At 41.8% G+C, this 1,153,433-nt stretch overlaps 4 protein-coding genes across 9 annotated transcripts; 2 read left to right on the forward strand and 2 right to left on the reverse strand.

Annotated features, from left to right (window-relative positions):
• The first annotated feature begins 21,684 nt into the window (after positions 1–21,684).
• On the forward strand, positions 21,685–272,649 carry ITGBL1 (integrin subunit beta like 1). 2 transcript variants are annotated; one of them, XM_073349140.1, is made up of 13 exons: positions 21,685–21,814; positions 23,623–23,936; positions 25,417–25,628; positions 140,615–140,761; positions 148,193–148,315; positions 153,785–153,925; positions 155,646–155,786; positions 160,629–160,775; positions 244,872–244,988; positions 263,097–263,243; positions 268,155–268,259; positions 268,490–268,603; positions 270,105–272,649. In XM_073349140.1, exons 2-13 carry the CDS (start codon positions 23,839–23,841, stop codon positions 270,194–270,196), a joined length of 1,584 nt encoding a protein of 527 aa, XP_073205241.1. In that variant the 5' UTR covers positions 21,685–21,814; positions 23,623–23,838; the 3' UTR covers positions 270,197–272,649. The 2 variants fall into 2 exon arrangements, with proteins under 2 accessions (XP_073205241.1, XP_073205258.1); XM_073349157.1 differs by lacking the exon at positions 268,155–268,259.
• FGF14 (fibroblast growth factor 14) lies at positions 271,300–876,817 on the reverse strand. Of its 4 annotated transcripts, XM_073349255.2 has the most exons (6): positions 875,967–876,002; positions 494,542–494,589; positions 412,721–412,831; positions 399,299–399,402; positions 280,924–281,122; positions 271,300–277,981 (listed from the first exon to the last, which is right to left on the reverse strand). In XM_073349255.2, the coding sequence occupies exons 3-6, from the start codon at positions 412,770–412,772 to the stop codon at positions 277,845–277,847; spliced, it is 492 nt and encodes a 163-aa protein (XP_073205356.1). In that variant the 5' UTR covers positions 412,773–412,831; positions 494,542–494,589; positions 875,967–876,002; the 3' UTR covers positions 271,300–277,844. The 4 variants fall into 4 exon arrangements, with proteins under 4 accessions (XP_073205356.1, XP_073205303.1, XP_073205314.1 ...); XM_073349202.1 differs by lacking the exon at positions 494,542–494,589 and having other exon boundaries at positions 875,967–876,817; XM_073349213.2 differs by lacking the exons at positions 494,542–494,589; positions 875,967–876,002 and adding an exon at positions 462,619–463,481.
• Positions 876,818–998,703: 121,886 nt separating this feature from the next.
• Positions 998,704–1,074,232, forward strand: TPP2 (tripeptidyl peptidase 2). Of its 2 annotated transcripts, XM_073348954.2 has the most exons (30): positions 998,704–998,961; positions 1,010,169–1,010,297; positions 1,011,411–1,011,506; positions 1,011,776–1,011,880; positions 1,013,197–1,013,321; positions 1,014,145–1,014,308; positions 1,016,446–1,016,600; positions 1,018,540–1,018,616; positions 1,019,191–1,019,318; positions 1,022,343–1,022,442; positions 1,025,871–1,026,019; positions 1,026,200–1,026,315; positions 1,027,442–1,027,610; positions 1,032,264–1,032,421; positions 1,034,062–1,034,138; positions 1,034,834–1,034,940; positions 1,040,074–1,040,228; positions 1,041,193–1,041,309; positions 1,042,014–1,042,114; positions 1,045,085–1,045,181; positions 1,045,486–1,045,623; positions 1,048,029–1,048,273; positions 1,048,531–1,048,609; positions 1,050,747–1,050,785; positions 1,061,122–1,061,273; positions 1,061,480–1,061,576; positions 1,064,348–1,064,478; positions 1,065,922–1,066,129; positions 1,071,812–1,071,931; positions 1,073,315–1,074,232. In XM_073348954.2, the coding sequence occupies exons 1-30, from the start codon at positions 998,800–998,802 to the stop codon at positions 1,073,402–1,073,404; spliced, it is 3,786 nt and encodes a 1,261-aa protein (XP_073205055.1). In that variant the 5' UTR covers positions 998,704–998,799; the 3' UTR covers positions 1,073,405–1,074,232. The 2 variants fall into 2 exon arrangements, with proteins under 2 accessions (XP_073205055.1, XP_073205066.1); XM_073348965.2 differs by lacking the exon at positions 1,050,747–1,050,785 and having other exon boundaries at positions 998,706–998,961.
• A 399-nt stretch (positions 1,074,233–1,074,631) lies between these two features.
• METTL21C (methyltransferase 21C, AARS1 lysine) lies at positions 1,074,632–1,079,360 on the reverse strand. The gene is made up of 3 exons (XM_073348979.1): positions 1,079,009–1,079,360; positions 1,075,567–1,075,684; positions 1,074,632–1,075,026 (listed from the first exon to the last, which is right to left on the reverse strand). The coding sequence occupies exons 1-3, from the start codon at positions 1,079,201–1,079,203 to the stop codon at positions 1,074,632–1,074,634; spliced, it is 708 nt and encodes a 235-aa protein (XP_073205080.1). The 5' UTR covers positions 1,079,204–1,079,360.
• Positions 1,079,361–1,153,433: the final 74,073 nt, after the last annotated feature.

Consider the following 1,153,433-nt stretch of genomic DNA (forward strand, 5'->3'; position numbering starts at 1 on the left):
ATGAACACAATATTGCCAGTTCGCATGGCTTCCTTGAATCCCCAGCTTGTACAGGAGCATGTGATTAGGTGAAAAACTCCCGGCGGGTCGGGGGGCGGAGGGGTTGTTTAAGTTTCTAACCGTCATGGTTGGGAGAAAAGCTTGAAAATGTGACCCGAATGTTACCTCAAGGTTCAAAAATTGTTTGTTTTTTTAAGTTTTTGTTTTTTAAACACTTGATTTTCTAAGCAAATCTCATGGTTTTGGTGGCCTAAATCATGATTTTCTAATGTGTATGTGGTATTGGTGACCCCAGACAACACATAAACCTACGTGCAGATAAAAATGCTTACATGCACACACCAGTTGTGCAGAGACATATATAATGCAGCCACACGGATAGATACAATACATGCACATATACACACATATGATACAGCAGTAAGGATTTTGCCTGTATAATCACATTCAATACATGAAAAGTATACAGCTGTATATTGTTGGATTACAAGGATTACCTTCAACAGCAGTAACAGTAGTTAGAAGAGAAGGGTGAAGGGCGGCCAGTTGCACCTGAATGATGCTCTTGTGACCCCCAAGAAATACATCAGACACAAGGGTAACAGACTATGGAATTTAAAAAAAATATTCTTTAAAATACACTTTAGTACCCACCCTGGTTATTCACTGGGCCTCAAAATACAATTAAAAATAAAAGCACCCCAAAATCCTTTGTACAGGACAAAATTGAACAGTCGCTGAACAACAACAACAAGCAGAAATTGTTCCAATGGAAAACTAAATCCAAACTCAAACATTCCACAAATTGTTTGTCAAGCACTAGGACAGTTTGGTTATTTTGATTTAAAAAAACCTTGTTTGGGTGCTTCAAAGCCATTATCATCTATATGCTCTTTCCCTGTAGCCATGAAGCTCCATTTTGGAATGGATTTTTTTAATGACATCATCAGCTGTGTGGAATTATTTCATATCACTAAAAAGGGGGGAAACGTCTCTGAGCTAAAGTCCAGAGGGATAAATGCATAGAAATTTATCTAAATGGATAAATGCATAGAAATATTTGATAAAACATTATTGAAAATATATTCTAGAAATGCAAAAATAAAGGGAAAATGTTCACCTGCCTCATGCCTTCACCCTCTTGTATAGAATCATAGAAACATAAGGCAGGAAGGGACCACGAGAAGTCATCAAGTTTAGCTCCCTGTGCTGTGGCAGGACCAAGTAAACCTAGACCATCCCTGATTGATATTTGTCCTACTTGTTCTCAAGAACCTCCAATAATGGGAATTCTACAACCATCCTTGGAAGCCTATTCCAGTGCTTAACTGTCATTACAGCTGGAAAGTTTTGCCTACTATCTAACCTAAATCTCTCTTGCTGCAGGTTAAGTTTATTATTTCTTGTCCCACCTTCAGTGGACAGGAGAATAATTGATCACAGTCCTCTATATAACTGCCCTTAACACATTAGAAGACTTATATCAGGTCCTCCAACAATCTTCTTTTCACAAAACTAAACCTGCCCATTTTTTTAACCTTTACTCATAGGTCAAGTTTTCTAAATCTTTTATCATTTGTGTTTTTGTCCTCCAATTTATTCACATCTTTCTTAAAGTGCAGCGCTCAGAATTGGACCCAGTACTCCAGCTGAAGCTTCCCCAGTGCCAAGTGGAATGCGACAATTATCTCCTGAAGACGACACTGCCGACATCTACAATGATAATGCAGGTGCAGCTTTGACTGATGCCAAGTTTAATGAACTGTTTGGTGAATCAGAGACTGATTCAGACTTTGAAGAATTTTAAGACTTTTTAAAGTCTCATATTGTTCTAAGTTACTTGTTTTAAATATCCATTTACTGATTTTAAATATTAACTGTAATTTTGAAGGTGAATACATATTTGTTCAGTTATTATAACAACAACAGGTTTTTCGTTAGATTACATTAAAATAATTCTAGCAAAACTTTTGAGTGTTTCTTGTGACACCAACTTTTAAAATATAGGAAGTGGTGCCACTTCCTGCGGCTCCCATTGGCTGGGAACGGCAAACCGCGGCCACTGGGAGCAAAGGGGCTCCGTGCCTGTGAACACTCCAGGTAAACAAAACATCCAGGCCTGCTAGCGGCTTACCCTAATCGGCCAGGAGCTAAAGTTTGCCAACCCCTGAAATATAGGGTCTGCTTATGAAAGGGTCACACAGTTTTTGCTATTTTGACCGAGCCATCTTGGGGGGGGGGTCAGCTTATAAACGAACAGGCTAATGAACAAGTACATACGGCAAATATTGTCAACCTGTTCTTTCTCTATTTTGACTCACATTCCTTCCCACTTGTTGTTCATATTAATCATGTTGATTAACTGGTCACCATTACCTTGTAAGTGAAAACTGAAGCCTTTTTAATGTTATCAGATATTACTTCTCCTTTCTTACTAACTAGAGGGCCTACACTTTCCTTTGTCTTTCTCTTGCTCCTAATGTATTTAAAGAACCTCTTATTATTGTCCTTTTTGCCCCTTCTAGGTGAAAATAATTTTATGCCTTAGCCTTTCTGATTTTATCCCTACATGCTTTTGCTATTCTTTTGTACTCCTCCTTAGCAATTCATCCATGTTTACACTTTTTGTAGGATTCCTTTGTGATTTTTCAGGTCATTAAAGAGCGCCCGGTGGAGCTATATTGGCCTCTTTTATAAGTCTTCCTATCTTTCCTTCTCATCAGGATAGTTTACAGTTGTGCCTTTAATATTGTCTCCTTGAGAAACTGCCAGCTCTCCTGAATTCCTTTTTTCCTTATATTCCTTCCCATGGGACCTTACCCCTACCAGTTCTCTAAATTTGTTAAAGTCTGCTTTTTTTTAAAGTCCATTGCCCTTGTTCTACTGTTCTCACAGCTTCCTCTTGTAAGGATCAGGAAATCTATCATGTCATGATCACTTTCACTCAAGTTACCTGTCACCTTCAAATTTGCCACCAATTCCTCCCTGTTGGTCAGAATCAAGTCTAAAATGGTTGTCCCTTTGTTTACTTCCTCCATTTTCTGAAATAAAAAGTTGTCTCCAAAACATTTAAATAGCTTACTGGAAATTTTCTGTTTTGCTGTATTATTTTTCCATTAGATGTCTGGGTAAAATCCCCTATTCTACCAGAGTCCGCCCCATTGCTAACAGTATTTTGTATTTTTAGTTTCTTGGTCAAAAAAGTAAGGTTCTTTAAATTAATACTTTGCCTTTAATTGATAATAGCTGGTGTGAAATAATATAGAATAACAGCTCTGTGGAGCGTGTGAAATCCTTAAGGAGGATTGCTTCTGCATTTACAAAATTATGCCCTAATAAAGAAACAGAATATGGAAGGGAAATGTACGCTTATAATTGAATTACAGTCTTTTATATTTTAGCTATTAGATATTAGAGCAAAAACCAATTAGCCATTAAGGTAGTAGGCCTTAAGAACATAGTCCTGATCCTGCAAACACTAACATTAGTACCCTGAGTAGTCCAAAGAAAGCATGTGGCATAACTGTTTGCAGGATTGGGGCCCTAGATATTAAACAGCCCACCAATGCCCCATGGCAAATATTGAAAAATATTCATATACAGCTAAGTATGCTTAGGTATAAAATAGCTTCTATTTTGTATTTCTCCTCCCCCATTATATTTTCGTACTTTGTTGCTAGGCAGCATTATGATGTTGATGGTACCATCTCTCAGATGAGAAGAGACAGGTGCAAACATTGAAGCTTTACAGCTTAATCTTAGTTTGTGCTAGCAGATGAAATCTTAGTCTGTGTCAGCAGATGTGATCTTGTGCAACAGAACTGCTGCATTTATATTGGTATTGGAAAAATTGTACTTTCCTTATTGATTTAATGGTTCATCATCTGTACATCACCACATCTGCTAACAAATAGCCAGATTCTGCCATGCTTACTCATATTCAAACATACCTTTAATCTTTCCTCAGTGGGGCTATTCGTCAAGTAAGGTGGTAAGAATGGTAGAATATAACCCAAAGAGAGTTGTGTGGGCAAAGAAAATATGCAGTACCCTGTAAAGAAAACGTGTAAAGAAAATAGCATTCTTTCCATTATTCATTTTTCCACAGTTCCTGTTTTCTGTATAGTTATGTTTGTGGCTCAGGAAGCAGTTAAAACTTCAAGAAAGTCATATAGGCATGTGTTCAAGCAAAATTGTTAAATACGAATAACATAGCTAAGTCAATTTTGTAATTTGAAGAGGCTATCAGTCAATGAAAACTAGCTATATGACAATTTAGAATATTTAGGGCCAAAGTCTGGCCTCTGAATCATGCATACAAGTCCCACTGACATGTGGTTAAGGGCAGAATTTGGGCCTTTAACTATTTTTCTTACTGGAATGCAGAAAAGGTTAGAAGGTTGCTTTATACTTGCCCAACTCTAGAACAGATAAATGAATTTGCTCAGTCTTTCCAAAAGAATTTCAGCACTGGGCTGAACCTAACCACGTTGAAGCTTCTGCTCTAAAGGAAAGTTTGTGAAAGCTATAAGAAACTGAAAATAAGAACTTACAGTGGGCTTCTCTTCTCAACCTTAGCCATAGCTTTGGGGCAAGAGGATGCTGTAACATGATCTGCAAGTCACACTGGGGCCTTTCTGGGTGAAAGGTATTTAATAAATCAGTGTTTCCAAGGTTAAACCATGCCCTAGATCTGTCTATCCACCTACACCGGGGAAAAATAGTGGGCTCAAACCACGCACTTGGGGCATGCCTAGTTGCAAGATCTGGATAGCCCTTAAAGGGGCTTAAAGAGGTGGAGGAGTTCTTAGTCTCCCTTATGCTGCTTTAAGGCATGTAGTGTAGTCCAAGGCACAGTTCTGCGCTAAATGATTACATTATCAAAGAGGAATATGATTCCTGGTGGTGAATCACACACTTAAAGTGGCAGGTGCCTCCAGGCTTAGCTACGCCAGGGATCTTCAGGGGCAAGCACATGATGAACACCTCCTGCTCTGTCCCTTCCCAACCAAAGATAACAATAGTTGTATAATGACAGGTTTCAGAGTAGCAGCCGTGTTAGTCTGTATTCACAAAAAGAAAAGGAGTACTTGTGGCACCTGTCTCTACGGTGCCACAAGTACTCCTTTTCTTTTTGCGAATAGTTGTATAGTCCAGTTTGGTCCACTCATATTTTGGATCAAAACCCATCCAGTTTCATAAAAATCCATTGTCACTGTTCCTTTCAATGACATCAGTATAAATATGCATGTTTCCAGAGCAGAATGTATATCTTAATTATCTCATTCTGGTTGAAAATAGGTAAAGCTGGGTCAATACTGCAAAACACTGTGTGTGAATATTTGTTAGTGCCAAATCCTGAGCATAAAGTGGTTTGACGTTGTATGAAATGTCACAATCTCTCCAATATTTGGCCTTCCTTCAGTCATTCATTATATTCAAAAGTAGCATGGCAAGATGGCTGAAGACCATGCAAGGATGGACAAAAATACTCCAGCACACTGTGCTCTCTCTGTCCATCGACACGCAAAGGAGTTCATCCTCTGGCCCTACCTTGCACCGTCCCTAGGGCTGCCCCAGAGATTTGTGGATTTGCAGGAATGAGCCAGATATGGGAACTTCATTACATGGTGCCTGGTTCAATACCATTATCTTAATAGACTGTGTGTGTTTGATTAGATTTATTTATTTAATTCAATTTACCTGTGTTTGTACCTCACTTGTTTTAATTTTTCATTAATATCTGTGTGATGCAGTTTTAATAATACAAATGTTCATTTAATAAAGTATTTGTTGTTAAATGCTTGCTCAGCTCTAAAAATAGATCTTATAAAATGTCATTAAGAAATTTAGAACTAAGTGGCCAGGATGATGCTATTGTAGAACAACAGTATAGGTCAGAGATCTGCTGCTGTTTAATAAATCACAAATAAGAGGAAGGGTAAACCCCTTTGAAATCCCTCCTGGCCAGGGGAAAGCTCCTCTCACCTGTAAAGGGTTAAGAAGCTAAAGGTAACCTCGCTGGCACCTGACCAAAATGACCAATGAGGAGACAAGATACTTTCAAAGCTGGGAGGAGGGAGAGAAACAAAGGGTCTGTGTCTGTCTGTAGTCGTCTTGGCCAGGGACAGAACAGGAATGGAGTCTTAGAACTTTTAGTAAGTAATCTAGCTAGGTACGTGTTAGATTATGATTTCTTTAAATGGCTGAGAAAAGAATTGTGCTGAATAGAATAACTATTTCTGTCTGTGTATCTTTTTTGTAACTTAAGGTTTTGCCTAGAGGGGTTCTCTATGTTTTTGAATCTAATTACCCTGTAAGATATCTACCATCCTGATTTTACAGGGGGGATTTCTTTATTTCTATTTACTTCTATTTTTTATTAAAAGTCTTCTTGTAAAACACTGAATGCTTTTTCATTGTTCTGAGATCCAAGGGTTTGGGTCTGTGGTCACCTATGCAAATTGGTGAGGCTTTTTATCCAACATTTCCCAGGAAAGGGGGGGTGCAAGTGTTGGGAGGATTGTTCATTGTTCTTAAGATCCAAGGGTCTGGATCTGTAGTCACCTAAGCAAATTGGTGAGGCTTTTTACCAAACCTTGTCCAGGAAGTGGGGTGCAAGGTTTTGGGAAGTATTTTGGGGGGAAGGACGCGTCCAAACAGCTCTTCCCCAGTAACCAGTATTAGTTTGGTGGTGGTAGCGGCCAGTCCAAGGATAACGGGGGTAATATTTTGTACCTTGGGGAAGTTTTGACCTAAGCTGGTAAAGATAAGCTTAGGAGGTTTTTCATGCAGGTCCCCACATCTGTACCCTAGAGTTCAGAGTGGGGGAGGAACCTTGACATGGTGGCAGAGGTGGGATTCACCTGAAATCATTTTGAGATCCAGTCGAGATTTTTTGAACTAGAAATACAGATTTTAAAAAGGAATTTTTAGGAAGTCCAGAAAGCAGCTTTGAAACTGAAAGCAGCTTGGTTTCTCTCTGCTTTGTGGCCAAGCAGAGACAAAAGGGGATTATCTTGTGAATTGCAGGTTTTCTTTGCCTGGAGGCAGGGTACTTAACTCCTGCAGGGAAATTCACAGTCTTCCAACCCAGAGGTTTTTTTTTTCTTTTCTTCCTAAAAGTAAATAGGGGGGGTGTGCTCTACCCATTTGCCTGGAGACAAAAGTGGCAGGGTTTTTTTTAGGATTTTGATTTTTTTTTGTTTTACAAGGAGCACAGGTTTGAAAAGAAATTTTTTTTCTTCTTTGGGCTGGGTAAGCAAGTTTCCAAGTAGTTGGAGGTTTTTTGCTTTAATTTGGGCCCAGAGCAGAGACAAGGGAATTGTCTTTTTCTGTAGGCTGACAATCACTATCGGAGAATAGGTATTCTATTCCAGCACAGCAAAATTTTACAGCCAAGTTTTGTTTGTTTATTTCTAAACCTCGGGTGTAAAGTTAGTTAAAAACAGAGAGGTTAGAATGGCCAAATCCTCAGCTCGACTACAGCTGGAATTAGCCAAATTTCAGGCTGAGGAAAAACAAAGGGAACATGAAAGACAGATAGAACTCATGCGGCTGAAGAAGGAGGAGAAGGAAAAAGAGAGGAAGCATGTGGAGGAGGAGAAGGAAAAAGAGAGGAAGCATGTGGAGGAGATGGAGAGGATAAAGGCCCAGCAGAATATACCAACAAACCCTAGCAATCCTTCTCCAGGTACCACTTCCCATCCCAGAAAGTTCCCCACCTACAAGGCAGGTGATGATACTGAGGCCTTCTTAGAAAACTTCGAAAGGGCCTGCCTTGGGTACAACATCTCTACTGACCAATACATGGTAGAGCTGAGGCCGCAGCTCAGTGGACCCTTAGCTGAGGTGGCAGCTGAAATGCCTAAAGAACACATGAACAAGTATGAACTGTTTAAATCCAAGGCGAGAGTCAGAATGGGGATAACACCCGAGCAGTCTCGTCGGAGGTTCAGAGCCCTAAGGTGGAAACCAGACATGTCATTTACCCGACATGCCTACCACATTGTAAAACATTGGGATGCCTGGATATCAGGAGCAAGTGTTGAATCTCCAGTAAATTTGCCCTTCCTAATGCAAATGGAACAATTCTTAGAGGGTGTTCCTGAGGAAATAGAAAGATACATCCTAGATGGGAAACCCAAAACTGTAATTGAGGCAGGAGAGATTGGAGCCAGATGGGTGGAGGTGGCAGAGAAGAAGAAAACTGGTCGCAGTTGGAGCGGAGACCAGAAGGGACCACCCCAGACCACACCCTATTACCGGGGGCCGCCCAAAGCCCCACCTACCTCCCAAAGAACCCTCCAGACCCCTTATCGTCCCACCACCCCGTTCTCCAGCAACCCTCCTCGCCCCAGTGACCCGTCAGCTGGACGATGTTTTAAGTGTAACGAGCTGGGGCATGTAAAGGCCAACTGCCCCAAGAACCCCAACAGATTACAGTTCATTGCACCGGAATCACACCAGAGGTCCACAGGCCCAGATACCTCCCAGATACCCTTGGAGCGGAGGGAAACTGTGAGTGTGGGTGGGAAGAAGGTCAACGCGTGGAGGGACACCGGAGCACAAGTGTCAGCTATCCATGCTTCCTTAGTGGACCCCAATTTAATCAACCCAGAGATCCAAGTGACGATTCAACCCTTCAAGTCCAACTCTTTCAATTTGCCTACAGCCAAGTTGCCTGTCCAGTACAAGGGCTGGTCAGGAATGTGGACTTTTGCAGTCTATGATGATTATCCCATCCCCATGCTGTTGGGGGAAGACTTGGCCAATCATGTGAAGCAGGCCAAGAGGGTGGGAATGGTCACCCGCAGCCAGGCTAAACAAGCCGTGAGGCCTAGCTCTGTTCCGGAAACTTCTATCAGGACCCAGTCAGAGGTGATGGACCTGGACCCCAGGCCAATGTCTGCAACAGCAGTAGTGGATCCAGTCCCAGAGACCCAGACGGAACCAGTCCCAGAACCGGAACCAGCCGAGCAACCAACACCAGACCCCGTGTCAGCACTGAATCCAGTACTTGCAACCTCAACACCAGAGGGCCCCACCGAACCTGAACTGGCAGCAGCCGATAACCCTACACAAGAGGCTCAGCCGGAGCCTGAAGCCCAACATAGTGCACCAGCGGAGAGCGGTTCACAGTCAACAGAAACAGCTCCATCCCCTATATCGCTTCCAGAGGGACCAAGCCTAGGTCCACAATCCCATGAGGAACTGATGTCTCCAGCATCAAGGGAACAGTTCCAGACCGAACAGGAAGCAGATGAAAGCCTCCAGAGAGCTTGGACGGCGGCACGGAGCAACCCACCGCCTCTCAGCTCTTCTAATCGATCCAGGTTTGTTGTAGAAAGAGGACTTTTATACAAGGAAACTCTTTCTGGTGGACACCAGGAAGACTGGCATCCTCAGAGACAGTTGGTAGTTCCAACTAAATACCGGGCCAAGCTCTTGAGCTTAGCCCATGATCACCCTAGTGGCCATGCTGGGGTGAACAGGACCAAAGACCGTTTGGGGGGATCATTCCACTGGGAGGGAATGGGCAAGGATGTTTCTACCTATGTCCAGTCTTGTGAGGTGTGCCAAAGAGTGGGAAAACCCCAAGACCAGGTCAAAGCCCCTCTCCAGCCACTCCCCATCATTGAAGTTCCATTTCAGCGAGTAGCTGTGGATATTCTGGGTCCTTTTCCGAAAAAGACACCCAGAGGAAAGCAGTACATACTGACTTTCATGGATTTTGCCACCCGATGGCCGGAAGCAGTAGCTCTAAGCAACACCAGGGCTAAAAGTGTGTGTCAGGCACTAGCAGACATTTTTGCCAGAGTAGGTTGGCCCTCCGACATCCTCACAGATGCAGGGACTAATTTCCTGGCAGGAACTATGAAAAACCTTTGGGAAGCTCATGGGGTAAATCACTTGGTTGCCACTCCTTACCACCATCAAACAAATGGCATGGTGGAGAAGTTTAATGGAACTTTGGGGGCCATGATACGTAAATTCGTAAATGAGCACTCCAGTGATTGGGACCTAGTATTGCAGCAGTTGCTCTTTGCCTACAGAGCTGTACCACATCCCAGTTTAGGGTTTTCCCCATTTGAACTTGTATATGGCCGTGAGGTTAAGGGGCCATTGCAGTTGGTGAAGCAGCAATGGGAGGGATTTACACCTTCTCCAGGAACTAACATTCTGGACTTTGTAACCAACCTACAAAACACCCTCCGAACCTCTTTAGCCCTTGCTAGAGAAAACTTACAGGATGCTCAAAAAGAGCAAAAAGCCTGGTATGATAAACATGCCAGAGAGCGTTCCTTCAAAGTAGGAGACCAGGTCATGGTCTTAAAGGCGCTCCAGGCCCATAAAATGGAAGCATCGTGGGAAGGGCCATTCACGGTCCAGGAGCGCCTGGGAGCCGTTAATTATCTCATAGCATTCCCCACCTCCAACCGAAAGCCTAAGGTGTACCATATTAATTCTCTAAAGCCCTTTTATTCCAGAGAATTAAAGGTTTGTCAGTTTACAGCCCAGGGAGGAGACGACGCTGAGTGGCCTGAAGGTGTGTACTACGAAGGGAAATGTGCTGGTGGTGTGGAAGAGGTGAACCTCTCCATGACCCTTGGGCGTATGCAGCGACAGCAGATCCAGGAGCTGTGCACTAGCTACGCGCCAACGTTCTCAGCCACCCCAGGACTGACTGAACGGACATACCACTCCATTGACACAGGTAATGCTCACCCAATTAGGGTCCAACCTTACCGGGTGTCTCCTCAAGCTAAAACTGCTATAGAACGGGAGATCCAGGATATGTTACAGATGGGTGTAATCCACCCCTCTGAAAGTGCATGGGCATCTCCAGTGGTTCTAGTCCCCAAACCAGATGGGGAAATACGTTTTTGCGTGGACTACCGTAAGCTAAATGCTGTAACTCGCCCAGACAACTATCCCATGCCACGCACAGATGAACTATTAGAGAAACTGGGACGGGCCCAGTTCATCTCTACCTTGGACTTAACCAAGGGGTACTGGCAGGTACCACTAGATGAATCTGCCAAGGAAAGGTCAGCCTTCATCACACATCTCGGGCTGTATGAATTTAATGTACTCCCTTTCGGGCTGCGAAATGCACCCGCCACTTTCCAAAGACTTGTAGATGGTCTCCTAGCGGGATTAGGAGAATATGCAGTCGCCTACCTTGACGATGTGGCCATATTTTCGGATTCCTGGGCAGACCACCTGGAACATCTACAAAAAGTCCTTGAGCGCATAAGGGAGGCAGGACTAACTGTTAAGGCTAAGAAGTGTCAAATAGGCCTAAACAGAGTGACTTACCTTGGACACCAGGTGGGTCAAGGAACTATCAGCCCCCTACAGGCCAAAGTGGATGCTATCCAAAAGTGGCCTGTCCCAAAGTCAAAGAAACAGGTTCAATCCTTCTTAGGCTTGGCCGGTTATTACAGACGATTTGTACCGCACTACAGCCAAATCGCTGCCCCACTGACAGACCTAACCAAAAAGAAACAGCCAAATGCTGTTCAGTGGACCGGAAAGTGTCAGAAGGCCTTTAACAAGCTTAAAGCGACACTCATGTTTGACCCTGTACTAAGGGCCCCAGACTTTGACAAACCGTTCCTAGTAACCACAGATGCATCCGAGCGTGGTGTGGGAGCAGTTTTAATGCAGAAAGGACCTGATCAAGAATTCCACCCTGTAGTGTTTCTCAGCAAAAAACTGTCTGAGAGGGAAAGCAACTGGTCAGTCACTGAAAAAGAATGTTATGCCATTGTCTACACTCTGGAAAAGCTACGCCCATATGTTTGGGGACGGCGTTTCCACCTGCAAACCGACCATGCTGCACTAAAGTGGCTTCACACCGTCAAAGAAACTAACAAAAAACTTCTTCGGTGGAGTTTAGCTCTCCAAGATTTTGATTTCGACATCCAACACATCTCAGGAGCTTCTAACAAAGTGGCTGATGCACTCTCCCGTGAAAGTTTCCCAGAATCAACTGGTTAAAATCGTCCTTGAGATGTGGAAAATATTGTTAGTCTTTATGTACTTGGTAGTATATTTAGAGATGCATGTGTCTTATTAACTCTGTTTTCCTAGAGCTCCAGGAAGAAATCCCAGCCAGTGTTTCACCCTAGCTGAGATTTGGGGGGCGTGTCATAAATATAAAGGGAAGGGTAAACCCCTTTGAAATCCCTCCTGGCCAGGGGAAAGCTCCTCTCACCTGTAAAGGGTTAAGAAGCTAAAGGTAACCTCGCTGAAACCTGACCAAAATGACCAACGAGGAGACAAGATACTTTCAAAAGCTGGGAGGAGGGAGAGAAACAAAGGGTCTGTGTCTGTCTGTAGTCGTCTTGGCCAGGGACAGAACAGGAATGGAGTCTTAGAACTTTTAGTAAGTAATCTAGCTAGGTACGTGTTAGATTATGATTTCTTTAAATGGCTGAGAAAAGAATTGTGCTGAATAGAATAACTATTTCTGTCTGTGTATCTTTTTTGTAACTTAAGGTTTTGCCTAGAGGGGTTCTCTATGTTTTTGAATCTAATTACCCTGTAAGATATTTACCATCCTGATTTTACAGGGGGGATTTCTTTATTTCTATTTACTTCTATTTTTTATTAAAAGTCTTCTTGTAAAACACTGAATGCTTTTTCATTGTTCTGAGATCCAAGGGTTTGGGTCTGTGGTCACCTATGCAAATTGGTGAGGCTTTTTATCCAACATTTCCCAGGAAAGGGGGGGTGCAAGTGTTGGGAGGATTGTTCATTGTTCTTAAGATCCAAGGGTCTGGATCTGTAGTCACCTAAGCAAATTGGCGAGGCTTTTTACCAAACCTTGTCCAGGAAGTGGGGTGCAAGGTTTTGGGAAGTATTTTGGGGGGAAGGACGCGTCCAAACAGCTCTTCCCCAGTAACCAGTATTAGTTTGGTGGTGGTAGCGGCCAGTCCAAGGATAACGGGGGTAATATTTTGTACCTTGGGGAAGTTTTGACCTAAGCTGGTAAAGATAAGCTTAGGAGGTTTTTCATGCAGGTCCCCACATCTGTACCCTAGAGTTCAGAGTGGGGGAGGAACCTTGACAATGTCATTAAGAAATTTAGAACTAAGTGGCCAGGATGATGCTATTGTAGAACAACAGTATAGGTCAGAGATCTGCTGCTGTTTAATAAATCACAAATAAGATCAATTCACCTTCACAAGTCATTTGGATTGATATACAATTGCCAAACTTGGGTGCCTAAAATGAGGCTCCTAAATCCATATATAAGTACCTAAATAAAAGACCCAAGCTATGATTTTCCAAAATGGATACCTTAAGTCAGGGTTCTAATTCTACATAAACCTACATATGTGGGCTGATTTTAAAAATGCTGAGTACCCAGAAGCAATGTAATAATGGATTCTGGTGGTGGTTGTTGTGTTTGTTCGTTTTTTTAAATCACTAGGCAGGCGAGTAGGTGATGTCGAAGTACTGAAACTGTATGAATGGTGATTGCTCTAGCTTGGTGAATCCAGCATCCATATGTTCAATAGCAGTTTCAAGCATTAGATCTAATTTATTATTATTTTGTCTCTTGAAACCCAGGAATGTTTATTTCTTTAAATATACCATTCCTTTGGATGAATATTCAGAATTAAGGGCTGGAACAATCTTCCATTGCTAGGAGCTCCAGCATGGCATTTGTAGTAAAAAAATTTATATGAATTTTTCATGATTTTTCCTAGTTTTTGGCTAGCTTTTGCATGGCCTCAAGAAAAATTAGATTATCCCTTTAAAAAGCAAGAGACTTCAGTCACAATACTGATTAAGGCCATCCTGAAAAACATGTGCCCCAAAATTTACCTTACTTGTTGTCTTTAAGAATACACCTTACTTAGGGTACACCAGACCCTCACTCACTTTCTGAAATGAAGAGAGAGCACCCTCCGACTTGCCTCAACAGCATGAGCAAGAGTGGTACATCATTACCATTGTATTAAATAGTAAAATATCTTTCCTGTGCCCACTCCCCCATCAAACTCTTAAACATAGGGGTAGTCTTTTCTCTGGCCCAGAATGACAATTTAATAGCTATGGTTGATGCAATACACTACAAAAGAACAACATTTTGACTAAATTTGGCCTGCAAACCATTTGAATATCCTATATTCACTCCTATATTATCGAAATTCAGGCCAACCAGTTTTGATTTGAGCTGTTCTGCCTTGATCTCCATAACTCCTAAAGGTATTTCTATTCCCTATGTCAAACCATCAACTGTTCCAGTTTCCATGTCACGTCAGCAAAGAGAGTATAAGGTGTCCTATTCTGCACACATCTGACATACATCAACTCCTACTCAACTACAGATCTGTCAGCAAGCACAATAATAACTCTAGCATTCTGTATACAGTTTTGAGCCACTTCATTAAGAAGCTTTTTAATTGTTTCTATAAAGTTTTCACTCCATGGGTATTAATATAGTTTATACTAGTTAAGATAATTCATGACCATGTAATTGGGAGACTATTTTGTAATCTCTAAAACCAAAATCATGTTTAGCAACTGCATTGGTGGAGATAAATATGTTGGCAAATTATTGAATCACCTCATTTTGCATTTTATGGAGCAATGTAGTAAGAAACTATATTTGAAGACTGACATGCTTTCTGCTTCCATGCATTTCAGGTTAACAGCAGAGCAGCCACGTACATGTAGGGAATGAGTTCTAAAGGTCTTACATCCACTTACAGTAGGTCTGGCCTTAATATAAAGCTTCTTAGATGCTTTTTGCCAATTACACAAGACATTTTACCTTTCTGACATGAAACCCAAGGGTACTCAGCTTTCCATGAATTCTGGAAAGTGAGTTCATATCTCAGTTTGTAATATTTCTTAGTATACACTTCTTTACCATATCGTCTACCATATGGTGCATTACCCTTACTTGGCTCAGGACAGTCAGTATTATTACTCTGTAAACAAACTGTCTGGCAGCCTGCCAGCAGATTATCCTGATGGGCTGCATGCGGGCCACAGGTTGCCCACCATTGATTTAGGCTAACGGTGCTGGTAGGAGGGTTACCAAAAAGAACCCAAGGGGATTTTTGAAGAGTTCTGATATTTTTCAGCTATTTTTTAAGTTAACCACTTCTCTGTGTGTGTGACTTTTTTACAAATAGTTTGTGATTCAGATATGAGTTTGCAAATTAAGCTACCTGGTCCTGGGGGCAGTAAAGTTAGCTGGCAATTGCAACGCTGTAAAAAAATATTGAAGAGGCCATCTGCCTCCTAAGTTCAAGTCAAGTTCTGTTTTGCTGCACAGAAAGTAATAACACTGTATGTTATTTTAGTACAAAACCTTTTCTGACTTGGATGGCAAGTTAAAACCTTGCTTGCCTTTTTGTCAAAAATAACAGCCTTTAAATTACCTAACCTTGCCCTATTGTTTGCAAATCTTATTCTCCCTCTTAAAATTAAATCAAACAGCCTTACAGCTATTGCTAAATTTTGCTAAGCTCTACAGGTTGCTATAGAGCTTTCACTAGTTTGGTTAGGAAGTTAAACTACTGCTTCCTTTACTAGGAAAGATAAAAGCATTTGAACTACCTGACTGTAGCTGCAAGGCCCAGACCCAGTATGTCTACACTGGCAAGTTTCTTCAATGTAAATTATGCCACTTTTATTAAAACGCTGGAATTAAACCGCTGTTGCGTGTCCACCCTGTGCTCCTTGTGACGCTGGAGCACATCCACATTAGCAGCTCTTGCAACAGCAAAGAGAGCAGTGCATTGTGGTCGCTATCCCACTGTGCAGTTGGCCTCAGAGTGCTGTGGGAAGAGTTTGCTATGCCTCATGGGGCAGGCACAGAGTCACATGATGCAGGTTTTCCAGTCCCATTGTTCCATGGGCATCGTACTACACTGTCAGCTGCTTTTCAACTGGGGCGGGGGGAGGGTGTGTGACAGGGTGTGTGTGACAGGGAGTGTGTGTGTGTATGGAGCAGGGGTGAGAGACAGTGTGTTATGGGGGACAGACAGTGTGTCAGCAAGCAGTCTTGTAAGTTCAGACAGCGGCAGGAAGCAACCAGTCCTGAGGCAGGGGGAGGGGGAAACCCTGGGTTCTCTGCACAACAATCTCTCTCTTTCTCACACACATACACACAGACACCTGCCTCTGTGTTAAACAGCATGAGCATGCCACATTAATGGTTTGCTTTGTGTCCCGGAGCAGATCAGCACAGCACGCACGCAAGGGCTGTCAGAAACAGTGCTTTGAAAGAGGAGGGGCTCATGTCTCCAGGGCAGCCGAGTTCAAAACAATGAGCAGAGCAGTCACTTGAGGCATTATGGGACAGCTCCGGAGGCCAGTTACAGCGCAGAAAGCAATCAAGTGTCTACACTGGCAATAGAACGCAGGAGCCTCTGTGCAAATAGCCTTACGACTCTCGTTGAGGTGGTTTTTTTGCAGCACTGCAACTGAGGAGTTTCTGTGCACTAAGTGGCTTGGCAGTGTGTACATGTCTGCAGTTTGAGCACAAAAAGCTGCTTTACTGCGCAGAAACTTGCCAGTGTAGACAAGCCCCCAATCTCCCACCATCTCCCACCACAGACCTCTAATCAGAGAACTAATAGACAATACTTTCAAGCTAAGGCTCATCCTCATGTTCAGCAGCATGCTTCTTTCTTGTCCCGTATCCTTATCCAAGACATTTCTTGTGTGGCTGACATTGATAGACCCGTTGACCTCCCTTTCAAATGGGTATCAGCTATAACAGTCTGTTCCACCTCCTCCCCTGTGACTGGCAACTGAGTTCTATTGCCTCTTTTTTTCTGTTCCCTCTGACAGCTCAGTCCAACTGCTCTGTTCACCCCTTCTCCTCAAATGGCTCAGTTATGAGTTCTCTGCTCCACTAAGTTCCTCTGATAATCTTCCCCTGAGATATAAACAAAAAATTAGGGACAACTTTAGCCATCTGTAATAAGCAATTTAAGGATTATCTACATGGGAACATCCAAGAAAGTTAATCCAAACTACCTAAAGGTGTGAATTTGAAGTGGATTAATTAAACCACATTAAACCCCTATGTGAACACACTAATTCAGAATCTAAGTAACATTTTTTTGGTTTATTTTAATACACTTCCAGAGTGAATTAAAATAAACTGAATTAAGGCCACTTTAATTCTAAATAACAGCATTCACACAGAGGTTTAATGTGGTTTAATTAAACCACCTCAAATTCACAAATTTAGTTAATTTGGATTAATTTTCCTGGCTGTTCCCATGTAGACAAGCCCTTAACCTCAGCAGTGACCACAAAAATTAAAATGCTTCACTCTTATTTATTCAGTAGCTGTAGCCATAAAGAATTTACAGAAAATACTGTGACAGGGTCAGGCCATATGGCTACAGGAGAGTAATAGAAGGCAGATATATTAGCTCCAGGCTAAGTAGGTGTTGGGAGGTGGCCATGGGGAAGTAGCCCAGGGAGTTGTAGCTGTCACACAGCTGTTCCAGGAGGCACTCTAGACAGCTGCATTCCACAAGGCCCTGGGCTGGAACCCGGAGTAGAGGGCGGGCCCGGGTTTCCCCCAAATCCTCCCAACTCCTGGTCAGACACAGGAGGAGTCGACCTGGACTGTGGGTTCAGAAAAATGGCCAAGCTGAGGGCTGCCGTGAAGCTCCAAGGTGAGCAAATCTGCCAATAAGCGCAAGACCCACCAAGGTAGAGGAGGAACTTTGTCACAATACATACTTTTGTTATTTAATCATGCAATTAAAAAAGTAATTGTGATTAATCACGCAATTATCACACTGTTAAACAATAATAGAATACCGTTTATTTAAATATTTTTGGATATTTTCTACATTTTCAAATGTATGGATTTCAATTACAACACAGAATACAAAACGTACAGTGCTCACTTTATTTATTTTTTTTACAAATATTTGTACTGTAGTGCAATATCTTTATCATGAAAGTTGAACTTACAAATGTAGCATTATGTACAAAAAAAACTGCATTCAAAAATAAAACAATGTAAAATTTTAGAGCCTACAAGTCCACTCAGTCCTACTTCTGGTTCAGCCAATTGCTCAAACAAGTTTTTTTACATTTGCAGGAGATAATGCTGCCTGCTTCTTCTTTACAATGTTACCTGAAAGTAAGAACAGGCATTCACATAGCACTGTTGTAGCCAGCATCCCAAGATATTTACGTGCCACATGCATTAAAGATTCATATGTCTCTTTATGCTTCAGCCACCATTCCAGAGGGCATGCGTCCATGCTGATGATGGGTTCTGCTTGATAATAATCCAAAGCAGTGTGGACGGACGCACGTTCATTTTCATCATCTGTCAGATGCCACCAGCAGAAGGTTGATTTTCTTTTTTGGTAGTTTGGGTTCTGTAGTTTCCACATCGAAATGTTGCTCTTTTAACTCTTCTGAAAGTACCTTCCACACCTCCTCCCTCTCAGGTTTTGGAAGGCACTTCAGATTCTTAAACGTTGGGTCGAGTGCTGTAGCTATCTCTAGAAATCTCACATTGTTACCTTCTTTGTGTTTTGTCAAATCTGCAGTGAAAGTGTTGTTAAAACGTACATGTGCTGGGTCATCATCCAAGACTGCTAAAACATGGCAATATAGTAATGTGGGTAAAACAGCAGGAGATATGCAATTCTCCCCCAAGAAGTTCAGTCACAAATTTAATTAACACATTTTTTTTAATGAGCATCATCAGTACAGAAGCACATCCTCTGGAATGGTGGCCGAAGCATGAATGTTTAGCATATCTGGCATGTAAATACCTTGCAATGCCAGCAACAAAAGTGCAATGGAAGCCTGTTCTCACTTTCAAGTGACATTGTAAATAATAAATGAGCAGCATTATCTCCCATAAATGTAAACAGACTATTTTTTCTGAGTGATTGGCTGAACAAGAAGTAGGACTAAGTGGATTTGTAGGTTCTAAAGTTTTACATTGTTTTGTTTTTGAGTGCAGTTATGTAACAAAAAAAATCTGTTTGTAAATTGCACTTTCATGATAAAGGGATTACACTACAGTACTTGTGTGAGGTGATTTGAAACATACTATTTCTTTTGTTTATCATTTTTAGAGTGCAGATATTTATAATCAAAAATAATTATATAAAGTGAGCACTGTACACTTTGTAGTCTGTGTTGTAATTGAAATCAATATATTTTAAAATGTAGAAAAACATCCAAAACTATTTAATAAATTTCAGTTGGTATTCTATTGTTTAACAGTGTGAGTAAAATGGCAATTAATCACAATTAATGTTTTAATTCGCGATTAATGTTTTTGAGCTAATTGCATGAGTTAACTGTGATTAATCAACAGCCCTAGTTATTAGTATTATTTTTTACATTACCCAGAGGTTCCAACCAGTTTTGGGGCGGTATTGTGGTTGTGCTATTTTTGGGGTTGTATTGTGCTATACGGACAAATAATAACAGACACTCCTTGCCCCCAAAAAGTTTACAAGATTATGTCCTAATTCTCTTCTGCTTTGCAGCTGGCATAGTCACTTAGGCCCAGATCCTCCAAGGTATTTAGGCTCCTAACTTTCATTTATCTTTGAAGAGCTGGACCACAGAGCTAGATTCACACAGGGTCTTAAGTATCTAAGTACCTTTTAAAATATTTCTGGGAGCAGAGACTTCAACCTTATTTTCCCACAGCCCAGCTGAGTGCTATAAGCATTGGGCTATAGAATCAATCTCTCACTGCTTCTTGCTTGCTCGCTCGCTCTAGCATAATGACTACATTATTATTTATACTCAATGGAAGAGCTTCAACAGGGTCAGACAGAGATTTTCCCCAGTCCAGAATACCCAATAGCTTGGTGGTGAGATCATTCACCTCTGAGATAGGAGACCAGCATTAAAGTCTCCGCTCCAAATTAGATAGAGCAGGGATCTGAAAACAGGTCTCCCAGCTCCCAGGTGAATGCCCTGGTCCCTAAGTCTCTTTGTGTTTGTGACCTATAAGCCCTGTCCTTTCTTCTGCATTTCACTCCTGAGTAGCTTAAGCAGCTATTTGCTGGCTTATGAGGATCCCTTTCTTAGTCACCTCTGACTATGCAATACATGGGGTTCCTGGGAACCTAACTCAGGACTGAAAATTTCATAGGGAGGCAGGGCACGTAGGAGTTAGGTGTTAGTGAATCTAGTCCTTAGGCCCTGCTCCTGTGCTTAATTTTCCACACTGCAAGTAATACTGTTGACTTCAGTGGTATTACTCTCAGTGCATAAAATTAAGTATATGTGTAAGTATTCATAGGATTTGGGCCTAGGCCCTGAACCACAAAGGGACTTAATCCGTTAGAAAATCTCTGACTGGTTTTTGAATGTTATAGTTCTGGACGTCTGATTTGTGTCCATTTATTCTTTTACATAGAGAGTGTCCAGTTTGGCCAATGTACATGTCAGAGGGGCAAGAATTATAACATTCAAAAACCAGTCGGAGAACACTTCAATCTCTTTGGTCACTCGATTACAGCCCTAAACGTGGCAATTCTTCAACAAAAAAACTTCAAAAACAGACTCCAACGAGAGACTGCTGAATTGGAATTAATTTGCAAACTGGATATAAGTAACTTAGGCTTGAATAAAGACTGGGAGTGGATGGGTCATTGCACAAAGTAAAACTATTTCCCCATGTTTATTCCTCCCCCCACCCCCCACTGTTCCTCAGACTTTCTTGTCAACTGCTGGAAATGGCCCACCTTGATTATCACTACAAAAGGTTCCCCCTCCCCACCCCGCTGTCCTGCTGGTAATAGCTCATCTTAAGTGATTACTCTCGTTACAGTGTGTATAGTAACACCCATTGTTTCATTTTCTCTATGTATATAAACCTCCCCCTGTATTTTCCACTGAATGCATCCGATGAAGTGAACTGTAGCTCACGAAAGCTTATGCTCAAATAAATTTGTTAGTCTCTAAGGTGCCACAAGTACTCCTTTTCTTTTTGCGAATACAGACTAACATGACTGCTACTCTGAAACCTGTCTTCCCCTTCTTTGTGAATCACTCTGGGTCTTAGGTGGGAGACTGGCATATGGACTCAGAGTGAGGCAGCAGTGGGCGTGCCCAGAGACAGAAACTTAGATACTGAGGGAGGTTTTACCTTGAAAACTTGAGTTCAGGTGCTTATAGCATTCAGCTTTGTAGCTCACAGTGGAGCCTAAAAATGGATCTGAGGCACCTAAACCCAGGACTTAGGAGTTGTCTGCACTTGTAATGCAGAGTAGGCTTTAAGGTAAATGAGAATCTGGCCCAGTTGTTCTACATTCTTTAAGACACCGTGTGCCATTTAACACAGATCTAGTGTATCTGTGTCCACAAACCTCTCAGGCTCAGATCATAGCATTTATATGAAAAGAGCAAAGGCTAAAGAGCAGCAATGAAGCATCACATTTGGAATCAGAGATACGTACATATGAAAACAATTATAAAGCCAGTGCTCTAGGGTGTATGCACATTCTTGATACTCCACCCTCATGCTGTATAACTACAGTGTCTTCTCCAAATTTAAAATGTCCGGAGTCAAAGACTGCACACTAATTTATGTGAGGAGAATGGGGGAAGATTAAAAAAAAAGTGGGAGTGGTATGGTCACTGTATCAGGACAGTATTTTTTCCCAGATATAAGCCATAGATTACAGACTACATGAAGCTCTTGGACACACACATGCACGCACACACTTGGACGCACACACCCACCAAGCCAAAGGTTGCAGACTGCATGAAGCTATTGGACACACACACACACACAAACACACAAAATTTAGTGGGAGAGCTCAAGGTAAGTTAAGTGCCAAACGATGGAATGTCCATCATTTCAAATGTAATGTTTCCTATTCATTTTACCTGAACTCTGAATTTCCTGGGTTTCTAACAGTTGTATTTTGACAACTACAATGTTCTTGTAATTTTTTCCCCTTTCAAACTTGTTGCTTTTGTTTTTCTCCAAAACTACAAATTAACTTTTAAAAACTATTGAAGAAATATAGCACTTAGTTCTGCATTAAGGATGGGATTCAAAATAGAGGTCTCTGTCTATTTTTAAAGGCCCTGATCCTGCAATCAGTACTTAACTTTTTACCCATGAACAGGCTCATCAAGTGAGCAAGGTTAACACAAGTATAACTGCTTGCAGGATTTGGTCATAAAGATCATGTTCTCAGTCTTTCAGTGAGATCTGCACAAACCTGGGATCTCATTGCAGGATCAGGATCCATATTACCATCAGTAGACAGTCAATTTCAACATATAATGCTGTAAAATGAAGTAATAATGTGTTAAAACTTATTCCTTAACATAAGCTAAACATGTACAATTATGTAACGCATTTCTACAAGTGAGTGTCATATCTATATTGTTTCATGTCGATATGTGTCCTTTCGTTTCATAATTATTTTTAAAAAAGGTAACATAAATTACAATAGCAAACCTACAAAATAAGTTTAAGCAGTCAGTCTGGGGTTCCCTGGTAGAAAAATTATTTTGAGGAAGTAGGGGAAACAAGTATTGTTTCCAATAGGTACTGATTCTTTATAATTTTTATGGATATAAGGAGATCAGAGGGTGATTGTTGACTATTATGCAGGAGAGGTTTTCAACACATTGCATAGATTGGTAAAAGTATTCATCAGCATGAATGGCAAAAGTTTGGATTGTTTTTCTTTCATTTTTTAGGAATAATCACACTGTATACTGTCTGTACTGTACAGCTGCAGTTTTCTTTAAAAAAAAATCTTCAGTTAGAAAGAGTTGTTGAAAACCTTGGTCCACAAACTAGGAACTCAAATCAATAAAAGCTTTTAATGTCAATAGCATGACTTCTTGGTTCAAAAAATGGAATTGTATTATTGGGGGAAGAAAGAACATCTACTACAACACCCATATTCTACTAATGAATTTTCTTCTGTGGTGTAAGTTTTAAGTTTTTCTAATACCATTCAGGCTCAGGAATGTGTTGGGCAATTTGTGATTCTCCAGGACAATCAGAGGGATCAAAAACTGTTAAAACTTCTATGAAGTATAAAGAAATGTTATGGCCAGTCCTGCCAAGTCACACTCATTTGGAGGCAGACTCCCTCATTTTGGATTAATTTTATGGTATTTCCAAATATCTAACTCTTGGGGTGAAAGCCTGAGCTGAGTGTTTTAATGAGGCATTTTAAAAGCTAACTGATATTTTTGAAATTGCAGTCACTCAAACTGTCATAGCTTGACAGCCCTGAATGTCACACTGTAAAGTTTATAGCATGTAATGTTTGAGAACCAAGGGGAAAAATGTACCCACATAATTTTAGTTCATGCTAAAAGTGTAAAGCATTTACCTGACTGCTGGCAATACACTCAAATACAGTTGGAAAGTATTGTTAATGTCGTCTGCCAAAACTGACAAATGTACATTTCCCCAATCACATTACTAAGATTATCTCAAACATCTATTAATCAAAGTTAACTCAAATACACTTTCCTCAAATATTTATAGTGCTTGTATTTCAAGACTGAGACAGTTTGTTCAATCTGTGAACAGGACACTTTTTATGTCAAAATAAAACATCTGGCTGTACAACTGTTTCTAATTAATTTCCTGCCTAGACTGTGAGCATTGGGGTTTGGCACCAATCTTCCTCCCAGAGTGCTGCCCAAATCCAGCTTCCAGGCAGCTAATCAAAGGCACTTGCTGCACCGGGGGAAGCAGTGTTGAAGCCGGTTTTGGCCAGCTTGGGGTTTTGCAAGCCCAGTGGGTCTGTCTGTCCATGGGACTCTCGTAGAGAACATCAAACTTCCTCAGTCACTGCCTGCAATCTAAACATGTGTGCACAGGGGTTCCTCAAGTTGGTGCTGCTGCTGGCTGCTTCGCTTCTAACTCTGCTGCCTGCAAGTCTTCAAACTTTCTCCCTGGCCCTGCGGTAAGTTTGTCTTTTAGATTAATGGGTTTATTTAGCAGTTGCTTTATAGGCTGGACTTTAACTGGTAACAAGTTGCAACAAGCAACAAAAATCTAAAATCTTGTGTATACCATACAGGCAAGGATGGAGTATTTTCAACCTGTTGCTATTATCTGTTGAAAATTAGTCACATAATGTATAATACCCACACACATTGCGTATATATCTAATGCAAAGTTATGTGTGCACTATATTGTAGTTAGGATCACAAATGTGTATAGTATAAACTACATTGGATCACATAGTTTATGTAGAAAAGTATCTTTCATTATACATGCAAAACTTAAAACAGGTATCTATGGGGAAAAGCTAAAAGATAGCTTCTGCTGGATCCTGATGATTTTTGTACCCAACTCTCCAAATTCAACAGGCTAAATAGACAGTAAATCCAGCCACTCCTAGTGCACCAAACATCCTGGATCTGGTTACATCCTGGAGCAATGGCACAAATCCCCCCAAAACTGACCCACCAACAGCACACAACCTACCCACCAGATCTAGAACCTAGCTCCTGCTGGATTCAGCAAAATTTTGGCCTCAATGCACATAAATTCTAATGCCTGAGGACAAGTGCAGATGCTATTACTGCACCAATAAATCTGGACCTCCAAATCATCCTGGTCTAATGGTGCTGCCCATGCTTATATCTCACACCTGGGTCTGGATAGGCTTTTATCCCAACCCTCTACCCCAAAATCCTAATGCCACCACAGGCAACATGTTTAGATACCCCGATGCATCTTAAAAATCCAGACCCTGACGCACTCCAGTATGACAGAGCAGCAAAAATTCAGATTTGACATCTGGCTCCTGCTGGATCTTGCCAAATTTGAGCCATTAACCCATAAATTGTACCATTCAATTAAAGAACAACTTTTACTTCAGTTATTTAAATAAATAAATTAAACAAATCTGGACCCAACATATCCTGGTACAAGGAAGCGTCAAAAACCTTAATTTGGCATCTGTATCCTACTATTTTTTGGCTTCATGCCCTCCAGTTTTAATATCTCAAATCCACCAGAATAATCCAAATCCAAATGTAATCCATCATTTAACCGGGTATATCTACCAAATCTATCACAAATGTGTGATCCCAATGTAAGTTTGCAAAGGGGTTCCCAGCCTTTTGCAAAATAATTAAAATTCAATGTAATATGTCCCAGTGGGTGACACACTGGATTAATAATAACCCAGCTGTTGATCCCCAGGCTCTCAAAGGGCAAAAATCATGGTGCTTTGAATTATTAGCCTCTGTGCTGCTATTATATGCTAAATAAATGGCTGTAAAACCGCAGGTAATACAAAAATAAAAGAGTTTTAAAGTAATGGGTAAATCCACTGCAACAGTAAGGATCTCTGTCCCAACTCTGATCTCATCCACTCTATGTAGGAGCACCTGACTTTGTCTGCAGCTCGTTGTCTTTGTTGTCCTCTGCAGGAGTGGCTCCCGCAGTGTCTCCTCATGTAGACTGTCCCGTGCTGAATCGGAACGCAGGTGTCATGTCCCAGGGGGAAAGTTGTGCAGTGGCAGAGGCCACTGTGACTGCGGTGTCTGCATCTGCCAAGTGACTGAGCCAGGCAAATACTACGGTCCACTGTGCGAATGCCACGAGTGGGTGTGTGAGACTTATGATGGCGAGACTTGTGCAGGTAAGGAAGCCACAGTATTCCGGGAGGCTTCCCCAGTGTGATGAGGCTGCTGCCCATTAGCTGGCATGCTCCTGGCATCTCTATGCACATCTTTGCCCGTAGGCAGGCTGATAGCTTCTCATACCAGTGGCAACTCTGTACACTACAACTACTGGTATGTTAGGGGACATAGCACAGTTCCATTTTTAGAGTGTAGACAGGACTGTAAATGTGTTCCTGGCCATGGCTTTTGTCTGTTCGCTGACACATCAAAGCTTTTAGTGGGGCTTGGGAACACAGTTAAGGGATCATGTCTCCCACAAATTATGTATGTTATAACTGGATCCCCTTGACTGGTTGTACCTGTAGCCTAGACAAGCCCATAGGAGGTTCCTCATGGTGGAGGCATTGCAAATCCATTTTGAGTCAGATAAATGAGCAGATCCTGCTTGTGTTACACATGTGAGTAGCTCTGTTACTTTCATTGGAACTACTTATGTGAGGAAGGAGAACACAATTTGAGCCCCCATGGAAACTTTCCCAGGGCCGCACAGAGGTTTTTGGCAGCCCGAGGCAAAATCTGAAACTGTGCCCTCCCTTCACTGTACCAAAAAACCAAGTGTACAGAAACAGGAAGGGGCAGGGTGGTTGGAGAGTGAGCATACCCTGCACTTACTCTACAGCAGCGGGTCCTGTCCTAATGGGCTGAGCCTGGCTCGCCACTCTGGGTGTTTCCACCTGGTGCATAGGATCACAGCACCACTTAGGTTTGCCCCGGCTGCCCCTCCTGACCAAGAGGCAGCCAGGCCACACCTGAGTGGCTCTGTGATCCTGTCACAACCACATTCGGTTTGGGGACCCTCTCAAACAGGGGCCCTGGGCAAACTGCCCCTTTTGTTGCCTCCCTGGGCAGCCCTGCCTTTACCTAGGGCTGTAAATTAGTTATGAGCACTGCTTCACTTGTTAGTTCTGCTTGCTTTCACCCTCCAGTGGATACAGAACAGCAACTTTGTAGTTGGGGAAAGACCACCATAAGAGTTACACCATGGCTGTGTACCCTAAAAATGCACCTGCTTTTATTATTAACCATCTGTATGTCTCTCTAAGTATACAAGTGACTTTACAAAATATGAACTAAGGCAGCATAGGCAAATTCTGCTTTTAGATACATGCACATTAATTCCATTGACTTCAATGGGAGACACATGCATATACATTTCTGACACATAATGTGGGCTCGTGATCATAGGAACATGCTCAAATGGTTTGCATCTAACTTTGTCACTTTTGCATCTTTCCAGCTGTCTTAGTTTAAGTTTCTGAACTGTTTTCATCAGATCGGGGAATTTTTTAGCAGCTGCAGAATAGGATGTGAGAAAAGAAGAGAAGGAATGAATGTTATCTCCTCATATTCCTAAGGGGATGCACCCTGATGATGCACCTTGATGAAAGAGGAGCCACAAGGGAAATACATTTCAAGTGTCCCTGCCTAAACATCTTAAGCAGCTTTGCATAAACGTGTCATCTTTTCAGGCCAAAATCCACAATTAGGTCAGTGGGAATGTTGCAGGAATTCTGTTAGTAACATGATAATACAAATGCATTCCAGCAGTGGGTTTGGCAAATTTTATAGGAAAAAAAAACTTATTTGAGCAACAGCGTAGTTAAGAATAAGAAGTCCAATAATAACATGAAAAGATCAAGAGTGGTGTTATAAGAAAAATATTTGTACTTGGCACCTGAGACACAAGTTTCATGGAGAATGTGCTTAATATGCACCCTGCTCAGCAGTGCAAGATTAGTTATGCAAGTAATTTAGGGGAGCACAGGTACATTTATTACGTGGTTTGTTCTCTCCAATCTAGATCTTCTGATGCATCTTTATGTTTAAAAAGCTGCAGCTTGGTATTGCAACATCACTAAATGTAGAAGTAGGGTGGTCATTTGGAATGAAAGTGAAAGTTACTCATATTTTAAGATTTCATTCCAAATCCAACTGCTCTAAAATTTTATTACTGTTGGCTTCCCCTTTGCCCCCCACCTTCTAATGCCACCATCAAGTAGCTGAGAGCTTCATTAGTGGTTTAGTTGGAAGGGGAGAACTGAGACTGAGATACTTCTAATAATAAAAATAATATTTAGCACTTACGTAGCACTTTACATGTTCAAACTTTAATTCATTAATCATCAGAAGACCTGACAGTGGCCTTTTCTAGTCTGAGCTGTGAGAACTGAGATATGAAACTATTTAATCGCAGTCCTCTGCCTTAATTGCAGTATAGATAGGACAAGAAAGGTGAAGGGCCTCATCTTCAGAGCTGCTGAGCACCTACAGCTCCCGCTGACTTCATCTGGAGTTTAGGGTGCTCAGAACTTCTGAAAAGCATGCATGAAAGATTTGCTCAATGCCAAACAGCAAGTCAATGGCAGAGCCTTGATTATAATTCTGGATCTCTGGGTTTCCAGTAATGTTCTCAGTCCACTCGACTACACTGCATTTTTATCCAGTTAACTTTTTGTGTGGGTTTTAATAAAGATGTGATGCACACATGGTCTTTATTTCCAGTCCAAGTCACATGACATGGGGCAAGGTTGTATAAGTGTATAGCCCTGTCACTTGGCAGGTGTCAGTATATACTCACTCCAAAAGCTACTGTTACATCTTCTTTAAAAATAATCAAATGTAAATGAAACATAGTATGAATCAAAACCAATAACCAGAAACTAATGCATACTAATAGAGGTACTCTTTCCGGCTTAATTCAAATAGATCTATACCAACCTTGAACCAAAGATGATAAATACTCTCAAGTGTACTTCGTCTGTTCTGTCCTCTTCCTATAAAAGTTAAGGTCTCTCTGGATATGTCATAGTTTCTGCATTTGGGCCAAATGATGGAAACACAGTGTTGTGACTCTGACAGACACTCATTTGTTTCTCAGGATCTCATTCGGAGGATAATTTTGTTTTTAAAAATGATTGAAGATTGACTGCCACAGCTTTGAGGAAGCTCTCTTTGAGGAAGTGATGGATTTTTAAAAAGTACCATAATAGAAAGAGGAGGTGCACTGAACTCCTCGGTGCTTCAAAGGAATGGAATATGAATCTTGAAGTGATAGACCAGGGATCGGCAACCTTTGGCATGTGGCCCATCAGGGAAATCTGCTGGCAGGCCGGAATGGCTTGTTTACCTGCAGCGTCCGCAGGTTCGGCCGATCGCAGCTCCCACGGGCTGCGGATCACCATTCCAGGCCAATGGGGGCTGCGGGAAGTGGCAGCCACCACATCCCTTGGCCCTCGCTGCTTCCTGCAGCCTCCATTGGCCTGGAACGGCGAACCGCAGCCAGTGGGAGCTGCAGACTCTGCAGGTAAACAAATCGTCCCAGCCTGCCAGCGGATTTCCCTAACAGGCCGCATGCCAAAGGTTGCCAATCCCTGTGATAGACTAAGGTTTCAAATTAGACACTTGAATACTTTTGGGAAGTTTGTTTTTTCTCAGCTACTTTGAGAAATCTGGCTATATGCGGGTGAACTGACAACAGTCCTCTCCTGTCTGAGAGCAGATGATTGAATTACCACATGTGCCTCCAGGATGTGGTCCATAAAGGCCATAGACAGGCTGCCCTAAAGGAACTGCAGAATGGAAAAGGCGTAGATTGCCTTGTGGTTAGTGCTTCTGTTTGTGCCCAGCCTATGAAATGACTCCATGTAAATGAAATGTTTTGGATATGAGTTGTTTCCTAACTATGAGAAGACTGAAAAAAAGAGCCAGTTCTTCTCAACTGGCTTTGTTCAGCATTCATACTGTGAAGTTTAGGTGTTCAATTTCCTCCCTTGAGTGGACATTGTGTTAGCAGGTCCTTGAAGGGTAGTAGATGAAAGGACTGTCATGAATGATGTACAAGGAGGAGATGAAATTGGAATCAACTGTGTGCTTACTGCACCCCTGTTGGATTTTTTTCCCTTGAGTCCTCAGGAGGGCCGAATGTCCCTTTCAGAGGAATTCTCTGAGGTGAGATACAGAGGAAATAAACTATTGTAGTACCCCTTTTGCATGTCTGTTTCAGGGTTCCTTTGCTTCTTTCACAAAATTATTGCTGGAAGGAGCCTTAGGTGTGACCCTAACCAGATCCAAGCTGCTCTCCTAAGGGAAAGAGAGACTGAGGGGCAGAGGAGATTCCAATTTGCTTGCCTAGGACTCTCCACATCTGTATGATCACCTTGTCATTGTAAACAGAAAAGGGAATTGCCTGAGGAACTGAGCATGGGATGTAGTGCAGACGAGAAGCAGCAAGGGGCTCTGTTCCATTATTCTCTCTTTTATGGCCTTTTTGTGCTTCTTAGAGAGAGTATAGTGATGCCATAGTTGCTCTTGTTCCCTGTACTTCTTGCTGCCAGTGAGGCCTGCCTCTTTTATTGGTCTTGTATTTGACTGTGTGGCAGACCAGCTGCAGTTTCAGAGATGCTTCTCTGTTCTGGGCTACTTGGAAAGCCTGGCCTCTTCAGTTGGCTCCTCTCACACCAGCTACACCAAGGTGGGGCAGAAGAGGTAGGAGTTGTGTTGCAGCATTGAAGTTGCAACTGCGCTTGCAACATTAGTGATGTTCCTGTGTCTTCTGTCTTGTGCACCTGACCTGAGAGGCTCCTTGGCTGAGGGAGTGCGCTTTGCACTGTGGGAAGGGATGGGATAAGAGAATTAAATAGCAAAAGGCTGAATTAAAAAGCAAAGGGTTTGACTGCTAGAAAATAAGGATTTTTGGAGATGTGAGGTAGAGGCCTTCTTAGTTGCCTGCCTGTCTCCTCAGCAAAGGCAGAAACTTCTGTCATGGCAGTTGACAGCTACCAATGAGTGAGGGGACTTGACCTACAATATGTAGAAGAATTGTGCGTGTACCTTTCAAAGGAGAACCACTGTTCAGTGTAAAGGGAAGGGATTTCATGGAAGTAGGAATTTTACATTGGAAACATAGATACTGAAAGGAGTCTCTGCTTCCTAGCAAGAATTTTACAAGTTTAAGATTATTTCCATGTGGTGCTAAAACACTAACTGTGTTTATGACTGTTACCCTAAGATGTAGGTGCCAATTACATTACCTATCAAATTGTCTAATTTAACAAAAAAGGGTAATCAAGGTTGTGGTCCGCCCTAAAGGAATTTGCCAGAGTATCGCCAGGGTGCTTGTCTGTGACCTGCAGAGGGCTCCGCAAAGCAAGCTAGTCTTGCTAACTCCTGAAAGGACACGGATACAGCCTTCCGATCAAGGATAGACACACACGCAGAAATTCTTCAAAAACAGAAATAATATTTATTTAAAAGAGATAAAAAGTTACAGGAGATTTAGTAAAGGAAAAAAGAATGCATGAAACATAAGAAAATACAATAGAACTACATGCAGTAAAACAGCACCGCAAAATAAAAGGCACAGACTACATAGAATAACTTATCACATATAAAAAAATACAATAGTTTCAATGTAACATGCATATAGAGATCCCGCATATACAAAGGCTTTTAGTTCTAGTGATACAATTGATTACAATACGATTGTAATAAGTGAGGCTTCTATATACACATATGAGCACATTCACAATTTAAAACAATTGCTTAACATTAATACTTAACATTTAATATTTAATACGTTAATACCTAACATCAATTACCCACATTAATATTTACACTAACATCCTGTGAGGGCAGAGCTCGGGCAGTCACAAAATGGGCACGGGAGATCTCATTCAAACCACTAACATCTGGCTTTATTTACAAGCAAAACCCATACATTCCTCAATAGTAAATCAAAGACTACACTTACTTCTACCATTCTTAAATCCCTCTGTATCGTTGGTATGGTCCTTCTGTTCTGTCAAGATTTACTGCTGCTTGTTTGGTGTTTGAGAGCAATGACTGCTACTAAGGAGAAAGCTGCCCTCTGGTGACAGAGATGGAAGCCCGTGCTGTCCAAAGGCTGCCGTCTTCTCCATTGCCTGGGTTGCTATGATAGCCATTACCAGGGCAACCTCAGGGTTCTGCTGCTGCTGCTTGGTAGATGCTTCTTAGGCAGCTGTTTAAAGATGTTTGATTCTTCTTCTCAGGTGTCTTGTAGCTCTGTTCTTCTTAGGAACCCCAAACCCACTACAAGTTCAGCCTAATGGGGGCTGCCCTTATATGCTGTGTGCACTCTCGAGGTTCGATCCTTTCAGCCAATCAGCTTTCAACTTTCTAGCTCCTCCTCGAGCCCTTCCCTTGTGAGGTTAGCTTTAAGCCCCTCCTAGTCACATGTACCTACATATGACCTATCATCCTTTTATGATATCATCTTTAAGCTCTGCCCCATGCCATCTTGGATGGTAGGGTTTTTTGCTGAGTCATTCCCCACAGGAAGTGGAAGTTCCTACTATCTCACAGGAAATTGAATTTCCTACTACTTCACACTGTGTCTCTCAGAAATGAAATCTTCCACTATCCTCTACCTATATCCACCATTTTGATTGGCCATGTTGGATTTTCTAAATTTAAACTATCATTAATTTCTACTTAATTAAAGCCTTTATCTTAAAACTAATTACTATTTTATGCAGCCCAAAGGGTCCTGATACTGTTACCACTCTAATTATTTCAATTTGGGGGAAGTGAATTTTATAGCATTTTTAACCCCCTTCCAAGATTTTTCTGCAAGGTGCTGCAAGGTATTTCAAAACAGCTAAAGCAAAATCTCTTCGTACATATCTTGCATCCTGTATTGCAGTTAAACACAAAAGGATTCATGGAACTAGGAAGACACATATACAGATCTAAAGTGGCACTGACCTTCTTATTGCCGCTTCAGAGCCTCATCTAGATTCTTCCTCTACTATCCACTTGTAGTTAACTGTTCACATCATAGTCACTCTCTCTTTGTGGTCAGTCTTTTTACTAGTCTATGTAATAGAATCCAACTTTTCTATACTGAAAGGAAGTTTCTGGTTAGCACAAGCCACTGTCACATGTACAGTACATGCTGTCAAGATATATTAGGCAAAACGTTTGTAGTTATGGTGATACATGCAAATAAATGGCAACAGTTTTGGCTTCATGTATCATATGAGCTCAGTGCTTTCTTACAAGAACACATTAAATCTGTGTTATGTGAAAAGACCAAATGGCATAGCCTTAATTTCTGCAGAGGATCGATTAGATTCCTATTTTTTCAGTAGTATTGTAGCACACAGAAATCTCAAATTGAATGAGATTTTGTTCATAATGAGTGAAGACATTTAGTTAATATGTATGTCTGTGATTAATGAAGATCACAAAGTTTAAATAAGCATGAATTCTTATGGCCAACTACAGTGGAAACACTGTAGATAATGCAATAAAATAGATCACAGAAGTTGTGTCCAGTGAATCATGAGGCAGCAAAATTTCTTATCACATGGAATATTACGCTACCATTACTTAAAATCTATTGTCTGAATTTACATCAGTATAAATAAGAACCAAATTTAGTCATGTGTAAACAGAAAAATGAATGTAATAACTTATTTTTTTCTATACTGGAGTGCTGTTCAGTAGGTGTAAATGAAATTATCATGAGTGCTGCAGGGGTGCCATTTAAGGAGGGCAGGGGGGCACCCGGCCCCCTGAGTTTCATACCACAGCAGAGCAGGGGTGCCATTTCAGATTTTGGTAGGTTTAACACACAACCCCCCACCCTCCTTAAATGACGCCCCTATGGGCTAGCTCCATGGCACAGCATGTCAGGCTCGTGCTGCCAGATCCTGTACCCATTCGCCAGGGAGTGGCACCAGCAGGGGCTGTGCTTTGCAGAGGGAGAGCTGATCACAGTGCTGCAGGTGTGGACGGCGGCTGGTGGGAAAGGCAGAAGGAAAATGGCTGCGTGGCTGGTTCCCAGTAAGCTATGTGCAGCTGCTGGAGGTTGGATACCGGCTGCTCTGAGTGCCTGTGGGGAGGGGGCACAAGGAGGAGGTGCAGGGGGCTAGGGCCATGAGGGAATGTAGGGCTTCGGGGAGAAGGGGCACAGGGCGGGTTGGGGGAGTGCAAGGGTGCAGGAGGGGCATGCAGCAGTTAGGGGAGAAGGGAAACATGAGCATCAGCACAGCTGCTAGGATGGTAAGGGATGCACAAGTTGGGCCAAATGTGCTAGGTGCTATATGGATCTGGCACTCATTGTGCTCAGCTCCATGGAACTGGGGAGTCCCAGGCTAGAATTCCAGCTGAGGGGTCTGGTGAAATAATGGCCCTGTCACTCTCAAATGGATTTCAGATTTCAGATTACAGTGGCCAGCTTTTATTTGACCCTGTTCTATTCTCTAACAACCCTTTCACGGCATTGAACAGCTCACTGGGCCCTGGGATGGTGCAGGAGTAACACAGGGAGGTACTACTCTGTTGTGACAGTCCCACAGCCTGTGGGAACCGCCATGTGTCACTGTGCTGCACACAACCACCTTGGAGAGCTTCACAGCTACGGTGGGTGCCTGTAGCCTGCACCAAAGCACAGGAACCTGATGCCTGAGCTAACAGAGAATCTCTGCTACCTGTTAGGGCCCATGACCGCCAGGGAAACCACAAGAGGTACATGGTGCAAATACACACCAGCCTGTTCATCACACACTTGCCTAGATAGACATAGCTTGCCCTCAGAACCAGCTGTTCAGATGTTACTTCTGACATCAGCGTAAAAAATCTCTGTGCACCAAATGCTTCCACCCCGTACCTTCCACAGTCTTTGCTTGGGCTTGTCTGATATGGGATCTGGGGACCTGTCGTTCCCAAATCCAGAATTCTCCCCCGAGAGTAACAGGCTTTTCAGTGACTGCAGCACCCCTGCCTCATATAGGATTTTATCTTGGCTATGGGGATTGAAATGGACTCCTTCCATTCCCAAAGCACAGGCTCCTCCCCTCCACCAACTGAGCTGAACAAGGGTATTAATAGTTTAATGGCAGGACACAGCCAAACAGTTCTGACTCCACCTCAAGGCTCAGGATTGGGAATATCTTGCTGTATTATCTCCTGGCTTTAATTGGTGTCTGTATATATAGTTTTCTTTCTTTATATAGGAATTAGATACAGTGCTCCTGTCAGCTAATTTCTAAGTTACTATCTGCAAAAAACCTAGAGTTTTCAGGTACCTAAATAGCCCACGGAATCACAGTGAAAGTTGCGCTCCCCTACCAAAATCTGAAATGGCACCTCTGAAGTGTTAAGCCAAATTAGCCACTGGCAAGAGCAGTTGCTGCTTCACTGAAAATCAATGGAGTTAAAATAGACAGGTGCAGATAACTTGCATTCAAGAGTTTAAAAAGATCTGGCTGAGGAGCTCACTCAACCATTAATGTTGCTTTTCAATAAGTCTTGGAGCACTGGGGAAGCTAATATTATGCTAATTTTTAAAAGGGTAAATGGGGATGCCCTGGGTAATTATAGCTCTGTCAGCCTGACATTGATCTGGGGTAAAATAATGGAACAGCTGATATGGGACTTGATTAATAAAGAATTAAAGGAAGGCAAGGTGTTTAAAGAAAATCAACCTGGGTTAATGCAAAATAGATCCTGTAAAATTAACTTGATTTTTTAATAAGATTATAAGTTTGGTTGATAAAGGTAATAGTGTTGATATGATATACTTAAACATCGCGAAGGAGTTTCACTAGGCACCACATGATATTTTTGTTAAAAAACTAGTATGATATAAAATTTAACACATTAAATGGATTAAAAACTGGCTAACTGATAGGTCTCAAAATGTAATTGTAAATGGGGAATCATCACTGAGAAGGTGTGTTTCGAACGGGATCCCACAGTGATTGGTTCTTGGCCCTGTTCTATTTAATGTTTTTATAAGCGACCTGGAAGAAAACATAAAATCATCACTGATAAAGTTTACACATGACACACAAAGTGGGGGAGTGGTAAGTAATGAAGAGGGCAGATCACTGATACAGAGTGATCTGGATTGCTTGCTAAACTGGGTTCAAGCAAACAATATGTGTTTTTTAATACTGCTAAATATAATTCATACATCTAGGAACAAAAAATGTAGGCCATACATACAGGACAAGGATTCTCTCCTGGGTAGCACTGAGTCTGAAAAAGATTTGGTGATTGTAGTGGATAACAACTGGATCGGTGCTTCCAGTGTAATGCTGTGGCCAAAAGAGCTAATCTGATCCTGGGGTGCATAAACGGGGGCATCTCTAGTAGGAGCAGAGAGATTATTTTACCTCTGTATTTGGCACTGTTGTAACTGCTGCTGGAATACTGTGTTCAGTTCTGGAGTCCACAGTTCAAGAAGGATGTTGATAAATAGAGTGCATTCAGAGAAGAGGCACGAGAATGATTAAAGGATTAGAAAACATGTTTTAGAGTGATAGACTCAATGAGTTCAATCTATTTAGCTTAACAAAGAGGAAATTAAGGGGTGATTTGATTACAGTGTATAAGTACTTACATAGAGAACAAATATTTAATAATGGGCTCTTCAATCTAGCAGAGAAAGGTATAACATGATCAATGGCTGGAAGTTGAAGCTAGACAAATTCAGACTGGAAATAAGGTGTAAATGTTTAATGGTGAGAGATGGAGTCACCATCACTGACAATATTTAAATCACAATTGGATTTTTTTAAAAAATATAAGCTTTAGGAATAATTTTGGGGACATTCTATGGCTTGTGTGATGTGGAAGTTCAGACTAGATCATCACAATGATTCCTTCTGACCTTGGAATCTATGAATCTAGTAGTTGCATTGTGCCCATTTATGCCAGCAGTAGATTTGTCTCTTTCTCTATAGTTGTAGTCATTGTGACTAGAGTGAATAAATTCAATACCTTTTCTGAGGATGAATTAGCAAATTAAATTATGTTGCTTATAATAGACTTTAACATCTGCAAGTATTGGTATAGCCACATGCACGAATTAAAATTATAAAATTTATGAAATATGACATGAGAACTCCTCATTGTGAGCAGTTTACAAGAAGAACAAAAATCCATGTACTTATATTCAGAATTTAAGGATTTAGAGGAGCACTTAGAGGAGAGGAAAGTGATCAGGAACAGTCAGCATGGATTCACCAAGGGCAAGTCATGCCTGACTAATCTAATTGCCTTCTATGATGAGATTACTGGTTCTGTGGATGAAGGGAAAGCAGTGAATGTATTGTTTCTTGACTTTAGCAAAGCTTTTGACACGGTCTCCCACAGTATTCTTGCCAGCAAGTTAAAGAAGTATGGGCTGGATGAATGGACTGTAAGGTGGATAGAAAGCTGACTCGATCATCAGGCCCAATGGGTAGTGATCAAGGCTCCATGTCTAAGTGGCAGCCAGTATCAAGCGGAGTGCCCCAAGGGTTGGCCCTGGGGCTGGTTTTGTTCAATATCTTCATTAATGATCTGGAGGATGACGTGGATTGTACCCTCAGCAAGTTTGCAGAAGACACTAAACTGGGAGGAGAGGTATCATAGAATATCGGGGTTGGAAGGGACCTCAGGAGGTCATCTAGTCCAACCCCCTGCTCAAAGCAGGACCAATTCCCAATTTTTGCCCCGGATCCCTAAATGGCCTCACAACTCTGAGTTTAGCAGGCCAATGCTCAAACCACTGAGCTATCCCTCCCCCAGGTAGATACGCTGGAGGGTAGGGATAGGATACAGAGGGACCTAGACAAATTAGAGGATTGGGCCAAAAGAAATCTGATGAGGTTCAAGAAGGACAAGTGCAGAGTCCTGCACTTAGGATGGAAGAATCCAATGCACCACTACAGACTAGGGACCGAATGGCTAGGCAGCAGTTCTGCAGAGAAGGACCTAGGGGTTACAGCGAACGAAAAGCTGGATATGAGTCAACAGTGTGCCCTTGTTGCCAAGAAGGCCAATGGCATTTTGGGAAGTAGGGGCATTGCCAGCAGATCGAGGGACGTGATCGTTCCCCTCTATTCGACATTGGTGAGGCCTCATCTGGAGTATATGTCCAGTTTTGGGCCCCACGCTACAAGAAGGATATGAAAAAATTGGAAAGCATCCAGCGGAGGGCAACAAAAATTATTAGGGGACTGGAGCACATGACTTATAAGGAAAGGCTGAGGGAACTGGGATTGTTTAGTCTGCAGAAGAGAAGAATGAGGGGGGATTTGATAGGTGCTTTCAACTAGCTGAAAGGGGGTTCCAAAGAGGATGGATCTAGACTGTTCTCAGTGGTAGTAGATGACAGAATGAGGAGTAATGGTCTCAAGTTACAGTGGGGGAGGTTTAGGTTGGATATTAGTAAAAACTTTTTCACTAGGAGGGTGGTGAAGCACTGGAATGGGTTACCCAGGGAGGTGGTGGAATCTCCTTCCTTTGAAGTTTTTACAGTCAGGCTTGACAAAGCCCTGGCTGGGATGATTTAGTTGGGGATTGGTCCTGGTTTGAGCAGGGGGTTGGACTAGATGAGCTCCTGAGGTCCCTTCCAACCCTGATATTCTAAGATTCTATGGTTTAGGAATAGTGGAAATTAAACTAAACAAACTAATGAATAATAAGAGATAGACAATGGACTTGATTATAAATATAAAAATAAATCTAGTTTAATTTGTTACTATATGTGTAGTTATGTATCTATACAAATATATATTAAATGGCAAAAAACCCTTTTAATGCAGAGTTAAGTTTGCTGGGTGGTATGTTGTCCCCTTGCAAGAACAGTGAGTTGAGCAAAACTCAAAACGTCTGAAAACCAGGAAATGCAGAGTTAAGGTTGTTGATGCATAATTCATAGGTAAGGCTGTGACTCTGTCACAGAAGTAATTGATTCTGTGGCTTTCCGGGACCTCCATGACTTCTGCAGCTGCAGTGGGCCCGGAGGGCCTCGGAGCAGCGGGCGGCAGTCAGTCCCTACCACAAGAGCAGGGGCCAGCGGTTGGCCCTAGGGGTCCCCCAGAGAAGTGGCGCCCCAGGAGCTGCTAAGTTTTAGTCAGGGGTATTTATAGTAAAAGTTATGGAGAAGTCATGATCCATGGATTTTTGTCCATGACTTTTACTAAAAATACCCATGACTAAATCTTAGCCTTATTCATAGGTGCATTAAAAGACAGTGTGATATTCATAAATGTACTCCAAGCACAACACAATTCCTAATAGCCCCCAAAACTTCAGGCCCAGGTACAGCACAATCCAACACACCATGTTACCATGGCTGATTATTAAAGTGGTCTTTCAAGACCTCCTTAAGCCACATAGCTCTGTCCTGAGCTCTTCTAAAGGCCCTTGTGTCTGGCTGCTTAAACTTGCTAGAGAGCTGCTCCACCTCTGCTCTCTGGCAGCAACTTCCCCCTCTTTGCCTCCTGATATTACGCAGAACACAACAGGCAGTTATAACCACTTGGATATTTTTCACACTGAGACCATCTTGTGAGTAAACATCCCTTCAGTCCAGCAGAAGCACAATCATCTATTATTCTGCACCTGCTGAACTGGTAGTTGAATTTTTCCTTGGGGCTGTCAAGGTGGCCGGTCTATAGCTTCATAAGCCAGGGGATCAAGGATTAGGTTGGGTCCCCAGAATCACTACTGGAATTTCAACATTGCCAATGGTAATCCGCTGGTCAGGAAAGAATGTCCCTGCTTGCAGCTTTGTGAACAATCTTGTGTTCTTAAAGATGTACACATCATCCATCTTCCTTGATCAACTCACACTGATAATGGTGAAGGGTCCCCAGTTATTCACCAACACTTGCATAAGCATAGAAAAATAGCCCTTTTTATTGATGTACTCTGTGGCAAAGTGGGATGGTGCCAAAATAAAGGTGTATATGCTGTCTATTGCCCCACCACAGTTCAGGAACTCCATTGCTGTACATCCATCAATGTCCTTCACATTGCTGAGAGTCACAGTCCTGTATAGATTAAATGATTAATGGCCCTAGACACTTGCATGACAATGTCCTCCACTGTGGATTTTCCAAGTGCAAAATGATTGCCCATTGACTAGTAGCAATCCAGCACTGCAAGTTTCCTCAGAGCAATTGCCACATGTTTCTCAATTGTTGGTGCAGCTTTCATTCTAGTACATATGCATGGGAAGGCTGAAGTGAGCTTGGCACAAAGAATCAGGAATGTGGCCTTTTGTGTCCAAAAGTTCTGCAGCCATTGCTTATTGCCCCAAACTGGCATTAAAATGTGATCCCACCGGTCAGTGCTCATTTCTTGGGCCCAGAAGCAGCACTCCATCATAGAATCATAGAATATCAGGGTTGGAAGGGACCTCAGGAGGTCATCTAGTCCAACCCCTTGCTCAAAAGCAGGACCCATCCCCAATTAAATCATCCCAGCCAAGGCTTTGTCAAGCCTGACCTTAAAAACTTCTAAGGAAGGAGATTCCGCCACCTCCCTAGGCAACGCATTCCAGTGTTTCACCACCCTCCTAGTGAAAAAGTTTTTCCTAATATCCAACCTAAACCTCCCCCACTGCAACTTGAGACCATTACTCCTTGTCCTGTCCTCTTCCACCACTGAGAATAGTCTAGAACTATCCTCTCTGGAACTACCTCTCAGGTAGTTGAAAGCAGCTATCAAATCCCCCCTCATTCATCTCTTCTGCAGACTAAACAATCCCAGTTCCCTCAGCCTCTCCTCATAAGTCATGTGTTCCAGACCCCTAATCATTTTTGTTGCCCTTCGCTGGACTCTTTCCAATTTATCCATATCCTTCTTGTAGTGTGGGGCCCAAAACTGGACACAGTACTCCAGATGAGGCCTCACCAATGTCGAATAGAGGGGGACGATCACATCCCTCGATCTGCTCGCTATGCCCCTACTTATACATCCCAAAATGCCATTGGCCTTCTTGGCAACAAGGGCACACTGCTGACTCATATCCAGCTTCTCGTCCACGTCACCCCTAGGTCCTTTTCCGCAGAACTGCTGCCTAGCCATTCGGTCCCTAGTCTGTAGCTGTGCATTTGGTTCTTCCGTGCTAAGTGCAGGACCCTGCACTTATCCTTATTGAACCTCATCAGATTTCTTTTGGCCCAATCCTCCAAGTTGTCTAGGTCCCTCTGTATCCTATCCCTGCCCTCCAGCGTATCTACCACTCCTCCCAGTTTAGTATCATCCGCAAATTTGCTGAGAGTGCAATCCACACCATCCTCCAGATCATTTATGAAGATATTGAACAAAACCGGCCCCAGGACCGACCCCTGGGGCACTCCACTTGACACCGGCTGCCAACTAGACATGGAGCCATTGATCACTACCCGTTGAGCCCGACAATCTAGCCAACTTTCTACCCACCTTATAGTGCATTCATCCAGCCCATACTTCTTTAACTTGCTGACAAGAATACTGTGGGAGACCGTGTCAAAAGCTTTGCTAAAGTCAAGATACAATACATCCACTGCTTTCCCTTCATCCACAGAACCAGTAATCTCATCATAGAAGGCGATCATCTGCAGCTGCATCTGCAGCTGCTCCATGAATGCCACCAACAACTCTTGAATTGTTTTTCTCTGTATCCCTCAGAAAATTGTCCTTCAAGAAATCCCCGTTCCCCATTGTTGCAGTATTTCCTGTGACTCTGCAAATGCCTGTGTTTGCAACGTTCATGACAATAGTGTAGAGCTCTGCAGGCTCCATACAAAAAAGGTGTGAAAATTATGGGATATGGATGGCATTATGGGATGGAGAAAGTTGCATGATGGGAAATTGAACCCTTGCTCCTTGTCACTCCTGAATGACATCTTTCCTCCCATCATGCACTGCAAATTTTCCCCAAAAGACAGTGTGCTGGCAGAGCCATCCCATCCATAGGATGCCCCGGGCCCCATGCTTTGAGGGGCCCCGCACTTCAGAACATGGGATCCAGGGCAGCCTGGTGGGTTAGCGGGGGGCCTGGTGCCAGTAGCAGCGAGCAACCCGGCCCTGGCTCACTCTGCCCTGCTGGCTCCCAGAATTGCTCGGGGGAGGGGGCGGAAGCCGGAAAGAGGCAGAGTGGGGACTTGGGGGAAGGGGTGGAATGGTGGCAGGGAGGGGTGGACTGGGCAGGAAGAGGGGGCGGGAAGAGGCGGGGTGGGGGCTTGGGGGAAAGGGTGGAGTGGGAGTGGGGTCTGGGCCAGAGGTGGGGGGTTGTCCCAGGCCCCACACCCCCCTAGGGATGGCCCTGTGTGCTGGGCAGTAGCAAACAGCACATTGAGATACCTACCCATGGTTCAACACACTGCATTGACATAAGCAATCCTGGTGAGTACACGTGGCACTGACAGAAGCAACCAAGCAATATATTAACTGTGGCAGCTTTACACCAATGTGACTTAGATTGGCCAAAGTTTGTTATATAGATATGGCCTAAGTGAGTGAGTGTAAACCAGCATCCAGAACCTCCTGAATTTTATAGTGCCAAGGGCCAGTGTGACTATGTCCATATTGAGGCACTGCTCCAAAATGAGCAACTTTTTCCCCCGCTCACATTTTTGTCCTTTAACAGCGTTTGATGGAATCCAGTTGGTGAGAGAGGATGAGTTGTAAAAGGAGGCAAAGACCTTGTACATTTCAAAAATGGTGGGGTGGCAGAATAGAAGTATGTGTATTATTGGGGTACACTGGGGCATTGCTGAAGAGGGTCAAGTTAAGAATGCATGGGGAACCTTAACTCTGCATTTCCTGGTTTTCAGAAGTTTGAGTTTTGCTTGACTCAGCATTCTGCAAGGGGACGATATAACACCAACAACCTTAACTCTGCATTAATGCAGTTTTTTGCCATAGAATTTCCTAGTTTTTTAAAACAGCAAAATATATGTTGTTGATAGGAGTTAGTAGTCATTGAGGTAGTTGTCTATCATGTCCCACAGCCACAGTTAGCATACCAAGCCAATCACCCCTCTCCTCCCCCACATACAGGGTGGTTAGGGTGCACTGGCAGAACTGGGGGTGATATGGATCCCTCATCTGAGCCTCTAACCTCTCTCAGCTCCCCTACCATACATCCCTATAACCCCCCATTCCTCACTTCAGCCTCAACCCCCTCCCTATTCCCTGCACCTCCTAATACCTCTCCCCTCCCAAGAAGCATTCACATATCTTATTTTCACCCTTCAATAAAATTGCTGCGCATGATATGCAAATTGTAGCAACCTCCAGCCACTCAATTCTAAACTCCTTTTGCCTTAGGTGGGGCTTGAAATTAATTTATTCTTAGTTACATTAATGGAAGGGTGAGTTCACAGCAGCCAAGAGGTCTGTGATTCAGCCAGTCGTCTGTACCCCTCTCAGCTTATCAGTAGAAGGCAGCAGAAGGAAACCCTTTTTGGTGGGGCCTGCATCTCAAGAACCCCTTGGTTAAATGACCCCATCTTCTACAGCTACCCCACACCCGAATGAGGCACTCAAAGCAATCTGAGGCTTGATCTACACTAGTGACTAATGTCGGTATAACTATGTTGCTGAGATGGTGTGGAAAATCCATACCCCGGAGTGATGCAGTATGCTGACCTAACCCCCAGTGTAGACAGGAGGGCTTCTCCCTTCAATCGAGCTATGGCCTCTCATTGAAGTGGATTTCCTACGTTGATGGGAGAAGTCCTCTCATTGGCATAGGGAGCATCTCCAATGAAGAGCTACAGCAGTGCAGCTGCACTGATGGAGCATTTTAAGTGTAGACAAGCCTTAAGTACTTTCAGATTTTAAAGGACTTACAAAAGTGAAGTTTAAAGTATATAAAATGGCAGGAATGGAAACCTTCTAGCCATTTTCCTGTATCGGTGCAAGTTCATTATAAAAAATGTACATTTTCTTAAATACTGTTCTTGCTTTGGGTCCCCCAAAGATTTAGTGGGTGTCATGCACTACCTTGGATAAAACTTGACACCAATAGTTTGATTTCTAGCTCTGGACAAAAAAAGCCCCAAACACAGAATTATTTTAAAAATGGCAATTTTTAGGGGCTTATATCTCCAGAACCCCTGGCTCAAATGACTCCAACTATTAATGTTACCCTGCACCTTTCTGAGTTACCCCAAATTTCAAAGAAATCCAACTAAGCATGTCGATTTTAGAGGGCTTAGAATGGACAATCTTTAAACAGATGTTGTGATGCAACTTTAATTGGTGCTCCTGTGCCACTATATTTGCCCTCCCAAACTGGTAGTTGCCCATATGCTGACAACAAAGTCCACAATATCAACTTGTCTAGATAGCATTGTTATAATCCACATTATTCCTGAATGCACACAAATATCCTCAAATGGAAGCCATGCACATGTATTGAAAGGAGAATATACTGTAAGATTAAACTCAATAAATTTATGGAGGAGAGGGTATGATGGGATAACATGGTTTTGGTAATTAATTGATCTTTAAATATTCATGGTACATAGGCCCAATGGCCTGTGATGGGATGTTAGATGGGGTGGGATCTGAGTTATTACAGAGAATTCTTTCCTGGGTATCTGGCTGGTGAATCTTGCCCATATGCTCAGGGTTTAGCTGATTGCCATATTTGGGGTCGGGAAGGAATTTTCCTCCAGGGCAGATTGGAAGAGGCGGAGGTGATACAAGTACTAACTCTCACCAAGCAACACTTAGTAAGTGAAGGATATATTATACTATCTCATCTCCCCTTTTGTTCTATGTGTATGTGTATGCAATGCTGTGGGGAGGGTTATTATGAGTTGCAATGTCTTCAGCATGCCCACGACACCCAATTTATATTCCATATCTTTAATTGCTGTGTCAGTGAAATGACTTACTTGGCATATAATAGAGACTGTGGGGTGTATGGGAATAACTAGCTGAGATTCAGTACAAAATGGGCTAAGGTATGTTTGTAAGGTGGGGAGGAATAAGGTGGAGGAAGCAAATAGACACAGCCTTTGCCACAGTTATGTATGTCGTTGTCACCCTGACTTTGAATTGTTGCAGTGTCATTCTCCATGGGAACACATCTGGAAACTGCAGCTAGTGCCAAATACAACAGGCCGTATAGTGAGCACTGTTTCCGACAAGGAGCACACTGCACCGTTGCTCTGGGAACTTACTGGCTGTCAGTTGATTAGGGACAAAATTCAAGGAATTGGTTTTGACCTAAAAGATTTGGGTTAGGGATGTAAATATTGGTTGAAAAAGCTAACCAGTTAAACGATTAAAATTATATCGTTTAACCGATTAACCGTTAACCGAGGTCACTCTAGCCAGCCGGCGCGGGGCAGCCGGGGCTGGGGTCATGCTGACTCCTAGCATCATCAGCTCATGCACTATGTGGGAAAGAGAGGGGGGGCACTTTCTGACTGAGGGAGACCGGGAGTCTCTGCCTGGGTGGCTAGGATGAGCAGGAAGTGGAATGGGGTCCCTGCCAGGGTCCCTGCCATGCCAGTGGAATGGGGTCCCTGCCTGACTGGAATTGTGCCCCCCCCCCCCCTGAAATGTCTGAATTGGTGTAACTGCTGCAGACCTTTTAAAGCCAAGTGTTCAGAGCACTGTAATCGAGAAGGAGCACCTGCTTGGGCAGGAACAAAGCTTGCTGAGGGAAGCAGCTTATAAAAGCTCCCTGTTCTTAGTATGAGAGTGGAGCTGGTTGCCAGTGGACTCCCACGCATGAGAGGAACCAGGGGAAAGGTCATAGCATTGAGACCAGAACAGATGAGCGTTCCTATGCATCGGGCCTGCGCCTGGAGTCCAGTGCAGAAGCAGGGATTGGGTGCCACTGCACTACAGTTATTTTGCCTGATTGAACCTCTGCTGCATCCTGGGGGATATGGCAGGATTATCAAACCTAGGGGAGGGATAAAGAAATTGTTTGTTTCATTCAGGACTTCTGTTTGTGCCCATAAGGAGAAGACTTTTTTTGACTTTTACTAGAGGGTCCAAAGTACCAGAGCAATCTAATCACTTGCAATACATTGTTGGTGGAAGTTAAACTGAGGCACGGACAACTGGGGCACGGACACTACTGGACACCAGAGGCATATGGCTGCACCCTCACAGTCAGGTACTGACCTTTTGTATTATAGGAAGAAAGAATTGTATTTCTTATAAACAGTACTTCCTTCCAGAATGACTTTGTTCAGAAGCCTCATTTGCAGCAGGGTGTATGTACTAGGCTGCAGGTGGGAGGTGAATTGGCCACAGCACCTTCAGAATTTGAGTTCTCCCAAGAAGAACACAGCTTTAACAGACCTGCAGCTTAGCTGTATTTATTTCCCAGTGCCTCTCTCCCTTCTTGAATCACCACTAATGTCCAGAAAGCTCCTAAAACTGCTTATTTTCTATCTGCTGCTTGGCCATCTGAAGTAGCAGTGAGGCATATCAAAGGGCTTTGCTCCTGTCAGTGGCATCAGCAGAGGCAATCAGAACTTTCTGAGGTGTATCTGGGCCAGTGTATGAGAGAAATAAACAGCACTAGAAACTCTGATTACACTATTAGGGTATGTGGATTTGAAGGGAACTAAATAAATGACCGCAAACATTCTAAGGCTGGGCTAATGCTGCTGCCAAAGCAGCAACAGCAGACTCAGTACTGGGAATGCCACAGAGCTAACAGAGTAGCTGTGGTGGGAGGAAGAGAGCTGATCTGGGGTCCCTCCAGTCCCTGACCCTGCATGTGGCCCAGGGCTTATGGGATTACCACAATTCTGATGATGTAGTGTAGAGAGAAAGGGAAATGGGTCAGGTTCTGCACAACCCACCCTATGGACCTAGCACATGGCTCCAGCAGCTCACCTAGGATTGCCAAGTTTCTACTCACACCAAACCGAACACCTTTGCCCTGCCCCCACCCCACTTCTGATGCCCCACCCACCTCAGAGGCCCTGCCCCCTCTGAGGCCCCACCCCTCGCTCCCTCCATTGCCCCCACTCACTCGCTCATTTTCACCAGGCTGGCTCATGAGGTTGGGGTACAGGAGGGGGTGAAGGCTCCAGCTGGGGGTACAGGCTCCAGGGTGGGGCTAGGGATGACGCGTTTAGGGTGCAGGAGGGACTTTGGGCTGGGGAAGGGGGTTTGGGTGGGGGGGGTGAGGGCTCTGGCTGGGGGCGCAGGCTCTGGGGTGGGGCCAGGGATGAGGGCTGGGGCAGAGGGTTGGGGTGCAGGGGGTGAGGGCTCCGGCTTGGGTGTGGGCTAGAGGGTGGGGCCAGGGATTAGGGACTCAGGGCTGGAGCAGGGGGTTAGGTGCAGGAGATGTAGGGCTCCAGCTGGGGGTTTAAACTGCCGGCTTGTTTCATTTGCACAATGCAAACTGGATATTTGAGAAGACTAGGGTGGGCACTAATAGCTCTGTGGTGGCTGAAGGCACTAGCTTGTAGAAATGGATAGTGAGTGGCATTGGTCTGTTGCCAGAAGGGATATATGTCCACTAAGTTTTAAAGCATTCTGCCAGTGGTGATTATATGAACAAACAAAAAATGTACTTGGTTTTAACCTTTTCCAGTTGTGCACCTCTCAGCTGCTTGACTCATCGTATAAGAGAATAGACATTGCTCTGTGATTTTTAAGTTAATACCAAAGCCCAAACCAAACAAAATACTCTACACGTATAAATAGTTTCTACCACACAAAATCTATTACTGTTTTACGCTCAGTCAAAAAGGGACCCCATTAAAAGTCCAGTTGCCTACCCACAGTAGGGCAGGCAAGCTCCCTACCCGGCTCTGTGTGGCTCCCGGGAAGCTGCCGGCATTTCCCTCTGACTCCTAGGCACAGGGGCGGCCCCTGCCCCAATCGCTGGCTCTGCAGTTCCCATTGGCCAGAAATCGCGGTCAGTAGGAGCTGCAGAGGCGGCACCTGCAGACGGGGCAGTGCGCGGAGGCACCTGGCCCCGCCTGAGCCTAGGAGCCAGAGGGAGATGCTGGCAGCTTCCTGGGAGCTGCCTGAGGTAAGCACCATCTGGAGCCCGCACTCCTCACCCCCTCCCGCACCCCAACCCCCTGCCCCAGCTTGGTGAAAATGAGTGAGTGAGCGAGGGTGGGAGAGAGCAAGTGACGGAGGGAGGGGGGATGGAGTGAGTTGGGGGCGGGGCCTCGGAGAAGGAATGGGGCAAGGGCGTGGCCTTGGGGAAGGGGTGGGCCAGGGAGCATGGCCTCAGGGAAGGAGTGGGCCGGGGGGCGGGGCAAGGTTGTTGGGTTTTCTGCAAATAGAAAGTTGACAAACCTAGCATAATGTGGGGCCAGGCCATGGCACTGTACAATAAGGCACAATAGCAATAAGTACATGTTAACAGTATAAGCTGTAAATTTTGCCCATTCTTTTTTTGTTATATTTGTTAACTTAAAAATGGCCAAAGCCCATTCTAATATAATTTTTTAAATGTTCCTTCAGGCTGGTAGCTTATGTGCCAAATTTCAGCCAGGAATGGAGTTTTTAGGACTGTTTTTAAACCTCAGAAAAAGAAGAAGTCTAGCTGGTGCTATTATAATATCTTGTAAACAGTGATCCAAAAAACACTCCTGCAAATGGTTATGCCACATAATTTAGCTCAGGATTAATGGGGAAAGCCTGCCCCCTCCTGCAGGAGTATGCAAGGCTTGAAAGGCAAGGGCATAACTGTGGTTGTGAGTGTGCTTAGGGAGGGGGCGGGGAAGAGGCATGGCTAGTCAGTCCATGAACTACTGGGATTTTCTGGTCAAGCACTCTGGGTTGGGGGTGTGTAACAGTGTTCATCCATTACAGCAGCCCAACACTTGAAAGAGCAGCTTGTGCCTTTCAACCCCTATGCACATCACCTGTACAAAGCCCACCTACCCTGGCTTTCATGGCTCCTGAGGCTTTCACCCTAAGAATCCATATAGAAGACGTCTGTGTTCAGGTAATTTTTAAAGTGCAGAAAAGACTGGCCATCATGCAAGAGTACAATTGGAGCCTTTTCTTCAGTCATAAGCTTGAAGCTCTTGTGCAAACACATTATAGAAGGAAATCCCTTATGACAATGTTTTATTAGTCAAATAAAGTCAGTTCTAATGCTGGTGCTGGTAAGGAGAATGAATAAAAACATAAAACTGAGTTGAGATGTGAGATTAGGATACTACATTGTGCATTTAAAAACTGGGACCTCTCGCACTTCCTCTTGAGAGAATTGTATTTCATCCTCATTTCAGTTTCAAGTCACAGATAAGCCACATCACAAACACAGCAAGCATAATGAAGCACTGTTTCTAGTTTGTGCTCAGGGAGAGGTTCAGGTGAGAGCTATCATTGAACCAAAATTGATTGTCACCTCCAGAGAGGGCAGTTTCTCTAGGTAGGAATTGAGGATATAGGAGCAATTCCATTTAAAGTTAACAATTCTCCAAATAGGCAGATTCATCCTGAAGTCAGCATTTGGAGAAATTCTCACATCATCCTAGTCAGTTGTTTTTCCATTGCTCATAACAACACAAAACCATCACATTTTCTGAGAAAGGTTGATGCTGCAAATACAATCTATAACTCAAGAGCATGACCTTTCAAACACAACCATCAATCACAGACTACATTGCTATTAATTACAAATGACATGTTGTCTTCTATGTTGTTGGAATCGTGAATTCAGATTCTGCCTGCAATAAAGTATATTAATCACAAAAGCATCCCTTTTTTCTGTTGTACATGTCTTCAGGGTATATGATATAAATAAGTGACTACAATTATTAGACAGACGTATATACATCTCAGTGAAGCTTTGCCTGTTTCCATAGGCTGCCAAGTTGCTATCGAGTCCAGTTTCCTTAAAAGGGATTTAAAAAACAAATTAATCCAATATCAAACTGGATAGACTGTCATACAACTTCTTAACAACTAGAAAAAGAAAAGTCATAATGTGTGACAAAACCAGGCTTTCCGTTACAATGAAAATAAAATACACTTGGCTATAACACATAACTCCTGCTTAAAGTGAAGTAGGTTAAGTAGGTGTTTTTATGTGTGGGAATTGCAATTTGCACAATGCAGTGCATATAAATCATCTCAGAATTTACATTCTATTTCATTGTGAAATTAAATGGAATATTGCCCTATCCAAGTTCTCTAGAAGGTAGTCTCTCACTAGCCTTCCTAAAAGATGCTGGCTACCAGCAGTCTGATGCTTAAAAAATGTTATTAGAATTTTATTTTACCAGTGACCCGCCAGTTTGCCCCTGAAGTTTTGCCCTTTGATATCGTCATTGAATGTATAGTCTTGATTTCATGCCTGCACTGGTGCTGAAACCACTACTGAGACAGAGGGAAAAGAAATGCATCTCTTATCTTGGGCTGATTTAGCCCCCAGAATGCGTCGTTAGGGAAACCCTCAGAGATTCCCTAACAATTATTGTGCCTTGGGTATGATAGACTTTATGGGCATTGTGATTGCAGGGGAATAGCCAAGGGCATAGGAATGTCCTAACCATGACTATTTCCTGCCCTGCCCAACCCACCCTGTAGGGTTCGGGGGGAACAAAACCACTTCTGCACATGCCAGAGAGCCTTTCCACTAGAGGTATTGTCAAGGGTAGGATGGCAGGCAGGAGGGCCTTGGGGCTGTTTTGTGCTGAATTTGTCAGTTCTACTAGTCAAAAGTGTCCATGGGGCTTCCCTGAATCCACCTCACAGCATTGCTAAATCCGTGACACTAACTTTAACCTGTTTTTCTTTCTTTTTTGGGGTGTGTGTGTCTGTCTCGTCCCTAACGTTCTCCTGCCCATCAAAGAATCACATCCCTTTTGTGCATTGGAGTGAGAGTCTACCCCCCTTCCCTGTTTATTTCTTGGGCATGGGGGAGGGTGCTATGTATGCCTGTCCTGGGGAAGGGAGGGCAAATGCTTCTCGGTATCAGGTACAGGGGAGGTAGACTACTTGCCTCCATCATTATGCAGGGGTTGTGGGGGAATGATCTTGTCTCCCCATTCCACCCCCCCCCATCACTCTCAAACTTCCTATCTGCTGTAAAGGAACCTCAAGCTTCAATCTTTAGCTGCTGGGCGGCTGCCTCTTGCTGCTACTTTTGGTAGGGAACTCAGGGGAACTCCCTCTCATATGTCATAGTTGGGGTAGGACTTCTTCTCTGAAACCCTAATTCTGTCCTTCTCTCAGAAATGCATTAAAAATTAAAACACATGTAGCATATCAGGCTAAAATGGACTTTAGTGAGGGTCAGGAAAAAGTGAGGGCAACAGTCTGTCTCTGAGGGATTGCCCCATTGATGTCATCAATGAACTTTTCAGTGAGCATGTTCTACTCCTGAAGGAATTCTGCATCACTGTGCGTGCACAGAATTCATGTCCCTTGCAGGTTTCTTTGCTTCCCTGCAGAACAATGTCTTCTGACGGAGAAGCAAAGGAAAAAGCACAAGAGCAGTCATGCGCTGATCCCTGGCTGCACAGGCAGGTTTGTTTGGGCACCCGGAGCAGCTGGTAGAGAAGTAAATCACCACTGGGAGAGAGTGGGCAGTCATGTGTGTGTGTATTTGTGTGTTTGTGTGTGAGAGAGAGAGATTGTCCCTCTCGCTCACTATTGCAGTACACTTTGCATGGAGGAGAAGGGCTTCGGGGTGTTTCTGAGGTGGTAAGCGTGTGGCAAGCTCTGTTCCCCTCAGAGCAGAATGTAGCAAGGCTTAGTGAATTGTTCCCATTGTCTTTGTGAATTCCCCAGGAGTATAAAACAGGTGTAAAAGTTTACACTTACATTGCCAGAGTGGCGTAAAGGACAGTATGGCCTTATAAATGCTTATGGTGCTTTAGTGATTAGAACTGGTCTAAATTTTTGGACTGAAAAAATTTCCTGTTAAAATGTGCTCCATGAACTGTTTGCTACTGACCTTTCTGGAGATGGTCAGTAGCCAATATAAATTGTGAGTTTGATTCCCCAGCCCTCACTTGCTCTTCAGTTGCCTGTGATGTAACACTGAGCACATGGCTGCATGTATCTGTTGACTAATAACTAGAAATAAAGGGTTAAACCTAGCTACATTACTATTAGACAAGAGAGTTTGGGGATTTCCTCTAATGCTCCCCACTCCTGTTCTCCATCGTACTGTAGTTTAAATAAATTACCCAAAAATTGAAACCAGAGTAATTATATTGCATTATTTTGACAAATAAAATATGCAGAATTTTAAAATATTTCACACATAATTTTTAATTTTTGGCGCAGAATTTCCCTAGGAGTAATGTTCAGATTTGTCACAGTCAGATGTCTGCTGAGAGGGAGGGATGTAGGCCCATGTATTCTGGCAGTCTGTGGAATTTGCTGCAGTGTTCAACTTGTGTTGCACAATTGTGTTCCAGAATCTAAGCTTTTGTTTATGACATCCTTGTTAATGTTAATTAAGGGCTTTCGTGATTGAAAAGAAAGCTTTTAAAATGTTAATGGTTGCAGTGTTGTCTTTCCGCTTCTAAATACCCCTCATGGCATGAACATCTCACTGGATTGTTGACTCTGAAACTTAAGGATGACAATTTAAATGCCAACATCCTTGGCTGTTTTACTGTTTTGAAGATATAAGCAGAAACAGTCAACTAATATACTTATCCTAAACCATCTCAGGTGCTCAAAGGCTCAAGCATCTCTACCCAGCCGCCAAAACCGGCAGTTTTCTTCCCGCTAACTCTTGTCAAGTTGTACAGTGCAGCTATGCATTGTCAATAGTAAATCTGTAAGATATTGAAAGCTGAAAGGGTGAAGACCAGTCAGAATTGAAATTTAAAATAAAAATATGTAACTCCTGGGGCTATTGTACTATGGATTGTATTATTCATGGGAAATAGTGTATTTTTGCATCTCTCCAACGGGGAGAAATCTGTTTCCCTGCTGTTCTACCATATATGAGGCACTGAGGCTTAGGAGTAGTTTCACTGCTGGCATAAACCATTCAATTTGTTAGCAGTGAATTTGTCTCTGTCTCTTTCCCATTCAGTGCCAAGTGCAGTTCTTATGTTCATACTCGCTGTATTTTTAAAACCTTTTGACTGTTCGTGAAAGATATTTGTTTGACAGCCCCAGTGAAGAAATTCCCTAGCACAAACCAGATTGTAGCACAGGAGGTGACAAGGCAAAACTGGGTAGCCTCATGACAGCGTCTTACTTACACACCCTGGAGTTTCTTCTTTATAAAAACCTAACATAATTTTCAGAGAAATTTCCGTTGCTGATTGATCTCTCATAGTACACTGGATATTGTGTGTGTGGGGGGGGGGGGGGGTGTTACTAATTTTATTAGCATTTCTTTACTCTGGCAGTAGGTATAGCAAATGCAAAGATTGAAACATGCATTAGATGTAAAATATTACCCCTCAACCAAAAGAAATTAAACACTAAAATAGATGTGACTTGTATTGTACTCCAAAGATCCCTAATAATAGGAAGACATAATAGTCCATAGGGAATCATATTCATAAGGTCAAACTCTCAGGAGGAAAATGGTAGAACATGGTAGTGGCATGCTGAAACTACTATGTAAATGAGGGAGCAGGAGCAGAAACTACCATGGAGTACAGATGCTAACAAGAAAGGCGTATGCACAACCCCATGGAGCCTATGCATGCCCTTCTTTAGTTCTGTGCCACATTGGGTACATTTGACAGGTGAAATTCAGGAGGAGGAAAATGTGAAAGATACCAGAATCAGTTCAGAAAACACTTCAGTGTTGCACAAAATTATTCATGTTCTTTTCTGCTAAATACAGCACACATCAGAGACTAATAAATATTAAGGTAGAGTATTTGACCCTTTAGATGTCTGACAGTAATTGTAACTAAGCTTAAATATATACTTACTGGGCAAGGGCTGTGTTTATTTTTTATGTACTGTAATAGTATTGAGATCATTGTTGGTATTTGTGATAGGGGACACCCACCTCTCATGAACACCTCCTGTCAGTCAGGTACGAACCTGCACTCTCTCTCTCTCTCTTTCTGCTTGTGATGCCCCCTGTCAGCTGTTGCCCTTGTCAGGTAGCTCTTCAGTGGCTCAGCCATCTGGCTAAGTCACACAAAATCTAAAATGGATGACTATCACTCTGTCCTTGTTGGTGTCTGTGGCCCTGTCTCTGGGCTCGATTCTCAGCCTCTTCTAGGCTAGCTTCAAGTCCACCCTGCCCTGTTATATAGCAGTGTCCCCAGGGCTTCCTCCTGGGAGACTCTGTGTGCTCAGTGGTTCTCACTGACACAAGCTCTCCAATCGGGTCACTTCTCACATTCAGTCCCCTTCCAGGATGAGCAACAAAGTTCAACAAATGCTTGGCCTTCCCTACGGTCTTCAGCCCCATCCTTGAGCCCTTTAAATTCTAGCCCTTTTCTTAGGCTTCTTAACAACACTTGTCCTCTTCTCAGGGCTTTGGCCCCTCAGCCAGTTTCGGGGTAGGGGGGACCCGGGCCCACCTACTACTCCAGGTCCCAACCCAGGGACCCTACAAATAGCAGCCACATGCTGCTTCCTTTAATAATTATTATTGCTATTCCCTGGGCCACTTCTCACATAGCCTCTTCCGCTCAACCCTTACCTCAGGGCTGAAGTTCTTCCTCACGGAATGCCAATGTCACCAGAACCCAACTTCTGGTTCTCCCTTGAACTCCAGCAAGAAGCACCTTCCTTGCTCCTCTGGCCCTCACCAGCAATGGATCTGCTCAGCTCGGTTTAACGGGTACTGATGCGCTCTGATTGGTTACTTCCTTGCAGCCTCTCTGCGCAGGCCTGGAGGACCCACCTTCACTGCTCCTTTTCTGGGCAGGGTGTGATTGACTGCGAGGCCTCTAGGAGAGGCCTCAAAGAGCCTGGTACACCTCATCACAGCATTCAATAAGTAATAACATTAATCTGAGATGTTGTTGTATTAGTCATTCAAATATGGAAAATGCTTCAGGATTTGTGTAGTTCCTTAAAGTATTCTTAACTAACATTAAAAGGCTGAGCAACCAGACCCCTCACCCCCAGACTCTTGGTACCACCCAGGATCACTATAAACAAATTCAGAGGGACATAAGTGGGTTGGTGATACTAGTGGGTTGGTAAAACTTATTTGATTAAGCACTGAGAGATTGTAGCCAAAAAACTAGGCTATTAGTTTAGCCTCATTGTCTCCACCCACCCAATTATGAGTAGTACGGATGGCTGCCATGTTTCCCTGTCACTGGCTTTTTGTATATTGCCTGCATACCTGTAGGTTACACAGTGCTTAGGGTACATTGCTGCTTCTCAAAACAGCAAAATCTCACAGTATGAAGCTTTTCTAAATGTCTATTATACTGTCATGAAAGAGGACCATGCTTGGTAGAATGGCCTCCTCCTCCCCCAGCAGCAGGCTACATTTAGGGTTGTCAGGTGTCCAGTTTTCAACTGGAATGCCCGGTTGAAAAGGGATCCCTGCAGCTGTGGTCAGCACAGCTGGCCAGACTGCTAAAAGTCCAGTTGGCTGCAGCAGGGCTAAGGCAGGCTCTGTCCCTGGCTCCATGTGGCTCCCAGGAGTGTCTGGCATGTCTCTCTGGCTCCTAGGCAGAGGGGCAGCCAGGGGGGCTTTCTGCGCTTCCCCCACCTGCAGGTGCTGATCTGAGTGCTGGCTCTGCAGCTCTCCAGTGGGAATTGCAGGGGCAGTGCCTGCGAGTGGGGGGCACCACATGGAGCCCCATGTCCGCCCCTCTGCCTGGGAGCCAGAGGGATATGCTGCCGCTTCTGGGGAGCTGTGCAGGCTTCCTCTGTCCCCAGGAAATGCCGGGGCTGCCTGAGGTCAGCACTGCCCAGAGCCCACACTCCGAACCCCCTCCAGTGCCCCAAGCGTCTGCCCCAGCTCAGAACCCCCTCCCACGCTCCAAACCCCTCGGCCCCAGCCTGGAGCCCCCTTCTGCACCCAAAATCCCTCATCCCTGGTCCCAACCCAGAGCCCACACCCCCAGCCCTCCCTCCCGTACCCCAAACCCCAGCCCGGAACCCACACCTCAAACCCGTCTCCCCCGCCCCACCCCAGAGCCCGCAGCCCCAGCCAGAGCCCTCACCCCCTTCCGCACCCCAAACTCCTGCCCCAGATTGGTGAAAATGAGGAATTGAGCGAGGGTGGGGGAGAGTGAGCGACAGAGGGAGTGGGATGGAGTGAGCAGATGGCAGGGCTTCAGAGAAGGGGTGGGGCAGGGATGAGGCGTCGGGGAAGAGGCGAGGCAAGTGTATTTGGTTTTCTGCAATTAGAAAGTTGGCAACCCTAGCTACGTTCCCTTTGCTGGTATGTTTTTATCTATGTCAGGGGTGGGGAACCTTTTTTCTGTCAGGGGCTATTGACCCACAGAAAAAATCAGTCACAGGCCACACACAGCCCCACGGGGTGGTAGCTTGGAGCTTCCCTTAGGCTCCGGGGTGGGGCCAGAAATGAGGGGTTCAGGGTGCAGGAGTGGGTGAGGGCTCTGGCTGGGGGTGTGGGCTCCGGGGTGTGGCTGGGGATGAAGGGTTTGGGGTGCAGGAGGGGGCTCTGGGCTGGGGCAGAGGGTTGGGGTGCAGGAGAAGGTTCGGAGTGCAGGAGTTTGGATGCGGGGGGGCGGGGGTCATGGGTGGGGCAAAGAGATGGGGTGTGGGCTTCGGCGGGACAGTGCTTACCTCAGGCTGCTCCCGGTCAGCAGTGCAATGGGGCTAAGGCAGGCTCCCTGCCTACCCTGGCTCTGTGCTGCTCCCTGAAGTGGCCGCCATGTCCGGCCCCTAGGCGGAAGAGCGATACAAGAACCGTATAGAATAGGATAGTATTAATAAGTCCAAGATGTTATAGACCTCAGTTTTTAGCTTGTCTCCTTTCAAATGCTATACATGATGCTCATGCACTCTCAGAGAGGCTGCTAGGATAGGGTAATCAACTCTTCTTGCCATATCTAGACCTTATAGGACCAAGATCCAAGGTCTCCTACATTGTTGTGCATTGAGTTAACATCCCTTGTTTTAAGTGGGCACAAATGTTCACTGGAAGCTTGACAACTTTAAACACTCTATTACTGTAATGTGTTGAAAGAACTCTTAGTAAAATGGAAATGTTTGGCTGTGTTTCTTTCCTAAACATAGGATTAAATTCTGTGCCATTTTAACTCCAATGAAGCCAGTGGAGTTATGCCAGCAAAGCATTGGGCCCACAATCTTTCCTTCCATTATTTGAATTAAATCTACACCTTTACACCTGTCAAAATTAAGACAGCAACATGCAGACCACATCGGTTGCTTGTAAATGATAATCAAAGTTTCACAGTTTAGAAATGCTTTTACTCTTGACTAAATTCTACTTGATTGACTATTCTTTTTTCATTCTACTTTAAACCGTTAAGAATTACTCAGCAGTAGTTTGACAGGACACTTACCAAAATAATTTTTCTTCAAACAGAGTTGAAGTGAAAAAAAAATTAGAGATTTGTGTGAAAGCATTCCAACAATTCAAAAATACAATTCTTTCAAAGCAAGTCATAGGTGCAGTGTTAAGCCAATAAGGGAATTGAATGTGCTGACAGGTAAATCCAAAGTTTTATTAAGTGACCTGTTCTATGGGAAGTCAGGATGATATTGAGAGATCAGAATTGGATGTGCAAGAGATTGTTCACAGCATTTTTCCCCTTCCACTTGAGTTATCTGGAGAACTTCTCATAAATCAGAACCATCCATCTTACATATCCATTAAAGAATTTTGTAACAGCCACATATCTGCTACACTCATACAAGTGCCGTAAGACATTTCATCTTCAGTAAATGCCCAGAGTACAGTGCAATCAGTCTACAGTTAATTCTTTGATACTTTGTCATATTACAGGATTTTTTTAATGGAGGTATTGCAGGGTGCAGTCCCAGATCATGCCTCCCCATGGTGTGATACTGCAGTCACTCCACCTCAGTTCCCCTCTTGGTTCTCTATCAACTTCCACATTGCCAAGAATTTTAAAGTGACATGCTTCCTCCTGGCATCTGATTTATTAAGCCCTTACAAAATAAACACTCAGTTCATTTGGCCCTTCCAGACTCAAACCCTTCCTTCTTCCCTCAGGGCTTTCCATTTCCCCTTGTTTAAGAGCTTCTGTCTCCAGGTCTCTCTTGACTCACTGCCCCCTCTGAGTAGGGGGAACTGTCAGTCCCACTCTGGACCCCTGGCCACTCTGGCCTTTTCCTAGCCATGGTCTTGGGGCTCAAACTCCTCCTGCCCTTTGGGTAGGGTCTCTACATCCCTCCTTCTTGGGACTATTCTGGAATCCTGGCAGGCTTCCTCAGCCCACCTTCATCCTGATTCTACTACAGAAGACAGGTTTCAGAGTAACAGCCATGTTAGTCTGTATTCGCAAAAAGAAAAGGAGTACTTGTGGCACCTTAGAGACTAACCAATTTATTTGAGCATAAGCTTTCGTGAGCTACAGCTCACTTCATCGGATGCATTCATCCGATGAAGTGTGCTGTAGCTCACGAAAGCTATGCTCAAATAAATTGGTTAGTCTCTAAGGTGCCACAAGTACTCCTTTTCTTTTTACTAAAGAAGAGTTTCCCTTGAGGTCTCTCTGAACTCTAGGCTCCAACTGTTGGAATTAAAAGCCCACTTACAACCCTCAGCAAGCATGACTTGTGTACCTGGACCCATTCCCAGCTTGGTCTGGTGAATCTTCCTGGAACTATTTGTTCTTAAAGACGCCTGTTTGTGTTAATTTTGGTGGAATAAATGGGCCCCTAAAGTCAAATGTGTTAACATGACTGTCACTGTACAATATTAACAGTTTTAAATGACGTTCAGGATTCCGAGTACAGACACTTGGTACTGCTCAGCCTGCTTAGTACCCTGGCAAACACATTAGGAAATTTATGCAAAAGGTTAGAAATTTATTGATTGAAACACACAAAAGGAGAAGAATCAAAACAAGGCAAAAAGCGTAGAAAGTGAAATTGAGTGATTATATACAACAAACTTAACCAAGTCCTATCAAAGTCTCTTTTTAAAGAGAGAGAATATTGGTTATAGTGTCTTATTCTGTCAAGCAGCCCTTGTTAGTGGGGAAGAAAGGAGTTAGTTCTATAGTTCAGTTTTGAGTCTGGATTGATAATCACTTTCCTGCTTTTTGACAAAACAGACAGCCACAGAAGGGAGAGAAGAGATAGGATAGTAAAATATGAGGGTAATACACCTTTTGTTGATGTTCTTAGGATATAGGCATAAGCTTTCGTGGGTAAAAAACTCACTTCTTCAGATGCACGCATGAAGAAGTGGGTTTTTTACCCACGAAAGCTTATGCCCAAGTAAATCTATTAGTCTTTAAGGTGCCACCGGACTCCTTGTTGTTTTTGTGGATACAGACTAACATGGCTACCCCCTGATACTTAGGATATAGGGTGGCTGGTCAGTCATGGACAGACACTTTGGGCTGGCAGGTCGGCCACAACTGCTGTTGCCCTGACGCCCAGCTTTCCACTCCAGTCAGGGCCATTATCTGGTTGGTCTGATCAGGACCCTCTCCTTCAGGACAAGCAGAGCTGGATGAGCCATCTCGTCTCACTGTGCTGGTGCCATGCCATGCAGTTAATTTCAAGATCAGATGAAAAGACAAGAAAGAGAGAGAGGACAGGAGAAAGATAATGGAGGATGGAGAGGGACACATGAGAGAGGGAAAAAGAGAACTAGATCTCACGTGTATAAGGCTGGGGGTCCTCACTGGTGTGGCAAAGGTGGTCAAGCATCCCCACTGGTGTGTCAATGTTTGGATGTCACAATAAAAATTCTTCTTCCATGGTAACAATAGTGGTGGTAACAGTTCATTTTCTTCTCCAAGTTCCTTTTGCAGGCCCCCCAAAGCAGGGCAATGGGCAGAATAGCCCAGCCTCTCATTATCGTGTTCACCAATTAAGTCTAATTTCTGAAGCACCAATTTTGGTCCATTGATTACTGGTCTTGTACTCCTCTTGTTTACCAGTCATAATCTTAACCCAGGCCTTGGGTGGTATCAGTAGATCCTCTCTGTTTAAATTAGTTCATGAATCTAGTGACAGTTCATGAATCTTTACCCATTTCCACCAGTTAGGCTCACAGTTAAAGCAGGCCTGCTAGGCCACAATTATTACAAGAGGCCTTAGAATAGGGTTGGATGGCCCCATGTCCCACTACCCTTAAAGGGGACAGACTGCCTTGTTACAAGATGCAAACACAATATATCTGTTGTGTGTCAATGACATTAATTATGGAGGTCTTGGTAGTGATTCCATGGTTAGGGTTGCAACCTAAAAAGCACTTGAAATGGGGCATAAATTCCTGTTTTTTCTCCCCAAAATTATGTGGCTAATCAGTGAAATTTCATACTGAGTTACTTTTATGCTCTTTGATTTTTCTGTGTAGCTCTTTTACTGTAGACTGGTATCCAGAGATGGACAGGAGTGGGAAATCCTGACAACTGTGCAACCAGCTCTCTGGACCGGTATTCTGGTTTAGTAAAGAAGATCCATTGTAATTCCATGGATTAGAGTGCTACTAGGATTGCCCACAGGCACTGCTTGAAAGTCACTGCTTTTACACTATTAAAATAATGTACATTCAACTCTTGCACTTATTTATGAAACCTGAGAAGCATAGTTAGCTACTCAAGAATTCATTTTTACCGTGTGGACCACATTTTCCAAAGGGCCTCAACCCAGTCTTTTAAGCAAAAGATGAAAAATAAGTGAGAGGCTCTCGGGACTTAGTTATCTATTTAAATAAAAATAAGTACATTTTCCTTATAGTTAGAAGAACACAGCTCATGCTCATAGATCTAGGTGATGGATTTACATGTGTAAAGAATTAAGAAACATTTTAAATTGCTCTGTGTGCAATGCTTTGCACTCCGTTTCCTACAGCTCCAACTGTTGGGGAGTATAGTTGATTGTGAACATATTTAGGCAACATTTTCACTATTATATTTTAAAATTTGCTTTGCACACTCAGTCAATCATTAACCTAACCGACACCTGTGGCTAAATGCATGAAACAGCAAAATACAAATCAAAAGTAAAAACTAATATAGGACAATGGAAATCATGACTAACGAACTCAAGAATGATAGAAAACCTTTATCCATGTTAGCTTCACTAGCACCTATTTATTCAAATAACAAATAACTTATTTCTGGAGTAAGACACGACTTTGTTCTGACTTTCTCCGTCCAAATGAATATAAAATGAATTGCCAAACCCTGATAATCTTGTGTTTCATCATATATTTGATAAAAGGGAAAAAGATACAGGGAGAAAGTGGTGTTACTTAGCTTGTAAAACATATAGACAGAGGACTGAAAGTGTAAGTGTTATAAACTGTAACTTAAGATCTGTAGGCCATAAAAACAGTTGAGAGGAAAAAATGTTTCTTATTTTATTAAACAACAATTTGGCCATGGCATCATTAAAATAAAAGTTTCAATTAGTGCGACAGTGGACTCCCTTTTTGGTAAAGAACATATTTCTGGAGTGCACTAACAAGCACAAATTGGAGTTTTGTACAAGCAGTTGGGAGAGATGTGTGCTCATCTAGCTGCATAAGATTATGCCCACTGGGGTGGAATTATTCTCAGCTGCACTATGTGCTTCAGTGGCTCTTCTGAAAATAATTCTATTTCTTTGCATACGCAGTTTTGCAAAGCATTGCCTGTAAATGCACGTTTCTGAAGCGTACACTTTGAAAAAAATTACTATTTATTTATATTCGAGACTATCATTGCAACTTTATAGCATACCTTTTATGTATATTCTATGGAGGAATAGCTTCACCATCCCTGTATCCTAGAGTCACTCTGTATAGGATTGCTTTGGTGCACAGAAGACAAGCTACTTAAGAGCCAACAATTCACCTGTTACCTACTCAAAGCCTTTATAATCAAAAGTGGGAACCCTCCTTCTAAAAGTTCTAGGTTTCTTTCTGTAGGCACTATTTTTTCTGGCATTGCAATATATAAAAAATACTCTGTTTAAAGGATAAAACCCCCTAATCTTTTGTTAATGTTCTCAACTGTTTGAATTTTTAAGTCCTCTGTGTGACACATCAGAGCATTCATGGCCTCATGCCTCAGAACACACCCAAAGCATGCACTGATAGCCAAGAATTTCATATCCTGTTGTGGCTTATTGCTTCATTAGAAGCAGAATATAAATGTGTACAGGGAGCTTAATGTGGCTGTGGGAGTGAGATGAAGATGGGGGCCAGAGGGGCAGGAAACAAACCTGAGGAGTTAATACATGAAATTACAGGTGAAATGTATGAGAATGTATAGTGCTGCACAAAATGTTCTTGATCAAAGGAAAATGTACAAATGTTATTATAGCTGCATATGAAAAAAATAAAATAAAAGATAATCCATTTCATGACACTTCTTGCCTGATGATTTGTGCAGTATTTAAGCCAAGGAGGTAAGACCCTTTCCAGTTCTCAAGATCGGGGGTTCCCATACTGTGGAATACATACCACTGATGGTGTTTGAACTTGATGTTCCATTGATAAACTTCATGACAATTTATGAAGAAGGTGGAACATGAAACAATAAAGTTTGGGAACTGCTGCTCTGGACTACACACAAGGCAAGCAGTTGCTCTATGGAAAGGTGATAGGGAAATTTAAAAGACAAATGCCAAGGCTTGGTGGGGAAATACTAATGTCTTTCTAGCAATGCAATGAGGTGGGAAAGTTCTGCTCTGGACAACAGATGATCTAATAGTATTAGCATTTCTAGATAGGCTTTAACATTTTATTGTAATGAGCAGGAGCACGCACAGTAGTTCAACAGCTTTGCTGCTTGTCTGTCAACACCTTCTTCCAGTAGTGTTACAGCGGAATAGCACTTTGATTCACTTTGTGATGACATAGAATGAACTAGAAATGTAACTTTTAATGAAAAGCTTATATTCTGCAAAAAAGAGAAGCAGAAACTAGGACACACAAAATGAACAAAAGTATTCTAGCCTGGGGAGCACTTAATCATTTTCAAGCTGGGGAGGATCTGATCTGTCTCCCAGCTTTTACTTCTGAGGGAATCAGGTTCCTCTTAGTTTCCGGATACCTGGTTACTCAGAGGACCTTCAAAGGCAAAGGGGTGGCTTAGTGGCCTGAGCAGAATGTTTGAAGCAGCTAACCTCATAGGAATCAAGTTATTACAGGGATGACTCAGTCCTTCTGAGATAGGCAAATTGGGTTCTCTGTGTTTCTGAGGGGTTTGTATGATTATAACTTTTAAAAACAATAGTTTCTTTGGCTCTGTGTGGACTTTAAAAATCCCACAATCTTTTTAGGTAGGATAGGGGTTTGTCCTGGTGTCCTTTGAATACAATTTCCCCTCCTTCACGTCTTGTACAGTGTGCTGATTGCTAACTCCCACCCCAATAGTGTCTGCATTTTGCTAAGATCTACGAGAAATTTCTTTGGTGAAACAAGTACTAACAGAGTAAGTCCTGTTGATGATTTGTTTAAGTGTGGTTTATACAAGTGCATACAGCATGAGATTACTTTTTTTCTTTGCTGGAGACTATTGTAGTAAACAGAAACATTTTCACCGTGTTTTCTTATCCACCCTGCCTCTAACGAAATGGGGGTTTAAAATATTCTTTATTTGTTGTTGACACATTACAATGTCTTGTACAGATATTTAACTCCATAGAATGATCTCAGATTTTCAGCAGGTAATTTCTATTAGTTTCCAAACACCTTACAGTAAAGCATGCTGCAGAGGGCGCTCTGTGTATTACAGTGTAAGACAGTGTATTACAACTAATACGTCAATATCAGTCCAAACCCTCAATTCCTTTTTTCTCTCTTAAATATATACCCTCATGTAATTACTGTGCTGGGAAATCTAATAGCTTGTGCTGTTTTGTCATTAATGGTAAATAATATACTTGTTTAAGTTAATAAATATTGGTTTATGAAATGTGATTCAGAGCTTTGCAGTGTACTGAATAAATTTTGGTGTTCTATCCATAAATCTGTTGTGAATTTCTAAGAACATTTGTAAGCATTTGAGTAGTGACATATAGTTCTCAGGGTTCCATAAACAGTGATATAACTTTAGATGAATCTATGAAGAATAATTACTTGACAGTAACATTGGTTTTGGAACAAAGCAGATGTCAGTAATGAAATACTGTTGCAGAAAAAAAAAGCAAATATCATTCTGGGATGTAATAGCAGTTGTGTTAGCTTCTACTCTGCAAGATGTAATTCTTCCATTCTACTCACCCCAGATGAGGGCTCAACTGGAGAAATGTGTCTGGTTCTGGGCGCCACACTTTGGGAAAGATGTGGAGAAATTAAAGAAAGTCCAGAGAAGAGCAACAAGAATGACTAAAGGTCTAGAAAACATGACCTATGAGGAATGATTGAAAACATTGGGTTTATGTAGTCTGGAGAAGAGAAGACTGAAGGGGACATGATAACAATCTTCATGTATGTAAAAGGTTATAAAGAGGAGGGTGATAAATTGTTCTCCTTATCCACTGAGGACAGGACAAGAAGCAATGGGCTTAAATTGCAGCAAAGGAAATTTAGGTTAGATATTAGTAAAAACTTCCTAAATGTAAGGGTAGTTAAGCAGTGGAACAAATTACCTAGGGAGGTTGTGGAATCTCCATTACTGGAGGTTTCTAAGAGCAGGTTAGACAAACACTTGTCAGTGATGGTCTAGATAATACTTAGTCCTGCCTCAGTGCAGGCGACTGGACAAGATGACCTGTGAAGGTCACTTCCAGTCCTCCATGTCTATGATTCTTTGAAATAGTACAAAGGTGTCTTAGGGCAGATTTTAGTATGAAGGGAAGGGGAGATGAGACAAGAAATATAGTAAATAGGCATAGATGAAGCTAGTAATAGCCATTGGAATCAACATTTGTATTGCATCATTACTTTGATTTCCTGCAAAACAATCTATTTAAAAAGCATATAAGTGGAGAAAATGCATTGACTGTAGTGAAATTAACATATATGAAAAGGGCTTAGGAATGTCCATTGGTTCTAGCAACAGAGGATACAAAGCCATTTCAGGCAGCAGAAGTGGCAGCATTCGGAACATTAATATCAGGAATATTAGCACAGGCTGTGGTGGGCAGCTCTTTCAAGCCCCTCATATGCTGATGGCAGCTGTCCATCTGTGGCATAATATCATGTACACTGCACATTAAGGCTTGCACTCTTCCCTTACATGGTCAAAAAAGGGAATCCCCATGCTCATCTTTGAAATCCCCATTCACATACATAATCTGCCAAAATCCAGCAGAGATCAGTTCTTTTACTTTGTGTTTTGCCAGAGTACCATATTGCTAGGGCACCTCTCCTCTTGAGCAGAAGATCCACCAGAGACCAAAAGAATGTGTACACATACATTTTAAAAAAGGCTGAATCAGAGCCTGTTTGCTATATACCTTTTGCTATACACACAGTAATCTATTTTTCTATATGGGTATGCTCCATAAAAATAAAAATTAGCATTCACAATATTGTGCCTAGGCAAGCAAGTTCAATGTGAAAATTGAGATACCCAACTGAGATACCCAACAATAATTTAATCAACATTGGATGACTTGTGAAAACAAATAGAGAGCTGACAAGAACAGATTCCACCCCCTCAATGTATCACAGGCAGTAAGCCAAATGCCGCCTATGTGATGAGGTTGATAGTTTCAAAGGATACTCAAATACAGAAGTAGGCCACTAAAACAGCATTTAGTTCATCTGACTCACTGGAAAAAAGATAGAAAGCTTTAAAAATTGTATTGGACAAGATTGAAATCTTGGTATGGTGATAGGTTATAAAATCAAAAATTTCTTCAGCTGTTTTGCAAGTTGACGTTATTAAGAAGTATAGTAATTGTTATTACTTCACTATGTTAGTTCTTTTATAAAATGTGGTGTAGACACAAGAGCAGTAAAGAAAAATCTTATTTCAAGTTGTCTTTTAGGGAAGGGCTAGATATTAGGCTTCTTTTACCTAGTCTCCACCATGCAAAAGCAATAGCTTTTCCCCAGCCACCTTTCTTCCCTCCCTCTGTGTCTCTCACTCAGACTCTTAAGACTTCATGGCAGGTTCCAGCCCATCTCCCTCTTTCTTATTGGTATGTGCCAGCTAGTCAATTCAACTCTTCCTGTGTTTCCCCAATGAGATGTGGAATGAACTGTGAGGCACATCTGATGGAAAAACCCTAGACAGGTATGCAGTATGGAAAGATTGGTTGGCCCTAGGGCAGCAGGGAAATGGACTTTTGCTTAGTCCTGCAATAACATTTTGTTGAAAATAGAATAGCCTGAAGGACATAGTTTGTGAGTCGAAGCTTACAAAAGGGATACAGAGGAAGGAATGAACAAGAAAATTTCTCTCACTCAGACTTTAAAAGAGATTTCCATCTTGCTTTTTGGTTTGGGTTCATAGGTATATATTTTTTTACTACTATTGGGCCCAATCGTACAAAGTGCTGAAATAGGTAAAAAGGATACTTAGCACCTGACAGGATGTGATCAGCAAATGTAGGACTGTGCCAATAGTCCATAGTCCATGTTATATCTTTTCATTATATCAGGTTGGCTTATCATTAGGCATTGAAGGCCTGTTCTTCAGAGAGGCTCAGAAACCTTGGCTCCCATTGACTTCAGCTGGAGGTGAGTTTTCAGCACTTCTGAAAGTCAGGCTTTGGTCAAACTGTGTGCTGACTTACACCCTGTGCAATCCCAACTGCTTCACTGGAGATTCATGGTGTTTCCTAGTGGTTAGAACATGGGACTAGGAATTAGGAGATCTGGATTCTAGTCAACACTGCCACTGGCTCACTGTGTGACTTTGGACAAATCACTCGTCTTATCCTCTCTGTGCCTCAGCATCCTACCTGTAAAATGGAGATAATACTTATTAACCTTTTGTAAAGTTCTGTGAGATGTTTGATAGAAAAGAACTATAGAAGTGCTCAGTATCATAGGTACTTAATATTTCATTGCAGGATGTCAGAGTAAACTGAAAAGACAGACATCAATAATAATCTACTAGCAAGCAGTCAGAAAATCCCTCATAAATGACCTTTCACTCTGTTCATCTGGTACTGGGGGAGTAAACAGTTTGTCTGTGATTGCCTGTCTCACTTTTCTATTATAGTCTATTTGTTCTAGCTACCCTGTAATTACTACACTGGATCTGCTGAAATCATCCTCTGATTCACATTCTAACTATCTGCAAGAGTACAATTTAATTCTTCCTTGATATTTTATTGTATAGTTTATGTGAAGTGAGGCTCATGGCTCACTGTATAGTGTACTTTTCAATAGCACTGAGAGTTTTTTGTTTTAAAAAGTGTAAATCTGTGAGAGGTTTCACTCTGACAGCCTGGGAGACTGACTTCCTGGAGAGACAGGACCCTACTGGCATAGGCAGCATCAGTAGAAGCCTCCTCATACTGTCCCACCAATTTGCTCCACTCCTGGCCCAAAGGCATCATCTTCAGGGGGTGACAGGGTAATTTGATATCCTTATCCATTGTGACAGTTTAGGAATCCATGTGAACTTATGAATTCCAGCCTGACTTTTTGAACTCTCTATATAATTATACCCTTATGGTCTTTTACTGTATCCTTACATCATACCTCTTGGTTTAAGGAAGGGGAACTGACAGCTAGATGTCTACCCTTGAATGGGATTATACTAAGGACCATCAATAACTGAATAAACTTGCCTTAGCAGGACAATGGAAATTCCCTGGAACAAATATTGATTTGCTAATGAATTTTATTAGCGCCAACCCCCATCCCCCAATTCTGTGAGATAAAAGGGGTTGTGCATGTGAATGCAGCGTTCCTGAGGAATGAGGTACGATACTGGGACTCATGTCCAAACCCGTGCTTATCAGCAGGAGAACTTGTGCGTGGGTTATGCTCGAGCAGAGAGACCAAAATCAGAAAATAAGAGTAGGTAGAAGCAAGGGAGGTGAAGAAGAATCCTGGGCTCCCTGAAAGATATGAAACGTAAAGGCCTCTCAGGAAGGGTGAGGAAACTGAGGCAGGGTATTGCATGCAGGTGTTTGTTGTTTTTCCATAGATCCGTATATCTCTTTTCTCTAAGAGCAAAGCGCATGTGTTCAGAAATTCCTTTTCAAAGTCTGTGTTACTTGCATGGGCACACAGCTCCCAAAGAGGGGAAAAGTAAACCACAGCTCAGTGGAACTCTGGGAGACATGGCAAGCCAGCACTATTTTCAGGGCCTAGGCACTTGGACCATAGGGTCCCCACTGCCAAAAGGGGTGTCAGACACTGCCTGCACCTGGATTGTGTGCCTAGAGGCCCAGAGACAGTGCCGCCTAAATTCTGCCCAGGCCAAAGGAGCCAAGAGTACATGGAGTCCAAAGATTGTGTCTGGTATAGCAGCCTCATAAGTGTTCACTAGTAGGAGCTTATGTAGTTTCTTTGTCTCTGTAAGGCACCTGACAAACAGTTGTGCTGTGGATATCTATCTGTACACCAAGAACTGGACTGAGTCCAGCAACTCCTGTTATCTAGGCCACTGAACAATAATTTGGGTCGCTATCTGCAACAGATTTAAACCAGTGATGTAAACATCAAAGGCTTTAGAGCCCATTTCCACTCTGAGCATTTCAATTCCTTTGGGAGCTGCTTATAGGTTTTTGCTGTATTTCCTCTTTTTTTTCCTCTCCCTAATATTTTGGTACAGAGTACTAACCTCACTTTAGCATTTTTGAAATTATGCTGTAATTTACTGCTAGAACTGACAGGCTGCTCTTTGGGATTTATGTGTACAGGAGTTTGGTCTAAAAATAACATACTAAAAGGTTAGCGGAAAAAATAGAGCAAAACCCTAACCAAAATCATTGCTTTTGCTTAGCTGTGGGGGGACGTAGAACTATCTTTTGTACCCACCGTATAATATTTTCCTAACTAGATAAGAATACTGTTTGAATACGACATTTTGAGTCAGTAGAGTGAGACAGACTGAATAATACATTTTCTGCACCATCCCTAGGGAAACGCACAATTCCCTAGTATTCCCAGAACCTGCTTCAGTCAAAATAAGAGAACATTTATTAGTGTATAAATAAAAATGAACCTCTTTATGTATTCCTGCATATCTGCTTTACAAATTCATTCTTTTGTAAATGTTGAATGAATGGTAGAGCTAATATAGGCTTTTTATAGTGTTTCTGGAAAATATGCATCATGGCTGGAAAGCATGAGTAAACAGCAATGAATTTTTACAGGGCTGAAACGGCATTTAGAGTTGCTAGGGAAACATTTCTCAGAGTAGCAGCCGTGTTAGTCTGTATTCGCAAAAAGAAAAGGAGGACTTGTGGCACCTTTTTGTTAGTCTCTAAGGTGCCACAAGTACTCCTGTTCTTTTAGGGAAACATTGCTTTGCTTTCATTTTAATTATATATTTTTCTTGGCTTTCTCCCTTATAATAATAGGCATTGACATGATGTATACTCTCTTGTCCTCATCATTTTCAGTCTCTTCTCCTGAAGTACATATAAATTGAAATTCCCAGCACTGCTGACTTCTGCCTCGTTAGTTTCCTTTTGGAGACACTTTCTCCTTGCTTTCACAGAGCTGGGTGTCTTCATCAGACAACGGACTCCTCCATCGTGAATCTTGTCTGTGGTGCTAGGGTCCGGGCTACTGCAAGGAGTGGTACCTTATGCCTCTGTGCACGAACTTGTTCAAACAAAGACCATTTTATATATAAAAATGGAAAATGATGTACATTTTTTAGAAACCTGTTACTAAGTAACAAGTCTAATTCTTTTACAAGTTGATAATAAGAGATTAGAAACATTTAATATTTATTATAACCAGATAACTAGTATCCAACAGGATACAAGAAAGGAAATTTTATTAGTCATTTTATAATCTCACTTTAAGTGTAGTTGTGCTCTGAAAAGTAACTCTAAAGATGGCAGTGGGGGTTCTATGTTAATTACATTTCAATTATTTCTAGATCAACAGATAACAAATAGATAAAAGAAGCAACAGAGAGAAATCAATATAAATGATAAGTTATGGAACATAGAGCATTGATAAGTTCACAGAAAAAATCCACAGGTGGCAGGGCTGAGGACAATAAGAGGTTTTATAGTATATAAGAAACAAAAGAAATCCTAATAATACTATAGGCCCAGTATTAGATGGAGATGGTAAAATTGTTAATAACAATGCAGAAAAGGGAGAAGTTTCAATAAATATTTTTATTTAGTATTTGGAAAGAAGCAGGGTGTACTCATATCACATGAAGATGAGAAAGTACTTGCCACTCCATTGGTAACTAAGAAGGATGATAAATAGCATCTGCTAGGGATAAACATTTTTAAATCAACAGGCTCAGGTAACCTGTGTCCAAAAGTCCTGAAAGAGTTAGCTAATGGGGTCTCTGACCTGCTGATGTTAAATCTGAATAAATCTTAGTATAATGGAATAATCCCAGAAGATTAGAAAAAAAGTGTTAATGTCATGCAATATTCAAAAAGGAAATGTGGGATGACTTGGATAACTACAGGCCAGTTAGCCTGACATCAATCCTGGGCCAAATAATGGAAAAGCTCTTACAGGACTCAATCTATAAAGAATTAAAGGATGAGAAGACAATTAAGGCCAGTCAACATGGTGTTATGGAAAAAAGGCCTTGTCAAACAAACCTGATTTCATGTTTTGATAAAGTTTGAGTGATAAAGGTAACTACATATATGTAATCTGCATAGACTATTGTAATGTTGCTGTAGCCATGTTAGTCCCAGGATATTAGAGAGAGACAGTGAAAGAACTCTCTGTAACTTGAAAGTTTGTCTCTTTCACCAACAGAACATGGTCCAGTAAAAGATATTACCTCACCCACCTTATGTCTCTAGACTATTGTAAGATGTTTAACTTAGTACTGCATGACTTTCAGATTTTAAAATTTGCACAATACTATGTCAGTAAAGCACATGTTGAATGGATTAAGAATTGGAAAAGTGGCAGATCTCAAAGAATAGTTGTCAATGGGGAATCATTATTGAATGTGGGTATTTCTGGAAAGATTGGTACTAAGCCCCACTGCTCGTCAATGTTTTAATCAATGATATGGAAGTAAATATAAAATCTCTGCTGACTAAAATTTGCAAATGACACAAAGATTGGCAGACTGGAAAATAATGATGAGAACAGGGCAGTCAAGCAAAGCAGTCTGGATAGCTTGGCAAGCTAGGCCTTGTTTTTTTTTTTTTTTTAAATTAATATAGCCAAATGCAAAGTTATACATGTAGGAACAGGGAATGCAGGCTAGACCTACAGAATGGTGTACTGTATCCTGGAAAGCAGTGACTCTGAAGAGGACTTAGGGTTATAGAGGACAAGCAAGTCACCATGAACTTCCAATGTGATGTGAGGCGAAAAGGGATAATGCAATTCTTGGATGTATAAACAGGGGAGTAATTAGTAGTAGGGAAGTGATTTTACCTCTGTGTATGGCATTGGTCAGACAGATACTGAAATACTGTATCCAGTTCTGGTGCCCACATTTTACAATGGATGTTGAAAAAAATGGTGAATGTGCAGAGAACAGCCACAAAAATGATTCAAGGGCTGGAGAAAATGCCCTATAATGAGAGACTGAAGGAGCTCATTTTGTTTAGCTGATCTGAAAGATGATCAAGAAGTGACTTGATTACAGTATATAAGTACCATCATGGGGAGAAATGCCAGATACTAAAGGGCTCTTTATTCTAGCAGAGAAAGAACATTACAATGAACATAGTGGATCAGCCAGTGGTCCGTCTAGCCCAGTATCCTGTCTCTGACAGTGGCCAGTGCCAGATGCTTAAGAGGGAATGAACAGAATAAAGCAATTTTGAGTGATCCAACCCCTGTCATCCAGTCCCTGTTTCTGGCAGTTGGACATTTAGGGACACTCGGAGCATGGGGTTGCATCCGTGACCATCCTGGTTAATAGCCACTGATGGACCTATCCTTCAAGAACTTATCTAATTCTTTTTTTGAACCCTGTTATATTTTTGGCCTTCAAAATGTTCTGTGGCAACCGGTTCCACAGATTGATTTTGCGTGTGTGAAGAAGTACTTCCTTGTGTTTGTTTTAAACTTGATGCCTATTAATTTAAATGGGTGATCCCTAGTTCTTGTTATGTGAAGGGCTAAATAGGACTTCACTAGTCACGTTCTCCACACCATTCATGATTTTAAAGACCTCTATCATATCCCACCTTAGTTGTCTGTTTTTTAAGATGAAGAGTCCCAGTCTTTTTAATCTCTCCTTATATGGAAGCTGTTCCATACCTCTAATCATTTTTGTTGCCTTTTTCTGTACCTTTTCCAATTCTAATATATCTTTTTTTGAAGTGGGACAATCAAAACTGCACACGGAATTCCAGGTGTGGGTGTATCATGGACTTATATAGCAGCATTGTGATATTTTCTGGCTTATTATCTATGCCTTTCCTAATGGCTCCTAATGCTCTGCTGGTATTTTTTTTTTTGACTGCCATTGCAATCTGAGTGGATGTTTTCAGAGAACTGTCCATGATGACTCCAAGAGCTCTTTCTTGAATCATAACAGCTAATTTGACTCCATTAAAGGCATAATTGTCAATTTCTGAAAGTTAAAAATAGACAAATTAGAAATAAGACACATTTTTTACAGCAAGGGTGATTAACCATTGGTGCAAAATATCAAAGGACGTAGTGAATTCTCCAACTCTTGATGTCTTTACATCAATTCTGGATGCCTTTCTGGAAGATATAGTTTAGTCAAACACATGTGATTGTACCCAATACAGGGGTAAATGGGTGAAATTCTATGGATTGTGTTATACAGGAGGTCAGATTAGATGGTCCCTTCTGCTCTTAATATCTGTGACTCTATTAAACATACTCAGTTTACAAGTAAAAAGTGTTTGTTTTTACTGTGCATCCTGCAAACTGAGCGTAAAACTGGGTTCTTTCATTTTCATGTGCCATCCTGGGAAATTTAAGTTATACTAGCCAAAATTAGGATCTCAGTGGCATTTGTACAACACCATTGTCTTCTAACTGTGACATCAGTGATATCTATAGAGCCCAATTGCCCTGATGGGTTTGCACAAGTGCATCTAATTTGAACCTTGTAAAGAATTCTGTTGATAGACAAGAGGAAATAGATTCAAGCTCAGTCTGAGCTGTGCTGTCTTTGAAGTATAAAAAGGAGTTAAAAAAAAAAAGAAACCCAGAAAAAAAAAGTACTTTTATTGCTAAGTTTTCATGTAGGTCCCCTCATCTGTACCCTAGAGTTCAGAGTGGGAAAGGAACCTTGACACATGGCCAATGTGTCAAACATCATAGGTAGGCCCTACCAAATTCACAGTCCATTTTGGTCAATTTCATGGCCGGAGGGTTTTTTAATTGGTCAATTTCATGATTTCAGATGTTTACATCTGAAATTTCATGGTGTGTAACCATGGGGGGGCCCAACCCAAAAGGGGATCATGGAGGGGTTGCAGGATTGTCACCCTCACTTCTATGCTGCCTTCAGAGCTGGCCACTGAACTTCTGCAGCGGGAGGAGTCTCCTGTAATTGGAGGTGAGTCTGATCTCCTCATGCTGCTGAGAGTGCCCCATCCATGGGTTCCTAGATGCTAGTCCTGGCTGGCAGGGGAGGGACAGGGCTTGCTCTTCCCCTGCATGGCCCCTCTGCGGGGGGAGATCAGATCCACCATCCAGTATCTCCGCCAACTGCAGGAAGCTCTGCAGCTGGAGGAGATTCCAGGAGGTGGAGGTGGTTCCGATCTTCCCTGTGCTGCTCCTAGCTGCTAGTCCTGGCCAGTGGTGATTAATGCAGGGGCCCACAGGGCCTGTGCCCAGTGGCCCCAGTGCCCCCTGGAAAATGGGTGCCCTGAGCAATTCCAGGGATGATGCAGCAGTGAGGGTGTACCACTGAGTGTGGCCGTGCAGGGAAAGGACAACTCCTCTTCCTCCCCATCCTGTCCCGGACTAGCAGCTAGGAGGTGCTCCCAGCAGCAGGGGGAGATCAGATTTCACAGGGAATGGCTTATTTCATGGTCCATGACTCGTTTTTCATGGTTGTGAAATTGATTGGGCCCCAACCATAGAAAGCAACATTTCCAGGGAGTGGCCTTCTGATATAGCAAAGTCTTAGGGACTATTGTGAGTACCTCAAAAAAGGAACTCTTAAAAAAAGTAACATTTGTAAATAATCAACATAGTAGCAAATGGGTTATTGTGCCTTATTGCTGTGCTTTCTCTGAATTCTTCAAAAATGTTATTGCCATTACAGGCTAAGAGGATGCAACTATATGGAATTTGCCTCTACTTTTAGCTGCAGATTGTCAATAGGTATTTGGTAAAATTTTTGTATTGGAAATCAGTTATGAAGATGCTGAACCACAGAATAGAAGAAAAAAAGTTGCGGGATTGAACATTTCTCTGAAACTGTAGAAAAGAAAAATTAGGCTTAGACTGAAAGCTTCAAAACAGAAAATGAATATGTGATAGAGTACCGTAAATACCATTACTTATTCATTTGCTTTTTAGTTATATATTTTAAGTAGTTTGATAAGGACAGTGAGTAAACTTTCTGATTTGGAGATGTGTTTAAATTAGTAATGAAGAACAATGCCATCTGACAGATTATGGAAGGATTTAGATAAATTAAATGGATGGGTTAATAGATGCTAAATTTCAGAGTAACAGCCGTGTTAGTCTGTATTCACAAAAAGAAAAGGAGTACTTGTGGCACCTTAGAGACTAACCAATTTATTTGAGCATAAGCTTTCGTGAGCTACAGCTCACTTCATCAGATGGTAAATGCTACTGACTCCAGATAAATGTGAAATATGCATAGGAGTAAAGAACAAAACCAAGGAATATCTGTTAACTGGAAGTGTGCTTCAGAATACTGACCAAGATAGAAATAAAGTGATGTATTACAGAAACAAAGCATTAAGCTATCTATTCAGCAACAGCAAAAACAGGAAACACAATCCTGAGATGCTTTTGCTCCTATAACTTAAAATAATCACTTTCTATGGCCCAGTTGCTCCCAAGTACAGGTCAGCCAGAGGGAGACAACTGCATTTTCAGCATTCTATACCAATGGCATCATCTCTTACCCAGGGTTTTCAGAACCCCCAACAGGGACAACTTAATTATTTCACTCCAGGTGGTGTAAAGAATAAATCAACAGGAACACAGCAATTCCATCTGATAAGATTCGTGCAAATAAGCATGCTCTATCTAAAACTGCAGTTTTATTAGATTTAAGCACACACAAACATAAGCAATAGGTTTAGAACATCCCAGATATTTACCTAACGTCTGGAACGGTATTGAGTAATTAACAGAAGGTTTGCAGTGGCCAGTCACTCACCCACCGGGGAGAAAAGGTGTCAGGAAAAACATCTCTCAAGATGGCTTCAGAGAACTAATACAAAATACACTCCGTTAGCTAATCTTTTATAACTAATTTCTACAAAACACATAGGTCAGACTGACCCCTACTCTATCATCACTTTTCTAACTTTCAATAAACTTTTAATATCAGAGGTATCTAGACTCAAGATTTTCCAACCGCCAAGGTTTTTAGTCTCAATTGTTTACATATTTGTCCCCTCCTCCCATTCTGATTCACAGAAACTGTACCTAGTTTTGACCTAGCTTCTGAAAATCTGTCTCCAAATTAACCCTTAACTATGTGGTGTTCTATTTAATTAATTCATGGTGACTGAATGCACATAATATGGTTGCAATTAGCTTGATCACATGCTGGGGTATACACACCTCTCAAATCCAGGGCAACACATCCACCCTTTCACTTTCTCATATTTAAGCTCTGCCTTAGTTGAGTTGTCATGGATATTTTCTTCAACAATGAGGACTACATATATTTAGATATATCTGTAGACATATCTATATATCTATATATCCGCAAAAAGAAAAGGAGTACTTGTGGCACCTTAGAGACTAAATATATATGTCAGTGATACTCAGACCTCAGTGGTCCAGGAGCCAAATTAGTGATTAACATTACCCAAAACAGCCAGAGTAGTGTGAGTTCATTGTTTCATTTACGATAGTACTATATAGTCATATTTAAACAGTATGATAGGGGAAATATTTAGTTTTCATATATGTATATGAAAACTAAATACTTAATATCAGTGATGAGCTGCCAAAATCTTAACAACGGGTTCCCTCCTCACCCCACGAGGGGGTCGTTGCCCACCCCAACCCCCCGGGACTCCTGCCCCATCCAACCCCCCCCATGTTCCTTGACACACACCCCCAGGACCCCTGCCCCATCCCCCCCCCCCCCCGCCCTGTCCCCTGACTGCCCCCAGAACCGGGCAGGAGGGTCTTGTGGGCCAGCATAGTGGGTGCCCACCCCAGCCCTAAGAGCCAGAGGCACCTGCCGGGGGGCGAGGTGGGGAGACCCGGTGGTGCTTACCTGGGGCAGCTCCCAGGAAGCATCCAGCAGGTCCCTCTGGCTCCTAGGGGCAGGGGAGCATAGCTGGGGGGGAGCAGGGGGAGCGGCTGCTTCCCCACTGATCACATCAAAAGTGGCGCCTTAGGTGCTGACTCTCTGGGTGCTCTGGGGCTGGAGCACGCACGGGGAAAATTTGGTGGGTGCAGAGCACCCACCGGCAGCTCCCTGCCCCGCGTCCGGCCCCAGCTCACCTCTGCCTCCTCCTCCTCCCCTGAACGCGCTGCCCCACTCTGCTTCTCTGCCCCCTCCCCTGGCTTCCCGAGAATCAGCTGTTCCGCGGGAAACAGGGGAGGACTGAGAAGCAGGCGGCGGCTTCACACTCAAGCCAAGGGTGGTGGAGATGAGCTGGGGCAGGGAGCGGTTCCCCTGCGCCCCCCCCTCCGGGTTACCTGCTGCGGTGCAGGCGGCCCTCCTCACTCTCCACCCCGCCCGAGCTCACCTCCGCTCTGCCTCCCTGGGCCTGAGTGGGAAGCTGCCGTTTGCTTCTCAGCCCACCCCGGCTTCCCGCGTGAACAGCTGATTCGTGGGAAGCCTGGGGTGGGGGGTGGAGAAGCAGAGCGGGGCAGCGCGTTCAGGGGAGGAGGCGGAGGCGGAGCGGAGGTGAGCTGGGGCCGGGGTTGGGGCAGAGAGCTGCTGGTGTGTGCTCTGCACCCACCAAATTTTCCCCTTGGGTGCTCCAGGGCTGGAGCACCCATGGAGTCAGCGCCTAAGGCGCCACTTTTGGCCGGTTAAATTTAGAAGCCCTTTTAGAACCGGTTGTCCCTCGCGGAACAACCAGTTCTAAAAGGGCTTCTAAATTTAACAACCAGTTCTAGCGAACCGGTGCAAACCGGCTCCAGCTCACCACTGCTTAATTTACATAAAATAAACTATAATTGGTTAATAACATAGAAAAAGCATGTGAATTGGTTAATAACTTAGATTGGTTAATAATTAAATCACACTGTGTATTAACACCATGTGCTGCAAAGAGCTGCAGGAGACACATTAAAGAGCTCCTTGTGGCTCACGAGCCTCAGTCTGAGTGTCACTTGTAATATATGATCATTTAAAAAAAGAAGCATCCATAAGGAGCAAGTGCTCTGCTTCTAGTTCCGTTCTTCAGTCTAGCAGCAATTTTTGGTGTAATTGACACAAAATGGTCTATGAGCTTCCCATTTCAGGCCTTGCTTCTCAATCCATCCCTGACTTCCCCACAAAAACATACTAATCAAACTGAAATTTCACATGCAACATCTCATCCCAGGATAGAATCTTTCTGGTAAGGCAGTTGGTGGATGGGTGGGGATGCGAGGAGGGGAGAAATCATTCAACAAGGTTTAAAGATATGAGGCTAGAATCTTAGCTATGTTCAATGTGGACAAATCTTAGCTGGCCAGATCTGTTGGTTTTAATGCATTTGTCCCCTACGAGGAAGCTGTAGTGAGCCACTGAAGGGTTAATGGACCCAAAAGTTTGGTGTTATTTTTTAAAAAGTCTCTTCTCTAGAGTGCTATGATTTAGAAGCCTGTTTTAACACTAAACACTCCAAGTGCTATTTTGCAAAGTGTTATTACAACACTGATTTGCTTTGGAAAGCACTCCTCATAAGGCTTTCCGCAAGATGCCAACTGCTTGAATAAGATGTGTCAGGGCTCAGGACCTGCACAGTAGTGCCTTTCCCACAACACTGACTACAGAATAAAACTGGCTCATTATAATTTAGCTTGGCAGATTTGATATTTTCTTATAACATCAATGTATATTTATTTTTAAGCATTTTTTATCTTTTAAACTTTCATCATGATAGGAAATTATGGGGTGTGTGTCAGACAATGGGGTTGGGGAGGTTAGACAATAATTATTTATTAACAGTAAATATTGAGATGCAAAAAAACTGTTAAAACACAAATTGTCAACATCACACATCAAAATATACAAAGTAAATCTCCTTAAATAAAACTCTAATACATTCTCAAGCAGCATTTTTCTTACTTTGCCTATCTGTATATTGTCGTGATCATCCATGGAAATGCTTTTGTTCATCAGTTTGTGTATGTACAATGAAATCAATGTTTTCTGACCAATAAAAATCTAGTCCCTTGAAGCCTAATTATAACATTGAACAGAGTCCATTTCATTCTGCGGGTCAGCACTTGAGACCCCAAGCTACTACTGGTGTGATCCTTTTCATTTGCAAAGGCCTTAGTTCTAGGTTTTTTTAATTATTTAGATGTTGCTGTCGATGGGATTTAGGCTCCTAAGTGCCTAAATCACTTTTGAAAATGAATTTTAGTCTCCTAAATTAGTTAGGCATTGCAGTGCTGAGCATAGCAACACCTAAACACCTTTTAAAAATCTGGGCCTCAGAGATCATGATAAAAGGTGGTTGGTGGGGAGGGAAGGACAGAGATTGATTCAGATGAATAAGGAAGCAAGAGACAGAAAAGCGGAGAGAGATGTGACAGTTCAGGAGTTTGGTAACTGATCACAACCCTTTCATTTCGGAGTTACATACAGGTTGGTAGTGACCAACAATTCCTTGGCCAAGGGTGAAACAGGTATGACCTCTCCCCTCTCCTGCCTCATGGGCCCTTATGTCAAGCTGAGGTACAATAGCAGGACGGGGTGTAGATGTGTGTACTCTGTTTTTTATTGGGCTGTTTGGTGGATGAACAGAGGATTTCAGCCTCCAAGGTTGTTTGTACAGAATGTTTCATGGGAACTAAATTCACTTGATTGGTTTTAACAAAAAATATTCTATATAACTTTCATACCAAAGTTAGTAGTGGGCTACTCTCATTTAATAATTACAGTCGGCTACCAAACAGTAAGCTCTAGTAAAGGATTTTCTAAAGGGTTCAATCTGATCCTCAGGGACCTGTTTTCTTTTCTTCCAGTGGGAATATGTTAGGCCCTGATCCTGTATTAAGCTCAACGGGACTACTCACGTGTAAAGTTAAGCCTATATATAAGTGTTTGTCGTATCAAAGGCCTAAGTATTTGCATTAACAGAATATTAAGGAAAGATCCATCTCAATCACTTATTTGTTTCTCATATGTATTGATTAAAAATGAATACATATGTATTCTGAATAAATTGGAAAAATCACATTAGGTGGTTGGAATGTACTCTTGGGGGAGATTTTGAAGATTGCCTCAAAAGCCAAAGTGCTCCTAAATCCCAAAGGTGCTTTTGAATATCTTCCCTTTACATTTTCATTCTGTGAGTTTAAAAGTAAACTGCAAAGCTAAAATGAAAATTGTTACTCGTTATTTATACAGCTCTATCGGTGTGCATGGAAGTAGAGAGACAAATAAAAATGACAGGTTCCTGTCCCGAAGCTCTTAATTTATCTCAGCTTGTAACACAGCAAAGAATGAAAATAAAGTAAGTGTGGGAGGAGGGAGTGTAGAGGAATGAGCATTAGAACTGTGAAGGACTGAGGTGTTTGGTTTTACACACAGGTCTAGATAGTTCCTCTTTTAATCTGCATTTGTTAAAATTTGTAGACAGTGTTTAGACTGAGTGCTGCAGTTTTAGTCAGCAAAGGAAAGCTAAACCTCTGGAACTGAGTTTGAAGAAGGGAAATGAGGTTGAGTAGTGCATGGGATCTGGGAATACACGCCAGAGGCAGAGTGAGGAAAAAGTGCAGTCATTTGAAAATTAATTCCAGATTTATGTTCTTTATGCTCCTATTTACCAGGCTGGGTTATCTTCAGTGAACAAGGGAATGTAAGTGCTTTTCCAACAGTGGGAATAAGAATTTAAAATAACAAGAGTTAATACTTGTTGGTTTGCTGAATGCTTCCTACTGCTTGCCTAGTCAGGACATTCAGCACATAAATCTGGAACTCAGGGCCTGATCCCACAGATTATACTGACACAAATAGTCTTTTCATATGGATAGTGCCGGGGCTTCAATGCAACATTTTGCAGGCTTAGACCTTTAATTTAAATTTAATTTTGTTGTTTACCTTTTAATGCAGATCTTTCCTAAATTTTAAGAAATATATAGAAGCTAGTCATATAATTCCCTTGAACAGCAGTTGAAGTTGAGTGAATTCATCTTCCCACAGTGCTTTCAAAATGAAAGAGTTTATATTTCTTTTAAAATGTCGTCCATTCTGAGTAAATGTCTCCATCTTGGGTCTAATCCAAAGCCAACTGAATGGGCTATGTTCCATTGACTTTAATGGCTTTGGATCAGGAAATATGTAGCCAGCTGGTAGAATCTTGGTATAAGCAAGGAAATGGTCCTGCTATCATGGGGAATTTTCCTGGTTTCCGTATTACCCTGGTGGAATAGGATGGTGAAAGGTGGAAGGATCTGAGTCCCTGCCCGAGTTCCCTTTACTTGGATGCCTGCCTGATCTTGAGCACTCATCTTTCTCTCTCCCATGTGGTGGAGTCCTCATAACCTCAGTAAGGCTGGGTCCAAGATCATTGTGGAGCTTAACTCCCAGTCTTGTTGTGGATCACTCAGGATAGAGGTTAGGACATCCCCGCTCTCCTCAATGGCCATTTCCCTGACCCAGTGATCACTACATTGAGTACAAACCACATGCAATTTATTAAACAGCCACTGTAAACAAATAAGGGAAAAACTGAGAGGATTAAAGGATGAAGAAACCCCACACTATAGGCATGGGGAACACTGTAAACAATAATCTCGGTCACCGAAGGAATTTCACAGCCTATTCCTTACATGTCCTGGATGTTCTGCAATGATACCGCAGGTAAGACATCTGCTTTGGTGGTGGCTACACACCCTCAGGCTCCAGGTGGCAGGAGCCTTCTCCCCAGTATTGATCCTCCTGTCAGGTTCGTGCCTCCCTCCCCCAAGTCCAGTCTTTGTGATGTCTCTCTCCATTGGGCCCTCACTGCCCAGGATTCCCACCTCATTCTCTCTAGCTGCTCACCACGCTTGTCTCCAGTTTGCTTGTTGCATGGTGGCTCATCCGTTATCCTGGCTCTGGTCTTGTGCCTTCCCACTGTAGCTCAGTCCTGGCTTACCACTGGTGCAGTTGGTCTTCGCTGCGCCAGCTCCAGGCTGCTGCTCTGGCTTCTGCAATCTCCCTGGTTCTGCTCTGGGATCTAGTTCCCCAGCTCTGGGTGGCTGCTCGGGCTGCTGCACTCTCTCTGGCTCTGCCTTACTCTGCCCTGGTAGCCCCAGCTCAACTGGAGGACTGATCTTGGGCTCTCAACCCCCTTATTGGCCTGCTTATTGGCCGCTGTCAATCTAACTGACCTCTCCCTGTTGACTCTGGGGACTTGTCAGTCACAGGATCCTGACTCCTCTTTGGTATTGGGGAAGGGCTAATGAAAAAAACAAAAAACAAAAAAAGTTTCAATAAGAAGTCAACAGGCCTCTTACTTTTAAAAATGGATTTGTGTTGTAAGTGTTTGGTACTGAAACAGTACCAATGTATGCAACGAATAAGAAGTTTATGTATTTATTAAACATTAACTGTCAACTCTTTTTTTCCAGTATTTTTCTAAACTTAAAAAAACTTGTAGCATTTTACAAATATCCTTGCCAAAAATTGACAGTAATGTGGGCCCAAGATAACTTTTCCTAAATTAGATTTGAGCCATTAATTTTCTACTATAAATAGTATTGGCAGAAATTCACATGCCAAGCTCTGGGTGCATTCGTGTAGCAGGAGCAGCTGGCTCTTTGGCAGACTCTGCAGACAAATGTGTTGCCAACTTTGGAACGGCCTCTTGGTCTTTCACATAATTTGGTTTCTGCTGGCAGGCAGCTTTGTCTTCCTTAAAGCCATTTCTTGCAATTTTACTTTGACTTTAAAAAACTGACTTATTTTTGTCCATTTTAAATTGTGTTCTGAATAAAACTTTTACTGAGTTCTGTACAATGCCTTATTATAGTCAAAAGCAGGCTCTTTCTTCCACATCCACATTCAATTATTGGGTAATTCTAAGTGCTGATCTTAGAATCAGCCATTTGCTGATGTGTAATCTATGCGTACCGTACACGGGTGACAACATTTAATTTGTAAATTCAAGTAAACCATTAATTTTTGTGCAGGAAGCTGATTGTGAAATTGCGTTCAAAACAATATCCTTTATACTGCAGTTTCTTAAGCAAGAAACAGTGTCTGACTAGATCAACTATGGGCTCATTAAACTATTGTCTTATGCTTCGGCAATTACAAGAAGATTTAATTGCTCAGAGATAGTGTACTTAGTATTTCTAAAGAGGAGTTAGGGCAAATCAGCTGTCTTTGAGTATCATGTATTGTAACAAGTGTCCTCTATTTCACTTTAATTGTTCAGCCTGTTTTTGCCAGTATTATTCTGGATGGAATTTGTTTTGTACTTGCTTTTTAAACAGAGTGCATACTACATTTTGAAACCAGTGCCTGGAGATGTAAGCCCACCTCTTCCTATGATTAATAAATAATAGTTTCCACCTCTGTACAACCTGACTTCAACCTCAAGATGTCAAAACATTGTCATGAATAAATTACAATACCCCTGTCAGGTGGGTAAATATGAATTTAAGTACCTAACTTGAAGTATGAACATTTTGTTCTCAACCTTTCTATATCTCTGCTTCCCAGCCCATAACATTTGTATAATAATAATAATAATAATTAATAATAATTTATTCTTTGTACTACATCAGTGATTAGAGGCTCCAGTCAGGATTAAGGCCACGGTCTGCAAGTGCTGTACAAAAGCATAGTGTAGTCTTTCTCCTTCACAAAGGAATGGGAGAGGGAGAAGGGAAGAAGTGATAACCTCATGTGTTTACATAGACTAATTATGCATATAATTAGATGGTTTTGAGTCAGTTATTAAATATTTATATTCTGTTAGTGCCCAAAGGTCCCAATCAGGATTGGGTTTCCTTTGTGCTGGGTGCTGTACAAACAAGGATAATGAGACAGTCCCTCCCTGGAGGGTTTTACACAGTGGCAATGTTTGCACAGAATATAGCATGTACATTTTGAAATTGCAAGCACCAGGGTCCACCCAAAAAGGCTGCCAGATCTAAAAGTGCCCCTTCTAACAACATCTTTAAAGTACTGTTTGTCAGAACTAAAATGGCTTTGCAGGACAATAAATGACTGTGTGGGAAAGTCCTGAAAATGAAGTTGTGTATGAGGCTGTCCAGGAATAGGCACCCTGGGTAAAATCCTCGCCCCACTGAAGTCAATGGCAGAACTCAATGGACATCACCCTCCACATGTATTCTTAAATAATGAGAGAAAATTAATATACTGTTCATTTTTAGTATACTGTTTTCACTCGTGCGTTGCATATATCTTAACTTCTCTGTTGTTGACCTTATGACTGTGCTTTTATACATTATAGGTGTAGGTGAAGGTGGTAGCACTATGTATTATTAAGGTTTTTGCCATAGAGTGGCAGAAATTTTCCTTTTGGAAATAAAATATTTTAACTAAAAGGAAAGCAATTTACTGTAAATGAAATGTAAAAATTTGTTGTTGCCTGTATGATTGGCAAAACTGGCAAAAGGAAACAATAATATACACGCACACTTCTCAAAAAACTCGCACATCTTGGGAATTGATGATACTTTCCATTATCATCAATGGAAAAGTTATTTTGCCATTATCAAAAATGATTTTGCTTTTTATAGTAAGATGACTGCCATCGACCCGCAGCTCAGAAATGTCAGTTGTATCTGTATTCCTGGTGTGGAAATTCTTACCTTTTAAAACCTTTAATTTGCTGGGCTGCCTATGAGAAAATATATATAATTATCTTTTATAGAGCTAGAAAGTCTCTCTGCATTTAGGGTAATTTTTAACTTCTGTGCCTTCTCTGTCCACCCTGTGATTTCAATCTGGATGACTCACTACCCTGTATCTCTCTTCAAATAATGTCAGATTGTGCCCATTTGCATTGACTCTCATATAAATGCCATAACGCTCAAGTGCTGGAGACAGTGACAGACCGATGTCATTACAGGAATATCAGTCTTGTGGCCCACTGTGATATTTCTTCTGTCTGACATCATGTGTTCGGAGTATCATGTTTTGTCCGGGTTGTTTCTTTTTTTCTTTGCCTGGGGCCTTTTTCTCTGAGGTGTCTTACAACACAGAGCAGTGAATACATGTAAAATGTTATTGAGTGGGATTTTGAAAAGTGGATAAGGGAGGAAGGTGCCCAGTTTACTTTTAGTGAGCTAGGCACTTTTGAAAATGTCATCCGAACACTTACTGAAAGTCAGTGGGAGTTGGGTGCCCTTACTTGTTTTTGAAAATCACACCCCTTGAGTAATGTGATATACCCATGGCTTTATATTTGTACTTACAGTCACATTTTTCTTATATTATTGTGGTTTATATTTTTCCTTCATACAAAACAAAAATAATAAACACCTGAGTAACATAATCTAAAACCTTCCCATTGGGATCAACATTTAAATATCCTTCATATCCTCCATACATGCTATTAAAGAAGGTTATTTGGTCCAAATTAGCTTGCAAGGATAAAACTAGCCCAGCTGAGAGATATTAATCTTATTGGCAAGGCCTTTTGCTTGTGTCAAACTCATATGGCTAGGCTTGGTGTTAGTGGGATTCTATGGAGTTGGGATAGAAACTGCCCCACTTAGGGTTGCATTGGCTTCCGCTGCACTTGTTTCCCCTGCCTATCCCCAACTCTCTGCAATAGCCACTGCATTCATGCAATTATAGATCCAGTGCTGTTTCCACATTCCATCCCACCTGTGTCCTATCTCCACATGCACAGGGTACAGTGATCCTATGTGCGCCTGGGCTACATGGTGCACAGAATCCCAGACCCTTTATGTGAGGGCCCAAGATGATGATTTCACCATCATGAGGGCTGTGGAGGGTGGGATAGAATTTCCCTCTTACCGCAGGTGGCAACGGTGGGATAACTCCTATACTTGTCCCGTGAATGAGCATGGTTCTTTAAATGAATCCCAATTTAGCTTTTTGAAGCCAATCAGCCTGTAAGACAAATCCAAATTAATCATTAAAAGATGACTTGTCTGATTATTTCTTAGTGTTGGCAACACTCCCATCTCTTTATGTGTATACATGAACTATACTGCTGTATTATTGAAATATCAATAGAAAGAAAGGCTATGTTAGAACCGGGACTGACATTTTCAGATCTGTGAAAGATCAAAGTAATCCTACATAGCTGCTTTTGAATGAAAGCCCATTTATTCCTAATACATTAGAGCAATTATTCAAGAACATTTTAACTATGCGAAAATACGTCCCCTGTGGTGCTGTCAAAATCACTGAGACCTTAGCTTAACTGCTTCAAAAAGTGCCTGCCAAACAACTGAGTGCAGCTTTAATTTACTTCTCTCACTTTTCAAAAATTGTAGACAAATACATTCATATTGCCTTAGGCTAATTTGTCTTCTTTTCCTAATGTGTCTGCCCCATTTTGGGCACAGGCACTTCAATATGAATGAATACTCCTGATGAATTAACACAGTTTATGCCAAAGTTGAGTACACTGAAAAGGACAGAACTGTGTAGCTCCAGTTTTTTGCTCAAATCAAATGGTAATTTGAGGCTAGCAGAAGTAGGTAAAAGCAGATTGTGTTCAGCATATCTCCTTCACATGAAGAGCTTGACACTTTAAGTGCAGTTCAGTTCTGGAAAATGACTATAAAATGTGATTTTGGGCTTCTATATTTGTCTGCTAATGATTTTTTTACCACCGTCTGTGAGGAAATAGGGCAATCTCCTGCAATCTCCTGGATAACCTTTATTTAATTAAGTTAAATCTTATTGAATTAAGTTTAATACCTTTGGGGTCCATTGTATTAAAAATACAATTGTTTATTCATTATTGTGGAATTGTATGTAACCCCTCTAGGAGATGTGACTAATGTAAACCTTGAGAAATGTGAAGAACTTCAAAGGACTTTTTGAAACAACACGAACTTCTAAATTTAAGTGAGTTTCCCAGGAAACCTCTAGGAAGAGGGGAATATGCTAATGTAACTCCTTCAGTTAGGCAAGAAATTAGCCGTTTGAAGCTTCGCCCCACAGATGGTATCCATTGTCTGGGTGATTATCCAGTTTGGGGTCTTTGAAGAGACCATGAATAGGTAAAGCACTCACTTACAAATTATATGGGTTCTTGCTCTGAGAAAAGGCTGTTATGAACTTGAACCCACAAGAAAACCCTTGGATGGGGTATGAAAGACTGCTCACCTATCAGAACCCATGTTGGAGTTGGAGTGATGTCTGGTAAGCTTATTAGCATATGTGCAGGTTGTTTTATTGTTTTTAATGTATTTTCTCTGTAATGCTTTTACCCTAAGAATAATATGTGCTTGCTTAGAAAGAGCTGTATGGTCGATTAACTGTGATAATTACCCCGATAACCATTTCTGAAGAGAAGGCAAAAAAAGCCAGCTTAGGCAGCCTTTCTTTTGCTGGGAAAGCACAGTGTAGGCAGGGGCTGTGCAGCTTGGAAATACCCTTGTCAGAAGGGAGAGAGATGCATATTTCTAGCCAGGAGAGGTAATGGCTGGGGACCCGGAAGCCTAAAGTGGGTGCCCTTGCTGGACCATAGAGGGGAATATAGATGCAGTTCCCCTAAACTGTGACACTATCTGCTCTTCATAGTTTGTATAGTTTGCATAGTCACCTCATTCTATAACTGATATATATACTTACAGGTCTTGAGCCTGATTTGCCTTTTTTAAAAAAACTTCATTTGCATGAGAGGGGTCTCTCCTGTGCCTAGTTATTGGATGGAGACCATTGAGATTTTCTGCTTTGAAAATAATGGCAGAACTCCTATTGCCCAAACTGTCCTCTTTCCCTACATGGTCATAATTTTTTTGAGAAATAAATTTTCAGCTTCTTGGGTCCTTTTGTCCTTCCAAGTAGAACTACATAATAAAGCTATTAGCCAGAGAGATGTGATAGCAAGACTATACAATACTATATTTTCTTCTATGACTGCCAAAGAGTCAACCAGAAATAACCTCCTCTGGTGTCAAGCAATTCTGGAACACATTACTCCATGCATCCCCTGACCTCAGTTCCATGAGGTCAATTTGCTATGTGTTGCAATTATTTGGGTGGAGTCTCAGGTCATGGCTATACTGGAAACTTCAAAGCGCTGTCGCGGGAGTGCTCCCACGGCAGCGCTTTGAAGTGTGAGTGTGGGAGAGAGCTCTCCCAGCGCTCCTGGTAATCCACCTTCACGAGGGGATTAGCTCCGAGTGCTGGGAGCATGGCTCCGAGTGCTGGGAGCCTGTTTACACTAGCACTTTAAAGCGCTCTGATTTGCTGCACTCAGGAGGGTGATTTTTCACACCCCGGAGTCAGCAAGTTAGAGCGCTATAAAATGTAAGCGTAGCCAAGCCCTCAGACTACATAATCAGAAATGAAGCAGGTTTTGGTGGCTTTTTAAGAGGCATATGAGGGAATAAGAAATAGGGAGCAAGCACCACAACTGTGGAGCCCATGAAGCTTTCAGAACCAATAGAGGCATAGAACAGGGTGCTCAGAGGACTGGGTGGCCTAATGAAAGTGTGCCTGACTTCCTGCCCTTGCTTCCCTGGCAGAGGTGCTTCAGCTCTTAAGGAGGTAGGGGGACCTAGACCCTCCCTTTCCACTGGGTTGCAGCCCAGAGCCCTGGGTGAAGCAATGCTGCCAGGGTCCCACCAGCACAGAGTATAAATCCACTGCCCTGGGATTTACTTCCTACCTTTGTCTTGCATTTTGGGGCATGGCCCCTATAGACCAAACAGTCTGGTGTGGTTTGACTCAAGTAGCGCCCACTTGTGGACCTTTTGTAGTGTCCTGCCACGGCCTCAGGTCTCTCTGTGTTGGGTGGTGGCTGTAAGACTGGCAGGGCCTAAACCCACAATGTCTCTATAGTTAACTCACACAGTTCACTCAATGTGGCATGGTCCTTGGTCAGGGATGAAATAAATTTTCCCCAGTGGCTGTCTGGCTCCTAGTGATGCTCCACTCACGTAGGGAAGCAGCTGGCCCCTTTGCTAGACAGCCCAGAACTGAGCAATGTTCTCTCCTTTTCTTTTCCCTCCAGGCCTGGCATTGGCTGCAGGGATAGCGGGGCAGGGTTATCTGGGCCCATAGGCCTCTTTAAACCTTTTCATGCTTGTGTGAGGTTTCTCAGCTTCATCCCAAGACATTTTTTGGAGTTGAGAGAGTCCATTTAATGTATTTGTGTATAAGTAAGGGATCACTCTCTCAAGTCCAGTTTTTTTCTATGTGCTTCTGCAGTAAAATTATACTCATGTGCTTATTTATTTTGGGTACCTATCCTTCATCGTACACATCATATTCAAAATTATGTGTCACATCTAACCTTTTATGATGTGAGAAAACCACAGGTATTGGCTCCACAATGGGGAAAGGTCAGCCCCACAGTAGAACAGTCAGGAAAAGAAATTCAACTGAACTCTGGAAAGTTGCAAAGCTGATCAAGAGAATTCATGTAAATTAACTTTTCAGTGCTGCAACTAACAATTCTCCCCTTCAAATGTATGCAGAAGTGCTGCGATTGGTAAGAAAGTTAAAAATGTACCAAGAGCGGAATCTTGAGGAAATAACTTCTTCTTTGGTGATCTGGTCTCTTGCCAGTCCAGACTTAGGGAGAAACTCCTAGAGGATTTCTTTCCTCTCTTGATCACTGGCCATTGTTTAAGGCTTCTGTCCTATCAATAGTAATAATAATTATTAGCATTTAAAAAATTAGCAATACCATTGTTTACTAACATAGGACCTGCTCCTGCTTTCATTGACTTGAATGGGAGCAGGATTCAACCCATAGATAAAATACACCCTCAGCCACGAAGCTGTTTACAGTCTAAGTAAAACAAGGCAAACACAGGGCAAGATAGGTTTCAGAGTAGCAGCTGTGTTAGTCTGTATCTGCAAAAAGAAAAGGAGTACTTGTGGCATCTTAGAGACTAACCAATTTATTTGAGCATAAGCTTTGGTTAGTCTCTAAGGTGCCACAAGTACTCCTTTTCTTCTTACAGGGCAAGATACACATCCTTGTAAAAGTGTTACCTGTTTTCCACCTACTGAAAAGCCACAGAGGCGCAAACCATTAAAGCAAGGAGAGCACATACATACACACTCTCACTCAGTCTCTATTTCCCCACTAATATTTGTAAAATACAGTAGGTAGTACAGGATTTGAGACCATTTGGTAAAATAAAGCAGCATTGCTCTTCATAAATAATTCCTAGAGTCTATTTTAACTTCTCATTTTCCCCATTAGTCAAGACGCAATTAACATTTTTGTCTACGTGCTAATTTCTAGTTTAATAACAGTCTAATATCAGGTGATATTTCTCTGAGATGGGAACATACTGTGATATGATATTATTGTATTAGCATGATTATAAAGATAGTTGGGGGGAAATGCTTTACTATACGTTTCAATTCAGTATAATGATGAAGTAATACAATCTGGATTTCTAGTAGGCATGGAAATTTGTTTTCTATCATGAATGTAACTGAGAACATAGAGGCATATTTAAAACTGAATACTATATTTTATATCTTGGGAATCTATTTAGGAGAACTATTAAGTAGAGCTGGTTTAAAAATAAAAGTTCAAACATTCTACTGTTTTTGAAATTTCAAAAACTGATATTTTTTCAAAAATTAGAAAATATTGCTTAGCTCTACTACGTGGGTTTGGAATGCTTTTCTGGATGCTTACCATCTGCCCCCTCCAGCCATCTCACCTCATTGTCTTCTAATTATCACCTAAGTGACACTCCAGTGCTGTCAGTGGTTTTGCATAGTAAACTGCACACTAGTAAAAACTTTTGATAATGCACAAGAAGGAACAGAAACCTTCCAGTTCACTCTTTATTTTTGTTCACTCAAGTCAGACAATAGAACTCTGAATGCACACAGGGAGTATGGAGCTGCTGGGTAAGAAGGCACTAATTTTACAGTCAATTTTCAGAGCAGAACCACACTTTTTAAGCCTCCTGTGTGGGAATGGCTTAATGTAAATTGTTCTCATGTCATAGGCTGAGTATTTATTACAAACATTTACAGGGGAACTTTTGTACAACAGCAAACTTTTAAATGAGAATACATGTAAAGTCAAAAAAGTACTTGGACATGATTTTTTGGCATTCACTTTGATATTGGGCTCTAGAGTGGCCATGTAAGGCGCCATAAGCTACCCCATCAGACAATTTCACTTATCCTATGACAGCATCTCACATCAGATCAACATAGTTCTTTGTCCACAGAGGGTTACTATTATTTATGATTGTGACAGTGGGCAACTGGCCAGTCTCTACAAGACCCTCCTGAAGAGACCCAAAGAGGCTGTGAAAATAAATGTAATTGTTCTCTGTTTTCCCTTTCTTTCTACACTGTCGCATCCTTTTTTACAGGAGCAAAATATTAGCTGTAGACCAGAAGCATGAGACAGATCTGGATTTTTTGACCCTTTATTAAATAGCATAGTTAGCAAGGTTATATTTCATTAACTACATGAACTAAAGCTCAAGATGGACAGAAGACTGGATGCTGTCAGCTGGGACTTGTATTCTGGACTACCACAACCATTTTTGTTACCATTTGACTAATGTTCAAATAATATGGAATTGCTCATAAAAAAGTGACAGTATGAGAAACTGCCAGATTTGATGTTTGCAGGTGAAAATATTGCCTGTGAGCATTAAGTTCCATTCCTTGCTCGTGAGGAGAGCTTAAAATAACGAGATGGCAAGTGTCTTCTTTTTTAGTATAACTGCCCAATTCTCCACCACCACCTACAATATTCTTTTTTAGAAGAAAAATTATTTGAGAATAAATGACAATCTCAATTGCAAATGCGTGAATTTGACTGCATTACATATTCAAAAAGATGCACCTGTGTTGCAATCTGCAGGCAATTGTCCACCTAAATGGTTTGTAATTGCATGTGCATACACTTTAATATTTCTAGCAGGTTGCTCGTAAGAGCACAGTAGCAGGTTGCGTGGACCCAGACGCTTACCATCTGTTTAAGCATTGAAATACATTTTCAACATAATTGGGCCACCCACGTTTAATCAAAGTACTTACACGTGTAAGTGATGATGGCTTATTTAAAAAGCACCATGTAGTGCTTTGTTTTTCATTTCTTACAAATGAAATTATTATAAAGTCTCCAAAGCAGGGGCTATGGGTGAAATCCTGGCCCCAGTGAAGCTAATGGGACTGTAGGCATTGACTCTAAAGGAATGAGGATTACATGCTAGTTTTTGGGGTGTTTGTACAGTGCCTGTTTCATGGGGGACCTCTTTCCTGACTTGGGCCTTTGGCTGCTACTGCAATAAAAATAATTATTATAAGAATAAAGGCAGGCTAGATCTGAAAAACATTTTCAAAATTTTGTTAATTTCTTTTGAATTAAAGCTTTGTGTTAAAAAGCACTGGACAAAGAACAGGTGAGAAACTGGGACAAAATGCAATACAACCAAATAGGAACAAGGGTTTTTTAAAAAATATAACACAGAATAATATAAAGCATTCAAAGATACTTTACTTCTCTACAGCAATTTCCAATCAATAAAATGTGGATCATAATATATACCTGCTGTTTTCCACAGGGATGTTGTGGGAGATAACTTAATTATCTTATTAAACACTTTGAAGATTAAACATTCTCTAGAATTGCAAAGTGTTGTTATGATGCAAGAAAATCACTTAGAGTGGCCTAGACTCATGCATGCAACTCCCATATCAAGGGAATGAAATGATTTATAGCTACAACAAACAGACCATATCCATGTCTAATCAGTTTAATAAATATTTATGTAAATAAATTTTTCTTAGAAAGAGAACCCCAAATTCAGCTTGTAGATCGAGCAAATGTAAACAGGCTTCTAACTTTTCCTAATGGTGTATAAATCCCAGCGACCTCATGTGTTTTCATTAGAGATAGAAATTCCCTGAAATTAGCAGGAGAAGAAGGCCACAGGGAGAGCAAGTATGCAGAGGACGCTACTCAATCGCTGGTAAAAGCTTCTCCACATTAATGCGAACTAGATGGGATGCTGCAATTATAGCATGCTACAGAGGTAGGGAGACACTACTGTACAGCATCCTCTCCTCTAACACTGGTGGATTTGTGGGTGGAAGTCCATGCCATTATTACTGCTGTTCAAATTGGCATTAATTTCCCATTGCTGCTTCTTTCAGTCCATCCACTTCAGAGAGAACTGAGTAAGTTTTGCAGACACAGGAAAGAAAGGTTTCAGAGTAACAGCCGTGTTAGTCTGTATTCGCAAAAAGAAAAGGAGGACTTGTGGCACCTTAGAGACTAACCAATTTATTAGAGCATAAGCTTTCGTGAGCTACAGCTCACTTCCTCAGATGCATATCGTGGAAACTGCAGCAGGCTTTATATATACACAGAGAATATGAAACAATACCTATTCCCACCCCACTGTCCTGCTGGTAATAGCTTATCTAAAGTGATTTCCAGCACAAATCCAGGTTTTCTCACCCTCCACCCCCCCACACAAATTCACTCTCCTGCTGGTGATAGCCCATCCAAAGTGACAACTCTTTACACAATGTGCATGACAATCAAGCTGGGCTATTTCCTGCACAAATCCAGGTTCTCACATCCCCCCCACCCCCATACACACACAAACTCACTCTCCTGCTGGTAATAGCTCATCCAAACTGACCACTCTTCAAGTTAAAATCCAAGTTAAACCAGAACATCTGGGGGGGGGTAGGAAAAAACAAGAGGAAACAGGCTACCTTGCATAATGACTTAGCCACTCCAAGTCTCTATTTAAGCCTAAATTAATAGTATCCAATTTGCAAATGAATTCCAATTCAGCAGTTTCTCGCTGGAGTCTGGATTTGAAGTTATTTTGTTTTAAGATAGCGACCTTCATGTCTGTGATCGCGTGACCAGAGAGATTGAAGTGTTCTCCGACTGGTTTATGAATGTTATAATTCTTGACATCTGATTTGTGTCCATTTATTCTTTTACGTAGAGACTGTCCAGTTTGACCAATGTACATGGCAGAGGGGCATTGCTGGCACATGATGGCATATATCACATCGGTGGATGTGCAGGTGAACGAGCCTCTGATAGTGTGGCTGATGTTATTAGGCCCTGTGATGGTGTCCCCTGAATAGATATGTGGGCACAGTTGGCAACGGGCTTTGTTGCAAGGATAAGTTCCTGGGTTAGTGGTTCTGTTGTGTGGTATGTGGTTGTTGGTGAGTATTTGCTTCAGGTTGCGGGGCTGTCTGTAGGCAAGGACTGGCCTGTCTCCCAAGATTTGTGAGAGTGTTGGGTCATCCTTTACCCTCTGATCCCACTGAGAGTTACCAAAAGCAACTACAGCATTTGCTCAAGAAACTTCCTGAAAAAGCACAAGATCAAATCCGCACAGACACACCCCTGGAACCCCGACCTGGGATATTCTATCCACTACCCAAGATCCATAAACCTGGAAATCCTGGGCGCCCCATCATCTCAGGCATTGGCACCCTGACAGCAGGATTGTCTGGCTATGTAGACTCCCTCCTCAGGCCCTACGCTACCAGCACTCCCAGCTACCTTCGAGACACCACTGACTTCCTGAGGAAACTACAATCCATCGGTGATCTTCCTGATAACACCATCCTGGCCACTATGGATGTAGAAGCCCTCTACACCAACATTCCACACAAAGATGGACTACAAGCCGTCAAGAACACTATCCCCGATAATGTCACGGCTAACCTGGTGGCTGAACTTTGTGACTTTGTCCTTACCCATAACTACTTCACATTTGGGGACAATGTATACCTTCAGATCAGCGGCACTGCTATGGGTACCTGCATGGCCCCACAGTATGCCAACATTTTTATGGCTGATTTAGAACAACGCTTCCTCAGCTCTCGTCCCCTAAAGCCCCTACTCTACTTGCGCTATATTGATGACATCTTCATCATCTGGACCCATGGAAAAGAAGCCCTTGAGGAATTCCACCATGATTTCAACAATTTCCATCCCACCACCAACCTCAGCCTGGTCCAGTCCACACAAGAGATCCACTTCCTGGACACTACAGTGCTAATAAACAATGGTCACATAAACACCACCCTATACCGGAAACCTACTGACCGCTATTCCTACCTGCATGCCTCCAGCTTTCACCCTGACCACACCACACGATCCATCGTCTACAGCCAAGCTCTGCGATACAACCGCATTTGCTCCAACCCCTCAGACAGAGACAAACACCTACAAGATCTCTGTCAAGCTTTCTTACAACTACAATACCCACCTGCAGAAGTAAAGAAACAGATTGATAGAGCCAGAAGAGTTCCCAGAAGTTACCTACTACAGGACAGGCCTAACAAAGAAAATAACAGAACGCCACTAGCCGTCACCTTCAGCCCCCAACTAAAACCCCTCCAACGCATTATTAAGGATCTACAACCTATCCTAAAGGATGACCCAACACTCTCACAAATCTTGGGAGACAGGCCAGTCCTTGCCTACAGACAGCCCCGCAACCTGAAGCAAATACTCACCAACAACCACATACCACACAACAGAACCACTAACCCAGGAACTTATCCTTGCAACAAAGCCCGTTGCCAACTGTGCCCACATATCTATTCAGGGGACACCATCACAGGGCCTAATAACATCAGCCACACTATCAGAGGCTCGTTCACCTGCACATCCACCGATGTGATATATGCCATCATGTGCCAGCAATGCCCCTCTACCATGTACATTGGTCAAACTGGACAGTCTCTACGTAAAAGAATAAATGGACACAAATCAGATGTCAAGAATTATAACATTCATAAACCAGTCGGAGAACACTTCAATCTCTCTGGTCACGCGATCACAGACATGAAGGTCGCTATCTTAAAACAAAATAACTTCAAATCCAGACTCCAGCGAGAAACTGCTGAATTGGAATTCATTTGCAAATTGGATACTATTAATTTAGGCTTAAATAGAGACTTGGAGTGGCTAAGTCATTATGCAAGGTAGCCTGTTTCCTCTTGTTTTTTCCTACCCCCCCGCCCCCAGATGTTCTGGTTTAACTTGGATTTTAACTTGAAGAGTGGTCAGTTTGGATGAGCTATTACCAGCAGGAGAGTGAGTTTGTGTGTGTATGGGGGTGGGGGGGATGTGAGAACCTGGATTTGTGCAGGAAATAGCCCAGCTTGATTGTCATGCACATTGTGTAAAGAGTTGTCACTTTGGATGGGCTATCACCAGCAGGAGAGTGAATTTGTGTGGGGGGGTGGAGGGTGAGAAAACCTGGATTTGTGCTGGAAATCACTTTAGATAAGCTATTACCAGCAGGACAGTGGGGTGGGAATAGGTATTGTTTCATATTCTCTGTGTATATATAAAGCCTGCTGCAGTTTCCACGATATGCATCTGAGGAAGTGAGCTGTAGCTCACGAAAGCTTATGCTCTTATAAATTGGTTAGTCTCTAAGGTGCCACAAGTCCTCCTTTTCTTTTTACAGGAAAGAAAGTTAGTGACTCTTGACTGGAAGAGGATGGAGTCCAGAGAGCTGCAAGATGGATCAAGGCCCCCTCTTATGGATGAGCCAAGATCTATCTATAGGGCGAAATGCAATGATAGACACCAGAATATGACAGAATTGTATAAATATGCTGAAAATAGCCTCCCCCCAAAACTGGCAGAGTGCCCCCCCCCCACAAACACACACACACCTCTTCAAAAGCATCCACCTGCAAAAACAAAATTCGGCGCCTATGCTCAGAGGTGCCACAATAAAGAAGGAAGGCTCTAGGGCCATATGACCAAATGATACTTCAGGAAAACAAACAAATGGTTAAATTCACATAAAAAAACCAAACCCAATAGATACAGTTTTATATTAATTGATCTTAGTTTGTCAGCTGTACATTCTCTTTATGTATTACATATGAGACCCAAAACCATGAAAATGAAAAAAAAATATATTGAAATATATTTCTAAAGTTATTTGACTTATTTTAATTTCACTGTGTATCCTGTGATTATCATCAGATACTGCAACTGCACTGAAACATACTTTCATGGTAACTACAATTTTATTCTAGATTTTTAATGGCTAAGTATTTGTCAGTGTCTTTGGTTTGTTGTAACCTTGCAATGTTAAGTTCAAAGTAGAATTAAAGGGCAGTCTTGGGAGTTTTGCCATTGATTTAACTGGGATCAGGATTTCACCCAAGGCAAGCTACTCGTGTAATATAAGTGGGTATGATGAAGATATATTATCAGTTGCATTGTACATTTTTCTAAATCTTTCTGGATTATAGGAGAAGATTGACATTGTGTATGAAACTGTAAAGGCAGTGACTCTTACGCTTCAGAGAAGGAAAACCTAGTTTTTTTAGGACTGCCTCAGTCAAGTCTTTTGATAACTTCAGTTTCTTGTTGTTTAGTGGCTAAATGCTGTACTTCAGTGATTATGTGGGAAGTCCATTATCTTCAGTTCACTTCAAGATCATGCAAACATTAACTTTGCCTGGATGTTTTGCCTCTAGAAAGGTTTCTGTGTGTAGTTCTTGTTCAGAGCTCCCTAAATGAGTTGTACACAGTGTAGCAGAAATGTCCTGTCCTGACCCTCTTTGCCAGAAGTAGTGAGAGGAAGATTGAAGATTCTGGCTAAGAAAATAGATTGGGAGAGGGGGTGAGGCAGCTATTATATTCCTACTCATAGTACAGTGAGAAAAACAGCTCCTACATAACTGTGAATAATGTTTCAACAGAAAGTCAGAGGCTACCGCAAAGACAGATGGTACAGTTCAAATGATCGGTTTCAGGAAGTGATTAATTATTGAAGGTTGAATTTGATTCAAAATGGGTTCCAACACAAAATGTGTATCCAGATTTGTACATCTAGCACTCCACAGTTTGGGGGCGTTCAACTGTAGAGGTTTGACTTGGCCCATTATCAAGATATAGACTATAAGATTTTCTTATTGGAGCTCTAGATTTGAGTTCTGATTTCAGATAGACCAAAACATTTGGATCCAGGCTTTGATGTGGCCACTATTTAAGAATTCTAGTGAAGAACAGTAGTGGCTTAAAGTTTTAAAAGTAATATTAGGGCTTTGAGTACAGAATTGATTTCTGTTAAATTGTGGGTCTGTATATGGAACTCACTATGAATCACTTTGAAAATAAGACCTTTTCTGCAATCATTAACAGTTAAAAATTACTAACTCTGTATGAGTGGTCTCCCACCTTTTTATGCCCAAGATCACTTTTTGAATTTAAGGGAAACCCAGGAGGTACCCTGTCCCTTCCCCAAGGTTCCGCCCCTTCCCCGAAGCCTGCCCCGCTGACTCCATCCCCTCTCTCTCCGTCACTCACTTTCCCCCACCCTCACTCACTTTCACTGGGCTGGGGCAGAGTGTTGGGGTTCAGGAGGGCGTGCGGGCTCTGGGCTGGGGCCGAGGGGTTTGTAGTGTGGGAGCGGGCTCCAGGCTGAGCCTGGAGCAGAGGGTTAGGGGTCAGGAGGGGGTGAAGGGTGCAAGCTGTGGGAGGGAGTTTGGGTGCAGGAGGGGGCTCTGGGCTGGGGCAAAGTATTGGGGTGCAAGAGGGGATGTGGGGTGCTGGCTCTGGGATGGGAGTCAGGGCTGAGGCAGGGGGTTGGGGTGCAGGAGGTGGTTTGGGGTGCTGGCTCTGGGAGGGGGCTCAGGGCTGGGGCTTTGGATGCAGGAGAGGGTTCGGGGTGCTGGCTCTGGGAGGGGGCTCAGGGCTGGGGAGTTGGGTGCAGACTCCTGCCAGGCGGCGCTTACAATGGGTGGCTCCCGGTCGGTGGTGCAGAGAGGCTAAGGCAGGCTTCCTGCCTGACCCAGCCCCACACTGCTCCCGGAAGGGGCCAATGTGCCCCTGTGGCCCGTGGGGGGAGGGCATGTGGCTCCATGCACTGTCCTTCTATGCCGGCACTGCCCCCTCAGCTCCCATTGGCCATAGTTCCCCATTCCTGGCTGTGGGGGTGGTGCAATGTCCCGTCGCCCCTCCCCCCCCCACGGGGCCATGCTGTCTGCTTCTGGAGCAGGCAGGCAGCAAGCCTGTCTTAGTAGCAGCCCCGCTGCACCACTGGAGATCGCAATTGACTGGGAGAGTCTCCAGCATTGAGCAGTCGATTGTAATTGACTGGTTGGTGACCACTGCTCTATGTTTCCCTTACTTATTAACTTCCTTAATTTGCCTTATTACACAATTTAAAACGATTTATATTTCATTTTAAAAATTCAGCTTTCATTTTGATTTCAAATGCTCTTCAGATATATATAAAATATTAGAGAAGTTGATTATAAATTAATATAAGTAGTATATGTTCCCTTTCCCTCTTCTCCTTATACCTATTCCAACATGCATCTCACTTAAAGAATCCAGAGCTGCTGTGCTACAAAACTAAAATAGAGGCAGAGTAATTCCAAGTGGAGACAAAGTACATCCCAATCTAACAATCACTCAGGACTTGATTCAACTGGAAAAATCATGGAGCAGGTCCTCAAGGAATCAATTTTGAGGCATTTCAAGGAGAGGAAAGTGATCAGGAACAGTCAGCATGGATTCACCAAGGGCAAGTCATGCCTGACTAACCTAATTACCTTCTATGATGAAATAACTGGCTCTGTGGATGAGGGGAAAGAAGTGGACATGTTATTCCTTGACTTTAGCAAAGCTTTTGATACAGTCTCCCACAGTATTCTTGTCAGCAATTTAAAGAAGTATGGGCTGGATGAATGGACTATAAAGTGGATAGAAAGCTGGCTAGATCGTTGGGCCCAATGGGTAGTGATCAATGGCTCCATGTCTAGTTGGCAGCTGGTATCAAGCGGAGTGCCCCAAAGGTTGGTCCTGGGGCTGGTTTTGTTCAATATCTTCATTAATGATCTGGAGGATGGCGTGGATTGCACCCTCAGCAAGTTTGCAGATGACACTAAACTGGGAGGAGTGGTAAATACACTGGAGGATAGGGATAGGATACAGAGAGACCTAGATAAATTAGAGGATTGGGCCAAAAGAAATCTGATGAGGTTCAAGAAGGACAAGTGCAGAGTTATGCACTTAGGATGGAAGAATCCCATGCACTGCTACAGACTAGGGACCAAGTGGCTAGTTCTGCAGAAAAGGACCTAAGAGTTACAGTGGACAAGAAGCTGGATATGAGTCAACAGTGTGCCCTTGTTGCCAAGAAGGCTAAAGGCATTTTGGGCTGTATAAGTAGGAGCATTGCCAGCAGATCGAGGGATGTGATCATTCTCCTCTATTCGGCCTTGGTGAGGCCTCATCTGAAGTACTGTGTCCAGTTTTGGGCCCCACACTACAAGAAGGATGGAAAAATTGGAAAGAGTCCAGCGGAAGGCAACAAAAATGATTAGGGGACTGGAGCACATGATTTATGAGGAAAGGCTGAGGGAATGGGATTATTTAATCTGCAGAAGAGAAGAGTGAGGGGGGATTTGATAGCCGCTTTCAACTACCTGAAAGGGGGTTCCAAAGAGGATGGAGCTAGACTGTTCTCCGTGGTAGCAGATGACAGAACAAGGAATAATAGTCTCAAGTTGCAGTGGGGTAGGTTTAGGTTGGATATTAGGAAAAACTTTTTCACTAGGTGGGTGACCTAGAATGGGTTACCTAGCACTGGAATGGGTTACCCGGGGAGGTGGTGGACTCTCCTTCCTTAGAGGTTTTTAAGGTCAGGCTTGACAAAGCCCTTGCTGGGATGATTCAGTTGGGGATTGGTCCTGCTTTGAGCAGGGGGTTGGACTAGATGACCTCCTGAGGTCCCTTCCAACCCTGACATTCTATATTCTAACTCCCAATGAAGTAGCTGGAAAGACATCTGGATTGAAATAATTGTGTCTCATTTGGGTATTTGGTAATCTTAATATAACTAAGGGCATTTTACACAAGGATGAAGTTCATAATGTATTTTATATTATGCTCATAAATATAGCACTGCAGACCTGTCAAAAGTACATGTGCTTTTGACAACTTTCCTGTCTTGGTTGTGCTGCTATTTTAACTCCAATAAGGGTATATTTTTCAGAATTTGCATCACATGTCATTACTTGGAATAGTATTGCATCATATAAATCTTTCAAAGTGTGTCAAAATTGTTCTAAAATTAGGTACACTTTGAGGATTTTTCCCAATAAAGGACTGTACCAGTAAAAAAAGATATTTCGAAGAACTGCTCCTAGACCATAACTATACCCAGGACTAGACACATTTTTATTTGTTGTTTTTTGCACTTCAGATATGGCTCATAAACTCGAATATCTGGTATCCTCTTCTGAAGCACCGATTAAAAGCATAGCCATTGGTGTTGCTGCTTCCATACCAGAATTATCCATTTGAAATTTCTAGGGAGGGAGAAAGGGAGCAGTGGTCCAAAGGAAGTCACAAAGAGAACTCAGAGAAGTTGCTGCACAAGACAGTGCAGTTTCACAATAGAAAATAGAGGTTGTAACTTTGTATAATATTGGAACCCTATATTTTATATTTTCCTGGAGACACCTGTATTTTCTAATGGAACTGTTGGGTAGCCTCCGATTTTTGAAGTTGAGAGCGATTAACACGTAGTTGTCGTTCAGTTTGTTAGCACCTGCACACCCGAGTGTGAAAGTGATTCATCTGATGAATGATGGGGGCATCCAAATTATGTTTGAGAGCCCGGATAGAACACCACAGGGGGAAGCTGCAAGAAATGAGAGGAAATTATGTGATTCATGAACAGCCATGGAAGACTGTGTGAAATGATTTGTTCAGTTTTGGTGTAAATCTGTTGTGTAATATTCCTGGGAATCTATATCTGGAGAATTTTTCTCCAGGGGCAAGAGCTTTATGATGAATGATTCTAAAAACTTCACAGCAAAGGGGAATGTTAGAGGGCTATCTGGGGATGATTCCACATATATTTGCTTGAACTGTTCTTTGGGGTGTGCTGAACATTTCTGATAGGATGAGAGTGTTTGTAACTCCAGTAAGACCAGCCAATATGCAGGTAACTTCTAGAAATCAGTACACCTAATTGCAAGACCTACAGCAAGTGAGATCTTGGTTGATTCCTGCTTTGGAGAGAATGTCAGCAGCACGACAAGAGAAAGGAGAAAAGTGTCCAGCTTGCAGAACTCTTCTTCTATGCCTTGCTGTGCATGGACTTCACTGGCTAACAATCATGGGTCCAGGTGAAAGAGGTTAATAATAATAATGAGCACTTATATAGCACAAATTATAGAATACGTGTCCAGCATTATGAAATCATAACTTAATTCCTGATCCTACGTGGCTCTCACTGTAAGCACACCTCCCACTATTGAATTCAGATTCTGTGTGGATACAGGGGTCTGTCCATGAAGATCTCATTGCAAGATTGATGCCTTATTCAGGACTGATCAATGAACTGCTTCATATGCTGAGAAAATCATAGTTACTCTGCATGTAAGACCATGGATGGACAGTACTGTGTAGATATATGTTAAACTTTATATTTTATTATTTATGTGTACAATGGTTGCACTTTCAAAGTATCTTCTAGGTTACATGATAACCATTATATTTCTTAGCATATGCGCAATGTGCCTTAGGTGGCATGTGACCATGATTCATCACCGAATTTGGTCCGCTGGTTGGATCATTAGCTGCCCCAGCATGGCCCGGGTACTGACAGGGAGTGCTCCGTGAACACTGATCCATGTTTCCCACTTCTTCACATGGAGAATACTGATGGAACCAGTAATATTTCAGTGTTGCTAACTCTTGCAATTTTTTGAGAGTCTCACAATATCTGATGTCTTTCTTAATGCCCCAGCTCCTGTAGTCATGTGATTATGTGAGAATAGCAGCTTTCATTTAAAAAAAAGGAAGTTTGTCAAGAAAAGCTGAAAAATGTGGACTCCACAGGCTCAAAAACCAGAAGGCAAATAAAAAGGACCCCAAATGTGGTAATGATTTTCCAGACAATCTCATTATGTTTTTCAGGCCTGACTCATGACTTTTGAATATAAGGGGTGGGGAATACCAATTTCCCCAAATGCAAGACTTTTTCAAGTGATGACAACTATATTCATCTGTTTCGTAAATTTATTATTCTATTGTATTATTGTTGCTGCTTTTTGCAATGCATCTATACTTAGGCAATGATTTTTTTGAAGTAACCTTCCCTTGAAAGTTGAAGCAATCAATAAAATCCCTTCTCCATACTCTAGCTTTAGTGATGGCCTTAAGTCTGCCCCTTCCGCAGCAACCTGCCCAACCTACATTTCTCGATATTCCTGCAAGTACACTTTGTGCTAAATTAAATATTTTAATTTAAAATGATATTTAAACAGTACAAAAGAGGAATTGTCTGAAACGAAGCATCTGAAAAACAAAAAGGAAAAACGTGCAGCTTTCTTGAGTTGTTCAGAGTGAGGTGTAACAGTCAGCTTCTTTTTTTATTAAGTAAAAATTACTTAAGTAAATTATACACTCTTTTCCATCAGACACCCATGGAGAGGATGAGAAGCAGATAACTGTATTAATTAAAGTTCAGTGTGGGAGATTTTACAACTGTGTTCATCATGCTTTTGTTTATTTTAATGTAAATGTCCAGCTGCAGAAGTTCTATAGAAACTTATGTTTTGGACTTCATTGATTAAAATAGAAATCTCATATAATAGATCTTACACATCATCCCCCAGCCCCCCAGCATTTAAATTAATGCAAACAGTGTTGGCAATTTCTAAATTTAGAAAATAAAGCACCTTTTCTGGCAAGATTGAATTCTAAATCCAATAGCTAACCTAGAAATCTCTGGGAGGTAAAATCTTGGCCCCACTGAAGTTAGTGGTATTTCACCTTAAGCATTTTACTGGATGTGTTAAATTTTAATACATTTATTTAAAATCTGTTGGGGTGTATTAATTTGTTAGAATAATGTTCATGAAGAAATTATATCTGGTTGTAAAGGGTAAAAATTTGACCATTCTTTACTCCAATTTGGTTCATAACCCTTTGTGCCTGCATCTTTGGACTAGTCTTCTGTTACGTTCTCTCCCCCAACCCCATTCCCTTAAAGGAGCCATTGACTATTTTCTTCCTTCTGGCAGGACAATGCCTCCCCACTCCTAGAACATTGTAAAGCTCCCTTTATTAAAGCCCTTTGGCTTGTGTTAACTCATTTTGCCTTTTCTGTTGGACTTACGTTTTATCTCTTAGTAGATTCTGAACATTAATGTTTGGTTGCCTCCATCCTTAATTTCCATGACTGGTTTTCTTCTTCAGATTATTAGCAGCATCTTGTGAAGCCACACTGGCCAATTCTTATTTTTCCATTCTTCGTTTCCAGAAGGATTGCACCTTAATTATGGTGTCTCTTAGAATTCCCCAGCTCTTTCCCACACTGATGAATTTTAATATTTTTCCCTTTGCTTTTTATTTATTGCATTTCTTCATTCCCCAAAATCATAGAACAATAGAATCATAGAGCTGGAAGGGACCTAGAGAGATCATCTAGTCCAGTCCCCTGCACTCATGGTAGGAATAAGCAGACAATCCCTGACTGTTTGTCTAACCTGCTCTTAAAAAATCTCCTATGATGGAGATTCCACAGCCTTTCTAGGCAATTTATTCAGTGTTTGACTACCCTGACAGTTAGGAAGTTTTTTCCGATGTCCAGCCTAAACCACCCTTGCTTCAATTTAAGTCCATTGCTTCTTATCTTATCCTCAGAGGTTAATGACAACAATTGTGACAACCTTTTATGTACTTGAAAACTGTTATCATGTCTCCTCTCAGTCTTCTTTTCTCCAGACGAAACAAACCCAGTTTTTAGAATCTTCCCTCAAAGGTCATGTTTTCCAGATCTTTAGTCCTTTCTTGTTGCTCTTTTCTGGACTTTTTCCAATTTGTTCACATCGTTCCTGAAATACAATGCCCAGAACTGGACACAATACTCCAGCGGAGGCCTCTAATCATCATGGAGTAGAGTGAAAGAATTACTTCTCATGTCTTCCTTACAACACTCCTGCTAATACCTCCAGAATGATGTTTGCTTTTTCTGCAACAGAGTTACACTGTTCACTCATATTTAGTTTGTGATCCACTATGACTCAGGCTCAGATTTTGTCATGGATATTTTTAGTAAAAGTCACGGACAGGTCACAGGCAATAAAGAAAAATTCACGGAAGCCTGTGACCTGTCCTTGACTTTTACTAAAAATATCCATGACAAAATGGAGAGCTCAGCTGCAGGGTCCCCACACCACCCCGAGAAGCTAAGCAGTCGTGGGGGCCGCTTGGAGCTCTGGGAATGGCGAACCGTGTCCACTGGGAGATTTGGGCTGCCGTGCAAATGTAAACAAAGTGTCTTGCGGCCCGCCAGCAGATTCCCCAGATGGACCGCGTGTGGCCCATGGGTCGCAGGTTGCCCACCACTGATCTAGACAGTATCTCACTAGTTTGTTTATGAGAAGGTCTTGTGAGACAGTATCAAAAGCCTAATAAAGTCAAGATATACCACATCTACTGCTTTCCCCTCTCCAGAAGGCTTGTTTCTCTGTCAGAGAAAGCTATTAGGTTGGTTTGCCACAATTTGTTCTTGACAAATCTGCTGATTGTTACTTATCTCCTTATTATCTTCTAGATGTTTGCAAATTGATTGCTTAATTATTTTCTCCATTATCTTTTTTGGGTACTGAAGTTAAGTGGACTGGTCTGTAATTCCCAGGGGTGTCCTTATTTTCCTTTTTATAAATGTGCACTATATTTGCCCTTTCCCAGTCCTCTGGAGTCTCTCCTGTCTTCCATGACTTTTCAAAGATAATCTCTAATGGCTTAGATATCTCCTCAGTCAACTCCTTGAGTATTGTAGGATGTATTTCATCAGGCCCTGGTGACCTGAAGACATCTAACTTGTCTAAGTAATTTTTAACTTGTTCTTTCCCTATTTTAGCCTCCGATGCTACCTCATTTTCACTGGCATTTACTATGTTAGACATCCAATCACTACTAATCTTTTTGGTGAAAACTGAAATGAAAAAGTCATTTGGCACTTCTGCCATTTCCACATTTTTCTGTTATTGTTTTCTCCCTGACCCCCCATTGAATAAAAGGCCTATCCTGTCCTGGGTCTTCCTCTTGCTTCTAATGTATTTGTAGAATGTTTTCTTATTACCCTTTCTGTCTCTAGCTAGTTTAATCATGTTTTGTGCCTTGGCCTTTCTAATTTTGTCCCTACATACTTGTGTTATTTGTTTATATTCATCCATTGTAATTTACCTAGTTTCCACTTTTTGTAGGACTCTTTTTTGAGATTCAGATCATTGGAGATTTCCTGGTTAAGCCAAGGTTGTCTCCTGCCATGCTTCCTATCTTTCCTGTACAGTGGGATAGTTTGCTCTTGCTCCATTAATAATGTCTATTTGAAAAACTGCCAACTCTTTTGAACTGTTTTTTTCCCTGAGACTTGCTTTGCCTGGGATCTTATCTACTAACTCACTGAGTTTGCTAAAGTCTGCCTTCTTCCATTATCTTTATTGTGCTGTTTTTCCTCCTACCATTCCTTAGAATTGTGAACTCTATCATTTCGTTATCACCTTCACCCAAGCTGACTTCTACTTTCATATTATTAACCAGTTCCTCCCTATTTGTCAAAATCAAATCTAGAACAGCCTCTCCCCTAGTAGCTTTCTCCACCATCTGAAATAAAAAAAAAATGTCTCCAATACCTTCCAAGGACTTGTTAGATAATCTGTGCCCTGCTGTGTTATTTTCCCAACAGATGTCTGGGTAGTTGAAGTCCCCTGTTACCACAAAGTCCTGTGCTTTGGATGATTTTGTTAGTTATTTTAAAAAGCCTCATCCACCTCTTCTTCCTGGTTACGTGGTCTGTTGTAGACCCCTACCATGTTTTTTACCCCTTTTATCCTTACCCAGAGATTTTCAACAAGTTTGTCTCATATTCCCATCTCAACCTCAGTCCCAGTGTATATGTTTTTAATATATAAGGCAACACCTCTTCTCTTTTTTCCCTGCCTGTCCTTCCTGAGCAAGCTGTACCCTTCTATACCAATGTTCCAGTTATGGGTATTATCACACCAAGTCTCTATGTTGCCAGCTGTGTCATAGTTGTGTTTAGTAATTAGCATTTCAAGTTTTTCCTGCTCACTAGGTTAGCCAGTCCGCATCCAAATATGCTCTTCCCCTTCCTTGATAGGTGAACCCCATCTCTGCTTAGCAATTCTTCTTCCAGGAACAGCATCCTGTGGTCAAGAAAGCCAAAGCCCTCCAACCAAAACTATCCTCACAGCCATAAATTCTAATATTCTAGAATCTAATTTCCTTGTACTTCTTAATTCTCCAATCCCATTCCGTATATTTCAAATTCAGATATCTTGTGGTTCCACATTTCCCTGTTGTCCTAAGATTCTCAGTAATTTTCTTTCCCTATCAGAAGTAGATCCAGGATGAACTCTCTGGTTCTGGATGAAAAATGAAGTTGTCTTCAACACAACTGAGGAACCTCATCTGATGAAACCTATGTTGATGTGTACATTTTAAACAAAAAGTACAAGGATAGATAAAAATCAAGCATGTGTACAAAACCTACAGCTTTGAATACAATGAGAGCTGATGGAGGAATTTTTTACTCCCCTTCTCTTGGGCCAGATAACCTGTATGATAACTTACTGTTTTGCACTTCATTCCTCATACGCTCATCCAAAGAATTTCTCTGCCACTCTCTCAAATTTTTAGATTTGTATCATTGTGAACACTTTTGATAGGCAGTGCCACCCCTCCAACTTTTCTCCCCTTTCTGTCTTGCCTATCAGACTAATCTCTTCTATGTTGACATTCCATACCTGAGGGGAGTCCTACTTTGTTTCCCCACCTCATCATCTGAATATGTTGATAAGTATTTTATTTTTAACTTTTGAGGCTTAATTTTTCATATCAGAAATGGTCTTTTTCCTAAAATGTGGTGATTTGCTGATATTTAATCTACCTGCTTTTTTCTTTGAGTGATGCACTCCTCCCAAATCCACAACCGTTAAAAAAATTAAGGCATCATTCCATCTATACAGATACAGAAAACAATAGATATTATGTATAATGTACACCTAACATTACTTTCATTTAGATTTTTTATGTTCTTGGAAATCTTATTGCAAAACACATTCTGTGCAGCTCTTTCTACATGCTTGAAGGGATTTATGGATTGCTCCTGTGCAAAGTGTGCCAACCAACATAACACTTCAAGGTAATCTACAAATGTCTGGCAACCTAGCTAGTATTAATCCTAAAATGCTTTGAACACAGGTTGTCTCAAACATATTTCTATAATTAATGTAGGCTAAGGCACTCCATCTACCACCTCCCCACCACCTTCTTTTAGAGGTCTGCAAAGCCCCAAACCCCACTGCTTCCATGTGACTGCCAGCTCCGTAGGGCATAGAAAATAAAGTATTAGGGCTTTATCCTGGGAGACACTGAGTGCCCTCAATGCCCCTTCATTTAAGTGGGAGTTGAAGAAGCTCACAGGCATTGCTGAACAATCCATGCAATCTGACATTTCTAAAATAAAACCTTTATTATAAATGTACAACACTGGGGATGAGGTACTTGGAAGTGGGACTTGGCTTTTCTCTAGAGAAAAGGTCCGGTGTTCACTTTTGTTCTACAGTATGTTGAGGCCTCAAAACTGAATGGGAGCTGGATCTAGATTTTGTGTGGACTGGAAAGAGTATTGGAAAAAATAATTTCCTTTAGAAATGCTCCTTAAAATGCTAGCCAACAGGTTAGCATTTAATAATGCTAATATAGTATTTTTAAAAGAAAGATATTAAAAGTACTACTCACTATTATTTGATAGATTGAAATATGTGAATTGACATGTATCGTGGAGAAATAATATACTGTGGTGATGGGAAATCTACAGATAGTTAGAGGCATGCATTACAATGCATATTGTCTCTGCATGTTGGCTTTTAAGTCTTCTTAAGATATAGTATAAAATCAACTCTCTAATCTGGAATAAACCAGTGTCCCTGTTAGCTCATTAAAATTAACATTTTTTTTTATTAAACACACCTCACACAGACAATTTGAATAGTACCTATAACAGACAGCACATTCGATTAATCATATTCAATTAAAGAATAACGGTTGCTGTATTTCACCACGGGCTAAATCAGTTTTCCCTCTTGGATTTTTATGTGGTAGTTATTTTCCAAAGATTCAAGATATGTACATTTTGTAGCTTTGATTGGCAACTGTAATATAAATTAGACCATGCTTGTTCACTAATTGCTCATGCAGGCAGGGAATATGTATTTGAAATAATGGCAAGAAAAGTAAACAGTTCTTCTCCTGAGTTGTTAATTCTAATCATCATAAAGCCCTTTTCCTGCGGGAAATTATATTCTTTCACACTGCATTTGGGAATCTCCTCTGCAGAGCCTACCTCAGCTCTTCCTGTGGCAGGACCTCCTCTCCATGACTGACAGATGCAACTCCTTTTGCCCCAGTGGATTTTCTCCATTTCTTTCAGTTTTCTTCCACAGATTTTTTTCTCATCTCTTTTCATGTTAGGGTGGAGACATTTTTTAATACTATTGACTCTCTTCTCTCTCTTGCTTTGCCCCTTTGTTTCTCCTTTCATTTATGTGCTCTGAATCTCTTCCTGTGGCCCTGTTTCTGCTCTCTTTGCTGTTCACCTTGTACCTTCAATCCATCCACTCCTACCTTTCTTCTCTTCCTACCTTCCCCAGTTTTATCTCTTGGTCTGTATCCTTCAACTTCCTTTCCCCCTTGCTTCTAGGTTTCTCACAAATGCTATATCCTCTCCCTTCTTTTGTCTGGTTCAGTTGGTGTTTCCACTTTGCCCAAAAAAGCTACCTTGAATTATTTGAGTTATTTCCTCTCCTATCCTGTTCCCTGGTCCCAGCCAGAACAAACTGATCACAGATTGTAAATCCTTAAGGAAAAATTATGTTACTTTATTTTTATTTTATGTTTTATCTCAAAGGAACATTTGTACAATAATTAACATCTTGTACAGTCATTTACTTTTATTTTCAGGTCTAAGTCTTCAAAGGCAGACTTATCCATATTTATAAGTTTCACAATGTTGACAGAGACTTGTTGACCTTTTCTAATATTTCTCTCAAATTGATCTGCTTCCTAGAACAAGTAACATATCCATAATAAGCAGCCATTATTAATTTCTTTGGTAATTGATTTTTCACAGAGTGGTAAAGCAGTGTTGTGTTGTAGATTCAAAAGCTTTGTGAAATAGGTCTTTGCCACCAGCAAACAGAATTTTGAATTGCTTCTTGCGTTTGACTCTAAATACAGTTTTAACAGTGAACAATTTTGTTCTTCTCATTCTTGACTAAATGTACAAAATTAACTTTTAGTTACATTTTTGTCTTTTCTTTAAAGCTTTATCAATAAACATTATTCTCTGACTTGCCATGGTCTCTTTAACTAGATGAGCTTGTTCTTATGGCATGCTTGAAAAGGTCTGAACAGCCAGTTGACCTGAAAAAATATGAGTTCAAAACAGATTGTGTCAAAATTCCTGTTAAGTGTCTCACAGAAAGTGAATAGTAATACTGCCTTGCTCTTATTCTTGCTTCCAGAACTTTCTCTATCATTGTCTAGCTAGGGCTTCGACCTAAAGGAATGTTTCAAATGTTTGACAATTAAGAGACAGCTCAGAGGGGAAACTGAAAAAAGGGCTTCTGTTTGTGCCAAGGCCAGGTAACATAGTCTGATTAAATCTCTGCCTTTTTATGTCATATTTCTTATTCATCCCTTCTCAACTATTTTGCATGGTGGGCTCTGAAATAGTCAACATCCTCAGCACAAATTCAAGTGAGCAGGAGCAACCCCAAGCAACCAAAGAGGCTCACATTTAAGTGGGACTCAGGGACACTACATAAATGATTAACCCTGGAGATGTCTCTTGCTCTTTCTTTCTCCTAACTGATTGTCTCTAATAGCTGAAGCTTTTGTGATACTGAGGTAGAGAATCTGTTCTCTTCTCTTCTCTTGGCAAACCTGAGAAAGCACCTCCCCACTCTAAAAGAAATATTGTTGGTAATGGCTCTTCATCCCCACAAATCTAGGCTAAAGCAGCCTTCCCTCTTATTTTTCTGGTTGAGGTTTGCCTTCTATTCTCATTGACTTCTCCATTTGAGGAGTAGTGGAGAGACTTCAATTTCATAGGCTTGGGAACTATCACATTTGGGGTGAAATCCTTCCTACTGAAGTCAACAGAAGTTTTGCCATTAACATCAATGGGGCTGGGATCTCAGCCCTAAATTCTGTTTTCACAGCTCTGCCACATGTTTATTGTATAATCTTGGACAAAACTTCAGTGCCTCAGTTTCCCTCACTGAAGAAAAGGAAATTAGTACTTAGGAATGAAATGCAGGATGCCCCATGTATCCACAATCACTTGAGTTTCTTCTTTACTGTGACTAGACTTGATCTAAAGCTAGTCAAGATGTACTCCTAATGATATTTTCACAATACTCAAAAAGCCTCTGGCTATCACGAACATTATATACTCTTCTAGACAATGAATGTCAGAGAGAGGTGGATAAGTGGATAAGTTCTTCCATACACTGGCTAGCAGAGAGATTGTAGCTGCCTCACAATGCATACAGGGCTGACGTCAGGTCCTTGACACTCTTGAAGTCCATCACTTCATGAAGCAAGCTGAGAGGAAGGCTTGTCCAGTGGTTAGAGCATTAGCTTCAGACATGGGAGAGCTGCGTTCAAGTCCTTGTTCCTCCATAGATTTCCTATCTGACTGTGGGCAAGCCATTTAGCTTCTCTGTCTCTCAGTTTTCCATCTGTAAAATGGAGATAATCTTATTAACCTACTTCATGGGTTTTATGGCTAAATATACTGTGAGGTGCTCAGATACTGTGGTAATGGGGGCCATATAAATAGCTAAAATAGAAAGACCTAGAGACACAAGCCAGTTCAAAACTTTGTGATGTACTTTGTACACTGCCAGTCATTAAAAATGTTGTTCAGTTGCTCAACCTTTTGAATTAAATTTTTCTATAATTCATTACTTATTAGCTCTGCACTTAAATGTACATCAAGGAGAATAACAACACAAAGGGACTGATTAGCTCAATTACACCGCCCACACCTAGATAGCGTCGTTTTAGACTGCAATTCTGAAACATGATGTTTTAGGAGACAATAAAACAATCTGTCCCCTTTCATCTATTATGGTCTCCTCGTTTAAGAGGCTTTTGTGCTTTTTTTTTTCAATCCAAGGAATAAAAATAGAGTTAATGTTGGTTTGCCATGCACTGCAACCTCTGATATCTTAAAACTGTATAATACATGTGCTGATTACTCTTTGTTTTAAAGCCTGGTAATCTTTGCATACCGTCACAGTTTGAGACTTGCTCCCACCTGCTAGCTATTTTCTCCCCATCTCTCTGGCGGAGTTGGGGTTTTTTTCCTGCTCTTCTCTAAGCTGTATTATTTATTTTGTGTCTCTGACATCAGTACATACTCTGTAAAGATGACAGATTTGTCTATCTGTTTCTATCTCTATGTCCTGTAATCTAATATTTTTATACCATGCTCCTCAGAGTGATGTGTGAATGCCTTCCATAAATTATCAATGTACAGTGTAAAGAATCTCCTGAGATCTAATGTGGTTTATTTCTTCTTTCCCAGTAAACATCTGGAGAGTTTTTTCGCCTTCTGTGTCCCCGCGTCTCCTTTTTTCATCTAGTTTCTTTTCCTTCCTTTGTTCATATTTTTTATTTTTATTGTGGGAAATAAGTACTTTACGTTTTTTCTGAAAGCAGTCAGATTTAGTGGTCATTCTCACCTCCTCTGTAAGAGTTACGTGGCTTTAGTTGAACTGCCAGTAAAACTTTGTTTGCCACTCTCATTAGTTTGACAGTTTCCTAGATCCTGGGAAAGTAGCTGTCCAGAGGAAAAAATGATGTTTTCTTAGTGTCTGGTCTAATGACATTGAAAGGACTTAAAGATGAGAACTGAGACCTTGAATTTGACTCTGGATTCTGTGAGGTGCCAAGGTAGCGAGCAGAATATTGGGATTCTGTGAATTGATGAGTATTCCTTCTGGGACTATGGGTTACTGTGTTCTGACCTGTGTTCTGTGGCAGCCTTTTTAAGGATGGTGTACTCATTTTTAAATATAGTGAGTTGCAGTTGTCCAGCCTACAGGTCACAAAGACGTAGATTACACTGTAGGTAAACACATGCAATTAAATAGTCAGTATCAACAATTAAAATATGTCCCAATGTGCAAAGTGAATAATTTAATTAATGGAAAAATTGGACCTTCCTTAGAATAGGCTAAATTGGAGGTCTGTATCATGAAGTGGCAATGTTTGGATGTCTGTGAAACATGTTGTCATAAATATAAAGGGAAGGGTAACAACCTTCCTGTATACAGTACTATAAAATCCCTACTGGCCAGAGGCACAATATCCTTTTACATGTAAAGGGTTAAGAAGCTCAGGTAACCTAGCTGGCACCTGCCCAAAAAGACCAATAAGGGGACAATATACTTTCAAATCTGGGGGGGGGGGGGAAAGGCTTTTGTTTGTCTGTTCTGTGTGCTTGCCAGAGAGAAATCAAGTAAGCAAGCAATCCAACTCCATTAGAATTAGTAAGTACTAGCAAGGAAATGCGTTAGTTTACTTTTGTTTTGGCTTGTGATGTTCTCTGTGGTGAGAGGAAGGTGTATTCCTGGTTTTGTTTTTGTAACTTTAAAGTTTTTGCCAAGAGGGATATCCTCTGTGTTTTAAATCTGATTGCCCTATGAGATTAGCTTCCCTTCCAATTTTACAGAGGTGCTTCTTTTACCTTTTTTCTTTCTAATAAAGTTCTGTTTCTTTTAAGAGCCTGGCTGATTTCTCTATTGTCCTAAGACCCAGGGGTTTGGGTCTGTGATCACTTTGTAACCAATTGGTTAGGATATTATTCTCAAGCCTCCCCAGAAAAGGGGGTGTAAGGGCTTTAGTGGATATTTTGGAGGAATAGGAACTCCAAGTGGTTCTTTCCCTGATTCTTTGTAAAATCACTTGGTAGTGGCAGCGTACCCTCCAAGGGCAAAAAGTTTGAGCCTTGAGGAAATTTTACCCTAATCTGGTAAAAATAAGTTTAGGGGGTCTTTCATGCGGGTCCCCACATCTGTACCCTAGAGTTCAGAGTGGGAAGGGAACCCATATTCTGAAAAAGAATATGCCCTATTTCATATTGTCTCCATAAACCTTTCAGTTGCACCATTTATTCTTTAAATAATACATCCTAAGTTATCCTGAGGTAGCGTCACACTGGTGATTTTCTACATATTCCAGGTACATCTCTTGCTTTTGAAATTAAAGAGAAGCTGATCCAAATCACTGGATTTTGAACATCCCCAGTCTTCAGTTATGTTCAAAATCTAGATCTGAATTTTGCAGCTTGAGACCATCTTTACTTGAAATAAATTTTCATTTTCTATATTTGACATTTGTGTCAAAAAATTAAATTGTATCCAAAAAATTAAAACAATAGACTTTTGGAGTTCACATCATTTTAGCCACATCTCAAAGGCACCACCCCATTCGAAAAAAACTGGCAGCCTCTTTTGAGAACATTTCCAGAATAAGAGGAGTGTTGCAGATGGCTTGGCAGTACTGTATGTATAAAGAAATGTACATCCTGGGCCATTCTTACACGCTATTTGCTTCTAGACAGAAATACCAGTCTTCTGTTGCTGAACTCTAAAATTCTCCAGAAGCTAAAACAAACTAACAAACAAATGTATGGTGTCATTTAAAAGAATCTTAGAGAAGTTTAAAAGTACACAAAGATTTATCGTTTCTGAAAACACAGAGAAAATATTAGACTGAAAGCAAACAGAAGGGTAAATTTAAATGTTCGAAGTGGCTTATAAGGACAGACTAAACATAATATCTAGCCACACAGTTGGGTAAAAAGAATAGCAAAAGTAAATGTTGGGAAACATATTTTTCTAAACTCTAGGCACTGCCAAACAGAGTGGGTAGTTTTGGACATGTTATTGCCTTACCCCTTTGGAATTATGTTTCTGGTTTAATCCAAGATCTCCCTTGGAATGTTTGGGTACACCACTATTGATGTGGCCTGGTCTGATTTTTCACACTAAGGCCTTATCTAACAACCTTTGTACCCATTTTTCAGCAGTAGGGCTATTGCTACTCTATACAGACCTCAAGTGTCTTTATACTGACCTAAAGTGTCACAAAAAACTACGGATACTAAAAACACCTGAGCACTTTGTAGGAAAGATAATGTATAAAACAAAACTGAATTGAGCAACTGCTTAGTTGATTACCCATACTACCTTTTTTGGGGTTCTTTTAATTTTGATTGCTTAACTAAAGACAAGGACTCAAGAGTTGAGCTTAGTTTTGTAAAGTTTTATTGACTACTGTATCTTTAACAACAGCACAAATAGTATAGGATATAAGAAGGCAAAAATGGTATTGGACTATGATTTGGCTAACACAAACTAGAAATGTGGCCGATATAACCATTCACATTTTCAAAATCAAATCACACAACCAGGGTGGGCAGGAATGGTGTCCCTAGCCTCTATTTGCCAGAAGCTGGGAAAGGGTAACAGAGGGATGGATCACTTCATGATTACCTGTTCTGTTCATTCCCTCTGGGGCACCTGGCATTGGCCACTGTCAGAAGACAGGATATTGGGCTAGATGGACCTTTGGTCTGACCCAGTAGGGCCATTATTATATTCTTGTATTCTAATAGGAAATAACACTTATACTCAATTACGATCTTGTGGAGGTGACTTTGTTTAGTTTTGATTGAGTCCCTCAGAATAGGGCCTCACTTGTGCCAATTGGTTATCAACTCTGCTGTTGCTAATGCAACAGAGGAAAAACAATCCCAAACTGGATCACAGTAATTACATGCCGATTCATCAAGGTCTCCTTCCCAATGGAGCTACAGTAGTCATCCCTTGTAACCTATTTCCCAGTGAATGATACTAGCCCCAGGACCTAACAGTCCGAACTACCTACAATAAACTCATACCTTTATGACAGACAGTATAGACTGAGTAAAGTTCAAAAAACTTGCACACTTGGTCTCATTATTATATCTGTATATACCTAGAACTTAAAAGGCAGTATGAAATCATTAATGACAGCAGACACTTGTACCATTTTCCACAGTCTTGTTTAACAAGCGTGACTTGTTCAGTCTTAAAGCTACGTTAGAACCTGTTACAAAACAAGCACACACACAGGAACTCTGTGACAATCTTTAGAACACATACCTCAGCATGTACGTTTCCTTTATAATTTGGTTCCAGTTTCAGGAAATGGTCAATTGACTGATTTGGGTTGTCATCCAAGAGGAAGTCTGTGGATTACTTATCACCAGATCTTTGCTCAGGTGTCAGCTTTCAGCTCAGTTGTCATTCACAGCAGGCTTGACACAGCACCACAGTTGGAGTAGTCTTTTCTAAGTGTGCTAGCGGGTAACCCGAATTGCTGGAAAATAGAAAGAGACAGTTAAAGGTACCTATCTGAGACAGGTACTTGGTGTCACCAGAAGGACTCCCAGGTGGCTGACCCAGGACCTCAGTCTTCTCCCTTCCAGGAGTCTTTGGGTTTCAGGAAGTGATGTGCTGAAGGGAACAGGGTGTTTTACCTATTTCTTCTGGGTGGTCCAACTTGGTTCCTCTTCTTGGAAGTGCTGGGGCAGACCAATCAGATGGTGACCCATACTTCTGCTGAAGATCCAAAATGTCCAACCAAAATGAGAGTTGTGCTTTCTCACAAGGCAATGAGCGAATGAGACATCAAATTTTGAGATATTGCAACTGGGACTGGAATTTTCCAGTATCTTTGTGCAGTACATCTTCCGTAAGACAAATTAGGTCATAAGTCTTGATCTTTGATCTTCCTGGCACAGCAACTGGTTTGCTGCGGTCAGTAACTTACCTCTGCAAGTCACTGTCCATGGGCCCCTTTGTAGTGCCTTCTTTCACCAACTTTGCAGTTATGCTTGCTCAAGCTGCAGTTTTCCAATCAAGGCTGTGATAGCTGCTGCAATGACCAGTTTAAAGTTCATATAATTTACACGAAGTATCTCCATATTCTTTGACACTCTTTAAACTTGCTTTAACAGTCTATTATACAGTGCAAAGTCACTGTACTTCTTCCTTTTATAACTTTAATATGAATACAACCCCTTTCTTTCCTAACAGGTTTGCCCACAAAGTAAACCCTGTCATTAAAGATTACAATATTTTGCCCAAAGCTGTATCTCTTATAATTGACTTCCCCTATATACTCATTTTAATTATAATACTAGATTCCATGAAGGTCCCTATTTTACTACTGTATCTGACATATCCTATAATATCAATGCTTGATATACGTTGAATATGATTTTAATTTGTTTACTTATTCACAGATGGAGCGGGGAGGGGAAGTCTCTTTAGATGCACTGGGGATATACTCTTGCGCAACGCTACAGCAACTCTGAGTTTCCTCATGCTATTGAAGAAATCTAGTCATTTGGTCTTGGGTTTTTATTCTCTTAGTCCCCTGTTCTTTTTTTTCCAGAAGGCCTTCTTTCCTGGGCAATTCTTGAATAGTAATAACTAATAACTTTGGAGCTTTTGTTACCACAACCTGAGTATTACCTGCACTACACATATACCATTGGCTGCAAGAGTGCAGCAGTGCTCTTGCTGAAAATCGGGTACCAATTTTGTGTGGACACATCCTAGTGTGGAAAATTCAGAATTTCAACACAGCTAAGATATATGGACCATAAGTAATGTTCTAACTTTGCTGTGAACTAGGAGGTTGAAAAATATTATCACAATTTAAATTTGAGGAAACTTGTAGCATCTTTATGCTTTTTTGTTGAAAAGCTGCTGTGTGAGGCACCCACAGAGTTTATCTTAAATTATGTTCATTAACAAGCAGGAAGGACAATATGCAAGAACATCCTTTAACTTGCTATTTAGATAGTGGAACCATTAAATAAAACTGTTACTCATTCTAATACAATTATTTCCTCCTATAAAATAACTAACTTTACTTGGCACTAAGATTAATAAAGAAATAGTATATAATGCTATAACATTTCTTCACATACTGCATAGCAAATTTAATATTACATCAAATAGATGGTACATGTTGTAGTCTAAAATTATTTAACTAAAAGTAATCTCTACGATAGGTAGGTATGTATGCTTAATTGGATAGTATTTGTTTGAAAAAGTCCCTGGATGGTCTCTTCTTGACCCTTCAGATGTAATTCTTGACCCTGATGAACTGTGGAGTCTGTAGCCATTCTGGAATATCAGTAGTTCATTTTTTCTCCATCTCCCAATCCAAGGGAGAATTAGTATAAATCACTAGGTTTGTGTTGCATCCCAGTTGATGGTGGTGGTCTTGTAATAAAGGAGTCTGTGTGCAACAAGTTGGTTAGAATTAGGCATTGGCTCTGCCACATCTAGCTGATATAAATGTGTGTGCAAGATTTTGTCATCTTTGACCTTTGTTGCATGCAACTCTGGACAAAAGTGTGATATAAATGGTACCTAGGACTCAGTTTTGTTCTCCGTAGTACCGTCATCCCTAAATATATGCAGCAGGAATGTGGTCTACTAGCTTGTTTAACTTGCTTCTTATAAACAGATCCTAGAAGGTTTGGTTTTGGAATACAAGTCAAAAATGAAGGTTATATTGCTCCCTAAAAAATAAATTAAACAGATGCTGTGTGGAGCATTTCTGAATGAAAATAATAAGTAGGTCAATTTCTTTTCAAAGTGTCCTTTTCTGTTTTTTATAGATTGTAATCCTGTTTTTCACATTTGAACAAACTGTTCAGCCAAGTCATTGAAGATGGTTGTGGAAAACTGTGGTTACATGCATGATTCCATTTCACTTAATTAATTCCTGAAAATCTGATTCTGTAATATGTAGACTGTTACTGCTGATCTGCTCTGGGATACCAGTTCTTGCAAATATAATGCAGAGTAATTCAGGGTTATGTGCGGTTACTTGTATGACAGAAGACATACAAAATACCTCCTGCCATTTTGAATAGACATTGATTATAAGGTAATTTTGGACCTGGAAAGGGTCCATGAAATTCATTCTGTATTATGCACTGTCATGGTACATGTGGGCACTCCTATGGGTAGTATGGTACCTTGTCTGGTGTATTCTGCAAAACGTGATACACTACATTCTTTGGCTAACCTTCCAATTTGGCTATCAATGCTTGGCTTCCAAACTTGGATATTTTTTATTGACAAATCTTTCATTTTAGCCACCTATAGATGTCCTAAGTGCTGTCTTTCTGCACTGTTGGTTGTCGCATCCCAGTCATGACTATTTAAATGTGCCACAACCAGGCAACCATCATTAATAGCAAACGTATTGCTCTGACTATTCCCATTCTCTATACTTGTGCTCCCCTTCCATCCCATGTGCCTGTGCTACAAGAAAACTACTCCTAGTTGCCCTTTTCCACATCACACAGCTTACTGGTTACACCGGGAGTGGGAAAATGTCCACTATATTTAGGCTGCCTACCACTTTCTCTGTTATAAAGGCCACTTGAGGAGCTTCTGTCTGAGAAGTTCTTACACCTTCATTGTTTGCAGCAGGTCTTTAATATTCAGCAAGAGAAATGCCCTAAAGCTAACAGAAATATTTTTTTCTTCATCCCATGAAATTCTGTCCAGCGTTGCTTAGATATAAACAGTTAAACTTGTCATTTCCTTTCTCTCATATATATTTCCCAGGACATTTTCTTGGCAGCCTACCAAAATAATAACTAAGAACATGAACATACAAAGTGCTGGGTTCATGCTGCTGCCGAAGCAGCAACAGGCACTGTACTGGGAACACCTGCTAACTACTAAACATGTGGAGGAGAGAGAGGGAGTCAAACTGCTCTCCCCTACTGAACCTTTCACATGGTCCCAGAGGTCTATTTACCCCCCACTCAGTGGGCACCACATGGATCAGGAGCTGCTCCTTCCATGGGGGAAGAAAAGACAGAGGGAGAATCAGATTGGGCTACCCCTATGCCAATCAATGCCATCACCTGACCCCAGTGATCCATCTCCCTTCCCCACCCCCCATGGGATAACATCCTGCTAATAGCTAATATTGCTAGCCCTGTACCTGCACGTGCTCAGGTGCTGAAGGTTCAGGGTTAAAACATTGCTGATGATGGATGAAGGGGGTGCTGTTATGGTTTTTCAACTTAGAAAAACTCTAGGAAATTACTTACGAAGACCTATGTTAAAACAAGGTCCTTTGGGTTGTAAAGGCAAAAACTCACAAGTTAGGAAATGACAGATGTATGGTTTCCTGTGCAACCTGAATTCAGCCACCTTGTACATACGCATTAGGATACAGCCTTAAACTGTATGATCACATAGTATTTTTCCAGGACCTTCCCTGCCTCATTCACTGCAAAGATTTGACACAGAGTGGAGCAGCATTTAGGTTGTATGGACCATTCTAAATCTGGCATTTGAAAACTTTTGAGTGCTTTGTTTTGCCATCTAAATAACATTTTTCTAACACAGGTTTTTTGTATGTAATATTAAATAAATCCACAAGTCTACACTGGAAGTTAATAGTCCACTATTTAGAGGCGCTCATAAAAGTCCATCTATATTTGAATGCCTTGCTGTTTTCAAATCAATTTTATATTAGTAAAATGACAGCTAGGGACACAAGGAGAAATTCATGGCCGGCTGAGTTAAAGACAATGAGAAGCGGTTTTTAAAGTATATTAGGACCAAAAAGAATCCTAACAATGGTACTGGTCAATTATTAGATGGAAATGGTGGAATTTTCAATGATAATGCAGAAAAGGCAGAAGTGTTAAATAAATATTTCTGTTCTGTATTTGGGAAACAACAGATGATGTAGTCATACCATATGATAACAATTTTCCACTTCCCCTAGTATCTCATGAGGCTGTTAAAGAACAGCTACTAAAGTTGGACATTTTAAAATCAGCAGGTCCAGATAACTTGCATCCAAGAGTTTTAAGAGCTGGCTGAATGGCTGATATGGGACTCGATTAATAAAGAATTAAAGGAGGGTAATATAATTAATTCCAATTAGCATGGGGTTTTGAAAAATAGATCCTTTCAAACTAACTGGATATTTTTTATGGGATTACTAGTTTGGTTGATAAAGTTGATAAACACTTGAAAGATATAAAATTTGGCACACTTTAAATAGATTAACAGCTGGCTTACTGATAAGACTTAAAATTTAATTGTAGATAGGGAATCATCATCAAACGAGTGTGTTTCTAGTGTGATCCTGCAGGGATTAGTTCTTGGCCCTACGCTAATTAACATGTTTATCAATGATCTGGAAGAAAACATAAAACCACCACTAATAAAATTTGCAGATGACACAAAAATTGGGGGAGTGGTAAATAATAAAGAGAACAAGTCACTGATACAGAAGGATCTGGGTTGCTCGGTAAACTGAGTGCAAGCAAACAATATGCATTTTAATATGGCTAAATGTAAATGAACACAACTAGGAACAAATGATGTAGGCAATACTTATAGGATGGGGGACTCTATCCTGGGAAGCAGTGACTCTGAAAAAGATTTGGTCAGGTGGATATTCAGCTAAACATGAACTCTCTGAGCCAAAAAAATCGAATGCAATTCTTGGATGCATATACAGGGAATCTCGAGTAGGGGTAGAGAAGTTATTTTACCTCTGTTTTTGGAACTGGTTTAACCACTTCTGGAATAGTGTGTCCAGTTCTGGTGTCCACAATTCAAAAAAGATACTGATAAATTGGAGAGGGTTCAGAGAAGAGCCAGGAGAATGCTTAATGATTAGAAAACATGCCCTATAGTGATAGGCTGAAGGAGCTCAATCTGTTTAATTTAACAAAGAGAAGTTTAAGGAATGACTTGCTTACAGTCTGTAAGTACCTACACGGGGAACAAATATTTAATAATGGGCTCTTCAATCTAGCAGAGAAAGGTATGACACAATCCAATGGCTGGAAGTTGAAGCTAGACAAATTCAGACTGGAAATAAGGTGTTCATTTTTAACAATGAGAATATTATTAATTTAATAATAAATAATAACAACTTACTAAAGGTTGTGCTGGATTCTCTGTCACTGACAATTTTAAAATCAAGAGTGGATGTTTTTCTAAAAGTTATGCTCTACGAATTATTTTGGGGAAGTTTTGTGGCCTGTGTTATACAGATTAGATGAGATGGTGACAATGGTCATTTCTGGCCTTGGAATCTATGATAATGAGCAGCGGGCAATTCAGGAATTTATTTTCTGGACAGCACTTTGTGTGTTTTTTTTTCTCCCCCATGCACCTTACCCATCTGTTCTAAGGAATGGAGTGGGATAGGGGGAGAATAGAAGGCACACAGCAACTGCTTACTTCAGGATATCCACACTCAGGGTCTGAGTCGCCCATGAAGGGACACAAAGGGGATATTACACCTTTTAATCCCCTGAGTGAGTATATAATCCAAATCACTATGTATCCCCAAATATTCCCGTGGTATAAATGAATCTAAGGAATATCTTATGATTTGGGAGTATAAATTACTGGTATGTATTTTGGGAAAAACAGATAATTTTTAAAATTGATGCCTTTTTAATGCTTAGGGTCCTAATCTCCCCTTTAACCCATGGTATCAAGAGAATCAAAGTGCAGTAAGAATACTGAAGGGGGTAAAAAAACCACAGAAGCAGGAAAGCAGAGCAGCCACAGAATTCTTCCCTAAGCCTTAAAAAGAAAAGGAGTACTTGTGGCACCTTAGAGACTCCTTTTCTTTTTGAGAATACAGACTAACACGGCTGTTACTCTGAAACCTTCCCTAAGCCTTGTAAGTCCTCAACAACACATCTTTATAAATAGGTACCTTAGAGCTCCAAGTGATACTGGAGTGTAGGGAATGTGTGTTGTGGCTGGCTAGATGGTGGGATGGAGTCAGGGAGTAGTTTAGGCAGGATGATCCAGTTACAGACATGCAGAATATTGAGCAACACCACCTGGAAATTAATGCCACGCTGAGTTGTATAAATTTTTGATCTGCAGCTTTTATCCTGCACTCATGAAGAAAGAGGTGATGCACAGCATCCAGACTGGAGAGCCAACCAGCTCCTTTCATTTGAGGCTCCACCCCTACACCCGCTGGAGCCCTGAGACACACCAGCCTTCACTCCGCAGCTGGAGAAGCCCCATCCCGCCTGCCTGAGACACCCTGGCCTCCCCGCAGCAGTGCTGGTCTGCCCACTCCAGCCATGCTGGCTGGTACTCACAGTGCTGGCCCCAGAACCAGGCCAAGTCACCAGCTGGCCCCAGCATCAGGCTGGCACCAGAGCTGCTCCAGGCCGCTACTGACCGTCGGTGGGCCCAGGCCGGCTGGAGTTGAGTGAGCCCCCACCAGCTTCAGGGTAGAGGGGGAGAAAGGGCTGGGCCTCGGGACAGAACATGGACGAGTCTGGGTTAGGGGAAGCCTAGCCCTCTGAGGCCATTCATCTCTTTGCCTCATAAGGCAGCAGTCTTAGGTTCTCTACACAGTGACAGATGTAAAGTTGTCCCCTTCCTTTCCCCCTTCTACAGGTTGCTTGATGAAAAGGGATTATTTGGGCCTAAGGGTGTAATTTATTTTTACTGTGTGGGAATATGTGTACACAATTGTCTGTGCAGCAAGAAAAGGTATACTAAAAAGTGATCTCCTCTGCCAAAAAAAAAAAACATTTTAAAAGTAGCCTTGTCTGCTAAAAGAATTTCCTACTTCAAGCTGTTTAAAAATAACCTTTAAAAATTAGAAATCATTCATTAATAAGGTAAAAAAGATCTTTTACAGAACCATTGAATTGTTAACTCAAGCTTTGACTCTAAACTGTTTTGATGGATAAAGCTAATTTATCTCTGTCTTCCTGAGATATTTATGTCATCTGTCTAAACAGCATGAATCACATTTAAAATTGTATCAACTTGTGCCACCTCCAGTGTAAGAAACTGGAATTGAATCAATTTAGTGTAGCTTTCTGGATTCCTAGTCATTCGGAATATCCAATTGATTTTTATTACAGTTTAGTAACTTCACTTTAGAGAAGATTTGTATTCAAGTCCAGAGACAAAAAACAGAAATGTAACTTATTGACAGTATTTTCCAACTTGATTACATTTTATATCTTTTGAAATACAGGTACTGGAGGAAAAAAATAAGTGCTTTTGTATAAGTATAAAAAGCGTGTGTGTGTATGTGTGTGTGTGTGAGAGAGAGAGAGAGAGAGATATTTTTCCTTCAATTTCAGTTAGTTTTCAAATCCTATATTTGGTATTTCTTATTATGGGGATGCCAGAGTGGCTGCATAGTTATTGAGATTTGTAATTAAACCTCTTTGGGTTGTTTTAATGAAGAATTCAATGTATCTTCCCCAAATTTACAGAACATAGTAATTGGTGAGTAAAGATTTTCTGAGGATTTACAAATAAATCTGCTTAAATAGTTTGTGGGATAAAATCTAAAAGTACTTTAATAAGATTTTTGGGATTACTATTTCCTTTGTAGATTGTCTATCTGAACAACCACAGTTCCCAGAAAACCAAAAATTCTCATTCTCTCTGTTGAATAGGCTACATTTGAAGAAACTAAGATGTAACTAAGAAAAATTATTAGCAATATTGTCTCTAATTATTTTGATTATACTTAGGGCCAGGGTATTCTGAAGTAATGTTATTGTGACATCAGAAGTAATTCAACCAGTCATTGGCATTCTTCTCTAGTTCATTTGAATGTTGCAGTTGTATTGTTTATGCAGCTGCAGCAGGAGAAAGGGCAATACTGTGTGGAAATGGGCTCGAATTTCTAAAAGGCCAGTAGGCCTCAGATCATTTACAGTGCTATGTCTAATCCACATATATTTGTGTCTTCCATCTGTCATAACTAGAACTGGTCAAAATTTGGAATTTCTGTTCCATGGGAAATTCAGAAAATTTCAAAATTTGTTTTTATTCAGAATCTGAACAAAAAGGGGAAAAATTAAATTTCTTGTTAAATTAATTTTTGATTCAGTATTTTATTTCTGATCAATCAAAACATTTGTTTAGATTTTGAATGCATTTTAATTTCTTTATTTTAAATTATATTAAATTCGAATTTGTATCAGTTTTATTTGTTTTTCATTTTTATATCATATTTTATAAAATACAAAATAAAGTAAATTAGAAAACAAAACATTGTTTCAAAATCAAAATGTTACATTCCAGTAAGGATGAAACAGAATGTTTCAACCTTAATGACATGCTTCATCTTGATTTCTTTCAAAAAGAAATTTCAACGAAATCAGCACATTATCATGAATATTTCAGTTCTGACAGATTAGAATTTTGTGATGGTGGACAAATGTTGTGTCAGAAAACATTCAACCAGCTCTAGTCATAACATAATTTTCTACATAACTTTTCCCCCCCAAAAAACCTGGGAAATCCATAAACTAAAACTCCCTTGTGAGACAAGTTTGCTATCCTATATGTTAACATTACTACCAAAAACACTTCAAACTCCCCCTCCCCAGGAAGTGAACGATTAGATCATCATTTAATCAATATCCAAGCAGAAATGTCAAATGTAATGCATGTTCACCCACAGAACAAATTCACTATACAACAAACAAAGCCCCAAAATCCAAACAAAAACAGAAAGTACAACCATATCTCTAACCACAGTGGTGATAGGTATAAGACTCCAGTGGGGAATGTGTGTGTCTTTCTGTTGTATGTATGTGTCATGAATATTGACTGGAGTCAAGGCTGCAGGTTCTTTATGTAGTTACATTGTTAGGACAATAGGAGATGAACTGAGAATCACTGGACATTCTTCCAATAAAAGGAACTGTCAGGTGTCATGTGTCAGAGTAACAGCCGTGTTAGTCTGTATTCGCAAAAAGAAAAGGAGTACTTGTGGCACCTTAGAGACTAACCAATTTATTTGAGCATGAGCTTTCGTGAGCTACAGCTCACTTCATCGGATGCATGCCGTGGAAACTGTAGCAGACTTTATATATACAGAGAGAATTTGTGTGGAATCTGTGACTGCATTCTAAGGAGAAGTTAGCTTTTGGCAGCAATGGGATTCAGCATTACAAGATTAGTGTAGCAAGAATACGTAGCAACCCCAAAGACTTCATAGCCTAGGAGGCCCATGGATCAGCTAACTGTGTACGCAAATCTGAGCTGCACTGAGCCCAGAACTTTGTTTGTCACATATGAGTAGTCACAACAGAGAAAATAAGGAAATTCTTGATACAATCACATTTGAAAAGTCAAAAAGGAACCATACCTTACCTATATCTAACATAATCCATTTTCCTTTTAACAAGAGACTTACTGCGGACAACTGCAACTTAAATACTTTCTTGAAACCTAGGGGACAAATTCTGCCTTTACAGACCCCCACTACTTTTTCTCTGTAGTAGTTTTTCAATTTGAGGTCTTCTATATTAGTAATATCTCTACTACATAGAGTTGACAACATTAGCAAAGCTTAATAAAATGTATTTCTGCTGTATACCCCAAAATAAAGAAACACAAGGCCATATTGTGTCCTGATGGGCACCTATTATGGTCAGTGGAGTTAAATAGGGGTCTAGTAGGACAGAATTTGTCCCATAGTTTTTAAGAAAGCATTTAAATTGCAGTGGTCTTCAATAAGTCTCTCGTTAAAAGGAAAATGGACAATGTCTGTTATAGGCAAGGTCTGGTGCCTTTTTGACTTTTCAGATGTGATTGTATCAAAAAATGGTGTAGTCTGTAACAATTTTATCTACATGTATTCCTTACTGAAGTCCAAAATGAATTATAACTATCAGTTTCCTCCCTTTGGATCATTCTCAATGTCCTCCTTCTAATTCAAATTCCACATGTTTTTTCTCACTCGAAAAATAGTCATGTATCAATACTCTCACACTTCAATCCTGGTTATTTATTTTTTCTAGATGTTTTTTAAAGTGGCTCTGTTGATCATGTCAATCCAGATTGACAGCCCTGGATAGTCAAGGTCTACTGAAAATGCTCAGCTTTGGCAGCCTCTGTGTATGCTTCAGCACTCTGTCCCACCAGAATATCTCAACCCCACTTTAAAATCTCCACTCCTAGGTGAGAGGGTAGTCCAGTCTCCATGCTCATCCAATCCTTGGTGCATCTGCTGTCGAAGTGCCAGCTGTGATGGGGGTTTTGAGTTGTGGACACCTGTCTGAAAAGGACTGGAATGCAATTACTAAATTTGGTATTTTGATATAGCCAAATGCAAGGTAATACACCTAGGAATAAGAATGCAGGCGATACCTACAGGATGGGAGACTGTGTCTTGGAAAGCAGTGACTCAGAGAAGGATTTGGGGATCTTCATTAGGACTACATTTATGTCACGGAGGTCATGGAAGTCATGGAATCCGTGACTTCCAGAGACCTCCTTGACATTCTCTGCTTCAGCCCCAGGGGCTGCGGGACTCTGGAGCAGGCAGCCAGTGGGGCCCTGGCAGGGTTCCTGTGACAGGTGACAGACTCCTGAGGGAGCCCTCCTCAGGGTTCCAGCAACGGGTGACAGCCTCGCGCAAGGGGGGGAGGGAGATGCCTTGGGAAAGCAGCTGGGGGTGTCCCATTTTCTCTTTGGGAAATATGGTCACCCTGCAGCTCTCAGGCACTGTGGGCAGGCAGGGGTGGGTGGGGAGGAGAGAAGGGGGACTGCAGTTTCCAGGGGAAACTATGGAGCTGCAGCAGCAACAGTCACAGACAGGTCCTGGCTTCCATGAATTTTTGTTTATTGCCCGTGACTGTCCATGACTTTTACTAAAAATAACCATGACAAAACCTTAGCCTTAATCATCGTAGATAACTCAACATGAGTTCTCAGTGAATATTGTGGCAAAAAGGGCTAACTTGATCCTTGGATGTATAAAATGGAGATGTACAACATGGGGATGATCAAGTAGAAGTACGGATGTGATCTTATTTCTGTACACAACATTGGTAGGACTGCTACAAGAATACTGTGTCCAGTTCTGGCGTCCACACTTCAAGAAGGATGTGGAAATACTGGTGGAAATTTAAAGCTTATCAAAAAGGTGTGAGAGGTGAATTGATCACATCAGTCTTAGTTTTACTCAAGTTATTGGGCTCAGTGTAGGGGTAACTGGGTGAAATGTAATGGCCTTTGATATACAGGAGATCAAACTAGATCACATTATATCACATTGATAACCGTGAGCATAATTAACCATTGGAACAATTTGCCAAATGTTGTGGTGGAGTCTCCATTACTTGCAGTTTTTTAATCAAGATAGGATGTTTTTCTAAAAGATGTGCTCTGGGAATTATTTTGGAAAAGTTCTATGGCCTGTGTTATACAGGAGATCAGACTAGATGATCACGATAGTCCCTCCTGGCCTTGGAATCTATGAATCTATGATCTACTGGTTGCTTCTGGCCTTAACCTCTATGAAACTATAAAATCCATCAGGAGGTGGTAGCAGATATCCATCAAGAGGTGGCAAGCATCAGTTGTCAAAACTGGTTACTGGGAGATGAAAGTTTCATTACCAATTTCCATTCTGGAGCCTATGTAAAGTTCTGTGCATAAAGTTCTGCATGCAAGGGTCTGCACATGCATACACACATTGAGTTTCTCATGTTTTACACTTATGGCAGTAGTAAGGAAAGTTGGCAAAGTATAGTGCTTGGTGTTTGGAAGCCAGATTTTGGATGCTCTTGCATGGTGTGCAGGTAAAAAGAGTGTGAAAGTGCAGGGAAACCTTTCTCTGCCTTTGGGCAACTGTATGGTGACAGCCAGAATCCTGGTGCTTGTGCTGCTTGAACCCCAGGTGCAGAGAGTTAGTGCACTCAGTGACATCACATGTCCCAGTAGGGCAAGACTGCATGGAGTGAAGGTGGTGCCATGGACCAATTCCTCTATTCACAGATTGAAATTTGTGGCTGGCACTTGGCAGTGCATCTTGTTCCTCCAAATAGGCAGTGGAAGAGCTGTTCCTGAGCATGCTTGGCCAAAGCACTGCAGGCAGAATATGTTCGGCCACTGCTGCCAGTGTGGTGCACTTCTGCAACCCTCTGTCAGGGAAGTGGCCATGTCAAGCCATAGCAGAACTCAAGCTGTGTATGCTTAAGCATATGAAAACTCTGTTCTGATATCTCAAGGTATGTCTATTCTGAAGGGAAAAAATGTGGCAGAGAGTCTCAGAGCTCAGGTCAAACAAGGAACTGATGAGAAAGTTGCTTCCCTTTCACTCCTGCCTCCAGCAAGCCATTGCTGTTGGTCCTGATTCCCCACCAGCCCCCAGCAGAGCTGGAGCAGTCTGGTTATCAGGCTACCAATCCCATCTCCAGAGCCTTGGAGATGCCAAAGAGAGGAAGGAAGGTACTTCAGTCAAAGCCAAAAGAAATGTGGAATGCATCCGATGAAGTGAGCTGTAGCTCACAAAAGCTTATCCTCAAATAAATTTGTTAGTCTCTAAGGTGCCACAAGTCCTCCTTTTCTTTATGCTGGGAACAGGAACTCTGCTCTGTACTCTCGACTCGTTCTTTGCTGCAATCTGACTCCACACTTTGGTTAGAGAAGAAACATATATGAACCAGACCGGAAATGTGACAATTAGATGGCTCCTCACAGACACACACCCTTCTTATGCCTGAGGGCATGAATGTAAAATTGGACAGCCCTATTAACTCACTCCCCACTTACCAATATGTAGACCCTGGTGGCCCTCCCTTCCGAGAGCCACGTATCTGAGTCCCTTGTCTGCCAAGGTCTGAGAGGAGGGGTGAAGATCCTTGTGGCCCTGCCCAGCTTCCTTTCCCCAACAGGCCTGGGAAGGGTGGGGAAGTACCTGCTCCCCTTTCAGGTCTGAAGGAGAGGGGAAGTTTCTCATGGTCGTTCTCTCCACCACTCCTGCAAGCCTGAGGGGAGAGTGACGGACCCCAAAGCCCTCCCACACTTACAGGCCTGAGAAGGGCTATGAGGATCCCAGTTGCCCTGCCTGTGTTGAAGGGGGAGTGGGTATGTTCCCAGCAGCCCTGCCCCTGCAGCCTGGAGCAGAAGCTGAAGAGTAGCCCTGCAAAAAGGTCCCTGATTTTTGGGAAGAACTTCTTAGAGCAGGGGTAACATGAATTGATTTGGGAGGACATGTAGGTTGGTTGGAAATATGTTTCAATCTCATACTTCCCAATTTATTTTTATTGGTTTTATATTTATTGGTTTTAAAAATATTTTAAAAATACATTTATTTATCTATGTGTTTTAAAAAAATATATACATTTGCTGTAATTTAAAAAATACAGTCTGTGCAGTTGAAATAAAACCTTCAGTTCATGGTAACTATATTTTTAATACTCCCAAGCTAAATGTAAAATTATGCATTATTTGCTATTCTATCTCTACATACAGATGTAGCTGAGTCTTTTGGGATAAAAAGAGGATAATTAAAATCTCAATAGTGAAAACCATTCCTCCTTTATTTGCACTCATTTAAGGAAAATAAGTAAGACAATATATTATGCAAATTCTGATAGTTTTATCCTACAATGATGAAGTTTTGTTTCTACCAAATCTTGTACAATATTTTTAATGTCAGAAATATCCTCCAGAGGGCAACATTTTGACTTTTTTTATCAGTAATTTGACTTTTTAGTGTGTTACTGTTTCTAAAGCTACTGATTTATAATATATTATGTGATCCAGATCTTCCCTCTGCTATTACTATAATAAAACAGCAAATACTGGATGTTTTCCCCTAAAACAAGCACTAAATGTTACCTACAATGTACAGCATTGATGTTAGCCTTAAGCAGTTTCTTAAAATAATATTATTTGGTAACAGCTAATATGGAACAAGGGCTGCCTCTTCTAGAACAATGATCTTTTCAAGTGAAATAATTTTGTATAGCGGTATGTGATTAGGTGATTTTGAAATTGCTGCTATCAATCACACTGACCATAATTTATATAGAAATTAGCAAAGTATTTACTCCTTACAGCAATATGATGAATAAAAGGGATATCACTTGTAAGAAATACTAAATGATATAGTATATTGTGTGTATGCTTATATATGTGCATATGTATGTGCATATATGTGTGCATATGAATGAATGTGTGTATAGAAATATATATAAAAACTATCATCATTTAACTTTTCTGTCATTTATCATAACAGTTTAAAATCTGATAACAAAATAACATTGGCAGTACTGATTTTTTAATTTGTTTTCTGAGGGCATATCTTAATATTTTTAGATTTGTTCTGACTGATTCTCCATTTGGAGCTTTATTGAATGGTATAGCACAGGGATGGGGAACCTTTTTTCTATCAGGGGCCACTGACCCACAGACAAAATCAGTCGCAGGCCACACACAGCCCCATGGGGGGACACGGAGGCTCGGGGCTTCCCCTAGGTTCCAGGGTGGGGCCAGAAATGAGGGGTTCAGGGTGCGGGAGGGGGCTCCACGGTGGGGCAGGAGCATGGGAGGAGATGAGGGCTCCGGCTGGGGGTGCGGGCTCTCAGGTGGGGCTGGGGATGAGGGGTTTGGGGTTCAGGAGGGGGCTCTGGCCTGGGGCCAAGGCGTTTGGAGTACAGGGCAGGCGGTTGGGGTGCAAAAGGAGGTTTGGGGTGTGGGCTCCAGGAGGGAGTTTGGGTGTGGGAGGGGGTTCCAACCTGGGGCTGGGAGTTTGGGGCGTCACTTAACTCAGGCGGCTCCCAGTCGGCAAAGCAGCAGGGCTCAGGCAGGCTCCCTGCCTGCCCTGGCTCCCTGCTGCTCCCAGAAGTGGCTGCCATGTTTGGCCCCGAAGTGGAGGGGCCAGGAACCTCTGAAAGGTGCGCATTGGCTGCACCTGCAGGCACCGCCCCTGCAACTCCTATTGGCCATGGTTCCCAGCCAATGGGAGCTGTGGAGCCGGTGCTTGGAGCGGGGGCAGCGCTTGGAACTTCCCTGATCACCCCTGCTCCTAGGGGCCGCAGGGACATGCCGGTCACTTCCAGGAGCAGCATGGAGCTGACTGGAGTTTTAATGACCTGGCAACCCCAGCTTCCCCCTGCAGTGGGGCGAGATGGTGCTCGCGGCTCCAGCCTTGGGGGCGGCGCCGAGGTCCAGGGTGACTTGCCATGGGCTGGATGAAATGAAACGGGTTGTAGGTTTCCCCACCCCTGGTATAGCGGAAAGAAGGTAATTCAGCTTCCATCCTGTTTAATCCTCAATGCCTCTGTTAATACTGCTAATAGAGTCAACAATTAATGCTATTTATAATGGTGGTTATTTATTGTTGTTGTTATTGCCCATCTGTTAGACACTGGGACTACTGTGTCGCTTGATATATACCACTGAGCTGTTTGAAGATATGAATTTCTAGTCCCTATCACTCTGTGCTGGCTTCAAGTGTCTGAATTCCCCTAATTTTAGGTGTCTTAAAATTAAAGGACTCCATATTTCAGGAACAAACCATCCTGGATTAATAATAATAATTAATAATATTAATTATTTATTGTAATAAAAAGACAGCCTTTTTTAACCAATCAATTTAATAATGTCACTTTCCTTTAGTGTTTTAGCCTGTTAAAATACATTTTGTATAGCTTTAGAGGAGAAAATTAAACTAACTAAATAAAATAAACTAAATAAATAAAACTAAAACATGGCTGAAAAGAAAAGGCAAAAGCTGCATTTCACCTGGCACAGCATAGGCCCACCCTGGAACAGCAAGAGATTGTGAGTCTTAGGCCTGGACTACACTACAGAGTAAGGTCGATGGAAGCCACCTTAAGTTGACCTGTTAATGTATTCGTCTACACTACTGGTCCTTTACGCTGACCCAAGTCACCTCTAATGTTGACTTCTGTATTCCATCTCCGCTAGAGGTGTAGCACTTAATTCGATTTTCATGGGTCGACAGCGAGGTAGTGCAGATGCAGCGTTGTGTAATTTGACTTAATTGGCCTCCCGTTGGTGTCCCACAATGTTCATCTGTGATCACTCTGGAGAATCGTTCTCAATTCTGCTGCACTGCAGCCAGGTATGTAGGAAACAGCACTTCCCCTGCTAAAGCCCCTGGAACTTTTGAATTCCCATTTCCTGTTTGATTAGCATTGGGAGCATGCCAGCACAGCTGATCATGGAGATTCCATGCCCCAAACGTGCTCCAGCCTGGTCTGCACAGGAGGTGGTGGATCTTATTGTTGTGTGGGAAGAAGATTCTATGCAGGCAGAGCTCTGATCCAGCAGAAGAAACGCTGACATCTATGCCAAGATTGCATTGGGTCATGGGGGAGAAGGGCTACACGAGGGACACAGAGCAGTACCATGTGAAAATAGAAGAACTTTGCCAAGTGTACCAGAAGGCAAGGGAGGCAAACAGTCATTCTGGTTCTGACCCCCACAAGTGCCAGTTCTACAAAGATTCTCGGGGGTGACCCTACCAGTACTACCAAAAGCAACGTGGACACCTCTCAGATATGTGAGTCTAGGGACAACAAGGAGGACAATATGGTGGATGAGGAAAAGGAGGAGGAGAATGGGAGGCAGGCAAGCGGTGGATCCGTTCTCCCTGAGAGCCAGGAAATATTTTTAACCTTGGAGCCCTGTGGGTCGCAGGATATCATGGTGGCTGACTGTGATGCCGGGGAAGACACCTCTGGTGAGTATAAAGTTCCAATCAAATTCCAGTTAAACTTTAGCGGGCACACACATTCAGTTTTATTGCAAGTTTACTATGAAGAAAAAGCGAGGTGCAGTAGGTCTCTACTTCCAAGAGGCCACTCCAGCTACTCAGAGGGTGGCCTGTGGAAAAGACTGTTTATGTAGACTGGGATAGCCCAGGAATCCTCCAGGGAGATCTCTAGAAAACTTTAATGGAGGTACTCTGCAATCCTTTGCAGAAGGTTTCTGGGGTGGAGAGCCTTATTTCTTCCACCATGGTAGGACACTTTCCCATGCAATTCCTGGATTCATTCTGCTGGCATCATTGCAGTACACAGCATAGCAGCATAAGGACCAAGTCTATACACAGACCTTGCAACATCTCATTCCTTTCCGCCTCTGTTATCCTCAGGAGACTGATATCATATAGGGCTGCCTAGAGGAAACAGTGGAAGTTTTCATTAAAAGTACTCGTACAACAAACAATAGAGCATGTAGACCCCCCCGCTCCCTCACCACCAAATTCTGGATTGCCAAACCACACTGCCACTAATGTGTCTTTAATGTGCTCAGCATGTAGTTCAGGTGGCTGATACAGGACTGAGGTGGGCTTCCTGTGTTTTTCTCCCACCCTTTTGGAGGCCCCCCATGTGAAATTCCAGAATTTGGGAGCGAAAAACGCTCCCCCCCAATTCTTAAACAACAGCACAGCATTATTGCCTCATATTTGGCTGCTCAAAGAGAGCTACCTATCTATCTACCTCCATGCCTCACCCCAGCAGAAACTATTCCGACATTATGGAGCTCACAGCAGGCAGCTATAACCATGGGGATGTTTTCTTCACTAAGGTCCAACCTTGTTAGTAAACTTCTCCAGTGCCCGTTTAAATGGCCAAAGGCACATTCAACCATCATTCTGCACTTTCTCAGTCTGTAGTTGAACCGTTCCTTACTGCTGTCCAGATGGCTGGAGTACAGCTTCATGAGCCATGGGAGCAAGGGGTAGGCTGGGTCCCCCAGGATTACGATTGGCATCTCAACATCATCAGTGTTCATTTTGCAGTCTGGAAAGAAAGTTCCTGCTTGCAGCTTTCTGGAGTTCCTAAAGACTGGAGTTCCTAAAGATGCGTGGGTCATGCACCTTTTCCGACCATCCCATATTGATGTCGGTGAAAGCTCCCCTGTGACCTACCAGCGCTTGCAACACCATTGAAAAGTATCACTTTCAGTTTATGTACTCTTTGGCAGGGTGGTCTGGTGTCAAGATGGGGATATGCGTTCCCCAGTGCAGTAAGGGAACCCCATCGTGGTAAAACCATCCACTATGTCCTGCACATTTCCCAGACTCACTACCTTTCATAGCAGAAGTTGATTAATGGCCCTGCACACTTGGAGCACAGCAGCTCCCACTGTTGATCTACCTCAGTGATGGGCAACCTGCGGCCTGCAGGCTGCATGCGGCCCGTCAGGGTAATCCGCTGGCAGGCTGCAAGACACTGTTCTTCCAGTGGCCGCGGTTCGCTGTTCCAGGCCAATGGGTTCTCCCTGCAGCCCGCGCTGCTTCCCACAGCTCCCATTGCCTGGGAATGGCGGCCATGTCTGTGGACGGTCAATTTAAACACTGTCTCACAGCCTGCCAGCAGATTACCCTGACGGGATGAATGTAGCCCGCGGGCTGCAGGTTGCCCACCACTGATTTACGTACTGCAAATTGATTCCCCACTGACCAGTAACTGTCATAATAATCAAAAAGTGACATCATAATCAAAAAGGCTGAGAAAGGAGGTGCTGTCGTCATCATGAATAGGTCGGAATATGAACAAGAGGCTGCTAGGCAGCTCTCCAACACCATTTTCTACAAGCCATTACCTTCTGATCCTACTGAGGGTTACCAAAAGAAACTACAGCATTTGCTCAAGAAACTCCCTGAAAAAGCACAAGAACAAATCCGCACAGACACACCCCTAGAACCCCGACCAGGGGCATTCTATCTGCTACCCAAGATCCATAAACCTGGAAATCCTAGATGCCCCATCATCTCAGGCATTGGCACCCTGACAGCAGGATTGTCTGGCTATGTAGACTCCCTCCTCAGGCCCTACGCTACCAGCACTCCTAGCTACCTTCGAGACACCACTGACTTCCTGAAGAAACTACAGTCCATCGGTGATCTTCCTGAAAACACCATCCTGGCCACTATGGATGTAGAAGCCCTCTACACCAACATTCCACACACAGACGGACTACAAGCCATCAGGAACAGTATCCCCGATAATGTCACAGCAAGCCTGGTGGCTGAACTTTGTGACTTTGTCCTCACCCATAACTATTTCGCATTTGGGGACAATGTATACCTTCAAATCAGCGGCACTGCTATGGGTACCCGCATGGCCCCACAGTATGCCAACATTTTTATGGCTGACTTAGAACAACGCTTCCTCAGCTCTTGTCCCTTAATGCCCCTACTCTACTTGTGCTATATTGATGACATCTTCATCATCTGGACCCATGGAAAAGAAGCCCTTGAGGAATTCCACCATGATTTCAACCATCCCACCATCAACCTCAGCCTGGACCAGTCCACACAAGAGATCCACTTCCTGGACACTACGGTGCTAATAAGCGATGGTCACATAAACACCACCCTATACCAGAAACCTACTGACCGCTATTCCTACCTACATGCCTCCAGCTTTCACCCAGACCACACCACACGATCCATCGTCTACAGCCAAGCTCTACGATACAACTGCATTTGCTCCAACCCCTCAGACAGAGACAAACACCTACAAGATCTCTATCAAGCATTCTTACAACTACAGTACCCACCTGCTGAAGTGAAGAAACAGATTGACAGAGCCAGAAGAGTACCCAGAAGTCACCTACTACAGGACAGGCCCAACAAAGAAAATAGCAGAATGCCACTAGCCATCACCTTCAGCCCCCAACTAAAACTTCTCCAACGCATCATCAAGGATCTACAACCTATCCTGAAGGACGACCCATCACTCTCACAAATCTTGGGAGAAAGGCCAGTCCTTGCCTATAGACAGCCCCCCAACCTGAAGCAAATACTCACCAGCAACCACACACCACACAACAGAACCACTAACCCAGGAACCTATCCTTGCAATAAAGCCCATTGCCAACTGTGTCCACATATCTATTCAGGGAACACTATCATAGGGCCTAATCACATCAGCCACACTATCAGAGGCTCATTCACCTGCACATCTATCAATGTGATATATTCCATCATGTGCCAGCAATGCCCCTATGCCATGTACATTGGTCAAACCGGACAGTCTCTACGTAAAAGAATAAATGGACACAAATCAGATGCCAAGAATTATAACATTCATAAACCAGTCGGAGAACACTTCAATCTCTCTGGTCACTCGATTACAGACCTAAAAGTCGCAATATTACAACAAAAAGACTTCAAAAACAGACTCCAACGAGAGACTGCTGAATTGGAATAATTTTCAAACTGGATACAATTAACTTAGGCTTGAATAGAGACTGGGAGTGGATGTGTCATTACACAAAGTAAAACTATTTCCCCATGTTTATTTCCCCCCCCCCCCCCACACACACACACTGTTTCTCAGACGTTCTTGTTAACTGCTGGAAATGGCCCACCTTGATTATCACTACAAAAGGTTTCCCCCCCACACTCTCCTGCTGGTAATAGCTCATCTTAAGTGATCACTCTCCTTACAGTGTGTATGATAACACCTATTTTTCATGTTCTGTGTGTATATAAATGTCCTCACTGTATTTTCCACTGAATGCACCCGATGAAGTGAGCTGTAGCTCATGAAAGCTTATGCTCAAATAAATTGGTTAGTCGCTAAGGTGCCACAAGTACTCCTTTTCTTTTTGCGAATACAACAGCTGCTACTCTGACACCTGTCTGGTGTTACAAGCTTCCATACAGCGATCGCCACTTGCTTCTCCACTGTCAGAGCAGCTCTCATTTTTGTGTTGCTGAACTGCAGGGCAGGGGAAAATTCTGCACAAAGTTCCTGGAAAGTGGCCGTAGGCATTCGAAAGTTGTGCAGCCACTGCTCGTCATCCCATACCTGCAAAATGATGCAGTCCCACCAGTCAGAGCTTGTTTCATGGGACCAGAAATGGCGCTCAACCATGTGCAGCTGCTCTGAGACTGCCAGCAGCGATTGTGAATTGTTTTTTTCAATGGTTTGCAGCAGGGCTGCTTGCAGGACATTGCGCAGCGGCCCCTATCTTGGCTCTGGAAATACTGCAGGAGAAGGTGCGAGGTGTTTGAGATGCTCCCAGCAAGAGTGCACAACTGAGCAGGCTCCATGCTTCTTCAGCTATGGCGTACACGTGGTGGTTTCAAAATAAGGCATGAAAACCACTGGGATGTTTGCCATTGATCTGAGGGAGGGAGGGCAGTGCATCATGGGAGGCCAATGCAATGTTCCCATTCTCCCCTGCGACAATGTTTTGGTCCCACGAAGCGTTGAACAAACTTCCCAAAACACACTGCGGCAAGTTGCACTTTGGGATAGCTACCCATGATGCACTGCTTTGTGCATCAGTGCCGGCACTGCTAGGGAGGACACACTCCACTGACACAACGAGCATGGTGTAGTCACGCACAATCGACTTAATTAATTCGGAGGCTTGAGGTCAAATTACATAAAGTCGACTTTATTTTGTAGTGTAGACATGCCCTCAGTCTCCCTCTCTGGCTGCTGCCAGGCGCATCACCAAATGTCTGACTCCTCTTACTCTGGTCTAGTTCACAGACTGGCGAACTGGCCCATAATAAACAGAAAAAGAGAGAGGCTAACTTAAGGACTTCACACTCAGATTTTTTTCACTTTTAAGAGCCATTATAAAAATATTTTCAAATGTTTGTTTTTCTAAAATTTCTGCATTCATTTCTGTTCTTTGGAAAGTTCCGGGTGAGCTATGTGGATAATGGATCTCCTGTTTGCTAACAATTCTGAAAAAGTAGGAAGAATAATTGCTTTTAGGTCAAACAAAATGGTTTGTTTAGATTTTGACCGTTTTAAAATGCTCATGATTGCTTTTTAATAAAATTTTAAGAAATTGGGAAAAGTCATTTTGAATTGAAAAATTTAAATGATTCATTTTGAACATGTGGCAGCAAAAAGGTTTGGTTTTTTTAATTGTCTTTGTTTTTTTAACTGCACCAATGTGGCAAAACCAACACAAATTAGTTACTGAATCTGAATTTTTTTGCTGGAAAAAAATTACAGACAATTTTGTTTTGCCCACCTCTTATCCTTATTGAACTCAGTGGGAGTTTTGTCATTGACTTCATTGGGGCCAGTATTTCACACCTGGTATGTAACAGCAAAAATTTCAGAACATCTCTGTGCTATATTTGTGGCATCAACATTTAGAGCAGATTCTTCCCCTTGTTTTTAATTTGGTTTGGTGGGGGGTTAGATTTTTCTTTAGTCCAAAAATGGTTTGTTTTTTATCAAAAAGAACCAAAACTATTTTGTGAAAAATTGAGTCTTTTAAAATATCTTTTAAAAGATATTTATGGACATGGTCACTGAATTCTTTCATTTACTGAAAACCCAGTAAACTTTAAAATTTGATAATATTTTCAATACATTTTTGAAAAAGATATAGAAAAAATTAGAAATTTCAAAAAAGAACCACAAAAAATGGGTGAGTTTCAAAGACTGAGAAACTAAAACAACCTGTGAACTGGTGTGGATATTAGAACATCTCCTTTTGAAGTAACATGGAACAATGTTTTCTGAGGTACACTTGGGTCATTCTTGCATATTCTGATTTGCAAATGGATGAACCTGAGGACACTGCAGGTAAACAAACTGTCCCAGCCCGCCAGCAGATTTCCTTGATGGGCCACGTGCCAAAGGTTGCCAATCTCTGTTTTAGACTGTAAACTCTTGGGAATGAGGACTATATTTTTGTGTCCTGTTAGTGCTCAACAAATACAATAAATACAATAAATGAGACATGAATATACAAATACACTGTTCCAGTCTTACCCCTCTTACTCTGGTTTAGATCACAGACTGGCGAACTGGCCCATCATAAACAGAAAAAGAGAGAGGCTAACTTAAGGACTTCACACTCAGATTTTTTCACGTTTAAGTGTGATTATCAAAATATTTTCAATTGTTTGTTTTTCTAAAAGAGACATGCATATACATGTACAGTCACACTCTTAGGTTTTCTCCTTTGTGCACTAATGTATGTTGATTAGTGCCTATCTCTGATGACTGAGAGAGATCAGTGCTGCCAAACCAAGTAAGGGAGAGTATGCAGCAGTTGCCACTGAGTTGCTGTATTTTTTAGTTAAAGGAACAACAGCAAAAAAAAAGTATTTCTCCTTTTTATTGGAGCTTCTTTTCTTTACTAGCAGAGATTGAGCCAGTAAATCAGCAGGGAAGCTGGGATGGAAGAAGCCTTAGCTGCTGTCCAGAGTATTCTTTAAAACGGGGAAGAAAATGGCTTTTAGTTGTTTGTTTTATTTTGTTTTGGTTTAGCTGCACTAGGGCTTATCTTCCTTTACCAGTGCGGGTTATGCCATTAACCATCACTGAAGCAGGAAAATGTTATATAAATATTGCGTCCCCCACTCTCTTTCTTCTGGCATTCACATTTTTCATGTGCAAACAGAGATCATATGAACAAGTCATGAGACAAGTCTTTAGCAAAGTTTTTTTATTTATTTACTTGATTTATTTTTTTAGAAAGAACTGAATAATGATCTTCTTTAACATGTCCTTTAATTATTGAGCAGTGTCTCTGGACCACCGGAGACAGCAAATACAAAATGTATTTAATTAGCAAACAAACTGGTTTTACATCATGAAAGCAATTTATTTACAATAGCTTATTTAAATTCCACTATATCAGCAGAAGGTGTGTTGTACTTTAATGTTGTTTCTGACCGCAGACAAACTGGCATATTTAAAATCAACTGTGGTAAGATTTTATTGATGAGAAATTAAGTGACCCATTTAGAATGCTCACCTGCCAATTAGATAGATGCCCTTTGTGTACAACTGTTTGAAGCCATATGTTGTTCTTGATAGAATGGTTTACGAAAGATCATACATAGTCTAAAAGTGTAAAGAGGAAACTCGAAATTAACTGACTGTAATTTATGCTTAATGATTAATTTGGAATACAATGATTCAACTACATCATAAATGAACAGTGCAGTCAGTGATATAGTCAGAAATCTTTTAAGACATTTAAAGGATTTGTAAAAACCTATTGGACCTTGTGTAAAGAGAAAGTAGTCGAAATGACACACTTTGCTCATGGTTCATATGGATATTTTTGCCCTGAGAGACATTGCAAAAGACATGTAGTGTAAAGATCTCCGCTGATATACACCATGCCATCTATTGATGGAAGAAGCAGTTGGATTGGTCCTTGAAGCTCTTGCAGTGCTAATCTACCAAGCAATGATATTCATGCTACTCATGAATATGCATCCCATTGTCTTTAAACATTATCACAAGCTCTCGCTATCATTTTATTGAGATAATAATGGTTAGCAATTAAAATACTAAAAAAAAAAGATTTTCAAGCTATAAATATTGTTTATGTACTAGTAGACTAATTCTGTAATCCCTTTTAAAAATAGCCATTCAGGACTATCAAAATAATGTACTCTGAAACTAAAGTTACATACATTTAAAATCTCTCTTCAAAATTAATTTAAACTTTTTCTAGCTTTTAGAAAGAAGTCATGTTTATAATTGTGCAAAAGTGTCTTAAAGAGAATCTGTTAAGGATGTCCACTTTAAACTTTTTTGATGCAACTGTAGCTTTTTAAAAAAGGATATTAGAAAAGATGAGTTTGAATGATAACTGATTTTGACACTGTTTCCTTAAATTCCTAGGCCATGGAAAGTGTGACTGTGGGAAATGCAAATGTGATGAAGGCTGGTATGGTGATGCTTGTCAGTACCCAACTACTTGCAACCTTTCACGGAAGAAGAGCAATGAAATGTGTAAGAATTCTCAAGATATTATCTGTTCTAATGCAGGTAAGAGATTTTCCTTAATGGTTAAAATTCTTCCTGCGTTACCTTGTATATCACGATGACATGTGACATGGTTTAATTAAAACTTCACAGAATATGGTTTTAAAGATTGATTAGTATACTTAAAAAGACATGCTAAACTTCTGTGAAATTCTATTCGTCAGCATATGTGTGTGTAATGGGAGTCAGATAATACAATGTAAATAAGTCAGCAGGCTGAGTCTTTCCTTTGAAATTGACATGGACTCCAGCTGTTCTGAATGACTTCTTCATCCAGAAAAATCAATGGAAAAAATGTAACCTAAACTGTAGTATGCAGATTGCTAGACACGATATGCAACGCTCGTTTAAACTTTTTAGCAGGATTTATGTGAAAATATTTTTATGACTTTTAAATTACCTGTAAAGTGTACTCAAAATGCTTTCTTTAGAATTCTGGCTCATCCATAGCTATATGAAACTGATGAAGACTCCAGCTGTGCCAGATGTTTTACTCATCAAAAGGATGTGATAACAACATTAACACTGAGAGAGGGCTTAGATTTTTTTGTTTTGGTCGGATGCAAAGGAGGCATTTACAGACATCCTTTCTGGAAATTTATACAGAAGCTTTGACATTGATTATTAAATCTTACTATCCCAAAACATTTGCCAGCCAAAACCCTGGTACGAGCTGTTGTAACTCTTTTTATCCTTTGTTTAAGTTTTATGATTCGTGCTAACCTCAGTGGGAATTACCAAGTAAATAAACAGGGGAAGATACAACTGTCTTGAAGGTCCAGCTGCACAGCCTTAAAATTTTGGTGGACATTTGCAGGCAATCTGAACTGAAATCAGATTCTGCTGATTAACATTCACAAATCTCTATGTGAATCTGGCAGTGGGAGGAGTTACCAAGTTCACACTTTTGCCCAACATTGCCAGTATTTTAATTTACATTGAAGCCCATACACGTATGTAGCTTTATACTTACAGGATAGGTTTCAGAGGAACAGCCGTGTTAGTCTGTATTCGCAAAAAGAAAAGGAGTACTTGTGGCACCTTAGAGACTAACCAATTTATTTGAGCATGAGCTTTCGTGAGCTACAGCTCACTTCATCAGATGTTTACCGTGGAAACTGCAGCAGACTTTATATACACACAGAAATCATGAAACCATCATGAAATCATGAAAGGTATTGTTTCATGATTTCTGTGTGTATATAAAGTCTGCTGCAGTTTCCACGGTAAACATCTGATGAAGTGAGCTGTAGCTCACGAAAGCTCATGCTCAAATAAATTGGTTAGTCTCTAAGGTGCCACAAGTACTCCTTTTCTACTTACAGGATAGTTCTCTTACTCATTGTGTCATCTTGGCACTAAACTAATGACTAATGACTAAGCACTGTCATTCCTTTGCTGGAGATAACGTAGACTGCAAAAAGAACAGGAGTACTTGTGGCATCTTAGAGACTAACAAATTTATTAGAGCATAAGCTTTCGTGGGCTACAGCCCACTTCATCGGATGCATAGAATGGAACATATATTAAGAAGATATATATATATATTTATATATATACAGATAAATTGGAAGTTGCCATACAAACTGTGAGAGGCTAATTAGTTTAGATGAGCTATTATCAGCAGGAGAAAAAGACTTTTGTAGTGATAATCAAGATGGCCCATTTAGACAGTTGACAAGAAGGTGTGAGGATACTTAACTTAGGGAAATAGATTCAGTACCTGTAATGACCCAGCCACTCCCAGTCTCTATTCAAACCCAAGTTTATGGTATCTTGTTTGCATATTAATTCAAGCCCAGCAGTTTCTCATTGGAGTCTGTTTTTGAAGATTTTCTGTTGCAAAATTGCCACCCTTAAATCTTTTACTGAGTGGCCAGAGAGGTTGAAGTGTTCTCCAACCGGTTTTTGAATGTTATGATTCCTGATGTCAGATTTGTGTCCATTTATTCTTTTGCATCGAGACTGTCCGGTTTGGCCAATGTACATGGCAGAGGGGCATTGCTGACACATGATGGCATATATCACATTGGTAGATGTGCAGGTGAACGAGCCCCTGATGGCGTGGCTGATGTGATTAAGTCCTATGATGGTGTCACTTGAATAAATATGTGGACAGGGTTGGCAACGGGCTTTGTTGCAAGGATATGTTCCTGGATTAGTGTTTTTGTTGTGTGGTGTGTGGTTGCTGGAGACTGCAAAAAAAAAAAAATAGACCACAAAAGTACCAGGAATTATCTGAGTTGAATTTAATCCATTTTTGATATGATACTTGTTACTTGACTATAGGCAGGAGAGGAATTAAGGCAGGGCTGGTTGGTGAAGACTCAATCAGCTGCTTTAGGTTAAGACTGAGAGCTCAACTATAAAAAGGGAGGCAGTTTGTGTGGAGGCAAAGTTCTCATTAAAGACTAGGTTTTCTTGTAACCAGAGCTGGACTCTCTTTCCTTGTGCTTTTCTGTTTATACAAAAAACTTTAGTTTCCTCCACCTCCTTCAAGTGGTGCACCTTAAAACATGACAGTAAAACCCTGATTTGTGGAATTCTCTTTGGGAAAGATATCTGGTTACTGGACTTAGGTTTGTTCTATAGAGTCAGTTTATATTTTGTCATGTTTTGGTATTCTCTTCAATGCAGTAGTGAAACACTCTCTGACAGCTTGTCAGATATTGAACTACTGATGGGCAAAGGGAAGTGTTGAACAATAGAGGGTCATTATCAAGTCTTACACCAGAAATGAGCCATGATCTAATGTGTCACAGAGAGAGAGAGAGAGAAAGAGAGAGAGAGAGAGAGAGAAACTACATAAACAAAGTAACTGAGTTACCACTTTGGACAAGAGAAGGACCACATCTTGGCTATAAAGCTACATCCACACAGCTCCCTCTATGCTAAACATCATATAGACCCAGATTAGGGAACTGGAACACATGAGTTATGAGGAGAGGCTGAGGGAACTGGGGATGTTTAGTCTACGGAAGAGAAGAATGAGGGGGGGATTTGATAGCTGCTTTCAACTACCTGAAAGGGGGTTCCAAAGAGGATGGCTCTAGACTGTTCTCAGTGGTAGCAGATGACAGAACAAGGAGTAATAGTCTCAAGTTGCAGTGGGGGAGGTTTAGGTTGGATATTAGGAAAAAACTTTTTCACTAGGAGGGTGGTGAAACACTGGAATGGGTTACCTAGAGAGGTGGTGGAATCTCCTTCCTTAGATATTTTTAAGGTCAGGCTTGGCAAAGCCCTGGCTGGGATGATTTAGTTGGGGATCGGTCCTGCTTTGAGCAGGGGGTTGGACTAGATGACCTCCTGAGGTCCCTTCCAACCCTGATATTCTATGATTCTATGATTCTATGATTACCAGAGGTGGCTCGAGCAATTGTGGAAACATAAAACATACACGCGTGTTTAAATTAGACACACAAATAACTCACGTATATGTGTAAATGTTAAGCAGAGCATTCTTCTGTGAGGTGTTCCAAGATCTGCACTGCCTACCTGTTTCTTTCTGGGTGGAGTTTAAAATACTGTTTTTGATAAAGATCTAAATGAGGGTCTGGCTCTCACCATAAGACTGTGATCAGCGGAAATGCATGAGCTGGAGCCCCTGCAGGGTAAAAGAGAGGATGCTGCTAGTAACATTTTCTCCATGAGGGCCTCTTTCCTTTTGAATTCACTCTCCCGCATCTCTTGGCTGGAGATGGCCTGAGTCTGTTCATTTCTGGGATTCACTGAAAAGCCCAACTAGTTGAGCAGCCATTTGAGGTGGCTGAGATTGGAATGGTTTGGAATAGGTTGTGGGATTTGAAGCAGGAATGTTTTTGTTTTGTAACGTCTTTTGTTTACCGGCGACGATTGGTGTTGTGTGGGTTTGGCCACTGGGCTGCTACTATCATTTTGTTTAGTTAAGGACTATGTTTTTAAATTATTGTCAGATTGCCTAGCACCTGGAACGGGTATCTGATATATGTGTGACACTGAAGTAACAAGTAAATCATCATGTATTTATTGCAAGTACTTGCCCAGTTAGGCACCAGGTCTTTCAAACAGGGAGTTGGCCTTCATTGCTTTATTCTTAGATTCTAGGGTTCAGATCTGAAGCAGAAAGAAATATATATATATATTTTCAAAAACACAAGCCTAGCATGATGATAGGAGCCCAACTGCCCAATGTATTTTCTATTAATGCATGCACACAATTGTACATAAAGCTGGTTGAATAACTTTTAATGAATTCATTTTCTATCCTTTTCTGTTTGTGAATCATCTACTGAGAAATTGGAGTTTTCTTGAAGTTTTTCATTACCTAACAATGCTTGCTAAGTAACTTCAGCAAATAATTTTAGATCTGTAGTTTATTTGTAATCAAGTTCTTGTCATTGTTTTTAAATTTAAGTTGTTTAGCTTGGACATGTAGGTTGCATGGCAGGTTTCTATTCCCGATCTGAATGAGTGTGACAGTCAGTCTAGTTTCCATTGTAAATACAAATCTGAATTTAAAAATTGATATCTGCAATAGTATTAGGTATTATTAGCTTACATGTGCTGCTTTGGATACCAGGTTTTTATTCCAGTAATCTCATCTACTGAATTTTTGTGGAAAGCAACTACACAAGAGGCATGAACACAGCTGAAGCGAACTCCTAGATGACTTAGGAATGCAAATTGCTGATTTTCTTATGTTCATTCTGGTAGTGCCTAGGGCAGTGGTTCCCAAACTTGTTCCGCCGCTTGTGCAGGGAAAGCCCCTGGCGGGCCGGGCTGGTTTGTTTACCTACTGCGTCCGTAGGTTCGGCCGTTTGCGGCTCCCAGTGGCCGCGGTTTGCTGCTCCAGGCCAATGGGAGCTGCTGGAAGCGGCGCGGGCCGAGGGACGTACTGGCCGCCACTTTCAGCAGCTCCCATTGGCCTGAAGCAGCGAACCGCGGCCACTGGGAGCTGCGATCGGCCGAACCTGGGGACGCAGCCGGTAAACAAACCGGCCCAGCCCGCCAGGGGCTTTCCCTGCACAAGTGGCAGAACAAGTTTGGGAACCGCTGGCTTAGGGGCTAACCAAGAACAGGGTCCTACCGGGACAGGGAACGTACAAACATAGAATAAGATAAAGTCACTGTCCAAAAAAGCTTATAGTCTAAATACACAAATATGATTATTATTTTTATTATCATAGCACTTAGGAGCCTAGTCATAAACTAGGGTCCCATTATGCTAGGAATTGTACAAACACAGAACAAAAAGACAGTGTCTGCCCCAGCGAGCTTACAATTTAAGACAAGAGACAACAGATGGATGTATACAGACAGATAGGGGAGTACAAGGAGGCAATAAGACAGTATTGTCCAGCATGATGAGCTGTGGTCTCAATGCACCAGGAGGGAAAAGGCAAAGGATATAACATATGAGCAGAGTCCTCAGCATGATGATCAGCAGATGTTATGTTAGTTCCACAGGTTTTTGTTTTGTTTTGTTATTTAAGCCCTTTCAGACAATTTTTGCACTATTTGTCAAGCTGTATTGCTGTGTCAGCTTACAAATAACATGCATGTTAATAAATCTGTTCACTTTCAATGGAACTATGTCCTACTTTATGAGATCCATCACAAACAGGGGAAATGTGTCTCTAGAAGTCTATGCTGTATGGAGGAAGACATAGTCTGGGTATATGAAGATATTATCATGGATGTAACCAGCAGTCCTTCAAATGCATTAACTAATCCAGAGTTTGAAGGTCCCCAGTCAATATCTGAAGGGGAAAAATGAGCCCTTTGTATACAGGTTGCAATGAAATAGTGAAAAATAGTGTTGGGCATTTGACCAGTTCAGAAATAATTGGCCAGCTGACCAGTCATATATAGGTCAAATGTTGTCAGAAAATGCAAAAAACAGTAAAATATTTTGAAGCACTAATTTATTAGAACAATAACATCAGTTAAAAAAAGACTTTATGGTCTCCACTATGCTTAGGCTTAGATACTTATGCCTAATTACAAAAACTAAGTTGCTTAAGTAAGTTATTTTAACTCAGAAAAATGCAAAACAATGAAATTAAGATCTAAAAAAATGAAAGAATGGCACCATGATGCCATCAAAAGATAGATTGCCATCTACATCAGGGTATTCTTGCTGCAATATTTTACAATATTTGACCATGACCAAATAATAGGCAATCAATTGACTGGTCATTTGACATTATTTGAACTGTCAATTGACCGGTTTGCCAAGCCTAGTGAAAACTACATTAATGGGTCAAGGAACCTTCCCTCGTAACCAAGGAATGTCGCAGAAAAGTTTAAGATCAGTGAGTGAGGGATCAATCCTTCAGTCTTATATCACATATCCCTGGAATGTACATCCTTGCAGAAAAAGCTCACAGTTCTATTAGACATTTCTAATTACATATTGGTAAAGTACTTACTGTTTGTTTCACATTTTCACTGCAATTAGCTAGTCAGTTGGCAAATTCAAGGTATTGCTGTGATAATTACTATCTAAAGTTGAGTCCTCTTCCCTGACATCTGAGCATGAGTTCTTACTGCAGGTGGTGCTCCCCCAAAATTAGTTCAGACTGATTTCTTGGGGTTTTCTCCATCTCACTACACTGGGACCACATTCTCTAAATTATGATTATGTAGGAGATTCATAGATACTAAGGTCAGAAGGGACCATTATGATCATCTAGTCCGACCTCCTGCACAACGCAGGCCACAGAATCTCACCCACCCACTTCTGCGAAAAACCTCTTACCTATGTCTGAGCTATTGAAGTCCTCAAATCATGGTTTAAAGACTTGAAGGAGCAGAGAATCCTCCAGCAAGCGACCCATGCCCCATGTTACAGAGGAAGGTGAAAAACCTCCAGGGCCTCTTCCAATCTGCCCTGGAGGAAAATTCCTTCCTGACCCCAAATATGGTGATCAGCTAAACTCTGAGCATATGGGCAATTAGGATGTTGTGGGACTCTCTAAATATACTGAGGGAATTCTTCCAATATTATTTCTAGGATCTCAATTATCATGTCATGCTTGTCTGTTGCCATATGGCCACTGAGCTGGACAAAGTCAGGTTCCATGAGAAACTGGCAGTATAGAATTCAGCGTTCTTCCTTCATGAGAGAAAGAGAATGTCTTCCACTGTTGCATTCATGTTGGTGGATTTCATGATATCTTTGGGGTAGCTGTTGACAGACAACCCTGGAGGTGAATTTTACAGGGCTCTAGAGAAGTATGATACTTCTTGTTATGGTTCTTTATTCTTTGTAGAGTTAGACCAAAAAACATCTATTTACACTTCAGATGGTCTCCCCTGACCCCCGGGTTATCTTAAGTTTTGAGTGAGCTCAGCAATAAGGTATATAAAACCACTGTTGGATTAATTAAAACAGCAACAAATACTCTTTCTATGAACTATAATCACGAGAGTGGTTTTTTTTAATGTTTACAGGCATATGTCAATGTGGCAGATGCAAGTGTGAGAATTCGGACGGGAATGGACTGATCTATGGTAAATTTTGTGAGTGTGATGACCGAGAATGCATAGATGATGAAACAGGAGAGATCTGCACAGGTAAGTGCATTATAAATAAGTACAATAAGAAGATCAGTCAAAGCTGGTTGAGACATGCAATAGAGTAATACAGTATTTCAGATTTTTACTTATTGTAATTATAAAATGACTTTATTGCATGCATGTATTGAGAGACAAAGAGATAAATAGCATGAATACCACTGTGAATGGTGAGTAAAAATTTCAAATGAGCAAGTGGCCTGAACAATAAGCTGTGGAACGTAGCAGCCCTGAGCCACTGTCTCCTTTTGTGAAGAGAAGCAGGAGCCATGGTGCATAGCACCACAAAGCTGCTAATTTTCTAACAAGTGAGGTACATGGAAGTGGATCTGTACGAGGGAAAGAGGGAGACACTGAGCTGATACACTAAAAATAGAGAAGTACAGTATTGAGACAAGTGGGATTAGAAATGAGTAACACACACCCACATACACAATCCCGATTCATCCCCATAATACTGCAATTTTACGTTGGTGAGTGTGTGTAAAATATGTATTACTATCTGTATTTAATCATGTGTGTATAAAGACCAAAATAATTTCTATTTGTTTAACTCTCCATGCTGCTCTTGGGAGAGAAAAGAACTTTAGCTGTACAGAATAAGTTGTTTTTTAAAATGATAGTAATATGACCCTCTAAAGAAACCATATCCTGGGAATGCTGGCCAAATTTATCAAATAATTGATCAAAGTAAAAGCTGGGGAGGGATATATGTCAGTGATTCAATATATATTTTATTTTACCAAGTGTGAAGAGAAAATGCCACACTTTATTACATTTGATAACATTTGACATTTTACAAAACCCCATTAAACTCTCCTGTTGCATTTTTCTGTGTATCCTTTCTCATCAGTGCAGTGTCTCATGATAAAGCTTTTTCCTATTCCCTACCCTTGTTTCATTCAGTGATGCCATAATCCAACTGGGGACTAGATTTATCTCTGTAAAACTCCAATTTTATGTTGATGTGCCTGTTGAATACTAGAAAAGATAGGATGCTACACTTAGTAGCAAGATATCCCTGTAGTTGTTGCAGTCACCCTTTTCACCTTTATTTTTATACAAAGTGGTGACGTTTGCATCACAAATCTCTTGTGGTACCTGACTCTCTTTCTAGCATTTAAGTAGCAGCTGATGACGATATAGTAATAGGCTGTCTTTCCTGCACTTGAGGATTTCCTCTGGGATGCCGTCTTTTCCAGGAGCCTTGTCACTGGATAGCAAATCAATGGCCTTGCTTAGCTCTTCTACAGTGGGCTCCAGATCTAGCTCTGGCATGACCTGTAGAATTGGCATTTGGTCCAGTGATTCACTGGTGATGTTTCTTTTTTGTGTGTATAGCTCTGAACAGTGTTCAACCCAATGGGACAACTGCTTGCTTTTAGCTGTAATGATTTCACCACTGTGCGATTTGAGAGGGGCAACTTTGTTGACAGTGGTATCTAGAGCTTTCTTCAGGCCATCATACATGACTTTGAGATTTCCTGTATCTGAGGCTGTCTGTGTATCTCTTCACAGAGCTTGATCCAGTAATGATTTGCACAGCATCTGCTTGCTCACTGCATCTTGGTTTTTGTATGTTGACGTCTCACTTTTTGGTGCTCTCTGTTGGCTTCTTCTTGTGTTCCAGATAGACTGTGTTCTTAATATTGATGTGAGGTAATAGTTCCACTTCATTTTCTTCAAACCAGTCCTTTTTTGATTGTCTCTTTCACCAAATGTAGCGAAAGCTGTTTCATGGATTGTTGTTCTTAAATCCTCCCAAAATTCCTCTGCCTTCTCTGGTAATGACTTCCCATGCATGCTAAGTTCAAAAGCCTGCACAAACTCCTGGCATTTCCTCTGTTTTTTTGGTATTAACAGCATTGATTTTGGGCTTGCTCCTAGGTTTTGCTCTATATAGTTTCTTGGCTGTAATCTTGACTTTGCTAATAATCAAGAAGTGTTCAGTGTCACAATCAGCGCTGTGAACGTGCAAGTGTTCTGTACTAAGTACTAGGTCTTTCCTCCTGACGATAACAAGGTCTAATTGGTGCCAGTGGCGTGATTGTGGATGTTGCCAGGACACTTTGTGGTGATCTTTTCCTGTAAAATATGAATTGGTAATGCACATTTGGTTTTGGGTGCAGAATTCAAGAAGTCATTGGCCGTTCTCATTCATCTTGCCAATGCCAAAATGTCCTAGGCAATCTGGCTATGAGTTGTTGTCTGCACCAACTCTTGCATTAAAGTCACCAAGAAAGAAAAGTTGCTCAGTTGATGGTATTCTTCTGATGACTTGATGCAAAGAGTTGTAAAATGTATCCTTCTCCTCAGGGCTAGATTTGAGTGTTGGTGCATAGGCACTAATGATGCTCACAGAGCCGATGGTTGTCTGAAGTCTAAGTGAAATGATACGCTCTGACTTATCAATTGGAGTTTCTAGGAGCTTTACTCACTTGTTTCTCAAAGCCAAACTGACACCGTGCAGAGGATTTTCTTTGCTGGTTTTACCTTGACAAAAGAAGGTGTAATTGGCCTCTTGGACAGAACCAGCATCTGCAAGTCTTGTTTCCTGGAGTGCTGCAATGTCAACATTGAGTTTGTTCAGCTCACAGTCTACCAAAGCTGACTTCCTTATGCTGCTTGTGAATTGTAGGTTGTCATTGTCTGTCAATTTTGGACACATGGTACTGACATTCCAGCTGCCAAGCCAGAAAGTTCTTGGTTTCTTATTTTTGTCAGGTGCAAGGTTTCTATCTGCCATTCAACTTTTGGTCTAGCCTCACACACCCCATGGGGAAGGCAGACTGTCGTGGGTCAGCATGTAACTGTCCGTGGGCAGCCCAGCTTTGTGGTGGGTGGTGGCTGACTAATGGAATGGAGTGATTGCTCCCACCATTGTCACTTCTGCTCCAAGATGCATGTTGTCCCAAAGATACAGCATCCTCTTCAGGACACAGCCCTCCGGCTATGTCACACTCTGTTCTCTCCCCTTTCCGGGGAAATGGCAGTCCACTGTTCAGCCACTTCCTCGATGGTGAGTGGCGGGGGGGGACCCAGGCCCACCCACTACTCTGGGTCCCGGCCCAGGAACCGTGTAGATGTCAGCCACATGCTGCATCCCCTACAACCCCACAGTCTACTTCCCTGGACCACTTCCCCGCAGCCCCAGCACCTTCTCCATCCTTGTCTCAGGGCCCTAGCATGTCAGCAATCAGCCAGGAGCTCACTCTCACTCCCCTGATCCTGCCCAGCACTGCTCTGTCCAAGATGCTAGCTGCCCTCTGCCTGCAAGTCCTCCTCCCTCCCTGAGCTCCAGGGAGTGACTGTCCTGCTCTGCCCTGCAGCTCTTCTTATATGGGCCTGCCTGGCCCTGATTGGCTGCTCCTCATAGCCCTCTCCAATTGGCTTTCTCCCTAGGGTCCTCTCCCATTGGCTGTCTGTTGTACAGCCTCCCTAGGGTTCTATTAACCCTTTATGGACTAGTGTGGGGCAGAGGCCCCATCACAGGGGCATTAGCCATAGGGATTTCATATTCAGTTTCAACAAAGATACGGCCTGATTTTTAACATGGACCATATGATAGCTAACTAAATTCTGATCCTGCAATTTGTTGTTGTGTCCTCATAGAACAGCATTGTCTTCAGTCAGAAACCATAGATCCACTCCAAGATAATTGTAGATTAAATTATGTAGTTCATACTAGTTCTGGGTATCTATGAGTATGAGGGAGAAAAGAAGAGGTCAAAGGTGGTTGTTATCCTTCGTGGCCAAACATGATGCTGACAATGGTTTTACGTCTTGTGAGCATAGTTGTGGCTAAAAAGCCCACAACTATGAAAAAGAGTCTTTCCAAATAAAATGCTTAGGTAGTTTGATGCCAAGGAAGGGATTACAAATTATGCCTGCCAAGACTGCTGCTGTTTATGTCTCAGCCTCTGTGCCTCAACAGCCATAAGACAGTTAATAAAACTTTGCCCTGTCATCAGGACACACGCGTGACTTGTTTTCAATGGTGATGGTTTGTGTTGCGCCATCCACACTCGCTCGCCTATTCATCTGTGCTGTAGTGGCACACAGTCACAAGATGATTGGCAGGGGTGCAGTCTGTAGCCAATGATGTGGAATCGTTCCATGAGCCCTCTTTAGTCAAAGATAGAGATGGTCAAAAAATGTATAACAATTTAGTTCACAAATTTAGCTTCCTTTCTACCAGTGTGAAGAGTCTGCAAAAAATTGCCTAGTTCTCAAATGTATTTAGTTTTAGAAATTATTCACAGATTTGTTCGGAAATAATTCTTGATTGCTTTCATGAACAATTCATTGTGAATATTTGAAATGCAAAATTTGCTCTGGCTTGGTTAGTTACATAAGTCACACAGAACTGTTTCTTTTCCCTTATTGGTTGACAGCTGTGGAAATGTCATGTTTGACTGTAAAATTTACATTTCACAATTCAAAATGTGCACTGTTGATAGTAAATGAACATGAGATATTTGAGGACAGCAGCTGATCCAGTTCTTGCAGAGACTTCTGGGGCTGTTGAGTCTGACACTCAGGGTAAAGTGAGAAAGGACTTGATCCTGCAAGGTCCTGGCTCTGCTCACCAAAGCACTTAACTAAGTACTTAACTTTAAGTCCATGAAGAGTCCCACATGCTTAATGTTAACCACTTGGGTAGTCCCACTGAAGTCACTGCACTAGTCACCTGCTGAAAGTTAGGTGCTTTGGTGGATTAGGTCAGAGGGCTTAAGTAGAGTTAGTAGGATTAAGCCCCAAATGACCAAAGGCAGGACCTGTTCAGGATTTTGAAGGTGGGGGAGGGATATTAGGTAAATTTGTTAAAGGTTTGTTTTGATTCATGGAAGGGATTGATCTTCCAGCTAGCTCTTAATTTTTAAGAGCTGATTTGTCTCTGTCCATAATTTCCCTGTTTAAAACAGATGCAAACAAAAGCCATAGTCCTGCACGCTGCTCAGCACAGGTGGAGCCCTCCACTGGCACAGAACCCCATGGAGTGAATCTTGCAAGGGGCCGAGCTCCCTCAGCTCCTGTTGTTTAGAAGTTGCAAGCGCACAGTACCCTGCAGTTCATGACAGAGATTGAGCCACAGTAGTGTATTTAAAGTTGCTCTTAACTTTTTCTGTTACATTCACGATCTACTAAATTTACCCATCCATACTCAAGAAGTAAGTTTAATGACTGTTTAAAGAATAAGTTTAAATTTAATTTTATTATTATTGATTGATTTATGTATTGCAAATGAAGAACATTTGTAAAATAGGTTTATGGAGGTATATCAATATAACATAATTAATTGCTTTTGTAGAAATCTGATTTTATTCAGAAATAAAATCTGTCAGCTGCTTTGGTTGTGATCATAACACTGCAAGGATGAAGAGGAAAATTAGTAAAACTGGTTAGATTGTTAATGCTCTTTTAAAAACTTGTCTTTTTCTCACTGTATAAAATTTGCTTTGGGTTAAGGTCATGGAAAGTGTTACTGTGGAAACTGTTACTGTGAGGCTGGTTGGCATGGAGATAAATGTGAATTCCAGTGTGACATCACCCCATGGGAGATCAAGAAAAGATGCACATCTCCAGATGGCAAAATCTGCAGCAATAGAGGTGTGTCATTCACATATTTTATATGTGCATTTATTCTGCACTAGGACAAAGGTCATAATTTTTGGAAATAGTTTTTGGTTTTGCTCTCCTTTCACTTCTGGACATGAATCTTTAAAATTTAGCATCTGTGCGTATATGTGTATACATAACCATACACTTATGTGTGCATGTATGAATATGTTTGTGTATATGCATACACATATTTCCTATTATATACATATATGTGTGAATATGTCTATGTAAAATATGTGTTTATAAGATGAAATTGACCCAAGAATGGGAAGCCCTTTTCACCTCTTGCTCCTACAATGAGGTTGCACTGGACGGGTAATGGGCAGATAACTCATCCTGAGTTCCCAAAACCCCTGAATATGGGCTATGAAAGAACAGTGGTCATTATTTCATCTCATAACCTGGAACAGCAGCCAAAGAGGGCCTGCTCATGGCCTTGGAAGATCAATTTTTTTAACTACATATAGTTCTTTGCACAAAGTCCAATCACGTGAATTTCATCCATAATTTCCATTTAATTTTGCCAATTTGGGAAGAAATAATGAAAAAAATGAGATTTGTATTCACCAGCTGCTATACTTGGCTTCAGTGAACAAATAGTTCAAAGTGAGAATGTTATTCCTTTGGCTGCAGTCCAGAACTATTACAGAAGAGCAAAAGTGCAAGTCTCAAAGATACCTTTCTTAAATATATCTCTACTGACAAAACCTGCTATAGTATGAGCACCTAATTAGCCTGAGAGCATTTAGAAAACTCTCTCATCTTAATTATGGGGAAATTGAAAGCTTGGCTCAAATACAGAAGTAATGTAGGCTCATTTAATGTTTGGGCTTTAACTATAAAAAAAACTTGTGTAATACAGGAAACAATAAATGTAGAAACATTATGTGTCAAATTAGATGTTTTATTTGCACTGTAATAGTGATATCTTACCAAAGGGAATTTTAAGATGTCTTATCTAGCAAGCATTTCTTTATCCTTATACTGGAGCAGTGCAAATGAGTGTAACTGGTACCCTTAATAGCTGCAAACTTCTGCAGGATGCACAAGCAAACTACCTGCCCAATACTATTTCCAGAATTCGTTTTAACTTTCACGTATTTATGATTTTGTCCACATGAAACTTCAGGATACCTTGACTTTATAAAGCTATTTCCACTCATTTTATTAATGGGTTTTTGATCAATGTTCCCAATTTACATATTTTGATATATACTAAATATCTAGGGCAGCTGATGAAAAGTCACTCTAAAAATTTACTGTTTGGGGATTACACCATCATTAAATAATTTATCCACTCTAAGAGTTTAACATTCTCTTCACTGAATGAACAGTAAAAGTGTCCATAATATTGATTCATCCAGCCCAGTTCTCTTCAAATACATCATATTATTGTAGTGGAGAGTGCTGGTGGCTGCCAGCAAACTTGACTTTGAACTGTGGGCAATCACAGACCTCGCTGAAACTGATGGATGTACTAGATGACCTTCATTCAGACTAAATGGAAGAAGCAATTAAGCTCCTTTATGAAGTAAGATAGCTGGAGACAATGGAAGCCACTGCATACATTTTTAACTAATGAACATTGGAAATGGTGACCCTGTGCTCACAAAGCTTTTGTGAAGGCAAAATAGCAAGTTTCAGTTCCCACACTGATTCTTATTCATGCCCATTGGTAGGCCCATTTCTGCTCTGTTTTTTTTCTTAGGCACGTGTATATGTGGTGAATGCACATGCCATGACATGGACCCAACTGGTGACTGGGGAGATATTCATGGAGATACCTGTGAGTGCGATGAAAGAAACTGCAAGGCAGTGTATGACAGATATTCTGATGACTTCTGTTCAGGTAAGGGGCATATGTAAATGTAAACAAGATGTCTGAATTTAATTTTGGAAGAAGGAATGTCCAGTTGGCTTGCTCTTACTCCTCATTCTGTTTCTTTAGTGTAATTTTTGCTCAGCTGACACTAGGGCTCAGACTCTAATTATTTTATCGGAAGTAGATAATTTTTTTCTAAATAAAAAACCATGCTATTTTGTGAAACATTTAAATGAAATGAAAAATCTTTCATCTTTATTTTTTCCACAAAACATACTTTTTGACCAGTTTTTCTAAATATGAACTAAGGAGCCCAACTGTAAGCACCCATTTGCGTTATGCTAAGTACATCGTGTTCAACATAGCACAAACTGAACAATTTGAAGAATGACTGAAGCTGTTAATTTTGGATATACTCTACCACACAGATTGAAACTTGCAAATGAAGACAGAGGGGGGAAAATAAAGGAAAAACTAAAAGAATCCACATTTGTTATAAATGCAAGGTGGCTGGTAGAACATAAAAAAGTGGTATGGTAGTGACTATAGCATCAGTACAGGAAATATGTGTTCTTATTAAATGCTGTTGATTCTACCCCTGAACTGTACCTTGCTGCCCCTCAGAATATTGGATCCAAGATACTCAAGATGCCATTCAAGAATGCAGGGTATAACAAGAAGGTCTTTTCTATTTGCTAAGATAAGAAAATAAAATGGGAAAAGATGAGAGCATTTCTGCAGAGCAGTCATCTAGAACTTTAGCTGTATGGGTGCTCAGCACATTATTTTAATTGTTGTTGAGAAAGATTAACATCTAACACAATCCTAGTTCATTTCTGGAGGTTCAAAAATTCTTCCTCAGCTACCAACATCCTCATGGTATGTTGAGTGAAAAAGAACTGATGCCCCAGCTTCCCAGTGACACTCGGTGGAACACTGGGGAAGATGATGTCTCTTCATTTTTATCCAACTACCATAAATACGATGAAATTAGCACTAAGCATGAGAAGGACTTTGACTAAAACATTGCATGCGTTTTGTGCACCAAGGCACTCTACAGAAGCACACATCTTGCAAAAGCAACTGAATGCATCTTCAAAGGGACTTGACAGATTAAAGTCTGACACTAATATTGCAGTGTTCTCTGGAAATCTGACTTGACCTAATTAAGAAAAAAAATTGGAACCACACAAGAACAAAATAATTTTTAAAAATAGCTTCTGAAAAGTTTATAGTCCCACTTCCCAGCATGATTGATCCCAAATCAAAAGATCATAGAAGGAGCCTAAAACAGTAAGAGGAGGCTGAAACTGAGATGATGAAATTAACCCTCAGGTCCTTTCTTCTCTACTAATGATAAATATGAAGATCCAGGTTTTTTAACCACAACTATGTTTGAAAAAGAATGTTGGGACTAGAACTGGTCAGGAAAGGAGAAAAAAAGATCTGTATTTCTGAAAATGTTTTATGACTTTTTTTCTTCCCACTTTTTTGGTTGAAATTTTGCTCAGCTCTAAGTGTTTAACACATAAACAGAAAACAGGACAATTGAATTCAGGATATTGTCCATTTTTAAGACTTACTACTATCAGCATCAATTGAGTTTTACCACAGTGGGATTGATTTGATTGAACCTTTGTTATATTCCACTTGGAGAAAAAAGCAAATGATTTGTAAAAGTGTATCAGTAGCTAAGGTAAATACAAAAGAGGGTTATGCCTAACTAGATTACGGGTTTGCATTTGTGTTCTTATATTCAAGGCCTTGTTTACACAAATTGTGCAAACCCCTAGCTTAGACACAGTGCACCAATGTAAACTGACTTTCAGTAGTGTGACTTACCCCAGTTCAAACGAGGGTACTTTGCATCTGTGTAAGTCATTGCCAAAACCCATAATGTGGGAAAGCACTTAAAACATTCAAGCTGTAAATTCTGGACAATATATTTACTGTTTTATGTCTGCAGAAAAACAGCGCTTACAAAGTGAATCACAAAGCATATGTCCTATGTTTCATTTCAAAATGTTACTTTTTTAGGTTTTAACAAGTTTTTTTTCAGTGTTTTAGTACAAAATCTACGGGGGTTTATTTAGATTGGGGAAAATCCAGGCAAAATGTCAAACCTGATAGACAATAAAGGGAGCTGAGCTGGTTCAAAAGTTTCTCATGTTGTTCTGCTGCCTAATTGATAGAGGCAGGAAACCTTTCCTGTCCAGATTACTGGACTGGAATCATAGAAACACTGTTGCAGATAAGAATTTTACTCTGACTGAATGAAATGCCAACAGTCATTTCAAAGACTTTATACCATTGGAATTGGGAGCCCTGCTGCTAAGGCTTAACATCACAGAAGGGTAGCTCCCTTCAGAGATTTCACATTGCCTGGGGGTGATTGGCAATTTACAGTACTTCAAGTTGCCAACTGGATGTCCTCTTTTAAAGAGTTTAATGCTGTTTGGTATCTAACTGCATGATCTTCACTTAGAGGTATTCACATTGTCAAGGGACTGTCCTCCTTTAAAGATAATCATGTTAACATCCTGATATAGAAAGCAAAAACAAACAACAAAATGAGCCTTCCCATAGGAAAACATCCATATTCACGTATAGACTATGTGCTGCTGTCTTGTTCGCGCATACACTGCTGTTTTATCAGGAGAGAGTCAATAAAGTGAATTAGCCTTTCAGAGATGCACATCTGGGTCACAGGGGCATATGGCCAATGCTCAGCCTGCCAGCAGGTGCACAAAAACAACAAGGGACCGAAGAGCGGCCTTTGGCATTTTTAAATGAAAAACAATTAACAAACATAAAGAAAAATCACCTCCTGTGCACCTGCAGAACAGCAGCTGGTCTGCTGGCCTTCCTGGAAGCTTAGGGAGCTCCGTGCCCCCCGCCTCCTCTAGTTTTCTGCATATGAACTAGTAAGTGCATAAATTTTAGACTTATAGTATTTGCAATTGTGAATATTTCAATGTAGTCAGACAGGATCTATAAAACATACGTGCTTATAGTTTGCAAGAAGAAAACCAGGATGGGACAGTGGACAAAAGAAGAGTGGGTTGGACTTAAAGCAGTGGGTGGTGACGGACTGAGGTTCTTGGGAGCAGAGCTGGCTAGGGAGCTGGTCTAATGAAACAAGCATTTATGCCCTCTTTCAAACTTTACTCTGCTACTGAAGAAAGATTTTGCTGATTGTCACGGGGCTGCAGTGTGTAATGAGGGGCTTGCCCCCTTTTCAAATCATGACATCATATCAGACACAGGCCCACTGAGTCTCCTCTTCTTGCCAGAACATCAGGTCTCATGGCAAATAATCCTCTGTGCTGTACTACTTCTGGCTTCACTCCTGGGGGTGCGGGGGCAGCAGAACAGACAAACAGTCTGGAGCTCTTAGCCTCCTGGCTGGGGCTGACAATAAGAAGTCTGAGGCTTTGGTCCTTGGGGTGGGGCAGAGCAAATCAACAGTCTGTATCAATGATCCCCAGCGGTAACACCTAGTGGCAAGTGCAGGATGGGGGTAAGGGAACCTGGGCCTATCCTACTCCTCTGGGTTCTGACCCAGGGCCCTATGAAGCCAGTGATATCCTTATTGAGGATTCAAGTGTCAGCTCCCAGGTCACTTCCTACCTTTGAGTCTCCTGAGGGCTTGTCCTCCACGGGCAGCAGCTTGGTGTCTCTGTTGGCCTCCGTAGCTGGGGGCAGAGGTCCCCTGTACTACTATCATCTGCAGTCTGAGGAGCTGATGGTTCTTCAGCAGGAGACCGCTGCTCCCATCCATCCTCCTCTTCAGCCAGCCCCAACTGAACTGACCAGTTGCTATTTATCTGTTCCTTTTATCGGCAGCATGTGCAGCAGAGGCGAGAGGGCGTGACTCTGATGCTCAAGCTTTCTTCACCCAATGCTTAGAATATTTTGTTCTGTCAGGCATCTGCCCCTTTAAGTGATTGATGGAAGAACCTAGAGATCAAGTTAGAACTTTCTCTGCTGGATGTGCAGAGGAGATTTAATTGGATCTTCAGTCTTGGTCCCTTCCCTCCAGGCTTTCAGATAGCCCATGATGCTGACCAAAAATGAGTGGTTGATGTAGACCAGGGCAAATTGTATTCAGCATTACATAATTTGCATGTCAGTTTTTTAAAGCAGAATATATCATAAAGTAGATCTACTTTTTGAAAATAATTATTTAAATATACTGTAGAAATGTGTGGTTTTGATAAGGGATGAAATGTTGAGTATGCCATGAACTTCATATTCTTTTTCTGTGTGACATGGTATATAATATTGCAATTGTCAGTAAATTGGAAGTTCAGAGTAAGGGTCTTGCACTGCAGTGTGATTTACAATGTGTTTGTATGTGCATTGTGGGTCATGATAGTGTTGAACTGAAAGTGAGTGCAGAACAGAAGGTGTGTGCTGGCAAGACAGAATTCTGACAGTAGTGAGATAAAGCATGGAGAGTGGTGTTGTGTTGAGTGTGAAAGTTGTCTTATGGTTGCCTTGTTGCTAAGGGTTTGTGTTGTTGTGAGAACATACATTTGAGTGTCTTTACCTCTTTGGTTAACAGTCTTGTGTATGAAGATTTATACTATAGATCAGATGCTACAGTATTTTCTAAGAAAGGAAAAATGATTCAATGGTCTAGAAACTATATAACACAAACAGCGTGGCATCCATTATTATTATCTACAGGAAATATTGATTTTTAGGTGCAATGACTTGATTACATTGAACCTCCTTCCATGGTAATTATTTAATAAAAATTGAGTTTTAGAAATTAGAGACTGTGCTTATTATCATTAGACTTTAATGTATCTATTGCCTTGATTGTGACTGACTTAGAAGACTTTAATTCTATTCACTGTAAAGGTCATGGACAGTGTAATTGTGGAAGATGTGATTGTAAAAAAGGATGGACCGGAAAGAAGTGTGAACATCCACGTTCTTGTCCATTGTCAGCTGCGGACAGCTCTAAGAAATGCCAAGGAAGCTCTAATTTACCTTGCTCCGGAAGAGGTAGGTGAAGTTTGTTAGGATCTTTGTCGTGCCCTCATAATCTACTTTTGATTAAAATTTTTCTATTAATATATTTCTTGTTTTAAAGAGCTTGAACTTTCCTCGTTGTGCATGAGTCATGTCTGCATGATTTATATGGTAGGGTGAAGGGAGAATAGGAGAAAGAGTACCTGTTTTTTCTGGCATCTGCTGCATTATACTATATTTCATTTACTTCAGTGTGTTCAGTTTTTGTAGAGGAGATTTCAAGATCCCTGCTATTAGTTCTTTGGTGAGGATATATTTGGAGTATGGGCCTATTCTTGCACCCTCTGCTTGGAGAAAACTCCCACTGAATGAAAGTGCCATGTCCTCAGCTTGTGTAAATTGGTATAACTCTATTGACTTTGATAGACATACTCAGATATGCACCGGCAGAGGATCTGTCCCAGGGACTGCAGGATTGAGCCCTATATAACAGTTGTTCTTGATAGCCATTTTCTAATTGCCTGCTCACTTTTCAGTTGCCTTTTCAAAAGCTTTGACTAAAACCATTATTTATTAACAGACTTTTATAAAATTAAGTATGGAGTTTCAGGTATGCAGTTGGGACAATATAAACATAAATAACATGCAAGAGGGAAAAATCATCTGAAACAGAATGGATTCCATTCATTTTGACTTATCAGAATATGAAATACGATTCTGCTCTTGAGACTAGAATGGCAAATATGATATAGACTTTTTTTAGAATTGGTAATTGAAGTTGTTATGAAGTCTGCCCTCTATAGCATTTGCTGGAAAAGGACTAATGCTGTTTTTGAATTATTGCTCAAACCTTAAATGTCATTTAATTTATGATTGCTTCTTTCCCTAATACTGTCTGCAATAACCAGGGTCAAACAAAGGTCATAAGCTATTCACCCAAGTTAGCAGTGCCACATTGACATTTGCCTACGTTTTTCTTTCACAAATGTATAGCTGTTAATAACAGTTCTTGTGCACAACTAGTTATCTTCTACAAGAACTAGGAATTATCAGCTGCTTTTTATCAGGCTAGGATGGCAGAATGTTGACCTTTTAGCAGAGAAATAGCTGTCACAAGAGGAAGTGCCTTTAGTCGTGCTGGAAAAAAATGTTTTCATTTGGCTGGGTGAGGAGCAGGGCCGGGTCCAGGCATCAGCATTCCAAGCAGGTGCTTGGGGTGGCAGTCAGAAAGGAGCGGCAGAGTTTCTGCGGCGGCGGCAATTCGGCGGCAGCTTCTCCATTCCACCGGCCGCTGTGGTAATTCGGCGGCAGCTTCTCTCTCCCCTGCCGTCTGTGGCGGCAATTTGGCGGTGACAGGTTTTTTCCACTGCTTGCGGTGGCAAAAACGGTAGAGCCGGCCCTGGTTAGGAGTTTTGAATATTACTAATATATTACACATGTGCAGTCAGTTAACAGAAGGAATGTCTATACTGCAATTAAAAACCCACAGCAGGCCCATGCCAGCTGACTTGAGGTCATAGGGCTGTTTAACTGTCGTGTAGACATTTGGGCTTGGGCTGAAGCTCAGGCTTTAGGACCCTATGTGATGGGAGGGTCCCAGAACTTGGGCCTATCATGACCTCAGTTTCCAGTCTGTAAACTGGGGATAATAATACTCCCCTATCTCACAGGGGTGTTGTGAGCATAAAAATCCATTAATGATTGATTGTGAGGTGCTCAGATACTGCACTGAAGAGGGGCATATAAGCATATAGATAGAATAGAATAGCAAGAAAGAACTAGATGCTAGAAGGTGCACGGGAATATGGAGCCTGTAAGGAGGTTTTATGGATGTAACCATGGGATTGCCCATATCATGTGGTAAACTATTCCTGAAATTTAAACGTTATTTTGCTAGAGGACCTGCTCAAACATCTTTAATGTAGCAGGGCTGCTTTCCCAACCCCTTATTGGTATCAGTATGTGATTTAAAGGACACGGTTTTCTTGGAATGTGATACCTTACAAACAATTTAGTTTTTTGAGTAAATTTCTTCTTGAAACCGGGTTGAGTTTTAAGAATATTCAATTTTAATTTTTTGTTGATTTCTCAATCTGTCCCTTTTCAAACTGGATTTTTTTCTCTTGCTCCTGATATCATAGATATCCTGACTGGGATTTTCAATGGAATCAAAAAGAGTTAGGCACCCATTTCCCATTGAATTTCAATTGGACTGGGGCACCTAAATCCCTTAGGCACCTTTAAAAATCCTTGTCTTTGTTCATGGTGTCTGTACATTACTATTTTGGTCACTTCCTTGTAATGTTTCTCTCTTAGCTCGGATACAAGGAAAAAAGAATAAATGTGCACTGCAGTATGTAGGAAATTATGCATACAATATTATAATTTAATGAGAATTTTGTTTAGTAAAACAGTTTATCGCTGGGTTAGAAGAGGGGGCTGGGATTCAGGAGATGTAGCTGCTGTTTGTTACAGTGCCACTCACTGCGTGTCCTTGGAGAACCCACTCTCTGTGCCCCCGTTTCTCTGTTAGTCAGTGGGGATCATGATACTAAACCACTTGTTATAAAACACTTTCATATTTTTGGTAAGAGGTGCTAAATGAGGACAAAATATTATGGTTATTCTTAATACCACTTGTACTACATAGATAATTTACTCCTTAGCCATAACATGTAGAAAACAGGAAGCAGAAAATTGTAATTCATACCCCTTTCATCTTTTATATCAAATACTGATGTGTACTGAGAGTTTCAGGTGGAGAATGTTTAAACATGAGACATTTTGTCATGATGTTGGATTCCTAAGATTGTCCAACTACTTTCTAAGTGGTATTCTCATGATAAATATGAAATGTAAGTTAGAAATGTTTTATAATTCTTCACTTCAGTAATTGCCAAAGTAAACTCAGTTACTGGCTGAGGAGGCATTGAAGAAACATTCCATAAAAGCTTTGGCTGGCCACCTTGAGGTTTTAGCTTATTTTGCAAAACTTTCTGATTTGAAAATAAAAATCAGAAATCTTCCAGAAATTCAACTTTGAATTTTTAAAATCTTGTGTAAAGGACACACAAAGTATGGGCCAGCCCAAGAAAAAAAAGAAAGAAAGGGAAGGGAAGGAAATAAGCCTCTCATAACCCCATATAAAGAGAAAGTACATTGGCTTTACGTTACTTTGTCCGAGACTAATATTCTGCAGGTTTTTAAAAAAATATGTGTATTGTGTATCATCTGTATCATATCATTTTATTTATAGTAGCTGGAAAAAATGGGCAAAAATCATCCCTTCCACAAGAATTACCTATGTAAGGGAATATAAATGTTCCTTAGTGGGAGTGAGGCCACAGTCTCTTGTCATTGAGGGAAGATGCTTGTTTTCTCTTCTCGGTTTCCCTTCCTATAAAATTGGGATATTATATCTCACAGGGATTAAACCAATAACGTTTGTTGAAGTGTTTTGCAATCTTTGAATGAAAAGCAAATTCAAAGTCTTATGTTTTATTTATTATAGACAATTGTGATATGACTATGCCTATTACGACATGCTTTGGACCAGAGTTGTAGCCTAGGGGTGATTATCTGGGCTGCCATGTAGCTGCCCTGAATGTGATTCCTGTTGGTTGTCTCTCAGCTGTCAGTTTTTCAGTTAAGTGAGAAGGCTCCTCAGCTGGGGAAGGATGATTATCTGTTTGTCTTGGGAACAGCCCACACTGCTACAGCTTATATTGCAACACTCATTCATTTCAGGGAGATTTTTCCCTGGGAAATGGTAACTTGCAATGAGGGGTGGTGATCTTGGGCTCATGTGGATTTATTTGTAATCAATTAAACATAGACCATAAAACTCATCCAAGATTACTTTTATAACTCATTGCTAGTTGGATGATTCAGTGGGCCTATATATTTAGTATGTATATTAAAAAAACATGTTTACATACAGTGTAGGCGGCTTTATCAAAGGAGCTTTGATTTTGTTTTTTTAAATTCCAACAGGTCTACGTTTTGGGCTAAGCGCGCACACACAAAAACACACACACACACACACAGACACCTTAGTTATAGCAAACTGCCATTTTTATTATTCAAACATAGTGCAAGTTATTTTCTTGAGTGAGCAGTAATAGAGAGGGCATCAACTGTACAAGATAAGAGAACTCAGCAGCGCTGAGGCATCTCATATGCCTGACACATTCAGAATTTTCAGAATTTAAGCTTTTATTTAATTATAAGGATTCCTATCATCACAATAAGAGAATGAAAGAAAGAGAAAAAGAAGCACAATAAAAGAAAAACTTTTAAACATCTGGAGTAAATAAATCAGGATCTCCCTCTTTTTCCCTAAAGACACCAAGGAAGGAAAAAGGAGTTAAGAAGGAAAATTAATAAACCACAGTTTGATAATTAGACTCAGTAACACTGATGTACAATTAGATTGTAACATTTCAATCTGCCATGCTCTGTCCCAGGAGCAGACCAGGGAAAGAACTATGACTCTGAGTCACAGCTCCCTTCCAGGCTTCCCACTAACTCTAGGGGGAAGCAAACTGCTACTGGAGAACTGACTGGCATGTTGGGAGAGCAGACCAAAGACCACAATTATTCCTCACCCGTGTCAGTCCACTTCTTGCCTACTTCTGTAGATATGTGGGGGAGCAGCAACTCCATGATTCTCTCCCATCTGTGCTCTGACTTGTGATACAGATAACTTTTACTAAGGAGTAAAGGGACATTTCACACCCTCTACATCCTTGCATGCTACTGTAAGGGCAGGTCAAAATTTTGCCCTGGTAATTAGATATCCTCTCAGTTACATCAACCTGATTGTTTTCAACTCCAATAGTTCCTCTCAGATATAAAAGAAGAAAAAAAGCAAATGATAGTATTGGAATTTAGACTCACTAGCACTAACTTCTAAAACTCAGGTTTCAGAGTAGCAGCCGTGTTAGTCTGTATTCACAAAAAGGAAAGGAGTACTTGTGGCACCTTAGAGACTAACCAATTTATTTGAGCATAAGCTTTCGTGAGCTACAGCTCACTTCATCGGATGCATAATTAAAGTGGAAAATGCAGTGAGGATGTTTTTATACACACAGACCATGAAAAAAATGGGTGTTTATCACATCCTCACTGCATTTTCCACTTTAATTATGCAACCGATGAAGTGAGCTGTAGCTCACGAAAGCTTATGCTCAAATAAATTGGTTAGTCTCCAAGGTGCCACAAGTACTCCTTTTCTTTTTTCTAAAACTCAGTCTCTCAAATACCTCCCTTGCAGAGTTATGTCACAGAGGATTTAGTCTCTAGCTGGCCTTATTCACACAGACTCAGTAACACCTCTAATGTTTTATTCACAGTAGCATTTTTTTTATTTTTGGCAAAGTTTCTCAGTGCCAGGGTAATGCTTTTCATAATAAGAGGTTGCACTTTTAAAGAACATTATTGTACAAGGCAATCAGTGTCTGAGTTAAAGGAGAACACACTAAAAAATGAAACTCCACGTCGTAAGGAATGTCAGCACTAAAGGAGGCAGCTTATCCCTATCAGCTTTCTAGAACAAGACTAATGACTTTCATAACTTTATATTGGGGAGCACTCTGAGCTTCTCTCTAAGGTTAAAAACAAGTGTCAAAAATAATTTTAAAAACCTCACAGAAGAGAACTGAAAGCAATAAGGGAATTAGCTTATTTCTGAGGAAAGCAGAGGAGAGCTTCTTTATAATCTGTTTTCTCTAGTCAGTCATCGTGCATGAGGGCAACCATCCTGGTAGTCACCCAAAGACAAACACCTAAGCTTCCTCTTGATATTATCTTTTACTATTTTAATCCCTGTTCTGTAATTATGTTTATTTACTTTAAATGCGTGGTGAAAGAGGCTGTTTGTCTTTATAATTGCAAAAGTCTCCCTCTTGCCTTAATACTGAATTGGATGCCTGAAAAATTAGTTTTCTTATCCAGGAGTACAAAATAAAATAAAAAATAATTATATCAGTTACATTTTCAAAACCCATTTTCAAAAGTTGAAAATCAACGGAGATCAGGCACTCAGGTCACCTAGGAGCTCTTGGAAATTTTACCTGTGGATATTGTATAGAAAACAGTACAAATGCATTTTAATCTCTTATTTAAAAATTACCAGTTGACTGATTCAGTGGAAGAACAACAGTGCTCAGTGCAATATTAAAGATTACTCACAGTGAATTGAGGCAATGAATCAATCACAAGTGTAGCACTCAGCTTCCATAATGCATGGCATTAGCAGAATACAAACCCGCATATTCTGAAATCAAAGTTTAGGGTTAATGGTCAGTGAGTCATATAGTTTAAAGCTATGATGATATACTGTAGCAACTTTCCAGGGTAGGAACAACACCTACCACAATGAAGATCTGATCCTGATTGGGGCTTCTCAGTAGTAACATTGCATAAATATTAAATGCTAGTACCGCAAATAACAATAACAGTCTTTCACAACTCTGACACATGTATCACCAAAGGTTCAATTCATTTAAAATGTTCTGCAACTTCCAATGAGTTTTACAGGGCATATCATTTTCTGAATCATCTCCATACACAAAATGATATGAACAGATTTATACTACACTGGAAGCAGATGCAGTTATGGAATTGACTCTTTTGAGCTTTGAATAGGTGATCTGCATTGATGCTTGCAAGTATTGTTGCAAATGAGGCAAAGTGATTGCCACATGAAAATATAGGCTACATCCTCAGTTGGTGAAAGTCGAGAGTTGTAACACCATTGCAATCAGTGGAATTATGCTGATTTACACCAGTTGAGGATCTGGCTCAATGTATTTACAATTTTTTCCACAATTTGATCCATGCCGACAGTGATACAGAAATAGAAACTTATCACAGTATCACAGTAACGTAGTCAATTTAATATATTCAGCTTGATGGGATACAAATGTTTTTTATAACATCATAACATGTTTAACATTAAAAAACAAATTTATACATTTGGTGAAATTGTGGAGCTCTGCATAATATAGTTAATTTATGGGCATTTCTATGGCACTCATTCTTGTAGTGTCTGAACATGAATTAAATCTGACCATGCCTCTGTGAGGTAGGAAAGTACCATTATCCGGATTTTACAGACAGGAATAGAAAGAATAAATATCTTGCAAAAGTTCACAAAGAATAACTGTGGTAAGACCAGCGAGTTGAACCTCAATCACTTTGAACTCCCGTTCTGTGCCTGAACCATGGGATTTATTCTATTCTAAACCTACTTCTGCATTCAGATCCTTATTAAAGAATAAATAAAGGTAATGTTTGTACTTTTGCCCTCTTTGCTTGGGTATTACCAGATAAAACAAACAAAAATCCCAGACTAATAAAGTCTCAGGCTGTCAGTCCCGCAAGGTGGGGCTCAGGCTGTCAGCCCCAGGCAGAAGGGCTTGGGCGAAAAGCAACACCAAGCAGCTTGGGCCAGCCCTGTGTGCGGCTGGCCCAAGATGACTGGTGTTGCTGATTACCCGGTGTCCCATTTTCAGTTTAGGTGAAATATGGTCACCCTAATATTACTGTGACATTCTATACCTTTGGGGAGCATCCTGGAACTCCCATATTCCTCATTTTTATATAATCATGATCTTGCATATAAAGCATGCCTTGTAAGATATTGGAGAAAGGTTCTGATCTGCTGAAAGTCATTTCTCTATCCATATATGTGTATCATTAACGCATATGAAGTTATGAGAATTGTGTTGTATAGTGGTCACGAAAACATGTTGTAAGTTGGGGAATGAGACAGATATTAGCTCCCCAGAGGCAACAGCAAGGAAAGTAGCCAACACCCGGATGGGGTGTTAAACAACCCATCAACAGCCATTGTCCAGCAAGGGAGCAACAATTCAATGACTCACGGGCACGAGGTCACACCAGCGGAATTGCTCAACCTTGCCTGCCTGGAGACTCAGCAATTCCCCCAGACATGCCTGGACTTGTGCTCCCCAAGCACATGGGACTGAGGTTATAAAACAGTCACAGTGGCCACATGCAGGTGCCTTTCTCCTTCACCCACCTATGCTGCAAGAAACAAAGACACTGACAAGAAGACTGAAGACTCCAACAGACGATACTGGCCCAGATTTAAGGGACAAATCTGTATATTAAGGACTGCAATATCCAGTGGGGGTGAGAAAAACTGCTTACTCTAGATGCTGCCCAGTCTAATAGGGTTGAGAGTTTAGACTGCGTGTCTATATTTTATTTCTTTTGGTAACTAACTCTGACTTTTTGCCTATAACTTAATATCCCTTAAAATCTATTTTTATAGTCAATAAATTTGTTTAACTGTTTATCTTTACCAGTGAGTTTGCATGAAGTGTCTGGCAAATCTGCTCAGGTTTTGCAAAGGCTGGTGTATTTCCACTTTCCATTGATGACGTGGTGAACCAATTAATAAATGTGCACTACTCATCTTGAGCAGTGCAAGACGGTATATTCCTGAGGTACAGTGCTAGGAGTTGGGGGGATTTGGCTCTGATGCCTTTCTCTGTGTGATTCATGAGTGGCTCTGGGAGCATTCATTCAATCTTGCTGGCTGTGGGGCTCCACGCGCTGTTGTGCTGAGTGATAACAGCACCTGGAGGGGTTTGCTGCTGGGAAATAGCAAGGCATTGTGAAAGACAGCCCAGGCTGGAGAGAGTTAAGGGAGCACAGCGGACCCACAGTCCCAGGCTGCATCCCAGGGATCCTGTCACAATTACCTCACCTAACTTGTCCCTCTAATATCTTGGGACTGACATGCTTACAGCTACACTCTTCTTTCAACAGCTGGCTTCTGAACACAGTCTATTCTGTAATCTAGCCCTGATAAACTATTCTTAACTCATATCAGGCAGTTAAAATCAGTAGGAGACTCCACAATTGTTGTTTCCTAAATGTTGATTGTTCCATGATTACCAGTAGGTCTTGTGCCATGATTGGCTTTCTCATTTGCGCACACTGCTCAACAGTTAGCTGAACCATGGCGTCCTGTCAAAACCAGGCAGAGAGCTGCAGAGCACAATACAAAACATATGACAAAAACCAATATGTATTGTATTTGACACAGCTTTGATGTAAAAGAAAGTGTCAACACTTATTTGACATATGGCACAGATGTACAGTCTAAGTTTGGCATGGTACTGTGCACTTGTACACTATGGGTAACATTTTCAAAAGTGCCTAAACACAATTTGACTTAGGGGCTTTTGAAAAATCAGTACTGTATTAATACAGTATAATAGCCCACAGTCTTATGCTGGCATTATAGCCTCTGTAATCTGTGCTGTTTACATTTGAAAGAACATAGTTGGTACTCAAAAACTCAAGGCAAAGATTCGCATAAGTGGATGCTGCAAGTGCTATACTTGGAAGCAGACTTGCAATTTTGGAACATTTCCCTGTAGTGACTTGTTATAAATATCATAATTGCCATTACCTAATCAAAGAGTGGACTGACACTAATTTCTGTTAGACTGCCTTCTGAATCCTTGACTATTCTGTCTCTTCCATTTGATTTGATAGTGAGCTGAATATAGCTGTGGAATACTTCAACATCTTTGATGGATGGCGGGTGCTTGCAGTCTAGAAGAGGAGTATATTGTTGAGAATGCTTAATTAAAAACTGTATTTCATTGCAAGCCTCCCACAAGCTAAAAACATTGTTACACCAATGTTTTTAGCTCGTGGGAGGCTTGCAATGGAGTTTCTTTCCTTTCGCACAGAATGTGCTATAATGATTTAGGAGTACTTATGGCACCTTAGAGACTAACAAATGTATTTGAGCATAAGCTTTCAGCTTTCAGCTTAGGCTGAAATTGTGGAAAAGCAGCACCACTTGCCCCATAACCTCAGCCATGCAGAACACAATGCCATCCACAGCCTCAGAAACAACTCTGACATCATAATCAAAAAGGCTGAGAAAGGAGGTGCTGTCGTCATCATGAATAGGTCAGAATATGAATGAGAGGCTGCTAGGCAGCTCGCTAACACCACATTCTACAGGCCATTACCCTCTGATCCCACTGAGGGTTACCAAAACAAACTACACCATCTGCTCAAGAAACTCCCTGAAAAAGCACAAGAACAAATCCGCACAGTCACACCCCTAGAATCCCGAGAAGGGGTATTCTATCTGCTACCCAAGATCCGTAAACCTGGAAGTCCTGGACGCCTCATCATCTCAGGCATTGGCACCCTGACAGCAGGATTGTTTGGCTATGTAGACTCCCTCCTCAGGCCCTACGCTACCAGCACTCACAGCTGTCTTCGAGACACCACTGACTTCCTGAGGAAACTACAATCAATCCGGTGATCTTCCAGAAAACACCATCCTAGCCACTATGGATGTAGAAGCCCTCTACACCAACATTGCACACACAGATGGACTACAAGCTGTCAGGAACAGTATCCCCTATAATGTCACGGCAAACCTGGTGACTGAACTTTGTGACTTTGTCCTCACCCACAACTATTTCACATTTGGGGACAATGTATACCTTCAAATCAGCGGCACTGCTATGGGTACCCGCATAGCCCCACAGTATGCCAACATTTTTATGGCGGACTTAGAACAACGTTTACTCAGCTCTTCTCCCCTAATGCCCCTACTCTAATTGCGCTACATTGATGACATCTTCATCATCTGGACCCATGGAAAAGAAGCTCTTGAGGAATTCCACCATGATTTCAACAATTTCCATTCCACCATCAACCTCAGCCTGGACCAGTCCACACAAGAGATCCACTTCCTGGACACTACAGTGCTAATAAGCGATGGTCACATAAACACCACCCTATATCAGAAACCTACTGACCGCTATACTTACCTACATGCCTCCAGCTTTCATCCAGACCATACCACACGATCCATTGTCTACAGCCAAGCTCTACAATACAACCCGTCAGACAGAGACAAACACCTACAAGAAGTCTATCAAGCATTCTTACAACTACAATACCCACCTGCTGAAGTGAAGAAACAGATTGACAGAGCCAGAAGAGTACCCAGAAGTCACCTACTACAGGACAGGCCCAACAAAGAAAGTAACAGAATGCCACTAGCCGTCACCTTCATCCCCAACTAAAACCTCTCCAGCGCATCATCAAGGATCTACAACCTGTCCTGAAGGACGATCCCTCACTCTCACAGATCTTGGGAGACAGGCCAGTCCTCGCTTACAGACAGCCCCCCAACCTGAAGCAAATACTCACCAGCAACCACACACCATACAACAAAAACACTAACCCAGGAACCTATCCTTGCAACAAAGCCTGTTGCCAATTCTGTCCACATATCTATTCAAGGGACGTCATCACAGGACCTAATCACATCAGCCACACTATCAGAGGCTCATTCACTTGCACATCTACCAATGTGATATATGCCATCATGTGCCAGCAATGCCCCTCTGTCATGTACATTGGCCAAACCAGACAGTCTCTATGCAAAAGAATAAATGGACACAAATCAGACATCAAGAATTATAACATTCAAAAACCAGTCAGAGAACACCTCAACCTCCCAGGACACTCAATTACAGACCTAAAAGTCGCAATTATTCAACAAAAAAAACTTCAAAAACAGACTCCAATGAGAAACTGCAGAACTGGAATTAATTTGCAAACTGGATACCATTAAATTAGGCTTGAATAAAGACTGGGAGTGGATGAGTCATTACACAAACTAAAAACTATTTCCCCATGCTAATTTCCCCCCTACTGTTACTCACATTTTCTTGTCAATTGTTTGAAATCGGCCATCCTGATTATCACTACAAACGTTTTTTTTCTCCTGCTGATAATAGGCCACCTTAATCGATTAGTCTCATTAGAGTTGGTATGGCAACCCTCATTTTTTCCATGTTCTCTGTATATATATATATATCTTCCTACTGTATTTTCCATTGCATGCATCCGATGAAGTGGGCTTTAGCCCACAAAAGCTTATGCTCAAATAAATTTGTTAGGCTCTAAGGTGCCACAAGTCCTCCTCGTACTTTTTGCTGATACAGACTTACACAGCTACCACTCTGAAAGCTATACTGATTTGTGAATGAGACTCTTACAAGTAGGACACTAACATGAGTGCTTCCTGTTGGAGAAGATCTCCCTAAGCTTAATTTAAAAAATAATAGTGCATTAAGTTTATATAAATGCTTGATCCTGCTTCGGCTCACTTAAGAAGCTCTACCTGGCTTGACGTCAGGATTTATAAACATAGAATCATAGAATCATAGAATCATAGAATATCAGGGTTGGAAGGGACCCCAGAAGGTCATCTAGTCCAACCCCCTGCTCGAAGCAGGACCAATTCCCAGTTAAATCATCCCAGCCAGGGCTTTGTCAAGCCTGACCTTAAAAACCTCTAAGGAAGGAGATTCTACCACCTCCCTAGGTAACGCATTCCAGTGTTTCACCATCCTCTTAGTGAAAAAGTTTTTCCTAATATCCAATCTAAACCTCCCCCACTGCAACTTGAGACCATTACTCCTCGTTCTGTCATCTGCTACCATTGAGAACAGTCTAGAGCCATCCTCTTTGGAACCCCCTTTCAGGTAGTTGAAAGCAGCTATCAAATCCCCCCTCATTCTTCTCTTCTGCAGGCTAAACAATCCCAGCTCCCTCAGCCTCTCCTCATAACTCATGTGTTCCAGTCCCCTAATCATTTTTGTTGCCCTTCGCTGGACTCTCTCCAATTTATCCACATCCTTCTTGAAGTGTGGGGCCCAAAACTGGACACAGTACTCCAGATGAGGCCTCACCAATGTCGAATAGAGGGGAACGATCACGTCCCTTGATCTGCTCGCTATGCCCCTACGTATACATCCCAAAATGCCATTGGCCTTCTTGGCAACAAGGGCACACTGCTGACTCATATCCAGCTTCTCGTCCACTGTCACCCCTAGGTCCTTTTCCACAGAACTGCTGCCTAGCCATTCGGTCCCTAGTCTGTAGTTGTGCATTGGGTTCTTCCGTCCTAAGTGCAGGACCCTGCACTTATCCTTATTGAACCTCATCAGATTTCTTTTGGCCCAATCCTCCAATTTGTCTAGGTCCTTCTGTATCCTATCCCTCCCCTCCAGCGTATCTACCACTCCTCCCAGTTTAGTATCATCCACAAATTTGCTGAGAGTGCAATCCACACCATCCTCCAGATCATTTATGAAGATATTGAACAAAACCGGCCCCAGGACCGACCCTTGGGGCACTCCACTTGATACCGGCTGCCAACTAGACATGGAGCCATTGATCACTACCCGTTGAGCCCGACAATCTAGCCAGCTTTCTACCCACCTTATAGTGCATTCATCCAGCCCATACTTCCTTAACTTGCTGACAAGAATACTGTGGGAGACCGTGTCAAAAGCTTTGCTAAAGTCAAGAAACAATACATCCTGAATAGTTTCAAAGATACAAGAGTGAAATAACCCTAAGACTGAAATATCCCTTAGGATAACAGGAAAAATTGCTCAAAGGTAGGTTTATGTGTAACCCTTGTGCCATTCCAGGTATTCAAATTAAAAGAGGCTTTACAGTAGTTTTAAGTGCTGCCCATCTGGTGGGTGGCTCACCTGATGAAGAAATGCCTGAGGTATTTTTGGTTGGCTCACATAGTACAAGGCATTCCAAAAGGAATGAAAAGCAAAAGGCAAAAAAACAAACAAAAAAAGAGCGAGTGAGTGTGTGCACAAACACATTGGCTAGATTCCAATTAATTACTGCAGCTTATGGAAAATAATAAATGTATTCAACATGATATAAAACTGTTTGGTTCTATTTTACATCTAAACAGGGGAAATAAAGGACCATTTTTTCAAAATTTGTTTCCACATGCACTTGTCTATTTTGTGGAATCAATTTGGTTAACAATTATATGAGGAAACTTGCATGTGCAAAAGCAAAGTTGGCAATTGGATGTGCACAGCTTAGTATTTTTAAGTGCAAGTATGATTTTGTACATGAAATTACCAGCACTGGAAAAATGAAGTCAGATCAGTCTGTTAAATCTACGTGCAAGGCAGTGCATATCTATGCAGTTGTCATCAAAAGGGGATGTAATGGATATACTACATATTATAACATTTTACCACATTATGAATAAAATGAATAGAGAATATTTGTGACCTGGAATGCCTGCTGGTGTTGTCCAAATATAAGTCCTTGTACTGAAGATCTTCTTACTTTATAGAACTAACCATCAGGTTTTCTAGAGCTATATTGGCCATATCCTGCCCTGTAGTGTGTTGATGTGGCATTAAGAGAAGAAGTTATAGGAAGAACCTCTTCACTCCTTCCTCTTGTACAGCAGCAAGCAGGATACCTAACTTGCCCTGAAGGGGAGAGGTGTGGCCACACCAATCTCAGTGTCCCCTAGCCAGTTAGCACATATGCTGTGGCCTTTTCAGTGGAGCAGCCATGGGTGAATCACACCATGCATCCCTCCAGCATTCTAGGCCAGCAAGATTCTAGATGCAGCAGACACGCAGGGTAGTGACTCTTCTCCCATTCATAGCACTACCCAGAGCAGGATTTTACTCTATATCTTCATCTTCCTCCTGCTTAATCATTGCTTTGAAAAGGCATACTAATTTTCCTGCTTTCACTACCCCCAAACCATTTCTTATAATAACTTAATAGTTTCTTCTTAAGAGAGTCTGAGGTTTACCACTTCAACAAATTCTACGTCTAACTAACAAGCCAGAGAATTCCATCATGTAAATACAAAAAGAAAAGGAGTACTAGTGGCACCTTAGAGACTAACAAATTTATTTGAGCATGAGCTTTCATGAGCTACAGCGCGCTTCACCGGAGCTGTAGCTCATGAAAGCTTATGCTCAAATAAATTTGTTAGTCTCTAAGGTGCCACTAGCTAGTACTCCTTTTCCTTTTGCGAATACAGACTAACATGGCTGCTACTCTGAAACCCATCATGTAAATGGTTCACCTTCCTTTATAACAATGGCAGCAAACATTCAGGAAAAGGTTCAGCTCCATCCCCGAATCTGATTTCGGTTAGCATGACTGAAGAACAATTAATAGATTCCTAAACTACAGCAATAACAGGAGCAGAGGTGTTAATCCTGAAGTCCTCACTAGAACAGGTGTTAAAATCAGGGCCGGATTAACCTTTCGTGAACTTGGTGCCAAACATATTTTTGGGGCCCCATTTAGTTGTTATGGGTTCCTTCTGAGTGTGAGGCTGGTGCGGTGATGCCATTGACACCATAGTTTACCTGGTACTAAATCTCAGAGACATTTTTCATTTTGATCACACACCTCTGCAAGACTATCTGTATTGCCATACACAGCTTCCTCAGCCCCCAGGTTTTCTCAGTGAGCTGTACCCATGTGGGTTTACCAGTGTCCACAGTGAGCAGAACTTTCAAAGGGATCAGGGGAAACGCCCCACAGATTTATCTTCTTCCTCATTCGGACATTCTACAGCCATGTCTCCAGTATCACCCTATGTCCCCAGTCACTGTACGTGGTCCTGGCCTCAGCTCAATAAAGTTCCACAGCCAGCAGATATCTGATCAGTTCTGAGAAATCCCTCCCCAACCCCCATCCTGCCATTTGAGCAAACCACTTGCAAACACCATTTCCCAACCCTGGCTCAGTGAGCACTTAGTCCCCTGGGAGCCTGAAGTTACCAGCCTTTCTCCCTGTGCTCCCATCTACATGCTATTCCACTACCTGGTTACCAACACCTCTCCCCATGCTTGTTTCCCTTATACCTTGGACATGCTCCCCAGCCAACTGGTCCTATTCTCCCCCTGCAAGCCTGACCTGCTTCCTCTTTCTCAGCTCCCCTTGACATTCATTTCCTATTGATGACCTCTGTTCCTTGAGGTTAACTCCATAGAATCATAGAATATCAGGGTTGGAAGGGACCTCAGGAGGTCATCTAGTCCAAACCCCTGTTCAAAGCAGGACCAATCCCCAATTTTTGCCCCAGATCCCAAATGGCCCCCTCAAGGATTGAACTCACAACCCTGGGTTTAGCAGGCCAATGCTCAAACCACTGAGCTATCCCTCCCCCCTCCAGTTTCTTTATCTGTAACTTCTCTGGCTACAGCCATGGGGCCAATTGCCAGAGGCCAGCCTTAGACAGCTGCAGCTACAAGCTGCGGGAGGGGTGGCAATTCCAAGACTGAGCATGCTTGAACCTTGCAACAGCACTAGGAACTCTCATTCCTCAGCACTGGCCCTAGGAAGCTCTGCAGTTATGTGCTTCCCTATTCCAGAACATGGCTTTAAATACCTGAGATGCCCATCACCTGCAGCAAGGGCCCCCAATTCCCATGCACCTCTCATAGTCATGCAGAAGGTCCAGCCTGGATGATTTCAGAGTCTGGGGCACCAGGAGGTTCCCCATCCCTGAGCAGCAGCTCTGTAACAAGCTCACACCCCACCCCTCTGCTGTGGGACCAGGACCCTATGAAGACAGTGGAGTTACCCCGTGTATAACTAGTTCCACCCAAAGCCTGTTGAAGTCAGTGGGAGTCTTTTCATTGTCTTTAATGGGCTGTGTATAGAAGCAAAGGACCTCATTCTAGACTCTAGGAGCACAGTGCATCCTAAAACTATGCTGCACTGGTTTACTAGTGTAAACAGGAGGGTCTCACATTACCTAGTGAACAATTAACACCTCCTGCAGCACGTAACTGTTTCTGAGAGGCCTCTCACCCAATTACTAAATGTAAACCTGCTTAGCTTACAAGGTCTGAAAATAGCCAGTGGTATGGTTACAAAAGCAAGGCACGTCTGAATTCAGTAGGAATTTTGGATGTGCACAGAACACAGGACTGGTGCCTGAATGGTTATAGAACTGCAATAAAGTTCAGTTAGTGTGACTGGATGATATCTGGATCCAGATTGTAAGACTGTCTCCCATAATGAGGAAAAGTTGAGGTGTCTTTGCTGTTCTTTTGTTCCACTCTTCGTTTCTGTGAGGAACTTGCCAGTGCAATATTACTGTCATCTTCTTTTTAAACAAACAAAACTAAAAAAAACAAAACAAAATGGTAATGGTTGTTGAAAATAGCAATTCCAGTCCTACTTAGCACTGGGAAGATGCCAGCATTTGTTGCTCAATTTTATCCTACTTTTTCTACAGCAAATTACAGTGGATCAGTATTTGATCTGGGACAAATAAAGTAACAGATAGCAACCCAAATTGAACTTGAGCACTCATGAACTTTGAGGGTGTTCAAATCTGAAGGCAGGTGCTAGATTCCCTTTCTGAGTATTAGATAAATCTGGAAAGGAAAAGGCAATTTCTGCTTCCATGGCTCATAAGTGGAAATTGAGTCACATCCTCCCGTGTGCCTGATACTGTACCTAAAGCTGCCCAGGTCCTCTAGTACAGCCTTCCCTCCCTTCCTTATCATTTTAACTTCTCCTGGTGGGGTCCACATACCTCCCTTGCAAGGCTTCAGATAGAGGTGCATCATCCGTTCATTCCACCCAATTCCTTCTTTGGGAGCTGCCAGCCGAGGCCACCAGCATCCCTAATCCAGTCTGGGGTAGTCTTCTGAGTGTGATATCTGGGCCAAAGCCTTCTACTCCTTGTGCATACATGTTCCCCATTCACAGCACCACCCCCTTCTAGCAGCCAGTTCCCCATTCACAGCAAGCCTGGTGCATCAGGTCTCACCAGCCCTGGCAGCTTCCCCACTCCCTCGCCGTCCCATTCCTGTTGATAGCTGCCAGGGGAATGCTGGGAAATGTTGTTCCTTCCCTGCTCCAGGGCTGGATCTCCAGGCAGAGAGCGGACCAAGGAACTAAAGCTCCCGGGGTCCCTTGGGCTCTTGGCTCCTGGACTGGATTCCTGCAGGCAGAGGATGAGAGCTGGAGAGTCGTTGCCTTTGTCTAGGCACAGCGTGGGGGGTACAATGTATCAGGGCCCTGGTACAGTGTATTATACCCCAGGGAAGTGGGGTGACTGGCGATCTGCCCACCCTGGGGCTGGCTGGGCCTGCAGCGGGGGACGGGGGTAAGTGTTCTCTGGGGCTGGAAGCGGGGGACTGTGGTAACCAGGGTGCTGCTCCTCACTCTCAGGGCCTCTTGTAGCGCTGCAGGTGGGGAGGAAATGGGTGTTATCGGCCCCTTCTGAGTGTGGGCCCGGTGCCACAGAGCCATTGGCGCTGTGGTAAACCGAGGATTGCTGAAAATATTTGTTTAGGTTTTTTCCCTGTGAAAAATTTTGAGTTTTCATCAAACACCTAAAACTTGAAATTCAAAAAACATTAAGGATTCAGTCAGTATTTTTCAGGTTTTTTAGTGTTCTGACTACAAATCAGATTTTTTTTTCAAGGAAAGCAGACGCTTTCTTGAACATGTTAGTTTTAGTCAAAAGCCCAGTTTTCCATCAAAAAAAGGTTTTTTTGATCAGCCCTGGTTGTAGCAAATTTCAACCTGGTTAATTCTACTCTTTTCTAATTGCCTCAGAATTCCAGTTGGAGACGTTAATTACTTTCTCTCCTAAAAATTCTGCTATGTAGTGTTTCTGGTGCAAAATGACTTAGCCCATGTTCACTGCAAGTGTGGTTGCATTTCATTATAGAAAGCCCTAAATGCAAAGCACTTTGAGATCCTTTAGGATGAAAGGTGTTACCAAGTTAAGATAACTTTATTTTTAACTAATAGAAAAAATATTATTGGGTGTTAGTTTTAGTGATTTAGTTTAGTTTAATCCTAACATTGTAATTTGGTGTTACTTTTTACTAAGCGTGAAGGTAAAGAAATGTCAGAGATAGTGATTTAAAAAAGAAAAAATATGGAGAGGAGTGAGGAAAAGGAACAGACCAACATCAGAAAATAAATGGCAGCAAATCATCAAGACCAGTATTTATCTGAGAGCTCTGAAGAAATTAAAGTGTAAAGGAGTTGAGTTGCTTCCAAAAAATAAGTAATTTGTCTTTAAAAATATCCATTATGCAAGAGGATTGAAGTCTGACCAGAATTTTTCCACCTTTTAAAGGCTTGTCTTTCCCACTTTTATGCTGAGTAACATAATTTAACATCAATGTACAAACATTCCCCATTTACAAAGCTCCTGCAAGCACAAATTCTGGCATATGATTCTGACAGCAGAAAGTGACTTCAATCTCCTCTATTCCAGGGAGCCCAGAGGGAGTCATCACAGCCCAAAAATTAGGTGACACTGGCTAGGAAGATGATGTGGTCAGGATAGTTATGGGTTGTACTGACTCAGTACATCCTTCAATAACCTCTACTGGTGAGGCTCATAGAGCTGTAGCCACAAACTAAAATTGTCCCTCCCCTTTTCCTTCATGGAAAGCTAAAATAACATCACATTCAGGCTTCTGCTTTGGAGGATTAGGGTTTACACACCACAAAACTTACTGTAACAGAGAGCTTGCCTGTGGGCTGGAGAGCATAGAGCCAAGCCAGCCCTGATTACAGGATGAGCCACACCTGGGTTGAATCAGGTGATTCCTAAAAAGATCAGGAAATTGCAGTAAAAGGGGAAGTCCAGAAGACTGCAGTGAGCAGGGTCCAAAACCAGCAGGGTAAAAGCTAAAAAGCAGCACAGAGTGGGAGAAAGCTCTCCAGGCAGGGAGCTCTGGGAGAGACCCTGTTGAATCAGGGGACAGACTGTAAAGGCCAGCTAGGCCAAAGAAGGTATGAGTTTGTGCTTTGTATTATTTGGATTAATTGACAGAGATACTGAACGGGCTTTGGGCCTAGAGCACCTGTATGCACTGGTGGATTCAATAAATTGTTACCCTTGAGGGAACTGTTTGAATTATTGTGGAATTGAATCAGTTCTTAAAAGGGCCGTGAAGAGGAGAGTGGAAAATGAAGGCAGGATGCTGCCAGGGCATGCCGGATATGAGGAGGCAGCTGCCCATGCTGAATTCACTAACTTTAAAACAGTTGGGTTTTGGGTGGGGATTTTTTTAACTTGACTTTTGTTGGATACAGAATGGTTGTTTGTTTTATATATTTTTGTTTTGTGTTGTTTTTTTTTAATATATATAATGCGAAACTCAAATGATTGCTTTGGTTCCATATAGAGACCATTGTGGAAGTGCGTCTTCTATTATAAGTGCATACAAGTACTTTTTTTTTATGGTAAGAATGAACTAACTAACACTACTATATATATACACACGCACACATACACACACACATATATATAAGTTCGTATAGTAAGTTTGTATATACCTGCAATTCATGTTTAGGGAAACCTGAAGGATTCCCTTTATCTATCGTTCATACATGCCAATAACATCTTGTCCTGCTCTCTTGCAGCTTCTTTCTCATACTGCAGGCCTTGGTCTCACTCCTGATGATATTATTTTGCAGGTGGTCCAATAAAGTTACCCCTCTCACTGCCCTCAAAAATTTCATTTCAATGGCTTCAGGTCTTCTCAAGTGCTTCTCTTTGGTGACACATATCTCTGCTCCATAGAGATGAGCTGGTCTTATCATAGTTTTTTATAGTTGACCCTTAAGTAGTCTGGGCATCTGTTTTATTAGAAATCGCTCCACTTACCTTGTGCCAGACTTTTCCCGCTCTGAGCAGCCTTGTTTGCAGTTCTCTGTTGATTTCTCCATTTGCTGCTAACCAGCCCCCAATGTACTTAAACACAAAAAGCTGGTTTACGTGCAGGCCCTTAATGTTGATATTCATCTGCCTGGGTTCTGCACTAGTCACTCACATGACTTCAGTCTTTTCTTTACTCAGTTTCAGCCACAGTATGTTAGTTTTCTGTTCCAGTCATCAATTGCCTGAACCAAATCTTCCTCACTAACAGCCATCAGTACAATATCTTCTGCATAGATCAACTTTGCACCACCTTCCATTCAGATTTGCTTACTTAAAGAGTCCATCACAATATGAATAGTAATAGAAAAGGCACTGATCCCTGATGGAGCCCAACCTTCACCTCTAAAGCCTGTCTGCACTTTTGACATAGAACAATCATTCAAATCCATCGCCATCCGGACCAGGTCCTCCAGTTCCCAATAGTATCATAGCAGAGGCACCAACAATCACTAGGTACTTTGTTGAATGCTGTCTAATGATGAACAAACCATCTGTCGTCCCTTTTAGTTTTCTAAAACCAAACTTCTCCTTTCCTAAAGAGGCCTCCACTATTTGATGAATGTCATTATCTATTATTCACCAGGGATCACTCTGGTGAGAGGAATAGATATCTGTTATAATCCCCAACCAGTCCCTCATCGCCGACCCCACAATTTGCTTGCCTGGTTTTGACCTGCCCCGTTGCCAGTAGTCCCTGTGGAACAAATTCCAGACCGGGCAAGGTCTCTGTGCAGCCAACCAGTATTGCTGGGGCCTTCGTGACAGCCCTTTGTGCAGCTGCGGCACAACGCAGGTGATGATGAACAGTGTCGATGAATACCTGCTGACTAGGTTCAGCGGTGGCCTAGAAGAACTGCATCATGCCACTGAAGATGCCATCGCTTGGCTAGACAACTATGCACATGCTAAATAAATAAATGCATCTATTATTCTAACAGCTTTGTGCAGTGGGACAGCACTTAATTCCTTAGTACTTTGTATGTCACCTTTTTGTTTGTTTGTATATCAGTACTAGCATGGGCTTTCTCCATTCTTTTGGGATTTTATTCTCTTTACAAATTGAGCTCAGGACTTGCATGAGCCAAGTTTACACCAACCTCCCTCAAGGTTTTGATAACTTCCTCTATCACTTTGTTCAGGCCTGCTGTGTTTCCAGGTATCATTTTCAGCACTGAACCCTTCATTTCTGCCTCTGACAGATCATCGACATCTATAATTATTGGTTCACACAATGGTAGTGTAGCATCTAAAGAGTTCTCGTAGTTAAGTAGATCCTCATAGTATTCTCGCCATTGGTTATGTACTGCATTTCTATAACAAACAGTTGGCCCCCTGCATCTTTATGATTGATTGTGTTCATTCCATCTTCCTTCCTTTTGTTTATCATCTGTACAAACATATCTTTTTGCCAAGCTGAGGGCAGTTGTTCAACTCCTTATACAGATCATCTAAAGCTAGGTTTCTCACCTTTCTGACTGCTTGCTTGGTGCCTCTGTAAGTGGCAACTGATTCTTCCAAAGGGTTATTTTCCATCACCTTTCTGGGTTCTCTCAGATTTCATACTGCTTTTTGCATTTCCTTGTTCCCACACTATTCTTCATGAGATAGTGGTCTACCCAGCTTAGTGCAGCCACAGCTTCTTGGATCAAGATGTTCTTAAACATACACAGATTGGAATAACGAAAGAGGAGTGTTGTATCTCTTGGTGCAAACCTTGTGACTGTCTACAGTCATGCTGTGCAGAGTCAATATCCTGATGCGGGTGTCACTGGTGAAAAGCTCATGCTCTGTCCATTTGCCAGTCGCGACCATTACCACCAAGAGCTTGTGTTGGGATGCAACCATTTCACTCATAGTAACCTTTCAATCCTTAACCATTTTCCTTTGGTTCATCCTGGTTAGCTACGAATCTATTTGTGTGCTTATGCCATCGCTTTGGTATGTGTAAAGATTACTTTCTCTTGTCTTAAATCAAGTGTTGTCAGTCACTCACTGATTGCCTCAACACATCAAGCAGTATGGCCTTCTCTGGATTCTGTGAGCTTAGTATCCACTCATAGCCTGATCAACTTGATCCTGTATCAGTGCTGAAATCTCCCCAAGTGAGCAGTAATTCCTCTGGTACAGCCATGTCTGCTAGTTTTTTCAGGTTCTGCTTAATCTCTTCATTCTCTTCCTCAGGTGTAGCCTATAGATATAGGTATTTGATAGGTGAGGCACAGGTATAAGTAATGTAGTGAGTCTACAAGCCTCAATGCCTATAATACAATAAGATCCAAACAAATGAAGGCAAAAGGCCCAAAAAGCCTTAGCATAAGTAGCAAACCAAGAGTAACTCTAGAAGATCACAAGATAAAATGCTATAATGATTGAACTGCCAGCAGGTAATCACAAGATGCTAGTTTACACCAGCTTGGGATATTTTTAGTTTAGGACTTCAGCAGATATCTGACCACAAGGATGCCATGGAACCTAATTGACCTAAGGATGCCATGGTAACCAGGGCCAATCAGAGGGGGAGCCAGGAGGGCCATTTGGCCTGGATCTCAAGCTCAAAGAGGGCCTAAAATTTAGACACTCGTGAAACTTATCAAATGCCAAAAAAAATAACAACTTGTTTTTATGCACATCCCTATCAGACCAAAATGTGCAACACACTCTCTCAGCTTAGAGCTGCAAATTTTAAGCAAATAAGAGATGTGATTTGGTAAAAGACATAATTTTTTTGTTAACTGGTGTAGATTTTGTCATATTAAAGAGTTAAAAATATTCTCTGGACCTCTGAGAGGGCCTGATGGTAATTAATTGACTTAAGACTGAGGTAAAAAGATTAATAACTTATGGGAGAAGTAAGGTGAGGAACTACAAATAAGGAAAAAGGACGAAACCTGTACTGAATATCCATTACGCATAGTGGCATCAGTGTAACACATTATAGAAGTTGTATCCCAGCCTGTGTGATTTGAGAGGGAGAAAGGTAGCTCTTGAGAGATGCCAGGGTGAGAACCACTGGTGAGTGGGAAGATAACGCTTCAGATTGTTTTGCAAGGGATGGTGTAAATAGATGCAAAAAGAAAAGGAGTACTTGTGGCACCTTAGAGACTAACCAGTTTATTTGAGCATAAGCTGAAACCTGTAAATAGATGAGTGCTCAGCTCATTCTGTATTATCTCTACTTGCCTTGCTTGGTTAGAGAGTTTTGTGAATTTGCAAACTGTATTCATAAAATTAGTATAAATATTGTGTGATTTCCTAAGTGAGAATGTTACCGTACACACTGGGGCTCCCAACTAAACAGTAATTTTGATAATACAGGGCCTGATATTGGGACAAGACCATACCAAATTTCAGAGTGCTAATTGGGGAAACTAAATCAGTAATATCAATAGATCAGGCAACACAGGATCACCTTATTATGGGGTATATATTGATACCACTAATAATGCACCCTCCTTTGTTTGTATTTGGACAGTCATTCACCCTGCTGATTTCCTGAATAGTTTTACAAAGTTTGTTGCAAACAGCCATTATACACCATTTCTCCTTCCACTATTGCCTTCATGGTGTGTACACAGCCCAGATTCAGTTTTGTGGCTGAATTTCCTAACCATTTCCCTAAACATTTTAAAAGTATTTCTTTTAAAGAAACTGTCCTAATTTTTCTATCCTAATAGGGGTCTGAGTTCACCCATGCTGTGCTTGTTCTGTAAGTCTCCATTTGTCCAACACCTAGAATATTATCAGCCAGACTGTTTTTGCCATTCCTATTCAGAATTATTTTTGTGTGTGTTTAAGTTTAAGCTCTTCTTTATTGTCTGTCTGCAGCCTCTTCTGTCTGTCATCTAAATCAAACCATAGAGTACCAATAAAACAGGACATGATTAGCAAAGCTAATTACCTCTTATTAAATCATAAACTTTGTGAAATTTACCAGATTCCCACTTTTCTAGTTTTAATATTAAAAACTTAATGTGAAAAACCTCTCACAATCCAGAAGCAGTCTGAAAAAAGTAAATACTACATCAAAGAAGCTGCTGTATTAAAAATATTAAGAGGTGCTTAATCTAGCACAGGGATCAGCAACCTTTGGCATGCGGCCAATCAGGGAAATCTGCTGACTGGCCAGGACGGTTTGTTTACCTGCAGCATCCACAGGTTTGGCTGATCGCAGCTCCCACTGGCTGTGGTTCACCGTTCCAAGCCAATGGGAGCTACGGGAAGCAGTGAGGGCCGAGGGATGTGCTGACTGCCGCTTCCTGCAGTCCCCATTGGCCTGGAACGGCGAACTGTGGCCAGTGGGAGCTGCGGTTGGCCGAACCTGCGGAATCTGCAGGTAAACAAACCATCCTGGTCCACCAGCGGATTTCCCTGGCGGGCCACATGCCAGAGGTTGCTTATCCGTGGTCTAGCAGCTGAGATGCAAGGGGCAAGAAGGACAAACAGACAGCAGCATTTATCCTCATTTGTCTTAAATATTATTATTGAATTTTTAAAGGTACAATATCAGACTATTTATTGCCCACATTAATAAAGACAGAAAACATCTAGCTTCAGATAAACTGCTTTGTATACAATCCTTCCCCTGTCATGTTGCATTAAGTTAAAGGAATTCCTTGTCACTTTAATCGCGCTTCATAAATCTGTCCCCGCTTGAGTTTCATAGATGGTTTCAGAATATCATTTTACACCAACTTTATACAGGAGAAAATGGCTATGCAAATAGCAAAGCAGTGGAGACTGAAGCCCTTAGATGTCAGCATCTACATTTAATTTGTTTTCTACATATACAGCTAATGTAATCTGTTTTCTTTCCTGGTCTACTCATATGTCCCACTGAACTGCATCTTTTGCCTCCTTTATGCACTCCAACTTTGTACCACCCGATCTGCATGTAACATCCTTTCAATTAATGTGTACTGCTGTTTGCTTGGCGCATATTACACAATTCAGAATGCTGTTAGGGTTATAATAATGCAAGAAGGACTGTATGAATATATATGGTCATGAGGTATATCCAGATACCAACCAGGTATGTTTTGCTGTAAGCAGACCTGGACCAAGTTGTCTGAGTTCACAAATAATTAACAAATAGAAAAACTGGAGAGGGGCCCAAAATAAATTCCTTGATATAAACAGCATTGACTTTGGGGAAGTCTCTGACACGGCTAGACTTCAAAAGCCATTTGCAGTGCATAAAGTGGTAACTTCACTGACCTACTCGCTTATGAACATTGCTACATATTCTTATGTGCCAGTAGATTTTTTTTTTTTTTTGCTTTTTATATTAACTAAATGTCTAAGAGGGCAGAAGTATTTCCATGGAAAATTCATATAATTTGATTTTTTTTAAGAAAAAATTTTGTTTCAGTTCATCATAAACACAATTATTTCAATTCCAAGCTAGTCAAATTGAAATGACAAATATATTTTGAGGGAAGGGGATTGACACCTTTTGCATGACATTTTCATAAGCAAACTAGGAAAATGCGATCTAAATGTAATTACCAAAAGGTGGATGCAAAACTGGTTGAAAGAAAATACTCAAGGAGTAATCAACGGTTTGCTGTCAGATTGGGGTGGGGGGTGGGGGAACATTTCTAGTGGGGTCCTACAGAGGTCTGTCCTGGGTCTGGTATTAATCAATATTTTCATTAATGACCTGGATAATGGAGTGGAGCATATGTTTGCAAAATTTGCGGATGACATTAAGCTGGGAGGGGTTGCAAGCACTTTGGAGGACAGGATTATAATTCAAAACAACCTTAACAAATTGGAGAATTGGTCTGAAATCAACAAGATGAAATTCAATAAAGACAAGTGTAAAATACGACACTTAAGATGGAAAAATCAAATGCACAACTACAAAATATGGAATAACTGGCAAGGCAGTTGTACTACTGATAAGGATGTGGGAGTTATGATGGAACACAAGTTGAATGAGTCAACCATGTGATCAAACTGCAAAAAAAGCTAGTTCCATTCTTGAGTGGATCAACAGGAGTGTTCAATGTAAGCCACTCTACTTGGCACTGATGAGACCTCAGCTGGAGTACACTGTCCAGTTCCGGGTGCTATACATTCAGAAATATGCAGAGAAATTGTGGAGAATCCAAAGAACAGCAACAAAAATGGTAAAAGCTTTAGAAAACCTGACCTGTGAGGAAAGATTGGGGGGGAAAAAATGGAGAACTCTTAGTTCCAAGAAAAGAGACCTTATAAGTCTTCAAATATGGGTTTCAGAGTAACAGCCGTGTTAGTCTGTATTCGCAAAAAGAAAAGGAGTACTTGTGGCACCTTAGAGACTAACCAATTTATTTGAGCATGAGCTTTCGTGAGCTACAGCTCACTTCATCGGATGCATACTGTGGAAACTGCAGAAGACATTATATACACAGAGACTGTGAAACAATACCTCCTCCCACCCCACTCTCCTGCTGGTAATAGCTTATCTAAAGTGATCATCAAGTTGGGCCATTTCCAGCACAAATCCAGGTTTTATCACCCTCCGCCCCCCCCACACACACACAAACTCACTCTCCTGCTGGTAATAGCTCATCCAAACTGACCACTCTCCTTACAATGTGCATGATAATCAAGGTGGGCCATTTCCAGCATAAATCCAAGTTTAACCAGAACGTCAGGGGGGGGGTGTAGGCTACCTTGTATAATGACTTAGCCACTCCCAGTCTCTATTTAAGCCTAAATTAATAGTATCCAATTTGCAAATGAATTCCAATACAGCAGTTTCTCGCTGGAGTCTGGATTTGAAGTTTTTTTGTTGTAAGATAGCAACCTTCATGTCTGTGATTACGTGACCAGAGAGATTGAAGTGGTCTCTGACTGGTTTATGAATGTTATAATTATTGACATCTGATTTGTGTCCATTTATTCTTTTACGTAGAGATTGTCCAGTTTGACCAATGTACATGGCAGAGGGGCATTGCTGGCATATGATGGCATATATCACATTGGTGAATGTGCAGGTGAACGAGCCTCTGATAGTGTGGCTGATGTTATTAGGCCCTTTGATGCTGTCCCCTGAATAGATATGTGGGCACAGTTGGCAACGGGTTTTGTTGCAAGGATAGGTTCCTGGGTTAGTGGTTCTGTTGTGTGGTATGTGGTTGTTGGTGAGTATTTGCTTCAGGTTGGGGGGCTGTCTGTAGGCAAGGACTGGCCTGTCTCCCAAGATTTGTGAGAGTGTTGGGTCATCCTTCAGGATAGGTTGTAGATCCTTAATAATGCGTTGGAGGGGTTTTAGTTGGGGGCGGAAGGTGACGGCTAGTGGCATTCTGTTATTTTCTTTCTTAGGCCTGTCCTGTAGTAGGTGACTTCTGGGTACTCTTCTGGCTCTATCAATCTGTTTCTTCACTTCCGCAGGTGGGTATTGTAGTTGTAAGAATGCTTGATAGAGATCTTGTAGATGTTTGTCTCTGTCTGAGGGGTTGGAGCAAATGCGGTTGTATCGTAGAGCCTGGCTGTAGACAATGGATCATGTGGTGTGGTCAGGGTGAAAGCTGGAGGCATGTAGGTAGGAACAGCGGTCAGTAGGTTTCCGGTATAGGGTGGTGTTTATGTGACCATTGTTTATTAGCACTGTAGTGTCCAGGAAGTGGATCTCTTGTGTGGACTGGACCAGGCTGAGGTTGATGGTGGGATATATTTTTATTCAATTCAACTTGTTTTTGGTCTGATACTTAAAACTTCTCACAGTAAACAGGAAATAACCTTTTTTTTTTTTTCTTGCATCAATACGTGTGATCCAAGTGAGGCTGTTACTCTGAAGGCAACATTCACCTCAGTGGACAATACACTTTCGTTGGAAAATATTTACTAAATTTAGCATTAGCTTCATTTATTATTTCATATCTTTAGATGTGAAGATATTTGTCCATACCTTTCTGTGACCTCTGCTGCTGACTCACTAGCAACTTTAATATTAGGTGCCATTGATTTCAAACACTTGCATCATGATAATAAATATCAACTGTGGGTCATAATGTTCTCTCATATATGATCGATTGACTCCCATCATTGGCTTACACTCATCAGTGACATCTAACTAATTTTAGAGAGCTCACATTCTGGATCACAATATCACGGTATCTGCTTACCTCTTTGTGAAGATACAGATGAACAGTGATTGGATTATGAACCTCTAGTGACAGTTCTATAACATTTCAAGTGATCTGCTAAACCAAAACAGAAAAAAGGAGGAGATGATGAAGAGATAAATAATAAAAAGTGCAGATGAGGGGTTTTTTTTTGTATTGTAAGTTTTAATAACTCATTGAAGAATGAGAGGTGGTGATGGCAACCAAACAAAAGAAAATAATGGAGCTGAAGAAAGACTACATTATATTTCACATATAAATGGATTCATTAAAATTAATTTTTCTAAGTTCTTAAAATAGATGCTTAACTATGAGCTGTTGCATCAAAGTAAATTTTCAAGAATTGGTGTCTTGTGGACCTACTTAGCATGGGGAAAGATTTAAATATTAATAATTCCTCACTTAGGTTAGCTCAGTGACTCCATGGGTAGCAAATACCAGGTTTGAGATCAAATTTGTGACTCTTGTTCTTTCAGGTAATGGTATTTGGGGCTGTCATGGAGATAATTTCCATTAGTCTTTGAGGTAGGGAGGTTGTGTTGTACTAGCCTTCAGCCATACAACTATGAGTCGGGATACCATCAGATAAATGGGACAAGGCTTTTGTAAAGCCTGGGAGAGTTTAAATAGGCATGTGTTTGGGGGGGAAGGTGAGGGGGAATGCACCATGAGAGCCAATCTGCTAGCCTTGTCCCCCCAGCTAAAAGGAAAATGGGGAGGTACTAGCTGCTGTCATGCCAACCATGTGCTCTCATATCTTCTCTCCCCCTATCAGGCATTCTGTTACATCCCCTCCTGCCCTGTCAACATCCTCCTCCCCTGACCGGTCTGCAAGTGTGTGTGGGGCGGGGGAGATTCTTCAGCTCTTCTTTATTGCATATGTGTACAGCATCTGGTACAAGGGGTTCGGCTCTGGAATCAGAGGAGCATCTAGATGCTCGTGCAATACAAGTAATAATAACCAGTCAAACTAAAGCCCAAATTGTTCCAAATGAGATCTCACAATAAGTGACTTCATGAAAGCAGTGCTCGCTAGTATAGACCTGAATGGTGACTGCCATTTTCACTTGAATTCAAAACTGAATTTAGTTGGGTCTTGCTCTTGCTCTTTTGGAGTTCACTTTCTCTGAACCTCTGAGTGATTGAGTTTTACTTTCACAAAGACGGACAAAGTGAATTTTAAGCTTGCAAGCACAAGTATTTGCACCATAATTGGTGTATTTGGTATAAGCTAGGACATGGCTTGAGGTACTGTGCTGGAAGAGTTCCTCAAAATCCTCCCCAGAGTCCTAGCAATTAAATAAGCCAGACAAGGACCTGAATGCACCCTGTATATGAAATTATGCTGTCAATAACACATGCCACTAAATGCAATACACTTAATTTATTTAATAGGGACACTGCTTTGGGAATAGTGTTCCCAAAACCCAGAGGCAATTTAATGAGCCAGCCATGGATCTGAGCACACACTTCACAGCAAGGACCATGCATGCACAGTTGCTCTGTGTGACTGCCATAAGTGAAAATTAAACCTATTAATGTTAAAATTTATGAATACAACTTTTTAACTTTGCACCTGTCTAATAAATCCTACAGCACTCTAATTTTTCTAGAAATCGTGAACCAGAACAGATACGTTTTGTAAAGTGCCTTAGTCCTGCTCCCCTCTCTCTCTCTAAACTGCTTCCAATTTTTGGGAGATTAAAAATCCCCTGTAGTTTCCAATGAGCTATGCTCATCTAGTCAGGAAACAGAGAACACAATTTCTGACAGAACACAACTGGTCACAACTAAGCAACGGTGTTTTAATTACAAGTATCAGAGAATACCAAAGTGTTTGCACTCAGTCTATAGAGAAAAGAACTCTTCCGAAAAAGGGTCAGGTAAAATAACATAAATTGAAGGAAATCGTGATCTACTCATGAACTTTTGGTGAGCTGTAAACATGGCTAAATTCACTGAATAACCTATTTCTTGTGAAATATTTGCTCAACCCTGCTAGAAATGAAATTCTCCATAACCTATTACTAATTCCCAGAGAGATTCATTCTCTTTTACCTAGTCAGTGTCTGAGAGTTATCTGCAAATTTTCAAATATTTTTGGAAAATTTTCCCCCAAGATTAAATTATAATTGTTGGTATTCATGATCTAAACTAACATTTTTTCCTTCCCTATATCAGAATCTGAATTTTTTATTTTTAAAATGGCTTGGATTTTCTTGGGTTTACTCATTTTTGTCCAGTTCTATCCCACACAAACCCCAATGTAAGTGATTATTTTTTAAAAAAATATTATAAATTGTTTTCCTTCAAATCTCTTAATATTCACCTCTGCCACAATGCCTGAAAAACACTTTGATAGTGGCTAGACTGTGGGCATGCTGTGACTCTTGATTACAGTTCAAAACAGAAGTGTTTCATTATGACTTTGTCCTTCCCTTCTGTCTGTCTTTCTCCCTCGTTGTCTCTATCGTATGTTTTTTGATTATGAATTCTTTGAGGTAATGACTGTCTTCTTTAGTAAACTGCCTAGCACAGTGTCCATGCCCTGATCATGACCCCTAGATGCTAACACAAGATAAATAATTTTATAAACCTCAAATAATATGAAACCCAAGGTTTGACCCATCGTGAGGCTCAATCCAATAGACTTAAATTCAAAGCAGAAATTGAAAAGTATAGCCAATCAGCATATTATAACTATATATAACTAAAGATCTATCTATCTAAATTGTATAACCTTTTATTTCTTTGCTTTTGTGCATTTGAGTCTGTATGTAAATTTTCTATTTTTTTTATGCATAAGTATAGAAAAGGCATTGCGTAGAAGTGGGGGTAAATGCAGTTGCCAACAAAGAAGATTTTATATATCAGCAGCAGCTGAACATGAACCCTTGACTTAAATTTCAGGACAATATATTGCACATGAACCTTCATATGACAGGCTCTGTGCGCAAGATTTATAGGCGACTCCCATTAACTTTCTCTGACAATCATTTTCTGATAAATTTTCTCCTATGATAAATAACTGCCAGATCCCACCTGAAATCCACTTTTTTTTTTTCACCAAAAAGATTTACTCAGTATACGCTTCTTTTCCAGATTTTATAGAGATCTTGATCAACAATGAATGGCTGGCTTGCCCAGAAAAAAATTCAGAAACAAATTATGAATTGAAGCCAAACCAAAACTGCAGAAAATATTCCAAGGCCCTTGTCAAGGCTGATTCCCCAACTCTGGCAGTTTGAGTGCAGAAGCTGGGGGCCCTGCAAGGATTCTAAAAATTAATACTGGCCACTCCAGTCTTATATTAAACTCCCCAGGTTACAGCTTTTCTCTGACCGTGGATGGGTAGATGCTGCCACCACCCAAGTGCAAAACCACTTTGAGAACCCAGGAAGGAGCACTTGGGAATTCCTTCCTGTGGGGTACCCTCAAGCCCCTTCACCCAGCTCCAGGGAAGAGCTGAGAAAGAGAAACAAAGGAAATCAGCTGTTGCCACCAGCTAATTAAACAACATATGCACAAACCTCTTAGGACACAAAAATCCAATTCCGTTCTAAATGGTAAGTTTTACTTAAAAAGCAAAAGGGAGAAAATACATCTGGGAACTTAAGCTATTGCTAGATTTTAAAAGAGCAAATACGAGGATTAAGCATCAAGAATAACTTTCTTGAGGTCCACCTTAAAGGTTACCAAGAAAACAAAAGCTTTTGGGATTAGCACAGGGGAGTCCACAAGCCATAAAGAAATAAAAGGAGATAAACCTGATCACGTCTTCCTAGACCTTCCCTGATCTTCTTACATTTCTGGGGTTTCAAATGAGTAGTTTCTAGGTATGATACTTAAGGTTTTTTTCATAGCAGGCCCCAAGCTTCTTAGAGCATAGTTGCAGCCCTGTCTGCCTTTCTCTGTAGAGCAACAACAGACAGATAAAAGGGGAGTCTTGTTTCAATTTTCAAAAGTTCTAGCCTTCCCATTGTCTCTTTTGGCCAGCTGCCCACTTACTTCCTTTTAGCTATGCATTGCAGTGAGACTTTTAACCCTTTACAGGTAAAGCAAGTAGAGAACAGCTACAAAGAGGGATTTTATGACTGGCTGGGTGCCCATAACAGGGAGCTACCTCCCCCACAACACCCTTCATTTATCACAGCCCTAGAAATGTTCTGAGAAATTTCACACCAAAAGACTTTCAGAGGAAAAACAGGGATTTTGTGCCCCATTTTTAAGCCCATTGTAGAATGCACCCCTAACTAGGCACTTGCATTATATTGTTTATCTATTCTAGTCTTTTATGTTTGTAAATTGCTATGTAACTGTTAAAAGAAAAGGAGGACTTGTGGCACCTTAGAGACAAACACATTTATTTGAGCATAAGCTTTCGTGAGCTACAGCTCACTTCATCGGATGCATTCAGTGGAAAATACAGTGAGGAGATTTATATACACACAGAACATGAAAAAATGGGTGTCATCATACACACTGTAAGGAGAGTGATCACTTAAGATGAGCTATTACCAGCAGGAGAGCGGGGGGCGGGGAAAGAGAACCTTTTGTAGTGATAATCAAGGTGGGCCATTCCAGCAGTTAACAAGAACGTCTGGGGGACAGGGGGACGGGGAGGGGGAGGAGGGAATAAACATGGGGAAATAGTTTTACTTTGTATAATGACACATCCACTCCCAGTCTCTATTCAAGCCTAAGTTAATTGTACCCAGTTGGAAAATTAATTCCAATTCAGCAGTCTCTTGTTGGAGTCTGTTTTTGAAGTCTTTTTGTTGTAATATTGCGACTTTTAGGTCAGATCGAGTGTCCAGAGAGATTGAAGTGTTCTCCAGCTGGTTTATGAATGTTATAATTCTTGACATCTGATTTGTGTCCATTTATTCTTTTATGTAGAGACTGTCCAGTTTGGCCAATGTACATGGCAGAGGGACATTGCTGGCACATGATGGCATATATCACATTGGTAGATGTGCAGGTGAACGAGCCTCTGATAGTGTGGCTGATGTGATTAGGCCCTTTGATGGTGTCCCCTGAATAGATATGTGGACACAGTTGGCAACAGGCTTTGTTGCAAGGACAGGTTCCTGGGTTAGTGGTTCTGTTGTGTGGTGTGTGGTTGCTGGTGAGTATTTGCTTCAGGTTGGAGGGCTGTAACTGTTGATGTTGATGTACAACCCAGGAGAAGAATGACAGACCTTTTGAGTTGAGCTGTATTAGAAACCAATATTTGTCAAACTGAAAGGGCAACATTGTTAGGAATTTATAATATATTGCTCAAGACAGTATTGCAAGTGACAGTCAGACAATCGCAACTATGCCTAACTGCTTGTTAATGTCCCTATATATAAGGAACTGTGACTTGCCTCTCTTTAGTGGTGTTAAATCTAACCTTTGGTACTGTTTGAACACCACTACTTAAGATTTCTAATTTTTATGATGTTACCTATCACTTGAAGTCTTATGTCAAGACTGGATGTCAGTGTTAAATATATGCTTTGGTTCAACCAGGAGATTGGGCTTGATGCAGGAATTAATAGGTGAATTGTATGACCAATGTCATGCAGGAGGTTAGATTAAATTATCATAATAATGGTCCCTTCTGTCCTTAAAATGTATGAATCTGTACTCAGCTAGCAAGTAAATTTTCATTGTCCTCAATATCCAATATTAGTCTTGGCCTTTAAATTTCACCTCAGTTAGAATTATCCTCTTGGTGTTTTAGTTACTTATCTCAACAAATATCTATTGTATTAGTGTTCAGTATGTATTATACTTGGAAGGACACTGTTTTAGTTCTGAAATTTGACTAACCTTTATATAACTTTTTTCTGGGTCCTTCCCAAAAATCTCCCCAAAATAGTAGCCTTGAAAGGTTTTGTCATAGTTTCTATTTATTTCCCTGTTTCACAAATATATTACTGGGTTATAAAATCTCACTCTGGTCTTAAACTGAACTATTAAGCAATAAATAAATGCATTTACTTGTTTAGCTTATTTTCAAATAAATTCATTTCCTTTCTTAAAGTTGCTTTTTGTTTTTAGAAAATTTAAACACTTCCATTTTACAAACTAATTTGGCAAGTTGTTACCCATAACCATCAGATTAAGGGTTATTGGTATTTTTGAATATACTTTGAATATACTTTGAATGCACTGCCAGGGTGTTTCCTTTTGACTAGTTAATATTATTCTTGCAGAGTAAATATATTTTAATATATAGTCAATATATTCACTAGGCATGCTCTAAATGAGTATTTATTCAAAGATCTCTGATTACAATGGAGAAGTAGTGACTGGCTGTTCAGTTACCATACACTTTCCTGGCAGGCTTTGTCCACTTATCCATCTGCCTTTTTTCTTTTTCCTTCATTAGCTGTTGTTAAAATGAGTATATTTGCACTACCGAGACTATGCTGGCATATCCACACAGTATAGATGAAGTCAATACCTAAACAAGGGGTTTTTCTGTCACTGTAGGAACTCCACCTACCCCAAAAAATTAGGGCTGGTCTACACTAGAAAGATAAGTAGACCCAGGTGTGTTACTCAGAGGGTGTGAAAAATTCACACCTCTGAGAGACATAGTTAAGCCGACCTAAGCCCCAGTCTAGACAACGCTAGGTTGATGAACGCTTCCATCGACTTAGCTGCCACCTCTTGAGGAGGTGGATTTACAGCAGTGATGGAAGAACCCCTTCCGTCACCATAGTAAGTCTCTATACTGAAGTGCTGCAGCTGTGCCACTGTAACGGTTCCAGTGTAGACATATGCAGTGTCTACACCAACACTCACTCTGACTACATTGCCTTAAATGATACACCTCTTGTCAACATGGTTTTATGAGGTCTGTGTCGCAGGTGACTTAAGGCGGTGGAAGGAGCATTGCACTGTGTACACCTCCATATTTTGGTTGACGTAAGCTGCCTTATGTCGACTTCACTTTGTAGTGTAGACAAACGTATAGCCTTAGCTATGTTGAAAGAAGCCACCTTCTATCAGTATAGCTGTATTTACCCTGGGGTTTTTGTTTTCCTCCTGCTGCTGGGTCAAGGAAAACAAATGCATGGAAGAAAACCTTTGGGAGACAGGCAACTATATGACATGTATCTTCCTGTCTTGCTGCTGAAGTGCCACTTTCCCCTCTGTAGGAAGCTCACTTGCATAGAAGGAAAAATTGCCTGGCCAAGTAGGAGCCACAGAACAGCCTCTCTGAACAAAATGTTTTCTTTCACTGTGGATGAAAATCCATGCTAACGGGTTAGGTGAATGGATGGAACATTAAGTAGCCCTCCCTGGCCTATGACTACCATCAGAAGAGTCACACAGAACGTCCCATGACCATGTAGTCAGTAGTAGCATGGCCAGAATATTTAGTTGTGTGGTCATTGCTGTGTGTTTTGAGTGAGTCTGGTTATGGAAAGTGTGTGGGACCAGCAGAGCTGGGGACAGGGTTCCTTGTAGCGTTCCAGCCTCTGTTGACCCATTATTGGAGGTTTTTAAGAACAGGTTGGGCAAACACCTGTCAGGAATGGTCTAGGTATAACTGGTCCAGTCTCAGCGCACTGGGTTGAACTAGATGACCTCTCTAGGTCCTTCCAGCCCTACATGATTCTATGATTATTAAAATGTATAATGATAGTTATTAAATTTATTTTCTGTTGCTGAGTTTTATACTAAATGGGTCTTTATTTTCTTCGTAGTGATATCAGTCACTAAGGTTACTTCCACTGTATTGTTCTTAGTCTGTTCAGTAGCTTGCATAAATTTTCTGCTTAACTCTATAATGGCAGTCGTCTAATAACTGATATAAAATGTAAGGAGAACTTCTAGAGCGCACACTTACCAGTTAAAATCAATGTCTTAGTTTCCTTAAGTTACAATTCTGGTATCTGCTGGAATTTTGTGACTACTTCAAACTTATGTAGACTTGCACACTTACTTTGAACATTTTTCATAGACATTGCAAAGTGTCAGTGATGTATTCTTAGGGAGTCAAAGAAAAAAGCCAAACTCTACTGCAGCTACCATACCGTCTGTTTAAACTCTGTATCTAAAATGAAAGAGCAACAGTAATGATGATTTAGATGCATTTGATTCATCTCATTGAATAGACTGGTTTGTCCTGTGGAAGACTAAATTTCCTGTCTACCGAACACTTACCATTTATTCAAGACAAGTTTTACAGTATAAGCAAGGTATTTAGAAGGACAGGTCTTTTTTTATTTTACATACTTATATTTTCTTTAAGTGAATTATGTATTTTCCTTTCTGCCTTTAAAATTAATATTGATCTTTCTGAACAATAAATCCTATTGTTGACCTCAGCAAGTAATCTAACTGTAGCTTGAAGCATTCAAGTATAGGCTGCATACATGCTTTGCTTCCAGCATCATATTTAGTAAGAAACCTTTCCTGAAGTTACATACTGAGGCCGCTAAGAAAACAGAAATTTATTGCAAACTGCATATAATATTCACTCTGTTTTTAAATGAAACTGATGATCAGAAGTGCAAGATTAGCCCTGTGGAAATTGCCAGTTATGATTGAATAGGGATAATCCAGACATGAAGAAGGGGAGGGAAAAGATATCTAACCCTGCAAAAATGTCTTGGTTTTGAAAAGATGGAGATTGCATCTAAGCAGTAAAATCTTTCAACTCTTCCCAAATCTGTTACAGCCTGTACATGAGATCAGCACAAATTTGAGTTCAAGGTGCCCAGCACCCCACATGATAGAATCCAGTATAAGGAGCCAGTCCATTGTTTTATTATGAAGATCTATACAAAATATAGGGCCTGAGTCTTTCTTTTTTTTTTTACTTACACTGGGTTTAAACCAGTGTAACTCTCCACTGATTGCGGATTGACAGCAGCGTAAATGAGAAGAAAACAATATTAATAAATAATATCTAGTTCTTATAGCACTTTTCATCAGTGTTTCCCTTCTTCACCCACATTTGTAAGAACATGATAGGGGAAAAATTCTTCAGTGCCAACAATACACGTGCACATTCATAGGTTCCTGGAGTTTAAGGCCAGAAAGGCTATCAGAGCATCTAGTCTGAACTCCTGCGTATCACTGACCATCACACTTCACCCAGTTCCCCATACTGAACCAGTAACTTGTGTTTGATTAAAGCATATTTTGTTTTTTTGGCAAAAGCGTATCTTCTAGAAAGGCATCCAATCTTGACTTGAAGATATGAATAAATGGAGGATCCACCACTTCCCTTGGCAGTTTGTCCCAATAATGAATCACTCCCTGATTAACCAGTTACGAGGACCCATGGAAATTCTTTCCTCTACTTTCTTCTAGATTTTTTTTTTAAAAATAAAGTATGCATACAGGTGCTATTGTCCTCAAATACTTAACTCCAAGAAGTATTGTGAGCATTAATGTGATCTATCGCACTGTTCATTATATGTGCTAATTATTTTTAATATTAAAGATAGTCTGGGCACCAGATGGATTAATGCTTCAGTTGTTGTGCAGCTTTGGCAGTCTGTATCAACTCAAATACTCTTATGTACTGTGAATTTTGTTTTCTTACTAGAAAAAGTGGGGAAGTGTTTGTTTGCACAATTTCTCATGAGTGATAATTTATTTTACCAGAAGGGAAAATATTTGAATTCAGTGCTACATAGGAGAAAAAAAAGACAAATTCTGCTTGGATGGTGATAGTCTCTTTGTAGAGCATCACAGCTCTCAACATTGCATAACTCAGGTTAAACTAGAGTTTCATTCTATAGTTACTACAGATGTAAAGCTTTATATAATGACTATCCAGGAAATAAGAGCCCCTCTCAAATATCAGACTTTCTTGAGCCCCAGCATTCAGAGAACCATTTCAGCATTATGACTGAATGCAGAAATACGTACCCAGGGAATCTAAACATTTAAACTTACCCAAGCCTGGTCTGTGCTACAAAGTTCGGTCAACATATATTGCCTTGCATCATCTTAGTTTTGCATATGTCAACACTCAAATTTGTCTGCTGCTGTGCTGCATCAGATATGAACAGAGGGCCTGGAGGGTGAACATTGTAGACTGTATGGTGAAGGAAAGAGAAGACAGGAGAAGCCCCAGGGCATAAATGGGGCTCATCTGGCAAAAAGATGCTGCAACCTCTTGTTGACTTACAGGTTCGCTTCTCTTTGCCGTCAATGGAGAACTCCATTTTAGCACCTCTCAACATTTCACATGGCATTGGAAGCTGCATACATACCACTCCAAACCAGGGGACAGTGAGGATAACCACAGCTTCACACACACTGACCGGTGAGAGCTTCAGTTCCTGTATGTGTAGGCAAAATGGACTGAAATGGACATGAATTTTCTTTCCCCTTAAGTTCTGTTCCACTAATTTATTTCAGAAGTTTTTATTGTATCTGTTTTTTAATTGCACATTTGTTTTTTGGCACCAGTTTTGGTACTCAATAAAATTCTATCTTTTTGGAAACTAATGCATCTGTATTACTTCACAGCATATGCTGCAGACTGCCAAGTGTTACTGAAAGCACCCATAACTTGTGATTGTACAGGGCAACGGAACTCATAGGAGCCATGGCAAATGGAACGTAATAATTATCAAGGTACAGCAAGAAATGCAAAATAGGTGCATTAACAGACAGGGTTATATTCATAAATGGACACCCAGTGGCACCCAGTTCCTCACAGCCTTCAAAACTTGAGGCATAGGGAGAGTGCAGTCCACTGCACCACATTACATTTCTGTGGCTGGCTGTTAAAGTGCTCTTCCAATGCCTCCCTCTGCCACATAACTCTGTTTGGAGCTCTTCAAATAGCCTGTACGCCTGGCTGTTTGAACTCAGCAGACAGCTGCTCCACTCCTCCTCATCCCAAATCTGCATTATGATACGATCCCACAAGTCAGGGCTCATTTCTCGGACCCAGAAGCGACTGTCCTGCAGCTGCTTCATGAACACGACCAAAAACCATCAATTGGTTTTTGCTATCTCCCACAGCCATCTTTCCTCCATTAAATAGTCATGTCCCCCTCTCCTGCAGTTGTTCTTGCAGCTCTGCAAATACCCGAGGATTGTTTTGTCCTCTGTTTGCAATGCTCATGACAGTACTGCAGGGCTGTATAGGCTCCATGCTTCAGAGATGGCAGACCATAAGAAATGCCAGGCAGTTGTGTGGGATCTTTTAAAAAGGTACAAATATTATGGGTTATGGATGGCTGTAACGACGCTGGTTCTGGTGGGACCCAACTGAGAGTGCCAATTCAGGACAAATTGCTTAAAGCAGGGCAGTTACAGCCCAAGGCTAGGGTTTTTCTACCTCTAAGGCAAACCAAACCAGCCAGACAGAGAGGACTTTGGTTTTACCCCACTGGCTAACCACAAGTCACATAAGCTATTCCCTTAGACACTCCAGTTTCCCAGTATCACCACCAATGCCACCCGTTATGGGGACAGATGGTTATGAAAACCAATACCCCAGTAAAAGAAAAAAGGTTCTCCTGATCCCCAAAGACTAAGCCCCAGACCCAGGTCAATATACAAATGAGATCTTACCCACAAATCACGCTGTTGTCAATCCTTTAGAATCTAAAACTAAAGGTTTGTTCATAAAAGGAAAAAGATATAGTTGAGAGCTAGAATTGGTTAAATTGAATCAATTACATACAGTAATGGCAAAGTTCTTGGTTCAGGCTTGTAGCAGTGATGAAATAGACTGCAGGTTCAAATCACGTCTCTGGAGTACATCCACAGCTGGGATGGGTCTTTCAGTCCTTGGTTCAAAGCTTCAGTGTAGCAAAGTCCCTCCAGAGGTATGAAGTAGGATTGAAGACAAGATGGAGGAGCTGCAGCAGCTTTTTATATTCTCTTGCCATGTGGTCTCTGCTTTCTTTGTTCCAAAGACAAGCTGTCCCATGACATGGCATGGAAAAACCTCAGAGTTCTGTCCATAGGCATGTCCCTGCATACCTTGCTGAGCCACAAGGCTTGTCTGCCTTCTCTCAGTGGGTCAGTTGTATAGCTGATGGTCCTTAATGGGCCATCAAGCAGGCTAGGTAGAGCTGACACCAACTTGTCTGGGGTGTCACCCAGAAGCATGGCATAAGTTTGAAATACAGACAGTATAGAGCCAATATTCATAACTTCAGCTATCACTATACACACATATAGACAGCATAATCATAACCAGCAAATCATAACCTTGTCTTAGACACCTCATTTGACCCCCTTTATATAAGATTTGCTGCCATTGCAGGACCTTGGTTGCAACAATGATCTATATGGTCCCAGATTATGTCAATAACATCACAATGGCATCATGTAATAAAGTTGAATGATGAGAACTTGACCTCTGGCGCCCAGTCACGCCACGTGACTCATTTCTGCCTCACCGTGCTTTGCCACAATTTCTGAAAAGTGCCAAGTGGTGTAATGGGAAGTTGCACACTGGTCTATCTACCCAGGGTTCACTCCCTGTGTATCGACACAGGCGCTCCTGGTGAGCACTTGCAGCACTGATGCAAAGAGCCAGCTGTGCACATACACACACACACACACACACACACACACACACACACACACACAAGTCATATACTAACTACAGGTTTCAGAGTAGCAGCCGTGTTAGTCTGTAAATAAATTTGTTAGTTTCTAAGGTGCCGCAAGTCCTTCTCTTCTTTATACTAACTACAGTGGCTTCATGCAACCAGAGCTTACATTGACCAAAGTATGTACTATAGACTCTGTAAGCTTTGATTTTTTTTTTATTTTTTTTTTTTTAAACCAATGCCTCTGTTCAAGCAAAGCTCAGATTTAAAGTAATTCTGAGGTGGCAGCTTTTTTTATACTCACCCCAGGTGTAAACGACTACATATGGTGCTTAGAGCTAATAAAATCTATAAAGATGTTACATTAAACTTACGTCTTGTCTTGACTAAAGGGAAAAGTCGATCTAAGCTACGCAATTTGAGTTACGTGAATAGCATAACTCAAATTGGCGTAGCTTAGATCTACTTACTGTGGGGTCCACACTATGCGATGACTCCCTTACTTTTCTCGATCCAGTGGAGTACAGGAGTCGATGGGAGAACGATCAGCAGTCGATTTAGCGGGTCTTCACTAGACCTGCTAAACCGACCACCGATGCATCGATCGCTGCAGCGTTAATCCTCCGGTAAGTGTAGACAAGCCCTAAGTATAAATGTGTTAACTTCTCTGGGCCTATATATTCTCTGAGGGAAGTAAATTGAATTTTATTTCCTTTTTCTCCTTTTCTATTTCATAGCCCAGGGATCAGCAACCTGTGGCAAACAGCCCGCCTGAGTAAGCCACCTCACAGACCGGGCCAGTTTTGTTTACCTGCCGTGTCCGCAAGTTCAGCCGATCACAGCTCCCACTGGCAATGGTTTGCCATTCCAGGCCAATGGGGTCTGCGGGAAGCGGCGGCCTGCACATCCCTCAACTTGCACAGCTTCCCACAGCCCCCATTGGCCTGGAGCAGTGAACTGCGGCCAGCAGGGGCTGCGATCAGCCAAACCTGCAGAATCAGCAGGTAAACAAACTGGCCTGGCCTGCCAGGGGGCTTACCCTGGTGCGCTGTGTGCCAAAAATTGCCGATCCCTCTCATAGCCCTTTAAAAATATTACTTTATTTTTAGAAAGCCTCCTGTGTTCCATGTCTTCTTCTATTCTGATAGATTTGCTCAGTGTTCCCTCAAACAATGTCTCCTGGTGTTGAGTCAGGCAGCATGAAAAAGAGATTGGAGGGGTCAGTTATACTGCTGTTGAACATATTGGGAAAACTCTCATGACACAAGTAATGGTCAATAGCAGAGGTATAATGGAACAACTGAAACTTATAAAAACTATTCTTACTCTTTTTGGCAGCAATATCTTTGTAACTAAAAACAAAATGGTGAGCAGATATTCAGACTGGTAGTGATTCAGGGAGTAGCACCTGTTCTCCTTTCCAAAAGGCTGAAGATTTTTGACTCGATATAAAACCAGGTATATCAGTCAAATGCTACATTTTGTTATTGGCAAGCAAGGCAGTGAATTTGGTGGAGAAATATATCACTGGATAATTTAGCAACTAATAGCTTTAAAATCATATTTACCTCCACTTACCTCAGTCTGTAATAAATGATTATGTTTAGAGTTTAATCAAATCATTCTAGTGCTTGTTTTCAGAGACATCAGATAGTAGGGGTAGGTTAGCTGAAAATTTATGACCATGGTATGGTGAACCATTTTAAATTCTCTTAATGTGTGAGAAGGGAGGCGTGGAGTGGGATGATAATGTTTGTAACAGTCTAAATGTGTAATATACTAGGAAATAAGGATGTTTTTATGTACTATATTTAACAACTGATTATGGTTTTTTTTCCAATTACTAATATTATGCTATTGCAGGGATGCCTACAGGCCCAAATCAAGGATCAGGACTGTGTTTTGCTAGCCACTGTGCACATATATAACAAAAGATGGTTCTTGCCCCTCCAAAAGACTTACATTCTAAGTAATGAGAGAGATGTCTATTGACAATGAATATTAGAAAAGGGGAGCAAATGTATTTCCTTGTTGCCCAGAATGTGTATTCTGCTGTTTTAATCAGTCTCATCTTCCATAATCTCTGTTGTTTTTTTACCCTCTACATGGGGTTTAACAAGCTGTACATTTTACAATTAAAGCCTGACATACCCCAGTCAGGGTAAATAATTAGGTAATAAGCATCTTCAAGGTGGGTGCTGGAAAAAAAAAAGAATGTACTTGAGGAATTATTCAAAGCAGTCAGAGCCTAATCCAGGAGATGCTGAACACCATCTGCGTTAGGGAAGGGCTTACTCCTCTCTAAAGTGCTTAGCACCTCACTGGATCAAAGATGGGTGTTGACAAAATTATAAAATGTTTTAAAACCACAAAGGTACACTAGATTGCTTTATATATTTTTATTTGTATATTTGAGTTTTTAAAGCTGCTAATATGAGCTATCAAGGGAGCTAGGACAAAAGTTGATAAAGTTCTGACTGTATTGACATTTCTATCAGGATGTCTTTTTGACCGCTTTTAAGACAACATCATTTAATCCTTAATTGGTGTCGTGGAAATATCCAAGAAGGTCAGAGCTGGGCAACCAAGCGCCTGTGTTGACTTAAGATTCCATCATGCTCATGTGGATGACTTTTATTCACAATTTGAAAGTTTCTGTTGGCTGCTTCAAGGAGGGGCATTGGGGATGGTGATGCAGGGTGAAAAAGAAGAGAATTCTCAAAAGATGTTATGTGTATTTCTTTAATCTAAAATATGTTTGTCAAATACTGATTATTTTAATCACAACTGAATTTCAGACCAGACCAGTTTTACTAGATCAAAATGGAGCACTGAGATTTAGTTAATAGATTTCAGTAAAGAAATTATACAGCATCGTTAATTCAAAACCTTTTAGAAGAGTGAACCTCTCATTCAAGTTCATAGCAATATCTGTCATTGTGGTTGCATGAGCATTTGCATTCTAGGGAGTCACTTAAAGCTGCTTACAACTTTTTTTTCAACTTACCTTAGGTCTGAAAATTGGAAAACTCATTTTCAACTCAAGCTTTTTTTTCTTTGTTACAGTAAAAATGTTTCAACCACTTTTGGGAATGAAATGGGTGGACAAGGAAATATACTTCTTCCATTATAGAAAGATATGGTGTCTTCCCCCCACATCTGTAACTCTTTGGTGGTAAAAATTTGAAATTTGCAGAGATTCCCTATATCACAGAGGTGAATTTCTGTGGTCTGGTGAAAAGTGGTTGTAACCTAAAGTGATAAACATTTTCTAAAAGGATTGTATGCATGGGTACTGAATTTTTAAATGTGGTCACTTACTTAAAATTCTGACATTTTACTGGGTTTGTGCATGTATGTATAACTTAGGAAAACTAGTAGGGAGCTCTGCCCTCCCATGAGTGAAAGGTACATATGGAGGAGGGCCTGGTTTTGTAAGAAAGCTTTGGACACTTTCCTTTGAAGCATCTGGTGCTGACCACTATCAGAGATGAGATATTGGACTAGATGTACTACTACTTTGACCAATATGGCAATTCCTATATCATTCTGTTCTCTCTGTGTGTTGTGGAGAATGTAATGCTGTTTGTTAGAATCTGTGATGGATTTATTTGAACTAAAATCTGTAATATGAATATGACATGACAGATTGTACATCTTGATTTTTTGATTTCCAATTCATGTACAGTGTAGCAGCAAACTGTTTTCATTGTCATCTGTAGAAAAATGACACCTTGCACTGTTCTGTGTCATGAGAATGTACTCAAACTGTCTCATATGCTACTGTTCAAATAGCATCCAAATTCCTTCTCAGTATCTGTCTTCAATTTTTAAAATAACAAGATAAACAGGAAGCAAAAGATGCACATACATTCACCAGTCAGGCTGCTGGGCAAAGCAAATACACTCAGTCACAATAGAAAAGCTGAAGTTATGTCTACACTTCAGTTAGACACCTGCAGCTGGCCCATGCCAGCTGACTTAGGCTCACAGGGCAAGGGCTGGAGCTTTTTAATTGTGGTGCAGGTGCTCGGTATCCAGCCCAAGCTCTGGGTCCCTCCAAACTTGCAGGATCCTAAAGCCTAAGCTCCAGCCTGAGCCCAAATGTCTACACCACAATTAAACAGTCTGTTATCCCAGGCTCCACAAGCCCAAATCAGCTGGCGCAGGCCAGCCATGGGTTTTTAATTGCAGTGTAGACATACCCTTAGTGTTTACAAAAAAGCAAACTGTACTTTCCATGTGAAGTCCATGGTTACCCTCCCAGCTATTTCACATTCACCCTTCATATATTGTGACACTCGACACCTCGGGGGAGCACCCTGTAACCCCCATAGTCCTCATCTATATATAATTGTGATATTGCATATAAAGCATGCCATGTGCAGTATCAGGAGAAAGGTTATGGTCTGCTGAAACCTATTGTTCCATCTAAATATGTGTATCTTTAATGCATATAAAACTATAAGAATTGTGTTGTATGGCTTTCACTAAAATATGCTGGGGGTTTGGGAAGTGCCCAGGTACTAGATCTTCAGAGACAATGAAAAGGGAGGTAACCAACGCCTGGGTGGGTGCTGAACAGACATCACCAGCCATTGTCCTGCAAGAGAGCTACAATGCAATGACACATTTGCACAAGGCCACACCAGGGAAATTGCTCAACCTTGCCTGGTGACTCAGCAATGCCCACCAGACATGTCTGGATTTGTGTTCTCCAAGTACATGGACTAAGGTATAAAACAGAACACAGTGGCCCCAAGCTTGGCCTTTTCTCCTCCCCGCACCTACACTGCAACTAGCAACAAGGACACTCAAAAGACTGTAGACTCCAAGAGAGGAGACTGGCCCAAGTTTCAAGGGTGAAACCTATGTACTATGAACTGCAATATCCAGTGGGGTAAGAAAAACTGCTTAATCTAGATGCTGCCCAGTCTAATAGGGTTGAGAGTTTAGACTGCATGCTTATATTTTATTTTGGTAACTACTCTGACATTTTGCTTATTGTGATGGGTTGGGTCACAGAAACCCCTTTGGGACTGCCACCTGATGTGCTGAGACTATCTCTAAGCCCATTTTCCCTGGCAGCTTAGGACTTCAGTGCCCTGCCTGGTTGTGACAGACACACTAGCCTACTACAAACAGACCTAGGTCTGAACCATGTCCCCCGAAAGCTGCAGGTTTAATTGAAAACAGCTTAAGAAGTGCTCCTGTCTCCAACATCCAGATACCCAGTTCCCAATGGGATCTAAACCCCAAATCAGTTTTACTCTCTATAAAGTTTCTACAGGGTGAACTCATAAATTGTTCGCCCTCTATAACACTGATAGGGAAATAGGCACAGCTGTTTGCTCCCCTAGGTATTAATACTTGCTCTGGGTTAATTAATAAGTAAAAAGTGATTTTATTAAATATAAAAAGCAAGATTTAAGTGGTTCCAAGTAATAACAGACAGAACAAAGTAAATTACCAAGCAAAATAAAACAAAAACACACAAGTCTAAGCCTAATACAGTAAAAAACTAAATGCAGGTCAATCTCACCCTCAGAGATGTTCCAATAAGCTTCTTTTACAGATTGGACTTCCTCCTAGTCTGGGTCCAGCAATCACTCACACCCCTGTAGTTACTGTCCTTTGTTCCAGTTTCTTTCAGGCATTCTTTGGGGTGGAGGGGCTATCTCTTTAGCCAGTTGAAGACAAATTGGAGGGGTTTCCAGAGGCTTATATAGTCTTTCTCTTGTAGGTGGAAACCCCTCTCTCCACCTGTATAAAATCCCATCATAAGATGGAGGTTTGCGGTCACCTGGGCAAGTCACATGTCTATAAATGATTCAACTTTTTGCAGGCCGACACCATTCTTTTAAAATACAAGCATAGAGCCAACACTCATAACTTCAGATATAAAAATGATACATGCATACAAATAGGATGAATACATTCAGTAGAACATAACCTTTGCAAAGATGTTACATGTCATATCTATCATAAAACATATTTTAGTTATGTCATATTTACATTCATAAGCATATTTCTATAAAGCATTATGGGGTGCAATGTCACACCTATCACTTATAATCACTTAAAATCTATCTTTTGTAGTCAATAAACTTGTTTTACTGTTTATCTTTACCAGTGAGTTGGTCTGAAGTGTTTGGTAAATCTACTCAGGTTACAAAGGCTTGCTCCTCTTGAGCAGTGCAAGGCAATATATTCCTGAGGTACAAGGCTGGGAGCTGGGCAGGGCACGGTTGGCTGGTACCTTTTTCTGTGTGATTCATGAGTGGCTGTGGGAACATTCATGCAATCTAGCTGGGTGTGGGGCTCCACATGCAGTTGTGATAACAGCACCTGGAGGGGTTTGCTGCTTGTCAGTAGCAAAGTATTGTGAGAGACATCCCAGGTTGGAGAGTTAAGGGGGCACAGCAGTCCCACAGTTCCAGGCAGCATCCCAGGGATCCCGTCACATATATATTAGTAATTAGGAGCCCAATGTCAATTTAATTCCCTTATTTCTCTCCAGTATTTTTTTTTGTTTGTGAAGTATTTTGTTTTTCATTTCTATAATACATTAGTGCAGTTTTATTTAGTTGTTAGATCATCCAGTTTTTGGAAAGTCAGTGTACACAACATGAAAAGAAATGAGTCATTCACCCATTTCCAGTCCTTTGTTTCTTTTGCTGATTGAAGGGTTCAATAAATTACTGTGGTTCGTAATGACTATAAAAGTTAAACACTATTTTTATCTATTCAGCTGTGTTTTAAATACAGCATTGGGATCTATCATTCTGTCATGGGCAGAGGCTTTGGAAACACTTGACAACTTATAATTTTTCCTCCTTCACATATTCATGAGAGGGAAAGATTATGCATGCATGCAAGCAATAACTTTACACATTAATTATTGAGTCAGATATCAGGAAGACTACAGCTCCATGAAAGACAGTTCATAGAAATACTTTGGAGAAGAAGAAAAGAGACGGAGAGCTCCAGGGCAAAAACCAGAGGGTTTAAGTAACAACAGATTATGTCATTGAGGGCTGTTTCCCCTTAATGCTAGATTAGGCATTGTGGAGTCTAGATTAGGCATTTTGCATAAACTCCTGACAACTGTCAGGGTTGGTGTATGGCTGCAGCTCCCCTGAGGGACCACAGAGGAAGTAAGTGTCAAAGGCATAATTTCTTGTTGGGCTATCAGTGTACATGGGTGGTGTATGCTTTATATCCATTAAGGTGGCACACCTCACTTCCCGCAGTGCATCAGCTTTGGCCCGGCCATTTCTCTACCCCTTCCTGGGCAGATGGGGCAAGGAGACAGCAGACTGCCATTTTGACTGGCTTTTGCACATGCCACACATGGTGGACAATGAGGTTCTTGCACTTTTTCCTCTCTCCTGTATGTCCGTCTTGCCTGCTTTACTTCTGCAATACTCTCATCCTTGTGCATGATAGGATGGGTTCAGGGCTGGCTAGGGGAACACATACTATATCAGTGGTTCTCAAACTTTTGTACTGGTGACCCTTTTCACATAGGAAGCTTCTGAGTGCGACCTCCCACACATAAATTAAAACCACTTTTTAATATATTTAACACCATTATAAATGCTGGAGGCAAAGCAGGGTTTGGGGTGGAGGCTGACAGCTCGCAACCTCCACTGTAATAACCTCACGACCCCTTGAGTGGTCCTGACCCGCAGTTTGAGAACCCCTGTACTATACAATGTATGCCCTCTGCTGGCTCATGCTGTTGACTGCAGCAAGTATGATGGCTATCTTTGGCCCCTGGCCATATTCCCTACTTGGAAAATCATACCCTCCTCCTCTCCCCTTACTTCAGATCATGGTGCTCTGGTGGCCCCTTCCAAGTGTTGTACAGAAATCATGCCCTCCTGCTGAGTGGATATGCTTGGAGAAGGAGGGGGAAGAAGCCTTCTAATAGCCCTTCATCTACATACTAGTGCGCCAAAGCAATACAATGCAGGATTTAGCCCATGATCTTGAGTTATCTATCTTAAACATAAGAGAGTCATCTTAAACACAAAACTCTATATTAATATAAACTTAGGGTAGATGCATCCCCATTAACCCTGTGGCTGAAAATTTTGACTGACTTTGAAGTGAGTCCAGAATGATGGTGGCCATAACCCTTAGTCCAGAATGATGGTGGCCATAATGGAGTCTTAAACATGGGGTGTCTCAAAGTAAAATCTCCAAAATAAAAATGTAAAGGCTTAAACATAACCCCATGAAAGCATAAATATTCCATGCCGAGGCCTTTGAGATTTAACTCCTTTTACATTTGATGAATGAAAGTTATACTTCTTCATACACAGTATGATGATACTCATTCATACACACATACTGAAACACAATAGCAATGAAATATTTTTTCAATGGTGTGGAATGATGCCCAACAGTGTTGGGACCACAGTATGCCTTGGCACAAAGATGATTGGCTGGATAAAGGCCTATGCATAAGGGACTATATTGAGAGTGCTGTGGAAGCTTTAACTAAGAATTCTCTTGCTTTTGTAGATTTATTTCCCAATGGTATTATAATAAATATTTTGACAAAACTTTTAGGTAAATTTATTTTTTCTAGTAATAGACTTTTTTGTTTTTAGTTTGTCAGTGCAGCTTAGTCGCAATAGCCTTCCGATATTGCTTCATTTCTTTTTGACATCTACTATCTCTGCAGACTAGATATACATTGGCATCATTTTAACATTGTTTTGGTGTGATGACTCATCCCTGAAGAGTTGCATTGATGCTGGTTTGTTTCATCATAACATAATCTACAGACTTTAAATTACATCGCTGTATAACAAAGTTCTCAAGATGAAGTTCCTGTCAAGTAAGCACAGAAGAGTGTACTCTTTAAAAGATTTATAGCAGGTTCTTAACATTTAATAAACTCCAAAAATATTAGTTGACTTGCATAGCAATTGTATTCATCCATCTGTGCATCCATCCAGTCCATTCAATTTGCCCTGCCAGCTGTTGTGTACATGTAACACGTCTACTAGAGTTCCACCACTGGTTTCCTGTCTTTTAGCATTGATTTCTAGTTTTTAATCTGTGCTTTTCAAGCTCTCTGCTTTGTTGTGGTAGAGATCATAATCAGGCCACCTGTCGTCTTGTATTTTTTGTAGAGTATTTTAACGATGAGCCAAATCCTAAGTTACTTTCTCAGTCCAAAATTAAACAAACTCCACTGCATTCCTTAACACTATTGTGGTGTTTAGATGCTGCTTGTAATTATTAGAACTGGGAGCACTGGCTGTTGGGAGTCTGAAAGGACAGGAAGCGGGGGGGAGTTGAGGAGGTGGAGTGAGAGCTACTGAGGGTGCAGCAGCAGCTTGGTAAAGAGGTTTCCACTTTAAAAAAAACAAAGTTGAAGTTTGTTAGTACCTTGCCTGGTTGCTACAATATTTTGGCGATGAGGATGGATCTTCTGCCTCTGAACCCACCTGCACCCTTTCTGCAAAGCCCAGGTGAGCCTCCAGTTGCTTTTACTGCCTGGATCCATGTGTTTGAGACTTATCTGCTTGCAATCACTGCTACAGAGATTTCTGAAGTAAGAAAGCATGCTCTGCTAATCCACTGCCTTGGACCAGAAGGGCAGCATATATTTTACACTTTTCCCCTTGTAGATGATAATTATGAGACTATATTCACTACATTAAAGAACTATTTTGTGCAAAAAGTGAATGTAGTAGCTAATCGCTACAGATTTCGCCAGCGTGAGCAGAAAACAGGGGAGACTATAATGCACTATGTTGCTTCCCTGAGGCGTCTGATTGTAACTTGTGACTTTGGGAATATGGAAGATGAGATGATTAGAGACCAGCTCATTGAGAAAACAACCATGCTTCATGTAAGAGAACACTTACTTCTAGAACCACAACTTACATTAGAAAAAGCAATAACCATTGCTACTCAGATTGAGTCAGCTACAGCTGAAGCCAAAATAATGAGCATGGATACAGGAGGCACAGTCCAGGCTGTGACTCCTTTGCAGAAAAGTTCACTATCGCTGCAGACAAACAATTACAATAGGAAAACTAATGGAAAACCACCAAATCAGCAAATTCAAAATACAGTAAAAGCATGCTTTTGTTGTGGATCTCCACAACACCTTGCAAGCTACACAGGATGTCCGGCAAAAGTAGCTCAGTACAATCATTGCAAAACGATTAGGCATTTTGCTAAAGTATGTTGCAACAGCCAGTTCAATCAACAGGTGCATGCAGTTACAATACCAGATGTTACTGTGCTGAGCGTGGACAGAACAAATAAAGTGCACTGTAAACATTTCTGCTATACCCTCAGGCGAATCACACTCTATTCAGCTAATGTTGGACACTGGCTCAGCAGTATCTACACTACCTGATTCCATCTATTTGCATTACTTTAAAGATGTGCCTCTTACTGAACCCAAACTTCACTTGGTGTGCTATTTGAAAACCATATTCCAATACATGGCTGCCTGCCAGGAATAGTTACTTTTGGTGATTGCTGTGAAATTGCAGAGTTCTACATTGTCCACAAAGGCACTCCTGTCCTTGGCAGAGATTTATTGGCTGCTTTTAAATCTCAGGGTAGTTAATGGACGAATTGATCTTCCTCAGCAAAGCACTCTTGCGGTATACACACCAGTTTCAGCTGGGACCCAACCCCAGGTTGAGGAGAAACTTGGCTGTGCTTATGGGTTTCTGCATAAAGTTAAAATGCAGAATAATGTGATGCCTGTACGACAGAAGTTACGGTGCTTACCATTTTCAGTCAGGGAAGCTGTTTCAGAGGAACTTAGAAAACTTGTTCAAAAGGACATTACTGAAGAGATCGACACCTCGGAATGGGTTTCACCTATAGTAGTGATGCAGAAGAAGGGTGGTGGCATTTGCCTTGTGTGGACTTAAGGGAGCCAAATAAAGCGATTGTGATTGACAGCCATCCTCTTCCTCACATAGAAGAAGTATTTGCAGAACTCCGTGGAGCAAAGATGTTTTCTACTCTTGATTTGTAGGGCGCACATGTTATGCGCATGACCAGGTTATGTTATGACCAGGACATGTTATGCGCATGTCCAGGTTATGTTGCATGAAGATAGCAGAGACCTCATAGCATTTATTACACATGAGGGACTATTTCGTTTTAAACGTGTTCCATACGGTCTCGCATCTGCCCCAAGTGCCTTCCAAAAAATGGTGTAATTGATTCTGAAGAATCAACATGAAGTTCAGTGCTATCTGGATGATATTATCATGTTTGGAAATACTTCTGAGGAGTATGACAATAACCTGCAGTCTGTACTAAACTGCATCAACAAAGCAGGTCTCAAGCTCAGTAGGTCCAAATGCAAATTTAGACAAACTGAACTCTCCTTTCCGGGGCATACAATTTCACAGACTGGACTAAAACCTGATCCAGATCATATCCTGGCAATTTCAAATGCTCCTCCTCCAACAGATTTGGAAACCTTATGTTCCTTCTTGGGTCTTACCTCCTGGTATGCAAAATTCATTCCCAATTATGTTTCTGTCATTGAACCATTACGAGAATTACTATGGAGAAGTTCAACCTTAGTGTGGACAATGGATGCACAAGCTAGTTTCGAAAAGGTGAAAGACTTGATTGTACATAGTCCTGTACTTGCACTATTCACTCCTGCATTGCCCACAATTGTATCCACTGATACTTCTGATTATGGACTTGGGGCTGTTCTCACACAACTTCATGAGGACAACATAGAGAGGACTGTTGCATTTGCTTCAAGGTCACTAAGTAATGCTGAGAGGAAATATTCTACAGTCAAAAAAGAAGCAGTTGCTTGTGTCTGGGCTACTGAAAAATGGAGAATTTATCTGTGGGGCCTCACGTTCAAGTTGTGCACAGACCACAGCCCTTTGATGACGTTGCTCACCACGAAAGGACTGGGAAGAGCAGGATATCTTATTGCTAGATGGTCTGCAAGACTACTCTCTTTCAATTATGAGCAGGAATATAAGCCTGGAAACCAAAATGTGGTGGCTGATTGCCTTTCTCGCCTGCCTTTGCCTTTGCCTTTGCCTTTGCCCAGATGGATGAGGAAGTAGTAGTTGCACTTATTACAAGCACTCTTACTGCAATTACAAAAGAACAATTTCAAGCTGCTTGTTCAGCGTGTCTAATTCAACAAAAACTACGGGAATTTCTGACAAAGAGATGGCCCAGTAACCCTAAAAACCTTGACCCAGTTTTGCTGCCTTATTTTAGAGTTTGAGATGAACTTTCTTTGCTTGATGGCTGTGTGTTACAAGGTACACACCAGCTACTTGTGCCAGAAGAATTACAGTCAAAACTCATACACCCGGCACATGATACTCATCAAGGAATTGTCAGAACCAAAGAACGACTACAGGATCTATATTGGTGGCCAGGGATGGACTCTCAAACTGAACCTGTGTCACTTGCCAAATGCATGATAAGACAGCAGTGACATGTACCTCTCCATTACAGCCTGTTCCTCTTCCTGAATCTGCATGGGAAAAAGTGGTGATTGACATTGTAGGACCCTTTGATATTGCTCCAAGTGACTGCCATTATGCCATCACCTTAATAGACTATTTCAGTAAATGGCCTGAGGTAACGTTTACATCGCAAATCTCTTCTGCTACAGTAATTAAGTTCCTCTCTTCAGGTTTTTAGAAGGGAAGGTGTAACCCCAAAGAACTGGTTTCAGATAATGGAAGTCAATTTACTTCCCTGGAGTTTGAAACTTTTCTAGCAGAGAGGAACATTTTACACAGAAGGTCATCCCTATATTACCCTCGAGCCAATGGGGAAATCAAACGGTTTAACAGAAGTTTGAAAGAGTTTGCAAATGGCTAAACTGGAAGGGCGATTGTGGATAACCTTCACTACTGATTTCTTGCAAGCATACCGGACTACACGACATGCCACAACACAAAGATCACCCGCAGAGTTACTGCATGGGAAACAGATGAATACTAAACTGAACATTGCTGGATTGTTAAAGGCACGACCTGATGCCCCAACCGAGGATGATGTGAGAAAAACAGTTGAACAGAACCAAGCAAAGTCTAAAGCTTTCATAGACAAGTGGCGGGGTGCTAAGGAACCAAAGTTTCAGTGTGGTTCCTTCGTTAGAATACAAAAACCTGGAATTTTACACAAAGGGGACCATAAATTCACAGCTCCTCTTAAAATCATAGAGAAGAAGGGCCCTTACACCTATCGACTTTCTGATGGGTGGGTATGGAATGCTTCTTATCTTGCACCTGCCTATTCACCAAGAGGAGATTATGCCAACACCTAGTTTGCATTGGATGACTTCACCGTAGTATCAACACAACAAGACATTGCACTGGAACCGGGGCTTGAGAGACGGCCTGTCAGACCCAGATGACCACTTGTCTGGACTAGAGACTGTTATGTAGTATCTACAGTGTTTTCAGTGTAATATTTCTGCCAACAGTATAGTGTCTTTTTTCATATTTGTTCCTGTGGTTAGAACAACAATGTTTGTTTTTAACTGGGAGAGTTTCTTAAGAGAGGAGGGAATGTGGTGTTTAGATGCTGCTTGTAATTATTAGAACTGGGAGCACTGGCTGTTGGGAGTCTGAAAGGACAGGAAACAAGAAGGTGGGGGGGAAGTTGAGGAGGTGGAGTGAGAGCTACTGAGGGTGCAGCAGCAGCTTGGTAAAGAGGGTTCCACTTTAAAAATAAAGTTGAAGTTTGTTAGTACCTTGCCTGGTTGCTACAACAACTATAATCATTAGAAGCAACAGAAAACCACTAGCTAAGCCACATTTTGCATCCACAACAACCTCAACTTGCAAGCCTGACTTCTTGCTGATGCCTGACACTTGCTGATTCCTGAGCTCCACAGCAAATCCTCCTGCACTTTCAACATATAACAAGCCATAAAGCACACCTCCAATTCCTCACAAACTGACCTCTGACCTCAGATCAATGAAGCTAAATCACCACGACACATCTGTTTGTAGGTAAAGGCTATACACATAGTGGAAAAGTCCATCTTTTGGAGGTTAACTCTGAGCTCATACTTATTTTTAAGGTTAAGTGATTCTTAACCTTGTGGGTTTCAGTGTACTCACAGGGTGGGTACCCCAGCTCTTTTTTAATGTACATGCTCTTCTGTGTTTATATTAGAGAAGATGGATCAAAGAATGTGCCTTGCATGTGGAGACAAAGGTGGGAAGGTTTCTGATGGCCCATAGTTCCCGTGGAGGTTCATTCCACAGTCTTGGACTACTAAGAAAGCTCTCTCTCTCTCCTGCACAGATCAGCTTTGTCCTTGTGGTAGGAAGTTCCATAGTTCCTGAGCTGCAGAGCTCTAGGCTCTCTTAGGTATCCTGAGCCCAACCCTTGCGTGCTGTGAAGACAAAGACCTTGACTTTTATGTCATTGTTACTGTGAGCCTTTAGAGAAAGGAGCCAACAGAATTTGAGGCTCTCATGATTAAATAAACATTTTTTTAAAATGTTTTCTCTGAAAAGTTTAGTACATTTCTGAAGGAAAACTATTTTGAAAATTCAGTTGGTCTAGGAAGAGCTGTTATGTTAAATATGAATACTAATTTCAATTTAAGACTGAAAAAGAAGGAATTCAGTCCCATTTTAATGACTAAATCTCAATTCAAACTTAACTATAAAGTTTCTGACACCTTCACAAAAGAGCAACATTTAGTTAAAATTGTTAAGTATATTCTTTTAGATATTTGAAAGCCATTACTATGTTAATGGTGGTTGTCAAAATACACTTACCAGAATTAAACTTTAAAAAGTGCTACTCAGAATCAATAAAACAAAATATATTTTGTCATATTATTTTATATATTGGTAAACTTCATATTCTGTTAGCTAAAGTTCTATTGCATTTGCAGAATGGGCACATAGGATGCTCTCACTGCATATGTAAAAGAGTGCAGGAAGGAGAAGTTTTCAGTTCTATAAAACACTCAATTTCCCAAAGCAACTTCTGCCATAATTTCTTCAAGGGTCAGAAAGTAGAAGATATAATTCCACATTATCATACATTTCTCGATCAGAAATTTTCTGAAAAATGACCCCCCACACACACATTTTTTCTGGTAGAGTAAGGACTAGGATGCTCTAATCAGTCTCTTTAATTTCCAAATTTTATGATTTTCTGGGTAATGAAAATACAGTGATTAGTAAATGCCATAATTTATCTGAAGGGAAAATGAGGAAAGTAATCTATTATTGTTAAGAGGGGGGGAAAAACACAAGCAGTGATTTTCTTACATAAGCACAACTTTAAATTATAGTTGCCACAAATATCAGCACTTCTATTGCTTTTATTCTGCCAGTGGCAGGTACTGGGTTCTCCACAGCAGGCTCCATGAACTGCTGCTCCCTGCCAACAAGGAGAAAAGCCCAGCTTGAAATGGTACTGCTGTGTTGCAACCCCACAGTAATACCCAATGCGTCTAGAACCCAGGCCTACAGAACTGCCAGGTAGTCACATGGCATTTTAGGAAGAGTAACAATGAGCCAAATCCTAAGTTACTTTCGTTTCTCAGTCCAAACTTAAACAAAACTCCACTACAGTCCTTAACACCATAATCACTAACCAGCTTGCGCTTCACTTCCCTTAACCCACTGTGGACACAACCCATGGGAAGTCTCTCCTCAAGGATTGGACAGGCAGCAGCTTCTTGGCTCCTGATTGGCTCCCCACCCTATATAAACCCAAGGGGCGGTACAGGAAATGTTCAGGCAACAGGCCTGATCTCCTGTAGCTGCCACTACTATTCCTATGTTTGAATTCCTGGCTTTGGCCTTGGCTTGATTTGGATTTTGCCTCCTGCCTTGGACTCTGACCCTTGGTATGGACCCTGGCCTGGAACCTGACTTTGAATTCCTCTGCTACTCCCAGACTTAGGTTCGCCCCTGCTCTGAGCCTTGGCCCAGACTGCCCTTATTGGGATCCTGACACCCGTGCACCAGGTCGCAACCCCACTCACTCAGTTGCCTAACTGCCCAACCGGCACACAGGGTCACAATGCAGGGGCACCATTTCAAGCCAGGCTGTTCTCATTGTTGGTTGGAAGCAGAGGCACATGGAGCCACCTGCAGAAAGGTCAGTCCCTGCCACCGACAGCAGCATCCAATGGTGGATGATGCTGAAATGAGCCCCCCCGCAGCCCAGCATGGCATGGAGCTGCAGTGCAAGGAAGGGGTGTAGAGAGGGGCAGCCTGTGACACTACTGGGGCAGGGGTGCCCAGTCTGTGTGCTCCAAGCTGTGATGGCAACTCCCTCCCAGGGTCAGGGGAGCAGGGCTGGATGTAGGGCAGAGGTGTGGTTTTCATGTGAGCATACCCAAACCACAACTTTTAATAAAGTGTGCCTGTACCTTTTGAACAAAAAATATTGCAGCTTTCTTCCAGCCTTAACTATAGCAGTGATTGCAAAACAATACCCTGCTTTCACACCTCCATCTAAATAAAACATTACAATGATGTATATTACATTGAGAAAATTGAATCATTTCCAGTGTTTGATAGTTTAAATGATTTTCTTTGATTGTGGGTGTTCATAATGAATAGTACAGTCTCAAATCCAAATGATGTCCCTGGGTACGAGGCTTAATATTTGATTTATCCGACTGATATTTAAAAGTCAAGCAGTCACTTAGCTTCCCATTGGCTAGGTCTACACAAGCTCATGTAGACAGGTAATTCCAATTGTCAATAGTAACATACTTACTAATTTGCCTACCTTTTAAAATGTGTACTACATGAATAACTTTTGTCTTGGTCTAAAACCACACATTTGGTTGGGGACAATCTGCCATAACGAATGGCTACAGATTCACACATTTTGAAGTATGGTTAGCAGGTCGCAGGTGCTCACTTGCTGCAGTGGTGAGCATACTAAAAAAAGCACCTCTAGATTAGAATAGAATATTTGTCTGTCAAACACAACACTTACTACTTTTTTTTCCCATCCATATTCATGGAGTATATGGATCTGAGGCCAGAATTTGGGAGGAGTTGCATGAGTTAGTGGTGAACAGCATCTTCACTAAGTGCGGAACCCCTACCTGCAACATGTCTACCTGCCAGTGCACCATTTACTGTTCCCGGGGAACTCAAGGCCAGTACTCTAGAGGTGATGATCTTCTACTCCCTTGAATTTGAACTATGTCTTTTCTCCTATCCTGCTGCTACCCCCAGTTCTTTGAAAAATTTGATTGGACAGAGCACTCAAATGGCCTGGACAGTTCTCCTTCTCAGATCTCCTATGTGTGTCAACCTGTGTGACCAGCATTCAGATTTCTTAACTGAAGAGAATGGCAGAGTCAGCTGTATGTTTGATGCGTCACCTGTCAATGAAGGTTGCCTTCCTCGTTGTCATCACCTCAGCCAGAAGGCTAGGTGAAGTTGGGGCCCTAATGGCAGACCACCATTCCCAGTAGTCTATAAAGACAAAGTCTTGCTACGACTACACCTGAAATTCATTGCTCAGGTAGTTTAATAGTTTCACGCAAATTAGATTATCCGCTTACCTGCATTCTTTCCAAAGCCCCATGCTCCCAGCCTAAAGAAGAGACTTCATTCCCTTGATGAAAGACAAACATTGACATTTTGCCTGCAGAGAACAAAACAGATCAAAAAGTCACCTAGACTGTTCTTTGCCATGGCTGAATGACTGACAGGACAAGCCATTTCCCCCCAAGGGAATCTCCAAATGGATCTCTGGTTGTATCCTACCTTATCAGTGGGCACAACTTCCTCCCCAACATGGGGTAAGGGCTCGCTCTATGAAAATCACAAGCAGCCTCAGTAGCATCACTTCAGGAGGTATCCCTGTTTGATTCTTGCAAGGCTTCAGCATGGAGTTCCAACATTAGTTCACAAGACATTATGCCTTGATCCAAGCCTCATATGCTGATTCTACCTTTGGGACAGCAGTTCTGCAAGCAGCCATATTGTCTGCATCCTCAGTCTCCTCCTTTCTGAGTGTTGCTTGTCAGTCACCCACAGTGGAATACACTCAAAGAAAGAGAAGTTACTTACCCCTTTGTAACTGGAGTTCTTTGAGTTGTGTGGTCCCTACCTGTATTCCACTGTCTATCCTCCTTCTCTGCTTTGAATCACACAGAGAAGGAACTGGAGAGGTGGTCAGTATGGACTGTTCCTTATGTCCTTGGCATGGAGCACGAGGAGAGCATGGGCTCAGGCATAGACTAACAGACACTACTTACAAGAACTCTCCAGTCTCAGGTACTTGGAGCACATGCATATCCACAATGGAATACAGAGAGAGAGACACATCTTGAAGAACTCCAGTTACAAAAGGGTAAGGAAATTCCCTTTTTGTGTGTGTGTGTGGAGAGAGGGTGCATGTGTATGCGTGCGTCTGACCTTAGGAAAAATACATGTTTCTTTTTGTTAATTGCAACTATAAAAAAGGCATTGAGAATAGCAGTTAGAAATTGGTGATGTGGTTATTGTTGGGATCTTGTGAGGCAGGACAGATGAATGAATCCTTTATTTCAGTACCAGAGCTGCTAATAAAGGTTTCACTGTGATCTGTCTGCCCTCAGACTTCTCATTCCTGAGGGGGAAGTCTCAATCTATCTCTTTTTGCTGTAAAGCGCTCTGCTCTGTCAGTCACCCGCAGCTGTTGCAGTTGCTGATCTCTTTCCTCTTCATAGCTTCTGAAATCCAAACTGTTCCTGTGCTAGGTGAATAGAACTGACCTCCCTGGCTTTCCCAGTGTGATGGATATACTGTAATTGCTAGAGCAGATGTGTCTTTTGCTGGGGAAGGAGCTATGGATTGATTTCTTTCTTAAATAAGTGTAAATACACTTTCTAATGTGTGCCCTTGTATGTATTTCGAGCCATGCATTTTCATGTTACTGATGAGATGATAAACATGTTTGCTGTTTATTTCGTAGGTAATGCTCCACTACTCCTTTCTCCTAACATCTGAATACAATATCCTGCCCTTTGCTGAGTTCTACAATTACCTCCCCCATCACTTATGCCCACCCCCCACCATTTTACATATTAAAAAAAGGAATTCTTGGTCATTAGTCTGTTGAATTATCTTCATCCTTCCTACTCCCTCAGTCACACAATCCTTATGTGCCAGCCCAAGCACTCCTATAGCTGCGGTTCACAGGGCACAATAAAGTAGTGTGTGACTTTACACAGATTAGAGTAGAAGTAAAGAAACTTTACTTTGCATAGCCATAATTCAAATCTTTTAAAATTATTTGTTGCATGAAGATTCTGCTCCTAGCAGTGCCCTGGCCATATTTTCTCCCACTTCATCTGCACAAAGTCATTTATGAACTACAGTGGCCTGTGACAGTGGTACTGAGAGATGGCACACTTGGGAGGCCACAGTATCAATAGCCAGGGAGAAAAGATCAACCTCTGGGAAAGCACAGCATTCTAGCTAGGTGACTCAATTATGCCAGAGTATTCTCAGCGTGGACACAGGTATTCCCACCTGCTCATTTTCTATCGTCAGAAAGGACATCTTAGCAGGAGATGGAATTCATTTTGAAATGGAAAACCCAGGGTATGATAATGGGCAATTATTTATCCATCTCGAGTGCTCTCATGTGCTGGGCACCATAGGGTTCTGCTCTGTCCCTCTCCCCTTTGTTCAATGAGTATACGATGTTTCGAGGAGGGCTAATAGGGACAAAATGTGTGCAGTAGATGGATGATATTCAGATGCAGATGTCCATTACCACCAACCTGGCTGCTGAAGTGGAATGGATGACCTAGGGCCTGATTCTCATTTGCACTGATGCCATTTTACATCAATCTGGCAGTGTAATGTGACATTAGTGTCAATGGGAATCAGCACCTAGTGTCCAGAGATAATTCTGTTCTGGATGAGAGCTAGCTAGCTGAGGCTCAGTTTGAAAAAGACAGAGATTATGTAGTTTGCTTTGGGCAAGTAGCCAGTAAAATTGGTTAGAATAACAGCGCCACTAATTGGCGATGTGGAGGGATTATTTGTGAAGGGGGTCAGCAATTTAGGAGGTTTATAAGAGCCATGAGTGCTAGCTGATGCTTGAGTAGCAGTCATGTCAGAGAGCATGCTTATCCATCTGTGCTTAGTAAACTTGAGGTTTTGAGGCAGACTTCATTGTGCTTATCTAGCCCTTTGTCATCTTGAGATTAGACTACTTTAATGCAGTCTATTCTGAGCTACAATTCAGTAGCTCATATATTAGGCTGAGCTTTACATCAGGAGCACAAAATATATTGCTTCAATCGCTGCATTCCTTTTTGTCGGTGGCTTCTGGTTGGAAATTCAAGGTATTATTGACCTTTAAAGTGTTAAATGGTTTGAGCCTGGGTTATCAAAGAGGCTGCCTCTCTCCTTGTTCCACATTGCCACATTTGTGGTCAGTGGTGATACTTGTGCTGTAGAGATGCTTTTCTAGAGAAGAGGATGGAGCTGCCTTCAGGACACATTCCAGTAGGGCACCTGGAGCATGGACCATGCTTGGCTTTTCCTGGTTTACCAGAGTCTGGATTTGTTAAAATTCCAGACATATTTCAAAGCTAGTCTCTCTGTCAGCCATTTGAGGAGGGGAGGGATGGGACAAAGGAGTTGGTCAAGGTTATTTCTCTGTAAGGGATAGCTCTGGTTCTGATTGTGGGCACTGACAGGATTTAAGATGTTTAGTTTTATTCCTTGAGTCCCAGCTCCGCTGGTGAAGAGCAGATGGCTAGTTCTTCCTCATCAACAGATTAGACAAATTCACAGCAATGAGGGGGTTTCACTTTGGTGTGCTCCACCTGGCCAGTCTTTGTCCCCTTCCACAGCTCTCTGCAGTCTTTCTCTTACCTTACTGGTTAAACGTGTTGTACTGTAGCCTACTGTCTTTGGGGCAGTAAAGTTTGCCTTTTACTTGCAGGGATGATTTTTTTTTTGTCCTGCAGTTCCATTTTTTCATAATAACATGTAACTCAATATATAATTAGGAGTTTGTTCTATAGATGGTACTGTTTGTACTGTCTTTGTCCTTCATTGAGATCACTGAGATGGTGGCTATCCTCCAATGTATTGGGCAAGGTAATAACTTCAGATGTACTTGCTTCCAAAATCAGAGGGGCAGAGATATTTTTCAAACTTTTTATAAAATTCTCCACTATACCCATCAGGTATTTTTAACAATTCAACAGTATCCTCTATTGTATATTTTGCTGATTTTTTCATAAATTGTATAGTATCTTTTACTTCTGAAATTTCTATAGAGGATTGAAACTTTTCTGTTTCTGCTTCATTTGACTTTGGAATGCTTCTGATTTATTCACAGATTTTGAAATTGTATTACTCTTACCTGACTCTTCCACTTCTTCTTTGAATAAGGTTTGGTAAAACATAGCCCTTGCTTCCAAAAATTTCTTTGTGACTGTGTATTTTAAAGTGTGCGTGTGTGTGTGTCCTTTAAACAGTGGTTCTCAACAGGGGTATGGGTATTGAATATTGTACACTGAAATGTAAATACAATATTTATATTACAATTGAATTATAATTATATGGTAAAAATGGGAAAGTAATGGTGTGCTGTGATATTTTTGTCTGATTTTGTAAGCAAGCAGTTTATAAGTGAGGTGAAACTTGGGGGTACACAAGACAAATCAGACTCCTGAAAGGGGTACAGTAGTCTGGAAAGGTTGAGAGCCACTGCCTTAAAACAACAGAACTGCAATTCAATTTGAATGGATTGGATTTATAATACATTTTATTTATACTTAATTTTGATCATTCCTTCTCAAAGACACAATGTCCCAGGTGGGTTTTCAAGTGGCTGAAGACTTTTTGGTGCCTGAATCCTCCATCTGCTGAAGGATTTTGTGCACATACGGGTGAATTTAAGGGTATGTTCCTGGAAAGATTGAAAGAGAAAAGACATTATATATCCCTAGATCTTTCTAGAATGCTTACACTGCACTTGCAGCATAGGAGGTTTTAGCAGGACCCAGATGAATGAGGAAAAAATGTAATTCAGCTTTGTCAATCCTTTGCTTCTGGTCATCATTTCTAGGCATCTCTTTCTCTCCCCACTCATAGATTTCCCTTTGGCCCTTTCCCCTTCTCATGCCCCTTGCGTGGGACTGACTTCCTTTTGACCTACAAAGGGTGTAGCTTCCCCAGCCATAGTTACTGACTCTCCTCTGTTTTTGAATGGGACTCTCTCCCAGGGAACAGTCAGGTGTGACTGTCAGAGGCATGGGGCCCAAACTGCATTTTAGATGGAGGCAGCTGGGTGGGGTACTTGTGTGCTGCTGCTGCTTTTTGTGGACCTATCCCTGGGACACAGATAGAGAAGCAAGTTCCCCAGGGGACTGATTTGCAAAATTCAGGGCAGTCCCAACCGAGGCAGGACTTTTGGAAGCGATGTATGATTTGTGTCTGGTGGAGTTCCTTCTCCCAGAGCAGTTGGGCCTCTGCAGGATGTCAGACTGCTGTTTTCAAAGCTGCTGTCAACTTTCATGCTGCCAGCAACCAGTTCAGAGCTAGTCTAAGGAGTTCAAGCTCCTTCTCATAACAATGGCTCTGCTTTTAAAAAAACAAAGCACAAAGCCCCACAGACACTGGTGTTCCAGATGATGTTTGTCATATCTGTAACAAAGATTTCCATTTCCTTCTGGGTTACTAGATACCTTGTTCAGGTGTTTTTTGAGGAGAAGCTTGACCCTATAGAATGATCAATAGAGTTCTTAGCAGGTTTTCTTTAACTCTCAACTGACAGTCTGATTAAAATTATTGCTCTCCAGTCCTCTTGTGTTCTGTACATCCAAGGAGACCTGCAACAAAGATTCGAGTAATGAGATTTGAAATCAAAAGAGGAAAAAACAAAACAAAGGAATGTAATTTTCAGATGATGTTTGCTTTCCAAAAGCAGGCTGATTGTGCCCTTTAATTCCTTCATTACACATTCCGTTCTCTTGAGAACACTACCTTTCAGAGTCAACCTTCTCAGCTACCAAAAAGAAGTGTTATCTCAAGAATGATTGTAGTTGGTGTAAAGCAATTGGGAGCTGTGGCTGGCAGTCCCCTTGTATTAGACAGGTTTCAGAGTAGCAGCCGTGGTCGTCTGTATCTGCAAAAAGAAAAGGAGTACTTGTGGCACCTTAGAGACTAACACATTTATTTGAGCATAAGCTTCTGTGAGCTACAGCTCACTTCATTGGATTAATGCAGTGGAAAATACAGTGGGGAAATTTTATATACACAGAGAACATGAAACAATGTGTGTTACCATACACACTGTAACGAGAATGATCAGGTAAGGTGAGGTATTACCAGCAGGAGAGGGGAGAAACCCTCCCCCCACCCTTTTTTTGTAGTGATAATCAAGCTGGGCCATTTCCAGCAGTTGACAAGAACGTCTGAGGAACAGTGGGGGTGGGGGGAATAAACATGGGGAAATAGTTTTACTTTGTGTAATGATACATCCACTCCCAGTCTTTATTCAAGCCTAATGTAATGGTGTCCAGTTTGCAAATTAATTCCAATTCAGCAGTCTCTCGTTGGAGTCTGTTTTTGAAGTTTTTTTGTTGAAGTATTGCCACTTTTAGGTCTGTAATCGAGTGACCAGAGAGGTTGAAGTGTTCTCTGACTGGTTTTTGAATGTTATAATTCCTGACGTCTGATTTGTGTCCATTTATTCTTTTACATAGAGACTGTCCGGTTTGACCAATGTACATGGCAAAGGGGCATTGCTGGCACATGATGGCATATGTCACATTGGTAGATGTGCAGGTGAACGAGCCTCTGATGGTGTGGCTGATGTGATTAGGCCCTATGATGGTGTCCCCTGAATAGATATGTGGACACAGTTGGCAACGGGCTTTGTTGCAAGGATAGGTTCCTGGGTTAGTGTTTTTGTTGCGTGGTGTGTGGTTGCTGGTGAGTATTTGCTTCAGGTTGGGGGGCTGTCTGTAAGCAAGGACTGGCTGTCTCCCAAGATCTGTGAGAGTGATGGGTCGTCCTTCAGGATAAGTTGTAGATCTTTGATGATGCGCTGGAGAGGTTCTAGTTGGGGGCTGAAGGTGAAGGCTAGTGGCGGTGTGTTATTTTCTTTGTTGGGCCTGTCCTGTAGTAGGTGACTTCTAGGTACTCTTCTGGCTCTATCGATCTGTTTCTTCACTTCCGCAGGTGGGTATTGTAGTTGTAAGAATGCTTGATAGAGATCTTGTAGGTGTTTGTCTCTGTCTGAGGGGTTGGAGCAAATGCGGTTGTATCGTAGAGCTTGGCTGTAGATGATGGATCATGTGGTGTGGTCTGGGTGTAGATGATGGATCTGTGGTGTGGTCTACATGGAGGCATGTAGGTAGGAATAGCGGTCAGTAGGTTTCCGGTATAGGGTGGTGTTTATGTGACCATCGCTTATTAGCACTGTAGTGTCCAGGAAGTGGATCTCTTGTGTGGACTGGACCAGGCTGAGGTTGATGGTGGGATGGAAATTGTTGAAATCATGGTGGAATTCCTCAAGGGCTTCTTTGCCATGGGTCCAGATGATGAAGATGTCATCCATGTAGCACAAGTAGAGTAGGGGCATTAGGGGACGAAAGCTGAGGAAGTGTTGTTCTAAGTCCTCCATAAAAATGTTGGCATACTGTGAGGCCATGAGGGTACCCATAGCAGTGCCGCTGATTTGAAGGTATACATTGTCCCCAAATGTGAAACAGTTATGGGTGAGGACAAAGTCACAAAGTTCAGCCACCAGGTTTGCCGTGACATTATCAGGGATACTGTTCCTGATGGCTTGTAGTCCATCTTTGTGTGGAATGTTGGTGTAGAGGGCTTCTACATCCATAGTGGCCAGGATGGTGTTATCAGGAAGATCACTGATCGATTGTAGTTTCCTCAGGAAGTCAGTGGTGTCCGAAGATAGCTGGTAGCTGGAGTGCTGGTAGCATAGGGCCTGAGGAGGGAGTCTACATTGCCAGACAATCCTGCTGTCAGGGTGCCAATGCCTGAGATGATGGGGCATCCAGGATTTCCAGGTTTATGGATCTTGGGTAGCAGATAGAATACCCCTTCTCGGGGTTCTAGGGGTATGTCTGTTCGGATTTGTTGTTGTGCTTTTTCAGGGAGTTTCTTGAGCAGATGGTGTAGTTTCTTTTGGTAACCCTCAGTGGGATCAGAGGGTAAAGGCTTGTAGAAAGTAGTGTTGGAGAGCTGCCTAGCAGCCTCTTGTTCATATTCTGAACTATTCATGATGACGACAGCACCTCCTTTGTCAGCCTTTTTGATTATGATGTCAGAGTTGTTTCTGAGGCTGTGGATGGCGTTGTGTTCTGCATGGCTGAGGTTATGGGGCAAGTGATGTGCTTTTCCACAATTTCAGCCTGTGCACGTCGGCGGAAGCACTCTATGTAGAAGTCCAGTCTGTTTCGACCTTCAGGAGGAGTCCACCCAGAATCTTTCTTTTTGTAGTGTTGGTAGGAAGGTCTCTGTGGGTTAGTATGCTGTTCTGAGGTGTGTTGGAAATATTCCTTGAGTCGGAGATGTCAAAAATAGGATTCTAGGTCACCACAGAACTGTATCATGTTCATGGGGAATGGAGGGGCAGAAGGAGAGGCCCCGAGACAGCCCGGCAGAAGAATCTGTCCTAAGAGTATAGCTGGATAGATTAACAATATTGCTGGGTGGGTTAAGGGAACCACTGTTGTGGCCCCTTGTGGCATGTAGTAGTTTAGATAGTTTAGTGTCCTTTTTCTTTTGTACAGAAGCAAAGTGTGTGTTGTAAATGACTTGTCTAGTTTTTGTAAAGTCCAGCCACAAGGAAGTTTGTGTGGAGGGTTGGTTTTTTATGAGAGTATCCAGTTTTGAGAGCTCATTCTTAATCTTTCCCTTTTGCTGTATAGAATGTTGATCAGGTGGTTCTGCAATTTCTTTGAGAGTGTGTGGCACAATCTGTCAGCATAGTCTGTGTGGTATGTAGATTTTAATGGATTTTTTACCTTCAGTCCTTTTGGTATGATGTCCATCTGTTTGCATTTGGAAAGGAAGATGATGTCTGTCTGTATCTGTAAGAGATTTTCATTAAATTGATGGATTTCCACTCCATACGGCTAAATTCAGTGCCTTGCATAATGACAGGTTTCAGAATAGTAGCTGTGTTAGTCTGTATCCGCAAAAAGAAAAGGAGTACTTGTGGCATCTTAGAGACTAACAAATTTATTTGAGGATAAGCTTTCGTGAGCTACGGCTCACTTCATTGGATGCATGCATACACACTGTAACGAGAGTGATCAGGTAAGCTGGTAATAGTTCACCTTTCCTGATCACTCTCATTACAGTGTGTATGGTAACACCCATTGTTTCATGTTCTTGGTGTATATAAAATTTCCCCACTGTATTTTCCATTCTATGCATCCAATGAAGTGAGCTGTAGCTCATGAAAGCTTATGCTCAAATAAATTTGTTAGTCTCTAAGGTGCCACAAGTCCTCCTTATATTAGACAGTGGTGTTACAGAAAGCCTGATAATGAGAGGTTAGTGCCTAATCTGGTGGGTTGGCTAAAAAAAAAATTGCTTAGAAATGGTGGTTAAAGGCATTTTAACTTGGAGCAAGTCAATAGAAATGATGTAGTTGCTAAGTAATGTCTTTCATTTCTGGAAAAAATCTTGTTGAGGTGAAAGTTAATCAATAAGGTAGATACACAGTGTGACATCATCTGTTGCCATGGTTTCTGAACTCAGCCATCTGTTATCAGCAACTAATATTGATGGTTGCTATGCAGTCAAATCATTGCATATTATTGTTTTGCCATTACACAGCTGTTTTAATCTTGGCTGTTACTTCAAAGATCAAACTGTCTAGTGGTTTAAACATTTTAATAGAAATCCTTGTATTACAACCCTAAAAAATCTTTAAAATCTACTGCCTAATGAACAACAAGCTTCAGCAGGAAATGAACAAGGTTAACATATTGGTGATTAAACTTCCACAAAGCAATTGACATTTTCTAGTAAATTAATCTGCAAATTAAATATCTCTGTGGAATTAGTGCTGTGACTCATTACATGGCACCGCGTGTAAGAAAAAGTGGGTAAGCAGTCAGTCCTCTGGGTGATAAAGGTAATCAAATGAATTAAACTTTAGGATGACTCGAGCAATCACAGTTTCTCCAACAATGTCCTGGTGTGTCATATATCTTCTTCTTGTTTTAAGCATCTAATAGCTTCCCCTGTGTTGTGCCGTTTTGTTATGTTTTCTCCTTTTCTTGAAAATATTTTTATGGAAGCTTATGTTAAATATCAGACATTTGGAATGACTGAAAAGGCAATGAGACGAATTTGTCTTGGTAGTTGTCAGCGTGAAGCAACAGTGTTTCAAATCATGTCCTTTAAATCAAATATAATGTTTAATTTTTCATATTTCTACTGAACAGACATTAATTTTAGTGGACGGCAGTGTGCTCTTTACTTGATTTATTGGCGTTACCTCATGGTGGCTTTTTCTTGTTACTTTCTGTTGTTGAAAGCATCTCAGAGGAAATGGTTATAGAAAGGAGACGCTCAGCAAGAGATGGTGGAGGTACTCTAGGGCACTGGTTTTCAAACTTTTTTCCCCTTGACCCAGCTGAAGAAAATTGTTGATGTCCGTGACCCAACATAATTATATCTTTTGACTAGTGTTTTCATAAAATCATAATATTGCAATACATTCCAGCTTAATCCACTTTACATAACTAACACTAGACACTAGCCTTAGTAAGCCTATGGTAAGGCGTGTGGGAGGTGGCCCAGTGTAGGGCAGAAGGTGGAGTGTGGGGGTGAGGGCTCTGTCTTGGGGTGAGGGCTCTAGGGTGGACCTGGGGGTGAGGGGTTCAGGGTGCAAGAGGGGGCTCAGGGCTGGGGCAGAGGGTTGGGATGCAGGGGTGAGGGCCGCGGGGTGGTGCTAGGGATGAGGGGTTCAGGATGCAGGAGGGGGCTCAGGGTTGGGGCAGAGGGTTGGGATGCAGGGGAGGGGGTGAGGGCTTTGGCTGGGGCTGCGGGCTCTCGGTGGGGTCAGAGATGAGGAGTTTGGGGTGCAGACAGGCTGCCGCAGGGATGGGGCCAGAGGACTCCCCCCAGGCCTTGCCCCGCTGGCAGCAGCTAGCTCCGGGGGAGGACCCCTCTCTCCCCACCAGCAGGCTGCACAGGAGCTCCGGAGCTGGGGGAGAAGCCCACAGCAGCCCTGCAAGCCCCAACTTGCTCCCTTCCCCAGTTCCCACCACCCCCTACCTCTCTCCTTTCCAGGTCTGCTGCCCTAGTGTGATGTCGGGGGGGAGGGAGCGGGGAAACAGAAAGTACCCATATGAGGAGGCATTCCTGGATAAGAAAAAGACTTCCCTGATAGAGAAGGCAGCTTGGTGTGGGGGAGAGAGAAAGAGAAGGAAGGCTTAATGGAAGAAATTCTCTATTACACCCTGGGGATTTGGCTCGATACCTGTCCTCCCTTTTTCTGCTTCTCAACCCACTCTCCTAATACCTCCCTTCTTCGCTGTCTCCACAGCTGTTTTCCCTATAACAGTGCCTTCTGTCTTTTTCTTCACAAATGTTTCCTTTGTGGGGTGGCTTCTACTAACACCTTCTCTCCTTGTTAGAGAAAAGTAATTGTCCCAGTGATGGTAACTGGCCGCAAATCTATAGTCATTGTGTTTGAAAGGGTATGTCCCAGAGCAGAAATTATAGAAGGGTTTAACTAGGAAAAGTAAAATGCATGACTAAAGGTCTGGGTTTTTTTAAGAACTATAGCTTGATTAATTCTTAAGTGTAGCTCAGTAGAAATTCGCTCTACTTGCTATATAACAACACAATTACAGCCTGTAAGAAGTCTTGCCTCAAAGCCCTGCTACTGAGAGCAGACAGATGGCGGAGGCGTGCAGTCTTGATGGTGATAGCAGATGTCAACAAGTTAACAATCTGAAAAGCAAAGTAACAGCACAGCAGTGGTTCTTCCACAAACTTTTTTTAAACATGGGAAAGATACAAATCAGCACCATTAATCAGCAAGAGCTGCAAAAGACTATCTGACGCTGAATCTGTTGAGTAGCAGTGAGTGGATTTGTGGCGAGAAGAAAAAGTTGTACTTCACTATTAGTCTGTCACAAAGGAAAAGAGTTTCTTTCCAGATGCTGTATGTCAACTGTGCAATTAAGCTTCCAGACACAGTCCCTGTATAAACTATTGCAGGGTGCTAGTCTCAAACCACTACTGTTAAGGTTGCATAACACTTTCTATCATAACTCCTAATTTTCACTAGCTTATAACTTTTTGAAAATCTCACCAGTTAGGCTCAAACATTCCTTTTGAGGTTCTTACCAACAGTAATTGTTTAGAATTCTGAGTAAAAGTGTAAGAGGTTTTTTGAGAGAGGCAGATTTAAAAAAAAAATCCATTCTTCTTGTTATGAAATAAAGCAGATAAAAAAAAGGACACAAAAATTCCGTTCAGAAAAAAAGTCAGAGTCAAAGCCACCGAGGTTTAAACGTTTAAGTTTAGCATGGAAAATAGTTCTTGCTGAACTGAGCAGTGCACGGCTGCTGGGCCAGATTAGCTTTCCTGTGATCCCAGGGCTATTAGATTTTGTGGGGCCCCTGTATACAAGTCTTTTTCTTGGGAGGGAGTTTGGTGCAGGAGGGGGTTGGGGCAGGGGATTGGGGTGCAGGAGGGGGTGCGAAGAGGGGGATTCTGATCTGGGGCAGGGAGTTGGGGTGGAGGAGGGGTTGTGAGGTTCAGGCTCCAGCTGGGAGGCAGATACCACATGTGGCTCCTGGCCGGTGGCACAGCAGGGCTCAGGCACGGTGCCTGCATGCCATGACCCCACGCCGCTCCAGGAAGCGGCCGGTTGCTGGCATGTCTCTGCGCCCCCCTGTGGGGGAGGGGGACAGTGTGTCTCTGTGCGCTGCCCGCAGCCACAAGGGCCACCCCCGCAGCTCCCTTTGGCCAGTTCCTGGCCAACGGCAGGAATGGTGCTGGCCAGCTGCAGGAATGGTGCTGGGTGAGGGGGTAGCGTGCGGAGCCACCTTCCCCACCTCCGCCAAGGTCTGCAGACACATGTTAACATCCAGCCGCTTCCGGAAGCAGCGTGGGGCCATGGCATCCGGGCAGCCTGCCTGAGCGCCCTGCTGCGACAAGGGACTTTTAGGAGCCCAGAGTTGGAGATCGCTACCTGTGATTTATTTTTGTGGAGGCCCCTGCTTGAGCCGGGGCCCTGGGCTGCAGCCCCTAAAGCCCCTGCCTTAATCCGGTCCTGTGAGCCTAAGTCATTTGACCCAGGGTCTGAGACTTAGTGCTGCAAGTTTTTCTTTGGAATGAAGACATACCTTAAGAGACACTCATATAAATGTGGCTACTTTCCTAAATATAGAAGCATCTACTCCACTGTTTATCATTGTCATGATGGCAGATCTTTGAGTACTTCCCAGATCAATCTCTGTCTAGATCTTTAAGGTGGTCAACTTAAGGGCTGTCCATCATTGACTATCTTTGGCACCCATGTGATCACCAGCTGCGTAGCAGCATTCCTTGGTACACATGCTGCAGAATTTGTTGGTGTTCCATTCTAATAATGTGTCTATACCAAGAAAGCTGCAAAAACTGAACCAGTGCTGGTGGGGGTGGTTGCTGGGTTTGACTTGGTACTATAGAAATAACATACTTTCTCTAGGCTTGTCATTGAATGTTCGGCTTGGATGACAACAGAAAGTGCTTCCATTAGAGTGGGTAACAAAAACATTTTGTACTCTTGAAATGCAAAGCAGGAAGAATGAGTGCTGTATTAAAAATCTGCGGCCAAAAAGTTACTCAGAATGTTGTGGAGTCTGGAAAGAATGCTTTAGATTTATTAAAGCAATTTTCATTTCATCTGAGGCTGTGTGATCCAAACAAGGTCTTATCAGGGGCATTTATATTCCTAGCTGGGCACTTCAGCTTTGGTATTCTTGAGGTAGTCATACTGCCAGTAACTTTTTATGAGTTGTTTTCAGGCATGTTTTCATTTTTCTGATTGATTTTAAAAAACAAGTGACTTCCTAATCAAAACTATAGTATGTAGTTATACCTCCTTCCCTACTACTCCAGGGGTCTTTGTTAGGGGATCTACATCCACTGAACTGTGCGAGAGGGTGTGTCTCTCTCTTCCATCCAAAAGGCGTCTTGTTGAAATGTACTGACTCGATTTACTCACTCATTGGAACTCTACATCATCTGCTGCTTTGATACGTCAGCCTTTGGGTAGTGCTTGGCTGAGGAGGGTTCTCAAATGACTTCCCTGGTTAGGGAGGTGAAGGAATTCCAAAAGTGTTGGAGGAGAATAGGGAAAACTCACAAAAGGAGAGGGTGCACAGAGGAGTGAGTTAAAGGACAGTAGAAAAGGGTAAATCCTTTACTTTTTTTAAGTCTTCTAAATATAATATTCATTTAACTAAGTAAAGAGCCACATTCCACAGTTGGACAAAAACTTAATAATTAGACTCCTGTCAGTGAATTTTTTATTCATAGTCCCCAGACTCTGACTCATAGGGTAATTTGGCCCTCCCCACAGAATAAGTTTGATACCCTGAGTCTATTTCTTACGTAGCCCTTCAGTATTTCTTTTTCCGAACATAATTTTCACTTTCTGTTTATGATGATAAAACGTCAATGCAGGATTTGACGCTCACATCTTTACTTTCTAATTTTGCACACTCATTTAAGAGGAGCTGGGTGTAGAGTTTGGTGTTTCCAAGTGTGCTACAGAAAAAAAAAATGTGCTCAGTGAATGAATTTTAAAAGGAGAGCAATCTTCTCTCCACCACCTCTTAAAAAATTAACCAACCTAATTTGCAATGCTGTGCACACGAGAGAATCCTTCTTGACCCTTGTAGCTATTGATCTGAGCCCTGAAACATCTTCTGTTTCCAGCTGAAAGGTGCTTGCTATAGGGGATAGGAAGGACCTTCTTCCCATGTGAAGCACTACATCGTTGATTAGGTGCATTATGGGGAGATTTCACTTTCCTTTGAGGCATGCTGTATGGGCCGCTGCCAGAGTCAGGATACCAGGCCATTTATATGGTTTCATATAAGCATATGTGCCCATCATTGTAGCATCGAGCATAGCATAGATATCAGTGACAATCTGATATATTGTGATGAATATTATGTGCCTCATTCACACTGGAGGTGCAAGCAAGGACCTGCAAACCAGATTTGGAGATCTAATGTTCTTTACTGCAGGAGGGATTGTTCACACCCAAGAGCTGAATCACATTTTGCATGCAGCAGTTGAACTCCCCAGACTGAGCAGCTGGCACTGGTTGTGTGATCTGTTTTACCTTACCGACATAACGCAACTCACTGAATCTCAAACTACAGGGTGAAAATCCCTTAGTGTCACAAATCTTCAGGCACAGCAAAGCATTTGAAACAAACTGAACTCTGCTGAAGCATGTTCATGAAATATTTGCAAAATGGGAAAACTATGCCTTGTTCCAACATGCCAGGAGAGAGTACAGATGACATTGTTTACAAGATGCCGGCAGAAAGCTACCTCCCAGTTGTCCAGAATCTGCATAAAGAAATAAGTCCCAGTTTTTCATCTCTCAGATGAGATGAGCCAGACATTCAGCTGTTTAAAGAACCATTTTTGCTCAGTGTGGGGAAAATGTTGCTATGTTTTAAGCATCCTGAAGAGATAGAATTGAAAAGCAGGATTCAGTGAACACATTTAGCATGTTTTGCGCTTCTTTTTCCAGAAGTTCAGCAGCTGAACTTGTTATCTTTCACAAAGAAAAATAACAGTTCACGTCCATTTTGTGATTTATGCTGAATAAGTAAAAGCAGCAGGGCAAGATTTCTTCCTAGTATGTGGAAGAATGGTAGGAGGGAGCCATAATGTCTGCCTAGACCTAAGGGGTAGGAGGTTGTGACCTCCCAGGTAAAGGGACAATGACTTTAGTTTTTTTCCTTTGTTTGCAAGTGTAACCTACGCAGCGGAGAGGTAAGCTGTGTTACTTTACTTACCAGTTCTGCACTACAGAACTCTTCTATCTGACTTAAAAGTATTTGCACAGACCACTAATTCATATCCTTCTTGGGAGACTACAGCTGGATTTTCTATAGAAATCCTCCAAATACTAAAGTGAAAATTATAATAGGATTCACTTTCTTTTCTTCTTAGGAATCCAGTACTAGGCTTTACCATAAGCCAGTTACATGCACCCACAGTTACCAGTTTCCAGTTCCTCTTTACTGAATAACACTCCAAAGATAAACTGCTACAGCACAGCAGTTACAATGCTCCCTTGCTAGAGTAGCATCACTAACTAAAGATTTGTGTAATGCAGCCAATGAAGTGAGCTGTAGCTCACGAAAGCTTATGTTCAAATAAATGTGTTAGTCTCTAAGGTGCCACAAGTCCTCCTTTTCTTTTTAGAGATTTGTTGTCTTCCTTAAAATGAAATGAAGAATATAACATTATAGCAGCTCATCTTACTGGTTCATGGAAATAGCAAATTTTAATGCATTTTAGAAAATATTCATGTAAAGCAAATAATGAAGTTATAAATATGAGAGCTTGCAACCAGAAATTTGATTCTAAGCGTTATGGTCATCCAACCAGGAAACATGAACAGTAACATGCTCATATGAAAACTAACAATTAAAGCTTGAATATTGAATACTCATTATAATCTTTTTTGAACAATGTAGGGACCAAAACTTAATTTCTATGAATATCTATTAAATAATTGCAAAGAGTGAACAAACAGAGGCTTTTTTTTCATACATTCATTTGGGATGTACTATTAACTTGGCTTTAAATATTAATATATACTACTTTCTATACTTAGAGCTTTGGTATTTCAAAACAAACACACAATTTTTCTGTAAATAAGGAGAATGTAATCATGGTACTTTACAGTCCTCTGGGTTCTATTTATATTTGCAGCCAGATTCTGAGCAATTTACTGAGAACTCTAGAGTTTTCCTTGCCAATGGGAGGAGATAGACTTCTAGGAGGTGAGGCTTCATTTCAGTGCGACGTTCCAAATGTATACACTGCATTTTTTCTCTTTTCTGCGGGCCAAATTCTGAAGTAGTTCTTCAGCGTTCTACCCTTCTGCAAACTAAACTCCCATTCGCACAATAGAAGTACATCAGCAGTATTGACGACTCTAAATGTTCAAAAATCATGTCAGAATCAGGCCCCTCCAAGATCATGAGCATTAAAAAAGGTGCTTTTCTTCCTCCCCGTTACTTTGCTTTCAAGATTTCAGGGTGGACTCACATCACTTTAAAACTTTTCTCTAAGGGCCTGGCTACACTTGCAGGTGTAGAGCGCTTTGAGTTAAACCTGCCTTTGGAGAGCGCAGTAGGGAAAGCGCCGCAGTCTGTCCACACAGACGGCTGCAAGTGCACTGGCACCTGCAGCGGCATTGAGAGAGGTACATTATGGGCAGCTATCCCACAGAGCACCTCTTCCCATTCTGTGGCGCTGTGGCTTCTGGGATGGGTGTGGGGCATTCTGGGCCCTGTCCCAATGCCCTGTGATGCATCGGTTCGCATCCCAGCAATCCTTGTGCTTCCATCCACATTTGGTGCCATCTTTCAACGTTTTTTGTATTGCGTGCTCGGTCTTCCCTTTCAGTCTGCGGGGATGGAGCCTGAATTGCTGAGGAGTATGCTGATGGGTTTCTCCAGCACATCACGTTTGGCAGTCGAGTTACTCCTCATGACTCCAAAGTGACAGTAAGGGCTCCGACAATTATATCGACTCTAGTAACGCATATGACATGAGTTTGCTTCTGGCATTCACAGACATGCTCACCACCGTGGAACGCCACTTTTGGGCTTGGGAAACAAGCACTGAGTGGTGGGATCACATTGTCATGGAAGTCTGGGATGATGAGCAGTGGCTGCAGAACTTTCGAATGAGGAAAGCCACTTTCATGGGACTGTGTGCTGAGCTTGCCCCCACCTTGCGGCGCAAGGACACGAGATTAATAGCTGCTCTGCCGGTGGAAAAGCGGGTGGCTATTGCAATCTGGAAGCTGGCAACTCCAGACAGCTACCGATTGGTCGCTAACCAGTTTGGTGTGTGAAAGTCGACTGTTGAAATCATGTTGATGCAAGTGTGTAGGGTCATTAATCGCATCCCGCTCAGAAGAACCATGACTCTGGGTAACGTGCATGACATTGTGGATAGCTTTGCACAAATGGGTTTCCCTAACTGCGGAGAGGTGATAGATGGCACACCGATTCCAATTCTGGCACCAGCCCACCTAGCCTCCGAGTACATTAATCGGAAGGGCTATTTCTCTATGGTTCTCCAGGCGATTGTGGATCACCGTGGGCATTTCATTGACATTAATGCAGACTGGCCTGGAAAGGTGAATCTTTCAGAACACTGGCCTGTTCAGGAAGCTGCAAGCTTGGACTTTTCCCCAGACCAGAAGATCACTGTAGGGGAAGTTGAAATGCCCATTGTGATCCTTGGAGACCCCGCTTACCCTTTAATGCCGTGGCTCATGAAACCCTACACAGGGAGTGTCAAGGTTCCTTCCTGACTCTGAACTCTAGGGTACATATGTGGGGACCTGCATGAAAGACCCCCTAAGCTTATTCTTACCAGCTTAGGTTAAAAACTTCCCCAAGGTACAAGCTTTGCCTTGTCCTTGAACAGTATGTTGCCGCCACCACCAAGCATTTTAAACAAAGAACAGGGAAAGAGACTACTTGGAGATGTCTTCCCCCAAAATATCCCCCCTCAAGCCCTACACCCCCTTTCCTGGGGAAGGCTTGATAATAAGTCTCACCAATTGGTACAGGTGAACACAGACCCAGACCCTTGGATCTTAAGAACAATGAAAAATCAATAAGCTTCTTAAAAGAAGAATTTTAATTAAAGAAAAGATAAAAGAAGCACCTTTGTAAAATCAGGATGGTAAATACCTTACAGGGTAATCAGATTCAAAACACAGAGAATCCCTCTAGGCAAAACATTAAATTACAAAAAGACACAAAAACAGGAACATACATTCCCTCTAGCACAACTTATTTTACAAGCCACTAAACAAAAGAAAATATAACACATTTTCTAGCTAGATTACTTACTAACTTTCCAGGAGTTGTAAGGCTGCATTCCTGATCTGTTCCCAGCAAAAGCATCACACAGACAGCCCAAACCCTTTGTCCGTCCCATTCCCCCCCCCCTCCAGATCTGAAAGAATCTTGTCCCCTCATTGGCCATTTTGGGTCAGGTGTCAGCGGAGTTACCTTAGCTTCTTAACCATTTACAGGTGAAAGGATTTTGCCTCTGGCCAGGAGGGATTTTATAGCACTGTATACAGAAAGGGTGGTTACCCTTCCGTTTATTTTTATGACAGGGAGCCTTGAAAGCAGCAAGGAGCGGTTCAACAACAGGTTGAGCCGATGCAGAATAACTGTGGAGTGTACTTTTGGCCATTTAAAGGGCTGCTGGTGCTCTCTGTATAGGAAGCTGGACCTGGCTGATGGCAACATCCCCGCGGCTATATCTGCGTGCTGTACCCTCCATAACATTTGTGAAGGGAAGGGTGAACGATTCAATCAGGCATGGAACTCGGAGGTTCGACACCTGGAAAGATGTGCTGAGAGCACTCCACGCCTTGCTGAGAAAACAGGAAGGGGATTTTCGAAACTCCCAGAGATTTAAAGGGAGGATCTGATGGTTGGTCACCTGAGGGCAGGGCAGTAGAGTTCAAAATGATGACCAGAGTGGCTAGCACAGGCATTGTGGGACACTTCTAGAGGCCAATTGGAGCGTACTAACAGACCAGGGCGTCCATACTGGCGCCGCGGTGCTCCAGCGGGGGTGCACCAAAAGTTACTCCACTCGCCGAGGTGGAGTACCAAGAGCACTCTAGCTGTGGAGTCAGAGCACTCTATATGCCTTGCCAGTGTGGACAGGTAGGGTAGTGAGCTAGTGCGTCTGGGGTCCTTTAATGCGTTCTAATGCAGAAGTGTAGCCAAGCCCTAAAACCATAAAAGCTAGAAATTTACTTGTTATCTGGGAGTTAGGACCACCTGCTAGCACTGCAATGGCTTTAAAATCATGAAAGTGGATAAAACAGTGGAGTAAAAGCTGATAAGGAACCTCAGGACTTGTCTATGTGGAAGCAATCTTTAGCCCTGCTGAGAGCAAATGCTAGGGGCTAAATTGAGACAGGCTTTATCTTGCAGATCTGTTCAGGGAGGGAGTATGGAAGGAGCCTAGCCACTGGCAATACCTTCACAACGTCCTGTCATGATTGCTGTCCCAGCACTTGCAGGGTCTTCTCCTTTGGTAAACCCTGGGGTGAACAGTGCTCCAGTGATGGCAAGGAGCTGGGGCCGTGGTCCTACTCACACACTAGCCGGTAGAGTGAGCTGGCCGTACCAAGAGGTAGACTGCTGCTTTATCTTAAAGATATGACCCCTCTTCAAGGGACCATCTCCTATTTTACACCATCCTTAACGTACTATTCCTCCCCATAGCATGGTATGGTTCCACCGCAAGCGTGGCTTGGGCCAGAAGCTAATTCTGCCGTTTGGCTTCAAATGCTTTAGATAAAGCCAAATTAATCATTTTGTTTCTTGTTCTTTTATAAAATGCCTGAATTCACAATAAAATGCACAGAAAAAATGTGTGCTCCCTATGGAAAGGGAAAGGAGATATTTCTGAAGGAAGACAAATTTCTTTTATTTACTGTTCACTTTTACCTTGTTGCTCTATGTTCTGAACCTTTCTGGTGTTTTTGCAGGCAATAAAAGGACAGAAATCTGTTTTTCTACAAATTACGTAGTTCTAGCACACTGTTTTGAAATCAAAATTGCCTGTACGAAAAGAAGGTTCAATTACCTTCTGCAGGCAGCTAAAAATTGCTTCAAATTCATGATGCTAATGGTCACAGCGAATTGCGTGAGGGGGCAGATTTAATATCACACTGGGCACTACTCACTTTAGTTATTCTTTTTACAAGCACTGGCTGGACAATAGGAAATGAAAAAGTGTGTATAGTAAGTGGTGAGTAAAATTAAAAGGGCTAAATATTGGAAGTCCTTATTCAGTTTTCAGCTAGTACTTCCTCAGGTAAAACTCGTATTGATTACAGTGGGAGTTTTGTCTGAGTGAGGAAAGCAGGATTGTATAGAAATAACAAAAAGAATGACTGACTGTCAGTGCTTGGAAATATTAGGTTCCTAAGCTGGTAAATATGCCTGTGTAATTATCCTGGTATTCCTGGATCTCACATCATAATCAAAAACGCTGACAAAGGAGGTGCTGTTGTCATCATGAATAGGTCAGATTATGAACAAGAGGCTACTCGGCAGCTCTCCAACACCACTTTCTACAAGCCATTACCCTCTGATCCCACTGAGAGTTACCAAAAGAAACTACAGCATTTGCTCAAGAAACTCCCTGAAAAAGCACAAGATCAAATCCACACAGACACACCCCTGGAACCCCGACCTGGGATATTCTATCTACTACCCAAGATCCATAAACCTGGAAATCCTGGGCGCCCCATCATCTCAGGCATTGGCACCCTGACAGCAGGATTGCCTGGCTATGTAGACTCCCTCCTCAGGCCCTACGCTACCAGCACTTCCAGCTACCTTCGAGAAACCACTGACTTCCTGAGGAAACTACAATCCATCGGTGATCTTCCTGATAACACCATCCTAGCCACTATGGATGTAGAAGCCCTCTACACCAACATTCCACACAAAGATGGACTACAAGCCGTCAAGAACACTATCCCCGACAATGTCATGGCTAACCTGGTGGCTGGACTTTGTCCTCACCCATAACTATTTCACATTTGGGGACAATGTATACCTTCAAATCAGCGGCACTGCTATGGGTACCCTCATGGCCCCACAGTATGCCAACATTTTTATGGCTGACTTAGAACAACGCTTCCTCAGCTCTTGTCCCCAACGCCCCTACTCTACTTGCGCTATATTGATGACATCTTCATCATCTGGACCCATGGAAAAGAAGCCCTTGAGGAATTCCACCATGATTTCAACAATTTCCATCCCACCATCAACCTCAGCCTGGTCCAGTCCACACAAGAGATCCACTTCCTGGACACTACAGTGCTAATAAGCGATGGTCACATAAACATCACCCTATACCGGAAACCTACTGACCGCTGTTCCTACCTACATGCCTCCAGCTTTCACCCTGACCACACCACACGATCCATTGTCTACAGCCAAGCTCTGCGGTACAACCGCATTTGCTCCAACCCCTCAGACAGAGACAAACACCTACAAGATCTCTATCAAGCATTCTTACAACTACAATACCCACCTGCGGAAGTGAAGAAACAGACTGATAGAGCCAGAAGAATTCCCAGAAGTCACCTACTACAGGACAGGCCTAACAAAGAAAATAACAGAACGCCACTAGCCGTCACCTTCAGCCCCCAACTAAAACCCCTCCAACGCATTATTAAGGATCAACAACCTATCCTGAAGGATGACCCAACACTCTCACAAATCTTGGGAGACAGGCCAGTCCTTGCCTACAGACAGCCCCACAACCTGAAGCGAATACTCACCAGCAACCACATACCACACAACAGAACCACTAACCCAGGAACCTATCCTTGCAACAAAGCCCGTTGCCAACTGTGCCCACATATCTATTCAGGGGACACCATCACAGGGCCTAATAACATCAGCCACACCATTAGAGGCTCGTTCACCTGCACATCCACCAATGTGATATATGCCATCATGTGCCAGCAATGCCCCTCTGCCATGTACATTGGTCAAACTGGACAGTCTCTACTAAAAGAATAAATGGACACAAATCAGATGTCAAGAATTATAACATTCATAAACCACTCGGAGAACACTTCAACCTCTCTGGTCACGCGATTACAGACATGAAAGTTGCGATATTACAACAAAAAAACTTCAAATCCAGACTCCAGCGAGAGACTGTTGAATTGGAATTCATTTGCAAATTGGATACAATTAACTTAGGCTTGAATAAAGACTGGGAGTGGCTAAGTCATTATGCAAGGTAACCTATTTCCCCTTGTTTTTTCCTACCCGCCCCCCCAATCATTCTTGTTAAACCCTGGATTTGTGCTGGAAATGGCCCACCTTGATTATCATACACATTGTAAGAAGAGTGGTCACTTTAGATAAGCTATTACCAGCAGGAGATTGAGGTGGGGGGAGGTATTTTTTCATGCTTTGTGTGTATAAAAGGATCTTCTACACTTTCCACAGTATGCATCCGATGAAGTGAGCTGTAGCTCACGAAAGCTTATGCTGAAATAAATTGGTTAGTCTCTAAGGTGCCACAAGTACTCCTTTTCTTTGTACAGCTCAAAAAACATTGGCCACCCCTGTATAACAAGAGGCAAGGGAAGCCACTTGATATTAAACGTTTGGAGTCAAGTTGTTTCTCTTCAGCCTCACAAGGTGTAGTGCGTGCATTCCTGGGTGAAAAGGTGCAGACTATTATAGTCCTCAAGTGTTTAATTGTTTCTATATGCCCTGGAATTTTAAAGAGAGTTTAGGATGTATTTGGTAGTAGCTTTTCCTCCATAATCAGGTTGCTATGGTAAACCTAGTATTCAAGTCAAAGAAAGAGTATGTAAGTAAAGTGCTGATCTCTTTTTGGTTTCATGTGAGCCTCTAATTACTCTCAAACGATTGAATTTGTACTGCATGTATGGTTATCACAATAAGAAGTAAGAGAATAAGGTCATAGAGAGTGTGCCTGCTGTTATTTCTGTGCAGGTGCGTTTGATAAATTAGTACTCTGGCTCGGATTATCTCACTCTGGGTTCTGAAAATGCTCTCTGCTGATTTTTCTGGGGAGGCATCTTTTATGTGGTGACCTGAAATTTAGTCCTCCTCAGCATGCTAGTCATCTGTCTTTCCTTTGGTCTGTCTATCTGAGGAATTGGCTGTCTTGAGGATTATTTATGTATTTGTTTGTTTATAAATGTGAAAATTGCTGGAGGTCACTTGAGTACACCCCGGTTGAGCAGAAAAAGAAAACATTCAAAACCTCAGGTCCAACGATCATTCCGGTTCTTTGAAATGTAAACTAAAAATTAAAATCAAGTCACTGCTCTAGCAACACAGCGCCATTTTTACTAATGTAGTCAAAAAGGTAGAAAGGAGTTACATTATATGACAAGATTCTGGAACTATTTGTAAAAGGAAAAAAAATGCATGAGTTAATTTGTGTAAGATTCTTATTTGTCACCACAATAAAAAGATTTTTTTTAAAATGTACCTTTTAAAACATTTCAAAATCACAGCCATACATATTTGAATCAACTCTTAACCTTGAAGAGTTCAAAATAGCTTTTGGTAAAATTTCCGTAAGGTACTTTTATTATGTCTACACAGCATTTTGGAGACAGCAGGTGTGACCCTCCCAGCCCAAGCTGAGAGAGTGAGCTAGCAGAGCTCATGCTCGTACTTTAAAAACAGCTCTATAGACAGTGCTTGGAAGTGGTGGCTCAGGCTCTGAAGCCTGGGGGTAGGGGAGTGGGAGGGTCTGTCTTCAACTTCAAGGTGCTGTCTATACAGCTATTTGTAGAGCACTAGTGTGAGCCCTGCTAGCTCAAGTCTGTCAACTTGAGCTGGGTTACTCACTCCTCCTGGCTCCATAATGCTATATAGACATAGCCTGAGTGATTTAGGAGACTGTGTCCCAAATTCAACAATGGTTTTTCAAGGAGACTTAGTCTAAGTGCCTAAGTCACTTTTGAAAATGGGATTAGCTTTGATTCAGGCTAGTGCTTTCTCTGGTTAAATTCTAAATGTCTTGCACATCCTAATAATTTTTGTCATTAGCACCCTTTTCCTGACATTTAATGTAACTTCTCAATTGCATTACATTATTCCTAGATATATACATTTGTAGCACCCTACAGTGTTATTGCATACAAAATACTACATTAGATGAACATTAAGGTTGCAAAGTCAAGCACTGAAAAATTAGGAAATGCCAGGATTAAGGTTGCCTTGCAATTATGTTTTATGAGTTTGTTTTTTTAAGAGCGGAAAAACTGGTCAAGTCGAGATTTCCAAATCAAATCCATTAGGAGATCCCATCCATTATGATAGTCTTTTCTTACATGGTCACATACTATATTTCCAGAGGCCCCTGCCTCAGTCAGTGCTCATGAGGTTATTGGGGAAGAGCATCTGTTGGAGCATGGCTGGCTCCATTATCCCTTCTAACTTTATGGAGTCCCAGTATAGAGAGGACTGGTGAGGCTGGAAGAATATTGCAGAGGTTGCATTTCACATTGCTGTGTCCTTCAAATCCAGATCCGCAGGTGCAGACTCACCTCCATTTAAGAAAGAGGATAGGTCATAGGAGCATTAATTCTTTACTTTCCTATTATTTGGAATTTGTACCAAAGTGTTCGAGTTATGCTACTAGTATCCCATGCTAGAAAGCTTTCCTGGGCCACTCTGTAAATTACTTTTCTAGATGATTTCATTTTAATCGCATCCACATTTGGTGTTCATACCACACATACCAAATGTTTTGAATTAGTTTGGAGAGTTAATTACATAAGGAAACATATACCATAGTTCAGCTATGTAAAGGTAGGGGCTATCATGTGATAAAATTCCCATGAATACTGACCAGAATAAAATAATAAAGAAAATTAATGCCATTCCCACCAGCAACATGACATTATTTTGTTTTCAATAGTTTTCTTTCTTACAAGTGTTTACACTTCAGCTAACATAGACTGACTTGGGCTTTATGTTTTTGTAGGAGCAGAACATTCTGTTAAATCTGTTAAATCTTGATGATGCTGTGACCCTAACAACTGTGTTTTCTTACAGGGAATTGTGAATGTGGCCAGTGCACTTGTTTCCCTCCAGGAGATAACAGAGTTCATGGTAAAACCTGTGAATGTGATGATCGACAGTGTGAAGATATGGATGGCAATGTCTGTGGGGGTATGTATTCATTTCAATAAGCAATAATTCTGTATGAATTTGTGGCTTTCCCTGTTTCCCCGGATTTTGTTACAAAAGAGCATTAATGGAAACTATCCGCAGCAGTAGATTGTAGTACATCTATATCTTAAAAAGAAGAAACAACAACAATCCCACAAGCCTCTGAACTGAATATTTTAATTAAATATATCAAAATGTCTGTCTTTAACAGTGAGGCAGATCACATGTGCCCAATAATATTTTACACAGTGCTGAAGTTCTTACATAGATATCATCAAAATGTATCAGAAATCTGTGCAGATATTTAAAGGAAAACTATGGAGGAAATTATCTTATTTTCACTTTTTGACTTTGATTGAAGATTTACCAATGGTATCACATTTTTCTTTTTTGTATTTTTAAGTTAGCAATGCTCAGCAATGTGTGAAATGGCTTTAACAGCTGATATTCAATGACCATTGTGTTTTAGTATCATCTGGTACACCTACAGCAATCCCACCATATTCAATGGCCCCACGAGCTCTCACAAAGTAACCAGCATTAGATTGGGCTGATATTTAGACCAGGGACCTGATTCAAGAAGCAGTGCTCTTCTCCCAATCAATATTGACCCAATGGCCCAGCACAGCATTAAGAGCCATTTTCCCGAAGAAGGCATCTTTTAAATTAGACATGAAAAATAGTGTCTCTACTGATCACTTTTGGTCATTTCATAAATAAATTAAAGATCCAATAGCATTCTTCATAAGAGTGGAAGTGTTAAATGCAGCTGATGGCCAGTACATTCTACCACCTGCCTACTTCACAATCCCTGCATAAGCTGAACTCGTCATGTGTACCCCTAAATAGTTTTGTAATGTGTAGTGTTGTTGTGCATCATTAACAGTTCACACACATGCCCACCAAAGTTCCTTCAGTGGTGTATAAAGTGATCATTGGTGTACCGGAAGGGACTTCGGGATTTTTGGGGATGAAAGGTACTATAGATCATTATCATTAATAGAAAAGGCTCAAATTATCAGCAACAGCAAGGAATCGGAATTTATTTCCTAAATCTTACAGAATCTAAGCACACTGCAGATTTCGTGCTATATCATAGCTACAAATAAATTATTTATTCTTATGTCATTGATAAGACAATGGAAACTCTGTCATTGATTTATTTTTCTGTCATGGAGAATAGTAGTATGCAGTACTTCAAATTCATTTGAGAGAGAGAGACAATATTTTAAAAGAAATTGTGATAATGTTGCTCTAAAGGTTGCTATTCTATTTGACTGATTTTTCTGAAATGACTCTGGTTTTAATAGTGATTAGTATGAACACAGACACATTTTAGGACATAGCTTTCTTATTTTCATGCATGAAAATTATATACAAAAATGTATGGAGGTTGGGGGTGATAGAAAATATTGGTGTGAAGGTGCTGATCTACAGAAAGTAGTTATTTGACAAAATTGTAGTGAAAATCTGGTTGTCAGTAAAAATAAATAAATAAATCAATTAAATAAAATAGCCTAAACAGGAGTTATTTAAATTAAGTAGCCACTCAATACAATATGCATCAAAAAGAAGTAATTTGAATGTCACCTGTTTGTGAAAGAAACGAGAAAGCAGCAGTTAAGAGAACGGAAAAGGTCAGTCTTATTGAATTCAATATATATATATATATATCAAAAACAAAACTAAGCATCTTCTGATAATTAGAATACCCTGTCTATTCTTCATAATCAGCCAGTGTCTTGGTGATAATACTAAGTAAATTGAATGCCCTCAGAATTCATAGACAAACATTATCAATACTCCTCCTTACAGCTAACACAGCTACCATATTAACTTTTATCTTTGACTGGACAACTCTCTCATTAATTAATGGAGAACTCTCTCATTAATACTCATATGATGAAAGAAGAATAGTAATTGGACAGAGTCACCTGACCATTCTCGTGCAAGGGATTACATTAAATCTGTACTATTATCCAAACAAATCCTCATTTTCCCTTTTGGTCTAAATAGTTCTATGTAATGGGAGTGCCAAAGATTAATCCATTCATTAAATAATCCATGTTTTGACTTATTTTGACTGAAAGAAAAACAGGTAAGAATACAAAAGCTTATGAAAGTACAAACCCAATGTAAAGTTGAATCCAAATCTTAGCTCAACTTTTCTGGTTTTATTTGAACTGGTAACTTAGTCATTAACATTTTGTCCCCAAATGAATAAGATTTACTGTTACGAGTCACTGGGAGTGTACTGAGAAATGATACAACTACATTCGCACCCTCCAATACATTGTTTTGTAATTACAGAAATTTCTCTTCTCCTGATATGGGTGGCCAGACCAAGATCTAAAGAATAACAAAATGTTATTTTCTGTCTAAAATAAGCTTTTTCTAGTTTCTGCTGCTCTTAATATAATTTTTATATCAGTGAAACAATCCAAGTGCCAAAAGCCTTCTCTGAATCTTTCTCTGAACTGCCCTTAGTTGGGATTCTGTAGCAGCATTCAGTGCGTAGAATATTGTCCTATAAGTTTATCTGAAAGTACTTGGTTAGAACCTTACCAACAAAATCAAGTGTAATGCATTTGTACTCTCCTTGAGCCTGGTTTCCTAGTCTGCAATAGTTCTGTTTTCCTTGTTAGCCACTATGTGAGTTCAAGTTTCCTTTTTTAGACTTCACCAGCCACATTTAGCTCTTTCTGCTTATACTTCTTTATTTTTCTTTTATCTTATTCCTTCTCTGAGAATGAAAAGTCTCTTGGTCAACTTTGATCATTTCTGGAATGAGAGACCTGACATGTCCTAGCCCTGGTCTACACTAGGACTTTAGGTCGAATTTAGCAGCATTAAATCGATGTAAACCTGCACCCGTCCACACGATGAAGCCCTTTATTTCGACTTAAAGGGCTCTTAAAATCGATTTCCTTACTCCACCTCTGACAAGTGGATTAGCACTTAAATTGGCCTTGCTGGCTCGAATTTGGGGTACTGTGGACACAATTCGATGGTATTGGCCTCCGGGAGCTATCCCAGAGTGCTCCATTGTGACCGCTCTGGACAGCACTCTCAACTCAGATGCACTGGCCAGGTAGACAGGAAAAGAACCACGAACTTTTGAATCTCATTTCCTGTTTGGCCAGCGTGGCAAGCTGCAGGTGATCATGCAGGCTCATCAGCAGAGGTGACCATGATGGAGTCCCAGAATCGCAAAAGATCTCCAGCGCATGGACCAAACGGGAGGTACGGGATCTGATCGCTGTTTGGGGAGAGGAATCCGTGCTATCAGAACTCCGTTCCAGTTTTCGAAATGCCAAAACCTTTGTCAAAATCTCCCAGGGCATGAAGGACAGAGGCCATAACAGGGACCCGAAGCAGTGCTGCGTGAAACTGAAGGAGCTGAGGCAAGCCTACCAGAAAACCAGAGAGGCGAACGGCCGCTCCGGGTCAGAGCCCCAAACATGCCGCTTCTATGATGAGCTGCATGCCATTTTAGGGGGTTCAGCCACCACTACCCCAGCCGTGCTGTTTGACTCCTTCAATGGAGATGGAGGCAATACGGAAGCAGGTTTTGGGGACGAAGATGATGATGATGATGAGGTTGTAGATAGCTCACAGCAAGCAAGCGGAGAAACCGGTTTTCCCGACAGCCAGGAACTGTTTCTCACCCTGGACCTGGAGCCAGTACCCCCCGAACCCACCCAAGGCTGCCTCCTGGACCCAGCAGGCGGAGAAGGGACCTCCGGTGAGTATACCTTTTAAAATACTATACATGGTTTAAAAGCAAGCATGTGAAAGGATTACTTTGCCCTGGCATTCGCGGTTCTCCTGGATGTACTCCCAAAGCCTTTGCAAAAGGTTTCTGGGGAGGGCAGCCTTATTGCGTCCTTCATGGTAGGACACTTTACCACTCCAGGCCAGTAACACGTACTGGGGAATCATTGTACAACAAAGCATTGCAGTGTATGTTTTCTGGCGTTCAAACAACATCCATTCTTTATCTGTCTGTGTTATCCTCAGGAGAGTGAGATATAATTCATGGTCACCTGGTTGAAATAGAGTGCTTTTCTTCAGGGGACACTCAGAGGAGCCTATTCCTGCTGGGCTGTTTGCCTGTGGCTAAACAGAAATGTTCCCCGCTGTTAGCCACAGGGAGGGGGGAAGGTTGAGGGGGTAGCCACGCGGTGGGGGGAGGCAAAATGTGACCTTGTAACAAAAGCACATGTGCTATGTATGTAATGTTAACAGCAAGGTTTACCCTGAAAGAGTGTAGCCACTGTTTTATAAAATGTGTCTTTTTAAATACCGCTGTCCCTTTTTTTTCTCCACCAGCTGCATGTGTTTCAATGATCACAGGATCTTCTCCTTCCCAGAAGCTAGTGAAGCTTAGAAAGAAAAAAAAAATGCACTCGCGATGAAATGTTCTCCGAGCTCATGCTGTCCTCCCACACTGACAGAGCACAGACGAATGCGTGGAGGCAAATAATGTCAGAGTGCACGAAAGCACAAAATGACCGGGAGGAGAGGTGACGGGCTGAAGAGAGTAAGTGGCGGGCTGAAGACAGGGCTGAAGCTCAAATGTGGTGGCAGTGTGATGAGAGGAGGCAGGATTCAATGCTGAGGCTGCTGGAGGACCAAACCAGTATGCTCCAGTGTATAGTTGAGCTGCAGCAAAGGCAGCTGGAGCACAGACTGCCACTACAGCCCCTGTGTAACCAACTGCCCTCCTCCCCAAGTTCCATAGCCTCCACACCCAGACACCCAAGAACGCGGTGGGGGGCCCTCCGGCCAACCAGCCACTCCACCACAGAGGATTGCCCAAAAAAAAGAAGGCTGGCATTCAATAAATTTTAAAGTTGTAAACTTTTAAAGTGCTGTGTGGCATTTTCCTTCCCTCCTCCACCACCCCTCCTGGGCTACCTTGGTAGTCATCCCCCTATTTGTGTGATGAATGAATAAAGAATGCATGAATGTGAAGCAACAATGACTTTATTGCCTCTGCAAGCGGTGATCGAAGGGAGGAGGGGAGGGTGGTTAGCTTACAGGGAAGTAGAGTGAACCAAGGGCGGGGGGTTTCATCAAGGAGAAACAAACAGAACTTTTACACCGTAGCCTGGCCAGTCATGAAACTGGTTTTCAAAGCTTCTCTGATGCGTACTGCGCCCTCCTGTGCTCTTCTAACAGCCCTGATATCTGGCTGCGCATAACCAGCAACCAGGCGATTTGCCTCAACCTCCCACCCTGCCATAAACGTCTCCCCCTTACTCTCACAGATATTGTGGAGCACACAGCAAGCAGTAATAACAATGGGAATATTGGTTTCGCTGAGGTCTAAGCGAGCCAGTAAACTGCGCCAGCGCGCCTTTAAACGTCCAAATGCACATTCTACCACCATTCTGCACTTGCTCAGCCTGTAGTTGAACAGCTCCTGACTACTGTCCAGGCTGCCTGTGTACGGCTTCATGAGCCATGGCATTAAGGGGTAGGCTGGGTCCCCAAGGATACATATAGGCATTTCAACATCCCCAACGGGTCTGTTCCTGGTCTGGGAATAAAGTCCCTTCCTGCAGCTTTTGAAACAGACCAGAGTTCCTGAAGATGCGAGCGTGATGTACCTTTCCCGGCCATCCCACGTTGATGTTGGTGAAACGTCCCTTGTGATCCACCAGAGCTTGCAGCACTATCGAAAAGTACCCCTTGCGGTTTATGTACTCGGCGGCTTGGTGGTCCGGTGCCAAGATAGGGATATGGGTTCCGTCTATGGCCCCACCACAGTTAGGGAATCCCATTGCAGCAAAGCCATCCACTATGACCTGCACATTTCCCAGGGTCACTACCCTTGATATCAGCAGATCTTTGATTGTGTGGGCTACTTGCATCACAGCAGCCCCCACAGTAGATTTGCCCACTCCAAATTGATTCCCAACTGACCGGTAGCTGTCTGGCGTTGCAAGCTTCCACAGGGCTATCACCACTCGCTTCTCAACTGTGAGGGCTGTTCTCATCTTGGTATTCATGCGCCTCAGGGCAGGGGAAAGCAAGTCACAAAGTTCCATGAAAGTGCCCTTACGCATGAGAAAGTTTCGCAGCCACTGGGAATTGTCCCAGACCTGCAACACTATGCGGTCCCACCAGTCTGTGCTTGTTTCCCGAGCCCAGAATCGGCGTTCCACAGCATGAACCTGCCCCATTAGCACCATGATGCATGCATTGGCAGGGCCCATGCTTTCAGAGAAATCTGTGTCCATGTCCTGATCACTCACGTGACCACGCTGACGTCGCCTTCTCGCCCGGTATCGCTCTGCCAGGTTCTGGTGCTGCATATACTGCTGGATAATGCGTGTGGTGTTTAATGTGCTCCTAATTGCCAAAGTGAGCTGAGCGGCCTCCATGCTTGCCTTGGTATGGCGTCCGCACAGAAAAAAGGCACGGAACGATTGTCTGCCTTTGCTCTGACGGAGGGAGGGGCGATTGACGACACAGCTTACAGGGTTGGCTTCAGGGAGCTAAAATCAACAAAGGGGGTGGCTTTACATCAAGGAGTATTTCAGTCAGGACTTCACGGAGGGTTCCAATAAGAAATGGTGCACCTAAGTTATTGTTCTTATTGGAACAAGGAGGTTAGCCTGGCCTCTGATTGATACATGGCTAGATTTACCTCGCTGCACCTTCTCTGTGAGTGACTGCAGTGTGACCTAGAGGAATGAGTCCCCTAGACAGGGGAGGAGGCAAATGAGTACAAAATAAATCTGGTCTATTTCTTGTTTTGATCCACTCCATCTATCTTTTACATCTTTGGCTGGCAGCAGACGGTGCAGAAGGACTGCATGCCATCCACATCTCATGGCTGCTCGGCAGAAGATGGTACAGTACGACAGCTAGCCATCCTCATCTCTTGCCTGCCTGGCAGAAGATGGTACAGTACGACTGCTAGCAATCCGTATTGCCTGCCTGCTCACCATAAGACGGTTCAATAGGACTGACTGCAGGACTAAAGAGAATGACCTGGTCAAGTCACTCCAAATTTAGTCCCTGCGCCCATGTCTGCCCAGGCGCTCCCAGCCGACGTGGCCAGGAGCACCTCGGACACGACGAGGACGGCTACCAGTCGTATTGTACTGTCTGCTGCCAGAAGGCAATGAGTTGCTGCTACTGTGTAGCAATGGCGTACCGCGTCTGCCAGCACCCAGGAGACATAGGGTGACGGTTACCTGAGCGGGCTCCATGCTTGCCGTGGTATGGCGTCTGCACAGGTAACTCAGGAATAAAGGCGCAAAACGATTGTCTGCCCTTGCTTTCACGGAGGGAGGGAGGGAACGGGTGCCTGACAATATGTACCCAGAACCACCCGCGACAATGTTTAACCCCATCAGAGTGCTCCATTGTGACTGCTCTGGACAGCACTCTCAGATGCATGATTGTTTGCCGTTGCTCTGATGCAGGGAGGGGCGACTGAGGACACGGCTTACAGGGTTGGCTTCAGGGAGCTAAAATCAACAAAGGGGATGGCTTTACATCAAGGAGTATTTCAGTCAGGACTTCACAGAGGGTTCCAATAAGAAATGGTGCACCTAAGTTATTGTTCTTATTGGAACAAGGAGGTTAGCTTGGCCTCTGATTGATACATGGCTAGATTTACCTCGCTGCACCTTCTCTGTGAGTGACTGCAGTGTGACCTAGAGGAATGAGTCCCCTAGACGGGGGAGGGGGGGAAGCAAATGAATACAAAACAAATCTGGTCTATTTCTTGTTTTGATCCACTCCATCTATCTTTTACATCTTTGGCTGGCAGCAGACGGTGCAGAAGGACTGCATGCCATCCACATCTCATGGCTGCTCGGCTACAGTACGACTGCTAGCCATCCTCATCTCTTGCCTGCCTGGCGGAAGATGGTACAGTACGACTGCTAGCAATCCGTATCGCCTGCCTGCTCACCATAAGACGGTTCAATAGGACTGACTGCAGGACTAAAGAGAATGACCTGGTCAAGTCACTCCAAATTTAGTCCCTGCGCCCATGTCTGCCCAGGCGCTCCCAGCCGACATGGCTAGGAGCACCTCAGACATGACGATGACGGCTACCAGTCGTATTGTACTGTCTGCTGCCACAAGGCAAGGGGTTGCTGCTACTGTGTAGCAATGGCGTACCATGTCTGTCAGCACCCAGGAGACATAGGGTGACAGTTACCTGAGCGGGCTCCATGCTTGCCGTGGTATGGCGTCTGCACAGGTAACTCAGGAATAAAGGCGCGAAACGATTATCTGCCCTTGCTTTCACGGAGGGAGGGAGGGAAGGAGGGCCTGACAATATGTACCCAGAACCACCCGCGACAATGTTTTAGCCCCATCAGGCATTGGGATCTCAACCCAGAATTCCAATGGGCAGCGGAGACTGCGGGAACTGTGGGATAGCTATCCACAGTGCAATGCTCCGGAAGTTGACTCTAGCCTCGGTACTGTGGAAGCACTCCGCCAAGTTAATGCACTTAATGCACTTAGAGCATTTTCTGTGGGGACACACACACTCGAATATATAAAACCGATTTCTAAAAAACCTACTTCTATAAATTTGACCTTATTCCGTAGTGTAGACATACCCCTAGAAGGGGCAGGATAGCACTTAATTTCAGCAGAGGGATCAGTGGGATTCTGGGAACCAGCAATACACCAGTGAAAGGCTGGAAGGAGATGGCAAAGTGGGGGTCTGCCACAGCTGTCTTATTGGCCATGACTTAATAGTAGGATTCAGAGTAACAGCCGTGTTAGTCTGTATCCGCAAAAAGAAAAGGAGGATTTGTGGCACCTTAGAGACTAACCAATTTATTAGAGCATAAGCTTTCATGTGGTAAGTTACTATTGAAATCAAGGCCGTCCCTACCCATATGCAAAGCACACAGCTCCGTAGGGCACCAGGAAATGTGGGGCACCACATTTCCCGGTGCCTTGTGCAGCTGCTCCAGCCCCTGCTTCGGCTCTTCCCCAGGCCCCTCGATCCTTCCCCGCCCCCACTCCCCTGAAGATTGCAGCCAGGCCCGACCCTGCACTCACCATGTGGTAAGTGGAGTGACCCGGCCCCAGCTTGCTCCACTCCCCTGGCTCCCAGCTGCGCAGCCGGCAAGTGCTGAGGGGCGCTTTCCCCCCAAGCCTGGGAGCCAGGGGAGCAGAGCAGCCTGGGGCTCCAGGCCCCGCCCCAGGCCACTGTGGGGGATGGGGGCTGGCCACTTTGTGCGGGAAGTGGAGTGACCCGGTCCCAGCCTGCTCCGCTCCCAGGCTTGGGGAGAGGGGGGAACCACGCCCCAGCACGCGGCTGGGAGCCAGGGGGGGTTAGCAGGTTGGGGCCGCATCACTCCACTTCCCACAGGAAGTGGCCATCCCCCCGCGGAGGCTTGGGGCCCCACACAGCCCCCCGCAGGAGGGCTGCGTAGGGCACCAAAATAGCTAGGGACGGCCTTGATTGAAATTCAACATTTCCCTTGGTTTTGTCCTTCCCTCTTGCAGTGTGCTGGCTAATGGTTTACATGCAGTTCCTTCTGCTGGTTGGATTGTCAGACATGCTCAAGTGTCTGCTATCAGGGGTTCAAATGGTTGGGGGCTGTATTTCTGGAGCAGATGGACACGAGCTCTGTCACTACTTCCTGCTTTAAGGGCTTGTCTAAACATAAAACACTTTAACTATACTGGAACAGTTAGAGCAGAACAACACCCCTAGGCCAGATGCAGTTACGCTGGTGTGAGTTTATGTCAGTATAGCTTAGTCCTGTGTGGGAAGAGATTAAACTGTCCTAGCATAAGGCACCAATATAACTACATCCACACTAGGGGGCTGTACAGCTGTAACTATTGTGATTAAATAACAAACAAAATACCCTGTCTGAAATAATTATACCGGCACAACAACTGTGTGTAGACCAGACCTAAGTTTGTATGGTGACAACTGAATTCCTGGGTAGCCCTGGATTCATTAATCTTTTCCTTGTTCCCCTTGTATTTTCTTTACAGGCCCTCAGCCTGAGTGTTAATGAACCAGTAAAATAGACCATATTATTTATATCCTAATTATAATCTAACTTTGACTGAAGAATTTATATTAATTTTTAAATAATATAAATTGGATATTAATGTATATTAATATTAGAATAATACATATTCATGGCATATTTTTAATAAGACATACAAATGTGTGTTTACCAGAATGGGCACTGTTTGAGTTCACCTACTCTGGTTTGATTTTATAGAAGAAATTCTCTGCAGAAACTCTATGCGCAGCCCCACGGCCCATTAGCTGATGAGCTCTGCTATTGCCCTCCCCCTTCAAAAGTTCAACCTTGTCTAGCATTTTTTTGGCCACATCATGACCTGGAGAGCCAAATATAAAGTAGTGCAGACACAGCTTGAGCTAGTGGAAAATGACCCTTTCCGGGAAACCAAATGCTTGCCAGGAGGAGGTGGCTTCTGGTGCTAATGAAGCCATAGGAGAACTTGTTTGGATAACTGTGAATGCGAGTGAACTCTTGGACAAGCTGGCTGTGAAAAATAAACAGTAGCCAAAATTAATTGATTTATTACTGTCTCCTTTATGAGATGTGGCAGAGAGGTGTCCATTACAGGTCCACCTATCTCTTTTTGTGAGCTGAGTTAATAGAATATTTAAAAGGGGGATTTAGAGGACCATGCTGTCTCTCTCCTCAGAGGCTGTAGTCACCCATTGCCTCAAAGGCAGAGATTCTTTAGCAATACAATAACTTATGCGGGGAATTCTCTTGTGTTGCAAATGGTTTCCTTTTGTGCAAGTCACTTGTACAGACACAGCAGCTGCAATCCAGGATTGTTTTTGGTTGACATCTAGATCAGGTGGCTGGAGAGGTGATTTTGAGTGACAACCATATGTCTTCACGGCAGAGTTAACTGGCATTATCTACACGTGAGTTACACCTCAACCACACGATGAAATAATAATATTCAAGCTGTTGTGTCCATACTAGCACTGTACTCACTTGTATATGGGTATGTCTTTCCTGCAGAGTTAGCCTGGATGAGTGGTACCCTGGTCTGAATACCCAGTGAGCCTAATGTGGGTGTGAACAGCCACACTGAAATGCACTATCCAAATTACTGCATCCTCACTGCTGCTGCACTCCCTCATTGGTGTCGCTATGGTGTCTGGGGGCATATCCCAGGGGGTTTTGTGCTGCAGTAAGCAGAGACACTCTGATTCCTTTCCAGTGAATTGTGGGAAAACTTGTCAGTCCTTCTTGGCATATGGGAGGAATTGTGGGAAGACACTGGAGGACTAGCAGTGTTGTAGAGTGGGCATGTTACCAGTGAACACATTTTAGCCAACTTGAGTTTAAAGCATCAAAATGCTCTAGTTGAGGGACTGGACTGGAATCGAGTCAGAGTCAACACTTAAATTATGACTCAAGTTAACTTTGCAGTGAAGACAAGCCCATAGTCATGGTAAATAATGCAGTGTGTTTGCAAAGGAGTTACAGATCAGCTGGGACAGTGTTTTGAGACAAAGCATTTGGCTAAGAATTTGAGTCTGGCTGTTCTACTGGAGTCCTGGAAATTCTGTACTGCAGCTGTTCTGCTCTTGACCTCTAATATCACTGTTCAGTAATTTACATCCTTGTAAATAAAAGAGTGGAACTTAGTCTATCTTGTGTCTGTGCCAACCCATATCTCTGCCAGTCAGAGTCTCACCCGTCCTGACCATCAGTCACGGCAATATTGGTGCATTCTGAAGGAGGTGTTTAGAGTTGTGTAGCCAATCTATGGAGAAGGCTACAGAGCTCTCTGAGGAAAATAGTTGGAGTCTCATACCAACTCCCAAACATAATTTCTAGGAGTGATAGTGTGCTGACACCCTGAATCCCAATGGTGTTGCTGGACAGGACAACCTCAACTTCATACCATAATTTATCAGTGGCAGGTGTATGCTAATATTGTTATATTATGTTTGTTCCTTAGGCAACACATGTTGCAGATGTTTGTCTTCATTTAAAGTCATGGGTTCACTCCCGCTCCCTCCTCTCCACTCACTTCCAACATTGGCTTCCTCCATTTCTGGTCCCGTGCCACTGATCACCTCTGAGGACTCCACAGATTTCTTTCACTACAAATGTTTCTTTACATTCACTGCTCCACTGCCTCCCATGTGAAGTACACTGAGACCAGGCTAACAAAGCAAATTGCTTATTTGTGATTTTAATTCCCTTCTTCAAACCTTTCCCCTTCCTGTGGTCTCCTCCCTCCCTTTTCAGGATCTCTCCAAATTCTTCAAGATCATCCCAGGCCACTGTGGCCTCCCTCTTCCCCGTTCTCAGCACCTTTTTCTTTATTCACCTGTCACTTAGAGAGAGAAAATGAGAACTCAGAGTAATCTCTCCATCTGTGCCTTTGTCCCCATCTCCTCCCACCTGCCAACCTTTTTGGTCCCTTCATCACTCACTCCCCCTCCTCTTTAATCTCCCCTATTCTAAGTACAAGAATGCTTTCATTTTCCTCATCCTCAAAAAGCCAACCCTTGACCCCAGCTGTCTCTCCACTAGGTCCCTCTTCCCCTTCCCCTTTAAACTCATATAATGAGCCATTTACAACTGATGCCCCTCCTCCTCCTTCATCCTCCAGACTGGCTTTCACCTCCTCCACTCCACTGAAACTGCTGCCCACAAAGTTTCAAGTAACTTCTTCCAGGTCACACCTCAGGGAACTTATTCCATTCATATCCTTCTTGCCCTCTCCACTGCCATTTATCACTTCACCCTCCTTGACATCATATCCTCCCTTGACACTTCGTTGGACTATTTTTTGGCTTGATTCTCTTACTATTTTTCTGATCTCTTTTGATGAATTCTATTCCCCAACAGTCCCACTCTAGGGGATCATATAGGGCCGTACCTTCAATCTCATTCTCTTCACCTGCATCATGTCCCTAAGTGCCCTTATGCACTCACAAAATGTCAACCATCATCTTTGTGCTGGCAACTCACAAGCCAGTCTCTTTTCTCTTCGTTTGTTCCTCCTCTGTTTAATCTTGCATCTCCGTCAGTTTCACTGACAGTTGTTGCTGGGATGTCTTGCTGAGCTCCTTATCCCCTGGCTTTTCTTCTTCTCTCCATTGCTCTGTTGACCTAGGCAATACCATAACCTAGGCAATCACTCTCAGGGGACATGTGATAATGTGGAAAGAATAATCATAGCGCTCCAGCTGCAGAGAATGGAAAGCTAAACCCTGTGACTGAACAGAATCTGTTAAAGTGAGAGCTGAGTGCTTCTGAGCATGAGGAAGGGAGACTCAGATTGTCATTCACATTTCTCATTTCAGCAAGCATCTAATCCTGAAATATCAAAGTGATTTGAATAAACATTGTCACTAGCATTCTCTGACCAGCACAGATTGATTAATAGCTTGCTTTCCAGACCAGCTGCCCATGTGTCGGTAGGTAGACATAAGGGGAAGGATGTGATAAATGAGGGTATACATAACTGAGACCCTATTACCATGTTTCTGCATGATTAAAATGAGACACTTAAAATTCAGCAGTCCATCATCACAGTACCAGGAATAGAGCCATGATGCGTTCATTCAGACAGAAGTTGTAATAGGACCTGTCATGGATTCCGCAGCGCTCTTTTAATAGATACAGACTCCCATTCTAGGCTCTATGCCCTGGCACAAAGGCGCAACATGCTGGTCCCAGAAGAGGATGGCTAATGACAACTTTCCTGATATATGTAAGCTGCATTCTAGGAGCAGTTCTCTAATGTTCAGGTCCTGTCTGAGGATGGAGGTATCCTGGATCATGACTGGCTCTCCAGTTGCAGCAGAACACTAGTGCTCTTCTGCCCCTATTACTTATTATATTTTTTTTCAGCTCACGGATGCAGCATGATCAGCATTGGCTGGCCCACCTGGGTAGATTGATGATTATCCTGTACTTTATGCTGTCTTTCAGGGTTGGGGGCAAGCAGTGTTTATTAATAATAACAACAGTAAAGCAGTATATGATGAGACAGTAGTCCTAACTCCAGTATTGCCTCCTGTTCTTCATAAGGGACCAGGACTGGCTCCACTCGGAGCTTTGCTTACAGATGTCTCAGCAAATCAATTTCTGGAGGAAGCATCTAAAAGCCCTCCTGGCTTCTCTTTGTACTACCAATTGGTACAACTTGAGCTGTCTTGGACATCCTCACAAACTGGTCTAGGAAAAAACATGGTTGAGATCCCACTTCATCTGTGCCATTGGTGATGGCATGGGTCAGATGGAATAGACAAGTCAAAGCAGTGCCTCTACACCTGAGAATTGAGCTGGACGCAATATTTTGGCACTGTATTGCCAGCCCTCACCAAGGCTGTGTAGCCCCATAATGCTATTTGAGTGATGCTCAGCGGTCTGTACTTCAAACAGTGCATTGCCTATGGTAATGTGGTATTTAGCTTTGAGTCAAGTGAGACCACTGGCCTCCCATTTTGGAGTCAACCTTACCCTCAACTCCCAACCTCATTCTTTGGTTACCCCAGCACTGGTAGCATCAACAGCAATGGACCAACTCTTGGACTATCTAAAACAGCAGAATACATTGATAGGCCTGATCTTTTCAACCAACCAAATTGCTTTGATGGAGTCTCAGCTGTTTGCAGTGATCATGGCACATCAAAGTAGTGTTTTGACATGGAAGTTGGTAAGCACCAGCAGTGAAACAGATGCCGTGGGCAAGTCATATCCTTTACTCTTATCTCATACTTTAGTCGGTTTCTCTGATGCAGCTAGAATTGGTCTCAGGGCTTATGTTTTGGTGTAGCCTGCGCTGGAGGAGGCAGTGCAGCCAGTGTCAAGAGATGGTCCAGCAATGCAGACTGTGCCTTGAAACTCTAGGAGGCTCCTGGGCACAAGGTTGACCACTCTGCAGTGCTAGTAAATCACACCGGGAACTCCTTGTATTTCATGAATAAATATGAGTTTAAACTGTGGATCCTCTCCCCCAAATAGTAACAAGAGATTTAAAAAAACCCCAAAACTTAACAGTGGGTGTATGGAGACCTCCAGAACTCAAGTGTAACTATCCTGTGATGTCAAAGCTGCAGCATGAAGACAGCTCGCTCCTTCACTGATATTTGAAGGCTTGCATGGCTGCATGAATCTGAAGTTAATGTAGAAGTTTGAGGAGCTGCTGTATGCCAAAGGATACCTTTTGGGGAAAAAGACAGAGGCTAGTATCATGAAAGCCAATGTGATGAGTAGTACCCCTTGTGTTCTCACTGCTCCACCAAGATAGCATTGTCCTTTCTCCCACCGCTAATGATTAACATGTGGCAATCTGAAAGCAGCTATACATGGTGAAGTAAACTTCTTAAGAAAGAGAGCTTTCCACTTCAGGATTCTGTCGGGTATGTAGAAGGCAGAGAATGGCCCCATCAGCAAAATTATTGCACAAGTCCCATTAAAAAACAACAAAAAATCTTTCTAAACCAAACCAAAAGTTACGATACTTTTAACTGGATTTGTGCAGTAATTTTGCAGATGTGGTCATTCTCTGCTTTCTTTAAACCACAGAGAGGGCATTGAGATCAGTGTGAATCACACATTCACTCACTTGTGCTTGCAGGAGTACAAGTATTTGCACCTCTAAAAATAATTTTCCAGTATGCGAGTCCTATTCAATGTATTGAATAGTCAGTTCTTCAATATATGAAATATTTTAAAGATTTAATCCATATTTTACAAAAGAAAACAAAGTGAAAGAGGCAAAATACCCTTGGAGAAACTTGGCCATGATGAGAAAATATAGAAAATCATATGTTTTTACCCATATCCTTATGCAATCTAAACTATAGCAGTATATGGGAAAGTACAGATGGCTGCCATCCTTAGCCTTCTATGGTATGTAACACAAATCTCATTGTTACCCAACTTAAAATGGAAGCTAAAATGTTACAGGACTGCTTATTATTTATGGTTTACCAATATGTAGTGTTTTATATACATGTTAAATGTATAGAGACAACCGATATTTGTGAAGGCGAGTGCAGAGATAGACAGGCATACCCACCATACCATGAAGCATGTAGGTATTGAGCATTTAATGTTTTACTCTTATTAGGATCCAAAATGAAGAAATAATCAATGAATGGTCTAGCAATTGTTACATCACTAGACTTCAAATATAGATCTGAATATCTCCATGTCTGTGAATAAGAACAGCTCAAAAACATCAATTAATACAGTAGTTGGATATCACTGAAGTGCTGAGGAATTCCATTTTACCTGGTTTGTATCTCCTTTGTGTCTGCCTCCCATGCTACTTCAAGATTTATTATGTTAAGCTGCATCGTTGCCTTGGGAGCTGTGCCCGAATTAGCAGCATAAATGTGTTGGTATGTCCCTCCTTTTCCCACAGCCCCACACTCTGCCAGAATGATCCTCATTCTAGTTCCCCTCTGCCCAGCCCACCAACACAATCAGCCCTAACCCCCTTCCTTTTCATTGCCTCTGCCCTTATAATAGTTATGTTATAATCCTTGCTTACAATGTACAGAGTCCATCTTCAAAACACTGAAAATGTATTCCCTGCTATGCAAAGGCAGGGAAGTCTCGAAATGTGAATATATTCAGTATAATGTACTAAGCTTTCAGCTTTGTGTCATTTCTTGCTTCTTTGCATATTTTCCATTTCTTTTGTCCTTTGTCATCATCTATCTGCTTTCAGGTTTTCCCATTTGTTGCTTCCTTTCCCTTTCTGGCTTGTGCTCTCAGTTTTCTATTCAACTGTCTGTCTCTCTCTGTTCCCCCTCCGCCCTGAACAAATCAAGCTTCCCAGTCTTGCGTCTCCCTTGTTTTCACACATATTCTGGTGTATTTCCCTCACTCGCCTGTCCTCTTTTATTGACCGGCCCTCATTTTCCATCCGTTCATTGTCCCCGTTTCCTCCCTATTTTGTTTCCCTGTTCCCTATTCTCCAGCCTTTTATCCTTTCTTCTGTCCCTCTCTTTTTCTTCCCCAGTATCCTTTGTACTGCTGTTTAATCAGCCACCTCCAATATATATATATATATATATATATATATATATCCCGAGGGATCGCTAGTGGATTCCTGTTCTCCCTCGCACCCTCTTCCGCATGCCATCTGCCCTTAGGACGCCTTGCCTTAACTCCTGCAGTCAGGCCTAGCCACGCCTGTGAAAGGAATCCATTGTGACACCTCGCCATTTGCTCCTCATCTTTGTTATAAGAAGACAGCGTGAGGTGTCATGCAGTAGCACAAGCAGCAGCTGTCAGACTTCGCACTTGGATGCCTGTCACTGGTACTGATGGGGCTAGTGTGAGTTAACAGCTGGGGCTAGGACTGAGGACAAGACTATGCCCATTGCTCTCCTCAGGGGAGGGATTTTCAAAAGTTTGGAAAGAGACCAAAAATATTCCCAAGGCCTGTCCCCAAACTCCAGATTTCTGGCCTCCCTCACCTACCTCCTCTCCCTGACCAGCTACCATCCTACTCACTCGCTCCTAAGCAGGCAATCACGTAGTTATCTGCCTCACCACCTTCTCAGTTCCTACTCTTCCCTTTAAGAACTGTGGAACATAGGTGCAGCTGCCTGTGATGGGCCCTGCACGTTCCCTGCCAGCCTTATCTGTTGATTCAGATGACTCTGCCAAATGTCCACCCCTTTCTGCCAGCCACTTATTTTGTTAATGCTGTACTGTGCTGTGGCATATGGATCATCCCATCCTAGAGAGAGAGAGAGAGAGCTCTGTGGTATGCCCAATGTGCTAGCTGGTATGGTGGGACAGGAGCCACAGGAAGCGGAGGAGGGCAAGGGCTCTTGCAAGGGAGAAGAGTTGGGGATAGGGAATTGAGAGGCCAGAGCCCAGCCATTCTTTACATTACCGGGTCACCTTGCTTAGCACAAGGCCAGGATAGCTGAAGACGATAATACTTCCTGTCTCGTAGGCCTGCTGTACCAGTACATTCTGACCCAGAATGAGCCCTGCCTCGGGGTTCAATTAGGCAATTCCATGCCGAGCTGCCTCAGTGTTTTCCTCAGCTAGAAATGTAGGTAATTTCTCCTGTCTGTGTAACATGCTTGCTCCCCTGCTGTCATTACAGGCCACGGCCTCTGTTCTTGCGGTCGATGCGTTTGCGAGGATGGATGGTTTGGACAGTTGTGTCAACACCCAAGAAAGTGCAACATGACAGAAGATGAGAGCAAAAGCTTTTGTGAATCAGCCAATGGCATATTGTGCTCGGGAAAGGGTAAGCAATGCATTGGTAGCTGAGCTACCTTACATCACTCTTCTGGAAGATTAAAATGTATGGACGTGGGTTACTGTTGTTTAATAACACTTTCTTCCAAAGTCACCCATTGTTAGAGGGCTGGTATAACTGGCTTTATAATGCATCTAACCTCGTTATCACACCCACTGTGTCAAACGCTCCCTACGTGCACATGCATTCAGCTGTTTTGCTCTCCAGTGCCATTTGCCAACAGCATGGGATTTCACAGAGCTGTTTTTGTCTGCATCTGTCTTGGGCAGTTGTATCCTATGAACTAAATTATGCTAGTTGATTGAGTGCTGCTGAGTGGCAGGGGCTGCCCGCGGCACGGCGGTGCTAATAAAGGAAAGCAGAGTGCCTCAAGTAGCACTGTGGGGTCCATGTTGAGCAGCAGCACTTGCTATGCCTGTCCAAAAGCCATGCGAGGGGAAAGCAAGGCCTTGGCAATACCCACAATCTCCCTAAGGCTTCTCCCCCCCCCCTTTAAAAACATTTTAAAACATATTATCTGCACTGTTGTGTTTTTTCATATGAGTCCAGCTGTATAGATTTGGCCTAAAGAGAGAAATAATTATTAGATGCTTCTGAAATATAACTAAACTAAGCTCTTTCGGGGTATTCTCTCCCAGGCTTGGAACAATTTATTTCACTGGAAAGAGGATTTCTGGCTCGCTATGGTGTAAACCACCCACATAAAAATATCTCACACTCACACCTCCTCCCCGCCCCCCCAGCAGACCAATGTGGGAGACGAAACATGGGTCCAAGCCTACATCCTGCCTTCTTTGATGCTGGGGCTAGCAAAGGGGGGGGGCGGTAGGAGGCTGAACCAACCTCTGGCACAAGTTCCAGCAGCCACCACCAATTTATGCCAACTGGAATGGTCTCCTGGGGACGATGCTGCTGGCTCTGGAGTGCCGTACTTTCTGACCCCACATGCTCCAGCCATGCCCCTGCTTCTTCCATAGCCTCCCCAGTGTGGACAAGGAGCAGCGGCAGCTGGTGTAAAGCTGGCTGCAGGGTTCCTCTGCATCAGGCAACTCCCTCGTTGCCTCTTTGTGGGAGTTTTAACTTGGTGCAAAAGGAATGTAACCAGGGCTAAAGAGCTGGCCCTCTCTCTTTAGGTAACGTAATGGGTCAGAATTCTGTTCTTGATTATTGTACCAGGCTCCCTTCACTGCTAGGGTGCCTCCTCCTGGCTGCTCTGAGGATTAGCTCCTCCCTTTTCTGTTGCTTGTTGGTGTACCCTGCTGCCCCATCTCTCTCTCTCTGCAACTCAGGGTGCACTCTCTTTGTGGCATGGCCCTCTGGCCAGCTCGCTGTGTGTTTTCCCCTTCCGGGAGTTATCAAAGTCTCTCCATCCAAAATGACAGTCTTCTCCCCCACTCTCCTGATGGTGCCACTTCCCCAGTGGCTGGTAGGGGAACCGGGGCCCACCTTCTACTCTGGGTTCCACCTCAGGGACTGTCCAATCATCAGCCAATGTCTGCAGCGTCTCAATTTGCTGCTCTTTCTTGGAGACCTTTCCTAGGCTTTCGCTCCACCACCTTCTGGGTAAACCCTGCCTTTAGGGCTAGATCCCTGGAGGTATCTACTCTCCCCTGGGTTTCCTTTCTTCCCACTCTACACCCAGAGAGTGGCTGCAGACTCCCTCACGGCAGTCCTGCTTTGTTACTGACTTCCTGGCTTTATACTAGCTGTGCCTGTTTCTTCTCAGAGGGGCTCCATCATCCCTCTGGGGTTACTTAGGCCACCTAATTCCCTTCAGTTGAGGCCTATTCATGTAATTGGCCCATTCCTAAGCTAGTGTGGGATAAACACCCCATCACAGTTATACTGTTTATTTTCCCATCAACAGGCCCAATACGACAGAAAATGAGGAAATTCCACCCACAGGCAAAATGTTGAAGAAGGAAATGACACAATTTCACCATTGTTTCGATCAAACAATGCTGTCTTTACCTTGAAACGTGTACAGGAGAGCAATGATCTTTGGGATTTACTCCATTTTAACCAAAGACTAAAATTCTTCTCTGCACAGATGTGGTCTCAGGGTAATTGTTATTATAAATAGTTAGAGGTGAACTGAAATGATTAAAACAAGCCAGCGAGCAATTTACGATCCTAAATAAGTATAAACAATTTTTTTGTAACTTTAAAGGCAAAATAATTGAACAGCTATTCATCATTGTAAAGATGGCAGAAAGCTGTCATTCCCAAGCCCCATCTCCTGCTCTGAGAACTCCTTAGCCAGACCCCACAATCTGACCCTGCAGCTTGAACTTTTTAGTTTGAGGCCAGATCTTCACATCTGGCCAAGCTGCATTTGGCACAGAACCAGGGGGTGGAAAGTCAAGATGGTATAAAGCCACCTTTGACCACCCTGATGCTGGGGCTGGTCAGGTATCTGTCTGGTCTCCCATGTAAGTTGGAGCAGCCTGAAGGTAAGTTATACGCAGTGGTCTATGACTAAAATTTTCAAATCCGATTGCCTAAACTAAGGCTACTAAATTGCTATTTAGGAAACAAGGGTGAAATATCTTTTCAAAAGCGTTTTTGATTTAAGAGCACAACTCCCACTGACAACTTGAAGTATGTCTACACATAAAATTTATACCACTTTAGCTATACTGGCATAGTTAAAACAGGACAATCCTGCTAATGTGGATGTAGTCATATCTGTATAAATATGCTTATACTGGTGCAGCTTATTCTTTTATGGGATGGGGAATAACTAAACTGGTATTGCCAGTAAAACTGTGTCCACATTAGGGCTTTTGCTGGTATAACTATATCAGTAAAAATACAATCAAAATAAAGTCACCCCTCCCCCCATGGAAACAATTCTACTAGTAGGTAAGGCTTGTGAGTGTAGACCAGGCGGTAGGCACTTCTGAAAATCTCCCCCTGCATGCCTAAACATGAATTTGGGACCTTAACTTTAGGCATGCAGGTTTGTAAATATTGTCTGTAGCTAGAGTGAATGGCAGGGTCCAGAAGTCCTAATGTAAGGCCAAATGTTGAGCCAGTTCTCTGCATACCAGTGCTGCTGTTTGTGAAATAACTGGCTTGTCAATAGCCTATGCACTAGTGAGTACCTAGCTTCACAGCTACTAAATCTTCGCAGGAATTCTGGCCAACATTTTTCCAAAGTGACAACTGGTTAGGGGAAGCCTCAGTGTTTGGATGTCAACTTGCGATACTAGTTTTCACAGGGTGACTGCTCAGTACTTTTTGAAAATGAGGCCCCTTTAACATACATCAAGCGTTACTAGTCACTTTTCAAAATCTTGGCTCGCCGCCTATAGTAAATATTCTTAACAGTGAAAACAGAAACACCCACCATGCTGCTGCTGCTTCAGAAATAGCTGGAGGGCAGCAGATGGTTGCTGTGACTATGCTGGACTCAGGTTAGTCAGTGAGACAAAAAGGATCTGGCCAGAATTACAGGAAAACTACCCTAACTAATTAGACTATTTTTAATTAAAGTGAGGAGGCTCCCAAGGCAGGAAAGAGATTTTGTAACATACTGATGCATTATGGAACCTGATTTATTTAAGGTTTCAGAGTAACAGCCGTGTTAGTCTGTATTCGCAGAAAGAAAAGGAGGACTAGTGGCACTTTAGAGACTAACCAATTTATTTGAGCATAAGCATGAGCATCCGATGAAGTGAGCTGTAGCTCACGAAAGCTCATGCTCAAATAAATTGGTTAGTCTCTAAGGTGCCACTAGTCCTCCTTTTCTTTCTGATTTATTTAAGTTCCTTTTACATGTTACATGTATTGTATTGTCTACAAAATACCTTTAATAAGTCTTGGTTAGCTGTGAGTTACAATACTCTGCTTTCTTCTTAATGTTTCTTGCTAAAATTCACATCCTGTTTGGCTCTTCTTGGCATCAACAGGTGTAGCTGTTGGTGCTTTCTAGTTGATTTGGAAATAGAAACACCTGGCTTAAATCAATCTCAAATACATAATGAAATATAAGCTTGGCCAGTACAGTAATCTTTAAATTATCTTACTGTATGTGCTTTCCTCCATTGCCTCTTTGTGCACTGAAATATTTTACCCTCGGTTAAAAGTTAATGTTTCCCTATTTGCATAGTTTAATAGGCAGCATGTTAATAAACCATAGAGAAATTCATGCTAAAGTCTCTGTTCCCAAGTATAAGTCCTTTATTTGTATATTACAGTATGTTATAGTTTAAGACAACTTATCGCTACGCTAACGCAGTAAATTAACTCTGATCAACCTACAGTAATTCAGTGAATGTTACGTTTTTAAAGAGGGTCAGTACCTGTGCTACTTTGAAGTTTTTAATTAATAGGAATAGATTCAATTGATAAATAGTACAGGATTTGTTGTGGAGATTTTTCTGGGGAATGTTCAATTGATTTACGCAGCTCAAAATTTAAAGGAAAGTTTCCACTTCGAGTTTTGACTGTGGGCCTGAGCAAAAGCCCTCTGAACTTAACGGAAAGATGCAAATTTGACTGCAATGCGCTTTAGATCAGGCCCTGTATAGATTTCTGTGAATTAAATATCTTTGTCTAAGGTACATTGCACATTCTCTGGGGCTGGATCATCATGTGTTTCTCTGGTTTGTACAGCACTGAGCACGTTGATGGCTCCCTACTGTAATAAAGGAAAGCCTCTTGAAATGTGGGAAAGAGTGGGATTTTTAAAGTGTCCACATGACTTAGGAGCATATCCTATTGAAAGTCAATGTACCATGTACTCCTAAGGCACTTAGTCTTTTTGAAAATCCAACCCGTAGTGATCCAGAACAAATGGAAAGAAAAGGTCAGAGAGCAGCAAGGTGCTATTTGTGTGCCTTAAACAGTATGGGCCATTTTTCATCTCAATGCAATTTTATTGACTTCAATAAGGTTGGACCAGACATGATTTTGATTCATCTAGCCACAAAGCAGAACAGCTCCTGGGAAGAGTAGCCTTGATTGTGATGCTCTGGAACAAAAGCAAAACTTCTAAATGTGAGTCCTGAATAAATAAAAGAAGCAAAATCAAGGCATTACATAGAACACCACTTCATACTCAGGCTGACCTGTAAAGGATCATTTTATTCAATAAGCTTTTAGCTTGATGATCTTCTTTTAGACAGTAGCTTGTCAGATGGCAATTTTGCATGGGTCTGAGATGTTATATCCCAGCCTGAAAAGTGCTGGTGCCCTATGATTGCAAGTAATAATCTTTGTGATTTCAGGTTCCTGTCACTGTGGAAAGTGCATCTGTTCATCCCAGGAATGGTACATTTCAGGGGAATTTTGTGAATGTGACGACAGAGACTGTGACAAACATGATGGTCTCATTTGCACAGGTGCAGTACTGTCTAATCCTTAATTGCTCTGAGAAGCAGACTGTGCATAAAGGCAAATTGAAGTTAGACAAAACCCAGCAAGTTCTCTTTGTTCATTGATGGAAAGGAGGAGCACTTTCCTATTAATAAAATCACTTTAGCTGTTAAGAGAGTGTTGCTTTGTGTTGTGATGAATAATCAATTTCACACTTTGCAAGGAAAATTGAAATCCAAAGCATGAATACCAATAATTAAATCACTTGTGAAATTCATCCAAAAAGTAAAATGCTTTTGTCTATCACCTGTTCCTGTACGGAAATGAACATGTATGAGAAGGTTGCGATTCAGTGGTTTCTGTTGCTATCACCATCTTTACTTCACTTTTTATGATGAATGTATGTAATGCATTTAGAAACCATTTAGTTTTAGAATCCTTGGTAATGCAGCAGGAGCAGTTGCTTATATTATGATGAGGGGAAGAGTCATGTTTTTTTCATAGACTTCCTTGGCATCAAGACAACTCTCACTGGGATGCTGAGATGCCTGACAGTCTTTTTTATGACATGTTGGATGCTGACTAAAGTCTTTTGCACCTATCTCAGGGTTTAGATGACAGATGCAAAGGGAAATGGGTAGACTGCCAACACTTGCTTTTAACAGAGAAGGGAGAAAAATCTAGTGACAAGCAGGAACGTGTGATCTGTTTGATTAACTTGCTATGTGTTCCATGATGACAATCGTAGAGGACAATCTCTGCATCTTTCCATCTAGAAAAATCTTTGCTTAGCAATGTTCTTCTATTAGCCGGTGGATACAGAGATGGCAAAAGACAGAACTATGTGTCTGCTTAAACAAAGAATAGGAGGAAGGGTATCAGAGCATGAAAGATGGAGTCGGGAGTTTCAGGTTCTATTCACAAATCTGCAACTAATTACTTGGCTGACTAAATTTCCAAAAGCATTCACTGTGTTTGAGTGGCCAACTTGAGATGCCTGGGGCCTGATTTTCCACCACTCCACTTGAGTTTGTCACCCACAAGTGATGGAGGGGTTTGAAAATATTGGTCTTAACCTCTCTGTGCCTCAGTTTTTCAATCTGAGACTATTTTTTGTCAAACACTCAGCTCCTCAGCTGAAAAAGGTGCTTTTCAATTTCAAAGATTTATTCCTAATACTATTCTCTTTGCAACAGTTTAACTTCAGCTAAATAGTTCTAGTTTTTCCTTACATCTTGAAGTATAGTGGGAACACTAAGACAACATAGAAACAGCTTGGGTCCAAACCATGATGGCATAATTACAATAATTATTATTCTGCTGATGGCATTGCTGTAAAGATGCCATTAATTATTTGAAAATGTAGGGTTTTGGTGGCTGCTTAATCAAATGTAAAGTCCTCTCAACAAAAAAATATGTAAAGGGACAGTAAAAATGTTTTATTATGGCTCGTTTCTTCCTATAACAACACAGTTTAATGCAGTACATTTCAATTATGGTAATTATCTCCTGTTTGTTTTGTTCTAGGCAATGGTGTATGTAGCTGTGGAAACTGTGAATGCTGGGAAGGATGGAATGGGAATGCTTGTGAAATCTGGCTTGGCACAGAATACCCTTAATCATAACATGGAGCATCAAGGACTGAGGGGTTTGGTTTGGTTTTTTTAGGCTGCTAGAACAATTAAATGCAAGGCAAACCACATAGAACCACCACCAGAAATATTCAAATAGACCAATGTAAGTTTCTGTGTTTCATAACAACCAACTGCAGGTCTACTCCTGCTCCTATTAAATTAATTTGCCACACTCACATTGACTTCAGTGGGAGTGAGACTGGCCTTAGAAGTCTTAAGGTTGAATTCCTGGCTCCACTGAAGTGACACAAGAAAGCTTTATTGCATAGTTTAGCTTGTTGTCAAATCTCGACACCATTACATAACGAAATGGCATTCATATAAAAGAGTAGAGCTGGCTGGATATTTGTCAAAAAAGGTATCTGATGCCATTTCTGGTATCTGTCAAATACATTATTAGTTGGCTGGGTTTTTTTCCTTCCAATTCTGATTATTTCCCTGCTCCACTAACAAGAGAAGCTGTAAATTGCTCCTCAAAACTAATTATTTTAACTTTTGTCAGAGATCTGCAGTTGTATAACTGAGATCCAAATACCTAAACAACCCCAGAGAGTAGGCCAATGACCCAAATTATAAAACCAGACCCCATTGCTAGAACAGAACAATTAAAAAAAATAAATAAATCTTGATTTCTGTGGTTACAATATCATTAAGCTGGTTATCTAGTCTTCATACTACACTCTCAAATACATAACTTGTAGGATAAGATTTTTTTAAAAAAATCCAGATAAATGAGTTGCTATATTTAATAAATATCTTATAACTTGTATGTACTTTTACCATAGTGTTATGTATGTACACTTACCTAGTCGTCTTAAAAAGAAAAGCACATGAAAATGTATTAGGTAACTTTTAGGAGGCCAATTCTGTATGCTATTAGGACTCACTATTTCGGAACAGATTACACTGTCACACACGATATTCGCTGTGTCTTATTACTTTTATAGAGGCTGGGAGTCCGACCGTCAACTGAATTAGAAAATCAGGGACATTGTACTGCACACTGCTGTCAATGAAAGATGTTCCAATGGTGGAAACAAAATAATTGAATTGCAGTTTTCAAACAGTAAATACAAACAGTGCAGGGGTATGAACAAAATTTTTATTTCTTATCAATGGTGAAATGCTGCTCAGTGGGAAATTCACATTGAATTATGAAAGATGCACAACTATCTTGGGACTTCCCTAAGTTATTTACATTTGAATCTTTTTTCCCTCCTACGTGTAGGTTTGGCAGCCCTTTAATTCTTCAGAGCGAAAAAAGACGTACATTTTCTTTTCAAAAGTGATTGACATTTTGATTAAATCACAAAACAAATCAAACTTTGATATTGTTATGTTGTGATGTAGGTGTCAAGTTTCAGGCTTTTAGTTTGATACAAGACTAAGAAATAAGGAACCTGTGTATCAACTAAAAAATGGGATTTCCATTATTACGCTAGAAATTTGTTTTCTTATAGAAAGGACATTGATTATTTAAATTGGAAAATACACCAGTACAGAACATGTAACAGTTATAGTGTGAAAACTTCAGGTGCGTGATGGAAAGGTTTTCAACAATCATTTCCCCCTCCCATTTAGCTTGCTCCTGCTCTGACCTCATTTTCTTTTTAAACATAAATGTGCAGCTTTTCAAAGCCCATGTTCTCAGGGAGGCGTAATCCAGTCACCTCTAAATGTCTGTGCATAACTTATTCATGGGAGTTCTGCACATTCACAGAGACAACTATACCCAAAAGCTGCTACTGCCTCTCCTTCGATAACCAAAATATCAGGCAGAGTTCTCAAATGTATTGATGTAGCATAAACAAACTTTGAAGTAAAACAAGTTTTGAAATCACATTTTATATTTTATGGTTGTAACCGTTAAACTGTACAGAGATTAGGTATTTCACTGTGTCACTTGAACATTTGCCAACACTGGTCTTTGACTGGTGAACATAAGCTTGTTTGTTTTATTTATATATAAATTAACACAGACCGGAAGTCTCTTATCGTAATAAATGTCTTACAGATGTGGGGTACTTCTGAGTCAAAGAAAGAGTAAAGGAAATCAAGCTTCATTATGTCTGCCATGTATGTACAGTACTTTGTACAGCTAACAAAGAAGAAAATCAATGTTGTTTAGATTGAATAGATACTTGGTATCATTTAAACAAACTAGCAAACAAAGATAAAAATACTGTATCTTAGCTATGATATTCAGGCAGCCATATTCCTAGACTGGAAAATGATTCTCTCTAAGGCCATAAATTGCTGGATATCTGTGTGTCATGTAATATTTGATGTATTTTATTTTACTGTGTGATTTTGACTGTTTTCCTTTTAAGTTTGTAAACTAAAAACATAGACGTGATTCTAATTTCTAGTAAGACAAACTTTTAAACACTTCCATAATAGGTTTGTTTTTTAATTTTCAGCTATTGGGGTGGATTAATATCGCCTTATTTAAAAAAAAATGTTTTAAAATTCTCTTTGACAAAGCTAGTGCCTGGAATTAAGTAAAATATAAAGTATCAAAGCAAAACTGTGCTATAAGTCATATAGTATTTACTAAGACTGCTCAAAATGTAATGGATATCTATTTTCTTTTCTATTTTTTGTTCTTTTTTTTGTGTGTGTGGCTTGAACAGCTTTTTTTCCCACACCGAGGAAACTGGTGATATGAGTCCCAGTATATCTTCTACGCAACTTATTCCCTTGCTTTAAAAATAAGACTTGAAGATAAATATTATTGTTCCATGTATGTGAAAATACTGTCTGCCTAAATTGTAAAAGTAAAAAGAGGTGCAAGGGAGTGAAAAATATTTCCCATCTAATTAACATACACTAATTATGTCACTGCTTCCAGGTCTTGGGCAAACAGTAATTACAGAAAGAGAAAGCTGGTTAGATAAGTGGGGAGTTTGATACTGAACACATATACAGTTCTCCATTCTTGTGATAAAAAGGGCACCATCTGAAAAGTGCTGAATACTACTTCTGAGCACTCTCAGCACTTTGCAGGATTGTGGCCACTCTATATAACTTCTTTTTGGGTTTCAGACATAAACTTGTTGTTCACTGTTTTGCTTGTATCCATGATTTAGCAAAGGGAAAGGATTACTGGGAGGGTAAATGGTCAAGCTCTCTTTCAGAGGCGTGTAGCTGAAGATTTGATCATGTACCCCTGGCTTGGTGTTTTTGATGCACTGTCCTCCTTCTTCCTGGAATGGTGACTCACTTTACTTCTAAATTATATTTCGTACTGTAGTCCAGGGACAAATAAAACTAAGTTGAATATTTTTACGACTGGGCTCTAGAACAAAGATTTTATTACATTAAAAAAAATAAATCATAGGACTTGCATTAGACATCCTGAAAAAATCTTGAAATGTATTGCACAGATCACAAATTTATCCAAAGGAGCATTTAAACAAAACTATACTATGTCTAATTTTCCTACGTTTTCTAACCTGAATGGAGTTGAAAATTTCTACTTTGTACCACAGAACAGATGGATCAACAAGACACACCTTTAATACATGGGTCAATCTCTCTGTCTACTCGACTGATTGCTATAACATTACAGCAGCAGAGAATTTGTCCCTCTGTGTGTAAACAATTATGAGCTTTACAAGATTCTTTCAAGTAAATACACTGTGAAAGAAGGTCCTTTTATTCTTTTGTGGGTTAATTTTGTTATACAAATCATATGGATGAAAAAATGACAATACATAAACATGTTGATTTGAGCGTTTCTTAAAGAATAGGAGAAGAAGCAAAAGAGGTGTTAAGTGAGCTACCAACCACTTGTGATATTTCTGGAGAAGCTACTGTAGTTTTTCATAAACATGACCAAGCTGGTAAGGGTTCATGTGAATCTATAAAACGCTTTTTAAGCCCAACTAAAATAGTGCTTTATTCAATTTGTACATAGCTACCAAGAACTGTGTGTGTATGCGTGACTGATATTTTGCCAAAATTGTTGCTGAAATAAAAATGAACTTTTTGTTTCGGAGGGAAAATGAAGAGATAGTGCCCATCTGCATTATTAACGTACCTGTGCATTAGTGAGATAGATAGTGAAGAGATTGGACCACTGAGCAAACCGCGCTCTCTGGGATTAAATAAAAAGAAAGGAAGGAGCACTACAAAACACAGCATGCAAATGTCTGGCATACTGTAGAGTTACATACATTGCTGTACATGGAAATACAAAACACAAAATCTGTAAATATAAATTAATTCATCAGGTTTACTATACAGTACTTTAGTAGTAACAGACAGTTGAAAATAGTTTTCACTTAACAGCAAAATTAATTGTAGAGGGAACAAAATGGTGAAGTCTTATCCTGGAGCAAGAGAGGTAATATATCAAGGAGCTAAAATTTTCTTTGGCATGGTAAAGGGGGAGAATTGAGTTTGCCAACCTAGCTACATGGTTTCACTATATTGTGGCCAGTGCAATGTTATTTTGCACATTCTGCTTGTTAGATAAAGTTGTTTTGTTTTCCAATATGCCTTCATATAAACATTTTATTCAATATGTTGCCTCTGTGTATACAACAAATGATAATAAACACAAACTGTACAATGCAAACCAACTCTTTGCATATATGTATGTAAATTTAGTAATACATACCAACAGTTCTTGATACGCATAGCCTACTACATGCAGTTCATCATTGTCATCCTCTTCCCATGCAACAGATGAGACAAGAGAAAAAATTAAAGGAGTGACCAAAGCACAAATAACAAAGACCTCTGTGCTCTATGTTTAAACAGACTTTAGAAGAAATTGTTTTAAGACATCCATTCACAGGATTAAACACCCTTACAGGCAACCCCTGTAAACAAAAATAAAACTGGTGATACATTTACAGTACATACTAGTCATGTACAAAAATAAATTCAGCCTTAATTGTAACTAGTCAACAGGTTGGCAGAGATAATAGCTGCCTGAGATGTCGGGTTTAAGGGTGACAATGGTGATGTATATGGCCTTGGGACACGGGTTCCAGAGAGCTGAAAGTCAAAGGCCCAGCTTGTGCTCTCTACATCCTCAGGGCACACCTCAGGCAGTTCTATGGCACTTTCTCACACTCTGGACCCTGCAGAGCCACCTCTGTGCAGTCCAGGGTCCAAACTGGGCAGGCTGGAGACTGAGTGGGACAGGGCAAGAATGCACATAGGCTCCCTCACCAGCCCTGTGAACATTAGACACAAAAGATAATGCAGCTTTTCCGCATAACCCCCTTCCCAATCCCAAGAGGCGCTACAGCAGAGGTGAGGGGGGCGGGGAGGTCATTGAGGCTCCAATGCCAGGACGCCATCAGAGAGCCGGGGCAGAGCTCTACTCTGGTAGTCCTGGTCTCCTACTGATCCACCAGGGGAGGCTTCATAGCCTTTTTTTTTGGCGGGGGGTGCACACAAGTCCCACCCCTCCTGGTGGGATGAGATGGGAGGTTCACCACAAGGGGTGTCTCATGGAAATTTTCTCCTTTAAAGCCACCAGAGGAGGGGATGAGCTGGGCCAAAAGTTACTTTATGCACATTTTGTCACAGCATTAACGTAGCTTTGTCTTTGTTTAAATACTTACAAAACAAACTTCACTTGATATGTTTCACTCGGCTCTTTAAAAAGACCCAAACTTTGTCTGTTTTACACGGTATCTAAACAAAGAACCTAAAACTGTCAAAAGACTCATAGCAGCATTACAATAACCTATTTGAATAATATGTTGGGTTACTTATTAAAATGGAACCCCTCCCGTATGACAAAGCATGAAGAGTTAATGTAGACTGAATCAGTATGCAGCTAAACAGGCCAGCAATTTGAAACAACTGGTGGCCTGTCACAGAGCTCTGTGTAATACCATGAGAAAATTATTTTTTTCAGTAAATACAATTGCTCAAAAGGGAAGGATGAAGTTTGTCTCCCTTAAACATGATAACAGCAAGAGGCCAATAGAAGGTTGTCACACACAGTTTGCCAAAACTCAGGTACTTGTTGCCCTTTCTGAGAAGCAAATGCCTATTAAGCACACACAGAATAGCCTTATTTCAGTCTTTTGAAAGTATGCGACTAAATATTTGAAACTCATTACCTACAGTATTTAACACTACAATGGCATCTTTGTTGTACTGTCTAAAGCTTATTACCCATTTTATTTTTTTCTCAATTGGTTTCATGACAGTTAACTGACACCAGTGAAATGTCACCAATATTTTTCATGAAGCAATTGAACATGATCCAAGGACTCAATCTCATAATGGGTTTGATTTCCACTAGTTAGAATGTATAATATACAGAAAGCAAGGCAAGGCACCGTTTATCTAGCAACTCGGTGGGAACATCCTAAAAAGCTGGGTTAGAGGTATGGGTTACAGGGTGAAATACATAGGACTGGACTCTGCATGCTGAGCTAAACATTTTTTGTTAATGTTTTCTAATAGACCCAGTTTAAAAAAAAATTAAAAGTATAATTTTAAATATATTTAAAGTATAATTTGTAACTACCCTTTGCATTGGTGCTGCTAAAAAGAACACAACATCATCCTTGCCCGTGCTTTGCTGAGGAAGAGTGGGAAACAGCCAAAATAATGATGGCATTAAATTCAGTTAATTAAAAACAGGAAAGGATTAGATCTGAACTGGATTTAGGTAGCGCAATTCTTGTTAGTCTTAATTATTGTTTTTCAAACAATGACGATTAGTAGGTGAAAAATGAGCCTTAATTCAGGCCTACAAGGCCTACAGAGTTCTTTGGACCCACTTTCCCAAAAATGAGTGGGTCTTGCTCGCTGGGCAAGGCAAATGTTACCATTACCAGTAAGCCTGTGATATGTATAAAACACACACACAAAAAGAAACTATAGGGAGATGTCAAACACTAGTCTCAAAAATTTTTCTACTGGTCGTGTTTGACACTTTTCCCACCACAATAATGCCAACCTCAGGAGCATGGTACCTGTTACTAAAGTGTATTCACATTTATCAATATTCTACGTCGGAGACAATGATCCTAGTCTTCATAGATATAATTCATAATAATAGGTTTTTGAAGGCTTCCTGATTCCCTGATTGCTTTCAGAACTAAGCCACCTGCAACATTTAAGTTTTAGAGAACCACAATCCCTGCAAAAGGTCACAGACAGTGGAGCAAGCAGCCTTGTAAAAAAAAGGGAAGAAGAGAAATCCATAACAGCACAGGTTTACAGCGTCTAACTAGAAATTACTTGATATTATCTGTGTGCTACAAAATAGAACTTAAACACATGGATTTCGCTGAAACTGGACTCAAAAAGGGATTATGGGTAACTGTCAGCAGGCAAGGTATCAAGTGTACTTGTGAAGTATGTCATTCACATGAAGTGTCACAGTCACAGAAAAGATATTAAAAAGGCATTCCATATCTGGTAGGGCATTCCATGGTCTGAGTTTAGCTGGTTATCCAGGTGTCTTCTTGTTGTGGGAGGAGCTACATGTTGAGATTTATCCACTTGCAACAATTTAGTTCAGAAACAGCAAAGAGCAAGTATTCACTTGCCTCAAGCTGATCCACAGACACTGAAGTCGGAGAGTCCGGCAAGGATAAATTGCTCAACTGTACTCAGGGCTCAATAAGTCACAACACCTGTGAGGATCTGGCTATGTCGTCTTACTCTTGTTCACTGGTTTGCCTCCATTCATTATTGCAGATGCACTTGTGCTTTTACTTGGAGTTACCCCAGCCTTTGGCACTGTTTCTCCAACATCATGCAAGGACGGTTCTCGATACATGGCAACTAAAGGAAGAAGGGAAAAAAAAACTTCAGAAGGATTCATTTTCATAGATTCCAAGGCCAGAAGGGCCCTCTGTGACCTACTGTATAATACAGGCCATAGAACTTATAAAAATATGTTCTACAAATTATTTTGTGTATCATCCTTACGAGAACAAGTGTTTTAATCATCTCTCTGTTCCTTTTTGTGTGAAGGAGATTAGCTACTTTGAAAGGGACTATTTTAAGACACTAATATATTTTCCACACAATCCAAGTATCTCTATTCCTCCGTCACCCCTGATTTACATGCACAATAGGAAATTGTCCCTTTGTTTTTAAATGGATAATGTGACTTGTTTATAGAAGCTTCAGAAATGAAAAGCAATCGTTCTATCTCAATTTGTACAATATGGAAGAATGAGCTGTACAGCAAAACCCCTCGGGCTTTGTACAGTCTTATTACAAAATAGGTCAATAGTCAAAACTGAATTTTCCGATTACATTTTAAGGATTCTTGATATTTACTGGTGTTCCTCATTAAGTTATTTCTTTATCAAATGCCACGAGGATCTTATTTTCAGCGTCAAAAACTAGAACGACGATATTAGAATCAAGAACTTTTAACTTTCATGAAGGAAAATCATTTAGTCAATCATTATTTAAATTTTCAAATTCCTCTTACAGCCTGGTTAATAGGCGGCATTTATTTCCCCCCATAAATGGCTCACTGATGTATTCGCAAAAACTAAATCGTATAGAGCATTTATATAAAATTAAAACATGATGAGATTAGAGAAGACTTGGTGTTTATTTATCTATACTGGTGAAGTGTTTGGGATGGTTCCAGACAGCACACAGAACAGCCACTGTTCAGCTAGTATTCATTTCTTTCTTTTTTCCCTAAGATGTCTTGTAATACATGGCCAAGAAACATTCCATAGTCACTGATCTTTGCTGGAATTTTGAAATGCAGAAAACTCAAAACTAAATTATTAACTGAATTTATGGAAGAATTAAGAAGAGCACACTGGGATTCACTAGGGTCGTAACCATTTTAAATCACTTGAGGAAAATACACTTGTTCAGTTACAAAGTCCCTGCATTGAGCTGCCTTAATGATGAATACTGTTCGATAATTCAATTTCATTTTCCACATCGCTGAATCAGGTAATATTTTACTTACACATAACTTGGGGGTAGCATTTATTTATATCACACTGGTGTTAAAAAAGAGAAGTCAAGCAGTCAAAAGAATGAATCATCACACACAAAATCTTGAAAAAACCATGTGAGAGAACAATCCCTTCTTCCCTGGACTAATTAAAATAGGAGGCAGTAGCATCAAAGCACTGACCTTGATCTTCAATGTACAGAAGTTTCATAATAGATATGAAAGGCCCATAACATCATTAACTAATCAAGTCCTTAACTTGTTCTAACATTTGCAATGACATAATCTAAATCTTTTTATGGCTTTTGAAAGTTTGAAATTAAATTTCTTCTCGAGAGTACATAATGCTGGGGATGATCTATGTCTTTAGAGTGCACACCCATAATTGTTTTTAGGACACTTCTGTTTGCTGATTAATTAGGAACAGGATGAAATACCAATGTGACCTACAAAAATATGAAGGTAAGCACCATGAGATAGCAATATAAAATGAAAGAATTACATTGTATAGCTGTAGTCTTTGACGACGCTTCTGGGCAACATAAAATAAGCCTTACCTAAACCCTTTTGATAAAGAGTCTGACCGTACAAATATTAATTACTCTAATGGAAAAATCACATCTTCCCTAAGCTGTGTGTACTGCGACTGCTTTTTAAAAATATTCTGGCATTTTTCCCAATAAAAGTCTTAAAATACATAACTTTTAAGTTCATATATAGGGGTTAACACATATAGTGCAAGTCTTGTTGAAACACCGGGAAAGTTTTAAAGACCACTTGAACTGTGGAGCATAGGAAAAAAACAAATCAGTGTAAACTAAGATGTGATATTAAAGCCAGTCACCTAGGGCTGGTAAGACTCTCTTCCTTTATGTAATGAAAATCTAACACATTTAACACATGATTTAGATTTGAAATTCCTCAAAACCTTTCACACCTTGTAATTCTCGGATAACTGTAATGTTAAAAAACATGACACTGCTGACAAAATCATTACTCAGAAAGGTGTGGGGTTTCTTTTAAGACGTTAACTAATGAGACACTTTTCAGCATTACTCAGGTGATGAGCAACAATCTGGATCAAAGTGAATGAGATCTGGAGTGTAAATAGGACTGAACAACAAAAAAAGCCCGGGTGAAAAAGTCTTGTAGAATGAGTAGGACAAACAGACAATGGCACATTCAAGACAAAAAATTTAACACATTTTGCCAGATTATGCAGGATCATTTTAGTATATAAGGTTAGCATGACTTAAGGTATTATTTGTTGTTCCCCTTTCCTAACCTAGCAGAATAGCTGACATATACAAAGGTGCACCATACATCAGCTGACTCAATAGTGCAGTTTGATTTAGTCTATAATAAGGCCTTTGAGTTTTGTGTTGGAATGCTCTTAAATTGGAATGCTGACATTTCATCTCTTCCATTCAGAACTCCAATTTCCTTAAGTATACATTATTGTTCAGAGCCACTCATGCTGGTTCATGAAAGGAAGATTTTCTCACTGCACAGCACAATGCATTTTAACAATAGGTTTTCTTCTAATAAAATGACCTCTTAATCCCATGAAAGAGCATTTTACATATGCCCTTTCTAGGACACACTGTGGTGAAGCACAAAACACTCATGAATCCTAGCAATTTTCATATGGAATGGCCAGTGGGTGTGTGCCAAGTGCATTCTGAAATGATACCATAGGACCCATTCCCCCCTCCTTTTGTGGTATTACCATCTCAAAGAAAGAGATGTTTTAAAATTTCAGCATATCTGGCTGTGATGGCCCAAAGCTCACCTTCCAATGGCTTGGGTAGAAAATGAGCTGCTGGTTTTGTTTTCTTCACTCTGTTTCCTTTCATGACCTGCCCTTCCTTATTAAGCCCCAGGAACCAGGCCCTACCCGACTCTTGTTGTCTGTAGAGCATGGATGAGTAGATTACATAATAATTTTCATAAACCGACTCCTTAAACTTGCACTCCGGCGTAAAAAGTTCCTGTGGGAGAAAGCGTAAAAATTAGAGCATACCCTAAAGGAGCCATGGCTGGTGGTGAGAGTTTTTCCTTATTTTTCCCTCCAATAACGCACTGGGGTTAGTATGGGAGATGGTTGTGCAACTGAGCCCTTTAATTCTAATAGTTGTGGTGTCCATAGTCAATAAATAATGGTTTACAGGCTATGAAAAGTCTTATCTGTTAGGCATACAAGTAACATCCTTCTATCACTAACATTACTTTCCCAGCCATTTACAGAGTAGTACATTTGTACCAGCATGCAGAAACTATAAACGCATTTTCTATAAGAATCACAAACAAGATATAGGAAATCCCTTGGCTGCTGCTTCTCTTTTGCCACAGGACTCCAGGCTTCAATCAAGCCGTTCCAAGAATTTAAGAGGTAGCTGTCTGTGATGCCCTCCCTTCTTCTTTCAGCGATTCCAAGTCACAGACAAGGAGAAGCAAAGACAAAACAAAAGACAGGTTGAAGTGCTGGAGGAAATGACTATTAAACACTTGTGCCATTCAACATACTATTTGTATCATACTAGTCATTTTTCTAGGCTGCTGGAACAACAAAGGAAGATAATCAGGAAAGCCCAATGGAAGTTAGGAGCCAAAATACTGTACCTTTGAGGATCTGGGATGAAATGCCTACATAATACTGCCAATCACTTTCTTGAATATGCATGTCATTTCCTTTATTTAAATAAATAACACAACCCCACACACTGCCTCCCTCCCCAATATCCTGCTTCCCTATAAACCTAAACCACCAGAAAACACTACCATTTGTTTCTGTATTACAAACCAATACATTTAATCTTTGTCACCTGTTGCTCCCCTTCACCGAGGAAGAAAAAAGGATCTGAACCAGGCTTGGCTGAAAAATGCCGCTGAAGAGAACTTTGGGTGAGAGTTTTTTTTCTTTTTCTCCCCCCCCCCTCCTTTTTTTTGTTCTTTTGTTTTTAGGCATGAGGTTAACCTTTTAAGCTTAGGCTTTAGAAAGCATGTTATGATTTTGTTCTACACGTAACCTTTTGTTTCCAGTATTATTACTCACTATTACTTGAATAGCTATTCCTTGATAATAAATGTAGTCTTGTTTTCACTATCAATATATCTCAGTATGTTAGTGTTAAGCAAAGTCCTGGTCTCAAGTTGAATCTTGCACGCTGGTGTATACCCTTCCTTTGTGGATAGTAGCCTGGTACTTCTGTGAGTGGATAAGGGGCTGGACACTGCACTGTACTGGATACCTGTACAGACAGAGAGAGGCCTGTGGGGGGCTGGAAGGCAGTGCTTGTGCCAGATGTTGGTGGTTTCAGGCATGCTAAGGACTAGTAGTATTGAGGTGCCTCACAAATCTGGGCACCCCTAGAGAGTGTCACACATTCCTAACTAGGCTTTCAGGTATTCAGGTGATTGACAACTTTGTAACTAAATAGAAACTGCAAACTGCTTGGATTCCGGAGACCTGCATTCTATTCTCGACACTGACGCTCACTTGCTGTGTGGCCTTAGGCAAATCAGTGCCTTTTTAAAGCTCTTTGAGATCTTCAGAGGAATGCAAATGCAAAGTACAAATTGTTATTAATTTGTAGTATAGTGGCACATAGATGCCCTGGCCCCACGGTGCTAGGCACTGTACGCTCATGCATAACAAAGATACAGGCCCTGCCTTGAAGAGCTTGCCTGCATTCTACATGTAAGTCTATAGCCAACAGACAGTTTAAAGAAATGGTGGGGGTGGGGGAGGAGCACAAAGAAACAATCAGAAGATGCTGGTCAGCATGAAAAGTAGCAGTCATGGAAAAATCACCCGCCCAACCATTGCTGAGTTTTTTGTAGGCACCATGGTAGAAACGAGTTTTAGGAGGGATGTGAAGGAGGGCAATGGGCCAGTAGTGCAGCCCTTCCCAAGCATAGGTCTGGCACAGGAGAAAAGGTTAATGTCTTTATTGAATTTTTTTTTAAATGGGCAATCAAGTCAGGCATCTTTTGTGGAGTGAAGATGGGTTTCACATCTTGATACCATATGAGAGATTAAAAGGATAATGGGGAATAGACTGAGAAGGCCCTTAACAATGAAGACAAGTAGTTTGTATCTGATGCAGTCGAGTCAGTGGAGAGACACAAAGGAGCGTGTGACATGGTCAAAGTGGTGAGCCAGGAAAAGATCTTTCCACCAGCACATAAATGGACCAGGATAGGATTTAGCAAGGCCAGAGAAGAGGATGTTGCAATAGTCTTTATTATAAAGGATTGGTCAACCTCCTGAACAACACCACCCTCACTAGCATCACCTACATCTGGTCTGGACAAAGCTTCAGTCTTTTTGCTCTCACCCAAGTTCAGACCTTGGTTATTCAGGGGGAAAGTAAAAACCACCTGGGCTGATATGAAAGAGAAATCTAGAGCTACATGCTAAGGGCATCATTGCTCAAATTGTCTCACTATCTCCCCTAGTGGCATCCTGCACATTAAACCAGAGGTGAGAGAATACACAGGACTCCATAGGAGAAAATGCTTGGTACAGTGAAGTAATGTGGTACATCTGTAGAAGAAAAGGGATGAATCATTCAGTAGCATTCTTATCTATCTTAGTGAGGTTCACTGACACCTCAACTGCTGGAAGGGTCATAGGACTAATTCAATAGTCCATCCCTAATCAGGAAAGCACTTAAGTACTTTGCTGAGCTGGTGCCTAAAAGAATCAGCATGGAGACACAACTTCTGAACAAGAAATCATGAACAAGTGAGAGAGGCAGAACTTCCATTCTGTGTCCAAAGCTGTCAGCCGGACTGTAAGATATTGAGGCAATAGGAAGATTCCCATAGATTCAGAACTGCCTTGGTGCTTCTCAATGACTTAATGACTTCACCCAAAAAGAGAGGGGTAGAGACAAAGCACTAACTGGTGAAACTGCCAACATTCAAAGCTTACGTCTTCAAGCAAGAGCCTAACTACCACTCCCTTGAGAGAAGCTGGCATCCTAGACTCCCATAGGGAATTGACCAGTCATCAGCAATGGACCCAGTACTTCCCTACTGGATTTTATTAGTCAGAGAACATTACAGATAATCCAACGTTTTTTTCTGCTGGTCAGGAGATCCTGGGTTAAACTACATAAGTAATCTGCCACATGGATATTGAAATTGCTTAGGATAACAAGCATTGGTGTCTATTTGGACAAATAATAATAAAACTTATTTCTTATATATTGTTTTTCATCAGTAGATTTCAAAAAGCTTCACAATCATTAACACATTTATCCTCACAACAGCCCTGTGAGGAAGGGAAGCATTATCCTCAGTGTACAGATGGGCGACTAAAGCACAGACTGGTTAAATGACCTGCCCAAAGTCACACACAGGAAGTCCATGGCAGAGCAGGGAATTGAAACCAGGCCTCTGATATCCTAGACCAGTGCCTTAACCACTGGACAATCCTCCCCTTTCCTGGGACAAAAGCCCAGGAAACTAAGACAGGAAATGCCAGGTCTAGAAGGGGTGTCAGGATACATTTAAACCACTGTCTTTTGTTAATTTTTACTCTTTTAAAAAGACCTGATGACATAAATACTTAAAGTACATAAAAGCTGCGACACTGGGTTAGCCCATAGTCCATGTTGCCCAGTCTCCAACAGTGGCCCATACCAGAGCTTCAGGAGAAGTGTACATAACAAGGCAATTATGGACTCATCCACCCGTCTTCCACTCCCAGCTTCTGGTAGTCAGAGATGTAGCATTGCCCCAAGCATGGGGTTGCATTTCTGATCATCCTTGCTAATAGCCATTGATGGACCTGTCCGCCATTAACTTCTCCAGTTCCTTTTTGACCCAGTTGTACATTGGTCAAGGCAATGAGTTCCACTGGTTAGTTCTGTGTTGTGTGGAAAAAGTACGTCTTCTTGTTTGTATTAAACCTGCTGCCTATTAATTTCATTGGGTGACCCTTGGGGTTTTTTATATTGTATCCCCTTTTTCCACACCATTCATGATTTTATAGAGCTCTGTGATAGCCCTCGCTTAGTCACCTCTTTTCTAAAATGCACAGTCCTAATATTTTAGTCTCTCCTCATATAGAAGCCCTTCCACACTCTTGGTAATCTTGGTTGCCCTTCTCTGAACCTTTCCCAGTGTCGCTATATCCTTTCTGACATTGGGAGAACAGAAGTGCATGTAGTATTCAAGGTGTGGGCACACCACGGATTTACATAGGGGCATTATGAAATTTTCTGTCTTATTTTCTATCCCTTTCCTAATAGTTCCTAACGTACTGTTAGCCTTTTTGACTGTTGCTATGCACTGACTGGATGTTTTCAGAGAACTATCCACAGTGACTCCAAGATCTCTTTCTTCAGCGGGAACAGCTAATTTGGAACCCATTATTGTATATGTATAGTTGGGATTATTTTTTCCAAGCCTTTTGCAAAGTGAGCTGCTTCCTGGTAACATGCAGGGCGAGCAGTAAAGTTTCCCACAGTGCTAGGGCTAGAGTGGGACTCTGGGATGTGGTTACTTTGACTCGGATCTCTGCACTGCAGTGTGGATGCCAGAGCCCTAGGTTTGAGCAAGAGTCAGAAAATTTTTAACATAGGGTTAGAATGCAGTGTAGAGGTTCAAGCCTAGGATTCCCTAACATGGGTCAGCTGACTCAAGTCCCAATAACCCTGGGCTTACATTGCAGTGCAGACATACCATAAGACAACAATAACAGGACTTATATGCATTATAGGCAATGTTTGCTTGTGCTACAGGGAAGAGATTTTTCACAGAAAACAGTAAGCAATCTGGACTGTCTCACTCAGCCACTTCTACTCAGGCAACCATGCTTCATCAGCTTGTAGATAACACCATGTTCTATGCTTGCAAAGGTCAGTACCAAGGAAAAATAGGTCAGCACTAAGTTCACAGGCCAAAAGGAAAGACAAAGGAAATATCTTCAGGAAAAAGCCACTAAGAGGAGGAGAAGAAAATCTCAATTAGGGTACATCTACCCTGCAAACCCAAAACAAAAAAAGACGCAGCAGGGAGTCCGAGTCCTGGTGTCAGACTCATAGACTTTAAGGCGAAATGGCTCACACTACAGGGCTAAAAATATCAGCGCAGACATTCAGGCCTGGGCTGGAGCCCAGGCGCCGAGATCACCCTACTCGCCAGATGTCAGAGTCCTGGTGGGAATGTCTACCCTACTAGTTTTTGCTCCGTAGCGTGAGTCTGGCAAGCCGAAGTCCATTGACACAGGCTCTGAGACTTGCTCCTGCAGGTTTTGTTTTTCTGTAGACTTACCATTACCCATCCGTTTAACAGTTCTAACTACAGTTAAGCCAAGTTGTACAAATTTAAATTAAACTCAGGGTTAGCCCTTCCAAGCGACAGCAGAATCTGTTACACAATCTTCTACAGCCATTTGCAGCCATTATTGTATACCTACTCTTCTGACAATGCCTTAAATAACATTAATTGCTGTGAAATGGGGCAAAGCATTACAAAAATGACTATACGAATTGTCAAACATTAAAGGGAGCCATTTCCCAGCTGTTCTGACTCTGCACCGTTAATGGGATTTCGGCGCGTGCTCATCTGTGTCACATTACAATTTCTGTGGGCTGAGGAAAATTGCACCTACATTTTGCAACTGAATTACCTTTACATTAATATTATTAGCCACTGCTGGGTGACATGACATAGTGTAGTGGATTACATGAAGGTATGCATATGGAGCCAAAGCAATGCAGGGACTATGGCACTGGGGGGTGAGGGGGAGTTGAAAAATATGACCAAGCTGGGGCAACCCCCAACCCCCAGCACACTCCTAGAGTGACTATATTCCCCAAAGGGAAAATGGGACAATGCGTGGAGCTGGTCCGAGCCGCTTGCCCAAGCCCTCCATCCTCCCCCGTGCGTGGGGCTGGCCCATTCCCTGCCCCCCTTTTCCACCCCTTGCACATAGGGCTGGCCCATGCCCTGCCTCCCTTCCAACCTGTAGGAGGAGAAGCAGCAGCCAAAGCAGGGACTTTTGCACATTCAGAGGATGCTCTACAGTTCTGACTGGACTTTCTCTTCCTTTTGCTGATTGGCTGTTTGCTCCAGCCAGGCCTGCTGATGGGGGGGAGGTGCAAAGGGGGTAACTACCCAGGGGCCCAGGTGATTTAAAAGGGCCTGGGAGCCCCCAGCCACCACAGTAGCGGTGGCAGGGAGCCCCAGGCCCTTTTAAATCTCCCAGGTGGGCCACAGGGCCCCTAGGCGCGTGAGACTGCTCCGGGGCCCACGCTTTGGGGGCTCCCGCGGGCCAGCATGATTGGCCAGCGCAGGCGGTGCTGGAAGTGATAGATTCGTCACTTCTGCCTCGGGCTCCGCCCCTTCAGGGACGGCCCTGGCCTGGAATTTCCTTTGGCGGGCCTGGCTCCAGCCCTCCCTCTTCCCCAAATTCCTCCATCTCAGCTTCAGTCTCCATCTTTCCCTACCCCACCTTCCTTCATGCTTAGCTGATTCCCTTCTAAGCAATACAATCCCTCCCTACACACACACACACTTTAAAAATATGGAACTAAGACTATGTCTATGCTACAAATTACTTCGAATTTGGAATAATCCACACCCCAGAGCGACGTAAATTACACTGACCTGCGCGCCGGTGTGAACAGCACTATGCCAGCGGGCAGCTTCTGCCGACCTAGCTACCTCCTCTTGCAGAGGTTGGAGTTATTAAGCTGACTGGAGGGCTCTCTCCAGTCGGCTTCGAGCACACCTGCGTCTGTGTGGCTGCAGCGTAGACATAGCCTGCCATGCCATTTGCTGCCATCACATTGCTCACTCTGTTTGTGTTATATCCCTTTCTCCATTGTGTGTCTGTCTTGTCTGTTTAGACTGTAAACTCTTTGGCAGCAGAAATCATCTATTTCTCTGTGTTTCTCCAGTGCCTGGCACGGTGGGGCCCCCGTTCCTGGTTGGCCTGCAGACACAACCGCAATAAACATGATTAGCCTGCAAATAAATATTATTAGTTGCAGTAAGGAGTTTTGCTAATCTAGCAAGCCTTAACCATAAAGAGTAGCCCAACTTCAGGGGCATTTTGCAAGGTGGTATAAATTAGACACTCATAGCCCTACTTATACCCGCTAAGTGATGTGTGAATTTACGTAAGAGTCTAAGTTCATATAATTTACAAGGTGAGGGGCTAAAAGAAGGTGTAAGAATGTGCAAGTTCAAGTAAGGAGTGGCCTACTTTATCTTACATATTCTTACCTTTGTTAGTTGCTTTTCTTGCTACATCCCTCCTTCTGGTCCCTCAGTGCATAAATTACGCTAGTTTAAGAGTTAACACTCACTCAGTAGATATGAATCAAGATGTGTCTAAGTCACTGGCAAAAGAATCCTTCTGCCAATATAGCTTATGTCATTCGGGATCTGCTGGCAAAATAACTCCTTCTGTTGGTATAAGCTTCATCTCTACTAGAGGTTTGCTATCATACCTATACTGGCATAGCTATGCTGGCAAAGGATCTCTAGTGCAAGCCCAAAGATTGGTGTAATGTACCTATTTGGTTGGCTGGGAAAAGGTATACATTATATCAGTGTAGGATCCCTTGTGATTCATCTTAGTTTGACTACCTAATCAGACAAGCTGCTGATGGCCAATAGTCTTCAGTGGCGGGGGCCTTCACTCGCTCCGGGTCCTCGGCGGCATTTCGGCAGCGGGGGCCTTCAGTGCTGCCGAGGAACCGGAGCGCCCGGTGAGTACAAGGGGGTGGCACCTTTTTTTTATGTCCACTGTCCCTGTTCACTCCACCTAGCTATGCCACTGCCAGCAGTTAGTTACACATTTCAGAAGAAATCCAGGCATCCCTTGTGTCTGTTATTGTCTCTCTCTGCCTAACCTTTGGCTGCTGACCGTGAAGAGCTCTTATGGGTATTGGACACATCTCCCCCACTTCCTGTGACACACTGTCCATTTTCAGCTCCAGGGCATTCTTTGGGCTGGGGGCCAAGTCCCTACATTGTCCACCGTGCTTGGGGCCAGCTGAGCTCAGAAAAGCAAGCAATGCACCCTTTCCCCATGAGGCAGCTATATGCTGGATGACTGCTCCCTCCTCCTGAACTGGAGAAAACGTATACCCTTGAGAAGACCAGCTTCTACCCTTTAAAACCTTTAGTACCATGTGAGGTGACTCTTCCTTTGCCTGCTTCCTCACATGAGCACAGACCCCTGTCAGGTGACTTCATTGTCAAGATGTCCCCACTAAACCAGTTCTTCTGGGCAGGGACCAGTTCTGTCTAGAGTGACTAGATGTCCAACAACTGGGTACTTAAGAATCAATTGCCCTATATTGTTATTCTTTTGCCACCAGCTTTGGAATTCTCAATCCAGTATGGAGGTAAAAAGAGCATAGAGAAGGCAGAAGGTTACACATTCAAAATGGAGTTTTCAGCCTGACACAGACACATAGGGTTCATGATCTCACATAGAAATCAATAAATTGTACAGACATATTCCCCATTCATCAAAGATACTCATTAACTGTCCTAGATAGCAGCATATTGATCTTGGAGCAGTTTGATTCTATTTGCTAGCAACCTAAACCGAATGATAAGAGATGCACAATCAGACTTTAATTTTTTAAATTTACATCTGAGAAATGGTGGCTATATAAGAAAAGATGGTGGTTTCTGGGTTTTTTTTTTTTAATCTATAACACTTTAATACCAGGAGTCTAAATAAATCCTATTGCTTTTCAGCACAATTCAATATACAATACTGCATGCAAATACATTTTTGCAAACAGGCTTAGCTGTGGTGAGTGCATTTCACAGAAATCAATGAAGTTTTGTAGGAGATTAGTTCTAGTGTTGCCTGGCAATGAATTTACATCACCTATATTCCTGAGAAATTGACGAGAAAACAAGTTTAATGTATGTCAACCTGATATAAAACAAAACATTAACTGTGGACTTGAGTGGTTGATTTCAAAGATTAATTGAGCCAGAAAATATATCACTATGGAACTGTATGTGTAAAATTCTTGTAGGTATAGAATGAGGGTTAAAGAGAAACCACCGTTTCTAGTTCTGCACAGAGGGGTAAATCCAGACCCCTCTTCTTCAGTGGCAGAGGAAATACAAGCACAAATAGATATGTACTCCATATTCACATGTAGTCAAGGAAAGCTGTGCAAACACTTGGCTGCAAGGAGACAGTTTTTGCCTATGAAAAATTGCCTGATGTTATATAAAATATAAAAATGACGTGAAAATGGCAAATGTTTGGATTGCAAAATCCATTGAAAATACAAATCTTAACCAGATTAGCCAAAGTTTAGAACCATTTTGCACTGCCATGATAAATATATGCACCAAGCACGCTGCCCACAGACAAAGAAATGGAAGGAAGACTGGACGGTTCAGGAGGCAGGTAATAAGATTTAAAGTTTTTCACTCCTAGAACATTGGTATATATTTAACTCAAGTCAGTGACTGAAAGTTGGCACCTTCTGATATCTGCTTATGATCTGTGAAATTACTTTGATGGTCTCAGTCGCCTTTCCAAAGAACAGATACATCACAAAAGCCAGCCCCATAGTTGGGACTAAGTGACAATTCTTTTTTGCAGTGTCAGCCTAGAGACAAAGGACTGAATGGGTATTGAGTATGAAACACTGTGGAAAGCTTCTATTGCCTCTACCTGTAGAGTACTGGTTCTGTGAATAGCAGAATTCACTCCAAACTGGTCAAGACTGCATCTTTCACAAGGAGCAAATTCATGCATAACATTGTTTGCTTGTTTTAAATGACACTGTAATAATGTATAAGAAACTGCTCATGTATGACTGTAACATGTATCTACAGATTAATACATGAATCTTTCCTTCACAAAAGATAAATCAGACACCCTTGAGGTGTGCAGGGCTTTTCCCATAAATGATACTAACCATCTTTTACAAGAGGTATTAAAACCAATTGAATTAGTTTATCAATTTTCTTTATTTAAATAATTCATTACAAATAACTGTTTTTAAACAAAGCCTCAGTGAAAGGAAAATATTTCCCCAAAACAGTCAACAGAATAGGAGAGGGCACAGTCCTTGGTTATGCCTGATCAAAAATTTTCTTCCCAGAGATTTCAAGTTGTGTTTTTGCAGAAGTGATTGAACCCCCGTGGACATGAGGGGTTGTACAGGTCATACAGACCCAGATCATAGTTTTGTCAGGCCACTTATGCCCAGAACATTAGATACACCTGGGCTCCAGTCAGCAGACCTGACAGGGAGACAAATATGGCTTTTCATTGGGGCTCCCAGCCTTATTGGTGCTCAAATTTATGTCGATTTGTAATTACCCCAAACGGGATCGTGAGAGTTTAGCATACTCCAGCCATGCCCTCTCCCACACCGACACATCCCCTACACTAGAGGGTGAACATGTAAAACTGGCTATTCCCATTATATATGTAATTTATACCTGTTATAAGGTCCCTTTATACTACCAGAGAAGAACTCATACTACCATGAGTGTGCTTTGCAGCCATTGATTAATATGTTTCTAATAAAATACATTTAAAGAGCAATTATCAAACTTGTATGTACATCTGACTTAAGGATGCCAAGTGTGAAATCTGGACCATCAAATCTTTAAACAGACAGAAAGATTCCTCCAAAAATAAACAGGAATAATAAAGCTATAGTAGTGCACATATACAAGATGAATAAAACAACAGATTCATGCCATAAAGTTAAACTGACATGTCAACTTTCAGATTCAGTATTTTGCAAAGTATCAAGAGGACAGAGCAGATCATGATATTTGGGAGCTTTCACAGAGCTCTGGTAGACTGTCAATAACAAACTGTCATTCTAGGGGAATGTATGTAATAATCAACATGCTCAGAGATGGAGGAGAATCACAGGTTTTACATTTGCATGATGTTTTGTCAGCGTTCAGAAAATAAATTTTGCTCTTTGGGAAATCGATCAATAAATCAGTCAAAACTCTGTTCTGGGAGAATGTAGCAATTAAAATGATTCCACCAACAAGGATCAAAATCAGAGGCATCAGAGTGATGTTTTTGCTTCAGCCAGTCACAAATCTCAGGGAACAGATTTTTAGTCTCTTAGATATTGTGTGTGATTCACATCAACAGGGAAACTGATACTCAAAAAAAATCTTATTAACATTTTATATAGTGCTTTATGTCTTCAAAGCTCTGTACACAGATTAATTAATGACTCTCCCCGAAACCTCTCTGAAGAAATAAATTTTATCTCAAATTTAGAGATGGAAAGACCTGGGACAAAGAGGTTAAGGCCAACATTTTCAAAAGTGGCCCCTATCTTTTTTGTCACAATTTTATGAGATGACTGGGACCATATTGTTATGCTGAGGGTTACTGGTGACTTCATCAGACGAATGGAGTGAAAAATACAGTAAGCAGGTATAATATACAGCACATGAAAAGATGGGAGTTGCCTTACCAAGTGGGGAGTCAGTGCTAACGAGGCCAATTCAATCAGAGTGGATGTGGCCCATTCCCAACAGTTGACAAGAAGGTGTGAGTATGAACAGAGGGAAAATTACTTTTTGTAGTGACCCAGCTACTCACAGTCTTTATTCAGGCCCAATTCGATGGTATCAAGTTTGCAAATTAATTCCAGTTCTGCAGTTTCTCATTGAAGTCCGTTTTGGAAGTTTTTTTTGTTGAAGAATGGCCACTTTTAAGTCTGTTATTGAGTGTCCAGGGAGACTGAAGTGCTCGCCTACTGGTTTTTTAATGTTACAATTCCTGATGTCTGATTTATGTCCATTTATTCTTTTGCATAGAGAGGTCCGGTTTGGCCAACGTACATGGCTGGGGGCATTGCTGGCACATGATGGGATATATCACATTGGTGGATGTGCAGGTGAACGAGCCTCTGATGGTGTGGCTGATGTGGTTAGGTCCTATGATGGTGTCCCTTGAATAGCTATCGAACAGAGTTGGCAACAGGGTTTGTTGCAGGGATTGGTTCCTGAATTAGTGTTTTTGTTGTGCGGTAAGCATTTGCTTCAGGTTTGGGAGCTGTCTGTAAGGGAGAACTGGCCTGTCTCCCAAGGTCTGTGAGAGTGAGGGATCGTCCTCCAAGATAGGTTGTAGATCTTTGATGATGCGCTGGAGAGGTTTTAGTTGGGGGCCGAAGGTGATGGCTAGTGGCATTCTGTTACCTTCTTTGTTGAGCCTGTCCTGTAGTAGGTGATTTCTGAGTATGCTTCTGGCTCTGATTGCTGGGTGGGTGAAAAGAGCAGAGAGTCTGCAGGCACAGTAACGGATTCAGGAGTGGAAAGGGGAAGACAGAATGGTGGTCAGGGAAGAGGCTGAAGAAGCAGGAAGAAACAAGAGCAGAGAGGTAGATGGGGTGGAGCAACAGTTGCAGGACAAAGTTTCAGTGTGATGCACAGAGCCAAGAGAATTTAACGGCAAGGCAGTGAAAGGATACAAAAGGGAAAGGTAATGTGGTACCAGCAATGGGAAAGAAAGGCAATGGTCCAGATCATGTCCTGTGTGGAAATACCTGTGTAGAGGCCAGCAAACACTTGGATTCTCATTGCAGTTTCTTGTGAGTTTTTCTATCAGGGTGGGGTTTTCCCCCTTGAAGGGAACAGTGTGCTTGTGCCACAAATCCTGCAATCTCAGGGCTATACATGAGGAGGCCCTGCTCCTCTTCATCAGCTTTGATCGCTCCGTGGCTCTGCCCCATCTCCTGGGCAACATGGGTTTCTCTAGCTGCCGATTGGTCCTGCCCTTCCTTCCCCTTTAATATGATTCCCTGATGCAGAAGGGGACTCCACAGGGAAGTTAATACAGCCTCTGATTCCACTGGGTGGAAGAGATGTGGGGACAATGCAAGTCTTCTCATTTCCCAACTCTCCTCCCACCTTGCAGAACTCTGGGCCAAAGGACAATCCTGGGAAAAAAAGTAGTCTGTATGCTTAGCCAATGGTTAAGCTAGCACGGGAGTTTTGCAACTTGTGACTTCATCTTTCAGGGAGAATTCTGTATAAATTACTTTCCCTAATCTTTAAAGTGCATAGCACATTTATTATGATGATATTCAGTGAAACAGCATTCACTCCTACCCTTCATCTGATCAACTCATACTATGACAGCTATTTTAGAATTAGAAATAAGTTTTAAAAAGCATCCATGCTTACTGAGAGGCCGGGGGGTGAGTGGGGGGGAGACCCAGAAACTTATTTGATTTTTCCACCAATCACCGCCTCCTGGTATTGTAAGGATGAATATAGCACCAAGAATCCACTAGTAGGTATTTCATTTTCTGCTCTTATCAACAATAACAAAGAAGTGCAATATTTTAGAAAAAAATATCCTTCCTCTACCCACATAGTGTCTATCTCTTGCCTGACACTTAAAAGGCTCATGACTTTTACAACACCCACAGTCTGCATACCTCTTACTGAAGAGTTCTCTACTGTCTCCGTTTATATCTCTGAGAAACATAAGCTTGACTCAAATTTAATTTACACAGCATTACAAAAAAGGACAGAGATATAATTCTGAACTATTATTCCACTTAGAATATCAAAATAAAGACAAAAAACACTTAGGTTCCTAAATCCCTTACAGAGGGATTATAATTAACATTCTAATTACTCTGTCCTATATTTCAGTTTTACCAGAATTTTAAGGAAATGGATTAGACTGCAAATGTTGCATTGCAGACCTTAATTAGACTGCAAATGTTGCATTGATATGGACCAGTGCAATTCAGGTGAATAATTACTCAGGTATGTGGTTAAAATCTCACCATAAACCTATCAGTGAATACACAGTATGTTCCTCTTGGTATTCAAATCAGCGCAGTTACAAGGCACTAATTACCCAAAAGTGATTGCCTGGGTTTGGATCAAGTACTGCTTCATCAACTTTCAGCATCCTTTAGGGGGAATCGATAACACCAAAAGAGGGGGTAGAAAAGGGAAGCACTAAGGAGGAAACAGGTTTCTTAATTTTATCTGATGGAAGAAAGAGGATTAAAAAAAACAAGCAATGCCGCTACTTACACTTATTGGAAATATACATCCCTCCCAATTCATGTATATTTGTATCCATAAGAACATATGTCCATTGCATAGACTTCTGAGTGTCTGTGCCACAGATCAGTTAAAATAAATCAATTTAAAATCAATTACAAACTCCAACAACTGACCAAACATGCCCCCGAAAAGAACAAAGCTGCCATAATGCCACCACACTATAATAAGGACAACAACCCAACTGCCTAACTTAATTCTTCTCAGCCAGGCACTCCTTCACATCAGGGCTACCTCAGCCAAGAGTCTAAGTAAACAGATGGGCTTCAACCAAGCCCCGAAGAGCCACAAAGTCACTGGTGAAAAAACAAGGGAAGTAAGAGTCACAGACCTTCTACTAAGGGTCCATCTATAGTAGCGACTATACATGGTTACATGTGCGTTGTTGTCCCATAAACTGCCAATTGTTTGTACCTGAAAACCTGAAGCATGTTCCTAAAAGACGGAATAGTGCACAAAAGCTAGCATGCATGAGGGTGTGGATATGGACTCACCCCTGCTGTGGCATGGCCCCGTATCCATTCTACAATGCAGTGTGGACAGGGCTCAGGGCATATATCAGGGGAGGGATCTTAACAGTCCTCCAGAACCATTCCCAAAACGCATTAATCACTTTGCTGCCTGATCCTTACCCAAAGATATAAAGGTCCCTGACCCACACATTGCCAGCGATATTAGCCACTTCTGCTGAGCACTGCAGAACAGTTCTGTGCCAAAATCTGTTGTTCAGTACAGTACATGGTCCAAGAGCAGCCGTCTGGTCTCTGGAGCACTCACAGGTGCTGATCAGTGTGTGGTCAGAGTACACTGTCCTCCATGACTTTGCCCATGTCAGCGGGAACATTTGCCCAAAGAGCAGGAGCAGAACCACATCATCATCACACACTTGTTTCATGTCTCCACTACAATTGGGCAGAAGGGAGAAATGACCGGAAGCTGCCATTGCCAAATGTGTGAAGGCGATGTGCAGTACCAGCATCACACAGCAAGGTGATTCCCAGAGTGTCTCCTGTGATGCACAGGCCTGTGGAATACTGCCCCTGAAATGGTAGTGCTAGGTCATGTACTGAGAGAAGGTAGTGTGGATGCGGGTATAAGCCTGTGTACAGCATATCCCCATACCTACTTCAACATATCTGGGCACTTGGCATGGGTACGGGATACATGTGCTAGCAATACATAGGCAAGTACCCAGGGAAGCATGCAAGGGTAGATGTAGCCTAAGAGTGCCTGCCTATTCAAATCCGTGAATATTCAAATCTATGGACATCTTCACTTCTGTGCAAACCTCCTGCTGATGTCAGTGGGAGATTCACAGTGCATTGTGGGGAGTCTGTAGTCCTGAATTTATACCACAGCCCATGGAACATAGTTAAACATGGACTTTTGTCCTCTTCTCCACACAATTTTGACAGCCCTGGCCTAAAAAGAGGAAGAGGTGACTATATATACTGATATCTAGGGCCTGATCCACAAAAGCACTTAGGCACTTAAACCCTAGATTTAGATGCCTAATTCCCAGGTTTAGGTTTTTACCAGAGTTGCCCATTACTTTGGGGTATGCTCATTTATTAGGGTTATTCTTCTGCGGGGGTAGTTCTGTAATTCTATCAATGTACTGCTTGTGTTTTCATACGGAGCTCTACTTCTCCCTTCTGCAAGTTCCCTCCCAATGGATCTATCCTGCAGGACCTAGGTTCCCCAGGGCTGGGTTCCTTCAGCCCCAGAATCAGATGAACACACACACATATTAACAGAGCGGGTCAATCAGCACTCCCAAGCTGACCCCTTATACATCCCTGGACTTAGCTGGCTGGTTCGAGCAGCACTTCCAAGCTGCCACCCTCCTATGCCACAGGTTCAGTATGTCCCTATGCCCACTTTCACGTTACAATTGTTCTGGTAGTAACCCATTTGATGAGTAAACCCCACAGGATTTTTGGGCACTACAGGGATCTTTAGCTTAGGTAAGAGGAGTGTTGCTGCAGAGTAAATGGGGAAGCGAAAAACACTAGGGGCAGGGGGAGCAACCAGCTTAACCATAGAAGTTATTTATTGTCAGGTAATAACCATACAAGAAGAGCCAAACAAACAAAACAGTTACAGTATTAAATCTAGCTTAAATTTTATTACAAAAGTCAGGTTTAGAAAACTATAACTGATCACACAAGTCAGGGTTAGAAAACTATACCTACAGTAGAGAAAAAAAATCAGAGAGAGAGAGGTGGGTTCTCACCACTCCATGAACCTTAAACTGGTCAGGGTTCCCAGGTGATGGTAGCTGAGGGTTTGGAGTGCTGGAGACAGGCAGAGCCCTGAGCACAATCAGTCAGGAGAAGAAGACCCAATGGAACTGATGCAGATTTTGGATCCAGGCATCAGAACACTTACTTGAGCATGGGTAGGGTTTTTGTAGAGAAACAACAATGGTTCAAGGGAGAACACTAGATTTGTTTATGGGTAAACTGATGGCTCAAGGGAGTATACCAAAGTTGCTTTGTTCCGGCTAGACAATAGGAACTGATCATTTCTGATTATGGGTGGTGTTCCTTCGAGGGAGTTCACAGTGCAATTATGGAGCTTCAGTATTTTGTATACCAATAAAGGATTTATTACTAGAAGTGGTCTGATAACTACTGAGCTGGGTGTGTGCAGGCATGGGTTCATTAACCTCTGGAGCATAGATCTCCCATCATGCAGTGCTCCCCTGCTTTTCTGATCCCAGAGTTCACTGCGGCTCTTGCCTTGGAATCTCTGTTCTCCATTCTGTATGCTAATGGGGATGCCCCCCTGTCCCATTTCCAATGCAAATGAGGTTAGAGGAGTTACCTTAATCCTGTCACCCTTGTCCGGAGGGGTTTAGGTGTGTCTTCCACTGCCTTTTCATTGCTTTTTGTAAGTCTTTCTTCTGATCAGTTTTGGTTCAAGCAGAGGCTGGTGCGGTGGGTCCTTTGTGAGTCAGACAGGCTGGATACTGCACCCTGGTTCCCCAAGAACACAGCTGACAGGTAACAAGGTGCCACTGTGATCCACACAACTCCCATTGGAACCCTGCAGGTACTTAAACTCACTCAGTGCCTAAGTTTTCAGAGTAAAAGTTCCTGCCTCTGGACATGCACATTGCTGCCTCACACTAGGGATCCAGACGCCAATCTCCCACCTAAGCCCTAGAGTGATTCGCAAACTGGTGGAAGAGAGGCATTTCTCTGCCGAAATTGCATGTAGAGCCCAATCAGGTTGGTGTGCTCAGACGCCACCTTTGGGAGTGGGCCCCATTCAAAATCTGGCTGCTGCTGCCCACCTTATAACTTGTAGCCCTGTGGCTAGAGCATTCACCTGGGATATGGCAGAGCCAGGTTCAATTCCCCTTCTGCACGGGACAGGAGGAGAGGTAGGATTTGAACAGGGGTCTCCCATCTCTCAGAAGCATGCTCCGCCCACTGAGCTGTGGGATATTCTGATGGGGAGCTCCCTCAGTCGCTCCTGTTGATGCTGTTCCACTGTAGATAAATAATTAGAGAGTGATTGGAGGAGGGGACTGGACCCTGGTTCTGCACCTCCCAAGTGGGTGCCCTAACCACTGGATTATGTATATACTCAGGCAGCTAGCTTGTCTCATCGTTCGTGCCCCCATGGCCACATTGCTATTTTTAGCACACTAGCTCAATCAGAGCTAACACAGGTATATCTATCAGAGCTGAAAATTGCACTTCCAACTCCAGTGTAGACAAACCCTAAGATGTTGAGATTGGAATCAACAGAACTGTAGACTACCTCAACTCTGCCATGCATGCTTAGGTTGCATAACTTCTCTCTGCCTCAATTTCCCCATTTGTAAAATGTGGATCACCTCATAAACAGCACTGCAGTCCTTTGATGAAATTGCTAAAAATGGATAACTGCTCATATACATGTAGTCTTATTTCTTCAATAAATCTAAAATGTTAAATGAGAGCACAATGTTCAGTTGTAGTTAAATCCTTAGTTTAAACTTATTGTAGTACATTCTGACTTCCACATTGCCCTCCTTCAGATCCTCTCTTACAACTCGCTTATGCCTTGATGCCTACAAAAGTCTTGTTAGTGGTTAGTTAGTTGGTGTGCTGTGACCACTGCTTATCAGGGTCATCAGAATTGTCTCACTGTTACCAGGACCTGTCCATTTGTTGTGTCCATCTGTCATCTCTTGTCTTATACTTAGATCAATAGATTTTAGGGCCAGAACAGACCATAATAATAATCTATTCTGACCTCCTCCGTAACACAGACAATAGAGTTTCACCCAGTAATTCCTGCATCAAACCCACAACTTCTGGTTGAGCTAGACTAGAGCATATCTTTTAGTAAGACAGCCAGCATTGATTTAAAAACTTGAAATCAGAATCCACCACAAATGGTTAATTGCCCTTGCCATTCAAAATGTGTACCTTATTTCTAGGATTAATTTAACCAGCTTCCCCTGCCAGACATTGCTGGGGGTGAACAGAGGACAAAGAAACAGGGAAACAATATTCTATTTTACTTTTTAGTTCTAATAATTGTTTTTGTATGTGGTGCTAAAAGCTGAGCAAGTATAATGAAAGAATTATATGCTAGTATTTAGAATAAAGTCTTCTATATTATAATAGTATTAATATTTTCTTACCTGCTTAGAACCTCTACCATGAGTCTATTCTCAGTTCCTATGAGCAGGATGGCAAATTGATGGTGTATATTTCAAAGCTGACTAAAAGCACACTTGCATAATTTACAATCATGAATGTTTTATTTGTCTAAATAGAATATTTATTACTTTCATTTACAAAAGTACTTAATGAAACATAAAATGTTGTGAACAATTTATTTTATTAAAATGAAAGTCTAGAACATTCAATTACTGTTATGGATAGGCTAATTTGAATTCAATCACTGCTACTGGACATTATCTAATTCTTTCTGAAGCGAAGAAGCTACAAGTACTGAAATTACTTATAGAGCAGTATTGTTTTAGTGAAGATCAGAGAGCACCTACAGTATATTTTCTCATCTTACAATTTTATTTCTCTTTGAAACACAAGTTTTATAAGAAATGTCTGAAATCCAAATACCAAAAGGAGACCAAAATAGACTTGGGGTACAATTTTTTTCCTGCTTGTAAAAGGAATCTGTCAAATGCTCCTTCACACTTGAAATGCTACACACAATGATAACCTCATTTGTATAAGCCTTGCTCTGCATGAATAAGTTACCTATACACAAACCAACCTAATTTCCTTCTTTGAAAGGATTACTGGCTAGTAGATAGGGAAAACAGTAGACATGATATATCTTGATTTTAGTAAGGCTTTTGACACAGTCCCACATGACATGCTTATAAGCAAACTAGGGAAATGTGGTCTAGATGAAATTACTAGAAGGTGGTTGCACAACTGGTTTGAGACCGTATTCTAAGAGTACTAATCAGTGGTACCCTGTCAAACTGGGAGGATGTATCTAGTGCAGCCCTGCAGGGATCAGTCCTGGGTCCAATACTATTCAATATTTTAATTAATGGAGTGGAGAGTATATTTTTAAAATTTGCCGATAACACTAAGATAGGAGGAATTGCACGCACTTTGGATAACAGGATTAGAATTCAGGATGACCTCGACAATTTAGAGAATTGGTCTGAAATCAACAAGATGAAATTCGATAGGGAAAAAAAGCAAAGTACCACACTTAAGAAAAAAAAAATCAAATGCACAACTACAAAATGGGGAATAACTGGTGAGGTGGTATTGCTGCTGAAAACGACTTGGGGGTTATAGTGGATTGCAAATTAAATATGAGCCAAAATGTGATGCAGTTGTGGAAAAGACTAATATTATTCTGGGATATATTAATAGAAGTGTTCTACGTTAGACACCAGTCGTATCTGTCCCACTCTACTTAGCACTGGTGAGGTCTCAGCTGGAGTACCATGTTCAATTCTGGATGCCACACTTTAGGAAAGATTTGGATAAACTGGAAAGGGTCCAGAGGAGGACAACAAAAAGATATTTTAAAAAAAAAAGTCAGACCTATGAGGAAAGGTTACACAAACTGGGTATGTTTAGTCTTAGAAAAGAAGACAAAGGGAGAACCTCATAACAGTCTTCAAATATGTTAAGGGTGTTATAAAGACAACGGTGATCAATTGTTCTCCATATTCACTGCAGGTAGGACAAGCAGTAATTGGTTTATCTGAAGCAAGGAAAATTTGGTTAGATATTAGGAAAAACTTTTTTAACTATAAGGGTAGTTAAGCTCTGGCATAGACTTTGAAGGTCAGTTGTGGAATCCCCACCAAGGGAGGTTTTTAACAACGGGTTGGAGAAAACACCTGTCAGGGATGGTCTAGGTTTACTTAGTCCTGCCTCAACACAGAGGGATGCACTTGATCACTTCTTGAGGTCCGTTCCAGCCCTACATTTCTTTGATTCTATACATAATGTGTGCGACAGAGCATGGAACCAACTCAGCTGTTCCTTAATAAATCAGAGCTATTAAAGTGGTTGCTCCAAGACTAGAATCAAAAAGCACAGTAAAATCCTAAAGCCTCAGGTTTTAAATCTTAAAAGTCCCATTCTATAAGCCCATTCTTATAGTATTCATATTTTTGCTCTGTTCTGGCTTTCTTTATTTCATCAGGCAATGCAATTTTGTTCCTAAGTAAGAGATTTATCCCATTCCCACTGCAGTCAATGGCAAAAATTCAGCAGACTTCAATGGTTCCAGAACTGGGCATTAGCTCACCCAGCAAGTGCATGAATTTAAGCATGTGAATAGCCCCACTGAAATAAATGGGTCTACTTTCATGCATAACTCTATGGACATGCTTAAGTGCTTTGCTTGATCAGGGACTGTGCAGGTAGAGTTAGGGGAAAAGAGGACAAGCAAAAATAGAGATTCTTAAAACTTTCAAGGAATCCTGATACACTTCAGCAGTTTAGTTCCTTTAAATCTTAGAGATAAATTGTTCACATACATATTTAGATTTGAAGCCTTCTCTGATTGATTAGTAGGTATCATTAGACAAATGAATCACTGTGTCTAATCAGACGATACAAAATTAGTCATAAAATGAGTTTATAATTTGAACAAACTCTGAGTGCCATCATAAAAAGTTAATTAAGTTCTAGACTTCCTTCTTGATTTGGCAACAAGGGGCTTTTCCATTCCTTCATTTAGCCGAGAAAGAAAACCCCACAGGCTTCTAATACACATAATTTTATTGTATGTAGACACAATTAATACACCTTCAATTTTTTTCTTTTATTCGTGTCTGAATGCTACATTGCTGATATAAAAACCTTAAAGGGATACTATTAAATTAGCAAGAATATCAATACAGTTTCTTATCTGTATTACTAACACAACCTAAAATTATTGAAACTGATTGTTATTTTCACATGTTCTTAACCTGAATTTCTCTCTTTTAAGCCTATATTTATTTCTCACCACTTATACTGTTTATTTTTTGCACTTGGACAATGAAAATAGACTAGTAGTTTCCCTTTTGCTTATAATCTATTTCTGGCCAGTTCACTTTCAAGTTCTCATGCATAAACAAAATACTGTGATGTTTTGAGTTGCCAATCATGAAGGATAATGTCTTAGTCCAAGCAAACATCTGCTTACTTTGGGGGGTGGGGAGGAAGGAAAGGATGGGAGATTTAAAACAAAACTAGGCTTGTGGATCTAAATTACCTAAAAATTAGGTCAGTTTCTGCCCTCAGATATACATATACTCTTTCTGCTGACTTCACCCCAAGTGGTGTGGGCAGAATTTGGCCCAGCAGTCTTAAAAACATAAACATGGAAAGAAGTGAATTACTTTCCATTTTCTTTCTTTCTCTTTTAGAAAGAAAAAAAATGCAGACCTTATACTGTAAAACTGACTTCAAGATGTTCTAAACTTTCAGGTAAATAAGATATATTTACTGTAGAGATATGTTTGCAGAAGATTATAATTTAGAAGTGCTGCCTCAGAAGGGACAGTGTTGTGAGTGTGCAAATTTGGAGATGTGCCTTGGAGGTGGGGTTTGAGAACACCACATGGCTGTGGGCAGCAGTTTACCAGAGACACTCTCCAGTTTGTTTTATTCCTGTCTCATTCACTGGTTTGTTATTTAATGAACACCAAAGTTGTTACATTTACCTCATTGACCAAAACAGCTATGAGGTTTCTATAGATGCACACTACTCCACAGTATGTGCTTTTAAGAGTCATTTTGCTCTGTTAGGGTATATTTGGATATGTAAAAAATGTGCATAACTGTTATTCTTAGAGATGTGTTGCTCATGTCCATTCCAAGTAGGTGTATGGGCGCCATGTGCATAGTTGTTGGAAGGTTTTTTCCCCTAGCGGTACCAGTCAGGCTGGCTGTGGAGCCCCCTGGAGTCACGCCTTCATGGCGGTGTATATAGGTCCCTGCTGACCGGTGCCTCTTCAGTTCCTTCTTGCCAGATCCTCCGACAGAGGAGAGGCTGGTGGGTATTGGCATGGACATGAGCACCACGTCTTGAAGAACAACAGTTACGAGAGGTAGGTAACCGTTTTTCTTCTTCAAGTGCTTGCTCATGTTCATACCAAGTAGGTGACTCCCAAGCCTTACCTAAGAGGCAGGGTCTGAGTTCATGGAATCGCTGATTGTAGCAACGCTCTGCCAAATGCTGCATCATCTCTGGCCTGCTGTGTAATGGTGTAGTGTGACATAAAGGTGTGGATCGACAACCACGTTGCTGCCCTGCAAATGTCTTGAATAGGAACTTGTGCCAGGAATGCCTGTGCCCTTGTGAAGTGTGCTACCAGGGCAGGAATCTTTACCAAGTCATAACACGCCTGAATACAGGACATGATCCAAGAAGAGATCTTTTTGGGACGAGACTGGAAGCCCCTTTCTCTGCAATTGCAATGAAGAGTTGAGTTGAGTTTTGAAATGTCTTAATTCTTTTAAAGTAGAAGGCTAATGCTCGTTGCTCTTCTGACATCCAGTGAGTGAAGCATTCGTTCCCTGTTGCTAGTGTGCGGCTTATGAAAGAACACTGGGAGAAAAATGTCCTGGTTCGTGTGGAGAAAGGCAGGGTGCAATCATAACTGCACCTTGTCCTTATAGAAGACCGTGTATGGGGGCTCCGAAGTTAAGGCCTTAAGGTCAGACACCCTCCTGGCTGAAGTTATAGCCACCAAGAAAGTTAGTTACTTTCCACGAAAGGTAGAGGAGGGAGCATGTTGCTAAAAGCTGGAAAGGAGGTCCCATCACTCTAGAGAGCACCAGGTTGAGATCCCATGGGGGAATTGGCTGTCTTACTTGAGGGTACAGCCTCTCTAGGCCTTTGAGGAAGCGGCCCACCATTGGGTTCGCTTAAACAGAGTAACCAGCTGCACCAGGGTGGAAAACGGAGATAGCGGCCAGGTGCACCTTTACTGATGATATTGACAGACCTTGCTGTTTTGGACGCAGCCAATAGTCCAGGATAACGAGAATCGATGCCTGTAAGAATTGAGTGTCTTTTTGTAATGCCCAAATAGAGAATCTTTTCCACTTGACCAAATGGTGGATGGCTTTCTGCTACCAAGGAGGACCTCTCTAATAGGGTCTGAGCATATGAGCTCCAAAGGGTGTAGCCATGGAGTTTCCATGCCATGAGATGGAGAGACTGCAGAGTGGGATGCTGGAGTCGGCCGTGGTCCTGCGTGATCAAGTCTGGGACTAGGGGCAGGGTTATTGGCATGTCCAAGACATGTTTTGCAGAGAACATGAAAAAATGGGGGTTGCCATATCAACTCTAACTAGACTAATCGATTAAGGTGGGCTGTTATCAGCAGGAGAAAAAAAAAACTTTTGTAGTGATAATCAGGATGGCCCATTTCAAACAGTTGACAAGGTGTGAGTAACAGTAGGGGAAAATTTAGCATGGGGAAATAGTTTTTAGTTTGTGTAATGACTCATCCACTCCCAGTCTTTATTCAAGCCTAATATAATGGTGTCCAGTTTGCAAATTAATTCCAGTTCTGCAGTTTCTTGTTGGAGTCTGTTTTTGAAGTTTTTTTTGTTGAATAATTGCGACTTTTAGGTCTGTAATTGAGTGTCCAGGGAGGTTGAAGTGTTCTCCGACTGGTTTTTGAATGTTATAATTCTTGACGTCAATTTTGGGTGCATTTATTCTTTTGCGTAGAGACTGTCCGGTTTGGCCAGTGTACATGGTGGAAGGGCATTGCTGGCACATGATGGCATATATCGCATTGGTAGATGTGCAGGTGAACGAGCCTCTGATAGTGTGGCTGATGTGTTTAGATCCTATGGTGGTGTCTCTTGAATAGATATGTGGACAGACCCTTAGTAAGATGTTCCAATGGTTAATTGCCCTCACTGTTAAAAATTTGCATCTTATTTCTAGTCTGAATTTGTCTAGCTTCAGCTTTCAGCCATTGGATCTTGTTATATTTTTGCTGCTACACTGAGGAGCACATTATCAAATTCTCGGTACCTACGAAGATATCTGTCCACTAGGAACTAGAGACAAGCAGCTTGTTTTTGCATAAGCTGTATTGCCAACTCTAGGAATTTTCCTAGAAGTCTCATAATATTAGAAGTTGGTCTTCAAGCCCCAGCTCCTGGAGGCAAGTGGTTACTGGAAAATCTGAGTTTTAATTAAATAATAAGCTTCTGGCCTTCATGGTTATGGAGAAAAGCCTGAAAATGCAACCAAAACACTCAGAAATCACAAAACAAATAAAAAGGACCCAATATTTATTACTTTTGAAAAATCTTATGATTTTTGTGTAATAACTCATGATTTTTAAATGCTTGATCTTGACAATACTGTATACATCACCAAATGGCCACAACCTTCAGCCACCTCCAATTTAGGTTAGATTTGGATTAGTAATTTATAGCTGAAAGTCACTGGAGCCTATTACCAAACTCTCTAGAATGGAAACCCCTACTTCAATCTATGTGAAATTCTCAAGAAAATGATTAGTAAATTTCATCTTGAAGGGTATGCTTGTGTTCATTTTAAACAAAATGTGATTTAGAAGGTACGTATGCATAAAGAAGCGCGCTGTGGCTCACCACCCTAGGAACATTCTAGAAAAGGCCAAGGGAAGGGGGAGTGAGCTCAACATGTGGAGTGGAGAAGTATAAGCATGTGATGAACAAATCCAGGTATGGAAAGGTTAAATTTGATTGGCTAGAGGTTTGTGTTATGTAACTTGTTATGTAACTGCCATGTGGTATAAAATAGCAAAGGGAGGGGCTCCTTGCTGGAGCGATTCTGGCTGATTTTTGTACCGGGGGCGCTCCCTTTGTGCACAGTGAATAAAGTCTTGTTGAATTGAACTGAATAAAGTATCAAAGACCCTTGATTCTGCCCGGCATCTGACTCATTTGGTTATTATTGGGAACCACAAAATCCCAACAATCTCTGATTGATGGGCTAGTGATTCATCAAGAAACAATGCTGCAGCCAGCAAGAAATTTAAGCAAGATCTAACAATAACTGAAATTCAATCAAAAAAAATTCTAGTTGATACTAACTGAACTCATTAATGCAAATCATAACAAAAAAAATACAGAACGTTATAAGCATTTTTGTGGCAACACATATTATCAACATTTCTGCTAATGCTTCTTAGGAGAATCAGCATAAATCTAATTCTTCATCAACAAACAGCACATCACACCTTCTTTTTCATAAAACTTGTTGCCTGAATTCATTTTATAGCAAGAGAGTGAAATTTTTAGTATTTAAATAAGTAGTGACAATAGTAAATAAGTCATTTTCTGCACATCGCGCTTGGCTTTTTTTGGTTTGCATCAGATTCGTATTCAAGTTTTATAACTCCTACTTGCCATATTGTTACTTCCCTTTACAGTATCATCAGAAATACAATTAAGAGAAAATAATCTACTGTTCCATTTTCTAATCAGTTTCCAATTTTAAACAAACAACACATGGATAAAACAGGATAAACTCCAAGAATTATATCTGCTGAGCAAAATGTTACAACAATTTTGTTCTTTTTCTTTTAAATTCTGTATGGGTTACATAAACATTTATTACAATGTAGCACTCTGCTCCATTTCAATAATAAATAATACTTAGTACTAATGCTGTGTTTTTCATTCTTATATCACTAATTGGTAAGCATTACTATCCCCATTTTACTGCTGGGGGGGGGCGCAGAACACAGACAAGGGAAAATGTAATCCTGAGAACCCAGTGTAGAAGTGAAATGGTAAGGACCCCCCCTTTGGATTATGAAATATCTGCTAAGCAAATACTGCACAGGTTCACTCAACATGACGCAGCTAAACCTCCTTTCCTTGCCCACTCTTCTGTTTACATCACATCTTCCTTTCTCAGGACCCTCCCCTACTTTCCTTCTCATTCTGGTCAAACTCTTTAAAATCACGTTTAATGCTCTGCACAGCGTTGGAGACTTGAAGGTATTGCAGCTCCCAAAGTCCTCCAGGTCTGGATGAAACAACTAGCTAGGACTGCAGCTGCAGGGAACCCCATTGTGGGAGTTGAAGGGGATGTTTGACCCAAGTAGAGGATGACATGTTTCATCAGCTATAGACGTGCCCTGGGGCTGTAGACTTGGAAACCAGCCCTATCAACTCTATGGCAGAGATGCTTTCTAAAAACACTATTAAAGCTTTTAAGGATTTTATTTTGCACTGTTATCTGTCTGGTTTACTTTCTAGAATGTAATAATATTTACCAACAGAAAACCCACACCCTGAATTAAAAGCTTACACAGCTAATAATGAATATAGAAGAAAAATACCTCTCTTTTGTGTCAATCACTTCATTCCAGTCTCAGACATGGGGCTAGGTGGGAACAAACTGGAGGCCAATGGGTAGTGGAAAAGGCACCACATACAGGATTACTGAGCACAAAGAATTCTTCAGTCTCCCCAATCCTTCCCACAATCAAATAAGTCACTGCAGATCTCGCTGATTTGCAGATATGGGATGGGGAGCATGATCAGGATTTACCACTATCAGTAACATTTTCACTATACAAAGGAGTAACCTCAATATTTACTCACAGTAGGAGATCTGGTCCATTGTGGACCTTTACAATAATTTTCCAAAGTGGCAAAATGGTCTTGTTCCTAGGGAATTTACTCCACAGAGAGGCGAGCAAACCAGCTTAGCTTTCCTCAAGAGAAAAGGATGTGTGTGTGTGTGCGGGGGGCGTACTAAGAGAAGCAGTTTTCTGAAGGGTTGGGAGGGAGGCAGAGGCTGACATGAACTTCACTGATGTGGGCACATGGATGAAGAGTTCTGAGGTCAATAGTCTGGGTGAAGGGATGTATAGAGTGTATATTTGAATAAATAAAATAACTGTAGTTATTATGCAAATTCGACATTCTCAGCCAAACAGAGTACAGGGATTTGTCTAAAAGAGAAAACACACCATATGCAGTGCATCACTGAGCATTCTCATCCTTTTCCCGCAAAACCCTTACCCACGTACTTAACTTCAAGCACATGGGATCACACATGTGCTTAAGTGTTTTGCTGTATTGGGTCCAGATTGCTCAGCATCCTGTGGGATTGAGTTCCATAAGATTTACCACATGTATCAGTAACTGTAAAACCCTGTATTCTGGATACCATTCCTTTTCAGTGTAAAACATATTAATTCTACATGACTAACATAGTGTGTCATGTAAATTTGATTCCTCACTGGAATGCTTTGTTATTAGACAGCTACACTGTGTAAGTATAAAGATTCTACCTCTAGCTGATGCATTTAGAGATTGCTCAGATATCTAACTGTAGATAGACCAACTTAAAATGAGGATTAGTCAAAAAATGTTATCCAGTTTCTCAGACTTGCGATGAACCATTGCACTATTAGCAGGTTTCCACTGGTTGTAATAAAACTATTTCCCAAATTCAAAATGTGAAAATTAGCAGGATCAACACAGTGGTTAACACTGACTGTAATAAGCTCTTCCTATTATGCAACTTTGGAAATGAAATTTACCAAACACATAATTGGTTAAAATCATCTATTTTGAAAGCCTTTTGATATTTCCCCTCCTATGCAGACAGTTTTAGTTAGGATGTAAAAATGATTACCTGATTGCTCAGTGACTCTCCATACTGAACAATACATTCACGGAATTACTGGAGCAAAACATTTATATGCTGACACATTTTATGAGAAACTCGATACTCAAGTATGCTGAAAAAATAAAAACAAAATATGCCATTGTTGGACTTCTTTTCTTATGCTAATCTATGCCACTTAGATGACAAATGCAAACCTGAAAGACTGACAGTTCTTATAAAAAAAATAAAATCTTGGGGTTCCCAGAAGTGTGGATTCACTCTTGCTGAGCTGCGGTCTGATGAATCATTCTCTAGCTGACTGAAGCTTTCAGCAGCAGAGGTGATAAGAACATGCCACAAATAAAATGTTTTGGCTGTGGGACCTTGCTCTAAATGATATTCTGCTAATCACAACACTTAGGGAATATGCATTAAATTTAATATTTTACTTATATGTTAATATCAGACACCTGTTGGGAGGCCCTGAACGTTGCCAGTTTCATTCAACAACATAATTGCAAATGTCACATTTCCTCAAACCAGATCTGCATCAGACAATTTTTCCTTCTTGTCATTTTTTCCTCACATGCCCCGAGGACTAGTTTCCTCCTAGTCAGTGACCTATATTATGGCAGACTTGCTGCCACAGCTGCAGAGAATACCTTTTGATGTAGTGTCAACCCTCCTCATACTGAGCTCTAGTCTCTGGCTGTTATTTCTCAAGCAACGTTTCTTGGAACTCTCCAGTCTCTCATGAAAGGATCCAAGTCTAAGATTCATATTGCCAGGGACAATTGCTCTTCTTCATTAAGAAAAGAAGTCAGTTGAATTTTATCAGTTTCGTCCGAAAGATGGCTCACTCACTTGTGTGTGTGCATGCACATGTGGAAAGAATTTTTCTTCCAATCCAGGGACTTACAGCAAAGAGGCAGGCATTCGACTGCCACCATTGTAATGTAGTGAGTAGGCCAGTGGATCAATGTAGGGGTCACTGGGAACCCTGCTTCTCCCGGAGAATGCCCACAGACACCCTACTTCATGTTGCCATGGAGACATGCACCTCTGAACTACATCCAGAGTGGCAGGGCATCTCCCTTTCTGACATCTCTGCAGCTTTTCTCCCCTGCAGCAGAAGAATGACTATTGCACTGTGCTCAGAACCTTCTACATATAAAGCATTTGGGCTGTGGGAAGGGCGGCCAGCACAACCCTCGGCCTGCGCCGCTTCTCGCAGCCCCCATTGGCCTGGAGCAGCGAACCGCGGCCAGTGGGAGCCGCGATCGGCTGAACCTGCGGACACGGCAGGTAAACAAACCGGCCCGGCTCGCCAGGAGCTTTCCCTGAACAAGCAGCAGACCGGCTTTGAGAACCACTGTGCTAGAATATTAAGATTAGGTCTCCACTCTCAAGATTATATTGGACCCATAAGTCCAAAAATAGAAAGGGCCGGATTCTCCACAATGTTACTCCAGTTTTACACTACTGTAAATCCACTGATTTCAGTGGATTCACACTGGTGTAAGATGGATTAATACAGCAGAGAATCAAGCCCAAAAAGTTTTACCATCCAGGCAAGGAATATTTCTGTATTTCTAAGGATACAGACCTTCACCTCATTATATATATATTAAAATGTTGCTGTCTGCTGTTTACAAAGTTTGACAATTTCTGTCTGAGAGAGTACTGCAAAATAAAGATTGTTAACACTGCTATATTGTAGATGAGGGTTCTCTGGACATCTTCTAAACTAATTAAAGATGCCAATCATTTTTTGAAAGGATATAAAAGCAGACTCCACAATGAACCACACAGTGATATTATCTTCAGTGTGTAAATTCTACAGTATATACACGTTTTCTGTACACAGTGTGACTGGATATAGGCCAGCAGTAATTGCTGTGACAACTTGCATTTGCCTGCTGAGATGTGACTGTGGTTTTCCCAATAAGACAGGATACAATGCCTATCATCCCTTTCTCCATATAGCCTTTGGAAAATTGGATTTCCAGGGTAAGAGCAGCGAGTGCACTGATATTTAACTGAAAATAAGGAACATGTAGGAGACAGTATTTTTAAACTATTTTTGTCTATAAAAATATGGTTTAAGAGGATCACTTTTTTGTGCTGTACATCCGAGTTTCTGCTTCAAATGGTATTACTATGAATGAAAAAGGACCTCAAGATTTGGCTCAATAACTATAAAGGTTCAAGCTGAACAAGTGATGAGTCTTAAGGTGGCAAGAACAAAGCCCTTTCAGAATGTATTTAAAACAGTAATTCACTTTTCTTAATTTATGTTTGGCACTCAAATATTACAGCAACGGGTATCCCACAAATACTTTACATAGATAGACAGGAAGGTATGACACAGCTGGTGTCAAAAGTCCTGTGAATTAGAAGCATTGCTGATGGTTAATATCCCTCCCCACCACATAAGAGTTGTAATGATAGTATAGAAAAGAATACTGTGTCTGCGTCCACTCATTTCTCACCTAGAAAGAAATTACCCATTCCTAGAATCCAAATCTGTCCTGACCTCTCAGAAGCTGTGACAAAACTAACAATCATGTTTCAGGTTAATCGTTCAAATGTTAGTTAACCTGAGAGGAAAGGTAGTGATGCAGTCTTCAGTCAAACAGGGTAAGTTAACTAAATAAAATGTGCAAGTTCCTGCTTGTTCCAGTTTACCAGTTCCAGATAATGTGTAAATAAATATATCAAACTATTATTCATTTGGCACAAGTCTAGATCGAAGACCTGTTTGGTATTGACTTGAGTTACCAAAACAGTGTCTCTGTGTGTGCGTAACCGGCGGGTTCTCTTATAAATTTAAAGAAACTGATTATCAAGAAGATATATTTTAATGAAACATCATTGACCCTAATTCTGCACTAGATCCTCATGGGCGGACCCCTTTGCTCAGGGGCACCCCATTAACTTCAGTAGGACTCTGCATGGATGCACGGGTCTGCCCATGCAGATCAAACTGCAGGATCAAGGCCAATATGCATTATAAAACCACAAAAAGAAAATAGTATCCTTTGGATTGTGACAGGTGAAATCCAAAAGAGGATTGGCTGATGTTTTAGAAGACAGATGTAACAGTCTTCAGTTAGCTCAGACACTCTGCTGCTATACTGTGCCCATCGCCATAGTAATGGGAGGTAGTTATGAGAGGCTAAGAGCAATTAGGTTTCAAGGAAACATAACATAACACTACTGTTTTTAACATTTTCCCCTAGGTAACCAACTTCATAGAAGAACATACCAGATCATCCCAAACATGGCATGTAATTATTAACATAACTGATTTTGTTTAACTCACTTGATGTTAAAAGTTTTATTTAAGAAACCAAAAAGTGTCTGCAGTAGTTAATTTTTGGCAGGGGTGGGGAATATATTTGACATTTCAGAGAGAACAGAACTCATCAGACATTAGGCAGGTAAAAATGGAGTGAATGACAGTCTGGTTACTGGTTGTGGGTAAGGAGAGAGCCATATGGCATCTACTTCCAAGAGGCACCAGTAGAAACCTGATAGTACATTCAGTGAAATGACCTGAAGCTAACAGGTATCTTCTCAAAATCCCATTGTTCCTGATCCTGCCATGTTAGATGCAGCAAGTCAATAATTAAAATAGCACATTAGCAGAAAGAACAAAAAATTTATTTACAGAATTTCAGGATGTTAGGATCATATTTCTCTGCATTTTACTAATGTTTTTACCTGATTTCTAACACTACTGGAAACCAAAGAGAATCTCTCTGGTTGAGATATGAAATGTTAGTATTCTTATTCTTGAAACTGAACAACATTCTAACCTTTCATCAGCATTAGAAACAATAATAACTAACATGATCACTGTAGAAAGCCTCATTAAAGAAACAACAACCCCTATGAATAATTAAACACTACATTATACAATATTGCAGGAAATTCACATTGACAAATGTCTACTTTTTCAGAGATCCATAAAATTCTGTGACTTTATCATAACCTAAGTTCCTTAGGGGCACAGAATTTGTCTTCTTGTCTATAAAGCACCTAACAATTGATAATGGATACATTATAATTTAAAATACAGTAAATGGCTTCCAGGGATTGAGAACTGTTGACAGATTTGTATTCCTCACCAAAACATTAGGTAAATATTTATGTTTGTTTTTTCTCATCTGGTCTCTGTTCCTCTATTAACCCTTTCTATGCCACTCATTACATGTTCAAGGAATGCACGTTAGAAATGTGGATGCTTTCACCCCGATGTTAATCCAGGCTTATGGTAGTGTAACTCAGTGAACAATTATGTGTACAGAATCTTACATCTAGGCTTGTGTGCATAGTTACTGTGATTGAGCACCCAAATAAATATTTACACATACATTGTTTGCATATTTCTGAAAAACAATCCCACAATGCACAATATTCCACAGGTAGGGTAAAAGTGTCTATCTTCCTGCTTAATCAGAACTCCAAGGTATCTCCCCAGGCACTAAATGGCGTGGGCCTTTCCTTATCAATTAAGCTGTCTTCAATGTCCCACCACCATTGTTTCTCCTAAATTTCTTTTATGATGTTTAATCTAATGCCTGACCTTCTGTAAGGACTGTTATTTCACTTGACCTCGGTTATCATTTGTAATCTCTTTGCAAGCCTTTCATCACGGGGTACTTTTCTCTCCCTCCTACCTTCCAGTTATCACAGCCAGGAACTCAAGTTACCTCCACATTATTTCCCACTCCTTGCCTCCTATTACCACCACTCATAAACATCACACAGTTTTGCCACTGCTAATCCTTTACTTGGTCTTCATTTATCATTTCAATCTTTCCCAGCTTCAGTTACCACCATTAATTTGCTCATCTGTTGTTCTACTGTCTCTGGCCTCATGTTACTGCCGTCAGTGTTTTGACGGTTTTACTATTATCACCATTAAATCTTCCTTTGTAAAACACTGTTATTTATAAATCTGAGAACGTTACAATAATAATACAGAACAAACGTAAGGGTAAAGCTCAGTTGTAGCCAAGAAGGCTCGTTCAGATATTCAGTAGTAATTTAATAGCCTAACAAAAAAATCATCTCAGTCAGTCCGCCCTTCAGGAGGGGTGAGGGGTCAGATGTTCTGGAACAAGAGCCTAAAGAAAGTAATTGACTTCTGGGCTAACTTCACATATTATAGTCCAAAACAGTTCAAATGCTATTTAACTGCTGTCTACCTACATTATTACTAGTTTAAAATAAATCCACCAACTAAATTCCACATGGTTAATTTTAACTGGACTTAGTTGAAAAGCAGAAAAAAAATATCCTTTAATCTGAAAGTAAGAGCAGTGGGGCCACAGTTCATCAATTCCCACTGATTAACATGGGAGCTAAGGGTGCTCACAATCTCACAGGATCAGGTTCAAGCTCTAGGAGAGTAATTAGATAGACACCATATAAATTACATATAACCTGGATATATATGCAGATATAGAATATTATGCATGCGTGCATGTATGTTTTCTCTTATATAATGTACTATATACACTATGTAGGATCAAACAGTGTCTGTGCTCAGCTGATATCAAATCGGTATATGCAGTGATTTAAAGCAGCTATGGATTTGGCACATAGCATCCCTATAATCAAAAACATTGTTGGTTTGCTTAAGAAGCACCTCTAACTAACGCAAACACAACACATAGACCACTCTGCCTTCTCACACTGTTTTAAGTCCAAATGTTAACTTGGAGCTCCGGAATAGGAGAATAGTTCAATGATAGACAGCTGCAGACTGAATAAACATATGAACAATTACGTGCAAAGAGAGGTAGCCGGAGATGGTACTGTCTGAGCGCATGTGGACATTTCTTTATATACTGTTGGTGAATAGCATGTATTTCTGGAGGCAGTCAGGTGAATTATGTTAATAAGATTGTTATTTGTGTGTATAAGAGCCAGTTCTAGGTCCCATTACTGGAGGAATAAGTGGGAATTTTGGGGCCCCCTCAAAGTCACTATTTTAAAAAAAAGAAAACAACTTTGCAGGAGTCCCAGGGTGTAGTAGGTCAGGCCCCCCTCTTGGTCCTCACCAGACCATGAATTGAGCTGCTTACTGAGTCCTTCCTCTGTTTGTGGCACACAAGGGATTATCTGAACAAAAAAACACCCAAACAAGTAGAGAGGGAGAATCAGAATCTGGTAGTTTTATCTCATAGTCCTACCTGCCTAGCAACTTCATATGGACCATGTTCCAAGGCCAGGAATTTTGACGTGGCTGAGGGAAGCAATAAAAGGACCCAGTCACCCAGGTAGAAATCCTGTAGTCTCGCCCCTACATAATAATTTTGTTTCTGTGCATGTTGGGCCTTTCTTAATGTGAAACATGATGAACACAGGTAGGTCCCTCCCGTCGTTCCCTTAATTGTAATACATACTGGGTTGCACTCAAGGCACTTAGATGCTCTTCCTTCCAGTCCTCTTGTAGCCAGTCCAGAATTCCCTGTTGGCAGCCACAAAGTAACTAGAAGGGAGAGAACCCCGTAGAGGCAGGCAGGTCCTCCCTTATGGCAAGCAGAAGCAGCAGGAGTAGTGCTTGGGGTCATCTCTAACAAAAGTGTCTCAGCATTCCCTTCAGAGTCTTATTTAATTCCACCACGAAGGTCATCTGTCTCCAGGTGGTACACCAAGGTTTTCAGGGACTTGACCTTCAGAAGGGAGTATAATTTGCACATCAGCTGGTCCCTTGATCCGTTTGGGATTTCCCCATGAAATACTCTCATGAGAACAGCTTCAGGAGCTCTGGGGCTATCGTCATAGCTTTTGCAGAGTGAAGGGGAACAGACTCCAGATACCTGGTCACATAATCAATGATCCCTGATATGTACTGGTGCCCAGATGCAGAGGAAATAGGGACCAAGGTGCCTTAGGAGTCCATTTGTTGCTGGACAGCTGGCACTTTGGGCAGAAGTAACAGTATTCTCTCATCTCCTGATGCATGAGTGGCCAGCAGAACTGGGTTAGTACCTCTGACATTGCCTTGTCTCTTCCCAAGTGTCCAGCACATTATTCCTGGCGTAATTCTGCACCTCTGTGCAATGCAGAATTTGCAGAAATTAATGTTGGATGATTTAATTGGGGATTGGTCCTGCTTTGAGCAGGGGGTTGGACTAGATGACCTCCTGAGGTCCCTTCCAACCCTGATATTCTATGATTCTATGAATGTGCACACAGAATTTCCTCCCCCCCCCCCGACAGAAATGGGCTGCAGTGCTTCTATCTGCCACTAGGGGCTCCTGGATCTGGCAGAGCCCAGCTTGCACATAGAAGACAACTGCGGGAGGGAGGGAGAGGGAGCTAGAGGGTTCCCGGCAGCCAGAGTTCCCAGCATGCTCTGAGGGAAGGAGAGGGCAGCATGCAGGACACTCTGTGCAAGCCTGGGACTGAGCATCAGACTGTTTGTCCCTCTGGAGCCCTGGGCTCTGGAGGGGATGACGGGTGGGGTGTCTGGGCTGGGGGGCCAGAGAGGGTGTGCGGGTGTCTGGGCTTGGGAGGGGAACAGGTGTGGGTATCTGGGCAATGGGGGGCCCATGGCTGGGCTCTGGGAGGGAAGGGGTGTGGGTATCTTGCTGGAGGGGCCCCGCAGCTGGGCTCTGGGCAGGGGGAAGGGGGCAGAGAAACAGGAACTGGGTTGTCATAGGGGTTTCTTCAACTTTCTACTCCTGGCGGGAATTTTTGTTTGTGATTGTATTGTTGCAGACATATTGCTGACAGGCATTTTGAAATAAATTACCAAAATAATTGAAACTGGTATGATTATGTAGTGCTATTTTGACAAATAAAATTTGCAGAATTTTAAAATATTGTGTGCAGAATTTTTAAATTTTTTGGTGCAGAATGCCTCGAGGAGTAGCACAGGGATATCATGCATCAGCTGCAACGCTTCCCAACAGCACTTGTGTGGCACCAGCAGCTGATCCTGTTTTGTTGATCCCTTTCAATTCGATACAGGTGCTCTCTTTTAAGCACGAAGTGTGGATACGGCTGAACTCATTCTGTTACTTCCTCATTTACAGATGCAGTTGGTCATATGCATGGTTAAGTGTAGAGTCATTTCTCTGTTCCTACACAAAATGCCTGTCCCATAGGAGAGCTTCTAGGTCCAGACGGATTGCCTCTTCTTTCTCTGTGGGGGTCAGTGTCCATGTTGCTCAAGACTTTCCATCCGCAAGATCTTCAGGTTCCCCAAAGTTTACCAAGCTCTGTGGAACCTGCAGCAATGATCAACCTGGGTCCCTGTTTACTGGATGGACCTGTTTGTTAATGACTTGCCCAAAAAATTGCCAGTCCTGGCCTACGATTATTGTAGGCCAATTTTGTCCAGTGCTACTATCATCACCCCACTGTCAGTTATAAATGTTGGCTGGGGTACATTTGCACATCACCGCGTATACACTGCAGGTGGACTGAATTTTAGGGGTGTCATCATCTTCTATTAGGGAGGCCAGGACCACCATCCAAATACTGCCGGACTCAAGAGTCCTTGAACTCTTTCCTTGAACCATCACCAGCACCATCAACTTGGGGGAGTCCTTTCCTATGTGCGGGTTTCTGCAGTCCAGCCCTGGATATATTCACATTCCATAGAAGGGCGTTCTCTCTTTATGTGCCCCGTCTGCCCACAGGACAGCAAATTATCAGGTTGGCACTGCCTGTACCTCTCCTATGTGGGGGTGAACTTGGTCATGAAGCAGAGGCTAGACCTACGTCTACTTCAGTTGTTTGAGGTGCTTGGTGGTCCTACTGGCTGTGTTATGTCCCAGCCCGACCCTCTTTCTCCCCTAGACTACCCATGGTCTAAGGGGCAGTCTGACCATCTGGGAGGACATCTTTGGGGTTGGACCCCTCAGAGTGGATGTTACTCATTTGAGGTCACCCTCCTGGGTCTCTCTCCAGTCTGTCCCACGCACTGCCAAGACTTTGGTGGATTGCATCTCTAGTGACCCTTCGGCTTCTACATAGTCCTCCATTAACTGCACTGCATCTGACAATGTCCCAGGGCAGTGCTGTAATACCCATTCTTTGCCTTGTATTGGTAATATTTTTATAAATTGTTCTGTAACTATTGCCTCAGCCACTTAGACCCCTGACTATTCTTCCAGGTGGAGCCACTTTCAACAGCAGCATCCCCTCTCATGCTGCACCACTGTCCAGGCTCTGGCCCCTTTGAGGTAGATCTTGGATCTAAACCACTGGTGGTGGGTTTCCTCAGAAATGTCCAAATAGTCCAAAATGGCAAACTCTACTTGTTTATAGTCCTTAGCCTATAAGTCCATGTTATGGTAGGTTGCCTGCGCTGGACCTGTCAAATATGGGGCCAAAATCAAACCTCACTGTTCTGAGGGCCACTGAGATGCTAGTGCCACCCTCTCAAATGTCACAAAAAGGCCTCAGGATCATCATCATCAGGCTCCATCTTGGTTATCTTCACAGGCACTTTGGGCCAACCCTTCTGTGTAAATGTGACCCACTTAGACTTCCTGGGGACATAGGGACAGCACTATCTGTTGTATCATTTCCTTGTGAAACTGCTGCTGCTGTGTCATCAGTTCCCTCAGCAGCTGTTGCATGGTTTGAACTTGGTGTTGGGTAGTCCAATGCTGCACCAGCTGCTGCTGGAACTGCTATTGCTGTTCCATCTCTGCTAGCCATTTACACCACCCCTCCGGTTCCAGCTCAGAGCTGCTGAACTCTATCCCCTTCTGTGGTCTTAACAACAAAATAAAACAAAACAAAACAAAAAAACCCCTACACACCCTTGTATCAGGCATGGTTATGCCCACAGACTCCATTACTTGTTGTGGGTGCCTCCACCCCCAAGTCCCAACTAGACCACGATTTGAGAGTCATTCGCTATTTGTGGCACAGAAGGGATTCTCTAAACTAAACAAAGACACAAATGTCCTTTTCCCTCTCCTTCCTTTGAAATAGGGAAAATCCGAGTAAAAGAAAAAAGACAAGGCGGTCAGTCTCTTAGGCAGTCTTTTGGTCACCCCTTTGGAGTTTGGCTTGTCTGCTGATTATAGTGTCCCTGATCAGGGTTAGAGTCTGCCTGCAGCCCCTCCTTTTCATCATTCTGGCTTTATACCGGTGCTATGCAGTCTCAAGTGTGGCAAGGTCTGTGATCGTTGTCGTGGTTGTCTTCTTCTTTGCTGGTATGTCCCTGTAACCAGGAGTCTCGGAGGTACAGCAGTCTTTCCCTAGTCACCATCCCTTCCTGTAGCAGGCTTTCACTTCCTCCCTCCGCGCAGAGGAAGCCTTACAGGTGAGTTTGCTTAGAACTGGCTGAGCCCAGAAGAGCTTGTTACCCTCGTCTCTACTGGAGTGAGGGTGTGCCCCTCACAAGGGACTGGTTAGATCCGTGGAAAATCTTAGATTTTAAGAGTTCTAAAAAGTAAAATGTGGCTATTGTGTCAATCTTTAGCTATTAGTTATATTTCATGTAAAGGATGAAGACTCTGCAATCTGCTGCTGTTCCACTGCTTAACACTGGAGAACTTGGTACATATTTTGGCTTTTTGGACAATAAGTTGAAGTGCTTTGAAGATCATTGGCAGGGGGCAAATTTACATTCTAGATCTTGCCCCTCTGAACACATTAATGTATATTTTTGCATTCATATTGTACATATATAAACATACATATATTCATATTATACATATATAAACATATTATACATACGTATATATGTTATATACATAAAAGTATCAATTTTTTATATATGGCAAATATTTCTAAGGCCTTAGTAAGTATAATTTAGAAACAGATTTGTGAGCTAGAGCACGTTTCAAACATCTTTTCAACAAACTGATCTATAGCTCTAAGGTTGTAATTAAAAGCCATGTTTGACATCTGAATTTAACTGACACCCATATATATATGGCTTGATGCTAGTGTATACTGCCATTCTGGTTTGAATAAAGTTAATTGAAATGATTCCCTCAAAGGGAATTTTTTTGACAGAAGTGAGTAAACAGCTTGGATTCCAATCCCCTTCAGTCACTCTGATTATGTGCTATGGCAGATAGTGATTTTGAATCTAAACTGCCACTAAAGATCAAATCTCAAGGTTAAAAATAAGAGAGAAATGGATATTGGATGCTTCTCCCATGACAAAAAAAAGTGCATGCAGAATATTAATTTAGTTATATCTGAGCCAATCTGCAGAATGAGTAAGCAATGCTGGTGATAGTATTTATCCTCAAAGGTATAAAGGTGGCATGAAAACCTGACTGGTGACTAAACAGATTGCTTTCCTCAGGTGGCAAAACACAAAAAACCCACAAGACAACTAACCAAACATATCAAAAACCCAACACCACCAATGTTGATGGACTAAAGACCTGTGCTGAAGAGGGTTGGTTGAATCCTGATCATACTAGAGAAGGTTCAAACAAGAGTTCTTCATCCTGACATGGGCTGAACAGATTCCCTGCTCTTTCTGACAATGTCAGAACTGTATTGTTGCCCTGGAATCTTGACAGTCCTCATACCTACTAAGGGCTTCTCATTCACAAAAGGGCTTAACAGTGCATTAACACAGCTTTTTTCATTTAATTACCTTCATTTTTTATTAAACCAAAGGTGAAATATTGGTTGTAATGTTTGGGTGTATGAGCTGGGAGGAAGTCTTTACCTCAGCTCCAACTGAACTGGTTCAATATACAATGTTTTCTTTCCACTGTAGACAGGAACTTACCTGCACTGAGCTTGTCCTCCTTGTTCTGCACCAAAATTGAGTGCCTTCTACTCAGAAACTACGCATAAACCGCTATTGGCAGCAGGAACAATGAGTTCAGGGGCTTTGGGGTAATTTCCAAATAGAACTGTAGGACTGGAAGGGACCTCAAGAGATCATCTAGTCCAGTCCCCTGCCCTCATGCCATAGGAAGCACTGTATTTTGGGACAGAATTAGGAAGACATGCTGGATGCTTATGATTCCTATCTCTTATGTCTCAGGTGCCTCAATCATCCCAGAAAGGTGTGACAAAAATTAGAGATGCCCTGAAATAATTTATGAATATTGTATATCTATCTGGTCACTGGGATGTTTACTGTGTGAATATATTAATTTAATTTAATTTAATAGGCGGCTGTTTGAAAAAACAAGCAGGAAGAAAACAGAATAGCTCAAGATAAGCCACTTCCCCAGAAACATTTGAGGGGGTTAAGAGGAAAGACCAGAACTGTTAGCTTTGAAGTTTTTACCTCGTCCCTTGCCAATCTACAAAACCAGTTTTGTCCAGAAGGGCCAAAGGCCTGGAAGCCAGAAGATCAAAAAGACTGTAACAGTTTAAAAAAGGAACACTTTCTCAAGAGGGGGAAGTTGTTCGGGGGAGGACCAGACTAAGATGTCGGCACCTGTTGCGTGGTTAGTCTCTAAGGTGCCACAAGTACTCCTTTTCTTGAGACCTACCTAAGTTACCATCAAGGGATGGGAAGAGAGATGTGCATAGGATGTTTTTTTTAAAAAATCCTTTTTCTTTAAATGTTTTGTTCCTACTGTTAAAATAAACAATACTTTTGTTTGAGGAGGCTGCCTGGTCTCTGTATTCACCAATGGTCACAGACTCCTGAAGGGCAAAACCACAGACTACAAACCCAGTTGGACTTGCTGGGTAACTATAGTTGATTCACAGGGTAATGTAGCCAGAGGCTCAGTTCAGAATCAGGAGAAGCACATGATTCCACCCCAGGGAAGGTAAAATATGAGGCCTGGTGCACTCAGTGAAACCATAAAGGGGGGAGAGGTGCAGCTAGCCTGGTAATGATGACAGTCAGTTGGTACAACAGCAATAGATGATTCCAAAAGGTTTTGTCAAAAACAGCATATGCTGTACTCTTGCAAAGGCAAGCAACGCAATAAACTATTTCATGCAATCAGCACCCTTGTAATGGTTTTCTAAAGCCCTGATCTTGCAAGTTATCTTGCACAGATGCAGGAGTCTGCCTGCATTGAATAATCGGCCTGTGTTCACCTAGGCTACAGTCATACCACAAAAAGAAAAGGAGTACTTGTGGCACCTTGGAGACTAACACATTTATTTGAGCATAAGCTTTCGTGAGCTACAGCTCACTTCACGAAAGCTTATGCTCAAATAAATGTGTTAGTCTCTAAGGTGCCACAAGTACTCCTTTTCTTTTTGCGAATACTGACTAACACGACTACTACTCTGAAACCAGTCATATCACAGTGTCTTGGTTGTTCTAGCCTTTTTGGTTAACAGACATCTCTTAGGATAACCTTGGTTAAGCAGTTATTAAAATGGAACCATCAGAAATGAGAAGATATTAGACAAACTGTCAATTTTCACCCTTTACAAAAGATGTATTAAAATTAATTCAGAATTTGATTTTAAAGTTTGAACAAAGAAAAAAAAATCTATATTATCTCAATTATGATTGGTTCAAGAAACACAGTTATACTGGATTAATGCAGCTGATCTGAAGATCCAAGGAGACAACAAATTAAAAAAAATAAAATAGAATAATAAGGCAGGAATATATCAACTGTGTTTAGCAAGTAGCAGTTATTCACAACACTTCAGCAACTGCAAATCTTGCAGTGGATTTAGCAGTTCTCCCCAGCATACATATCTTAAACACCATATGCTGTGAAGTACTTTTTAAGAAACCTTCATGCAGACTTTATGTTAGAACACTTTTCATTAGACAGATGTCTCCATCTACAGCTGAAGTACTGGAGCAAGTTAGCCAACCTGTATTTTCTACTTTTGTTCTGACAATAAATCAGAAATAAGCTTTAAACTGGGCCTCCACAGAAGTGTATCTACATCACTGACCTTTAATTATCTGTGTCCTGCTTTTGGAATATAGCTATGCACAATGTACACTCTTGTTTTTACTCATCGAACGGAGAGCAGGAGGTAGCTCCAAAATCGCACAGGGTTAAACAACTAGGCATCTGGGGTTTAAAATAATATATTTTTCTCCAAACGCACACTTGCATAATCTCACAAAGGCTATTCTAAGCATGGGATTTGCCCCCAAACTATTTTGACATGTCATCTCAGACACTTTTGATGTTATGCAGTAAATGCTTCACTGCACGTGCAACTAAAACTGCTGTAACCACCATTTTCAGCCTGGGGGGGGGGGAGCAGGGGGTTCAGAGTAAATCTTAGAATTCTTAGCCTTTTACTGAAGTATATTGTTCACATCAACCCTCAGTCAGGGTGGTCACACAGCATTAATTTCTGAAAGGTCAATGGGAGTTACATGTGCTAAAGCTTCTCTCTAGGTCTGACCCGTAATGGGTACCCTTCCCTAGCCTAATAGCACTTGGGATAGAATGAGGAATGGCAGCAAAAAAGTAGGCAGAAAGGTGAGGGAATAGGAACCTACTGTACTCTCACAGGGTAACTGTTAATGTTTCTTATTTCCTTAGTGGAAAAATAATTTGGCATTCCTTGAGTCCCATTTGAAATATCTGTGAACTGCTGGGAACCAATCCACATTTTGGTTCAAAATATGTTTGTTTCACATGGTATGTGATGAAGATGAAATCATCCTAACACATAAAACAACATTTCTTTAGAACTCTACTAGGTATGGTAATCCACCTAGTTTTAAATGTTTTGAATGGCATTTTTTAAAATAACTGGTCCCCTAACTCAACAGTTATGTACCAAATATACTACACATTTGAAACATTACACCCCTTCCCCAAATGCGTCTCCATTCAGTGACTGCATGATCCCCATGATGGAATCTGCAGGTCAAGAGATATATCATTCTTCATCCTCCATCAGGGAGTCAGCAGAGGCCCCATACTTCAGGCTTTTTCCTCTGGACTCCCACTGGCCAAAAAAAAGCATTGATATGGGACGAATATACAGTAGCTATTCTAGAGTCATTAGATAACTCTTGGAGCTGAAAGGAAGTATCATCTTTTACCTGGCAGAACCAGGGCTTTATAACAGAAAACGCTGCCTGGAATACATTTCCTGAAATGTTATTTGATATAGTAACCTCGACCACTGAAATAACCGACCACTGGATGTCACTGTTACTCCACACCAATAAAGCAAATACAACTCTGAGATCACCACTAGCCATGTGATGACTAACTGCCCAGTTCTAACTGCCTTGGCAAACAAGTAAATCTTTAAATATATAATGAATTTAGGCCAGGATCCACAAACAGATGTGATGCTGAGGATTGCAATGCTTAAATTTTAGGGGCTTGAAAAATCACAGAAACAACGACAGGTTTCAGAGTAGCAGCCGTGTTAGTCTACCTAGGTTCCCTGTACAATGAATGGGGAGAGATAGGATTCTTACCAAGCGACCTACAAAAGCCAGCATGCTAGGCAGGCAGTCATTTCTGCCTGCAATCTACAGCCAGGAACCCCTCTCATGGAGTCAGGAGGCTTAAGTGCCAAAGTCATTTCTTGCAAGAATGATTGATGCAAGCACCTAACTCCTCCTTTTGTGTTGAGGAGGTGGCACCCACTTTATAAAAGTTTTAGTTTGGTGGTTAGAGCACTTGCCAGGTTCATTCCTGATGATGGGGAGAAAGGATCTTAACAGGGGTCTCCTATATCTCAGGAGAGTGCTCCAATCACTGAACTATGAGATATTCTGATTTGTGGCTCCCCCAGTCTTTCCTGCTGAAGATGTTGCACTGTGGATAAATACTGAAAGAGTCATTGAGCCAGAAAGAGAGAATAACTTATGGTTAGGACACCCACCCAGGGGTTGGGAGACCCAGGATCCAGTCCCCCATTCCAATCACCCACCTCCTCCAGCCAGATTTTGAATGAGACCCAACCTGCTACACTGCTGTAGCATTTAAAATGTAGACAAACCCTAAGTAACAAACTTGGTCCTGCTCTGGGCAGGGGGTTGGATTAGATGACCTTCAGAGGTCTCTCCCAACTCTGATATTCTATGATTCTATGATTCTATGAAACTAAAGAGGACTGTAGGGCAGATTTAGATCCAATCCCCTTATTTTAAAAACACTATGTTAAAACTCAATGGCTTTTTTGGGGTGGGGCGGGGGGCTGGCAATTTCTCAAAAGTAGAAAAAAATACTTCACACTGCATCACATTAAAAAAACACAACAGTGTTTTTATTGATTTTTATTCAATGGATATCTAGTTCGGAAAAAATGCCATACAACTGGAAAAAAAGCCCAGGTAAAGTGTGAAGGTACACTAGACTGACAAGTTGTCAAAACACATTGAAAGCAGTGGACATAAACAATAACTAGCTATAGTAAAAAGTAGCCTTTTCACCAAACAAAGCCTTTTAACTAAATTTGCTACCGTCAGATGAGAGGAGTCAGAAAAAGAACAGACATTTACTGACTAGTGTTGTAGCCATGTTGGGCCCAGGATATGACAGAGCAAAGATGGGTGAGGTAATATCTTTAATTTATAGGACCAGCTTCTGTTGAAGGGAGATAGAGACAAGCTTTCCAGCTTCACAGAGCTCTTCTTTAGGTTTGGAAAAGGTAGTTAGAGTGTCCCAGCTAAATACTAGATGGGACAGATTGTTAAGCATGAAGGGGTGTTCTAAGAATCCATTCCTTTTCTGTTCCTGGCCAAAAAATAACACACAGATAGATAGAACCTTTGTTTCTCCCCCCCTCTGGCTTTGAAAGTATCTTGTCTCCTCATTGGTCATTTTGGTCAGGTGCCAGCGAGGTTATCCTAGCTTCTTAACCCTTTACAGGTGAAAGGGTTTTTCGTCTGGCCAGGAGGGATTTTAAAGATGTTTACCCTTCCCTTTATATTTATGACACGCCCCCCAAATCACAGCTAGGGTGAAACGCTGGCTGGGATTTCTTCCTGGAGCTCTAGGAGAAAACAGAGTTAATAAGACACATGCACCTCTAAATATACTACCAAGTATATAAAGACTAACAATATTTTCCACATCTCAAGGACAATTTTAACCAGTTGATGCTGGGAAACTTTCACAGGAGAGTGCATCAGCCACTTTGTTAGAAGCTCCTCAGATGTGCTGGATGTCGAAATCAAAATCTTGGAGAGCTACACTCCACCGAATAAGTTTTTTGTTATTTCCCATGGCGGTATGAAGCCACTGTAGCGCAGCATGGTCGGTTTGCAGGTGGAAACGCCATCCCCAAACATATGGGCGTAGCTTTTCCAGAGCGTAGACAATGGCGTAACATTCTTTTTCACTGACTGACCAGTTGCTTTCCCTCTCAGACAGCTTCTTGCTGAGAAACAATACAGGGTGGAATTCTTGATCCAGTCCTTCCTGCATTAAAACTGCTCCCACACCACGCTCGGACGCATCTGTAGTTACTAGGAACGGTTTCTCAAAGTCTGGGGCCCTTAGTACAGGGTCAGACATGAGTGTCGCTTTAAGCTGGTTAAAGGCCTTCTGACACTCTTCGGTCCACTGAACGGCATTTGGCTGTTTCTTTTTGGTTAGGTCTGTCAGTGGGGCAGCGATTTGGCTGTATTGTGGTACAAATCGCCTGTAATATCTGGCCAAGCCTAAGAAGGATTGGACCTGTTTCTTTGACTTTGGGACAGGCCACTTTTGGATAGCATCCACTTTGGCCTGTAGGGGGTTGATAGTTCCTTGACCCACCTGGTGTCCAAGGTAAGTCACTTGGTTTAAGTCTATTTGACACTTCTTAGCTTTAACAGTTAGTCCTGTCGCCCTTATGCGCTCAAAGACTTTTTGTAGATGTTCCAGGTGTTCTGCCCAGGAATCTGAAAATATGGCCACATCGTCAAGGTAGGCGACTGCATATTGTCTTAATCCTGCTAGGAGACCATCTACAAGTCTTTGGAAGGTGGCGGGTGCATTCTGGAACCCGAAAGGGAGTACATTAAATTCATACAGCCCAACATGTGTGGTGAAGGCTGACCTTTCCTTGGCAGATTCATCTAGCGGTACCTGCCAGTACCCCTTGGTTAAGTCCAAGGTAGAGATGAACTGGGCCCATCCCAGTTTCTCTAATAGTTCATCTCTGCGTGGCATTGGATAGTTGTCTGGGCGAGCTACAGCATTTAGCTTACAGTAGTCCACGCAAAAACGTATCTCCCCATCTGGTTTGGGAACTAGAACCACTGGAGATGCCCATGCACTGCCAGAGGGGCGGATTACCCCCATCTGTAGCATATCCTGGATCTCCCTTTCTATAGCAGTTTTAGCTTGAGGAAACACCCGGTAAGGTTGGGCTTTAATTGGGTGAACATTACCTGTGTCAATGGAGTGGTATGCCTGTTCAGTCAGTCCTGGGGTGGCTGAGAACATCGGCGCATAGCTAGTGCACAGCTCCTTGATCCGCTGTCGCTGCATATGACCAAGGGTCATGGAGAGGTTCACCTCTTCCACACTACCAGCACTCAGTGTCATCTCCTCCCTGGGCTGTAAACTGACAAACCTTTAATTCTCTGGATCGATTAGAAGAGCTGAGAGGCGGTGGGTTGCTCCAGGCTGCTGTCCAAGCTCTCTGGAGGCTTTCATCTGCTTCCTGTTCGGTCTGGAACTGTTCTCTTGATGCTGGAGACATCAGTTCCTCATTGGATTGTGGACCCAGGCTTGGTCCCTCTGGAAGCGATGTAGGGGATGGGGCTGTTTCCGTTGACTGTGAACCACTCTCCGCTGGTGCACGATGTTGGGTTCAGGCTCCGGCTGAGCCTCTGGTGTAGGGTTATCGGCTGCTGCTGGTTCAGGTTTGGTGGGGCCCTCTGGTGTTGGGGTTGCAAGTACTGGATTCAGTGCTGGCAGTGGGTCTGGTGCTGGTTGTTCTGCTGGTTCCGGTTCTGGGACTGGCTCTGTCTGGGTCTCTGGGACTGGATCCACTACTGCTGTTGCAGACATTGGCCTGGGGTCTGGGTCCATCACCTCTGACCGGGTTCTGGTAGAAGTTTCTGGAACACAGCTAGGCATGACGGCTTGTTTAGCCTGGCTGCAGGTGACCATTCCCACCCTCTTGGCTAGCTTCACATGATTGGCCAAGTCTTCCCCCACAGCATGGGGATGGGATAATCATCATAGACTGCAAAAGTCCACGTTGCTGACCAGTGCTTGTACTGGACAGGCAACTTGGCTGTAGGCAAATTGAAAGAGTTGGACTTGAAGGGTTGAATTGTCACTTGGATCTCTAAGGTCCACTAAGGAAGCATAGATAGCTGACAATTGCGCTCCGGTGTCCCTCCACGCGGTGACCTTCTTCCCACCCACACTCACAGTTTCCCTCCGCTCCAAGGGTATCTGGGAGGTATCTGGGCCTGAGGACCTCTGGTGTGATTCCGGTGCAATGAACTGTAATCCGTTGGGGTTCTTGGGGCAGTTGGTTTTCACATGCCCCAGCTCGTTACATTTAAAACATCATCCAGCTGACAGATCACTGGGGTGAGGTGGGTTGCTGGAGAATGGTGTGGCAGGACAATAAGGTGTCTGGAGTATTCCTTGGTGTGTAGTTGGGGCCTTGGGCTAACCCCGGTAGTAGGGTGTGGTCTGAGGGTGTCCCTTCTGGTATCCACTCCAACTGCGACCAGGGTTGTTCCTCTCTCCTCCCTCCACCCATTTTGTTCCGGCTTGCTCCACCTCTCCAGCGGTCTGGGACTGCTCGTATTGATCAGCATAAGAAGCAAGACTTTCTGCTGAGTCCATTTCCTTATCCCATAAACACTGTTTTATTTCCTCCTTGGACATATTCAGGAATTGCTCCTGAGCTAACAAATCACACATTCCATTAAAGCTAGTGACACCCCTTCCTTGGACCCATTTATCTAACAGATCCTTCATCTGATTTAAATAAGCCACATTACTTAGTCCAGGCCCTCTCTTAAGGGTTTGAAATTTTACTCTGTATGTTTCAGATGTAATTTGAAATTGCTTTAAAACCAAATCCTTGAACTTATTATAGTCAGAAGCCTCATCAATAGGCATCTTACTGAATATGTCCAGAGCTCTTCCTGTCAATTTTGCGACCAATGTGGTCATCTTGTGAGCTTCAGGAATTTTGTGGAGAGTGCACAGTCTCTCAAAGGTGAGAAAATATTCAGCAATCTCACTGATTCATCACACTGTGGACATAGTCGCTCCCATTTGTGGATTGTTGGGGAAGGATTGTTAGGGTTATCTAGTAGATTCCGCTCAGCCCTTACCTTCTCCATCTCCAGTTCATGCTTCCTCTCTTTTTCCTTTTCATCCATTTCTTTTTCCTTTGCCTCCATAGCTCTCCTGTAAGCAGCCTCTTGGTTCTTTTCTACCTCCATAGCTGTCCTGTGGGCAGCCTCTCGGTTCTTTTCTGCCTCTATAGCTCTCTTGTGGGCAGCCTCTTCGTTTTTTTCTGCCTCTTTCACTGCCTCCATTTCTTTGTCCTTTGCCTCCATTTCTTTGTCCTTTGCCTCCATAGCTCTCCTGTGGGCAGCCTCTAGGGCTTTTTGTGCATCTTTTGCTGCCTCCAGTCTGGTTAACTCCAATTTGTGTTATGCCTTGGTTTCTGTTGTCTTAGCCTCTCTGTTTTTAACTAACTTTACACCCGAGAGTTAAAAAAAACAAAAAACTTGGCTTGTAAAATTTTGCTGTGCTGTAACCAGATACCTATGTTCTCTGATAGTGATTGTCAGCCTACAGAAAAATCCTTTAAAAAAAACTAACACCTTGGTCTCCAGGCAAATAGACAGAAAACCCCTCTAGTTGCTCTGAGGTAAAAAGCAACTTTAGGTCTGTGAAGACTTGTGAATTTCCCTACAGGAGGTTAACTACCCTGCCTTTAGGTAGAGAAAACTCCAGCTCACAAAAGATAATTCCCCTTTGTCTCTGCTCTGGCCCCCAAGCAGAGACAAAAAAAACCTCTAACTGCTTTCAGCTTAACACCTGCTTTTCAGCAGCCCAAAGGAAAACAAATATTTCCTTTTAAAAAATCTGTGCTTCTGGTTCAAAAAATCTCAAATTGATCTCAAAATGATTTCAAGTTAATCCCACCGCTAACACCATGTCAAGGTTCCTTCCCCACTCTGAACTCTGGGGTACAGATGTGGGAACCTGCATGAAAAACCCCCTAAGCTTATTTTTACCAGCTTAGGTTAAAACTTCCCCAAGGTACAAACTATTTTACCTTTTGCCCTTGGACTTTATTGCTGCCACCACCAAGCGTCTAAGAAATATATAACAGGGAAAGAGCCCACATGGAAACGTCTTTCCCCCTAAAATCCTCCCCCAAACCCTACACCCCCTTTCCTGGGGAAGGCTTGATAAAATTCCTCACCAATTTGCATAGGTCAACACAGACCCAAACCCTTGGATCTTAAGAACAATGAAAAAACAATTACTTTCTTAAAAGAAGAATTTTAATTGAAGAAAAAGTAAAAGAATCACCTCTGTAAAATCAGGATGGTAAATACCTTACAGGGTAATCAGATTAAAAACATAGAGAATCCCTCTAGGCAAAACCTTAAGTTACAAAAAGACAGAAAAACAGGAATATAGATTCCATCCAGCACAACTTATCTTATCAGCCATTTAAACAAAACAGGATCTAATGCATATCTAACTAGATTACTTACTAAGTTCTAAGACTCCATTCCTTTTCTGTTCCTGGCCAAAAAAACAACAGACACATCGAGAGAACCTTTGTTTCTCCCCCTCTCCAGCTTTGAAAGTATCTTGTCTCCTCATTGGTCATTTTGGTTAGGTGCCAGCGAGGTTATCCTAGCTTCTTAACCCTTTACAGGTGAAAGGGTTTTTCGTCTGGCCAGGAGGGATTTTAAAGATCTTTACCTTTCCCTTTATATTTATGAGAAGGGGTAACACATGTTAACTGCCCACTTCATTTTAAGTGGTTTCTTGCAACATGTGTGAACTCCCTTATGCTTAACAATCTGTCTCACTTTGTTTTTCGAAGAGACATTCTGGTTACTTTTTCCAGACCCGAAGAAGAGCTTTGTGAAGCTCAAAAGCTTGGATCTTTTCCACCAACAAAATCTGGTCCAATAAAAGATATTATCTCACCTACATTGTCTCTCTGATTTACTGAGTAGTCCATTGAACTTAACTTCTCTTTGAAGCCAGCAGACCCAGTACTTTGCAAAGCATTCACAGCGACTAACAATGGTATTCAGCATGGTCACAAACTACATAAGATTATAGCTGTGATTAATGATGTACTGCACTGCAGTTATTAATGAATTTGTTAAAACATTTGGCTCAATTCAACTCATGTAAGTGCAGTAATATATTTTAAAATATAGACAGTAACATGTGACACTATATAGGTTTGGAATTCGAAGCCGGACCTTGAATCTTTTATATTATGCCTCAATGGCAACAATAACATCTGTGAAGACAAGCTGTAGTTTTACTTGTTTGATTTTTTCACCCATCGTGTGAAATAGTAGTCAGCAATAGTGATGCTGCCATAAATGCCATTTTTAACTTTGACTGAAAGAAGCAGACCAAATATTGGAAGTTTCAAAAAACAGAAACCTCTGAAATGTCTTTCTATTGTCTTTAGACTGGTTTCAGAGTAGCAGCCGTGTTAGTCTGTATTCTCAAAAAGAAAAGGAGTACTTGTGGCACCTTAGAGACTAACAAATTTATTTGAGCATAAGCTTTCGTGAGCAACAGCTCACTTCATTGGATGCATTCAGTGGAAAATACAGTGGGGAGATTTATATTGTATGGTATTTATATTGTATTTATATTGTATATAAATCTCCCCACTGTATTTTCCACTGAATGCATCCGATGAAGTGAGCTGTAGCTCACGAAAGCTTATGCTCAAATAAATTTGTTAGTCTCTAAGGTGCCACAAGTACTCCTATTCTTTTTGTCTTTAGACGGTTATGACAATCCAGCTTATTCTTCAATGACAGAAACAGAAGAAAATAACTGGTTACTCTTAGACTTCATATTATAGATTACCAGGCAATGAAAGATATTGAAAGTCTATGGATGGCAGCTCAAGGCAATTCCCCATCCTTAGATAAGCCCTGGTCTGAAATTTCTTGCCTTTAATCTACTCTCTCTGGCTCTAAAGGATTCCTTCTTTGATGGATGGTTGTTAAGCAGCTCCTTGTACTGCCTGCCACACAGAAATTCTGACATTGAAATGGTATTTTCTCTGATGAACAGTAACAAAACAGGTTTCAGAGTAACAGCCGTGTTAGTCTGTATTTGCAAAAAGAAAAGGAGTACTTGTGGCACCTTAGAGACTAACCAATTTATTTGAGCATAAGCTTTCGTGAGCTACAGCTCACCTCATCGGATGCATACTGTGGTACAAGTTTTTTCACGCAGTTGATAGATTTCCACTCCATACGGCTAAATGCAGTGCCTTGCATAATGACAGGTTTCAGAGTAACAGCCGTGTTAGTCTGTATCTGCAAAAAGAAAAGGAGTACTTGTGGCACCTTAGAGACTAACAAGTCAGAGGCTTGTTCACCTGCTCATCTACCAATGTGATATATGCCATCATGTGCCAGCAATGCCCCTGTGCCGTGTACATTGGCCAAACCGGACAGTCTCTACGTAAAAGAATAAATGGACGCAAATCAGACGTCAGGAATTAAAACATTCAAAAACCAGTCGGAGAACACTTCAATCTCTCTGGTCACTCGATTACAGACCTAAAAGTGGCAATTCTTCAACAAAAAAACTTCAGAAACAGACTCCAAAGAGAGACTGCTGAATTGAAATTAATTTGCAAACTGGACACCATTACATTAGGCTTGAATAAAGACTGGAAGTGAATGTGTCATTACACAAAGTAAAACCATTTCCCCATGTTTATTCCCCGCCCCAAACTGTTCCTCACATGTTCTTGTCAACTGCTGGAAATGGCCCACCTTGATTATAACTACAAAAGGTTTTTTTTTTCCCCCTCTCCTGTGGGTAACACCTCACCTTACCTGATCAACTCATTACAGTGTGTATGGTAACACCCATTGTTTCATGTTCTCTGTGTATATAAAATCTCCCCACTGTATTTTCCACTGAATGCATCTGATGAAGTGAGCTGTAGCTCACAAAAGCTTATGCTCAAATAAATGTGTTAGTCTCTAAGGTGCCATAAGTCCTCCTTTTCTTTTTGTTTAGATGGTGTATTTGCAACTATATCACACACACACACACACACACACACAAATACACACAGAGGGAAACAGTTCCAATTATGAAAGTGGCAGGCTTACAAAACATTTAACTATTACATATAAGGCCTGATCCTGCAAACACTATTGAGCATAGTTGCTTATTACAATTAAGTTATTGGAACTACTCAAGTGAATAAAGATCTTCATGTCTAATTGTTTCTAAGATTGAGTTCCACAGGCTTGCACACGGAGACCATTACACCCACATGATGGAATAGGTGTTAGTGTCCACCCAGGAAGATCCTTTTGCTAGATCAAGGCCATTTTGTGTTACTCTACATTATTATTATTGTGATATTGACCATAGTACTGATTTGTTTGCTGTTTAAACAAATACAGCAAACCTGACAAAGAAATATAATACTAAAATAATAGAATAATAAAAAGAACTTCAGTGGATAAAGATTTAATACAATCCATTTTCAAAAAGATTTTTCTCTACAATAGAAATAACTTTTTATAGAATTATTATAAAAAACCACACATCTCCCGTTTATAGACCACATTTCATTATTTGTTTTAAATGATTGCAGAATGAATCTTTTGAAAAGGGTACTTCTGCCTTTTATTTGTCTGTGTATGGTTGCTCATTCAGAATTCTTGTTGTTCACTCTAATCTGTCTTTTAGACTCTCAGATTCCAGTTTACACAGAGCCTGAAAGACTAAAGGACAGAAAATTCATATCACTGTCTCCATGTTACAATGATGTGATGTTTCCGAAGCCTGCTTTCTCCCCCTGCAGGATTTCCATGAAGCTCATTCAGCAGAGAATGGGGTGCCTTGCAGGAGTTTTAGAGAAGGCAAGTACATGCAACATGAGAGGCATACTTGAGTGCTAGATCTGATCTCACTGTTTTTAAAGTTAATATCTGCAGAAGGAATGCAGGGAGAGATGACGCCAGACAAAATTTGCGCTAATCTGCTCCTCAGATGTAAGAATTAGACCAGCGGTTCTCAAACTTCATTGCACCACGACCTCCTTTTGTCAACAAAATTACTACATGACCCCAGGTTGGGGGGAGGGGAGGGGGGGAGGGGAAGGGGAAGGGGAACTGGGGCTTCAGCTTCAGCCCTGGGTCCCAGCGAGTCTAATATTGGCCCTGTCGACCCCATTAAAATAGTGTTGCGACCCACAGTTTGAGAACTGCTGAACTGGACAATCAATTCCACAGTTAAAAGTAGCTCTGAAACCTGAATCATGTTATATTCCTCTAGTTAGTACCAACAGGCATATGTTGTGACCAATATTTTTGACTAAAACTACCCGGTGCACATTTATTCTGAAAAATTTCCATTTTGCCAATGACAGAATTTAAAGAACATTATTTTAAAATACTATTCCAGACTAGATCTGGCATATTCCTCATCATTTGACAAACTACTTATCATGCTCCTTTAATATTCTGATGCTAAGTCATAAACCAGTTTCACTTTGAGGCTAATCTTGAATTCGCTGTGCATTCAAATCTGCCCTAAAGTCAACAGACAATTTGGGTGTGTGAGGAATGCCAGACAAGTTCCTGTTTGGAACAAATGCGGGGATCTCACTTTGGTACAGTGTAAATGTAAAGCCCACCACAGACTCAACTTTCACAGAAGTCGAACCATACAAATAACTGCAATTTGTCACCAAATTAAACTCATAATAAATTCACAAAAAAATAAACCTGCTTTCAAATTCAAGACATATAAAATGTACAAACTCCTGTGGGGTCTTGTTGGCTGTTTGACAGCTAGGGAGACAATAAATGCTCAAGTGGGTCCCAGGCCCAAAGACACAGAAGCCAGATGACAGCTCTGAAACAAAGCTGCCAGGCAGGCATGACAGTAGTGCTCACTGAGCCAAAGACACCCCATTCTCAAGGGAATAAGGGTAGGCAATAGTGTAGGCTTCCTGAAATCATGCATAGTCACCCCCCACTTACATTGTGGGGGGGTTTCTGACTGAGCTCTCCAATTGATGGACCATTTATATCCGTCCGCAGGTTGCTCTGCAGGGGCTGCAGCAGCTCTATAGTCCCTGCTCAGGAGAGAGAGAGAGAGAAAAAACAGGATCCACCACCCATACATGGGTTCCTTCTCAACAAAAGTATCTTATAACTTGTAGATTTGACATGCAGTATACGTATGTGACTATGTGTGAACTGGTTGCCTGTATCTGATTTAGATTATAAAGTAATTAAGTCAGGAACATTGTCATCCATGCTTTGGACGGTTGTGCAGAGCTCAATATTACTGTTCAACAAGTCATAAATAAGGCTGCGGGTTTGTCATGGAGGTCACAGATTACGTGGCTTTCTGTGACCTCAGTGATTTCTGCGGCAGCCAGAGCGCCTGGCTCAGGCAGCCCCTGCACCAGTCACACTGGCCACTGTTGGGGCAGTCTCGGGCCACCAACTGCGGCCAATGGGAGCTGCAGGGGTGGTGCCTGCAGGCAGAGGCAGCGCGCAGAACTGCCTGGCCATGTCTCCGCCTAGCAGCTGAGCAAGGGGGATGTCGCTGCTTCCAGGGAGCCCCCAGGTAAGCGCTGCCCAGAGCCCGCCTCACCCCATCCCATGTCCCAACCACCTGCCCCCTCCCACATCCAAACTCTGCTGCTGGCGGGGAGGTGAGGAGCCAGGTAGGGAGCCTGCCAGGCCCGCCAACCCCCCCCCCCCGCCCACAGCACCAACAAGGTTCCCGGGCTGCCGCTGCCCTCCCCCACCTCCCCCGCACCAAGTTTTAGTCATGGGTATTTTTAGAAAAAGTCATGGACAAGTCATGGGCAGTAAACAAAAATTCACAGCCTATGACCTGTCCATAACTTTTACTAAAAATACCCGTGACTAAAACGAAGCCTTAGTCATAAATAATCATCACCATAATTTGGGGCCAAACTCGAGTTAACAGCCCACAAGTTTGTAGAACTGTTGAACATCATCCTCACACCAACATTCCAAATCCTATTTTAAACCTGATCTGGATCCAGATGGAAACAATGCCCCTCCTCTGATCCAATTACCCTTCATAAGCTTGTCATCCAGATATATGAGTGCCCGTTGAACTCTCTAGTTTGAAAATGAGAGGCATTCCAGCTAATTAAGTTCTGCAGCCAAAGATCTTCACTGTCATCAGTAAACCTAAGAGGGCTTTTTTTCCGCACTATTGAAAAATGTAATTTTTTCAAAGTGCTTGATCTCTTTGTATTGATGGGATTTGCAGTTTTAAATTTGATAGCTCCTATTATAGCTTAAACTGAACTGAAAAGCAGTTATGCTATATATTTGTTATTAACAGTGTCTTCTCTGGACACACTTGGGTCAGTCTCCTCTCATTCACGTGGGTGCAAATGCACTGAAGAATTGGAGGTTTTCTGGTGGAACCAGAGGTGAAAGTAAGCTGGTACGGTCACACAGCTGACTGTACCCGCAGGGCCGCTGATGGGAGGGGAGGGGGGCAAAAAGAGCAGCTTCCCCAGACCCAGAAATTTAAAAGGGCCTGAGGCCCCTGGGCCCTTTTAAATTGCTGGGCCCAGGGGCTCCCGGCCACTGCTACCAGTACCATGGATTTAAAGGGCCCGGGGCTCTCGGCCACTGCTACTGCTACTGCGCCAGTGGCTGGAGCCCCGGGCTCTTTAAATTGCCACCAGAGCCCCGGGACTCCCAGCTGCTGCTGCTACCCTAGGGCTCTGGAGGCCATTTAAAGGGCCCGGGGCTCCAGTTGCTGCCGCGGTAGTGACAGCGACGGCTGGGAGCCCCAGGGCTCCGACAGCAATTTAAAGGGCCCAGGGCTCTCGGCTGCCGCTACTGCACCAGCAGCCAGTGGCCCAGGCCCTTTAAATCGCTGCCAGAGCCCCGGGCAGCACAGGCTGGGCACCACTGAAGGGCTGGCTGGGGGAGTCTCGCCCCAGCCCCATCCCTCCCACCTAAGGCCCCACCCCTTCTAGGGGCCCAGAGCCACCCCCTACACCTTGCTCAGGACCTCGGCCACCCTGCATACTGGTAAGTTCCTTAAGGTACTTTCACAAATTCAAATTTTGTTAATGTGGATAACATACCAGTTCAATGTCTAGTTAAGACAATTATATGATAAGGTATTTTCTTTACATTATGAAAGCTGTAGATATATATTCATCAATATACTATTTTGGTTTCAATTACTATCGTACCTGAGGTCTGGTCTACACTTTAAAAAGTCAGATTAACCTACTATGTTGCCCAAGGCTGTGAATAATTTCATGCCGAGCCCTGTAGTTAGATCGACCTAAGTCCCAGTGTAGATGCAGCTAGGTTGAGAAAAGGATTCTTCCATCAGTCTAGCTACTGCTTCTCAGAGGGGTGTTGAGGGAATGTAGGAAGCGTCTACACTGTGGCACTACGGTCGCACAGCTGTAGAGTCATAGCTGTGTGGCTGTTATGTAGACATACCCTAAGTGTCTCAGAAACTACTGAATTCATCCTCATCACACCTCCGAGAGATGGGGAGTATTATCATCCTCATTATAAAGATGGGAAACTGAGGCAAGGAGCGATTAAGTGATTTGCTCAACGTCACATATAATGCCTGTGGCAGAGCCAAGAATAGAGCTCAGCTCTTCTGACTCTTACTCCAGGGCCTTAATGACAAGACTATTTAGGAGTTTGTGATTAATTTATTCTAATCTTTTGATTAGCACATCTTAGAAATCTTATTATTCACTTTTCACAGAAGGAAGGTGTGTTACGACAATTTTTGTGTGTGTGTGTCATTGGCCAACTGATGGACACGCTTACCCTAAGAAACAGCTTTCAGGAACAATTAGGAAGATGTATTAGTACCTGTATTTTTTACCAATAATAATGCCATGCCTAATTTCTATTATTGTTCTGTTGCAAAAATTATAAATAAGAAAAATAAATACTTTCCATTGTAGTGTTGCTGCACAGATACAATATTCTGAATGCTACCCTTTGACTCCTACCATGAGAGACTAAAGCTTTTTGACATGCAGAAATCTGTTTCTGGAAGCTATTTCACAAAGCACATCAACAAGACTTATCATCACACATTGTACCATGGAATCAGGAAACCTTTCAACAATTGACACCATACACACTGACAAATGCACTCTGAATAAAACTCCGTTCGAGCAGGCATGCACTATCTGGCCATCCCGGAAACCAGAGCAGCTCAAAGCTTTGCCAGCAACATACTGATGTGATAGTGGATTGATGTTTAAAAAAGAAAAATTCAGCCAAACATACTGTGGCAGATTATGTGAATTATTTTCACTAAGAAGAGAGGAGGTGCGACTACCTGAAACTTGTATTGTTTTTATCTTTTCCCGGTTCCCTGAGTTGATGAGTTTGCTCCCTATGCTTGGGTGGACCACAGAAGATGTTTAGTCGCAGAAGCTGCACTTAGTGCAATACGTTCCCCTCTGGCTCAACCAGGATAGAGGAGCCATTGGAACCTCTCCTGAGGGAAACAGTGCCACCCCACAGAACACTTCTTCCTTCCTGGAGAAGTTCCTCCAACAGAAATCAATGGATTTTGTGTTTTTTAAGGGGAGGAAGCTCTTGTGAGCAGCATACTCCTCTGCTGAGCTCACAGAGAGTTGGTCAGGTGTTAACACAAGTTTCAATCAGCATGAATACCTGTGGACGCTCACTTCCATGCCTGCTGCTGCATAGTGACTGGGGGTAGTAGCAGTGGAGGGAAGTCTATCAACCGGAGCGAAGCCAGCTGAGCAACAGCGGAAGCACTAATCATCTGTAGATTTCCTAAAATGTATTGAATGGAGAGCTCTTCAGCTTTTTTGAAGATCGGTTCATGAACTCTCACCTTAAATTGGGTCTATCAGCCCTTCAACTCCAGGAACTGGAGTCTCTTTCTGTCTCTTTGTTGCTTTCTCAGAGGCAGCCTGGTGCAGGGCAGTGGTTCCTCTGCTATCCCAGGCATTTCTGCCTCCCTCTCCCGTTTATAGCAGGGCTTTTTTTCCTCTATTGGTCACAGCTCTGGGTACCTGTCTCCATGATTGGCAGTTCGGGCAGTGGTGTGGGGGTGTGATCAAACTGATTGGCTATAGGCAAGGAAGACTCTCCTCTCCCTTCTGCCTATGCTCCCTTCTGCCTGGGCTCTGCAAACCCCATTACACAAGGGAATGGGGACAAACCAATGGGCTGAAAGGGGAAGGGGGACTGAAGGGAACTCAACTGCAATGGTGAAACAATAATACATATGGTTGCCAACTTTGGTTGGACATATTCCTCGAGGTTTCCTCAGATAACATAATCTTTAATTAAAGATTAGTCTTTAATTCCTGGAGACTCCAGGACAATCCTGGAGGGTTGGTAACAATCCCTTCCCTGCCTCCAGAGTTGCCCCAAACCTTTACCCTCCACCCAAGGTCTCTAATCCCAGCTTTGATGCACATAGAGCTGAGATGCTAGCCTGGTGGCATGCTGATTGGTGCTGCTCTGTCTGGGCCTCCAACCTGGTAGGGTTGCTGCTCCCCAGCTATTTGGCCTTCACTTGGGATACACACAAGCCTACGTCCAGAGTGCTTACCATCAGCCCCAGTCCAGCAGTGCACATCACAGTCCCACTCCCAGGCTCGCACACACATGCACCCCGGGCAACACAGTCCTTCCTCCTTCCACAGAGGCCCTCCCACACACACGCTATTCATGCCAAAATGGCACTCACCCTCCGCTTCTCCCAGTTGTCCTGGAATCCTCTGGCTTCTTGCCCCTCTAGGCCATTGATCCTCCAGGACTTGGCTGCTCACATTTAGGCTCCATTTGCTGGCTTATTCTAGTATTTAACAAGCAGCTATCCTTACCACTGTAACTTTGGGCTGTGCACAGCAAATGGAGATGCAATGTTTTGACCCTTAATACTAAAAGGTTCACTTCTTAGAGGCTAAAATCAGCAAAAAGGTTTTATTTATGTATTAGCTGCTGTGTTTGAGACCAGATTCTGACCTCCTTGCTCATATGGAATATTATTTCATGCATGATCTCACTGAATACCACAGTATCTATACAACTAGCAGGCTGGTGCTACTCCAGAGTATCTGGACTGGGAAGCAGTGGGAAGAAGCAGATGAAGCATTCCCGTGCTTCTCCCTCACAGGGTGTTTTGGATGCTGTGCAAGACACACTGGCCACACACTTGGCCACTTGCACCACCAGGCAAAGAGCTGCAGGCATAGGGTGCAGTCATAACCAAGAATGGTGGTGTTTTGAGCACCTTGTCCCTATAGCGTTTACACAGACTACTGCGTTGTCCTGGTTTCTTTAAGACTGGCCACCAAAAAGCTTCAGCAGAGCTGTTGGGAAAATGTCAATTTTGGGGTGGAAATTTATTATTAATTATTAATTATTATTATTATTTCTGGTGATTTTTTTTCATTTTTTGAAAAAAAATTGAAAAGAGCACAATTTTTGAAAACTGTTCTCTCTCCCCCACTCCCTCCCCAAGAAAGGAAAATTTTGATCAACATGAATATTTTCATTTTGGTCAATATAACTTTGGTCAATAGAAATTATAATTTTCTATAAAAATATGTGAATGAAAAAAATTCAAGCAGCTCTCTCTACTAGCCAGCTGAACAGGTGAAAATGACAAGCTGGCTGCATGCATGTACACCTCAAGGATCACATCCACCAAGCAACCATACCAACATATCCACCACAACACATACCAACACATACCAACACTCTGCCCTCCTAGAGGGCTTCCCAGTGCCCCCCTTCCTTCCCATCTCCCGCTGTACATTTACTTGAGTCAATCTCCTGATGGCAAGGGGATGAGCTAAATGGGACAGAGTCAAATCCACAGAGTGGTGAAAGGGAGGGAATATGTGATTACTTGCTCGGAGAGAGTGAGGTCCTTTTCTCTCTAACTCTCCTGTGAACAGTGTTGTGATAATTGGACACATAAATTTACTTCAGTTGTGAGCTAAACTCTAAAAAGCACATGAAAATTCATAAAATGTCACAATAACCTCTATTTAAGGTCCTACTTAACTTGCAGTATTTTAGATTCCTCAATATTAGGCTTCTACCACAATTTTGACCACAGGAGCCCTGCCATGCACAGGGCTGACAGTGGGAGCCCTGGCTGCCGACACCAGGAGCCCCCGCTCTCAGACCTGGGTGGCCCACAGCAGGAGGCCCTGCTCTCAGCCCTGCGTTCCCGCTGTCAGCCCTGGACCCCTGCTTTCAGCCCCAGACTGGTGACAACAGGAGTCCCCACTCTCAGCCCCGGGAGGCTGATGGCAGAAAATCGCAGAAAAGTAGTAATGGACTTTACCACCACAAATAATAAGATCCATTACTACTTTTTTGCAATTTTCCATGGCTTGTCCACAACTCAGTGGCCGTTTTTTGACAATCATCCCGCAATTCAAGTAGGGCCTTACCTATAATTACAAATGTTGATGGACAAAGGTATGAAAAGGAGATAGAAAGACTGAATTAGCCTAAACAAAAGGGCCTATTGATATGGCTCAAGGACTGTGCTGAAATCATGCCTGGGAAAACCAGGAGACGTGGAACCAGAAATTAATGAACCAAAATTGGCCTGTTGGATATTAGGCCTATTGGCAGACAAAATAATGAGGAGAACAGACAGAGCTACAGGTGTGAGCTTCACCATCATGGCTGCCCCTGCCGCCGTTTCCTGAGGCCCTGAGCCTTTGTCACGCTGATTATGAGAAATCCTGACCAGATTGGGCAAGAAAAGGATCCAGATGACGTGGCCACCCCTACCTGCTCCAGCTGAATCCTGAACACTCCTGAGATGAAAGGGGATTAGGCTTTAACAGCAGCAGCAGCAAATCCAGCCCATCTCAACCAAGGCTATGTCTACACTGCACTTTTGTCGTTAAAACTTTTCTAGTAAGGGGTGTGAAAAAAACACAGGTGTGGACAGCACTTTGTTGGCGGGAAATGCTCTCCCATTGACAAACCTATCGCCCCTCATTGGGGGTGGTTTTAATTTGTCGGCGGAAGAGCTCTCTTCTGCCAACAAAGAGCAGCTACACTCTGTGCCTTACAACACCAAGGCTTTAGCGGCACAGTGTAGACATAGCCTCTCTTATTCTCCTTTCCCCTAGAGGACAGTTATTACCATCTTTAATATCATCTAAGAGACTGTCAAACAAGGACGTTTTCCTTCTAGAACTCTCTCCAGCTAAAGGGAAAGGAAACAAGGGATATGGGTAAAATGAAAGCCTTACTTAATATTTTACATTTCAAATGCTTTAATTGGTTTTTCTTCTTCTCTGTATCCTTGATAAAAGGTTAAATGGATTTTAAATGGTGTGCTTGCCATGGTGCTAAGTAGGCTCTGTATCTGGTCTCTGTATACCAAGCCCCTGACCTTGTTTAGCATTCTTTAATGTTGGACAGTTAGTGGGTTATGGTAACACCTTTGACCCATATACTCCATCTAAATTTATACAACACCTTCCTGCTAGCTACCTAAATTTCCCCTGGAGGACTCCGACCTGCTGTGACAGATGTCTCAGTTTTAAAAACTTTGTAAACATCGCCATCATCTGCACAGAACAACTGCAGAGAGCAGGAAATCTGCATCAGGCCTCTATTGCTTTTATATCACTGGCTGCAGATATACAGCAAAGTCATTTGGGCCTTAAACGACCTAGTAGATTCACGTTTTTTTCCTATTTCCTATTCATTATTCCAGTTTCCATGTGGAATTAAATAAACTTTAATCTATGATTAGAAAATTACATAAAATATCAACCTTACAACACAACAAAGAAAGTGATTTTTACTTGCTGTAGCATGTGCGCGCACACATTTCAAAAGCCCTGGAGAAACTAGACACACCTGAAAGCTGAAAGAATGAATTCCCTGATTTTATCTGCAGGTTGGCATGGACAGAAACTAGATGGTAGCCATTTTTAGGTAATTCAACAAAAAAATGTTTTTAGACTATTGGCATATATGAGCAATAACACAACAGGTGTTTTCTCACCAGTCCATAAGCACAGACTTTGGTGTGCTGAGTCACAACAAATAGCTGAGGGCCTGAACATATCAGACTCTGAATACTGACTGACAAATGGACTCCCTGTTCTAGTCCTTTTCAGATTAAGCATATTTATTTATTAGGGAAAATCATTTATTAAGATGCAATTCATGGACCTCCCCAACATCTCAAATTCTGTCTCTCTCTCTTTCTCTAGCTTTCAAAAACTTCCTTAGCTGTATACCAAGGGACCAGTGAAAGATACTGCTTCCATCTGATACTGCTCTATTGGGGTGACAGGCCTACCAAAAAATGACAGGGAGAAAAGAGAGGACATTCTTTAATTCTTCAGGCTGCTCTCATCTGCTCTCTGCTGTTCTCTAGCACTTTCAGTGATGCATGAGCCGAGCCCAGTCCTCTAGAGTCTTCTCCTCTTCAAAGAACTCTTGTATTGCCAAGCTAAGTTGGATTAATTTAAAGACGTCCCTCCCTTCACAGCTCTGCTGCAAGATGCGTCACAGTAGTAAGCAATGAAACAACAAAAGCATGACTTCTCAACTGTTTAAATTATGTAGATGCAAACAACATTTTAAACAAATGAAAGCTGTTTTTCAATGCTTATTACTGACTGTGCAGTAGAATCACATCAGTTTCAAAGGCTTCTGTTCCCCACACAGGACTAAACAGCCACCAGAATGCCCTTTGAAGAAGAACTACCACCAACGGAACAGGAAGATAGGCAGCTTGGGGGCCACGCTCAGACAATCCCAGAAGGACAATTGAGAAACAGAGGACATCTAAAAGGAGGAAAATCTAGGCTGACAACTACCTGACGAATTAAATTGTGAGCAGTTTCCCTCCCAGGAAGCTATCAGACTGAGTGACAGTGGTTGGAGTTCACATGGTATTGAGCTCAAACAGGGAACATCAGAGGAGAATTAAAGGAGAAGGCTTAGACTGACAGCAGCAGTAACATTTAGAAATTCTGTAAAAAAACCTTTTTAGCTCTGTGTTTGGCACTGGTGCAACCACTGCTAGAATACTGTGTACAGTTCTGACAATTCAAGACGATGATGAAAATTGCAGAGGGTTCAGAGAAGAGCCACGACAATGATAAAAGGTTTGGAAAATATGCCTGATAGTGATAGATTCAAAGAGCTCAATGTATTTAGCTTAACAAAGAGAAAGATAAGGGATGATCAAATGATCAAATCTGTAAGCATCTACATAGGGAACAAATATTTGATAATGGGCTCTTCAATCTAGCAGACAAAAGTATGAGATCAAATGGCTGGAAGTTGAAGCTGGACAAATTCAAACTGGAAATAAGGTGCAAATTATTTCATAGTGAGGGAAATTAATCGTTGGAATAATTTATCAACTTCTGTGGCAGATTTTTCATCACTGACAATTTTAAAAGTCAAGATTAGAAAAACAACCAAAGGAGATGCTCTAGTTCAAACAGGAATTATTTTGGGGAAGTTCTATGGCCTGTGTTATGCAGGAGGTCAGTGTGTTCCTTTCTGGCCTTAAAATTTATGAAGGCTTCCTTGTGTTACATAAAGTGGTTAAAAAAAACCAGCGCAACAAACAAACATGGCATGAGGTAGCACAAAAGAAAATAGTTAATTGTAAAATACAACACAGAACTCAGCATTTAGGCCCAATCCAACTCTCACTGACATCAAAGGCAAGACGCTATTGACTTCTATAGCTGGATTAAGCCTTTAGTACTCCATAGTAATTTTGATAAGTCATCTGCCATTTTAAATATATTAAGATACCATACAATACCTATACAGGGAAATGCTGAATTTGTAATAGTATCTCTTGTATATGTGTATTTACCCAGTGAAGAGGCTATATAGTCCCAATCTTTATGTTCACCGGGAGATAATTATCTGGATCATAGCTCTCATTCCAGTCATTTTATAATGTGCTATACCGAACTCCCAGATGCTGAAAGTTTTCTGGTAAAAACATGTACAAAATAAACAGCATCAGATTAAGCTACATTACTAATATTCAGCTCATCTCTGCATGATTCCTGGAGAGTTTAATAATGGGAAAATATGCAATTTTTATGTTTCATTAACCTTCTTATTCCCTCAGGCATAAGTGAACTTTACTCCATTGTATATTTAAGGGATAGAAAACTCATGGCTAAAGGGAAGTCTAATCCAGATAGATACATTTTAAAAACATGAATACGTTTAGTATAGAGTGGTGTGGTACAAAGGGTTTAATATGCATGAGTTTGGGATGACTATGTTACTCACAACTGACCAACCCATGGATGAGTTATTTACATCACCTTAAAACAAATACTGCTAAAATGTTTGATATGTGGCACATGAGTTACAGAAAAACATTTTTAGAAATGTTTTAGAAAATTTAAAAATTTATTTTATTGGGACTATGTTTTGTATTTCTCTGCAAAGCCAGGTACCTTAGTTACCCTCTAACTGCACAGTATTCTCTAAATTTGATTTAAAATAGCTTTTCCATATTTAAAAATGTCACAATATTAAAGTCCTTACAGGCTAACAGTGATTGTGGTGACTCGGTGATAATTTGGAACTCCCTTCTTTCCAGCAGTCAGTAGCCCTGCAGGGTTGCAACATAACAGGGTTTCAAAGGCATGGCATTTTAATATTCAGAAAAGTTACTGGTCCAGAAGTCACTCCTGGCTGTCCTAGAGCTGAGGCATGTTTTGAGGACAGCAACCATTTATTTGACACACCAAATCATATCTGTGAATGACTCTCCAAGCATATGTGAATGACTGGAGAAGAGGACCAGTGAAGCTCTAGTTTGCAAAGGGCCCTGCCCACAAAGCCCCTAGCTCGGGGAGACATCCAGCCCCACCCAATTGGCTGGGAAGCTCTGCTTACACTAGACAAAGGCGCAGGAAGTTGTCTGAGCAACTTTGGGAATCCTTGGTTGGCTGGTACTATGGACCCTGCCTACTTGCATGATCCCTGTCTTCCCACCTGTTCTTGCTCTCCTTATCCCAGACCCAATTGTTCTTGCTTTCTTGCCATGCTCCAGGTCCTTGCTTCTATCCCTGATGCCGACTCCAGCTACACCCTACCTCTTGGCTTGACTCCTTACTCTGTCTCCAGCTCTGACCTTTGGCTTGGCACCTGAATCTGACTCCAGCTCAGACCCTTGGCTTAACTCCTGAGATAGAATAGATAGAACTTAACCTGAGATAGAATACCCAAGTATTTTCCCAAAGAATCTCTTCTATGACTCTTTGGAGCATTGCTGTGTCATTATTGTAGGATGATTACTTTGTCTTCACTGACATTAGGTCTTCTCTAGAGCTGACCTTCACAGAAGGGCAATGAGGACTTTCTCAGTTTGGTACAGAGATACACTGCTCTGTGGTTTAAGGTCTTCTCTGATTTATTTGACTGACTCTTTTACAGGGCACATCTGGTTCTGGATAGTGATGTTTATGGTTTATTACAATTATAAATAAAGATACTGCTTGTACTTTAACCTTTCCACTCATTATTTTGCCATCTAAGATCCACTTAAGACCTTTGGCATACCTGCTTTTTCTATGCTGACAGTATGTGAAAGGATTTAAGATGAGAATTAATTGCACTGATATAAAGCTACTAAGAGACATGGCTGTGTGGGTTGCTCATTTGCCCCATGGGATAATATGCCAGAAAAACAGCAGCAGCACCAGCGTATCAATGAATCTAATGTTTCTGAAGCTTGACACATTATACCAGTAAAAGATATGGAACCCTGTAGTTCAGTCACAACACAGCATTGTTTTTAAATCAGATTTACAAGTAAAACAGAGTTGTATTTAGGGATAACTGATAGGGTTGCCAGTTTTTTTTCATCACATGACAATCGTTAATTAAAGATTAAGCTTTAATTCCTGGAGACTCCAGGACAGTCTTGGAAGGTTGGCAACCCTAATAACTGACAATGAAGAGACCACTATTGTAGTTTTGCTTTGAGGTCTGTTAAATAGTAGACAATTTAAAATCAATGCAGAAGAAAAAGAATATGCTTAAATGGCACTGAAAATTGTGACAACCTATGCAAAGCAAGTAAATTGGAGGTAAAGGTGAACGCTGATCTTTAAATTGTTCCTTGTGTCCAGATACTGACATTTCAAATCAATTGACATGAAGCTCCTTCAGTACCTACGGAATATGTGAAAAAGAAATTATTTTAATTTCAGTTTTGATACTTCAAGATTTTACCTGTTTGTCAGTCTTAATAGAGTCTTGGTTTTATGTTAATTTCTTTTGCTTTCTAATGGTAATTTATCAACTCCCTACCTCTCTCCATCCCAGATGTGTGGAAAATTGACTGGGGAGATCATTATAAATGTAAAGGAATTTTCAAACTGCAGATTATGCAACTATACACAGAAGGAGTCTAAGTAAGACAGATTGTTGCCCTGATAGACTGAAGTGGCTCCTTCCTAGTTCAAGGACTCCTGAACTGAGAAGCCATAATATTTTGAATCATTACAGCCAACTGTCAGTGTGGCTTCCCTGTATATGCACATTTACATCTTTAAAAATCCTTGTGAATTGTTGAACAAAACTTTGTTCAGTAGCTACTTTTTCTGAATCAAGTAACTATCATTTTACATTGTTTCTAAAATATTCACTAACCCACATAATTAACTAAAGGTCTACAAAATTGCTGTTTAAAAATATCATGTAGAAGAAATGTATGAAAGCATGAAATTAGATTTTGTTTTTGTATTTTATAAGATCTTATATTGGGGGTTTTGTTTGTTTTCATAAGTGAGTTAAAACTACAGATGGGCTTGAACCAAAATCCCACATCCAAACATCAATGGTGTTTGAAGTGATGATGTGGTGGGCGAGGAATGTAATGTTTAACATATGAACCATGATCTCTATCACAGTAACAACTATGGGGGCTACTCAGCTCTTAAAGTGCATCCAGATTACACATGTCTAGGGAATCTAAACCTAGACAGTAAACAGTTCAAACTGCACCTTGAAGTCTTTAAACCATGATTTGAGGACTTCAGTAGCTCAGATCATTATAAATGTAAAGGAATTTTCAGACATAGGTCAGAGATTTATTGTAGGAGTGGGTGGGTGAGATTCGATGGCCTGCATTGTGCAGGAGGTCAGACTAGATGATCATAATGGTCCCTTCTGACCTTAATACCTATGAGTCTATAAGAGGGTGTCTCCAATGATGGTAAGATTTTTGTCTTGCACTGCAAGAGTGATGTCATCAGCATAAATGAACTTACGCAAAGTTTTGTCAGGTAAATCACTAATGTACATATTGAATGGTAAAGGCACCAACACGAATCCTTGAGGTTGACTTGAATATGTGATTTGCTGACCTGCCTGCTCAATATTATGGACATGAGTTATGCTAGTTAAGAAATCTCAGAATGTAAGAATTCATTGTGGAGTATGGTGAATGAGCCTTTAAAAATGAACACAGCAGTTTTCCACCAATGTATTAGAAATGTCATAACAGAATAGTCTTTTATTTTCAGGTTGGAAGATTGCAACATTTGTACTTTTTGCATGGAATAATGAAAAAAGACAGTATTTACAATGTATATGTTGTATACTGTTACAGCTGAAAAATGTTGCCTTGTACACATTGAGGGATTTTGTAGCAAACCAAAGCTATCTTGAACACATTATGCTCTCATCTGTAGCTGAGGATCCCATGGGAAAATCTCCCTCCTATGGTTGGCACTATATAATATATAGACTAATAAGAGAGACTTCAAATTGCGTTTGACAGCTATACTTTACTCCTTGCTTCTCATAGGCAATTGTCTGTCCTTATCAAAATATCTGATTATTTAAACTGAATTTTGATCTGTCTTTTCTCTCCTGCTTTGTTGATTCAGTATTTGTACAGATTGGCTGGAACACAATGTTTCTGTCTGCTTTGACTTATTGCACTTTTGTTCCTTCAGATGTTTAGCTAGTAAAGTAACACATTATTCCAGTATATCATTAAAAATGTTGGATGAATGTACAGAAGGTCTGGGTGGGGGATGCCTCAAATTATTAAAATTTGTGAATATGTCAAGTCACATTATAGCAGAACACATGAAGAATCAGACTATGGCATCTCAAATAAAAAAAGGTAGCCTGCAGCCAGAGATATGAGCAAGTTATTATCTCTTATTCTTTTCGGCACAGCTGTAATGGGGACTGTGAAATTCTACAGTTATAAATTTTAACATAAATTACTGCATATACAAATGCTACAAGCTATAGCAAATATGCTTAATGAATATTCAAATCTGATGAACAGCCACCCATATAAGGGAAGAAATGGTTCAGTGTTCCATCAACCTGTACCAGTGGCAATTATCTCTCCAGTTTAGCTGAAACATGATTGTCTCTATTTCTTGTGATTAAAGAACAGTTTGCACACACAACCCAATATTATTTGTGCCTGTTATCTTCTATCTTTCTGATGGCAGAACTCACTAGTGGGTCAAACACTGGCAGGGTCAACTCTGTGGTACCTTAAGTGGGAGCAGAGAAATGACCAGGCCATAAACCCAGTATCCCACTCCAACCTTCTCATGATGCAACCCTGAAGGCACAAAGTGATATCGACTTTCCCAATTCATACCAAAGCAGATTATCTGAATATCTGTCAACATATTGATTTATAAACTATCTGAATGACAAGCTAATGAGAAAAAAGGAACTGGGACACAAACAGCTTTGAATGTTTATTTAAACAGAAAAATAAGTGCAAATTATCAAATGGAACCATTAAATATGGATACTAAAAGTAGAGATGGGCCCCAAATCTCAATATTTTACCCAGCCCTCTTCTCCTTGAACTTTGATGGTTTGTTTAAAATGGATCTAAAACCACACCCAGTTTCACTTTTGCCAGAACCAAAACCTGACTGACAACGTTCTGCAAAACCAAAACTAAACACATCAAAAGTTTGTCCCTTAGAAAAATGGAACAAAACCCAGTTTGTGATGTAGATAACATGAATCTGAACTATCCCAGCTTTTCCAAAATCAAAACCCAATAAATGAGGTTTTGCCAAACACAAACACAAATCCAAATACAGGCTCCAGGGCCAACCTCAAGTGGAAAACAAAAATTAGAAGAAATATGGACTTATGAAAGAGGATGTCTGCCTAAGTTCCATGTGAAAGCAGCATATTTTGGACCAAATATGTGGTGACATATGTACCTCGTGAAATATCTGAAAGCATTATTCTCAGATGTAGTATATTACAAAATAACTCACTCCACTGCTTTTAGACGTAGATTTACCTTCATTACTCACGTAGTTAGTGTTTTAATAACACTTTAATATATCATATTATATATTTAGATTTATTAGGAATGGGGGAAACTTTTGGGAAAGGGGGAGCGAATACAGGAAGGATGGGCTTCACCTAAATCAAAATGGAACCAGATTGCTGGCACTTAACATTAAAAAGGTCGTAGAGTAGTTTTTAAACTAAGGGCTGGGGGAAAGTCGACAGGTGCGGAGGAGCACCTGGTTCGGACAGATCCCTTAGGGAAGGATCTATTAATAGAGAATCTCTATATCCTAGTGAGGACAAGAGGATGGAAAATGATAAAATACAGGCAGGGTCTGATCAGAAACAGTCAAATAAAAAAGAGTCCCATTCAATTACATCATGTAATGCCAGACAGCTAAAAGGAGACAAGTTTTTAAAGTGCTTATATATCAATGGTAGAAGTCTAAATAATAAAATGGGTGAACTAGAGTGCCTTGTATTAAATGAGGATATTGATATAATAGGCATCACAGAAACTTGGTGAAGTGAGGCTAATCAATGGGATACAGTAATACCAGCGTACAAAATATATCAGAAGGAGAGAATATATCGTGCTGGTGGGGGAGTGGCATTATGTGTGAAAGAAAGCGTAGAATCAAATGAAGTAAAAATCATAAATGAATCAAACTGTACCATAGTATCTCTATGGATAGAAATTCCATGCTCTAATAATAGGAATATAGCGGTAGGGATATATTACCAACCACCTGACCAAGATGGTGATAGTGACTGTGGAATGCTCAGGGAGATTAGAGAGACTATTAAAATAAAAAAACTCAATAATAATAATGGGGGATTTCAATTATCCCCAGATTGACTGGGTACGTGTCACCACCTCAGGACGGGATGCAGAGATAAAGTTTCTTGACACCTTAAATGACTGCTTTTTGGAGCAGCTCGTCCTGGAATCTACCAGAGGAGTAGCAATTCTTGATCTAGTCCTAAGTGAAGCAAAGGATCTGGTCCAAGAGGTGAATATAGCTGGACCGCTTGGTAATAGTGACCATAATATAATTAAATTTAATATCCCTGTGGCAATAAAAACATCACAGTGGCCCAACACTGTAGCATTTAATTTCAGAAAGGGGAACTACACAAAAATGAGGAGGTTAGTGAAACAGAAATTCAATGGTACAGTGCTAAAAGTGAAATCTTTGCAAGCTGCGTGGAAGCTTTTTAAAGACACCATAATAGAGGCTCAACTTAAATGTATACCCCAAATTAAAAAATATAGTAAGAGAACCAAAAAAGAGCGACCATGGCTAAATAACAAAGTAAAAGAAGCAGTGAGAGGCAAAAAGGCATCCTTTAAAAAGTGGAAAATAGAAAGGAGCATAAACACTGGCAAATTAAGTGTAAAAATACAATTAGGAAGGCCAAAAAAGAATTTGAGGAACAGTTAGCCAAAGACTAAAAAAGCAACAGCAAATTTTTTTTAAGTACATCAGAAGCAGGAAGCCTGCTAAACAACCAATGGCGCGACTGGATGATCGAGGTGCTAAAGGAGCAGTCAAGGACAATAAAGCCATTGCGGAGAAACTAAATGAATTCTTTGTATCGGTCTTCACGGCTGAGGATGTGAGGGAGATTCCCAAACCCGAGCCATTGTTTTTAGGTGACAGATCTGAGGAACTGTCCCAGATTGAGGTGTCATTAGAGGAGGTTTTGGAACAAATTGATAAATTAAACAGCAATAAGTCACCAGTACCAGATGGTATTCACCCAAGAGTACTACTAACTGTAGTCTATAACCAATCATTTAAATCAGCTTCTGTACCAGATGACTGGAGGATAGCTAATGTGATGCCAATTTTTAAAAAGGGCTCCAGAAGTGATCCCGGCACTTACAGGCCTGTAAGCCTGACTTCAGTACCGGTCAAACTGGTTGAAACTATAATAAAGAACAATATTGTCAGACATATAGATGAACATAATTTGTTGAGGAAGAGTCAATATGGTTTTAGTACAGGGAAATCATGCCTCACCAATCTACTAGAATTCTTTGAGGGGTTCAACAAGCATGCGGACCAAGGGGATCCAGTGGACATAGTGTACTTAGATTTTCAAAAAGCCTTTGACAAGGTCTCTCACCAAAGGCTCTTATGCAAAGTAAGCTGCCACGGGATAAGAGGGAAGGTGCTCTCATGGATTGATAACTGGTTAAAAGACAGGAAACAAAGGGTAGGTATAAATGGTCAGTTTTCAGAATGGAGAGAGGTAAATAGTGGGTGTCCCCCAGGGACCTGTTCTGGGACCAATCCTATTCAACATATTCATAAATGATCTGGAAAAAGGGGTAAACAGTGAGGTGGCAAAATCTGCTGATGATACAAGATTACTAAAGATAGTTAAGATCCAGGCAGACTGCAAAGAGCTACAAAAGGATCTCTCAAAACCGGGTGACTGGGCAACAAAATGGCAGATGAAATTTAATGCTGATAAATGCAAAGTAATGCACACTGGAAAGCATAACCCCAACTATACATATAAAATTATGGGGTCTAAACTAGCTGTTACCACTCAAGAAAGATCTTGGAGTCATTGTGGATAATTCCATGGTACGCCCACATCTTGAATACTGTGTGCAGATGTGGTCGTCCCATCTCAAAAAAGATATATTGGAATTGGAAAAGGTTCAGAAAAGGGCAACAAAAATTATTAGGGGTATGGAACGGCTTCCGTATAAGGAGAGATTAATAAGACTGGGTCTTTTCAGCTTGGAAAAGAGACGGTTGGAAAAGAGGGGAGATATGATTGAGGTCTATAAAATCATGACTGGTGTAGAGAAAGTAGATAAGGAAGTGTTATTCTCATAACACAGGAACTAGGGGTCACCAAATTAAATTAACAGGCAGGTTTAAAACAAATAAAAGGAAGTATTTCTTTACACAACGCACAGTCAACCTATGGAACTCCTTGCCAGAGGATGTTGTGAAGGCCAAGACCATAACAGGGTTAAAAAAGAACTAGATAAATTCATGGAGAATTGGTCCATCAGTGGCTATTAGCCAGGATGGGCAGGAATGATGTCCCTTGCCTCTGTTTGCCAGAAGCTCTGTGTACGACAGGGGATGGACCACTTGATAATTACCAGTTCTGTTCATTCCCTCTCGGGCACCTGGCACTGGCCAATGTTGGAAGACAGGATACTGGGATATATGGACCTTTGGTCTGACCCAGTAGGGCCATTCTTATGTTCTTATTAGACTAATACAAATCTGTCATGATTAAAATATTGAATCACTGAACCAAATATCTATGGGAGGGAAATGTCTTCATAATATAAATCCCAGACACATTTTTGCCAGGTGCCAAAGAGAAGAAGCAAACAGAAAATAACTGTTCTTATATGTCCATTTACACATCTCACTGCATCGTGAGATCAGTGAGATCAGCTTTACAAACACGTCAGTGCTTCAAGTCAAACACAACAAATCATTTTTATTACACTGATTTGCAAATTTTGCTCACTGAATTGCATGCTGGATTCAGCCTTTAGCCATTTGAAATGAATGTGATCACTACTAGTAATAATGGTTTCTTTCCACAACACAACACTCTCACTAACCCCTGAGCAACTCCAAGAGCCATTTCAGATACTTGAAGATAAATCTGTCTCCTTCACTGGAAAAATGAGGAGAAAAAGAGTTCAACACAATCCATGTTTGCAAAGACTGCTTAGTAAGTCAACGTTATCATGAAGATCCCAAATTCAGAATCAAAAGGACTTTTCTCTACCCAAAGGGCTCCCTGCAGTACATTGATTTCCATATGTACACAGAGCGAACATTGATTTTTAGATTAGTTTAAAAATAACTGTTCTACTTGTTCTGTAAGCTAGTGATTTTACTTTTGTGGATTAAGTCAATTCCTTACACATCCTATTTTTTATTTCAATTGTCAGCCAGTTTAAGATAAAACATTTCAGACTATATGGAGGGGGATACATTTTTAGGATAGTTTAACTTATTTTATTTTGATGCATTTGCTTCTGTGTGTGTAAAGAAAGAAATAGATGACCGATATGCTAATCAAAGTTCCATCTCAGTTCTTTTATTCCTTCCATTTTATGTTTTCAGCAGAAACTCTTTATTGTGTCAGAATGAGTGATATGAACTACTCACTGAAAACTAAATCAAGGTAATCAAAACTCATTTTATTTGTGGCTCTCATCCTTCAGGGTCAAAGACTTGACTAACAGTTTACTGCACTCAAATATCACACAATAAAAACACTAGTGATGTTACCAATTGGCAGTTTTTAGAAATATTAATACAGCATATGTTGAAACAGAGTCATAATTACTGAGCTGCAGTTGATATACATGCCTGTAAGGACACATGTCTATATATATAAACCGTTTGCACCACACACACACACACACACACAGAGGTCACTCTTAAAAACTTGCCAACTACCTTAAATAACAAAGTAATGTTACATCAAAATTAAACGTATTTCCTATAGTAAATCAGTGAACAAAATCTATGTATCTAATATGCTTTATATATTTATTTAATGTAAAACAGTGACCACTGGCTGTGCATGTGTGGTTCCTCTGTGCTGAAGGAGGCATCATGAGCAAAAACACCTTTTCCATCCAGTTGTTATTGGTCCGAAAATTGTGTCTCATCTGTCTTGTCTACCTGCACTTCCAGGTGCAGATCTGGCCATCGAGACCCACACATTTGTGACTACTAGGTTTGACTTTGCAATTCATATCTAGGAATGAAGCAACATATCCTGAAAAATCCAGTACAAAATACAGCAGCCTGTCTACCTAGCATCACAGGGTTGCCATGAGTATATCACCATGCTGCTCTGTCTCTGTCCTGGCTCTCCTTTGATTAGAGAGTCCTGTTCAAGGTCTTTGTCTTGATAGTCAAAACCCTCCGGGATAGTGGCCTTAGCTACCTGAAAGACTACCTATTCCTTCACAACTGTGACTTCACACAACTGCTTCATTCCACCAGACTATTGACACTCTTGATCAAAAAGGAGCAATCTTTGAGTGTGGGAGGCACTGTACCTAAACTATGGTAGTCACTCTGCAAGAGAATTAGCCACTTTCAGAACTAAGTGCAAAGCACTCCAGCTTGGCTTGTCCCCAGTATCATCTTCACACAGACACTCACAATTTATAAATTAGTATAGCTCTAATTTCACTGTTGTAATATAAATAAACGATAGAAGCAATATTACAATCTGTGAGGGGAGATGGGGAGATTTCTATTTGTTAAATATGTGCGGGAGAGAAGTATGTTTTAAAAGTCATTTAATTAATTGCTCTGTACAGCAATCCACATCTATGGAACACTCAATGTTTCTGTAAAGATCAAGGGAAGCTTTTACGAGAATCGGTACAGTTTAAGATCCAGTCTATTAGATATGATTATAGATTTAGCACCATGTCTCCAGTGAAGTGCTGCTCCTGCTGAGCTTAAAGGGCACAGAAAATTCCTGGCCATAGCAGAAGGAAATAAACGAGCTCTCTAATGAAGAGCACAGATTAAGAGAATAGGTACAGGGACAGCTAAAGTTATGGCAGAATTGGGTAGCATCCACCATTAAACCAAACCCTCTTTCCATTATCTTTCCTCACTCTCCTCTCATATCATTATCACACTTGTCTCTCATCCAAACGTAGGCTCCAATCTCACAATACACAGCATAAATACAGAACCTCCTTGGAGCCCCACTGAATTTAGGGCTCTGCATGGGCTCACAGACTCCATCCTTGCAAAACAGATTGCAGAATCGGAGCCTTATTTTGTAAGCTCTGGGGGCCAGAACCAATGTCTCCCTATGTGTTTGTACAGCATGCACATATGGGTCCCTTAACCTGATTGCAGCTTTCGGGCATGACGACAATACAAAAAATAACTAACAATGACACCAATGTTGGGAAACAACAGGATCAGAGCGCAGGAGCATATTTTGTTTTTCAAATGGCACATCCTGAAAAGTACCATTCTTCTACTAAATTTTGATTCGACAGAGTGTAACTTGGTTCAAAATTAATCAAAATGAGTTTTTCCTACACATACAATTTAATCGTCGGAGAATCTAGATCTAAATGACCATGTGTAAAGCTGGGGATTAGAGGGGTAGGAGAAAGGTGCTCACCACAAATAAAATGAGAATCATAGGGCATGTAACCACACTGTGTTTTCTGAATGTCAGAAAGTTGCTTTCTCTTAGCACTTTTTGTGTGAGAGTCATGACCACCATTTTAACACAACATTAGCAAATACTATTGTAATATTTTTATTTACATTTACCTAATAGAGCCAAGTATTACTATGAAATTAAAACACTGCCAGTAAAGAAAAAAATTCTCTGTGAGAAAAATCATCTTCCTGTGACCTTGCAAACTTCCTCTGCTTACAGGTCTAGCCAGGACATTGTGGATATAGAAGAGGAAGTTACTCACCTTGTGCAGTAACGATAGTTCTTCATGATGCGTCTCCCTATTGGTGTTCCACTGCATTGCTGATGGGAGAACTTCGGTAGCAGCGTCCATTCGGCCTACACATACACTGTCCCCATCTCGTGCTCTGTCACAAGGCTAACCAGCACACACGCGCTAACGCCCCTCAGTTCTTTCTCTACCCCAGAGTCCTTGACAAGAACTCTGATGTAGAGGGGAGAGGGTCATGAAGCCCCCATTGGGACACACATCTCGAAGAGCCATCATTACTGCACAAGCTGAATAACTTTCTCTTCTTTCTATGGGTGCTCCACTGTAGGTGACTCCCGAGTAGTACCCCCAAAGGGAGGCGGGGGCTTTGGTGTTGAGTCTGTTATGGATGACAATGCTGCAGAGCTAAAGATAGCATCACAAGCAAGGTCCCTAGTAATTGCATAGTATTCTGCCTGGATTCTATTGTTCTCCTATTCATCTTGCCGACATGATCACCACCAGGAAGGTTGTCTTCATAGACAGGTATGTGAGTGAACAAGTAGCCATGGGTTCAAAGGGTGGCCAAGTCAGGCTCATTAGTACAGTAATAGGTTTAGGTCTCATGTTGGGGTAGAATGTCTGGGTTGGGGGAAAAGGTTTACTATACCCCTGGAGAATCATTTTGTGGTTGGGTGTGAGAACACTGAGTATCCATTTACTTGTTCTTGGAAGGCTGCTATGGCTGCCTTGTGAGCTTTGAGTGAATTGATAGTTCTGATTTCTTGTCAGTCAGTATATAATCTAGGACCATTTGGAGAATAGCAGATGTCATGGAAATTTGTCTGGAATTACACAAGAGCAGAAACCTGGTTCACTTTTGCAGGTATGATGGGTAGTAACTATGTAGTAACACTTCCTGTACCTCTTCAGAGCAGGATCTTTCTGAACCTTGGAACCATGAAGGAGATAGGCCTTGAGTCAGAGTATCCACAGATTGGGATGCAGAGTGCATCCTTCGTTCTATGACAGGAGGTATGGAATGGATTGGAAAGAGATTGACATCACATCGCCAGTTGTGACAGGTAAGGATACCAGATCTGTCTCTGCCAGGTAGGAGCAATCAGTATGACATTTGCTGTCTCTCTTTTTAGTTTTAACAGGACTTTCAGTAGGGGTGACAGGGGAAAGGCGTAGATAAGGTCCTTGTCCCACAGAAGAAGGAGAGCATCCCCCCAAGGAGTGTTGTCCTATTCCTGCCCTAGAGCAGTAGCGTGGACATTTCTTGTTCAGGTAAGTGGCAAACAGGTCTACAGTTGGTGTCCCACACCACCTGAATAGGCCATGTAGTACTGCTGAGTTTGTCTCCCATTCGTGGTCATGCGGGAACTTGAGACAGACTGTCCGCTATCAAGTTTTGTACTCCGGGAAGGTAGGCAGCTGACAGTGTGATGCGGTGGGAAATCTAGTGCTTCCGCAGAAAGAGAGGGTGATCTGGCACCTCCCTTCCAATTTATGTAGTACATACATGCTATGATGTCTGCCAAGACTCTTGTGTGTGTACCTTGATTAATGGAAGGAAGTGGGCGCAGGCACTCCTGACCGCTCTAAGTTTGAGGAGGTTGATGTGAAGAGACATCTCCGTGGATGACCACTCGCTCTGTGTCAAAAGATTGTTGAGAGGTACACCTCACCCTATGAGGGATGCATTGGTGGTGAGGAGTTTGGGGGAGTTTGTGAGAAAGGGATCCCTGTGCAGATATTTGCTGGATCTTTCCACCAGTCCAGGGAACATTTAACTTTGATGGGCAATGATAAAGGTTTGTCTAGTCTGTCTTTATTGGGCCCGTAGAGCGAGCTGAATCACATCTGGAGGCACCTCGCATGAAGTCTGGCACAGGATATCACAGATGTGCCTGCCAGTAAGTCCCAAATGTCTGGCTGATATTTGAGGGCTGATTTGTACCTGCCTCTCTGAGTGTGGCCAAAGTGTGGAACCTGTGCTGAGGCAGGAGAGTCCTCACCTGTAATGAGTCAAGATTGGCTCCTATGAACTCTGAGCACTGTACAGGGGTGAATGTTGATCTTTGGATGTTGATCTGTAGACCCAGTTCTGTGAACAGGGCTATAGTAGTTTGGTAACCTAGCAGACCTCACTGAAGGAGTGTGCTCTGAAGAGACAATCATCCAGATAGGGATAGATCATAATTCGCTGGGAGCTTAGGTGAGCTGCCACTACGAAGAGGACCTTGGAGAATACTCTCAGAGCTCATGAGAAGCCAAAGGGGAGTACTCTGTATTGGTAATGGTCCTGGCCGAGGGTAAATCTGAGAAATCAACTGTGGGAAGGTAAGATCGATATGTGGGAATATGCATCCTGCAGGTCAAGGGCCAAAAAACCAATCTCCCTGTTCCAATGCTGGAATAATCATTGCTAGAGTGACCATCTTGAATTTTTGAGCTTTAAAAAAACTTGCTGAGTGCTCTGAGGTCTAGTATGGGTCTCCAACCTCCCTTCCTCTCAGGTATTAGGAAATAACGAGAGTAAAAACCTTTGCCTCATAGATGTTGAGGTACAGGCTCTATGGTTCCTAGATGGAGAAGGGGATGTATTTCTTGTTGTAATAAACTCTCGTGAGAAGCGTCGCTGAAGAGGGACGGGGAAGAGCATTGGTGAGGGGAGGGAGGTGAAGAGGATGGAGTACCCATTGTTGATGATTTCCAGAACCCATCGGTCAAATGTTATTCATTCCCAGCTGTTGTGGAACAAAGTAAGGTGATACACAAATGGTTGTGATGGGTTGGTCAGCTGCAGTTGGTGTTGAGGGGAGTGGTCTGTCAGGACCCAGACCAAAATGTCAAAACTAATGTTTTGAAGTGGATGGTTGTGACAAGGAAGACTGGGGAACGATGGTTTATGTCTGGAAAATCCGTATTCTTTCCTTTGAGGCTCATAATAGCTTGGAGTTGGAAAACGTGGAGTGTGAGATTTATACTGAGATTGCAGATTAAATTTTCTTTTTTATTCAGGTGCATAAATTCCTAATGATTAGAGAGTGGCTACATCAGTCTTCTCGGCAAACAATTTGGTGCCTTCAATGGGAAGGTCCTCTACTGTAGTTTACACCTCCTTAGGAACCCAGATAGGTGCAACCAGAATGCTCACCATATAACCACTGCTGTAGAGGTGTACCGGGCCATTGTGTCGGCTGCATCATCCGCTGATCAGAGTGCTGTCTTGGCCACCAGTTGTCATTCATTAACAAAGGTCCAAAACTGTTCTTGGTGTGACTCTGGGAGCTGATCAATAAACGTGTTAAGCTTGGTGTAATTGACATAGTCATATTTTGCTCTCAGAGCTTGATAATTTGCAAATCTGAATTGCAGTGTGGCAGAGGAATAGGCCTTTCTCCCAAATAGGTTGAGGTGCTTTCAACCCCTATAATAGAGGCTGGACTTCATTTGATACTGGCAACCCCGGGAGTTTGCTGCGTCCACAGCAATGGAATTAGGGGGGTATGGGAAAAAGGAAATTCCATATCCTTAGCCATGACATAATATTTCTTATCAGCCCATTTGCAGGTAAACATGACCAATGCTGGGGTTTGCCATATAAGTTGGCTGGGTTCAGAAGGGCCTTGCTGCTGGGGAGATCTATTCTGGAGGAAGAGAAGGAATGCAAGACGTCTAAGAGTTTATGATGGGTGTCTTTCTGCCACCCTTTTAGCTAGATCTTGAAATAGCCTGAAGTTGGCTAGGAATGGCAGGAGAGGGCATCACTGCTTTGTCTGGGGAGGAAGAAGAAACGTTGATCTGTGGTGTAACTTCCTCCTCAACTCCATCCTCCTGTTCTTCTGTGATCTCCTCTGAATGTTTGGAGGATCTGGATGCCGGGCTGAGGGACAGTGCCTCAAGGGCTCACAGTGGGTCACACTGGATGCTCGGGAGGCATCGAGTCTGTATGCCGCTCAGGGATCCCAGTAGGGCCACTGGGGCAGTGGAAGAGGTCATAGTGGTGGTGCCCATGGTTGGCCGTTCCATGGTGTTTGAGGAACAGGCACAGGGTATGACTGAGGGGGCCCAGGTTGACAGTGGGCACTATAAAGAATGTGGGAGGAGTGGTCAGATGACCTCCTCCTGTTCGCTATCTGATTCACCACCGAAGAATGGAGGTGCATGAAACGGTGATGGTGAAGATTCCCATGTCTGAAGTAAACTTGGTACCAGAGCCCCAGTACCGAGCAAGGGAGACTCTTGAAGTAGCAGATGATATGGTAAGTTCTCTAGAGTGTCTGAATTCCTGTGGTGCCAACCTAATTGGTGCAGATGGGGCTTTCTCCAGGCAGCAGGTACAGTGGGAATGCTCATTTGCTACAGGGATTGCCTCCTTGGCTGAGAGGCACCTCTTAAAGCCCCGTGAACCAGGCATACCTGGGAAAGGGGAAAATAAAAAGTTTTTTAAGAAAGAGAAAATAAAGAAAGCTCTACAACTAAAAGAAAAAGGATTAACTATTGATGTGCTAAGGAAAAGATAATGGTCTGAAGAACGGACTGCTAATAGCTCCGTCTTTAGCGTGGGCAGTTGAGAAGAAACTGAGGGGGGTTCACCTGCGCACACTGGTTAACCTTGTGGCAGAGCATGAGGGAAGGACAGTGCATGTGCCGGCCAAATGGACACTGCTACCAAAGTTCTCCAATCAGCAGTGCTGGGATCAAGTGCACCTACAGTGGAGCACCCATAGGGATACTACTCGAAGACGAATGAGCCATTCCCTTAGAAGAGGTTGCAAGCAGCCTATTGTGTGCAGAAATAAAATTTAACTGTTGCTTCACATTGTGCAGCATCATGGTACAGTAAGTACATTGTATCCTCATAAGACAACTGTAGAAAATAATTCCATGTATGTACATTTAACTGGCATGTTGATAGCCAATATTAACTGGAAGCTGTATGTGTGCGTGCGCACATCTTTAAATAACTTCTCCCATCTTGTGCTCCATAAAAGGCATAAAAATACCCGGTGCATGTATTTCAGTTACTGCTGGGGTAAGCTTTCTCAACACATGAGTAGTTTTAACAGTACAGTACCTGTTCCTTGAAGATGCCTTGGATATTTATGGGGCATCATACTTCCATGGTAATTATCCAGCCTGAAAGATTCGTTTTGGATCAGCATTCTATTAACAATCTGATGAGCTAACTTATGTTTTGGACACGCAACTGTTGAGATACAAATGTTTTCAAATATAATTTGCCAAATATGAATGGAGAAAGGGATCAGTGTGCTGAACTGCTCGTAAACAGCTTAAATCTCTTTGTAATCTGACACTAATTACAATACAGACTTCTACCAAAAACCATCAAAACATTTGGCAGATTGTTGTGTTATGCTGCTTAATAGTAGGCTTATGTTAATCATTTAACATACTGAAGGTATGGCCATACACAGAGTGTATAACTATATCCTGCAAACAGAGCCCCATTCTGCTAAATGTACTGTGACAGGGCTGGGCCAGATGGCTACAGGAGAGTAATAGAAGGCAGATATATTAGCCCCAGGTTAAGTAGGTCCCTTTTCCCTGGGTAAGGTAACAGGGAAGGTTCCAGAACAATCAGGAACCTTCTGGAGACAATTAAGACAGACAGGCTGATTAGAACACCTGCAGCAAATCAAGAAGCTGCTAGAATCAATTAAGGCAGGCTAATCAGGGCACCTGGGTTTAAAAAGGAGCTCACTTCAGTTTGTGGTGTGTGTGTAAGGAGCTGTGAGCAAGAGGCGCTAGGAACTGAGAGTGAGAACGCATACTGTTGGAGGACTGAGGAATACAAGCACTATCAGACACCAGGAGGAAGGTCTTATGGTGAGGCTAAAGAAGGTGTTGGGAGGAGGCCATGGGGAAGTAGCCCAGGGAGTTGTAGCTGTCTCACAGCTGTTCCAGGAGGCACTCTAGACAGCTGCATTCCACAGGGCCCTGGGCTGGAACCCGGAGTAGAGGGCGGGCCCAGGTTCCCCCCAAACCTCCCAACTCCTGGTCAGATACAGAAGGAGTTGACCTGGACTGTAGATTCCTGAAAACGGCCAAACTGAGGGCTACTGTGAAGCTTCAAGGCGAGCAAATCTGCCAATAAGTGCAAGACCCACCAAGGTAGAGGAGGAACTTTGTCACAGTACTTTACAGTAACTCCTCGCTTAATGTTGTAGGTATGTTCCTGAAAAATGCGACTTTAAGCAAAACGATGTTAAGCGAATCCAATTTCCCCATAAGAATTAATGTAAATGGGAGGGGGGGGTTAGGTTCCAGGGAAATTTTTTTCACCAGACAAAAACTATATATATATATATATATATATATACACACACACACAGTCTAAGTTTTAAACAAACAATGTAATACTGTACACAGCAATTATGATTGTGAAGGTTGGTTGAGGTGGTGAAGTTAGAGGGTGGAAGAGGGTGGGACATTTCCCAGGGAATGCCTTACTGCTAAATGATGAACTAGCATTCAGCTGAGCCCTCAAGGGTTAACACGTTGTTCGTGTAGCCTCAGACTCTATAAGACAGCACGAATGGAGGGAGGGGAGACAGCATGGCAGACAGACACAGAGAGACACACTCTGTGTGTGGGAGATAGAGAGAGATGCACACTGCCCCTTTAAGTACGCTGACACCACATTCAAAGTACATTGCCTTTAAAAAGATCAGGAAGTTGAGACAGCAGCTGCGGCCAGCTCTCTCCATCCTGAGCCCTGTTGTGTCTCCGCCCTGCTCTATATGGACAAGGGGTAAGCGGGGGGCAGGAGTAGGGGGGAGGGGACACCCTGACATTAGTCACCCTCTTCCCTCCCTCCCCTTCACAGCAAGCAGGAGGCTTCTGGGAGCAGCTCCAAGGCAGAGGGCAGGAGCAGCACATGGCAGTGTGGGGCGGGACAGCTGAACTGCCGGCAATTGGTAGCCTGCTGGGCAGCTGCCGCACAGGGAACTTAGGGGAGCGGGGAGCTGATAGGGGGCTGCCGGTCCACCCTGGTTCCAAGCCCTCACCAGCTAGCTGCAACAGGCTGCTCTTCCTGGACAAAGCAGGCGGCTGCCAAACAACGTTATAAAGGAGCATTGCGCAACTTTAAACGAGCATGTTCCCTAATTGATCAGCAACATAACAATGAAACAATGTTAACCAGGACGACTTTAAGTGAGGAGTTACTGTATTTAGTATGTTCTGACAAAACTTCTATGCATTTAGTAGAATCAATAACCTAAATAGCAGTAAACACTATCACAAAGGCATCTAGCACTGGAATGTTAAATTACGGCATATTTAGAACTATATGCAAGAAGACCGAATTCATACCCACAGTTGTTCAGTGGGAGCAACCATTACAGCTTGATTTTCAGGACTGTGGGCCTGATTCACCTCTTGCTAATGCCATTTATATACTTTAATGGAGTGACTACTGCTTCATACCTGTATAAGAGAAGAATTGGCTCCTGAATACTGCCCATTTTACACATCAGGCCAAGGTACAGTTTTTTGGGGGAGGAGAAGGATGTAAGAGGCTTTTGCGAGAAAAAAAAATGAAACAGCTTTACATTGGCAGCACAGAATACTGGTCTGGTTAACTCTGGCCTTCCAGAAGAAATTTAAGATGTTGTATTGACCTTTAAAGCCCTAAATGGCTTGGATTCTAGTTACCTAAGAGATCCCTGCTCCCCCTGTGCCATACTAAAACTTCTGTGGTAAGCACAGGTGTTTGAAGTTGAATTCCCTCAGTACGGAACAGGGGGATATGCCAGCAAGGTATTCTCCATGTGGGCGTTTTGCCTCTGGAGTATGCTCCCTTGCTCTCTTTGGTTCACCAGAAACAGAGTTAGTAACTTTCACTTGGAAACTGCAAAGTTCATCTTTTTTTTCTTAAGCATATGGTGGGGGACATGACGAGTGGGCAGGGGTCCTTATTGGTATTAGTTAGCTATGGTGTGGGGACAGATCTAATTGTGTCTGAAGTAGCAGTTCAAGAGGGTTTAAGCAGTGCAAGGTGATCTTTTTCTAATTATTATTAATTTTAAGTCTTGTAAGGGCTGCCCAACACCTCTTATTATCTGTGGTTTTTAAAAGAAATAAATAAAAATGTACATATGAATAGGTAAATATGTGTATTTATATACACATGCACACACAAATCTTTGTTAAATAACAGTCAAGACTGAAAGTGTTTCAGTGGAGTTCAGCTAACACCCCAAGCCCAATTCTCGTACAGATTATCTTGAAACTTACTCATTTAGAGATATTCAAAAGAAACATTTAATATATGGCACCATCAACAAATTAGTCACTAAGTCATCTACTTCAGCGATTTCATTTACTTATGAACTGCTCATGTCTTTGAGGTCGGACACTTGGAGAAAGAGACATAATGACCATGAAACTGAAGATGGGAATTTGTGTGGAAGAAAGGGTGGGAGGGGGATGAATTATGGAGGGATGGGACAGAATTATACTGTATTTAACATTTAAAAAAAAAAACAAGCAAATAAATTCGTCATTAGTAAGACATGTGTTTATCACCATCCTGAGCACTTCAATGGGGCTGATTTATTGAGTAACACCTTACTCCAAAGAGTGAAAACAACACAACCTATCCCTTTGCTTGTGTATTACGTCCCCTTGCACCAATCTTCTTCTGTCTTTGTATGCTCATTGGGGTGATGACTGTGTCTTATCTGTGTTTAGAAAGCACACTGGATTACTAAATAAATAGAGCACACTGGTCAAAAATTAAGTTGCTAGGAAACTCCCACACTCATTTAAAAGATAAATGGTATACTCTAGATCAACCACAAATTACTGGGCTTAATCTGTGAAAGTCTGTGGCCTATATTTTGCAGAAAGTCAGGCTAGATTGTTCCCTTCTGTACTCAAAAATCTATTAATTTAAGGCAGATGAAAAGAGTGAGCAAGAAAGAGGGGAAAGAAATACTGCCTCCCTCTAAATAATCAGAACATGATGGGATGACAGGAAATGATCCTGAAGCAGGAGACCTACAGCTTCAGCTAAAAGTGATGGTCCAGATCTTGAGTTGGTATAAATTTGCATAGTTCCATTGACTTCAGTGAAATTACACCAGCTGAAGAGCTGCCTTACCATGTTGTATGAAGGACATGCATAAATACAAAATGGGGAATAACTGGCTAGGTGATAGTACTGTTGAAAAGTATCTGGGGTTTGTAGTGGATCACAAATTCAATCTAAGCCAACAATGTCATGCAGTTGCAAAAAAGACTAATATCATTCTGGGGTGTAGTAACAGGAGTGTCGTACGTTAAGACATGGGAGATAATTTTCCTGCTCTACTCAGAACTGGTAAAGCCTTAGCTGGAGTATTATGTCTAGCATGGCACCCAAAACTATACTTTGAAAAAGATGTGTACAAATAGAAAGAGTCCAGACGAGAGCAACAAAAATTATATGAGGTTTAGAAAACCTGACCTATGAAGAAATGTTATAAAAATTGGGCATGTTTAGTCTTAAGAAAAGAAGACTGAGGGGGGACCTCATAACAGTCTTCAGATATGTTAAGGGCTCCTATAAAGAGGATGGTGCTCAATTGGTCTCCGTTTCCATTGAAAGTAGGACAAGAAGTAATCATCTTAACATTCAGCAAGGGAGATTTTGGTTGACCTGCTTTGGGGACATCTATATCCCCCTGAGAAGTCCACTAAGAGTAGAAACAGTGCACCAATCAGCGTAACAGCTGGTCACTGCACCTTCTTTCCAGAGGAGAAAGGCCCCGGCTCAGCAGGGTAAGCTGCTTATGTACACATTACGTTACTCAAAGGCTAGAACATGCAAAACAAAAACATAACAGAAACCAATTTTGTGGCAACACTAACACGGTGTGTAATACGGTAGTGGATCTCAGTGTGCCAGCTGTTACAGTTCTTTGGCTCTTTAAAACGGAGCTGTAGTGGTGGGTCACATGCTTGCTTCTAGTCAGGTGGCCTAGGTGAAGTAGCCTATATGGTTTTGAGGGTCTTAGACAAAGGGGCAGACAGGAGAGACTCAGGGTTAGGGAGGATCTCGTAGGCTACTCCCCACACCTGTCAGGCAGAAAGCCTGAGTGGGAGACACCTGCAGGAGGCAAGGGGGGAAAACCACTGCTGGGGAGGCTGTGAAGCCCAGGAGACAAGGGCTAAGACATAATCCTGAGAGGTACTGAGAGTGCTTTGGGTTGTTGTTTTTGTATTGAATTTTGGGAATAAAAACAGTCCTCAGAAGAAAACTAGAGCTGTTCCATCATTCAGAACATGAAGTTCACCTTCTCTGCCCAGTGGATCGGCCCACCAAAGCACATATTGCCAATGAAAAAATGTGTACAGTGCTCAAAATCTGCAGCACTATGGCAATATCTGGAACAAGCCAGCAGCATGTAATTAGAGTGCTAATGCCTTGCAAGTAGGGCACAAGTAAATTATTCTGACATGAGAGTCCAAGTTTTTCCTCATAAGTCAGAAGCACTGAATCCTGAATCCTCAGAAATTACCTCACTTCTTAAAGGCCCCTCCACTGTTAAACTTATTGGCATTCTCTGCACCTGATAGAATAAATGCAATATCCATGTGAAATCTTCAAAGAAGGAGGAAACAAGGCACCAGACACTGCACCATACTACTGACACTGTAGTCTTTTCTGTTTATAGAAGGGTATGCAAGCAATTTGAGTGAACAGAGAGAACCAAGTTCCTTGATCCTCTAAGTCTGACTTCAGTAAACCTCCTCATAGCCTTCAGGAAGTTATATAAACCAGGAAAGAAAGAAAGAATTAAAACACTTTGTACAGATGCTTATTCATTTATCTTTCTCAATAGGAAGTATTCAATAGATTCTAAACAGCAATTCAGAAATTATTGCCAGCTTCAAGACATTTATCGAGCTAATAAGATCATTCACATTCGTTGAATAAATCACCATGGGAAAGCACACCTAGCAGTGACTCAGAACCCTTTATCTATTCTAAGTGAGATCAAGCCCAACCATCAGAGTATTATTGTCCTTAATAGAAACCATGGCAACCGTTTACTAATTTTTCCAAACCAGTTCTGGTAAATGTATTTGAAAGCACCACAGTTTTCAAATTTCTGATCAGCTGGCTATACAAGCAGGGACACACTGTCCAATCTCCTACTACCTTTTCTACTCCTCTGGGACTCACCTCATTTACTTTCTCTATAGTTCTCCATTGAGCCAGGAGGACTTACTCAGACAAGTACATTGTTTCTGACAGTCTAATGGATGCAAAAGTCACTGTTTCAGTCCTGATGGCTTGATTTTAAGTACAGCAGCCTGAATGTCAGTAAAAACCACCTATGATAATGAGATAAGGTGTTCCATTACTGTTAATCATTACTTATTGTTTGTATTGTCAAAAGAAAAGGAGTACTTGTGGCACTGTGAGCTACAGCTCACTTCATCCAATGTTAGTCTCTAAGGTGCCACAAGTCCTCCTTTTCTTTTTGCGAATACAGACTAACACAGCTGCTACTCTGAAGCCTGTTGGTATTGTGTTAGTGTCCAAAGGCCCTAATCCAAAACAGAACCTCGTTGTACAAATACATAGAAGATATCCCTGCCTGAAAAAGTTTACAACTCAGCAGCTAGATCCTGCAAATGGATCTCCTGGGTATATGCCTGCACCTACACAGAGCCGGATTCATGCCCACTTCCATGCAGAGCCCAATGGAAGTCAATGGGGCTCCGTGGGGACCCAGGGATGCAGCTGAGATGATCCATTTGCAGAACCTAGTCTTAAAATGACAGAAGACACAAGAGAGCATGACAAAGAAAGAGGGAAATGTGGAGGCAGGATGAAAGTAATAGTGACAGGAACATATGGTTATATGCATTAGCTATGTGATCAATTTGGGGGGCACATGGTATGTCCTGCCACATATATGATACAATGAGCAATGTATAAGAACAATTGTTGAGTTTACAAATACATATGAAAGATTGAAATGTGTGTTGCAAAGGAAACCTCCCCAGGCAATATTTACCTATAGTTTTAATCTAACAATATTCTTTCACAGAATTTTTAATTTGAATCTTGTATATTCAGTGAATTCATTTATCCAGAAACACACATTGTAATGAATGACTATATCTGTGGAAAAAATTGCTGTCAGATAACTGTCATTAAAAAAAATTAAACAAGGAAAATAAAATAACTGACCTTTCAATTTTTGTCTTGTTATAAAGCACAACACAAATGCTCAGATCTCTTAGTTATACTTATCCCTTTATTTATATAATAATAAAATGAAAATAATATAGCCAAAGAAACAAAAACAGAACATTAGTTGAAGAAATGTAATTTTCTCCAGTGACTTTTAAAACTAAAAATACTGTTGCATGTAGTTTTAATGCTCTACAGCAGACTTTTAAATATAATAAATATACAAGAACATTTTCATTTTTCTAAGTTCTATCAAAGGAAATAATTTCTTCTGATTGATTCCACCTTTATATAAATAGATGCTCAAATTAGAAGAACCAAAAAGGAACAAAACATCATATTGAAAAAGAAAACATTCATACTGTCACTTTGAGTGACCAGTTCTCAAAAGTAATATCTCATTTTGTTCAAGCTGCAATCAGTATAGATGATGCATTTAATCAACTATTGAGTGGATTAAAAAAAAATAAAGGGAAGTTAAAGGATGCATAGAATCTTATGGATATATTCTCTCAGTGACATATAGTATGCAGGATTTACACACTTATCTTCAATTAAGACTTGCGGGAATTAAGGTAAATGTAACATAAGCTCAGAGAAGAACAGAATCATGTGAGAGTCATGAAAATTGTAAAAAGAAAAGGAACCTTAGAGACTAACAAATTTATTTGAGCATAAGCTTTCGTGAGCTACAGCTCAAGTTTATGCTCAAATAAATTTGTTAGTCTCTAAGGTGCCACAAGTACTCCTTTTCTTTTTGTGGATACAGACTAACACGGCTGCTACTCTGAAACATGAAAATTGTAAACATTCTTGCAATGTTTTATTTAAATGTTAGAGAGAAAATAATAGGGATCAAGTCTCACATTTGCTGTTACACTCTCTGTATAAAGGACAAGAGATAGAGTCACCATAGGGACTACAAAAAGTACAAATGCACCATTTCAAAAACTCTGCTTCCTGAGAAGAAAAAGCTCTTTAATTTTCTAAACAATCAAAAAGGAAAATTTCTATAAGGTACTGAATTTGCAAATGAGATTTCCTATTGATATTGTAAAATTATATTCTATAGTTCAAATACCAAAATATCCTTACACTCTCTGCAGTGAGAGTACAATATAATTATTAATAGCTTTTGCGTAACATTTATCTCCAACAATGGATTTCATTCAGTATGCTTTACTCATGTACTTTGGGGCTGCTTCTAATTTCACAATAATCTTTCCAGCAATTTGAGTGTGTTGTTTATTTGGGGATGTGAATAGGGATGTTTGCTTTTAACCACTCAGAGAAAATTATCTGAGAGGCCATCAGTGAGGTGCATGCTAAACTCCTCCTTTGAAAACCAACTGGCAGATTTTATTATGCTCAAGGCTTAGGGTAACTCAGTGCATAGTCTCTTGGTCTTCTGCTGGCCAGCAGTAACAGATTGGAATTTGGTAACCTAGAATACAGGCTTTTCAAATAAAAGCTGAATGGATAAATTAACTTTCCCATTTTCTGAACTCCAGTTTATTCAGAGGTTTCGGATGGAAGGAGAGAAGCTATAAATATAGTCATTATGTGTGTGGCCTTGTACAGTGAGCAATAATTGGGAGTGTGAATGTTAGTAAAAATAAAATCAAAATCCAAAAGAAAAGTATTTCCTTCCAGAATAGATCATATCATTTGAAGTATAGGCAGTTTTTGGACCAGTTTCAGTTTGTCGTTCAATAGAACAATACTTATTGGATCGGATTCGTTTTGTTTTACCAGTGTATAACCTGTATAAGAGAAAAGTCAGGCCCAATAACTTTTTCTTCATTCCACTGATGTCTCTTAGACATAGTCTAAGAAACAGAATTTTCATGTTCTGGTTTTACTTCCAAAACAGCTTTGATTGCGAGGGATACAGTGGAAGGTGAGAACAAAAGATAAGAGCACAGGAGGTAGATGATGTGAAAATAAGTTCTTGTTGCAAGTTCTAGTAGTCATGTCCTAGCCTGGAACAAGCCATTACAGCAAGTAAGCACTGGAAATAAAAATATATTTGTATTTAATGTTGCTCTACAACTGCAGAGAGATGACATCAGTTCACCTGTAGGAATCCACACATCCACCCTCATGTATGAAAGTCAACGTTCTCTCTGAACATGATCAGTTTAGTTAATATAATGTCATCAATATGAGCCACTTTCCCTACATGGACCTACAGCAGATGACTGTGCTTGCTCCATTCTAGCCAGAGTGCCTTAGTAAAAGTCCACTTTAAAGATGAATTATGATTTGGCTTGCACTGACTGATTGACATTAAGCATCATGACTAAAATAGAAGATATTGACTTCTGCCTGTGTGGAGACCCTGCTTGATACTATCACCACAGTAAAGTGTGTCCTATTTAAAAATAGATACTATAAAGATACATGATAATCCTTCAATGGTTCAACAGAAAGACAGTGTAGTCTAAATGAACTGAACTGAGAACCGAATGCTAGGACTTCTTAAATGTTAATCCCCATTCTGCAGCTCATTTATAGTATGGACTTGGGCAAATGGCTTATATCAAGATTTTCAAAACTGTTTACTGATTTTGATTGCCCAATGTACAACACTTTGATCCTGGTTCTTGGATGTGCTGAGCACCTGTAACTCCCAATGAAGTTACCCCAGGGATGGAATTGGTCCAACATGTTTTCAGCACAGTTAACAGTGCTGTAGTGAGGCATCAGTACAGCAGGATTGATGGCTGACTCAGTTATCTGATGCACTGAAGTGTGATTATATCTTCAGTTAATTCGATTTGTATAATTTATTAAGAAGGCCGGGGGGGGGGGTAGGGGGAAGCCCATATTCCTGTTGGAAGAAATCATGACCCTTCTATAAATCCTCCGGAGATTAAGGTGTCCTGTAGGTGAAACCACAGGAGCAAAGTCTGTATAATTCTTATCAGAGTCAGGCTAAGTTTGCTGCTAGTCATCTTTCTTCTTATGTTAATGCCAGGGAATAATAAAATGGGTTTCATGAAAGCTCTAAGAGAAAGGTATTTTTACCTGTCAGATTGGAATTTCAGGATTTTCAAATGCAAAGCATTATGAAATCAGGGAAATTACGGAACCATGGTCTATAACTGTAAATAGAAAAAACACAAATTTCATTTAATTAATACAGTTGGTCTTTTTCCTTGGAAGGCCTACGCAGCATTCTGTTACAAAGATTATATGTTTTTTTCTACTTACAGACACAGAAGTCCTCTAAAACACTAATAGCTCTAACAGAAAAGTTCTCTGGGTTACTGAACTATAAAATCAATCAAAGCAAGTGTGAAATATTGCCACTGTAAGCGGCTCTAACCTCACATCATTTTGTCTGATGGACAATTTAAATGGGCCAAGGATACAAAGATTTTGGGACTACTTTTAAACATAAGATTCACAAATATGTTTAAAAGTAACATCTATGTTTTATGGAAGTCATCTTATATGCAGATTTTCAAACAGGAGAAAACGTGTAAGAATTATGTGGGGATGCTTCCAGATAATCAGAATGATTACTATGCTACAGTTTAATAACATTTCACTACTATTGATCACAATACTTTCAAAACAAATAAAAAGCACTATTTTCATGGTAATAAAACTCCCCCATGAATCAAACTTGCATCTTCCAGCAGTACAGACCCAGTGTGTATTAGCCAGCCAATGGCCTGACACAAGTGCCTCGTCTCACTGACAACAATATTCATCCACCAGTTTGGATGGGGATCAAACAATGTAGATCGTCACAAGTTCATTAGTATAACCCTATATTAAGATACAATAAGGACACCTGGAAGCAGGCCTATAATTCATATAGCTTCCTTACACGGAGCTTTAGAGGTTTAGGAAAACAAGGTCTCTATCCCAAGTAATTTAAATACAATGGACTGATCCTGATACATGGCAAGCACCCACAACTTCCATAGAAATCAGTGGAGACTATGGGTGCTCATTACCTTTCAGGTCCTGACCTTGAATTACACAAATTACACAATGAATAACAATACAAAGGAGAGAAAAGGCCAGTGAAGAGACAATAGTAAATAACACGAAGGAACTACAGCTTCTAGGGAATCACCACAATTATTTTCCAAAAGAAGCTTTGTTTTTTCTTGTCAATTTATTTTTTTTGGTTTAGTTTTGTGCAAACAGCGGACAGTAATCTAGACATTCATTTTTTTCAGGGAATGCTAAACTGAAAATGAATCATAGCAAGATCACTAAAACTATGGGAGACAGGTACTGTGATGATGAGCAGCTACTGGTAGCATTCCAGTTTTGGCCAAATATGTTTTGTTTCACATTAATTAATCAAATGGTTAAATAGAGGCAGCTGTTGTGTTATTTTGCTAAATGTTTGGGAGTTCCACCTGGAAAATCTCCAGTAACTATGCATTTGATAGAACCTATGGATAGCACACAGTTGGCTTGGCCATTACAGTCTCCTTTTTTCAAGAAATTGACTCTACAGGAGATATTAGTGCAAATAATTAGAATTAAATGTGCAATTTAAAAGAAAACACCGGAACAACATTCTGAATTTCAAGCAAAGGGTCAGAATTAACTTATATTGGCAATCTGTGTGGAGTTCACATTGAGACAAGGCTGTAGATAGTAGCAGTACCCTGGCAACATGCCTGATGCAGGCCCTCCTGACTCGCATGTGCAGTACTTACACAGCATATGTCATGACTAGAATGTTAGGTGTGTTGTTAGAAGGTGTTAGCTAACTTGTTCCAAACAATCACGGGGAGACTAAGTTTCAAAATAACCAGCTAGCATATGTTAAAGTCTACTCTGCTTTGCCAGACTAGCATTTTAGAATGTGATGATTAGAACAAGATAGCTAACATGTTCTAACACCACACTTTTATGCAAGTCAAGACAAACCCAACAGGACTTCTGCATGGTGCAGAGGAAAGGATTAGCATGCTGTAAATTTTTTCGCTACCTTCTCTGGTCACATCCACTGCCTTTCAATCCCATCTAGTTACAAAGTGAAAGGCTTCAGAGTAGCAGCCATGTTAGTCTGCATTCGCAAAAAGAAAAGGAGGACTTGTGGCACCTTAGAGACTAACAAATTTATTTGAGCACAAGCTTTCGTGAGCTACAGCATCCAATGAAGTGAGCTGTAGCTCACGAAAGCTTATGCTCAAATAAATTTGTTAGTCTCTAAGGTGCCACAAGTACTCCTTTTCTATTAAAGTGAAGGGCAGCACTTACCTGTGAGTCTCTCAATACTAGTATATTTTTTAAATTGCAGACTTTTATTTTAGGCCAAACATTCCTCCTGTCCTTTAAGCCAACCATGAGCAGAGCTCGTAAATGTGTTTGGCACAATAAATACATTCTTAACCAAAACTTTTTGGCATCATCGAAAGATCCACACTGACTTCCTCAAGGGCAGAAGCCCTGACAAGCTAAAGGATTAATCATGTAGACTACTGTGTTAAGAGCTGCTGATAGAGAAATATACAACTAAGTGCCTCAAATAAGGTAATTGATCTAAAAACCAATTAATATTTTTGTTTCACCCTTTAAGAAGAAATTATTTTAATATAAAAAGATACAGGTCATTAATACACTAACTTTAGATTCAGCCTACAATGTGACATTATTATCTCATGCCTTGGGCAACACTTAAAAGTAGGATGACCTTTATTGAATGGAAATAAGGGAAAACCACATGAAAAATAAGGGATAGTGCTTACATTTCCCTTAGCATATCATGTATTTTGCTCTCAAGTGCACATTTCTACACTCTTTGACTATACAATGAATTTATCATAAACTGCAATTCAATGTTTAAAATGGTCAAGAGATATCCCTTAAAATAAGAATTGGGTGGTCACCCTACATAAAAGGAAATGGGACTATTAATTCTTATTCATCAAAATGAAATTTTTTTGTCCAATTTTATTAATGCAATCCTTTCAACCATGAAAATTAATCTCTATGTGCCTTCAAAGACTGTTCTTCACTGTGATTGAGAAGATTGTGGCACAGATTTTTAAGTCTAAAGAAGGAAGAGGATTTAAAAAAAACCCACCTTGTCTTTATGTTGCTTAGTAAACACATGAGAAAATACAGGAAAACAGTGTTTAGTGAATTTGTAGCAACTTTTCAAACCATATATGATAACAATGAAGAGCTCAGGCCCAGATAATGGTGAAACCAATGGCATCATGACCAAAAGCCCTGAGTATCTTTTATTATTTCATTTTGTAGTTTCCCATAAAACCTTAGGTAATATGTTACAATGTTCAGGGACCCTTAAATCTTTATGGCCCCAGTTCAAGTACTCTTAATCTTGCCCATGAAATGATCATTATGATATCTGTAATCTGTTTTGTTACCCTTCTACTACTATTTCTTTACTGTAAAAGTGAAACCCAAACCAGCAATATTTTATATAGTCTCAATATTTTATAGTGTCTTTTTGAGAAATATTGGGAGATATTAGGCCCAATGGCAGCCTTACATGATAAATCAGCAATACAGATGACATCCTATTCTAGCAAAATTGGGGAACTTTTACTACCAGAACTGAGACAGAGAGAGAGAGTGGGTCATGAAAGTCAGATTTTACACATAGCTTCCCTACATCACTGCAAGCATAAAACTCCTCTAGGCCAAATCCTATCTCAGCCCAAGCATTCAGGGGAACGAATTAGTTAACTGAACCAGCTCAAGGTAAGAGAAATAGAAATAGACAGGGAAAAAAAGAGGGATAGAAATGGTCCTTCTTAATTGTGAACCTGAGGTTCTAGCACACAGCAAGCAGTTGTAAGGTGCACTTGTTTTCTCGTTATTCTGTTACTGTTTATATTCTGGGGAAGAAGGGGAAGGAGTTGGGGGGGTTCAGAGAAGTTACACTTGAGACGAAAACAGAGGGAAGATAAGTATCATCTAATGCAGTTTTATAACTAGGTTGATGATGGACGAGTGGCAAAAGTTGGCATGTTTAGCTCTCTAAGTAATACAGTGTACAAACAGATTTTTTACAAAAAGTTTCACAGATTAGTTCTGTACCATATTAATCACAAGGCCTGAGTCTACGATGTCACAATTTTAGAAGAACAGGTTTGCTGAGCAACAGAAGACAGAATTTTACTAATTGTAGTAAGAATTTTCGAAGAGGAAGGAAAGGGATTTACAATATTTTGAGGTGGGGGGAGTGAAGAGTGGGAATCAATGCTGTCTGTGTCACAAATTAGGGATTTTTTGTTTTGTTATTAAATAAATGAGAACCATAATTAGTAGGATCAGAAATGAGAAATTGAATTATTTTTTATTTTCAATCACATATAACTGATTATCCATGGCAGTTTCCACTTTGTGTTTTTAATTTTATCTGATAAAATGTGTGGCTAGGCAAAGCAGGACTTCAGTGGGCTAGAATTTCACCTTTGGGATCTACTTCTGACTCTGCCATAGACTGTGTGTGAGAGCTGGGGTCACTTAACCTCTCCGTTTAACAGGCTCCCCATCCGAAAAATGAAGGTGGCAATACTTGCTAACACCTTCAGGCACCTCACATGAGTTGTGAAGATAACTTAATTAGTTTTTGTAAAGCCCCTGGGGGTCCTCATATGGAAAGTGCTATGAAAGTGTAAATTAAGTCTGTGCCAGCATTTTAAATCAGAAGTTACTATTATGGCTCCTTAGTTGACATTACTTAGGCCCTGGTCCTCCAAACACCTATATGCATGAATAACCTCATTCATGTGAGTATTCCCAGTGGGACTACCCATGACAGTACGGTTATGCACATGGTTGTGAGCTTGGCACCTTTGTTAGTAGAACACAAGGTAAGCATTTTACCTAGCTTTCCCTAGAAATTCTGTTCCTCCTCAATACTTTAATGTTGATATTTAGAAATTACTTTTCAGAGAAAAATAAGTAAATAGATTCACTTATGTTTATCTAATCCTCCTTAAAATGAACAAGCCTTTATATTATATATTGATTTATTATTTATATTTTGACTTGGTATACCGATTTACATTATAAAAACAAGAAAATATGTCACCTTCATAGGGGCCTCTCCAGTGGATTCTGTTTTTCAGGTCATTCCAGTAACACAATGATATCAATTTGGCATTAACAGAAAGACAGTATTCACCATCTTTGGCATAAGATAGAGAAACCCCTGCTGTCTGCCAACGAAGGGAATTGAGTTAGAAACCTTTTTAAAAAACAAAAGCAAAACAACACAGCAGGCAATGAAATGCCAAATAAAATTCCTTTTCTACTGAGACAAAGGGAAAGAGTACTGGAGCACTTTAACAAATAGATTTTGACAAACAATAAAAAAAACCCCAGAGTGGGCATTTTTCAATAGCTTGTTGATCTGCTGAACGGAAGAAAGAAAAGATTATTTTATTTGAGTTTAAAAACCTATCAGAAACACCCCAAAAACAGTTTTAGCAAACATCTGAAGCCAATTCAAATGGAGAAAGTAGTATCCAGTTTGGTTGCATCAAATAACAGTAATATATAGTAGAAAATATAGGTTTCTAATGTTCTGTTTACACATTTGAGGAAGACATCATCATACAACTATTTTTACTCCTGAGGGAATTCTGCACCACTGCACTTGCGCAGAATTCATATGCCATGCAGAACCTTTTCCCCCCACAGAAAATACATTCTGCCGGAAAGGTGCTGCAGTTACTCCTTTTGCCCAGCAGGGGCCACTGTGGCACCAGAACAGAGAGAAGCCACTCCCAGGTGGGAGCAGTCCCAGCTGCAGATAAAGAAGAGAAAGAGGCTGCCTTCCTCACAGCACCCTGCCTGTGTGGCCAGATGAAGAGGCATAGGATATGGGGAGATGGGCAGCGTTGAGCACATGGGCCTTCTGGGGATCACAGACTGGGGTTCAGAAGGGCTAGTGGGGAGACAGACTTGGAGGGGCTGAATGGGAGTGGGGGCATAGGCCACATGCGGGAGGGGATGCTGGGATGGATGGGGCGGTGCAGGGACACATGGGGACAGGGGCAGATGTGCCTGACTGAATGAGAGAGGTTAGGGGTGAGCCAGGGTCTGCATGGTGGAAACTTCCTGACAATTCCTCCCCACCAAACCTCCCCCCTCCAAAAAAACCTGTTCCATATTTCTCCCACTCATACCGATAACCCTCCAAGTTTACACCCAGGCTCCTTCCCAGAAATTACTTCCTTCTCCCTCAGCTCTGCAGTTATCCCGGACTCCTCCAAACCTCTGCACTGCTTCTGAGGGGCGCGGGAAATACCTTGCTGTATTGCAGTTTCAATGAATTATTACTCAGAGTTCTGTATTTATACGCCTAGTAAGGAATCTAATTGTGAAAAAAACAGTTCCTAAATCTTTTTTGTTGTCTGTACTATTACAGACGTAGTTGCTGACAGGAATTTTGAAATAAATTACCAATATAATTGAAACTGGCGTGATTATATTGTGTTATTTTGACAAAAAATATGCACTATTTTAAAATATTGTGCGCAGAATTTTTAATTTTTTGGTGCCAAATTCCCCCAGAAGTATATTATGTAGCATGTTTGTATGCTCTTATGTTCAGAAACACCTCATCTTTGTCAAATAATACTATGGTAATTATTTTTAATGTAATCCAGATTTCTTTTCCAATTCAATTCTTACCGTAGTCTAAATAATTTGGATAGTTTGGGAAGTGTGGCAACATTAGTATCAGTTCATTCGCATAACAGGGAGGGTTTTAAATTTAAAATTGTGTTGTTTTTTTTAAAAAAGTATGGAATAACTTTGTACAAATGTATATTATTCTTGATATTTAAGGTAGTGATGCGTTTCTGTGATTTTTTTTTACTGCTGCTTTCTATAACTGCTACTAGAAAGCCAACATCCATTTTGGGTCGTGCCCCCCCCCCCCCGCAAATTAACACAAATAAGGTAAAACAATGACTAGCTTTGGTAATTTTAGCACCATACCTTCCATTTGTAAGCAGAGCTCCCCACTGGTGTGACTGCGGAGCTCTGCTTAAAAGATGTCATTTTATGGACTTCAAACTACATTTTTCCCAGACAAGGCTAGAGTCCCTGGAATTTGCAACCCTCTGCTCAAATGCTTATGAAAAAAAGTGAGAGAAATTCACCCCAATATTTATTAGTTATTATTTATTAATTTAGATAATACCTTTCAGTTTACCTAGTACAGAGTCCAACTTGAAAGAAAGGGATTAAAAAGTATAGTTTTCTGCTAACAAATGAAGTTGCTGTTTCAAGCACAAAACCAACCAAACCAATCACTCGTTTCTTCTCCTATTAAGACTGATCAGAAACTAGAGTTGCTGTTGAGTAACTGTAATCTTGCACCATTTAGTCATCTTTTGCTTATTGGAAGAAGAAGAATTAAGGACTCTGAGTTGAACTTTTTGATTAAACTGCATACACATATATTTTCTTTCTTTAGGTCTCCTACAGGACAGGTACTTTGGCTACACAAAATTCTGCCAAAGGGACATCTATTAATGTGGGCTCCTGTCCATGCAAAATACCTAATTTAAGTTAATGGGATTTATGAGGGTGCAGGGGTTTGTGCTAATGTATCTATTTACAGGATTAAGACTCCACACATTACTTTCTGGGTCATTTTTGGCATGTCAATAGAGTCAAATATTCCCCTTCATAGTCCCCCAAAACCTGTGATTTGCATGGAATGGCTTTAGGCAACTTTAACACTAACACTATCAATAATAAGTTGTGTTGGACTTCCTGCAAGATATCATATGACTCCACCCTGTCCCTCTCTCTAACTCCCCTGCCCTTCATCTATTCGTCATCTTCCTCCTCCTCCTCCTCCTCTCTTTGATTACTAATCTTGTGAGTGAGGCACAATATCTCAGATGCAACTATTCTGAACTTCCTAGGTGGGAATCTGCCCTCCCCTCCCCCCCATGTAGGTAACTGGGATGATTTGATCCATGGAAATTAGAAATAAATCAGATCTATTTTTTAGTCCACTCTTGATAATGCACAGGAGAGCGGATTTTGAATACCAGGATGGAAATACCATACATTTTTAAAAGACAAAATGAAAAATTGAGAATGTTTATAAGCAAGATCAGCTTTATATAGTATTCTGTTTCAAAGATGCTGCTACCCTCAGTGCACAGTACTCAGAGAAACTGCTTCGATTAATGCAAAAGGGGTGGCAGAAATGCCTCATTTGATGCTTTTGCAGCTGTCACTTTTGATGCCTGAAAGCCTGATGCTTTCATCTCCTGTGCGACTGGTGCCAATATACACCCGTGAAAGAAGAGACAAGGGCACACACTGGATCTTCAAATGTCAAGGAGAAAACAGTCAATCCCAGCCCCCGCCCAAGCAACCTAACTGTTGAAAAAGAGCATTAAAATACTTCCACTTGCTATGTCACTACAGCCTTGAAAAGAACTCACAAAAAAAGCAAAAGAAAAACAAACACAGTCTGTAAATTGGAACAAAATCTTACATGCTATTTATCTAGTAACAGGGAATATTGTAAGCCTGACATAGGAGAACTCTGGTGTGAAAGAGGTGAATGGATAGAGCAATTCTCCTCACAATGGTTTAAGAAAAAAAGGAATGGAAAGTGATGTTCACACTTGGTGATGAAAAAAAAGAATCCCCTTTGTGTCCAGTATATTACAGCCTAATCCAAATCCCAGTGGAAAGACTCCCACTGACTTCAGCAAAAGTTGCTTCATGCCCTTAGTGGGGAGAAGAGAATAATCCTTGTAAACATGTAGAATTACCCCTTGCAAGTGAGACTGGGGCCTTCTACAACAAATTCTGCAGTTTATACCTTCCTGAAGGTAACTATAATTTATGCTGACAATTCTTCAAAAATTTCTAAGACAAATTATATTTTACTTCTTTGGGCTGGCTTGTCTGTCCCCAATCTCCTTGAGTTATATATCCTCTCAGTCCCCTCCCCCGACACTTTCCCCTTGGGACTGTACCGGGTATTGTACATTCCCTGAAGTGCACAAAAGAGATCTAGGAGATAAATTACACAAGGCTGGTATTTTATTCTGATTGCCATAGAAAGCCCCTCTTTTTTTTTTTTGTTCAAATTCCACAAAACTAGAACCATCCACAGCAGAAGTACAGCCATCATCAAACACTACTGTGCAATAGTAGTAGGGTAAACAGTTGCATAAATAGCAAATATTAAACTGATCACATTTTATGCTTCTACCATGTATTTAGCTTTTTTAAAAAATCCTTTAAGAATCAAGCCCTTCCCTTTTAGTACTCTCTTTCCTGGAGATCTGCAGTGTGCTCTGATTATAGCCTGTAGCCTGAATGGAGAAGTGACAGTGTCTAACTAGCTAGGGGATATCAGTCACAACACTGAAGTCAGATGCTGGCCAAAAGGACACAACAAACAGAATGAATCACGTGTTGGAAGTGTTGAGTATCTTTTTGTTTGGTACCAGTGGTATAAACCCCTTTCCCTATCTTTTTAAAATTCTGCAGCTGGTAGGCAACTCTGCAGTAAGTAAACAATTCCATGGCAAATTGGGCAATCACAGGGTTTTTTTGTAGAAAACCGAAGGCCTCGGATATTGTACAGCCAACAAAAATAAATAACAAAATCCTAATGTTTATTTTTATTTTGAAATCCTTTGTTTTCATTTTTGAGACTCAATTACACTAAAGATGTAGTGGCAAAGTAAGTAAAGTCAGTCCTAAAGACGCATTCACTACCATCCCATTAATAAGCCAAGAATATCCACTATGTGGCATGCTAATTAGAAAAAAACATGTATAAGTGAGATCTCAATCCTCAGCTTTCTGTTATTTGCTGCAACTGCAGGGTTTTAGCACAGACCCTGCATATTGGTTCAATGGTCTGTGCTTTGCTATGTATTGATATCATGTCACTTTTCATTACAAAATTCATGGTGGTAAATGTATCACTAGGAAGGAATTTAGAATAGATTCTCCCATGCATTTACTACTGAATCCCAGTATGACAGTGGAGTGAATCATCTTCTCCCCACTTCCTTACCCCCTTACATCAGATCGCTAGTATGACTACATGTGCTCTGCAGATTTCTGATCCCATTCAAAATGCCCTCAAGGAGAGTCATTATTTCCCCATGGCTGTATTTGTATTCAGCTGAAAAAATCAAGAACCCTTGTAAAGTCAAGGGAAATCAGTGAAGAGGGCTTCTGGTTCAACAGTGAATGGAATATACTGAATAAACGTTACTCTGTAAGCCTCAGTAGTTTAACCCTACAGAATGAGATTTTCCAGTGTGTTCTGTGTTAGTCCAACTCTGCTCCCATTGAAGTTACCACTCACTTCTATGGGAGCAGAAAATCCCCTCCTCAGAACACAATCTAATTTCCAGGGGCATAACACCTGAAAACCAAATCTTCTCTAAAGCAGTGGCTCTCAACCTTTCCAGACTACTGTACCCCTTTTAGGAGTCTGATTTGTATGATTTGTGTACCCCCAAGTTTCACCTCTCTTAAAAACTATTTGCTTACAAAATCAGACATAAAAATACAAGTGTGTCACAGCCACACTATTACTGAAAAATTGTGTACTTTCATTTTTACCATATAATTCTAAAATAAATCCATTGGAATAGAAATATTGTACTCACATTTCAGTGGCTAGTATATAGAGCAGTATAAACAAGTCATGGTCCGTAGGAAAGTTTAGTTTTGTACTGACTTCATTAGTGCTTTTTATGGAGCCCTTTGTAAAACTAGGCAAATAGCTAGATGAGCCGATGTATCCCTTAGAAGACTCTGCCTACTCCCAGTTGTACACATACCCTTGTTCTAAGGCACAGGCATTGGGATTGGATGGGTTCTGCAGCTGAGGAAAAGATTCGGCCTAGGCACTTCTGAGAGGGACAATTCCTGACAAAGCCCTGGCTGGGATGATTTAACTGGGAATTAGTCCTGCTTCGAGCAGGGGGTTGGACTAGATGACCTTCAGGGGTCCCTTCCAACCCTGATATTCTATGATTCTATGATTCTATGAATTCACCAGCTGGTGGTGATGGTGGTTAGGATAACTACTGACAGCGGATGGCTACATCACAGTGTGGAGAATAAATATTTCTGACGTGGGAGGTTGCCAGCAGGGTGGTTGGGGGTTGAGGACGGAATGCTTTTGACATGAGGAACTGAGAGGGAGATGCTTGGTAGGGATTAGTACAGAAGAGCTTGGCTGCAAGCAAGGTCATGGTCAGGATGCTTGTTGTCAGAAGGGATTCTTAGACATCCAAAGTACTCCGGGGGGGAGGGAACTCTGCACAAAAATAATTAAAAATTCTGCAACTTTTATTTGTCAAAATAATGCCATATAATCACACCAGTTTCAATTGTTTTGGTAAGTTATTTAAACTACAACACAGAAAAAAGTCACAAGAACTATTCAGTGTAACATGAAAGTCAAGTTACAAAGACTTGGTAATTAATACCCTGCATTCCAGGGCTGCATTCCAAAGCAGGCCTGCGCTGTCAGGGAAGAAACGCTTGTACCCCCGCAGATTTCTTTTGAGTTTTTCTGCACAGGGAACACAGAAATATGCAGGCAATATGAATTCTGCGCCCCCCACATCGGCGCAGAATTCTGTCGGGAGTACATCCAAAACAACAACTACATAAAAAAAATTACAGATCAGTTCCAACATAACTTATTAAATTTTAAAAAACTACCAATATACATATTTTGCATCTTGCTGGCAAATTACACTGCTCAGGACCATTATTCCCCTTCACTCCCATCCCTACCATGCCCTGTTGTGCCTTATTTTACTGACATTGTATATTCCTTGGTGCAGGTCCCTTTGGTTTCTCTTTCAGAGAGAACACACTCCCATGGAGCTATCTACATACAACAATAATATTTGGAGATCTCATCTCTTAGGATGGACAGAGGCTGTGTTGTCAAAAGGCAGGGAGTTGGATTTTTCCCTCAGATTGTAGGTGTTACACACGGCTGGATAAAATGCTCTCTGTGGACTCTTTCTTTCTTTCTTTCTTTCTTTCTTTCTTTCTTTCTTTCTTTCTTTCTTTCTTTCTTTCTTTCTTTCTAATTAATGAAAGAGGTGCTAAAGTATTTCAGCAATGATGGATTTACAACTCTTACCCTTGTTTTTCTTTTTCCTCCTAGGGGTATGATTCTGCCACCTTACACACACACACACACACACACACGCACACACACACACAAACACAGTATTCCTTTATAGTTTAATCCATGAGTTGTTGCATTGGTTTTATTGGAATTCTTTGCAGAGAAAGAGGGTAGCAACAGGCTCTCTATTAGTAAAAACTTTTAGTTGGGAAAATAAATGGGGCAGTGGCCTAAATTTTGATGGGATCAAGGTAAAAGGAAGGAAAAATCAAACTTCCAGCGTTTAGAATTTAAAAAATGAATAGAGAAGCTTTAACTTATCCACCTTACTTTTGATCATGTAAGTTATGCTCTGGAAGAGAGAGGGAGCAGTAAACTGCTTGTTAAATCACATTACTCATATTTTTCCTCTAGCCCTTTATTGGAAGATACACATACACAAAGTGTCAATGGATTTGAGCTGTGTATCTATTTTGAGATGATTTGACAATACGGGAGTGCAAAAAATCAAGTGAGACAATCACTTAATAGGCCCTCTCACCTAAATTAATGAGAACACTCATGTTCAGGAATATGTAGAGCACATCTGAAGACAGCAGCACAACCACTGAATTACATTATCCTTTCAATCAATTCTTTAATGCAACACTTCTGTATGCAAATATATATATATATATATATATATATATATTGATTTTTGCCTGACCATCAGGACCTATTCTGATGGTAGGAAAGGAAGTCAGGCAGCAGTGAAAATGCTGACTAAGAAATACTGGAATTGAACTAAATGGCTGTATAAGACTTACTTGGGATTTTTTTGCATGAGAAGTCGTAACAGGGAGCATTTTAGTTTTACTGCTGGGGAGGATGGTTAACTCAACTCCTCCTTGCCCCCCCTAAAACAAGCAATGGTCACATAGGGCACAATATAAGCAACTGCTGTGAAATTTAATTAAACAGACAGAACTGAATTAAATTTTTCAGCAGAAACTTTTGAGGGAGGGGCAAAAATGCAGATTCAGCAACACTGAAATGTTCTGCAAATTTGGGTGAGTTTCAAATTGTTCCTGTTGAAAAACCGCAAACAACAGTTTAAAAAGTCAAAATGTTCCGATTCTTCAGTACAAAACAAATTGTTGTTTCCAAATTTCCTTCAATTTATTAAAAATAAAGGAAAATGCTCAAAATCAAACCAAAACATTTTGTTTCAGGTCGAACAAAATGTTTCATTTGATTATTTTGTTTTTCAATAAGTTAAACAATATTTTTTTTCAAAACTGCCAGTGAACCAAAAATAATCAGTTATTCTTACAGCCTGTAATGGGCTGCACTCAGCTCTCACAAGCACCCCTTCTGATTGGGTGTGCCTGCAGTCTTTAAACAGTCCCAGCCCTGGGACTGGGCCGTACCCCCAGGGCTTCCTCCCTGGAGGTAATGGTTTCTCTCTCTTCATCTGTTCTGGCCCCACTCTCCAGCTGGGCCTCTTAACAGTTCAGTTCCCCTTCTGAGGATTTCTCTCTGTCCAATTGTAGGCCACTTCACCAGTGGCCTATTGTGGGGGATCCAGGCCCACCCACTACTCTGGGTCCCAGACCTGGGACCCTAAGAATAGCAGCCATATCCCTTTAACTAGACTGCTTTCAGTTCCCTGGGCCATTTCCCCATGGTCCCAGCCTTCACCGATGCTTCACACTTAGCTAACAGCTCTTCTGTGTTCAGGTCCAGCAGCCAGCCAGGAGTTCTTTCTTGCTGCCCTGTTCCTTCCAGCACTGAGCTGTCCATGGTGTTGAAGTTCCCTTTGGCCAGCCAGGAGCACCAGCTGTACTCTCTGGCTCCAGCAAGGAACTGCCTGTCTCTCTCTCTGCAGCTCCTTTTTATATGGCCTTCCTGGGCCCTAACTGGCTGCTCCCTGCAGCTTCTCTGATTTGGCTAGCCCTTTGCAGCCACTCTAGGCTGTTCAGAGGACTTAGCTCCTCTGCTCCTTTCCTGGGACAGGTGTGGGAGGCCTCCAGGAGGGGGCCTCCGGGCCTAGTCCATCCCATCACACTGCCCTAGAATATGCTGTTTTACAGCTGATCTGGGATGTTCTGTAGCCAGGAACCTGCACCAGGGTTTTCCACTGCACAGTTGTGATAAATCCAGGATGTATCTAGCCCTATAAGTATAGAGTAAATGACTTCTGCTTACTGAATGGATCTTCCCTACAGACTATCTAGCTCTGAGGAAATATGGCTCTCAGAACTGAAGGTTGAAGACATTATTTTTCTTCTAACCTCAAGATACAGTAGCCTTTTTGCCAAGAAGAGTTCTGAATGAGGCCAGTTACAAAGCTTTCCTCATTTCAGAAAGCTTGTGGATTACTTTTCAGTAATTACAGTTGAAATTTGTTCATTAGAAAGATCATTTTTAGACATTTTATTTTAAAAACAGCATATATAACTAGTCCTTAAATTTATCATGATCATTTGTTGTGCAGTGTTTACAAATTAATGCACATCATGGGGAAGAGAGGCCGCAGTCTGGGCACCAAGAATCTTGTCCTGTTCCCATTTGTTTTAGTGGAGCTGAATTGTGCTATTGAAACATGGGCCCTGTGCTGTAAGGTACCCTCTAAAGTATATATTAATTAATTATTAGTTGCTGGTTTTTCCCTCAAAAGGCTGTGTGGTAGAGAAAGAGAATCACTGCTTACCTGAAGTGTGCTGAGTGATCTGTTGATAATTAATACTCAGTTTTTACCCAGCCAGTCCCAGTCTCCCACCCCAACTCCCAGTGCTAGTTCCCCTCTCCTGCCCCCCTCCTCCCAATCTCTAGACCAGAGATCAGCAACCTTTGGCATGCGGCCTACCGGGGTAAGCCCCCTGGCGGGCCGGGCCGGTTTGTTTACCTGCCACATCCGCAGGTTCGGCTGATCGCAGCTCCAGGCCAGGTCCACGCCGCTTCCTGCAGCCTCCATTGGCCTGGAGCGGCAAACCACGGCCAGCGGGAGCTGCGATCAGCAGAACCTGCGGACACGGTAGGTAAACAAACTGGCCTGGCCTGCCGGTTTACCGCTGGTGGGCCGAGGGCCAAAGGTTGCCAATCCCTTCTCTAGACACAGTTTCCCCTGCCCAAACTCCTTTTCCTTATCTACGCCCTTTGTCCCAGGACCAGCTCTTGTCCCCTCTCCATTTCTACTCTATGTTGCTTGGGCCCAGCAAGGGGAGCATAGACAGCACACAAACACACACAAACTCTCCATTTCCAGATCTTACTCCTGGATCCAGCCCCCGCCTGGCCCACAGCAGCCCGTAACTGCAATTGTAGGGAAAGTCCTGCTCCACCCCCCCAGCTCCAGCATGCTCTTTGTGGACAGAATCTCTGGAAATTTTATCTGTGATGCTCTAAGAAGTCTCTGCTGAGCATGTATGAACTATGATTTTTCAAAGGCTTATAACTTGGCCAAATTTTGGTGGATTTTTGCAGGGGCAGCAAAAGGCACATACCTGACATAAAGATCATACGCTGGGGCAAAGTATGGGGGCACTAGAGCTGCTCAAAGAAAATGCTGCCAGAATTTTTGACAAGGGAGGAAAAACAACAATTTTCCTATCCTCATTCTTGAAAATGGCTGAACCATTTTCACTGAAATTTTCCAAATATATATGTACAGCCTCAGGATGACAAATGGGATAGAAAATTGTATTCCAAATGGTTACTTTGGCAACCTTAATAATAAATGGCACTACCAGTCCTGACTATAACACATAATAATAATGGCTTTTCTGTGATGGCTCACACAATGCATTAAGGTAATGCCTTATTTAGGGCTAAAATTATTCCCTCCTATGCAACTGCAGAGAGCCCTCACCTACTTGAACCAGTTTAATTCTACACTGGGCAGGATTTTTGAATCCTAGATAGACTCCATCAGCAGTGTAGTTGAGGGTAAACAGAGCTTACCCATCTCTCATTTGGGGAATATGGGTTTTAGCTCAGGCTAGTTTACCAACTTATTTTTTTACTACTACAAACTGGTCCCCATGTCCACTGCACATCCCTCCCACTTCTAATTCAAATATTTGACCTTAAAAGAATAAAATTCTATATACCCGAAGATTTATTCACTTCCTTCCTAGGAAATATGATGCATTTCCCTATGCCTGAATATTACAATTATCCACAATTATCTAATAATAAATTAACAGGTAGCTACTTTTTTTTTGTAGCAAACTTTCAAAATGTATAAAATCTTTCATGAGATGCAATTATCATAGACTAAAGCCAAAATTTTCAAACTTCGGTGCTCAAAGTCAGACACATAGCCACATGGATTTAGCTCTGACAAATATGGTCACCTACACTCAAAATGTTTTGTGATGCTTCAAAAATTAATAGGAATTTTATTTTACTATTCATTTCTGCATGATAATGTTCAGTTTTTCTTAGGTAACAAAGAGATACCTTTCCCTAAAGCAGTTCTTCCATATGCCAGCACGGTTACTTCTACATGGAAGCATTTCCACAAAACAGAATTTAAAATTAAAACAAGATTCATTGTTTATTATTCATTGTTTAGTCTATCTCTACAGATTTTGTAGATCTATGAAATAGATGTCTGAATAACTGAAACTACACTACATAAACAACTAATCCAGTTATGGGACGATGGTACAATTTCCTCTCTTTATTCTATTACCGTACCCCACCTTACACTTAACATTTGCCTCCTCTCCAGGAAAACTTGAGAGCATTCTTGGCCTTCCCTGCATTTTTAAAGATCAAATTTGTTACATAATAAAAAGAACATATTGTAAATCTATTTATCTATATACTGTAATGGCAGTTATCTTCAGTATATTCCTTGCTAATTCACCAGTGTGGAATTGGGACATTTACAGCTTTTCCCAAAAGTTCATCCAGGAAGCCGTATATTTTTGGTAACTATATTGTAGTATGTTAATATAGTATGTGAAAGCTTAAAGTCATACACTGAAAATTAGAAATTCTCTAATAAATGGAACCTAATAGGCTTGTAAATAGACAGTTTTTTGTATTTCTGTTATTGTTGACGTACAAAAACATGATAAGAAAGAGGCAGCAGAAGAGTACGTAATAAAAAGCAAGCTATCTAACATTTAGAAACATAAATAACCTAAACCCCCCAAAAGTAACCAGATGGAGAATAACTAAATGTCCAGAAAAGTGTAGGTGTTTTTATGTAATATGAGTAAAGGCCAAAGATACAGGAGGAGTAACATGAGAGAGAGAAGTGCATAAAATTTGACAGACCAGATTAAACCATTGGTCCATCAAGTAAGTGGCCAGCCTTCGGCATTGGCCATTACTCAATGCTTCAGAGGAAGGCAAAACCCCCACAAGGCACCCACTCAAATAAGAAATGCTATACACCGAGAAAATCATTCCTTCAACCCCTGTGGCAATCAGTTTACTCCCTGAAGCATGAGATTAGATTACCCTTATTTTAGCATGCATAACTACAAGTGTTATTTCTTGTCATAAAGTTATCCTGTCCTTTTAAAAATCCCAGTAGCTGACTCTATGACCTTGTGTGGCAGTGACTTCCATGCTGTGTGTGGAGGACGGGAGACCAAAAGGCATAGAAGAGGAGCAATTTTTCCCCTTGCTCTATCTGCGTAAATCCCAATAATCTTAAATAGAGGTATGTGCATGCAAGAAAAAGTCTGCAGAGATAGTGTGTATGAATGTAAGAGAGAGAGGTGGTGAATGAAGGAATGGAACCTAGTGTTTTCAAACAAACATGGTTAATAATTTATATACATCTGAAAGGGTATGTTAAGAATCTGGATTCAGTTAGGGATTCTGTGGACCTAAATAAATCAAACAAGGTGTGTGTACATGATATGAGTGTCCAGAAACACCTCACTGGAATTTCAGGGTCAAATTCTTCTCTCTTGTACACTGATCAAGTGGAACCCCATAAATGGCAGTGAGGTTGAACAGCTGCAAATGGGGGCAGAATCTGATCCACTGTAGTCATGCATGATGTGAAATATATTATCCTTTACACTATAATCTATCCCTCTGCTGTACACAAAGATTATTTCTTTGTGATTTCTTTTTTAAATTAACTTTAGTCCAAGGAGGAGCTACCATTGGCTGCCAGAGAAACTCAAGCTGGCAGGAGCCAGCACAAGCAGCATCCTCAGCAGAAACTCTGTAAGCTCTAAACTCCTTTCACTCCTCTCTCACCTCACTCCCGCTCTACTTGCCCTTCCCCTTCCCTCCTTCCTGCTTAGCCTCCACCCTAGTTCCCATCTGCATTTCCCTTCCTTCTTTGTTCGCTCTTCCTTCCTTTGTCTTTTCAGTTAGCCAATCCCATTCTAACAAAACTCCCAGAAAACGTAATAAGCATAACCCCCTGAAAAAGAACTGTCGTGCTAACATGTCATTTGCAAAACAGCACTCTGTTCACTGTGCATATGTTATATTCCTTTCCTCTACATTGTGTCTGCCATGGCTTTGCGGTAAGGACTGTCTCTTACTCTGTGTTTGCATAGCACCTAGTACAATGGGGCTTTGTTCATTAAATAATAGTGAAAGATGCTAAGACTGACAGCTTTGGATAATGAAATCCTTTATACTCACAGAATAGGTACAGAACAGAGAGAAGCAGTGTAATCTTCGCCCCATTCCCTACCAGCATGTTTCAACCATGAACTGGAGGGACCACCTCTGGCGTGAGCAGGTATTTTATCCTTCAAGCTGCTCAGTCCATAGACCCTACCATGGGATACCCAAGAAGAGTGCTAATTAGTATCCTGGGTAACATATTTTTGCTCTATTATATGTCCACTGAGAAATTACTGAGAAGACAACCACTGAGTAGGCATATAAAGCTCATAAGAGCAGAACCACCACCATAATGGGTCAGACTAATGGTCCATCTAGCCCTGTCTTCCAACAGTCGCCAGCACCTGACGATTCAGAGGGAATTAACAGAACAAGGCAATTATTGAGTGATCCATCCTTTGTCATCCATTCCCAGCTTCTGAGACTTAAGGACACTCAGAGCATGGGGTTGCATAATGTGTAACACGGCATATATGAGTAAACTTTCAGTGGGCACACAATAAAAGAAGACTGTGAAGAGGAGATCCACCAAAATAAAGGCCTTCAGCAGCTAACTCTTAAAAAAATTACTGGATGCAGAACATTGTTCAAAATGTACATATTTACACTCTTTCCAAAAATGTTACTACAAATTTAACTATTTTCCAGGAATTTGTAACAAGTGATTTTGTGTATTATGAATTTGCTAAACATGTTTTTACCTGATGACATCCATCTAGGACCTAGACAAATGAGAGGATTGGGCCAAAAGAAATCTGATTATGTTCAACAAGGACAAGTGCAGAGTCCTGCACTTAGGTCGGAAGAATCCCATGTGCTGCTACAGACTAGGGACCGAATGGCTAGGCAGCAGTTCTGCGGAAAAGGACCTAGGGGTGACAGTGGATGAGAAGCTGGATATGAGTCAGCAGTGTGCCCTTGTTGCCAAGAAGGCCAATGGCATTTTGGGATGTATAAGTAGGGGCATAGTGAGCAGATCGAGGGACGTGATCGTTCCCCTCTATTCGACATTGGTGAGGCCTCATCTGGAGTACTGTGTCCAGTTTTGGGCCCCACACTACAAGAAGGATGTGGATAAATTGGAGAGAGTCCAGCGAAGGGCAACAAAAATGATTAGGGGTCTGGAACACATGACTTATGAGGAGAGGCTGAGGGAGCTGGGATTGTTTAGCCTGCAGAAGAGAAGAATGAGGGGAGATTTGATAGCTGCTTTCAACTACCTGAAAGGGGGTTCCAAAGAGGATGGCTCTAGACTGTTCTCAATGGTAGCAGATGACAGAACGAGGAGTAATGGTCTCAAGTTGCAGTGGGGGAGGTTTAGATTGGATATTAGGAAAAACTTTTTCACTAAGAGGGTGGTGAAACACTGGAATGTGTTACCTAGGGAGGTGGTAGAATCTCCTTCCTTAGAGGTTTTTAAGGTCAGGCTTGACAAAGCCCTGGCTGGGATGATTTAACTGGGAATTGGTCCTGCTTCGAGCAGGGGGTTGGACTAGATGACCTTCTGGGGTCCCTTCCAACCCTGATATTCTATGATTCTATGATTCTATGATCTAAAACACCTCCTAACTTTCATAAACAACAGTTTCTGAATGAAAATTGAATTTTTAAAGACGTAATTGTATACATCAAAGAAATGTATAAAGAAATGTATATCTATGCTGTCCATCACCCTAGTATCCAACTGTTTCCCATTATAAGTCCTTTTCAGGTTTGCAAAAGAGATGGAGGAAATCTGACACTGACTTAATGCATGTTTTATGTTTTACCTGGGTGCAGTTCCTGTATGTTACCAAGTACTGCCTTTTTAAAATGTAATATAAACTTTTATAGAATTTGAAAATAAAGACTCATATTGTTCCATAATTTGTGAAATGCCAATCATGAAGTTAATTAGATCAAGATTGGATTTGCTGTTTACCTACTTTCCCATTCTCTAAACTGTGCCAAACAAGCCCAAACATGTCAGTCTTATCTATATAGATTGTAAACTCACCAGGGCTGATTCTTTATACAATGACGAGCACAATGGGGCATGGATCTCAGTTGGGACCTTTGGGTAATACAATAATACAAATAATAACTGTGAAAAATATTATACTTGTAATATTTTGTCTCAGTGTCGTACTAATTTTTGAGGTTCTTCATCACTATTATTATTATTATTCCAAAGCACAAAGGATCTAAGGAACCAAAAGTATATTTTTTTTACTTTGATTTAGATACTATAGAAAATTATCTGTAGAATATTGATTACTCTCTGTCTCATTCTCTTCCACTGTGTGCTGTCTACAAACCTATGTCCTGGAGGCTGCAAATTGTTCTTTTCAGACATGTCAATTATGGGCACTTAAAGAAACAGTGGCAATTTCAGCACTGGAAAGCAGCTGAAATGTCAGAAGAAACCCTCCATGCCGAAGATTCTTCCTACTGAGAGTTGCTAGGCACTACTGATATGATAAAGTCACATGCTGATAACATGCACTGACATTTTCTCTAATTCCAGAAAGCTCCAGTATAGACTATTATCTTACAACCAGCAAAGTATTATACACATAGCTTTTGAGCAAATTAAAACTGTGTAATGTAACACAGATTAAATCAAATTCACACTTTACAAAAAGATCATTCTAGAGAGAAAAACATGGACCACCTTTGCTTTTGGAAATATGGTTGGTTTTATAAAAGCTTTTGTATTTCTAGTAATGTGTCTCTTTTATTCATTTTAATTTTCCTGCTAACATTCTCAGTTCCTGAAAAGGGGCTTGTCTATACAGGGCAGTTACTGTGCAGTAAGCCTGGGTGTGAATTTCAAGCGCACTAGCTACTTTGCACTAACTCCCTGCAGGAACACTTTTACTGTGCACTAAAGGTGCCCTCAGGCAGTTTAGCTTAGTACACCTCCAAACATAGTAAACCACTGTACACAAAGGCACTTTTAGTGTGCAGAAGAGTGTCCATATGGGGGTTAGTGCAAAGTGGCTAGTGCCTACAAGCAAGTGCAGACTAGCTACTAGGGGATTTTTTTCCCCATGTAGACAAGCCCTCAGTGTCTAGTCTAATCACTATCTTGGGCTGACCTGCAGCCTGAGATTAGAACCAATTCCATCTTTAGTCAATGGCCAGTCCTTGGCAGCTCACGGACACAGTGAAAGTCTAGTGTGCAGGTTACTGACCCCACTAAAAGTCCCTGGAATGAGTCATGATGACACTAACTATTGCCACTGATACTGTCCCTAAAGCATCCTTTCCCATTTTATTCATAGACCTACCTTCTTCCCCAATCACCTGCAATAGAGGAAATGGGGGAAAAGACTCAAGGGCTTGTGCCAGAAAACAAACAGATACAGACAAGCTCCAGATCTATGAATTCTTGTTTTCCTACACTCTGGCCATGGAAGAACCAAAGAAATCCCACCTTTCTCCCACTATAGCAGCCACTAAATAATGTCCTGCTGAACTATTCTAAACAGTGAATAACCTAAAATAACCACTTAACTCCGGAACCCAGTTCCCTGCAACAAACGTGCAGACTACTTCTTGGAGAATGTCACCTGAGGACATCCAAGATGGCTTGTCAGGACACCAAGAACCATAAAATGGACATAGGTTCAATAACACAATACAGTCCATTTCTGAATTGAGCCTATTCACATACCAGGAAATCCTAAAAGCACAACAGAAAAACTGAGCCACCCTCTTCAACTCTAACTTAACTTTTCTGAAAGAGAATTGAGCAACACAGATTTTCACTAATAGCAACATTTTTCACTTGTTCATTCACTACCCAAGGTAAAACTATTGTCCAAAATGCAACCCCAGATTTGAATGTGCAACATCCAATAAAGGCAGTGAGAATTGTGTGTGCATAACTATGAGCAAGATTTGGCCAAAATACAAAGGAAGTGTAATAAATGTCTCATTTATTACACACATTGCCATCTTCTTACTGCAGGCTTTGTGTATCCTTGCAGGTCTGGTGGGCTATCCAACAGCAGTATCCTTCTAACCAGTAATTTAGGGATCCGTTCTGCTCCTCTTGACTTTAATAATGTAAGATCTAGTCCCAGAACAAGTTTTAGATTTTTGAGTGTTTGAAGAAAGTGTACTCAGACTTAAAAGCAGCAATGTGAGCTGCTGGAAATTATAGTGCATTAGACTACAACCACCAGTCAGCAGAATGCTGCTGAATATCTCATTAGCCCATCACAGAGTCATGAGCCTTCAAAAAGAAAAGATAGAACAAAAAAGTATTTAGGGAACTTTAAACCACCGGGAAGTAGCAAGATTTTTGGGTTGGTAATACAGGATGTTCTTGTGTGGAAAAATCCTTTTTTTCCATGATAGAGAAGAATTCAGACTAAGATCACAACATTCTGTGAATCCATGAAACATCTCTCTCTCTCGCTCTCTCTCTGGTTTTGTTATGTATGTAAATATAATTTTTCAAGGTCAGTAACCTGTGTCTACAATCAGGAGATTGCCACTAAGTCCAGACACAGTACATTCTAACAGCACTAGACTTGTGCCACAAATCAAAAGAAACATAAGAAATGAAAAGTTCACTGGTTACTATGTTAAGGGATATATATAAGTTTCTAAATGCTTTTCCCAGTTTTTGAAGTAAGCCTCCTCCTGCTTTCCCCAAGCTGCAAACAATACTTTGTTCCAGTTGTTTATATCACACTCCTAGAGGGAATAAGGTGGTGGCGTCTCAAAGAAACATTTTCCCCTAAGGAATCCTCCAACGCTCTCTCAAAACTCTAAAGAATTTCCCCCCTTTTGACTTAGCAAATTTCAACTGGTGTGGAGTAGGAGTTTGATTTGTATAAGTATGCAAATGATAGACAGCAAATCTGAACTGCTGGAGAGGGTTCCGATTCCAGGTCTATCATTTAGTTAAATACTTACCTAAGCAGTAGTGAACCTCAAAAATACTGTTTTTTGTTTTGTTTTTTGTTTAAAAAGAAGGTCATTCTAAACCTATTTTAGCTTCCTCATCCTATGACCTCATGGCAGGTCAATAATTCTTCTAGTTGAGAAGGACTTGACATAAGTCCCTTCCAGTCAATGCTGCTGCTTACCTGATGAGAGGTGATGTGAAATAGTCTCACCACATTTCCCAAGTTAATCAAACCAAGCCTTCCCTCATGGCAACGTAGAGCACTATCACATAATCAGCAATTTGGCCCAGCTCATTTTTGCTTGTTTTCTATTTGTTTTATGCTATTTCAAATAATATATTTCCATCAAAGAAATATAGTTTCTAGTCCAACACTTTAATAACATATTTAGCCAGGATTTTTGTTAAGCTGAAACAAGAACTGCAGACACAACCATAACTTCACTTGCATGAGTACTGCTGCTATAATATAAAATATGACTTCTGTATATTGAGATCAGTAGGTGAAAAATATTGCCAAAAGAATGCAAAACTCACCAAGAAGATTGTAATACATATTGTTTGCTTCACAATTATGACAACAATATTCTTCCCCAGAGAGTGATATTTCACAGCTTCTGGGCACAGTATATCTTCATCTGGATCCGAGGGCAGATACACATATAAATCCCCTATCCACTGAAATCAGGACAAACTCTTTTTTCTAAAGCAGGTGCTCTCTTCCATGTTTTTATTTTTTATTTTCAAATTTATTAGTCTCTACTCTCAAAATATGTAATTCCTATTAATGAAAACACAATAATAATTCTTACCCCCAAAATATTAATATGAACTTTGGCATGGACATGAGTTTTTCCAATGATATATTTTTAAAATCACCATTCTTAAATCTTACTTTAGATTACCAAATATCACAAACTAACCGGTGGAACTCATTGCAATGGGATATTGTGATGGTAAAAGTATATCCGGATTCAGAAAAGAACTGGATAAATTCATGGAGGATAGGTCCATCAATGGCAATTAGCCTAGATGATCAGGGATGAAACCCCATGTTCAGGGAGGCCCTAAAGCTCTGATTACCAGAAGCCAGGAGTGAAGAAGGGGTGGATTGGTCCATAATTGCACTGAAGTATATACTCCCCCTAAAGTTCTAGAACAGAGCACTGTTGGAAACAGGATACTGGGCAAGATGGACCATGGTCTGACCCAGTATGGCAGCTCTTATGTTCTCATCTCTATGAAATAAAGAACAGTCATTTTCAGATAGTTTTTGGCATGTGTTAAACCTAAAGACTCTTCTACTGCATGCTGTATTATTTTCGTTTATCTTTGCAAATGATGTTTTCCATTTGATTTCATATTTACATGAAAAAAGAGTAAACAGTACTTTCCCAATACAATATGTATTGTTTCCCTTGCCTTACATAAGGAAGAGGGACAAACTGAGCCACTCTCCCTAAGGAATATCAATGGAATAGAAAATGGTAAAAAATAAAATAAATGCACACACAGTGGCATGCAAAAAGCAATTAATAAATGTTGTCAATAACAACAGAAATACCCATGTAAATCGTAAGTTCTGAAAATCCAATTAATATAGGGTATATAGTGGGCCAACCTACAAACCTTTACACATGCCCATGACTTTACTCATATGACTAGTGTTGTTTAAGTCAATGGGACTACTTATACAATGGGACGACTTATACACATACACAACTTTTATTAGCCAAGTGTTTTCAGGATTGGGTTCAAAGTTACTAAGATTTGGATTCTGCCATCTTTGCTCATGTTGATTAGTACCTTATGTAGCAATTAGTCACAGTGATTTCAGTGGGACTATTTTTGGAGTAATACATGAACAAAGGGTGACACAATCCGGCCACGTAGATTTCCCCATGCTCCATAATTACAGCCTAGCCATTAAACTGCTATATTTTCTGAAATGAACACATCGTCCGGAAACATTCTTTAGCGTTCACTAGGAAGGGGTGAGAGCACTGTGGCGTTACTGATGGGCAGAAGCATATTCATACTGCATTGTTACCACATGAAAAAAATAATCTCCATGACATGAATTCCATATACATGAAACCTTAAGGAAATGGGAGGCCAACAGTGCTCTAGTCTTCAATGCAGGGAGATATTACATGTTGTGTTATATTTTTCTGTGACACACTAAAGAAAATAAATCTTTCACATGACATTTGTTGGGGTATCCCAGAGACATACTATGATCAGACATTTTTCTTGGTGTTGACGTTCAACATTAGGAAACACTGTTTTCCTTCTAATTAACTTTTCAACGACAGTCACATATTTAAAAGAAATAGAATACTTTCCTTCAGGACATCGAAGCAAAATTTGCCTGATTTCCTCTCAAGGCACAGTGGAAACAAAGCATTATATTTTAACTCAGTGTGGACTGGAAAATCATCTGACATAAGAAATGTAAAGAGCATGAGATACAGTGTGAAAACAGCATCCACTACAGTGGGGAAAAAAATTCTTAAACACCTGGTTAATACTGTCATTAAGTTAATCCTATATAATACTGAGGCTCTTCACAGCTGTACCACCACCACATTTTGACTGATTAGAATTAACTTACTTGAAATATCTTAAGATATTTTATTTAGCAGCATTATTTTGCCTGAAGGAACTTTTTTAGCTTTGGCCATTTTGCAGGGCTGTATTATTTCATGCAATTCTTACCGAGCAATTTTTCAAAATCCTTCAAAATCATATGATAATATTTTTATTAATGAAAGTGATGTTTCAATTCTAATATTCCTAGCCATTAGGAAAAAAAATAGTGATACACACAATGAAAATATATTGATATATAACAGGAATGTAAATTACATTACAGAAGTACCTTATTTTACTAAACATTAATCATTCAACTAACTTTGTAGCAAATTTTAGATCCTGAACAACATGCCAGTAATGAAGGCACTGCAGATTTACAGAAAAGTTCTAGAGTCTTTAACTGAAAATATAAACCCATCTGTAGTTTTACTAAACCATCCCACAGATTTCAGTAGCTAAATATATCCCTGTTATAGAATTCTACAGAATGTTTTTCAGAAAATTCTACAGCAAGGATATCATTTTCTGTTAAATTCTACAGGGTTTCAGAGCAATTTTTAGAGACTCTAAAAACATATTGATTTAATCTCTATTAATTTCTATAGGACTTATTGTAAGTGAGATATGTCTCATTATGGTACAGAGTTCTGTTCTGGATATGTGTGTCAAAAGAATTCAAAATATCCACAGCATGCTACTTACTGATGTGTAGAGGAAACCTTCTCCATTTAGGGCTATATACAACCCTGTCTTTACACCCTGGATAGCGACAACTCGTAGTCCCACTGGTATAAGGTTGAATAGTGCTGTAAATATAAACAGGATCTGTCACAGATGGGCACTGATAAATAGAGTATTTGAATAACCAAAATCAAGAACAAAGAACAACTGTTAATGCCTTCACAAAAAGCTCTGATTTCAATAAAATTTTAATTAAGAAAGCATTGCTACTGGTTAAGTTAGTATTTCAGCTTTATGTTGCAAACTTAATTGGCAATTATTCCTGTAGCATTTTAGTATTGGCACAATAGCTAGCAAATAAAAAGAATATCTCATAGGACTGCAAAGAGCACAATAGCATCACAATTTCAATGAATGGAAAATGCTGTAACCATATAGAGGGGGAGGGGATAGAAACAATCTCTAAGTATAACATTTTGGCATCTATTGGTTTCACGCAGAAAGTGAGAGTAACAATCAGATTATTTTGCAGAATGAAAATCTTTCCATTTTGCCCACAGTGAATTTTTTTTCCTTAAACACTTAAATGTTATTGTACTATGAAGCACCCCCAGTAAAACTGCTTTCAGCATCACTATGGCTCCAGAACTGAAAGTGCAATGGCTATTTTTGTTGAGAGCATCTTTGATATAAGCAATGGTACACAGACTCAGTATATGGGAAAGCACTTAGGCTTCTATGCAGAAAAGTAATCAAGCACAGATTTGAATGGAACTTAAGCACGCACATGTACATGAGCTGTCCTGAAAAAGTATGCTTTCCTAAACTGAGGCTTTAAAGAGAAACAGCTAACAACAGCTGTAGTAACAAAAGTACATAGATTTAACATAAAAAGACAGCAATAATGTTGATAAAAGGCTGAAAAGAAAACAATATAAAGGTGCAAGTAGGGGAAAAAAGAGTTCAAAAACCTCAAAACAAAATCCACAAAAACCAAGAGAAAAACAGTATGGCATTAATTTTATTGCCAACATTTAAGAGCCATCAGGATGGAGATGTTGTTTAATGATGACATAAATGAACAAGAAGGTTTAGAAACCTGTTGGCTGCAGTTCAAATTGCAAGTCCAAAATGGCAAGTTGCACTTGTGCTAAACTACATGGGAAAGATGGTAAATGCCATTTTATGACTCATGCCCAGCAAAACACGTGGCAGAGAAGATATCCTTGAAAAAGAGTTTAGTGTTCTGACTGACCATCCCTCTATTTAAAAATGAAATAAACAAGGTATATAGAATATTAGTTTTCAGGCAAGTGAGACATGGACCAACTTTTATTCCAAATTACACCAATAAGAATGCATACGTTTGCTGGCCTGGATTATGAGATAAGATGCAAACTGTGCATCACTCAGGGTCTGGGGAACAGCCCCTGAGCCAGAGCTCATGCTGGACAGCTTTTAAGCTCTGCATGATCTAGGAAGTGGGAGAGGTCCAGGCCCTTGGATGAAAAGCAAAGTACAACCTGTATGTATACTAAAGACACATAAGCCCATGGTACCAGCAAGTTAAGTCTCAGGAGGTAAAACTGTATTTCAAAACACCCACAAAAGGTGTGGTGGGTTATCCAGCATTTGAAAAGGAATGTCATATATATGACAAGAAAGTATGCTTCATGGTACAATCCCTAGCTAAGATCCCAGAATTCAAACCCACATCAGAAAAAGGGGATATGCATTCACAATCAACAAGGCAGACATGTAGCCTAGGTGCAAGAACTCCAGGTTGGTCAAGCAATGGCTACATAGATATAAAGGAGACAATATTGACTCAGAGGAAGCTAACCACATCTACATAAACGGAGTAGAGTATATCACCTGCTAGAATGATAATACCCTAAAATATTCTCTCAACATATATCAACAACATTATCAGGAATATGCTCCTGCAATAGAAGAATACATGAAATGTGATCCTGTTAAGAAGAAATATAGCGACAGTGAAAAAGTTGGAAGATGCTGTGATAAAGCAGCCTACTTCCTGCAGCTTCAGAATGAAAAGAAAGCGTATAAAAAAGAACTCCAGAAGGTACAGAAAACAAATTGATGGATTTATATAAAAGAGGTGCTACACAGAAAGTTATATCTAAGCCAAAAATTAGCATCAATATGTATTATTTGTATTGCTGTATCTCCCAAGGATCTCGGTCAGATGGGGGGAGGTCTTACTGGTCTCATTACCGTACAAACATACAGTAAATACATGTATCTAATCTAATCTGAAACAAGATACCATGAATGTGACAAAGACAAGGAAGGAAGGGAGATGGGGAGTGCAACAGGTAATGAAAAAAAAGGGATCATAGAAGTATCTAAGTTAGCTATTGCACAGTTTGATGGCTTCTGAAGGTTCCAAATCATCTGTAAGTTTTAAAATAATAAGTAATGTCAGTTATCCCCAACTGTCACACAGCAAAGACACCATTATTTGGATGGCTTTTTGTTAGGTGTCACAGCAAAATTGGGTCTTGGGTAGGGATCTGAAGGAGGAGAGACTTTGGAGGAGGATTAAGCCTTACAAAAGAATGTAAGGATATTATTCCATGGCTAAAGGGGTGCATGAAAAGAGCAAGGATGTATTCATGGAAGAAGCAAGCAAATGAGCATTCAAGACTGAGATCGGAAACTGTAGGAGGAAATCTGGATGTGCATTAACAGCATAATGTTGGTACAGTGCCTAACACAATGAGGGGGTCCTGGTCCATGACTAGGGCTCCTAGGTGCTACAGTAATACAAATAATAAATAACAACAATAACAGAGAGAAGAGGGCATACATATCCTGTCTTCTATTTCCGGTCATTAAGGGGCACCGGGTAAGAAATCAAACAACTTCATTAAAGAAAGATGCACAAAGACACAAAATATCCAGGAAAACTGTTAATAATAAATGACTCCACATCACAGAAGTCTCTTCAAAACTTTTGGAAAGCAAACTTCTGTTACAACATTTGAGAAAAAAGAAACAGGACCCGAGTCAGACAATGACAACCTATGAAGAAGGTTTGCAGCCTTGAAATAATTAGTGTTTTTATGCAAATGATGAGAAAACAAATTAGAGAGGTTTATGTTTATTAACCTCTAGTGGTTTAAAAAGCACTGAGAGAGAGATTTAATTATGTGTCTTTTTAAGGCCACCAAATTATAACCTTAGATCCTCAGCACTGAACGAATTAGACTAGTGCATGAGCTGTTAAAATGGAAAGGAGAATGCTGGAACTCTGCTAATAAAGAGCACTGAATCATAGAATCATAGAATATCAGGGTTAGGAGGGAGCTCAGGTCATCTAGTCCAACCCCCTGCTCAAAACAGGATCAATCCCCAACTAAATCACCCCAGACAGGGCTTTGTCAAGCCTGACCTTGAAAACTGCAAAGGAATGAAATTCCAGCCCCCTCCCAGGTAACCAATTCCAGTGCTTCACCACACTCCTAGTGAAAGTGTTTTTCCTAACATCCAACCTAACCCCCCCCCACTGCAACTTGAGACCATTACTCCTTGTTCTGTCATCAGATATCACTGAGAACAGTCTAGATCCATCCTCTTTGGAACCCCCCTTCAGGTTCAGCAGCTATCAAATCCCCCCTCATTCTTCTCTTCTGCAGACTAAACAATCCCAGTTCCCTCAGCCTCTCCTCATAAGTCATGTGCTCCAGCTCCCGAATCATTTTTGTTGCCCTCCGCTAGACTCTTTCCATTTTTTCCACATCCTTCTTGTAGTGTGGGGCCCAAAACTGGACACAGTACTCCAGATGAGGCCTCACCAATGTTGAATAGAAGGGAACAATAACGTCCCTCGATCTGCTGGCAATGCCCTCCTTATATAGCCCAAAATGCTGTTAGCCTTCTTGGCAACAAGGGCACACTGTTGGCTCATATCCAGCTTCCTGTCCACTGTAATCCTTAGGTCCTTTTCTGCAGAACTGCTGCCTAGCGATTCGGTCCTTAGTCTGTAGCAGTGCATGGGATTCTTCCATCCTAAGTGCAGGACTCTGCACTTGTCCTTGTTGAACCTCATCAAATTTCTTTTTGCCCAATCCTCTAATTTTCTAGGTCCCTCTGCATCCTATCCCTACCCTCCAGTGTATCTACCACTCCTCCCAGTTTAGTGTCATCTGCAAACTTGCTGAGGGTGCAGTCCACGCCATCGTCCAGATCATTAATGAAGATACTGAACAAAACCGGCTCCAGGACCGACCCTTGGGGCATTCTGCTTGATACCGGCTGCCAACTAGACATGAAGCCATTGATGGCTACTCATTGAGCCTGACGATCTAGCCAGCCTTCTATCCACCTTATAGTCCATTCATCCAGCCCATACTTCTTTAACTTGCCGGCAAGAACACTGTGGGAGACTGTATCAAAAGCTTTGCTAAAGTCAAGGAAAAACACATCCACTGCTTTCCCCTCATCCCCAGGGCCAGTTATCTCATCATAGAAGGCAATTAGGTTAGTCAGGAATGACTTGTCCTTGGTGAATCCATGCTGACTGTTCCTAATCACTTTCCTCTCCTCTAAGTGCTTCAGAATTGATTCCTTGAGGACCTGCTCCAGGATTTTTCCAGGGACTGAGGTGAGGCTGACTGGCCTGTAGTTCCCCGGATCCTCCTTCTTCCCTTTTTTAAAGATGGGCACTACATTAGCCTTTTTTCAGTCTTCCGGGACCTCCCCCAATCACCATGAGTTTTCAAAGATAATGGCCAATGGCTCTGCAATCACATCCGCCAACTCCTTAAGCACCATCGGATGCAGCGCATCCGGTCCCATGGACTTATGCACGTCCAGCTTTTCTAAATAGTCCCGAACCACTTCTTTCTTCACAGAGGGCTGGTCACCTCCTCCCCATACTGGTACACTGGTCCAGTACTTGAAAGTGTGCCTGGATTTCATCCCACAAGACAGTTCACACTCCATTGGGACAAAGAAGATTAGTCTGCATACAACTATTGATGAACATATAGCCAGCATAACTCTCTTTGGTGCACACTTCTCATTGATTTTAGCAAAACACTCTATAGCTCAGGCTCAGTATGTGATAGCCACATGCTCATAAGTTGGTCAAATAAAAATCAATTTCCTACAGAACCTGGTTCTGCAGTGCTCCTCAGTGCGGACTATTTCCATGCCAGCTTGCAACTTTCAATCTTCTAGCATTTCAGCTGTAACTCTATTAATCTCTCACTAAAGATTGAATTGAGCTCTATTTAGGCCCAGCTCATAGTAAGTAGGGTTGCCAACTTTCTAGTTGCACAAAACCCAACACCCCACCCCTTCCCCGGGGCCTTGCCCCTGCCCCAGGGCCTCGCCCCCTGCTCACTACATTCCCCCTCCCTCGGTGGCTTGCTCGCCCCCATCCTCACCTACTTTCACTGGGCTGGGGCAGGCTGGGGTGTGGGAGGAGGTGAGGGCTCTAATTCGGGGTGCAAGCTTCAGGGTGAGGCCAGAAGCGAGGGATTCACGGTGTGGTAGGGGGCTCTGGGCTGGGGCAGGAAGTTTGGATGCGGGAGGGGGTGAGGGTTCCGGCTGGGGGTATGGGCTCTGGGATGGGGCTGGGGAGGAGAGGTTTGGGGTACAGAAGAGGCTCCAAGACGGGGGGTAGGGCAGAGGGATTTGAACTGCAGGAGAGGGCTGCAGGTTGAGACGGGGATTGGGGGGCAGGAAGGGTGAGGGTTCTGGGGTGGAACCAGGGATGAGGGGTTTAGGATGTGGGAGGGAGCTCTGGGCTGGGACAGAGGTGCAGGTGGGGGTGAGGGCTCTGGGCTGCAGGTGCAAGCTCTGGGCTGGGGCCGGGAATGAGGGGCTTAGGGTGCAGGAGGGTGCTATGGGTTTGGGAGGGTTTGGGGTGGGGGCTCGAGATTGGGGCTTACCTTGGGCGGCTCCCAGGCAGTGGCGCAGCCGGGGGGGAGGACTAAGGCAGGTTGTGGGCCTGTGCTGGCACCACACTGCGCACTCCCTGGAAGCAGCCAGCAGGTCCTGGCAGGGCGGGGGGGGAGAGGAGGGGCAGGAGGCTCCAAGCAGGCACCCCCACCCCCCATTGGCTGGGAGTGCGGAGCCGGTGCTCAGGGCAAGGGCAGCACGTGGAGCCCCGTAGCCCCCCTGCCTAGGCGCTGGACCTGCTGGCCGCTTCCGGGGCGCAGCACGGTACCAGCCAGAACAGGTAGGGACTAGCCTGCCTTAGTGCCACAGCACTGCCGACTGGACTTTTAACGGTCCAGTCGGTGGTGCTGACCGGAGCCGCCAGGGTCTCTTTTCAACCGAGTGTTCCAGTCGAAAACCAGATACCTGATCACCCTAAGGGAGCTGTACAACCTGCCTTAGCGAAGCACAAAGCTTTCCAGTGTTTCTCAGCATAAACAGTTATCTGCATAGGGGGATGGAGGTGAAGCCACAGCTCTGCCTCCTCCCTACCCCTTCAAGACACAACGAGTCTGTCTGAGCAGTAGCTGCTAGCAAGGGAGCAGTTCTGTATTGCTCAGAGTTCAGAGGCTGCAATTCTGCATGGGTCTTACTGAGAACATTGGAGCACCCTCCTCCCATACTGCACACTTACATAAAGGCCAGAAAGAATTGTGGCTCTAAGTAAGACTTGAGAAGTGCAGACAATTAAACAGTCCAGTCACTTAAAGAGCCCTTCTGGCTCATAGACTGTGCATATGCCCCTTAACTAGGTACTCTTAATCCTTTTCATATTTTGTACGGCATCTTAACAGAGAGAACACCTCTTGGATTATCCCCGTCTCTTCCTACTTATGATTGCACAGTCTACCTTCCCTCACATTTGCAATCACATAACCGCACAGTGGCAACTCCAGCAATTGCTGACACATTTTTCTTAGAAAGTTTTGTAATATTCTCTAAGCTGTTTTAGAAACAGTGCATTGGCAACATTCAGATTTGGGTTTCGATGAGATCCAGGGTGATGTACACATAAACACACTCCACTATGTATGTGTGTGTGCATGAATATGTATATTATTTTACATTTATGTTTTATTTTATAAAATACACACACACACACACACCCCTGCATGGTTTGCTGCAGTAACTTGAAATTTGAAATCCCTGGAATTAGAGAGGTGCTTTCTGAAGTCTCCATGAAGGTCTGTTCGGATATGTCTGATTTATAAGATGCCCCATCAGTATTTTCCTCAGTACAGCTTGCTAAAGACAGGTTGCTAAAACTTGCGAACATCTGTCTGTTTTATACATGCACTGTCCCAGCACCATACATCATCATGCTACACAGTACAGAACCTCTGGTAGGACAGAGACAAAAGGACTCCACTTTTTCTTTGAGCTTATGGGAGGAGACAAAAATGGCTCCTCCATCAAAATATATTTTGACTTTGGAAAAGGAACAGAGTAATGAGAAGGCAGGGAGAGTTTTTCAAAGCCACAAATGGCAGTCAGGAACCCAATTCCTGGCAATCAGAAATCCAATCCCCCCACTTATGGGTGTTAATAATTTTGTGCTCTTCACAACCCTTATTATTGAGCAAGCCCTTTCACCTGACCGAGATGTTACACAAGCTGGGATTAGAACCCAGCCCTCTAATGTGGCAGGCCTAAATCTCAGTCACTTAGCCCGGTCTCTCAGTCAAAGAATCTGCCACATCTACATATTCAGCCGTATCTAAGTTTATAGAACAGGCCTTTTAATGTGTATTAGAATTTGTTTTTTCTGTTAAAAAAAAACAACAACAAAAAAAACCCTGGGAAATTATATATCATAAAACCTCCACCCATAACTAGGGCCCTATCAAATTCACAGTCCATTTTGGTCAATTTCATGGCCACAGGATTTTAAAAATAATAAATTTCATGGTTTCAGCTATTTAAATCTGAAATACCATGGTGTTGTAATTTTGGGGGTCGACCCAGAAAGGAGTTGAGGGAGGGGATAGCAAGGTTATTATAGAGGGGTTTGTGATACTACTACCCTTACTTCTGCACCACTGCTGGCGGCACACTTCAGAGCCGGGCGGCTGGAGAGTGGTGGCTGCTGGCCAGGAGCCCAGCTCTGAAGGCAGAGCCGCCACCAGCAGCAGTACAGAAGTAAGGATGGCCTGGTAGGGTACTGTCACCCTTACTCTGCGCTGCTGTCTGCAAAGCTGCGCCCTCAGTCAGCAACCGCCACTCTCTGGCCACCCAGCTGTAAAGGCAGCAGCTCAGAAGTAAGGGTGGCATGATATGGTATTGCCACCCTTACTTCTGTGCTGCTGCTGGCGGGGTGCTGCCTTCAGAGCTGGGCACCTGGCTAACAGCCGCTGCTCTCTGGCCACCCAGCTCTGAAGGCAGCGCAGAAGTAAGGGTGGCAATACCACAATTCCCCTAAAATAACCTTGTGACCCCCTGCAACTTGCTTTTGGGTTAGGACCCCCAGTTTGAGAAACTCTGGTCTCCCTAGTGAAATCTGTATATTATCAGGTAAAAACTCACAAAAGACCAGATTTCACAGTCCGTGACACGTTTTTCATGGCTGTGAATTTGGTAGGGCCCTACCCATAACCCTCTTAAAAGTGTATAACTCAAGTTGCAAAGCCAAGCACTCAAAAATTAGGAGCTGCCTGAATTAAGGCTGACTGTGCAATGTAATTCGTTCCCCTGCTCTTTAATGACATGATCACATACTATTTTTAACATGGGACCTGTGTCTCATTCAGTACACAGTACAGAGCTGCTCTGGGGATGAATCAGGGTTGTGTAGTGAAGGAGCCTGTTGTTTGTAAGATCCTTTCCTTAGCTGCAGAAGTTGGGAGGTGTATAGTAATGAGGCAGGGGTGCTGCAGGAAAAGAGAAAAAGGATGGTCTCATCTTGAAGGTGACTGAATGCCACCCTGGATAATTGTGTTCTATCCTTGCCTTTGTCACAGAATCCCGTTGATTCTGGGGAAGTCAGTGGTTTTTATTGTATTCTTGCATCATACTCTTTGTGGCAGAGACAGGGGGACTGGTACCTCAGTATCTGCCTCCAAGTGGGACAGTCAATGCGGATTATCAGCAACTGAATAAGTCTCATCCTAGCAGATCAATGGGATGGCTGCAAACTAGGTAAAATCAGGTTTTCAAGTCTGGATTCCAGGTGGGTAGTAATCAAGCTACAGACCACTTGTGGGGGGACCTTCACCACCTGAGGGGTGGAGTTTGAAGCTGACCAGGAGGGTTACGTGAGAGAGGGGACTGGAAATTATAAATGGACCAGGTTTGGAAAACATAACATTTTAAATGTCTCCAGGACCATAGTATAGAAATCTCCTCCATTACTTCTTCATGGTTTCTATATTAATCACATCATGTGTCAGATCCACTTTTCAAATTAACAGTGGTCTGCCCTGTGGAAAACAATTAAAAAACAAACTGTCCCAAAAGGAAGTTTACATCACACTAAATGATACTGGGAACATTTTTGGGGCCCACGTAGGTTAGAGGCTGGAGTTGGACAGCTAAACTAAATAGTACCACAGTGTTTGAATCTACAGTACTAGTCAGTGTTATTTCTGTACCAGCCTCAAGCCAGCTCAGAAACAGAGGGATACACCAACTGAGGAGAGAAGAAAAGGACAATATAATATAGGAGGAATATTAAAGAAACTAGCAGTATTGGAATAAAATCTATTTGGCATTCCCCGTGAAAGGTCAGCAAATAAAGGACTCAATGTACGAATGATGGTTTCAACAAATGGCCCCAATTTTATGATGAAAAATGGGAAAGCTCATTCTCCACCATTACCCAACAGATGGACTAGTCCATACCTCTTCAGCCAATGTTATTAACAGGTCCCAGGAGAGATGAGTACCCCAATGGAAAACAGCTCTGAACTGAAATCCACCAAATTCTGTTCAGTTCAGGCTCTTGGAGTATGCCCATCACCGCAGTACTGAGCACCTTCCAGAAGTGTATTAAGTGACATAGCTAGTATATATTACATGTGATCCCTTCTTTCTTACTTCCTCTCCCCAATCAGCCCTTCCTCGTGCAAAGAATTGGGTACAAAAAAGGGGTGCTTCTAATCTGTACTAAACGTAAAAAGGCCTCCTATGTAATTTACTGGTTACTGCATCGCCAGGCCCACTCATTCCTGATCCTATGCTCAGGTTTAAGATAAGCTGTGGCAGCAATATGTCCTATTATTGTTGAGGAATATTGCCCTTGTGAAACTGCAGGGTGGGATTTCAAAAGCACTCTGCATTAGTCTAACTCTGCTTCCATTGAAATCACTGGTAAAATTCCTATTGACTCCAATGGGAGAAGCATTAGACTAATATGAAGTATTTCTGAAAATCCCACCCATTATAAATAGCTAGAAGCTTTAATTTAAAAGACAACTTTTGGTGGGACTGTAATGGAAGCATTAGTTATGCACATACCCAAACTGAGTAACTACAAGATCTTCTTACAGTTACCCTTGTCCTACCTCACTACAGCACCCTGTATTGTTTGTTACTCCTATGCCTTGAGACATATCTAAAATTAGACTGTCAGCTTTTGCGGGGCAGAGATCATACTTTTTTATTTATTCTCTAGCTGCCTGGCACAAGTTTGGACGCTCTATAAATAATAAATAAGAAGCAGAAGATAAGGCTGTGTGACTCAACTTCTCACAATGCTTCTCTGTCAGGAACTCAAGGACGCCCCCTTTCATCCATCCCTCACTAGCCATTCCCCCAGATGCTCAACGGAAGCCAACTGCTGAGCCAAACCATGGGTTGGGGAAAATTATTTCCTGTCATTCAGGGCCAATCAGCTGTAGTGCACAGCATGCTGAAAAGCATGGCAGAGGCACTATAGTCCATGCCACCCTGCAACATTAACCCAACAGTGCTTTCATCAACCTCAATCCAAAACTATTCTCAAAAAGGACAGGAAGCTCCATTCTCCCTGTTGGTGACAAAAGTGCTTTCCCTCCCCACCTGACGATCAATGTATCCCTACGCCCCTCACGAGTTGGGGGCAGCTGTTAATCAAATAGGCAAGGTGTAAACTCAACAGTCAGAAGAATTCTCATCCCCACTCCAAATCAATCAGCAGCAAGATAAGGTAAGGATGAGGGTGAGGTTGAATGCTGAATACTTCTTCCACTTCTCACCCTTAGGGCCAGCCAAACCACATCCATCAGTAAGACTGGGGCTTGAATTCTCAAAATAAGGAGATTGTAAAATGAAGGGCAAATCAAAAGAGTAAAAGCTAGTTCATCCACGAGAAACATTCATGTTCTTTTTTTTTAAAAGGGGGAATAGCAAAAACAGAATTAGAGCATAGGAAAATGAAAGGAAACAAAACATACTCCAGACAAAGACTGGGGAAAAAAGACAAAGAACTAACATGAAGGACTGGCAACAGTGAGGAGACAGAGACTGATAGTTGTTTCTATATTCCTGAAAGTGCCCAAGTGGTGACACACATTATCTTTCTGATTTGCAAGATAGTGTTGGCATTGATATATTATTTATATGAAAAGTTTAAAGCGGCAATATATGCATTTGGCTGGTAACATTTTTAATACTATATTGCATTTGCCACTGATCCAGACATTGGGCCTGGTTCACACTGTGTTACTCATGTTTTACAATGGTGTAAATCCATTGATTTCAAAATGGCTACAGGATTAATGCAGTGCTGAATGGTGAATCATGCCCATTTTTTCCATAGCAAATAATGTTAAATTTGTGGGAAAACTCACAGCCTAATCTCTAACTCATGCAAATGTAAAATATAACAGGACCCACCATTATTTATCTTGAATATGAAATATCTTTATTTTGCACAGGCTGGTTTTGGACAAGAAAAATTATTCTGCATTTTGGAACTATGGGGGAGAATGAGAGAGCAGGCAGACAGATAGAGAAAGAGAAGAAAAAAACACTGAGGGAGAAAAGATGGGAGATTTTAAAAAGATGGCAACAGAGAAGAGAGGAAAGTAAGGGGTTGTGGCCTATATTTTCAAAGATTTCAAAGTCCACAATTAGGTTTCTAAGAAAGATTTATTTATTTAGATGTATTGTAACAATAAAAAGGACACCCCTGCACTACTGCCACTAGACGTCTCCCCAAATGAAGGCAGGAGAAGAGAAACAAAAAATCCCACACATCCTGCAGGCCTCATGCAAGCAAAATGCATTCCTATTGAAGGCAATGGGAATCTTGTTTCTGCACAGCTTGTGGTACTGGGCCAAAAGAGAAGGGGCATTAGAAATGGACGTACTTCAGTGGGAGAGAACAGAAAGACAGTTATGAAAAACACGGAGATGAGAAAGGAACACAGAGAAATAGGAGAGAGAACAGTGATATACACAGTAATTAGTTTGCTACAATCTGAAAAGTATAACAGTCAATAAAACAGTAACAATATCTGTGGATGAAATACATTAAGGACACATATTGTGTTAACAGCTGTAGTCTCAATAACAGAAGATCTAACAAAACAAAAACAGAGCCTGCATCTCCTGCAGCCTAATTTTAACCAGACATATATTAATGTATGAGTAATGAGTAAATAAATGTCTTATAAACAGAAAATAAAAATGAACCTCAGAAGTCTGCTGTGCTTTATGAAAATTATTAAAATTGAACCATTCGAGAGTGAGGGTAAGTTTGCTTACCCACCACTTGCAGCTCAAGTGGTAGAATATATATGCATTATCTGTATCAAAATGTTCAGCAATATTATACAGAAAGAAATAACACTGAAAAATGATCCATAAGAGATCTGAAAAGTGACACCAGTTTTGTTTCGATAGCTTTTCAAATTGTTTCCAGTTTTGCAGTCCCCGCACTTGCAGAAATCCTATTGAAGTCATTGGGAATCTTGTGGAATCAATCTCTTTAGCCCAATTCAGCCCAATTAGATACTTAAGCATATGCTTCAATGGGTCTAATAACATGCTTACAGTTATACATATGCTTAATTACACTGCCTTGGTTGTCAGAGTTCCAAAGATATTTTCTTTTATTCTTTTGTCTATATTTATTTTTCAAAGATAAAGGAAAATGTTGCTGATAAATGTTTTACGGTGGATTTTTGAAAGTGCTCAGTATTGGCCTAACTTTCCTCTCACTGATTTCAACTGGAATTTTATCATTGTCTTCAATGGGAGTCGAGTTAGACCAACGCTGATCACTTTTGAAAATCTGAAACTTAATGCCAGACACTAACAAAATGCATAATTGCTTCTTTCCTGGATACTTTTTCACACATGCAGTAGTGCTAAGGATTCTTTAAAAGGCATGCTAGTGTTTAATATATTTTAAGTTGACAGAATCTTTTTGCCAAAATACATCAAAATTCCTCAAAACCCATTAAAATAGTGTTTGCACATATATATTTGAATGATTACATCTGCAATCTGTGTTTGAGATTAATACATTCTCCTAGAGCAGTCACTTACTAGAATTACTGCTGTCATCCTTGGTTCCATCGAGAGTTCCATCGGGGTGCATTTGCAAGTAGTAGCCTTGCCTGCAATATAACCTGGTCACTATACCCTTGAGCTGGGGATCTGAAAGACAAACATATTTTGTCACTAGCCTCAAAACTTTTTCCAAGAGTTATCCCTATTTCTCTCATTGTAGAAGGAAGACTGTCTCAGTAGTACTAAACAGGACAATATCTGTTGGAGATGAAGAAAGAAAATTTCTTCCATCAGAATTTTACTACACCAGTTTTAGGTCCTCTTTTCTCCTGTGAACATTCTTGATGGTAACTAACAGAGATAAAAAGAGCTGAACTAGTGTATGAGAAACTCTAGTTTAAACTACATTAGCCCCTACAAAGACATTTCAGATTGCAATTAAAAGTGATTTAAAGGAAAAAAATCATTTTTAAAAAACCTGTTCATATTTCATATAATTTAGATTTAAATTACTATACTTCACTGGTCACTCTTAGGGACACTCACATGAAAAAACTGCCTTTGTTGCTTAGAGTTCATCTGGTTTGTTTTTTTTCTTCATTTTATTCCCTACCTTAAGTGACACATTTTTTGTGTAATATTTAATAATAATTGAACGTGGAAGGTACCAAAGTGCTTTACAGACTAATAAACAAGTATCACTAAAAAACGCAGCTCTCAAAAACAGCCATGCCTACAGCAGGACATAAGAGTTCTTCACTAGCAACAGCATTTAGGAGGAGAACTGAAAAATATCTTACCCAGTTAAATGTGAAAGGGGAATTTTAAAAGGATAAGTGCATTCTCCCTAAATTGGAATTTGGCTAAGACACCAGAATTAACATCTCTGCTTTCATGAGAATTGCCACTGGACTGATTAAGGACCACAGAGCTTCAGCGTTATGCTTTGTCTCAAAGATGGTGCCTCATCATCACCCATAACACCTTGCTGGCAAATTAGTTCAATCCTCCGAGGGAAGAATGCCACCTTCCTGCAGAAGCTGAGTTTTACTTAAATGTCTATCATCAAAATACATACCAGGCCCAACTCTGCCTAACAAATTAGAAATGACTGGCAAGCAACCTGTGGGGATACAGCAATAATTTTGTGTTTATGACATCATGTTCATCTCCATAATGATTAACTAATATCAGAAAGATTTTATTAGAACTTCAGATGAGTAAGTAGTAGGATGAATAGATGAAATCTTAAGAAATACAGACCCTGTTTTCATGCAAATACTCTTATATTTGGGCCAGATTATGAACCCCTTACTCATACTGATGAACTGTTACTCTCATGAGTAATCCCATTGACGTCACTAGGATTACTTGTAATATGGATAAGGAGTTCAACACCTTGGTCCTTAATGAACAAGGAGATTGAATATGGAAAATAGTGGCATATAAACAGAATTATTCCTAAATAGAATGTTTACAAAGTTTCCCAAAAGGTGTCAGCTAGTACTGATGATCTACATAAATGATTAACTTGTGAGGTTTTTTGCAATGTATTTGCTATTCATAAAATGTGTAACAAATCATTCTTTAAACAAACAGAACCATTTAAATTTACTTTTTCCATTTTACACTGTAAACTGTAAATATTTCAGAGGCTTTTATTATAAAGACTACAGTACAAAAATGTTCAAAGTATTATGAAATATAAGCAAATGTTCCTCATATTTGCCGTATTAGTCAGTCTTGCAAACCTGGCTTTTCATGAGTGACTCATAACTGTACTACTTGTATAAAGATTATTTATGTCAGCAAGGCTTGCAGAACCCTTACACAGGAATAGTTTGACAAGTCTTCTAAAAGTACTGGAGTATACGGTCTTCCTTGAACTACTATCTTAATCGACATAATCTGGATACTGAAAACCATTTTAATCACTCAAACAAACAAACAAACAAACAAACAAACAAACAAACAAACAAACAAACAAACTCCCTGATCAGACTGGCACTACACATGTAACAATTTTATTTTTAGATGTGTTTCTAAATTGATAAGCTTAAAATTAATAAATCATTCTTAATAAATATCAAAACTGCCAAAATTGCAAGGATCAGTAAGGAAATATTTAAAGCTAACTTGTTTGACAAATTCATTAAGCATTTTAAGAGAAGGAAAAAAGGAGAAAATACAATGTTAGTAAAGATGTAGGTGGTTATGTCTATGCTCAAAGCTGAAATGAATGCAAATAAGCTTTCAGCTAAATGGAAAAGGTACCATTTTTAATTTAAAACAATCACTGTCTCCTAAGAAGGCTCAATTAAAGTCAATCATTATCAGAAAACGTTTACATCTAATGTGCTGATTGACAAAGTTGAAATTTAGAGTAGACCATCAAAATTACACTTTAATCATCTTTTTAAAAGCAATTTTCTTAGCTACTTAAAAAAATAAACTCAACTTGCTTTTTTTAAAAAAGAAAACAATTGTATTGTTGCTCTTTTATTTTAAACTACCTCTGGTTTATTAGCTATACAAAATTACACATGAGTGAAAATAGTCTTGTGAGTGAACACAAGTTAAGCCAGAATTTTGGGGTGGGGGCTTGTGTGCTACGTGGCAGTTCTTTTCCATTTAGCATTTTCTTGCCAAGACTCAAATACTGCAAAGTAATGGCAATAAGGCAGGCCACATTTTGTATTAGTAGTCTAGACATTGCATGTAGTGTGCATTAGTAGTCTAGAAATGCGTGAGTTGCATGAGTTGTGAATGCTTTCAGCTATCAAAGATGTATTCTAACCTGGCCAATTGTTACGTGAGCATGACTCCTTCATTTGAAGTTTCATTTTTAAAATTTTTGGAATTGATTTACATAAAACATATGCTTCCATTATGAAAAGTAGCTCTTATAAGACAGAGAAAATAATGGAAGAAAAAGGATATAAAACCTTCCTGTTACAATTGTCTGTAATATCAAAAAAATCCTTATTTTTCATTTTCCTTTTATCTATAGATTCTTAGGACCTCCTTCTCCCACTCCCTTCATGCTCCACAAGCTGAGGTGTCCTACAGAAAGTTTAATTTCAATTTTCCTGTTGGAAAATTAAGCCAAAAAGCTCTTTTCCCCTAGGAAACTTCAATTTCAGCAAACCTCTTTTCCAATAAGAAAATGTTTAGTTCAGAATATTTTTGATCAGCCCTAAATAGTAATACTCAGTACTTGTTTATTGTAACACTCTAGACCTTCAAAGCACTGTAGAAATATGAATTAATTAGTTAAAGGAGTGCTCAAATGACTAAATTGCTCAATGAATTGGTAATGAGAAACAAAGCCTTTCATCTTTGTGTTATCAGCTCAGATAGTGACCAAGGTTATTGATATTTGAGGGTGTGTGAAATGATTTGTTAATATAGGTGGCCTTCCAGAACACAACTGAGACACACTGACACAGAAACCTACTACTGCCTGTATTATAGCTGTTCCGTGGCTAAACAGCAGACTTCATTCTCTAGGAGTTTCAATCTGGTACCTTCCACAAGCACTACAGACATTTAAAAGTATTAAAGAAAGTACAAGTCTGTTCAGCTTCAGAAAGTTTCAGAACCAGTCCCAAAGGGCCTTACAGCATATACAATTCATTGTTTTATGTTCTTTAAGAAGAAATAGTTGCCTAATAAGAATGGGATAAAGAGTACTGCTAAAGGACTGATGTTTATTACCTGTGCACACTCACATGAGATGTGTCAGGGTTAAAAAGGTTATACTATATCCCAGTAATATGATAGGCATCAGAATTCATGGACTAGTGGCTACAATTCATCATACTTCCTGTCCCCTCACTCCTCTGCCCTTTGCTCCCGCCTAAACTAAACACACACACAAAAAATATCCACCAAGACCAACCACAAAGAAATGTAGTCAATGAAACACACAAACAAAGAGGGTGAGGGCAGATGACCTTACCTCAGTACCTCAACTTCTGTAATTTTATCATGTCCTGTTTTATTTCTTTTTCTTAAAGCCCTCCGCCCTAGCGTCAGATGAGTACGTGAGAATTTCAGCTTACATTTAAATAAAAAAGTTTCTAGTCTTCATGACTGTGCAGAAAAACTTGAAAAGATTAATCCCAACAGCTATAAAAAAAAAAGTCCCAGAGGACACATTTAAAATATCTATTTTTAAAAATATGATTTTGGTGTCCTGTCTTATGATTTTTCAACACTTGCGACTGGTAATATTGTGACTCCCCCAACAAATGAGGGAATTATTCTGACTCTTCTTGGACATCTGTCAGTACTATCTTTGAAACTCAATGGCTTTTTAATTACTCAGCCACTTCATCTCAAAACTGTTACTTCTACCATGGCCCGTGTGACACCATAGGTGATTCTGCCACTTGGAGACTGGGTTTGATATTCTTCATTGTTAGTGATACTGATAGCAACACTCTTGGGGTCCTCACGAAAGAAAAGGCGAGTGTCCTCTTTGTTTTGGTTTGTTTTTTCACATCTTCTCTTCTTACAAGAGGGCTGACCGTCAGGTGCCACAAGTGTCAAACCCAGGCCACCAAGACTGTCAAGTGGGAGTGTTATTCTCTGTGCCACTGAGCTGCAAGGGCTAAAGAGAGAACTGCTGGTGAGAAGCTATACTTGCTGACTCAGCAGGGTCAGATGACTAACAGCAGACTGCTGATTGGACACTACCACGTAGAAGGCTTCTTATTCCTGTCCCATTCCTTGTCTGAGCAACTAGTTGCTAGGCCTGTTGCTGCTCAGACTTCTGAGACCAAGTCCCTGCTTCCTCACCTAGTTCTTGCTGCCACGCCTCATCCCTGCTCCTGCTTCCTCGCCCTGACCCACAGTTGCTGATTCTGGCTTGACCTTTGGTGTGACTTCTGCCTCTACCTCTGGTTTGACCCCTTAGCATAACTTCTGACTCCAACTCAGACTTAACTGTTGGCATGACTTCTGACTCTGACCCCAGATTGACTCCTGGAATGACCACAACCCTGACTCTACTCCTGGATCCAACAACTAGGTCAGACAGCCCATGGTATGAGCCCTGACAGCTTGCTCAGACCACCCTGGTCTCCTCATATTTGAACCCCTGGACTGAATATGGACTCTGCCAGGGCTCTTGCCCCACCATTGTTCCAGGGCCCTGAGAGAGCTCAGGAGCAGATCACTGCCCTTGAGACAGAAAACCAACAACTGAGGGACCCAAGTACAACAGCTTCAGACAGGAAATCATTCCTTGCAGGAGCAAACTACGGAACTCGTAGCAGTTGTGGGTAACCATTCTGCTTCTCTTAAGACACATGCTCGGTTGACCTGCCCCAGAGTTCCTTTGCTGGAGAGATATGATGATACCCTCAGTAAGTTTTGTGGGTTCATCATCAAGTGCAGGCTCCTGTTTATGCTCCAGCCTCAGAACTATGTCACAGATCAAGTTCAGGCGGGGCTGGCACTGAGCTTCCTTAACGGGAAGGCCTTGGTATGGGCCTTTCCCTTTTTAGAACAGAATCACTTGGTACTGACCAACTGGAACTCATTTATGCAATCCACACAGCAGAGACTGCCATATGAAAGCTCCAGCAAACCCTGTGGTCAACCCCTTCCTATGTCAGTCATGTTACCCGTCATCTCTGTGTTCTTGGGGAACCAAGATGCAGTATCCAGCCTGACTCACAAAAGACCTTCCCCTCCCCAGCCTCTGCTTGAACCAAAACCAATCAGAAGAAAGACTTACAAAAAGCAATGAAAAGGCAGTGGAAGACACACCTAAACCCCTTTGGACTAGGGTGACAGAATTAAGGAAACTCTCCTGGCCTCATTTTCATTGAAGATGGGACAGGAATGCATCCCCATTAGCATACAGAATGGAAAACAGAGCTTCTAAGGCAAGAACCACACGGAACTCTGGGACCAGAAAAGCAGGAAAGCACTGCATGATGGGGGATCTATGCTTCAGATGTTAATGAACCCATGCCTGCACACACCCAGCTCAGTAGTTATCAGACCACTTCTAGTAATAAATCCTTTATTGGTATACAAAATACTGAAGCTCCATAATTGCACTGTGAACTCCCTCGAAGGAACACCACCCATAATCAGAAATGATCAGTTCCTATTGTCTAGCCGGAACAAAACAACTTTGGTATACTCCCTTGAGCCATCAGTTTACCCATAAACAAATCTAGTGTTCTCCCTTGAACCATTGTTGTTTCCCTACAAAAACCCCTACCCATGCTCAAGTAAGTGTTCTGATACCTGGATCCAAAATCTGAATCCGTTCTATTGGGACTTCATCTTCTCCTGACTGATCATGCTGGGGGCTCTGCCTGTCTCCAGCACTCCAGACCCTCAGCTATCACCACCACCTGGGAACCTTGATTGATTCAAGTTTCACGGTGTGGTGAGAATGCAGCTCACTCTCTCTCTCTCTGTAGGTACAGCCTTCTAACCCTGACTTGTACGATCAGTTATAATTTTCCAAACCTGACTTTGATAATCAAATTTAAGTAAGATTTAATATTGTAACTGTTTTGTTTGTTTGGCTCCCTTGTATGGTTATTACCTGGCAATAAATAATTTTCATGCTTAAGCTGGTTGCTTCTCTCTCTCTCTTTCCCCCTTATGGGTGTTTTTTGGCTTCCCCATTTGCTCTGCAGCAATGCTTCTCATACCTAAGCTAAAGATCCCTGCAGCACCCCAAAATCCTGTGGGGTTTGCTCATTAAGTGGGTTACTACCAGAACAGTTGCAACGTGAATGTGGGGATATGGACGTGCTAACCTGGAGCATATGAGGGTGGCAGCTTGGAAGTGCTGCACGACCCAGCCTGCTGAATCCAGGGACATATAAGGGGTCAGCTTGGGAGTGCTGATTAACCTGGTCCTCTCAGATGCGCTCTGTTAATGTGTGTGCATTTTCGTCTGATTCTGGGGCTGCAGGAACCCAGCCCTGGGGAACCTAGGTCCTGCAGGATAGCTCCATTGGGAGGGAACTTGCAGAAGTGAGAAGTAGAGCTCTGTATGAGAACACAAGTGACACAAGAAGTACATTGATAAAATTACAGACACCCCCCCAACCCCAGAAGAGTAACCCTAATAAATAAGTATACCCCAAAGTAACAGGCAAATCTGGTAACAGTCAGTTCAGACATTTGACTATAGATATTGCCTGGAATGATGCTCCACTCCTCCACTCATCAGTTTCACATTGGCCTTGGAGAAGAACTAAAAGATGAGCTGGCATGGGTGGATCCCACCACCAGTTTAGAAGCCTTCATGGACCTGTGCATCTGGATAGACACCAGGTTGCACAAACTGGAATGTAGGAGGAGCCTACCAATCTCCCTCACTTTACCTAAAGCTCCATCCTCAGGCCCAAGCAAGCTCGACCTCGATTGAGTCGATACCAGCTGACACTGGATGGCCCCACCTATCTCCTGAAGAACAAGAGAGCAGAGGACAGGAGAACTCCTGCTTCTATTATACAGGAATAGGGCATGCAGTATCGAGGTGTCCTCTCAAAACCCCTGCTTACCTGATGACAGGGAAGAGACTAACCCCACACCCAGTCAGGGACCCGAGCCTGGGTACCACCAGGGATAAACCTCAGGACTATGTTAACCCAGGAGTTCCCCATCCATCTCCACTTCTACAGATTCCTTTGCAATTGTGGATCCCGCAGGTAGAGTGATCCTTTCCCATACAGTAGGCCTTGACTGATTCAGGAGTAGGGGAAAATTTTATGGATTTTTCCATGGTCTGGGTCCTCAGTCTCCCAATACCGAATCCAAGGTTACCGAAGACCTGGTAGAAACAGTAGATCAGTCTCCACTGGCATCGAATCCAGATACATAGGAGACCACATGGAAGTGGTGATTGGGGAGTACCAGGAAGTCCTACAATTCAACCTTATTTCCTCCCTGCATTTTGCCCTGATTTTAGGGGAACCCTGGCTCATTTGTCATGAACCCCATATCCTATGGTCCCAACGTGCCATTACCTTTCCATTGAGCGTCTGTAGGGAGAATTGCCTTCTCATTCAAGAACTCAATATCTGAGAAGCCAAGCCAGAGGATTCCGCTCCAGTAACCCAGATGTTCCCCCACATAGTGGCAACCATGTCAGACCTACAAATGCATCCCTACATGATGGCCCACATCTTCCTGTGAAATACCAAGACTCCCACAAAATCTTCGAAAAAAGAGAAAGCAGACTCACTACCTCCGCATTGTGCTTACGATTGCCCCATTGACCGTCAGCCCAGAGCCAATGTTCCTTTCGGGCATATATATTCTATGTCTGAACTAGAGCTAGCAGCATTAAAGGAGTACCTCCAGGAAAACCAAAGGTTTTATCCACAGCTTTGCAGGAAACATGGCACTTTTTCTGAAGAAGAAAGATGGCTCTCAGACTCTGAGTAGACTACAGGGCACTGAACCAAATAATTATACATCAGTGATACTCAGACTGAGGCTTGTGAGCCGCAAGTGGCTCTTCAATGTGTCTCCTGTGGCTCTTTGCAGCACATGATATTAAAACATTGTGTGATCTAATTATTAACCAGTCTAAGTTAGTAACCAATTCACATGCTTTTACTATGTTGTTAACGAATTGTAGTTGATAAAATAATAATATTTGGTAAGTAATTTTGCAGAAGACACATTAAAGAGCCACTTTTTGGGGGGAGGGCGGGTTTCCATCCTGTAAGCAGACAGTTTATTCATGGACCCTCAGAAATATCTGCAACTCAGGATTAAGCTGAACCCTAGAGCATGAAAGACATCCAAGGGTTCATGGGATTTGCCAACTATTACAGGAGATTTACTCCAAACTTTTCAAAGGTCACAGCTCCTATAACTGCCATCCTCTAAAAACCATCAAGGTTTCATGGCCCCTGGAGTCCCACCAGGCCTTTGGACACCTGAAGCTAGCTTTCTCTTCTGTCCAGTCCTGGTCCACTCTAATCTTGACTAACCCTTTTTCCTTCAGGCTGACACCTCTAATGTTGCCATCAGGGCAATACTATCCCAAGAAACAGGGCACCAGCAAAAGATGCATCCATGTGCATATTTTTCACAAAAGCTCACCCCAGTCAAATGCAATTATGAAATAGAAAAAGGAGTTACTGGATTGTGGACTTGGCATCACTACCTTGAGGTGGCCAAACACCTCATCCTACTCTTAACTGACTATAATAATCTAGAATACCAATAATCTGCCTAGGTGCTGAAACAGGGGCAGTTGCATTGGGCCTTATTCTTCTTGAGATTCAATTTCACAATCATGTATTGTCCAGACAAGAAAAATGATAAAGCTGGGGTCTTCGTACAAAAAGGAGAATACTATACAAAACTCACTCATGCCAAAGAGCCACCACCAAGCAAATTAAAACTATACCATGTCATTTGTGGGTCCGTAGTCACAGACTTCCTTACCATGCTTCCAGTTGCTTTCTCTAACGATCCATTCCTTAAACTCATAACTTCATCCAAGGAAGGTCTCCCCAGTACAACGATATGCCACTATTCTTAAGTCAATAATCTCCTTTACGTCAATGGCCATCTGTAAATCCTCAACAGTTCCACAAGGCTGGAAGTGCTGCCCATACACCATGATACCCCCGGGGAAGTCACTTTGGGCAATCCAAGACTGTGCATATTGTAGCCACCATCATTCTGGTGGCCACAAATGTGGGATGACATTTGGTCCTATGTCAAGCCCTGCGACACCTATGCTCGAACAAAACCTGCCTAGAGCAGGCCTTTCAGTCTCCTCATGTCATCAGAGACCCCTTCCCAGTCCTGGTCACACATAACCCTTGATTTTATAGCAGAACTACCCAAATCTGAAGGCTACAATACCACACAAACTGTTGTGGACCAGCTTATCAAAATGACCCATTTTGTACCATCCTTATGTCTCCCTACTGCAGAAACTATTGCGCACCTTCTGGTTACATAGATCTTCTGCCTCCATGGCCTCCCTGACCACCTTACCATGACCATGGCTCCCAGTTGAGGTGTTTCATGTCTTAGATGTGTGACCCCCATGCATCCACCGCACAGCACGCTCAGATGGACGACCAATCAGAATAGGTCAGCCAGGCACATGGCAAATACCTGTGCTGCTTCCTGAACAGCTGCCAAAACAATTGGGTTGAATTACTCCCACTTGCTGAATTTGCAACATGGAACACACCTCTATCTGATCCAGTCCCTTCTACTCCAACTATGGTTTTCATCCTCATTTCCACCCTTCTGTCCCTTTATCACAATGGTTCCTGCTACCTCTGATCTGGTACAGACCATTCAGGAAATGCAAGCCAACCTAAAGGAGCACCTGGAAGTAGCTAAGGTGGGTATACAAATATTCAAACCCCTTGGCTGGGACAAAATACTTTTTCGTGGCCTTCTTGGAGGTGGGAGGAGTGGAAGTAGGAGTTTGCCAAAGGGTTTTTGCTATTTTTAGGACCCCATAGTGTACTGGTAGCGCAACATGGGTGGGGGTCGAGGCCAAGAGCACACTGAACAGGGTTTCCACCTGTTCGGCCATCTCCTCCACTTCCAAGCAGGGCCTGATGTTCTTTGAAATTGCCCAGTGGGCTGGGGCTGGAGGGGCCTGCCACTGCCTCATCCGGGGACGAGGACAATGACTGGGTCACCGGGAGAGGCCCCGAGGGATCATCCCCTGTGGGGGAAGAGGGTTTTGAGGTGGGCCCTTGCTCCTCTACCCTGGCCTCCAAGTGCACCACATGTACTAAGCTTGGTGCCACCGATGCCATTGGTTGCTGCTATGAGGCAGTGGCTGAGGAATGGATTGACTGGGACATTGACATCACAGACATGCTCCACGCACTCCAGTAGGGCCATTGCACCGGCCACTGGCCTTGCTGCCACGATGCCATCACGGAGGTCGACGCAGCCTCAGGTGCCCACCCACACCGGTGCTGTCGCGGTGAAGGGCTAAATTCCCTTTCCAAACTGGAGGAAGCACCTTCTGGTGACCATGGAGGGGCCGTCAAAGCTTGCATCTCATGGCTAACTGTCGCCACAGGAGACTGGTGCCTCAAGTAGGAGGATCGGTGCCAGAGGCAGGGAGATCGTTACCGTGACGCAGACTGTTCCCATTGTGGGGATCGGCGCTGAGGAGACAGCCAGCAGAGGATGATCGGTGCCGGTGATACGGTAACTGGTGCCTTCCTCTAGGCAACCCGCATCGAGAGAGCAGAGACCATGAGCATGGTGCCAGCTACGTAGGACGTTCCACAGAAGACAGAAACCTGGGGTGTGGAAACTGACAGCTCTGTCTCATCTCCAGAGATCGGCATCATTCGCCCACCCTCTGAGGGGTCTTTACAGCTGGCTTTCCCTCACCTGGAGCCTTGCCGTGACCAGCAACACATGGGGTGCCAGGGGCGCTGGAAGAGGCCTCTGCTCTCTGGGCACCAGGAAAGCCTGGGAAGGCATCGGCAATGCCACCAGTCTGGGTCCTCTACCGCTCCTTGGAGTTGGTGGCAGATCCCTCAGGAAGTTAGGGGATCCTACTGGGGGGCATCCCCATGTGGCTCTGGTGTGGGCTGTCAGCCCAAACTGGGTCCTTTGCCCTTCTTGTTTAGTGCCGGGGAGTCACTCTTCTTCAACCTCTTCTTAGGCACTAGTGCCCGGGAGTGGTGCAGGGTGGAGTCTGGTGCCACGGGTGTGCTGCACACCGAGGCTAAGGCACTCAGGGCAGAGTCCAGCCAGGAAGGCTCGGAAGCAGGAGGAGGGCAGCCTCCATGAGGAGGACCCTCAGACGGATGTCTCGCTCTTTCTGAGTTCTGGGATGAAAGTTCTTACAGATGCGACACTTCTCCTTCACATGTAATTCCCCCAAGCATTTGAGGCAGCTGCTATGGGGGTTACAGTCAAAGCAGGGCTTAAAACTGGGAGACCAGGGCATGCCCTGCCTGGGGTGAAGTCCCCACTGGGACTCTATCACTAACTATTCTCCTTAACAACTACTTATTAACTAACTACTGTAAACAAATTATTTACAAAGCCTTAAGGCTCAAAGAGTGAAATAGAAGAACTGCTAGCCTAACCACATGGGCGGTAAGAAGGAACTGAGTGGGCGTAGGACCGCTGGCGCCTAATGGGCATGGTACTCAAGAGGGTGCTACAGCCGACCATATGGGTACTGCTAAGGCAAAAATCTCTGACAGCTGCGCACGTGGGTGCACGCATATCTAGAATGGAATCAACATGAGCAAGCACTTGAAGAACTGCTGTTAACATCCCACCACCAGAAGCTACACGTGCTGACTCATCAGGGACAGATGACTAACAACAGATTGCTGATTGGCTTCCTGTTCCTGGCCCATTTCTCATCTGAGCAACTAGTCACTAGGTGTGTTGCTGCCCAGATTTCTAAGATCAGGTCCCTGCTTCCTTGCCTGGTTCCTGCTCCTCGTTCCTGATAACATGCCTCATCCTTGTTCTTTTTACCATGCCCTGTTCCTTGTTCCTGCTGCCTGCTTTCTCACCCTGACCCAGTTGCTGATTCTGGCTTTGACCCTTGGCGTGACTTCTGACTCTTGCCCTGGCTTTGAACCCTGCTGTCACCATGACCCCAACTCTACTCCTGACACCAAACACTAGTTCAGATAGCCCACATTACAGGCCCTGACACTGTTAGAGTGCTTATGATATATCACATTGATGGAGAAGATGTAGCTGTTACTTTAGCATGTGCTAGTCACTTTCTGTTTGAAAGTAACATTCTCTTCAATTTACAATAGGAAATGACTTCAGCATTCTTTTAATCTATTCTAGTTTCCTGGCCTGTAGTTCTTAAGCAACTTTAGGATCTACTGCTATAGGGTTAGGAAGCACGCTAAATGTTGGCACCAAAATTTTTGTCTTTCTTTCTTGCCGTACGTATCTGAATTGGTGAGCCCAATAAAGTAATGTAAAGTGTGCGTGATATTCTAACAATGCTAAACATGGATCCCTTTACTCCACTAGTTGTTTTTCTAATTGAGAACTTTGACATCTGTACTGATTTATCCACTAACCCATTAAACTATACATAGAAAGGGCATGTCTGAGTGCTTGAACTACTGAAGTGAGCTGCTGGTGAATTGCTCATCTTCTCATGATGTGATATTACGCTGTGTTATTACATTGCTTTACAAAGTGTTGTGCAACAACTCAAATTAAAGACTGAGTAGCAACTTACAAATTAGAGGTAACCTTTCCCATAAAATTCAAATTGATCTGCACCAAACTTGGGCTAAGGATCTCATAGGTTTCAAGGTTCTTTTGCATTCTGTTGCTAGCATTTCTTGCAGGTTTTGCTCTTGGATACCTTATTTTTGATGGCAGCATTCATGCCTGTCCAGAATAGAACATCTCAGGCTCTGTTCTTACACTTCTTAATACTCAGATGGACACTGTGGTAACATTTCTTATCTCATGCTCTGAAATATCATGACATAAGATTCTTTGTACAGAAACATATGCAACAATCATACCTCAAAAGTCCCCCCCCTTTTTTTCAAATGTTCAGATGTGCCTGCATTTTTTTTCCTTCACCATCTATCTTGAATTATTCTTTCAAGCTGGGTCAGAAAGGGGCAGTACTTGACCTTTATTTCAAATGGTTCTTCCTGCATCTTATTGCTTTCACTCTTTATAGGCACTTTTGAAAGCATGTATAACATAAGAAGCTTTTTATTGGGCCTCTCTCACACACTTAGCACTTCTGCAATTTCATAATCATTTTCGGACATCTAGGCGGTACTATGCAACATGATTTCTGTAATATGGCTTCTAACTGTTTATGGTCTGCTTCTGCCTTGACTGATTTCTGCACACACACATAATCAAACCATTCACAGTTAAACACTCTTGACAGTATTTGTTTTTTCCAATCTGAACATTGTTCTATTGTGTGTTAGTCAATGTTTTGGAAGCATTTACCACTGGGTGATTGTTAGGATATAGATATTCAGGCCTGTCTGTAAAGGCCTGTACTTTAAGAATTTAGGCGTATTTTTATCACTTGGCTAGTTAGAGGTATAAAAAAAAGAATCAAAATCACTGTCTGCTGGTGTAAGGGCCTTCTCTTACTGTGACAGTCTGAGGCCCTGTTCTTAGGCTAAGGCCTTTGGCTAAGCAGCAGAGGCAGCCATAGGCTGGGAAGCAAACAGTCACATCCTCACATTCCAAACTAGTCACACTGAAATAAGGTGCTATTCGGCTGTTGGGAATGCAGTCCTGTCCTGATAGTTCCTATCAGCTCCAGAGAAAGGGAAGTGCCTAGAAAATGTAAAAGAAAACTTAGTTTGATAGCATCCTGTCTGGCAAGAACTCACTTATCAATACTGGGATGTGAAATCCTTACTTCTGTATTGTCTTGCCATTATAGTTCCCACTTTGCTATTGTTTGTATAATCTCTGTCTGGTTCTGTGATTGTTCCTGTCTGCTGTATAATTAATTTTGCTGGGTGTAAACTAATTAAGGTGGTGGAATATAATTGGTTACATAATCATGTTACAATATGTTAGGATTGGTTAGTTAAATTTTAGTAGAATGATTGGTTAAGGTATAGCTAAGAATATTACTATATAAATTAGGGGCAAACAGGAAGTAAGTTGGGATTCGGAAATAAGGAAAAGGAACTTGTATTTAAGCTTGCTGGAAGTTCACCCCAATAAACATCGAATTGTTTGCACCTTCGGACTTCGGGTATTGTTGCTCTCTGTTCATGTGAGAAGGACCAGGGAAGTGGGAGAATCATAGAATCATAGAATCATAGAATATCAGGGTTGGAAGGGACCCCTGAAGGTCATCTAGTCCAACCCCCTGCTCGAAGCAGGACCATTGACTTCAATGGGGCAAAGATTTCACCCTGTGTTCTTTACTATGGCCCTGGTCCGAGAGTGAAGGAATAAGCTCTCTAACAGTGATCCTTTTGCAGACGGACATTTTGAAACCCATGTCAGCTTGCATTGACAAATTCTAGGATCTTTGCTAGTCTTTAAATATTTCAGTAGAAATGTTTCTGTGACAACTCTTTTTTTTAATTCCCAAAAGCTTTTATCTTGTCGCGTATGCTAGTGCTGTTCTGTGCTGTAGTGAATGGCACACTAACATTATGCTGTCTGTCATTATGAAGTTGGTCTTTTTTGGCCCAAATCAGCAGATTATCGGCAATTATTCTCATACCATCCGAACACTCAAAAATCCAGGATTTCATGCTTCAGTATGCATCAAGTGCTGAGACAATCCCAAACAAAATATGTATCTATGCAAAGGGAAGTTCAAGATGCCGAGTTTTGCACTTTTTGTAGACTTAGTGTGCATCCGTGACACAGAGACCCATCTGTAGTTTTCTACTCGTCGTCAGCATCTCTTGTCAGGCCAGACATACTCACTTCACCTCACATATTGATGTCATAATATTTATTTTAAAAGTGGCATGTAACACATTGTTTCAAGTCTAATAACACACTGGTCATTAATGTCACTGTGAAATGTTTGTAACACCTCTGTTGGTGAAATTATGGATACTCTCCGATATTATGCTCCGGAGACTATAAACAGACAAAGTTGACAAAATAGTTTTCTCTTACATAAAGAGGAAAGAAAATATGGTGGCAGACGCCTTGCCCAGGAAAGTGGGCACTGACCTGCTACCTCTGGGCAGCCAGTTGCTAGCCATCCTTCAGCTTTGTAAGACGGGAGCAGTGTGACCCTAACAGCATCCCAATGCAAAAGGGCTCACTAGTATAAGGAAATGAGTTACAGCTGGCCTGACCATTTCAGTGTACCCCAACTCCTTATAGTTATAATCTGTATCTAAAAGGTGTCATGCAATATGACACTGAAAAACTAATAACTCACTGATCATTACAAGGAGTATATCAAGCGTTACAGATATATATTGGGATGATGACTAAATTGTGTTTAAACCAGGCATATTGGGGGAGGTGGGTTGTGGTAAACGGATCTGCCCTAAACAAAGGAATATGTATTTGTTTCTCTGATCAGCCTGGTCGTCAGGCAAACAGTGAAGGTCCATTTACATGTTAGGTAAACAAAGTTATCAAGATAAAAAGCAGGGGAGGACACAGCTTTTAAAAGAGAAGAAAAACTTTATTTGGACTGTGAAGACAGAGGTTTGAACCTCAAGTGACAGGCAACTGAATCAAGTGATTGTATACAATATTACTGTATTATAAAAGTTTGTTGAGTGAGGTTTTTGATAAAAGCCTATGACACATTGGTGATTAATATAATCATAAAATGTAAGTTTTTAACACTAAATAAGGAATTGTGGGTATTCACTGATATTCGGTTTTACAGGCTGTGACCAAACAAAGGGAGAAAATAGGTCTCTCCCAGACAGGAGGGAACATCACAGCTATCTACCTGTCTCCAATGAAATTAAGCAAGTTATGACTAGAAACAATGGAAACTCCATTTACACAAAAATTAGCAGGGGGATGGGAGGCCCACAGGAAGGGAAGAACAGCATAAGGTTACCTTTCCGCTTTAAACAAGGTCACTGAACTTTGGAAGATATAAGTAAAGACAGAAGCCATCTTTGGCGTCCATCACTAGATAGACAATGGGAACAGAGCTCTTGCAAGCTGAGAAAGGTGGGTCCTTCAGCCAAGGGGGAGGGGTTTGAAGTCTGTGGAAACTGAATATAGGCAAGAAACCTGCTTAAGCAAAGATCTTTCATTTAGGAAGACAAGGGAAACCAGTCCCTTGTGCTTCTGTGGAAAGTCCTAACTGAGAAAAACTCAGCCATGAATGGAAAAAAGATAGACTGGTAAGAAATCTACCTTGAACAAAGACAGTAGTTTGTTAAGTTAAGACTTAGCCACTAGAAAGCATAATTTGTTTTGTTTTACTTGTAACTTTCTATCTTCATTCCTTATTCTTGAACTCACTTAATCCTATGCATATTATGTTAATAAATTTGTTTTTATTTTTACTATAAACCAACTCAGTGCTATGTTTGAAGGGAAGGGTGTATTTATCCCAGAAAAATTAATAAGCTGTAATGTGCTTTTGTCTCTTGAAAGGAGTAAATAAACCTTATTATTTCTCTAAAATGGTCCAGAAGGCCACTAGAGATAGAATTACCCAAGCAAAGGGAAGCTACATCAAGGGAAACCAGAAGTTGCTGATGCAGCAGGGACACCATCAGCAACTATTAGAACAGCTCATGTGAAGAGCTGCCGAGATACCTGTTACTAGGTGTCTAGAGTCCTTGATGGCTTGAAAAAATACAGTTATTGGACTCAGGATATGAAAAACATCTGTTCCATGGAGAACACCCAATACTGAAAAGAGAAGAAAATTTGTACTGCAGGAGTTAAATTGGTGACTATTGATCATCAGCTATTGCAGACAACAGCAGTTTTCAATAGACAGTCTGTCCATTACAGATAGCCCTGACCTGGAGGACGTGAACTGTGCACCCTCCGATAATCCAGATCCAACTATGAGTGATGTCTCCATGACTGAAGATAGGACTTGAGTGGGCAGACTCATACAGAAATCTGTGTTCATGGCAGATTTCCTAGAAGTTACTGTTCAAATTTGTATTCAGCTAGAAGGGATCGGTGCTGTATATTTATCTTAGTTTTAAATTGTCTTGTATGTTGCTATGTTGTTGTATCTGATCTGGGGGGTTTAGCAGGAAGTCTTGTTCTGCCTTCGTGTCCTGGGGTTAGTACTTGGAATGGTCCAATAAATCCTTTGATTTCTATAACACAACTATTGCATTTTGAAGTCTAGACATGATCTCGCCGACTGTTCTGATGGGGTAATACTCGGATTTGATGGCCTTAGTCAATTTTTTCAGTCTATACACATCTTTAACTTATTATTTTAACCATACTGTTAACCCAGTCAGCTGGTGTCTGAATTTGCTCAAGAACATCTAATTTTACCATCTGGTCATGTTCAGTTTTTACTTTATGTGTCTCAGTGTTAACAGGACTTTATATAGTGTATGTGTTTTTAGTGGGACACTGGTTTCTATACCAACATGATATATTATCTAATTAATACACCCCAGGCCATTAAATAACTAATCAAATTGTCTATGAACATTTTTGTATCGTATTGAGAAGACAAGTTATACACCCTTTTGATTATTTGCATTTGCAAACTGTTCCTTCAACCCAAGCTCACAAAAGATTTCCCATTCCACTGTTTTATATTCTTATGAGTAGTATCTGCCTTTATACAGACATGACAGTATTGCTGTGGTACATGGGTTCTTTTTGTACCTATTATATGAGACAGTCACTTACTTGTATTTGATTATGTTGCACTCGGCTCCAGTATTTATTGTGAAATCCACTTTTTGTTCATTTATTTCCAATGTCACTGGCTAATCTCTTGTACACCCTTACTCTGTAAACATTAAGAGACCCAACAAAGAATTGTGTTTCTGCACCATCATTACCATCAGCGCTTCAAGCTCTGTATTGATGAGATTAATTTTGCTTTTGTATTCTTTTGCAATTTGTACTGAAAATGCCACACTTTTGCAAAATGGCTGGTTTTGTTGCATGCATGACATCAAACCCCTTGTACTAGCATCTTTGCATTTATGTGATGATTGCTTCCATATTTATTGCAAACAAATCTGGTCTCTGCCATTTATTTTGTATTGTGTCTTTGTGTCTTTTTATGCATTTCTAATTAGGTGCACTCCACTTCTTGTAAAACACTCATTTTGGCAAGCACAATTTTCATTAGCTAACTATTGTTTGAAAATCAAGGTTGTCCCCCTCCACCCACAAGGTCCTTGCTTTCACCTGTCTCTCAATTATACCACAAATAGTTTTGCTTCTAATTAAATCTGTCTGTTAACAGTTCAAATTCACATGATTTTACTTTATTAGACAGGTCTGTAAGCTAATGATCAGTGGTGTAATTTCACAGCTAGTTTTTTTATTTAAAGAAATGTGCCATTCTCAAATTAATTCTTGCATGGATCAGTGTTCTTTAATTTCTGTTATTTAATTTGTCTACCAGATTGCATCCCTCTTCCTGTTCCTATTGGTCTGTATTTTAGTTCTTCAGTGCTCTGAGCCTGTCACATGTAGCACTGTGGCAGATTGCATACTCACTGATTTCTCTTCGATAGTACTAGCTTCCAGGATAATTTGCAACCTCTAGCAATCTATAGCTACCTCCTCCAGTTCTGTGTCATGTTCCCTTTCAGACTATGGTATTCAAGTACCTTTCTTTGTTCAATCTTCACTTGTTCAGTACCTAACTTATTATGACCCCATGTAATAAGAGTATGAGGCACAGGGATCCTGGGAAGAGTCTGGTCTTTATTTCCTGGCTACGGTCAGCTGACACTGATCAAGGTTATATAAAAGATACAACTATTATTTGGCAGAGGTCAGCATCCACTGACGCCAACAGCCTGCTACAAGTTGCATTCACTTTGTTGTTTCTCAAAATGTATGCACATGCACTGGTTTAACTTTTCCTTCTACAGTATTATTGTATAAATTGTACCAGCTTTACCATTCAGTTTTTAATTTGTGTTTGTTTTCTCTCTTATACACAGATAGAAAAAGTGTCCTGTTTATGATAACAAGATTCAGTCTACATGTTCCAATATGTTGGTTTGAAGTTCAGGATGAATACATTGCATCTATTTTTATGACTTTCTGTCCACTGAAACAACTGTTGTATTTTCATTCATCTAAATGACTGTTAATATAAAGCGATATAAAAATTCTAATAATACTCATAAAATATTTTGTGTTTCTCTTTAAGACATAGTGCAGTAGCATTTCTTGGGTCTTGGGTACATCTTCATTGTTTTGCAGTACTTCCCACCCAGCTTGCTTTCGGTGAAAGAGTAGCCTCAAATTTATTTCACTCACATCCAAAAAGTACTGAGACATCACAAGGTGAAAGACTATTACCATCTACCTATATGTATCAAATTTGACTAATGCGTGATCTTTTGAATCAGTAAATAGCTTTTAAGAATAAGATTTTCTCTGGAGCTGTCACTGAAAATGGAAAGTACAATAGGATGGAAATAAATGACCTTTTCAAATTTTAACTGCATACATTTCACATAATAGCTAACCGACTAAAGAATGAATTGAGTTGATTCTCTCTTCTCTGGAAAACTTCATTTTGAGAATAAAATGGTGAAACCTTTTGTATGTACAACCTAGATTATTTGTCTCCTTGCATATTGCACCACAAAGTAGAGCTATATTTGAATTCAGTCCATATTTCTTTCACAATTTCCCTTAGAATTTTAATTTGGAAAGCACCTGAAAAAAGCCGTAGATAATAAAGCATTCCAGATTATCAAAGCATGGCTCAGTGGAAAAAGAACAGCAGCTTAATTTGCAATGCTAAGTATTAAGTTTTGAACCACAGTCAATTTTCTATTGTTGTATACAGGAAGCTTCTTCTATAATGCAGAGTGCCAGGGGTCCTTAACTTGTTATTAAGTTAATTTACTCCTTGCCAGAATACATAAAAGCATATGAAATGAAGTATATTCTTTCTGTTTAGATATGCAGCAGCATCACTCTGAAATGCTGCTGCAACATTCATAGAATGTAGTCCATTATATTTACTCCTATTTCTTGTTAATGTCAATTGCACAAAATATTGAAAGAAACCATTTTCATTACTTTTGAGAAATTTTACATTTACTTCTATCGACTAGCAAAAACAGGGCAGACAAACAGAAAAATTGCACTGTCAATGAACTGACACAAAGGAAATTTTATCTGTTTCCAAAGTGATTAACTAGGAACTGCAATATATGTCACACCCAGACATCATGCAGCAAACAGGCTCAAAATACATTTTTATTTGGTGACGGGTCAAAAGGCTTTACTGATCTCCCATGCAGCAAGTTCCAGAAATCCAACAATAATCTTCATTTCCTTTTGCCACCACCATATAAAAAGCAGTCACTCAAGAAGTGTATTAGAATTTACAAAATACTCAAAAAAATATTATACCCCAAAGCTGTCATTTACACATTAGTTGGGGTGAGTGAATTGATTAATGCAGTTTAAAAACATAAAAAATCAAAAACATATTTGCCCACAGAATTACTGATCATATTGTCAGTCTATGGATTTGTTTAATGAAATAGCATTTTTACCATTTGTTCAATTTCACCTGAAGTCACAATTCACACAAAAATAAACTGATGGGTGTATACTTCTTTACACTTTTATTCTCTTGTAATAAAAAGTGTTTGATAATTTGAAAAGAAAAACAGAACTCAAAGGAAACATTTGCAAGGAACAAGAAAATATATAAAACAGATTTGTGAATGCTTTTCATTTACTATAAAACATTGCCCTCTGTAACATGTTACAATATATATATTCATATGCTACAGTAGCATGTGGTGTCTAAAAAGCTTTTCTTTATATCTGATAGAGAATGTATACTATGTAAAACATGGGTTGGAATATTAACTTCAGAACTTAATAAATGTCATGTGTGTGTGTGTACACACACCCTCTCATCTGAGTATATAGTCATTTAGGTGACAACATTTAACCATTATGTTTCTGCATAAATCCTGACTGCCTTCACATACACAAATATATGGACACCCTCCAGATGGATAGATAGATCTGTTTACAAAGACATACAATGATGGGAACTCCACACACCAGTAAACACAAAGTGCATTTCAGCCCAAATCACGATGGAGTAGTATACCTGGAGATCATGAAGTGGGTTCCAGAATACACTCTAGGGACACCAGGTTAATGTGTAGTGATAATTCATTACCCCAAGGATTGTAAACACAGCCATTCTTTACATTTTTATTATTATTATTATTATTATTATTATTGTTATTTATTAAGAACCAGTAATCTCCTTGGTGTGGAATAAATCATGAAGACATGGTCTGGGCCCAAAGGACTTAGCTAAGCATTGTTAATATAAATTTAATTATGTTAAAATATAAAATAAAAAATGAATTTAACATTTTTATTTAACAAACTATTTGAGTAGAAATAAAGGAGTACATTGGCATGAATTCATATGTAGGGAATGGCAATATTTGGGTTAGAAATAATTATATAGCATAGTCCTATAAGTAAGTGTATATATGTTAACATTTGTAATTCTTTCATACTTTTTACTGCATTCCTTTGCTCTTTCTGAAAGGATTATAATTTTCATTTGGATTTCCTGTAAGGAGTGAAAGAAAAAAAGAGATGGTATCAGGGCTACAAGACTGGCAACGGGCCTCTTGAAGTCCTCCATTAACTTTTTTGGGGAATTAGAAAGGTAAATTATGGCAGATCCTGAAGTCCTAAGAAATAGGTTACTTACTAATAATGGAACTAGGAGATCAAATCAGACTGACTATATTTTAGTACCTCTAGTTCTTTGACATTTGCAAATGGGATGGCGGAGTTATTCTTGGGGGACTAACAAGGATCTAACTGGAGCGGTAACAGACTTTGATTTGTAATATGCTTTCTTACTGGTGATTGGTACTGTGCGTGTCCATTTGTGTAGCTGTACAACTTTGGGGGGTGGGGGTGGGGCGGATGGAGGAACGTGATCAGAAGAATGTGTTGCTGTTTTGCTTTTGTAAGGCAAAGTCCCCCTTGAGATCTCACTGTGAGAAAGAAACAGAGCCCATCCACACTCACTAAGGACTACAAATGCCTCATAAACCATGGTATCAAAGACAGCTGACTGACCCAATTGCCATTGACCAAGGAGGCTGGAACATCCAGATACTTTGAGAGTTGCCAATAGTTTTTCCACAACCTTAATCAAAAATGGAAGATTAGATACTAGTAAACACATGGATTTTGAGTGTCAGTGTCAGGAAATGTATTTTGAACAATGGCTGAGCTCTTACCACTTTCAAATCAAATGACACCCTATCTTCCTTAAAGGAGGCATCCTCTTGTCTACCATATGATAGCAGATGTTGGGGCCTTGCAGGACAGCTTCCAGTTAGACGAGAAATCAGTGATGCAGAGTCTGGGTTTATTCTTAGTGCAACTTGTTCATTCTGAACTCAGTATTGTCAACCCCAACCGTTCAAAAACCTTGAGTCTCATTCTCTGCACAACAAACTTTTTTTTATATAATAAAAGTTGGGTTCTTTTCCTTTGCTTTCTAGTTTCTGAGGTTTCTTAGGGATCACTTGGGACATATTTTCAAGTTGTTCTTTGCAACCACAATAGCTAGAAACTTACTCTGTATATAAGAGCAGAGATTTGCATGTGATCGCTTGACTCCAGGAGTTGAGGCTTTAAGAAAGCCATAAAATATTGAGAGAGACTCATGATAAAATTCTGAACACTGGCAACACTGGCACACCTGTCGTTCAACAGGGATGGCCACAAATCGCACACAGGTAGCCCCCTCTTTCAGGGATCTTAGTCTAAACATCAATGCAACTCTGTCTCAAGAACTGGCTCTAGTAAGGGAAATCAATGCAGAGAACTAAATCTCTTCCTACTATCTACTACTTCCCACACAAAAATTTAACAAAATAATAAACCAAAACAAAACACAACACCAACACATTTATCGAAAAGACTAAAAACTTGTTCTTATGCTAAGAAAAAGATAATGTGTAACAGCACCATCTGGTAACCAGAATTTTCTTCATGACTGGAAGGACTCACATCAGGAACAAGTGGAAACAGTCTGGGCTGATTAGGCTGTAAACCACATGCAACAAAATTCTCTCATTTGAATTTTATAGTGGAGGCACAGCCACATAAGGGGGGAAAAAATCTCAAAATCTTTATAATGCAAATGAGCAGCCTCAGACCCTGGCTCCCATTATAAGGGCAATAACTGCCTTCCTTATTGAATGTTATCTGTAAACTATGGTGACTTGTGAAGATGAAGCTAGGAGATACAGTACGTGGGGGCCACTTTACACACTCCGTGAAATAGAAAAGATTATATAAGCTTATCAAACCATCAACAGAGCGAGCTGTCAGAAATAACATAGTCTACCTCAGAGACCTCTGGAAGCATTTAGGTTCTGTTAGTCTCTGAGAACAGACCACAACAGGTCTCATTGCCATGACAGGAAAGATGGACATCAACTTCAAGAGGCAATGATTGGTCCAGAACAGAGGAATAACGTCTAACCCTCCAATCTCTAGGTATAGTCACCAAGCCCGATCAGCACAGTGCCTCCAATGACACAGCAGTGAGGAACTTTATCAGCTCATTCACGAATTTCGCAGAGCAGTGGGTTGATCTGTACATCAGTACCAGTTCCCACTTTACTTTGTCCCAGGATTCACATAACAAATTAACACATAATATCAGGTCTAGTTTTTGGCCAGATCTCTTAGACCAGTGGTTTTCAAAGCCGGTCCGCCACTTGTTCAGGGAAAGTCCCTGGCGCGCCGGACCGGTTTGTTTATCTGCCGCGTCCACAGGTTCAGCTGATCGTGGCTCCCACTGGCCACGGTTCGCCGCTCCAGGCCAACGGGGGCTGCAGGAAGGGCAGCCAGCATATCCCTCGGCCCACGCCGCTTCCCGCAGCCCCCACCCTGAGCCTTTCAGATCCTTGGGTCCTACACCAGCCACCTAACCCAGAGACACTCACTCTCAAGTAGACACAGAGCTACCAAGGTCAGGGGGAAAGTAAGAGTCTACAAAATGCCACAGCCACTTGTGGGTCTACCATATCTGTGCCTATCCTCCATCCCTGTACAAATTAACCATTTGGGTATTTAAGTTAGGCACCCAAACCTATATTTAAGCAATCTGTTCTCAGAGGTTCAAAGTGTCCAGAGGCTCAACACCTGTGAAAGGCAGGTCAGCTATTTAGATGCCTAACTGTGGATTTAGGCACCCACATTGGAACATTTTTTCACATATATTTAATATTTGTACTGTATTGCACTACCAACATCATCGATTTGCACTGTAGTAGTACCTAGAGGCCAGAGTCAGAAATCGGGGCTCCACTGTGGCAGACACCGTACTCGACATTCTGAATGAATGTGTTTCCAAAGAATAACTCATATCCTCCCATGAATACTGATATTAACACACATTAATTCCCACATTTTTCCTGCATATTTTTAAACAGACAAAGTATCTATTATGCAAACCTAGAACATTAAAGATAGTTTCATACTTCCCAATTATCCCCTGGACTTTCACTAGCAATTGCTGTCAGCGCCCAGTGACATCCCAATGACAGTACTGGAATTAGTGGGTGTTAGTGAGCAGCTGTAGGAACTGCTGCAAATTTAACACACTACTGGCTTCTTAATGACCAGTCTCAGACTGAATTTTCCCATCAGCTTTCTATAGCCTATCAACCTTCCCCTTCAACTTTCAAATGTAAAGTGAGGAGCAATATTACTCCTTTGGAGTTCAGTTCAGGATATACAGCTGCAAGCCCAAAGTACAGTGCTGAACTCAGACTGACACCCTTTTGACTGCCTTCTGATCAGCACAGTAGCACACTGGCATACTTAAAACACTGTGCTGACTCAACATAGTGTAAAAATCATTGTCTGGCCTATTTTCATTTTCATGGTTCATATTGTTCCTATTTGGATTGTTTCATGCACAATGCAAGAGTTATTCTACAAAACCAAAACTACAGATGTCGCTAATGCTCCAGCTATAATAGCGGAGATAAACCAACTATATAGTTTAACATTATATGTTTACTGAACCACACATATGTTTACCTCATAAGTAATGCAATTCAATGTTTATAAGAATAATGCATTGTATGAGACAGTAAAAGTGCTAACCCTGAAACAAAATTTCTCAGGCTTAAAACTGGTCGAAAAATAAGGTTTTCTTAACCTACAAACTCAACCAAAACAAAAATATCCTGGGCAGTAAATCCTGTGTTGCATATAAAGCCCATGTTTCTGTTTCAGAGGTTTTTGATAGAACATTGAAGATAGAGTTTCCAAGCACTTCATGTGCATTATAATAAGATTAGTTAATCTTGCTGAACAATCTTGGCATACTATCAGCCAAATTCTAGCTCGTGCTGGGAAAGAAGCATTAACCAACACACACACACACACTCCCCCTAGCCCCCTACAGAAACAAAAGGGAGCACATATGATCTGCAAAGCAACAAAAGCATGGGCCTGTAATTTGACTGTGAACAACATGAAGAAAGCTCTCCTATACAATGCGTTCTCTCCCTGAACAGAAATAAATTGTAGGAGGGTTGTGCATAGAGGCCATGGCTAGGCTGGAGTGACTATGCAAACATGCATGTAGACAAAGGCCCTTCTCCGTGCCATTTTTGCTCCTCTTTGAATTTTTTTATCAAAGGCCCTGCAGGGTAGGCTGTTCTTTATTTTCCTAAGAGAATATTGTTGCCCTGCAAAGCTGTGTGTGCGTGCACACAAGCCAGAATCTGGCTCTTTATATTCAGGGATCACTCCACCCATCACTAAATTACAGACATTTTCTAGAGCATCCACAACCTTGACACAGTATTTCAGCAAAGGAAGTGCTCTTCCTGGCTTTTTCTGTAATTTTTAAACCTAAGAGCAACAAAATCTTTCCTGATAAGGTAGGTTTTAGGGTTTTCCCCTGCAAGACTTTGCCTCGCCCCTCTGACTCAGATGGGCACAAAAAGCCTTTTATACTACTGGGTTCACACTAATGGGACCTGCTTGATTTGGCTGCCAGTCTGGGCAGTAGAATAGACCTGGATCTGTGTGTGCAGAATCCTAGAACCTGACAACAAACACTCTGCCTAATCTGAAATATAATTAAATGTTTAGGTGACCATAATGTTATCACCAACACCAAAATACCAGATGCCAGAGTTTATACCCCTACTTTCATTGAAGAGTTATGGACTCAGGGGAAAGACTGCCATCTACTGAGTTTCCAAACACAATTTCCTGCAACACCTAGGAGGGTCCAAATTCAAGAATAAACTAACTCTGATTAGCCTTTGAGATCTGACAAAATCACAGCACAAGGTAGTATTGGTATTTCTGGTTTGCACCTGTTTGCGTTTAGAATATAATCATTTGGAGAAATAGTCTATCATTTTACCAACTAATACTTAATACCTTAATTATATGATCTTTTACTGCATTTTATGATTCAGATTTGAGTTGGGTCTGAGAGTTAACAGCAAGCAGCACCATCTACAAGTATGGCAAAGACCAACCTTTTTAAAAAAATTTTGTGAGGAGGAGATGTTACTCAGAAGTGCTAAAGCAAGTGGAAGGATTTTATTTTGTCTTCAGTGCTTAAAAAAAAGCGTGTGTTTTAACCACAGGATAAGTAATGTGCATTATCTAATGTAAAAACCCAGTGGAGACAAAGCACTGTAGTTTTACCACAAGGTAAACTAGGTGAGGTCAACCATGGGCAGGGGTATAGTTTTGACCTAGCCAACCACATCACAGTAAAAACTACTGGTGCCTTGTCTCCACTAGGATTTTACAGCAAATGACCATTGCAAGTTAATTATCTTACTGTAAAAACCCCACCTCTTGGCAATCAAGCTGTAACCACTGAAAGAACATAAATTCAGGGCTGTCACTGGACAAGTACCTAGTATTCAATGTGCACAACACAACTTCAGTGACATATAATCTGCGTTTGAATTTGGCTCTTAATTGTGCAAAAGTTGCAGTCACTTACAACTCAAAAGCTTTGAGTATTTAATCAGGGAGGAAAAAAAGGGAAGGCGAGAAAGCCTGCTATTGTTAATATGGTAAATGGATGACAGCAAAAACCAGGCACTGCTTTTACAACAAAGAACAACCTTCTATCTGTGTAACTAACTGACATCTTATAAAATTAAAAACATTCACTGAAACCTATAGTACTTAGAGTAAGACCAACTTTACCTTATAATATTTAATTACAAACCATCTATGAGCAATTAAAAACCAAATAATTACCTATCCTAAGATGATATATTGGATAATACATGACAGGTAATGGATTTATATACACTATGTAAAATGCTATGTGCAATTACAAGGATATAATTCCATTGAAAAAATTTATTCATCTTATATATTTTGATGCTATCATTTGTTATTTTATACCATAAAAAGATCCAAGACCTTATTCATGAAATTACTTCAGTTTTATGGTAGTGTAATTTTATTGAAGTTAATCAAGCTACAGCAACATGAAACTGGAGTAACACAGTGATGAATCAGAACTGTAATGTGAAAAACCTGTTTAAATACCTAAACACCTAAAACAACTGAAACATGTATTGATGAAGCTAACAGTTTCAACTATGTTAGAAAAGATTATAATGATTAACATACTGTAAGACTAAAAATGAACACATTTAAGTCACTCTCAGCCTCCATTTTATGGTCAATTCTTAAAACTATACACTGATAATGGCATTTCCGATTATTCTACAAACAGAAAAATCATAACCCATAGGACTGATACCAGAATTATGAGTAAGTTGTACTACATGGTGACAGCTACATATTTTATACAGCAATTATTCTGTTAAAGGTTTCTGATGATCCAATACATGATCACAAGGAAGCTTGAGTATTTTCCTGAGCAAGTTCATTGAGAAGTCAGCCATAAGCAGTCTTCAAACTCCTGTATCCCCAGAAAATATCCTAGATCCCTTACAATCTACTGTTAGGCTAGGATATGGACAAAACAAAGCACTGGTGGCCCTGATAGATCTTTTGCTATCAACAGATAATGAGCAGACATATATTCTCAAGAATCCTGAATCTCTCCACACCTTTCAATATGATCATCTGTGAGAGATGGCTGAGGTTCAAAGAATGCATGAAAATAGTTTGTCTTTCCTCAAAGACCCCTGGAACACATCTTGAAGACTAGTGATAGGAAACTGCACCTCTACCAATGGATCCTTCACCTGTGGAGTTCCACAAGGCTAATTTTCTCCCAGATTGTATTTCATATTTATAGGCAGACATTAAGAGAAACTATGAGAGGTCATGAGCTCTGTGACAGATACAGCAGTTTCCTGAGATACCCATGAAAAGCCTTACTGAATTAAGCTGAAGTATCTTTGGAGTCCATTGTATTAAATGAAAAGGCTATGTAGTATTGTGGGCAAGGATTGTATGTAACCTATGGTTGCCAACTTCTAACTGCACAAAACTGAACACCTTTGCCCCACTCCCTGCCCTGAGGCTCCGCCCCTGCCCTGCCCCTTCTTCGAGGCCCCACCCCACTCATTCCATTGCATCTCCATTTCTGAAGAGAAAGCAAAGGGCAGACACTGGCAGTCTGGGTTGCTGGGAATATCACAGTGTAGGTGGGGAACTGTGCAGCCTGGAAAAACTTCAATCAAGAGGGAGAGCAAAGTGGGTCTTCACTCGAGAGGTGATAACTGAGGAGCCAGGAGCCTAGAGGGGGAGCCATTGACAAAGCACAGAGGGGAAATACAGATGCAATTACCCTGAACTGTGACTGACTCCACTACCAACAATAAACTGACTCTATCCTTCTGAATCTACATCACCACCACCGCCACAGGACTTCTAAATAGGCCAGTTTATGGCCAAAATTTCTAAGAGCTCGAAGCCACAGTGCAGTCCTGAGTAGTTGATACATGTTGCCAAAACAATCCATGAAACAGATATTTTTCTGGATTCCTTGCTGATATCGAGCTTCCACATCAGCAAGTTATAATGTTCTACCATCTCCAACTGGCTAAGAGACAGCATCCCAACCTCATGGATGATATCCAGGCCTCAGCAATCCATACCTTAGTCACCTGGTGTCTGGATTACAGCGGTGTAGTTTAGCTGCACTTCATAACATCTGCTTTGAGAAAACTGTAATTGGTACAGAACACAACAACTTGCTTCTTCAGCAACATGGGTTGCCATAAGCACACGATCATCCTTGTATTCTGCTCAATCTACTGACTCCCAATATAATATCTAACCGAGAACTGTCCTCACTTTCCAGGTGCCAAATGTTACCTCCATTTTTAACACAGTGCAAATACACCTATAACTTCAGATATTACAACCATAAAGAACAATTTACAACAAATTGCCACTGCATAACCGTTTTCTCTCTAAGGGCTATCTCACTCATTAGGATAGCACCAGATTGGTGCTACAGTACCAGCAACAGAAAATAAAATCTGAAAAGGAAGGGCATGCTCATCTCCACACACAGTGATTATTCCATCACAAATGTACGAAAAATAGTTACCCTAGTACAGGCCTTCATGGTATTCACTCACAATACAGGTCCCTAAATAATCCCAGATTAGGGTGAAACAGTCCAAGTAATCCTAGTGTACATTTCCTTCTCACACTTTGCAACCATCCCTTAAAATATTAATCTATGCTTCCATACAAAATCATAACTGGATTTTCCAGTTCATCAGAATTATTGTCCAACTTAATAAATTACTGTGCCTCAGCACCAAAAGCTTAGTGTATGGGGTGAAGACATTTGAAAGTGTAGCCTTGCCAGCAAAACAGCCCAAGCCTGGATGCTATCATACTATGACTCAGTTCCACAGAACATCCAATGGATCTTCCACAGGGGAACAATTTAAATTATATTTCAATCAAGCCTTGTGCCTCATGAGAAGAAGAGACATATAATTAGATCATTAATAGAAAACAACAATGCTTTCAATCAGTTCCAGCATTTTTCTGCAGCATACTTTAACAATTTAATGAATTAGCATATCCTCTCCCCCTGAAAACTCAAAGCCAATGTTAATTTAAAAAGAGTCACCTCTTCTTTTCAAAGTCTACTAGTCCACTTAATCAATACTTCTTAAAAAGCAGACAGACCAGACAGGTCCTTGTTCAGCAATGGATTAAAATAAAAAAAATTGCTCTTCAAAGTGCTATTTTTAATATGGTGATTGACTATGCTTCATCATGGATTATGCCTATCAGTGTCGGCATATATAATATAAACCGGTATGCTAATATATACGGTGGTATCCATGAAATAAAGCATTTGTCATGCCTCAGTTACACTTCTGATCACTTCTTATTCTCTGCCAGGTCTATGGCTAATGTTTTAAACCTCTGTGCAACTTTCAAACAAACAAGGGGCTTTTGTATTTATTTTCTTAAATACCTGTCTGGTATGTTTTTCCCCATATGTAGAAGTTTCCACAAAGCTTACACAAGTCTAACATGCAGGATGGACAATATTCAGTTCTGGACCAACGACAGATTGAAAGTCCAATATCTTGTGATTTTCAGGTCTAGAAACAGGTGCTCTATCCCTTTCGAGAGAATTATCCTCCACATTTCATAGTGCAATGTTTTTGTTTTATCCTCAGCAGATTGCAAGATATGACATTAAATTTGTAACATCATAAAGAAAAATTGTTTTAGCTAATTTCTAATTTTTTTAAAAATATATTAGGTATACATTTTCCTATCAGTCTATACTGTTGGATATATGATACTGAAGGGAGCCTGGTTTTACAGGTAGAAAAATATAAAAATTACTACTGATACTTCCCCTCCCCCCATTCTCTAAAATCAACTTTCCTTTAACAATTTTGACATACGCAGAATACATAGTGGTGTAGAGGACAGAATATATCTTAAAATGGAAAGAGAGACAACCTCTCCATTCCATCAACAATATTTATGGGGGGAGGGGGTAGAGAGGTGTGGGCGGGGGAAGGTGGTGGAAGGGGTCTGTAAAAGCCTGAGAATCAAACGATGTTGTGAAAAAATGAAGGGCATCCATTACAAGTGTTTAGGGGCTTGCCAGTGTTCCCAACTCTTACCTCATATAGGATTCCACTAAACCCTATTGACAATACATGGGAGATGCTAAAATCTTAGGATACATGATTAACTTCATAGCTGTAACTCCCGAGGGTGCAGTTCCACCAGTGGTAGCAACAATGGAAGCTATAAAGTAGGCAAGGTTCAGGTATAGGTGTAGGTGTAGAGGACATGGTAGTAAAAAATTCCTGAGCCTTGACTACGCTAAAGTTTCCACTAGTGAAGCTACACAAGTGGTGTATTATAGTTATGAAGAGAGCTCGTGTAGCCAGGGCCAAAGAGACAGACTTCATCAATATTTAATGCATAGGAATATGTTGATTTCATAGTGTGAAGCGGAAAATCTGTCTCATCACAGTCAATTCAAACTTATGCTCCTGACAGTGCCACTTCTAATGTCCCAAAACTTGTTGGTTTTATAACCTCTGCTGTTCTTGCCACTGATGCACTCAGAAGAACAAGGGGCACCTTCTGAAACTTCATATACCAAGATGAGACTATATCTCACTTCTGAAAGAAATAACTGCTGGTACGCAAAAGAAATGGGCTCTTGCTGCTGTCAAGGTTCCTTCCCCACTCTGAACTCTAGGGTACAGATGTGGGGACCTGCATGAAAACCTCCTAAGCTTAGGTTAAAACTTCCCCAAGGTACAAACTATTTTACCTTTTGCCCTTGGACTTTATCACTGCCACCACCAAACGTCTAATACTGGTTACTGGGAAAGAGTCCATTTGGAAACATCTTTCCCCACAAAATCCTCCCAAATCTTACACCCCTTTTCCTGGGGAAGATTTGATAAAAATCCTCACCAATTTGCATAGGTGAACACAGACCCAAACCCTTGGATCTTAAGAACAATGAAAAACCATTCAGTTTCTTAAAAGAAGAATTTTAATAGAAGAAAAAGTAAAAAGAATCACCTCTGTAAAATCAGGATGGTAAATACTTTACAGGGTAATCAGATTCAAAACATAGAGAATCCCTCTAGGCAAAACTTTAAGTTACAAAAAGACACAAAAACAGGAATATCCATTCCATTCAGCACAGCTTATTTTCTCAGCCATTTAAAGGAATCAGAATCTAACGCATATCTAGCTAGATTACTTACTAAGTTTTAAGACTCCATTCCTGTTCTGTCCCCGGCAAAAACATCACACAGACAAAGAGAGAGAGGCTTTGTTTCTCCCTCCCCCCAGCTTTTGAAAGTATCTTGTCTCCTCATTGGTCATTTTGGTCAGGTGCCAGCAAGGTTATCCTAGCTTCTTAACCCTTTACAGGTGAAAGGGTTTTTCCTCTGGCCAGGAGGGATTTTAAAGGTGTTTACCCTTCCCTTTATATTTATGACAGCTGTAAAGTACAGGTCCATATTGGAACATTCCCAAAGTTTTTACAACTAATTTGCACAGAGCCACACAGAAATCTATGCACAAGCTAGCACTGGTAATCAGGGGTCCCTGCCTTCTAACCCCAAACTGTCTCTGTAGGAGAGTGAAATTAGTTCAAATTATGTTTCTGTTCTGAAGCTGTACAGTGGGATGCCATAACGCACATTGAGAAAAATAAACAAACAAAATAAACTTACTCATACTAGGGAGAAAGTGAAAGTTCAGAGTTGTTTTAGTTCGTTTTCAATAGACCTTTATTTTGTTTCTAATGAAATTTCAGTCTGCTTACAGTGAAGTATGACTGCTGTAAATTAGGTTCCACTGAGATAATCACCTAACTGATGTTAGGTACTGTATCATAAGGGAACTATCACTCCCCACAAACCTTCCTACTCAAGCTATAGGGGAAAATGTAAATAGCTGACTCCTGGTCTTACTAGTTTTTCTTTTCTGGGAGTAATCCACACGCTACAAGTATCACAGCTGCTAGACTTCCCTGAAATTCCATGGGGAAGAGGAGGAGATCTTTTGCAAAATAGTACCTCCTCCCATTAATGAAATTAGTCTTCAAAAATGATATTATGAAAACCAGTTCACTGATGTGTGTGCTTCATTGTGCTCTATGTCTGAGCATGTGTCTCAGTTAAGGAATATGATTAAAGTCACAGCCACGCTACAAGTTTCAATAATTTTTATAAAGTAAACAGGGCCATGCTGAGCTCCACTGTATTTGAAGAAAGTAAACTGTTTCCTGCACTGGATTGAATAAATGTCTGCATAAGAAAAATGTGATATATCAAGATGACATGCATGTCTATGTTCAAAGGAATTTTGTGCATAGGAGCAAGACGTCATTAGCCTTTCACATTTGAAGACATACTTTGAAATTCTGTTCAGAACACAACAATATGAAGTGGGGTGGCCTCAACTTAGTTCCTAATTAACATCTATCCATTCTAGTACACAATTTTAAAAATAGCTACATGTCAGTCTCTTCTCAAAAAATGACTATGTCTGAAAGTGCACAGGATAGTTTAGGACTACATCAAATGGACAAAGATGTGGTAAGTTGCTTGCCTACACTATACTGGACTCTGTTTAGTGTTGGTTTCCCATGTTCATGATCACCAGATTCTCCTCAAAATGTTTTAACCCTGATTTCCAACCAGAAATGGTATTGGCAGCCACTGAAAATCCCACAGCACTCTTATGTGCTTCTGACAAGAATTTCTCTTTAATAAGCAGGCCACAATATTCTGCACCAATTGCGGTTTCTGAGTGCTTTCAAGGTATAGCTCTATATAACATGCCTTCCAGCAAGCTACTCTTGAGATGGCATGGACATAGATAATTGTGGCCTGGTCTACATTACAGAGAGAACAGTGGCCTGGTCTACACTCTTCTTGCCAGATGCCAATGAAAGACTGCATTCTTGGCCACAGCAGTTACCTGGATATCCAGAAACATCCTTAGAATCTAATGTCACACCTACATTGCACATGTGTATTACAAATTGATCACACCCACTCAGTGGGGAGCGGGGTGCCAATATAAGATTCTTTCAATCCTTCTGGTTTTCTCCCTCAGCACTATCTGTCTTATCCGATTTAAGTTGAAGCCAAGTAGTCATCCAAGCCCAAACATCAGAGAGACATAGATTATTTATTTCACTGCTCTGGCTGGGGCAAATTGGATGAAGACTTATATTGGCTGATATCAACATACTGAATACATGGTAGTCCACGTCTTCTCATTAGCCTTCCCTTCAGCCTCATATATATTGAGAAGGAAGGAAAGGCAACAATATAAATCCCTGTGGTACCTACAGGAGAGTGTCCTTATGGTATAGGAACAAAAGCCCACAATTACATTTTGGGTTTTCTGAGAAAGTTAAGACTGGATTCATTCAAGGACAACTCTTTCCATCTCTGCTAGAGCTCCTAAGCAAGTCAACTAAATCTCATGATCAAAAAGTATCAAAAGGGGCTTTCAGATCTGAAAGAATCAACATGGACACATTTCTTTATCCACTGGTAGGAAGAAACCACCTAATGCAAACAGCACAGTTTCTATTTCATACCACGCCCACAACCTGAATGACCCCAGTCAAGAAAACCTTAGATCTCAACCTGAGAGTTCCCTACCATCACAATCTCTCAATAGCCTTCCCCAAAACTGGGAGATAAGGTGCCAATCAATAGTCACATTGTCAGTATCAGGAATTGGTTTATTGAGAAGTGGCCTCGCAACTGTTCAAGAACCACTGGTACACTGCCCCCTGTAGGGAAACAATGAAAAACATAAAAAGCAATGGACCCAGTACTTCCCTGCTTTCTTTCATCAGCTAGAAAGGACAAGGGTCCAATTCACAAGTAGCATGAAGCTACTCCAGCACCTCTCAAAGCTCAGTATGTGAAACAGGATAAAATTCAAACAACAAAGATTTAGAGTTTCTCCCCTAAAGCCACAGTTCTTTGTTTCCATGCCAGTAGACAGTGCAGTCCAAATCTGAGCAATTTTGTCTGAAAAGATAACATGAAAATTCTTCACAGGGAGAAAAACCTCAAGTCGATACCAAATGGACACATCCAGGATTCCCTGAGCTGTCAACGTATCAGACCCATTGTGCAAGACTTCGTAGATATTATGGTGGAAGTGAAAAAAAAGATTTCTTCACTTCTCACACAGTCCTGCCATATAATATTTTTTAAAAAAGCCTGAATGTCACAATGAATTGGACTCAGCATAAGACTTCCACCACCAGCACTTTAACTGTCCCCATTCTCGCTTCATCAGTTGCAGGCCATTTGTGAACTATTTGAGTATATAGACAAAGCACAAATACCTGTGCACAACTGCATACATTTAAGTGGAAATCATATCAACTTAACTGCCAAAGGTGGATGTGTATAAATTACTCAAGATTCAGAAATCAGCAGCACTGTATGTGCTTAGACATACAATACAATCCAAAAGAAATAGAAAACAGTTAAAAACTATTTTTTTGTCAAAACCTGTGTCGAATTCAAGGCTAGATGCACCTTTAACTCTTCTTGGTCTTGGAAGGCAGCCCCCACAGATGTTAGGGGCTGATGCTTTCACCTGTCGTGGGGTGGAATCCTGTGATTCTCTCCCTCTTAGACTGGGTCCCCTACGTACCATGATTACTCAGGAGGTTCGACTGGGTTCCATCAGGTGTTTTATTGCAGTGTAGATATACACAGAGTCACAGCTAAATACAAGGCGGAACAGATTGTTACGCATAGGAAGTTAACACATGTTGCACTAAACCAATTTAAGTGTAGTAGGCAATTAACACCTCTGCAGTCCTATGACAAAGGAAGGTTAGTGGATTACAAACTGTTGTAATGAGCCACAAATCCAGTGTCTTTACCGAGTCTATGATTTTTAGTGCCTAACGAAGTTGTGGACTTAAACTCCCAGGCTCATCTTTTGAATCTGCTGTGCAGGTTTCCTTCGAGGACAAGGACTGAGAGGTCAGACATGGAGTGATCTTTTGTGAAAAGCATCAGCCCCTGGGTGACATGGTGTTTGTCTTTTATCCCTTTTCTGGGTGAGTTCATTTGGGAGCATAGCGATTGTATCGTTTCACCCACATAGTTGCTATTGGGACATTCTGTGCACTAGACAAGGTACATCACATGTCGTAATAGGCATGTGTAGCACCCATGGATCTTGAAAGTGTGTTGTGTGGGGTGGGGTATTCAGGGGCGGCTCTACCAATGTTGCCGCCCCAAACAGTCGCCGCCAAATTTCCGCTGAATTGCCACCATGCCTGGAAAAGCAGTGGAGCTGCTGCCCAAAAGCCACCGTGGTGGGAAGAGCAGCGGAGGTGCCGCTGAATTGCCGCAGCGGGACACGGACGGCTGCCCCATTCTGAATGCCATCCCAAGCACCTGCTTGGAAAGCTAGTGCCTGGAGCCGGCCCTGGCGGTATTGATCATGGCAGCAGTGGGGATATGTCTGCAGATTTTGCATCTGTTGTTATGGCAGGGTCTGGTGCCACTTTGAGTTGATAGGTCCTGGTCTGTGGGAAGCTTGCTTCTGATAATGAGTTTGGCAAGGTTTGGGGGTTGTTTGAAGGGCAGAAGAGGGGGTTCAGGAAAGATTTCTTTCAGGATGTGGTCCCCATTGCACATGAGTTGTAATTGTTTAATGATACTACATACGGGTTTCAGTGTGAGGTGGTAGGTGACAACTAGGGGTGTGCAGTCAGTGGGTTTTCCCCCAATATTGAATCAGTTTCTGTCGGGGTATTTGGATGGCCCATACCACGATGTGATCATCTTCTCTGATAGAGTGTCCTTGTTCAGTGAATGTGGTTTTAAGTGTGCTAAGGTGTGTATCCCTCACTTTCTCTTCAAAGCATATTCTGTGGTATCTGAGTGGCAGTTGATAACAATTTTTTTGGTGTGTTTGGGGTGGTTACCGGACCTATGAAGGTAGGTGTGGTGATCCCTGAGTTTCTTGTATACAATTGTCTGTAGGGTTCCATTGTTGAAGCTGATCATCCAGTGTCCTGGATGTTGATTCTGGTGCAGGCATGTTCTAGAGAAAGTTTGATGAATGGCTGGTGGCTGCTGAAGTTGTGGTGGAAGTATATTTATTGTTAGTTCTGATGAATTAAAAGAGGAAAAGTAAAAAAAGAAAATAGAGCAATAAAATAACTTTTGCATTATATATTATATTTCCTAGTAATTGACATGTATTTACAATTGTAAACATGGAGACTTTTCTGAACTTCTACAAACAATAAAGAGATAATCCACTAGATAGGCTGAAGAGTTCATATAGATGTTCATATAGTAACTCACAGACATTAGTCAATAAGAACATAAGAATGGCCATATTGGGTTAGACCAAAGATCCATCTAGCCCAGTATCCTGTTTTCTGACAGTGGTCAATGCCAGGTGCTTCAGAAGGAATGAACAGAACAGGCAATCATCGAGTGATCCATCCCGTCGCCCATTCCCACTTCTGGCAAACAGAGGCTAGCAAAACTATCCCTTCCCATCCTCGTTAATAGCCATTGATGGACCTATCCTCCATGAATTTATCTAGTTCTTTTTTGAACCCTGTTATAGTCTTGGCCTTCACAATATGCTCTGGCAAGGAGTTCCACAGGTTGACTGTGTGTTGTGTGAACAAATACTTCCTTATGTTTGTTTTAAAACCTGCTGCCTATTAATTTCATTTAGTGACCCCTAGTTTGTGTGTTATGAGAAGGAGTAAATAACACTTCTTTCTTTACTTTCTCCACACTAGTCATGACGTTATAGAGCGCTATCATATCCCCCCTTAGTCACCTCTTTTCCAAGCTGAAAAGTCCCAGTCTTATTAATCTCTCCTCATATGGAAGCTGTTCCATACCCCAATCATTTCTGTTGCTCTTTTCTGTACCTTTACAATTCCACTATCTTGGAAAATGAGATAAATATCTGAACGGGTGTGTTTACAATTAGAGGTGGTCAAAATAGTTTATTTGCTGAAAAATACAGTTTGGGGTTGACTGAAATTATTCAGAGATTTGACCCATTCACAGAATGGTTTTGACCAAAAACAATTTTTTGGGGGGTGGGGAGAGGTTAAATTCCCATGGGGACCTAAACATCATTCAGAAAACCACCAGAAAGGCAGGTGGTAGCATCCCCATTATCCCCTATAGGCCCACGGCTATGACACTCACATGGAATGTGTAAGACTTGGGTTCAAAACCATAGTCTAATTATAGTCAGGATTTAAACACACATCTGCCACCTCCTAGAACAGTGTCCTAACCCCCAGGGTATGTGGTATTCTGGGGTGGGTCTCTCAGTCTCTCCTATTGAAATTGTTCCAATTCGCATAAATACTTAAATAGTCTTTGGGCTAGAGAGCAAGAATGACTAGATAACCTGATGGTTGGGGGGACAACAGTTGGGTTCCAGTCCCTGCTTCAGTTAATAATTATTTATATAAATTGGAACAGCAAGATCAGACACCAAATATCTCTGATGCATTGCTGTACTATAGGGAAAGCTTGTAACAACCCCTAAATTTAGGTTGCCTAACAACTTCCATTGTAAAAAAATCTGGTGACATTTTCTTGAGAAGCTCTTATATGTCTACTGTTTGCAGCAGGCATTTGGAATTCAGGAGTGGAAAAGCCCAACCAGGCTTGAGAAGTCCCTTTTCTCAGCTATGTTAAATGCTATTCAGGTTTAGCTGAGTTATAAACTGCTAAAAATCACCACTTTCCTTCTCCTGCTTGCATTCCTCAGGAAAATTATAGCACCATGTCTAAGTAATAATGGAACATGAATATTTTAAAGAGGTAGCCCCATGTCACTCCCAAAGCACCAACAACCACCTCTGCCACACTCACAGCGATACACTTTACACTGGCAATCTCTGGCAACTGATAAAACAACTGTAGCAGTGGTAGACTTTGCACCCTAATTAATTTTCTTTAAACTTAGGCTTTTGGTATGTGGTTATATATTATATACACAGTGAGAGAGACTGTATGTGTTTCAAAATACTACATTACACTATTATTTCACAAAGGAAAACATTTTACATTTTAAATAAATGTCGGGCTCTACCATTTATCTAATCTAATTATTGCAATTAAAGGGCCCAATCCTGATTTTTATGTACACCAGTGTAATTCCAACGATTTCAAAGGACCTACTCTTGACATACACCTGTAAATAGAGCCCTTGGAGGCCGAATGGGTAGCACATCCAATAGCACCTTTTAAGCTTCCTCTCCAGTTGGAGCATGCTCTGCAGGTCTGGAGGGGCAAGGATACCTGGACCCAGTACTGTCCTTTATTTCCTGTGAGCCCAGTGTGGGGTTTGTACACCCCATCACAACATTCAAGTGAGAGATTAAAATCACAGAGACTAAGGAAATTGTTAAAATACATCTGTTATAGAAAGGAGGGGGAAGTGTTCCCCACACACTAGCTGATTTGTTCCAATTGTGTTGGAGTGATTATGGAAAACCTATTAAAAAGCTGAAACAATACATATCAGGGTTATGTGGCTGCATGGTCACCATTTTACAAAACTAACCAAAACTTGATCCTGTACGCAGAAAGCCTTGTTGGTTGGGTTTTTGTGTTTTTCCTTTTTATATACCACATCCATTAAAATCTTATATCATGCTTGCTGCATCTACTTATTTCAGCCTTATTTTTGTTAGCTTTTGCTTTAAATACTTAACCACATGCTGAATTGCATGTTATTTGGGGCATCTTGATTTTCTGTAAAAATGGATGAATATGAAAACTTGCATTATAATTCAAGCAAATGCCAGAATTTTATTCAAGCCATGAAGAAGAGCATGGTCTAGTAGTTAGATCAGTGGATTGGAAGTCAAGACTAATGGGCTCTATTCTTCTCTGCTACTGATTTGCTGAGTAGCTTTGGCCAAGCTTCTTATGGCTAACTATCAAGTGACTAAGCGCAGCTATGCTAATTCACGCCAGATGAGCATCTGGCCTAGGGGAGGATCTCCAGCTCCATGGAAAAAACTGTGGGAGGGAGGACATTCCAATAGAAAATCTAAGTTTTGACTCATTAGGTTTTCCTCTCATTTACCAAATAGGTAGGAAATCTAAACTCGCACATTCTGAAGGGAGAGTGGCTTGGAAACTTTACAGAGCCCTCAGGCGTTGCAGGAAAATCAGGTTACTGATTCACAGATTTTGGACTTACACTGCAGGGATCCAGACCCTTCTTGACTTTCCCATCTGCTTCCTCCATCGGAGCATGGAACGTTATATAGATTTGTATTGAGAAATCCACCTGGTTAACAAGAGCACAACTTGGGAAGAGCAAATGCTCAATTCCACCTCACTCACTTTTGACATGCAGACACGTTCCACTTCTCTCCACCCATATCAGTTCCACCTTATGTTAAGCCTGCAGAGAAGCTCAGAAGGGCTTGTGGTAGGGGGAGGAAGTAGGTTATGGAGGTGCTGTTCCCTACCATGTGCCCTCTATTTCTGCTGGCTTTTGCTCCCCTCCACCTGTGCACGTGTAATGGAGGATCAAACAATAAATGCCTGTTTACTCACATGAAAAAATGGATGCTATACATCACAGGGGTAGTGTGTGTCTTAATGAATGTACAACCATTTTTGAAATGATATTTCGATATTTAAGTTCATGTACTGGTGTAATAGTTGCACACCCTGTCATCTATGGTAAGCTCAACTTCAGACAGAACTAAAAATCAGTAAGACGGGTACCCAGAAGTCACCTACTACAGAACAGGCCCAACATGGAAAATAACAGAGTATTACTGGCCATCACATACAGCTCCCAGCTAAAACCTCTCGACAGCATCATCAACGATCTACAACCTATCTTGGAAAACGATCGCCCACTCTCATAGGCCTTGGGAGGCAGGCCGGTCCTCACTTACAGACAGCCCCCCAACCTGAAGGAAATACTCACCAGCAACTACACACCACAGAAATACTAACCCAGGAACCAATCCTTGTAACAAATCCCGTTGCCTTCTCTGTCCCCATATCTACCATAGCGACACCATCATAGGACCCAACCACACCAGCCACACCATCAGATGCTCATTCACCTGCACATCTACTAATGTGATATATGCCATCTTGTGCCAGCAATGCCCCTCTGCCATGTACATTGGCCAAACCAGACAGTCTCTATGTAAAAGGATAAATGGACACAAATCAGACATCAGGAATGGTAACATACAAAAGCCAGTGGGAGAACGCTTCGGTCTCCCTGGACACTCAATAACAGATTTTAAAGTAGCCATTCTTCAACAAAAAAAACTTCAAAAACAGACTTCAAAGAGAAACTGCTGAGCTACAATTCATTTGCAAACTTAACACCATCAATTTGGGCTTGAATAGGAACTGGGCATGGTTGAATCACTACAAAAGGGAGGAAGGATAGCTCAGTGGTTTGAGCATTGGCCTGCTAAACCCAGAGTTCTGAGTTCAATCTGTAAGGGGGCCATTTAGGGATCTAGGGCAAAAATTGCGGATTGGTCCTGCTTTGAGCAGGGGGTTGGACTAGATGACCTTCTGAGGTTCCTTCCAACCCTGAGATTCTATGAAAAGCAATTTTTCCTCTCTGTATTGACACCTCCTCAACAATTATTGGGAGTGGACCACATCCACACTGACCTAATTGGCCTTTAACATTGGTTCTCCACTTGAAAGGTAACTCCCTTCTCGTCATGTGCCAATATATATTTATGCCTGTTTCTGTAATTTTTACCCCATGCATCTGAAGAAGTGGGTTTTTTACCCACAAAAGTTTATGCCCAAATAAATCTGTTAGTCTTTAAGGTGCCACCGGACTCCTCATTATTTTTGTCAATACAGACTAACACAGCTACCCCTCTGATCCTTCAGACAGAACTGGCATTACTCGGGAATCTAAGGCTATATCTACACCGGTGGTTTTCAACCTTTTTTCATTTCAGACCCCTAACAATGTTGAATGATGGTGCAGACCTCTTTGAAATCTTAGCTATAGTCTGTGGACCACCAGGGATCCATGGACCACAGGTTGAAAACCATTGGTCTACACTATGGAGCCCATGTCGGCATAGCCCCTCAGTGTAGATGCAGTCTGTACCAACAGAAGGAGTTTTTCTGTTGCTGTAGGAACACTGCCTCCCTGACTGGCATTAGCTACGTCAACAGAAGCCCCCTTCCATCAACATCATTGTATCCACACTGAAGGTCTTGTTGGCATAGATATGTCGGTCAGGGATGTGGGGGGTTTCATACCCGGGACCAACATAGCTATGCAGACATAGGCGTGGTCTACATTTAAAAGATCAGAAAAAAAGAGCAATAGCTCTTCTAGATTGTTCAGAAAGTCTTTTAGCTGATTTAGTGTGCCACCAAAGTAGACAATGTAAAACGTTTTATGTCAGTTACCCACCGCACAAAAGTTAAATGAAAAAATGCCAACCCTTTTTTTGTCTTTTGGATTACTTAATTTTTGAATATTATCTGGTGAGAGAGAACCAATTAACTACAAATTCCAAACATTCTGCAGTCCATCGTTTTTAAAATATAAGGCCTGAAAAATCATGACTCAAAAATGTGAACTTTCTTTGAGGCCCCATTTTTAATTCATAATAACTCAAATTGCTTAGCAGGTTTACTTCAAAATATTCAGAAAATTCAATCTCTACTCATAGGTTATGCGCTGTAAGTTTGGGAAGATATAATTTATTCTTCATGCAAAACAAAGAGGTTGAATCCTTTGTTTAAATGCAAAACAGAACCCAAAATTAGCTGTCATTGCTACAGCTCTTCCAATAATAAGTCAATAACAGTGTATAGTAAAATTTCCCTTAGCATCTCTATTAGCCAGATTCTTTTAAATTCTATAATAAACTTTAATAATTACCAGGCCTGGCATATTTTTAAAAAATTCCTTGAAATTTAGAGTCCTTAAAATGACTATTCATTTCATATTTCAGTATTTAGGCCAGTGAAGGAAGGCATAAGTTCACAATAAGAGAAGTAGATGTATGAAGGATTTTGTTTCCCAGGCAAGTGGACATTGCACAGACTTGAAGTGTCATCCAAGTCATGATCAAGCATAATGGTCACATGAAGTGTCTTTTTAACTAATGGGAAGCCTGAACTGGTACTCAACTGGATCCAGATTCTCTAAACTTCAGGAGAACTCAGAGAGAGTCAATCACCCACAATGTTGTATTTGTTACAAATGAAAAGTTAAATCAGCAGTTGTAGGGAGGAAGGAAGTGAAAGAGAATAAGAGTGTAAGGAAGAGGAAGGTATTTCAGAATGAGGTAATTCTGAAATCTCCTTTACTCCAACTGGACACTCAAGATTGCTGGTATAAATAGACATGTTCCAGCATACACGACGTCAGAAGGAAGGAAAAGACAAGAAACATTACCACATACTGGCAATTTGCAGACAAAGGGAAAAAGGGATGCCAGCCAAATATAGATTTTTAAAACCTGAAGTAACCTTTGGGAAGGTCCAATGAAGTCTAAAATTTACTAATATTTATCAAACACACAATGCTAAAATGCTTCTATCTTATTTCTACTTTAACATAATATTTTAAGACTATATGATAATTATATTTGTCTTTTTGTTCCTGAGTTATATTACTAATATGAGATGTTTTGTAATCATATAAGATACTTGATCACTTGCACGTTAAATGGGCACAAAGAACACTGCCATCGTAAGTCAGGATTTAAAGCCCATTTTGATGTGAAACACTGCTGTAAATCCTTTATCATCTAATATTACATTACAGTTTTAAAGGAGGAATTAACTTTTTTCATTTCCTTCTCCTTTTAAAATTACATCCTTGACTCAGCACCATTGTTAGATCCACCAGAAACAGTTCAATACAAGGGACGTTATAATCCCTCCATACTCTCAACCAAGTTGTTTGCATTAATTCACATTCAACATAATCAGCTTTAATATAGTTTTGATACATACCAAAACCCCTTTTCAATACCACCCTTCTATTTAAAGAAGAGCTTCCCACTCTGTGGGAAATGTTTTGCCTCGGAAAGACCCTGATACTCAATCTAAAACTAATTGTAGCAAAAATACATTTTAAAAAAGGAAAATGAACATACCTACATTGGAGCAACATATTTGTATGTTTTGTGTTTGCAATAATATTATAGATTTTCAATGGAATATTTAGCAGCATTTTAAAAGAAAAAAATGAAATTGATTTTATACATATTTTATTACAAAAACAGGCTTACAGTGCCTGTCACCTTGACAACTAGGCACTGCATTTAAAGAGATTTAAACACAGTTAAAAAAAAAATCAGTCAAACACTTGGCAAAATAAATGGGCCTTACAATGTATATGAAAGATTGCTAAATGTGGGCGGACAAGAAGAATGAATTCCTAAGGTGAGACCCTCAGTTAGGAAAGCCAAGCCAGTTTGTACTAATTTAGGAACAGGAATAGCTTCCAAACTGATCTTCATTTCTTAGGAATTCTAGATACAAATGGAGTGTTCTGATTTGCAGGGAATGAAATAAATTAATTTTCATGTGTACACATGAATGGGTCTTGCTTTCAGCTCTACAAAAGCAAAAAAGACACTTCAGGTATTCCATTTCCTGAGAATTATTTTCCTTCTTAGGTTGTGAAGTCACTCCCCATCCGCTTCATCAACCCCATCTGATGTACACATTAATTGTCCCAAAAGGCACTCTTTCAAGTGATATACTGCTGTAGAACATTCACAAAAAATAAACCTAGAAGTCTAATAGTCATGTCTTAATAACTGAAATAAATATATTCTCTGAACATAGTGAGACAGAGACAATCTCACTGGTATTAGCATAAAAAATTAGAAGCCAAATCATTCCAAAATTGAGTAATATAAGTTGGTATTAATATACATATACACAGTATACATAACACACTTATTTTTTATACATTTGAAATGATGAATACTACACAATGGAACAATCTGAAGAGAACCTATTAACCAGACTACAACTTTGGGGACCAATAAAGGATATAGATTTATAGGTTAAAATATAGGTTAACTAGAAGCTAACAATGCAACAGGGACAAGTGGATGGTTTGAAATCACACACTTCATATGTAATGTAATTGCATAAACTAAGGCATAGGAATTTATTTTCTGCTTTTCATTGCATAGTCTCTGGTTATAGTCAGGTTTCACGCCCCATGAAGCCTTCAAAATTCATATCTGTCAGTCCTCTGTGTAATTGTTGTATAGCATTAACTGAATCTGGAGAATAAACAGAATTAAACTATCTTGTTCTCTAATCCAAAATGAAAAAGTTAGTATTGATACGTGTTTGGCATCAAAGCCAGGGCACAGATATTGGCTTCAAGAGTATGAGGAAATTAATGCCAGTGATTTCTTCATCACGTGGCAGTTAGAATAAATTAAAGCTATTATAATATTAAAACTAAACATCAAAGTTGTCTGATACATTATTGTGGTTTGTCCACACAATAGCTTATTAGGTAATTCTCCCATAGAAATCAATATCAACTACAGAACAAAGACACATTAATCAAAACAGTTGGGAAAAAATATCTGAAACAAAACCACAGTCACATCTGTCATTATGGCTTTTATACCAGTAAATGTAAATAAGAATGTTCACCTTTTCTCCCTCTGTATCTTTATAATATATACTACTACAGTATGTCCATAAAGGGATAACCCTGGGCAGAAAATGAAACACAACTATAGAGAAGCACCAATACAGTAGAGGATATCTAGCTTTTAATATATTATGTCTTCAAAATCACATAATTTGTTCACAGATCAGCACCAGCCACCCAAGAAGCAGTATCAACAGGCATTTTAGGAAAAAAGCAGCATCCCTCTCAGCTGATTTTTATTACTGTTTGCTGTCTATTAACTTCAAAGATATATGGACTTTTGTTTTCCATATATAGTATAACCTCTTTGCAAGAGTCGGAGTTACATTTTGTTTGGAGTAAGTGATGTACTCTAGATTTCACTATCAATAAATAACGAACAATTGTTGCATACTTCTACTCTGATATTATCATACATGATCAATCCAAGGAGCCCACTTGTCACATCTCTGGCTCATTTTTCACTCTTTGTTCTCATCACACTTTGTACATCATTTAGATAAGATTTATTTGTAAAATTCCCATTGCACACATCTGACAACAGATGTTTGGAAATTCATCACATTTTGCTCTTATCTCATGCTCTCAACAATAAGTTTCAATGAACAATATGATGACCGATGGCCATATATTCTGACGAATCAGACAAACAGGAATGGAACTTTCTTGATTTTCTGCTTCGTATAATGATCATTTAATCAATTAACAGAATGAACTGCCTATTTGTTTCACAATTACATATTCTAATTTTTTTCTATGCCACAAGATATGTAAGTGATTAAATTTACCCTCCACTTTCCACCCTTTATCTCTCCCCACTTTATCTACTTCTTGTATGTAACTTTGAATCCACAGGTACACCAGGCAACTTATGCATCATCACCACTACGGCACTCACATACAGAAAACTGATTATTTTTAGTATAAAGTTTTACGGATGAATAATGAATTTGTGCTGTTAACATGAGGGACTGGATAAATATGCCTTTAAAAAGCTCTTAACGTTGACATAAACAAAGGGCCTGATCCTGCAACCTTCACTAACAAATATTCCCATTGAAACCAATAGTGCTAACATGAGTTAGAGTTTAGGTTAAATTAGTTTAATTTAAATTTAGTTTAAATTTAGTTTAATTATGATCGGTTTCAGGAGCATTACTAAATACACTATGAAAAATCCATGATGTTGAATACAGAACTTTGCTGGAGGCATCTCTTAACTGTGGAAATGCTTGGCATCTAATGCTGTGAAGGGGTTATCATCCTCAAGTCTCACTGAATTCAATAAGAGTTTTGCCAGAATATGAAACTCAGAGCTGGCCAAAAATGATCTTTCAGTAAGTGAATGTATTAAAGGAAGCCCTAGTAAACTTGTTTCCATCAACCAACTATAAAAGATAAATTCCATAATCAATTATTATAAAACAGACAATCTATCTGGTAAAAGTCAATTATAGATCTATATTTAAGAAATTACTCAATCTAAAAATTAGTCTTACAAAGATGTTGTTATTAATACACACACACACACACACACACACTACATGCTCAAAAAAGAAGTGTACAATAATTTTATGCAGCCTCCATGTTAACTTTTAAAGTATATTTCAGAAATCAGTTTTCAGAAATAAGAAGACAAGTTGTATACCACTTTGCAAATAATGGCAACATTTAGGTTGTATTCTACAATAATACAAGAAATCTGAGGTTATTGTATCTTTATTGCTTCTTTTCACTGGATTTGAGACAACTGAAGAATAAGAAATAATTCTGCTACAAATAATAAAGCCATACAAAATAAAATGTTTTAGATCCTATCAAAAGATGCTATTTTAAATATAATGTATGGAAAGAAAAGGAAAGATGGAACAGAACAGGTAAATTCTTATGTCTTAGTTTTTCATCAACTATAAAAATAGTTTACCAACAATTCTAACTCTCTAGACCAAATTAAAATGGAAGTATACTTCTTTCCACACACTATATAGACTAAATTACAGCACAGGATGGAAGAATCATTCTCTAATCTATTCAGAAAGAATTTGTTTTTTACTACAGTAAGTAATAGATACTGTAATATCTTTACTGATATTCTCCTTGCTTTTGAAGATGTTTATTTAAAATCTTCATCCTTTAAAAAATATCCCTGTGTTTTAAAGCTATTTGCCTTCTGGGCATAAGTATGTGATAAAGTAAAAACCAGTTCTAAATTCTGGAAGTATTACTCTTTAATTGGGCGATAAAATTAAGAAAAATTATAAATGTTCTTGTCTTTTTATATAGTTTTATCCTTTTGTTTACACTCTTTAAATACAAAGCATTGAAAAAATGCAATCATGCTACTAATGTAAATTTGGAGACCTCTATTTATTGAGTATGCTGTAATCTATGGGAAGAAATTATAATAATCCACAGATTGTATCCTTTATATTAGGGACCCTAACTTAATAAGCAGTTAAAATATATATGTATATAATTGCAGTATACACAGTATGTGATAGTATCCCTCATGGTCCTTAAACATGCTAGTATGATACACTTCCTACTCTCAGAATACTGGAAATGAAATGATTCTCGCCTACTTAACTATTAAGAATGGGAGTCTAGAATAGAGTGCCTATACGGTGTGTAAAATGAAGCACATAGCATAATGAAACGAACCATTAACGATAGTTTGCTGAGGTTGCTTTGTCAGACACCGATCATTTAGAAGCTGTACAAATCGTTGTACTATTTGTCCTTTTAAAAAAAGGTTAATAGGCTGTGGCTATGAGAGCCCTTATTATGTAGCCAGTAGTTATCAGCACCACGTAATGCACTTAACTCTATCACCACCTCAATTAAAAGATTGTTTTCACCCTTTATTGCCTTGTGAAAACTAAATCACGAAGTCGCTGTAGGCGTTGCTTTATTCTTCTGACTAGACTAGCGTTTGAGGAAACCTTTCTATACACATTACATCCTGAATAGTACAGGGCATTAACATACATCTGAACTACTGCTCGTCTGTTTCAATGCTGCCTATAAGGCGCTTTGTGAATGGGAGCGAAATACAAAAGACTTTGCATTACCCAGGAAGGCAACTAGTACAGGGGAAGTAAAGAGGAAACCACAGCTAAAGCCTCTTTGAGGGATACTACTAGACTCTATTTACTACAGCTAACACCTCGGGAAAGTGTTATTATGTGCCATAGTGCATTATATTACCGAGGAGGCGTATTCCTTGAGTAAGAAACTTCCCGGGCCAACAGCTGGATAGATCACACTGTGCCACCCGTTCTAGGAACTGTTGACTCTGCGATCTCCTCTCGCTAATGTGTACATGTCTGTGTGTATTTTCCACCCAAGGCACTAGATCACGCAGCTAGCGAGGGAACAGAAACGCCCGGAGATCAGGACGGGGGCAGGCACTAGCTGGGAGATTGCATGAGCCGCCAGCCCAGCAGAGAGTTTTCCGCGTGTACCGCGCCCAGCTGCTGGCCCGGCAGGGGCCCCGCTACAGGTTGTCCCCACTCCCGGACGGACAGACAGACAGACAGACAGAGAGAGACGGGGGCAGGCAGACACACACACACACACACCTTGGCGCCGCAACCTTCTCTTCTTCAGCCCGAAGATACGGACCTTGGAGAAAATATCCACCAGGTTGCCATTGCAGAGCCCCCGGTTCTTACTGGGGCTGCTCCGCCTCCTGCTGGCCGAGGGCCGGTCCCAGTGCTGCTCCCTCGCTTGCCGCTTCTGGCGGATCAAGCCGCTGGCGATGGCCGCGGCCATGGCTGCTCCCGGCAGGCGGCTCCCGGCTCACTGGCCGGCCGGAGCGGAGAGAGGGGCTGGGCGGGCGCTGGGGCTCAGCCGCGGCGGGGACCCATCCCCGGGCGCCACGGACAAGCGAGACCCTCCTCCGGCTCTTCCAGCCGCAACTGCACCCTGGGGGCACCCGCGGCTCGGCGCGGTCACCGCATGGGCCCCCCCCCCCCCCGGTGCCACCTGCCCGGGCTCCGGCGCCGGGCGCTCCGCTCGGCCGGGCGCCCCTCAGCAGCCGGCTCCCATTGCTGCCGCCGCGGCTACAGCCGCCGCCTCCAGGCTCCTGCCAAGTGCTTCCGAAACCAGCATCTGGGGAGAGAGAGCGCGGCAACCGCAGCCGTGCCACCCCACCGCGAGTCCCTCCGCCCTTCCCCCAGCAGAGCCGGGGGCTGGTGCAATGGGGGGTTGTTGGTTTTTTTTTTTGGGTGGTGGTGGGCGGGGGGGAGGGGGAATTGCTAGTTTCTAACGGATCCCCCAGCAGCCGCCGCCGCCTCTGCTCCCAGCTGGGGTTCCCCGATTGCAATGCGCGGCTCGCTCGCCGCTCTCCACAAACTCGCCGCTCTGCTTGGCGGGGCGAGGCGCTGCCCAGCCGGCCCAATCCCCGGCGCAACCAAAGCCCCGTGTGTGGGGGGGGGGGGGGGGGGGGCTGGATCTGTGTCTCTCTCGCGCGCGCGCCAGCCCCTTCCCCCCACGCCCAGTCCCAAGCCGGCTGGCGCGGGGAGCGGCGGCTCCTCCGCTTCGTCCAGCCAGCTCAAAGTTGCGGGGATCTCTCTTCCCTTCCGGAGGCAGGCGCGTCATTTTTCAACGGTGACACGAGGAGGGAGGGGGAGCCCGCGAAAGGGGAGGCGAAAGAACGTGGTATAAAAAGACCCCTTCGCCTCTCTGCCGGCTGCAGCACAGACACAGTGTGAACGCGATAATCCGGAGGGAAGCTAGCGAGCAGGGTGACAGCAAATAACGGCCACACACACACACAGTACCAAACCCAACGTCCCCTCGTGCCTCCAGCAGCCTGGGCCAAAGCCGGGAAAGTTGGGGGTGTAGGAGGAAAGGGAAGGAAGGAGAAGTCAGCGAGCGTCCAATGTAAACGCTCACCCTCGCCCTCCTCTATACTGGACGCAGGGCTGCTTTAGGTGAACCGTGAATCCCCAGCCCCGTAGGGAGCGGTGGAAAGAGAGCGGAGCTTTCTGCTCCGGTGGGTGCACACAGATCGAGGGCTCCCAAGCCACACCCGAGTGGGGACCCATCATGATTTCCTTTTTCTCTCGCTAGTTGGAGTTCGGAAGTGAAAGCCCAAATATTCCAGACTGCCCATCAGGCACGGCCTGGAAGAGGTTGCTAGGCAAGCCGATTCCCGTCGTAAAAAAACCACTCGGCGGGTGAATGATTTAGAGCTGGGTGGACGGAAACATGCCTACGTATCTTAGGGAACCTTCCAACTAAAACCAACACACGCTCTTTGTCTCAGGGAGAAATAATACAACCAACATACTTTTAACCGAGAAGATAAACCAGCTGGTCTACAGGGCTTTATAACCACTGAGTGCTTCTTGTGCTGCGCCTACAAACACTTGTACGTGGGCGGCCGGTGGATGCATTGATCGCCCTCCTAATGGGCAATTATTCTTATTTGTATAAACTGATGTGTTCTCTGTTGGGCACTGACAATATGTACCAGGTACAGAAGATCCAAGAAGTTTTCCCCAAGGAGTTTACAATCTGAAGTAACTGAACAAATAAGACGACACAATGGGTTTCACAGTCATTATCCTCTTTTCTGTAAGCATGGATTTTGGACATCCCTGTCGGGTCTATTAACTTGTTGGTGGTCCATCTAACTCCTGTAGTGGTCAAACCTCAGAGGTACTGTACCGTGTACATAGTTAAATATATTTTATGCTCAGGTCTCCTTGTGTGTATCTCCACTGTATATACTTAAAAACTTGTTATTTTGCTAGTCCTCCTTTCAAATCGCTCTATTTCCCCTTCAGTTGCTATTCAACTCAAAAGACAGCTCTTTCCAATACCACGTTTTGAAGCTGAAACACTCCCTTGCAAGATATACCACTTCGCAATATAAAGCCTAACATGCTTAGTTATTTGAGCAGATAGTTCAGTTGCTCCAGTTTCGACCATTATTTCCCTAAATCCTTTAATCTACAAAGGACTATTTTCACATCGAGGGCAAAAGCTTATGGAAGCATCTCCCTTACACACATTTTATGTTAAAGCTAGAGCAAGGCGGAGTACACGCTCAATTAGATCTGGATAATACGTTTTAATTCTATTTTATTTCACAGTGGCTCTAAACAGATTCAGCTAAAGCATTCAGATTGGATTCTCTGTCTGGCGGTTTCAACAGTGCAACAATTTCCATACAATAGCTACAATTACCCTAACTAATGCAGTCAGAGGAGTTTTTAATTTGATTTTATTGTGGTAATTTTGCCTTCAACTTTCTGTTTTCACGCTATATAACCGACGTTACAAGACTACGTCCTTTCCTCAGATTCTTTGAAGTCTGGGGGTGGGGGGTTAGTCCACATTGTCTTCTTAGAATGGAACCACGCCATCCTGCGACAGGACAATGAAACCAGACTAAGTGCTAAACTTCAACATTTGAAAAGTGGGGCGTTTCCCTTGCTGTTGGAAGTGCCAGGACCAAAAAAACAAAACAAAACAAAAAAAAAAGCCTCCCTCAAGAAAAGGATCGTGGTTGTTTATGTAAGTAGGGAAAACAGATGCTCTAGACGACGGAAAAAAGCAAGGACCCCCGACCCCCCACTACCATCTACCTTTAATTGCCACCGCGTTGCCTCGTGATTTAGCCAGACCTATTGCCTTAACAACTGCAATTCTGAGTGTATAGGATCCATATTCCCTTCACTGGAAGGACCTTTCTAAAACACTACATAATCGACAATCACAGCTCATTTTATCGACTCTCTTTCTCTTCACCAAAACTTGTTAAGATAAATTAAATTTGTCACTCTAAATCTGGGATATTTTGCTGTGGGGTGGGAAAAGGGAAAGTGTGTTTCCTACTCCAGAGATCAGACATAAAAAGCTCTCTGCTTGCATCTCAGAAATGCAGGGTAGTTGTTTACAGCTTTAGGTACACCAAAGAAAACTCAAGGGAGCCCTCTGCTGTCTTAACCTGTGATAAAATGTGTGCAATTCTAGTCAAGAGTGAAGGTTTTGCTAACAGATGGATTTTGGAAGTATAGACACATTGGTCGTCTTAAGGTCTACTAATTACATTGTGTTTAGGAGAAAACTTTAATTTTTGCTGTATTAAAAAAAACCCTATTTTCTTTCTGATTAAGAAAAGTCTGGTTATCTAAACACACCAAGAAGGTGGGCAGTGCTAGATTTTCAATATTTCCTGTTTTCCCATCTATTCATTTCTAACTCCCAACCTACTGGTTTTCTAGGAACAGTTCTCAAATGTAAAAAAAAAAAAAAATCAAAATCTGTAAATTATGTGTTTTGTTATGAGTGTTGTAAATTCCCACTCATTGTTTAAAATCTAGGTAAAAGGCTTCCTATATAATAGACTTAAAGTGCCTATAAATAGTGTCTCAAAACAAATTCATTTTGGGCTAGATGCATCTGGCTATGTAATAAAACAATGTCATACAGTTAACCATGTGAATTATTTCGAAGATTAACCTAATTCTAAAGTGTCCCCTTTAAGTGAGGAAACTGCTATTGGGTAAAGTAACAAACATATGCTAATTAATATTTTTTCTCTCCACATATTAACAAAACACTTTTATATCATGGGTTTCTTGTTTGATGATGTAGATTCCATATTGCCTTTGTACTCTAGCTTGAGGTTACCTAAAGCCTAAAGCCATTTTTTTTTAATTACAATGTACAAGCTTTAACAGCTACAATCTTTTCACCAGATGTTGGTATCCTTTCATATTGACATTACACTAGAAGGGATTACAGGCACCAGTTCAGGTCTTTGTAAAAGCACACAGAGAATACACAGTTATTACTTTTATAGATCAATTTAATAAAGGCATCTGAGGAAAAGTTAGCTGTACAAAAGAGTGCTAGTAACCAGTGTTTCCAAAGGGAGAAACACCAAATTACAGATTGATAATAGCAGATGGTTTGGTTTCATGAGATCTAGTCATTTTTTTATTCAGTTTGCTTGCCAACAAAATGTACACTGAATGGTTTCTTGTCTTATTAAATAAACTGGAATCTGAAGTTGTAAACTATTTATAAATACACAATAATAATTATTTCAGGATTCGGAATCTAGATATGAATAGAAATTCTCCTAGACTATTAGGAGTTGAAGGTCATTTTATATATCATTGCAAAGACAATTTCTTCTAGATTTGCAGTATGGTCCTCAGATGTAGCTTATGCCTCACTCACAATGTAAACAAATACATTATGCAATTAATATTGCTTTTTAAAAAATAAATTAACATTTTAACTTTTATAGCCAGATTCTACCAAGGTTACTTGCATTGAGTAATTCCATACCCCTCAAGTAGAAAGGAACTACTCCTGGAGTAAGGTGTTATTACTCAGTGTGAGTAAATGTGTCAGAATCTGGTCCATAGTAAGAAGTTATTGCACATCTCGGAGAAGATACCTTTGTAATGACATATGATCTCCCTGTCATCTCCTAATTCTGATGGATATGACCAAACTCAGTGGATCGGATTTAACTCAGGGTTCCATTGTCATGTGCCAGTCTCACCCCAGAGGCAGACAATTTGCCCTCAAACAGTGTCTCTGCTATGGGCTTCAACCACCTCTTCCAATGGGTTTCTATATAGCTGCCCACTGCAATTATATCAGCCCTTTCCTGATAAAAACCCTGGGGGGTGGGGGTGGGGGAGTAAGCAGTAGTAATCCAACTGAATTTGGATCCCTAGGGCCTATCCCCTTTAGGAATCAAGCTGGAGCAGGGAGATATAATTTACACATGTCCAAAACATGCTTAAGAGAATCTGGCCCAATGCTTGTACTCTGCAGGGTTTTATGCATACCCCCCAAAAGGTTTATCAACATTAAAAAAGTAATATTTCATATGAATATACCTGTACGAACATATGAAGCTGAAGATTAGAAATCCCTTTGCAGACAGCTTATGTGCACCCTGTGGTGAGAATAAAAATAAAAATCTGGTTGTGCAATAAGGTTTAAATACATTTGAAATTACTTGTGTTGCAGGCATTCATGACTGCTCACCTGGAAATCAGTCTCCTTATGAGTTACTGTTATTTATCAGAAGATGATGATTTATGCTGCTGAGCATTTTAATTCTATATTTTGTTTGTGTACTATGACAGAAGAATGAAAGTATCAGAGATAAGAAACAAATTATTTTCTTCATTCAGACATTTCCAGTGTAACACAGAAAGTGAAAATGACAATTTAAAAACCTAAATTCACCAACACAAAGATCAGTGGATTAGAATCAAATTTAATAAGTGCAGACACTTCAGCATGTATAACTACACATTATTCACATTCCATCTATGTTGAAGACACCCACAATACAATCAAGGAGCCAAATTCATACTTGTTGAACTCCACTGACTTTAATGGAATTACCTCATGGATGAGTTTGGTCCAAGATGTTCGGATGTGCAGTATGAACACCAAACCCTGCTACACATTACTGTTTACACCGTAAAGGAAATGTTAAAAGAAATGTCTGACATTTTAATTAGTTTTATATATTTATATTTTTTCAAAATTAATATAATTCATAATTGCTATCAATGAGAGAAGGGGAGGAAGCGCATGAAAACAATACACATTAGTCAAGAGGGCCTGATCCAAAGGCCATCCAAGTCACAACAGTCTTCAGTGGGCTTTGTATCAGGCCCTGTTGAGTCACAGGTAATGTTGATTTCACACTCTCTTTCTCCCTCCCCCTCTCTTCTCTCATTGATAGTTTGTAAATTCAGTTTACACATTAAAAAAACACCTAGCTTAAAATAAAGTCCAAAAAAGAATTTTACAAAATTTAAAAGAAGAGCATGTCTACACCACACATTAAGCCTGGGCTCTGACTCAGGTGTAAGACCAAGCTCCCCCCCCTCCCCGCCCTTCCATCCATACACAAATCAGTCTGACTCGGGTCAGAAAGCACTTGGGGCCCAGGTTCTAGGACTTTTGTAGGGGGTTGAGTCAGAACCTAAGTCCCACTGTGATGCAGATCCAAGCCCAGCCATTTTGCAGTGTGGATGCAGCTCAAGCTGAAAACCTAAGTCACAAAGTCTACGTTGTGCAGTATGTACGCATTAGCACAGCTCTGAGACCTGGGTCCAGCAACTGTAAATCCAGGTTTACAATTCACTGTGGATGCTCAAGGGAAGCCCACAAGCCCAGGTTCCACGGACCCAGGTTTACAACGCAGCATGAACATGCCCAAAGAAACAAACAATTCTACAACAGGTTCATCCATCACACATTAGTGTACAAGATTCATAAACTTCATTAAAGATAAAATTCTCAAGGATGAAAAACATGTACTCTAAAAGGTCTTTAGGGTGGGCTGAAATTCTATAAGAGTTGGGTGCCCAGATTCTTTATCACTCCTTTACTATTACTATAGCAAAGAACATGTAAAATAGCACAAACATTTTATTTTACATAGACCACTTACAGAATGTTGAGTGTGGCTTTTTTCATTTCCTCACAGCTTTATTTACATTTTCTATATTTGTTACTGTAATAGGGCCTGATCCAGAGTCCACTGACGTTAACAGACATTGACTGCAATGGGCTTTGAATGCAGCCAATGTACATCCCAGATATATTTCTGAAATTTAACGCAGACCTAAAGCCAGGGATATTGGAGTGGGTAGTTGTAGAGTACATTACTGAAAATAAAGTCAAGAAGTAGTTCATTTGTTCCTTATTTTGTAAAATGTTCTTCACTGTGAGACTGACCCTGCAGTCCTCATTCAGGAACTGAAGTTAGGTAATAGTTTTACCTAAGTGAAGTCAATGGGAATGGGTCTATTGTAAGCAATTACTTGAGAGTTTAGATATACACATTTAAATTGACAAGTGAGTCTGTGAAATAAGACATAGAAGCTTTTGAACACATGTTGAGGTGGCAAAGGTCTGCAACTAATCTGGTTATGCTATTTCTCCAACCTGTTTTCTAAAGCCTACACAGTTTTGTCAACAAAAGTCAGGTTTGGTTGACAAAACAGTGGATGTGTCCACACAACAATACTCCTCCAGCCAATTTAACTCTCATGCTATGCTAACATCATAAAACAACCTTGATGAACGGCATAGAGCTTTTTGCAACAAAGCTAGAGACACGCAGTTTCAGCATAGACACTGCACTTGCTTGTGGCACCCTAACTGGCCTCCAGGAGGTGTCCCACAGTGCCCATCATGACCGCTCTGTTAAGCAGTTTCTACTCCATTGCCTCGCAGCCAGGTACACAGGCATGCACCTCTCCCCCTTTAAAGCCCCGGGGATTTTTGAAATTCCACTTCCTGTTTGCTCAGCATGGACAGCTCACATCGCATCTTCCCAGCTGACCATGCTGACTTTCCACAACAAACGCTCTCCTGCCTAGAGTACACCAGAGTTGCTGGATCTGCTGGGTTTGTGGGGAGAGGAGGCTGTGCAGTCACAACTCTGATCCAGCCATAGGAACTTTGACACCTATGAGCAAATTGCTCGTGGCATGAATGAGAAGGGGCATGAAAGGGACACGCAGCAGTGCTGGGCTAAGATCGAGGAGCTGAGGCAGGCGTACCAGAAGGCAAGGGCGGCCAACCATTGCTCTGATGCGGTGCCAAAAACACGCCGCTTCTACAAGGAGCTGCATGCCATCCTCAGCGGTGACCCCACCTCCACTGCCAAGAGTCCTGTGGATACTTTGGAGGGACAGGAGGCAGCAGCCAGCAGAGTCAACTCTGAGGATGAAGTGGTGGACAAGGAGGTCAAATTGAAGGAGAATGTGGGACAGGCAACAGGCTCATCAGTGGTGTGGCAAGCCAGGACCTCTTTTTGGCTCCAGAGGGGTCTAGCAAATCCCAGCAGTCCAGCTCTGGCATGCCTGAAGCAGGAGAGGGGAGCTCTGGTTAGCACTCATTTTGCTTTGATAGTGCAGTTACATGAGGTTGAGGTGTCCTTTATTTTGTTACATGGTGCACATGGGAGAAGGGACTGAAATTAACAACACTAGGTACTGTTTGCATCTGCTTCACATTCCCCTGTGTAGCTATGCGGTGGAGGCCCTGCGGAAAAATTTGTTAATCACACTGAGATTTCCCAGGAATCCTCCAAAGAGATCTCTAGGAAATTTTCCTGCAGAAACTTTGCAATCCTCTGCTTAAAATTTCTTGGCAGAGCTGCTTTGTTTCTTCCCCCATTGTAGAAAACTTTGCCATGCCAATCAGCAATTACTTCTGAAGGAACCAAAGCAGCACACAGAGAGCAGCATACAGACCCGGTCGAAAGCCGCATGCATGCAGGAGATGCACCCTTGCATCTTCGGTTACCCTCAGTAGTGTGATTTCAGCTTTGATCACCTTCGCCTGTGAAAATGGTGCCAGTGTTCAGAATAGTGTTCAAAGGCACCTTTACGGATACCCCTCAGAAACCACGCAGACCCTTTGTCCCGTCTTGCATCCTCAGGCTGAAAACTCCATGTTGAGTGTTCTCACTGTGCTTGCCAAGGGAAAGTGGGAAAGAGGTGTATGTAACTTTTATGATTCAAGGCTGTGAGTGCACACAAAATACTAACTCTGTGTATTGTTTCTTTTGTTTATGCAGATGTGCCCTTGAGGGTCAGCTCCTACACACCAGCACAACACCGCCGTTAGATAAGGAGGCGAACGAGGAGGAGTAAGGACAACATGTTTTGCGAAGTACTGCAATCATCAGATGAGAGTGATAGCAAGCACAGAGTGTGGAGAGAGACAATAAACAAAAAACTAGAAATGGATAGCCAGGAGAAGAGACAGGGTCAGGAGTGGATAATAAAGCTCATGGAGGACCAAAGAGAGATGCTGAGGTCCCTGATTGCACTTCAGGCAGAATACAAGCATGCTTGACTCCCCCACCAGGCCATACAGAACTGTCTTCCTTGCCCTCTCCAAGCTCCTCCCACACATTCCTCTCACGTTCCTGGCCCATTGCAGTACCCCTTGCACTCCACGCCTTGGGACATTTTCCATAACAACAGCTAGACTTACACACATCTGTGAGATCCTCACTTCAGAGAGTGCTGCTCAGTGTCATGCCCCTTGTAAGAAATGTTAATGTCTGTACTGCTGTTTAATAGAAATTTTGGCTTGCAAAGACCGTGATTCTTTATTTGTGACCTACAAAGGATGGTTGCAACAGAAATTTATACATGGTGGCAATCGGCACATTTGCAGACTACAATTAATGCTCAGGCAGAAATCATTACAAGGGTCATTCAATGTGGTAAGTAAACAATGTCTGACTCATTTCATTACAGACACATTACTGAGGCTCATTGTTGAAATGCTGCTTCAAAGTCTCCCTGATTCAAATAGCCCCCAATGAGCTCATCTAATAGTGCTGGTGTCTGGCTGCTCAAAATCAGCTGCCAGGTAACCCACTTCAATGCTCCACCCCTGAGGAAATGTTTCCCCCTTGGCTTCACAAATGTTATGCAGAGCACAGCAGGCTGTTATGACCATGGGAATATTTTCCTCATTGAGGTCGAACCTCTGAAAAAGGCAGGACCAGTGACCCTTTAATCTGCCAAACACATTCTGTGGTCATACTGCACCTGTTGAAGCGCTCTTTGCTGCTGTCAAGGTTTCTAGTGTATGGCTTCATGAGCCATGGGAGTAAGCGGGAGGCTGGATCTCCCATCATCACCATGTGCATTTCCACATCTCCTATTGGAATCTTCTGGTCTCGAAAGAAAGTCCCTGCATGCAGCTTTCTATACAGGCCAGCGTTCCTAAACATGTGTGGTTTCAGAGTAGCAGCCATGAGTCATGCACCTTCCCTGACCTCCCCACGCTGATGTAAATGAAATGACCCCAGTGATCCACTAGTGCCATAGAGAAGTAGCCCTTTCTATTGATGTACTCCATCATAAGATGGTCTGGGGCCAAAATTGGAATATGCGTGCCATCTATTGCCCCACTGCTGTTAGGGAATCCCATTGCTGCAAAGCCATCCACTATGTCCTGCACATTGCCCACAGTCACAGTCCTTCGTAGTAGTAGGTGATTAATGGCCCTGCACACTTGCATCACCACAACCCCCATGGTGGACTTTCCAACTCCAAACTGATTCGCAACTGACCAGTAGCAATCTGGAGTTGCCAGCTTCCACACAGCGATCACCACACATCCACTGTTACGGCAGCTCTCATTTTGGTGTCATTGCGCTACAGGCTGGGGGCAAGCTCCACACAGAGCTCAAGAAACGTGGCTTTGCACATATGAAAGTTCTGCAGCCACTGCTCATCATCCCAGACCTACATCACAATCAGATCCCACCACTCAGTGTTTGTTTCCCAAGCCTAGTAGCGACGGTCCACCATGTGTAGCTGCTCTGTGAATGCCAATATCAATCTTGAATTGTTTCTTTCCATGCCACACAGCAGGACAGGCAGCACGGATTCCTGTTCAGGTTTACAGCTCATGAAATACTGCAGGATCAGCCGTGTTGTGTTCCTAACACTTATCACAGGACTAGTGAGCAGTGCAGGATCCATGCTTTCAGGCAGAGATGGGGGGCACAAAGTTTACAGGAGCATTTGAAAAATGGCATGAAATGTAGTCGGAAGCCCTTGGAATTATGGGACAGAGAAAACTGCATTATGTGGGGGTGATCCCTCCCCCATGATGCACTACGATCCACTCCCAGAACTCCTAGCAGAGGAAGGTGATGATCTGCACAATGGTGCACTGCTCTATCTGTGAGTGCCAGAGCACCAACTGTGTACGCACTCTGCCAACACAAGGAACGTGCACAAGTGATGTAATTACAGTGGCTTATGATCATCAACATAACTTAAATCAACTTGACTCTGGAGACATGGCCTAATACACTTTTAAATGATTGCACGTACTTTAGCCCATTCCCGCATAGGCATACAGGCATGTTTAATATTACTTACTGTGAACAGTCCCACTGAAGTCAGTAGAACTAATCAAAGGGCATATGTATTTGCAGGAGCCTGGCCTTTGCAGTTATATGTTAGTTCACCTTTAGAAGCAAGTCCTTCCCTTTGGTGTCTGTCCTTGAAACTATGGAAATCACAAGCTAAGATACAAAAACACAGAAACCTAAGAATTATCATACCAGAGGTCCAACTAGTCCAGTATCCTGTCTTCTGAAGTGGCCAGTACTATCTGCTTCAGGAGAAGGTGAAAGAAAGTCTACGAAACACAACCATCAGATAACCTGTACACAAGGAAAGTTTCTTCCAAACCTCTTTTAATTAGAGGTTGGCTTATGCCCTGGAGCATGAGAGTTTATATCACTTCTGAAACTCTTTGGTTACTTTTCATTTCTTACTATAATTTTGAATAATCATGTTACCCTTTTTAACATCTAACCCTTTTTAAAATGCCGCTAAACGATTTGCCTTAATTATATATTGTGGTAATTAGTTCCACAGACTAACTGTGTTTTGTCTGGAAAAGCATTTCCTTTTATTGGTTTTAAATTGCACTCTCAATTTCATTGAATGTCCCCTTGTTCTTATATTATGATAAAGGATTAAGAAGCTCCCAGAATAGATTCTCTATGCCATTCATTAATTCTGCATATCTTTATCATGTTACCTTTTATTCACCTATCTCTGAAATAAACAGCTCCAACCTTTTCAATCTTTCTTCATATAGGAGTCTTCCCAGGCTTCTAATCACCCTCAACTTTTGTCACTTTACCCTCTCTATTTCTGCTATAACCTATTGAGATGATGTGACCAGATTGGAACATTGGTACACTATTACCTAAAATAATGATTTCCATGAAGGCTTTCTGACCCCAACCTTAATTCCCAATTCACAGAGAGATAATTGAACAAAATGAAAAACCAGCACCAAACCACCTTAACTCTGCCCCCTAACAAAACACTCATAATAACTAAAGTATAACTGACATTTCTTTCACATAGTTTTTCCCTCACAATTATACTTAAAACTTTAATCACAAATTAGCACTTTTAAAAAATTTGCTGAAGTGGTTTTTGTTTTTTCAGGACATGATACACTTTACATTCACAAATTGGCACATGTGTTGTTTGATCTGCTTGTTCAAACACAGGGAAGAAAACAGTGAGGGTTTTTTAAAAAAACAACAACAGAAAACAATAATAAAATCATAGGTTTTAAATAGATCCCTTTTGTGGGAGCCTTTATGCAAAGATACACACTCAAGTTAGCATTTTTGTAAGCTGTCTTGTGTAAAGTTACTCAGTGGTCCCTCAAACTCCCCAGAACTACTCCACCTATTTCCATTCCCTTTCCCCCCCCCTCCCCACAGTTCAAATTCTCCCTGACTCCTTTCATTCATTGCTCAGTACTCCCTTCTCCCTTCCATGGCCATCTATCCACAATATCTCACCTCTCCCCACCATAGTCTCTAGAAGCTCCTTGCTGGGATCTACTCCCTCAGGAAGCCTAATGGTCTAGTTACTCCTCAAAGAGCCTAAATAGTCTTGCCAGGGACTAATAAGCCAACTAAGACTCATGGGGCTGTAGGAGAGGTCTCCAGAAAATGCCAGCTATCCAAGTTCCATCCCACCCACCTCCCACAATATTTCCCCAACCAAATGCCTTTTAACACCCCCGGGCTCTCTCCACATCCCCTGCAATATTCTTTCAACACCACTCTCATGCAACACTCAACCAATTTCTTGCCACCAACCAAAATGTTCCACCCACAATCACTCCATCAAATGACTCTGATCCCCACTTGCCCATTCTGCAAAACCACAGCCACCCCTACCTCTGCTTTGTTATCTATTCACCCCACCAAGGTCTATGGGAGACTTCAAGGGAGGCTCCACTCTGAAAAGGTTAAATAGGCTGGCAATTGCACTTTCTGGCTTTCATGGGGGCAGAGGTGTAGACCCCTTGCAGGTCCTCTGCTCCTGGACTCCAGCTATCAACAGTGACTTGCTGAAGTGTTAAGGACTTTTCTGAAACTACCAGGATTCTGGAGGGGATTGACAGAACTGGGTGAGTTGTGGGGCACTGAACCCAGGGAATCTGGAGGAGATAATGGAGGGGTAGGGAAAGGGAGAGAAAAGGGGAGTCATTGAGCTCAGGTATACATGCACTTTCAGCAAATGTATATCTGCTATGGTTGGATGGAGCAGGGCTCCCCCCATGGCAGACCTCACTTGAGGAAGTCCAGTGGACTGGAGAAACACAAAGACAGCCAGGGAGTAGGGTTGGCTGCAGAGTGGAGATGGGCGGTGCTAGAAAACATGGCTTGGCTGGAAAATGGAGACGGGCAGTGAAGAACATCTGAAGAACCCAGAGCTAGAGACTGCCTGAAACTCTGGGGAGCTGGCCTGGGCAGGAAGTGGGTTAAACAAACCAGCAGAAGTGGTCCAGGAAAAAATCTTTGCATGTCTGTTAAAGACAAATCTAACCCACTAGTTTTCATCCTGTTCCATACTTTTTACAACAGAAAAAAGTTTCAAGCCCCCCCTCCCATGTAGCCATAAAGAAAAGGAGAGTGGTCACGAATCCCCTGAATCTCCTTTCTGAGGAGATTATGCCTTCCAGGATAAGAATGCAGACCTTACCCAACACTCAGGCTTACACCAAACTATACACAGAGCTTTTCTTCCATGAGGCACAGTAGAAACCTGGTATTTTAATAAAAACAAAGAATAATAAAATAATTTAACAGAACATTTGTTCAATTACAGTAAAGGCTGCTAATTCGAGAGAAGATTAAACAGACAGCACAGAACAAATTAGAGCTGGCTAATAAATGGAAAAAATATGTAAAGTTTTTGGTTGTTTTTCATTAAGATTTCAAAAAGGTTGGTCGGCTTTAAAACAAATTCCTTAAAAATAATTAAAAAGCTGTGAAAATGCCAGGTCAGTCCCAGATTCTGCAAAGACTTACACACAGGTTTAACTTTACACACTTTGAGTAGTCCTACTGGAGACAGGGCTGGACAATGGTGAGGCAGAGACAATACAGACCTTCTTCTGCTCCCAGAAAAGTTAGTGGGAAAACTTCCTTTTGATTTTAATGGCACAGGATCAGAGCCTTCATGCCAGTGCTTTGGTCCATGCTCCTGAAGTCCCATGATGAAATCAGAATCTAAACTTTCATTTTAAAAATGTGCCATTTCTAGTCCACACACATCCACAGGCACCGACTTTCCAAAGTGCCGGAGGACGCTCAACCCCCAGCTCTGATCCAGGCCCCGCCCCCACTCCACCCTCATCCCACCTCTTCCCACCCTCATCCACCCTCATCCACCCCCGCCCTGCCTCGTCCTACCTTCACCCACTCCTGCCCTGCCTCTTCCCACCCCTGCTCCACCCCCGCTCCGCTTCTTCCTGCCCAGTTCCGCCCCCCTCTCCCAAGCACACTGCAGCCTTGCTCCTTCCCCCTCGCTCCCAGCCTCCTGCACACTGCGAAACAGCTGTTTGCAGTGGGCGGGAGGCACAGGGAGAGAGGAGGAGGCACTGATCCGCGAGGCCTGCCGGAGGGTGGGAGGCACTGGGGGGAGCTGATAGAGGGGCTGCCAGTGGGTGCTCAGCACCCACCATTTTTTCCCCATGGGTGGTCCAGCTCCGGAGCACCTACGGAGTCGGCGCCTATGCACACACATCATGCAAAGAAAATCTTAAAGATTAGGCACCTGTAAAAGAAAGTGAACAGATTTTCAAAAGTGCTGCAAATTCAAAACTACAATTAAGTCAGTCTTTGTTTCCCCCCTACCTAATCTAGCCAGGGCAGGATTTAGTCCACAATATTTACCTTCTTGGATTTCGCCTCAATTTTACAAACTGTGACAGAATTTTTGTTATTTTTCCAAGTAATTGAAAATCACTCTAAAATGGATTATTGCTCAAGTGTCAAATTTATTTTTATAAGCAACAATAAGGATACCTTGCCTCAGAGCAGAAATCTGGTCTTAATCCTACAATGAGCTTCCTCTAGAGTCAGAACAATTGGCAGAGCATGAAAATATGTAAACTCTTGTACATAGATTGACTAGTATTCTCAAGGGAAGGTTTTTCTAGTCACTATGAAATAGACAAAAAGATAAGAGAAATTGTAATGAATGTATTTGCATTCTCTAGCTCAGATTCATCACAAATCTGAGAGAAGAGCTAATAAAAGGAAGTTTCTTATGGAGTGATACATGTTGCTTCATAATTCATAAATGCTAGTAAAACAGCACTGTACTGAACACTGGAATGGTGACAGGAAGATTCCCAAAACAATAACTGATCTGAGAGAAAAGAGATAGTCTCCTCTCAGAAGTGGCAGCAAGCCTTGCTGAAGTATATATTTCTAAACTACATAAAGAGATACCCACAAAATGTCAACCTCTCATATAAAGGAGTTAAGGGAAATATTTGCCAGTATATCTGTAAGGAATTGTTCTTTTTGGGACAATAGGAGAGAATACTTACTATGTCCTCAAAGTGTCCATTTTACATTCATAGGCATATTATTTTATCATATGTTTAGATACCCTTCATCCTTCATACCATTTAAAACAATGTGTAAATACATGAAATGTATGTGAGTTGCTAAGAAATGATAAAATCCAGGGAGATTCTAGGGAAGTGGATATTTTTTTAATTGAAATCCAGACTATACCACTGAATAAAAACAAGTAGTCTGTCTGCATGTCATAATATTCATACATTTCCAACTGGAGTTTTACATTTATATTTTCTGTAATAAGAAAAGGAGTACTTGTGGCACCTGAGAGACTAACCAATTTATTTGAGCATAAGCTTTCGTGAGCTTATGCTTATACCAGTATAGCAGCATAATTATACTGGTATATTAATGCCAGGAAGTTTCTCAGGGTATGTCTTCACTACCCGCCGCATCGGCGGGCAGCAATCGATCCAGTGGGGATCGATTTATCACGTCAAATTTAGTCGCGATAAATTGGTTAGTCTCTCAGGTGCCACAAGTACTCCTTTTCTTTTTGCGAATACAGACTAACACAGCTGTTACTCTGAAACCTGATTTTCTGTAATGTTAGTTTAATTCACTGAGAAAGGAAGATCAGCCTACTTTAGATGCTTAAGGAATCCAGGTCACACAAAGCCAGAGGTGTTTCCTCTTCTACATTCCAACATATGCTAATTAATTGTGTCTGGGAGAGTCATAGCCACCCATTTTAGCTCAAAAGAAAATGGGAAAAATCCAATTTCCTAGCTAGGGTGAGAAAACAAGTCACTGAGGCTATGTCTACATTACAGCCTATGTCGGCATAACTTATATCACTCAGGGGAGTGAATAAACCACCCTCCGAGCGACATAAGTTACACCGACCTAAGTGCTCATGTGCATAGTGCTATGTCAGTGTGAGAGCTTCTCTCACCGATATAGTTTCTGCCATTCACGGAGATGGCTTTTTTATGCCAACCAGAGAGCTCTCTCCTTTCAGCATAGAGCATCTTAACCAGATGTGCTGCAGCAGCACAGCTGCATCAGTACAGCTGGGCAGCAGCAGTGCTGTATGTATAGACATGGCCTTAGAATGTACACTTAATACACAGCTGACAAGATCAAAAGCCAGTGTTTGAAAAGGACATTTTTAAAGGAGTTTTCCACGGAGGCTGCATTAAAGCAAATGTGTGTGTGTGTATATATATATATAATGCCAAGGAAATTGCACTCTTTGTAACTGTGTCAGCTGCAAACAAAAGATAAGATACCTTTACTAAATGTACCCAGTAATCTTAACCTCAGGTCTTGTCTACACACAAAGTTGCACCAGTTTAACTAAAAGCATATTTAAAAAACTGATTTAGAGCTTATCTACATGTGGAATTAATCAGGGCATTAATAAATTAAACACATTTTAATCAATACATCACAGCACTGTGTGGAGACTTGGGGTTTGTCTACACTGAGCCCTGGTCTACACGGGGTGGTGGTGGGGGATCGATCTAAGTTACGCAACTTCACCTAGTGAATAACGTCGTTGAAGTCAACGTACTTATATCGACTTACCGTGGTGTCTTCACCGCGGTGAGTCGACTGCTGCCACTCCCCTGTCGACTATGCCTGCGCCTCTCACGGCGCTGGAGTACAGGAGTTGACGGGAGAGCGCTCGAGGATCGATTTATCGCGACTAAATTTGACGTGATAAATCGATCCCCACTGGATTGATTGCTGCCCACCGATGCGGCGGGTAGTGAAGACATACCCTGAGAAACTTCCTGGCATTAATATACCAGTATAATTATGCTGCTATACTGGTATAACTCCCCATGTGGACCCTCTCATTCCTAATAACAGTGGCCCTTTTGGGGTTGGCTTATGTTACTTCTAAATGGCCACTGTTATCACAATTCAGAGTGTTCACATGGGAAGTTATACCGGTATAGCTATAGCAGTATAATTATATCGGTGTAGTAATGCTGGTACATTTCCCCATGTAGACAAGCCCTTGGTTTCAAATGTGAAGCAGCTGAAACTAGTGCTTGCACAGCACAGTGTATAATCTTACCTTGTTTAGTTTTATCAATTTATTTACATAGCTATAAATTATGCTGGTGCAACTTTTGCACATAGACAAGGCTTTGCTGACATATACTATATGGGTGTAAACCAATTTTAAACTGATATGTCCCCACAAAGATGTTCTCAGTGGTTACCTCAATTTTTAACTGATTTTTAAACTGATTTTACTTAAACCAGCGCAACTTCTGTGTGTAGACAAATTTCTGAAGTTAACAGTCCTACTTGATTGAGAACACAGAGTCATAGTCCTTGCTCTTGAGTGTGATCAAGCTAGAGAGCTGAATGTGTCAGTGGGCACTGTAAAAAGTAATATAAACATTTTATTATTTTTCTGAGCTTATTTGTAACTCAAGATTTCAGCCAGCAGGAAATACAATATATCAATATAACATAGTACTGCAGTTTACAATCTTTTTAGTTTTCTATATTGTATATTGTCACCTCCTTAATTGCTTTGATTTATCTCATTTTCCCCATATGTAAAATGTGAATGTAGGACGAGTGACAATTATCCATTATATTTTACAGAGGTGGTGGGATATTATCTGATGCTCTTAGTTTATCCATTATATTTAAGACTATAAGGAAAAGAGAAGGCAAGGCTTTTTGGTTATCACATAGTCCCAGAGTGGTAAATACCTTCTCCTGGAACACAGAATAGGGTCATTGAGGGCATTTACAACACAGTGGCTCATCATGCCTTTAAGAGCAAATAGGCACACAAAATACCAGCCTGAGGGTATGTCTACACTACGGAATAAGGTCGAATTTATAGAAGTCGGTTTTTTAGAAATTGGTTTTATATATTCGAGTGTGTGTGTCCCCACAGAAAATGCTCTAAGTGCATTAAGAAAAGGAGTACTTGTGGCACCTTAGAGACTAACCAATTTATTTGAGCAGGAGCTTTCGTGAGCTACAGCTCACTTCATCGGATGCATGCCGTGCAAACTGTAGCAGACTTTATATATACACAGAGAATATGAAAAAATACCTCCTCCCACCCCACTGTCCAGCTGGTAATAGCTTATCTAAAGTGATCATCAGGTGGGCCATTTCCAGCACAAATCCAGGTTTTCTCACCCTCCACCCCCCCACACAGATTCACTCTCCTGCTGGTGATAGCCCATCCAAAGTGACAACTCTTTACACAATGTGCATGATAATAAAGTTGGGCCATTTCCTGCACAAATCTAGGTTCTCTCACCCCCTCACCCCCCTCCCAAAAACCACACACACAAACTCACTATCCTGCTGGTAATAAAATCCAGCCACGAGGAAGTTTGTGTGGAAGGTTGGTTTTTTATGAGAGTATCCATTTTTGAGAGCTCATTCTTAATCTTTCCCTGTTTGCTGTAGAGGATGTTGATCAGGTGATTCCGCAGTTTCTTTGAGAGCGTGTGGCACAAGCTGTCAGCATAGTCTGTGCTGCATGAAAAAACTTGTACAGATACAGACAGACATCATCTTCCTTTCCAAATGCAAACAGATGGACATCGTACCAAAAGGACTGAAGGTAAAAAATCCATTACAATCTACAAACTTTCGCATGCGTAAGGGCACTTTCATGGAACTTTGTGACTTGCTTTCTCCTGCCCTGAAGCGCATGAATACCAAGATGAGAGCAGCCCTCACAGTCGAGAAGCAAGTGGCGATAGCCCTGTGGAAGCTTGCAACGCCAGACAGCTACCGGTCAGTTGGGAATCAATTTGGAGTGGGCAAATCTACTGTTGGGGCTGCTGTGATGCAAGTAGCCCACACAATCAAAGATCTGCTGATATCAAGGGTAGTGACCCTGGGAAATGTGCAGGTCATAGTGGATGGCTTTGCTGCAATGGAATTCCCTAACTGTAGTGAGGTCATAGACGGAACCCATATCCCTATCTTGGCACCGGAGCACCAAGCCGCCGAGTATATAAACCGCAAGGGGTACTTTTCAATAGTGCTGCAAGCTCTGGTGGATCACAAGAGATGTTTCACCAACATCAACGTAGGATGGCCGGAAAAGGTACATGACGCTCGCATCTTCAGCAACTCTGGTCTGTTTCAAAAGCTGCAGGAAGGGACTTTATTCCCAGACCAAGAACAGACCCGTTGGGGATGTTGAAATGCCTATAGTTATCCTTTGGGACCCAGCCTACCCCTTAATGCCATGGCTCATGAAGCTGTACACAGGCAGCCTGGACAGTAGTCAGGAGCTGTTCAACTACAGGCTGAGCAAGTGCAGAACGGTGGTAGAATGTGCATTTGGACGTTTAAAGGCGCGCTGGCGCAGTTTACTGACTCGCTTAGACCTCAGCAAAACCAATATTCCCACTGTTATTACTGCTTGCTGTGTGCTCCACAATATCTGTGAGAGTAAGGGGGAGACGTTTATGGCGGGGTGGGAGGTTGAGGCAAATCGCCTGGCTGCTGGTTACGCGCAGCCAGACACCAGGGTGGTTAGAAGAGCACAGGAGGGCGCAGTACGCATCAGAGAAGCTTTGAAAACCAGTTTCATGACTGGCCAGGCTACGGTCTGAAAGTTCTGTTTGTTTCTCCTTGACGAAACCCCCCGCCCCTTGGTTCACTCTACTTCCCTGTAAGCTAACCACCCTCCCCTCCTCCCTTCGATCACCGCTTGAAGAGGCAATAAAGTCATTGTTGCTTCACATTCATGCATTCTTTATTCATTCATCACACAAATAGGGGGATGACTACCAAGGTAGCCCAGGAGGGGTGGTGGAGGAGGGAAGGAAAATGCCACACAGCACTTTAAAAGTTTACAACTTTAAAATTTATTGAATGCCAGCCTTCTTTTTTTTGGGCAATCCTCTGTGGCGGGGTGGCTGGTTGACCGGTGGCCCCTCCACCGCATTCTTGGGCGTCTGGGTGTGGAGGCTATGGAACTTGGGGAGGAGGGCGGTTGGTTACACAGGTGCTGTAGTGGCAGTCTGTGCTCCAGCTGCTTTTGCTGCAGCTCCACCATACACTGGAGCATACTGGTTTGATCCTCCAGCAGCCTCAGCATTGAATCCTGCCTCCTCTCATCACACTGCCGCCACATTTGAGCTTCAGCCCTGTCTTCAGCCCGCCACTTACTCTCTTCAGCCCGCCACCTCTCCTCCCGGTCATTTTGTGCTTTCCTGCACTCTGACATTATTTGCCTCCACGCATTCGTCTGTGCTCTGTCAGTGTGGGAGGACAGCATGAGCTTGGAGAACATTTCATCTCGAGTGCGTTTTTTTTTCTTTCTAAGCTTCACTAGCCTCTGGGAAGGAGAAGATCCTGTGATCATTGAAACACATGCAGCTAGTGGAGGAAAAAAAAGGGACAGCGGTATTTAAAAAGACACATTTTATAAAACAGTGGCTACACTCTTTCAGGGTAAACCTTGCTGTTAACATTACATACATAGCACATGTGCTTTCGTTACAAGGTCGCATTTTGCCTCCCCCCACCGCGTGGCTACCCCCTCAACCCTCCCCCCTCCCTGTGGCTAACAGCAGGGAACATTTCTGTTTAGCCACAGGCAAACAGCCCAGCAGGAATGGGCTCCTCTGGGTGTCCCCTGAAGAAAAGCACTCTATTTCAACCAGGTGACCATGAATTATATCTCACTCTCCTGAGGATAACACAGACAGATAAAGAACGGATGTTGTTGGAATGCCAGCAAACATACACTGCAATGCTTTGTTGTACAATGATTCCCCAGTACGTGTTACTGGCCTGGAGTGGTAAAGTGTCCTACCATGAAGGACGCAATAAGGCTGCCCTCCCCAGAAACCTTTTGCAAAGGCTTTGGGAGTATATCCAGGAGAGCCGCGAATACCAGAGCAAAGTAATCCTTTCACATGCTTGCTTTTAAACCATGTATAGTATTTTAAAAGGTACACTCACCGGAGGTCCCTTCTCCGCCTGCTGGGTCCAGGAGGCAGCCTTGGGTGGGTTCGGGGGGTACTGGCTCCAGGTCCAGGGTGAGAAACAGTTCCTGGCTGTCGGGAAAACCGGTTTCTCCGCTTGCTTGCTGTGAGCTATCTACAACCTCCTCCTCCTCCTCATCATCTTCTTTGTCCCCAAAACCTGCTTCCGTATTGCCTCCATCTCCATTGAAGGAGTCAAACAACACGGCTGGGGTAGTGGTGGCTGAACCCCCTAAAATGGCATGCAGCTCATCATAGAAGCGGCATGTTTGGGGCTCTGACCCGGAGTGGCCGTTCGCCTCTCTGGTTTTCTGGTAGGCTTGCCTCAGTTCCTTCAGTTTCACGCGGCACTACTTCGGGTCCCTGTTATGGCCTCTGTCCTTCATGCCCTAGGAGATTTTGACAAAGGTTTTGGCATTTCGAAAACTGGAACGGAGTTCTGATAGCACAGATTTCTCTCCCCATACAGCGATCAGATCCCGTACCTCCCGTTCGGTCCATGCTGGAGCTCTTTTGCGATTCTGGGACTCCATCATGGTCACCTCTGCTGATGAGCTCTGCATGGTCACCTGCAGCTTGCCACGCTGGCCAAACAGGAAATGAGATTCAAAAGTTCGCGGTTCTTTTCCTGTCTATCTGGTCAGTGCATCTGAGTTGAGAGTGCTGTCCAGAGCAGTCAAAATGGAGCACTCTGGGATAGCTCCCGGAGGCCAATACCGTCGAATTGTGTCCACAGTACCCCAAATTCGAGCTGGCAAGGCCGATTTAAGCGCTAATCCACTTGTCAGGGGTGGAGTAAGGAAATCGATTTTAAGAGCCCTTTAAGTCGAAATAAAGGGCTTCATTGTGTAGACGGGTGCAGGTTTACATTGATTTAATGCTGCTAAATTCGACCTAAAGTCTTAGTGTAGACCAGGACTGAGGGTCTCTGTAAGTATGTTAATTGATTCTCACCTGAACATCACAAGGTGAGCAGGAAGGATAATTTATTTAAAGGCATAGACACAGAAAAAACACTGTCTGGCAGGATACAAGGGCAGGATGCTGTGCAGCTGACAAAAGGGTCAGAACACTGTTTTTTTCTGTGAATCATGCAATAAAATAATAGAAGAGAAAGCAATTGGGTAAGACTGCATTCTAACTTTGGAAAAGTGAATCTAGATATTTTTATTTAGACAATCATTTATATGTGTTTAAAATCCATCTCTTTCTATTTTCAAATAAACGTTGATTTACAAGTTATGTGGGTCTATGTTTCAAACATCCACAATATCCTTCCTTCTCTGAAGGAGAAAAGCACCTACACTCCTTGCTTGGAGGGACCAGCAAGGTGAATAGTTCTGGAACCTAGGCCATCTGCTCTTGTCTTGGTTCAAGGGCAAGGAATGAGGGACCCTCTCCCAGCAGTGTTGCAAATGTCAATGGCAGGGTGACATTGAGAGATATGGGGGAAATGCTGAGAGATGACGGAGGAACAACAAAGAGATGTGGCCCTGCAGATTGGCACAGTTCAAGGCAACTGTACCTGTCTTTCCCCTACATGGTCCACCAATGCTACCTACTCTAGGCTTCTGGCTTCTCAGCCATCACCTCTCTTGGATCCAGTGTTTCTCTTTCTCTCCTGACTGGGATTTTTCCAGGCTGCATAGTTCCCTGCCTACATTGTGATATTCTCAGTAATCCAGACTGACTAAATGGACGAGTGTCTGTGCTTTGCTTTTCTCTCTCCAGGAACAGACAAGTTAACACACAGCTCTTTATAAGCCAGTACATTTATTCTAAAGTGAAGGCATTACAGAGAAAACATAAAAACTATAAAGGTTCACATAGGCATGCTAAAAAGCTTACCAGAGGTCACCCAGCAGTCTTGTGGGCCCTCAGCAGGCCAAAGGCCTTCCAAACCTTCCCAGAAAAGATCGGGCCCCCCTTGGACAGAAGGTCCTGTCTGGTTGCTGGATCAGAAAGCAAGCCCTGAGTCAGTTTAAACTTGGGCTATTTATCTCAAAGCCTTTTCTTTATCTGTTGGACTCTGAACCAGATCCTCTGCAGGTGGTGCTACCTCTCTGAAGGTGTTATAACCTGAGTTAATTTGCCTAATCACCCCCATCCTCTTAATTTCTGGAAGAGCCATGGTTACCCTTCGCCATGAAATTACATACAATCCCTGTCCCACATGATACATAAACATAACAGTGTAAGATCTCCCAAAGATATTGCAGGAAAATGCCATCTCTGTCACATAGATGGTAACACAGCATATTTACCTACTTCACAGCTGTGCTCCCAGTAAGGCAATGTCTAAATTCTTGAATGCCGTAATGCAGGATCCAGCCTTTAATTAACAATAGTAAAGCACTTTCCACTAGCCCCATGTATAGTGTAGTGTATAGCTGCATCGTCCGAGGAACAGGTCAGAGGGCAGATTGTGTTTGGGGGTCAGATTTTTAAAGCTATGTAGGTGGCTAAATATGCAACTAGGCAATGAGCGGGGTTTACTAAAACACCTAGGTGCCCAAATACTTTTGAAAATCCCACTAAGTGCCTATTATCTGCATCTTTAGGAACCCAAATACCTTTACAAATCTGGCTCAGTTACACAGTCATCCTCCCCTGCCCTCGCCCACTACAGGGACACAGCTCAGTACCTGGGGCAATGTATGTGCCTTTTGCACACCAAGATCAGAAGAAGAGCTCTGTGTAAGCTCAAAAGCTTGTCTCTCTCACCAACAGAAGTTGATCCAATAAAAGATATTACCTCACCCACCCTGTCTTTCTAATTCCTTGGGACCAATTCAGCTACAACACTGCAAACAGTCTTGCACACCAGCACAGTTACACTGACATGCATTGGTGAAAGGGGGTGAAGCCAAGTCTCAACTCACTTGGATGGGAGGGGAAATAGCTGTTCTGCAAAGCTTGTTTCCTCCCCTCATGCTTCAATCCATAATGCAACAGGGCAGGGGAGTAAAGGGGTGCCTTATGGCCCCTTATAGTCCTGCATGGGTACACAGAATGGGCCCCAATCTGACCCTTCAAAATCTTTTCATACAGCAGTGCAACTAATGTTTAAATACTGTGGTGACTGTATATTTGGTTAAGTTTTCAAATATTCTGTCTTGTTCACTGATGGAACACTAGAGCTGGTCTTTAGTGATGGACTGATCCTGCAAGATTCTGAACGATTGGAGAAGGAGTTGGAAATATTTGTGCTCACTTCAAGGTGATGAAGTAAAATTGTGGTTACAATCTGAGCACTGTGTAAGAGGAAAGATCAGAAAGCCAGAGAGTCCATCACAACATGTAATGGGCAGTTGTTTGATGGATGCAACAGACACATTTCATTAGCTGGTTTCAGAGTAGCAGCCGTGTTAGTCTGTATTTGCAAAAAGAAAAGGAGTACTTGTGGCACTTTAGAGACTAACAAATTTATTTGAGCATAAGCTACAGCTCGCTTCATCGGGTGCATGCAGTGGAAAATACAGTGGGGAGATCTTATATACACAGATAACATGAAACAATGGGTGTTACCATACACACTGTAACAAGAGTGATCAGGTAAGGTAAGCTATTACCAGCAGCAGACTGGGGGGGAAGGGTGTGAAGCGGGGGAACCTTATGTAGTGATAATCAAGGTGGGCCAGTTCCAGCAGTTGACAAGAACGTGTGAGGAACAGTGGGGTGGGGAATAAACATGGGGAAATAGTTTTACTTTGTGTAATGACACATCCACTTCCAGTCTTTATTCAAGCCTAAGTTAATTGTATCCAGTTTGCAAATTAATTTCAATTCAGCAGTCTCTCGTTGGAGTCTGTTTTTGAAGTTTTTTTGTTGAAGAATTGCCACTTTTAGGTCTGTAATCGAGTGACCAAAGAGATTGAAGTGTTCTCCAACTGGTTTTTGAATGTTATAATTCTTGACGTCTTATTTGTGTCCATTTATTCTTTTACATAGAGACTGTCCAGTCTGGCCAATGTACATAGCAGAGGGGCATTGCTGGCACATGATGGCATATATCACATTGGTAGATGTGCAGGTGAACGAGCTTCTGATAGTGTGGCTGATGTGATTAGGTCCTATGATGGTGTCCCCTGAATAGATATGTGGACTGCTGGAAATGGCCCACCTTGATTATCACTACATAAGGTTCCTCCCCGCCCCCCTCCGGCTCTCCTGCTGGTAATAGCTCAACTTACCTGATCACTCTTGTTACAGTGTGTATGGTAACACCCATTGTTTCACGTTCTTTGTGTATATAAAATCTCCCCACTGTATTTTCCACTGCATGCATCCAATGAAGTGAGCTGTAGCTCACGAAAGCTTATGCTCAAATAAATTTGTTAGTCTCTAAGGTGACACAAGTACTCCTCTTCTTATTTCATTTGCTGACACTTTCAAAGCTTTGTTTATTTTTAAAACTTTTAGGAGCATTGGGGCAGATTCTAATCTATATATCTCCAAATTAGTAGATTTACACTGGTGGAACAGATTAGAATCTGTCCCATGGTCATTAATTGATGTGATATTGTGGGTTACACTGGCATTAATTAGAAGTGTGCATCCAAAGTGACAACACACTTGATTTGTAGCCCTTCTTCTGGCACCTTTGCAATACTCTGGCAGTGCAAAAAGGCCAGGAAACTGAAACCGGTCTTAACAGGGTAAGTAGGGATTCCTCTAGAACCTAGAGCTACACCGTCTACTCCTAGCTCCATTCCTTCCCCACAGCATTGAGCTCATGGCTGGAAATTCTTGCACTCTGGTGATGGCCCCAGGTTGCATGATGAGGCAATTGCCACACAACACAGGTTATAGCAATCCCAATGCTGCTCAAATTTACAAGAGCTGATCTTGTCTCCAGCTGCCTTCAGGATTGGGGGAGTTGAAAAGCAGTTTTTCATCACCTTTCTTCCCACCCTTGAGAACCAAAGTTAACTGATATATTTCCTAGGATCTGCATTTTGTGCTTTTCTTTGCTTTAAAGCTGACTACTTACTCCTACTGGGTGGTATAAAATGATGAGACAGATCAATATTTTAAGTCCCTTTCTTGCTTTAGAAATAACAAAGCTCCTTCCTTCGCTAAATCAGTAGATATTCAAAGGCATGATAAGACAAATACTTTTATGTATAGGAGCCTGTGAACAATTACATATTATTCCTTCAAAGTTTTTTCTTCACCTGCCCCCAATACTTTATTTGAATTTATATTATTTTCTGTGATGGAAAGCTCACATCTCTTTAGGTTTTCATTGCATCACCATGCTAATATATTGTGTTTGCCTGTTATTGCTTAGTGAAATCTATTACAAAGTCCATAAGAAATACAATTATTAAAATCAGTTCTTTGATCCTCTGCTTAGCTTCCCTTCCTCTGTAATCCCTTTACCAAGTCCTGAGCTGCATCAAAGCTAGCTGTAAATTTTAGCACCCCATTGCATTTTCCCATTTATATTTTTTGTCTGAATTGTAACACCAATTTCAATTATATTTCACATAGACTTTAGACTTTTTGGTAGAAATAACATTCACCACAAATAGCGTAGCTCATGCTGGAAGCTTTTGAAATTTTAACAATTAATACTATGTAGTGAACTTCTTGGTTGATATGTGAGATCTCCTGCTTGCTTTACTCACTACTCCTGTAAATAAGGAAAGCAAGATGTAGTCCACAGTATCTGTCCTGTGTTCTCTCTCAGTCTTGAAGATGTATCAGTATAAAAGTCCTGACCAATACAAGCATATTTAAAGTGTTAAAAATCAGCCCTGTGTTTTCTAAAAGTAAAGAGTACTCAGAGCAGGGGCTGTGTTTTACACTGACATATTGGTTACTAACCTTTATAATATTTACTATTACCAATGATAATAGCATGAATAAGCTTAGCTCAGTGACCTGATTTCTTACCATCATCCTACAAATCTAAATTAGAAAGTATTTGGTCATAAAGATCAATTGTTACTCATCACAATTGTTTGTGATGAGTAACACAGCTCCATAACTTATAGTGCAATTATCTGATTTGCCAGCAGTGGACACTGTTTCACTAGTTATCAACTAAGACATTGCAAGAAAGTCTGCCAGGCAAGTTGGCAAACTTCTGCTTTTACTTCTAAAATGGTGCAGGAGCCTGGATTACCTGTGCTGATCAAAACCTTGGAGAGATTCTGATTTTTTTTGAATTTGTACGTTATCAGACAATGTGAATTTGTTTTTTTATTATATACTGTCTTGTTCAGTATTTCTTCAGTATTTTCATTTTAAATCATAACACATAATGAGTTCAATACTGGCTGTGTGGCACAAAGTGAAAGGCCCCCTCAAAGAAGCATGGGTAGCTAGAGAAGCTGTAATTCTTACAAGTGTCTACTTTGTATTGCTTTTATAAAAATATTTATTACATTTGATGACGTGAACTAATGGGCTCTATCCTGCACATGTACACTAGCAGTCAGGACCAACACTGATCAGCCAATATGTTTCTTTCTTTCATAATGCCATTACTCAAAAGACAAACGGCACACTGTTCCCAGGTCACCCATCCTTTCAGGCCAGGCACCAGCAGGAAGAAGACAATCAGCTAGAAGAACATGTCTGTGAGGCATCTGGAGAGATCTGAGACAGGCAGGGAGCTGATGACAGAGGCCCGGATTCAGGAAAGCATCCCTATTCAAGCAAGCACTTCAGCATGTTTTGGTGCTTCCCTAAATCCGCCTAAGTGTACAAGTGGGTAAAGAGAGGAAGTGAATCAGCTATGACAAAGAGGGTGATTTTGGGGCACTCTACAATGTTTTGGAAGGATTAGCTAAGGATCAGCAATTGGTAGAGGGCTTTAATGCCTGCTGGGGGAAAAATGTGAACTGAAGAAGAGCACTGTAAGGGTTTCATCGCAGATTATATGAATTATCTTCTTAGGAAGTATTACAACATTTAAGGAAATCATCTTCTAATCTCAACATTCAAATAACACTTTAAGCTCCCCACATACATTTCCATTCCTCTATCGAGACTATTATATACATACAATGATCATTACATAGCATGTAATATTTTACTAGTATAATAGTCTGGCAAAAGTGACTGAAGAGTTCTCTCTGTATATCTTAAAGGTCTGACAAAAATGTGTGCAAAGGAGATATCCAAAAAGTCTGCTGTAATAATGCTTTCTCTATTCCAATAGATTTTTTAAATATCTATTTCACACATACTGTACCCTCGAAGTCTGACAAAGAGGTACTTTTTCAGTCATTTTGAACATTTTAAATTCCATTTCAACATTACATTGCATCATATTTTTGTTATCCTCTTCCATTTCACCCCATTTACACGCTTCAGTGTCTCCCTTTTCTCTTTGCATTCTTCCAACCTCCCCTCTGGTTTCTCTTCAGTCATGTTTATTTTTTTTTTAATTTAAAAACCCACCACTCTGTCTTCCTCTCACAAGTCCTCATCACTGTATTTTGAAACCAGCCTCTCCTTTATCTCCTTCTCTCAGCATTAAGGTGAGATCTACACTACAAAGCTATGTCAGTGAGAGGTGTGAAAAAAAAACATATCCTGTAGCCAAAGTAGCTATGCTGGCAAACCCCACAGTGTAGATGCGACTATGCCAACAGAACAGTACTTCTGTTAACAAAGCTAATGTTCAGGAAGGTGGTGTTACCATGCCAGCAGAACTACTTCTGTCATCATTCACTGCATCTACACTAGGGGGCTCTCCTGTTATTCTTTTACCAGTTCAGCTCTACTGGAAAGGCATCTGTAGCATAATAGACAAGCTCTCCAAACTACCTGTGTACACTTGTGTGTATATATATATATGCACACACACACACTGATCTAAGTGGGTCTTAGATCTTTCACTATTTGAAAATCTGGCAGATACTTTAATAAAGCATTTGCCTGTCATCAATGAAGAACCACAGAGAAACACAAGAAGGAGCTGAGCAACCTGAAATAATAATGTTACTTTGTGAAATTCAAGCCACTTTAGTGCTTTAAAGTCAGCTGGGTACGGGCCGGTACTGGCGGCCACTTTTTACCAGTGCGCCATCCTGGCCCGTACCGGCTCACTTTCACCCCTGAGTATAACACTGTTGCAAAAAAAGCAAACATCACTCTGGTGTATATTAGCAGCTGTGTTGTAAGCAAGATACAAGAACTAATTCTTCCATTCTACTCCACGATGGTCAGGCCTCAGCTGGAGTATTGTGTCCAGTTCTGGGTGTCACATTTTAGGAAAGATGTGGACAAATTGGAGAAAGTCCAGAGGAGAGCAACAAAAATGATCAAAGGTCTAGAAAACATGATCTGTGAGGGAAGATTGAAAAAACTGGGTTTGGTTAGTCTGGAGAAGAGAAGGCTGCGAGGGGACATGATAACAGTTTTCAAGTACATAAAAGGTTGTTATAAGGAGCAGGGTGAAAAATTGATCTCGTTAACCTCTGAGGATAGGAAAAGAAGCAATGGGCTTAAATTGCAGCAAGGGAGGTTTAGGAAGGACATTAGGAAAACTTCCTGTCAGAGTATTTAAGCACTGGAACAAATTGCCTAGGGAGGTTGTGGAATCTCCATCATTGGAGGTTTTTAAGGAGAGGTTAGACAAACACCTCTTAGGAATGGTGTAAGTATTATGTAGTCCTGCCTTGAGTGCAGAGGACTGGATTAGATGACCTACTGAGGTCCCTTCCAGTCCTACACTTCTATGATTCCCCAGATTTAGTAATTTCTCCAGCTCCTGTTTTTGTTTCCTTAAAGAATACTGGATGCAATTCCCATGTGAAGTTGCTTTCAATCCATATTTTAAAACATGTGGGTTAGATTGTGGCATTTAACTACAGCTATGAAAATTCGACAGCCCTGAGAAGGGGAGGGTGTGTAGCTGCTCTACCCCAAGAAGCACTCCACAGGGATTGTGTGCAATGTCTCCTAAAGCTTCCTGGCATGAAGAGGGAGTTTGCATACTGAACTATCCTTTGGGATGGTGCCACCTGTCCTCTTGTGACTGACCAGCTCAGTGGGTCAGTTTGGGTGGGGGAGAAAAATGATCCCACCTCTTCCCTGCTACCCTTAGGGCTGCACATTTGGGTTGCAAAAAGGGAACAGTGCAGGATTGTCAAATCCCTGGCCATTTAGTTGGGAGGGTACAATGGGGCGGGAGGGGTGAAGGCTGCTTGTACACCCATGCTAGCGACCAGAGCAATCTGGTCCTGAAAGTTCAGAATACTCTATATAGCATACATCTGAGAGATATGTTGTCAACATAAATACATGTGCAGGAAAGGCTACAAGATTAAAACAGGGTTCCCATTCAGAAGATGGGCAGGGTAATCCAATAGCTCCATTCCACATCTACTGTCTATGATTGTCTGCCTGTATTTGTAGTTTCTTCTTCCCTCTTTGGCTGTTTTTCTTTTTCTTTTTTGTTTTTTGAAGGAGGGCCTGAAGGAAGTAGTGATCCTCAGGTCTAAGTAACTGCATATATGAAAGTCAGTGAGGAAATTCTTTTCAAGCGTTGTCAGTGCCTCTCAAACTATTCAAAAGAAAGAGCTATTACTAGCTTTCAACAATTATTATAGCAGTGCTTGAGTATTTTAAAACCAAGCAAGGAAATCCAAGATATTGCAGGTGATATAAAAATAGAAAAGCCTAGTTTACATTTCTTGGAGATTATTACGCTGTTTGAATTTTGTCACATACCTTGCAGTAACTAACAAGAGCACTAATTAAAAGATTATGTAGAGTAGTTTTAATATGCAGGTCTTAAAATGTTATGAATTATCAAGCATTACTGACTTTGACATATGGCTTAGGTGTCAGTATATATAAAATGTAACTTCACATGTTGCAACTAGCAATTTTTCCTGAGCATTTGGTGATGTTATGGCCTTCAGAATATCTCTTTATATGGATTTCATCTTTCTTCCTGTTGCACTTAGTTCAGGATTCTGATATACTAGAAACTCAAGGTTCTGAGCAGGTACAGTATATACCATATATTTGTTAAACAAACAACAGGTAAAAGCTAAGAGCAAACACTAGACAGTAAGAAGCCCATATGAACCAATAAAAATCTACATTTAAGTGACAATGACAAAACTTACCGAATCACAGGGTAAAAGAGTTTGCTGTGTAATTCATCAGTCATGTCTCTATAATAGATAATTTAGGTCTAAGGTTAACTTAAATAGACAATACTCATCAAATATTCACTTATCTCATCTTAGCCACTAATACGGTATAAATGGAATTTACTATTTCACAGATAAAAAGGACAAATTAGGGACAGTGGGGAACAGTTCAGCCATATTTAAAAAGCAAGTGTGATATCCTCAAATACAGGCATGTCTGAATTGGTTAAAGGACCCCATCCTTCAGTCCTAATTCAGGCAAAAGTCTTGTTGAAGATGGAAATTTTGCCTGTAGGATCGAGCTCTATAAACCCTGGGATACATGTCTAGAAATCCTAGTGTCAAACATGTGTAACTGCAGCATCACTGTAGATGCAGGTACATGGGGTATGGAGTGTGTGCAGCTCTGCAGCATAGACTCTCAGAGGCTGGCTTGGCTAACATGTGCCCCTGGGCATGCAAAGTAAGACATGAGTGCACGTTGCTCTATAGATGTCATCTAAGTAGTCAAGAGAACTAAAATGTTATTAGGCTGTTTCGACACTACACTACTTTTTCTTCCAATTTAGTGTAACCTAATCCTCTTCAGAAGAAGTCTAGATGAAAGAGTGGTTAAAATGGCCTCCACAGATCTGCTAATACTCCCACCATTGCTACCATTGGTGCAGCTGCACTAGTGAGAATTTTTTTTAAAACAAGGCCCGCTGTCCACAGGTTTATGAACCCACACATGGAAACTCTGAATTAAGGAATGGGGAAACATATTTAATATGGTCACTCAAATGACTAATATCTTTTCATATAGTTAAGCTACGTTTTTTCCCTACGTTTCTTCTCCCAACCCTCATTCCCACCCCTAAACATATGCAATATTTTGGAGCAGATTTCTAAAGAAATAAGAGACACAAGAACTGATAGAAAAAAGTGATCAGAAATTATGAGAGAAGCAGAGTATTAACAGTTTTTCAACTCACTATCTTTGAAATAAGAAATAAAGGCTTTGTCTGCTATATTATATAGTTTTTGATTAACAGTAATGAAAAGTATTGTTTTGGCAACCACACATTCTTTACATACATAAAAGGCTAGGATCCTTTTTTCATATAACTCCCACAGATCAATGTCAGGATATGGCTCTAATTTTTTTGTAATGTTTATATAGAGATCTGAGATGTTACAGAGTGAAAAGTACTGTTTAAGTGTAAGACATTTTCTATTAATGCAACAGAGACAGGCTGTGAATATAAGGCATATAGATTTTCAAAGTGTGTTCCCTAGTTCATACCAAGATCTATATTAAAATGCTATATAATTAAAATGCACTTGTCCTTTTTTGCAAGTACAGTGCTTCAGTCCTTTGTACGTAGCTGCGATAACTGTGTTAATCGTAAAAGTATTTAATTATTAATTACAAAAAATATCCAGTAGAACTCAGAAATCTTCAGCAATAAAATGTGTTACACACAAAAGAGCACCAAACATTAGAACACAGAGTTAGGGATGTTACCTTCTTCTTCCTCCCCCATCCAACAGGCAAGCAATTTCATTTGCCAGTATGGCTTTGAATACTGTCTTCATGTCCGTGGCTCACAAAGTTACCTCTCTGCTCAACCACATCCAGACTAAAATCTTGACCTGTCTTTCTGACATGTTTTTGTGGATGTCTAGCCTCAAAATGAAACTTTATGTGGCCAAAACACAGCTGCTGATCTTTTCCCTGGAACTCTCTATTTTCCTCTGTTGCGGTGGACAATACCACTGTTCTCCCTGTCACTCGGATCCATAGTCCTAGCTTCAACTTTGAACTGACCCTCTCTTTCCCTCCTCTCCCACATCCAGTGAGTATAAATCTCGCCACTTCTTCCTGTATATCTCCACAATCAATGTTTCCTTTCTATCCACACTGCCAAAACTCTTGTCTAATCCCTCAGCATCTCGCACCTTTACTACTCTGAGCTCCTCTTCTCTAGCCTTGACGCCTGCAACCTCACTGCCCTTAAGCCCATTCAAAATGACTGCTAAAGTCTTCTTCCTGACTCAGTCTGTCATTCCTCTTTTACGTCCCTCCACTAGTTTCCCCCTCTTGGAGCTCAGATTTCTTGTCCTTACTTTCCACACCCTTCACAGTTTAGCTCGGCCTGGCCTATCTGACCTTTTATCTTAGCGCAAGGTAAACTGCCACCTTCACTCTGTTAATGATGCCAGCCTCGAGTACCCTGATTCTCTACTTCTCAACAACCATTTTCACACTCTATCTCATCCTGGTCCCTACAAGTGCGAAAAGCTCCCAATACAAATCCATAAGGCCCCCATCTTATCCTTCTTCGGGTCCTTTCTGAAAACTCACCCTTTTCTCCAATGCATGTAGTAAACTGCAACTTGACAATAAGTCAAGTGTCAAGTTGTGTTACTGCTCCTCAAAGGCCAAGAGTTGTGCACATCCTTTTTTATTCTTCACCTCACCTCAACCCATTTCTAATGTCTTGTCTTTTATATTTTAGCTCTTTAGAGCAAGGTCTGTCATTTTCAATATGTTTGTACAGCACAATGGGTCCCCGATCTCATTGGCCTCCAGGTACTTCCACAATACAAACGTTAATTAACAATTCTTTATAATTATAAGGTGGGGATAGGGAGAGACAGATCAGGAAAACAAAAAATAAATTTAAAGCTGTCTGAGAAGCACATTTTGAGTCTTTTGATTCTCCCTTAGTATTTGCTGCAATCATTGGGACATTCTTCTGTATGTTAAATGAAAGAAATAGTAATATTTCCTCCAGGTATGTATGTGAGAGTTAGAAAAGACAGAATAACCTGTTGCTACATTTCAAAATAATCTCTCTTCCGGGTACGCTAATGTAAATAAAAGGAAAGTAATGGTACATAGATTAAATAGAACCAAAATTAAGGGCCAACTTACTCAGAAATTTAGGAGTAAGGCATGTGAAATGTCAGCCTCCACCCCTCCACACACACTAACCACCTGGCCACAGAAACAACAGTGGCAGTCTTTACACTCCAAAAAATGGCATTAGTCTCTGGCACAGTTCTCTCAATAATTATATTAAAAATGTGTCCCTTCTCTTCTCTACAGCACGGATTCAATCCAAGACCCAAGACTGTTAACATTCCCCATGCTTTCAAAAGCCAGAGGTGCAAATAATCAAATATTTATTTCCCCTTGGATGAATGGAATGTATATTCCTGTTTTTGTGTCTTTTTGTAACTTAAGGTTTTGCCTAGAGGGATTCTCTATGTGTTGAATCTGATTACCCTGTAAGGTATTTACCATCATGATTTTACAGAGGTGATTCTTTTACTTTTTCTTCAATTAAAATTCTTCTTTTAAGAACCTGATTGCTTTTTCATTGTTTTAAGATCCAAGGGTTTGGGTCTGTGTTCACCTATGCAAACTGGTGAGGATTTTTCTCAAGCCTTCCCCAGGAAAGGGGGTGTAGGGTTTGGGAGGATTTTGGGGGGAAAGACGTTTCCAAGCGGGCTCTTTCCCGGTTATATATTTGTTAGATGCTTGGTGGTGGCAGCAGTAAAGTCCAAGGGCAAAAGGTAAAATAGTTTGTACCTTGGGGAAGTTTTAAGCTGGTGAGAATAAGCTTCGGGGTTCTTTCATGCAGGTCCCCACATCTGTACCCTAGAGTTCAAAGTGGGGAAGGAACCTTGACATAGTGTGGGGCCCAAAACTGGACACAGTACTCCAGATGAGGCCTCACCAGTGTCGAATAGAGGGGAACGATCACGTCCCTCGATCTGCTGGCAATGCCCCTACTTATACATCCCAAAATGCCATTGGCCTTCTTGGCAACAAGGGCACACTGTTGACTCATATCCAGCTTCTTGTCCACTGTAACCCCTAGGTCCTTTTCTGCAGAACTGCTGCCTAGCCATTCGGTCCCTAGTCTGTAGCAGCGCATGGGATTCTTCCGACCTAAGTGCAGGACTCTGCACTTGTCCTTGTTGAACATCATCAGATTTCTTTTGGCCCAATCCTCTCATTTGTCTAGGTCCCTCTGTATCCTAACCCTACCCTCCAGCGTATCTACCTCTCCTCCCAGTTTAGTGTCACCTGCAAACTTGCTGAGGGTGCAATCCACACCATCCTCCAGATCATTTATGAAGATATTGAACAAAACCAGCCAGAGGACCGACCCTTGGGGCACTCCACTTGATACCGGATGCCAACTAGACATGGAGCTATTGATCACTACCCGTTGAGCCCGACAATCTAGCCAGCTTTCTATCCAGCTTTAATCCATTCATCCTTCCGTGGCCTTGCACCCCAGGCCTCCCCTGGGGCAATATCACACCAGGCCATTCCTACTTCTGCGCTGCTGCTGGCAGTGGTGCTGCCTTCAGAGCTGGGCACCCAGCCAGCAGCCACTGCTGTCCGGCCACCCAGCCAGTGCTTAATTTGTGCCAGGGCTGAGCTCCAGCATGTCTTTTATTACACATTAAGCACTAGGGCACCCCCTGACCACGGTGCCCTGGGCAGTCGCCCATGTTGCCCTCCTCTAAAGATGGACCTGAGGGTAGTGAAATAATATATTTTCACAATTGAAAGTGGTCAGTCCATCAGTTTCACTTTTCAGTGGAATACCAAAATTGAAAACAAACAGAATTAAATGTATGGAAATCTTTAACAGCAAACATGTCATTGGTAAAAATAAGGTGCTGGTAAGGAAATGTTTAATTAACGTATGATTTTATCCTGACAATATACTTTTAGCTTTCTTTGCCTCTGTGCTTCATAAAATGAAATATAGTTAGGCTTTTATGCATATCAGGGAATGGTACCAAAGTAGTGGTGTTTTGAAGCAAGATATTTAAAGTTTGGGAAATCATGTCATCTGTAAAGTCCCCAAATGTGATCCTGAGTATTGACAATCTTTCCTGGGAATTAGAATTTTTATTTACTTAGGACAAAATCAGACAAACAGTACATTTAAAACAGAAGGGAACATACAGTTCAGTATATTAAGTAAATTACAAACTCTGGGTTCAATTTGTGGTTCTCCCATGCCAGCTTTGGTGTTTTAAAGGAATGCTGAAGTCACCTTAACTAGCCACAAGGAAATGCCTCCAGTATAGGGGGTGTCATGACATGGCTGTACCTAGCTCTACATCAACCGCCCACAACTGTCCTTGACAGAGAGGGCATTCCTGGGGAAATGAGCTCTGGGTGGACTGCTCTCTGGCTGTTCACAGATGCCAGACAGTTCCTTGGCAGCTAGGGGCCAGAAAGGGCAGCTGTGACTGTTCTACACCAGGCCCAGAACAGGGGAGGGAAAGAGGTGGGATAAAGCCACCTTTGCCCCTCCCTAACCCTGGTTCTCCTACCAAGCTCTGGTCAGTTGAAACAATGACTTGTGCTCTCCATTCCCAAAGAAAACAGAGGGAATGTGGCTTTCATTAACATAATACATTTTATATTTTTAAAAGGTCATAAATCTGTAACCATCCTCCGCTGTGACTGTTGATTAAATTTGAGAAGCCTCCTTAAAGAGGGATTAATAAAAGCACTTAAATTTCACTCGTCACATCTATTTTAGCTAAATAATTCTTTGTTGAAACTGTTACCTTTCAGTCTTTCAGGATGATTCAGTCTTTAGAATATTCAGAAATGTGAGATTTAATACAGGATAATAATCTCTTGAAGGGCAATGAATAATGATTTTACTGAGTATCCTGAGCAACTGGAATGATGTATAATTGATTGAAGATTAAAAGTTCCCTTGTTTGATTAGGAAGTACTTTACCAATCTACTCAGTGAGCAATCTTGGTTTGTCAATGAACTGAAGAAGGTTATTCCTAATAGAGATGATGAAATCTACTCCCTTTCTCACTCTTCTTTGTATTCAATTCCTCTCTCTCTCTCTCTCTCTCTCATCCCCACACTACTTTCTCCTTACCTTTCCCTCCCCTTTACAGCTACATTTATATGATCCCCAATCCTCCCTCTCTCCTTCCTTCTTCGGAGTATAATCAGCTCTCTGGCTGGAGCTAGTGTATTCCATTGTTCATCCTGCCCCTATGCTCCCTACAATATTTCCCCACTCTTCTCACTGAACTTCCTCATATGATATTCCAAAATGCACTGGGTACCTCTGACCCTGCAACATATAATTTTAAGACACAGGGACTGACCCAACAGATATTGCTGACCAGTTGTGACCACAATGGAGCTTGAAAGTTAAAACAGAGCTTGAATCAAATATGTATGCTACGGAGAAGGGAGATGAAGTTAATTAACTAAACCAGTGGTTCTCAACCATGGGTCCGGCGCCCCCTTGGGGGGCCGCGATCATGTTCCAGGAGGTCCACCAAACATGGCCAGTGTTGGATTCACTGGGGCCCACGCAGAGATGAAAGTAAGCTGGTACTGTCTGGTACGGCGTACCAGCAAGAGCCAGTATGCCATGCCGGACCAGCTTCCCCAGCGATGATTTAAAGGGCATGGGGCTCCAGCGGCTGCAGGGAGCCCCAGGCCCTTTAAATCACTGCCGGAGCCTGGACGCTGCTACCCCAGGATAGCAGAGGCAGGGGTCCTGCAGAGATTTAAAGGGCCCAGAGCTCTACGGCGGCCGGAGCTCCAGGCCCTTCAATTCGCTCCTGAGCCCTGGGGCTCTCAGCTGCCTCTGCAGCTGGTAGCTCCGGGGTGATTTAAAGGCCCTGGGGCTCCCAGCCACAGCCGGAGCCCCGCCTCTTCCGGTCGAGGCCACACCTCTTCAGGTTGAGGCCACGCCCCCTCATGACTCCGGCATACTGGTAAATCCTTTAAATTACTTTCACGCCTGGGCCCACAGCAGAAAGCCAAGCCCCACTGCATGGGGCTGAAGCCTGGGGCCCTGAGCCCTGCCACCCCGGGCTGAAGCCAAAGCCTGAGCAACTTAGCTTCGCAGGAGCCCTTGTGGCATGGGGCCCCAGGCAGCTGCCTTGCTTGCTACCCCATAATGCTGGCCCTGTCTTTTATATACAGTTGTTGTGGCATAGGTGGTGTCAAGGTTCCTTCCCCATTCTGAATTCTAGGGCACAGATGGGGGGGACCTGCATGAAAGACCCCCTAAGCTTATTCTTACCAGCTTAGGTTAAAACTTCCTCAAGGTACAAACTTTGCCTTGTCCTTGAACCCTTCTGCCACCACCAAGCATGTTAAACAAAGAACAGGGAAAGAGCCCACTTGGAGATGTGTTTCCACCAAAATATCCCCCCAAATCCTACACCCCCTTTCCTGGGGAAGGCTTGAGAAAAATCCTTACCAATTTGCATCGGTGAACACAGACCCAAACCCTTGGATCTTAAGAACAATGAAAAATCAATCAGGTTCTTAAAAGAAGAATTTTAATTAAAGAAAAAGTAAAAGAATCACCTCTGTAAAATCAGGATGGTAAATACCTTACAGGGTAATCAGATTCATAACATAGAGAATCCCTCTATAAGTTACAAAAAGACACAAAAACAGGAATATACATTCCATCCAGCACAACCTATTTTACCAGCCATTTAACAAAAGGAAATCTAATGCATTTCTAGCTAGATTACTTACTAATTTAACAGAAGTTCTGAGGAGTTCTGAACAGCATTTCTGATCTGTTCCCAGCAAAAGCATCACACAGACAGACAGACCCTTTGTCCCTCCCCCTGCCCAGCTTTGAAAGTATCTTGTCTCCTCATTGGTCATTTTGGTCAGGTGCCAGCGAGGTTATCTTAGCTTCTTAACACTTTATAGGTGAAGGGGTTTTGCCTCTGGCCAGGAGGGATTTTGTAGCACTGTATACAGAAAGGTGGTTACACTTCCCTTTATATTTATGACAGGTGGGCTGTGGAGTTTTTACAGCGTGTTCGCAGGGGGCCTCAGAAAGAAAAAGGTTGAGAACCCCTGAACTAAACCAAACCTTCTAAAACATTTAGTTCAGTGTTTGGGTTGAGGGGTTCAGTCTGGTTCTTATTTCGTAATCGCTAGTTTGCTCACCCCCTGTAGAGTTCCTGAGAACTGCATAGACAAGATCATCAAAGCCACACAGAGAATGAAAAATGGACATGACTTCCCAGCAAATTAGTCATATATATATATATATATATATATATATATATATATATATATATAATAAATCAATTGGAATATAAATATTGTACTTACATTTCAGTGTACAATATAGAATATAAAGGAGTATAAACAAGTCATTGTCTGTATGAAATTTTAGTTTATACTGATTTTGCTAGTGCTTTTTATGGAGCCTGTTGTAAAACGAGGCAAATAGCAAGATGAGTCGATGTATCCCCTGGAAGACCTCTGCGAACCCCCAGCAGTGAGTGTATTTGAGTAAATATTCATTATCCTGGGAGGTAATGTGTCCAATCCTTTGGGATTGGTAGAATATTCTTATATGATGAATAAGATTTTCAGTAACCCTCATTATATTTGACTTGGGTGTCTGGGTGGAGGCCTAAGGCTGGATTGCTTTAAAGGAACTGTGTTGTTGGTGCTGGGTAACTAGTAAGGTATTATAGAAGCTGTTTTGTGCTGGTTTGGTAAATCTAAGTATCAGAATATCCACCATCTTTGGGGATTGTCTGCCCCTTCTTTGCAGTTTACCCTAATTGAGTAACCTCAGTGTGGCTCCCCTGGGACTCTGGTCACACATACCAACAGTGACACGTGAGATTTAAACCATATTTAACACTACCAATGAATTACAACAGCATTACAAATGACACCTTCCAGGCACATATACCCTCTACAGTGCCTAATTCACACAACTGTAACCACTTAAATATGGCCTGCTATACTAATCTTAATGGTGATTTAATAGTGGTATAAATTACACATCAGGTGCAAATGGGAAAGTAGTGTAGTGAGGTAATTGGCTCCAATTTGTCATGAAAAACAACCTCTTTCAAAGGAGCTCTAGTGAGTCCACACCTGGAATACTTCATGCTGTGGTGGACACCTCAACACGAAAAATATACAGGCAAACATTTTCAGAAGTAGGAGTCTAAAGTCCATATTTAGGCACCTGACGGTGGGATTTTCAAAAAGCATCTAGGGGCTTGTCTTGATAGTTAGTGCACTGTAAATCTACAGCACGCTACACACTAGCTATCCATGTGGACCCTGACACACACTGAAAGTTCTCTAGTGCACTTCACTTTACTCCACTTTAAATGGTAGGGAACTTTTAATATGTGCTAGCTTGGGTCCACATGGATAGTTACTGCACAACACATTAGTGTGCTGTAAATATATCCTCCAGCGTGCCGCACTCTGTTTGTCTACACGAGTCCTAAGTAACTTAGGACTGGAGCTCAGTTTCCATTGGATCAACAGCTGTGCAATGTTGCTGTATTTTGTTACAGCACGTGCAATGTTTTGGCAGAGGTGATTGGGCAGCATTCATGTTGAAGCAATTCTTGTGTGTCTAAAGTTTACAAACAATTTTGGGATCCTTTACTATGAAAGAAATTACTGGTACAGAGGTATATGATGCTAGTATTCTATTACAAAGTATACACAAGTATTTAGAAATTTAAAAACCTAATTTAATGAATGAAAGATTTCCTTTTACCAAATATAAAGGGAAATATCTGTCACCGTGGCATATGCAGGATCTCTTTAAAAAGAGGCTTTGAAATATTCATTAAGGATGAATGAGTGCTTCACTGAACCTGTCCTCTTGGTCCATAGGAAGAGATTCACATTTTCTTAACAAGTAAGAATGTTTGCACATAAACATGGGTTTGATTTGTTCACTGAACAGTTTGCTCAATTATTTTGAATATTGGAATTGGATAATCAAATTGTCTGGGAAACTATGGACGTGGAATATTCATGAGTAAGAACAGCTTCCTAAATTTTGTGTTATTGTTTTTGAATGCTCTTTCATGATAGCTTATTATATAGCAATTATCATGACAGCACTTGCAGTTTATATATGCTGTAGTTTAAAAAGGGCCCAAATCTTGTCCTCATGGATATTAATGGCAAAACTTCCACTGATTTTGATGCAACCAGGATCAGGCCCAAAGTAACTAACCAGCCCAGTACTTTGAATTTATTACAGCTGCTTTTTAAAAAATACCTCTTTTGACCCGTGATACAGCATTTTCTTTACATAGCTTGTTTTGCTAGTCATTTCAGCATATTAGGAGCTCACCAATTTATCATGCCAACAAAGCATTTGAAGCAAATCTAGTGAAGTACACTGTGTTCCACAGTTTGTTTTTGTGATTTTCAATAAAGCATGTTCTGTAACTGAGTCCATAAAAATGGTGAGAAAACTGCATCCAAAGCTTTATATACTCTTCTAAGCATCTGTGCGACATACAAGATGGATTCAACAATAAGAAGATTCCCTAAACAAAATATCTTTGTTTCAAAAACTAGCTAGAGCTATTAATGACAATAATGTACTTAACTATTGGACATCATGGATAGAAACCCAGGAAAGAAAGAAAGGAAACATATAGCTAAGGACATCATACTACACAACTAAATACAGTAAGTGCAGTTCTTAGATATGGGAAAGGAACACACAACACTCCCCAGGAGGTGGTGTGCAAAGGTGACTGTAAGCTACCTTTGCCCCACTGGAGCCTCACAAATTGAAGGATTGGAACAAAATTTGATTGGTTCTGTGGACTAAATTGCAGTTTGGCCACAAGTCCAAGATATGGGGCAGCGCATTACTGTGCTGCTCCAGGAGCAAACCATGAAACAGATTCTGAACCAGAGAGTCTCCATCTGTATCTCAACTCCCCACCTTCTCTGGAAAGAAGGGGAAAGGAGTGGGAGGTGTTCCCAGGCCTATACCTGGCACAGTGTATATTCCTTAGCACAGTTATGCTGCTCAGTGCATTGGGGCTTTGAGCCAAGGCTCTACCAGTCCCCATGCATACCTGCTTGCCCACGTGAGAAGAGGTATAGAGGCTTTGCAGAATCTTCTCCCTCCCTACTCACTGCTATCCATGATGTGGCTGGCTGGTGCAGGAGCATAAGGAGCACCTCACTCCTTTTACTTAGTGCTGCCAACTCTCCCAGTAACATTGCGAGTCCCACAATATTTGATGTTTTTCTTAAAGTGCCAACTCTTGGAGTCACATGGTTACATAAGATTCTCAACTTTTATTTAAAAAAAAAGTTTCTAGCCCCTATGGATGCAGGCAAAAGCCTGAAAACTCAAACCCTAAAGGCTCAAACATCTAAAAGCAAATAAACAGAACCCAATGCTTTTAAACCAATCTCATGATTTTTGAACACTTGGGGATAGCAACACTGGTTGGAAGTGCCAAGACTTTTGTCATTATGGGTACTACTTTATAAATATGGAGGGATAATGCCAGCTTTCTCTCCCTGGGGAGGGGGGGTTTGGAAATCCATGCAATATTTTATAAAGAGATAAATGTGCAATGAATTTCATTTAATTAGGCAAAATTGCAAAACGGCAAGATTGCTATTTCTGATTACTGTACTGGGATAAGTCATCTAAACAAACAACAAAAAAACTACCACTCTAGTTACTATTCCACTTAACTTTATTCACCTGTTTAATCTGTCATTACTTGGCATTTGGACACGCAGCCAAAATTTAAACATTTAAAAAGATGACAATGACCAGACCTCAGGATTTCATAGTCAAAACTGGAAAAAATAGGAGTCATTCAAGAGAAGAGCCAGAAGCCAAATCCCTGATGTAAACAGCTCTGAAATTTGGGGAGGGGTGAAGGTATGGAACCCAAATAATTTCTTATGCTCTTTATGCTAAGCAAGCTGTTCCCCCTCCTATTTAGCTCTGACACTGAGTACCTTTCCCAGACCTGAAGAAGAGCTCTGTGTAGCTTAAAAGCTTGTCTCTCTCACTAGCAGAAGTTGGTCCAATAAAAGATATTACCTCCCCCACCTTGTCTCTCTAATATCCTGGAACTAACATGCTGAAACAACACTGCAAACAAGGATTAATAGTAACAATTTTGTATACTGCTGTTCTGTTTTGGCATATTTGAAGCTTATTAGAAACTTGGTAATTGATATTAAAATGGCGCTACATAGTGACTGAGTACTGGGACAGCTGCAGTTTTGCCAAAAGTTAGCTTTTAAGTTTAGGAAGCTTCTGGTTGCAGCAGTTTTCATTTTCCACCTGGCATCAGTTGAACCTCCACCTTATTACATGAAGCTGAGCTATTATAAATTACCAAATACTGTCTTCTAAAGCTGCTGAATTAGCAAGTTCTGTTACAAGTGCAAAGCATGAGGAGTTTGGGTCTCGCTGTATATTTTTAATGTTATGCCCAGTGATGAGCTGCCAAAATCTGAAGAACCGGTTCCTTCACTGGCTCTGGGTCTTCGGCGGCACAGAGCGACCCGCCACCGAAGTGCCGCCAAAGACCCGGAGGGAGTGAAGGACCTGCCGCCGAAGTGCCGCTGAAGACCCGGAGAGAGTGACAGAGCCGCCGCTGAAGTGCTGACGAAGACCCGGAGCACCGCCGAGTGAGTAAAAAGGGATTCTCAAGGGAAGCCTCCCCAGCCAGGAGCTCACGCAGGCCAGACAGGACGGTCCTGTGGGCCAGATGTGGCCCACGGGCCAGAGTTTGCCCAACCCTTTAACAACCAGTTCTAAACTGGCTTCTAAATTTAACAGCCGGTTCGCATGAACCGGTGCGAACCGGTTCCAGCTCACCACTGGTCATGCCTATCATAAGCACAGCTTTCAGACAGAAGTATTTTCAACTATTTCTCAAAAATTCTCACTGAAGCAAATTTTCTTTCCCCAGTATAAATCACTACGAAGGACAACATTGCCATATTAGTAATATGTCATTTGTGATTAATGCTGCTGTTTCTGTGAAAGAAGGCATGTAAAAGGTATTTACTGACCTAACTCTAAAAAAGAGGAAAGATTTGTTTGCATTTTGTTTATGGCAATAATTAGAGTATAGGCCTGTGACGGGTGTACCAACCCTGCACCAGGCCGCTGGGGGCAGACCGATCATTGTGGGCCCAGGTGACTGCGTCCCCTTACCCCTGCTACGCATGCTCCAGGTGGAGAAGCCAGATAAAAGGAGGCAGCCCAGCTCAGTTGGGGCGGGTGATGGAAGAGGAAGGATGTACACTGCTGGTTCCTGAAGGGGTGCCTGCGATGCCCCTGGCGGTAGAGCCTCAAGACCTGGACTACGCTCCAGGTCACTCGCTGACTGCGGAGACTGCCAGGGAAACCAAGCTGCCGCCTGCTGAGGAGGCTGCTGCCTGCTCTATGCCCCAGCCCAGAGGGAAGTTAGGCCTGGGGGGAGGGATAGCTCAGTGGTTTGAGCATTGGCCTGCTAAACCCAGGGTTGTGAGTTCAATCCTTGAGGGGGCCATTTGGGATCAGGGCAAAAATTGGGGATTGGTCCTGCTCTGAGCAGGGGGTTGGACTAGATGACCTCCTGAGGTCCCTTCCAACCCTGGTATTCTATAGACTGTTTGTTTGGCCCCACCCAGGGGCTGCAGCCTGCTTGCTGCTTTGCCCTGCCCAGGGTGGCAATTCCCCAAGTGCCACTGCTGCCCTAGCCAGGAGGCTGCTGGGCTCTAGACTGTTTGCTTGCTTTGCCCTGCTCAGGGGTTGCAGCCTGATTGCTGCTTTGCCCTGCCTTGGGGGCTAATTCCCCAAGTGCTACTGCCTGCCGTAGACTGTTTGTTTGGCTTCCCAGGGGCTGCAGCCTGATTGCCGCTAAATACTATTGTCTGACTCAGTCAGGAGGCTGCAGGGCTCCAAATTGGTTGTTTGTTTTGCTCCAGCCAGACTGTTTGTTTGTTTTGCCAGCTCAGAGACCACAGACTTATTATGTCGAGGGGGAGAGCTCTCTCCTGTCAGCTTGCAGCAACTACACGAGTACTCTTACAGTGGCACAGCTGTATCGATACAGCTGTGTTGCTGTAAGCTTGCTAGTGTAGACATGGCTTAAGAAATTAGAGATAGGAATGGGTGCATAAGTGAGAGAGAGAGAGTAAAATGTTTTTTCTCCCAAATCAAAAATAGAATGGATGCTGAAATCCATCTGGATGTTACAAAAAACTGAAATGAGAAAAGGCAAACCACTCTCTGAGGTGATTTACCATTCTCACCAAAGAACTGCTTGCTAAATAACTCCAGTGATTTCACCACAGTGACTTGTTTGGAACATCAGACAGAGCTATGAAGAATAATGTGTTAATATATCACTTCTGATATGTGTTTCATGTTGGAATCCTTTTCTAGTCCTTTAAATTTGTGAACCAAATTTTTTCAAGCATGAAAAAGGGGCTTGTACTCCCTGAGGAATAAGTCCACCGCAAGTATGAAGCTCTAAAACTAACTCATCTTGAACCAGCAGAGTGTAAAAAAAGTGTTCTATTTTTTAAGGGGCACATATATATTTTAAATCATGCTCCCGTAACACAAAACAAGCTCCACCGATTTTCTTGAAACTTTCCAAATAAATTCAGCTTTGGGTTGAGGCCAAGCATAAGAAATGTCATACCCCAAAGATACGTTTTAAAGACAGTTATTATTACAACCAGCCTAATGTTTCTCAGAGTACCCAAGCCATTATCGCTACTCAGATACCTCCATAGCTGGAGGAGCTAATTGAATAAATGTCATGAAAACTACAGTGATAATTACAGTAGAAAATAATGGCTATGCATTTCTATTGTCTGGACTTTAAAAAAAAGATGACTTCTTCAAAGATGACGAGTTCAACTTTAGGAACTTTCCCACGAAAAAGTCCTTTACATGCTAATAAATTATTATCCTTGCTGTAGAATAGTATAGGATATTTTTAAAAAGAATCTACAGAAAGGAAATCATTCTCTATTACATTTTATAGATTTTAAAAGAAATTTCCAACAATACTCTTTCTCACTGCAGTCTTATGGCAAGAGGCAGTGGCTTACCCACCTAGTTATAAAGGTATTTATATGGCTCACAGCATCCAAGTGCCTCACAATCATGAATGGATTTATCCTTACAAAGCCCTACTCGGCGGGAAGGATGATCATAATTTACAGATGAGAAACAAAGTAGACAAAGAGACTTTTTCAAGGCCACATAGGAATTATGCGGCAGTGTCAGGAATTGTACCCAGGATTCCCAAGTCCCAGTCCAGTGCCACTACAGCATATTTCTACCCTATTGATACAGGAACCACTTATCTCTCAGAGACTGTCACATTGACTCCCTATGAGGCTCTGAGAAGAGACAGGCTTCTATCACACTGGTTCAAGTTATCTTTCCAAATCAGGATAGGATAGTTCCATCAATGGCTATTAGCCAAGATGGTCCAGGATGAAACATCACGTTCTGGATGTCCCTAAGCCTCTGACTTCCAGATGCTGGGAGTAGACAGCAGGGGATGGATCTCTTGATAATTGTCCTGTTCTGTTCATTCCATTTAAAACACCTGGCACTGGCCACTGTTAGAAGACAGGATACTGGGCTAGATGGACATTCTTATCACTCAACTTGGTGCCGGTTTAACATTGCCTTCCATAGCATTAATAGAGACATGTTTATTTTTGCTTTATATTATAGGATCTTCTACTAATGTACAATTTCAAATAAAATATTTTATTACAACCTGAATGGAATATGTGAACTGTTTTATGGGGGCCATTATTGTCTTGATCAAGGATAGGCAACCTTTGGTACGCGGCCCATCAGGGTAAGCCCCATGGCAGGCTGGGCTGGTTTGTTTACCTGCCGTGTCCTCAGGTTCAGCCAATCGCAGCTTCCACTGGCTGCGATTCGCCGCTCCAGGCCAATGGGAGCTGTGGGAAGCGGCGCAGGCTGAAGGATGTGCTGGCCGCCACTTCCCACAGGCCCCATTGGCCCGGAATGGTGAACCGCGGCCAGTGGGAGCTACGATTGGCTGAACCTGTGGATGTGGCAGGTAAACAAACCAGCCCAGCCCACCAGGGGGCTTACCTTGGCAGGCCACGTGCCAAAGGTTGCCGATCCCTGGTCTTGATGCTCTCTGTGAAGGAGCAAAGTATGCTGAACTCTCACAAAATAGACAATAGACTAGGCCTGGTTCAAATTGTGATCTCTTTCCCCATAAGATTGAATTAATAGATAGATTGAAGACATAATAGATTGAATTGGTTTAAACCACATAAAAAAGCCCAGAGGAAGATCTTCAGAACACTGTCATTTCTTCTTTTCTTGCAGCCACAATGGGTATTTACATATAAAGCAGACTAATATCCCTAACGAAGCTGCTACAGTATAGACTATTATGGATGAAGAGACAAGCACAAACATTTCTACATAATGTGTTTGATAAGGGTTAAGTAATGCAGATGCATTTTTCACCTTATACAGACAAATACTCCACCCACCCCCCAAGAGATATAGTACATGACAGGAGTTGTTTTGGGAGTAAACATCAGTCATGCAATGTGAAGTTAAAAATTCAGTCTGCCTACAAGATAGCATTTGTGCTGTTGCCTAGGGCTATTCAAATTACCATTCACTCTCTCTGTCACATAATATTTAAGTCCTGGCTGAAACTGTGACCTCAGCAGAAGCAAACAGCACAGAGAATTTGAATATATGGCTTTAGACATTGGTCATCAGCCTCATCACCAAGAACAGGTAATCCATAAATAGACAGCATGAAGAATGGAACTTAAGACCTCCTGCTCCAAACCCCCCAAAAGACTAGATTCTTTAGCTAACAGAGCTTTGCAAGCTAATTAACCTTCAAATACTTTGTGAGCCAGCTACATTTTATTACCCTAGTTTTACAAACAGGGAACACCAGGTAGAGATTGACAGTGCTTTCAAAAGAGGTGGATTCTTTGGTTAGTGGGTGCTCAACTTGACATACCTAGGGATCTCAAACTGGGCAACCAAAATTAGTCAACACTTCTAAAAATGACAGCCTAAGTGATTTGCCTAAGACTATCACGGTAATAAGTGCTATAGCTGGGATAAAGATTCAGAAATTCCTGGTAACCAGTCCCTACTTTCCGTGCTACCTCCCTCTGCTTTTCATGAAAAACAACTATCTACCAGCTGGCCATCAGCTGAGACAAAATGCATAAAATAAACTTGTTTACTGAAATGGGAAAGTTCAGCATATCACTTCGATCCTGCAGCAAATTTAGGGGGGAAAACACCCCACGCTTGACCTTTACAAAAAAAAAACTGCAAGTTTAAATTTGGCCTAAAATTAAGATTTTGCAAAAATATGGTTTTAGAAAACTTCAGATCAATAGAAACATTTTAATTAAATAAATATCCACTGGTAATAGTTTTCTTTGTAAGAAATAGTCCTGTGCTGTATTTGCAACACAAACATTGCATTATTATGCTAGTGCTTGAGATGTGAAAAATTAAATCGACTACAAACTGAATGAAAACAGAAGTCAAACTGGCCACCTTAATTTCATTGTGGAAGAAAACAGAAGTGCTGAAAAGTAATATAGTTTATTATAACCCTTAATCTTAATACTCCTGGGTGTTATTTGTAACACACAGTAGGTAAAAAAAGAGATGTAGAGACCGGTTTTAAATATTAGCACATGCAAAATTGCACATACTCCCCCCCACTCCTACCTTAGGGGTTTACCCCACTGAAATGCATATACAAATCTGATGTTTATATGCAAACATGGCTAGACGCCTAAATGGCCATGCGCATGAGCTATAACAACTCTATCAGTTTCAGAGTAGCAGCTGTGTTAGTCTGTATTCGCAAAAAGAAAAGGAGGACTTGTGGCACCTTAGAGACTAACCAATTTATTTGAGCATAAGCTTTCGTGAGCTACAGCTCACTTCATCGGATGCATTCAGTGGAAAATACAGTGGGGAGATTTTATATACACAGAGAACATGAAACAATGGGTGTTACCATACACACTGTAATGAGAGTGATCAGGGAAAGGTGAGCTATTACCAGCAGCAGAGTGGGGAGTGTGGGGGGAATGTGAAGGGGGGGAACCTTATGTAGTGATAATCAAGGTGGGCCAGTTCCAGCAGTTGCCAAGAACGTGTGAGGAACAGTAGCGGGGGGGAGGGGGGAATAAACATGGGGAAATAGTTTTGCTTTGTGTAATGACACATCCGCTCCCACTCTTTATTCAAGCCTAAGTTAATTGTATCCAGTTTGCAAATTAATTCCAATTCAGCAGTCTCTCGTTGGAGTCGTTCACCTGCACATCTACCAATGTGATATATACCATCATGTGCCAGCAATGCCCCTCTGCCATGTACATTGGCAAAACTGGACAGTCTCTACGTAAAAGAATAAATGGACACAAATCAGACGTCAAGAATTATAACATTCAAAAACCAGTCGGAGAACACTTCAATCTCTTTGGTCACTCGATTACAGGCCTAAAAGTGGCAATTCTTCAACAAAAAAACTTCAAAAACAGACTCCAACGAGAGACTGCTGAATTGAAATTAATTTGCAAACTGGATACAATTAACTTAGGCTTGAATAGAGACTGGGAGTGAATGTGTCATTACACAAAGTAAAACTATTTCCCCATGTTTATTCTCCCCCCACCCCCCGAACACACTGTTCCTCAGACGTTCTTGTCAACTGCTGGAAATGGCCCACCTTGATTATCACTACATAAGGTCCCCCTGTCCCACCCCCCCCGCCCCCCTGCTGGTAATAGCTCACCTTACCTGATCACTCTCATTACAGTGTGTATGGTAACACCCATTGTTTCATGTTCTCTGTGTATATAAAATCTCCCCACTGTATTTTCCACTGCATGTATCCGATGAAGTGAGCTGTAGGTCACGAAAGCTTATGCTCAGATAAATTTGTTAGTCTCTAAGGTGCCACAAGTACTCCAACTCTATCAGTGTTTCCTAAATGGTGGGTTGCATTCAGGAAGATTGTAGATGGGTCATGGGCCTGGTGCAGAAGGGAGACCTTGGGGGGTTGGAGAGGGAGCCCACCCCACACGCACCCCACAGTGGCAGTTCCCGTTCCACAGGGCTAGGCCAGGCTCCCTGCTCTAGGCATTGTAACCTACTCAAGTTTGGTCCAGCCATCTCTCTGTCATGAAGGAGGGGCAGCCAGGCCAAACCTGAGTAGTGCTGCGATCCCCTACATTGCCTGAATCAGAGAGTCAGGCGCAGACCCATGGGACAGGAGAGCTGTTGGGCTCACTCTCCAAACCACTGGGGTTTCCCCTATGCATTGGGACACGATTAGGGTTGTGGTGCTGGGGCAGAGGGTGGTGCAGTTGCAGGTGGTCGGTGCCCCCTCAGTGGGGCAAGGAGGCTGCAACAGCAAAGAAGAAGGATGGGGGCCTATGATTTGGGCACCCCACCATGAATTTAGACCTTGGGTAGGTCACAAAAGAAATAAAATGGCATTGGTGGCTTGCCTTTGTAAACAAAAATTTGGGAACCGCTGCTCTATGTCATCCCTCCTCTGGTCAACAGCTCAGGCAGGCTCCCTTCTCAGGGTATGTCTGCATTGCAGGCAGGGGTGTGATTTGTAGACATAACGAAGCTTGCTTTAATCTAGCTATCTCACTGAAAATAGTGGCAAGGACCCAACAGGCACAGGTTTCAGCACAGGCTGCGCCAGCCCATCTCACCCTCTGGGTATGGCTGCTGCTTCCCACAGCTCCCATTGGCCGGGAACAGCGAACCGCAGCCACTGGGAGCTGCGGGCAGCCGTGCAAATGTAGACAAGCTGTTTGGTGGGCCGCCAACGGATTAGCCTGACAGAGGCGGTTCTACTTTAATTCTGTAGCTATGGATTTAAAACATCTTGCTGAATGTTGTGAGTAGACTTAAGCTGAAAGACTGCACAGTATCTTAAACTAACACTTCTAGAACACATAATGAACTCTAGGCCTTTATAAATTTATCTCTCTTGCATCCTTACTAAAGGAAGAATGGGTGGCTATTACCAGATGTGAACAGCTGCATGGACTTGCAGGTTCTGTCAACATCTATGAGAGTTTCTGCTTGGATGGATGCCTATGCCTAAAGGAAAAAATGAGGGATGGAGAAAAAGAAGTGGACTGTCAACCAGCACCAGAGTTAATCTAATTCTTTCTTTTCTTTCACTCATTTGCTTTTATTTTGATCTGTCTGTTTCATTTCATAATTAATAGGTGTGATTTTGATAAATGGCTTGGATTAAGGAAGGTTATTCTAATTGAAGTGTGAGTAGATGACATCATTTGTGTTTTCAAACTCCATTACAGAATGAAAAACAAAATTGAGGTTCAACATCAAAATAAACGGTGTTTGGAGTACACTAAAAGCTGATATATCAGCCAACTATCATTTGGCAAACTAGCACAGCATGTCAGCTGGAGCACATTAGCCGTTCCCAGCGATCAGAACAGTACATAGAGAGAGTTGATTTCTTAGGCAGCTAAGATCCAAATACAGAACCAACATAGGTGCCAGTTATACTGCTAGAGTTCTGCAATTGTCCCTGAACAACAGATGAGGGCACTGTAAGCAAAAATAAATCCTTGAAATACAGTCAATGCAAATGCATTTAGAATAAGAGATTTTTTTTTAAAGGCATAATAAAAATATGCAAACTGGTATTTATGATTACCGAGAAGACAGTTGCTTCCAGTGGTGAGCTGGAGCCGGCTCTCACCATTTGAACTGGTTGTTAAATTTTGAAGCCGGTTTACAACCGGTTGTTAAAGGAGTGGGCAAACTCTGGCCTGCACCGGTTGTTAAAGGGGTGTGCAAACTCCAGCCCACATCTGGCCTCCGGGACCGCCTGAGCTCTCGGGTCTTCGGCGGCACTTCAGCAGTACGTCCTTCACTCGCTCTGGGTCTTCGGTGGCACATTGGCGGCAGGTCCTTCAGTGCCGCCGAAGACCCGGAGCGAGTGAGGAACGTGCTGCCGAAGTGCCACCGAAGACCCAGAGCAACTGACGGACCCGCCGCCAAAGTGCCGCCAAAGACCCAGAGCGACTGAAGGAACCGGTTCTTCAGCTTTTGGCAGCTCATCACTGGTTGCTCCCCTATTGAAAAACTGACTAAGCCAACAATAAGCAGCTAAGACATTTTCTTCAAACATTCTATCCCACTTCACTATTTCAATCTACAAGTCGATATATTTCACCCTAATAGATTTATATGCTATACAGACACACTTTATATAAAGACTACAGAAAGAGAAAGTCAAGTTTGTACAATTAAGTACTCATACATCGGGAACTGCCACAGCCAAGCTTGCTCGCACAACCTTAAATCTGCCCATATGTGCATATGCATCATAATATAGTTGTAAAGTATATGATCAGATACTATTTTTCAATCATCATGCACTTTTTTCCACAACATTTTCCCCCACACATTAATTCTTAAACTAATTTAACTTCCCAGTATCTATATTATTACTGGAGGATCTCAAACCGTTTTGCAGAGGAGAACAGTGTTGTCTAGAGAGTGTATATTTATGGTTTCTTCTTTAAATAGGCCTGTGATGTAGATGTACAACTATTTTGTGTTTTCATACCACCTGTCCTCAAAATGTCTCAAAGTCCAAATACTGGTTTCTTTCTTTCTTTCAAAATTGTCAAATCTATTTAAAATCTATTTAACTGTTTAGTGAGTGAGATTCTGGTACAGAATTTACAGTATTACTTTACTGATTTGAAATACAATTCTAATTGGGCAACTACATTGATTTTTCTATAAGTTAAAACTGTATGTTTCCAGGTTGAAAGTGTTACTACTAGATTCAATTAAATAATGGCCATATTAAGGCACTTCAATAAATGACGTGATTTCCAAAGGTGCTTAGCACCCAACTGCTCCCATTCAAGCCAATGTAAAGTGGCTGGGTACTTGAAAATCAAGTCACAGAGTACATGATTGAAAGCCTCCCATTAAGTGGGCTTTATATAGGGCCTTTATTTATGGGTTTAAATGTGGAGTTAAGCTAACTTTAGGCACCAGTTTTTGAAAATCTTGGCCACTATAATTTTCAGATAAATGACATTCATAGATCTTGACTGGTATATACACAGTAGAACACAATACTACAAGATGCTATGCACATATATAACATTTGAGAAAAATGGTTTATTATATTGTATTTGAGATAATTAAAGAATGTATCATAAAGCACACGCACAAATAGTAGGATTGCACATACAACCTCATGTTTAGCGTTTTCTCACCTCTGGGTCATTAACAGAGAAGCCACAAAGAAGCCCTAAGAATGTTAAGAAAACCAATAAATCAATGATGTTATGGAAAAGAGCATACAGCTCATACCATGCAAATTCCATAAATTGAAACAGTTTGGCTTATGCTCCGTGGGCAAACTGCCATCCTTGACCAGAGCACTAGAATGCTAGGCTACAGTCAGACCTCAGAATTTCAAGTGTTTAACACCGGATAACTCCCTATTAAAGTACTTGGCACTAGCTTAGTTTATGCTCATCTTGGCAGGTAAGAAGGAGACTTAGGGCTTGTCTACACTGGCACTTTACAGCGCTGAAACTTTCTCACTCATGGGGTGTGAAAAAACACCCCCCCGAGCGCAGCACGTTTTAGGGCTGTAAAGCACCAGTGTAGACAGCGCCCCAGCGCCGGGAGGTGGTTCGCTCTGCCGCAGCTGCACAAGTGCAGCGGCAGCGCTTTAACGTTGCCTGTGTAGACTAGCCCTAAGTTAGTTTCCTGTGTACACTGTGTTCCAATGAATGAGGACATACTGTAATATTGTAGCTGTATAAGCCTATTTACATCGAAGCTGAGAGGGTGAAATCCAGGCCCCATTCAAGTCAATGGCAAAACACGCATTGACTTCAGTGGGGCCCAGATTTCACGTCCGATGCACGCCTAAATCAGTGATTTTGTGCTCATGCACGCACACCTGTTTGAGCACACACAACCCTGCCTTGTGTGCTCATCAGGGCTTATGTACCTACAACAGTAAAAATACGGAAAGGTACATGTGAACTTAAGAAAAATATGAGGGCCTTTAGATGCAGAGAACCTTGTAACACTGAATATGAGCAGCTTCTGAGAAGAAATGCACCAGTAGGCTGCTTCCCAAGGCACTGTACAACAGGTGTAGGAGACATATTTTGCACAATGGTAATGGGATAAACTTTTACTCCTGGGAAACACACCATGGATTGTAATGCCCACACACAGCCAACAGAGCTTCAGTTAAGGCCTAGTTTTTAAAGAACTTACAGCAAACTGCACGGAACTCACTGGAGGATGAAGATCTGAGTCAAACTTGCTGGGGAAACTAAATGTAAGCGGGGGAATAGTCCCGCTATTGTGGGGAACTTTCCTGGCTTCTGCACTAGCCCGGTGAAGTGGGCTAGAGAAAGGATCTGAGTCCTCGCTCCTACTTCCTTTACCCAGTGGCCTCCCTGTCCTCGAGGACTCCCCTTCCACTCTCCTGTCTGGCAGAGTCCTCGTAACCCCAAGGCTGGGCCCAGGATTCCTGGGGGGCTTGACCCCCAACCCTGCTGTGCTCACCTAGGACAGGGGCTAGGGTGTCCCCACTCTGGGGTACTCTCTCTGCACTAGGCACTTCTCTGACCCACTGACCATTACATACAATTTAAAGCAAATGCAAGTTATTTAATCAACAATTAATTTTAAAAAGAATAAGGAGAAATGGGAAAGGTTAAAGGAAACACCTCACCCCGCTCTGTGGCAGGGAACATCACAAACAGCGTCTCTGGAATGTCAGGGCAGTTCACAGTTTGTTCCTTGGAAGTCCCAGGCCTCCTTCTCAGACCCTGGCTGTGCTGCAGGGATGCTGTGGGATGGACACTTGCTCTGGTGGTGGCCACATGCTCTCAGTCTCTAAGTGGTAGGACCCTTCTTCCCAGTGTCACCCCCACCCTGTCGGGGTTACGATCCAAGCCTGGCCTGCAGAGCCTCTTGGCTGAGGCGTCTCCCTGTGCTGGGCCCGCTGCCCAGGGTCCCCCTTGCTATCCCCAGCTGCTCACTGCACCCAGCTCCAGACTGCTCCAGCCCCAGCTCCTCCACTCTGTCTCTGCTACTCTGCCTCCAGCTCCCTGGGCTGCTTCTTTGGCTCCTCCGCCTCTGGTTGCTACAGCTCTGCTCCCAGGACAGGTCTGCTCTGCAGGCTGCTTCTATGACTCTGCTCCCAGCACTGACCTGCTTCCTGGGCTGCTTTTCTGGACCCTCTGGCTCTGGTTGCTGCAGCTTTCTTCCCAGGGCAAGTCTGCTCTCTCTGAGCTGTGCCTCTGGCTTTGGGGCTGCAGCGCTGCTCCCAGGACAGGGTCTGCTCTCTCTGGGCTGCTTTTCTGGTCCCTCTGGATCTGGCACAGCTCCGCTCCGCAGCTTAGCTTGGGCCCCCGCTTTCTCCTTAGCTCGGCCCCACTCTGTCTGACCCAGGCAAATCCAGTTCATACAGAGGATGGGACCTCCCTGGCATCCTGACTCCCTGATTAGCCTGCCTACCCTGTCATTCAGGCTGACCTGGAGCATTGGCCTCTCCCCATTGTTCCTGGAGACTGTGTTTCCTGGTTTCCCATAGACCCTTCCCCTTTTAGTACTGGGAGCTAGCAACTAAAACACCCCCACTGAATGTTAGTAAGGGGGCAACAGTCCCCTGACATAAACATTTCAGAGCTGACGTTTAGATCCACTGAGCCATCCCCAACAGCAGAGCCTTAAAGCATTGCTTCTTCAGGTACCTTTTCTGTCTACAGAAAATTGTGTAAAACATTTCACCTCCCAGTGTGTGCAATCCCTTCTCTAGTTGTAAATCCTGAGAACTGAACTTTCTAACCCAGTCATTTTGTGCAGAGACAAGGTCAAAGAATTTGTTTCCCCATATAATGGGGAAAGGGAGTTTTAATCACTCTCTTCATTGTCGATAATGGCTAAACAGTTTTTGCCCAAACTTTAAGAAACCCCAAAATAAATAATAAATTCACATTTGGGCAGAGACAAAGGCTGGGAGATTCTAGTATGAAAGGTTAATGTTTCAGAAAATTAGGAGAAAGTGATAAGAGGGTCTTGTAACAAAAGCTATTATGTAATCTTAACTACAATGGGTCAGAGCTGAAGCTCCACCTTTTTATTATGGATGAAATCCTGGCCCCACTGAAGCCAATTGGAGTTTTTTTCCTTTACCTCAGTGTGACCAGGATTTCACCCCATATGTATTACTTACATACACAAATATATATATATACACATATCCATCTACTTTCTAACTGCAATGCTTTAAAATAAATCCCATACTCAACTATTAAATAAGGACAATTTAAAGAACACTTTGATGAGCAACATACACAACTTCAGTCATAGCAAAATTATCCAAGACTTCGAAGATGAAGTCATTTCATTTTATCTTAGTAAAGCTTGCATTTTAAACTAGAAAATTTTATAAAGCTTCATACAGGGAGTCTATATTTTCTTCCATCTCCACTCAGAAACAGAAATATTAGCAAGATGACTGGAAACATTTAATTCAGAAATATATTCCTAGCAAAAAATCAGTTCTAGAAAACGAAAAAAGACTCTGAATCGTACATTAGATTAAGTTAAACAAGTTGCTATGCACAGAACACGAGACGAGAGAGAACAGAAATGATGCATTAAATCAAGAGAAGAATTAGAAGAGCACTGGAAATCACCTAGTAAAGTAATATCTATTTCCAAAGGATTAACGTGGTAGCACCCAGTTTGTTGCTATAACTGATGTGTATATATTTGTATAAAAAAACTTACCCAGCAAAAGGTTGATTCTGAGTGAGTAAAACAAGCCCAAGCAGTGTACTGCAGAACATGTGACACCTACAATTAAATTCTTCAGGGGCCCCAGTCGATATCCATGCACAATGGGGGTTCTAGTCCATGATGACAATGCAAATAAATAATTAACAAAATCTAAGACTGATGGACAAACTTTTAGTTTAAACTCAACAAACACAAAGACATTCAGACTTTTAGTGGTAATTTTATAGAGCCCTATTTTAGTGTTACACTAGCAACATTATTTTGTCAAGGATGCAATTACACTTTCATCCTAAACCATTTTCATACTGATATTTAATACGAAACAAGTCTCTTACTGTCAAAATAAGTTTTAAAGATTCATAAAGAAACTCCTCCTTATGAGTAAATGGCAAAATAAGAAATCTCATATACTTGATATTGCTCTTGGTGACATATAATTTATTTCATGAAGGGCGCAAAACTCACAGCAGAAGGGAAGTCGGCTCTCCAGTTAGAGTTCAAAAGCTAGAGCTGATTAAAATACTATCCAATTTTTGTTAAAGGATTATAGCAATCATGAAAAGGAATGACAGAATATTTCATTTTATAATGCTTTTAATTTATTCTTCGAACCGGCAGAAACTGGTCAGATTTACACATGTCGCTGTGCCTAAACAGTGTCATGGATGAAGCTCCTAGAAATGAATGGGTACTTCCGCTTCATCACAGAAGCCAAAGATTTGTGGATATTGTCTGAGACTGGCAGACCAGGTGTCTGCTCATGTCAAGGTCCCTATGTCTCAACTGAACACTGACAAATACGTAGCTAGAATCAGTCTGGCTCAGCTGTGTGTTAGTAACCTTACAATTGGTATAAGAATTATAATAATGTGTTTAATGTTTACACTTTATGAAATATTTGTGAGTTGCTGCATGCATTAATCGCACTTATAACATCTGTATCCCATATTGTAAGGTAATATTTGAACGGTTGTATTGTGAACATCTGTGGCTGTGTAAAGCACCAGACAGGAGAAAGACATTAATTAGCGTGAAGGGCTGATCTGCAACAGAAGGTGTTGTTCCCTTCCCAAAAGGAAAGGTCCATCAATACCAGATGGGCTATTGTGGGACATTGCAACTGGAATTTCCATCAACAAGAAGATAAAAGACTTGTCCTGCTCTCCTCCCCATGAAGATGCGTCATGCAAGTAGACTTTTCCCATCAGCTGAGTTTGCAGGTCAGAGCACGTGGCAGGAAGGGGATAAAAACACCAAACAAAAGGAATTTGGTATCTTGATGCTGCTTGGACTCTGGGGGCCAAACTGTTTCTAGGCATAAAGCGAGAGATCCCCAGCTGCTTAGCCTGGCTTGGTCCTGAAGGACCTATAGAGCTTGCTGATAATAGAAGCTTTTGAAATTTAAGATTATAACTCATTTGAGTATCTATGTTTATCTGCTTTAACCTTGTACATACCTCTGATTTCAATTTCCTATTTAATAAATCTGTATATAATTTATTATAGGGTTGGCGAGAAGCATTTCTTTTGTGTGAGACCTAAGGTACAATTGATCTGGGATAAGTGACTGGTCCTTTGAGACTGGGAGTAACCTGAACACTGCTGTGATTCTTGGTGTAAGGGAACATCTATCAAAAAGGCATGCTCACCTGGGGGGCAAGATAGATTGGAGTCCGTGACTCCATGTTAGGCTATTATAGTGACTGAGGAGTTTACACTTGATAGTTGGTTGGTGAAATCTACATATAGAACTCACAACCACTTTGGGGTTTTTGCTCTGGTTCCTAAAAGTCAGCCCTGAGGTTGGTGCTCTTGCTTTTGAGTCACTTCAGACAGAGTTACCTTGTTAACAATGTGCCAATTAATGCCAAATGAGGTGGCATTGTTTGTGATATGGACACTTGATCACTGGGGTGTAGTCTAAGGCAACCATCTCATTTCACGCACGCATCATGCAGCCATCAAGTGGGCCACTTTTATTAAGTATTGGATTAGATTCATTCCTCTGACTTAGAAGGAAAAATCTTCAGAATCCAATTCCAATTTTCTGATCACTGAAGCCCCATCTAATATACTATTTGATTCAGCCAGACATGCATTTTGTTCATTTTGCTTGTGTTTGCAGGCCTGCATGACAGATAGCACAGTATTGTATTGACTGTGCTGTATTATACAGTATGAATATATGTATTGTTCCATTGCAAGAAGCAGTGGCAATCCTTGTACAACAATACATTTTACAAATTAAAATGAATGTAAGAAAAATGTGTTATTTTAATATGAGGCTACATTTTCAAAAATGTGTATATTATAATTAAGTGTGCATGCAAATGATTGTCCTCAAAAGTCACAAAATTTAAGACTAATGCAAATCTATGAGGAACAGCAAGGTGGGTAAGTTAATATCTTTTATTAGACCAACCTCTGTTGGTGAGACAGACAAGCTTTTGAGCCACACAGAGCTCTTCTTCAGGTCTGAGAAAGGCCCTCCAAGTATCACAGCAAAATGCAAGGTGGAACAGATTATTTAGCATAGGTGGTTAATACATATTGTAAGGGACCATTCAAGATAGAGTGACCCATTAACACCGCTGCGGTCATAGGACAAAAAAGGTGCAGGGGGGTGGTTAGTGGGTTACAGATTGTTGTAATAAACCATAAATCCAGTATCTCTGTTCAGTCCATGATTTTTAGTGTCTAGAAGAGTAATGAATTTAAGCTCCCAGGCTCATCTTTTGAAGGTGTTGTGCAGGTTTCCTTTGAGAATGAAAACTGATAGGTCACTGATATAGAGTGATTACTTTGTGAAAAGTGTTCACACAAAGGTGAATGGGTGTTTTGGTCTTTCATCGTTTTTCCTGTATAAGTTCATTCAAGATTGTCTGGTATCACTCACATAGTTATTACTGGGCCATTTAGTGCACTGGATGAGGTACACCACACGTTGTGATAGGCAAGTGTAGGATCCATGGATCTTGAAAGGTGTGTTGTGGGGGATGTTGAAAGCTTGTCTCTCTCCCCAAGAGAGGTTGGTCCAATAAAAGATATTACCTCACCCACCTTGTCGATAATATCCCATGGCCAACACGACAACAACTACCCTGAAAATCTATGGGCAAGTTTATGCTCATGTGTTTCTACATCACACACACAGACATCAATAATGAATGGTTGGAGTAACAATACAGTTGTTAATTTATGATTATAGTCCCCTTAGAGTTGATTTGCCCAAGCACAGAGTCCCCTACCCCACAAGCATGGCCTACACATTCTCTGTTCCTGTGGAAAATAAGGAAGAAAAAATGAAGCTCAAGGAAGTATATTTGCACTCCATGTTGTGCAATGAATAGTAGGATACTTATTTCTTTATAATCTACTCAACCACACAGGTAATATCCACTTTGAGAAATGTGCACAGGAAAAGCTATACAAAAAGACTTTTTCTCTGACCAAGCTGCATGGAAAGAAAGGTTATGTGTTATTAGAGAACCTGCATAGGTGAATTTTCAAAGTGGCCTTTGAGGGGATATGATAGATGGAAAGAGCTCAACAAAATCTTGTAGGAAAGTAGACCATATGTATTTTTCAATTTTGTTCCAATGGAAAGGGAGCCATTACATGTCTCATTAAAAGACCTTAAGCAATGGAAGCTGTTTACAACTTGAAAAGGAACCTATAACTGAGGGTACCCTGTGAAAGACACACTTCAAGTTCACAGAGGATCTGTGTAGCAGATACACTGCTGTCCATCTAGGGAGAGATGCACAAACTTAGACAACAACCTCCAGTGTGAAATCCTGGCCCACTGAAGTCAATGGGAGTTTTGCTATTGACTTCAATGAGGCCAGGATCTCACCCCCAGAATGAAAGTTTTTATTCCCCAATTTATCCCTACTGAAACACTAAGTCTTTGGCATACTTAGGTGAGATAGTGTGTAGTCTTAGCTACAAATATGTTTGGTACTTCTTATTTTTAATTTTATAGAAAATTAAGAGAAAAATAAAACTTGTTATTTAAGACGCTCCTGGTCTTGAACTGTACTTGGGATCTTTACTCTGTTCCGGTCACAAAGTCACAGAAAAGAGACTACTCACTATTGGGAGAGATAGAAGAGGTAAAACATACCCAACCTGGAGCACTTGCTCAAAAAAATCTAACTAATTAAATTTTAGTATGATTAAATGCAGCAACCAAAACGTGACAGAAATAGAGAACAGAAGATTACAGAGCTACATTTGCTTTTCATTAGCAAGTGGAATATGTATTTAAATATGTTGTGTGTGTGTATACACACAAACATATATATTTAAAGGTTAAGAGCAAAACATTTTGATCCAGGAGAAAAAGGCAGCAAAGTTGCTAGCTTCTCAGTTTCAATCACAAAGAGGACGATATAGGTTGTTCCTTTGAGGACCTTTATGCAGTATAATTACATAAAGCTAAAGTTCTCATATAACATTTATAAAACCACAAATACCCACACCCTCTCAATATTGTAAGCTGATGTTATACAGATGGATAAGTGACGTAGATGCTGCAATAAAATACTGGTTTTTATAGGTGGCTGAGGTAGCTTCATAATAACACCTAATATACAGTGAATTAGAAAAACAATTTCAGATTTGATTCCTCATCGAAGGAATTTATTAAAGGAAGAGCAGAGATACATCTGAGAAGTATTTGAAAAGTCTCACATATAACACTGAATAGAAGAGGAACAGATACCCTGGGTTCTTTCAAACTTTCTTTATTTCACTACTTCTCTTTGGTGCTTTTATTCTGAAACTTGAGCTTCCTTTTAATTTGAGCTTGCCTAGTATTGAGCCTAAGCACCGAATTTATGTAATCTTTAATATTGCTGAAATGCAGAACTAATCTTCAGTGGTAAAACACTTTATGATTGGCGCATAAGTAGTCTGCATGGTTTCCTTAGGAGATTTTGCAAAACACCAAAATCTAATTAAATATGCTATGCTATGTATATTCATGAGAGATATACATGTCTGAGTATTGCAGTTCTTTGAACTGTATATATTTGTTTGGTTCATGTAGCAATGTCTGTAAGATATTTTAATTTTCAATGAAAAATATAAGAAATTAGAACTACAACTTCTGTTTTGTAGGAAAACTCTTTCTCTTTCTCTCTTCTTCTAGAGCAGTGATGGGCAACCTGTGGCCTGCGGGCCGCACGCGGCCCATCAGGGTAATCCACTGGTGGGCTGCGAGACAGTGTTTACATTGACTGTCTGCAGGCATGGCTGCCCGCAGCTCCCAGTGGCTGCGGTTCACTGTTCCCGGCCAATGGCAACTGCAGGAAGTGGTGGCCAACATGTCCCTGGAGCCCACGCCGCTTCCTGCAGCCCCCATTGGCCGGAAATGGCAAACTGCAGCCACTGGGAGCTGCGAGCAGCCATGCAAATGTAAACAAACTGGTGACCTGACAGCGGATTACCCTGATGGGTCATGTGTGACCCGCGGGCTGTAGGTTGCCCACCACTGCACCACATGGTCAGGCTGGTGAGGAATGAAGGGAAGAAGATTTGGTCCCAATGGTAGGGGAAGGGATGCTACATTGCAACAATACCTTTGTAAATTGGTGGCCAACCTCCCTAGACCAGGAAAGAGCCAGTGCCCATGCCTAAGTCAGTTTCAGGCCTTTGCCCCGATGCACAAATTATAGTACAAAGTGCAAACACAAAACAAAACAATTGTCCTGACCAACAGAGGCTGCAGTCCCCACAGGCTTTTCCCTTGCCTCTCTCAGCCCCCAGAAAGGGGACACTGCCTTACCTTATGGTCATTGCTAGGTCACATGACAGGTAACTTTAACCCTTTCCTGGCTGTTTTATCATGTCATAGCCTTCCTTTACAACAAGAGGTAATGGATGACTGCTTCTGAGAGAAATCTTGTTCCCACCCTCCAGCCCAGGGTACCCTTCTGGAAAATTTCTGTAGAATTCATTAGGGGTGAAACAAATCGGGTTCTGTAAGAAGTACTTATAAAAACCTATACCATTTAAGAAGGGATGACATCCCTGTCCAGGCAGATAATGCACAGTGTCCAATGCTTACCAAACCAAAATATAGTCGCTTAACCATTACCCCATACTCCACCTCGCCCCTCTTCCAGTTTATTTCTTTTGTCAACCTGTTATGTCTCTTGTAACGATAAAGATATTCAGGGCAAAGTCTGTCTTTTTTCTTTTGTGTTTGTGTGGTATCTAGCACAATGGGATGCTGGATCCCTGACTAGGATCCTTAGAAACTACCATAATACAAACATCAATTATTATTAATCATAATTAATCCCTGTTATAGGATGTTTCAAAAATATTATAGAAAAAATGTCATGCTCTATTCAATTTTATAGGGAAAAAGGGCCAGGACAGGGTGAAAGAGAAAGGGAGAACAAGAGTGGGCAGAGAGCACATAGAAATAAGTATAGACAGACAGCCACTGTGCTCAGATTCCTGGGCAGCCAGCAAAAGGAAGTTGTGACAGGGTTCTGTCTATATACTACTTAACCATAGCGCATTCATTTTGAGAAGAAAAATCTATCCAAAAATTACTATTTTTCATAGAGCTGTTCCTTTAATAATGTAGCATAAATTAATGATACGACATATTTTAAATGTATTTCATTTTGAAAAGCTTCACATCCTGTTACTATAGTAACACTACTCACATCCTGAATGCATCTTCGTTAGCATCTCTTAATGTAGTAAAGCATCCATCACCATCTGGCATTGGCAGCTTTGTTGCTTGAGTGAAAATGCTACTGAATAATAAACACAAATGGCCTGCTTTTCAAAGAGGCTAAGCCTCCCCAGCTCCCATTGATTTCAGTTTCAGGTGCACACACTGAGTTGGAATCTCTGCAAGTCAAGTCACAGGACTCCAATGACTTAACCATTTTTAGGTGGACATCCTTCTTGCACAAAACCAATCCTATTCTCTGAGTTTCCAATTTGTCAATTCCCCAGCTGCCTTTAAGTATTCAGGGATTCTTTTTCAAACCCCTTAAAAGGGTGAAATTTCCCCCCCACCGCCTTTATTTGCATCAGACTTTGCATACACTAATTGAGTCGTAGCAAACAAATGGCAAAAGGTTATATTGTTAAAAAGACAGAAAAGTTTTATTGCCAAAGATATCACATGTGGGGATTGGGAAACTTTTGGCTTTCATTTTAGTTTGGGAGACAATTGCCCTAATGATGCACGAGATCACAGCCTCAATACACCAGATGGAAATAATGAAATCATAATTACTGCTCTACTTTCAATAAGATAAGGGCACTCAGCAGAAGGAGACAGACTGAGTGTTGCCCAATTCAGACCTCATTCCTGACAGTCTCAGTCTGGAGACAAGGATGAACTGGGCATCCTCAGTGGCAGGTGGGAGAAGATTTGAAAAAGTGTGTATCGATCATACCATGATATGATATAATGAATACAATGAAGATGAGCCAGACTGGACTTATGTGAAAATGAAAGAGTTACTCCGATCATCTGGATCCGTTCTACGTAGGCACCGAGTGATTGTTTTACTATCCCACAATCAATGGGTCAGATTATATAGCTGATGTATTTAGTTTACATAAAAAGTGCCCCCCATTTAAGAAGCCATTAACTTGGCGAAGTGTGTTTTGTCCTTCCAGCAGTTTTACTTTAGTTCATTCTGAAGATTCTGAAATGAAAATTTTTCTGAATGTTAATTTTACAGGAAAATTTCAACTTTTGTTCTGATTCAGGATAAGGAGATATTTTGAACTGACTCAGAATTTCCCCCAGAACAGCACTCTCAGTTTCAACCAGCGCTACTTTGACTGTCTGATCTTGAATTGAGAAGGTGTTCTGACATCACCACTAGAGAAAAGAAGTGGCTAATAAGTTACTGACATCACAGATTCATCTTGTCATATTTCCCTATCTGCCACTAAGACTTCTGCCTCTACACATAACACCACAACCATCACAATCAACAGAGTTTCACTCAGGGGTAAATTAAATCTAGGATCTAATAATTAAAAACAGTAAATTTACTAGTAATTTTTGTAAAGCAATAGACTTGCAAATTTGTTCAAGTGTCTCTGAGTCTATGTCGGTGTTTACCAAACTATCCATTCATGCCTTCCCTTAAATTCTGGGACAATTTCAAGAACGTGAATTCTGGTGTATCTATCCTACCTGCCTGAGCTTCACTCATGATATGATTGATACACACTTTTTCAAATCCTCTCCCACCCACCACTGAGGATGCCCAGTTCATCCTTGGCTCCAGACTGAGATTGTCAGGGATGAGGACTGAATTGGGCAACACTCAGTACATAGATAGAGAATATACCTAACAGTACAGAGCTCTCTAATCTAGCAGACAAAGGCATAACAAGAGCCAATGGCTGAAAGTTCAAACAAATACAAACTAGAAATAAGACACTTTTTTTAAAAAACTGTGAGGATAATTAACCATTGGAAAGTTGCCAAGGAAGGTGGTGGATTCCCTATCTTCTGAAGTCTTCAAAACAAGACTGGATGTCTATTGTCTAGGGATAAAATTTTCAAACGTGACTATGTGATTTAGGAGCCTAAGTCCCATTTTTAAAAGGCACTTGGGAGTTCAAGTTTCATTGAAAGTCAATGGGACTTAGGAGCTTTTGAAAACTGTACCCTTGTTGAACAAGGTGTTGGGCTTGATGTAGAATCACTGAGTGAAATTCTATGGTCTGTGTTATGCAGGAGGTCAGATTAGATTATCTTTAAGGCCCCTTCTGGCCTTATAAATATATGAATAATTCTAGATTGCGTCATTGTGTCTGAGAACGTTGATAACTCCCAGCTTGAAGGGCAGCTTGAAGAGTAGGGTTGCCATTTTTGGTTGGTTCTGTATTTCTGGAGGTTTCATCATGTGAAAAAATCTTTAATTAAAGATTCATCTTTAATTCCTGGAGACTCAAGGAGAATCCTGGAGGATTGGCAACGCAACTGAAGTCTCCTTTTATGGACTTGCAGGATTGAGCCAAATCTGGGAACTTCATTTTACAATGCCTGATCCCATGCCGCCAACCATAGTCATTCTGGCCAGTGCAACGGTCCTCAGTATACTATGCACATTTCACTGAAGTCTTCTTCCTGCTGTCAGCATGGTACAAAGAGGATTTAGCATGGGCCAAATCTGGCCCTGTATTAGGCGCACTTTATAAACAGACATCTATTATTATTTTTGTATTTGCTAAGTGAAAAAAGGCAATGTCTGATGGAGGTTTTGGTTGTAATGTGTCTTTATAACCATTCAGGCCTGACACACTGTTTAGTGGTACATTAAGAGTAGTTTTTATAAACAAAACTCACATTGCAGTTCTGGCTTTAGACAATTGTCCTGTCTGGCTGCCATACAAGCTGGTGCAAGACTCCTCCTCAGTGTCAGGCAACACACAGCTGCAGCTCCTTGCCTATGAGGGCTAGACAAGCCACAGCTTCCAACCAGCTGAGTCATCTGTCACTGCCAACTCAACTGTCTTCATGCAGACTGCTCACTCCCGCCCACCAGTTGCTATTGATTTCCCCATCACCCTTGAATAGTCAGAAAGCTGAGCTGAGATTTAAACGGTGGTTGCACTCTAAAAACTGACTATGTAAAATGGGCCCCTTTTAATCTAAAAGTCACACCTCCTGGCCTTTGGTGGTTAGTGAATCCATTTTAATAATGTCAGACTACATGAGCCAACAGTTCTCTGGGAGCGTGAACTGGATTCTTTTCTGACTCCAATTACCAAGAGAACTGTTAAAGTTTCAATTGTAGGACTACCCAACTGTCTTCACATTACACACACAGACTGAAGTTGCACAGGTAACTATGGCCATCATATGAGAACAATAACGGCAGCATTTGGTGTGCAGAATCTTTACTGATAGTGATAATAGTGAGCCAGAAAATACCCAGCTTGACTCAGATCCCAGACTGAGTTCGCAGGGTTGACAGCCACTAAAAACATCTTTTAAACTAAGCACATTTAATATGGAAATCACTGAGACAATAAGGGCCTGATCCTGCAGGATTCCAAAATCCTTCAGTTCCTTCAAATTAGATTCCTTAAGGCTCATTGTCACCGGTAATAAAGATTTTATAGGTCCAATGCTGCCCTATGATTGATTTCAGTGAGAACCAAGAGTGCTCAGAATCTCTGAGGTCACCTTAAACAAGGACCCCCATAGTGTGATAATTGACTTACTTCTCAAAGTATAATTGTACTTTAAATTGCAAGTGCTTTTTCCTATAATGCACCTTCATTTTTAAGATCATATGGATTAGATTCATAGCTCTTTTTAGTGGACACATTGTGGTCTCTTCTATTTAAAACACTTCCTTCCACCCTCCCTCCCTCTCCCCCTTGACATATTTTATAAAGAAAAAGAAAATTAAACAGGAAAAGTCAGAATTCAGAAAAAAAACAACGTTAAAATAACATGGACAAGACAGTCAATACACTAAAATCTACACATTTATTTGGATAAAAGATGTGAATAAAATAAATTAATGATGAGTTAAAAACAAGCTAAAACCTCAAACAAACAACCCCCCCCCACCATCTCTTATTCCCAAACCTCACACTTTGACCATATTTCCAGCTGTGAAAGGTTAAACAGAAGACCCTTCTGAGACCATCAACTCTGCTTATTATCTGGTATAGGTGTTGAGTGATGCAAGAGGCTCCCTACAAGGAATGATATTTACATACATTCCATATACAGTTTGGTCATGTTGGGTACTATTTTCACCTTGCTAATTATAAAACATTTCATCATCGCCCTAAAGCTACAACTAAGGTTATGGTACTTTCTGTCTGTCTTATTCCATCCTACACAGCAGTTTGAGGTACAAAGGATAACAAATTGTCTTCCGTATAAACAAGGAAACACAAAAATCAAATGCTGAGTGCCAGATAGGTCAGGCCACTGTAAGCATGCTGTTTCTGAGACATGGGTTGAGCCCATCACCTACGCACTGTTTCATTTCTATTGAAGAGAAATCTATGACACAGTTAAGATGCTATTTTCCTTCAAGACAGTCAAGAATAACTCAATTGAAATCAATGAAGTTCTACCTGTTTTTAAAATAATGGTCAGAGACAAGAATCAGGCTCTGTTAGTTTGGGATGCACTTCTCTGAGTATCTAGTATGGCTTTCTTCCTGCAGACACCCAAAGAGGTCCTAATATGTTGATGGTTTACCCTTTCTTGGACAGAAAGTTGTGAAGGTAATGCACTGCTCCCAAATTAACCTCTCTGCCATTTGACTATCAAGCCTAGAGCTAAGAGTTCTCTGACTCTACAATTGCACAGTAGTGTTTTTAAAGGGCAGTGTGAAGGAATAAGGGATAGTATTATTTTGGGGTTAGGAGCCTGCAGCTTGCTGGCTAATTAGCTTCCCCCCTCCCTCTGCACCTGGGAAAAAGAAGGGCAACTTAATTGGCTGATCCTCATAAAAGGAGGAGCAGGAAATGGGAGAGGAGGCAGCAATACTGGCCAGAGGTTGGAGCAACTGCTGGGAAGAGCTGCTCCAAGACACAGAGGAACAGAAGGGAGATGGGGAAAGTCCTTTTTAGCACAAAGGGCTCTGAGGTAAGAGTCAGGAACATTGGGATGGTGAATTTGTGGGGTGAGAGACAGACTTGGGGGAAAGGACTAACTTGTACAGACTTTGTGGAAAAAGGCTGTGAAGCTTTGATCTTGTTTTCATTAAGAGGACTTGAAACAAAATCCACAGCAATTAATCAGATTGGAGACTACCCTGCCTAGATGGTGTGAGAGGGCCCTAGACAGTATTTCTCCAGGGAGGGAGCTGGATCTACAAGCACCAGGCTGGGTCCAACCCCTAAAGGGCACTACAAGGTAGGCCCAATCCTTCACAGACAGCCACCAGAGGAATCTTCCTCTCTCCCCGTTTATTAATTAGAATTATAAACCGCACAGAAAAGGAGAGGGGAAATGGAACTAATAAATCTATTAAGGCTAAAAGAAGAAACAGTTAGAAGTGGTTGAAAGCCACTATGCACTATATTCCCAGTAAAACAAAGATGACACTTATACAGGATAATTAAAATTATCAGTAGATAAAATTAGCTATAAGTACACCTCTGACAACCAAAAGTTGCATAAACACTATCTCTCATCCTGTCTTGTAACACTCGGCCTTCAGGGTTCTTTTCTAGATAATTTGGACTATTTCCCTCCTCTTGCTTATATGTTGAGAGGAGAATTTAGCAGTCAGGAGAGTCTAGTCCAAAAATTCTGGATACCTTAAAAAATTTCAAAACTTAAATATCCATCCTCAAACCCCACTCTTTCAAGTAGTGACTTTCACTAGGTGGAATAGAAAAGTTTATAAAAATAGCACATGGTGATTTGTGCAATAACATATCTACATTTCCTCTTCTAATTCCCTGTTCATGTCCTGAGGAATTTTTTTTTAAACAGTAGTTTTAGTCTCAGCAGACCATCACATCACCCCCTCTCCTGACGAAAATTCAAATACATCACAATTTAGCATGCTGTGTCAATTGCTCTCTAAAGAAGATTCAGAGACACAGCTAGTATACCACAAGTATTTTGCAACATCCTTCTGACACAATACTCTCATGTTCCAATTGGACTAAGACCCCTTTATAGTGAAGCCACCCACACTTAAAATACCATTTATCTATATTGCTTATATACAGAAATGAACTGTAGCACTAAATGTTAGAGATGGTCACCATTTCCCTATAAGGTAAGGATTACTTTTGACACGTTAATGCTGGGAAATTGAGAGGGACAGATCTCTGTACCATTTGTGGAAAAGAACACTGCCAAACCTTCATGTCCTGATTTTTAGTTAAATGTCCAACCTTCACATCAAAGAGTAATAAATATAACGATATAACACTTGCAGATTTACTCCAGAGTGAACATGTTTCCCCTAGGGACTGAGAAAATGTGATTTTTCTTGACTGCTTTGCAAACCCATGTGGTTTCCTTTTTAGCAGACAATTCTGTTGAACATTACAGTGTCATGTCTGTGCAGAAAAATTATTACAAAAAATAATGATACTGTTAAGAGCAGTGGAATAAAAGTAATTAACTTTTCTCTAAATGCCAGCAGGAAGAGTCATGGATATAAAACGGCTCGATCTTAATTAGCTCTCTATTATATTATTTCATATTTTTCTACAACACCAAGTCATTATCTAATTAAAATAGTTTTAGGGACTGATTTTCTAGCATGATGCGACAGCTTTGCTCCACACTGCAGTGTGTACTTGGCCTTAAGCCACCACAGCTGGCCCAGAAAGGTCATTCCATTGAAAGGATGATCTTCCGATGGTATAAGCTGGTGCAGGAGCACTTCCCTCTCCATGTTGATATGGCGGCAGGGAAAAAAATGAGATTTGTGTCCTGGACACATCTATGTTATGTCAATCCATAAATTAGAGCAAACCTCAGGCTGGTCTATCCTACTACAGTGGGTCCAGCCTTGAACAGCAGCAGCACCAGAATTGGATGAGTGAAAGGATGAGCTTTAAGCCAGATTTGCGCACACATGCTCCATATGGATCAGTTGGATGTCAGGATCTGGCCCTTAATAGTCAGTTTTCAATAGGAGTACAAGCTGGTTACTGACTGACTTTTTTTTTTTAATTGTACTAGAGAAAGATTCTGTGTGTCATGGAAGAAGTAATACGCTTTTAGTTGGAAGTGTAATGTCAAACTTTGACATTACACTTTTGTAACTAAAATCTTATTACATTTGTTCCATAATTCATCAATGCAATATTGAATTTGAAAACATTATGACTTTCTGTAACTTATTCATGCAGCTGTACCACCTTGAGCCGTGATCTCATAAGCCAAGCCAGGTCAAGTCTCATCAATATTTTGATGGGAGGTCACCACGGAATACCTACTGAGTGACAGAAAGGGGTGATGATTCACTGGATGGCAAGCTTACTTCTAAGTTAGTAGTGAATCAATAACCCAGAACAGTGCTGGAGGGGAAAACTGCTTCAGAAGACAGCATATTTCAGATCCAAGGTCTTGACCACATGTGGTCCCCATGGCACACTTTGCTAAGTGCCCAGGCTAAATTCCACTTTTTAATTATATTTTTGCTTACTTCATTTCACGTTGAAGTTTAAACCTGATAAGGTATTTTCCACTTTCTCTCCCCAACTATGATGCTGCCAATTTGTACCATTTTAATTAGGCGGTGACAGAGTAGTGAGCCTCATGGATCTAAATATAGATTAGAACATCTGCTGTGCGATGTGGGAAACTTTGGATGAACTGTCAGTTCAAACACTACACAGCAGTGTGCTGCACAATGCTGTTCTATTCTGAAAATAAACCACTGAAAAAATTGCATTGTGAGGTTCTGTGTTTATTGTATCTCAGTGGCTCCTGTATCACAATTTTCTCAGTTTATCAGTTAAAAAAGGGGAGGAGTTCCCCTGAACTTCCAGCCTGCAAGCAAACTGTAGTTTGTAAAGCTGGACTCCTTCTGGCCTATGCATCATCACCACTAGTCAAGGGTTTGCAACCAGAGTTTAGGTCACAATTCTTCTTACATTACTTGAGCGGGAATAGAATCCAACTTGTTCTTTCATCGTTGTCTCAGCTATGCAGTGCCACCTGGTCATAAAAGTAACACTCTGATTGCATCCAGTAGTTTTGTTGAATAAAAAAGGTGATGATTTCCCCCCAGTTATTCTCTATCAAATGCAACTTTTTTACATTGTATAAAAGCTAAAAGGGAGGACTGAATGGCTCTGATCACTGGTAATGGGATTCAGACCTCTCTCATTTAGTTCACCCTTCAAATTCAGCTCAGCTAAGCAGTGACCAAGAGTCACTACCATCCGACATAACTTTGTTTGGTACATCATCTTTCATTCAAACTCTTCCCCAAAATACTTTACCAAATTAGACAATATGAGACCAGAAGGTAATGTTAGTATAAGTTACAGCAAACAGAAAGGTAAGACATTATATTATACCATCAATTATAAGGCTAATAAATAGGGAAAATTACATACCACTGTTTGTGGTTGTTGTAGTCCTTCCTCTTCTTCCTTCCTACAAAACAAGATTCCATACAGCAAGCGTTATAGCTCTACCTACTGGGAAGCAGGAGGCAAAAAGACTCTCAGCACAGAATGTATTTTTATATGGTAATATTCCACTCATTCCACCCTTAGTCATTGAAAAAGTAAGGCACAAACTTTGCAGAATTAGGATGCATATCATTATGTATAAAGCCAGGATTATGTAAGAGGGGAAGCAGGGAAGAAGGTAAAATGGGAGAAGAGAGACTAAGACAAACACAATTACTAGTATGTAATTTTGCATTTTTGTATGCCCCCTCTTCTCCCATCCTACAAAACAAGAGTCCATACAGCAAGCAGATGTGGCAAAGAATGAAAATAAGGAGGTGCCTTCCTTTAAGTGGTACTCTTCAACCAAAATCATCTGTGTAAGAATGAAGCAGGCACCATATACCAGTCCTGCATATATCAGACGTTGCTGTCTAAATTCTGTTTGCCCAGGAGACTGAAGTGTCTCTAGTACACTGTCCAGAACAGAGACTGGTTACATTTTGGTAGGGATTATTGAGATAGTCTTCACTGCACCACGCAACGCTTGTTATAAAAAGCTGCTAAAATCTTATTTTTTTCATAGCAGCAAACAAAATTTTCTTAGAATTTCAAAGAGGCTTTGTCTGGGATAAAGAAAATTTGATAGCCCTCTTAAATCTAAATAACAATCCATGTCCAGTCTGGGTCTTGGGAAAAGGGATTTACATGAGAGTCTTACAACTTACGGGATGAAGTCCAGATGTAACTCAAACAACTTTGTCTGGAAATATCTGCAAATAAGTCACTTCAATAAACAGTGAACTCCATCTATGTATCTGCTAGCAGAGAAAGTGGCAACTAAATAAAAGCCACTTAAGTAGAAAGCAAATGAAAGCGCTCAAAATGAGGCCTGGAAGATACTTTCAAAAGAAGGCAGATGTGTGAAATAAAGAATATGGGATACTGGAGAGTGGAAATGGAAGTGCTGAGTTCAAGAGCCTTCTTGAATCCGGAGACCTTTTCTCAGGGAGAGAGGGAGGAGGAAAAAAAAAAAAAGAAGAAGAAATCAGGAGCTTATTGAAAAGAGTAATTAACAAGCAAGATCTTCTTCAGAGACTACCTGTTAACACAACTGCTCTAAACAAAGAAGCACAAAAACCAAAAATAGGCAAACTATAATGCCTGGCAATGGAAGATGACATGGCATTGGAGAAATATGATAGAATTACTATAAACCAACCAGTAAGGACAGATTAGGTTTTAGAGGTGTCCAAGTAGCACTATACCTAAAAGATTCCTCAAAATCTAATGAAACACATATTTGAATGGAGAGGACCACATACTTACCTCTGTTTAGAAACCAATTCCAAATCATAAGAACACTGACGTACAAGCACAGTTCTTCTACTAGTTTCCTTCTCAGAAAAAGACCGAAGAGGTAAGTAAGCCTAATAAAACCGTTAAAAGGGGAACCTTCAACTCCTCACTTATAACCGGGTCAAATGTCACAACAAGCCAAGGTCTAGAGAAGCAATTTCTTGACATTTAAAAAACTTGCCCCTTGGAACAGCTGGTTCTAGATCATATAACAGGAGAGGCTACTCTTAATAAAAATCCTAAATTACTCCCGGAAATAGCTGTTTACCATTATTATAGCGTGTGTGTGTGTAATATATAAAAATATTAACTATAATAAATAGGAACTATTTAGTAACTATGCCACTAACGAATAGTAATTAAGTTCAACAGCTTTGGGAGAGAGATTGTAGCAAGAGTTAGCAGTGAGACACTAAACTTTACAAAGGGGAATTAACAACCAAAAAAAGGCGAGGAAGGGGGGGCACAGAATGAAAATAACGACCCAACAGTCTAATGCAAGGAGTTAGACTCCTTGTGAAAGCTACTTAAGAATACTACAGCTAAGTCATACCTGTAAACAAAAAAACAAGCAGGAGGGCTAGGGAGAAAAGCAATACGGTTAAAAGGCAAGGTTCAAGACATTGTTTGAGGAAAAACAGATATCCCTTAGAAAATGGAAATTCAAGACCAGTAAAGATAATAGGAAGGAGAAAGCAAAACGTAATGGAAATGTGGCATGTTAAGAGGCAAGCTGAAGAGTACATAGCCCAATATATAGAGAAAAATCTAAGAAATGTATCAGAAGCAGGAAGGTAGCTGCAAGAGAATCAGTGTATCCTCTGGAGAAAGAGTATTTAAGTACATTGCAAACAAGCAAAATGATTTCTTTGCCTCAGTGTTCACTACAGGACATGCTGTGGAACAACTCTTTTCAGATAATATAGAGCAGTGAGGGGCAACCTGTGGCCCGTGGGCCACATACAGCCCATCAGGGTAATCTGATTGCGGGCCGCAAGACATTTTCCTGGCATTGACCATCCTCAGGCATGGCCCCCCGCAGCTCCCAGTGGCCACAGTTCGCTGTTCCCAGCCAATGGTAGCTGTGGGAAGCGGTAGCCAGCATGTCCCTGCGGCCTGCAGCTCCCATTGGCTGGGAATGACGAACCACAGCCACTGGGAGCTGCGGGGGGGCTGTGCCTAAGGATGGTCAATGCCAGGAAAATGTCTTGCGGCCCGCAATCAGATTACCCTGATGGGCCACAGGCTGTCCAGCACCGATATACAGGAATTACTTCCAAGGATTGAGATGTCGAGAGAGACTTGTTGAAATAAAATAATAAACTATGAAGTGACCAGTCACTAATTTAACTGAAGCCATTAGGGAAAAAGACCTGGACATCATTGTGACCAACTCAATGAAAATATTTGTGCAATGTTCAGGAGTGGTCAGAAAAGCAAACAAAATGTAGGGTTCCTAAACAAGAGGACAGAAAATATTGAAATTATTATACTATCATATACATCAGTGGTACGCCCTTCCCTGGAATACTGTGTTTCATTCTAGTCATGCTCTCTCAAAAGGAATATAACATAAAGAAAGGAGGTTAAAAGGTGAGGGATGGAAAATTATCAAGGCATGGGAAGACTTCTGTAAGAGAAGAGACTGAAAATTTCAAAACTGGTTTAGTTTTTACAGAAAGGAAATGATTAAGATATACTTTATAATAAATAGTACAGAGAAGGTAAATTTACCTTTTCTCATAATCCTAACACAAGGGGACATTCAATGAAAAGGAAAGGCAACAGATGTAAAACTGATCATGATTTTTAACAGAATCCATAATTAACCTGGGAAACTCATTGCTGCAAGTTACCCTGGAGGCCATGAGCTTAATAGGCTTTTTGTTTAAAATAGACATTTATCTGAATCATCAGAACACCCACAGTTACATTAGGATACTTAATATTAGCATATAATCCCCCAGGGGATAAACCAACAGCTAAGTGATGGAAATCAGAAAGAAACTCTCCTATGAGCAGGTTATTCCATAATTGTGCCCAGAAGGAGGTGCAAGAAACCCCACAGAAGCCCCTGGGACTGAGCACAGGCAAAGAGAATACTTGACCAGATGAAACACTGGGTTAGCAATCCCAGTGCTCCAAGTGACCAATGTGTAACACTTCTTGCTCATGTCCAGATATTGTTACTGAAGGTAGAAAATCTTTGCTCAGAAACTAGCCTGTAGCACCCTTGAAGCCAAAACAAAATAGATGGGGCTGTTGAAGGGAATGGACTGTGGAGCAGCAGATCCAGATGAAATGTGATTCTCCATGGAGAGGCATAACTTCTCTGCTTCTGGGTGAAGATGGCTGTTCATTGTACCCTCTTGACTGATAGCATAAGCTACAGCATCACAACTATCACATCCAACTGTATGACTACTATGTTCACTTGAAGATGAAATGCAGTACCTGTACAGGGTTCAATTTTTGTTCAAAATGCAAAATAGCATAATAGATGCAGGACACTGGAACAGGGTAGCCAGAGACAACTTGGGAAAGGGAATAACAGTTATCAACCTGGGCAGATGAAGGTCCCTGTTCACCTAATGCCCAGTCCTGCTCCCACTGAAGTCATTGCCAAAATTCCAGTTGTCTTTAACAAAGAGGATTGAGACAAAGAAGAGAGAAGGAAAATCTACCTCCCCTAAGAGGAAAGATCTCAAAGAAACTACAATGTAGCAGAGAATCTATATGTAAGAGACATCTCAAGTGCACTAAATGTGGAGAAAGCTTAATTTCGAGCTTAACTCTTATTAAATATCAAATACTTAAGACAGAAACCGTAGCATCCTGACTGCATCCAGGATCACACAGAGACAGAACAACCATTGAGAAGGGATTAAACACAAATTCTCCTTGTGACAGAAAAGAATTGATAGGTAAAATGAGAGGAAAAATACGCAAAGTCACAGGCAGACTAAGTCCTGATAAAAAAAGGAGTCCAAGTAAAGTAGAAAAATAAAATTGGTGGTGTGTGTATAAATATATAAATAAAATCCTCTTCTGGCAAAGGAGGGTTGTCAGTCTTGCTAGGACTTAGTAAAGACTTTGGAGGCTGATGGCTGGCCAAAAAGAAGGGTCAGAATTTGCATTTTTGTAAGAACTTGAAAGAGAAAGTTTGATACTTCAGTACTAAATGTGTCTGTGATAGGGTGAGGGAAGTTATCCCCTACCAGCATGGATGCTGGAGTCACTGCGCACACAGAGGGGAGTGGAGAAACAACAGGGACAGGTCCATGCCATATGGGGACAGGTTCTTGAAAACCAGCAGAGACTGTGGGAAATCCAAATGTATATACAGGTCTATTTGCTTTGGGTGTAGGGACAAGGGTCATATCAAGAGGCACATGGAAAAGGAGGAGAGCCAGGAAAAAAGGCAAGGGACTGAGGCAAGGGAGAAAAGGAGAGCCAGAGTCCCATAAGGACCCCATAAGAAAGGTAGAGAAAGCCACGAGGCAGGTGAGACTGGGAGTGGGGAGGGGAGAGGAGAAAGTCCCTGTATTTCTCAACTTCTTCCCTGGAGTTCTAACAGTGAGATGAACCACAAAACAGGAGTGAGGGTGCTAGGGGATTCAGGGGAACAAGTGAACCAGCTGGCAGAAAAGACATTAGCTGCAGAGCATAAGAACAGCCATGCTGGGTCAGACCAAAGGTCCATCTAGCCTAGTATACTGTCTTTCAACAGTGGCCAATGCCAGGTGCTTCAGAGGGAATGAACAGAACAGGTAATCATCAAGTGATCGATGTCCTGTCACCCATTCCCAGCTTCTGGCAAACAGAGGCTAGGCCTTGCAAGGGGTCATGAGGGACCTAGAATCCCAGAGAGAAAAGTTTAGAAGTGGTACGGAGGAATGGGACAGGCTGAAGCTTATGGTCAGGGGCCTAAGACAAGAAAGGGATGACCTGAGAGTCCAGCTGCAGCACATGTGGGGTAGGTGATTTAGAGTAGAATACCTGCCCACCCCTGGGTTACAGTCTTGAGGGGAAGGGTGTGTGATGGGGTGGCCACGAACAGGGGTGTCGGCCTTAAGAGTTAATCCCCAGAGTGACCAGGAGAAGGCACCAGCACAACAGTGAGTGGAGCAGCCTGTGACAGTGGCCTAGACAGTCACATATTCTCACTCCCCTGAGGAGAATGGACTGCAAACTTGCTGAAATTATAGACAGACCCATCTAGTAAAGCAAAGAAAGAGCTGAACAGGTTATTTAATTACTATGAGGCAGGCAGAATTGATGAAATGTAGTCAAACAGAGGCACTATTTCCGCACAACTAACCTTTATGGGAGCAGATGATTCATTAGCATGCACTTCCTTCTGTTGGAAACCCAAACTAGAGCTGACATTTGGGGGTGGGGGGGAGAAGGAAGGAAGCTCTTAGATAAAAGTACACCTGAGGATTGCAGCATGGGACTGTATTTCTTGTTTCCAGGGCAATGGTAATGTTGACTCTGATGTCCCTGACCTGCTTGTGAAGTCTTTCCTGAAGAGATTACAGCCATTGACAGCAGCTTCTGATTTCTCACTCAAATTCCCTTTATTTCTACATATCTGATTTACCTTGGATATCCCAGTAGACCTAGCAGTCAGGCTACATCACAGATGATAGCAGCTTTCTGTCAAATACTTGATACCTGCCCAGATTAATCATAGTCAGGGCTGAATGCTACAAATACACAATCTGAAAAGAAGGCCAGGTTTATCTGCATAATTCTGCTAACATGACTACCAATTCTAAGGGCCACAAAAAAAATGTCACATTGCATCCACCTTACCTCCAACTGGACCCAATTCCTAAGGCATCCTGAGAAGACTTTCTGAAGGTGAGCGCCATATTGCTAAATTCAGGGGCTCCCATCTCAGATTTAGGCAATGGAAGCTCTATTTTTGGAGTTGCCAACATTCTGGATGTTCAAAATCACTAGAATTTTCACTAGGAAGTTCCTTCAGAACAAAGCTCCCTCACACAGAAATTACCTCCAGACCTATGTGAAATTGTCATCCAGGAGATCAGATCCTCAGGATCACTATTCCCCCTAACATGGGTCCCACAGGGATGAACAAGGAAGGTAGTTAGGAGCTCTGAACCAAAAGCAAGAGGGCAGGAACAGGAAGTCTCAGAGGAAAAGTGATGGATGGGCAGGGATGGTGTCCCTAGCCTCCGTTTGCCAGAAGCTGGGAATGGGTGACAGGGAATGGATCACTTGATGGTTACCTGTTCTGTTCATTCCCTCTGGGTCACCTGGCAGTGGCCACTGTCGGAAGACAGGATACTGGGCTAGATGGACGTTTGGTCTGACCCAGTATGTCCGTTCTTTTGTTCTTATGAACAGGAATTATTTGTCTGAAAGGGAACCAGAAGTTCAGTCACTAGAAAGCCTGTTCTAAGGCTGGGGCATCATCCAGTTAGCAGGGAATGAAAGGGCACTGGGAGGTGCTACAATATAGGAGACCAAACAGTCGTAAAAGCTAAAAGGAGAGAGAGCCCAGTAGGCACATGCAGGAACATCTTTTTGCTATGGAGAGCATGGCATAAGTCAGAACATTAAAAAAATAGTCATGATCTTGTGGTGATGACAATGTGACAGATGAACCTCACACGGTGGCCTAAGTAAAAAAACCAGAAATTCCTTGTATAGAAACAGTGTGTGGGCTTCCTGAGCCTGGTATTTATAGTTGAATGGAGGGAAGAGGACAACCCAAGTTCCATGCCCTCAACTGAAGAGAAATGTACAAGGTAATAAAGGAAACTTGATTTCCCCAAGACCTATACTGTGAGGAAGGGAAAGAAAAGTGTGAGTGCAGACCTGCAGCTCCTGGAGGAGTTGGAGACAGCTACCAGATTTAGCTCTATGCACTAATTTACTGGGCTGTATCAGGGATTAAGCAACACGCACATTTTAACTACCCTAAAGAGAAGAGACCTTCAAGGGGCTGGAATGGCAGGAGGTTCCCAAAGATACAGGTCAACCTGTGACATGGGAGCCAGTATCAGCAGGGGATGTTTCAAAATTAATGTTTCCACCCCTCTAATTTAAGGGATTCTTTGCACTTTCTCACTCACCGACCCCGCAGCATGTATGTCCTCCTTTACGTCTTCCTTCTTTTGAGAAACAAACAGGCAAAATAGGATTAGTCACAAAACTGCAGAGAACTGAGAGACAAAAGGCAAGAACAGACTGAAGTAACATGGAGTCTGACTATTTATAGGTTTCAGAGTAGCAGCCGTGTTAGTCTGTATTCGCAAAAAGAAAAGGAGTACTTGTGGCACCTTAGAGACTAACCAATTTATCTGAGCATAAGCTTTCGTGAGTTACAGCTCACTTCATTGGATGCATTCCACCTCCTTGAATGACATTTTTTTGTTACTGCTACAATGCTTGCTGTATGAAATAATATTTTGTAGGAGAGGAGAGGAAGACGGATACAAAGGTAAAGTTTTAAAATGAGATTGACAAACAGAGTAAATGAAGTGAATGGGAAGGCTGTTTGGTTCCCTATCTATCCACCAAAGATACCTCGTGGGCAGTGATACTGCAAACTTCCCCAATATCATCCAGATATATTTTCACTAGCGGGCGGGACTCCATCTAAGACAGAAAATGCAGTTTTGCTCTTCAGTCATTGACCTCTGTGCTGATGCTACCAACAAAAATTCAATTGACTGTCTATTGTGGTGGTAGCTTTTGTGATGTGAAATAAAATTGAAACTAACACATTTCATAGAGCACCCCTAAACAGCCTTCATGTGATCAGACCTATTTGTTCCCATTATCATGAGCCCAATTTTAACTAGTAACCAAGAGGTGAAGAAGACTCGGTATCCCATTATCAATCTCTTTTGCATCCTGACCTCTAGAGCCTATTGCTTTTACATGCAGATCTCCAGAAATGATTTTGCATTATCAAATCAGTGTTCTGCTACGAATCCAGGATTATATCAACATGTGCAAATGAACATTTTCTATAATGTTCAAAATGAGTATATCAAATATTGTAGACATAATAACAAGGGACCAAATTCATTGACGTTAGTGGAGTTACAGCCTGGATGAATTGGGCTCAAGGACTAAATTTACAGTGGCAAGGGTTACAATATGTGTATTTTACCATATCATGGAATGTATGTACTATATAGACATTTCACAGTTGCAATAAAAAGTGTACCGAATTATTTTGGACCCAACAATTTTAGTAGCTATCCAATTACTAAAATACACTTTGACATAAACAATAGTAAAATTACTAGGTATATGCATATATGGCGGCATAATTAATAAGTATTTCTTAGAGCAATTGAAATAATCATCCATTGTTCTGCAAACTGGCATGGCCCAACTAACTATATTGTCTGTAAAAGGAAGTAATTTAATCAATGTCATTTATTTTCTTTTTGCTATTCTGTACTATTATAAAGCCAGTAAAGAATGGGGGCTAATTGCATCATAAACAGTCACATGTGGAAAAGATCACATTTCTTATTATCATGCTATCTGTGTGCTTGGTGCTTTAAAGAGAGGGAGCAAAACTCACCACGCCCATTCTAAAGAGTATATCTAGGTTAACTATGACATGACACTGATATTGGGTGGTGAGATGTGTGGAGTTTTACAAAAATAAGATTGTGCATATTCATAAAGCAGGCTTAACCAGGAAACGTCAAAATAAAGCTCTCTCAATAGATTTGTTTTATATGGCTACTTAATGAAAGAAACATGCTACAATGACGAATGGGAAAGAGATTAACTTTACTTGTCCGATTTTATGAGCATAATGATTGCCTTTTGTTGTAAGTCTGTACAGTGCCTAGCACTATGGGGTCCTTGTCTATGACTGGGGCTCCTAAGTGCTACCCCAACACACACAATTAATAAGAACTCACAGATTTCATTTTACAGTTTCTGCTATTGAGGACCTCCCTCTCATTTCTATGAAAAAGCACAAGTTGTTCTAAATTCTGCCTTAATGTAAAGGATTGTTATTTTCTTTTGTTAATATGCCATAGCACCCTTAAGTTAAGTTAATGTTTTTGTTTGAAAATACACAAAGTGTGAAATTCTTCCTAGAGCAAAGGCCCAACACAAAGCCCTCTGTACTGCTTGAGCCCCACGTAGGATAATGGCCAGTGAGAGAGACGAAAAAGGGAAAGCAGAACCAAGGCCTTTGTGGGAGGCCTTTTCTGTAAGGAGATATTTTAGTATATTTTAGTAATGTGCCACTTTTTCATTCTTCCTTCTCATTTGGATTTTTCTCTCCTTTCACTCCACTTCTGTTTCTTAAACTGTCCCGTGACATTATATAACACCCCCACACCCTAATATATACTGACAATCTTTGTAAATGTCAGTTTTTCTTCATGTGGCTCTCTGATTTCCACTGCGCCTACCTTTTTGTTAGGGCAGGCTATGCCAATTAGGAGATATAGCTAGTTTGGCTGGTGTGGTGTTTTGATGTTGCTTGTAATTATTAGAATTGGGAGCACTGGCTGTTGGGAGTCTGAAAGGACAGGAAACAGGAAGGAGGGGGGAGGAGTTGAAGAGGCTGAGGGAGAGCTACTGAGGGTACAGCAGCAGCTTGGAAAAGAGGTTTCCACTTTAAAAAATTAAGTCGTGTTGAAGTTTGTTAGTACCTTGTTAGTACCTTGCTACTACAACAGCTGGTTCTGGTGGTAAACAGTCTCAGTTCTACAGGGAAGTAGAGCTGTAGGCTGCTTATTTTGGGGGGTTGATTCAAGTTTCCTTTAATCATTCACTTGCACTCAAACTATTTTTTTACTCCAAAAACTCTCAAACACATGATGTTGTACCACAACGGTCTGGATTCAGGATTGTTATTTTCTACCCTCCCACTCTCTCTGCACACCAGACAATGTGTAACAGGCCTCTTTAACTTAAATATTTGTGGGTACATCCAGTTTACAAGCAGAAGTCTACACAATTACATTATTCCCAATCTTCTAAATAGTTGCTGCTCTTACCTAGACGTCTCCAGAAGGGAACTATAGACAAAAAAGAAACTTTTAGGCAGTTTTCAATGGAAGTTGGGGACCTACCAGCCATTTCTGCCTTTTAAAATATCCCCTTACTGTTTTTAAACAATTAAACAAAAACTACAACACTTGTAACAGCATGACTCACTTTTGTAAGAGATCAGAGGGGTAGCCATGTTAGTCTGGATCTGTAAAAGCAGCAAAGAGTCCTGTGGCACCGTATAGACTAACAGACGTATTGGAACATAAGCTTTCGTGGGTGAATACATGCATCTGACGAAGTGGGTATTCGCCCACGAAAGCTTATGCTCCAATACGTCTGTTAGTCTATACGGTGCCACAGGATTCTTTGCCGCTTTTGTAAGATACTATTTAATACTCAATCTACTATAAAATTGTAGTGGCTTTGGGCCAGATTTTGAAATCCTTGTTCACACCATTCTATTAGAGTGGAAGGAAAATGGATTCTAATATAGGCTGTTTCTGATTTCTTTGAAATAATAGTCACATTCCTACAGAGCAGTGAGCAGGGATACTAAAACACATATTCTGGATTTTAGATGCTGGACCAGATTGTGCTCACCAAGATAAATTCAGAATATACCATTAAAGAGTTACTAAAAGCAGAATGTGACCCACGGTAATTACCGAGTGTGCAAACAGAACAAAGTTCTTCCTTTGTGCAGCAAGAGATTAACCCAGATCATCTCTAATCCATTCAGGAAAATCCTTTCACCTGCTTGTCATTACTGGTTATATTACTTAGGCTCAGTCTCATTGTTTTGAGGAGTAGTCTCATTTCAAACCCATTACCTCATTTTCACAGCCCTTGATAGTAAATGGATTATGTAAAAAAGCCTTTCATATTAAATGATCCCCAGATGGAAAGGCTTAAAAAGCACAAAGTGGCTATAGGATTTCAGACCCCCCAATCCTGCCAATGCTGCAGATTCAAGTTGCCAGGCACACCAACGTGATAACCAGACAGAGTCTAAACTAACTGCTGCAGAGTCTAAACTAACTGCTGCAAAGTTGTTGGGAGAAGGAGAACTCAGACAAATGAATGCTTCATTTACATGATTCCTGATTCTCAGGAATATCACTCACACTCTTAGGACTATACATCTTGTGGAATTTCTACATTGTTAGAGAACCAGAAACAACTGTGGACACACGGTTGAAGGAAAAGGTCCAGGCAATATTTAAAAAAATATATAGACATATGTTTACTCCGGAGTGTTAAAAAGGAGGGAATAATATCACACCCACCTCACCCAGTCCCTAGTTTCTAAAGTGGTAGGACACTTGCCAGTCTGCTTCAGGGTCTGCACCCTCCCCTTCATAAACTTTCTGAGGGGGGAGAAGAGGAGAGACGTATTTTTCCATCTCCATTGCTAACCTGTCAACTAGAAAAAGCCCAATCACTTCAGCCCAGAGCCTCATTCAAATTCTTCCAAGTGGCGAATGTTCAGTCAGGCAGGGAGAATCCATTACTGAGTTCAGATGTCAAGGCCTCTGATACCATCCCGAGAACATGACTCGAATAGTCTGACCTTGAGAAGAACCCAGCTCTGGATTTAACACAGCATTCTATAGTCACTAGAGGGGAAAATCAACCCCTCTGAAAGTGAAACAGTCTCTTGCTGCCAAGCTACCATGAGAAAAATACACTCCATGCATCTGATGAAGTGGGTTTTAGCCCACAAAAGCTTATGCCCAAAAATATTTGTTAGTCTCTAAGGTGCCAAAAGAACTCTCGTTGTTTTTGCTGATACAGACTAACACGGCTACCACTCTGAAACTTCTCAACTGGGTGAGCCATGAAGATGCAGCAAGGCGGAAGAATGTTTAAAAACCAAAGGTTTGCCAGTTTATAAGTAAAGCGATGAAATAAAGAAAAACATGAGTAAAAAAATAAAACATTTATCAAACAATTGCAAGGAAACAAGAACCCAGACTGTAAGCCCTTCTTTCTATAAATAATCATTATACAAATAATCTCACTGATAACAGATGGATTACTCACAGGAGTTAGGATTTGCAGGATTAGAGACCTAGTTTATTATTTTCATAACACGCATATGCCACCCTGCCATTTTCTCCTCTCTTTTAATTCAGAAAATCGAGGCACACGATTGAAGCATGTTTAGAACTAAAGTTCTTTTATTACATACTACATCAGATGTAGTTTCTACCTCAAACACAGTATGTGTTTGGGTTTTTTACACTTGCGCAAAGATTTCATCAGGACGTTCATCAGAGGCACACTCATTCCAAATCATCATGAGTAACACTGAACTTGTAAGGACAATGAAAGCAAGTAGACTACAGACTGAAAGGTAGCACTAATTAATACTAAATTGTAAGCAGTTCTTTAGAAATGCCATTACATATTGAACTATTTTTTTAATTGAGTTGACAGTGATATTCTGCTGAATAACAAAAGAAAAAGTAATAATTTGTCAACACCATCTATTGTCAACCGATATACAGTTTAATGAATAGCAACGGACATCAGGCCACAATTCTAGCACACACTGTCTTGATTCAACCCTGTTGACAATGCAGTATATAATTTAGTTAAATTATTCATTCAAAATTTACCATCTTTCCCTCTAGAAAATATGAGACTTCCAAATTCCACCTTGTTAGCCATTTTTCACAATGTTCTTGATGAGATGAGATAAAACACTCCCAGTTTTTATGGTAGCACAGATTTAAATCCATTCATATTTGCTTACATTGCTTAGTAAATTCCTTGCTTACTAATACTCATTCTTGAACTTGTGTCTCTGAAATGGCTACAATTCCAGTTAAGAGACAGTATTTGAGACTGTGGCATGATGAACATGTGCAAAGTTCTCAGTCCAAAGGCAAAACGATTAGCTTATACATAGCCATCTGCAATCCAAGCAAGTATATGTGTTTGCCTACCTCTGCTTTGGCTTGCTTTACAATTTCTTCCTAGGCAACTATCTATGGATGGTGCATGATAGAAAAGTTGGCCATCTCAGCTGTTGTCAGATGGTGTAGCAGGACACCCTCCCACCTCAGGTGGCACCAAGGCACCTGCCAACTAATGGCAGCCTTCCCTTCTTAGGAGGGATGCTATTGATCAGTCCTTATGCTTTTAAGTGGGGTCAGGCAGGCAGGCGATAACCCATAGAAGGTGGTAACAGGCTGAAGCAGGCCTCTTCCTTCTCAACCTCAATCCTGTCACTAGCAGAAGCGTGTTGTACCCTTGGCAAGTCTCTCCTCACACTGTCATGCACATGGTCTTACTTTAAGTCCCCTCTTGTGCAAGGATGCTCATGCTTTGATGGCAAGGTTTGTACTTCTGTGTATGTAACCTGCAAAGTGAAGGCCCTGGCTAGAACTTGGAATTATGTAGGCCAGTAAGGTCCTTTAGTGAAAATAAGCTTATTAGGCTTTGGACATTTAGGCTGCTCTGGAATTGAGCATGGGCAGGGGGAGGGGAGAGGAGGCTGGTGATAGGTCGTCATAGAGGTTCACCTCCCTCCTTCATAGGTTCCCAGCTGCCAGAACGAGCCGTCCGTCAGGGGTACCTATTTTGTTGTCTTAAGTCATAAAGTTGCAGTCATTTGGCCAAATCTCATGGCCTTTGTTGTCTTCGTTGGCCTTTGCTGTTCACAATAAATAGTACAGGTAAAACTATTTATTGTTAATAATTAGTCAGAGAAGTGCTGATACTGCTACATTAAATATGAAATTTACTCATCCCAAAATTAATATTCAGGTGCACATGTATTGCAATTAGATTTGTTTCCAAAGCTGTAGTACTTAGATACATTTTGATAAATTGCAATTAAAAGTAGAACAAATGTAAATTGGCAAGTCTCTATTTGGGTACCAGGAATTTGCCAAAGAACATTAAAAGTAATACAGTATGCTACCTCTCAAGGGGAATCATCTATAAGGAAGAGATGAATAAATCGAACAAAAATTCAAACTCAGTTTTTGTCATTATTTTTAACTGTGGTGCCTCTCCTCTTTTCAGAGAAGATGGAGCTCTTATAGCAGCAAGAAGCATGACGATCAGATGCAGTTCTGGATCGAGATGAAAAGGGATCTATCATTTACTAAGAGGCACTTGACCCAACTCCCCTAGAACTTGTATATCTAAGGCTATGTCTACACAAGAAGCAGTACAGCAGCACAACTGTTCAATGTGGTGATTCACTACAGCTAAGGGGTGAGAACAACTGCTGTAGTTAATCCACCTCCCTGAGGGGCAGTAGCTAGGTCAACGGAAGAATTCTGTCTACACAGGAGTTAAGTCAGTGTAGCTGTGTCACTCAGGCATATGGATTTTTTACATACCTGAGTGGCATAGCTGAGTCAAATTAACAGTGGCCTAACCTACTGTAAACCTTTCGTACACAGTATAACTCCATGGAACTAACACAGCCCAAAAATAAAATTACAACACAGTAAATCAGCTGAAATAGTCCATGAAAGTAATTCACCATCCCTCCCTAAAACATGGTTAAGGGAACCAGTATGACTAAAACCTCTTTGGAAGATCTGAGCAGAATTTCCAAAGCCGATAGATGATTACAGCAGTTGGTCAGGTAACACAATATTTGTATTAATTACAAGAATATTGCAGATTTTAAATGGAAACCTGACTACTGGCCATGCATTGCTGAAGAAATCATTGAGTATTCACAAAAACTTGCTTTTCCCTAGATATGATTTAATAACAATTGTATGATCTGTAATGAATGCCTCTTTCTCAATTGGTGGGATGGAACCTATAGGTGTAAGATGTTCTGCATCGGCCAATCTACCTTAGTGTGAAAAGAAAAACAATGCATCTGTTTTTTTAGACTAGAGACTGGATTGCTCTCCTCTGTAGGATTATTCTAGGAATTAATCATTGAATTGATTTACCATGAACCACCATCTCTTGCCTTATTTATTAAGTGGAATCCGAAGAAACTGAAATCATCATAGAACACTTCACTACAGCTTCCTGTTTTCATACATATGAAGCTATTTTAACTACATGGACAAACGTATTATAGTTTAATGCAAAATCCAAATGTAGATGTTTGAGTGCAGTTTAACTCAAAATACTCAAGCCATGATGTGCCTATATTTACCATTATTGAAATAAAGATACAGGTATTATTCATGCACTGGGACTGGTCATAAAACAGGTTGCAAATGAAGACATGTCTTCAGTGGAGTATCAGGATGTGGCTGCCCACCAGAAAAATGGTGGAATAAAGGAGAAGAGAAATGGAAGGATTTTTCTCGTTCTAATGCAAAGAGTTTATTACAACACAAAGACATTAAAATAATTAATACACACACAAGCCCTACAAAATTCAAAGCAACATGTCACAAGAGTATCCTCAGCGTGGTAGTTGTTAGACACTAAATAGACAGAGAGATGAATTGCTCCTGTTTATCTGCCTGCTAGTGCTTTGGTTTGGCTTCCAGGAGCTTATTTTAGCTAACCATCTTCTAGTTTTGTGTCATTGTCTCTTCAGCTACCCTTACCAGGAGAAGAGGCTTCATTTAAGTGCCCCAGATTCTTTTGTTTCATAAGCATTCCCCTTCCCTTCTCTGATGCCAGAGTGATTAAAAAGCCTATGTTGACTTACTCTTCTCCCTGCAGAGCTAGCCTGCTCTGCACCATGCCCCAAGTCCTCCATTTAGGTTAGAGCAGTGAATTTCTCAAGACAAGCTTCCTGGTCTGCCTCCACCAACACTAGATAATCCCAATCTTTCAGTAATAGGGTAAAGAGGAGCTTTGAAACGCACACATTAGAATCTAGTCTTGGGCCCCTAACACCTGGTTACTGCCTGGAGTATTCTTTGACTGACTGGTAGCAAGGAATCATTTGTGTATGATTGGTTGGCATGTACAGCATAAGTCAAATAAACATGAAAGGACTCATAACTATTTTCCTACTTCTCCTGCTGCTGTTTCTCTTTTTACCTTCTTCACCAGTTTTTAATTTCTCCTCCCCACACTTGCTCTTCCCTGCCTCTTCTGCTCGCTGCTGTGGCTTTTCTATATAGCTCTGTAAGTTCTCTCTGCTGATCTCCCCTTCTTGCTTCTGCTGCTTCTTCATCTCCTCTTTTCGCTTCTCCAAAGCTCTTCTGCTGCAGTGACTCTTCGCAAAGTAAAGATTCCTGTCAATCTTATTAGTGGAACTAGTAATATTGAAATTATGTTTTTGTTGGGAAAGAATAGTGAAAGCTGGCAGATAAGATTCTCCTTTGAATACAGAGGTTTATGGCATTCCTGCAATGGTAGTTTAGGCCTGCTTGTGCTGTGCACTCTTGCAATCTATCAGTTTTGTAAGTATTTGCATCACTTCTTGTGACTATTATTTATACAAGAATCTTCTTGTATAATTCTGTATTTAAAAAAAAATGCCCACAGAAGTCGACAGGTACCCACTTTCTATATATCTTTTCAATTATTAAGTGTTCAAAAGCAAAGTAGTTTTGAAAAAAAGAATGCACCTTTGACCCCACTTGCTTGTCCAACTACCACCCTATTTCCAGTCTCCCCTTAATTTCTAAGCTTACTGAACACTCTGCCTACAGTCACCGCCTGGAATTCCTCTCCTCCAATTCCATGCTAAACCTCTCCAGTCTGGCTTCCACCTCTAGTACTCTGCTGACACTGCTCTTGCCAAAGTCTCTATTGATTTCCTTCCCACAAATCTCAGAACCAGTGCTCCATACTAATCCTCCTTGATTTATCAATCACCTTCGACATGGTCAACCATGTTCTTCATTACATCTTCTCCTCCTTTGGTTTCCATGACTGTCCTCTCCTGGTTCTGGTTTTCCAATTGCTCCTTTTCCCTTTACACCTTATCTCTGGGTCCTGGTCCATGATTGGGGCTCCTACACTCTGTTGTAAAAATGTAAATATTAATTATGGAAGATCCTCATTCTTCCTCATTCCTGCCTTTCTGTGTTGGTTCCACAGGGCTCTGTCCTTGGTCCTCTTCTCTTCTCCCTCTGCACCTTGTCTGTGGGTAATCTCATCTGCAAACACAAATTCAACTAAGCTGAAGACTCACATCTCTACCTCTTTACTCAATACATACCTCCTTCCATCCAAACTACAATCTCAACTTGTCTCTCTGACAATCCCTGGGGGACACTAACCATCAGTTCAAAATCAAAGAGGCTAAAACTGAGTTCTTAATTTTCCTCTCTGAGGCCCCCTCACCTCCTTTCTTGATCACTGTGGACACCACCACCATCCTGCCCATCACTCAGGCCAACAACATGGGTGTCGTCTGCTCCTTGAAATTCTTTAGCTTCTTACATCCAATCCCAGGGCGGATGTAGCCAATCAATTCAAAGGATGTGCTGTGAGGTCATTGCCCAGCCTTGGGCAGCTGGTGAGCAGATGAGGGGTGTTGGAGAGGGTCCAGGCCTGTGGGGTCACTGCCCTCTCTTTGAGGATGGGGGATGAGAAGGGGGCCAGAGAGGGCCCACATCTATGGCGGGCTCTGCCCTGTGCATGGCCAAGGGGCTGCTCCCAGCCTTGCCTCTGCCTGAGTTCCAGCCCTGCTGCTGTTGAGGGTGGTATTCCCAATTCCTGAACCCACTCCTACTTCTGGGCTCTCAGCCCAATGAGTTGCCTCAGGCCTGGCACAATGATGCCAGCGGTGACAAGATCTGGGTCCCATTGGTGTGGGCAAGTAACTTCCTGCATTATTGATGGTGGGTGTCAAACCTGAGTGGCACTGCAATCCTGAGATCAATGCCACTCACTCAAATTTGGCCTGGCCACCCCTTTGTCATGACAGAGGGGTAGTGAGGCCAAACCTGAGATGGGAGCCTGTGCAAGTGCACCAAGTGCATGCTGGTTGATCCAGGCCTGATTCTGTGACTGCAATTATACCCATGGAGTCCAGCTAGACAAGAGCCACCCTTGTCCGAGCCACGTCTAAATCTTGCCGATTCTTTCTGCACAACATGTCTAACACATGGGCTTTCCTATCCATCCACACAACTAAATATCTTGTCCAGGATCTCATCATCTCATGTCTCAATTGCTGCAACCATCCTTCTCTCTGCCCTTGATAAACATAATTTTGCATCTTCCCAACTTGTCACTTTAACCATGTCACCCCACTCTTTGTATCCCTCCACTGTCTCCCCTTTTTCTATTGAATCAAACATAAGCTGCTTGTCTTCACTTTCAAGGCCCTTCACAGCCTATTCCCACCCTTTCTACCGTGTCTCATTCACTTTCAATATACCAACAACCATCTCTAATTGGCCCATGATGCCAGCCTCCAATTGCCTTCTTGTTCAAACAAGCACTTTGTGCTGTCTCCCACACTTTCCTGATGCTTGGGAGGAGCTCCCCATACACATCCACAAATCTAACTCATGGTCTGCCTTCAAAACCCTACACTAAAACTCTCCATTGCTGTGATGCCTGTAAAAAACTTGAGAGCAGTTAGGCTGTTGGTGCACTGATACCACTGCCTATTACGATGACTGATATTGTCTCATTGTTTCCTTGTTATCCATGCCCTGCCCCCCCACTATCACTCTGTCTGCAACTACCTACTGTCTCTTGTGTTAGACTTAGATTATAAGCTCTTTGAGACAGGAGACTCTCTTTTTGTTCTGTATTTGTACAGGGCCCTAGCACAATGGGTTCCTGGTTCATGACTGGGCCTGCTAGGTACTATGGTAATACCAATTAATAATATAGTTTTGTGTGCAAGATAAACAGTGACAGGACCCCACATCTGAAGGTAGAATCTAGATGAAGGTGACTTCAGTGGGGCTCTATCCACATGGAACTCCTTGAAAAACTGGAATTTAAGATTGTAGATGCTCCAGTCTTGTGTTTTTGGACTGCTAACATACCACACTGATGACCCAGATAGTTTTCTTAAGTTAAACAGGGTTAGGCTTGATATGAGGTCCCAAAGGAACATTGAAGAACTTCAGGAAATGGTGCTGGTAGGTAGGTAGCATTCCCGTTGAGTCTGGAGAAATACCCTGGGCATGATATAGGGGACTTTGCCCCTTAAAAATACAAATCACTCTTACAAATCCAAATGTTAAAAAGAAGATCCAGACCACCTGTAGTCATTAAGGTCCTACTGGCATTTTCACCACCGCCCAATTTGCAATGGAAACTGATGTCTTGACCAAATTTAAATTTGAATAGTTATTCTGTCCACTGAGATTCTCCTTTCAATTGGATACAGTATTCACGTCTTACCATATGTTGCTGTGTGTTGATAAACACTCACTGCGTTTCACTCCAGAAGTGGTGCCCTGTAATGGTGGTCTCTTTGATGAATGAAGGAATCCCTGTGTATATTATTCTGGTAAAAAACTGTGTAACACTTTCATTCTGAAGAATAAGAGGCTGTAAATAAATAAGTCATTATACTGTGTCCACACACTATAACACAATTGCACCGATCTGTGAAATTTTTACTGTACATGGAATCTAATCCATAGCATTTGATTTGTGTTAATGGAAAAATGTGTGAAATGGAAGGGGAGATAGAATTCTAAACAAATAACAGAAAAAAAACCCCATGAAGCTAATTATAACTGAGCAGTTTGTTCCAATTACTTAATGGAGCAGAGATCTGGAAAGAGTAGACAGAAGGCTATTATACTGTTATGGTTTGAGTTAAATCTTGGTATGGGTCAGATGTGATCACCCCCTTATATTCACCACTGTAATTAGGTAGCTAAAACAATAGCAGCAGCACCCCAAAACGCAGCAACATGGAAGAGAGATTTCAAATGGAGGAACTAAGGCTTTGACTGGAGCAGCGGTTCTTAAATTGTGGGTCAGGAACCCAAAGTGGGTCATGACCCAGTTTCAATGGGGTCGTCAGGGCTGTCATTAGACTTGCTGGCACCCAGGACTGAAGTCAAAGGCCAAGCTCCACCACCCAGGGCCGAAGATCGTGGGCTTCGGCCCTGAGTGGTGGGGCTCAGGTTATAGGCCCACCGCCTGGGGCTGAAGACCTTTGGCCTTGGCGCTTCTGCCCAGGGTGGTGGAGCTCAGTCTTTGGTCCCCGCTCTTGGGGTTGTGTAGTAATTTTTGTTGTCAGAAGGGCGTCAAAATACAATGAAGTTTGAGAACCCCTGGACTGGAGGAACAGTTTTTGGCCTCTGTGTGTGTGCCTCTCAGGGTTCCTTCTCCACTCTGAACTCTAGGGTACAGATGTGGGGACCTGCATGAAAAACCCCCTAAGCTTATTTTTACCAGCTTAGGTTAAAACTTCCCCAAGGTACAAACTATTTTACCTTTTGCCCTTGGACTTTATTGCTGCCACCACCAAGCATCTAACAAATATATAACAGGGAAAGAGCCCGTTTGGAGAAATCTTTCCCCCCAAAATCCTCCCAAACCCTACACCCACTTTCCTGAGGAAGGCTTGAGAAAAATCCTCACCAATTTGCATAGGTCAACACAGACCCAAACCCTTGGATCTTCAGAAAAATGAAAAAGCAATCAGGTTCTTAAAAGAAGAATTTTAATTGAAGAAAAAGTAAAAGAATCACCTCTGTAAAATCGGGATGGTAAATACCTTACAGGGTAATCAGATTTGAAACATAGAGAATCCCTCTAGGCAAAACCTTAAGTTACAAAAAGACACACAGACAGGAATATTCATTCTATTCAGCACAACTTATTTTATCAGCCATTTAAACAAAACAGAATCTAATGCATATCTAGCTAGATTACTTACTAAGTTCAAAGACTCCATTCCTTTTCTGTTCCTGGCAAAAGCATCACACAGATAGAGAGAACTTTTGTTTCTCCCCCACTCCAGCTTTGAAAGTATCTTATCTCCTCATTGGTCATTTTGGTCAGATGCCAGCAAGGTTATCCTAGCTTCTTAACCCTTTACAGGTGAAAGGGTTTTTCCTCTGGCCAGGAGGGATTTTAAAGGTGTTTATCCTTCCCTTTATATTTATGACACAGAGGTGATTCTTTTACTTTTTCTTCAATTAAAATTCTTCTTTTAAGAACCTGATTGCTTTTTCATTGTTCTGAAGATCCAAGTGTTTGGGTCTGTGTTCATCTATGCAAATTGGTGAGGATTTTTCTCAAGCCTTCCTCAGGAAAGGGGGTGTAGTGCTTGGGAGGATTTTGGGGGGAAAGATGTTTCCAAGTGGGCTCTTTCCCTGTTATATATTTGTTAGACGCTTGGTGGTGGCAGCAATAAAGTCCAAGGGCAAAAGATATAATAGTTTGTACCTTGGGGAAGTTTTAACCTAAGCTGGTAAAAATAAGCTTAGGGGGTTTTTCATGCAGGTCCCCACATCTGTACCCTAGAGTTCAGAGTGGGGAAGGAACCTTGACAGTGCCAAAGAGAAACACAGGACAAGCTGAAGCACCAGAGAACAAGGAGAAGTGAGACAAAGAGAAGCAAAAGGAAAGGCAGACACTTAGCCTGAATGAGTTTGGTACTCTGAGCAAGGGAGTTGTCTCCCGTTTTAAGTTTTCCAGTGTTAGAAGAAGCAGGAGTTTGTTCATTTCTTGTAAATAAACAAGAGTCCATCAAAAAAAAACCTCCCACTCTATTGTTAATTTCTCCTCCCAACTGAAATAACCCAACCCATAGGGCCACAAACTCTGGCTAGGAGCTCAGCTCGAGAGGGGTAAGAACACCCTTTGAAAGATACCTTACAGAATGGAGAATTGGTAAACTTGAGAGCTCACTGGAATTATTTAAAAAAACAACAAGGAGTCCGGTGGTACATTAAAGACTATCAGATTTATTTGGATACAGACTAACACAGCTACTCCCTGATCCTTGAAATTATTTAGAAACTATTATTTAGTGAAAACAACTGCCCCAAAATATACCATGGATGTAATGCATTTTAAAAGTATTTCGTATTGTAGATTTTAAGTCAAATGTATATGTCATAATAATATGTTAATATTAAATCAAATGTATTTAAGAGAATAATCAATAATTCTTCTGACTAGCTGGTTCACATGCTTAGTATTACTGTAGGAGTTCCTGCAGCTGCTGTCCTCTTTATGACATGTGCTGATGTTATTCTTCATTTTACTATTATTTCAAATGCCAAATGTATTACAGTATTATAGTATTTCAGCAAACCAGTGAGATACACAGCTACTGCCATGAAAGCATTTCCACCACACACGAGTAGATAACAGTTTGTTTCTAAAAGAAGCAATTGAACCATGCACTGGGATCTTTTAATCTCACTTAGAAAAGTAATATTGAGGTACAGGTGAGATTACAGCTCCAAAGCTGCCAATATTACATTTACATTTTTGTTTAACTGCTGTGCTTGTCTCAGAGAGATGCAGTTATGAATACAGATATTAGATGAACAGGAAGCTGCTGAAATTATTTCATTGTTGTATAAGTCATTTTTTCTAGTTAACAATACTATTCAATTATGTTAAAATCCTGCAACTACTAGCAATGGACCTGCAACAATTCATAGCTACATTTTAACCTTGTAAAATGTGGTGGTTTCCAATTATTTTGTCCAGCGCATGGAAGAACCAGCTATGAAATTTTGGTCTGGTTTCAGATTATGAACAACCTTCTCTGACCAAAGTTTAGACATGTTCAGTTTTGGTTTGGAAACATATTAGATATGCAAGGCCAAATTTTTGAAGGCTCTCCCAAACTGATTACATATTTATTGTATGTATTTTGGTGGGATGACATAATACATTTTTGTACATTTGTTTATCAAAAATATGTTACAAAAATAAGATATTTCATCCTTGGATGTAAAATACATCATTTTGTCTTCCAGATTTTCATATTCTCTCTCTTTATAAAGAGGCATTATTTCCATGGGCCAGGCATTTTTACAACATGTTCTGACACACTTTACATCTAGGATATGATTATTTATATAGCACAATCTGCTACTCATTAATTCTATTCCAGGAAGATGAAGCATCTTCTATGGCCTACAGATCAGAAGTAAATTGCGATTCTCTTACCAAAGGACAGAAATAAAACCTACATGCAATCGAACTGTGAGATGCACAAAAGTCATGCATTTACATTACTGAAATTCATTGTCATGTCAAGCTTGTGCCAGAAGCAAACTTAAAATGCTGAAAATACCCTGACCAGCACAAAATTCCATTTATGGACACGGTCCAGCGAACATGCTTTTCCTGTTTTCATTCATTAGATGAATTAAAATCAACTGGATTTCCTGCTCATTAGTTATGCAGTCAATCCGATGTTGAGGAATAAGAAATCAAAACCTTTCTCTAGATATAAAACATTCTTTTCATGCATTTCCGAACCAGGAGGGAAAATCCAATAGTTTGAAACACAGTTTAGTTTATATCAATGGAAAAAGTCTGAGGCTTTATTTTACAGTGGATGGTTATCAGCATGCCATTACTCAGATGACATGTCTGTTCATTACATTGAAATGAAAGTGTTTTAAAACAATAATGGCCTCTGCGAGCGATCTACTAGGCGACAATCTGTAATACAGTTTGTCATTTAACTTTATTAAAAAAGCCATATAGTTAAAATGAAACGAAACAGTTTTATAAACTGGATTAAAATATCACCACTGTGCATGCTTTGTGTATATGATGCTACCCCTATTACTTGATCTTCCAAGTGAGACCCCAATTTGGAAGTTAAAGATCTGAGGTAGTATCTTCTAATGTGCCTGTGTAACTTAGGCACCCAACCTAACTCACTTTCAAAAAGGACACTCAGCCATGGAATCATAGAATCGTAGGACTGGAAAGGACCTTGACAAGTCATCTAGTCCAGTGCCCTGCACTCAAGGCAGGAGTAAGTATTATCTCCTCTCAGTCTTCTCGTCTCCAGACTAAACAAACTCAGTTTTTCCCTCTTCCCTAATAGGTCATATTTTCTAGACATTTAATCATTTTTGTTGCTCTTCTCTGGACTTTCTCCAATTTGTCCATATCTTCCCTGAAATATGGAACCTAGAACTGGATACAATAGTTTAGCTGAGGCCTAATCAGTGCTGAGCTCAGCAAAGCATAAAAATCTGGATATTGATTTGTAACATGTCAAACAATTAGGAAAAAAAACCTAAGTAGTAAGTGCGTCAGTGTTGGAGTTGAGAAAATAAGAGTAATGAGTTAGCATAAGCACAAAGGTTTTCTGTTCACTCTCTATTCTCTTCTTTGATCAATGCAGTTAACATTCCACTATTCTTTTATCCATTTCCTCTGGTACAGGATATCTTGGCTGGCTGGATCTGGACCAGTTTAGTACACATTCCTGCACCTCAAGAAGTTTTTTTGTATTGTCTTCCAGCTTTTCAAGCACAATTCACTGAGAGCAGATAGGCACTCTTCTGTTGTCGTCGTAAGGAAACACCAGGGTATGGAAGTGTGTCTGACTGGCAACTGGAAATCACTCTTCTGCCTCGTGCTTGGCCAACTTTGAGGATTGGGAAAAAATGAATGGAAGAGGTAGAGGCAGCAGGAATAGTAAGAGTTGCAAATGGTGCTGATGGAAGCAATTATGCCATGCCAATAAAAAGATGTCTGCATGGCATAACTACACTAGCCCAAAAAACTAGCCCTGATGTTGGTTAGACTGTACTCAGGCTTTTGCTAGTTTCTTGGAGACTGAGCTATTCTGATAGATACATGCAGTCACCATCAACCTATACCTAGCAAGTTCAGTCAGCCATCCTTGGAAGCAAGCACGGAATTCAACACTTGCTTATCTACCAATCTAGCAATGTTCTGAATCTTAGATTTTTGCCTTTGTGCAGAATGCATGGAATCAGATGGAAAAGTATTGCTCTATTTATTTTACAATAGGGCAAAAATTAATAGGCATATGTTGACAGCAGGATTTCACAAGATATTGTTTGGTGGAGATGTGTGTGTACGTCTGAGAGAAGCAGAAGAAACCATAAAGGAGTTGAGAGAGAAGCAACAGAAAGTCAAGGACACAGCCAGAATCAACACTGGGAATGTGGTTCTGAAAACAGCCTTCAGAGAGTGCTTTCGGGCTAAATGTTGGCTAGGAAAGTGCTTGGAACTGAGCAAAGAAATTGTTTCCTGTTGTTTGATTCCTGCTGTGATCAGAGAAACAGGATTTGATTTACATGTTCTTTAAATGAACAGGATTGCATCAAAAAACACCTGATTCCATCAACAATTTTTCCTCCTAACAAAAGAACATGGGAGACACTGCATTTTGGCTAACCACTCAGGTTAAAAAGAAGTAATGTTATGTTTAAGGTATACAAGTTAAATACACTATATTTTATCTGCATAAGCCTTTCAGAAGGGAGAAAACTTTTACAGGAGTTTAAATTAGTGTTGACATACAAATCATTCTGTACAACTGTGTGTAACAAAATAAGACAAAGAACATAATCTACAGGAGATGATTCACATCTTTACAGTGTATTCCTGTCAGACTCACACAGAGCAAACAGCTACCATATACCAAAGAAATACCAATCTTATTTAATCTTTTTATTACTGACCTCGGCACAAAAAGTGGGAGTGTGCTAATAAAGTTTGCGGATGACACAAAGCTGGGAGGTATTGCCAATTTATAGAAGGACCGGGAAATCATACAGGAAGATCTGGATGACCTTGTAAACTGGAGTAATAGTAATAGGATGAAATTTAATAGTGAGAAGTGCAAGGTTATGCATTTAGGGATTAATAACAAGAAATTTAGTCATAAGCTGGGGACCCATCAATTAGAAGTAACGGAGGAGGAGAAAGACCTTGGAGTATTGGTTGATCACAGGATGACTATGAGCCGCCAATGTGATATGGCCGTGAAAAAAGCTAATGCGGTCTTGGGATCCATTAGGCGAGGTATTTCCAGTAGAGATAAGGAGGTATTAGTACCATTATACAAGGCACTGGTGAGACGTCATCTGGAATATTGTGTGCAGTTCTGGTCTCCCATGTTTAAGAAGGATGAATTCAAACTGGAACAGGTACGGAGAAGGGCTACTAGGATGATCCGAGGAATGGAAAACTTGTCTTATGAAAGGAGACTCAAAGGAGCTTGGCTTGTTTATCCTAACCAAAAGAAGGCTGAGGGGAGATATGATTGCTCTCTATAAATATATCAGAGGGATAAATACCGGAGAGGGAGAGGAATTATTTAAGCTCAGTACCAATGCGGACACAAGAACAAATGGATATAAACTGGTCATTGGGAAGTTTAGACTTGAAATTAGACGAAGGTTTCTAACCATCAGAGGAGTGAAGTTTTGGAATAGTCTTCCAGGGGAAGCAGTAGGGGCAAAAGACCTATCTGGCTTTAAGATTAAACTCAATAAGTTTATGGAGGAGATGGTATGATGGGATAACATGATTTTGGCAAATTAATTGATCTTTAAATATTCATGGTAAATAGGCCCAATGGCCTGTGATGGGATGTTAGATGGGGTAGGATCTGAGTTACTACAGAAAATTATTTCCTGGGTATCTGGCTGGTGAATCTTGCCCATATGCTCAGGGTTTAGCTGATCGCCATATTTAGGGTCAGGAAGGAATTTTCCTACAGGGCAGATTGGAAGAGGCCCTGGGGGTTTTTCACCTTCCTCTGTAGCATGGGGCACAGGTCACTTGCTGGAGGATTCTCTGCTCCTTGAAGTCTTTAAACCACGATTTGAGGCCTTCAATAGCTCAGACATAGGTGAGAGGTTTTTCGCAGGAGTGGGTGGGTGAGGTTCTGTGGCCTGCGCTGTGCAGGAGGTCGGACTAGATGATCATAATGGTCCCTTCTGACCTTAATATCTATGAATTTATGAATCTATGAAATCACAATATTACCCATAAAAATCTATGGAGGAAGACAGATTACTCTGTAGGAAAAAAGGAATAAAACCAGAATATGATAGGAAACTATTGCATGCTACATCTTTTTCTAATGAAATGTCTCTATCATTGATTCAACATGTATAAGGTGAACTGAGAAAAAAAAAAAGAACTGTGGTAAAAAATATTTAATGGCAAAAATCTGAGTGCACCAAGTTAAACAAGTGCCAGCATGCCCTAAATTGTTTAATATTGGTACAATCAACAAAATAATGATGCCATAGTTAAGGTTACAACTACAGTTCCACCATAAACCCTGTTTCTAAACCCTTTCTCTCCACATCTGCTCTGTAACTTGGGCTAGAATGTTGTTTTGGCCAGGTGACTGCCAGATTTTCCCTGAAGGCAAAGATGTTTTTTCTACATAGCTTGAAGAGTTTTTGTTCAAATTGTTCTAAGTTAGAGTTCACCAAAAATACCAAATTAAAATTTTCTGATCAATGTCTAACATTACTTAGAGCTCCTCTCCTCAAAACTAGTTTGTTGTTACTCCTTCAAATGTTTCATGTACTACCTAGAAAAGTAGAGCACATGCTATATTTGAAGTTGTAAATACATACCGCTGTTAGCAATTGTTGTATCTTATTGTCATTGCGCATGCATGCACACATGCTGCCCTCTACCAGCTTGTTGTAGGTGAGAGCAGAGCTGAGCAGGAAATGGTTTTCCCATCCTGTGAAAGTTTGAGATTTTTAAAAAATTTTCTAATCCCAAATTAAGACAAACAGTCAAATCTTTAAAATTTTCACAAACTGATAATCTGATAACATTTTCAGATAGAAATTATCAAAATGTAACCTTATGACAGATCGAAAGTGTTTGTTTCAATTTTGACCTTTTACATTTTTTAAAATATAAATTAAGTAAAATTTCAAAAAGTCATTTAAGATCAAAAAAGGAAACTTTTCATTTAGCAAAATACCAAAACAAGATATTTCAATAATTTTGGGGTTTTTTTCAATTTTCTTTGAACTGGGAGATTTGTTGAAACTGACCTTTTCCTGTGAACAGTTTCGGTTTCAAGAAATTTCAGGGGGAAAATGTTTTGTTGGAAAACTCTTGACCAGCTCCAGTTTAGAGAGCATCATGATTCTTTTACTGCTTATGGCTAAAAATCGCCTCCTACTGCTCGAGCTAAAGAAGCCTATCCTTCTTGGTTGGAAGAATTCTATTGTGAGATTGGGTGTAGTTTCTGTACTGAATGTGTTGGCTCATCATCGCAGGGCAGTTCCCAGTAGTTTTTCTGCAAAGTATAGGGAAAAGTTGTCAAACTCCTTTTCACTGATAGTTCATCTCAAATCAAGGTTATTTTAAAGTGACATTTCACTGGGTTGCTTCGGCTCAGTATATGCCTTATAGCAGTGACACTCAGACTGAGGTTCGTGAGCTGCAAGGAGTCCTTTAATGTGTCTCCTGCTGCTCTTTGCAGCACATGTGGAAACAGTCTAAGTTATTAACCAGTGCTTTTACTGTTGTTAACCAATTGTCATTGATAAAATAATAATACTTGGTCAGGTTTCAGAGTGGCAGCCGTGTTAGTCTGTATTAGAAAAGAAGGACTTGTGGCACCTTACAGACTAACAAATTTATTAGAACATAAGCTTTCGTGAGCTACAGCTCACTTCATCGGATGCATGCAGTGGAAAATACAGTGGGGAGGTTTATATACATAGAGAACATGAAACAATGGGTGTTACCATACACACTGTAACCAGAGTGATCACTTAAGGTGAGCTATTACCAGCAGGAGAGCGGGGGGGAAGGGGGACCTTTTGTAGTGATAATCAAGGTGGGCCATTTCCAGCAGTTGAAAAGAACATCTGAGGAACAGTGGGGGTGTGGAGGGGGGGAATAAACATGGGGAAATAGTTTACTTTGTGTAATGACCCATCCACTCCCAGTCTCTATTCAAGCCTAAGTTAATTGTATCCAGACTGCAAATCCATGTTTATTCCCCCCCTCCACTCCCCACTGTTCCTCAGACGTTCTTGTCAACTGCTGGAAATGGTCCACCTTGATTATCACTACAAAAGGTTCCCCCCCCCCACGGCCCCCGCTCTCCTGCTGGTAATAGCTCACTTTAAGTGATCACTCTAGTTACAGTGTGTATGGTAACACCCATTGTTTCATGTTCTCTATGTATATAAATCTCTCCACTGTATTTTCCACTGAATGCATCCGATGAAGTGAACTGTAGCTCACGAAAGCTTATGCTCAAATAAATTTGTTAGTCTCTAAGGTGCCTTAAGTACTCCTTTTCTTTTTGTGAATACTTGGTCAGTCGTTCTGCTGTGAGAATAGTGTGTGTGTGTGTAAACTAAATATTTCCCATCATACTATTTGTATAGTACTATTGTAAATGAAACAATTAATTCACACTACTGTGGCTCTTTTGGGTAATGCTGATCACTAATTTGTCTCCTGAATCACTGAGGTCTGAATATCACTGCTTTATAGCATCCCCACCAGGAAAGAGACTGTGGAAAAGAGGGATCCTTGCTGAGTCACAAAGCTCTACGGGCAAATTCAAGAGAGATAGAGCCAAGACCAGAGAATTTGTAGCTCTCCAAAGCTCCACAGGGCACATCTTAATTTGTGTTGCTGGACCCACAATTCTAAAACTAATGACCGGTACAAGGTCTAACATCTCACATGACTTCAAAGCTACCACTCATAAGAGAGTTCTTCCAGGTCTCCAAAGCGATACACATCATTTTTCTCGCTGGCATTTAAGATATAAGACCTTATTCCATTACAAATGTTTACAGCCCTCTTCCAAACATTGCCTTCTCACAGATCCATTCATTACCTTAAAGATTTTTAAAAAGAGCTTCAATTGTTTCACCCTGTTACTTTCCATATGTTAGATAAATGATTTGAGCATTCTCTCACAGGGATGAATTCCTAGTCCCCTATAATCTCAGAGTCATTATTTTTAGAGATTTCAAAACGAAATAATAAAATGTGATTGCAGTAGCTTGACAGCTAAACAGGCTATTCTCATTTGCTACACTGGCTTGCAAATTGAGGAGACACATAAAGCTCTATATTCCTGACTTTGAAATGCCCAGGCACTTTTATGCAGCCTCATCAAATAATTCTCATAATGTTAAAATGCTGGTGTTAGTTCTGTAATCTCTTATATACTGGCTTTCTAAATCTATTACTGATGATAGCACAAAAGGAGGAATAACCCATTTCGGCTTTCACATCTCATGGAAAGTTTGCATGGCTAGAAGCTAGAAAACCCATCTTTTTACTGGTAAATGGACCGAGTTTAATATGGAGTCACAGAGATAAAATATGGATCCCCAACCTGCAGACACACAAGTAAAATTGATATACTTCACTGTCTGCGTACTTGAACAGAGGGCAGGGTATTTAAATAATACATAGAAAAGCATTGCTGAATCACATGAAAATATAAATCATGACTACCTGGCAAAATAGCCCAAGTAAACATAATAAAGACACTTAGAAAAAATACAATCACTAAAAGAAAGAACAGGAATAATTAATCTTGAACATACTTATGGTTAAATGGGATTTATTGTAATAAACAAAAAAGCAAGACATTTATTTACTTCGTGCAACGTTGTGACTCCTTCATTCTGTATGTACATACAGTTTAATCAATCAATAAAAAGTTGTTCTACCTAAACAGACCTGAAAAATCCAATTTCTTATTAACTTCCAAAGCTTTGGTCAAGGGGGTAAGATGGGCATTTGAGCTGGAGATTTGTAGTGAGCCATATTTCTAGAAAAAACATTCCCTTTATTTTGTTCTAAATTCTTTCTCAGTACAAGTTACAGAATTAAACAACTAGAAGTAATGCACAAAACCAAACTATCTATATGCAAAGGCAATGAGACCATCAGGCCTAACACACCTGAAACAGGTTTCAGAGGTTCAGCTGTATTAGTCTGTATCAGCAAAAACAACGAGGAGTACTTGTGGCACATTAGAGACTAACAAATTTATTTGGGCATAAGCATTTGTGGGCTAAAACCCACTTCATCAGATGCATGGAATGGAAAATACCGTACTTTTAAGTCTGTTATTGAGTGTCCCTGGACCCTCAACAACAGACTTAAAAGTGGCAAATCTTCAACAAAAAACTTCCAAAACAGACTCCGTTGAGAAACTGCAGAACTGGAATTAATTTGCAAACTGGACACCATCAAATTAAGCTTGAATAAAGACTGGGAGTGGATGGGTCACTACAAAAACTAATTTCCCCATGCTGTTACTCACACTTTCTTGTCCACTGTTTGAAATGGGCCACCCTGATTACGTTGACCTCATTACCACTACAAAAGTGATTTTTTCCTCCTGTTGATAATAGCCAACTTCCACTTTAATTGAATTGTCTCATTAGCACTGACCCACAACTTGGTAAGGCTCCCATGTTTTCATGTACTGTGTATATATATCTGCCTACTGTATTTTCCACTCCATGCATCTGATGAAGTCGGTATTAGCCTATGAAAGCTTATGTTAGTCTCCAAGGTGCAAAAAGTACTCCTTGTTACATCTAAAACAAGAATTATTGGTTTAGATGGGAAGATCAACATATTCATCAGAAGAGCTTCTCCTGGAAGTAAGGCAAATCCAGATCATCAGAGCAACAATCTATACATTATCTGAGAAATATTATTTTTGGGCAAAAGAAACATGAAAGAGCACATGGATGATACTGAAAAGAACATACATACAATATTGAAGAAGCCAGAAATCCAAAGAGTTGTATTCTTTGTTTAATGGGGTGGAAAAGGTAACAATGCATTGCTACACTAATTCAAGTCAAATGTATAGTACATACAGAAGACTTTTAGTCCTCTCATAGGAATTGATTTGATTGGCTTTCTGGAAAAGCAAGATCTGGTGCTTGACATAGAAGATCCATTTGAAGCCAAGCATTTTCAGTTCCCAAAGAAGGGCAAAAGAATAACCATGGTACTAAAAAAGTGTTCATTTTTGGGGTTTAAAAATAGAAAATATCATAGTTGCCAAATATAGAGATGGAAATGCTTTCCCCAGAAATAGAATGTGGGATGGTGCGACAAAATGGAAATTTTTTGTAATATTTTTATGAGGCCAAAGTGTGCACCAGTTTCCTCCTATCCTTTGCATAGCTACGCAGTTGTGTGGGGAGCGGGAGAGAGAAAGGATTAAGTTTGCTCTCAGGGCAGACTAAGACATAGGTGTGTGTGCTTGGATGGAATGAATAGAATCATTAAGGAACTGGCATAAATCGACCCAGATCAGCAAGAGGTCCACTGAGACAATGCAAGCTCCAGTGACTCATGGATCGACACTCTCAGCAGGGAAGCTGAGCAGAAACCCCAGTACAAAAACTAAGGACTGAGAGGTGTGAGGAAGGGGTATAAGTATGGGCTCTGGAAGAGGCTGGGAGCTCTCACTTGGGACAAAGGAAATCAGAAACCAAACCTGAAAATGGAATTCACTATAATTTAGCTGGTGAACTGTGAAAAAGAGAATGGCTATATTAGGTCAGACCAATGGTGCACCTAGCCCAGAATCTTGACTTCCGATAGTGGCCAGTGCCAGATGCTTCAAAAGGAATGAACAGAACAAGGCAATTATCAAGTGATCCATCCCCTGTCGTCCAGTCCCACCTTCTGGCAGTCAGAGATTTAGGGACACCCAGAACGTGGGGTTGCAACCCTGACCATCTTGGCTAATAGCCATGATGGACCTATCCTTGATGTAGTTATCTAATTCCTTTTTGAACTCAGTTATTATTTTGACCTTCATAACATCCTCTAGCAACGAGTTCCACGAGTTGACTGTGTGTTGTGTGAAGAACTACTTCCTTATGTTTGTTTTAAACGCGCTGCCTATTAATTTCATTGGGTGACCTGTGATATGGGCAAACACTTCCCTGTTCACGATATTATAGACCTCTACCATATTCCCCCTTAGTTGTCTTTTCTCAGCTGAACAGCCCAAGTCCTTTTAATCTCTCCTCATTTGGAAGCTGCCCCATACTCCAGTCATTTTTGTTGCCCTTCTCTGTACCTTTTCCAATTGAAATAGATTTTTTTGAGATGGGGGTGACCAGAATTCCATACCATAGTCAAGCTGTGGGCATACTATCGATTTATAATCAGTGGCATTATAATATTTTCTGTCTTATTATCTATCCCTTTCCTAATGGTTCCTAATATTTTATTAACTTTTTTGACTGCCACTGCACACTGAGCAGATGATTTCTATCCACAATGAATTCAAGTTCTCTATCTTGAGTTGTAACAGCTGTTATTTTGTAAGTATCATTGGAATTATATTTTCCAAAGTGCATTACTTTGCGCTTATCGACACTGAATGTAATCTGACATTTTGTTGCCCATTCACCCAGTTTTGGGAGATCCCGTTGTAACTTTTTGCTGTCAGCTTTGGACTTAACTATCATGAATAATTTTGTATTGTCTGCAAATTTTGCCACCTCACTGTTTACCCCCTTTCCCAGATTGTTTATGAATATATTGAACAGCACAGGATCCAATACAGATCCTTGGGGGACCTGCTATTTACTTCTTTCCATTGTGATAACTAACCATTTTTTCCTACCCTTTGTTTCCTACTTTTTAACTCCATGAGAGTTCCCTTTTATCCCATCACTGGTTACCTTGCTTAAGACCCTTTCCTGAGGGACCTTGTCAAAGGCTTTCTGAAAGTCCAAGTACACTGTATCAGCTCAGTCATCCTTGTCCACATGCTTGCTGACACCCTCAAAGAATTCTAATAGAGAGATGAGGCATGATTTCCCTTTACAAAACCTGTGTTGACTCTTCTCCAACATATTGTGTTTACCTATGTGTCTGATAATTCTGTTATTTACTAGTTTCAACCATTTTGCCTGATACTGAAGTTAGCCTTAGCAGCCTGTAGTTGCCAAGATTGCCTTTGGAGCCTTTTTTTAAAAAAAATCAGTGTTACACTACCTATCCACCAGTCACCTGGTACAGAGCGTGATTTAAGTCATAGGTTGCATAGTGACTTATTGCTGTTTAATTTATCAGTTTGTTTCAGAACCTCCTCTACTGACACCTCAATCTGGGACTGTTCCTCAGATTTGTAACCTAAAAAGAATGGTTTAGATGTGGGAATCTCTCTCATATCTTCTGCAGTGAAGACTGATGCAAAGAATTCATTTAATTTAGCTTCACTTCAACAGCCCTGTCTTCCCTGAATGCTCCTTCAGCACCTTTATCATCTAGGGCAGGTATCGGCAATCTTTGGCCCGCGGCCTGCCAAGATAAGCCCCCTGGCGGGCCAGGCCAGTTTGTTTACCTGCCGCGTCCACAGGTTTGGCTGACTGCAGCTCCCACTGGCCGCGGTTCACCGCTCCAGGCCAATGGGGGCTGTGGGAAGCGGCGCGGGCCAAGGGATGTGCTGGCCACCGGTTCCCACAGCTCCCATTGGCCTGGGATGGTGAACCGCGGCCAGTGGGAGCCGGGATCGGCCGAACCTGCGAATGTGACAGGTAAACAAACCAGCCCGACCCGATGGGGCTTACCCTGGCAGGCTGCGTGCCAAAGGTTGCCGATCCCTGTTCTAGTGCTCCCACTGATTGCGTAGCAGGCTTCCTGCTTCTGATGTAGTTAAAAAAATTGCTGTTTGTTTTTGTCTTTGCTCTGGAAATTCTTTTTTGGCCTGCCTAATTATACATGGAGTTTGACCAAGGACTTTAACCTTTATTTCTCTGTGCTAACCTAAGGATTTAGAATGCTGTGTTCCAGTTGACTAATAAGTCGTATTCCATTTTGAAAACACTTCTTGTGTAGTCACTGCAAAATACTTGCTGGTGTGTATTTGTCTCTGAAGAATGTACAGCTCTCTACCAGGAGTCTATCTCAGTTGGACTCACTAAGTAGAGATCATGGCATGAAGCATGAGTGTTGGAAGCCAGAGGCTCAGACTAGGAGGTGGTGAGGCCATGTGTCCTACCTTTAAAGAAGAGTGGGGCTCCTTTGGCATCTGGAAAGACTAAAGGGGTTCCTCCAAGAAACTGTTTAAAAGCTGGGGTATAGCACTGATCCTGTAACAGATGGAAATGGCCAGGCTCCGTTTCCATCTGAAGGAGTTTTCCTCGAAGAAAAAGAGGGTCATCATCCTGTTAAGTACAGGGTGAGACAACACATGAGACCTAAATACATTTTCTGAGTGCTGGATTCAACTCATCAACTGGACAAAATTAAATCACAGGTCTTCTGGAATTCAGGCTATGAATCAGATTAAGTCTCTTGAAAATGTAATAGCAGAAATCTTTCTCTCTCCTCACGTATTTTGTCATCTCTTAATACCGTAGTCCTTCCGTCTGTATGCATTTTGTAAATGTTATGACAATTTTAATATTCATGGTTGGATAACACTTTAAATTATATTTGCTTGCTGATTTTACCTTCAATAGCTCTGTAATTTCAAGAGCAATGGAACTCTTAAGAGTCGGTAGGTGTTCCTCCTTAAAAGCTATTACAATTGCACAATGATCAAGGATTTTCCTATCTTTAATAATCTAATGTTATGTTTTCTTATCCCAACGTTTATGCATAGCAGAATTTGAGAGTAAATACTGACATTATGTCAAATCTCAATACAGAACTGTGCTTGGGGCTTTCTGGTTCTTCTAATCTCATGTGTGCACAAACATGATGTATGTACTTTTGCTACACAGATCAGAGCTAGCCTTTATTTTTTTTGTTTGTTTGTTGGTTTCCCCTATTACTAATATTACTATCATCCTTTTCTCTCCTGTCCACAACAGAAATGGACCTTAGACTTCGGTAGTTAGCTAAGTGACATGTCTAGGCTCATGTAGGCCCAGATTTTTAAAAAGAGCTGAGCATCCATAGCTGGGACCTGATTTTCAAGAATGCTTAGCTTCCATTGAAGCATCTAAATAAAGCAACCAGGTTTTCAGAAGTGCTCAGCATCCAGAAATTTCCACTGAGAACACTCATTTTGTACACCTTCTGAATGCCAAAAAAGTGAAATGTTTATTATTTACACTGTTTTCTCTAACCAACTTACCCCAGCATTTAAGTCACTATTATTAATGCCCACCGTGCAGTGTTTCAAAAAGCACCACTCCAAAATGAATCTGAATTTCTGTACACCATTTTGATTATCTACCTGTCCTATATACCGTTGGATTCTGAACATTTTCAGACAGTTAGTAAAAAATGCTTTGGTCAGTAGATTTTAAATATATATGAAAAAGAACAGTTTAATAAGCTTAAGTTTGTTTTCAGTTCTGTATTTTTATGTTTCAAAAAGTTAACAAAAATGAAATTTTTATTTTAATCAAAAATAGTCTTTGAAATTTTGAGTTTTTATTCAAAAACTGAGCATTTTCAATTTGGGTATCTGATGAAAACCTGAAAGTTTGACAAACCTGACTTATTTGTAAAAATTGGTTTAACCAAAAAACAAACAATTTCCCATCAAATAAACATTTTGATAGAAAAATATTTGATCAGCTCGACTCTGAAAGTTATAGTTCCAAAATATTGTGAGCTGATTTCTCAGCATTTCATTCTAAACAAGAAAGATCTAACAATCATCTGCTTTCTTAAGATTTCTGCAATTTTGGCTGAAAATTTTGATCCCAGTCAAAACGGAAGAGAGACTCCCTTCCAATTTTATATTGGATCAAAACATGAATCTGTTGGTAAACCATACGTCCTCTGGATTCAAATCTGAAACTCCCCCCCCATTTCAAAATAGCCTAGATTTGGGGTTCAGTCTTTATTATTTACAATAGATTTAATTGGAAAATCTTACTCTGCTATGACAACCCTTTATTTCTTATTGCTGTTTCTACTTAACATACTTGTATTGCTGCTCCAGCAGAGAGAATTTGCATTTGGGAGTATTTCCTACTGGTTGCCCGGAAATATATTCAAATGGGTACAAAATGTGTCATTATTTTTGCTTTGAAATCACAGCATATAAGGTAATTTTAAAACACTTACAATTGTATTATCTGATCTTGGTACTGTTTCTTTTCAACCCTAAAAAAGTAGTCCGACTTGGTGCCCCGGGGATGTTCCAGTGGGGAGCAGAAATGGGTCATTTCTTTTGATGCAATATTGCTTGCTTACAAAGAATGTACAAAGTCCTGTGTTTTTGAATGCAGAAGGAATCAAACAACAGGAAACAGTTTCTTTTGCTCCAATGCGAAGAGCACTCTTCCACCTGCATCCCTGACCCAAAAATCTCTTCCCAGGTTTCTACCAGTCAGACACCATGTATGCTTTCAGCTGCTCCTTCTGGTTTTTTCTGTTGTTTTAAGTCATTCCCAGTTGTCTGTGTTCTGCCTTCCTCCTCCCCTCCCCACCCAAAAAAGAAAAGATACTTAGCAAAAAGCCCCTCCGCCCACACAATCCAAACTTCCTGGGCAGGCTCTATCAAGCCTTGTTTTAGGTGTGGCTCCTTAAGTGCCTCACATCATCAGTTTCAGTGAGGTTTTACCTCAACCATACCAAGGTTTAAGCCAGCTCATTACAGTAATATGCCATTAGTTTATAAAAGGCAGCTATGAAACTTTCATTGTAATGGTTCTCTTAACACGGGAAAAATGCATTAAAAGTGGTAGAGTTAAACCCTATTGTTAAATGCTAAAAAGAAAAAAAATAGAATGCACTTTATTGTGATGCAGTGGTGCACAGTCATTATGTTTTTGGTGAAAATGCATCATTGTTTTGATATACCGTGAACTATATCTACAATTCAACTAACCAGAATAAGACAATGTTCAATTTGTCCTCATTTGCTGGATTGTTTCAGTGTTATAAAATGCAGAGAATTATAATGTTTGTGTACATTTTATGGTACTTTTGCTTAGAAATTAACAGGGATATTTAGAAATCAAAATAAATAAAAAGTGATGACAAAGAAGAGTCAAGTCAGTGACATTGTCAATATTTCTATCCTGAAGTAATGTATGCACCAGTACAGTGTTAAAATTGAACACAATTGAGAGTAAACCATAACTTTGAGAGTTCAATAAATCTTTAGTTAGATAAGATTAATTCATTTTAATTATTTTAGCCATAAAAAACTGTGTCAAAAGCAGGTTCAGGGCATACTGAAAGTTTGCCAATGATGAATTTTAAATGGAGGGGTATGAAATCAGAATTATCTTGTCACATTAGTAACTGTTAGCTCACACACTGAATGCTTATTACTGTGTCTATATAAAAAGATACATACATTTAACTGTCACTTAATGGTGTACTAAGTAAGTCTGAAAATGTGCTATTGTTGATTTTATAGCACTACTCAATGCAAATATATATTGTAATGTGTTGTTATACTAATTTAAAATCTTATTGGATAGTGATCTTCTGTTTATTGCAGTATTAATGCCAAAAACACTGCAGCATAACCCTCCCATAGGAAGGCTGCGTTTTGTACTTATAATACTGTATGGAGCATGATGTTAATTTTAAAATGTGAGATGTAAATATAATTTGTAACTGAGCATACAATGAAAGCGGTACTTAAGAGCCTGTATTCAGCCACTTAGCAAAAGGCAAAATTTATTTAAATACATTACACAAGAGTTTTCTGTAGCAGTTGCTGAAAAACAGCCATTACTCCAAAAAAAGGAAAATTGATCCTTTCTTGCTCTGTAATGCTGAAGCTAAAAATCTAGGCCACATGCAAATAATGGGGAAAAAAGTGAAAAGGAGGACTACTTTAATCGTATTTTAATAATATATAATTTAGACCAGATAATGTGGCTTCTCATTTCAATTAGACATACCAAGAACAAATACACTCAGATTCAGTAAACAGCTTATATTTCAAAAAGAGCTACCATTTATTGCCTCTATCACCACAATCCAAGTACTACTGTTGATTAATGTTAATAAAGAATTCTCTAAAAAAAAACCTGGAAGACTGTCCAATAAATTTATATTCAGTTTCTCTTAAAGTATAAAGGATAATACTCATAGTTAAGGCTGCAAGTCTTTCACAGAGATCACAGAAGTCGTGGTTTTTGTGACTTCCTGGGACTTCTGCGTCTTCCGCAGCTGCAGCGGCTGATCCCAGGGCTGCTCACTTGTGTGAAATGCCTACAGTTGTTTCAAACAACATCTGAAACTATTGAAAGCGAAATGTTACTTTGTTCATTTGTCAGCATTTTAGGACTGATCCGAAGCCTGCAAATGTCAAAGAAAAGACTCAAGTGAACTTCAATGGGCTTTGGATCAGGATCTTTTTTCGTAGTAAACTTAACTGTTTTGCCAGAGTAGTCAGTTTCATCACACACACACACACACACACACACACACACACACACACACACACACACACACACACACACACACACACACACACACACACACACACAGCAATAGGAAAAAGAAAAAAAAACCTCTTTATAAAATGGAAAATAAGACTTCAAAATCACTAAAGTTGGCAGGAGACCTTAGAAGCAGGTGTAGTGTCTGAAGCGACTTACTTTCATTTATTGGATTTTGAGGTGGTGTCCCTTTAAATTAATTTCTATATATTCACAGTCATCTGTTTGGGTAGTAAAGCAGTTTGACTAATTTTATGTATGTAATACCCAAGACATTGAGTCTGTGTCACAACATTTTTAGCTTAAAATTCTGTACTTGGCAGAAAAGATGCACAATTTCAAGAATTTAAGAGTACAACATGTGAGGAGCTCATCCTACAATTCAGAAATACAGGGAAAACATTTAATCCAATAAAAGAAACACACTCTAGAGACAGTTCCATTTTCAGTCCATTACATCTGTGTTTAAGTTGTTGATCATTCAGCAGGGAGGTGCGCCAGTCTTGTACAAATCCTCTACATGTCTTGGCTCAACTTCATTATGCATCCAGTTAAAAATGTCATGCATCCCCAGAATGCACTCATTAAGCAATGCGTTAATGCTAAATTATCTTTGTCTTGAAATATACCCTGCCTTTAGGCAGGGGGTTATTACTGCATTATAAATATGTACTAATTAGCATTACCACCACCGGAAAGCCTAAAATGATAAAAAGGCTAACTCACAAAAAGAGTATTTCTTCTTTCCTATCCAACTGTCAGTGTCTAATAGAGGCCATACAATAGAAGCCTGGGTATTTATCATAATTATTTATGCATATTCTCTCTCAAAGCTTTTCAGAGGCCATAGCTACTCAGTATAATTTCTACTGAGCTCTTACATGTTATTGGGAAAATAGGCACACTCGAAACTAGGAAAACATGGAAACTGTCTTCCCAGTCTCATAAGACTTTTGGGTACTTGATATCAGCACTTCTTGAATTTAAAATTAGAGGTGTTTATGCAACCTACTTCACATGGGAATACTAGCCCCTCATAACACATTCATGATTATCGCAACACAATAAGATTCCGTAAGACAGCTTATTGGTTTGGATTCATGACTCATTCTCTAGTCACATACAAATACCTGTGGACAATGATGTTGCATATCCATTACTGTGATACCATTAAGACCTATGACTTAGAACCACACATGGAGGGGACCCACCTCATGCAACGTCCTAGACCTGCAGAGAAGTTGAGGTAGCTGCCTCCATGGCATCATCTCCCCAGATAGATAAGATTTCACAGGCACAGTGAGGTTTCAGAGCTAGCTGAACCTCTGACACTTTCTCCGTTTTCCCAGAGTGTTCCCCCTCACATTTTCACTTCCTTTAGTGTTCAATACTGCAATTCGCTCACTTTCAGATCAGGCCCTGGGCTACAGGACTGCATGTATCAATCATTGCTTACCCAGCAGGTCTGACTGGATTCAGGTATCTGTGGTTCTTTCCTTTGGGAGTTTGTGAGCAGCAGCGAATACAAAGTATTGTTTAATCTTAACAGTAAGCACAAAATATAAGAAAAAGGATTTTTAAAACACAATCTCTACACACAGCTGTCTTACCTAGAGCCCTTACCCAATACCACTAACCTCGGGGGGATCTAGGTCTCAGTTTGATTACCTCCCCACTACCTCTAGTCTTGAGAGCCTGTTTTTAAATCCTGCCAAAAGTTCTTTGTTCTCTCAGCACAGATACTTCAACTTGCTGCTCAAAACCAGCCTAGTGAGGTCCATAGGGGATCAGAACCAGAACATTGAAGTGAATACTCTCGGATTGTCTCTCAAGTATATACCTGGGTGAAATTCCTCACCACCTTGCTGTTGAATTAACTCAATAGATGCAAACAGCAGACATCACAATAACACAATCAAGATACTGTAAAACCCTGTTACTACTATGAGACAAACAAACAGAATATGTAGTACTCAAATTATTTCAGGCAGCTTCAAATAAGTTCACAGGGTCCAGGGTCTGTTTGGGGGGACAAAGAAGACACAAGGGCCCTACATGAATGATGTTTGCCTCCTCCTGTAGATCCCTAGGGTTCTACAAGAGTTGTTCATCTCCTTGATGGAAATATCAGGGGAAGAAGTCAGCAAGAGGATTATGTGGACATTATCTCCCCACAGAGCCTTGTCCTACAGATTTTACTATTGGAGGAGATTATCTCAGTTTGTGTCAAATTCATATTATTAAAAATTCAGTAGGCTACTATCAATGCCATATGGAAAGCATCTATTAAACTGGCATCACTATCAATACCCATTTGTGACAACAACAGCACAATTGTCCCTTAGTAAATATAAAAATAGCTTTTCTGGGAAAAATATGTTACCAGTAATGAAATTACTTGGTGTGATTTAAATGAGAAAATGAGTCTTCCTAAATACAATCATTATTTTTATATATATATAAAAGTATAAAAGTTCCCTTATTCACATCTGGGAGAAATAAGACTTCAATCTTCTATTTGACTGCTTCAACATTGGAGTCAAAATAGATAATAGCTACAATTTCAGCAACATCAGTCAGCCTCATTTGTTCTAAACCTTGTGTAAACAATAACGAAGAGAAGCAAAAAAATCGAAAGTTAGAAATAATCTCCTGTTCTTTGAAATCCTTTACGGGGGAAGCAGGAAGGACAGAGAAAGAGCACATCAAAAAGGATACATGAATACTGTGTTCATGTATGTGTAGGTTCTATCTGAAAACTAATTTTTTTAAATATAGATTGCTGATGAGCAATGGTAAAGACCCCCCTTTCCCATGCAAGATGATATTATCTGAACAGCAGCCTGCTATAATTATATTCAGAATGGTATTCAGATTTTGAGTTTACATACTGTCTCAGACACACCTTGTCTTTTGGCCATTCTCACTGCCCATGATGTAGCACTTCAAAGAGCAAATATAACTAATAACTTTCTTTTAGCTTCCAATATTTTAGGTCACTTGAATAAAAAAAATTTCTTTCCAAGGTTGTGCCATTTTGGATACTCTTCAATTGGCAAATAGGCTGACACATTTCTGAACTTTTTACCTAGTGCTACCCACTCAACCATTTAATGCAACTGGCAGCAACGACCAAAGAGTATGCTTGGTTTTCGAAACATGCACTGTGTATAGATTATTTATAGTTTTCCTTGTGTATGTTGTATGACACAGTCTGTCAACTAACACCAAAATATAGAAGCAACAGAATTAGCTCTGCCTGTAATTTGGAATCTATAGTATAAGGTTTCTGGTATGTGTTTTTAAAATGCATAGCCACAGAATAAAGAGGTGCAATAGCATCCTTCTCTCCAAACAGTTGTTTTCACCATAAAAATATGTATTTTTTCTGGTCTGTGTAAACATAGAACCCACATCTGGCTTCAATACTCAGCTGAGTTTTTCATGGTTGCTTCAGATGGATAGTCAATTAGGCACTTTTCCCTACTCCTATCCCTTAGCAGATTGCAGGGCAAGAGATGGGGGGTGGGGGCAGGAAGCTGGGCTGCAGTGCAGGCAGTTCCACAGTAACTGCCAGTCAGTGGCAACCCTCCTTAGAGAACGTGTGATTTTTTGATTTGCAACATTTTTGTAAAGTGTTGGCTGGTGAGGGCCAAGAGCAGTCCATAAAGGGGACACTGGGTGGAAGCAGGCCTCTTCCTGAGCTACCCACTATATCACTGGACTTTGAAGTGACCGCATGGTAAAATTAATTTGTCTTTGATGCCTAGAATCACAACTTTAGGTGGTTTGTCCTGGCAGAACACATTAGGGGGAACAAAGTTAGTGGGCAGTGGTGACTGGTGCTCCTAATGCTGCCCATTTGGTACCAACTGGAAGAGAGCAAAAAGAGTGCATTGGGGTTTACAGGGATCCCCTGGGTCTGATAGCTATATAACAGTTTCCCAAATGCTGACAGGCAAGGACTCTACCGAGAGCCAGTAGCCTGCTGGTCATCATAATCACTGCAAAAATGTATGTACAGATAATATTTTAAAAGGTATGCATCCATACTGAAAATTATGTTTTTAAGTTAAGGCAGGTCAACAGGAGATGACACGCCAGGTTCCACCAGGCAGGAAGTAATAGACATTTTTCTTTGGTCATGTGTGTGTATAGACTGCTTCAAAATGGGGGCCTATTTACACTACTGAGCCTGATGCTAATGAAAAGATTGCAAAATCACTTGAGAGAAAGCGTGTAGAAAAAAACAAAACCAGCAGGGGTATCCTGTTAACAAGCAAAGACAACTGATGTGGGAGGGGAGATACACCCTGCATCCCTCACTGAGGAGATGAATGGTCAGCATCTTCTGGCTTCTGAAAGGAGTGTCACAGCCAACCTGACCGGAAAACACTGTAAGGACTTTGGGTGGGCTAAATTTTATTGGACAGGAAAAGTATATTGGTAATTAAGTCTAGGCCCTAGAATACATGTTATTATTTTATTTTGCATGTAACCGTGTTTCCAATACTTTTACTTGCTACTTCTCAAATTGCTATTCTTTATTGTATAAACTTACACTAGTTTTCCCTATAAACACATCTATGTGCTATGTGTTAAGTAGAGCAGAGACCTAAGGTGGATCTGGTAAGCTGAAGGACATTGTTCCTTTGGGAGCAACAAATCTGTAAATTTTGTGTGTCCAGTGGAACAGTGGCTGAAAACTCCAGAGGGAAAGTTGGAGGAACCGGGGGTTGGAGCGTGCTTATTGCTAACCTGCAGAGGGACAGCAGAACCTGCATAGGCTAAAAAGGGAGTGCTTGTGTTGTCTGTGACTGGTGAAGTCAGGGAGATGACACACAGCAGGCACAGATAAGACTTCCTCACACTAAGGGCAGGTGGTGGGAAGGTGCCTCAAAACCCTAGGTACTCTGAGGAAGCGTCACAACTCCAAATCCCAAAATAAACACCATCTTCAACAACAACCCCAAGTTAACAAAAGGTCTTTTGCCACTCTTGGGTTCAGTTTGCAGTTCTTCTCACTCTTATCAGAACACTGATTCCCCAAGCTATTCCCTGCTAGAAGTCCAAGTACAACATAAACTACAATGGTGTTGCCCCATCTGCTCTTCCCTTCAGTTCCCTGTTCTTCTTGCAGAACACTGGCCCCAGGACTGCCTCCCTGGAGCCGGGCTTCTTGTTCCAGAGTTTGGTTGTGGCTCAGCTCTCCAGCCACAGCCTAGCTCAATTAGTGTCCTTCACAGCCAGACCTTCCTCTGCTCCTTAGAAGGCCCACGTGTCTAACAGAACACCACCTAGCTCTGCCCCCTCTGGTTGGGAGACAGTCAGTCAATCCCCTACAAGTGGAGCATGTCTCTAATTCAGGTTTTTTTCCCCTTCTCTAGCAGATGATGCGGGAAGACCTTGTCACAAAGGCCTTGGAGACACCTGTTACACAGACAGGCCCAGGCACGTGTGTGTCCAACTATCTTCTCAATATTTCACGAAAGGAGGTTATGTGTGGTCTCTGTCATAAGTTAAGAACTAGCTGATGGTCATGGTTATTGTGAGATATGTATATAGGACACAATGTTAGAGTTATGTAAAATGTAGGGTATTATGTTCCAAACCTGTCACCTGACAAAGGGGCCACTGAGAACTAACCCAATCAATATGAGAACAACAGATATCCACAGAGAAAGCCTATGTTTACAGTCTGAATTAGATGTAGGCTGGAGATTTACAAAGACAAAGGAACACCAGCAGAGTTCGTGGAAAAGCACCCCACCCTGAGCTAAGAGACAATAGCTTCTGACTGTACAAAAGCAGTTGAAATGGCCCAAATGGTTATCCATTACAGAGGAAGGACTTCCATATGAGGAGAGATGAATAAGTCTGGGACTTTTCAGCTTGGAAGAGAGACGACTAAGGGGGGATATGATAGAAGTCTATAAAATCATGACTGGTGTGGAGAAAGGAAAATAAGGAATTGTTATTTATTCCTTCTCATAACACAAGAACTAGGGGTCACCAAATGAAATTAATAGATAGCAGGCTTAAAACAAACAAAAGGAAATATTTCTTCACACGATGCACAGTCAACCTGTGGAACTTCTTGCCAGAGGATGTTGTGAAGGCCAAGACCATAACAGGGTTCAAAAAAGAACTAGATAAGTTCATGGAGAATAGGTCTATCGATGGCTATTTGCCAGGATGGGCAGGGATGGTGTCCCTATCCTCTGTTTGCCAGAAGCTGGGAATGAGCAACATGGGAGGGATCACTTGATGATTACCTGTTCTCTTCATTCACTCTGGGGCACCTGGCATTGGCCACTGTTGGGAGATAGGATGTTGGGCTAGATGGACCTTTGGTCTACTCCAGTATGGCCGTTCTTATGCCAGTGGGAGTTCTCTCATGAAAGGTGGATCCCAGGTCTCTGAAATGGACAAGTGTTGCAAGAACTAACCCATAGGTGAGAACTACCTCATTAGACAGGAAAGGAACTTGGTATAGATCGTGTTTTACGTTTTACTTTTAACTGTAACCTTATGCTCCCAAATCCTTGAACTTGACTTTATTTTAAATATCTATCTTAAACTCTGTTAAATAAACTTAAATTTGGTTTTACTATAAACCTGTGTAGGTGCCTAGTGCTAAGGAGAGTGTTGAATTGAGGTGAAAGCAGTGAATTGGGGTGCACTATTTCCATAGAGGCAGCAGATTGGTGTCCAGGATAGGTGTCAAGAAGATAGGGGATTGGGCACTTGAGTGGAACAAAGGCAGATGTGTAAATTGCTTGCCTGCAGAGGGAAAGAGTGGGGCTCACAGGACCCAGAGTGGAGTACCTGTGTTGCTGGTGGCTGGGGAGAGTTTTGCTCGTGGGGCACAGACAGGGCTCCATGTAAGGAGGTGGTATTGATACACCCGGACATGTTGGATAAACTGAAAATGATGTCACGGCATAGAGTAAATCTATCTATGCATCTTAGTCTTAGACTGGTCAGCTGAAAGGAAGGTGCACTTTGAGGGCATGATGATCAGTGAGCTGCCCACTGCAAGGCGAACTGGGCTGACATTGGCAATAATTGTACAATGAACTCTATGTGCTGCAATGTAAACCATGCCAACGAAGCTGTCCATGCCCCAAGTAAACTGTCTTCTGGAGTAAAAACCACCCCACTATCTTCACATAATTTACATATCTTATACCCCAATAGTTCATGCCCTAAGTGACAGCCGACATCCGGAGAAGGATTCTGGTTCATCTCCCCCAGTATGGGGTGATTTCAAATCAGTGGTTTCTGTACCTGGCTGCTCTAGAAATATCTAAGAACTTGACCAGATAATCAAAAGGTCCACTTTACAAGCAGCTTTCCCTACCAGACTGAAAAAGAAACCCTTAAGTATGGGCAGAGAGTGGCAAAGAAAACGAATTATGAGCAAAACTGCTGAGCCTCGTGTCAAACAAATATTTAGTACTAGATTTAAAAATAGGAAGGTAATTATCTTGGCTGAAAAACATGATTTAATATCCTTTAAATCACCTGTAAGTGTTTGGTAAATTCATACATTATTAGCTATTCATTGAAGTAGAAAGAGGAGAGAGGTTAAAAAAAAAATCACACACTTCTGGGTCACATTCAGGGAAAGACAGGAGGGAGCAAGACCAGAGCATATGCTAAATAGCATGACCTGGATTTTTAAAATAGTATTAGGTGCTCATGTACCATGGTAAATGAGCAGTGTAAATACTTAGACACAGCCAGACTTTGATCCATTTCACCTGTTATACAGCACGATGTACAAATATAGCACTACAGAAATGATTAGCTACAGAGTAGTTTTCCAAACATATTGATAAAGGTAATTTTCTATGGTTAATGTGCACCAATGGAACCTAGAAGGCATCATGTCCAGCTGAGCCTGTATCATTGCAGTGGGTTGGCTCTTGCATATGGCCCTGAGGCACATTCTAAGATGCAGTCTGGGGAAATGACCTTCTAATTTTTGAGATCAAAATCTATTACTGGAAAAGAGACAAATTTCTCTTCTCAATTACTGTGAGGGTCTGTGGCAGCTGAGCCAGGAATGGCTGTGGTACTTCTAAAACTACTTGGAATTTTTATTATAGGATCTTCAAAGACTGTAAATTTTAATCAGAATTATAGTGCGAGATAGTAAGATGATAGTTTTCCAATCAATTATAAACTACATTAGCCGGAATACTTCTGGTATCAGTGGAAGGCTCTTTCTGAAGAGCTTCCTGATAATAAATTAATTGGCAATTTAATGAAGATTATATATTTAATTCCTTTATCATTCTCTTATCAATAACTTCTTTCAGTGCTTTTATAAATCCTCATAAAAGATGTTCCTATATAGAAAGTTACTTTGAAACTAACAATTATTGTGATCTTATTTGCCCCATTGAGCTGTCCTATGCTGGAAATACTTTTTTTAATATAGAAAATAAGCCAGTTTTTAGCATGCAAGACTTATTGTTTGGAAATAATTATAATTCTTTTTTCCCCAGACTTTCCCCTCAGTATTTTAAACTTTTGTACTAGTTCTATTTCTGAAACAAACTGAACACTCTAATAATCAAAATGGTTATGCCCATAGAATTCTGCCTCTAAAGTTGGGCATGAAAAAAAGTATAGAAAGATTGAAGATTTCCTATAGTGAGTGCAGGGATGGATCATCCTTAGCCATAGCTGTGGTCCCTGGACTGGGATGGAGGCCACAGAACCCACAGAATTGGATTGTATTTAAGAATCTGTGAGGCATCATCCATCAGAGAGTGCTGGGGTCTGCCACAGATGCGGGGGAGCAGGAGAGAGCAGTGAAGGGAGCACCAAGTACGACAAGCATGTTTGCAGAGGTGGGGCCTTCTTTGATTTTCATGTCATTTATTTTTCTGGGGGCTCTATTGCTGGATTTAGGGCCCTGTGACAAGACCCACAGCGGCCCCTCGCAGCGAGACCTGGCGTTATGGCTCTTCCCCCTCAGTTTTTCTACAACCAGTGTCAGCCGGCTCCAGCCCTAGAGGTGACTTGGCCTTCCAGCCACGCCACTTTAAAGCATTCAACACCTACCAGGGTCACCAAGTCCAAGTCCAACAAAAACACAAAGGAATCTTCAGCAGAGCTAGGCTCAACATCCAGCCCCCAGCTGCAATGGCCTGTCTCAATGCTGACTCACAGGCAGCGAGGCTCTGATCAACCCACTAATCTAGTCCAGGCCCAGCCTCTTACAAAAGGGGCTGTCCAACTGCAGTCCTCAGACAATCCTAGCTCTCAACCAGGCCTCTTGCCCTCAGCTCAGAGCTGTATGTCTGCTCTCCTTCCCAGCCAGCCCTGAAAAGTGACCCTCCTCAGCCTGGTGAAAATGAGCAAGTGAGTGAGGGTGGGGGAGAGCAAGTGACAGAGGGAGGGGGGTTGGAATGATCAGGGCAGAGCTTCAGAGAAGGGGCGGGGCAAGAGTTTTTGGTTTTCTTCAGTCAGAAAGTTGGCAACCCTTTCTGCTACACCTTAAAGGTGTAGCAGAACTGGGCTAAGTGAATGGAACAGACTGGCCCCAGGCCTCCTGGCTCTTAACGGGGTAGGCCAGCTTTTTACAGGCCCATTTTACTCTTAAACTATCCATGGTTGGAATGCCATGCAAGTTTCTTCTGGTTACATAGTTTTTACTGGTTCTGATATTGGCTACAGGTTCTGTTATTGCTATCATTATTTGACCCCCATTGGGCTAGGTTTTGTACAAACAGGGGGCAGTGAAGGGTGGGGAGATGGTCCCTCCCAAAGAATTTAGCAATATTTCCCAATATATGTATAGGGAAATCTCTCTCGGACTGGTATGACTTTAAGCGTACCCACCACATAGCAATGCTTCTTAAAATAAGAGTACAAACATTGCATTTTCCTCCCTATTAACAGGAACAGCTTCTGCAGTAGGGGAAAAATAACCTATTGAGTAGGTACACATTAATCTAATGCAGCCTGCCAAAGAATAGTTGACCTTTTAATCACAACAGCCACTACCAGATTATAAATCACACAAGTGATAATATCTCAGATGTTGGAGGCCACTCTCAGGTCTGCGGGTAGATTTACAAACGTTAGGGAGAGTTTAGGTACATAGAGACTCATGCATTACGGTGAGAACAAAGAACCTGAGTTCAGGTACATAGAGACTCATGCATTACGGGAGAACAAAGAACCTAATGAATGTGTCGTCAGCTTTGTGAGCAATAGTTAAGTCTATTAATGTTTACATTAGATAGTGTAAGTGCACACTTTACAAGAAATCTGAGCAGACAGTGTTCCTGACCCCCAAAAGTCTAAATTATTTAATCCTACACATAGACCCAAATTCATGGGAAAAGGAATGTCAGCCTTCTGCTTAAAAACTGTGCACAATGGCTGCAGAGACCATAAAGAATTAACATATGTGCTTTTGCAAAACCCCAGAAGCCAAACAGGGTTTTTATCAATAAATGAGGCTATTTGGGTAAATTTTTAGCAAGACAGAGGTGTTTAGGGCTTGATTTTAGTGAAATGTATGCATGCACTGAACTTTACACTCAAGCAAATAGAACTCCCTGTGAAAACTTGTGTCAGAAATGAGGCTGGAGCCCAGACACTGAGGTGATGGATGCATTAGAAATGAGAGGGAAGTTGGCAGAGGAAATGGGAGAGAGTTGACTAACACACACACTTTTAAAAATGAGAATAGCAGCCCTGCTCCTAGAGGCATTCACCAGAATCTCTGAAAATTAGTCCATTACCATGGTAACCTAGCTAGTGCTGGCTTCTATACTGAAGACATTAAATCCCTTACAACATACATGGAAGGGAATAATTCACAACCGTGGAGCAGATGAGATGCCCCCCTCCTGATTTTTCAGAAGTGGGAGAAGGAGGAGACTATCATGAACGTTACTTAAAGCTGTAGTAAATCCCAGACAAGTATGGGGAGAAAAAAAAAGAGGAAAAAAAACCAACAACAGAAGAGAGAGTTGCAGGAACCGTAATAGACCGTCTAAAAGAAGGCAAAGAGGAGACTGAAAGCTAGATCTTCATATTGCTGAAGTTTAATATTTGACAGAATATGAGAGTTACACCTGTCCAACCCCACTGCTTTCAATGGGCTTTCAGAAGTGCAACTGAAAACTCCTAAAACATTCTTTTGATGATGCTCAATAGAATTCAGTTCAATATATTTCAACAGTAAGGATAACAGGGAGTGTAAAAAGAAAAGGAGGACTTGTGGCACTTTAGGGACTAACCAATTTATTTGAGCTACAGCTCACGTATCTTATTTTTGCTAAAGTGAGCTTGGGACTCAATATAAACAGGCAAGCAGATCTGTTGAGAAAGAAGGTATCCTTTTAACAGTCACTCCTCAGAGAAGAAACCCAGACTTTTTAAAGGCTAGGGGCCTGGTAGACATCTGCATTTGTAAAGTATTCAGAAGCCACAGAGATGAGCAAAATGTAAATACCTACACAGACAGAAATATGGGTACAAACACCTATTTTTTCCAGTGTAAATAGTCTGTGCCTAATCTAAGTTCTGCTAATAAGATTCTCTAGTCCTTCTTAAGCAGGAGCCCTCAGCTCTCCTCTCTGGAGCTGAGTTGTGGATTAGCCAACTTCTCCCTCAGCTGAGGCCTTTTCCTTAACTAGTCTTCAATAGGCCAGCCTTTCCTTGCTGATGCATCCAGATGTATGTTCAACAATGAGGGAGGACATAGCATTTATGCTGGTCCCCTTCTGCCAACTTATGCCAATTGGTTGAGCGAGAGAGGAGCCTTGCCCTGCCTGCTCTGCAAGGCTTCTGGCCCCAGGACCTTATAGCAATGGGATTTCCTCCCTATTTCCCAGTATCTCCCAGGTCATTGTGTATATATATGTATATATATAATTAGCCCTTTCAAACTCTTAGAGCACCATACCACATGATGGATTGGGCTAACCATTAGGACCCGCTACTCTTAAAGGCAAACTACTGTCACAAGTATATTTCTAAATAAGTATCAACTAGGTTTTTCCATCATATTTTAATTGTAATTATACTATAGAGCTCTCCTCTGAGTACTTATGTTATACCTGTGTAAAGGAACTTCAGTACTCCTACCAGGCCACCTCTCCATTTCTGAAGGGATAAGTTTGAGGAGACATCCATCCTAAAATGATCACACACTCTTGGTTGGAAGAGTAGAGGGGAATTAAAAAGTCAAAAGACTAAAAAAATATGGTCTGATGACGTTTTTAAAATCTCATATTTTAGGCGCTCATTCATGATTTTCGATCGCTAGAAGTTGGTGATACTGATGTTCTTCTCCTGTTACAGAATTCCTTCTCTACCATAGTGTATATCAGAGAAAATTGAAACCATATTGGATTTAAAGTTCTTTTATTTTTTTCCTGTGTTTAAATTTGTTTCTGATTATTTCCATACAAACTAGATTGCCTGTGTGTCCACAATAATCAGGAATTTGTCTGTTTTTATAAAATTATGCAAATGTTGGCCACCACAAGGAAGTCACCGGATAGCTGAGCTGAGAAAACTGACATCAGGCTGGCAAGATGCATTTATGTCTCCAGGACCACACCCTATAAGTCATGTCACCATGTCACCTAGCTTCCCTCCTTTCTGCATGAGAATTTGAATCTGTTATCACTTCTATGTAGTTTCGCGCAAGTGGAGTTAATGATTTCCAGATTCTAAGCAGTGCTGTAAGAGGTGAACCACAGGCAGTTCAGCTACACTGCCATGATCTGCAGATGACTATTAATCTAAGGGACACAAGGTACATAGTAGATTTTAGCAGGTAATAGCTGGTCTAAAAGGGTGGGCTGAGAGATGAAAAACTGAAAGCAAATAATTCTGAAGAGAAAATTGAGCATAACAAAGAAACAGAGGTGGTGCATCAGAGGGCAAGAGCTAGGGAAAGAAGAGGAAAGAGGTTGTAGATTGTAGGATGAGGAAGAGGAAGAAAAAGAAAGACAAAAGCATTGAAAATATAAAACCAGAAAATCTTGGGGAGGTGTACGTGAACAGACCAAAGGAGAACATTGTAGGGCTCACAGCAATCAAGTGTTTATTTTAAAAAAATAAACATGAGAGTCAGTGGTGCTTTTCCCACATTGGTATAATTTCAAGATCAAGGCCATACTTTGCACTTGTTTGGGGCCTTCCAGCCAAGGATCTCTGATCTTTACCAAAATATTTACATTAAATCCTACCACTGACAGAAAGAGCCAGACCAATTTTGAGCCAACCCAGAGCCCAAATTCCCAAACAATAGTTCACAATTTAAATTGGAGATGTAAATTCCAAGCATGTATGGTGGATATTTCTCAGTGTCCTACACAGTGGTAAAATTCTCAAAAAGTTAAATTTGTTTTCCACCACTGATGTGATACACTTTTAAAATCCTTAATTCCAGAATGATGGCTAACATTGTTATTCAGCTGTAGTAATACAATGTCTGTTTTTAACTTTGAACAGTGCTGTATTTAACACACACACACAAAGCTATAGAATGAAGTTACAAGTTGTTTCCCTTTTACATATTAGTCTCATTAATCACTCACTAAAAGAAAAGGAGTACTTGTGGCACCTTAGAGACTAACCAATTTATTTGAGCATGAGCTTTCGTGAGCTACAGCTCACTTCATCAGATGTTTACCGTGGAAACTGCAGCAGACTTTATATACACACAGAAATCATGAAACAATACCTCCTCCCACCCCACTGTCCTGCTGGTAATAGCTTATCTAAAGTGATCAACAGGTGGGCCATTTCCAGCACAAATCCAGGTTTTCTCACCCTCCACCCCCCCACACAAATTCACTCTCCTGCTGGTGCTAGCCCATCCAAAGTGACAGCTCTTTACATAATCAAGTCGGGCTATTTCCTGCATAGATCAAGGTTTTCTCACATCCCCCCCACCCCCATACACACACAAACTCACTCTCCTGCTGGTAATAGCTCATCTAAACTGACCATTCTCCAGGTTTAAATCCAAGTTAAACCAGAACATCTGGGGGGGGGGGGGGTAGGAAAAAACAAGAGGAAACAGGCTACCTTGCATAATGACTTAGCCACTCCCAGTCTCTATTTAAGCCTAAATTAATAGTATCCAATTTGCAAATGAATTCCAATTCAGCAGTTTCTCGCTGGAGTCTGGATTTGAAGTTTTTTTGTTTTAAGATAGCGACCTTCATGTCTGTGATTGCGTGACCAGAGAGATTGAAGTGTTCTCCGACTGGTTTATGAATGTTATAATTCTTGACATCTGATTTGTGTCCATTTATTCTTTTACGTAGAGACTGTCCAGTTTGACCAATGTACATGGCAGAGGGGCATTGCTGGCACATGATGGCATAGATCACATTGGTGGATGTGCAGGTGAACGAGCCTCTGATAGTGTGGCTGATGTTATTAGGCCCTGTGATGGTGTCCCCTGAATAGATATGTGGGCACAATTGGCAACGGGCTTTGTTGCAAGGATAAGTTCCTGGGTTAGTGGTTCTGTTGTGTGGTATGTGGTTGTTGGTGAGTATTTGCTTCAGGTTGCGGGGCTGTCTGTAGGCAAGGACTGGCCTGTCTCCCAAGACTTGTGAGAGTGTTGGGTCATCCTTTAGGATAGGTTGTAGATCCTTAATAATGCGTTGGAGGGGTTTTAGTTGGGGGCTGAAGGTGACGGCTAGTGGCGTTCTGTTATTTTCTTTGTTAGGCCTGTCCTGTAGCAGGTAACTTCTGGGAACTCTTCTGGCTCTATCAATCTGTTTCTTTACTTCTGCAGGTGGGTATTGTAGTTGTAAGAAAGCTTGACAGAGATCTTGTAGGTGTTTGTCTCTGTCTGAGGGGTTGGAGCAAATGCGGTTGTATCGCAGAGCTTGGCTGTAGACGATGGATCGTGTGGTGTGGTCAGGGTGAAAGCTGGAGGCATGCAGGTAGGAATAGCGGTCAGTAGGTTTACGGTATAGGGTGGTGTTTATGTGGCCATTGTTTATTAGCACTGTAGTGTCCAGGAAGTGGATCTCTTGTGTGGACTGGACCAGGCTGAGGTTGGTGGTGGGATGGAAATTGTTGAAATCATGGTGGAATTCCTCAAGGGCTTCTTTTCCATGGGTCCAGATGATGAAGATGTCATCAATATAGCGCAAGTAGAGTAGGGGCTTTAGGGGACGAGAGCTGAGGAAGCGTTGTTCTAAATCAGCCATAAAAATGTTGGCATACTGTGGGGCCATGCGGGTACCCATAGCAGTGCCGCTGATCTGAAGGTATACATTGTCCCCAAATGTGAAATAGTTATGGGTAAGGACAAAGTCACAAAGTTCAGCCACCAGGTTAGCCGTGACATTATCGGGGATAGTGTTCTTGACGGCTTGTAGTCCATCTTTGTGTGGAATGTTGGTGTAGAGGGCTTCTACATCCATAGTAGCCAGGATGGTGTTATCAGGAAGATCACCGATGGATTGAAGTTTCCTCAGGAAGTCAGTGGTGTCTCGAAGGTAGCTGGGAGTGCTGGTAGCGTAGGGCCTGAGGAGGGAGTCTACATAGCCAGACAATCCTGCTGTCAGGGTGCCAATGCCTGAGATGATGGGGCGCCCAGGATTTCCAGGTTTATGGATCTTGGGTAGTAGATAGAATATCCCAGGTCGGGGTTCCAGGGGTGTGTCTGTGCGGATTTGATCTTGTGCTTTTTCAGGAAGTTTCTTGAGCAAATGCTGTAGTTGCTTTTGGTAACTCTCAGTGGGATCATAGGGTAATGGCTTGTAGAAACTCGTGTTGGAGAGCTGCCGAGCAGCCTCTTGTTCATATTCCGACCTATTCATGATGACAACAGCACCTCCTTTGTCAGCCTTTTTGATTATGATGTCAGAGTTGTTTCTGAGGCTGTGGATGGCATTGCGTTCCGCATGGCTGAGGTTATGGGGCAAGTGATGCTGCTTTTCCACAATTTCAGCCCGTGCACGTCGGCGGAAGCACTCTATGTAGAAGTCCAGTCTGCTGTTTCGACCTTCAGGAGGAGTCCATCTAGAGTCCCTCTTTCTGTAGTGTTGGCAGGGAGACCTCTGTGGATTAGTATGTTGTTCAGAGGTATTTTGGAAATATTCCTTGAGACGGAGACGTCGAAAATAGGATTCCACATACCACACAACAGAACCACTAACCCAGGAACTTATCCTTGCAACAAAGCCCGTTGCCAATTGTGCCCACATATCTATTCAGGGGACACCATCACAGGGCCTAATAACATCAGCCACACTATCAGAGGCTCGTTCACCTGCACATCCACCAATGTGATCTATGCCATCATGTGCCAGCAATGCCCCTCTGCCATGTACATTGGTCAAACTGGACAGTCTCTACGTAAAAGAATAAATGGACACAAATCAGATGTCAAGAATTATAACATTCATAAACCAGTCGGAGAACACTTCAATCTCTCTGGTCACGCAATCACAGACATGAAGGTCGCTATCTTAAAACAAAAAAACTTCAAATCCAGACTCCAGCGAGAAACTGCTGAATTGGAATTCATTTGCAAATTGGATACTATTAATTTAGGCTTAAATAGAGACTGGGAGTGGCTAAGTCATTATGCAAGGTAGCCTGTTTCCTCTTGTTTTTTCCTACCCCCCCCCCCCCAGATGTTCTGGTTTAACTTGGATTTAAACCTGGAGAATGGTCAGTTTAGATGAGCTATTACCAGCAGGAGAGTGAGTTTGTGTGTGTATGGGGGTGGGGGGGATGTGAGAAAACCTTGATCTATGCAGGAAATAGCCCGACTTGATTATGTAAAGAGCTGTCACTTTGGATGGGCTAGCACCAGCAGGAGAGTGAATTTGTGTGGGGGGGTGGAGGGTGAGAAAACCTGGATTTGTGCTGGAAATGGCCCACCTGTTGATCACTTTAGATAAGCTATTACCAGCAGGACAGTGGGGTGGGAGGAGGTATTGTTTCATGATTTCTGTGTGTATATAAAGTCTGCTGCAGTTTCCACGGTAAACATCTGATGAAGTGAGCTGTAGCTCACGAAAGCTCATGCTCAAATAAATTGGTTAGTCTCTAAGGTGCCACAAGTACTCCTTTTCTTTTTGCGAATACAGACTAACACGGCTGTTCCTCTGAAACCTAATCACTCACTGTCACACATCTGAAGATGAGCGGCTGAAGTATTTCTTTGGTGAATAATTCACAGGAGAGAATGTTTTCCTCTTGAATAATGTAAATAAGAATTAGAAAGTGCAATGATCTGTAAACCAGGATGAGCAAACTTCAAATATAAGAGTCCTGAACCTGTAATTGCTCTTAGTTTGGGGAGTTCTTCAAACAAAGTGGGAGTTTCTCTACCCAGAGACAAAGCCCACTCGAGCTAATGGAGAAACTCATTCAACTGCAATGGGCTTTGATCAGGGCCACAGACTACTTACAGGTTTGAACCCAGAGCTTGCACACCCTAAGACCTCTGACTTAGTGCACTGTTAGCTTTCCCAAAATCAACTTACTAATGTTTTGAAGTATTTCCCAATAACATACACAATGGTATTGTAACTTTTTAATGTTGATGGGAGCTGCTGTCATGCACTGGAGGGAATTAGACGTGCTCTCTCTCTCACATACACTCAGGACACAATTAAAACCTTAACATTTACAATAATTAAAGTTAACATGGTATTTGCTGAATTCCCTATGTAAGTGTAGGCAACACCTCATGTACCATAGTAAAGGCAAAAACTATGGCATGGTAAAAAAAAAAAATCAAGCTTATAATGGTAGTCCACTATGTGTGTGCAGGTTGTGACCCAAGGCCCCTTGGTGCCAATGGGAATAGGGCACAAGAAGAGGGCACAGCATTTTACAGATATCTCCTGGGTCAGATTTATGCATAATAGCTCATCAAAGTGTGGCATGTGAGATCTCTACCGAGAGCCAGTAGCCCAGTGATCATCATTATCATGGCAAAATATATGTACAGATAATATTTAAGGAGTTATGTATCTATACTGAAAAGTATGCTCTTAAGGCCTTGAAGTCACCAGTAGGTGACATACCTCAGAAACATTCCTTAAAAGAAGGAGGTAATGGACATCTAGCTCTCTGTTTGGCAATTTGTATATTGTATGTCTCACCTGATGCCTATATGCTAAATAAGGCAGTTGTGAAATTAGAGATCCTGAAATCTACAAGATGAAACAAACAGCTGAAAGTGTCCTGTTTATGAATAAAGGGTGGGGCTGGGATATCTTAAAGGGGCAAAGAAACACACGGAATCCTTCACCGAGAGCAGAAACTGACAGTGTGTCTGTCTCCTGGAAGGATGGTCAAAGCCAACCTGGCTTAAGGCACTGCAAGGATTTTGGGTGAGCATTATTCTACAAGACATGAGAGTATCTAGTTAATTAAATCTAGGCTCTAGAATGTGTTACGACTTTATTTTATATATAGCCATATGTTTCCAACTCTTCTATTTACTATTACTTCAGTCTCTACACCTAGTTAACTAAACTTATACTTGATTTCACTATAAACATACCCAAGTTATATGAGTTAAGTGGAGCAGTGACCTAAGTGAAACTGGCAGCTAGGAAATGGTGTCTTTGGAAAGAGCGAATCTGTCAAAACTGAGCGTCCAGTGGACCAGGGGCTGGACACTCCAGGGAGATGCTCAGAGGGCTCAAGGGTTGGAGTGTGCCTATTGCTAACTTACAGAAAGACAGAGCGGGGCCTGTGAGGTGTAGAGGGGAGTGGTTTTATTGCCCATAGTCAGTGGAATTGGAGAGCTGACCCACCGTAGGTGGTAGTGAGGTGTCTCACAACCTGGGTATCCCCAGGAAGCATTGCACAGGTCTAAATAAGCATATCCAGACTAATATATCTAGACCACCCATAGATACACATAAGTATTTTAATGTTCTCCAGAGTCCTCACTAGCCAAATAAATGCCAGAGGAGGAATAGGATTTTGTCTCCAAAGGCAAAAACCACCTACAACTGCAGCCTGTATCTTCTGAAATAACAGTCTCCTTTAATTTAATCAACAGAGCCAACAAACCCTGGAGCAGGTCTAACACAAACACCCAGTTGAGGGTAGTGGTGTACACACACACACACACACACACACACACACACACACACACACACACACACAAGCATGCTACAAAGTAATGCACATTGGAAAACATAATCCCAACTACACATATAAAATGATGGGGTCTAAATTAGCTGTTACCACTCAAGAAAGAGATCTTGGCATCGTTGTGAATAGTTCTCTGAAAACATCCACTCAATGTGCAGTAGCAGTCAAAAAAGCGAACAGAATATTGGGTATTGTTAAGAAAGGGATTGATAATAAGATATAGCCTCATTATAAATTCATGGTACGCCCACATCTTGAATACTGTGTGCAGATGTAGTCGCCCCATCCCAAAAAAGATATATTGGAATTGGAAAAGGTTCAGAAAAGGGCAACAAAAATTATTAGGAGTATTGAACGGCTCCCAATAAGACTGGGACTTTTCAGCTTAGAAAAGAGATGACTAACGGAGAATATGATAGAGGTCTATAAAGTCATGACTAGTGCAGAGAAAGTAAATAAGGAATTTATTTAATCCTTCTCATAACACAAGAACCAGGGGTCACCAAACGAAATTAATAGGCAGCAGGTTTAAAACAAACCAAAGGAAGTATTTCTTCACACAACGCACAGTCAACCTGTGGAACTCTTTGCCAGAGGATGTTGTGAAGGCCAAGACTATAACAGAGTTCAAAAAAGAACGAGATAAATTCATGGAGGGTAGGTCCATTAATGGCTATTAGCCAGGATGGGCAGGGATGGTGTCCCTAGCCTCTGTTTGCCAGAAGCTGGGAATGGGCAACAGGGCATGGATCACTTGATGATTACCTGTTCTCTTCACTCCCTCTTGGGCATCTGGCATTGGCCACTGTCAGAAGACAGGATGCTGGGCTAGATGGACCTTTGGTCTGACCCAGTATAGTCATTCTTAAAGTCTTATGCAAAGACATCAGACCATATGTAGTATTAGGTAGAGATTACGGTCACTAATATTAAAGTGCTCTGTAAATAAAGTTAAAATTTAGCATGTTTGCTTCGAGGAATTACATGTAATTAGTTGTCAGTTGCTAAACGAATTGGGCCCTCTGTGACTTAAAAAAAAAGTATTAAGCCTCAATCCTGCAACTGGCCTTGCATATACATCTCTCTGTATTCACTGACTGGTTTTAATGAGGCTCTGTGAAGTACAGCTATGCATCTATACACCATAATTGGCAGGATTGGTGCCTAGTGAGAGCATTAAAACAACAATAATTGCACTCCTTAGGGATGAAATTCAGTCTTTCACCTCCTATTTGAGGCTGCCAATATTGATGTTAACTAGCACCAAATGTGACAGTGGTACGTAATATGGACACCACTTGAGGCTGGACTGATCAACTCATTTAACGTAAGTCACTGTACAGCCATCAGACAGATTCTGGGTGGATTTGAAACAGTTCTCTATACGTAAATTTGAGTTTATGTGCATATTATACAACTTAAATAAGGAAGATAATGACACTTATTGGACAGAAGTATACATATTGTGACAGGGTTGGGCCAGATGGCTATAGGAGAGTAATAGAAGGCAGATATATTAGCCCCAGGCTAAGTAGGTCCCTTTTCCCTGGGTAAGGTAACAGGGAAGGTTCCTTCTAGAGACAATTAAGACAGGCTGATTAGAACACCTGCAGCCAATCAAGAAGCTGCTAGAATCAATTAAGGCAGGCTAATCAGGGCACCTGGGTTTTAAAAAGGAGCTCACTTCAGTTTGTGGAGTGTGTGTGAGGAGCTGGGAGCAAGAGGCACTAGGAGCTAAGAGTGAGAATGCGGACTGTTGGAGGACTGAGGTGTACAAGCATTATCAGACACCAGGAGGAAGGTCCTATGGTGAGGATAAAGAAGGTGTTGGGAGGAGGCCATGGGGAAGTAGCCCAGGGAGTTGTAGCTGTCGCACAGCTGTTCCAGGAGGCACTCTAGACAGCTGCATTCCACAGGGCTGCATTCCAGGTTCCCCCCAAATCCTCCCAACTCCTGGTCAGACACAGGAGGAGTCGACCTGGACTGTGAATTCAGAAAAACGGCCAAGCTGAGGGCTGCCGTGAAGCTCCAAGGAGAGCAAATCCGCCAATAAGCGCAAGACCCACCAAGGCAGAGCAGGAACTTTGTCACAATATTTTAATATACAGGCTTTCAGACAAATAAATTCTCTCTTTAGAAGCAGGATATCTAATATCTGAATTAATTATCCTGCTACCATTCTGCTGACATACAACAGGAAGAGTTACATGAAATAACAGAATAAGTCTATATAAAATATTTCATTTTTCCTCTTTTTGTTAAGTTTGGAATTTGTAGCTATAAATCACACACCAGCTGAAGGTCATCAACTAACTTCCTCTAAGTTTTCTACAGAAAACAAAAATTAGAATGGCTGCTGTCAGCCCATAATTTAAGGGAGACGATTAAGGTGGAGCAAAATAAGAAGTTTTGATCTTCAAACCAGACAAATGCCAAGACATAGTTAATATGACCTGGGCACCTTAAATTCACATTGTGACAGTCCAGCAGCTAGTACCTTGCCAATTCCTAACTAAACCAGTTCTGTTCACCTTGTGGATTTTTCCCCCCCTTCTAAAATGCAGCTGTCAAAAGAATTCTCCATGGAGTGGCAGAAACCCACGAAGTATGACAGAAACAGAAATAATCAGAGTAACCCATGACACAGGTGGAAGCTCTGCTGTTGGGTGGGACCTGTGGCAGTGCATGACATCTGATTCAAAATGTTGTGCAGAAAGCATGAGAAAGAAGCCTCTGCATACTGCGAACCTCGCCTGCCACGTGTGCAGTCAAGCAAGAGATTCTCCTGGGAGGCATCAGCCCAAGGCTGGTCAATTATCCATTTACGGGGATGCGGTACAGGTTTTGGCACAGCATCTGTTTCATGTTCAGAAGCATTTTTCCCCCCAGAGAGCAATGAGTCCCATCTGTAGCAAAATGCATCATTACATACAGTTCTGCTTTCTTCCCTAAGAGGTACAGTACATGGCTGTTGCAATTCACATCAGCATACACAAGAGAAAACTGTTTTTCAAGTTGCAAGCTTGGAGTTATACGCTGCAGATTGGCATACTGTCATCAACAGGATAATTTCCTTTTCACCTCCCAGCTAAGACGCTTTCACGCGTAAAACAGGAGTGGACAATGAATCATATCATTTGCATTTTATACCCATTTTCAGGAAATCGGGGTCCCTTGACATTTCAGTTCAGGGCAATAACTAGTTTCTACATGTGCTAAACCAAGATGGTCTCCTGTACTTTGTTTCCACTAACATCTTATATGAGGCATATGCAAAACTATAATTTATTTGAGATGTTTACAACATTAAACATGGATTTCATCAGGCAGCACACAGTACTGAATAGTACAGCCATCCGAGAATGAGATGATTTCCAAAGAAAGCTACATTAAGCTTACTTTTGCAGAATAAATAATTCAATCTTCACGGTTTATATTTAAATATTTATACAAATACACTGCTTGTCACAATTAGTCTGATTAAATTGTTAGGAAAAGGCACTGTGCATGAAATAAGACTTCATCCAGGAAGAGGGGCTATTTATATAGTTCAGCTAATTAGGCAAAATTACTGAAGCAATAGAGGTCAAGAAACGGAGCTCTATCAAAAATCTTACCCCTGTTCATCCAGAGCAGGTTTATTCTTCAATGCTTTTGCGTTCAGCGGCCAGTAGACCTAAATCTCTCTATTTGCCTCACATTCCTGCTTCCCCATGATGAAATATTTAAAATATTCACAGACTGATTATGCCCTGTAGCTTAATATTGTTTTCTCCATTTACGATTTTCTTTCACAACATGCTCACTAGACAAGCCCCCATTACAGAAAGTTAAATATTAAGGCCAGGTTTTTCCTTTATTCCAGGGACACTTTTCAAGAGATGACAAATCACAAGACTGCTTAGGAAACCCTGATCCTCACATTCTGTTCATAGGATAGACTCAGACTTTAAGGCCAGAAGGGACCATCATGATGATTTAGTCTAGGGATTGGCAACCTTTGGCATGCGGCCTGATAGGGGCTTACCCACGAAAAACCCACGTCTCTGCTAATCTGCCCTGGGGGGAAATACCTTCTCAACACCATATATGGTGTGATCAGTTAGAGCATGAGCATGTGGGTAAGACCCACCACCAGACACCTGGGAAAGAAACCTCTGGAGTAACTCACAGCCCTCTCCATCTAGTGTTCCATCTCTGGCCATTGCTAATAGCTGTCATGGATGGGTCATATACCACTGTAGGCAATTTCATCACAACATCCCTTCCATAATCTTATTAAGCTCAGACTTAAAACGAGCTAGGTTTTTTGCTTCCACTGCTCCTTTTACCTTGGAAGGCTGTGTAACGATGCTGGTTCTGGTGGGACCCAAATGAGAGTGCCAATTCAGGACAAATTGCTTAAAGCAGGGCAGTTACAGCCCAAGGCTGGGGTTTTTCCACCTCTAAGGCAAACCAAAACAGCCAGTCAGAGTGGACTTTGGTTTTACCCCACTGGCTAACCACAAGTCACACAAGCAATTCCCTTAGACACTCCAGTTTCCCAGTATCACCACCAATGCCACTCGTTATGGGGACAGATGGTTATGAAAACCAATACCCGAGTAAAAGAAAAAAGGTTCTCTCGATCCCAAAGGACCAAGCCCCAGATCCCAGTCAATATACAAATCAGATCTTACCCACAAATCACGCTGTTCCCAATCCTTTAGAATCTAAAATCTAAAGGTTTACTCATAAAAGAAAAAAGATAAAAATGAGAGCTAGAATTGGTTAAATGGCATTAATTACATACAGTAATGGCAAAGTTCTTGGTTCAGGCTTGTTGCAGTGATGGAATAAACTGCAGGTCCAAATCAAGTCTCTGGAGTACATCCACAGCTGGGATGGGTCACTCAGTCCTTGGTTCAAAGGTTCAGTGTAGCAAAGTTCCTCCAGAGGTAAAAAGCAGGATTGAAGACCAGATAGAGATGGGGCATCAGCCTTTTATGGTCTTTTCCAGGTATAAGAACACCTCTTTGTTCTTACTGTGGAAAATTACAGCAAAATGGAGTTTGGAGTCACATGGGCTCCCTGCATACTCTGCTGAGTCACAAGGCATATGGCCTTCTCTCAATGGGTCAGTTGTACAGTTGATGGTCCTCAATGGGCCATCAAGCAGGCTAGGCAGAGCTGACACCAACTTGTCTGGAGTGTTACCCAGAAGCATAGCGCAAGTTTGAAATACAGACAGTATAGAGCCAATATACATAACTGTAACTACAAAAATGATACATACATATAGACAGCATAATCATAACCAGCAAACCTCTCCACAGACCCCTTACCCGACAACCTTTATACAATATTTGCTGCAAATATATAACAGTGGTCGCAACAGTGATCTATACAGTTACAGATTATGTCAACATCACAGGCTGTTCCAGAACTTCACTCCTCTGATGGCTAGAAATCTTTGTCTAATTTCAAGCCTAAACTTATTGATGGCAGTTTATATCCATTTGTTCCTGTGCCAAAATTGTCCCTTAAATAATTCCTCTCCTTCTCTGGTGCTTATCTCTCTGATGTATTTATAGATAGCAATCATATCTCCCCTCAGCCTTTGTTTAGTTAGGCTCAACAAGCCAAACTCCTTTAAGTCTCCTCTCATAAGGTAGGTTTTTCATTCTTCTGATCATCCTAGTAGCTTTTCTCTGTACCTGTTCCAGTTTGAATTCATCTTTCTTAAACATGATTTTCACATAGTATTCCAGATGAGATCCCACCAAAACCTTGTATAGGGGTAATAACATTTTCTTCTCTCTACTGGAAACACTCTGCCTAGGACTAGGACTGCATTAGCTTTTTTCATGGCCACATCCCATCGGCAAACATCTTGTGATTGACCAGTACACCCAGGTCTTTCTCCTTCTCTGTCATTTCCAACAGATACATCCCCAGCTTCTAGCAAAAACTGTTGTTGTTACGCACGCCCTTTCACTTTGCACTATTAAATGTCATCCCATTTCTATTACTCCAGTTTCCAAGATGGTCCAGATCTTCTTGTAAGATATTCTGGTCCTCTTCTGTGCTGGCAATACTTCCCAGCTTTGCATTGTCCACAAATTTTATGTGCACAGTCCCACTTCTGATGCCAAAGTAATTAACAAAAATGATCACAAGACTGATCCTTGAGGGACTCCACTAGTAATCTCTCTCCAGCCTGATGGTTCACCTGTTGTAGTCTCTCATGACCTGTTGTAGTCTCCCCTTTAACCAGCTCCTTACACATTTTCAGGGTTTTTTTTAAATCTAATTTAACTTATAGTTTCCCAAATGGACCTGTATGTCACAAGCCAGAAAGGTCAGTAGGATGAAACTCTGCTCACTCTGCAAGGGAAAAGCTAGTTCTAGCAAATGCTTATTTTTATAGATTATAACACTGCTTACCTTTAATTCTACATACTGCATTTTGTTGCTTTAATTGGAATTTGTTTATGTTCCACTTGTACAAATGATAATGGATTTTTAGGATAGCCATACTCATGAAAGGGCATACCAATTGTGAAAGATATACCCTGGAGTAGGTTGGTCACACTGAATTTACAGGCAGTGGATTCTGGTCTGGGAATGGAATTCAAGGTCAACAAGGACAGGGTACCGGGCATTGTCCTAGAGATCAGGAGCTCTATTCCTGGGAGCAGGGACTCTCTCCAAGGGTCTTGTTTTGCACTGAGTTCCCCACCTGGAGATTCTGAACCCTGCATACGGCAATTCTCTGGGAGCTGTGTCAGCAGTGGTGCAGAAATGACTTCAGAGAAAGGCTCAACCTCACCACCAGCAGCAGAGCCGAAGCCGATAGCTGCACATTAGAATGGGACCTGGTGGTGTAGACTTCTGTAGACTGGAACAGAGGGAGAAGAGCCACCCTCTGATGCTCTCCTGACTATCAGTGAGTCTTAGTAGAGCCAGCAGTGGCATTTCAGATGGGTGGGAATTGTTCTCTGCCTAAATTCTCACTTGTTGAGGTCCAGACAATAAATACTTGCAGCTGCCGTACTGACTATACTCCTGACACGCTGACTGGGTTTTGCTCATTTCTTTGTATGTAAATATATATGGTTATGTTTCTTTTGTTCCCCTTTCCACCAGATAGAAGGTATTTATGGTTCCATGTTTCCAAGGGCAGCTGAGTGCTTGCAAGTGGGGAAAAACCGCCTAGAAAAAGGTGACCAACGATGTTGTATTTTAAAGTAGCCAGATGGAGGAGTGTGGCTCTAGGTGGGGGCTCAAGCCACAGTTTTATTTATTTTAGATAAGGGCAACTACACAGAATGAATCTGACCCTTGTCGCTGTAATTGACAAAGAAGGTTAGATGTAATTGCATTCACATCAGATGAGTTACACTAGTGATGGATCTGGCTCAATCTGCACAAGTTATTCTTAAGTAAAAATGGTACACAGGTAAACTGACTGGCAGGCATGATAGTTTCTCTAAAGTCTGACAAGGAAGAAGAGTAAGATGAACAGTCAGGGGCAGCAAACTCCAGCTTTCCCCTGCAGATAATGTGCTTGCAAAGATCATGAAGATCCTGGCTTTGGATTGTGCCACAGCAGGTGTTGAAGTAGCCCCTTACAAATCCTACGGCGCTGCAGGTGGTAAGAGAAGGGCAAGCAGGTAAACCCATACACATAAACTCCCTGCTGATGCCCCGAACAGCCCCATGTGGACCTTAGGGGGGACAGTAGGAGCTGCTGCAGCTGTTGCTACTGCAAGGAGGTGAGGAGAGGATGGCAGCATCATGGACTCCACACCCAGGGAGGATGGAAGCGTTAGTGCGCGTATGGAATGTTCAGCCATTTGCATTTTTCAGGGGTTGGGGTGGGAGATGGCTGCTACAGACCCTCGCTTTCTCCCCTGTTACTTCGCTACCACCACCTTTAGCTCTCACAGTGCAGAAAGTGGCATAAACCACTACTCCGTCAGAGCGGGATGCTGCGGACAGCAACGGTACTATGTTTAGTTCCGGCTAGAGAGGCTGGCTCCCATCATTCAGCTGAAATGATGTCAAGGTTCCCCCCCCACTCTGAACTCTAGGGTACAGATGTGGGGACTTGCATGAAAAACCTCCTAAGCTTATCTTTACCAGCTTAGGTCAAAACTTCCCCAAGGTACAAAATATTCCACCCTTTGTCCTTGGATTGGCCGCTACCACCACCAGACTAATACTGGTTACTGGGGAAGAGCTGTTTGGACGCGTCTTTCCCCCCAAAATACTTCCCAAAACCTTGCACCCCACTTCCTGGACAAGGTTTGGTAAAAAGCCTCACCAATTTGCCTAGGTGACTACAGACCCAGACCCTTGGATCTTAAGAACAATGAACAATCCTCCCAACACTTGGAGGAGTACTTGTGGCACCTTAGAGACTAACCAATTTATTAGAGCATAAGCTTCCGTGAGCTACAGCTCACTTCATCAGATGCATATCGTGGAAACTGCAGCAGACTTTATATATACACAGAGAATATGAACCAATACCTCCTCCCACCCCACTGTCCTGCTGGTAATAGCTTATCTAAAGTGATCATTTTTCAAGTTTAAATCCAAGTTAAACTAGAACATCTGGCGGGGGGTAGGAAAAAACAAGAGGAAACAGGCTACCTTGCATAATGACTTAGCCACTCCAAGTCTCTCAGGAAATAGCCCAACTTGATTGTCATGCACATTGTGTAAAGAGTTGTCACTTTGGATGGGCTATCACCAGCAGGAGAGTGAATTTGTGTGGGGGGGTGGAGGGTGAGAAAACCTGGATTTGTGCTGGAAATGGCCCACCTGATGATCACTTTAGATAAGCTATTACCAGCAGGACAGTGGGATGGGAGGAGGTATTGGTTCATATTCTCTGTGTATATATAAAGTCTGCTGCAGTTTCCACGATATGCATCTGATGAAGTGAGCTGTAGCTCACGAAAGCTTATGCTCTAATAAATTGGTTAGTCTCTAAGGTGCCACAAGTACTCCTTTTCTTTAAGTCCATGAAGTGATTTCAGAAACAATTGTTTGTGATAAAGCAGTCTAGTATATAAAGCCGGCAGAAGTCATAATATGTCATGACTGAGCCTTGAACATATTACACAGCATATCTAATGCACCCCAGAGAGCATACAAATTTACCAAGGGACACAAAGTCCTCTTGCACCCTTAGGATCTCTTTCTCATCAAAACAACATGTGTTCTTAAAACTTGGAAAGTGATCTCACACTTGGGTTTATCGAGTTCATGGTATAGTAATGTTTTGTATGGATTACAGGTATCTATTTTACAGAGAGGATTTGTGCAGTCATTTTTCTTTTGAGAAGTTCCTACTAAGTCCTTGCTGAGGAAACCAGGAAAATGTATGCTCTTGTCATTTCAAGGAGAACTCAGCACTTTGATAATCATGTGCTAAAGCTGATGGTTGGGAGATATGAATTTTGTTTTACATTCTGGATAGTTTTTTCCATCCCTTCTTCCGGAAAAAAACTCCAATTTTTTCCCACTGCAATGAAAGCAATATTGCTCAATGATACAGTCAATTAGGCCTAGATGACTAATAGGGCCAATTAAATGATCAAGGAAAAATGCCTAATGTGATCTCTATTGGATTCAATTAAATTCTCAGGTGGAAATAATGACCTATTTCATGTTCCTGTTTCCTAGTATTTTAAAGGTATTGAAAGGGGGAAGAGGGTGGAGGGCAATGTTTTAGATATTTCATTTGTTACAAAATTACTTAGGTGCATATTAATATTAGCATCTATGTGACTGGTTTGTGACCACTGACACCTGTTAGTATTAAGAAAAGCATGAGCTAATTTCTGATATTGTCAGTGCTGTAGCTGAGACATAATATGTATAATTATTGTGATAATAATTTTCTCAGAAATCCACTGAGAAGCTGGGGCATGACTAAGCATGCAAATTCTTTCATTTTCAGCAGTGGTTCGTGTCAGTGACACTCACACAATATACTGTGAAATGATACATCATGGCTAATGGTATGAGACATGGTGCTGTAACTAAAAAAATGCTTATAATAGAAATCCCCATGGATTCCACAAATTCCATTTTGTTGAGCTCAGTTTATTCTAATGATACTGAACCTCCATCATAAAAGGTCTGGTCAAACAAGCATATGACTTGTCAGCCTCTGGACAGTCTCTGGCTGAACATTTTCACTATAGCAGAGGTTACGCAATGGTTGAGTGGTTCCTCTCCTGCAGCACTCTGATATTGATCAACAGGAAAAAGAATGTGTTAATAAATACCTAACTATTAGAGAAAATACTGTCCCCTCTGCTGGAGTCACTCTCACCTACTTCAGTAGATGGTCCATAAAAACCTTTTTCCAACACAATCAACTTCATTTGTGATTAAATGGTAATTTCAAAGGGACTATTTTCTTATTTCCCCCACATGCTAAATGTTTTCCTTATTTATTGGGAATGCTAGTGAGAGAGGAGTTATTCTGACATGATATCACATTGCACAATGTGGCAGGCACCAGATCATACACGGCAAAATTATCATGTTCAACTGAGACCATTATGAATATAAAATTTAATATATTTTCTACTGTTTATTACTAAATAACTTGTATTTAATATTCAAATACTTTAAATTTAGGTAATTTTATTAACTTCAGTGGAGTAATAAGCAAAAGCATGAGGGTCCTGATTCTAATCACATGCAAGTTTTACAATGTATATTGGCCTTAATGGAGTTACGCCTGACTTACATCAGCATCTGACCAGAATCAGGCCTAGCTAGTACAGCACTTTATAGAGGCACAAACTCTTCATATAGAGCTGTTAATGGTAAATTCCAGCCGTGTATTTTCAAACTTTCAGGAGATTTTTGAATGCGCTTAAGGGATTTAGGAGGACAAGTCTTATTGAAAGTCAAAGTGATCTAGAAACTCAAGTCCCGTTACAGGCTTTTGAAAATCTCCACCATTAATGTTATAGAAGAAAGTAACATCTCAGTGTGTGGTGTTCATTTCTAAAATGATTGCCCTATCTGGGAAGTTGTGTTAGGGAATTTCAGACCTAACTGAAGAAAAAAGGTGACTAGAAAACAGGGCATCTATTTCTCCAACCGGCAAATCCAGCATGTAGTGTTTTACAACATGAATGGTATCAATTTAGGTCTTTGGATCTTCCTCATCATCATTATCAGGAGTACCACAGCTTGGTCCATCTATGCCATACATTCACAGTTTTGGCTGATGGCTAGTAGCAAAACTGCACACAGCAGAACCGCAGTTCTGCCTTAGCATTCCAGAAAGTAGCTACTGATGAGAGAAATGTTTTTAAGCTATACCTGAAAAGTTATTTTTATAAAAAAGAGTCTGAAGCAAGATGCTTTACTGCAGCCTGAGGGTATCTTCTATGACAGCAGATTGTTTGCTGTGGAAAGTAAACATAACATCTACAATGAAGATTGTTACTAAACACTTGATGGTGCAGCTTTGGGATTTGAGAAAGGACTGCTTGAAGTGACCAGTTACCATCTCCTGCTAGCAGTAATAGTCCATGCTGCTTTGTCCAACAATTACAGAATCATGGATCATTTTTTCAGAGTTGACACTTTATTTGCTTCAAGTAAGTAGCTGGCTACAGATTTGTATAAATAAAAAAACCTAATCTAAAACTAAACGGTTTATTCCTAGAGCAATGAAAATATTTGAGTAGCTGTTATACTGTTTATTTTTTTTAAAAGCAGTCTGTCCCACTTTTGATCATCACAGCATCCTAAGAGTTTAGATAGGAAGAAGCAACAGTCCCTTACTTCCATGCTCAGAGACTTTAAAAATAAAAGATGAAAATATACTTTAAAGACATAGCAATATAAAACCTAATACATTGGCAGACAGCAGATTATATATTTCACTGCAAGTGCTAAAAAAAATAAGCAATTATAATTCCAAATAAATACGAGACAACAAAGTGGGTTGTCACAATCATATCTGATAATTCTTGTCATTCATGTGAAATAAAACTTTATCAAGAATTTTACAGTTGGCGAAGATCAGTCTAAGATACTGAGATTTCTCAGGTCTATTTGATTTTAGTAGCATTCAATTTTGGGCTTTTAAGCAAGCTCAGAGATGAAGTGACAACAGGAATTACTATCTGTAAATTGTATTTCTCTGGATTGTTTCACATTAGTCCACACCTGATTGGATTTTGTCCACACCACAAATGGACAGGCAACATAGGCAATGAATTGGAGAGAATCGAAATGTATCAGAAACATTCTGCAGAAATCGCACACACTAGTCCAGTAAATTTCACTGTGCAGCTAACAGCTTCCTTAGCTGTTCTCAACTGTTTATGCAATGTGCATATATAAACTGATTGCTGGTGACAAGACAAAACCATTCCCAGAATATACCCTCAATGGATGTTTTTGGCTAGCTATTTTGGGAGAGATTTAATAAGGGCACAGTTCTCATTTTTTATTCCAATCCTAAACAATAAGTATGTGAGCATCTTCACACATTATTAGTTCCATTGATGTCAGTGGGACTAATGCCATGAATACCTGTTTGCCTACCTTGGTGCGTATTTGGTTTGTATTCTTTTATGAATGTACATTCTGCACATTCATTTATCTTTCTAGCTATATGTGCCTATCTGCAGTTCTGGGCACTCAAACCAAAGTTACCAAAATGCAAACACAGGATATAAATCATGCTCTATTAATACAGTCCAAAATCCTCCACTGAGGGCTTACTTTACTCATTTTTAAAATCAGCAGCATTACTTGATCTACAACAAATTGCATAAACTACTGCTCTGCCCATGCTCCTTGACCATCAGTGTCATTGTGAATGTTTAGTCCTCATCTTATGTATTGATTAGACCTTTCAGTTTTGTATCATTGGGCAATTTCATCCCCCAACTTCTCACTTCTCTTTCCTGGTCACTGATAAAGGTGCTGAACCAGAACCAGGTCAGACCTTATATTGATTCCTGTGTCACTCTGCTCGTCAAGTTATTTCATCCAGAATTGCTAACACTTACAAATATTTTCTATCCTCCACCGAAGCCAATGACTTTACCCCGTAGTTTGCTCCTTAAAATAAGCTGCCAACCATTTGTGATTAACCTTTTGGACAGTATTGTATTGGAAGCTTTCCTCATATCACAGTAAATTGTGTGGCTCTTTTTGTTTCTGCCAATTTAATCAGATGGGGAAATAGTGATTTGTCAGGATTATAATAAGAGAACTGTGGATTAGGCAGGAGAATGAATTTGTAGACCTGGGTTCTAATCCCAATTCTGTCCCTGGTGTGCTGAATGACCTTGGGCAAGTTATTTACCTCAATTTCCCTATAGTTATCTATTGCAAAGTGCCCTTCATGAATGGCCTTTAGCATATTTTTTCTGAGTTCAAATGGAATCACAACATGCTTACTGATTAGAAGGACACCATCAGCTAGGGACTGCTTATGTCCGAAGGGAACATACTGTTTAGGCATGAATTGCTTTTCCATCCAGAGTACAGAGTGTGACTCGTGGACTGCAGCATCTCATCCTTCACTGTAGGACTTTTTTGAGCTGTGGCCACATGTGAGGTGAAATGGGTCCTGAATATTTTACCATGTTGATGTGAATATCAACGTCAGATTCAGTTTCTGGATCCTTGGCTCTCTGAATTTCACCCTGGAGAGAGCATCTGCCATGATTAAACAATTTCCTAGAGTGAATTCGATGGTATAGTCATTTTAGAAGCTTCATTAGAAGTCTTTGAATTCTAGGCTGTGCCTTCCACAGGTCTCTCAGTAGATACGATGGGTGCAATGATGCAAAGCTGCAGATCGCTAATCAAATAATTTCTTAGGGTATGGCTACACTGCAATTAGATATCTGCGGCTGGCTCATGCCAGATGACTCGGGCTCATGGGGCTGCGGGACTGTTTAATTGCAGTGCAGACATTCAGGCTTGGCTTGCAGCCCAAGTTTGGGACCCTCCCACCTCGCAGGGTCCTAGAGCACAGACTCCAGCTCAAGCCCAAACATCTACAACACATTTAAACAGCCCCTTCTCCTGAGCCCCGTGAGCCCAGGGCAGCCAGAATGGGTCAGCCAGGGTTTTTTAATTGCAGTGTAGACATACCACTGGGGCCCAAAGTTTCCAGATTGGCTTTCATGCTTCAAGTCTGTGGTATAATCCTCAATGCCTTCATGTTCCTTTTGTACTCTTGTATGTGAAAGGAATCTTTCCTAAGTTTCATTCTTTCTAGCAGTGCAGTGAGTCTCAGATTGTGCCAAGACCTTATCAGAAAATTCACTGTCCTTGGGGCAGAGCTGGAAGCTGTTATAAAGAGTTAGAACTTCCCAACTAGCTATGGTTAGTAGTAAGGCTCCATTCCAGGATCCACTCAAGGAGCCTTCAGCTATTGCCATGATGTATAGCAAAAAACACTGTTTAAACCGCTTCTAGGATTCCCCATGTTCCTCACTGACCTGAGTTCTGGTGGTTGCTCTATGCTATTCTTTTTCTTTTTCTTTTCTTTTTTTTTGTCTGCATTGCAGAGGAGGTGGGTTTCTGAAGCAAGGAGGGGAGCTTCTCTGATCTGCTCTCTGGTATAATGGCTGATTGAAACGGTCCCTCTCTCCTTTACAGGCTGCCTTTAAATGTTTTCCAAACCGTGCTCTCCCCTCTGGCACCATGTGTTGCTTTGCTCCTTTATGAAGCACACGCTGTTTTCCACAGAAGATTTTTATTTAACACTTGAAATATAGCAGCTGAGAACTCCACTGTGTCCTGGCTCTGTGTTGCTTTCTGTTTCTGCAAGATGTCTCACTGCCAGTTCCTGGGTTTGAGACTCTTCTATGCATATGCATTAATTCATTGGCACACTCAGCACGGCTACTGTACTCTTTGTGTGAAATAGTCTTATTCGTTGTACGTAAGGAGACAAAACTTATCTTTTTTTAAAAACAACACAGAGGTAAGCAATAAAATATGAAATGGTAAGTACGCAGGGACATGACTGGTTTGGGCTTAATGAAGGAACGGGACAGGAATGAATGGTGATGCTGTACTGCTCCCCGTGTCTGCAAAGGTGCTCTGGGATGACACTATGAAGTTTAAGATCATGTGTTGCATTCTGTAACAAAAAGGCATAAATGTACATTACAACGACAATGTCCTCAGTATCATTACAGGATCCTCAATATCATTACAGGGTCCACCAAAAAGTACTTATAGTTCTAAATTTTATTGAGAAAACTGTAGAGGGGAACCCAAGGCTTAAAAAGAAAGAGCAAAAACTGATCCACCACCTCAGCTAGCTCCATTGTTAGCAGTGTCTGCAGAGCCCGACAACTTAATGGCCACAAAGATTGAGCTACCTTTTCAATCTTACAGATGGTTCCATCCAGAAAAACAAATGAGTGCAGAGAAGCTTACACAATGATTACCTATGCTCTTATGAGATTTCAGTCTCTGGCGTATTCATTCTGGCACGAACACTAAAAATTAAATCTCTTTCTAAAAAGAATTGAGTTAAAAATTTAAGAGCACATATTTTATACCAGGGATCGGCAACCTTTGGCACATGGCTCATCAGGGAAATCCGCTGGCGGGCCGGGACAGTTTGTTTACCAGCAGGTTCTGCAGGTTCGGCCGATGGTAGCTCCCACTGGCTGCTGTTCGCTGTTACAGGCCAATTGGGGCTGTGGGAAGCGGCGGCCAGCACATCCGTCAGCCTGTGCCACAAAAACAAGCGGATTTCCCTGATGGGCTGTGTGCCAAAGTTGCCAATCCCTGTTTTGTACAAAGACATACTATATTCTGTAAAGGACAAAACATGCAGAGTCAGGAAATATAGTTTAAGTTGCACAGTACTTGAAAAACCTTTTTACATGTTGCTGATGACCAGTTGACTAAGACACTCAGCCCACAGAGCTGCATTTCCAGTACTTTCTATCTGCAGAAGTTGCAGATGGTAGAAGAGTAAGATGAATAAGAGTCAAAAGAAAGAGAGCTCATCACTAAGGCTAAGATTTTGTCATGGATATTTTTAGTAAAAGTCACAGACTGGTCACAGGCAATAAGCAGAAATTCACATAAGCCTGTGATCTGTCCCTGACTTTCACTAAACATATCCCTGACAAAATGGGGAGGGAGGAGAGTCCAGCACCAGCTACTGGGGCTCTTGAGTCCCTGCTGCTGTCTGCGAGGTCCCCTCCCTACTGGTGGCTCGGAGTTCCGAGGTACACCCCACTACACATAGCAGCTTGGCACCTGCTGTGGGTCCCCCCGCGGCGGCTGGGTGGCTGCGGAGTTTCTGGGGGTCCCCTGCCATCCCCAGCACCTGGGAAGCTGACAGCTCCAGCCCAGCTGCCCCAGGACTGAAGTGCAAAATGTCACGGAGGTCTCTGGAAGTCACGGATTCCGTGACTTCCGTGACATAATCATAGTCTTACTCATTACACAGCTATTTCGTTTCAAATGGTTTCAAACCTATGTCCTGATGTGATTAATCTTATAAAAAAAGTTTTAATATGAAATGTGTTTTCAGATTCCTCTTTCTCCTCTGGAACTTTTGCTAACTATTTGTAATAGGGTAAGCTGGTGAAAGTAGACAATTTGAATTTGCAATATACACTATGTAGCTAGCTTGAATCTGAGAAATACGTTCAGTTTCTTTTTAGTAAACTATATCCTATACAGCATATCAGCATTAGCAATTTGCCTGACTCCTATTTATATTGTTACTCCAAAGGGTTTAAAATCTTCTCCTCAGCTAACATGTTAAAATCTCCTATCATAAATTTTATCTCAGAACTAAGTGGAAGTAGTAAAGGTGTTTTGATGTCCACTTATAGTCTGGAGAATATTAACTTTTCAAGTCCTGAGAAAGTTAGTGCCAAATTAGAGATACAGTATTTGTTTTCACTGTGTGACGTGTAAAAGTGTCATGTTAATATTGTAACAAACATGTCTTTCTGGTAGCCACCTTTTTCCCCATTCACCAAACCACTCCTTAGTTAATTAAAACTGATAGTGAATCATACAAGATGCCCTTAAGATTTTTTGACCAAATGAATGAATTTGATCCTTTTATAGGGTTGGCAACTGATGCTGATTCTTCAACAGCTACATAAAAATAATTAATGTGTACTGGTTCAACATCACTTAATCTTTCCGTGACTTAATACATCTCTCCTCCAAAACAAGATTATTCAGAATATTATAATGGTGACAGCTGCAGGAAACTGGGCTAGTCACGAGAAGTATCCAACAGACACTTTAATATTTCAGTAACAAATACACAGAAAAAAAAAAGAACAAGAAGCAAGATGGTGCCACTAATAATACCACTCAGCACTAAACGCCTAGTCAGCCGAGGTTTGCAATGTACTAAATAAGCTGTTACTTAGCTAACCTTTATTTAAAAAATATGTAATAGTGCAAGTACAATTTGCTTTAGATTGAATTTTCAAGACTTAAAATTTCTATTTTTTCATCTCATCATCCAGAAGGAATTAAAGACCTTAATGGAATCACAGAACTAGAAGGGACCTTGAGAGGTCATCTAGTCCAGTGGTTCTCAAACTGGGGCCGCCGCTTGTTCAGGGAAAGCCCCTGGCGGGCCAGGCCAGTTTGTTTACCTGCCGCGTCCGCAGGTTTGGCCGATTGCGGCTCCCACTGGCTGCGGTTCACCACTCTAGGCCAATGGGGGCTGCAGGAAGGGCGGCCAGCACATCCCTCGGCCCGCATCACTCCCGCAGCCCCCACTGGCCTAGAGCGGCAAACCACAGCCAGTGGGAGCCGCGATCGGCCGAACCTGCGGACGCAGCAGGTAAACAAACTGGCCCGGCCCACTAGGGGCTTTCCCTGAACAAGCGGCAGCCCTAGTTTGAGAACCACTGATCTAGTCCAGTCCCCTGCCCTTGTGGCAGGACTAATTATCTAGACCATTCTTGACAGGTGTTTGTCTAACCTGCTCTTAAAAATCTCCAATGATGGAGATTCCACAACCTCCTCAGGCAATTTATTCCAGTGCTTAACCACCCTGACAGTTAGGAAGTTTTTCCTAATGTCCAACCTAAATGTCCCTTGCTGCAATTTAAGCCCATTGCGTCTTGACCTATCCTCAGAGTTTAAGGAAAAAAAATCTTCCTCCTCCTTGTTACAACCTTTTACATACTTGGAAACTGTTAGTGTGTCCCCCCTCAGTCTTCTCTTTTCCAGACTAAACAAACCCAATTTTTTTTCAATCTTCCTGCATAGGTCTTGTTTTCTAGACCTTTAACAATTTTTCTTGCTCTTCTCTGGACTCTCTCCAATTTGTCCACATCCTTCCTGAAATGTGGCGCCCATAACTGGTCACAATACTCCAGTTGAGGCCTAATCAGAACGGAGTAGAGCAGAAGAATTACTTCTCATGTCTTGCTTACAACACTCCTGCTTATACATCCCAGAATGATGTTCGCTTTTTTTTGGCAACAGCATTAGACTGTTAACTCATATTTAGCTTGTGGTCCACTATGATCCCCAGAGCTCTTTCCACAGTATTTCTTCCTAGGCAGTCATTTCCCATTTTGTATGTGTGCAACTGAATGTTCCTTCCTAAATGGAGTACTTTGCATTTGTCCTTATTGAATTTCATCCTATTTACTTCAGACCATTTCTCCAGTTTGTCCAGATCATTTTGAATTTTAATCCTATCCTCCAAAGCACTTGCAACCCCTCCCAGCTTGGTATTGTCTGCAAACTTTATAAATATACTCTGTATGCCATTATCTAAATCACTGATGAAGATTATTGAAGAGAACTGGACCCAGAACTGATCCCTGCGGGACCCCAGTCTTTATGACCTTACAGCATGACTCTGAACCATTAATAACTACTCTCTGGGAATGGTTTTCCAATCAGTTTTGCACCCACCTTATAGTAGCTCCATCTAGTTTGCATTTCCCTAGTTTATTTATGAAAAGGTCATGCGGGACAGTATCAAAAGTTTTACTAAAATCAAGACACACCACCGCTTCCTCCTATCCACAAGGCTTGTTACCCTGTCAAAGAAACCTATCAGGTTGGTTTGACATGATTAGTTTTTGACAAATCCATGCTGACCATTACTTATCACCTTATCATCTTCTAGATGTTTGCAAAATTGATTGCTTAATTATTTGCTCCATTATCTTTCTGGATACAAAAGTTAAGCTGACTGGTCTAATTCCCTGGGTTGTCCTTATTTCCCTTTTTATAGATGGGCACTACATTTGCCCTTTTCCAGTCTTTTGTAATCTCTCCCGTCTTCCATGACTTCTCAAAGATAATCGCTAATGGCTCAGGTATCTCCTCAGTCAGCTCCTTGAGTATTCTAGGATGCATTTCATCAGGCCCTGGTGACTTGAAGACATCTAATATGTCCAAGTAATTTTTAATTTGTTCTTTCCCTAATTTAGCCTCTTCTGACTTTCACTGGCATTCACTACATTAGACGTCAAATCACAATCAGCCTTCTTGGTGAAAACCGAAACAAAGAAGTCATTAAGCGCTTCTGCCATTTCCACATTTTCTGTTATTATTTCCCTCTTCCCCCCTCTCCCATTAAGTAACGGACCTACCCTGTCCTTGGTCTTCCTCTTGCTTCTAATATATTTGTAGAATATTTTCTTGTTACCCTTTACGTCTCTAGCTAGTTTGATCTTGTTTTGTGCCTTGGCCTTTCTAATTTTGTCCCTACATACTTGTGTTATTTGTTTATATTCATCCTTTGTAATCTGACCGAGTTTCTACTTTTTGTAGGACTCTTTTTGTAATTTTTAGATCATTGAAGATTTCCTGGTTAAGCCTGGGTGGTCTCTTGCCATACTCCCTATCTTTCCTACACAGTGGGATAGTTTGCTCTTGTGCCCTTAATAATGTCTCTTTGAAAAACTGCCAACTGCCAACTGTCTTCTATTGTTTTTCCCCTTAGGGATCTTACCTACCAACTCCCTGAGTTTGCTAAACTCTGCCTTCTTGAAATCCATTGTCTTTATTTTGCTGTTTTCCCTCCTACCATTCTTTAGAATCATGAACTCTATCATTTCATGATCACTTTCACCCAAGCTGCCTTCCACTTTCAAATTCTCAACCAGTTCTTTCCTATTTGTCAAAATCAAATCTAGAACAGCCTCTCCCCTGCTAGTTGTCTCCACCTGCATATTCACTGCTGCGGTCTTACTGCCATGAGATTTATTTATCCATCACATTTCAAGATTCTTGAAAGAAAATAATGCTTTTGTACTCTGATCTGTCTCATTGTTTCCTTTTGCTTACAACCCCTGACTGTTTGTTGTATCCAGCTGTTGTCTAATTCTTAGACAGAAATATCCTAAATGCAGGAACTCTCTTTTTGTTATGAGTTTGTAGAGTGCTTAGCCGGTGGAGATCTGGTCTCTCACTGAGGTCCCTAGACATTATTGTAATTCCAATAATTAATGCAAATAATTAAAACCAAACATCTCTATAAGAACAAAAAACTAACTAAATTTGGGATAATAGTGCAATAGTTATGCTGAAAAGAATCTATCATAGTAAATATTAAACATAATCTTCATAACCTTGAGCTTACTCCTGTACTCCTATGGATATTTTTATTTCATCCCTATATTCAGATAATTAGTGGAAACCCAAGGAATGATTATGTTAAGAATACCAAAATAATGACAAAGTTCACTTAAAAATCAACTGTTTAATTGCAAAACAAGGGGAGCTACTTTTTTCCAGCTACATATTACCACAACCATTTCCTCCTAATCTAGGGAGAATTCAGAGCTGACCTGACAGACAAGCGTTCAGAATACACACATCAATACTTGGAGGAGGGTAGGTAAATTCTCAAATGGAAAAAAGTTTCCCCAACAACACAGGGGGCCTTAAGGCATCTGTTTCTGCAGAACTGTAGCTTTCAGTTTTAAGAGTTTCTTGCCCTTAACATATGGGAGCTTCCCAACAGTAATTGATGTACTGGGGTTTAACCAAGTCTAGACAAACAGCTTTAGCTGCACTACTCATGATTTTCCCAAGAAGCAGCAGAGTAAAACTTATTTAGCTCTGCTCTCTTTCACTGATAGAATTTAGAATTATGACAGCAAGAATCATGTCACTTCACTCTGCTACTGCGTTGGAAGTCCAAGGAGCAGGGAGATAGGACTCTCCCACCTCTACACGCACCAGAAAAAAAGGGAGACTGGTGGAAGGATAGAGTGCTCAGTAAATAGGGTACTAGCTGAGGACCTGGCTTCAATTCAATGCTCTGACACAGACTTCTCATGTGACCTTAATATCATTTAGACTCTCTGTGCCTCAGTTCCCCAATCAGTAAAAGCGGAATAACAGTCCTTCCCAATCTTACAAAGGTGTTGTAAGCAAAAAAGATTATGAGGCACTTCATAATGGGAACAATATAAGTACCTAAGAAAGGAGAATCCCACCAGCAAGGTCTAAAGCGAATTGTTCATATTGATTTCTGGCTAGTCGAGTTTAGCTTTTATCTGACTAGTAGATGTAAAGTTTAAGTCCTATCCCAAGAGCTTCACTTTTTGTATTACTTCATAAAGCGCACAAGCTGTTCACAGACTATATATTATTACTGAATCTCTATTTTCCCCTACTCCATCCTATTCAACATTAGCTGCTGCAGTTGCCTTCTTTTAGGGAGTACCTCACTGCCTGTTGCTTTTCATATGGTTATTTTCTCCCCACAAGCTTAGCAACCATGAAAAACAAATTCCACAGCAAAGTAGTAACCAATATCCATCACAAATGACCTCCAATGGACATGATTCCATCACCTTTAACCATGAAAAATACTGTTTGGATTTCCAAGGCAAGGTAACACATCCGACAGCGTACACATGAAAGAAAACAGCACCAAGTATGGCTTTTCATGGTAGGTGCCGTTTTAAATGATTATACACAAATGTTTTTTCGCATTTACATTTCAGGAGTAGCTCTCAGGGCCATACTCAGCAGATACTGTTCTCACTGACGAGAACATATTAATGTTTTCAAACCCTAGTAAATTAGTGTTGTGCAGAATACGGCAGGGGGTGGCTAACTCATTCTGCAGAGAGGTCTGCATTGTTGTTAAATACACTGTGTGGGATGGGCTACAATGGTAAGGCCATATATTACCTTTGGATCTCCCACTGATGACAATGATCTGAGCTGTGTGCCCAACTGCATGCCTACATTATTTCAAAGTATGGAACTCAGCACCTATACAGGTGCTGTGAAACTATATTAGTGTGGGACACGTATCAAAATACTACATCTTAAATAGCACATTAAGTTTTTTTAAAAATGAATTTTAAGGAGACCTTGTGGGAAGATTTTCTGGGCTTCTGCTTTCATCAAGTAGGTGAATCTGCACATTGGCTGCTCCAAGCTTTTGTCAAAGATCACAAACACAGCTTTGAAAATGAAGCCTTTGAAAGCAAAAAGGAAATCTTTGTAACTGATCCTGTTTTGTGACAATATGTGAATGCTTTAAAAATATATAGCTACAAAATACCTGCTCAGAATTGTACCAACTGTAGATTGCCTTAACACACTGGTAGCTTTGTTTCATGCTGCATCAATCTGCTCCTCCACCTCATCACACCTCGTCACCACACTTTTCTGAATGCTGTAACTTCTGAGCAGGTGGTGACATTCATCCACAGTCTTCAGTAGGGGGAGGTGCAGAACTACACTTCCTCAGGGCACCTGGGGGATGTTTGTGCCTCAGGTGAAGTGTGCAAGTTGCCTACTTGTTGCAGTGCAGCCTGCTTTTCCTTCAGCCTCGCTCAGCTCTTCTGAGGAGGACAAGGACACGGCAAGCCTTTTCTTTTCCCCCTTTGGAACAAATAGCACCTCAGAGTGTCGGGGGGAAAAAGAGTCCCATTGTCTCTGCCAAGCATAGGGGCTGCTTATTAGCCCCAGGACTTTGTGTAGGGTCCACGGAGTGGGGAGGGATGCAAGGCTCAACCCTCCATTTTGAGCACCTCACTGCTGGCCCTGAGCCATGACAGCTCTACTACCTGGTGTACTTAGGTAAAGCATCTTTTTTAAAGGGAAAGGACATTGAAGGGGGGCAGTAATAATCAGTATTAATCTAGAAAATTAATAAACCAAACGCTGGAATAAAACACAACAATGTTTATAAGTTCTATTTATAGGGTACTCACAAACTGTAAGTAAAAAGTATATGTTAAAAGCTCTACTACGCTTTTAAGTACCAGTCTGTTTAATCAAAAATAAAATTGTCCAATCTGCTCAAAGCAGTTCTGTGTCAAGGTGATTAGACCGATTGAAAGTAAAACCTGTGAGGTACCAGAAACCCAAAAAAGGTGTACTGAACTCAGCTCCATCTTTATTGCCGTGCAACCAAATCCTGCTGCTCAGGCAAAATGACTAACCAGTTAAAGACCTTTTGGACAATGGCTCCACTGAAACAAAAAACTCCTGTGTATTATGCATGTTGTAGTCTAGAGGGCACTATAACAGCTTCAATACATTAAAAAACCAACCTTCAAGAAAGCATTTTTTGTGCACTGACTTTGACTTAATTAATGCTATTTTATGAAAAATGTTTCTAAAGCAGCGTGACGTTGTGTGGATAGCTGAGTCAATCCAGTTGCAGAAGATTACTGATACATCTATTAGTTAAGACAGTAACAATTCTAGAGCTATTAGCAGCTGGATCATTAAATGAATAATCCCCCCCCCGCATAACTCATTACACAATGAAATAACCTCAGCATCAGAAGAATGACACATCATAACCCTTTCCCAAGGTTCTTAAATAGAAAATCAATCCAGTAACATGAAAATTCAGATTTTGTATTAAATGCTGCATACATTCAATATATCCAGAAAGTGGTGGTTTCTAGTGAGCTATTTTTATTGGCTATCTTATAAACCTTAGATCAATCCTAAGTGCTGTCTCTACCTTTCTATATCGAAAATACAAAAACATTTTTTCCAAATTCAATTCTATATTACAAGTTTAAAGAGGCAGATCTTTTCCCTCCTCCCCTCCCACTCACAGAAGTTTTAGTAAAACTTGGTCTCTAGTATGCAAAATTCCTACGATTTCAATGAGTTAGATGCCCACAAACACTGATTGATTTAGACCTTCTAGATAAGTTAGAATGCTTTTGATCACAATTTGTGGGATGCATATGACAGAGAGGTACAATGGTCATTTAAAATTATGACAGGTTTCAGAGTAGCAGCCATGTTAGTCTGTATCCGCAAAAAGAAAAGGAGTACTTGTGGCACCTTAGAAACTAACAAATTTATTTGAGCATAAGCTTTCGATGAAGCGAGGTGTAGCTCACGACAGCTTATGCTCAAATAAATTTGTTACTCTCTAAGGTGATACAAGTCCTCTTTTTCCTTAAGATTATGGCTCCCCAGCCTACTCATCATCCTACATCATTTAAATCTTGGTTAGAAATTATCATTTGGGCAGTGGGAAGTGTTCAGTTAGAGGTTAAAGAACAGGGTAAAATGCACTTGAGATGATGAAATAAACTCAAGAGACACTGCTTAAACAATTTACCTTTCCAATGCCATTACCTAGGTCTTTTAGAAGTTGGCTTTACACCCTGATAGCGATGTATACTTTGACATTAAGAATCTCAAGTAAAGAAGAATTCATCTTCATAATATGATAAAATACCAGTTATTTCTGGCAGCAGCTATTTCTGGCATAGATACTGGCTCACTCGCTGACAAAAGTCAAGGTGTTTTCTTTAAGCAAATCGTTTCTTTACAAGTGTGAAAATAAAAGGATGAGAGAGGCACCTTCTTTCTCCATTCCCAGAGCAAAATAGATTTAGACAACAAGCCACTCTTCTTCTGCAGCCTATTCTCATCAGAGATGTATTTTAGCTAGGTACAAAAAGAATCATCCACTTAAGAACATCAAACATGTACACAGTGGCCTTGGATCCTTTGGCACGAACACTTACAAACTATGGCCCATTGACGTAAATGAGAATCTTTCTACCAACAACAGTGGGTTGGGGATCAGGACCTACCGGCCTTATTCTGTCCTCAACACCATTTATTTCCCATGCATCTGAAGGGCATTACTACTTCCCACTCATATACTGACAGGCATCACTTTGTTACTAAAATGCAGCCAGATTTGGGGTAGCTGGGGAAGTGGGGGTTGGAGGAGTTATGCTTAGAATACTGAACAATGAAAGGAGGAGAAATTTTGGCCAAGACCAGTGAGATTTTTAGCAACTATGCAGCGAATGTAGATCCAAAGTCACCTAAATGAACGTCTTTTTGTGCAGTCAGCCTGTAACTAAGCATATCACTGGAGTGACCCACTGGACACACAAATCTTTTTTTTAAAGCATCTGCAGAGAGCTTAGATTTTAAATGCTAACAGAATAAAGTGGGAGATGACTGAAAACATTCTAACATCTGCATAAAAAATGGATATGTTGTTATGTAATCATTTCTTTTCTTTTTTATGTGAACACTCCAAAGATCTCACTCCAGAATGAAAGTTGATTGTAATTTATTTTTCCCAAACAGCAGAATTTAGACATTTATCTAGATATGTAATGATGGGGACCTCAACTTAATACAAAAGACAGAGTTGGAGATGTGTATGTCCTTAGATAATTATGACTACAAACGACAGCCTGTCACACTCACATTTGTTTTAACAGTACAAGCCATACTCTGTTTGTATTGTAGCTATCATCTAAATATACATAAGATAAACATTAATAAAATGGATAGTATTGTTTTATAGAGAGATCTCAAGAGTTTAAGGGAAACAGTCTTCCCTGAAATATGCAGCTCACTTGGGCCTTGATCCAAAGCTCATTAAATCAGTCTTTCCACTGACTTCAGTGAACTTTGGATCAGACCCTCCACATGAAATTATGTATAAATATTTACCAGAGATTATTTCACTTTAGCATTTTAGGGCCCAACTCTCCAAGAAATTACACTGGTGAAATTCCAGTGAATCATATCAATATAATTTAGAAAAGAATCAGGCATGCTGTTATCTAGTCAACGTGTCTCTATATGGAGAAAATGACATTAATAATAATGGGCTAACCCCTTGTGTGCGCCTAAAGTGTCGAAGAGCCTTCCTTCTCCCCAAGCTAGTAATGTCAGGAAAACTGTACTCCAAAAAGGCCTCTGGTTTCAAATTGCTTATTTATTATTATTGGAAATGGAGTCTGGTTTTTTAGGTTCCTTGTTTTCGTTGTGATAGTCATCTTATGTAGGGGAAAGGACAATATGACTTTGAAATACAATAGTCAAACAAACAAATAGTGAAAGCAATCCGACTGTAAACTGACTCGTCTGTTTCACTTGTGGTTCTAATGCAATCGCACAAAGGGAATAATGGTAGCGGTTTACTTAAATCCAAGAATAGATTTTCACTGATATTTTTAAGAGAGTCTATTTAAAAATCCCTCTGACAGGAGAGCCAAAATTAGGAGTCTAAAACTAACAGCATCCCTTTAAAATAGAAAGTTATGTTTGGAAAAAATATCCTCTAGCAGTATGGACGCTGTATGCCTACCACATTCCCTCCAGAGAAAAACAGAGTTTCAAGTAAAGAACAATGAAATCTTAATAGGAGGTAGATTACACTTCATCGGGTATTGTAACTATAAGGTTTTGCTGCATCTGAAGATCTGGCACAATTTTCCTTTTATTTTTAGATTACCTTCAGGCATGTTTATTGTCTATTGCAGGATATGCAAACACTGTGATATGAATAATGTTTATTCAAGATGATATTTCAGTTTGCTGATTTTAAAATATATGACTAGACAAAAACTCATATGCACCTCTCACCAGCTACAATGCTCCTATAAGGAAAGTATAGGTGCAGTCTTAATAAACAAAACTGGGATTAAACAATGTCTTATTTTACAGGTTTTTCATTTTCATAAAATCCATCATATTCTAATTAAACCAACCCTTTCAATCACATACTCTACAACTGTGATATCTTAAGTAATCTGTAATATAGTGACATAAGAAATGTTCATTTCAAATTCACCTAGGCATATATACATTGTTTCTGTATATCCATTTCATCTCAGATTTTTCCTTTTCTTTTTGAATAAAAAGCACCTTGGGCATCTGTATTAGACTGAGATACTTTACAAAATAAATTCTAGCTCAGCACAGAGGATAATTTATAATGTAGAGCCCACATTGTAGTCCTTATGTGCACCCGACAGAGACAGTAGGAGATGGGTGCCAAGACACTGTGGTTCAGAACTCTAATCAGAGGCGCTATTGCCTTAGCATAGTATGATTTTTTTTAATGTGAAAAATACTTGGAAGTGATGTAAAAAAACAAAATCTCGCAAGCAGAGTAAATTATGCATTGAGATATCCACAAAACATGCGTATGGAAATACAGTATTGTTCAGCCTCTTTATATTGTTTTAATCAAGAGATTTAGCTGATTATAGACATGGATTTATTGCATAGATTTTATTTTCTTATATAGAAATTCACTGAGCTGTAACACATCATAGAGGAGAGTCCCTAGAAACTAGTTTGCTGGTGGTAGTCTTGTAGGATTAGTGAACTCCATTGAGAAGTTCGCTGAGAGATCAGGGTAGTGCCTCTGGTCGGAGTTCTTACAGTAGGTGCCAACTCACACAAACAACACAGATTTAACATGTCAAGTTATTTATTTGAAACTAGGCCTATTAGTTTCTGCACCCGGGAGAAATGAAAAGGGTGATACTCTACTAAAGCTGCTGGAAGTTGCAAGTATCAGTCAATACAAAATTCTCATTCTTTCAAAACTTACATTAAGAGTCTTACAGAAATATTAGGGAGCTGTGGGGTTTTTTTTAATTTGTTGCCTTGTACCAAAATGGGACAAGGAAAACAACTGGCTCAAATGAGATTTTACAACTATTTTTTAAAGTCAGCAGGAGCAATGTATATATAAAGCACTTCCAGATTGAGCATTAATTCAGCCCAGAATATAAATTACATAAAAATGGTTACTAAAAATAGGGTTGTTTAATAGTATTTCATTTATATTCTAATAGTGCACTCAGAGCTCTCAGTGCTGCAAGGACACATGAGGAAAATATTGCCTTGCCTTAAATAGTTTACATGAAGGGGCATGACCTCTTAAAAAAGAAATATATTGCAATGATAAGTAGTATTCCTTTGATGCATGTCCTCAATTTCAGAAATCAGTCCTCTATTCCAACTCAAGAGATTGCCCCAACTTGATCTACAAAGTGGACTGGGATTGCAAATCGCATGCTAATATACATTGTCTACAATCGTGACATGTTGGCACAGCGCACTACCGGCAGCAATGGGTCCTAGTAGGTAAATAATTAAAATATAGAACCCCCCCAGCAACCTACTAGGCAGGAAGCCCAGTAACTGCAGCAGATAAAAACACATAGCTAATTATCAATTGAACGGAATTCTATCAAGGAAGAGAGCTGATGGGCCTAACATTTCTAAATGATTCAGCATCAATGTGAGCACCAATGTCACCAGCTTTGCTGCAAACGTACTCGTAACCAGGTGATGTGGGACGAAACTTTATCAAGAATATTTTTGTTTAAGGTAGATTCAATGTCTACTGAAAAGCTTTCCAGTCACCAATCTGAAATTGGTCTAGAATGATAGAGTTTCCCACTGACGCCTCAAGAACAGTTGTGAAAATAATTTAAAAAATAGTTAACTAGTTTGCACACAAGTTTTATCTGATAATAGTTATCAGGTTCTAAGTGATTGGAGTGGTGTTCCCACACGCCCTATGTTTCTAGTAATAAGCCATTAAAGGGACACATACTATAAGAGTTAAATATTACTTCAAGAGATTACATAGTCATAATGCTCTGTCCCATAACATGACACCTCACTCTAATCCCAAAAGAAATTGGAAGTAGGCGATACAATTATCTCTGTCACTCTAGAAAGACCTCTTTGGTTGTCCTACAAATGATAGTGGGCTCAGAAGGATACTTAGCCGGCCTCCATTTTATATAACAAATGGCTTTGAGAGAGAGAGAGAGAGAGTGTATACAAAAACACACACACTATTATTTTATTAAAAAAAAAACAGAAGGAGGAAAAAACAGAATCTGCATTAGAAGAAGAGGGAGTCTCTGTGCTTAATGTTCCAGTCTCTCTTTTTTACCTTACCCAAGTAGCACCAGAGCCTCTGTAGAGAAGCTTAAGGGAAAACACGTTTGGGTGAAAAAAGTTGACATCCTGGAACCCACAAAATTTCCAAAGAGCTGTAATAGCTTTATAAAACTCGCCAGCCTCGCAAATAAGACTTGAATGAAAAACAACTGAAACCATTCCAGATGAGGTCTATCTGGAAAAAAGCAGATAACAACTGCAATCATTACCAAAGCTAACTGGCCGAGCATTAGAGATTTAAAATAAGAAAGTTGATTGTAGCTAAAAATATCTAAACTTTATTTCCAGACCTAATAAACCACAGCTGCATACCTGCCCCTCTGTGGCAAAAATATGATCTCACTGCCATCTTCATTATGCTTGTTTTGACAGATTATTGCAGAACTCTGATTCTTCAGTACCAGATCTATTCACAAGTATTTATAGGTTTCCTCCAACCCCTTATCCCCTCTTTTTCTCTAGCAGGGCAGGATCTCCAAAAGATGATTAACTAGTATAGAGAACATAGGCATACTTACAATGAATTACAGCCTTTTGTAGGTTGCTAACCTTATGGGTTCGTAGAGAGTTTCTCTGGTACGAACAAAAAAAAAAAAGGAGTACGCGTGGCACCTTAGAGACTAACCAATTTATTTGAGCATAAGCTTTCGTGAGCTACAGCTCACTTCAAAGTAGCTCACGAAAGCTTATGCTCAAATAAATTGGTTAGTCTCTAAGGTGCCACACGTACTCCTTTTCTTTTTTTTTTTGCGAATACAGACTAACACAGCTGTTACTCTGAAATCTGGTACTAACAGTTTTGCGAAGGAGCCATTGATCTTGTTGGGGGACGGGGCTAGTGAAGAACAAGTGATATTGAAATACTTGGGAAAGCATCTTCATTGAGTGATTAGTGAGGCACTTTTTGCAGCCATACAAGCTGAAAACACAAAAGAGGTGCTAAGAGGGTTTTGGTGAGTTTGTAATTAGCAGATCCCACTCCCAGATTCAGCTGCTGCATACTAAACAAGGCGCCACGATCAGAATCCAAATGCAAAGTAAAAAAGCTCCTAATAGCTGGAGTTTCAAAATAGCAGGAGAAAAACAATAGGAATGTAGCTTCCCACTATCAGATAATTTTCTACAAAGAAGACAGCATGCTCTATTTGCAGTCTTTTAGTCCAGAAGTTGACCTCACCTGGGCAGAGTTTCTAAACCAAAACTAAGGCTTTCCTGTCTCCATTGTCTGTCTTCCAGTAGCCAAAGTCATCTGCTGAAATGCAGTACAGTGACCAGTACATAAACCAGCACATAAACCAGTGTACAGATACAGTACATAAACCAGTCAGAGAACACTTCAATCTCTCTGGTCACACGATTACAGACATGAAAGTTGTGATATTACAACAAAAAAACTTCAAATCCAGACTCCAGCGAGAAACTGTTGAATTGGAATTCATTTGCAAATCTGATACAATTAACTTAGACTTGAATAGAGACTGGGAGTGGCTAAGTCATAATGCAAGGTAACCTATTTCCCTTGTTTTTTCCTCCCCTTCCCCCCGCCCCGACATTCTTGTTAAACCCTGGATTTGTGCTGGAAATGGCCCACCTTGATTATCATACAAATTATAAGGAGAGTGATCACTTTAGATTAGCTATTAGCAGCAGGAGAGTGGGGTGGGAGGAGGTATTTTTTCATGCTTTGTGTATATATAAAAAGATCTTCTACACTTTCCACAGTATGCATCCGATGAAGTGAGCTGTAGCTCACGAAAGCTTATGCTCAAATAAATTGGTTAGTCTCTAAGGTGCCACAAGTACTCCTTTTCTTTTTGCGAATACAGACTAACGCGGCTGTTACTCTGAAACCAGTACAGTGAGTAGCTGCCTTCAACACAACCCAACTCCTTATCTTATGTAGAGTCCAATCCCTATGTTTGGTCCATTTGATAGCAGAGAGACTGACGAAAAAAACCTTCTTTTCCTCCTTTCTGTTGGGTAATCGTTGCCAGCTACCCATATCTCCACTCACTCACAGCTAGCTCCCAATCAGGATGCCTGTGGATCCCTCCTTGCTTGGAAGAGAGGTGGTTTTTGCCCTCCCCATGCCAAACACTGCATGATATCAATACATCTAATAATAGATGCAAATAAACATGAGCATTTTTGTATTTCCTCTGTTGCATTCAAATTTCCCCAGTGATTTTTGTTAACCATAAATCAGGCAAATTGGCAAGATCATAAAATATAACACACACGATCCCATCATTAAAGTCGGCGGGCCCAATCTTTCTCCCCCCCCTTCTCTCACCTAAAGAGATGGCAACTTTCAAAGGGAGAGGCAAACCTAAATTAACTTCCTGCCCTTTTCTCAAGATCCTGGACACTTGCACACAAGCATTTAAAATACAACCATAAAAAGAAAATTTCTTGGTTTTAAGCAAAATGCAAGAAAATTAAAGTATAGCACGTGGGTGCCAAAACTTTCCAAACCAACTGATGTTATAAACAACAACAACTGATATAAATAGTGACTGAAATGTTCAATTTAAATGTAACAAAGAGAAAAGCAGTTCTACTCACCCAGAGCCACGGTGCATTCATGACAATATTGTCTGTGCAAATGGTTGTAACTTCATCGGTTGTGGGAAGAGCATATGGCCAACGTATGCAGAGGAGGCTGGCGGTTCAATCCCACAAAAACACATACTTTGGGTGATCTGCCAATGGCCAGGCTGCTCCAAAGAGAGGCTCCTTGCCTCCACTCTGCCACCCAAGGGTGTGCCTCCTTTGCCTTCCATGGACAGCACAACAATTGCAAAACACACACTGCTAAGGGCTCCTCCAGTAACAGGTGATCTACAGCATGGAGAGGAAGCACAGGAAATCATTTCAACTGTCTGCAGTAATTTAAGATGCTTCTCTCTCCATCCTGTGGCGCCTTCGCTGGCTTCCCAGTGGTTTGTATGAAGTGTGTAGAGAGGATCCCGTGTTGATATGGCAGTCTTGCCCTGGCCCATCCAAATCAGTGGAGTGAAGGTTGTGGGGCTTCCCTGAGGCTGGAGAAGGAATAACACTTCCAATACTGTAGAGGAAGCATTAACCATTTCTAGGCCCCCCAAAACCGGATTCAGTGAAAGCAGTTTTCTCTTAGTACCCATATGTGGAAGGAGCTTGGATGGACTCGTCTTGTCAAATACTAAATCCAATCATCAATATGTTGGAACAAAATTTGTTTTTCCTTTCAGAAACATTCAAACCCTGTATCTAATGTTCCACAATTATATAGCTCTACCTGGCATAAGTGATCAAAAGATGAGCAGCTTAGAAGCTAATGGTGCACAGCTCAGAAATTAGAACTCAAAATAGTCAGATTGACATCTGCTCAATCAGGCCACATATTATCAGACAGGGAGAACTGTGTATGTAGTGATCTGATCTGCACTGCATCCGGCCCTGTTGTGGTTTTAAACTCCTGGATGCAATATTTATAAGGATTTAATGGCATTGCCTGTCTTTTCACAGCAATCAGCGTATCTTAATTGACATAGCTTCGCTGCATAAAGTTCGTGACCCCTGTGATGCCCATGAGAAAACTGAATCCACTGCCAAGTATGGTAGTTCTCAAATTAGGGCTGCCGCTTGTCCAGGGAAAGCCCCTGGAGAGCCGGGCCAGTTTGTTTACCTGACGCGTCTGCAGGTTCGGCCGATTGGGGGCTGCGGGAAGGGCGGCCAGCACATCCCTCAGTCCGCGTCGCTTCCCGCAGCCCCCATTGGCCTGGAGTGGCGAACCGCGGCTAGTGGGAGCCGCAATCGGCCGAACCTGTGGACGCGGCAGGTAAACAAACCGGCCCGGCCTGCCAGGGGCTTTCCCTGAACAAGTGGCAGCCCTAGTTTGAGAACCACTGGCCTAGCACCAATATCTCTGAACATCAGTTAGCCGTGAAAGAGCTCGCCACTTTAAAACAAAACAAAAAAAAATAAAGACAAGACAATCACTTAAGAGTTGAGATTCAAGGACTATCCCATCTGACTAGAGAAGAATACCAGGCAAAATAACACCGTTGGTAAGAACTGAATAGATCTGACTGATGGAAAACAAGCAAACCATCAGCAAATCATCAGCAGCTTTGAGGCGGAATTTTTAAGTTTGCCAAAACTGTGCTCTTATCCAATGTTTAAAACTGAGTTGTGCTGTTATCCAATGTTATCCAATGTCTAAAACCAAAGAATATTTTACTGTTATGCTGCACGTGTTTACGAGTGTGCTAAATAGTAACAGAAGTGGCACGGTATGGTCATTAACACAACCTTCTTGTTGGTTTTTATGGCATGGAGTTTAAGGTGAAATACCTCTAACTCACAAAGAAATGAATGCACAGCCAGCAACACATCTCCAGGAGCCTTTTAATGTTTTTTTTTTTAATTATAGTAAAACCTCAAAAGGTGAAAAGTAATTTTAACTGAATGTATATATATGGGGAAACAGTTCATCAAAAACAGTTGAAAGTAATGAATGTAATAAATCTCATTGTCATAATAAAATTTCAAAGAAATGTAGCTGTGTTGCACACCTAAAATTTCCAGCTGTGTACATAATGGGACATTTTAGCAGTCACTACAAGTAGCACTTAACAGCTATAAAACTACTGCAAGTCTAAACAGTCAAAATCATAATACTTTTCACTTCTAGAGTGCATATTGTCCAAGAGATCCAGAGCACTTTTCCAACATAAATTTAGCCTCACGACAATCCTGTAAGAGCCCCAAACCACTGCTACCGAAACAGAAATAAAATTGAACTGCAAATGGGAGCACAAATAAAGGGAAGGGTTCCCATCTGTTTAAGCACAGAAAACACACATTCAATATACTTCACTGCTTAATTAAGCACCTAAGCTTGAAGTGATATATTTGGATGTGCAAGCAATTATGATTTACTTAAAAGCATTCCATGCTTTGTCCTCCATTTCCTAAAGATTGAATTACTGAAGGATCTGTTTGATACACCATTTGGAAATTTTTCTCATGTCCTTTTTTTTAGAAAAGTGACAGAATATGTCAAAATAAAAACAAACCCCCCAAATTAAGCATCATAGAATGAAAAAGCAGTAACATAATATCACATAGAACATTAAACATTACATCCCGAACAAACCATCCTTTATCTTACTTCGATCCACTAATAACAAGGGAACAATCAATCACTGCTAAGGCCCTTACTGATGACTAAGGGAGGATATGATACAGGTCTATAAAATCATGAATGGTGTGGAAAAAGTGAATAAAGAAGTGTAATTTACCATTTCACACAATACAAAAACTAGGGGTCACCTGATGCAATTAACAGGCAGCAGGTTTAATACAAACAAGAGGAAGTACTTTTTCACAAAATGCACAATTAATCTGTGGAACTAATTGCCATGAGATATTGCAATGGGCAAAAGTATAACTAGGTTCAAAAAAGAACTGGGTAAATTCCTGGAGGACAGGTCCATGAATGGCTATTAGCCAAGAGGGTCAGGGATGTAACCCCATGTTTGGGGCGACCTGCAGTCTCTGACTGCCATATGCCAGGAGGAAAAGACAAGGCTGGATCACTCCAACTGCCCTGTTTTGTACATGCCTCCTGAAGCTCTGGTACTGGTCACTGTCGGAAGTGAGAATAGTGGGCTAGATGGACAACTGGTGTGACCCAGTATGGCAGTTATGTTTTAATTAGAGGAGACATGAATATTTATGAGCAATCGGATTGAGCAGAAGTGGAGAGGAAAGACAGGCCTCGCTCACCCCCGTGGTGGACATCTGGAACCGATGGCAGGGATGTGCTTCTGGAGGAGCTGGGCCTTTTTATATTGTACCTCAGACACATACTTCAATAAGTCATGCTGGGCTGTATTAAAGGCCGGGGGTGGGGCTAATGAAGGCCTACTTTGGCTTCAAAATGTACAGTACCACTACTCTCAGCACATTCGCTGAATGAAATGTTTTAAGTACTTTTACCTTTTCCCTCACATGTACTACTTCCCTTCTTCTGGAACTCCTGCAATACCATCAACCACTTATTTATGCACTCCACCTCTCATCCTCACTGACAACTGAACATCTTCCCCAGACTCCATGACTGTGACTACCTTCTCTATTCACACCATCTTCTCCTAAACTTAAAGTCTTTGGTATTGGCACTGGACTCTTCTACTCCCCCTCTGATTGATCACGGCTGTTCTCCCTTCTCCTCTTTTCTCATTGAAAAGCCACATACAAGATCAGAATATTCTTCCCCAACTCCCTCTGCGTGGCAGTCAACTATCATCCTGAAGAACCTGCCTCCAACATTTTCTCTGGCTTGGCTCTTCCCCCCCATCTTCTCCTTTGTAGGACTGGTAATCTTGTGGGGATGACTAAATTAGCTTTTTTCTTATACAGAACACAAATCCTGAAAGGAATACCTCCATGTTATAAACCTGGATATTGCACATTGAGAAATCCAGACCTTAAAAAAATTAATTAATTTCCACAGAGGCCATTAATCTAGTTTAACTCATCTCTGGAATAAAAAAAAATCCCTTTCAGCCGATACCCACATCCAAAGAGATACAAAGAGCTTCTGATCTATCTCTCTACAAATGAGTCCACCCACAGTTCCTTAGCAGGATCCATTAGACCATATTCTAAATGTAGCTCCTTGGCAAGTGTCCATTTGCAGGTGCTAAAGAAATTGCCATTGTATAATTCAAATAGAAGGAAATCTGAGCCTCATCCAACATGAGCCATCTGGCTAATCATGCTGTTTTTCTAATGTTGTATCACTCCCTCTGCATGGAGCATGTATGTGTTATATTCATAGTCCTCGGCCCATTTCTTGCACCTGCTGCTTAACTGTGATGACATTGGGAGTGGTCAATTTCATAGAAGCAGAAAAACAACCTATTTACCTTTCACTAGGAAGAATCTAAGGCCAGGTCTCCACTAACAAGTTTGGTCAACCCAGTGACATTGCTCAGGGGTGTGAAAAATCCACACCCTTGGGCAACAGAGTTAAGCCAACCTAGCTGCCGGTGTAGGCAACTCTAGCTACCACCTCTTGGGGAGGTAGACTAAGTACAATGACAGAAGAAACCATCCCACCACTTTAGTGAGTGTCTACCCTGAAGAACTACAGTGGTGCTGCTGTAGTGGTTTAAGGGTAGACAGACTTCCGTGCTTTTGCAAATTTAATCCGATCTATCGTTTATATACATGGATGACTCAGCCACCAAGGCAATGCAGCATTCTCTCGAGTGGAACACAGACTTTATAACCGCACAAACCAGCGCACTCACAGTTTAGGACAGGAAGCAAATATCCTAATCATTGGAACCATAGGGAGAATTTAAATAGCTAGGCAGAACAGAATTACGCACCTTAGAATTTAGTCAGGATACTGGGGTTAATGCTCCTTGTGAGAAGTCCTATAGGATCTTTAATGTCCAAAATGGACAGAAATTAGGCTTTAAATATGAGGGGGAAAACAAACCCAGGACCCTAAGCACCATGATGAACCATTGATTTAATGCCCCACCTCCCAGCACAAGCAGGTAAAAGTAGATAGACACATATTTGCTCTGCTCAAGCTAGCATGCTAAAACTAGCCGGGGTAGCCAGGGTAGCAAGGGAGGAGGCTCAGGCTAGCTACATAATTAGGGAGTCTGCGTGGGTTTGTGCTTAGGTGGCAAGACCAAGCCGCCACCCATGCTACCCCCAGCCACACTGCTCGTTTTAGTGTACTAGCTCCACCAGAGCTAGGGCGACTGTCTACTCGTACAGGGCAGCACGCTCCCAGCTGCAGTTCGGATGTACTCTTGTCACCAACCCTGCTGCCTCACAACACTCTGCAATGTTCTTGAAAGTTGCCCATGTAAATATTGACTAACTCCAATCTTGCTTAGCTTGTGAAAACTGATGATCCCACAGACTGAGGTGGCAAGGCTGCAGGATGAATCAAGCTATGCCAAAGTATCAGATCAGTTGACTAGGAAGCTGGCCTTCCTCCTCAATATTTTATTTCAAATATGGAATCTATTATCCAGTTCATCTGTTCAGCAAAGTGAGAACCCACACCAGACTTTGGGTTGTGCCTCTTAAGAAATGGAGCACAGAAGCCACAAACCTTAACTGAGAGAGGGAATGCCTTTTTCGTATCTCCAGGATTCAGAACAGAGGCTGCTCTAACCTATGGTGGTTGCCCACAGCCTACAACTACAGCCAGAGTGCAAAGTGCTCCAACCACTCCCCTTCTAATCCCCACTTACCCCTCCATTAGGCTCAGGGGATGCATGGGGGCGATGGGGCACTGGAGGATTAGCAGTGCCATCCTGTCACTACCACTGTCCTGAGACCATTTCTCAGGGGCCAACAAAGCCAGTTTTGCAGCCTTTTCCACATACTGAACCTGCATAAAACTGCTTCTCTGAACCTGCATAAAACGATGATAGCTGAACCTTGAATCAACCCCTGCTCATCTCTAACATTCACCACTCCACCCCTTCCTGAAACAATAGGGCTATGGGATGGTTACACGTAATGCAGTACCACTGCATCAGATATCACTGTCATGATATTATGACTGTGATTCCTCCCCTCAGAGGGTAGCAGGTTTAGCTGTAATTCCAGTTTAATCCTGACACAGCCACTTCTGAAAGAAAAATTACTCTAGAAATAAGGAGCAGCATCTGCAACAGGCAGTTGTTGAGGCAGATTTGGACTGGCTGAAACTCTACAGCTGCTGGCAAGAATATAAACGGTGAGAACAGTACCTTGATGGGAACTGAAACTTTGGTAATGTTCAGGAATTTCAATAGAAAGATCTGTGAGTAAACTGGAAAGCTTTCTTTAACTTTTGATTACTAATCCATTTCAGGCTTATCACCTGTGATGTAAAAGTAAAGAACTAGGTGCTCAATTAGTGAAGCGCCTCTATTGACATATAAAAAGCAAGTGATGAATTATATGTGAAATGTTGGCACTCTTGAAATCGATGGGAGTTTGTCATTGACTCCAATAGGGCCAGGCTTTCACCCTGTGTGTTTATAAGTTCCTCCATTTGCCCTCACAAGTATCGACATTGCACATCCACAAACAGATCATAGTTGAAAATTCTCTATTATTATTTATTATTTGTATTACTACATGTTGGATCTGAAATACCTCAAATCCACTATACCTGTAGGTAGTGGGAACATACCTTCTACGTACTGTGCCTAGCAGTGGAAGAATCCACCATGGTAGTGGTTGTATGAACTGTAGAGATGTGTACTTTTTAAATCACTTATGCATGTTTGAAAATCCCACCCTAGATAAGCTTCTGTTTAAAATTTAATTAATTAAATAAAAAACGTGGCTAAATTTCAGCCAACGCCACAACATAAGCCTGGATCCTATAGTCTTTTCTCATAGAAATTGCCTGTTGACTTCAACAGTGTATGTAGGTGTTGGAAGATGAACGGACGCAATGGCTGCTCCTCTCCCATAACCATCTAACTTTTTACAAGACGCTTTTGTTTCTGTAAGTCAGACAGAAGCATAGAAATTATTTTTTTCTTCTCATCTGACAAATGCAGTTTTCCCCATAACTGTCAGGAAAGCTAATAAAACATGACTGACATTGCCACACAACATACTGTCAGCAGGATCCAACAGCCTGGGGCTTTATAAACATGGATTTCTTAAAAAAAAAAGAAAGAAAGAAAAAGAACAAGAAAAAAGGTAAATAGACCCTTCTGGGAGTATGCTCTGTAAGCTTGTTGTGGTTTATAACCAGGTCAGGTGTAAAAAAGTCAAGCCAAAATTTCCCATAAAATAATATACATAAAACACACCATTTAGATTTTATTGGCCTATACGTATTTGAACTCAGCTACAACAGTTACTATACATGCCTAAATGAAACTAAAAAACTATTAGCTGAATGCTTTTGCAATGTCCTGGAAAAGCCCCATCAGAGGGCCAAATTCTGATAATGTAAATGGACACAGCTCCATTGCATTCAATGAGTTTCACCCTTTCGCATCAGCAGAGAATATGTTCCAAATTCTTGCCATGATTTTGGAACAGTCAAAACAGAGAAAAACCGCAAATAATGAATTCCAAGTTTTACAGGTTTTATTCGAGACTTGGGATAAAATACATGGGAGTGGGCGTTAATTAATTTGAATTACAGTATATATCAGTCTAAGGTTGGATATATTCAATAAAATTGTTACCTCTTTACATGTATAGTGAGTTTGTGATTCTGATCCTTTAGGACCTAATTTTTTAGTGCTGTGCTCACTATAAACATGAAGCAGTGGGGAGGAAGAGACAGGGGCCAAGTGGAGTAGCAGCTGCTGGTCTGTCTATTAACCAATTCAGAACCCCCTGATTCCATTGATTTCTGACCTCAATATTTCACAATTAGTGAATTTTCAGCTCCTCAGGCCACTCCCACTGAAGCAATTTGTCTTTTAGTTCCCCCACCTATCAAAGTGGTTTATCTGGTTTTCTCACCTAGCACCACCATTTCACATCCTCCCACATCTCAGGATTTCATCCTCAACCCCCTTGTCTCATCCCAGTATTTAATTACCTGCTTTCCTCACACGTTTAGTTCTCTACCCTTGTATTTAACTAGCAATCCTCCTCCCACACTTGAAGGATTTAATTATCTATCCTGCCTATGCATTTCCTCCTGATTGGTGGGCCTTGCCCATGTAGCAAGGGAATGTGAAAGAGCCAATCAGGGCGGATCTCCTTAGAGATGAGGGGTTTCCCCCAGACCCATAGAACAGTCTGAAAACCCAGTCTATGCAGAGAAACCATAAAATTGACAAGGCTGTAGCTAGTCCTGACAGAAAGAACTTGAAGGCCATTCTGTTTGTTGCTTTGAATAACATGCAGATGCTGTTAGAGAATTAGTAGCACTATGTAACTGTGTCCTTGTTAATAAGTGTTAAGAATGGAAAATTCCTGTTATTGAAGAATTGCTTCAAAAGCCTTTCAAGTAGCAAGTCTTTCTCTGTGAAAGCAGAGATTTTTAAAAAATGAGATACCTTGACCTGCCTTGTTTGGATTAAAATGCAAACGAAGAAAAGAGAGAATCTTTAGACATTTTAATGTAGCTTAGTATGAAAATATCATGTGGCTATCAGAAAATGAAAAGCTTGGCAAACTCTAATGTTGGCCTGGTTTGCTGTTTGGCAATGAATGCTGGATCTGGACAGCTGACGATCCACAGTATGTCCTTTTCCACACAACACCACATGCCCCTTGCTGCCACCCTCCTGAATTTGTCTTACCGAGACAAACGTTGACATTATTGTGACGTTTGTGTTCTCACTTCTCCATGCATCACCACCACAAAGCCCAAAATAAATTTGAGATGTTAATTGTCGTATCTGGGACGTGCAGAACGCAGCAACAACTATCAGGACTGCCAGACTGTCGTTCCAGTTTCAGGATGCGTGGCACTGCTTTTAAATTCAGAGGAAAAGCTAAATCTGAGAATGACTGAGGGTACAGATCCCGTCTAAGGATTGGCATGTAAATGGCTAAAAATCTCTCATGAGTACACTAACGAACAAAGAGGTCTCAGTTTATTGCCAGGGCATGCACTGAGCCCAACCATGAAGGAAATGAGGGTAAGGTCAGACAGTGAAATTACCCCATCATGGGGCACTGAAAGCAGTGCCCAAGGATGCTCATGACTGAGCTCTTAACATCCAGCAAATCACAGGAGTGCTCTGGACCTCACAGGACTAGCTCTAAGAGAGATGGAGTCAGCAAGGAACCAGACACCCCTTCCCCAAAAAGAAGGGCAGAACTCTGGCTTCAAAGATCCCTTTATAAACTATTCTTACAGGCATACGTTGGCAGAGGGTCCACGGACCATGCCTTTCAAGGGAGCTTTGGACACCGATGTTTGCAAAGGAGTCACTTATACTAAATCATGGTTCAGGGATCCAGGGGGAGGAGCTGCTGCCACACACAGCGGAAAAAAAGCTGATGGCCACAGACTTCCCAGGAATAGGGTCCCAGTTTCAGGTGGCGAATCAGCGATCCCCATCCAGGTGATTTCAGAGGGATGGAGTGAAATGGGGTGTGCTGACGAACTGGATATAGCCAATCCTGAAAGGCTGAGGGAGGGTCAACTCCTCAGCAGTTCTGTCCCTCGGTCACAGTACCGAGACTCATGGGACCCAGATTCAGGGGAGGAGTTTGAGGACAGTGACAATCAAGGGGTATCCAGATATGAATCACCCTCCAGCAGTATGTGCAGAGGACTGGAACCCTTGAAATACAGGGGAACCCAAAGGGAGTGCCCAGAAAGGCAGTTCATATAATCATGCCAGATATAGCTCCAGCTATGTGCAGGCAAAGGGCACTGGACACAGACCCCCAGCACGGGTTGGCAGACTAGCTGACTCTCTAGGTCCTCTCATGGTCAGAATGCTAGGGACCACATCTGGAGCAGGTAATCCCACATCAGAGGAAACAGCAGTTTTAACACGTATGGGGCTGGGACAAGCTACCACAGCAGGCCCCCTAGAACACAGGGGCATGGGATAGGCCAGCTTCCAATGACACCACCAGCCCCAAGTAGCAGTGCCTGATCATGTATGGGACCCGACAAACCACCAGAAGCACACTTACCGAAAGCAGTTAAAGCAAAGCAAAGATTTTGAGAGGGAAATACACTAAAATCTTCACCCTGCTTTTAGAGATGATGAGGATGCGGATGACAAAAAGAATATGGAAAGAACAAAAAACGAAAGGTGGCTAAGATCATAGATAATTGGACCTTGGCTTTTTACATATTGACAAGTATGATGTGAGAATGAAGCCCAGAGCAATGTATTCCCCATCTCAAATCTATAGGTCTTCTAGTGCGTGGTCATGTCACATACGGCACCAAGGCATCGTTGAGATGTGACAGTAATTTAGAAAGAGAGGTGGATGATGAGATTGTGCTATGGGGAAGGAAGGACTAGGATTTAGCCTGAATGCATGATCCTATACTTTTTTTTAAACAGATGGTAGGTTACCAGCACTGAAAACTTGGGTAAGAAGAGGAGATGGCAAATCGAATGCATATTTCGATCTGAGTGAAGGAAAGAAGTGTTTTTGCTCCTTTTCTAGATGTGAGCATGCATGTGGGACGTGAGGGGGGGAAGCCAGGAGTGCAAGTAGGGCAGTACCCTCTGGTACCCCGTACCTGCAAGAGATTTTTAGCCTGTATGGGGTACCAGAAAGATGTGGGACTAACCCGTCCCCACCACCAGAGCACACGGCTCGGGGAGCGGGGCTGCACTCTGGTCCTTAAAGGAGCAGAATGAGGCTAGGAAGGGCATTCGTTCTTTATGGTTTTAGCAGCACAATACATATGCTAACAAAATTAAACAAAGGCTTAGTTTAAATTTGTTAGCATACGTATTGTGCTGTTTTACATTGGTCAGGAGTCCTCGAGGGGAAGGGGTGGGAGGGACAGAAGGTGTTTAAATAAAATAGTGTTTTTTATTCTGTTTTTCCCCATCGGTCTGAATTATCTATGACATTCATACTGCATTACATCAAGTCCAAATCATTAGAGGAATGCTTTTGCTTGCACTGACCAGAGGATGTTTGGATTCTGATGTCAGCCCAGTTCTACAGCCTGACAGGAATCAGTGGTGTCTGTTCCCAGTGTAAACATAGAATTCTTCTTTGCAGCCAAACTAGTCTAACATGCATTTTGTTACTGGAACTGGAGCAGCAAAACAAAGAAAACAAAAGCCTCATTTTCCAGCTTTGTGGGTGAGAGAACTATAAGTGGAGATTATAATGCTGGACACTGATGGCCTTAAACCAGCTGCCTCAGGAATCTGCCAAGAACTTTGCTGAAAATATGTTTCTCATCTTAGCAACGGAGCTAATACATCTTATCACACATCTGCCCACCTTTATTCGAATGAAGCTCCTTCTGATCTGACAGCTCAGGCATTGTCAGTTTCCTCCAGAACAATTTACAAACTTGGAACCTAATCTGGTAAATGCTTAATCATTTGTGGACTGGTAAGACTTTCAGGATTCTGTTCCTATAAAGGAAGTTGAGTCCCCCATTGAAATACAATGTTTGGGTATAATACCATAAAGCAGTTTGGGTTACAGTTCTACTTAAAATTTGTCTTTTAATAAGTCATACATATGCTGAAATGGCTCCTCACCCAACTCCCATAGTCCATATAAACAGACTGACTACTACATACTTAGGGAGAAAGTGAGTAGTAGTCAAGCATGTTGATGTTTTTATATACAAAGGGGAGTGTCAGAGGGGACGTGGAAACAGCTTAGCAAGTGCTCCTATCTCCAACACCCAGATACCCAGTTCCCAATGGGGTCCAAACCCCAAATAAATGTGTTTTACTCTGTATAAAGTGTATACAGGGTAAACTCAAATTGTCCACCCTCTATAACACTGATAGAGAGGTATGCACAGCTGTTTGCTCCCCCAGATATTAATTACTTACTCTGGGTTAATTAATAACAATGATTTTATTAAGTATAACAAGTAGGATTTAAGTGGTTCCAAGTAATAACAGACACAACAAAGTAAGTTACCAAGCATAATAAAACAAAACACGCAAGTCTCAGCCTAATACATTAAGAAACAGATTACAGATGAATCTCACCCTTAGAGATGTTCCAATAAGCTTATTTCACAGACTAGACTCCTTCCTAGTCTGGGCCCAATACTTTTCCCTGATACAGTTCTTGTTAGCTCCAGCTCAGGTGGTAATTAGGGGCTTTCTCATGACTGGAACCTCCTTTGTTCTGTTCCACCCCCTTATATAGCTTTGGCACAAGGTGGGAATCTTTTGTCTCTCTGGGTCCCCACCCCTCCTTCAAACTGGAAAAGCACCAGCTTTAAGCACCATAGCCAGATTTAAGATGGATTCATGTCACCTGGTACTGGGTCACATATCCTATGAGACCCCAACCTTCATTCTGCCTGGTCTGACTCACAGGAAGGCTTGCAAGTAAACGGAGCCATTTACAACCAGTTGTCCTAGTTGATGGGAGCCATCAAGATTCCAAACCACCATTAATGGCCCACACTTTGCATAATTACAATAGGACCTCCGAGTTATAGTTCATATTTCTAGTTTCAGATACAAGAATGATACACTTATACAAATAGGATGACCACACTCAGTAGATTATAAGCTTTGTAATGGTACCTTACAGAGATCTTCTGCATGAAGCATATTCCAGTTACATTATATTCACACTCATTAGCATATTTTCATAAAATCATATGGAGTGCAATATCACAGCCCTGTAACCTGCACTGGAACCAATTAAATGCCTAGTACCTGAGAGCTGGTGAGGGCAACGTAGTGTGCCTCCCCCAAGGTATAATTTATAAAGTTTCAGCCTGTTGTTTAAACCCATCCCATATGTCTGTCAGTCATTCACCTGCTTGTCCTGGGCAATGACTTAGGAGGATTTTGGGTCAGACCCTAATACAGGAAGGATCTCCTTACTTAACTGTATTTTAACTTTGGGCAACTAGGTAACTGCAACAACTCAGGTGTCCTTAGATCCCATTTCGTCTTAAAACCATTTGAATGTAGCAGTTATCTGAACAGCAGAAGCAGTCTATTCTTTTATGTAGTAAATTCTTTAAAACTTCTCTTGCTAAGATGGATACAGAACTAAAACAAATCCATTCACCACATTTCTTTCAGTATAATAGATAATTATTTTTATCTGCCTTATACTACTTTTTTTCACCCAGTGTTGAAAACAATAGATATCTTGAAATACTGGATTAGTGAAAATTTAACAGCTTCCTGGAAAGCAATCTCAGAGACACAGTAACTTTCATGAATACAAATTTCTGCCTGATGCAGCTACCAACTTTTATGGTCATTTGCTTTCCTGGAACTGTATTCTGTAAAGCAATACGGTACTTTACTTAAATGTCATACTTTATGCAAACTCAGATTTTAAATGAAAGGTTTTGGGTGTAACATGAATTTAAAGTATGAAAATGTGCAGTTTATAAAATTAACAATGTCCATAAGTATATTGATAAGCATTTTAAATACCAAAAGAGAAAAATAGAATAAATAGAAATAAATTAGTGATAGTTTATTTAGTGCGGGGCGGGGGGAGCGCAACATCATAGTTCAGGTTGACACTAGCATACTGTTTAACAGATGATATTTCTGGGTCCTCTAAAATCCAAAAGCTTACTTGGACTGTCTTGAAAATTGTCATGCTTTGTGAAGGTCTAGGGTAAGGTTAGTGCTTCAATTTAGTGGTAGTTTGAGCAAGGTGATCTTGGCGGAATCACTGCAGAGAGGAGTCCAGAGCCGTAACTAGGGGATTTTAACGCCTGGGGTGAGCAAGCATATTTGCAATCCCTACCATTTTTTTCCTTTATTTCTCTGTCCCATTTTTTTGCCCCCTCAGCTTTGCACCCTGGACAGCTGCCCCACTCATCCCTACCCTCTGGAGGAGCCAGCCAAGGACTACAGTGGTTGGAACAGAAGCAGCCAAAGCAGGGACCTTTGCACATTCAGAGCACTTCGTACAGCTTTGACTGATCTTTCTCTGATCTCTGCTGATTGCTCCAACACTCCCTCATACCTTAGTTTCACTCCACACCTGCCCCTCTTCTCCCATTCACTGCCCTTCCTATGTAGCTTACTCCCTCTTAATTAAACCCACGAACCCTCTCCCCCCACCTCCCAAAAAATCATGGAACTATCATGCCATTTGCTGCCATCACATTGTTCACTCTGTTTGTGTGTTATACCCCTTCCTCCAGGCTGTGTCTTGAATATTTAGATTATAAGCTCTTTGGGGCAGGGACCATCTATTTCTCTGTGTATGTACTTTGCCTAGCACAATAGGCCCTCATTCTTGGTTGGCTCTTTGGCACTACCATAATAAACATAACTAATAATCCAAGACACAAGCCTCCTGAAAAAATCATGTCACAGCAACATGTAGCAATCCTTATAACTTTTTTTTTTTGCACATAAATGAGGCTCAAACTATAGCTCCAATTCTCTCCAATCACCCACTTTGGATAGATCTCAGCTAGCATCTGCATAAAATGATAGATAGATAGGTAAATAGATAGACAAAATAAGAAAAAATGACATCATATTACATGTACTATTTGAGCAAGTGGTCATATGATTAAAGACTATAATGCAGCACTTCTCAAATGCGGCCACAGACTCCTGGACTATGATTGAGGGGGTAAAGTAGCAGCCCCTCCCCTCCCTGTTGCTCCTGGATGTACCGCCTTGGTGTTGGTTGCTGGGGCCACCAGCAGGGGTTGGGCCCTGCCCCCCTCTGGAGACACCTGGGGCACAACACTGGAGGAGCAGGCAGCCCGTGATTTCCCCATCTTCCCAGGGGTGGTGGGGCTCAGGCTTTAGCCCTGGGGTGGCAAGCTCTAGCCAGGGGGCTTCGGGCTCCATCCCCAGGCTCCGGCTGCACAGTGGCAGGTCCCAGGCTCCAGCCACATGGCTCCAGGCTCCATCCCCAGGCCTGGTCCCCTGGCCATGGGTCTTCAGGCTCTGGCTGTGGGGCTTCAGGCTCCAGCCCCCTGCTGCTTCCTTGCCCCCCCACAACCCCACTGGCCCCTGCTGCCTCCCACAACCCTCCATCCGGGGCTTAATTTGTCCCTAGGCTTGCCAGGACTGAGTAAGTCTGCTGTGAAAAGTGATACATATATGTTTGTTAATATCACTTTTCACAAAAAAGACTTACTAGTTAGCAATAAATAAATTACAATGATTTGGACGTGTGTATGTGGATATTTATTTGTTTTTCCTAAAGCTAATTAAGTATTTTAGGGAAAAAGTGTGAGAGCAGCCAACAGCAAGAGTTGGTGGCCTCACTTTGAGGGCACCAAAAAAATATGTCCTGGGAATCCCTGCAAATTGCATGCATGAATGGGGCCCAGTTAAGGTTTCCTGGCTTTTGAGAGCTTCGTATTCAACCTTTAAAAAACTATGTTAAAGTTATTTTAAGAAATTTACTAGTTTATTATTTGTTATTCTGTGATGTCCAGAGAGACTCCTCCTCAAAGTTTTTTCCTGTTATGGCAAGTGCCCAGAAAATTGTCATTACTTGTCTCTGTCCATTTCTTCAAACCATGCTCCATCTTTTGTCTATTTTGTCAAAGCTGTTCTGCTACACTGTGCATGTGAACAGAACAATCTGTTATGGCTGATGCAAATTTAATACAATAATATGATCAGAACACCAAAACAACTGGATGCCCTCACCCACCTCCTTAAAACTAGACACAGACAACATCCTTTATAAGTAATTAATGATGGGAGACGAATTTGTCTCTGGCTTTGGCTTCTGCCTTTAGAATGAAGCCTTGTGAGCCTATGCTGTTCAATGCCTTACCTAGGGAGGTGGTAGAATCTCCTTCCTTAGAAGTTTTTAAGGTCAGGCTTGACAAAGCCCTGGATGGGATGATTTAATTGGGGATTGGTCCTGCTTTGAGCAGGGGGTTGGACTAGATGACCTCCTGAGGTCCCTTCCAACCCTGATATTCTATGATTCTATGATTCATGGACAGCACAAATGGCAGGATTTTCTTTTGGAACAAGTTCTCTGTTTCCAGGCCCCCAAGTCAAATAGGAGTACTTCAGGACAAATATTCTGTATCCTGAACTCCATCAGCAGCTCAGAGGACAAGTCCTGACCCCGCCGCACAGTCCGAGTAACTGGACTACATGCTGAGGAGGTCTGCATGGGTCAAGAGGAAGATAAGGAAACCTTTTGACCCACTCCAGATCATGAATATCCGTATGGGCAAGGAAGGGCTGCAGGAGCAGTGGATCACTGGCTATGCCATGCTCCCACCTTATTTCACACACAGCAGTGGATTCTAGCAAGGGAGGAACATCGGAGTGGCAGAAGGATCTGTGGAGTGGTTCTTTTAACTCTTCATGGGCTGGGGTAGGTGGATAGGATTACACCGATCCATTGGACCTGCAGTTCTTCCATGTCCCTAAGGCAGCAATTCTCAAACTGTTTTAATGGGGTCACTGGGGCTGGCTTAGACTTGTTGGGGCCTGGGGCCAAAGTCCAAGCCTCATTACTGAGGGCCAAAGCTGAAGCCTGAGCCTTGCTGCCCGGGGCCAAAGCCAAAGCCCAAAGGCTTCAGGGTTCAGGTTACAGGTACTCTGCCTGAAGCTGAAGCCCTTGGACTTCCGCTTTGCCCCTCCCTCCCCCTCCGCCTGGGGTGGTGGGGGACTCGGACGAGCTCAGTCCCCCATTCCTGGGGTCATGTAGCAATTTTTGTTCTCAGAAGGGGGTCGCAGTGCAATGACGTTTTAGAACCCCTGTCCTAAGCATATGCCTACACTGCAACTGGAGCTGTGACTGCACCTTGGGTAAGCATTCCCGTGCTCGCTTTAATATAGCTAATGCAGCTACAAGTAAGTGAGGGTGCAGTGGCACGGACTTCAGCATAGGCTGTCCAAGCACACCAGGACCCTGGGTACATATTTGCATTGCTAGCCTGCACTGAAGCCCATGTTACCAGGCCTTCACTATCATTTGTATCCATGCTAGTATAGGTAAAGCTAGTGTGGGTATGGCAGCCTGTGCTACCAGCACACCTCTGATTGCAGTGTAGACATCTCCTGAAAGGCTACTCACTGGCGTAAGAGGCCCTTGTGCAGCTGTGGTCCATAAGACTGTGCCCTGTGTCTTCATTCACTGGAACCACACTAGTTCCACTATTTTCAGGACCCTGCTAACCCACGGAGTGGGAGAGCGTATCCTTAAGGGTGGGAGATTTTCAAAAGTCCAAGTCACTCTGAAAGTCAGTAGGACTTATCCTCTTCAGTTTTTGGGGCTAGTCTACATTACCGTGCTACATCGGCGCAGCTGCACCACTGTAGTGCGTCTTGTCTGTAGTGCGTCTTCACTATGCCAATGGAAGAGTGCTCTCCTCTCAGCATAATTATTTGACCTCAATGAGAGGCAGAAGCTATGTCAGTGGGAGAGCATCTCCTGACGACATAGCATGGTGTAGACATCACTCTAAGTTGAAGTCACTTACGTCGCTCAGAGGGGTGGCTTTTTCGCATCCCTGAGCAAGGTAACTTACAACAATTTAAGCAGTAGTGTAGGCAAACCTTTAGGTGCTTTTGAATATCTCACCCTAAAGGCTTGATTGTCAGTTACACTAAGGCTCCTTGCACTGCTCTGTCTTCATAAAGCAGCCTTAAAATGAGCATCAAGGTAATTCATGACCCCTTCATAGTGCCAGTGTGGTGCAGAGTGGCCCCAGCATAAACAAGACTCTGTCACTCGATATTTAGAGGTAATAACAGCAAATTCTACAGGAGAAAATTTGTGCTAATAATGGTATCGCCATTACTCTGCACAGAAGGTAACTCCAATAACCCCCATCTGCTTATCAAAGTCTTAACAATTCCCAATTTCACCTAGCATTTTGTTCTTCTTTTCACCTAGGCTGTTCCACATAACAATGAAGTGAAAAAAGCTGCTCTAGCCTATTGATTATAGCTATGTCACAGGGTATTCACTTGCTGTGGGTGAATCTCCTTCTAGCTGCTCTGGAGAATAGCTCTCCAGTTTCCCAGGGTCCTACTCTTTCTCTGGGTTCACTCCTTCGCTCTCTACTGCACAGAGAGTGGCTGTAGACTTCCTCACTGCCGCCATTTCTGTTATCGGCTTCCTGGCTTTATACTAGCCCAGTCCCCACCTACTCAGCTGAGCTCTATCTTCCAATCAGGGGTTTCTTCTCCAGCCTAAACCCCTCAAGTGTGACCTATCTCATTAATTGGTCCTTTCTCAGCTTCCTTAACCATTTCAGGTGTGAGGTAAACACCCCATCACATGCCACACAGATCAAACACAGGACCTTTCACACTAGAAGCACAGGCAAACTGAATGGGTCCCAGTACTGTGGGCACCATCCAAGCCATTGCAACCACTAGAGATGCGGACTACAACAAGGCAGTCAAAAAATTACAAGGGCAATGCAAATGAGAAGTCACAGGCCCAGTGATTTCCAAAACACACAAGGGAAAATATGTTACCATTGTGGATCTACACAACACACTATGGACAAGACAGGCTATCCTGCAAAGAGAGCTTGGTGCAACCGCTGCAAAAAGATCAGACATTTTGCTAAGATATGCTGAAGTGACCACCATAATCAACAACTACATGCAGTTGCTATTATGGTTTTGAGTGTGGGATGGAAGCAGCTCCACATGCGTCGCAGATAAATAATGTGTACTGTTCATGTTTCTGCTACAGCAGGAGGGAAGCCCCAGGTGGTAGAACTAATGTTGGACACTGGCTCAGCAGTTTCTAGTTTACCTGAATTGATTTACCTGCAATAAGCTTCGTTCAATAAGTGGCACATGTCCAGTGTGCTACTTGATGAACCACATTCATGAGCTTGGTTGCTTACCTGTAGCTGTGACTTTTGAGACATACATAGAATATGGAATTCTATATTCTGCATAAGGGTACTTCTATCCTAGGCAGAGATTTGTTTGCTGCACTAAACATGCAGGTAGTCAATGGACACATTGCTTCTAGCTCACCCTGCACTTTTACAGCTCAAACTCTACTCTCTGCTCTTAATGAGGAAAGTACAGAGGAGGCCTCTGGCTGTGCATTTGGACTTGTTCACAAAGTTAAACTTCAACTTAATGTGACACCCATACAACAGAAGTTGTGCCATCTTCCGTTCTCAGTCAGAATGCTATATAACAAGAGTTAAAAAAATTAATACAGAATGGCATTATTGAAGAGATTGCATCATTTGAATGGGTCTCACTGATAGCGGCGACAAAGAATAGCACCGGAGGTATTCGTCTTTGAGTATACTTAAGGGATCCTAATAAAGCCATTGTAATTGACAGCCATCCATTCCCACACATAGAAGAAATATTTGAGGAACTTTGTGGCACAAAGATGTTTTCTACTCTTGATGTACAGAGTGCAGATCATCAAGTTATGCTACAAGAGGACAGCAGAGATCTCACAGCATTTATTATGCACAATGGACTATTCCATTTTAAATGTGTGCCATACGGATTTGAATCAGCACCTAGCACTTTTCAAAGAGTGATGTCAGTGATTCTAAAGAACAAGCCCAGAGTTTAATATTATTTGGATGATACTATATTTGGGAAGGCTCCCAAGGAACATAAAAAAACATCTTCACACAGTACTACACCACGTCCAAACACTAGGATTGAAACTGAAGTTGGACAAATGCCATTTCAGACAGAGTTATTTTTGGGACATATACTTCTGCAAACTTGACTGAATCTTGACCTGGACCATGTCATGGCAGTTACAAAAGTGGCACCTGTGAGATATTTACAAACCTTTCCGTGCTTTCTTAGGTCTTACATCATGGTATGGCCAGGTTTATTACGAACTGTGCTTTCAGTCATGGAACTGTTATGAGCACTATTTGGGGGAAACTCGAGCTTGGCCTGGACGACTGTTGCACAAGTTAGTTAAAAAAAAATGAAAAATTTTATTGTAAACAGGTCAGCAATTACATTGTCTAACCCTGCGTTACCCACAATTGTGACTATGGATGCCTCCAACTGTGGACTGGGAGCAAGACTTACTCAAATCCATGATGACAACATGGAGAAGGCTGTTGCATTGGCTTCAATAACATTTACAGAAGCTGAGAGGAAGTATTCAACTGTTGAAAAGGAGACACTTGCATTTGGGCTTCAGAAAAATGGAGAACTTACCTTTGGGGCTGTATTTCCAAACTGTGTACAGATCACAACCCTTTGATAACACTGTTAACATCTAAAGGACTTGGACGAGTCGGAAGCCAAATTGCTAGGTGGTCAGCAAGACTACTGTCTTTCACGTATGGCAGAATACAGGCTGGGAATTAAAAATGTGATGGCCTATTGATTGTCCTACCTGCCCTCGTCTTACATACAGACAGATGATGAAGTAGTATTTGCACTTATAACAGGCACTCTCGCAGACATTATACAAGAACAAAGCTGCTTGCTTTGCATACCTGATTCAACAAAAATTGCAGGAGCTGACAATGATGAAATGCCACACAACCCCAAATGCCTTGACCCAACTTTGCTACCTTTTCATAGATTCATAGATACTAAGGTCAGAAGGGACCATTATGATCATCTAGTCCGACCTCCTGCACAACGCAGGCCACAGAATCTCACCCACCACTCCTGCAAAAAACCTCTCACCTATGTCTGAGCTATTGAAGTCCTCAAATCGTGGTTTAAAGACTTCAAGGAGCAGAGAATCCTCCAGCAAGTGACCCGTGCCCCATGCTACAGAGGAAGGCGAAAAACCTCCAGGGCCTCTTCCAATCTGCCCTGGAGGAAAATTCCTTCCCGAACCCAAATATGGTGATCAGCTAAACCCTGAGCCACATACCCAGGAAAGAATTTTCTGTAGTAACTCAGATCCCACCCATGTAACATCCCATCACAGGCCATTGGGCCTATTTACCATGAATATTTAAAGATCAATTAATTACCAAAATCACCAAAGCAGAGATGTTTCAGACCATCCAACTGGTTCTGATGATTTTGCATTGCTACTGACAGTTCAGAATAACCGACAGGATATTGGGCCTGACAGACATGCTATCAGAGTCTAATGGCTACCTGTATGGATTAGAGACTATGTTATGCAATTGTTTAAGAAAACAGGGATTAGTCCTCAGTTATAACTAGAATTTTAATTATAGTTACACAAGCATTTCCTCTTAGTTAGTTTTTAGTTGCTAATTACTTAATTACTGTTCATTAATATAGTAGAAAATTATTGCACTGTAACTGTTGTAAGATTGAGTTTGTTCTTAAGACAGGGAGAAATATGATGTTGCTACATCCAATATTGCATGCTGGGAATTGTAATCTTTGAATTTAGAAAAATAACAGGAAGTGTCAGTGCATCTGTGTGTGTCATGCTGGGACCAGGGATGACTGCTGCTGCATCTGCTTCTGGAGCTATAGGATTGTTGTGTTAATAAACATTGGAGGATTTCACCCTTTTTGGTCTCGGTCTCCGCTACTCAATACCGACATACACAGCCTGAGCTGCCACGGCCCCACTGCTATTTTAGTGCACTAGCTCAAGCAGAGCTGGCGCATGTCTGTTTACCCAATGCTGGGAAGCACCATTCCAGCTGCTGTGTAGACATACCCTTAAGGTGTGTCTTCACAGCACAGTCAGCTCAAGTTAGCCCACTTGAGTTAACTGCGCTCGAGCTAGCCGAACTCAAGTGAGAGCAACCACATTTCAAAATGCTGGAGTCACAGAGTGCTTTTATTAACAGCACCAAGTGAATGGATTAGCTGCTCAGGAGTTGCTGTAACTCAAGCTGTTGAATCCCCACAGCATTACTAGCTTGAGCATCAGCATCACTGAAGCTTCAACCCACCCTCTGACAGGCCAGCTAGTGGTGAAGATATACCCTTAGCTGCAGAGCCACAGCCCCTACGTTCACTCAGCTCAGTCTAGCCTTAACTCCAAATTCATCTTCAGTGCTGGGGCTTAGTGGTGTGCATGTCATGCAGACCATCCTCTCTTTGCTCACTGCCGTGGAACCGCACCGGTTGCGATGCAGGGAGGACTCTCTGCACCCCCTGAGGGATGATCCTGGAACTCGGGACCTGATCCAGGGCCCATTTAAGTCAATGAAAAGACTCCCATTGGCTTCAGTGGGCTTTGGAAGAGGGCTGTAGTTCCAGAGCTGAACTAGGGTACTTCAGGCTTGGGAAGACTTCCAGGGAGTCCAACACAAAGAGAGCAACCATCCAGCATGGGAGCAGCATCCTCCACAGCACCACAGAGGCACAGTGGGCTCTCCTGAATGCCCTAGGCACCGTCGGTCTTGGCAAGTGAGCCACTCCACACCTGAATCTGTTAAATTGGCTCCAGAGCTGGAGTGGGAGCCCAAAGCCACGCAGCAGTTCATCCAGCCAAGTAATGATTGACAGTTCCTGGGTAATGGCAGCATCTCTCTCCCATTCCGTCTACCACAGTGTGCTGATGATGTTATCAGCTGAATGGAAAGTGTGCAGCACTATCCAGATAGGATTTCTACTACGTAGTCGGTGGCCGGCTACATCCCATATATCCCTGAACAGCGGCAAGTGTGGCATTTGCTGCGGCTTGGTGATCAGTTTATTGGCTGCATTCAGATGCCAGATGTTAGGTGACAGAATATCGGTTAGGCCTGGTAATCATATAAGTTTTGTTGGCTTCAATGTGCTTGTGATAAGTCTCATAGTATGATTAAGCTGTGTGTCTATTAGTCAAGTGTGGGCAGAGTTTGACCAAACTGAGGTACAGCTGAACAGGAGAGAGCAAGCCCCGAACTATTTTTTATTTGCACATTAGCTCCGCAGGTGGACCCTGATAGTTTGTTCAGGAGCCAGTTTCTTGATTTCTTGAGCTACTTTAGTGAGATGGTATTTATAGGTGAGTGTGAATTGCGTGCCAACTGCTGACCATTCAGAAATATGTTAAACTCAAGTTAGCTCTGGGCATGGCGGTAGTGGAAACCTATTGACACGGTCTTTGGTGTACTTGGTTTCAGTTTCCATTTCTTGCACTAATCACCTACAGCAGACACATTACTGATTGGGTTCTCTTAAACCTTCAGGCCAAGCAAATATAATGGGTGTATATGAACCACCTGGAGGTGTTCAGTAGGTCATTGGTGAATACATTAAATAAAGTTGGTGCCAGCACCAAGCCTCACAGAAGTCCATTCTTTTGGAATCTCCTGGGTGCTGATTTTGTGACTCAGAGTCACCTGAAAATGTCTACATTGGAGCATCAGCTCAGTTGCCATGGCAAACCAGATAGGAAAAACTCTTGACATCTTGTACAGCAGATCAGTGTGGCAGATGGTGTCATAGGCTGCTGGAAGGTCAAAAAAGACAGCTCTAATTTGCTTCTTAGAGATTTGGAACTGGCAAAACTAGCAATCCTGTCTTGACAAACCCTCAGATCTTATGTCAACAATGTAAATATGAAGTCCCAAATTTAGTGTACAAGTCTGTAATTTAACCTTAGGATTTCATATGCGGTGCTGCTTGAACTCTTGCAGTTTATGAAGTAATAACAGTCCCTTCAGTAAAATCACAGGCTTGCAGAGTTCTGCAATACATACAACATTCTCGTCTATAATACAGAATATAAAAGGCAATATACAGCAACTCTATATTTTTAAGCCAGCCACTACAGATACCTAGAGTACATAAGTGTTTACGCTTCATAATAGCTAAAGCTCAGATGAATCATGAAGTAGAAGTGTCACAGGGAGTAGAATTCCTCCCTTGAGGTGTGAACATCTCACTCCCAAAACAAATTCGGAGTCCCTCTCCCTTTTTGCGGGGTTCAAGCAGCCATGTACTATTGCCTCCTTAACTCGAGCCTGGTCCCCTCCCTACCAGTGCTTCCACTGTCCTTTTGTTCCTAGAAGACTAGTGAACCCAGTTGCACATGTTTTATAACCCTTTCCTTCCCTGTCTGTCTGTACATTCCTGCAGAGCTGACAGAGAAAAGGAAGGTTGAGCTGAGGCTGTCTCAGGAGGAGACAAGGCCCATTTGCCTATGGGCCTCACAGACCCATTCAGTGGTGTCTCCATTTTCTTTTCTTATAGCTGCTTTTCTTTGTCACTGAGGTAACAAAGTCTGTTTCCTTTAGTCTTAGCTATATTCTCCATGCTACTAGCCACAAGCCACCTTTATATCAGCAACGAGCTGAAGCAATTTAAAAATGAAGAAGCAAGTGACTCATGTTCTCACTCATCCTCTGGGCAAACCCTTTATATTCCCTTAACTTAAAAGATCGTCATTTTGTCTTAGGAAATAAAGCCCTTGGAAATTAGCATTCCCTGTCTTCTGAGTTGCAGCATGAAGAACCAGGATTCTTGATAAAGTCTTAAAATACTTTGCCTTTGTGAATATGAATCTAGAAAACTGTAAAAAACTGTGAATGAACATTTACAACAAACTGTCAGCATCCTGCTGCGACACTCACACACAAACAGGAGGCAAGAGAGATAAAGAAAGGAGATGAATTTTTTTCATAGCAAACAGCTGTCTCTAACAGAAGAAACTAAAAAGAAAACAGTGTATGAAGAGGCCCAAAGCTGCATTCATTACCGTATTTTTAGATGCTTCCAGCACAATTTTGATAAACACTCTAAACTGTGTAAAAATGAGAGTGTCAGTGCAATTAAGTCTTTTTCTTGGTGCATCATCATCAATACACGTGCCTGCTGAGACTGTATTTTGGTCTGTTCAGTGCAGTTACCCTTTGATTAATGATTCAAGGCAATCAGTAGGGACCACGAACACCTGGGGATGCCACAGCAAGCAATACAGTGTCATCATTTAATTTCTTCTCTTGACCTACATTAGAGACTGAAGATGCATTAAATATTAAGGGCCAAATTCTAGCCTTGGTTAAGCACAAGCAATTTGCTTTGAAGTTGGTGTTATATATTAATAGCTCGGGACAAAATCTGGCGCTGAAATGCTACCTGGATGTTATCTTAAAATAGCACAAACAGGAACATCTTATTGAGGCTTAAGCTTTCCTTTTAATGGGCGTAGCCCTCCGAGAGTTGCTACATCAGGTTATTCTATCCGTCTGGCTTTGGAGCATTAGATCTAGCAGTGTTGCTACTGGTTTAGCTAGTGAATGGCTAATATTAATGAGAGGCTCCATCACCCGCAGGGACTGATATGCTGTCCGCACTTTGCTCTCACACAAGGAAATGTAGAGGGGAAATCTAATGACTATCTTAGATGTCTATATACTAATACAAGAAGTATGGAGAATAAGCAGGAAGAATTAGAAATACTAGTGAATAATCACAAGTATGACATAATTGGCGTCACAGAGACTTGGTGGGATAATGGTTTAAGTGCTAGTGCAGACAGAGCTAAACAGTTTAAGAGCAGGTTAGATAAACACCCGTCAGGGGTGGTCTAGATAATACTTAGTTCTGCCTCAGTGCGGGGACTGGACTAGATCACCTATTGAGGTCCCTTCCAGTCCTACATTTCTATGATTCTTCTGACTGCAAGCAAGGGACTGAGTTCTGAACCAAACATGACAATGTCATACTGCTAGTCCATTGGGCCAGACATTAACTTTCATCATGAACTTTTCTTACTGAGTAGAACAAACGCTCACAATTGGTCAATTCAGTCCATAGTTTTGGAGTGCTCCTGGATACCTCAGTGACACTAAGCTCTCCAATACAATCATCCTTGATGAGTAATGCTTTCTACCACATACAATTGACTCGGATGCTCCATCCCATCCTGGCCTGGCCTTATTTATTCACACCTGGTCTCAGTTATTCACACTTCACCTCTTGGTTGGATGACAGCAATGCAATATACCTGGGCATGAAGACCTTAGCTCTTAGAAAAGTCCAACTAGGCCAGAAGGTTGCAGCATGTCTCCTCAGCAACAACAGGTTATGATGAGCATACCAGATCTGTCCTCTGCTCTCTACACTGGCTTTCCATAGAATGTCTAATCAAGTTCAAGGTCTTGGTCCTTATCTTGGCATCCAATATCCCGAACCAAGGGATATCTACAAGAGCCTAAATCTCCAGCATAAAGACTCTGGTCAACAATGGTACTCCTCAGATACAACAGAATTCTCTACAATAAGAGGAAAGCTTATCTGTGCAGGGGCTGGCCAAGACTGGAATGAACTTCCCCAGAAATAAGGGCCATTGCAAACCTCACTGCCTTCCACTCTTAGAGCTTGTACACACTAGCACTTACTTCAAGATAACTTATGTCATTCAGGAGTAGAGAAAAGCCACTCCCCTTAGTGATGTAAATTACACTGACCTAAGCACCAGAGTGGACAGCGCTAAGTTGGTGGAGAATGTCTCCCACTGACATAGCTACCGCTACTTGGGAAGGTGGACTAATTATGCCGATGGGAGAGAGCTCTCCCATTGGCATAGAGCATCTGCACATAGCTGTGCCGTTCTAGCATTGCTAATTGATTCTAGTGTAGGTTAGCCCTCAGTGTAAGGTTCATTCTTTGATCTGCCTTCTGTAACAAATATATAGCAACGTGTGTAATTATTAAAAAAAAAAGTCCAAAACAAAACCCTTCACTGCACATACTTCTCCCTCTGGGGAGAATAAGAGAACATGTAGTTAGTCACAATGTTAGTCACCTTGCTTTATGTACTAAAGGAAAGTGCTCAGAAGCTATGGTGAGGAGTGTGTGGTATAAGAACCAACATAGAACGGAATAAGAATGCACAGATAGATTTGATCATCAATAGGACATGGTTTGAGTTTGTAACACTAGTTATCAGCTTAAGAAGTCTAAGCTAATGCCCTGGGCCGAACACTGTCAGGAAAGGAATATATGTACATACTATTGAAGTTAATGAGTGCCACTCCTGTGGCATTATACCTTATTTAGCAAAAGATACTCTTCAAAGTGTAAAAAAATTCCAGTACTTTACAAAGTGCTTTTGGAAAGCAGGGGTGAGCACTTAACTATGTCTCCATATGTAAACTACAGGTTTAACATGTTTGCTAAATTACTTTACTCTAAAATTGCTTGGGTTAGGTTTGGCTTGCCTGCACTAGCATATGATATACCCACTGTCAGCAGCACCACTGGGTGACAATGGTTTAAATCAGGGGTTCTCAATCTTTTTCTTTCTGAGGCTCCCTCCTCCGACGTTCCGTTAAAAAAGCCCACGGCCCACCTGTGCCACAACAACTGTTCTTCTGCGCAGATTAAAAGCCAGGCCTGGCGTGAGGGTGTAGCAAGCAGGACAATTGTCTAGGACCCCATGCCACAGGGGGCCGGTGAAGCTAAGTTGCTCGGGCTTCTGCCAAGGAGACATCTGACTGATATTACGAATAGGAATGCTGGGAACTGCAGCTTAGTTTCCTGTGGCTGAGTAACTAGGACATTGTTTCTATGCTGCCCACCAAAAGACCTTGTGGGATAACATTATTTAGCAGCACTCTCTAAAACCATCCCATTAAACAATAGAGAGAGAGGATAAAACACTCACCATTCAGCAACATGAGCCCCATTAGAAAACCTCTTTAGGGATCTGATTCTAAGTTCTGTGAAGTCAGTCGGAGTCTTTCCATTGACTTCACTGGGCTTTGGATCAGGCCCTAGTAGCTAAGATTGTTTAAGGATGCTGCCATAGCTACAAAAGATTAATTAAGCCACATTAAGCCACTCAATCCCCAGCTGAGAAGACAGAACACATACAAAAGACAAACCTAAACCTCAGCCAGACCATGCTTACTAAAAACAGGTAAGCCCCATAAGTGTTAATTTACCACACTTCTTTCCCTTCTCCCACACAGGGTTGCTGGTTTCTGAATAGTAACTTTCAGCTTTTTGCTTTTCCCCTGCCTATGGTACTAAAGACCCCAAACTTCAGATAAACTGTTTAAGCATCTGAACTTTGGGTTGCTTAACTGAATGGATTCCTTGCCAGGATCTTACAGCAACATTAACTTGTTTCATATGGCAGATAGAAATAGAAAAAAAAATGCATGCTGTTTCTTGTTAGGAGTCAGACCTTCAGTGAAACGCAATTCAGGCTGATTACGTCACTGGAGCTATGCCAGTTGACAATCTGGCCCATAATCTTTTCTTTCATTTTTTAAAAAAAGTTGATGCTTTCTCTTATGAAAAAGTTTTCTACAGCATCCAAAGAGAAAAATTCATTCTACGCTCTGTGTGGCCATTTTTTGGATAATTTCCCTCCCTCAGCCAAACCTACAGAAATACTGAATATTGTACAGGCATGGCCTTGGACATGAGCATCAGACACCAACAAAACAAGGGAACACACAACAAACTAGAAACTAGACTTTCTCTCTAATCTGTTGGCGTGGAGCCTCTCCTCTCTGGCTGATTTACATGCCTAGCTCCCTTTGAAGGCAGTTAATCATGCTCTATCTCACTAAAGCCTTGATTGGAGACAACATCCCTGTTAAGGAAAGCATTTAACTTTAAACATATACTTAATGGGACCTCCACCCCTACTGAAAATGGAACACATGCTTAAGTTCTGAATTGGTATCTTAGTGTGGGGTATGTGCACCCAAATACAGGTACAATGTGAAAAACCGGGGTCATCCTAGCATCCATTTAATCTCCAGACTGTTTTAGAAGAGTTCTACAATTCTATGTGGGAAAATGGTGACATGTAAATGTATTACACGTGGTGCTGAATAAATCTCCTCTTTAAATTTCCTTTATTCATCTTATTAAATCAATATAAAACATGAATTACTACAAACCTGTGACACACTGTCCCTCAAAGTAGCACCCTGGAACCCCCATATTCACCATGGTGATATGATTATGACATGTTTTTTACAAAATATACCTTGTGAGGTATCATTTTAAAAGCCTTGATCTGTTGAACAATAATAACCTGTTGGATTGTATGTGCTAGCATTGTATGTGAAGTTATGAAGTATTACTGTGTGTGTTACTGAAATATGTTGTATGGTTGGGAACACCCACAACCCGCCTTTCAGTTGTAACAAAGGAGTAGCCATCAATAACCAGACGGTATGAATGGCTCATCAACACACAATCCACTATCCTAGAGACTTTTCGGAAGAGGCATATACGCCTTGGGGGCGGACTAACCCATGTCACAGCAAAGATCTTTCTAGCAAGCTGGAAGAAAGTATAAAAGAGATGCAGGGACATCATTGCTTGGCCTCTCCTTTCCAAACTCAACACCTGGAAGAATATCTGGAGGACAAAGACTTTGAGCTGAGGGAGTTTGTTACCCGGCTGAAAGGGTGTCCAGTCTGTGTACTGAGGAACTGTAACCTGCTTGTAACATTTGAGAGGGTGAGTAAAGCTCTTTGAGTCAACACTTGCTTAAATTAAAAGTTTAGGATTTAGAATGCGTGTTTACTTTTTATTTTCTTAAGGTAACTATCTGACCTTTATGCCTACCACTTATAATCACTTAAAATCTATCTTTCTGTAGTTAATAGATCTGTTTTATATTTTACTTAAAACAGTGTGTTTTGGTTGAAGTGCTTGGGAAATCTCAGCTCAGTTTACAAAGGCTAGTGTGTGTCCGCTCCGAATTGAAGGGGTGTTGAACTATTTAATCAACCTGCACTGCCCAAGGGAGCCTTGAGCAGTGCAAGACTATACTGTCCTGGGGTGCAAGACTGGGGAGCTGAGGGGAATTGGTGGGAGCCTCTCTACTGTTGGTTCATGAGTGGCTGAGAGATCATTCATGTTACTCATTTGGGTTTGACCTTGTATGTGGATGTCTATATAATTGCAGTGCCTGTCAGAGGTTTGTAGCTTGACATCAGCATCACAGTGTGAGACGGTTGTTGCGTTTGGAAGGTTCAGCAGTCCCACTGTCCAGGTTGCACCCCAGAGACCCCATCACAAAGCGATAAACATTTTACCTTGTTTATTTCTGTAATTTTATTTGTCAAATTTAAAATTAGAAATGGATGAACCAGTCCAGATAAAATAGGACCAGATTTGAATGTTTCACTTGTATCATGGATAGTTTACTGCAAAGGAAAGATTAATTTGTGATGAGTAACAAATGAAGGGAAATTAGATTTATGCATTTGAAATAGAAATCAGAAAAATTAACATCCCATCTGGGTAATAGATGAGAAGAGAGACTGTCATCCAGTGAGCTAATCCAAACATTATCGTGTACTGACCTTTGCCATACCAGTTTTTCAGACCCCAAATAAGAGAGAGAAAGAACTAATTGTCTAGAGAATAGGGTGTTTTGTTGAAGAAGTGTTGTTATACAAAGCTGACAAGCTCAACCAAAGGTCAGGTCCCTGGGACAATCTTTCCAGTAACTTTTGGTATCCCTCTTCCACCCCTTGCAATAGACATTTTAGAGCCAGCCTTCAGATGCTTAAACAAAACAAATGTTAAGTAATTTATTGTAGGTTCTCTCTAATCTGTAATGCCTGTCAATGCTTCCATTGGTTTAAATTAAGCTGATTTGTCTCTCCATATATTTATGTATGCAGTGGTTACCACCGTGGTGTGATCTGAAATATTAATCTTTGATGCATTTAGAAAGAACTGAATTCTGATCCCAAAAGGAAGCAAAAAGATTAAAGTGACCATCAATGTACTGAATCAAAGGCATGGAGAAGGTTGCAGTATTGTCATCTTGGGCAGTGCCACACAATGGCAAAGGATTTCTGTGGTATAAGGTGACCATTACATAATCTAGTCCAAAGAATTATTCGCTGCTACATTCATCCAGAAGTCACAAAGCACATAAAAAAAAAACCTATGTATGACCAGTGCTAAAAAATACAGGAGTAATTTCAGTTATTCAGACTTCCTTAGCAATAGGAAGGCATAGAACCTCTTTATCATTATTAACGGGACAACAGTCGTAGGGTGAATTCTCATGCAAGCTATTGAAAGTTTACTCTGTTGTGTTATTCTAGTGAAAAAAACAACTTCGATTATATAGACTGTATTTGATCTAGAACCCATTCGTTTTGTTTATCGTGAACTGGACTGGAGTTACACAACTTTCCTTCAAGCACCATCTCTTCACTGTGGATGCTCACAGTTCCTTCTCTTGACAGGGTCAAATGCTGGCCATGCCATTCTGAACTGTGTTTTTTGCTGGAACTCCCCTGTTAACAATGCTTTCAGTTTTGGAAGAGCTGCTTTCTAGTGCTTTTAGCCAGAGGGACAAAGATCTATAATGAAGTCAGAATGATCACTAGGGGCAAAAGAAAACAAAAACAAAGCAACCCACTGTCCCCTCTCCCTCCCCCACTTTCAGCCAGCATCTCTTTCTCCTCTCTGCCCTGATCTTTTTCAACAAGATAAAGATTACTTTAAATGAGGCATATATAATGACAAGTGCCAGCTAGTTGTCCTAGAGACTTTCCCCAAAGGAAAGTAACTATTTGAAAAAAATGAGCCACTATTTTCTATGCTTTCCAAATGATTAAGTGTCTTGAAGACACACAGTTCACCAATACACAGTATTTTGCCTTTATACTATAAAGCAGTGAAAGGAGGATAGCAACACTAACTTCGGTTTTGGCTATTCATGTTAGATTTTACTGCTATATGAGACCCCTTTATTTCTGAAAACAGTGATCAGTTTGAAAGAAGGACAAAATTTCCAAAAGTAGGTGGATTTATTATAAGAAAGCTGGTACATACTTCTGAAACTAGAGATTTTCCCACGACTTTTAGTTCTGGGTTCAGTATTAGATTTCTATATGGATCTGGATCCTCTATTAGATTTCTATACCCTCCCCCACCCCTAAAAATTAGATCAGGAGAGATGAGGTTTGGCAATACATTCAACCCACGGTAGCAATATATACTGTAATGGCCCACTGGATAGGGTACTGGGCCAGCAATCAAATGAGCAGGATTTTATTTCCCACTTTTCCACTGATTCACTCATTATTTGGGGCTGGACAGAGTCAGGTTGGGCTCAGTTTTTACCTAAAAGTCGAATTTTGTGAAGTTACATAAACTAGGTTATAATGAAAGGATAAGAGAGCAGCAGGGAGGGCATCAGACCAGAACATTTAGAAATGTGGCACTTCAGAGTTATTTTATGCAGGAATAAAGATATTTCTTGTAAGAAATATGGTGCCTATAACCTTTTGTGATAATTATAATTTGAATCCATTCTTTGAAAACTAAAGCAATTCAAAATTTCATAACCATATGCTACTAATAATGAACATATATTCTTTCTTTCAATCAAACACTGAACTCTGAATAATACTTACAGAAATTAAGTGCATATATCCCAAGGAATACTATCACCCCCCACCAGAAAAGTAGATGAAGGCAATGTTGATAATATATGAAAATAACTTAGCAGTGTAATTAGAAAACACACACAGAAACAGGCAGGAATTTCAGAATTAATATTAAACTTACAAGAAATCCTACAATTTGAAAGTATGGAAATTTGGAAAGTCATAGCTGAGGTATCTAACCTATCTTAACTCCCAGCTGCCAACTCCACTTCTTTTGCCTTATATAGCTAGTTATGATATTTTTTTGGCTAAGACGTTTTTGTAAGAACTGTAAGAAGTCCACAACCTACCACTTACATTTTGAACAGCTACTGTACTTGGTTGATAACTGTATTTATATCTTCATTGTAGGCACTTGCTCTATATCCAATCTGGATCCATTACTAAAATGATATATTGAATCATACGGGAATACTCCTTCATAGCACATTGCAGGATGGGGCCCTGTAACAAGGTGGCTTGACCCATGGGCTGGAGAGCCAGGGGCTAAGCCAACCCTGATTACAGGATGAGCCCCACCTGACAGGAATCAGGTGATTCCAATATAAAAGGAGCAGGAAGCTGCAGTGAAGGAGAGAAAGCCCAGGAATGTGTGGCAGAGTCTGCAGAAAAGGAGGAAAGCTCTCTAGGCAGGGAGGATGAAGAGAAACCTTAGCTTCAGTGGAATTACGAATGGACTTCGTTTGGGTGGTTTGAGTTTTACAATTCATTTTATTTTAATGAACACAGTCCCCAAGGATGTGTATTTTTTGACCAAGAAAGAAGCCTGAAGTGAAGTTTATTTGAACAGTCCAAGATGAGAAACGAAAGCAGACTGCCTGTAGCATGACCCTAGGTCATGAGAGGTTGCGTGGGCAGCAACTGGCCCCATTACTGAACCTTACTGGGGGGGCGTGGGGGGGAATGTCTTCACTATACTATCTGTCTAATCAACAATTTATAAAGTGAGTTTTTCTGTCCCTCCCAGGCTGCTCCTCAGGCAGTGCAATAAATGCAATGCTCCTTGCTCAAGGTTCATGGCAGGCAAAGCCATGACTGAGCTGTAAAATAAGGGAAAACAAGCTTTAGCCTAGACTTTCTCCATGATGGGCTCTTCCTAGGGCTTCCCTCCAGAACTGTTGTCACAGAACTTAATTTCTTTTCCCCTGAGAAGTGTGCTCCAAATTCTTCACTGTCCTGAATGGAGCTAATTTAAAATCAGCCTTCTATCATGATTCAGCAATGATTCCTCTGCGCTTTCATTCAAGACCTTAGAACAAGATGTCTCAACAGAGGAGCCCTGCATCCCACTTTAGGGGTATGGAGTCTGCCACAATATACATAGAGATTTTTTAAATAAGGATTACTGAACTCAGACAAGAGCTATGAAGCACATTTTTCTTAGTTTGCAAATCATTGGTTTCACTGATCATCAAGGATTTGCTTTCACTGTAGATGCACTGAAAGCAAGTCTGAGTACAATAAGGGACTTCCCAATGATTAACTGACTTATTTTTAATATTTTCCTCCAAAGCAGTCAGAGAAGGACACAGGCTCACATTATTGACTGAAATCTTGCAAAGTGTTAATTTTAAAAAAATAAAAAGAAAAGCAATGCAAAAAAACTTTGGGCATAATTTATTTTGCTGGGGTTTTCGTATACCCATTATTAAAGAATATAGGCAAAACATTTTTATAAGAAAATTTGTGTGAAAATGTTGCAAATCTTTTAAATGATAATTTGCTAAATTTCATTAGAGATTAAAACCTGCTCCTGCTCCCACGAGGTCAATGGCAAAGCTCCTACTCACTTCAGTGGTGCAGAATCAGGCCCTGCAGTTTTACGACTGAGTCATAAACCCCTGGAAAATAAAGTGTAGTGAAAATGCTTATCTAATTTTAACAATGGTCTTGAGAATATACCACTAGAGCACTGTTATTTTTAAGACAAGAGAAGCAATAGTTACCAGCATGTCATTTGGGCAGTTGGCGAACTGCGTTATTTGCCAGTTTGCAAAAACACTGACCCTTGTTTGCTTTGCTTGGATTCATTGTGTGTTTGTTTCAACAAGGATGGAAAAATAAGTTATAGTAAATATCACATGGCTCTAGAGCACTGGTGGGCAACCTGTGACCCATGGGCCGTATGCGGCCCATCAGGGTAATCTGATTGAGGGCCACCAGACATTTTGCTGATGTTGGCTGTCTGCAGGCACGACCCCCTGCAGCTCCCAGTGGCCCTGGTTCGCCGTTCCTGGCCAATGGGAGCTGCGGGAAGCGACGCAGGCTGCAGGGACTTGCTGGCCGCCTCTTCCCGCAGCTCCCATTGGCTGGGAACGACAAACTGCAGCAACTGGGAGCTGTGCAGGGCCCTGCCTGCAGATGGTCAATGTCAGCAAAATGTCTCGCAGCCTGCAATCAGATTACCCTGATGGGCCACTTGCGGCACGTGGGCCACAGGTTGCCCACCACTGCTTTAGAGTCAACAAGAGGAGATTTTTATAACTAAAAAAACAGTTAATGCAGAGGATAACTTCAGTGATCAGTTGTGCCAGTTTGGGGTAATTTGTTGGCAAAATACACTAAAATAGGAATTGGAAAGACTTCACCTTACCCAACATCTTTACATAGCATATAACTCAATATAGCATATCGTTCAGATCCCTCATTCTGCACACTAATAGGATCTTTATTGGTGTCTACTTATCTAAGATTTAACCTTTGGTAACTGAGCAGGCTTTGGCAAGAGTGGTTTTGTGTTGGCTCCATGAGCAATGTTTCCCTGAAACAGTTTTTTCTCTCTTATTGCTAAAGGTTTTGAAAGTTTGAATCAAACATACCTCTTTAAATCAAAGGTTATAAATACTCAGTGCATAGTGCAACTGAACTAAACTAAAAAGAAAAGGAGGACTTGTGGCACCTTAGAGACTAACAAATTTATTTGAGCATCAAATGTCTCTAAGGTGCCACAAGTCCTCCTTTTCTTTTTGCGGATACAGACTAACACGGCTGCTACTCTCAAACCTGAACTAAATTAAGCAAATTCAAACTAAATGAACAATAGTTATGGGAAGTCTAGCTACATTAGCAAAGGTGGTATGCAAACTTTGAGCTTGTATGTCAGGTCCAGTGCACAAAAACAACAATATATCTGACAACAGCTATGAAGCTAGAAAGAATTTTGACAATAGCCAGTACAAGGAATATTTAGACCAATTTGATCTTTAAAAATCCAGTTCTGCAAGGCAGCAAGCCTCAACTCCCATTGAGTTAATTAGGAGCTAAGGGCTCTCACAGGAGTTGGGTATCATTTTGAGATGAGACTCGCTACATGATTATAGCCTGAAAAAAATTAGGTATCACTTTTTGGTGAAAGTCCAAAGTACTGAAGTCAAGGATATGGGCAAAGGTCCCAGGTCTGTGAAGCGCTCAGCACTTCCTGAGCGTTACTGAGAACCGTCGCTGCCCACAGAACTACCATTATGACATGGGACTTACCTGGGTAATATTCCTGCATAAGAAAGTAAAGATGTCATTTTCTTCTTTCACATCTACTGTACCCACAAATGGGTTGGACATAAACAAATGCACAATCCCGTATGCTCGTATACTGGCTTCTCATTACCCCTTTATGATATAAGCCTTCAACCACCACTGCTTTAGGAGTGCCCAGAGTAAAGCTGCTGTGACAAATGTTTGCCTAGAGATGAATAATCGGTAGAATCATTTCTCTTTGATGATAAATTTTAAAGCGGAGAGTTTAATGTAAGTGGCATGTCTCATAGAAAAGATATCTATGGACACAGGTTAAGAATAGGTTGCCTATTCACAACACTTTATGTCAAGTCTGTTTAGAGTACTAATTTATATGCTAACATTAAATAAAGCCACTCTGAATGACAAATCAATTCTCCTTGCTGAAATAAAGAAAAGCATGCTGCTATAACAGTGGCCACTGGAGGCAGCAGGTACTCATTGCTGCAGCATCATGTGATGGGGGCATTAACCTTATGTAAGCCAGACCCACTGAGCCCAAGAAATAAAGTTCAGTCTCTTACCAGCATCCTTGTGAGTCACTTCTGTTACAGGTAAAGCTGAGAGGCCAATGATCTAGCTATGCTGTAATTAAAGCCGCAATATCCCTGTCTATTTGAGACATCTCTTCATTCCTTGTGTGCCACTTTGGTATGAGCAAAATTATTATTTATGTGGAATAATACCCAAAATGTTCTAGGTACATCACAAACCTATAGGACAGCACAGTCCCTGCTCCAAACAGTTAACCAGCCAACAGATCATTGACTGAAATGAAGCTGCAGAGATGCAGTGGCCTTTGAGTGTGGAACATGATGAAAGATCATGGCCAAAAAAAAAAAAAAAAAAAAAAAGCAATAGACAAGGGTTGGGAGATTGGGACAAAGGGATAAAACATTCAAGGGTTTAGCTTTGTTTTTTTGTGTGTGTGTAAGTACTAACAAGGATCCCGTACTCCCCATCTTTGCGCCCTTCTACCAGTCATCATTGGTTGGCTAATTTCAGCAGACACTCAAGGCAACACTTCCTTGGGTATATTCTCAGGGTAGCAAGGTTTTTTTCAGTGAGGGACCCTGAGCTCTGGAATTTGCTTCCCCAACTAGACTACCCCATCCAGAGTCTGTGGCCTTCAGGGCAATATGCAACACCCTTCTCTTTTCCCCAAGTCCTAAGAAGATTAATTATAGAGTGTTATTTAGTTTTAACAGCAGACCCTTCCAATGCAGACATTATTTAACAAGTTCTATGTCCTATTTTGAAATATTGTATAACACCCACAGACAGTCTGATGGGCACTTTTACAAATTAAAATGGTTATTGTGAATGTGTGGCTCTAATGATGTTTGGGTAAATTGAATACATCTTGATAACTAATCTCCAAAGTAAAAACAGATGTTTACCAAATTAAAGTCTTCACCTTTATTACAATATTTGTGGTATTCCCTATGCTTATAAAGGGAATTACCTCAAATACCACTGCAAATGTATCATTGTGGGAATAGAGGCCAGTTTTCAATGCCACCCACTGTACCTTGCTCCTTGTCTGAACTCCCCTGTTTGCTGCTCTCCTCCTGTCCACTGATCAGAGGGTTCACTGAGTCACAGCTTTTATGCCTGCCGGAGCTTCTGGACAACCACACATTATCAGCAATGAATCACAATACTCTGGATGCTCTCTCAGCCCCCAGACAGAGCTCCCAAAACAAACGAAGACAGCCCACAAGACAGCTCTTCTTTTCAGCCACTCATCCTTCCAGGTACAGTATTAGTAGTTGCATCTCCTTATCTCAGGTGAATCTGCCTGTTTGCTGTTTATTTTTTTTTTACTGGATTCATCAGTTCTCATCATGCATTCTATTTTTCTACTTTAGGATTATTTTGGGGGTCTGTAGAAGTTTTTATTCTCTTCAGGAAGCTGGTGCTCAGCTCTGCAGCAATTATTTCTTTCAAATAAAGGTTAAAGAACAATAGAAACCAAACTTTGAGAATTCACTGCAGAAGACAGAGTATGAGGGCAAAGAAATAACTGCCAATAGGAAACACACCTTTAACTTGAGGGGGGAACCACAACAGTTTTTATAAGAAGTCCTCACCCTTTCCCCTCACTTATTGCCAAATATCCTTCACCAAAAGGAGGGTATGACCTACACATTTAGTATTAGAACTAAACCAGAATTGAGCATGGAACCTGTATCAAATAACATAAAAAAAATTATCTGTCACAGAATTATTCTCAAGTTACACATACAGTCACACTAATCCAAAAATACATTGAGCGGAGAAAATATATATATATGTGATAAAGGTCAAAGAGAGTTATACCTGAAAGTATAATGTAAACCTCAAATACAAACATAGAAAAATATTATTCTTTGGCATTATAGGACCTGCAAGATAGATTTGACACTGATCCCAGGAAATATAAACAACCTTTCCCCTACTTTATGGTACCTCACCAGGCAGTCCAGAATAGAAATCTACTGAAAACGTCTAAGTAAAAATTGGCTGTTTGAATTCAACAATATTTGAGAGCTGTGAATTCACCATATAAGACTCTAGTGAGCAGTGTGGTCACAAACTTTATGACGAGATGATGTTTCAGCATTCGAATAGGAGATCCGGGAGGCACAACATCCCCAGAAACTGGTCAGCATATGGAGCCACTGTGCCAAACCTATCAGCACTACTTAATGTTTGAAAGCTATCCTAGCATTATCCATGGCAATTACATTAATTGCAATTCCTACCTAACCATGGTATTTATTCACTAACACGTTCAACATGACTGTGTTTGCTACAGAACGTAAAAAGAGATGTTCTTTGACTATAATTTTCCTTTACATTTCTACAGAAAAGTGGTGCCTGATCCCGAATGGTAATATCAGCGACTTCCTCCCTTATCACTGCAAATAACTTGACTGAGAGACCAAGTTCTGAGAACTCTCTGGAGACAGATATCTAATATTTTTGGCAGTCTCACAAACCATTCATTTTAACTCACTTTTTAAAGGGAGTTAGATCTTCCACTCAGAGTTCAAAAAACTGATTCAGATTAGTGTGCTGATGAGCATGACCTTGAATTCCCAGACCTTGTCAGTCAAATCTCACTATAGATCATTTTTAAAAATAAATTTTAAAAAATCATTGTTGCATAGCTTCTCTACTTTTATGGATATTTTTACTGAATGTAAACATAAAAGAATCTACATTTTCCTCATTTTTACTGTTTACCTTTCTGTTTTAAAAATGTAATGTAAAATCCAGCTTTTTTTACAAAAGCCTGAATACAATGGCAAGGAGGAGTATGAAGAGGAGGAGGAGGAGGAGGAGGAGAAGAGAAAAAAAGAATAAAAACTCAAATCTAAGAAATAAAATCCTAGGATGGCATGTGCAGTGTCCAATTTAATGCTTACGGCCTAAATCCTGCCAACACTTAAGCACATGCTTAACTTTACCTTAAAATTAAGCATGTGAGTAGTCTCAATGAGACTTCTCACATGCTTAAAGTTAAATATATGTGTAAGCATTTGCAGGATTAAGTCCTAAAACCGAATCCCATGCCTAGGTACCACGGCAATTTATGTTCTATAAATAGGAAAATAGATAGATTGCCATGTAACTTCTATTTTTCCCTGTAAATACCTCGTCAAATTAATTACAGAAAAGGTAAAATTGGAAAGATTTCAGTATTGACCACTGAAATAAAATGAAAATAGTTTTTCCCCATGTTGAAAAAAAAACAAAACAAAAACAAAAAAAAACAGATTTGCCACATATAATGAGACTTGGCAGATTTCAATTTTTTTAAAAATAATTTTGATGGATAATATCAATGTTTATTGTAAGCATTCTTCTCTATTTTAATCAATTTAAATTTCCACAGTTGTGGGAAACTTTGGGGAGTCAAGTGATGGAGTGGTCCTTTTTGGTCTTTAACTATGAGTATAACAATAATTTAACAGTAGACACTGAAATTCAAAAATTTAAAACTAGAACTCTGTTAAAACACAGACAGTCAATATCACATGTAAAAATGTAAAAATTAAATACCCTTAAATAAAATGCTAATAAGTTCTCAAGCAGCATTTTTCTTGCTTTGCTTAAGGGTAATTTTTGATTATTATCAAAGGAAATATATGTGTTAGTTTGTGTGTGTATGGTGAAATCAATGTTTTCCAACATATTCCATTAAAAATCTAATGTTTCAAGCATACATGTAACACTTTCCTTTACAGAATTAATTCAGGGGCACACTCCTCCACAATTAAACCTTTCAAAGATCCTTGAGTAAAATACCCTTTCCTCTGGGTTACAAAATCTCACTTCAGCTTCCAAATTAACCTGTCATCCTTGAGTTTCTCCTATTCATGAATTCAACATCTACTTTCAGATTTGTTGGCTAACTGTCTCTTGCTTAAATTCCGGGACTGAACTGCAAACTACATTTTGTTTGCACTTACAGTTCCTATAATTGGTACATAAGAAAGGCCATACTGGGTCAAACCAACGGTCCATCTAGCCCAGTATCTTGTCTTCTGACAGTGGCCAATGCCAGGTGCTTCAGAGGGAATGAACAAAGTAGGCAATCACTGAGTGATACATCCCCTGTCGTCCGTCTAGCAATCAGAGGCTATGGACAGCCACAGCAAAGGGTTTCATCCCTGACCGTGTTGGCTAATAGTCATTGATGGACCTATCCTCCATGAAATTATATAGTTCTTTTTTAACCCTGCTATAGTTTTGGCCTTGACAACATTCCCTGGTAATGAGTTCCACAAATTGACTGCGCCACCGTGTGAAGAAGTACTTCCTTATGTTTGTTTTAAACCTGCTACCTATTAATCTCATTGGGTGATGCTTGGTTCTTGTGTTATGTGAAGGGATAAATAACATTTCCTTATTCACTTTCTCCACACCAGTCATGATTTTATAGACCTCTATCATATCCCCTCCTAATCGTCTCTTGTCCAAGCTGAAAAGTCCAAGTCTTTTTAATCTCTCCTAATATGGAAGCTGTTCCATACCCCTAATCATTTTTGTTGCCCATGGGTGGTGCATCACATAGGCTGGGGAAGGCTGTGCCTGGGGAAGGCTGTGCCTCCCCAAACTGCCCGGCATGACCCTGCCCATGCTCTTCCCTGAAGCCCGGCTTGCCCTTCCCCCTTGGCCCCAGCCCAGGCATGCTGCTTCTCTTCAGGGAAGCAGCATGCTGGCACTGGGGCTAGGGCAGCTGGGACTTGGGGTGGCTAGGGCCTCCCAATGCTGGTGGGCCCCGTGCATGGGGGCTATGACACCCGGCACTTGGAGCAGGCTGGAGCTGCCTGTCCTGTGCTCAGGAGCTGGGGGGGGGTGGCACACACTGCGTGCCCAGCGCTCTGGGGTTAGGGGGAGACTTGGCAGCCATGGGGAGGGGGGGCTCCAGCAAGGGAATGAGGACCGGTCCTCAGGTAGGGAGGCGGGGCCAGCAGGGGGCTAGCCTTCCCCAATCAGTGGGTCACCAGCCATCAATCTTGTTGCCCTTCTCTGTACCTTTTCCAGATCTAACATATCTTTTTTGAGATTGGGTGCCCGGAACTGCACACAATAAATAAATCCATTTTAAGAAATGAAGCCATTTAGACAGACAGCAAATGCCATGTTGAATGGCGGAAGATTGAAGTGAGATTCTTAAAAGAGGTCCTCAACCAATTGGCACTCAGGTCTGGCCTACACTTAAAATTTAGGTTAACATAGCTAGAGTGCTCAGAGGTCTGAAAAAAATCCACACCCCTGAGTGCTGTAGCGATGCCAACCAACTCCCCAGTGTAGACATAGCTACATCGATGGAAGAATGCTTCTGGAGGCGGTGCTCCTGCAGTAATGGAGAAACCCCTTCTGTTGTGGTAAACTGTTTCTACGCTGGAGTTATGCCAGCATAGCTACGGCACCGTATACTCCTTGTAGTGTAGATGTGGCCTTACTGAAAAGGAAAAGCTCAGCAAGGGCCAGCTACTGTAACCTTAATACTCTTTTAAACATGATACTCTACACATACTGTAGCCATATGCTACCAAATTGACTAACATTCAAAAGAGAAGGTAAAGGGAAAAGAAATGTTCTTGCCTGTTAATTCAGATGGAACAGACGTTCTGCTATAACTGTCCAAAAGAGTGGCACATTGGGATAAAAACAATATTGGAAACTAATCATTACATGGATGGAATGCATGGAAATCTGAGATCAGCACAAAAGATGTCTTAAGAGATTGCAAATGTTGGTGAGGAATTGTTCTTGCAGAGCCAGATCAGCTCATCTCCTAGTCATTAATCTGTTGCTCATGGGCAGTCGGTGAACCACGGGCTCCAGGAGGCTAGCCCCCTTCCCCTGCTGAAACCCAGAGCCCCCCCCCCCCCCCCGCAACATGGCCAGCAGCCTCCCGCCCCCAGCCCTAGGCTGCCCGAGCACCTCCAATCCCGGATCGCCAGCTGTGGTGGCCCCAGCACCCCCAGTCCTGGAGCACAGGGCAGGTAGCCCAGTGCCTGCAGCCCTGGAGCACCAGGTGGTACAGCCCCAGCACCTGGGGCCCCCCAGTGCTGGGTGGCCACAGCCATCCCAAGTCCCGGCCACAGGCCAGCCCCCCTAGCCACAGCCCCAGCATGCTTCCTGGAAGAAGAGCAGCCTACCTGGGTGGGGCCATGGTGGGAAGAGGCAAGCAGGTGGAGGCCTCGGAGTGGAGCATGGATGGGGCTACGCAGGGCTGTTTGGGGAGGCATAGCCTCCCCCAGTCTACAATATGCACTGCCCATGCTGTTGTTGCTTATTGTGAGCTTTTAAAAACAACAACAACAAAATAGCTGTTCTACATGAAGAACTGGTATGTGTCTTCTCTTTGTATGCATTAATTCTGCCATGCATACATTTATAACCAACTTTTCCCCATCCATTTTACAGAGGATCATGTTAATTTTGATTGGCCAAAACTGCTCATAAATACAATTACATTGCAAAAAGTGACATTAAAAGGTCATTACGGTTGCAAAGTCAAGTATTCAAAAGTTGAGGAATGCCAGAATTCAGCCTCCTTGAGCATATGCACTATGATACCATCTTTAATGACACGATCAGAGAACCCTTGCCTCATTCAATGCCAGACACCCCAATGGCCCCTAGCTGCCCAGACAACCAACTGGATGGACAGTCATGTTCAGCCACTGTAGCCCTTAAATGCAACATGTTCAGAACAGATGGAATCTTCAGCAAGAGTGTTTGTCAAACTAACAAGTGTCTACTAAGAATGTCCTCTCCATGGATCACCACCTTGTAGTGGTGGAGAGGCTTGCGAGTCTCAGTGACCCCGAGAGCGATGCTGCCTGGAGTCATGTACTCCCTTAGGGCTAGCCATGGCAGAACGGTCAAGGGTGAGGTTCCAGAAAAAGTGTGATCCAAGAAGTCCCTAACAGCAGAACAGACAGAGGATACCTGCACAACGGAAGTGAAACTGTTGTGTAATGTTACGACTGTGGAGGTGGATGAAGGCTGCAGCAAACAGAGAATCTCCAATCGTCATGGTGCCCATGCCATCAAGTTCTCTATCTGTCAAGGATAGTGTGGTGACTGTTGTGCACCAGTCTCCCCACTTTAAAAGAAGTCCCACACAGGCATCCTTCCAGTTTTTTGGAAAAATAATATTGCACAAATCAAAAGTCCGGTGGCAATCGGCGAGTGGCGACGGGAACAGGACAGTGAAATCCGGAAGTTCCTAATTACAGACCGACACACAGGCAGTGGGTGTGTGATACAGTCGTCTTGCTCGAGGATTGAGGTGGGTTGAGCATCTCGGCAGCTGCACCCACGACTGAGCAGTCCTTTTTAGGATCCACTCTGCTCACTCCACATGGGGAGGGGGTTAGAAAAGGTACCCTAAAAATAGTCTTGCCTCTGTTTTTCCTGGCTGGATAGCCGCATCCAGCAGGATCACCACCTCAGCGATCAAAAATGTAAGAAACTCTTCAACTTTGAAACTTGAAACGTACGTATCCTGATGGACAACTCAAACAGTGACCAACCAGAGTGACGTAAAGCCTTTATTGCTCGTGAATTGAGTCGGTTTAACATCGATATTGCTGCTTTGTCCGAAACTAGAAGAGCTGATGAAGGACAGGTGAGGGAGGAGAAAGGAGCATACACCTATTTCTGGAAGGGAAAAATCTATAGATGAACCCCGATTGCATGGAGTGGACTTTGCTATAAAGAACAAGCTCGTAAGGTGCCTCTCTGAGGTACCAGTCGGCATCAATGAGCAGTTTATGACACTCTGATTGAGGCTCACCAAAAATCAACAGGCAACTATTATGAGCGCCTATGCACCAACACTGGATGCCGATGAGAATGTAAAGGAAGAGTTTTATTCTCAGTTGGAAACCATCTTATTGGAGACCCCTACAGAAGACAAAATCATCCTTTTGGGGGATTTCAATGCATGTGTGGGATGAGACTCAGACCTGTGGAAGGGAACAACCAGGAAAGAAGGAGTTGGCAAAAGCAATTCAAATGGAATTCTGCTCCTGACCAAGTGCACTGAACATGAACTTATTATTACGAACATTCTCTTCTGACAAAAGGAAAAGTTCAAAACATCTTGGAGACATCCACGGTCAAAACACTGGCATCTCCTCAACTATGTTATAGTTCGTGCTCGAGATCGTAGCAACATACTTCTCACAAGAGCAATGACAAGTGCTGATGACTGTTGGACTGATCATCGCCTTATTCAATCCACAATGAAAATTAAGATTGCTCCCAAATGGAGGCTGCAAAAGAAGCAGGTCAGGCGCAAGTTGAGGATTCAAGATTTAAAGGACCCTATTAAGCATGACCACTTCCAAGCAGTCTTAGAAGAAAAGCTCCCATCAGAGTTTCCGGAAGAAAATGAGGAACACTAGAGCCAGCTGAAAGCAGTAATCATCAATGCCTGTGAGGAAACCATAGGCTACCAAACCAGAAAACATAAGGACTGGTTTGTTGAGAATGATGCTGAAATTGAGCAACTCATTAATGAGAAGAGAATGGCATTTCGTGCTTGGCAGAATGACATAAATTGGAATATAAAGAGAGAAGCCCATGTCAAGGTGAGGGCAGAAGTCCAACATAAAACCAGAGAACTCAAGAACAAATGGTGGACTGACAAAACACAAGAACTCTAACATTTCGTGGATATCCACAATATATGTGGTTTCTTTAGTGCCACCAAGGCTTTTTTATGGTCCAATTTGCCATGGTATGAATCCTCTCTAAGGATGGAACCACACTCCTGAAACAACAAAGCCATCAATTCTTGCTGGAAAGAACATTTTGAAGATCTCCTTAACCGTAATTCTATGGTTGCAGATGAAGTCCTTGAGCAAATCCCTCAACGACCATTTAGGGATGAGCTTGGAGACCCTCCTAATGTGTCTGAGGTACACAATGCCACCAAGCAGATTAAGAACAACAAGGCAGCAGGTCTAGATGAAATAAACTCAGTGAAGAATCATATGGACTCTACATGAAGTCAAAGACCTGGAATAGTCTAGCTCTAATGCAGAATATTTTGATTGTGATATATACAAAGTCTGAATCAAAACCTTAAAAAGTTATTTAAAATGTATACAATATCATTTATTCAGAAAACAAAATTTCATCCCTTTTTCTATCTCACCTCATCAGCACTACTGTTTATCAGTACAGCCATTCAAGCTTTGGACTCACTGGTTTTATATGAGCAGGCTGGAAGATCTTACAACAATTTCAAAATCTCAGACAAGCTTGAATTTCAAAGCATATTCCTCCACATACACACACACGTCCCTGCCCCCCAAAATCTTGCAGGAGTAGATGAGGAGGCAGGGCCAGTCCAGGGGACTTCTGGAGGTTTGGGGGGTGAAGTGCCCATTTGAGAATACACTACAGATATGTGTAATAATAAAATACAATTTTCTGTTTTCCTTATCATCTAATCTACCAGCCTAACAATTTTCCACTTCAAAATTTCTAAACTCTTCAAGTCAGTTCTTTTAAGTCTATCTTTTGCTTTGCTTTTCATTTCAATGTCACTGTTCCCCACCATCACCTACTTGTTCTATGTATGGCTATCTATTATGCATAATGTATAAGGTGTTGGTTATTAGGAGATTACTATAGCCTCATGTTGAATCTATACAGCCATTTATGAAAGCAAGCAGTTGATCAATATGAATGTAATAATTATTGTATTATCTCAAATTGTTGTTTTTATGCATTTTTAATTACGTGTGGGTTTGCTGCTGTACTAAAGCCTTCCCAAACTTATCTATCCTTATGGCCTTCATTTGTCACATTTCCTTGCCTTGTGGTTTATCCTACAACCCAAGATGTAACAGTGTAACCTATATGAATTCTGCTGATCGTTTTGAAGAGTCTGGTCTGCCCAGAGTTAACTGAACCAGTCCAAATCATTATGGCTTAGAATGATTGTCTCTTTAGAACAGAGTTGACAGTGAGGGGTTCTGCATACCTACTCCAGAGAAAGAATTGCAGCTCAGGGTTCCATAGTTAACACCATAATGTGTTAAATAATATTTTCTGTGCAATTTATAAATAGGGTAGTAGAATAGCTTCACTTGCTTTCTGGATATGACACCAACACATTTTTATTTTGGGAGGAGGATGCTAGGCTGGGGGGCTTTATTTTGAAGCTGCTACCTCATTGCTTCGGTGTTGTAGCAGTGTTCTGAGCAATTCCAGGTGTCAGCATGTTTATGGTTTAATATTTTATTCAATATAGTTGTTTTTAATCCCTGGGTAGTCCTAGAGTGTTGAAGATACGATTGGGGTGGGGGGGGGGGGAATCAATATAAATAAAAAATGTTCTGGTTCTAGTTAAAACATTTCTTTCCCTACATGCTTTAATAAAAACACTTCCTTTTAGCTAATCTAATTTGAATCTGACTGCTCTGTTTGAGGAAATACTGCCTGTTACTATTTTTGAAGAGTATTACAAACCTGTCTTCAGATCAAAACGGGGGAGGTGAGGGGATTTCAGTGCGGACGTGGAGAGCATCCACATAACAGAAATTGTCTGGCACGGCCTGGGGGTAGACTGGGGAAGAGGCCCAGAGCAGCAGAGCAAGAACAGCTAATCCTTGACATCTGTGTTTCAACTTTCAAACAACAGAGTGCACAGATTAAGAGTGAGGGTTCATTCCTCACGCTGACAGGCTTCAATTGTAGGTTAATTTATTTACCATTTTCCCCACTACTGCTCACATGAGCAAGAGATTTTAGTTAGAAATAAGTAAAATGCTAAGTTCCTTACTAAAAATAGCTAAAACAAATCTTAACAGCCCAGGCTCCGATTCACTATTGCACTAGTGCCACGCTGCAGCTGCTAGACACAAAAAAGAGTCACAGGACAGGCATACTTCCCACCACCGGGGATACCTCCAGTGCTGAACGGTCTCCATTCGCTCTGAACTACCTCCACAGCAGCCCTGGGTGCAGGTGGCATTCTTGTGGGCACAGTAGAAGCATGTCTGGGTCGGGAGAGAGGAGGTGTTCTCAGGATGGTCCTGCACCCCAGCAATTCTGCATTCTTGGAATGACCTATACGTGGCATTGAAGCGGGGGTGTAATTTAGGGCAGCCTCCTGGTCGCCTTAGCCTTCAAAGGATGCCACACCAGCCCCCAGAGTTCCTGGATATGGAAGGTGCTCTTACATATTCTCTCTACTCCTTACCTGAAGCAATGCCAGCGTTACCTTTGATTTTACACAAAGCACTATGGGAATTGTTTAAAGAAACCAAAAGACATATTGAATATAATTTCTTTTCAGAAGGTGTTTTAGTGCCTTGACATAACTTGACAGCCTCTAAAAACGTGATTGCTTCATATATTTCAAAAGTCTAAACAACAAATTAACTAGAACCCTGAGTTGGATGTGGCACAGAGTGTGTAATTCTATGCAGCACTAGCTCCATTTGAAAGCTGAAGTCATTGTTCACTTAACATTTTTACACATATGAGTAAATAAGCCAATTCAAGATATTCTGCACCTTTTGTCTCACAGCTGTGCAGGTAACTCTCACTAATGTTAGTGGAAGCTATAGACATTCACTAATGGAAGATTGGACCTCAAAACCTCTTCCTAGTACCTTCAAGCACACACACTGTGCTTGACTATTCACCAAAGTAACACTATGTATACAGTACTAAACCTCTGGTATATCTACACATTTGTCGCTACTGGCTACATTAATCAATCTTTCCTATATTTATTCAAGTGCTAGGTAACTCAGAATGGAATCACCAACCCCTTATCTGAATCTTTTTGTTTCATGGGCCAGACTTGCTTCAGTAACTGGCCAGGAAATCGCAGTCACAATATTTTTTCCTTCTGAGTTGCAGGCAATAACCCTGTCATTGGAATAAAAGTTATATAACCATTGCTACTTTCCAGGTCTGAGACTCCAGAGGAAAGGTTTATATGAAATAAACAGTTCTGATTAAATATTCTAGATTCTTATCCATCAGCAGGAATATGAACAGCTTTCCAATAATTGAGAGATTTGGTTACTGCATGTTAACAAATAATTTGAGTGTATTTTAAAGAATCTTTACGATTAACAAAAACAGATCTTGAGAAAAATCTCGTTCACATTTCAGCAGAGGTGACAAAGATAAGCAAGGACAGTTACATGCCCCCCAATTCCCTCCTGTTTAATATTTACTACAAAAGTAATTAAAGTAGCCCACATCATAGACAAACTCATTGTTTTTAACAAGAAAAAGACATGCATATTTCAGAACACAATACTTTCTCAGCTGTTTGGAGTAACTTTGTAATGATGTTGCCATGCCAATAAAACTTTTATGCTACAACATATTAAATATATTTCATATTGGTCTATATCAGTGGTTCCCAAACTTGTTCCACCGCTTGTGCAGGAAAAGCCCCTGGCGGGCCGGGCCGGTTTGTTTACCTGCCGCGTCTGCAGGTTCGGCCAATCGTGGCTCCCAGTGGCCGCGGTTTGCTGCTCCAGGCCAATGGGAGCTGCTGGAAGCGGCGCGGGCCAAGGGACCTACTGGCCGCCACTTCCAGCAGCTCCCATTGGCCTGGAGCAGTGAACCGCGGCCAGTGGGAGCCACGTTCTCCGAACCTGTGGACACAGCAGGTAAACAAACCGGTGCGGCCCACCAAGGGCTTTCCTTGCACAAGCAGTGGAACAAGTTTGGGAACCACTGGTCTATACACAGTTGTTACAATTTTTCCTATATACTTCTGTCTTGTTTACAAGCAAGCTGTGCTTTGGACTTCTGTTAGTCCTTCTCATGTACAGCCCTTATGTGACAGTCACAGGCCTAGCTTCTTTCACCTCTCTCACTGGTGGCTCAGCCACTCAGACTGGACCTTAGCATGGCAGCCCTGTTTCTCAATCTCTTTAACATGACAGGCCCAATTGACTTTGGCACCTGAAACCCATTTTCCTCTATGAGCCTGTGACAGCAGCTGATTCAAGTGACTCAAAAGCAGTTTCTTCAAAACAAAGGATTATTTATTCACCCAAAGGTACATAGCATGCAGAACAAAGAGATAAAACAAAAAAGGCCTATAGGCATATTTCCCCTTACATACAGCTTAAATTTTTCCTTGAAAGCTTTTTAGTAAATTCCATTCAACCCACTCACCTCCATCTCTGGGCTGCTTACTCAGTGTGTCTGTCAGCTTTTCCCCATTGGGCAGCTGCTGACAACCTACTCAACTCTCCTTCTTCTGTAGGCTCAGCATCTTTAAGGTTTGAGAATCCCCTTTGATCCTAGGCTCAGGTTTGGAAGAATAAATCTTAGCAGCAGAGCTATAGCCTGGTAGTGGGTGTTTCCCAATCAATAGCTTTCCCTTTGTTCCCTCAAGGACTCTTGATATTCTTTGAACTGTACCTTATTTTTGCCATTGTTTCATTTCCTGTTTGTTGCTTCCCTAACAGCCTCCTCTCATTTAACTCCTGTCAGCCAGGCAGGATAATATCAAACAGATAAACTGAGATGCATCTAATCTTCCTAAAAAAAACCAAAAAACTCAACACCCTCTTATTCTCCACAGTTTCCCATTAGTGTTACATTATTTAGTTATCTTAGTCAAAGACAAGTTTTTAAGCTGACCACATAGTCATGCTTAAAAACTTGTCTTTGACTAAGATAACTAAATAATGTTATATTTTAAAATATGTGAGCAGGTGCCTTTCCCAGCTTCTCTAAGAATCACATTGTTCAGAGTCCAAAATTAGTTTCTTTGTTGGGGTTTGGCTTTATTAATAAAGAATTTAACAATAACACACATCAATTCAAGGCTCTTCTCAAGATTCTAGAATTCCAACCTCAAGAGTGCTCAGCCCACACCGTAGAAATCTGAGAGAAAACTCCCTTATATCTAGAAGCCTTAGTGAGTCAGAAGAATACTTAAGTCTTTTTCAGGGGAAACATTATCTGCTACAGAGTAAATTTTCCAGGCAAAAACTGCCAGTATGTTACAATGTGGCAGTAATGATCATGTGGTATATCACAGAATCATGTAGAAAACCCACATTTATGATGTACACCTGCACTCTGCATACTAATCCATCTCCACCAAGTGTATTTCAAAAATTCTCAACTTCTGACCTTCAAAAGCCACCCTTTCTTTTTACATCAAACTGCCGGATAGATGTTTCTTTCTCCCTCCAAATATGACCTTTTCCTTTCAAAATCTCTCTGGCCCAATGCTCAGCACAGGCAATACCAGTCTTGAAAAAGGGTCAAGTTTAGGGTCCAATATCTCACAACCCTGCAAGGTGAAAAGGGAGAACAATGGCATTTGAATGATCACGACATATTGGGCTTTAGATTTGTTCGTTTTCTGAAGTATAGAAAATCCGTTTAGGTCATGTTTAGAAGTTTTTATGATTTCCTCTGTTGGATTCAAGGTAACTAAGGCAGTTCATTTTACAGGTAAGGCTTACATCACTCCTCAAAGGCTGAACGAACAGGGTCATTTTTTTTTCCCCAATCTTTGGTGGCCATCTTTGGCCTCTCTTTCCTCTACTTTCTATAGAACTTGGCTTCCAGATTTAAAAGTATGTTTTCTCCAGTCTTTTAAAGAGACTCTTTTTGCCCAGATAAATTCTCTCAAGCAGATTACTCCCAGTTAATTTTCTCTATGTGGTAGGTCCAGAAAATGCTATCCAAATACCCTGTTTGGTTCAGCAGTCTGAAATCAGGGGAGACATTTAAAGAGACAGGATCCTGTGCTGTTGACTAAAACCTCCAGGATCTGTAGAGATGCCATACTTCTTATACACCTTTTATGCAGTCATTAATGTCCTATGACATACTGCCTGTTGGAGATAGAAATAAAGAAGTCCAGGACTGGGCAGTCACAGGCTGCAGCTACACAGTACCATTGGAAGTGTGTTACCTCATTTCTGTACATAGTTCTGGTCATAACAATGGGTTTATATTAACACCAGCCTGCTTCTCAGTAAGATATTGCATGGTACCCGGAAGTGCAATACATGTCCAGGCACACTGAATGTATTCATTATGTAGTTTAACCCTGTGCTGGTTTTAGTAAGGTTACGCACACACAGCCCATACTGTACTCCTCTACACTGTTGACTAGGGTGGAAACTAATTTAGGTTAAGTTTTCAGAGGATAGTTTGGTAATTCATTCTTTTTCTATAAACTGCTCAGTGAATCACTGTACAATGTACATGATCAAAAAGGTTAAACACGTGCAATACACCATTGGCACTGAGGATAAAACAGAACTGAAGTTATATATGAAAATATCCAGGAGAAAAATCTATTAACTTTGTATCCTAATAATTTATGACAGAAAGCATGTAAAAATTAACTAGGGGCACAAATATCAACTTAATAGTCAATAAAGAAAAATGATGCTGGGGAGAAAAGAAAAAACTGTTAATGAAACAAGTGGAATGTACTCACAATTCTGTTTAACACAGTAAATTAGATACACAGTAAGTTAAACATCAGCTTGCAGCAGTACTGCAGAGAAGGGATATTCTGAGGTGCGATGGTTCTATCAAACTCTATGCCTCATCCTACCCAAAGAATATTGAATTGTATTTCTCCACAACTAGCAAACACCCATGGTGCTTGCAAGAAAACAAGGACAATATTTTCAGGTTATTGCTGCCAGCTATCAGCTTTCCTAACATATTGTGGCAACTGCCACTTTTTAAATTATTAAACACCATGGAAGAAATAGTGACAAAGTTTGAGATGTTATAAGAAAGAGCACTAAAGCAATCCTACTATGCAAGCAATTCATTACTACAGTCTGCATTCACCTACCCTGTGCTGTAACTTAAAGATCAGTATACACTTAATGAAGTTAACTACCAGGGAAATGATATTACCCTTTACAAATAGCATAAATATTTAATGGGTCGAAAGTAAAATCCTTGTTAAGAGCAGTAGCTGCCAATAACTCCAATTAGGATAATGTTCACCTTTTAGATTTTTTTTGACAAATCCTTATTTTTGTAATCAACAATAATATTTCTCGGTATTTATATTGTGGTGTGGAGAAAGTGAATAAGGAAGTTTCAGAGTAGCAGCCGTGTTTGTCTGTATTTGCAAAAAGAAAAGGTGCCACTTGTACTCCTTAGAGACTAACCAATTTATTTGAGCATAAGCTTTCGTGAGCTACAGCTCACTTCATCGGATGTGTTATTTGTCCCTTCACATAACACAAGAACCAGGGGTCACCCAATGAAATTAATATGCAACAGGTTTAAAACAAACACACAGTCAATCCATGGAACTCGTTATCAGGGGCTGTTGTGAAGGCAAAAAGTATAACTGGGTTCAAAAGAGAATTAGATAAATTGATGGAGGAGAGGTCCATCAATGGCTATTATCCAAGATGGTCATGGATGCAACCCTACACTCTAGGTGTCACTAATCCTCTGACTGTCAGAAGCTGGGACTGGACAACAGGGACTGGATCTCTCAAAAAATTGCCCTGTTCTGTTCATTTCCTCTGAAACATCTCACACTGGCCACTGTCAGAAGACAGGGTATTGGGCTAGAATGGATCACTGGCCTGATCCAGTGTGGCCATTCTTATGTTATCTTATACTTTTGTTCCCCTACCTCTCAGCATGTGGCAATGATAAATTAATTAATGTTTGTGAGGCACTCATGCTATTGTGATGAGTGCTCTAGCAAAGCCTACACAGAAATAACCCTGTAAGTTACCATTGCTGCTACTGGGGAAGCCATATTTATTTTAAAAATGTGTGACTCATGAGCAGTCAAGGGAAGTCACTCTATCCCTGATAAGCTTTCTTTTCTGATCTTAAGTGTCTTTCCCCACCAATCATCAATTTGCACTGTGAAACTTCGAGAGGAATACTCGTCTCAGACCTTTTGTCCCTAATTTTCCCACTACTCTTGCCATTGCTTCAGCTCTATTGGTAGCAAAAAGAGTGTGAATGCTAGTGTAGACAAGGGGCTGGCAACCACCAGTATTTTTATTACCACATCATTTAGACCTACCTGAGCAGGGGTAGGCAACACTATGCTACAACCACTGGTGACCACGTGATGCTTGTCTATACTAGCATTCACATCACCGGAATGAACCAGTCCTGACAATAGCGGGTAATTTTCAGCAAAAAAAAAAAAAATCTTGTGCAGATATTATTTTAGGATTTACCTCGATTAGCATTTAGAGTTATGTTAGCTAACATGTTTAAAAGTCTAGAGTAGACATTTCTAACACATGCAATGCCAGTCACATTAAATCTGGGGGAGAAGGGGCTCAATAAATCTGGGGGAGCTCAGGCAAACTCAACAGGTTTAGCATGTGTTAAAGATTACACTGCTTTGTCTGCACTAGGCTACTAACACATTCTAACAACAGCCTTTTAAATCCTAGTCTACACAAGGCATTAGTCACCATAGTAAAAATGATTTAGTACGGTGAAAGGTAGCAGATCTCTCCAGTGATAAGAAAGAAATGAGGAAGAAAGAGGCATTCCTTATAGCATTTGAGTAGGAGCATCCAGAACAGAATGGAGACATCCATCTCATCACTCCCACGGTACTGAACAGACAGTCTGAGCTTGATGGATCTTTTACGTCTTGAGCAACAAAGAATGGAGGCAGAAAAACAAATCTTTGATATGTTAACAGGCAACTCTTTTTTTCAGTGACTTACTCAGGGACAGGACTGACTGATGTTCTTGTCCATGATGTTCAGAGACTTACTTCAGCCGAAAGAATGACTACACCAAGCTCATCATGTTAGCAATCTTACAGCCCATTATTCCTCCCAAATAAGATGAGAAATGTGGCATGTTGTATTATGCATGCATATGTACTTAGGGCACAAGAGAGATATAGCAGCCTTATTTCTATGATGACAAACTTAGGAAGACTAGCCACCTTGTTTCATCACAAGCCCCATTACCAAGATGTAAGAGTAGGAGGGCGGAGCTTTGAAGATAGGTTGATCATCATAGATTCATAGATTCCAAGTCCTGAAGGGACCATTGTGATCAGCCAGTCTAACCTCATGTATAATAACAGGCCATAGAACTTCCCCAAAATAATTCATAGAGCAGATCTTTTTAGAAAAACATCCAATCTTGACTTTAAAACTGCTAGTAATGGAGAATCCACCATGACCCTTGGTAAATTGTACCAACGGTTAATTACTCTTACTGGTAAAAATTTACGCCTTATTTCCAGTTTGAATTTGACTAGTTTCAACTTCCAGCCATTGGATTATGTTATACCTTTCTCTACTAATTTGAAGAGCTTATTCTTAAACCTTTGTTTCCCATGTAGATACATACAGCCTGTAATCAAGTCACCCCTTAAACTTCTCTTTGATAAGGTAAACAGATTGAGCTCCTTGAGTCTATACTATAAGGTAGGTTTCTAATTCATTAATCATTCTTGTGGCTCTTCTCTGAACACTCTCCAATTTTTCAAACACCCTTTTTGAATTTTGGACACCAGAACTGGCCAATCTGCCCATCATATATTTTTTTCTTAATGAACAAATCCAGGTTTTCTCCCCATGGGTTTGTGGGGGGGGGCGGGGAAGAGAACCTGGATTTGTGCTGGAAATGGCCCAACTTGATTATCATACGCATTGTAAGGAGAGTGATCACTTTAGATAAGCTATTACCAGCAGGAGAGTGGGGTGGGGGGAGAGAAAACCTTTTGTAGTGGTAAACACCCATTTTTTCATGGTTTGTGTGTATAAAAAGATCTTCTGTACTTTCCACAGTATGCATCCGATGAAGTGAGCTGTAGCTCATGAAAGCTTATGCTCAAATAAATTGGTTAGTCTCTAAGGTGCCACAAGTCCTCCTTTTCTTTTTGCGAATACCGACTAACATGGCTGTTACTCTGAAACCTGTCATTCAAATATTGTATAATATAACTTTTATTAGACAGGTTTTTGAATCTTTTGAAAAAGAGCAAAGTTTTTTTTTTTAAATGGGTACCTAAAATTGGGCTGCTAAATCTTTATTTTAGCACCTAGATAAGTAGTCTTGCTTTCAAAGTGACCTAATGCCTCTGACTGATTTAAATGGGAGCACTTTTGAGAGATATGTATGTCATAGATCAGAAGACCATTATGATCATCCAGTCTAACCTCCTGCATGACAGTCCACAGAATTTCTCCCAGTGATTCCTGCATTTACTTCAGCTACTTGTGGTTGAACTAAAGCATAGATAGATGTATCTAAATTTGGTCTTTTATCTGCATGCCTAGGAGTCTAGCTTTAGGAACCCTGTTTTGAAAATATTGCTAAAGATCTACTGAATGCAACACTGTTCATTCTTCATAAAAATATAAAGTGAACTATAATAACAGAGAAAAGGTATTTTAAAAGATTTTACAGATTAAATCCTTAATATTATTCACTTAGGAGAATGACCATATTGCAATGTATTAATATGAATGTATGTAGAAGTGTAATACAGAAGGATTACTTATCACAAGGAAAAGTATGACAAAGTAAATATAGGGGAGTAAAACTTCCATGTATGTTCCATGAGAAATATATTATTCTATAAACACTAACATATGTTTAGTTGCTGAATCTTTGGCAACATAAATTTTCACCTTCCATTGAGAATGTCAAACATGCCTCATGCTAATCACTGGAATGAAAAATGAGGGGTTTTAACACTGTAGTGATTGTTTTGAATGACTGTTATGTTGGTGATTTTCCTCCTCCACCTCCCCACTTCTTTCTGTTTATGTAGGCTTAAGTGTTCATGAATTTGAGGGATTAATAGCACAAGCTAGAGGAAAGCAATGTGAAAACAGGTGCTGTACAAGCTCTTCAAAAACACCTCTCTCCAGATGTATATAATCACCGTATTCCAATCCTGGGCTTCTCTTGAGAAGAGATCATTAACAGTGGGTTGGTTTTGTCCAGATGAGACCAAGGTAACAACATTTTATCCCTCAAGAAGTGAGAGAAAGTGAACCTGGTGTGCTACAAATATCGCAGATGTCTGCAGGGCTGGGGGGAAATCATTGACTTTCCTCTCCTTCAAAAATGATGAGTGATGGCCTCAAGAGGCAGCTGGTGAAAGCTCCTGGGCTGGAGCAAGCCCTAGTATTGTTGGGCAGGCTGAGGTGAGCCTACTTCTCTTTCCCTTCCTGTATATTCCCTGGTTGGAAGACTTGGCTTGTTCAGACAAGCTGTTAATGGGGCAGGAGATTTTGGGTTACATTAGTTACTTGCAATAATTAGCTGTTTCCTGAAGAGCATAGTCCAGTTTCTTCATTCGCCCCCCACCCCCCAATCATTGTATGGCTGGCATTCTTCACCATCAAGCTCATTTTCACAACTAGGATTTACACCTCAGTTTCGAGGCGGAAGGCTAGTGGATTATCCCACTTGTGTCATTTAGACCAATGATCCTCAACGACCAGTCCGTGGACTGGCGCCAGTCCCTGAGATCTCTCTGACACCGTTTAGGGAGGTAGCAAGTTGGTTTCTGGTGTCAAAAAGGTTGAAAAACACTGATCTAGACATCATTAACAGACTCAGTTGAAATTGGAGATGGCCTGATCCAGAGTGCCAGATGCAAACACCCTTGGATTTTTCAGGAATTTCAAATCCGGATCTTGGGCCAGTGCGCTAGTTAAAACGTAAATATTTAGTTACTTGTATCTATATGTTTTCAGAAGCACCTACCCTAAACTCTAGGCATTTTTGCTAAGAATTAAAAACACAATAGCATAACAAAGCCAAAAACCAAAAACCTTCAAACAGAAAGGGGAAGTGCTACCCAGACGAACTATAATTTATATACAGCCATTTATAAAATCTGCCCTTTTCCCATCCCCTTGCCTCGATGCATGCCCCTTCACTTCCTGAACACAGCTCCAGATGCCTAAAATTATAGGAATAGCACAAGACCAACTGCATATACTGTAAAAAGAAAAGGAGTACTTGTGGCACCTTAGAGACTAACCAATTTATTTGAGCATAAACTTTCATGAGCTACAGCTCACTTCATCGGATGCATTCAGTGGAAACTGCAGAAGACATTATATAAGCAGAGACCATGAAACAATACCTCCTCCCACCCCACTCTCCTGCTGGTAATAGCTTATCTAAAGTGATCACTCTCCTTACAATGTGTATGATAATCAAGTTGGGCCATTTCTCCCCCCCCCCCCCACACACAAACTCACTCTCCTGCTGGTAATAGCCATCCAAAGTGACCACTCTCTTTACAATGTGTATGATAATCAAGGTGGGCCATTTCCAGCACAAGTAGTACTTTTAAAGAGAGCATTACCACACTCCCATTTACCTGCTCCAAAAGGTCAAGATGTGCAGATTGCAAAGCAACATGAAAAGCCAGTCAATGTTAACCTCAAATCCACCTCAAAATTAGCATTAGCCTCCCACCCCATACCTTCTTTTTTGTGTGACAGCATCGTGAAATAAAGGTGAAATGGCCTCTGAAATTAGCTCTTTCAGGAGTACTTACCTCTAATGGAACTCTGTTCTTCTGAAAGCAAGTTAATGACCCTCTTGATGCCTATATTGAATACTCCTTTTCTCTTCTGAAATAGACAAATGTGCTTTTGCATACTAATGATAGCTCTCTTTTGACCTCAGCGGTTGTTTTTGTTACCATATTACCCTGTCTTCTGTTTTATAGCCTAGTATGGTTATTTAATGCTGGCTAGAGAAAAGCTTCCATCATGTGCAACTCTGGTTAAGGTGTGTTAACTATATTTTGTTTCAGGAAAATACATTCTAAAAAGTAGTTCTATCGAAAAGGGTATCAATTCAAGGAAAATTAACAAGCTTGAGATTTCCAGGTTGGCATTTGGGTGAGGAAGTTAATTACAAATAAGGCAAGATATGTAAAGTGTGTCATACATTGGTTCTAGGGTGACGAGACAGCAAATGTGAAAAATCGGGACAGGTGGTAGGGGGTAATAGGAGCTTATATAAGAAAAAGACCCAAAAATCGGGACTACCCCTATAAAATTGGGACATCTGATCCCCCCTAATTGGTTCCTATCATTACAGAATGCTACTCAGTGCACAAACACCATTTAACAATTAAGACAAACATAGCTTGGCATAACCTCATGTCTATATATTCTGCAAATATGACAACTAATAAAGATGAAAGTCATCCGTCATTACTAAATTTTCCCCCGTAAGTTCATGCATCACTTTGTCAGGTTATGAACAGATCTGGAGAGGGAAAAGAAAATGTGCTTAAAATTTCACACACACACACACCAAAACAGACTATTGTTACATCATTATTTCTTTTAACGTTTATTAAATCAGGGGCAATTCCTGTTTTTTGTGGTGGACCCTCCACCCAGGTGGCAAAAAAAAAAAAAAAAAGTATTACAAGTACCAAAATTATTAAAAATAGCTGACACTTCCATATACTCCTGGCTACCATCCTCCAGTAAGAGTTATGTCTAGGAAAGATAACTACTGGAAAGATTTTTCTTTACACAGGCCTTTTCTCCTGAAAACTAAAGTGAAAATTTAGTCCTGAAATTAGTTTAATGAGGAAAGTCTTCCCTCCATATGCCAAGTTCTCAGACTGCACATAATTCTAGTTAATTCTAACAAAAGGTGAAATTTTCACTGAAAAAATTCCTATTGTTTCCAATTTAAAAAAAAATTCTGCCAGCTGTACAGTAGGTTGAAAAATTGGGTGTTGGAGCAGGGAGATTGATAAAAATGAATGTGTGACTGCTTTTAAAAATGTATTAAACATTAAGGCCTTGATCCTGCAAATGTCTATAATGGGACTACTCATATGCATAGGTGATGGGAGGATAAGGACCTAACATGCCCCATAAGGGCCAGACACATGGGTTATTACTCGTTTCCAATACCCTCCCTCCCTCTCCCACCCATGTGCTAAATGATAAACAAACACAAAGAGAAGAATGGTTCCTGCCCTGAAGAGTTTACACTCTTAAACAAAAAGTTAAAATATTTCCTGTTGAGCAAAGTAGCTGTTTGAGAATCCGCATGATTGTGCCACAGTAGCTAATGGATGCTAGATTTGTTCTCCTGACACAGCTCTGATTTAATATAAAGGAATGCCAGCTGTAGACAAACCTCACCATCCAGATCCTCAAAAATACCTGTGATCAGCAAGGAGTTAACTCTACCCATCTGTCAGGGTTCCATCCCCACTCTGAACGCTAGGGTACAGATGTGGGGACCCGCATGAAAAACCCCCTACGCTTATTTTTACCCTTAGGTTAAAAACTTTTCCAAGGCACAAATTTCGCCTTGTCCTTCAACAGTATGCTGCCACCACCAAGTGATTTAGACAAAGAACAGGGAAAGGACCACTTGGAGTTCCTATTTCTCCAAAATATCCCCCCAAGCTCTTCCACCCCCTTTCCTGGGGAGGCATGAGAATAAACAAGATGAGCACAAATCAGCCTTGGATTTTTAAGACCCAAAAAACCCAATCAGATTCTTAAAAAACAGAACTTTATTAGAAGAACAAAAAAAGATAAGAGAACAACTCTGTAAGATTAGAATGGGAGACAATCTTACAGGCAGTCAGATTCAAAACACAGAGAATCCCTCAAGGGAAAACCTTAAGTTACAAAAAGACACAAAACCAGAAACACACATTTCCTCCAGCACAGCAAATTTCACAAGCCAAAACAAAGCAAACCTAACGCATTTTCTAGCTAGATTACTTACTAACTTTACAGGAGTTGGAGGGCTTGCATCCTTGATCTGTCCCCGGCAAAGGTATCACACAGACAGAAGCCTTTTCCCCCCCACCAGATTTGAAAGTATCTTGTCCCCTCATTGGTCATTTTGGGTCAGGTGCCAGCCAGGTTACCTGAGCTTCTTAACCCTTTACAGGTAAAAGGACTTTGCCTCTGGCCTGGAGGGATTTTATAGCACTGTATACAGAAAGGTGGTTACCCTTCCCTTCATATTTATGACACCATCCTATGGTTAAACCCAGCATGTTAGTATCCATTCTGTCAACTTAGTACTAACCGAATTTTTAAAATAAGCAGGTGTTTTAAATGTTTTGCAAGTGACTCACAGACATGAAATTACATATCTTTGTTCCACAAAGATTAAATATTTTTTCATTAAAAAAACATTTCTGGCACACTGATCTGCTTTTAGTTCATTGGCTTTTGCTAAGATTAATGTCATTTAAAATAAAAACCATACAAGTTTGTTCTTGTCACAAGGTGGCTGGCCCCTTACGGAGAGATGACAAGCTTAACTCTGAGAAGCTTAACTCGCTGGTGAGAATGAAGATCATATGATGCGGGGGGTCAGGTGACCCAATCAGGCCTCCAGGAAGGCAGAGGCCTGGGGGAGAGGCTCATGTGGGAGTTGTGAACATTCCCTTTAGGGAGAGCAAGCTGAGGGTGCCAGAAGCCTGTAGAGAGATAGCTGGGTTGTGGAAGCAGCTGCAGGGGAGCAAGACCAGCTCTTGTAGGGAACAAAAGGACAGTTTGAACGGAACCCACCTTTGGGAGGGAGGGATGAGGACTCCTGATTCCAGGAGAGAGAGAGAGAAAAATTGAACTAAACTAAATCCAGCTCCAGGATGGACAGCTGGGGGCTCCGGATTCCGGGAAAGGAGAGAAACTGAGTAGACCCTGGGAAGAGCTGAAAAAACTGTAATCAGTTCAGAAAATCAGGAAGGCGGGGCACTGCCCAGTGTGAGACTAGGATTGAAGAGACTTACTTTGAGTTAGACAGGTAGTGTGGCAATTCAGTCTTGTGTGGAACAAGCAAATTTTATTAATATAATTGCTCTATCTGTTCAAAGTTAAAATACTATTGCAATTTTTCCATGCAGTTTTATTTCATGGACTAAGTTTTCACTATACTTAATGGACATATTTCAGTTTACTTCCAAGAGTTTACTTGTTAAGAAGATTTTAGACTTACCTAATATGCAGATGAGAAAACAGACCTCATGGATGGGCCCAAACCAAAATCTATTTAATTATAGGTTTCAGAGTAGCAGCTGTGTTAGTCTGTATTCACAAAAAGAAAAGGAGTACTTGTGGCACCTTAGAGACTAACCAATTTATTTGAGCATAAGCTTTCGTGAGTGTTAGCCTGGATCAACATATAAATAAATTGGTTAGTCTCTAAGGTGCCACTAGTACTCCTTTTCTTTTTACTTAATTATAATGACTATAACTATCTTTGGAAGAAAATAAATCACACAGCTTGCCTTTGAACTTTTCCTCCTGTTTAGTCTGGATTCCAGCACAAGTTCTTTTTATTTTAGTTTCAGTGTACAAGTAAACAAAAATGGAAATGACAGATAGAAGAATCCTTTAGATTGGTGATGTCATGGATGGAGCAGTGCTTTTTAACCAACACACACAACAGCAGGATGGATCTTAGACTTACCACCTGTCTGTTTTTTGGCAGGAAATCCGTTTTTTCATCTGCATTCCAGTGCTCATTTTACCACCAGTTTTCTGTTTCATCCAGTCAGCATGAGGTTTCCTCTCTCTTCTCTGCTTGAATCTTGTTGCCTGCTGCTTGGTCATTCTGGGCTAAATTCTTTGTGTAGCCTCACTGAATGTAATCTGATTGCATGGCTGTAAATCATGGCAGAACTTAACCCACTCAGAACGACATCTGCAGTTTCCTCCTGGTCTGTTCCTGCTGGACGGTGAGACTTGGGATTATGTTAGCCTGGATCAACATGCAATGTCACGTGACATAATTAGATGGGGAGAAAACTGATATGGGCAGATGGAAAAGATAAAATTGCTCCTTTTAGTCCAAATAAAAAACAGCGTCAGTTGGAGATACATCCAAACCAGAATCCACACACTGTTGGTTTTGGGACGTGGTCAACTGCTAGAATTGAAGCCAGCATTGAATTTTGTGGCTCAGTCCTATTTACAATGCCAGACCAGTCTTTTGGTTAAAGTTGCACACAGATTAATATGATTTGTTGGGGAAGATGGATTTTATAAAGGGAAATCATGCATCACCAATTTACTAGAATTCTTTCAGGGGGATCAACAAGCATGTAGACAAGGGTGATCCAGTGGATATATCTTAAAATCCACTTAGATAAAATCCACTTAGATTTTCAGAAAGCCTTTGACCAAGTCCCTCACCAAAGGCTCTTAAGCAAAGTAAGGAGTCATGGGATAAGAGGGAAAGTTGTCTCATCGATCAATAACTAGTTAAAAGATAGGAAACAAAGGGTAGGAATAAATGGTCAGTTTTCAGAATGGAGAGAGGTAAATAGGGGGTCCCCCAGGGGTCTGTACTGCGACCAGTACTGTCCAACATATTCATAAATGATCTGGAAAAAGGGGGTAAACAGTGAGGTGGCAACATTTGCAGATAATACAAAACTACTCGAGATAGTTAAGTCCAAAGTTGACTGGAAAGAGTTACAAAGGGATCTTTCAAAAGTAGGTGACTGGGCCACAGAATGGCAGATGAAATTCAGTGTTTATAAATGTAATGCAATGAACACTGGAAAACATAATCCCAACTATACATATAAAATGATGGGGTAAATTAGCTGTTACCACTCAAGAAAGAGATCTTGTAGTCATTGTCTATAGTTCTCTGAAAATATCCACTCAATGTGCAGCGGCAGTCAAAAAAGCAACCAGAATGTTGGGCGTCATTAAGAAAAGGATAGCTAATACGAAAGAAAATATCACATTGCCTCCATATAAATCCGTGGTACGCCCACATCCTGAATATTGCATGCAGATGTGGTCGCCCCATTTCAAAAAAGATATATTTGGATTGTAAAGGTACAGAAAAGGGCAACAAAAGTGATTAGGGGTATGGAACAGCTTCCATATGAGGAGAGATTAATAAGACTGGGACTTTGCAGCTTGAAAAAGAGACGACTAAGGGGGGATATGATAGACATCTATAAAATCATGACTGGTGTGGAGAAACTAAATAAGCAAGTGTAATTTACTCCTTCTCATAACACCAGAACTAGGGGTCACCAAATGAAATTAATAGGCAGCAGGCTTAAAACAAACAAAAGGAAGTATTTCTTCACAAAACACCCATTCAACCTGTGGAACTCTTTGCCATAGGATGCTATGAAGGCCAAAACTATAGCAGTGTTCAAAAAATAACTAGATAAATTCATGAAGGATAGGTCCATCAATGGCTATTAGCCAGGATGGGCGGGGACGGGGTCCCGAGCCTCTGTTTACCAGAAGCTGGGAATGGGCGACAAGGGATGGATCACTGATAATGACCTGTTCTGTTCATTCCCTCTCAAGCACCCAGCATCGGCCATTGTGGAAGATAGAATACTGGGCTAGATGGATCTTTGGTCTGACCCAGTATGGCCATTCTTTTGTTCTTAAGCACTATTAATATGAACAAGGGCTTTTGACATTTTTCCCTGTTCAGCCATAATTATTCAAAATGCACCCATCTAAATAAACTAAAGTTAGATTTATGTTTAAAATCACATGTGGAAACAGCTTATGTTAGATTTCCAAACCTATCAGGGAGCCAGGGCCGGTGTTAGACTCATGGAGGCCCAGGGCAGAAACTAAGGAGTGTGTCCCCACCCCACCTTCCTTATCTGTTCACACATTGGATTTCTGTAACTTTTCTGAATCCAAAGCCTCAGCCACACCATGTGGGGCCCTGTGTGGCCTGTGGCCCCGGGCAATAGCCCTGCTTCCTACCCCGTAATGCCAACCCTGCACGGAGCTGTCTTAATGCCAACTAAAAGATAATGTCAAGCCTACTTGATGCCAAAAAAAAATGTAAATGAGTTTTCAGTTTTCAAGTTCATGTAATTACAGAATAATGGAAAATACAAAAGGGCCACCAATCCATCAGTGCCAACATGAACAAGTGATAGAAATCAGCATAATTGCTCCTCCTCAGTGAAATCAAACTGCTGCTGTAGGCCTACTGATTTTCTTATTACGTTTTCCTTTAAATTTAGTTATTTAGAGGGAGATTTCCAAAGGGCTAAAGGAGACTTTCGGAATGCCCAGTTCTGACTGACTTTATTCCTTTTAAAATCTCCTCCTTGTGATAGTAGTATTTTCATCCCATTCTAAATTTGGCAGATTGGTTATTAAGTCTTTTCAAAGCATGAAGCTCTCTGACTGTACTTACGTCTGCAGTAAAGTACCAGCACTCTATGTTTAAGTGACAATGAATCTACTCAGAAATCAGTTATGACTAGATTTCTTCAGGCAAACACCCAGATGGTCGTTGACGGATTTAACCTTACTGCTTTGCTTATCCTTGAGATAAGAATTGTCACTCTAAAAAAGTGTCACTTATGGGAAGAGTTTATAGCTAGTTATGGCAGGGAGCCTATGCACTCCCCAGAATATAAATCATTAGGAGTACACTGGACATTTTTTTAAAATTCCAAATAGCACTATGCCTGTTTTCTTCCTAAAGAGGTTCTACTACCTTCTTGATGCTGCTTCTCCTGTTACTGATAAGGACTACTCAGCCACAGCATTATTTAGAATTCCTTAAACTCTGTATCAAAGGTTAGAACTATTCCTCATTGGTCAAAATGCATAAGATGAGCTATTGCCATTGTTTTAAAAGTTTCGGTGGTCCAATTAGGGAGCAGAAACAACACCATGTGACTTTGGTTAGCAATTGCACACTATGAATGGTGACTAGTGAAAGGGTGTAGTTCATGAACAACCCAGAGATTGAAATGCGTTCAAACACTGTTTAGGTAAAGTCTGTTTTCATGTAGAAAACAAAAACTAAACTTGTCATATAACTTACTCACAATGAGTAAGCTGATGTGTTACTGTTCAGAGTCCTACTTCTAATATCCTTGATTCTGTGTTCAAAATATGGCTTTTTTTTTTAACGGTTTTGAGTGAGTTGCATTATTGACCAAGATATCAGACTGTCTGACAATAGCCATAGATCAAAATGGATGAAAAGGAAATACAGCAATTGCTAAATGAAGTGCACACTGCAATCAACAGCCTATATGCAGACAGTTCTCACAGTTAACTTCAGCTTTGTGTGCAACACACTTGCTTTGCCTTTATCCATTTTATAAAAAAAACAAGCTACATTCTAGGCAGAGTGTCAGGTAGAGGTCTAGGCAGCCTTTATAAACTATTTTATGTATGGTTTGATATCAGTTTTCTTGAATTCTCTCTCTCTTCTCTTATGAATTTTAAAAAAATCTTATCAGTGTTATCCAGTGTTAGGTTTCCAGTATAGGGTGGTGTTTATGTGACAAGAGCTGAGGAAGCGTTGTTCTAAGTCAGCCATAAAAATGTTGGCATACTGCGGGGCCATGCAGGTACCCATAGCAGTGCCGCTGATTTGAAGGTATACATTGTCCCCAAATGTGAAATAGTTATGGGTGAGGACAAAGTCACAAAGTTCAGACACCAGGTTTGCCGTGACATTATCGGGGATACTGTTTCTGAGGCTGTGGATGGCTCTTAGAAAACGCTTCCTCAGCTCTCGTCCCCTAATGCCCCTACTCTACTTGCGCTACATTGATGATATCTTCATCATGAAAAAGAAGCCCTTGAGGAATTCCACCATGATTTCAACAATTTCCATCCCACCATCAACCTCAGCCTCGACCAGTCCACACAAGAGATCCACTTCCTGGACACTATGGTGCTAATAAGCGATGGTCACATAAACACCACCCTATACCAGAAACGTGCTAACCGCTATTCCTACCTAAATGCCTCCAGCTTTCATCCAGACCACACCACACGATCCATTGTCTACAGCCAAGCTCTACGATACAACCGCATTTGCTCCAACACCTCAGACAGAGACAAACACCTTCAAGATCTCTATCAAACATTCTTACAACTACAATACCCACCTGCTGAAGAGAAGAAACAAATTGACACAGCCAGAAGTCACCTACTACAGGACAGGCCCAACAAAGAAAAGAGCAGAACACCACTAGCCATCACCTTCAGCCCCCAACTAAAAACTCTCCAACGCATTATCAAGGATCTACAACCTATCCGGAAGGACGACCCATCACTCTCACAGATCTTGGGAGACAGGCCAGTCCTTGCTTACAGACAGCCCCCCAACCTGAAGCGAATACTCACCAGCAACCACATACCACGCAACAGAACCACTAACCCAGGAACCTATCCTTGCAACAAAGCCCGTTGCCAACTGTGTCCACATATCTATTCAGGGGACACCATCATAGGGCCTAATCACATCAGCCACACTATCAGAGGCTCGTTCACCTGTACATCTACCAATGTGATATATGCCATCATGTGCCAGCAATGCCCCTCTGCCATGTACATTGGTCAAACCGGACAGTCTCTATGTAAAAGAATAAATGGACACAAATCAGATGTCAAGAATTATAACATTCAAAAACCAGTCGGAGAACACTTCAATCTCTCTGGTCACTCGATTACAGACCTAAAAGTGGCAATACTTCAACAAAAAAACTTCAAAAACAGACTCCAACGAGAGACTGCTGAATTGGAATTAATTTGCAAACTGGATACAATTAACTTAGGCTTGAATAGAGACTGGGAGTGGATGGGTCATTACACAAAGTAAAACTATTTCCCCGTGTTTATCCCCCTGCAACCCCCACTGTTCCTCAGACGTTCTTGTCAACTGCTGGAAATGGTCCACCTTGATTATCACTACAAAAGGTTTTTTTTCCCCCCTGCTCTCCTGCTGGTAATAGTTCACCTTAAGTGATCACTCTGGTTACAGTGTGTATGGTAACACCCATTGTTTCATGTTCTCTATGTATATAAATCTCCCCACTGTATTTTCCACTGAATGCATCCGATAAAGTGAGCTGTCGCTCACGAAAGCTTATGCTCAAATAAATTTGTTCGTCTCTAAGTGCCACAAGTCCTCCTTCTCTTTATATGTGATGTAACTTCTCAGTAATTTTATCACTATATTTCATAATTTAAACTAATGCAATGATATTACTTAAATGTTATTTACATTTAAAATTTTAGTGTTAAAATATACTGAAGTAACTTAGGAATCTACACAATCTCATATGCATGGCTGAGTCTATAAATAGGGGCTACTGTTTTGGATCAACCTGAAACTTTTGTCTACTCACTCTTAAATTGACACATGCTGTTGCTGGGATAAGAGGCTGCAGCTTTCTCATTAGCTATAAAAATAGATAGGAAGCAGTGTGTGTGTGTGTGTTTGTGTGTGTGTGTGTGACAGAGACAGAGACAGAGAGGGGAAAATTGATTTGTGTCACTCTACTATCTTATTTCCATCATGTGGTTACTTAAATAAAGGTAAGCAAGACATTAGTCTTTCTTTAAAAGATCTATAATTAAAGCAGATTTTCTTTTGGATTTCTCTAATACACTAACATTTTATTCTATGATCTAAGTTATCTTTCTTGATTTAGCTGATCGAAACACTGGAATGCGTTACCTAGGGAGGTGGTAGAATCTCCTTCCTTAGAAGTTTTTAAGGTCAGGCTTGACAAAGCCCTGGCTGGGATGATTTAATTGGGGATTGGTCCTGCTTTGAGCAGGGGGTTGGACTAGAGGACCCCTGAGGTCCCTTCCAACCCTGATATTCTATGATTCTATTAATAGTAGATCCAAAAGTAGGCTAATCTCTATGGCCCTATCCTGCAAACACATAGTATGTGCTTAGTTTTACTAACGCAAGTATTTTTCTTGACTTCAATAGCACTGCATGTGTGATTAAGTATATGAATGTTAGGTTGGGGAAGCTACATTGTCATGTCTTACAACATAAGTCTTTTATGCTACACTGCTTTTTAAAAGTAAACATTTGTGGTTTAGTACTTGAATAGCCTGAGAGTAAGGGCAATTGCTTACCATTTTTAAAAATGTTGTTGAAGAGTGAAAGTCAAAGGCTAATAATAAAAAACAAAAATAGATTAAAGTAGATTTTTTCACATCAGAATATGAAAATGTACAAAAATATGAATTTATGCAGATTTTTTCTGAATTCTGTTAATAACATAGTGAACTATCTTCATTCACCACTAACACTGGTGACACTTCCAAAAATTCCCTAATATCTACATACTGTAAATTTAAAAAACGAATATAGAATGGTATCCTGACCTAAATTCATTCACTTTCTCCAGCCAACTCCCTTGTACGGATATTTCGCCAAGCTCCTACAGTAGAAGAAGGATATATGCCAAATTTGGCTTCAGCTGAACTTAGAGAAATTGCAACAATTCCAAACTTGTTTTCAGGACTCTGAAAAGACATACAAGTTGTTTATACTTAAGTCTTAGAAACAGAATGATAGAGTCACATTCATGTTTGTACAGATGATGTATACACAAGGAGTAGTTAAGATTATAGTGAATGGGAACCTGGGAGGCAGTGATTTTAGTGGATGGGAACCTGGGAGGCAGTGTCCATGAGATGGCCAAGTTCAGGATACTGACACAGGGAAGAAAAGAGAGCAGCAGAACACAGACCCTGGACTTCAGAAAAGCAGACTTTGACTCCCTCAGGGAACTGATGGGCAGGATCCCTGGGAGAATAATATGAGGGGGAAAGGAGTCCCAGAGAGCTGGTTTCTATTTTAAAGAATCCTTATTGAGGTTGCAGGAACAAACCATCCCAATGTGTAAAAAGCATAGAAAATATGGCAGGCAACCAGCTTGGCTTAACAGTGAAATCCTTGTTGATCTTAAACACAAAAAAGAAGCTTACAAGAAGTGGAAGATTGGACAAATGACCAGGGAGGAGTATAAAAATATTGCTCAGGCATGCAGGAGTGAAATCAGGAAGGCCAAATCACACTTGGAGTTGCAGCTAGCAAGAGATGTTAAGAGTAACAAGAAGGGTTTCTTCAGGTATGTTAGCAACAAGAAGAAGCCAAGGAAAGTGTGGGCCCCTTACTGAATGAGGGAGGCAACCTAGTGACAGAGAATGTGGAAAATGCTAATGTACTCAATGCTTTTTTTGCCTCTGTCTTCACGAACAAGGTCAGCTCCCAGACTGCTGCACTGGGCAGCACAGCATGGGGAGGAGGTGACCAGCCCTCTGTGGAGAAAGAAGTGGTTCAGGACTATTTAGAAAAGCTGGATGAGCACAAGTCCATGGGACTGGATGCACTGCATCCAAGGGTGCTAAAGGAGTTGTCGGATGTGATTGCAGAGCCATTGGCCATTATCTTTGAAAATTCATGGTGATCGGGGGAGGTCCCAGATGACTGGAAAAACGCTAATGTGCCCTTCTTTAAAAAAGGGAAGAAGGAGGATCCTGGGAACTACAGGCCAGACAGCCTCACCTCAGTCCCTGGAAAAATCATGGAGCAAGTCCTCAAGGAATCAATTCTGAAGCACTTAGAGGAGAGGAAAGTGATCAGGAACAGTCAGCATGGATTCACCAAGGGCAAGTCATGCCTGAATAACCTAATTGCCTTCTATGACGAAATAATTGGCCCTGTGGATGAGGGGAAAGCAGTGGATGTGTTATTCCTTGACTTTAGCAAAGCTTTTGATACAGTCTTCCACAGTATTCCTGTCAGCAAGTTAAAGAAGTATGGATTGGATGAATGGTCTATGAGATGGATAGAAGGCTGGCTAGATTGTTGGGCTCAACAGGAAGTGGTCAATGGCTTCATGTCTAGCTGGCAGCAAATGATTGCTGCAGTTGCATCATTGCTAGGGATGATGCAACCAAGGGAAGGTCATGCCTGACTAATCTAATCGCCTTTTATGATGAGATTACTGGTTCTGTGGATGAAGGGAAAGCAGTGGATGTATTGTTTCTTGACTTTAGCAAAGCTTTTGACACGGTCTCCCATAGTATTCTTGTCAGCAAGTTAAGGAAGTATGGGCTGGATGAATGCACTATAAGGTGGGTAGAAAGCTGGCTAGATTGTCGGGCTCAACGGGTAGTGATCAATGGCTCCATGTCTAGTTGGCAGCCAGTATCAAGTGGAGTGCCCCAAGGGTCGGTCCTGGGGCCGGTTTTGTTCAATATCTTCATAAATGATCTGGAGGATGGTGTGGATTGCACTCTCAGCAAATTTGCGGATGATACTAAACTGGGAGGAGTGGTAGATACGCTGGAGGGGAGGGATAGGACACAGAAGGACCTAGACAAATTGGAGGATTGGGCCAAAAGGAATCTGATGAGGTTCAATAAGGATAAGTGCAGAGTCCTGCACTTAGGACGGAAGAACCCAATGCACAGCTACAGACTAGGGACCGAATGGCTAGGCAGCAGTTCTGCGGAAAAGTACCTAGGGGTGACAGTGGACGAGAAGCTGGATATGAGTCAGCAGTGTGCCCTTGTTGCCAAGAAGGCCAATGGCATTTTGGGATGTATAAGTAGGGGCATAGCGAGCAGATCGAGGGACGTGATCGTTCCCCTCTATTCGACATTGGTGAGGCCTCATCTGGAGTACTGTGTCCAGTTTTGGGCCCCGCACTTCAAGAAGGATGTGGATAAATTGGAGAGAGTCCAGCGAAGGGCAACAAAAATGATTAGGGGACTGGAACACATGAGTTATGAGGAGAGGCTGAGGGAGCTGGGATTGTTTAGCCTGCAGAAGAGAAGAATGAGGGGGAATTTGATAGCTGCTTTCAACTACCTGAAAGGGGGTTCCAAAGAGGATGGCTCTAGACTGTTCTCAATGGTAGCAGATGACAGAACGAGGAATAATGGTCTCAAGTTGCAGTGGGGGAGGTTTAGATTGGATATTAGGAAAAACTTTTTCACTAAGAGGGTAGTGAAACACTGGAATGCGTTACCTAGGGAGGTGGTAGAATCTCCTTCCTTAGAGGTTTTTAAGGTCAGGCTTGACAAAGCCCTGGCTGGGATGATTTAACTGGGAATTGGTCCTGCTTTGAGCAGGGGGTTGGACTAGATGACCTTCTGGGGTCCCTTCCAACCCTGATATTCTATGATTCTAAGGACAAGTGCAGAGTCCTGCACTTAGGACGGAAGAATCCCATGTACTGCTACAGACTAGGGTCCGAATGACTAGGCAACAGTTCTGCACAAAAAGACCTAGGGGTTACAGTGGACGAGAAGCTGGATATGAGTCAACAGTGTGCCGTTGTTGCCAAGAAAGCTAACGGCATTTTGGGCTGTATAAGTAGGGGCATTGCCAGCAAATCGAGGGACAAGATCATTCCCCTCTATTCGGCATTGGTGAGGCCTCATCTGGAGTACTGTGTCTGGTTTTGGGCCCCACACTACAAGAAGGATGTGAAAAAATTGGAAAGAGTCCAGTGGAGGATTAGGGGGCTGGAGCACATGACTTCTGAGGAGAGGCTGAGGGACCTGGGATTGTTTAGTCTGCAGAAGAGAAGAATGAGGGGGGATTTGATAGCCGCTTTCAACTACCTGAAGGGGGGGTTCCAAAGAGGATGGATCTAGACTGTTCTCAGTGGTACCAGATGATAGAACAAGGAGTAATGGTCTCAAGTTGCAGTGGGGGAGGTTTAGGTTGGATGTTAGGAAAAACTTTTTCACAAGGAGGGTGGTGAATCACTGGAATGGGTTACCTAAGGAGGTGGTCGAATCTCCTTCCTTTGCGGTTTTCAAGGTCAGGCTTGACAAAGCCCTGTCTGGGATGATTTAGTTGGGGATTGGTCCTGCTTTGAGCAGGGCATTGGACTAGATGACCTCCTGAGGTCCCTTCCAACCCTGATATTCTATGATTCTATGAATCTTAAACATTGAATTCTAATAATATTAAGATAATACATACGAACTATGTTAAAAGAACATTTTTAAGATTACAGAATCAAGTACTCCAGTGTTAAGAGATGCATTGATGTAATAAATAAATAAATTCAGATTTTTAAAATTTTAATATAGGTTTATTTTTAAAAAATAAAGCTATGTAAAATTAAATTTGAGCTTGACAACATATGTTAAAGCCTAAGATTACTATAATTTGTTAATCATTTACATTTAATACAAAAATAAGCATTACATGTTTGCTGACAAGTCTGAAAGAAAGACAAACCACTAAACTGGAAGAAGTCACTGGCTAAACACCTGGAACTAAAGTTTGCTGAAGTGCTAAACTAGCTTTTGACAGCAGTAGTCGCTTCTGCTGATGAAGAAAGAATATTTTCTTTATTTCAGTTTATTTAACTAGTTCAGTTCAATGATTAGTTCATTCAAAGTTAAGAAACCAACTGGGAGTTGAAAGAGGAGGAAAACTTGTTTTCCTCTCCCAATTTATGAATAATAACTACGTGTTAGAGGATGAGACCTACTAGTTCTAAACTCTGGAAGGACATGGTAACCAGAAGCAATTGGTTCAGTTCACTAACTGCAGACAATAGCACATTTGTTTAATAAACTAGTTAGTTTTAAATGGAAAACATGTTTTGATACAATTTTCTTATGTATCCAGCATATTTAAGGTAGATTTATTTACTTACAAAAATGCAGTTTTTGTGCATTTTTAATTGATTTTGAATTCCCATCTGTCAAGGTTCCTTCCCCACTCTGAACTCTAGGGTACAGATGTGGGGACATGCATAAAAACCTTCTAAGCTTACTTTTACCAGCTTAGGTTAAAACTTCCCCAAGGTACAAACTAATTTTACCCTTTGCCCTTGGACTTCCACCACCAAACTTTATCTGGGTTCCTGAAAAAACATAGTTTGGACACATCTTTCCCCCCCAAAATCCTACCAACCCTTACACCCCACTTCCTGGGGAAGGTTTGGTAAAAATCCTCACCAATTTGCATAGGTGACCACAGACCCAAACCCTTGGATCTTAGAACAATGAAAAAGCATTCAGTTTTCTTACAAGGAGACTTTTAATAGAAGTAAAAAAGAATCACTTCTGTAAAATCAGGATGGTGAATACCTTACAGGGTAATTACATTCAAAACATAGAGAATCCCTCTAGGTAAAACCTTAAGTTACAAAAAAGACACACAGACAGGAATATTCATTCTATTCAGCACAGCTATTTTCTCAGCCATTTAAAGAAATCATAATCTAACACATACCTAGCTAGATTACTTACTGAATTATAAGACTCCATTCCTGTTCTGTCTCCAGCAAAAGCATCACACAGATAGACACAGACCCTTTGTTTTTCTCCCTCCTCCCAGCTTTTGAAAGTATCTTGTCTCCTCATTGGTCATTTTGGTCAGGTGCCAGCGAGTTTACCTTTAGTTTCTTAACCCTTTACAGGTGAGAGGATTTTTCCTCTGGCCAGGAGGGATTTTAAAGGGGTTTACCCTTCCCTTTATATTTATGACACCATCCAAACAGAGCTTGACACAAACCCCAAGGGAAAAAAATCATTATCTACTAAATAGAAAATGGGGAATGATGCATTTCTTAACATAAATAAAAATGTAAAAATTACAAATCTGAATAAATGCAAGCTAAAATGTGTGTATATTGTGCACTCCTGGTGAGCACAAAAAGCAGCACCAAATTTAGTATGAAGGCTATATTTAGTTACAAATCAACCTGTTTTAATGGTTACCAACCAAAGAGACTCAGCCTTTCTTAGGAAAATAACTGAAGTACAAATGCAAAACAGGATTTAAATCAATGTTTCCTGTTTGCTGATTTCAATCATGATTAAATCAATTCAACACCAAACTCTCACAAGTCTCTACTGAGCATGTTTGAACTTTGATTTCCAGAGGCTCATAATTTAGCCAAAACTGGGCATATTTTCATGCAGTTGACAAAAGAGTGACACCCAAGGAAGGCATTGCCCACTCACCCCCTAAATTTCAAGCTCCAAAGGATGGAGATGCTAGAGGTTAACGCAATGCTTTTAAGAATTTTTTTAAGTGGGCAAAACAACATTTTTTCTAACTTCATTCTTAGAAGCAGCTGAACAGTTTTTGCTGAAACTTGCCAAAATAGTCATTTTGAGGAAGACAAATTGCCATGAAAAATTTCAGCACAAATGGTTAAAGTTTGGCTAAGTTATAAACAAGTTCTTGCAGTGGAAAGGGTAGGGCAACTTTAAAGGAATCACTACTTGTGTCTCTACAATTAGTACATACAAAAAATTAATTTGGTTGGACAGTTAAGGTTGCATCAAGACATACCTGAGCCACCCAAATATTGAAAGTATGAAAATAAGAAGAGAAAATAGGGGAAAAGGCCCAAGCACTGCTTGCCATTTTCATACCTTCAGCATAGTCAATAACATTCCATAAGGCATTTGCTTTCATCTCTAACAGATACTGAAAAGCAATGACAGGTTTCAGAGTAGCAGCAGTGTTAGTCTGTATTTGCAAAAAGAAAAGGAGTACTTGTGGCACCTTAGAGACTAACAAATTTATCTGAGCATAAGCTTTCGTGAGCTACAGCTCACTTCATCGAATGCATCCGATGAAGTGAGCTGTAGCTCACGAAAGCTTATGCTCAAATAAATTTGTTAGTTGCTGCGGGAAGTGGCGGCCAGTATGTCCCTCGGCCCGCGCCACTTCCCGCAGCCCCCATTGACTGGGCACAGTGAACCGTGGCCAGTGAGAGCTGCGATCGCCAAACCTGCGGACACGGCAGGTAAACAAACTAGCTGGACCCGCCAGGGGCTTTCCCTGCACAAGCGGCGTCCCAAGTTTGGGAAACACTGGCCTAATGCATTACCAAAGGGCATTTCAAAGGCTGGAACCCGAGCAAATCTTATATCTAACAACTTTTCTTTTTAAACTTAAATTATTTAGTTCTGTATTACAGATACCAAATGACAAGTAAAGCCCCAAGAGCATACACAATGTTAGTCAATACAAAAAATTAATCTATAATTATCAGTCTAAGGGAGCAGAAAGACGGTTTTAATTCTAACATCTCATCACCCCTAGAATCAGAAATTTATTTTATTTCTCTTTCTTGAAGATGGAGGCAGGGGAAAGCCAGATATACGATAGTGTTGAGACAATTCTAATGGAGCAAAATGATTCGGGGGAATTGCATGGAGAATTGCTTTTAGAATATATGTCTTCCACAGCAGCGATCACCACAGTGAGTGGCTGCTGTCATTAATATTTTATGATTAATAGCCTTTATGTGAAAACAAACAAATCCATATCTATGACTTACACACTGTGGTTCTGATTTTTAAAGCTACACTGTAGGAGGGAGAGAGGGAAACCACATTCCTGCATGAAGTGCCATCGAATTCAGGTCTGCCCATGTGAAGTAGCTTGCAGAATCAAAGCCTGGAAGCTTTTATGGTTATTATCAGAGTTTATATATCCGTAAGTCTTATGAAAAAAAGAAATTCCCAAATTCCCATTCTAAGCTTTATGGTACCAAAAGATGTATCTGTAAGGATGGTAAACTAGTAGATCATATATATTTTTAAAATTAGATGTGGTCATGATTTCCAGCTTCTAATAGATTTGTTTCAAATTTTAATGGTTCGCTTTTTCCTGAGATCAGGTGACAAAGTGTTTCAACTATATATACATATATAAATCTCACTGACAAAACTGCTGAACTCTTGTAAATGGGCCATAGATTTAAAGGGAGGCCATAACCTTGACAACTGCATTTACACTGGAATTCTTTGTATCTTCTATTATAAAAGGGAACAAATATTATAATTGGAAAAAAAGAGAGAAAAACTTTTCTAAAAGAATATTTTTAAAAAATGTATAGATGTTCTTTAAGGGTTTCTCTGTCAGAATCGTGATTTTGTCACCTTACATTTTTAAAATAATAATAAAAAAAAATAAGTTGGCAGTCCCCAGCAGTCATATTCCTTCTCTTCCCATTCTCTATGCTTTACTATGGTTCAAATCCCAGAGGACCAGTTTTCTACTAACTCATCAAGTAATCGATGTCAGAATTCAAGACAGGATAGAGCCATATTCAAGACTTTGAGTTTGGCCTACATAAACCAGTTCTATTTTATCTGTTCAGAAATGAGTCATGTACATGAAACAGAGCCCTTAGATTGAATTACATAATGTCATTTGCTTTATTTGCCAAGACAGAGGGTTAGTAATGCTAACATCTCTGGGGTATACTACTTTCCCCCATATAGACATAGAGAAAGCTGTTACATATCAGTACTTTAAGAAATCCCTCAACTGTATATCAGCCATCTAAAACTTCTTTTAATTTAGTTAGTTTGTATGCCAGTGTATTTGAAGTACAAGTAATACTTGAAGAGACAAACATTTATCAGTATATTTTTCATTTTCATCATATTTTGGCCCTGATCCTGCAACATGAGCCATAGGGGTGAATCCTTATCGCCATACAATATTCTCAGTGACTTCACTGGGACTCTGCGTTGGCATAAGGATCCCCCTGGTTAGATTCCTTTGCAGGATCTCGATTTAATTTCATCTGAGTTTTAGTTCCAAACTTATATTTGGGGAAAACTCCAACAAAATATGTTATATAAAAAAATCTGCCTATTACAGAGAAACGAACAGCATGTTACCTTAATACATGAGACTGTAACCTAATACATTCCTATCAGAATTGGAAAGGTACAAATATATAGTCATTTGAAGAAGAAAACAAGTACACATCCTTTAATTTACTATCTGGACTCAAGAACATGTGGTGGGAAACAGTAGAAAATGGCAGATATACTTCTCAAATGTAAGGACAGTGTCTCTTCAATAGTGACAGCTGGTACCTAGAAGTAGTAAAAGATTCCATTTTAAGATCATACAATCCAGATACTGAATTCCACATGGAAGCTAATTTATTTTAGATTATTCAGGTAATTTCATTTAAATGCCTTCCAGTGAGTGACCACATTCAAGAAACACCTATCATAAACATTTGCATTCTACCATTGAAATCTGCATAAAATACAGTTATTGCTGTCCGGCGGTGATGTAATTTAAATACAATGTATTCCCCAAGATTCTTAAACATTTCAAGTAACAATGCATGTAGTCAGTTAAGCTAGTTCTTAAACTTTTTCTATGTTATACCCTGTCCTGGCTTTGGACATACTCTATGCACCCTCTCTTTCCGTCAGCTCTCCATCCTTTTCTTTCACTTTATTGAGTAACATCCCATATTGCACTGAGAGATTTCCAACTTAATGTATTTTAAATAGGAGATGCAGTGTGCTGTTTTTATCATTTGTTACACATACATCTAACATACGTGAAACGTAACATGATTTGATGTAGACTCACTAAGCCCAGATGTTTACACTTTTAAAATTTCAAAAGTAGCAAATGATAACTGATATGAAAGGAATTTATTCTGTTTAACTCAATTAATCTGAACCTCTTCTACATTTTAGGAAAACCTTCCAACTGGTGATCTATTGTGAATTGTTTCTCCACCGCACATCAATAGACCCTAACCACTTGTAACTAATGGCAAAATAGCATGACCTCTGAATCATGGTCACTATCTCTACTTCTTTGTAACATCAGCTTTCCTTTCAGACAGAGACAATGAGGGAAGATGAGAGACAGGTTGCTGAAGGGAGTTTCTAAGAGGCAATTGCTCACTTCTGCCTGATGTTCAGGTTACAAAGAGAATCCACTTTTCTACATAAGTGTGCACCCAAAACAAAGAAGCTGGTTTCATTTCTTGAAGAGTATTAATTTGAGAAGACAGCTTTAGAAAAAGTGACCATTTGCTATGATTATTGGCATCTGTGCACCATACTCCACTTTCCTGTTGATGTTTCAGGCAACCACCATCATAAATACATCAGGTTTCAATTGATCAGGCTAATGTATTCTCAGGAAATTAAACTAATAGTGTCTCAATATCAAAATACTGTCTAGTAAGTCTTTTAGCAATGAGATACTGTTAAGTACCCTCCAATGGCCATATGCTAACACCGTGTTCCAACCACTAAGTATGTATCTATTAATGTTATCTATCCAAAGGGAATATCAGTAATGCTATTACAAGTTTGTTTTGAGTGTCCTTTCAAGTGCTGTGTTGACACCACTAATATCCGGCCAAGAAATATAAAGAAATTTTCTTCAGCCTTTTTATCTTGTACTGTTGATTAACACTCCTTGCTTGTAGGATGGGAATAAAAGTATAGAATAGATAGGCACATTATCGTGTCTTTCCTTCTACTTCAAAATTCTTCATCACATCTATGTATGTGTGTGTGTGCAAGGCTTAATCTGATCCAATTACATATACAAATATAATTTAGTAATTTAAAATGTAACTATTTACAACTGCAAATACAGTATCCTGCTTAAATATCTCCAGGCTTTCTCCCACAGATTCTGAGAGGCTGTGTTGAAGCCATGCAACATCCAGTATCCCAATCATTTGATAAAGACACAGCCACCAACAGGACAGCAATGTAAACCTTGAACAAATGAGCTGTTTTCAATTCTATAAATGAATTGTGAATGGGTTTTTTCAACTATTTGCTATTCAAACCAACATCCACTTTTGCTCCTGCACCATGTGGCTGAACATCTGTGAAGAAAGTCACATGAGCATGCAGACTTCCTCCACTACTGATCTGTTCCTTCCCCTTCATTTCTGCCATCCTTTGGACCACGTATTACTTCTGCTCCATCATTAACTGTCACATGCACAATTTCAGACACCTATTCACCATCTTTGACTCCCTGCTATGGCCTTCCTCCAACAACAGCATCTTCCACTTCCAAGTAGGATCTTGATACTTTTTTTTAAAAAAAAGAAAGGATTGACAAGATGCACCATACCCTGCTCAGTATTTGTGACACTTTGTACCTCAAAGTAGCACCCTGGACCACCATAATCACTGCTGTGATATGGTTATGTTATGTTTTGCACAAAGCATGCCTTATGAGGTATCATTTAAAAAGTCTTGATCTGTTGAACATTAATATCCTGTTGAATTGTATGTGCTATCATCATATGTGAAGTTACAAAGCATTGTTATGTGTTTTTTACTGAAATATGTGGTATGTGGGAAATGCCTACAGCTGGCCTTTCAGTGGCAACAAAGAAGCAACTAACAAGATGGATTTACACCAGGACCAACCAGACATGTGTTGATGGCCCGTTAAGGGGAATCCACTCTCCTAGTGGTCATCCCAGAGACTCCTTGGAGGACACGTACACAATGCAGGCAGCCTATCTCACGTTACAGCAAGGATCTTTGTAGCACCTGGACAGAAAGTATAAAGGAGAGTAGATGACATCACCATTTGGCCTCTCTCCTCCCCCAACTCAACACCTGAAAGGTCATTTGGAAGACAGACTTTGAACTAGGGAGATTGGGCCCAGGCGGAAAAGAGAATTCAGCCTGTGTATTGACAACTCTAAACTGCCTGGAACATCCAGTGGGGTGAGCAAAGCTGTTTGATTCAAACTTTGCTTAGTCTGTTAAAAGCTAGAGTTTACATTGCAATTTTAATTTTATTTGTGCACCAGCTTTGATCTCTATGCCTACCACTTAAAATCGAGCTTTCTGTAGTTAAAAAATCTGTTTTATATTTTACTTAAAACAGTGTGGCTTTGGTTAAGGTGCTTAGAGAATCTCAGCTCAGGTTAACAAGGGCTGTTGCATGTCCACTACCCTTTGTTGGAGTGGCAAACTAATTAATGAGCTAGCACTGTCCAAGGGAGTCTTGAGCAAGGTAACAGGGTATATTTCGGGGCTACGAGGCTGGGAGCTGGGGAGATTTGCTGGTGTCTCTCTATATATACAGTTCATGCTTAGAGAGCATTCATGCAACTCAGCTGGGTGTGTGTCTCCACATGTTGATGGCTGAGTAATTGCCGCGGTAGAGGGTTTATTGCTTGTCACTGGCAAGGCACAGGGAGAGACAGCCCAGGCTGGAGAGGTAAGGGGGCACAGCAGTCCCACAGTTCCAGGTTGTACCCCCGGGATCCCATTATAGTATTGCCAGCCCCAAAAGTTCAAAAAGTATCATGCAAGTCCCCCAAATCATGAGATTGGCTTAACAATCATAAGACTTTTTTTTAAATATACACTTTGGGTTCTTTGTATTTGCCTGTTGGTTAGGGTGTATTTCAGGTCACATTTCTCAGCATTTCTCCACAACCATGAAGGCTTAGAAACATATTTTAAAAAAGAAAAAAATTAATGCTGAGATTCTGACATTCATGTGATGCCAGCAGCTGCATATTTAAGAAAAATAGCAATAGCAGGAGACTTGTGATAAAATTGCACCATTGTCACAACCTGATTTGGCTGGTCATAACCATAGGGATAGCCTAAATTCCTCCTTACCTGTAAGGGGTTAAGGAGCTCAAGTAACCTGGTTGGCACCTGACCAAAGGAACCGATGGGGACAAAAGTCAAATAGGGGCAGGCGGGGAAGGAAGAGAGGTTTTGTTTGGGGTTCTTTGTTTTTATGTGACGTTTGCTCTTGGGACTAAGAGGGACTGGACATCAAACCACATTCTCCAAATCTTTCTGAACAAGTCTCTCATATTTCAAACTTGTAAGTAAAAGCCAGGCAAGGCGTATTCGTTTATCTTTGCTTTCCCAACTTGTGAATTTTCCCTTTGCTAGAGGGAGATTTATCCCTGTTTTGTTGTAACTTTGAAACTAAGGCTAGAGGGGGTTCCTCTGTACTCTTTGAATTTTCTGATAACTCTGTAAGGCTAACTACCAGCCTAAGTTTACAGAGGTGATTCTTTTACCTTTTTCTCTTTAAATAAAATCCTTCTTTTTAAGAACCTGACTGATTTTTCCATTGTTCTAAGACCCAGGGGTTTGGGTCCCTTTGTAACCAACTGGTGAGGATATATGCTCAAGCCTTCCCCAGGAAAGGGGGTGTAGGCTTGGGGGAATATTTTTCAGGGAATAGGACTCCAAGTGGTCCTTTCCCTGATTGTTAAATCACTTGGTGGTAGCAGCGATCCCAAGGCAAGAAAGAAATCTGTGCCTTGGGGAAGTTTTATCCTAAGCTGGTAAGAATAAACTTAGGGGGTCTTTCATGTGGGTCCCCACATGTGTACCCCAGAGTTCAGAGTGGGGAAGGAATCCTGACAGCTCCCCTTTGTGGACTGACACCAGTCTGTTGTGTTTGGATCCAATTGCTGGATCCTACATGTTTCTAAGCCCACATGGGTCAGGGCAGTGACCGATCATTGTTCCTTGCCTTGAGTCTCTTGCTTTACCTAGATTGTGCCTTTGGTAATGGGTCTCTGCAGTCTGGCTGCTCAGACTCTGGAACCAGTGCCTCAGTTCCCTTTACACCTGCCCCAGTAGCTAATGCTGTGGAATCTCTTCTGTTTAATCTCTTCAGGGATATACCGCAGTGAAGCAAGAAACACATAAGATTTGTGCAGGAGTTCTAAAACTAACTTTTAGCCTCAAAGTATGCATCTGTTACTGATATTTAGATAAAAAATAAAAACCTATACCCTCTGCCCTTTGGGGCTCGGTTCACCTCAGATCCTGTGTTTGAGGTGGGCAGGCCCCTTCTGTAGTCCTTCTGATTCTTGGCAACGTTCAACCAGTGGGACAACAGAGGAGAGCAGCTCTTGCTCTTAAATAGAGTTTTTGTCCCCTCTATTATGTGACCTACTGACTAGTTTCAAATCCCTAGTCAGGTGGCTAAAGTCCTAGCACCTTAGAGACAAACTGGGAAAACTAGTTCCCCTGGGCTGCAGCCAGTGGCATCAATTCAGAGGTGCGGAGCATGTCCCCCTCCCCAAGGTTTTTGCACTTTCTCAAAGTTCCATAGGCCACGGAGCGGGTAGGGGGAGACGGGGACAGCCTGACCACTTTTAAGCAGTGGTCCCATACTAAACCAGTATGGCTGTTGCTGGAGCACTCCAGAGTGTCACTTCAGCTGTGTGGTTGCATCGCCACTGTAATTTGACCTGGCTAGCCCGCCCTACAGACAGACCAAATTTCAGAGAGTGTTGCTGCAACCTAGAGCACAGTGTCCCAGCACTACAAAAATTTGGCCCAGCCGCCCCTCTGTCCAGATGGAGGAGTGGCTGGACCAAATGTTGTTGAAACCTGGCACATGGGGAGTCTGTTCCTGTGGTGGTGCACAGGGGAGTTCATCAAGAACTCAACTCCTGGCAGCACCGGCTCATGCACTGTGTGGGTAAGAGTGAGGGGAGACTCCGTGGCTGAGGGAGATGCGGGTTCCCAATGGGTAGGGTGGCAGAGTTTGTGGAGCAAGGACTGGAATTCCTCCCCCCACCAGAAATATTTGAATTGGTGCCACTAGCTGCAGTCAGCCTATTCTAGGTGAACACATTTGAATGGAGGATCACAAGGTTGATGACTTTCCAATTGTTAGCCTGTCTACTCTGTGTAAGAGTTTTTTCCAAAACCTCCCGGATGTCTCAGCCCAAGATGGAGGCTACGGCGCAAAAGTGAAGGGTCCAGTACAGATTACAATCAAAATGGCATTCAAATGCTGCCATCCCACATGATTTTTTCCCCATGAATCACTAGATTCCTGAGAGGGCTGTAGCCACCCTCACCATGAGAGGAGAAACTCCAGCTCGGTCATGAATTTCATCCCTGCCTGGGGGAAATCCCCCTCTGATTGGCTGCCTTCCCCATTTGCCCACCTCCTAGGAAAGAACAGCCAATCGGAGATGCTGCAGGAAGCAAGCATCTTTCCTCTCTCCCCTCTGGAGCTGACACCATTCTTACAGGAGGAGAGCAGAAAGAGCACAGCAGCTCTTGGCAACCCTCCTCCCCTCCTGCTGCAGCCCTTTCAGGCCCAAGAAAAAGAGGCATGAAGAATCCCCTCTAGCTGCAAAAGGAATTGAGATGAGGCTGGGGTGCAGAATAGATGTGAGGGCAGAATTGATGGGGGCCTAAGGGAGTGGCAGATGTGGCAGCAGAACAGATGAGGGAGCTGGAGAATAGGTAGAACTCATATGAGGGCTCGGGAACAAAACTGATTTGGGTGTTTAGGAACAGGCAGATTCGGGTTGAGAGCTCCTTACTCATAAGAATATAAGAATAGCCATATAAAGTCAGAACAATGATTCATTTAGCCCAATATCTTGTATTTCAATAGTGCCTGGTGCCAGATGCTTCAGAGGGAGTGAACAGAACAGGACAATTTATTGAGTGATCCATCCCCTATTGACCAGTTCCAACTATTGGCAGTGAGAGATTTAAGGACATCCAGAGCATGGGGTTGTATCCCTCACCATCTTGGATAATAGCCATTGATGGACCTATCCTCAATAAACTTATCTAATTCTTTTTTGATCCCAGTTATACTTTTGGCCTTCACAACATCCCCTGATGACAAGTTCCACAAGTTGGTTGTGCATTGTGTGAAGAAGTACTTCTCTTTGTTTGTTTTAAATCTGTTGCCCATTGATTTAATTGGGTGACCCCTGGTTGGTGAGTTATGAAAAGGGATAAATAACACTTTCTTATTCACTTTCTCCACACCATTCATGATTTTATAGATCTCTATCATATTCCCCCCCCCATTAGTCATCTCTTTTCCAAGCCGAACAGTCATAGTCTTTTAAATTTCTTCTCATATGGAAGCTGTTCCATACCCCTAATCGTTTTTGTTGACCTTCTCTGTACTTGTTCCAATTCCAACGTATCATTTTTGAGATGGTGCGACCAGAACCGCACACAGTATTCAAAGTCTGGATATACTATGGATTTACAGAGTTGCATTAAAATATATTCTCTCTTATTATTTATCCCTTTCCTAATAGTTTCTAACATTGTTAGCTTTTTGGACTGCTGCTGCACTTTGAGTGGATGTTTTCAGAGAACTAGCCACAATGACTCCAAGATCTCTTTCTTGAGTGGTAGCAGCTAATTTAGAGCCCAACATTTTATATGCATAATCAGGATTATGTTTTCCACTGTGCATTACATTACATTTATCAAAATTAAATTTCACCTTCATGTACCACAACCACCGGTTCCTCTCCAGGACTGCACATAAGCCTCTCTTGATGTCTCGGGAGGTCCACAACCTTTGTTACTTGCAGGCAATAAACCATGCCATTCTCCCGGTCATCACAAACCCAACTATATCAGGGGTCAGCCCGCTGCCAGTCTAGGGTTCCGTCTGCCAGCTCCTGCCAGCCAGGGTCCCAGCTTCCGGCCCCACTCAGCCTGTTGCCAGTCTGGGATCCCAGCCCTGCCCACATAGAGTGGGTACCTACTTTCTCCCTGGTTCTAGCCCATTCTCTTCCTCTCTCTCTGGACTGAGCTCAGGGTGGGAGTGCACTGAGCACAGGGCTGGGGGTGAAGGAGCAGGCTGGGGGTTGGGGTGTAGGGTCTGGCCAGGAGCTACAGGAGGGGGCTCAGAGTTGGGGCAGGAGGTTTGGGTGTGGAGTACTTACCTGGGCAGCTCCCATGTGGTGCGAGGGGTGCAGGTAGGAATGGGGGAGGGGTGCAGGAGCTCCCGTTTGGTGCTCACAGTGGGGGTGAGAATGTGGGGGGTGCAAGAGTCAGAGCACGGGGTGTGGGGGGGCTGGGTATGTGAGGGGGTGCAGGAGTCAGGACAGGGCGCTAGGAGTGTTTGAGGAGGGTGCAGAAGTCAGGGCATGGGGGGGCTGGGTATGTGGGGCGCTGCTGGAATCAAGGCTGGGTCGTGGGGGGTGCAGGGGTCAGGGCAGAGGGCGTATGAGGGGCTGCAGGAGTCAGAGCATGGCGTGTGGGGGGCTGGGTATGTGTGGGGGGTGCTGGAGTCAGGGCTGGGGTCTGGGTGTGTGTGGGGAGGTGCAGGGGTCAGGGCTGGGGTTGTGGGGGGGTGCAGGGATCAGGGCAGGGGACTGGATGTGTGTGAGGGGGGTGCAGGGGTCAGGGCAGAGGGCTGGGGGTGTGGGCTTGGGGCATGGGGGTGCTCCCAGCCCCCTGCCCAGAGCAGCTCACAGCAGGGAGCTGGATGGGATATGCCCTGATTCCACCCCCATCCCCACAGCCCCGTCCCCACCTTTTCTCCGCTTCCTCCCTGGAGCAGCAAGCACGCTGCGGCTTCGCTTCTCCCCCTCCCTCGCAAGGGCCATCAGCTGATCGGCAGCAGGGAGGGAGAGGAGGGGCAGGAACCCAGCATGCTGGGGGAAGAGGCAGGGGAGGGGGGAGCTTGCCTGCCCTGCAGCAGCAGCTGGGAGGACCAAGCTTCTTCACCCTGCCCCCGCGTGGCGGGGGAGCGGAGAAGAGCGGGCCGGGGCGGGCAGGATTTTTAATGGCACGCTGCTGCCTGCCGGGGTCCCGGCCTGGGTTTGTCAGCGGGCTGAGCGGGGCTGGCGGCTGGGACCTGGCAGGCAGCAGCGTGCCATTAAAAATTGGCTCGCGTGCCGCCTTTGGTACGCGTGCCATAGGTTGCCGACTCCTGGTCTATATTTTTAATAATTGAATCCCCCATTACTGGTACCTGTCTCTTCCTAATAACTGGGTTCCCTCAGTGTGAGAGGTCACCATGACATCATCTGGAAGGAGGGTCCCAACTATGGGATCATTTCCCTCCACTCCAGCTTGATGGTCTCCTTCCTTGAGACTTTCATCCTCCTAAACAGCACGAGATTATCAGACTGGGTGTGGGCCACTCTGCTGTGTCCTGGAAAGTGTCATCTAGGTACTTCTGTCTCCCTTAGCTCCTCCAATTTAACCTCACTGGTCTCAAGAGCCCATATTCGGTCTCTGTGGGCCATGAATTGCTTGCAACCAATGCACATATCTGCCACCTGCCCACAAGGCAGGTAACCATACATGCTGCATTCTGTGCAATAAACTGAATAGCCCCCACTCTGCTGCTGGATTTCTGCCTGTATTATTTTTATTCATGCAGGATATTTTGGTTTTGGTCTCTATGGGTTTTTTTTCCCTTGGGGGTGTGGGATATTGGCCAAAGTTTAGAGAATGTTTATTAGGGTTAACTGGCTCTCATGCTCCCTCTCTAAACTCCCTTGCAAAAATCCCATTCGCTAGCTTCTCTGGTTGTTCACGAGCTAACTTTTTATACCCCTGTTCTCCCTGAGTTAGCCCCACCCCCTTGTCAAGGGATCCCAAAGGGATTAGGGATCAAAGGCTGGCAAACTAGAGCCTCATTAGGAAGCTCTCAGTCTTACCAAGCAGGGGGCTAGTCTCAGAATACAACCCGCCCCCCGCCATCCAAACAGACCACACTATAAACTTCAATTAAGCAGGCATAGGGCAAGCAAGCACACAGCAACAAAGAAACTGACAGACAACAAGCTCACCCAAGGGACATATAGGTGCTCCCTCCTTCACCTGGAGAACTCCCTCACGAAACTCTCCCGTTTGCTGCTCCTGTTTGCTCGCTCCTCTATAAATTTGGGAGCACGGGCACCACTAATTGTCTCACAAACATTAGGGGTAGACGAAAGGAGTCCAAAAGCCAGGCCCCAAAATACACAATTGATATACATATACACACACATACATACATTCTCTCTCTCACACACACGCATATATGTACACATACAAACAGATATTGTGTGTGTGTGTGCATGTGTGCCTGTGTGTGTGAGAGAGATTTGGGGAGGGGCTGACTCATGATTTTTGAACCTTTGGGGCGGGTAATACTATGTTCACAAAAAAGAATGGAGTTTGCAGATTGATACAGATATATACTATTCCATCATAACTGTCTCCTTCCATTCTTCTGTATCAGCAGGAGTGTTGTAAGCAAGACACGAGAAGTAATTCTTCCACTCTACTCCGTGCTGATTAGGCCTCCGCTGGAGTATTGTGTCCAGTTCTGGGTGCCACATTTCAGGAAGGATGTGAACAAATTGGAGAGAGTCCAGAGAAGAGCAACAAAAATGATTAAAGGTTTAGAAAACATGACCTATGAGGGAAGATTGAAAAAATTAGGTTTGTTTAGTCTGGAAAAGCGACGACTGAGAGGGGACAGAGTTTTCAATTATGTAAAAGGTTGTTACAAGGAGGAGGGAGAAAAATTGTTTTTCTTAATCTCTGAGGATAGGACAAGAAGCAATGGGCTTAAATTGCAGCAAGGGAGGTTTAGGTTGGATTTAGGAAAAACTTCCTATCTTTCAGGGTGGTTAAGCACTGGAATAAATTGCCTAGGAAGGTTGTGGAGTCTCCATCATTGGAGATTTTTAAGAGCAGGTTAGACAAACACCTGTCAGGGATCATCTACATAACACTTAGTCCGGCCACAAGTGCAGGGGCTGGACTAGATGACCTCTTGAGGTCCCTTCCAGTTCTATGATTTTCCCATAAACACCCTTTCCTCATCCCACTACTACTCCAAGCAGTGCTTCTGCATTCCAGCCCTTTCCTATAGCCACTATTTAAAAATAATTATTAAAAATCTGAAAGGTGTTCAAACTCATCTTTACAGAAAAAGTCCTTTAAGGTGTGTGCAGCACCAGCCAAGGCTCAATGGGTTTTGTTCTTTGACAGTAACTATTTACATAGATAAATCCAATTTTTCATCTAAGCTAAAGGACCTCTATCCCGGCAGTCAATACACATCAGAAGAATGGAGGCGTTGGCCAGCAGAGGCCTGAACAGATTTTTGAAATGTCTTAAACAATCCTGGCCATTTACTGCGAATGTTTGTGACAGAATGTGTGTATGTGCAAGAATGTTTTATGTATTTTTCCCCCAGCCACAGCTATTCCTAAAATAATGGATCAGTTTCAGAAAAGTGTTTATATTGTGTGTTTCTTGCTGGATATAAGCCAGAAAGCATTTCAAGGCTAAGCTGAAAGTCCTCCTTAAAATTACCTTTCCAGTTTTCCATAAAGCAATATTATCCATTATACTGCGATTTTACAAAGGGTAAGCCTCAAACAACAGCTTTGCATTCCAAGATTCAGACACACACGCATTCCAAGATTCAGACACACACACACACACACACACACACAGAGTTCCAATTGCTCTGTGGCTGAGGGATTTAATTCCTCCCCAGAGACATTGAATTATTTGCTAAGACTGCTTATTATCCTCTTAGGACTTTTGTCCCCAGCTGCGTGAGTCGAGTATAAATCAAAAACCACAGAAGAACCAATGCCTGTGGGTTTGGCCTGGAACTGGGCAGGTTTCTCAGCAGCTCTGCAACATAACAGGATTTCTACAGGAGGGTAATGATGCTCTCTCCTAAATACAAAGTCTCACATGTCCAACAGCTGCCTGTCAAATATAAAGTAATCTATTATCCTAACCAATTAGCTAGACTTGATATTTAAGTGTATATGCAATGGTTGTTAACTCCTTTTGAAGTTCCAAATTCAGATATTTCAATTGCTATTAGTTTAATATTTTACCACTTTTGGGATACTAATGTACTACATTGGCTATATACAAACTCAAAGAAGAATTAGAAGTAGCACTACATGGAGATACTGATCCCACGGATTTAACAAACTTGGTTGGAGGAATCTCATACCTAACATGTCACTGAAGTTGGGTAAAAAGCAGTAGATGACAGATGGAAAGGGAAGAAGAGGGGTTTGGGTGGTGTTTTATGTTAAAAAAGGAGATAATTTTGATGCTCTTTGAAGGGATTAAGGGATTTTACAAATATAAAAAATAAAAAGTACTAAAAAGAAAGCAGGCATAATTAATAAACGAGATGAGGGATTAATTTAACAATGTCTTAGTAACGGCTGAAATACCAAGCTCCTATTTTAAATCTTTCTTCATAAAGCTAAATAAAAGCTGTGTGGATAATTAGGAAGTAATGAACATCTTCTAAAATGAGCTACTGAGAAAGTAAAAGAATGCTTGGAATATTTGAGCACATATAAATTAGCTAGTTTAAATGAAATGCATCCCAGAATACAGTAATAATGGAGCCAATAGCTAATCAATTCACTGAACCAATGACCATTGTTTTGGAAAAGGCATGGGCAACTAAATAGTGTTGGAAGATCAGAGAAAACTTCCTACCAATTCACAAAGAGAAAAAGAGGCAAAATTCATCAAATCCATTATTCATTCAGAACCACTCATGCAGCTCTATTATTTATGAATTTGACAATTAAAATAAGAAACACAGAAAAATTACACGAATGGAAAGACACCACACACAAAAGGCAACACTGGTACTGTCTCTCCAGGATAATTTGTGCGTGGGTGGAAGGATGCAGGTAATGTCCCATAAAGATCTTATTAAAATTTTTAAAGTGTCAAAGCAGAAGAGACCTTGCAACTGAGCGCTTCCACTACACATATTTCTGAGAAAATACTGAGAACAGTGATTATGCTCTGCGAGTTTTTCTTTTGTAAAAACAAAATCACTCTAGTTTTTAGGCAAATGTTTATTTGTATTTATTCGTTGTTCGGTGTCTGAGATATCTGAAGACATCCAAAGAAAAAGAAAATGACAACTGAAAATTACTGTTCCTGGTCACTTACAAAAAGCCCTCTCTCCTCCCTGAGGCAAAACCCGTTAGAAAAATGCACAGCAAGGGCAAGTCAGCCCATCCAGACAGTATTTGAGTACTATGTCTGCACAAAGTGTTCAAAAAATCCAAAAAGTCTTCTTTCATTTAACTATAATATGATAGTAACTTTAATGCCAGACAAAGGCTGGTAAGATCAGGGTGAAATGAGTTGAAAATAAAAAGGGAAAAATGAACATTTAGTTTTTCATCACTGCCCTGAGTACTATAAATATTTTTAAAGAAAGCTGAGATTCTGATATTATCACATGGCTTCAGAAGCCAGGGATATAGGCATGTATCTATTGTGTACATGTCTTAACCCAGCCCTGGTGCATACACAGAGTATGATATTCTGCTGCTTCTGTAGCTAACAGTAAAAAACTCCTATCAGCATCAATTGGAATAGGATTGGGCCTCGAACTATCCATATTGTACATAACTTTTTTTCAGTACAACTTATTTTCTTCCAATATAGTCATCACATGTGATTTCGTGGACATTTAACTTGGGACGTTTGGAGGAGCACCAAAAGGGGATAATCTATAACTCAAAAGCCATTTGTTTCAAAATCTGGGGAAACATTCTACTTTGCTTCTGAAGTAAATCCAGCAATATTTATGCCAAGCCAATTTTCCAATCCAAAACTGTAGGCAGGCAAACCTAGGACTTGATCATAAAAGTTGATTCCAACTTTAGGCCTCTTCCTACATAACTTTGTGCCCGGGAGTAGTGCCATTGATTTTAAGGGTATGTCTACGTGGGGACAAAAACCCAGGGCTGGCCTGGCTCAGTTGACTCAGGCGCCTGGGGTTCAAGCTCCGGGGCTGAAAAATTGCTCTGCAGATGTTTGGGCTCAGGCTGGAGGCTAAGCACTGGGACCCTAGGTGAGAGGATAGTCCCAGAGCTCAGGCTCTAGCCCGAGCCCAACCGTCTACACAGCAATGTTTAGCCCCACAGCCAGAGCCCTGCGAGTCTGAGTCAGATAACCAAGGTCAGCTGTGGCCATGCCACAGAGCTTTTATCCCCGTGTGGTCATAGCCCTGTGTAGGTAATAAACCCTGTGCCACGCCAGTGAAGGACCTGGACTAGTTTCTCATTTACACTGGGGCCACATTACACAATTCTAAACAGTGCAAAGCAGGTGCAAATATAGTGTACTCCCACTTTAAGGCCCTTTTATACTGCCAGAGTGGTGTAAAGGGGCCTCAGGTTAAATGGAAACTGGCCAATTATTATATAAATGCCCTTTTTATTTTAATATGTGATGTTATGAGTCAGATCTTTCTTGTGAAAATCAGCCCACATATATAGGTGCCTAAATCCAGACCTACGAGCCTATCTCTAAACATCCAGTTTTAAAAAACTTGGCCAGGATGAATTACACAAAGTAAAAACTGAACATAAGGGCTACTGTGATCAAACAAAGGCTGTTCCGTGTTTTGTATGCAGATCTACGTGCTTGCAGACTTTAATGCAAATAAGACTTCATCTACTATATTTTGCTTCTTCATTAAAAATGAAAGTAAAAAAATTATCTACATTTTAGCACACATTTTCCCATAAATAGGGCACCTGCTAGAGTGATATTTTTGGAACTCGATGGTAATTATGTCTGTGCCAACACAAAAAAAAGAATAAAGCTCCAGTGCTCACTAGGAGAGGAAAATGATTTTTTGTGATAGTATTTTGGATGGAGTGGAGTGGATTGAGGGGGCGGAGGGGAGATATAGGGAGGGCAAAGAGGAGGAGGAGGAGGAAGCAGGTGTGAAAGTGAAAGATGACCAAAGTACAGACAGTAGTTTTTAATTGTAGAGATTGAGTGGAAGCGAGAGATTTTAGAGATATGAGAGAGTAACTTTTTTGGCAGGTGGGGGTTGGGGAAGTGGAGGGGTGAATTAATATTGTTTACCTTTTCCTTTGTCTTCTTTTAAGCTTGTTGTAAGTCCCTACCATGGACTTTCAAAGAAAATGTGATGTTTAAAAAGTGAAGCCAACATTTTCAAACATGGATTTTTAAACTTACATATCAACATATGGCAGCTGTCAGTCTCGAAAAAGATGGCATATGTGCCAAAGCAATTCAGTTACTGTGTCACGCTGCAGCATCGCGGGTAGCCAAGTCCAATTCTCAAGTGACAGTCTGTGCCACAGACAGTCCAGGCATATGGTGCAGGGCCAGAGGATAACCCTCCTCATTTGCCAGCTCTGGAGGCCTGCTGGGCTGTCCTCTTTGCTCTCCTCTTTCTCAACCACCTCTCTTCAGCCTCTAATGCCCCAGTGCAGCACAGTCCTCCATAGTAGTCTGTTGCTAGCTGCATCCTCCCACCTTGCTGGGTCAATATTGAAAGTTTTTGAGTCCCTCTTCAAAATGTTCTTGAACCTGAGCATAGATTAGCCCAGTAGCCTTGGAGCATCCACAAGTTTTTCATACAGGAGATCCTTTGGAATGCTCCCATCATCCATCCAGTGCAGATGACCAAGCCAACAGAGACATCTGTGTTTGAAAACAGTGATTAGATTTGACAATTTTGCTTTCTCACTGGAACTTGGGTGTTTAGAACATGGTAGAAACAGCGGGAGTGGAAGGTGTTTAGCCTTCTTTTGTGCCTGCCATAGATAGTCCAGGTCTCACCTCCACATAGCCGTGTGCTCTGAATGCATGTCTGGTAGAACCACATCTTGGTGTTCAATGTTAGTTTCCTTTTATATCACAGGCTTTTGTCAATTGGTCTCTGTCATCACCATAGTCTTAAAGTTAGGCCCTTGAATAAAAGTGGCCTGTGTGGAAGTATAACATTGTATAAGTATAGCGTTGTATAAGGGGACATGCTGGATACATTGTATATGAGAGGGCATGCCAAAACATGTTACAAAGTATCTGAGGGAGCACATGTAGGGACAGTTAGCTTTTGAATGGAGAAGCAATTAAGATAGAGCCAACAAGTCTAAGAAGCAGGCATCAGAATGGAAGGTGTGAAGGGCAATTAGTTAAGTTAACTGGAAGCTGTTAAAAGAGATTGTTAAGGGTGGCAGGTAATTGAAGATACGTGACTGGTCTCAGGGATCTTGAAGGGTGGTGACTAAAATCTTTTTTCCTCTTTTGTCTGTAACTTTTCTGTAACTTGTTCTCCAAAAACTGTATAAATTAAGAGACACAAGCCCCAAGCGGGGGGCTCACTTCTAAATGTATTAGCAGAGCAGCTTTGCTAATAAAACAGAGTGGTCTGATAAATTGTGAGTCTGAGTCAAACTTTGACACCTGATTTTCAGGTCCTCAGGCCCCGCAACAACTCTAAAAGGCACTTGCTGCTCAGCACATATAGAAAGTCAGGCCCCTTATTTAGGTCCCTAAATTTAAGAATCCATGTTTGATCATTTTGGCCTTCTTTTCACATTTACCTGTAAAAGTAAAAAGTTTTGCTACTCCTTTTGTTTCCTACATATAGGTTTATTGCAGACGTTTAACTATTGCTTACTACTTTAATGCCTGTGTATGCTACTTTTACCTCTTTTAGCTTTTTTATGCAGAGGTCACTTTAGTCATTTCCACATTTGGTGATACAGTGAAGTACAGAATTGTGTGAAGGCCACCGAATCCACAGTCAAGGAGTGATTAGTGCTTGTTTTGCATTTCATTAATCCAAAGGGCTACTCCCCCTAATCTAAAATGTTTCTGCAGATGAAAATTAACTAGAACTTATTTCTTACATAGACTATTTGAAATCTCACTCCCCACTGTCTGTCTCTGATAAAATTCATTTATTTAATTCTCTGAACCCTAAGAAGGAAAATTAATCAAAATACATATTTGCAGTGTTGTTGTAGCCATGGTGGTCCCAGGATAGGAGACAAGGTAGGTGAGGTAATATCTTTTATTGGATCAACTTAAGATGGTTTTAGATACTTTTGACATGTTATGGGGAATTTAATATAACCAACTTAAATGGGTCCAGTAAAAGATATTACCTAACCTACCTTGTATCTCTTAATATACTTAGACAGAAACCCTTTCAATCCTATGATTTACTGACATGTTTATAAAGTGAAGTGTGTTTTAGAGTATTAAATACCCCATAACAAAAATAAGTTCTACAACTTCAAATAAACAGAATTTCTTTCAAGAAGAAAGGAAGAAAAGTCAGTTTTATAAAAGACAGTAGATTTTAAAGAACCAAGTACAAACATAAACCATTGTATATTCACATTTTTAATCGTGAAAAGAAGAAAAAATATTTTGACTGTGCTTATTTCTTCCTGGAAAATATCAGTTTAAACAAGGCCCTATAAAAACTACTACATGCAATGACTGATGCATTTCATTATTCAGATGACAGTCAGAAGATTTCAGCAAATGATGCAAAAACTGCCAGGTTGCAAGGCCTTAAGTTTGCTATTAATAACAGAGACAGCAAGTAAACGAATTTTGGAATATAATATAATTAATTGACAACCCTTAAAATATATATATACTTTATAAACATGTCAGTAAATCATAGGATTGAAAGGGTTTCTGTCTAAGTATTTTAAGAGATACAAGGTAGGTTAGGTAATATCTTTTACTGGACCCATTTAAGTTGGTTATATTAAATTCCCCATAACATGTCAAAAGTATCTAAAACCATCTTAAGTTGATCCAATAAAAGATATTACCTCACCTACCTTGTCTCCTATCCTGGGACCACCATGGCTACAACAACACTGCAAATAAGTATTTTGATTAATTTTCCTTCTTAGGGTTCAGAGAATTAAATAAATGAATTTTATCAGAGACAGACAGTGGGGAGTGAGATTTCAAATAGTCTATGTAAGAAATAAGTTCTAGTTAATTTTCATCTGCAAAAACATTTTAGATTAGGGGGAGTAGCCCTTTGGATTAATGAAATGCAAAGCAAGCACTAATCACTCCTTAACTGTGGATTCGGTGGCCTTCACACAATTCTGTACTTCATTGTATCACCAAATGTGGAAATGACTAAAGTGACCTCTGCATAAAATATATATATATATATATTTTAAGGGTTGTCAATCACAGTTAAGTCACGCAATTAACTAAAAAAATTAATACCGATTAAAAAAATTAAGCGTGATTAATTGCACGATTAATCATGCTGTTAAACAGTAGATACCAATTGAAATCCATTAAATATTTTTCGATGTTTTTCTATATTTTCAAATATATCTATTTCAATTACAGTACAGAATACAAAGTGTATAGTGCTCACTTTATATTATTTTTATTACAAATATTTGCACTGTAAAAATGATAAAAGAAATCATATTTTTTCAAGTCACCTCATACAAATACTGTAGTGCGATCTCTTTATCATGAAAGTGTAACTTACAAATGTAGATTTTTTTTTGTTACATAACTGAACTCGAAAACAAAGAATATAAAATTTTAGAGCCTACAAGTTCACTCAGTCCTACTTCTTGTTCCACCAATCACTAAGAGAAACAAGTTTGGTTACATTTACAGGGGATAATGCTGGCCGTTTCTTATTTACAGTGTCACCCGAAAGTGAGAACAAGCATTCGCATGGTACTTTTGTACCTGGCATTGGAAGGTATTTACATGCCAGATATGCTAAACATTTGCATGCCCCTTCGTGCTTTGGCCACCATTCCAGAGGACTTGCTTCCATGCTGATGATGCTTGTTAAAAAAATAATGCATTAATTACTTTGTGACTGAACTCCTTGGGGGAGAATTGTATGTCTCCTGCTCTGGTTCACCCATATTCTGCCATATATTTGATGTTATAGCCGTCTCAGATGATGACCCAGCACATGTTATTCGTTTTAAGAACACTTTTGCTGCAGATTTGACAAAACACAAAGAAGGTACCAATGTGAGATTTCTAAAGATAGCTACAGCACTCAACCCAAGGTTTAAGAATCTGAAGTGCCTTCCAAAATCTGAGATGGACGAGGTGTGGAGCATGTTTTCAAAAGTCTTAAAAGAGCAACACTCTGATGCGGAAACTACAGAACTCGAACCAGAAAATCAACCTTCTGCTCGTGGCATCTGACTCAGATGATGAAAATGAACATGCGTCAGTCTTCACTGCTTTGGATTGTTATCAAGCAGAACCTGCCATCAGCATGGACGCATGTCCTCTGGAATGGTGATTGAAGCATGAAGGGACATATGAATCTTTAGTGCATCTGACACATAAAAATCTTGCAATGCCAGCTACAACAGTGCCATGTGAATACTTGTTCTCACTTTCAGGTGACATTGTAAACAAGAAACGGGCAGCATTATCTCCTGCAAATGTAATCAATCTTGTTTCTCTTAGTTATTGGCTGAACAAAAAGTAGGACTGAGTGGACTCGTAGGCTCTAAAGTTTTCCATTGTTTTATTTTTGAATGCAGTTATTTTTGTATATATTCTACATTTGTAAGTTCAACTTTCATTATAAAGAGATTGCACTACAGTACTTACATTAGGTGAATTGAAAAATACTATTTATTTTGTTTTATACAGTGCAAATATTTGTAATAAAAATAAATATAAAGTGAGCACTATACACTTTGTATTCTGTGTTGTAACTGAAATCAATATATTTGAAAATGTAGAAAACATCCAAATATTTAAAGAAATGGTATTTTATTATTGTTAACAGTGCAATTAATCGTGCAATTAATCGTGATTAATTTTTTTAATCATGCAATTAATCGCTTGACAGCCCTTTATGTATATACTGTATATACACATGCACACACACACACAATCATAGATGCTTTATATATGATGGTCAAAATTGTTCGTCTGTAGTTAGGCACCTAGGCCAAGATTTTTGAGTTAACAAAAGCCTTACTTAGGTGCTTAAATGGGTGGCCTGGTTTTCAAAAGGAATGAGCACACAGCAGCTCCCCTTGAAGCCAATGCCTAAATTTGAATTAATTGCAGTGGTGCTGGAACAGTTTGTATCATGGGGGTGCTAAAGGCGGAAACAATGTATTTGGGTTGTTATAACTACTTCAAGCCAGCACCCTCAGCACCCTAGAATCATAGAATATCATGTTTGGAAGGGACCTCAGGAGGTCATCTAGTCCAACCCTCTGCTCAAAGCAGGACCGATCCCCAATTAAATCATCCCAGCCAGGGCTTTGTCAAGCCTGACCTTAAAAACTTCTAAGGAAGGAGATTCCACCACCTCCCTAGGTAACGCATTCCAGTGCTTCACCACCCTCCTAGTGAAAAAGTTTTTCCTAATATCCAACCTAAATCTCCCCCACTGCAACTTGAGACCATTACTCCTTGTTTGGTCATCAGCTATCACTGAGAACAGTCTAGAGCCATCCTCTTTGGAACCCCCTTTCAGGTAGTTGAAAGCAGCTATCAAATCCCCCCTTATTCTTCTCTTCCCTAGACTAAACATCCCCAGTTCCCTCAGCCTCTCCTCATAAGTCATGTGTTCCAGTCCCCTAATCATTTTTGTGCCCTCCACTGGACTCTTTCCAATTTTTCCACATCCTTCTTGTAGTGTGGGGCCCAAAACTGGACACAGTCCTCCAGATGAGGCCTCACCTAGTTCCAGCACCTATAATTAATTGGCTAACTTTAAGAAAGCAAGTTTGAAAAGTTCTGGCCCACAGATATTACACATCAAAACTATCTATTCGATCATCGTGACTACATGAGGAAGGACCTTACTCTTACTATACTGCAAGCAACTTTAAGTGTGGTTCCTAGCTTGCACACCTATACTTGCGCTATGAGAGCTACAGCGAGAATAAACAATCATTAAGCTGCTGGTAGCATGGGCAACGGCGGCACCACTTAGTAGTGCCAATTACAATCCTGCCTGAACCCTGTGGTTACATATTCAAGACGGCGCAGCTTCTGCTCTTGCCACCGGTGGCTATACTACTATATATATCTCACTAGCCTTCATGAAACTAGTGTGAGTATGTGTATGCAAGCTGTGAATCACACTCCTAGCTGGTAGCAGAGATGTAGCCGTAGGTTACTGCAGAGTTGTGAGCAAACCCTCTGTCTGCAACTACTGATTTTGCTGGTGATAAAGGCCCAGAGCCCACAAAGACTCAGCACTTGCAAAAAAAGATTAGCAGGGTCAGAGCCTGAAACACTGGTTTTAGTAAGTGCTATTATATAGTACAGCCCAATATCCTCCAAAATGGATGAAACAAAATATTGCAAAGCCCATTATTATGATATATTCATCACCCTATACTAGGATGTAACCATGTCTTTCATATAATAATCTGTAATAAAGAAAATGGTACATGCTTGGATTTTTTTTCCTTTAAAAATCAATTAGAACACACTGACCTCCTAAAGTTTATACCATTTCTGCAAATCCTGCCCTCAGCTGCCACCAGTATGTTCACCAGCTAGTTTGCAAGCAAATAATTTGCAAGCAAAATAAAAATAAAGTGAAAGTGGGAAGAAATTAAATTCAACAATCCACAGAAAGCTTAGCACCATCTGCTCTGGGGTGCAGTCATGAAAAGCAGTAGAGGCCAGCCAAGAATTAATCATGAAACGTAAAACTCAGAACCCAATATATCCTATATCTGGTGTGAACAGGAGGGGGAGAAAGGGTGCTAATTCACAACCAGGTGAAAGGAAGATACTGCATAATGACAAAACAAGTCAGTATACATGGCTTGATGTAGCATGGTATTTATGCATACTCTTCATCTAGACCTATCACTACCGTAGCTATTACGTTATTACATATGCTTGTTGATCTTATATTTAATTTCAGAAACTATAACACTGAGCTGGTGAGAGTCAAGCAGCTAGTTTTGAAAAGAAGAAATCCAGTGCTCTATTTCCACTTGTACATGACAATAGACAAACAAATTGCAAGATTAATACACAAGTTGAACATATCTTGCCAATATGCATTATTGATCTGATTTGTGTAAGACTATGTGATGCTAGAAACATCAGTAAAATGCTACCTTAGAGGGAGGAAAAAGTCCAGACATCTGATGTTTCCACACAGAGGCCCTTAGTCTATAAGTATCTATTGTATGATTTGGAAGAAATGTGTAAGTGGAGGGCTGCTACTAAATGATTATGACAGAGGCTTCATTGAGAGTCATTTGACACCTTGACCAACTATAATTTCTTTAGGGGATGAAGAGAAGTTAATACAGTAAGATAATAAGTGGGGAATGAAAGGACCTAAGAAGACAAACAAAATGAAAAGCATACTTGAAGCACTGCTCAAACACACTTATTGAAAAGTATTTTATAGTATTAAGAAACGGTTGATTCAAACAGAAAAAGTTTGCTTAGTGGCCCCTACTGTCTCTGAAAGAATTCTGCCTCTAGTTAGATTTATGTATTTTGCTTTTGAATAAAGTCACCTTGTATCATCATGGCTTTCAATGATAAAGTGGATTAATAAATAAATAAAATAATAAAGTATAGTAGATTTAATGTAATAAGGAAGTGTCTGCAGCCTGAGAAATGATCCTTGGGATGTTGTTTGCAGTGTGTTGTAGCCATGTTGGTCCCAGGATCTGAGAAAGACAAGGTAGGTGAGGCAATATCTTTTACTGGACTAACTTCCTTCGGTGAAAGGGACAAGCTTTCAAGCTACATGGAGTTCCTCTTCAGGTCTGAGGGAATAAGCAGAGTGTCTGAGCTAAATACAAGTTGGGCCAGATTGTTATGCAGAATCAAAAAGAGTTGGTGTAAACCCATGGCATTCTGCAGAAACATGTTCTATTGTACTTCAGGAGAGACTGCATCTCTGCACACAACTGGGTCTCATGAGAAAGATCCCTGAAGAGGTATAGGGAGGTGTGTTGGGAGGCAGCATGGAGAGAAACTGAATCACATAACCCAGTTAAATGAATTAGGAGCCTAAACTGCATTTTCAAAAGTGGTTTAGGCACATTTCATTTATGGGAGTATGTGATGGGGAGGCAGCCCCTCACTGGCAGAAAAGGGGTTAATAGAGCCCTAGGGAGGCTGCACAGGAGGCAACCAATCAGGGAAGGGCTGAAGGGAGCAGCTAATCAGGGCCAAGCAGGCCTATATAAAAAGGGAGCTGCAGGGCAGAGAAAGGCTGTTCTCTGCTGGGAGCCCAGGGAGGAAGGATTGTGGTTCTGGAAGGCTGAGAGAACTGCCAGTACCCTGGACAAAGCAGTGCTGCTAGCAGGGACTGAGGGAGTGAGAGACAGCTTCTGGCTGGCTGCTGGGGTTTGTGGGCTGAGGCCCTGAGGCAAGGGCAAAGAGGATGCTGGGGCCATGATGAAGTGGCCAGACAAGTCCCTGCAATTGCCACTAAGGGAAGTGGCTGAACAGTGGACTGCAGGTCCTCCTGAAGGGGGGAGCACAGTGTGTGGCATGGCCAGAGGGCTGTGTCGCTGAAGAGGTCCTTGGAGAGACGTGGGTCCGAGAGCAGAAGTGATTGTGGCGAGGCACCACCTGAAGAGGGTGCACTAACACACAGAGCTAATTCCCAAGACAGCCAGAAGGAGGCACCAGAGTGGTGAGCAAACCCCATTACACACTGTGGAAAATGTGGGCACACGGTCACCCCTGAGATAAGGGGAGGAGAGAGGACTGTGGGAATGATTGCCCAGGTACAAGGGGGTTTGAGAGACTAAAGGAGAGATATTGAAGGTGGGGATTATGGATCCGGAGTATGCAGAGGTCTTCTTTGTAGAGGGTTCTTGCGCCATCCCAGGCTGGACCCCGCGGTCAGTACCCCAGCAGAAAGGGACTGACAGACAGCAGGGAAAGCTTGAGACCCTGCTGCAGGAAATCCTGGTGAACCAAGAGAAGCAATGTGTGGTACAGTGGTACCTCCAGACTTATTTGGGACAGCAGGTTAAGCAAAGCAGACCCTGGACTATAAGGTGGACAGAAAGCTGGCTAGACTGTCAGGCTCAGCATGTAGCAATCAACAGTTCGATGTCTAGTTGGCAGCCAGTATCAAGCAGAGTGCCCCAGGGATATGTCCTGGGCCAGTTTTGTTCAACAACTTTATTAATGATGTGGATGATGGGATGAATTGCACCCTCAGCAAGTTTGCAGATGACACTAAGATGGGGGGCGAGGTAGATATGCAGGAGGGTAGGGATAGGGTCCAGAGTGACCTAAACAAATTGGAGGATTGGGCCAAAAGAAATCTGATGAGGTTCAACAAGGACAAGTGCAGAGCCCTGCACTTAGGAAGGAAGAATCCTATGTACTGCTACAGGCTGAGGACCGACTGGCTAAGCAGCAGTTCTGCAGAAAAGGACTACAGTGGATGAGAAACTGGATATCGGTCACCAGTGTGCCCTTGTTGCCAAGAAGGCCAAGGGCATACTGGGGTGCATTAGTAGGAGCATTGCCAGCAGATCAAGGGAAGTGATTATTCCCCTCTATTCGGCACTGGTGAGGCCACACCTGGAGTATTGTTTCCAGTTTTGGTCCCCCCACTACAGAAGGGATGTGGACAAATTTTGAGAGAGTCCAGCGGAGGGCAATGAAAATGATTAGGGGGCTGGGGCACATGACTTATGAGGAGAGGCTGAGGGAACTGGGGTTATTTAGTCTGCAGAAGAGAAGAGTGAGGGGGGATTTGATAGCAGCCTTCAACTACCTGAAGAGGGATTTCAAAGAGGATGGCGCTAGGCTGTTCTCAGTGGTGGCAGATGACAGAACAAGAAGCAATGGTCTCAAGTTGCAGTGGGTGAGGTCTAGGTTGGATATTAGGAAACACTATTTCACTAGGAAGGTGGTGAAGCACTGGAATGGGTTACCTAGGGGCGTGGTGGAATCTCCATCCTTAGAGGTTTTTAAGACCTGGCTTGATTTAGTTGATGTTGGTCCTGCTTTGAGCAGGGGATTGGACTAGATGACCCCCTGAGGTCTCTTCCGACCCTAATCTTCTATGATTCCATGGTAAAGCTCCTGTGGAGAGAGTTTAATAGAAGCTGGAGAGAGCATGAGGAGAAGCCAGGCTCCAGAGCCAGGATACCGGTGGCTGGGCTGACTGATTTTTATGCCTGTGAACAGCAAGGACTGGAAAAGAGATTGCCCCTACTGGGATTGGGGACTGAAGCCTCAACCAATGAGCGGGTATGTTGGGCCTGTGGGAAACAGGGGCACCTACAGTGGGAATGCCCTTACATGAGTTGCAGAGTCAAGGCTAGCCCGGGAGAGGGGCTGAACCAGGGAAGGACAATGGGAGTCCCATGGCCAAGGAGGGGGAAAGGGTTTGCTTCCAGTGTCATATCAAAAGGCACTGCCCCCTTAGGAGAAGGTAGAAAAGGGTAGAAACCAGGAACCAGGGTAGGCTAGAGACTGTTAAGGTAGATGTGGCAGTGAGGACTAGAGACTGGGCAGAAAGCCATCTCCTATGCCCAGCAGGGGACATTAAGGAGTTGGTGGGTAAGATGGGGATGGGGAGAGGACCCAGGCAGACAAGGGAACCCACACCAAAGTAGAACAGGCTGCAGTAGGGACTCAGACCCTGGAGGAGAGGATGCTGGGGGATCCAGTGGGCCAGGTAAATGAGCTGCAGGAGAAGCTGGCAGCTGCTGAGGAGGCCCCACAAGTAGCTGAGGGGAACTTAAGAGTTTCAGAGGAACCAGGCCCAGAAAGAAAAAGAGGAGAAGAGAAATGTGTGTTTCCTGCTGGAAGGGGCAAAACAAGACAGGGATGACCTGCGAGTGCAGCTTAGACAGGTACAGGGAAGGAGGCATCCCTACCCCAAAGAGCTGCACTCTAAAGGAGGAGGATGTGTGATAGGGCAGCTGCCCCGCACTGGCAGAAAAGAGGTTAACAGAACCCTGAAGACGCTCACTAACATGCAGAGCTAATTCCAAAGAAAGCCAACAGCAGGCACTTCAGTGGTGCGCGAACCCCATTACAGAGTATCACAGATTATAAACATAAAGTCTTCAGCGTAACAAAACTGACAAACCCGCACTCCTATCTTGTTCTATATAATAAACAGACTTGACAAAAACTTCTTTCTATGGTATAAGGAGATGTCAGCACTGAACAGAACAGTTAGTTGTCCATGGATTTTTTTCAAATTCGTCTGAAATGGAAAGAACCTCTTTTTTCATACTCCCATTGATTATGTACTAATTCCTTTACAATATGGCCTGGCATCAAATGGGGGGAGAAGGGAAGAGGTGGTACCTTACCGAAGCTCTAGACATCACTACAGAGCAATGGTTCTGATAAAGCTATCAACGATGAAATAGTTAATGTAGCCTGGCATTACTGAGCACAAAACAACTTGCAGCAGTGACTCCAGCCCCTAAATTATCATCCATCTCTTATTAATCCTCTGCAAGATCAAGAAAATGGGACTGTATGCAGATGTATTAGGTTCCAGGGGCAGTGAAAGGTATACTTCCCTCTAATCTACCATCTGCAAAGCTACTTTACGGCCTCTGTTACAGCCTTTAGATTTAATAACCAATGAGACAGGAGCCACTGAGAATCTCAGTCACTGAGAGCGGGTGCTACTTAGGACCATTGAAAATGAGGCTGTCACTTTCTTTACAGTTCTAAAAATCTGTCTGTAAATGGAACAGTCAAAACATGCAGAAAAGAAAATCAGCTGTGGGAGATTTAGATGGGAAAAGTGAATTGAAAGAGTGAATATTGTTGCAAAGCAGACCGTTTTCCGCGGAAAGTGTTCCCTTATATTTAGAATTCATTGGCAGGACAATAAATGTTTTTTAAAATTCCCAGCACTCTAATCCTCCAGAGCCCTTCACTCAAGCAATACTCCCACTGAAATCAATGGAAGTTTTGCCTAAGCAGTTCAGGATTGGGCCCTATTAAATGGCACAAATATTGCTAGCCATAGCAAATGATGTAAAAGAGAACGAACTTTATTGTGAAAATTCATCTAATAATGAAAAACACCATGACACAGTTCCTTTGAGACTTTATTCCGTATTGTATTTTGTGAATGATTCCCCTCCACTGACTTCTAACAACATAGCACTGCATTTACCGGTTAAAAGAAATCTCATCAGCAGTAACAGTGTATTTGAGAGTCAGCACAATGACTGACTTTACTGAAGCATTTCAAAACAATAGCCAAGCATCACAGGGCAACACTAAAAGGCATCAACAGGTCATCAAAAAGATTAAGATTTTTGCTTTTAGTCATCTTGATATATTTTTTTCTTGAATCCAGCTGACCCTAGAAATAACCCCTACTGCATTTAAACATTTTCAAACAAATCTTAGTATAGCTGTACAATGTACGTTTATTTGAATATCGTGTTATGATTGCCCTAGTCTTTACTGAGTTTATACATGCCATTCATACAAGCCAATGTGATCCATCCCAGCACCACACCTCAGCCAAAGGAGACAGAGGAAAGTAAAACATGGTTCTCTTTAAGTCTCTGTGAGAAGATCCTGTTTGCATCCCAAGTGTTTACTGGAACATTGGACTTGTACATCAGGAGATTGTCTCAGATTTATGTTGTAGTCTTATGAAAGGTGTCAGCATGACATGTAGCCACAGAAAAGGCGATTCCTCACACTGCCCCCTAATGGGTCTCAAACTGGACCCCTTCTAGGCACGAGGGGATGGTTCATTCTCCACTATCCATTCAGACTTTGGCCTCTGTGAATACGCAGACAAATTTGTCAGTGTTGGATGTAGACACTTTTCCACTGAAAACTGGACTGAGAACACCACATTTCACATAAGACAATGAACAGCTATCAGATGGTATCAACTTTTGGTCACTACTAAGTTGTCTGAATCTGAACTGGTAAGCTACAGGGGAAAAGCTCTATAACCTGCTATCACTCCTCCTCAGCCAGCCAGCCTCCTCTTCTCCTCCCCTCCCCAATAAAAAACCCTTACAATTTAAAACCTTTGACTGAAGACTAATGTGTTTTTCATGAAGTGGTGTTAATGCAACGCTGACAGACCCCGGAAGTCATCGGGTGGGAATGAACCTTGGACCTCTGGAGCTAAATGCATGAGCCTCTACTGCATGAGCTAAAAGCCACGTGCCTATTAGCGAAGGCTGTAGCAGACTCATCAGTTTCTAGGTGCCACTCAGGAGGGACAGAACACCACGCTCAGCAGGCATGGGTTACATTATGACAGTTTATGCCCTGTGATACTACTATCTCTACAAAATATTCAGAACCCCAGCAGGGCCACCTGATTCTTCTCTATCTCAATGGTTTTCCTCTATTAACCTAAATGTAGAGGGGCATTTCAGCAAACAGCCAGGTGTCCTTGCCCCTACCAATTATTGGGATGGACTATCAATTTTATTTCTTGTTGCATTTAGCCATTTAGTAGGCCTTTACAGGAACTTAGCATAACTCAGGCAAACTGAGGAGGGAGGGGAAGGGGATAGCTATCCCATGAAGTGAGCTTGATGCTACACACCCTCTCTGACATGCTGGGGCAAATGTCTGTGAAAAACAGGAAGTCTGGATATATTTTAGGATTGTAGTTATGGGGAAATATAACTGCCAGACTAACAGCTCAAAACTGCTTGCTTAATTTTTTTTTTTTTTTAGTGACATGTTTTTGTAACTCCTGCTTTTGCCTAATGGTTAATGTTGTTTGGTCAGCTATATAACAGTTTTGATTGACATGTCTTTGTAACTTTTTGGGTATAAGAGGAGAATTGTGGTTTGGGTCAAGCGGATCGCTTCGTGGACACATCGAGAAGATCTCCAGGCACAGACAGAAGGCTGGCCACCGGAAATCTGTGGCTGAATCACCTGCATACTGCTCCAAACTCCTGAGGGGTAATTATCCATTTGGGGTGCTTTATAACCTATTGGATTTGTGTGTTCTTGAGACCAAACAAAGCAGTGACTGCGTAAAGGCATTCTAGTGGGAGGGTTGGAGACTAATAAAGTACTGGCTTTAAGTACTTTTGATTTGTTTGTGTCAGCCACATAGCAGACACAAGTGCTGCATCTCCCTGGGTCTGTCCTGATACCACCTCATGGACAGTGAGGTTACCGAGAGCTTTGGTTTCGGGGGAACCCTGGGTAACACTAAACACTGATATCTGGGAGATATGGGCATTTGGGAAGTGCCTACATAAAGAAGCAAATAAGCGACATTTCTATTCCCCTAATAAATAAATATATACATGTATAATTACAAATATCTCCATCAAAACAATAACTTAGCGTGCTCTTCTTACTTTCCATAACTCAAGTGATGGTGCACTGTATATATTATGCAACAGAAGAAGCAAAACTATACGCCCTGTGACCATTAGTAAACCCGCAATACTTGCTGGGGGTGGAGGGGAGGGGAAACAGCTTAGTGTTAACTGATAACATCTCTCAAAGTTTTCCCAAGAAACTTTATTTATACACATACACAGCTGCGAAACGGCTTGGGTAAATGAATACATCTTTCTACAGGCCCAGTCCAGTTTTAAACAGAGTGCCTGCAAACATTCTCCAGTCTTCAGGGGGAAAATACAAGCAGAGGGAAACAATGCAGCATCTGCAGGTTGCATCACAGCAGCAAACCATTTGGAATGATTTAATAAACATTCAAACACATATCTGCATGTGTGAAAGTGGATATCTATTTCATTGTCTTCAGCTCCATGTCTCCACATTTACAGAATAAAAGACCTCTGCACCGTTAGCAGGCATTTTTTTAACCAGAGAGACATTACAGCAGAGGCAATCTTGCAGAGCAACTACGCTGCACCATCCTGTTACTATTATTTGTTCTCTCAGTATACTTCCTAAGACAGCCTACTGCACAGTGAACAAACAAAATCACGCCATTATCTTCAAAGCATGAAAATGATACTAAAGAGAAATACAATTCAAAGGATGACCTTTAGGTGCTATTATCTGCAATGCAGTAATTAACTTTATCTGCCATACACAAATGAGATGAATAGCAGCGTTTTGAAAAAAAATACCAGAAATCATTTTACAATACAGCCTCTTTTGTTTCCTTTATGGATCTGTACAACAAAAGAACGACAGCTAGCAACCCCTTGTCTGCGCAGTAAAGTGCTCGCTTGCATGTTGTGAAGTGTTAGAATGAATATTTTTGGCATTCGCTGCTGATAGAAGCTCGATACCAGCAGTGCTTCATTTAACATGCTATACGATATAATGAAACCAAACTTGAGGGGGAAAAAGACAGCTGTCACAGCAGTTTACATTTTTAGATACAAATAAAACAGATTAGAAACTTCAGATACCAAAAAATAAAATGTGAAACAAATTCTGCAAGCTTTTGGCCCAGTTCTGTTTCTCTGAGCAGCACTTTACTTCAGGAATAGCCACACTGATTTCGGGAGGGAACTACTCACGGAGTAGGGATTAGTGGATGTTAGGGTGACAAGATTTGAGCTCTTAATCAATACACTGGGGCGGGCACCAGGCTTACCGGCAGCTGTCCCTGGTCAGGCTCTTGTGTTCAAGTGGCACGCATGCCCCTAGACAGCTGCGTGGAAGGGATGCGGGCAAGGCTGGGGGCAGTACAGCCATGCCGGAGGAGCTGCCAGTGGGCGGCACTGGCTCCTGGGAGCGGCAGCCCCTCATTCTGCTCCTCTCCCCACTGCGGTTCTTGGGAGAGCCCTGCGATTCCGCAGATACCGATTTATATCTGCAGATATCCGCATCTGCGGATATAAATTTTTACCCCTGCAGAGCTCTACTTGTCAGTTTTACTGATTAATCTCTTAACCTGTATAGTAGGTTGGTAACAAACACCCCTTAAAACTATACACAGAGGTTAATTTGTTACATTACACATTTTAATTTGCCAGTATCACATGGCATTAGACAAATTTCAGCTACTCCAGCACACTCCCATGGTAACAGGTGAATCAAATAGTGCACTGCACATTCCCAAGTAAATCAGCTGTTCTCTGCACTTTCACAATGTCATGATGTTAGATTTGCAATAACATAGCAATGATAAACCAGGTCAGTTCTCAGTTCTCTCTCATGACCCCTTTTGAAGGGAAGTTGTGGCTAGCTCTTTGAGATGCTCTGGGTAAATTAAGGCTTTTTACACATATTTGTAAAGCAGTGGAATTATTTTTAATTGAATGCCCCCAATCCTGTAGTGTGCTCTGTGCTGGCAGACTCCTAAATACCCATGGAGCTCATTGCACGACTGGGATCGAAGTGATTATCTGTACATTAGGTCAATGATCCTTGTCAACACTTAATGGGCACTGATCACTCCAATATGTGTATCAGTATATTAACTAAGCCAATCACTGAAACATATTATAGCAAGATTCAAGGTTCACAAACCTGTAAAAAGATTACTGAGGTGTCAAACAAGAACAAAAAATGGAAGAAATATATTTGCTCCACCTTAAATAGACGATGCACGTTTCAAAGTGAACAGGTACCCACAGGACAGGAGCTAAAATTTTATCAACTTTACAGTTTTGGTTTTTTAATGCCCAGAATTGGATTTTTCATTCATGACTACATTTCTACAGCTGGGAAATCATCCAGAAACAAGAACACTCAAAACTTTCTAACACCGTGATTAAAAGTTGTGACCCCCAGAGTTAAAAGTAAAGTAGCAAAGTCCAGAATTTAGTGTTGCCAGCTCTTGACATTTTGTTGCGAGTTTCATGATATTTGGTCTTTCTCAAAGCCCTAGACTCAAGAGTCACGTGAATACACCAAAACCTCTGTGTCAAGCTATCTGGACTGGCTTACGAGTGTGAGTACCAGAGTATGAAGAAGCAGGGCACAAACCTCAAACTGGTTGCAAGTTTACACTTAGTTCTCACCAAACAAGTATCGAGTGTGAACTCCTCAGTCACTATACAGTCTTAACATGGAGTTGCAGACAGTCCTCTTGGGTATTCTGACCTATCTTGCTACCCAGGCAAGCTTGCCTTTGTGACAGATGGTGCCTTACAACAAAAATCACAACCATGTTCAGGGCACTGCCAATCCCAAAGAAGTAATCACATACCTCAGGTCAATTGCACCTCAGTTCTCAAACCAAAGAAAACATTTGTAGCCAATCCGACAATAAACTAACTAAAGATTTATTAACTAAGAAAATGAAATGAGTTAAAGGATAAAGCAGGTAAACATGCACACACAAATAAGTTAGAGCATTAGGTTCCAAAAGGTCATAGAAGCTGCTGTAATATGCAAACTCTCTAAGTCCTCTAGGGCTAACCAGGCTAAACAGCTGGGGATCCCTTGATTATGCTTCACCTCTCTGAGTTCAAGAAATAGAGAGAGATCAATTTTCTTCTGCTCAGGGATTTTTATTCCCTTCCCCCTGAGTTCAAGCTCTCAGGATGAGTCCTCATGCACGTCTCCTCTTTATGGGAGTGGGGGGCAGCGATCAACAAATGATTTGTTCTTTGATGTTTCAGAATGGCTCTTTTGGTTTCAATGGATTTTCTTGTGTGCAGGACCGAGCATCTTCTGTACGAAGCCAGCATTTTACACTACTGAATCCTTCTTTCCTGCTTGATGAGTTACACAGCTACAGGGGCTTACAGTGCAAACACTCAATATAGCCTTATAACACGGGGTACAGATGTTACATGAGATTAATACATGCAGCATCCTACAAGCATTTCATAAAATCCAAACACATTTTTATAAATCTAATACCTATTTTAATAATACTAACAAACAGGTATGCATTCATCGGTGTTCAGTTTGGGCCCAGTGGCCTTGGAATGAGCAAGCACCGTATCTGCCAGCATCACACACAGCTTTAATTTTGTTTAAAGTAAATTTCTAGCCCCATGGTTATGGCAAAAAGTTTGAAAACATGAGCCATAAAGACTGAAAAGAAGGCAAATAAAAATAATTGCAAACATTTTTAAAGCCCAGAACTCTTAAACTAATCTCATGATTTTGCGGGGAGCTGACTCAGGATTTCAGAAAGCTTTGGGTTGCCAATACTGGTGCATACACACAAACAAACAATAAATAAAAATAAAAATAGTGAGCACTTTTATATCACTTAGCATCTACAGATCTTTAAGGACTTTACAAGGCAGGGTAATTAATCATTACTGCCCCCATTTTACAGATGGGGAGGCTCAGGCATAGACTGGATAAGGATCACAGTTTCAAAAATGCTCATTCATTGTGAGTACTCAATTTGAGATACCCAAGACTGGATTTTCAGAGGTTTTGGACACCCGCAACTCCCATTGAACTCCCTGGAGCCCCTTTAGTACAAGAGACAGGAAGCTGCCAGCAAGACATGCTTCACTGTAGGCTTTTAACATTGGGTATGTCTACACTGCAATCATGAGATGGGATTGCAGCACACAGACATCAAGCTAGATCAAAGCTAGTTTAAGTAACAATAGCAGTGAAACAGAGGCAGTAGAGGTGGTTGCTATTCGAGTATGTACCCAGGATCCTAGAGAGTTGGGGCTGGCCACTGCAGCTGCCCGTGTTGCAGCAGCTTCACGGTTTTTGTTACTTGAGCCAGCTTTGATGTAGTTCAGCTACATCAAACCTACTTCAGGTACATCTATATGTGTTGGTATCATACTTCCCGACTGCAGTGTAGACACACTTTTTGGAATTTCCTCCCCATATTGATCCAAAATACTCTAATTTGTTGGCCTTTCAGTACATGCTTCAAGCCGCATCTTTTCCCACAGACGCTTGGCTATTGAGGGATGCATACAATAAGTGCTTATGTTTGTGTTTTACAGGGTATTGGTCGATTAGTTATCACTGGCTGGTTATTTATTCTGGGGGAAGCTGTTGGTTTTATGTTGCTGCACCTTTAAAATTAAGTTATGTGCATGTACAGCCCTAGATAGTGCTTCTATTTTTCTTTGTGTTATAAAGCTAAGGACCAGATTTTGCCATCCTCGTGCCATTGAGTAGTACCTTTCTCCGCAAGTAGTGCCATTGGTTTGAAAGGGAATTTTCATGGAGTAAGATATTACTCTAGTAAGGAAGACAGAATATGGCCCTAAATAAACCAAATAAATACAGGGCATTCAAGGATTTAACGGGTATTAGTATGACAATCTGGTAGGGTGACCAGATGTCCCGATTTTATAGGGACAGTGCCGATTTTTAGGTCTTTTTCTTACATAGGCTCCTATTACCCCCCACCCCCGTCCCGATTTTTCACACTTGCTCTCTGGTCACCCTAGGATCTTGGTAAATGATGCACTTTCTGAGAAACACATTTGATGCTGTACATTAGAAACAGTCGGGTTTTTCCTAGTTAATAGGGATGTGCTAATTACAATATATTTCCCCTGTCACTGCTGTGTCCTTATTAATGGGCCTCAGCTGTATTTTCTTTACTTCCCATTTAATTTGTTAGTTCAAGTTTATATTTTGCACTGTTTTAAATGAATCCATTGTGTAATTCTGTCACTTCCCCCCCCCCCCCCATCAGCATGTAGACACAAGGGTGATTGCCTAATTAAACAGCACTGCTACAGGAAGCAAATTAGCACCAAACCTCTTTAGATGAAAATTGCATAAAGAAATAATTAATCTGTTAACAAAGTAATAGAAGAAGTCAAAGGAAACAGCCTACAAACAAAGATGCATTACTGTGTGAATATGTCATCTTGTAGGGATATTGCTTTTAAAGGAAGTCTCATTTGAGACAAAACATTTTCTGCTTTCATAAGATAAACTTTACTCTGTTTTCAAATTGCTGTGAAGCAAGTCATGAGGAATTACCATTAAAAGCAAAGAGATTCTCTCTCTTTCTTGCTATTACCAAGACATGTATTATATACCAGTTGGATATTATTAATTTAGAGTATAGTTTTAGTTGCCTCTATAAAGCCTGATATTACTTTGGTAGTTTTTGTCAGCGGAAGTCTCCTACACCTAATCAGAATTGAAAGGGATAGTCATGTTGGCCCTTGGACTTTTCTGAGCTCAACCAATTATGACTACTATGTATTTTGTTATTATGGTACCACCCAAAAGTCCCAATCAGGATTGCAGGCACACTGTGATAAGCATTACTGTATACTATCACAAAGGTAGACTATGCCCCAAAGTGCTAAAACCTTACTTTTAACGCGATGCAATTAGTAAGTATGACAAAGAATAGGAGGGACGAGGAGGATGATAATAAAGATAGTGAAATTATCTAGTTTAGCAATTAAACATCTTGATGTCTTAAGTTATCAGAAAGCTTTTCTTATGAAATAAATAAAACCAGTTTTCTCTGACTGTCACACAACCTACCCATCATTGGCTGGATGGTTTCTTGTAGGCATCACAGATTAATTTAGAGGAAGCAACCCATGCTTAAGGGACAATGTCATTAAAAGCATTCCAAAGGTATAGACAGAAGACAAATACAGATGTATAGCTAGAAGAAAGATGTAGACAGAATGAGGACAGAAGGAAACATAGCTGATATCTACAGTACAGAGGCTTGGTTAAAGTTCATTTTTAATATAAATAACATACAGTTTTGTCAAAGGCAGATAGACACCTATTAACTAAAAATAGTTATAGGAGAGAAAAATAGGAAAGAATCCCATACATCCATTGAGAAAATAATACAGCAGGGCATAGATCATCCAAGACATTCTTAGAATGCATTGGAAAACAACTTTTTATTACAGAAGGTGGAGAAAGCGACTAGGGGATACGCTGTTCTCAATTTGATTCTGCCAAATAGGGAGGAACTGGTTGAGAATTTGAAGGTGGAAGGCAGCAGGGGTGAAAGTGATCATGAATTGATAGAATTCATGAATCTAAGGAATTGTAGGAGGGAAAACAGCAGAATAAATACAATGGGCATCAAGAAGGCAGATTTTAACAAACAAAGAATTTGTGTGTAAGATCCCATGGGAAGCAAGTCTAAACGAAAAAAGAGGTTGGCAAATTGTTAAGGGCACAAGAGCAAACTAACCCAATGCATAGGAAAGATAGGAAATATGGTAAGAGGCCAGCCTGGCTTAACTAGGAGATCTTCAATGACCTGAAACTCAAAAAAGAGTCATACACAAAATAGAAACTAGATCAAATTAACAAGGATGAAGATAAAAAAAAGAAACACCACAAACTTGTAAGGAAACATTAGAGAGGCCAAGACACAAAACGATATTAAACTAGCTAGGGATATAAAGAACAAGAAAATATTTTACAAATACATTAGAAACAAAAGGAAAACCAAGGACACAGTAGGCCCATTATTCAATGAGGAAGGAAAAAAAATAACAGAAAATGCAGAGTATTTTTTCCAGTTTCATGCACCACAATTCAGAAAAGATGTGGACAAACTGGAGAAAGTCCAGAGAAGAGCAATAAAAATAATTAGAGGTCTAGAAAACATAACCTGTGAGGAAATTTTGAGTTTGTTTAGTCTGGAGAAGAGAAGACTGAGGGGGGACATAACAGTCTTCATGTGAGTGAAAAGATTGCTATGAAGAGGAGGGTGATAAATTGTTCTCTTTATCCACTAAGGACAGGCCAAGAAACAATGGGCTTAAACTGCAGCATGGGAGGTTTAGGTTAGACATTAGGAAAAACTTCCTAACTGTAAAGTAGTTAAGCACTGGGGCAAAATTATCTGAGGAGGTTGTGGAATCTTTGGCACTGGAGATTTATAAGAACAGCTTTGACAAAAACCTGTCATGGATGGTCTAGACAATACTTAGTCCTGCTTTGGTTCAGGGGACTAGACTAGATACATTCCAATCCTAAGTGCCCATGATTCTAGATGGATAATGAAATATACTTTGATCTTGTTTTTTTTAATTTTTAATACCAATAAATGTCACAGGACCATAGCTAAAATTTTCAAAAGTGCTTAAGTTACTTAGGAGCCGAAGTCTATTTTCAAAAGTCACTTAGGCACATGAGGCCAGATTTTAAAAGGTATTTAGGTACCTAAGGATGCAAATAGGCACTTAGAGAGATTTTCACAAGCACTAGGCACCTAACTCCCATAGGGATTTAAAACCTGACACTTAAGCCTCATTGAAAGGCAATGGGACTCAGGAAGTTTTCAACATTTTCCCCCAGGGCTGGAAATGGCAACTTTTGGTGAAGATAGTCTGCAAAAACTTTCTAGGCACATTATTTCTGATAAACCTAGAAGTTTACAAAGACATGCAAACTGACAAAATCAAATGTATCTAAATGTTACATCATCATCAGGTCTGATCCTTGATGCTGACAAATCTTAGTGGAGATCTAAAATCAGTAACTAAGTTCAGCCTCTATATTAAAGCAAGTGCAGAAAGAAATATTTTGTGCTCATTAGTATGATATCAAGCCAGTTAAGGAGTATTGCTGTTGGGTTACTAATGAGCACACAAGAGAGTTCATCATTTGTTCTTCAGCAGGAAGTCCCATGCAATTTTCCTCTTAAGATGGTGGTGAGCCCTGAGGTTTACGATTTAAAAAAATTATACTTGTATAGTATTATCAAATTTTGGTGCACTTTTAAACACCCTCGTAAGGCAGGTAGGTGTTGTTATACCCATTGTAAGAAAGTGTAAACTAAAGCACAGAGAGATTACGTAACTACTCCAAGGTCACATAATAAGTCAGTGACAGAGCTTGGAATAAAATGGAAGAGTGCTGAATCCCAGCCACTGACTCTAACCACTAAACTATACTATATTATACATACATGAATTGTTTGGGCTCTCACAGGAATAGAGAGGACATCAGTACCCTTTCTAGGAAAAAGAGTTACATTTTACTCAGGACAGTTATATTCATGGAGAGGAAGAAATGGCAATGCAATTCAAGCAATGTCTTGCAGGATAGTGGCTCCTATGACTTATACAGTTGTCTCACTGAGCCATCCAATAACATATCATACTTCTCTTACTTTATCTTGGAGCTCCTGTTTCCGGTGCTTTGCACAGAACAGCACTCAAAACACACAAGGCTAATAATAATATCAGTGTAAGCAGAGTCAGGATGAGCTCCACCCTGACATCTGGTGGTGAGGTATGGCAAGTTGTGGAAAAGAACTTTAGGGGCTGATCTCATTTGCATAGGCACACCCACCCCGCCTAGCATGAGCCCATAGCTGCCCAAATGGTCACTTTGGCTGCTGTGGGATCCTCAGTGTCTCTGTTATTGGGGCAGGAAGAATAAATTGTTATTATCCTGATTATGTGAATCAAGGACAGTGGAACTGTACTTGGCATTTTGTTATGATGGAGGGACTCGCCATCAACTAAGTAGCACTCGCTAGGCAAGGGACATCAGTTCCAAAACTCTGTGAATTGGGAGAGGTTAGGGATAGGTATTAATACTTGGTGGTATGAGTCCCCTGGTGAGGGTCTTACATGCTAATTGTGCTTCCTCCTCTCTCCACTGTAGAATATCAGAGCTAATTTTGATTCCATTAGGAGTCTAATTACAGGCTGCTGAGCTGAATTCACTTTGGGCTAATGGTGTACCAGTACTGAGGCTCCCCTACTACAAGCTGAATTCGCCAAAGAGCTGAACTTATTAAGAGCTGAAATCACTGAGTGTTGTGTTAAGTAGTGGGGGAGCCTGAAGATGTATGGTGGAGCAGTTTGCGGGACGGTGAGCAGAGTGGCTTGCGGGACGGCTGGCAGAGCAGAGCATTGCAGTTTGCGGGATGGCGAGCAGAGCAGCTGGTGGAGCAGAGCAGTTTGTTGGCTGCCTAGAGCAGCTAATGGGGTGGTTGGCAGAGCAGAGCCCCATGGAGAGGTGGGGCCAGCAGCTTTGGATCATGTAAGGTGCCCCTTAAATCCTCTCCCCCATCTCCACCCAGGTTGGGAGATAAAACTCTGCAGATTAACTTTTGAACTCTGGGGCTGCCCTGACCAGGGACAGAGACTTTTGGGTCGTTGGACTTTTGGGACTTTGGGTGATTTGGGGTTGCTGGACTCAAGACCCAAAGGGAAAGGACATGCCCCAATTTGCTTGGGGTGGGTTTTTTGCTCATGGGTTGTGTTATGAATCCTGTTGGTGGTGTTTCCCCAACGTAATGCCACATTGTTTCTCTTTTATTAAAAGGCTTTTTGCTACACTCAGACTCTGTGCTTGCGAGAGGGGAAGTATTGCCTCTTGGAGGCGCCCAGCAGGGGTGGTATATATTTGTCCAGGTCACTGGGTGGGGGCTCGAGACGGTTTTGCATTGTGTTATTGGAATGGAACCCCTAGATACTGAACCCAGCACTTATTGCTGCCAACTCTGACAGGCAGAAGGGTTACACTAGTACTCAAATGTGGAGAAACAAAGAGCACAAATGCAGGAGATTAAATTAAATTGCAGGAGATTTGATAGTATCTTTTCACCATACACAGCTCTCCTGGGGATTGAATGCCAGACACTAATCTAATGAAATCCAAGATTCCCAGAAAAGCAAGTGTTCTGAGCAACTTCTATTAGTCATTTTCAGGTAGAAATTTCATCCATTTCCTAAATTACTATTATTATAAACGTAATCCTAGTGCTTAAATATGGTTCTAAAATATTCTACACTTGTTATTGCAAATACCTGTAAAAGGAGAGGAAATGTGAAATTAATTGCCAAAAGCTGTTCCGATGGCAACTGAAAAAGAAGATAGTAGATAGCCAGAAAGCAAAAACCTAGTGATCCATTTCTCAGTGAACTGAGTTGTTTTCCAAAATAGAAATGTTATCTGGTAATTATTTTTCTCCATATCTTTATACAAATAAAGAACAGTGGAGCTACAGCCTTTTGTATCACATAAAGGCAGCAGCAACCTATTACCTGTAATGAGTGTAGGTGCTCCCTAATGTTCTGTTCTTCTAGGAGGCTATTGTATCCTGTGGTCAACTGATGCTTCCAGAGCCGCATGTTAACTCTTACCTACATAGATTCCCAACCTGAATAACTTCAACAAGTTTTAAGCTTAACTAGTGAATGCTTATCAATGCCTTGGAAATGAAAAGGCACTATACAAGCGCCGAGGGTTATTAGCTTTAAGGAATATGTACTTGAGCATAAGATAGGAAAGTTTCAGTACAAACTGTAGTCCAGATTAAAACGTTTCCCACCAATTCTAGGGTGGTTTGTTCCAAATGGATGTGATTAAATGCATAAAAACAATTGCCATGGTATAAAAAATACAATATTTCTGCACCCTCACTTCAATCCAAAAACGAGTAAGCAATGACATGGTGTGATGGGGTGTTCACCCCACACGGGACTGGAAGGGGTTAAGGTGGCCAGGCAGCCAATTAACTCCACAGGCTGCACCTGGAGGAGGTGCTCGGCAGTAGGGACTGATTAATCAGACATGAGGCTCAGATGGATAGGAACTGGAGGGGCCTGTATAAAGCCAGGTAGCTGGCAACAGGAGAAGGCTGCAGGGAAGTAGGCTTCAGTCACTTCCTGGGAGGAAGGTGTATTCAGGGCTATCAATGGCAGTCCACGGTTACTTCCTGAGAGGAGGGAGTTGGAAGGCTGGTCATAGAGGCAGGAAGGTAGGATAAGAGCAGCAAGGAATGGGAGTGCAGACCTTGGCTGCTGATAAGAGGGCCCTGAGCTGGAACCCAGGGTAGAGGTTGGGCCTAGGTTCCCCTACCAGCCACTGGAGACGTAGCACAGACCAGGCAGATGTCAGTGGGCTGCCTGGGACAATTTGTTCTGGAAAGACCTCTCCCTGGAAGGGAAACCATGTAGTAACCTGGCCAGACGGCTGACTCACAAAGAAGAGAGTGCGGTTCTTGGAGCGAGAGGGGTCCGCAGGATGAGAGGACGATGAGGAGACACTGCCAGAGGAGGGTGCAATACCTGGCCAGAGCTAATCCCCAGGATGGCCAGGAGGAGGCGACACTAGCAGTGAGTGAACCCCATGGCACATGGAAATATCTAAGAGAAATCAAGGAAAGGAGTGAGCCCTATATGGGCATGACTTCCCTAAGAATCCAGTGATCAGGGACTATACCTGCAGAAACAAGAAGTGTGTCAAACTTATAACGCTGGGAGAAAGAACATAAAGGAGGACTTCAAAGCAAATTTACATAACTCCTCAGCTGATATATCATCTGTTCAACCCAAGAGGTTACAGCATGATAACTATGCAACGTGACAATTTTCCATATGTACGGGATTCCTGTCTACAGATCTGTATATAAAAATCTAGCTATCATGTTCTTCTCTCTGTTAACATGACTGACCACCCTTCCACAACAGAAAAATGTCATTCAGAGTAGCAGAAATCCTTACTGAGAACAATGTGATCCAATAGGTCCCTAGCATACGTAAATTCAATTATTCTGTCTATGCAGGGTCAGAATGGGGGACGGGGGGAAATTACTTGTACTTTTCAAAGTTCTGCCTACAAAATATGTTCCACCCATGTGAGTAGCCAGAATGAGATGCTGCTCACAATACATTATACAGATATTCAAAATATGGTTGTGTGTACTCTGATCTCCACTGGGCTTCTTGAGTTTACTTCCTTTTTGATTGGAGAAAATAAAGTGGTGGTTTCTCTCACGTCACCCACTTGTGGCACAAAAGTTATATGTCACTCATAGTAAATTTTACAGATCTGTGATCCTCCCTCTACTTTATTATGAGGATGAAATACACTTAAATCATCATCAGTCATCTGAGTTAACACCTTACTGAGATGAAGGGGGAAGTTTGCTATTATTCCAGGCTCTCTGCAGATTCTTTTCTGCTTCAGAGACACTTGGCTCACATTTTTGAGGTTTTCTTTACAACTAAAGCACTTGAGACACTTCCTTTAAAAAATATGAAAACATATTCTGGAGAACGAGATAATAGCTTCAGAGGTACTGGTGCAGTGTATGGATATGCACCAGCTGTTTCCAAGCCCAGTATCTATGGTCAATAGTATTTCAGACCTCTGAGATCATCAGGCAGATACCACTTCTTTTCTAAGGTCTTGTCTTCACTAGGAAGAGAGATGTTGTCTTACCTCAGGTAAGCCAACAGGTAGTAACCAACACAAAGTAAAATTCTAATAAAGATATGGCAGTTTTAGTTTAAATATGTGTTAAGAAGTTGAGGTAAACCCTAAGACCCCCACAATTCTTTACCTTGACCCGATACCGTGTGAATGCTACAAACTGCCTTGTCTTCACTAGCATTTCATTTCATGTTAGTTACTACATGTTCGCTAACATGAGATGAGAACACACTTTTTTTCTCAGTGTGGACACACCCTTGGTAAGAATTTGGGAAAGGTTAGACAACTGACCTGGTTAGTAAGGATATGAAGATCACTGGGACAAAGGCAGGGATCATTACTTTCACCTTAATTTAGTGATGGAAAAGATTAGGAGAATAAGGCTACATAGTATCTGACCTTTCAGACTGCAGACATGACTATCCAAAAAGAACTTCCAGGATACAAAACAACAAAGAAACAATGAAGAGGGGGTTGAAAGGAGGTTCACAGAATTAAATTTAGACTCCAGTGGGTGCTGTATTTTGATACTGCTCAGAGGATTTCTAGCCAACCACTCCTAGAGTACAGCAGGACTGGGTAGGGAAACCAGAGCTTCCCTTTACGGCATGTCTGCACTACAAAGTGAAGGGGAGATGATAGCATGGTTAGGTATACCCACACTAACTTTAATCTCTAGTGCAGGTAACAATACTGAAGATGTGGTGGCACTTCAGCATGGGTTAACACAGCCAGGAATACACATCCAGGACCTCAGCAGGCTTGTACTCGGATTGCTAGCCTGCTCTTAAGTCTGTGCCACCACATCTTCACAATTATTGTTACCTGTGCTAGCTAGATTAAAGCTGGTGCAAATATGCCTACCCACAGTATAAGCACACCTTCATTTGCTGTATAGACATACCCTTAGAGTCACACTGCATGAGACCTGACAGACCTGAACTAGTTTAAGGTTCCCAATTCCATTTCTTAGAAATTTATTGGGGAGGGGAAAGGCTGGGAAGGGATGGAGATAAGGTGAGTGTAGGGTAGAGAGAGAGATGGCTTAAAGGGGGAAAAAGATAGTTTTAAGCTGCACACTCTGTTCCTGCTCGGCCCAAATGCCTTTTCATCAGCAGTTATTGGTCTAACAACTATTGTCAAGTCTGGGTTTCTACTGAAAAGCTAAATTAGGCACCCAAATTTAATTCCCAGTCAAAACAGTGTTCAGAGTTGTTGCTGGAGCACAAACTGCTGCTGAATGGGGCATTCAGGCTCATGGGAAACATGGGGTGGGATATTTGAGATTTCTAAGTCCAGAGAACCTAAAAGTGCATAGGGAATTAAATTAGTGTGACAACATATTCAAAATATTCAAGAGAATCTTGTTTAGAACTTGTCCTCACTTTTCTCTTATCCTTTTACTACTAGGAATGACTAATGGAAGGATGTGTTGCATACAGTCCACAAAATTGCTTTTTTGAAAGACTGAAAAATGTAAATGAATGATCCAGACTCTAGGAAAAATATAGCACTCCAAGGTGTGTATTAGTGCACTGCTGGTGCATTTCTCAGTTGGTGGAACACACCCAAAGTGTGTCCCAATAGTTTAGCAACACACACCCTGGATGGCACATTGCAATAATAATACATAGCACTGAGTATTTTTGTACATTCAAAGCACTTTAAAGACATCCTCTAATTAATGATCACAACACACCAAAATGGGTAGGTAAGAGATAGGTAAATGTTCATTTCAGTTTAGGGGCCTTACTTCTGAAATCAGTCTAATAAAAAAGTATGTAGTATTCTGTCCTGATACCCAAGTGAAGTTATTCATTATTTTTACCCCTAACTTCTGAAATAAATGCCTTTCTTCCAAAAATGAGGTTCAAAATTGGCAGATAAAAGAAATCTTCAGGAAGAAGCAGACTTGTAAATTCAATTGCTTCTATGACCGTAAACAGAAAGGATTATGAGACTCCAGTTCTACTAGAATTGAGGAGCTGTTTTTGAAATCCGAATGCATTGAAGGGAACGAGGGTGAGAAAGCAGGAGGTAGGATAGTGACAGGAGAAGTGATCGGAGAATTTCTTGCATGTGTTTTCTGCATACTTCCAAAGATGAGGTGGGGGGGATTCCATTGTTATACTACAAACTCTGGTAGTCTGAATAAAATTTAACGCAGACCAGACCCAGCCCTAGTATTGGTTTGCAAGACCAATATCAAATTGATGAAGATTTGCAGATCCAAAACCAATCTCTAATAGAGGATCTACCATGAGGAAATTACTTAATCCTAAACCTATACGTCAGGACTTGTCAGGGTCAGCAGAACGTTTCCTCAATATTCTGTAAGTACCTAGATAAAAATGGAGCACCAGGAAAAGTAGGGTTGCGAGCAATAATGATGTACCTGAAACTCAGTAGTTGATTCAATGTAAAAAAAAAAAGGGGGGGGAGGGGACGGGGGGCAAAATACTGGATGCTTTCCACCTCTCCAAGCGGTGCTAAGATCCAAACCTAACATCAAGACAGTGCTAATATTATACAAGCTTGCTGCACTGCACCAAACTCACAGAACATACTGCACTACTTAAAACACGACCACACTCCCTTCACAAGCAGACTGACACAAAAGGGACTCCTAAGTGATTTCTAACATTAAGCTACTCATCCATTGGAGAAATGCACTTGTTTAATCAGCTTAAAAAGGTAGAACATATTGCTGGGTTAGCCAATAATTGATATGTGCAGTGTAATACAATGGCATGTAAAACAAACAACCAAAATCACTGGGGGCAGGGGTTTCACCCATAGAAGCTGCTATGGCTGTTTTATGAGAAGAAACGTTTCCTTCCCTGCCTCATTCACTCTGGGCCCACAAATACTTTCTATTGTATAAGTAGGCTCATGGAGTTAAACACACGATCAGTGGGGGCAATAAATAGGATAAATGCCATGTTAACTTCAGGAACAGAATAAGCACTGAAATATTTATTGTACATCTATCAACTGCTGTACAATAATGAGAATTTAAATCTGCTTAATCCTAGATTAGAGCATTAGTTCTAGAACTAAGGGCAAAAACTTTTCCCAGCATAATCATAAGTTTTTTGCTTCTCCCATAAAACTAACAGTTATCAGTCAGTCCTATAGTGGGTCTAACTTTCAAGTCTTACTCAAGTATCTCATGCCCAGTGGGCCTACATATTGGCTGAGAATACAGAAAAATCAAACAAGTGTAAACATGTGTCGCACATATACCTTTCACAGTTTTCCAGCTACAGTGTCTTTGGATTATTCCCATCTAGCTCTTGAGGTGCCAATTTACCTGTATATTTGGACTTCATTAGCATCATCCTTAACCTGAGGGCAGTACAACTTCAGCCCAACGTTTGAATCTGATAGTGGCCTACAGCCCAAGATGCAGATTTAGCTAACTTACTTTGAGCATGTCTGCTCTGACTATCCAATATAAGGAAGGTCACTCACAAACCTTTAATACAATTTTTTTTTAAATGCCAGTTCCCTGTTTTCCTTAATAATTACTGTAGATCTGTCCGGAACCTGCAGATTGTCTCAGGAAGGGCACTGCGGAACATGCAGATCTGCTGGAAGCAATGCTACTTCCACAGACTACCATGTCCTTCATTTTAAGATTTAAAACCAATGCCAGATGCCAGGCCAGATCGTTCCCCCTTAGGTGCACTGAGGTAAGTGCCAGGGTCAGATAATTTTGTGCTATAAATTGGATAAGGGGCATGACCTAATTATAGCACATGTACATTTCCTGTGCCAGAAGTATCTCCAGTCATATTCCTCGCTGTGTCCCATATGGCCGACTTCTGTTCTCATTGCAACATGAAAACATTGCTTGGAATCCATACATCATCTCCAGAGAATTGTCCGATAGTTTAAGCTGTTCTGTGACTTCCACCAAATTGTCATCTTCTCAATCATCTGCATGAAAGCTGACATGTTTATATCTGAATGGGACATAAAATGAAGTTACCTAAATAGGTGATTTTTTTTTAAAGCCATAAATAATGTTTGTCAATGATTTCCCATGGCCATAAAAATAATGAGCACAATAAAACATGGGTTTCTTTTCTAATTTTAATGTCACACAACCATTTTCCTTCAGCTTATAAATACCTTCGGATATAGTAAATAATACTGGCAGTACTCCATAGACTCTTCCATAGCAATGAACTTGCACTGCCAAAAGCCCTTTCAGCTATTAGGGAATGGGAAGAATGTTTTTGTAGAGCTGAACACTGAGGACAACAATAGAATAGAACAGCGCAGATGACAAGACTAAATGAAAAGGGAGGGTATTGAGCTGAAAGGGAAGATAAAAGCAGGAGAAGGGGAGAAGAGAGGTGAGATAGAATGAGAAAGAGGGCCATGATTGTGTCACACTACAGCTGTAGCATGGAATTTGTAGGCCATAAATTTGTAGGAGGGCAGAAAAATCAAAAATCCATTATGTATCCTAAAACAGGGTATTTTTGGATTGAAAAGCGCATGGCTTACACAAGTTCCAGTCACATCATTCAGTTAGATAATTATAACCCCTTCCAAAGACCCGGTTTTACTAGAAAATGCTCGCTTGAGATGAGCTTTTGGCCTGAAATAGCTGTGGGCTTAAGTGGCTACACTGATACAGCCAGAATCCTGCTGTGCTCCAGAGATCCCTGACTGCATAACAGCCCCTTTGGGGAATGCTATAGCTCAGGAGTGGGCAAACCTTTTGGCCTAAGGGCCACATCTGGATATGGAAATTGTATGGCGGGCCACGAATGCTCGGTGAGGGAGCGGGACTCTGCGGGGTGTAGCATGGGGAGGCTCTATAAGGGATGTTACTGAGGTGGGGGGAGGAGGGATTCATGGGGTGTGGCACAGGGGGGCCTCTACAGGGGCGGTACCAGGCACCATCACGGGCGGAGGCACCCTAGCTGGGACGCGTGCAGCCCCTGGGCGGTTTCGAGACTCTCGAGGGTGGGGCCTTAGGAGACTGGGAGGGGACTGGGCATGCTGGCACGTAGTTGGGTGCTGCCGCATAGAGGCAGGGTTCCGATCCAGGAAACAACACTGTGAAGTCATGCCTGCACAGTGTGGCTCTGTGTGCCGGAAATGGTGCTCATCAAGGGAGTTGAGAGTCGGCGCCTGGGGAACACCGGGTGGGCGGAGCAGGGCAAGCTCCCGACCCCGCTACCCAGTGGGAGTTTGAGGACCAAATAAAAAGTCTGACAGGCCAGAAGCAGCCCGCAGGCTGTAGTTTGCCCACCCCTGCTATAGCGGAACAATATGCAGCAGCCTTAAAGCTACTCTACATTAGTCCCTGAGTCTAAACCAGTCCCCTGCAACCTGAGGATCAAGAAATCACAGCCACCTTTAGGGTCCCATGAGCAGCACCAGGCACTAAACAGCTGCTGCCAACCTCTCTCATATGTGGTAACAGAAATAAAACAAATTATACTTTTTTAAAATACAAAAAATTGCAAGAAAGGGAGAAGTACTTCCCCATCCACTATCGTCACCACTATTTTTTATCATTTGGCTCCCAGTCTCCTTCCACTGCCAGTTTATAGCCTTGGTCCAAATCGTCAAAGTAATAAATGGCTCAGGTCCCAGCTACTTAAGAATGCATCTCCATCTATTAACCCCTAGACAGTTGCACACCTCTGCAGACCACAAAGACAAGAACGAAGCACAGCAGAGACAGAGGCAATGCATTCTGAGTTGTGGGGATCTGGCTGTAGAATAAATTTCCAGTGGAAATTCACTGAATCCAGACTCTAACCACCTTTAGGAAACACTGCAAAACCTTTCTGTTTGATAGATTTTCCACATAACAAGAACAACATTTACACCATCCACTTCTTTCCTGCTCGCCCCAAAAAACCAAAACACTCCTATAGAGCTTTATATAACTTGAAAAGGCAAAAGTGACAGATATTCTGATGTCCTCTAGGCAATCTAGTGTATATGGAAGGCACTCATTCTACAGTGAAGGGCAGCAGTATTACATACTAGATAGCATATAGTAGCACCCAGGTATCCCAATCAGGGATAAAGGCCCTACAATGCGAGATGCTGTACAAACATGTAGTAAAAAAGACAACCCCTACCCTAAAGGGCTTTCATTCTAGGTTAACGACAAGATACAACCAGTAGATAAAATAAATGCACCAGAAATTTCCAGGGTTTCCATTATTAGTTATGGGTAAAACTTAAAAGAAAATAGCAGAAACATACTAGCCTTGAACACTGGGTCAATGGTTAGGGAACCAAAAGAGTATTGCCTAAAAGGTGCTGTGACAAAGCTGGCTACCGTCAGTGCGAGTATGGTTTGAGTCTAAATACGGAAGGTGTCTGAAGCCTAGTTACCAGGAAAAGGAAACCGTGAACGTGCTAGGTGCTGAGCAGTTTCCAGCATCAGTGAAGCCTTCAATTTCTTCTACTGTATATATGCAGTCAAGGGACTTACTGTCCCAGTCAGGCTCATGTAATGTCCTTGACATTATCACCAAAAATCTCTGTTTGCTATGGGACCAGAAATTGATGTGATACCACAAAGCATCCAAATGACTGGCCACTTTTAACACTGTTACGGCCTCATCGCTTCAATACAGATGCCAAAACAAGCCTGGCTTTTTAGTTTTCTATAGCCTGGACAGACAGCCTGTGGGCGCTGCATATAAAGGTACAATAACACAAAGCACATCTAGAAAAAAAGATGGCTGGTTATCCAAGAAGAGAGATATGAAACTGGAAAAGAAAAGACTTTTTGTAGTTTTCCATCATTTTTTAAATGAAGATAAAAATCTTTTAAACTGTGGTAAACTTTTTTGCATTTTTAAAAACAACGCTGAGTCACCAAAATGATATTGTAACCTCTTCTACAACCCCCCCCCCCCCGCCCCAGAAGAGTAACTAGAATGCGGACTACACGAAAGAGTTACTCCCTCTGCTGTTACCGTTATTACTAAGTTAACAAGAAACACTCACTAGTTATTACACTCAATTACTGTATTCAATAGTCAAATATTAAAGGGAAAATAACTTCAAAACATCCAAATGGTCTCTCAAAGTTCTTTTAATGGTAAATTGCTTTAAAAACAAAACAAATCATTGCTTATGGCCCTCACTCCCCCCTGTTTTTCTCCCTACCCCTTTCTCCTACCCTTCCTTTTTATAGCCTTCATCATCCTGCCCTCTTGCTTCTCCTACAGGTCAGAAAAGCTCTTGAGCATAAAATAGCTACAACAGATTTTGGTGTACACTGGACTGAATCCACAGCTGTGGCAGGCTCACATGCAGCTGAGGAGAGAGAAATGTGTATCTAAGCTTCTGAGAATCATTTCAGCTTCAAGCAACCTAAGGTTCATAGGAACCGCGGGGCTGGCTGATGGTCAGATGGAGTGCCATGTACACTGGCCCTGCCTCGCCCCTCCCTACCCTGACATGCTCTCTCTGCAGAGGAGATAGGGGAGAAAACAGTGGACATGGCAGCTTTATCCCTCCCCCACCCCCACCCCGAGGAATCTCCTGCATTCTGGGAATCTTTGGTACTCTTTAGGGATTCTCTCGGCATAACCAATATAGCTATACATTCCTGAGTGTTTCAGGAGACAAGAGTGTTGCTGGACTGTAGAATGGGTATGGGAAGGAGAGAGGAAGGAGGGAAATGAATTAAATATTACAATTATTTTGTGTTAAAGAAAGCTCTTCCAGAAGTTCCACAGTTCTGGTGCCCTCAGTCCTTCTCTTATGTATATTTTGGAGATTTTTTTTTCTTCATCTAAAGGGAAGGAGAAACCAAGGCAGCACCTCTGCTGGAAAACAGCTTGAAAATTCTGGGCACAGGAGCCAATCAGAGCAGAGTGATTTATAGAGCCAGAACAGAGAGATTTGCATGTTCCCCCATTATGATTAATGAAAATTAATGACACAAATCCTTATAATTCACTAGACTAATCATGGCTTTTAGCGAATCAGAGTTCAAGGATTTGCATTCTGTACTGTTACTGAAAAATAACTAGAGCTGGTTGAATAATAAAAATGTTAAGGAATCACTTTTTGTATGAATGAAAGTGGGAGGTTTGTGCCAATATTACTGGCTCTAGAATAACTGGATGGCTGCCAGATATTCCAGATGATGTGTCACGAAGCCGCAAAATGTCCTGCATTTTAGTATTAAAATGATTTAACACAAAATCTGTATTGAGTGTGTTGGTTATTATTATTATTATCATTCTCCTTTTTAAAAGAGTTTCAGTCATCCTATCAAGGAACATAAAAAACAACAAGATTTAGTTGTCCAGTCACACATTACAACCTCCATTCAACATGGCTTTGCAGGGGCAGCAGGTTCCCCCTGCCAGGCGCACTCTGCAAGATTAGAACCTAAAAAAACCACGTTTGCATAAACTCTTTGGCAAATACACAGACAGTGAAGATACTTACAAAAATCAGGATCTGCATGTAAACAATTAGCAAACAGGAAAAAAGAGAGATTTGCATTCAGTATTATTCATGATTAATTCAATCAACTCTATAATAACCATACAGTAACTATGTAAATCAGCAACACAAACCAATCAGAGTGCAGGAAATTACACAACTGGGAAAAAATTTTATAGCTATACAATCAATAATGGTACAGCATTGCTACACTCTAATTGACTGTGTCTATTCCATTTCAGGTTTCAGAGTAGCAGCCGTGTTAGTCTGTATCCGCAAAAAGAAAAGGAGGACTTGTGGCACCTTAGAGACTAACAGATTTATTTGAGCATAAGCTTTCATGAGCTACAGCTCATGCTCAAATAAATCTGTTAGTCTCTAAGGTGCCACAAGTCCTCCTTTTCTTTATTCCATTTCAGTAGAATATGCTATAATTTATACCAGAGACAGTTAAAAGATGCTTTAAAATATTTACCTCCCACTATGTAGCAAGCAGGTAAAGGCAACAGGGAAACTAACAATAGAGACAATACATACTGAATTTATTTCCTATTTTTCTGCATTTCATTTGTTCTCTTTTCTCTCTTCTTATGGGAGAAACAGAATAATCATAATTTTTCCCAATTCAGCTTGGGTTTTTTTTTAAATATCCCTTGAAATGGAACCTTTAGATAAATTGCAACAAGTCCAAACTGCAAATGTTTATCTTTCCCTCTGCACCGGAACACTGGAGCTCAGAGTGCAATCACTATGCCCTCTTCAAACACAACAGAATGAAAAACAGACAACCTTAGTGTGTGCAGCGTGCACAGAAGGTGAGAGGGTTTGTTTCATCTGTTTCAGCTATTATTCTGAGGCCTCGTCTGCAGCACTGAAGATTTGTTCCAATGACAGCCAAAGAGCGATCAGCAACTAGGTTAGCTACAGCAGTGCAACCCTTAGTGCAGACAAGCAAAACCACCATTTAAGCTGGTGGAGCTTAATCCCGTTTCAAACAAAGTAAATCCTACTGGAGCATATACTGGCTTTGCCTGTGTATGCTAGGGATTGTATTGCTGTAGCTGAAGGCTAATCAACAGTGGCTGTAATTGGAGCAAAACTGCAGTGTACACATGGCACTAAGGATTATTATTACTACATCAGAAACAAGACCAATATAAGACAGAGGTAACATTTTCAAAGGTGTCTAAGTGAGTTAGGCTCCTCTGTCTCATTTTCAGTTGTTACTTATATGGTCAGGGACATATTTTAAAGGTATGTAAGTGTCTATTGATGCAGATAGGTGCTTTTGAAAATCCCAAAGGTGCACCAAGGTGTCTATCTCCCATGGATTTCAAAGGAATCATTGACAAGGCCCAGTATCTACACTAACCACTCATTCTATGGCAACTGCCCAAGAGGAACATGCCAACATTGAGAACAGATGATTCGCCACACTATTTTGCTGGAGTTTTTTGTACATTTCTGACAGGAGTGGAAAGATCTGCATCCCACAGTCTCTCTCCCCTCACCATGACCTGAATTTCTGTGCTGATAAATTCTTAGGTTCCCTTCTTTGATAAGCGGCAGGTGGTAATGTACTTTATCTCAACAACACTTGAAACTTAAGATATGTTTACATTTTGGTATGGATTTCATACAAGAAAAACCAAGCATATCAGCAAAATATCCAGTCAGAGATCTATCTCCCTTCTGGTAGCTGAATTAACTAGGGCTGTGTTATGATAGGATGGAAATTTGACCTTTATCTTGTTGCATTATTTATGGTCACACATTTGAAGTACATCAAAAGAGTTCTTTGGTTGTTACTAGTTCTTCATTTATAGATGCAATTTAATGCACAGTGGAAACTAGGAAGCATGGAAACTGTCATTTGTGTCTTCTCTTGAAATGAACTATATTTTATTATTCAAAAAATCTGTTAGTTTCCTCCGCTCTATTAGTTCTAGGAACTCCTACCATAAGTTCCTATTGTAAATCAGGATAAGATAAATCCTGATTTTTCTAAACAGTTTATAGTACATATTTTACATGTGTGTCCATGCATCATATGTTGTTTTTGTGTTCAAATCCTGCAACAGGGAACCAAACTGCAGTAGAGAAAAAGGGAACCTCTTGCCTTCCTCTGAGTCTTTGAAATGATAGAAAAGCTTAGCATTTCCAAGAATGATGCAAAAGCAGATTGCTATTATAGGGAATAATTTATGTATTGTTACATGAATTCTAAAGTATATTCTAATTCCACTCATTGCGCAAGTTGGACAAGATTCCTCAAGCTTCATTTTTCCCCCCCTCTAGTTTGCCTTATGGGTGAGAGTTTGCACAATTGTCATTATGTACCATAAGCAAGTCTGCTCCACTAGGTTTATACTGGCGGGGGGGCGCGGGGGGAGGGCGGATCGCAAAGGACAGTGAAACTGTCTGCAATGCAGGGGCAGATTTACCATTGAACACACCGTGTGGTGGCATGGGGCCCCCAACAACAGGGGGGGCCCAAAATGCAGCAGCGTAGCAGAGCTAAGGCAGGCAGGCTGCCTGCATGCCGTGGCCAGTGGCCCGGTGCCAGCCCCGGAAGCACCCTGCTGCTGACACATCCCCACCCCGGACAGTGCACGGAGACCCACTGCCCCTCTCCCCCCAAGGGGCACACAGAGACATGCCAGCAGCAGGGCTAAGACGGCTCCCTGCCCGTTCTACCTCTCTCCCTCCGGTCCTCTGCTGGGAGTGGCCAGTGTGTCCCTGCGGCCCCTGGGGGATGGGGGCGAGGATGCCTCCGTGTGTTGCCCCTGCCTTGAGTGCCAACTCCGCAGCTCCAAATTGGTTGGGAACTGCAGCCAATGAGAGCTGTGGAGGTGGCACCTGTGGGCAGTGGCACACGGAGACCCCCTGCCCCTCCCCCCCCACCTAGCAGCTGCTGCTGGAGGGGTGTATGTGCCGGTCGCTTCGGGAACTGCGCCGCCTGAGGAAAGCACCACCTCCCTGCCCCTCTCCTGCACCCCAACCCCCCGCCCCACCCAGAGACTGTACCTAAACTTCCTCCCAGAGCCCACACCCCCACCCCCTCCCACACCCCAACCACCTGCCCCAGCCCAGAGCCCGCACTCTGTACCCAAACTTCCTCCCAGAGCCTTCATCCCTCACAACCTCTTGCACCCTAATCCCCTGCCCCAATCAAGATACCTCACTTTATTTTCATTCACTTCCTATTACTTATAGTATAGGAGGAGGATAAAGAAAAAAAGAATGAAAAACGGGGGGAAATAAGAGAGAATGTTCTTTTTTCTTGGCCGGGTCCCGGGGCCGGGGTTGGGGGGGCGGGGCAGGTGAAAATGAAGCTGTCCACAGGACCCCACTAACTCTAAATCCGCCACTGCTACAATGGCCTCTTTGACACACTGTTTTCCCCTCTTTCTAGTTGATAATGAAGCATTTCCCAACACTTCTTAAACTGGTAACAATCTCAGTAGAGCAGCAAAACTGTATGCCTGAAGACTTTCCATTTTATAATATACATTTTATTAGCATTGAAAAATGTGGTCTCTTTTCCTTTGCCAAAGTGATCTCTCTCAGACAAAATGAGAAGATGTTCCAGTGTCATTTTAAAAATTATTGCTGATATTACATCAGCACTCAACACATTCTCAAGGGACAAAGAAATACTGTGGAAAGTTGTCATATGTCAGCTGGAGACTTTTTACAATGCATTAGTCACTAGTCCCAAGACTACCTGAAATTCTGAGCCTTCATTGGAACACATCCCCAGCAATCCATTCCATGTCACCAGAAGCCACAGAGTGGATGACAAACTTGGACATCAATCTTTAATGTTGCCTTTTAAGGAACCGTAAGAGGGAAGAAGATAACATTGACATAACTGTAGGGACCTATTACCATGCCCTTCACTCCCAGTTGGGTACCATGATTTGTTTGGAAGGCTTGTAACCACAGTTTTAAAAAAAGTTTTATATAACATTTTAAAAGGTACATTGTTCAATACACAGTTAAATGAAGGGTCACATTTCACATAAGAGTGAATAACAATATCATTAGGGGAGGAGGAAAAGAAAAGCATTTAAAACCACGAAAAACCTCAAGAAAACCTTACCTTAGGACAATAAAAGACAAGATATAGAAATATTTTCTTTAAATATATGGCTAACTGGATATATAATTCCAAAATTTACCATTGATAACACTTCAAAAATTAAGAGGTTGTCTAACAGTATCTAATTTTGAGATCTTTAAAAGTTTATTCAAACTCACATTGCTAATTTCTAGCCAGAAGTGGTGTTTGTTACAAATATTCATAGATTCCATGGCCAGAAGGGACCATTGTGGTCATCTAGTCTGAATAACACAGGCCATAGAACTTCCCCTGTTTACACATCCATATTTGCCGAGTCCTGCCTTTTGATGCATGTGCTTGGACCCCTGTGCCTTCATGGGGCTCCATGTGTGCACAGAGGTCCCTCTGCATGGAGACCCCATTGCACAACTGGGGTCACTGTTAGTATTTTCAATAGTTTCATACTAGGTAAAATTGAAGTACTGGTGAGCTGAACAACAGCTTCTGTACCTGACTCACTATTTTCTTCAAAAGTCAGTTTACTAGACAGAAAAGACTTAGCTTTGTCAAAATTTAAGAAAAAAATTGTTCTTCTCATCTTTACTATGGTGAGGTTTGGAAGAGAACAAAAAGTGAGGACTTAAAACCTAAATCAGCAAATAAACTAACCTTTTTGTTTACCAAAATATTTTAAAAGGTTTTTTTTTTACTTTTGCAACAAATAGATTGCCCACACAAAAAGAGAATTCATGCATGTGCTGGGCCTTGCTGAATGCAGTTGCAATACGCTCATTAGGATTATAAAACAGGTTAGCTATTTGAAGGGTGGATTCGAGTCCCAGAAGGAGTACAATCGTCTTAGTGAGTCATGGATGGAAGTGCAGCTGCGAGCGTAGATGGTTCATGGATCCACTGATGGCAGTAGCCCTTTAAGGACAGAAGGGGAAGTCTTTGAGGCCAGGTTACCTCATTCCAGGGATTCTGGGGCAGACAGAAACCCAGGGAATGACAAAGGCAGAAAGAAAGTAGTCCCAGGGTAACAGATGGTGTCTGAAAACCACAAGCTATTGTTCCTTTTAGAATACAAGAGCATTGTAATTTAGGACAAAGCAGGGCTCTCCTCTCTCAACCAACCAGGAAAAATTCTGGAGAGGAGGAAGGCAGCATCTAATCTGCCTCTTGCTTCTTAACACCAGGAGATACTGGTAAGAAGAGGAGTGCTGGTTATCATCTCCCAAGCTAGGGAGAATGAGACTGAATTGTTTTGACTCTGTTGCCAAACTGCAGAGGATGAGCATTGGGAAAATTGCACCGAAATAGAGATGCTTGGGGAGACAGTGATGTTCTGTTGTGAAGGGTTTTGTTTCAAGCTTTGTTTATTTGAGATGCTTTGCAGTCAGTCTGGACAGAACTGGGTGGAAGCAACTTCAAGGGCCAGCTGCCTTAGGGTCTCAGCATGATTCAATGGCTTTGATGATGAGAATTGATGTCTTCTGTAAATCTCTCAGGAGCTGATGGCTGTTCTCCACTGAGGACAGTGAGAGTACTATAGCCTCTCACTCTCCCTTGGACCGGAACAGGGGTCCGCTGAAGCTGGTGTATGGTGGCCATCGGGCTATAAATCCTACACAGACACTCCCTGATGTCTCTCTTCTTTTTTATATATAAAATGGGTTATATTTATAGTATATAATTTTCAAAATATTCAGCTAATTAAAATGAAGTAGCTTTCACTAGGGAGAGACTACTGATCTGGCTTCTGTGATGATAAAATTACCCTTCCTCCAAATGAATGAAATCAAATTAAATACAGACCAGAACAGATTAGTTGATGGAGCTCTGTTTCTTAAAGTACTTTACTTCTTTTTTGCAATGTAAACAATGTAGTCAGTGAAAGTAGCTGGCTCCATCAAATGCTACCTTGATAGCTGTGATCCACACAGCTTATTGTATTTACAGCCATAGGCTTCAAATGTAGAACTGTGTTTCCAATCTAAGATTAACTCACTACAACAACACTTTCTGTAATCCTCACTTCTGAACTATGCAGAGCTGGGAGGGGGGTAGGAGTGGGGACGAAGGGTGCCAGTAATCTGTCAAACGGAAATGGATATTTAAGTGCTATAAATGAAATAAGTCTTGACCTATTTGGTTATTATAATTGCAATTATCTGACTTGCAATAGGCAAAAGGCAACATGCAGCAGCTCATCTAGAACTCTTTTATGGCAGAGAAACTTGTTCTACTCTTAAATGCTAGAGTAGCCAACACGGGGTTACCATATGTCCAGGTTTTCCCAGACATTGCCTCTTTTTTGATCCTCTGCTCTCTATCTGGGCCATTTTTTCAAACACGAGACAAGGTTTTTTGCAGAACAGACATGCAACTCAGAAACAGCCCTGAAAGGTCCGCTTCCCGATTGGTCCCTCCCCGCATTTGATTGATCCGTTGCAGCTGCCAGATCCCACCCACCCAGGCTCCAGCCCTGCCGAGGGGGAGAGCCCCACAGGGAGGCGCTGAATGATGGGCTGTCACTGCGTCCCAGGTCTCCGCCAGCCACCCTATCACCATGACAGGGAGAGACACTGCTCCCCACACCTCAAGAGTGAGGCTCCAGATTACCCCCCCAGTACCTCCCCCCAGGGAAAGAACCATATGCCACTGGAAAGAACAAGAGCAATTTTTAAAGCAAAGAGAAGGAGATCTGCTCTGTCTTATTTTTTTCTTTTTCCCCTGGGACCTTCTATAAAATAAATCAAATAAATCAAATAAATCACCTACCAGGTCACTGTAACATTACCTCTTTATTACCACTTTTCTACCCTCTTTCTAGGTTTCCTGTGCTCCTCCATTTTTCCAGTCTCATTTATATCTACTAACATTGCTAATTAAACATTTCAGACACCCAGTTAAGTAACCCACCAAAGAGCAATCATGAACATAAAGTCAATAATGTGACAATTAACCTATTGTGTTAATGTTGGTTACCTACATGACATTTCTATCCTTCTGGTATGCTAAGAATTCTTGTTTGTAGTCATTGTTATGGCACCTGAATTCATTCATTTCTTAAAACAAAGTATATTAGAAATGTTTTAGAGATGAGTTTTTAAAAATGTTAGGCATTATGTTTAGTACCCCTCTCTCTGTAAAGTCAGTGCCTATTTATTCTGAGTTCAACTGTACACGGCTAAGAGGCAGCCACAAAAGCTTTTTAAAGTGGCCTAAAATAGCTAATCTGTACATTAAAATATCACAGTATTAAAGTTCAATGTCTTGGGACTTTTCAGAGATACATGCAAGTGCTGCATGTCCCACTGGAATGCTTCCATTTCTATCCCTGGAGAGATTTAATCTCGGACCTTAACTCTGTCACTGATCTTGTTTTGAATATTGTTTGTAAACACAGCAGGTCAAGTTATTTCAAGAGGGGGTGTGCAGAGGGAAAATTCCACATTTTGACAAAGGGTAAATAATTTCTGGCAGGCTGACAGTTAAGTGCCAACTAAGTGAATCTGCTCAAAGGTTTAGTGAGTCAGTACTTCTAGCAGACATGGATTAGTGGGCAGATGAGATGGTCAAAAGTGCATAAATACAATTCATCACATGCTTCTGACAACTATCACATGGTTAACACATCCACACATGTGGTACATCTACAGATGTTTACTTACGCACTCTCACACAATTACATATAACTCTATCATCAGGGCTGCTATTCAGTGGGTTACTTAAATGAGCATCTGATGGTTAGTTACAAGTGGTGGTAGAAAGAAATGAGACAGAGAGAAAATGGAGGAACACAGGAAGAAATTCAGCACATGAAAGATAGAAAGAAAAAGGGTAGAAATGAGATAAGTATACTGAAGAGGAGAAAGATATTGGCATACTGGTTAATCACTCAGGATGACTCTGAGCCACCGATGTAATGCAGCTGTGAAAAAGGCTAATGCAGTCCTAGGATATATCAGGCTAGGTATTTCCAGTAGAAATAGGGAAGTTTCATTACCATTATATGAGGCTTGGTGAGACCTCATCTGGAATACCGTGTGCAGTTCTGGTCTCCCGTGCTTAAGAAAGAAGAACTGAAACCGGATCAGGTGTAGAGATGGGCTACTAGAATGATCTGAGGAATGGAAAATCTATTTTAACCCAAGAGGGGACTTAAGGAGCTTGGTTTGTTGAGCATAACCAAAGGCTGAGGGGAGATATGACTGCCCTCTATAAATACACCAGAGGGATAAACAACAGGGAGGGAGAGGAGTTATTTAAGTTAAGGGCCAATGTTATCACAAGAACAAATGGATATAAGCTACCCATCAACAAATTTAAACTTGAAATTACACAAAGGTTTGTAACTGTTAGAGGAGGGAAGGTCTGGAACAGCCTTCCAAAGGCAGCAGTGGAGGCAAAAAAAACCTAACTGGTTTCAAGACTGAGCTTGATAAGTTTATAGAGGGGATCATATGATGAGACCACCTACAATGGCATGTAGCCAATATGTAACTGCTAGCAGCAAATATCACCAATGGCCAGAGATAGGGACACTAGCTGGGGAGGCTATCTGACTTATTACACAGAATTTCTCAGGTGTCTGGCTGGTGAGTCTCACCCACATGCTCAGGGTCTAATTGATCACTGTATTTGGGGTTGAAATTGAATTTTCCCCCAGGTCAAATTGGCAGAGACCCTGAGGGTTTTTTGCCTTCTTTTGCAGCATGGGGCCAGGTCACTTGCAAGTTTAAAGGGGAGTAAATGGTGGATTCTTTGTAACTTGAAGTCTTTAAAAAGAGAGGTGGGCAACCTCCGGGCCATCAGGGTAATCCAGTGGCAGGCTGCGAGACAGTTTGTTTACATTGACAGTCTGCAGGCACAGCTGCTCCCAGCTCCCACTGGCTGTGGTTTGCCATTCCCGGCCAGTGGGACCTGCCGCCGCATGTGCAGGAGGTCTGAGCAGATGATCATGATGGTCCCTTCTGGCCTTAGGAGTCTATTTATGTAGTATATATTGCATTCAGAAAAGCGACCAGACCTCTGATGCAAGAATAGAATTGAACTATGCTGTCTCAAAGACTGTTCCATTTCTCAGTAATACTGTCATGAGTTGGATGAAACCTTGTTATTGATGGAGTTAAAACCTCGTTTCAACTAATATGTGAATGCACAATTACAACTATCTTAAGTGAAGAAACACTTATGGGGCCACACCTAAAACACGGCCTACAAGAGTTTGCTCAAAAACTAGTAGCACAAAGACAGAGGGACTTTTTTTGCTGAGTATTGTCAAAGGTGAAGTGTGGAGAGAGAGAGAGAGAGAGAGAGAGAGAGAGAGAGAGAGAGAGAGAGAGAGAACAAAACACACAGAAACTGATAACAGACAAGAACAGAGAGAAAGGCAGAGGAAAAAAGCAAGAAACCCAAGTGGAATCTGGTGAGCACAGTCTGAACCTGGAAAAAACTAGAGAGAGAACTTTTGGGTGTAATGTTGACTAAAGAGACTTGGGGCTGCAAGCTAAGAAACTGCTCATTTGTTTTGGTTTCTCCTGTGTTTGGAGAAGCAGGACTTTGAATATTCTTTGTAAACAAACAAGATTGCATCAAAAGAGAATACCAGACTACCACCAATTTCTCCTAACTGGAACATTCCCATGACCCCGAACTTTGACTAGTCACTCGGGTCAAAAAGGTGCAACAATATACTACACCTTAATGCGCTGAACTAACAGGAAACCTCATACAGGCCCTGCTCAAACCCAGAGGAAGCTAGACAACCACAAGGATAAGGACAGTGGGGTTAAAAAAGAAAAGAGAAGGGGATTATAACTACTTGAATTGCCATTTTGTTAGTTTGGGTTTTTAAAATGCTTAACAACAATTAATACAGTAGTACCTCAGAGTTACAAACACCAGAGTAACAAACTGACCAATCAACCACACACCTCATTTGGAACCAGAAGTACACAATAAGGCAGTGGGAAAGACCAAAAAAACCCAATTATAGTACAGTACTGTGTTAAATGTAAACTACTAAAAAACTAAAGGGAAAATTTTAAAATAAGATTTGTCAAGGTAAGGAAACTGTTTCTGTGCTTTTTTCATTTAAATTAAGATGGTTAAAAGCAGCATTTTTCTTCTGCATAGTAAAGTTTCAAAGTTGTAAAGTCAATGTTTGGTTGTAAACTTTTGAAACAACCAACTTAATGTTTTGTTCATTGTTACAAATGACCTCCATTCCCGAGGTGTTCATAACTCTGAGGTTCTACTGTAATAATAATAAATAAATAATAATAACATTAGGCTTATGAAGTGATATACTACTAATTGACAACACAGATAGGCTAGACCAAATCTGCAGCTTACGCCCATCTCCAAATAATTATACAATGCTTATTTGAATTTCTAATAATGGAAACAGAAATCTGTGTAATTATACACAGAATCTCACACACTAGAAAAACAAAACAAAACAATTCAATTTATCTAATTAGATCAATTAAATCATTCAAAATGCAACCTCTCCCAGTGAGAAATGAAGTCACAATAAGTAATACTGACCTTTATGATGATATGGAATAGCCTTGTCAACTATGAAGGCTAAAGAAATACCATGTGATTTTGACCACAGTAACAATCCACTCTCGCCCAGTGCAAACCTTGAAATGCATTACACAAAGCAGCATGAGCATTTTTGCAGACAAACTGGGCACAGCTTGGACAATATTTTTCACTGACACAAAAATTTCAAACAAATAACTATGTTCACCAAAACAGCTCACTCTTTAAAGTTTTTTCTTTTAAAGAAAATACTGCACACAGCACTCGATGCAATCCTATTTTGGCTCAAGCCCCGGGGGTTGAGGACAACTGTGCTAAATTATGTCATGTCCTGAGGCATTACATCAGATAATAGTTTTGTGTAACAGAGCTATGCAATAACAAATTGAGAAGCCCTTTAAAAAAAAAGCAGCAGATCCAATGAGTAGGAAGCAGAATTATTCTTCCTGACTCCTAGGTACATAAAAGATGGTCCCTGTCTCATTTACTGGGCTAACTGCACCTTTAACTTCTCTAAGTCTCTTTGAGTGCAGGCTTCAGATCATCTCCTTTGTCAGGGCAGGATCATGTAACCCTCTCACTCCCACATCAGACCTTGGGCAGAAGTCCCCTGCAATCAACCGCGACTCCCTCAGCAGGTTTGAGTTAGCTTCAGTACCTACACTTTTCTTCCTTCCAGGAGCAATAGTCACCAGGGCCGACTCTAGACCAAATGGCCCACTGCGCGAGAAGCATCTTCGGCGCCCCTCCCCTCCATTTGTTAAATCTTAGAATACCTCATTTTTTATTGCATTTGTAGCCCATTTCATGACTTTGATGCATGATTTGCATGCATGATTTATCTAGGGTTGCCAGGCGTCTGGTTTTCAACCGGAACACCCAGTCGAAAAGGGACCCTGGCGAGTCCTATCAGCACCACTGACCGGGCCGTTAAAAGTTTGATCGGCGGAGCAGCAGGGCTAACACAGGCTCCCTACCTGCCCTGGCTCTGCGCAGCTCCCCGGAAGCAGCCAGCATGTCTGGTCCCTAGGCACAGGGGCAATCAGGGAAGCTCCACGTTCTGCCCCTGCCTTCAATGCTGGCTCTGCAGCTCCACTGGCCCTGGTTCCTGGCCAATGGGAGCTGTGGGGGTGGCACCTGCGGGCACAGGCAGCATGCACCATGCAGAGCCACCTGGCCATCCCTCCGCCTAGGGCCCAAACATGAGGTAAGCACCACCCAGCCAAAATCCACACCCCAAAGCCCCTGCTCCAGGTTGGAACCCCCTCCCACACCTTAACTCCCTCCCAAACCCAGCACCCTGAACCTCCTGCCCCAGGTTGGAACCCCATCCCACACCCAAACTCCCTCCCAGATCCCGCACCTCCTCCTGCACCCCACCCCCATACCGCAGCCCTGAGCCCCCTCCCGGTGCCCACACCCCCTCTTACTCCCCAACCTCCTATCCCAGCCCTGAGCCCCCTCCCACACTCCAAACCCCTCATCTCCGGCCCCACCACAGAGCCCACACACCCAGCTGGAGCCTGCACCCTCTCCCACACCTCAACCCCCTGCCCAAGCCCTGAGCCCACTCCCACACCCCAAACCCTTCACCCCCAGCCCCACCCCAGAGCCCGCACCCCCCGTCGGAGCCCTCACCCGCTCCTGCACCCCAACTCCCTGCCCCAGCGCAGTGAAAGCGAGTGAGGGTGGGGGAGAGTGATGGAGGGAGGGGGCTGGAGTAAGTGAGGTGGGACCACAGAGAAGAGGCAGGGGTGGGCCCTCAGAAAAGGGGTGGGGTGAGGGTGTTCGGTTTTGTGCAATTAGAAAGTTGGCAACCTTAGATTTATCCCAGTCATATAAGATGATAAATTTGCATGCTAGGATCTGTACATTTGTATTTATTCATGCCCTATATAAGCAAATAATTTCATTTCCTCTCAGTTTATAGAAACTTTTTATTTTTAAGAATAACTGAAATGTACTAACATCAAGAAATTGAACCGTGCACCAACCTTGGGTGGACCAATATTAAACATTGTTACAGTAGGTTACAGCCTTAGAATGTTAACCTTAATCCTTTAATTCAAAAGGTCGCTTTTCACGCCTTTGCCCTCATGAAGTGAAACACAATGCCAGGGAGATCCAAAGACTGGCCAATGGCATTTGCAAGCAAAATAAAATAGCAAGTGATGTCAGTCTCTCATCAGCCATCATCCATCAAAGATATGTTTTAATGAGCCTGAGCTTCAAAAAGATGCATTCACCACTTGTGACTGTGACTGGCAGAATCCTCAAAGCTATCCATACATTAGGAAAAGTGTCCTTCAGATCTGCATTATGAATGAATTGGCGAACTTGGAGTGGAGAGTGCTTCTCGTGTTGCAAGATGCGGCCGTTATTGTCCAATTTGACATAGAGGTCTTTATCACTGACATTCAAACATTCCCTATGTGTCAGCATCTGGCAAAGGTCTGTATAATTGTTCAAGAATGTTTTCCTGTCTGCTATCAGTTTACTAACATACAAAAAACCCAGGTCTTTTCGTGGTGCTTCATTTGTCCAAATCTTTCTTCAATGGACACTTCAGCAGTGTCAATGAGCAACCAAAAAAACTCCCTCTTGAATTTTTCTTCCAAGCTTCCCATCTCTGCTCTCGTAACAAAACTGTCTCTTCTTCTGATGATTACTAGTTTCCTAAGTTCTCCACCATGTCTTTGACAGCAGAGATGGCATCTTCAAATCCATTGTGTCTGTAAGCCACCACAAAAGTAATGCAGTTTCTCAAAGTAGCAGTGGTCGTGATGTCCATCAACTGAGTTTGTAATGTCTTGTTTATAACATTTACTTGGAACAGGATATTGTGCCAAATCACAGTTGAGACCAGAAATTTGAAGTCGGTTTGCCAGGTTTTGTGTGTCGTGGCAGATTCTGGCCTTGGCTTTACTTGACTCCTCCCATTCCATCAGGGCACTGTGACACTCTGTACTTGAAAGCAGTACCCTGGAACCCCCATATTCATGCCGTCATATAATTATGATATATTTCATACAAAGCATTCCATGTAAGATATCATATAAAAGGTCATGATCTGCTGAAACCTGTTGTTCTGTCCAAATATATATCTATAAAATTACTGTGCATGAAGTTATGAGATTTTTCTGTATGGTTATTACTGCAATATGTTGTAAGTTTGCTAGTGACATACAAAGAAGACAAACCACTCCCAGGAGGGTACTCAGCAATCATTAAGCACCACACAATGGGGACTGCTCAACTCTGTGACGCAGCAAAGCACACCAGGACATGTTTAGGCAAGTGTCATCTTGGCACATGGACATAAAATAGAGAAAAGTAGCAGCATGCCTTTGCCTTTGTCCTCCCCCACCTACGCTGAAAGCAACAAGAATGCTGAGAAGATGAAAACTTCAACTGAGGAGACTGGTCCAGATTTAAGAGGAAAACCTGTGTACTATGAATTGTAACATCTAGTAGGGTGAGAAAATTGCTGATCTAAATACTGCCTAGTGTAATAAGGTTTAAGATTTAGATTGTTCATTTATCTTTTATTTTCTTTGGTAACTGTCTCGGACCTTTTATGCCTACCACTTATAATCACTTAAAATCTATCTTTCTGTAATTAATAAATTTGTTTTATACTTTACCTAAAACAGTGTGGTTTGGCTGAAGTGCTTGCAAAATCTCAGCTCAGGTTGCAAATGCTGGTGCATGATCTCTCCACACTGAAAGAGAGGTGAACTGGGAAATAATCTTACACTGGTCAGGCTTCTGATCAGGGCAAAATGGTACAGCTCTGGGGTGCAAGGCTGGGGAGATGCAGGGAACTGGCTGGTGCTTTTCTCTGTGTGATTCGGGGGGGAGGGATAGCTCAGTGGTTTGAGCATTGGCCTGCTAAACCCAGGGTTGTGAGTTCAATCCTTGAAGGGGCCATTTAGGGATCAGGGGCAATAACTGGGGATTGGTCCTGCTTTGAGCAGGGGGTTGGACTAGATGACCTCCTGAGGTCCCGTCCAACCCTGATATTCTATGATTCTATGATTCATGAGTGGCTTTGGAAGCATTCATACAATCTACCTGGGTCTAGGGCTCCACATGCTGTTGCGCTGAGTGGTAACAGCGCCTAGAGGGTTTTGCTAAATGTCACTAGCAAAGCACTGTGAGAGAGCCCAGGCTGAAGAGTTAACGGGGCACAGCAATACCCTATTTCCAGACTGCACCTTGGGGATCCCATCAGTCACTTAGTCCCTCACTGGCCTTACGCTGTCAATGTGGCTCTCCCAATGTCACTTAGAAGCTTCACAGTCAGATTTGTAACATTGTCCATGAGGATCTGGAGGATGGTGTGGATTGTACTCTTAGCAAATTTGCGGATGATACTAAACTGGGAGGAGTGGTTGATACACTGGAGGGCAGGGATAGGATACAGAGGGACCTAGGCAAATTGGAGGATTGGGCCAAAAGAAATCTGATGAGGTTCAATAAGGATAAGTGCAGAGTCCTGCACTTAGGACGGAAGAACCCAATGCACAGCTACAGACTAGGGACCGAATGGCTAGGCAGCAGTTCTGCGGAAAAGGACCTAGGGGTGACAGTGGACGAGAAGCTGGATATGAGTCAGCAGTGTGCCCTTGTTGCCAAGAAGGCCAATGGCATTTTGGGGTGTATAAGTAGGGGCACAGCAAGCAGATCGAGGGACATGATCGTTCCCCTCTATTCGACATTGGTGAGGCCTCATCTGGAGTACTGTGTCCAGTTTTGGGCCCCACACTACAAGAAGGATGTGGAGAAACTGGAGAGAGTCCAGCGAAGGGCAACAAAAATGATTAGGGGTCTGGAACACACGACTTATGAGGAGAGGCTGAGGGAACTGGGATTGTTTAGTCTGCAGAAGAGAAGAATGAGAGGGGATTTGATAGCTGCTTTCAACTACCTTGAGAGGTGGTTCCAGAGAGGATGGTTCTAGACTATTCTCAGTGGTAGAAGAGGACAGGACAAGGAGTAATGGTTTCAAGTTGCAGTGGGGGAGGTTTAGGTTGGATATTAGGAAAAACTTCTTCACTAGGAGGGTGGTGAAACACTGGAATGCATTACCTAGGGAGGTGGTAGAATCTCCTTCCTTAGAAGTTTTTAAGGTCAGGCTTGACAAAGCCCTGGCTGGGATGATTTAATTGGGGATTGGTCCTGTTTTGAGCAGGGGGTTGGACTAGATGACCTCCTGAGGTCCCTTCCAACCCTGATATTCTATTCTATGATTCTATGATCTTCCACCTGATAGTTGATGTTGAAAACAGGAGGTATATCCTTTGCAGTACTCCGAAGAGAGACACTGAATCTAAAGTAGATGACGCTGCATCAGACACACCCAGGCTGAGGGAATGGCAGCCACCAGGCACAAAGAAAGCTCTTGGATTTTCAGCACAAAGATCCTTGTCTGGACGCCACTGTTTCTCCCCTATGTTTGCGCTGTTGTTGTAGCCTTGGCTGTGGCAGTCCTGAAGCTTTATTATATTCTCATTCAAAACATTCATAAACAGTTCTGCTAGGCCTCTTCCAGTAGAGTATCCACAGATTGGAACCAGATAAAGTGTTCCTTTACTTGGATACAGTCATCGTCAACAAAACTTACTGTAAATGACATCTTTTCACTGTGACTAATATCAGGAGTGCAGTTGATTATTATGGCACAGTACTTCATTTTGCTGAGCTGCATCAATATGTTATCAAGCACCTTACTTACCATAAGGTCAATCAATTTGTTTTGAATTGTTTTGCTGCAACAATGGTCCATAGTTTCTTTATGAACTACTTGACATAGGTGCTTAGGCATGACATCATTGTATTTCCTAAGGAGCTCTAACAGACCGAGGAAATTACCATTATGTTCAGTGAACAATTTATCCAAAGAGCCCCGGAAAGCAAAATTATTCTTTGCAAGGAAGAGGGTAATTGAGATCAGACACTCAGGCATGTTACTTGAATGCTGGGTTTCTACATTAATAATGCGCTGGTTTTCTGCATCTTTGCATTTATTCAGCTTTAGCCTAGACTCTACCTCCATCCATTTGGAGTAGGCCACAAAATGGCCATGTGACTTTTCATGTTGCTTCAGAGCATCAGCTAAGTCATTACAGTAATTGTACCCGGAAAGTACAAGCAATGATTTGGCATTCTTGTCAAATATTTTGCAACAAAACGAGAATGCTTTGTCAGCTGATTTTGAGTAAACTAGCCAACGCTGATTCAGTTTCTCACAATTCTTGAGCACTCTTTCACAGTTTGACTTTGAGAAGTGTCACTTCTGCTCATTTACTGGAAACATCATATCCTCAATTTTGCCTCACCCATTCAAAATTGTACTATATATATAGTCCTTTTAACTATTTAGTCTCCCTTTCATCTCTAGGCATATATATATATATATATATATATATATATATATATATATATATAAAGCAGAGTTTAGGATTGCCAGCCATCAAGCAGAATCTGATGTATCGATTTGTGGTTGCAATTTTTCTCACTGCTGTTTCTGTCATCATGCGAGGCTGATTCTTCTTTATTGTTTCTCTCCTTTTCATGTGAGCCACATTCTTCTTTATCATCACTCTCCTTTATACCACCAGAAAAACTGGACAATTCTTCATCACTTTTCTCACATTTCCATTCCTTATCTTCAGGTAAATCTGCTAATTCCTTAGTAATTTCTTCTGAACTGGGATGATCACTACTGCCTAAAGTCTGGTCTGTGTTGTTCTGTTTCAGATATTTTCCCATCAGATTTGCTCCTTGCTGCAAACTAGATTGTAATTGAGCTTTTCACTTCCTATACTGAGCTCCTGAAGACTTACTCGGGGGCATCTTTTATTTTCTCCAAGGGAAAACAGACAATATTAGGGAGAGCAAAAGTCTATATTCCGCAGTCTTAGAAAGTCATCAAACATTACGTGTTATGCATGGCAAAAGAAGTAACAGTATTTCTTTTATATTGTTGCATAAATAGAGGTTCTATAGATATCGCTGGCATCCTGTTAAATATGTCCTTATTAGTCACTACTTACACTCTTCAAGTCTTAAAACACAAGAACACCTTCAGAATTACACAATAAAGTTCACAATATCACAGCTGGGCTCTCATTTCGTTCTTATCTTTCACTGACTGACTGGCAACACCCGCCCATTAAATACCTGCGAGGGAATGGCTGACAACATCCTAGGAGGTTCAAAGAAAGTCTGGAAGCTTCCACAAGATTCTACAAACATCCAGAACATTCTAAGAGGCTAGTGGAAAATGAATCCACATACAGAATATATTTTCCCTTTTGTCATTAACAACAAAAACAGCAACCTGAGCCTGGCACACACACACACACCAAGCCTGGAACCCCAGGCAATCACCTGACCCTAAATCCAGTCCTGATGGTCAATGTATTAACCACAGGTCAAACAGCCTTCTTAAAGCAGAGCATCATTTTATTTACAACCAATGCATTCCAGAGAAAACAGATATGAGGACAACAGACCTATACGCTTGCCTGACTTTCCCTGAGTTTTACCATTCCCTGGAAGCTGGGAAAGCCCCAGCTGCCTTCAGGACACTCCCACAAGACCCTGTGCCTCTCTTCCATCTCAGTCTGTTCTCACCAGGAACACTCACAACTCACTTCTTCTTTCCCTCCAGAGAGTCCTTTTAACCATTTCGTCTCCCTTTCATTTCTAGGCATCCAGCCTTGGCAAGACAGCTATAACCTGTTTGGAGTACAGAAGTAGGCCATAGGCTTGGAATTGCCCCCCAGCTGTTTGCTGGGAAGCTGCTAATCTACAGCTATTGTGTTGCTTGCCTGCTTGTTTTTCCAACAGCCTCCTAATAAGCTACATCCATTCATTCAGAACAGTCTGATAACCTTCCATAGTGATACATTAACTTCACTTCACTGATGAGGTCACATACAGTATTTACAGAATTATTACATAGAAGTATGCTTATATTATTACATAGCAGCTCCACATCCACCACAGTCCCCCTCTTCAGCATGATTCATGCAGGAAAGTGACTTTAGGCCTTAGGTTTGTAGGAACTCTCATGAACTGCAGAGCCACAGCAAGCTTAAAATAGCTTAAAGATTAAATAGACCTAAATATGTATAGCCAGATTATACAATGTGAAAGGGAATATGACAACAGTCTACAGGTATTTGATCAGGTGGATACAAATTGATAACTTTAAAAATAAATAAAATACATTAAAAATTAGATTTTTAAATTTAAATTAATATAGGTTTATTTTTTAAAAATATACGTATTTAAAATTAAATTTGAAATTCTTAATTTATGTTAAGGCCTGAATTTATTATAATCTACTACAATCATTTAAATTAAACACAAAAATAATATTAAGTAGTAATTGTGCCAATTTTTTCTTCAATCTTTTAAAACACTGTACAGTACTCAATAGCATATGTTGTAGAGAACAATCTTTCATTGTCATGGAAATGTGCTGATAATCCAATGGGTCTTTCCATCCTTACATTCTATATTTCTGTGATAGTTGTGTGTGATGGGACTGCCTTCTTTTGATAGATGGCTGTTCACAATTTGGGAAAGACAGAATTGCTGATCTTGTTCAGTAGCACATTTGCTCTTACTTTTACTGTTTCCCAATGACCCTTTGATATCAGAAATTACATTGTTTACTGCATATACTGACAAACAAACATATAGCTTTCTTTTAACAAGCGGGCTTAGGCCAAAGAACTGTATATGCTGTTCTATATCTAACAAATCCCCAGATGAGTTTTCTGTTAATTCATGCTGACTGAGTCAATACAAAACCATTGCCTAACTGAACAACTACCAATTTAATCACTGAGGGAAAATGAGCTTCATTATGTATGCTACTGAGGGCCAAATCCTGTGCTACTAAGCTGAGCAAGGATATGCAGAAATAATGTTTGGTATGTTCTTATCACAGGGCAGCCTCAACTGGAGCACCCCCTTGAAACAGGCTAAGTCATGATAGGCATGCCTGACTCAGTTTCCCCTTTCAGAGTCCTCAGAAACTTCAGGCAAGCCTATCCTCTAGTCCAGGTTTGCTACCACAACATAGTTCAAATAGTCCCCCACAAAAGTCCCAGATATAGTCCATTTCCCACCCCCGGGGTAGGCAATCATTAAAACTCAAGAAATCTCATCCCTTGATGCTCCAATTACCACACACTGGTGCCTTTGGCCAGAACCAGATTCTCTATCAGTCCTCTTCTGTCCCTCTACCAGGACAACAACTCCAGCCCTTCCAAATGGAGTGCAACCCCATCCTTCACAGCAGGAACTCCCACAGCCTCTCTGCTGGGAGATCATCTCTACTAGGGGAGCATTCCTCACTCCCCCTGTCCTCTGACTGTTCCTTCAGGTCCAGCTCTCCAGCCCTGGAGATGTCAGTAGGAAGTTCCTCCACTGCTCCCCTCCTTCAGCTCTCTGGCTTAAAGCCAGCAGGCAATTCCATCTGCGGCTTCCTGGCCTTTAACCAACCCTGGCTCTCTGACTTGGGGATGCAACCTAGCAAACCCCTCTCTTGCTGCTCACCTTCCTTCAGCCATCCCCAGGGAACTATGCAGTGTCCAGGCTCCAGCAACTCTCATTTCCTGACCTTCTCCTGACTGACCAGCTAGCTTTGACTCACAGAGTCTCTCCTTGACCTTTGATAGCCCTCACGTGCTACCCCATCCCTTTTATTAGCCAAAGAGGTAGCACCTATTCTGGCACAGGGGAGCCAGACCTGCATTTGCAGGGGCCAACCACCTGTGCCAGTCCTCTGCTGCAGAAATCTTACATGCCGGTAACCGGTTCCCCTGATTCGCCATGGTGACACATGCTGCTTTTCTGACAGAAGCACGTATTTCCATGACTACTGCTTGTCACTGGGATACTGAATATACTCCCAAAATGTCACCCCTTATGGGAAAAAAAGGGCATGGGCTGGCAAGGATGCATAAGCCATCCTTCTCTCCAATACCATGTGGAGAGATCCTGACATACTGCTTTTGTGTAGAAAGACAGAAAAGGTTCTTGTCACAGGATGCGCCGCTCACTGCCAGTCTGGCACCTCTTCCGGGTCACTCTGGGGATTAGCTCTCAAGTCCAATGCCCCCGTCCACAGTTTGCACACCATCACTCCGATCTCTCCCTCTCTGGTCTGCAGCTCCTCTTGCTCCAGGACCCTCAAATGTCTCCTTCGTGACTTAGGCTAGGTCATTCATCATTCCCGTTTCCGGGGTAGAGTCCATCAGCAGTCCTAGGCAGTCTTACCATCATTGCCTCAATTCTAGGCCAGTGACCGTCAGCTCAGCTGTTCTGGGCTTCGTCTCTCAGCCCTCACTGCTCCTTCCCTGGACGGCTTCCTACCACTCTGGTTCCCTTTCTCTCTCTGGGTGTACCAGCTCCAAGAGCCCTCCTCCTAAGGAGTAACTGTAAACCATCTCCGTGCAGCCCCCAAACACTCCTTCCTCTTCCCAGGGAGTGACTGCCCTTTCTCAGCAGCAGCCCAGTCTGTAGCCCTACCTAGCTTTATAAGTCCCGTCTGTTCCTGCACAGGTGAGGCTCTGTCTAAATAGCTGCCTCCATCCTAAAGCTCCCCAGTCTGCAGCCTCATTAGCTGATTGAGTTAGTGTGGGGAGCTCACCCATCACAGTTCTCTATGTCCTTTTCCCAACTTCCATACCAACACGGCACTGAACAAAGCAGGATATAGCAATCATGGCGGATTAACTTACCTATATTAGCAGCTCAAAGCACACCATTTTTTAAAATCATTTTACTGAACTGCTTAAGTAACTAGTCCTGAACAGATGGCCTAGATACAGACTCCTGTAACTGTATTGACTGCCTCACATATCAATGAGTGATCAGGCCTGTACCTCATCTTTTGATCTCCTGTCAGCCAGAGCAAAGAAGCAAAAATTAATCAGCAATTCTCTTCTAAATGCTGCGTGTATGCCCCAGTTATTTCATAAAATACAAAATAACATGGTGACTGTTTGGTAATCCACCAGATAAAAAAGGTCCCTTCACACAATTGATGTTAATATAAGAAAGAGTAAGTTAATGTTTCTGAAAGGCCATTTTGTCAGTGATTATAATCTTGGTGTTGTTGTAATGCCAAAGCAGTAGCAAAGTCCAACAGAACAGTATTTACTTGCTTCTGGACACGTTATGTCTTTTTTGTGAACGTATCACAATACTCGTTGGAATGATGACAAGTACTATTTACTTATTCAGTGATTACAGTACAGAAAATCAGTGATCATGCTAGATACTTTTGCAGCAAATATGTTGATTTACTACCTTCTGGTAGCTAAAGAGGATTATATTTGTTGTCTCATGCTTCTTACTTTTTGAAGACATGCACAATATTAGAAAAGCGTGTACACTCACCACCTTACAAAACTGAAGTGAAAGCCCAGCTATTCCATTCATTATGTATGGCAAATGTCAGCCAATATGTAGAGTGATAATACAAACCTAGCGTTGTCAGCAATCCAGCAGGATTTCATTTGTGTTCAGGGCCCAACTCCAAGAAGAAATGTATTAAATACATGGATGTCCAGGCATAGGACTGCTGGTGCTGTTAACGGAAACAACTGACTTTCCTGATCCTGATCCTGACATGCGGTCACTCATATGTTCAACATTCAGTTGGGATTATAACCTGCAGTACCATATTTTTTCCAAGCCTTTCTCTAGGAGAATCTGTAACCTTCTGCTGTGACACAATTACTTTTTTGCTCACCATCAGCGTCGATTAGCAGTAGCTTTTTAAAAAGAAATCAGTTTCATTTGAATTTGAGTTTTCCCTTAACGGGACTAAATGTGGTAGAAGTTTTAGAGCAATCACATTATTAATATAGAGGAAGATGTTTCTCCAGTATCACCTAATGGATAGCCACTTCCAAACTAAGCTTCCAAATCTGCTGCTACAGCTCTAGCATTGCTCAAATTACTGATTTTTACCTCCAATATCCTGTAAGCGGAAAAGTAACTAACTTGGGTGGTTTGGAATTGGTTAGAACTCAGCCTCAGATTAAGGGTGGCTTTTCTTGCCTGCATATGAATGTTTTCTCCAAAGCCTTCATGAGTATTGATTTTAAATTCCTTTACCCAGACCTATCCTCCTGAACCCATACACATCCAGCCACATCGTCAGCTGTTGAAAATCAGCATAATTCTATTGACAGCAATGGAGCTATGCTAATTTATGGACACTTGTACTTAAGATTTGATTTCTTTGATGTAAAACTTGGACATAAAAGATTTTATGCACAGTTGTTCTTGTACAGACGTAAGGTTGTTGAGGTATTATGGCACATATAAAGGGTCCTTGAGGGATGAGTCGTTGGTGCAGAAAGAAAAAGAAAATTCAATTTGGAAAGGTGTAAGAATATTCTGCATGTCTGGTGGAAGATAATCTAACAGAACCATTTAATAATAATACTTTGCCTTTCATCAGAGGGTCTACTATGCTTTACAGAGACGGGAAAGTAGATCTGTTTTACAGATGAGGAAACAGATACAAAAGTATTTAATGATTTGCTTAAAGTCACACAATGAACCAAAGAAGAAAAATGAAGGTAGCACAGGGTGGATAAAAATTAATGATTTAAAAAATTGTTTTAATTTAAATTAAAGTGTATTCTCCTTTTTAAAAATTAACTGATCTAAAAGTAAATTTAAAATTGTGATACCCTGTATTAAGGTCTAAACTTAATATAATCTATTCAAATAATTTACATTAAAAATGATGATATTCAAGCAGTCTGTGTTTCCTGACAAGGTTTTAAAGAAAGTCAAACAAATGAGGTGGTGAAAGTCATTGGCTAAGCATCTGGAACCAGAGTTTGTTAAAGTACTAAACCAGCTTTTGACAGCAGTAGCCTCTTCTGCAGGTGCCGAGAGAATATTTTCTTCATTTCAACTTACTCATCTACTTCACTTCAGTGCCTAGCTCCTTCAAAGTTGAGAAATTGATTGGGAGTTAAAAAAGCAGGAAAGCTTGTTTTCTTCTTCCAGGCTATTAATGAAAAATGAAGTATGAGGATGAGATCTTCTAGTTCTAAAATCTTGAACGACATGGTGACCAGAACCAATCACTTCAATTCTCTAACTACAGATAATGCATCTGTTAAATAAATCAGTTTTAAATGCAAAACAGTTTTAATAAACTTATTTTCCCCTCTCCTAAACACATTTAAGGTAGTTTTAAACTCATACAAATAAAATGTTTTTGTGCATTTAATTGAATTTTGATTTCCATCTAAGTATACCTTGACACAAATCACAAGTAAAAAATTAATCATCTAGTAAATAAGAAATGAGTCACTCACCATTTTCTAATAGAAATAACATTGTAAAAAATAAGAATCTGAATAAATGTGTTATAACCTATACAATTGCCTCAATAAATTCACATAGATATAGTGTTTCCTCCTGGTTAGCAAAAAGCAGTAGCAAATTTAGCATAAAGACTATATTTAGTTGCAAATCAACCTGTTTTAATGGTTACCAAGCACTGAGAATCAACCTTTCTCTAGGAAAAGAACTAAAAAGTACAAATGCAAACCAAGATTAAAAGCAATTATTTAAATCAAGGTTTTCTGCTTGATGATTTAAATCATGATTAAAACTAATGATTTAAATCACGTTGATTTAAATCAATCCACCCTGAGATAGAATGAGAAATAGAGCCCGTTGAATAGTGGTGCAGGCAGGAGCATTGCCTGGAGGTTAGGGTAGACTAGGTGAACCTCCAAGCCTGCTGAGAGGATTATTTGACATCCTATTAAGCTAGCTGTTAACCTTCTGTCCTTCCTTCTTCCCTTTGGGCTAGTCTGTGACTCAGACTATGTCCCCATACAAGAGAGTGTGAGTATGTCTACTGCAATCACAGAGTACGATTGTAGCTCTGTAGACATAACTGAGTTTGCTTTAATCTAGTTTGCCAACGTACCGGAGCAGTGAACCCCCAGCAAATTGGGCTCTACAAGCCTGCTCAGAACCCTAGGTAATTTCTTGGGTGGCTAGCCCAGGATGAAGCCCATGCTGCTGTGCTTTCACTGCTCACTGCTAACTAGATTGTAGCACAAACTGCAATTACACCTGGTGATTGCAGTCTAGACATACCCTTGTTGAAAGGAGGAATCCCCCTGACATCCCAATGAGGGCCCTACATCTACATGAATCTGGGCATACAGGAGTAAGCAGGTGATGTGTGCCCATGTAGTCTCTTCCTCAATAAAGTGAGAAGGGAGGGGCGAGGAAAAGACATCTGCCAGGGTAAAATGTGGACCACACGGCAGCTGTGCCCCCTTAATTCTCCAGTCTGGTGTGCAGTGTGCCGTGCTTTGTTGTCTGAGCTGCCACTCTGTCCATTCACCCCAGCCTCTAGCATGCAAGCCACCCTCGGACATATACCTTAGTGCTATGCCCAGCCACTCTTAAATTATATATAGGGTGACACCCGCACAACTCTAGTCCCAGTTTTGAACTCCAAAAATGTGCCGTCTTGTTCCATTCAGTTACTTACTGAGAGGTACAAGTTAATAAAGTCTGTCATTTTAACAAAGAGAATGATCACACACCAGCCACTGTAACCTGAGTAGATTCCCCAAACCGTTCAGTCAAAAACACACTGGTTTAGCTAAAACATTAACTACAGAAAAAAAAATTTAAATGATTATAAGTGGTATCGGTATAGAAGATCAGAATTGGTTACAAAAACAAATAAAAGATAAAAGCAGCAAGCTGTTTCCTAAACTTTACTAAGGCTAATAATTCTAAGAACAAAACAAGTTGTCTCACCAGAAGAAGCAATACATTTCACAAAGTGACTTCTTACAGCCTGGGACCTTCCCTTCCCCCATACTCCACAGTTCAAAGATGTCTCCTTTTGTCTTCCAGAGTATCTTATTTCCTTGTGTAGAGATGGGGAAGGAGAGGAGGTCCAGTGATAATGTCACTGTCTCTTATTTATACTCTCCTCATTGCTTTCAGGAATTCTCCCCCACTGGGATGCAGACAATGAGTGTGTGGTATACCTCAGATTCCCAGTATGTCTCAGGTGAACTGCAAATTTCTTGTTCACATCCTTTGTATATGTAAGGCTTGACATGTAAGGTTTGTTTACTGTCCTTTTGTTACTCTGAGGGGCTGGGCTGTGGGCATCCCCCAGACTCACAACACATGTCAGTAACAAACATACTGCAAAATCTCATAACTCCATATATGACGATACACACATCTTAATAGGTTATGACTTTTCAAATGATACTTCACAAGGAATATTTTGTACAAAACATAACATAATCATATAAAAGTGGTGAATGTGAGGGTGTTATTTTGAGGTGCAGTATGTCACGCTTGGCTCCACCCCCTATTTGACAAGCCAGCACTGTTGTAATTTGCTGTTAATTGAATGTAATCTAGGCTAAAGAAGGAAGCAAGGCTGGAACTGTGAATCAGAGGGATGTCCGAGGCATAATACTTCCTGTGGCAACTCCTGCTCACGGCTGTGCCTAAAGTCAAAATATTACCCTTCACACCTTCAACTTGAGGTTTGTTGTTCTTCTTTAAGGTTTTCCACTTTTCTTTTCCCTTATCTTTCTCGTTGATTTTGGACTGGCCCCTTTTCTTTTTCTCTTCATTTACACAAAGGCTCCTAACCAGCACTCTGGCAGTGTATAAGGGCCTTAAAGTGGGTATAAATATAATTCATGTAAGTACTTCAATAGGATTAATCGTGTGGTTAAAGTTAAGCATGTGCTTTAGAGTATTTTGCTGCATCAAGGCCAGAATGCTCAGCATCTTGCAGAATCAAGACAAGAAAGAGCAACTGGGAAACCCTCTAGATTCATGTTTAATGAGGCCAGCATTTTTAAATATTAGTGGTAAGCATTAATTCTGTGCACGTTGAGAAAATGCACCCATGTGGTATTTTTTCCCAGCTGTTCATAAATTCCCAATTAGTTTGATCTAACGTGGCCCCTGAGCTCCTTTCCTCCTGCCTCCTAAATGGAGATATCTGAGCCTGAAAATATCATATTTGGTTTGGTTTAGAGGAACATCATTGCTAAAGAGATTCAATGCTGATTTAAAGAATATTCCTAGAGTTACTGTTGTGATAATTCATGCCTAATCTTTCTTTGGCTGTGACATTCATCATAAAATAGTTAAGTGTTTTAAAAAAACATTCTCTGCCTTGTATTTTTTCTAAGCTGTCAGAAACAGAATATGGAGAGCTTTTAAACCGATTATATAACTTGCAGAAAGATCCATTCCATTCTTAGTCATCAGTAAAATTATTAAGATAGCAGTTGCAATCTACACACCCTTTTTTACTTTTAGCATAAAAGCGGGAATGAAATTTATCAGTGATCAAATACAATGTCTTCTCTGTATGAATAAATTATCCCATGGTTATAACTTACAAAATGTTCCCATCTCTATTAATTCCAAAAGCATCAAGTCATTTGGATGACAGTCTGCTACAAAATGATCGGAACTGTCAGGACACTTCAATGACTTATTGAACAAAGATTCTTCCAATCTTTCAGTAGCTCGGAATAGCAGCACATGAGGGGGAGAAAAAACTCTCAGCACCCTGGTCAAATATATTTCAGCATTAATTGTCACTGTGTAATAAATTAGTGTTTGTTCTTAGTAGGAAAACAACGTTAATATGGAGTGAGCTCAACAATGACAATTGAAGGGACAATTATGATCATTTGACATCTTTTTTCAAAAACTGTCCAAACACTGGACAAAATAATTTCTTAATTTCCAATTAACTATCAGTAGTTTTTTCTTAGTAGAGCTGAATTTAGGTAATGTGTTAATTAACAAAGCTCTCCTAGTCTTTCTTCCTGTGTTTATATATCAAAGAATGTGGACTTAGGGTATATTTACCATCAACCCAGACTAAATATGGATTGCTCACATTTCACCTGATCCTTAAATATTTTTCTGTTTGTATCCCAATCTTCTCCTCCCCACCCCCACCTCACTGAATGTCTCCCACTCCAGCTGGTGGGAGCCCTACACACTGTAAAGATTTACAGAAGTTTATACAAAGGATTGACAAGGGAAGGAGTAACCTAACTGCTTCTCAGCCTCCTATACAGTTGGATTGTGATTAATAGGTATATAAATAATTCTAAAAGATTTTTTCCATCTAGTTTTATGTAGAATGGTTTTTAGTTCTATTTTAGTGATTATAAAGGCTGTTTAAAGCTTTTAAATTGTCGCTTAAAAGGGGCTGCACTACTTTTTTCAGAAAGATTATTTATTAAAGTAAAATTACATTTTCTTAAACAATGAGGAAAGTTAAAAATGTTAAAAAAATAAATACTGGCTTTTCCAGAACAACAACTTCTTCCTCAACTTCAGGCAATAGTAACTTCAAGCAATTTTGCTTTAAGCTGAGTTAACACAGCTCCAGCTGAAGCATCTGGCCCCTAGAAAGATATGAAACTTTAGAGTTTGTAGCATTCCCAGTCCTGTTTCAGGAACATCCTGCTGGCATTATGGTTATTGCATTGCACTAACCCAGGTTCCATTTCCAACTTATATAGCTACATGGCAACGCAGGACACTGAAGTCAACAGAACGATGCTGATTTTTACCAGTTAAGGACATAGGATGATGACTCGTTTGTTTTTTTAAAACCTTTCTCTAACTATATCATTAACCATATAAATGTCCAACCCTTTTTTGAATCCTACTAAGTTCTAGGCTTCAATGATATTCTGGTGGTAATGCATTCTATAGGCTAATTTTACACTGTCCGAAGAAGTATTTTAATGTTTTAAATGATCTAATCTTCAATTTAATTGAACGTCCATTAGTTCGTGTTTTATGAGAAAGGGTAGATAAAAGTGCCCAATCTACCTTCTCAATACATTCATTTTGTGTCACTTTGTGTTATCCTGTTCATCTGCTCTCCAAAGTGAACAGTCACAATCTTTTTAATCTTTCTTCATACGGAAGATTTTCCATGCCTCTAATATTCTTGTCACTCAGTCTGTTTTCTAGTTTTTAAAATGCACATATTATTAACCTCCAGGCATGTGGAACAAAAGAACAAAACGCCTCAAGCAACTAGTATTAGATCCGACAAAGCATGGAACACCACCAATTGGACCAACACCCCAATTCCAGAGCTAAGAGCTCTCAGCTGATGATTCATTGCCCCTTTCCCCCAGATAAACAAGTCTGGGAATCATCTTGACCATCCTGGCTGACATCAATGGATGGGGTAACACACAGAGAGAGTGTTGGCCTCCAATACACAAGATGCAAACTATAAAAGATCCTTGACTGCTCTCCACTGATCTCTGTAGGCAATGTACAAGCACTGGTGAGGCACTGAAGAGGGAATCTCATCCAGCCTCTCTCTTCTGGAAGTAAGACTGATGCAATGGATAGCTGGAGGAAATATTTTGTACGGGATTGGGGAGCAAATCACACACACACTCTGCACAGACACAGTTCCCTTCATTTTAACATTAAATGTTAACAAATTGAACAATAAGAAACAAAGCAGAAGATGGGTTAAGGCACAGTCAAATTAACTCTATTGTCTTTGACCTTATGCTCCACAACACACCTGACCACATGTGCTTATCAAATTATAACCTGCACGAACTCTGACAAGTGTTCCCTGTGCAATTCTTGGAAGCAGATGACATGAACTTTTCGATCCAGCACCACACAGGTGCAGGTATCTGCCCACATGGATCTGATTGCAGCCATGAATAGTATTTTGACTTGTTTTCTACCATTAGTAATCACAACCAGTATATTTTTGTCAGTTTCTTCGTTATAACATAGTAGGAAAAAATGAGCATGTATATAGTCTTGTTTCTGTTAAAGGGTTCCTTACCAAAGCCAGGTTTTCCTTGTCTCAGTAAGTTGACTGGTAGAGCTGCAATAATGTCTTCGTTTACTCATCAGCATGAAAAGATGACTGAAATTAGTGTTAGAAGTTATCTGAGACTATTTGACAATTGCACAAGTTATTATATTTAATTTTCCAAGCTTCCACCTTTGTGCTCTAAATTCTTCCCATTTTTTCTTCTGCTTTGTCATTTTCCTTAAGTGGTGCTCTAGCTCTGAACCATCACATAATTAACTCTCAGCCACTTTTCTCTGAATCAACCCCAACTTTTTCTCCTCCTAATCAAACATTGTCCAAACAAAACACAAAAAGAGGAGCTGCCCATCTCAATACTCACTACATGTGCAAAATCCTACTTTTAGAACTAAGAGACATGAACATAGGGGCAGAGAGTCCCAGCCTCACAGATGGTCCAGGAGAAATTCTGTGCATGGTATGGGGACTCAAAGTAGGCTATACGGCGGCACACTCTGGAGCTCCACCCACCCTCCAGCATGCACAAGATTCCCATTGCAGAAGCCAGCAGGCCAAAACCTCTTGGTGTATGGTGTACCCATGCACATGTTGGCTAAGCTCACTTCTAACAGTGAATTAGGAGAATACCCTACCCTGCTTCTGCATTCATATGCTAGGAGAAGGGGGACAGATTGTTTCCTAGATTCCCCATACAACAAAGGATTCGCTTATAGGTTTCTTGAAAAGAAAAAAGAAAAGATTCAAGCAAGCACAGAAGTAAGTCCTTATATCTGAAGAGTGACCTGCTGATAATTATCGGTGAATCCATTTTTGAAAAATAATCTTTTGGCAAGAGAATTAAGACAGGGAATTTGGTGTGATATTTAACTAATTTGATGGACCAAGGCCTGCACGAATGCTGGCCATTTATTTTTATAAAGGATATTATGTAAGTTCACAAAATCATCCTGTGACGAAAAGCACACAAAACAAATGACGACAACTGTACTGTGCTCACTGTTAACAGCAAACCTGATAAAGTAGAGACAGCGATGTATTTGGATTTCATTTTTGTGACTATTCCAGGGATAATATATCAGAAGAAATCATAATTCCTCAAAAATCTCTTTATATTAAGCTATTGGGAGCATTAACTGAATTCTGGTAGCTCCCACAAATACTAGGCACTGTCCACACATGCAGGGAAAACAAATTCAATAAAATACAAACTCTCTGAATATTATTTAAAAATAACTGATTCTTTTTTTTCTAATTTAGTAATAGATGAAAAGTACGATTTTCACAAATTCCCCAGTGTTGTACTAAGTCTGTTCCCATTGGAGTCAATAGGAGATTTACTTTTGAAATTTCTACCCTAAAGATTCATTCCCAAAATATCCCAGCTCAGCCAAGACTAATCCGCATTGTTAAACTCCAGTCTAAAAAAAGCCTCCTTTATGCATGTGTCTGTCCCCAGTTTAAAAATCAAATTTGCGTCTCAAAGCAAAAAGGACGCTTGTGACTGAACCCTACAAACTTTATGTACATGCTTAAGTGTCTGCAGGATCGAAGCCTGGCAATAGAATACTCCTTGTGCTGTTCTGTAGATGGACTGGATGACCTATTAGGGGTCTTTCGTATCCTTAGCTTTTTTGATTCTCTGAGTTAGGCTGTTTCCATATAATACAAGAGTACAAAATCTCTCGTTTCTGACATAAATACTAAGTCTAATCAGTTGTCTCTACAGCAAACATCCTAGGACCAAGTTAGTACAAAAAAAGTCAGTCGCAGATTCCATTTTTGCTTCCGACCGACACTTCCTTCACAAATCATAGTCAAGGTCCTAGAAAGCCATACGAGTGGAATGGTATGCATTATTCCCATTCTTCAGAGAAGTTCTCATTTTCCCACATTATTGGACCTTGCTGACCTATGCCACACATTACTACAGGTAGATTCATCCAAAAAGGGTGAGAGAAGAGACAAAGAACTAATGGTCTGGTATTTCAAAGTATGGAGCACACAAATTTAGTACTGAAGTCAATGGAATTCATGGGTTCTCAGTTTTGGATGTCAACTAGAGTGTACAACAAGATAGGGTTCCCCAGCAGTCAGGTTCTGTGTAGAAGACATATTTTCAGGCTCTCTATGATTAATGTAGGCCACAGCTTTGTTTATTGTTTGAATTGTGGCAATAGTATGTAACCCACACACCTCCTCCACACACCTCCTGGGTGTGGGGTTCTGTCCCATCTAGTGGCACTGAGACCACTTAGAGAGAGAGTTAAAAGGGGTCTGCTCTACAGCCTTAGCTAACAGCTAGTTGGCTTTTAGCTCATGCGATAGCGGTTCATATACTAAACACCAGAGGCCCCAGGTTCAATCCTGCCCACCAACGACCGGGGTCTGTCAGTGTTACAAGTACAAAAGACCAGTTAGGATCAGGACCATGTTGTGCTAAGTGGCCTAGGAGGGCTTAAAATATAATTTAAGACAAAACATGACAAATGACTGTGGCAAATTATGGGGGGAGAGATAAAAGGAGGATGATTAAACCAATAATAAGCTCATGCAGTTGCATGTATAACTTGATGAAGTGGTTATTGGAAATGAAATTCTAAGCATTGACATCACCTACAAAACCAAGAGCCAGGATGAGCAAATGACCAGTCCTGGTTTTCCATCAAAGATATATGTGTTAAAATGTTAAAATTCCTTCCAAAACACAACTAGCTTTCAGCAGCAAGAGGTAAAGTGTAATTATGATGCTCATGAGCAAACTGTGAATAGGTTATCCTTAAAGGAGAAATGCAGGGTGTGTGAAGGTGAAAAACAAAGGAATAGCATCCCATCAGTTAAAATTAGGGCTGTCAAGCAATTAAAACAATTAATTGTGATTTATCATGCAATTAAAAAAATTAATCATGATTAATCACGCTGTTAAACAATAATAGAATAACCATTTATTTAAATATTTTTCAATGTTTTCTACATTTTTAAATATATTGATTTCAATTACAACACAGAATGCAAAGTGTACAGTACTCACTTTATATTTATTTTTATTACAAATATTTGAACTGTAAAAAATGAGAGTATTTTTCAATTTACCTAATACAAGTACTGTAATGCAATCTCTTTCTCATGAAAGTTACAATTACAAATGTAGAATTATGTAAAAAATAATCTGCATTCAAAAATAAAACCATGTAAAACTTAAGAGCCTACAAGTTCATTCAGTCCTACTTCTTGTTCAGCCAATAATGAAGAGAAACAAGTTGTTTACATTTGCGGAAGATAATGCTGCCCATTTCTTAATTACAATGTCACCTGAAAGTGAGAACAGGCATTACATGGCACTGTTGTAGCCAGCGTCACAAGATAATTACATGCCAGATGTGCTAAAGATTCATATGTCTCTTGATGCTTCAACCACCATTCCAGAGGACATGCGTCCATGTTGATGATGGGTTCTGCTTGATAATGATCCAAAGCAGTGCAGACCGAGGCATATTCATTTTCATTATCTGAGTCAGCCACCAGCAGAAGGTTGATTTTCTTTTTTGGTGGTTTGGGTTCTGTAGTTTCTGCATCAGTGTTGCTCTTTAAGATTTCTGCAAGCATGCTCCACACCTCGTCCCTCTCAGATTTTGGAAGGCACTTCAGATTCTTAAATCTTTGGTCGAGTGCTATAGCTGTCTTTAGAAATCTCACATTGGTATCTTCTTTGCATTTTGTCAAATTTGCAGTGAAAGTGTTCTTAAAACGAACAATATGTGCTGGGTCATCATCCGAGACTGCTATAACATGAAATATATGGCAAAATGCAGGTAAAACAGAGCAGGAGACAGACAATTCTCCCCCAAGAAGTTCAGTCACAAATTTAATTAATGCTTTATTTTTTAATGAGCATTGTCAGCATGGAAGCATTTCCTCTGGAATGATGGCCAAAGCATGAAGAAGCATATGAATCTTTAGCACAACTGGCACTTAAATATCTTGTGACGCCAGCAATAACAGTGCCATGCGAATGCCTATTCTCACGTTCAGGTGACATTGTAATTAAGAAGTGAGCAGCATTATCTCCTGTAAATGTAGACTAACTTGTTTCTCTTAGCAGTTGGTGGAACAAGAAGTAGGACTGAGTGAACTTATAGGCTTCTAAGTTTTACATTGTTTTGTTTTTGTGTGCAGTGATGTAACCAAAAAAAACCCCTACATTTGTAAGTTGCACTTTCATGACAAAGATATAGCACTACAGTACTTGTATGAGGTGAACTGAGAAATACTATTTCTTTTATTTATCATTTTTACAGTGCAAATATTTGTAATAAAAAATAATATAAAGTGAGCAGTGTACACTTTGTATTCTGTACTGTAATTGAAATAGATATATTTGAAAATGTAGAAAAACATCCAAAAATATTTAATAAATTTCAATTGGTATTCTATTGTTTAACAGTGCAATTAATTGCGATTAATTTTTTTCGAGTTTATCACATGAGTTAACTGTGATTAATCAACAGCCCTAGTTAAAATTGCAAGACGCATACACTTAGAAAAGGGGCGGGAATATAAACCCAGAAAGTATCTATTTGTTGTGAAAGGTCCTAATAACAATCTTAATCACATCATTTTGAATGTATTAACAAAGACGTACAGACTCTTATGTCCCCTTCAAACCTCCTTCATAAAAGTAAATAGAAATCAACATCTGCTCTCCTGTCAATGCTAACGGAAAAGATGGGCTCAAACCCAAATCCCAAATACATGTACCCTCAAATTTTAATGGGGGCTTTGAAATCCAGATATGAATTTTGCTGCTTGGACCAACCTCTGGATCGAAGTTGGCAAAACATCAAATAAACTCAGCAAAATGATGTGACAACACGTCTCTTGAAAACTACATTTTGTTTTCAGATGTTGCCTTTGCCAATGTTCAGGCAAGTTTCTAATTAACACCTTTTTCCTGGCTATCCAAAACCAGCTTATTTTGTATTTCCCAGTGGAAAATTCTAAATAACTGGCCATCTTTCGTCTTACAGCAGCTTAATATTGTATGAATTCATAAGGGCCTCTTGTTAAACTAGGACATGTACTGAGAATTTTGAGGAGAAAAGGAGTTGCAAGCAATGCATCTTTGAAGGAATGAAAGGAAAATATTACTTGAAAGAAGGAAAAACATACTGTACTTTCGCAAATCAGCAGGCAGAGGAAACTGCTGCGGGGTTGGGGTTTTTTTAAGTGAGATCTATACAAGGCCAGCAAAACCATACTGAATTGGGAACCTCATATTCAATGACAAACTTGAGAAAAGAAGTGGCAATTCAAATATGGGATAAAGGGACCTAATAAACGTGATTGGATTTTAATGCAGCTATACCTGTCTAAACATTCATTAGTGATGAAGCAATATAATACTTACAAAAGCTGCTGCTGCATGCATCTGTGTGTCTAAAAACCATGCAAGTAATTCAACTTGGCAGCAATCACTTTTCATGCGAGTGGTGAGGCTATTCAGAAAGGCTGTTAAAATACTACTGGGAACATCTACGAAAATCAGTATCAGCATAGGGCTAAAACAACGAAGTTTCTAGCAAAGCAAATATAATTCACCAAATCCATCCATAGTGATAACTGCTTTGCTTCTCTATGTTGTCAGTCAGGTTGAAAATACAAGTTTATCATTAATGGAGAGAATTTTCAGAAGTCATGGAGCATTACTGTAGTAAATCACTGAGTTGTTTCTTTCCACCAAAAACGCAAGGGCTTAGCAGACCCTTCTGCATGTAGGAAAAACATAGAGCAGCCTGCTAAGGTATTTATTTCCTTGTATCAGTATGTTTGGGGACAAAAAAAGGGGGGGGAGGAAGTTACATAAGAGATATGTGGTCACCCAAAGAAAGATTCAACAAGCATACATATTTCAATATTAAAGAGAATCAGACCATTAAAAAAATCCACAACCACCTCCAGTTATTAAAGTTTGATTTTAAGTCAAAATGTGATGGGATAGTCAAAACTATTGGTTCTCAAACTTTTGTGCTGGTGACCCCTTTCATACAGCAAGCCTCTGAGTGCAACCCCCCTTATAAATTAAAAACACCTTTTTATATATTTAACACCATTATAAATACTGGCGGCAACATGGGGTTTGGGGTGGAGGCTGACAGCTCGTGACGCCCATGTAATAACCTTGCGACCCCCTGAGGGGTCCTGACCCCCCGTTTGAGAACCCCTGGTCAAAACTGATCTGCAGTTAAGAATTCAGTTACTGGGCAGCTGTGCTATTGACCACAAGCATTCCTATCCCCATGCAATAAGAAAAAAATATAGGATAAAAGGACCCAGATCCATCTCCTCCAATGTCTGGACTTGAGTTCATGTCTTCATCACTCTTCTTTCTGCATCCTACGGAGGGCCAGGGGTTACATAGTGCCTTATAACAGCAATTCAGGAAACAAAGCTCTTGCTTAACAATTGAGAGGAGAAACTTCCTGACTATGAGAGACTTGGGATAATATTTTCAAAAGTGACTAGCCATTTTAAATGCTCAGTTTCAGAAAAAACTTAAAGGAGTCTGGATTTCAGGCTGTGGGTCCTCAGTCACCTAAAATTTGGGCCACTTAAGATGCCTAGTCACTTCGGAAAATCGTGGCCTTGTTTCTTTTGTGTTTTCAGTGAAAGCCTAAATATCTAAATACTTTCTGCTTACATCAGCGTAACATAGCATGAACCCATAAGGACCTCTTGTTAAACTGGGACATGTTCTGAGTATTCTGAGAGAGGGAAAGAATTGCAATGAATGTTAAAAGAAATGAAAGGAAAAATTTCCTTGAAAGAAGGAAAAAAGCACCATGTGTTCACAAATCAGCAGGCAGAGGAAGCTGATAAATATGTTTAGTTTGGTTTTAGTGAGTTCTGTTCAGGGCCAGCAAAAACTATTCTGAATTCTGGACTGCATTTTCAATTACAAAACCTGAGAAAAGACATCACCCAGGAATGCTGGAAATACAAAGGTTCACAGATGTATCGAGTTTAAGGCCAGAAGAGACCATTAGATCATATAGTCTGACCTCATGTATAACACGGGCCATTACATTTCATTCGGTTACCTCTGTACTGAGACGTACAATTTGTGTTTAGCTAAAGCATCTCTTCCAGAAAGGCATCTAGTCTTGACTTGGAGACATCAGGAGATGGAGTATCCATCACTTCCTTGGGAGTTTTTGTTCCAGTAGTTAATCATCCTCTCCGCGACAAACTTATGCTTTATTTCCAATTTGTATTTATCTGGATTCAGCTTTCAGACACTGCTTCTTATGCATTTCTCCACCAGAGTAAAGAGCCTTTTAGTACCCAGTATTTTTCCCTCATGAAGGTACTTAGACACTGGAGGCAAGTCACCTCGCAATTTTTTTATAACCTGAACAGATTGAGCTCCTTAAGTCTCTTCACTGTAGGGCATTTTCTCCAACCTTAAAATCCTTTTTGTGGCTCTTTTCTGTACCCTTTAATTGGTCAACATCTTTCTGAAAATGCGGACATCAGAACTGTCCACAGCATTGGTCTCCCCAATGCCAGCTGCAGACATAAAATCTCCTCCCTTTTTGCTCCTTCCCTCGATATTTACTTCCAGATGATTGACGAAAATGTTGAATCGCATCAGCACTAGCACCTAATGTGCGGAACCCCACGGGAAACACCCCAATGCAATTTTGGTTTCCCCACTGACAACTACTTTTTTAGACAGTTCTTGATCCACTTAATGTGTGATTTAATTATATTGCATAATGGTATTTTGGAGTCAGAATGCAGTGCTAAGTCAAATGCCTTACAAAAGCTTAAGTACATTAGAGTTACGGTAGTTATCTTTATCAACCAAACTTGTAATCACCTCTAAGAATGAAATCAGGTTTGTTTGACAAGTTCTGTTTGCTATAAACCCATGTTGACTGGTATTAATTATGTTCCCACCCATGAATTCTTTATCAACTGAATCCCATATTAACTTTTTCATTATTTCACCTGGGACTGATGCCAGGTTATCTAGGCTATTGTTACCCAGGTCATCTCACTTGTTCTTTCTGAATATTAGCACAACATTAGCATTCTTCCAATCTTCTGGAATTTCCTAAGTATTTCAAGATCTTCTCAGCCAGCTGTTTTATGGATCTTGGATTTAAGTTATTCAGGCCTCTTGATTTAAAATGGTTTATGCCTAGCAGATGTTGATTATCATCCTCCTTGGTTACCAATTGACTAGAAAGTACTTCATCATCTCCATGTTATATGTTTACACTATCCTGCTTCTATCCAAATACAGGTCAGACATATTCATTGAACACGTCTGTCTATTCTGCATCATTAAAAAATATGTTTGCCCATATTGAATTTAATCAGGTCATGATCATTAGTCCCTAGGCAACCATTACGTTCCAGTCCACTGAAAAAGGAGCTACCTTATGTTGGGTGCAATGCTGTATGTGTTTCAAGATTCTCATCTATAATTTCTAGAAACTCCAGTGATGTTTTATTGCTGGCTGCATGAGACCTCCAGCAAGTCTCCCAAATTGAAGTTCCCCATATACACCACAATTTTTCCTTCCACATGTTACAGGTATATTTGTATCCAGTAAAGGGTAGGATGGAAGTTATAACATGAACTGAAGGAGGACCAGGTTGAGATCAAAGATAAATTCTGGAAAGCTACAGGGTGCCAGACAGGGTGCTTATTTAAATTAAAATAGGCACATGGTCAACAATAAAAATTGTAGATGTCTATGTGCCAGTGTAAGAAGTTTAAAAGCATATATAGCTGAACTAGAGTGCCTGGCTATGCAAGGACCTTGACATAATAGATATTACCGAAACATGGTAGGATGACAAAAAAAACACAATGGGATACTGTAATACCTAGCTATAAACTATACAGATTAGATCACTGAGGTGGGCGAGTAGCACTGTACCTTAAAAAATGCAATAGAAACCAATGAGGTAATAACATTTTTGAGTGAAGCGGCCCATAGAGTAAGATCTGTACATACACAATTCCCAAGTCATAAATAAACAAATGCCCTAGTAGGGTTATTCCAGAAGCCAACTGACCAAGAAAAGGAGACTGAGTGAATAGTGTTGAGGAGATCAAAGAAGCAGCAATTTCTCAAACAATTTCTCAACACCTTAAATGATGGCGTCTTGGAACTAGCTGTAAAACATGCAACCAGAGAAGCTGTTCTCAGCTTCAACCTTTGGAGTTGGTAGAAGTAGTGACTACAGTTGAGCCACTAATTAAACAGTGAACACAAACACAATTATATTCAGCATCCTCCTGGAAGTAATCATACCAAAAAGTAACACTATGACAATAATCTGTACAAATGGGGATTTCAACTAAAGCGAGGAAGCTAATCAAAAAGATACAAATGTCTAAAAAGGTGAGAAAAATTAAAATTCTGAGATTCAGGATGGAGTCTATTTAAGTATACCAGTATAGAGTCACAGAAGATATGTACGCCACACTGCTGCCAACTCTCTCAACTTTATCATCACTCTCACAATATTTGGTTTTTGTTTTGTTTTTTTAAGACCTGCTTCTGGAAGCATGTGATCATCAGAGAATTTCAGTTTGCATTAAAAAAGAAAAAAAAAGATTAAGTTTCTAGCCCTCGTGGTTACTGAAGGAAGCCTGAAAACATGACCCAAGTAAAGGTTTAAAAAGCAGAAAGCAAATAACAAAACCACCCACTTTTTAAATAAAAATCTCATGATTTTTAAGTTAATCATGTGGGTGGGGGTTGTTGTTTGAGTTAGGTCTGGGTCTTTTGTTGGGGGGAGGGAGATAGGGCCTGACTCATGATTTTTGATCACTTGGTGTTGGTAATACTGAGAACCTTAAATAAAAAGGTATGCAGGAAGGAAAAAAACCATAAAAAAACATAGTATGTATAAAGGGCAATGGCTGACCTGCCATTCAAGCAAAAGATGTTCTTCAGAAAATGGGAACTCCATCTTAGTTAAACGAATGGAAAGGAACTATGGCAGATAAAATGTGTGATGGAAAAAGACCTAGACATCCTTGTGAACAGTTCAATGAAAACTTCTGCACAGTAAACAGTGAGTCCAAAAAAAAAAAAAAAAGCTAACGAAATGTTGCAGTGTATAAGACACTGATTCGGAAATATAGGGAGTGTTATGCCATTATAGAACTCAATGGTACATACACCCTTATCTGGAATATTATTTTTAATTCTCAGAAAGGATGTAGTATAGAGACAATATAGAGATAAAAGATTAAAAAACAGAGGTATAGAAAGATTATCACATGAACTAAGTGAAAACATTAAAACTGTTTAATTTAGAGAGGAGACTAACAAAGGCAGACACAATGGAAGTATATAAAATTATAAATGGTACAAAGCTGGTAAAGCTCACACTCCTAGTCAGTCTTTCATACTTACAGGAACAAAGGAATATTCCATCAAACTGAGTGGTCACAAATTTAAAAGTAATAAAAGAAAATAGTTTTGACACAATATATAATTAACCCAGAGAACTCACTGTTACTGGATACATGGCGGCCAAACGCTTGGTATTATTCAAAATAGGGAGTGTTCACTTGTACAGCTAATGATAATATCCATAGTTATATTAGACAGAATTAAAAAAATTAAATGGAATATAAACTGTCATACAATCAGGGCATAAGCCAAACACAAACTAACATTGTAAGAAGAAACGTTCCCTATGGGCAAGTTCTTTGATAACTGTCTACGATGGAATATGTCTTCTATTGTCTTCTGAAGCTTCTCAGACTGGCCACTCTCAGAGACAGGGCTATTAATATTATTTATTATTTGTATTATTGTAACAACTTAGCAACCCTAGTCATGGACCGAGCCTCTTGTCTTAGGTGCTGTACAAAAATGTAATACAAAAAGACATACCCTGCCCCCCAAAAGTTTACAGTCTAAATATAACACAAGAGACAGATGGATACAGAAAGACAGGAGAGTACAAAGAAACAATGAGACAATGTTGGTCATATGATAGGCTATGGTCTCAGCACACTAGCAGCCTTGCAGTTCTCACATTTATTTTTAGGCATCACAGCAAAGGAGCATTTTGAGGAGGTTTTTAAGGGAGGACAATGAGTTCATTTTGTGGATGTTTATGGGAAGCTCCTCCCAAGTATGGGGGCGGCCTGGGAGAAAGCTGGAAGGTGCTTGTTTGAAAATGTAATAAAGTGGGTGATAGAGGCTGGAACCATGGCCTGGCTGGAGGCAGGAGTTAAATAGAGGGGTGACATGGTCAAAGCAACAGATTCAGAAAAGGATATTTAAAGCAGCATTCTGAATGGCTTTGAGCAGAGCAAGATTGCATTTGTCAAGGCCAGAGAAAATGATGTTGTAGCAATCAAGATGTGAGATGACAAGAGCGTGGACAGGAGTTTTAGCTATGTGGATGGATAAGAAATGCCGTATCTTAGAGATGTTATGCAGAAAAAAAAAATCTGTAAGATGTAGACATACCCTGAATGTAAGGACTTAGAGGGAGGTCTGAGTCAAAGACAACATCCAAGTTATGGGCCTGAGTGACAGTTAGAATGGTGATCAAGAAAGGAAGTAGTGGGGAGGACTTGAAGGGGGTGAGGGGAGATTAGGAACTCTGTTTCATGTTGAGTTTGAGCTGATGGCTAGACAGCCTTGTGGAGATGTCAGAGAAGTAGGGTGAGATTTTTGTTTGGACAGGAAGAGACAGGTCTGGAGCAGAGAGGTAGATCTATGAATTGCCAGCAGAAAGATAGCAGTTGAATTTGTGCTTTCGGATTAGATTATTCAGATGGACCACAGCTCTGATCTGGTATGGCAATTTCTATGTTCTCATAGAGAAGCAGAAAACATCTTAGATCTGAGGTTTCCAGTTTACATGAATGTTGTGGTGGACCATAACTAAACAGAACATCTGGAGCGTTTATCCAAACTTATACTGCATGGGAAAAAAGTTATTCAGATATGGAAACTGGAAAATAGCCAAAAAAATACCAAAAAGGGGTCTGGAAACCAGAATTTGCCCCTCAAATTACAAAGCCAGTGATATCAAACACAGTAACTGCATTCACACCAGATGCAAAAAGCTCACTATTTAACTGAAAATACCCATTTAGATGGTAATAAAGTGTCCACAGAGACTCTTTTCCAGAAAATATGACCCTTAAGTGTATAGTAGCATTTCAGTGATTCATATTCTAAGGGCCTTTCCAAATTGTAGCCCATGATTCTTTTTGTTCCACATGTTGTGAAAACAAGGGTCCAACTTCTTTGTCATAGCCATTTTCTCTTGTTTAATTAAACAGCACTTAATATAGATCACTTATTTATTTTCATTTATTTAAAATGCTCCCCTCCAACATTCTGGGCTCCTGTACAAAATGATGGTAATAATAATAATTTTAAAAACGCCAACACCCTAGTTGGACTAATATCCAAATCTAAAAATCTTCCCAAACCACAGCAAACTCATATCTGCCCATAATGAAATCCACTCAAATTCCTGAAATCATAATTCATACACAGGGGCATGAGGCTAGAATAGCAACATGATACGTGCTAGAACGTCACGTCCCAAAAATTGAGAGTTTATATACAAGAAGACCTCTGTAGTCTTGCTCAGCAGGGCAATATCATTTAAAATTTCACCTGGGATCTACTGAACACTTGCTGGTCTCAAAGCTGAAAATTTAATTACTGCTCCAAGAAACCAACCCATGGCACTACATATATTGCACTGGTGCAATAGTCTTTAGGAAATAGCAAAATTTGAGAATATGACATTTTCAAGATCTGCTAAGCTTTTCTGATATAACTCAGTGTGGCAGCCTTTCACAGCACTGCACATTGACCAAAATAGTTCAAAAAGTTAGTACCATTTGTCCTCAATTCCTTGAAAAGTCTCTCTCGAGAAACAGTCACTTTAGATAATGAGGTCTGATGAAATGGCCTACTTAATAATTATAGACCATCTTGCTCTGAAGGCCCTCTTAGAGACTGCATGGAAGAACATATGATCCAGATCCAAACCTCTTGGCTCCAGCCCATAGCTAATCCATATTTTTCCTAAGGAAATATGTAGTGTATTTATGTACTGTATATATGTTCTTTTCTTTTAGGATTGTCTAATAATATACTATGAGATTTCATGAACACCTACATATAGATTTTGATTTTTTTTCTTGTCATATTTTAGGTCACAAATGTATATTTTAGCCCATTCTACAATGTTGTGGGTGACATTTTAATACATCTGCACTACTTCATTCCACATTCTAGTGCAGCATTTCTCAAACTGGGGTCCATGGATCCCTAGGAGTCTGCAAGGTACTCCAGGGGGTCTGTGGGCCCTGCTGATCAACTCAGCTTCTCCCCCTCCCTCCCAGCACCTCCTCCATGTTGGGCAACAGCTGGGAGGGAAGGGGAGGACTGGGGACATGGCACGCTCAGGGAGGAAAGAGGAGGGGCAAGGGTGGAGCAGTGGTGGGAAGAGGTGGTGTGGGACCTGGGGGGGAAGGGGTGGAGTGGGGGCGGGGCCTTGGCCTGAGCAGGGAGCTTGGGGGTCCATGATTTTAAATCAAAATGAGGGTCCTCGGGTTGCTAAAGTTTGAGAACTGCTGTTCTAGTGGTATGCATCCCACAATGAGTCAGCAAGCTGAGCCCAAAGCGTATTGGGTGTTGTAACTGAAGGCTCCACCAGGTGGTGTTTCTAGGAAATAAAGCTTATAGTGTTGCCTTGAAATTTTGAGCCTCAGTGCAGTAAAGTCAGTATTTCATTTTTAAGACTCACCTGAAACCAATTTACAAGGCGACAAAAAGGTAATGCAGCCCTGAAACTTCAGTTCCACCTCAGAGAACAACCTGTGCTGTTGACTTATCACCTCGTTTCACACAGATACACAGGAGTACAGTTCAGTTAGCACAATGTCCCTTCACTTAGGCAATACGAATTACATTTCCACTTACACAGCAGTTACTCGGGATTATTTTTAGAACTTTCGGCAAAATGATTTTACTACCAGCCATTAAGTCAGAACAGAAAGAGAGAAAGAAATTGGAGTGATGATGAACTCTCTGACAAAGGGTGGAAGGAGAACAGGTTGCATCTCCATGAGCACGATCCAAAATGTTTTGCTGACAAGGCTCAAATGTAATTTGATTTAGGAAGAGCAGCTTTTCTCACATTTTACAGACCTACCTTACTCACATTTTACAGAACTAGCAAGGAATTTTAAATGTACTGAGAGGCAAATCCTGCCTCCTTGTCCACATTTGCAGAGGAACCCCGCCCCCCGTAGGCAGAACCAATGCTGGGACAGGGTTTGGGCAGGCTATGCAGTTGGTACTCAACTCTGCAATGGTTCCCTGTGAACCAGTCTACAGGGGCCAAAGGATGGAGGAGCAGAGATCCTATTGTAGATCCTCCCATCTTCCCCTTACCACCCAGCCATGCCACAGCTTGGATGGAGGATTCTTTTCCACATGCATACCTCCCCTACCCCTGCCGCTCGGAACTACCTATCTTCCAGTCCAGCTGTTGTGGCTGGGTGCTGGTGTGAGGATGGGGGCCTGGATGTGTTGCTGAAATGCCACAGCAACTTCCATGAGGTAATCTCAACTACTTTCAGTTATTCTGTTTAAAGCGGGATTTCTTCCAACAGCCCTGGGTCCCAGACTCAACCTTTCCTTATGGAAAAGTTGTAGAAAATTTAAGAAGGGATATGGACATTTTTTTCCAGAACAAGCCTCTGACTTCTACTGAAGTTATGGGGACTGAGCACTTTTGAAAATCAGGCCCTAAACCTATGGGATTATGTACATATTAAATAGCAATAATAATGAATAGATACCTTTTCTTCCGAAACAGGTGGTGAGGTAATATTTTTATTGTACCAACTTCTGTTGGCGAGAGAGATACGGCTACGACTACATTGCATACAACATCCTTTCTACAAGCTTTTTGAACTACAGAGAGAATTCTAGCAGAGTCCTTAGTTTTATATTAAATTCCAGGGAAATGTCAAAAAACCTGTAGAAACATTATCATTTTCTCAGAAGTTACATAGGACTTTGCCATAAGGGTTATCTAAGTCTTTAAAAAGGGTTATCTAAGCCTTTACTTTCCCTTCCTGTAATTACAAAATTTCCTAGCCAAATTCCTCTAAACAGAAATATCCATAACCCTGCTCCACTTGCTAAAAGCAACTGCCTCCAGCCTGATCCACTTTCTCCCTCCCTCCCGATAGCTCTCACTTAAATTGTAAAATGGGGATAACAATCTTAACCTCCTATGTAAAGCACCTGGAGATCAACAGATGAAAAAGCCCTATATAAGGGCTAGGTATTATTATATCATTGGCTTTGATCCCTTTCTTTAATATGACTAATGATATTTATAGTTTATAAAACATGCAAAGTGTGCTCGGTACTTTAGACCGCAAATGAGAAAAATACCCTGCCCTTAGGATCTTACCATTTAATTATAAATGTGGCACACAATGAGTAAGTGTGTAACAAACATGGGGAATCTAGGAGGAGGGGAGGAAACGGGAGAAACAAGAGGACAAAGATAACGAGAAGATTATATTGTTAGATTCGTGTGCATTTCTTGATGGCTCTACTCTGTCAATTATTTTAATGCGAATTTCCTTCTTCCTCTTAACTCTCACAGAGTATCGTGGGCCTTTAGGAGTGAGCTGAATGAGGAGAGGCAGAGTTTGATGGACTGCAGAGAGTCTTCCATGGATAAGAAGCAGCATGGAAGTAGGTGTAAACATGGAAGTGGGAGGGGGGACACAAAGGTGACATTAAGACTGACATCGCTGGCAGCGCAAAGGGGGCCATGCTCAGAAATTAGATTGAGATGTAGGCTGGGATGGCGCTGGGACTGGAATCTGCTAATAGAAAGACTGAAGAGAGCACTGATATTGTTAGAATGATGGGTAAGGAAGATGACTTGAGCAAATGTATTTTCAATAAACTACAGGGGAGTGATATGGGTGTCAAGGAGGCCAGAGAGGAAGAGGTTGCACTAGGTGCAGGGACTGTCGTTATAATGCATAGTACAATAGAGTCCTGACCTGGTTGAGGCCTTAGGGGTATAACTTACTATTATTAGTCAAGAGGGAGATGACCAGGGCAGAAATCAGGGATTGAGAGGAAGGATTAGATTTCCAAAGATTTATACAGGAAGTACTAGATTCCGCAGAAATCTCTCCTTTCTTGCTGCACCCCTCCAGAGAATTTCCCCCCACATTTAATCATTGTTCCTAGTCATACTCAAGTGGTCACACATATATGCTTATTATTTTGCCTCTTTGTTTGAAAGACAGGAAGTTTGGATTCCTACCCACCACTTTGTCACATCACATAATTATTTTACCTCTTGGCCAAAATATCACTGTTCAGACTTCCTAGAGCCAAGCTGCAGGCTGTCCTCACATTCTAATTTTAACTCTTCAATACGCTTTCGTACAGACTCTCTGACTGGAGGGAGAATTTTTAAAATAGGCTATTCAGAGAGAGTGTGCAATAGATTGGCTTGGCAGTGTTTGCCTCAAATACCCCACCACATTTGCAGCTGTTCATTCCGTATGGTGATTGATAAATGGGTTCTGCTAACTCAGGAGTTCTGCTAACTCTAACCTAAAGGCGGTAGGAGTAGTTCTCTGGAGAAAGATGATCATGTGCTGAGTAATCCTGAGGAAGAATCCTAGAAGCGCCAAGCCTGGGGAGATGGTCTGAGCTGAACTTTTTTGTATTATTATTATTTTCTGTGTTAATAAAACTAGATCCTAAGACTTATGTATGAATGGCACCTCCTCATGCAGACTTTTATATATTTAATCAAAGCTTAAAAACCTCTCTTTCCCCCTCTTTCAGGTAACTGTATAGAGATTTCACTAAGAGTGTGGTAGGTAATTTTCTTTCCCCTGTAAATTAAATTTAGCCTTCAGTTATGAGCCAGCCTTACTGATAGATACTTTGTATCACTTTCAGGTCCAGACTGCTCACCACGTTTACCTTCCAACTGATTCCAGTAAATGTTATAAGAGCTATCGAATAAACAGACCTGAAAAAACACAAAACATTAGCTTGCTAGAATGCATCTTATCCATCTGTATCCATTTCCTCTATGCAAGAAAACACACAACTGAAACTTAAGTTTATTTCTATGTCTTCAGGACTGAATAATAAAACTAATAATAATAATAATAATAGTTAAATAATAAGAGGAGCAGGAAAAGACTATATCATTCAAACGAAAGTCCAATAATTTGCTATTATTTAGCTATGAAGATGTGTAGCCAAATTCTGCTTTCAGATGTACCTATTTAAACCAACTGAAGACAAAAGCATAGGATGAGAATTCATGACCCCAAGAAGAAACAGAAATGTTACTATTAGATCAAATAGGATGGGTCTGTCCTGGGGATAATGTGAGTCTTACGTCACTGTACAAATAACTAATAATAATTTCCTGAGATTGATTATACTGGAAATATGAGCAAGACTTTGCATAAATAGGCTGAAATAAACTTTTAGTACTTTTGAGGAAAATGCTGCAACTGTCTGATATGTTTATATAAACTGAGAAATGAATTCTCATTGTGCTGCATCAGTTCCTTTACTGATCATGAAGTCTCTGGCAAGGACAGATTGAAAGTTATTTTGCAAAACCAATAATGTTTATAGGTTAAAGTGAGTTTATTTTTTTGTCCTGTGCAAGCTTTTCTCTTCATACGTGCAATGTGCTCGCTGAAGCAAGATAGAACTTCACTGTCCATCTTGGGAAACCTCTTGACTAATAAGCAATATCCTGGGTCTTCAGGCTCAAAGATGCTATTCTTCAGGCAGCTCCTTTATCTCTCTGTTGTCATCTTTTCCATCTCTCAATTCACTCTGGCTATCCACCCCAAAAATATCCCCTTCCCAAAGACAGTTGAATCCATTCCCTACATTTTTACCATGATTTATTTCCCTTCAAACCTGTAAAATACATAATTTCTTCAATGATATGCACAAGAAAAGATAATCTATTGAAAAACTGCTTGACTACCTATTTGGAACTTAACCAATCTGTGCTTGCAAGAGACTAGAAGACATATGCCTTCTCCACACCACAGGAAGAGTAATTCCCAATGACTTGAGGATAGGGCTTTAGTTTATTGTCAGTTTGTCTATCAAGTGTGATAATTAAGGAGGACTATTACACTCTCTCTCTCTCTCTCTCTCTCTCTCACACACACACACACAAAGTGTTGTCATACATTGTAAAATGTTCTCAGAGAATGCTTCCCCTTTAAACATTACGGACAGGTGGTAGCGACTCCAGGTTAAAGCTTAGAGACCAGTTTCCATATCAAAGCCTTATTTTGGTGCCCTACCTCCCACCTAACTTTGGCTTGAAAAAATTCATTTGACCTGAAAATTACCAGACCTAATTTAAAGACTAAAGGAGAATGTTTCTTGCAAGTCTGAAGAAAGTTAAATTTGTTTTGTAATTCTAAAAGGTTACCCAGATTTAAAAGTTAGACTTATATGTGATGTTTATCTCTTGTAATTCCAAAATGGCTGACTGTTATGCCTTCAAACTTTCCAGAGTTTATTCTGAGAACTCATGTATTGACTGTAATTAAGACAAGTTAACAATATTTATTGTGGGTAGTTTGGGGTCCAGTCCTGCAGTCATTGATTTCAATGAGTTCTTATCCCAGTTGTCCACTGATGTCTATGGGAGATGTTTAGACAAGGGGTTTTCAACCTTTTTCCATGTGTGGACTCTTAAAATTTTGAATGGAGGTGCAGACCCCTTTGGAAATCTCAGACATAGTCTGTGGACCCTCAGGGCTATATGGACCACATTAACATCAGTAGGAGTTGGACTGGGCACTATATTTTTAATGTGATTGTGTTGACTAGTTGCATTTTATTAAAAGCTTGAGAGTCTTTCTACATGTAACAGCTAATGGAATTATTCTAAAAGTTAGCGAATACCCAATGTATTTAATTATTAATTTACCAATAAGAAATAAAAATGAAAGGTAATAAAAAAAACCTTGGGAAAGGCCATAAAACATTGTTCCAGAAATCAGACAATGTTGCTAAGTATAACAACGTACCATTATTTACATAACCCAACCACTTAAAAGTACAGAAGTGAATAGTTAAGGGCATCATATATCTTACACTGTCACATAATAAAACTAATATATGTATTGCTTTATATTATAGCAGTAATGTACCACCACAACTCAACCACCCTTTGCCTCAAAATAAATACCATTCTCATATCAATAACCTCAGAATATGAACACAAAACAAAGCCCTAATGAAAAAGAACAGTAAACATGTATATGCATCAGTGGTTTGTGTTGATCAGCTCCAAGTGCAAGTTTATCCACAAACATAATTTTAAATAGTTAACATTCTCAAGAAACAACACTTGTTAATACTTTGCCAAAAGATTCTACTTCCAATTAATAAGTATATTAACTGATCCTACTTCACAGTATCCCTCAAAAGAAAATATTGAAATAAATACATAAAACAATCCATGGCACAAAATAAAGGTTATTACGTAGTGATGCAATATGCACACATGTGTACTGGTATATGGCCATGCTAACCATCATATAAACTGTGACACTGATTCATACAACATTCCTCCCTACCCTACATGCCAGCAAAATATGAAAAGGGCAACATCATCATACCTTCCTCCTAAGCCCAAGTTCATGGTAGAAATAGCTTCCTGACTTTTTGGTTACAGACTTGCTCAGCAGAGTAGGCTATGTTCACACTACTGTGTTTTCTAAGGCACTTTTTGTTTCTTGAACCAAAGAAGAACATAAAAGCGTGTTCAGAGATCAGAAGGAAAATATTTTAAAATATATAAATGACAGGTCCATCAGTTTTGACAGTATTCTTTCAAACTATATGGAATTAAATTGCCATCTGGATTGAACAAGAAAGAAAGAAAGAAAGAAAGACTTTTGGAAACAGGAAGAAAATCAAAACTAAATACAGAATCCACATTCTGAGTTCTACCAGAAGAGTCTACTTTCTTTCTAACATATCATGGTTATCATCAAGATAATAAGAACACAGCGCAGAGCAGCACAAAACATCTTTTAAATAAGGATAAAATACTTTATTATAATAAAAAAATCTGGGCTTCATTGTTTCCTCTGCCAGCTGCCAAGAGATCTGCACTTGTCCTTTTGCCATTTTGAATTATCTGACTGATCTTCTCTCCATACCATCCCCACATATTTATTGCCAAGTGTTTTTCCTTGGCTATTTAATGTTAAACATCAAGCTATTTCCGTGCATCAGGGGATGGTAGCCAGTGCCATGCAGCATCATGTAGACCACATTTCATGCGAGCATTTAAATCATTGCTGAGGCAGCCACTCAATTATTTGAATGCATGCCCCCCATTTCCCAAACACACACAGCTTTCACACTTCAAACTGAGGAAGAGGCACGGCTGACTTGAGGTGATCATGTAAATGCTCCTATCAAAGAAAAACACTGGTGCTCGGCATGATGGAAATTAGATGAATTATGGCCAGCTGATGTTATCACTACATTTTTATTCATTCCCAGGAAGGATGACTTAAGGGCCACTGACTTGCACTGTGAGCTTTTCAAATTGACTGTCAACAATATTTCCATTAACATTACTAACAAACAATACATATTATAGAAAAACAGCAACAACGATGCTAACCAACCTTCCTCACAGCAAGGAGGGGTTCAAAACTTGATCAGAAAAGCCAGGTGGAGCTTACACAGAGGGAAACATGGCACCACAGACTGAGTGCACCCCTTCCTAATCACTATACTCCCTCCTCCAGTATACAGTCTAGTCTACTTAAACATGGAGTGACAGGGGCTTGGGTGGCCTAGTGGTTAGATTGCTGGGCTCAGCCCCTCCTGGGCTGAGTAGTCTCAGTCTTTAAGGCCAGGGTCCTGTCTATACCAACCCGTGAACAGAGGGGTTGGTGTCCTTCCCGGTGGGGAGTCGGAACCTGCTGCCCTGGGTTACTTCCTAGGAATCTGTTCAGTTTGGGGCATGGCCCCTCTAGTCCAATCTATCGGTGGATTGCTGCCCAGAGGGTTCCTTCTTGAGTATGGAGTAATGCTTTGCTACAGTCCCAGGTCCTTTGGGGTGAGGCAGATGCAAGCTTGGTCCCACAATGTCTCTGGGGCCGCTCAGTCAGTTACCTCTGGTACTGGGGTTTGTAGGCAGTCTCCCCTTGTCTGAGGAGCCAGTGCTTGCTTCCAGGTGGCTGCCCTAGTTGGCAGGCTGCTGCCCTGTCTGTTCAGGCAGGAACACAGGGAGTTGCTGCTTCTTCGCTAGTCAGCTCTGTGGCTGAGACAGCTCCTTTCTTTTCTCCCCCATCCAAGCCTGGCATTAGCCACAGGTATAGGAGGGCAGCGCTAACTGAACCCAAAAGTTTTCTTTAACTCTTGCTGTGCCAGCTGGCAGTTTCTCTGCTTCATCACACACAGGTATCATTTCATTCTCATTGGTTTAATAGTCAAAGTATTATCAAGCCCTTTGTGCTCTGGGGCATGCCAACCGCAACTCCACTCCCTGAGCAGTTTACAGACAGCTGTTGTTAGCTGGAAGCTGATGGCAGCCTGGACACTAATCTGGCCATACTGCTTACTTTGTGCCCTTATGCACATGTTTTACCTTGAAGAGGACCACTGAACCCAATATTACTAGCGCCATCAAGAACAAAGGCCTGTATCTATTTGTCACATGTAGGAAAGTCACAGCAGCTGACAAGTTCCTTCAGGAGATCTGGAGCTCCACAGCTACTCCTGTACCAGAGGCAAAGCACAAGTCCTAGAGCCACAATTCACACTCTGTACCATGAATACAGGTCCTGATGAATAAGCCTTCCCAACAATGCCAGCACCGATATCTATCCTGCTGCATGTTCCATTGGTAGGTCCACTGCGAGCCAGTTGCCAGTAGCTCCCCACTAGCATTTAAAGCATTTAAAGAAGGATTTGTTGCTGGTCCAAGCAGCAGTAATTTACCATGCACCAGAAATTGCCATGTTAGGAAAGGAAAAATGCTCTGAAGAATAGCTATTTCATTCCACCTACCTCAGGACAGAGAAACGTGCTGGTTGGGTGCAGCTCAGCTCATATATTGCAGCCGCAAAGGGGCTGGAGGCAGCTACCTAACGGAAAGGATACTAATGTGAAACTGCCCTTCCTGCTCTGTGCAGTCCCCAGGCCCCTTTCCTCTGTTTTCTTATTATTTCATTTCCTTGCACACCTCCAGAGGGTGCACATAGCCCAAGGGGTGGAACTGATTAGTAACTGTTGTGTTGTTTTGCTGACTGTTTAATTACATTTGTGTTGGCAATGTCAGGGGTGCTTGAGTCAGGCAGAGTTGCCCCTTTTTACTTTTGTACAAACCTAAAGAAAATAAATGAATAAGTAATAGCTTTTTCTGTTTGCTTTCTTTAATTATTTCCTAAAATCACTTTACCTAATGAGCTTCTAGTTGTTACTTCTTTGAGAAGGTAAGTGTGAGAAATCAAGGGCTTCAAAGTTACAGATTTACTTTTACAATCTATGCCTTATATCCTGACCTCTCTTCTAAGAGCAGACACATAACCAGCCAAGATGCTGGACAGGCAACATTCAGCAATCAGAAAAGAAAGCAAATGGAAACATTTTACACATTACTTCTTTTTTTCTTATTCTGATCTGACTTGTCTTCAACACTTAGACACTGCCCTAGGGTTTCAAAAGTTCTTTATCCAACACTTTCCCGCATACACTTAAAGGGTATCTTTTTGCTGAATTCAGAACCAATACCTTATACTCCCAACAGATAGTGGGAATGAGAGTTTTACTTTCTGTCCTTAGCTGGAAAAGGCTTTGGGGCAACACTTTTAATAATGGCCAAAGCAATGCAGATTAATGGGCTATTAAGTGAACAAGTAAATCGTCGCATTCTTCTGTGAACCCAGCTCAATATTTTCATATCATTTAAAATTTCTCTCTCTCTTCTACATTTTTTGGTTTCTGAAGCACACTGCTCACCTTCCAGTCTATGTCCACATGTTGAGGTTTGCCACTTTAAAAAAAAGTGTGCCAGCACACTGACAATGTTGTGACAGTGGAGACTAACTTTTAAGTCTCGACATGTCCTAGAATGACATCAGAAAGCGTAGTGCTGAGAATGAGGGTGCAGCCAGTTCAAACGTATCACCAAGAACTCCATGGTACAACATTAGCCATAGACTTAGAGCTAAGAGAGCAGGTTACTATAGCTGCATGACAGTGTCCCCTTTTTACAAAAGCTCTTCAGTAAATAGCATTATACAGTGAGGCTGAATTTTTTTAAAAAATTGGTGCCTAAACTCAGGTTCCTAAGTCAACAGGAAAAAGCCTTGTAAAGGCACACATTCACCAGCAGTATCGCCTAGGGATCAGGCTGGGGTGTGGCAGGTTGTCTTCCTCCTGGGCATTTATTTTTCTTACTGTACATTCTCCGCATGGGGGTCCGTTCTTTTAGAAGCTCAGCCCTCCAGCTGGGTCACATATTCAAGGCCACCCTTTTGGGGAATACATAATGAGTCCAATGACATGGAAATCTTCAGAAGTCAGCAAGATGCTTCAGGGCTTCTCCCCCTTGGGTTGGGTTCTGAGGATCTTCCCGTCCTTTGCAGGCATGGTCAGGTCAGTACCTCCAAGCCTCAGGCAGGAAGAGCTCCTGGGTACTCCTTCCCAAAAGCTCGGAGCACAAGTCTGCTCCCTTCTACTGTCTACATACCTGTGAGCTTCTTTCTTCCCCTTTTAAGCTCCACTTCTGGCATTTGCAAGCTTTGCAGGTGTAGTAGGGCAAGGCCACCTAAGCCCAAAGCTGCTCCTTAACCCCTTCTTCTCCAGTGTGAGATTTGTATACCTTATCACAGGACTCAATAAGTGGGCTGATTTTTAAGAGTGCTGAGCACCCATGGCTCCTACTGACTTCAAAGTTTTCTATGTTCATTGTTGACAACTCTTGGGTCATCAACACTTAGGCCTTGTCTATACTGGCAAGTTTCTGCGCAGTAAAGCAGCTTTCTGCGCTGTAACTCCCGAGGTGTACACGCTGCCAAGCCACTTAGTGCACAGAAACGGCGCAGTTGCAGCACTCTGAAAAAACCACCCCGACAAGAGGCGTAGAGCTTTCTGCGCCGGAGCTGCAGCGCTGCGGTGCCAATGTAGACACCCTGGCGATTACAGCGCTGCAAATGGCCTCCAGAAAGTGTCCCACAATGCTTGTTCTCACCTCTCTGGTCATCGGTTTGAACTGCACTGCCCTGCCCTCAGGTGACCAACCGTCATCCCCACCCCGTACATTCCTTTGCAAATTTGCAAGTCCCATTCCTGTTTGCAATGGTCTCAGTGCATCCTTCCAAGTGGCCAGGCCTGCTCCATGCACCAGGCAATCCCCCGCTTGGAGCAATGTCGAGCTGCTGGACCTCATCAGTGTTTGAGGAGAGGAGGCTATGCAGTCCCAACTGTGCTCCAGCCATAGGAATTATGATACCTAAGGACAGATTTCACGATGCATGATAGAAAGGGGCCATGACCGGGACACATTGCAGTACAGGGTCAAAGTGAAGGAGCTGCGGAACACCTACCAAGGCGTGGGAGGCAAACTGCCGCTCCGGTGCTGCACCCACGAGCTGCCGGTTCTACAAAGAGCTGGACACAATACTCGGTGGTGACCAATGTTCCCTCTCATTTTTGACAGGCCGTGTGCACGAAAAATTTCTTCTGTGCAAATTGTTGTGCTTCTGTGCAAATTTCTGTGCGTGCGGTATTTCACCGTGTGTGTGTGGGGTTTAGGACCTGTATGCGCACGCACATGCGCACAGCTTAGAGGGAACAGTGGTGGTGACCCCCACCTCCACTGCAAAAGTCCCTTGGATACTTCGTTGGCTCGTGTGCCAGTCGAGAGTGGACTGAGCCAGGAGGAGGAAATCTTGGACAAAGAGCAGGAGGGGGACCCAGAGACAGAGGATGACTCGGAGGCCAGAGATGCATGCAGCCAGGAGCTCTTCTCTACCCCAGAGGAGCCTAGCCAGTCACAGCAGTCGGGTCTTGGCCAAGTGCAAACAGGAGAGGAGGCCCCTGGTAAGTGGATCTGATTCTGGGAATTGCTGAAGCTAGTTGTTGGGAGCAGGAGGGTTGCAGAAAGCAGGCTTGTCTCCCACCGCATGCCTAGTCTGAACAGTGGAACAGGCTGTTGATAGACTCCCTCACTACACGGGAATCTCCCTCAGAGATTTCCAGGAAACTCTAATGGAGATACTGGGCAATCTGCTGCCACAGGTTCCTCGGCAGAGCTGCTTTGTTTCTTGCCCCATTAATGGTAACTTTCCCACGCCACTGTGCCATCACGGCAGGGGAGAGGGAGGGGGAGGGAACGGGAACTGGACCATTGCTACACACAGGCAAGCTGCATAGGGGCCAGGGTGGAAGCCACAGGCTTGGAGAAGACCCTCCCTTGATTCCCTGGTCACCCTCAGTAGTGAGATATCTTCCATAATGATCACATCCTGTGGAAAGAGTGGAGACAGGAATGATTATCAGGCCCCTCCTACAGCCCTGGCTCTCCCCAAGAGCCACGTGCCCCGTGTACAGCAGGGTCCGGGAAGAGTGATTTACCCTGCCCCTGCGGCTACTCACCATTTTGGGGGTCTTGTGGCTCATGTGCGCTTGCCTGGGGTCAGCCAGTTAGTGACAAGCGTGTGAGTACTGGCTGTGTTTTAAAGCACTGAATCAATGTTGTGTGTGTTGAAAATAATACTGTTTCTGTCAAATGTTGCATTTAAACTTCACAGAGATGACCTTGAGAGCCCAGCCTCCCTTTTTGTTATTGGTGACAGAACAGCAGTACAGAATTAGAAAGCAACCATGAAGAACAAAGGAGGACTTTCTCCATGAGGTTATGATGCACTCTGCCACCGAGAAACAGGAATTGAAGGAGTGGTGGGACAGCGAGAAGGGGGACCGAAAGGAGAACATGGCACATCAGAAAGAAGCCACAGAGCATCTCTTAAACGTTATGGAGCACCAAGTGGACATGCTCCACGCGATACTATCTGTTCAAACTGAGCAGCTCTGCGGCTGCCCTCCCCTGCAGCCGCTGTCGCAGAACTCTTTCCCATGCACGCCCCACACACCGCCAACATACTGTTATCAACCTCCTGGCTCCAGTCGATACCCGCAGCATTCCACTCCTCCCTCCTCACAGTCCAGCACTGAGGACTACCACTACCCACTGCACTCAACACCCATCCCTCCGTAGTTGGGTCCTTCTGAAGTACAGCACCTACTGCATTGTACTCCAAAGGAGAAGGTTGGGTATGATCCCTGGACATACACAAATCTGTAGCTGTTGCAGGACAAAGAGGATGGATCTAGACGGTTCTCAGTGGTAGCAGATGACAGAACAAGGAGTAATGGTCTCAAGTTGCAGTGGGAGAGGTTTAGGTTGGATATTAGGAAAAACTTTTTCACTAGGAGGGTGGTGAAACTGGAATGCATTACCTAGGGAGGTGGTGGAATCTCCTTCCTTAGAAGTTTTTACGGTCAAGCTTGAGAAACACCTGGCTGGGATGATTTAGTTGGGGATTGGTTCTGCTTTGAGCAGGGGGTTGGACTAGATGACCTCCTGAGGTCCCTTCCAACCCTGATATTCTATGATTCTATGACTCCTCCCTCTCTTGAGACCTTCCCTTCCCCCATCCCTCATCCTCCTCCCTGCTGATGAAATTTTTCGTTTGACTCTTTCCTCCGGTTGTTGTCATTTAATAAAAGAATTATGTTGGTTTGAAAGCAATCTTTATTCTGTTAAGTGAAAGCAAAAAGAGCACTTCAAAGCAACATACAATTATGTTAAGCCCCCTTCTTGCATCATGTTCACCAATCACCTCCTAGCATTACAAGCACTGCAATCCCAAGTATAGCAACAAATATTAGTGCCTTTCAGCTTCAAATTGCTGCCTCAAGGCATCCCTGATCCTTATGGTTCCACGCTATGCCTCTCTAATAGCCCTGGTCTCTGGCTGTTCAAACTCAGCCTCCAGGCGCTGAGCCTCTGCAGTCCAGCCCTGAGTGAAGCTTTCACCCTTCCCTTCACAAATATTATAGAGTGTACAGCACTAGGAATATTGTCATCGGCCATATACAGCTTCACACACAGGGAGCCAAATGCACACTCAACAGTCATTCTGCACTTGCTTAGCCTGTTGTTGAACCACTCCTTGCTGCTGTCAAGTTGCCCCGCGTATGGTTTCAAAAGCCACTGCATTGAGGGGTAGGCGGGGTCTCCTAGAATCACAGTGGGCATTTCAACTTCCCCTACGGTGATCTTCTGGTCCGGGAAGAAAGCCCCGGCTTCTTGAACAGGCCAGTGTTCCAAAAGATGCGTGCATCATCCAACTTTCCAAACCAGCCTGCGTTAATGTCTGTGAAATGCCCACAGTGATCCACAAGCGCCTGGAGAACCATTGAGAAATACCCCTTGTGATTAATGTACTCAGTGGCTAGGTGGTCTGGTGCCAGAACTGGAATATTTGTGCCTATTGCCCCTCGGCAGTTAGGGAAGCCCATTTGTGCAAAGCCATCCACAATGTCATGCACGTTGCCCAGAGTCACGGTCTTTTGGAGCAGGATGCAATTAATACCCCTGCACACTTCCATTAACACGACTCCAACGGTCGACTTTCCCACTCTGAACTGGTTAGCGACCGATCGGTAGCGCTCTGCAGTAGCCAGCTTCCACAATGAAATTGCCACGTTCTTCTCCAACAACAAGGCAGCCCTTGTTCTTGTGTCCTTGCGCCGCAGGGCTGGGTCGAGCTCAGCACACAGTCCCATGAGAGTGGCTTTCCTCATGCGAAAGTTCTGCAGCCACCGCTCGTCATCCCAGATGTGCATCACGATGGGATCCCCCTACTCAGTGCTTGTTTCCCTGAGCCCAAAAGCGGTGTTCCACGGTGGCCAGCACCTCTAGGAATGCTACATGCACTCTCGTGACGTAGCTACCGCACGTGGCGAGATCAATGTTGAATTCTCTTGCCTTTGTAGTTTAAGGAATAACTCCACTGCCACTCGTGACGTGTTGGTCAGAGTGAGCAGCATACTGGTCAACAGTGCGTGATCCATTCCTGCAGACCAAAAGAGGCAGGGCACGCAGTACACAAACTGTTGAAAGATGGCGCCAAATGCGGACAGAAGCACAGGGATTGCTGGGATGCGAAGCAATTTATCATGGGGCATTGGGACTGGACCCAGGATGCCCAGTGACCCCCTCCGCCTTCCCACAAGTCTTAGTGGCAAAAGAGAAAGAGGTGCTCTATGAATAGCGCTGCAAGTGCCGAAAGTGTGAACACGCAATTGAGCAGGCAGCTGTCAGTGTGAACACACCCCAGCTGTTTTCCTTCTGCGCTCTCTGAGCGGCGCTGTAACTGCCGGCGCTGTAACTTTGCCAGTGTAGATGTACCGTAAAAAATCAGACCACTGATTTAGGTGTCTAAATATGAACTCAACTTGCATGCCAAATTTCATGTCAATGGAAATTATTGCCCACCCCTTAGGCATACACAGCATACACGGCTATGTAGGGCACCCGAAAATTTGGGGCACCCCTTGGTCTCAGTGTCCTCCCTCCCACCTCTTCCTCTCCCTGTTCTGACCCTTCCTGTAGGCTCCCACCACAATTGGCTGCTGCAGCCTGGTGAGTCTTCCTCTGGAGGGAGGAAGTACTAGTACTTAAAAGTGAAAAAAGCCTTACAGCCTGCCAGACCTATTAGCACAACACTGAAACAGTTAAAGAGCCATTCAAGTGGTAATGAAACCATTTAACAGGCATTTGCCAACCCCCAGGTATATACCATCAGTTTCTGAATTTACTGACAAAAACAGTTGTGCATTACTGTAATATTTACTCTGAACATGCTAGTCTACAGGATCTTAGTTTAAAATTTGCTTTAAAAATATTTCATTAGTGTGTTGCTGAAGATTATAAAAATCACATCTCTAAAAAATCCTTGCACAGATTTTTAGATGCACAATCTGAGTATTCATCTTTTTAGGGAAAATTTTAACATGAAGCAGTTATGCCAACCGAACCAAGGTTAGACCAATGAAGGTTGCTGCAAAGTTTCTGAACAAGAGAGGTAGGATGAAAGAATGTTTGTTTATGGTGCAGGGCGTGAATTAAGGGGGAGACCTGCAATCCTGCATTATTGGACCAGATGTTCTGAGAAAGAGAAGGAGACACACTGTCTCCACTCCCTGTTTCTGTTTCATGTATGTTCTTAACTCCTCGTCTTCTGTGTGACAACTGGATTGATAAGAAAGTTGGGGAGGCATAACGACTTGCTAGAAGCTATATACAATAGGGGATAGGTATGCATGCATGATAAAGGACCTTTAACTAACAAAGGGAAAGGGGTTTGGGCTATTTCATTAATACTCTGTGACGCGACGGACCTGTCTATAAAAACCTATTAGTTTTGCCTAAGAGGTAGCTGGTTCTCTTTGGAGACGGGCTGCTCTCTATTGTTGTGTGCACTCTTCAACAAAGAGCTTATGCTTGGACTTTGTTGGTGTTGCCTGTCTCTCTGCAGTCAGACAATGAACTGTGCCGTCTGGGGTTCGAGTCCCCAACAAATTTGGCGACCCAGATGGGACTTGTCTGACTCTCCAGCTCAGAATCAGACTCTAAAAGCAACACACTGCGCATCCTCCAGCTTCGAGGAGCCTTGCCGGTGATCTGATTCCTGCGTCGGCGATAAGGTGTGCTCTGCGAACCAGCTGAAGCCCGTAGAAATCCAGCAACGTCCACCTACCCATTGAGTAGGCTCCAGATCCAGGTCTTCGGGGTTCGAGTCCCTGGAGAGGGTCTTCAGGGTTCGAGTCCCTGGAGAGGCAAGCGATTGCTTGATAATAAGGGTTGGGGATTGTGGGTTTGAGTCCCCTTTCCACCTAGGATGGAACAATTTGGCAGTAAATGCCCGGGGGATGCCCCGTTGTCTCTAATACTCAGAGATTGGAAGGGAATCTCTGGAACCACTGGTTTAACTAAATCCAAAATGAAAAATCTGTGTCAGGTTCAATGGCCAGCCTTCACCACTCATTTGTCCCCGACTAAAGATTGGCCAGCCTGCGGAACGTTTTCCACAGACAGGATGGATTCCTTAAGAGATATTTTGGTCGATCTTAGACCGGGACAAATGGATTATCTGTTTGTATGGTATAATTATAAGCCAAAAGAAGGATGTGTGGCCTTTGAAGCTGTTTGTATGGAAGAATCTAAATCTCCCCGGCCCTACGCCCCAGAAACTCGGACAGAAGAAGATGAGCATATCCCGACGGGAGTACCACAGAGGCAGAGCCAATGAACAAAGGGGAAGGATGGGAAGACAGGGGAGAAGAGGGGCTATGTCCAAAGAGCGGGCCCTTCTGATTCATTGGGAGAAATCATTGGAACTTTCAGGGGACCCTTTGGTTCTGGGTCCCCTGCAACTGCAAAACTCCTCCAAGCTCCTTTGCGGGCTTACCCTGTTCCACAAGTTAGCGGGCAGACTCAAATGGTGCTTACCCACGCTCCATTTACAACTGCAGATTTATTAAATTGGCAGCGTTCTATGCTGCACCTTCGGGATAACCCCGAATAGGTAGAGAGAATGTTCCGAACTATTTTCTCTATCCACCTACCAACATGGGCAGATGTAAATCAACTGATGGACACCCTTCTAACCGAGGATGAACGTCAGAAAGTCAAAGAAAAAGCTGCAGCATTTCACCAAACTCAGCAAGCTTGGGGAGCTATGTCCATCGCTGAGCCTAATTGGGATCCAAACACAGCTGGGGGAAGAGAAGGATTGAGTCAATACCGACAAGCTATACTGCATGGGCTAAGGGCAGCGGGGCAGGCTACCCCAAATTGGAGTAAGGTTACGGCATGCGTACAACTCCCTAATGAACACCCCTCCAATTTTTGTACCCGATTAACCAACGAAGTGAGGAAACATAGCAACCTAGACTTAGAATCAGACTCTGGAAAGGAAATGATCAAGATGGCACAGTGTGCAGAGGACATTCCAAAGAGGTTTAGGAATATCCGGATGGAATGCAAGGAAAAAGCCTACCTGAAGTAGTTAGTATCGCAACCCGAGTCTATAATGGGAGGGAAGAAAAGAGGGAAAAGGAGAAAAGGAAGGAAAAACTAAAAGATATGAAGGATCAAGTGTCGCTGTTGGCAGTGGCCATGTCGGGAGGCAGAGGAAGGGGTCGCGGGTGGAATCATGGTTCCCGGGGAGGACTCCCTGGAAGGGGAAGGGGCGGATTCGTTAGAGGACGAGGGGGGCACGGAAGTGGAGGTGGCATGGATGCGGGATGCAATGGGTGCCATTACTGTGGTGAGGAAGGACACTGGAAGCGAGAATGTCTCCATAGGCAAAAGTCTGACTATAGGCCTGAGATAGTAGGTTAATTCTCGGTAGACCATGAATGAAGGGAGGTGCCGCTCCCCTGGGGCCCTGAGGTTTATGAGGCCGGAATGATACAATTTAAATGTGATGCTCGATTTCCAGTGGTCCCCTAAAAATAGGACAAGAAACTTATGAATTATTAGTGGACACGGGGGCCACACATTCAGCTATACCTAAGGGGGCGGCACCAAAGAGTGAAGTGGAAAAATATGTAATGGGAGTCACTGGAAAACCTGAACGACATTATATGTCTAACAATTGTATGGCCACTCTCGGTCCTCTTTCTTTCTGTTCAGCACTCCTTCTTATTAATGAATGGTCCGGTGAACCTACTGGGAAGGGACTTGTTATGTAAATTGCATGCCCAAATATCCTGTACTCCTGAAAGCATTTCCCTTCGCTTCCCAATGGAAAAAGTTTATCTACTAACACAATTGGCCGGCAGCTATGATGAAATACTTCCCCTCCGAGTCCAGAATGAAGTTAATCCTATTGTGTGGGGAGGAACACATGATGTGGAGCTGGTGAAATCTGCCTTGCCTCTAAATCCAGTGATAAAGAGCAACAGGTCTCCACCTGCCCAGAGACAATATCCTCTTAAAATTGAGGCCATACAGGGACTTGAGCCCATTGTGCAAGATGTTAAGAACAAAGCAATTTTAGTGCCATGTGTCTCTCCTTGTAATACTCCCATTCTGGCTGTAAAAAAACCACAGCTCGGCTCTGACGGAAAACCTGTATATATAATGGTGCAGGATTTAAGACTCATCAATCAGTATGTAATCCCAGAACATCCTGTGGTGCCAAACCCGAGTACTATTTTGTTAATGGTGCCGCCTGGAGCGGAATGGTTTACATGTATGGACTTAACAAATGCTTTTTTCTCGGTACCAGTGGCCCCAGAAGAACAATACCTTTTTGCATTTACTTGGGGGGTCCCGGATACAGCGGAAAAAAGAAATAAAGGGATTGGATCCCTGGGACAACTCACTTGGACTAGAATGCCTCAGGGTTATGTGGAAGCATCGGGGATGTTTGCCAGGGTTTTAGCCGAAGATTTAAAGGATGTCCAGTTGCCAGCTTGTTCTACTTTGGTGACTTATGTTGATGACATTCTGATAGCTTCAAGGACTCGAGAGGATAATGAGCTGGACTCTGTTTATTTGCTCTATCAATTGTCACTCAAAGGACATAAGGTCAGTCCCACTAAGCTGCAGTGGGCTCGACAGGAGGTAAAATACCTTGGGTATACGCTGGGTCCTGGAATATGTAGTTTGGATTCCAAACGGATAGAAACCATCGTAAATATTCCATTTCCCACTACTAAGCGGGGTATGCAGGGCTTTATAGGTATGATTGGGTTTTGTCACCCTTGGATTATGTCAGCCGGGCAATGGCTGAAACCCTTGCATGACCTGACTAAAGAGGAGGCTGAGGAGCCCCTGCGTCCTAACCCTGAGCAGAAAGAACCCTTTAAAGTATTGAAAGAATCCCTTGTTCAAGCTCCTGCATTGGGACTGCCGAACTATAGTAAGCCGTTTGACTTGTATGTACATGAGGTAAAAGGAGTAGCCTCTGGAGTACTAACGCAGTCATTTGGAAGTGCCCCTAGACCTGTGGCATATCTTTCAGGACAATTGGATCCAGTAGCTAAAGGTCACCCAGGCTGCCTCAGAAATGTGGCAGCGGCTGCATTATTGGTAGAAAAGGCTCAAGAAATTGTTTTGGGACACCCTTTAACAGTGCACACCCCTCACGCTGTTGCAAGTTTGTTAAATTCTCGGCAGCACAAACTTAACGAATCAAAGACTGTCCAGATATGAGGTGACTCTGTTAATGACCCATGGAATTACCTTGAAGAGATGTGCAAATTTAAATCCTGCTTCTTTGTTACCCCATATTGATGGTCAGGAGACCGTGCATGACTGCTTGCAAGTCCTGGATCAGGTATCCACTCCACGACCTGATCTTACTGACGTTCCCCTATCAAACCGGGAATTAGAGTTGTTTGTAGATGGATCTGCCTTTGTACGAAATGCAGTCCGACATTCTGGGTATGCAGTCACTGATGGACATACGGTATTAATAGGGAAACCACTGTCACTGGGAACAAGCGCTCAGTCGGCTGAGTTACAAGCTTTAACAGCTGCCTGTTGGTATGCTAGAGGGAAAAGAGTCAATATTTATTCGGACTCTAAGTACGCTTTCGGTGTGTGTCATGCCACCGGAGCCATCTGGAGGGAAAGAGGTTTCATTACGTCTTCAGGGGCACAAATTGCTCATGGTAAAGAGATAGCTGAACTATTGCAAGCTATTCAAGCCCCTAAAGAAATTGCAGCTATTCACTGCAGGGCTCATACCAAAAACACTGATCCTGTATCAGTAGGTAACAGCTTGGCTGATGAGGCTGCTAGAACTGCTGCCTTACAAAGTACCCAACTAGATTTACGATCACCCCTTTTAACCTGGCAACAGCAAGCCCCAGATGATGAGAAAAAGATCTGGGAGAAATAGGGAGCTAAGCCCAATTTGACAGGAATTTGGGAATGTGATGGTCGATTTGTTTTACCTAAAAGTCAACAGGGGGAAGTGATGGAACAGATCCATAAAAACACGCACTTGGGAGCAAATAAAATGGCCCAGATTATTTTAAGGCAGTTTGTTTCCCCAGGACTTCATGAAGTAGCCAGAAGGATAGTAGAAAAGTGTGCTCTGTGCCAGCAATGTAATCCAAGAGGTGTAAGTAAGCAAGCACCACCTGGGGGGCGCAGGTGGGCTCATAGACCTATGCAACATGTACAGATTGATTTTACTGATTTACCTCCCTCTGAAGGAAAACGACATTTATTAGTCATAATAGACCAGCTCACAGGATGGGTGGAAGCCTATCCCACCGCTCGAGCGACTGCAACTACTGTATGTAAGATATTATTTAACGAAATAATACCAAGGTTTGGCCCCCCTGAAGTAATTGACTCAGACCAAGGAACTCACTTTACCTCAAAGATTTGTAGCGAACTTACCAAGGCGGTAGGAACAAAATGGGCCTTTCACGCTCCTTGTATCCCCAGAGTTCAGGCCAGGTGGAGCGGATGAACGGAACTCTAAAAAATCTTTTGACAAAATTATGCCGGGAACTCAATATGAGATGGACTAAAGTCCTTCCTCTAGCTCTTTATACCATTCGAACAACTCCGAGTGCCAGAATTAAACTGGCACCTTATGAAATCCTGTTTGGACATGTACCCCCGACCTCCGCTCTTTTGATATCAGTTCCCACTGATACTGATATGACCAGAGCGACAGAGACTTATGTGAAAGAATTGCAGAGACATCTAGGGACATTGCAGCAATACTCTGCACACTCCCAGTCTTTACCTTTGTGGGAAGCTGTTCATTCTTTTTTTACCAGGTGATCCTGTGTGGGTAAAAGCATATAAGAAGACTCCGCTTCAACCGCAGTGGCTAGGACCCTTTGAAACTCTTCTGGTGAGCCCTACTGCTATCCGAGTGAAGGAGCTATCCACTTGGATCCATCATACCAGAATCAAGAGGAGCACCGCTAGGGAATCTGACCTGGAAAAAGGTTCCCCAGAAGCAGACGGCGTCGGACTTGGAGGGAACTGAGCACGTTCACCCCGCCGTGAACCGGGTGAATCAGAAGCAGACGACATTTGTGTTCAAGACCAATGGAGAGCCACCCCTTTGGGCGATCTGAAGCTCTGACTGCAGCTGAACAAACTTGAGTGGTGTCCTATCTGGCAGGGATGGCCCCGGGTTTTAGCATGGGTTCTTGTGTTTGTAATCTGCTTGTTATTTGTTATTTTTCTTTTTTGGTGGTACGAGGAGTAGAAACTATAGAATCACATAGTTCTAACAAATTTATATGCCTTGCCCATGAAATGAAAGCTCATATGCCAGCCCTACAAAATACTTCATGCTGGGTGTGCTCATTAATGCCAGCCGATAGCCAAAAGGGTCTTCCGATGATCCCTATTCCCCTTAGTGCAATGAATATGACCTGGACCCCATCCTGGAAGGATTCTTCAGGCAATTTAAATATTACCTGGGCTGATACCGGCATCTTTTAAAGCAGGTATCTAATATTTTGGAAACGAGTTGGTCAATGGTGCCTTTTAAAAGAAGGGAAAATAGCTTTAGGTAATAGTGAATGCAAAGCTTACTTTAACGGCAGTCATTTTGGGAGTAAGAGAGGTCCTAATATCACTCTCCTGGATGGGGCAACTTCTTAGAGGTTGCGTGGCACAGTTTCACAGGTAACAAGTGCAGCTTACATGGGGAAGAACGTTTCCTGTATCAAGCTCAGAAATTGGTGGAACATTACGTTATAAATTGCACACTTGAGTATAACTTGACAACTCATACTATGTGCTTATGTTCCTCTAATGCCTCTACGACTAAATTCTCCCTCCTCCCATCTTGGACCGGATGGTACAGACGTATTAATAATACCTGGTCCAAAGTCACTCCTACCTTCTTTGGAGTATACTGGCTGTGTGGTAATAAGGCATACCTAGCCCTCCCTCCTTCATAGAGTGGCTCCTGCTATTTGGCTTGGTTAGAACCACCTGTAGTATATCGCGCACAACTTCCTAAAGGGAAAATCAGAAATGTAAGAGGGGCTGAGGAAGACATTAAGGACTCTCGTCCCCTTACTTGGCGTGCCCTAAACGATTGGACAGGTGCTTGTGCGGGATTCGTCTTCGCCTGTGGAGCCACTTGGCGCATTGGAGAAGGAGTCATGAGACTTCAAGGAGTGTTGGAGGTAATGGCAAATACTACTGCCGAGGCCTTGATAAATTTAGCAACTGAGCAAAAGAAAAAAGAAAAGGAGGACTTGTGGCACCTTAGAGACTAACCAATTTATTAGAGCATAAGCTTTCGTGAGCTACAGCTCACTTCTTCAGATGCATATCGTGGAAACTGCAGCAGGCTTTATATATACACAGAGAATATGAAACAATACCTATTCCCACCCCACTGTCCTGCTGGTAATAGCTTATCTAAAGTGATTTCCAGCGCTGAAAATCACTTTAGATAAGCTATTACCAGCAGGACAGTGGGGTGGGAATAGGTATTGTTTCATATTCTCTGTGTATATATAAAGCCTGCTGCAGTTTCCACGATATGCATCTGAAGAAGTGAGCTGTAGCTCACGAAAGCTTATGCTCTAATAAATTGGTTAGTCTCTAAGGTGCCACAAGTCCTCCTTTTCTTTTTGCGAATACAGACTAACACGGCTGTTACTCTGAAACCTGAGCAAAAGAAACTAAGGCAGATGGTTCTCCAGAACCGCTTGGTGCTAGATATTTTGCTGGCCTCTCAGGGAGGAACATGTGTGTTAATCGGGCAGGATTGCTGTGTATATGTTCCAGATGTTTATAACGCCACCTGGGAAACCACCTTATACAAGTTGCAAAAGACCATGGAGGAGAGCAGGTTGACTCATGGTGGAGAAATTTGTTCAATTGGATTCCAGATATAGGTGGCTGGCTACATAACCTGCTTAGCAGTGCTGTTGTAATTATTTGTGGTTTAATAGTTTTATATGTTATGTTAAGATGTGGCTGTTGGATGGGTACTAAGTTGTGTCCTACCAACTAGTGGATATTTCCAACTCACCACTTACAGTGGCCAGTGTGTCCCAAGAGTTCCCCACCGCACTCTGGGGACAAAGGGGGGACTGTTAAGGAAAATTTTAACATGAAGCAGTTATGCCAACCGAACCAAAGTTAGACCAATGAAGGTTGCTGGGAAAGTTCCTGCACGAGATAGGTAGGAAGAAAGAATGCTTGTTTATGGTGCAGGGAGTGAATTAAGGGGGAGACCTGCATTCCTGCATTATCGGACCAGATGTTCTGAGAAAGAGAAGGAGACACACTGTCTCCACTCCCTGTTTCTGTTTCATGTATGTTCTTAACTCCTCATCTCCTGTGTGACAACTGGATTGATAAGAAAGTTAGGGAGGCATAACGACTTGCTAGAAGCTATATACAATAGGGGATAGGTATGCATGCATGATAAAGGACCTTTAACTGACAAAGGGGTGGGGGTTTGGGCTATATCATGAATAATCTGTGACGCGAGGGACCTGTCTATAAAAACCTATTAGTTTTGCCTAAGAGGTAGCTGGTTCTCTTTGGAGACGGGCTGCTCTCTATTGTTGTGTGCACTCTTCAATAAAGAGCTTATGCTTGGACTTTGCTGGTGTCGCCTGTCTCTCTGCAGTCAGACAACGAACCGTGCCATCTGGGGTTCGAGTCCCCGACAATCTTTAGCCTTAAATGCTTGGATCTTCAGACATACAGTTTTTTAAATAAATCCTTCAAAAGACCCCCTCTCCCTATTATCTAAAATACACTGAGAGCCCAGGCTGCTGTCAGGCATAGGGGCACCAGTTTAATAATACTGCATAGAGCCCTATAAAGCCCAAGGACGGCCCTCTTGCCCACCAAAATATTAAAAAGCTTTACAATAAAAATGCTGAAAAATTCCTAACAATTAAAAAAAAAAGCATGTTGCTAGATCACATTGTATTCTCATACTCAGTTAATTTCAGTACATTCCAAAATGATTCATTGGTTTCTGTTTGCACATATACAAGAAGATGTTAGGAGACAACAGAATATCAAACAGGAGTTGTTTTTGAAAATGCTAATACAGTTTCTGTGCAAATTATTTCCTACAGGCAAAACTACGTCCTCTCCTCCATGGCCACAGAAAGCCCCAGAGGCTGATAACAACGTGGCCCTGCTGTAGCTGGGAATAAGGGTCAGAATTTCTGGAGCTTGTACAAACCATTCATAGCCGCTGCACATGACCATTCAATGGGATTTAAGAGGCAAGTGAAGGGTGGGACTGAGGACTCCCACACAGACACTAAGTTCCTTGTTAGCAGATCCAGTTACAGGATCAGGGACTAGGTTTTGGATGCCCCAATCAAAGACACACTGAGTTTGGTCAGTCTTGATCAAGGGTTGCCTACATTCCAGAAGTCTTAGTTAAGGATTACCTGGGTTTACAACCATCTTGAATAACAGATAAACTGGTTTGGGTCAGTTAGGTTAAGGAAGGCTGCATTTAGCAGGCATCTGGTCAAGGAATTTACAAGCTCCACTGGCAATTGTTATTCTTCTTTTTCTTTAGGAAACAAAAAGACACAATGAAAAAATTAGCATTAATTCAACAATAAGGTGTGAAATCTAATACTCAAAGTCAGAAAATGCAGTGAAGGTTGAACACACATTTTAAACTATAAGCACAAGAAGGATGATTTCAAAATGCTCTCTCAACTTTCACTGTACCTTTCCGAACTTCTGAGCACTTGATTTCTTATCCTTAATGATACATTAATTCTGGCTGTTTCGACTGAATGTAGCCACAGGATTTTTAATGACAGGTTTCAGAGTAGCAGCCATGTTAGTCTGTGTACGCAAAAAGAAAAGGAGTACTTGTGGCACCTTAGAGACTAACAAATTTATTTGAGCATAAGCTTTCGTGAGCTACAGCTCACTTCATCGGATGCATTCAGTGGAAAATACAGTGGGGAGATTTATATACATAGAGAACATGAAACAATGGGTGTTACCATACACAGTGTAATGAGAGTGATCACTTAAGGTGAGATATTACTAGCAGGAGAGTGGTGGGGGAGGGGGTTCTTTTGTAGTGATAATCAAGGTGGGCCATTTCCAGCAGTTGACAAGAACATCTGAGGAACAGTGGGGGGTGCAGGGTGGAAGAAACATGGGGAAATAGTTTTACTTTGTGTAATGACGCATCCACTCCCAGACTCTATTCAAGCCTAAGTCAATTGTATCCAGTTTGCAAATTAATTACAATTCAGCAGTCTCTCATTGGAGTCTGTTTTTGAAGTTTTTTGTTGAAGAATTGCTCCAAGCCCTCAGACAGAGACAAACACCTACAAGATCTCTATCAAGCATTCTTACAACTACTATACCCACCTGCTGAAGTGAAGAAACAGATTGACAGAGCCAGAAGAGTACCCAGAAGTCACCTACTACAGGACAGGCCTAACAAAGAAAAGAACAGAATGCCACTAGCCACCTTCAGCCCCCAACTAAAACCTCTCCAACGCATCATCAAGGATCTACAACCTATCCTGAAGGATGACCCATCACTCTCACAGATCTTGGGAGACAGGCCAGTCCTTGCTTACAGACAGCCCCCCAACCTGAAGCAAATACTCACCAGCAACCACACACCACACCACAGAACCACTAACCCAAGAACCTATCCTTGCAACAAAGCCCGTTGACAACTGTGTCCACATATCTACTCAGGGGACACCATTATAGGGCCTAATCACATCAGCCACACTATCAGAGGCTCGTTCACCTGCACATCCACCAATGTGATATATGCCATCATGTGCCAGCAATGCCCCTCTGCCATGTACATTGGTCAAACTGGACAGTCTCTACGTAAAAGAATAAATGGACACAAATCAGATGTCAAGAATTATAACATTCATAAACCAGTCAGAGAACACTTCTATCTCTCTGGTCACTCGATCACAGACTTAAAAGTGGCAATTCTTCAACACAAAAGCTTCAAAAACAGACTCCAATGAGAGACTGCTGAATTGGAATTAATTTGCTAACTGGATACAATTAACTTAGGCTTGAATAAAGACTGGGAGTGGATGTGTCATTACACAAAGTACAACTATTTCCCCTTGTTTATTTCCCCTCCTACTGTTCTTGTAAAGTGCTGGAAATGGCCCACCTTGGTTATCACTACAAAAGGTTCCCCCCCCCCACACTCTCCTGCTGGGAATATCTCACCTTAAGTGATCACTCTCGTTACAGTGTGTATGGTAACACCCATTGTTTCATGTTCTCTATGTATATAAATCTTCCCACTCTATTTTCCACTGAATGCATCCGATGAAGTGAGCTGTAGCTCATGAAAGCTTATGCTCAAATAAATTTGTTAGTCTCTAAGGTGCCACAAGTACTCCTTTTCTTTTAGGATTTTTAATAAAGTTTGTATTTTAATAAAGCAACTGGATTGTAAAGTTGTCCAGTGTAAAAAAGTTCCAAAGCAAACAACATAAGATTTCTATTTCAAATACTAGTTTCCCATGCCACTTGCCACAGTTTAAAAATTACTTGTTTTTTTCTCATGAATGAAGTGTTCCAGAGTTTCAGTGACTCAGGTGACTTATTACAGCCATGTACTCACTTGGCCAATGACACAGATGTAGTGACAGTGAAGTTATATGGCATGTAATTTTTTCTCAGAAATTATGTCATTAAAATTGTAGTAGTTGCAGTGATTTACTGGAGAAGAACAGGGACCTCAAGGCCAGAGGAAGGATCTGCCATAGGACAGTCCAAATTCAGAATTCTTAATTCCATCCATTTTGCCATTCTAGCAAATCAATTTCATATTTTCTCAGTAGTTTTTATTCTATGGCTTCTTCCATTCTTTTTGTGCTGTTCCAGTGGCACACAGTAGGAGAACCTGGTTACAAAGCATGGGGAGTTCTCAGATGACATAGCCAGTTTCTACAGTAGTCTCTCCTGCAGCCCAGACTATAGAGGGTGTAACATAAATCTGTCACCTCAGGGAGGTGGCCTGAACAGAGTGTAATACATTTCAGCTCCCACCAGCTGGTTGATAGCCATTGCTAGCTGATGGAGCTTAAAGTAGCTCCTAAGAACTGGGGTGGTCAAAACACAGGCCTGAGAATCAAGGAACTGCAACCAGCTCCCTAAGGGACTGTCCTCCCTCAATGAACTCACCAGAGACTGGATGCAACAGAGAATCTGGGCCCTGAAGTCCACAAAGTCTCTAACAATTCTTCCCTGTTTTGCAAATTGTTACTCTATTTGGAAAAAAAAAAAAGTTACTGTTCTAGTGTAGTTGTAGGTAAAGTAATGCCAGAGCTGGCCTTCCTCCCTCTTGCCCTCATAGATCTCAATGGTAAGAGTCAGAAGTGGCAAACACAGGCAGATGTAGACAGTCTCCAGAACATGAAATTTTTGCATGTCTGCATCCTAATGGTTGAAGAAGCAAAGTTATCTCAGCCAGGGCCAGTTTCAGCGTTTTTGCCGTCCCAAGCGGCAAAACAAAACAAAAAACCTTGCCGCCGAACACAGACGCAGAGTGATGGTGCGGCCGCCAAACTGCCACCGGTGACCAAAGAAGAGTCGTGTCCCCGCTGCCGAATTGCCACCGAGAGTGAAACACGCTGTGACAGAGCGGCCGCCGAATTCCCGCCACTGCCAAGGGCGGATTGCCGTACAGAGCCGGACCTCCTGCTGCCCCTTTACATTTGCCGCCCCAGGCACCTGCTTGGTTCACTGGTGCCTATAGCTGGCCCTGATCTCAGCTCTCTTCTTGCATCGGAGCTACTAAAACCAGACCCCACTAAACTACTCTGGACCACGAATCAGCTTCTGCTCAACCCCAAAACCAAGCATCTCCCACTGTGCACACCTATCAGTCTACTTCTCAGAGACAATCATGCCAAGATGGCCTCTCAGGAAATCAAGAACCATGTAATGAACTAGAACCCATGACACAACATGACTCCTTTCACTTCTCCACACAGCAGGCAGTCCAAGAAACAAACACAATACAGAAAACCAAGCCACCATCTGTGACTCGGACTCAAGCCCTTCCTAACTTAAAAGGGTCAAGAGCATCTGCAATGCTTATTAGCTGAGGGCAAATCTCTTTTGAAGAGGGAAATTTAATGCCCCACCCCACCCCCATGCACACAAACATACAGAACATGGCATAACCCAACCAGATTTTAAATAACTACTTGTCACACCTTGTCACAACTAACATCTCTAACTGCTGGAATATCCTATTCCTAATCCTCCAGCACTATCTCTTCCCCATCCTCCACAGCATTAGTGAAAGAGAGGCAAAATGCCAGCAAAATGCAGATGACACCCAGTTCTGCCTTCACATTAGACACAACAGCATAATCTCCCATCTTGGCTCAGATCAACTGGACGAAGAGCAGTTGACGGAAGTTGAATCCTGGTGACAAAGGATGACGCTGATAGGGGAAGGAAGCACTTTGACTCCTCTATACCCTCCAGAGAGGGTATTTGCCCTGAGATCATCAAAACAGTTTGCAGCCCTGACGTTCACCTGTACTCTTCACTGCTTCCGGACATCCAAACAAACAGTCACGGCTATATAAAAAGCATCTCTTCATCATAGGCCTGTTAGAAGACTGGATCCACTGGTGTCAGATTCAGATTTAGCCAGGGCTGGATTAAGGCATGCGGAGTCTAGGCACATGACTAGGGCCCGTTTTTACATGGGACCCAACATGAGCTCAGGCTTGTCTGGCTCAGGTACAGGTGCAGGACCCAGCCCCACATCAGCGGTGAGGAGCAGCAGCACTGGATGCCCTAGTGCCCACTCAGGTTTGGCCTCACCTGCCCTCTGTCATGATGGGGGCAGGGGGGCTAGGGTTTCCAGGTCTCCAGTTTTCGACTGGAACGCCCCGGTGAAAAGACACCCTGGCGGCTCCAGTCAGCACCCCCAACAAGGCCGTTAAAAGTCTGGCTGGCAGTAATGCAAGGCAGGCTAGTCCCTATCTGTCCTGGCACCATGCCGCGCTGCAGGAGTGGCCTGGGGGGCGACGGGACTCCGCACACTGCCCCCGCCCCGAGCATCAGCTCCGCACTCCCACTGGCTGGGAACCACGGCCAATGGGAGTTGGGGGGCGGTGCTTCTGGGAGAGAAAAGCGCACGGAGCCTGCTGGCCCCTCCACCTGCCACTTCCGGGGCGCGGTGTGGTGCCAGGACAAGTAGGGACTAGCCTGCCTTAGCCCCGCAGTGCCGTTGACCAGGAGCTGCCCAAGGTAAGCTCCCAACCCAACCCCCTGTCCTCCCCCAACCTGGAGTCCCCTCCTGCACCCCAAACCCCTCAGCCCTAGCCCCACCCCAGAGCCTATACCCCCAGCCCAGAGCCCATACCCCCTTCTGCACTCCATCTCCCTGCCCTAGCCCAGAGCCCTCTCCCACACCCTGGCTCCACACATTTCTGGCTCCACCTGGAGCCCACAGCCCCAGTTAGAGCCTCACCTCCTCCCAAACCCCAACCCCCTGCCCCAGCCCACTGAAAATGAGTGAGGGTGGGGAGAGCTAGACACCAAGGGAGGGAGAATGTAGCTTCGCCACCGTCATCCCAGTGTTGGATGCAGAGCTGCAGGGAACCACCTGGGAAAGTGGCAGGAGCGTTTGCCTACGACCCAGTGATGGGTTAATCTGGCCCTGGACTCAGTTATAGTGAGGCACATATTTATGACAAGTTTAATTTTCTGTACCTACATGTGACACCATCAACCCTAAAAAAGCTTCAGTTCCTTCAGAAGCTGAGAGTTCCTGATGCAATACTCTGCTCTCTTTGCTGGATCCCTAAATCAAACTCAAGGTATCAGTCCTCATCTTCAAAGTCCTCTATGAGTCTGGTCATTCTTCATCATCATGTGACCTACCAAAACAGCTGTAGCAATGGAACAGTCTGTGAAATTTCAGTGTCAGTGAAATTCATGCGGGCAGGAGACAGAGCTTTCCTAGAAGAGACCAAATGACAACACATCTCGCAGCCTTCACAGCAAAATGCAAAACCCTTTTCTTTGGCTTGCCTTCTCTCAGTAACTGAACATTTAAAGAAAAAAACCCACCAAGTCTACTTCCTGCTGAATGGAAATAAGAAGAGTGTGGGGGGAAAATATCTTCGAGGCATATATTTGATGAGATGAGAATCATGCCGGACACAAGATAGATGGAATGTGTAAATGTACAGCAGAGCAAGGGCAGAGCCGAGCCAAACCAAGAGAGTGGTTTGGCTCCACAAACTGAACCACGAAGGTGAGTCATTTAAGCTGATTACATACAAATTCAAAAGAAATACGCAATGTGATAAATAGATTTTTAAGACTGGCAGAAAATAATGCCAGAAAAAAATTATTTTTGGCTTTGCTGATCTTCATTCATGGACACAGCAAAGTCAAGGCCAGGCACTCAGCTCAAGCCAGCCTAGCCTTCTTTGGCTTGCTTTCCCTAGGTTCCAGTAAATGTACACATCACACTTATCACATCTAGAGTCAGAACTTCAAGCAGGAAAGCAAATTATATTCTTATAGGTGTTCTACTTTTTCATAAAGTATAGTATTAGGAATGAAGCTACAGCCACAAAAATAACATTTTCTCAAAATCAAAGGCTGTTGATTAGCTTCATTTTAAACTAAAGCAATCACCACAAGCAGGCCAGCATTCCAAGTACAATCTTCAGACTGTCCTTCTCAGTTATGTCAAAGAAAAGAAAAAAAACTGCTGCTGTACAGAAAACATCTAGTTTTGTCTTGTGATCACCAAAGCTCAGTGTATGGATGGAAAATCCCTTCATTCTTCGAAAGCCGATGACAGATTAAAGATTACACACACATATACAAAACTACATTCCTGGTTTACTTGACACATTATCTCATTTCTATGTAAAATATGAAGGAGGAAAAATACATTTTAAACAACACATGTAGGTGGTTTAGAGGCTCTTATATAAATTGTCTATTTTGCTATCATATTTGTCCAAACAGTGGTTGGCATTACCACTTTGGCATTCTACCAAACTAGCCAGCCAGCCAACGGTGGGTTTTATAGTAAAAATGTCACAAGTTGGCCTTTCAGCACACCCTGAGTATTCAGATACTTGGAGGGATTCCCATAGATAAGAAGTATTTAGAATGCAGCCCAAATCTATTTGTTAAGAACACTTAGGACCAAATTCTGTTCTCAGTTACATCCTGGGCAACCTCACAGGAAATTAATGCTTCTGCACCTGGCTAATTGCTGGTCATTTTCTTAACAGCAAGCATTGACTCATCAACAATTTGGTGGCTGATCTTTCTTTCCAATCACTGGGGAAGAGGAAGACACATGAAGTACACCAGTCTTTAGCTTCTTTCAGAAGTAAAGGAATAAATGATAGACACAAAAGCTTGCAAGTGGGTAAAGGAAAGGGGGTTGGAATTTGCATGAATAATAAATATTGATGAGAAATGCTATTTATAGTATACAGGTGTGAATAGAAATCAAAGTTGCCAGTGGCAAAGCTCAGATTTAAACAGATGGTAACAATTTCTGAAAAGCAGCAGCAGCTGCAAAGAGAAGCCCAATAAAGGGAAGAGATGGGGTCCACCTGACCAAGAAGGAGAAGAGCATCTTTGCACACCTACTGACCAAGCTAGTGAGGAGGGCTTTAAACCTGGTTCAAAGGGGGCAGATGACATAAGCCAATAGGTATGCCAAAAAGGCTACCTTAACAGAGGACTAGATATTTGGGGGACAGGGGAGGAGGGACATGGGAAATTACAATAGGGTCACAGGAGCAACAACTGGGGGGAAATCTACTCAACATCTCGGATGTCTAGATACAAATGCAAGGAGTGTGGGGAATAAACATGAATAACTGGAAGTATTAGTTCTTAAGATAAATTATGACTTAATTGGCATCACCTAGATTTGTTTGGATAAATCTCATTAGTGGAATACTGGTATAGAGGAGTATAGCTTGTTCAGGATGGATAGGCAGGGTAAAATGGAGGAGGTATTGCCTTATGCATCAAAAATATATACATTTGCTCTGAGGTCCAGAAGGAGGTGAGAGGAAGATCATTTGAAAGTCCCTTGGTAAAGTGAGAAAGGGTAAACGTAGGGGTGATGTCATGGTAGAGGTCTACTACAAGAAAATATGCTATTCCTATGATACAGTGGTTCTTGTTTGTACTTTATTGACCTGTGGCAATTTCACTACTGTAAATGGCATAGTGAAGAGTATTTAAAAGCAGAGGAGTGATATGCACACAACAAAATTAATCTGTGACTTTTGCAGCATTGCATGACCTTAAAGCAATGCAGTCAAAGTAACTGCAATGCACCCTATAGCTGCTGTACGTGTCAATGAGCTATTAGAATGCCTCGACTTTGAAAAGAGAGATATCAAGAGTGTAAGCTGTGTCTCCGCCAAAGACAACAGGATAGACATGGGACACTTAATATCCGTGCAAATTTACACATCAGTTTTCAATTCTGCCTTCTGATTCTTGTTAAGACTGCTTACATCTTGCAAATGTTAGCATTTGTGTGTCCTAAATTAGACATGATAGACAAAACTTTAATCAATTACAATATATATGACAGGTTTCAGAGTAGCAGCTGTGTTAGTCTGTATTCGCAAAAAGAAAAGGAGTACTTGTGGCACCTTAGAGACTAACAAATTTATTTGAGCATAAGCTTTCGTGAGCTACAGCTCACTTCATCGGATGCATTCAGTGGAAAATACAGTGGGGAGATTTATACACATAGAGAACATGAAACAATGGGCGTTACCATACACACTGTAACGAGAGTGATCACTTAAGGTGAGCTATTACCAGCAGGAGAGCGGGGGCGGGGGAGGAGGGGAACCTTTTGTAGTGATAATCAAGGTGGGCCATTTCCAGCAGTTGACAAGAAGTCTGAGGAACAGGGGGGGTGGGAGAAATAAACATGGGGAAATAGTTTTACTTTGTGTAATGACCCATCCACTCCCAGTCTCTATTCAAGCCTAAGGTAATTGTATCCAGTTTGCAAATTAATTCCAATTCAGCAGTCTCTCGTTGGAGTCTGTTTCTGAAGTTTTTTTGTTGAAGAATTGCCACTTTTAGGTTTGTAATCGAGTGACCAAAGAGATTGAAGTGTTCTCCAACTGGGTTTTGAATGTTATAATTCTTGACGTCTGATTTGTGTCCATTTATTCTTATATAACGCTCTAGCTGTGAGTTTACCTTGTATAAACAAAGCATATACAAAGCAATTTCATTCTTTCAGAGATCATGACATTTATAAATTACTCTAATAAAAAATGAGATGAGGGTAGCTAAAAGGCCTACATGGGCACATTTGATTCCAAAACGAGATCCATAACTCATAATCCGGTATTGGGCATGTGGATACCAACATAATACAATTATTTCTTAAACAACTATGGCTTTCTAATATCAACACTGACTTCTGTCATGCTTCCTCTTGTATCTTTAGTCATAGAAATTTCTCATATCAGTATCTGTAGAAGCTTTTTCCACTGAATGCATCCGATGAAGTGAGCTGTAGCTCACGAAAGCTCATGCTCAAATAAATTGGTTAGTCTCTAAGGTGCCACAAGTCCTCCTTTTCTTTTTGTAGACGCCGAGTTCACCAACAAAAAAAATGATGACCCTAAGGTATTGTTCCTCCTGCTCAACCAATGAACATGGCTTTGAGCCACAACTTATTTCACAGCTGTTGTAAAATTTTATGTTTACTGTAGTGTAGCGTGAAGTCAGGAAGCTAAAGTCTTCAGAACAAAGAGAAAAATTGTCTCCTCAAACAGTCGTATTAATAAATTATGATTGTTTATTTATATTAGAGTAGCACTCAGAGACCCAAATCAAGATCAGAGTCTCATGGCTAGAGGCATTGTACAAACATGTATGAAGACATAGTCTCTGCCCCAAGCTTACAGTTTAATTTAAGTCAAAAAACAACAAACAGAGGTGAAGAGGAGAGAGGATGAGGGTACAGCAATGGGAATATGTGGTTACATAGACTGAGTGCACATTTAAGATAAATCAACTTTTTGAACTCTATTACAATCAATCAATAATCCCTACTGGCCTATCCGTGGTCACATAGTTATTTACAATATGCATCATAGCAAAAGTGGGTGTTAAGGAAGGACTTGAAAGAGGACAGGGTAGTGTCCCATGTAGAAAGGCAGAAAGAGTGAGTGGGAGGGCAGACAAATAAGGGATTGAGGCTGACACAACTGGCAGTTCAGAGGAGACAGAGGATGAGGCAACAAGATACAAGAAAGGATAAAGCTAGAACATAAAGCTAGGCACCTTCAATGCCTTTTTACAGAAGCACGTATTAATGTCTCTAATTGTCTCTCTCCTCCTAGACTTTGTATTTACAGTACAAAGAACCTTGCTTTTAAGGATCTCAAAGCATTTGCCAAATTTGTTACATCTCATGATATCACTGTGGAATAGGTATTATTATCCCCATTTTACAGGAAGGTTAAGAGCCCAGTCCTACAAGATGCTGAGCACCTCCTGTGAGCAAGCAGGAGCTGAGTGACTCAACACCGTGCAAGATACCCAAGATCAGGCAATGAGTGAGTGACAAAGCTGGAAAGAACTCAGGCATCCTCATACCCAATCCCCTGCTCTAACCACTAGACAAATTCCATCCCTACAAAGGGCCACACTATGACTGACCTTTAGGGGGTTCATGGAAGGAGGGTGCAAAAAGCCCCCCATTTTGCCTAACCCCACTTAGTGTGGGAACTGCTCCCTCTGTGCACCTCTGTCCCTGGGACACACTTCACCTCAAAGGAGGAAAAGAGGAGGCTGGGCTACGACCCTATCCCTTCCCATGCAACAAGGAAGCAACTTGTACACCAGGAAGATTGGGAAAGATCCCCCTCTGTGTTCCCTTTGGAATAACACAGTTCCAGTGGGCCTTAGCAGCTTGATTCTGAATGCCACACAAATGCTTCTGAACTAAGAGACTACATCGCCTCATTCACTGGCAGGCCCAGTTTCAGGGCAGAGGCGGGGTCACTGGCCGAACTAACAGAAGCTCCTGAGGCCACACCTTTGCCCTTCCACTTTAGCCAGCAACATGTTTTCAGCTGTTGCTTTGTCAAAAATCCTTGTCTACAATGAAATGCCAGTGGCTCCTCCTGCTGAGGAGAATAAAACACATGGAGCCTGGGGGCAGAGAAGGGAGACTGCTAATCTCTCCAGCCTAAGGGCACAGGGAACTGTGACAGCAGAAACCTTGGGACGGCAGAGCAAGGAAGCCAGCACCCTTTCCTCCTCCCCTGTCTTTCAAAATATTCCTGTTTCAACAAAGAAAACCCCTATCTCCAGTAAACCTGAGGACACATGACAGACCCAGGGGCCACTAGACTTAGCTAAATCTAAACTGGTTTATTTCCATCATATATAGTCCAAAAAAACCTTGGAGGATTTTATTCTGATTCATACAACACACTTAGCATGTTAGTAGCACCTCTTAAACATCCTTTTCAGCTACTGACACAAAAGGGAATATAAAAAAACGTTAATTTAATATAATAAAATTAAGGTTTTGATTGTAACCCACCAAAGCGGGTAAATTTAATATCAAAATTCTACCTACCTATTCCTTGTATGTACTCCCATAGTATCCGAGTGCCTCACAAATATACATTTATGCTTATAACACCCCTGTGAGGATGGGAAGTACTATTATCCTCATGTTACAGATGGGGAATAGAGAAACTAAGTGTCTTTCCGAAAGTCACACAGGAAGTCTGTGGAGAAGCAGGGAATTACAGTCAGGTCTCCAGAGTCGCCCTGACTACTGGACCATCCCGCCTCTCAACAATGCAAGTTTTAAAGATGAAAATTGAAAACAAGTTGTATCATTTTCCACATTTGACGTTAATAGCACATCAGGTTGGTGGCATTAATTCACTTGTTTCACCTTGTTCCAGGGGCCTCCTAACAGTTGGATTTACTGCAATACTTAGGCCTTGCCTACACTAAAGGGGAAAATCAATCTAAGCTATTGTAATTTGAGGTACGTGAATCGTGTAACTCAAATCTACGTAGCTTAGATCTACTTACCGTGGGGTCCACACCATGCAACATCGACGGGACACACTCTCCTGTCAGCTCCCCTTACTCTTCTCAACAGGGCCGTCCTTAGGCATACGCAGCATACGCGGCTGTGTAGGGCACCTGAAAATTTGGGGCACCCCTGTGTTTTAGTGTCCACCCTCCCGCCTCTTCCTATCCCTGTTCTGACCCTTCCTGAAGGCTCCCACAACTAGCTGCTGCAGCCTGGTGACTCTTACTCTGGAGGGGACCTAGTAACTTAAAAGTGAAAAAGCCTTCCAGCCTGCCAGACCTATCAGCACAATACTGAAACTGTTAAAGAGCAATTCAAGTGGTAATGAAACCATTTAACAGACACTTGCCGACCCCCAGGTATATACTGTCAGTTTCTGAATTTACTGACAAAAACAGTTGTGCATTACTGTAATATTTACTCAGAACATGTTAGTCTATAGGACCTTAGTTTAAAATTTTTCATTAGTGTGTTGCTGAAGATGATAAAAATCACATCTCTAAAAAATCCTTCAAGAGAGCCTTTAAAGGGACAACACCCCTTTCCTGCCAGATAGCTGGACAAACGACCCTTTCTTTACTTTTGACTATTTGATTAACTAGTTTTAAGAGAACCATCTAGCAAAATCAGTCCCTTAGTAAGATATCAAATCCTTTGTTATGCCCAAAATCGTTGGAAACATATTTTTTAAAGTTGGTGAAATTTCATAAACGTGTTTATTGTTATGGAGATCACACAAAGTAAATTAGTGTCCCCTTTTTCCAAAAGCAATGAACATTGTTATGAACACACTAACCTCTGTGACTAATTAACTTAAAATAATGTCTTTGTTTCAGTGAGTTAAATATGTAATAATCTGGAATGATTACTTTATGAAGGCTTAAGAGTACATTTAAAATATAAAATCAGCTTAGAAATATGGATTAAGAAAATGTAAAACAGAGAAGAGCTGCATCATGTATTCCATAATATTTAATGTTGTAGTCAGCACAACAGCTGACTTTCCCTTACTACAAAGTTTTTGCAAATAAATCTCTGACAAACTTGAGGGTATATCAAAAAACCCATGACTGACATTTTTCATTCCCAAATTTAGTGCTTTTAATTAGGTACCTTCTGCATGTCCAGTCTTCACCTTCTGGCATCCAATGGAAAACATATTCCATTGTCTTTTGAAAATACCACTCTTCTGTAATTTTTTTCTAATGTCATTTGCTTCCTTCGGGTTCAGGGAATAGGCTGGAAGGGGGTGAGCAGGGCGGGGGAGGGAAGAGAGGATGGAGACAGTGGGGAGAGGGTGGGGCCTGGGCAGAGTGGGGGCGGGTCCTGGGGCAGAGTAGGGGTAGAGTATGGGCGGGGCCACAGGTGGGCTCGGGAGCTAGTGCCCCCCCAACCCCCGCAAGCAGCAGCTTCACCCACCACCCATGACAGAAGATAAGAGTGGGTCAGCTCCTGCACACCCAGCGCGTGCTGCAGTCTCCTTAGGCAGGGCATGTATTCACAGAGCCGAATACGTCAGCGCCAGGCATTTTGCGTGAGGGAGAGGGTACAGGGCTCTCTATGGGGAATTGTGATTCTCTGCCGCTGTGAGGTGGGCTGGGCGGCGGTGATTTTTGTGGTTTATATTTAGGACACTTGGATTAAAGAAACACAATGATATAATCAGGCTCCCTGAAAGCAGAACTGTTCTCAAATGTTAAGCACCAAAGCGTTAGAGTCAGATCAGAGGTACAGAAGATAATTGTTTTGGTGTTTGACTTGGGAGAAAGATACAGCAGCTGCTATATTTCAGAAATAGCTATATATAAAAATAAGCCCTGAGATACTCAAAATTTCCTCCCTTTAGTATATGAAACAAATTCCAAGGTTTAGAAATGCCAAGGAAACTTTTTGCTATTAGATCATACTTAAATTGGCAATAGCAGTAAGCTTCAAGAACTTAGTGAACAGGCATCACGAAAGGACACTCTAAATACTGTCAACATGTCAGGTATCAATTGTAGCGTGTAATATGTCACATTGCAATTACACCTAATTATATATTTAAACATCCTCTACATTTCCTAGTGCCAAATCTGACTTCCTCTTCTTAGTTATCTTCTGTGAATGAATCAATCATTCTACAACACTCAGTCTGAAGGGTTGACTCTATAAAGGAAACCAACAGACTTTATTTAACCAACTATAATGCAGAAAACATCAAGTTAAGTTCTCAAGCTGTTTTACTAACAAGACTGATAGATAACCAACCCCTTCTAGCAGTATGCCAATAATGAGGATTTTCTGATTTGACTTACAGTATATTAGATGGTTTTATTATTAAAACTATGAACAGCTAATCTTCAAACCAAGCGGTGGTGATCAAACTGATTGCATTAGACTTTGTACTCCATCTCCCTTTTCCAAACACAAGAAATACTAGTGGCACACTTTTTTTTTAAATCCCCTTCAATTTATCTTGCCATTCCTCATTCCCAAGACACAAAGCACACTATTGCAAGGTTCCGAGTGCTGGGAGTTGCTGAGCACCCTGGTTTCACTGAAGTCAGTGGAAGTTCAGGGCATTCAGCCCCTTGCAAGATGAGGCCCACGTTCCCTGCCCTCCATGAACGAATCATTCAGGCAGAAAGTCCTGATACCTTGAGTTCATTTCCACAGGGAATTCACACAATCTCCTCATCGTAGCTAGTGCACTGAAAATATTTGTGTCAATAACAAAGTGATAGCAATTTGGGAAATATTATGAATCTACAACTCATTATGGAAATCATTTGTGCTAACCTTTTCCTTGTGTAAGCGGGGGAATAGTCCCGCTATTGTGAGGAACTTTCCTGGCTTCTGCATTACCCCGGTGAAGTGGGCTAGAGAAAGGATCTGAGTCCTCGCTCCCACTTCCTTTACCCAGTGGCCTCCCTGCCCTTGAGGACTCACCTTCCACTCTCCTGTCTGGCAGAGTCCTCATAACCCCAACAAGGCTGGGCCCAGGATTCCTGGGGGGCTCAACCCCCAACCCTGCTGTGGTCACCTAGGACAGGGGCTAGGGTGTCCCCACTCTGGGGTACTCTCTCTGCACTGGGCACTTCTCTGACCCACTGACCATTACATACAAGTTACAAGTTATTTAATCAACAATTCATTTTAAAAAGAATAAGGAAAAATGGGAAAGGTTAAAGGAAACATATCAACCCGCTCTGTGGCAGGGAACATCACGAACAGTGTCTCTGGAATGTCAGGGCAGTTCACAGTCTGTTCCTTGTAAGTCCCAGGTCTTCTTCTCAGGCCCTGGCTGTGCTGCAGGGATGCTGTGGGTTGGACACTTGCTCTGGTGGTGGCCACATGCTCTCAGGCTCTAAGTGGTAGGACCCTTCTTCCCAATGTCGCTCCCGCCCTGTCGGGGTTACGATCCAAGCCTGGCCTGCAGAGCCTCTTGGCTGAGGCATCTCCCTGTGCTGGGCCCAGTGCCCAGGGTCCCCCTCGGTCTCCCCAGCTGCTCACCGCACCCAGCTCCGGACTGCTCCAGCCCCAGCTCCACCACTCTGTCTCTGCTGCTCTGCCTCCAGCTCCCTGGGCTGCTTCTCTGGCCCCTCTGCCTCTGGTTGCTGCAGCTCTGCTCCCAGGACAGGTCTGCTCTGCAGGCTGCTTCTGTGACTCTGCTCCCAGCAGTGACTTGCTTCGTGGGCTGCTTTTCTGGACCCTCTGGCTCTGGTTTCTGCAGCTTTCTTCCCAGGGCAAGTCTGCTATCTCTGGGCTGTGCCTCTGGCTTTGGGGCTGCAGCTCTGCTCCCAGGACAGGGTCTGCTCTCTCTGGATCTGGCACAGCTCTGCTCCCCAGCTCAGCTTGGGCCCCTGCTTTCTCCTTAGCTGGGCCCCACTCTGTCTGACCCAGGCAATTCCAGCTCACTGGGAGGACGGGACCTCCCTGGCCTCCTGACTCCCTAATTAGCCTGCCTGCCCTGTCAATCAGGCTGACCTGCAGCATTGGCCTCTTCCCATTGTTCCTAGAGACTGTCAGTCTCAGGGTCCTGATTCCCCATCGACCCTTCCCCCTTTTTGTACTGGGAGCTAGCAACTAAAACACCCCCACTGAATGTTAGTAAGGAGGCAAAAGTCCCCTTACACTTGCAACCACTGAGTCTGATTCAAAGCACACTAAAATCTCTGAGAATTTCTCCATTAGCATACTGGGCTATGACTCAGACCCTCTCTATACTTAACTCTATTCAAATCACTGTTTGGATATATTACTTACCAGATGTTATATTGATTGAGATTAACTTTAACCTTTATGCTCTCTTCTATCATTTCTATTTGCCAGAGAGTAAGTAATAAATGCACCACTAATAGCCTTTCTAGATCTATCTATCTATCCCAGGACTGTAATCATATTTTGTTTTCTTGTTAAACTTATAAAGTAATCATGACTACTGAGCATCATTTATATTAGAGCCAGAGAGGCTGCTGAAATTTGCAGCACTGTTCTGGTAAATTTGAAGGGGTCTTGCTATCAGGAGTCCCTCCTCACAGGCAGCCTAGATTTTGAAACGATTCAATCTGTGTATCATCATATTTAATTGGAGCCTCACGTGAGCACATCATCATGTACTCACAAGTACTAAGCTATAGCTCTATCTGCGTCAGTTAGCATCAATATTATCCGAACATAGGCCTGGCAGGTGCCAATTGCGAGACAAAGTGTAGAGATACATTCACCAAACTTTCAGCTATATATGAAACCTTGCAAAAGTTAAGGCTAGGAAATATGCTGAATCTTGCTGAATGCTAACTATGCTGAATCTTATATGTGAGTAAGAAAAATAAAACAAGATGTACACATATTTAAGCTGACACTTACGTTTATCGTGTGCCACTATGTGACAAGAGAAAAGCACTAATACAAAATATTTGACATTCTGGTAAATGCATAAGACAATCCACTGAAAGATATGGCTGAGTCATATAATGAAGACTGAGATGTTTCATATAATTTGGCATATTTATGGTACATTTAGGGGAACTGAACCAGAGTGTGTACTTCTACACTCTAACTGAGCATACAAGCACATCTGTGAAGAACAGGCAACCAGGGAAATTACCCTGAGCTACATAAAAAATAACCAAATAAAAATCCAGCTGATAATTAAATGCAGCACACAAAAAAAGTTCCTGAGTTTAGAAGTGTCATATTAATTTCAAGAAAAGTTATTCTGTTTTCTCTTCTTTGTCCCTAATAAACAAGTTTATTGTCAGCTTTGGTTCTTATTTACTCATTCAATGCTTTATACAGTACCTATGATATCGCACAACCAGGGCACGAAACATGGAGTGCTTGAGAGTATGACCATATACATATGCACAACAGAACTCTGAAAGCAGAGTGAGGACCTGCCTCCTTATCTTTATTTGAAACAAATGTGCAGGTTGAAATCTGTTCAATGAGTAAATAATCCCCAAAAAGGCCCAATAACTATTAGATAAGAAAAAGTTTCTCATAAAAATATGGTCTTAAAGCCTTAATGTAAGCAGCCAGATCCAGTGGCACAAAGGGACTGGAAAGCTGCCCTAATATAGCAACTGAGGATTCCTCCAGAATAGGGGAATCCTTTGCTGGCATATAGAGCTGATGTAACCAATTCAACTCCACCCCATTGCACCCTCAAAGTGTAGAGGGTGTGCTGGGAACAGGGGAGTACACAGCCAGAGAGTGCTGCTGCACTCCTGAAATACCTGTCTGGCAAAATGGCCCCTCACAGTTCGTTGCCAGCCGGCAGAATTTAGAGCAGACCTGAGGTTGGTCTAAATCAGCGGTTCTCAAACTGTGGTTCGGGACCCCAAAGTGGGTCGTGACTCCGTTTTAATGGGGTTGCCAGGGCTGGCGTTAGACTTGCTGAGGTCTGGGGCCAGAGCCCGAGCCGCACCACAAAGGGCCGAATTCCAAGCCACATTGCCTGGGGTGAAAGCCGAAGACTGAGGGCTCCATCCCTGCGTGGCAAGGCTTAGGTGACGGGCACTCCTACCCGCTTGGGACTGAAGCCCTTGGGCTTCGACTTTGCCCGCCCCCTCCCCCACACACACACACAAACACAAAATGGAGGGACTCAGGCTTGGGATTTGCCCCCCTGGGGCGGCAGGGCTCCAGCAGGCTCAGGCTTCAGTCCCTCCTTCGGGGGCTGTGTAGTCATTTTTGTTCCCAGAAGGGGGCCATGGTGTAATGAAGTTTGAGAACCCCTGGGTCTAAGTCATGCTGGGGGCCAAACCAGCCTCTCACCGCATGATAGCCATACGGTGTCTCTAATATGAATTACACTTATTGTCCTCACTCCCTCAGCTGTGGCAACTGAAGTTTTGGTGCAGCTGAGGATCTGCCCAAATCTGAAGTACCGAGCTGACTGTAATGTAAGGAGAAGGGGAATGCTTTAACTCACCAAAGTTACATGTTTATTTCATAAAATTCTGCTGCAAAGTTTATAGATTCAGGTTAGTAAAATCAATATTAGTCGTGTCTTTGAACCTGGTCCTCTCGGCATCACTTCACAACAACAACTGCCCCTCCTCACATAATAATGTCTGCAGGATTGGTCCCTTAATTATCATTTTTAAGGCCCAATTCTTCCCTCAGTTACATGGTAAACAAAGTCAACGGAAGGTAAACCTCAGTTACTGAGGGTAGAATATGTCTCTTACTTACCAAATAAAAATATAATACCCTACAATAGACAAAACAGAAAATGTTCAACTAACGTAAGAACAAGTAATACTTTTATATAAACTGTATGATCTAAGAATCTATAGTAAACTTAATCTAGCTATGTAACATTAATTATGTCCAATAAATTAGGCAAAAGGAGTCTAGAGTAGTACTTTAGGTCAATTCACATCCCAGCTAAAATGCAAGTGAGGATAGGAAGTATGCTGCTAACAGTTTTTATAAGGGGACTGCAGAGCCCACAAGCTAAGGCATTATCAGTTAACCTGCTTCTTCAGTGCCAAAAAAACCAAGAGCTTGATTCTTATTTCATTTATGCCAGTTTTCCACTATTGTAACTCCATTGACTTACCTCTGATTTTCCTGGCATGCAACATGACAATAGCCCGGGACTTTGAGAGGAACAGATGCTTTCCAAACCCCCATGGGGGCACATCTGTTTTGATGATTGCTTATTTTCATGTTATTATTATTTGTGTAATATGGTAGTGCCCCAGTGAGGGATTGAGGCTCCATTGTGCTAGGCACTGTATGCCTATAAAACAAAAAAACAGTCACTGCCCCAAAGAGCTTACAGTCAAAGTTACCTTTAACAAAAACACAACACTGTTGCACAGGGCATGTGCAACAATAATTCAAGTAAAAACAGGGATTTCAGTCTCTACTTAAGGGAGCTTTTACTTAAGAAAGCCTTATGCAACGGTAACCCCTCTCGTCAGTGTTCAGCTCTAACTGCGTGAACAAGAAAATGTTATAGAAAGAGCAGTTGAATTATAACTGCATTCATTTCTATCCAAACAGCAGGTGCACATAATGTAAATTCAATAAAGCTCACACTTCTTTTTCAATTCTTACCAGATATGAATAGCTAATCTGAAAACTCACCTTTTAATTGCACCACTTGACACGTCAAACAGAATAAAGTATAGTGTGCAAAGGCACCGGTACGTAATCACACTGTATATAATTATAAAGAATTTTCTGTCAGCATACATATTCATGTACATGTGTAAAACGCATCTTCTGTTATCCCCCAAGAGGATTTTCTTGTTGTGATCAGGAAAAGTGATATATTTTGGCAGCACAAAAACACCAGATGACATTTATTTGTTTAGGGAAGAAAAAATGCTCTGGTGATACTATAGAGACAGGGGCATGGTAAAAAAACGTGAGCAGAATAGAATTAAGCTGGGTGATTCACTCATATCAATCACAAACAGTGGTCACTTCAGCATGTATTTCTTGCTGCCCAGTCGGCTACTGCATCTCCCTTCCCTGACACTGTATTTGGTTGCAACTCTGTGAAATGTTTGACTTCGTTTTCCTTCTCTGTTTTTTACATGGAGTACTCTATTTCATTGTCACTGCTAATTCTATAGAATGGTGATCAATGGTGGTCATCAAGCATATAAAAGTATGACTGGATTGTCCACACCACCAAATTCACTTTGTGTAAGCAGTGCAAAGTGAAATTAAGCCAGCCAGTGAAACCCCCCTGGAGAATTTCCTGTGTGTTAAGGGAATCTCCAGCCAGTATAGCAGCTATATCACTCCCTGCACCAGCTCTGCCAACCACCTCTGCTGGCGCTGCGCGGCATATGGAGGTGCTAGGGGTTTGTCCAGGGTGGGATGGAGAGGCAGGGGGTACGGCAGAGCAAGTCTATGCTGCGCCTGATTCTCTGTTGGTGGAAGTTCTGCCAACAGCATAACCTAGAGCTGTTCAATCCACAGCTTACGGGGACTACTGGATTCCTTTCTGATGGTAAATTCTTACACAGAACCATCCAAGAGTAACACTTTCTGTCATCTCCAGTTGGCTAGGGGACGCTGGCCCATCCTTGTGAACGATACCTTTTTATTCACACCTTCATCACCTCTTGGGTGGACTATGGCAATACACTATACAGAGACACGAAGCTTCAGTACTTCAAAAATTCCAACTAGTATAGAACGCTACAGCATGTCTCCTCAGCCACACAGGCTACCACAAATTAAATATGAGTCAACAGTGTAACACTGTTGCAAAAAAAGCAAATATCATTCTGGGCTGTATTAGCAGGAGTGTTGTAAGCAAGACACGAGAAGTAATTCCGCTCTACTCCACGCTGATTAGGCCTCAAGTGGAGAATTGTGTCCAGTTCTGGGTGCCACATTTCAGGAAAGATGTGGACAAATTGGAGAAAGTCCAGAGAAGAGCAATAAAAATGATTAAAGGTCTAGAAAACCTTCTATGAGAGAAGATTGAAAAAATTGGGTTTGTTTAGTCTGGAGAAGAGAAGACTGAGAGGGGACATGAGAACAGTTTTCAAGTACATAAAAGATTGTTACAAGGAGGAGGGAGAAAAATTGTTCTTCTTAACTGCTGAGAATAGGACAAGCAGCAATGGGCTTAAATTACAGCAAGGGAGGCTTAGGTTGGACATTAGGAAAAACTTCCTGTCCGGGTCGTTAAGCGCTGGAATAAATTGCCAAGGGAGGTTGTGGAATCTCCATCATTGGAGATTTTTAAGAGCAGGTTAGACAAACACCTGTCAAAGGTGGTCTAGATCAGGGATCAGCAACCTTTGGCACGCAGCCCACCAAGGTAAGCCCCCTGGCGGGCCAAGCCTGTTTGTTTACCTGCTGTGTCCACAGGTTCAGTTGATCGCAGCTCCCACTGGCCGCAGTTTGCCACTCCAGGCCAATTGCGACAGCGGGAAGCAGAGCAGGATGTGATGGCTGCCACTTCCCGCAGCCCCCATTGGCCTGAAGCGGCGAACTGCAGCCAGTGGGAGCCGCAATCGGCCAAACCTGTGGATGCGGCAGGTAAACAAACTGGTCCGGCCCGCTAGGGGGCTTACCCTGGTGGGCCGCGTGCCAAAAGGTTGTGATCCTTGGTCTAGATAATAGTTTGACCTGTCATGAGTGCAGGGGACGGGACTAGATAACCTCTCGAAGTCCCTTCCAGTCCTATGATTCTATGAAATATATCACACTTGTCATCAGCCTGTCCTCCACTCTCTATACTGACTTATCAAATCAAGTTCAAGTTCTTCGTTCTTATCTTTAAAGCGTTCCATGACCTCGCATGAGGGTATCTAAAAAAACACCTAAAGCTCTGGGATGAAGACCTGCCTCAACAACTTTGCTCCTTCGGCACATTGGTAAAGTCTGTCCCCGTGAGCCCTCCTTCTCCACTGCACCAGAGCTTTGTTTTGCACAGGCACAGTGGAGAACAGAGCCCAAGTGTCATCACCCCATGGTGAAGCCATGGTATTGGTTCAGGGGATGTTGTATACACCATAACTGCTTCTTACATAGCATATTCATGCCGTTACATATGGGAAGGCTAGACTTCTCATGGTCAAATAAGGGAGACAGAGGTACAGTATTCACTTAATTACAGGTTTCAGAGTAACAGCCGCGTTAGTCTGTATTCGCAAAAAGAAAAGGAGTACTTGTGGCACCTTAGAGACTAACCAATTTATTTGAGCATGAGCTTTCGTGAGCTACAGCTCACTTCATCGGATGCATACCGTGGAAACTGCAGCAGACTTTATATACACACAGAGATCATAAAACAATACTTCCTCCCACCCCACTGTCCTGCTGGTAATAGCTTATCTAAAGTGATCATCCTGATCAACCTGATCAACCTGATGATCACTTTAGATAAGCTATTACCAGCAGGACAGTGGGGTGGGAGGAGGTATTGTTTCATATTCTCTGTGTGTATATAAAGTCTGCTGCAGTTTCCACGGTATGCATCCGATGAAGTGAGCTGTAGCTCACGAAAGCTCATGCTCAAATAAATTGGTTAGTCTCTAAGGTGCCACAAGTACTCCTTTTCTTTTCACTTAATTACAGTAGAAGTTAAATTTTTAGCATACCCTGTAAGACACTAAAAAACTAGTAGCATCTCCCCATCTCTTAGTAAAGATTTACCAGTGAATGTTGCAGTAACATTATGTTTTTGAAGTACATTAGAATGCATTTACTAGTATACAATGAAGAATTACAAACATTTAAAATTAAACATTTAACAAAATAAACTACTTTTTGTAATGCACTATCTTTGCTATTTAATGTATGATCACTTAATCACTAATTGACAAAATAAAGTAATTTGCAATGGGCTTCCCAAACAGATTTGAGGGATTGGTACAGATTGCTCACAATATATTCCCTGTGAGAACTACTTTGTGTATTTACCGTTCAAAATTTGAGCTATTTTGATAGGACATAGAGTCAAATGTTTCTGTTGCTGCTTGGATGAGCATTTCTCATCTACTGTTGGGAGTGGACTACATCCACCCTGATGGAATTGGCCCTGTCAGCACTGGTTCTCCACTTGTGAGGTAACTCCCTTCTCTTCATGTGTCAGTATATTTATGTCTGCATCTGTAATTTTCACTCCATGCATCTGAAGAAGTGGGGTTTTTTACCCACGAAAGCTTATGCTCAAATAAATTTGTTAGTCTTTAAGTTGCCACCAGACTCCTGGTCATTTCTCATCCAGTTTGTGATGTACATAGTCATGACTATGAATTTGAATTTTGCTTTCTATTAATATTCTTTAATAGTTGTTGAAATCATATTGTTTTGGTGAACATTCCTGCCAGTGACCTTATTCCTAGACAAAAGCAAATATGAAAGTGGTATAAACATAGTCAAACTGAATTTGTTTTAAAAAAAAACCCATAGATTTGTTCACAATTTTCAACAGTTTTACCCAGTTTTGTTCCTAGTAACTAGCGCAAATCAATGAGCTTATATACTTTACTTGAAATATGAACACATTCTAAAGAACAAAACACTGCATTTACCATGAAATTGAGATCTTTCTGCTTCTCTACCCTTTGCATAAAAGAAACACATTGGCCATAGCCTCTTAAGTTTCAAATCCTGAAAGTCCATTCAACTTTGATAATTTCATAATACATAAATAATCCACTTGGTATCAATCGGTTTTTAAATTCTGCTCTTGAAGAGCTTTATAAAGCCTCTAGAAAACCTCCAGTAGCAGAGCCTGTTCTCTAGATCAGTGCTACTCAAAGTGGTGGTCCGCGGACCAAGCCATCGGCTGCCAGTCTGCACGCACATTGGAAAAAAAATTGCCGGTCCCCCATATCAGATAGTTTGAGAAGCACTGCTCTAGATCACTGTAATTTTTAATGCCTATGATCTCTTACCCATGTGATCTAGTAAAAGGTCACAAATTACCACCTCTCTTTTTTGTTTCCATTTCTAATTCAAAATAAAAGTCAGCATCTTATTACAGTATTAAGATTTAGAGTTTAACCTTTTTTAAAAAAGGTTGAAATAAATGATCAACTGTTAGGCATTATATTTATGATACTTCATGATTATATTCCACTCTTGGTTTCCTGACACAAAGAATCAAGTGATATTCTTTACTTAAAATTAGGACTTAAATGCTTTCTTGCCCAGGGAATTACATACCAAGAACAAATCTCACCATTTCAGTTATAGCATGTGATAACAATCTCCTGCAAAGCTAAACGAGCTAAAATAAAAGGCTGTTCTCTCCTGGGTTGAAATTCTGTGCTGCACCTCCTGAAGAAACAGCACAGAAGGGGCAGCCCCAAAGCGAGGACAAAGGTAGCTGTAAGTCAAGGGTCAGAATCTCCGAATCTCCTGTACTACATCCCCTCCAGGGCTTACAAGGGGGAGCATAAGATTGCTTATAATGACCCACTGCACTGCATTCATGAAGGGAATTCTCCCTCTGCCCCTTGCAGCACAGGCCCAGCCCCCCAACTCCCTCCACACTGTTACAATGGCATATACAATCAGGCCTTGGCTTTTATTAGTCTCCTGATAGCCTAGAACTCAGTATGAATTTTACCTTGAGACTTGATAACAGTGACATATCTGTGATTTCCAAAAGGCTAGTTTTAAGAAGATATATCATTAAAAGTACGCAAAGAGTAAAATAATAAACAGAAATTAAGTCAATGGACCTGATTCTCCAGTAACTATGGCCTTGTGCAATTCACATCTCTGCAAAGAGGATGTAAAACACTGCCAATGGGAGAAGTACACAGAGAAATCTGATTTGGTAGTGCTTTATGCCAATATTGCACAGGTGTAAACGACCCCACAAAGTGCCAGTCCAACACATCTCAAATTTGTTTGCCAACTAGTTCTCGCTCCTGTCTATTTATAGGCTACTGAAGTCAAACGCTTTCTTCACTTCAATCACTTTTGCTTAATCTCCACAACTTGTTGGTTCCCCACTGCCGGTCTAGGGTTTCAAATCTGCCAGCAAACCAAATGGGAAAAAGCAATGAAATAAATGAGTCAATTAAGCTTTGTTTCCAAGTTAACATTTTGCACTAACCAAAGTGTCAGTTCTGTCCAAACTCCTGAACAGACTGATTTCCACTGGGAGACACTGACCTCCATTCATCAAAACTTACTACCTTAAAACTATTGCTAAATAATATTAACTAATTAAAATCTATTACCTTCAGCAGAGCTATATAAATACAAAAATTGTCTCTTAACGAAAATCAAGGAACATGAACTCCAACGTATCCGCCTTTTAAGTATAATAAAGTTCTGCACTGGGTGGTTGATATCAATTGACTAATACCTGCTGGGAGTAATTAAGTATTCTGTCAAAAAGCTGATTAAACAAGGCATTATATTAATAAAAGGGTTATGTCTAAAGAACTTGAACAGCGTAGAAGTGGTGAAAACCACTCTAACACCCTTTGTATATCTTCATTCTCACTGTTCGTTTTCTTCCTCATCACAAACCTTAAAGTCCTTCTAAACATTTTTGCCCTACTTGCATTATTGCCAACCTTGAAAGTTCAAAAATTATGAGAGAAACCAAAATAATCATGAGACTAGCTTAAAAATCTTTTTGGTCTGTTTTCTGATGTTTGTGCTCTTAGGGGGAATTGTCTCTTTTGTGTTTGAGCATGAAATCCTGACACCAAAGGCACCAAAAAAATACACACACACAAAACTGGGAGAGCTCCTACTTTTTGCTTCCGTTAATAGGTCCTTCCCTAACACCAACATCCCTTCCCCAGCCACTGATCTCACCTCCATCCTTCTGCCCTTCTTTCTGCAGGCCCACCCTCTAGCAGACAACACCTCATAAGAACAGAAGAACAGCCATAATGGGTCAGACCAATGGTCCATCTAGCCCAATATCCTGTCTTCTGACATTGACCAGTGCCAGGTGCTTAAGAAGGAATGAACAGAACAGGATAATCATCAAGTGATCCATTCCCCGTTGTCCACTCCAAGTATTCAGAGGCATAGGGACATCCAGAGCATGGGGACGCATCCCAGACCATATCCGCTAATAGCCATCGATGGATCTATCCTCCATTAACTTATCTCATTCTTTTCTAAACCCATACTTTTGGCCCTCACAACATCCCCCAGCAACTAACTCCACAGTTGATTGTGCATTGTGGGAAGAAGTACTTCCTTCTGTTTGTTTTAAACGTGATGCTTCTTAATTTCATTGGATGACCACGGATCGGTGTGTTATGTGAAGGGATAAATAACACATCCCTATTCACTTTCTCCATACCAGTCACGATTTTATAGACCTCTATCATATCTCTGAGTCATGTTTTCTGAGCAGAAGAGGCCCAGTCTTTTCAATCTCTCCTCATATGGAAGCTGTTCCACCCCTACTCATTTTTGTTGCCCTTCTCTGTACCTTTTTTTAATTTTAATATATCTTTTTTGAGATTGGGCAAGCAGAACTACATGCAGTATTCAAGGTGTGGGCGTACCATGGATTTATATAGTAGCATTATGATATATATTGTCTTATTTTCTTTTTTGACTGTCACTGCACATTGAGCAGATATTTTCGAAGACCTGTCCACAAAGACTCCAAGATCTCTATCTTGAGTGGTAACAGTTAATTTAGACCCCCATCTTTTTACTAATGCTGGGCACTGCCCCTGGTCAGCTCCCAACCCTGGATACAGTTCCCTGGTCAGCTACTTCCCTCAACCTTAGATACTGGCCTGCCCAGCTCTAGCCTTTGCTCATACCCAGTTCTTCCACCTCTCAGAACACTGCCCCAGGCTCCTGATCAGCCCTTTCCTCTCTATCCCCTAGTGAGTGTCCCTCCTAGCTCCTTCTTCTTTTGTCCCACCCCAGATACTGACCCTGCCCAATTCTGGGAGCTTGCAGCCAGGTTAGGACTGATCCCATGCAAGCTAGGGGGCAGGGAGAGACACCCACACTCCTAGGATCTCTTCACACTCACCTTTGCTTCTCTCACCCCAACTTAGTGCTGGATAGAAGGAGGGGATGGGTAGGAGCTACACCCTAGCAGGCTGTGATTCCCATACGGGGCTCAGGACAGGGGTTCTCACAAAAAATTTTTTGTTGGCCTCAGAGAGCGGCCACCAACTCTTACTGACAATTTTTCAAAAAAACTTAATTAACTTTAAGAAAAACAAATAAATATGCACTAATACCTGTCCAAATCATTGTACTTTATTTGTATAGGGGTGTTGTTGTTATTATTGAGTTTGCAAAAAACAACAATGTACAGTTGTCCCTATACTTTACTGGACCTAAACAGAATAGAAACATAAATAAGGTGTTTTGCATTTTCTTGTCTTTTTTGTTATTGTTGTTTGTTTTGCTTTTTTTGGTTTCTGTTTGTTTTTTGTTTTTTTTTGTTTTTTGATAGAATTGATAGCTAGTGAGTCTGTGAAAAGTGGTATTTGTATGTTTGTTAATATCACTTTTCACAGCAGCAAACTTGTTACCTAGCTGGGAGGCAATGAAAAGTGATATTAACACACATACAAATATCACTTTTCACAGCAGAAAGAAAAGGAGTACTTGTGGCACCTTAGAGACTAACCAATTTATTTGAGCATAAGCTTTCGTGAGCTACAGCTCACTTCATCGTATGCGGCATCCGATGAAGTGAGCTGCAGCTCACGAAAGCTTATGCTCAAATAAATTGGTTAGTCTCTAAGGTGCCACACGTACTCCTTTTCTTTTTGCGAATACAGACTAAAACGGCTGCTACTCTGAAACTTTTCACAGCAGACCTACTCAGGCCCAGCAAACCGGGGGACAAATTAAGCCTTGGATGAAGAGGTGGGTAGGGAGGCATTGGGGTGATGGGGTGGATGGGTCAGGGGTCGGGGAAGGCAGTGGGGGCCAGAGGCGATGAGGAGGCTGGTGAGCCTGAAGCCCAATGGCCACAGCCTTCCGCCATGTGGCTGAAGCTTGCCATCTGCCACCCCAGGGCTGAAGCCAGAAGCCTGAGCCCCACTGCCCGCAGGAAGGTGGAAACTCACACTGGCTGTCTGCTCCTCCAGAGGTTGTGGCTCCAGAGGGGTGCAGGGCCCAACCCCTACTTGCAGACCCAGGGGACGGGCCAATGCTTTGCCCCCCACCCCCATCACCATCCAGGTGGCTGTGGCCACAAGAAAAGCCTCTGGTGGCCACAAGAAAAGCCTCTGGTGGCCACATTTGAGAAAAGCTGGCTCAGGCAGCACAAACAAGGGAGCAGAGCTTCATACTGCAGGACAGAGCAAGCAGAGCAGCTCCCCTGCTGGTAGCAACTGGACCTGTAATCCAAAGCAATCTCTGTGCAGCGGCAGCGACCTCTGGTTGCTGCAGCCAGAGCTGAAGCATTAGTTAGAGCTGAGGCAGTAATGCCAAGCTGTCAGAAATGCCTCCGATAAGCCAATCTTCATGCCGCCTAATTGCGGCACTCACAAAAATATCACGAGAGTTGGCAACCTTGTTTAATTTGCATGCATATCTTATCAGCTATATCTTCAGAATAAGGAGATAATATTGTAAAGCTATTCAGTTCCATAAGTATGGGCTGAATTTTGACACAGGCTAAAATTCCACCCCACAAAAAATAGATGTCACCCACGTGGTTTTATACTGTAGCACTTTTTAAAAAAGTCTAAAGAGAAGGAAAGCAGTAGTGGGGAGAAGAAAGTGGTTTGCTGAACTCATCTTTGTTTCTGCACAGGAGCAGAGAGTAGAGCAAGAAACATAGCTACAAGCCTGTTGTCCCCCTTCCCTACAAAAAAAACCCCTGTAGCTATCATAGTTCAGTGTGGAAGCCACCATTAATGGCAATTCTACATACTTCAAAATGTCCTCAGCCCCACAACTGAGCCAATGGATCCTTATGTGTGGGAAGGCAGCAGGCATTTGCTTGCAATTGCAAACTTCGATTATATGTGGCTGCTGTAGCCAGGGAACCTCTTGTCTCTATGGTTGGATCACAACCCTCAACTAGCTGCACTAGACACTCCCCATCAATCCTCCGAGTGCGAGTGGGATCCACTGGCTCCTTGGACTCCTCTGAGCAGTGGGCACTGTCCAGGGCTCTCTACTCGGCAATCCCATCCAGAACTCTGATTTTCAACCTTTGACTCACCCTCCCATCTCTTTTTTTGACATCCACTAGACACAAACTTACACCCACCGACCTATCCAAACACCCCGTAGATGCACTCCTACGTCCCTAGCACCTGCCTACTCCAATCACAGCTGCCACATTTTGTGCAGATCCATGTTCCAGCCGAGGCCATTGTTTAGGTCAATATGTGTTGACCTCAAGCTGAAATTTATGGTGATATGCAAATATTTTTTTAAAATATAAATTTGCTCAATTCGCATAAAATGTCACACATGAAAATCAGTATGAAAAACTGTATATACATTCTAAAACAAAGGTAAGTGAACATTCTGCTGAAACTTTTATAACTGTGATGCAGAGGTTATAAATTTTATTTTCCATAGATATGCATTGTGTAAGCAGAATGAAATATATATGGGAAGGACTGCACTGACAATTTAACTACTGAACTGACTGGTTAATTTTTTTAAAAGTGTTTCCAAAATTCTTTGTTTTTGTTAAGTGTGAATGTTTGAATACTAACAGTGTTAGGCAGCTATTAGTAATATCTCATATTGTTTTCTCACCAGTTTAAATGCAGTGCCCTGAGCCTGATTCTGTGTAATGCTTTCCAAAGAGTCCCAAAAAGACAGAACTCAGTTTTGTACTCCAGAAGAGTTAAACTGAAATGCATGAAGAGGAGTGTAATAGCAGAAGACATGATTTGCCTCGATATCCTGATACATGGGGCACACGCAAAAACCAACTGTCGCTAAAAAACCAAGTTCTACAAGACAATCCTGCATTAGATGCACAGAAAGTAGTGAATAAAAGCCATTTCACAGAAGTGTCAGAAATAAAACACAGCAGTTCCTGTCATAAAACACCAGGATTTTTTCACTCATTGGGGTAACCCAATGGACTTGTGGTTTCATTTTCCTTTTCTAGCTGTAAGTAATGTGGCCACGCCAGCTCAAAAAATATAGCGTATAGTTCACCCCAAAGAGTGTATATATTTTGTCCCTACTAATATCTGTATGTAAAGAGAGAAAACAAGAAATAGAATGATAGAAAAAACGAGCAGGGAACAAATACTTTTGCAAAGCGGTGACATGTTGTTTTCTTGGGCAGTGCAACAGGACATCTGATTCTGCTTCCTTTTGTCATGCTAGCATATGGTAACTACTCAGACGTGAGTGGCAATACCAATCATTCCTCTTATTAAACTAATCAGTTTACTTTAACAACTAGGAGGAGAAGATAGAAAGCTGCGGAAGTTATTCCCCTATCCATCCTCCTTCATCTGTTGTTAAATACTTATCATTCAAATCTTGAAACAGCTGCCATTATTATCTGTAGAAAAACTATGTCTACTGGTGACCAGGCATTATAGAAGACTTAACACATTAATGGAGTCCCTTACCTGATGGCTAGATCCACTGCAATCTGTACCTCCTATGCATTACTGAAATGAAATTAAAACCAGTAGGTACCCTCTGTGGCCATAGACAGCTCTACCAATTAGCCTCAATTGGACGCTTCCTCTAGCAGAGACAGTGACAATTGCGCTAAAACTCTTCTTAGTTAGAAGTCATTCTTTGCAAATTTTACAAATACCTACGTTGAATGTCTTCTAAAGAACTGGAAACTTTGCGTTAAAGATAGCATCTGTCTCTCTCTCTCTCTCAGAGTGAGAAGTGTGCAAAATTACTGTGCTGTCATACTCTCAGTGAAGCTGGTGGGGCTTCATATATTTAAGGTTGCTTGACACATCCTATTATTTTTAGATGCTTTTAACTTTGCCAAATTTTAACCTTTTAAAAGCTGAAATTTTTCATGCTGGATGTCTGCCTCAGGCTGGATTTTTCTGGGAAAATTTCAACTAAGTAGGTCCAGCCATTTCTGAGAACAAGTTCAGGGACAAACATGTTGTTCTGCACATATTAAAAAAAAATGTAAAAGGTTTTATTGAAGAACTCTAGGACATCTATGCTTTGGAGTTGGGAGTTGCTATTTGGCAGAGTCTGGTCCTGGTGTCAGGGTTGTGGCTCTTGCCATTCCCAGGGAAATTCACTCAAATTTAGCCAAGTTATGATAGTTAATGACGGAAAGGATAGTTTTGTGACTAATGCACAGGGAAGAGAGTCAGGACACTGTGATTCTGTTCCCAGCAAGCTCGTATATGACTTCAGGCAAGTCACTTAGCCCCTCTGTGCCATCTGTAAAAGAAATACTCCCTTGTGTGCCACACTTCAAAAAATTTTTGTAGGCTGAACAATGTTGCAAACTGGAGCTTCCAGATATGTAGCATGCAGTGATGTACCGTGTTCTTGTACACTGCCAAAGAGAAGCCCTTTTTTCTGATTATGCCCCGCTCTTTCAGAGCATTCAAAAGATTACTGTATAATCAAACTACATTATGCCTGAATTTGAAGAAAAGAGAAGAACAACAATGAGAATAAGATGCATTTGACAACTTTATAACAATTGTGCTTTCAGTCCCATAGTACTTTCCATTCAAGAATTTCCAAGTACATTGAACATATCAATGAATTATGCCAACAACATTTTTTTTATTTAAATTCCTACAGTAACAAAATATTCTGGAGTACTTTTCTACTTCTAAGAAAAATCTAAGTAATGTACTTGTTTCTAATATTGTTACGCTGCAGTTTTTCAAAGGCCCCAGTCACCAGCAAATCTCCCTAGCATCACTGATTTTAAATAAACTGCAGCAATTTACACAAGCTGAGAGTCTGGCCCAGCGTGTTTGGAACTCATGGCCATAATATAGATGTAGTTTGGCTGCTTTGGCCCATGTGGCTGGTGGAATCTTGCCACAGAGCCAGCTAGCCCTAGGAGAAAGTATATAGGGGATCCTACAATGGTGTAGGAGTCACAATGATAGCTCTGTGCTACCTCCCCTCCTGCTGCTTATGTGACGGGATTGGGGCCAGAGGAAATGGAGCCTGGGAGCGATGCTCCTACTTTGCTCTTATCCCTCATTGCTATTTCAACCCATTGGGGTCACTGGCAAGCAGCATCTCGAAACTGAGCCAGGAGACTTGACGGCAGGTGCAGTATCAAGGAAAAGTAAAGGTGAGCTTTATGTCCACTCACGACCTGCACTTCACAGCCACAGACCAGGATTTGGTGCCATATTTCTAGAAGGAACAATTTACCAGCTCAGTTTCAGTTTCCACGCTTTTAGGAAGTGTAACAACCTAAATTCTGTGACTGACAGGAAGTAGTTCTCAGTTTCCCCAACCTTTCTGCTGACTGATTCAGTTTCATTAAAGTATAAACAGCAGGAGCTCCTTCTGAATCTTAGTGCCTAAGCTACAAATGTTATCATTCAAGCCTCTGAATAACAATATGCTGCTAATAGTACATTTTCTCAATGCTGTGGAAATCTGCTTCTGCTCTTGAAAATCACTTATGTTAACAAACTGCATATCATTCAGAGCTTGAGATCTAATTTGGAAGATTAAAACCCCAACATCATTAGTTATCTTCTTGCACCTGAAGTAGTAGCCATTAGAAAGTCAACATTTGCCAGAGAGATTATAAATAATTTACCTGCAAATGGTTAATCTTGCTGCACCCTATTACACAGTATACTAGATGGCCTCCAACATGCCCCACCCAACTCTGCTGGCTAATGCAGAAGGTGAACAGAGACACGACCATGACTCTATCCTAATCCTAGCACCACTGGTCTTAATCTTCATATGCCCACAGCACAAGAAACACGTCTGTGCCTAGCCTTAAGAACATGGGGACTGGTGGGGGTGGAAAGAGCTAGGCACTATCTCATCCTTGATATACCAAGTGCAGAGCTAGGCATAATCTAGCCCTTGACATGCCAAGTGAACAATATAATTTCATGTTAGATTATTGTGATTTCATTTTGTTTTGTTTTTTAAATGGCCTCTGGGACATTCAGCCCACATTTGTAGTGCTACATTTTAATGAAAAAAGAAAAGATCCAGATAATTCAGAGGAATGACATGAGAACTAGGTAACACAATAATATCCCTTACTATTGCCTCGTATGTGGCAGACTTTAAATATAAAGCAGCAGGTTTCTTGGTTTTCTGAGATAGAAAACCATGACCACCTGGAATTCTAATTTCATTTTGTGGTGACATTATTTCTACATAATTTTTGTGCATAAAAAGATTTTCTGAGAGACCACGTTCCATATTTGGTTACACAAGTGAAGATGCATTTGACAAAGAATTTAGTGCCCCTCCTCTTGTAGTTTCTATGAACTCTTTATTTAATGAAAGAAAACAATTAGTACATATGAAACACACAAAAAAAGTCCACCTCCTCTGTATCTCTGGAGCATTATGTTAAACAAACAGCAAAAGTAACAATACAAAGAAAAAATGTTATTCATGACTAAGGTTAGCTCCAGTGAACAATAAATCAGTACTAATTTAAAAGGACATTGGCAAGGTAAAAACATTTTTCCTACCAGAGTTAATCTGACCACTTTAAATTACTGAAATTAGAAAAGTTTTTAAAACCCTACTTCACTTTTCATTATTTATGCTGCTCATTAACCTTTTGCTTTTCACTCAGTTTGGACAATCACTCTAGACTAGCCACTTTCCCTTTTGTTTCTAGTTAATTACCTTTACTGAATCTCATGCAAATACAAACTTCCAGTTCTGAGAGAGGTGCCTAACTGCAGATAGAGTTTTTTTGCACTAGAGTTAGCCCACTGGGCAGTCCTGAGCTGGAAATTTTAGACTGCTAGCATAAGAGGTCACAACTCCACCGAAGACAACAGAATTGCACCTGCTTGCACAAGTGGTGAATTTGGCCCAACAAATACAGTGGCTCTGCACATTTTGGATGCAAACTTGCATGTAGGCAATATTTTCTTTGTAGTTATAATATATTTCCCTCACATATTGTATCAGTTCACACAGGAGCTTGCATTTCACTATGTGCTAAATTTCATCTTTGCATCCACAATCCCTTCAAAGCTACTGCGCGAGATTTGATTAGGTGGCACAGAATTTACAATATGCAGTTCTGTATGCACATGCTGTATTGTGAGTCAGTTAATGTAGTAAAAACAGCTCTTATCTAAGCTTTGAGGTACAGTAATAGCTAGGAACAGTCCAAACCTGTATAAATAGAGGAAAAACAATCTGAACAGCTCTCATTCCAATTTCTAAGAAACTGCCGGGAGAGAGGGGGAGTGAAGGAATGTGCAAAAATATTATTTTCCATTTACTAAAGAAAAAATAAACTAATTCTATCTCTTGTAAAAATTATTAATTTGAAGTACAGTAGCTGCCTAAACTGAACTTGCTTTTTTACTGTTTAAAAACATACCTTTTAAAGATAGCAAAAGGTTACAAACATCAGATGGATTAATATAGAGAGACAGATAGATATATGGTCTGATCCTACTCCCATTGACTCAATGGAAGTTTTGCAAGATTGAACGCATTGTTAAAGCTATTGAGATTCTAAAGTAGATCTAAAAAATAATAATAGTATAAGCAGTGTCACGATGAGCTCCACCCTGACATCTGGTGGTGAGGTGTGGCAAGTTGTGGAAAAGAACTTCAGGGGCCGATCTCATTTGCATAGGCACACCCACCCCGCCTAGAATGAGGCCATAGCTGCCCAAATGGTCACTTTGGCTGCTGTGGGATCCCCAGCATCTCTGTTATTGGGGCAGGAAGAATAAATTGTTATTACCCTGATTATGGGAATTGTGCTTGGAACTGTACTTGGCCTTTTGTTATGATGGAGGGACTCACCATCAACTAAGTTGCACTCGCTAGGCAAGGGTCATGGGTTCCAAAACTCTGTGAATGGAGAGAGGCTGGTGACAAGTATTAATACTTGGTGGCATGGGCCCCCTTTACATGCTAATTGCGCTTTCTCCTCTCTCCACTGAGGCATATCAGAGCTAATTTTGATTCCATTAGGAGTCTAGTTACAGGCTGCTGAGCTCACTTTGGGCTAATGGTGCACCAGCACTGAGGCTCCCCTACTACAAGCTGAATTCACCAAAGAGCTGAACTAACTAAGAGCTGAAATCACTGAGCATTGTGTTAAGTAGTGGAGGAGCCCGAAGATATATTGTGGAGCAGTTTGCGGGACGGCTGGAGTGTCTTGTGGAGCGGCTGGTGAAGCAGTTCGTGGGACGGCGGGAGCTGCTTGTGGGCCACAGAGCGGAGCCGAGCAAAGCAGTTTGTGGGGCGGCTGGTGGAGCGGAGTGGAGCGAAGCCTATGGGCGTGAAGCTGTGGGGCGGTCAGCTTCAGATCATGTAAGGTGCCCCTTACCTCTCTCTCTCCCCCCACCCCCATCTCCACCCAGGTTGGGAGGTAAAGCTCTGAAGATAAACTTTCGAACTCTGGGGCTGCCCTGACCAGGGACAGTGACTTTTGGGACTTTGGGTGATTTGGGGTTGCTGGACTCAAGAACCAAAGGGAAAGGGCATGCCCCAATTTGCTTGGGGTAGGTTTTTGCTCATTGGTTGTGTTACGAATCCTGTTGGTGGTGTTTCCCCAACATAATGCCACATTGTTTCTCTCTGTTATTAAAAGGCTTTTTGCTACACTCAGACTATGTGCTTGCGAGAGGGGAAGTATTGCCTCTTGGAGGCGCCCAGTGGGGGTGGTATATATTTGTCCCAGGTCACTGGGTGGGGGCTTGAGCCAGTTTGCATTGTGTTATTGGAATGGATCCCCTAGATATTGAACCCGGCCCTTGTTGCTGCCAACTCTGACGGGCAGAAGGGTTACAATAGTATTCAAGAAAGTGGGTGGTTGTATTACACACGGAGACCAAATAGTCAAATTTCACATTATCTACATTCTTTTATTTATTGGATGAATACCATCTATTCAAACCAACACAGGAGACCTTATTTCAGAGCCTGATCCTTAGCCAATTGAAGTCAATGAGTGTCTTTCCATTCACTTCAATGGACTTGGGATCGGAATTTGTGTTTTTATTTAAACCTGGTACCTTGAAGATTGTGATATGACCTACTAACAGTAGAATGAGAACCTGAAAATGTCAACATCAGCATCAAGGCTGTAATATGGTTAGGATGTAAATTATCACAAAAAGGTTTTGAAATTAAAGGTGACCTGCAAAGGTAAAGAACCAGATTCTAGTGCAGATATGTGACGCAAGTTCACCCTCCCCCTGATATTCAGCCGTAAAAGCAGTCCTGCAGGTCTTCTTTCAGCTTCTATACTATCCACTGCACCCAGGACCAACTGGCTGGCAGTCCTAGATGACCCCCTTGCATACACTGTGGTGATACCACCAGAAACAGAGCAGAAGCCAACTGGCCAACATGGGAGTGGGTGCTGCAGGACTTAAGAGAATCAAAATAGAGATCAGTATAGAAGTAATAATGTACTAGCTGTCTCTAAGAATCTGGGGGCATACAGTGAATATTGGAAGCTCCTGGAATACTGTATTTTACTTTAGCAGGTCACCTTTAATGTTCCACTGATAAGTACATAACTTAAGGCTAAAGTTCCAACCTTTCTAGCTGCAGATTCAGTACTACAGTTGGGCACTGATTTACACAGTGAAGGCGACCTCTGCTGCAAGTCTAAGCACATCATATTTTGTTCTTTGAATGAAAACCTAGAAAGCGTCTCTATAATACAGCTAAACCTATGGAAATACTTCTCATTTTTGGTCACCTATGGATTTGGGTTACTCTTAATATGATCTAAAAACTTCAAAAACTCTGAAGCAGGATCCTGAGTATACTTACAGGGGAATCAATTGGTGGATCTATGTAATGATAGACATACTAGCTCCATTCTCTCCCCCATCTATCCTCTTCACCCCTCCTCCCAACATAAATCCCCACTGCACAGTGGGGCACAGGAGCAGAGCTCTGCAAAATGTTGTGCTCAACCTAAGCAAGTTTTAGAAATCCTGCCCTTCCCTCCTATTACTAGTATTCACCCTTTTTTTGTTCTGAGAAGTGCCCTCTGCACCCCTCAGGAAGAAGGACAGGATTTACCCCCCCACCCCAAGTAAACTCAAGTGACAGTTCCAGCCTGCTTCACCTGCTTCCAACCTGCTTCACATTACAAAATAGTGTCACCATGCTTAACCTTGGATCAGAAGAGTGTCAAGTGCTGCATTCCACATTATGAATATATAGCATCGTAGGTGTGAATGTCACTTCCTCTTCCCCCCTCCTCCCCCCCACTTCTTCTGTTCTGGTTGAGGTGGGAAGCAGAAGAAAGACTGCCACTACTCTCTGGGTTTGGGACCACAGAGAAGTCCTTCCTAAAGCTGTTGGGAAGGAAAGAGAAGCTTGAAATGCTACAGATGCCCACCATTTGGACAGCAGATCTGGGCTTCCAGCAGCCTTGTGTAGTACACACAACTGCAGGGGGTGATGAGAAGGCCATGCCTCCGATCCCAGGTTGGAGAGGGAGGGATATTTTAGAAGGTAGGCTAACTCCTGTCATAGTGAAACTCTGCTTCTAGTGAATTTTAGTTGTGTGGGAGAGTGGACAGAAGTATAAAACACCACCTCAATACAAGTGGATTCTACCGTGTGCTGTTCTTTGTGTTCAGGTGGTAAGGTAGGGATGTATACAAGTCACAATTCCATTTCACAGTAAAGGTGGGGAGTTCTTTTTTAATTAGAATAATAAATAATCTCTAATTAGATAGCTATGTATCGAGGGGCAGCAAAAATTTGACTCGTTACCCATATTAAACTGTTATGAATAAAACGGTCTCCTTTAACAGAACTCTGGGAGAAAATGTAGATACTATAGCTTATTTCTTCAAAATAGTGTAATAACAGCTTCTCCAACTCTAAAACTATGGTCTTTCTTTTTCTGTTACTCAAGAGTAGAAGCTGAATACTGATACAAAATGAACTTGTAAAAACTTTAGCTATATCCTTTCACTGTAAAAGAATTTCCTCTTGATGTACAGATGTGCTCCAGGAGCTGCCAGGGCAAATATCAAGTTTTAGTCACAGCTGATTTCTAGCCCAAAGGCAATTGTTAATGTAGGGTTCACCACTAGTCTAAATAGACTGTCTATAATGGGATCCCACAAGCTCTTCTGAAAACATTGTATTGGCACCTGACCCACTATATCTCAATGAGCTGTATGAGAGTTTTCAGAAACACTCTGGCTTCTTGAAAGAGAACAGAAAGAACTCTCTGTTAAGTACAACAGAGCCCCTGCTTCTAACTGCTCCTTTAACTCAAAGACAGAGAATTCAAAGCCAGACTTTTATGTTCTATTCCCGCAGTCTCTCACTTCGTAGTTAATTCAAAAGTGTGTTTTGAAGTCCATTGGTGTAAGTACGATATATAACCCCTTAATATGATGCAGCACACACAGCAACAGCCAATTCTCTAGCTTCTGTGGCCTTTCAAAAGAATTAAATCTCTAAACTTACGTAACTAAAAAAAATTTTTACTAAAAATTAATATTCTGGGGGCTGCTTTTTGGAACAGTACTTTTAACATGAGCACGCCACAGATTTCTACAACAACAATCAGATCTTTCTGTGCTAGGTAAGAAAAATAATTGTCACAGGACACTTGTAAGAGATTTAGGATACCATTACTGCAGACGCTTTAAGCAAGAAATTGTTGATGCCGCTTACAGCAGAAAAGAAGGGAGTAGATGGATTACTTACTAATTTGCATAAGCAAGGCACTGAAACGGTTGCAATTTCTTTTCTTTTAACATTTCTTGATTAAAGTGATTATGAAAGAAACGTCCTAGAGATTCCTGCTACATCTAGCAAGACTTTGATTTTACTTAATCCTACACTTGAGATCACTAGCACATACTCCTGTGCTCACATGGAGTCCCACTGACGAATGGATACCAATATAGGATCAGGGCCACAGACAGTACACTGAAAGGGAAAGTCTATTTTATACCATTCTATCTAGCCAAGGATTACAAATATTTTGAAAAGTCTTATTGTGCTTTCCCAGTTCCTCACCAATGGCACTGAGACTTCTGAAATCTATTCACATACCATCCAGACCTTTTCTGATTTCCATTGAGGTGTAATACACAATATAGCAGAAGAAAATAAATGTGCAGAAATTTCTATTTAAGAGAAGAAGCCTAATCCTCTTTGAGAGGGAAAACCAAGAGAAACACACTTGTGCCCCATGGAGAAATGCCATAGTTCATTCACTACTTGTTCTATATTGTTCCAGGATTTCTGTGGTTTTATATTAGTGCATTATACATTAATGTCCTGGAGTGAGAGTGCTGGAAGAACTGTTTGTTTTGTAAACTAATCACTATTGAAGGGACTGAATTGAAAGGAGAATGGAGCTCAGACTGCCCCAAAACCTGCCCCAGCAGTTGTGGATTAGCACAGATCCAATTTATCTATAGATCCTTGCTCTTCTAAGGACAAGGCCCTCTGATCCATCCGGGTACTCACTGCTGGAGAAAAATGGAGCCAGGAGGCAGAGGGGCTGGGGATTTGGGTTACGAGTAAGGCCTCAGTCTGTCTGCCTCTTCTCTTTCATTTTACCACACTACTGTGTTTTGTCGCATAGGGCATGATCTGATATACTCTGTACCCTTGTGATAAATTCATACCTAAGAGGCAGTAAACATACAGGATGGCAAAGCACTGCAGGCTAACCCTTAAGTAACTAGACCAACCAGAAAAATTAAATCTGAAGCAACATTTATGCATTTCTGAAAGGAGAAAAGACAAATCCCCATCCCTCCTAGTATCTAGAGATGGCAGGTAGACTCAGCATGATCCCTGATGGTCCTAAGAGGCCCCTTTTCTCTGGTGCCTTTGCCTCTTCAATCTAAAACTGAGGTCTTCCAATGTAAGGCTGCTAGCACGGACCTTTCCAAAAGATGAATTAAAGCTGGCTCTCTTGGCTAGCAAGCCAGAAAGGCAGCTACTGTAAGTACTAGCCAAACTATAAACTCTCTCTCTCTCTGTGAAGCCAAACCTGAGAGGGATTGCCTAAAAAGGAAAAACCCAATCGAGAATTTTTGAGGTCTTTGGGAGAACCCCAGAGTAGTCTGTCTGGACCCCCTTGGAGTTACGGACACCCATTTGAGCCCACACTTTGGGGCAGTTACTAGGGTCATTGTGTTAGTGTGATACGGACTTGAATAACAGCTGCCAAGTGACCTAGTAAATTGAGAAGTGTTTATATTGGAAGTCTTACTTGTATATTACTAAAAGTAGTTTACTGGACTAGATGGTTTCATTTGTTTTTAAACCTACAGAGTGGTTAGTCATGTTATTAGTGGTTTCAGTAGCCCTAGATCTGTGTAATATACTCACATGCCAAATCCAATACCCCTACTGTGCTCTATTTTAAGACAGCACAAATCTATGTGCCATGACCATAGTTTATCACAATTCCTCTTACTGCAATTATTCAAAGATACAAAACAAGAAACATCTTTTCTGGTTAATTGCAGCCTCCTTCTTTGCCCCAGATTAAATATTGATACTTTGTTCTTTCAAATCTATAATTTGAAAATGAATGGTTGTGCTAAGGGTTTGTCCAGGCATTTGTGAAAGAAAATAAACAACAATGTTTAAATTCAACCATTCAGAGTGGTTCGTATTGAGTTCACTGATCAATGTAGCCTCTCCACCCTAGGAGAAAAATATTAAGAGATTTCCATCCACATGCTGAATTTTTCCAAAATTAAAACAAACAAGACAATCAGGACTACTTCGTTATTTCTGATTTTCATTAAAAATGGGTGAAATTCATTTTAGTATAGTAGGCCACTCTATGTAAGCTCTTTGATGTGAGCACAGTAATTTATTACATGTTTGTACAGCATCTAGTGCAGTGAGGTCCAACTTGGTTGTGGCCTTTAGATACTACCACAATATAAATGTTAAATAATAAGAATGAATCTTTCCAAACCACTTGGTGCTTTAAAAATGTGTAGAAGTATCCGTCTGGGAAATTTATCCTGTATAAACTAAAATATTATCTAAATTCCTCTAGTGTCAAACCCTTCTATATCTTTTAGCATCAGGTCTCACGCAACAGGTCAACTCTCACCTGAAATGTTATATTTTGTAAAAATAATTTATACAAAGCCTAAATCCAATAGAAATATATATTCACAGTACATTTAAGAGTTCCAGTGTAAACTATATTTCCAAAGAAACAAAACATTTCCCTGCAGCATTTGCAACCCAAATCCTGTAGCATTGTGATAGTGTATGAGCACCTTAGTTTCTTTAAAAAAAAAAAAGTGAAACTTACTAGTATATTTTCATTTTCCAACATGGGAGTAATGCATGTGTGATGCTGGGTAGGCCAGGTGCCAGCTCTTGCCAAGGCTGCAAGCATGAGCTAAGAACTGACAAACTCATAGCTGGAGACCAGATTGGTTCACTTACATGTTAGTGCTGTTCCATGTTGTAGTACTTTTAAGACTGTATTTAGTGTTTAGACTCTATAAAATGTTTGTAAATTGCTGCATCCATTAATCTTATCTGTAATGTCTGTGTTTTGATTTATAACTTTGAAAATGTTTGCTCTAAACTTGTGAACAAAGATGGGAACGGTGTTTCCTCACACCTGTCTAGAAGAACTATCAAAATTAGATGGGCCATCAAGGAACACCACAATTCAAAGGATTGGTTAATGGCCCTATCGCATCTTAGAAATGCTACGTGCAAGGAAGCTCGTCCTATGGACTTGGAGGCTGAATGAAGGAAATAAAACAAAGACACAGGAAAATTTTCCATCTCTTTGCTGTCTGAACTTTTACAGGGCCAGAAAACACCACTGAAGCCAGAGATCCCCAGGGGTCTGCCCTGAAAGACACTTTGAATTGACAGACTACTACTACACTCTTAGGATTTAGATTGCAACTCATGTGTGTCTACTGCTGCTTGCTATAACCTGTAAATAACTCTTATTTGTTTTTCCTAGATAATAAGCCTTTTGATAGTTTAGTACAGAATTGGTTATAGGCATTGACTTTGATGTAAGATCTAGGATACCACTTGATCTGAGACTGGAAGCAACCTGAATATTTTATGATTTTTGGTATAGGTGGCCATTTATCATGAAGTCCAGCTCACCCGGGTGGCAAAATAGACTGGAGAAGATAAGGGGACTGTCTGTGACTCTATGGTGAAACTGTTAGTGATCCAGGAGTTCACATTTGTAACTGATTTGGTAAAATCTAAATTATAGAACAGATCACCAGTTTGGGGGTTTTGCTGTGAGGCAAGTACGCATGGTCGTGAGCCACTCCAGACAGTGAGACAGCATGTATGCAGTACACAGCATAAATAGTTTTTAAAAATCCTTCACAATTAGTTATCTTTGTTGTTAACAATAATACTGGTAAGGAAACCAGTTCTAAAAATATGTATTTACCATAAAAGGTCAGGCCTATTTGCTCTTCTGTTGGACAGTAGCTTGAAGAGCTTCTAAACTCAGCTCCCTTCAGAACAGTATGTTCTTCTCTAACCTTCCTAAGTTACTGTACATCCCTTGCATCCCTTTATTATTTAGTTTACCATTCCTTTTGTCTCCTCGCTTTCATTTCCCTCAGAGAATAAGAAGGAGAGAACATGCCACACTAGAATCATAAAATATCAGGGTTGGAAGGGACCTCAGGAGGTCATCTAGTCCAACCCCCTGCTCAAAGCAGGACCAACTAAATCATCCCAGCCAGGGATTTGTCAAGCCTGATCTTAAAAACCTCAAAGGAAGGAGATTCCACCACCTCCCTAGGTAACGCATTCCAGTGCTTCACCACCCTCCTAGTGAAAAAGTTTTTCCCAATATCCAACCTAAACCTCTCCCACTGCAACTTGAGACCATTACTCCTTGTTCTGCCATCTTCTACCACTGAGAACAGTCTAGATCCATCCTCTTTGGAACCCCCTTTCAGGTAGTTGAAAGCAGCTATCAAATCCCCCCTCATTCTTCTCTTCTGCAGACTAAACAATCCCAGTTCCCTCACTCTCCTCATAAGTCATGTGTTCCAGTCCCCTAATCATTTTTGTTGCCCTCCGCTGGACGCTTTCCAATTTTTCCACATCCTTCTTGTAGTGTGGGGCCCAAAACTGGACACAGTACTCCAGATGAGGCCTCACCAATGTTGAATAGAGGGGAACAATTACGTCCCTCAATCTGCAGGCAATGCCCTTACTTATACAGCCCAAAATGCCATTGGCCTTCTTGGCAAAAGGGCACACTGTTCACTCACATCCAGCTTTTTGTCCACTGTAACCCCTAGGTCCTTTTCTGCAGGACTGCTGCCTAGCGATTCGGTCCCTAGTCTGTGGCAGTGCATGGGATTCTTCTGTCCTAAGTAAATTATTCCAATTTGAGCCATACAGGACTTGAAAAAATCCCTCTACTCTTTTAGCAAAGCATTTTGCAGCTTTATCCATTATTTACAAAAAATTGTGTTAGCCGTTTCAACTTCATCCAGCTCTACCCCAAAATTCTTCTCCTATATGTGATTTGTCATGGGGCGCACCACTCACTGTCAGACTGGCACCGCCTCCTGGTATTCTGGGGATTAGCTTGAGGCTGACACACACACTCACCCCATCCACAGTTTGCACACCATCACTCTGTCTCTGCTGTCCTCCTGCGGCTCCTCCTGCAGTCTCAGGAACCAGTATCCTCTTCGCGGCTCAGTCCTCTGGCCGTGTCACTGTCCATGTTCCCCCCCTTCCAGGGAAGGTTTAACTCAATAGTCCTAGGCACTCTTCCCGCTCACTGCCTCAGTGCCACTTACCCAGCGGCTGGTAGGGGAACCCGGGCCCACTCTCTTCTCCAGGTTCTAACCCAGGGACCCTCTGCTCAGCAGCCTCGGCCTTCTCTCTCTCTCTCTCGCCTCACTGCTCTATCTGTGGGCTACTTCCGACCACTGATTCTCCTTTTCTTTCTGGGCCTACCACTTCCCCAAAACCTCCTACCTCTTCCCAGGGAGTGACTACAGTCCGAAGTCTCCACTGACTCCTCCCTTTCTCTGGGAGTGTCTGCCTTTTCCACCTATTCCTGTCCAGCTAACCCCCATTAATTAGCTGCCTAATTAGTCGATTGGCCCATCTGACCTGCATTAAAACCTGCAGGGTGAAAGTGGGGTAGTCACCCCATCACATGACTACAGAGGAGCATTATGTTCTTTCCTTGATTTTCGTACTCATCTTCTATCCCAGTGGTTCCCAAACTTGTTCCGCCGCTTGTGCAGGGAAAGCCCCTGATGGGACGGGACGGTATGTTGACCTGCCGCGTCCGCAGGTTTGGCCGATCGCGGCTCCCAGAGGCCGCGGTTCGCTGCTCCAGGCCAATGGAAGCTGCTGGAAGTGGTGGCCAGTATGTCCCATGGCCCGCGCCGCTTCCAGCAGCCCCCATTGGCCTGGAGCAGCGAACCGCGGCCACTGGGAGCCACGATCGGCCGACCCTGTGGACGCGGCAGGTAAACAAACCAGCCCGGCCCGCCAGGGGCTTTCCCTGCACAAGTTTGGGAACCACTGTTCTATCCCAATCTTCTTGTGTCACCATCCTCTATCCCAAATTGCTTCCACTATCAGGCACAGTGTTCAGCAGCCAAGCCAGTTCTCCATCCAGTTAGCTAGCCACTGAAGTGAATGGCAAAACACCCACTGACTGCAGTGAGTGTGCCCTTTCTCAGCATATTTACTCACCTTGCACATTAGTGTTTTTCCCTACAATACATCAAAACATTCCTAACCTGGTGTGTAGAACCTACATTCTACTTCCATCTGCATCATTGGTAAAAAGGAACAAAACTGCTGGCTCCCCCTTAGTGCCTTCTGGGAGCTGGTCTATCTGGGATGTAATGTTCCCAACCCAGCATTCAGGAGGCAATGAAATTCAAATCACGATTGTCCAGTGAAGCCCCAGACACGCATCTGCATGTCCTCGGGACTGGTTTGATTTCCCTCATTGTCCGTAGACGCGTGCAGCATAGTATACATTTTTTACCACGCTACACCATATTTATGTGGACATCCTCAGGAATGCCACCAAAGTGTATTTTCTTCACTGTTATATGGCATTTTGATTCTTGAGATTGACGTTTTTGCTGTCAGTGCGCTAAATAAGCCAACATTTTCTAATGTACGTTCACGCCAACTGAATGTCTTCATCCAGGAAACACTACATCCTCTATTGCCCACAAATCATAGGATTTATCCCCCTTTCAGGCCAATAATCCTCCACCTGTACCATCCCATATAAACTATGAAGAAAGCCAAAATTAAAAAGAATTGGGAAGATAATATCAGATGCAGCTAGTCAGTTCTCACTATCACACACATACCCTCTGACTTCTTGCCCAGTTAAACTCAGTAGCACACATGGACGCACCGCAGAATTTTACTGCAGACAGACACAGTGGTCCAAGTTATGGTCTGTTACACTTGTTTAACTCCACTGATGCCACTGGGATTGAATATCCAGAATTAAGCCCTCCATAAAAATGTGGGACTTTAATACATAAAGCATACATCTCTATAAGACTTTGTTTTTTTTCCCTCTTATTTACCAATCACACAAACAGTTCCCACTCACCACCTAGCAATCCAGTCCAAACTACAGAGAAAAATCTAAATGGTTATAGGTTCAAAAGAAGAGCCAAAAGAACTGTTTGATTTGTAAAGCTATTCTCGCAGGCATTTCTTTGTGGGGAGCATGGAGGAGAGCTCAGGACTGAGAGGCAACCAAGACACCAGCAAACTTTGGAACTGCAGACTCATGCAACCCTGTGCTCGCGGTTGAAGAGAAGGAAGAAAGCTGCTAGGTTTGGGTGAAAAGATCTTGTCTTTACAGCAGCTGGGAAAAAGTGTCAAAGGGGCATGAAGCTTTGGGGTGCCTCCCCCCAATTTTAATGGATCTGAGCTGCAGATAGTGACAATTTGCTCTTGCTCAGAATGAACAGATTTCAACAGAAACTGAAAAACAGATCATAGCCTAATCAAAAAGTCTTTCATAAGAGATTAGCATACAAATATTTTAAAAAGCTACTACAAACACGCTGTAAGTAGACAGGGATTCAAACCGCAAAATCCAGATTCTTATTCTAAACACCTTAAAGTTCAGGGACATTCAGTTGGGAGATCATTTGGTTTGACCAATGATAAAGACAGAGAATCTGCCAAGTTCAGATTTCTTACACCCCAATACTAAGGGCCATTAGGATCGCAGGTTTTGGTTCAGGCCCATCTCAAGTTGTCAGAAGGAACATGAGTTAATTATAACAATACTGTTAATGTAACCCTTATTAAGATCCTCTTTGGTATAGCTCTGTACTTTCTTTAATACCGCTTATCATAACGAATGCATTGAATTCCTAGAAGTTTCCCTATTCCTTAGATAAGCCCTATACCCTAGTCTTTCCTCGTGTCTTCTACTGTAACTTGCACTAAGTTTTCTACTGTTAGTTAATATTTGCTTTAGTCAAGGTCAATGAATTTATTAACTCAGAAAAAAAGGAATGAATTTGTGAAAGTTACCAACAACCAATAATATTGTGTGATATTTCCCTAATGCCAGATAGAAATGGAAACATTAATTTGTGCATTCCATCATATAATGTTGAAATGCAGTGGGCATAAATGGGACATGCTTAAGAAAATACATTTACTCAAGAACCATAACCATGCGCTGGCAAGCTTAAAAATTTAACATTTTCAATTCAAAATCTCATTAAAGTACAATGGAATTCTTCAGTATTTCCTTTTCCAGCATGACTTCTACCAAGAAATCTGTATGTAAACAGAAGCCTTTGCCCTTATAAGCAGCCTCTTCCTTCTGCTTGATCCATCCCCTAATCCAGGGTGTTTTATGTGACTTTGGGTCTCAATTTTACAAACCTTTGCACACACAAATAGTCCCCCCTACAGTATGCCCCAAAGGCAAAGGAACTAGGGGTCAGGGGAACAGCTTGCAGGAGATGATGCCATCTAATCATACAGATCTTGAGGATCCTCTAGATTCCTCTAGATCTGTGGAAGTAGTAATAGTCTGCATACATGGATGGTCTCCCTTCCTCAGGGTCCCATGGCTGCAGTAGCAGCCATTCTGCTGCTGGCTAGGTCCCTCTGGATTACCCTCAATAGACCGTCAGTGAGTTAATCATACAGCTTCAGGCTGTATTTACTCCCAGTCAGGGTGAAATCCAGGTCCCACTGAGGGTTTTCCATTGATCTCAGTGGGACCAGTGTTTCACCTCAGATCTCCATACAGGGGGACTGTACATCTGGAAGGGTTCATTCCTTCCTCCTGTCACCCAAACCCTGAGAAGCCCCAAGTCCTCAATGGGAAGGTGAAGAGAGTGGGGTTTGCAAAAAGTCAGGTGTCCTAATGCCTTGGTATCTGCAGCAGCCCAAAGATGCAGAAGGCTCCCTGGAGGAAACATCCTTTGCCTCTGAATGGACATGGAGATATCTGTCCCTGGAGGGCCCTCTGCACACGTACCTTATCTGTGCAGTCCTTTGTACCACACAGCATTTTACGGGATGGGTATTCTTTCAAACTGTAAAACTTCACAAAGGCAAGTTGATATTTGATTTCATTATGATTTTTCACAAAACAGATGAGTCTAACATTGTACCAACTCACATAAATATAGGCCTTCCTGGACTCTACTTAGAACAAAATTTTCTTACAGGATTACAGCTAACCTGTATTGCTATCTCATAGCAAACCAAAAACAATTCCAACAAGGTTAAAATGTTTAACCTTGGAACTATTTTAGTGTCAGGTGGGACCTATTTAATTTTAACACCACAAATTAATTAAGCCAAATAATTTCCAAGAGATTACTTTTCATATGCAAATATTAAAATAGCTCAATAAAATTCCTCATACATTTTCCAATTAAAATTAAAGTAATTAGGGAAAAAGTCAAAATAATAACGTATGGCTGTTAAAATCATGCCGTCAATTTCCATCACCAGTTGTCTGTCATTTACTGCTATTCCACAGCACTATTCCATTCTATCTTAAGAGTCTGTTAATTAAAATTATGATACATGTCCAACTCAGTGTGTTGACTAAACAAGTCTGCTGAATTTTATTACAGAAAGCCTTTTTATTCTGAGTTCTCAAGAAATTTTTCACATCTGCAACTGCTTGCATTAAATATCAGCTATCTAGGCAATCAATACTTTTAATGTGATATGTTAAAAGGAATATAAAAACAAGATTCTGTTTGTTTATATATATACTAAAAGGCTTTCACTTAATGACTCTTGGAAGGTTTCACTCCAAAGTGAAGGTTCTCTTCTGAGGCGGGTGTTTCTGTGCTGGATAATGGCACTGACTTTTTTTACTGTGAATACTGTATTTACCTTTGGTGCAGAGTAGTTTAAAGAAAATAGGCTACGTTCCCACATTTTGTTCACTGTAGACTCAGGCCTACAAGATGCCCAGCACCCTCAACTCCCATTGGGTTTAGGATGCTCAGCATCTCCAGGAACGGCTCAGTACTGTGCTGAATCCAGTTCTACAGCACCATAAATTAGTTTTTAAAATCCAGCACCTCAGCACATGATCAGAGATAAAAATATGGGCCACCCACTCATTTTGTCATTTCTCACTCCTTCACTTGTTCTAACACTCAAATCACACTCCTCATGAGGAGCAGACACGCTCTGAACTAAATCTAAAGGGCCCAATCCTGCAAACCTTATTTCCAAGCATACTACCTTACTACTACACACAGTCCCTTCTTGAGGTAAGTGGCACTGCAGTTATAAGAACTACACTCTGGTTTGTAGGTTTTGGTCCATTAGTGGTTGAATCTCTACGCTAGATCGTAACCCCCCCCCCCATTTTTACCCATAGATGAGAAAAAAGGAAACAAAACATTAAAGTTAACGTATTTTGCTATCAGATAATACTATTGGTCCATCAAGCCTGGTAACTTGCCTCTGGAGATCTAATAATTCAGAAGAAGCTGTAAAAAACAGTGGAATTGCACAATGTTCAGCCACTGTTTGGTATCTTTAAAGAGAGGGAAACTGAGACATAGGGAAGTTAAATGACTCGTCCAAAAGTCACGGTGGAAGTCACTGACAGAACCAAGTATGGAACCAGGTCTCTAGTTTCCTAGATGACAAGACAGTCCTCGTCTAAACCCTCTTCTAGTAGGCTTCATACCCACAACCTCTGAATTTGCTAACGGTTCTAGAGAGCCAACGTAGTCTATTTCGGCACAGTCATCTCTTTAATCCAGCCACATTATTTGACCTGACAACTTGCTGCAACACTTCATTCTCCAAGTTGAGCAAGTACATGAAAACTACAGAACATATTACTTTTTGGGGGGGGGAGGGCAGAAAATGTTATTACTTTTTTTTAAAAGGTAAATGAAGTCTTTCTGAAAATCTCTCCACTTCAAATAACTTCTCTTTTTTTCAGGTTATATTTTTAACAGACATTTACTGGATCTTTGTCAATGGCCAGATCCTGAATTTCGTACTCAACCTTTACTCAGATCTGAAGTCAATAGCAGTTTTGCCCCCAAACTGATGAACCTAGCATGCTTATAGATAAGTAAATGAAATATCATCCTCAAATGAAAACTGCATAATTACAAAATTAAACCCAATAATGTCTGTACATACATTTTGCATATTTTCCCTAGGTCCAAATGATTCTTTTAAACATTAATTCATTTACAAATGACATATCATTAACTGACATTGAACTAAGTGTAAGCATATGTATCATGGAGGAAGATTCATGAGGAATACATTTCACCCTTTAACAAGTGCAATATGCAAGTTACTTTGATCAGAGAAGAATTAAATTTGTATAAATTCAGAAAACATATTCCATGGAGAGCAAAAGCTTCAGTGGGTGAGATACATGTAAACAGGCCATTTTACATCTGAGTGCTCTTGGAGAAAAAACGTGCTGTGCACCTAAAATCAATATTGAATCTGTATTCTATAGTATTAACACTGAAAAGCAGCATTGACTGTAATGTGAAAGAAACACCATGGGCCCATTCCTGCAGTCCTTAACAGGCAAAACACCCTTTGGTTTCTAGTGGGTGGTTTGTTTTTTATGAGTAAGGGGGCTGCAGCATCTGACCCAACTTAATTATAACTCAAACAATGACACACAATGGGCCTGTAAAATGCAGAGCCTAAGTCTGTGTTTTAAACAGTTCCATTTTTGCATGGTTACATTTATAAACTTCTTTAGAACAACATTCAATCATTTCTTTTGGGGGGGGGGAATGAAGAAAGAGGTTATCAAGGGATTGTCTGGAGATCCCATTTTTTAAATATTGGGATAGGATTCCACATTTGCAGTTGGCATTTTCTTCCTTTTACATGGATATTGGCTTGAGAATGGTCCTGGATTGACACTAATGGAAACTAAATTTCTGTATCCACAAAATATTTACAGTCTATATAAAACAGAAATGCCAGCTCCCCCACAGCAATATCTCTTGAATTTAACTTGGAAAGAAGCCTCTCAATAGGAAGGAACAGAGAAGAACATTTAATACATTCTCTCTCTGCTGAGACAGAGAACAAGGGTGGCAAACATGATAATGGTTTCTGTGATGGAAGCCCCTGTCCGTTAGGAAATGGACTGAAACAACCAACTCATCTCCCATAGACAACCAAACAGTTGTCATATGGTACAAATTTCAGGCACTGACAGTCTCAATTAAATTTGAACCAAAAGCCTAGAGGTTAGAAAAATGTCCCATTACCAATCCTTCAAACCTTAAAATAAGTACATAATCAATACATTCCCTAACCAAACATATGCACAGTTAGGGCCTGATCCATAGCCCACTGAAGTCAACAGAAGTCTTTCCATTGACTTCACTGGGCTTTGAATCAGGCCTTTATGGCCTAGATCAGTATAAAATGTTCTCTAAGAAGGCCCTGATTCGCCATTACCCTACACCTTGTGTAGTCATTTCCACCATATTAGAATGGTAGCATTTTATATCCAGTTTGCCTAGGGGGAACTGACTACACAAGCTGCAGGATAGTAGAGAATGGAGCCTTGTGAATCTAAAAAGATTGTAATGTTTACATTATTGACAGAACACAGAAATTTCAGTTAACTTGTATTACTAAAATTCAAAAAGCTAAAAAGGAAAATTCTTTCCAATTGTAAGTAAAAACAAGTCAAATGAGTTCTACAATTTTCTCTCCTTACAAGAAATGTGAAGTAGATAACAGTCATGCAATTTTAGGAAACAGAGACAGTTCTTCTTCCCAGGATCCATAATTTGAAACACAAATGTTCTTTAGCCTTCCATGTCCCATTAGAGATAAACTAAAACTTCCTGACCTGATATGAACATGACTTGTATAACTCTCTAGACCAGCAGCCCTTTGCTTTATTAATGTTGGCTTTCTCTGAAGTAATGCCTTGTGTCAATAACTATGGAAGAGCTGGCTTCAGAATTCACTAGGAAATAATAGAAACTGGGACAGAGCATGTGGGTCCTGATCAGGAGAAGGCTGGGAGATGGATTTCACAAGGGAGAAGTTACAATAAGAGTGGGAAAAGAAAGGAGTATCTGAAAATGTGCAGTCCCAGCTGCATTTTCTAAAACAGAGCTTCTCTTTAATAGTCTAAAGAGTGACAAACATGCTTCATAACAATCAGTGGATCTTAATTGCTCAAACACCCACCAGTGCATTTTATTCAGCACACAGCACTCCATACAGAACTGTTATCATTCACCCTTCAAACCCAACCCTTTATTAAAAGTTTACATCTGAGTCAATGCGATGACAGGCAGAGAAGTCCACGCTTTGCAATGTGGCGGATTCTCATACAACGTGCAAGTAGGGATGGGCTCCGAATGAGTATATCATGTGTGAGTAAGGAAGAGAGTGGTGCATGTGCCACATACGGAGATCAGAGTAAAGGCAAAGAAGAGCACGGGAACAAACATGGGAGGGCTGGTCTGTTGCAAAGACAGAGGAAAAAATAGTTTACACCCAGAACAATGCAGTAATCAGTTTCCAGTAAGCAGTATTACTTACCAAAATATCAGCTAATCTAATCAAGAAGATTAGTGTTTATTAGTCTCTCCAAATAGCCAATGATTGTTTAATTTTACTCTGGAAAGGGATTTTAGAGTGGAGGCATATGCTTTGGTTTTAGTTTAAGTCTCTGTTGCTGTATTTATGTCATAAAAGAATGAAAAGTACTTAGATCTTGTTGGATCAATAATTAGAGTCAGAGACCACAACATCAGAAGACATGACTGAATGGATAATACATATTTTGGTGCTCAGTTTGATGCTTGTTTTATTTAATCACAACACAAATAACTGCTAGAACATAGCATAAATACCTTGTAAATTTCCGATATTAACCTCAAGAGCTTACAAAATAAAATACACTTATCACATGTAACATTCTTACAAAGGTTGCAAATTCAGCTACAGACTAGTAGGCCGTAGAATGTGACTTTAAAACTTGGTAGAAGAAGTGATCTAATATCTGAACTGCTGTGGTACATCAGACACTGATAAAGAAATTCACTGTAGTAATGCCACTCCCTGCACACTGCCAAGTAGTTCTGTTAGAATCATAACCTATTTATCTTCTCTGAGTCATAATAACAAACAGTGGTGAATGATCAGTCTTTTTCTCTTGGGCTTATTACAATTAGGAGAGGAGGGGAGTTTGGCAACATTTCACCTCAATCATTAGGAACAGTGAACCTTGGTATCACAATCTCCCAACACATTTTAAAGACTTTATCTGGAGCAAGAAAAGAAGTAAAAAAGCTTACCATGTCCCTGTAACAAAATGATTATAGAAACAAGGAAAAGGGACAGCAAGGTTTGGAAAGCAAAATGGCTTGAAATACAGTAGTAAAGTACACATTAGCAAGGTTTGAAACCCCTAGTTTGGATTGTATCATTAACAGAATAAGGTTCAAGCAACTGACACCTGTTGATGTTGTTCTTGGCCACACTTTGAATTATTCCATCACCTCCCTGTCCAATGTTTCAGCATTCCCAAACTAGAATGTGAATTGCTATATAATGTTGTGTCATTTGGGACGTTCCTAAACGAACCAAAAACCAAAAGTCTCTGATATATTTTCCACAATACAGGGAAAGAGGGGCCACGTGTAATAGACCGCTTTTAAACGAGGAGCGAGGGGAAGCAAGTGCTTCAGATGAGCGCTTCTCAGGTCACTAAGCTCCGCAAAGAGACTATTATTAACCCATCTTCTCCCCACTAAAGAGAAGATGCAACACATTGGCACCTAGGAGGTCTAGGCAACTCCATTAGCTCTATGCAAACTGAAGCGTCTAGAAACAAGCCCAGGCACACTTCCGTCTTTGAAAGGGTCAGGAAGCCGTTGGGGGAAAACTGGCCTGAAGGCGCATTTCTTGTACTTGCGGGGTTAGCCCAAAACGTTCATTCCCCGCCTGTCTTAGGGCGAGCAGGTCTCTTGCTCTGCCCTGCCACCTTAACCGTAGTGCCACGTTTGAAGATTAGAGGCCAAGGGGTCGGGGGAGGTTAGATCAACTTCTCCGTGGCCACGGAAGGCATCTGCTTGGGGGCTGCACGGGCAGGGAGGGGAATGGGGCGAGCCGGCTGCTTTGCGTTCGCCGCCCGGGAAATCCATGGGGGGGCTGGTGCTGCTGCACGCTTTGGAAGTTCCCCGCGCCAGGGGGGAGGCTCGCGCACTGCAGTGCGTGGGGGCGGGGGCGGGGGGGGGGGAGCTGGCACTTTCCGGAAGGCTCAGCGGTCCCCTCACTAGCAATGCTCCGGCGGGCTGGGGCACTTGGGCCTCTTTGGTATGCTGAGAGGGAACTGCTCCTTGCTGCAGCAGCAAAACTGCGGGGGGGGGGGGGGCACCAGCCCAAGCTGGCAACCCGCCTGGGCGCCGATCTGGGTCTCTTTGCCCTGCTTCGAGCTGGGCCCCCGCTGCCTGCGCCGAGGCCGCTGCTTGTTGATGTTAGGGTGTCAGGGAGGCAGCGGGAGCTTATGATCTACTACACTGCAGTGCCAGCGTCTGGAGCTGCCGCGGCAGGGCAGCCAGCCCCGCTCACACCCGCCCGCCTCCCCAGCAGCGCGCACACACACACACACACACCCCCACGCACACACACACCCACCCCTCCGGGCTCCGCGCCGCTCGCGCTCCCCAGGGATTGCAGGCACAGCCCGCCACCCCAGGAAAGCAAGCGCAATCACGGCCCCGCTCCTGCAAACACAAGCCCCGGGCTCTCGCTCCCTTCCCGCGGCTGGTATTTCCCCGCAAGGCTGCCTCTCCCGGAGACGGGGACTTAGCCTCCCCCGCCCTGCCGGCCGACGGAAAGCACTGAGAAGGCGGAGCGGGGAAGTGCCCCCTTTGGGCTGAGAGCGGGCTGCCCAAAGCACCTGCATTTGCCTTCCTTATGTAATGCACTGCAAGTTTCCCCGTTGGCGCCTGTTTGAATGGAAGCCCGTGGTCATCACACTGGAGCGGAGGGAACAGACCCAGGGACGGGGGGCTCACCAAGGAGACGCGAAGCAAAGAAATACACAGCCAATAAAAGCACCCCAGCCTGTGCTGCTGCTGATGGGCCGGCCTACTTTGGCTTAGTTTCCCTCGAGGCACAAGAAAGTGCTCCCTGGTCTGTGCCCCACAAGGGGGGGGGGAGGGAGCGCTAGGGCAGCATGTGCGCTTTGGGGGTTGTATTTCACTCGGGAAAGGCGATCCTGGGTGGGAATATTGTACAAGCTAATCAGAAAGTCTTGGGCAGGACCCGAGTGGCATAGCCCCTGCACAGGAACTAACCGCAGGCAGGGGACCTCGTACCAGCCAAGAGCCCCTGAGCTCTCTTCTTCAAACTAGCTGCACCTGAGGGGGAGGGTTGGTCGACCATGGCAATCTTTCCTCTTCGGTGAAATGGGCGACAATATAAAACTTTCCTTCTCTCTGGACATACCCCTCCCCCCCCCAACCAAGAGAAGCAGACTGGGTTTGCATCGTCGCCGGAGCTAATCTAAAACTGATCCTTCATACACATATTCACATGCATGTCCGTACTGGCCTCGTTATATTTCCCTTTCTCCCCTCCGCAGGGTTGCAGAGCTACCTCAATGAGCCAACAGACAGGATAGCATCAAAGGAAAACAATGCGATGCAATGTATTGCTTACCAGTTGAGTTCTTGTTTTTCTTAAGACTCTTGCCACAAAGACACTGCAGCATATGCGATCCTTTGCTGAAAATGTTCCAAAGAAACCACATTGATTTGGGCGAAAAGCAATCCAGCAGCTTATACACCCTGAGAAAGAAGAGATCCTTGCGGTTGCATAATAATAAGCTGGGATCAGTTCTCCTGAAGAGGGGCACCAGTTTTACCATAGAAAAAATAATTATATTCCGATCTTCTCCCAGTTTTTTTTCCTCACGTGGTTTATTTCTTTGAGACTTCTCAATCGATGCTTTTTGCAGCCAGCTTATCCCCCTAGATCAACACTGGATTATTACCAAAAGCGTGAAAAAGAAATCCTTTTTCAGCATAAAGCCAAACGAAAAGTAAGGTAAAGAAATCCCTGCTGAGGCCAATAACTAAACAGAGACAAAAGATACCCAAAGAGAAAACCATAGCCTGTTACTTGATTGCTATGAGGATGGGTGGATCTGCAGAACAAAAGCCAAGACAGGATTCATCCTACTGAAAGACTGCCATTGTGCTGCCCCTAGGAGAGAAAAAAACACACAACCAGTACGACCACCCAGATCAAGTCTGATTGATGAAGATGTATACTCCTCTCTTAGAGTGTTGATTTTACCATCAAATCCCAGTGATCTGTGTAATCTTATTGCACCTGCGGGTCTCAATCACCCTGCAGAACAGATGCAAATCTAGCCCTTAGCAAGATCACAGTACGTGGAGAGAGAGACAGATCTCTTTCCTTCCTCTCACTCTCCCTGCTTCCAACACCCGTGTGCATTTGGAACAGATCCCTCCCTGGATTTCGCTCCTGAGCCTTGGATGTGAGTTACAGGCATTAGATAGAGTAGGAGGAGTTGAAATTTGCATTGAAAGACTGGCTTTCCATGACGTAGCCACGTGCTTCCAGGCCTGTCACCAGTGAGATGCTTCAGCCAGCCCAGGGAAGGCAGTGTCACTGCAGTCTCTGCCTGCCCTCCTCCTTTCCTCATCCCCGTTCCCCCCCTCCACCCCCCCCCATCTGTCTGGGCTTCCTTGCCCTTGCTGCAGCTTAAAATAATGGTCACACTCTGCCACTTTTACACCTGGGTGAAGTGAAACCCATCCCTGAGCCAGGGAGGAAAAGAAACTGGCTTCCCTTCTGAGTAGAGAGAGGCAGGCTCCTGTCTGCAGACCCTTGTCACTTAAGGGGATGGCAGAGGAAAGACCTCAGTCCAGAAGCTCAACTCAGGGAAAGGGGGCCCTTTCCATAGTCAACTTCCCTTGGTCAGGCTCAGCCTCAGATTTCTTTTTGCCAGGCCTGTAAAATTTTACCACAAACTCCCTTCTGCCCATACCTTCCTCAAAATTAATGACTCCTCTCCCCACCCTATCTTCCTATCTCCCCCAAACACAACCCTGCACCCCCACCAACCCTGACTTTTGTCCACCACTGCATTAACGTGCATTAATAACAGGGCAACTCTGTGCTCCTGAAAACCAGGAATGTCTCTGTTTTCAGAGTCTGTCTCTCTGGGTTTTGTGTCAAACGGTGTTTTGTAAACCCCAGTAGACTGTAACCCTTTGGGGGCAGTCCTTTAGCTGTATGTTTGTACAGCACCTCAATGCTGCAAATAAATACAATACCAACAATGACCTCAATACACTGGCGACCTGAACTAACAGAGGTCTAGGTGAATGCATATGCTCCTCAGCTAACACCCCTAGGTTTGTCAGACAGTAATGTTGCAACCAGCCCCTCATGAAGCTCTGCTGAGGGAAGTGTGCCTGTCAGCACTGCAACTGGACCTGTGTATGGCAACAGTGGCTACTGACTCAGACTGGAAGTTGATGTCCATGCTTCTCAACCTCACCTTTGCTGCAGCACTATATGGGTATTGGAGGAGTCAAAGGTTAGAGGAGATGTGATACAGAGAATGAGTAAGTGTGGAAGACTGAGAATGAGGCAGAGATATGAGGTCAGAATGAAAGTGAAGGGACAAATGTATAGGCAATATGAGAGGGGAATGGAGAGCTTTTCTCTCCTCTCCTCCACCCAGCTCCAACCCTCTACCAAAGTCCTCCTTTTCCAGGACAAGAGCCCAGGTTTTCATATTGAATATCACTCTATAAATGAACCATTTAATTTTCTTTTTAACCACAAAAACTGTCTTCATCTAGTAAATCACTCTAAATATTTTTATCAATTCAAACCCAGGCAGTTCAGTGTTTCTGCTGAATTTGTGGGTGTTACCACTGGTCAAATAGGCACAATAGTAACTTCTGTAAAATGTGTGTGCTGGGACTTTGGGTCCTGTTCCTCCCCCTCCCCCCTCCCCCCCCGCCACACCCGACTCTTGCTGCTTGTGTTGGGGTCTGCTTGTGGTTGTCAATGTTTAGGAAAGTTTTGCAATAGATATTTGGCCAAATAAGCTAGGGTTCTGGGGGCTAACTGTTCCCCAGACCCAGATCCTCAAAAGGTATCTGGGCACCTAAATACCTTTGAGGTTCTGGGCCATAGTCACTAGAATGCTTTAGGTTCATTCTGGTGAGATTTTGGATCTATATAGAATTGTACAAATATTAATTATTTAGTTGTTGCTGTCACATCTCTTCTGAGAGATATTTAAATATTATTATCCCTATTTTACAGATGCGGAAAGTGAGACATAGAGTTAACGGCCAGCATTTTCAGAAGTGATTGTATAAAATTAGGCACCTAAATCCACATCTCTAGATACTTGTGCCTAAGAACATAAGAACAGCCATACTAGGTCAGACCAAAGGTCCATCTAGCCCGGTATCCTGTCTTCCGACAGTGGCCAATGCCAGGTGCCCCAGAGGGAATGAACAGATGAGGTAATCATCAAGTGATCTAAATGCCTAACTCTAGGCACCAAAGTTTGAAAAAGTTGACTGGTGCAATTCAACAAAGGTCACTGAGGGAGTCAGTGTGAGGAGCTGGGTTTATTCCTTTGTTCAGTCCCCTAAACTAATAAATGATCCTCCTTGTGTCCAGAGGTCACGCTATTGTTCAGCAGAGGAGCTGGCTCAACCACAGGCTAGTAGGCAGTTCGTGACAACCCTAGTACCATCAGTGGTAGCCCAGGCAGCACTGCCCCCTATACATGTGAAACTGATCTGGAGTCTTCTGACTTGGACCACAAAGGCCAGCACTACATGGCAGTGAGTGGACTTTGAATAACCTATGATCTATACAAAAGAGCACTGACAAGCTTTCAATCCAAATGACTGGTTTGCATTAGTTACATTTTCAAAGCTACCTTCCCAAGGAAATGAGCTAGTACTTACCTCCTTTTCTTTTAATGAACTCTGACATTCTCCTTTACTTTTCTTGATTCCACAAATTACAGGAGACTGTGGCTGTAAAACCGCAAAGACTGACTCTGACAGGGGCATCTGCGATCGGATGTGTCCATTGGCATGGGGGTGGGGCCGAAGACAGAGACACCATCTCTGGTAGGAAGAGAAATACATGGTCAGTCACCCTTTGCCTCAGGTGACTTCATGTCTAGGCTGAGCAGTGAAGCAAGAGAAACCTATCTGAGGAAATCATCCTCCTCTGGGAGGGAATGAGAGAGAACTTGCCCAGAGTCTCCTTACTCAGACTTGAGGTCAATGAAAGGTTTGCCTGAGTCAGGACTTGAGGATTTGAGCCACAGTGTGTAAGTAAAAGAGATCTCCCTTTCTCGAATGAAAAGTGTATAATTTAAAAAAAAGAAAATCAAGCATATATGTACATGTGACATATGTTTTCCTAATTCTAAATGATCTTTAAACAATTCATTTATAAATGGCCCTATCATTAACTGACATTGACCTAGGTGTAAGTATTTTAGCACAGTAGGGAGATTCACGAGCAAGAATACATTTTGCCCTTTAACAAGTGTGATATGCAATTTAATTTAATCAAACCAGGATTAGGCAAAGACAAGAGGGAAAGTGAGAGAGAGAGAGAGAGGGAGAGAGAGACTCATCCCAGTCTCTGAGGAGAGTGGGAAAAGCAACAGCCGTTTGTAGCCCCAATCTCTTAGATAGGGAGAAACAATCCTCCACCCATAGGGTTCTCCCAGGTGAGAAACCAACAGGCAATAGAGTCCCAGGGTGAGATTTTGGTGGGCAGATCCCTTCCCCATATATTCTAGTTCCAGCTACCACTTGGGGAAAAAAGACAAGCCATCAATGAGGGACTCCAATTTCCCAGGCAGGGACAAAAAGCTTCCTCTTATCCCCATGGATCCCATGTCTTGGATTGGGGAGGAGAAAAGAGAAAGCTTTGCCGAGGGAACGCTTTTTCATGACAGAGTGTAAAAGACAAAGCTCCACCCAGGGTCTCCATCTTCTAGACAAGAGTGAGAAAGAGAGATTCCCCTCCTAGAGATTTTATCTTGCAGGCAGAGGAGGGAAAAGAATCATCTGAGGACCCATCTTCTTGGGTGGGGAGGGCAAGGATAATTCCATAAATCAGGCAGATAAAGACAAAATTATGTCCTGGAATCCCATCAAGAAAAAGAGAGCCCCCTTTCCACCAAGACTCAGAACAGCCATACAGAACAAGCATGGCTTGTTTCTTCATAGAGCAGCAGGACTGAGGTGATGGCCAAAACAACATCTCTACCCTACCATTCCTGTCTACGCTGCAGCAATGAGACAGACAAGACTGACTGTGAGTATTTAGATTGTGGAGTCGTTGGGACAGGGACTATGTTTCCCTCTATAATCTGTACAATGTCAAGCATATGGGAAGTATTAAATTACTAACTAAATGCATGCTGAAAGCAGCTGCCCTCTGCCATACTAACGGGAACTGATCAGAAGCTGCTTGGCTCTAAGACTCTCTCTTCTTCATCTTAGCCTCTTCCAATCTGAAAAATTCAGATATGCCATAAAAGGGTGGTTGTAAGGCTAACTTCATTGGACCCAATTCTCCACCACATTTCAGGGGAGATTGTCTATGCCATATTCATGGACAGAACATGAGAAACAAGAGCAGTGCAGATAAAAATGTCCAGCAGCTTTGGAAATGGTTGTCAGCCCATCCCAAACAGGAAGAGGGAATAACCCGTCATCCCTCTGCAGAGTTTGTGGGAAAAACCTAGCAACCCCTCTTATCTCTCTGCAGAGTTTGTGTCCAGGCACTCCCACTGAAGGGATGAGGTGGATGGGTTTGATCACAGGAACAGTCGTACAGGTTGAGAACACATTGGTCTATCTAAGCAGCCAAGTTTTGGGGGACTGTGTGAAATTTCTCTCACAAGAAAGGGAGGGAAATGAGCCCCCCTACATCTCTGGGAGTAAATGTGAACAGGAGAGAACCTTTCCCCAAATGCACTCCCAGGAAGCAGGTACTGGGTGAGTCCCTGACCATACACACTTCTGTTGGGAGTTTCCAGGGAGTCACGTGAGGAATCTATCATCCATAACATCCTTGACACCAGAATGAAGTGGAGTACCCTTTGGTACCTGTAAGTTGGTGCAGCCCTCCTCGAAGTTTGGTCTACTAAATTCTTCTCCACACTAAGAAAAAAAGGGGGAATTAACAGTTCTCAATGTGCCCTGGCCCTCAAGCAAGGCAGGGCTGTGAACAGTCTGGACTCTGGGCCACAACAAGGTAGAGCGATAGTAGTTTATTCGCCTGGCCATTAAGGAGGACAGAGCAGCAAACAGTCAAGGCTCTGGCCTGCAGTCAGGCAGAGCTGTAGCACCAGTCCAGTCTATGAGGCCCAGGTAAGGGAGAGCGTCACGCAGTCTACGGGGCCCACGTAGGGAGTCCCAAGGAGCGCAGGTCTCCTGGCCTGAGGAGGGGGAGTACTGCCACCCCAGGGGTGGGGTGGCTGGGGCGACATGGGCCCACCCAACTCCACTGCATCCCAGCCCAGGGCCCTAACAGTGACGGAGTGGTCCACCACTGGGTCAGTGGGGATCTGCCCACAACATGCTGACCCTGTACCAGGCCAGCTGTCAACCAGACTGCTGCCTGGGCTGCTTCCTACTCTCCCCCTCGGGTGTACCCATGTCCAGAAGGCATCCTCAGTCTCCCCAGGGTACACTGCCAAGGGTAGCGGCAGCAGTTCCTCAGCATCGGCAGTGGCAGGGCTCTCTGGAAACTCAGACTGGTCTCCGGGGCAGTAATGGTTTTCCTTGGTGTCCCACTCCAGCAGCAGGGAAAGAGCATCTGTCTCCTTCAGCGGCTCCCTCACTGAGCTGCCATGCCAGCCTTTTATACTTCCCCTTCCTGTTCCGCTCCTCTGCTTCCGGCATGTGGGGCGTGGCCCTCCTGGCTCCACCAGGCAGCTTGCGGTGTTCCCTCCGCATCTGAGGGAGGCCGTGCTTCCTTGCTACAGTATCCCATCAGTTGGGAGGGAGATAGCTCCAAGGAACATTCCTGTGAACCTGCTGACAACATCCATGCTCCAGAACCCATGAAGGCCTCCATAGAGTCCAGCCTGGGAAGCCTGGTCCTGTAAGGTCCTGGGAGCACCCTAAGTGTGTGGAGGGGGTATTATGCAATGATCCATGAGTCCTCAAGCCGGATCCATGAGCTCTCGGGCCACTGCTGCATCCACAATACCACCACCACCCGACAGGCCTGCTAATGTCTGGAGAATAGAGAACTCTACAGCCTTACATGCCACTAAAGGTAACATCCCCAGGGACCCGACTGGAGCTCTGGAGCCCCTGATTGCTCTGAGTACACTATTTAAACCAGAAAGACACAGGAAGTTGTCTATACAACAAGGTGGATCCTGGTTTGTTGCTGCTATAGATCCTGCCATCTACTACCTGACTCCTAGACTCATCCCCGATCCTTGACTTCAGTCCCACCTTGTTCCCAGCTCCTGCCCTCAGCCTCGCTCAGTCCCTGAACCCTGTCGCCTCGGTTCCTGACTGCTTCAGCTCCAATGCTAGGCTCCGACTCCTTGGATTTTGACTCTGTGCTGGCCCTTGGCTACGGCTCCTGTTTCCTGTCTGACCCCAGGCTTGACTCCAGCTCTGACCACTGGGACTGACTGCCCCAGCCCCAGTCAAGACATCAAGCAGCTTCAGGGAGTGACTGGGGCAGTTCTGTGGCGGTGCTGGGGGGCAGCTGAGTAGGGGTAGTTGAGTGTGTGGGGAGGTGCTGGGACAATTTTGGGGCACAGAGGCAGTGGGTGTGGGTGTGTGTGAGCAGGTGGAGTCCTTCCCTCTCCACACTGCTTCTAGGATGCTGCTGCATGATTGACAACCCCAGGAGAGAGAGCCAGTGAGAGGGGATGCAGAAAGGCCACGTGGCTCCCTGCAGCCCCCGGTGCCTGGGAGGAGCAATGGCAAGAGGAATCTCAGCTGCAGCCTCTCCAGAGCCCAGTGGGGTTACACAAGAATTCAGCGGGGCTATAGGAAAGTGCTGCAGGCATGAGTGTTACATGAAGAGGTGTGATACTTGGCAGCCCTGCTCGTCCATTCTGTGTTTGACTGGGACCAGTAATAGATGCTTTAGAGGAGGTGCCAGAGTCCTTTTACTGGACAATACTATGACTTGTGTTGCTGTAGCACCTATGAACCCCGTTGTGCTAGGTGCGATAAAAACACACAACAATGACTATTCCTAGAATACTTCTGCCCTTAGGAGAAGTTATTTTCTTAACCTCCAAAATGCTGCCATGCTGGGACAACCCACAACCAATTGTGGGTGCAGGGGGAGATATTCAAAGGCACAAAGGGCATTTAGGTGCCTGGCTCCCATTGACTGTCAAGGGGAATCAAGTGCCCGTTGTGTCTTTGAACATCTCCCCTGATATGTGGTGGAGAATCAGGTCCAACAAATTTAACCTTACAAAGCACTTTCAGGTAGGTATTATCCCCACTTTTAAGATGGGGCATGTGTGTATGGAAACTGAAGCACAGATAAATGAATGGGTTTGCCCAAGGTCACAGCTCTTTTAGTTCTATCCCAGTGCTTTAGCCACAAACTCATTCCCTCCCTAGGAAACTGGAAAATGCCTTGCTTCTAGATCTCAAAAGTTCAAAGCTTGGGCCAGTTAACAACAGCACTACAGCTGATCAGTCAGTGTGATGATAGATAAAGGGAGATGCGGTCCTAGAGGTAGCTGGGTCCCACACTACGTAGGGCTTTGCAGTTATACCCCGTGATGGGTTGGATCACAGAAACCCCCTGGGAGCTGCCACCTGATGTGCCAAGAGTACTTCTGCTCCTGCTTTCCTGCCCTGCCAGCTTAGGACTTCAGTGTCCTGCCTGGTTTGAGCCAGACCCGCTAGTCTGCTGCAAACCCAGACCCAAGTCTGAACCACATCCCCTAACAGCTATAGGCTTAACTGAAAGCAGCTTACAGAAATGTTCCTGTCTTTAACACTCAGATGCCCAACTCCCAGTGGGGCCCAAACCCTGAATAAATCTGTTTTACCCTGTATAATGCTAATACAGGGTAAACTCATAAATTGTTTGCCCTCTATAACACTGATAGAGAGGTGCGCACAGCTGTTTGCCCCCCCCCCAGGTATTAATACATACTCTGGGTTAATTAATAACTAAAAATGTATTTTATTAAATACAGAAAGTAGGATTCAAGTGGTTCTAAGTAGTAGAAGATAGAACAAAGTGAATTACCAAGCAAAATAAAATAAAACACTCTAAATAAAACAAGTCTAAGTCTAGTACATTAATAAAAACTGAATACAGGTAAAATCTCACTCTTAGAGATGTTTCAATAAGTTTCTTTCATAGACCAGACACCTTTCTAGACTGGGCACAATCCTTTCCCCGGTACAGCCCTTGTTCCAGCACATGTGGTAGCTAGGGGATTTCTCATGATGGCTGACTCCCTTGTTCTGTTCCACCCCCTTATATGGCTTTGTCACAAGGCGGGAATCTTTTGTCTATCTGGGTCCCTGTCCAGCCCCAAATGGAAAAGCACCAGGTTTAAGATGGATTTCAGTACCAGGTGACATGGTCACATTTCCTGTGAGACCCCAAGCCTTCATTCCTCCCAGCCTGACTCACAGGAAGTCCTACCTACCAGGAGAGCCATCCACATGCAATTGTCCTGGTTGATGGGAGCCATCATGATTCCAAACCATCACTAATGGCCCACACTTTGCATAACTACTATAGGCCCTCAGAGTTATATTTCATATTTCTTAGTTTCAGATACAAGAGTGATACATTTATACAAATAGGATGACCACGCTCAGTAGATTATACGATTTGTAATGATATCTTACAAAAGACCTTTTGCATGAAGCATATTTTAGTTACATTATATTCACACTCATCAGCATACTTTTATAAGATCATATAGAGTACGTCACAACCCCAAACCTTGAAATCTGTACTGAGGCAGGTGGAAAGCCCGTTGGTCTGATTGTCCCCTGCCTTTCCTTCTGTGTTGACATTTATGCCTTTAGAAAGTGGGTGAAAATGCTACCATTATGATTTGATAGCATTTTACACCCACTTGGTAGCAGTGTAAATAATGACACAAGATGTAAGATAGAAGAGAATCAGGGTCAGGATGTACAAACAGAGGTGCAATAGGTTCACACTGTTACCTTTGATATTTAATAATCCATCCTGCCACCAAAGACAAGAGTTTACTCTAAAGTGAAGGGGTCACTATTTGAGGGAAATGCTAAGCTTCCAAAGGCATGTTGCCAGCCCAATACAAAATGAAAACTGACCGCAGTATAAATAATTCAGAACTATTTGAATACTATGTCCCAGACTTAGGGCTGTGTCTGAGCTGCACTTGGTGTAATCAGGAGAGGTGGACAAAGATAGCTTTACAGTACCCATACATTCTCCTCTTCCCCCACATACTTTGATCTTGGGACTAGCTGGGGCTGCTCGGGTTTCTGGCATAAAACCAAGGAGTCTCAAGATTGCTTTAATTTATGCCAAACTGTCCATGGGGCCATGGGGCCATTAAGGCAGTTGGATAATGCTAGTACAGGGGTGGGCAAACTTTTTGGCCCGAGGGCCACATCGGGGTTGCGAAACGGTATGGAGGGCTGGGTAGGGAAGGCTGTGCCTCATCAAACAGCCTGGCCCCTACCCCCTATCCGTCCCTTCCCACTTTCCACCCCCTGACTGCCCCCCTCAGAATCCCCAACCCATCCAACCCCCCCTGCACCTTCTCCCCTGACCACCCCATCGTGGGACCCCCCTGCCCCTAACCAACCCCCAGGACACCACCCCCATCCAACCCCCCCTGCTCCCTGTCCCCTGACTGCCCCATCCCCTATCCAAGCCCCCTCCCCTGACAGGCCCCCCAGGACCCCTGACCCATCCAACCCCCCCCACTCCTTGTCCCCTGATGCCCTCTCCCTGGACCCCCATCCCTAACTGCCCCCCCCAGGACCCCATCCCCTATCCAACCCCCCCTGCTCCCTGTCCTGCCCCCTCCTGGGACCCCCCGACCCCCCAGGACGCCACCCCCATTCAACCCCCCTCCGCTCCCTGTCTCCTGACGCCCCCCCCAACCACCACCCCATCAAACAGCTCCCTGTCCCCTGACTGCCCCCCGGGATCTCCTGCCCCTTATCCAACCTCCCTGCTCGCCCCGCCCCCTTACCAGGCTGCTCAGAGCGGCAGGACAGGCTTATTGGAAAGCCTGGGAGGTGGGCAGGCGCAAGCCACGCTGCCCGCACGGCGACGTAACTGCAGAGGAGGGGGGACAGCAGGGGAGGGGCCAGGGCTAGCCTCCCCGGCCGGGAGCTCAGGGGCCGGGCAGGACAGTCCCGCGGGCCGGGTGTGGCCCGCGAGCGTAGTTTGCCCACCTCTGTGCTAGTACATAAGCATAGAGGTCTATAGTGGTGCTTATGCCACCGCTCCTCCTGGCTCCTGGTGTAGGGTTATGCATACTAGAAAAGATCTCATACCGGAATAATCCTCCATCAACTGTCTGAGATAGCATTGCAACTGTTTTGCACCATCAGAATACTACGAAGAAGCCATAGCAAGGCCTATCACCTAGGCCAAATTTGAGATAATCTTGATCACTTTTACACACATACAAGATAGAACTATAGGCATTATGGCAAAAGACATTTATGTTTAAACAGAACTGGTCCTGGCAGTGAATTTTCAAAAATAGATTGCATCCCTTTCCTCTGACCTCAAAAAATGGAAGTTTAAATAAAGTGCAAGAACATCTATGAAAAAGCAGAGGGTACTATTTGAGGAATATAAAAAAAATCAAAGAAGCAAGATCATTACAATTAAGATAAAACAAATACTGTAGAAGAAACACTTCAAGGACTTAAGGGCTGTGCCACTGAAGGAGCAATTAACGGCGAGTCTAAGCAAATATTGCAGATTTTAGGACAGTGTAGAAAAATAGCTTAAGTTGTCTAGGTGATGCAATGATTTGGCATCAGTAGTTGCTTGATTTAATTTCAGATATGTGTAACTGCAATGAAGATTGACTAGTGAAACTAGTCTAGGTCTTAAAGGGCAAAACATTTCTGTGAGATCTCTTGTGGCTAAATTAAAGTGTCAGTGAAGGACAGTGAAACGTTTCAAGTGGTTTAAGTAAAGCAAAATCATTCTGCCTCAATGGAGTTTCTGAGATGCTATGGTCTTTTATGTTTGTACAAAACTTACATAAGTTGTCTCAGCTTATATTTATTTTACTATGAAAGATGAAAAGAAATTAAATTATTATGGCAATAGGATACAATTGTTTTTTGCAATATGACCTGGACAACAGGAACAATAAGTCTGGAATAGCCTAGGAATTGAAGAGTTAACCTACATCAATGAAGATATAGATAAAGCACAGTATTGCACACTTCAGGTTATAATGCAGTAATGAAAGATAAGAAATATTTTGCACTGAGTCAGAATACAATTGATAAAGATGACAATGATTCTGATTCTGAAAAAATTAGTAGAAGTACAATAGTGACAAGCTTGAACACATGTCTGCAGCCTGTTTATGTCTGCCTGGGTGCCACTTAGCATAGCAGACTGCCATAGAGCAACACCTGCCTCCGATAAAGTGGCAGGTGCAAAAGGTGGTGGAGTGGGATGCCAGGCTACTTAAATCAACAACAGTGGAAAGTGTACAGTGCGTAGAACAGGGGGTAGTAGTGAAATACCAAAAAACATAGGTGAGACCTTCATGCTAAATGGATGTGGGGGGTGGGGGGAGAACCCAAAGAAACTATTATGTGACTTTTGATGAGAAATGAAAGGGGAAAAAACTGATCCACTCCAACAGCAGGAACGGACAGGCAGGAGAGAACCAGTTCAGCTAGTTCTCTTTCTTCTGTTCATGCTTCCTGGCTCCTACCAGGCAGTTGCTCCTGACCCCAGGCCTTAGCCCAACAGGTAGCTGATATCACTTGAACCAAACAAGCTTCTCTGATTGATTTTTTTTTACTCTGCTAACATCACCTATGATCTTTCTATTCACTACCTCACTCTCCCCAGTTGAATATGCATCACACTCTTCTCCATACCCTCTTTCCTTTTCCCAGTCCCTTCTCCCTTTCCCCTCTTTTGTGCTCATTAATCCATCCTTTCCCTCCTCTATGGCCAGAAACTTTGGGTATGTCTACACTACGAAATAAGGTCGATTTTATAGAAGTCGATTTTTAGAAATTGATTTTATACAGTAGTTTGTGTATGTCCCCACTAAGTGCATTAAGTCAGCGGAGTGGGTCCTCAATACCGTGTCTAGCACCGACTTATGGAGTGGTGCACTGTGGGTAGCTATCCCACAGTTTCCGCAGTCTCTGCTGCCTATTAGAATTCTGGGTTAAGCTCCCAATGCCTGATGGGGCAAAAACATTGTCAAGGGTGGCTTTGGGTACATGTCGTAAGTTGCCCCTCCCTCCCTCTGTGAAAGCAACGGCAGACCATCATTTCGCGCCTTTTTTCCTGGTTACCCATGCAGATGCCGTACCACGGCAAGCATGGAGCCCGCTCAGCTCACTGCTGCTGTTGTGAGCATTGTAAACACCTCACGCATTATCCTGGAATATGTGCAGAACTGGGCTGAGATGCCACCACGAGGACAATTGTGATGAGGACATGGACACAAACGTTCCTGAAAGCACGGGCAGTGGCAATTGGGACATCATGGCAGCAGTGGGGCTGGTTGATACAGTGGAACGCCAATTCTGGGCCTGGCAAACAAGCACAGACTGGTGGGACTGCATAGTATTGCAGGTATGAGATGATTCACAGTGGCTGCGAAACTTTCACATGCGTAAGGTCACTTTCCTTGAACTTTGTGAGTTGCTTTCCCCTGAAGCGTAGGAATACCAAGATGAGAGCTGCCCTGAAAGTTGAGAAGTGAGTGGCGATAGCCCTGTGGAAGCTTGCAATACCTGACTGCTACCAGTCAGTTGGGAATCAATTTGGAGTGGGCAAGTCTCCTGTGGGGTCTGCTGTGATCCAAGTAGCCAATACAATCACTGACGTTCTGCTATCAAGGGTAGTGACTCTGGGAAACATGCAGGTCATACTGGATGGCTTTGCTGCAATGGGGTTCCCTAACTGTGGCGGGGCAATAGATGGAACACATATATCTATCTTGGCACCAGACCAATTCACAGCAGACAGCACATGTGCTTTAGGTACAAGGTCGCGTTTTGCCTTTTATATTGAGTGCCTGCTGGTATGGTGACACATCTCACACAGCTGGGCAACAGAATTCGGTTTCCAGGCAGCCATGGTAAGCCTTTTGGTACAGGGGGTTGGCTTCTTCTGCCTTCATAACATGTGGGAGTGGTTTCAAACTGTAGTGCCATCCTTTCCCATAGCAAGCAATGCCGGCTGGGTTTCACATTTAAAAGGAGGGGCTGCGGTTTTCGGGTGGTTGTGCAGCACACACCTCCCTCCACCCCACTGCATGGCTATTCTCTGGGATGATCCCTTTTAGCCAAGCGCAAACAACCCAGCATGAACGGGGTCCTCTTACTGTTCCCTTACAAAAAATTCCCCTATTTCAATAAGTGACGATGAATGATATCACTCTCCTGAGGCTAACACAGAAAGATAAAGACCCAATGTTGCTTGAATGCGACCAAAACCCAGGACCATTCGCTGCCATGCTTTGTGCTGCAATGATTCCAGACTACTTGCTACTGGCTGGGCATGGTAAAGTGTCCTACTGTGGAGGACAAAATAAAGCAGCCCTCCCCAGAAACCTTCTGCAAAGGCTTTCAGAATACCTCCAGGAGAGCTTCATGGAGATGTCCCTGGAGGAGTCCCGCTCCATCCCCAGACACGTTAACAGACTTTTCCAGTAGCTGTACCGGCCGCGAATGCATCCCAATTCTTCAGGGCAAATCAAACATTAAACACTATTGCTTTTAAACCCTGTACTGTAGTTACAAATGTGCACTCACCAGAGCTGCCTCCTCCAGCTTCAGGGTCGGGGATCCCGCCTTGGGAGGCTATTGGCTCCAGGGTGATGAAAAGGTCCTGGCTGCTGGAGAGAATAGATTCACCGCTTGCCTGCTGCACATTCTCCTCCTCCTCTTCCTCATCCACAAAATCCTCCTCCCTGTTGCATGAGACTCCCCCCTTGCAGGTGTCCACAGACAGTGGTGGGGTAGTGGTAGGGTCCCTCCCTAAAATGCCATGCAGCTGATCATAGAAGCGGCATGTTTGGGGCTCTACCCAGAGTGACCGTTTGCCTCCTTTGTCTTTTGGTAGGCTTGCCTCAGCTCCTTAACTTTCATGCGATACTGCTGTGTTTCCCTGTTGTAGCTTCTCTCCACCATGCCCGGTGCGATTTTGGCCTATATATTAGCATTTCTTCTTTTTGATCGGAGTACAGCCTGCACAGATTCTTCTCCCCATACAGCAATCAGATCCAGTGTCTCCCTTTCGATCCATGCTGGAGCTCGTTTGCGATTCTGGGGGTCTGCATGATCACCTGTGCTGCTGAGCTCGCCACGCTGACCAAACAGGAAATGAAATTCAAAATTTCCTGGGGCTTTTACTGTGTACCTGGCTAGTGCATCAGAGTTCAAAGTGCTGTCCAGAGCGGTCATATTGGAGCACTCTGGGATAGCACCCAGAGGCCAATACCATTGAATTGTCTCTGCACTACCCCAAATTCGACCTAGCAAGGTCGATTTTAGCGCTACTGCCCTCGCCAGGGAGGAGTACAGAAGTTGATTTTAAGAGCCCTGTCGGTTGACGGAATGGGGTTGGTTGTGTAGACACATTCATTTTAAAATCGACCTAACGTGGCTAAATTCGATCTAACCCCGTAGTGTAGACCAGGGCTTTTTGTCTCCTCCCCAAATTACAATATTCACAGGGCCCTGTTCTCTCTTCCTCATGGAGGTTCATTTTCTCCATACAACTGCTCATGCTCCAGGAGACATGTTGCCAGATGCAGAGTATCCCTGGAAGGGCCCATTCCAGGAAAGTTCCCCACTGTGGGGGGCAGGGGGAAGCCATACCAGCTACTGAAAATTCTCTGCAGTAATTTCCACAGCTTTGTCCTGCAAGCTGGGAAGGGAAAATCCAGTGGAGCTTATCTGGCCCCACATCAGCTTTCCTGGCCCCAGGCCTCACTGAGCTCTGAGGTGCTTCCATAGGGTTTAGGAGAAGAGAAAGAAACATATAAGACCCAGACCCTGAAAGGAATTTAGACACCTAACTACTTTTGGAAACAATGTGAGTTTAGTGCCTAAATACCTTCGAGGACCTGGGCCTAAGCTCCTAATACTAAGCTTTTTGGGACAGGGGCCGTGTCTCTTTGTCTATCAAACATCATGTATATTTCTGATGGTATAGAATAATCATAATTATGACAGAATAGTCAAGAAACTAACAATTTTATTGTGGTACAAGTGGTGTATGTAACTCAAGACCATAGTGAGAAAACTGAATACCCAAAGCACTGTTCTGTTGAGAGCTATTTTCACACCAAATTTCATCTATCACTCATTTTGGTGATAGTGCTGATAAAAAATATTACAAATATCCTTTGTAAGGTGAAAGCTTTATTTATTTTTATTTTCATCTTACTCAAAAAGGGCTAAACTCCTTTTTTTTCCCCCTCTCTCTCTCAATTCCCAGCAATCCAAAAAAAACCCAACAACAAAAAACATCTTTGGGCATCTCTCACAGGCACAGAGGCAGTGGCATACCCTGACACAAATCTTTACAGCATACATTCCATACAACAAAGGAAGAGCTTGTCTTTAGGCTCAGTTATGTTCATATTAATAGAGGAGTGCCAGTGACAACAATTATACTTAGCACTTAAATTTATCATCATAATTAATCTAGAAAGGATGCATATAAATAAAAAAACATATGAGCTGAAATTGTCAAACTTGAGTGCATGAAGTTAAACACCTACATCCACACATGTGGTGTAGGAGTAAGAGGTCTGCTTATACCTATTTAGTTAAATTGGAAGTGGGATACTGTGATGGGAGGTTCACCCCATGCTTGCCCTCCAGGGGGTTAATGTAGGCTAAGTAGGGGGCCAGTTAACCAGAGAAGCTACAGTTGAGGGGAACCTGATGACTTAAATAATCCCCTAACTGAATAATAAGGAAGCTCAGCTGAGGAGGAAGGAACTGTGCTGGGTTTATAAAGACAGGAAGTTGGAAGTAGAGAAGGGGCTGCAGGGAAGTAGTCTGTAGTTACTCCCTCAAGAAGGGAGGTATGTTTGGTAGCTAGAGTGACAAAGCAACCTACAATTACTCTATGGAAGAAGGGAGTTTTAAGGCTGGCAAACCTGGGGGAGAGCAGAATGTAAGGAAAGGTTCAGGGAAAAGGCAGTAAGGTCTAGAATGGAACAGACCTTGGATGCTGATTAGAGGGTCCCTGAGCTGGAACCTGGAGCAGAGATCAGGGCTTGGTTCCCCTGCCAGGTAGTGGGGAAGAGTACAAGCTGGGCAGTGAATGGGAAGTCTGCCTGAGCCTCTTGGTAAGAAAAGATGTTGATAACCTGAGAAAAGGAGGATTCATGTGACTTGTCAGGAGGACTGAGCCACAAATAGAGCATCTTACTCTCTGAGTCCCAGAAAGAGAAGGCAGGGCATGTGGTGAGAGCTGGAAAGGAAGCGTTGACTGTGGAATCAGCTCATCCACAGCAGTAGCAGTGAGCAGACCCTATGACAGATCTGCCCACATTGCCCATAAATCATATTAACTCCTACCAATATAGAGTTTTGGGGGGTAACAAACCAGCCTATATTGGTTTTAAAATCCAGAGAGCTCTTGATGGGAGACAATTTGAGTGTGGATGCATGGCAGTTTCCACAGATATAAAGCGAGTTATAGTGGTCCTACTTCCAAAATATAGTAGGGCTGTTGATTAATTGGAGTTGACTCATGCAATTAACTCAAAAAATTAATTGCATGGTTAAACAACAGAATGCAAATTGAAATTTATTAAATATTTTGATGATTTCTACATTTTCAAATATATCAATTTCAATTACAACACAAATACAAAGTGTACAGTGCTCACTTTATATTTTTATTGCAAATATTTGCGCTGTAAAAATGATAAACAAAAGAAATAGCATTTTTCAGTTCACCTCATACAAGTACAGTAGTGCAATCTCTTTGTCATGAAAGTGCAATTTACAAATGTAATTTTTGTTACATAACTGCACTCAAAAACAAAACAATGTAAAACTTTAGAGCCTACGAGTCCACTCAGTCCTAATTCTTGTTCAGCCAGTCATGAAGAGAAAGAAGTTTGTTTACATTTATGGGAGATAATGCTGCCCATTTCTTAATTACAATGTCACCTGAAAGAGAGAACAGCACCTGTTGTAACTGGTGTCGCAAGATATTTATGTGCCAGATGCGCTAAAGATTCATATGCCTCTTTGTGCTTCGGCTATCGTTCCAGAGGACATGCGTCCATGCTGATGTCGCTCATTTTAAAAAAATGCACTAATTAAATTTGTGACTGAATTCCTTGGGGGAGAATTGTATGTCTCCTGCTCTGTTTTACCCGTATTCTGCCATATATTTCATGTTATAGCAGTCTCGGATGATGATCCAGCACATGTTGTTCATTTTAAGAACACTTTCACTGCAAATTTGACAAAATGCAAAGAAGATACCAATGTGAGATTTCTAAAGATAGCTACAGCACTCGACCCAAGGTTTAAGAATCTGAAGTGCTTTCCAAAATCTGAGAGGGAATGAGGTGTGGAGCATGCTTTCAGAAGTCTTAAAAGAGCATCACTCAGAACCCGAACTATAAAAAAAGAAAATCAACCTTCTGCTGGTGGCATCTGACTCAGATGATGGAAATGAATATGCATTGGTCCCCACTGCTTCAGATCGTTATTGAGCAGAATCCGTCATCAGCATGGATGCATGTCCTCTGGAATGGTGGTTGAAGAATTAAGGGACATATGAATCCTTAGAACATCTGGCATGTAAATATCTTGTGACGCCAGCTACAACAGTGCCATACATAACGCTGGCTCTCACTTCCTAGTGACACTGTAAACAAGAAACAGGCAGCATTGTCTTCTGCAAATGTAAACAAACTTGTTTGTCTTAGTGATTGGCTGAACAAAAGTAGGACTGATTGGACTTGTAGGCTCGAACATTTTATATTGTTTTATTTTTGAATGCAGGGTTATTTTGTACATAATTCTACATTTGTAAGTTCAACTTTCATGATAAAGAGATTGCACTACTGTACTTGTATTAGGTGAATTGAAAAATACTATTTCTTTTTTTTTTTTACAGTGCAAATATTTGTAATCAAAAATAAATGTAAAGTGAGCACTGTACATTTTGTATTCTGTATTGCAATTGAAATCAATATATTTGAAAATGTATAAAATATCCAAAAATATTTAAATAAATGGTATTCTATTGTTTAACAGCGTGATTAACCGCTCAATTAATTTTTTTAATGGCACGATTAATCACAATTAATTTTTTTAATTGCTTGACAGTCCTAAAATATAGATAAGACCTCCATAAATGAGTGATTTTCAGAGGTGCTAGCACTCACAACTCTCATTGATGCTCATGGAAACTGCGGGGGGTCAGTGTTGGATCATATTAAAGAAGTTCTGTATTAAAATCACAAATGAGTTTGATTCCCCAGAGTTTCAATTCCAGGGTATTACTAATTAAGAGGTCTCTTGGTTTTTGGTACTGTTTCTCTCCCTCTATGTGTGAAACTTGCAAGCTGCTAATTGTGTTAGTACATTCTAAGACAGAGTCTGTTCTCAAAGCAATTCACAGAGAGAGACTCAAAGCAATACTCTAACAACAGAAACAGCACCCAGAGACTCCCCGCCCTTTTGTTGTATTAACAATTGTGATTAAAATAGAGATAGAGGATGTATGTGGATGGATGCTTGGTGTGGATAATAACTGAATGATCAGGGAGGTGCCAGCCTAAGAATCCAGTGTCCATCGGCTGAAGAAGGCGTCAAGTGGAAATAACCAGAGGACCCCCCGGAGGGCAGACTGGAATCCACCCAACAGCCTCAAGAATGGGAGAACCAAAGAACAAGATAACATCTTGGAGCCGTCAGGAATGTGCTATCTGCTGATTGATTCAGCAACAGCATGATGAAGCAATTCCCATAGACTGGCATAGGAAGAAATTCCTATAAAAATAGACTCTAAAAAGTGAGAACTTTGGGGTCTGATTCTGCAAACCAACTTCCAGGAGCATCAGATGAGCATCTGACAAGGCCCTGCTCCCTCCTCATGTCCAGGCCACCTGGCCAGTGACTTGGCATGAGCAACTCTAAGGCTGGTAACTATGATAACAACCTTGCAGAACCTGTGTGTGTGTGTGTGTGTGTGTGTATGTTTGTATGAATGAATGAATGTGAGAATAAATTTGAGATTGAATGGAATGTTATAGCTATAACTAACTGCTTACTATGATTCTTTCTGTATTCACAATAAATGTGGTATTTTGCCTTTTTCCCTTTAATAAGATCCTGCTGGTTTTTATTTTATTGGTACAACATTTTGGTGGAGAATTGCGAAAGGGGGAATATTGGTAAAAAACCTCAGTTATTGTAAATATTGGTGTGCACACCGCCAGCTCTAGTGAGCTAGGCATTTCTATTAGGTTAACCAGACCTGCTGGCCTCCGAGAAGGTAGCAGGGGACCTGCTGGCCTCCGAGAAGGTAGCAGGAAAAACAGATTAAACCAGACCTGCTGGCCTCTGAGAAGGTAGCAGGGGACCTGCTGGCCTCCGAGAAGGTAGCAGGAAAAACAGATTAAACCAGACCTGCTGGCCTCCGAGAAGGTAGCAGGAGACCTGCTGGCCTCCGAGAAGGTAGTAGGGAAAACAGATTAAACCAGACCTGCTGGCCTCCGAGAAGGTAGCAGGGGACCTGCTGGCCTCCGAGAAGGTAGCAGGAAAAACAGATTAACCAGACCTGCTGGCCTCCGAGAAGGTAGCAGGGGACCTGCTGGCCTCCGAGAAGGTAGTAGGGAAAACAGATTAAACCAGACCTGCTGGCCTCTGAGAAGGTAGCAGGGGACCTGCTGGCCTCCGAGAAGGTAGCAGGAAAAACAGATTAAACCAGACCTGCTGGCCTCCGAGAAGGTAGCAGGGAGAAACAGGTTAACTGGACCTGCTGGCCTCTGGGAAGGTAGCAGGGGACCTGCTGGCCTCCGGGAAGGTAGCAGGGGAAAAACGCATAGATTAAGCTATGATTTCAGAATCTAGGCTGTGTCACTTGCTAAGTAATACCAGCAGTGACAAAGAGATTGAAATATCCATGTTAAGATGTTTAAAAGAAAACTGGGTAAGCCAGTACTAGAGGGAGGAATGGAGTCAGAAGGAACTCCAACCTCACCTTTTGTTAAAGAAATTACACCTTTTAAACAAATCCTTCAAAAATTTGGGCACAGTCCTTGGACTAAACAAGCCCTAGCTGATGTCTGCACTATTTCGGACCTAGAGGATAGATTGGCTCAGTATATCCTCATATACAAACCTTCTAGTGCTGCCAAAAGAGATGCAGCAGCAATTTGGTTGTTGTGGGAGGCATGTAAGGATTCTTCCCTCCGCTTGTCTTCATGTAAAGTGGAAAAGGCACAAATGGAAAAGGGAGCAGACAATTGGAAGGTGCTGGCTACAAATATCCAAAGCCAGCTGAAAATAGTGAAAGAGGCACTCCAGGAATACAAAAAGAGTGAAAAAGTTAACTCTGCAAAGGCTGGAGGGAGGCAGGTAAAGGGGGAGAAGGTCCTATGTACGGCACCCCCAGGCAAAATTACAAAGAGAAAAGAGAGTAAAAAAAAAAAAAAAAAAGTTAACTCTGCAGAGGCTGGAGGGAATTAAGCAGTTAAACTTTGTATTTCACCCAAACAACTTTTAACCAAAAATGTTAAAAAGGAAAAGTGTTAGAGCATTCTTGGTTTCTTTGCAGCCATTCTGAAAGAAAAATGGGCCCTTTTCCAAAGGAATGTCTGTAAATTAGCCAGGCAAAAATAAACTATCTGATTAAAATCATTTGACTGGACAATTTAGTCAAATTTGCTAAAAGAACATAAGAGGGTTCTATTGGAACTTAACTGCCTCAAATGTATAAAGGGAATGTAAGATGTAAAAAACAGAGCAGTGTGGAAGGGATGTTAAGGAAAAGAAAATGTGTATGTATCTGTCTGTGTGTGTGTAAATATGTAAAGTTCTAAGGACCAGTTAGTTTTGTTTTTGTTTTAAATAATGCCACTAAAAATCCATTTGACTCTTTAATTCAAAGTTGCAAAACTGACAGACCTTTTTGCTAGACACAGGTAATTAGTGTTGTTTGGCTTTGGGATTTGGCATTTAACCCTTAAAAGGTAACTCAATGCTTTACAAAATTTAAAATGTTTTTAAGTTGTGGCTGCAGCAGGGCAGTCAAAATCAGGAGAATATAAAAAAAAAAAATTTTTGGATTCTTTTTGTTTGTTTTTTGTTTGTTTGTTTTTGTAACAAAATAGCAGATGAGAGTTGTAGTAAAAAAAAAAAATTAAAAAAGACAGTGCCTCTCTGAAGCAACAGCAGGGGTGAGGTGCACAAAACAAAAAGGAGCAATGTTAGAAACACTGAGTCTTAAAATGGCTCTGAGTAATCAGACTGTCACTTTGATAAAGGTACATGAAAACTCTGTAAGCAAAAAAAGAAATAGTGACACCTTATGTAAAAATGGATCTGGATAATGTTATAGAAGTTAAACTATGGAAGGAATGTGCATTTGCCCCAGAACATGTGCAGGGTATATTGTAGAAGGGGCAAAAGAAATGCAAACATACCATGCTACTTAATTAAAATGCTATTAGGGCTCCAAAGGGAGCCACAATAGGTTGGGTTTTCTTTTTCAGATTGCTGTGTGTTTTGGAAGCAGAAGTTAAAAGTAATCAAAACTCTGGTGAAAGTTGATTGTGTCCCTTTTAAGATAGAGTCTCTGAGCTGCTGATGGCTTTAAATCCAAAAGCAGGAAGTTTCTGTGAAAATGCAAATTACCTAAATGATAAAGGAAGGAAAGAACTAGCAGCACAAAGGAGCTGCAGATAAAGGACATACCTGGTCAGCAAACAAATTGTCTAAATAAAAGGCATGGGATAACAAGATAATTTTAATAAATTTAATGATAATAAGTATCCCTGTAACAACGTATAGTGTGTATGATTTTTGGAAAAATCCTTTAAGGTCGTATGGTAATGATGCTTCTCAGTTATTACCTGTAAATAAAACTTAAAGCTTAACACAGCAGGAAAAACATTATAAACTTGGTCTGCTGTATAAGAAGGAAAACTCAGGGATTTAATGACTAAACAGTGGGATAATTTCCCCATAACCCTTAAAAGATAAAAGCCTTTGAAACCTGGCCTGCCTATAGAACAAAAACAGGAAAATATGGGGGCAATTTCTCTGTTTTGCCTGCAATCAGCAAGGGTATTTGTAAAAGAAATATTTTAAGCAATAATCTGCCACCCCAAAAGGGGTAGAAACATGTTCTTTTTGTCTTTCAGAAAATCAGGAAAAGCTGCCAGCTGAAAAGCAACCCAATACCATGAATCTACTGTCACAATAGAAATTGTGTTCTGTGTTCTATGTTTTGTCTTGTGTTTTGTGTTGTTGCTCGCACTGTTATGTGTTTAAAAAAAAATACTGAAGACCTGCAGGAACTTAAAAATAAATTAAGCTTTCTGTCCCAGCTACAGGACAGCCTGATACAAAAACAAGTACATGTCAATGTAGACTTGGTCCAAATTGGTCTGGACCTAAAAGGCCAATGGAATCTTTAGTAATGGCTTAATACTACCACATGGCTTATCCATAAGAAAAAAAAAATATTAGAAATAGGAAACTACACAGCCATAGCTATGGGATGCACTGAAATGCAGATACTTGCACTAGCTACTTTGGAACACAAAATGTTCTGGGTCCTATTGGGAAATATTAAGGGTTTGATGCATTTGTTAAAAAAGAAAGAGATCATTGTTTGACACTTATCAATATGAATGGATGCAATATGTTTCCACTATTGTCAACCAGACTTGTTAATGGGAGAAATTGTTGTCAAAATTGCACACCAACAGTCCCTGGAGGCAAAGGTATTGAAGGTTAACCCACTCCCCATATTACACATGGGATCCTTTTGGCTACCCTGGACCTTGAGCCAGTGGGCTGGGGAGGGAGGGAAGCTATTGGACACTAGAGGTTGTACCGAATGGACTCCTCAAAAGTGGGTGTGCCTCACCTTGCCTGTTGCCCCAGAACCTTGTAGTAAAGATACATCACTAGGATCATGTATGTGGCATGAATTGGAATCACAAACTCAAATTGCCTCACAGTACTTTCTCTTGAATAGGCTACATAGAAAGTGACACTGACGATTATAAATCTTAGTGTCAAAAGGGGGATTATGTTGGATCATATTAAAGAAGTTCTGTATTAAAATCACAAATGAGTTTGATTCCCCAGAGTTTCAATTCCAGGGTATTACTAATTAAGAGGTCTCTTGGTTTTTGGTACTGTTTCTCTCCCTCTATGTGTGAAACTTGCAAGCTGCTAACTGTGTTAGTACATTCTAAGACAGAGTCTGTTCTCAAAGCAATTCACAGAGAGAGACTCAAAGCAATACTCTAACAACAGAAACAGCACCCAGAGACTCCCCGCCCTTTTGTTGTATTAACAATTGTGATTAAAATAGAGATAGAGGATGTATGTGGATGGATGCTTGGTGTGGATAATAACTGAATGATCAGGGAGGTGCCAGCCTAAGAATCCAGTGTCCATCGGCTGAAGAAGGCGTCAAGTGGAAATAACCAGAGGACCCCCCCGGAGGGCAGACTGGAATCCACCCAACAGCCTCAAGAATGGGAGAACCAAAGAACAAGATAACATCTTGGAGCCGTCAGGAATGTGCTATCTGCTGATTGATTCAGCAACAGCATGATGAAGCAATTCCCATAGACTGGCATAGGAAGAAATTCCTATAAAAATAGACTCTAAAAAGTGAGAACTTTGGGGTCTGATTCTGCAAACCAACTTCCAGGAGCATCAGATGAGCATCTGACAAGGCCCTGCTCCCTCCTCATGTCCAGGCCACCTGGCCAGTGACTTGGCATGAGCAACTCTAAGGCTGGTAACTATGATAACAACCTTGCAGAACCTGTGTGTGTGTGTGTGTGTGTGTATGTTTGTATGAATGAATGAATGTGAGAATAAATTTGAGATTGAATGGAATGTTATAGCTATAACTAACTGCTTACTATGATTCTTTCTGTATTCACAATAAATGTGGTATTTTGCCTTTTTCCCTTTAATAAGATCCTGCTGGTTTTTATTTTATTGGTACAACATCAGGACCTTTGAAAATCAGGCCATTTATTTAGATTTCCACGTCACTGTAATTATCTGTTGCAAGTCCCCAACTCTGAACTCTTTGACCAAGGCCTCAATCTGGTGAGCTAAAGAACCAGCAACATCATCTCAAGCAGCATAAAGGCATCTGTATGCAGATGTTCACAATGGTGTTTGGCAATTCTCCACTTAATACCTTTCCTTTTGGGAATTGTTTTTTTTTCCCCAAGAATGTGATCTCATGCAGGGGTGCTGGAACAATTTTTATAGAGAGGATGCTGAGAGCCACTGAACCAAACTGTAAACTTTAAACCACTTCAAGCCAAGAGCTGCTGCAGCATCACCACCCCAAACCCCTTGTTCCAGGACCTAAGATCTCATGTAGTGTTTTGCTTTCTGATATTGGCAGCTTACTCTCTGGATGTTTTTGGTTTTTCAAAGCTCTTTTCTTCCTGTTGTTATCATCATCATTTCTTAATGATTGGCTTGGCACTGTACAAACATACAGGGAGACATGGGGCTTGATTTTTCTACTTGCCTTACCCTTTGAGCTTCACATTTCTCTGATTTACACATCTACAAAGAGCCAAAAGTGAGCGTGTAAGTGGAGAATCTGGATTTAGTAGTGTATTACACCCAATTTGCACGGGTGTAAGTGACTATACAAGGTGCAGCCCAATGGAAAACCAGGGTCTTTAGGAAGAGTATTCTTTTTCTATTCTGTTTCCAGGTTTCAAAGTAGTACACAAAGGGACTGCTTCTCATTTACACCACTCTAGCGGTGTAAAATGGACCTTAAACTGGGATTACACTTACACCAACTAGAAGGGTATGTCTATATAGCAGACACTGTGCATGGGCTAGCCTACCTAAGCCAGCTTGAATCCAGCTAGCATGGGTAACAGTAGCAGTGAAGATGGTGCAATGCGGGCTTCAGCACAGGCTAGCAAGTTGAGTATGTACCATGGGTCCGTACCAGGTGTGTACTACCTGTGCTGAAGCTCACGGTGTGCTGTCTTCACTATTATTACCTGCTCTACCTGGATTCAGGCAAGCACGGGTAAGCTATCCCATGCACAGCATCTGCTATTTAGACATACCCTCAAGTCCCTTTAGACTACCAGAGCACTGCAAAGAGGGAAGAGCTAAAGGAGAATCAGACCCCAACTCTCTAGTCTTCATTAGCATAATCTTTTGCAAGCCAGGCATAGAATAATGTATGTGGAACAGCAACGGATTCTGCTTTTTTACACCAATGTAAATTAGCAACTCCTCTGAGGTCAGTGGAATTAGCGGAATGTAAAACCAATGTGAGAGCAGACACAGGACCTTAGCTTGGAATCAAAGGGATTGAATTATAAAGTTGTAAGGGATCTATATTGTAATGATTCTTCTGTCTGCAGGTTTCTTTCTTTTTTTCAGGTCTAATTCTAAAGGATGTTCATGCAGGACAGAAATGTCTCCTAGAATGTACTCTCTTAGCAGGCAACAAATTCTGTAGAACAGAGCTTTCTATCTGAAGGGACATTTAAGAAGATTCATTACAACTTGCTGACTTTTTTCACATTCTCCCCTAGTCCTATTGATTCAGTTCAGTTCTGACCTGGACAATTCACAAAGCCTTTCATAGGCAGGAACTGAATGGTGTCAATTTATGAGTAAAAAGAAAAGGAGTACTTGTGGCACCTTAGAGACTAACCCATTTATTTGAGCATAAGCTTTCATGAGCTACAGCTCACTTTATCAGATGCATTCAGTGGAAAATACAGTGGGAAGATTTATATACATAGAGAACATGAAACAATGGATGTTACCATACACACTGTAATGAGAGTGATCACTTAAGGTGAGCTATTACCAGCAGGAGAGCAGGGGGAGGGAGAGAACCTTTTGTAGTGATAATCAAGGTGGGCCATTTCCAGCAATTGACAAGAATGTCTGAGGAACGGGGGTGGGGTGGGGTGAATAAACATGGGGAAATAGTTTTACTTTGTGTAATGACCCAACCACTAAGTGATGGGTCATTTGCTCCGACCCCTCAGACAGAGACAAACACCAACAAGATCTCTATCAAGCATTCTTACAAGTACAATACCCACCTGCTGAAGTGAAGAAACAGACTGACAGAGCCAGAAGAGTACCCAGAAGTCACCTACTACAGGACAGGCCCAACAAAGAAAAGAACAGAACGCCACTAGCCATCACCTTCAGCCCCCAACTAAAACCTCTCCAACGCATCATCAAGGATCTACAACCTATCCTGAAGGACGACCCATCACTCTCACGGATCTTGGGAGACAGGCCAGTCCTTGCTTACAGACAGCCACCCAACCTGAAGCAAATACTCACCAGCAACCACACACAACACCACAGAACCACTAACCCAGGAACCTATCCTTGCAACAAAGCCTGTTGCCAACTGTGTCCACATATCGATTCAGGGAACACCATCATAGGGCCTAATCACATCAGCCACACTATCAGAGGCTCGTTCACCTGCACATCTACCAATGTGATATATGCCATCATGTGCCAGCAATGCCCATCTGCCATGTACATTGGTCAAACTGGACAGTCTCTACGTAAAAGAATAAATGGACACAAATCAGACGTCAAGAATTATAACGTTCAAAAACCAGTTGGAGAACACTTCAATCTCTCTGGTCACTCGATTACAGACCTAAAAGTGGCAATTCTTCAACAAAAAAACTTCAAAAACAGACTCCAACGAGATACTGTTGAATTGGAATTAATTTGCAAACTGGATACAATTACCTTAGGCTTGAATAGAGACTGGGAGTGGATGGGTCATTACAGAAAGTAAAACTATTTCCCCATGTTTATCCCCCCACCCCACCTCCCACTGTTCCTCAGACGTTCTTGTCAACTGCTGGAAATGGCCCACCTTGATTATCACTACAAAAGGTCGTCCCCGCCCCCCCCGTTAGGGGGCTTATTCCTGCACCCACTTACTTCCCTGGTCCTTCTCGCATGAACAGAGAGCAACAATACCCAAAGTCCAAAGGTGCAAACAATTCGATGTTTATGGGGGTGAACTTCCAGCAAGCATGATTCCAGTTTCCTTCCTTAGTATCCTCCTTCCCAGCTCTGACACCATAGAGCTTTACACCTGTGTCCCTGTTCCCATTCCTGCCCTTAGCCAAACATGATTCCAATTTCCTTACTCCCATTCCCTGTTCCCATTTCCCCCTTTAGCAAAACATGATTCCAATTTCCTTACTCCCATTCCCTGTTCCCATTTCCCCCTTTAGCAAAACATGATTCCAATTTCCCCATTCCCTGTTCCCATCTCCCCCACCCACACACACACCCCTTCCTGATTGACTGCAGACTATATAGTAAAACTTGAGTTCTGCTTTGCTATACCTTAACCAATCATTTTCCTGAAATTTAACTAACCAATCCTAACATATTGTAACATGATTATGTAACCAATTATATCCCACCACCTTAATTAGTTTACACCCAGCAAAATTAATTATACAGCAGACAGGAACAATCACAGAACCAGACAGAGATTATGCAGACAAACAATAGCAAAGTGCGAACTATAATGACAAGACAATACAGAAGTGAAGATTTCACATCCCAGCTATTGATAAGTGAGTTCTTGCCAGACAGGATGCTATCAAACTAAGTTTCCTTTTATATTTTCTAGGCACTTCCCTTTCTTTGGAGGTGACAGGCATTATCAGGACAGGATTGTATTCCTAACAGCCCAATAGCACCTTATTTCAATGTGACTAGTTTGGAATGTGAAGATGTGACCGTTCACTTCCCAGTTTATGGCTGCCTCTGCTGCTTAGCCAAAGGCCTTAGCCTAAGCACAGGGCCTGAAACTGTCACAGTAAGAGAAGGCCCTTACACCGGCAGACAGTGATTTTGATTCTTTCTTTTGTACCTCTATAACTATCCAAGTGATAAGAATACACCTAAATTCTTAGAGTATAGGTCTTTACAGACAGGCCTGAATATCTATATCCTAACATGCCCCCTCCCCCCGCTCTCCTGCTGGTAATAGCTCACCTTAAGTGATCACTCTCATTACAGTGTGTATGGTAACACCCATTGTTTCATGCTCTCTATGTATATAAATCTCCCCACTGTATTTTCCACTGAATGCATCCGATGAAGTGAGCTGTAGCTCATGAAAGCTTATGCTCAAATAAATGTGTTAGTCTCTAAGGTGCCACAAGTCCTCCTTTTCTTTTTGCGAATACAGACTAACACAGCTGCTACTCTGAAATTTATGAGTAGCTACTCTTGTTATGCTGGAATTCATTTCAATTAAAAACTTTAGTTTGGGCTTGGAACTTGGGTCCCAGGGACAGCAAGCTAGTGTTTTTTAAATTAGAACACACAGTCATCTGCATTGACACTACACAGGAAAGAATGCATGCTGTCACTTATTCATTCATTAAATGAAAAAATATGTACATCTTCATTTGAACTTGCAGCTTCTATTACATGTAATGACTGGCCTTGCATAAGGGAACTGCAGTCATTAAATGAGGATGGGGTTACTAAATGAGAATGGCTTCCAGACAAAGATATACAGGGCCAAATTCTGTTTTCATCTCCATGGTGTTAATCTGGAGTAACTGTAAAGTCAGTGGAGTTACTCTGACTCAGAGAGGTAAATGAGAGCACAGTGTGTCCCACACTGATGGTCTATTTTCTCTTTAGACAAACAAAAGCCATAACCTTTTTATATTTACTTTTAAAATCTATGCTCAGGTTTAGTGTTTGGTGTATTGCCAAGAGTTAGCTTTCTTTTAACTCTGTGGTAAAAGAGGGGACACTGAAGGATTAGAAAAAAGAATTAAAACATTTTGTTTAACTCTTAACAATATGAAGTCAGATCTGCAACAGTGAAATCAGGTTTTTTAATAAGTTTAATCAAAATGACTATGTTTTAGCCTACTGGAAGTTGCAGTAGAATGTATAATACTTCAGTTAGGACTTTTCTACACAGAGTGCTATTCAGGAACAGCTCTTCCTGAATAACTCCATGTGTGGACATTCTTATTTTGGAATAAGGGTGCCTTGTTCATGTTTAGCTTAATGTATTGTTGGTTTCCACTGGCTTCAACCAGGGGATGAGGAACCCAACAATATGGTGGTCAATTGGAACCACTTGAAAATTGTTAATTTAAATTTCCACTAGGGGTATAACTTATTAACTCCCTTTGTGTCACTAAATCCCATTTTGTTTTGGGATTGTTATTTGTTATGTTGTGTCTATTGCTAGGGCACGATCCATCAGCCTTCCTTGGAAGGCTGTAGGTGCTGCCTCCACAGCAAGCCAACCTATTCAGGAGGAAAATCAGATGCTAGGTAGGGCCAAAACGAATATGGTGGGCCTGAGGCAGCATTTCCTTCTTTCCCATGCCCCACAAAAGGCTAAATATACTCCTTTTTGTCATTGTCCCTTTACAGAAGCAGAGGACATCACCACTCCTCATTTTTAAAAGGTCACTGTCAATCTAGATAGGGTAAATTTAATCAAAGTCTAATAAAGCTGCTTTCTGGAAAGGGCACCTGCCACTGAGATCTCTCCTTTTTAGAACTGAGTTTACCTAATTTACTTTGTTACTTTTCTGTCCCCTGCTGCTGTGTGACTCTCACACACAGACGGTAGGCAGAGAAGTGCAGGGATCCCTCAGAGTGTGTTAGGGAACATGCATGTGAAACTCAGGACATTTTGTTGTGCATGCATAACACAAGAACTAGGGGTCACCAAATGAAATTAATATGCAGCAGGTTTAAAACAAACTAGTGGAAATATTTCTTCACACAATGCACAGTCAACCTGTGGAACTCTTTGCCAAAAGATGTTGTAAAGGCCAAGACTATAACAGGGTTCAAAAAAGAATGAGATAAATTCATGGAGGATAGCTCCATCAATGGCTATTAGACAGGATGGGCAGAGATGGGGTCCCTAGCCTCTGTTTGCCAGAAGCTGGGATTGGGCAACAGGGCATGGATCACTTGATGATTCCCTGTTCTGTTCATTCCCTCTGGGGCATCTGGCATGGGTGCCCCAGAGGGAATAAACAGAATAATAACGGATAGACAGGATAATAATGGATAGATTGACCTTTGGTCTGACCCAGTATCGCCATTCTTATGCATATCACTGTCAGGCAATCCCTACCCTCCCATTCTCTGCTTCCTCTCCTGCCTGGCTTCATGAAGAAGATAGATCTCACTGTCTCCTTCCTTATCCCTAAGGTCCTTCGTTCCTTCTGAGCGTCTTCAGGCCTTGTGTAGGTGTCCCGGGAAGTGAAGAACTCCAGTTTTCCGCCAGACCCTGGAGCAACCAGAGAAGTAAGGAACCAAGGCTCATTGACCCTTCCACCACCTTGGCCAGCTTCTCCTGCTTCCACAGGCCCTTGTTGGTATGCCAGGGAGTGAAGGTCCCCCCAGTGCTGCTTTGGCTTTGCTAGTGCTCCTCATTCCAGTGTAGGAATCTGGAGAATGAAAACTGCTGCTTACATTCACCTAAGGTAGAGCTGTCATCCACTGCTGCTTTCCCTAGTTCCATGAAGGGGATCTAGGGTAGAAGACACTTTCCTGGATGCTTCCCTGGCTCCTACAGAGGTTGTGAAGAGGGGTAAAACATCCTCCACTCTGTTCCTCCAGTCTATTTCTGGGCTACTGTGGGGGCCTTAACATTTTTAGGACACTTTTAAAGGAAACACTGACAAATTAATCATTTTAGTAACTGATATTTACCTACTAGCAACATGTAGCTAAGCTCCAAAACACTGGCAGCAGCTCTAGTGCTCTCAGTGTTAAACCCTTTCAGTGCTTGGACAAGCCTTACAGAGGAGAGCAGGAAAGTGATGTCATCATTATACCCTAGGGGACTAGGAGTGAAACTGCCCACACTCTACTGTCAAATGCCAACTGAATGAGAAAATAATTTCTCTCATATCTTTCACTTTTGGTAGCCTAAGCCAGAGGTTCTGCAACTGCTACTCCATAGAGCACTTGGTAGTGCTCTGCAGAAAGCTAGCTCGACTGTGGTGATGTCTCCACTTCTTGTTTTCAGCTGCTAAATTGCATCCAAAGAAGCCAAATATGCACTACATACTTTCCTAATGATATTTTTTTTATATAATTGCTGTTGTTGCCAGAGGGATGTTATATAATTGCAAAGAGGCAGCAAGCTGGCTGATGTGATCATGTCCAGGAGTCAGTCTCTCTCAAAATATGCAGGCTCTGACAGGCTTCCCAGAGTGCAACCTGGACTGTGGGACCACTGAGCCCTCTGTCCCACCATCACTCTCACATAGTGATGCTGTTGCCAAACCTCTGACAGGCGCTGCACTTGCACAGACTCCACAGTCAGGGACACCAAGCTGAGTTACATGAATGCTTCTCCCAGCCATTCATGAACCAACAGCAGAGAGGCTCCAGCCAGTTCCCCAGCCTTGCACCCCAAAACTGTACTGTCTTGCCCTAGTCAGAAACCTGAGCGGTGTAAGTTCATTACCCAGTCTGCCCCTCCCTCAATGTGGTGAGGACAAACACTGGCCATTGTAAATGGAGTTGAGATTTCCCAAGCACTTCAACAAAACACACTGTTTTAGGTAAAAAATAAAACACTAACTACAGAAATATTTTAAGTGATTATAAGTAGTAAGTGTAGAGATCAGAGTTGGTTACCTAAGAAATAAAAAGTAAATTCACAGTCTAAGTTCTATAAACTAAACAGGATTTGAATCAAGCAGTTTCTTACCTTGATAGGTGATACAAACTGGTCACAGATCTTCAATACACAGGCTGGAACTGCCTGCCAGCCTGGGACCACCCTCCCCCAGTTCAAAGTCTTTGTCCTCCAGACATGATTCCAGGTGTTGCGTTTTGGGGGGAATGAGACTAAGTCATGATGTCACTTCCCCTCTTCTATAGTTTCTTCCAGCTTTCTGGAAAGATCTTTTGCTTGTGATGTGGGGGTCCAACCCCATTGGTCAAGCAGTCTCCATTGTCTACATGCTCTCTCCGAGAAGTCTTCTGGGATGGCTTCTGGGAAAGTGGATTCCCTTTAATGATCCATCAGAACCTCTGGCTACTCCATTGTTGTACCTGAAAGGCTGGTTGTAGGTCTTCCCATCCTCACAATAGATTTGAGTAACACACACATAACAAAACTTCGTAACTCTACATACAATGATAGCGCATACAATCCAACAGGATATTAATGTTCAACAGACCAAGACTTTTAAAATGAAACCTCACAAGGCATACTTTGTACAACACATATCATAATTATATGACAGTGGTGAATATGGGAGTTCCAGGGTGCTTCTTTGAGGTACAGAGTGTCACACAGGGCTTGAAAAATTTCCCAACACCCAGTAGCCCAATGATTGAATCTTCTTGACAGTCTGAAATACATCCAAATGGCAAGTTGTAGTTTGGGAAGGCTCACACCTCCTAGTGCCAGTCTCCTGCTCTTTGGGTATTCCCACTTTACATCCCTTGCTGCTTAGGTCTGAAGTCCCCAGTCCCTAGGTAGCTTAAATCTGCACCCCACTTTAATGCTGTCTCTCCACTATATACATACAACTAAAACTGGGCCTACCACACAATGAACTTAGTGTTGTCCCTCTGCACACAATAAATGAATGCTGAACAGTCCCACACACAACAAACAAACATTCAGCCTCCCCTTGCACCATATAAATCAATTCAGATCTTGCCTCTTTGCAGGCATTGTTTTTTGTTATTTCTGGCTACCCACCTTGTGCTCCTAGCTGCTTCTCCTTTTCGACCTGGGCCCTTTGCTCTTTTCCCATTATTAAAAGAACTGACATTTCTGCTCCTCTCTCCATCTCAGCTTTAGTCTCCTATCTGGTCTCTCTCAATTGTTTGAGAAGAGTAGTGGTTCCAGAGACTTCATTCCCTCTCCACCTGAAAAATAACTAGTGGCGTTTGGGTTGCTCAGCTCCTTCTCCTCCCACCTCGAACACGACCAGCAGGCCTGGGCTTCTTCCCTCCCGCCACCCATTCGATTAAGAGAGCAGTGATCCTCAAGCCATGATGCTCTTTGTTTTCTCCTCCCATCTTGAGAAGGAGCAAGTGGTACTATGAGTCCTCTCCAACTGAATAAAAATTTGTACTGTGCTTGATCAAGTCCTGAAAATGTGGCTCACCCTATGAAAAAGTCTGGAAACCCCTGCTCTATAGTGTTCCTTATAATAATGTGTAAAATACAAGGAGGAATGTTATCTGAGTCAACAGTGTTGTCTGGGAAAGTGACCAACCTCTCAATCCTGCAATGTGCTCTGTTGTGTGGGCTGACCCCTGCCTCTGTTTGGAGTCTCATGGACTTCCATGGGGCTTAGCACAGGGATCCACTAGCATGGAATTCATTGTGCAACTAGGACCTAAATGTGTGTGAGGAGAAAGTGGCACCTTCTTACTCAATAGATCTGCCCCCAGTATGTATTCAGAGTCCTGAAAGGACATCTGTGACAAATGTAGCTTTTTACTCCTGTTAGCAATGGAGGTTCAGCGCAGCGATAAGTGAACTGGATTCTATCCTGATTATTCTATTAGAAGCTGAATTCTTAACAAAATTCCAATATAAGGTCAAAATCACCATTATTCAAGCCAGAAATATAGCTTGACTTCCAGAGCTCAGGTGGAGTTTGCATGGCTGGCAGTTAGAAGAAGGGTATTTTTACTTGTAAACTGATCACATGTGATATAAAATGTGAGAAACATGACATCAGTTTTACAGGATCGCTGATCAGAGCATAGCCCTACTATACCATATGGCCCATAAAATAAGATTACTCAATACATTTTAAAAGCTAAAAAAGCAATTTAGTGCCAAGAAGAATGTGCAGTTACCCTGAAACTGTGACCTGTATTCCCCCTCCATGGTCCCTTGTGGGCATTAACTTAAGGTTTCTGGCTCCCAGCTGTCATCTTTTAGGCAGGGACCTACATCCCTGTCCCTCCCTCCTGACAGAAGTTTTAAGGATGCACAGATCCCTGTGATATCCCCAGCAAGCCAGGCTACCTAAAGGCCAGTTCCTGTGCTCTGCTTTCTTTCTGAGGGCTATGAACAGTGTATTGCCCACAGTGATAAGTTTCCACACAGCTCTTTCTAGATAAGCACACTTATTCTTAAGGTAAAAGCCCAACAGAAAATATGTTAAAAAAAAATTGATAAAAGTTCCTATATGCATACTAAAAGCTCACCAGAGGTCACCCATCAGTTTAATAGGGCCTAGTGGGCCAAAGTCTTTCCAATCCTTCTGCAAGAGTTGGGGCCCTGTGACAGAAGGTCCCGTTCACTTGCTGGATCAGAAAGAAAGTGTTAAGTCAGTTTCAATACAGCCTTTTTATGCCAAAAGACCTTTCTTCACTGGTTTCTGGAAAAATCCCAGTTTACACCAGCATCTGTAACCTTTCTGGCTGTGCACCACCTCTCGGGAGGTATTGCAACCTGAGTGATTCAACTATAATCATCCCCCCACTATTGTTGGTTCCTAGAAGAGCTCAGGTAACTCATGCGGAGTTATATGCAATCCCTGACCCACAGTGATACATAAACTTAATACAATATGGTCCCCCAGAGATATGACATGTGGTTGCAATATCTGATTTTAAGAAAGTTATAAAAAAAAATTAATTTTGTGACCAAACAGAATAATAGACTCATACCCCTAAGAAGCACCACAGACTGAAGAAGAACAGGAGAATGCCTTAAAAATCTTATGATTACGAAACAATTACCATAAAATAACTTGATCGGAGGAGAATTAAGTCAAAATTAGCATAGATTGCCAGTTACAAATTTAAACTCAATAGGCTGACAAATATTATATAGATCACATATTAAAGTTTATCTGTACAATTTAATTGATTGGTCCTAATGGATTAATACTTGGAAGGATTTGTTTTTGTTAATTACACAAGTCATCCAGTGACAAACACTCACTCCAAAATTCGCAAAGATCTTGAAGCCCGCTCCTGAAGCCCCTTCTCACATGCAAGTTACAAGATTGGACCCAGTGAAGTATTTTAGGATGCCCAAGTTTGATTGGTATGAATCTTTTCTGCAGCAATATTACACTATCTGGACTGATTTCTTCAAACTATTATAACCATTCTACCTTCAGAATAAATTAAATTATTTTCATACTATGATACAGTTGCTTTTAACATTTTATTTAAGTTAAATTCCATAGAAGCATTTTCTGGTCAAGTTGTAGCTCCCCTTAAATAAGGACTATTTTATCTTTGAATTAGATTCCTATTTTCAGATGTACTCGGTAGCCATAGGAGGAGCTGGGTAGGGTTGGTCCCAAGTAATGCAGGTTTATATATAGGCTTTCTGAAATAAGACTTGATATTTACAGAAAGAATCAACTTCTAATATGATCACATTATTCACTGGTCTCATAAAAGATAAAACACTCAGCTCATTCCCAGGTGACAAGCACCTGGGAACAAGTCAGCCCAGAGGGAGGCTGCTGTCAGCACAAGTCAATTGCAACCCCCTCTTCCACCAAGTACTTACTTAAAATAGCCACACTGGTCTGACCAATCATATCCTGTTCAATTCTCTGTCTTATAAGCACTCTTTCTTTAACAGAGCTGGTTAAAAATCACTATGCTTTTTCCACAGCATTTTTTTAATTTCCTGATGATTTTTTTTTGTATTTTGTATTCTGATGAAAGACAGGGCCCAAAGTGATTTTATTCTCAAAATCCACATTTTTGCTTTCCCTCCCCCGCCTCAGCGCTATCCCATCCTTTTCAAGTAGAAAAAAAGGTGAAAAGGGGGAGAGGAGGCAGGAAGGATGAAAGACTAAAACCCAAACCTTTCAGTTAAGAGTTTTTCCATTGAAACCTGAAAAACTGACAGAAAGAGTTTCTCCAAAAATTATAATTTTTGGGGGGAAGGCCATTTTTCCTTGAAAAATGTATTATGGGAAAATTTGGTTAAAATAATTCAAGACTAGAGCTGGCCAATCTCTTGGTAGTAAAGTGACACTCACTGGTGAGAAGTTCCCTGAGTCACCCCAACAACATTTTTATGTTGTTGTTTTTTAAAGTACATCTGTTTCTAGCTGCTGAAGTGTATTAAAAGACATTTATTACTTTTTACCTCTATACTCTCTCACACACACACTCTTTACACTGGGTGGTAAAGGACCAAGGCTTACATGGCCTGTTTTAATTAGCCCAAGGAAAGTGCTAGCTTTGTTTTGCAGATTGAGTTAACAACCAGTATAATACCACAACCATATTCTTCACTGTTCCGAATCATTACTATAGTTCTTCTTTCTAAGGGAGAATGACATCGCTGGCTCAAGTTGCAGCAGGATGTCTCCTCAGCAACCAAGGCGACTCAAACACATCACACCTTTGCTTTGCCAACATTGTTGGCTCCTCGTGCTGTGTTACACAGTGTACTCACCCCCCAGAGTACTCCCCTCACATCAAGGTGTGATGTTACAAAGATTCTTCCTCTTTAGCAACCCCTGTGTACTGGTTCCACAATGGTCTGCCACCTCCACGGCCCAGCCCTCTGGCCAGCTCAGCTCTCAGTCCAATCTCCTTTTGGGGATAAAATAAATTAAACCTTAACTCAAACAAGCCACCTAGGCATTAAAGTCCATAATATACACACTAGTCCTTTAGAGACCTAAGGCCAATGTCATGAAGGTTAGACCCGGACTGGCCCAGCTTACTTTCCTCCTCTATCCTAGTTTCACCCAGAAATGGCCCCTACTAGAAGCAGCCAGCCCTTTTATTCTGGACTGCCAGGCTCTGATTGGCCTCTGCCTGCTCCCAACCCTTCTAGGTGCCACAGAACCAACTCTCATTGGTTCTGCTCAGAGGCAGATTTACAGTAAAACACAGGATGCCCTGGCACGGGCCCTCCAAGGACAGGGGGCCCCAGGGCCGGGTAGCTGCCAGGGCAGAAGCTTCGTCCTGCCAGCTCCTGGGGCTCCTGCTGCAGGGATGTGTGAGGGGGGTGCAGGAGTCAGGAAGGGCAGAGGGTTGGGTGTGGGGGGGTGCAGGAGTCAGGGCTGGGGGTGTGTGAGGGGGGTGCCGCACGCACCAGCAGCCAAGCTCTCCCCTTCCCCCACCTCTTTCCCACCCCTCCCCTGAGTGTGCCGTGTTCTTGCCCCTCCCCCACCCCTCCCTCTCCCTCTCCCTCTCCCTCTGCCTCCCAGCACTTCCCCCGCCATCAAACAGCTGTTTGCCAGCACTCAGGTCTCTCCGGGAGGGAGGGGGAGGAGCAGGGCCACAGCGCTGTCAGGGGCGGGGCCTTGGAGAAGGGGGTGGAATAGGGGCAGTGCGGAGCAAAGGCGGGGCCCCTGCACTCCCCCTACTCATATAACTTCTCCCCATCCCCCTGCTGTGAGCCGCTCAGGGCAGGGGGCTGGGAGCACCCCCACAACCCCAGCCCACACCCCCAGCCCTGACTCCTGCACCCCCCCTCAACATCTCCAGCCCCCTGCCCTCTCTGACTCCTGCACCTCCCGGCCTACATCACCACCTGCACCCCTTGCACCAAACGGGACCTGCCCTAGGTAAGCACTCCACACCCCAACCCCTTGCCCCAGCCCTGAGCCCCCTCCCGCAACCTAATTCTTGTCCACACCCTGCACCCCAACCCCCAGCCTGCCCCTGCACCCTGACTCCCTCCCAGACCCTGCACTTCCAGCCCTGAGCCCCCTCAAACACCCTAAGTCCTGGCCAGACCCTGCACCCCAACACTTTTTTACATTTTTTTTTATAAAGCGCTCTTATCCCAAGTGCTTTACAATTGTTAGCTAACAGTACAAACAATATTTGGAAAGAGCATTATGTGGTCAGCCATTTTCAAGTGGTCTGTGGAAAAATAAGTTAGACTACAAAAATAGTCAAGGTACCTCACTTTATTTTCATTTACTTCCTACTACTTATAGGAGGAGGATGAAGAAAAAAAGAATGAAAAATGCGGGGTGGGGGCAGAAATAAGAGAGAATGTTCTTTTTCTTGGCTGGGTCCCAAGGAGGGGCTCCAAAAATGAAGCTGAGCACAGGGCCTCACTAACTCTAAATCTGCCACTGGTTCTACTGCAGACCTTTGTAGGCATCCCCTGGAGGTCTGAACTCACTGCTCTTCCTTTCCAGCAGGGCACCGTCTTAGAAATAGGCTGTATCAAGGTGGTGGGGCCTCCACCAGGGGCAGCAAACGCCTGCTACACCCCATCACATCCTGATTCACTTCAGAACAGACTTCAAAGTACTGGTGCTATTCTATACGGCACCGAACATTTAACCTAGATGTTCTTCCAAGATAACTATGCTGCACTTGGATTGGTCAAGGGTTTGTCTAGCAGGCACTGGAAATAGAGCATACCTAGGCAGCAAGACCCTGACTATGAAATGCCACCCTAGAAAATATCAGAGCCCAAGTGTTTATATCAAGGTGCAAAACCATATTTAAAATTCAGCTTTACACCCCCCCCCCCCAGAAACAAGCTTCTTAAAAATAAAATCTTACAGTCAGTCACACTTCTCTGCTCTGGAATAACAGAGTGTAAAACAGCTCTCTGTTTCGGGTTAATGTGTGCTTCAATTTTGTTTGGTATTTAAATATTGAGGTATTTAAATATTAGGTATTTGAATATATAAAATATTGAGGTATTTAAATATTAAAAGCTAATCACAGTATAGATAGATATGCAACTATACTCTAAATTGATAGTAAAATTTCAAGGAGGCAATCTGATAAACTAGTAGATAACTAATCAATACTAAGATAAGTCCCTAGCTAACTTGGAGGTTGCATTTAAACTCTCATGAAACTGTACAGCACTGCACTTCCCTGTGCAAGATTAAAGTTTCCAGAGAACCATCTGAGTTTTATTTAATGAGAGATTGAACCTATAGTTTAGTCAGCCGAGAACCTTATCGGAAAAACAACAAAAACAAAATTAGGGTTGTAAAGAACATAGAAAACCAAACAAGATTCTATGGAGTTTTCTGAAAAATGGATCTCTATGGTCCTCAAGGAAGATCTGGAAAATAATCAGATACTTACTGCAAGGGAAGAAAAAAATATTGAGACAGGGAACCAAGGAAGAACATTCATTTCTAAAGTTTGTGATATCTGTATCTGTCTGTGTAGATATTTATATCATACTCTCCAATTCATCACCACTGCATGGGCAATAAGCTATGTGACGTTTAAAGAACATGCAGTTCTTCTTCTGGTGTTGTCAAATCAGTAGTGCAAGCAAAGTGAAGGGAATATTTCCTGATTAAGAACAAAATGTCTAGCCACTGACTGTAAAATAGCTGTCTAGATCTTATGGGACAGAATTTTAGGTCAGAATTCACCAAGAGGACCCAAATAGCCTGTGGGGAAAAATGAGCAGTTGTGCTTGCAAAGTTGGTGACTGTATTAAATGGACAACTAGGCATGGACACAGAGATTTTCCAAAGGCAAAAATGTCAGTTAAGTGTTTAATTCCCCCTGGATTCCCATGAAAGTTAGGCCCCTAACTTGTGCCATTGAAAGGCTCCCCTACAATTAATTAAATTTAGGAGCACAAATAATTATTTTTTCTCTTTCAAGGGTGAGTTCTCTTTATGAAGCACTTTCATGGTGATGGTGGGTGCAGCTCACCTACACCATCTGTGCCTGCTAACAAATCCATGTCTGACGACTGGCTCATAAGAGTTGCCCCTCACAACAAGGTAGTTTCCTTTTCAAACCTCTTGGTCTGAGACTAAATGAAGAAAAATCTTTGGTTCCAAACAAGGTTCTAATCTTCATAGAGGTTAATCAGTTTTCAATTAAGTTTGAAGTTAATAGGTTTGGGTTCAGTTGAATATGGGCCTACAAATAACTTGAATGCAGCTCTCTTTGAAAGTTTCTGAACCATTTAGAAAATCAATTCTTGGCTCTTCTTGGTCTGTTCTGCACAAGGATGGCTGTTGCACAGATTCCTTGGACCTCTCAGTAGTACAGCAGTTCACATATCTAGTTTTAATTTCTTTGTAGAGCACTTTAACTCGATGGGGATTTAGGCCACGTAATCTGAAAGAAACTCACTGTAGGGATAAGAACAGACATCACATCATTTAGGCCTAAATCTTTCCCTCAGTTTTCACTGGATTATGCTTCAGAGATACTAAATTATTTTTACTGCATGATCACCCAGATGAGCAGTGAGCAGTGAGACCGTGGCATTCTTTGCTCCAACTACCAAAGGAGCACCATCTGCTGTGATACCTGCACATTTGACAAATCCAAACTCAGAGATTTCTCATATTCCAAAAAACTCTGGAGAAGGTAAAAGCCCTTTGTTTGGCCTTGAGTTAGCACCAGCATGACAAGCTATTCTTCCTTTATTATTTTAATATTCCACAAAGAAAAACACAGATCTGAATCCCTCCAGCTGTACTCCGCCTTGACACACACAAAAGTCCACTCCCTTCTTCTGTACTGTGCCTCGCTGCCACTCAGAGGCCTCTGCTCCCGCAGCAGCTTCTAGGAGAGCAGAGGCCTTCCGTGGTAGCTGCAAACAAAAAATTCCAGTGTTCTGCTACCTGCATACACACCCTGCTTCCCTCCTCTAGTTCACTTTGATGGCAGCCGGGAAAAAAAAATTACAATTTTAATATTGTAAAATTTAATGTTTCTGTATCCCAATTCTATTGATGCAGACCATATGGGATCAGCTCCTGGTGCATGCAAATTTAGAAAAGAGGCCATCAACGACATTAAAGGAAGGCTTTTCACTTTTTCAGCCACTGACTCAGTCCCCCTTCACTCTGGCTCTGACCTACCTTAGTCAGCTTCCTGCCTCTGAAGAAGCATGTCCATGTTGGAAGCTGCTCTGACAGGATCTGGCTTGCTTATTCCCTTTATATGGCGGCCTGACCACCTTCTTCACCGCATACTTATGCGCACACTTCTTCCTTGAGCAGCTTTGCTAATTCTTCCTAAATTTGGAGCTTGTTTTTCTGATTTTTGTTTTGCCACATGTACACAAGGAAGTGTTCAGAGTGTAAAGCCTCCTGGGGCCCAAACTGCTCTAGCCTGCCTCATGCTGCAAGGAGTTCACCTCTCTGGGCAACACCTGTGATGTGGTGCAGTCTGTGATGGTTACTATGCCTATTGACTCCATCGGGAATCCAATCACCATGGACACCAATGAGGAGCAATAGCCCATCATCTCACAGTTGCTGGAGGGACCACGGTGCCCCAATGACATGAGCCAAATCAAAGGCAAGGAAGAGCACTTTAACTCCAAGAATTGCAGCCTGGATGGATGGGGCTTTCATTGTCTCCATTCAGAGCTTAAATACAGATGCATCACCTTCCCCTATCCCTAAAAACAAAATAAGCCAGAACCAAAGAAAAACAGGTAGCATTCCCAAATCTCTTCCCTCCCTTATCTTTTCATCTGGGTTCCTTCACACAGCACCAGGTTATAATCGATACCATACCATATTTCCTCTCCTCCCAGACAGCTGGACCCAGAAAAGAGGGTAGTTCCATGGACTTCCCCAAGGAGTGTTCCTAATAAAGATAGGGACTGGGATTATAAATTGCACCACAGGACTTCCTCATTAAAAATTCTATCCAGGGTGGAAACAGAAGAGAGGGAGAGCTTCCACACTTTCCAGTGTGACAGAAATGCAGAGAAATCACTGTTGCTATAACTGTCATTAAGAAAGGGGTGAATTGGTATTCCAAGTCTCCAAAAACCAATCTGGCCAATAGGCAGTATAAGGTATCCAGTAATGTGCAAGAAGCCTGGATAGCTGCTCACAGGGGGAGTCTGGCAGTGCTGTCCTGCAAAATATATTCCACTCTTCCCCTGGAGGCAACCTCTTCTGCAAGGGAGGAGTAGACCAAAAAAACCCAACCAAACAAAAAAAAACCCAGAAGCCATCCTCCAGAGAGCCTATGACCCGTTGGCTACTCAACCGGGATTGCTATATATGCCTCTCATATTTCTAGACCTTAGAGGACAAAATGGGTACCAAGTGCAACACCAAATTCTCCCCACTTCTCTTCTTCTAAGACTACTTACTTCAGCTTTGCTACAGACCTTTTGCTCCCCTTTCAAAGTAGTCTATCTGGGTTTCAGGCCAAACAACATCCCTGCCTGGAGTATTCTACCCAGGCTTTCTCTAACACTTCTTTCAAAGCCCTTCCCAAGTTCGTTCCCAGGCCTTTTGCATGGAGAAAACGGTATTGCCTATCCCAAACGTTCAAAAATCATGAGTCAGACCCCCCAGAATCATGCGACTGGTCAAAAAATGAGATTGTTTTTATTTAAAAAAAGTCAGAGTATTTCTATCATTTGATTTTTTAACTCCCCCTGGCTCTGTTTGTCAGTGTGTGACAACACTCCCAAATTAATAGAGTCAGGTTATTTTGCTCCCCACTGCAGGAGCTCATGCTGGCTGCCTGATGGTGTAGAGCTTCTAGCTTCTCCCCAAAATCCCAAATTCGAATATCTGCCCTATGTTCCCCACCCCCGCATCTTCCCACCCCCTAGCCCAGCTGTTAATTATTATACCACAGTCCCTGTGTGATAGAATAAGTCCTCTAGGAAGTATAGTGATGCCACATTTCCTCTGCACCCTTCATGCACGCTTCAGTTTTTGGTAACACGCTTCTTGCTGGGGCAAAAACAAGGAAGCCCAAGACAGGGCAGTCACAGGCTATACAGTGTAGCAGGGATAACAAACCTCAATTTTTGTATATAGTGATGTTCATAATAAAGGGTTTATCGTGACACCCTTCTGCTCATCAGTAAGATATTACTTGGTAGTGTGCTGGAATATCCAGTGAGTGGTAACATTGAAATGGCTACTACTGCAAGTAACTCCCACCCCCACCAGCCCTGAGAACCAGGGGGAAATGCTAAATATGCCTGGAAAATGTTCAAACAGCAATTTGAGCTGTATATGAAAGGCACAGGAGCAATTAAACTGGAGAATGAGCAAAAAGATTGCTTTTCATTTAACAATGGCAGGCACAGAGGCCTGCATAGAGGTCTACAATGCATTCCATACATTGGAAAGAGGAAAGTTTTGCAAAAATAATTAAAATGTTTGAGGATCATTGTGTCCCTAAGAAGAAATGTTGGTTTTGAAAGTTCTGTTCCGGATGACAACACAGAATGCAGTAGGCACAATAGAGGAGTTTGTCACAGACATAAAACTAAAGTTTGCTGTCCTGTTAACATGGAATATTAAAAGATTCACTCATTAAAGACAAGCTTGTCTTGGGGTGTAACAATATAAGAAAGGTCTGAACGGTTACTAAGGGAGAGGGGTCTGACATTAGAAAGGGCAGTATGTATATGCCAAGCAGCAGAGCAAATAGAAACACAAACAAAAAGACTAGAAAAAGACACAGAGTTCATGACAGTGACTACACGGAAAGCAGGAAAACAATGCTAGTGATGTGGCTACTAGCATGAGTATAGGAAATGCCCGGCACTCAAGTAAATATGTAGAAACTGTAATAATCCCAACCATTACGCTAAAATGTGCAGAGAATGCAGGAAAGTGTACGTGTTAAGTGCAGAAAGGGATTCCGCAAGTGAAGAGAAAGAGCTGTTCTTAAGCACAATAATGGAAGAGGCAGAAAACTCAAGAGACAGTCTAATCAAAATGCGCACAAATGGCATTTATGTGACACACAAAATAGACACTAGGACACAAGTAAATGTAATAACAGAAACTGAAATAGAGAGAGGTAGGAAGCACACAAAAGTAGATGAATCAGAAGTATCTGTGAATGACTGTAATGGAGGACCAATTCCAGTATTGGGAGAGTACACATTGACACTTAAATATAATGGGTCACACAAGAGTTTGTGGTGGTACACATCAGTCTTGGGCCTACACATGTGTGAGGTGCTTGCTCTTGTTCAGAGGATGTATGCCATAGAAAGACAAGACAGAACCAGATAGGAAAGTGTTAGTAGCATTGTAGGAAGATGTATTCACAGGAAATGGGAGCCTCTCAGTAACATACAACAGGGTTCTCAAACTTTTTCTCTCTGAGCTCCCCTCCCACTCCCACCCTCAACATGCTAGAAAAACTCCATGGCCCATCTCTGCCATACCAGCTGTGTTTCTGCATATAAAAGCTAGGGCCAGTGTTAGGGGGTAGTAAGCAGGGCAATTACCCCGTGTCCCACACCACTTAGCTGAAAAGCTAAATTGCTCAGGCTTTAGCCTCAGGCCTGGGCTTCAACCCCATGTAGGGGGGCTTCAGCTTTCTGCCCTGGGCCCAAGCAAATCTAATGCTGGCCCTGCTTGGCCGCCCCCCTGACACCTGCTCGTGGCCCCCCCGACACCTGCTCGGGCCCCTGGTTGAGAACTACTGACATACAAGATACACTTAAAAGAAGATACACAACCTGTGGTACATGATTCTCAGAAAGTTCCATAAGCCTTAAGAAAGAAGCCAGAAAAAGAGCTGCAAAACATGATAGCAAATGCTATCATTCAGAGAACAGAAGAACCAACAGATTGGGGTCACTCCTTAGTAATTGGAGAGGGAAAAAAGGAGGGAGGGACTATGGCTGTGTATAGACCCTAAGGAGTTGAACAAAAACATAATAGGAGAACACTTCCACTTGTCCACAGGAAGCAAACTATTGTCTGAGATGGCAGGAGCCAGGTTCTTCAGCAAATTAGATGCATCAATGGAATTTTGGCAGATCCCCTTGGACAGTGTGAGCTCCAAGATCTGGATATTCAATACACTATTTGGCAGACACTGTTTCCTTAGACTGCTGTTTGGAATATGTTCAGCTCCAGAAGAATTTCATCATACATGGGGCAGCACCATCATTGAACATCAGGAATGACTGAGGAGAGTACTGGAAATTGTGAGAGATAATAACCTTAAACTGAATGAAACCAAATGTCAATTTCAAACAAACAATGCAAACAACATATTTAGGTGAGAGACTGATCTCAAAGGGAATCTTGCTTGATGAATCAAAGATTTAGGCAATGCTGAACATGCTGAGACCTGATGATAAAAAGGGAATTCAAGGGCTGTTGATTTATGTCAGCAAGTTCATGCCTAACTATACAGCTTGCATAACTCACCTAAGGCATCTCCTCCACAAGGTCACTGAATGGGCATAGATGCCAGAGCATGAAATATTTCAATGATCTAAAGCACATTCTGACATCAGCTCCAATGCTGCAATTTTTTGACCCATTGAAAGACATAAGATTCTCCACAGATGCCTCAAAAGATGGACTTGGAGCAGTCCTATTACAGCACCATGGAACTGATTGGTTGCCAGTTCCAGATGCATCTCTGTGGCTGTCATAGCTCTAGAAGATGTACGTTCATACTGAAAAAGAAACCCTAGATCTGGCGTATGGACAACCAAGATTTCATGACTTTCTCTGTGGTCATAGCTTCAAAGCAGAAACTGATCACACACAACTGATTGCAATACACAAAAAGGAACTTAAACAAGAACCAACAAGGATACAGCAACTATTTTTGAAAATACATATGTAGGATGGTGTGATGCACAGCCAGAAAGGATTAAGCAGCTTGCAGGTTAGTTGACCCAGAGTCAACTTTGGAGACATGTTAGATAAGCTAGAACTTTGAAATGCAAACCTATATTGGTAGAAATTAAAGGTGATACTAATTGTATGTGTTTTCTTATATCTTGTGTAGTGAATACCAATGTAATCAAACAGTCCCTGTCTATGCTGTATTCTGTTAATTCAGAGATCAAAAGGACATCTTAACATTTAAAGGAAATGCATCCGATGAAGTGAGCTATAGCTCACAAAAGCTTATGCTCAAATAAATTTGTTAGTCTCTAAGGTGCCACAAGTACTCCTTTTCTTTTTGCGAATACAGACTAACACGGCTGCCTCTCTGAAACCTATAAACATAGGATATCGCTGTATTCATCTCTCTTCGAAATGTATAGCAAATCATCTGTGAATGGTGGAAAACCAGGAATTGCTTTATGTTAATCTGTGGAGATAATTACCCGTGGTGCTTAGGAAATGGGTCCACTTCAAAGTCTCCATGAGTGCCTATTGTTTGCCCAAGGACTCCAAGCTGTCAAAAGTAAGCCTGAAACTGTATAAAAGACCTTTGGGTCCCAATCCTTTTTTATTTCAGATCTGCTTGAGGTTTCATGCAGGGGAAGCCTAAGCCATAAGGACTCAGATCCCAGTTCTGACTGGACCACCCTGAATATAAACATTGGACTATAACCTCTGAACTGATTCTGAAGGAACTCTTTGCAACTACAAAGGTCACCATCTCTACTATGAATCTGAATTTCAAGAATTGTACTCATGTCTGTATGTATATTGATCTTTTAACCAATGCTATCTTTTCTTTTTTTAATAAATTTTAATATAGTTAATAAGAATTGTCTGTAAGCATGTATTTGGGTAAGTTCTGGAATATTCATTAACCTGGGAGGTAATGTGTCCGATCCTTTGGGATTGGTAGAACTTTTGTATATGATGAATAAGATTTTCAGTAATCCTCATCATATTTGACTTGGGTGTTTGGGTGGAGGCCTGAGGCTGGGTTACTTTAAGGTGATTGTATTGTTGGCTTCTGGGTAACAAGTGAGGTATTATAGAAGCTGTTTTATGCTGGCTTGGTAAATCTAAGTATCAGAATATCCACCAGCTTTGGGGATTGTCTGCCCCATTCTTTGCAGTTCACCCTAATTGAATGCCCGCAGTTGGCTCCCTTGGGACTCCGTTTACAGATGGGATCCTGGAGTTCCAACCTGGAAGCTACTTAATAATGGCAGACACACTCACAATGCACAGCCTGATTATCTGGAACAAGCACTAAATATACATGTGAACATGAAAGAAGTGTCATGTGCTATATCTCTAGGCATGTGGGATGAACTGGAGACAAACAGCTAAAGATGAAATGCTGCAATTAGTGATACAAGTGAGAAGTAAAGGGGTGTGGGGGAGAAACCCAACTCTTTCCACCTGCCAGTTACACTATAAAAAGAAGCTTTCAGTGATCTCAGGAGTGCTTTTGTGAAGGGAACCCTTCCTGTACTCTCTAGATGCAGTCTGTGGTTTCTGGTGACACACTTCCTGCTGGGCCAGAAACAAAGCAGCCCAGTAGCACAGGGCAGTTGCATGATGCAGCTACAAAGAGTAGCAGAACATTGGATACCTCATTTCTATAAATAGTTCCTTTCATAATAAAGGGTTTATCTTGACATCTGCTCATAAGTAAGATACTGCAATCCCCACATAAATTAATGATGCATCCTGCAGCCCTGGCTCTTCCACATACCATACCCTCTCCCTGCCTCCTCTTGCAGCTTAAAAGGCTCTTCATCCCCCTCTCCCAAGCCTGAGGACAGTTGCAGCAAGGTACTTTCTCACCCTTCCCAGGCCTACTGTTCCATGGACAGAGGAGGAAGGAGCAAAGAGAGAGAGATCCATTGTTCACAGGAAGAGAGGTGGGATGAGGGAGCTGCTGGGTTATTCCTGTTCCCTCCTCCCCCATATCCTACCCAAAGACAGCTCTCCGATTGTGAGGGGATCGGGGAGAGAACGATTGAGGAAGTGGGGCAGGCAGCCAATCAGAGGGGGTTTTCTCCCAGGCAGGGCTGAAATTCACAAGAGGTTTGGAGTTTCTTGCATCACCACCATCACAAGACTGACTCAGTTCCAGCTCAAATCATGCTACATGTGATGAAATTGTGAGAGCTGGCAACAGGGAGAGAACAGTTGCTCCTGTCTCCTTCCAAATCTCATTTTCTGTCAGGAAAGATGCAGAGCAGGTCTTGCTCCTTTCCCAGTCTTCCTTTCTGTGAAGAAATGGATCTGCTTATATACAGCCACACTTTCCAGCATTCCTGTCTGTGAGGCCCACAATGACACCAATGACATTCTATATGAAGAGCCACCTTTGATAACAAAAGCAGGAAATATTTTTGATTGCTGTACAATTTTTACTTTCTTTTAAAATAATTTATTATAAGTTCTTCAGGATAGGGACCATCTTTTTCTTATATGGTTATTTAGGGCCTAGCATAATGGGGATGAGCCCGCTAGGTGCTAACGCACTACAAATAATAATTTTCTCAGATTTCCTTAGATTGACTATTCATTCTCCCCACTTTTGTTTATTTTTTGGAAAACAAACAGAGCCTGTGGACGTTTGCGTCAATTTGATATTGATGTTAGGTCAGGCTGCAGGTTTTGATATTTATCATTTGTTCAGTGAAATGGAACTTTTTAAAGACAGTTAATAAATCACTCTGTCACTTGAAAAGAGAACCAAAGTAAACAGAATGTAAGTGGTATAAAGACTTTTAGAAATATACTATGCATATACTATGACTCATGAAAACAGAGTAGACAGTATTTTCAATCAGTCTCCTGCAATCCACTTCAGCCCTGCCCTGTGATATTTACTGTTTGTGGATTCAACATCAAGCATGAAATGTATATGCATAGGGTCACTTACCAGGATTATCTGGGTATATCTCACTTAATCATTTTCCCTGCCATTGCAGGAGGGATTGAGCACTGGTGCACCTCAGTAGCCTCGTATTCTGTGCCTGTGGCACATAATAACCTAGTCTTCTGTGGACTGCAATACTTTGGTCTCATTTTGGTTGATGGGTTTAGTGTGCCAGTACTTGGTGCTGCTGGTGGCCCAGGCTATGCAACAGATCAGACTAGGTGATCTAGTGGTCCCTTCTGGCCTTCAGTGGTATGACACCAAGCTAAAAGTGGCTCCTAGTTCTTGCAGGTCTCTCAGGGTAAAGCCAGTGAATTGTAATGGAATTTTCTGCAGGATCTGCAGGTCCTCTCTGCAGGATTATGCTGTAAAAGGTATGTCTATGTTACAGTCACTGCTGGAGCCAAAATTACTTTCTCAACAGTGGACTTACACCAGCAATTAATATGGCCTGCATTGTCCATCCGTTCATTTTTGCCAAACTGAAACTTCCAGTCATTTTGTTAATTGACCATTTGACTTGGGCATTTGACCAGGTGAGTAAAACTACAAATCATTAAGTTACTGGACTGATAATATGTGAAAAGACAGAAAGCTTCTGCCTGAAAAGACTTTTTTATAAAATAAATAGTCATATTAGTGCATAATGAATCATATAACAGAGCTGTTAGTTAGAAGTAAGTCAAAACCAGGACATTGAATCCAAAACCTTTCAACTTTAGGGTAGTTAGAATAGAATCCCTGGATCTGAGCCCTATTTTTTTGGATCCAAACACAATTGGTGCCTACTTTTTTGGTTCCAATTAGGATGAAGCCAAAAAGTCATGAGAAGAAGAGACCTTGTGAGATTTTCTGCAGTCAAAATGGGTATTTCGGGCCAATATCTTGCATGGACTACTCACAAGATTTCTGCACCATAAAATCTGAACCTGAACCATATTGCTAACTAGAGCTCAAACCCAAACACCAACCTTTAGCCTAAACCATATCCAGTCCAGACCTGGATGTGATCACTATGTAGCTGTCTTATCTCTGCTATTAATATAACTATATGACATAGCCGTGTTATTGTGAAGGCTTTGGAAAGTTGGTTTAACATCTCTAATAGGTTGATTCTACTTAGTTCTAATACATGCAAAGATTGTTTCATGAGAGAAGCTATTCAGTGTGACTCTACCATCAATGGCCAAGATTCTTATAATCACACCCCTCATGAGCCAGAAGAGATACAAAGTCAACATATGTAAATATTTCAGAATGAACCTGGAATGTCACTCTCATCTCAATTATTAATTAAGCAATCACATAGCATTTACTGCTATTGGACATTATATCTTTTGTATTTGACAGCATGCAATAAGGACTAACACGTTTTATTCATTTGATTGTTTAATTCAGTGAGTATCATAGAATCATAGATATGTAGGACTAAAAGGCATCTCAAGAAGTCATCTAGTTCAGCCCTCTGCACTGAGCAAGAGAAAGTATACCTACACCATCCCTAACAGGTGTTTGTCTAACCTGTTCTTCAAAACCTGCAATGATGGGGATTCTAAATCTTCCATAAGAAGTCTGTTCCAGAGCTTAACTATTCTTATAGTTAGAAAGATTTTTCTAATATTTAAGTCTCCCTTGCTGCAGATTAAGCCACTTACTTCTTGTCCTACTTTCAGTGGTCATGGAGACCAACTGATCATCCTCCTCCTATAACATCCCTTAATACATGTGAAGGCTGTTATCAAGTCCCCCACCACACACACATACTCAATCTTCTTTTCTCAAGACTAAATGCCTTTTAACCTTTCTTCAGAAGTCAAGTTTTCTAAACCTTTTATCATTTTTGTTAGTCTTTCTCCTTGGACTCACTCCAATTTGTCCACATCCTTCTTAAAGAGTGGTTCACAAAACTAGACAATGCTCTAGCTGAAGCCTCACCAGTGCCAAGTAGAACAGAGCAATTACTACCCACTTCTTACTTAAAACACTCCTGTTGCTATACCTGTGACACAGCATGCCCCTTCCACCAACACAGACCGCACTAAGACCTTCTTGCTTGGAAACCCCCCTGTATAATTTATTTACAGTGTTTTAATCCTTCCACCAATGCACAAAAGCATCTCCGCACCTCTACAAGCTATTTTTCAATCTTCTCTCCCCTTCTCCAAAAGGGGAGAGGAGGACAAGGTGTCTCCACTCAGTGGTCCTCCTTTGTCAGGCTCTTCTAGTCTCTGGAACTACCCCCCTCCTCTGGCTTCCATGTTAATGGGCTAATTGGGTCACTGACTCACCAGCCCCAATCTGGTCTGGTAACCACGTACACCTCTGTCCAATTAGGCCTTCTCTAAGGGAACCTAACTGGTACTAACAGCGACCAGAGTGCTGGCTCAAGTGCTAGCCCTCAGCACTCTGTCACAACAACACCTCAGAATTACATTAACCGTTTTTGCAGTTGCATGATGTTGACTCATATTCAACTTATGATCCACTATAACCCCCAATTATGCATTTGATTTTTCCTTCCTAAGTGTAAGCAGAGTCTGAATGAGCTCTCCTCTGACATCTAGTGATGAGCTGTGGAAAAGGATTTCAGGAGCTGATCTCGTTTGCGTAGGCACACCCATCCTGTCTAGGTGCTCAGCATGATGGGATTGTTTCCCAAATGATCACTTTTGGCTGGTGTTGGATCCCCAGTCTCCCTGTTTGGGGCAGGAGTAATAAAGGATTGTTATCCTTGTGTGAATCGAGGGCAGCAGAACTGTACTTGGCATATCCTGATGGAGGGACTCAACCTCAACTAAATGGTACTTGCTAGGCAGGGGACATGGTTTCCAAAGCCCAGTGAGTTGAGGGAAAGTGGGGATACGTATTTGTGGTGGTCTTGCTCTGCTTAAAGGTTGTAGAGGTCATTTGATCCTTCCTCTCTCCACTGTGTAATAAAAGAGCTAATTAGGCTCAATTAATAGTCTTGTTACATGCTATAGAGCTGAAATCAGTAATACCTAGGTCTAAGTATTAGATGTGTTTTGGGATAGTGTCTCTGATGCAAGAGATTGCCCAGTGTGCGCTGTCAGTGAGGTTCCCCCTCTAACAGCTGAAATCACTGAGAGCTGTGTTAAGTGGTGGACAATGAAGACATCTTGAAAGTTGGCCAGCTGGGCAGCTGGTGGAGAGGTGTGGGAATCGGGCAGCTGGCAGATAGAGGTGGTGAGTGAGTGCTTGAGCAGTGGAGTAAGTACAGTGTCTCCTTACCACCACTCTCCACCCAGCATGGGAGGTGAACTCTACAGATGCACCTCTGAACTCTGGGTTTGCATGGACTATGGACAGCAACTGTGAGTGGGGTGCACAGAAGGGACGGGCACATTAAAGGGGCTTTTGGGTTGCTGGACTTAAGAACCTGAGGGGGAAAAGATACTGAACCCGGCCCTTGTTGTTGCCAACTCTGACTGACAGATGTGTTTCATAAGTACTCTGCATTTGTCTTTATTGAATATCATCTTGATCAGTTCAGACCAATTCTCCAATTCTGTCAAGATCATTTCTGAATTCTATTCCTGCCATCCAAAGTGCTTGCAACCTGCTCCAGCTTGTTGTCATCCACAAATTTTATAAGCATAGTTTCCACTCCATTATCCAAGTCATTAATGAAAATGTTGAGTTGTACTGGACCCAGGACAGACCCATCATGGGACCCTACTAGATACATTCTCCCAGTTTGACAGGAAATGTGCATCTGGTCAAAGTATTTTATCCAGAGCCTAATTTTCATGTCTTCATTTTCAGTCATTTTACAAAAAAACTGTTATTTTGTAAAGTGCCCAATTGAAATGGGAATTTCACAACACGATTAGAAGTTTTGCGTTTGACAGAATGACTATTTTGACAATTATACAGTCTCTTACACAAGCAGTCTACAGGGTAATGGGGTGATATAAAAGATCAGAGCACTATTTTGGATATAGCATTGTTATTTCTACTGCTCTGGCATCAGTACTCGATACTTCCAGCAATGAGACATTATGGCATTTTTAAAAGCCTGGGTAAAAACAAAAATACATATATAAAATGCAAAAAGTGATTAATTGTGAATAGCTTTCACTGTTACTGAAAAATAAGCACCTTAGCCAGGAGCAAAACAAGTGGGGGAAACAAGCTGAGGTTTTATGAATAGAACATTTATTGATCTGTTGGGGGGTATGTGTGTTCCATATCGTAGAAGATAGTACTGGAGAAGAATGTAAACTATTAAGCCCTGATTCCCATTGATATGATGGCCCTTTTACACTGCTCTGGCAGAGTAAAAAGGCTTTAAAGTGAGACCAAATTACATTTATGTCTCCCTTATGGTCATTTTACATTGCCAGAGTGATATAAAGAGGCCTTAGTATAAGTAAGAATCAGACCCTTATATATACACTGCCATAGTTATGTATGGTGCTTTATAGGCAAATAGATCCACAAGGCAAATAGGTCCTTGCCCTGGTGAGTTTACAAGTAATGGGCCAAATCCTGTCCACTTTACTCACATAAGTAGTCCCACTGCTTTTGGAGGTCCTAGTCCTGTGAGTAAATTAACAAGAATTTGCTTCAAATCACATTGAACTTCATTCAGAGGACTCTGTCAGTGATGAAACACTGAGATCCTGATCCTACAAACACTTAAACGTGTACTTAAGAACACACAAATGCACTAACAGTGACATCAATAGGACTACTCATGTCACATGTGTAAAGCTAAGCATGGGTATAAGTGACTGCAGGATTTCAGCCCAAGATTAGGATCCCAGCTAAAAGTGCGGTTTTTTAAATGCTCTCCCTTCTCCCCATTTTTGTGTGGGAACTATTAGATTTAAAAATCAGGGTTGCAGGGTTGATTTTAATTTAAATCTCAGCCCCTCAGCTAGGTAACCCAACAAGCAAAAGCACTGGGTATGTTACCTACATGTGTACATCTCACCACTCCTTTTACATCTGCGCCTGTTCCATTCTTTGGAAGGGACAGAAAACCTCATGCTTCAGGTCTTAAACCAGGCTCTAACTATGGGAGATTAGAATGAGACCTAATGTGGGATGCAGATTATCCCACTTCTATCTGCTGTTAGGTTCTTTCACCTTCCTCTGCAGCCCCTGATGCTGACCAGTGTTGGAGACAGGATACTACACGAGAGAGGCCTTGGGTCTGATCCGGTCTGGCATGTCCTATGTTCCTGCTGGCTGGGGATTGAAGCTGACATCAATCCTGCTTTCTGAACATTTTGGAGGGCAGGATTCTTGTCAATTTTAATATTCTGCTGGATCAAAAGGAAGGTAGAGGTCAGAAGAACAGAGAGACGATGTAACAAGGAAATGCATCCATGATCTCAACAAAGTCAGGCATTTATTGCTGGAGGGAAGGAGCGGAAAGCCACAGCTAACCCCTTAAATTGTAGGATCTGCTATAATGGAGTCACAGGTTCAGATTTATCTAAATCTAAGATCAGGTGTTGTATCAGTTAGGCATAAGAAGCTCTAAGCTATGTAACCATGTGATCTTATTTTCATTACCCTCATCCTTTCTCTCCCCTTTCTCTCCTGTTGTGTATCACACTCATTTGATAAGTCTCATCTAGGGTGATCACATGTCCTAATTTCAGGGGCAATCCCGATAGTTGGGGCTTTGTCTTATACAGGTGCCTATTATGCCCGAGCCCATCCTGATTTTTCACACTTGCTTTCAGGTCTCCCTAGTATCATCTCAAATTAGAAGATAGGTTTTTCTGGGCAGGGACTGTCTTTTTCTATGTGCTTGTATAACGTCCATCTGTACAATGGAACCCAAATCCTAAATGGATTGCAATATACATAACTCAATGCTAATAATAATAATACATTAATTATGTAAACACAAAGCTTTAACTGAGCTTTCAAAAACATTCTGTAACTATGAATTAACGTTGTGTGTTCATTCTACTTTTCATCTCGTTTCAAACCTGTGCATCCCATTGGATGTGTTCTCCACCCCAACAAATTTTATCTAGAAGTTATGTCATTTGTTTTGAGGGTAGGAGTGATAGAGTTAGTACAAGTTGCTAATATTAATATTAGTGCTAGCTGCTCGTATTATCCTTTTTCAAAGATGAGAAGCCTTTTTTTGCCCTTAAAAACCAGAGCTTCTTTAATCTCAGCCTATTAACCACCCCAGACACACTTCTCAGGACTCTGCCAGCCCTTGTTTTGCCTTGCAGCGTAACATTTGTTGAACCCCGCTTCCCAAACTTCCCAGAAGCATCCTCCTATGGTGTCCAGTCCTTGTCACTGGACACACTCACAGTAATTACCAATTTTGCTGCCTCCAAAGACATACTTGGTTCAACTGAGAAGGCATACTCTACTTCAGGGATCTGCAACCTTTGGCACACGGCCCGTCAGGGAAATCCGCTGGCCGGCCGGGATGGTTTGTTTACCTGCAGCATCCGCAGGTTCGGCCGATGGCAGTTCCCACTGACCGCGGTTCGCCATTCCAAGCCAATGGGGGCTGCGGGAAGCAGCAGCGAGCACATCCCTCGGTTTGCGTCGCTTCCCGGAGCCCTGGTTGGCCTGGAACGGCGAAGCATGGCCAGTGTTTTTAGCTTGAAATGCACTGAAGTACACAAATGGAAGCAAAATTTAAAACACTTTCCCTTTTCTGTATTTTTATAGCTATGACATGAATTATTTAACTCGGTTAGATAAAATGGAAGAACAAGGGGAATGTAATGGGTTCACCTGCTGTTTAGTGCTAGTGCTAATCATTGAAGAGGCACGAAGACCTCTCTTGAAAGGAAACCGTACTCTGTGCATTCTCTTTGGAGGCCGGTGTATCGTACAAGTATGAGGCTTAGTAAATGTGGCTGTAGTCTGCACATTTGCTCAACATGTTGTCCTGAAGCAAAAGTGTTTGGGGGGAGCAGTTCTCCCCTCCAGTAAGGCTGCTTTGTGCTGCCTGGCCAGATCAAACCATCCCCACAGTCCATATGATCAGCCACAGTATGATTCTTGTGTAGCAGTATCTTTGGATGGTGCCCAGCACCATGGTGATGCCTACACCAACCCTACCCAGCCACCAGTGCAAGAAGTGTGAGTCAGTGTGGTATGGTGGGGTGGGCTCCTCACACTAGCCTTGAAAGAGCTAAACTAGGCCAAGTAGGCCCAATCGACCAATTAAGCTGCAAACAGGAGATTTAGGCTGTGTGCAGGGTGCTAATTAGAAGGAAGTTCACCTGTGGGGGAGCAGGCAGGGCTTCTTTTCTAGTCAGCCTCTGATAAAATATTCCCTAAATATTACAGTTTAGGATTTTGTCCGTTCTCTTTCTAGCATGAATTTAATTATTTACCAGACAGAAAACTCCCTGACTATAACTGTGTCAGCAGTTGAACACTGATGACATATAGGAAAAACCTCAGTACATGTACCCCCACTTATTGCCAGCTCCAGACACAAGGCTAGGAAGCATCAAATCTTGGCATGCCTGATGCAGAAGAATATACTAGTACAGAGCGTGAGCATCTTTCCCAGACTGAAATGCCCTCCCAAGGCCTTTGCTAAATTCTTCCACAACCAGACTCTCTAACGTGTACCTAGGGTTTTTTTGTTGCTTAGCTATGGGATGGAGAATCAGATTGGGACTCTGTACAGTGAGTAAAACTTACTCTCCAGACAAGAGTAAGCCCAGTCACTTGCTCACAGTGAAAGTTCCAAACCTGTGTCAGCACATTGGGCCTCATCCTTCACCACGCAAGTCTGTGGGAGTTTTGACAAAGACTTCAGTGGGTGCAGGACCAACCCCCAATGACAAGATGTGACAGCTTTCTTTTTTTAAAAAATAGCAACACAATTTTATTTTAAATATTAGTGGCTTAAAATGTTTTACAAGTAGGTGAGGTGATTAGAACACTTCAAATTGCCATTGCCGTTTAAAAGGTTCTTGGAGTTAACCAGGCTGATGAATATTTTAATTAAAGTCAGAGGAGGGTGGTGGGGAGAGAAAAAAGAAACACCAAAGCATGTAAGAGGACTATTTGGGGAGTCACAAAATACAAATGTCAAAATCCTTTTTCGTGAAGCAGTGTGTGATGAACACATCTTTGCTGAATCTCTGCTGCTCCCTTTTAATCTCCACCAAAGATTTTTTTCAATGAAGGAAAGCGTATAGTAGCACTATTATTCAGAGGCTGAGTCTCTGCTTCATCCTTCTCTCTCACTGGTGTAAATCAGGAGTGCTAAAGAAAGTGGTTGTTATAGTGTATTTTTGTATTGTGGTGGTGCCTTAGTCATTGACCAAGGTAGTGCACATACAACAAAAAGTTGGTTGAATTGCATTAGAGGACATCTGGTATGAAAAATAAATCAGGCTTTGTTTCCCCCCTTCCACCTTGAAATGTAGAATTTAAAGGATAGCATGGTGCTGCAGTGTTTGGGTTACAAACACAGCAGAAGAATGTTTACTTGTATTTAAAAATATTTTGTAATGTGAAAAAGAAATTATTCATAAAAACAATTCGGTTGGTCCTACATTTCTGAAAAACTGAAATATAAAAACAAATTTCTCCTGACATTGTTACTTTTAAATAGCTCTTGTAGAACCAAGTTCATGATTCCTCTTTTCTGTTGATATATCAGTAGTTTACCTGCTGTACAGGGAGGGATCAGTCCAGCTCCCACAGGCTGGGCCAATAGATATATAAAGTGATATTACTTATTAAATAAATAATACATAATCAATAAATTATAATATACCATGGAATCAATGGACGTGAAGGAGGAGAGAATGGAAAGGACAGGGCAACATGGACATATCATATCAACCAGGGCAGAGGGTGGAGGACAAAGTGCAGCTTCAGATGTAGTATTAGAAGGGGCGTTCCAGGTTTCAAAGACTGCAAGGAGATGAGTGGAGTGACATCTGAAGATAGGGTGACCACATATCCCGTTTTGGCCAGGACAGTCACCTTTTTAAGCCCCATCCTGGACGTCCTGATTTTTTTTTTTTTCAAAAATGGCATTTGTCCCATTTGCTTTTGCCAACTGCTGATCAGTTGGCAAAAGCAAATGGAACAAATGCCCAGTTTTGCCAAAAGTGGGATGCACCCAGCTGGAGTGTGTGGAGGAACTTTTGCAGGGGGCTGCAAGGTGCCGGGTGGCGCGGGACTCAGGCGGTCAGCCACGGGTGGTATCTAGTTTTTACTTTGGGAAAATATGGTCACCCTAGCTCCGGGATTGGCATGCAGCCCGTCAGGGAATTCTGCTGGCAGGCTGGGACAGTTTGTTTACCTGCAGCGTCTGCAGGTTCGGCTGATCGCAGCTCCCGCTGGCTGCAGTTCGCTGCTCCAGGCCAATGGGGGCTGCGGGAACCTGCATGGGCCGAGGGATGTGCCGGCTGCCACTTCCCGCAGCCCCCATTGGCCTGGAACAGAGCACCGTGGCCAGTGGGAGCTGTGATCTACTGAACCTGCGGACGCTGCAGGTAAACAAACCATCCTGGCCTGCCAGTGGATTTCCCTGATGGGCTATGTGCCAAAGGTTGCTGATCCCTGCCCTAGCTGACGAAAGTATGAACTGTGATGAGGTGTGTGTGTGCGGGGAGTGGGGGGAGGCTTTTTTGAGGGATCTACATATGTTGTCATGTATAATCTTTTTATTTACATTTTTACATGATTTTTCATGTGTAATTCTCTGGCTTCTACTACAATATAAAATATTTTTTTAAAAGTACTGTGGTCAGTGGTGGTTTTTTTAAATGCAGATTTTGAGATGTCATCAATATGTACCATATCATAATGAATTTACAAGAACTTCGTTTGAAGATTACCATCCATCTCCCAGGCTGCCTGCAATCACTGTGGTTAGTTTGCAGTTAATTGAAATAAAAATCAAAGTTAATTAAGATGAGAGTATAAATGATGAATTTATTCTCCATTAATGAAGCAGGGCTTTAGCAAAACAAGTAAGTAATAGAATTTCTGGGGGGAAATAAAACAGTCAATCTCCTATGATTTTTATGCTGACACATACAGGTATGTGACAACTATTCTCCCAATACATCCAGATACATTAATGCATAATTTTCTGCTAGAAAGGTGTCACTGGCACATTTGGATTGACTACTGCTACTAACTAATGCAGAAAGCCAAATCTTCTGGGTAAGATAAGCTTATAAATAGATGCATAAAATTCCAGCTTGTAGCTCCCTTTAAATTATACACAGGTTTTCAGGCAGAAAAGGCTTCTGTCACGTTCACATACAGTTTGCAGCTCAGGAAGATACAGGGGCATCTGGAAGTTGTTGAAAGAGATGAAACCATTTTTGTCTCTTCATTCCCAGCCAGTGTTTGTAAAGGTCTGAGACTGACCAAAATATCAGGATGATTATCACTGATATCACCATATGCTTGTACCACAAACTATATTGTCATTGGTAGATGCAAAGATGATGTGTTGCTTTTTGGTGTTCAATTTAAAAAGCATATGTTAGCTGGGTGTGATTGCTTCTATATTCCTATGCTTTGCTTTACTTTACTGAACAGATAGGCTTAAAATTTTGATCATCAGTTTCAGACACACAATGAAATTATATTTCTTCACAGCCCTCTCACTGCTTAGGTTTCTGAGTAGGAACAGCCTTACATTTCCTGCCCTCTCAGAATGACACACTGCGGGGAGCAACATCAGAGAAGTTACAACATGAAGCAATTACATTCTCCCACTTTCCCTGTGGTGGTTGCTGGGTATTTGGCATGTCTAGGTTCCCATGTGTTAATTGCTATAGTTTTTTAATGTAATATTAAAGACAACAAAGTTTAAAAGAACATTCAGGTTAAGAAGTTAGGCATGCAAAAGTTAGGAAATGCCAGAATTCAAATTGCCTGTAACACCTTAATTTGGCCTCTTTGCATTTGGCTATACATATGATAGTCTCTAATTACATGGTCACATGCTATTTTTCCCCCACAGGATACCTGCCTCATTCAGTGAATGGGTTGCTATTCAATATTTCTTTTTATCTTCCTCATCCAATGTGTGGGCCTAGGCCTAAGCCTTAATGCGTACCAGCCAAGCCCTGCACCGAATACAGAATTATTAAATTTCTTCCCGGGTGTTTCTATGGTGGTTTCATCATAATATCTTAGTGCTTTATGAACATTAATACACTTATCTTCACAACAACCCTCTGAGATTAGGTGGTATTGCTACCCCCCTTTTACAGATGGAAAGCTGAGGCATAGAGAGGTTAAGGCCAAAATTGTTAGAATTGTGACAAAGAGGGAGTGATTAAGTCTCTCAGCCCAGCTGGTGTCTGGACTTCAGGCAGAGCCAGTGGAGTGGGCAATGTCTATGCTATTACTTTTAATGTTGAATCTGAATTAAAAAATAGGTATAGTGGTTATTGGTGGCCACTCCAGCTACACAGAGGGTGCTCTTCGAAAAAAGACTGATTATGTGCATGGGGATGGCCCTGAAGTCCTCCAGGGAGATCTCTAGGAAGCTTTCATGGAAGTACTCTGCAATCGTTTGCAGAAGGTTTCTGGGGAGGGCTGCCTTATTTCGTCCTCCACAGTAGGACACTTTCCCACGCCCCTCCAGTATTAACTCTTCTGGCATCAGTGCGGCACACAGCACTGCAGCATAAGGACCAAGTCTGTCCCCAGACACTTGCAGCATCTGCTCCCTTTCTGCCTCTGTTACCCCTCAGGAGAATGATCGCGCATATGATCTCCTAGAGGAAACGGAGGAAGTTTCAAATGCTAGTACTTAAACCACAAGCAATTTGACAATTAATCCATCCTGGTTTGGTGAATTCTGGGTCACACAGCCACGCCTTCTCAAGCGTGCCCTGGTTGTGGCTGGAAGGGGTCACCGCATATTGCAAGCAGCATTTAAAAAATGAGAGGGTGCTTCCTGTTTGTCTCCCTTCTTCCTCAACCTGGCACCACTTCTGTAACAATCAAACCATTTGTGGGGCTTCACACTGGTGCCTGTCCTCAAGCACCATCCAGGTTGCAAGAGGAAAGGGGGGCTTTTCTGAGCTTGGAACCGCTGATCCCAAGGATGTCTTCACAAAAGCTGCAGTACATGATCTCTCGCCCATGCCTCATGGCCTTACTCACCATGGCTGGAGCAGCAGACCAACTCTTGCAGTAGCCAGCAGTTGTGATTATGTTGTGGCTTGCAGGGAAGTGCATTGAGGGGTGTTCTGCTGCAACCTATGCTGAACCTGCTGCCATTGTCGCCAAGTTCCACATCCTCCTCTCCCAGACGTCCTAGAATGCGGGGTGGGGGGTATCAGGTATCCCTTGCACTCAACTCCAGGGGAGGCTACAAGGACCAGAAGGTGCCCATTCCCAGACCTTTGATTGTTATTGCAGTGCAGTTGTAAGAAAGCTGTCCTTGTTTCTCCCCGTTCCCAGTGTTATCAGCCCTTTTGCCCCAGGTTATCTTACTTTTCTTTGCTGTCTGTGTGTTTGTGAGCATAATAAAACTTAATGGATTGAGGGGAAAAGGCTCCTTATTCATTCAGCACACTGGTTAGTGAGGGGTGGAGTTTACAGGGAAGTACATGCAATGAAGGGGACAGCTTGGTAAGGAACAACACACATAAGTGTCAGGTTTCAGAGTAACGGCCGTGTTAGTCTGTATTCGCAAAAAGAAAAGGAGTACTTGTGGCACCTTAGAGACTAACCAATTTATTTGAGCATGAGCTTTCGTGAGCTACAGCTCACTTCATCGGATGCATGCTCATCCTCAAATAAAGCTCATGCTCAAATAAATTGGTTAGTCTCTAAGGTGCCACAAGTACTCCTTTTCTTTTAGCTTATCTAAAGTGATCATCAAGTTGGGCCATTTCCAGCACAAATCCAGGTTTTCTCACCCTCCGCCCCCACCCCCCCCCCCACACACACAAACTCACTCTCCTGCTGGTAATAGCTTATCCAAAGTGACCACTCTCCTCACAATGTGTATGAAAATTAAGGTGGGCCATTTCCAGCACAAATCCAGGTTTTCTCACCCCCCCCACCCCCTTTTTTTTTTCAAAAAAACACACACACAAAAACTCACTCTCCTGCTGGTAATAGCTTATCCAAAGCGACCACTCTCCCTACAATGTGCATGATAATCAAGGTGGGCCATTTCCAGCACAAATCCAGGTTTTCTCACCCCTCCCACCCCCATACACACACAAACTCACTCTCCTGCTGGCAATAGCTCATCCAAACTGACCACTCTCCTTACAATGTGCATGATAATCAAGGTGGGCCATTTCCAGCATAAATCCAAGTTTAACCAGAACGTCGTGGGGGGGGGGGTAGAAAAAAACAAGGGGAAATAGGCTACCTTGCATAATGACTTAGCCACTCCCAGTCTCTATTTAAGCCTAAATTAATAGTATCCAATACATGTAAGTGTAACATTACTGTCGGTCATTGCTGAAACTAGTCTTCAAAGCCTCATGGAGACGCAGAGCCTCTCAATGTGCTCTTCTTATTGCCCTGTTGTCTCTGGCTGCTCAAAACTGACTGCCAGGTGATCTGCCTCAATCCCCCCACCCCACTGGAAACTTTTTTCCCTTTGTTTCACAGATATTATTGAGCACACAGCACGCATCAACAACAATGGGGATATTGCTTTCACTGAGGTCTGACCTAGTAAGTAAACAACACCAGCGGCCTTTTAAATGTCCAAAGCCACATTCCACCACCATTCTGCACTTACTCAGCCAATGGTTGAACCAGTCCTTACTGCTGTCCAGGCTGCCTGTGTATGACTTCATGAGTCATGGGAGCAAGGGGTAGACTGGGTCTCCCAGGATCACGACTGGCATTTCAACATTACCAATGGTTATTTTTCAGTCTGGAAAGAAAGTCCCTGCTTGGAGCTTTCTGAACAGACTGGCATTCCTAAAGATATGCGCGTCATGCACCTTTCCCAACCATCCCACATTGATGTTGGTGAAACAGCCCCTGTGATCCACCAGATCTTGCAACGCCATTGAGAAGTACCCCTTTTAGTTTATTTATTCTTTGGTAAGGTGGTCTGGTGCCAAAACAGGGATATATGTTCTGTCTATCGTCCCACGGTAGTTAGGGAATCCCATCGTGGCAAAAGCTATCCACTATGTCCTGCACGTTTCCCAGAGTCACTACCCTTCTTAGCAGAACTCTATTGATTGCCCTGGCAATTTGGATCACAACAGACCCCACAGTAGATTTACCCACTCCAAATTGATTCCCCACTGACCAATAGCAGTTTGGCATTGCAAGCTTCCACAGAGCTATCACCACTCGCTTCTCAACTGTCAGAGCAGCTCTCATTTTACTATTGCTGTGCTTCAGGGCTGGGGAAAGCTCTTCACACAGTTCCATGAAAGTGACCTTATGCATTCGAAAGTTCTGCAGCCACTTCTCATCATCCCATAGTTGCACAATGATGTGGTCCCACCAGTCAGTGCTTGTTTCCCGGGCCCAGAAGCAGTGCTCTGCCATGTCAAGGTGATGCACAACTGTCGCCAGTATCTGCAAATTGCTCCGCTCCATGGCTTCCAGCAGGGCTGCTTGTGTGGCATCTGTTCTGCGCAGCAGCTCCTGCTTCGGCTGAAAGAAAAGGAGGACTTGTGGCACCTTAGAGACTAACAAATTTATTTGAGCATAAGCTTTCATGAGCTACAGCTCACTTATAAGGTGCAAGGTGTTTGTAATGCTCACAACAACGGTGTACAGCTGAGCGGGGTCCATGTTTGCCGTGCTATGGCATCTGCGCAGGTAACCCAGGCTTGGGAAAAAGGCTTGATTTCTTTGCTGTTGATTTCAGGGAGGTAGGGAGGGAGGGAGGTAAGTGCATCATGGGAGGCTAATGCCATGTTCCCATAACCACCCGCGCAAATGTTTTGGTCCCAGGAGGCATTGCAAGCCCAACCCAGCATTCCACTCAGCTCCATGCACTGTGGAATAGCTACCCACGGTGCAGCATTCTGTGTGCTGATGCAAGCCCTTGCTATGCAAGCCGATGCAGTCCACCAACCCAAGGAGCATAGCGTGGTCACACAAGATCCACTTGCTTAAATCAAAGGCTCAATGTCGACTTACATAAAATCGACCTAACTTTGTAGTGTAGACATGCCCTCAATCTCAGAAATGGCTGAATCATTTTAGTTGAAACTTGTATATCAGCCAGAGAAACACATCCATTAAATTTTGACAAAGTTATAAACTAAATAGTGTCTTTTAATAGGAAATATCAGGCAAAGTTAACTATACAGGGTGTTTCCAGCTCTACCTTGATATTTTGACGCAAGTCTATAACCAAGAAAATGTTGGTATGAAAATATTTGGAGAGATTACAGGATAAATATTTTTCCCTATTTGGCCCTGCATGTTAATGGTCTGCTACCCTATTGGAAATTAAACCCCTCATATCTTAGCTATTATCTCTTACAGCTAGGTTTTTATCCCAAATAAAAGCTCCTTTTTAGTGGACTCATCTGACTGTGTACCAGTTGCCTGGCACTTGCTCACTGATCTGTCAGGAGTACAGCTGATACCATGTAGGTGCAGCTCACTGAGCCCTGAGAGGACTCGGGGAGCAGTGCTTTCCTACTTCATCCTTGATAGATCCCTTTTGTTCAACACTAAGAGTGGCACTTACAGAATTTAAAGGGAGTTGTGATCATCTCCCCTTACCCAATTCAAGGGTAATTGCAAAGTGAAGCACAACGGAGGAAAGAAAACTGGAGAAAAATTAGGGAAATCCCATCTGTTCCACCCAAAACTCCTCTTTTAGCTTTAGTTGCTTTAAGCAAAGTGATACCTGATGTCTAATTTTTATCTTTTGAGAGCAGCCAAACAATTATCCATGTCCTAAAACAAATTCTAACTTGATATCACCAACCTATAGACCCATATTAACAGGGGCCAAAAAATTCACCCAACACCTGCTGGCCTGAGGATTAATCCTGGGCTAACACGGGTGAAAAATACCCATGCTGCCATTCCCCTCCCTGACCACTGCTGTGTAAAGGGGAAGAAGAGTTTTGTGTGTTGTCTATAACTGTAACATTGTCAAATTTCTATTTAAAATGCTTTTTAAAATGTAACCCTCTGTGTGTATGTGTGTGTGTGTGTGCTCATATAACTTCTCTAACTTAATCCATCAGTCTCTCTCTTCCACCCATCTCTAAATCCTAACATAAGATGAAGGACCCCAATAGCCAAGGACCATACCAAGTGAGATGCAAAGTATCCTCAATTCTACCAGGCTGCGGTGCTGTCTCTGGGCCCTCTTAGAGGACTCCATTTTTTGCAATCTCTGACATGTAAGAAGCTGAAAAAATGTGACTCCTCTGACTGTTGGAAGGGAGAAGGAACACTCTGTTTCCACTTACCCCACCTTCCATGCTGGAGCCTTCAATCTCTTGCAAGGGGCGAGATCTCTGACAATCTAGCTCTCCCCCATCCTAGTTCTGGATCTTCTTCTGGCATAGATAGCTCCAAGGTCTGCCGCTGCTGCTCAGAGCTTTCCCAAGCTTAAACAGAGTGACACTGGCCTGATTCTTGTCAGCTTCATAGCTGCCCAGAGGGATCCCAATATTTGTAATGAAAAATGTCAAGAATCTAATCAGTTTTCACATTGCTGGAGCTTGGGAAAGCTCTCAACAGCAGCGAAAGCAATGGGAGCTGTTTGCCCTAGGCTCAAGGAAGACACCACTGCATCAGTGACTCTTGGCTTCCATTTGGTAGTATTTTCTTTTAAATTATAAGGGCTAATCTATTTTAATAAAGCTTAGATTCTGCAGAATTTAATGGCACTTGCCTGGAAATGATTCTTACATATCATAGGGGAATTCATTTTTCTAAGCCTCACATATTTAGTATGTGCCATCTTCCACATAGCAGGTGGCTGATTCAGCAATAAATTGAGCTTTCTCTTGCCTTTTTGTGACCAGCAAAGCATTCAGTAGCTCTGATTACACCTGTAACCAATGTAATCAAGTGTAGTAATAATGATTATTAATAATGCAGCATTAAAATAGCACTTTTCTTATGATCATCTCAATCTATTTCATGAATGAATGAGATCTCTCAACATTCCTGTGAAGCAAGTAAGAATTGTCATGCCTATTTTATGGGTGGGGAAAATGAGACACAAAGAGGTTAAATGACTTGCCTAGGGTCATGTGGCAGAACCTGCAATTCTGCTCCCAGTTGCCTGTAAATACATGAAAAGTGGTATTCATGTTTGAAATATCTCAACTAGATCGATATGAACTTTAAAAAATTCCATCTAGCCTATTTCTGCGATTTAGTCCTTCCTCTGTTGATTATTCCTGCTTGCCCAATTTCTGTGGGCATAGCCAAGGGCGGCTTTCCAATGTTCATCCATTTACTGCAAAGAATTGAAATTAATGAATGAATATCTATAGCAGCCTGTGCTGAAGTGTGTGTCCCTGGAAAATGGATGCATTTTCTCTCCTGCATTCTGTGTGTGAATGTGTCTGTGTTTGTGTGTGTGTGTGGTTAAAAAAATTTAAAAATTAGCACATGCTGGACACAGCGAAGCAAGTCTGCTTTATCTGAAGTAGGTTGTATATACCTGAGACAGCAGCATCTCTGTACTTAACCTAAAAAACCCTATTTTACTGCAACACCATTAATTGATTCATTTTATTCCATTGCTGATAAAGGTACAAGCTGATATTCTTATCTTCTCTGCTTTACTGATATTGCACTATATTTATTAATGAATTGTCACATGTTCCTGCCTTGTCTTTTTGCTAAACCAAGTGCCACTAAAATGTCTTTGCATTTGGGCTTAGTAGTCACATACGGTAACTGCATGTTTAGTAGAATTCTGGATGTTTCTGCTTCAATCTCCATGTTAAACCCCTTTATTGAAAACCATTGCTTCCAGGGAAAACAGCTCATAGTAGAACTAAGAGTGATTAAAAAAGAGTTGTCCTACTTTCTTATCATCCCATCCTATCTTTGCCAGATATAACGAGCTCTCAGAGTCTGAAGAATCAAGCGGGGTAAGAGGGGGAAGAGAGAAAAGAAGCAAAGAGAAGGAGCAATGGGAGCAATCTTCGCATTCCAACATGTGAGAACAGGCTGATGATCACTTCCAACATCCTCCAAAATATCCCATGTGTACCTCATGGACATGCTTCTGCTGACTGTGAGCCATACGATCTTTATGTACAAGTCACAGTGCTAACATTAAAGACAACTAAATCACTGTTAGCAATAAAATCCTCTTGCAACTGTCCATTCAAATCAATAGATTCTGTTCCACAAACCTCACTGTTGGCACTGAAATTTCCACAGATCATTGTGGGAATATAGTTACCAGAGCCCTGTTAGCCAGCGATTTCCTTTGGGAATTACCCAATACCACAACAAGGTGGAGATCATCTTTGCTTCTAGCAGGAACCTTGCTAAGTTTGACCTTGTGCAGTCATCTGCAGTACACATCACTGAACCTGTAAGATCTACTCCAACAACAATTTGTGAACAAGAGTCTGATGTTCAACCTCCTGAAGCATAGAAAATAGATAATTTAGTATGGAAATAATCTTTGTCCCCTACCTGAATGTCCTCACTGTTCAGAAATTGGAAAACCAAATCAGGGCTGAAATGATCACTTTGTTTTAAAAGGTGTGTAAAAAAATTACTGAAGAAACTGAAGGCTTTGATAATCTTAGGAGGGTAGAGTGAGTGAAGAAGCTTGTATACCCAGTAGTGCCTCCACATTAACCTATTTACTTTAGTGAATCTCTCTCCCTTTGGGAACCTTGCTCGAAGGAACATACAGACTTGGCCATACTAAGGAAAATTACAGAAAAGACCATGCAACAGTATCAATCACAAAGCAAACACATAAATGCGTACACTGATGGTTTGACAGACAAATCCTTCAAGAATGGTAGTTGTCGTGTGTTGTGATGATGAGACCTACAACCTAACCTGGTTGTACCCCTAACCTGAGCTCAATTGTAAAAGTATGTGAAAGTTCAGAAGATGTTTCAATAACCATGAAAATATGTCAAGTTGACAGAGAAAGAGTTTATAAACACCTTTAATTCTTTAGGTCTTTAAGATCAATATCCACTTAGTCAGCTGAATGGACAGCCTGGGCTCAGCCATAGTCTCTTTGAGTCTCTTGAGCCTGGATCTCCTACAGGAGACCCCACTCCTGGGTAATCTCGCTGTTCCTGGAAGGAGTTCAGCGCACTCCCAGGGTCCTTTCCGAGTCCAACTACATCTAGCCCCTGGCAGATGTAGATGTAGATGCCTCAGAGCACATCGCCTCCAGATCCCCTCACCCATATCAGGCTTGTAGTGTCACTGTGTGCCCACACAAGGGAGTGGGGAAAGGAAAGGCTGGGCTCCCCTTCCTACTAGAGATCCCTAGCAGTCCCGAGCAGCTTCTCCCCCGGGACAAGCTCCCCCCACTGTGGCAAGTTTCACTTTTTACAGCTCCCCTTCTTCAGGCACAGCATGTCCTGTAGCTGTGCCTAATTGGTGCTGCCTGAGCACAGGAATGCTCATTAGCCTTTTTATCAGTGGGATGGGGCTGGGGGTGGTGTCCCATCACAATCCATACAGCAGGTGGCTTCAGCCAGTGCCCAAATAGACAACGTACAAGAAAGAGCATTGGTTTGGAATGTAGCCACTCAAATTGTATGGCTGAAATGAATAGCTTCTCATTGGAGTGCAAGAAATACACAGAGTAGAAATAGAGGTGACAATTGTGATATTTGTTGACCCACGGGTGGCAATCCTCATGTGACCCTGAGAGCCCCTCAGTGCCAACTGGCAAAGGGTTCATTGTCATGTAACAAACTCCTATCAGGTCTGACAAACTCACTACACCTAACACATTGCCATCATAGTATTTATCTATAAAAATGTCATGTGAGGTATCGAAGGAAAGCTTATATCATATTGGTGGTCACAGGCATTGTGAGGTGTTAGTCAAGAAGTTGTATGTATGTACTAAAAGTATGTTTAAACTTTGTAGCCAGGCAGGGTTGATAAACAAGGTTCTCCCTCACAAATAAACGTTGATTTACCTGTATGCCTAGATCTCTGACATAAGTTAAACAGGATACACCAAATACAATAGGAGTTCATTTGCATCTGTGGTAAACAGGAAGAACAAGGTAACAGGAGGGTGAGAAAGCAGCATGGCATCAGCACACCAAAGAACATGCAGCAGGGAACACTTCAAAACGATACATTTCAAAGGTTTGCTGAACTGTAAGGAGGAGGAAAAATGAACCCCTTAGTTATCCATCTCTGAGGGAGCAAAAAGGGCAGCAGTTTTTGCATCCATGAAAACCAGATTCTGGCTCTGTGGGCTGGTGATGCTAAGATGTTGCTTTAGCTGAGAAACTTCCCTTGGACAAAGATTTTCACCTGTTATAAGTTAAGAGGAGTCTCTAAGAGTGTGTTATACTTCCGGTTTATTTGTAACTATTGTTGTTTCCATTATTGTTACTCACTTGAATCTGAATCTCTCTTCTTTATTCTCTCTTTACTATCAAGTCATCTCAGTGCTGTGATATTAAGTAGCGCAGGGATCGGCAACCTTTGGCACGTGGCCCATCAGGGAAATCTGCTGGTGGGCTGGGATGATTTGTTTACCTGCAGTGTCTACAGGTTCTGCCGATCGCAGCTCCCACTGGTCGCAGTTCGCCGTTCCAAGCCAATGAGGGCTGCGGGAAGTGGCGTGGGCCGAGGGATGTGCTGGCCGCTGCTTCCCGCAGCCCCCATTGGCCTGGAATGGTGAACCTTGGCCAGTGGAAGTTGCGATCGGCCAAACCTTCAGACGCTGCAGGTAAACAAACCATCCTGGCTGAAGTGGGGTTCAACAAATGTTACACTGCAAGGCAAAACAAGGGCTGGCAGAGTCCTGAGAAGTTTGTCTGGGGTGGCTAATAGGCTGGGATGAAGGGGAGCTGTCATCCAGTTTAGCACCAGCAAGTCTCTACCTAAGGTAGGAGGAGTAACATGGTAACCTAGAGTTCTGAACGCCCTAAGCAAGTATCACACATTAAAGAAACCAGATCAAGCCCTTATAAAGGACCCTGTAAGAGTTTAATTCATTCTCAAACCTCCTGGCCTGACTATTGTGAACAAGACAACAACAATCAAGTGCTGGACCAAACAAGGAAGGACTGAATGGGAAGAGGCAGTATTGAATAAAGATAACAGAAAAAAACTAATTTGCTAGCACAGAGGTGGGCAAACTATGGCCCACGGGCCACATCCGTCTTGCAGGACCGTCCTGCCCGACCCCTGAACTCCCGGCCGGGGATGCTAGCCCCTGGCCCCGTCCCCTGCTTCCTCCCCTCCCCCGCAGCCATTCCACCATGCAGACAGCGGTCTGGGCAGCGGGGCTGCACGCTCATGCAGGGTAGCGCGTCTGGCTCCAGCTGGGCAGTGGGCTCCAGACATACTGCTCTTGAGAGGCATGGTAAGAGGGCTGGGGGGTTGGATAAGGGGCAGGGAGTCCCAGTGGGCAGTCAGGGGACAGGGAGAAGGGGGCGGTTGGATAGGGCAGAGGTTTGGTAGAGCAGAGGATGGGAACAGGGGGGATTGGATAGAGGGTGGGGTCCCGGGGGGCCTGTCAGGGGGTGTGGGGTTGGATAGGGGACTGGGAACAGGGGAGGTTGGATAGGAGGTGGGGTCCTGTCAGGGGACAGGGGTATGGATAGGAGCCGGGGAAGTCAGGTGACAGGGAGCGGGGGGGTTGGATAGGGAGTGGAGTCCCGGGGGGTGGTTAGGGGTGGGGGGTCCCAGGAGGGGGAGTCAGGGGACAAGGAGCAAGGGATTTGGATGGGTCAGGGATTCTGAGGGGGGCAGTCAGGGGGTGGGAAGTGGGAGGATACAACTAGTCCTTCTAATATAGCTGACCTGTCCTGATTTTCTTCAGGAATTTGTGTGAAACCCATGTACTTTAAGGCTTACATGATTCTACTTGAAGATATGTTACCACTGTTATTCAGATTTAAAAATTTTATTAAAGTTAATGTTTAAAATCAAATTTACACTAGTTAAGGGGGAAGGTACTGTACATCTGGGGTTGGGCTTGGGTTATGGGGGATTGAAAGTATCGGTTACAAGATTCATGAGGTACATACATATCACATAACCAGCATAAGTCCAAATTGGGGTGTGGGAGTTTTGAAAGTGTCAGTGTATAAGTGGGTTTGGGTACGCCACCCATGGAATGTATTAAGAGTCCAAGTCAGTATTGATGTAGAGAATAAGCACATGGGTCAGGTGTGTCCCTTGGTTCATCAGGGAAGGAAATGGGTTATTTCCCTGGTTGGTGTTCTTGGTTACTCGACCTGGTACTGTCGGTATCCTGTGATGTGTTCCATGTAGATGTCTCTGGACCACCTGATGGTGTTGGACACTGTGAGCTGTCTCATGAGCCGGGCATAACATCGACTGACTCTGCACGCTCTCATTACTGGCTCGTTGTGGGGGTCCCATGCACCCAGGGCTCCTTAAATCCTTTATTTATCCTATTTGTAAGCAGTCAGAATGAGCTCTACCCTGACATCTGGTGGTGAGCTGTGGAAAAGGACTTCAGGGGCTGATCTCATTTGCATGGGCACACCCACACTACTTAGCATGATGGACTGGCTGCCCAAATGGTCACTTTGGCTGCTGTGGGATCCCCAGTCTCTTTGTTATTGGGTCAGGAGTAATAAAGGGTTGTTATCCTGGTTATGTGAATCAAGGACAGTAGAACTGTACTTGCATTTTATGATGGAGGGACTCGCCCTCAACTAAACAGCACTCACTAGGCAAGGGACATGGGTTCCAAAACCCAGTGAATTGAGATGCAGGCATTTTCTGAGGGCCCAAAACACTACTTTAGTCTCTCCACTGTGTAATAACAGCTAATTTTGGCTCCATTAGGAGTTTTGTTACAGGCTGTAGAGCTGAAATCACTAATACCTAGGTCTAAGCATTAGATCTACTTTGGGCTAGTGGTACACCAGCATTGAGGTTCCCCTCTTACCAGCTAAAAATCACTGAGAGCTGTGTTAAAGGGTGGGGGGGCCTGAAGACAAGTTGGTGAGTGGATGGTAGGAGCAGGTGGCTGGCAGAGAGGTGCAGCTGGTGATGAAGACTGCAGCAGAACCCCGTAGAGAGGTGTGGTACTTGGCCATTGACCTGGGCAGCAGAGCATGTAAGATGACCCCCATACCTCCTTCCACTTCCACTCAGGCTGGGAAGTAAACTCTGCAGATGAACTTCTGAACTATGGGGGGCTGCACTGACCAAGGGCAGAAACTGTGTGTGGGGGGGTGACTATTGGGTTACTGGACTTAGGACCCTGAGGGGAAAAGGACACTGCCAAACTTACTTGGGGGCGGGTCTTTTGCTCATTGTTGGTGTTATGAATCCTGTTGGTGGTGTTTCCCCAACATAATGCCGCATTGTTTCCCTCCTTCCCTCTAACAGGCTTTTGCTACACTCAGACTCTGTGCTTGCGAGAGGGGAAGTATTGCCTCTTAGAGGCACCCAGGGGGGTGGTATGTAATTGTCCCAGGTCACTGGGTTGGGGCTCGAGCCGGTTTTGCATTGTGATATTGAAACGGAACCCCTAGGTACTGAACCCGGCCCTTGTTGCTGCCCACTCTGACGGGCAGAAGGGTTACATGTTGATATGCCTTTTGGTCTCCTTTTGTCACTGTCCTGTGTGATGGTGCATGCATGCCCCACACTGGTACTGCAGGGGTTAACTCCTCTCTTTGGGCTGAGGAGGCCACACCCCTTCAACCCTGCTTGGCATGCTCCATAGAATCATAGAATATCAGGGTTGGAAGGGACCCCAGAAGGTCATCTAGTCCAACCCCCTGCTCGAAGCAGGACCAATTCCCAGTTAAATCATCCCAGCCAGGGCTTTGTCAAGCCTGACCTTAAAAACCTCTAAGGAAGGAGATTCTACCACCTCCCTAGGTAACGCATTCCAGTGTTTCACCACCCTCTTAGTGAAAAAGTTTTTCCTAATATCCAATCTAAACCTCCCCCACTGCAACTTGAGACCATTACTCCTCGTTCTGTCATCTGCTACCATTGAGAACAGTCTAGAGCCATCCTCTTTGGAACCCCCTTTCAGGTAGCTGAAAGCAGCTATCAAATCCCCCCTCATTCTTCTCTTCTGCAGGCTAAACAATCCCAGTTCCCTCAGCCTCTCCTCATAGGTAATGTGTTCTAGACCCCTAATCATTTTTGTTGCCCTTCACTGGACTCTCTCCAATTTATCCACATCCTTCTTGTAGTGTGGGGCCCAAAACTGGACACAGTACTCCAGATGAGGCCTCACCAATGTCGAATAGAGGGGAACAATCATGTCCCTTGATCTGCTCGCTATGCCCCTACTTATACATCCCAAAATGCCATTGGCCTTCTTGGCAACAAGGGCACACTGCTGACTCATATCCAGCTTCTCGTCCACTGTCACCCCTAGGTCCTTTTCCGCAGAACTGCTGCCTAGCCATTCGGTCCCTAGTCTGTAGCGGTGCATTGGATTCTTCCATCCTAAGTGCAGGACCCAGCTGGAGACCAACTATAAAAAGGAGCAACCAAGCAGCTCAGGGCTGACCAGTGGAGAGGAAGGTGTGCTGTAGGCTCCTGCGGAAGGACCATTGGCACTTCAGGATGCAGAGGCCAGCCAGATGGTGTTGACCCGTGAACCCCAGAGTCTGGGTGCCCCAGAAATAGGAGTGACCGTGGGAATCCTGAGATGGCACACCATGGAGAAACAAGTAGGAAGTGATCCAGGGAAACTTTGCGTGGAATCAGTTATAGAACCAGAGACTAGCTCAGTGTGTTTCAGCAGGATCCCCACTGAGCTGGTGGTGGGCAACCCCACCACTGATAGGGCAATGAGTTGGGACCTGGTAGGGAGGGCCCGGGTCCACCCATCCTGGCTGCTGCCCACTGGGGGAGGGGAGGCAGCTCATCTCACCAATCCTATTGACTCAGGCTGCTAGGCCACACAGCTCTGAAAAGAAGGGCAGCTCCATTGACTCCGTCCCCTAGGCCACCAAGCCCTGAATGCAAGGGCAGCCATTGACTTTGGCTGTTAGGCCACCTTATAGACTCTGGCCATTAGGCCACGCAGTCCCACACCTGAGGGCAGCCATATTGACTTTGGGCCACACTACGATGAGACCCAGAGCAGTCGCGCAGACTTGCCAGTGGACTGTAACAACCCTTACCCCATCGCTAAAGGGGATGGAGCGCACACGCCCCGCGACAGCCTGCCATGATGGATTTCCAGCTAATTAGAGTAGGTGACATTCCATTTCCTCTATTCAGTTTGTGTGGTATCTCATGTGCTAGATATGGTCAGAAGCATTCAAGTGATTACTCAAAGACCTAGCTTTTGATCATTGGCTTTTGGGAATGATGCCCTCTTTGGGAAACATGTCTGATGACAATTATGTTTCTCCTGTGGTACTGATCAGGAACAAATTGGCAATAACACATTTTATTTATATAGTACGTAACTGCTCAAGCAAACTACAAGCAAACCATAAAATCCTACTAATATCATTTAAATCAGGATGGAATATCCTCTTTTGTACAATTTCAGACACTTGGCAAGATTGTGGCTTAGCTTTTGCTGACCCAGTCTGATGTGTAGACAGCAATCAACACTCTAAACTACATTATTGTAATGCATAACATTCTCTTAGAAAGATCTCTGTACAAGTGCCAATGCAGAATGCCACAGGTTAGTATTTTCTCACTCATGTTAGTTTTTCAGTCCATTAGTCCTGTTTTAGAGACACTGGGAATTTCACCCACTCATGACAGAGGTTGTTTATTGAATCTTGTGTCATTTATAAATGTGCTGTGCTGATTTTTAAAACCGTGTTCTATATTAGCCTAGTGTAACCTGCTAACTTTTTGCCCAAATACTTGCCTAAAAGTTACCTTGGAACTAGCTGTATTGTTTATTTTTTAAACTCGTTTGAATTATATGGTAAAATTTGTTGGAATCTATAGGTTTTGCTGTGGTATTGTGTTCCTCTCATCTGGAACTGGTGCCCACTGAGATTTGTATTGTTAATTCCATTTGTGCTTATAAATTTAGACTTCAACTTTATTTGTTGTCCTTGGCTTTTGCTGAATGAACTAAATTTGTGGTTTTGTATTCTTTATGTGTAATTTTCCTTGAGACACTCTGTGAAAATCACTATGTAAGCACAACTTCTCACATGGTATTATTAAGTATTCTCCTTTAAGATGTAAGAGTTCAAGAACTGTATAATTAATTTAGTTATAAATATTTTTGGTTAAAAATTGATGTGTCATGAAAGAAAGAGCTTATGTAGCTCACCAGTTCCCAAGGAATTTAAGGCAAACACAAACAGAATGAGACCGGTTTGTTTTTTTCAAGAGATGCATATTCAAATCAATTTTTTTAACTGAATCAAAAATTCCTACTTATAACAATATTGTTTCAGAGCTACTACATTTCATTTCCTATCCCTGGATTCCTAACAAGGACAACTTTTCATAGCCTGATCACCAAATTAAAGAACAGGTAATCATTCCATCCAGAGTGGTGCTATTATGCACTGTCTCTCTGCAGCTCACCTCAGAGTTAGAGTGAGTGACTCTCCAAATCAACCATTAGAAAATGTTGTGGTTGACTATCTAATATGTATTTTAGCAAATTTTGAACATCTACAACTGCATTTTGCATTTAATAGGTTTTTATTGCAACGGTTGTATTTTATGGAGAGAAATATACATTTTTGTCCACACTATAGTCTTATGTAAGTTACCTTTATGAACTGTACTGAGAGCTTATTTTCACATGGCCAAGGCCAAATTTTGCCCTTAGATGCACACTTCCATTGACTTTGTTAGTAGAGACAGATGCATATAGAATTTGACCTAATTTCAGCATGCTTTAGGCTACACTCACTCAAAAGATGCACTTTAACAAAACCTTTTACATTGTCTTCCTTAATAAATATTAGAATGGAATCCAAACACTACTGAAATTTAGGGAAGTCTGAAATCTAAACCTGGATCCGAACTTCACAAAATGGAAACTATCTATGAAAAGTCTCTCAGTTTGGGGACATTTTGAGATTGGGATCCAGATGAATACATACAAAGGAAATAAATATATAGGTTTAAAATTACTGCAAGTTTTATAATCAATTATATTTATTATTACTTTCGTGTCAACTATAACCAAATATTATGCAACTAAATCTCTTGATTAAATTGATATCACTCTCCTGAAGTGTCTCAGACTACTCACATACTTAAAATTAAGCATGTGTTTCCTGTTTTACTGGATTAAGGATTTTGGCATAAATACCGAGCAAATATGCTAATCCCACACTCCCAAATCACCTCTCAGGTGCCAAAAGCCCCAGCTGTCCCAGCTGCCGAAACAATCAGCTTCCCCTTACAACTTCCACAATGTTGTCTATAGAAAACTCTGTAGCCTACTTGAGAACTGAAAATGTTGGACAGCATAAGATAACTTGAATGGAATATCAAAATATATAACACAGGCGCTATGATACTGCTTGTGTTTATTTTCTTATTTAATTCATTATAATCTACTATTTTTTAATGTATGTAAAGCTGCCTCAGAATTTCTAGTCGCACAAGAGTGCTGCAGGATCATTTCACAGAATTTTGGTCCAGCCTTCCTCAGCATACACTTGCTCTTAGTGAATGCCGTGCTCTGTAAACATTTCCCAGTAACACTATTCTGACACACCCTCACTTTTGGCTCTGTGTCCTGGCACTCAGAACTTCCCTAGCTCAAAGATCTAAAACTTTGGTTCCCGCAGAGGATGTTCCATGCACAGGAACATATCTGGCCCAATTTGTGCTCCAACCGCCAGTTTGTTTCTTATCAAATTCAGTGAAGTCCTCCTGGTTCTGTCTGACCAGCTTTTCTGAAACACTGATATAAGAGAGCATTTCCCTCCCCCACTTTTTTTTCTGCCCTGGTCACTCTCATTCCATCAGGCTATCTTCTGACTTCCCTGCTGCTCTAACCTTCCTTCTCTGTCTGTTCTCCATTCTGTCATTTCCACAGTCAGCACTCTGCTGGCATTTCCCGGGGAGCTAGTCTCAGTTCCTTTATTTATTTTCTTTACATTCCTGCCCCCTGTGTGACTTCACTTACTCCCATAGTCTCTGTTAACAGTTAGATACTGATGGCTCTTAAAAACTTACATTTGTCAGGGACCACCAGGCTTAAACCCTGGTGTACAGCACCCTTAGGTGCTAGTAAGTGCCAACCTGCCACCCACTGAGGGGCTAATGGTTACTAGGGCAGAAGCTGAACCCTGACAGAGGACTCCAGTCCTGAAACTTGATTGGCAGAATTCTGGAGGGTCCTGATTGGTCCACAACTTCTATATAAACACAGCATAGGAAGAGGAATTTGTCCATCCAACTGGGATCCACCGTGCTCTGGATTGTATGCTTTGTGCTTCCCACTCCCATGGCTTGACTCCTGGGTGTCCAACTTGTGGTTCTGATCTCTGGTTTGTCTCTTGCCTCTGACTTCTTGGTACCTTGACCTGGCCTGACTGTTTACCCATTCATGATTCTGCTCTCAGGTTTGTCTCCTGCTACTAATCTCCTGGTATCCTGTCCCGGTTGATTCTGGGCTCCCATCCTGTGACTGTGGACCTTGGCTCTGAGCACTAGGTCTGGCTGCCCATGACCTAGCTGTGACAACATTTCCTCCTCTGTCCAGGCACTCATTTTTGTGTGTTTTCCAACAATTTTCTCTGGTTTAGTGCACCTCAGATTCAACATGTCATATGGAGCTTTTCTTCTTTCTTCCTATAAATTCTGTCCTTTCCCTTTTTGTCATCACAGCTGACAATTCAACTGTCCTCTTGGCCAAACAATCTTCCATCCTTGTTGTCCCTTGATTCCTTCTTATCCTTTCCTGGGAAAATGTTCTACTTCTTCCTTTATAACATTTCTAAATCCATCCCCACGATGGATGGTGATCGTAAGGATTCCTTGTAACAACAATAAGTACAAAACTTGGATGGCAGTGGTTTGTGGTGCCCTTCTTAAAAAGCGTTGAATATTGAAGAGCTGACTCATTCCTGACCCCTGTGGGGTTTGTATATCCCACCACACCATTCCAATATCTCAAACTTCTCCACTCCACAATAATCCAAAAAGGGGAGGGAAGGGGAGGCAGAGAGTAATATGCAGTGTGATGGAACCTTTGGAATCTTCTTGTTGGATTGCTATGGGGTAGGGAGGTTGGGGACAGAGGAGGCTATACTTTTATATTTGAGTATGATATAGTTTAATGAAAACTGTAGCACCTGCACAAGATGCTACCTTCATCTGGTATGTTGTACATCTATATCCCTGAAAATAAGAAGGGTTTTGTTTAGTTTTTTTTTAAAGGTCAAAAACATTCAGCTCTGGACATGGCTTTAATCTCTCTCTCAGGTCTTGTATTTGAGACTTTATTGAGGCTATTTAGAAATATTTGTTTTAGCTATAAATGACAGTGCAAATATCTGTGAAAGCACTCACATCACAAAACAGCTGAGAACTACAGAGAGATTGTATAGCCTAGTGGATTGGGCTGGGTGACCTTGGACAAGTCACTTCCCACCATGTGCCTCCATTCCCCACCTGTAAAACAGGAATAATGATGCTCACCTCCTTTCCAAAGAGCTTTTGAGATCCATTGATGAAAAGTGTGATATGATAGCTAGGTATTTATTATTATGGGATACTTTAAACAAAGTATCTGTTTTGTTCTACTCACTTAACAATGATAGTCTGATTATGCTACTTGTCTGTGAACTGCACTTTTTATCCTAATTGTCTTTTGAGATTCTGCATGGGTTACAGAGGACAGAACGGACCTATTAATTGTTGCATGTGTCAATTTTAATGGAGTTACATTTTTATATGAAACAGGTTGAACAATTAAGTTTCACATAGAAATCCTTTGCACTTCCATTGACTTCCAAGTCTCACTGCAAATAATGGCATTGGTCTCATGGAATCAATATTCTTTCTGGCATGGGCATGCCTAGAACCTTTTCTAAGAGAGCAATAGAAAGCATTAGTTACTTATTGCTTTCCATTGACAGGGGTTGCTATTCTGAATTTGCTAGTCTCTGACTTTGAAGGATTCCTAGCACAATACGGATAGGCTGGCCATTTTACTGTTTATCTTTAGATTCACAGAATGACAAATTTTTGAGTGTGGAAAGATTTGTTAGATCATCTGTCAGCTCATCCTGCTTCCAATGTCAGTTTCTTCCCTACAGAACACTTTGTAGTGTTTGTCTTGTCTAGTTTCAGATTGAATAATTTTTTGCTTTAAATTGTGGAAAAGCAGCATCACTTGCCCCATAACCTCAGCCGTGCAGAACACAATGCCATCCACAGCCTCAGAAACAACTCTGACATCATAATCAAAAAGGCTGACAAAGGAGGTGCTTTTGTCATCATGAATAGGTCGGAATATGAACAAGAGGCTGCTCGGCAGCTCTCCAATACCACTTTCTACAAGCCATTACCCTCTGATCCAACTGAGGGTTACCAAAAGAAACTACAGCATTTGCTCAAGAAACTCCCTGAAAAAGCACAAGAACAAAGCCGCACAGACACATCCCTGGAACCCCGACCTGGGGTATTCTATCTGCTACCCAAGATCCATAAACCTGGAAATCCTGGGCGCCCCATCATCTCAGGCATTGGCACCCTGACAGCAGGATTGTCTGGCTATGTAGACTCCCTCCTCAGGCCCTATGCTACCAGCACTCCCAGCTATCTTTGAGACACCACTGACTTCCTGAGGAAACTACAATCCATCGGTGATCTTCCTAAAAACACCATCCTGGCCACTATGAATGTAGAAGCCCTCTACACCAACATTCCACACAAAGACAGACTACAAGCCGTCAGGAACACTATCCCCGGTTATTGTCACGGCAAATCTGGTGGCTGAACTTTGTGACTTTGTCCTCACCCATAACTATTTCGCATTTGGAGACAATGTATACCTTCAAATCAGTGGCACTGCTATGGGTACCCGCATGGCCCCACAGTATGCCAACATTTTTATGGCTGACTTAGAACAACACTTCCTCAGCTCTCGTCCCCTAATGCCCCTACTCTACTTGCGCTATATTGATGACATCTTCATCATCTGGACCCATGGAAAAGAAGCCCTTGAGGAATTCCACCTCTGAGATACTGCTGAATTGGAATTAATTTGCAAATTGGATACAATTAACTTAGGCTTGAATAGAGACTGGGAGTGGCTGAGTCATTATACTAAGTAAAACAATTTCCCTTTGTTTATTCCTCCCCCCCCCCCCGCCCACTGTTCTTCAGACGTTCTTGTTAACTCCTGGAAATGTGCTGGAAATGGCCCACCTTGATTATCACTTCAAAAGGTTTTCTCTCCCCCAACCCCACTCTCCTGCTGGTAATAGCTCATCTTGAGTGATCACTCTCCTTACAATGTATATTTTTTCATGGTCTGTGTGTATATAAATCTCCTCACTGTATTTTCCACTTTATGCATCCGATGAAGTGAGCTGTAGCTCACGAAAGCTTATGCTCAAATAAATTGGTTAGTCTCTAAGGTGCCACAAGTCCTCCTTTTCTTTTTGCGAATACAGACTAACATGGCTGCTACTCTGAAACCTACGAAAATAACACCTCACATCTGTCTGGTGCAATTTGACAGGGAAATATTTGAAGTTCTCTGTGTTCAGACTCATTGAAGTTATACTGTGGAGTCCAGCAAAAATGAGAACTGAAAGAGGAGAACTAAGTAGTGAAATTAGAGTTTACAACATTCTGGTCGAGAGGCCAGATTTTTGGTTTACTGAGCTGTGCATGGTGCAGCTTAGGAAGGGAAATTTTGGCTTTAGGCCAACTTTATCACCCTCAAACCTAAGTCTGTTTAGCCACGAGCCTAGGCTCTGGTTTAAAGTAAAGCTATGGTGTACACAAAAACCTGGCCACATTCCTTGCAGACAGGGATGGCGGCAAGGGGTAGCAGCCCCCCTCCAAAAACATTTCCCGCTACGCTACCCCTTCCACTGCCCCTCCTGACCGGAAAAGTAGAAGTAGCAGAGGCAGATTGTTTCCTTACTATAGTGTGTGAGCTATGACAGTGGAAGTGATTACTGAAATACAAGCAAGTAGTTCCTTACCACAGAGAGCCGGGAAATTGCTCTGAAATGAACAGTGTACATAAAGGACACACAGAGCAGAAGTGAGATTCAAACCAATGACTATCCTGTGTCCCTGCTTGGTTTCAGAATATCCCCAAAGTTTATGTGGCTGCAATGAACAGTCAGTCTCTCTCTTACTTAATCTGTCTCCTGCTCCCTCCCACCCTGCCTGCACTCCAGCAAGCAGGAGCCAGCAAAGGTAGCTGGGAAGGAGGCTGCTCCCAGCCAGGCCAGACTCCCTAGCTGCCTGGACAGGGACAGGCCTGGATGAGTCTTTGTTCAGGGTGGTTCAGTCCTTTCCCACATGATCTCATCCCCCTGCAGGGTTGGGCTATGGGCTGGTTCCTCCCCCTCCCCACCTTCCTGCTGCATGGATTTAACCAGAAATGGGAAGCTAGATTGGGATGTCTGGCCTAGACTAGTCCAAAAGAGTAGCCTGCCAGAGGGGCATGGCCTGGGCCCCCACCTGTGAATCCCATCCGTTTCTGAATACAAGTAGCTTAAAAAAAATTCTTTAAAAATGTCAAGCAAATGATCATTGACCATTTCAGAAGTTTTCAGCAAACAAAATGCATTAAAGAAAAGCAAGTATTCTGAAATTTGACAGCTCTTGCCCTCAATTTCAGAAATAGGCTAAATTTTGGAAAAATTCATAGGAGAATGCTCTACCAGTATTACCTCCTGACTCTGATCTTATATAATGACAAAGAAGAGTGTAGAATAGAAGAATTGGAAGCAGAACATTCAGCATCAGATTTTTCATCAGATGAGGAGGTGGAAGGAAAGGACTGGGCAATACGGTATCGTGAATGGAAAGTGAAAGAGAATGTAACTATTAATAAAGTAAGCCCCGCAAGTAACATTCTACCAGGGCCAAGTGATATTGCACAAATTGTATCTGATGGCCCAAAACAACCACAGCTAAGGTCTTGTCCTCAAACAAAATACAAGAATGAGTGGAGAAGTTTCAGAAGGGTGGCTCGGTTTATATCCATGGCTCAAATATATCAAAATAATGAATGCAGTTTACTTCTTTCTGTGTAGATTTTTTTCAGCATCCACTGCTGTAGAAAAATCTGTGTTTACTGGTAGTGTCTTTAGCAACTGGAAAAACTATGGAAAAGGATCCAGAAGTTCCAACAGCTTGAAAATAGAATCCCTGGCACTGTCAAGTGGTATGGGCTTCATTCAAAGATATTTAGTCTTTCTGTTTGGTCCCAAATCACTGGTGCATATTTTGCTTTAGTGCAAGAGAACCGCATGTATATCGAAGTTATGGCAAATGTCACTGCAGTCCAGGGGATTGCTGAAAGAGGAAAAGATGAGCAAAAACAGCGACAACGAGGGCAAATTCCTGGAGCTTCTGACTCTAATAGCCAAATACAATGGCATGGTAAGAAAAAAATTGAAAGTGGACCATGCAATGCAAAATATACCCATTCCTCAATACAAAATGAAATCACTCACATTATCAGAAATGGTGGTTGAATGCATAAGCCAAGAAGTGAAAAGCTAATGATTTCTCTATAATGGCTGATGAAACTAAAGACATTAGCAAAGTAGAACAAGTGTCAGTAGTGCTGAGATTATTCGCATGGCACCATCTATGAAGCATTTCTTGGTTTCCATCTTGCTGAGTCACTTGATGTAAAGTCTCCTTCATGCTAAGGAGGATAATAAATTACCTTCAGAATGTGAAGAACACATTGTCACAGTGTGGTACTGATGTACAAAACTGTATTGCCAGACCTATAGTGGTGCCAAAGTTATGAGTGAAAAACTTAATGATGTGCAAGCTCTCTTAAGGGAAGAATTACCTCATGCATTGTGTGCTCACTGTTTTGGTCTCAGGCTCAATTTGGTTATTGTGGATGTATGCAAATGAAACGAACATACACGCAATTTTTTTCACTATCCTGGAGAAATTTCTCTCTGGATCAGCAACACATGCTAAGTTCATAGCCATTCAAAAGAAAGGACAACCCAAAAATAAAGTCTCAGAATTTGACGAAGCTTTAGGACAAGTTTCTGCTTGTAATGCTGTGAAAAAGATGTCATCCATTCTTGTGACACTCGCTTTACTATCTTGAGACATCAAGAGCTAACAGAGCAGTGGGTGCATGAGGTGTTAGTTCAGTATTAGACTTTGAATTTATTGTCCTCTTTTGCATGTTCACAAATTCCTCAACTGCTTAAAGTTATATTTGACTCTTGCAAACTGTTGAGCATGACTTGTCTCAGATGTGCTTATCTTTGGACATCCTAATCAGTGAAATTCTGAACATGAGCGATTCAGAAGAGGTGTTTGATTAAAACATGGAATTAAGCCATTACCATAGCTTCAGAAAATGACTTGAAGCTGCCTGAAGTTCAGGGAATACAGTCATTGCCTAAAAAACTCCAGGAATACATTTTTGACTTAAGCATCAAGTGCAGAACAGCCCTCTTAGATAAGGGAGACTTCAGGAAATGTACCTTTTTTCCAGTGCTTGATCAAATAACTGGAGAACTTCAAAGAATTCTGAAAATAAATCTGTTCTTCTTGTTGTCAATTGCTGTAAACCAAAGTATGAAAATACTTTCTTTACTTTCTAAAATTAAAAACCTGTCACAGAACACTATGGCTGTGATGTAGACAGTGTGGAGACTGAGGTAAAACTCTTGCCAAAAGTAACTGAATGCTATGAAGAAGAGAGAACAGAAGTCCAAGATTGACAGTTTGCTGCGCCTGATAATTTTTTTTGTTAAATACAAACTTGCCTTCCACAAACTACACAAAGTGAGTGTGTGTGTCTGTGATTGGTGTGAAGTGCTGCATGTACAAGAACATTCTCATGCCTTTGACAGGTGAAATTACCTGAGGAACAGAATTGCAAATGACCAGTTAAGGAACTTGGCTATTGAAAAATCTTTATCTTCTACTCTGAATAATATTGGGGCACGATACCTTACTGGAGTGAAGTGACAACTGCCAACCTGTGCTCAGCACTCTTGCAGTGATTGACTAGTGATGGTATCTATCTTTTTAGAAATCAACAAATTACCTACAATCTGGAACCAAATGGCAGGTTTAACTTTAAATTTTAAAAAGGCAAATCAAGGGACAAGGTAGACTAATGGAATAATAGTCTGAACTTCAATCTCAGGCCTAAATCACAAATTAAATTACTTTGGCAGGTTCAGCCAGGCCTAGTTTGTCCTTGTCCAGCACATAACTTACTCTGAATGTCAGTCTCTGCTCAAGGTGAGTACAACACAGATATCAGGTCAGGTGTGCAATTCCTATGGAAGCTTACAAAATGTGTGACATATGTATATTAGAGGTAGGAACTTATTTACTTACTGTCTGTCCTTTCTAATTAGCTCTTCCCCAATTATAGACTTTAGAAACACATCTAGCAAGTGTCTAACTTGTAGATATATATACAATTCTGAGATGATAGATAACATTTAATTCTGAACAATACAGAGTTCAGTCGTGTACTCTGCAACAAGTCTCTATATGAGATGGTCCTTTGGCATTTGATCTTTTAAAAACAGTCTTTCTGCCTTGGAGGAAAACCTATCGCTCATTTTAGCTGGTGAGAATTTTGTCACTATGCAAAGGTACCTGAATGCTTTATTTCATGTTTGCAGAGCAGTCCCTAGGAGAGGATGTGCTCTGATCTTCTGAGACAGCAATGTCTGTTATAGATCAGGTTGGAAAGAACAAAAGGAAAGCAACATGCTGCTACAGTACTTTACCATGTAGGGCTGTTTCAAGTTTCTGTAAAACACAACTGGTACCAAACATTGAATTCCAGCTGTCCGGTTATAGAATTTACAGATGCAAGAGGTTCTGATTTAGCTTTTCATAATTAAAAATATTAATAGCTGCCCAAAATTTGTTTTAAGACATGCAATTTTGTAACATCTAAACTATCAAAGACTTGATGCCTTAGGGAACTGATGTCCGATCTAAGTACTCAAATTTGATTCACAGAAAATTTATTATAGATGGAGCTGATAGCATATCTACTGTAAAGAGGATTTTTACTGACAGCTTTTCTGAGACAATGTTACCATCCCTGTATGATAAGGATATTAAAAGATGCACATCAAATGATATAACCTTTGTAGCATATTGGAAGCTTTATGATCCAAACTTATATCTCCAAGTTTTTCCAGGAACAGTCAAGAAACATTCTTTTCCCATACATCCCTCTATTCTTTTCTTTGCCTCTACACAAAAACTCTCTCTCTCTCTTTCTGGTTTCTTTTCCCCAGCAAGATGCCCCCCAGCATCATTTCCTGTCCCCCCCAACAAATCTCTGCTTCCTCCCTAAACCTCCTCACTTTTCTCAACCATTTTTTCCTCTATGCCACACCCCACATTTCTTCATTCCTCTCACTGTGTCTCCAACCTCCCTCAAACACCTTCTCAGTTCTCTCTCTTGAATGCACCCCACAGGTGACAGGTTTTGCTTCCCTCACCTCTATCAAGGGTGGAACCACTCTCAGACTGTATGTCTGGGTTGCAGCCTTCCTTGTTTCCCAATTATGTAAACATGACAAGCCCAGTTATTTGTGGCATCTGCAAGAAATTTCTCTCTGTGAGCCTGTGACCAGCCATCGATTAAAGTGACTCAAAACAGTTTTGTCAGAAATACACATTTATTCCCTCCAAAATACACAGCAATCAGTGAAAAGAGTTAAAACAAGAGCCTATTTGCATCTGGTCTTAACTAAATGTTATTCTGTCCTTGCAAATTTAGATAGGTTCTGCTCAATCCAGACACCCCATCTCTGAGCTGGGAGAGAAACTGTATTGCTGAATTTTTTCCCCTCTGCCAATGGCTCACCTTGAGCAGCGTCTGGCAACTCCCCCTTCCCAGGGTGGATAAAAAACAAATGATTTTTAAAAATATTTATATTAAAAAAATCAAATTTGATTAATTTCATTTGGATTAGTTATTAAATTACTCATTTTTAAAAATAAACCTATTTAAAATTAAATTTGTAATTGACAGCCTTTTTTCGGGCTGAAACTTACTACACTCTATTAACATCATTAGTTTAAATAAAAAATATTAAGTGGTACATGTTTGCTGCTGAACTTTTAAAGAGAGTGAGACTGCTGAACTGGCTAACCACCTGGAACCAGAGTCTGAAGTGCTATCGCAGTTCTTTTCTAGAAGCTTCTTCCGCAGGTGCAGAGAGAACACTTTCTTCAGTTGAACTAGTTCCGTTCAATAACCAGCTCATTCAAAGTTAAGAAACCAATGGGAACAAGAAAGCTTGTTTTCCTCTTTCAATCTATGAATAAAATTAAGGTGTGAGAGGATGAGATCTGCTAGTTCTAAAATTTTGAAGGACAGGCTGACCAGAAACAGTCAGTTAGAATCACTAACTACAGATAAGACTTCCTTTACTTAATAAATGAGTTAGTTTTAAATGCAAAACATGTTTTGATAAACTTTTCAATAAATATTTTTTCTTATGTACTGATCACATTTAAGATAGGTTTATTTAACTAAAACTTTAAAATACTCTATACCTTTAACTGAATTTTAATTTCCATCCAAATAGAGCTTGACATAAATCACAAGTAAAATATCATTCACCATTTTCTAACACACAAAATAAAAAATAAATGGAGGAAAAATCTAAGAAATCCTTCGTCTGGGGCTCTGAGCATCTCTTGTCTCCTCTGGTTCTATTTTTAAGACTGTAAACTCCTCAGGGCAGAACCTGTCTCTATAACTGTTTTGTGCAGTGCCAAACAGTGTAAATGGGAGATGTGACTAGTCAGCACTTCAAAAAACCAACCAATTGGATTTAGGTAGCTAACTTTAAGCACTCAGATTTGAAAATGTTGATCTTTATGCAGACTATGGTACCTTTTCCCTCCTCCATCATTGCTCTACATTAATTGCTACAACATTTAAGGAACAAGAAATGTAAAACAAGTTTGGTTAAAATAAGATACAGAAGAGATTAAAGGGTTAGATTGAAATGACTAAGAATATATACAAATGATGGGGGGGAAATCATTGCTTGGCTGAGACACTCAAAACCTGATAAATGGCAAGTAGATTCTTATATTACTATTAACTTTCGTCCTATCAGATACTGAGCATCCTCAACCTCCACAGTCAGGAATGAGCACTTTGTATGCTATAATAGGTCATAAAATCAAATTCAATATCATTCTCTTTGTAAAGATAACATCTGGTGTTTCAAGACTGAGAAATCTGTTCACTATAGAATGCATCTTTTTCTCAGTGTCCAATAATTAAAAGGCTTTAAATGTCCCATGTACTTGAATAAGGAGGGATATTGGTTTTACAACTCTTCAGAGATGAGGACTTATCCTGCAAAGAACCATTTATGTAATATAGTTAAAAATCATTTTGGTGTACTAATTAAATGTAAATCCCCAGGGGGTCTAGTTCACTGGTCTGAAAGATGCAATAAAAATATCTGGGATTATTGTTGTTTACTATACAGAACCACCTTGGGGAGAAGATAAGGAAAAAAGCCTTGTCTCATTGATAAACCAGAGAGAGTTATCTGCACACAGATCGGGAAGTTCCCTCATTCTCCTAACTAAGCTGATGGCCAGTTGAAAGGTTGTTTTAAGAGTCAACCCATAAGATTGTATCCACCTGATGGAGATTAGAAAATAACTGACCAATAGCAGTTAGCCTTAAGGAGGGGGTGATGTAACAGAAATTTTTCGTATAATCCCACCTCCACTTGCTGATATAACTTATGCCCAGTTTGTGAATGGCATTATGGGACATTGGAGAATGGAGATATAAGAAGGAATGGCTCTCTGACCTTCTTTGTATAGTTGTTACTCACTGCAGTTAAGAAACCAGAGCCTGAAATTCAGGTGTCTGAGGGTTACAGGCAGGGAATGAATATTGCAAAGTGTATTATAATGATAGTTGCAATGAGAATGCTCAGCCAGTAATTTGTACAATAAAAGTGAGACCTCTCTTTGTGTGCATTGTCTGGCTTATTCAGGAGTCCACTAACCTATCAGTCTGATTCCAACAAATGTTTCTTGAAGTAATATTCACTATTTTGTTTTAAATACAGCAAGGCTATAAGATTAATATTTACATTACTATTAAACAATTTGATCTGCTGGTGGAAACTGGGTTTTTTAATGGATTCTTGGCCGGCAATACAATAAGACAGCAAATCAGCTTTCCTACTGATATCTGGATCAGACTAGATCAGGGGTTCCCAAACTTGGTTTGCAGCTTGTTCAGGGTAAACCCCTGGCGGGCTGTGAGATGCTTTGTTTACCTGAGGGTCCACAGGTATGGCCGCTCGCAGCTCCCAGTGGCCGCGGTTCACCGTTCCCGGCCAACGGGAACTGCGGGAAGCGGTGGCTCGGCCTGCGCTGCTTCCCGCAGTTGGTCGGGAACAGCGAACCATGGCCACTGGGAGCTGCGAGCGGCCATACCTGTGGACCCTCAGGTAAACAAAGCATCTCACGGCCCGCCAGGGGTTTACCCTGAACAAGCCGCAAACCAAGTTTGGGAACCCCTGGACTAGATCAGGCATATTGTGGCATATATAGTGATTGAGAGGAGAGAATTAGACACAGAACGTGGAAAAAAAAACAGACTAAAAAGAAGGGAGTCATTGGATCATAATACTGGTTCCTATAAATGAGATAACATCCTGAAGTAAAAAGCAATAACTTCTATAGAGAGTTGCTACCAAAGGAACAAAGGCAGACTGATGTGGAACGTGTATAAAGTTTCTATTTAAGGACAAATTAAATGCGGTGAGGAAACTGTGTGAAGAGGCTTCCACAGTAGTTTAAAACACTGAAAAAGAGAGGAAGGAAGAACAACTGGATCATGCACTTACTTCCTTTTTGGGGGGTGGGGTGAGGTGAAGAGCACTATTCTCTACTGTTTTTTTATTTCTTAATCTAGTATTCTTCTTACAGACACCCTCACCTTGGCAGCTATCTGAATCTTGTAGTGTGTTGTCTGCACTCTCCCTAATATTCTACAGCACTTACAGCAAACATCTCAGTTTCAGAGTAAGAGCCGTGTTAGTCTGTATTCGCAAAAAGAAAAGGAGGACTTGTGGCACCTTAGAGGCTGACTAATTTATTTGAGCATAAGCTTTCGTGAGCTACAGCTCACTTCATCGGATGCATACTGTGGAAAACATCATCTCCTGGCTAGGCACATTTCAGTTCTAACAGCTAGTAGATACACATTTACTCTTTAGAAACTTAAGTAATATGGGGTTTTAAAATAAATTGAAGTAATTACCTCTTCTTGTACTGGTATTTTATATCCTGATTTTTAAGCAAGTTACCTAAATGTTTATATGATTTTTCTTAGCACCAGAAAAAAGGGTTTATTTCCTTTCAACTGAAGCAATTCCACAAATTTGACATGAATTCACAAAGTGTTTCAGTCAACCTGCAGCTGCGTGTTTCAGTGGGAAAAAAAGTTTAGTCTAAACTTTTTGCCCAGCTCTGGCACTAGCATAACATAAATCTAAACTACCCACATCTTTCACTGTTACACTGCTCTTGTAAGAAGCTACACTTCAGATGAATGACCCTCCAGCTCTATTTACGACCGTAGAGCAACAGTCACACCTAGTGGCCAGATCAGTTAATCATTAGTGGGACTGCCTGCGGCCAATCTGCAGGATATTTTGTACCCTGCACGTCACAGTCTATTCTTTCCTGTTTGAACTGCATAGTCAGAATTTTAATAAGTTTTTAAATCACCATCCAAGCATACTGAATCTGTAAATGTGCCTGAATGTCAGTTTGTAATGCTGAATATTAGGCCAAAAAATGGGACACCATAGAAAAAATGCAAAGGGCATTTAAAGTATTGCATGCTTGATGAGAAAGCAAAGGGTTTGTACAATATGATGATGACTTTTGCAGATATATTAGAAGAGGATGAGAGGTAAGAATGTGGAATATTTCAGACAGCTGTTTAAAAGAGTACAAAAGACTATCTGGAGAAGAGGATATTGCAAATAAGACTGCTAAGAAGAGACTAAAAGTGGAGAGAAAGGAAAGAGTTGCTGAAAAATATAGCAGTGTTTTTGAGACACTGCGGTAGGTGATACAAATATTTTAGGTGGTTGTGAACCAAGCTAAATGGGATGTATAGAAGATATTCAAGAGGATAAAGTGTTGGGAGCTTTTATGTAACTATAAGTGAAAGCGGTATATTATTTGGTATACCATATATTTGGTAATGCCATACAGTTGGACTCTTTAAAAATTACTTTTGAGCATACTGTAGTAGTTAGGCCAAATTCCTTTTCCAGGCACCTAGCCAGAATAACTTGGCCTGGTGCTGGGGAACTCTGCAAGGAACAAGGAGGAAGAATCCTTCCCCTGGATCAGAGTTGCACCACAGAAGTTACGCCAAACTAATAGCTGATGTAACATCTGCAGTCCAAGCAACCCCGCCCCCCCCCTGCAAGTAGAGTGGGAGTGGGGAGAAAGGGCTATAACGGGGTGGGCAAACTTTTTGGCCTGAGGGCCGCATCGGGTTTCAGAAATTGTATGGAGGGCTGGTTAGGGGAGGCTGTGCAACCCCAAACAGACAGGTGTGGCCTGCCCCCCACACTTCTTGCCCCCTGACGCCCCCCCTCCCTGGGACTCCTGCCCCATCCACCACCTGACCGCCCCTGGAACCCCCACCCCTGACTGCCCCCCACTGCCCCTATCCAACCCCTCCTCTCATTCCTGACTGCCCCCCAGGACCTCTGCTGCGTCCAACCACCCCTTCTCCCTGTCCCCTGACTTCCCCCAGAACCCCTGCCCCTGACTGCCCCCCGCCACCCCATCCAACCCCCCCTCTCCTTCCTGACTGCCCCCCGGGACTCCTGCCCCCATTCAACCCCCTATTCCCCGCCCTCTGACCGCCCTGACCCCTATCCACACCCCCGCCCCCTGACCACCACCCCGAACTCCCCTGCCCTCTATCCAGCCCCGCCCCCCCGGCTCCCTGGCCCGTTACTGCGCTGCCTGGAGCACCGGCGGCTGGCGGCGCTGCAGCCCTGCTGCCGCACAGCACAGAGCACCCGGTCCAGCCGGGCTCTGCAGCTGCGCAGCCCCAGGAGGTCACAGCCCCGCCACCCAGAGCATTGCACCAGCGGTGCAGTGAGCTGAGGCTGTGGGAAGGGGCGGAGGGAGAGCAGGGGATGGGCCAGGGGCTAGCTTCCCGGGCCAGGAGCTCAGGGGCTGGGCAGGAGGGTCCCACGGGCCAGATGTGGCCCATGGGCCATAGTTTGCCCACTTCTGAGCTGGAAGGTCTGAGCAGCAGACACTCTGGCCCCTTACATGCGGTGCTGGGGCTACTGGATTGCCATAAATGTGAATCTCACGGTCCCTCTGTTGACCTGAACCCAGCTTGCCGCCATTGCTGCCCTCCACACAGCACTACTCAGCCTGGCACACAGAACCACTCTGCAGTGCATGGAGGTGTTGAGTTCCCTCTCTTGATACCCTGTACAGCCTCAGCAAGAGACTGAAGGGATGTGAAGGCTTTGCACGGCCCTCCACATCAGCATGATTTTCATTCCTCTTGTGCACCTTTGTGCTATATTCCAGAGGGGGCTTCCTTCCCCACATTTGCTCTGCCCTGGACAAGCTAGCCAGAAGTGCTGCAGATGGAGGATCCATGGCTATGCAGATCCATGGGCTGTCTCTCCCCTAGAAGGGGAAATGCACCAGTCATGCAGGGGCTGAGAGTAGATTTGTTTCCCACAAACACTCTGGGCAGATGATTTGGCCCAAGTACAAGTGCTTTGCTAGTTCACTTTCGCGAGTACGGTATTGGGTACCATGAACCGCAGTGACTGTAGCTGGTGGGTGTGAAATGAACTCTTCATTTAACATAACTGTAAGGATAAGTTATCACATGCTCCCATCTAAATCCATTATGTACATCCACACAGGAGTTGTGGACTGAATGGGTAAAGGGCTTTGCTGAGCACTGTTTGGGCAAGGGTATGTGTATCTGTGAATGGAGAATACAGATAACTACAGAGTGACACAGACAGCCTGAAGGAGCAACTGAAAACATGATGTATATGACCCTGGAAGAAACCTGCGGCGAGGTTTTCGGCACGGGGGTGCAAGCTGAAAAGTGTGTTTTTTAGGTGCAGTGAACAAAAGATGTTGTTTCCTGCTATTTCATTCCTTCTGTTCAGAGAAACAACTTGGTACATAAACAAAACCACATCAACGAAATACCTGAGTATCTCCAATTTTGCCTTCTACCTACAACAACCTACTAGATCCCAAATTTTTGGCTAGCCACTCAGCTTACAAGGACTACTCTTGCTTTTGGGCTGTGAAGTGCTTCTATATTAGTGTGTAGCTTAGTATACAGCGATCACATTGTCTAGCTATGTCAAAAAGAAATATATCTAGATCCTATGGGAGCACTAAAATGATCCACAATAGGAATACGAGGCTCAATCCAAAGCCCATTTAAATCAGCGTCTTTCCACTGGTTTCTATGAACTTTAGATCAGGCCCAAAGTTTGTGGATATTAATATGCTGAATGAGGTTTTAGAACAAGTTAAATGAAAAACATTACTAGGAAACAGACCGCTTTGGGATTAGGGGTTTCTTTTCCAGGCAAAGAACAAGGAGAGCTATTCTGAATCACAGTGTTTCTAATAACAAAATCAGTGTAACAATGCATTGTGACAAGCAAATTTAGCTTTGCAGCTCTGCAACAATGGGAGCCTAAAAGGTTGGTTGGTTGGTTGGTTTGTTTGTTTGTTTATTCATTTATTTATGTACTCTCAAGGATTACATGGGGCTCCTTATCTGTTCCCTTAAATAGAGCAGCAGTGAAAAAATATCCTTGCTAGCTCTTTTAAAGAGTCTTGATTTAGACAAACAGTATTTTTTTAAGACTTGCATTGAATTTTATTTACATAACAATGAGATGCAAGTGAATTTGCCCCGCAGTGACACAGTGCCTGATATTCTGTTTGGTTTGGTGCTAGAAGTAGCAGCAGAAGACACTTTCAAAGATTTAGGCACATGACACTTTCTTCAATGTATTGCAAGCTCTCAACTCCCACTTAAGTCAATTATTTGTCCAGTGCCACAACTGAACATGATGCTTTACAAACTAAAGATACAGGGCCTGATTCCCCATTTCCCTGCACTTTCTACGGACATTTACACTGGAGGAAAGTGAGTGATTTGGTAGCATTTTGCTCCTTCTTTACAGTGATGTAAATGACTACACTAGGTGTAGGGCAATGAAGAATCAGTCCAGTGTCCCCAACTTAAAGAGTCTATGAACTGTGAGCTTGCATCATTTTATGCAAGGGGGCAGGTTGCCTTGACTTCAACAAGTACAGGTTTGGCCTTGAACTGAGACATATTATACAGGGAGAGACCACAACAGAGGGCAGTAGGTAATGTAAAAGAGGACAAGCAAATAACAGATCAGTGGTAGGTGAAGGCACTCAGCCGCACCCCAACAGGTATTTAGCAGTTTTAATACCTTGCTATTAGTAGTATTTGTTTCTAGTATATTATACTGCATCCATAAAAATTAAAGATAGTAAAATAGCAGGGATGCCTTATCGTGAGTGGGCATGTCTGAAAATTCTTACAGAATCATCAGCACTCTCAGAGGTCAGCACTAGAGCTGCTGTCACAACACTTTTCTTGAGTTCCACTATTACACATGCCTGTTTACAAACCATAGTTTAGCTTTATCTTTCAAAGAATGACATCAGGTGGAATGCTGCATAGAATAGCTGAAAGAACAAATTGCTTCACTTTCAGTAGACAAGCACATTTTTTCACCTAACTTGACAAAATGACAGACAGTTAGTTGATAGGTGGTGAAGATCGAGAGAGCGTTGTTTCTGCTTCTCAATTATTCTGCATTCAGTCAGCATGCAGGTGATGCCTTGCTATTCCCTCTTCAAATCAGACAGATTTATTTTTGACTTAAACTTTCAGGCTGTGTCCTTTAGTGAATGAATAGAGCCGTAAGATCAAAGTGGTGAGATCAAAGCAAACTCTAAAATACGGAAGCCAGGGAACGATAATCCTATTCTATCTCTCATTCATCTCTTCACACCATTAAGGGGAAAATCACTTCAGGATTGAATGTTTGCTGCCCTCAAGAGGGGAATTTTAACATATGTTGTCTCATGAGCCCAACTATTGAGAGTAAGAGGTTGTTTTGCACTAAAGGTGTAGATTTTAATCTTAGATCATAATGAGATTCTGTAAATGCTGAATTATCATATATAAATGAAGTTAAAAACAATTTAATTCAGCTTTAAAATATATTATTCTGACCATGATCAAATGTGCTGATTGTGGTTTCAAAACAAAGTATTTCCCAAAATGATCAGATGAATGAACAGAATGGTCTGCATAGCAGCATGACTTGGATGGATGTTCAAAAAGAAGGTGAAATCCCAATGCATAGGAGACGGTGTTTTCTCATCTTAGTAGTCAACCTCTTGGAGGTTAAAATGTGGACTGTTATTTTAAATTAATTGTTAAACTCTTACAATATAAAACAAAAAAATTGAAAGGTTGACAAGCTGGATGGCTTGTCAAAAAGTCACTTTCAGTCTTGACTTTCAGCATTTTTCAAGAATGGCAGAGATATCATAGGATACACACAGTAAGCCAAAAGATTTATTAAGAGATGGTATGCACTTTAAATAAAAATTATAGTGTAGCAAAGAATGTATTTTAAAACAAATAGATATTCAGAGTGAACACATCACAAGCATTTTTAGAAGAGGAGAGTGTGCAAGCATGTCACATGTCATTCTCATAGGAATTTCCTAAGCAGATAGAGCACTATTCACAAAGTACAGGTGGCAAAACCAGGAATTTTGGATAGCTATTCCCCTACTTCCCCAATAATAGCTTTCTATGATACCCCACTTAAAACGATTTGTTGGGGGATCCACTACTCCAAATAGGAAATGATTTTCTGGCAATGCAAACCTATAGAAATCTTATTCATCAAAGGCCTGATGTATAAACCTGTGTGGTGTTACAAAGTGTACAGTGTTCTCAGCACCTTGTGGGAGATGCTCAGCAGCATGCTGTAAAATCTTATCCCAACTGGTAGAAGTGGTAATGTTTCTGAAACATCCTTTTGCTGGAGCTCCTTCAGTGGCTTTAAAAGTCATTCTGAAATTCCTATTTAACTAGCTATTTGTCTTCCCTATGAGGCATGACTACACTTAGGTCCACTATAGCTCAGCTATAAATTTGGTATTAGAAGAGCAGCCCAAAAGTCATTTTTCAGGAACTAATTCAGGAAAAGCATCCAAGTTGTTTCAGGTTAAATTCCAGAGGTCACTCAAACCATACCTGTCTCCTTTAGTTGTTAGAGGTTCTTGCAGTCTTAGAATGTTCAAAATTGTAAGTTCGAGGCTCACATATTACACATTTATGAAGGACAACCCCTCTTTGCCTCCTGCTACCTCTCTTTACATTTTATTTAGTTTGAGTAGGTAGTGCACTCCTTGGGAAAACCTCAGGTGAGGGAGAATTTCTATGCTTCCCTTCTTCCCCCAAAGAAGAAACAGGTTTTTTGGCCCCTAATCCAGCAAATCCCTAAAGTTTAAATCTTGGAACCCTGAAGCTCTCCTCTGTTGGCTGTCAGCATGACATTCAATGTTTGGATTTGCCCCATTACAAGAACTGGTTTGAGCTAGGAATTTGAAACTGTCTCCAAAACTGAATGTGGATTTTTGGTTTGGATCCATCTCTAATAAAAGCAATTTGCAGAAGTTACTGTAACAATCGTTATAGCCAAATATGCAGATTCTTTCGTAGCTTCACTACCTTCTTTACTGATTGCATATGTAGTTCCATGAGCCTCAAATTTTTAAGTGCATGAAACATTTCTAAAGTTAAGGTTCGAGATCTCACAGGCAACGTTAGAATTAGAAAGGAGGAATATTTATACTTTTCTGTTCCCAACCTAAAAGAAACAGATGCTTTAGAGTTTGAGTGGGATGTTGTTAGAAGTTGTCTCGAACAATTTATATGGATGTATGATCAACAGAGTTTAGCACAAATAAAATAGAATTACTATACTCACAACCTATTCATTGATTTTTTTTAAAAAAAAATCAGAATACAGATGTTATAAAAGGATTGTGCTCTTATAGAAAATAGTTACTAGCAATTTTCAAAACGCAATCACACTATAAAACAGAATATAAACTCTAGGTAGAGTTGACTGGATTGGCAATCTTTTAATAGACCAATGTTCTACCAAGCAATGATCCAAGTGCGGGACATAGGCTTGACTATTTGTTCTAAAGTCAGCAGAAAATGGAAAACCTGGAGAAGCTGGCCACTCAGCACTAGAAGTAGGGAGTACATCAGATTTTTCTGCAGTGACCTCTATGCCCATTTAGGAACAGTATTATAGAGGTCCCAATAGATCTGCTCACTGTCGTCCTCCTCATTTCATCTATGTTCTTAAGTGGCACCTATCACTGTTGTTTCTGAACATCCTCCAGTTAGAAAACTGAGCCAGGAGACTAACATCTTCATCTATCAACTGGGGTTTCTCTCTGTTCTGACTGAGATTTTCAAAGGAGCCGAAGGGAGTTAACAGCCCTAAATCCTTTATGCTCCTTTGAAAAATCTGTCTTATTTCCCACCTCCAAGGGAAAAATTACAGCTAGTTGGGAAAGTACTGACTAAGATTTATTTCATTAAAATCAAGACTGCTCTCAGAAAGGGATCAGTTTTAACACCTCTCCCAATTCAAACATTGTTAAAAAAAAGTTTCAAAATTGTCAATGACTTTTTTTTTAAATTAAAAGTTGTTTTTGTTTGAAATTTAATTTACAATAAATAAAGAGTTGCTTCATTTCAATTTCAGACAGTTTTAAAAACTATTTTTATTATTGGTTCTCAACATTTGAAATTGACTTTTCATTCCTATTTGGGATGGGAAAAAAATGTGAAATCTCAAACTCTCGTGGGACGAGAAGACTGAAGAAATGCAATTTGCCGTTGGAACACAATGGGGTGAGGTATGTGGACATTCTTAGTTCCTGAGTGAGATTGTTCCAGTTGGGCATTAGTCTATGAGAAAGCCATGTATGCTGCACAAGTTATCTTAAATTTGTGGTAAACATGGGAAGCGCCTGAACTGCCGGCTGGGGGAGGCTAGCCCCCAGTCCCGCCCCTTCCTCCCAAGGCCCCATCCCTTCCACGCCTTCCCCACTGCCAGAACCCAGAGCCCCCCAATGTGGCCACCAGTCCCCGCCTTAGGCTAGCACCCCCAGCCCTGCAGTGCCAGGAGGGAGGGCGGTGTGGCTGCAGCTCCAGAGCACCGGGAGGGTGGATGGTGCAGCCCTAGCCTCCCCAGCCCCAGAGCGCTGGGAAGGCGGGTGTCATGGCCCCAGCCTGAACCGGGCCACCGCACAAGGGGAGCCGCAGAGTGGGATGCAGGAGGGGACCTGAGGGTGGCGCATGGGCAGGGCCACGCCTGGCTGTTTGGAGAGGCACAGCCTCCCCCAGTCTATGATACCTGCCACCCATGGGTTTAGATAATTTTAAAGTGTTAAAAGACCATCTCTCTTCACACCACACACATTTACCAACCACCTTGGCTGCCACTCACAGCTTTGATCCTCCGAAAAAATAGAATTGGGGGCTGACACCTGACATTTAATGTGATAATGTAGATAGGGTCAGCAGAGCATCCATCAGGTGGTCTAAATATACTTATGCACCCTGCATCAGCACAGCAGGGGATGGACTAGATGAATTGTTGAGGTCACCTTCAGCCTGTGGCTGAAGAGACAAACTACTGAATTCTGTAGTAGTTGCAGTTATCTAAGGTGTAATTCTTTCAAGCCCAAACAAATTGCATTGCCACGGTCCAAACAGGAGATGGCAGAAGCATGTAGCATAGCCAGGTCATCATCCACAAAGATGAGACCATCTCCTCCAGAGCAGTGATTGTAAAAGGAGTTTCTTACAGATAATGTTAAATGACAGAATAGTAATGAGGAGTCCAGAAGAACTCCTACACTGTGAACAACTGGAGGGAGCTACGCTGTGGCATCAAGGTCTTCAAAGTGTTTATCACTTCCTACAAACATAATCTCTCTTATAGAACATAACTTCTGCCACCTCCCCTTCATTCACATGTTGATCTCAGCTAGACACTAGGGTAATTTGGGGACCATGGTCTTAATATAGCTCATAAACTACACATCAAGTTGTGTGTCATCTATTTATCTTGGCATTTGAAGCCCACACATTCTCACCATTTCTCCTAGCAGCTAAATGCATACACTATAGAGGTAGGTGACAATATAAAGTGTATACATCATAGAACCAGGCAAGAGAGTTTGATCTTTGCCCTTCTCCACAAGGGAAGGGCTTGGTGACAGAGGTCCAAATTCTCATGGCTACCCTCTGGGTGCAGTCCTGTAGGAGAGAGTCAAATCTTTTTAGAGCATTTCCTTGGACCCCTACCACCGAAGGCAGGGTAGCAAAAGCCTGTAATTAGTAGAGTGGATCTGGCCAACATTTTTTTTAATCAACAAGTTAATAACATTAAAAGTGGCTTTTCATGAAAAGCTAACATTTTAGCTTAAAATTTTGTTCCAGTGAACTGTCTGGTTTTTCACTCAAAAATGGAAACAGGTTTTCGTTATTTTGGGGGTTATTTCAGTTAAAAATAGATTGATTTAAAAAGTTTTCAAGAGGTGAGGTTTTTTCCTGGTTTTGGTCTCAGTGTTTTGTTGAAGAAAACCAAAACATTTGAGCTCGAAATTTGGACAAAAATTAAAAAGTCATTTTTTAATATCACACAATTTTTTTTTTACAAGCCAGGAAAACAAGAATGGACATTAAGGGCCAGATCTTTAAAGATATTTATATGTCTAGTAAGATTTACAAAAGCAGCTAGGGGCCTAAAACTCACTGATTTCAACAGGAGCGAGGCACCTTGATACTTCTGAAATCCCATTAGGCACTTAAATACTCTTAAAAATCTGGCCCTAACCCCTTATCCACTGGTAGCAAGAAATCATTTATCTGCGGCCCCAAGGGAGTGTCTGTTCAGTATTCTGGCCTGAAACCAGACTGCAAAGGCTCTGGGATATTAGCTGTGTGTAGGTATGTTGTACATTTTGTTAGTTTCTTGATTAAACTGGCTCAGGAACAGGAGATTAGATACTGGACAGCAGCTAACTACATTTGTAACATTCAGGGAAGGTTTCTACAGAGTATGTCAAAACTCCTTAAAATGTGAAGATAGGTTCCTTTTCCAATGAAGTGTAACCAGTCTGAACCAGAAGCTATTACTCATAGCTTATCTTTACCAATCACAAAGGGCAGAAGTCTGATTTTCAGGTGGTGAGTCATGTCTTCCTAGGTGTGTCCAATAATTTCTGTAACATGAACTGGTTGCATCTGAGGAATCCAGGTGGCCTGGTTTTGGGTCTCTTCATGGAACTCAATACCATGCATCTGAATGCAAATTATCTTCTTAATGAGGAACACATGGTGCTGGGTTCCCCTGTGTACTGCAGGCTCTCCAGGCTGGTGATGCAATTCACCACACAGAATTCCTCTTCTGAGTGTCCTGGGAATAAAGTGATAAACAAGGAGATGGGAGAAAGATTGTTAGGCCTTAGTCAGCCCAAGGACACCCTGTAAGTATTTTAGTTTGTGTGTCTTTGAACTTAGAGAAAGAAAATTTAAAACAACCAACATTAATAAAAAAATATTTGTCACAAATGTTACTTTGGAGGAAATTACATATACTGCCCTAAAAGGAGACCTGGGACTGGGTCTCACTTCCAGTCTCTTGCTCAAGCTATCAATTCAAAAGTACCCAATGACCTTCCTTATCTTTCAGCAACAATGATTTTTTTTAAGCATCATTGTTGAGAAAGTCTTTAAATTGAGATATGAATGGTTCTGGATATAGCAAACAAGAATGTAGTCTAACACCAATTGCTGGGCCTCAAGTGTCTGTGAATAGAGAATGACATGCACTAATGAACCTTGGCTTCAGATACGCTTGTGGGAGTTATGTAGGAGAATAACAAAAGCCAGCTGACTATTAATCGTGCTATTCTGTATTTCATGAGGGATGAATCTGAAAAAAAAACCCAATCCCAGATAAATAACTTAATTAAGACAAAGAAGGCAAAGAATATATTGTACTTAAAAGAATACCAATAGCAGAATTTTGTTCTCAAAAAGCAAATATTGCCTTATATTAAGAAATATTGCCAGAGGAGCCACTCACTTTGGGTCAAATTCTGATACCTTTACTCCCAAATGATTCCATTAAAATCAGTAGGACTAGATGGTCTCATACTTCATAGCTCTGAGCTTACTGCACACAACAAGATGGGCTTCTTGCATCCTCCAATCCCCCCACAATATTCCTGTGTGTCACCCTACCATCTTCCTCTATTTCAGGGTCCCTGCAACTCCCCAAATCAACCCCTGCCAGAGGTTCTGTATGTACCCCCATTCCCTCTTCTTCCTAACCAGGGTCCCCCATTCTCCCTCCCACATGACAGGGGATCTGTGTGCAGTCCCTTGCCCCTATACCCCTATTCCCCATGCTAGGATCCCCCCAATCTCTTCCTCTACCAGGATTCTGTGTGCCCCATTACCCCATACCTATACCTGAGTCCCCTATTGCCTATTCCCTCCCTTATTCCCTCCCCTCCCCCGCATTATTATTTGTCTGGGAGATATGTCATTCAGGGTGTCAACATACTAAACTCTATAGGGAAGATGAGCTGGGATATTTTTATGCTGAAAGGCTTTAATGGAGTGGAAACTGAACTTCACTGCACAGTAAAATTAGATATTATTGAAAGAAACACAGACACCAAGGGAATGGGTTAACTATGGCCATTGTAATAAAATCAACCAAGTTAAGGATTTGTACAATTTTAAAAAAGCTGGTTGATAGGGTTGCCAGGCATCCAGTTAAAAGGGACCCTGGTGGCTCCAGTCAGCACTGCTGACTGGACTGCTAAAAGTACGGTCGGTGGCACAGTGGGGCTGGCAGGTTCCTTGCCTGCCCTAGTTCCGTGCAGCTCCCGGAAGCGGCAGCATGTCTGGCTCCTAGGGGCCGAGGTACAAGGGCGGCCACAGGGGATCTGCATGCTGCCTCTGCCCTAAGCGCTGGCTCCGCAGTTCCCATTGGCCAGGAACCATGGCCAATGGGAGCTGCGGGGGCGGCGCCTGCGGGCAGCGCACAGAGCCCCCTAGCTGCCTCTCCGCCTAGGAACCGGAGGCAGGACATGCTGCCACTTCCAGGAGTCACGCAGAGCCAGAGCAGGCCTTATTCCCGCTGCGCCGCAGACTGGGAGCCACCGGGTAAGTGCCGCCCTCCCGGAGCCTGCACCCTGAACCACCTCCCGCACCCCAAACCCCTGCCCCAGCCCAGAGCCCCCTTCTTCACCCTAAACCCCTCATCGCCCACCATGGAGCCTTCACCCCCTTCTGCACCCCACCCCATGCCCCAGCGTGGTGAAAGTGAGTGAGGTTGGGAGAGAGTGCAGCAATGGAGGAAGGGAGGATAGAGTTACTGGGAGCGTGGCCTCGGAGAAGGGGTGGGCCAGGGTGGGGCCTTCGGGAAGGGGTGGGGTAGGGCAAGAGTGTTCAGTTTTGTGCGATTAGAAAGTTGGCAACCCTGCTGGTTGAGGTCATCAAACGACAACTCTACTCCTCAAGAATAGCTGAGGGGATCATATTGTTGCCGGCGCCCAGTGCCGAGAGGCTGAACAACAGCTTGAGTGGTTTGTTACCCTGTGTGCTACACCCAATAATTATAACGGGGTGGAGAAGCAGAAAAGTTTATTTGAAGCTTTAAAAAGGTATAGGGAGATTTGAATTTTAAATTTTGTATATAGAGCAGGAAGTTATATAGGCTTTTATATATATATATATTTTAGTATATTTATTTAATAGCAAGCTGCTTTAAGTATTTATATAGCTAGCTAATTTAGTTTTAGCTAGTTTTTTGTTAAATTTGTTAAATTATATATAAAGCTGTTTTATTTAGCATTTTTTTTTATATTTGCTTTGTGTGGCTTTGCTTAGTTTTAGGCAGTTTGACTTTGCAACATACTGTTGCAGATTTTTAGTATAATTGCTGTGTGTGCCTTCAGGCGGGGGGGCCAAGGACACTTGGGCCTAGTACGCAGAGCTGCTGCGAGTGCCTTCAGGCGGGAGGGGGGGGGCCAAGGACACCTGGGCCTAGTGCAAGGGGGCTTTATTGACACTCGTGGTCTTTTATTTTTTTGAGTTATTTAGTGGCCATGCCCTAGTGTCCCCAACAACTCCCCTCTTTCAGAACACTTAACAACCTTGGCTTTGAGTTTTTTTACTTGGGCTATTTATTTTTTTATAATAGGATTTTGCATAAGTACTTTGTGATAGCCCTGAAGAGAATGACTTATTAACTTTTGCAAAAGGGCCCTAACATATGATACTGCACAGCATAATACCACTAATACAAGCAATATAGGAAAGAGAAGTTTTAATAACAGGCTAAATAAACCATTAAGCCAAGACGACAAACCCCCGCCTGAAAACAAGGTTTGCAACCAATTGTTTTTTGGGGCAGTATAGGCAACCTGTGCTTTGGCTCGGGCATGGGCCTTAGCCTGTACTATTTTTTTATAGATTTTATAATTGCTATTATTTATATATATATAACATTGGGACCCAACGAGGGCACAAACCCCTTTTTGGGATGCCAAGAGATAGTTTAAAGCCAGCCTGTTTTGGAGGGAAAACGTTCTGAGCTGCTGTATTTTTCTATTTAATGTTTTTATTGCTGATTTTAAATTATTAACTGAGTTTTTTAATTTTAAGGCTATTTTTTAAAGTAACATTTGCAGCCTTATAGTATAGCGGCCTATGCATGCCATGGCTGGACCGGTAAACAGTGGTGCTATTTTTAGTATAGAGCACCCTACAAGCTTTTCAGTTGTGAGGGGATTTTTTATACTGCTTTTTAATGCTGTAGTTAGTTGCCGCAGGGTTTTTTTTTTTGTGACTTAACAGAGGTGTTTGGGGCATTTTTAATTTTTTTTTTTTTTTGGGCAGTGTGGCAGTTATTGACAGATGAGGAACTTTATGAACTATATAACAGCTATTTGTTTAGTTGGCTGGCAGCACCTTGTAAGCCTTTTGGCTACATACAAAATAGTGACCCTGTAGAGCCCAGTAAGGACTGTTTTTAAGGGGATTTCTGGGATATTTAAGGCTGCTTTGGCTGCTTTTTTAAACAATTTATATGCCCCTAAGGGGGCATTTTATTTTTTTGATTGGGTATAAGTGGGGGCGTTTTTAATTGTGCCGTTTAAATTACATTTGCCATAGGGACCACTACAAACCCACCATTGGCTTGCTACATTGGAGATATTAACTGGACGGCAAGTTATATTTTCAAACCTTTTTTTTTGTGGTAAGAGTATTTGTAAGAGTTTTTTTAAAAGGGGAGGAACTATTACACCCATACTGTTGGCCTTCCCTTTTGGTTTTTATTTAATACCTATTAGCCCATTGTGTAAATAACACAGGAGCTTTTTTTTACAGGACGCTTATAGTGATTAGATTGGTTTTAGGTAAAACATAACATTTTTTTAGTGAGTACTGCAACTGAATACTTTTGGTTTTGATAGGTGGCTTGCTGTAAAGAGGTTTTATTTTAGAACGGCGAGTCCTGTTTTTTTTGCTTTTTGGTGGCGGCTAATTCTGCTAGGGTTAAGGGCAGCATGTTAAGGGGCATTCCCGTTTTGGGGGACAGTGGAGTTGGAGCACATACCCAGCAATTAGTTTGGTTTGTTAAAGTAGCAACATGGTGCGCAAGCGAAACAAAGGAGTTATGCTTTTAATATGCACAGTTTGGAAATACCAATACAGAGAATAATAATGTTACCCAATTAATTATTACCAAAGTTTTTTTAACTCAGGGTTTTTAGTACCTGGGTGGGCCCATTTTACCATTAAGGTGCCCGCTATTTGTGTTTTTTAAATAGTATCTTTAGCCCGAGATTGTTACTAGATGAGGAGTTAGCAGGTTGGACGGTCCACTGTTCTGCTGACGAGGGGGCGGGTACTGCCTTTAGACGAGAGCGATGGATTTAGTTTTTGTGTTTTTTGATTTTTGCTGCTGTATGGGAGATTAGCAGGATGGTATAGGGTTTTTTTTATTTTTTTTGGAGAGGCTTGGTTTTTTAGGTGTGAACAAGCACAGAGTCACCGGGCTGTAAGGAGTGGATGGGAGAGTCCAAGGGGAGAGGCTGGGAATTTTTGGTATACCTGTGAAGAGACAAGAGAACAGCAGACAGGGAACACATATACTGTGACAAAAAACCATTATTTAACTTTTATTTTTTTGACAGAACCGGGGTGCTATTTATAGGCCATGCCCTTTTAAACATAATTTTAAAGGGACTGAGCCCTAATTTACACTTTGGGAGAACGCGGATACAGAGTAGGACAAGGGGCAAAGCATCAGGCCATTGCAGTGCGGCTTTTTGGCACACTTTTGAGAGATGCCGTTTAAGGGTCTGATTGGTACGTTTTATTACACCACTGGCTTGCGGTCTCCAGGGCATATGGAGTTTTCAGGGGATCTGTAAGGCATGTGAGATGCTTTGAATGATTTTTTATGTGAAGTGTGTTTTATTGTTTAATTTTATTTACAGGGGGAGTTCAAAGCGAGGAATGATTTTTTTAACAAACTTGAGGGCCACTGTTTTGGCAGTGCAATTACGGCATGGGAAGGCTTTTGGCCATTCGCTGAACCGATTTACTATAACAAGGAGATATTTGAACCCTTGGGTCCAGGGAAACTTAGTAAAGTTTATTTGCCACACTTGTCCAGGGCCCGGAGTGGGTTTTAGGGCAGCTGGTGGCACAGGATGTCCCGGTTGGGGGTTATTTTTTTGGCAGACTAAGCAGTCTGCTTGTATCTGGGCAGCCAGGGGTCGGAGTCCGGAAGTGATAACGTATTTTTTTATTAGTTGGATAAGTGCTTTTTTGCCAGCATGAGTGGTTTGATGTAGTTTTTGCAGCACTGGCTGGATTAGGCCCTTTGGTAAGAGGACCTTTCTTTTTGGGGAATGGAGCCATTTTTTTTTCCCCCAGAGACTGAGTTTGTTAGTTAGCTGTTTTTTTTTTTTTTTTAGAGTACTGAGGGGTTGGAAGCTTCCCTACTGATGGGATAAGGGCATGCTTATGGGCATGAGGGGATGGCAGGGTGGCAGCATGCTTAGCCTTTTTATTTGCCCGGGCGTTACCTCTGGCCACATATTGATTTTTTTTTTTTTGATGGGCTTTATAGTGTACCACCGCCACTTCCGAGGGGAGTTGTACAGCTTTTAGGAGCCGGAGGATTTGGGGCCCATACTTGACTGGGGAGCCTTGGGCTGTCAGCATTTTTTTTTTTTTTTTGTTGCTTTTATAGGCCAGCATGAGCATGCAGCACACCAAAAGCATACTTTGAATTAGTAAAAATGTTGACTCGCTTTTTTTTTGACAGTTTAAGTGCACGGGTTAGGGCTATTAGTTTGGCAAGCTGGGCAGAGGTCCCAGCAGGCAAACCTTTAGCTTTTACAGTGTCATGGAGCGTTACAACAGCATAACCCGCTTTTTTTTTGTTCATTTATTACAGTACTGCTATTATTAGTGTACCACTTATAATTTGCATTTGGGAGGGGTACATTTTTTAAATTTGGACGGCTGGAGTACTGGACATTTATGATTTTTGAACAGTTATATTTTTGTTTTTTTGTTTTTGGCAAGAGAGTGGCTGGGTTAAGGGAGGGGCAAGGCTGTAGGGTGACTTCAGAGTTTTTTAACAGCTTAGCCTGGTATTGAGCAATCCGAGCCTGGGTGAGCCAAAGCCCTTTTTTGCATTTAATAAGGCTCGGACCATATGGGGAGTATAGATTTGCATAACCCTTTTTAATGTTAGCTTTTTTGCTTTTTTAAGCACTAGGGCAGTAACTGCGACCGCTCGTAAACATGCCGGCCAACCTTTTGCAACCTGATCCAATTGCTTAGAAAAATAAGCCACGGGACGTTTTCATGCTCCTGACAGCTGTGTAAGCACTTTTAGGGCCACCCCCCTTTGTTTATGTACATACAACTGAAATGGCTTAGAGAGATTCGGCAGGTTCAGAGCTGGGGCTTTCATTAATTTTTTTTTTAGGATTTTAAATGCTTTATTAGCTTTTGGGGTTCAATAGAAGGGGTATTGATTTGCTTTTTTTACACAGTTGTACAGGGGTATAGCCCACAGTTTAAACTTTGGGATTTATATTTTGCAAAAGCTTGCCATACCCAGAAATGCCCTGAGCTGCTTACAATTACTTGGAGAGGAACTTGACAGATAGCTTTTTTTTTTTTTTTTTTGTTTGAATGCTGATGCTTTTTTTGCCTTAGCTGTAACCTGATTTTTTTTTACTTTAGAAAACAGAGTTTTTAGGAGGATATTACAGTTGTTTTAATTCGGCTTGTGACTACTGAGGCACCCTTTAAAGACTGAAATAAACCTGCTTGGGTTCGTTGAGAATTTTCCAGCCTGTGTTTTAAAAGCTGCTAAGTTTATTGGATTGAATGGCACATGGGTGTAAACTTGCATAGTGGTAGCCTGACGTCTGTCTGCCCCTGGGCAAGCCACAACAGTCTCAGTAAGCAAAGGATAGAGTCCCACCGAGGGGGCAATTTTTGTAACCCGAGGCATTTTACCCTTATACGGTGGGGGGGTGGGGGCCGCAGGGGACACCAGCTCTGCCATTACAGTGGGGGTGGGGGTCTGGGGACTAATATTAGCTACTACCGAACCAGTTGGAGTTAAATTACAACTTTGCAGAATTACAGCTTTGTTTTATTTTTTAAAGCTATAAACGCTTGTGCATACAAATATTTATTTTATTTATTTATTTATTGATAAAACAAAACTAATTGGAGGATTGTGTTGTAATTAATTGACATTTTTGGTGGCCACCACTTCTGGTCCTTTAGTTGATATTGAGGCCAGTCAACTGTACAGAATTGTTTTAATTGGCTTTTAGTTATTGGATTTGCACCAAATACCTTTCAGTTTGCTAGAATGCACTTTAGGGGCTTACACTGTGCCCTAACCCCTGAGCTCTGTCCCTGTCCCATACCTACAGGGTAACTCTGGGCGTCCCCAGGTTCCAACAGAGCATACAATCCGGATTTTAAAAGGTTCCTACCTTATCCAAGGGACCGGTTCTTTACTATGGCCTGCAGCTGCTTTTCCCCCATGTCTAAGGGACCGGTTTTTTACCGCCGTCCACAACTGCTTCTTTACTATATGAGTGCGTTGCACCATTGTGCCCTCCGGGGTCGATCAAATCGCGTCTCCTCTGAGGCCCCCGATGAACTCACCGGTGCGCGCTGGGCATCGGTTTTTGCCGCAATTTTTGACCTTCAGGAAGGGTCCGGGCAAGGCTAAATTGCAGCCTTGTTGCCCACCCAGGGACGCCAAAAGCTGTTGCCGGCACCCAGTGCCGAGAGGCTGAACAACAGCTTGAGTGGTTCATTACCCGGTGTGCTACACCCAATAATTACAACGGGGTGGACAAGCAGAAAAGTTTATTTGAAGCTTTAAATAGGTACAGGGAGATTTGAATTTTAAATTTTGTACATAGAGCAGGAAGTTATATAGGCTTTTATATATATATATATTTTAGCATATTTATTTAATAGCAAGCTGCTTTAAGTATTTATATAGCCAGCCAATTTAGTGTTTAGCTAGTTTTTTGGTTTTTTGTATTATTTGTTAAACTATATATAAAGCTGTTTTATTTAGCATTGCTTTTTTATATTTGCTTTGTGTGGCTTTGCTTAGTTTTAGGCAGTTTGACTTTGCAACATACTGTTGCAGATTTTTAGTATAATTGCTGTGTGTGACTTCAGGCGGGGGGGCCAAGGACACTTGGGCCTAGTACGCAGAGCTGCTGCGAGTGCCTTCATGTGGGAGGGGGGGGCCAAGGACACCTGGGCCTAGTGCAAGGGGGCTTTATTGACACTCGTGGTCTTTTATTTTTTTGAGTTATTTAGTGGCCATGCCCTAGTGTCCCCAACAATATCTAAACTTCAAAATTAAAAACTATTTTCACTTTTGAATGCAAGCCAAGGAGGGGTCTGACTCAAAAGAGGAAGTGCAATACTGCACCTTCTATTCTTTTGGATAGATATAAGTTTTAAGTACTTCCTTTTGGGTTTGCTTCATTGCCTGTGTCATAAATATAAAGGGAAGAGTAACCACCTTTCTGTGTCCAGTGCTATAAAATCCCTGCTGGCCAGAGGCAAAATCCTTTCATCTGTAAAGGGTTAAGAAGCTAAGGTAACCCACTGGCACCTGACCCAAAATGGCCAACGAGGGGACAAGATTCTTTCAAATCTGGAGTTGTGGGGGGGGGGGGGGGGGCAAAGGGTTTGGGCTATCTGTGTGATGCTTTTGCTGGGAACAGATCAGGAATGCAGCCTTACAATTCCTGTAAAGTTAGTAAGTAATCTAGCTAGAAAATGAGTTAGATTTTTTTTTGCTTAATGGCTTGTAAAAGAAACTGTGCTGGAGGGAATGTATATTCCTGTTTTTGTGTCTTTTTGTAACTTAATTTCCACAGCTCTGAGCATTGTGGCTAGGTTGACTTAAGTGTTAGATGTAGACCAGGCTTAAGTATGCCAAATAGTTAAATCCACAGCAAGTTGGGAAGAACGTTAGATTACAAACAAAGTGACTAGCAAACTGCTGAGGTCTTAGATATACCGTCTGCACCAAGTCCATGTGTCAGTCTATTCTGAGAGTCCATCCCAAAGGAAGAACTGAAGGCTTTTAAACAAAACCAGTACATTGGTTTTCGGTTTCTTAAGGACATTCACAGTGTTACTGAAAATGTTCAGAGGCACTAACAGAGGAAACACTTATCCACCCAGTTACTTATAATGAAAAACATAATGATCAACAAGATACTGGGTCCACGTAGAGGATCCACCTCAACCAGTGGCGGATTCGTCACTGGGCCACAGGGCCTGTGCCCAGGGTCCCTGGCCAACTGGGGCACCTGACCTACTCTGCCTGCCTGTGCTCCTGTTGGGGAGTGGGGTCGGGGCTAGGGTTGAGAACTTTCTAATTGCATTAACCCAAACACCCTTGCCCCCCTGCCTGCCCTGCCCTTCCCCAAGACTCCGCTCCTTCTCTGACCCCACCCCCACCACTGCTCACGCCGTCTCTGCTCCCTCTATCAGTCACTCTCCTCCACCCTCACTCACTTTCACTGGGCTGGTGCTAGGGGTTGGGGTGCGTGAGGGGGTGAGGGCTCTGTCTGGGGGTGTGGGCTCTGGGTGGGGTCAGAAATGAAGGGTTCAGGATGTGGGAGGGAGCTCTGGGCTGGGGCAGGGGGCTGAGGTGTGGGAAGGGGGGAGGGCTCTGGCTAGGGGTGCAAGCTCCACGGTGGGGCCGGGGATGAGTGGTTTGCGGTGCAAGAGGGGGCTCTGGGCTGGGGCTGAGGGGGTTCAGAGTGTAGAAGGGGGTTCAAGGCTGGGGCAGGGGGTTGAGTTGCTGGTGGGGGTGCAGGCGGTGATGTGAGCTCTGGGCTGGGGGGTGGGGCTGAGGAGTTTGCAGCGTGGGAGGGGGATCCGGGCGGGGATGGGGGGTTGGGGTGTGGGAGGGGGTGAGGGCTCTGCCTGGGCAGTGCTTACCTCGGGTGTCTCCTGGAAGCAACCAGCATGTCCGGCTCCTAGGGGGAGGGGCCAGGTGGCTCCACGCACTGCCCCCGCCTGCAGGCACTGCCCCCGCAGCTCCCACTGGCCACATTCCTGGCCAATGGGAGCTGCTGAGTTGGCGCTCAGGCTGGGGGCAGCATGCGTAGACTCCCTGGCTGCCCTTGCGCCTAGGACCCAGACATGCCGGCTGCTTCCGGGACCCACGCAGAGCCAGTGCAGGTAGGGAGCCTGCCTTAGCCCTGCTGCAGTGCTGAACAGACTTTTAGAGGCCTATTAAAATCCCCCGGATTCCTTTCAATAGCCACCAGGAGATTGAGGCCGATAAGTAACTGGGTGGATAAGTGTTTGTTACCTCGGGTGGCTCCTGGAAGCAACCAGCATGTCCGGCTTCTAGGTGGAGGGGCCAGGTGGCTCCATGCACTGCCTCCAGGAGATCGAGGCTGATTCCGGTAGACTCCCAGCCAATCCGGGAGGGTTGTCAATCTATCCCACCCTTTGGTGCTGTTTCCTGGGCTTCCTCTTACACAGCCATTCTCAGGCTTTCTTCCCCACAACTTCGCTAGGTGGACCCTTCTTTCAGGGCTAGCACCTCAGAGTTTACTCTGACCTCAGGCTTCCTCCTCACCCCTGCACTGTTCCCGAAGAGTAACTACACACTCTCTCCTTCCAGTACCCTTCTGCTACAAACATCCTCTCTTTTTGATAACCAGACAGATCCTGCTCCTGCCCAGCTGGGTGGCTTCCTGATCACTTAGGCTCGGTTCTCCATCTAGGTGCAGCCAGGTAACATAATTGGCTGCTAAGATCCACATTAACTCACTCAGAGCCTGTGTGGGTTACGATCCCTCCCCCCGGCACACACACACACATATCACAGTGTTTTATTAATTGGCTGTATTTGTGTGTGTGTTGTTTCTTATTGGAATCATATTTGATTTGCACTTAATGTTTTCCTTTATATAAAGCAGATCTAAACCTGACCCTTGCCATGAGACAGGGGTATAATTTTTTGTGATCCTGATGTGTGTCATGTCATTTGGCAAATGAAATAATAAGAAATCTCTTACTGGCATTCCTATGTATCATACCTTTATTAAGTTCCTATCCCATGAAAGAATCTGAGAAAGGCACGTAGCAAGTGATAGGCCAGAAGCACAGCACATTCATATAAGAGCTGGTAAAATTATTAGACAAAATTGCATTGAGCATATTTTATTTTGGGGAAAATTAGGTAAAATATGATACAGCTTCACCCACTATAGAACGTTCTGACTTCACTGGCAAAAAAAAGTTAGTAATGATGAACAGTATAGTAACCAGTCCTCACACTTTAGAGAAATCTTTCAAATAATGGAGACAACCAAACAGATGATGGAACAAGGTAGATGACGGAAGAAAGTTTCATATTTACCTAATTCTTTTTTGAACCGTTATAGCTTTGACCTTCACAACATCCCCTAGAACAAGTTTCACAGCTTTACTGTGCGTTGTGTAAAGAAGTACTTCCTTATGTTGGTTTCAAATGTGCTGCCTATTAATTTCATTGGGTGACCCCCAGTGGTGAGGTGGAGCTGGTTTGCACCGGTTCGCTAGAACTGGTTGTTAAATTTAGAAGCCCTGTTCTGCGAGGGACAACCGGGTCTAAAAGGGCTTCTGAATTTAACCAGCCAAAAGTGGCGCCTTAGGCGCCGACTCCATGGGTGCTCCAGCCCTGGAGCACCCAAGGGGAAAATTTGGTGGGTGCAGAGCACCCACGGGCAGCTCCCCGCCCTACCCCCGGCCCCAGCTCACCTCACCTCTGCTCCGCCTCCTCCCCTGAACGCGCTGCCCCGCTCTGCTTCTCCGCCCCCGCAGGCTTCCCGTGAATCAGCTGTTCGCGCGGGAAGCTGGGGCAGGCTGAGAAGCAAGCTGCGGCTTCCCGCTTAGGCCCAGGGAGGCAGAGCGGAGGTGAGCTCGGGCGGGCGGGTGGGGGGGTGCGAGGAGGGCCGCCCGCGCTGCAGCAGGTAACCTGGGGGAGGGGGTGTGCAGGGGAACCACTTCCCACCCCAGCTCACCTCCGCCACCCTTGGCCTGAGTGGGAAGCCGTGGCCTGCTTCTCAGCCCTCCCCGGCTTCCCGCCAAACAGCTGATTCGCGGGAAGCTGGCAAGCGGGGGCGTGGAGAAGCAGAGCGGGTTATGGGTTCAGGGGAGGAGGCAGAGTGGAAGTGAGCTGGGGCCGGGCGTGGAGCTGCCAGTGGGTGCTCTACACCCACCAAATTTTCCCCTTGGGTGCTCCAGCCCTGGAGCACCCATTGAGTCGGCGCCTAAGGCGCCACTTTTGGCCGGTTAAATTTAGAAGCATTTTTAGAACTGGTTGTCTGCGCCTAAGGCTCCACTTTTGATGTGATCAGTGTGGGGAGCGGCAGCTCCCTCTGCTCCCCACCAGCTACGCTCCCCCGCCCCTAGGAGCCAGAGGGACCAGCCAGATGCTTCCTGGGAGCTGCTCCAGGTAAGCACCACCAAGACTCCCCACCTTGCCCCCCGGCAGGTGCCTCTGGCTCTTAGAGGTGGGGTGGGCACCCACTACGGTGGCCCAGGAGACCCTCCTGCCTGGTTCTGTGGGTAGTCAGGGGACAGAGAGGGGGGTGGATGGGGCAGGGGTCCTGGGGGGGCATCGAGGAATGCGGGGGGTTGGATGGGGCAGGAGTCCCAGGGGGCGGGAGTGGGCAACGACCCTCTCGTGGGGTGAGGCGGGAACCCGTTGTTAAGATTTTGGCAGCTCATCACTGGTGCCCCCTTGTTCTTGTGTTATGTGAAGGAGTAAATAACACTTCCTTATTCACTTTCTGCACACCATTCGGGATTTTATAGATCTCTATCATATCCCCCCTTAGTCATCTCTTTTCCAAGGTGAAAAATTCTAGTCTTTTTAATCTCTCCTCATGTGGAAGCTGTTCCAGACGCTTAATCATATTTGTTGCCCTCCTCTGTACCTTTTCGAATCCTAATATATATATTTTTGAGATGCATGCAGTTTTCAAGGTCTGGGCGTACCGTGGATTTACACCGTGGCATTATGCTATTTTCTCTTATTATCTATCCCTTTCTTAACAGTTCCTAACAAGCTGCTCGGGTTTTTGCTGCCACTGCACACTGTGCAGATGTTTTCAGAGGACTATCCACAATTACCCCAAGAGCTCTTCCTTGAGCGGTCACAGCGACTATAGACCCCCACGGTTATGTTTATGTAAGCAGTGTCAGGATGAGCTCCACCCTGACATCTGGTGGTGAGGTGTGGCAAGTTGTGGAAAAGAACTTCAGGGGCCGATCTCATTTGCATAGGCACACCCACCACGCCTAGAATGAGACCATAGCTGCCCAAATGGTCACTTTGGCTGCTGTGGGATCCCCAGTGTCTCTGTTATTGGGGCAGGAAGAATAAATTGTTATTACCCTGATTATGGGAACTGTGCTTGGAACTGTACGTGGCCTTTTGTTATGATGGAGGGATTCACCATCAACTAAGTAGCACTCACTAGGCAAGGGTCATGGGTTCCAAAACTGTGTGAATGGAGAGAGGTTGGGGACAAGTATTAATACTTGGTGGCATGGGCCCCTTGGTGAGGGCCTTACATGCTGATTGCACTTCCTCCTCTCTCCACTGTGGAATATCAGAGCTAATTTTGGTTTCATTAGAAGTCTGGTTATAGGCTGCTGAGCTCACTTTGGGCTGACAGTGCACCAGCACTGGGGCTCCCCTACTATAAGCTGAATTCACCTAAGAGCTGAAATCGCTGAGTGTTGTGTTAAGTAGTGGGGGAGCCTGAAGATATATTGTGGAGCAGTTTGCGGGACGGCTGGTGAAGCAGTTCGACGTGGAGCAGTGTGTGGATGGCAGGAGCTGCTTGTGGGCCGTGGAGCTGAGTGAAGGAGTTCGTGGGGCGGCTGGCGGAGTGGAGCGCAGCTGAGCGAAGGAGTTTGTGGGGCGGCTGGTGGCGCAGAGCGCAGCTGAGCGAAGGAGTTTTGTGGGGCGGCTGGCGGAGCGGAGCGCTGCTATGGAGCTATGGGGCGGTCAGCTTCAGATCACGTAAGGTGCCTCTTACCCCTGTCCCATTTCCACCCAGGTTGGGAGGTAAAGCTCCGCCGATAAACTTTCGAACTCTGGGGCTGCCCTGACCAGGGACAGAGACTTTTGGGGCATTGGACTTTTGGGACTTTGGGTGATTTGGGGTTGCTGGGCTCAAGAACCAAAGGGAAAAGGGCATGCCCCAATTTGCCTGGGGTGGGGTTGTTTTTGCTCATGGGTTGTGTTATGAATCCTGTTGGTGGTGTTTCCCCAACATAATGCCACATTGTTTCTCTCTGTTATTAAAAGACTTTTGCTACACTCAGACTATGTGCTTGCGAGAGGGGAAGTATTGCCTCTTGGAGGCGCCCAGCGGGGGTGGTATATATTTGTCCCAGGTCACTGGGTGGGGGCTCGAGCCGGTTTGCATTGTGTTATTGGAATGGATCCCCTAGATATTGAACCCGGCCCTTGTTGCTGCCAACTCTGACGGGCAGAAGGGTTACATTTTTGGGGGCTCGTCCGGGATCGCCTGGGTCAGTACCCCTCGCAAGCACCTGTTGAGTGATCCACTACATTGGGAAACAATTTATATATTTTTTTTTGTTTGTGCTTATATTTTGAGGAAATTACTGTTTGTATAATGGCTAATATGTCAGGTTTTTTGGGCCCTGGCTCAGCAGCTTCTAGCTCGGAGGCTGCAGCCTCGGCTGATGATTGGACAAAAGCTCTGGGGCAAATATTGGAAAAGGTTGTGCTGCCCCATGCTGAGTCAGACTCTTGTCGTAAGTTAAGATTATTTGCTGGGGAGGAGGAGTTTGAACCCTGGTTAGAGCATACCACTGAAATGCTGCAAGAGTGGGCCGTACCAGATGCAGAAAAGCGAAGATGCCTTATAGAGAGCCTTGGCAGCCCAGCATTAGATGTGATTCGCACCCTGAAGCTCATTGACCCTGGGGTCAGTGTGAAGGACTGCCTAGAGGCCCTTGAACACAACTTTGGGAGCGTAGAGGGCCCTGAAGACAGCTACTGTAAGTTCCTTAATTCCCGACAACAAAAGGGCGAGAAGGCTTCAGCCTACATACAGAGACTGGAGAGACTGCTTCAGAGAGCTGTCATGAGGGGAGCAGTGACTGCTGAGCAGATGGATCAGACCAGACTGGCTCAAATTGTAAGAGGAACTCAGTATCAGAACCCGATTCTACTTCATCTCCGGCTAAGAGAACGACGGGAACATCCCCCAAGTTACTCCCAGCTGATAAAAGAGGTCCGAGAGGAGGAAGAAAGGCAGGCTGCCAGTGAGTTTTGGGAAGCCCAAACATCGGAGCCAGCCAGCACAACACCACTGCAAATCGCCAGTGTACTGATGGTGAGCACCAGAGAGGAACTTGCCCAACAAATGCAGGTCCTGACGGAACGGATAGCTGAGCTGCAAAGTACCGTTGACCGAGTTAAGACTTCTAGGAATAAGAAGCCTCAAACTGTGGCGATTGAGAAGCCCGCACTTAGAGCCACCATCCCCCCCAGGCGAAGGGGGAAAGGTCAATTCTTCTGCTACCGATGTGGTCAGGATGGACACAGTGCTGCCAAGTGCCGTAATGAAGAAAACCCCTCCTTAGTGTATGGAAAGCTGAGGATCAATTGGGAGAGATCCGGTAGCTGCCAGAGGGTCTGGGGATGGGGACCCCCCAGGTCTGCAGGATTTGAAGATTCCCCCAGAAAAGACTGTCCAGCTGGGATCCCTGCAGGACTGATAGGGCCTCGAGCAGAGGTCATGGTGAGGATCGAAGGGGTGGAGTGTAAAGCAGTGCTTGACACTGGATCTCAAGTGACTATTATATTTCAGTCATTCTACCAACAGATGCTTAGGCACCTGCCTATACAGCCACTGACTGGCCTTGGCCTATGTGGCCTCAGCATGGATGAATACCCCTATCAAGGGTATGTCATAGTGCACCTGGAATTCCCAGAGGAGGTTGCTGGGGTAAGAGAAGAGGTAGACACAGCTGCCTTAATATGCCCTGACCCTAAAGGGACTTCTGATGTGTCTGTGCTGATAGGGACCAACTCCAGTCTCTTCAAGGTACTCGCGGATTACTGCAGAAGGCGGGCTGGGGACCAGTACCTGAATACCCTGATGATCCATACGCTTTGTGCTGAAGCCTATAGGAAAATTGAGAGCGCTAAAAGGGACACATCTGAGCTACCGCTTGGGGCACTGAAGTACGCGGGCACAACCCCCTTAGTAGTGCCTGCAAGGACGGAGCAAGAAGTGCTTGTCATGAGTACCTGTCTGAAAGGCAGTAAAGGGACGTTAGCAATGATAGAGCAGCCGATGGGAGGAGAGCTCCCTGAAGGAGTGCTGGTCCCCAGTGGAGTCATAACCCTACCTGCTGAAGCCCAGGAAAGGGTGACTATACTGATTGCTAATGAAACGAGTCGTGATATTTTTGTGAAGCAAGGACAAAAGATAGCAGACCTCTTTGAGCCTGAGTCGATTGTAAAACCCCAGTATGAAACTCCAGTTCCGGCAATAGACCCAGCAAAGTTTGACTTTGGAGATTCACCAGTGTCCGAGGACTGGAAAGATCGCCTGAGGAAGAAACTTTGTGAAAGATCCAAGGTGTTCTCACTGCATGAGTGGGATGTGGGATGTGCAAAAGGAGTAGAGCACAATATCAGACTACATGACTCTCGACCTTTCAGGGAGAGATCTAGGAAGATTGCTCTCTCTGAGATGGAAGATGTGCGACATCATCTTCAGGAGCTGGCTGCGAATGGCATCATTACAGAGTCCCGCAGCCCATACGCCTCACCCATTGTGGTAGTCCGCAAAAAGAATGGGAAAATCCGGATGTGTATTGACTACCGCACCCTAAACAGCCGTACGGTGGTCGACCAGTACACTATGCCTCGAGTGCAAGACGCCTTAGACTGTTTGCTGGGAAGCCAGTGGTTCTCTGTGTTGGATCTTCGAAATGGATACTACCAGATCCCTCTGGGAGAAGAAGATAAGGAGAAGACAGCCTTCATCTGCCCATTAGGGTTTTATCAGTTCGAACGCATGCCCCAAGGGATTTCTGGAGCACCTGCCACCTTTCAACGTCTCATGGAGAAAGTTGTGGGAGACATGAATTTACTGCAAGTGTTAGTTTATTTGGATGACCTGATTGTGTTTGGAAGAACCTTAGAGGAGCATGAAGAAAGACTTCTTAAAGTGCTTGATAGGTTGGAGGATTATGGTCTGAAGCTTTCAATTGACAAATGCCAGTTCTGCAGAACCTCAGTGAAGTATGTGGGTCACATTGTGTCCCAAGAAGGTGTGAGTACTGATCCTGATAAAATAGAAGCACTCACTACATGGCCACGTCCAAGTAACTACAGAGAACTCAAGACCTTCCTTGGATTTAGTGGCTACTACCGCAGATTTGTGAAAAACTATGCTACGATTGTAAAGCCTCTGAATGATCTTACCAGGGGACATCAGTCCAGCAAGAACAAATCTAAGTCCAAGAATAAGGGGAGGTCCCCAAAGCCTCCTGTGCAGAGACACAATGGCCCCTTTGCACCATTTGGGCCACGGTGGGATGAGAGATGTGAAAGGGCTTTTCGAGAAATCATTACTTGCCTAACTCATGCTCCAGTCCTAGTTTTTGCTGACCCAAGCAAACCATTTATCCTGCATACTGATGCCAGTTTGGAGGGTCTGGGAGCAGTCCTGTACCAGGAAGTGGAAGGCAAATGTAAACCTGTAGCCTTTGCCAGCCGAGGATTGTCTGATAGTGAAACTCGCTATCCCACCCACAAGCTGGAGTTTTTGGCCTTGAAATGGGCCATCACTGAGAAATTTCGAGACTACTTGTATGGTGCTCAGTTCCAGGTGTGGACAGACAACAATCCACTGACTTATGTGTTAACAAGTGCTAAGCTGGATGCTACAGGGCAGAGATGGGTGGCCGCCTTGGCTAGCTATGAGTTCAGCATTCAGTACCGATCAGGGAGAAGCAATGTAGATGCAGATGCATTGTCCAGGCGTCCGCAGGCTCCAGAAGTTGCTGTGATACCCACAGATGGAGTGAGAGCTATTTGCAGTGTGAGTCGCCGAGAGCCAGAGGCCCGTGAAGACTTTCAGGGATGTGTTGCAGAAGCTTTGGGCCTGCCCCCTGAATGCATGCCTTCTGCTTCGGTGAACTATATTGCATTAGACCAATCTCCTTTGCCCATGCTCAATGCGGCTGACTGGCAAGAAGCCCAGCGGCAAGATATTGACATTCGTGATACACTACTTGCCAAAAGGGAGGGGCGAAGCCCAGCTGCGGTTGTCCCACCTAACCCGGAGGGTAAACTACTATTGAGAGAATGGACCAAACTAAAACTGATTCAGGGAGTGCTACACCGAATGACCACTGACCCTTTACAAAAACAACGAGCACAACTAGTACTGCCAAAAAAGTACAGAGCCCTGGCCATGAGGGCCCTGCATGATGACTTTGGGCATTTAGGGATGGAGAGGACCCTGGAACTTATTCGTAGTAGGTTCTATTGGCCCCGAATGGCTGAAGATGTTCGCAGGAAATGTGAGACTTGCGCTCGATGTGTTCAAAGGAAAACTCTGCCCACGAGGGCTGCATATCTCAAGAACATCACCAGCAACAAACCTTTGGAGTTGGTATGCATTGATTTCTTGTCTGTAGAGGTAGACAAGAGGAATGTTGGAAACATTCTAGTAGTGACTGACCATTTTACACGGTATGCACAAGCATATCCCACACGTGATCAGAGGGCCACCACCGTTGCTCGAGTATTGTGGGACAAATATTTCTCAGTCTATGGATTCCCGGCTCGGATACACTCTGATCAGGGGCGGGATTTTGAGAGTCACCTTCTGAAGGAGGTGCTGAAGATAGCAGGAATTAAAAAGTCTAGGACAACGCCTTATCACCCCCAAGGTGATCCTCAGCCAGAAAGGTTCAATCGAACCCTATTAGATATGTTGGGAACTTTGCGACCAGAGCAGAAGGCAACCTGGAGCCAGCATGTCGCATTTCTGGTGCATGCCTACAATGCCACAAAGAACGATGCTACGGGAGTCACCCCATATCTCTTGATGTTTGGGCGAGAACCAAGATTACCCATAGACTTGTGCTTTGGTGTATCAGAGGATGGAGATAGCTATGAAACTCATCAGCAATATGTATCCCGACTAAGAGAAAAGCTGTGGGATGCTTATCGCTTAGCTACCGCTGCGGCTCGGAAGAACGCAGACCGCAACAAACATCGATATGATGCTAGAGTGCGTTCGCAGGAGCTCCAGCCGGGGGACAGAGTCCTGCTGCGAAATTTGGGTATTGCTGGCAAACACAAGATAGCTGACAGATGGAAGGCAATACCTTACCTGGTGATGGAAAAGCTGGGAGATCTGCCGGTCTACAAGATCAAACCTGAAGACGGTCCAGGGCAAATAAAGACGGTGCATAGAAACCTTTTGCTCCCTGTGGGGGAATTGGTAAGCACCCCTTGTGAGATGGGCCACGGCAGGGCCGCCGGGCAGAACAGAGGTGCTAGACCAAAGCCGCCATCCAACACAGACAGTGGGCCCCCTGCAGCTAACTTACCCCTATTCTGCACATCTGAGAGTGAGTCTGAGGAGGAAGACACAACCCTGGTGTATCCTGGGATGGAGACAAGATTTCAGTCTCGATCAGCTGAACCAAACGAGAGTTTTCCCTCTTCCGCCCTAAACCCAATGGCGGAACTATTTAGGCCCCTTTCTGACACCCCGGTGCTGCTGATGAGACCCCCCTGTGATGACACACACAGGTTATTGGACAATGGGGACAGACAGGTAGAGGATGTCCTGGGCACCTTGGACCCTCCAGCGTTAGAACTAGGAGTGCAGGGGCCTACGCCAGTAGCCGAGGGACCCTCCAGGGAAGCCTCTCCATCCGTCACTCAAGAGGATGTTCCCCTTACTTCGGCAACAGAGATTCTCAATAGACGAGACAGGGTGATAAGACCAGTGAAACGGTTAACTTATGATGCACCTGGGGTGACTAGTGAGGAGCCAATACATTTAGCACACAGGCTTGTGGAAGCTAAAGTGGGCTTCCTGAGGCCCTTTGGAGGAAACCAATGAGTTGGTATAAAGGGAGTGTGATTTGTCGGGACGACAAAGTCTCGGCTGGGGGGAGGATGTAAGCAGTGTCAGGATGAGCTCCACCCTGACATCTGGTGGTGAGGTGTGGCAAGTTGTGGAAAAGAACTTCAGGGGCCGATCTCATTTGCATAGGCACACCCACCACGCCTAGAATGAGACCATAGCTGCCCAAATGGTCACTTTGGCTGCTGTGGGATCCCCAGTGTCTCTGTTATTGGGGCAGGAAGAATAAATTGTTATTACCCTGATTATGGGAACTGTGCTTGGAACTGTACGTGGCCTTTTGTTATGATGGAGGGATTCACCATCAACTAAGTAGCACTCACTAGGCAAGGGTCATGGGTTCCAAAACTGTGTGAATGGAGAGAGGTTGGGGACAAGTATTAATACTTGGTGGCATGGGCCCCTTGGTGAGGGCCTTACATGCTGATTGCACTTCCTCCTCTCTCCACTGTGGAATATCAGAGCTAATTTTGGTTTCATTAGAAGTCTGGTTATAGGCTGCTGAGCTCACTTTGGGCTGACAGTGCACCAGCACTGGGGCTCCCCTACTATAAGCTGAATTCACCTAAGAGCTGAAATCGCTGAGTGTTGTGTTAAGTAGTGGGGGAGCCTGAAGATATATTGTGGAGCAGTTTGCGGGACGGCTGGTGAAGCAGTTCGACGTGGAGCAGTGTGTGGATGGCAGGAGCTGCTTGTGGGCCGTGGAGCTGAGTGAAGGAGTTCGTGGGGCGGCTGGCGGAGTGGAGCGCAGCTGAGCGAAGGAGTTTGTGGGGCGGCTGGTGGCGCAGAGCGCAGCTGAGCGAAGGAGTTTTGTGGGGCGGCTGGCGGAGCGGAGCGCTGCTATGGAGCTATGGGGCGGTCAGCTTCAGATCACGTAAGGTGCCTCTTACCCCTGTCCCATTTCCACCCAGGTTGGGAGGTAAAGCTCCGCCGATAAACTTTCGAACTCTGGGGCTGCCCTGACCAGGGACAGAGACTTTTGGGGCATTGGACTTTTGGGACTTTGGGTGATTTGGGGTTGCTGGGCTCAAGAACCAAAGGGAAAAGGGCATGCCCCAATTTGCCTGGGGTGGGGTTGTTTTTGCTCATGGGTTGTGTTATGAATCCTGTTGGTGGTGTTTCCCCAACATAATGCCACATTGTTTCTCTCTGTTATTAAAAGACTTTTGCTACACTCAGACTATGTGCTTGCGAGAGGGGAAGTATTGCCTCTTGGAGGCGCCCAGCGGGGGTGGTATATATTTGTCCCAGGTCACTGGGTGGGGGCTCGAGCCGGTTTGCATTGTGTTATTGGAATGGATCCCCTAGATATTGAACCCGGCCCTTGTTGCTGCCAACTCTGACGGGCAGAAGGGTTACATTTATATTCTTGGGACTGTGTTTTCCAGCGTGGCTTACTTTTGCATTTATCAACACTGAATTTCATCCGCCACTTTGTTGCTTTGGACTTAACTACCTGCGTGCAGGGGTTGTGTGCTGTGCATGGAGGGCGGCACCGAGGCCCGCGGCCGCTGGGCACACGGCAAGGGGCCCGGCACCAGCTGTGTTCTGCACGCACCCTTTCGGGAGGCGTGCCGGGCGCTGGCTCCAGCGGCCGCTCTTCTGTCAGGACTGTGCCGGCTGCAGCGGGCGCGTCCTTGCCCAGCCCAGCCCAGCCCCTGCGCTTCTCGGGCCCTCCCCTCCCCTCCCCTCCCCTCCCCAGCTCTGCGACTGCAACGGGCTCGCCGTGGCCGCCCCGGCCTGAGCAGGGGCCCGCCTGTAAGGCTGGCAGCGCAGCCTGAGGGGCCCGGAACCAGGCCCGTGGAGTCTTCTCCCTGGAGGGCCGTTAAAGGGGCCGCACATCAGGAAAGGCTGGGATAATGACCAGCGGGGCGGGAGAGAGAAAGAAATAGGTGCCTGTTTCTTTAAGCCTGGCCGATTCGGCTTACGGAACCAACCGGAACTCGAGTTCCGGCGCGTCAAGCCGCGTGTCCTGTTGCCTTATTGGCTAGTTAGACGCATTCACCCCCCCCCAACACACACACCCCAGCTCCGGCGCGCGCGTAATTGCGTCTCGCCGTCCTATTGGCTGGTATAGCCCATGCGCCGTGGCGCTCTAGAAGGCGCGGGCATGCGGGCCGGCGATTGGCTGGGTGGACGCGTGCGCCTTCCCGCCCCTCAGCCGCTGTCCGCCAGTCGCTTGGTGGGTCCCAGGCGGCGCTCTGTCCCCTGCTGCCGTCATGGCGGCCGCCGCGGACGAGCCGTTCCCCTTCCACGGGCTCTTGCCCAAGAAAGAGACGGGCGCCGCCTCCTTCCTCGGCCGCTACCCGGAGTACGACGGGCGCGGGGTGCTGCTGGCCGTGCTGGACACCGGCGTGGATCCCGGCGCGCCCGGCATGCAGGTACCCGGCGGGGCCGCGGCGCTGGGTCACCGCCCGCGCGGGGAGCTCCTGGGCCTTGTCCCGGTCGCCTCTCCGCGGGGGAGGGAGGGTCGGGCTGAGCGGTTCCCGGGCGGGGCGTTGTAAAGGAGCGGGGCGGAGGAGCCCGGGGCGGGCCGGGGACGGCGCCGGGCGGAGGAGGTTGGGGCAGCGAGGCGGCGCAGGGACTTGCTGGACTCCGGGCTTGGCGGCTCGTGTAGGCTGGAGGGGTCGGGGTGAGAAGCAGCTGCAGGCTACCGGCGCCTCACTGGCCCCAGAGCTGGGGGAAGGGATGTTCTTGAACTTGCGCGGCAAACGTGGATAACATGGAAAGAGACGTGACCCGAAATAAGGAGATGAAGAGCTCTGAAGGGCCTTGAAGGTGAGAACGAGGAGCCTGAATTTTGCCTCCCCTATCCCACCTCCATAGTGGTGGAATTCAGAGGGATTAAATGGCGAGAATGATGGTCAAGGAAGATGCCCTTAGCCTCAGTTCATTCAAAACATGAGCCTCTCTGTGGCTTTAGGTAGGAGGAGGTTGGAGTAGCCCAGGCAAATCTCATAACATGGAGATTGGTGCTTTTGGTGATGACAAAGGGTTTAGGAGAAAGGATGAGATCGTTTTGCCCATGTGTTAATTTGATGGTGTGCTGTCAAGAAGATGCCATGGAGACAGGCTGAGATGTAGGATTGGACTGAGAGCTGGGTCAGGATTGGAAAGAAAGATTTGAGTTATCCACGTAAACATGGTAGCTGAAGCCATGTGAACAGATATGATCACTGAAGAGGTATAAAGTAGGAAGAGGAGGGGGCTAAAGATGCAAGACTTTGGAAACTCCATGGAAAGGTGGGCAGAGAAGAGGACCCCACAACAAGACACTGAAAGAATGACCAGAGCGGGTGGAGCGCTAGAAAGCCCAGTGATGACAAGATAAGTGTTAAAAGCAGTGAGAAGTCAAGGTTGAGCAGAGAGTCCGAGATTTGGCATCAAGTCATTAAAGACGCCTGTGAGGGATGGTGGGCAGCATCATGCCAGCTAGCTCAAATCTGCACAGCTGTCTGAATAAAGATGAGCCCTCTGATACCCACATTCTCCTCTTTCCTTCCACTCCTATCCACCCAAAATGAGACCACTAATTTTTTCACTACTTGATCTGACAATATTCTCCTCTCTTCCACCTTTAATTCTCCATTGGCTCCCCTTCTTCACTGCACTGAGTGCAAACTTCTTGTCTTTTCCTTGAGGGTGCTATATAGCACTGCCTACCACCCTGACCTTGTCTCATCATGATGCCTTCCACTCCTGCTGCTGATGCTAGTTTTGCTGCCCTGTTAGTCTGATACTCCCATGACAATGTTGGGGTTCCCCCCCCCCATTCCACCCCTATGTATGGAATATATTACCTGTTCCACTGATATCCACCAAGTCACTATCCTCATTCAAATTCCTCATTAGTACACACTTCTGTCATGATTTTTCATGTGCTCAATAATAAAAAACAAAACATTTAATTGAGTGAGACCTCAAGATGTACAGATGCTTAAATTGGGTAACTCCATAAACTTGTTCCCCACCCCATTCTCTACGTATTGTTTGTTACCTTTACTTGTCTTGTTATGTTTCAAGTTCAACAAAAAAAAGACAGTCTCTGCTCCAAAGAGCTTATAATTTGTTTTGTAAAGTGACCTGAACACTTTCAGGTGCTGTAAAATAACCCAGGGTTTAATTGTCACAACATAAATATACTGGTTTTTCCAAAGTAATTATGTTTGGTAAGAGCAATCAGTTTGTATTGACTTACTGTAACAAAATGCCTGATGGATTGACAAGAACCTAGCCAGTCCAGGTTGTGTGTTTTTTTTTTTAAATCTATAACTACCTACATAACACCACCACCCCCATTCATAGACTCATTTAAACCAGTTATATTGGTCGAGTTAAAAATAATAGATTTAAAACAGTTTTATCAAGCCTCAACTTAACTTGAAGATTTGAGCTGTTGCAATTTTAGATTAAAATATAAAATGAACAACACTATAAATGTTTTTATAAACTCTTCAATGCCACTGCTGATTGATAAAATTCAAATAAAATAACCTAACTGCTGTAGGCAAAGAACAAAATATTAAATAATAAAATTGTATTTTTGTTTTCTCTTACAAATCCAAAATGGCGTAGAAATCTTTGTCATCATGCAGCAAAATTATTTCTCTTATGCTGAAAAGTTATTTATAACTTCATTAAAATAACATAGACCAAATTTGGGAAACTTTGTTTTACATACATGAATTCCCAAACATTATCACCTCAATATAAATTTTATAATGCAGTATTTAAAATATAATTGCAATCCATTTTAAAAAAAGCCAGTTACCACTGAGTCTTATAATTCAGACTCACTGAAATTGCTTTCAGAATTAAAATCCTTCATTTAAAAGCTAGTTCTGAAGCCCCAGCTGTTGCCTTGTAGTTTCTAACTTTTCTTTTTCCTAGTGCATTCAAAGAAAATGCTCAGTTGATTCCAGCAGAAGAATGCATAGGTAGTTAATACTTGAGACATTATTTGAGCATGAAAGTAGCATGAATCCCCTAGCTGGGTCATGGGCAGTGGGGCTTGAACTCAGGGCCTCTGGATTTGAAACTCTGAGCCTTTGCTGCCTGAGCTGAAAGACCCAGATCTATTAGTGTAAAAATTCTACTTTCTCATAAATACTGTCATTTCTCAACTAGAGGTCAAAGAGTCACACTGTAAGTGTGGGTTACACATTCCTCCTGGCAGGTGAAGCTTTCCCCAAGTGCCACAAGACCATTGCTACTCAAATTCTTGTACTGGCTATCTGTTGCAGCATAACTCCCTGTTCTGGAGGGAATAAGCATGGCTTATATTGTAGGAGGAGGATTTTATAATTGTACTATAAGAATAGAGGTACTAATGTATGTCTTGATTTCATTTTAAGAATGACCCTCTGGGACATTGGTAGGAATGCATCTGACAGACTGCTAGGGTCTGTACTGACGTTAAGGCAGGGACAGACCAGAACAAACCTTATGACTGATTATGGGCACCCTTTTGTTTTAGGATAAGTTATAATGTCTACTATAGTTTCCTGTATGTATTACAAATTAGGCATTCTAATTAAATATACATCTCTTTGTTTTAAGGTTTAGTGAGTAAAAGACAGGATCTTGTATTGTGTCTATGTTAATTAGGTTTCAGAGTAGCAGCCGTGTTAGTCTGTATTCGCAAAAAGAAAAGGAGTACTTGTGGCACCTTAGAGACTAACCAATTTATTTGAGCTCAAGCTTTCGTGAACTACAGCTCACTTCATCGGATGAAGTGAGCTGTAGCTCACAAAAGCTTATGCTTTTCTTTTTATGTTAATTAGGTTAAAGGAATGTTAAAGGCCTGAGCCACAATGTAAACTGTTTTGACCACAAGATTTAGTGAAGTTTAATTTACAATGTATTCTGCTGAATATAAAATACTGCTGTCTTCTCTGTGAGAGATTGTTTGTGTGAATGAGGAATGCATGCATCAGGAAAAGATAAGGTGTGAAAGCCATCACAAATGTCCAGATGGTCAAGAAAAAGTGAGGAACTTGGAAACACCAGGAGACAATCAGAAAACATCCATTGTATCCGATGCTAAACATGTTAGCAGCATTGAGGACCTCAGAGGTGAGGCAGGCACACCCGAAGGCGAGACAACAAATAGGAGATAACGATGGGAAGCCGGACAATTACCATCAAATGATAACAGCAGAAAACTCCAAGATTAACACCACTTAAGGACTAATGATTCAAAAGGGAATTTACAACTATAAAGATGGGGTGTTTTGCCATGGAACTCTGGGTTCAGTCCTGCAAAACCTCACATTGGATCGCGACGGACAGAACCCAGCTCCTCACTCGTGTTCAGTCTAACTGGCTGTTAGATTGACTCAAGCTACAACAGACTGGTAACTATAAAAACATTAACTGGCAGGACTGTGCGCATGATGTGTATGACTGAAAAGCATATGCTAACTGTTGTATTTTCAATAAATACGGCGTGTTTGCATTCACTCCTATAAAAGATCCGGTGTGCTTTGTTTTGCATAACAATATTCTTATCCTTGTTTTTTTCCAGAACGTTCTTTAACGATTTCATCAGTGAATAATCTTTACGTTTTTAGTATTCATTGGAAAACTTGACTTGGTTTCCAGTTGATTTGCTATAGGTGGAAATCTGTTTCCAGCATAAAACTCTTCTACCTATTCAAGAGTAACTGTTGGTTCTTCTGTTGTAGGTGGGAACTTGTACCTATAGGGATCATTCACAAATGCTAGAAAATGGTGCTGCTAAAGCCTACTCATAACTCTTTTGGAACACATTTTTGCTATTACGTAATTGCAGTTCAGTAAACATTTTTATAATCTTCCACACTTCAGCAATTGAACATGAATTCCTATGTACAGAGTCAATGTCATTGCTATTAGCTTCAGTATTTGGAGCAATTCCTCATTACACCTCTTCAAAACAGTCCTGCTTATCTGTCAGACAAGAGTCAATATCCTGCCTATTCTCTTCATGGATTTTCATTAACCAGAGTCACTCTGAAATATGCATTTCTATGCAAGCGGCATAAATATTGAATCTTACTCTTTTGAGGCATGATAAATGCATGGCCAACTTCATGTTTGTTTGGCAGCTACAAAGGGATTGTGAATTAATTTAAGTACCCAGACTCAGATACTTCAGCTGGATTCATAGTGGGGAACCCTGTGCCCATTCGGAGTGCTATTGAAGTGAAAGGGTATCCATCACGAGCTTCACATTGCAGGATTGTGGGCATAGATATTATATTCTTGCCTTTAAACTTTTAGGGAACAACTTTCCTTATGTTTTCCTTAACAGCAGGCAATGCAAGAACTCTCCTTATTGAGGAGGGCTGAATGTGGTGACCTTCTAAACCCAATAATACTGTTTCTTCATTTAGCTTGAGATGAATTCTAAGTAAGTTAAGATACGCTCTTCCCAACCAGTCAGTCTTCCCACCCACCTGAAAAAAATACACTCCTTCCATAGTATTTGTATAACAATACAGGTGTTAGTGCTTTATGAAAGAGTCTTTGTTCAAAATAACTTGGTTTAAGATAACAGAAGACAGAATGGTGGTACTCCCAATTTCTTCTGGAACCAGTGGAAAAAACCAAGCTTGGTATTGAACTGTGTGCTGTCACTAAGCAACCAGTATAACCCACTTCCTCACTGCTTTGTTTCTGCTCCCTCTTTCTCCTTCCTGTCCTTTCTCTGTATATGTTCTCAAGGATCATGCCTATGCTACTGTAGGACTTGGCAGGAGCAGTAGTATGAAAATAACATATCCTAGTCTGTTTCACTCTTCTGTATGATTTGGGGGAGCTGTGAGTTTGTCATTTTTTTGTAAGTGGTGTGGAGGGGGTTGTTAATGAGGGACAGACTGATATTTCCTCCTTAGAAAATGCAAGTGGTGGTGTTTGAGTAATTGGGAAATAAGTATATGTGATTCTGCACTGAATTTGGGACTCTGAGCATTACTAGTGTAACTAATTTTTTTTTTTTAAGGCTTTTGCACCATAAGTCCTTTTCCAGAAATCGGGTAATTGTTTTGTATAAGGCTGACAAAATAAACACATGTTGCTGTCATTTCAGCATAAATCCATAGTTAGTCAATGTCAATAACCTGTATTAATGCAGAGTTAAGGTTATATGGTGATATGCTGGCCCCTTGCAGAACTGAACTGAGCAAATCTCAAACTTCTAAAAACCAGGAAATGCAGAGTTTAGCTTGCCTATGCAATCTTAACTCTGTCCTCTTTCAGCAGTGCCCCAGTATGCTATGTTAACATGCCTTTACACTGCCAATCCCACAGCTGCTGAAATGTACAAGCTTTTTTTTCCTTTTTGTCCTTTAATAGAGTTAGATGGGATTTTGTGGGTGGATGGGTTGTAAAAGGAGGTGAAGAGCTTGTACATTTCAGCAACTGTTGGATTCCTGGGTCGAGTGCACTGGCAGAGCTGTTGAAGTGCCATACTTCCATCCACCCTTCCCATAACCCTCCCCTCACTGCAATCCCAAACCCCTCTTCCCCTGTCACCGCTCCTCTCCCAGGAAGTGTTTACATGTCTAATTCCACCCTCGACCCCAATACTTTGATTGCATTCTCCCAAAAATGAAATTGTTACCCATGACTCTCAAATTGCAGCAACTTCCATTCACTCCGTTCAGAAGTCCGTTTGCCATAGGTGGCACTTGTGATTAACTTATCCTTAGTTATGTTGATGGAATGGAGAGGTCTGTAATTGATCCAGTCATTAGTACTGCTCAGCTTAACAATACTAGGCAGCAGAAGAAAACTGTCTTTGGTGGGGATGGCGGGAAATATAGTTCTGGAACCTCTCAGTCAAATGACCCATTTGGACCACTAATGTCACCTTGTGCCCAATGAGACTCACCAAATTTCAAAACTATCCGAGTAACCATTTAGGTTTTTAGAGCACTTATAAGATTTGAGCTTTAAAGCATATAAAATGGCAGGAATAGAAACTCTGTAGCCATTTTTTCTATATTGGCATACCCACACTATAAAACAGTACATTTTCCTACATACTGTTCTCCATTTGGGCCCCACTAAGATTTAGTGGGTGCCATGCACTACTTTGAATAAAACTTGACAGATGCTGAGACTATTTTAACCACATCTTCAACCCCACCTAGAAATGTTTTTGTTTTTTTTAATTGCTGTTTTTTGGGGGCTTATATCTCTGGAACCCCTGGTTCAAATTACTCAAAATTTGGGTCACTGGAGCTATCCTGCACCTTCCTAGGGCAGACTAAATTTCAAAGAAATCTGATGAAGGCCTAGTGTACACTACAGAGTTAGGTTGATGCAAGGCAGCTTATGTCGACCTAACTCTATAAGCATCTACATTAAAATGTCACTCCTGTCGGTGTAACTTGCCTGCTATGCCAACTTAACTCCCCCTCCGCAAGAGGCAGAGTTAGGTCGACGCAGTGTCAGTGTAGACACTGCATTACTTACGTTGTCTTTCATAGGCTCTAAGAGGTGTCTTGCAATGCCTCACCTTGACTGCTCTGGTCACCGTTTTGAGCTCTGCTGCCCAGTGACCAGGTACACAGGTATACTCCCCTCTCCTCTAAATCCTGTGAATTTTTCAATTCCATTTCCTGTGTGCTTGGCATGGAGAGCTCACCTATTGACTGCCCAGCTGATTGTGCCAGCTACATGCTGAAGACGAGCTCCTTCCTGGAGTATGGAAGAGGTCATGGATCTCCGAGGTCTGTGAAGAGAAGAGGGTGTGCGGGGACAGCTCCAATTGAGCTGTATAAATGTTGATATCTACAAGCAGATCGCTTGGGGCATGGAAGAGAAGATCCCTGAGAGAGTGCTGCGTGAAAGCCAAGGACCTGCAGCAGGCGTATCAGAAGGCAAGGGGGGCTAACAGTTGCTCTAGTTCAGAGCTGCAGCTGTTTTTACAAAGAGCTGCATGCCCTCCTCGCCAGAGACCCCACCACTACCCCCAAAAGTCCTGTGGATGCTTTGGGAGAGCGGCAGTCACAGGCCTCCACTATCAACAGTGACAAAGAGAAGGAGAAATATGGGGAACAGGTGACTAGGGGATCCAGTGGCACAGCAAGTCAGGACCTGTTTTTGATTTCTGGACAGTCGAGCCAGTCCCTACAGTCCAGCATGGGTGAGCCTAATGCATGGAGAAGGAATCTCTGGTAAATATGGAGTTTTCGTTGATATTGCAAGGACACATCTGTTCATTTACTCTTTTTACTTATGCTAGAAGAGGTAGTGACTCAACCAGTAGAGGTAGAGTTGCTATCTACTTCTCATTCCCCTATACAGTTAGGCGGGGGGGCACTGCAGAACAGAGATGCACCAGGATGTCCCATGAATCCTTCATAGAGCTATCAAGGAGACTTTCCTGAAGGTAGTTTGCAATCCTCTGCCAAAAGTTTCTGGGGAGGGAGCCTTACTACTTCTGCCGCAGTAGGACACTTTCCCATGCCACTCAGCAATTACTTCAGCAAGTACCATTGCAGCACAAAGGCTAGAAGCATACGGACCAGTGTGCAGCTGGACACCTGCAGGAGCTATTCCCTTTCAGGAGTGAAATATCAGTGAAAAATCATCACCACCTCTGGAAAACGGTGCCTGCATTCAATTCAGTTGTCCTGTATTCGTATACTCATGCCCTTGAGCTATCCCCTTCTTATTGTCCCAACTCTCCCCTAGGCCCTATTCACCTTGGGTGACTCTGCTGCCGTGCTCTATGAATCTCAAGAAGTGAGAATGTAGCGCTTGCAACTTGTGTGGATTAAGGGGAGTGAGTTCAGTATACCAAGTTTCCATTTACTTTGTGAATACACTCACAATGCACATAGGTACTATTATATCTTTTGCAGATGGAAATGTGGCCTTGAGGGTCTCTCTGTCCACACCAGTGGAGCGGCTCAGCCATTTAAGGAGGGTAAGGAAGAGGATGTCGGATGACCTGTTCCAAGAGATCTGGCAAGCCTCTGGTACTTCAGATACCAAGCACTAGTCTTGGAGAATCACCCTGGTGGACAGAATGGACAAAGATAAAGTGGAGAGAAGAAAAGCACAGGAAAAGGAGAGCTTATGTCGACCTAACTCTATAAGCATCTACATTAAAATGTCATTCTTGCCGGGACGTGCTGCAGGAGATGCTAACGTTTCTCAAGTGGCAGACATGCTGGAGACTCCTGTTGATCTTCATGTTCAGCAGACTCATGCTTGTCTCTGTCTGCAGCCCATAGAGAACTGCATTCTGGGACCTCCGTACGGGACCCCCCCCCCCATTCCTCTTGGCATCCAGGGCTGCTGCACTACCCCCTACCACTCCACCCAGGGGGAGAGAACAGGCAGCCACACATACGCTGACCTGAGAGACACGGTTGGTGTATGTGTTGAGAAATGGAAATGACTGTTCTTTCCCCTTCAAAGGTTCTTTCCCCATATTTATAAAGTTTCATTCAGTTATAAATATGTGTTAACATGGGTTTGGAATAAAAGCCTATTTATGGACACTTAATTCATCTTTATTCTCAATATACGCTGGCTGGGGCTGACATCATTCACAGATAATAGCAATTGGTGCATTTGCAATGTTCTGTTAATACACACAGCTTCATACTAGGATGCAAAAAAACAATGCCAAGCAGAGCACACTACAGCAACACTCGTTACCGTGACTCGCTATTAAAATGGTCTTTCAAAGCTTCCCGGAGCCAAATAGCTCCCATTGAGCTCTTATGTCCTCGTATGTGGCTGCTCAAAATCAGCAGAAAGCCATTCTGCCTCCACTGAGGTGGAAAACTGCCCCCCCCCTTTGTTTCACAGATATTATAAAGCACACAGCCGGCAGCTGTAATCATTGGGATTTTTTTTTAACTGAGGACTAATCTCATGAATAAGCAGCGCCAGTGTCCTTTCAAATGGCCAAAGGCATGTTCAGTTGTCATTCTGCACCTGTTGAACTTGTAGCTGAAACACTTCTTGCTGATGTCGAGGTGGCTGGTGTACGGATTCATGAGTCCCGGGAGTAAGGGGCAGACTGGGTCTCTCAGGATCACTGTTGACATTTCAATATCCCCAATGGCAATCGTCTGCTCTGGAAAGAGAGTCGCTGCTTGCAGCTTTCTGAACAGGCCTATGTTCTTAAAGATGCATGCGTCATGCATGTTCCTTGACCAACCCCCGTTGATGTTGGCAAAATGTCCCTGGTGATTCATCAGCACTTGCAATACCATAGAAAAGTAGCCCTTTCTGTTGATGCACTCTGTGGCATGGTGGTCCGATGGCCAAAATAGAGAGAGAAATGGCATACATCACCCCGCTTCAGTTCAGGACCTCCATTGTTGCAGAACCATCCACTATGTCCTGCACATTGCTGAGAGTCACAGTAGCAGGATGTGATTTAATGGCCTGCACGTTTGCATTACAGCAACCCCACGGTGGATTTCCCAACTCCAAACTAATTTTCAACTGATTAATAGCAATCTGGTATTACAAGCTTCCACATAGCGATTGCCGCTCGTTTCTCCACTGTCTGTGCAGATCTTATTTTGGTGTTGCTGTGCTTAATGGCTGTGGCGAGCTCCACGCACGCATCCAGGAATATGGCTTTGTGCATCCAAAAGTTCTGCAACCCCTGCTTGTCATCCCATACCTGCATAATGATGCGATCCCACCAATCAATGCTTATTTTTTGGGCTCAGAATCAGCACTGTGCGGTCTGCAGCTGCTCCATGAATGCCACCAACAACTTTGAATTGTTTCTTTCTATGTCTCTCAGCAATCTAGCTTCCAAGGAATCTTCATGTTCCCCTTGCCTCCTCTTGGGGCTCTGCAAATACTGCAGGATCAGGCATCGTGTGCTCGCAATGCTCATTGCAGTAAGGGAGAGCTGTACAGTATCCATGCCTCTCACACAGACGGAAGACGCATGGTTTGCAGGGCTTTTGAAAAGAGGCACAAAACGTTATGGGATGCAGATAAAATTATGGGACGGAGAAAACTACATCACGAGACATTGAAATCATGTTCCCAGTCACCCCTGCGTGACTCGTTTACCCAGATGAGGCGGTGGAAGCCCTTCCCATAACACCCTGTGCCAGATGGTGGCAAGTTGGACAGGAGGATAGCTACCCATGGTGCACTGCTCTTTGCATCGATGCAAGTGCTAGTAGTGATGGCACGCACCGCCAATACAAGGAACATAGTGGGGACGCGCAAAAGCAATTTAATTACTGCAGTGGCTGTACATCAAAGTAATTTAGGTCAACTTAATTTTGTAGTGTAAACTTCCCCTAAACCTGTTGATTTTAGAGGACTTAGTCCATCTTTAAACAGATGTCATGATGCAACCTTAACTATAGTGGCATTCCCATGCCATTATAATAACGTTAAAAATAATATAAAACTGTTTTGGGTGGGGGTGGGGAGGTGGGTAATGAAATGGCAGGGGCTCCTCGATGCTGGGGTAGATTTTTTTTTTAATTATTATATAAATTTATAAGTTCCTGGTTTGTATAGTTTTTTGAGTGTTTGTTTTAAAAATGCAGCTCTGACAGCCACATATTTATCTCAAATAATCATTTTCTTATGTTTTCAGACTACAACTGATGGGAAACCTAAAATAATTGATATAATTGATACAACAGGTAGTGGTGATGTAAACACGTCTACCATAGTAGAACCCAAAGATGGAGAAATTATAGGTCTTTCAGGAAGAACTCTGAAGGTAAGCATTTCTGTATTGTTGCTGTCGTTTTTTTTTTTTTTTTTCTGGTGTCAAATTTAATGGCACCTCTCCTCTTCCTTTTCTGTCTGCATAAATTATCCCCTTCTAGTGAAATCCTACAGATTGTGACATTGTATACTCTTCTTGTATGTTATATCCCTTCCCCCATCCTTTCTGGTTTATCTATTTAGATTGTAAGTTCTTTGGGGTAAAACTGTGTAAAATGCAGGAAGAACCATCATATTAAAAATTGATATAATTAAGACAGAATATGATCTGCCCCAGCAGGTGACTGAGGAGTCTTGGAGGGGCGGGGGTGGAATGGAGGGGGAATCTGTTTACAGCCATCCCATTGCCTCAATGTTAACAGCATCTGGGAGGTCTGAAAATGGTTTTGTGGAAGGCAGCTGGTTGAGATGGTAAATCTTAACGATGATCTTACATGTCTGGGACTGTTGCTATTGTTGCCACATTGATAGCCTTGTAGAGGGGCAGTTAGTAGGAGGGGTTGAAACTATCTGATTCTGTCAACCCCTTGGAGCTTCCTGTGCTTTGTCTTTTTGTGATTGTACATGGAATCCTTGTCCCGTTAGCTTTCCCCTACTGTGTGAGGCTGTTGGCCTCTGCCCTCATGATTTTCTAGCTATAGGGCCAGTGAGCTTGGTTCACCTTTAAGAGTCAAACAGCAACAGAAGATTAAGTTGAATTTTTTCCTTGTGCTGTTTACTACCACTTGCCATGGTAAGCAGACCTGTTTTATTTAAAAACCAAAAAAAAAAAAAAATGCTTAGGCAGTGTTTCTTAGAGATAGAGAGATCAACTCATTCTCCATACCTTTATCATATCTGGCCCTTTGATACTCCCGACTATATAGTGCCGGGTGTTGTAATGTCATTTCGCTAGGAACTGGATTGAGACAGTTACCTCATCCCACAGAAGTTAGTATTTACTGTTCTCCAAGTCTGGACTTGAACCAATGACCTTTACAAACTGAAACCGTTACAAATCTGCTTAGCCATGTATTTGTTTTATATAGAACACTTTAACATTTAGTGTGCAGTGCCTGTCGAGAGCAAGAAACGTTTCTATTTCTGAATTTTATCTGCTTTCTAGATTCCAACAAATTGGGTAAATCCTTCAGGCAAGTATCACATTGGCATAAAAAATGGCTATGATTTCTATCCAAAAGCTCTTAAGGAGAGGATTCAGGTAATTTATTTTTTACTTCCATTTTGTATTCATATTATGATATTTTAACTCTGCTTTTTTGGTTTTGTTAGAAAACTATGGCTTGTAAATTCCTATAGTGCAGATTTTTCTTTTAATGCTTTGCTGATATAACAAGGTTTTTGTTTGTGCTATAGTTATCATGTCCCAAATCAGGATTGCCAAATGATTTAAAAGATGTAGTGCGCATAAAAGATACAAGTGCCTCTTACGCAAATTAATGTATTGAGGAATTTCTTTTTGTATTACAGAAAGAACGCAAGGAAAAACAATGGGATCCTGTTCACAGGCTTCTACTAGCAGAAGCTTGTAGGAAACTAGATGAGTTTGATGCAGTTCACAGCTCTCCCTCACAAGTTTGTATTAGTTTTTTAAACAACTTTTTATATAGAAATCGCTTGCTCAGAGACTTTAAAAAAGCTCTATTTGATGATTAGAGAGACAAGGTTATTTTAACAGACAAATTGAGTGAATGTCAATGCATCTTGTTCTGAAGTCAGGATATAGAATGCGTACGTGAACGCTTATTTGATCTTGAATATTATCTTCATTTTATCAAATTCCTTTCACTTTTTAGTGAAAAGGTTCCATTCTCTTTAAATAATATTGTCTGTCCTCTGTCAGTGATCTGTTACAGTTCCAACTTAGAATAAATTCTAAATGTTAATGTAGCTTTCATTTAAATTCTCTATCATCTCAGTTGAAGGAAAGGGCAATAAAGCTAAGTGCCATCAGCCCTTTAAGGCACTTGAGTCGTCTGCATATTAATTCCGATGTATTCTGATTCCATCAGTCTTCAGGCCACTGTGTCTTAAGAATACAGGAATCAGAAATATTATGAATAAAGGACCTAGGATAAAATACTTACATTGTATTCATTTGCAGAAGCATTGGTAGCCATTGTTGAAGACCACACATCTTAAATTTTCAAATATTACTTGTTTGTACCTTCCATGATGGGCATTTATTACTTCTTAAGGAGTGTATCAAGTCATGTAGCATCTTCCATGTTTCAATTTTTTTCTAAATCTGTAAGATACTACTAAGGCTGGTAGGTCTTGAAGGAGGCTTACCGGTTGTTCACTGGGTTTGTGGGTTGTGCCCACACATCTTGGATTTCTGTAAAATATAGGAAATAGTTATTGCTAATCATTCCTACCTCCTCTTTTCATTTCTGTTCTATTCTGGCACCCAGCCAAGACATTATATATACAGACAGAACTCTAGTTTTTAAATGTATGTATGTTAGAATATATATATATTTTCTATCTTAACATTGCTTACATAAAAAGTAGCTTAAATAGATAAGGGTATCCTTGTTCAAAGGTCATAAATATCTATTTGGTTAGAGATTATTTTGTTTAATCTATAAATTGATACCAGCATTTTTCTATAAACTCTACAGTACTTAACCACTTCTGCATAGGAAACTAAAAAGAATCTCCACAACAATATCTGAAAATCATGACACATGCGTAACTTGATGTTTCTTATGTTTTTTTTAATGCTTAGGTTATACATTATACATAAACATGTTAGGAACTTTTCTAGACAGATCAGGTCATATGGATTTTTTTAATAGGAAAGCAGTTTGTTGCACAACTTGCCTCTGTGTGTGTTGCTAAAAGTATGAAAATAACTATGTATTTTGAGTCTTTTTTTTTTTTTTAAGGCAACTAAATTAATGAAGGAAGAATTTCAGAGTCAAGTAGAACTGTTGAATTCTTTGGAGAAAAAATATAATGATCCTGGTCCTGTATATGATTGCTTAGTATGGCATGATGGTGAGACCTGGAGGTAAACTCTTTTGCTTTTGATTCTAACTAAAATGCTTGAATTTTTGCATGCTTTAAAGCACTGGTTCAAACTGTATTCTGCGTTGCTGTAAAATAGTAGTAGTTATTGATGATCACCTTGTAAAAGCATTTATGTAATGAAGTTTTTACTGAAAAGATGTTGTAAAAAGCATTTCTACATTTAGCAGGATTTCAGTTTTAGGAATGTAGGTCCTGATCCTGCATCAGGACTTTTCGTGCAGACTCCTGAACCCATGCAGCGTCCTGTTGAAGGCTGAGGGGGGATCTAGCAGAGAGTCTTGTGTCTAGTATTTTTGTCATGATTTAGCCAAGTATTCAAACATTTTGCCAGTAGTTATTAGCTAGTGTTGTAACTTGAAATTTCTGAAGTCACGTTTTTCTTTGTGGATAGTAAATTTTATATGAAGTCGTTAAATACATAAAGCTGTGTACAGTGGCCAGAGTTCTAAAATGTGTGCCTAAAGTTTGACTTTTAAATCAATGTTAAGGCATTTGAATGAAAGTGGCGTCTTTTTTTTTAAACATTTTTCTTCCCCTTGAGTTGCTAAGTAACCACAAATCTCATTGAAGTCAATAGGTTGTAGCACCTTCCCACAATCAAGCTACTCTTATAGCCTGTGTGTATTGATTTAGGAGCCCTACTTTTGGTATTTGGGTTTGAAAATTTTGACCATTATCACTTACAAAAAACTAGACAATTTAGAGCAGTCTACAAACTGTGGTCATTTTATATGGGAAGGAACAAGTTAGGGGTTCTTACTATAGATTGATCTGGGTTATTTTATACTCTTCTGTATCAACAGAACCTGTATTGATACAAGTGAATGTGGCGACTTCACTAAGTGCACTGTGTTGGGAACCTACAAAGAGAAAAAAGAATATGGATCTTTTGGCATGACAGAAATGTTGAATTACTCTGTGAACGTTTATGATGAGGGGAACCTGCTTTCTATTGTGACCAGTGGAGGTAATTTGTTTTAATCAATTGCAAATGAAATCTAAGTTAGGTATCTCAACAAGAAAGCAAGAAGTGATGCCACTCTTTCATAAAATAAAGTAGGTTTCATTTTCACAGTGCATTTGAGTCAAAATGTAAGTGTTTCTGTGTAACTGATTAAATTTCCACATTGGATTGCACTGTGTGGAGGGGAAGCAATTTAAATTAAGGCAATTAAAATGTTGGTTAAAATAATTGCTTAAATCAGGTTGAGGCTTTGTAAAATTAATTTCAAAATGTATGCTGTCAAGGTTCCTTCCCACTCTGAACTCTAGGGTACAGGTGGGGACCTGCATGAAAAACCCCCGAAGCTTATTTTTACCAGCTTAGGTTAAAACTTGCCCAAGGTACAAACTATTTTACCTTTTGCCCCTGGACTTTATTGCTGCCACCACCAAGCGTCTAACAAATATATAACAGGGAAAGAGCCCGCTTGGAAACGTCTTTCCCCCCAAAATCCTCCCAAACCTTACACCCCATTTCCTGGGGAAGGCTTGATAAAAATCCTCTCCAATTTGCATAGGTGAACACAGACCCAAACCCTTGGATCTTCAGAACAATGAAAAAGCAATCAGGTTCTTAAAAGAAGAATTTTAATTGAAGAAAAAATAAAAGCATCACCTCTGTAAAATCAGGATGGTAAATACCTTACAGGGTAATCAGATTCAAAACCTAGAGAATCCCTCTAGGCAAAACCTTAAGTTACAAAAAGACACAAAAACAGGAATATACATTCCATTCAGCACAACTTATTTTATCAGCCATTTAAACAAAACAGAATCTAACGCATCTCTAATTAGATTGCTTATTAGCCCTTTACAGGAGTTCTGACCTGTATTCCTGCTCTGGTCCCGGCAAAAGAAACACACAGACAGAGAGAACCCTTTGGTTCCCTGCCCCCAGCTTTGAAAGTATCTTGTCTCCTCATTGGTCATTTTGGTCTGGTGCCAGCGAAGTTATCTTGAGCTTCTTAACCCTTTACAGGTGAAAGGGTTTTTTCCTCTGGCCAGGAGGGATTTAAAGGTGGTTACCCTTCCCTTTATATTTATGACACATGCTCTTGTCATTTTTGATAATTTTTAATGAATTATAAATGTTTTTTTAAATTATTGCTGGTGAGGTATCTTACTTTGAATTTTATAAAATGGCTAATCAAAATACTGAAAGCTGCAGTTAATGCACAAGCAGCTACATATCTTTTCTTAAATGCATAGTTCTACCTTTGTGAGGTACAGCTTTCTGATCAGGCAGATAAATGCCACATTTGTGAGTATGGTATAAATGCATAGATCATTATCAAAGGTGTCCCACAATAATCCCCCTAAGAGGCATAGAAATAGCTAAAATAAATGAGTAGATGGTTTCCTGCTTGTGTTCTATGCACTGCAGTCCTGATACTCTTCTTGCTAATGCTGGCTTCTTACAAGTAAACATGATTGACTTCAGTGGAATTATTCCTGAGTCTCACTGGTATGAGGGAGAAGAGAATCAGGCTATTAAACTTAATTGCTTCCACATGACTTTAAATAGAGAGTGACTAAATTTAATTGCTTTCCCCTGCAGCTTGCATGATTAAAGAATGGTTACCAATGGAGGGCAGCTTCTAAATAAAAATATCTGTGTGTGTATATATTTATATATATATAAAACTTAGACAAATTTAGCCATTGCTTTGATTTGCCAAGGCATAATGAAGGCTATCTATACAAATTTCCTTTGAAATGATAATTGCACCACTATAATTACAGCTCCACCCACTCTTATCCCAGTTTTGTGCAGTTTATATAAATATCATGTATATTTAATTTTATAATTGCTTGCTTTCTAAAATCAGCAGTGAAAGGTGCAATCAAAATTGACAGTGACAATTGATGATCAGAAGATTTAAAGAATATATGGATGTCAAAATTAATTAGTAAGGACACTTCTGAAGAATCTGAATTCCATGTGGTGTTAGCTTTCAGCATAAGCTTTTTTTAATGGTATAAATTGCTCAGTAAATGAAAATGAATTGAATTATAGCATATTAAATTGGCATAACTGAGGTTTCTACTAGGGTGTTACATTCCGTACATGCAATAATATGCTTTTTGTTTAATTTTTTCAGGAGCACATGGGACACACGTAGCTAGTATTGCTGCTGGATATTTTCCAGAAGAGCCAGAACGAAATGGTGTGGCTCCTGGAGCTCAGATTCTTGCAATCAAGATTGGTGATACAAGACTAAGCACAATGGAAACTGGCACTGGCCTAATAAGAGCTGTAAGTGTTTTGCTGAATAAATAGCCAATTAAATTAAGCTGCTTGACATCAGGACCGTGAGTGTAACTATATCTTCTCAATAGCTAGGAGAGAAAGTAAAATATAATTTGAGAGATTTGTGGAAATCTGTATTGCTAAATTTATTATCAACGTTGCCTCCAAAAAAGCTTAACTCTTAAATCAGATGATACTAGTTGTTCAATGTGTAACTTTGACAGATTTTTTTATGTCGTTCTGAAGTGGAGACAATATTTTTATAAATCATAGCTTAAAAAATACCCATAAAAACATAAGCATAAAAATAACTTGCCTGTCAGGAAAGGGCATTACTCAGTTTGATCAGTTGTTGCTTCCTACACTTGGAAAAAATCAAAGGAGAAGTTTAGCAAGAATTGAAACAAAAAAAAGTGAAATTGGACATTTTTACTAGCTAGAAAATGAGAGGATATGAAGTTTCAGGCATTGGGGTATAAGATTATATTTATCTCATGAAAAAAATACCGCATGGCACAGTTGATGTAGGAATTATTCTATGAAAACAGTCCAATGATCTGTCTAGCCCAACATTCTATATCCCACTTCACAAATACCTCAGGGATAGGTCCAATGAATTGGGTATTTTTGATGATGTGGCTTTGTTTTGGGCATCCTGTGTAGGCCATCGCTTTTAGCAGACTGTTAATGGCATTGAAGTATTTTACAGGTCTTGAGGTGCCAGACTCTTTTTAGTGAAAGGAGAGGATATTTTACAAGCTTCTCATAAGACAAATTCTTTTTTTAATACGCAATATATATTTTGTGTTGTGTGAAGTGCATACTATTTTTTTCAGTCTGGTTCCGTGAAAAACTGGAGAAGAAGATTCTAACATATGGGACAAGTGTGTATTATTTTAACATTCTTTGCTTCATATATAGCATTGATATATGGACTTACTGGTACGCTAGACAACAAAACAAACCCAGGAGAGAAATGAGATGCATCCAACAATCTCATTAAGAATTAGAGGACTTACTTTCACAACTACTGTTCAGAGAGAATTGGACATTATTCCATTTCAGCAACAAAGGCACAGGCCCTCTCACGGAACTCTAATTAGATATTAGATATCTGTAGAAAAAAAGGTGGATGTAAACTTTTTCCATCCAAAAAGGAATTAAAAAAATACACAATTACATGAGCGATCTGTAGAACTACCTCCATATGCGCAACATGAAGATACACTGGAATGAAGGGCCACTGCATTGGCTTTTGATTGGATTGCACAGCAAAAGAAGACTGGGCACTATTGATTACCAACATACAGTGGCCTAACACTAATGATTCCCACATTTTCTTAACTATATAACTTACGAGAGTTCAACTATGCAAAGCTTGGACTTTGTGCAACATTTATTGGCTACAAGGGAAAAATATTTGTAGTTGAGAGAAGCTGGAAATGAAACAAATCTGCCTTTTAACAAAAACATGAATATTCATCAGAATCTTAACATTCATTCATCAGTGTTATAAATAGGCTTATAATGGTTTCATTTATATCAGGGGTTGGCAACCTTTGGCACGTGGCCCACCATGGTAAGCTCCTGGCAGGACGGGCCAGTTTGTTTACCTGCCGCGTCCGCAACTTCTGCCGATCGCAGGCTCCCACTGGCTGCGGTTCGCTGCTCCAGGCCAATGGGGGCTGCGGGAAGCAGCGTGGGCCAACGTATGTGCTGGCTGCCACTTCTCGCAGCCCCCATTGGCCTGGAGCGGCGAACTGCGGCCAGTGGGAGCCTGCGATCAGCAAAAGCTGTGGATGTGGCAGGTAAACAAACTGGCCCATCCTGCCAGGGGCTTACCATGGTGGGCCGCATGCCAAAGGTTGCCGATCCCTGATTTATATAAATGGTGTTGTTTGCCATCTGTAAGATTTTTAGTGGTAAACTTTTTTAACTTTAACAGATGATAGAAGCAATGAAATACAAGTGTGATCTTGTCAACTACAGCTATGGAGAAGCAACACACTGGCCAAATTCTGGGTGAGTACACGAGGTTTACCATAACCAGGTTTAATACTGAAGAATACTGGTGTTAAAAATTTTTGCATTTGTGTAGTGGCACTGTCAACAGGAGTAAATAATCTAGACACTAATAATGCATTGATATTAAACTGCTGCACTACATCTCAAATTGCTGAACTTGGTCTGTGGATTTAAGTGAGCCTACTGAAATTGTCAGTATTTTGTAGTATATTGCAATACTCTTTCTGGGGAAAAAAAAATTATAGTAATAATCCCTTTACAATGTGTGGATTGCTACAGAATCTTTCCTCAAGAATAGAATTTAATCTTTCTAAATAATTAATTTCCTTTTAACATTGTTCAGGGGTCACTCCCGTACTCTACTCCGTGACCACCCTTTCAGGTCTGGCAAGTAGGCTGAACATTACTCAACTATGGTCAAAAACAAAGGTGTAGGGTATGAAATCCTGGCCCCATCAGTTAGTGGGAGCTTTGCAGTTGATTTCAACATTGCCTGAATTGCATCCTGGATACTGAAAAGGAGAGAAAATATTTTGTTGCTTAAATGATATGTTTTCTGTATTTATTTTAGGAGAATTTGTGAAGTAATTAATGAAGCCGTATGGAAACACAACGTAATCTATGTTTCAAGTGCAGGGAATAATGGTCCTTGCCTTTCTACCGTGGGATGCCCAGGTGGAACTACATCTAGTGTAATAGGTAAGTAGCTCTCTTTTTAAAAAAAAAAAAAAAAAAAAAAAGAGAGAGAGAGAAATCCATACAGTTTAGAAAATATCAAAATAGTTGATCTTTTAAGCTATATACTTACATTAAGTGATTGAGATAAGAACTTTTATCTTTTTGATAAATATCTTGTATTTATCAAAGCAAACAAATTAAGATTTTTCAGGATTGTAAAATCTTTTTTATGTCCCCAGCGGCAACTGTCTTAAATGGAGCTACATTCTTGGTGTATTTCTTTATGTACATGTGTGGCAACTGAGATTTGTTTTTTGTTAATGTTCAGAAGCCTGCTGTCTAGTCTGAATGTGTAGTAAATTTGTACTGTAAACAAAAAACAGCCTCTTCCTCCTCCTTTGGGTGGAATTGGACAATATTTGCTACTAATAATACCTGGCTGCTGACTGTGCAGAAGAATACATGAGGCTGCCAGGCAATTTGTCTTGATTTTTTATTTTTAATAAACTTGTAGAAGGCAAGCCTTACAAATAGTCAAACTAGTCCTTAAAATGCTTCATAAGTGTAATTGTCTGTATTTTAAAAAAGACTCATTCACTCACGTCATTGATCATCTGGCAATTAGCAAAATGTAGTTTGTAGATACAGCTAAGTTTGATCCCGATTTATCTCTTTCAAAGTATCTTAGACTCAGAAGATACATTTTGACTGGGGAAAAACACACTGTTTCTAATGTTAGGTCAGATACCCTGATATGCTGCCTCTTTTTTTTCCTAATGAATCCCAGCTTTGTAACTTGGATCTAAAATTTGGCATTTGTCCAGAGATATTCCTGAAAAAAAAATCCATCCAACTACAATGTAACATCTGTCAAAAGCTATTCTTGGAATCAAAACTTGTTCTTCCTGTTGGCTGTGATACATCTGATAAACTAGTAGTCAATGAAAATACTGAAAACATCATTCTAAAAAGAACAACACATTTTAAGATCATTAATGTTATCATTATCACTAAACATGTTTTGTTTTTGTTTTTTTTTTTACAAAGACAAGTTAGTATGTCGAATAATTGGAGCAGGAGTCTGGAGTTGAACTTGTGGGTTCTGTTCAGAGCTCTGCACGTGACTCACTCTCACCTTGAGAGAACATAGAGAGGTTTAGTTGGCCCTTCGGCATAATGGGAATAACTTTTTTTGGCTTGTCTTTGCTGCAGAGTTAGCTTGAGGTATAACTCAGGTGTTGCTGCAACTAAACTTCCATTCATCTACACAAATCTCTAGCTCAGGTTTAATGGTCCTTTAAAATCAAGCTGGTTGGCTCATCATTGATATGGGTTGAAGCTTGAGTGCTGCTTCCATAAGCTAGGGCTTCTCTGTGTACACTACACAGCATATGCCAGCAGAACCCCCTTGTGGCGATGCAGCATAAGCTGACACATGGAGTTGTGCTGGTTTAGCTACACCATCTGTCTGAATGACATTAGCTAATCTGACAAAAGCACTCTTCTGTCAGCATAGTTATGTCTGCACTGGGGATATAACTGATATATCTGTGCCGGCAAAACTTTGTAATGTAGACTAAGGTCGGATATATTCCTAAACATTAGATTGATTTAGCTACGTTGCTCAGAGCCATGAAAAATTTCACATCCTGGGTGCCGTAACTAGTTCAGTCTAACCCTTGGTGTAGACACAGGTAGGTCAGTGGCAGAATTATGCATTCAACCTGTCTACTGCTTTTCAGAGAGATGGCTGTACAACATTGATGGAAAAGTCCCTTCCACCGATGTGGGAACTATTTACACTATGGCACTACAGCTCTGTTGCTCAAGTGTTTCGCATTGTGCCTGCTCTTAGTCAAGATAGGCTAACTTAAGACTAGGTCAAATGGAGTAGCTCAAGTGTAGTAACTCACGCTGTTCCAGTGAAGACAAGCCCTTACCTCATGGATTTTTTTTGAGTATTTTGAAATCTTCAGGTGAAAATAACTTTGTTTATCCCATTAATAGTAACAGAAATTGTATACATCAGTGTGACTAAATCCTGACGTAAATCTTGGTATTCCGGGGAAATCTTTTTTTCTAAAGGGTTGGCTATAGGACAGACATGGGCAGGAGAGCAAATTCCAACGAGATGAATTTAGGGTTGCTTGCTTAAAGTGAGGAAAACTATTAGCTAGGCCCAGACAATTATACTTTGGCTGGAAGGTCGTCAATGCAATATACTTAACCTAAAATAATTCTTTTGGGGAAACCTGTTCTCACAACGTATATAGCTATGCTGTGACGGACGTTGTAAATTGTTTCCGTACCACTTGTTCTCATGTCTCATTTTACTACAAGCATGTGACTTCTGAAACCTTACAGGCTTTGCTTTGCCCGTGTTTGTCTTGTCAAGATTCTGTTTTCCAAGACCTTTGGAATTTGTCATCTGAGACAATTAAGAACTTGGAACATGAATGTGTACTATTGCACTTGAATAAATGTGTTTTTAAATATATATATATATAATACATGGTAGAACCCTGTTTATCCGGTCTAATTGGGACAGGGGCCAGATCAGATAAACCAGTGAATGTGAAAAGGTGATGCTGCAGTGCCATCTATTGGCCGCAGGAGAGGTCGCCCACTTTTGGCCCTGGAGTCCTGGTCGTTTTGGTAAATGCAGAGAGCTGGTTAAGGGTGGGTCAGATAAATGGGGTTCTGCTGTGTGTGTGTATTTATAATGACAAAGGGTAGAGACTGAAATAGGCACAGAACATATCATAGTTGCTACTATATACAATGCCTGCTTGGCCTTCAAATTTACTCTCTAAAGTACAAAACTTTACTGAAGAAAAACTTAACTTTTCTCAATATCTGTCAAACTTTATGCTAGCTGAAGCTTACAATGTTTCTAAAAAATGTAATTGTTTTCCACATTAAAATAGTTAAAATATACGTACTGCTTATTTAAAGTTATTTTTGTGTATGCTGTAGGCTACAGACAAGGTTGTTTTTAAGATCTTGCATCGTTCTAAAGTTGAGAATACTAATATTTTTTAATAGGTGTTGGTGCATATGTATCACCTGATATGATGGTTGCTGAATATTCTTTGAGAGAGAAACTACCAGCGAACCAGTATACTTGGTCTTCCAGAGGCCCTAGGTAGGTTATGTATAATCCACAAGTTCACAGGCTGCATGGCTGATTTTAACTGTAGAATCCAAGCTTGTCAGAAGACAGTAGCAAATAAGTGTAATTTTCCAGTGAGAAGCTTTTAGGACGGACACCCTTTCTTAGAAATCAAACCTCCTGTGGCTCTTAATGCTTAGGATGTTGCAGCACTTCAAATTGCTTTTCCACAAAGCATTCGCAGTATACCTCAGGGAAATGTTAGAGTACCATTGCTCTCCTTTATTGATTCCTTTGTTCTTGTGGTTAGTGAAAGTTTGCTCTGTAGCTATCTGTAGTTGTCATCTGTTGCTCCCTCAAAGAAAAATGTTAATACTACTAAAAGCTGTTGAAGCTAACAAACACTACTGTGAGGAAGATTCTGTCTGGCCTTTTCTGGAGTTTATGTCAGGCTTCTGTTTGTTAGTTTGTGTGTAGTTGCAGCTTTCCAGTAACTGTGAGTGCTGTTTGGAGAGTGAGCAAAAGGGATCTACAATTCAAATTGACGCTTAGTTCGTCTCGGTACAGATCACGTCGCTCAACATGCAGACCCTGTTTGAGGATTTTGCATGGGCCATTAAAGGTGAATTGGAAAGCAAAAATAGTTTGCCTTTTATGATATATAAATATGGCCTCAAAGATCTAAAGAAATTGTGTGTTCTTGCAAAGAGCAAAAATATCAGACCTCCACTTCTTTTGCTTGGCTAAATGATTAGACATATTGAATCTCATACGATTCAGATTTCTGCAGCAAGCTTACAATTGAAGAGGGAAAATGTGGAGGTTTAGATTAAGAATTTGTAATCCTTTTCCTCTTATTTGGGGGCAATGAGAACTGCAACTCAGATTTCAGTTTCATGTGCCATTGCTATTTAAATGCGTCAGACATCTTTGCCAAATGAGGGCAAAAAAGAAAAAAATCCAGAAATAACGTTTTACATACATTGTTTTTAAAAAGGTCAGGAAAACTTTTTTTAGGTAACACTTTTGTCATAAAGGAGCCGTATGGGCATATTTTTATTTGCAATTGAACCTCAAGGTCCAGGAGGATTCCCAAAAAATGTAAACCTGATTCGTTTGTCTGGAAGACCTCCAAGAAGACTTAAGTTGAACAATGGTCCATTTTATGTCCGGAGTCTCTGCTTCTAAGTGGCCACGGGGGTGGGAGGAGTTGGCAAAAATCTTTCCAATTGCTGGCCTGGGGAATACAAAGTGTCCCCTTCATTGTACTCTAGGTTTGAGGAAGCCAGAGTGCAAAGAAGACCGTAGGGACCTAAAGTTCAGTTAGCTTGGTCTTCACTTATATAGTTTCTTACATATAAAATCAATGGGGTCTAAATTAGCTGTTACCACTCAAGAAAGAGATCTTGGAGTCATTGTGGAGAGTTCTCTGACAACATCCACTCAGTGTGCAGCGGCAGTCAAAAAAGCAAACAATGCTGGGAATCATTAAGAAAGGGATAGATAATGAGACAGATAATATCATATTGCCTCTATATAAATCCATGGTATGCCCACATCTTGAATACTGCATGCAGATGTGGTTGCCCCATCTCAAAAAAGATATATTGGAATTCAGAAAGGTTCAGAAAAGGGCAACAAAAATGATTAGGGGTATGGAACGGCTTCTGTATGAGGAGAGATTAATGAGACTGGGACTTTTCAGCTTGGAAAAGGACAACTAAGGGGGGAAATGACTGAGGTCTATAAAATCATGACTGGTGTGGAGAAAGTAAATAAGGAAGTGTTATTTACCCCTTCTCATAACACAAGAACCAGGGTTCACCAAATGAAAGTAATAGGCAGCAGGTTTAAAACAAAAGGAAATATTTCTTCACACAATGCACAGTCAACCTGTGGAACTCTTTACGAGAGGATGCTGTGAAGGCCAAGACTACAATAGAGTTCAAAAAAGAACAGCACAAAGGGGCCCTAAAAACCCCAGGTTGGAGATTGCACAGGCATTGTGGGAAGAAGATTGCTATAAGGCTGTCTCCCAAGGATCCTATGGCAAGGCCCACAGGATGGGCATTCCAGGATGGTGTTGCAGCATGAAGTGTTGTAGAGATTCCAGGCAGAGCTGCCACCAGTCCATAGAGCAGCATAGAGGTGAGGCAGCAGTTACTTAGGCATGGTATACGCTATAGTTATGTCAACATAAGGCGGCTTGCGTTGACCTAACTCTGTAAGTGTCTACACTACAACATTGCTCCTGCTGATGTAAGTTGCCCACTATATCAACCTAATAATTCCACTTCTGCGAGAGGTGTAGTGCTTAAGTTGATGTAGTTAGGGTAGACACTGTGATTTACGTTGTCTGTTGGCTGTCACACCCCATCCTACGATATCTCTCACATTTAAGTTGGTGGAAGAGTTCCTGGTCAGGACACGCACCACTGACAGAAGTGGTAATTACTTGGCCCTGGTCTACACTGGGGGGATCAATCTAAGTTATGCAACTTCAACTACGTGAATAATGTAGCTGAAGTCGACATACTTAGATTGACTTACTGTGGTGTCTCCACTGCAGTGAGTCAACTGCTGCCGCTCTCCCTGTTGACTCTGCCTGCTCCTCTCGTGGCACTAGAGTACAGGAGTTGACAGTAGAGAGCTCAGGGGTAGATTTATCGTGTCTAGATTAGATGTGATAAATTGATCCCCACTGGATCGATCGCTGCCCGCCGATGCGGCGGGTAGTGAAGACATACCCTTGGTGGCTGTGCTTAGGTCAACTTAATTTTGAAGCGTAGACAAGGCCTTAAGAAAGGCCCCAGAGTCTGTCTGGATTGTGCCAGGGGCCTTTCCAGTCCCTGAAACATCCCAGAACCATCTTAAAGCCGCGATAGGCCTCTGTGCTGTGCCTCAGTTCAGGGCATTGCCTTTAAACTTTAAAGTGTGGAAGTGACCTTTAAAGTGAAATTAAAGCTCTTACTTTTGCATCCCCTTTTGCTCTCACTTGCTGCTATTATTTTTGTAGGAAAAAATTAGGGGATGTACATTTGTCATGTGCTTGACGTTTATACTTGAGTACCTAACAGATTAGGCATCTAAAATGACTTGAAATACAATATTGGATGCCTAACTTTTGGTTAGGAAATTTGTTCATTTGACAAACTGGAGCCTGTGATAAGTAAAAATAATCTGTTCTACCAGTTCTAAAAATATTCAGTGTTATAGGAGTTTAATATTTATTTTCTCCTAAGTGAAGTTTTTATAGTCAAGTCATGACTGAATAGTATGAAAATGCTTTTAAAAAGAATTGTTTAATATCAAAATCGTTTTCAAATTTGGTAGTCCATGTACAGTAGCGTTGGCAGATGAACACTGAAATACTTATTAAATATAATAGTATGATAGCTTTAATGTGAAATGGTTGTATAAACAGAGATTTGGATTTCAATAATTGTATCAAAACTTTTTAGTACCGATGGAGCCCTTGGAGTGAGTATCAGTGCGCCAGGAGGAGCTATTGCTTCTGTTCCTAACTGGACTTTACGAGGAACACAGCTCATGAATGGCACATCTATGTCTTCACCTAATGCATGTGGAGGCATTGCTTTAGTACTATCAGGTAATGAATATTGTGTCTCTTTGTTAGAGATAAATTTTTGTCTTTTCATTCTTGCACAATTTTGTAAATTGAAATCCAGTAATATTACTGAAGCAACCTATGTTTCTTACATTTAATAAGAGTTAATAGTGTTGAATCTTCATGTTCTTTAATATTTTATCAATAACACTTTAATTTCAGGACTCAAAGCTAATGATGTTCATTATACTGTTCATTCTGTCAGAAGAGCTTTAGAAAATACTGCAGCGAAGGCTGAAAATATAGAAGTGTTTGCACAAGGACATGGTATTATCCAGGTACTTAACAGCATAGATGCAAAAATTATACAAATTATCAACTTTAAAGGGATATTGTCAACTTGAAATCTGGTCACTTGGGGAGGAAAAAAGTTAAGTAGTTGCAAGTGCTACACAATTATAATCACACTTTTTTTTCTTTCTGAATCGCTTTTCTCTTTGCTGTGCAGTAATCCACACAAATAGGAAACTGGCTCTAAAAAAGTTCTTACAGTGAACAGATTATATACTTAGATTACTTTGTGTATTTAAGTAGAATGACTTCATTAGATATGATAACAAAAGCATTGAATGAAAATACCGCTTGTTTCATCCTAAAAGTTAGCTTGTGGGTTTATGCTGAATCTGCTGCTTCCTAGTTCTTCGCTTTGGTGGTGTTTATTTCTTTTGTTTGTTTTTCCTAGCAAGGAGTTTCGCTGGAGCCCAATTCACCAATATTTTTTTTAAATGGCAAATTAAAACACAAAATAAAAAAAATTTGAAATATACTAAGACAATTGTGAACACGGTGTCTATAACACCATCTATATTTACTATACTGCCTATCTGAAAACTAATTACAGGTAAAATTTTCAATAATCCCTGCGTCATTGGCTTTCAGTAAGACTTGGGTTCCGAAGCATAGCATATGGTGTTTCACAAAGCATAGGGACTAATGGTAGTGCAACACAGGGGATCAGCATGTGAATCCTAATGGTTATATTTAGGCTCCTAAATCTTACTGGAAATTACTGAAACTAAGTCCATTTTGAAAATGGTACTTTTTTGAAATTTTGCCCCACGTCTTTAGATCATTTTTTCCTCATTGGAGAAAGTGAATTCTATGTAATATGCCCAAAGATGCCCTACCTCCAGCAAGGACACCTTATCAAGGCATATTGAATGCAGTTCCTTCTTGCAATGTTGTGCATAGCCACTGTAGGCTGTTTTAGAGCACTGCAGTACTCGCAATGTCTGCTGGCATAGGAGATAAGGTATAACCATTGTGATTCAAATACTAGACCCTTTTGTTGCCCTACCATTAGTGGCTATGCTTTCTAAAAACTTCATCTAGAAGTTGGGTATTTTCTATTGTGACTACTGTAGGGTTAAATGGGTATATTGGAACACTGTCTTTTCTCAATAGGTTGATAAAGCCTATGACTACCTCATTCAAAATTCATCATTCACAAGTAAAATAGGTTTTACTGTTACTGTTGGAAACAACCGTGGAATCTACCTCAGAGATCCTGTCCAGATAGCTGCACCTTCTGACTGTGGGGTTGGCATAGAACCTGTTTTTCCTGAGAATACAGGTAGGGAAGAAGCTGGTTATATAAACATGTTTAGGAATGTTATTGTGTAAATTTGATGAGGACTTGGGTCTAAAGATCACACAATTAGCTAAACACTTGATAACGATATTATACATTTAAATGGGAAAAAAAAGATGTAGTGAGTTATGTCATGTACCTGTATTATAAAAAAGCTGCTACTCTTAATTATAGTTTCAATAGTTGAACCAAGGTTGTTTTTCCCGTGATAACACAGCTTAATCAAGATACTTTTCCATTCTAAACCCTTGGTTTTAGTCTCTGTTTTTTCAGTTTCATTTGGAGGGTGAAGTCCTTCATGTTTTTAACTCAAGCATGTCTGTCTTTCTTTTGGAGAAATTTGAAATGAAAAATATCAAGTGTTTTAAATGAACGTGGGGAAAATATTCAAAACATTTTAAAATTTCCTCTAACTTGAATAATCTGTGTGAATTTAAAACTTCAATTTTTGCATCTTATGTAGCCCTCTATGGGAATGTATACTTTTTCAAATGTGAAAGCACTTAGTTGAGAAATAACTAATTCCTGGACATGACCTCTTGTGGCCCCAAACTTTCAGGGTCGAAGTTCTATATAAAGCACTTGCACTTCCATCAGTTCTTTTTCTGTGATCAGTAGTTGCAGAAGTCCTTCTTTTTAAAGTTTTTTAAATCAGATTTCTAGCTTTTTCTCTAACACTTTTGTGTATAGTTAAGTTAGGGTAGTTTTGGGATTTTAGTATTGTTGTGTGCTGTAGTGCGCTTAAGTCATGATTCAATACTTGGATCTTTTGAAGTCTGGATTCAGGAGGTATATATCTTGGCCTTCATCATCTCTCAATTGTGTCCAACCAAGTGTCTTCTCTGTTTTAGGGGGAGTCGTCCCTATCAGTGCATAGTTTTTTGTTTTACAGAGTGTTGTTTTACACCCTGAGACATGGCTTTTGTGAGAGTAAATATATTCAGTCTGCTAATTTGCCTCCGTTAATCTCTAAAGAAGCTTTGTGTTGCTCTTTTTTACTTTGTAATTTACCTTTGAAACTAGAAGGAAAACAGTTACTAAATCACCTTGATTGGCTCATTTGGGTGCCTTTTTAAAATTGGTTTCCCAGAATAAAGTGCTCAATTCTGAATTTGGTTCTGTGTGGGCATTTATACCTGGAACAGTTGCCTCCCTTAATTTGGTACAGGTTGTCTGGCTTGTACGCTTAAGGGTCCTGTATGTTACTCCCACACTTTGAGCTGCTTTCAGATTCCTTACTATTTATCTGTATATTTTGTTGCCTCAGTCTCCCAAGAGGAGGCTCTCCTCTAGAAGACTTCATTCAAGGGATTGAGTGCAGATGAGGTAATCCCTGATTATCTTGCAATATTAATGGAGATTCCATTATTTTAGATGGAAATTTAGGTTTGGTCTACATTACAAAAGTTGCACACTTTTTTAACTTAAGAGATATAAAATTGATCTAGTTAAACCAGTGTAAATGCCAAATGCACTTCTAATGGCCAAAATAATGTAATGGGTGATGCAGGACTCTTTTTTTAATAAATAATTAAGAGGGTAATGTAATACCAGTAAACATGGATTCATGGAAAATAAGTGTCAAACTAACTAGATATTTTTTTTTTTGTGTTTACAAACTTGGATGATAAAGATAAGTGTTGAAGTATTTAGACTTCTGTAAACATTTCATTTGGTACCCCACTACATTTTAAGAAACTAGAATGATACAAAATTAACATGGCAAATTAAATTGATTTAAGAAATGGTTAACTGACAGGTCTCAAAATGTTGTAAATGGGGAGTCATTGAGCAGTCATTGTGTTTCTAGTGCGGCATTGGAAGAAAACAAAATCATTGCTGATATAGTTTGTAGATGATCTGAAGACTGGGGATGGTAAATAACGAAGAAGATGGGTCACTAATACAGAGCAATCTGGATTGCTTGGTAAACTGGGCAGTCGATATACATTTTAATTTGGACAAATGTAAGGTTATATATTTAGGAGCAAAGAATATAGACTATATTTACAGGGTGAGGGACTCTGTCCTGCCAAGCAGTGACTGAGAAAGGCTTGGTTTTCACAGTAAATAATAAACTGAGTAGGAGCTCACAGTGCGATGCTTTGATGAAAAGAGCTAAGGCAACCCTTGGACCTATAAATGGGAATAATGACTGGGAGTAAGGAAGTGATATTTACCTTGCTATTTGGCAGTGGTGTTACTGCTGCTGGAACACTGTGTCCCGTGCTGTCCTGTATACACTTCAAGAAGGATGCTGAAAAATTGGAGAGGGTTCAGAGAAAAGCCAGGAGAATGATTAGTAGGGATTCTCAAACTTCATTGCACTGCGACCCCCTTCTGACAACAAAAGTTACTACACCACCTCAGGAGGGCAGGTCAAAGCCCGAGCCCCACCGCCCTGGGTGGGGGGAAGCCAAAGCTGAAGCCCAAGGGCTTCAGCCCCACACGGGAGGCCTGTAACCCTCAGCCTTGCCACCAAGGTCTGAAGCCCTCGGGCTTCGGCTTAGGCCCTGGGAGGTGGGGCTCGGGCTTTGGCTTGGCCCTGGGCCCCGGCAAGTCTAACACCAGCCCTGGTGACCCCAGTTAAAACAGGGTCGTGACCCACTTTGGGGTCCCGACCTACAGTCTAAGAGCTGCTGGACTAAAGGATTGGAAAGCATGGGAGAGATCAAGGGAGTACTCAATCAGTTTTTCAAGGAGAAGGTTAAGGGATGACTTGATCAATTTATAAGTACCTAGAACAGAAATCTCATAATAGGGTGCTCTTCAATCTAGTAAATAAGAAGATAAGATCCAGTGGCTGAAAGTTGAAATTCACCTGGAAATAAGGCCAAAAAATTTTTTTTGACAGCGAGGCTAATTAATCATTGGAACAACTTAACAAAGGGTTGGGTCAAGTCCATCACTGACCACTTTTAATCAGGTTTGGATGTTTTTCTACTTCAAACTGAAATTAATTCATGGAAGTCCTAAGGTCTGCAGGAGGTGGGACTAGATGATTACAGTGGTTCTTAAATCTATGAAAACCAGTTTAACCCTTGCTTAAATTGGTTTAGTTTAATTCGGTAATTCACCAATACAAGCTTTAATGTTAATTTAGTTAAACCTCATGTAACTTTTCTATAATAGACAAGCCTCTAGATTCTGGAGCATAGATAACTGCATCCAAAAGAGGACTGGCTTGCTGAGCCACGGCGAGATTGTTTTCCATTGGGACTTTCTTATTTTATCCTTCTCGGTGTCATAGAGGACTGTTTCCAAGATATAGGTATAAACCACAGATTAACAAAATAAAGGCCAATGTTTTTCATTTGGCAGATTTCTAAGATAAATGCTCAACATGTTGCATCTAGTAGTGATTATAAGTAAGCATTCTTCTTCTCACAATGTTCTGTTAATCTCTGAAGGTCCTGTTTGAAACTTGTCATTGGGAAGTATTCCTTTCAGAAGTTTGAGTATCAATGCCTTTTCAAAAGTTATTTCATACAAATTTGGATATAATACAATTCTTAAATATTGAATAGTTCTGTTACAGTGATCTTTTAGTTCTGATACAGTTATGTTTAGGGCTGTGATTTTTGTCACGGAATCTGACACTTCCAGAGACCTCCTTGACTTGAGCCGCAGCGCCTGGGAGCTGCAGGATCCCCCCACCGCCCATGATGGCTGGGGACTCTGAGCTCCCAGCCACAGCGGGTGGAAGGGGGTGCCCCGGGAGCTCCCCATTTTACATATTTTAGTAAAAGTCATGAATAGGTCATAGACTTCCATGAATTTTTCTTTATTGCTTGTGACCTGTCTGTGACTTTTACTAAAAATATGCATGACAAAATCTTAGCCTTAGTTACATTAGAGATGATGTTACAGCATGGTGAATGCATTGATTTTTACACTGCAGTGGAGGACCTGAAAAAGGTGAATGGGGAAGGAAAACTATTTCTGTATTTAGGCTATGTCTGCCCTGGGAGTTAGGGGTGTCATTCCCAGCTTGAGTAGACATATTTGCACTAGCTCTCATTGAGGTAGCATGCTAAAAATAGTGAAGTAGCCTGGGCAGTGGTGGCATGGGTTAGCTGTGCCAAGTACAGACCTGCCTGGACCCCATGGGTATGTGATTGGGGCGACTAGCCTGTGCTGCCGTTGCTACTGTGGCTACACTATTACTGTTTGCATGCTAGCTCAGTGAGAGCTGGATATCACAGCCCCAGCTCCAAGTGTAGACATAGCCTCAGATGATCATAGGTGGAGTCCTTTTAAAAAAAAAAATTGCGTTTTACTGAAATGGTTCTGAGAATTTCATTGAGGGTTGGTAGGAAGAAGGGTTTCCAGCTGAGAGCACCAGAATTCACTCATGGTGATGGTGCTGCCTATCCAAGAGAAATGGTAACCATTTTTGTCTAAGGGAGTGCATCCCATTATCAAGTCAAACATCTTTTTTGTTTCTGAAAGGTAATTTTCAGTGGCACTTCTAACAATAAAAGCAGCTTCTTTAAAGGTTTCAAGGAGTGGGTTCCCACCGTTAATAGTGAGACATGCACACATTGGTGGACATTTTTTTTTTTTGTTACTGTGGCGCCTAAACATTTGTTTGGATTATTGTATTAAAAGTTTAAAAATTGCATCTTGTTTCAGAAAACACCGAAAGAATCTCTCTCCAACTTCATTTAGCTTTAACTTCAAATGCAGCATGGGTTCAGTGTCCCAGTCATTTAGAGCTCATGAACCAATGTAGGCATATTAATGTACGTGTGGACCCACGTGGTCTGAGAGAAGGACTACACTACACAGAGGTATGAAAGTACTTATATTTATAAACAAAAGTATTTGCTGTCTCCCTTTGCTGTGGTCATTTTCATTTAGCTTTTAGAAAAATCATTTTTCTAGTAGATTATAGCATCCAAAGCTTTTAATTTATTTTACTTTCTCCTGTACTGGGTAGCAAATGCTGTTGCACAGTTAGTTTATTTAAAACAGGAAAAACTTGTGGTTTCGTGTAAGAAAAAAGTAAACCATGTTCTTTACCTTGCCCCCTATTTCTGCAAAATTTTGTAATATTGACAAAAAGCAATTACGTTTTTTGCAGACTAGTAGTATAGATTTTTTTTAACATTTCAGATAATTTTTCCAGTTAACTCTTGTAATTTATTACTACAAGAGACTTACCATAGCTGTTCAGTGTGTCTTAACTCTAAATATTTATAACTTAATGTTTTTATTAGTTTTTTAAAATAAAATTAAGCATTTTTATCTCTTTTTGAAATATCTGAACCTCTGTGGGTATATCTACACAGCAATTAAACACCTGAAGCTGGTCTGGGTCAGCTGACTGAGGTTCATGGGCTCAGGCTGCAGGGCTGTGAACTTGCTGTGTAGATGTTCCAGGGGCAGGCGGGGTCCCACAGTATGCCCAGCACAAATGTCTGCACAGCAATATTTAGACCCGCAGTTAGAGCCTGAATCAGCTGACCTGGGCCAACTGTGGCCATGCCCCAAGTTTTTTTATTCCAGTGTAGACATACCCTGTGTGGCTAATACTTCCCTGTATGTGGAGAAGGATAGTGGAGTTAGAAGTGTGTCTTACTGAATTAAATGGGGAGGCTGCTTTCAATTCAGATGTTCTACTATTCTCTTGCCTTTTCTGTTCTCTCCCTCATTTTTGCCCCATTGATCCTTTTTAAAATAGTTGACTATCCCCCCAAAGAATCCAAAACTTAGAATGGCACTAAAACGTTTCCATTACATTGCAGCTGGAATTTTCAAATGTTGGTGGAACAACAAAAATAACTTTCCTTGTTAGAAAAAAAGCACTTCAGGTTTTTTAGAACAATTATAAAAAACTAAGGTCTCTGATTGCGCTGCAGTAGCAGTGAAGAAATTTGTCAAAGGGTCTGGAGGTAGTATGGTTTCAGCCATGCTGATATTTAAGGCTGGGACTTAAACAATGCTTGATGGATTGTGTGCACAAAAAATCAAGGTGTGGAGAGCAATAATGGAAGTGTAAGGGGGTGGCGGCGGGGGGGGGATTGAGAGGGGACACAAGACAGCGGTGTAGGAAGAGGTCTGAGCTGAAAATTAGTCCTTACCTAACCAAGTAACTAAACTTGTCATATGTGATTGTACAGTGCAGAAACCAATGAAAAAGTATGGGATTCTGAATGTACTACTTAAAAATATTTTTAAAAGTTGAATTTATAAAAAAAAAAAAACCTACTAATTCTTAAACTGGTGGTACTTTAAATGTTTTTCTGGTGTGGCAGTGATTAAAGCCTCTTCAGCCTGTAGCCCCTCTAAGTTCATTGAGCAATAATGATACAGATGCAAAATACTCCACAGCCAGTCTATAGAAGCTCACTCTGGTCATATTACATCATTTTAAATTGCTTTAAGACATGATGCTGTGTAACTACTTTTATTTTGATTAATTCGTCAGGTATGTGGTTATGATATAGCAACGCCTAATGCAGGCCCTTTGTTCAGAGTTCCAATAACTCTTATTATACCAGCAAGGTCAGTGAACATTTACTTTTTTCTTTTTTACCCCCCGTGCATGGCTACATAATCTGACTATGATATATTGTCCTAGCTGCTTTCTTGGGTCTTTCAGCCAGTTCTGGTTTCATTTGTCTCAATATCCAAGCTAATATAAGTCCTCTGCCAGAAGGAATAGTGCAAATTGCCCCATCCTGAATACAGAGGGGGCAATAGAGAGAGAAGCTGAGTTAATGTAAATGTAATGCCATTGTCCTCACCCAGTGGTGCTGCATGAAGACTGGGTAGTGAAGAGTCACAAGCTGATTTATAGTTTATTGGTGGAACACCAAGAGGCACCAAAATCCTAAAGCCAATGTTGTCTGTTAACATGGTGTGTCTAGCTCCTGTTGGAAATGCGATGAGCTCATGTCTGACAAAAACTAGTTGTCATGAATTACTATGACCGGTGCTGATGGGCTCTGAAGAGACTCTGGACATAAAGATGTACTTTGCATGCAATAACAGTGAAGCTCATTCTGTTATGGAACACAGGTTCCCTTTGAAATAAGCACTTGTGCAAGCAAGGGGCATCATGATCCAAAGTGACAAATGTCCCATGGTCTCATCTGTATATGAGCCATGGGGATTTTAACCCCACTAGCTGCATTTTTAAGATTTCGAAAAAGATTATTCAGTTTTAAAGTTATTAAACTTTAAAATTATATTCACAGAATAGATGAATCTTCACACTATGACCTTTCATATACTGATGTGCATTTTAAGCCTGGTCAAATCCGAAGACACTTCATTGAGGTTCCTCAAGGAGCTACATGGGCTGGTAAGGAAAATAAAAATACAAATTTAACAAAAAATTATGTCTTTCAAACAGGCAGTACTCCCAGTGATTTCAATGGAAGTGTTATGAGTAAGACTTCAGGATTAGATCAATGAATTATTTGTGAAATGCTTTATTTTTTTTTATTTTAAGCTCTTTTGGGAGAGAGTATCTTTTATATATATATATATGTATATATAGTGTCTAGCACAATGGGACTCTAATTCTGATTGGGTTTGTGGCACTACAAGAAAAAATTACTAAATGATAATTGGGTATATTTGCATCACTGAGGGAAATTTGTGTGTGTAATACTATAATTGACCCTCTTTTGTCTGGCTTAAAAACAGGAACATGATGTTAAAGGGGACGTGCCAGTATTCCACTTTAGAATGCTAATTGCAGAGTTATATGCTGATTGCCTATTGTGACAGACCCCCCTGGGTACAACTTGGACTGTGGGACCGCAGCGTCCCCTTTTTCTCTCTGGGTCAGGGTACCCCTCTCACTGTTCTACTAGTGGCCAGCAGCCCCTTCAGGCTTCGCTCTGACACAGCCATTAGCATGTGAAGGCACACCCAAAGTTGCATGCAGGCTCTCAGAGCCACTTATGAATTATACGCAGGGAAATAGCAGCAAATCCCCCTCTCCCCCAGCCTTGTACCCCAGATATGTACCATCTTACATAACTCAAGGCCTTCTTTATCAATGCAAGCTCATTAATTAGTTTGCCACTTCATCAAAGGATAATGGACATGTCCCAGGCTTCGTAATCTGAGCAGATCCCCCAAGCACTTATGGCAAACTCACAGGTTAAGATTAAATATTAAAATAAGTTTATTAACTACAGAAAGATTTTAAGTGATTATAAATGTTAAGCATAAAGGTCAGTATTGGTTACATAAGAAATAAAAGGTAAAATTGCAGTCTAAATCCTCAACTTTGTCAGACTAAGCACAATTCAAAGAAGGCAGTTTTTCTTACCCCACTAGGAGTTATAAGCAGTTCACAGTTCTTAATACACAGGCTGACTTCCCTGCTCAGCCTGGTACCAATCGCCTCAGTTCAAAGTCTTTTTTCTTCCAAACATTCTCATTGCCTTCAGAATAGGTGGGGGAAGAGAGGTGGACTCATGATTCCATTGTCCCTTACTTTATACTCTCAGTTCATGTGAATGCAAAAAAACTGGCTCCACCATGGAGTCAAGCATCACATGTCCTGAGACCTTGCTGAGTCAGAGTTAAGCAATCCCCATTATGTAAATCTCTTGTTTACAATACTCCTGTTGATCAATTGATGGTCACTTAACGCCGGTCGGGATGTGGCTCACCTCCTTTGTTGCCAATTGAGAGCTAGCTGTGGGCATCTCCCAGACTCGCAACATGTTCAATAACAACCATATAGCAAAATTTCATAACTCCATGTACAGTGATGATATACATATTTTGATAGAACAATGAGTTTCAGTAAATACGAAGTCTCATAGTATACCTTACAAGGCATTCTTTGTACAGAAGTCATAACCATATACAAATGGTGAATGTGGCGGTTACAGGGTGCTATTTTGAGGTGCAATATGTCCCACCCATATATAGCAAGAGTAAGAGGAGCATTCAGCATTTCTTTGTTTCCTTAATACGTATTATGGAGGTTCTTTCAAGCATTTCTTTTTAGAAAACAATACAAATGTATTTAGAACTTAACATGGCTGTTTAACGTTTTGCACTTTATTAGAGAATATTAATGTGTGTTGGATGGAGTTGTGAATGTATTAATCTAATGTGAACAAGAAGTAGATACTAGCTTATTCCATGTGAAAGTGTAATTTAATGTGGTGGGGACAGTTTTGATTGTAGAGTTCTTGGATGGTACAAGGTTATAGAATTCATATTTGGTTTTGTATTCAATTTTTACTCTTGACCAGTATTACAGATTGGATTGTTTGAGTTTGGTATGGTCTGGGAAAGCCAACAAGATAACTTGTGGGTGCGTGTATTGATGTAATATCCAGGAGTAATTAGGTTACTGTTGAGTGGTGTGTAGTTGCTAAGTAGTTAAAACAGAGAGGTAGATTCATCTTTAAACCTCGTCTTTCAGTGTTACTATTGTTATGGCATTCTAAAAATTTGGCTGTGCTGTACTTGAAAATAAAAAAAATTTGAGGCTTTTAATGTTTATGGTATTATAAAGTGTCTAGATATAGGAAATTGGATTTTTTTTTTTGTTGACCTTGATGTGGCGATTTGCCTTAAGATTAGTGGATATTTTAAACAAACATACATTTGTTTTGATGTGAACAAAATGGATCAGTGAGACCATCAGCATGCAAAACATTCCATATCGTTTCATATGATGAAAAAAATGCCATTGAAAACTAACTTTCTTTTGTGAATTTCTTGCCCTGTTTCTAACCAGCTACAAAATAATTTGAGTAAGGGATTAGGCAGCATACAGGGGAATATGACACGTGAATAAAATGGCTGTGACAAATCTCTTCATTGTTTGTTTCTAGAGTTCAACACCAAGGGTTTTTTGAGGTAGAATAAATATTCTTTGGAAGTTGTACGATTAGTACATAAACGGCATTGAGAAAAATTTTCAATCTTAATTTTCTTAGTTATTTCTTAAATAGATATCTTTTTATAATGACTGATTGCTTTCTATTATCTTAAAAAGAAAAGGAGTACTTGTGGCACCTTAGAGACTAACCAATTTATTTGAGCATAAGCTTTCGTGAGCTACAGCTCAAAGTGAGCTGTAGCTCACGAAAGCTTATGCTCAAATAAATTGGTTAGTCTCTAAGGTGCCACAAGTACTCCTTTTTGCGAATACAGACTAACACGGCTGTTACTCTGAAACCCTTCTATTATCTTAATTTTGTTTTAGCTAAGCCATTTATGCAGTCTTTACATACATACATACATAAAAAAATAAACAGAATAGTGTTTTAGAATAATTCTATTACAACATCAGATTAGTAGTTCTGTAGCTTGGGGCAAATCAAGAGCATATGGCCTGTGTGTGTGGTTTTTTTAAATACAAACCTGAAGTGGCCACTTTAGGTCAAAAAGTCTGTATCAAAAGTCTTCTCTAGCAGGTATTAGCAAGCAGGCTGGTAGCACCACCCGTTAAGCTTGCCCCACACTTCCCATTATAAACCTCTGTTTTCAGTTGCTTATAACTAAGGCTAAGTTTTAGTCAGGTATTTTTAGTAAAAGTCATGGACAGGTCACAAGCAGTAGACAAAATTCATGGCCCGTGACTTGTCCGTGACTTTTACTAAATATACCCCTGACTAAAACTGGGCGGGGGTGGACTTGGGGGGGACGGCACGGGTGCTGGGGAGGGGGGTACAGCGCGGGTGCTGGGGAGCGGCAACCCTAGCTCCACGTGCTGCCTCCGCTCTGCCCGAAGCCCCAGTTCTGTAGCTCCCATTAGCTGGGAACCGCAGCCAGTGGGAGCTGCGGGGGCAGTGCCTGGCTGCCAGCAAAGACAGCATGTGGTGCTAGGGGAGCCCCCCTCCAGGTAAGCTCTGTTCTTCATCCCAACCCCAAGCCCTGATCCTCCCCCCCCCCCCCATCCATCTTGCCACAGTGAGGCAAGACTGCCCCAGCAGCAGCCAGTGCACTTGAGCCAGCTGCACAGGGCTGCTGCAGAATTCACGGAGGTCATGGAAAGTTACAGCATCCGTGACCTCCATGACAAACACTGAGCCTTACTTATCACTTTGCAAAACTTCAATCACTTGGGCTGAAATTTCCCCAGGCTGCATTTTTTTTGGAAAGCTTCAACCAAAATGGTTCGACCATTTTTGAGAATGAGGCTAGAGAAAAACATATTGTTGCCCGTGTTAGAAGAGGAAAAGAACAGAAAAGATGTTCTTTGAGAATCACTAGCACCCCATGCTTTGGAGTGGAAGCTTGAAATTTGGTAGCGGATGTGCCTCTGAAAAATTGCACTTTTCACATGCTCATTAGAGATTTTTGCCGCTAAATTTCCCAAAGATTCTATTTGTCTTGTACATGTTCCAGGGCAGGGCTCAGCAGGGCTTACCCTCCAATTGCAGTTTCCGTCTGCTCTGGCCATGCTGGGTCTGGGCAGCAGAAGTGACAACAAGGAGCTTGGGTCTCAGAGCTTTCCCTGCTGGGACCAGGCAGTTTGTGGAGGAGGAGTGAAACGCAGAATTGTCCTGGGACAAGGATTGGGGAAGACCAACTTGGGACAGGGACAGGTTAGAGGGGAAGGAGAAGAAGGGGTAAAGCTTGGGGAAAATTCACACACAAGTCTGTGCCTGCTAGAGCACATGCCCATCCAGAGTTTCAAATGGAACCCAAGATTCCTGAGTGTCACTATGCCTCTGTCAGCAAATGTCTTTGAAACCCTCTGGCAAAGTGTCTCTCCCCTTCAAGTGCTGTGGTCCACACAGAGGATGAGAACTTAACTGAATCCTTTGTCACGGAGGCACCTGATGTTAATGGTAAAATTCTCATTATCTTCAGCGGGAGCAGGTTGGAATCCAATGTCAGGGTGTTTGTGTTTAAAAAATAACAATCAAAAAACCTATACTGGTTAGTCAACAATTTTCACTGCTCTATCAAGTATCACTTATTTTCTGTACAAAGTCTTGCTTCGCTGGTTTTCCACCTCGAGAAACTCTTGTTTGTATACATATTATTTGACATTACTTTAATCATGGATTTCGGGTATGTCAGTACAGCAGTAAAACACCCGCAGCTGAACTGGGAAGCTGACTCAGGCTGCGAGACTGTAAAATTGCTGTGTAAATATTCAGGCTTCGTCTGGAGCTCAGGCTCTGGGACCCTCCCACCTCGTGGGGTCCCATGGCCCAGTCTGGAACCCCAGCCTGAACGTCTACACAGCAATTTTTAGCCTCCCAACGCGAGCCTGAGTCTGCTGACCTGGGCTGACCGAGCTGCGCGTCTTTTATCCCAGTGTAGACGTACCCATAGGCACTTGTATGCTGAATAATAACTGTTTTTTTACAAATTACAAATACGTTGGAGTCTAATTTTCTTGTCAGGGTAAAATATTTTTCTCTAAACATTTTCCATTCTTATTAGCTTTATTGGCTACTGAAATTAAACTCTGTTTTGAACATTTTTTTCTTTAATCTAGAAGTTACAGTATGTTCCTGCTCAACTGATGTGGCTGCCAAGTTTGTTCTTCATGCGGTTCAACTAATGAAACAAAAAGCATATAGAAGCCATGAGTTCTATAAATTCTCATCCTTACCAGAAAAAGGATCAGTGACTGAAGCGTTTCCTGTCTTAGTAAGTTAATTTGAATTTAAATATCAGTATGTACAAAAATTAACAGTACAGTATGAAAGAAAATTGGTTTTGTTGAGGTGTTATGCAGAGAACTTAAAGAAGCACAATATAACAGGGCCTGGATTCAATTGGAATTATGATGTTGAATTAGTTTAAAATTAATGCACTATATTTCCACTCTTTTGCAAGTCGTCTTTATTACTCCATATTTTATCATTTTGATGTTAAAACTGAACATAAGTGAATTTGGTGTCTTCAGTTGCTGGATTAACTTAATGCTTATTAAAGAAGACAGATTGGTAATCCAAAATCTGTTTGTTTGAAGAAAAGGCACAGTAAAGGTAGTGATAATGCAAGATTCCTCATGTTGCCACATTAACATGCCTTAGCCATGACCTGGAAGTCGTATCGGAGTTCATGCTCTGTGTCCATTCAGTCCTGAGCCTCTTTTTGAAAATGCCATAGAACTGTACCTAAATTATGGTACTCTTGCAAGAGAGAGTGAAGTCCGTGGACCACACTGCTTTCAAAACTAAATATTCATTTCTTCATCTTGGCTTTCCCTCAGTGAATTCTACATACGGATAGGCAACAGTCTCTCCCTCTTCTTCTGTAAACTAATCAAGCTGTTTTTCCTGCAAACTGGGAAAGAAGGAAGAAGTGTTATTTGAATGTATGTTTATTTCAAACCTGCTTATATAGAAAAATGCTGCACCTATCTCTGGATTGTTGTGTTCATTGCTAGGATATCAGACATGATTTATTGGAATTGTCTTGCATTCGCAGGGCAATCCTAGTTTCCTGGCCAATTCTGTGTAAACTTGGATTACTGGTATAATTGGAGTACTTTTGAACTGCATGCAAATTCCTTTGTTCTTATTAATTTATTTTTAGGGTGGGTGGGGAATGAGAATGGAAGGTGAGGATGTGAATATGTCTAACTTTTGTCTTTTCTATTATCCAGGGTGGAAAAACCATTGAATTTTGTATTGCTCGTTGGTGGGCCAGCCTTAGTGATGTCAGCATTGATTACACAATTTCCTTCCATGGCATAGTTTGTGCTGCTTCTCAGTTAAACATAGTGAGTTTTTTCATATTTTACTTTCTGTTGATCAGTTCAAGAAATTCTTTGGTGATGAAAAGATCGCTAGTTGCAACTTGAAGAAAACTCAGACTATACATGTAGCTGAGATACAGGTCAGTGATTAATAACTCTTAAATGCACAGTAATAGGAACAGGAACCCACAGAAATGTATTGATCACGATTAGTACAAAAAAGCTTGGATTACAAAGAGTATATAGAAAATTTAAAAATTTCTGAGAAACATACTTATGATCTGATCTTTTTTGCTTTGTTCATCCATTAAACTTCCAAGTATTTACAGGAAATAATGGTCTAGGACACAGGTTTTTCAAACTTAAATTCCTAAAGTAGCAATGGGCTTAAACTACAGCAAGGAAGGTTTAGGTTGAACATTAGGACAAACTTCCTAACTATCAGGGTAGTTAAGCACCAGAATAAATTGCCTAAGGAAGTTGTGGAATCTCCGTCATTCTAAGTTTTTAAGAGCAGCTTAGATAAACACCTGTCATGAATAGTATAGATAATACTCAGTCCTGCCTTGAGTGTTGGGGACTGGACTAGAAGTCCTGTCGAGGTCCCTTCTACTCCTATACTTCTATGATTCTATTCTGAAGAAAGGCCAGTAATGGGTTAGAATTTTTTGTATGTATTTATAAATAAAGCTGGGAACCAAGTTAACTGTTAAACACTTTTTTTAAAGCATGCTTCAGAAGGCATTGTCCGTTTTGATGTTCAGTCCACATTGAAATATGAAGATATTGCTCCTTGCATAAATCTGAAAAGCTGGATCCAAACGCTCAGGTACAGTTGCTATTTTGGGGGCTATGTTGAAAATTGTCTGATCTTTCAAAGTTACTTAGCATGTAATTAAAATAGTAATTCTGAAAATAAACATGAATTAACAGTAAAATGAATATTAATATTTGGAATGGGACTCTGTGGTTATTTCCAGGTAACTGTAATAGGCGAATAGAACCCCTTTTATTAACATTGCCTACCCACCACTTTTCTTAAGATACTTTTTCAGTTTCTTATAACTTTGCCAAACCTTAACTATTTGGGCTGAAATTTTCCGTGCAGTTTTCTGCTTCAGGCTGACTTAAAAAGAAATCAGCCTGAACAGTGCAGCTGTTTCAGAGAACAAGGCAAGGTGAAAAAAACATGTTCTGCAATGTTTTTGTTTTAAACACTCTGGCAACTTTTTGTTTGCGAAGCCGTAGTGCCCTTGTGCTTTGGAGCAAGAACTTGAATTTTGGCTGGGGATAGTCTTTACCATTCCTGTAAAAATCTACCCAAATATGGCAAAGTTACAAGCCTTTGAAAAAATGTATTTGCACATGCTCAGCCTTCATAGGGTTTAGTAGCTAAAATCTCTAAAGATTCCATTCTCACTGAGCATATTCCAGCGCCTCAGAGTTTCTAGTGCTGACCAGACTGTCTGTGTGTCACACAGCGACTGAGCATGTTCCATTCCAGGGTTAGAGGGACTTGCTAGGACTTTCTTTATAATGGTAGCTCCAGGTTGCTTTAGGCCAGAGTAGGGTGGGAGTCTGGAACTGAGCAAGGATACTGGCTCTCCTCTGTTCAGTAACCCTGCCTGCTGGTGCCCAGGAAGACTTTTCATCCTAATCGCATTTGCCATGTCCAGTCAGTCCTAGTCTCCCCTTCTGGGCTTCTTGTTCGAGTCCCAATGAGGATGAAGAGGAAGCCACCTGACTTAAATGCAAAAGGGACTAGAACTGAATGGGGGTGGGGGTGGGGGGAGGAAGGAAGGAGTAGATAGGGATAGGGTGAGACTGGGGCTGGCGGGAGGAGGAACAGAAACTGTTACTAGGATCCTGAAGGGGTCAGGGACTCGGACTAGTTGAGCAAGAAGATTAGAACTGAAAGCTGAAGAGGCTGGGTGCGGGGAGGGAATCTGGAACTGGGAAACAGTTGGTGGGACAGAGGAGAAACACTGAGATTGGATGAGGAGCTAGGTGGGAGGCAGGGAGATTGGGACTGGCTGGACAATAAAACTGAGAACTGGCGGGAGAAGGGGGGAAATGGCAGAGGAGGAGAGGGGAAATCTGATGAGGAGCTGTGAAGTGGGTGAGGGGGAATCTGTGACTGATTAGGACAAGGAACCGGGGGGAAATAGCGAGGGCTGGGCTGACTAGGGCTGTGGGGAGGGAAGAGGGACTAGGGCAAGGAATCAGGAGGGAATAACTGGGACTGGCTGGGCTAGGAGACTGGTGCAGGGACACTTGGTGTGAAGGGAAGGCCGGGACTTAGCTGGGGATCCCCAGTGGGGAGACTAGAATTGGCTGAGCAAGGAAAAGGTGGTAAGAATGAGAAGCCTGAGGAGTGGAGACGGCATGGGTAGGCAAGGAGAATTGGACTGGGACCAGGAGCCAGGGTAAGGAAGAACAAGACAGGGACAGGTTGTTGGAGGGGATGAGAAAGAGGAAGAAGGGCCTGTGCCTCTTGGAGCACACTTCCCTTCTTAGCCAGGAATATAACCCAAGATTCTTGAGGGCTCACCCTTCATCTGCTAGGGGACTTCACAATATTTACTGACAGGAAAGTGTCCTTTCCCCCCTAGTGCTGGTGTCTATGGAAAATGACAACCTGCTACTGCTGTCAGTTACTCAATTAGCTCAAGTGGCAGAGGACTGTGTTCTGACTCAAACAGTTCCAACCTATTGATGACCCATGTGGGTCTCAGTGTGATGCCACATGCTGGAATTTCTGGGTTTTGTTTGCTTTTTTTTTTTTTAAATCTATGAAATTACACACACACACAAGAAAACTAAAGTTGCAAGATCAAGCACTCTAAAGTTAGGAAATGCCCTTTTGTGCTTATGCATTAAGATGGTCTTTGATTATATCATCACATATTATTTTTTCTACAGGATCCCAACCTCATTCAGTATGCAGCATGGGGGATGCTAACTTAATGAGCAGCCATTTAATTTTTTTCTCACTAGTCAGTGTGTGTCCCCTGTGCCTTATTTACTGCACACTCTCTTTAAACTCTGATCTAAAGACAGAATTATTAATTTCTTCATGTTTTATCGCACTCATCACTAGTATTTGAGTGCTTCATAAACATTCTGAATTATCTTTAGTGCCCTGTGAGAGATGCATATTATCCCCCTCTTTTGTAGATAGTTGAGGGACCGAGACTTTAAGGTCAGAAGTATCCACTCACCTTGGGTGCCCCAATTGAGACCCCTAGAACCTGATTTTTCAAAGTACTGCAATTTGTATGTTCCAAGCTCTTCCAAGCTCAGCTCCTTCTGAGTTCACTTGCATTTGTGAGTGCTCAGCCTTTCTGCAAATCAAAGCCGAGGGTCTCAAGTTGGACACCCAGAAAATGAGGAACATGTAATTAATGGTTGTATGTGGGTAAAGATGGGTTTAAGTGACTTGCACATAGGAACTCTGTGGCAGAGGCAAGGATATAGTCCAATTTCGAGGGTAGTATTGAGCTGTCTTTACCATGAGATCATCCTTACTCTTCCTGCAATATCGTGCCTCATTTGCTACATACCTTCCAACTTCTGCAGTAGTGGAGCCGGGACCTGTAGACAAGTCTCCTTCACTTCATAACCCTGGTTCATCCACAAAGCAGGTCCATCTTTTGCGGTGTAAGAGGCGAGGGTCCTGTGGAAAAAACAGCGTGTGATCATGTAATTGAAGACTATATCATAATGCATGCGAGTTTCTGTTTAGACAAACTGTTTTAGGAAAACTGTTCCTAAAACTTGCTGTTGTGTTTAACTGCAGACCAGCGAGCGCTAAAATAAAACCTTTAGGATCCAGAGATGTTTTGCCAAATAATCGTCAACTATATGAGATGATTTTGACGTACAACTTTCATCAAGTAAGTTTTAATTGGTTCTTTAATGCTGTTTTAAATTTCATATCTCTAGAACTTTTTAGTGAATTTCCTAACAAAAGGTGTAAGGAGAGCTCTAGGATATGCGGGATCACAGAATCTTGGGGTGCCTCTGTAGCTGATGCCAGTTATAATGCAAACTGCAAGAACAGGGATTCTAATTAATCATAAATTGGAAAGATTGTTTAAGTTTTACTATGATTAATCTAGATTAATCTGAATCATTACTTCAGAAGTGTACCTTTACTACGCAATATTCAATTGTGTTTTGACTTATTTTTTTTTATAGCCTAAGAGTGGGGAAGTGACTCCAAGCTGTCCACTGCTTTGTGAATTGTTGTATGAATCTGAATTTGACAGCCAGCTGTGGATTATATTTGACCAGAACAAAAGACAAATGGGGTCAGGTGACGCTTATCCACATCAGGTACAGAGAGATATACTTACCCTGATCAGACATTCTACATAAATATGAAAATTATATTCCTTCTCTTCCCCCACCCTACCTGTCTACAGTCCAGACCCCTGGGTGTAGATAGACCCTGCCATCAGATAATCACAGCATGTAGTAATTGCACTTTTGAGTGGTGTATTTTGTAAAAGGAACTTGCTGACTGGAAATTGCCAGTTTTCTCCATGGGATGGAACATGTCATTCTTTCTTTGTAGATAAAGGAAGAAGATTTGAAAAATTTGACTCTTCTTTCTTTTTTTAACTACAAAAAGCTTTTACCATGTGACTGCTTGCCTTAGTGTGACCAATGCTACCAGAGAAGTGAACTGCAGTCCCTGAGAAGTGAACTGCAGTCCCTGTCTTTTTAGTAAGATGTTGCACCGTTTCAGTTTTTCTGTGTAAGGCAGAAAGGGTCCCTCAGGCTCTTCCTAGTGCTGGTATATTTGTCTATCAGAGTGGTTATCTTTGTCCTATCAGAGGCACCTTTATTAGATTTCTAATCAATGTCTTCCAACAGCCTTTTGAAGTGTGAGAGGCTGGTTGTGGAAGACTTCTTTGGTGCTGCCTTTGGTAGGAGGGTGGATTGTCACAAGACTTGTAGGTATTCTACCCTCTGTATAGGTTCCTGTACCACTTTGGAAAAGCCTATATATCTGACTTGGTATAGAAGAAAAAAAGAAAAGGGGAAGTCTTCTTTCCTGATTTTCTTTCTTGGAATTATTTTCTAATAATCCAGATTCCCAGTTGGCCTTTATTAATGTAGTTTTGGATCATTCTAACTGTTCTGGAAAGATCAATTTAAGATTGTCGCTCATCAGAGTACTGGAGCTTCTGGCAGACTGCCTTTTATGACCTTGATTCAACAAAACACATATGCCTACACTTTAGAATATGCATATGACTAATCCCATCCCTGTTTGGTAAAGCACCTCTACACATTCTTCACTTCAGGAATGTGCTTAAATTCCATTAATTTAAATGGGATTGCTCACATTCATGGATGCTCTGCTGAATCAGGACTTTTATTACCTTTTCTTGAAGATTATTTGCTGCTGCTGTTATACGAAAGACAGAGTCTGTGATGTGAAGGCCATGATAAATGGACCTTACTTATTTGATATTCCATAATGACATTGTGGCTCTTTGCCCATAACCAGAATTTTTGTTTGTCCGATTTCCATATAAACAAATCTAGTAATGTACTGGTAGTAGCAGACACAATTTGACTGGATTAACTCAAGAAAGTCTTCCCTAACCACTTACAAAACTCGGCTACATAACTTTGACACAGAGCAAACTCGTAGTTACTGTCATGCCAAGACAAAGCTCATTAGGAAATTTCCTAGAGTGTACTTCATGGGAATGAGGCTTGGTCTGAATAATTGAGTGTACTTCAAGAGCACTTCAACTGCAGTACCATTCTTCTTGATTCAAAATTGTACAACCTGCCAGAGATTGTGTCACTGGTACCTAAAGTTCTTACAGCTTTCACTAGAAATAAGGCAACTTCTGTAGCTTCTTAGAAACATCCTTATCAAAGGTTTCAGAGTAGCAGCCGTGTTAGTCTGTATTGGCAAAAAGAAAAGGAGGACTTGTGGCACCTTAGAGACTAACCAATTTATTTGAGCTTAAGCTTTCGTGAGCTACAGCTCACTTCATCGGATCCTTATCAAAGGTATCTGAAAACTTGTTTCCATCACCTTTATCCATACCTTCAAGCAATATTGCTTCCTGGACTTAGTTTCAAGGTCTGATGTCTAGTTTGGAAGAGTGCTATTGCAGTTGAAGTCCTCTTGAGACACAGCTGCTCATCAGTCTTCCAAAAGTGTGGCTCTGTACAGCCAATGTTCAGTAGTCTACATGGCTGCAGGTGTAATTCTTAGAGATCATTGAGTGCACGTAGGTACACAATATTTTCCATCCCCACTTCTTTGGAGTCTAGAATATAGTCTTTGAAGTGGCAAAAGGTACTAAGGAGCAAGGTTGTAGCAGCATGTATATGTTCAGGCTTGAATGCTCAATACTGTGAGAAAGAGAACACATCTGCAACCCTTGGTAATCAAAGCATTCTAGGGGCTTCCAGCAAAGATGTGTATTAGTTACAGATCCCCCAAATAATACGAAGTGAGCCATTAATCCTCAGTATATAGTACAGTATACTCTTTTAGTCAGTGAGGTAATAATTCCATTGAAAGCAAAAGGACGGGACATTACTGCCTTTTATTTCTCATTAATATAAATGTAGACAAAAGATTCTTTGTGAAGCTGCTAAAGCTGTATTGGTTAAGGAAAAACATGATTCTGCTTTTATTTGTAGGATTGTGTGTGCATGGTAAAACTTCTTAATCTTGGCATTTTATGAGAACCTCTTTCTTTCAGTATTCCCTGAAACTGGAGAAAGGAGATTACACTATTCGGTTACAAATCCGTCATGAACAGAACAGTGAACTGGATCGCATCAAAGACCTTCCATTTATTGTTTCTCACAGGTTGTCTAATACTTTGAGCTTAGATATTTATGAAAACCATAGCCTTGCTCTCTTAGGAAAGAAGAAATCAAACAGTTTGACATTGCCACCAAAACACAGTCATCCATTCTTTGTTACATCTCTGCCTGATGACAAGTAAGTTGATGTTGCCTATTTTCCGGTGTAGATTTAACCAGCTGCGTCTATAAATCCAACTAAAATGATACCCATCGATATGATACATATCTTTCTAGCGTTTGTAGTTTCACATTGTAAACTGATTAACAAAATGTGACTTAAGTGTTGCTGTTTGACCGTTTCGAGTTCTTTATATGTTTAGTATTAGTGGAACTAAGTCATTTTCGCATATCCTTGTTTGATTATGTTTGTATTTTCCTTTATTTTTTTATTAGAATACCTAAAGGAGCAGGACCAGGGTGTTATCTTGTAGGAGCTCTGACATTGTCTAAGACGGAACTTGGAAAGAAAGCTGTGAGTACTCGAAACTAATAAAGGCCCTGTTCTCAAAAGTTCCTATTTCTCTAAATGGGAAATTCTGTGTCTTGATGATGATCATTGTGCCTTATTTTCTTAATCTTCCTGTTAAGAGAGTGTTCAGTGTAGTAAGTCAGACACATGGGTTTTTGTAAAATCAGTTGTCTTAGTGTAAACTTAATTCGGAATATTTAAAATGTACTCTTGCAGTTTAATTTGAAATTATACAATGTAAATCGTAAGTCTCCAAAAATTAGTTTAAACTGTGCAGGGGCATTTTGAAGTGCTGTAGAGGCAACTGCTTTTTTTTCACTGTTACGGCAGACTTGGAAGAATGGGGTTCTTTGTGTAATTGTCTACCTGAATGTCATTGTTTAATGTACAGTACTACTTCATGTGGTTTTTTGCTTTTGCATGTTGCTTCTCTAGTCACTTACGTGGTACACTTCCTTACTCGCGTGCATGCAGCTTCCAGCAAAAAAAAACCACAAAATAAATGTGCCTTTTGACACCTACTTACATTTTACTTTTAAAACTTAGGAGACATCTATTTAGTAGACTGTAATGCTGGGGCAGGATTTCTTACCTGCTGCAGACTTCTGATGTTGTCAACCACTAATACAGCTGTGTGCGCCAATGTAATGACATAAGATTTCTTTTCTACCTCCTTATGTCATAATGGAAAAGCTGTACCTCCTTGGTCAGTATAAAGAGACCTAGAAACTTAATTTCCTGACTTGAATGAATTTTAAGTCTGACTCTAGCTATAAAAGCCAAATCAGTCTTCCAGTTTATTCACTTAGTGCTAAGTTTAGGAAGGATTCTGTAAGATACTCCAGTATTTTTTAAGTTGGTTATTGCTAAGATTAAATCAGCATTGGGTAGTGTTTATAAATGTCAATATTTACAGAGTTAGAGTCCATATAAAAGATTCTCTTGCCTTAAAAACTACTAATTCTCCCCCTTCCCCCCCAATAGAGAGCTCTCTATTCCCATGGAAAATGTCTAATGTTTTCTATGCAATCATATATTGAGACATAGGAAATCTTGTTTAGCAGGCCAAGAAATAATTTCAAGCAGGTTAGATTAAATGTATTTGATTTGTGACATATTATGGAGACAACATAATGTATTAAATCTAGGTACATATAATACTACAGGCTAGGTAACAATTTACAAGAAAATGGAACGTTTTTATTTGGGAAGCTGTACTTTTTCTTGGGCCAGAAAAACTTGAGAAACCCACTAATCCAGCATGTTAAACTTTTAGTTTGGCTTATATTTACTTGTATGTACAGTAAATTCACAGCAAGATCGGAAGTTTATTGCTGTTTTGATGAACATATAACTGTAATGATAGTATAAGATATTTTCCGTTTCATCTGAAATTCAGCAGAACAATTTGTTGTAATTCTTGGCTAGGCTATTTTACATCAAATTAAATAACCATTAGGTACAGTCATTTCTAGAGTGGAAACCACTGGAGATGCAATAGTTATTGCTTATCAAGTCAGTTTCCCTGAAAATGGTTCAAGAGAAACATAGAGCTCATTGAACGAACTTTTCACCTCAGATTCTTAACACAATCACGCACTTGTGTATCATGTTAGGGGAACAGTTTGTTGGATAAGTGCCATCAATAGTGTCACATTCTTGCTGCTGCCATCAGTGAACATCACTATGCACCAAGTGACAGAAGGGAGGAATAGGCAACAGTGTTATTCTAGTCCACTAAGTGTGAACTGAAAAAAAAAAATGCAGTAGTATTTTTGTACATTAATTCTATTTAAGTATTATAAAATGGAACAGTACCACTCAATTTCAGTTTTAATCTAAAACTCTCAATTGTGTTGTATTCTAAAATTCATTTTGCCATTGTTCATTGCGCTAGTGGTTAACAACACTTCTGTCTTACTAGGAACAACAAACTGTATACACAAAAATGCATTATTTTTTTTAATTTAAAAGACATTAAAATATTTGTATGCTTTAAGAGCATGTTTTGATCACAGACCTGGCACTTTAGTAGTTTGAGCTCTCTAGGTTGAAAATAAACCATAATCATACAGAGAAGGTGTCTCCATCCTATGTAGTGTGTGCATGTTTTCTTACGGTATGTTGTTCTAACTCCCAGGGGCAGTCTGCAGCAAAACGACAAGGAAAATTTAAAAAGGTACTGAATGTCAGTTTTTGGAAAAGATATGCTTAAGTCTTTTTTTGCATATGACTTAGAGAATTTTTCTATTAGTATTATACTTAATTTTTCATTGTCTCCCTCAGCTGCCTTCTCTTATGTAGTCTTGAGTTATCCACTTCATGCCTTAAGCAACACCTGCTGTTAGACCAACAAAACATTACTGTAATACCAAGTTAATTGAGTGGCACTTGAGCACCCAGATACTTCTGTGATAGTGCCTTAAAAATGCATGTGTTGTAATGAGTCATTCTGTAGCTCCCTTTCTTTATTATATTCTCCCCCAGTTTCTCTCTCTCTCTCTCTCTCTCTCTCTCTCTCTGAAGTGCTTGGAGTCGAGATTTTCCATGGCAAATATTTTGCCTTTCATCTGGTCTCTTAATGAATGCACTGAAAATTGAACTTAAGGTTTATGATATAAAGCATGATATCCAATCCCTCCTCACCACCAACTGGACGTATTTCTTTGAGGCTTAGTTGTACTGAAACATAGACTGGATGTAGCACTAGAAAACATACTTTAGCAAACACTGCTTTTGCAGGGGGATGGACTAAATGACCTAATAGACTTTTCCATCTCTAGCTTCTGTGATCCTCTTAAACAAAGCATAGCCATAGCTCAATGCAGAATAATTTAATTTTGGCATAAAGTCAGCCTGTTCATGGAATGGTAGAAATCATAATTGGAGCAGGTGGTATAATCTACAGAAAACTGTCATTTTCCTATCTAGTATCCTTCATGTAAATAAATTGATAAAGTAACATTGGAATGTACAAGTGTTTTCAATAAAATGAGCATTTTATCATTCTGTAGTACGTATTGTAACGTTCTGCCAGCAGATGGGCAGTTGAAAACAAAGGAAGATGATTGGCCTTTTTAAAAAGGGCTATGTCATTCACTTCAGTTCTTTCCTGTCTCCCAGCAGATGTAGGTTACTTATGTTTGGCTAGCTTGTTTTCCCACCCTTTCTGCTGCCTCTTCTAAAGTGACATGATTACTTTGCCTCCTATTTTCTTTCCTCTCTGTGAAGTCTGTTTCCAGGCTCTGGAAGGAAATCACACCTACTTGCATATCTCTACCTTTCACTAATCTGATGGGTCGGAGTTTTGACTGGGGAGGAGAAGGAGGATATGGGTCATGGAAGTTACCAGCTCCATGCAGTATATTCTACACCTTTGCTGTATAAGCTGAGAGCCTATAAGGTTGAGAGGCTGCTATCTTTGTTGGTCTTGGTATGGATATGTCAGTACGAGGAGAAGGTCAGACTGTCAAAGAAGAACTTTGATGCAGACTGCTGCCATTTTCCTGTGTTCGCTTTTGTATCATCTCTAGAATTAACTATAACTCATTTAGAAAGACTAAAAATGCCCACGTAAATGCATCCTTTTCCTGAAGGATAGGATGTGTTGATCCCACTAATTGTGAATCCACAATAAAGGAGCTAATATAGTACCTATTCATAAAACCATTCAGGGTGTATTGGATATTAGTGTGACGCTCTGCTCAGGGCTGCCCAAAACAGTAAGCCCCTGTCACCTCACTGCCTTAGCAAGAGTGTGTGTTCCTGGAGATTAGACAGTCAGTTCCCTGCCACACCAGCCTGTCCACCTCACCAACATACTCTTTGAGAGTCTCCCAGTCTTAACGTTGTCTTGCAGGTAAAAATCAGTGAAGCATAGTTCCCCAGAGGTGTGCCTCTGTGGTGTCCAGTCCCTCTCACTGGACACTCACAGAAGTTAAGTTTGCTGTCTCCAACAAAATGGTATACACTCCAGCCTGTTAGATTAACTGAGGACTCATTCTGTACTTAAATGTAACAGCACTGAGATGGTTTATAGTAAAACTAAGAATGAATTTATTAGCACAGAACAGAGATTTAAGTGATAATAATTAGAGATAACAAACAGAAAATGGTTACAAAGAAAATGAAACATGCTTTCTAGTACCTGCAACTTAAGTCTAACAAGTTATGTCTTTGGCTAAAGAACTTACTTACAGCATCTCCAGCCCTTCCTGGTAGGAGGATCCAACATTCTCAGAATCAGAAAGTGCTGTCCCCTAAGTAATGGGCACCTATGGGGTACCTCCTTTTTATAGTCCAGTAAACCTTTGAAATGTATTCTTTGGAAAATAAACCCTGACAAAGTTCCTCTCCTCTCTTGGTGTGTAGATGCCATACTCTCTTCCTCATTCTCTGGTAAATTTGCTTTTTCAATTAGCGTAATCACTTTGTTTACATTAAATGTAAATGTACTCCCATTGTCTCTGGCGTCACCTTGATCAGTTTACATTGGAGACAGACAAAAAAACATTCCTTTGTCAATGACCAACTGGTTTATCTGTTCTACTTAGGTTGCTTGGTCGGAACATATTTTAGTAACATATTTCTAGCACATGTGTAAAGAATTATGTACACTAACCATACAAACATCACCCAATAATAACATGTGTCACCGGTTTGTATGTGATACAAGACACTGTTTGGCTAAACATTCTAAGTAGAGTGTGTTGGGTGTGCCCTTTGCTAATTGGCATAAAGGGGCTCTTAAGCTCACAACTAGTCCTTAGTCAGTCCTTTTGATACTTACTATGCCTCCTAAAGTATAAGTTTAATGCTACACTTCTGGCTTCCAGGAAACACTTTCCTATCTTGTGGTAGTGGGCAGAGGCAGGGTGGGGGGAGGGGGTGGCATGCGGGGTCACACGCCACCCCAACCCCATTTGCTGCTTCCTTGTATTGAGCATGCTCACATGGACCGAGCATATTCAGTAACACTGCTGAAGCCAGCTGCCCTCACTCTGCGCCCCCACCCCCCATCAGCAAGGATGGGTCATGTCTGGTAGTGGAACTACACTCTGTACAGATGGAATAGTGAGTTCCCATAAGAAGACACAAGAGAATGGAAACTGCCCATATAAAAGGTGATGTATGCCTCAGGATGTTTGGTTAGGGTATAGAAAGAGAAGGAGTGTACTTCTGAACAGATGGACCACCTCCTCCTGGAGGTGACTGCTAGTTTACCCTCCAGTGTCACTCAGAACTATATAGCTATAGGCCTGGTCCAGAGACTTTGCTGCCAAGATTCCCTTACATGTTAATCCTCTTCAGAGGTAGCCTGTGTGACACTTTTGGGGGTATCCGGGGTGAATCACTACCTCCTACATACAGTGAGAGAGTCTTGTCTGTGCCCTCTAGGGGAAACTCTCCCCAACTACTGATTGCAGGCAAAGTGAGCACTCTGTTCTGCACTCCATAAGCCCTGTTTGTTCCCAGTGCAGGCTTGCAATTTACATACCACCGAGTACCCAGTCCCTTATCTTCTGGACATGCACATTATATACTGATCTGCTGCCTCCACAGAAGCAATGCATCCCAGTTCACTGGTTTCATCTTAATTCAGCACTCTTCTTCGTACAAGGCACTTACCTGTGACTATAGTAAAACCAAATTGAAGTTTATTTAGCAGAGCTTGAGACAGATTCAAATAAAAGCAAGTATAAGGGTTTGGAAACATAAGGTTACAAGTAAACAAAAAACATGAAAAACACACTATCGCCTATGCTTATTAACAAGATATGGTATTTCTCATCCAATGGTCAGTTGTTACAGCACTTGTCCAGTTCAGAAAGATGAGATCTATCTTTCATGAGACATTCCTGCTGGCAGGGTCTCTTCTTTGTAATGGATAAAGTCGTGTACCCTTTCTGCTTCTCTTATACAGGTAAACTGATGTCTCTTACTTCAGGGGTCCCCTATTCAGACACTTTTCTTGGGGTTCTTGTCATTGTAAATCCTCAAGCCTGCACGTGGTCCAGACAGTAAATGTAAGGCTGGCTTCACGTATGTCCATTGTTCTCAGTGTTGATTGAGTTAGCCCTGAGACCCTTCTCACCTCAGGTAATAAGTTTCACTTCAGTAATTTTGAAACTCAATATCCTACATGTTAGTAACTCTAAAATGATTTCTCATACCGACATCACACAATTGGCTAGTTCTTAGCTTTCGACAGAGACCACCCATGACCCCCTTTGGTGAAATATTGAGAAGATGTTTGTATGCAGGGGTAACATACCTGCCTTTGTATGTCTGTGTCTCAGCCTAGGAATAATCCCCCATGACATTTTGCTGCAATAGGGAACCACTTACAAAGTCCCAGTGTTTTTAGGTAGAAATGCTTGGGATTCCCATTTTCCAAGCCATGATAACAAACACTCATTTTCTGGCTGCTTCAAGACATGCTGTAGTAAGAGAGATGAGTCTGCTGTGCTTCAGAAGCATTTTTGCCAGAAGCGTCAAGGATCTACAACAACCCATCAGAAGGTGGCTGTAGGTCACTTTTATGTAGACCTGCTACATTTCTAGTCCGTGTGCCTTAAACACTGTTTCTCTAAGCTACTCTATCAAGTTTCCATCAAGGCATTGCAAAACCCCTCTACTCCAGGAGACTTGCTTAAATGATCCATTCTGGAGCAGTCTCCCAAGTCTTACTCCAAAAGGCAGATTCAAGAGACTTATTATCTCTACTCTGTTTTCCTCGGACAGCTTGTGTTTCATATGTTTTTTAAGACTAGGAATTTCTTCCTCTCAGTCCAGTTAAGCTTTATGGAGGCCCTTTGCTTTGTGATCCAAGTGGCCAGTCTGAGGGCATTCCTGTGGTCCTGGATCTGTAAAACACCTGTTTGCATAGTCCCATTTGTGTGGACCACCAGAGATCACTTAGACTTTGTTCAGAGTTGATACTGGCAGTTTAAATGCTTGTATTTCTCCTCTTGACAGCTTCCAAGTGTTTCCCAGTATCATTGTGGCTATAGCAGCCAGCCTTCCTGAAGGAGGTATTCTTTGTCTCCTTATACCTTCACTACAGAAATCACTCAGGGTATGTCTACACTGAAAACACGATAGCGGAACAGCTGTACTTCAGTGTAGACACTGCCTACGCTGATGGCTGGGGTTTTCTCATCGGTGTAAGTAATCCACCTCCCTGACAGGTGGTAGCTAGGTTAACAGAAGAATTCTTCCATTCACCTAGCACTGTCTACATTGGGATAAGTTGGCATAGCTACGTCTTTCAGGCATATCGATTTTTCACACCCCGAGAGATGTAGCTGTGCTGATGTAAGTTCCCAGTGAAGACAAGCCTTGAGACTCATGCTTTGAGCAGGGGTCTAATCCTTAGTGAAGATGTGAAGAAGGGTAGTATGCTCACTATTTGACCCTCTCCCTAAAAGCCTGAGGGATGAGATTGGATGCAAAGTAGAAAAGGATGTCCTCAGTATGGGTTCCACTCTAACTGTAGCTTCACAGCCACTATTTTTCTCCATTCAGGGCTTTTTCTGTCTTGCTTTTCAGCAAACCCAGACTTAACCGGCCGCCTTTCTCTGGTGGTTGCAGGACCTAAAGATCCACCAAAGCTTGCTCTTAGAGGTGGCCTCAGATTGGCCGTGGTCACAATAGATGAGTGTCTGGGGTTGAGCCCACTATAAAGGGGTTCAGGGCTGCTGGTCCCCAGCAGAGATTCCTGCCAGTCAACTGTGAGAGGAGTAAACTGGTTTTACACCATATAAGTTCTTCCACATGTCCTGACCCAAAGGACAAAGTAGTCAGTATCCTAACAGAACCCAAATTGCAATTGTTTATATCAGCAGCTTTGGGTACATGGAGTTGGAATGGAAAAATCAGTGGGCTTCTATTTTCTTTTGGCAATGAGAGAGCTGTTCTAGTAAGCCACTCACGTTGTGGGCTTTTTAGCGATAGGGCATAATGTCTGAGCTGTACTTGGAATAATCAGGAGAAATGGAATCTACATGTCTCTCATATATGTTCTCGTCTAAAAGCAAGGGATGCACAAACTAGTTTTAAATGGCCATCTGAGTAAACAGAAGTCTCGACCAGAGATTCCTAAACTTGTATTTGCCGCATCCCCCTTCAAAGATTCATGTCCCACGCATGACCTTTCTTTGTTTCCCTTCTCTCTCCTCCCAAGTCCTTCCCAGCCCTCTTGCTCTCACTCTCCCAGCCAGCCCCTCTCTCCGCAGCAGGCTGCATCTGCTGGCTCCAAGTGCTTCCTCTGCTGGCCAGACCCCACTCCCTTGTTGCCTGCTGCCATCATCCCAGCATCCAGGGCACACGTGGGGTGAGGTGGAGGGCCAGGGCTGGGCTTTAAAACCCTTCATCCATTGCTTTCCTTTGTGCACTAGCTGCCTTCGCCACTGCTTCTGCTGCTTGGAACTAGCAAGACATTATTGTTCTGCTTTGCATCAGCTCCTCACTCTCCCCAATAACCTCAGCACACCCCATGCTCGGAAACAGTTTTCAAACTTTTTGAGCTGAGGCCCCTCATTTTGAGTTACAATTTTAGGTTGTGCCCCCTGATACCTGCCCCTCCCCTCTCAAGTTTTCAGGGTGGGGGAAGACAGATGCAATGGTATCTGGGGGCAGAGCCAGCAGTGGGCACGGAGGCATTGACATTGATCCAGGGGCTGGGTGGTCCACTGAGGTGAGTCGGGGTGGAGGTGGTGCTCCCTCACTGAGCTGCCCCAAATGTTCCTTCATGCCCTGCCTAGGGGGGGCACACCCCACAGTTTGAAAACCTCTGCTTTAGGGAAATGTAGGCAAGGATGTCTTAATGTGTTGGAAGTTTGGCATAGCCTATACCTTTTCCCATCTTCCTGTTTTTGGAGAACTTAGGATAAGAATGGGAAGGAGTGTTTGTGTTTAAATATTCATATTTTCTTTTTCTGAGCCTCTTTTTTACTATTTGCAAATTCAGCTAGTGCCTTTATGAGAAATTGCATACATTCAAATGGCCTAGCGAGAGATCCTGTGCAATGGAAAAATGCAATGTTACATATGTTGCTTGAATTTGAAAGCTGATAATGGCCTTTTTAGTAAGCCAGCTGTATGTGTATGCATGTGCTCATGGAGTATTTCACGTGAAAATTGTAATGGTGAATTAGAATAACCTCATTATATGTAATTATGTGCCTGGCACGTCAGAGTTATATATATGTGACATGTTGTGAGCACCTCAGTAGAAGTTGTTACAGATGATTATTAGTGGAGCTGGTCAAAAAAAATTCCATTGCAAAGATTTTTCCATCAGAATATGTCATTTATTGAAATCAAAATTTCTTCACAAATGTGTCAATTCTGATTAACTTTTTCTTTGGAAAAAATACCAAATCAAATCCGAAAAGCTTTTGGGCAGGTCTACACTACAGCCGGGATCTGCGCCCTGCGATCGTTCCACTGGCGGTCAATTTAGTGGGTCTAGTGAAGACCCACCAAATCGACAGCAGATCGCTCTGCAGTCAACCCCTGTATTCTGCCCCCACGAGAAGAGTAAGATAAGTCGATGGGAGAGTTTCTCCCGTCAACCCCCGCGGTGTAGACCCCGCGGTAACTCGACCTAAAGTATGTCAACCCCAGCTACATTATTTATGTAGCTGGAGTTTGCGTAGCATAGGTTGACTTACCGCGGTAGTGTAGACATAGCCTTGTCTATGTCTAACTAAACAGATGTGAGAGGGAAAGTAGACAGATATAAATGAGAAAAGAGAATGAGACTAAAAAAACATATGTGACATGAAGCTGACATCTGACCTCCACTTTAACTTTTGTTGCGTGGTGGGAAAAAAAGTGGTGGAATAAGTGGTTAAATCTTAATACTATTTTAATGTTATCTGCGTGCTGTCATAATTAAATTTGGTGACACTTCTATTATAATCCTTGTTTAAGGGTAATGTAATACAGGTATAAATATTTTTCATCAGCATCAAATTTGGCACAGAGGGCATCAGGTCAGGAGTACATTTTTCTTCAAGCATTTAGCTGCTATGGTTATGTTACAGAAAATCTTAAGATGGGGCAGATCTGAAAAAGTGTGAATGTCTGCTATGACTCAAAAATAAGATGTTTGGTTTGTATCTGATACAACTCAATTTCTTCCACTTGTACCAAATTTAGCAAACGATTATGGTTAAGTTCCACTCCACAGTTGTCCATATTTTGATGGCAACTGAAGTAATTCTTGTATGTATACAGTTTGTAGTTCGGTAAAAACACTTTGAGGCTTACTGACTCTAGTTGCACATCATATACATAATTTCATAAATTGTAATATTGCTTAATTTGCCATGAGAGATGAGAATAGCTGTGACATTTAACTCTGAGAGTAAGTGCTACACACTGAGAGATTTCCTTTATGAAGGTCATTTTTCTGTAGATAGCAATATATTAAATGTCTAAATTCAGTTATGCACTATACCATAGTAACTCAGTTGCTATGGTTTAACATTATATAAAAAGGTTTTTGTTTTATTTTTTAATTAACATTTTGTTTTTTGGTGGCCCACAAATTGGCTGGGGACCCCTACCTTAATCTGCCACTGGCCTTGACTAGCAGCTAGGAACCCCCAGCACCTACCCACCTCACCTTTGGGAACCCCCTCTAGCCCAGACTGAAGGCAGCACAGAAGTGAGGGTGGCAATCTTGGGACCCCCTCCCCACAACAACTTTGCAAACCTCCCCTCTCCCCCCATGATCCCATTTTGGCTCAGGACCCCCATGGTTAGAACACTATGAAATTTCAGATGTAAACATCTGAAATCGTGAAATTGACCAATTTTAAATCCCTCTGGCCATGAAATTGACCAAAATGGACCATGATTTGGTAGGGCCCTAATTATCTATTTATATAGCAATCAGCTATGAAGCCTTTGAGCTACATGATGTTTATAGCACAAGCTTAGTATGATAATGTAGTGAGTCTGTACACTCAGATTTAATGTTCTTTTTAGGGGGAGCTGGTTTAAATACTGTGACGTTAAATGCAAAAAATTGATAGTGTGTACTGTAATGTACATTAGATGGTCTGTGGCAAAATCTGACACTGATTTACTCAGGAATGATGGGATTTAAATTATAGGAGAAAAATGTGTGAATCAAAACAGCTGTTTGTTGATATCAACATTGATCCTTTCAGTTGAGATTTTTTTTTCACACCTTGATGACCGTATGTAGCAGGTTGGGTCTGGAGATTGATATATCTCCATAAACCACATAGTAGTCTTCCTTTATTTGAAAACAGAAAATAATTAAAAAACGTTACTGTTCAGCTTTTTATCTGAATATGAGTACACCATAGGCTAAGCTGCAAAGTCCTCTAGTAGCAGCTTAGAAGAAATTGCAGTGGTTCAAGAGGGATATACTTATGTATTTTGTGGCATGTTGATGACTTTACTAATATAACGTTTTGTTAAGAATTACCAAAAAAAAAAATCTTATTCACTCACATGTTTTGTCCCCAAACTTTAAAAGACAGGAGCTTTACCTAACTTTATCTTTACCTTTTTACCCAATTTACCTGCTTTCCTGAAGACCATCTCCTTAACTCCCTTTAACAGTATGTGAATACAAAAATGTTAAGCTTTGTCACCTTGGTAAAGAAAATCGAGCTACTTTAAGGCATATTGAGGCCATGTGATGGCTAAAGCCATGTTAAAAGGGTGTACCTGCCCTGTAGCCTTCCTTGCTGGCCAGCATGGCTTGGCTGCGCCCTACCTCAATTTCCCCTTTCACTGAAGGCCCTCTAAGTTCACACAGTCCAGATATTCAGATATTCCCCGTCTGGGGTCTAGTTTATTAAGTCCTGCACAAAGTCTTTCAAAATAGAGGTCAAACCTACGAAGTCTTCATCTCAGTTTCAGCTGAGCCCAGCTCCTCCCCCCAAGGGGGACTGTTCTCTCTCTTTAAAATTCATTCCTTTTGCCCGGTCTCAAGCTGGGTGCAGCCAATCCTCCCTGAGAGTATACCTTCCTGCTCTCCCAACACCTCTTGTCTGGAGCTTGGCCCTTCTCCATGGGCCTTCCTTCCAGATGTCTCCCACCCTGCTGACTCAGGGCCCTGCAGGAGCCTTCTTCCTCCTTGCAATGTCTGCAGCCACCTTCCAAACCATCTCCAGCTGTCTCCACCTTTATAAGATCCAGGTGCCCTCCCTTAAGCCCAGGTGGGCAGCCTGTAATCTGTCCAGGGGCACTGGACCCTGCTTCCTTTCTTGCAGGGGCCAGTCACCTTATGACAGGCCCATTTCTGAAAACTTGGAAGAAACCCTGGGGAGGTGGGAAATTGGGTGCGTCTCCAGAGAAAGTTGAACCATTCTGAGGTTCTGAAGACTAATCCTTTGCTCTCAGGATCCAGTGTTCAAGCATGTAACTGCTAGCTATCATTTAGCTCTTTTTGCATTGTAAGATAAAGGAATAGCAACATATTCCATTCCATCAAGTAGTTGATGAGGTTTTTTTTCTACCACTAGGATGTAATTACTGTTCATTACCATCTGATACCATCACCAACAAAGACTAAGAATGGCAGCAAGGAGAAAGAAAGGGAACCAGAAAAAGAAAAAGACGTAAAGGAGGAATTTGCTGAAGCTTTAAGAGACCTGAAGATACAATGGATGACTAAGTATGTCTTTTTAGTTTCCATAACAGGTCACAGCATAACTTTTTTAATATATTTTATTAATACTATACTTTATAGAAGAAATGGAAGTTTGAGTACCAGGATAATTTAAACTTGTGATATCAGAAGAGCAGTCTCTCACTGTTGCACTGCCTCCTGATTAGAATATGTAGATGCAGCATATTCATTTAATCTATCTTTTTGGCTAGGCTGGATACCAGTGACATGTATAATGAATTGAAAGAAGCCTTTCCTAATCATCTTCCCTTGTATGTTGCAAGACTCCATCAGCTGGATTCTGAAAAGGTGAGTTCTGGTTTTTTTTATTTAATATTTGTTTCACTACATCTTGCCTGGAGATAGGAGATTAAATCTGAAGATTTCTTCTTTACTGTTCTTCACAGATGCCTAGACTTGAAGTGACTGCTCTGGCTATACTGAGTGCAGTGAGCTAGAAACTTTTAACTTACTCAGAATCAAAAGCATTTACCATTGCAGAAACCAGTGCATTTTTACAAGGCTATAAATGTGAATGCTTAGCATCTCTTTCATTGTTCCCAGCATATCAGAGAAACAGCTTGATTGGTTTATTGGTTGGTTGTGGGAAAAATTACTGAGGTAAAGAAAAAGTAAAGAAAAATGGGTTTTCTATCTAGCTCTGAAAGGAGTGAGAAGTCCATGGTTGCCTCTTCGTTGCAGGAGTGAATTTCATAGTTTAGTTTTTTCTCCTGTTAAAACTCTGTCTTCTGCATTCATGAACTTCTCATGATGATTGACAGTTTCATGTTTCCAGTGCAATGTGGCTGATGTGTGGGAGATTAGGATCATGGAGAAGAGCAATCTCTTGGGTAGCTAGGATCAATCCCAGTGACCTTTACTTGGGGAAGCATTTCAGAAACCAGAGCACTGGGGTCAGATTAGGCGTGACCAGTGTAGCTAACTACACAGGTTGGTGCATTTTGTGCCAGATGTAGGTTTTTCAGACTCCATGGCTTTATTTCTACATATGAGTTGCTATAATCAAGCTTGGAGTTTGTGAATGCAAGGATCAGTGTGGACAGGTTAGTGTCTATGTTGAACTCTTAAAAAAGAGAAACTGTTTCAGTCCTGCTGCCTTGTTGCAGATATTTGAAGTGTATCAAAGCACTTCTGTATTTGTATACTTTTCAAAGTGAATGCTCAATCTATAGCCTTTTATATGAAAGGGTTTTGTTTTTGTTTTACTCTAGGGAGGCTTACAAAGTACTGAACTCAGTATTTGTAGCTCTAGCTTCTTGGAGAGCTCCCTCAGATGGCACCTTCTTCTCCCCTTGAATAGCCATTCAGATGGATACAGTTGGAACCTGTTACGTCATTTGATACTGATTGAAAGATGGAGAGGGATTCCCTCCTGGTTGTCAGCACAGCCAAGCAAAGTTTTTTCCCAGTCTCTCACTGATTAAATCTTAGTCCCAAGATTTAGTACGATGTAAGGGTAGGGTGACTTCTTGTTAATTCCATCTTCTGGGAATGGACCATCTAGCAATGGGTTGGCTTAATGGTGACTTGCATTGCTTTTGGAGATCTAATCCAAAGGTCAGTGGCCTTAGACATAAACTATAAAGCCCTTACAGATGGTTTCTTCATGAGATAGACTAACTGTTCTTGAGGTGGAGGGTCTGCTCACATATCTTTCAAGTGAATAAGCGCTTACCCTCCATTTTCAAAGGTAGACTGCTCAGGTCCTTAGCAGATGGTGGTCTTGTCCTCTTTCTGTAGCACACAGCTGTTGCACAAATTCTCTCTGTTCATCTATCTCCTGTTCATCACCATGATAATGTGAGCTCCTAACATTCCACCTTCTTTCTCTTCTTTTGGTGCTAATTCTTTCTTTTGCAGGATGCACCGCCTCAGACTTTATACAAAACTTCAGAAGCCCAATCTCTTTTATGCATAGGAAGCCTGGATTCTGTATCCCTAGCTAGCTTGTCTCAAATCATGATCACCTCTTTGGCTGCTGTCTGTAACCCCATTCTTCTTCATTCTTGTGTCACTAAGATTGTACGGTTGGTCTTGTGGTTTGGCCTTCTGGTTAAGGCACTGTACTGTGACTTGGGATATCTGGGATCAGGCCCCAGATCCCTCACATATCTTGTGTGACGTACTGGGTCTTTGCCATCTATAAAATAAGTACTGACACTTTCATTGTCTGTCTTGCTTTTTTAAATTACAATCTCCTTGAAGCTGGGATCTCCATCTTACTATCTTAAAATCTTAGAGTTTAAGGTCAGGCGAGACCTAGATCATCATCTGATCTCCTGCACATCAGAGGCCACTAAACCCCATCCAGTTCCCCCTCTGTTGAGCCCAATAACCTGGATCAGAGTAAAGTATTACAGCCCACAGGAGACTAAACTGTTGTTTGCCACAGGCAAAGCATAAGAGGGACTGAGGTCCACCAATGCCCAAGGCCTTGCAATGAAAGTCAGGGAAATGATTTGGCAAGATACCCTAATAATCCTAGCAAGTGACCCACACTCCAGGCTGCAGAGGAGGGTGAAAAATCCAAGTTCCCTGCCAGTTTGGCCTGGGGGAAAAATTACTTCCCAAACCTGAAAATAGCAATTTGACTCTGAGCATGTGAGCAAGATCCACCAGCCAGATATGAGAGAATTTTCACTACCACTTCAGAGCACCAGCCTGCCTGTCCAGTATCCCATCTCCAGCCATGGCAATCTGTGCTTCAGAGGCACAAAACAAACCCAGAGCACCTTGGAGGTGAGGAAAAAATATTTTCCTTCCTGAGCCATGCAGACCACATGAAGCTTGTTGGGGCCTATAGGCACAACTGGAATATAAAAAAAAAATAGTAAGTTCTTTGTGTCAAGGACTTCTAAAATACGGGTTTGTATGGCACTAAGCACAATATGACCTCAGTCCTGTCTAAACTATAGAAATGTAAATAAGTAAATACATTTCAGAAACTATTTGTATTGCCATGTACTTGTGACTTCAGTAATGTTAATAATATAAAGTGTTAAATGGGGTGACTTTATTTTGCCAGTTTCACATTTTTCTTTTATTCCTTTTTCATTCAGGAACGAATGAAAAGGCTTGATGAAATTATTGAAGCTGCAAATACTGTTATCTCGCATATTGATCAAACAGCGTTAGCAGTTTATTTTGCCATGAAGACTGATCCCAGGCCCGATGCAGCTACTATAAAAAAGTACCTAACCAGTAAATACTCCTTCTTGTATCCTATTTCTGTAGTCTATAGATATAATTACCTTTTCTACATACAAGTATTCTAAAGGATTCTGAAAGCTGATCTAGATTTGTTAATATGATGATGAAGTAAAAGTTAATTTTTTGAGGTTCAAGTGGAAACGGTTATTCAAGTCAAGTATTTTTAGAGTTTTGTGTATTTTCTGAAAGCAGAAAGACACTGAAAAACTTAAAATTTTGCTCAGAAGAGGTCAGATAAGATTACAAAAGATGGCTTTCAGATCAGAATTGAGATACATGGGCAAAGCTGTGTGGGAAAGTTTGCACTGTGCTTAGTCTCATCAAGTTCATAAACATTCAGAATAATCAGTGGACTGGTAGTATTTGGCTAGCAAGGCACTCCTGTAGGAATAAGTGTAGGGTTTTGCATGATATGGTGGGACCCTCAAAATTCTTTAAGGATAGTTCCAAGATGCTAGTGAACAGTACCTGTTGTTTGATAAAGCCACTTTGAAGTGCTCACAAGTTTTTATAGAGTGAGTCAGGAAAGAAAGACTGGTAACCATGGCTCTATCTGTATTCAAATGTGGTCCTTTTTCTCTGTGGAGTTAGTACACCATAACATTCTTTTGGAGTGTCGGTATTTTCAATGGAAGGTCCGCACTTCAAAGATAATGATGTACTACATTTTTTTAATTAATCATTTCAAAAGCCCCTTTTATGCTGATCCATTTTGACGGGGGAATAGCAAAGAGCACCTAATTTGAAATATAGGGACTGTGAAAGGAGGTATACATTTGTAAGTTACTTACATATTGACCCTGGTTTATTATATCATTAACCTAGTTGCTTGGAGTGGCTTGTACATAACTGTATATTTGCTGGATTTAAAAATAATTAATCATTTCCATTCTAAGCATTTCTTGGAAGAGTCAACCAAGAAATGATCTGGTGGTCTTCTAACAACTGAAACTGAGAACCAAATTCAGTGCTGGCTTAAGTGGGTGCAATTCTTTTGAAGTCACTGTCGGCTTCCATTAACAGTGGATTGGCCCTCTTTTCATACTACCAAGAACTAATAAAATACATTTCTAGATCCTGACTTCTTGTTAAATTCTTAAAATTTGGTTTGCACTTCTGTTCAAATACCAGAGACAGTGCAGTTGCTCCTGAAGCTCTAGGCTTGATTAGAATCTGTATGTTGCGTGAATGTATGCTATATCCATATATTTTGAGCCAGTTTAGAATTACAGGAAATAGTTTATTTTCAAAAATGCTGTATTTTAATAGGATAACTGAAAGTTGCTTATACTTCTGTTGTAAATACAAATCAACAAGTATGTTTAGTTTACTGTGATTTTTAAGGTAAAGTTAAATTATTGGCTCTTGATTGAAAACTAATAGCTGTAAGAGACCCCTTGTATTTGTGTTCAACTTAATGTAGTGATATGGAAAAACAGAAGTCTACCTTAGTGGATGCCCTTTGTCGGAAAGGAAGCGCACTAGCAGACCAACTTCTCCATCTGCAGGCCCAAGATGGGGCTGTTTCAAGTGATGCTGAAGGTAAAGATGACGATCAAGAGAGCTGCATAGGTGTTCTGTCAGAGACTTTCTGGGAGACAACAAAATGGACTGATCTTTTTGACACCAAGGTAAGAGGACAAGCAGAAATTCTGTATTTTGCACTCTTGTTTTTTCCTAGTCTCTTGTGATGAAATTTAACACCATCTTTGTGTGTGGCCTCCAGGCATCTCTCCCTTCCACTCCCTAGTTCTGTCCCCATATGTTGTGCCAGCCTCTCTCAAACATTTTTCCACAGGTGGGATCTCTCCTAGGCTATCAAGTGCAAGGCAAATAAATCTGTCTGCTCCATATACATATGGGGACGGTATGGAGCAGTAACTGCAGGCTTGTATTAACAAACTGCTTCATTTATCGAGTTACTAGTTTACTATTCCTTTCAAGGAATAGTTCAGTTGCTGTCCAGTACAGCACTTCTAGCCTTTCAGCAGAAGTGTGTACAGCCCCTGTTCTGTGCTGGTCATGAGTCCGTAGCATTTTCTAGATTAGGAATGAAAGAAAAGCCTGTGTTCCTTAGCTGTGGCTAAGGGCTGCAATGGGAGAAACCCTCTCTGGAAGTTGAATTACCATTTGGAACCTGTTAGCAATTACAGTCCTATTAAGTTTCAAGTTCTTATCAGGGTAAGGTCCCTGTGTCCTTCAGCACAGCTGTTTCAAAGGAAACCATCAAATTCCAATAATATATATGATTATGTAACTGATTAGGTTATTACTGATTTCCTTCTTTAACTGGTGTGTTGCTATGCACTGTGTTTCACATCAGACATGGCTATATTTCAGTGGTGAATGAATTTTTCCATGTATTTGTATGAATTTTGAAATTATGAAATTGTATGAAATTTGAATTATGAAATTCACTTTGGAATCATTTGAAATGAGAACTGTTGAATAAATCAGAAGAAATGTTATTCTTTTATTCCTTCCTGACCCCCACTGATGATTCAAGCGATAGCCTGATGATTGATTATTTATTCAAGCTAGCTTCTTTGCAGATGGTTTTTATTTGTGTACGTCTTTCATCGGTTGATTCTCAAGCCACAGTGATGTCCTGTGCTATGCATTAACAACAACATGCTACACAGTTTAACTATCTTGCCTTTTAATTTCAACCATGCTCTCATATTATGAGAAAGGATACATAACATATTCAGGAGTGTCCAACTGACCTTCTCTATACCATTTATTATTAGAGCTCAGTGGACCATTTTCAGCAAATGAAATTTTGCCAAAACATGCCGTTTCATTAAAGCCAAAAATGTTGTGGAGATTTTGTAGGGAGAAACTGACTGACTTTCTGTGGTCGCAAGGGACTAGAGAACTGGGATGGGATGTGGGAGACCGAGGTGCAACTCCCTGCTCTGTCTGATTCAGAGTGATACCTGGAATGAAAAAGTGAATCAGGCAGAGCAGGGATTTTGAATCTGGGTCTCCATCCCAGGCCAGTGCCCTAACCACTAGTTCTCTCCACACGCAGACATTTAGGTTTCATGTTGACACAATTAAGTTTTCGCAAAAATGTTTAGAGGATTTTTTTTGTTAATTTCAAAGCGCTGAAAGTTTCTGCAAAACAGAATTGTTCTCCTGTCAGCTCTCCACTGTTCCATATACCTCATATTTTTCTCCTTTACAAACTGAATAGTAGTCCTACCCTTTAATACTTCCTCTTATGGAAAAACCTTCCCCCATCTATAGATATCCTACCTCTTACCAAGTTTTTGCATTTCCTTGGCCCTTTCCTAGTACTTTCTAGTGACCAGAACGGACATACTATTAAAGAGGCACCACCAAATTAAATTGTAAGCTAAATCAAGAGTAGCCTTAACTCTACGCTTTAGAAAAAGTTGTTTGGAAGAAATTTTATGTGAACCACATAGGTGGCATTTATCCACTTAATATTTAGGGATCTGAAGTTATCTGTTTTTAATTTTGTTTCAGGGTCTCCATATTCTCAATTTTAATTATTACTATTTTATGACATGGAATTTTTATCTCCATTCTACCCGATGATCTACTCTCTAGGCAGACATTTTTATAATAGTTTAATCTTTAAGTACTACTGTTCCATACATACGACGTAAACTGTCTTTTTCTATATAGTTTGTGGGAAGGAAAATAATTTCTTACTGATTTTTCTTATCCGACCATATTTCAGAAATCCAAGTTACATTTGGGACTTTTAGTGACAGGCATGCTAGCTTATTTGTTGTCATGCATTCCTCTTCTCCTATCTAGCTAATAAGGATGGTCAAGGGCATAGTGTTTACTGCTCCACCTACTGGGAAGCAAAGGGGTGGGTGGGAGGATGAGTGGGGGTAGATGATGTAAGTATTTTAAAAAATTGCCTTCCTATCAGTGTTCCCTCTAATTCTCTCCTACCCCCCCCCCCCCCCCGTGCAGAATTAATTTGGTGGTGTGTGACACATCAACTCCATATTGGTGCACATAACAAAATTCATGTGGTGGGGGTGGGGCTGAGGGGTTCGCAGTGTGGGAGGGGACTTGGGGCTGGGGCAGAAGGTTTTGGGTGGGGGTGGGCACTCTGGGGTGGGCTGGAGATGAGGGGTTTAGGTGCAGGCTGTCCTGGGGCTGTGACGGGGAGAGAGGACTCCCTGCAGCAGCACCTGGGCTAGGCAGGAAGAGACACCTCTCCCATGGCCCCACTCTGGCCTGGACCTGCCGCGGCTGTGTGAGAGGTGCTCGTCCCTGAACCCCAACACGCTGCGGCCCAGCGCGTTAGGTGACTCCCTGGCTATTGCCTGGGTGAGCCGGGGAGCATGCTGAGGGATCCCAGGAGATGCAGACCACAATATAGGACCTGCCATTGGAGGGTTCGGGGCTCTTTTCAGAGCTAACTGAGTCTAGGCTCCATGGACTCATGGAGCCATCCTCTGCTGAGCCAGCCTCTGCTCCTGGTAATTTCATTGTGGGCACGATTTGGTTGGCAAGTTGTGCCCTCATTGGGAAGGATGTGCTTTTGAATATCTGGCCCAGTGTGTGTACAGTTTCTGTTACCCTGAACAAAGGTAACCAAAGCCACAGCCAAACTTTGAAGTGGCAATCCACTGCCAGCTAGATATAGTTTGCAGCCACTTCAAATAAGCAGAGGGACTACCCCTCAGTAGTCCAGGAAGCCGTTCTGCACTCCTCCTCCTCTGGTGCAGTCTAGGTCCTGGGGGGCTCCCAAGTCTGGCTCCTACAGGAGGAAGGACAAAGATAAAGGGCCTGAGAGATGCTACCTGTCCTCTTCCCGCCCGGCTACCCAACCTGACCCTCCCAGAAGTCAGTCATTTTGAGGGTGCGCTCGAGGACAGCGCCCCAGCCAATGTACTGGATCTAACCCTCCTTTTCTTCAACCGCTCTGCCCTTTTTCAGTCGGCTTGGTCCTGCGTCACCTTAGGCCACAGGGTGCTAGATACTGTTTCTTCGGATTACACACTGCAGTTTGCAGCCGAACATCCCTCCCACTCCCCTTCCCCGTCCCTCTTCAGGGATCCTTCTCATGAGCAATTCCTCATTCAGGAGGTCGAAAACCTCCTTCGCCTGGGGGCAGTGGAAAAGATTCCTCAGATCATGGAAGGCAGAGGATTCTACTCCTGCTGTTTCCTAATTCCAAAGGCAAAAGGGGGCCCCAGACCCATCCTAGACCTACTTCACCTCAACAAGTCCCTCCAGAAATTGAAGTTTTGCAGGGTTCTTTCTTTCTTTCTTCACTCAGCACACAGTCAACCTGTGGAACTTCTTGCCTGAGGAGGTTGTGAAGGCTAGGACTATAATAGGGTTTAAAAGAGAACCTCCATGAATTTATCCAGTTAAGTCCATTAATGGCTATTAGCCAGGATGGGTAAGGAATGGTGTTCCTAGCCTCTGTCAGAGGGTGGAGATGGATGGCAGGAAAGAGATCACTAGATCATTATCTGTTAGGTTCACTTCCTCTGGGGCACCTGGCATTGGCCACTGTCGGTAGACAGGATACTGGGCTGGATGGACCTTTGGTCTGACCCAGTATGGCCATTCTTATGGTTTTTGTTTCTTATGTCTTCCTGGTCTCCATCATCCCCTCCCTGGATCTAGGAGACTGGTATGCCGCTCTCGATTTAGAGGATGCTTACTTCCATATTTCTATCTTCCTTGGGCACTGGCGCTTCCTCCGCTTCATGTTGAGCTGGCGCCATTTCCAGTTTACGGCAATACCCTTTGGTCTTTCATTGGCCTCAAGGGTATTCACAAAATGTATAGTGCCACTGGCTGCTTACCTGAAACGTTGGAGAGTCCAAATATACCCGTACCTAGATGACTGGTTGATAAGGGGCCGGTCTCCAGGTGTGGTGCAGAGGTATCTGAACCTGGTTTGTTCCACCTGTTGCAACCTGGGATTGATAATAAACAAGACAAAGTCAACCTTAACCCCGGTGCAACACATAGAGTTTATCGGAGTGGTCCTTGACTCCACTCGGGCCAGGGCCCTCCTCCCCAAGACTCAGTTCCAGGCCATGGCGGACCTCATTGTGGGCCTGCGGGCCCACCCGCTCGCCACCACCCATATGTGCCTGAGGCTAGTAGGCCACATGGCAGCATGTACTTATGTGGTCTGACAAGCATGACTCCGTCGCAGACTTCTTCTGGCGTGGCTAGTGTCAGTCTGTGTCCCCAACTGGCACAGCCTGGGCTGGGTGGTCAGAATTCTGGACAGCGTACTTGTGTCCCTCATCTAGTGGCAGGATCCTGCGTAGGTGTTGGAAGGGGTTACCTTCATGGCCCCGTCCTTGTCAGTGACTCTTATCTCCACCGTCTTGTACCTGGGCTGGGGAGCCCACCGTGGCGATCTCAACACTCAAGACTGTTGGTCCAGTCACAATCGTTCCCTTCATATCAGTGTCAGGGAACTCAGGGTGATTCGACTGGCCTGCCAGGCCTTTTTACCTCATATGCAAGATGCTGTGGTCCAGATCCTGACGACAACATGGCTACGGTTTTCTATATCAACAGGCAGGGCAGAGCCAGGTCGTTGGCACTTTGCCAGGAAGCCCTCTGGCTCTGGGATTTCTGCCTACAGTACAATATCCATCTTGTAGGCACTCCCCTTCTGGGGTCCAAGAACACATTGTCATATCGCCTCAGCAGGACATTTTCATCTCACCACGAGTGGTCCCTTCATCTGGAGGTGGTCTGCTCCATCTTCCACCGTGGTGAACTCCTCGGACTTCTTTGCGTCCAGGAAGAACAGGAAGTGCCGCATCTTCTGCTCGATTGGGGGGCATAGACAGAGGAGCCCTGTCCAACGCCTTTCTGCTCCCGTGGTCAGGGGCTCCGGTGTACGCCTTCCCTCTGGTACTGTTGCTGAGGGCCCTCATGAAGATCAAATGGGACGGCAAGAATCAGCCTCATAGCACCAGCGTGGCTGTGCCAACACAAGTTCAGCACCATGCTGGACCTCTTGGGAGCAGCCACATTCCGGCTACCGCTCAGGTTGGACCTGTTGCCCAGAACCACGCAGTCTTCTGCACCCCAGCCTGGTGACTACATCTGAAGGCTTGGCTGCTGCGTGGCTAAATGTGCAGGAGCAGCAGTGCTCTCATTTTACAATTAAAACACGAGGACAGTAACTGCTGTGATTTATCTGTGTTCATCAACATAAGAATAAATTTGAAACAGTCTGTTTGGTAAAATGTTTAAATTGTTTTTATCTGAACAATGCTAGTTTTAATATGGTGGTAGATTTCTAACTTTTCTTTTAATTTGTTTACATACTGTAGGTTTTAACATTTGCCTACAAGCATGCATTGGCAAATAAAATGTATGGAAGAGGTCTCAAATTTGCCACAAAACTTGCAGAAGAGAAGCCAACCAAGGAAAACTTGAAAAATTGTATACAGGTAAGGGGTAGTCAATAAATCCATTTAATTACAGAGGGGCATTGTTATGTATGCTGAAGAATCTCTTAATATTAGGAGATGTAAATGTATGTTCATTTTATATACTGCTTAAGAGATTGAGTTTCAGAAAACTTTCACTAAGGTTCTGGAACAGAACGAACTGGATAGGCTTTTGATCCAGGAATATTCAAATCTGAAACACTTTTACCTCCCCCCAAATTCACCAGGGGTTCTGATTGGACTTAATGAATGTATCTGGCACCAGTTAGTCAGGGGATTAAGCTCACTAGCTCAAAGGTATGCAAGAAAGATAGGGGGGAGGGGCACTTGTGAGGTCCAAAGGCAATATCCAGAATCTCAGAGGCTGGAGGACTGGGCAGCAGGAGGGTGCTGGGATTCCTATTTGGGCATGCTCCCTGGACGTCTCAAGGGATTTCCATCTTTTATATCTGCCTCTTAGCTTCCCCCCATCCAGGTGCTGAAAGGGAGAAAGGGCTTGTCTCTTCTTCTCTCATTCCAGAGCCCTCCCTTCAATAACCCCTTCCCAGGCCATTGCAAAATTTGGGGCGGGGGGGGGCGAAGCGAGACCACTTTCTTTCCCCTGAGCTATTCTTACTTGGTGGATACTCAGTTAATAACTCCACCACTGCCTCTGCTCAAAGCTTTCCCAAGCGGCAGTATAAAATTAAGGGTCCTTAACAGTTTCAAGGAGCACTTTGAAAAGGTATTTATTAATTCCATCAGTCGCTTAGCAAAGCTCATAGCAATGGCAAGTTGTCTGAGCTGTGGGTCCTCCTCACCTTTGGAAATCAGGCCACTTTTATTTAAGATCCTAGATATAGATTTATGAGCCTAACTTTACTTTCTCAGGTTTTAAAGTTAAAGCCAGTTTTTAAATTAAAGCCAAAATGTTTTAAGCGGCTTGTTCATTCTACCACTGTATCTAGATTAAGAAATTGTTATTTAAAGACATACGAGTGTCATGACTACTCTCTAGACTTGCACATGAATTTCACGTGTTTTATTCTGAAGTACTTAAAGTTGAACAGCACAGAGAAAATGTGGGCATTTTGCTTACCTAAAGGTAAATTATCTATACAGTTATTCAAAACGGGTAGAAGGGAAAAAAAATCCCCAAGTTTACTGGGATTCTTGTGCTGCTTAAGACAACATTTTGTTCACTGAAGCTAAAATACCAGTTTTCAAAAACTAAAGCCATTCTATATGAGAGTTTAGAGCTCCAAAAAGCAGTATATTGACATTATGCTTCTGACAATGAACCTCTTTAACATGGCACTTTTAGATTAAGAAAGAATGAGAGAAGATATCAGTGTCAAAAGTATCATCTAATTTTTCTGCTTATCAATTATTTTTTTTTTTTAGTTAATGAAGTTACTTGGATGGACGCATTGTGCATCTTTCTCTGAAAACTGGCTTCCTGTCATGTATCCACCTGATTATTGCGTGTTTTGAAATACCAACAGTTGTAAACATACAGAGATGGTTTTATACTGACAGGATAGGAAAGATAAGTTTTACCTTTTAATTAGAACGCATGTCTTCATCAGATACTGAATGCTGATTATTAAATTGTGTATATTTATCAGAAAGGCACCCTGGTGTGGCTTAATACCTATTAACCTGACTCCTGACATCAGGGAGTTTGCATAGTGTGCATCTCATTGCTGGCAATGGATGTGCCAGAATTGCCAGCACCAAGGATTTGGAATTGGGTTGGAAAAGATTTCTTGCATGCATGTTAGGTTCTTAACTGTTAATTTTAACTGCAAACTTGTAAAAGCTCTGTATTTTTTACAATGAACAGGGTTTTAACATGTTTAATCTTAATTTCTTTTTCAATTGTATGAAGGCCTTAAAGCTACACCAAAGTAGCTAAAATTTTATTTATTAGACTATAAAGTAATGGAACTCCATTACCTGTACTGTTTGCAAGGGTTTACATTATGATTTTTTTTAAACAACAACAACCTTTCAAATGGTCTCTGTGTGTATCTCAGAACTGCTGATACATAGGTGCTCTTGTAAATCTTCGTCTTTGAGATATTTCAGGCAAAATTTCAAAAATCCATGTGAAGTTGAGTATCAGGTTGGACTGATACATGTATAAAAGTGCCAGACAGTTAATCAGGTATTGTAAAGCTATACATACACATGTTTAATAATGTTTAAAAAATGTAAAACACAGAGTAAATGTGCAAAATTGAAGATAAAAAACCACCCTGTGCACTCTGATACTTTAAAGGATTTTTTAATTAATAAAACAAATAATGAAGCTGAAAACTGTCATTTTTTTTTAAGAGTACATAAACATAATGTGTTAAAGCAAACAGCTTTAGGAATAATATAGATATGCAATGTAAACAGGATATAAAGGTATAGCTAGATCTAATAGTTTATTTGAAATTTTGAAACTTTACCTTCTGGTTGTGTTTTGTTACTGCTGACCCTCTGGCAGCAGTGAATTGGTTTCTTTGAGTAAATCATGTGTATATAAGCTTGAAACAAATCAGACAGTAAAGTAGTGTCCTGATATTATTATTATCCATGTATTGAAGTGCAAAATTCAAAGACTCAGGGACAGGTTTATGGACATTATTGCACTCCGTGTGCATTATGTACTAAAAACTAGAAGCTCATAAACTTTGAGGGGCATCAAAACTGTGACTGTATTGTTTTCGCTTAATTCTCTTTTACTATGGCTTTAAACAGCTTGATATTTGATTCTGGAAATTCTGCTAGAAGTGTAACGATTAATATATTGCCAAGTTTCTCTAAAAATTCAAAATCTGTGCTGAATCTGAATTTATTTGCCCATAATAATACTGTCCCTGGCTGACATAAATATGCCATTGTTGTTAGCAATGGATCCAGAGATGTATGGTGGTAGACAACATCACTTGCCAAAATAAAATCATAATGGTGAGTTGATTTAGGGAAGTCTTCATTGAGGTCTTCTCCCCACACCAGCTTCCTCACTTCAGGTCGGTGTATATTCATGTTTTGTGTATTTCTTGAAATATTCCATTTGAGATTTTCAAGTACTTCAGGCAGATCAGTAGCTGTAACAGAAGCTCCTAAAGAGAATGTGCAAATGATTAGTGTATATATTTTTTTCTATAAATCTTCCTGTTTTCCCCCCCAATTATCAATTTTGAATATGTTGTTGGCTCTCTGATCATCATTCAGTCAATAAACAGACCACCGCCCACCCATTTCCTGGATTGGGGTAACTCTTAAAAGTCTGTTATTTTGGGGCATGTCTCCACTGCCCCAAGTGTTCCGTGTGGATGCTACAGGTGCAAATTAAAAGGCTCCTAGGTCACTGTAATCCTGTTCAAACTGGGGACCTTTTAGTCTGTACCCACAGCATCCACTCGGGGGCACTAAGGTGCAGCACTTCGTTGCGCACTTCTGTTTGTGCTCCTGTAGTGCAAACTGCAGAGCAGTGTAGATAAGCCCTACAGAATTTTGAGAGCCAAAGTCATAACTGCTCGTTAAGTTTTAATTTTCGTTATAATTTCACTGACTACAGTGTCAAAGAATTTGTTTAGCTGACACCTCACAATTGATATATTTGAAGATGAGGAGGTGGAATTTAATCAGAATTTACCAACCTAGTATGCTAGCCACAATGGACACCAGTCCTGTTCCAGCACCAATTTCAAGTACCTTTTTGTCTTTTAGGTTGATCTCTTGTTGATTTGATTCCAGGTACTGAGATAAAGCCAATGCCTAAGAACAGTTAAAATATAGCCATAAAAAGCATTAATTTGCTAATGGCCATGCAGCAGTTCATTAAATCATTGAAAACATTTTTCTAATAAGTTTTTTACTTATAGACTGAACATATTCAAGTATGTAGCACAAAAGCAAATTAGGAAAAAGGAACAAGATTAGTCAACAAGATTATAAACAAATTATTAGGCAAGTAAAAACAACCAAACAGCTTCTTTTTATATGGGTTTCCCTAGAAATATAGAAATCTATACGCCACACGTTTTTGTTGACTTCTAAGTTACTGTAGGCACTGAGCATAGTCAGTCTGGAGAAGGAGAGATTTTACTGTACGAGTACAAAAGTGATATTATAAAGACCGCTAATTGTTCTCAGTTTGTGAAGATAAAGTAAGGGCTCAAGTTACAGCAGCGGGTTTCACAAAAAACTCAGAATAATTTGGCAATAGAACATGTTGCTAAGAAGTCTACGAAGTCACTGTCACTCTAGATATTCAGATCTAAACTTGACTCCCACCTAGTGATATTGCAGGCATCATGAAATAATTCCAACCACTTTATAGAGAGGGAAAAGACAAATGGTACCTTTCAGTTCAAGTGACAGAGTTCTGTCCTGGAACCGTATCAGTAAAACAGTCAACAGTTGGCTGCTTTCTTAGCAATCACAGCTAAGGTCAAAGAGCAGATAGGGTTGGTGACTGAACTACCTCTTTGTTTCCTCCATCACAACCCCGGATTACATCTCATCTAATCACAGAGTTTTGTAACATGATGCTGAGGCATTGGTTACCAGCTCATCATGGGTGAGTGCCGCTAATGAATCACCAGCACTGTTTGTGCAGTATCTACGTTTTCTTTGGAGTTCTCCCATCCATGTACTGACACCTGACTAATTTGAGATCTGATGAAATTGCAGTTCATAATAAGACTTAAGACAGACATTTTCCCCCTTTCTCCCTTGTGCTATCTTGAGATGGAATCTCTCATTTTCTGTGAGGTTTTATATGATAGCTAGACTGACAAGCTTTTTAGAGTTGAAATCCAATCCTTGTCCGTCTTCATAATAAATAGTGTAAATAAGTTTGAAATATTTTCCTCATGTCTCTGTCACTGTAATACTTTTTATCTTGAGAAGGCCCCTTTACACATAAGACAAAATTATCCAAATCTCATTACACATGGAGTACAGTTTGTTTTTTAATTCAATAATGGGATAAGCAGGGACCAGTAGAATGTTTCCTCATCAGTAAAAATATTTATTTAATCTACATGTCTGTGAACTATGGAAATGTCTTCAGTCCTGAAATCTAAATCTAAAGCTGACTTTTTGAGAGTATCAATTTAAATCTTGCAGAGATCAATATCTTGCTTAGAAAAACAACAAGGAGGCTGGTGGCACCTTAAAGACTAACAGATTTATTTGGGCATAAGCTTTTTGATGCATCTGAAGAAGTGGTGTTTTACCCACAAAAGCTTATGCCCAAATAAATCTGTTAGTCTTTAAGGTGCCACCAGCCTCCTTGTTGTTTTTGTGGATACAGACTAACACAGCTACCCCCTGATATCTTGCTTGGAGTTCCTTTGGTCTTCTGAGGAATTACTTTCCTTCTTTCTAATTAAAGTATCCATCTCTGCAGGACTTAGTTTCCCAAAACCAGATGATCAGCAAGATCAAGTCACTACAAAATTGACAAATATAATCTGTATTCATCAACTGGAAGCAAGGAGCACCACCCTTCATATAGACACAATGCAAATAAAGGCCTAAAAAAGAATCTCACCATAGCCTTCAACATTTGATGTATATTTAAGGTGTACACAACCAAATGGGCTTAGCGGACAATCCTTTCAACTAAGCAGAGTGGCCTTTCAGCAGCAAACTTTACTACAATCAGATGTGTGGTCCCAGTGCGCAATCTCCTAATTATTCACTAGTGCACTCTCTCTCCCAAACTCTCTCTGCATCTCTGCCATCATCTCTGAAGTAAAAAAAAAAAATCCTAAAAATAAACTGAGAAGAAGGTAAGTGTCATTCTCACAATACCAAAGAGAACTTTATTTTCAAACTTGAGAGATTACTCTTACATGCAGATCGTCAACAGATTGAATCCCCTTGCCTGTGAGTCTCTACCCCCAAAACCCAAACTCTCTAAACCTGACAGACTGTGTGGTGAAAGGTATATCCTCATCAAAACAGGTCCTGGGGAGTCAAGATGCTCTTATCCCTCCAGACTGTTTCTGAAAGTATAGTCTTATGATCTGGGGAAAGAATTCTATAGTGTATTAGGAGCATTGAGCCTATCGTGCTAGAATCCCATCCGTATTGCTGTTTCATCAAGATGCCTTCTGAAGAATCTTGACATCTCAGTCCTGGAAAGTGTACTAATAAGTCCTTCCTAGCATTTTGCTTTTATGTTGCCAGATTCTTAAAGGCACTCTAGATAGCTAGACCACTTATGACACAATATTCCCACTGGTCTTCAGACTCATCTTAAGTTCATCAAGTTCCTGCTTTGTCTCCACTGAAACTTGCTTTTCCAGAAGCTAGCTGTGAAAGAAATTAAATGAGTTGCCAAAATAGCTATTTTTTTCCCTGCAAGAATTTTTCTGCCTTTCCTATGATAAAGTATAAACACCACCTTTCTCTGTATTTTAAAACGCTTTCACAAGTTCTAAGAGAGTCTTACACTCTTTTCCCAAACCACAAAAGAAAGGAAAAAATCCTGTGGCATAAAATAAATCTTGACTTCCCTGTAGTCCTCTATCTCAAACGAACTGAGCAAGTTAGAAAGTTCTCAGCAGCTGATTGCCTTCCAATAAAATTGTGAAGGAGCCAAATTTTCTAAATCTTCCATAGCATGGTGGATCAAATGCTGCATGAGGGGAACACAGGTGGTGCTGATAGGACAGTACCTGTGAGCAATGAGGCACACTTCCTGGTTCCCAGGTAATATCCTGGGTAGAAAGGGCTTAGTCTACATACAGTCAATTAAATAGACCTTCAAGCCTCTGCACTGACTCATTTTGGGATGAGATTGCTCTACTCTGCTCTAAATAAATTTCCATTCTCTGTAAAATGCTGCATGCTGGATCTTTTCAATGTTGTTTTCTTCTCTGTTCTCCCCTGATCGTCTTGCTAGATGCTTACTTCCCCACAGTGATTGACTGTCTGGAGACATTGAGAGAACACAACGCTTTTTCCCAATTTTCCTTTCTTTGACTTAATGTCTTCACCCGTGCTCATTTATATGCTCATTTGTTCACATTTACTTTATAATGAGTTTAACTTGCTACTTGATTACAATACATAGGTAAAACTTACACCGGGCCATACTATAGCTCCGAAGTGGTCTAATGATTCTTGAATAGTGATCTGGTGGTCTGCATAACAATAATGCTCCTTGTCAAAATAGGGAGAAACTGTAGGAATCCACTTCTGCAATATTTTAAGAATTCTTGGTGATTCTGTGGGAGAAAAAATCAGTATTATTTGGTCAATATGAATATATACGTGCATTTTGTTGCATAGCTGGGAAAAGAAAATTTACAGGACTTAATTTGTGGTCAAGACAATGAGTTTGCAGCCTTTTCTGAAAAAGTTGCTTTTGTTCTTGGTCTCTAGTGAGCTGATCATGCGCACCATGGTTCACTGGGTTGCCAGACCTGGATCCCAAATATGGGTGGGCCTGCTGTCAATCAAAGTGAAGGAGAAAAACCTTCCTTTCCCATAAGTCATGAAGCAACATAGGTTGATTGGTGAGGAATTTTAGAACTCTATTTTGGCATACATTTTTCTGTCATCATGTTGAGACTTAGGTATCTCAGGTCAGAGGTTGCAAGTCATGCTAAATACCATATCTAAATGAAGCTATTCGGAGATTGTTAGGTTGCAGGTGTAACTGTACAATTGTGGACAGGATAGCAGACTAACATTGATTCTGGCAGAAATACTCTGGGTTCTTTAACCACAGATAGTTGGGACCTCTATTTTTGTATCTTCCAAAAGTCAGCATCGCCAGTAGTACAGCGTTCCCTGTTACCAGGTGTTTCATTGTTTCAAGTAGGGTACAGAGGACAGTGTCATCTTCTGAAACTGAAACTCTGCATTTTCCTATCTTAACCCAGCGGTTCCATCATGTCTCATTCGATCGGTCAAGCGCACAGCCCAGCATAGAGTAGCTGCAGATTATTGCCCTGTTAAAGTGCCTTTCCTCCTAATTTCATCCTTAATGACACTGAAAAATGAACTCTACTCTACCAGATCACCTCTGATGATACTGGAATATGACAAGAACAAACCTCTTGTAGTCGTAAGACAAAAACCAGAAAACTATAGTACAGGATTCCAAGGCCAAAAGGGACTGTTGCGATCATCTAGTCTAACTTCCTGTATCACACAGGCCATAGAACTTCCCCAAAATAGTTCCTAGAGCATATCTTTGGGAAAACATCCATCTTATAAATTGCCAGTGATGGAGACTCCACCACAACTGTTGGTAAATTGTTCCAGTGATTAATTACTCTCACTGTTAAAAATTTATGCCTCATTTCCAGTCTGAATTTGTCTAGCTTCAGCTTTCAGCCATTGGGTCATGTTACACCGGGGTGGGCAAACTATGGCCTGCGGGCCAGATCCAGCCTGCCAGCTGTTTTAATCCCGCCCTTGAGCTCCTGCTGGGGAGTGGGGTCTGGGTCTGGTCCTGCTCCCACACGCCAGCCGGGGAGCAGGGTCGGGGGACTCTCCACATGGCTCCTACATGTAGGGGCGGACAGAGGGCTGGGCTATGCACACCGCACCCACCCCAAGCGCTGCCCCTGCAGCTCCCATTGGAGATAAGCGCCACCCGGAACCTGCACCCCAGAGCCTCTCTCTGCATCCCAACCCCCTGCTGCATCCCTGATCCCCCTCCCGATCTCCAAACCCCTCGGTCCCAGCCCAGAGCGCCCTGCTGCACCCCAAACTCCTCATCGCCAGACCCAGAGCCTGCACCTCTAGCTGGAGCCCTCACCCCCGTCCCAGCGTGGAGCCCCCTCCTGCACTCTGAACTCATTTCTAGCCCCACCCTGGAGCCCGTACCCCCAACCAGACCCCACACTCCAACCCCAATTTTGTGAGCATTCATGGCTGCCATACAATTTCTATTCCCAGATGTGGCCTTCGAGCCAAAAAGTTTGCTCACCCCTGTGTTATACCTGTCTCTGCTAGATGGAAGAGTCCATTATTAAATATTTGTTCCCCGTGTAAGTACTTAGTGACTAATCAAGTCAGCCCTTAACCTTCTCTTCATCAAGCTAAATAGATGGAACTCTTTGAGCTTCTTACTAGATGTCATGTTTTCTAATCCTTTTAATCATTCCCATGGCTATTCTCTGAACTGCGTCCAATTTGTCCATATCCTCTTGGATTGTGGGCACCAGAAACTGGACATACTATTCCAGCAACAGTCGCACCAGTGCCAAATAAAGGGATCAAATAACCTCTCTCTCCTCATGATTCCCATGTTTATGCATCCAAGAATCACACTAGGAGCTCATGTTCAGCTGATTATCCACCACTCCTCCCAAATCTTTTTTGGAATCCCAGCTTCCCAGGATGAAGCCCCCCCATCCTGTTTGTATGGCTGATATTCTTTGTTCCTAGACGCATGCATTTAGTCGTACTAAAATCCATATGGTTTTAATACGGCTTGTTCCCAGCTTACCAAGCAACCCAGATGGCTCTGTATCAGGGACCTGACCTCTTCATTATTTACCATGCCCCCTACTTTTGTGTCGCATGCAAACTTAGAGTGATGATTTTTCATTTTCTTCCAGGTCATTGATGATGATAGTAAATAGTGTAACGCCAAGAACTGTCTGGAACAGAAGTAGAGTGTCGTGGTTTCTTCCGCAAAACAGAGCAAAATATTCCTATTTTCCAGTGGTCAGTTTTAAATGTTGCTTTGTGTTTTAGCTAGTCTCAGTTTTGGGAGTGATTAAAAAAAGGTTTGAGGGCAATCTGCTAATAGGCTGTGGGCCAGGTTTTTAAAAGAGCTCAGCCTGCAACAACTCCCATTGTTCTCAATGATAATCCAGCCATTTCAATTAGATGCCTAAATAAGAGCAGAGCTCTTTTCAAAATCTGCCTCTGTGGTGGGTGTTGAGCGCTTCTGTAAATCTGGCCCTGTAAGAAAAAAAATTACATTTAAGAAACAAACAAAAAACTGAAGTGAGAGTAGTCCTATCAAGAATGAAAATAGGATATTTGGGTGACCTTTTGGATTTGGATACCTAGGAAAATCCCGTATTCTACAACTTGCTGGCATGCCATAGCTTTTATTAAGTAGCAACCTGAACTGGATTCTGCTGTTGCTGTAGAATAGTCAGGGCAATTAGACCCATCCTGACATTCAGACTGTTGTTCATTGAGGTCCTTCTCTTCGCTTGGGCAGTCCATTGCTCTTTGAATTTCGTTAGGGAGTGGCAAGTGCTGGGTGGAGATCATAGCAGGAATGCTGAAGAGGGAGGAAACACAAAAAATTGTAAAGGAATGAGGTACTCTGTTTACTATATAACAACTTAGTTATGCAGCTCCTTTCAATTGATGGATCCCAAAGTGCTTTACCAATCCTATATCTAGCATACACACACACACTGAAGAATCTTCGATAACTGATAGTACAGTGGGAATTTAAGCAGGTAGAGTGCAATAACCAGAGGTCAGATCTGGCCAGATACAAGGGCTAACATTCCTATTCCTGTGAAAAATGCCATGAGAACTCTCACTGACCACACAGACGGGGCTTCTATTTTAACCCCTCTGTGGTAGCACTTTGTGTCTTGTAGCATAGAGGGGAAGTGGTTTTGTACTGATTCGGAAGAAGGAGTGCTATCAAGTGAATCACTTCCTGAAGAACCTCAGTTTTTCTTTGAGGTCTCCCATCCATCCAGCTACCAATTAGGTCTGAGCCTGCACCACTTACAAGTTCTTCTGTAATATGATCACAATCCGAGGTGGTATGGTGCAAACTTTGCCATGATTACATTGCTGCAGGTTAGAAGCTTTCCTTTCCTGATGCATGCGTGTGTGTGTGTGTATAGCCACATTCTTAGCATCCTCAGTCCACTCTGAAAGTATCCTGATCTCTCCACTACAATGAGTCCACTGTAATCTCTCTCGCTTCGGAAAACTATCCTTTCATTGAACAGAAGCTACAATTTCAAAAATGTTCTTGTTGCACGTCCATAGCCAGAATAAGACCAATATTTTCTATAGTTACATTTGGTGAAATAGAAATAATCGCATCTCAGCTGATTGCTACAGAGGCCATGAAAGAGTATTAGCCTTCATGTTGCACAATTGACTAGGTGTGTAATTGGGAGGGAGGAGGGATAGAACTTGCCTTCCCCCGGAAGCATAAGTTAAGTGGCCCCTACTGCTGGAAGCAACAAATTTGCTGGCTGAGTGTTCTGATTAGTATGGCAAATCCAGTGTTCCTACCAATTGCATGTTGAATTCGACAAGCAACTACATTTGGATATACTTTATTATTTGGTGGTGCTTTGGAACATAAAATCTCCTGCACCTAAATGAAAGCCTGATGTTATTGAAGCCAATGGAAATTTTACCAGTGACTTCAGCGGGAGAAGGTGCGAGCTATGAGAGCACAAAACCCAAGTGGGCCTGGTGGAATAGTGATCTAAACATAGGTAAGTGTATAGTTAATTATGTGCTTAAATTCCATCAGTGTACCTAAAACTTGGCAACATTGCTACACATATATCTTTTCTGTATTCATTCATTGCCTAAATGTTACTGCAACAGGCAAAAATTCCAGTTTAACCATGTATCACCAGTGAAAAATCATACAATAACCAACAAATACAGTCCTACTAAACATCTGTCTGATCAAATCTTTAGATACGGTAGCTAGTAACTCATTGTAAGATAGACTTAAACTGCAATTCTCAGTCTGTGTAACAAGCTTTTATATCCTTTTGTCTGCAAAGTTTAAAAAGAAAAAAGCAGCCAAATGTACTTCCATAAATTATGGTGATGATGTTTTATGTACTGAAAAGAGTGTTTAATTATTTTTACCTTGGTACAGACTACACAAAGGATTCGGTTTTATAATTTTCAGAGATGCAAGTATTTTAGTAGCATAGGCTTAATAATGCCACAATAACTATATTTAAAAAACTACACTATTCCAAAATTGTGTCTGAGCCTTTAAACACAAGGCAGACAGACTGCACATCCTAGTTGTAGAAAGCGTAAGTCTCAGTTCATTTACAAATACATAGTATTGTGTTCTTGTTAAATACCTTGTGTGCCATGTGGCTGCATTGGGAGATTTTCAGAATTTTTTGAATGTTAAATCCCAACCTTAGTGTTGCATTAATGTAGACTGTGCATTTATGTTCCTTGCCTTGTATGTGCTGCCTTTTTTTATTATTCTTTTTAGCACAAAAGGAAAAAGTCAAGAATAGAAGAGGCACCAGTGTTTTTTCCTAATTTGGAAATCATTAGCATATCTATTTGACACTGTGTATTTGAACTGAAAGACTGAAAAGATTACTTGCATTAGTGACATGCATAATACATATATTTGAATGTGCAGTTTAATGTTCACATTTAAATACATGCATCTTCTTGGTGCAAATTCCCCAACACCCAGTAGTAGAGCTGGTCAAAAAAAGTTCAATGGGAAATTCTGAAAGTTTGAAATTTTGTTTTTTCCTGAAACAAAATGAAAAGTTGAAACCTGAGAATTTTTCACTAAATAAAATATCCTGAAATACTTCATTTCAGCTGTGTGCTTTTGATTTTCATCATGCTATAAACTGTAATGTAACATGTAAATAAAGTTGAAATGAAACAGGTGGATAATTTCATGTCAAAAATGTTGATGAAATGGAGATGTTCCTGTAAAATGTTCTGATTTCATTGAATCAGCACTTCCAAGTGGAAAACAGGTGCATCCACAAATTTTTGACCAGCCCTACACATTGCTATCTGTATCTGGATTTCTTTGCAAAGTGATAAGATAGGCAAATGCTAAATTCAAGTCTTGTAGATCTGAAGTGTTTAAAAGTCTTTTAAATGATCATTGAATCAATTTACAGCAATGACAGTTGGAATTGTGAGATTTCAGGCTAGAGTATAATTATTCTGGTGGGAAGAAGTCTTCTATGAAGTTGTAATGGAAGTCCATGTCTAGCATCACTACCATGACACTAAAATATTGAAGAAGCTACCGGGGGATATTTGTGAGGTGGATACATCTTAAGGTAACAGTTTGACTGGCAAAAGCTTATTTCTACTGGGAACAATCTTTCATTTAAAAGTCCTGTTGTTAACTCTTTCCCCCTTCATTTGAGTAGTTCAAATCTAGTTATGCAACAAAATGAAAATACAAATAAGATGATTATGTAGATGAATGAGCAAAATGGCGTTGACCAGCGTTCAACTGTGAACACAACCCTTCCCAGATTCTTTTCTTTTTTTAATCTGAAACTTTTGTGCATGAATCTGTACGCTAGTGTGTCTTAGGACTGCATTTGATCAGTCAAAAGCCACTTCTGCAAGTTGCACTTGCAGAAATGCAGTTGGATTATTATATATTATTCCTTGAAAATGTAGCTCTTTCTGTTAGGATTTCACATACCAAACACAGGTAAGATCATTTGTTGTTAAATGCCCATGCAATTAAATCAAGCTTTCTTGCATTAAATAATAAATAATGTTCTTAGAGAGAGAAATCTAGTCCTAAATAAATCCTGGGAGACTTTACTTTTAAGATAGACCTTCTGGTTGATATGTGAGTATACTGGGGGGAAAAACATAGCTGGAAAATAACTTGCCATCATTACTGATGCAATGATCTCATTGAAACAATGCTACATTTGTCAGTAATTCAGTAAACTTAATTCCTCTGACCAATGATATCGTCAGACGATTCCAAGTTTAAAAGGGCATTAGATAAATAAATGTAACACATTCCTTGTTAGTTGCTATCATAGGAGTATTTAGGTACATTCCAAACAATGTTAGTTGAAGAATAGTTGTATTGTTACCTTCTTTAGCAGAGTGAGTTTGAAGTTTCCTGTGCATCTTCCCAGACCACCCTAAAGGTTTTTATACAGACATGCACCTGGGAGGATTCATTCTCTGTTCACAAAGTCCAGCCAGTAAGAGTGCAGTCTATTTAGGGTAGCATTACCAAACAGCACTCAAAGAACTTACTGTGTTACACTAAATTTTTTCACATACGCAGAACAAAATAAAAACCACTATCAACTTTGGGAGTTCCTCAAATGTACACAAGTCAAAAACTGAATCAGTCTCATCAAATTCTGCTGATACCTTTCTTGTGGTTTTTAATTTTTAGAAGTTTGAAACTATTCCAAGTCTTAACAACATTGTCTACGGCCATCCTGACCCAAACAGCCTATCCAATACACAAATAACATGTGCAGCCATTTGGCAGCAGACCAAACAGAGAGAGAGAGAGAGAGAGAGAGAGAAGGTCACATGGCACAGAAGATCCTGCTTCCAGGAAAAGGTTAAGTCTTAGGGCCCCTCTGAGAAGATATTACAGCTGGGGGAGTTGTAGGGCTTACCCCCACTGTTTCTGGGAGCCAAGAGGTGAAGGGTTGAGGGAATCTGGCCGCCCTATAGATAGAATGATAGCCTTCTGGCAGATTCCTTTAACTAGTCTATAGATGCTGTAGGAGTGTAGGATGTGTATAATTCTCTATTAAAGGGACAGTGCCAACTTGAAAACCACATTAATCTGATCTAGCACCTACTCTAGTTACAAGCTACCCTTAAGATGACTATACGTGAAGAAAATTAGCAAAAATAGATACTGCCTTTGTTTACTTTGAGAATGTGAGTACTCCACATATATGGTCAGTTTCACTGTTGAAAAGACCTTTTTAAAAATTGAACAGGGACCAGACAACACTTTATAAAAGGAACTTTAGAGGATTTTTTGTTTTTTAAATTCCGGACCGTATTAAAAGGTGCATAACTGGATGCTTTTGAAATTAGAGGGATAACAAAGATAGGAAACGTAGACTTAAAAACTTAAACTCCAATGTATAAACATTCACATCTCTGAATTTGTAGCAATATTTTGACTGTATTAGGTACTGCTCCTTTAAAGAATTTGGAAAGAAAAGAGTATATCCCTCTTTTTCCTTTATCTCCATCCCTTTTTTACTTTTAACTTATATCATGGATTTCACACATTAACCAGTAGGTGTCCTCAGTATTCACCCCAAATATTAAGTAGATGAATGGAGAGACAAGGTGGTGAGATAATACCTTTTATTGGACCAACTTCTGTTGATGAGAGAGACGCCTTCGAGCTGCACAGAGCTCCTATTCAGGCCCAGGAAAGGTGCTCCGAGTGTTATAGCAAAATGCAAGCTGGAACAGACTGTTTAGCACAAGTAATTAGCACATATTGTAAGGGACCATTCAAGGTAGAGTGGCCAGATCAGAAGAACAGCTCTGTGTGGCTCAAAAGCTTGTCTCTCACCCACAAAAGTTGGCCTAATAAAAGAGATTACCTCCCCCATCTACACTGCATACAAGTATATCAGCTGTGACATTAAAAGATTTCTCTCCCTCAAAAAAGAGGCAGCAGTATCCATTTAAGAGGAGGATACATGGACTATTTCTAAGACACTTGGGAGCCGATACTAAAACATCCATATATTGATCGTGTTTCCACCGTCTGTCTTAAAAGCTGTTGCATTTTTTTCCAAACTATTTACAGACCACTTGACTTTAGATAAGTTTGGTCATGTCACAAATAAGCTGTTCCAGAGCCACTTCAGTAGTCATAACTAGAGAGCAGACACTGGCAAGCTCATTGCTGGACTAGTCATTCTCAGACTTAAATGCTGTTTCTTTTTTAAATGATTTTTAACATATGAAACGGAGAGATCTGTTTGACTGGAATTTTGTTCAGATTTGTAGGATCTGTCCATTGATGTGGTATCTGGAATTCTCTCCAAAGGGAAGGGGTGGAAGCTCATTAATTCAGGATTATATAAAAGTATGTGAAATCACAAGGTGACGTTTTTGGGAACATTCCTGCATTGGCAAAAGGACAGACCATCTATCGTAGGGGTTACTACTGTAACTTCCAAAGTGAAGGGGTTTTCTGTCACGAGCTCCCTATTATTTATAAAGGTGGCACTCCAGCCAATCTAAGCTGGGGCTGGGGTGGGGGGGTTGGGAGTTATGCATCAGGAAAGTAGACAGACTCGAGGCTGCTTAGGGCTTTGTAGCTTGAAAGAAAGGCATTAATTGGAGTTGAGGGAGGAGATTACTGTAACTCCTAGTACTGTTAATACTATTCACCATTTAAATTCCGACAATGTGCTTGGTGCTGTACGTGACTTACCTACCTATGATTAAGAAAATAAAATAAGCTGAGCTGAATCAATCTACGTGTGTGAGCGGCACAACCCATGTAAAGACTGAGTGAAAAATGAATTACAAGTTTACTCAAATTTGGCTTCTTTTTTGGTGAAGTGGTTGTGATCGTCCCATATTTAGTCATTGTTCAAATGCATTTGCCTCATACTTCCTGCAAGTCGTTCTTGTTCTGTAGCCCCTTCACAAGCACTTATCTGCAAATAGCTCAGTATCCGAGTTCTTCTGACTGGACATGATGTTCCCCTGGGATGAAATTCACCCTTAGGCAGAGGGCCAGCCCAAGTCCCACTTAAGCAGGGCTTAAATAATGCCATATCCCTTGTTCACACACCCTCTGGAGAGCTTTGGAGTTCACCCATTAACTGAATTTCAGTTCCCTGAGCGTAATTCTTAAAATCAGGTTGCCTGGGCAAGTATTTGCAATTACGATCTCAACATTCCATTCTGCAAATATTCAATGTTTTTTTTAAGAACTGCTATTTCTGTGGACATTCCTGTGCGTAAACTCATTTGCTAGACTGTGGAAAGCAAAACAACAGCTTGGAAACACGTTTGAGGCAAATTTGGATTCTAAATATTCCAACAAAATTCCCAGCCCTTGCTACATACAGACCCAAATAATGGTGGGTGCTCGAGAGCAGCGCGTCTCAAGCTATCTGATGTGGGGGACTGGCAATTTTTTTTTCCAATGTGTGTGCAGACCGGTAGCTGATGGCTTGTGGACTGGCACCGATTCGCGGACCACCACTTTGAGTAGCACTGCTCTAGAGTACTATTCCATTTGTACAGAGGTCAAATGGGGGGTGGGAGAGAATAGGCAGCAAGATTCTCCTAAACTCTGTGCCTGCCAGTATGCCCAAGGGCAGATATCACTGTGATGGGCCACATCTCAAAATGTAGCCCCAGAGTAGAATAGGTGCACATTTCACCCATTATAGATCAGACAGCAAGTTAGGGTTGACCCCAGTTGAAACCTGCCAGGGATGGCAATGATGGAAGTCCATGCCTGCCCTCTACCCAGGGGTAAATGCCTGCACTGGGGGTCTTCTTCCCTGTATGGAAGTCTAGGGTACAAACACTGGGTGTGGCAAGGGATCTCTCTTTCCCTGCTGTTTTGCTGGAGGTCTTGGTCCCCTCTTGGATGAATGAGGAGAGGAAGTGTCGGGTCTCCTGCTCTGGAGTAGACTGTCCTCTCCTTGGCTGCTGCGGGGCTGTGTTGGTCTTCTCCTTTCCTGTGCAACTCCTCCTCCCTGACTGCAGAAGGTCCTGTGGTGCCCCAGAGCAGCAGGCACTCCTCTTCTACAACAGTAGATGGCTGGCCACACTCTTATTAACACCTGCACCAGTCACTTTGTCACATGCTCCCTCTGCTGGTGAAGCAGTTGCCTGAGCCAAGGCTGTCATGCCCCATTGACAGTCAGCAACACTGAATATCTGTAGGGTTGGAGGATCTGATTTTTATCAGTAAAATGTCGATTCCACTGTGTACACACTAATTGAAATTTGCTGGTGGACAAAGTAGGACAAATGCCGCTTGTGAACTTGTTACCGTTTGATTTAAGGATATTTGCTTTGTATATTTTGACATCCAATGCTGACAATTTGTGTTTAAACAGTTATAAAGCTTTCACTTTTTGAAACTCAACATTTACTGCTGTTATATAATTGTCTCAACCCTCCCATAATTTCCCACAATTGGGAAAATTTAAATTGATAAAAATTGGGGGGGGGGAGAACATGCTTAAAAATAAAGGTTGTTCTCTGTTGAAATTTATTTTAAAAAATAAAAATTGGTTTCTGCCAAGCCTGAATATATGCATTGCTGGTTCTGATTGGCCAGTGGCAGCACTGAAGGTGGAGCAGGATTGTGAGTGGCTCCGAGAGGTGCCAGCATGGTACATGGACACGTGCCATACAGCCCAAACCTAACATTTATATTGCCTTTAAAATGGAAAATTCATTGTCCTTCCTGGAGGCCTTTTTCCCTCTCCAACTCAATCTCCTCCTCATAACAGGTGACCTCACATAACAGGTGAGAGGTACGGATGTGGTTTCTTTGGCACCCTGTGAGGGCTGCTAATTTGACTTCAGGGCAGGTCCATGTGGGTACAGTTTCAGAATGGGTGTCTTAGGCTCAACCCTGGACCTAGAGCTGAAAGGGTCTATATCCGATACTAGCATCCTGAGTCATCCAATCTGCAATTATTTTCGTACGTTAAGTAATAAAATACATGTCACAGGAATAAAGTGCTTTGGGAACTTGGCTTATGCCATATTTTACATAAATAACCACCTCATCAGTCTTGTCTGCATAGAACAACATTGGCTCTTCCATGTGAATCTAAGCAGCCAGGCAGAGATTTGAGACACTACACCAGGATACCCCTAAAAGAAACCTTCGTACTGTTGTTGGGGGGTAATCTCTAACAGTGCTCTTCTAAATGACAATTGATACTTATTGTGCTTTCTTGATATCATAAAATAGCCAGGAATTACCTTCAGGCTGGGCCATGGGAAATTACCTTCAGGCTGGGCCATGGGAAATTACCTTCAGGCTGGGCCATGGAGTTCACAGATTAATTGCTTGCTTAGATTTGTATCCAAAGAGGTTTTTCCTGCCATCTGAGAGTGTGCGGAGTAAAAACCATTGCCAAGACAGCCATCAATCTTTAGAAATTGATTCCATTTTAGTCTTGTTTAATTATGTTTAATGTTGCCACGTTAATGTAGTCAGCTTTGCTCCTATCAGTACATGAAATGCAGCGATGTGCTATCCAAAGAGGGAGTACAGTGGAGTGTGAACAAATAAGCAATTGCTCTAAATGTTTCTTTATCATTTTTTTCAATTACTGTAGTGCACAGGGCCCCAAGATGTTGAGCAAACGAAGAGAGCAGGCTGCTAAATGTTTCAGCCTTTGTGCTTCTAGTAGGAGCTCTTTAGCATGTCTCATCAGCTGCTGTTTTTCATTAACCATTTGTTGTGTATTTAATGGTTGTACAGTGTTCGATGATGGAGATTCCACAACCTCCCTGGGCAATTTATTCCAGTGCTTAACCACCCTGACAGTTAGGAAGTTTTTCCTAATGTCCAACCTAAACCTCCCTTGTTGCAATTTAAGCCCATTGCTTCTTGTCCTGTCCTCAGAGGTTAAGGGTATGTCTACACTACGAAATTAGGTCAAATTTATAGAAGTCGGTTTTGTAGAAAGCGTTTTTATACAGTCGATTGTGTGTGTCCCCACACAAATGCTCTAAGTGCATGTCGTCAGCGGAGTGTGTCCACAGTACCGAGGCAACCGTCGACTTCCGGAGCGTTGCACTGTGGGTGGCTATCCCACAGTTCCTGCAGTCTCCGCCGCCCATTTGAATTCTGGATAGAAATCCCAGTGCCTGATAGGGCTAAAACATTGTCGCGGGTGGTTCTGGGTACATATCATCAGGCCCCCCTTCCCTCCCTCCCTCCGTGGAAGCAAGGGCAGACTATCATTTTGCGCCTTTTTTCTTGAGTTACCTGTGCAGGCGCCATACCACGGCAAGCATGGAGCCCGCTCAGCTAACCGACACCGAATGTCTCCTGGGTGCTGGCAGACACGGTACTGCATTGCTACACAGCAGCAGTTTATTGCCTTTGGGCAGCAGACGGTGCAGTATAACTGGTAGCCATCGTCAATGTAGTCCTGGGTGCTCTTTTAACCAACCTCGATGAGGTCGGGGCGCCTGGGCAAACATGGGAGTGATTCAGCCAGGTCATTTCCTTTTTAAGTTTCGTCTCATAGCAATTGAGTCCTACTGGCAGTCTTTTAATCAGCAGCCAGCAGAAGATGATGGCCAGTAGTCATACTGCACCGTCTTCTGCCGAGCACCCAGGAGATGACAATGGCTAGCAGTTGTACTGCACAGTCTGCTGCCAGCAAGATGTATAAAGAGAGATGAAGTGGCTCAAAACAAGAAATACAGCAGATTGGTTTTGTATTCATTTTCTCCTCCCTCCCTCTGTGAAATCAATGGCCTGCTAAACCCAGTTTTGAGTTCTATCTTTGAGGTTTTGAGTTCTACCCTTGAGGGGGCCATTCTGTTTCTAGCAAAGCCACCCCCTTTGTTGATTTTAATTCCCTGTAAGCCAACCCTGTATGCCATGTCGTCAGTCGCCCCTCCCTCCATCAGGGCAACGGCAGACAATTGTTCCGTGCCTTTTTTCTGTGCAGATGCCATACCACAGCAAGCATAGAGTCCGCTCAGATCACTTTGGCAATTAGGAGCACAGTAAACACCACGTGCATTATCCAGCAGTATATGCAGCACCAGAACCTGCCAAAGCAAAACCGGGTGAGTAGGCGACGTCAGCGCAGTGACGAGAGTGATGAGGACATGGACACAGACTTCTCTCAAAGCACGGGCCCTTGCAATGTGAGCATCATGCTGGTAATGGGGCAGATTCATGTGGGTGGAATGCCGATTCTGGGTTTGGGAAACAAGCACAGACTGGTGGGACCGCATAGTGTTGCAGGTCTGGGATGATTCCCAGTGGCTGCAAAACTTTCGCATGCGTAAGGGCGCTTTCATGGAACTTTGTGACTTGCTTTCCCCTGCCCGGCGGCGCAAGAATACCAAGATGAGAGCAGCCCTCACAGTTGAGAAGCGAGTGGCAATAGCCCTGTGGAAGCTTGCAACGCCAGACAGCTACCGGTCAGTTGGGAATCAATTTGGAGTAGGTAAATCTACTGTGGGGGCTGCTGTGATGCAAGTAGCCCACGCAATCAAAGATCTGCTGATATCAAGGGTAGTGACCCTGGGAAATGTGCAGGTCATAGTGGATGGCTTTGCTGCAATGGAATTCCCTAACTGTGGTGGGGCCATAGACGGAACCCATATCCCTATCTTGGAACAAGAGCACCAAGCCGGCAAGTACGTAAACTGCAAGGGGTACTCTTCAATAGTGCTGAAAGCACTGGTGGATCACAAGGAACGTTTCACCAACATCAACATGGGATGGCCGGGAAAGCTACATGACGCTTGCATCTTCAGGAACTCTGGTCTGTTTCAAAAGCTGCAGGAAGGGACTTTATTCCCAGACCAGAAAATAACTGTTGGGGATGTTGAAATACCTATAGTTATCCTTGGGGACCCAGCCTACCCCTTAATGCCACGGCTCCTGAAGCCATACACAGGCAGCCTGGACAGTAGTCAGGAGCTGTCCAACTACAGGCTGAGCAAGTGCAGAATGGTGGTAGAATGTGTATTTGGCTGTTTAAAAGCATGCTGGCGCAGTTTACTGACTCGCTTAGACCTCAGCGAAACCAATATTCCCACTGTTATTACTGCTTGCTGTGCGCTCCACAATATCTGTGAGAGTAACGGGGAGATGTTTATGGCGGGGTGGGAGGTTGAGGCAAATTGCCTGGTTGCTGGTTACGCACAGCCAGACACCAGGGCGGTTAGAAGAGCACAGGAGGGCGCAGTGCGCATCAGAGAAGCTTTGAAAACCAGTTTCATGACTGGCCAGGCTACGGTGTGAAAGTTCTGTTTGTTTCTCCTTGATGAAACCCCCCGCCCCTTGGTTCACCCTACTTCCCTGTAAGCCAACCACCCTCCCCTCCTCCCTTCGATCACCGCTTGCAGAGGCAATAAAGTCATTGTTGCTTCACATTCATGCATTCTTTATTCATTCATCACACAAATAAGGGGATAACTACCAAGTTAGCCCAGGAGGGGTGGTGGAGGAGAGAAGCACCGGGAGGGGTGGTGGAGGAGGGAAGGACAAGGCCACACAGCACTTTAAAAGTTTAAAACTTGTTGAATGCCAGCCTTCTGTTGCTTGGGCAATCCTCGGGCGTGGAGTGGCTGGAGGCTCCCCCACTGCGTTCTTCGGCATCTGGGTGATGAGGCTATGGAACTTGAGGAGGAGGGCGGTTGCTTACACAGGGGCTGTAGCGGCGGTCTGTGCTCCTGCTGCCTTTCCTGCAGCTCAACCATATGCTGGAGCACATTAGTTTGATCCTCCAGAAGCCTCAGCATTGAATCCTGCCTCCTCTGGTCATGCTGCCGCCACCTTTCAGCTTCAGCCCTCTCTTCTGCCCACCACTTACTCTCTTCAGCCCACCACCTCTCCTCCCGGTCATTTTGTGCTTTCCTGCACTCTGATATTGTCTGCCTCCATGCATTCGTCTGTGCTCTGTCAGTGTGGGAGGACAGCATGAGCTCAGAGAACATTTCATCGCGAGTGCGTTTTTTTCGCCTTCTAATCTTTGCTAGCCTCTGGGAAGGAGAAGATCCTGTGATCCTTGAAAAACATGCAGCTGCTGGAGAAAAAAGGGACAGTGGTATTTAAAAAGACACATTTTTATAGAACAATGGATACACTCTTTCACAGTAAACGTTGCTGTTAACATTACATACATAGCACATGTGCTTTCGTTCCAAGTTCGCATTTTGCCTCCCCCCAGCATGTGGCTAGCCCCTCCCCCCTCCCTGTGGCTAACAGCGGGGAACACTTCTGTTCAGCCACAGGCAAACAGCCCAGAAGGAACGGGTACCTCTGAATGTCCCCTTAAGAAAAGCACCCTATTTCAACCAGAAAAGGAGTACTCGTGGCACCTTAGAGATTAACCAATTTATTTGAGCATAAGCTTTTGTGAGCTACAGCTCACTTCATCGGATGCATACTGTGGAAAATACAGATGATGTTTTTATACACACAGACCATGAAAAAATGGTTGTTTATCACTACAAAAGGTTTTCTCTCCCCCCACCCCACTCTCCTGCTGGTAATAGCTTATCTAAAGTGATCACTCTCCTTACAATGTGTATGATAATCAAGGTGGGCCATTTCCAGCACAAATCCAGGGTTTAACACTCTATTTCTGATCTCAAAGTGACTATCCTTCAACAAAAAAACTTCGAAAACAGACTCCAACGAGAGACTGCTGAATTGGAATTAATTTGCAAATTGGATACAATTAACTTAGGCTTGAATAGAGACTGGGAATGGTTGATTCATTATAAAAAGCAACCTATTTCCCCTTGTTTATTCCTTTCCCACCCCCACACTGTTCCTCAGACATTCTTGTTAAACCCTGGATTTGTGCTGGAAATGGCCCACCTTGATTATCATACACATTGTAAGGAGAGATCACTTTAGATAAGCTATTACCAACAGGAGAGTGGGGTGGAGGGAGAGAAAACCTTTTGTAGTGATAAACACCCAGTTTTTCATGGTCTGTGTGTATAAAAACATCTTCTGTGTTTTCCACAGTATGCATCCTATGAAGTAAGCTGTAGCTCATGAAAGCTTATGCTCAAATAAATTGGTTAATCTCTAAGGTGCCACAAGTACTCCCTTTCTTTTTGCGAATACAGACTAACACGGCTGCTACTCTGAAACCTATTTCAACCAGGTGACCATGAATGATATCACTCTCCTGAGGATAACACAGAGATAAAGAACAGATGTTGTTTGAACACCAGCAAACATACACTGCAATGCTTTGTTCTACAATGATTCCTGAGTACCTGCTACTGGCCTGGAGTGGTAAAGTGTCCTACCATGGTGGATGGAATAAGGCTGCCCTCCCCAGAAACCTTTTGCAAAGGCTTTGGGAGTACATCCAGGAGAGCCGCAAATGCCAGGGCAAAGTAATCCTTTCACATGCTTGCTTTTAAACCATGTATAGTATTTTAAAAGGTACACTCACCAGAGCTCCCTTCTCCACCTGGCGGGTCTGGGAGGCAGCCTTGGGTGGGTTTGGGGGGTACTGGCTCCAGGTCCAGGGTGAGAAACAATTCCTGGCTGTCAGGAAAACCGGTTTCTCTGCTTGCTTGCTGTGAGCTCTCATCTTCCTCGTCCTCAAAACCTGCTTCCACGTTGCCTCCGTCTCCATTGAAGGAGTCAAACAACACAGCTGGGGTAGTGGTGGCTGAACCCCCTAAAATGGCATGCAGCTCATCATAGAAGCGGCATGTTTGGGGCTCTGACCCGGAGCGGCCGTTCGCCTCTCTGGTTTTCTGGTAGGCTTGCCTCAGCTCCTTAAGTTTCACACAGCACTGCTTCGGGTCCCTGTTATGGCCTCTGTCCTTCATGTCCTGGGAGATTTTGACAAAGGTTTTGGCATTTCGAAAACTGGAACGGAGTTCTGATAGCACAGATTTCTCTCCCCATACAGCGATCAGATCCCGTACCTCCCGTTCGGTCCATGCTGGAGCTCTTTTGTGATTCTGGGACTCCATCACGGTCACCTTTGCTGATGAGCTCTGCATTGTCACCTGCAGCTTGCCACGCTGGCCAAACAGGAAATTGAAATTCAAAAGTTTGCTGGCCTTTTCCTGTCTACCTGGCCAGTGCATCTGAGTTGAGAGTGCTGTCCAGAGCGGTCAAAATGGAACACTCTGGGATAATTCCCGGAGGCCAATACCATCTAATTGTGTCCACAGAACTCCAAATTCGACCCAGCAAGGCCGATTTCAGCGCTAATCCCCTTGTTGGGGGTGGAGTAAGGAAATCGATTTTAAGAGCCCTTTAAGTTGAAAAACAGGGCTTCGTCGTGTGGATGGGTCCAGGGTTAAATCGATGTAATGCTGCTAAATTCAACCTCAACTCCTAGTGTAGACCAGGGCTTAGAAAAACATTTTTTCTCCCTCCTCCTTGTAACAACCTTTTACATACTTGAAAACTATTATCATGTTCCCCCTCAGCCTTCTCTTTTCCAAACTATACAAACTCAATTTTTTCAACCTTCCCTCATAGGTCATGTTTTCTAAACCTTTAATCATTTTGTTGCTCTTCTGTGGACTCCCTCCAATTTGTCCACATCTTTACTGTGGCGCCCAGAAATGGACACAATACTCCAATTGAGGCCTAATCAGCGTGGAGTAGAGCGGAAGAATTACTACTTGTGTCTTGCTTACAACACTCCCGCTAATACATCCTAGAATTATGTTCACTTTTTTTGCAACAGCGTTACACTGTTGACTCATATTTAGCTTGTGATCCACTATGACCCCCAGATTCCTTTCTGTAGTACTCATTCCTCGGCAGTCATTCCCATTTTGTATGTGTGCAACTGAATGTTCCTTCCTAAATGGAGTACTTTGCATTTGTTCTTATTGAATTTCATCCTATTTACTTCAGACTATTTCTCCAGTTTGTCCAGATCATTTTGAATTTTAATCCTATCCTCCAAAGCACATGGAACCCCTCCCAGCTTGGTATCGTCTGCAAACTTTATAAGTGTACTCTGTATGCCATTATCTAAATCATTGATGAAAATATTGAACAGAACCAGACCCAGAACTGATCCCTGCGGGACCCCACTCATTATGCCCTTCCAGCATGACTGTGAACCACTGATAACTACTCTCTGGGAATGGTTTTCCAACCAGTTTTGCACCCACCTTATAGTAGCTCTATCTAGGTTGCATTTCCCTAATTTGTTTACGAGAAGGTCATGTGAGAAAGTACGCAAAGCTTTACTAAAATCGAGATATACCACATCTACCACTTCCCCCCTATCCACAAGGCTTGTTAGCTTTCTTTGACGGGTATCAGGTTGGTTTGACACAATTTGTTCTTGATAAATCCGTGCTGACTGTTATTTATCACCTTATTTTCTTCTAGATGTTTGCAAATTGATTGCTTAATTATTTGTCCATTATCTTTCAGGGTACAGAAGTTAAGCTGACTGGTCTGTAATTCCCTGGGTTGTCCTTATTTCCCTTTTTATAGTTTGCAACTATATTTGCCCTCTTTCCAGTCTTCTGGAATCTCTCTAGTCTTCCATGACTTTTCAAAGATAGGTTTCAGAGTAGCAGCCGTGTTAGTCTGTATTCGCAAAAAGAAAAGGAGTACTTGTGGCACCTTAGAGACTAACCAACTTATTTGAGCATAAGCTTTCGTGAGCTACAGCTCACTTCATCGGAAGCTGTAGCTCACGAAAGCTTATGCTCAAATAAATTGATTAGTCTCCTTTGATTGATTGATTACTCCTTTTCTTTTTTCAAAGATAATCACTAATGGCTCAGATATCTTCTCAGTCAGCTCCTTGAATATTCTAGGATGCATTTCATCAGGCCCTGGTGACTTGAAAACATCTAATTTGTCCAAATAATTTTTAACTTGTTCTTTCCCTATTTTAGCCTCTTCTGATTCTACCTCATTTTCACTGGCATTCACTAGGTTAGACCTCGAATCACCATCAACCTTCTTGGTGAAAACCGAAAAAAAGAAATCATTAAGCACCTCTGCCATTTCCACATTTTCTGTTATTGCTTTTCCCGGCTCATTAAGTAATGGGCTATGCTGTCTTTGGTCTTCCTCTTGCTTCTAATGTATTTGTAGAATGTTTTCTTGATACCCTTTATGTCTCTAGCTAGTTTGATCTCGTTTTGTGCTTTGTCTTTTCTAATTTTGTCCCTACGTACTTGTTTGTTTATATTCGTCCTTTGTAATTTGACCTAATTTCCACTTTTTGTAGGACTCTTTTTTTTATTTTTAGATCATTGAAGATCTCCTGGTTAAGGCAGGGAGGTCTCTTGCTATACTTCCTATCTTTCCTACGCAGTGGGATGGTTTGCTCTTGTGCCCTTAATAATGTCTCTTTGAAAAACTGCCAACAGCCTTTAGTTGTTTTTCCCCTTAGACTTGCTTCCCATGGGATCTTACCTACCAACTCCCTGAGTTTGCTAAAGTCTGCCTTCTTGAAATCCATTATCTTTATTTTGCTGTTCTCCCTCCTACCATTCTTTAGAATCATGAATTCTATCATTTCATGATCACTTTCACCCAAGCTGCCTTCCACTTTCAAATTCTCAACCAGTTCCTCCCTATTTGTCAAAATCAAATCTAGAATAGCCTCTCCCTGAATAGATTTCCACACCTTTTGAAATAAAAAATTGTCTCCAATACATTCCAAGAACTTATTGGATAATCTGTGCCCTGCAGTGTTATTTTCCCAACAGATGTCTGATTAGTTGAAGTCCCCCATCACCACCAAGTCCTGTGCTTTGGATGATTTTGTTAGTTGTTTTAAAAAAAGCCTCATTCACCTCTTCTTCCTGATTAGGTGTTCTGTAGTAGACCCCTACCATGACATCACCCTTGTTTTTTACCCCTTTTATCCTTACCCAGAGACTTTCAACAAGTTGGTCTCCTATTTCCATCTCAACCTCAGTCCAAGTGTATATGTTTTTAATATATAAGGCAACACCTCCTCCCTTTTTTCCCTGCCAGTCCTTCCTGAGCAAGCTGTACCCTTCTATGTCAATATTCCAGTCAAGCATATTACCCCACCAGGATTCTGTGATGCCAACTATGTCATAGTTGTGTTTCTTTACTAGCATTTCGAGTTTTCCTGCTTATTCCCCATACTTCTCATGTTAGTATACAGGCATCTAAGATACTGATTTGATTTCCCCCTCCTCAGTTCTGTCTTGGCTCTCCTCTATCCCTGCTATTACAGCCCATATTCCGACCCTTCTCCCAGGTCTCCATGTTTTTGACTTACCTATGGGCTTTGGTCACCTGCCCCCTTCAAACCTAGTTTAAAGCCAGAGGTTAGCCAGTCTGTATCCAAATATGCTCTTCCCCTTCCTTGATAGGTGGACCCCATCTCTGCTTAGCAGTACTTCTTCCTGGAAGAGCATCCCATGGTCAAGAAAGCTGAAGTCCTCCTGGCGATACCATCCTCACAGCCAGGCATTCACCTCCAGGATGCATCTGTCTCTGCCTGGGGCCCTACCCTTGACTGGAAGGATCGAAGAGAACACCACCTGCTCTCCCAGCTCCTTCACTGGTACTTCCAGACCCCTATAGTCACTTCTGATCTGCTGAGGGTCATACCTTCCCGTATCATTAGTGCCCACATGGATGAGTAGCATGGGGTAGTAGTCAGAGGGCCGGGTGATCCTTGACAATCCCTCGGATATGGGCCCCTGGCAAGCAGCATACTTCTGGGGTGCCATGTCAGGGCGACAGATGTGTGCCTCCATCCCCTCTCTGAAGAGAGTCACCAACCACCACTACCCTATATTTCCTCCTAGGAGTGGTGGCTGTGATCCTCTCAGACTTGGGGGTACATGACTTCTCCTCCTACACTTTAGGAGTGATTCCTCCTCGCTCGTTGCCAGGGCAGTATATCAGTTTTACATCACCATGGTGGGTAGGTTGGGAGTAGGGGTGGAGCACTGCCTGCTGCCAGAAGTAACCAGCTGCCAATATCCTCCCTGTGACGGAGCCATATCCTCCTCCCCCAGTGGCGTGACAGCAGTCCTCTGTAGCTGAATAGCATCCTCAGCCTTGGATGTCTCCATACAAATACTCAAGGAATTCCTCATGGACATAGATGCTCCTCAGCCTAGCCACCTCCTCCTGTAGCTCTCCTACCTGGTTCCTGAGAGATTCCACCAGAAGGCACCTTTCACACTGGCTTTCTGGGGGTGGGAAATGCAGGCCACAGTCTCTGCAAATCCTCACTAGGATCTGGGTAGAGGCATCCATGGTTAGGTTCTCTGTCTGGATACAAAAAGAACAGGAGGACTTGTGGCACCTGAGAGACTAACCAATTTATTTGAGCATAAGCTTTCGTGAGCTACAGCTCACTTCATCGGATGCATAAAGATGAAGCTCACGAAAGCTTAAGCTCAAATAAATTGGTTAGTCTCTCAGGTGCCACAAGTCCTCCTGTTCTTTTTGCGGATACAGACGAACACGGCTGTTACTCTGAAACCTGTCTGGACACAGGCGCAAGTGGAGGAGACAGGAGCAGTGTTGGTGCTGGCGACGCAGCCCTTCCTAACCACAGCGATATTATGTCGTCTTCCCACAAACTCCCCCTCAAACTCCCCTGTTCGCTAGCTCCCCTTGGTCACTTAGACTCTGCCTTTTAAGGCCTTCTCTCCTAGGTCAGCCCTACCCCCTTATTAATCACAGGGGGAGGGTGATCGCAAGGCTGATTGAGGCTGATCAAAGATGATCACGGATGATCCAGGGAACAAAGGCTCAAACAGTCCTCAGACACGCAATCCCAACTGACCCAGAAACTAACTGAAATAACCTGAAAGAGAAAGAAACACACAAACAGCCAAACAAACTCATTCACCCCAAGGTTAGTACTCGCACCTTGTTCGTTTAGCAGGGGGATCTCCTTCTCTCCCTCTCAAACTTAAATCCCAGTGTACTGCTTTAAATATGGGGCTTGATTAATATCATTAGCACAATATAGCTGGGATTGTCTGGACTGTTATCTGGAAAATTAAAAATACATCCTGCTCTAAAATTTGTATTATTGTATTTTTGGTGTTGTGAGAAGCGTTCTCTAAATCATGTCTCAAAATCTACAGTATAATACATTTGGTTGCAAGAAACCAGATTTTTGGTTCATAAATTCCAAGGCCAGAAGGGACCATTGTGACCTCCTGTATAACACAGACTGAAAATAATTCCTGTTTGAACCAGAGCATATCTTTTAGGGGGGAAAAATCAAATTAGATTTAAAAGTGGTGCTAATGATGGACAGTTCATCACAACCCTTGGTAAGTTGTTCCAATGGTTAATTACCCTCACTGATAAAAATTACCTTATTTCCAGTTTGAATTTGTCTGAATTTGCCCCTAGCTATTTGCCAATAGTAGCAATGCCCTTGATGGCTTTTTTCCATCTGTGTCTGCCTAGGACCATTCTTTTCAGATGCAGAACTTGCTACCATGATCCATGCTTTAAATAGGGCTACACCTTATATCTACGCACATACAAGCTGATGCATAACTTGGCAGTTCCTATGGTAAGTGTCCTATTTTGCCATATACAGATTACTCTGATACCCAGATCTGCACTTGTTGCCAGTTGGGTAGAGTTGAAGAGTTGGCTTCTATAAAAACCCTAAACATTTTAGTTCCTGCGTGTGTGAGAGATCACCTCTCTCCCCTTTGCAATCAGCAGAGCTCTCTTGGTTTACTAGTGAGGGAGCTGCCGGCAAGTGCCCTCCAGGAGGTGCCTTTGACTTCAGAATTTGCTCCCCCTTTGGCATGAAATACGCAAATTGGACTTTTCGGGCACACAGCAAAGCTCAACTGTTTTGGAGGGGAGGGAGAATTGATTCTTAGTATTTGTGTCACTTAAATCTAAACATGTCTACCTAGTTGCATATCAGCATATCAGAATGTTTGTTTTCTGTGTGACACATTCTGTAGAAGTGATGAGAGAGAAGTCTCAGGAGAGCAGCCCTAGGAGTTTCAGTGGCATCTTGGCAAACCTTGGTTATGTGGTTTGTGCACAATCCCGGTTACGCAGCTTGTGTGTAATGTGCTGAGAATGGTCCAGACAAAACAGAATTACGTTATCTGGAAAATACCAGTAATACGTAAAGCTGTGTAAGATTTGCCTGGCAGCTTGTGTGGGGTGAATCAGAACAAATATTTTTGGATGACTCTTTTTAACCCTGGTATTTAAAGACACTCCCCTCCCCCCAAAATGATTGCTTCATTACCTTTCAGTCAGTTCTGGGTTCAGTGAACGTTTTACTCCTATGCTTCCATCTGCAAATCAAACAGCCCCAACCTAAATAGGGCAATGGCAGCAGTTCAGTTCAAATCATCCAGAGTTCAGAGATGGCTCTGACTCAGCGCTCTGTCAACAATAGGATCTTCAGTCAGACTTCTCTAGCCATACCATGTGCAGAGCTTCAGTGATGTGGTGAGGTGCACTTCGGTGTCAGATAGAGGGTGGGGGAAAGGAGAGAATTCTAACAATTCCATTAAAACTGTCATGGGTGTTAGCAAAAAATCTCCAATACTCAAGTAGAGAGAGGCTAGCAAAGGAGATTTTAAAGCAACAAGAGTAAAACATTTGGAATCCGACCAATAGACTGAACACTGGAGGCTGCACAGTGGGGAGGCAAAACAAACACACTAAAATGGAGGGGGTTGAGGCAGAGCTCACTTTAAAAGTTGATTTCCATAGCTGTGAGAACTGTTCTAACCCATCTCACAGCAGCCGAGTCTAGCCCAAAATATGTGGCTTTTCAAGCCATGCTTGCTCTGTAAAGCCAAAGATCCTGCTTTAGCAGCAAACTGCCCAGTTCCAGGGGAAGGATCAGCCTGGCACAGAATACCAAAGCCTCTGGGAGTTACGTTATGCCCCAAAAGGAAGTCAGGTTATATGCATGAGCTCCCTACCTCCTTTGTGCCACAGCTTAAACTTGGGACTGTGTGCTGCCACCCCCAGCAGGGCTGAACTCCTGAAAGTGTTTTCTTCACAGCTGGTGAGTAGTGGGGAGACTAGGGACTAGTACCTCCCATGAGCATCAGTCTAGGGATGAGTAGGGACCCTTCAGTCTGTTTGAATCATTTTCAGACAGGAATAGGACTGTCTGTCAGGGAGAGCCTGCCAAATTCTCTATTGGGCCCCCTTTAAAATTCTTTCCTGTCTGGTTTGCTGACATTCAGCAGGTGCTGGAAGAACCTTCCCTATGGGGTTAGAACAGGGGTGGGCAAACTTTTTAGGCCGAGGGTCACTTCTGGGTGGGGAAATTGTATGCAGGGCCAGGGCAGGAGGTTGGGGTGTGGGAGGGAGTGCAGGCTGTGGGAGGGGGTGCGGTGTGCAGGAACAGGCTCAAGGCAAGGGATTGGGGCAGAGGAGGGGTGCGGGGTGTATGAGGGGGCTCAGGAAAGGGGGTTGGGGTGCAGGAGGAGGCTCAGGGCAGGTGTGCAGGAGGGGTGCAGACTGCGAGAGGGGGTTGGGGTGCACAGGGGTGCAGCAGGGGGCTCAGGGCAGGGCGTTGGGGTGCAAGAGGGATGTGGGGTGTGACGGGGGCCCAGGGGAGGGGGTTGGAGTGCAGGAGGGATGCAGGGTGTGATGGGGGCTCAGGGCAGGGAGTTGGGGTGCAGGACGGGTTCAGGCTTCGGCCCGGCGCCGCTTACCTAAAGCGGCTCCAGGGTGGCAGTGGCATGCTCCAGGGTGGCAGCTCCCTCCTTGCCTGCCTGTCTGCCTGTCCAGGCTCCATGCCACACCGGGAAGCAGCCGGCACCACATCCCCGTGTGGCCCCGGTGGAGCGGGGGGGGGGGGGGTGCAGGACTCCGCGTGCTGTCCTTGCCACGCTTCCAGGTACCTCCCCTGAAGCTCCCATTGGCCGCGGTTCCCCGTTCCCAACCAATGGGGGGCGGTGCCTGAAGGCCTGGGCAACGCACAGAGTCCTCTTGCCCCCCCTCCACAGTGGCAGGGACGTGGTGCTGGCCGCTTCTGAGAGCGGCACAGGACCTGAGGCACCACGGGGGGCAATCCCACGGGCTGGATCCAAAACATAACAGGGATCAAAAAAGAACTTGATAAATTCATGGACCATAGGTAAGGCTACGATTTTGTCATGGATATTTTTAGTAAAAGTCAGGGACAAGTCACGGGCAATAAACAAAAATTCACAGAAGCTGTGACCTCTCCCTGACTTTTACTAAAAATATCCTTGACAAAACTGGAAGGGAGGAAGGTCCAGCACCCTGCTCTGATGTGGCTGGGAGCTGCGGCCTCTGCCCCTACCCAGTGGCTGGGAGGGACCCCACCCGTGGCAGCTGGGGAGCTGCGGGGGTTCCCCTGCCATGTGCTCTGGGGGTCCCCCACACCCCGGGAACTGGGGAGCTCCAGGGAATTCCCCTGAACCCGCTCATGGTGGCTGGGGAGCTGCGGTGATCCCTTCATCCACGGAGACTGGGGAGCTCCGGGGCCCCAAAATTCCATGCTCCTGACCACCATGGGTGGTGGGGATATCCTGCAGCTCCTAGTCACTGTGGGCTGAAGTCACAGAGGTCTGCAGAATTCACGGATTCCGTGACTTCCAGGAGCAAATCATAGCCTTAGCAATAGGTCCATCAATGGGCTATTAGGCAGCATGGGCAGGGATGGTGTCCCTAGCCTCTGTTTGCCGGAAGCTGGGAATGGGTGATGGAATGGATCACTTGATGATAACCTGCTCTGTTCATTCCCTCTGGGGCACTTGGCATTGGCATTGTTGGAAGACAGGATACTGGGCTACATGGACCTTTGGTCTGACCCACTATGGCCGTTCTTATTTTCTTATGTTTCTGACTTCCTGCCTCCTCACCGCCACACATCCAGCCCAGATGCTGTGCATGTCCCCTGGGATGGGCAGTCACAGATAAGATATGTTACCTAAAGCAACATTCTACAACCAGGAAAGAGGAGTTATTTCAAACAGAGAGCAGCTTCTGCTGCTGCGAGCTGTGCGAGAGGTAACGGTTGTGCAAGTTCCATTCAGGACTTTTGGATAACCTATTGGGAGTAAAAACCAAAGTCCCTCACACCGAGGATATATTACTAGTAGCTATTTTACATCTTTAATAAATGGCATTCCCATTTACTTATTGCAGAATAACCCATTTACATTTGCAGTAAAAGTGTTTATAAAGAATTGTGCTGTTATCTGCAGATGGGCTCATTCTCTAGAACTGTTGGCTAAAATTAGGATAAGTATCTAAATTCAGAAGTACTGCCTACCCCTTAAACTCTGAAAGTCAAATATCTACCTATTCTCTTTAATGATTCTCGCCCTATTTGTTAAAAGAGAAAAGCAAACTTTTTAAAAAAAAGTGTTTTCATCGAACTGGGTAACATTACAGTACAGATTTCTCAGAGGAGTAGTTTATCACTCAGTGTAACAAGCTGTCAAGTAATAGCTCCTGGTATAAATGTTGGGTAACCCAGCATTACAACAATAGCAATATCTAAATTATATCTGGTGTTCTTAGTCATCTGTTGCTTCTTTCTCTTGTCTTTCTCTGCGCTATAACTCGTGTGTGGATGGTTTGTGAACTCTGATATACAGTAGCACTGAGTTCTGATACCTGGCAAACCAGCTGTCTGTCTTCATCTGCACAGCTAGGCTGGGAGAAAAAGCATCCAATGTATTGACTTGTTCAGGCATCTGAACATATTTAAAGAAGTGATCAGATCTGGTAGTACTGCATTAGGGAACTGCTTGATTGGAGAATTATTTGTACACTTTCCCAAGGACACTGTGTACTGTTATGCTGGCTAGTTTGTGGTATATTGTTATTTCTCTTTCTGTTCTTGGACCCACATTGAAATGTTCTACAAAGGTTGCTATGAGCCACATCCTTGCTGTTTTGTGCAGGAAGGGCTGTTGGAACTCATTTGGTGATCACAATACAGTGTGTTTCTATGCCATAATTCACTCACCAGTATGGTATGAGTGAAGTATGGTAGAAAGGGTAATATCTTATTTTGAGATTTATCTGATCTAGAGACATAATTTACCCTTTATTAAGAATGACTAGTATCAGTATTGCCAGCCACAATCATTCAAAAGCCATGAGTCAGGCCTCAAAAAATCTTTAAAATCCCATGATTTTTAAGCTAAAAACCATTACAGTTTGAATCCTTTTTATTTGCCTGTGCATTTCTGAGCTATTAGGGTTCACTTGGATCATGTTTTCAAGGTCCTCCCTGAAATCATGAGGGCTAGAAACTTTGTTTTTCTTTAATAAAAATGAAATCCTGTTGTCTCCTGTTATCACCTGCCCCCAGCATTGGGGGCTTTAAGAATCGAACCAAATATTGCAAGATTCATGATAAAGTTGCAAAGGTTGACAGTACTGTAATAGTCTGTCTGAGCTAACTGAGAGGTATCCAGTATCTTACTACCCATGGGGAGAAAAGGAGTTTCAGAGGGCTTGGAAATAACAAAGATGAGGATAGGAGAAAATGAATTTCCCTGTTGTTGCACCCAGGAGTTTCTTTGACACTACTTGTTGAATACTCAGTGTGGAAAAAACAGTAAGGGCCCATTTCTGTCCGCTGCCATTAACATAATAGTCAGAGTGTCGTAGCAGTCATTTCCTCAAACTAATGGGAAGAATTGCTCTACTTTGCATAAATTCTGAACAATTATCTTCAGTTCAGCTAACATAGATGAGTCATTTACTTTGCATATTCAGTGCATCAGCAAAGGCTGTCTAGATCTGATGTAGCAACCCAGGAAATTGTGTTCTGGATCAAGCTGGATTATGTTTAAATGGAGGAAATAGCTAAAGTTCTCACTGATGCTGCGCCAGACGTTTTTACAAAAGTTATATTCATGTTGTGCCTTTTTTTGTTTAAACACATAAGTGGTTTGTGCGCACTATTCAGATCAAGAGCTGTAGCTCTTCACTACAGGTATTTCTGAGGTATCTCAGCACCAGGCTGCAATTAAAATAGCACTGGCCATGTCCAAAAAGGCAATAATCGGTCTCCTTTTGGTCACTGCATGCAGGTCAGACTGGCGAGGGATGCCACTAATCGTGGGAAGGCCTTATTTTAGATCTGAACGTGGACACTGTTAGGCCAAGTTTACACTATAGACTTACATTGGTAGAACTATGTTGCTCGGAGTGTGAAAAATCCACACCCCTGAGTGACACAGTTATAATAACCCTTGGTGTAGACAGCACTCTGCCGGTTGGGAGGGCTTCTCCCATCAACATCGTGACCAGCTCTCAGGGAGGCGGATTAACTATGTCTACGGGAGAAGCTCTCCTATCAGTGTAGTAGTGTCTTCACTGAAAAGCTGGTGCAGCTGTGCTACTGCAGTGTTTTAAGTGTAGGCTTGCCCTTAGACTCCGCCCATCACCAGTAAGATCTCCTATAGGTGGAATCTTGCTCCTTTGCTCCCTAACCCAGAGAGTTTTTTCTCCTTGAATCATACCCAGGGAAGAGGACAATATCCCTCAGTTGCCTGATGAAGGAAAAGGAAGACAGTGAACAGTAAGGAGCACATGCTAATGAATAACGTAAGTCTAGTTGGAGGTTAGCTATGTAAAGACAAGACTGCATAGCACTCTCACAGCGGGCTCCTGAAAGTAACTGTAAAGTTACTTGCAATGTTTTTTTTTTTTTTTTTTTTTTGACCCTTAGTCAGCCAGATGTTGCAATGTCAAATTTACACCCGGGATGAACAAACAAACAAGGCATACTACTTGGGCGTAAGTTAAAATCCTGTGAGCAATACCTAAAAGTTTCCTGATTCTATGCCAGTTTTGTAGGGTGGAGACTTTGAATGGATCACACTCCTGCTCCTGCCCATCAAAGGCAATCCCTTTTTCAGGCACGTAGTTAGTAACTCAGTCTGAAAGGGAAAATCCTATGTTCATCTGTGAAATACCCCATAAGGCTGGAGTGTCATGTCATAGTGCTGCCATTTCATAATCCCATATCTAAGAAACAGTAAGGCTGTGACATATACTGACAAAAAAAATTAATATAACACTCTGATCATAGTCATCCTGTTGAGCTAACCGTGCACTAAAGGTTGATAGCTCCATACCTATACAGAAAGTGAAGAGAACATGGGGGATGAGAATGGAGTGAAATTTGAGTCTGGGACCTACAGTGTCATCTCCTCTATGCAATCCTTATACAAACTCTCTACCCCACTCACCTTTTTCACAAGTTGGAGCAAAAAAATATTTAAAAAATAAACTAAGAGCAAATGGCATTCTTACAGTAAAGGGTATACTTGTTTACCAAAAGCTCAGTATGCAAGGGATATTCTGCAACTAATGCTGGTGCTTCTGTGAATCTCAGCAGAATTAAAACCTTTGCTCTTCCCTAAATTGTAATAACTATTGAGATTTGGATTAATTAAAACTAGGAGAATGCAAAGACAATTTTCTGTTCTTGATATTCCAGACTCGTGAAAGGTGATTTGATGAGTTCCCATGTTGTTATAATAGTTATTCCTAACTGGTTTGCAGCAGTCTGCTTTTTTATTTTCTTCTAGCTCTTCTTTGGAGTCATTTCAGTCATGGAGCCACATCTTGCTCTGAATAACGCTTGGTCGGTGAGACTGCATGGGTGTTAAAAGAGCCGAATTTGGCCAGTTTTGTGAAATTATTGGTGAGACACAGGTTTTGGTCAAACTGATCTGAGAAGACAAAAATACATCAGAAGTTCACTGTCTTTGATAGTGTGTGCTGTTCATTTAAAATTTCCATCACAAAAACAGTTCTGAGATAGGATTTTTTGCTGTCAAATAACAGTTTTACTCAAGCCAGGCTGGGTTCAGTTGTCCTTTTTACTTTCCCTGTCCTCCTCACATGAGCATCAGGTGAACTAACAATGGAAAGCATTCATCATTTCAGTGGAGATATTTCTTTTTATCCCGGTTATTTTTAATCTGATGCGGAATGGCGACATGGTGTTAAAAGCTTATGGAAAGTGGGCTTGTTATCCTTACAGCTGCTTACATGGATAAAAGTAGAGATCAGAAGTAATTAAATTACAGCCTTAAAATGGAAATATGTTCAGAGAAGCAAAACTGTCCTAAGGACTTCACTGTCTCTTCTCCAAGTGAATGTCTTTGAAATGGAATGTGTGAACTATGGAGAAATTACTGTAAGCAACAGTTTATTATGCAGACATTTCAGTCTTTTTTCCTCCTTTTGGGAATGCTTTGCAGCTCTGATGGAGTCCTCTAGGTCCCCATTATTTTCCCCAGTTTTCTCTCTCTCCTTTCGAGGCTCCAGGTCAGTCACCATCCTTACCATGAAAGAGGAGAGGTTGAGATTCCCCACTCTGCGTGATGGTGCTGATGCTGCTCCTTTAATAGACAGTAAGGCCGTGCATAGATACTGATGCTCATGTTCACCTCAGATTGCCATCCGAACAAGCTTAGGTACATCCAAGCATAAAAGTTGATTATGAACCTTGAGCCTATTGGTGCATATTATGTAATTCTGTATAAAGCCCAAGGTGTCATGTCACAGCATGAGGTCGGAAATGCTAAGTAAAATCCACAGTGCTCATCTGGGTATGGAGTAGTGTATTGAAAGAGCCCAAAATATATTAATGCTGCCATCAAAGACAAGGTATCCAAATGTGAAATCTTCTGTTAATACAGGGAAAAGAATGCAAAAGAACCACTGAAGCCACCCAAAATTCTCAATTTCCTTTGAAGCCATGTTGGCATACATCTATTTGAATTAAATGGGAAAGGTTGTTGGATCATATTGAAGAAGTTCTGTATTAAAATCACAAATGAGTTTGATTCCCCAGAGTTTAAATTCCAGGGTATTACTAATTAAGAGGTCTCTTGGTTTTTGGTACTGTTTCTCTCCTTCTATGTGTGAAACTTGCAAGCTGCTAATTGCGTTAGTACATTCTAAGACAGAGTCTGTTCTCAAAGCAATTCACAGAGAGAGACTCAAAGCAATACTCTGTAACAACAGAAACAGCACCCAGAGACTCCCCGCCCTTTTGTTGTATTAACAATTGTGATTAAAATAGAGATAGAGGATGTATGTGGATGGATGTTTGGTGTGGATAATAACTGAATGATCAGGGAGATGCCAGCCTAAGAATCCAGTGTCCATCGGCTGAAGAAGGCGTCAAGTGGAAATAACCAGAGGAGCCCCGGAGGGCAGACTGGAATCCACCCAACAGCCTCAAGAATGTGAGAACCAAAGTACAAGATAACATCTGACAGCACGGAGCCGTCAGGAATGTGCTATCTGCTGATTGATTCAGCAACAGCATGATGAAGCAATTCCCATAGACTGGCATAGGAAGAAATTCCTATAAAAATGGACTCTAGAAAGTGAGAACTTTGGGGGTCTGATTCTGAAAACCAACTTCCAGGAGCATCAGATGAGCATCTGACAAGGCCCTGCTCCCTCCTCATGCCTGGCCAGTGGCTTGGCATGAGCAACTCTAAGGCTGGTAACTATGATAACAACCTTGCAGAACCTCTCTCTGTGTGTGAATGTGTGAATAAATATGAGATTGATGGAATGTTATAACTATAACTAACTGCTTACTATGATTCTTTCTGTATTCACAATAAATGTGGTATTTTGCCTTTTCCCCTTTAATAAGATCCTGCTGGTTTTTAATTTATTGGTATAACAAGGTTACCTCTTATTAGTGGGCTACTACTCAAATTTTTTTAAAATAAGCTATTGCACAACACCCCGAGTACTGATGTAATAACACTGTAAACTAATGTTTGTTTACCATGGGATTCCACAAGAGGTAACAATAGATACTGTTTCATAATTCATGGGTAATTCATTTTGGCCTCTCCTTGGAACTGTTGTCTGGAGTCTCGTACTCTTGTTAGGGCCACCCTTTGTGAACCATTCAGAGGTGAGGTTCTAGACAAAGCAGAGTCCAAACTTCTCAAGACCCCAATGGAAGAATAGGCATATTTCGAGGACTTGTCATTTCTCTGCAGCTGTGAAGGCAGATGAGGGCTGCAGCAATTTTGGCAATTGCCTTTGATATGCCAGTTCAAACATATCACCTCAAACCATTACTATGCATAGCCAAGTGGATTAGTGGAAAAGTCACCACAAAATAGCAAAGAACTGAAGAACAACAACAAAGCTCTGGGCAACACAATGGATCTACATTTAGCATTGTTAGACTAGTGCTAAGGGTAGGCATACATCAAAGATCAGCCAAAAGCCCCTTCCTATTTATGAATGTAATGGACACCTGGACAGGGGGAATTAGCTGAGAGGCTCCATGGAGCATGCTTTTCACCAGTGACGACATGTTGAGCTACAAAGATAAATATGAACTTCAAAGGGATCTAGAACAATGGAGAGCTGCACTGGAAAAAAATTGTTTACAAATTAGTCAAAAATGAACACATTTGATCCTTTATTCAGAGGGACAATGAAAGCCAGTAAAACTAGACTGGTATAGAATTAAAGTCTCTGCAACAATATAAATATCTGGGTTCAGCTATGATGAGAATGCAGGCGTTAGAATTTGCACGAAGAGCGCTTAGTGCAAATGGAGAAGTTAATGGGAATTCTCTAAAATAAGAATATGCCAAGTAAACTAAAGCGCAAACTGTATAAGACCAGCTTTTAGCCAGCTATGATGTATGTGTTGAAATGCTGGCCAATGAGGAAGAGAGAAGAACAGCTACTTCATAAAATCCAAATGAATATGCTCAGGTGGATGCTAAGTAAGACAAGAGCTGATAGGCTATTCAGTGAAATGGTGTGAGCCATGATACAGGTAGCCCTCACCACAGAAAAGCTGAGGGAGTATTGACTGAAATGGTTGGGTCATGTGAGATGACAAGAGGTGGGATTTGTTGACCAGAGAATACAAGATCTAGTAGTCATACAACAAAGCCCACAAGGAAGACTTAGAAAAGGATGGTTCAAGATGCTGATGGAAGACATGAAGAAGGCTGGTGTCAGTTTGGATGATGCACTAGACAGGAACACTTGGAGATGAAGAACAAGAGCCACTGACTCTGATTAACAGGAGAAGGTGAAGAAGAACATAACACTGATCAGATTGCTACATTAGGATCACCAGTTCAGAGAATTATAGTCAAGAGGAAATAAATTTTAGTGTCAACATCTAATATGCTTCTTGAGCCAGTAAACTATATACCAGGAAATTAGCATAGAAAGAAGACTGATTCCCCTTCCACTCCCAACAAAAGTGGGAGAAAATGTTGATGTCAAACTGAAAGTGGCAGGTAACCTGCTATGGTAACAACTGTACTGACCAAACTGAAATCATAAGTCGGCATAATGACCCCAAGGACTAGTCCTACAGAAGGGACAGAAGACATCTAAACAGAATCAATGAGGACATTTCTTTCTTGAGGACATCCAGAATGCTACCAATGCTGTTCATGCACGGACAGAAGTGTCATTCATTGACAAAACACCCTAATAGCAGCAAATGCAGGCTCCAGGAAGTGGATGAGCCTCAGCAGCAGAGTAGGCCACAAGTCAGAGTGCACGACACTGACAATGGTACATGAAAAGTTCTTTGTCTTTAGTTAGTTAGCTTATGCTCACAGAATATGGCTACTTATCATTGTCCAACATTTCTTTCCCAGCTTTGGTCAAATTTTTTTGCAGGTGTAAATCACTATAATGCAATTCACTTCAATAGAACTGAACTGGTTTATTCCAGCTGGTCCCCGATCTCCATCAGTCCTCAGCAGAAAGTATAGAAATTTCAGAAATCATATCAGGCACAATAGGATGGGGAAAAATATTCCCAGCACTATACTACTCCATTACCCAGCTAGAAAGTGAAAGTTCAGAATGGAGAAAGGATCTTGGTACAATTAGAAAGGATTTAGAACAGGAAATCTGTGTATTAACTATATATGTCAGTACTATTTATTACTACTGGTTACAGCTAAAAGAAGCTCTGCTACATGTCAGTCACCGAATATTATAACCGGGAATCCTAGTTTTCTATGATATTAAAAAAAAAAAATTTCTGATAAAATACATAAAAATCCGTGTTTTTCTGCAAGTAAAATGAAACGCCTCACTTTAGTTTCCTTAGCCACAATACATATAAGTATCAGTTGAACACAATGTTTTATTGAGATACGGTAGAACCCCCGCTCTCTGTATTAACTGAACCACCAACTCCCTGGGGGCTGACAGCCAGAGGCCTCCCCCACCTTAAATTAGGGGATAGAAAGCTCTTTGCCCATTCTCCTGATTATCCAATCTGGCACCGGTCCCAATTAGATCAGATAATCGGGGTTCCACTGTATAGTTTTTATTTTTTCATAACATGTTAAAACTAAAGATTCTCTGTAAAAATGCAAATTCCACATTTTTCCACGGCAAACAGACTTCTAGGATCCCTGATCATAACCTATATAATATTGAACTTTCTGTGCAAACACACTTCATTCTTTGAACTACTTGAGAATCCTGCGATGTGTGGTGCACTTTAGGAGCTTGATCCTGTGAGGTTCTGAGATGGTTTGTGAGGTGCTGAGCCTCCTCAACTCCCAGTTGAGGCCCTGAATCAAAAGATCATCTATATTCACCACAGCACATGCTTAAATTCTTTGCTATATGGCAATGAACTTAAGTATGAATTTACGAGGGTTCTCAGCACCAGAGAACATTTACTATCTTGCAGGATCAAGCCCCCCCCAAAATACTTACAAACCCTTGCAGGCCATGGAGTCATGAACAAAAGCTGTGACAAGCACCCTTAATTCAGTTACGTTGTTCCAAAGCACTGAGAGACACACGGTCCTCTCAGTTGAGCGATTTTACATTACACTGTGAAAATGTTCATTTAAACCATATGGACAAAGTCTGCAGACAGGTGCAGTACTCTATTTATTGAACCAGTTGTATTCTAGTACTGTATTACAATCTGTTTCAAAACTAGAAAGGATACATACGATAGGAATCTGATCTGACTGAGCACTGCATCTCTTACAGGGAAATTTCTTAAGATACTTCCCTGCTTTTTGTGGGTTTTATTTCTTATGAATATTAGTGTTATGTTGTGTCATCAGTGTTATGAATATTATATTTTATGAAGACTGGACAAGAATGTACTTGGTCCTCCAACCTAAAACGGCATATAGTAAGCAGTGCTATATCCAGCCAAGTTTTTATAGTGTAATAATTATTTCCAGCATACGAACAGAAAACATAAGAAGGGACATTCTCTCTGTGGTTTAAAATGTAAGCTTAAATTCCTGATCATAATAAGGGTTAGACTGGCCTCCTCTCAGTCCTGTCCACTCCTCTACTCGAATTCAGGCTATACTACATTTCAACCCAGGGAACTGCCAGAAACCTTCTTAAAAAGACACTACGTAACATGTTGCACATGCTGTCATATTTTTAGTTAAGGCAAAGTGCAAAACACTTGCCAAGATATGCTTCTCAGGAAGCTCTGGCTATGTCTACACTGCAAGCTAGGGGTGTGACTCCCCTGCTCGTGTACACAGACACGTATAAATAGCAGTGTAGGCATGGTAGCACTGGTAGCAGCAGTGGAGGCATGGCTGAGCCATATGGAATACACACCCACTGGTTTCAAGTGGGTTTGTACTCGGCACTGGGTGGAGTTTATTTAAGGAGCCCCTTGAGAGGAGAAACTGAGGTGAGGGGTCATTTTCAGGGCTGCCATAAGGCCACCAGCAGCCACCTGGAAGAAGTCCATTTATACACAGTAGTTTAGTGAGCAGAACCTGCTAATTTTAAAATGTCTAACTTTAGTAGCTGCTGCTTACCATCCTCCTGAGATACTAGTAAAATGGAAAGAGTGTTGTGACCATATGATGGGACTACCTCATCTGCTTTTCTCCCCAAAACATAACAGAAATATTTATTAAATAAGTCTGCCTTTTCTGCATTATTATTGATAATTCTACCATTTTCCTCTTGTAATGAATCAATTCCATTATCAGGATTCTTTTTGTGTCTAAGATAATTTAACTCCTTTTTATTGTCCTTAACTCTGTTGGAAATAGATTTCTCTTTGTGTTGCTTTGCTTCCCTTATCAATTTACTATAATCTCTGGCTTCTGATTTATATTCATTACTATCAACTTTCCCTTTCTTCCATTTGTTCTATTTTATTTTTGTACAGATAGTTTCACTTTCGCTTTAAACCAGGTTGGCTATTTAACCAACAGGGACTTGTTTCTCAATTGTGGCTTTTGGGGCACCTAATAAAGCATTCTTAAACAATTTCCAATTATCATTTACAATTTCCAATTAAATGATTTGCCTCATAGTTTCCACCCTGTCCTGTGCTCTGCTTCCACTTCCCCCGTTGGTGGAAGCGACGTTTGAAATCTTCCTGACTACACCACTGTGAACAAGTGGGCTCTTCCTAGGCGTCACTGGTGGCCTCAGTGCAGCCTTGCAAGTAGCCTCTCACCTCGGTTTCCTCTTTCAAGGGATTCTTTAAATAAACTTCACAGAGGGTCTTTTTTTGGGCAGGAGGGGTGTAATCCCTCTTCTCTGATTTGTCATAAAACAAAACTCAGCCCTGGGACTTCTTTTTTCCCCCAACGTTGCTCTCTTCAGCTCCTCCCTGCTTTGGCAGGCTACTCTCAGCACTTCTTCGATGAAATCTTTTCTTAACTCCTGCAGAGTCTGCTCTCTTGTCATCCAAAAAAGTTCAAAATAAAATCTACAAGCTTATGTATTTACCTTCTGACCAGGGCTCCTCCCAGGCCTTTCCTGCCTGTAGTTTCAGGCCCAAGTCCCAGGAGACTCTGCTGGAGCCTACTCACACTCTGGCAATTTCTGATCTCCCTGAGCACTTCCCCTCTGCCCCCTCCCCTCTCAGCTTCCTGCTGCTTTTATAGGGGAAAATCACCTAATCCCTGCTCAAATGTGCCTCTCCAGTAATCAGGGTTGGCTGGGCAAAGGGTAAGCCACCTTGTTACGGTATGTTTGAAGTATAATAAAAGTATTAGAGACTACTGTGACGGGTTGGACCACAGAAACCCCCTTGGGGCTGCCAACTGATGTGCCCAGACAACTTCTGCCCCTGATTTCCTATCCTGGCAGTTTGGGACTTCAGTACCCTGCCTGGTTTGAGCCAGACCTGCTAGCCTGCTGCAAACCCAGACCCAGGTCTGAACCATGTCCCCTAACAGCTGTAGGCTTAATTGAAAGCAGCTTAAAAAGTGTTCCTGTCTTTAACACTCAGATGCTCAACTCCCAATGGGGTCCAAACCCCAAATAAATCCATTTTACCCTGTATAAAGCTTATACAGGGTAAACTCAAAAATTGTTCGCCCTCTATAACACTGACAGAGAGGTATGCACACCTGTTTGCCCCCAGGTATTAATACATACCCTGGGTTAATTAAAAAGTGATTTTATTAAATACAGAAAGTAGGATTTAAGTGGTTCCAAGCAGTAACAGACAGAACAAAGTGAATTACCAAATAAAATAAAATAAAATAAAACCTGCAAGTCTATGCCTAATACAGTAAGAAAACTGAATACAGAAAAAAACCTCACCCTCAGAGGAGTTCCAGTAAGTTTCCTTTTACAGACTAGTTTCCTTCTAGTCTGGGTCCAGCAATCACTCACACCGCCTGTAGTTACTGTCCTTTGTTCTAGTTTCAGGTGTCCTTGGGGTAGAGAGGCTACCTCATGAGCCAGCTGAAGACAAAATGGAGGAGTCTCCCAGGGGTTTAAATAGACTTTCACTTGTGGGTGGGTACCCCTGTGTAGAATTCCAGCTACAAGATGGAGTTTTGGAGTCACATGGGCAAGTCACATGTCCATGCATGACTCAGAACTTACAGGTAGCAGCCATGGTTCACATGCCACCTTGAATGTCCTCATGTAGACTTCTTATGTGGATTGGAGCCTTCCAAGATCCATTGTCCGTTAAGTGCTTCTCAACTGGGCACTTAACTTGCAAATTCCTTTCTAAAGAAGCTGATCAAATGCCTTACTAAGGATATTTAAAATCAAACTAGTATACAGCCAATATTCATAACTTCAAATACAACAATGACACATGCATACAAATAGGATGAATATATTCAGTAGATCATAACCTTTACATAGATATGTTACATGGCATATGTAACATAAAACATATTCCAGTTATGTCATATACATTCATAAGCATATTTCCATAATGCCTTATGGGGTGCACTGTCACAACTACAACAGTTCTTCACTATTTTAACCTTTATAAAGATATCACCTAAAAGATAGCTGTTTAATTCCACAAGAGGTTACTTGAAAGTGACATTAGTTTGATATTCCCTCCATTCTAGGAATTAAGCATGTGACTCCAATGTTCCCAAATCCTATAAGACCAGGAGTTTAGGACTAGGACTCTGATTTTTGCCACAGTGTGCTATTTCAATTCAGGAACTTGGTCTGAAAAGCTCTCCGTGGACTTGTCTCAAACTATCTCATGCACCTTGTCTCTGCTCCCATCCCTGCTCTCTCCCCTTGTGTAGGCCCTGATTCAGCAAAGCACCTAAGCATCTGCTTAAGTTTAAGCATCCAAGTAGTTCCACTGAAGTCCAAATGACTACTCACATTCTTAAATTTATGCATGTTCTTAAATGTGTTCCTCAATCTTTGCCTTAACATTGGCCTCTTCTCTCTTTCTGCACACTGTTTCACCAGTGTTTCTGCAAGTCATGTCCTCTCTTCATATAAAGAAAAGGAGTACTTGTGGCACCTTAGAGACTAACCAATTTATTTGAGCATGAGCTTTCGTGAGCTACAGCTCACTTCATCAGATGTTTACCGTGGAAACTGCAGCAGACTTTATATACACACAGAAATCATGAAACAATACCTCCTCCCACCCCACTGTCCTGCTGGTAATAGCTTATCTAAAGTGATCAACAGGTGGGCCATTTCCAGCACAAATCCAGGTTTTCTCACCCTCCACCCCCCCACACAAATTCACTCTCCTGCTGGTGCTAGCCCATCCAAAGTGACAGCTCTTTACATAATCAAGTCGGGCTATTTCCTGCATAGATCAAGGTTTTCTCACATCCCCCCCACCCCCATACACACACAAACTCACTCTCCTGCTGGTAATAGCTCATCTAAACTGACCATTCTCCAGGTTTAAATCCAAGTTAAACCAGAACATCTGGGGGGGGGGGGTAGGAAAAAACAAGAGGAAACAGGCTACCTTGCATAATGACTTAGCCACTCCCAGTCTCTATTTAAGCCTAAATTAATAGTATCCAATTTGCAAATGAATTCCAATTCAGCAGTTTCTCGCTGGAGTCTGGATTTGAAGTTTTTTTGTTTTAAGATAGCGACCTTCATGTCTGTGAATCACAGACATGACGGTCGCTATCTTAAAACAAAAAAACTTCAAATCCAGACTCCAGCGAGAAACTGCTGAATTGGAATTCATTTGCAAATTGGATACTATTAATTTAGGCTTAAATAGAGACTGGGAGTGGCTAAGTCATTATGCAAGGTAGCCTGTTCCCTCTTGTTTTTTCCTACCCCCCCCCCCCCAGATGTTCTGGTTTAACTTGGATTTAAACCTGGAGAATGGTCAGTTTAGATGAGCTATTACCAGCAGGAGAGTGAGTTTGTGTGTGTATGGGGGTGGGGGGGATGTGAGAAAACCTTGATCTATGCAGGAAATAGCCCGACTTGATTATGTAAAGAGTTGTCACTTTGGATGGGCTAGCACCAACAGGAGAGTAAATTTGTGGGGGGGGGTGGAGGGTGAGAAAACCTGGATTTGTGCTGGAAATGGCCCACCTGTTGATCACTTTAGATAAGCTATTACCAGCAGGACAGTGGGGTGGGAGGAGGTATTGTTTCATGATTTCTGTGTGTATATAAAGTCTGCTGCAGTTTCCACGGTAAACATCTGATGAAGTGAGCTGTAGCTCACGAAAGCTCATGCTCAAATAAATTGGTTAGTCTCTAAGGTGCCACAAGTACTCCTTTTCTTTTTGCGAATACAGACTAACACGGCTGTTCCTCTGAAACATCTCTTCATATAAAGAAAAGGAGGACTTGTGGCACCTTAGAGACTAACCAATTTATTTGAGCATGAGCTTTCGTGAGCTACAGCTCACTTCATCTCTTCATATAGTTCTTCTTTTATATAGGTTCATCGTCAGGTTATATCTCATTCCAGCTCTCTATAGAAAATATTTTGCCCATTGCTTGCCTCATTTAATTTCTCTGTCACTTAAGACAAAAACAAATTAAAACAAAAACAAAACAAACAAACAAAAAATAACCCTCTCCAATCCATTTTGAAATAGAGTTTGTGTGAGGGGCACTGTACAGAAAGGCTGTGCTATATATTTTTTCAGCGCTATTCGTACATCTTCAAAAGTTCTCTTGAAAAAAGGTTATAGAATATCTTTGGTAGGAATTAGTAGGAATGCTAGTTTTCAGGGTTTATTTTCCTGATTTTAGATGTTTATTTGTTATTAGAATAGTGCCACAAGGACTCCTCATTGTTTTTGCTTAAAAATAATAATTTGTCAGTTTATTTCAGTTGATTGCAGGATTCTGAGCTGAACCAGTTGTTGCATTAGTCCATGATAAAATTCACCTCAAAACAGTGACACTGACAGCATTCACACAATTTCTGGAGACTCAGTATTTCTTGAACACAGAAAACTTCCTTACTCTTCTCATATTGGTGCTATGTACAACCAGGAAGTGGATGACCACTTCATGTCCATGCTTTTTCCATCCAGTTCACCCAGCAGAAGCAACAGGAAGTCAATGATAGTTTAAAATCCTGAGGACCACTTACCATTTTCCACTTTCAGCCGTGTGTAGTTTTAAAAAGTGATTATTATGAAAAAATGAAGGGCCCAATTCAAGAGAGCTTCCCTATTCAGCAGAGCACTTAAGAACATTTTTGACGTTATCTCTGTTAGTTTCCACTGAAGTCAATGAGACTGAACTATGTGCTTCGATTTATGCATATGCCAGTGTTCTCCAGAATGTGGATGGCCTTAATCATGGGATTCAGTGCTTTTTTGAATGATCAGTTACTTCCGGTTTAAAGTGAAAATCGAAATCCCTGTTTTTTAGTAACCAAAAGTAATCATTAGTACTTTACAAAACCACAGAAGTCAATTGCAGAGAAAAATAAATACTAACAACCAGTAAACTTGCTATTTGTAGATGTCTACCTTTTTATTTAAGCATCTGAGCATGACTTTTTTATCCACTAGAGAGAGACCATATCACTTTCTTTAAAAGAGAGACTTGTCAAAATTTACTAATCACTCTTCCTAACAGCAATAGATATCCCAGACCTCCTAACAGATTGTAAGTCAATCTTCAGGTTCAGTGCAAGTCAATTCCCTGAAAGAAAAATGGCTTAAACAATTTACAACCAGCAACTTGAATTTCAGCTTTGGTACTCTATAACCAACAGTACACTGTTGGGTAGAGTATATACATATAAAAAGTATGATTACATATTTACAACGTGAGGACTGGTTTTTCATTTCATTGCAGAAGCCAAGTTAGAAATTGCAAAAATAGAATGATGGCATCAAACAGGAGAAAGGAAACTAACCTTCAGACATATGTGGGAAATAATGATCTAATCCATATTATAACACGGGATAGGGGATTGTTTAACAAGAAAAGTTCATGCAAATGTCATGCTGCTCCAGTCTCAGAAGATGAATGTGATAAGAGGCGTGTTTCAAAAAGAGTTTTTACATCAGTCATCTAGAAATTTGTTCACTCTAGTCTGAAATCTTTGCCAAGTTATTGCAAACATTTTTAGGATTTGTGTTATGCCATTCCAGAAAGGCTGCTTATGTTATGGGCATGTATTCTGTTCTTTGATCTGTGCTATAGAAATTACAGCAGTTACACGGATGCCATAGAAACAGAGAGACATACGGAGAGTTTCCAAATATTCTTAGATTTCTGAGAGTGATATAAACAAAAATGGAGGCTCCTTTCAGTCTGTCATTCATCTACACTAATTCTAGGACTGAATTCTGTTTGGAATATTAAATTAAATAAATTGGCATATGATTAAAATTAGTGGGTGAGGGTTCGTGGGAAATGGTTTAGTACTAAAATTAGAGAAAGGTGAGTATCAGCAGAGGGAATATAGAAATATTATAGCAAATAGAAAATTTTCCCTTTGCTGATACTCACACCTTCTTGTCAACTGTTGGAAATGGGCGACGCCCACTTTGACTCCATTGGCCTCGTTAGCACTACAAAAGTAATCAACTGTTGAGAATAGGCCACTTCCACCTTAACTGAATTAGCACTGATCTCCCACTTGGTAAGGCAACTCCCATCTTTTCATATATATACCGCTTACTGTATTTTTCACTCCATGCAGCTGATGACGTGGGTTTTAGCCCACGAAAGCTTATGTCTAAATAAATTTGTTTGTCTCTAAGGCAGGAATCAGCAACCTTTGGCACGCGGCCCAAGGTAAGCCCCCTGGCAGGCCGGGCTGGTTTGTTTACCTGTTGTGGCTGCAGGTTTGGCCGATTGCAGTTCCCACTGACCACGGTTCACTGCTCCAGGCCAATGGGGGCTGCGGGAAGCGGTGCAGGGCGAGGGACATGCTGGCTGCCGCTTCCTGCAGCCCCCATTGGCCTGGAGCGGCGAACTGCGGCCAGTGGGAGCCACGATTGGCCGAACCTGCGGACACGGCAGGTAAACAAACCGGCCTGGCCCTCCAGGGGGCTCACCCTGGTGAGCCGCATGCCAAAGGTTGCCAATCCCTGCTCTAAGGTGCCACAAGGTCTCCTTGTTGTTTTAACTTTACTACTGTAACCTTCATTTTCCTCAATGGGCTGTTGCTTGCAGTCATTGCCTCACATCTACAATTGAGATGTAAGATCTTCAAGGGAGGGACCGTGTCTATTTGGTCTATAAAGCACCTAGCCCCGTCTGGATGCTGTGTAAATAATGATAGTACAGATGACTCACTCCTACAAAACACAACTTAAAACAACTGAGTATGCCTTATCTATGAATGAAAGCCAGTACAATCACCAAATCAGTATTTTATTGCACACGAGCACTGGCTTTGCAACTAAGGCTCTTCAGTCATGTTACAATAAATCACTAATGAAAATAGGCCCAACCTCACAGAAATTCGCCTCTGCAGCTGTTAGCCTCTGGAAGCTTTCTAGACCTCCTGGGCTCCAATGCTCCCTACTGTGACCATGAAATCCGCCTGCCCCATACCCTTTGCAGCTGTTTAATAATGAATTAGGCATTCCACACAGCCCCATTTTTCAAGGGTGAAGTTTCCAATACCACCCGCATTCCCTGGAGTCTAGAGAATGTATGGAAACTCCATTGAGCATGCTCATGGAATTCTATATCATAGAATCATAGAATATCAGGGTTGGAAGGGACCCCAGAAGGTCATCTAGTTCAACCCCCTGCTTGAAGCAGGACCAATTCCCAGTTAAATCATCCCAGCCAGGGCTTTGTCAAGCCTGACCTTAAAAACCTCTAAGGAAGGAGATTCTACCACCTCCCTAGGTAACGCATTCCAGTGTTTCACCACCCTCTTAGTGAAAAAGTTTTTCCTAATATCCAATCTAAACCTCCCCCACTGCAACTTGAGACCATTACTCCTCGTTCTGTCATCTGCTACCATTGAGAACAGTCTAGGGCCATCCTCTTTGGAACCCCCTTTCAGGTAGTTGAAAGCAGCTATCAAATCCCCCCTCATTCTTCTCTTCTGCAGGCTAAACAATCCCAGCTCCCTCAGCCTCTCCTCATAAGTCATGTGTTCTAGACCCCTAATCATTTTTGTTGCCCTTCGCTGGACTCTCTCCAATTTATCCACATCCTTCTTGTAGTGTGGGGCCCAAAACTGGACACAGTACTCCAGATGAGGCCTCACCAATGTCGAATAGAGGGGAACGATCACGTTCCTCGATCTGCTCGCTATGCCCCTACTTATACATCCCAAAATGCCATTGGCCTTCTTGGCAACAAGGGCACACTGCTGACTCATATCCAGCTTCTCGTCCACTGTCACTGTCTATAGGTGCTATATAAGCTATTGAATGACAAAGTTACAACAAAATTCCCACAAATCTTCACAGAGGCTTTTTATTCCTTTAAGGACTGCTCTCTTTAAGAATGCAGCAAGGCATAAATGTGCTTATAAATAAATAGCTTTGAATATGAGCCATTCGTGTCATTGGCAATAATGGATTTTTGCTCACACAAACATGCATAATTAAACATGCAACTGTAAGTGTCTATTTTGAGAAGCTTTTCTGCTTGGAGTCACCTGCCGATCATGTATAATATAGACTCCATGCTATTTCACTTCTGCTACTCTGTAACTACTTCTAACAGCTTTCCCCCTCCATTTAATCAATGGTCCCTTTAACCCAGAAATGAAATAGTAGCAGGAGTCAGTAAGCTGAGACCAAAAGGTTAATTACTGCCAAAATATCATTCACTATTCCCTATGTATCCTCATTCGGACTTCACAGAGGATGGTAGTTTCTCAAACCCATATGCTTTTGAAATACAGTGGAACCCTCTCACAATAAAGTTTTGTCCCCCACCTCCAAGAAAACTTGACTACAAGCAGAGTTTCATTATAACAGGAGGGAGCCCTACCTGGCAAACTACCTTCTCCTCTTCACTCCAGTGGCCCTGGCTTTTTCACCCCTTAAAATTGCAGGGGGCAATGGGGGCTGTGGCTGGAAACAGCTTCAGCAAGCCCAACCTGGCTGCTCTCTGATCCCCTGAGAGCAGCTGCAGCAAGACTAGGATCCTTACCCCTCCCCCAACAGATATGAGCAACTTCTTCTTCCAGCTAGAGCAGAAGAGACAAGGGAGGTGATAAATCTTTGAATTGTTTTGAACTGATTAGCAGCATGGGATCCATTTATGCTGGAGTGAAAGCTTCCCCCAGTTTACGGTGTAGCGTACTAATAGAGAAAGGAGTATTGAAGCAATTCAAAAATTTCACTCCGCTTCACTAAAAAACAGAGTTTTATCACAATGCGGTTTGTTATGGCCTTGATCCAGCAAAGCACTTAAGCACATGTTCAACTTTAAGCATGTGAGTAATACGGGGACTTAAAGTTAAGCACATGCTTGAGTGCTTTGCTAAATCAGGGCTCAAAGAAGTGGGCTTCTCTGGAGCTGATGCTACTTCACTTGTATGGTAAGCAATCTCTAATCCGTAAATGGGGCGAGGTAGACAGTGACTTACTTGGGGTAATTTAGAGCATTCTTCATATTTGTGATTATTAATCCTTTAAAAAGACCCTGGTAGTATTTATCTCTATTATAAAGTGCATCTTCTTAAAAGGCTACACCCAGTAATTTTGTTTATATTCTGGAGTGTCCCTTCCTTCCCCTGTGCCTTCTCCTGGCTGCAAAGGCCTGATAGTTTTATTATCTGGAAGGGATGTTGCGGGAGTGGGAGACCACTCTGTTCCCCTAGCACAGCGGTTCTCAAACTTAATTGCACCACAACCACCTTCTGACAACAAAAGTTATTACAGGACCCCGGGATGGGGGACCGAAGCCTGAGCCTCCCCAAGCCCCGCCAACCGGCGGGAGGGCCAAAGCCCAAGTGCTTCAGCCCCAGACAGAGGGCCTGTCACCTGAGCCCCCACAACCAAGGCTGAAGCCCTTGGGCTTTGGCCCTGGGTCCCAGCAAGTCTAAGCCAGCCCTGGTTGCGACCCACTTTGGCGTCCTGACCCGCAGTTTGAGAACTGCTGCCATAGTACAATGTACTTGTGTAGGAGGGGCACATATCATGACCCTATTATTCCATATACTGTGTATGCATATGTCTAATAGAGACATATTTTAGCTGTGTGTGGATCCAAGTAGTGTGCATGGGTATGTTGTATATATCATTTTTAAACTTAGAATACCGTAGCAATATACATATTTAAAAATTCACTGAGGCTTTAGGAATATTGGTGAGTGTTGCTAATCTGAACACATTTAGGCCAGAAAAAAACTGTCAGTGTTCTTGAAATCTGTGCCTAGACTCTGGTAGCACTTGGAAATACTCTGTTAGATTCCTGACACTGCCAGGGATCAGAGCCATAAAGTATTGAACAATAAATTTCAGAACACCTCCAAGAAAAGGGAAGTTGTCTGGCTTGTTTCCTCTTATAGAATGTGAAACCAGGAGTAATGGGAGCAAATTGCAGTGCTGCTATAGCACACCCTATAGTCAATAGAGGAGGTGCCAGAATTTGGTTGTAGGATGTCTGTCACGGTGTCACAGGTGACAGTGAGAGTGTTAACATGACTCTTTATGCTGCAATGAAAGAAGCAAATGAGCTTTGCAACTAGAGGAGAGTTTGGTGCTGACTCTCCTGTTCCCTGTGTGACCTTACTTGGATTCCTATGTCAATACTAGAGCATAGAACAGAAATTATCCAGGTTTAAACCTTTAATAAATTTAAATTGCCACATCATTTAAACCCCCAAATTGAAGTTATTTGTGTGAGGTGGTGAGGGTTGATAAGCTTTACAAACCTAACAGCATGCAATTCATTAAATTACCCAATTTGCCCTCCCTCCCCACCCAATTTAAGTGTCATTATTCTCAAATAAATTTGTTAGTCTCTAAGGTGCCACAAGTCCTCCTTTTCTTTTTGCGGATACAGACTAACATGGCTGCTACTCTGAAACCTGTCATTATTCCCGTAGGGGTCCAGTGGCACCAAACACAGAAGGATTGTGCTAATGCACAAGAACAGGAAAGTGAAACTGACTAGCACCAGAAAATGAAGTTATCCAGACCAATTTCATTGTCTGTGATTTATTAAGTGCTAAAAATAAACAGCAAAAATAGTGAAAAGTACATTATACTTTTACAATTCTTGCAGTTTTTGTTATCCCTAGTGAGGTTAGTAACTCTGGTGAGGACATTGTTTCCTAATCATATTTTTTCTTTTAAATTAAATTAAATTAGCAGTAAAACTGATAGAATGCAACAGATATTTCACCCTCTGCAGATCAGTATTTGGGATGACTTCCATCCCTAATGAGGACAACATTCCCAGACAGTGGAATATTTCAGAGAACCTCCCAGGTCAGAAACATCTTTTTAGAGAAAGGGATGCTTCTTTTCCTGGCTTTCTATAACAGGCAACACTAGAAGAAAAGGGTATCAGGTGATCCTCATATGCTGATGTAAGAGCAGCTTCCAGCTGAATCCTGTTTAACACATTTCCCGCTACCCACTTCTTAGATTTCCTCTAGCTTACCTGGTTAAATGAGTTCCTACAGACCATGAATGCTCAGTTTGACTCTTACCTTTGTTGGTGCACAAGTTACATTGAAGCACAAAGTGTGGGCATAGATAGTAATGTGCATGAATGTTAGAAAGAAGGCAAAAATTCATCCTAATACACAAGGTCAGCACAAGGCCTTTGTACCATTTAAGCCCTATTTTGTGTGGTACGTAGGCTGTTGCACAGAGGGTATAAAGTGTGATTATTATCAGAAAACAGGACTAAAAATGGCTCCTTTTAACGCAACAGATCTGTCCTGTGTGAGTGCATGGGTAGCTGCTGACTTGACTGACTTTTTACTGCTTTTAGCACTGCAGAGACAGCAGAGCTATTGGAGAATGAGCTGGGTTCTTTCCTAGTGCTCGCACCACCTAGCAGAATTGTTAACTATCAATGGCAGATATTTTACCTCAAGATGCACAGAAGTGTACTACGCAAGGGAATCTAAGATACCTTTCTAACACACCTCACCTGAGTCAGGGTTATTGGTGATGGTGCATCAGCCAGAAAGAACCCAGCTTGACTTTCAGATCCCACACTGAGTTTGCAGATAGAATAAACAAAATAAACGTGGAGCCCAAGAACGCTGAGGAGCTCATTTGATCATTGATGTTGATTTTTCAATTAGTCTTGGAACACTGGGGAAGTTCCAGAAGATTGGAAGAAAGCTAATTTGTGCCAATATTTTAGAAGAGTAAATAGGATGACACAGGGAATTATAGGTCTGTCAGTCTGACACCTATCCCAGGCAAAATAATGTAGCAGCTAATATGGGATTCAATTAATAAAGAATTAAAAGAGAGTATTATAATTAATGCCAATCAACATGGGTTTATGGAAAATAGATCCTGCCAAACAAACCTGATAACTTTTTTTTATGACATTACAAGTCTGGTTGATAAAGGTAACAGTGTTAATGTAATATACTTCAACTTTGGTAAAGCATTTGACTTGGTACCATGATATCGTGATTAAAAAATTAGCAAGATATAAAATGGCTCACATTAAGTGGATTAAAAAATGGCTAACTGAGAATCTCAAAATGCAGTTGTAAATAGGGAATCATCATCAAACAGGTGTGTTTCTAGTGGGGTCCTGCAGGAATCAGTTCTTGGCCCTATGCTACTCAACATTTTATGAATGACCTTGAAGAAAACTCAGAATCATCACTGAAAAAGTTTGCAGGTGGTACAAAAATTGGGTGAGTGGTAAATAATGAAGAGAACAGGTCACTGATACAGAGCAAGCTGGATTGCTTGGTAAACTGAGTGTAAGCAAACAATATGTGTTTTAATACAGGTAAATGTATACATCGGGGAACAAAGAATGTAGGCCCTATTTACATGATGGTGGACTCTACTCTGGCAAGCAGTAACTCTGAAAAATATTTGGGAGTCATGATAGATAAACAGCTGAACAAGAGCTCCCAGTGCAACACTGTGCCCAAAAGCGGTAATGCAATCCTTCAGTGCAAACCCAGAGGGATTTCGACTGAGTAGTGCTGGAAATATAGGTGAGTGGGGTGCTATCACACCCCTGGCTTGAAGGAGGAATAAGAAACACCAAATACATGCTTTCCATTATCAACACCTCCACTATAAAAATTGTTCTAGCACCCCTGTCTTGAGTAGGAGTAAAGAGGTTATTTCACCTCTGAATGGTTTCAGAGTAGCAGCCGTGTTAGTCTGTATTCGCAAAAAGAAAAGGAGGACTTGTGGCACCTTAGAGACTAACTCCTTTTCTTTTCACCTCTGAATGTGGCACTTCTGCAGAATGCTGTGGAATACTGTGTCTAGTTTTTATGTCAACAATTAGAGAGCAATGTTGATAAATTGAAAAGGGTTCAGAGAAGAGCCATGAGAGTGATTAAAGGATTAGAAAACATGCCTTATAGTGAGAGACTCCAAGAGCTCACTCTATTTAACTTAACAGAGAAGGTAAAGGGGTGACTTTATTACAGTCTATAAGTACCTACATGGGGAACAAATATTTAAATAAGTTCTTCAGTCTAGCAGAGAAAGTTATAAGTTGAAGTTGAAGCTAGACAAATTCAAACAGGCGATAAAGCATACATTTTTACGAAGAGTAATTAATCATTGAAACAACTAACCAAGGGTCATGATGGATTCTCTGTCACTGGCAATTTTTAAACCAAGATTGGATGTTTTTCCAAAAGATATGCTCTAGGAATTATTTGGGGAAGTTCTATGGCCTGTGTTATGTGGAAGATCAGACTGGATGATCCTGGTGGCCCCTTTTGGCCATGGAATTGAAGAAACTATGAAGCCTTTCTACAGAGACACTTTTCAGAGAAGTAACCTCCTTTAAGGGAAACATCAAGAAATAGGAGAAGGTCCAAGGGAAAACTGTTAGGAGGGAACTGGGAGAATTCCTACTCTTACTGGAAGAACTAAATTTGACCAGCTACTGAATAAAAATCTAAAAGTGAACATATTGTCATCATGAATGGGTGTGAATCCAGTTCTTAGAGGGAAGCTATCTGCATCACAAAAGCCATGACTTCAATTAGCACTAAATGGCACGTGTGTAGTACAAAGGCCAAGGAATGACTAAAGACCGAGTGGGGTTCTTCCAGAACAAGGGTAAGTCACTGTGGGGCATCTTATATAGCTGCTGCCTGTGCTCTCTCTGTTCTGTGGCTATCAAGCCGGACCACTGATCCTTGGCATTATTATTATTTTCTTGGCTTTCTGTAGTGCCCAGAAGCCCCGTCATGAACCAGGATCCCATGGTGCAAGGTGCTGTACACAGAAAAAAAAGATGGTTTCTGCCCCAAAGTGCATGTCTACATAACAGCTGGGAGGACAAGCACGTGCTGGCTCTCCTTGAGCCAGCATGCTAAAAATAAGAGTGTGGCTGCTGTAGCATAGGTGGCAGCTCAGGTTAGCTGCCCCAGTACATCCCCCGGGACGGGAGGTCAGACGGGGCTGCACTTAAGCTAACGTCCATCATTTGTAGGCGTAGTGGGACTCTACCACTGCAGTAGAGTGCTTACAAATGTTCCCAGTGTAGATGTACCCTCGTTCACACTGAGTAGCCTCAACTAAGTTAAAAAAAAGGTTTCAGTGGGACTGCTTGATGGAGTAAGTGCTGCTTAACAGGAGCATGAGTTGCAAAACAAGGCCCTTAATTTTTTTTTTAAATTAGTCCCCCATAACTCAAAGCTGCTTCTCAGTTCTAGTTCATTTTCATTCTTTACAAGATATTTCTTGCAATCCCGACGTATAGTTTAATTTTGCCAACAAATTGCATTTACTATACATTCGATAGAGGCTGGCAAGCTATCCAGATGCTGCTGTGTGCTTGCTCTGCATTCAGTATAGCGGAGTAAGTGTCGCAAAACTTTCCCCATAAATAGGCACTTGAATCAAAGAACCGAATGTGCTTTGGCTGTGTATGAACTCCTTTTGTGATCCCTTTTCGTGAATATTGTTGCAAATGAGTTTTAATTACAGACTCAAGAGAAGAGCCCTCGGTTGATGCCTTTTTAAAAATTTGTCCTCAGAAGACCAAGAGTTCCTTTTAGCCTTTTGCCTGACCAGATATACTCTAGTTTAATTTTCAATACTTTGTTTTTCTTTCTAATTTGTGTTTTGATTGATATGTCCACAAGAGTTCAGTCATCTATGGAATATCCACGTGAGATTTTGGTAGTCTTGCTTGAATTTTTAAGAGAGAACAGCTGTCTGGTGAGTAATCCAGCAAGATTTACACCAGTCATGTGAGACTTCTCACAAGAGTTCACAGAGGGCAGTGAAATCGAAAAGATCTTGTAGATTTTCCAGGGCATGGATTTCCAGTCACACTACCTGTAACTATTAACATGAACATGACTTCACACAGGATTAAATTCACCCGCATGCAGAGGGATAAAACAAGGTTTATGCAGCACTTAAATTCTCAAAATAGGGCTTAAATGAGATTTAAGTGCTGCACAGACCTTGTGGCAGTTAATTTCATCCTGTGTGCATGAGATATATAGGGCTGCATTTAACTGATGTGCAACAAGCATGTACATTTTTGCAGGTGCACATATTATTGTGGCCCATGAAGTTCCCAGGCATAAAGATTTTTATGTCCTTAGAAAATATAGGTTGAATTGAATAAATGTGGCTATAATAAAATCAATTTTTTCTGCTATGTTTTATTGCTCATAGTAACTAGCTTATAAGAACTGTGCATTTTCAGAATAATGTGTTCTGAATGTAACCTGTACAGTAAAATATGGCAAAAATATGTGTGTGTCTTATTTTTAGGGATGCTTTGGTATTGAGATGAGCTGGTTGGAAAATGGACTATTTTGAGAGTTTAGAGGATTCTGGAGGGAAGTGTGTTATCAGGGCCTAGTGGCAGTATGCAGGCAGCCTAGAATAGGGGTAGTCAAATATTTTTTGGCAAGATTCCAAATTTCTTTGTCAAGGTATATTCAAGGTCCAGACTCCAGAGAAAATAAAAATAAAAATAAAATAACAATAATGATAAGTAAATAAAAAGATTTCTGGGTCTGTTCAAAAGCATCTGGTGGTCTGGATTTGGCCCATTGTCCGCCTCTTGACTACCCCAGCCTAGAATTAGGTGGGGGTGAATTGTACCTCTCTTTGTATTCGGAAATAGCCTGCTTTATGTCTCTGTGTTTTGTGGGTTCTTGTGTGTTATCCTTCTAGATTCTAAGAAATAGAGTACTGTTACTCTGCCAACTTCCAGCAAGAGCATTTTATGTTTTTCATCTAACTTCTGTGCGTATGGTCATCAACATAGCACAAAACATTTTCTATAAACACTTTTGTGAATATTTTTGTTTGCTTTTAGTCAGAATTCTTCTCCCAGCTCTAATACTGAGTTGAGAAAGCCTACATTGACTGTGCTGTAGCAGATACTACAGTGATGAGCGCAGTACAAGAACCTAAATCAACTAGAATAGAATACAGAAGGATACACTATGGGTCTTTGCTTGTATGAAATGGTATTTATAACAAAACTGCCCTCTTGCTATTACCTTAGCATGTGGATTACATTGATCATGATCTGGCTATGTGTGTCTGCTAGCAATGGGCCTGAAGCAAAGCTGATTTCCCAGAGCTGTTAGTAGTGCGTGCACCTACAAACTACACCTCTCAGGTCATATTCTGGAGCCCCATGGACACGGTGGATTGGGAAGGCAGTCTGGGGTTGTGGGAGGTAAGGAAATTTCTACATTTGCTTGAGAACTAGTTTGGGGTTATTTTATTCTCAGAGGAGATGGAGGCACCTCAAGGAAACATTTGCCAGTTAGCTGATGATGCTCTAAACCAGGTCAGTTCCATCCTGGTCAAAGTGTGGAGGCCCCTCATATACAAAAGGCAAGGGCTTGTGGAACAGGAATCAATGTTTATCTTAATTATTTGCAGTTGGGTTGGAAGAGACAGTGAGGATGTTTAGTAAAGTAATCAGATGGTTTTAACTATAACATAATGGTTGACTGATGATTGGCTGATGCGTCAGGAATTTAAGGAGAGACACAATTGTTTGGCAGTTCTATGGCGGGAAAACATTTTTTAAGACTGCTCATTTAATTAAAGAAAAGACTTACAGCACAAATGTATATAATCTTCAGTAGTATCACGAGATATCACGAGTGTGGTAATCTGGAAAATATCCATGTTAGCCACTATCTGCTGTGGAAAATAATAGTTTTTGATTTCTGCACGATGGCCTCGCATGGCATGGGGTTCACACTATCCTGAGTCGAACCAGAAAGAAAAAAATCTGTCTCATTTTAAGATATGTAATTTGACACCAATAGATCCCACACTCAGTGCAGAAGGGGTTGCGGGTTGCACTCTGACAAGGCATAGTATTTATTAAAAGTGGTGTGCTTCTGCCACAGGACAAAGAAGAAAATTGACTCTAGGGTCTCGTTGATACTGGAGAATTGAACCATGTATAATTTAAAGGTTAGCACTGGTCTGTGTGTGAGTGGCACATTACAGAACATTCACACTATCAATTCTATTTCACTCGTACTTATCCCTGCCCCCACACAAATCGGTAAAAGCATTTTTTCTTCCTGAGAAACTATCCCACAGTTCCCAGCACAACTGATAAAAACAGCGTCTTGTGAAAACTAGAATGGGGGCCTGCTCCCACTTCCTGTTTAGATGGGGCCAAATTCTCTTTGAAGAAGAGATGGAAAACTCATACACACAGCTTGCAAGATTTGATCACTTATACTCTAAAACCGCTTTCGCCTTGAGCCTGAAAACTGAACACTAGCCTAAAATTAGTGCTTGAAACAAATCCAAATGCTTCTGGATTCACTTCTACCTATAAAAAGTTGTCAGTAGTGATCATTTCAATTACAGGTGGAATGTTCTGAATTTTCAATCCAGAATCCTTTATGTCAGCAGTTTAAAAATGATGATTCACAGTGAGATAATTCCCTTGGAAATTCATATAAACTAAAGGAACAACTGCAGCAATTAAACAGGAAAACAGATTTGCCATGTAACTTTCCATTTATATAAATCAGCTTTTATCAGCTTGCCGGAGGGCTCCACCCTCCTCTTCAGCACTGCTCCTGTCCATCATTCTTAAAATACAGGGCCAAAACCTCACTGCAGGAAGCCAGTGTAGGTTGGCATATACATGACATGGTTTGCCAAATCTCTCTCCCGCTGATTTTATTATCGAACTTGACTCTTCCAGAGACTCTGTGTGCCTGATGTCATTGCTCAGAAATTCTTGGGCTGATTAGTTGTTGCCAGCAATGAGGGAGTCTCTCTCTAACTTCTGGGTCTCAGTGTAATATTACTATGCATAGCATTTGCCCAGAATAGAGAAGTGTAATATTTTCCCCCCTTTTCAGCTAACTGAAGTACTCCAGTGGCCTATGGACATGTGAGTTCAGTTCTGAAATCCATATTATGTCCTTGAGTTGGCTCATAACCTTAACCAGGTGATCTAGAAGTGACCATGGATATTCCGGAAAAGTCAGAGGTTAAACACTGCCTTGTTTTGTTCCTTATAAATAAAAACTGTTTGATGCTTCAATAGTTTTGAAGTGCTTACTACTACAAAGTCCTGGGTTGCATCTCTCTTAAGAACTTGTGCTTGTCAGAAGCCAAAGATTTATAAGCACTGAGAAAAAGGTTGCCAGACATGTCTGGGGCTACAATCTGTCATGTGGATTCCAATAATTTGCACCCCATGCAGCATTTCATGGCACCATAAAAGCTCTTGTAAATGAAGGCAGATTTTGTGACACACACCCCATAATTTAAAATGGAGGTCAAAGTAACTGACACAATTTACCTTACAGGGCAATTCAGCTCAGAAAAGAGCAAAGGAGGCAGAAGGTCTTTAATGGGGTATCAGAGGGGTTGGTGTGAAGCCCAGTCTTATTTAACATCCTCATTAACCTCAGAGAGGGAGTAAATAGCACACTAATTAAATGTGTAGCAGGTGCTAAATTGGGAAACTTTGTGAAAAACAAGGAGGAGAGGGAAATAAAAAGTGGTTAAGTGTAGCCTATAAAATATGCTAAGTAGAAATTAGGCTTTGGCCTAAATTTAGCCTAAGTGTAGAGGAGTTTGGGACATTGCACTTTCTAATGTGAGCAGAAATTAGAGATAAATTGGAGACAGTAAGGTGGGGAAATTGAAGTTAGCAAGGACATGACCGAGGGTTATGTTGTTGATTTGTTTTGGTTACAACTGTTTTGAACAAGGTTTTAATGAGTGTTTTTGAGAATTGTGGATGTTTAATTAAAATGCTATCTATTTTGATAGTATGGGAAGGACATTGGTGCAGATGTTAATTTAAAATAATGTGTAACGTAAAAAGCCAATAAGGAGCTGGCAGAAATATAATTATGGTAAGGAGCAGTTTAATGTTAATTAGTATTATAATGGATTACAAAAGGAGTAGTTTTGTTAATTTGTGGAGCATGCTAATTAACATCAAAAGGGTACCATTAGGAGCCAACATTCTAAGGTTTTATTTCTATTGTCAGTGGACTGCTCACACACTGATGCACCATTTTATCTTTGAGTGTAAGTATAAATGTATTGTGTACACGGTAATTGCATGCCTGTAATCATTTTTCTTTTGAGTAGTTTGCTAAGTGTCGCATAGAGGTCCTCTACTAATAAATTTTCTGTAACTGAGCAAGTGGTGCAAACCTGCAAACTAAGTTGGGTTTTTCTGCACCCTTTAACACATTAATATTAATTGGGACTATTTCAACCTAAAGGTTACATAAGAGAGATTAGAATGGTAGGTACAAACAACAAAATGAAATTCAAGATGGAAAAATGCACACTAGTGCACTGGAGGAAAGAAACTAAGAGATATTCAGTGGAAGAAGGTACGTGGAAAGCTATAATGCCAAGAGGAACGAAGGCATGGTAGAGGAGATGAGCTTGTACTTTTATAGCAGCAAAAAAATCTATGCCTGTAAGCCAGTTGCGGTCCCCACCCGCCCGTCCATCAGGGAGGGAGGCCAAGCCCTCTCACCGCAGTGCTCCTAAAGCGACTGTTCGGGCGGGGGTGGGGGGAGGAAGGAAGGAAATTTGCTGACTGTTAATGATTAATGGGTCCAAGCCTGCACTCTAGGCTGGGCAACAATTGGGTCTGTGAGCCCTGGCCAGAGCAGGGCAGCACACAGTTAAAGCTCCTGGCCCACAGTCAGGCGGGGTCGCAATAAATCTATAGGCGCCATGCCCTCAATCTGGGCGGGCAACACACAGTTAAGGCTCTGGCCTGCAGTGAGCCAGAGCAGTAGGGAGTCTGTCTGCCTGGAGCCCTCAGTCAGGGTGGAGCAGCAATCAGTTCAGGTAATGGCTCTGGCCTATAGTCAGGTAGAGCAACAGTGCAGTCTATGGGGAGGATTAGCTCTCTGGGGAGGGAGCCAGCCAAACCATCTGGTGTCCTAGCTCGGGCAGGTGCCAGACCAATGCAGGCCTCCTGACCAAAAGGTGGGGAGTCTGCCACCCCCAGGGGTGGGGTGGCAGGAGGTAGGGGGACGCAGGGCTACCCACTCCAGTGCGTGCCAGCCCAAGGCCCTAACAGTGGCGGAGTGGTCAGCGGGGAAATCCAGCCACAAAACGCTGGCCAGCTTGCAGTCATACAGCCGAACCCTATTCGACTTCCCTGGGCTCCTTCCTACACTCGCAGTCCAGGAGTACCTGGGTTCTGGGGTTGTCGTCAGTCTTGTTGGAGTAAACGGTAAGTGGCAGACCCAACAGCTCCTTGGTGTCCCCAGGGTTTGGCAGCTCGGGCAGTCCTTCTGGGTCTCTGGCGCTGTAGTAGCCTCCATCAGATCTGGGCTCCAGCAGCGGCAGGGAGACATCCTGCTCCCTAGCAGCTCTGCTCTCACTGAGCTAGAGGGCTGGCCTTTTATATTTCCAGTTCCTGTACCATTTCTCTGCTTCCGACGGGGTGGCCGCAGATATCCCAATTCTGCCGACCAGGGGGCAGTCACGGTCCCCTCCCTGTCCATCAGGGAGGGCGGCCATGCCCCCTTGCTACAGTGCCATTTTGAATTTCATAAATAGAGCCATTGCATCAGTAATGATAGTCAATCTGTAGATGAAACGGCAACTAGAATACGGCACCTAGTTATGGGCACCTTAATAACAGAAAGATGATGAATTGGAAGAAATTCAGAGAAAGCAATAAAAATTATTAAGATAGTAGCAGTAGTAAATATTCATACCATGGTAGCTCCAACAGATCCTAATATGTGGTGGCAGGGGAAGGGGGAGAGATGTACAAACACAGTAAAGAAACAATCCTTGCCTTCCAATTTAAAGATGGGATGGAGAGCTAATTTACGAGGAATTCCCTAAATATGTATATCTTGGTCAAACGATAAAGCCAAGATATGATTGCGGTGTACAAGTATTTGAAGGATGTAAACACCAAAAAGAGAGAAATGATTTAATGTGGTACAAGGATGTATATATAGTAACAATGGTGTAAAATAACAAAGGAAAATGTAGATTGAATATCAGGAAAAACTTCCTGATGGTCAATATATTAGTCTTTTGAATAGCTTCCCAAGGAAAATGGCAGAAGCCCATAATTTGGGGTAACTGAAAGCTGGACTGAACAAAGTATTGTGAAACCAGCTAAGAGTGAAACCAATCTTTCATTGGTAGGTGGCTATATTAAATGACCTAATAAGTTTTTGCCATCTCTAAGTTTTATCATTCTAAAAATTAATTTGATCTGCAAAAAGTGCTTGTTTTATGGCATACAGTATAAATTCACCATTTACTAGGAACTCACTCCTTCCCCTCCTCATTGCCTAGCCACGTTCTGTGCAAACAGCTGGATGATTAGGCACATTCCTGCCTCTGGTATTCTGCCAGCATAGGAATCTGTCAGCCCACCACTCCTGGTAGTAATGGTAGTTGTTGCTCACTGCTGTGGTCCACCTGGACTATTGCTTTTCACGGTTGCTGCTTTTTGAAAAAAAAAAAACCTCTTGCTCAGCTGCAACAACAACGCTCTTTTGCCTTCCAAACTTCCAACCCATCAAGTTTTAAAATGGTTGCAGGAGCAGTTTCAATACAAATTTACACCAGTTGATCTCTTTGATTTCAGTGGAGTACTCTTGGTGTATCTGTAGAGATATGTTTATGAAAAATAGTGATTTGGAGATGCTTCCTCATAAGGGACAGTGTTGTGAGTGTGGGAATTTGGAGATGTGTCCTGGAGGCAGGGATTGAAAACACCGCATGGCTGTGTGCAGCAGCTCACCAGAGACGCTCTCTTGTTTGTTTTATTCCTTTCTCATTCACTAGTTTGTTATTTAATGAACCCCAGTATTGTAACATGGTGTCAGAAGTGCTGAATGAGAAGGAAGTTGCAATCATTTTGAAGTTAACTCCTGTCAAGTGTTTGCAACTGAAAACAGAGACAAAAGGAGGCACCAGAGAAGCACGTGGGCAACCAGGCACAAAGCCTTTTGCATGTATTTGGTGAGCACAACAGTAGCTTAACTAGTTTAAGGAGGGGAAAAAGCCAAAAATGGATGTTTTGCAACCTTCCAGTCTGCGATTGTCACACAATGTTGCAGAGAACTGGAAAAAAATTCAGACAGAGATTTGAATTGTGTTTAGCAGCCACAGCGGCAGATGAGAAAAAATGATAAAGTGAAATCATCAATCTTTTTCCACGTTGTTGGGGAGGAAGCATTGGATATTTATAACAACTTTAAGTTTGAAGAAGGTGAAAGCATGAAGTTAATTAAAATGCTGACTAAATTTGAGGAATATTATGTGATGTTGCACTCTATATGATTTTATGAAAATATGCTAATGAGTGTGAATATAATGTAACGGGAATATGCTTAAGCAAAAGGTCCCTTGTAAGGTATCATTACAAAGCTTATAATCTACTGAGTGTGGTCATCCTATTTGTATGTATGTATCATTCTTGTATCTGAAACTATAAATATGAAATATAACGCTGAAGTCCTGTTGTAATTATGCAAAGTGTGGGCCATTAATGGTGGCTTGGAATCTTGATGGCTCCCATTAACCAGGACAATTGGCTGTAAATGGTTCTGTTTACTTGTAAGTCTTCCTGAATACCTGTGTGCTGGCAAGTGGGTAATGGATTCCAGTTCAGATGACATGATCACATGTCACTGTAGGACTTCATCTTTTACCTGGTTCTTTTCCATTTAGAAGGAGGGGTGGGAACCCAGAGAGGGACAAAGGATTCCCGCCTTGTGCAAAAGATATATAAGGGGGTCGAACAGAACAAAGGGGGCTGCAGTCATGAGAAATCCCTAGCTACCACCTGAGCTGGAACAAGGATTGTACCAGGGGAAAGGATTGGGCTCAGACTAGAAGGAGGCTAGTCTGTCAAAGAAGCTTATTGGAACATCTCTGAGGGTGAGATTTACCTGCATTTAGTTTTTACTGTATTAGGCTTAGACTTGCGTGTTTTATTTTATTTTGCTTGGTAATTCAGTTTCTTCTGTCTGTTATTACTTGGAACCACTTAAATCCACTTAAATCCTACTTTTTGTATTTAATAAAATCACTTTTTACTTATTAATTGACCCAGAGTAAGTATTAATACCTGGGGGCTAGGGGGAGGGGGAAACAGCTGTGCATATCTCTCTATCAGTGTTATAGAGGGTGAACAATTTATGAGTTTACCCTGTATAAGCTTTATATAGGGTAAAACAGATTTATTTGTGGTTTGGACCCCACTGGGAGCTGGGTATCTAGGTGTTGGAGACAGGCGCACTTCTTAAGCTGTTTTCAGTTAAGCCTGCAGCTTTTGGGGGACATGGTTCAGACCTGGGTCTGTGTTTGTAGCAGGCTAGCATGTCTGCCACAACCAGGCAGGGCACTGAAGTCCATAGGCACCCACTCTGTGGGTGCTCTGGGGCTGGAACACCCACGGGGAAAAATTGGTGGGTGCTGTGCACCCACCGGCAGCCAAGCTCCCAGCTCACCTCACCTCACCTCCGCCTCCACCTCCTCCCCGAGCATGCCGCATCCCTGCTTCTCCTCCCAGCACTTGCCGCCGTGAGCTGTTTTGTGGTGTAACAAGCTGTGGGAGGGAGGAGAGAGGAGAAGGAATGTGGTGCGCTCAGGGAAGGAGGCGGGAAAGAGGTGGGGCCAGGGTGGGGATTTGGAGAAGGAATCCAATAGGGGCAGGGAGAGGGCAGAGTTGGGGTTGGGACTTTGGGGAAGGAGTTGGAATGGGGATGGGAGGGGTGGGGCAGGGGTGGAGTCAGGGCAGGGCGGGGGGCGGGCGGTCGAGCACCCACCAGCACCAGGAGAAGTTGGCGCCTATGCTGAAGTCCCAAGCTGGCAGGGAAAACAGGCTCAGGGGTAGTCTCAGCACATCAGATGACAGTCCCAAAGGGGTCTGTGATCCAACCTGCCACATATTGCATGCCAAAGAGGACTGAAACCTTTGAGAGAGATAAAATGTCCAATGGTTCCTGGGAATGGTTATGCTGGAAAATTCATATTTAATCTATTTACCAAAGCAGCATCTTAGAGAAAACTCCTAGAGAATACAAATGAATGGTACTGGAGTGCAGAACAGTAGGAATCATGGGAAGGTTTAAAACAACTGATACAAAAACCAGTGTTGAAGTTTTATACACCAGGAAAGCCTATTAAAACCTCAGCAGATGCTTCACAGTCTGGGATAGGTGCAGTGATTTTACAGAAGCATGAGGATTGTTGGCAACCAGTAGCCTATGCATCGAAATCACTGACTGAGGCAGAAATGAGATACGCACAGACCAAGAAGGAGCTTTTAGGAATATTGTTTGCCTGTGAGAGATTCAATCAGTATATTAATGGACAGACAGTGAAAGTTGAAACAGACCACAAGCCCCTGATAGCTTTATTTAGGGGGTAGGGGTTGGGACTCGGGGGGAGCAGGGCAGGGGCAGGGCCTTGGGGGGAAGAGGCGGGTAGGGGGAGGATTCCGGCATTCTTGCCGGAGTATATGGTTTTTAAATATTACAAAGTTGGCAACCCTACTCGATTCACTTTCGTTTCAGTGAATGTTGAATCAAAATGATTTATATAGAGAAACATAACTTCAAACATGCCATAAATTCTTAAAAGGATATATTTTTTCCCTCCTCAGTTGAGGATTCCATTTACAAAGGATTGTAGGTCATATAAACGTGTTGACTTTTTTATAATCTAAGGGCATTATAATATGAAAGCACTATTAGATAAAGAAAGCAGCATTGCCAGCACTCAAAGATTATTCCTGAGTGACACAATCTGAGGTGCATTTTATGCTGCTCACAATTCACAAGAGCAGTATGAGACAGACATGATTTTGTCATAGCTACTTTCTTGCCCTACCTGGAGGCAGGCTCACCTACAGTAACAGATCTGTAGGGAATTATGTTGAGAGTGCTCTGCTCCCTGTCAGGTCTCAGGAAAAGCAAGTAGTATGGATTATAGAATCATTCCCTTCAATGAACAAATGGTGATGTAGGAACTGAAGTGTTCCTTAATGAGTTGGAGAGAGATGAAAATGCTTGCTCCACTGGGAGGGGAGGAAGGGGAAAGGGTAGAGTTCTATCTAAGATGCCAGTTTGAGACGAGACCCTTGTATGTATTTGAGCTTGGAAGTTGAGTTGTGCAAACACACCAGGCAAGGGTGGGACTCTTCCTCCTAGTTGCTGCAATGAGGGATTTACCTTTAAGAGTTCAAGAAACATACAACTTTAAATTATAGCTATTCTCCAACTGAAATTATTGAGGAAAGCTCCTTAGAGGTTCTAATTTGGTTATCAATATATGGGCAAAATGATTCACTTTAAGTTTATTACATATAGTGTTGGTAAATATTAATCTTTTATTATTTTATTTTTATATTAACTCATGATTCTTTGACCAAAAAATATCCCAGAAACTTTTCTCTGTCAGCCAAAGTGCTGTTTAAACCCTAATGCTAAAAAGTGTTTTGCTTTAGACTAATGAATGTCTGTAAAATCTTAATTATCCAATCTGCTTTGTACCCTGAACTTTAGCTGACCCTTATATGTTATCAATAAGATGAATTATAATGGGACCTTAGTGTGTTGTTAATAATGGATTGTGTGTCCTCTTACTTTAACCTTTGACCCTTAGGAAAATATGTCCAGATGTCCAGAAAGGAACTATTGTAATTGATATGATGCAGGTGTTTTCTGTGATTAAGATAATGATCTATCGAAAGACCCTTTTAGCTTATCAGGAACTACTCTAACAGATTATTTCTGCCATAATGACTTAGTTACAGTTATCTTTTGTGATTGATAAAATAATGGATTGATAAACAGGTGTCTTTAGCTTATCAATTAGGTAAACCAAATACCATGAAAAGCGTTCCACAGATCAATAGGTCTTTTTCTTTGTCTCTTTTCTGTAAATACGCATAGTATATAAAGGGATGAATTTTGGGGAGTTAGTTAGAAGTGAAGTAACCTGCCAACAATCCTCCAGTCTCAGATTGGTATGTATGTTTCCTTTCTGTATTCTGTATAGTGCTGTATTAAGTACTAATTGATTGTCTTACTTAAATAAAACTTCAACTAAGTTGGTTATTTTACATCATGTCTTATTAAATCCAAACAAGTAATAGTAGTCACACATAAGTCTCTAAATCTTAAATACTCTGATACATAATAGAAACTCATCTAGAATACTTGGAGTGAGGCTGGGAGAAATCAGACAAAAGTAAAGTTATGTATCTCCTGAGAAAACAGGTATTGAGATGGTCAGTGATTAAGTGGATTACTACACATGGCTCTACTCAGTAAAACTATAAAAATATTGACAGGAGAGACCTCAGCAGTCCAGAACCTAATTTGGGACTCTTCATAATGGGATAATATTGAGAAACTAGGCTGATTTAAGGTACCAGAGAAAATTTTTCATGAATTGGTCGAGATCCCCAGCTGGTGCAAATTGGGATAGTTCCATTGCCTTCATAGAAGTACACTGATTTACACGAGTGAAGCGGAAAGCACTCTAAAGGGTGTTAGAATGCAGACTATCAAAAAGACTTCATAAGAGGGAATCTCTTCTAAAACTGCACAGCAACACATTAAGGTTTAAGGAACTGGATCAGGTTTAAGGAACTGGATTCAGTGTTTACATTTGCACAAAGAGGCAGAAAACCAAAGTAGATAGGCTTCAATAAACTTATTTAGATTCAATAAACCCAGTTGAAATTTGTGGTACTGTATTTCATGATGGCCATTCCTTTATTCTGAGTCTTATACAAAGCTGAGAACATTCCAGATGCTGTACAATATAATAATTATAATTAACAGACAAGCTTTCTGGTAATCTCAGTAGAGAGAGCAAAGATTAAACCGGTGTGGATATTACACCTACTCCTCCTATTCCTTGAGGTGGGTCCCTCTAGATCCACGGTCAAGGCACATTGCAGGGGCAGTGTGGGGAGGATTACACTACAGTTGCTCATGATACCTGATATGTGAATAAATCAAGGATTTCATTTTCTAATTTTCATGAGCACTAAATTAAGTTTAAGGGGAAACGCAATGCATTTTGCTGCATTTTGGAATGAAACCAATGATTAATCTAAATAAAGATTTGTTTAGAGTTTCCAATAAGAAATAAAATGTATAGTTTGAGCTCTCAGATTCGATGCTCTAATGTGACATTTATAATTATAAATAGCAATAATCTCTTCAGATAAGTAACTCTCACTAGTATGAGTAACTACATGACTATGAATGGTATCACTTTTTTTGGACCCACAGTTAAATGTTAAAGGTTCTCATATCTTAGTGCATTAGGTACTTGGTTAAAATAAGTGTAAAACTGAGAGTGGTAATGCTGCTCCTTGCTACCTTTACACAAGCTAATCTTTTGTAGAAATGGTGTAGACATTATATAACACGTGCATGTATGCTGAAACTTCACAGTAAAAATGTCCAAGGCATTCAGTATTGTATTGCGTGGATGTGCCTAAATCATTAGTTCTCATCTTGCAGCAATGGAGTATACAGAGGTTTGTCCATTGGCTTTTATCCTAATTAGCTCACTGATAGTCCAAGAAAGAGAACAGCCAAAAAGTATGTTATATGCTGCCAACAATTCCCCAGTGCAAAGTATTAATGAATTGTAACAGCTGCTACTTGAACATAAGGTAAGTGCTTCTTATCAAATATCACTGAGGGAATGCAGAACCCCTAAAGGACTGAAGAATTTATAGCAGCAAGAAGTCTCTGTCTGACAGCACACATTGTGATAATAGATCTATTGCGTGGCCTAATTAAAGTGATGAAATCAAGTACTATTATCTGTCTGACTTACCCTTAAACAATAACACACACACACACACCCCACCCAGGCAAGTAGGTAGCAATCTTGCTAAATATGGATTGTATCATTCAATATTTTAATAAGAGAGGGAGAGAAGACATTTTTTTCATGTGAATGATTCTTCCAAACCCAGTACATCAGCTGTGCCACAAGAACAACCTGTATCATCTCTGTTTGATCATCTCCCTCCATCTATTTTTGTGTGAAGATGTTTCATTTGGATAGCTCCAAATTGATTTGTTTGGAGGAATGATGATTAGTCAAACGTCAGATTAACGTTTATTCCCTGAGGATCAAATCGTGCTTGCCATGCACAAATAGTCCTGTTGTGTAAAGCCAGCCAGATTTGCAAGACACCAGTCTGAATGTTTGGACAACGTCTTTGATGTTGCTGTGCAAAGTTCTGATATTTGCGGAAAGTTATGCAGCTGACAACACTAACTGACTCGTGTGGCAATATCACACCAGAGCTACAAGCCTTTACTGCTGAGAGTTTATTAGCAATAACCACCCTTGGATTCCTGTAAAATGCAGCTCAGTTGTATAGTGGATGCATTAGGTATTACATTAGTGACCATTTCTAGCTTCCAGTATAATACAAGCAACTGATAATAAACATTTTGATGCGTTAAATTAATTTCTTCATAGATTATGGTCTAGGTATACTTGGTCCTGCCTTAGCGTGGGGGGTCAAAGTAGATGACCTCTCTAGGTCCTTTCCTTACATTTCTATGATTCTATGTGAACAAGTTTCATACTACCCTTACAACTAATGGGAAGCCTGGCTCCTTCTCAGTTAGAGTTAGGCCATTTAGGTACCATGGAGCATGAAAAATGGACTTTATTACAAAAACATTTTTGGGATCCAGGCATTTTGGGTGTATTAAAGAGCTAGTGTATAAGTGGGTTGGTAAAATGGGAATAGAAAAGGAGGAATCTAACTGGCTGATGAAGGATCAGATTGTGTGGGTATCCAGCATTATTGCACAGAATGGAATCCATCAGACTGTTTCCCATCCCCGAAGCCATTATTCCCTTACTGCAGAAAAAAACACGATGGAATACTTTTACAATATCTTGCCTTATTGCATATTTTTATTTAATCTTTTTCATTGTTTCAATTACTACCAGCTTCAGGATCCAAACGTCCTAAAGTTCATATCTGTCTTTGCAAACTGCCAGCTGAAAGTTGGAAGCTAAAAACCTATAACATGAAAGTTCTCACTCTGAGACATCTATCTCACTAGTTATGAATGCTGTATGCATCACCATAATATCTGAGTGCCTACAGTATCTAGCTAGCTATTTTCAGTAGGGAGAAAATAAGGTAAATGTGAGTATTTTTAAATACTTTTTACATTAATATATGAGAGTGGTTATCTACATGGAGAAGTAATAGTGGGAAAGAACAGCCAGTATCATGTTGACCAGGCAATTCTCTTTCAATGCTTTTTAGTCCATGCGTCAGTTTAGCAAACTTTAATTTATGCAATGGGGAGTAAAGCTGAAAGTCTGTTGGCGTATGCTGAGGAAGAAGATAGCTATGATATTGTTATTAAAAGTCTGGTGAGCATTTCATTAAAATAATTAAAGTAGCATATGGAAAGGCATGCTTTTGCAAAAGGATGCAGAACCCCACCCCTCCAAAAAAAACCACCCAAGCACGCCTTATATATACAGGCAGAGCAATGTGACTTCAATGTCAATAAGGAAATTCTCCTAAGAAATCATCTAGTGGTTGAGACCTTACAAAAAAAAATAAATGGACACAAATCAGACTTCAAGAATTATAACATTCAAAAACCAGTTGGAGAACACTTCAATCTCTCTGGTCACTCGATTACAGACCTAAAAGTCACAATATTACAACAAAAAAATTTCAAAAACAGACTCCAACGAGAGACTGCTGAATTGGAATTAATTTGCAAACTGGACACCATTACATTAGGTTTGAATAAAGACTGGGAGTGGATGTGTCATTACACAAAGTAAAACTATTTCCCCATGTTTATTTTTTCCCCCTACTGTTCCTCAGATGTTCTTGTCAACTGCTGGAAATGGCCCATCTTGATTATCACTACAAAAGGTGTTTTTTTTTTCTCTCCTGCTGGTAATAGCTCACCTTACCTGATCACTCTCGTTATAGTGTGTATGGTAACACCCATTGTTTCATGTTCTCTGTGTATATAAAATCGTCCTACTGTATTTTCCACTGCATGCATCCAATGAAGTGGGTTGTAGCCCATGAAAGCTTATGCTCAAATAAATTTGTTAGTCTCTAAGGTGCCACAAGTACTACTGTTCTTGTTGTGGATACAGACTAACATGGCTGCTACTCTGAGAAAAATTAAAGTTAACGTTTGAACTCTGGCCCAGGCAGAACAATAAGCACAGTAACTGGAGTTAATGAAAATGCAAGTCACCTGGGATAATATTTTCAGGTGTAACTAAAGGATTTAGGCACCTAAATCCCATTGACTTTTAGTGAGAAAGCCGTGGAAGCATAGGGCAGGAAGTACCAAATAAAGTTCCTATAGGGAAAAGGGAAGCGCCATTAAAACATTCCTCTTAAGAGCAAGGAGTTTCCTGAGCAGAAATGTGGCAGGTGCGGCAAGGGAAAATATAGAATAAATGAGATCTGCTTAGTCAGTGAAGCATGTGTGGGAAATGTCAGAGAAAAGAACATTAGGAGCACTGAAACCGGAGAGATAAACCGAGCAAGTATGTGTGATGCCTGGGATGTGTTATTAAAGGCAGCATTCATGAGCAGGCTTGGACTGTCAGTCTCAAGATTTATCATACTGCTGTTAAATTTAAAATTGGTTCAGGAACAGAGGAGACTGTAAAGAGACTTTTAAGGAAAAGAGCTCTAGCCTTAAACTGGAGTAATCCAGGGTAGAGCACAATAGTCCAGGACAGACAAGTTGCCTGAGGTCTGGTCTACACTACAGAGTTAGATCGAAGCAAGGCAGCTTACGTCAACCTAACTCTGTTAGTGTCTACACTTAAATTTTGCTCCTGCCGATGTAACTGTCCCACTACGCCGACTTAATAACTCCACCTCCACAAGCAGCTTAGAGCCATGGTTGATGTCGTTAGGTCAACCCAGTGTCAGTGTAGTCAACTGTTACTGGCTTTCAGGAACCATCCCACAATGCCCCACACTGACTGTACAATCAATACAAGCACTCCAGGTGAGGACGCGCACTGCCAACACCAGGAGTGAAGTGTAGACATGCACAAGCGATGTAATTACTGTGGTGGGTGTATGCCAATTAAGTTAGGTAGACTTAATTTTGTAGTGTAGACATGGTCTGAGTCAGTTCAAGGATAAAAGAGTATGTGTAATACACCACAGTCCATAATGACAATGCACTGCAAATAACCTCCTAGATTAAATCAGAGCCATTGAGCTAGATCCTATAAAACACATAGTGGAAGCTGGGATGGTGTTTGGTGAAACTAGCCTGCTTAAAGAAAAACCAGTTTGATCCTCTTGAAAAAGGGGCCATATCTTGTGTGTTCAGCACACTCTGCTTCCTGAAGTGAAGGAAGAACTTGATAGGAAGGTTAAGAATGGTGTAATAGAGCATATTCCTGAACTGATAGAGTGGTGCTTATTTTACCCCTTATGAGAAAAATGGACACCTCCATAGCATCATAGATCTAAAGAGACTCAATAAGCATTAAGGACAGAAAAGTATCATGTCCTCACTGTGGAAGGTGCAATCTCTAAGTTAACTGATGATACAACAGTATTCTCCTCACTAGATGCAGCTAGTGGATTCTAGCAAGTTCTGCTCCACCCTGTCAGAGCCAAGCTAACAACTTTTACAACACCATTTGGAAGATATTGCTCATGTCACCATCTGGTCTGTATAACAAGCGTCCCAGAAATCTTTTGAGAGAAGTGAGAGAGGTTCTGCAAGGGCTGGAGGGAGTGGAAGTCTATATGGATGCCATTTTAGTTTATTGAAAGTCTAGGGAAAAGCATAACCAAAAATAAAACATGTTCTAACCGCAATAGAGACTGCTGGAATACATTTTCTCTGTCTAATTGTATGCTACACCCAACTCAACTACTGTTCTTAGAGTGTATAATTGATAAAGTTAAAGAACTATGGGCTGGATGAATGGACTACAAGGTGGATAGGAAGCTGGCTAGATTGTCGGGCTCAACGGGTAGTGATCAATGGCTCCATGTCTAGTTGGCAGCGGGTATCAAGTGGAGTGCCCCAAGGGTCGGTCCTCGGGCCGGTTTTGTTCAATATCTTCATAAATGATATGGAGGATGGTGTGGAATGCACCCTCAGCAAGTTTGCAGATGATACTAAACAGCGAGGAGAGGTAGATATGCTGGAGGGTAGGGATAGGATACAGAGGGCCCTAGACAAATTAGAGGATTGTGCCAAAAGAAATCTGATGAGGTTCAACAAGGACAAGTGCAGAGTCCTGCACTTAGGACGGAAGAATCCCATGCACCGCTACAGACGAGGGACCGAATGGTTCGGCAGCAGTTCTGCAGAAAAGGACTTAGGGGTGACAGTGGACGAGAAGCTGGATATGAGCCAACAGTGTGCCCTTGTTGCCAAGAAGGCCAATGGCATTTTGGGATGTATACGTAGCGGCATTGCCAGCAGATCGAGAGACGTGATCGTTCCCCTCTATTCGACATTGGTGAGGCCTCATCTGGAGTACTGTGTCTAGTTTTGGGCCCCATACTACAAGAAGGATATGGAAAAATTGGAAAGAGTCCAGCGGAGGGCAACAAAAATGATCAGGGGACTGGAACACATGACTTATGAGGAGAGGCTGAGGGAACTGGAATTGTTTAGTCTGCGGAAGAGAAGAATGAGGGGGGATTTGATAACTGCTTTCAACTACCTGAAAGGATGTTCCAAAGAGGATGGATCTAGACTGTTCTCAGTGGTACCAGATGATAGAACAAGGAGTAATGGTCTCAAGTTGCAGTGGGGGAGGTTTAGGTTGGATATTAGGAAAAAACTTTTTCACTAGGAGGGTGGTGAAACACTGGAATGGGTTACCTAGGGAGGTGGTGGAATCTCCTTCCTTAGATATTTTTAAGGTCAGGCTTGACAAAGCCCTGGCTGGGATGATTTAGTTGGGGATTGGTCCTGCTTTGAGCAGGGGGTTGGACTAGATGACCTCCTGAGGTCCCTTCCAACCCTGATATTCTATGATTCTATAAGAATGTCAGAAGTTATCTTCTATTTTTGTTTTGTTGTTGTTACCCTCCATGTTGGACTCCCTTCTTGTTGCTTAGTTTGCCGCACTTTGGGTAACCCTCACTTCTGATTGGGTAATTTTGAAAGAACGTGGCCCAACAAAGGGATAGTGGTGGGAAATTTAGAAGAGCGGGAAAGGTCACCTGACCCCAGAAAAAAATCTGCCTAGCAACACTAGGTTATATAAGGGCTCTAAACCCTACACAGGGTGCTGTCCACCCTAGTGTCAGTCTATGCTTACGCTCAGTAACACCAGGATAGAAGACTGAAGACATCTTGTTACTAACACCTGTCTGTTCCTGTTGTCTCCATTCCTGTGGTTCCAGATTTTGTTGGTTCCCTATGTTCCTGCTCAGCTCCTTGGGACTCTTGATCATTGCTTTTGGTTCTCCTCTGGTCTCCCATGTAGACTGGTAAAGTAAACAGTTTATGTAATCTTTGTACCCACATCTATTTAATTCTGTGTCTTTTGAGTAAACTATCAATTTGTTTGTAATAACCCCCCTTTTACTTTAATACTTCAATCATGTTGGTATTTTTCTTGGAACTACCGTGGGTGATAGATACCAATTCAAGGGAATGGGCCTGCGGTGAGGAGATCCTTAATAGAGGTCTTCCCAATCTTTTGGTAACACGAATACAAAGGGCATATCTCAAAAATGTCAAAGTTGCATTTCCATCATCTAAAAGGATATCAGCTCTGAATTCTGAGCTTTTGAGATACTGCATAATTCCAAATACATTGCCTCCCATGTCACCATCTACAAGGTAATGGAAGAGAGATCAGTACACATTGCTAAGAGAATTCTTCACCAAGACTCCACAGAGCTGCTGAGCTATAGAGAAACCTTTATGTCTGTAACTGAGCTCAGCTACTTATTGGTCAATGGATCTAAACTATTGTGCCAGTCTTGGGGTATCTTCTAACTGTCTAAAATGGCTCTGGTTAAAGAAAGTGTGGCTGAGCGATGCAGGCTTTCTTTAATTGTTGGAATGCAGTCTGAGGTTTACTCAAGTTTAAACTAGGAGACCCACTCCTGATAAAACTGGATGAGAAAAAATACTGGACACCAGCTGTTGACATTGGATGTCGCCTACAGGCACTCTGAGAGACTACATGGTTGAAACAGATTATGGTCAATGGTACAAAAGAAACAGGCACGTACAGCTGGTTCCAAATGCAGCTGAATTGTCAAGTTACCCCAGCAGCAATGGTATTTGCTCCATAACCTTAGTCAAGGGAAATAATCTGTCTGAGAAGAGTTCTGAATCCATTGAACAGTATTCCGCATCCCCTAGATCAGAATATGATCAGCTCTGTACAAGTGGTAAAACTGGGGACACATTTGGATCTATAATTTGTTTTTAAACATTAACTCTTCTTAAAGAAGGTTTATACAGGAAAAGAGGGGAAAAGTGGATGTTGGGCACTACTAGGCCTTTCCCTCCTCTGCAAAAGTGCTCCTTTGTGGTTCAAGATATCCAATTCTGGAGCCTTTGGTAAATATTTAAACAATAGCTTTTATTATGAAAGTAAAATAATAAACACTGTAACTCTGTTGGTCAGGCAGAGACTCAGCGGGACAACCTGGCTAGCAGATAACTCCTGGCCAGATAACTTTGGATAACTGGCATCCATATGCAGTATATGTATTAACTATTGATTAACAATTGACCAATCAATACAAAGCATGTCAGTTAGGTAAACAGCTTAACAAATCAGGAACTGTTGCTGGGTAAACTAGTAACTGCATACAGTAAGACTAGTACCCTTAACATGAATCATAACCATAACAAGACTTCGAGACGCGCGGTCCTCAGGCCAGGAGTCCCTTCTGCACATGTGCAGATCCATAAAGGTCACATAGCCCGTAGGCTTTATTGACAGCCCGTAGGCTGCACTCATTCTTCTGGCCCTATACTGTTAGCACAGGCTACCATGAATATGTTTACTGTTTCTTTAAAATTATAGTAGGAAGTCAGGCAATAGTGGAGCTGTGAAAAGTTCTACAGTGAAGCATGAAGAGACAGAGATTTTAAGGTTAATACTGTATTCCTTTTTCTAATAAGGTCTCTTGTTCAGTGTTAGAAGAAAATGATTATGATTCTTTACCATTGTTAAATGCAATCATTTTGTTGTGTCATTTCTTCCCCATTCCCTCCCAGCTCCCTAGATAGGCTGCAAAGGATTTAATTTTTATCAGTAAATGTTAGTAAACATTGATTTCACTGTACATATACAAATAAACAAAAAAATATCTCCATCAATTATTGCCAACATTTACAGAGAGGCAAAGTGAGAAAAATGTTACTTGAGAATGTATTAGAGTCCTATCTTAATGTGTATAAAATGTGTTGTAATGAATGCTTCATATTTACAGTTCTGCTAAAACTGCCAGCTCCAGCATTAACTGCACTGCAGCTAATTATGCAGCATTCATTATAGTGTGCTGGGGTCAAAGTTGAGGAAGAGCAAAAATCCAGTTACATTTGTGGTGGGTAGAGCACCTGCACTTATACAGTAACAGAGGCCAAGTTTGTTGTTTTGTTTCAATGATGGCTTGTATTTTATTTCAGTGATGGGAAATCCCAAGAGGAATATTGCAGAGAATACCCTAACCTCAAACGTAAAATGGTGAAAAAGTCTGGAAATGGAAACAAGGACATTTTGTGCTGCAAAGTTTGTAAACAGACAGGCAAACTGTATTGCTGAACATTTGAGTAATAAGTCTCATCTGAAATTAAAAGAAAGTGAAGCAAAGATAACCTAAAGTTCAGTGGAAGCCTGTTTGGAAAGAATGAAACAACGGAAGCAAGAAGCTGCAGATTTTCTACACGATCTAATACATGGGTTGTGCTTTGAGGTGATTCCAGGGAATGCTGTCCATGGTTCGACTTTTTTTAATTAGTTCTACTTCACAAATATGCACCAGCAGTGTGCACTTGTCCAGAATATTGTCAGCTGGAAGAAAAATACCTTCAAGAAGTTTTCATTCACCATTAAGCTTCAATTAAGGATCTTTTGCGTGGTGACAAATTCTCTTTAGTAATTGATTAAACTCTAGAGCTTGCTGGACAGTCAACAATTAACATCCTTGCAGTGTTTTACAGTGACAAAAATAAATCAATAAATACTATTCTATTAAAATCTTCTACTGTTCTTCACTGCAATGTGGGGGTCATTTCAATTTGTGTTCAAGATATATTGTGAGATGTAAACGTGGGAAAACTGTGTGAATCAACAGTGACTTCAGGATGTACATGCAATGCTTAGTAAAGAATTTGAAAGAAATATATCCACACTTGTTTCACATTTCATGTATTGCTCACCTTTTGTATGTAGCCATTGATCATGCAATCAAAACTGAGTTCCACAACATCAGTGAATTTGTGATACATTTTCCAATTAGATTTGAACGTGTTAACAGGCAAAGGCAAGCAACAACATGAACCCTTCAGGTTTGCATGTGCCCCCTTATGTGATGCCATCATGCTGGTTTTCCTTGCTCAGAGGCAGCAAAATTCATTCATGGGACAGTGAAAGACTTTGTCATTAAAGAGGAAGATGCAGTCATTTCAAAGAGGGCAATGAAATTACACCAGATGGTCAAAAATGATGGAAACCACTAAGTAATCTACTGCAGGTTATCTCTGGGGAATATCCCTGGGAATCATTTGCAAATGGAAACAAATGCATCCTGATACATCACACAGATACACTGCTTAAATACAATTTACAAGTTGCTGCTGATGTAGATAATACCTTAAAGGAAGTGGAATGCAAGTTAATGGGCTTCAAAAGGCAATTCCTTTAAACTGCAATGTATGCTGTGATCAGAATTTCTCATCAAAGCAAACTGAAGGCCACTTTATCTCACTATGTACATGATGGCCTCTGCACTGGGTGCTTTTTTTTGCCAGCAATGAAGTGTTTGATTCATTTGTCGAGGCTCAGATGTCACATAATTTTAACAACTACGAAAATATTTTCCCTTGTAAGGAAGAAGAGTTCAAGTACAATTTTGACTTGAAATGCCCTGTGGTGACAGCATAACAGCACTTGAATTCTGGAGAAGTGAAACCCAGTCATAGTCTGTTATGTTCAGTATGACATTATGTGCACTTGCAGTACCAGTAGTTTCAGTGTCTGTGGAAAGCTCATTCAATCTGTTTAGAAAAGTTCAAGACAAATGTTGCATGCGCTTCTCTGAAGACTAACTTTGGCAGCTTAATCTTTTGAACTACAAAAAGAACATAAGATCAGATGTGGAGAGCTTTTGAAATCTGCACTCACCTGCTGATTTTACCGATTAAATATGTATTCCCAAACCTGTAGCAAAAGGCCTAAGGGTTTTTTTTTTAAATTTTATTGCTTGAACCTCCAAGATGTGGGAACTGAAGACTTAAGGAGCAAAATCCAGTTATTTTGATTTTGAATTAGGCTGGTTACAAATGGACTAGGCAATGAATAGTAAAAAGAGTTATGATTTGTTGATTTAGGGTGTGTCAACGCTTGCGAGTGTACACAGCCACACGTGCATTCTTGTGCCATAACCCCACTACTGTCCATATCTGAAGCACGTTTCTAAAGGACAGTTTAGTGTGCAAATGCTGACATGTTTTGGGGTGTGGATATATACATGTCTCCACTGCGGCATGGCCCTGTACCTGTTCTACAGTGCTGT

Source organism: Lepidochelys kempii, chromosome 1 (genome assembly GCF_965140285.1).
Source record: "Lepidochelys kempii isolate rLepKem1 chromosome 1, rLepKem1.hap1, whole genome shotgun sequence".
In the NCBI taxonomy this organism is placed as follows: Eukaryota; Metazoa; Chordata; order Testudines; family Cheloniidae; genus Lepidochelys; species Lepidochelys kempii.

Excerpts from the sequence above, each read along its gene's own strand:
- ITGBL1 (XM_073349140.1), top strand. The coding sequence starts at position 23,839 with ATGTGTGCACAGGGGTTCCTCAAGTTGGTGCTGCTGCTGGCTGCTTCG. Across the intron at positions 155,787-160,628 it reads TTCTGATGACTTCTGTTCAG|GTCATGGACAGTGTAATTGT; the intron begins GTAAGGGGCATA and ends TTCACTGTAAAG. Across the intron at positions 268,260-268,489 it reads CAAAAGCAAAACTTCTAAAT|GTTCCTGTCACTGTGGAAAG; the intron begins GTGAGTCCTGAA and ends TTGTGATTTCAG.
- FGF14 (XM_073349202.1), bottom strand. The coding sequence starts at position 876,174 with ATGGTAAAACTGGTGCCCCTCTTCAGGAGAACTGATCCCAGCTTATTA. Across the intron at positions 412,832-875,966 it reads GAAAAACAAGAACTCAACTG|ATCCCCAGCTCAAGGGTATA; the intron begins GTAAGCAATACA and ends TTTGTCTTTCAG. Across the intron at positions 399,403-412,720 it reads GGATGACAGCAGTAATTCTA|CACTATTCAACCTTATACCA; the intron begins GTAAGTGACTGC and ends TTATATTTACAG.
- TPP2 (XM_073348954.2), top strand. The coding sequence starts at position 998,800 with ATGGCGGCCGCCGCGGACGAGCCGTTCCCCTTCCACGGGCTCTTGCCC. Across the intron at positions 1,022,443-1,025,870 it reads TGGTCTTCCAGAGGCCCTAG|TACCGATGGAGCCCTTGGAG; the intron begins GTAGGTTATGTA and ends AAAACTTTTTAG. Across the intron at positions 1,071,932-1,073,314 it reads ACTTGAAAAATTGTATACAG|TTAATGAAGTTACTTGGATG; the intron begins GTAAGGGGTAGT and ends TTTTTTTTTTAG.
- METTL21C (XM_073348979.1), bottom strand. The coding sequence starts at position 1,079,203 with ATGCACGTATATATTCATATTGACCAAATAATACTGATTTTTTCTCCC. Across the intron at positions 1,075,685-1,079,008 it reads GAGCTATAGTATGGCCCGGT|GCATTGGCTTTATCTCAGTA; the intron begins GTAAGTTTTACC and ends AACTGTTCTTAG. Across the intron at positions 1,075,027-1,075,566 it reads CATTGTGGCTAGCATACTAG|GAGCTTCTGTTACAGCTACT; the intron begins GTTGGTAAATTC and ends CATTCTCTTTAG.